Below are 1,042,710 nucleotides of genomic sequence, written 5' to 3'. Positions count from 1 at the left end.
ACGGAAAACTGAATTTTAAAAACAGCAATAGAGTGCCAGGAGCAGAAGTGCTGCTGCTGCCATCATGTTAGCTCCTAGCTCGTGGCATGTTAACAACGTGGAAAAGTCACCCCTTGTAGCATGTTAACAACGTGGAAAAGTCACCCCTTTCCCCAAACCAAAACTGTATCACAGCAATTCACTTTTGCCCAGGCAAATTGCTATGTATGTGTGAAGTAATACTAACAATCATGGTGGTTAAATGCATGTGGGAGACTAAAAGCATGATGCGTGTTACACTATTTTTGTCTAAATGTGTTATGGGCTGCTCGACAGCCAAACTTCTGAGGATTTCACTCCTCCGTAATACAGCCTGTGCCTGCCAGTGGTCAGGGCTAGCAGGAGGGTCCCACATCCCACTCCCCGAGGTGCCAGTGTGGGAGGACACGAAATAAATATAATAAACAAATAAACAAATCAACCTCTCCAAGCAGTCAGACTAAAAGCTGCTTTCTCCCTTGCGAACTACAATTCGAACAACTTTCCATGTATCTTTGCTCATTAATGATACTGCCTTCCATTCAGTAACACTAGACTGAAATACACTTGATTTTGGACTTACAAGAAGGATAACTTTCCACAGGATGTTGTTCTTGTAAACAGATTAAATGTCATGAATATCTAAAATGAATGTAAATACTTTTTTTCCCTGATTATTTCCTTTTGTGAATAAATACATGTCTACCTTGCATTTCTGCATGAAATCTAGAGAGTGAAGGGGACTAGAAACTAGCTAATTTTCACTTCATTGTGTTGTCCAAATGAAGAAATACCAAAAGCAACCAGGCAGCACACAAATGATAGAAAATTAAAAATAGCATTTTTGAGAGATCCTTCACTGAAAGATGGGTCTGGGCTTTTTTGTGTGGCTTTTTTCCACTGTAAATCCTACAGAAGTGACAGGACAAATGTTGAATGTCTTCACAGTAGCTTTGCCCTTTGAAAAAGGGGATGATATAGGGAGAAGGAAAAATCTGATACAAAAGTTGTGATTGTAAAGTAAAAAACCCAAAATGCTTGTTCTTGGAACACAATTTATAGTTTAACCAAGCCTGAATAAAGTTGTTCTGCTGCTCAACATTATCTTGTTTTTTATGACATCCCACTTTATTCATGCAAAATTTCCTTTACAAGAAGTTTGTTGGAGGCATTCATTACTACATGTAATTTCTATGGACATAGAGTAATCTGAAGGACAAGTACTTTGTCATATAAAGAATACTGTAAAAGAAAGCATAGACATAATCATTGGTGATAAATAGGAAAAGAATTTTAAAATAAATTGGTTTTTTAATTGTAGATAAACAATGAAGAATGTCCAATACCTACATTTTGATAAAGTATTGGTGGAGAAGTGGGAGAACTTTTAAAGTTTTATGCCTTCTGGTATTTGAAATTTCGTTTTCCTCCTCTCCTGTCCTCCTTTGCTTTCCTTCGTCCCCTGGCCCGGATAACTGTAAACACAAATTTCATCAAAGTGCTGCAGTGTTTTATCTCTGTAGAGCTCCAACATCCTGGAAAAGATCTGTGAGAGTGATTAGAACTATTCACAAAGATATCAGCAGTCCCAAACTGATGATGAAAGGATGTATCACCTCATAACATGGATGAGGCAAGATGGGATTTTGGGTTCTCAAGTCCCTTTCAATCTCTCTTGTGTATGCAAGGCCTAAAAAATGCTGGCTGAATAGATGGCTGAGTATGTTAAACACTTGCCCGTACCTCAGAAGAAATGGAAGGTTTCATTACAGTAACATAAAGAAAAGAAATATATATGTGACATAGCATTTTTTATCAGAACCTCTCAGTGCCTGCCCATTGCTATGTTATGGAATGTAACCTGTTACTCATTTCAGCCAAGCAGCCAGCCGCTGCCAGGTAAACATCGTATCTGCATGGCTAATGATTAGTTCACAAATCTCTACTTAGTGACATAGGTATTCTCATAGGTATTTTTCGAGAGAGGTTTGCCTCTTGCTGTTACTGCCATGGTTTAAAAGTTGACGTGGAGTTGCAAGCAGTCCACATGGTTTACAGCCAACTACATCATGGTGACCTTTTAACTTCAGTGAAGATAAGAAACAGAATTGTTTCATACCCAAACATCCTTCAAAAACAGAAAAGCAGACCACCAACTATGATTCAGGAATTAGTGTATCCTGCCAGCGTGCATGGTCCAAATAAAAGCAACAAAACAAGGTCCCTGGGTGGGCAAGGATCATGGAGATTCATTCCAGGGCAAGAAGCGTCTTCATAACTGGTCTAAACTTGTCCCTACATCCCCATCTTGTGGCAGAAGAGAATGGTTGCGAGGCAGAAAAAGAAAATTATAATTCGTGGCCTGTGGCAACTACGGTTTCACAACTAACCAGCAGGATGCATAAGGCATGTGCTCTTGGCTCCGTAACTGATGTCATGCAGTTTCTAACCTCACAGCAGGTTCCCTGCTTCTAGTTCTCCTGCCACAATAAGAGAGACCCAAGGAAAATCCTGTCTTGGTCAAGAAAAAAACCCCAGAAGCTCTAGTTTAGAGGGATTGAGATCCCATTGGAATCCAGCTGTGAACTGTGCAATGTTGTGTGAGCTCAGCTGTCGCGTGGCAATGAGGTAGCCTTAGCCAGAAGTGAAGATTTAGACTTAAGTCATCTGAAAAGAGAATTCAAGCTCTTGCATCTGGGCTGGGCTTTCTGAAAAGCTTGCAACACAGCCTCGTGTGTTTGGGCTGCTGTTACTTTGAGAATAGCAGTCACTCCAGGTAACAGTCAGAAAGCAGGGAAGAGCTTCCAGGATTCCCCAGGGAGAGAAGTGGTGGAGGGGAAGAAAAAATGTGAGGTCAAGAAATGGTTATTTTGCTGTCATAAGGGAACTATCTCCAGTATTTCATATTGGAAGTGACCAGTTGCATGGCAGCAGACCAGGTTAATTTTTTTTTTTTTTGCCTGGAGTTTTCATTTGTTGTGTGTGAATCTTATCTCACAGCCCTTTCTCAGGCAAATCTGGCAACTGTATCCCCACTTCTGCCTTCCCAGGAGATAACTGGCAGCAAAGGCAACACAAGACAGTGTGGCTGGCTACTCATAGCACTTGAGATTTTCTGCTCTTCAGTAACTTTTGGTTTGTCATTGCCTCTGCACTACAAATGTGAAAGCCCAGGCTCTCCCTTTAAAGAAGCTAATCCCCAGCATCTCTGGAGACTTGCCGGATTTTGTTGACACAAACTAATGCTCAAAACTCCATAAAAATCTGCCAAAACTATTCAATTAGTTCGCTGAGGATTTTGCAATGAGGAAAATGGAGCCACAAAACACAGACCTTTGCCCTGACAGTTGCAAGTGAACTTGGTGGCTTCAAAGATGAGGCATTAGCTGGCAAATTATGATCATTCACCCTCTTTCAAGTTTAACTGAGGAAAAAAGGTACTTGCAAATGTCTCCCAACTCAAAATACTGTGAAGTCTTAGCCAAAGTTGACCGTGGCTCTGAGCTTCTATTAGTTTGTCAGATAACTTTGTTCTTACTGGCTTTGAACATTGCAAAAGGTGTGTTAGGGGCAGATATTGCCTCACAAGAGGCAACATGTGAATCATGCTGGAATTGATTCACATCACACTTGGCTGTGACTCATACAGCCAAGCCAAAGAGGCAAGAGAAATCACATGTCCTTTATTGCAGGGTGAAGTGCATCTTGATGAATAGGAGAAATGTGTAGGGTGGGCCTAAATACAACTTACCCACATTCTGTGGCTTTTTTCTGTTATCTTGAAAGGACAAGTCTTTGTAAATAATAATAATAAACTCTCCAAGTACCACCCTGCAGAAAGCCACATCTGATACTGCTAAAGGATCCTGCCCATTGATTTGCATGCACAGAGAAATCCACAAGCCAGGATCTGGGCACTGGAGACGGAAATCACTTAACAGAGAATTTACCTTTAGGCTTTGTGGTACAAACATGTAACACTTTCATTAAATCTGACCTTGCTGTAGGAATCTCCAGTCTATCAGGAGTTTGTCATTGTCCGCAAAGATAGCAAAAGTCAAGCTTCGTGGTAAAGCTCTGATGTCTTATTGTGGCTACCCAGGTGCTCCATAGAGGAAAAGAAAGAAGATCTTGTGTTGGCTGCCATTGCCCTGTGAGTTATTTTTAGTTTTATCTTTAATTTATCAGACATTTACCAAGTGTGTAAAATAAGCACTTTGAGAATGAATAGCATTTGACAAGTCAATTTACTGTAAAAGTCAGCATCCCAGCAGACACCTGCTCAAATTGCCTCCAAAAAGCAACTGTAACAAAACCATTTATTACCTGTTCTGGTTGGAAATTCTGCATCCTGGAGCCAAGCAAAACTCGGAGTCACAACAGAGGGAAATTTTGCTAATCTAATATCTAATTTTGTCCAGGTTTTACAGACTTCTTTACTGGGCTTGTTCACTGTCCAGAAAGCTAATACCAAGGAAAAGTCTGGAGCTCAACAGAGCTGATCAGGGAAAGAAAGTTTTCTTCAGAAGGAAACGTTGGTTTTATTTTTTTTATTTTTGTAAAATGCTAGCGTATGCCATTCTTGCTGAAAATCAGTTATTTCAACTCTGAAATTCCCCCACCATGTCTCACTGACATCCTGGCCAGCTGACTCCTGCTCCTACCCTTTGCTTTAGATGAAGGTCTAAGACCTGCTTCAGCTGCCGTTTGATAATGAACCCTGGTGAAAATCCTATGGTCTGTTTCCAGCTGAATCAAAGAAATACTAATTCTGCTGTTTGAGGCACTGGCATAAGCTCATCTGCAGTAGTGTGTTCAGTGCTGCTTCATGAAGGATTAATGGAAATGAAGACAAGTGCAGAAAAGAACTAGCAGGATGAAACAGGGAGAAAAGAATTCATTTTGATGTTGCAAAACGAAGACTGAAAACAAATCTGTTTGCTTACTGCTTTAATATAGTAAAGATAAACATTAGAGAGAGGAGAGAGCTATCATGCCTGGAACAACATTAGCAAAAAGTCAAACTGGCATATGTGGATAACTTTAGAGTGGAAAAAGTATTTAAAACCTAGCAAAGTTCTGCAGTTGCTTTTTGAATGGAGGAGTAAAGGCAAGAAACCTCATTTGTTTGAAGATGGGTTATATGGTGGGGGTGCTGTTGTAGCGCGAAGTGGCCCTGGCGACCCAGCAGATTTTTTCCTGTCTGCGGTCCAAGGGAATGCTTGATAGGGAAAGACACATGACACAGCAATCCCAGGTCACAGTGTTTTACAGGAACTGAGTTTCAAAATTGAAATTTTTTTTGAGATTGGGACTTTCCCTTTTTTCAGCAAAAGAAGACTTATCCATGGGAATTGGACACTTTCCACAAACATGCTCATTTAGTCCAGAAGCCATTTTCTGCTGAAAAGCAGTTAATTGGGAAATTTTCAAGAAGCCCAAGTGATAACATCTGCTTGGACTGTAAACCACTTGAGGAATGGCCTTGTTTCTTTGTTTCTTCAGTGCCAAAGACCCTTGGCAAGACAGACAAATAAAGGATGGCCAGGCAAGGGAAGAAGCGAGTCCATCCAGCTTCTGCCTAGCATGCTTTTCCATGGTCTGTCTGTGAGAGGAGAGGGCAGTGGGCAACCCTGATGCACTGGGACAGCAGCCAGGCTGGAGCAGGGACTTCTGTGATGATGTAAACCATATGATGGACCTGACCACAGAAAACTCAAACACAACTACAATGCACAAGCTCTTGATGGAAAAAAGCTGAATAGAAGGATAAAATAATAAATACCAATAAATTGTTTTCAGTAGATCAGCCAAAGGTTATTTCAGATGAAACAGGAGGCATTTCGGGAACCCAGGCTACAGTAAAAAGCATGTCATCATTTGAAAAATAATTCTATTCCAAGAGTATAAAAATGGAATCGAGGAGCCTGTTTTTTTTAATTATTCCATCACAAAATTGTTCTGTTTAAGAAGAAATGAAGTTTTATCTACTGAAGCAGAACCCTCCTACCTGCCTGCTCACTCATTCTGTGAGTCACACAGAGCTCTGTAAATCTTATGCATCTGGAATAACAGATTTTATTCCTCGAGAAGATGCATCCTCTGATGGGCCTTCCACATTTTTGCCACTTAGAAATGTCTTGGGAAATGCAGTTCAACAAACTTGAATTAGCACAGAATTCACTTCAGGTCTTTCACGTGGCTCTTAAAAGCTTGATTGTCAGAAAGATGTGCAGGGGGTGCTCAGCCACAGATTTCAGATTCATTCATGATTTCATACTGCCCAGAGCTCAGAAGCCGTTCAAGTATGATTCATAATTTTGAGTTGCAACCCAGCTTCTTTGCCATATCAGCTAGTCAAAAAAAGCATGCCCATGTGCACACATACACATGCACAGTGTGTGCTTCCTACTGCAGAAAGAAAGAAAAAGGGAAACAAAGAAAGGAAGAAATAAGTAGGATTCTTCATGCCTGGGAGTTTCTGTGGGAAGCAATGGAGGCAGCAGCCCTCCTCTAGTGCAGCCCCACTTATCAGAGCCTGGCCAAACAAAAAAGGACATGCACAGATCTGACTCAGACATGACTGAGTGGTCTGTTTTACCCTTGTGGGTTTCTTTTTCCCCCACATCCTTCTTTTCCTGCTGTAGCTGCCAACTGATTTTAGTGTCTGTGCTGGCTTACAGAGGCTGTAAGGTAATTTTTACTGTATCTCTCCCACACGGTGCCTAATGATTTGGAGTCACAGCACTATTGCCTATAAAAGGGAACATAAAGCAGTGGGGATTGCTGCCACTTGCTGTGCCTGTCCTCAGAGGAGACAGGAAAGTCTCTGTGCACAGCTAATTCTGTTTATGTTTCACAGCCCATAGGGGTATTGAGGGTCATACAGGCACCAGACAAGGTTAATGGAAACAGTAGAGCTTGGATGTACATGAAACACAATTATCACCTTAGGGCACCGTAATTATAAAGCCCACTTTCATTGAATAGTTGTATTCACCATGACAGGAAAGTAGCATAAAGCCCTTTTCACAGTGAACGTACAGATGGATCCTGCAGTGCCCTTCCAGCAAGACCTCCATACGCTTCATTTGCAGCTCAGGGGGAAAATAGTGGGGAGAGAGTATGCCCTGTGGACACCCAAAGCGATGGCCACCCATGGCTCTGGTGCCCCAGGAGGCAACTACTGCTGCTCATCACTCACCCAGCACACAACAAAACCATGGTCAGTCAGAGACAGAAACACGAACAGTCTGCTAACGCTTTGACTTAGTGCTCTGAGTTAGCATGGGGTACCCATCGCTGGTGGTTTTAGGCTCATTTTCAAAGACAGGGGTGGAATTGCAGGGGAGTTTAGACTTTCCAAATAGCTCTGCTCTTGTAAGTGTGAATTCAAGTGCCCTATAGATGCATGTAACACAACAGCTCTGGCACTATAAATGCCAAACTGACACCAAAAAATCAATACCACATGCAAAGATGTATGATAACCAGCACAGGGCTGCAGCACAGCCGTGAGCTGCTTGCTGAAGGACCCTACTGTATACTCAGCTCCTTGGTATCTGTCCTGGTGACTCCTGTTAGAGCAAGGTCAGGATTCAGAAGAGGATAAAGCAGAAGCAAGGTAATTTTCATGGGTCTCTGTGGCTCATTGCCTGCTGTACCTGCTAATAATTGTTTTCATGCTGGTTTACAGAACGCAGCATATGATGGCATATGTTCTCATCTATCCAACCTCATGGGTTTGCTCAACTCACTCACTATTTTTTCCCTACCCAATCAACTTCTTTCATGTTATTCAGACTAGGGTGGAATAAAAGATCCCTCCTGACTATCAGTAGAGAAATCTTTCAGAGAAAACTTAACAGGTCATCGCCAGTGGGCTGCAGTTTCACTTTTCACCTTGTCTAGAGGACAAAGAAGGGGCCTAGAGTTTGCCTTGTGGCAAGCAGGCTGATCTTTGCTGTCAAGTGCTTTTAACAGAGGTTGGCAATGGACAGGAACATGCACCCGTCAGGACACTGAAAGCAAACCCTCTACTGAGGAGAGAGGTACCAGGGCTCTGCTGGCCAGCTCAGGGCAAAAGGGGGAAAATGGCCTTTTTCAAGCCACCTTGATTCATGGACAGCCAAATTAATGGCCTGAAGGCTAATGGGTTCCACAAAAATTCCAATTAGATGCATTTGTGATTGATGTCCTGGCAATATAGCAGCAGGAGGGCTGGAGAAAGGCACTGAGCTGAAAAATACGCTGGGTATGCTGATGGGGAGGAAAAGGAAGTGCAGTGTGGGGAAGCAGGAGAGACAAAGTCTTGACAAGCCCAGGAATTACTCTGTTAAAATTGCCTCCTGTTGCCTGCAGTGAATGCCTAACTGCTTCAGCAGTGTTTAGCAGTGCTGAAATACTCCACAAGCACTCGTCAATGTTTTAGTGATGTGGAATCCTAGGTTAGTCAATTACTTGACTAGTACAAGTAGCATCCCAGACCTTCCCAAAGACTAAGGGGCTTGTTCACAGCATCACTGCTGCCCCATCACAGTGTTACTACAATTAAGCCCATAGAAGTATCTCAGTTTTTAAGTTATCTTGATAATTAATATTCAAACAAGGTCCTGAATGTCTTGTAAGCACTTGGATATTTTTTCCCCCTCCTGTTTGATATTAGCTGTGAAACTAATCTTCAAATCTAGGGAGGACTGATGTGTTATTCAACTGTTTGGTTTTTATGTGTGGATTTGTTTTGTCTTTTTTACTTTTCTAGTGAGCAGCTCTTTAAACTGCTGTCCCTTATGGACTTTCTCATGGCGTAAGTTTATACAGTACCCACAAATCCTGCAGCAAAAGAACACTATTTAATCTGCATTTGCAAACACCTGGCAGGTAGGAGGAGCTATAATGAGGGCTGTCTGTACACCTTTAACTTGACCTCAAAGACATATGCATCATTATACAGCCCTTAATGACATGATCACACAGTATATTTTTCTCCAGAGAACTCCATGGTAGTTTACCACGTGAGGAGTGCTTTAATTTTTCTTGCTGAGTGATCCTGAGCCTTATGCCAGGCCATCAGGCTGGATTAATTGTTGCAGAAGAATCAGTCAGAGGAGCATGAGGGAACAATCCCTCTGTTCATCCCATCCCAGCCCCTGCCTCTGACAACAGCCACTGCTGAACCCAGTTCTTGGTTTCTGCTGGAGTCTAGAGATGATTAGAAGCCCCAGAGACCTTAAGTTCCTAAAGTTGGCTGAGGAAGGGGAAAGAGGTCTTTTTCATGCCCTCTTGCTGGGCTGGTTGGTAGGCATGTGAGCTCACCTCTTTGCAGATACCAGACTCCTTCTGAAAATCCATGTCCGTATCCCAGGTATCCTTGGATCAGCATTACTGGGAGCAACTCCTTTTTTCCTGCTACTCTTCATTCCCCTTTTGATGCTAGCCACTTCTAGTTATACTATTTCCTTGCCTGTGATTTTCTGTTTTCTTTCAGTCCCCTGCGGCAGAGCAGTGATTCCATGAATGCTGGAGAGCAACTCGCAGCAGTGTGAGAAATTGAATTCCTCTTAAAAAAAATTAGATTTCTACGTGAGACATCTTGTCCTGGAACAACACAGAAAAAGGCCAAACAAAGAAACAAGAGAAATTTGTTCCTTTTTACAAGAGGGTAAATCTGGAGTGAATAATAAGGTGGTGGCTTTCCATAATCAAATCCCAGGGATGGAGCTGGAGCATCCAGGAACATTGTAATGCTCACATTGGGATAAATCTCTCTCCTCACAGACTAGATGAGAGATTATGGCTCTGCAGAGCCAAGAGATCCAAAGTCTTTTGGCTTCTCATGAAGGGAAGAAAAAATAAATATTGCATCATTTGCAGATCACCATTAATCTGACATGTGCAAAGGATGGTGATCTTGTCATCCTCTGATGTTTAGGCATCTGTTTAGACTGTGCACTATGTTATCTGTACATTTTATGGTTAATAAAACTCATAATGGATTGTAGCATCTCATGATTTTAGTTTGGATCTGCCATATCTATGGCTCTTCATTTGTATTCCCTCATCGGGCTTAGCCTCCAAACAAAGATTTGTGAGCATCCACAGCTTGTATCTTGAGGAGAGAAGAAAGGAAATCATGTTTTGATGGCCCTGCAAGGAGGCAGATGCAGTAGGTTGGCAGGGAGGAGGAAAAGGTGATGCTGGTCCGTGAATGGACTTAAAGCCTGACAAGGACAAGTGGAAAAGAATAGGAAAAGTGCTGGAAGAAATAATATTCCTGGTATTTGTTACCAATTCAGATGGGATGCTTTGTTGACACATATCTGAAAAGAGGGCCTCAATTGCTTGAAAACAGGCCTCTGATACACTGGCAGAGATTTGCAATACTGGCTCACAGCAGATTGCCTGCATTGTGAACACAGGTGAATGCAGTTGCTCTTCAGTACTGCTGCTACCAGGAGGTGAGGAGGACAAACCTCTTTAGATGCCCTCTTCTCATTTAACTAATTATCTCTGCTCTCACAGTGCAGAACTTGTGTTCTGCTACCTTGAAGGCAGTAGATGGTGCTATTGATAGCACTATTGATGCATGACAATCAAATGAAAGTATATATAGATTAACAATATCAAGTGCTTATATATTCCTCATATTCGTCCTCTCAAGGAACCGCAGGGCCCTTGCAAAAATTGAAAACCTACATTTTTGTGTCAGCTCATGTGTAACTTCAGTGCAGCCTCTCTTCTGTGTGTATCCCCACAGACCTGCTCCAGAGAGAAGATAGAAGAAGATAGTAGACTTACGCTAAGTAGAAAAGAGCCTTGTTACACCAAATCTCACTGAGACTTCAAAGATAATTTCAGGAAGATGGATGCAAAGAGCCAGCTTGGACTCTAGCAGGACTAATCAAAGTGAAACTAATGCCAGTTTTACAAGAGAGCCCTTAACAACTGGAGGTCAGACTGTCATCTTTACAATCCCTCGGGAAGATCTGTTCTCAAAAGCCAGCACTGATTACCCTGTTAGCACATGGTAGCCACTCTGCTGCTTTTTAGAAAAGGGAGTTGTGATCTCAGTTCCGTTACAATAACTCAATACTGTTACTCTCAAAATAGCAGATTAGGCAAATGCAGTGGTTCCAAATGGGGCAGAAACTGTGCAAAACCACAGTCCTTGCCAGAAACAATTTATTACAATTAATACAAAGGCAACTCCTCCACCCCCCAAAATGAAATGCCATCAGCAGAATCACAAAGTTTAAAACACTTATTTCTGACTCCCAGATCAGTCGTACTGACAGGAACCAGCTAAACCCCTTTTTTGCTCTTTGTCATTACACAAAGTCGTCATTACAATTGAGAACCGTGCATCCTAGCAGAGAGCCTAATGAGGGAATGGGCCAAGATACACAGACAGAGAAGTGTCCCCAAGGTTGCTGGGCTGAAACACTCAACAAGACACTCAGCAACACGCTTTGTGTTATCAAGCGTAGCGGTCCCATCAAAACAAGACTTGAATTACCCATTGGAAAGGCAGCTCCTTATCTCAGGAACAGAGGTGTTCAGAGCTGAGATGAGTTTTTTTACCTGTCTTAAGTCTTCTGTGATCAGTGTTTCAGGCTTTATGCAGCCCTTTTCCAAATGCATCTAAACAAACACATACAGCTTTGCAAAATGCATACCAACCACGAGAACGCTGGTCTGGTCCAGCTCCTAGCCCTCCTTAAAATCACCACTTTTGGCTGTTCTCTTATTACCTATCCTTTGCCTTTGCTAGCAGCAGTTTTTATGTTTTTTTAAAATTGATCTTTGAATGTGTACTGTTTCGTACTCTGCAGATGTCTCAGAAAAGATTTAAATAGCAGCAGACTGTGTTTCAAGCATTTCCCATAGCTTTTAAATACATGCTTAACTTTGAGCACACGAGTAATGCTATTGACAGCGAAGGGATAATTCATGTGCTTTGGTATACTGCTGCCCAACAGCTGTACAGACAATGCAAACTGCTTGAGTAATATTCATGCGGTTACTCTACATGCTTTCTTAAAAGTAAGCTTACAGGAGGGTACTTGGGAATGTCTTTTAGCAAGTGCTGAAGGGCCCCGGTGACAAAGAACGCAGAAAAGGCCAAGGTATGCAAAGTCTTCTTTGTCTCAGTTTTTACTGATAAGACTTCAGCAATCCAAGACCCACGAGACCAGTAGGAAACTCTGGAACAAGGAAGACTTATCCCTGGTAGAGGAGGATTAGTTTAGGAAACATTTTGAAAAAATTGCACATGCATGAAGTCCATGGGTTCTGATGGGATGCACCTACAAGTGCTGAGGGAGTTAGCAGGTGGAATTGGGGGGCCACTCTTGCTAATCTTTGGAAGGTTGTGGTCCTTGGGAGCAGATTGCGAAAATAGGAGGAAAGAAAATGTCACTTCTATCTACAAGAAAGAGGATCTGGAGAAGTACAAGCTAGTCTCCCTCTCTGATCTGATCAAGCTAGTGACCCTCTCTGAAGGTGATGGAGGAAATAAACCTGTAAACTGTTTCTAAACACTTGAAGGACAAGATGGGGGAGTAGGGTTTATGAAAGGACAAGCATGCCTGACCAACCTGAAAATGATGAGATGACGGGTTAGTGAACTGTTAACATTTTAGACACTGTCTGAAAACATGTTGTTAATTTTCAGAAAAATGAAGTTACTTAGATGAGGCTTAGCTGAAAAGTTAGAAACCCAATTTTTCTTTTGCTCAATCCAGAACAATAGGTTTTCAGTTCTGTTTCTCAAAACGTCCTCATAGGCAAGCTGATGAAGTATCAGTTAGATAAATGGACAGTCAGCTGAAAACTGTCTGCACTGCCAAAGTCAGAGTTGTGATCACAAAGCGCAGTTGTAGCACAAAGCCCGGCCGGGGGCCAGCCACTAGTGGTGTACCCTAAGGGGAAGATACTGGGATCAGTACTGTTAAACATATTCATTAATGATCTGGATAATAGACAGAGTCTACCATGAAGAAGATTGCAGATGACAGAAAACTGCAAGGAGCGAGTGATATGCCAGAGGGTTGTGCTGCCATCCAGAGAGATGCTGATGGGCTGGAGTGTTGGACTGACAGGAATGTCAAGGGGAAAGAGCAACACCTTGCACCTGAGGAAGAACAACCCCATGCACCAGTACCTGCTGGGGGTCAGCTGGTTGAAAGGAGCTTTACAGAAAAGGACCTGGTATGATGGATACATTCTGCAACTCCCCACCCCCTCCCTTCTTCTCTAAGAAACCCACAAGTCGCAGTGAACACCAATCAGGAGCCTTATGCATAACTGTTTTATATACAATTTGACTATGAGTCAAACATTTTTATCCCATAAATATGATAGCCTAAGTGAACTTCTTTGAGCTGTCCCTGTTAGGCAGTGTGGCTGCATGGCAATGATCTTGCCTTGCACTGGAATGCCTCTCGAGGGTGGCCCTTGAAGCAACGAGATCTTTTACCCATGATAGATCTCTGGTGAGCCCCATTTGAATCCTTCCTGGACAACAGCTGGGCTGCACGCCAGGCAATTCTCCTCTTTAACAAAGATTAGTTGTTTAGCCTAAATAAGTAACATTTTAAATAAAATAAATCATTTATAGTTACAGTATTTTGCAAGTTAGTATGCTGCTTGTTTAACTTCCTTAGCATGAGTAACAAGACTTGCTTTGAAGCACTAGGCCACAAGCTAGGAATTTCCAGTTAAAAGCTTTCCCAACAACAACCCGTTTGGTCAAAACAAGGCCTCCAGAGTCAATGAAAACCAGGAAAATACTGAGGCTTCAAGGATACAGGTCATCAACACCAGCTGCACCAAAACAAGATAATGATCTGTCTGAAAGACAGTGAAGGATTGAGGTAAATAGTCTCTAAAGGTGTAATTGCCCAGGGTTTTCTTTGTTCATGTGCGCCTCTGTCCCCAGATTCAATCATGTTGCTCTGTTATCTATCCTTCTACTTCTACCAAAGTATTTATTTCATAAAATCTGATGCCCTACAGTCTGCTTTGTGAAACCTCTGATTTGAACTGTGGAGTGAACTCAACGCCAGGCACCCAGATGGGAATGCAAGTGAATTGGGGATAAGTGCTATGAAACTTTGAAATCTGAGCATATAATCCTTTGGCTACAAGAACATATAATTATAATTAACACATAACTATTTTCACCTCATACATTTCCCCCATACAGTAAGTAATAGCACGACCTTATTGAACTCTATCAAGTTGCACTTCTATTTAAAGATGAGTTGTGTCTGAAGAAGTAATTTGTGACACCGGGGAGTCCTAGTGGTCACTAAATTGACCATATACGCCCTTGTGACAAGGAAGACCACCAGCTTCTTGGGGGCATTAGGAGAAGCACTGCCAGCCGGTCAAAGGAAGCAACCCTTCCTCCAGCACAGGCCAGACACCAACGGAGTGCTGAATCCAGTCCCAGGGTCCCCATACAAGACAGATATGGATTTACTGGAGAATGGGTCACAAAAGGATTAGGGGACTGGACCATCTGTCAAGGAGAGGCAGAGAGAGCTGGGACTGTACGGCCTCAAAGACAGCTGAGGGAAGATCTCAATGTGTAAAAATAAATCTTTGGGTTGCAAACTGACTTTGAACATTTGCTTTGTGATAAATCATTGGTTTGACCAGGAATGCTTAATACCATTTGTTCTCAAAATTTATTCCAGCAGCAGCCACCACAGACAACATGGTAAATTCATATTCACATTAGGCTTTTTCATATTACTTTTCCTAGTGGGTAAAAGATAACTTTTATAGTCTAGCAATATAACTGCCTTATTCAGCCAATCCAACATACTCAAGCTGAATGCACTAATAGCCTGTTATCCCACAAATGGTGTTTTTTTGCAGAGCTACGTCTTCTTTACTAGATCTCCTCCACAGCTGACAGAGTTGCTGTGTTAACATTATAATCTAAACACACAATATCTATTTTCACTTTGGATACAGACATGAAATTCTGGTTCAAAATGCCTAAAAGAATATTGCAGCTTAGCACAACAGAGTTGCATCCAGTTTCCTTTCTTTTTTTTACCTTTTGCCTGCAAGATTCCAGGAACACTTTAGAAACACACCTGCTCTTGTGCAAATGTCCTTTCTGTTGCCAGCTGTGCTAAGGGTTGCTCCATTGTTTCCTCTTTTGTCACAAAAGCAGCAAATGCATTTTAAGCTTGCGGGAAATGCCCGTGAAGCTCCTGGAATACTTACAGTTCCTCTAGTGTAGGCTGAGTTATGTTAGCACCAAGGTGCTGGAAAGCCTGAAATGCTCTTCAAAATATTGTCTCTGTTGGTGAATCAAAGACTAAGTTCTCCATGTCTGACTAATTGACCACTTTATGCAGGCCTAAGAGATTTGCTGGCCTCCAACATCATCTGGGGGGAGCATTAAACTGAGGGAGTTGCCCAGAATCTCAGGAGAGAAAGCAAGGAAGATTGTTGTGGAAGAGAACAGAGTATTAGTATTAGGCAGATTTTTAAAAAAAAAACAAACAAACTAAACTGTCAGGATGAAGTGAAGAATCAGATTTGGTCATACTGAGATGAGGTCTGTGCTCTTTTTGTAATGAAAATGGATCTGGTTCAAATGATGAGATTTTTAATTTTGCTTTGGGTTCCTCTATCAGAATATAATATTTTATCTAGTTTGAAAGCATTCCAGATACAGCACTATCCAAGCAATGCTGATAGATGGCTCCTATGGTATCTATTACAGGACATCTGTCACAAATATCCCTGGGCTGTTTCTCATTGCTGTTGTTTTAAAGATGACAGACTTTTTCATTCAGAAAGGTTGTCTATTTATATCCCCTATACACAGCTTCTTTCACTGCTCTGTAGAAGCTTTATCCAAACAGGAATCCCTCCTATGCAATCTGAAGGATGAAATGATGTACGTAGGCATGTCTGCCTGGGAAGGCATAGGGAGCAAGGCTAAAGTTAGAGCCAATACATAAATGCTGTTCCCAGCTAACTTAGCTGCGCTATTTTTAGCTGAGGACACCTTGGACACACATTGACTTACTTTGTCAGAAACAATGCATGAAAAGTAGCATCTATAGACCTAATGGTTTATAAATGTGTTTTAAGAATTAACGCTGAGAGGGAAAACAGGAAGGTGGTGTCCAGGTCATTACATTAAAGAAGAACAGAGTGAATGGCAGATAGTCTTCCTGCGTCAACAATGTCCCCAGTGTCCCAGCAGCAAAAGGACGTGCACGCATGACGCATCAATGGTGAGTGCTTTGCAACATGCCCAGCAGCCGGAATAACCCCTTAGTTATGGGACAGAGCTGTCACCCCACACTGAGCAGACCAGTGATGGCTTTTGTTCTGAACACCAAAAGCTATTCTGAATTTATACTAAAGGCTTCCTGCAGGCTTAGCCCACTACTGGAGAATTGTGTTACCAAGGCAATGTGTCACTGCCCACCAGCTCATCCTGCAAACACAGTGAGACAAACATCTGAAAACTATCCCTGTAGGAAGACACTTAGAAGATATCCTTGTGTTCAGGCATACTTTAAGTTGGCACAAACTTGTTTCTGATTTTTTTTTCCCCTCTGCTGGAAATTCAGAGAGAAAGACAATATGCTCCCTAGGGAAAAATAAGCTTCCTGTATCAGTGGAGTCTTGCCAGTGACTTCAGAAAGGCCAGGATTCTGCAATGATCTGAGGGTATAAATATAAACCCTAAGCAAAAATTTTGGGTCATCTCTCTTGCATCCCTTTCTGGTCTTTCCAGGCCCAATCTCCCTGAAATAACAGTATTACAAAGTAATCTAAACACAGTTGTCTGAGCCCTCAGTTTCAGTTTCAACATAATGAAATTCTGTCTGGTGAAAATTATGGGCGTGCTGTTACTTTAGCCCTCCCTAAAATTACTACTCCAGTAGAATAGTTTCACTACAAGGTGCTTATTCTATAAATACTGAGCAAATGAGAACCTGATTAGTTATTAAAGCAGTAGGTTAACTTCATTAATTCACTGCAGGAGATGGCACAGAGGAGACCCTTACAGCTTATACTTTCAGCCCAACAGTAAAACCACTACAGTCTCAGCTTGTCCATTTAAAAAAAAACAAAACAAAACACAATGACCTGTCAAAACTCAGTTTCCTGCTGTTCTCATCATTCTTCCCTGAATCTAGATACAACTAAGCTGTTAAAGATACCCTATTAATGCCTTGAACCAACATATCTTCACTCATCTAATTATTTTACATTTCCTTGAGTAGTATGAAGAACAGTTACCCAGCAGATTTAAGGAGTATTGAAGATATTACTTAGAGCTAAGGCAGCAGTGTGCTTTTTCCTTTTCATAGAGGCAAGGTGCAAAAAAACGTTCACTGATGATCAAACAGTGTTTGCTGTGTGTGGTAATACAGTTCACCCACAAAGCACTCTCTTCAATATACCATCATGGACCATGGCCATTTCCCCTACAACAAGCTGAAGGCCCACAGTAAAAGACAGAAATCTTTAGAAATCAGTGTATTCCAAACAAAGTAGGAGATACTGAAAGACTCGCGAAAGAAACTCTTGCCCTTGGAATAAGGGCTGCTTTGCCTGGTGTTGGGTTCTTTAGTACTTCTTGCTTCCACATACAAAAATCTTCTGTTTAACCACTGAGGCCTCAAACTCTTGCCTCCTCAGGGCTTAGGGCTGCTGTTAGAGCCTGCTGTTCTCTATCATCCCAGCTGGGTGTAAAAAGTATCCAGGAGACAAGATTGATACTTCAGCATCTCCCAATTGTGCTGTGTTCACAGAGACAAAAGCTCCACTGGTGTAAACTGAATATATTCCCCATCTGTTTCAAGTGTCTATACAGGCTATGCCAGCTCCACCTCCACAATTGGGCTGTTTCTTATCAGCCCAGCTGCGTCAAGCTGTTATTAGCTGTTATGCTACTGATCTTCATTATCTCTCAGGCACATCTTCATAGAGAAGCTTGAATTTGCAGATGCGCTCAGACCATCTCTGCTCGACCTGAACCATAAGATCTGTGATGCCAAATGCCTGTTACCTTTGACATTTCAACCAGAAAGAAAATTTAGAGAAAGCGTGCCTCAACTTATGAACGAAAACAGTCACCTATCAACAGACGAGGAGAAGGCTGAGGTATTCAACACCTTTTTTTTGCCTCAGTCTTCACTGACAACTGATCTCCTCACCTGCCCTGGGTGATGAGACAACAAGATGGGGATCAGGGTGCAAAGCCCCTCCCACTGTAGGGGAGGATCAGGTTCAAGACCACCTGCGGAACCTGAATATACAGAACATGGTCCTCCACAACATCCTTCTCAATAAATTGGGAAGATAAGGACTTGATGGATGCTCTGTTCGGTAGATAAGGAATTGATTGGATGGTAGCATTCAGAGAGTAATGGTCAATGGCTCAATGTCCAGATGGAAGTCAATGATGGGTGGTATCCCTCAGGGGTCCGTACTGGGACCAGTGCTGTTTAATATCTTCATCAGCGATATTGACAGCGAGATTAAGTGCACCCTCAGCAAGTTTGCAGATGACACCAAGCTGAGTGGTGCAGTTGACACACTAGAAGGACAGGATGTCATCCAGAGGGACCCAGAGAAGTGGGCCTGTGTGAACATCATGAGGTTCAACAGGGCCAAGTGCAAGGTCCTACACCTGGGTCAGGGCAATCCCCATTTTCAGTACATGATGGGGGATAACATGATTGAGAGCTGCCCTGCAGACAAGGACTTGAGGATGTTGATTGATAAGAAGCTTGACATGAGCAAGCAATGTGTGTTCATAGCCCAGAAGGCCAACCATATCCTGACTGCATCAAAAGAAGCGTGGCCAGCAGCTCAAGGGAGGTGATTCATCCCCTCTACTCTGCTCTCGTAAGACCTTACCTGGAATATTGTGTTCAGTTCTGGAATTCCCAACATAAGAAAGATATGGAACTGTTGGAGTAGGTCCAGAGGAAGGCTATGAAGATGATCAGAGGGCTGGAGCACCTCAGCTATGAGGACAAACTGAGAGAGTTGGTGTTGTTCAGCCTGGAGAAGAGAAGGCTCTGGGGAGACCTTATAGTGACCTTCCAGTACCAAAGGGGACTACAGGAAAGCTGGAGAAGGACTTTTTACAAGTGCCTGGAGTGATAGGATGAGTGGGAAATGGCTTTAAATTGGAAGGGGGAAGTTTTAGATTAGACAGAAGGAGGAATTTCTTCACAGTGAGGGTGGTGAGGCACTGGCACAGGTTTCCCAGGGAAACTGTGGCTGCCCCATCCCTGGAGGTGTTCAAGGCCAGGTTGGATGGGGCCCTGAGCAGCCTGGTCTGGTGGGAGGTGTCCCTGCCCACGGCAGGAGGATTGAAACTGGATGGGCTTTAAGGTCTCTTCCAACCCAAACCATTCTATGATACACACAGCTGCAGCATGCTTAAATTCCTCATGACACCTGGTGAAGAGAAGGAGCTGCTCTTGCTGCTGGAGTTGTAATGTGTTCACTGCCAGCAGAAAAATTAACCTAATACACCTCGACAGGAATGGGATTAAAAGATCATTGGGAGGTGTTCAGCAATACCCCAAACCTTCTGTTTAATGTTGTTAGCAACCCAGCATATGGTAGCTATGAGAGGTCCCCTGCAGCTTCCTGGCAGAAGCCACAGAATTGGACTGGGCTTATGCAAAGAAGTGCAGGTGTTAACCAAGCACCAGACTGTAGTCACGCCTGCAGAACTTCCCAGAGCAGAGGGGGAGCAACAGGCCTGTGTGGCGCTGCCGCAGTAAAATGTTTGGGCCCTGCACATGGCATGAAAGGAAATCCCCAGAAGACTTCAGGCATCAGAGGGAGCTCAGGGACAAGGCTCTGGCTCTGCTGACTACCATTGTGAAGATCACATCTGGATGTGGCAGCAGCTACAGTAAACAAGAAATCCCTCTCAGTCACTTCTGAATAGAAGCACTATGATGATGTGATTGAGAGCTGCCCTGCAGAGAAGGACTTGGGGTGCTGGTTGATGAGAAGCTTGACATGAGCCGGCAGTGTGTGCTCACATGTTGGCCAGAAGGCCAACTGGCACAGCCAGCGGTTTGAGGGAGGTGATTCTGCCCCTCTATTCCTCTCTTGTGAGGCCTCATCTGGACTATTGTGTCCAGTTCTGGAATCCTCAACATGAGAGGGATATGGAACTGTGGAACGGGTCCAGATGAGGGATACAAAGATTATCAGAGGGCTGGAGCATCTCCCATGTGAGGACAGGCTGAGAGAGTTGGGGTTGTTCAGCCTGGAGAAGAGAAGACTCCGAGGAGACTTTATAGAGACCTTCCAGTACGTGAAGGGGCCGCAGGAAAGCTGGGGAGGGACTGTTCACAAAGACTTGTAGTGATAGGACTAGGGGCAATGGCTATAAACTGCAGAGGGGCAGATTTAAACTAGACGTAAGGAAGAATTTTTTCACCATGAGTGATGAGGCACTGGCACAAGTTGCCCAGGAATTGTGTGGCTGCCCCATCCCTGGAGGTGTTCAAGGCCAGGTTGGATGTGGCAGCCCGATTTAGTGGTATGTCCCTACTATGGCAGGGGGGTTGGAACTGGATGATCTTTAAGGTCCCTTCCAATCCAAACTATTCTATGATTCTATGGCAGTTGGATAACTGATTAAGTGAGGGCACTTCAGTGGAGGAACAAAACACCCCTATGGGTAGCACTAACAGTCCTGTAAGATTCTTGGAAATACTCAGCAACTCAGTGTTCAGCTAATAGCAAGATGGTCATTCAGGAAGCAGAGCCTCTTTACAACAGGCATTGCACAGCCTGGAGGAGCAGGGAGCGATTTCCCTACCACTCTAGGTCTGTGGTCCCAGTCTTTGAGGACTGGACCGAAAAAACAGAACAGCGGGACAAAATGTCTCAAGACCAGGAGGTGAAGAAATAGTCAGTAAACAGAGCTCTATCAATTCTGAACACTGAATTTCTGGCAATGTCTCAGTTAAAGCAAGCCTTGAAATGTAACAGTAGCGTGCCTAACCTCCCCCAAAACACACAAAGCTCAGTCTCACTATCTACAGGACAGCAGCTGTGCAAGTCAGATTCAGGTCTTAGGTGCACTGGTGAAGGGAGCTGTTCAGAATCAAAGTCAATTCATCAGCTGCTATAAAGTGACTGATGGCTTTGTTGTAGTCAATGCCACTATGTTCATTAACTCCAGCTTATAATCTAGCCCTTGGGGTTTGATTCGGACAAATCTTTAATCAACTAAAGACCAACAGGAGAAACCAGAGATGCATTTGTGGATAGCCCATCGATTAGAACAGGAAGGAAGAGGTGATTTTTCCATGCATGTTTAACCGCTATAATGTTTTTCTTATTTTCAAATCTAACATCAACCTAATTAAATACATCTCTTCAGAGTATTTTGTGTAAACCAGAGTCCCTGTCCTTATGCAAAAAAGCAATGCACTGCAGCTGAAGAATATGATGCATATTATTATTTTTGATATGCTGCAGTCTCATTAGATTCCAGGGCAGTAGCCTGAGTCGATTGCAATGCCTGCTGGCGATTGCAGTCCAAGGGCTGGCTGTACTAAAAGCCAAATAGGATGCTGAGGAATTGGTAAATGCAGATTCCCTCTGGCTTTCAGATGGAAATCAAAATTCTTAATTTTATTTCTTGGTAAAAATCTCCTCACTGAGCAATGCTGCTCTACTCTGGTGCCAGAGTACCTTCTGGAGCTCCCACAGTTCAGGAATTTCTTTCATCTGATCAACTCTTAGAGTCCAGGAGCAGAAGGAGTGATAAGACTTCCAGAGGGGAGTCTTACTGAAAGGGTAAGGTAGAGATGGGATTAAACTGAAAGGAAACCCATTCTTTACAAACCCTAGGAAAAAGACAGCATTAATGTAACATCCCACCTGGCCTGGGCAGGAGGGAGCTGAGATTTCTTGGCAAAAGTGACAGTCCCAGGCAGAGCTGGCTCATGCTGTTTCCATCTTGCACGAGGACAGTTTGGTCCAAAGCCCAGCATGAAGGCAACAGGAGATTTGCTCTAGTGGTCTTCCTGCAACCTTGTCTCCCCTCAAGGAAAGTCATGGCCACCTCCTTTCCTAGTGATCCGGGTGAGGCTGTCAATACTAACTGCAGGACTGCGGAGATGGCATTGAAGAGTAACCAAAGCATTAGGACAAGAGTAACTGGCAGCCTAGGCAGTACAGAGCAATTAGTACAGATGCTGAGCCTTATTCTCCTTTCTGTAGAGGGTATGCAAGAGGGTACATAACATTGGAGATGACGAGATGCCATAGGCAGTACTGAGATGCGTCATAGGTCTGTAAGTGATGCTGCTGCAGATTTGGCTGGAAGGGGCCAACGCTTGGGCAGATCAACAGACAAGCATTGATTTACAAATTCTTCCAGGAAGCAGCATTATTTAATGCATTTAATTAGCAGAGGTTCCCTGCTCATTTTGGCTGCTTAGCAAAGGGATGCAAGGGCTGTCTGCCTTCACTTACTGGGTACCGAGCCTGGAGGCCTTTGCTCCCTGTTGAGCACTTTGGGAGGTGAGTTCAGCTTTTGGAAGGAACAGTTTTCTGCAAGGTTATGCCCTCTGAAACATGAAAGAGGCACTCTACTAGTCACTTGAACAGATTGTCTGCTTAATATATGCCAGAGAAACATGTTAACTAATTTCTGCATCCAGCTGACTGTACTGGAGCTTACTGGTCTTGCCTGAAACACTCTAGAAATGTTGTTCAACTAAATCACTTGACTCTGGCACTAACACGATTTGATACTCGCAGCCAGAATTGCCTCACTGTGGTCTGCATCTGTGGCATCCTGTCCAGGCCATGAGCTGACCAACAGCTGAGTGGCTTTAAAAAGAGATGTAAACACAAAAGCATACCTGAGCACTTTTTGTGTTGAAGGCAATTGGTTTAAAATGCTTGGTCTCAGTACGGACGCTGGAAAATGTCCTGCAGTGTGGCCGCAGCATTTTCTGTCTCCCCTGCAATCAGTACATCCTAGAGAAAAATGTTCTCTGAGACTGGAGGTAGTAGAAGGTGCAGGCATTTGTTCAAGTGACATGGAAGGAAAGACTTCCCCAGATAAAGCAGGTAATTAGAAGATTAAGGAGCTGCTCTCACACATGAAGGCCAAGACTTAGAAGCCCAGTGCTAGGACGCCTAGATCACCATTTGAAACCTGCCTACACAGCAGTGCTCAAGATTCCCTATTGCCTGATGTCTTTTGGAGAGCCTACAATAAAAGATGTCCAAGTATGTAAGAATCAAAATTTTTTCCACAGTTGCCAGATTGGCCATTTTGATGGCCATTTGTACAAAGTGACACAGTGAGGAAAAACTGTGGTCCTGAAACTAACTCCCTTGCTGGTTCAGCAGGCAAAGAGATCACCACTGGGTGAGTGTTACTCACTAGACTGAGACATATGAGAACTAAGCCCTGGGCTAATACATTTGCACTCTTTACAGTAAGTTGTTGCTCTTGTGAGCAATAGGCTGTCTGCAAGCACTATACTACCATGACCTAAGAAGCCCTGCTCAGTTAATGTTCCCTTTGAGTTTCAGGGGTTTCCTTAAGATGAAGTGATCCATTTGCAAAATTCTTCAGAAGGGTGACCTTGGGAGGAAGAGGAGCTCAGACATTGGGCATGCCAGTCTTGAGCTGTGACAGCAGGCACTCAGAAGGGTGAAGGTATTACCTTTGCTAAAAAGCACATTTACCAGAGTGTGATGTTTTGCTACTTGTGAAGCGCAAGCTGTATGTTGTGTGACACTTCTGATTCCCCTGGGGCTTGAAATATAATTTACTCTGTAGTTTACTGAACCTGTTTAACAGGGAGGATATACATTTTGTCATCATGGCTGTCCAGGACAAGGAGAAAGCTGAGGCACTCAATGACTTTCTTTTGCTACGGTCTTCACTGGCAAAGGCTCAAGACACACCACCCAAGCTGCAGAAGGCAAAGGTAAGGACTGGGAGATCAAAGAACCACCCACTGTAGGGGAGAATCAGGTGCAAGATTGTCTAAGGAACCTGAAGGTGCACAAGTCCGTGGGACGTAACAAGATGCATCCATAGGTCCTGAGGGAACTGGTGGATAAAGTTGCTAAGCCATTATCCATCACATTTGAGAAGTCATGGCAGTCCGGTGAAGTTCCCACTGACAGGAAAACTGGAAGTATAACTCCCAGTTTTAAAAAAAGAAGACCTGAGGAACCACAGGCTTGTCAGTCTCACCTCTGTTACCAGTTAGATCATGGAGTAGATCCTCCTGGAAACTCTGCTGAGGGACATGGAAAACAAGAAGGTGATTGATGACAGCCAGCATGGCTTCATTAAGAGCTAATTGTGCCTGACAAATCTGACAGCCTCCTAGGATGGGACTGCTGCATTGTTGGATAACAGAAGAGTAAATGGCAACATCTACCTGGATTTGTATAAATCATTCAACACTGTCCTACATGACATTCTTGTCTCTAAATTGGAGAGATATGGATCTGACAGATGGACCACTTGGTGGCTAACAAATTGGCTGGATAGCAGCACTCAAAGAGACATGGTCAATGGCTCAATATTCAAGTGGAGAATGATGAAAAATGGTGTTCCTCAGGGACTGGTATTAGGACTGGTGTTGCTTAACATCTTTGTTGCAGACACGGGCAGTGGAATTGAGGTCACACTTAGCAAGTTTGCCAGTGGCAATAAGCTGTGTGGCATGGTCAACATGCTAGAGGGAAGATATCCAGAGGGACCCTGACAGACTTGAGATGGTGGGCTGTGTGAACCTTACGAAGTTCAACAAGGCCAAGTACAAGGTCCTACGCCTGGGTCGAGGCAATCCCAAGCACAAATACAGACTGGGCAGAGAAGGGCTTGAGAGTGCTGGGAGATGACAAGCTCAACATGAGCCAGCAGTGTGCACTTGCAGCTCAGAAAGCCAATCGTATGTGGGGCTGCATCAGAAGTGTGACCAGCAGGCCAAGGGAGGAAATTCTCCCCCTCTACGTCACTCTCATGAGACCTCACCTGGAGTACTGTGTTCAGTTTTGAAGTCTTCAGCATAGGAAGGACATGGATCTGTTACAGCAAGTCCAGAGGAGAGCCATGGAGATCATCAGAGGGCTGAAGCACCTCCGATATGAGAACAGGCTAAGAGAGTTGGGGTTGTTCAGCCTAGAGGATAGAAGGCTCCAGGCAGATCTTGTATCAGCCTTCTAGTGCTTAAAAAGGGCCTGCAGGAAAGATGAGGAAGGACTCTATCAGAGAGCATAGTGATAGGATACAGGGTAACAGTTAGGAAGAAATTTTTTACTATGAGGGTGGTGAGGCAGTCGAAAAGGTTTCCTAGAGAAATTGTGCATGCCCCATCCCTGAAGGTATTCAAAGCCAGGTTGGATGAGGCTATAAGCAATCCGTTCAGTGAAAGGTGTCCCTGCCTGTGTCAGGGGGGTTGGAACTAGATGATCTTTAAAGCCTCTTCCAACTCAAACCATTTTATGATCATGTGCTGCATAGCTGTATGGACAGACATAAGGAGGGTCACTTTCTCTAGGGGAGACGATTAGTTTTGCAGTGTAAGAGTCCTGCCAAGATCAGCTATTTCTTCTTGGTTTCTATCAAGGTTTAGCAGCTTGTCAAATGTTAGGAAGGGAAAATAAAGATTTGATTTGCTTCACTTAGAAGCAAAGCAAAGAGTCTTACTCTTTTGCTCAAAGAAGAAAAACTGACCTTCACTCTGCCCAGCTATTCTGTGCTTATGCCATTGCTAACAGCAGGGGAGGACCAAATTCTGTGCACAATTATTGCCAACAGTCTTGTTGGGCTTTAAAATCGATTCTTCAGTCAGATATTAATTTGCAGTGCAAGCAATTATTTAGAGCTACCTGCAGGTTTAAGGCATACAGCTACATCGATTATGCTGAAGGCACGATTTTAAGGTAATTTTTGCAGCTTGTAGAGCTCAGCCTCAGATTTTTATTTTTGTTTTTACCCATAAGTAGAGATGGAGACTCTGCAAGGCCAGATCCACTGCAGGCCCTGCATGCCCAAGGCACAAGGTGAGAAAGAGTTAAATATCCATGTGACACCGTGGTCAGTGCAGCTCACAAGAACTGTTATGGTGTTTGCCTGCAGTGTGGTAGTGTGACATAAAAATCGATGTGTGCCATGTATACCTGCAGGCAATGTTTTGTCCCTGGTAAATAAGGCAGGCAGAACTAGGCCGAGAGCTATGAGACAGAGGTCTCAATTTAGCTCCATTTAGAAGAGATGCCATTTAAGATAAGGAGCAATCCCATTTGATTTGAACATCCAGATTACTAGAACACAGTTTCCTTCTTTTATTGGAGCCTTAATGCAAAAATATAGTCTGTTGATAATACTTTTTAATATATGCAAAAGCTCTCATATCACATTTCTCTGGTACTCTGTGAATTACCCAATCAACCTACATCTGCCTTTTCTGTCAAAACGCAGTCAATGCATTTTTTTCCCCACCAAAACCTATACAAATTTAAGGTAAACAATCAACCAGGAACTTTAGACTTCTTTTTGCAGCTTTGTGTCTTTGGACAAGAAAAAGAGAGGGAAACAAGAAAATGTCTAGGGGAAATCCTGGCCTTAGAGGGTTTTACATGCCTCTTTTGTAAGTGCAGACAGCCATATCACTTTGTTCTCCCTGGGCTGCCCTGCCTGGTGGGAGCACATAAACACCTGCTACAGACTTAGCTCTTTTGTTCTTATTTTCGTTGGATCTAACTCTACCTGTTATTACTCTTGGTTGGCAAAGCAGGAGTCCTAAGCCCAACCCAGCATCTCTAACCACTCTGTCTCTCACAGAAGCCGCATCTTTTTCTTGCTGCGCATTAACAACACTATGGAATTCACGTAGTATGGTGTCCTACCTCTGGGTACTTCCTCTCAACCCATGCCCTTCATCCTCTTCCCTCACTAGATTCAAGTTTTGCATTCTTGGATAAAATCATCACACCAACAGGAATTCAATGTTGCACCTTACCTGTAGCTCCCCTGATCCTCTCAGCTGTCTTGCAGGATGACCAGTCTTCTCAAGCAATCACCCAACACTTTCCCATCTCTCCTAAGAGGGACCATTCTTAACTTGGGTCTCTACTGAAACTCACTGTATCTTTGCCAACTACCTTTAGTCTCTTGGCTCCCATCTTCTTCTGCACAACCGGCTTAAGTAATGGAAAGCACTTGTGCCCCAGCCCTCCTCCCACCTGGCAGAGGCTCTACCGCCTCCTGAGCTTAATGCACAACTCCAATACACCTGGTGTTTGCAAATTTATGGAGAGGTAGGAGCTTCCTTTCTCACTACTCTCCCTGGCAAGGTCCAACCTTCCAAGACGGCTGGTTAGAAATCAGTCTTACAGGAAAGCTGCTCAGAATTTTTTCGTCCTAATGGGTGTTTTTCTTTTAATGAGCTCATTTTTATCCATACTGCAGCACTTTGGAAAACATGTCAATAATGTGATTTTTGAAAGCCAAACTGAGCTGTTTTAACAGTGCTGAAATATTTTTGCAAAATATAATTCGTTCACCTGAAAAGATATGGAGCATCCCAGGAAAAGGACCATTTAAACCAGCCCATCCCTACAGACCTTTCTCTTCACTATGAAAATGAAGCTCTGTGCTGTTCTTTGCAGCTGCACTTGTTTGTTGCACATGCTGCATTCTCAGACAGGGACACTGAAACCAAACCTCGTTTTCCTCCTGGCACCTGGAAATGTAGTTGGTTTTTGTTTATTTGTTTTTGGTTAGGCATATAACTTTTTAAGGAAATAACCCATGGCATTGAAAGACTCAATTTATCTAAGCAAGACTTGCCAAACAAGTTAAAGAAGTACAAAAGCTCTTCTGGAGCTCGTATTGGGTACCTTGCAATGGTAGAAAATTGTGTGATCAGAGCAAACTGCCAGAAAAGAGCAATGTGTACATTGTGCCACTACACATACTTGGATGAATAAAAGATACATGTGCCCCAGCAGAGGAAAGCTTCTGTGTAGTTTAGTTTTCAGTCTTGTACCTGAGAATTGAACAGCCTAACCTTAAGGAGCACCCTAGGCCTCTGCTACTGAAGCTGGATCTTTAAACCTCCACATCTGCAGCATAAAAAAAAGCTTTGTCAGGGACAGGTTCTACAAAAGATCCAGCTTCTGTTTCAGCAGAGATTAGGACCACTTAGGGACTGCTTTCAATTTTATAGGTTCTGTCTACAGTGCTGCCAATTAGTTTGCAGCAGCTATTCCAGCCTGTATATGAGCCAGGCTTGAAAGAATACGCACAAAAGAAGTGAGACGTATTTTCTCCATGCAAACAAAGGAGTGGACATTATGAGGTGGGAACACCAGGGAAGTTTGGGCAAATACCAGGAAAAAGCTGCAGCTCTGTGCCTGTGGGAAGTGTGCCATCTCAGGGAAATATTCAGTGGAGAAAATATGACTACTTTTCACTCCACTTGTGCTGCCACGGGGAAATGGGCTGTGGCTTTGCAAGGGCAGAGGAAGATGAGCGAGATAAATAGCAGACAGGGAAGAGGCTACTCACCCACATCCACCCTAGGGAGCAGAAGCCGTGTACTTCCTGTGTTGTTTGCACTCAGTTTGATGATCTCAGGATATGTCCCCAAAGCCCAGGAACTCATGTATAAGAAATGCAAGACAATTTCTAGTATCACTTGTGGCAACATTTAAAAAATGAAGAGCAGATGGGAGCGATCAACTGCTCCACTCTTCCAAACAGTCCTTCAACATCACCTGACCCAAGCTGGAAATGTGGCTGCGTTTGGGAGGAGAGAGAGAACTACTTAAGATGGGTGGTTTTGCCTGCTATAGCATAAGCTGTGCACCAGGGAAGTTAGAGTGAATACCAGGAAAGCTTTCCCAGCAGAGAAGTATATAAGCATATCAATAAAGGCAAAGAGATAAACCTGTAATAAAGAATATAACACATCATTAACCAAAAACGGAGCATATTCTGCTTTTGTGTTTGTAGGACTCATCTGATTGCAGCGTCTTGCCTAAACTGCTATATTGCTCTCCACTTTCACAGTGAGCATTTCTCCTTAAAACAGCTGGTATACATCAAGGTGTGGTTACATTGTGTGCAGAGAGACATTTGGATATGACCTGAGCAAGTGTCAGCCCTATTTATTCCCCATTCTTTCTCTCCTGGAGCCAGGAAAAGAAAACGGAAGCCTGTCCACTGGCCTCTGCCCACAGAGCAGGCACTCAAAGCATTCAAAACCTAATGGGAGCCCAGGCATTTCAGAAGGCTGAGTAACACAATGCACAAATGCACAGAGCCAGTATCCTCCCAGAGGCTTTTTTCCCTTAGCCTAAGACCCGCTAAACCTAAGCAATTTGTCTCATTAATTAATAGTTCAGTAACTGTCTTTTAAAAAGGAGGAGGCACACATACAAGGAAGAAAGGTGAGAGGCTCCAAAATCACAGGAGGAACAGCTTCGTCTGTGGCCTCACCTCTGCTGTGTTCCAGATAGACCTTCTTTCTCCTCCGTCCTGAACCCAAGGTGATGCAGCTCAACAGTTCCTGGCTCAGCACCCATGCAGGAGCATTGCAGAACTCAGCAGTCATTGCTACATACCAGCCATATTCTAACAGATGCTGAGAAAAAGGCAGGTGCCGAGCAGTTGTGCTCTAGCTGCTGAAGTATTTTTCATCAGTCTGTGAGAAACACGTCCTTAACCGCTCAGCTCGCTTATGTCTTTTGATGTTATTAAGTGGATTTAGAGAAAAAAAGCACTGCCATGAGCAGGTTTCTAATTAGGGAAAGAAAACAGAATTATGGAATTAAGGCAGAACATCAGCAGGAATGACCCAAATCCCTTCCTTGTTCCACAGCAGGCTATTAGAAAACATTTCTTTTTTAAAAAAAAATATTTAATTCATCACTAAGATGGCACAGCAAAGGCAAATTCCTTTGCAGGCTGGCACCCACTCTCCCAAGCAGCAGATCCCTCTTAATTTTACTCTGATAGGTGCAAAGGACAATGTTTTAGAAAGCAGGGTGCTCTGCAAATGCAAGCAGCAGTACCCTCAGTCCTACAAACATTGCTGAAATATGAGTAGCAATGGGGCATGCGTTAGCATTTCTTAATTAGTGCTGACAAATTTCTGTTGGTCCAGACAAGCAGTCTGTCATTACTACTCAGAGCTGTCTACTATGAGTTACCTACTATCACACTGGGCATAGGTGTCTCCTTAACATTGGCTTTCTTTGTGAAGGTATCAAACACCAACAGGTCTCCATGACCTCTGCTCAATAGGAGATAAGAGTGCTTCACATTTCTCAAAAATAGAGGCCGTATTTATCTAAACGCTCACTTGCAGATTTAAGAATCTACTTTTTTTAAACATTAGCTGAAAAAATTAGTGATTTACGGTTCTCAAAGGAGTAATTTGATATTTGATGGGGAAATCTTAAGTTTTCACTCACATTACTGCTACCTACTACAGAGTGTTTTTGATGGCATTTGAATTCCTAAAATCACAGCAGTTTCTTTAGCTGGTTAAAGAAGCAAAGCAGACACCCAGGGATGTGGTGCTGCTGGTTGGAAAGCTCACATCATCCGTAAATCAGCTGGTGCATGAACAAGAAGCCAGACTTATTCATCATATATGAAGACACTGTCTTCCTGAAATTGCTATGTTATATGATATAAAATCTGTGTCGGATGGAAAATGTGCACTAGTGATTATTGGGTTGATAGGATGCTAGCTTGTTTTCTGCACTGGTTTCTACTGGGTCAGTCCTTTGAGGGCAGGAGATCTCTGGGATTTTTTCTACTGCAGCAAGACTACAGGGATGAAGTAGGAAAGGCAGACCTCAGTTTTCATGCCTACAAAGAAAGCTTGCCAATAGTGGCACACAGCTAAATGAATCCAGCGGAACACCGTGCCCCTGGCAGTTTAGTTTCAGGACTAATCTATGGCAGTCACCTGGCATGCAGAAACCTGAACCATGCAACAGGGAAGACAGCAAAGCTCATTAAAAAAAAATACCCTGCACAATTTCACTAGGCAGTTGAAGTTGAAGCTTGAACCCTAGCAGCCAACCACAAGACTCAAGAAGTACAGAAACAGCGAAGGAAACAGCTGTTTTAGGGAGGATGGCTCCAGCTTGGGACGAGCAGCCAGAACTACCCTAGCAGCAGAAACACTGTGCAACCACACCAAATCAGGGTCTGTTCTGCTCCTCTCCATTCACCATAAGAAAGAGCATGGCACGGTGGGGTCCTCCTGCCCTGTAGTAGTAGGCACATGGAAACACTATACCTGTAATGATCCTAGATCAAAATACTTTACTGCCATTGTCTGTTATCTTATGATCTTTTGTAATATGAGATAAAAGTTTATTTCTTTTTGAGGAGGAAAATGGTTCTGGTTATTCTGATCCTGATGCTTTTGGCTTTGCCCATGGTGTGCAGGTGTGCTGGTGATGACAATTTGCTACAGCAGCGACACCGCAGGGTTAAAACGCTAGGGCACGGCTCCTGGGGAGCTGAGCTGGATGAATAATGTGCTGCTGTGTGGCAACAGGCTGCTGAAAGGCTGAGTGAATTCATGCAAAAGGGTAGATCTGCGGCTGCTGTGGAAAAGCCTGTGCTCATAAACAGCTGTGAAAAGTCAACGGCACTTACACAGAAGGGAGCAGATGGGTCTTTTCTCCAGTGAGGACAGTGTGTGGTGGCTTGCACTGCACTGAGCTTTGCAAGGTGCCAGGTCTCAGGCCTGAATTTGGAAAGCCCTTCATAGCTGCTGCCTTACAAACATTCACTGATTTAGCCAGAACGGCTCCATTTAAAAGTAACTTCCTTTCTCATATCAGCCTACAAACAGAGACCCAGCATAATTAAGACAGTGTTAATTTTATTGTACTCAGCATGGAAACCAAGAGGTGTAAAACAGCAAAACATTAAATTCCTAAGGGACTTGATTGGGTGGGTAACATTGCTTTAGTATCACTGTAGACTTCTTTACATGCAAACTTCTGTTGGTACATCTCAAATGAATGTCACGTTTCACCTGAAAGCTTTACTTCATACAGTACATCACATTCAGTCAGTGTGACTATAAAAATAATAAAGCCACGACAATATTAGTTGTTGTTAGAAGCCCACAATTTGATTTTCTCCTGCTGCTGACTGATTCACAGCCATCATTTTTGTGGTGCTTACAACAGCCAGGAATTCAAAGTTCATCTACTCTCTCTTTAACTCTGGGTAGAAACTCACAGTGCTTTTCAGCGTGCAACTGAGACCTTGACTTCAGACTTCAGACATACTTTTATGTACCATGAATGCATGGATCTTTCTATTCCATTTTACTGAAATTCCTCTGGGCAGTTTCTTAACTTGCTTTTGATGTACTTGAAGCTATTGATTATGAACTGGGCTAAGGAAAATATCGTCAGGAGGGCTTTCCAGCAGAAGGGTCGCCTGCTGTAGCAGAGCTGCTGAGAAGCACCTGCGAGACCCATATTCTGCAACAGACAACTGCTGGAGACTTTGCTGGCAGAATTGTTTATTTCTACTTCAGAGAGTGTCAGTCTAATCAGAAAGCTAACAAAAACTTAAGGTCCAGCATTTCAAATAGGACTCAGTTGACGTGATTTTGTTCCTAACATGCTCAGATGCCTGCTATCATTCATAGTCTTTGTACAGAAATCAGTTTGAACATAGAAGTGTGGATTTCTACAAAACTCAGAAGCCAGTGTGCATCTCTGTACACCACAGCCGCTGCTCTTTCTGTTGACAGTCTAGACACAGAGGCTGGCCAGCTGGTGGGGTGGTTTTTTTGTGTTTTTTTTTTAGATACAGCTGTGGGAATTCTTTTAGAGACCAAATAAGGAGAAAATCCTTGCAGTGATCTAATCTTGCCTCAAAGTTGTGGAAAATACTAAGCTTCCAGCATTCGATCACAATAGCAAAGGGAAAAAAATCATCTTAAAAATATGAGTAATGCATGAGACCTGCACAATGTAGCCCCCTTTTAAACATGGACACTCACGCACACAAGGTTACCGACAGCAAATGTTTTCCTAGAAGAAAAAATATCTCCTCTCTGTGTGATTTGACTCAGCACTAACATAATTTTCTTGTTTAAAGAAGCCTGAATGGTGAAAGATGTGTTCCACATTGCAAAATCTTCCTTGACAAGATTTCATGCAAAATACATGTTATAAATACTGGGAAGGAAGAGCTGCTCAGAAAAGCACAAAGCAGAAAAAATACTACATCTCAGAGGGTTTTTTTGTAAAATGGATGATATTAATTTCACTTTGGCTCAACCCAGCTGTAACACCTCACTCTTTCTTTAAAACACCTGCACTGACTCAAATGGGATAATTTAAGCCCATAAGAGAACATTGCAGTCATTCAATGTACAGGATCTGGTGACTCCAGAGATATTTGGATAAAGATCCTTTAAATAAGGATCTATGTGCCTACCTTTGGGATGAGTACTGACCACTCCTAGAGGCAAAGTCCCCACAAAATAAACTGGCAGAGACTGAGATTTTACAAAAATTTGGGGGGAGGGGAAAGAGAGGAGAGTTTCCTTCAGACCATAGTCCCTAACTTTCTAAAACCGTGGAGCCTGACAATCAATTATCTCTCATTTAGAATAAGCATTTTCATAAGCTGGGTGGGAAAGAACTTGCTTAGTCTTGGTAACATTTTGCATTGATTTTTAAAAGGTGTAGAAGAACAGGTACGGAACAAGACAATGGAACTAATAAGCTAATAAAATTTGTACTTTCTTACAAACCTTGCATATAGTGAGCTAAGTAATGAATATCTAGTATGGTAGATTCCATCAAGTTTCCAAACTGAAAACCAGTGGCAGCCAATTTGAATTTTCCATCAGCTCAAATACTGATTTTTCACTTGAATTTCCACTTCTAACTTTAACACTGCAACAATTATGAAATTCAAGATAAAAGCCAGTGTTATCTTTAAAGCATATATTTACCTTTTCTGAATCTCTTGAGTATACTTCTCCAAATGGTGCATTTTACAAGTTCTTATGTGGTAGTAGCAGTAAAAAACTGAGGCTGTTTGCTTAGGGGTTTTGTTGAATCGTATTTGGATATATCTATATGTACTAGTAAAACACAAGTGTTCATTTTACCTAAAAGCCATGAAGCACCATGAAAAATGCGTGAGCCCAGAATGACCCAATGGGCAAAACTTGAGCAAAACATTGGCTTTAAGAAACATAGGTGTGGAAATTCCTTGTGAAGCACATAAATCAACTTTGTTTTACTTCTCTTTTGGTCCCTCCCCACGTTCTTCAGCATTTCTTTCTTGTATATTCAAAACAAGGTTTTCTTCTTCTGAAGTGGAGAAGACATAAATTCTCCTCATTGTCCCTCCAGCTATTTCCCCACTCCTTTTCCCAAATGAAGTCAGCAGGAATGAGGCAGGACTTCATCCCTTGTGCTCCAAGCAACACAAAGCTGGCAGATGCCAACTGAGCACAAGCAGACAGTGGTGGATGTCACCGCCTCACATGAAATCCATGACTATATTGCAAACTGCCTGCAATGACATTCTCCTTAACACAGGTTTTGTATTTGCAACAGTGAAACATGCTTAGTTTCATGTTTCCTAGCAGAAAGCTCCTGAAGTGAAACTAGAACTCTCTCTTCCATTCTCATTCACTGCTTTTATTAATGATTCTGGACATGTCAACTTTCCCAGAAGATGCAACCTACAAGGAAGAATTTCCTTACAATTCGCTTGTTTCCCAGAATTTCTCACCTTGCTTCCACTGACTAAGCTGCAACTTAGGTTTTTTTTTCTTTTTTTTTTCTGGTACAGATTAACTTTTGGGAATGACAAAGTACTTTCTGTTTTGATCCCTCTTTTCATTAGCCCAAATGGATTTCCTTAGCTGTTAACCATCCAAGCAATGCAATGTGGTTCTGAGTCTCTGGGCAGAGAAAAAGAGCAGGGTAACAGCACATGGATCATCTTCCCCATGCCTCTGCTATGCTGCTACTCCAAGCACATTCATTTTTGATGCTGATGTCTTTCTTGGATGCTACAAGACCACTCACACACGTAATAGTTGCTGATTGCTACCCAAAACATGGTTCTGTTTTGCCGCTGGTCAAAGATGAATCATCCCTATGAGGATTCACATTGTCATCTAGACATTGTACACAAGAAAATGCATTAATTACCAGTGTTAAATTACCAGGTTGCCTACAGTCTGCCCTAGCAAGGCAAAGTGAAAACCTTAAGTGTTTTCCATGAGATGTGCTGGTGATTATGGACTTATTTTTGTGTGTTGTTTTTTGGCACATTATTGCTTGGCTTTAAATGCACACCTGCAGGAATTCTGTGCCCACCAGGCAGTGTCACCAATGTTTTGCAGTTGGTCTTTGCGCTCTTATTTTCCCAGAATACAAAAGCACAGTGCTCTGTCAACCACCACAGTTTTTGCACTTATGCCCCTAGATTTGTTCAGATGCATTCTCTCGGTAAATTGCCTGTCAGTGTTTTGTAGTACATATATATTGATGATTTTTTCCTGGAATGAAGGTTGTTTGGGGTGGGAGGGGAGGTGTGGCTGGTGAAGACTCACAGCTGGAAGGAACTCCAAAGAACCAGAAGAACTCTCCCATTCCTCATGAAGAGTTAATTCCAGTGCTGGCCCAACACCCTGCTCATTCATTGCCAAGCCCAGTTTGGTCTCAATAAAGCAACTCATACCCATATGCCAGAAATACTTCGGAGAGCTTAAGCTAAAGGATAAAGTTCATGGAAATTGGTGAATGTGCAATAGCCATTTATTCTCTTCTAGAAAAAAAAAGATGACAATCCATTTATATAGTCAGACTAAGCATATTTGTAAAGGGACAGTTCAGAGTAAGCTGGCTCACAACGCTACAGCAAGGGGCACAGTGGAGAGAGGGATGCGAGCTGAGCCAAGGGACACTATTTCACAGGAAGACAGACTGGGCAGCAGCTAGCAAAGGAGAGGCAGGAGGGAGGCAAAAACAGCAGTGCAAAGCCTTGGACCTGAACAAGACACAGCAAACATCATGGACAACTTAGGGAACCTCTTCAGGGCTGACATGGACACAATGTGGGAAGAGACACCAAACTCGTCAACTAACCTGACCTAATGAGACTGCCAATATTAATCCCACACAAAATTTCACATGAAGCTCACACCTTGGACACTGCTAGAAGAGGAATGGAAACAGTAATACTAACAGAAAAAAGGTAGGAGAATTTCCTCCTGGTAGGCAGAGGTGGGAAGACATTCTCTAATGTGTTATTTCAGAATTTACAATTCAGCATCAAGTGGGAAAGAACTTGAAATAATATACAGAAATGGAACAAGGTGTCCCACAAAGCCCACAAATACATACCAGAAGAAAACCAGGAGTCAATTCAGTACTACACCTAGGCGCAACATTTCTCATTGAACTGGGTTAAAATATTGTATCTTACAGTATTTTACCTCGCTGCTGGGGAAAAATTGTCCCAAACCAGCTGCTTTGAAGACAGTTGATACACTCAAAAAGTCTGTGTTCATATATAAAAGGGGAACACCTCAGGTCTGCTTCACAGAAAAAAAGAAAAAGAAAATAAGAAAAATATTAATACTAATTTACACCGTGTAAATCTTTAAGATTTACAGAGTAAATTGTAAGACTAAGATCTACAGAGTAAGTCGTGTGTGTCATACCACAGACAGAAATAAATTATCATTGTGATTCATGAAAAAACTTTAATGGAATAAAAATAACCCTATTTAACTCTAGTACTCTGCAGGATTACAATATCCAAATCCTCAGTACTTTGTAGGACTCTAAGTCCTACGTTTTCTACAAACTGCAGGAGTTCCCCAGCCTCCCATCAGGAACTCTAGAAGACAGAATAGAAAGTTAGTTGGAAACACATTTCCCAGATTGAAAAATATTATTAAGGGACAAAATGTGACCAACATACATTTGAGACATTATTGTATATCACACTTCTGGAGAAACAGTCACTAAGCTACATTTTATTAGTAGTTTCTACAACTTTTCTAACATTAGAAATACAGCAAAGATTGTCTCAAGATTCCAGTACTTCTGTAAAGTAAACGTTTCAAGATAACAATATAATGGTTTATAATACATAGAGGATTAGGTAAAACAAAATACGCACATGCTGAACAAATGGTATTCAGTTTATGAAAGGCAGCAAGAAAAGCACAAAAATACTGCAAAAAAAGTAGAGTTGGCTACGGACTTAAAAGGGGAAAAAAGTAAAATCAATTTAACACACTTAGATGTGTAGGCTCATGGACCCAGATGCACAGGATAGCCTACTCCTATGGGAGCATGTTACTATGCACCTCTGGAGAATGAGGAAAGATCCAGATCACTTTAAGAAGTGATTTAGAAGAGAGGTGCTAGGTGTCACAGGAGGCTGAGAGCAGAGGAGCAGCACCCTGGCTGAGGAGCCAGAACAGCTTGCTGCTTTTGAAATATTTAGCTGGAGCACCACAAGCACAAGCGAGTGCATCATCTTGTTGGATGCAGGTACATCTACTGATGTGCTCTCTTGTGCCTTGCTTGCTTATACCTTAAGCACAGCTGAGGCAGGGGAGAAAAAGCCTGCAGAATATATCCTTCTTTCACCTCCCCTTGTAGCCATCAAAATCCCTTGGACTTAATGTCTCCCAGAGAGATAATAAGCCTTGATCCTCAGACTTTGCCTGGTTCTCCATTTCAATGGGAGGGGAAGGCCTAGCTCTCTGGGGTTCACATAAGAGCAGTACCCTCACTGTCAACAGAAGCGAGACAAGTCAGTAATCAATGTCCGTAGCATTTTCATGGACTTGCCTCAGTGTGGGTAACTTACACACCAAGAAAGTTGTCTTGCGTTAGGTGTTTACAGCTGCTGGACCTTAGATTCACCTTGCCCAGCTTCCCCCAGCCCACCCCATTGTGTCAGACCTTGTGATGCACACAAGTAATTTCCCATAATAATTCTGACACTCTCTCCACTTTTCCTTTTATCAGAAGGTGCTGCTCTCCCTGCAGCAAGGTGGCAATTTAAATTTGTGCTTTTGCTAAGTGCCTAGTTTTTCATCTGACAGTAGTTGGGATGGGGACATAATGTGGAAATGCACTAGCTGTGGTAATAATAATGGTGTGATGGAGCACTTGGCTTCTCAGAAAACAAAGGGAAATAATCTTCCACAGTTGCTGCATCACAATCCCAATAACACAACTGAACAGCAGGACTCAGGACTTGAGGGGAGGGAGTCTCTCTACCATCACAGACATCTACACCCCTGCAAAACACGTCAGTCTAACACAGAAGAGGGAGCGGGTCGGACACAGCAATTAGGACGCCTAAAATTCTGCAGCATGGACTGGAACATGTTGTGCTGTCTCCCTTTCAGTTTTTTATTTGAAGATGTATCCGAGGAAATGGATTTCCGAGTCTGACTGTTCTGGGCCCGGATCAGTTTCTCATGTTCCCGTATTTGTCTCTGTAAGTGGTTCTGGATGGCAATTCCCAGCGATTCTGGATCAACAGAAGCACCGTAAACCTCCCATGTCATGCCCTGCTCATCCCAAACAACATCCCTGACATGTTTGGACTGCTTCACCTGCACTTTCGTCTCCATAGCTGGGGTGGGCTGCTTTTTGTTTTCCCCCAGGTTTGGTAAGGTCTGAGCTGAAGCAGGAAGAGCTGCTGTGTGAATGTCGCTTCTGGACTTCTTAGCTTGGAGGCCTTGCTGCTGTGGAGCTGCTGATGCCTCCAAGGGAGGGGTGAGACGTGCAGAACATGCAGTCAACTCAGGTGTCAGTCCTGCCCGCTGGCTCTGGCCACTGCCTGGCTGAGCCTGGCCAGCAGCTCCCTGGCCTCTGCTCTCCTCCTTTTCCTCCGAGCTCACCTTTATGTGAACAGTGGCAGATTGGCTGCTAACATTCATCTCTCCTTTAAGATCAAGCACTGAGTTTCCTTCCTTCGGTTTTACCACAGACTGATTAGGAATGATCTCCCCTTGGCTTGCACCCTTACTTTGCACAGACTTCTGCTCGGAGCTGCCCAGGACCTCTTTCTGCTTGACTTCATTGTCTGTTCTACAGAGTGAAGATAACTGGCTGCTTCCTGCATTGTGGACAAGACCTCGCAGGTTGTTCTCAGTTCCTTGGACAGTGGCAGCAGAAGTGGTACTTGGTTCACCAGCACCAGACCCAGACTGTGCTGGAGTTTGATTACTGGAGTCATCTGCAAGCTGCTCAACAGGGATGGGCTTTGGTGGGACTGGAGCATCGATCAGCAGGCGAGCAGCACCCTTGCCATCATGGGCTGCACTGGTCACTTCAGCATTACCCACAGATATCCCTTGGGAGGTAACAGCTGTGGGGAGGAAGGGGAGAGCAGATTTTGCATTATCTGTTGATGCTGGAGGCACCATGTCAGATGGGACCCCAGGAAGTCTTTCAGGCTGGGTTTGGGCCAAAGCAGTCACAGCCGTAACAACAGTCGATTTTGATGTGATACCAGGAGAACATGGGGACTTTTGTTGTGAGGATAAGCTGTCAGTAAATGCAGACTGGGTCAGCCCCATACCTCCTTGGTAAATTATGTGCAGTTCTTCCTTCTCCTCTGGAGGAGGATTCCCTTTTAAGAAGGCAGCAAGGATGCTGGGACTGGTGGAGGCTGATTTGCTCTCCACGGTAGCCACGGCCTGAACCTCAACATCTCGCCATGTCCTGCTTACTGCTTCCAGAGTTAGAGAGCTGTTCTCAGACTGAACTGTCATGGTACCTGTTTCTCTGAATTTAGAGAGCTGCGTGGGGCCTCGACTTCCCAGCATGGCATCCATGTTGTGTATGGGATGTGGACTCTCATGGCTAGACTGCACTGGTGCCTCGCTGCTCTGCACTGCTTCAGTTTTATCTGTGGGATGCAACTGTATGGCAACTGCAGCCTCACTTTTTGCCTCCAAACTGGTCTGTGGGTTTCTCCCCAGGTCAGCTTTGGTGTGTCTCACTGGTGAGAGTGACTGACATGCAGTAGAACCAGTTTTGTCTGCTCCCCCATCTTTCTCCCCTCTTTGCAGGAGGTTTGCCTGAGAAGTACAACAGGACTCCTTACTCCTAATAGGGTCACCGGGGGAAGAATCATTTAACACCTCAAGTGCTGGCTGATCATGAGTTCCCTGAGGTTTCAAGGTAGATTCATCCATTTGTGTCAGGGAGCTTGTTTTTGTGTGGCTGCCTTGCATGAACTGGCGGGAGCTCTGGGGGGCTGGCATCATCTCTGGCTCCTGCCCGGCCAAGGGGACTTCTGCTGCAGTGCTGGCTGGTGCTGCCAGTCCCTGGCTGCCCGCTGTCAGGGAGCAACCAGCAAGCTCTACGGCTGCAGGACACCCCTCTGCAGTTTTGCTGGTGAGCCCAAGAGGGAAGGCTTCCTGCTGGCCAGCATCATTCTTGCAGCGTTGCTTGCACCTTTGTGCACTAGAAGCCGCTGTGCATTTCAGGTCAAACAAGCAAACTCCAGCAGAGCCAGACGGTGTGCGCGGGAAACCATTGCTGGCCCTCTCTCCAGTGGGTAGTTGTGGCTGGTGCTTAGCAGAGTGCAGGTCCCCCAGGTGGTCCTCCTCCACAGAAACTGTGACCAGGGCACACTTGGCAGATCTCAGAGGACCTGGAACAGTCCCCATGGACTGTCTCAGAAATGTGGTTTGCCTTCAGCTCCCTCTTCGAGTTTTCTCTCCTGGTGGTGGGTACAACAGGGCAGGCTGTCAGCAACAGGTTTCCTGTAAGGCTAATCTGTTAATGAAAGAAACATAAGTGTTAGCAGGAGTCAGATTTAAGTAGAAGAAGCACCCATAACAGATTGACTTTACAGCTCCGGGAAACACACTTGCAGGCAAGGGGGAAAGCAAAGCACCCGATTCTGCTTAAAAGTCACATAAAAGACACCTTCTCCAAGGATCTCCCAATTCCAAGGTCTGGATGGAGAAGACAATACTGGGAACAAAGCTGCCCTGTTGTCGATACATTAATGAAAACATAATGACATGCCAAGAGAAAAAAAAAAAAAGAAGTAAAAGCATGAATGAATGGGAAGGGGAGTAGATTCTGGTAGAAGTCTGAGGTCACAAAATAAACTCACTGTGATGAAATCCTCTAGCAAGCTGTTGTGGTTAGAGCTAAATTAGAGTCATTTTTTTGACCAACTCAGTTGCTCTAAGTAACTTCATTCTCTGAAAGCTAACTGCATGTTTTTGAGACAGCATTCCTTTCTAGAAGTGATAATGCAGGGCATTGGTACGCAAAAAACGGCCAAAAAAGGCCATTTATTCCTATAGTAACCAAGGCCATCCTCAAGCTGGCAGGAAAAAAGTCCCTACTGTCAAGGAGGAGTGGACAGGACAGGTGATCCTAAACCGACCAACAGAGTATTCCGTACAAAAAATGCCATACTCAGTATAAAACTGAAAGACCACAAGGGTCTGACTCTTTTGCTGGCGTCCAGTGAGGACTTCACCTGTCTGGTTGCTCCTGATCCCGGATTTGTGCATTCCTGAATCCAGCTCCTGAGCCGAGCTACCTCCTAGCCATGGACCCATTCCCTTGTGTCTGATCTGCAGCATTTGTGGTGACATACAGTCACTGAGAGGTGGGGTCATGACATCATGTATTTGTATATATGTTATTATTTTCTAATTATTATTATAATTATCATTATTTCATTAAGTCTGTAGGTTTAGTTTCTAACCTGAAAGTCTTTTTCCTCTTACTTCCCTTTCGCTAGGGTTGAGGAGGAATGGATTTGGGAGCCCAACTGCACGAGTTTTAGCTGCCGAAATTAGCCAGGCCAGAGCTAAACCATGACACAAGCCACCTATGGAAGGAAAGGTGCTATCTTGACTGTTTGCCTGTGTGAAGAACAGATCTGATTCCCCTAGGAACCACCCTGTTACCTGAATGGATCCCACATTTCTGCTCAGCACCAGTTCCCTCCTCTTCTCACAGAGAGCTCTTACGTAACTCCATTATCAACAAGGACATGCTCACAGGAGGCAATAGATGAATTCAGTCTAACATGGATGAAGCAAAACCTCACCCATAAAAGGAATACAGAGAGACAACAGCCTGCTGGGTGGCACAGATAAACACCAAGAGAAGGTACTGCACTGTACAGCATCAGGGCTGCATGTATACTTACTGCTGTCAAATTTAGACCCTCTGAAATAATTACAAGGAAGTCAGCTCAATTAATAAATGGAGGCACATGTGATGTTGAAATCAGTTTATAAGCAGCTGGAATGAAACTGGAAGGGGGACATTGCAGTCCCGCAGAAACAGGAGGGGCCCCTGCCATACCGAGTGAAACACTGGGGAGTGATTTTAAGCAGGTATAGCAGAGTTATCCAGTTTGAAATCTGGTCAGGACTGCTGAAAAACCATTGCTTCAAATAGCAGGTGATCTCCAAATGGCTGGGCTTCAAAATAACTTAGTGCTGCCCACCTCAGGTCCTGCTAGAGGTCAAGGGCTGGATCTCTGTCAGCAGCAGCAGAGTGGTGGTGGCCAATGATGAGATCCCATTCCAGTCTTCCTTTAAAGAGCAGGCTACCTATGCTTGTTTAAAAGGCTTTCTCCAGCTTATGCTGCCAACAAAGCACAGCTATGAGACTTGGGATACACCCGGAAGATTTAGTTTTTTGTTAACCAGAGAGATGATGCTGAGAAAATTACTGTACCTCTGTGTGTCCATCTCTCTGCAGGTACACAGTAGGGTCTCCCTTGCTACATTTACTTGGGAGATGCTGCTTGCAGGAGCTGTGCAATCGCCCAGCTGTTCCAGACCCTCCCTATCCACTACCAAAAATCAACAAAAGTCCTTTCCAGAAAAATATACCTCCTATCCTTCTCTCTCTCTGGCTGAATGGCAGCTGTATAATCTTCTTGATTTCTGTAAAATTAATCCTAAATTTCAGCACCTTAGGGTACTTGGAAAGAGCAACAGGAGAAAAATGCTTAATGAAGGGAAAATCAAAACAAATACAGCCAGCCTGTTTTTCTAAGGAAATGAAAGTGCGGTGATTTATTACTTATTCATTAAGCTTAATGTCTTCCAGATATTAATAATTTATTATTTTTTATTCTGTCTCTTTGGGCTCTGTCAAACCTCAGATATACACAGTCTGCTGGGTTAAGCCAGCCCTCGGAAACTGCGATCCTACCCCTTAAGGACCAGAGATCTTTGCTGCAATCTGCAATAGCAGCCCGGCATTTCTCTGAAATCGCTTTCCAGCAAAGCTAAGCTTTTTGGGAAGTACTGAGTTTACGTAAACCAGACTGCAAGCCTGTGACTGCCTATAAGATGCCTCCACTTCATTTTGCACTTGCTTTAAAGCCAGCCAATGTAGTCCTGAAGAAAAGGAGAACTATTCCAAACCAAATGTCTAATGTTTGTGAGGAGAAGAGCAGATGGCGTCGGTCATGTTTGTCTGATTTCTGGTACTCTCTTCTTTCCTTTTCCAAATATCAACACAAACTAAATGAGTATATACAATTGGGCAGGTCACATTTTTTCCCCCTCCCTATCCAGAGTTTATTTAATAGCAACTAACTAAATAATAGTACAAAAACAACTCCCGTTTTTAGGATGAGACATACTACCTGGCAGAAGAAACAAAGACGACAGAGTAAATTTATTTGGCTGTTCACTATACAAGAACTGGGAAATCTCCATGCCAGAGCACCGTCTTTAACTCATACCCCCTCAAGAGGGGAAGAATTCCAATTTTTTCAATTAAGTGAATTAGTTCTGAACTGATCTCTCATGTGAATTCTCCACATCTGTACTAGCATCACTAGAAGCACACATTTAAAGAACTTGTACATGTGAATTAAAAGTGATGTTGCTACTAAGCCCTTGAAGTATAAGGCCAACAGAGGAAATTCTGACCCGAAAAACCCACACCGACCTATTCTCTGGTGTAGGAGAACAGCACAACCCAGATATTTCAGTTGCATATGGGGCTTGGGAGGCTAGGTCATTCTACTACCTGGGGTGACTCTGGAAATGAGTTAATTTATGAGAATAAGGTTTTTGCAAAGAATTCATTGTCAAAGTCATGGGAGCTATTTTCTTGTTAGGATGGCTCAGTGAAGAGTCTAATGACAGGATCCAAAGACATTGAAGCAATCTGAATAAACGTGGTAATTTTTGACAATGCTGTTTCTTAAGAATTAATAAAAATGAGAATGAAGTAAGTCTTACACAAGAGAAAAGCAAGCAAACCCCACTAATTAAAAAATTGGAAAGGCATTTTTATTATTGGAGTCTTATTCGTGATTACTGCCTTATTTTTTAATTGGATTCCTATTATCTAGGAGTTAACAACAACACTGGGACCTGTGAGCAACACTAGTCAGCTGCTAAGGCAATCAGGATTCAAACCAACAAGCAACACTGACTGCAAGCAAATACCTAGAAGAAACAGAAATAGAAAACTCAATAGCAAGCAAAAAGCATGTCAAAACAAATCAAGATCACTGATGAATTTTTTAAGTGTTGCATGCCTGATCCGTGGCAATCATCCAAAATTTTATTTTATCTACAAAGGTCAAAATCAAGTTTTAGTAAGAACAGATTTTCTACACCAACACAACTCTCCTTCACCTTATTCTTTCAGACCAAATTAGTGTGCCTGACTGTGTCACTGTCACCTCAACATAGAATTTTTCTGGACCTTTTGCAACAAGAAGTTTCTAACTTTGACAACATAAAGAAACTCCTATTTATTTCAGTAACACCCATCCCCCAATAAAACAACACTACAAATTTTTCTCTTACTGTTTACGAGAATGTAAAATGATAAGTCTGCACGGTTAATAATAAAACTCAAGAAATTTCCATGAAATTTCAGCATAAGATTGTGCTTCCCATTCCCTCCTGAAAAAGCTGAAAATATGAAAAACCACAAATAGAACTGCCAGCATCTCCACCTAACCTCAATTTTAAAAAGAATTTTAAAAAGAAAAATAATTAAAAAGCAGCTCTGAGACTAATCAAGCACCCCTTCTAGATTCTCATCAGCTTTCTGTTTCTTGACACCCCGCTTTCACACTTGTCTCTATAAATAGAAGAACTAAATATTTGTTCTTAACAATTCTAATCTCATCATAGGATCTCTCAGACCATCATGGAAGTCATCATACAACCGCATGGGTTAATGACACAGACAAATACCTGCTGACGCAGGAATTCAGCCTCCCTTCTCATTTCTTCATCAGAGGAAAAGACAATGGCTTGCTCTAACTCATATTAGACCACTGAATATGTAGAATACATAGCACATATCTTTAAATTTTAAACATACACATGCATTTACATCATTCTAATTCTGCACCCACTGTTTTTTTTTTTCTCCCCAGTTCATTAAGTTGTTCTCTGTAAACACTGTGATTTCCTCTTTGGTGTCAAAGGGTGTTTGCTATTCTGTTTGTTTGTGAAAAAATTGCTTCCTGGGTTATTTTCTCCTCATTATCTGTAGGACAGAAGACTGGTACTACAAATGAAGGACAGTGCAAACTAAGGACATCCATTAAAATACACAAGAGGTTGTCTGAAGACTTAAAATACAAGATTCACAGCTTCCATCTTTTCAGCATGATTTAAGATGCTGACAGGAGACAGATTCTTACACTACCACAATCACAGGGAAGCAAAAGGTGATAGAGGATGCCCACAGATACCTTGCATACATGCAGTTCCCACAAGAGAGGGGGTTAGTATTTCTAGCAGAAGCCACGCAAAGTCTCATTTCCCCTTTAACACCTGGGGACAGCACACATTATTGCAGGCCACACCAGAAAACACTGCAGGGACCTGTGCCAGAAGCAGACAGGGAGATAGACAGCAGAAACAAGTTCAACCCCATGGGGCTGCAGCACCCTCTATGAAGATATTATGGAAATCAGGTGACTGCATGCAGCAATTTGCTTTGGATTGGCTTCTGCTGATTCAGTTAGCAGAACTACTGCACCACTTCAGCAGATACTGGAAAATACCTATTTACTCCCCCACCACCCAGCAAACTGATGAAGGCTCTAGCCAGCCTGAAGTCCTAGCATATACAGAGGCACAGACATCCTTCCTGCTCCTGACCATCAGGAGTTTAGGGATTTTCTAAATTGAAGGACACATATTAACCACCCTTGGAAATAAACACACATCCATTTATGAACTCCTTTTGCATATTTAGACTATATGAAATGCTGTGGCAATGCACATATGTGTGCCCAGTGAAAAAACTGACCTGTATCTGTACAAGCCTGCTCACTGGAAGTCTAGGCCACTCAATTTTAGTATTAAATCAATACCACCAAACAAAACTCCACCATCCCTCCCTAAAACCCCTCCCAGGACCCACACTAGAAGCATTTTTTAACTACCCATGGTGCACACTGCAATACTAAGCCACCTGAAATTACCAACTGAACCATAAAAAACAGTCCCAAGTAAAATCCAGCTTCTGCCAGGGCTCTCTGGGCGCAGCCAGACTCCTCACTGCACCTTGCACCTCTTCCTCTGGTATTCTGAGACACAGCTCATGGTGCCTAGCGGGGCTGCTCACACAAGTGTCAAGACACAATACCGAAATATGGAAAAGGTGGAGGGAAAAAATGGGATGAGTCCCAATCGAAAACCAGAGGGTAAGTACTTAAGAAATACGTTGCCTTTGGAGGTTCAGGAACGGCACGGTGACCAACCCCAGGCTGCTTGGGCCATCAGCTCACAGACACCAATGTGGTGGATGGCAAATGGCGTTTATTGGTGAGTGGCACAGCATTATATAGCTTGGGTTTACAATGTCACTTCCATCTGCTTACGTCATGAGCTAAACGCTACTGACTATTCGGAGAGGGGTCCTATTTTTCCGTACAGCACAACATCTTCCGACCGCCAAGCCTTAACTACCTACAGAAATATGTCACGCTCTGCTCGTCTTTGCTTTGTAATGGTAATAAACCAAGGAAAAGGGGCTGAAAAATCAAGGGCAAGATGCACTGCCATTTTTTGCCAAAAAGAGATGGCTGCCAATCAACCTGACAGCTACTGAAGATTTATTTAGCAATATTTTGTACAAGCTGAAGAAATAAATTTTTTTGGTTGTTGATTTCTCTTATTTTGCATGTCTCTGCCAGATATAGGCTTTAAATCTGCAAAGTGCAAAGCATGGGAGCTCTACTTTAGAAGGACAAAGCTCAGCTTAAGCTGCTACCCACAACCTGTGGATGAGAAAATGGGTTAAGCCAGTTCTACCAAACAGCACAGTGGCTTCTGGGTCTAATCCAAAGCAAAGCAAACTGCTTTGCATCTTCCTTCGTTTCACTGAGCTTTTGACCAAAACTTAAGTACACCCTTCCAAGAAGCTACAATAATCTTACCGAGAATTACATAGTGTACTCAACTAGATGCAACGAAATTCTGATTAATTTAAACACATTTTTAAATCTAATGATTCCCATATTCTTCTCTCACTGCAGCATGCAGATAGCATTGCTAGATTTTGTTTCTGCAGGAAGTTCTTGCACATTTTCTCTTTAAATCTACGCTTTCTGTGCTCCCTAGATTTTTGCTAAATTCCTGTGAGTCCAGACAGGGCAGTGCCCAGCAGAGGCTCACAGAGATGAGATCTCTCTTAAGTACTTTCAGGTACTTAGCAGTGAGCACAAGGGATTGTCTATCTATAATCTCCCAGTTCAAGAGTAAGCATCAGTCACTCCATCCCCAGCACGACCTCAGGATTGCCAGTAAAATCAGTACCAGTGGTAGCAGCTTTAGATTGATACAAAACGACTGCACCCAGGAAGAGCTGAACTAGGTTTGGGGTACACCTCTGCTCTGGCTTCAGGCAGAAGGGTGTGAATCAGTCCAAGTTCCATGGCTGCCCAAGTGCTGGAAAGCGCTGACAAGCTCATCCAAGAATCTGGGCTTGTGAGCTCGAGCAGAACCCCACCCCAACACTTCCAAACAGTCCCGCAGTCGCCTAGGGACAGACATGCATGAGTATCTGCAGCAAGCTTTAAACAGGCAGGCCCATAACCACAGATGAATAAAAACTCTAGGTGAACAAACCTGATTCAGCTCTACTGTTCTGCTGGCAGCAGAATAATTAGTTACCCTTCAATCAGAAAGATGTCCACCTGAAAGGAAGAATGACTACAGCTCTGCTCTAAGGTGGGATCTTCTAGCCCATGCCCGATCTGTTCCCTGTGGGTAGTGTCCATCTTGTCCCAGACAGGACACAAGCAGTGACTGCTACCTCCAGCTCCGGCGCTTCTTCACAGAGCCCTGATGGGAGCCCCTGTGCTTTTAAAAGTGCCACGATGCAAATCATCTGCATGCATCTAAACTTCACTCCTGGTTGCATTTCGCTTTTCATCTCTGTCAGCAAGCCATTATACCAGAAGAGATCACAATATCCTTTTCTGTACCCTGATGCGTACTGCTACCACAGTCACATCAGTGACCTTCACTCAGAGTTCCCCAGCACCAAAACTGAATAGTTCACCATCCTCTGCCCTTGGCCAAAGGCAGCAGCCTGGCATGGGCTGTGGAAGCGTTGTAAGAGCGGCTTATTTTCGTGGGATTAAGGACCAAGCAGTTACGGATTTATGAGCAAGCCCTCGCTCTGCAAAACTCTTTCAAGTTTCTAGAAGGAAAAGGGGGTTGCTTTGCGATCCAACACTTTAAAGCAGATATAAACAATATCTAAAAGGGGTAGAAAATATGGTCAAGAAGATTGCTAGAAATCAACATTTGGAAAGAAGATTGAAAATTCTGATTTAAATTAAGAATTGTGGGATCATCTGTTGCCCTTGAAGTTCCGAGACTCCAAAGCTCACCTCTTTCTCACCGATTAAGAGCCTTTTCCGAGGGAAGATGAGATAATCACAGCTTCTAAAAATCTCTCAGAAGAGCCCCACGTAGTGTCAGAGACGGGTGGTGTGGGAAGGAACTGCAGGAGGGCTGAGCGGCAGCATGGAAATTCACCACCTCCACACCCTTCTCCCCACACCATCCCCTCCGCTGCCCCACGTCCCCATCCTGCCTCGCTACTTTCCCACTCAGCTCATGCCCTGCTGCACTCGTGAGCATCTGCCCTCCTGGCAGAGAGGGGTCTCAGGCAGCAGCACAAGGCAGAAAACACAGGCTGTCTTCGCAAACCTTCTCCCAGGGTTACAGCACCTGATAAGGCTTCCGTTGTTGAGGTATGCAAGTATGTGGAAGTCCCTGCTCAACACCAGGCTTGCTGCAGAACATCACCAAGAGTCCATCAGTCTTTCTCCTCCAAGGTGAAAGGGAAGGATAGATGGCTTTATGTAAATAACCAAATCAAACAACTGCACTGCCCAGAAGACAGCTGGAACAGCTGCACAAGGTACAGCAACACTCCTACCTCATATCCTGGGCCACCCTAAGGGGAATGTAACATGTGCATAAAACCCATGGGGATCTATATTTTGTTCCCTTTTTTTTTTTAATTGCATGTTATGATGTTTAGCCTCATTATTTATTTCAGGGGTTTTATTTTTTGTGGTTTGGTTTTTTGTTTTTTTTGGTTTTTTTTTCTTCAGTGTCTGACACTGGAAGTGACTTTTAAGGAAGTGCAGGCAGACTTCACAGGTAAGTCACATTTCAAGAGGAATGTCTGCATGCATGTTCCTGATGTGCACCTGAGAGGCAACCATCAACGTGCTGTACACATCAAGCAGGTGACTCCATTGCACATAGCTCATTGCCACATTATTTTTCTGCCACATTCTTTTTCTTCAGCTTATTATTGAGTAAAAACAAGAAGTGTTCGAGGGGTGTGAATAGGAGGGCCTTACAGACTTTTCAAACATCACTTTCATGTTTGATGTTGAAAGCAAGAGAACTGTCCATCAACCAAGTGGGAATTTAATTCCTTATCTATCCTGCCATCTCCTTCTGTCTGATAAAAGTGTGGTGAAATCTAACCCCTCATTAATGCATTTCATGCAACTGAATGCATTTGAATGTTTATGGCTGACAAAAAAAAACAAACCTGTTTTTTTTGGAGAGCAGTTTAACAACAGCCAACAATAAATACCTTTTTCCTACACAGCAATGCAGACGTGACTTCATTATAAAACAGAGTGATCGTCTTTAGGGGTGAAAGCATAACACTGGCTTAGTGCCCATGCAATTCTTGCTTTCCCTGCTAAGACTCAATTAGCAGCAACCAAGATGACGAGGTTTGCGTACACATGCATTTATCGGGAACTGGACCAAGACCAAAATCACATTTTTGTGGTCAGGAAAACATAAGTACTACTGTGTAGGTGCGTCTTGGAAAGGGTGGCTTTATGGGAGCCACCTATGGGTGTTATCTACTTCTAGCAAGCTTTCAGACCCTCAAAAGCAAATTTCCTGAATTTCATTATAACCTTCTCCTTAAGAATATTCCCTTAGTGAATATTCTGAATGCAAACACTCGTCACATGGCTGAAAGAGCCCCAGTAGTAGAGGGAGCACCCTAAATAATTAGACCTGATTTGCTGTTGAGTAATCATATTACCAGTGCCCAGAGTAGAGTATTGTAGGAGCAGGATTTTTTTTTAATCAACCTTGCAAGTAAGGAAATTTTGCATTGTAAGAGCTGATGGCAGGAAGAATCTTTTGTATAAGGTAAAACCCCATGATGCTGTTTAACTCTCACACACCATCTGAAAAAAATTAAGTTCTCCTTGTATACCATATTACTTAAAGAAGATGCTGTGCTCAGTATTAGAGAAGGGAACAGATCTACACATAACAGGTACCTTGCAAAAGACGTATCCATTGTTGTTTACAGGCATTATCCTAACGGAAAAGAACTATTCCAAATGGCATGTAATTTAGAGAAGATGGATGCAGAGCCTAACCAGTCATTACTGTAACTGAAATCTGCTGTAGCGCGTGATTAACCTATGAAAGGCATGATGATGATCTCACCATGCTATCAGAAACACGACTAATATGAATAAAGAAGCTGGCAGCTGAAACAGCTATCACTGTGAATTTTTAAGAAAAAAACACTACAACCAAAAAACGGTTAAAAATATCTTGCCTTCTTCCTGCCGCCACCTCAGCAGTTGCATCCTGTTTCTCCACGTTCTCACTTCACTTCATTGCTCTCAGTCATTGACAACCAAGGCAGTAAAAAGCACAAAATAATCTCCTTAGTAAACCACCTTCTGCTAAACACCTTTTAAAAAACATGCTAGAAAAAGCATCGTGTGCTGAGCCACTTTTTTGTCTGATTCATTGAGACTCTGCAGGAAACCAAATGGCTGCAGGCTGGAAGCCTTCAGTGTTTAGAGATAAAATCGGAACAATTCAATGGTATCTTTATAACATGAGTAAACACGCTTTTGAGAACAATGACTCAAACCTGTACATTCAGGTATGGACTCTAACCTCCTCACCTTAGTCACATGAGCTTACAATATGACTTCAGCGGGACCATTTTGTGAAAAGCTGTAATCTCAGCCTCAGACTCTTTTTTTCCTTTAGTTGAAGTTATAAGCTTTATTTTGTTGAATATTGACTCCAGTGGAATTAGATGAAACTTGAGACTCGTACATCATTGTTTTTTCGACTGATAAGGTACTGCACGTGGTACACAGGGAAGGCAGGGGATGCTAACCAATCAGTGACAGGGCAACACATCCTAAATGTCACCTTGCAAAGCCAGGAAAAATTGCACTTGTCATGAATTACAGATAGTCAGTAACACTACCATTTTTTATATCCAGAAATGATGAAACAGCCTAACCCTATATACAGCACTGCAGTCACGTGAGAACTTCCAGCCACTTGACACTAATGAAGGCAAATACTAGATAGGAATGTGTTGGTAAAATATTACACTTATAAACCACACCATGTCCTTTTCAGTTTCCACTCAAAGCTGACAGGCAGAGTTGAAAAACATACCTGAGAAACCTCCCAGATGACACTGACTGCCACCACAGCAGATCTCATCAGGTAAAATTGAGAGAAACCGATTGTTCTAGATCTTGGCTTAAGAAAAAGCACTGACATAAGCTCAGCACTGTTAGAAGTCAACCCCCAAGCCTTGCCTCACCACCTCTGAGTCCTGAAATTCACTCTATAACCAGAGAGCTCTTCATGACAAAAAGAGGCTCTTAAGTCTTCTTCATCCAGCTGGCTGTGCTTGAACAAAGAGACTGCAGTGCTTTCTCTGGGTGAAGAAGCCAACTCAGTCACCACGTAACTCTCAACACCTCTGCCTTCCTGCAGCAAAGAAAAACACCAACAGCTGTGTTGTATGACAGCATATTTTTAGGAACAACTCGTTATTTGCAGTCTATCCCACAGGTGTCTGTTGGTAATAGCTTTTCAGAATTGCCCTTGGAGACAACACAGGAGCATAAAAATCTTTTGCGCTAACAATCACAGGAATCATCCTCCCTTCTATTAGAACTGTCTCCTAACAATGGCTTATTCAAAACATGTATTTTTATCCCTAGATGCAACGTGCTTCTATCCTTTCAAACCAACAAGGGAGACTGAGGTACCCAATTGCCTACAGCTTCTTATCCTATGTTTTAAATGTGGATTTTCTTCCACAGGTTTAAGAACAATTACATTTCCTGCTTCTGAATTCTTAAAAATCACAGTGCTCATAAGACAAATTCTTACATACTGTCTCAGACTGGTTCTGACACAGATGGGACTTCCCAAAACTAAACACAGAACTACATCCTGAAGTCAGCAAATGTTTAAGAGAAAGTAATGCAAAACCTAGAAACTAGTCCAATAAAGCATGCTGGAAAGAGAGAACCAACACATCTTATTTTGTAAGCTCTTTCAAAGCTAATAATAATATTAATATTGGGACTCAATTACTGAAGTCATCATAAGCCAAATCTTTGCCTCTTGCCATACAGCACAACTGCATCCATACCCTGGACCTCTGCAAGGTGGACTGTGACATCTCCACTCCTGCTGAGGGCTGGGATCTTCCAGATCTAGAGTCCAAAGCTTACACTGAGCCTAACATTGGACATACCTCTTCATCTATTCTGCGTTTAACCCAGGCCTGTTCATATTTCCATTTATCAGGTAACTGAAGCAATTCAACTGTGATGAAGTCACTGGTAAAACCCATTAACTTTGACTTCAATCACTGTCCCTCATGATGATTGCCAAATTAGTTAATGAGTATAATTAGCATTAATTAAAATGACAGCTCAAACAAGATATATCACATTTGGGTTTAGCAAAGTCTCAAGTTTATGGAAGCTGGATGCCTTGACCACCTGGCCGAGCCCAAACAAGCCAGCCTCATGTGCAGAGTGACCAGCACTGACCATGGCAGCTATCCATCCAGCTCCCCTTTATGTATGGTAGATCTAGAAGCTTCTCAAGCCAAGTACAGCTGCTTCATGGTACAAAAGCAAACAAGTGTTCAAAGGGAAGAAAAAAAAAAGCAGACCCCAAAAAGAAGTGGTAGCCTTAGGCAATTACGGAGTTTATAAGGCTGTGTTCCCTTTTACTCCTCATTGGAGCAGTTTTAGCTGCCATTGCTCAAGCTGCCAGCATATTTAACCTGCAAATCATAGAAGTGAGCTGAGGTCAGGCTGTACCTTGCTAGAGCACAGCTGTGAGTGAGCAGGGCTGCGCAATAGCTTTGTCCTTGTTTCTAAGTCAGCTGGAGTGGAAGCTGGCAGGGCTTGAAAAAGGATCATTCACAGCTTAGGGCTTAATTACCGGACTCGCACTGAACGCAGATGCCTCATGCACAGAGGCATACTTGAAGAAGCGAGAAAACACACGGCAACCTTAGAGGCAGTATGAAAATCCAGACAAGATGGTTTATTTCCACAGAGAACCTTCTTCTTGAAGATAAGCACTAGAGACTTCAACCAGTCACTGGCAGCTGTGGATGAACAGTAGGCTTTCTTTCACAATTTATTATTATTGACATCCTATTTATGGATATAATTTTTAGTACCACAAACTATGCATATATAAATCATTGCAGACAGACATATATACACGCAGAAGATTTTATATGTGTTAACAAAGACAGTCATCTGGCCTAATCTGGATGATTAAAGCTAAGCGTTTGAAGAAGTCTGATCATCAAAAGAGCTGAATAATCAGAAATACCAGCAAAGCCAGTGGGATCTGAAAGTTGCTCAATAGTTTTGAAAATACTAATATTTTTGTTCCTGTTCTTATCCAAGAAATGCCAGAAGGCCCTAACACATTCTGCCATTTTGCTGGATGCTATACATGAGCATGGAAATACTAAAGAGGCAAGACACAGAGCAGAGGTAGGAATTAGTGCTATTTCTGCCTCTTTAGAAGCTAACACAGCTTAAGATCACAGAGAAAACGATGCAACAGTCAGTGTCTAATGCCAGTGATTTAACTACAGAACCTTTCTCCTATATCTCATCATTTACTACTAAAACCTCTTTGCAATCGTGAGTGTAGGAATCTGGCTTTAGAGATTTGACACATTACCAAAAATTCTTTTGACACATTTGACACATTACCAAAAATTCTTATAAGGGGTGTCCCCTTGCTTCATTACTGCCATACAGCAAGTGCTGAATCTATTAGGAGGTAAAGCAGACTGGTACCTCTATTAAAGCATAAGCTAGAAAACTAAACAAGTGTACAGGATATGCTGCTACCAGCATTTGTGAAAGAAAAACCCCCAAACCCACAAAACCCCTAAACCACCACCTTACAGCTGAGCAAACAAAGGATGTTCCTGACCTAGGATGGCCATCCACCCAAGAAAAGTACTTGCAACCACTGCAGATCTACAAATGTTCATAAAAGGAGGTAAGCACTTTTGAAAAGGGCTCTTTCAACACTCTTACTCTTCAGAAAGCTTGAGCAGGACGTAGGACTGGATGGGGTATGAACATTTGACAACAGATATAAGGATATTCAATCTGAACAGGGCAGGAGGAAACGACTCCACTCAATTATTTTTTGTTCTACTTACAGGTGCGTTGCTTCGTCTGCACAGAGCAAGGCTAGCGGTTTGTTCTGAATGACCCTTCCAATATACCTGTAGCTTGTGTGCTTGAGCAAGGGGTCTGAGAGCAGATCAAGAATGAATGGAAGAAATATGTGGACAGAGGCAGATTAAGATCAAGCAAGTCCAGGCTACAAAATTAAGAAAATAAAAGCAATTTATCAGGCATTCCTTGTATAGCCATATTATCAAAAACCCCACTCCAACAAGCTTGGCTGTCACTAAGATGAGGTGTTTGCACCTTCCCCTCCATCCTTGCTCAGCCCCTGGTGAGCACTACCCAGGTAATTACCACAGCTTGATCCTCACTACCTCAAACTCTGCTCATTCTGCTCCCTCATCTGTTTATTAACAACTCTGAACCACACCCGTAGGCGGGCACAGGAAAACCGTTGGGTTTGCTCTACTCCAAGTCAACAGGAGAAACGCATTTTTGCAAATGCAGACTGCCACAGGAGGTGGTTAGAGAGAGACAGATGTTTGGTTAGCACTGCAGATGGGCTGGAAAATCCCTCATGATCACTTCAAAATTCTCACCCTTTTGCTTTTCCCAGGACAGAAAATGTGCTGTTTTCCCCGAGTGTGTGTGTGTGGGGGGGCTTTGCCCTTTATTTTAAGGGAAAAGCTGCAACCCCCGGGAATTCATTAGTCGCCTGGTCTTCTCTCTAGGTAACAGCTAGATCAAGTTTCTCAGCTGCTGAAGTTCAAGGTTACGGTCCTAAGTTTCTCCCACAAAACTGGCTAATGAAGCTAAATGCTCATCCCAGGAACACGAGCCCTCTCCCACGTGGACTCAACGACTTTACTCCATTTATGAAGCTGACCTATCTCTATACCAGCTGAGTGAATTCTGGCTAGGTAAGAAGGTGTTAAGAGGTAAAGGGGAGAGCTGCTTGGTCAGAAAAATGAGGACATGCAGGAAGAGGTAAGTTGGTTGGTCCATGTGATAGAGAAATTTGTTGGCCCTCTGCCTCCTGGACCTAGGCTTGAATGCTCTTCCAGCACTGATTCTCCATCTGTCTCTTACTCTGTGCTCCTTGCCAGACCATTTCACAGCTTCATACAGCTCAAGGCCAGGAAACTGTTCACAAGAAACAGACCTTTTAAAATCACGTTTTGCAACATGGTGTAGCATCCTTTTGACAAACAGTTTTATCACAACTTAAATATTTGTGATGGTGACTATGTTCATACCTCTTGCTAACTCACGCTGCACGCTCAGCTTGAGTGTTGTAAGTATTGGTCTGTCTTTTAAGCCTCTGATGCTGATGGGTATTTTTTCTCCATTTGTAATCTGTTAGGTCTCTTTGTTTCAAGGGGTGACTAACAACAAACACTATTCAAAAAGTTGCACTCTAACAACACATAAAGTATTTTTTCTATAAGGATATAAGAAAAAAAACCTGACAGCAAACTAAAAAATGCATACCAGCAGAAGGGAAAAGCCCACTTCCCCTAAAACTACCCCCATTTCAGCCACAAACAGGAAATCCTCTCTCAAGAAAGGCAGAATTAGTCATTAAGCGTACATGACTGATTAACCATTTCAACTGTCAGCAGCGAAGAATTTCAATCTGAGATGGTGATTACAGGAGATTTAAAATCCTCTTCATGGAGTTCAGCTCAGGAACCCATGACAAAACTCCACATGCAACACAATAAGTCAGCATTCAAGAAGTGGAATGGGAGATGGAAGAATACTGCATTAATTCAAGGGGTAATATATTTTACATGTGCATTCCTTCAAAATGCTTCCAAACCTAAGCTAACAGACACATTTAAATGTCTTTAACTCCACTGTGCAAAATCTTAGTGAGAGCACATGTGTGGTTTGCTAGAAAACAGGTAATTTTACACTCTTGTTTCCATACAAGACATGAGAAGAAGTTGAATCATTAACCATTCAGAAAAAGGATTAAAGAAACATCAGGAAGACTGCATAGAAGTAGTCAGAAAACTCCTGTCTGCAACCAGACAAGATCTATTCAGTGTCTTTTTCTCTGCAAATTTTCTACCACTCTGATCTTTGCTAAATTCACTAATAGAAAGCAATTGCAACAAGCTACTGCATAGAAAACTTTGGGCTTGAAACCTTCTGCATAGCACACTGCATTAATGCAAAGACCATTGGAGATGGGTTCCAGATTTGCAGAAGCCACTGACAGAACAATCTAACTTTTAACTCTTGGGAGTTCAGCATCATCATTATCCAGTACTTAGGGTGGCAAAATTGTTCTATACAGGCTAGGAGTATTTCAGGGCCATCTCAAAAGAATGTGGGGGAAAAGAATTTCAAGGAGCATTCTACTGGCTGGCTGAAGAACCATGGCTAAACAGTCTGTCCATTCATCTCTACCTCATTTGCTCTACAGTCATTCTGAATCAGCTGCCTAAGTTTGGATGACTGGAAGGATGATATTGTTTGGCCGTATGTCAGGATGGCAACTACAGTGTTTGGAATAATTTCATACCAATTTAATATCACTGGTTGGATACCTCCAGCAGCTCCATTTAATGGGGTTTGCATCAAAGGAATTACAGCTTTTAACTACAGGGGTGAACTGCACCCATATAATTAACTTTTTGGGTTGGTTTTTTTTTTTCTGAGCATGGTGTTAGCTACTGACTCTGATGTGATTTTACAATAATGGGTGTGGCTCTGATTGCCAACTAGTTGAATTCATGTTGTAGTTAAAAACTAATTTGATTGCTGAAGTTAGATTACAAATCACCTTACAAAAGAAGAAAGATTTCAACAGGCAAAAGATGACACAAACTGAGGGCTGAGTAGGTGGGATTCATTAGTCACTAGAACACAGGCTCTGCTACTGGAGAAGCAACACGTGGGTTGTCTTGGAGATTCTGTGCACATGGAACTGATGAGTAACAGCAAATAGCACTTCTTCCACAGCTCGCTAGTTGGGATCATAGTATTCGATATGAAATGTAAATGAAGCTTGCTTTCTTGGTAGATACTTAAAAAAAACCCCTTATCATTACTTTTGTCTCCCTTTTTACTTTATGTTTTTTTCTCCTAAGGGTTTTTGAGGAGCAGCTCAAACAGATACTGTGTGGGCTCTCTCTCTGTCATCTGTGTGTTTGGGTTGGCTGCCGGCAAGAATGTCTGCTTGCATTCTTGCAGCCATGTTCATTTGGATATAACAGACACATAAAAATACCCTGCATGCAGAAAACTATCTGAAAAAACCCTGTGTGCTAACTTGTATTAATACATTCAGTCCACTCATTTTCTCGTTGGCTTGCAAGTGTGAAGGTGCTTATTGTCCACCTCTTTGACAAGCCTCCTGCCACCTTCCTGCCTCCTCTACCATGGAAAACCATTTCTAAAATAGGTCATTTTATTATGAAAATATATTTTCCAAGCAATATTCCCCGAAGGTTCTTCATATTAAGAGCATCTTTTGAACTGGATAAATGCTGCACATGTTTCTATGATAATGGCCAAGTATGGTCCAGCTAGAAGCAACTCTCAAACCGACCCTTTAGTACAAGAGTATTTCTGAGGGAAGGCCCACAGGTCTTAAGACACATTACTGGTTATATGCTTTTATTGAACTGTGGATGGTGTAAAGTGGCCTCATGACCTAAGGTTTTAATTGTTCCCTTTACATCGAGGGGTACACTGAACTCACCAGGAGGTAAAGATCTCTCTCCTCACCAAAGGGAAGACCATCTCCCTGTTAGTTTCTATGCCTCCTATATGCTTGTCGCTTCCATTTCTTAGGCATCAAGCTAATTGAGACTTAAACAATCAATTAAGGCTGGATTAATTACAAAGTGCCAAAAGCACAAACAGCTAAATTAATGCACTTGATCCTTCTGTAATACCCATCTGTTAAAGCTTGCCTCTGCATCTCCTGATGGAGCTTGCTCAACTTCTCAGGAAAGGAACAGCTATTATTCCTTATCATGGTTTGCAGGGCAATCCTCATGCATTTCTAGCATCATTTGCACATGGGGAAAACTACAAGCTGAATTTAGCTCCATGAACCCTATGGGCTCAGTCCTGACCTGAAGTCACCAGATACTGGGTATGGGTCTTCCAAGTCTATTCTGCCCTTGGCTGAGGTAGATGAAAACACTCTTGAAACTAGGAGCGCTAATGCTTATGGCATGAATAGGCTTATTTGAAGGACAGGGCAGCTGGCAGGAGCCTGAAAGCCAGGTAACTTCATTCTGCTCTACCACATACCTGGGGTGGCCCTTAGAAATTTCACTTACTCTTTCTGTGAAAATGCCTTTGGTGCTGCAGCTAAGAATTGTCAACTATTAACAGAGCTGCATTTGTAATTGGGATATCTGTCCCTACAGACTGGATGTAAACCTGTACATCACATTTCAGAGTGCTGGAACAGGAGATTCTGGAAGGCTACTGCTTAGCTTAAGCAGGAATCTGTGTTTTGATAAACTTACATAGACCTTCATAACCCATTTACTGGCTTTTAACAGATACTCCCTTATTATTAATCTCAAGGGGAGGATTATCATTTTCTTTTAATAAATATGGAGATGCTGTGGCATACTGAAGTGTTATGAAACTTGCAGCACTTGTGAAATACCAGCCTTTCAGGGTGGAATGATTGTCATCTTGTTTCCATACAGCTCTTCTCAAAGTATCATCTTTCTGACAAATATTTTATCACATAAATTTTACTCCTCCCTACACACTCCAGCATGCTTATTAGATTTAATCATTTTCCTAATGACTCATTTCTAAAGCTGAGTTTTTATAGGACTTTTACACCTCTCTGCTTTATGAAGTTGGGACCTGGTGATATCTATTTCATTCCTCAGTGCCCAATGGGCGCCCTAAAAACTGCTCTGAATTCTAGCTCCAGTAGTCTAAGAAAACGGGGACTTAAAATGCAACAGTGACCTGTCCACAGGTATTCTTTGCTAGAATATTTCCTATCTAGCCCATTACACCAACTTTCCAGATTTGCTCTGCTGTTTGACGCTGCTTTTGGGAACACCATGGTCAGGGTCCTGGAGAAGGACAGCTCCATGAGCACTCAGCAGCCACTCTACATTTTGGACTAAGTTCCCACTGGCAACACACCTGAGGGAACCCACCAGTCCTTAGACTTCAACATGTTTTACAGTTTCTTTACTACGGCAAAATTACTGCCCAAGAGTAGAAAATCACTTTTAGTCAGCGTGGTTTAGGTTAAGGGACTCTGTTCACCCCTGAGCTGACAGACACCCACATTTCCTTGGTATCAGAAAAAACATGCTCCAGACCAACAGCAATAGTCATCTCTTCCCAAAACCATGTAAAATCAGAGTAGTAACTATTTCACTGCTCTTTTCCTTTTCTGTTCCACCCAGGAAAGAAAAGAAATCCACTGATCTGAAAATTAAACCCAACCACATTACTATTTTTATTTGTTTTGCACACAAATGTTAATGAATTGACTCTTGTTTATACAAATTCAAGGCACGATCACATCCTTCATTATCCTGTGTTGGAATTCCCATTGTTTCCAGACCTTGACTGATTTTCCTCAGATTTCTAGTGTTTTTTTATTGTGGAGCAGCAGGTCTAATCTTGCCTGTAAAAAGGGGTCCTGTAGCCACTGGAAATTTTCTGAATTAAATCTTCACTGACTTTGCTGTCATCATTTGAGAAAAGCCATTGCTTTTCATAGTACCCTTTTAAGATTAGTCATAATGTAGCATAGTATTTGTGTCCTTTACTTTAATTTGTTCTCTTTTTGCATAAAGAGCAGTAAAAATAATTGCACAACATCTTCTTTCATTTTGCCTCTTTTTTTCACTTCCCTCATAAAACCTGAGCTTTTTGTTTGTTTGCACATTAATTTCCCTAAGAAAGATTTTTATCACTAGAATGCAATCTGGGATCCAAATCACAGTAACCAATATTTGTACAACTTCCTCCAAAAGAAAAAAAACCACCCAGATATGCATATAGAAAGCCATCCTGTTCTTTGGGACAAAACACCAACTGGTGATAATTGTACAATGACTATGAAGAGCTGACAATATTAATTACCATCATTGAGCTACAGCAGAAACTCAAGATACAAGTGTCACAGAGAATTCAAGCAAACAATTACTGTTCAAGATTTTCACAAACACTTGGTGCATTTAGCAGGAAGAAAGGTCAGAATAAAGGGGCAAATAAGACCTGCCTCTCCAAAGCCGAATAACTGGTTACTATCTTCTGCCTATGACTGGTATATTATTTTTTCCAGACATTAAGAATACATTTCTTCTGATTGCAGGCTCTTTTCAAGCCACCTTTCCTGCACTAGTTACTTCAGTCCTAATCATGCTTCAGCTGAACAAATACATAGTTGTAGCTACCTGAACTACTCAGGTAGCTTTGTTATCTCTTGCCAGACAACCAGCGCTTCAGGAAACAGTGCTCTTACACGCTCCTCCCCCAATTTGTGCATTAATACATATGCACACAAATGACAGTGTGTACAGTATTACTACGTAACGATAATAAATCCACAGACAGTATAAATGATTTTAAAATTAGTAGCTCTGCTGCTTCCTGGATCAGAAGTTCACCAAACCAAGACTTCCTCCTAGCCATGTGCTTTGTATCTATTTTATCATACCTGAGTTCTTTGCCTCAGTACAGACTGTGAGGGCAGCCTGAGGGGGAAATGAGAAAACTCTCAGGTCAGAATACACTCTTCTTACAATACTACTCTAAAAAACCCAAAACTTCTTCACCCTATAAGTCGAGTATTTTCATCTCCAAAGCTAGACAGTGATACAACTTAGCTCAGAAAATGAATTGTCATAATTTGCTAAGTGATACAACCTCTAGGTATCTGTTAGATAGAGATAATAACGGCAAATATATAAAGACGCTAATAATACAGATAGTAATAGTTTAACAAAGTACTGGGGTGTCAGTTTTTGTCCCCCTTGCTTAACCCATTCTTGTCCTTCTAAGAGAATTACTTTAAGAGGGGAGAAAGCAGGCAAGAAAGCAAGCCAACTCAACTGTGACTACCACATTTTATTAATGTATAATAAATACACTAAAATGAACAGTAAAAGTAATGGGTATTGCTAACAGTGACAACCACAGATAAAACAGAAATAGCCTCTTGTTTCTGGATCATTCAAAAAAATAACAGGATCTCCCTCAATGTCTCGTTGATAGCGGCTGTAGTACCAGCTTCCTTACCTGCCACCAAGTTTTGTAACACAGTATCACAGAGTTAGAAATGGTGGAGCCAAAAGAAGAATTCAATCTGTTCTCTAAGGACGTGCCTGCAGCACCCAGATATAAACTTTTACAGCTGTTCATTGCCATATTTGTGACTGTTGGCATTTCTTCCTTCCACTTAATTATTTTCCCCAAGCACACGCGTCCAATGCTCACAAAGGACAAATTGGGGCATTATTAAGCCGGCTCCTAGTCGCTACTAGTTCGGACTCTACCTTTCCCTTTGCCTTTCTCCAACACACACCACAAGTGTTGGCATTGTGTCTTTTCCTTATTTACTCAGCAGCATGCTGACACCTCTGCCCTATTGGGTTTGCTGCCAACTCACAAATGCAAACTATTAGCCATGGACTCCAAGAAGCAAATCACTCAACTTTAATAAGTAACTGATCATCTGTGATTAAAAATTTAATCAGTACAAGTCTTTGTTTCTATAGAACTGTTACTGAGTTCAAAGTCCGTGTATGTAATAGAACAGATAGGTGTAGCCCTTTTCTTTTTTTTACTATTTGCAAGAATAAACTGTACTCAGATAGGCTCTCAAAGGCTTTTCCTATTGGAAGGTAGTTTAATTTCATTCACAACATATCCAGAACTTGCTTTCTCCCAGTAAATATTATCAATCATTGTTTTATTCTGGCTCTTAAAAAGGTGATGTTTACCTAAAGGATCCAATGCATAAGAACAAATATAGCATCCGTTTAGACATTTTGTCACACAGTATTGACACTTATAGTTAGGGCATCCAGTTGTATCCAAGGTTAATACAGAAATAACTTTTGACTTTTTTTACAACTTTTTGACTTCTGTTACATTTCAAATCTTCCATAATATAAAAGTACCACCATAGTAAGTATCAAAGTACTCCCAGTAACAACACAGCTAATTTTAAAGACTTTTGCCCAAATAGGACCAGTTCCTTACTGTGTAGGGCAGGTATGAAAGTTTTATCAGCTATGAAGTCATTACATGCCATTAGATAATATCAGCTCTTAATCCAAGATTGCTCTTAAATCCACAAAGGCAACAGATTTAGCCTATATCCCACCTCTGCCTTTACTGTGAGGTTATAAGTTAAGAATTATGTGCTGCTAGAAGCACAGTCATACAAATTACAAAATTACACTCTGACTGTAGCTGTAAGACTACGTGCAGCTTGTTTTCACTCCTACAACAGTGATAATTGCACAAACAAACTGGAGGCAAGATGTTGTTCTTCATATAATCATGTTCTCCTTAGCGGCAACTGCATCTGATGAAGGGGATTTATGTTGTTAAAAATAAAGGTGGCACTAACAGTTGTAGGACCCAAATTTGACAAATTTTATTACTCCCAACCTATTTTGCTAATGAAATCCATCTAACTCTAACCCAGTACTTGCTGGACAGACTTCAGCTGACATTAAGCTTGAGACTCAAAAAGACTGTCTTCTATCTGTCCTGGCCTTGTAGGATTAATTAACAGCCACTGTTCTTAATGTTAGGGTGACCCAGGATATTCATCATTACTCAAGTGTGTACAAGTTTTGGGGCCAGTTGCCCTATAGAAATGTATTCATGTTCCTCTGATTGCAAAATAACTTGAAGATGCAACCTTGAGAATGGAAAGCATATGTTGGAAAAACTCAGAGAAACTAGCCTGATTAGTCTGGAGGACAGAAGCTGAGTTTGAATGGATCAGAGGAAAGATACTTCCCATGCAATAAAATTTTGAAATCTAATGTTGGAGGGTTATAGAATTATATAAGCAATTGATAAACAATTCCTAAGATGATGACACCATCCTGTAGAAAATTCACCACAATTCTAGAGCTCATAGTGTTACCCTATTCGATCAGATGTGATATGTAAGCTCAATAATGATTTTCAGATCTTCTAAGGGTACCTCATTCATCTGTCACACTTTATACTTTTCAGACAACTAGGTCATTCTAAAGGCTGAAACCTGCCATCTTCATTCATGCAAACAAACCTTACTCACAAGGATTGTCATCTCACATCATGGGATGGTCTGCACATACAGACCTTTTTGGATCTTTCTTACATCACCCTCCATTAGAGCACGTTAAGGTCTTAAACAGTTTAAGTTGAGGTGGTTAGCACCACTCCACCAAACCTCCCCAAAACCCCCACACCAAATCCAAAAAAGCCAACCAAAGAAAAAACCCACCACCACCAGAAAAAGCCTACTTCAAAGAACTTTGTTATAATATTTTGTATGATCTCCCACAGCAGGTTCCTTCAGACTACTCGATCTCATCCTTTCAGTCCCCTTTGAGTTACTACATGCCACTGGAAAACTTGACAACATCCTGTTAAAAACACTCACCTCTGGTCCATACTCTCAGACGCTGTGCTTTCTGAAGACAGCTATAAATCCAGGCTTAAGTAGACTTCGGTGTAGGTAAACTCTGCAAAATTCAAGTTAAAGATTTGCAACATAATGACAATATATGCATCAGCCTAGATGTCCTATCCAGCAGTGGGATTTTGTGGGAACATTCTACAGAGAACAAGGCCTGGATGCTGTGAGATTGTTTAATACTGAACAACTCTAACAAGGCCTTGAAACAGAGAGCTGAAAGATAAACAGGGGCCAGCTGGGAGGAATGCAGCAGCTAGTTCAGTGGGAACAAGTACCAGCTGAAAGAAAAACAATTAAAGAGAACTATCAACATAGTTAATTTTAGTGTCACTTGGTTTCTTAGCATGTGCAGTAGTTTAGCCAATAATATGTTAGTAATAGCTTTATGGACAGTTACCTTTAACCAATAATACACTGTAGATACCCTCGTGGGCACCCAGTTATGTAACCGAAAAGGGTTTATAAAGAAACAGCAAAGCTCAATAAAGTGAACACTTGCTGATCACATTGATCTCTGCATTTTGATTCCATGCTCCCGTCAACAGGATTTACAGTTCTGTAAGACAGAAAAGCAAATCTCTTTCTCTCTTACCAACACTTAGAGGCACAGCTGAATGAAAGCTGTTATGAAACCACTTCACTGTAATGGGCACTTTCAGTTTGTATCTTGCTCAGTATAACTTCTCCCCCAGTAAACTTTAAATAACTTTAAGGTCATCTGGAGCAATTGTTACCAAGAAGAAAGACTGTTTTAGCACAAAAGTCCCAGGAAAAAACTCAGCTGACTTCTGGAAAGAGAAACTCCAGAGCTCTATTGTCATTCCTGAGATGCAGTCTCCTTGGAAGTGATGCGATAGGAGGAGGGAGGGGAGAGCAATCTGTTTAATACAGGCAGATCCACAGTTACGCATGTAGGAAGATTTAATTTAAATGCCCCTTACAGGACAGGTCATCTGAGAAAACCCTGGCTCGCAAAGAAACGCAGGGATCACTGCACACAATGAACAGAAGTTCCCACCATGAAATCGTGGGAAAGGAAAGATCTTCCCCTTGGGTGAATAGACAGGGGAATACTGAGCATGAGGGTATTATCTCCACACGTGACATTAACGCAAGCTTCCCTGGAATCAACTGTGCAGTGCTGGTGGCCAGCAAGGACAACAGTGGGGGCTCAGAGAAAAGCAACTGAACTGTTCCTCCTTAGAAACATCTACATTCCAGTGAGAGACCAAAGGAGCTCAGCCTATTTATCTCATCAGAGACAACGTTAAGTGGCTACTTAATTACTGCCCTTAAACACTTGATCAGAGAGAGACGATCTGAAACTAGATAGTTATTCAATCTGACAGACAAAGACATTACAGGATCCAGTGGATAGAAGATGAAGTCAGGAAGGTTCAAAGTGGAAAAGAGATGCCAGTGCTTAACAATGAGATTAACAATTAAAGCCAATTATCCAGGAATGCAGTAAATACCCCATCGCTGCAAGTCATTAAATCAAGACTGTTTGAAGAGGCTGGTGGGCCAGACCTCGGACTCGCTGGGGAATAGTCTATGCTTTATAGGATGGAAGAGGTTAGACTATGGGATCATAATAATTCCTTATGACTCTAATAAATCCACCAGCAGCATTCTTACCTTCTCCTGAGAGGAAAAGAAGGATGAAGGAAAAAAGCATTAATGAAGCCAAGGCCTGTACAGGGCACAAAAAGTAGGCTGATCCATAGACAACACAAATCACAGACTGGCAGCTGGCAAGATCACCCACAGGTTTGTCACTGACTTCAGCAGAAGGAAGAAAAGGATGCTTAGGGATTTGTGCCAACCCTAACACTCCAAGCTAAGCCGCTCAACGCACCTCTAGCGAATGGGCGAGCATCGCCAGGCGAGCTGTCAAGGCATGCTGTCACTTGACCCCAATGCCCCAGCTCTCAATCTGAGTGGACCACCCTTTCCCTCTCAACCCAGCACCCCAAAGAGTACAGTTCTGGGAGCCCTGGGTTTCGTGGACACCGCTACAGCCACATGCTTGTGTCTGATAGCTTTGACCCAGGGAGCATCTGGGAGCCTGGGCGATACCCTTTCACCCTGAACCCCACGCTGGGGAGGCAGAAAGCAGGGGGCAGGGGCTGCACCCCACGGTGGTGGCCACCTCAGCAACTTCTGCTGCAACACAGCGGGCAGCACCACTGCTGTGGCCCCTGCAACACGCATCCCCCCTGCTCAATGCAGCGGGGTGTTGGAGGCACCTTATCATCATTATTATACATACACATGTATTTATATACATACATAAATATATACATATCTATATCTATATTTATATACATATGTATTTATAGATATATATAAATATATATGCATTTATATTCATATATAAATATACATACATACACACACGCACACATATATATATACACATACATATATATATATATTCTTCACGATGAGGGTGGTGAGGCAGTGGAACAGGTTACCCAAGGAAGTTGTGGATGGAGGTGTTCAAGGCCAGGTTGGATGGGGCCCTGAGCAGCCTGGTCAGGTGGGAGGTGTCCCTGCCCATGGCAGGGAGGTTGGAACTGGATGGGCATTAACGTGCCTTCCAACCCAAACCATTTTCTGATTCTATATATTACACACACATATATATATTATAATAATGATAATGTGCCCCCCACATTATTATTATACATATATAATACATATATATAGAGTATACATTTATATGTATAATAATAATAAGGGTGTGTGTGTGCGTGTATATATATATATATATTTAAAGTTCTGTGTGCTGGCGGACACGCAGGAACCAAACCCGCTTCCAGAGAGCTCAGAAATGAGCAGAGAGGATCAGCGAGGCCCCCTCGGAGCTCACTCAGCCCGGTTGCCCTCGAGGGGACCACTCTGCGGGGCATCTCCTGCCGCGGACACCGGCACAGCTCGGCTCGGCACCGCATCCCCGCACCGGGAACGGCATCCCCGCACCTGGCACGGCTCCGCCTGCATCCCCGCGGCCAGCATCCCCGGGCACCTGTCCTCGCAGGGCCCCCGCTCCCCTCCCGCACCGACAGACCCCGCGGGGATGCTCACCCGCCCCTTACCTGCTCGGCGGCGCCCGGCCGCCGCGGGCAGGAATGACCTTGCGGAGAAATTCATCATCCGGGCAGGAAAACAAGCCCTTCCTCGGGGTGTGCGGCGGCGGGAGGAGGAGGAGGAGAAGTGGGGCGGGCGGAGGAAAAAGAAGGAGGGCTTGGCTGGGGTGGCCCTCCCGGCCGCGGGGGGCGGGCGATTGGTGCCGGGATGCTTTTCCAGCTCACGCGAGCCGCGTCTCAGCCGTCTCCTGGCTCTGCGAGCCGCCCCTCGCCGGCTCCTGCAACGAAACTGCGCGCTGAAGCTGCTTCCCGGCAGAAGGGCTGGAGCTGCGCATCCCAAACCCGCTAATTCCAAGCCCCTTCGCCAGCCGTGCGTGTGGCAGCCGGGGGAGCGCGCCTGCAGGAGCTGTCGGAAAACTCCCCGCTTGCCTGCGGAGTTTGTAGGGATTTGTAGGATGTGGCATTGCGGTGTATGCAAATGCCGATCAGCCCCCGTCACGCTTTCGACTTGTATTGGGGTTTTTGACAGGCAAATTTGGCTTTCTGCATGGAGCATTGCCTGCAGCGAGCCGTCACAACCCTCCTCCCACCTCCCAAAAAACGCCCACCAACCCTAAACCAACCATAGATCCAAGCAAAAATATCAGCAGCAAAAGATGCTTTGGGTTAGAATGGTAGAATCATAGAATAACGAGGTTGGAAGAGACCCACTGGATCACCGAGTCCAACCATTCCTATCAAACACTAAACCATGCTCACAACTGCCTGGCAATCTTTGACCTGAACTAGGTTTATTCCCACCAGTGTGGAATTTTATCTCCCTCTGCTGCAGCCACAGGAAATGGTTCAGCAGAGCCTGAGAGATTCGAGCCAAGTGTAGGTTTTCAGCCAGGAAGGTTGTAACTCTTCCACCTTCTTTTAAGCATAAAAGGGAGCAGGATTTCCAAAACTACAGGATGAGCTGTGAGAACTCTGTTGCAATATGGAAAAGACTGGGGGGGAAGAACAACTGACTAGAGGACCTAAGGAAATATTTTTTATCTGTAATCATCATAAATATCAATGAATCATATTCCCTTGATCCATATGAATGGACCCATAATTTACTTGCTGCTCTGCAAAACACACTGAGGCTCATTTATTGATCCTAAATGTTTTTGACTCATGGGTTAAGTGATCATGAAAAACATCTTGCATTTCCTACTGTGGCATATGTAATTTGGCCCTCAACAGTGGCCAGTAAGTTCAGCACATATTTATGTAATAGCCATTCGTGAATGTGGCTTATTTAATCATGGGAAATTTAATAGGTATTTTCAACATTTACCAACAATAACCACTTTTCACATGCCAAAACTAAACTGGCAGTACTCTTAAAAGCCTGAACATCCCAAACACAAAGGAACCTCACTGGAGTGGAGGAGAGTGGAAAGAGCATTAGGCTTTATCAGGAAAGGGACAAAATTTACAACACTAGAGCAGCCAGGGGTTCCTGGTAGCATTTATTTACTTTGTTCTCTTTATAAGCCCACTACATTTTTTTGGTGCTCTGGAGGGCTGTACAGAGCCAGGTCCTCACCCTGGTCACGTCTGAGTCAGAATTATGAGGTCAAATTAGCAAACAGAATCAGTGACCTATTTTTAAAGAAACGTTTTCAAACTTCCTAGAATTAATCCTGCTGCAACTAACATTACCACAGTGAGGCTTCCCTTTTTTTTTGTTAAAGAAGAAGTAAGGCTGGATGATGCAATTTCCTTTTGTCAGCAATTGTGCTTTTATGAAGAGGTAGCTATAGGCACTTAGACTTTGCTGCTACAAGGACTTCACAGGACCTCAGGGGCCACTCAGCAGTGTAGTTTTCCTAAGCCTTCTAAACATAAGATGCCTTATTGGGATTCTTAAGAAAGACCCATTCTGTTAATAATATTGCCCTTTAGATACTAAAAGCACTGTTTTGGCACCCAGTTAACGGAATTAATTCTGCAAGATGGCCAAGCTTCTTGTGTCCCCTAATGTAGTTTTAAATCCCACTGTCATCTTTTCCTTTCTGCATCTTTCTCCCCATGTTCGAGTTACTGAAAAACGTTAATGCTGCTCTCTTAGTCAGAAACCTTCCTGGCCCAGGAAGAAATAACACATTACAGGAAGGTGAGAATCGGGCTTGTCTCCAGGCAGCCCTTGTTTGCCTATGAAACCATTTGCAAAGTGAGGAATTTTAGCTGTTTTGGTATATATGGCTAATACTTTCCTCTTCTTTGGAAACTACTTTGAGATTAATTGAAGTGGAAACATGGAACAATTTTCAAAGGCATCCAAGAGAGTTAGTTGACCATCCAGCCTTGAAAGTCACAGCAACAATAATCATATACATACAGCTGGAAAGGCTGGGAAGCCTTTATATGGGCTATTGTACACTTCCTATTTTAGGGTTGTGAAGCACCTTCAGAAAAAGTGGAGGAATCAGTCCCAGCACCTGCCAGAAAGGAGCAACTGTAATTTTGAGGTGTAAACAAGCGGGCTTGGGACCTTTGTTTGCTCCAAGCACCTCCGTGCACGTGCACTTCAAACCCAGTGCCTGAATGTTTTCCTGCTGAGTTCAGATAAACATCTCCTTCTGTCTGTATTGAGAATACCCATGCTGCTCTCAGCAGTCATGGCTTGGCTGAATACTGGTCCTACTTATCATCTGATGGACAAGGAAATCCAAGAGGAAGAAATGCAGTAATATGACTGAATTACAACTAATAATCTCTTCTCCATGCCTGGTAAGGTATGGATGCTTTTGCTTCCAAATGCAATAATGACGTAGGAAAGCTGAGAAGAGGCATCAGAGAGACTCAGATCATTGTAGGAATTGGTTAAGGTAATGAAGTGCACACATGTCCTCAGGGCATGGCCACTTCATTTATGAATTCTTCTTATGTACATGGTTTTTTCCCTACATCCTTTTCTCTTCCCTGAACCACAGCCTACCATGGAACAGTTTCATTTGGTACATTATCCAATACTGATATTTATATACACTGAGGCCAGCACAGATAGTTGCTTAGCTTTAAGCACTGCACTTAGCGCTTTCTAAAGTCAACAGACTGCGCTTAAAATTAAATGTGTGCATAGATCTCAATAATAACAAGAATAATAAAGAATTAAACCTTTTAAACTTGCTAGTATTGACCAGGGTGAAAGCATGAATTTAACTGTAGAGGGATTATCTTTTGAAATGTATTAGGGCAGAGCTCAGGACAGCAGGAGCCCGGGTTTTCTCAGAGCTGCCAGAATACAATTAATCATCAGAAATTACAACCTCACTTCCACGGCGCCTTTGAAGACTCTTTTAGAATGTATTAAGACCTCATATTTAAAGTATTTCACCATCTGGCTAAAAGAAAGTTCTTTACTGTAACTGAAAACATAGAGCTGATGACTTTTTAAATTGAGAAATGGTACAACTTGTTGAGAAGAGGTGTAGTTGGCCTAAACTGTTGCAGTTTCTTTTACTTCAGTAGGGATACAGAGGTTTACATTGGTGTGGATTAGGCTTGTTGTTTATTGCACTGCTTCTACCTTATTTCTCAATATATTTACAGTTTTGATGAAATGGATACCAAATTTAAATTCTGGAGAAGCCTTTTTTTTAATGCAACGTCTTTCACATCTTCTTTAGCAAAAGGAGTTATGAATAATTCAAAAAGTAATTAAAAGCAAAACTTTTCCCAGACAAAACTCTAGCTGAATATTAAGCTGAAGAGAGCAATGAAGAGCAAACTTGTGAATGCAATCATTTAACATTTATAGTTTTGTGAAGGCACATACACCTTTGCTCCTCATTAATGCAAAAAAAAAAAAAAGTGAATGAGTAGATAAACACATTCACATTCATTTTGGACTGGGTACTGAGACAAAAAAGGTATGAGTCTGCTGGTATGATGCCTGCAGTCAGCAGCTGTGCCATTAGTATCATTAGAAATGAACGTATTGAAGAAGAAAACCATATACAAAGTGACATGATGCGTGTGTTTTGTGATTGTGTACTTCCCGTACAACCAGCAGATCAGAGCACGTATTCATACCACATGTTACACAGCATCTCCCTCTTCCTTTACCTCTCACATACCTAAAGGCCTGTACTGGGCATCTCACAAATGGATGCACTGTTCAGCCACAGTAATAACAGTCCTGGATCATTAGACTGGGACTAATAACATTGTTTATGGCTAGAAAGAATAGGTCCTATGGGTTATATTTCCTTTAAGAATGTTTCCCTTAAATATTATGGTATTTTTAAAAACAAAAGGCATATAAAGAAAATTGCATGGAACAAATCATATGTTATTGTGAGTGAACTAGGTATTTGAGCTGGTTTCCTGTTTCATGGTGCTTCTAAAATGCTATGAATCCATATGCTAATTGGTGTACCTCAAGCAGCTATGTCAAATTTCAGCTGAAAATATGTAATTACAGAATCATAGAATCATAAAGCGCTCTGAAAACATCTTTGGCCTTACCATGAACCTCTTGATAGTTTTTGCTTCTGACTGTGCCGTAAAGGTCTTCATGGGGAACTTTGACCACGTTAATGTATACAGGAGGGACAACACAGCAGGGCATAGGTAATCCTGGAGGTTCTTGGAGTGCATCAACTTCTTCACCCAAATGAGAGAGGAGCCAACAAGGAGAAGTGCTTGTTGGACCTCATACTCACCAACAAAGAGAGGCTTACTGAGAATGTGAAGGTGAAAGGCAGCCCTGGCTGTAGTGACAATGAGATGTTGGAATTTGGAATTCTGAAGGGAGGAGGGTAAAAAGCAAGCTTACAGCCCTAGACTTCAGGAGAGCAGAGTTTGGCATCTTCAGTGGTCTAGGTGGTAGAGTAAAGCCTGGAAGGAAGAAGGGCCCAAGAAAAATGGTTAATATTCAGGCAGCACCTCCTTCAGACTTGAGAGCAGTCCATCCCAAAAATGAGGGGATTAGGCAAAGTGCCAGTAGGCCTGCATGGATGAACAAGTAGCTCCCGGCCAAACAGACACAAATAGGAAGCATTCAGAGGGAGGAAGCGAGACCAAGTAACCTGAGAGGAATACAGATACATTGTAAGAGCATCCAGGGAGACGTTAAGAAAGCTAAAGCCCAGCCGGAGTTGAATCTGGCTAGAAATGTCAAAGACAGCAAGAAGAGCTTCTCAGGTGCATAGATAACAAAAAGGAGACTAGGGAAAATGTGGGCCTATTGCTGAATGAGATGAGGGACCTGATTACACAGGGCACGGAAAAGGCTGCAAGAATGCCTTATTCATCTCAGTCTTTACTAACAACAAAATTGTCCTTCAGAAATCCCAGTTCCCAGAGACCAGGGCAATACTAGAGCAGGGAAAACGTAACACTGATGGGTGAGGATAAGGTTAGAGAATACTTAGGCAGACTTAACATACACAGGTCTGTGGGCCGTAATGGAATGAACCACTACTGCTAGGGGAGCTAGCTGATGTCACAGCAAGGCCACTCTCAGTTATCTTCAAATGCTCATGGCAACTGGAAGAAGAACCTGAAGACTAGAGGAGAACGAGTGTCACTCCTGTCTTCAAGAAGGAGAGGAAGAAGGGCCAAGACCAGGAAGCCTCAGCTCAGTCTTTGGGAGGTGATGAAGCAGCTAATCCTGGAAACTGTTTTCAGGTGCATGAAGGGTCAGAAAGTCATCAGGAGTGGCCATCATGGCTTCACCAAGAGGAAGTTGTGCTTGACCAACTTAATAAACAAAAGTTTATTACCATAAAAATGGTGTATTAACAATAATGGCTTGGTACATGAGGAGAGAACAGTGATTATTGTCTACCTAGAAGTTCAGGAAGGCTTTTGAGGCTGACTCCACTAAGATCCTCATAGAAAAGCCAATGAAGTATGAGTTGGATGAGCAGACAGTGAGTTGCATTGAATAGTGGCTTAACAGCCACGTCAAGAGGTTGATGATCAATGGCAGGAAGTTTAGGTATTGGCTAGTCACTAGTGGTGTACCCCAGGGGTGAATACTGGGTTAATACTGTTTAACATTCTCATTCATGATCTGGGTGATAGTGCAGAGTGCACCCTCAGCAACTTTGCTGGTGACACAGGTCTGGTAGGAATGGCTGATACACCAGGGCTGTGGAGCTATCCAGAGGGACCTGGATGAGATGGAGAAATGGGCTGACATGAACCTGAAGCATTTTAGCAAGGGGATGTGCAAAACTCTGTGCCTGGGAGGAATAACCCCAGGCACTGGTACAGGCTGGGGCTGGCCATCTGGAAGGCAGCTTTGCTGTGAGGGAGACCAGGCACTGGCATAGTTGCCCAGAGAGACTGTGGAGTCTCCATCCTTGCAGATATTCCAAAGCCATCTGGATGTGGTCCTGGGCAGCCTGCCTTAGGTGGCCCTGCTTGAGCAGGGGAGGTTGGACCAGAGAACTTCCAGAGGTCCCTTCCAGTCTCTAGAAGTCTGTGATTTTGTGATTCCTTTGGTATAATGGGAACCTTTGGTCAATGTGTTATGACACTTAGGTTTTCACTCTTAGTGTGAAAGCACATTTTAGTGTGATTAATTTCACATTCTTATACTTCCATTTAACACATATTCGATATATGCATTATTGCAATTCTAAATGTAAAACAGACCACAAAAAATAACCTTCTCCCTTCTCAACAAATTAAAACAAACCATTTGATGAGTCAGTAATTTATACTGTTTACCTCCTTCTATGTCAACAAAACCGAGATCTGGAACAACACATAATCATAATGATTATAGGCATAATGAGCTGATTTATTACGTACTCACCACATGGTATTCTGGTGCATATTCAACTGTAATGATGTCAAATAAATGACTGGAAAACCTATCTGCTCAGACAACCACTGCCTACTGTGAACAATAAATTAAGCTAATGTGGTTTCAGACACATGGGGTCTCCAGATTCAAGCCCTGTCTCTACTTAAATTGTATTGACAGCATATATCAAAAGCCTTTAACATTTTCTGAATTTCATGAAAAAAGAAAATGAGCCAGGGATACTTTTAATGAGTGGTTGTTAAATGTAAATTAAATACTCTCCCAATTCAGGTCTGTCATATGGGACCACTCTACAGCTTGTGCGTTTGCACTAAGTTTAAGAAACTCTTTGTTCTGTATGTGGGCCTAATTCTGCCTACTTTCTTGGCTGTGTAAACTGTTATTCCAGAGGGGAAAATCCCTTGGCAGGGCTACGGCAACTATTTTCATACTTTCACATTTTTTTGCACAAGGTGGCAACTTCCCCTCATGCTACCAAAAGAATCATTCCCTCAACAACTACCATGGCTGTTCACAGCTCACAGTTGCCTTCCCTAGAATATAGATTTTTATGCTGATTCATACAACAGGCAAGATGAAAAGCAGATGTAATAGGTACTTGTAAGGCGAGTAGATAAATGATGGAGTATAAGTACCATGAACAGTAAAGAGTGGAAATGAAAAGTACTAAAGAGAAGCAGAAGCTCTTGATTAAACATAAAGAATATAATAAACTCAAGAATAACTATGTATACCCTAGGTCAGTCTAGAACCAAATGCCCAAAAAGGAAAAAATCTGGAATTAAATCACCTGTTAATATGATCTCTAAACATATCAGTACTGCATTGAAACAGAAAGCCTTACATTCCTTCCAGGGAGCTGATAAAATAAAAAAATCAAGTTTTTCTCTTTCTTGCATATACTTGCCAATTTGCACCAGAATCCTCCTGGCTTATGGTCTTAAGTATCCATGATGCAACTGTGCCTTTTGAAGTAACATTGCTGGTTATCACCTTTAAATTTGCCAGTGCACCCATTATTCTTGAACTCTATATTAAAAAATCTTATTTACTTTCTCTTGGACATTCTTCATGTTGTTGTATCTGTCATCATAATCTACCTGTCAGTCATCTATCTATTACGTTGTTTTATCTAAATAAAGAATCAAAATTTTTCCAGGTTTTTCGCCTTTCCCTGCATCTATTACATGTTGTGCCCAGCCACAGGTCTACTAACATTGCTGGTGTCAGAAACAGGTAGTAACAGCTCTATTTATCTGAATAAATGTGCTGAGTGTAGCTGTTTCTAGAAGGTGAGCTCTATCTTTTCAAAAAGCTTGTTTTGCTTATTTTTTTCTCTTTTTCTTACTGCAGGAGTAACTGTCTCCACCTGATGTAATCAACTGATTTTACAGTTTCTTAGTTTAAAGTAGGTCAGGCCAAGTCTTCTGTTTCTCAGGATTATTTTCTGTTTAAGCTTTTTGTATTTTGTAAGCATGATATAAACATCTCAGTCCATTCACACTGGACGTTGTTATCTGCAGACTCAGCCAGCCCTGTTTAGAGGCTGGCCAAATGGCCACTCTCTACTTTCCCAGTGTGCTCCTGCAGAACAGGGTTCACCGTGGAACTCACACTGGTTTAGTTTCACTTGAATGGACAAGGCTTGCTTTGGAGTTTCTCCCTCCTGCTCTGTCCTAGTAACTCTTATAGCTAGGCCGATTTTCCACTGTTCCTTGGTTACTGCCCCTTTTGAAGTCCTTCCTTGCTACAGGGACCATCCAAACCCTGTCACTAACACCTAAGACATGATTCATTCAAGCCAGGACTGAACTGATACACTTGGGATATGCGGAGGGCACATTCTATATGATTTCAGCATTTTCATGAACTGCAAGCCTATGGAAAATATGTTGAGATGAACTTTATGCAGAACAGACCATCACCGTTTTCCATGCAAGTTCAATCAAAAAACATGTCCATTTTGGCTGTTAGTGAATTTCTTTAGGTGTATCAGCATGGTTACCATAAGGTATTTTGCCTGCATGTTCTTCTTTAAAGATGTTTTTTCCTCTGGAGTCTGGTACACACCCCCAGAACATGAGCTAGTCAAAGCTCAGTTATTTACATGTAGATTTGGAAGATATATGTCTCGTGGCTGCAAAGCAAGAAGACATTTTCTTGTAATTCCTATGGAAATGCATAGGTAACAAAAATTGTCTTTGAATTCAACAGAACTAACACTGAAATTTCTAGGTGATTTCTTACTGGTTTCAGTGGACAATGAAAAAGAATTATATAAGTCACAGATAGCAGATGAAAAAGTGTTTTATTGTTCTTTTAAAGTCAATATCCTTTCTAACAATTTCAGAAGAGTTTCATCTTGGTTTTGAGCTAAAAAATCTTCAGAGTCTTGTTAACAAAGAAAAAGGGACAGGGAGGATAGCTGAAAGTAATTCTAATAATTTTATGTTATCTTGCCTAGTGATAACATATTTAACTGGTGTTCAGCATGGAACAAAAAGGTACTTTTTGCATCTACATCTAATGGAAATTTAATGTCACATTGCTTTATGACAGGAGCTTTGATTAAGTAGCAGCATTCTGAACTGATGATCTGTGAGTTTAACTCAGCTCTAGAAGGCTGTTATTTTAAAAACCACCAATACTTGTTGTTTCTTCTTCTCAGTATATTTCTCTAGAATTCACTGTCCAGAAGATAAATTTACAGGTATACATTACAAGTATTTACTACCACACGTTCTTGGCTTTGACCACACTTGCTAGTCTTCTTGCCACGCAGAGCTAAGGATACCTCATGCTCAGTGTTATTTCAGGACGTGCAATCTTTGTTGTCTACGAATGTGTTGGATATGTAGCATTAGGAATGAGTGAATGAATGAATGATTGTGCATTTGGATCAATTTGGAAAGCTAAAGTGCAATTCAACACTCTGCCTTCCTACACTTCCTAGTACCGTGACTAAGTGAAATGTAGCTGCGACATTTGACATGTGCTGTGGAATTTTTCCTTTCCACGAATGTTGAGCTTAAATACTGCTGTGACAAGATTGGAGGAACAACAAAAAATGAGAAAGCAATATTCTCTCCAATATTCAAGGTGTGTCAAAATATTCAAGACAAGTCAAAAGGAAATGCTCAGAGGAGCCTTTCCCTTTTATTCCACGTCTACATTACAAAACATCCCACTTCCATAGGCCAAATTGAGTAACTTTTTCTCTGCCAATTCTCTCCCAACCCATCATTTGCCTGCCTGAACCCCATAACTTCTTCTGTCCTTTCCATCTGGAACTGGTAGAATATGAGGCATATACTAGGGAAGATGTTCTAATCTCTTCTTTTAAAGACAGCATTGAAGCTTTTCTCCACACATATTAATCTTCTTACCTGGCTGTGAATGCAAATGCACTTTACAGCATAGCTTGCCAGATATATCTGTTGGAAGAATCAGAAAATCTGTCTCCTTCAGATAGCAGAGGTAAGACAATTTTCTTGCTGAAGGTCAGTTGAGCATTTCAAGAATATTTTGGGTAAGAGTACAAGAAGAAAGAACATTTCGCCATTGGCTCCATGAAATAAAGTCAGGGACAATATCTAACCAAATGACTTCAGTTTTTTCACCCATGGTGTAACAGTAACAAATATTAATTCTTATGGTGTACCTGATCAAAAAACCTACCATGTGTGGATTTTGTTATATTGATCCCAGGAAATTTTGAAGAGATCAGTCAGGAAAGATTCTTGCAATTATGCTTAGGTACTAATAGTGGTGAAAGCTCCCAAAATTCCAGAAAGAGATGATGTTTTACAGAATACATGGTCTAGAATACACAACAAGCCTGGATATGCCTTTCATTTACTCTTTTAAAATTCTTAATTACCATTCTTCATACTTGAATACTTAGTAGTACTACATGTAGCTAAAGAGTGTTAAGATCAAAATTATGTGTGCAGCCAAGGGAATTAAACAGCACTTCCTGACAACATCAACAACCCTGAACCCCCATCACATTAAGAGCAAAACCAAACCAAAACTATCCCCTCACCACCCCCTGCCCCCGCCAAAACCCCCAAACTGCCCAAAACTGTAAAATAGAAACAAATTACCTAGATGGCTATCTGAGAAGCTGAAGGCATCACTACAGTCTACTAATTAGTCACCAGAACATTCCCAATCGGTATAGAAATGTGAATATTTTGGAGAACTCTGAATCTCTCGTGCATTTGGGTACGAACCTTTCCTAGGATCAAGTGCTTTGGGAAAGAATTTTTTTTTTTTTTACAAATATGAGAAAGATAGAAATTGTCCAGTGCTTGGGGCACTGGATTCTGACATTATTTTATATCCTTTTAAGCAGGAGCAGAGCCCTCCTTCATGACTTAGTCAAACCTTTAGGACTTTAGTTCTCTTTACGTTACAGGACAGCTGCAAAAAGAAATCCATAAGCACAGGGCAGATGCTCAAGAATGATAGAACTGGGAGCTATTGGGAGCAAAGGAGATAGGTCTCTGTAAAACAGGGCTACTGGGGTTTCCAAAATTTTTTTCTTCTTTGCCAGGCTTTTAGTAGAGTAGGACATACCCGAGTACTATGATCATCAGACGTGACAGAGGGGACTCAGTCTAGGTTTGCCTTTTCAGAGCTGGTATTGTTTGAAACAGCAAGAGGCAGAAAAATCAGTGGTAGCCATATTATCGGTCAACTGTTTATAAAACCTGCAGGTCTGATATTTGGGAGTAGAAGCTACCTGAAACCTGCTTCATATACAAAATGGTATCAATTTTTTTAATGAGTAGGAGGATTTGACAGATTCTCTTGGGCTTTGACAGACATAGGAGAAGCCAGTCAGTCTCATGCATCTCTGTCCCACCACAGGAACTTGGTTTTCCCCATTCTCCCTGTGAAAGACTGACTGATCTCTGCACCTGTGAAGCTTCTTTATACAGCTTTCTCTGAAAATGGTCATAAAGAACTAGTTTCTACTGTTTCCCAGGAAACAGAAATGGTAAAGGCAGAGTCCTACAAGAGTGGCATGGTTTGGTTTTGTATACTGAGAAAATCTTTGTGAGATTCGTAAACAACAGCCTTGTTGGCAGTCTTATGCCCTGGCGCTTTGCAAAGGGAAGTAATTCATTTGCCTGCCCAGGCAGCAGAACAAGCATGGCAAGATCTTTTCTGCTGTACTCTGAAGAATTAGGCTCCAAGTATCAAGGGATTCATATTGACATCATATTCCCTTGTCAAATAGCACAAAACTGTTTTACAGCTGTCAAAACTTTCTAGGCAGCCCAGTGGCTTTCCCCTAACCCAGTTGCCAATTCCTCCCAGTCTCCTACCTCTAAGATGGCAGAAAAATCCTCTCTCTACTCTAAACCCACTATTAAACACATGAACAGGTCTTGCCCTTGTAAGTCTCCACCAGATCACATTTTCCTATAGTCACATTGGGAATGACCTGAGAGCCCATATGATGGCACCTTTCACCCTCCCGTCCTTTCCCTACTTCTGCTAAATGCTTATGAGTCAGCTGCTGCTTTTTCTCTGCCCTTTTGGCATCCTGATGGGATGACTCCAAAATTGGAGGCCTGGAACTAGTCCTGCCTTCCTGCTCCTTATCAGGTTCAGCTGGTGTGACACCCTAGATGTCGTCACTGAATAGGATGCCAAAGTAGTGAGAGAATAAGGCAAATAAACTTCCTCTTTCCTCTACTGCTTCCACATCATAGATGAAAAATTGCAAAGCTCTCAGCTGTTATGGTCAATGTTTTCTGTGGTTATACACACAGGATATGTGTGTGTATATAAATATATATATATATGTATATACACACACACACATAACCTTTTAGGCTATGATTTAACATGCGTAACTCCTAAGGCTGTGTGACTGGCTGCTTCAAAGGAGCCACACCTCCTCATTTTTTTTAAGTGCTTAGTCCCCCAGATATAACCATGTTGGATTTAATTGAGAGAATTATACTCAATTTGCCTGCCAGCGTGCTCTGAGCTGATGTCTTGATCAAAGTGAGGCCAACTGGTAATACTGTAAGAAGCAGTCATTATTAGTAAACTGAAATCAATGAACCCCTAGCAATTTATAATGGACAAGAATCTGCCTTTAGTGACAGAGAAAGCCTAAAAGCTGATCTAAATGATCTGGTGATACACGACAATCCTCAGCAGTCATAAAGCTGTCATAGTGGGCTGAAGCTGAAACCTCTAGGTTAAGTGGGCATTCCGGGGAGTCATAGAGTAGTATTGCCAGCTGCAGTGGCCCCTGGTTGCTGCAGAAATCTCCAAGAGATAAAGCAGATGCGTGCAACTTCAAATAGTCATGAAACTGCCCCATCTTTTGTGGGGTATCGAGACCTGTGAGGTACAGAGGAACAAGGTAATGACAGGAACCAGACGGAATGTTGTGCTTCATGGAAGCCCAGCAAGAAAAAAATACTTGTGAGTTTTCGAAACAACTGTAAATTTTGACTTTCTCTTGGTGTTGCCTTTTTGGAATACACAGAGAAAACATGTTTCTTACTTCCAGCAAAATGGTGTATTTTTATGTCACTGGGATAACAAACATTTTAAATTTATAGGGGTATCTTTATATCAACACTTTGCCTAAGTACAAATCACTTTTACTCATTACAGGGGGAAAAAAACCATAAATATGACTTGACATTCTTATCACCTATTCAGTTTCCAGCTAAAGGATTTACTGCATTGCTCTCTGGGAAACATTCTTGTAGTTAAGGGACTCCTATAGAAAACCTCAGCTGTGAGGCAATCTTTTGTATGTGAGAGATGTAGGTAAAACTAAAGTAATCTCCATAAATCTACAGTATATTAACTGCCAGATTGCAGAGGATGGATTGGACTCTGTTATTGTTCACCTGACTTTGACACAACTACCATGCAATGCATATTCTCCACAGAATATCATGATATTTGAGAGGCTTCTGGCCATGTAAATTTACTAGAGAATGGTTTAACATTAAAACCAGAATCTTTTAAGGTAGTGAATTCTTTGCTTAGATAATATTTTCAGTGTAATTGAACTATAGGTTTGTATTTGGTAAGTGTTATTTGCAGCTGTAGTCATTACAGTTTTACTCTAATTCCTTTTAGTTTGCATTTATATGCAGACGTACACTGCTCCCAGGAGATTTTAATACCCTGTCTCAGGAGTGACCGCAGAATTTTTATGCTGGGATGTCCCCAGTTATCTAAGAGTATGTGGTTACTTCACATTATTCCTGCTCTTCTTTGGAAGGAGTCACATTGCTCATTGGAAAAGCAGCCTATGAGTCCTCTTCAGCACAGGAAATCTGGTTGTGACAAGCCTGGATTGGACTAACAGGCACACAGGAAGCAGCCTGTAACAGGTAGCATACAGCCATTTCAACAATACAGTCAGTAGTAAAGCCTCATGCTTTGCAGGTTTTCTGGAAGAAACTCTGCCTTATGTAACTACTTTTGAACCTTTAACACAGACAAAGATAAACAGTAAATTTAGTAATTATTTGAGACAGCCTTGGTAAGTCTTTTTCAGGAAGTCTTAACAGCATTAATTTCCACTAAGGTGAATATTTATACTAACGGCAGTAGGATTATCTCCCTGTACACATTATAATCACCTATTATGCATATACATAGAAAGAATACACACAGTCAGGAGGAAAAAATCTGTTGATCTTAGCTGAATACCAGTATGTACTAGTCACACGTGGAGAAAATCTACTCCTGTATTTGTTCATCTGATTCAATTCTTTCCTTTTTTTGAGCAAACTGAGTTCTTTGCCCTAGAATAAATGGCAGGCTGCTGGGAGATTTTCTAAGTGAGTCATCATTGAGAGACTGAACGTTAACTTATTCCTCCAACCTGTCCTTTACAACAGGAATTGCCATCCCCAGGTCTGAGGGAGGTAAGTATGCAATGCTTAAAGCCATCTTTATTGTGTAACACTCTGAAGCCTCAAGTGTTCATGGTGACATTTCTCTGTATTGACTTCATCTTGCACATAGTAACCTGCAGCACAGGAATGGAACAGACAGATGGGGAGGTGAAAAAATAAAGAAGTTAATTCCTGCATTATTTGCACAAGGAAAAGTCACAAGTCCATTTATGAATTCCTTGCGAACATTTGTTGGAACTTCATGCTGGATCATGCTAAGAGCCCTTGTGAAATGTGACTCTTTTCTGTTAGTCATAACAAGTCTGTTGCATGAACTTCTTAATTTGTTCCTGTCAGACATAGATATGCATTTGTCTGTGCTAGTTTTAATGTAGGAAGAGTGACTATCTTGCTTTTCTTTGAATTTGGTTCCTGTCTTGAGTGCTGAGGTTTTTCTCACTCTTTCCTGGATCTTTTTTTCTCCTCCTACATTGATTCTCTGCATTTACTTCTACTTATGCCAGTTACCTGTGTGTGAAGCAGATACTGAATTTATCATCATTGCAGAATTCTTCTGAGGAAGTCTTTGGTTGTTAAGGTCACAGTTCAATCTATGCCTTTTGCAGAAGATCTTCCTCCCAGGATGCCATATCTGGTTTTGAACTTAGAGTCCATTGCTATTCCTTCCTTTCTCAGCCTAGTATAACTTTATCTCAATGTACACTGATCAGATGATTTTGACAAGCCTTGTGACCTACAAGCAAGCATCATTGTCACAGAAAGATGATGCTGACAAGGACTTCTACTTTGCCTGCTTTCTCAGTAGCAAGGCCTTCTGAAGCATCTCAAGCAACACACAAGCAGAGAACATCCTGTACTTTCCCTTAGCCACTAGTGACTCTTCAGCATCGCTGACAGTAAGCTTGTGCACATCCACCGCTAGCTAAGTAATTCAATGGCTGCTGAGGGATATGTTGGAAAAATTCAATTAGTCTTCTAGAAAGTGTATATTAATGAAGTGTGTCTATTTATGAAACTGCTTTAACAGGCAGCAGGAGAGTTGTTGAGAACTCCACCAAGGGCAATGGGTGCAATTTACACTGCTAAGAGAGGATATCACTCACAACTAGAAGAATAAATTGGATATCACCAATGTACTGAACGGCTCTTGAAATGTGGTGGAATATAAGGAAAAGTAATATCTCAATAGCATTAAAGAATCCATCAAAGAGTTTAAGGCTTTTTTTTTTTAAGAACTGCAACTAAAGCTTGATGCCATTGTGCTCTCACTCTGGCTTAATGGTTGTCAATGCTTCTGTGATCTGTGTCATTGCTAAGAAGGGACTCGGGTCCCTGAGCACAGTCAGAGGTTTTTAGTATAATTTACTTATGTTAAGAGAAAAGTGAACTGAAGAAAAAAAGATATTTACCAGGATGGATGAGAAGAGGCTATAAAAATGAAAGCAGTATTCTCCCCTGTGTTCATTTGTATTGCATAACTGCATGGATTAATCACACCATATCCAGGGGCAGTCCCCTCCACATCACAGATACGAGCCACTGCAGTAGCAGGGCACAGGGGAATTTGCGCTGTGTGTGCTTGCCCATTTGTCCTGTGCTGCTGAATGACCTTCATTAAGGGGCACCACAGTGCTGATGAGGACTTTAGGGTCACTGGGATAAGAAGGGTCTTGACGTATGTACCCTTTACCCTTGTGTACGTGCAACTGGGTCAAGTCAGTACAACCCAGCTGGGCTTCCTAAGCAAGGCCAGCCTCCCTCATAAAGACTTGTTTTTTCCCTCAGATTGGGGGGCTTCTCCCTCAGGATGTTCATAGCCCCCATAAACAGTATTTTGCTCTCCACAACTAGGAGACTAGGTGCCTTCTCCCTGTTTGGTCATGCCTCTCACAGGCAGCAGGTGTTTTCCGGGTGGACCAAATATTCCTGCCCTTCTAGGTCTGGGTGCACCACTGCATCTTGTGCAGAGATGTGAAAATACTAATCCTGTTGCAGGGTACTGAGGCAGGTCTGCAACCCAGAGTGACCCAGACACCCGGTTTTGCAGCCATTCTAATTCGTATACGTCAGTTCTGAGGATGTTGTTCTGCTTGTTTCTGATTTATAACATTTGGATCTGGTTTTCTGCTGGGTTAAGGCAGGGTCAGGAGCAGGTCCTGGGGCTATACTCAAGCAGTGCCTTAAGTCACGCTGTAACTGGGTTTTTAAAGAAAATGGCACAGATGACCTAAGTTCAGTCAAAGTGACTGCAAAGAATTCGGCACCTTTAACACTACAAACTGAGACTAAAAAAACTACTTAAAAACCTTAGCACATCACCCTCTGAAAAACAAAACAATCATTAGTAATCGTTGAATGGTTTGGGTTGGAAGGGGCCATAAAGATCATCCAGTTCCAACTTCCCTACCATGGGCAGGGACATCTCCCACGAGACCAGGCTGCTCAAGGCCCCATCCAACCTGGCCTTGAACACTTCCAGGGAAGGGGCATCCAAAACTTCTCTGGGCAACCTGTGCCAGTGCCTCAGTACCTTGGTACTGAAGAAATTCCTCCTTATGTCTAATCTAAATCTTCACCCTTCCAATTTCAAGCCATTCCTTCTTGTCCTGTCATTCCAGGCCCTTGTAAAATGTCCCTCCCCAGCTATCTTGTAGCCCCCTTCAGGCCACTGTAAGGTCTCCTTAGAGTCTTCTTTTCTCCAGGCTGAACAACCCCAACTCTCTCAACCTGCAGTCATAGCAGAGGTGCTCCAACGCTGTGATCATCTTTGCGTCCCTCCTCTGACCCCTTCCAGCAGTTCCACGTCCTTCTTATGTTGGGGATTACAGATTTTTTTGGTTAAGAAAACATCATATCTGCATGAGGGTGAGTAAGGTGGAAATATTTACCTGGGCAGTTCTGTCAGATATTCTCTTGCGTGTGCTAAGTCTCGATGTGCCATCTTTGACTTACTGACTCTTCAAAAGTTAAAGAGAATGGAGAATTGAGTGGAAACAAATGAGTTAATTTCAAGTCTCTTATACAAAAGAAATGCAGTGTGTTTGTAGAGTAATCAACATGTCATTTTTCCATAGAGGTCAGCAGCGTGTGGATTTTTTGTCTTGCACTGCATGTGCTGTTTACTGACTCGTTTTAATCATGTTTCCACAGAGGATAGCAATATTCTTGCTTTCTACAGCCACTGAGCTCAAACTTAGCTCAATCTCCCCCAGGACTTTTTCCTGCAGGAGCAAGAACAGCCATTTTGGCTGAGGGAATTCAACAGGGAAAAAAAGTCAGTTACCTAAGACAATTTTCTCCCTTTATATGGATTTTCTGATCCTCATGCAACCCAGAGGGCTCATACAGTACAGGGCATGTAGCTGAACTATGTTTTTTTTTCCTGGAGAACTAATGTTGATCTAGCAAAGTTGAAGCTCATGTGGAATTCAAGGGGCACTTTCATGTAACCTGCTGGACTGGAACATTGTGCCTTCATCTATGTTTCATGATTTTATCAGTGCAGCTAACACTCTCCCAAGCAGTTCCTGGGCGTGGTTGGCTGCCAGGTAGGATGTTCCAGGTCCATGCTCAAAAGAACTTTGGCTACAATCATCCCATTGTGAAGTATACATGAATTTACGAAATTCCATGGAGCTTGCTATGTAACATGTGGATTCATCAATCGTCAGAGGGGGCACAGACACAGTCTTTGCTTGGGGGTTGCCAGAAGGGTGTGCAGGAGTGTGAATTTCCGGGCACTTCACACTAGACGCAATCCTGCTTGCCACCTCCCCTCCCAGTTGCACACTCCTGCCTCCCCCCAGACCAACATAAATACTCTCTTGCCTTCATTGTGAGCTGAAGCAGGCAACACCTATCACTCCTCAAGTTATTAATTTTATCTATACCAACTCTCCAAACTATCTTACCACAAGTGCATAGGGACCCCCCACCCCCTGAAATGGGAAAGAAGAGTAAAATCTCCAGATCATAGACTTGTCCTAGGCTCTTGTGGAACTGTACCTAAGTCACAGATTAGGTCCTAGTGCTTCTCTGCCACTTCTCTTTTCAACACTGATATGAAAACCAATTGTTTCTCAGTTCTGCTTCAGAAACAAGAAGTGGGCCTTTCAGTTTCTAGAAATAAATGTTTTCTTACAACAAGACATCATATTCCAGGGTACAATTCAAAAGGAAAGGTAGCTTTTTCAAAGTTGGAAAGATTAAAGAAATACTTTCATGGGTCTTACGCATAGTGGTTACTATTGAAGCAAGGTACTTGGGAACATATAAAACCCAGTGGCCCTAGAAAAACAGGTTATATTGAAAAGGCTGAGTGGTCCCATACAAGAGAAGAACTTGTCATAGAGACTTTAAACTCATTAGGCACTCATTGTTCCTTTTTCCATATCTGCACATTTGCACAAGGCTTTACCAACAAAACTTCATTCTCTGTTGCCACATAGAAAATGTGGCAATACGTCACTGAGCAGCTGAACAGGCAAAGTGAAATTTCCTACAGTGGAAGTCAGGCAGATGGCTTCAGGGCTCTGCCTGCTTTTCTTTGGATTGTCACTGAAAGGACAGCAAAAGCTTTTCCAGCTGAGAATTTCAAGTGGGTCTAGCATCCCTGCAGGACAACGTGATAGCTTGAACATAACATTCAAATTTTACCCACAAAAATGAAAGCTTTGAGATTCTTCCCTTGAGAGGAACTTCAGGTGATGCCTGGTTGGCAGTCCTCTAGAAGTTAACCTTAGAAGCTCTAAAACTCCAATTCCACAAACAGTACATCTGTAAAGTGTGCCCGTTATTCACTGCTGTGCTACTCCAGCTGAATTCCAAAGCAGCTCTGTAACTGGTGCAAAACCTGAGTAATGAAGTACTAAGTCAATCCCAGCAAGTAGAAAGATTCAGTTTTTAGTTCAAAGCTTTTGTAATTAGGGATAATTACGATCCAACATTTATACTGCTTCTGTTTCAGTTTTCCTGCCAATGAAATTTGGGTTTTGCACACACAATACTGTTTAGTTTCAGTAAATATTTCAGTAATAGTATAAGTGCTCTGTTATCATGTGTTAAAAATCTGTTGCAATATTTATTTACAAATAGCTCTGAACTCCTCAGAAATGGCCAGGGGAAAAAAAAAAAAAAAAGGCCTAGTCTGGAAATGCATGAATGGGTTTGCAAAAGCACTGTTTGCTTTTTCCCTGTAAGCTTCTATTGCTGCAGGGAAATTTGATTTATGAAGCCTTGGGTCCATGTCTGCTTCAGACTGCGGCCTGTTGCTTAATTTAGCAACTAGGCATTGGCTGTGGATTGGCTGCCCTGGAGCAGCACAGTGGTTGGGCTCACTCTCGCTTTCCCTTGTGTAAGGTCACTTTCTCCACGAGCTCAAATGTGTGATGTGTTGCATACAAATGGACAGGAAAAGGCAAAAACCTGCTGTGAAAACTGTCTGGCTTTTTGGTACTCATCAACAGCATTCAGCCCATTGCAACTGAAATGATACTCCTTTACTCCTGCAGTCTTATGCCTTGAACCTCCTTTTAATCCACTCTATTTCTGCAAATCTTTTAGCTGTTCATCTTGTTTGCATTATTATTTTATAAGACCTCTAACCAAAAAGCTTTGTCTTGCAGATATTTTGAAATAGAGACGGAAAATCTGAGCTCCATACTTTTCAGTTCAATAGGCCAAAAGTAAGGTGATGACGACAGCTGGTGTAAGGATCATATCATTAAGCAGGCATAGTAAGATGCGAGGTACTCTTAATTCTGCAGCTTCACATCCTGAATGATTGGAAGGTGGAGACGTATCAGATAAAAAACAAGTAACAGAAGGCCTGAAAGAATTGGCACCTAAACATTAGCTTTATTTTTTCCAGGTTGTCTCCCTGGACTTTCAAGTAAAATTCCTTTCTATTTTTACCTTCTAGCCCCATAAGCATATATTAACCCATGTCAGTTTAGGTCTGGAATAGCTGCAGTCACTCCAAGGAATCAAATGAGGAATTCAGTCCATTGGAAAAATTTGCATTTATCAGATGGCAAAGAACAGAGACAAAGCAATTTTAATGTCCTCTTCTAGCAAGCGTAGAGCTTACATCTCCTTAAAAATTGCTGACCACTTTGGTTGGATCAACATTTTGGTTACTGACTTCAACAGGTAGCCTGCTTGACTCTGCATCTCCCTGGATATATACATTGTTTGCGGGGATGTAAAAAGTATGAAGCCAAGGAGAGACATTCTATAACCAGAGGGAGTTCTCCTGTCAAGCATCAGGCTTATTCAAGCAAAGAAAAAGTCTCAAGAACTCATAATTATTAAATCTTTCACGGAATCTAAATATAGATATTTCTGTCAGTTCCCTCATTAATAAATCACAAAGATGAAAACACAATTGCTGTTTACATAGAAGTCAAATCAAATAATCTAACCTTTATTTAGCATTAGTTTCTGCTTTTTCCATAGCTGACCTTTCCTGCTCCAAGGGAGATCTTTATAAAGAGTAGGTGTGCATGGGGTGGTGTGAATAAATGAAATTATCTTGCTGAAGTGATAATTAAGCAAGACAAGGACCATGAAAATAATGTCTTTTAATGCAGCTTGCAAAGGAGTGTGCATATTCAGTCGCCTTGGGCAACGGGACAAATTACGTGATGCTCTGCCCCTCCTACAGCCCTTCATGTCCCTGACATGAGCACAGCACTGTCATTAAAACTGTTGTAAAGAAATAGATGGGGCTGATAGGCTGGCTGAGAGAATCTGTGACAGCTGCATTCTGTGTGTCACTGGGTTTTATCACTCCATTACATAATAATATGTAATAATAATGATTAGCCTTGCCTTGCTTTTATAAAGGAAAGAGGTATTTTTTGATGAAAGGAAATAAAAACCTAGTTCAGATATCATGGCAAGATTTCAAGAATCAACAGCATCCTTCAGCATAGCCCTGAGTAGTTATTCTAGTCTGTGTTACAATAACCCCCAGCAGGCAAATGCATGAGATAACACCTGACCTGCAGGGGTTGTGGATTTTAAGAAATGAAGGAATGGTATGGAGGAGGAAGCCGTTTTGGGGTATGTTAATGTGCAGTTCTAACTGAAATCCATGCATGTATATGTACATTTCATATATAAATATAGGGCAAGCCAGTTTCTTGCACTGCCTGTCAGATAGCTCTTACTTGTAGGACACTGCACTACCCTTTAGACATGCCAGTTTGGCTGTCAGCTCAGCACGGGGCTGGCATCTCACGCAGGTTCTCTGAACCTTGTGGCAGAGACCAAGCTCTTCCTGTTACCTGTGTGTGAAACCAGGGTCCCAGGTTAGCTCCTTTGATTCAGTCTGGGTTTTGTGATGTACAGACTGCCAGCCTAACAGACTCCCCCATCAATTATCTCCTAGGCTGATGAGTATCGTTTCTCTACAATAACACCCTTCCTGCTTTAGTGGCCTTCTTCAGATTCCTCCTGCTGCCTTTTCCATCTGCTAGAATGCTTACAGATAGCTTCAACGTCTTTACAATCACTCCTAACAATGCACCAAGGTGTATATAAAATGCCCTCTTGGCTTCTTCAATAAGGAATCTAGAGACATTAAATATCTCATTCATAATGTAACCTGCTATGCAGCACCTTATCCTGGTTGGCACTTTCCTTCCTTGCATTAAGAGACACACTGTTCAGGGACAAGGTCTATTTTGTCAAGAATTTTGCATTAGCCATCAGTGAGCATCTTCTGCCTTCTACGAGTATTTCTCCTGTAACTTAAACAGCATTATTTCAGATCATGCTAAAGCCACAACAGCTGGACAATCTGATATGGATAAGGAGGTCAGATAACTGCTGAACTACTCCACTGAAGTAAAACTGCAAATTGATCTTTCCAAGCATATTTAGGAAACTATGCCCCTAGTTCTTTAATGTACCAGCATCCATCTCTGCCACAGCACCTTGTTGCAGAAGACTGGAGATTGTGCACTGGGGTTCGACATGGGTCTGTAAAATGGCAAGATCCCCCACACATCAACCCCTCGTAGGTAGTCTACACAAGCCAGAAATGATTGCTTTGTTATTTCTTTTCTACTAGTTATTTCCCTAGAGTAAATATTTGCAGTCTATGTGACAGGTCTAAATGCCTTCTTTCCAATAATACACCTATACAATCTTTATTTTTGCACCAGTGATGCTGGAAAGTTGTCAGCTCATGGGTTGCACGGAGTGGGAAGTGCATGAGGAAAAGAACTGCAAGAGAAGACAGCTGCTTTTTAATTTCTTTTTCTAGGCTTACAGCACTAGAAAGTAAGTAAAAAATCAGTGGCAGACTTCCTGTTTGATGCCAAGTGTTTAACACAAGAAACATATACAGGGACATAAATAAAGATTGCACAGATAATCTAAATTCTTGTATTTTGAGAGCTCATAATTTCAGTCCCCATACTCATTTATTCTGAGCTTTCAAACAAATGTGAAATGTTCCAAATAGCTAATATCTGGCAGCTGCATATACTGGTAGGTTTTCTCACAGTTCTAAGCATCCCTCTTCACTCTTCCACTTACAGAGGAAGTAGGGATCTAACTGCAAACACATCAACACTAAATGACCCAAAATTATTTGCCGGTACACTGACATATATTTTGTGGCTCACCGTGGGCCAGGGTCTGCCATTTTTAATTAAGTTGGGATATATCTTACTCAGGAGATGGTCCAAATAAAATTAGTTTTTTCTCCGTTTCAAGCACAGGAGTAAACAGACTTGTGTCTTTAATGGAATATGGAAATGGAAGTTCTCAACAAAACAAATACTTTAAGCCATATCATGGGACCACGGTTGCTGATAATTGTTCAAATCAGATTCCCAGCTTTCCTCACAGCATACCAGTGTAGGATACTTTTCCCCACAGCAATTACATCTAAGCTAGCTATATTTTTTGCTGCTTTTAGAAATTTGTTTCTTATTTCAATGAGAAGTTCCTTGGACGTGAAGTATTTTTCTTGTCTCATGAAATGTGAGAGTTTCATGAATCCTATCTGTTGCATGTGCAACAAAACAAAGTACAGAGTACTTTTTTTTTGAAGAAAGCAAAACGAAGCCATTAAAAATAGCAGACAAACACAGCTTCCCCTTTAATCAAGGGACCTCCAGATCTGAGACTGCTCTATGATGCAAAAGAACCAGCTCTTCCTCTATCAGATTAAAAAAGGACTTGAGGTTCATTCACCTCCTTTGTTTACTGATAGTCGGTCTGTGTGGGTCCTCAGCTGGAGCTCTGTCATGCTCTCTCAGATAGCTCTTCACTGATCACAGAGATCACAAGCAAGACAGACTCTGTGTCTAGCTTCTTCTAGCTCATATCTTGCTTGCTTCAAATCTGGTAGCAGTGATGACTGAACCACCTGGGTTTTTTTGATCCTGGGACAACGGATATTGTCTCAGTATCTGCTAATGGATTTTTTTTTTCCTTTGTATAGTAAGTTATTGCTTTGGAAGGACTTTATTCTATGTCTCCCAGACTCCTACGCATATTACAGGCTTGATATGTCATATAATCCCGATATATAGGCCATAGCCAGAGAAGTCTACAGCACCGGCTCTTCTGAAGAGTTCATTTACTAGCAAAGCTGACCCGCTCCTTTCTAGCCAAGAGAAAACTGTGGGTGCATTAAGCCATGAAGCACATACCTTGTGAGAAGATTACTTTACAATATATTAGCAATTCAAGATCCTAAAAGGTCCTGCCTGTGATCAGAATAGGATCTGACTGCATGCTCCTGGTATCAGTGGAAGCAGAAGCAGTCATTCTTCTGTTGGTGTCCAATGAAGTAAAATATTATTCAGGAGCAGTCCAAAGATATCAAGTTAATTGCTTAGTGCTATGTCTGTGTGCAGTGTACAGGAAGGAAATGGCAATTTCATTAAGCTTTTTGTGTAAACAACACACCTCTTTGCCTTGCGTTGTTCTTAAACGTTACTCAAAATTTGTTGCCTTCATATTTCATTTGCATAAACTGAACTGTCATTTTGCAAAAGTGGCATTTGCTTCCATTTTACAGTCAATAGCATCAACTGTCATGTTCTGTTTTTATTCCTAACAAGACAAAATGTATGTTGCCCTCATGATTTGCCTTTTAGCTTTCAAGTTAACAGCAGAAAGTGTAAAAATATAGTACTTTATGAGTTCCAGATTGTAATAGTCTTCTTAAAGCATCAGCAAAATTATAACATAATATTTTGACGTGTAATTACTGAAAAAAATATAACTTGTAGTAGAAGCCAGAACATTTTGCATTGTGGTAACTTTTTAATCCCCACAGATAAATTTCTTTGCGTACCCTTTTAGAGGCATCATTTTTAACAGCCAGACTCTCCCACTGACAGAGAAAGCAGATGGTTCTGTCATGCAGACAGAGATGTGGTGGGGAGGCCACAGCAGGAAGCAAAGGAACAGCCTGAATGTTTGGAGAGAGTCTTCTTGGTTCAAGAGTGATGTGAACGCTACCACTGTTTTTTTCCAAGATGGGGGCTGCCCCTCTTTATTTTCCTCAGTTAAAGGAATGCAGCTCTTATTTAAGTCCCCATTGCTGCTTGAAGATTCAGTGAACTTTTTCTAACCCTTAGACATACAGGCACTAGGCATGACCAATCTGCTTCCTGCCTGTGCTCCTTCTCTGGCATCAGGTCCTTTGCTATCCTTCCTAGGCTGATTATCTCAGGGTGTCTTTCCCTGCCAAAGCTCTTCTCCCCACTCCACTCTACTCTGTGCTGCATATCTGCAGTTGTTCCAAGTCTTCACTGCCTTGATCAAGCATCCCACTTCAGCCCTCTACTTGGTTACTCCTGGGAAGGCATGAAAGGTCTTCAAGATCATCTTAATTTTTGACCAATGCTGACACTCTGCGACTATCACTTACTTCATCTTCTCATGCTGTGGCAGCTGCACACTGTATTTATTTGGAGAGCTGGAGAAAAAGCTATTGCAGAACTGTAAAAACTGCATCAGGGATTCCCAGTGTCTATTAAAGTGAATGGAACCAGGCATCCCTATCTCCTAGGCATTTTGAAAACCTGCTTTGAGTGCCTAATCTGTCATGACTTCGTGCATTTACACTGTCAAAAACAGCTTTAGAAGAGAAAATTGAAATGGGTTTCTAACCTGAGAATATTTTTACAGTTTCCAATGTAAGCTTTATGGCATTCGAAGTTGTAACTGCATGGAATATGCTGCAATTTCCTTGTACTTATGGGATTTCTTGCTCCTTAAATCTCCATATTTTTTTTTAATGGAAACCACAGATTTTCCATGCTTTTGAGCAGAGCAGCATGAAAATTTCGTTTTACTCATGAAGTGAGAATCTTCTGATGCTTCCTAGGAATAGTCAAAATTCTAAAATGTTGCACGTTAATAGAATTTGCTCTTGAATTTGTGAATTTTGTAAAAGATTTTTTTTCTAAAAACACTTCAGTTGACTACAAAGACAATTAGTATTTCAATGCTCAAATAGAGAAGAAAGGAAAAAGTAAGTAATATGCTTTCTTAGACTACCTCTACTACTTGCTGTTGGAAATCTTTACCAAAGAACACACAAACATTGATTTGGAAAACAAAATTTGTCTACATGTTTACCTATGTATTTAGCACCACATCTCTATTGATGTTTGCCTAACTGTCTTCAGAACCAGACTCTTGTTTGGCAATTCGCCTTTTACGTAATTACCTTATAAGAGAACCTTGAGAAAAAGGCCTAAATTTAAATTTTTTTTTTTTTTTCATTTTTACACAAACTGATTCCTTAGCTGTGGTTGCATGAACCTTGATGCCGTAGCTGTACAAGCAGAAACCAGCTGAAATGAACTTAAACTGGATCAAGACTTTACATGTGGTTGTGGCATTCCAAAATCTGATTTATGAATAATAGTTCTTTCAAAATTAGGCTTAGTTTGTTCCAACCAAACTAGCTTAAAACCAAACAGAAAGTTTCTCTTGGTCAGAAACAACAGTTCAACCAAATGAGTAAAATTATGCCTTGACTAGGCTGTTGGTCCATGATACATTTTTCTAGGTAGCAAACATGGGTAGAGAGGACCCCAGAAAAAGTGATATGTGAATCTTGGGGCATCTGGATCTTTGTTCTGACCCTTTACAGTCTTTCTTAGCTCAGTTCTAAAGGTTTACAGAGAAAAAGGTCTTGTTTTGAGCCTATTTTCCTTTTAGCACTAATTGTGTGCTTAGTTTTGATGGGCAAGGGGCCAAAAAGCAAAAGGACAGTTTCCACCATGAGAATGACTAGGGACAGACAGTAGAATTTAGGGCCATGTTGTGCTTATTGCTTCTGGCAGCAAAAATCCCTGACTCTAGTTCAGTCCTTCACTCATCATCTTGGATATATGTTATGCAATAACCCTGTGTATTTCAAAGTGCAATATGAAACAAGACTGTAGATAGCCATAGAGCTTGGGACTATCTACACAAATATAGCAGTTTGAGAATACTGCAGTTTGCCCTAACTACAGTTCTGCCATCTCCTTTCCTGTTAGCCCTTAAGGTGCACCAACCTCAGTCTCTGATCAAGAAAAGGCAGTAAGGATTTGATATGCTCATTTTGTTTGAAAACGTTTGTTCTTACTCTTTGCACGTTCCAACAAATGTAACCACTCCATACAAAAAGAGATCAAAACCTTTTAAAAGAGAATACAAAGGGAAAGTGAGCACCTTTGTATTTATTTAGCTCTCAGCAGAAAAGGGTTTTGATTTCCAGTTGGGAGCTTAATGTGGTATGATAGAAACCGATGCGAGTAATCAGTTCTTCACAGTAAGATTTAAATTCATAGCTTGATGTGACCCCACTGAGAGAGAGGAACCCTGATAGAAGATGTCCCAGGAAAGCAGGCCACAGGGAAAGGGTGGTAGGCTGCAGAAGGGAATAAAAACTGTCAGTGGAATAATATGGCTATAGTTCCTAATCCTTCAAACTGACCTGAATCTCCCAGAGTTTGTTGTGTTTGCTCTCAGGGGCTTGATGAGAACTAGAAGATGCTCTTTCATTCCCCTGCTCATGCTGGTTTTGCAGCACACCTCAAGAGATCCCTTTACTCACAGATTAGCTCACTACAATGCCTGGACAGGCCTGGAGGATCCTATGCCTCCATCTGTGTCTTCAAAACAGAACACATCTAGGCCATTTGCAAAGGGCCTGAATTCACCTTGGTGTGCCACAACCACAATGCCTAAGGCAAGCAGAAACAAGCTTATTCAGGGCTGCATTTTAACTTCTCAGCGTATTTTGTGTATACTTATTATAGGATAAGTTCTTTTTCCTGCCACAAGCATTATAATAATTTAATCAGCAGTCATCTACTATATAATTTCTTTCCTTCCTTCCATCAACACTATCATCCCCAGGTCCAAAGTCATTAGAAAAGCAATAAACCACAAAGTTCATTTACCTAACTAAAATGGGATGAGCTATTTTTATTTTTTTGTATTTGCTACTGCCACAGTGGTAACAATTTTGCTTGTTTGTTTTTGCAATGGCTTAAGGGGACACAAACAAGTTCTTTCAAACATATTACATGTACATATTACATATTACCTAGAGAAAAATAACACGAGTTACGCATCCAATGTGAAATAAGTATTAGCTCCCCATATTCTGTATTTCACATCCTGAAGGTATTCTGGTTTATAAAGGCTGGGTTTTAAAAGAAATGTGCGTGGGCTGTTCCTAGAAAATGCTGTATTTGATGGTATTTTTTCATCTTCCGTGCATGAATGGCCTGGGGACAACTATTGAGTTTTCAGCTGTAAATGCAAATGTAAACCTCTCCCAGCTCACAGTTTGAATGTGCGCTATTTGCTTCACCTGTTTTGTGCTTGGAAAGTGTGGTGCAATTCCCTCTATCAAATGACATCATGTAGGTTCTGTGGTTGTTTAGTAGAGACACTGAAAGTTGAAGAAAAAGAAAGTGATTTCAAGGTAGCCCAATACCCTTTCTCCTGGCAGATATACGGGTAAACCACTGCCTGCCCAAAAGGTTTGTAGAGATTTTTAACAACGCATTTAGAGAACAGAAAGGAAACTGAACAAGGGTCTCGATGCCAATGAGACTTCCTTCATCTATGAGAGGGTGGATGGGGAGTTTCAAGGGCCTGCTCCTACATTCTCTGGGGAGCTCCAGGTCTTCAGTTTTCCCTGCTTACTCTCCCGGAAGAAGTACATCTCTCTCTTATGCCAAGACTAAGCTTGTTCATCCAGCATACTGAGCCTCCCAGGTTGCTTGCAGTATACAGTCAGGGACTGAAGGCATTCCCTATAGGAACAGGTATCTCAGCATAGCTACATTTTGCAGGCTGAGAAATTCTGGTAGAAGAGAAAGTCAGAATGCTGAAAAATCAATCCTGAACTGATGAGACTCAATGTTAAATGGTGAGATGAGAATGTAGTGGCAAGCTTTAAAGGAAAATAATGAATTGCATGGTCTTTGGGGGAGGGAAGAGTTTTCTTCCTGACTGTGCTTGTATTACATCTGTCTCTTGTCAGATGATCTGTAATACCACAATATGGCTATATGGGAGCAGCGCCAACATTGGCAGAAGGGGTCTAACATGCAGAGCATGAATCCTGCTCTGAACTTGCCCCAGGTTCCCTGAGGCTTTGATTAATGCCCATCCCAAAGTGTTTCATCAATTTGTTTGCTTTTTCAGCTTGGTACCTCTAATGTTATTGCCACAGTACTGTACATCCTGAGCTGAACACATCTCCAGTTCTCCTAACATATCAGTTTGAATTATGGAGAACTCAATCACTTTGGAGAATTTGTCTTGGGGCAGAGAGCCTGTTTACTTGAAATGCTGCTGAATCTATGCTCAGTCCACATTAGGGTTGTGCAATCATTAAAAAAAAAGTGCAAATTGCTCTAAATGCCAGTTTACTTGGAAGCATAAATTTAATCTGTATACATGCATTGTCAGATTGAAAGGCTCTGCTGCAGGAAAGAATAACTCTCATTTTATGGTGGTATTTATTTAGGAATCTACTGGGAAAGTATTTCTTCGTAGCATATTTTCTGCCAGCAGCATTGTGAAGTGAAGTTTTTACATTCCCAATGTTCTTCATCGTTGTGGTCAAGTGCAGAGACTGACTAGGACTCGGGAGACTGAGTTTCTCTTTCTAGCTCTGCAGCAGACGGACACGACCTCAGCTGACTGCAGCCAAATGATCTGCAGAAGCAGGCAAATTCTACACCCCTTCTCCTCCTCTCTGTTTGATGTGACTTTAAATGTTTGGAGTTAAGAGCACATCCAAAGGTGCCACCATGCTGCATTGTTGTGGTAGAGTGGGGAGGGAGATAGCCAGATTGTCAGGGACAAGCAATGTCAAGCAGCTCAGCTGAGACAGTGCCTACCAAGTCATACATTCTGCTTGGGGCTGCACAGCCAGAAGCACAGCTAGCTTCTTCGGCTAAGTAGTTGCCAGCAAAGATCTCATCTAGCTCTTTTTTTCTATACATTATGCATCCCAGTATCACAAAAGGCCTAAGTTTTGCAGTGGCTTTGTGGTGCAGGGAGCAAGTTACTTCAGCATGTCATGGTCTGCTCTAATTTATTCGAAGTCAGGTTCAAGCAATGTGAACAAGCTACAGTTTGTCTCATCAAAATGAGCAAGAGAAGGAGCAGTTTAGAGACTTTGAGCACTGAAGAAAAAGAACATATAAGCAGTTAAAGCTGTTTGGCAGCTGTTGTAGTGGCAGGTAAAAAATGACTGTACTCAGCAAGCCCCTTTCCCAGCACTCAGAACCACACTCCAACACTAAAGAAGCCCATAATAGTAAAAAAAAAAAAAACAACTGAACATCCAAGTTTATTTTCGGTCACCTAATTCTGGCACTCTTTTTATACCAGAAACATATAGGAAGAACCTGCAATGCTCCTTCACAAACCCCTTTCATCCACAACAGCCAGCATTAAAGCAAAGAAGGCTTTAAATGAAGAAGGTGAAGAAGTAGTAAAAATGTACAGACAATGGGCTGGCTTCCTGCAGAAGTGGTGCTCCCTAGTTCCTGCTCTGGGGCTTGTTTCTTCTGACAGCATACTGTATGGCTTAGCAGTTCTGCAAATGGTGAGACAAGTGAGCCATAGTGCAAAAAAATGCTTCCTTATAATCATGTCAGACTGTCACTCCTTTGCCTCCCCCACTGTTTGGAGCTGCTAGACTCTCCCAGCCATCTGCTGCAGGATTCGAGACTTCCTGCTGGTAACCCTGCCCAATCCTGGCATTGCTGTGCACTTGGTATATAAAGATTCAAAAGGTTTTGAAGTGTTTGTACAAAACTAGGAAAGCGGCAGAAAGGCTGGAGGAAAAAGAGCGGGAAGGTGTGAGGTGGAAATAAGATACACTGGTGATACTGGAGGCCTCAGCACACATTTCCCTTTTGTAGGGTATAAGGGAAAAGGTATTAAGGTATAAGTATTAGACTTGCGCTGTCTTGGGGTAGCATTTCCTGCTGGGGAATGGAAATGCAGACAGATTTCCTGAGAAACACAAGGATTTGAAGCCCTTTGTATGAGTAAAGGTCTCAGTTTTCTCTGCAAGCTCCTCGCCATTGGATGGTACTCATGTGTGACAGCTGGGAAGCTAAAGAAATCATTACCAGCTGTATTTAGACTAGCATGCCAGTGACTGGGATCAGATATAAGCTGTTCCTGCATAGTTTGCATGGGCAAGAGAGGAAGTCATTGCTGCTCTTGTGGCTCTCCCTGCTGCAATCTGCTCTGCCTCCAAGTTACACCGGTTTGCTAATGCAAGGAGCTGTAATGCAGATGTTGGACTACTTTGTTTATGCAATTTTTTCATCCTACTGGCATTCAGGAACACATAGCACTGAATAAATTATTAATTTGGGCATGTTATAAGATGTAATTCTTCCCACAGACTCAGTGCTAGTAAAAGCACAGAGCATTCCTGTCCCCAACAGATAGATGACAGCCGCTGCCATCCTAGATCAGTCTCTGTGATCTCAAATTGCCTACCCATTGCTGTGTGAGGCTGTGCACATGCCCTCTTGTAGCCTCTGGGACAATTTGTTAGCTGATTTAGAAAGCCCTGCATATTCCTAGAAAGCCATACAGGGTTTTTTTAAGTATTATTTCAAAATAAGAAGTGCCATGACTATGTTTTACCTGGGCAAGGGTCTTACAAGCACGCAGCCCCTGCTAAGGTTGGAGTGGATGTGTTAGGCTGTCACTAGCCAACATGAATACCCCAAATAAATATTGCCTTGAGTGAGAAATGGATTGGGCTTTCTTCTGAATATTATTACTTAGCAGATACATTTTTCATGCAAAGTGACTTGACTTTTCCCTGGTGGGGATGATGAGATGTCAAATGGTTATTTATTTAGTTATCAATATCTGACTTTTGGAAAGATGTTATCTCCAGGCACAGGGAGAAATGTCTTGGATCTTATAAAATCTTGGAGCTAGACAGTTTTAAGCAACTTTCTCAAACATTTCCTGTAATGTTTGCAGTGAATGTGATGGATGAAATAGCACTACACAGGACTCCAGAGAGAAGCCTCTCATCTTTCCATAGGTCATCATGCAATTGCTTGAAAATAATCAGCTGGAGGTAGTATTTTCCATTTTGCAGTGAAATGTTGACGAAATTATTTACTGTCTTCCCACAGTTGCAATTATTTTCCTGTGTGTCCTACAGGCTTTCTCCATGTGTGAGGCATTTTATTCCTGTTTCTCCACACAGGGAGAAGAGCTTGTTGGTATAACCCCATTGACTGCAGTTATCTGCAGTGACTTAGGTCAAGGTAGCTGAGGATGTGTCCCACAGTACATGCATCTTTGCACCACCCATCTGCATGCCCTCAGCTGAAGAGTGCCCATTAATTCAAATGCTATTTCAGTCCAGCCAAACAGACCTTCTACCTTGGTCTTATTCAGGGCAACATGGTGTGGACTTAAACGTGAATTCACTTCCTGAATAAAGAACAAATAATGTCTGCCCCATTAAAGATGCTGTTACAGCATCTCTAAGAGGAGTACACAGAAACATTAACAGCACAGAGCTATTAGGGCTGCATAGTGTGACAAAGCTATAAGATGCAGTACAAAGTCTCCTCAGCCATGAATCAGGTTTGCAGCTTGAGCAACCCAAGTCTTGCCCTGCACTAGCCCCTTCACACAGGAAAAAACAAAACATAGCTTTTAAAGATATCCTTGGAAAACCATGAGAGAGAGTTAATAGATAAAAGCATGTGTTTAGCCTTTCTTTGTTGCTGTTCCGTCTATTTTCACATTTCTTTAATAACTTAGCTGTTACTAGAGAAATAACAATAATAGTGTGCTGTCCTTTAACACCTTCAGCTTTGTCTTGTGCCTAGTTGTTAAAGCCAGAGGATCCAAAACCAGGCATGGGATTGATCAAAGCTCAGACTTCACAGCTGGACAGATTCAGGTCTAGGCAGCAGAACTGGTTCTGGCCCAGGTATCCACCACAGAAGGGCTGCATTAATTTATCAGCCAGCACTTACACACTGAAAATACAAAAATCTCTTGCCGCATAACATCCCAAATTGGATGAATAAAGAACCCATCTCCTCCAAAAGAGCATCTGCTTCTTAGAGCTCGGTGTGAAACAGAGCACAAAAGAATTTTGAAGCAGAAAGAGACTAGAGAAAACCATTACAGTAAAGAGGAAAATAAGACACCCTGTCTGTGACGTGAAAATTCATTTTATTACTTCCTACAATTAAAGTGTAGGTCACAGCTACCCTATCATAGCACATAAGAGTAAATACAGAGAAACTTCTTTCTGTATGAGATCTGCAGATTGCTATTCTCAGTCTTTTTTGTTAGACTACATATCTTGCTAATATTCTTCCACCTCAATAGTTATTTTCCAGCTTGGCCAGCAAATTAAAAGAAATCAGCTATACATTCACCACCTTTACAAGCCACCTGCTTAGCCAAAGATAATTGCACTACAAAACATAAGTTAGTTACTGTTCTAGCTTTGTGCTTGCAATGCTATAAGAATCATCCAAGGTTACAGACGATCTTTCAGATCTTGCAGAAATGTGTGCTTGGAAATGAACTTATAAAAAAACCTCCATGATTTAGGGGGAATAAAGAGAAAACTGATGACTTCAACTCAGTGTGAGAACCTGGCTGCACTGAACTCCTTAAATATCGTTCTATTGACTTCAGAAGGGACAAGGTCTCATTTGCTGATACTTTGTATTTCTTAAAATTAAACCCCTAACTGGGAAATCCCTGTAATCCAGGGTAGGTGGCAAAAGGAGAATGTTCATTGTCCCAGGGATTTTCCGTCCCAGCTTCTATTCCCAAGCTCTCTCCATTGTGGTGGCAGGTCAGACCCCAACTAAGAAATCCTTATTCAGGCAGAGCACAGTTTGGATTAGTTACTGTTTTTCCCTCCAAAACCTAAAAATATGCCTAGTTACAGAAGCATTTGTTTTCTCTATTGTTTCCAGAATTAGGTTTGTTTGGAGAGAAGAAAGAAGATCAAGAAATATCTGAACTTCAAAGAAAAATCTGACATTCCTTTTAAAGAACTTTCATTTCCTAACAATTCATGGAGATAGTGCTTTTACAAATGTGTTTTTGGGTCAACACATTCTCAGTCTTCATCTTCCTGTGCATACAAAAGCTCATGGTTTGTCAGGCAGCTCAGTACCTATAAATGGCTACTTGTTATTTATGGTGATTATTAAATGTCCGTGTTTTCAGATCTATTACGTATGCAGTGATGTAAGGCTTCTATTTTAAAGATAATATTTATTTATCATACCAGAAGTGGCCAATGTCTGGAAAGGTTATAGCAGTAAAGTAAACATGAAGCACTACTGAACAAAGTATAACCTGAATGGTGTGTTTGCATTCAGTATTGAATTTTTAATCTCATTTCCCCATTTTGTTACAAACAGTAAGGGGAAAAACCAATACAGAATCAATAGGAAAAAGATCCAGAGCACTGCAAATGAGAAAAAAAGGTTCTCCTCACATTTTTCTTCTTTGTCATTGACAGCAGTTGGTTCCCTGTCACTAACTGCAAACACAGCAGGGCTTGCTTTGAGTTTTTTTTTTTTTGGGGGGGGGTGGGGGGTGTTTCTGTTTTTAGCCTAGCAAGTTTATTGGGGTGAAAAAAAAGGTGGAAAGGAGGACAGGAAGGAAAGAAGGCCTTTATAGTGTGTAGATTGCACATTATATAATAAATATTTAACACACTGGTACCCTGTAAAGTCTGAGTTCCCCGGCAGCTCTGTTCTCTTGGGATGCAGCCAACAGATAAGGAAATGTAATCCACTTTGAAGTCCCTTCTTATTACAGCCCTGAAGGTGAGGGTAAATGAGAACTGGAAAAGCCAAGCAGAGGGTAGAGAGAAAAGTAACAAGAGGTTAGCTGATCTAGAAAGGCATGGGATGTCAGACTTAATTTCTGAGTCCACTGTGGACTTAGTGCAAGTTATCTGAGAATGAGTCCTGTTTTCTCAGAAGGTGTATGAAAGGAGAGCTACAAGCCATGCTGACCGTACCAGGCAGCTAGAAGATTAAAAAACTCATGTGATTAAGGTCAGGAGAAAACACCGTGTGCGTCTAGTCTGACCTCCTTCACAACAGTGGCCAGAGAAATTTCCCCAGTGACTTTCACATCAGGCCCAACAGTTTTTTTTTTGTTGTCCATGATAAGACTTCCATTATAGAAGACCATCTGATCTGGTTTAAACACTCATTTGACAGTGAATGTTAACTTTATTGTGCAATCCCTCTCTTGCAAGAATGTTCTTATTTCAATAAATGTCCATCTGCTTCTTCCCTTTTTGATAAAATGTGTACATTTATCTATGTGATTTCTAGGTTTCATTACTTGTGATTCTCTGAATCCACTCCAGGTTCCTAAAGCCTTTCCAGATGATCCTAGAGGGAGCCTAGACTGTGTGTACAGCTATAGAAACATCTCCATCTTCCACTTTGTCACTGGCTTGGTCCATAAATGTTTTTGTGTTTAGGGAACCTGCTCTCTCGGTAATCTTAAAGTCTTAGGTTGTATTATTGAGGTTAAAATCAATAGAAAGTTATAATTTTTAGATGATTTCTGTAATAGCACAAGGAAGATAAATTGGCAGCTTACAATGGGATGCTCAGGAAAGCGGAGGGAGGGTAAAATCCTGAAACAAAGGTTTGCCAAAATCTTTCTACAAAGCAAATATACCTGATTTCATGCACCTCTTTGATGCATATAACCATCTTAGCTTCATTTTTCCAATGAGAGTCCCACAGCCAGACCCACAAACATTTTTATAAACAGTGAAAGCAACGCAAAGTAAAGAAGAACAAGGAAAATCAGAACTGACTACTATTGATTTTGTGATAAAGGCTCCATGGAGACCAGCTGTTAATTACCTTTCCAGAGGAGAGCCTTGTTTAACTTGGAGCCAGGTTGGTTTTTCCCCCCTTCCCCTTTCCCTCTCAGGTACAATAGACTGTACTGCTAGGATTAGCATAGGATTTAAACTATAAATGTGCATAGGGACAGAGTTATGATTATTCATCCATTTTATTATGGAACTGCTAAAGACCAGGCAAGAATGAGGCAATACACAAAACAAACTCCCTGTCCCAACTGCTTTGTTGGTGAGCAATCTTAGAGTTTAGCATCAATTTCTTTCCTTTCTAGTCCAAGTTATGCCACAGCAGCTATCTGTCCACTTTGTTTTCCTTTCCACTGCGGCATTCACATACATTAATGACTCAACTCTGCCAGGTACAGAGCTCTTTTGATGCCCGCTGCCTTTGGCATGGGGGCAGACAGGGAGCACAGTGCTGTGTCATTGCGCTTAGCTCCTTTCTGAATAAAACCACTGAGCCCCGGCTGCATGATCTGTTCCAGTTGTGCATGATGGAAGGCTAGCAAGTAGGGGCAAATGAGCCTTGAAAACCATCTGTTTGCTCACCAGAGCCTGTCATAGCCTGAATCAGTCAATGACATGACTGCTGCATTGCATGCTGGCCTGCCCAGGTGATATGAGCTGTTATTCATGGCAACAACAGGTGCAAAGCTTCCTGAGAGATGTGGTGTTTCTAAATCCCCAAGTCCCTTTAATATCCCAGAGAAGCAGCAGGCTGAGCTCTCCACAGCCATAGAGTGACTTTGTACATGCAACCTGGGCAGCTACAAAACAGAGCATGCAAGTGAAGTCACACTGTTCCTTGCTTCTCAGAATTACAAGAGACAGTGCACAGAAAGTAGGGACATACACAACAGGAGGATGACATCGTTAAACTTTGCAAACACACGTGCTTTTTCATGAAAGCCTCTCTGCTGTTGCTAAAGCTGATGCAGTGTTGCTGGAAGGCCTGGTGCAGAGATCTTTTCTCTTTTCCTGCCTCTAGAAACTAGATTGTAGAGCAGAGATTTTGGTAGCTGGAAAGCATAAAGAAGCTGAGCTCTGAAATGACTCAATTTGTACAAAATCTCCCTATACAAAATTTAAAACAGGCAGTTCCTGGAATAAAAAGCCATAGCTGCTATCTGATTACCAATACACACACCATCATCATCATTTGTGGTGTAAGAAAAAAGACTATAGCAGATGCAGCTCTATAAAACCAGAGAGCAGTAGACCATACCCCTTTCCATCATCTTCCAACAGTCCTGGAAGACTGGGGAAGTCCCACTGGACTGGAGCCTGGCTGATGTTGTGCCCATCTACAAGAAGGGTCACAGGGAGGACCCAGGAAACCACACACCTGTCAGTCTGACCTCAGTGCCAGGCAAAGTCATGGAACAGGTGATCTTGAGTGCCATCATGAAGCACATGCAAGAGAACCGGGTGATCAGGCCCAGTCAACATGGGTTCACAAAAGGCAGGTCTTGCCAGACTAACCTGATCGCCTTCTATGACAAAGTGACTCGGCTGCTGGATGAGGGAAAGGCTGTGGATGTGGTCTTCCTGGACTTCAGTAAAGCCTTTGACACAGTTTCTCACAGCATTCTGCTTGAAATGCTGTCAGCCTCTGGCCTGGACAGGCGCACACTCTCCTGGGTGGAAAACTGGTTGGATGGCTGGGCCCAGGGAGTGGTGGTAAACGGTACGAAATCCAGCTGGAGGCCAGTGACAAGTGGGGTTCCCCAGGGCTCAGTGCTGGGTCCAGCCCTGTTCAATGTCTTTATCAATGACCTGGATGAAGGCATTGAGTGCACCCTTAGCAAGTTTGCGGACAACACTAAGCTGGGTGGAAGTGTTGATGTGCTGGAGGGTAGGGAGGATCTCCAAAGGTCCTGCACTTGGGGCACAACAACCCTATGCAGTGCTACAGACTAGGAGAAGTCTGTCTAGAAAGCTGCCAGGAGGAGAGGGACCTGGGGGTGTTGGTTGCCAGCCGACTGAACATGAGCCAGCAGTGTGCCCAGGTGGCCAAGAAGGCCAATGGCATCTTGGCTTGTATCAGAAACGGCGTGACCAGCAGGTCCAGGGAGGTTATCCTCCCTCTGTACTCGGCACTGGTGAGACCGCTCCTTGAATCCTGTGTTCAATTCTGGGCCCCTCACCACAAGAAGGATGTTGAGGCTCTGGAGCAAGTCCAGAGAAGAGCAACAAAGCTGGTGAGGGGGCTGGAGAACAAGTCTTATGAGGAGCAGCTGAGAGAGCTGGGGTTGTTTAGCCTGGAGAAGAGGAGGCTGAGGGGAGACCTTATTGCTCTCTACAACTACCTGAAAGGAGGTTGTGGAGAGGAGGGTGCTGGCCTCTTCTCCCAAGTGACAGGGGACAGGACAAGAGGGAATGGCCTCAAGCTCCGCCAGGGGAGATTTAGGCTGGACATTAGGAAAAAATTCTTCACAGAAAGGGTCATTGGGCACTGGAACAGGCTGCCCAGGGAGGTGGTTGATTCACCTTCCCTGGAGGTGTTTAAGGCATGGGTGGACAAGGTGCTAAGGGGCATGGTTTAGTGTTTGATGGGAACGGTTGGACTCAATGATCCGGTGGGTGTCTCTTCCAACCTGGTTATTCTATGATTCTATACATGAAAATGTGTGAATGTGCTTTAAGTTAGAAGTTATAAGCACAAATGGAAACATGATTTTGACCCAAAGCATCTATGTACAGTAAAAGTTGGGAGTCTTCAAACACTGCAGCTGCTCAAAGTAGACTAACTCATCGGTTAGTTACTCTCTCCCAAGTAGCATGCATTTCTTTCATTTCTTTGTGCTTGAATAGCAGCACATCTAGTCCAAATTAAGTGAACAGTGAAAACTACAAATAAGCAGCATAATGATCATAGTTCATACTTGAGCTTGCACAGTCTCTCTACCTTAACAAGCTGCCACTTACAAGAAAGCCAGTGCAATCAGAAATTAATGATTTGTGCTTGGTTTTGATTCCAGTTCTGTTGTGCATGAGGAACATCACATCTAAAAATACCCTGTGTTAAGATCCCCTATGTGCTTCAAGTACAATGTTCTAGAAACAATCTACAACATTTCACACGTTAAAGAACAGCGGTGGCCTTGGTGAAGAACAGTTTCCTCATTTATATTTATACATGCTCCCAGCCTAGCTAACCAGCCAAGGTGACTTTGGGGGAAAATGCTGCTCAAGTACAGCTGGCACAATCTGGGCCCACAACTTCCCATGCATGTCAAAAGTTGTTTGCATATTCATTATCTTTTGATGAGCAGCGAGTGGTCAAGGGAAATGTACTTTCCCCTTTGGTGTATATCTCAGTTTGCTCAGCCTTCTGTAAATCTCCTGTGCTTTTTATCACTGGGGGGTAGTTTAGCCCACTTACTGTATGGATTAGGTCCTTCTCCCCAGATTACTGTGTTTTTAACTGTAAACAAAATATTTGGGGAGACAGCCTACTGAGGAGTTTGCTGGTGGAAAATTGATTACTGTGTAATTAGGACCAGTCCCTAGGAGTTTTCTAGGAAATAAAAGGAGTTGCTTGCTCAGTGGGTGGAGTGGTAGAGGTGCCAACCACGGTTAGAAATAAATCCAAGAAACTCTGGCATCACTGTCTGTCCTCACTTGAGGTTAAAAGCCTGCAGCTCTTCTGTCCTCATGAGGAAGGTGTGTGTTTTAGGAAGGTGAGAGTTGATGCAATTAGTGGTCAACTTCAAAAAATGAGACAGAAGCTTCAGAAAAGATGGGACTCACCAGATAAGCAAACCATTGCAAGTGAATTTGATGTTGGAGCCGTCATGTTACTGCAAGCTGGATGTGCTTGGTCTGATTGCTTTCCTGTAGTAACTCAACAAACAGCCTGGCTTGTAGCTGTCTGTAGGAACAATCCTGTGGCTGTCTCTCAGGGTTACTGTTATAGGACAGCAATGCCACTCAGTGGCTTCATAAAAGCAGTTTTCTCATGAAATAAAATGCCTGTTAGAGAGCAAGGGACTCAACTGAATAGCAGTGCACTGCTGAACCCTGCACATATGGTTACTTGTTTAAAAAGTAAAAAAAAATCCAGAATGATGCAAAATAAGAAGAATAAGACACCACTCAAATTTTCCTTCTTTGTCTTTTCTCAGCTCTTCCATAAGGCATAACTCCAAGTGGGACATGCCCCATGCCTATGCGAGTGCCCAGAGCAGACAGCACCTTGCCTTAAGAAGGAGCTTCATCATAACGATGGAATTAGAAAAATTAACCACAATTAAGCAGGAAAACCGTTCTCAGAAGACAACCAGAGGCTGTCTGGCTCTTGCCATTTGCTGACCATGTTCATTCCCATATTTACCAAGCTGCTGTGCCATCTGGAAGCATTTGATATGCATTTTCCATGACTCTCCAAAGAGCTGCTGTCTCTGTTGTCTGGCAAAGCTGTGCAAAGCACCCAAGCAGTGAGGTTTGCTTCTGGGTCAAAAGCACTTCTGTGAACCCTGTGGCCGGTGGCCCTGCTCCAACACAGCAACAAGGCACAGCACTCAGTACGTATGCATGAGCTACATGAAATGCCTTTAAAATGTAGTGCCCTAACAATTTGAATGTGCCAATTATGGTTTTCTTTACTACTCCAGCTTACATCCACATTTGATTTACAGAAAAAGGGCACATCTTTACCAAAAAAAACCCCCCAAAAACCCCAAAACAAAACTCAGGCTGCTTCTGGCAGAAATACCCTTTTTTTTATTGGCTTTGACACGTACAGCATAATGAAGTAAAGCACAGTGATTTCCTGCTACCAGTGACTATAGGCAGAGAGGGACTTCATGGTTTTTGTTGTGATGTAAATACAGAGCATGCTAATGCTAATTAACATGAAGTAGAAGCTGTGGCCTGCAAGCAGAGGCACTGGCTACATGGTTGGTGAATGTTGCTATTGACTGAAAATGGTTATTTAATCTTTTAAAATGTTAAAAATCTTGCCTTCATTCCTTTCCTGCTCAACAGCACCTCAGGTTTCATCTACCCTCTGATCTGGCCTGCTGAGCCAGACATCCTCAGCTCTCTCCTCCCTGGTCTGCCTGCCCTGGCCCATGTCTAGCTCCTCTGACTGACAGCCATCCAAAGCTGATGGTCTGCCCATGTCTTTCCTTTGCATTGTCAGAGTAATGCTGTGACCTTCACCGCTCTTATAAACTTTACAATGCCTACGTGATCATGACCAGCAAAGAGATGAACCATAAAGGATGAGAAAACATGAAGTTTGTCCTATTTTCCATAGGAAAAATGCAGCAATTCCCCAGGTCATCACCAATTTGAAATCATCAGATGACACTTCTACTTCCTTTAGAGCCTACTTCCTCTAGAACTTCTCTTCAGTTTTGATGCTCTCTGCTCCTGTTTTTCTCCCCACTGACCTGCAGGGCATTGCTATGTGGCTCCCAGAGACAGAGATGATCTTTTCTGTCAGGAGGTGACTGTTACCAAGTGACTACCAGAATGAAAACAAACAAAAACGCCAAAAAAGAGGAGTGCAAATGAGGCATTATTGCTACAAGAAGTAATCCATTAGCATAATTCATTCTGCATTTTTAAATTAGCACGTTTTTGGGAGGCCCCTGGGTAGGTTTTACTCTGCTTTCTGAGAAGTTATCAAAGGATACAGCTGCAATTGACAGTGAGCTAAGGACAGTTGGTGCATGTAGAATAAGGAAGAATTTAAAGCTGCATCTGCCACTTGAAATGGTCTTTACTGAAAGTTTAAGTGAGCTTTACTGGAAATTTTAAACCTTCTCAGCTTCTGGTGTTGAAAATACTTGCTTTGTTCTTGGAGGCTGAAATGCTGAAAATGGAAGCACTGTGGTAACAGAAAAACTGTCCTCATACATCTTCTCAGCTGGTTTAGGTGATGACCTTTGGATACAGTGTCTTCAGAAGTTAAATATCAAGGTGAATATTATTAAAGGGGTTTAGATTTCACAAGAAAAACTAACAATAGCAGCTCAAAGAAATTACTTGTCTGGTGTCCTGTGTTGAAATAGTTTAGAAACCACAGCTCCATTGTAGATATGGGAAGATCCCAAATAAGCAGAGTCCTTTCTTTCCTAACATGAACTCCTGAAACTTCAGTGGAGTTATACTGATCTGCACCAACTGAGGATCACCTGTAGTATTTTTGTTTAACAAATGGTAAGCATTCCTGTTATAGAAACAAATATATGGCTGAATGTGAACTGAATAGCTCAGGTGATTTTTTGTCAATACTTGCCTCCACTTCCTAAACAAACAAACAAAAATCTTGAGTGAAAGATACTGACAAAACTCCTCAGAGGTTTTATTTAGTTTGGTATTTATGGAAGAAAGAAACAGGTTTACCTTTGCTCCCTTGTTGGCTATATGGAATCTTTAGTCCACACATCATTACATCACTGATAGGCAGCTGCACAGACTGCTCTTTTCTGATGCTTCACTCTTTGGTTAGCAAGTTCACAGCAAATCTAGAAAGCTCTTCCATGTCACACTTTTTAAAAAGAATGAAGAGGATCTTTCTGATACAGAATGAATTCACTTTCTCTTGGTTATCCAGCAGGTGATGTCATCAGGCTTGCACTTGGCGGGGTGGGGAGTGCAGACAGGCCCACTGTGCTCAAGTGCTCTAGGCACTGGGTTGAGACCTGTTTCTGACTGACATTAACTTGTTGAGAAACTCTTAAAGAAGTCACTTCCCTTCTGTCTTTTTATACATGTCCTGAGTGCGTAGGGGTATACAACACATAAGGTGGAACTGGGCTTTCACTGTGTCTTTCCTTCTGGGACTTCAACAATGCACTTAGAATGAATGATCCTTTTTTTTTTTTTTTTTAACAACAAACAGCACAAATCCTGTCCTCTTTAACTGCCTAGTTCCTCATCTAAGCCTCTGCAGGAGAAAAGAAATAATTATTTCAGGGAATGAATAATGATCTTAGAAACACTGCTTAAGGACCAAAGCTCTAAACGTTTCACTCAAACCCTGTATTGTCTGAGACTTGCAGAATAAAGCACAGCATGTTTTAAGGTATAAAGAATCAGATTAGGCAAGTATTCCAACCAGTAGCACAAATAGTCTATATACGTTCAGCAGAATTTAACCCTGAAAAAGATGATACAGCTCCTCTCCCTGGAGCTTTTTCTACCTTCCCTAAGCCAATCACATTTGTGCTTATTCACTAGAGTAGACTAGTAAAGCAAGTCCAGTCAGTGCCTGATAAGAAATAGCACCAGTGACTTGAAAGCCAAATTAGTAAACAAGGAAAATAAATATATCACACATCAAAATACGTATAAATATCAAAATTAACCTGTGTTCTGTTGAAGAATACATAAAGCAGAGGAACGGTATGCAGGGAAACAAGAAATGAAAATGTGGCTGAGTAACTGGCTCCCTTCTAGAGAAGTGAACAGAAGAGAGAAAAAGTCAAGTCTCAAGACCTAGAATAAAAAATTGTGCCCAAAGACATGGTAATTATCAGACTGGTAACCACAATCACAATGTGAGATGTGACCCGTGCTATTTTCGTTGGCCAGTTGCTAACTTGCTAGGTATCTACAAGCATATATACAGAACTACATACATGTAACAGGAGCAAGGCTTGCAAAGGGAAAAGAGCTTATGCTTCAGGTCAGGAGTTTTCTTGCAGAAACCCAACTCTAACACATCTGATACAGCTTTCCTGAAAAATCACAGTGGTTTTTTCTTCCTTCTGTGTTGGATAATGACATATTTTCTTATTTTACAGAAACATAGGAAAGTAAATTACTCACCTAGGCTAAGAAAAGCAGTGCAGCACTTGTTCAGATAATATCTAGGCCAGGATACCTGAGTGTGTAGCAGATGTCCTTAAGGCTGGTGAGCTAGAAGGAAACTGCAGTGGGGTGGGGGGGAAAGAAGAGGGAGGGTTTGCAGACGTCTAGGTAGGAAACAGGTGGTGATACCATTTAAGACAGCTGGTTATCAGCAGGCAGCTGTATATACTTTCTTGCCCACCCCCCCCTCCCCCCCTCCCCCTCCCCTCCCCCCAGAAAAAGTGATATTTTCAAAGGACATAAACCACCTTTTAAGCTGTACAAGTATATTAGAAACATATATTAGTATTAATATTTATATAGTAGAGTATATTAGACCATACCAGGTAAAATATCCTGAAGTGAGTAGATCCTAGCTGTCTAGGAATCAGCACCCATTTAAATGTCTTTATTTAGCAAACCCCAAAGGGATATTTCCCAGAAAATCAGCATCTCCGTGCTTTCCAGTTCTCAGGTAGGGCAGTGTTTATTCACAGGTATTTAACCCCATAGAAGCTTCTGCAGCCTTAGCTCTGACCATGCTCCAGTTTATCCAGACCACTGGACTTCTGTCACTGAACTGCTCAGCACTCAGTACATCAAAGATGACAAGACACTAGGATACTGGAGTGATTTCACTCACCATTCAGTTGTCAGATGCTGTGATATAGTAGATTTATTCGGCCCTGTAAATGGCAAAAAAAGCCTGATTTTTGCAAAAGAGAGCAGTTGGCAAACAGAGCAGCCAGCAATGGACAATGCATCTGACAGAACAGATAAACTGGGTGGTGGCCTGACATTCATATCAACTAAGTGGCACCTGGGGTGAGTTCACAGGTGTGTCAAATGGACGAGTCCCTGCTTCTGATGACACATATGGCCTTGCCAAGGGCCAGTCAACACATGTTAATTGACTTAGGTTTTTAAAAGGTGTAAAATTGATACCTAAAACCACTTTTGGTTCTGGAATTAAAAATGACCACCTTACCTGATGGATGGGTCGATGGGTGTGGACCTCTTTTCCTCCACCAAGAAGAAATGTCTTGGTAAGAATTGTGCTTCTGACTCTGTCAAATATTTCCCCGGGAAAATAACTACTAACTTGAGTCTTTACTGTTACTTGCCTTCTGTCCAATTGTTAGCTGGTTATAAGTGTTTAAGCGCTAACACGTCAGTGAATTTATCAAGGCAACTCTGAATTCGTTTTAATTTGTCACTTGAATTAAACTACTTACTGCCTCCAGCACTGCAAAATTGTCTCTCTGACTAGCTTTGCTGCAAGTGGCTTCTGGCCATCCCATTTAGTGACCATACACATTAACCCTGTGATTACCACCTTCTAAGAAGACTCTCACAGATAACTGGATTATGACTTGTGGCAAAAACAAGTATAAGCACACACACATAATTCTTTATTCCTAAACCATTGACCAAGTCTGAGTTTTTTAATCTTGTGACTCTATGGGAATGTCTCCTTAGTCACCTGTCAGAATCTCACCTGTTTAATGTGACAGGTTCCGTGTGAGGTTAATGACAGGGTGTGTACAGGACTGGGAAAAAACATGCCTGTGAACCAGCAGAAAGAGGCAAAGTGCAGCCAAAGTGTATTGTGCTGATATTTAAATAATGTATCTATGTGGGACAAAAGTTCTCACCGCTCCTGATATTACACATGATCCTATCGCTGTGACAAGGAACATGGAAAACTACTGTTGCTGGTTTTCCACACTTCAAATAAAATACTTGTTCTAGGCAGAGTTTTACCTTTGACTTGTCCTGCCTAGTATTTTAGGTTAACAGACAGGTTCTGAAAGAACAACAACAAAAAAATCCAGTGTATTTTATTATAATTCTTGTGCAGAGATCCCCACTAGTGTGGATAAAGCACGCCACTTCAAACAACATAGACATCTAACATAACCTTCTGTTCCCTTTACTCCTGCATTGCTGGAAAAACGGACAGATTATTTGAATTTGTTTCATTTTTGATGATGTGCCATTCCTAGATAATATGGTAGAAAATAAGCCTGTGAAGTGGTAATGGTTTTTAGAGATTGCCTTTTAGTTCACTGCTATTATTACTACATTATTATTATTCTTACTTAGGTGGGTACTGAGGAGCCCAGATGCATAGATATTAAAAGAATTTATTGGCTTCTATTTTTGACTTACAGCATTAGAATCATAGAATCATAGAATAACCAGGTTGGAAGAGACGCACCGGATCATCGAGTCCAACCATTCCTATCAAACACTAAACCATGCCCCTTAGCACCTTGTCCACCCATGCCTTAAACACCTCCAGGGAAGGTGAATCAACCACCTCCCTGGGCAGCCTGTTCCAGTGCCCAATGACCCTTTCTGTGAAGAATTTTTTCCTAATGTCCAGCCTAAATCTCCCCTGGTGGAGCTTGAGGCCATTCCCTCTTGTCCTGTCCCCCATCACTTGGGAGAAGAAGCCAGCACCCTCCTCTCCACAACCTCCTTTCAGGTAGTTGTAGAGAGCAATAAGGTCTCCCCTCAGCCTCCTCTTCTCCAGGCTAAACAACCCCAGCTCTCTCAGCTGCTCCTCATAAGACTTGTTCTCCAGCCCCCTCACCAGCTTTGTTGCTCTTCTCTGGACTTGCTCCAGAGCCTCAACATCCTTCTTGTGGTGAGGGGCCCAGAACTGAACACAGGATTCAAGGAGCGGTCTCACCAGTGCCGAGTACAGAGGGAGAATAACCTCCCTGGACCTGCTGGTCACACCGTTTCTGATACAAGCCAAGATGCCATTGGCCTTCTTGGCCACCTGGGCACACTGCTGGCTCATGTTCAGTCGGCTGGCAACCAACACCCCCAGGTCCCTCTCCTCCTGGCAGCTTTCTAGACAGACTTCTCCTAGTCTGTAGCACTGCATAGGGTTGTTGTGCCCCAAGTGCAGGACCCGGCATTTGGCCTTGTTAAACCTCATGCCATTGGACTCTGCCCAGCGGTCCAGCCTGTTCAGATCCCTTTGCAGAGCCTCCCTACCCTTCAGCAGATCAACACTTCCACCCAGCTTAGTGTCATCCGCAAACTTGCTAAGGGTGCACTCAATGCCTTCATCCAGGTCATTGATAAAGACATTGAACAGGGCTGGACCCAGCACTGAGCCCTGGGGAACCCCACTTGTCACTGGCCTCCAGCTGGATTTCGTACCGTTTACCACCACTCCCTGGGCCCAGCCATTCAACCAGTTTTCCACCCAGGAGAGTATTTGCCTGTCCAGGCCAGAGGCTGACAGCATTTCAAGCAGAATGCTGTGAGAAACTGTGTCAAAGGCTTTACTGAAGTCCAGGAAGACCACATCCACAGCCTTTCCCTCATCCAGCAGCCGAGTCACTTTGTCATAGAAGGCGATCAGGTTAGTTTGGCAAGACCTGCCTTTTGTGAACCCATGTTGACTGGGCCTGATCACCCGGTTCTCTTGCATGTGCTTCATGATAGCACTCAAGATCACATGTTCTATGACTTTGCCTGGCACTGAGGTCAGACTGACAGGTGTGTGGTTTCCTGGATCCTCCCTGCGACCCTTCTTGTAGATGGGCACAACATCAGCCAGGCTCCAGTCCAGTGGGACTTCCCCAGTCTTCCAGGACTGTTGGAAGACAATGGAAAGCGGTTTGGCCAGCACATCTGCCAGCTCCTTCAATGCCCTTGGATGAATCCCATCCAGCCCCATAAGTCAGTCAAATTTTTTTTGCATTAGTGTGCTGTAGAAATGAATGTAAAACTGAATGTTAAATATGAGTATATATACTGCACAATTCCTTTCAGGTAACAAACACAAAAATTAATTATTTTCACCATCCACTGGATACTTTCAGTGTCCTGAAATTACAGCCCTGGCTCCTAACCAATTTTTTTTTGAGCAAGCAAATAAATTCCAGGGTATAAGATAAGTAGCTGTTTTGTATTCCTGAATTAGTTTTGATCCCTACAATTCAACAAGAATTTATATACTCTCCAATGGGGTGCCAGGATATTTATGTAGTCAGAGTAACTTTATTATCTATTTCCATCTCAGCTCCTGTTCTAACAAGAGGAAGTGAAAAATCTGTGAAAGGAATATGTAAAATCCAGAAACTGTTGTTGACAGCATTTCTTATGTGCTTATATTAGAATTATTTATTGACAGCATCAGGTGGGTTTGAAAGCAAGAGAAAGAGAGGAGAAACAGAATAGGGCATTTTTTTGAGAGATTTTTGGCTTAAATGTTTTTGTGAAGGGTAAACAAAAGCTTGTGCTTCTCTTTCTGTGAGTCTCAATGGGTCCGTCCTCACCTTTCTGGAAAACCTGTACCTATAAAGATGTCAGTAAGTAGCTGCTCCTGTTTAATCTGAAACAGCCAGGACTTCAGAACTGCACTCTGCTATGAACACTCACAAAGATGAGAGAGGTGCTAAACACAAGAAAGGTTTCCTTTGCTATTAGCACTCAGAATAAAACCTTCTGTTATCTGGGAAAACACCTAGGGCTGCTTCTTAAATACAGATCAACCCTCTGAATCTCAATGAGCTGTATGGTCATCTGACTTAACATCTGATTGATTCCTCTAATTGCTCTTGAGCAAATGCCCTACATATACTCTTTCACTGGACTGGAGAGTTTGTTATCATTTGTATGGCAAAGTGCTGCTAACTCCACACCTGATCCTGCAAAATGCTTAATGCATGCTTAAACTTAGGTGCACTTGTGCTTTGTGGCAGAGCAACCAGTGCTTAGCAGTTTTCAAGTCTATTACTTGGAGGGAAAGGCCTTTGAAATCGTCCATGAGAACTGCAGACCAACACAGAGAAAAATATTTTATTGTGTTTTCTTGGGAAGGAAGGAAGCAGTGTAGAAAGATTGTAAAATCTAAGCAAGCTTGACTCAAGAGGTATGTTACAGCTGTGAGCCTGTTTTCTATGCTAGCAGTGATTACAAACAATCTGCTGAAAGAAGAGTGGCTGGTGCAAAGAACTGGAGCAAATTTAACTCAGCCATTTTCCTCACGTTTCATTAACACAATACTGAATTTGCACTGGACTGGGAAAGATCAACAAGAATAACAACAAGGGTAAAATATGAACTGAAGAGGAACTATGTCACCCTGACAGGGAGAGTAATTACTCTATGGGACACGCATCAGATCCATATCTCGGTTTCTGTACAGCCTGTTTTTGTGCTCAGTATGTGATGAATCACCACTGTTCCTGGTAGCCCACTGATACTGGAAGAGGAAGGTGACTGGCTGGTCCTGAGCTCTGTGGATGTGTTCCGTGGAAATAAAGCTGTCCTCTAGCTGATGTTTTACTCTGAGACCACAACACAGTTTAGAAAACTTAATTAATTGATGCCAACCTGGCTAGATTCTCTCTGCCTCTGAGAGATGAAGGAGTACTGCAAGACCTGAAGCAGAACCAATATTCCTATTCCTTGCTGGCACAGCAATCTTAGGACTCATATTCAGGTATTAAGTACCCTGCACTATGATCTTCTCTTTCTCTATATATTCAGATTCAGCTCACAGCTCTTGAAAAGCAGGAAACTGTAAGAATAGTAGAAAAGGAGAAATTACACTGAGTTTTTCTACCTTATAGAGGCTGTGAAAATGGTACCCTTTACAACAGCATTGGATAGTTATTTCAGAAGTGGTCAGAAATGTGAATCTTTCCTCGGAATCTGTATAAGAAGATACCCAAGCAAATCTGACATACAAGGAAATACTCAAGGATAAACATTACGGAAGAAAAATGTAAACTAGTTTATAGAGAAATATTACTAGGATGTTATTTAGGAATGTACTAGTCTACTCCCACAAAAAAGTTTAATTGAATTAGAGGACATTTTTTTTTCATGTCTACTGTGTGCAGAAATCTGTCCAGCTTCATCATGGGAGGTAATAGCTCTCACATTCATATACACAGGCATGTAGCAACAGAATGTCTATTAATCTCTGCTTCTCTTTCCTCCCAGGGTAGAATTATTGATTGTGAGCTTTTCTTTTGATGTATTTTAAAATGAAATAGAGGTTGCCTTACTTATTTAATTAGAAAAGTACACGTATTTACTTTCCTTTTTTGGTATCCCTGTTCTAAAACCACCTCATGTGTAAGATTTTATCTTACACCCTCCTAAGGTAGGCAGAGGTGTGGTGCCAGTTTGAAAACCTTAATATTAAACACAGAGTGGCAGACAGCATTTTGTAGTAAGGGCTGTAGCTTCCCTAAATAAATTATAATAATGTTTCTACTGTTCAAATATGAATAAGAAACCATTTCTAATGCACTAATAATACTTATGAAGGACTATATCTACAAAAGAATTTAGAGACTTTAGTACTGCCTAAAGGCCCAGTGTAAAGCTGAAAAGTTAACTCTTCATTCTCCAGCATGTTTGCCACGTGCTTTCTGGAGGTATGTAAAGTTTCTGCAGATCAGATAATTCTGCAGATCAGTGCAATAAGGACTCCGAAGTGCAGAGTAGTCAGGTGCTCCGAATTCACAACTACAAGTTTCATTTTCACCTCTCTAGTCTCTGGTGTACAAACTGGCACGTGATCCTCCTGCAACACCTTAACTCTTCTGGCTGCCAGAAGCTCAAATTCGTCTCCTCCCCCTTTTTGAGTAAGTTTCACTCTGCCTACTTCCCTATTGCATCCTATTGTCTAAAAAGTCTTTCTTGCTCTCCCCAAAAGATTACAAATAAAAGTATAATAATAAAAAAAAATTCAGTGCTATTCAGCATCTTCAGAAGTTGCTGAAAATCTTGAAGCTTCAGCACCTGAAGGGCTATACTGGACACAACAATTTAGATTTTCAATAATTCCCCTCTGAAAATACTGAGTTTTCATCCCATGCTAAATTGGCACAGCTTCACTTGCTTTTCTCACTATTAAACATTGCTGTTATCAAAAAAGCTTTGTTAAAAATATTCATTAGCACAACTGCATAAAAAAACAATAAGAAAGAGAAATGATTTCTCCTTGAAGTGAATGCTGCATGTGAACTCGAAGATTTGATAATTTTTGCTATAATTAATCTAATGCAGAGATAGAAGGGCTAAATCATAGTGCTTCTTCATGCTTTCTTTCCATTAAATGAAAGAGAATAGCTATTGACCTTTTGCCAGAAGCTAAAATAAATTGTTATGTTCAGCCGACTGTTTATATGTAGGAGAGAGAAGAAGTGCCATATAAAATGTGCTCACTTGCAAGCCCATTTGTGCAAGCATTTGAAGACTATCGCTAACTTCTGCCTTTAAATGCTTTAAACGTTTATCCAAAGCCCCTACAGTGATAGGACTTTCTCACTAAATTTACTAAAGTTTGGAGCCAGCTCTAATGATGACAGCAGTTAAATAATATCCATCTTCTGGGATTTGGAGTTTCAGATTTGGAGCCTGTTCCTGGGAGTAGGTGAAAGAGTTAGGAAGTGAGCTGTCAGCTCACCTGTACACCTGCATCCTCTTTCAATTGAAAGGACAGCCTGAAGAAGAGACTTGGGATGCAGAAGGCAGCTCATGGCCCTGTTGGATTGGTCCTTGATTTAGATATCAAAGGACCCAAGATTTGGTAGCTTAGTTAAAGGGAACAATTTAATTCCCTGGCTTGTTTTCTCCTCTACATATCTATGCCAGACATGGCCATAACTGAAATGCATGTGTGCTTTTATAAGGAATAGCATAACTGTTCTTCTGCAGTAACAAAGAGCATAGCTCTGTTAGGCCAGCAGCTAATTAGCATGTAAGCTGTAAGTTAGACACAAACTTTTGAGAAAAAAATACCTCTTCCCTCCTCCCCACAAAGAGAAAACAGCAGATATGGATCAAATTTTGCAAATAATGGTGGTGGTTTTGGTAGTGTGGAAAATTAGCAGTTTATACCAAATTATTTATCTATTTCTACATTGACTTAAATTATAAATGCACTTTTGGCAAGATCTATGGAGACTGGGTAGGGCTCATAAAAAATCTCTCACAGCGTCTTCCCTTCCTTTGATCCCTAACAAATCAATTACTACAAGGTTGGTGACTCCTGACAGAAAAGTTCATGTCAGAAAGTATGCAAAATTTATTGTGCAGAGCCCTGGGGGCTCTTTTAAGATACATAAAAAAATCAGGCAATGTGATATCTTAAGTTTACAATTTTTACTTTCTTTTCAGATCTTACGATTTTGCTGAGTATATAACTGTATGCCATTAGTCTCTATATATACCATCTATATTTGAACATCTAAAATTAGAATATGTATGGAAAAGATATATTCCAAAAGCAAGAACAGAAGGAAAATATGTAGGCCAAGAAATCTGTTCCCTGTAGGCAAACATTCACTTTCAATTTTTAAAAGGTTGTTGACTACTCGAAAGGAAATCTAGACGCATACTGATATCACTAAACAACAACCTCTCTCAAGTACCAGAAAAATTAACAAAGATTCTGCACCACAACTCCAATACCAAGCATCCCAAATACTCATCTAAAGTGCCTCAAACCAGCTTTTTCTCAGTCAGCATGTTCATTACATGTTTGTATCTGATGACTACAGACTACTACTCCTACTTTCACAAGCTGTGTGGAGCTCCTGTTTCTAAACCCAAATGAGATGCAATCCTTTCCGTGTTGTCTACCAGAATTATCAGCTAAATCACTGAATATTTCTTTTAAAAGTTATATCTGTGGAATCTCATTGAAGGCTATGCTTCTGAGCATCAACATGTGGGCTAGCTGTAGTTAATATCTATGTATGGTCAGCAGTAAAATAAATTTAGCAGGCAGTGAAAGAAACTCATACTAGTTCTGAAGAGCTGACAGACAAAATATGACTCATTTAATAATCATTGAAAAGCATTTTCCCCCAAACACCTCTCCCTGTAAATCCCTGGGAAAAGCCGTGGCAAGCTGTGGTTCTGACTCATGGATAAAAGCGTGAGAACAGGTGCTGTAATGCCCGGTATTATCACTCAGAAGGATGAATTACTATTTGATGTTCTCATTCTGTACACCTCAAAACATTTTTAAAAATGGTGGAGAGTAATTTACTGTCATTCCCTAGCAGATTGCTAATGGACCACGAATAGCTTGAATTCATTTATCTGAGTTAATAATCACATGACACTAGAGAAAGAAACATAATTTAGAATATACTTTTTTTGTTCCAGACGGCTAACTCCACATTTGTTGGTAATGATGGAGACATAATAATGGCAGAACAAAACAAATAGGAATTCAAAAAATTAAGCACCAGTATTTACAGACATCAGCAAGAAAGACAGATTGGTATAAACCAGCCAACTACGCTGTCCATTCTCACAAGCCATTTTAAGACAGATTTTCATTCCTGCTTCTCACTAAACTACATCTATAGACCAAATGGTATTTCTTTTTATAAAAAAAAATTATGCGTGGCTGGTTGCCATTTCTCTGGATTTTGTTTTCTGTCACTCCGTTGCATAGCCTTAGTCCTGAGCCTGGTACGGTGCAAACCATATCCATCAGGTGCCTCCAGAGTTTATTTAATGCCATTTGTCTGCTTTTCCCCTCCTTTCTCTTTGCTCCCTAGTAAACTATGTGAACTAAATCCTGCTTTCACCCCTAGTTTTGTATCTCTACAGTTGCCCATTGGAGAGACAACTAAAATCTGTGGCAATCTGCCCTCCCTGCCTCACTTGTCAGGGGTTGATTATGAAAAATGCTGCAAACCCATAAAGGAAAGAGTAATAGGCACCAAGTGCTCATTAGAGTCTAGAGGTTTTCATGGACATCTTTCCTGCCAGGTCATAATCTCCCGTGGTTTCCTTGCCTTTACTTTTTTCTTTTTTCCAGTGGTGATCTGTTGCTGTGAGTATTGTGGACACATTAGGAAGCTACTTTTAAGATAGGATGCTCAGCTGAAGAGCAATTTAACAATATGTAAGCTTTTGCATTTACATAGGACATTACACTGGTCACAACATATGGCATTTTAATCATTAATTGCCTGACCACGCCAGAAGCTTTCAAGGTTATATTGAGCCTTGCTCAAATGTTAGAGCAGCTTTTCCACTGCTGAATTTACATCTTTGCCACAATTTAATTATTGGGAACCTCGTTAAAGGACTACAACAGGAGACAAAGTTGTAAACTTACCACAGTCCAGTCACTGAGATCACTGCATGAAGAAACTACCACTTGCAGTACTTCATTTTCTTGTCAGGCTCAGTAGCAAATTTCCATGGGACTTCAACTGTATCTTGCTGGTGTCCTTACAATGTCTTCTTGTGATCTGGGATTTGAGTGTTAAACATGGAGATGAAAAAAAGTCCCAAAGCCCATCAGCTTCATCACACCTAGTACTGAACATGGATTTCATGCTAAACCTAGATAGCATGCACAGTCTTCCCAACTTACTGGCATCATGTTGTATCAATATTTTGTGCGTGGTAAGGATCTTGTGAGTTTTGTGTGCGTGTAATTTCTTTCCTCCTCTCTGACTGAGTCACAGCACAAGGTGGTTTAATTACAAACAACACTGGTATTACCTGAATTGTAATTTAGCTTTTAAATCTTCTAGCACTGAGGTGTGAGGTACAAGCTTGCAGCTTCTGTCAGTGAACAAATTTCACTTGTGGGTCATGCAAGTTCCTCTCCCCAGTGGCACTACATCAACAACAGCCTGGAATTATCGGGAGGGCCTGGACACTCATGACAGTTTGCTGAACACAAATGCTTCAGCAGATGGCTCTGAGATGAAGAGCTTATAGTAAGAGCTGTAAATTTGCTTTGGGTGCATTTGAATTAAATTGCCTATTAGCCTCCTGACAAAAGCCAGTTTTCTTTCTGGAATCCACATAAAGAAATTCACTATGTAGGGACCTAGGAGAGAGCAAGCCAGTAAGCCAGGACTTCATTAGGAGACATTGCTGCCTCAGGAATGTGTCTTCAAAACAGTCATCTTAAAGGGATGTAGAAAGCTCTTTCTGTGTGAAGTATCTGGTCATCTGAGGTATTACTAACCTGATGCTTCTGCACTGTCAGTACTCTGTGCTGGATGTGGCATGCTACGCTGTCAGTTAACAGCAACTGATTAAACATTGTGCATAGTTAATAACAGCAGCATGTGCAGGGCTATAGATGCATGTTTCTCAAATGCAAGTTTTCAGGGGAAAGCCAGGAGATGTTCTTAGTTTGACTCATGTGCACTACTGTGTCAATTTTTTCAGGGAATTGCTGCTACATTTCCCATACTATGTAATTTTACGTAAGTATTAGCAAAATGTGATTCAGTGTTAGATACACCTTTTATCTGTGTACTTGTCTTTTTGCTTTGAGTTTGAGTTTCCCGGGGGTCTCATTCCAACTAGTGCCATTTTAGTACAGGCATCAGGTTCACTCCTGTTGGGGTCGTCTAGCTAGCTTGTAACCCTGTGAATTAGGCCAGAAAAACTGAACCTCATCGAACATGGAAACTATGTTTTAAGCTGTTTATAAATAGCATTGCTAAAGGGTGACAAAACCATCTTCAAAATCTTCCTTTTTTCTTTCTCACAGCAGCTATAAAAAGTAATACAGGGAATCCAGGTAAGTGCATACAGTCTCCTTCCCTGCCTCAGCTGCTCAGCGTCATTGAACCATTTCGGAGCTCCTATGTGCTGTTGCTATTTGAATGAATACTCCCATTAGCACACAAGGTCATAGAAATGGCAGAGATTTCTCTACTGAAATCTCTGCATTAGAAGTGACATGAAAGCCGTCAAAGAGTCTGTCAGGATTACTCCTTTCAGGATATGTTTCTCATTGTAAAAGGTGTCTCAGAGGAAACAATCTCTCTCCTTCCTGTTCACCTCCAGCAGACCATAGTATTTCTGAAACTCCTTGAGAGAACAAAATCATCGTGTGCTTTCTCATAGCAGCCGCTCCTAGGCTATGCTTTATCCACACTGCTGAGGTTTTTGCAGAAAGAAAGGAAGAGCAGATGTGTCCATACTGCACAGCAAGTTTACCAAAATACAAGTATTGACAGGGCTGCAGCCGAAACTTTCAAACAATCCCAGATGGAGGACTTAGGTCATATTTTCCTTAGAGCCCCAGAAAAAAACCATGGACGTGCTCAGCTTGTACAAAATATCAGTTCAGGCAGAGCTTTCTGGGCAGCAATCAGGGAAATTAATTTCTCTTAAGAAACATGTCTTCCTTGCAACCGAGCATAGTGAAATTGTAGTGATTTGTCAATGCATTGTCTCACAGGACAATACAAGGAAAAGAATTCTGGCAACACTATACCGTGCCAACTTTCATAACAGCCCACATTTTGTAAAAATTTAGTTTTAGGTGTTCTATTTAGCAATTTCCCATTGTACAGTGGAATACAAACTGGACTCCATTTCAGAGTTATTTTTCTGTCTAGTATGAAAGCTAATTTGGATTTTTCAAAAGCATGCAGGAAGAGGGGGAAAAAATACTAAAGTTTTCTTCCATTCTAAAAACATCAATTTATCCTGTCATCCAGGGGCAGTCTGTAAGACAAAGGGGGATGGCAGATTCAGGATCTTGAAAAAAACCTGAATTACATGGGAGGGTTTTCAGTATAGGACAGAAGAGTGAACTGCAGACCAAAGATGGTCTCAGTTAAGTATCCCAGTATGTAGAAGCTAAGTTTGATAGTTTTTTTTAGTGTGACAGTGAACAAGCACTCGCATAAGTTGCCCAGAGAGGTTGTAGAATTTCCAGCACTGGAGATACTCAAAAGCCAACTGGATGTGGTCCTAGCCAGCCTGATCTAGGTGACCCTGCATAAGCAGGGGAGGTCTGTGCTGCCCGCTTCCATCTGAAGCTGCCCCCAACGCAGGGAGAATCTCTAGGTCAGTCAGGTTATCATGAAAACGTGACCTCAAAGGCAGCTAATGGGTAATATCATACCACAGCATTTGATCTAAAAGTCTGGTCACTTATGGGGAAAGGAGATAATACTTTCACTGTGTATTCATATATTCAAAAGCAAAAATTTATACTACATAGAACCCCTGATTACAGAATCTGTAATATATTTCATATAAAGCAGCTGAGGAAAAATAGATATTGTTTTCTTACTATGCATTCTTTTCTACTGTTGCAGGCTAATTCCCTATAACTGTATCTCTATCCCTCTATCAACATTGCAACACACACCATGGTTACATCAAAAAGAATATAAGCTAGAACTAAAAATAGACTGAGGTACTCACACAGATTCTATGCATTTGTTATTAACCCTTTAGTATACAGCATCTGTTTTAACTACAGGATAGTCACAAGCACTCTAGTGGGTTTATGTCCTTTAGTTCCACTTCTAGGGATAAATTATTTTAGCTACGGCTCTAAGGCTTATTGGCATTACGGTCAAGCTCAACTTGACAGATGGAAAAAAGTATGAGCACTTGAAATGCCCTTTAATGCCATACAACCACCATACACAGGAGCACAAGTCATCCTAGTGGTGCCAAATGTAGGTATATGTTGACATACAATAGCTGGGCAGTTAAAATGCTGCTAAGAAACACTTCATCTTGGTGAGGGCATGCACCAAGAGTCAGTCTGGCAATGTTTCATGAGCAGTATTCCACTGAGATGTGAAGAAGCATTGACCAGTTTAGGCCATCTCACACTGGTAGCTCAAGGTAGACCTTGAGGTTGCATACCAGTGCATTCCCCCAGGTCCTTTCCCTTCCTCCCTTTCCCTTGACTTAAAACTGTCATTTAAATTTTAAACTTTTTATCCTGTCAGATGTATCTAGAAGAGCTCCAAGAACTGCCACAGCAAATACAGAGTGAAGCACTCAGGCAATAAACAGCTGGAAAACAAACACCAGCATCCCTGATTCCTATTGCACAAGTCTGGATTTACAACACTAATTCCACCTCAGAGAGACCTGCAAAGGTAAGCATCTTCTGGATAGGGTAGAGGCAAGTATTTATTTCCCTGATATTGGAAAGTAAAATAGTAGTGAGGAGTACAGCAGAAAGAGGAATACATTGCAGTGTCCCACCTTCTGTGATATTAGGTGATGGAGAGTGCGATGGCCAAAGATGTCACTGTTCAGCTAATGTACTTCCAAAAGGCTATATAAAATATTTAGTCTTTTTATTCTTCCTAGATACAGCTTATTTCTTTGAAGACAGCACAGCTCAACTCAGCCCTGGTGCAATTACTGTGGCATAAGTGAAGTTGCAACCTCCTTATAACCAGGCAAAAATGGTTCCTTTGTTCCTTGTTTCCTTTTCCCTGACCAGCCGTAGCTCCATTGCCCTGGCTTTTAACTCTTGTGCCAAACCAGCAATTGCTGCATAGAATGCTTTTGTTGTCTATTTGCAAGGGGTGACCTTCCTTTTCCCTTGGCACAAGTCCCCAGATGGAAGTGTAATCTGTCACAGCTGAGTGACTTTCAATACAGAGGAAAAAGCAGAGTGAAAACCTTAACATTGCTATTAAAGCTTCTCTCTATAATCAATTACTTGTCTTAATAGGGATTAATATAAGAACTAATCCAGTGTTGAAAGAAAGTGAAAACATTGCAAAGCCTGTCTTGCAGCTGTAATTTCATTCTGCAAATGGAGCTATGGAACTACTAACCGAGTCTGTCACTCTTCAATGAGGAGGTTATTGACAGACTGGAAGCGCTGTGCTAGTAATTATGTGAAGAAAACCTGTTTGTTTGTTTGTGTGGGTTTTTTGTTTGTTTGTTTTTGTTTTGTTTTAATTATGAAGATCGCAAATAGATGCTGACATACAGAAAAAATATGCTAGATGGGTTTTGGTGGCTTGTTAGCAATAGAAAGTTTACGTAAGACTTCAAATAAAGGGAAAATGTCTAGTGCATGCAGAACACTAGAGAAAAATCAGAATAAGCTAGGCAATAACTTTTATTTTTTGAATTTTAATGCACAGACAGTTCATTAGGAACTGCAACAATACAGAACAAACTACTCAGAGATGCACTATCTTAATCAGCTAGATTATATGCAACCTTGTGAACTACTACTAAGATTACATTTCAGTGAGCTAATCAACACAATATTGTGATTATATGGAGTTGAAATAGGTTATTAGAATAGAAATAAGACCAGTCATTTAGATGGAATTAATAGTCTGTCTTTTCTCATTTTTACATTTCTTAAAATTCAAGCTTAGTGGCAACAGCTTTAGAAAATCTTTCCCTTGCTATGTTCCATATATTTATTTGCCATTCACTAGGATAGCTTTGTTCAGTCAAGTGGAGAAATCTGTAGAAATCTCATGATTTGTGATAAAAAGTGCGTGAAACAGTGACAAGGTCTGGAGAGATTCATATCTCATTTTGCTAAGGGGCAACAACACTACAGAAGTACTAATAACTGAGCAGCTCAGGTCAGAGCCTTTTTTAGATGTTGTTTTGGACTCTGCAATGAGTCCAACTCGATGTTCTGATGACAGTACTGGCCTTCTCTGTTTTCAGTCACCTCTCTCTCATCTGCCTGGAGACAGTCTGCTTACCTTCCTCAGCTTCTCCATGGAGCTCAAAAAATGGTTCTGAGCTTACCAAGGGATTTGTGGTTTAGCATGGCATTTGCTCTCGACTCAGTCAGCAAGTCCTACTGAGCTGTGTGGTTTCCCTGAAGAGCATGTATGTGGCCAGTCATGGCTTTGCTGTTGTAGATAGAGAACATTTCCAGTCATACACACCATCTACCACAGAAGCACCTACCTATGTTGAGCACCTGGAACAGGTAATACAGTCCGTATGTCACAGTTTCAAACAGTTATAGTTGTTACATTATGTGACAAAAGCTCATCTGCACAACCAGAAAGGCCCACACAGATCACCTCCAAACCTGCTCCTTGTTACCTCCCCCAGCCAGCCGTCTCCTGACTGCCCAATACTATACACCCTTTGAACATTTTTTACCTGCTTTATATTTTTTCTATTATATCTTATCCTCCTTTTTTTTTTGTGGTACAAAATAAAATACTGTACTTAAGTGTAAGTAGAAGAAAACTACTCTACTTTCTTGACTTAAAAAATAATCATAATAATCATCTAGAGGTTAGTTTGCTTCAGTCTGCCATCTACTGCTGCACAATGTTTCTGTTTCTCAGGTTTTAGAATTTTGTGCATTCTGAGGTAAGATGACAGTTTGCACAACTCATTTTTAATCTGTCTCAAAAAAGAAGCTATTAATCTGTTATTTGATGGTCATGGTATTTATGGCACCTCAATTTGATGTTTATTTAAAACAAAACATAACATCTCTGACACCTTGAGCCACATCTCTGGGATAAAGAATATCCTGCTTCCTTGGTCTTTTTTTAACCTTTACAACTTGTATCCCTGTGGTTTTTTTAACCTTTAAAACCATTTTCCTTATCTAGTTTCAGTGCTCTACTATTTATTTCTACAGAGCAGCCTCTGCTGCCATCTTCATTGAAAACTGATGCAAACTGTGCTGAAATTTATCTCATTCTCTCTACATGATTGTCTCACTTTGTTCCAATTTCCTTTGCATGGTCAATATCTGCCTGAGCAGCAGCATTTTTTACTTTATCACTGTTCTATAATCTTCTAATATCCTTTGTAATATCTCCCTACTACAAGCTTTATTATCCTTTTTACTAAAATAAATAACAATTAGAATAGTATCACTATATGTTAATATATAAAGAGAATAAGCAGACAAATACAATTGAAATAAAATGTAAATCTTATTTGCAAGCAGATCAGTGTAAAATGCTTGCTGTTGTCAGCCTCCTTTTCTCCATATAACCAGCCTCCTCACAACCCAGTGCTCAGGTTAGGAATCCTCTCCCTGTCTACAGATGGCCAGGGAATGTAGTTGTTCCTCAAAGCAGAATGGTGGGTATGGCTTTCTTTTCGTTACTTAAAATGGATTTAAATGTATGTTAAACAGAGGGAGTTGCTGGGTTTCCTGGAAAATTACAAAAACTCAATATATACTGTAAGCAAAAGACACATTTTCCCATCCATACGCAGCAAGCAGCTTCATGGTAGAATAAAACACTGCCTGCAAGAGGTGTTTTCAGATAATTTGGTTGTTCTCTGGTGAACTCTGTGTAATAAGTGCAGAGGAAAATAGCACATTTACAGAAAATAACGGTGTTAAATTGATGCTGTCTGAAGACTTGACAAAGGGTGGCTAGGCCATTGAAATACAATTTTTATTTCCATTTATCAGTTCAAAATATAAATTACACTTTTTTAGTTTTACATTTGTGACACACCTTTTGCCTGGGAGTATAATTTGTTTTAAATGGTAGATAACTTCTGTGTTAAAAACGGAAGTTCTAGTCCCTTAGTTGAACAGAACTGTGTATATGATCTGTTTACGTCAAAAGTTGGTCTAATTTACTTGTTTTTCACTTGCTCAAGCATTTTAGGTAGTTTTAGTCTCTGTCTAAAGATTATTTAAAGACTCCTCCTATATTTTTATGTAATTTTTTCCCCCAGACACTTATTTTAAGGTTAGAAAAACCCTTGTATCCTTCATTGATTAATCAAAATACACTAAAAGAGAAAAACGCCTAGGGTTTCCCACATTCTCTCCTATTTTTCAAGCAACAATGAACCCTGCAAGTAACTTCCTCCTGTTGATTCAACTACAATATAGTGGATGATAGGGCACTGCGTGAGTACAAGACCACACCAGCAACTGTGGAAGCATGATATGGAGAAAAATGAGGAAAGATCTGGGTCCATACCTTCTAGTTTTCTGCAGATGAAAAAAGAATCAAGTATTCTATCATAATAGACATAATCAACTCCAGAAAGGTCTGCTAGTTTGTCACCAGCATGCATGGCTCGCAGGTTCAGTACGGTAGTGCTGGAGAAGCATAGAACAATGGTTTTCCACACAGAAACAGAGAGCAAATATTTCTTGCTATACCTAATGCCTTTTTGTCTCAGTGCAGTCTTTAAGCAAGTCTTCTAACTAGACAGACAAGATCCTCACTGGATGTCAGCCACCACAGTAGAGTGCAAGATCCTGATGATCTCTCAGTTTATACCAAGTATGACACATATGAGATAGATACCCTGTTAGTTAGTTTAGGGCCACCTGCCCTATTTGCCCCTCCTTGCAGATGCAGCTCCTTTTCCATCAGCTTGAAGATGGCTTTGGTTAAGTATAAGCATTGGCCTTTTTGCACACCAATGCCCTGTGTTATCACTTTAGAGAAGAAAAAATTCTTTACAGAAAAAATTCTTTACAGAAAGGGTCATTGGGCACTGGAACAGGCTGCCCAGGGAGGTGGTTGATTCACCTTCCCTGGAGGTGTTTAAGGCACGGGTGGACGAGGTGCTGAGGGATATGGCTTAGTGTTTGATAGGAACGGTTGGACTCGATGAGCCGGTGGGTCTCTTCCAACCTGGTTATTCTGTGATTCTGTGATTCTGTGAAGAACACTATCTCAAAAACACACAGTTAGCTTTCAGAGAAGGAAGTTACTTACAAGAACTGAGTTAGTCACAAAACTGACTCTCATTTACCTTAAACTACAACAATATCACATCTGAGGGATGTTTCTTTTTCATTTGGTATCCACTAGTCTAGCATTTCTCTGGTTTCTCACTTGTCATACATATATGTGAAGTAGAAAGCCCTTGAAAATATATGGTCAGAAGGAAGAAAGAGCCCTTTTCTCTCTTCAGTACCAACCAGTTCACCCAGCAACAGTTGAACATATATTTACTTTATCATTAAAGTTTTGTTACCTTTGGAATTGTGTAGACCTCCTAAACAGGTCATTCTGAAGACGACTGAAGGTCATATATTTTGTTTGATGACTGGAACACGCTGGAGGAGTCCAAATGCTAAGTTCCAAAGCAAACTCTGAAATATAAATTTAGTTTGATGATTTGCTTTTTACCGAGAATGTATGTTTGAGGCTACATCCCAACTTATCTTTAGATTTGCATGCTTTTACATATTCGGACAAAAAAATCATAAATTCTCTAGGTAAGAAGAAAGTCATCACTATTGGACTAGAATACTGAGCAGCAATCTAAAGATACAGCTTAAGGTTAGCCTCATCAGAGTATGCATACTTACGCCTATTGCCTCATCTTCTTCATGTGTGCTCTTTTCCATCGGTCACGAAGACTGCCAACTTCCACATAACTTACCACAGTTCAGCTGGTGAGTAATGATATGTGTAACAGTCACTTCTGATCATATTTTGCCCTTGGTAGCTAATGAATATAATAGTTCCTGTCCCTATTCACTGGTTAAAACTAAACAGTCTTCAGCTTTCACACTGCTTGTCCAAACTCTTCAGACATGCTTCACACTCAAAGGATTTTGCTGCCTTTCCTAAAACAAGTATGCCTTTGCTCCACCATCAGAAAGACCTTGATTTTTTTCCTACTAAGATTACACTCCTTGCAGGTGATGCTTTCTTTTGAACAGTTTATTCTGACTTCTTAAGGGTTTTTACAAGGTCTTCTTTATCTCTTCATCCCAGACTAACTCATTATAAATGTCTACAGCCTATCTCTGGCCCAACCAGTGCTTGTTATACAGTGCTGTGCTCAGCTGCTGGTGCAGCTTCTACTGCTGTTGCAACTTGCTGTATTTCAGGCAGCTGTTCCACATGCCCCATACACCTGGCAATCTTTCTTTAGTGATCTACTGCATCTTGCTGACCACCAGATTAGACAAACCCTGGTTAATGTTGGTCATTTTTTGCTCGGTTCATTGCTGATGCTGGAATTATTACAAAATAGCACAGATTAACTTCAACAGAAACCTTTGGCCTTGGTCATAAGGTCATAAAGTAAAAACCTTGCTAGCAGTGTGTTCTTCCTTTTGTATTAATAATCTCTGAGGTCAGATAGATGACATGGATGACACCTATTAAAGGTGACACTCTCTAAAGGGCTGTCTGCAAACATGCACTTCTATGGTCTAAGGAAGATAAATTACCTGCTATACTAAAGGAAGTTATAAGCTTTTATCCCACCAGTACACTTCAGATAAAAATATTTCTAGATAGACACAAATGTGTTCATATTTACATTACCTCTGCATTAACAACATAGTTAATGCCACAGCTGCCTTGCAAATATTTCACAAAATCCTCAACATCAGAGCAGCCCAATGTGTATGTGGCTATATCTCAGTTTCTTCTTATGCAGTTAGGAAACATTCTTGTAATCCAGTCCTAACATATTCCAGTGAGTCCTGTGAGTCAAGATTTCATAGCCTTAAGAGTCAGTTGCCAAAAGCAAATTATAGTGTGTCTCAACCTGCTCCCATTTCAGTTGCACTGGTTCACAAAGCTGAGCCTCGCAAAGATCCTGTTTCTCTATGTGCTATCAAGTGAACAAAGACTTCGATACAACTAATGGCGTCAGTGATGGTGTGTCACCCAGTTTAATTAGTTTCCCCAAAACTTTACTCAAGGTTACCTCCCATAGTTAAGTGTCCAGATGAGGGAAACTTTCCAAACTTTCACTTCCCTAACAGCATTAACAGTTTGAGTAGTGTGTTTCAAAGTGGAGGGAATCAAGTTGGGCTGTGCAGTGACTCAGGCATTTTCAGATGACTATCCTCTGGCTGTACATCAAAGGATACTTTCAAGCAACCTAAGCAAGAACAGCCATTGTCAAAAACAGTCCTACCTTTCTTCCTTATTGTTTACTTCCACATTCCTTTCTTATGCTAGCACAAGCTTTTCTGTGAATATACTGGGGTACCGAGCAGGCTGAAAAATATTAATTGATTTCAGCCAGGCTATTTTTCAGCTCCTCAAGCCTTGTTTGTCACCTGACTGCATGAATGCTTGTGCTAGCCCAAAGGCAAAGCAGGTTTGAGGCCAGAGAAACCACAGTCTTCTTGCCTATGGTAATATGTGCAGGCTTTTTTAGGCCAGATAATACACCAATTGTCCTCTGTCAGCAATGCTATTTATCTAAGTAAGGGATGCAGTTCCAGCTCCAAGCCCTGTGCCACCATGACGGCCATGTAATAATGTACATTCAGTCTTTGCAAAAGAAAACTCCACAAGTGAATGATCTGATAAGGGGCAAACCAGTGAGAATCACTGGTCTAGAAATAGCTTGAATGACTGTTTCCAGCCGTAAGTGAGCAAAACTCAATTACTCTTAAAGTAAAGCTATGAAATAAAAAAAAAAGCTGAGAAGGCAATGCAGAGCATGGCAAGCCATGCAGGGAATGCTTTTGGCTCTGCCTGGTAACAGGTATCCCCTGTTATTTGACTCTTAGACTCATAATGAACAGCCTCATGACTGGGCAACTGAGCAGGCAAACCACCTGAAAAAGACAGGCTGTGGCTACCCTTAAGAGCAGAAAGTGTCTTTCTGTGTGAAATCACAGTATCTTCTCTTGGAGGACATGAGATGTAGAAGTGCATGGATGCTTCAGTCACAGCTTGAGTGTCAATAAAACCAAGAAATGGGAAGGATTTGATTACAGGTTGATGGCTTCGGACTGAATGTCTAGCTCCTACGTGTTTTGAAGACCTGACCTGTATGCTGTCTTAATATGAATACAAGATGGTCCTGGAAACTACAAAACATCTAATGAATATAACTGCAGCTAGTTGTAACCATATATGCTGAAGCTGAATTAAGGAGAGGGAATATTGATTTGCTGAGTCTAATGCTCAGCTATCTAAATGAATTAGCTTGCTGAATAAACTACATGTAGGAGTTTTGTGTTGTGTTTGTTTTTTTTTTTTTATTTATGATTGGCCTTAACTACTAAACCTCTTCAATGTTTGGAGACAGATCTTGAGAAAAGTACCATAACACAAGACAAGCTAGTGACCTTCACCTGGCTCCCTAGAGCATCCCTGAACCCGTGATCATCCATACACTTAGCACATTCATTCTTCACCATCAAAGCATCTTACAGAAGCCATTTTTTCTCAGCTTCTTCAATAGCAATAAAAAAAATGTAGTCTCCAATTTAGTTATAAAATCCAGATTGTAAACAGAAATATAGGACACTGTACTTGCAGATACCGAAACCTCTATTTTTCAGCAGAGGCTGTTTTGCAATTATACTTCTTGGAAATGTAATACTCCAATTCCTGATAAGTCAAACCTTATGAATTTGTGTCCTGTATATATTGAATGCTGTCCGATAAAGTCTTTAAGGCTTGCAAGTTATGGAATGAAATATAATTTTGTTTTCTGTTTCTTTTATGTAGTCTATTGAGTTCATTAACTGCCACTAAAATAATGCAGAATCTACACAATTAAGCAGCACATGTAGGAATTATAGTACTCTGTAGATTTTCTGAACAGATGTGACTATGCCCTCACTGCTTCATCCATGACTATTTTTATTTATATAGACAGATTTTAGTTCTCCAATATGACTTGTTTGTGCCTCTAGGCAGTGAACAGATGTGTCTCTCATTCAAGACAAAATAGATAATATTGTTCCTAGATGATGGTTCCTTCTTAGTTCATTCAAGCCTAGAATGAATCTCTTCCAAGAGTGGGTTATTTTCTGTATTGTCGCTCACAATACAGCTGTCTTCTGTTGTAGCCTTGTACTCATGCAGCTAGTCCAAATGCAGGGTTTCTTTTGTTCTGATTTCCCAAAGGATGCATGAAACACTGACTGTTATTTTAAGGCTGGTCAGCAGTGGGCATACTGAGCATTGTACTGGTAGGTGTTTACAGGAACTTTAGAAAGGTTAAAAGAGAGATGATTTGATCATGTTATACTTTCAGGAAATCCTTCCAGCTAAACATTACTAGTCATATTTAACTTTACCACATGAGAAGTATTCTGGGGCTCAGACCAATATCTTTTAAAATTATGATATACTAAGCTGTATTTTCAAAACATGTTAATAAGACTCATCGTGCTGACTTTCTAATTAATGTCATTATTGTGCTCAAACTAAAGTACAGCTAAGATAGGGAACTTCCATACCACTCCTCATCTGCAGAAAACCAGTAGTAAATGCATAAATGTATTTTACACCTACAAGTGTACTTCTTCTAACAGGTAGCAACTCTTCAACTCTTAAAGAGCTTTCCCTTGAATCTTGAAGATAAAAAGATGCCTTTAGCGGGAGTAACCAGTACTTTCAGTTATTGTGTTTGAGGTTTGAGTCTCTTTTCCACATATCCACAATCTCAAGAGTGTTTGCTGGTTCTAGTGGTTCATATAGACATCCCAAAGCTTGACTCACTTCTTTATCTCACCATGTTAAAGTACTGGGATGTGTTGTTGTTCTTTTTTTTCCCTTATTTCAGAAGAAACAAAAAAAATATTCTCTGTCTTGGAAGTCAGAATGAACCATCTATCCCTGTTAAAGACTGGGATTCTTGCTGTCAGATTTTCACAATTCATTTGGGCTCTGCCTCTTTCTTGTTGACGTAGTTTGTCATCATCTGTGATGCATAAGCAGAATGGGATAATTTTGTATCTGTTCACTCAATTTCTTGTGTTATTTATGCTTTTTTATCCAGACGAAACCAGCATATAGATAGCATAGTAAGGGAATCGTTTGTCCCAACATTAAGCAGTGCTTCACCAGATGCTTAAGTGACTATTTGCTTATGCTTGTCTGTTTACCAGCTGCATTTCCCCCTGCATTTTATAGGAAAAACTGTATTTGGTGACATAGAAGGAAAACAGAGAACATCTTCAAAGCTGAAAAAAATGCGCAACCCCTCCTCTAAATTTAGGAGAACAGAACAACAAACAGCACCAGTTTTGCACCCAAGACCATCACCCTCTAGGCGTGATGGAATTTGCGAAGGGCTTCTGGTTAGCACGGTGGTAGTAGTGGAGGGACTGGTTGCCCTTACAGTGGGCAAAGTGGCTCACACCGGGTTCGAGCGCTGTTCTCCCCGGCAAGTCACCAGATGGCGATGTAATGTCAGCAAAAACGAGAGCTTCTGGCAGCTTCACACCCTGGGTGGTGCTCCCCGCACGTTTGATGGTTCAAATGCCTCATGATGTTGGAACTTTCCTAAGATGGCTCCTCTTCTCCCCACAAGCTATATTAAGTGGGTAAATCTATACTTAACTGCAGTGAGAACTTGCCAGTCCTGTTCAGAAAGGTGCAAGTTTTTTTCCTGACACGTTCTCCTCACATTCCCCCCCCCCACCATGTTCTCAAACATAACTAGACAAAATTACTACTAAATACAGTATTTTTCCTGCACACAGCCTGTCTGAATATTTGAATTGACTACTTAGTCTGTTGGGCCAGTTAAGCTGTGATAACAAGAACATCTGTGTCTAAGACTTCCTTCAAAGCAAAGCTGCTGCTACATTCCGTCATCTTGAAGTGACTTGCAACAGCCGGAAATCTCCAGTCCTCTCAGCTGAGCTGCTTAGATTGTGTCTTGGACCACCTTTCCTCTTCCATAAGGAGCCTTTCAGTGTGTAAGCTTACAGAAGGATAAGTCACCTCGAACCACATTCTTTAAGTTTGGAAGGTCTCTCTGTAAGATCTACCAGCTCCTTTGAGAAAAAGATGTTTGAATTAAAAGTGTTAATACAGCTTCCACCTATGTTTTCTGAGGATGCAATTAATTTTCTGGACTCTGGTACTGAAACTATGTAGTTGTGTTATTACTCGTGTCCATTGTTTCTATCTACTTACATCTCAACAACTGTTTGCAATTCAGCTTGAACAGTTAAGGACTCAGGAGGGAAGTGAGAACAGATTTTCATAATATTTAAAAGGAAATATTCTCTGGGTTAATTATGGGCCCCCTTTTTTTGCATTCGGTAAGGCAGCATGGCTCTCCAGTGTGCTTATAATCATAGGTTGCCTTCAAAACTATGTCACTAATGAAATTTCAGAGTCTCAGAATGAAATGTTTTCATTACAGTCACCTCAGTTTTGTCGGATATAGCTGTGCTTTACCACCAAACTGCAAAGCAAAATTCACAAAAGCGGCACAATTTCTTAAGATACACTGAAGCGGCTTAATACTGAGCACAGCTCGCTACTAAAATTTTACCTACCATTAGTAAACAGATGATTGAAAGGGCCCATGCAACTTTTCGTGACTTCTCAAGCCCTGAAGTGAATACTTTCTAAAGGCAAAGAAGAAGGGTAGAAATGAACTGCTCAAACAAAGCAAGTCAGAAAGAATTGCCAGGCCCTTGTAGACATGGTAACAAGAAATGTAGGTAGGTTTATTTTGGCAGGAAGAAGCAGTGACTAATCATGCAGTAAGGAAGCCTCTGTAGAGTAGGAGTCTGAAGCGCAGATGGGGGAAGAAGTAAGGGGATGTCACCAGGAGAGAGAACATTAAAATTAGCATGACAGAGAATTCACATTTTCATTGTGTGGCTGGAATTCCCTTCATGATGCCTCAATCTCTGTCAGTAGTACTCATGAAATCCAGAAGCTGCCATGATGGGATTTCAGAGAAAATTTTACAGAGTTTGCATTTGACTGAAGAGGAAAACAAGCCCATTATCTGCCAACTTTGCAAACACAGCTGCATTCCCAATTACAGCTCTACTTAAAACTAAGAACAAGCTGTTCTCTAGGTCAACAGTAAAATAAGTAGCAAGAATTCAAGAGTACTCCTTTTTTTTTGCCTAATGACATTTGTTTGCCTAATGTGCTATTCTTTTATATGCTATGCAGAAGATTATAAAATTGGCAAGTTTATTTTACCTTAAACAAATCAGTTTCGTATGCATAAAAAAAAACCAGAGTCATCCCAAAGAGTTCAAAACCATCTACTGATTTTTCTTTTTAACCTAAAATTGAACAAGGTGTCATTCTTTTAAGAGCAACTAGGCTTAAACCCAAGACTCAGCTATGTAGCAGCCTGGTGATATCAAACCAGCTGGCCTGCTGCATGAGCACCTGAAGGCAATTTGTCTCTGGATCACCTGTCTAGACTACTAGTAAGACGTTTTCAGGGCCTGGAAATCCCAGAATAGGTGAAAAGAACTTATTCTGTGAGCCCTGTCTGTATCTGATGAACATGCATGTCACAACTTGCTTTCAGTGCAACCTGAGAACCGACCCTGAATTTTCAGCATTTCCTTGCATGAAATGTAACAGAAATGGCCAAGGCAGGCCTGAATGGGGAAAGCAGGGGGGCAGAGAGGGAATAAAGAAAATAGAAATTCACAAGCGTTAAATAACTGTTGGGAATTAGCTAGGCAAAAAACACTGTTGTTTTTTTTTTAATAAAATGGAGCTGACCTTTCAAGAACTGTTTGGAGAGATTTCAGCTCAAAGAAGTAACTTGAAAAGATACAGAATAGGTAGAAGTGTCCCAGGAGAGAGAATGTAGTATATAGTCTTTTCGGAAAAATTAAAAATCATCGACCAGGTAACTGTTGCAAAGATAAAACTAGATACTCTGTGATGAACAGCAGACAAAGACATGTTACTGAAATGACAGACTGTATATAAGAAACAGAAAAGGAAGGACTCTTCCTCCCCCCTGTAGATTATTGATTAGTTTCTTGGGGATGTCTATGCTATACTGACAGCTTAGATTTGGTTCTTCTCTACTCTGGGTGCTGATATGGGCACCCATACCAGTACAATGGTCAGAAACGTAAGTCAAATTCGTCTGGGAAAGCGTACACAGGTGAGTGCATGCATGTGAGTCAGGACTAGGGATTCACATCCCTCCTTCGACCATGTCAGGCTCATCAGATTTTCTACTGGAAGAGCATTGCTTTGTCTGTACCTGGAATCTAAATTAAAACTCCCAGAAGATGAAAATAACAAATATATCCTGAACCTAAGCTATGAAATAATTTGATCATATGAAAGACATTGTTCCAGGCTTGCTAGCTGGCTTAATAATATCCTGTCCAATATACGTATATATTCAAGCATCATCTGAAGAACAGACTATTCAGCAGTTTTGCAGTGTGGTGTCAGTAAAATTCTCATCTTAGGCTATCATTTTGCCTTGAAATTTCTGAAACTACATGAATATTTCCCAGATCATTCAGAACTCAGTCCTCCAGCATCTGCAGGACTTTTTTTGACATCAACAAAGATCAGTAATGTTGTATCTGAGTCCTACTGTGTAGTGTAAAATCAACTTGGCTCTGTAGCCAAATTCTTAATATAAAAAGGTAAGCCCAGAGACACATGGATGTATCCTGAGGCTTACAGACATGTTGCTTAGCTGTGAAAAAAAAATAGAGAGAAGCTGAATGTAGGACAGGATTTGGCTAGCTTCAGGAAGACCCCCAGCAGAGAACAGTTGATAAAGGAGGACGTACTGGACGTGCTGGAATTAGTCGGCCGCAGGCCTTGGGAAGAGCGAGATAAGGCTTTTGTTTAGAAGGAACAAAAGAGTACTGGCTACTGTGAGGATGAGCACAGGTGTCTGTGGTTGCGAGACAGTTACCTTGATAAGAGGAACTATTGTTGTTGCTGAAGGAAGTAAATGTTTGAAAAAGGCTTCTTTGTATTAACCAATCTGTGATCGCCTAGTTTAGTGTAAGGACCAATCAGTTTGAAACACGCTTCTTGTAACTGGTATAAATATATCTTAAGAACACAATAAAATTGACACTTTTTGCTTGTATCAAGTATTGTCCCATCTCTCAATCGCGGCAGCTGAAACTACAGTTCTGCTCATATATTTATAGTTTTCAATGGAAGATTTAAATGGGGATCATCCACCCCTGCTGGGCAATTTCTAAGAAAGAATCTGTGTAATTGTCAGGTTGTAACACTCTATATTGTATGCATCTAAATTAAAGTAGGAAAGCCTTTAAGTCATAATCCAAGCCAACTATTAGTCTAATCAGTCTATCATGCTTATTATATGTCAGAAATGAGTTGCTGGAAGGACTTCTCTAAGCTGTACAGAAGGGCCTGGAAAAGATTCAGTCACTTTACACAGCTGAGAATGTAACAAGGAAGAGAGGAATTAGATGCATATTTCTATTACAAGAAAATGTTCAGTTCACTCCCAGTATTGTTTTATCACTCTCTACAATACACAAAGGTGAATAATTTGCATAATTTGGGAATTATCTTAGAATCATAGAATAACCAGGTTGGAAGAGACCCACTGGATCATCGAGTCCAACCATTCCTATCAAACACTAAACCATGCCCCTTAGCACCTCGTCCACCCATGCCTTAAACACCTCCAGGGAAGGTGACTCAACCACCTCCCTGGGCAGCCTGTTCCAGTGCCCAATGACCCTTTCTGTGAAGATTTTTTTCCTAATGTCCAGCCTACATCTCCCCTGGCAGAGCTTGAGGCCATTCCCTCTTGTCCTGTCCCCTGTCACTTGGGAGAAGAGCCCAGCACCCTTCTCTCTACAACCTCCTTTCAGATAGTTATAGAGAGCAATGAGGTCTCAGCCTCCTCTTCTCCAGGCTAAACAACCCCAGCTCTCTCAGCTGCTCCTCATAAGACTTGTTCTCCAGCTTCATCATCTTCATCAGACACCTGCAGCCTGGTCACTGCAAAGCTAAACATTCTTCAGAATTACCTTTAAAATCAAAATCCATGCTGCTAGGCATGAGTTAGATTTATTTAGAGAAGAGTAGTGAATGGTACTGTACCCTGTTTGGAGGCAACTGGTTTGTTTTGTAATCTCATTGGAAATAAACAGTGATGCCTCGGAAGTGCCAGTGCTCCTATGAGGGAGCTGGGATGGAGGAATTGGAAGTTTTGGGCTACTCTGAAACAGCATGTACAGCAGGGGGGCCCAAGAAACAGGCACCCTGGGGGCTCCCTTGCTGCTCTGCAGTACTTGTCACCAGCAAGAGAAATATTACCTCCTGTGGAGCAGCTGCCGAGTGAGGGAAATATTTTGCTTCAAATACATTGCTTTCAGGTGCTTCTGAAATCAAATTTTCTTAGATTTCTTGTTCAGAGACTTCTTCTTGAAATAGAAGAAATAAAATTAAAATAATTAAACAATGTTTCATAAACAGTGGACCCTGTCTGTGTAGCCTTTTCTGAGTGGTACTGTTCTTTACAGTAAAAGCTGATCTGAGGTCTCCCATTGCTTTTCTGTTGGTGGATGAAATAATTACACAGATGCTAGGTATAGTTTTATTACAGCTAGTTTTAGTTCCACAAAATACCATGAGGTGACTGCAGCCTTAACACCTGTGCAAAGAACATCCATGAACAGTTTTGCCAACATCAGTCAGTGCAAGAATCTTTAAAACACTGTGTTAAGTGGAAGCAGAAAGCACTCTGGCTCTGATTCATTACTGCTTTCACTCAAATAAGGTATTCATTTAAAAAATACCACCTGCAGCAATCCCTGGCAGAGCCAAGAAGGAGGGAGAGCAATGAATTTACATACCTGACTGCTAGTTTTCCCTTATAAAGAGGCTATTTTGGTAAACTTCTACAGAGGTCACCAACAGGCATGCTTCTTTCCTTGCCTTTTGCTGAATCATGCCCTACCCCTAAAGAATTTCAGCTGCCTGCCTAGTCACAGCTCAATGAAACTTTGCACCATAGGAGCAAAGGTAACTGGGGAATTGTGTTCCTTCCCACCTTCTCTGAACAGCACACTGAAAATCGCTGCTGTGGCAGCCCAGCTGGTGGGCATCCTCTCTATCCAAATGATGCCTAAGATAACTAAATATTAATTTGCTGTTTGAAGTACAGCTTCTGAGAATGAGGTCAAGGAGGTATCTGGAGCAGAGTTCCTCCCTCTCTTCCCGTGCTTGGCACCTGCTAACCTCCTTTTGCTCTCTGGGCAGCTTAGTGGGCTAGACTTCATCCTCTAAACAGCAGCTGTGTAGTGGAAATACTTAACCAAAGACTGGCAAAGTAGTCTCTGTTTTGAAGAGGAAACAGAGGAGCAGTGGGATTTTTGTTTGCCATCCTCTCCAGCAGCTCTGCCAAACCCCAGCAGGCAGAATCCATCTGGCTGCAAGACCACAACACCAGTGCCTCAAAAGAACTGATACACTGGGTGGAGGCTACAAGCCCATTCCCAGTGGTATGCCCAACTTTTTCCAAAGACATTTAAGATAAAAGATAACGGTGGGGCTCTTAACTGAAGGCAAGCTTTGGTCAGCCTAGTGTGTGGAACAACAACAGATCCGGAAAGTCTTTGGGTTCTCCAGAAGTTGAATTCCAGCCACTTAAACAATTTCCTGTGATGGTGTCAGTCAGTGCAGTCAGCAGAGCCAATGCAGTTATGCACTGAGCCTAAGCAGAAGCCAAGGCTGGGCTGCCTCTGAAATCACAAAACCAAATTAAAACCAAAACCAGTGGCATACGCAGAATGACAGTTCTTCTGCAGCCAGCTGCATATTACTGCCCTGTCTCCTCTTTAATTGGAAAACTAAAAGAGTAAGAAAGAAACGCTGAACTCAGACTCTGTTCAGGCTGAATTAAGAGGCAGTGAGAAAAGGACTAGGAACAGGACCTACCTGTGAAATGGCTGAGTCTGCCCCAACATACACCCCAGTGCTCAATCTCCCCTTACCATCTGGAAATGCCTGCAACCTAAAGAAATATAGCACACTCTTCTTCTAGTCAATGAGACAAGAGGTTTCCACTTATAATCTCATAAAAGCCTTCCTGATGTGCACCCTGACTACCTAACTTAAGTGCCTGATAACAGTCTGGTCTCTAGGGATGTTTTCTAACAGAAAGCATAGTACAGTGCCCCCAGCAATGCAATTCCAGGAACCTATAGGTGGTGTGCATTGCAACAGCCATGTGTGAACAGCATCAGGACTGCTCAGAGATACCAGAGTATCCCAGCAGGCATCTGGATTCCCAAAGCAAAAGGTTGACTCCAGTTTGAACATCACCCCATTGCCTTAGCTGATGATTTGCTCCATATCTCTTCGGCAATTTGGAGATGCAATTTTCACCACTGATAAAACAAAATAATAAATGAAACAGTCATCTCTAATTGCCTTAGAGAACCAGTTCCGTAGGCATCGTTTGGCTTGATTTACAAGATTCTTTAAAACTATTGTAAACATTTGTTAAATTCTACGAAGTAGAGGTAAGAAGAGAATTTGCAACTGTATTTTTGCCCAGCTTTGCCTCACTGTTGGCAGAGGTGCCTGTGGACTATGATTCATGAATGCTGTTTTCAGGTCAGATTTAAGCCCAGAAGTACACCTAAACTAAATCACAGAATCACAGAATCACAGAATAACCAGGTTGGAAGAGACCCACCGGATCATCGAGTCCAACCGTTCCCATCAAACACTAAACCATATCCCTCAGCACCTCATCCACCCGTGCCTTAAACACCTCCAGGGAAGGTGACTCAACCACCTCCCTGGGCAGCCTGTTCCAGTGACCAATGACCCTTTCTGTAAAGATTTTTTTCCTAACGTCTAGCCTAAACCTCCCCTGGCGGAACAACTTTGTGATGCATTTACTACAGATTTTCTAAGAAAAATGAAACCTGGCAGTTCAAGTTTCCCGAGCTGTCAGATAGCCTGCAAAATGTTTTTCTCGAAAGCATTTGCACAGCTTAGAGGGGTATTTGGGCTTGTTTTCTTCATTACGAAAGGCAAAGGGAGAACTGGTAGTATCACACCCATACTAAAATGTTTCCTAGTAACAGTTAAGATAATTTAAAGAAATGAATTGAAAAGAGACATAGCTTCCCTGTGTTAACCCTTAAGCAATAGCTAATAGGCTGGAATTTGCAGAACATAGCATTCTGCCTGTGTTTCAACTTGCTAAATCTTCTTCATTTACTAACATGGTAGGATACAGGAAAAGTTTTAGGGTGGGTGTTTTTTTTCCATTTCAGAAGAGCAAAACAAATTCATTAAGGGTCCAAGTAATAGTTTAATTGAACATTCTGTTCTAATTAAATTCTAATAGTCTTTGCTTAGAAGTTTGCAACTTTTTATGTTTTGAATTGGTTAAACTCACTAGATAATGTGTGTACATTACAGTGAAGATGAACTCTCCCTATATTGAAGTGCTACATACTATTACAAACAAATTTGTAATAGTTTGGAAGATAAATTTTAAAAGATATTCTTCAGAAGAACTGTGTTTTCAGGCTTGCCCTAGAGCTCTGGGCCTGATCTCACTGCAGAAGGAAGAATACAACAGTGGTTTCTGTCTGAGAAGGTCATTCCTTTAGGATTTTTAATTCTGATGGCATGAAGAGTTGGCTGGAGGAATGAAACTTAAAGCAAGCAAGCTTTTGCACTATGAAAAAAATAGGCAACGGTGTATAATTAAAAATACTGCTTTTTCATGTAAGAACATGCAGTCTGGGCTGTATCAACATGCTGCTTACCCCATCAGAGTATAAAACCAGCTGGCAGTGGTGAGATAAAGTACAAGCCAAGGCAAAAGGTGTTTTGCCTTTTTTTTTTTTTAATTGCCTCTCTACCTGATAGTTTTTTCTTTTATCTCTAGGTGTTAAGCAGCCTTCGTCAGATTTTTAGTAAATTCAATCATTCATTTAGGAGACTAAACAAAAGGAGATTAACCTGGATGATAGAGTGAGTTTCAGTAAAGACATTTCTCTTGAGTACTGAGATATGTTGGACACAAGAAGTTTTAGAGTGCTATTGGCCCAGAACCCCATAAACTTTTTCCAAATTATTACAAATTGAGTCTTTGCCAAATGGAAATCTGAATCAGACAGACGGGGGGGCAGGGGGAAGGAGGTTTAAATTTCAGAACCCAAATGGAAATAAAGAGAAAGGTTTAGGTTGTCTGCAAATTACAGCATGCCTTTTCTGTAAGCTTCAGGCTATACTTTCAGCACTATGATCTAGTTTCTTTTCTGCATGTACCAGCTTGCTAGGAATGAAAAACTAAAATAAAAAGTGATAATAATATGAACGTGAGAGATTTCAATCTCAAGTGCAGTTACAACCACTCATAGGTGCAGAGCAGGAGAAAACCAAATTAAATTGTTTAAGAACTGGTACTTTTTCACCATTCATACACAAAGAGTTGAGGGAAAGAAGTTTTGAAACCCCTATTCTGTCTCCACCAAACCACAGTCTGATTAGCCTGTATTTTATGATATATTAAATAACCTCAAGTCAGTAGCAGTCCAATGACAGCAGAGATCAGAGATTTCCAGTGGCAACAGAATTGATACGCGGTGCAAACCTATGTATATATTCATGTTACAGCTTCTTAAATATGAGGTAAATAAAAATAAATATTTTTGTTGAACAAAGACCAAGAAAGCTGCTAAAATACCTGTATTTTTTATCTGCAATTTTGCAAAAGATATGATATATATTAGTTTTGTTACATATAGCTAGTGAATTTTCTCATCCCAGAATTAAAATAGAAGAAGGAAAATGACCCAGAGAAATTAAGTCAACATCAGTTCCAAGTACAACAATGGAGCAATTAATGCAAGATTCAGCTGATATATATATATGTAATTAATTCTGTCAACACAGTTTTATGGAAAACATCCTTGAGGATCTATGGTTGGTTTAATGAAGAAAACTGCAGGTGGGTAGTGTAGTGTACATAGAACCTTCTCAAGTGCTCAGTTTAGCTTTGCAATGTGTTCTGATAAAAACTAGCATATATAAATGGATTTGACGTGACAGGGTGACAAGTTTTCAAAACCACAATTTTATTAAAGAACTATAATTGAAATCAAATTATTCCTAGTGAATTTTTTTGCTAGAACAACATTAAGTATGATACAACTAATTGTTTTCACCAGTAATACAGAAGTACTTTCAAAAACTTTGATGATCAAATTTTCAGATGACAAAGATGGATAAAATGAAAATATTAAGACAGACAAGCAAACAGAACAACAGAGACAATCTCAGAAGCTGGGCCTGGCCATGAAATTTTCATTTTAATTGATTTCAGTGCAAAGCATCACATCTAAACATCCACACTACAGAATAGGCTTAGAGCAAGACAGTCCCTATCCTGAAGCAGCAGCTCAGGGAAGGCTCCGTCACAATGTCCAGAAATCCCTCCCTGAGGTGGGTAACATAGTAGAACAGAAAACAGATGCAGAAAACAGTTTCCACAGTGACCCAAGAAACAAAGAATACACCTTTAACTTGAAAGGCTTGACAAGGACAATCTGTTTTGTGAGTATCAAAACTAAGGTTGAAAGATGATGTGATTGAAAAGTACAAGCGTTTCCCGGTGGTGTGGCGTGTGGGGAAGAAGGTCCTGAAGTGCTATTTAATCTAGCTAGAAAAAAGCGTAACTTGGATGACTTGACGTAAGATGAAGCCCGAGAAACTAAAACTGGGAGTAAAATACAAATTTTCATCATGAGAGTGATTAATCACTGAAACACATTGTGAATGAAAGCAACTGAGTTTCCACCCCTGGATGTTTTCATCAAAACTGTGTGCCCTTGAGGAGCGCACATGAATACTGCAGAGCATTAAGATCAGTGTCTAACTTGATGGCACACCCTGAGCCATAGCCAGGGTAGTACAAGAAGGCCTCTTGCCACTGTGCAGACCCTGAGAACAGAGTCCCAAGCTCAGTTCCAGGAGTAAGGACCATGCTTATGTCTCATGGTGATGCTCTAGGCATAGCTTTGATTTTTCCTCTGTGACCTGGACCATGTCCACAGATTCCTGCTAACAGCACTCACTCAGAAAGAGCTTTGGAGAGAAGAGTCATGGTCCCATGCAGAATAGGGCTATATGTGCTCTCCTTGCCCGTTTGGTCTTCCTCTCCCTAGTATGTAAAAGGGGCAAAAAAATGGGCGGCTGTTCGCAATGCAAGTTGAGCCAAGCACAGCTTCTCCTGGGGGCACCCTTCCTACTCTGGTGGCTCAGGTCCAAGAGGACCTCAGAGGTGCCATTTGACTTCCGGGGCCTGAACATTTTACTGTGGCTCTAGTACTTCATAAACACAGAACAAAAGGCAGCATCTCTTACCCTGGAAATAAAATAGCACAAACACAATAGATGCAAATTTATCGGCAAGTGAAAGCAAGCATTGCCATATTTCTGCAGTATTCACATCTATCTGCTTTAGATGCCAATCAAAATGGTACAACAGCTAACAAATGGAATGTGTCAGAAGTATAAGGATAAAAACATTGCACTGGCAAAAAAGGTAGGGCTGACAGTGTAAACCCTACTGCTTTTCTCAAGGTGAGCAAGAGAAGAGAAACTACACCAACACAAAGGTGTCTGTAATAGAGGCCTGTGCTTTGAGCCAGCTGGGGCTGGGTGATTCATGGCATTAATGATCCTCGCTTCTGGGAAGATCTGGCATCTTGTGCAAGGGTTGCAACAGCCAGCTGGACAAGGATCAACTCTAGCAGCAAGAGTGGCACGTGCTACAGATGGAAATGATTAATGCTGAGAGGAGGTTTGAGGATTAAATGTGCCTATATTAACACTGCACTGTTTCAGATTTCTGCCCCTCCACCCCCTTGCCTAATACTTTCTTGACAAGGTTTTCCTCCCTAGTTTTCCAAGGTCGGGGGAGTGGATGGAGTGAGGGTAGGAGGAGAGAGAGTGCAGGGGCTAGATCTGATCCTGAATAAACAATGTCTTAGCAAAAGCCTAGTGGGAGTCTCAGGGGTCAGCTTTCAGGCACAGAGGCTCTAATCTTGACCCTGGCAGCAAGTCTTGGCTTGTTCTAACCTATGACAACCATTTGGGACCAGTAAGGGACCATTGACCAGCAGAGATTTGGCATCTGTAGGAAACCCTTCCCCCTCCCGTTTTTATTCATCCCCTCAACAACTTGCCTTCTCCTTGGAGTCCTACACTAATAGAGGTATGCTGAGGGTCCTCCCTGCTTCACCCTGTTGAAGATAAAAAGCAAAAAACGGGATGAGGCATGAATGCATTTTGCTTTTTCAGGAATTCTGCCTGAGGAGCAGAAGGCAGCAATGACCTCTTTCTTCTTCCACAGACAGACTGCACTGTGGACATTTTCCTGCAGCATAAGAAAAGAATGGAAATGCTGCTATCTCTGAAACACTTTTTAAAGGAGCTAGCAAAAGGGGGAAGCATGGGTATTCGTAAATTCATGTTTAATATATCTGTTCTTCTGTTTCACAAAGGCCCAAGATGTTATCTACTTCAGGCACAAAGGCATAGAAAAAATTCTACTGACAGCAGAAGAAAAGCTGCTGTAACATAAAGGAATGCCACACAATGCCTTGCAAACACCTAGCTCTAGCCAAACCATGTCAGTGAAGTTAGCAGGGGCAGCACTGTGTCGTTTGCCTGGAATAATGCTTGAAAACGCCTTATGTCATCTCTCTCTATCTGTTGACAACCACTTCTGGCAAGCACAACGTTGTCCACACTCATTCCTGGACCAAGATGCAGGATGTGCAAGTATACCATGCCTTCTTGGCGACAGCTGAACACTGAGCTTCTTGCTTCCAGATCTCTACATGAGAAAATCCCTGCTGCATACATAGGGTTGATTATATATGCTTCTGTCGGAACATGGGAATTCAGTTTGAGAACAGTGATCGGTGATACAGATACCAGTCATTTATATCTCATAATTACTGAACTTCTAAGCAGATGACAGAGCTAACAATATCAGTACTGATGCCTGATTTTGCCCCTCCATTGGCATTAACCAGGTTCACCAACACCACTCCAAAGCCAAATGCAGGCCTGTGCCAGAAATGAAATGTCAAGTGGATTTGAGGCCTTTCCGTATACGTAGTATCAACACATTTTTCACAATCTGAAGCATGATAAACCTCAATCAGGCAACAATTATGCTGAGTGCCAGCATCTGCTGTAGGCACAATCCATCACTGACTAAGCATCAATGCTTATCGGCAGGTAGGTGGCATACTCTTCAAGGGAGGCATCACCAAGCTCTGTATCGACTCCCTTTTCTCAGAGACACATTGAGCATCCAGTTTCATTGGTAAGAGACAAACGTCTGAGTTCCTGAAGAAAAGCTCAGCAGCTCTGTTTATACATGACATTTAATATATTACATAAAATCCATTGAGCTTCAATGAATGAAATCAGGTGATCACAGACTTATTAAAAGTTTTCCTTTCTGTGCACACAGATTAGTACAATGTATTCCTTTCTTTTCCCAGCATTATTATACAACAGCATTTAGTAATGCAGGTTTATCCTAAAGTACTGTGAAAAGTAAGCACCTGCTATTACCTGATTCCTGATTTTAGAGTAGCATCTGGCTCTTAAAAAAAAAAATCTGAAATAAGAAAAAAAGCCTAAATATAAGTGTCGTGTATCAGTACAATAGCCCAAAGGAGCTATATGAAAGCATCCTGGGCATGGAAAGTACATTTATGCCTGTACAAAACCTCACACAAAAGAATCTTGAAATCTAATTAGGCCAAAATGCATATGCACTGCTACCTTACAATTAATAAAATTATTAAGACACGAGCTGATCAGGTTCTGCTATGGAAATTGCTCTGTGCTGCTCAGCCTAAAGCCTGAGGTTTAATATTTTTCCCAGACCCCTAATATTGCATTTACAACTGCGGCTGGGGTCTAGCTGAATGCTTTCCAGGATGCATTGCACAGCACAACTGCTTTCCCATCTCTACAGGGGCTCAGGAGTGGCAACACCATGCTGCATTTCAAAGCAGTTAATTCAGCAGAAAACATCAGCCTGGAGTAGCGAAGGTCAGGACAGGACACCTTCAAACAAGGGCTTTCACAATGCAGCACAGGTAGGCAGTCCCATTAATGCCAAATGGTCCTTGAATAAGATGTGCTCTTTCGATTTTCCCACAGCCAGCTCCTACCTTCCCTGTTGGGCACCTATGTGGGTGGGTGGGTGGTCATCCACGTGTGTATCTGCAAGCCACACACATACGCCCTTCAGAACAGCAGCCAATAACTGAAAACGGTATTAAGGAAATAAGCCTAAAATGAATTACAAAAATGGAAGGAAGAAAACTTTAATTGGGCAGGCAGCAGGAAATGTAGATATGTTGTGTCCAGTTCTGGAATTCCCATCGTGAGAAGGATATGGAGTAGTTGGAACAGGTCCAGAGGAGGACTACAAAGACTATCAGAGGGCTGGAGCACCTCTGCTATGAGGACAGGCTGAGAGACTTGGGATTGTTCAGCCTGGAGAAGAGAAGGCTCCAAGAGGACCTTAGAGCAGCCTTCCAGGACCTGAAGGGGGCTGCAAGAAAGCTGGGGAGGGACATTTTACAAGGGCATATAGTGATAGGACAAGGAGCAGTGGCTTTAAACTGAAAGAGGGTAGATTTAGATCAGTTAAAAGGAAGAAATTCTTCATTATGAGCATGGTGAGGCACTGGCACAGGTTGCCCAGAAAAGTTGTGGATGCCCCCTCCTTCAAGGTGTTCAGTGCCAGGTTGGATAGGGCTTGTCTAGTGGGGGTGTCCCTGCCCATGGCAGAGAGGTTGGAACTACACGATCTTTAAGGTCCCTTCTAACCCATACCATTCTGTGATTCTATGATATGTTTTGTTAATGAGATTTCTAAATGTTGCTTGTTTCTATGTAATTTCCCAGCCCCTCAGAAACTGCTAGCCATCAGCTCCTCAGCAGACCCTGAGATTTCAATGGGACCTCATTATAGATTCAACATTTAGGCTAATTGCAGAGTTTTTCCACTTGAGTTGACAAGGTAACTGAAAGTAGTCATAGATCACCTTCCTCTGTGGATCAGAGAAGGAGCAAAATTAAACAATTTGTGGATAAACTTAATAGAAGGGCAAGGGAAAGGCCCAGGGAATGATGATGCTAGTTCAGTAAGGTAATGAGCCAAAGGTGACAGAAATGCTTCTACTTTACTCACAAAGTAGTCCATCACCTGAGAAGATGTTTTCTTTTATCTGCTGGCAGAAACCTGCATCAACAATTTCTTGAAGGATCACCTTCCCTGCAGTTCTCCTGTTGTGCTTGTACCTTAGAGATTTTTGCAGGCTTGTGTTTGTGCTATTCTATTCTCACAGCTACTGGAAATTTCCTCATATATACTGGGAATTATTCCCCAGCACAGGTGATTAATTTTTCATACACTAAACATTCTGGTGGTTTTGAAGCCATTAATTTTTTGTGCTCATATTCTATGTTCCCATGCTGATTTCCCCCTCGAAATTATGGCTAAAAATAATATTTTGTCATTTTTCTATCCCAATATGTCATGTCTTCACCCTAGTCATTACTATGATACCTAAGTCCTAGGCAGTACACTGCCATTTGACATTCTGCATCCATAGTTTCTTGAAGATATACTTCTGAGGTAGATTCTCATTTCAGCACGAGGAAGAGGTGAAGATATAACTCCACCTTTAAAGATGCACATTTGGTCACAGGCACTCCCATTACAAGCAGTGGATGCAATAGCCCCACTGTTCTTTCTCAATCACCTTGGTCACCACCAGTTGACACAAAACGTATGCAGACCAATGGTGCAGATTAGTCAAACAGAGATTTAAAGGGTAGCGAGCAGGAAAACACACGTATAATGTATTTTCTAATGGGCTGAAGCTGGGTCCTGCGCTTAGGTCACAACAACCCTCAGGCTTGGGGAAGGGTGGCTGGAAATCTTCCAGGTGGAAAAAGACCTGGGGGTCTTTGGTTGACAGCTGGTTAAATACGAGCATACCCAGGTGGTCAAGAAGGCCAATAGCATCCTGGCTTCTATCAGAAATAGTGTAGCCAGCAGGACTAGGGAAATGAACATCCCCTGTGCTCAGCTCTGGTGAGGCTGTACCTTGAATAATGTGCTCAGTTTTGGCCCCCTCACAAGAAAGCCACTCAGGTCCTGGAGTGTGTCCAGAGAAGGGCAATGAAGCTGGTGAAGGGCCTGGAGAACAAGTGTTATGATGAGTGGTTGGGGAAACTGGTTGTTTAGTCTGGAGAAAAGGAGCCTGAGGTGAGACCTTACCACCCTCTACAACTACCTGAAAGGAAGTTGTGGCAAGGTGATGTCAGTCTCTCTTCCCAAGTCAGAAGTGACAGGAAAAGAGGAAATGTCCTCAAGTTGCACCAGGGGAGGTTTAGATTTGTTATTAGGGAAAATTTCTTCATTGAAAAGGTTGCCAAGCATTAGAACAGTCAGCCCAGAGAAGTGATTGAGTCTCTGGAGTTTTTTAAAAGACATGTGGATAATTCTTTGATTCTATAAACAACATCTAGCTCCCAGTCTTGCCCTGGGTAGAAGTATGGTGCACACAGTCAAGAGCTGCCTGGGTGAGCAGCTTAATTTTAAAAACAGATGCCTAATGAATTACATACATCTCCTTTCATATCCCAGTAATGGTTTGTATTTTTCTTTCCCCATGGAGAGTACAGAGAAATACATTAATATTAATTTAAACTTTAGAGGTTATGGAAATTTTTCAGTAAAATAAAGCCTTATATAGCATAAGAAACACAGAATTTACAAATAGAAAACATTTCCACAACAGGTAGGGAAAAAAAATGGATTGTAAAAAGCAACATGTCATTTTCCATTTAAAAATACAACCATCAATAAAATCAGTTCTTTGCTCTGCCTGCAAGCTCCCCAAGAGGCAGACTGCATCATTTCACATCGGGCTAGGAGATTGTGACTAAAACGCTAAGAGAAGATTGAAGAGTTACCTACAGTAAACTAAACAAATGGGTTTATTTCAGTACAAAGTCTGGCAGGTATCCAAACACCATAGGCTTCTTTGAAAAATCCCATGCTATATTAGAGGAGTGGCTGGCAAAGCTGCTTCTCATTTTATTGCTCTGAATTGTCTGAGTAGTAAAGGGTCATTGACTAGGAATATTTTTTTCAAGTACCCCTGGGTGGCTATTATTGAGCACACAGCAAAATATTATTCTTGTTAATGAGAATGCACTGAATAGTAAGTTAACCAGCAATGACCATGGATGTAGTAAAACTAGTCTAAATTAATATAAATACAGTTGCAAATTGCAAGAGGCACCTGTTTTTCAGTATGACAACTGCAGTGTATCGCAACATGTGTATTGCACTGACCACTGCATTTTCTTTAAAGTGTTACTCCTAAGGCCCACAGTTTCACACAGTAGTAGATCTGCAGCCTATGGATACTCAATGCTCTATATACAATGTGTATATTTAAAAAAAATAATTACTTTTTCTGTTTAAAAGATATGGAAGTGTAATTGTTGTACGTGGACAGTGAAGATTGTAATTTAAGCCCTCTTTAATCTATCCAATCAGTGTATAAGGGCCTTGATATAAGATAAAGACATGCTTAACAATCACAATAGATTTGTTTCACTAGAAAGGAACTTCAAAAATAACTGAAGCCAAGTATCATGAACAAACTGCTGATAAATTATTTAATCTTGATAAATATAAAAAATAAAAATACAACAAAATAGAAAAAAACACTAACAGCAAAATGCATGTTTGTAAAAGAAAAGAAAGGGAAAAGATGATGCTACCGTTCCATCTGTTTCAATTGACTAATATCTCTTTCATAGAAAACAACACTGGAGCTAAACAGAACCAGAAAGAAGACATAACAGCTACTAAGGCAGAATACTACATCATCTAAACAGAGAAGCAGGAATGTCACACAATGCTTTGAGCAGCAGGCTGTACTCCACACAGGCTTTGTTTGGAAATCTGATTTACTATCTACACTTGAAAGGCAGTGTTTCAGTAGTTGGGCTACTCATGTAACTCTGTTCCTAACATTTTCAGGATGCTGTACTGTTTGAAATGTAATACAGCGACAAGTAGCTTGTGAAAGGGCTGTAAACCTGAGCTGAAATGATAGAAGACATTTGTTTCCATCTTTTCTATACTGAATTCCAGCCAAGGTGCTGTTAGGAACTAGATCACAGTGAGAAATCTGTATCGTATTGACAAGCCAATAGCCAGAATTGACTTCTTATACACCTGGAATCCAGTTTGGACTCAAGACATCAAATGCTCTATCAGCAAATTTTCACTTGTGCTAGCATTATAGATTGATTTTTTATTGCAATTCTCCAGCCCCCTGCATCTGCTACAGATAGAAATAAACTCAAAAGTTGAAATTTGAAATAGTGATGAAAACATACAAAGAGGGAGGAGAACAATAGTACACCCATAAACAGAATGTCTTTAGAGAGCAGACATAAAAAGCTAGAGGAGAAATAATGAATTTTATGGATGCAATGTGAAAATGAAGATAACTAAAACCAAACCCAAAACTCTCTACCGTCACAATACCTATGTAATAGCTTCCCTATAGGAAAATAAAAGGAACTATCATCTGAATATCCACACGTGGGGGAAGAAAGTTGTATTTCTCTTGGCACCAGGAATAAGTGACAAGTGGGCTTTTTTTAAATTCAAATGAAGGCCAAAGAGATTTGATCCCATCTCCTGTAATGCTAGAAACATTCTGGTGCCATCAATCTCCAGTCACTAAAGAAATATTATAGTGGCAATGACCTGTATGGTACCTCAGCAGTTTCTTTCCCAGCTATACGGAAAAGTTGTGAGGATTTCCAAATATTTTGAGTCCATGGAAAAGGATTAGTTGCAATTTTATGGGAACTGTTTTTACTGAATGGGTCTCTCCTGTTACTATTGCAGAGTGAGTGATGCCTTTTATAACACCAAGATCAGGTGTAAGTATATGGTCAGCTGAGAGGTGAACACCTTATGCCTGGAGTAGGTAAAGCGATGACAAAACCTGCTTGCTTGTAGTGAGCAGACCACTAAGAACCACAAACAGCCTCCTCACTGCCTGGTTCAAGCCCATTAACTCTCAGCAGGACACCTGGTAGGGGTAAGGTCACTGCATCCTTTACCCTAGCTTATTTCTGAGTGTGCTGCCCAGTCTCTGAGTAAGATGGTATGCTGATTTCTCTAGAGAGGGAAACTTGCCTATCTTTTGACTTATCTATCTTTTCAGCTAAGCCAGTAACCTTATCAATTCATTTCTGTTTTTATTAACCTTTTCCTGTAAGGGCTTTTAAGTGTGAACATTACTTGTCCCATGCAGCATTTTTGCTCTCACACTGTACTTCTCCAGCTCTTTCATCAATTGAGTTCCAGTACTCATTACCCACTCCAAACTTCCCCTTCAGTGAGACAACTATATAAAGCAGAGATCAAGCTGCCTATTTTAAGAGCCAAAATACAAGTAACTACCAATATGCTCACCTTTCTTCCTGTACATTAGGAATATTTTCCAACCTCCAGATCTCATGTGTTTTTAGCTGCAGTTCAGAACACCCTTCAGGAGTAACGCCACACCACAGCCAAACTACTAGCAGACTGAATCCATCCCCTGGCCTCATGGGCAGTGACAGACAGAACCACACCTGCCTCTATATCTCTACAGAAACGCTTCCAGCTAAAAAGATGCAGGAAACCTTACCCCAGTGCCCTGCCACCTCTCAGTGAAAAACAGAGGCAGCTGAAAGCACATGCTGCAGATGTAGCTAACTGCTGTAGGGATGCAAAAGATCACAATTCAAGATTAATCTGAATAACCCACTGTGCTGTACACAGAAATCTGCCAGTGCTTGAAGAGCCGGAGGCTTCCTGAGAGGTGACTGAGCACTGAAGAGTGATTTCAGAGAACACATAACCATGCATGCCAAGGTGTATTTAAAGATTTCTTCCTTTTCTTTTATATTCTGTTATTGTTAACAATGCATCTAACATTTAAATGCTGTGCACAAGGTCTCTGGTGGGAAGCAAAGCATTTGCAGATAAAACAGCTTAAGCCAACAGTTTCCTTCCCTGCAAGCCCCATTTGAAGCACCAGCTGTGTCTGCCAGAGTAAGAGTTGCCTAAAATAACTTCAACTTGAGACAGAAAGGTGAGGCTGGCAACCAAACACATCTTCTCGGAAAAAAGCTTTTTTTAAAAAAAAACAAACCAGCCCAATCCAACAGTCCATTAACAGCTTTGTGGAAGTGGAAAATACCACATATCCCTTTCTTAGCAGCTGAGCACTTTTGGAAGGTGGAGCTTTACAAGAAAGGGTTTCAAGCTCTGTCCCATCACTGCCTAAGATTTCCTGCCAGGGCCCACCCTTGCTGCTGGTTCTTCAGCCTCCCTGTCTTCTCTGAGCACGGTGGATGTCTGGAGCTGCCCTCCCTCCTTCAGGCTAGCAATCAATTCCCTTCATTTAAGTTTCTTCTGAAAGAGTTCTTGGAGACTCTGTCATGCCCTTGACCTTTATTGTTGTGCTTATTTCTGTAACTATTAATGTCACTGAAATTAAATACCCCAAACCTACTTTCTGCAGAATCTTTACCATGCTTCACCTCTGCTCCTCTCCTTGCTCTCTCTCAGTGACGTAACTGATGAGCAAGTCATTAGAGGTCCCACCTTCCCCCAGCACCAACACTTTCCCTTGCTTAGGGAAAAAATACACTGCATTTGTCCCCTGAAAAACACGACTTACTATGATTCTGGTGCATTGCTGAGAAGTACTTAATCCTATTTATTATTTTTAATTTAAGTGTGCAAGACATCAACCTAAAATTTAAGATTTTGGATGCTAACCAGATCAGGCTAGCTGACGTTTTTCAGAATTTTCACAGATTAAAGAAGATTAAAAAAACCCACAACCCCAAACATCACCACCACAAACCCCAAAATGATCTTTTGTGATTCCTCAAAATCATGAGGAAGCACTTTTTATGAATTCTGCAATACAGCTCACGTTAAGACACATACTGAAAACAACTTAAAGTTGATGCAGAATAGAACAAAAGCGGTTTCCCTCTGTTAAGGACACCTATAAAACAGTTTAACTGCTTGAGTCATCTCGGCCTTTACAAAGAGTTTTTCTGATGGCATCAGAGGACACAACAAGACTACCTGCCCCCAGACAAACTACTAAAGCTTGCAGTTGAACACTTAATTTAAACAAAACCAGTTCTTCCCCTCTTGGGAGGATTTCATCAAGTTTTTCAATGTTGTGTTTGCATCTATGTAAACAGAACTGAATATATACCACTTCCGTGGGCTGCTTTTCCTTTTCTTTAGGGAACAACACAGAGCTGAGGAAGCATTAGAAATTAAAGTATTACACAGCCCTTGTCACTATCATAGCAACTATGGCTGAGGTTCAGAAACAGTTTGCAAATAAAGATTAATAGTTAAGTTCAGTCTCATTCTTCAGCCTCCCCTCAGCTCCACAGTGTAAAACATAGCTGTACTTTGAATTTAGAAGACTCATTGATCCTAAGTTACTTGCTGTTCATTGATGGAGAAGGCAGCACTTAGCTTCAGTTTCTGCTAGAGGATTCCTGCCTTTAGCCCGTTTGCACAGTTCTGTCTCGAGACAGAAGGACTATTCTCTGGACAGGGAGAACAAAGAGGGCTTCCAACTCACACAGTCCCAAATCACACAGCCTTCAGTCCTAAGGAAAGTACCAGCTGCTTCCAATAACCTGCTCTTTAGGACTGCTTACCATTGGGCAGTAAAGGATGCTAGTATTTATAGTATGCAGCTGGGGGTAAAGGTGCACCTTAAAACGCTGCCTTTATCTAATTTTTCATATCTTGGCACTGAGCAAATGCCCTAAAGTCCAAGGAAACTGACGATGACACACGCATCTTTTGGGAAAAACTTGGCTAGCATAAATATCTTTTCACAGACCAGGTAGTTGTTAGCCTCCAGGCAATATTTTACAGTCCTAAAACACTTGCTGTTAACATTCATTCTCTACCAACAATATTGAAGCATCACAAGACATAAGAAAAGCCCTACCACATCACCACACATTCACTGATTTTTCAGGTTTGGGGTCTTTTTTCAAAAGCTTTTGTACATAAGAACAGACAGAAAGTTCCAAGTAAGGAAACATTTGTCGGTGCAACCTTTAGGAAGAGCACATCTGGAGAAGAGAGGGAGACAAAAACTCGCAGCAAGACAAACCTCCAATAGATCAGTTGCATGATGGAATCTGTCAGCAGTGTGACTCATTCAGTGCTCGTTTCTACTGTAATAAATTATTGCTTTTCTAGGCTTGAATTTTCTCACTTGCTGTTTTGCTTCAGCACTGCACAAAATAACCCAGTGCTGAGCACTGCACTGCAGGAGTGCCACATGCACTAATCATTCGCAATGTAATTTTGGCAGAGGATGAAGAAAGGCAGTGTGATGTACAAATAAATATAAAACAAAAAAACAAGCAGCAGCAGGTGGATTAGAAATCAATGGCATGGCACAATAGCAGGATGCTTTCTTACACTGAGCCATCAGCTTGAGCAAAACCTGATTTTGTTAATGTCATTGCCATCAAGTAGCTGCTTGATTTTCTCTGCCTAAACATGATAGTGACCACTGTCTTTCTGAGATGGAAGGTCCAGATTTTTGAGCATATGGAGCATGCCTACTGATAACTAAGGGTAGAAAAAGAGGCAAAGTATCCCTCTGTCTCTGTTCTCCCCTTCTTCCCAACAGACCTTTCTCTTTTACCTTTCTGTTCTGCTTGCTCAGCTTCACTATCATTCTCTCTGCATGTCTCCTCTGTTCCAGCCTTTGGGCAGCTGGTGCAAAATCTACAAGTAATTTTTTAGAAGCTACAGCTGGGTGCTATGAAGTATTGCATTTCCTCAGACATCTGAGATTGCCTTGAGATCCATGCAGGAGTGCATGAATAGGGATGAAAAAAGAAAGGTCCATGCAGGAGTGCATGAATAGGGATGAAAAAAGAAAGGAGGCTTCTGGTGTGAAAAGGACTAGAGGACTTGCCTTGCTGGGCATTTTTACAGTAATTTTTCATGACATCGGGGAAGGAAGAATCAGCTTTTCTTTCCCACTTTCCTTGGAGACTTGCCACTGGGTTTTTTTCCTTGCTGAAAGAAGAAATTTAAAACTCAGGTTCAAAACCAACATCAATACCCACCAAAACCCACATCCTGGTCTCCTTTAAAATGACCATTGAGGTAGTTCCACGTGAGTGTGAAGTAGAAGAGGCTTACTGAAAGTCAAGAGCTGATGCAAGAAGTAAGAATTCACTAACATGAAATGAAATATATTGGTCAGAGACATAAAAGAGTGGTTTTAGACCTGCTTAAATAGAACATGCCTGTTTTCTTCATTCTAGTAGATGTTGTTTTCCATCTTAGTTACAGACTGCAAGTGACAAAAGGATCATGACTTCCAATCAATAGTAATTTAAAAATCAAGAGCAGTCCCTGTGGCATGACTGCCCATAAGTACTGGGCAGGCTGCAAAGACAGTAACCTTCTCTCAAATGAAAGAGCAAACCAGGAAAATCTCACTAGTCATCTCCATTGCTTGTGTCTTGACATTTCTAGAGGTAAAAATTTATGAGGTCAGATTTTTAAAAGTTCCCACAAAAGATGCTACTTGAGTACATAGGTGAAGTGTTTTAGGTGGTAGCACAGTGAGCCAGCATATTTCTGGAAACATACTCAGACAAAAGGTTGCAACTGTCTGTAACCCTGGTATTGTTTTGTGTCCAATAGCAAATGAGCTAAAGCTTTGATCTGGAAACTCCCCACACTTCATCAGGCTCCTCAGCTGTGTGAGATTTCAGGCTGCATATGTACACATGGCAAAAAAAAAAGGAGAAAATGGGGAGGAGGAGAAGCAGCAGTGAGGCAGAGAGGAGGCAGGCACTGCTATTCACATGCGCTGCCTTGCCTGTACTGAAAGCCTGACTTTGAATTAATTTTATACCTTTTTGTTGCTAGATTAACTGAAATACAAAGAGTACACTATCATTTGATGAATCATTTGTTCTAAAAAAGTCTCATATCTAACCAGATTGTCTGTTCCTCAGCTCCTTGCCTAGTGGCCTGAAAGGCAAATAGTGTTTAAGAAAAGAAGAAACAAAAGGTGTATCGGTACTAAAAAAAAAAAAGAAATCCTCTCATGATTTATAATTCTTTTTTAAGAAGAACCTATCAAAAAACAGTATTTAAAAGATGACATATAAATAACATCATTGGTAGAGTTTTCAAAGGTATTCAGTCCTGGAAGGTGATGCTGGTTTTCAAGATGCTCTACAACAAAGTCTCAGAATTTGTTTGTGTGATTCGTTTGAAATAAGAGCAATAAAATATAAAAAAAAATATTTAAAATATAAATCCACAGACCAGAATTTGCTGTGAAGAGAGCGTAGACCTAACATATTTCTATCCAGATAGTAACACAGACATTTTTAAAACAGCTTCTTATTGCAAGGGATACTGAAAAGATCTTACTAGAATATGTGGTGCTAGAAGTAATATGAAAAATCTTACACATTTCCATCCAAATTTAAATCCCTCATGGGACAGTGAACTTCGCCAGAATCTTAAGTAGCAGAAAAAAGACTCTTGAAGTTGCGAAGTGATTTTGGAAACACAAGTGTAGTTTTCTCTTCTGTTTTGATACCTTTTAGCTTTATAAACTTAAACTCTAAAGTAAAATGCAGACATCTCCAGTTTTTTTCATTTCAAAGAGTTGTCCTGCTGTTTATTCAGTAGAGCCACACTAATTTTCAGTACTTCACACTTATGTAGAGTTAACAGCAATAGTCTGGAATTCATGCAGTTTTCTGCCCTATTCTCTAGCCAAACTAGACAAACTTCTAATTAACTACTAAAACCAACAGGCAAGTCTTTAAAGCCACTCTGATTATCTAGGTAGTTTATAATGAAACACAGGACATCATTAATGTTCCTACTCTGGGTGTAGAAGGACTTGGGCTAACAGGGTGAGATTCCTCGTCTTCACACAAGGAATCTGCACCACCTGGGCCCTCTTCCTTGCATCTCCGCTTTATGTCTGCAACACAGGGGTGAGAATACGCTTTCCAACATCATCACTTCAGCAGAGATACTTGCCAGAGTGCTCTCGTTTCTGTATTCAGGATGCAAAGTGTGATTGTACAGCTTAGGAGGGAAACACTTGGCCCTGACCTTGCAGTGACATCCTAACAAAGCAAGGAACATGCCAAGCGCTAGCTTATTCTGCTACTTGATGCTCAGTTACCAACAGAACTCTACAGTTTACCCACTCTTTCATCAGAAAATGCAAGAACATTGCATCGAAGGGTCAGTTCTCAAGCCCCAGCAGTCAGTCTAAAATCTATTTCTGAAAAACACTCTCCCTCACCTTCAAACATATATAATTTATGGCAAATGGAAGAGCGACGGCATTTAAAATGAAAGTATTTCACTCCCTTTCCCTGCAATGTTGTTGTTTATTTGCATGACACTGGGGATATGCCAGATGTTCTAAAAAATCACCAAAATCTCATCTCCCTTTCAGCTTTGTAAATCGCAACTAATCCATTTACAGTCTTTGTCAGGTCTGTTTCTTCATTCTGATATTTTAAAGCTCATGGACCAATCATGTCTCAGGCCTCAGGATACTCTCCTAATGCAGACAATAAATAACAATGACTGAAGCACCTGGGATTTCATCGATATTGTAACTACTGTGAAAGTGAGATCTGAGACAGGCTGCAGACCTGCCCAGAGAATTTAGAACCTCATCAGAGAATACAGAAATGACACCAGCAAGCTGACTGATAAACTGCACATGACAGTCACAAATACTGATTTTCTTATTAAAAATACCATTAAAAATGGCACTGGAAGTACATCACTGTGTGAACCTGGGTGAATGCCAATAGGAAAGTGATAGGTCCCTTTATACTTCAGCAAGCTTTTCTCAACTGATACATAAAGCCTTGCACACTCACAAAAATTGCACCAAGTTACTTTTGGAGAAAGTAACTCTGATGTGCAGGAGCAAAGAGAGAGGTAGAAATGTAAAGCCTAGATGCTCTCAGTGGCAGGAAGAAGAAATGGCTTCCTTCAGGATTTTTGAGTAGCAAATTACATTGCAAAGTGTGCTTTAAAATTACTGGCAAGGTGACCCCAGACTCCTTTCCACAGAAGGAAATCAGATTGACATGCATGAAAATAAACTACCTGGATTTCAAGGAGCAGATTAATTAAATCTGGACCCTGAGGTCTGCTTTTTATCCCTAAAGTAAAAATGAATTTCACTTTTCCAGTGCATGTTCACACCTGGTTTTTATCTGGACCACGTATTCCAAGGTTCCCTCTTGGCTCTGCAAAAGCAAACTCACTACGCTGTGGCATGTAACTAGAATCAATTATACAGAAAAATAATTATGCAGAAGTCACCACAATGCTGGTTTCCCTTCTCTAGTGCAGTTTCTCTATTTCCCTTCAGATGGATAAGCTCCCTAGTTACTATCTAGTGATGCACCCATGAAAATGAAGATGCTCATAACCATTTAGTTTAAAAAAAAATAAATGGAGAAGAAAAAACCCCACAGATATTTTTTCTTTTTGTTTTTTTTGTTTTTTTTTTTTTTTTTTTTAGTGCATTCACAATTGTCCTGACCCTGGACTTTCTGTAAAACATGTCTCTAAGTAGATTCCACTGGGAATTAGGGATGTGCGAGGTTATGACTTGATAGTCAACACATCTTTGGCTTTGTAACTGAACACTATAAGCTCAGCAGAAAGTTAGAAGAGAAAAAAGACTATTCTTTGGTAGGAGTGTTTTGGGAACAGTGTCAGAATCAACCTAATGCTTGGGCACAAAAGTACCAGAACACAAACTGGAGTCTTGATGCCCCAATCAACAAAGTCAGACCTTATGAGAGCAAGTCACAGCTCTCCTCTAGCCCAGGGGTCATTGCAGTAGGGATGTGGCTCTTGGAGTCAGGTTGTGGCTGGGGCATGACCCCAGGCCAGAGAAGATGGACACATATTAATTTTCAGGTATCTCAGCTGCAAACTGACATTGTGCAAATAAATTATATCCGTGTTAATGTTCATGTTGAAAAGGTGGAGGAAAAGACCTGCTGTTAGTCTTTGTCACCAGCAGAGCAATAAGCGAGGTATTAAAAAAAAACCTTGTAGCAATGTTTCATTTTTTTAAAAAAAGACCGAAGTATGGTTTGGACACCTTAGCCATAAAGTACCTGCATGACACAGGAGAGCCTCCTATCTCGTTCTTTTTAATGTGCTTTCCAGCTCAGTTAACTTGATCTTGTGCTGTGTTTCTTAAAATCAAGATAGCCATTCAGCCCTGGTAAAAGACATGAAAACCTATGACAGGAGAAAGCAGAAGAAAGGAGTGTCAATTTATAGCAACTAGCAACAATTTGTAGCAACAACCTTCAAATTAATTGCCAGTTCTTTATCTTTTTCTGACATATTATGCCATATTAGTCAAAATTATCAGATTAACTCCAGAATTAGCAGTAATAACACCTCTCAAACCTATAAGCACTTTACAAGTACAGCTATTTCTGTCTTACAGTTGAGGTCATAAATTCAGCTGAAGTGTCTTTCCTACTACAACACCATAAGCTATTAGAATTTTGAATTAAAGTCTGCCTCTGTATCACCTAATGATGACCTTCCTATGCTAAAGTGTCGTAGGACCAACACTTGCCCATTGATCTAATTTCTTAACGGCAACCCTTCATGCCCATCACAGACACAAGAGCTGAAGGCACAGCCTTACATGGGGTGTGCAGTTACATAATTTTAAATAATGCTGAAATTATTTGCTGTTGAGTGAACTGAAGCTTTATTTTCCATGGCAGCACCTGTGTTTTGTGTAATGAGAAGTCTGGCAAGAACTCAGACAACAGTAAATGAAGAGTTGAAATAGCCTGCAGCGGGCAAGAGCTGAACTCTGCTCCAATACTACCTGTTGTGTTTTCTTGCAGATTTCAAAATGGTCTCAAAAAGCAACATACTCCACTCATACATCTCCAGTTTAACAGTATTATTCTCACGCTTCACTTACATGTCAGTAATATATGGGGTCCTGTGGTACTATGGAGTGGACAGTCATGGAATAGGCAATGACCTTTTCTCCAGCAACCTTGCAATATGTAAGACAAGATAAAATGATAAAAGAGAGAAAACAGGGTGATTTATCAACATGTTCAATGCCATTTCTCTCCAACGTCCTCTCCTCTCACCACTCGTTCTCTCCTTTTTTTTTTTTTTTCAGATCTACCCATCTCCCTGAGAGAGCCTGAGCTTTTGCTTTCATTTCCTCTAGACTGACTTAGTCAGCTAACATCCTCTTAGAGCTGCCTTGTTGTCAAGCTGCTCTAGGTCAGAGCCGCTTTGTTAACATCTATTCAGCAGTATATTTAACTTCTGGGTACTTCTTCTTATTTTAGCGGCATAGTTTATCTCTTCATGAGAGAGAGACAAAACACTCATGATGGTTTACATGAAGAGTTGCTCATGGTCATATAGGAGCCAACATCCCACTGGCAGACATGAGTTCAGAAAACCCACGCTGTTCCTAGGAGCAGAAGGCCAGCTCCACATAATAAAGGTTTGCCAAAATAATCCATCGTGTAACTAGGCAATTCGAGGGTTTCTGGGTAGGGTGCTTTTATTATCACACTCAGTCAAGTGTAACTGGCATCGTGACAAGCGCTTCAGCCTCTGAAAGAGCACTAAACACAACATGGGTGAGAATAAATGTGATTCTTAACTGAGGTAGCTGTATCATCAAGAACAACTAGTCCAAAGGTGTAGTACCAACAGTACATCTTTATTAACGTAGTGCATTTCACTGCAAGGGACCAAACAATGTCAGTACCCTTGTATTGTAGCTAAAAAATCCACATCTGAATTTGCAGAGTTATGTGGTTACACCTGCAAACCCCTGCTAATGCAGGTTTGACCTGTTAGCTTTGCAGTTAGGATTTGGAAGCTTCCAAATATGTTACCTAGTATTTATATAAAATGCCTTAAAAATGCATTGCTTGAATTTGGGTTAATCCCTTCTCAATAAAGAACATTAATAACAATAGTAGCACTTTATGATACTTAATGGTAAAGCCCATGCATACTTACCAAAATGGGTGCCCACAAACACACAGAGTATCCATGGTAAAAAATTATGCATCCAATGTGATTCAGGGTAGTATCCTGATAAGAATCTGTAAAATCATGCTTCAGATATATTATAACATGTATGAAATTTGAAAAAAAATGAGAGGACAATTCCTTTCCTTTCTTCAAGCATTTCCTAAACAGCAGGTCTCCATCAGGCACAGTGAAGAGTGAACGAAGATTATAAATACACAGGCATTGGACAACTCCTAATGGCAAAAAAAAATTCATCTGTCCGTGAAACATTAACAAAGGAGATCTGTCCTGTTAGCACACAGCGACTGCCTTTCATATACATTGTAACAGATTAGAATTTTTTTTAATTTGTTGAGCTTTCATAAAACCAAGAATGAAAAAGAAAACTACAGCCTTCCACTTTCATTTATTTCACACCTAAGAACATCCAATTTGTCAAATGAAATATATCACTCTCTTGCTGCAAATCTGGGCCAGAAGGGAACTCAGTTTTGGAGTGAGGGGGCTGAATAAATAGGAGGAGTTTTGTTTCAAGTGTTTCATTTGAGCTGCCATCACCTTTCTTTGCCAATTAAAGTTGCTACTTACTTAGTGGACTGAGATAGGAGACTTGATTTCTTTTTGACCTCATTTTGTGGCATACGTAGTATGTTGACCACTGGAATAACACTTTGTTCCCTGTCTCAGGCCCAACAGGGCCCATCCTCTCTCCAATCACCCGAACAGAGAAATCTAGGAGACAGAGGGCAATGGCAGCAGGTTTGCACCCAGCACAGCGTGTGTGTCTGCCCTGTGCAAACCTCAGCCTCCCCAGTTCCCTTACACAATAAATATGAAGCTTTGCAAGTGGAACCATACCTTATTGAGTATGATGGGTCTCACAGCCTAGAAATGTTGCCTAGGTTAAGACATCCTAAGCCATTGATCAAAATGAAGTCTAGTAAGAAGAAAAGATGGGTTATTGTCATAAGGGACTCCCTTCTGAAGGGAACAGAAGGCCCAGTCTGTAGACTGGACCCATTGCATAGGGAAGTCTGTTGTCTATCTGGGCCTTGGTTAAAGATGTGGAAAGAAAACTTCCAACCCTGGTCATCCTCTACTGATTTTCCAAGTAGGTAGTAACAAAATCCATACAAGAAATCTACGGACAATTAAAAGGGACTTCAGGGCCTTAAGATGTATGGTGAAGGGACAGGTAGTATTCTTATCTGTAATTCCAGCTACAAGGAATGACGAGGAGAAGGATAGGAAGAGCAAAGAAATAAATACCTGGCTCCGAACCTGATGCAAGGAGCAACACTTTAGATCCTTTGATCATAGGTTGGCCTATACAGCACCAAGGCATTGTCCACTTGTCCCCAGGGGGCAAAGGGATAATTACCAAGAAGCTAATAGGGCTCATTAATAGAGCTTTAAACTAGGGGTGATAGTGGATGGGGACAAAACCAGGCTTGATAAAAAAAAAGCCTGGGAACGGCACTCCAGTATCTGAGGAATGGTGCATTGGCAAGGACCTTTGGTCTCTCCCCTCAGAAGAAGTGGGAGATAGCACTTCAAATGGCAGCAAAGATGTGAAGTGTACTGATGGGTTAGAAAATTCAGTGAGTAGTCACTTAGGAACTGCAACTGTTCTCCTTAGAAGTGTAGTGGGATCAACAGCCCAGCCGAAGTGCATCTACACCACTGCATGCAGCATGGGCAATAAACAGGAGGAACTAGAAGTAACTGTAAGGCAAGAAGACTATGATATAACTGCTATCACAGAAAGGTGGTGAGATGACTCGCATAACTGGAGTCCTGCTGTGGCTGGCTATAAACTCTTCAGGCAAGACAGGCAAGGAAGGACAGGTGGTGGGGTAGCCCTCTATGTTAGAGAGTGTGTTGATACCCTAGAATGTAATGATGGCAATGATAAGGTTGAGTGCTTATGCGTAAAAATTAGGAGAGCACCTAACAAGGCAGTTATCATGGTGGGAGTCTGCTATAAACCACCCAGCCCAGAAGAAGTTATTCTACAAGTAACTGGGAGAAATCTTGTGAGCACTAGCCCTTGTCCTTGTAGGAGACTCCAACTTGCCAGATGTCTGCTGGAAGTATAATACAGCAGAGAGGAAACTGTCCAGGAGGTTCCTGGAGTGCATGGAAGACAACCTCCTGACACAACTCATGAGCGAGCCGACTAGGGAAGGTGCGCCACTGGACTGGTTGTCTGTGAACAGAGAAGGCCTTATGGGAGACGTGATGGTTGGAGGACGCCTGGGGCATAGTGATCACAAGATGATAGAATTCTCAGTTCTAGGAGAAGTAAGGAGGGGAGCCAGCAGAACTGCCACCCTGGACTTCCGGTGGGCAGCCTGGACTGTTCAGATGGCTGGTTGACAAAATTCTATGGGAGACAGTCCTTAGGGGCTAAGTAGCCCAAGAGGGCTGGATGCTCTTTAAGAAGGATATCCTGATGGTGCAAGAACAGGCTGTCCCTGCATGCCTGAAAATGAATCGGCAGGGGAGAAAAACAGCTTGGCTGAGCAGAGAGATCTGGGTGGATCTCAGAAAAAAAAAAATAGGAAAGCATATGAGCTTTAGAAGAACGGGCAGGCATCTCAGGAGGACAGAACAAAGCTCTCATGATCCACGAGGAAATGGTTAGAGACCTGCTTGGCCAATTTGATATTCACAAGTCTATGGGGCCAGATGGGATCCACCCAAGGGTATTGAGGGAGCTGGTGGAAGTGCTTGCCAAACCCCTTTCTATCACCTACCAGCAGTCCTGGTTGACTGGGAAAGTTCCACTTGACTGGAGCCTGATATTACACCCATTTACAAGAAGGACCAGAGGGAAGATCTGGGAAAATACAGGCCTGTCAGTCTGACCTCGGTGCCAGGGAAGATCATGGAAAAGGTAATCTTGAGTGCTATCACGCAGCACATGCAAGACAACCAGGTGATCAGGCCCAGTCAGCACAGCTTTACAAAATGCAGGTCCTGCCAAGCTAACCTGATTGCATTCAATGACAAGGTGACCCGCTTAATGGATAAGTGAAAGGTTGTGGATATAGTGTATTTGGACTTCAGTAAAGCCTTTGACATCGTTTCTCACACCATTGCACCATTGTGCTCGAGAAACAGGCTGCCACTGGCCTGAACAGGCGCACACTCTGCTGAGTTAAAAACTGGCTGGGTGGCCAAGCCCAAAGAGTCATGATAAATGAGAACTGGTTAACCAGTCTTATGAGGAACAGCTGAGGGAACTGGGGTTGTTTAGCATGGAGGAGGCTGAGGGGAGACCTTATCAGTGCCTACAACTACCTGAAAGGAGGTTTTAGAGAGGTGGGTGTTGATCTCTTTGCCCAAGTGATAGGTAACAGGATGAGAGGGAATGGCCTCAAGCTGCACCAGGGAATGTTAAGACTGGACATTAGGAAAAATGTCTAATCTTCACTAAAAGGGTTATCAAGCACTGGCACAGGCTGCCCAGGGCCGGGGCGTGTGGTTAAGTCACCATCCCTGTAGGTAGGTAAAAGACAGGTAGATGAAATGCTTAGGGTTATGATTTAGAGGTGGACAGGTTCAGTTGGACTTGATGATTTCAAAGGTCTTTTCCAACCTAGAGACTCTATTTTCCGTAAATTCTTGTCCTTTACATTTTCACTATTAACACATTTGTCCATTTTTATTCAACAGCACTGTCTTGTCTTCTTATGAAGGTTACCCCTTGTAAGGTTTTTCTGGTTGTGGGCAATGTAACCGATTTAGCAAAATGCTATCTTTTCAAATGCAACAATACCATTAGATGACTATCTCTGTTATTTTTTGCAAGGCTGCACAGAATTCCACAACTGAAATTCACGATTAAAAGTCCCAATCAAACAACAGGGGATAACAGTCCTATGAGCATTGCAGAACTCCCTTTTCTATGCAGAAGACTGATAAAATCAGCCTTCATATTTTCTCTTATATTTATTAATCTAGAAGACTCCTCGGTCAATTGCTTTTATTTTCTTTTTACAGATGACTTGAGGTGACAGAAAAATAGAAAGGGGAATTTACATAAAAAGCTAGGTCTCCTCACACAACATGGGAATTCTGCCTCAGAGAGAGCAAAAAAGCCCTGTTCTGAATTTACCTGCCACCTTGAGGTGTCTGTCCCTGGAAGCATTGTAAAACCATGGGCTATTTTCTATCATTAGACTCTGAAGCCAGAAGGTCTGCCTGGGGGAGGGAGGCAGGTTGAATGCCAGCCAACTCTCATCAAGGCTCTCATGCCTGTTTTTCTTCTTCAACCTCCTCCTCTGTCTTTCTTAAACAGCCACCATGCCTCTCTGCCTCAGTGGGGCAGTACTTTTGCCTTGTCATATCTTTGTAAAATACAGTAACGATGACAGTATTCTGAGGAGAAAACGAGCTGCAGCCCTTCCTCTTTTTAGAGGGAGGGTCAAAGACTAAACCCCAGCCCTCCAGGCCAGCTTGCAACCTCATCAACACGTACTAGAAGTTGAGGTATCTCAGGAGCTGGCTTTTTGTAACAAGATCCTCCCTGTTAAAACTCAAGTTAATAATCAGAAATGCATGGATGCTTTGGCCTCTTGTAAAGAGATCTCCTATGGTGCAGCTGAAAAAAAAAAAGCATATTTGTAAGTCTCAGACATTCACCTTTTCCACAGAAATACACCCAATAGATGTACCAGAAGCTGACAGATTCTGACCTATTCTGAGGGGCAAATATTAATGGAAAATGCTGAAACCCCACTTTCAGGCCTCCACTAGAGGAAAGGAAGCATTTTCAAAGCACTTTTTCCAACATGGTAGAAATCTCACCTGACCTAGTTTCCTACCCTGTTTGTTACCTCCTGGCTGTCTCATCTGAGGTTCCACCTGCTGTTTCTCCATCTGCCAGCCTTTTTTAGATCACAGGAACTTTCTGAGTTACACGTTAAATGTCAGGCAGACTTGAGAAAATTTATGTCTGCATTTAAACAGATTATATTTTCCATTAAAAATGCAGTATGTATACACTAAAGACTAAGATCTCATTTGGTTTTGGTTACCATAACTCATGAACAAGTGTGCTTACGTGAAATCACAATGCTACTAGTTCAGACCTGCGTATAACCAAACAGAATGATAATAATCTGTGAAGACAATCGTTACTGTCGTTTCCAGAAACATTGAAAGTCTCAAGCTGTGGGTCAAAAAGTTCAGATAATTTAGTCAAAGTCAGTGGAAGCCTTGTGTGGACTGAAATTGAATCCCAAACTTGTATCAGAGAACCTTCTATCTTCCACTTACCTCCTACGCTATTCCAGAGCAGAACACAAAGATTTAGTTTGCATTAGTATGTCATTAAATAACAATTACATGAAGAAGTGATTGTCTCTAAAGTTGCAATACCTAGGGGCAACTATTCCATCCAAACCCAAAATTTAAGGTATGCTGTATTTATTGTAATTTTGCCAGCATATAAGACCACAGTGCTGCTGAAAAAGCCTGGTGAGGACATAGCAGTAATCTTCACTTTTCTACTACTTTTGTGACCCTTACATATTATGGTTGGACTCAATGATCCTGGGGGTCTATTCCAACCTAGTGATTCTGTGATTCTGAAGAGGGATCTTGATCATCTCTGCCATCTCTACGTTCTACGCAGACTTAAGAGAGGCACCAGGGATCATCCACAACCATGTAAGTCAATGAGGACTGCCTTTGTGTTCAGCAAATTAGGGATCAGAACCCCCTGGAGCATCACCTCTACTGTGCACCACTTATCTGACAAAAAACATACCATACAGCCAGCACCTTACGGAACTCTAGAAGCAAGGGTTTCGGCAGTTATTTTCTCCCCAAAAAACATACAGGAAAGAATTGGAAACTCATCACATCAGTACCGACTGCCACATGTAATTTGTATGATAAGATCAAATGTATAATGGAGCTATGGGTCTACTACAGCACTTGTGTGAAGTCACTAGGAATCCTCCCATGGATTTCAGTGAACTTTGGATCAAATCTTAGAAACAATTAAGTAGTTCTACATGGTATATTAAAACTCTATGAGTATGTATAGACAGCCACTCTGTACTTGTCTTCCAGTATACTCCTGAAATAATTTCAGCCACTAAATGGACAGTCCTCAATCTTCAAGCCTCCCAGCTCTTGAAGGCAGAGGTCTCTACTCTGAATTTGCTGCAGTTTAATGACCTACTGTTCATGTCAGATCCTTCTGTAGAAGGACCACTGAGCTTGGACTGCTCACCCTACAAAAATCAAGATGAGTAAAATCTGTGCTTCCTGAAGAGATGCAGGCATGTTTCTTTCCCTTGAGTTTAGGACATTGCAATTTACATTAATTTGCCTACAAGGGTCTTGAGGGAATGAAGGAAAGTCTCAGTAGGGCAGGAAGGTATTTCTTGCCTTATCTCCCAAGCAAATACAATGACCTGAAAGTCATTAGATGAAACGCTTGTAACACAAGTATTAACACTATCATTTACAGCAATAAAAACATTATTATGATATGTTTAATTAGGAACCATTATAAGACCCATTAAAGCTGCCAAAACAGAACAAACAGGTTCTTTCCCCGAAGACAGGGATATGGTGAGACTCATTATTACCTTGTAATTTTTGGACAGAAGACTGCTTTCAGTTTAGGTTGAAATCTAGGCTCTTAGGGAGAAGAGAGTTCTGAGGTATATTTCTCTCTGGCTGTCATTGCATAAAGAAATGTCATCACAACAGTAGAAGCATTTTTTTTATACTCAAGGTAGACATTTAAAAAAAATCTGACTATAGTCCTACCTATTTAGTTGAGCTTTAGCACCCAACACGATTCTGACATTCGCAATCTGCACGTCAGTATTCATATCACTGCAGGACGCAAGACAAAATGGCATTTTGTTTACCTGGAAAGTATGCTCAGGCAGCTGTTAAAGAATCTAATTAAAATGCAGCTTCTTAGCAGAGCAGTGCATCACACTGTGCTGCCATAGTAACCAGGGGTCCCGTAGACTTCTAGGGTCATCTGAGGGCATGTCTGCAAGAGGCAAGAGAACTAAACTGATCACCTATGGTACAGTATAAATGACCTAAAAACTTGGAATGATTTGCTGATGTTAACCTACAAAAGAAAATAATTAACTCCTATGTGCTCAGATAATGGGCCAATCGCAGTAGTCAATTTAGTCTTATTACTGGTTTTTATGACATACCCCACTCCCCACAGCTTATTTAAGAAGCGCACAACTTTGTAATATGTGAGCATCCAAACAGTTTAATTTGATTGCCTAACAGAGAAACAATAGAGCAATCAACACCTGTGGGCTGTGGAAGAAAAGATGAACAACAGAAATATGTATTCTACTCAGGCTGCTATTTCCAGTGCTATGTCCTGTAGTATCAGGCTTTTGACTGCTGTTAGTATTGCTTTTGATGGATGAGTCCCTGCTAGCAAGCCAGGAAGAAAAAAAAAAAATTATGCTGCAATGCTGGGCTTTTCTTCCTGAATCCTTCTACTAGAACAGAAAGATCCCTAAACAACTTTAAAAATTATAAAAACAGTATCTTACATTGTGCCCTGTCCTGATATCAGTTTTCCATGGATGCAATCAACAGATTTGTCACTGAGGCATTAGGATGAAGTTTAGCAGTAGAGAAGTCCAGACCAAGGGATTCTTTTGACATGACACTTGTGAAGGAGACTGCAAACTGTCAGTAGGTTGTTGCAAGTTATCATGAAAGATTTCTGCAAAAGAGCGCATGACATCAGAAACTGAAACATGGGATGATGTGGGAAATGGAAACATTGGTTTTCTAAGCATCATGAAACCAACACATTTGTGCGATTTTGGCTCACAATACTGCACCATGAGCCCTAATTGTATACAGCTGGGTGGGTACGTACTTGGAAAGATCTATTCCACATTGGGCACGCTAATACCAGGAAGGTTGTAGAAAGCCAGTAAGGAGCTCAAGTTCAAGAAGTTGGAGAATTCAGCCTCTGGGGTTCTGGGTCTTGTGGTCATGCCTAAGTTCCCCCATTTACAAAATCAAATAATGCTATTTAACTGTTTTAAGACCCATGTCCCAGAACACTGTAAAGACCAGCTCTAAGGGAAGTTCAAAACTCTACTCAGGATTAGAGAACATTAAACAAAGAAAACCACTGTATCATTCAGGTTAGAGGCAACATTTGATCCAATATAACAGATAACAGAACATGACAGAAGTAAAAACATCTCACATTTAAATCTTTCCGCTACATGGAAAAGTATCCAGGCAACATAGTAACTAAAATTACCATGTCTAAAAACAGACAGTAGACTGTACTTTTGCTAAACAGGACTTTACACAAGAAAAACTTATTACAACTAATCCATCGCTTGTCTGTATAGCCAACACCTTAACAACCTTGAAGCAGTGATTCTTCAAAGGGCTTCTCAATTCCCTGACAATCATCCCATTATTAATAGCTTCATTCACTCTCAGGTTCTTCTTACAATAGAGAGTTTATTAGCACGACAAATAAATCTATTTTGCCAACAGTTTATTGCAGCTAAGGTACCAGCCCTAGTACTCTCATTCTGCACCCTGTTTTTTGTATAGACTAGGCTTTTGTTTGCTGTTTTTTGTTCCTCCAGTTCCCTCACAGGAAGCAACACAGCCTGAATGCTTTAACATTAATGTTTAATGTTTTAATGTTTTTTGAGAGGAAAGATGCTGTTATAAATCATCACTAAATTAGGAGCTCATTTTTAATGGGTTACATTTTATTGGCTTCAGTTGAACACCATTATTTACAGAAACAAATTAATAAAATACATCACAAAACAATAAAATTTCAACAGCTAATATTTATAGGTGCATAGTTCATGCTCAATTACTCTTTTTTAATATGTATAGTACACACACACATATATATAAAGTTCTCACAATAAGTCATCTCTGCACAGAAAGAATAGTCATAGGAAAAAAAATTGTATAATAAACAATATCAAATTACTAACAATCTATCAACAAAACATATACAGGTTAGAAATAAGCAGTAGACACTTAGGTGTTTTTATTTAGTATTTTCTTTTTTAACTTTTAAACTTGAAGCCACAATATCCACAGCACAACAATGACCTTGCCAACCAGCTTTCATTTCAGCAGAAGGGAAATGCTGAAACAAGGTAGATGCAGTCACAGATACTCCATTCATTGCTGATGGAAGACTTCAAAATACACTGTAAAAACTGTAAAAAAATTTTACAACTGGGCACATTGGAACTCAGCACTTGTACAGGATGGGACGTCTTTAGTAGTTAGTAGATTTCAGGAGATATAAAGGAAGGAAAGGACTCTCATGCTTCAGGTTCATAGTCTTGATACTCTTCCTAATGAGGAGAGCAGAAATCAGCACTACTAGTATTTTACATAAATACATCCTACTTTCACTGCTTGTTCTAGTACTAGTGTATTCAATGCCAAAATATTATGGATTTTCATATGATCAAAATCTTGCCGTTCATTATTATTTTGTCACATCTTCCAGATACTGTACCTTACAAGCTGTGGTATTTACAGGAGAATCAGGATTTTACAGTGATTATCATGTCATTCAGTTGATATTGACAGGAACTCAAGAGACCACCCATGGCAATTCATTTGGAGAGGGAGAAAAGGACTGCCTCTGGGCTGAACAGTACACCAGGTGCTGCAGATACTCATACGAGTCAGTAAATCATCTAAATATGTTTAAATGTGGGTACATGTGCAGCCCTCCTAATTTCAGTGATACTCAAGATGTTAGCGATCAAGCGTGCCTGTAAGTCTGTTACTGGATCATGGCATAAATGTTTTAAATTTCTCATTTTCATCCTAATTACCTGCACAACTGTTAAACTGCCACTCCAAATACCAATGCATCATGCCAGACATGGCAGCGATATTTTAGATAGCAGGTCCATGAAAAACAAAAACATAATTTACTCCCGTAGCTTCATTAACTTAAAAAGTATAACAATGAATTAGCTTTTAAAAATCATGATGCTTTGATAAATGGCCAAGCTATTAAAACAATCTACGAATACACAGTTTTTTCCATATCCCCTACCAAACATAAAAAGATACAAGTTTACTGTGGATTACCCAGAAACCCAGGCACAAGTGTTACAAAACACAAAAATTTCCCACTGAACTTCTTTACTGTCAAGAAAGCAACAGATTTTCCGATTCCCAGTACAATATCCTTGGGAGATCTTGGCCAAAAAGACCACTTTCTTGCTGTGCCCTTGCAGATCACAGCATCAGCCTGTGCTAGGCTAATGTAACTCGGGTATGCACCCCGTCCTGTGCCCTTCCCCTAGCACATTCACAGTAAATACAACAGATTTACCTCTGGAGGCATTTCATAAGCCTCATTCTCAGGATCCACAGGAACATCTGTATTATTCACCATTCCCTCCTGCAGGAAACCTTCTTCGTTCTATGTTTAAAACAAGGAAAGAAAAGTGCCAGATTGTGACTGCTTGCCTCGTCATTTATGCCAAAACATGCCTTCCCTCCCCATCAATGTTTGACTTCTTGGTCTGCCCTTTGCCTGCAGAATGCTTCTAAGCATTGTGAAGAGCTAGAGAACATAAGCTCCAGAGAGATTCTCCATGTTCCACAGAGGTATCCATGGGAATGACTGCTATCACGTTCCTGAACAGCTGAAAGGCTGATACCCCATTTCTCTCTTGCCATGAACAGGCCAAGAAATCAATCAGAACGAAAGAATAGTACCACCAACAACCTATTGAGTGCCTTTAGAACATATTTTAATCTCACAGAAAATGCTTTGTCAAGTCGTGAAGCAAACCAAAACTTTTTTTTTTTTGCTCCTTAAGAAACTGATCTGAGAAACACAGATGCACACAAATTAAGTGATTTATCACATTGATTTCTGTTCAACTCGTTGGGGGAATACAGTCAAAGATATACAACAGTGGTTGTAAAAGAAGGCCAAAAGAATTGAGTAGTATCAAGGCAAACAAATGAAACAGTAATTATGTATTTATGCATATTTGCTTTTATAAGAAATAGCATCAATCCCTATCATGTTTGACTGAAATAGCTGAATAATGTGTGTGATGCAAATTTCAAAGCTGTTACTGTGCGCTTGATCTAACATATCAGCTCTAAGGATTTTCAGCTCCAACCTACTGTTCTCCTATTTAATCCAAAACATACCTTAATTCTTGCTTCTCCCTAAATAATGATCAGTACATCAAGTGAAACTGTGCAAAATCAGTCTTGAGGCCACACAAGAAAAAGCATGCAGCTCAATGTTATCTGTAGCAGGAAAACAGATGGTGAGTGAAACTGCCAGGACCATTAGTAACAATGTAAAAAAAAGAATTGCTAGCCAAATTTCAAAGAGGAGCTTCAAAGCTTGTATGCTGTTTGTTTGTTAGGAACCTCTGCCATGGGTCTGGACTGTCCATCAGGATTACAGAGACACCACATGCCTAAAAAAGGCTGAATTTATCATCTTCCCAAGTTCCTTCAGTGAGTTCAGGATGAAGATTCCTCTGCAGCTTTGAATAAAACAATCAGCAGCACCAGTGAAATTCAACATCAATCACCACACCAGTATTTTTTCAGATGAAGCAAATCATAAGCTGTACCAAACCATCAAGGGAACTCTTCCTTGGGAAAGGCTTATCACCTCTTGTCCAGCTGCCAACAGTAGCACAAACACCACCTTTCATGTTGATGTCATTATAGTTCAGATAAAAATGACATTACTCAAGGTCACGTTTGTTACATTTATATTTATAGCATAGGTGGCCACATTGTTTTTAACGTTGGTGTTCTCTGCTTCTGATGTACTGTCCCTCTGAAGTCTGGATATCACAAAAGTAAACAACCACCCCAGTAACACAAAGCCATTGAAGGTACACCTTATCTCATCATCTACCTTCTTCAAAACAAAGAAATGCAATTTTATGTTCTCATGATCAATAATTCCATACCCTAACTCAGTTATGGAAAAGGAAAAAAAATATAATAGACCAATTCTTCTCTTAGTATGAAAGACTACCTCTATTCTTAAGCCACATACAAGGGCTTTTCCAGAAGGGAAGGTTTTTTATTAGAAGATCTGAAAAAACAAACAAAAGCTTCTCAAAGAAGTAGTCAGCTTTTAACTGGGGAATATGAGCTCTTTTGCAGTGAAAACACTTTAAAAAGGGAAAATTACAACTCACACAATAAACAAGGTGTTAAAAGAACGGCAAAGTGAGGACATCTGCTTGTCCCCTGAAGATTCTCATAAGAAAAAGCAAATGCCCACCTACACCTTGGTTTAAAGCACAGTCCCTCTGGGCAAGAGTTGTATATCTGCATATCTAGAAAGGCTTGTGCCCTCAGACCCCATGCTATAGAAACAAGGTTTTGTGGCTGCCCAGAGGAGAGCCCTCTCCTGAACCATGCTGTGTTGTCATTTTGTTGAGCAACTTAATTTTATAAAAAAAAGGAAGACAGTGCCCCATCATTATAAAGTGGTACATCTGCATGACCCTAAGCATCAGTTCTCACTCAAGGAACAGGTACAAAATAACCGGCATACAAGAGTGGCAAAAATAAGATGAGCAGTAGAAATTATTTGCAATGGCTCCAAAATGTTGACTCCTCTTCCTCTACTACAGGAATGAAACCTGCTAAGCTGTGTGTCTGACACACAGGGTCAAAAAAGGTCTTTCCAAAGATCTGGCCCCATTTAAATTATAGAGTATTTGACAAAACATCAGGCCTATTTATTTTATCAGGAAAATGTCACCAAATATGTTTCTCTTATGTCAGTGTTACTGGTGAAAATTGCACCCCATTACTTCCCTCCATGCTCCTTTCCATCTCACAACACTCTTGGTGGAAGGGGAGAGGCTGTTTAAGATCCTCTACACATAAAAAACAGACCAAGAGGTCTGCTAATGGTACCGCATCTATGTCAGCACCATATGGTGAAATGGTCACCTTCTAGACTGTGCGTTCAGCCCTCTCGGTGACATGCCCTTGAGTGCTACGTTACTGCCATCAAAAATAAATCATTTCATGTCATCTTGGACAAAAGCAACTTCAATAGAAGTACTGTAATTTAGCAGCCATTCTAAGCATTGTAATTTACTATCTTTCTGGCTAGTAACACATTTTCTCTTTCCATTATGAATGCTGAAGGAGTCTTAGAGTCATCTATATTCTCATGAAAACTAATTCCTTTTGGAGTGATTCCATACTCTGAGACAAATCATAGAATCACAGAATAACCAGGTTGGAAGAGATGCACCGGATCATCGAGTCCAACCATTCCTATCAAACACTAAACCATACCCCTTAGCACCTCGTCCACCCGTGCCTTAAACACCTCCAGGGAAGGTGAATCAACCACCTCCCTGGGCAGCCTGTTCCAGTGCCCAATGACCCTTTCCGTGAAAAATCTTTTCCTAATGTCCAGCATAAATCTCAGCTGGCGGAGCTTGAGGCCATTCCCTCTTGTCCTGTCCCCTGTCACTTGGAAGAAGAGGCCAGCACCCTCCTCTCTACAACCTCCTTTCAGGCAGTTATAGAGAGCAATGTCAGCTCTTGAAATGTTTATATTGGCAAGGGAAGATCACACTAGAAAGCACTTCTACTCACAGAGGTCAGAAGGCATCTCTGGAGATCACCTAATCTAATCTCCCAGCTCAGAGCACAGTCACCCAGAGCAGGCTGCTTTACAGCTGTGACTAGCTGGGTTTTGAACATCCCCACAGATGGAGACTGCATAATCTCAATGGATAGCCCGGTCCAGTGTTTGACTACTTGCACAGTGGAAACGCTTTTCCTTACATTTTAATGGAGTTTATTGCATTTCAATTAGCACCCACTGACTCCTGCCATTTCACTGGGCACCACTGAAGAGTTTGGTTCAATCTTAGCGCTACAACTATCAGGTATTTATACACATTGATAAGCTCCCCACAAACTTTCACATTCATCTAGTTTCATGCTTGCTGTCTTTCTGTGTGTTCTTGAGATCTTTATGAAAATTCCCATGCAGGTATTGTGTGAGGATTTTTTCCTCTAATAGGAAGCTCGACTGTTCACAATGAAATATAGATGTAAAAAACCAACATGATAAAACAGAATTAATTTATTATAAACTCAATGAGAACTGGTCACACCACATCACTTGCCAGTCTGTTGTTGACTGTTTTATAATTATTGACAAGCTGCGAATAGCTATAGGGGAAAAGCTGGTTTACAAAATAATTTTGGTATACCTCAACAACAGAAAGACATTTCCATCAAGGAAAGTTACATTCACCACATGGCCCAAGCAGCTCATTGGGTAAAGAAGCCATGACTGCTTCCTGCCTGCCTACCTGATAGCCATGGTCACGCACATCTTCATGAGCCCGGATATTAAGTTTAGCCCAGATCTAATGAATTTGTTGCTATTAGAGTCTGGATAATTGTATTACTAATCATAGAATAACCAGGTTGGAAGAGACCCACCGGATCATCGAGTCCAACCATTCCTATCAAACACTAAACCATACCCCTCAGCACCTCATCCACCCGTGCCTTAAACACCTCCAGGGAAGGTGACTCAACCACCTCCCTGGGCAGCCTGTCCCAGTGCCCAATGACCCTTTCCATGAAAAATCTTTTCCTAATGTCCAGCCTCAACCTCCCCTGGTGGAGCTTGAGGCCATTCCCCTGTCACTTGGGAGAAAAGGCCAGCACCCTCCTCTCCACAACCTCCTTTCAGGTAGTTATAGAGAGCCTCCTCCCCTCAGCCTCCTCTTCTCCAGGCTAAACAACCCCAGCTCTCTCAGCCGTTCCTCCCTGGACCTGCTGGTCAAGCCAAGATACCATTGGCCTTCTTGGCCACCTGGGCACACTGCTGGCTCATGTTCATCTGCCTTTACTACCACAATATTATTTAGGGATAAATTGTTCACCCCTAAAGCTGTCGGCCTCACGCCTGTTATCACATCCCAAACCTGTAACCCAGTAGGGCTGCCTTAAGCCCGTACAGCTGGTAACTAAATATCCCTAACTAAAGCTATTTCAGTTTGATATTATGCACCCTGCAAGAACTTCCTTCAGGAACTGTCACTCATTACATGGTGGAGCTTCAAGAAAAATATTAGGTTTCCTTTTGCATATTCTCAGTGCACCCATTATGCATACTGTCCAAATTCACCTCTTGCTACAAGCTAAATAGCAATTTACTGTGCCAATGGGCTTAAAATTCCCCTTTGAAAAGAAAATAATAAAGCCTAAATTATCCAGTAGGAAAAAAAATCCGTGAAGAAATCAACAAATTCCCAATAACATGCAAAACAAATATGCTAAAATGGCCTCAATTTATATATTTCCCTAGGCCTAAGGTATTAAATATGTCAAGCTGACTGGTTATAACTGAGTTGCCAGGTCAGCTTAAGACGCTTTACATCTCCTACTCACTCATTGCAATAGTCAGTGCCTCCAAGCCTCAGCTGCAAATGAAAAAGCATTAGCAGCAGTCTAATGATTTTACTTTAGATATACAGAAATAAGACATATCTGTGCACTAGCTAGAAAGAAGTAAACTGTTTTAACTATGCCTAAGCAAAATACCTAAGTGAAGGAAATTATGAGAAAGCATTATCTGTAAAGTAAACTAGCTGTTCCAGTACACAATTCATTTAGAGTGCCAATAATGAAAAGGGTCTACTGCTCTCCTTGTCCTTAAATGGAAAGTAGGAGTGAAGAAAAGTCATTTAATTAAACAAATAAATGTCAGTACAACAGTGCAATTCCAATGAAACGCTAATACAGTGCCCACAAGTGCTACAGGCTGCCTTTTATTCATATTTTTACGCCCTTCAGTTGGCACTAACAAAACTGAAAAGGATAAAGACTGAGGCCTGCGGGGACAGAAATGAATGTGCAGACTGTGTCTTTTGTTACAGGTCCTTCTTGGTTTCTATAAATAGCTGGAAATATTTAATGTTTACAACAATTTATGAAGTGATGTAAACTAGAAAAACAAATTTTCAATACAACATAGATTGTATATATTTTGATAGGAATGGTTAGACTCGATGATCCAGTGGGTCTCTTCCAACCTGGTTATTCTATGATTCTTCTCCCTCCCTCATAATTCCTCATTCAGTATTAATTGTAAAGAGGAGACCCAACTCAGTTCAAAGTACAAGAGGAATATTTATGTGAGCAATCAACTTTCCTCAAACTCACGATTCATGCTTTGCATTAACCAGGCCAGTACAGTGCAAAAAATAAATGCCATTTCTGTCACTACAAACAGTGATACCTATTTTGGATTAAATTTTTATTTAACTGTATTCATGTAGTTCACCATTTCTAAGTGCAAAATTCACTCTACTTATTTATGCTAATGCTTTTTTTTTTTACCATTTTTTTCTCTTTTTATACGACAATCTAAAGATGGAAAAAAGCAAATACAAGTGATTTTGTTTCATGAGTTCAAAAGGGGAGGTAAAGATTGGAAACTGCTAGCAATATCAGCCAAGCACTTAGCCAGGAGACTGTCAACGAATGTATAGCTTGACAATGGTTCCAAAAATTTCATCCTTCTGTGTTAGATGACAACCAGTTGAGGGCCATTATTGAAGCAGACCCACACAAAACAACTTGAGAGTTTGCAGAAGAACTAAATATCAACAGCTGTTCAGAATTTGCACCAAATTAGAAAATAAAAAAAGCTCAGCAAGTGAGTGCTGTACAAGATGAACAAAAATAAAAACTGCCATCACAAAGTCTCCTCTGCACTACTTCTGAGGAACAAAATGATTAATTTCTTGATCACATTGTGACATGTGACAAAAACCATATTCTACATGACAACCAATGGTGTTCTGCACAGTAGCTGGACCAAGGTGAAGCACCAAATAACTTCTTCAAACTGAACTGCATCGTAGGAAGGTTATGGTCTCTGTTCTGTGGTCACCATGTGAAATAATCTGCTCTGACTTCTTGAATCCCGGCAAAATCATCACAGTAGAGAAATACTGCCAGCAATTCACCAAAAGGCACCAAGAACTGTAATGCTTATGTCGAAAATAAGTCAACTGAAAAGGACCGGTCTTCTCCACGACAACGACTAATGACATCTCACAAATGACTCTGCAGAAGCTGCATGAACTGGGCTATGTAACTCTACCACACCCAGCTTCCTTACTACACCTCTCTCCCACCAACTACTACGTTTTCAAGCATCTCAATAACTTCCTGCAAGACAAGATTTTCCACAACCAGGCAACAGCTCAAAATGCCTTTGAAGAATTCATCAGTTCCAGAACTTCATAATTCTAGTCTACCAGAATAGACTTGTTTCTTCCTGGCAAAAATGCATAGATTCTAATGGTTCTTATTTTGATTAATTAATTTTATTCTAAGCTGAAATACACCGCTTCAAAGTTTATAGTTTAAACATCAATTATTTTTGCATCAACCTAATAATTTCTAATTGCAAAATAGTGGGAATGATACATGGTACCTAAACATCATGCGGTCACAGCTGTGCCTCACGTGACATTCTCCTGAACAAGGTAGAGAAGCATAGGTCAATAAAAATATTTCAGGGTAACTGATCTGCTCAAACAATACCCATTATCAACACCATAATTAACATTCTCCAAATTGTAGTTTCAGAGTACAGTTTCACACAAATCTTGAGTCCAGTAATACCACTATTTTCTATATGGATCTGGAAGAAGGACCAAGGACTGCCCTCAACTCTATGCTCTGTCTTATGCATTAAAGAACAATGAACAGTCTGAGTTTATTTTTGGCATTCTCACTAAATAGTTAAAAGATACCTTGGCAAGACTAAATAAGCGACTGAAATAAATAAGATGCAGCTCAGTCAGGAAAGGTGTTAATATGCTGCACCCAGGCACTCACCAGTTCAGAGAGGAAAGGCAAATGGTGCACAAAAAAGAACTACAAAGTGAAAGAATAACATAAACCAGCAATGTTATGTTACTGCAGAAGAGCCAAACCACTCTCTCATCTTAATGCCTGTGAAATAATCTACTTGGTCTAACCCAGCTCAAGGGTGCCTTTTCCTGAACACAGAATTTGGTTTAAACAATGCACTTGGCTGAGTATGCTGGGAGATCCCAAAGGAACACAGCAGGAATAATCACATCTTAGAACAGAGAGAAACAAAAATGTAACAATCCGCCAGGAAAACATAAGTGAATTAGGTTTATATAATCCTAGAAGAATCTCCTTAATGATAAGTCCTTAAGAACAACCTGGATCTAGATGTGTTAGGAGCTCCATGGTATTAGACAAACCCATATGACCCCCTGCAGCAATGGGAGATTCTCCAATCTGTATGAATCCATGACCAAGAATGACTCACAAGGATAATATTTAAGCTTTATCTTCATTACATAAAACTGGAACATAATGATACATGATCTTGACTGATCACATTAATTAAATCGATGGTACACACTGGCTTTGCAGTAAGCATAGAAATGATCAATCTTGTTCAGATTTGGCTCAATTGAAGTCAGTAAAGATGATTTTAAACAGTCTGGTCCCAGTCAAAGCTGCAAAGTTATTTTACCATACATTATTTAAAACTCCCTGAATATCATAATCACATGCCAATATAACAATTTTTTAGTGCAGATAAACTCCAGAAGACATTACTGTATAGACTCCGTAAGTATATATTTTCTTTCCTAGGAAAGAAAATTAAAGAAGGAAATAAGTTCCCTCTAAAAGAATTCTCCACTCATGCAAACAGTTAATTCAGTACTACATTACCTAAGAGAGCAGTCTCTAAACCACAGTTATTTCTCCTAGTCTTAGAAAAAGCTCCCTATAAAGAGCTGCAAGACCAGCCACTCTACAGCATCATGAACAGCAAGAGTTCCCATGCCACTTAAGAGTCCCAGTGATAATACACGTTTCATTTCCGTACACCCTCTTTTGTGAGTGTATTCACAAAGCAATGAAGTAACTTCATCCATTTAAAAGGAAGATTTTAAAGAAAAAGAGAGATCTCTATTACATAAAGCATATGGAGGGTAGGATTTTCTCTGTTTTGCTTCTCTCTAGAGTACATGCAAGTAAGCTAATGTAATCATTATTGACTCATTTGCTTTTACTCTCCAGCATGTTAAGCTAAGGGCTGACAGGAGAGCTAGTGGCAGCATGGTCATCTTCAAAGGCTGTAACTGATTGACAGGATGTGCTGGTAATGAAGTGGTTACCCTTCAGTTATTATCAGTGAGCATCTCTCTAAAGCATTCCTTCAATTCCAATCCATTACGGCACTTTACTAGCTGGGGAGTTTTAAAATATGTGTTTCTTCTAAGGAAGAAACCAGAACTTCCTCTGAAAAACACCTGCAACAATTGTTTGAACTGTAAAGGTTTCAGGAGCATTTCCTGCAATTGTGATCTGTTCAGTAGCAGATCAAAACATTACAAAAGACTAGAGAGTCAGGCTGTATTTTAAAATTTGTAGTGCTGAAGTATTCCTCTTCATCTAGAAGGAAGAACACCACTACTCAGAGCTTGCATATTGGGAAATATTACTTCAAAGTCCAGTGGCATGAAACACAAACAATAATCATCTCTGCAGCTTATTATCCTCCTACAGAAGAAGAAAATTCTTTTGAACTAACTGGAAAGTATTATTTAATAAAAGTTTACTTAGTGGGGTGTAGAAGGTGAGGATGCTCTTAAAGACTAGTACCTAAATATATAATACTCGAGTACCTGTTTTCTTTCCCTTCTCCCCCAGCACTGTTACAGTTATCTTTGCCTTTTTTTTTCTTTCTTCCTGCCTTAGATGAAGGAAAGCATCAGATGAAAGTCTGCTACACTGTTCAAGTGGAGGTCAAAGCAAAACAGCCTTCTGCAGGCCAAATTCTGCTCTTATCTGTCAGTATAAGTCTTGTGTAACTCTCCACCTCACTAAGCCATTTTTGTACTTACACCTGTACTGCTGAGAGCAGCCAGTCTTCTTGATCCTCTTTCTTTTCAGACATCTGTTGTTATTCAAAAATGGATACATACCATAAAAACCTTCACTACTTCTTCATATACAGAAAATCATATGAGTGCAAGTTTGGCCTTGAGAAGTCAGCTAAGTCACATGTCTGCTTTTTCTAGTAGCTGGTTTTGTGTTTTGCCTTTAAAATGAGAACAATGCTTTAGTTGTTGCGAAGCAGTCAAGGACTTCAGTTTCTCTTGCTGGCCAGCCAGCAAGAAGGCTGGAGTGCACAAGAAGCTGAGAAGAAACACAGCCAGGATAGTTGATGCAAACTGACCAAAGCAATATTCCATATCATACGATGCCATGCTTAGTATATAAACTTGGGGGAAGCTGACTGGAGGTGATGACTGCTCACAGACCGGCTGGGCATTGGTCAGCAGGCAGTGAACAACTGCTTTCCATTTGCATCACCTGTTTTTCTTGGGGTTTATTTCTCTCTCTTTTTGTTATTTTCCTTTTCATTACAACTAATTATTGCTGTTATTATTATTTTGTTTCAATCATTTAACTGCTCTTATCTCAGTCTATGAGTTTTCATCACTTTTACCCTTTTGATTCTCCCCCTTATACCACCAGGCACAGCAGGGAGAGAGTGAGTGGCTGTACAGTGCCTAGTTGCCAGCTAGTGTTAAACCATGCTATACAATTGCTACTAAGCATCTTTCCTGGTATCTAACCTCAATCTCCCTTACTATCATTCAATGCCAGTATTTCTAGTGTCATTTCCAACGGAAACAGTCCCCCTTCTCCCTGTAGCAAAGGTTTGATAGTGGAAAAATTGTTATCCTGAATCATTTCAGTCTTCCCTGGTCTACCACAGATTATTCTGTCCATACAATAAATACAATTAGGAAAAGTCTGTTAAGCATTCACTACCCTGCACCTCTGGTGCTCATCTCTGAGAACTGCACACAAGATAAGTCTTGCTAAAGAGTTGGGATGCGTCAGCTTGGTGTTTGGAATAGAGTCAAGTAGGGCAGAGATGCTGCTTGTCAGGCTGATAGAGGAAAAGGAGGACAAGCCTCAGCGGTGTCTAATGCCAGCCAACTACCTGAAACAGTGTGGGCTGATGATCTCCTCCAATTGTAGATGAAGCCTCAAAGAGCAACTGTTACTGCACCATTTTTACCAGAAAGAACCTTCTAATAATGAACTCTGTGAAACCATTTGAAATTAAAATACATAGAGCCGCTTTTAAAGGATCAAAAGAAGCACAAAATGTTAGTTGACAGAATTGTTAGAATGACACTTTCTCTCTGGTCCTTTTGTCCTATTAAGCACAGTAGCTCCCTAAACTTCACCTGCGAAGCAGGGGTCTGCCCTCCGCAGCAGGGACTGCACTGGAGTCACAACACAGCAATTACCATAAACTGCTGCAATTCACAAGAAGCAGTTGGTCACACAGCTACAAGGAAGATTATGAAAGGGAAACTTCCTCTTCCCCACGTCTGCCTTTACGACCTGAGAGAGGGGACTCTAATCATACTCCAGCCACTGCCCCATTAATATGTAACCATACAAGAGTTAAAAGTGATGCATATACACCACAGAGGTAGCTCACAAAAAAAAAAAAAAAAAAAAAAGCAGTTGAGGTAAGGCATTCACTCTCTTCACTACATCCAGACTAGCATGCAAAATCATATTTCTGTGAGAAAGTTTTGAGTGAAATATTGCCTAGCAGTTGCACTCATTATACCCTCTACTCTGGGGATAAATAGAAAAAAAACCAAACAAACCCCAACCCCAATTTTCTTCAACCTCACAGCATAACGGCTGACTACGTGCTAAGTTCAGATGAAATTGTGGAAGGATAATTTCATGCATATCATGTCAATGAGAATGATTACCAAAATTTATTCTCTGCAGTTGAGGATGCTCTGTTAAAACACAGGAGGAATTAAGAGAACACATGACATACCAATTGGAGTTCTCAGAGTTCCTTCTCCTACAAGCCACATGAGCAGTTCTCACAATGAACATTGATATACTGTCCAGAGCAACACAGCATCTTCAGCATTTAGGTTCTCACTATGATGGAGCTCTTTTACATTTTCAGTATTGAGAATGATATCAAAAGACTGGCAGGACAAGTCTATGCTTCAGAAAGATGTGCATTTATGATGATTCACTGTAATTTGACAACACCACAAAAACCTATCTGCTACCAGCCATAAAGATGTTTCTCTACATGTGCTGCTTGGTGAACACTTAGATGAGAATGAGAGACAGATCTTGAGAATTGCCCATGCAGATCTGAACACAAACAACTTGTTTTCATGACTGCCACAGCCAGATGCCCAAGTATTTGCAAATGTACAAGTGCTATCAGATAGACACCCAGCTGGTGAAGATACATGCAAATACCATTTTAGAAATAAGCCATACTGAATAATACTTATGTGGAATACAAGGCTAAAAGTAATTGCAGTTTGCCACAAACAAACAAGCTAAATTAAATTCAGCAGCATGCTATATCATTACCTCTTAATCATAATTTCTAAATAATTTTGTTTCAATTATCTGATGGCAAGTATTTGTGCTTCTCACCATAGGGGCACTTCAATAGCTGTCATTAAAGCATGGTAATTTCTGTAGTTGACGCGTTTACTATTTCGTAATAAGCATTGCTCAACAGCAGATTCACTGAGAAACCACAGTACTGAAAAAAGCAGTGTGTGAATAAAGCTGTTCTGTGTGTATCACTTCTGTAAGAGCAGGCAACAAACCAACTGCTTCTTATCCCTTGGTTTAGATGCCCATTTACCAAAAATTAACTGAGTAAGACAGTGGCATCAGAAACTGCAACAGCGACTGTGTAACGATATTAATTTCTTTCCTATACTTGCAACATTCCAATGTACATATGTAAAGTGTGGATGCTTAGTAGGCTGCATTTACTAAAGAGGAGACATGCCTTGGATCATCTTGCATCCTTAAAAAGCCATTTACAGCTTAAAAAAAAAAAAAAAAAGCCAATAGCAGCTAGTGCCACAAATGTTCGGAAGCATTTTTTTGAATGGGTTCTTGCAGAAAAGGAATTTGACCCATTCTTAGAAACAATAGCAAGAAATGTATACCATATGTAAGCAATCTGATAAGAGAAGTTTATAATACCATTACTAATGAAAGCTTAAAAACTCATCTACTTGAATTTGCATTATTTTCACACATTTAAATTCATATAAGCCTTCAAGAATACACTCAACCATGTAGTTAGTTCCATAGAACTCAAAGCTCTTAGATAGGTTTAATACTAAAATAATACCATAGTGAATCAAGAACTGACTTCAGAAATCTGAAATGTTTCAAGTGTCAGGGAAAAAACTACTGACATCTCTGAAATCTAATACAAACTACTTTTATCTAGTGAGACAGACAGACTCAGCATTTATCCATCTGTAATTTCCCAGATTAAATCAGTGACAAAAGAGCTCTTCTGCTGTACCTTCAATGCAACAGGAACATTAAGATTCACATATAAAGGGATATTCAAGCAAAGTCTGTTCCCAGTATATGTTCCAATAATTCCGTGGAAACAAAGATTTACACAAGTCAAAGCAAACTTCCGAGAAAATATTCCCCAACTGACGACTCATTGTAGAAACAGAACCCCTTCAGCACTGAAGTTATTTTTTTTTTCATACTACTGCTGATTACCACATGTGAAAATGCTCCAGTGCTTTGTGTTGTGTGGGTGATGCTCCCCTTTCCCAATCGAATTAGGCCCAACATTTATAGCAGGGGTGAAGTATACTAAATTGGCATCTATCACTACAGTGATTCAGTGATCACTGCACAAGTGGGAGGACTTCAAGTGTTTGACACTGTTTCTCATATTCTTGATATCACTAATGCAAATTTTAGAGAACTTAAACTCAATTTTATCTTGTCATATTAAAATTTCAAAAGGCACCTTTGAACATTCAGCAGCCTGCTAAATATTTATTAGTCAGGAAAAAAAGATTATTTTTTTTTCCCTTCCACAACTGTTGAACTGGTTTCAAAACTAATGTTAATTCCTTCATGTGAATACAGTAATACAAATGGTGATGGCATTTGTCCATTTCTCCAGGGAAAAAAAATCCTCAAATGAAAAGTTGATCTGCTTCCTACACTTTCTTAAAAAAAGAAAACAAATTTCACAGAGAAGCTACACAATCCATATGCACGTCCTGGGGGACACAGAATTAACACTGCCCCCTTCAAAGCTGTAGAATGTCAGTCCTTTGGGCATCAATACACTAAAGTACTTGAATGTGTTAATCCCATTGAAGTGCATGTGATAGTTTTTCATCAAAATATTTATCACATACTATTAGGGTATGTGTCTCTAACCCATGAGCTGACATTAAACACTTGCAAGCACTGAGATTAAAGCAGCCCTGTTGGTCAGCCTCTTCTCTGTTAGCAACCTAAGGAGAGGTGGCTCCTCCACCCTCCCACACAAGCACTCTCCTGTGCTTGTTAGCTGTCTGTTATATTAACCACTCATCTACATCATAAAGCACCAATTCAGACTATTCATTAATCACCCTAAGCATGCTGGCTTCCACAGTTTGCTCAGAGTCCCTGCTCTAGGAATAATTCTGGCTTCTGCCTTACAAACACATGGAAGAGGATTTGCAGGTCAGGCCTTGTACTTCAGCAATGACTTTGTAACTTCACAGAAAATACCTTATAGTCGTAACCCCTATTTCTTCAGCCCAATGATGAGTATTTCCTGAATATTCCCTTCAAAGTGCATGGGTGCCCAGGTACATTTCCAGTCACGTGCTTGTACAAAGAATTAGTCTTGCCCAGCCGACAGCTCCTGTAGAAAAAGTTTCCTGACCAACTTGTTCAACAGTATGAAATACCTAGAGCAAATGATGAATGGACTCCACTACAAATTCATTTATTCTTCAGGGGAAGAAAAAAATTCTTCCTTGAAATGTTCTGTAAATGTTGTTCTATGTTTTAGGAAAATGAGAAAGCTACTGAGAAGAGCTGCAGGTTTTGGGGAGGAGTGTTGACTTCTGATAGACTAGCGCCACTTCCTCCTGTATCACAGCCACCATTAGACCGGATTTCAGCTCCTTCTTTACATCCCATTCAATTTCAATTATCTGCTTCTTAATTATTTCTGTAACAACTTCATTTCATTCCATTTGACTAATGACTTCTTTTTTGTAACATTAACTAAACATTAACTTGGCCTCCTACTCTAGATTGAAAGTTTTCGCACAAATAAACAACAAGGCAAAGTGCACTGTTAGAAAAATCTAAAAATGTGTCACAGATGTAACTTAATGTCCATACATCAGTTACATTTTTTCTCTGATAAAAACTTCAAAACTACTATCAATCATGCAGACAACCCAAGAGGCTTTATCAGAGAGACTAACAGAATAACTCTCCCTTCTAACTTCCTACACTGGTAAGTGTACCATTTGATATAGAGGTTAGAGCTCAGACACAGTGGCACAGGAAACTTAGGTAAGCGATACATCAAGACTGTACCATTCCTTGACTTAACACCTACTTAAAACAAATATTTTATGGATAGCTAGAACCACATATTTGGCAGGTGTATATCAGAGCAGTTGCACTGACTTCAGATCCCATGATTGATCACTTATCTGCCATGACAGATCACTTATCTACCAAGAGCGTAATTTATCTTTACAACTGTAAAAGTAAAATTCATTAAGGCTACAAATCTTGGAGAGGCTTTTATGAAGTTCTAAGCAGATACTCAGATGTAAGATTTAATTAACTGGAATAGAAGGCACTGACACACTTTCAGAGGATGACTAGTCAATCATACTGTCACAGTATCATTTGAATCCTTCCAGGACGTACACATTAAAGAGCTGGTCCTGATTAGGCATGACTGTTAAACTGCACTGTGTGAAGACAGATATTTTTACTAGGGACTTGGTTCTTAATCATCTCACTTGTCCTCTGAAAAATAGAAGCTACACCACAGCAGCTGACACAGGTTCAGTTGAACTCAAAGGAAAATTAAATTTATTAGCTACTTTATACAGAACATGACAATGGAAAAAGACACAAACCCCCAGGAACATTATTAACATAAAAAACAAAGCGCACATTAATAGATACACAGAGGGCCATGAAAAAAAAAAAAGGAAATATTTTCTTAGTATTATAAAGCTGATCAACCTCTCCAATGCTGAAGGAAAAGTAACTTCAGTTAACAGAAGTTAAATGATGAGTGCGATCCTAGGAGATGAAACACTCATTTTGTCCATCTGTGAAGGCTCATACTGCAGCTGCTCATCACTTCTTAGGCTTTACTCTGAGAAACAATAATTGCACAGAAATCTAGGCTCTTCCTTCTCAGTAACCGTTGCTGAACAGTTATTTGGATATTAGGTTTTGGGCTTGTGTGGCCCAGTAAACATGCCTTATTTTCATCTTCTTATGTCACATCCATCATAACCGCTTTTCACTGAGACTATTTTAATTTTGTTTTAAATCCGGTAAGCAATTTTCAACTCTGGATTATAAAACCGAGCTTTAAAAATGTTAATGCTTGCCTTAGAAGTTTCAGAGCTGAATTTAGAGGAAAAGAAAATACTACAGCAATATACATCTGTTTAGGAGGGCCAGATCAGGCCCAATCAACACGGGTTCACAGAAGGCAGGTCTTGCCAAATTAACCTGGTCGCCTTCTATGACAAAGTGACTCGGCTGCTGGACAAGGGAAAGGCTGTGGATGTGGTTGGGTCAGCATCCCTGGAGGTGTTTAAAGGATGGGTGGACGAGGTGCTAAGGGGCATGGTTTAGTGTTTGATAGGAATAGTTGGACTTGATGATCCGGTGGGTCTCTTCCAACCTGGTTATTCTATGATTCTATGACAAACATATCAAAAGAGTGGGTCAGGAAAAAATAGATGTCATTGAGCATCAGGTCCAAAATCTCACAGAAAAAAAATTCCTGAACCACAGAGATATTCTCAGATATTTCTGGCTTCCATTAGTACTCACTCATTTTACTTCCTTCATACAGTCAAGGCAGAATGTTTGCAGCTTCATCTGAAAGCTTTACAGCACCAACTGATTTGGTAACTCAGTTGTCACTCTTCAATAAGAAACTAGCAAAGTTTAATTTCAGGAATATTTTCCTGTGGTGTGAAAGGCAAGAAAAATGGGAGTAAATATATAACAAAAAAAAAAAAAAAAAGAAAAATCAACAAAGTAACCTAGACATCAGCTGGAAAAGACAGCTTCCATCTTTTTCAGCAGTTCTCAGAGCTGGTTAACTACAGCTCAAGTGGTCTGCTCCAGCCAAGCCAGAGACACTGTTCTTCATATACAACTCTCTACACAAAGGAGAGTCAAAGCTTCTTCCCCATCTGCAATTGCCAGATGTAACACACAGAAGCCTACAATACCATTAAGAGTAGATGTACCAGGCAGACTAAGTGGGCAATTCCCTAGCACGTGCGTCCTCAAAACACCACTCTTACTTTCCGTCCACAGGACAAGTGTCTGTGGCTAGCCTAAAGGAAGTATTCACTCCGCCTCTTGCCTGCCTAAAAAAAATATCTTTCTGCCACTGATGTGGCTAAGAGCAGAAAGCAACCTGCTTTTATACATGCTACATACAAGCAATACATCTTGCTGACAGACAACAGCCTGAGACCTGAGCTCATTGCATCAAGGGGCAGCCCACAGCTGAAAAAACTCCAAGACTAGCTGAGCTCATGTCTCAGGCAGCAATTTTTTTTTTTTTTTTTTACAGTTTACTATCACAAACCACAAACTCAGCAGCCATGTGTTGCTTGCCCCTCGAAGTCACAGCTCCTATAGCAGATGGCCCCTCAGCAAGGACCTCACCATCCCCATCTCACTGGGCTTTTCATCTTGGGTAAGAGCAGTCCTCTACGTCCAACCAGCACTGACCCATTGCAATGAATGGTCCCCCTGCCATTACATGGGAAGATGTCCAGGTCCAAGGGGCCAGACCTTTGGAGGTGACAATGTTTCTCTCCTCCGTGTCCCCAGAGGAGTGCCTACGCTGCTCCAAGCCCTGTTGGATGGCTGTCAGTGCAACTCTTCCAACTGATGGCCTAGTAGTTGAAGACTATCAAAATGCAGTACTAATCCAACCTGCAGTATCAATCAACACTCCAGCTTGGGCAACGGTGATGTTGCTACTCCACCACTTCGATTCTACATTTTAATTGACCCTGAGACCTGAAATCTCATTAAATTACTGAGTAGGCGTTCAGGTATCCCAAAATGGTAAGAGTACTTACCAAAATAGTAAATGAGCTTTCCGGTTCAGGTAGATTTGATTGCCTTTCACAATACTTTGCTTTAGTCACAGCAATCTGATGCTGCTCAATAGCCCATATTCAACCACTTGCATATTAAAAGTTGTCTTTCTGCATGGGAGTCTAGCAAAATAATTAACCCTAGCTGCTGAGCTTGCCAAAATGCTGAGCGTACTCACCCTGCGAGAATTACAGACTGTTTCCACTGGAAAGTTTTGCTGAATTAGTTGTGCATACTGGGATCATGAATCTGGTCTGTCTTTACTAACATGCCTATACCAGCACCAACTCTCATAATGTAGTTCTTTCACCAGTATGGTGTGATCTGAAAAACTTCCTTAAACTAAAACTTAAGCTACTATAAAGCTGCATTGATATTTGGGATAAAGTTCCTCAGAGAGCTATACGAGTGCTTCTCTGCCTTCTGAATAGAATGTTTTCTTGGACACTGATCATAATCTCTCATGGCACACGGAATCAAGCTTTCCATCAATTCAGTAACAGATTTAACTCCATGTTTGCCAGGCTGGGGATAGTACAGATCTGCCAGCACTTCTCTGACTCCTTTCCCATCCATTATTAGACTGTGCAGTTAGTTGTTTTCTCCCAGTGCCACATGACTGCTGAGAGAAAGCCTACTGCAAAGTCTGTAAAGTTCACAAGCAAACTTTGCCCTTTGATGCTCGCTCTTTACAAACTGCACAGCAGGAACCAGCTCCCAGTCCCTCCCCTGTACAACCTCTGCAGTTCCCAGACTGCTTTTTGAGGTTCATTTAAAGTGATGAGCTTTGCACCTCTAGAAAGCCAATTAAACCCAGAGCCTTGCCACGGTTTTGAAGTCAAGGGCATGCTATATATACTTACAATTTCAGTTTTCTTTGGGAAGTTTTGGAGGGAAAAGTTGAAAATAAAATGCTTACTGCTGATACAAAGCAGTGGCTCCCAAGCACAAACAAATCTTTGTATGCATGTGGAGATACTTTAGGTATCATGCTGTGACATTACCAGATGTGATCATAACACATTCTCTGCTTTGAAAAAAAATGTTATTATTCTCACATTTTTTTCTGAGAGATGGAAAAGGTTAAAATTCAGGTAATGTTCTTCAAAGGGCTATATCAGAGACACCAAGATAAGTAAAGTACTCAAGAAATGATTAAATGCCATCTGCTCTCCTTTACCTTCTAATGACTATCAGCACTGCCAGTGTTGCCAACATTAGCCACCCTCCTCATGATATTGGATTATTTTCTGATGCTCTTGGCTTTCATAATCCATAATCAGAAGTACACAAATACAAACTAGAAGTTCAGAAAAGTGAGTTAAAGCTATTTAGACATATTTGGACTGGAAAATTTATTACCGTATTAAATATAACCCAGGGACTATTTTTCAAAGCAGCTCAGCTTCCACAGGGGCACCAAAGGGATAACCAGACTTAAGATCCAGAGTAGCATAATGTATCTCTCAAAAATGTTTTTGACTATGACCACAGAATATTTGAAGAATCCTGTTCCTAGCCCCACTTTTACATTGGCATAGCTCTTGACAGAAATCAGTTGAATTCTCTGCCTCTGGAAGCAAGGCAATGCTCAAACACTGAATCACACATGGATCACAAATATCATTCCCTCCTCATCCAAGCATCTAGCCCATAACATCTAGGAGAAAGGAGAGAAAGCTCCGCCCCTCCTGCCAACTTTACTCTATCAGGACTACATGCTACTCAGATGCTTCACACAGTTTTTGTTTTTATGTAAAGTGAAGAAGGATTTTACTCTTCTTAAAGAGAAAGTATGTCACAGCCACTGCCTGCTGCTACCAGCATACAGTAGGCAATGGAGAGGTACCAGCAGCAGGTGGAGAGGAACAGATCAAGCAGCACTGCTTACAGGTGTTTTTCATGAGACTCAGCACAGCTGAGCTGGGACCTGAGGGATTTGGGTCCCTTTAGGAAATGCACACAGTACCCTTGCTGTCTCCCTGCTGCATCCCTGGCACAGGTGTGAACCAAGACCCCAGCACCAGCCTTAGCCTTTAATAAGATCCAAAGTCTTTAACCCCATCATCCTGCTCATCTGTTTGAACTTGACAGTAGGGACACTAAGTTACAGCCTGCATCTTCGCAGAATGCTCTGCAATTAATAACTGACTCATGTAAGGCCTGTATCACCTACAACATCTATCACATCCAGAAAATAGAGTAAGCCCTTAGGTTAGAAGCTAATTCGATGCCACATGTGTTAAGGAAGAAACACGTACAAGCCACGATAACTGGTGCAAGCAGACTTGAAGGAATATGATGTGATCCCGATTCCCACGACCCCCACACAGCCCCAGCACTGAGGTTTCCATGAGAAACACACATCAGCTCAACTTATTTGAACAACAGCACCCCTGTGTCCTAATTCTGCTCAGGATTTTTGCATACACACTTGAATTCATATACCCTTGCAGAAGAACAATCCTAAGCACACACAGTCCTTTATGGGAACCAAGTGCTAGTATTCCTGGCAGTACGACCTATGGGAAGCAATTCTCAGAGTTGTGTATCTTTTGTTTTCTACATTTTCTAATATGAAATAATGCAGTTAGTAATTTCCTTATAACTGGTTACAGGCTTTTTTCCCCTTAACTGAGCCAGGGGATTTAAGAACCTTTGAGTGTTTCCTATAAAGTCACCTCCCTCTCCCTCTCACTGCCAAGACTCTAAGCTCAATAAAGCAAAGCTATTCCTCCCCCATACTCAAAACCACTGCTAAGCTCATTAACTACTTAATGAATTTTGTGCTCTCCTGTTGCACAGCTGCAAGCCTCAGCCTATATTCCAAGTATCACCTTTTTTGGTTCTTGTCATTTTTATTACCCGGTCTTGTGCACAGAAGTTCCCTGGGTACCATGTGGACCAAGGCATAGTCACAGCAGGAAATTAAGAACATGATAGAAAAGCAGTATTAAAATTAATATTAAAGCATTTATTTGATATGTCAAACAAAACTTGCAGCAGCAAACCCAGAAGTGCCTGATTATATTACACTAGATTAAGAAAACACAGGCAAAATATGTAAAACACCGGAAATGGAAAATTTGAAGTGTTATCAAGTATATTATGTTTTACAATATAATGTAAATGTGCAGTAAAGCAGAGTTGCCTAAACATTAGACAATTATGTCACTATAGTTCATCCACTACAAGTAACTCTGCTAGAGAAGGCAAGAATTTGTAACTAGCCTGTAAGGAATTATTTTTGGATGAGTTCTCAGTGGGTAGTTGGTTACTTACGTTCTTTTACTTTTTAACCATTAATTTTTAGAAAGAGAAGAAAGAGGAGAGGCTACGAGGTGACATGCTTGTTAATCTCTGGTTGGTACTGCCAATACATCTGTTGGAAAAAGTACAAAAGATACATGCAGGAATCCATCTTTCTAAGTTACTACAAAACGGATTAGATGACCACCTGGGCAGCACTCAACATCTGCTACTAAATGTGGTCACCAACGCACATTCAGAAGGCATCTTTGAAATAATTACTGAGTTCCTATACCACATCAGCTTTCCAAGAAGAAAACAAACATCTCTGGCACTTCTCAAGTTTATATTTTACATAATCAAAACCACAGAAGGCTAACATGCATGGTGTTAAGTAAAAGTTCCAGATCCAAAGTTGTGGCATAATTTACAAAAGCCCAGTAAGTTTTGGATCAAGTTTTGAGACTGCAAGTTATTGAGGACTAGCACTGTCATTTTTCTCTAAGGCTTACGTTCTTCGATGCTTAGAAATGATAATTTTGAGTTGGGCTACTAAGTTTTACAAAACAAAGTTTTAGCATTAGATGGAAAGCCTCACTGAATTTAACTTACAACCCTCTTGCAAAAATATGATTTCACAAGAAACTACTGAACAGGTAGTTTAGAGAAAGAAAAAAATAAAATAATGTAAGAAATATTTCCTTCTGATACCCTTCTGGTACAGTACATGATGTGCTTCGGAATGTAAGTACTTATAAACAACAGGTTGGTCCAAGAAACATATATGGAAAAGTTATCCTGGTAACAGCCTTGCAATAGCTTTGGGATAGGTTGTAAATCTGGGGAGAGCGTGGTCTTGCCCTGAAACAAACAGTGTAAAAAGCTCTAGTTTTCGACAAAAGTTGAGCGCTTTCCTTCTTGACAGAAGGGGGCGCTCCCGCGACTGCAATCACGAATAAATAAACGAATAACGCTGCTTCACAAGATGCGTGCCTCGGTTTACCTATTTGAATCGTGAGCGTTTTTCACATAATAAAAAGCAAAATATGACGCTGTCAGCCTTACCTCATCTTATGTGCATCACGAAGACTCTAGCATTACCTAAATTCTTAACTTGCATGCCCCCCAAAAAATCGTACAGGTGAAAGTAGTTCAGAAATAGCAGTGTTACTGGAAAGAATCGTTTCAGGACACAGTCCTAGAGCAAATGTAGACAGAGGCAGGGGCAGCATCTTTACCCATGTCCCCAAGTCCCACAATTACCCTGTAGTGAACCCCGGGGAAATCTCATCTTTGGTTCTAGGAAGAGCGTTTCAAGAGTTCAAGAGTAACCGTGTAAGCAGAGTCCAGAAACCACTAACGAATACCTACAGAAGAAGTGCAAGAAATAATGAGAAAGAGTCACCGCCACGGGCAACATCTATGGTCCTGTCTCTTTGTAGTAACTTCTCCTGAGGCCAAAAGTAAAGCCAGGTATCCTGTTCTTGCCTACAAACTGGGAATAATTAGGGATTCTGTACAGCCATTTCCCAGCAACAACTGTACAAACAGTATCCTTTCCTCCTGACTTAACCTCCAAAAACCCAATTTTTTTTTTTTTTTGAAGAAATTCATCCTGGCATTCACACATCTACAGTGTTGTTCAAATCAGTAGTGTAGATTTATTTTTCTTTTCCTTCTTTAAGAACGATTATTTATTTAAATACAGAAAACAACTCTATTTACATTATTTGGCATCTAAGAACTTGGTATAAAAACAAAGAACGGAACACATGAAAACAAAATGCGTTAAAAGCAAGGGAAATGCTCTCTTAAGATCTTACTGTGTAAAAACAATACGAAAAACAAATGAATTGTCAAAAGCTTCCACTACTACTCCAACTTCTGTGGTGTCATGAAAGAAAATGTCTCATGGCAGTTTTGGTGAAACTATTGAGTCCTTGGTTTTGATTGCCCTTTTCCTCTATAGCTTCTGATGGGGAATACGTGAACCAAATGAGGAACTAGACCTTCCAACTACCTAAATTCAATAAGGAAATAAGACGAAAAAAACCTCCAAAGCTAATAAGACGAAAAAAACCTCCAAAGCTAATAAGACAGCTTCAGACACCTTATCACATTCAAGCCCCCTTCCCATCATTTCCATTTAATGCTGTTTTTTTTTTTTTTTTCTTTTTTTGATTTCTAGTGTTACCATTATGGTAACAGCTACATCACCTATGAGCCACAGTTACTGGGGGACTCAATTTTCACTTAATCACCTTCTGCTGAATAGATTAGCCAGAACAAAATATCCAGTGTTAACCTGTTCGGCACAAGAATGATGTTTGGAAAGAGTGGTGCTCAAGGTCTGCTATGGAATTAAAATGAGCTCAAACAGTCTATATACCTCTGTCAACCACATCCATGAGTATCAGTGATCTGATTGCTTTGCTAAACACTGTGCTGATGTGAACCCTCTGTAGAAGTCTTCATTTTGCTTACAACAGCATGCCAAACTCCTTCATTTTAAATAGGCAAAGCAGATATAAACTGCAACCTATATATGAGGGAAATGAGGCTTTTAAGATCTTCAGTGATTCAATGCAAAACCACAGGAAGTTCATGATCCAGCAGCCTCTGATGATGAAGCCAAATTTCAAAGCAGCTCAAAACACATACCAGGCACTTGAAGCTCAAGAGTTAAAAATCAACTTTGCCTAGCAACATACCCTTAAGTCATCTTAATTTCATGGAAATTGTTTCAGTGATCCTTTTATTAGGCAAACACCTTATGTTCATACCAGCCATTTCATTTCCAACTGGTAATGGAAAAATCAGGAAAAAAGCTTCACATTGAATTTTCTTCCCTGCTTTCTACACTAATCCTTAACTGACTGACTCTCCCCATTTCCACCAAAGCAATTAATGAAAATTACTTATTTTTACAGTGTAATGCAACATATTTATTTCTGATTTTCCCTTGACACCCTGGGAGGATGCACTGTCTTCACTGTGTTGTCACCAACCGCAAATGTAATCTCTCATATTTTGTGGAGCTTCTCTTGACTACATTCTTCCCTGCCATTAGGTAGGTTATCATGCATTACTATCAGTTTCTCTGGATGCTTCTTTCGAAGGCAAAAAATTCCAATGGTCAATGATTACATCCCCAAGATGCACCAGCTTCATAACTACACTTTAATTCAACCAAACATGCATTGACAAAGCCTTCACATTTCCCCATTTTCATCCTATGAATAACTGCCCTTTGAATTCCTTTGTCTTCTATGAAGAAAACCTACCTGCATGTTCTTCACATAGACAGCATCCTCCCAATAGCCTCAGCAGGGAAAAGGAACATGAATCTCACAGAGACAGTAAAAAAATTCTCCTCATTTAAACAGGTTTTCAGTGGGAGCCATACCTAAATTTGTGTATCACCCAAAAAATGGTGTTCAGGACAAATGTTCCTCAGGGGGTTTTTTTTGTTTTTGGTTTTGTTTTTTTTGCCAAAACATCAATTGTTGCTGAGAAAAATGAAGCCTTAAATTGTTTTTCCGTCACATTCTCCACAATGGATACTTTGCTGGGACTTTGCTAATCACTTCATATGCTGCCACTGCTTTTATCTTTTTGCCTGTTGAACTAAGATTTTTCATTTATTTTCAGACACTGTCCTTCGGAATAACAAAGATTGCTTTCCCAGTGTATGCTGCTCCCATCATTATATTAGACACCTGTTGTGTGTAACTGCTTTGGCTGCACCCCCTCACTATTTACTGCAGGTTACAAACCTGGATATTCATTCAGCCCCTGTGCTGATCTTTCAAACACAAAAGCATAGCCCAGCAATTACTCATCTTTAGTCTCTCATTGCTGGAAGTATGCTAGCTGTCATTCTTTCTGCAACCCCTGGCACCTCTGTTCATTGCCTTAAAAAAAAAAAAAAAAAAGGTGGAGAGCATACAACAGTACTAGCTTCTCCTCTGCTCAAATGACTAAATGGGTTTATTTTCTTTTCCTGCAGAAAAATCTAAAGCCAAGTCCTCAAAATGTACCTAAGCCTATCACCTGCCATTTGTGACCTCCTCCTCCTCAGCAGATATGGTACGCATGCCATCAATGCAAAGCTATAGGGCTTCACCAGGTATCTGCTGCCAAATCCAGGTTATTCACAGCAGGGTTATGCTGGCAGAACACACAGTTCCAGGTTTTAGTGGTGCAGTGATCCCTCCATTAGTGTCCAATAAGAGTCATAACTTATTAGGAAGTCCATGGAAAAATTTTCTGATACACGTTATAGTCAATTTTCATTTCCCTGCTATCCCCCTTCTAACTCAGTTTGTCTTTTGATTCTATTTTAGTCAGAAACCTTAGGGTTTCTCATGCTGCTCAAAGACAAGAGCCATAATAAAAGCACTTCCTTACAGAGTTAAGTATCAAAATGTTTTTTCATAGAATCATAGAATCACCAGGTTGGAAGACACCCACCGGATCATTGAGTCCAACCGTTCCCATCAAACACTAAATAATGTCCCTTAGCACCTCGTCCACCCATGCCTTAAACACCTCCAGGGAAGGTGAATCAACCACCTCCCTGGGCAGCCTCTGCCAGTGCCCAATGACCCTTTCTGTGAAAAATTTTTTCCTAATGTCCAGCCTAAATCTCCCCTGGCGGAGCTTGAGGCCATTCCCTCTTGTCCTGTCCCCTGTCACCTGGGAGAAGAGGCCAGCACCTTCCTCTCTACAACCTCCTTTCAGGTAGTTATAGAGAGCAATGAGGTCTCCCCTCAGCCTCCTCTTCTCCAGGCTAAACAACCCCAGCTCTCTCAGCTGCTCCTCATAAGGCCTGTTCTCCAGCCCCTTCACCAGCTTTGTTGCTCTTCTCTGGACTCGCTCCAGAGCCTCAACATCCTTCTTGTGGTGAGGGGCCCAAAACTGAACACAGGATTCAAGGAGCGGTCTCACCAGTGCTGAGTACAGAGGGAGGATAACCTCCCTGGACCTGCTGGTCACACCGTTTCTGATACAAGCCAAGATGCCATTGGCCTTCTTGGCCACCTGGGCACACTGCTGGCTCATGTTCAGTCAGCTGGCAACCAACACCCCCAGGACCCTCTCCTCCAGGCAGCTTTCTAGACAGACTTCTCCTAGTCTGTAGCACTGCATAGGGTTGTTGTGCTCCAAGTGCAGGACCCGGCACTTAGCCTTGTTAAACCTCATGCCATTGGACTCAGCCCAGCGGTCCAGCCTGTTCAGATCCCTTTGCAGAGCCTCCCTACCCTCCAGCAGATCGACACTTCCACCCAGCTTAGTCTCGTCTGCAAACTTGCTAAGGGTGCACTCGATGCCTTCATCTAGGTCATTGATAAAGACATTGAACAGGGCTGGACCCAGCACCGAGCCCTGGGGAACCCCACTTGTCACCGGCCTCCAGCTGGATTTCACACCATTTACCACCACTCCCTGGGCCCGGCCATCCAACCAGTTTTCCACCCAGGAGAGTGTGCGCCTGTCCAGGCCAGAGGCTGACAGCATTTCACGCAGAATGCTGTGAGAAACTGTGTCAAAGGCTTTACTGAAGTCCAGGAAGACCACATCCACAGCCTTTCCCTCATCCAGCAGCCGAGTCACTTTGTCATAGAAGGCAATCAGGTTAGTCTGGCAAGACCTGCCTTTTGTGAACCCATGTTGAATGGGCCTGATCACCCAGTTCTCTTGCATGTGCTTCATGATAGCACTCAAGATCACCTGTTCCATGACTTTCCCTGGCACTGAGGTCAGACTGACAGGCCTGTAGTTTCCTGGGTCCTCCCTGCGACCCTTCTTGTAGATGGGCACAACATCAGCCAGACTCCAGTCCAGTGGAACTTCCCCAGTCTTCTAAGACTGTTGGAAGACGATGGAAAGCGGTTTGGCCAGCACATCCGCCAGCTCCTTCAATACCCTTGGATGAATCCCATCCAGCCCCATAGACTTGTGGGTCTCTAGTTGGGCTAGCAAGGCTCTGACCACCTCCTCTTGGATCATGGGAGCCTCATTTTGCTCCTCTAGCTCCTGGGTTTGTACACAGACGGAACAACTTTCTTTACAATTAAAGACTGAGGCAAAGAAGGCATTAAGTACCTCAGCCTTCTCCTCATCCCCTGTCACTGTTGTTCCTTCTGCGTCCAGTAGGGTCTCCCTAGTCCTCCTTTTATTATTTATATATTTATAGAAAGATTTTTTGTTATCTTTCACAGCCTTAGCCCTTCTGATTTTTTCTCTACACAATCTCACTTCCCTCCTGTAGTCCACCCAAGAGGCCTGTCCCCTCTTCCAGAGCTCATAAACGTTTCTCCTCTTCTTGATATCACTCAAGATCCCCCTGTTCAACCAAGCTGTTTTTTTCCCCTGCCAGCTTTTTTTCCTGGAACATGGGGATGGCTTTCTCCTGAGCTGCTAGGACTTCCTTTTTGAAGAGCTCTCAGCCCTCATGGGCTCCCTTGCCCTTAAGTACTGTCTCCCATGAGACTTTGCCAACCAGCCTTCTGAAGAGTTCAAAGTCTGCCCTCTGGAAATTTAATGCTACTGTCCTGCTAACCACCCTCTTCACGTCACCTAGAACAGAAAACCCTATCATCTCATGATTGCTTTGTCCTAGGCGTCCACCTACTGCCACATCCCCCACAACGCCTTCTCTGTTCACAAACAGCACGTCCAGGAGGACACCTTCCCACATTTTGATAAGGAACAAGTTAATTGACACATAAAAGGTGCTGAACTCTTAAAGATTATTATTAAGAGAGAAATACTATTAAGGAATTATTACAGCCAACATAGTGAACAACACATCTCCTTAACTTCCCAAACAGAGGTCACTCCTCCTACATTTGTGATTATAGCTACAGCCTTTAGAAAAATCTCATGGTTTTAAAGACTCTCAGTCACCCTGTGGTGGTAAAATTATTAGTATTTAAAATCTGAGGGATCTGGCCAAGAAATTTATCCTATCTTAATGAACATTCTTTTGACTAAACACTAACAGTCCATGATGGTTTCCAACTCCTCACTTCTGAGATCAGGTACTACTGCATGTGCCACTTCTATAGGCTCCACCAAGGAGCATCTCCCCCACATTGTCACACTACTTACTGTTTGACGCCTTCTGAGAACTGTGGTGGTTAGTAAACTTCTTGAGGAGTTGATCCCTCCCAGCAATGGGTACCCAATGTGATTGGTTTCCCTCACCTCTTTCTGTTTTTTCTGAAACAATCTATAGCCTGGGTCTCTGCAACCACATGGCAGAGGACAGGGCCACAAAGGGTGAGATGCTGTCCCAGCGTTCTCTCACCATGATCGTAGTTAACACAGCTCCTGTCTGACCTGTCCTAAATTGTACTTGTGTGGTTATGCACTTGGAGTCCCCAGACTCAGACAACTCTGTACCACATTTGTTTTGAACACAACAGAACTGTATCTTTCTTAAAGGCTCAAACAAGTGAAACCAGTAACCTTCATAAATTTCCTTTTCCTCTAAAGAAACAATAAATTCAGTGCTGCAGTGCAGTTAGTGGAACAGTACGTCTTACAAACTGAACAGCGAGAAATAGCATTCCCAACAACATAATGCGTAATGCAAGACTTGGAGATTTACTATGTTATTCACGACTCTTAACATACTGTACTCATCTATTCATGTAGTACTGAATTCTCCTTTTTAAAAAAGGCTCTTACATGCACTATGCTAACAAAGATGACATTTACGAGTTGTACCAGAAGCTTTTTTCTCCTTGACTAAATTTGTCATGGTAGGAGTATGTCACTTATTTATGGCACGCATTTGGGTGGAGTGTGGGGTTTTAATCACCAGCTTGAGGAATTTTTGTTGTTGGACTGTGTGGCCAAGTCTGTGTTCATTTAAGAGGGGTTCAGAATTAGTAACATTGAGGGGCACAATTGGAGACATTTTAGAAATACCTGTTTTAAGGCACCTTTAATTAATCTCAAATTTGACACCCTGAAATTAGAATCCTAATTATGGGTCATTCAGTTGCCTTGGGCAGTGTCCTCATTTTTAATGCTAAAATCATAGACTCTTAGAACCATCAGGTTGGAAAAGACCTCTTAGATCATCAAGACCAACCATTCCTATCAACCACTAAACCATGTCCCTTAGCACCTCGTCCCCAGTCTTTTAAACACCTCCAGTGATGCTGACCCAACCACCTCCCTGGGCAGCCTGTTCCAGTGCCCAATGACCCTTTCTGTGAAAAAAAATTTTCACGATAACTAGTCTGAACCTTCCATGGCGGAACTTGAGGTCATTGCCCCTTGTCCTGTCCCCCGTCACTTGGGAGAAGAAGCCAGCTTCCTCCTCTCCACAACCTCCTTTCAGGTAGTTGTAGAGAGCAATGAGGTCTCCCCTCAGCCTCCTCTTCTCCAGGCTAAACAACCCCAGCTCTCTCAGCCGCTCCTCATAAGGCCTGTTCTCCAGCCCTTTCACCAGCTTTCTTGCTCTTCTCTGGACTTGCTCCAGAGCCTCAACATCCTTCTTGTGGTGAGGGGCCCAGAACTGAACACAGGATTCGAGGTGCGGCCTCACCAGTGCCGAGTACAGAGGGAGAATAACCTCCCTGGACCTGCTGGTCACACCATTTCTGATACAAGCCAAGATGCCATTGGCCTTCTTGGCCACCTGGGCACACTGCTGGCTCATATTCAGTCAGCTGTCAATCAACACCTCCAGATCCTTCACCTCCAGGCAGCTTTCTAGCCACTCTTTCCCTAGTCTGTAGCACTGAGAAGGAAACAAAGTAATTAATTAGTGTTTTTTTAAAACACAACAGAGGAATCAGTAATTTAAGTTTCCTTCACCTGGAAATAGCCAAAATTGTGGAGCTATCTGCAGGCAGAGCTTCATTGAGTTTTTTTCTCCACTGCCAAAGGCAGGCACCCAATGCACAGACAGTAGAGCTTGATAGAAGAGAATTGCATCATTAAAAAGCTAAAATGGATATGTTACTACCCTTTCTCAAGTAACCGCTGCTTCACCTCTTTCACAGCCTTATAGACAGAGTAAGAACATCACATTTGAAGGCAACCTGCCCTCTAGTTGCTTCAGAGGAGGGGTAAAATAACCAGGACAAGCCTATGTGCATACACCAAACTAAAAGTAAAAATAACAACAACAAAAAAAAAAAAACAAAACATTTTTTAAAACCAGAGAAGTGAATTACCATGTTTCCTTGAAAGTGTAGTTACTCTCCCAAAATATCTATTGAATACTTGACCAGATCTTCAGTTGATCTGAAATAAGCATCAATGAATGTCAACCAACAATCACAGCCAGTCACGAAGTACACTGGCATTTCATGAACAAAACATCAGATATCTAGGGTGAGGATTTGAGAACCCCACTACACAGGCCCTAAAGCTGCTCTCAAAGAAAATATCAGTAAGTCTCTCACTGACTGCACTGATAACAGATGTGGGCCAACATTTATGAACATCTGAAAATCTTGGGCCTGGCAAGAAACAATCGCAAGCAATGAAACACAAGAGCAAATCTTCGGTGACAAGATTGTTTCTTTTGCGCAGAACTGCAAAATCAGTGGATAAGGGGCACAGTGGAATTAAAATAGTTAGATTTTAATGAAGCAGCTGGTGTTGTACCTCAAAATCTTAATTAAAAATTTATTCAAATTGATTTCAATATAAACAAGGCCTTGTGAATTCAAACTGAGAGACCAAAACCAAAGAATACAGATAAATGACAATGTTTCAGTTTGAAGGAACACGTTTCATCAACTACTAAAGGGATTTTTTTTAAACATCTTCCTTAAAGATCTGTGACAGAAAAGATAGCGTACTAGTCACAAATTCAGAAGTGGTAATGAAATGGAAGGAATTCTGAATACTGGCAGAACAGGAACATGTCTAGAACCAATATCAAGCACAAAACCCCCAGATGCCATATCTGTATTTGTTCACACACCTAAAGTTTCACTTCAGAGAAGACACTGTTTCTAGCAGAAAACCTTGAAAACAGGAGCCAAGCATAACTGTTCAATACACGCATGCTCAAAATTGCATGCAGATAGACTCAAATGACAGCTCAGAGATAGCATTTCTTTGCTTCTGGCTGTTAAGTCTGAAACCTAATGACAACAGGTTTAAAGGTCAGCGTGATTAAGTATCTCAAGTAAGCCTCACTACAAAAGAAGCATCCAGCTTATGCCCATACATACCCACAACAGCAGACTGCCTTTTGCAGCAAAATTTCTGACATTGGTTGCAATGATGCTCTCCTTTGAGAGACACAGTTTAGTGTTAAATTTGGTTTTTTTAACAAGCAGATGTCTAAATTACTGCACTAGAATATTCCTGAGACAAAGGCAGTTGCATGCAACTTGTCCTAGACTAAGTACTACTTTTGCTTATGGACATATTCTCTTATAATGAAATATAAAGTAACTTAAAACTTCTCATACAGAAATAGCCAATACAAATTTCTATTCCAATTGTGCATAGGAAAGAAATTTGAAGGCAGTGTCTTTACAACACCTTCTCTAAAACATATCCAGGAGAATCTGCAGTGACACTAATCCATCACAAAACATTCCAGAACACTCACACACAGATTTTTTTTATAACCATTTCAATTGCATTCATCATTCCTGTTATTTACATTGTATTATCATACATATGAAAAGCCACAGCAAATATGCATGCAGTAATGTATTTGCCAATGTATTTGTAACAGTCCTTTCAGAAAGGCTTTGAAGACTTTCTAACCAAGAGCAGGAACATTACACACAATCAGTGACCAAATGCAGGGTAAAAATAACAAAGATCGAGTAGCAGACAGAACAATCAACAGGCTGGAACAGCCAAATAATTTTGAATAAGGGGCAAATTCATGGAAACTGAAATCTGTTCACACATCATTTGTGGACACAACAGCTGAATTTTCTTTTCTGCATAACAAAGTTTCAACATAAGAAAATGTACTACAGGGAAAAGATAGCTACTAGGTGGATAGATTATCCTTTTTTTTTTTCCAGTTTCTTATAATCATTCCTTCTATGATAACAAAACCACAGCTCTACTGAATGACTAAGTTAGACAGTAATGTCAGATTTCCCCTTCTTTCTCCTTTTATTACATTGTGAATATTTTTCAGGAAGTGCAAATAAAACCAGAAACCGGGTTAACGTCAAAAAATATCAGGATGAAGAGCAACTGCAAGAGCTCAAATTTGGTATTCTTTTATCAACAGCTTGACCTTTAGCTGCTAAACAGCACAGAGATGATAAGGAACGATAGGTTAGCTGTCTTCACAGATGAAGACTAAAGGGTGTCAAAGAAAATCATCAGTGCTGCAATCAAAACCTTAGCATAGGACACTGTGGCTGCAGAGGGTTACACACGCTCAAATAACTGCTGGACAAGTCAAGAGATATCACAGAGAACATAGCACCTTTCATATAGCCTACTGACACCTCTGAGTTACTAAGTCCCTCAACTGCAAGTCCCTGCTTGCAAGGGAAGAATATTGTAGAGTGAGACCATGCCGTATGTGTTCTGTATCTTCAAGATGAGATTCCAAGGCCACACCAAAGATTAGAACTCTTCTTAGGTTCTCCTGATACATTTACAATCAAAAAGACTAAAGCACCTAATGCTGATTTCCAAGGTGGAGGAGGATAGATAAGTGTTGTAGCAACTACTCATGTTCCTAGGAAACCTATGTGACTCCTTAAAGATGGAAAAAATTGCTCTCTGTCAGCAGGCACCAGGAAGGGAAAAAAGGAAGTGGCAGGGATAGCTCTGTTCTACAAAGCAATGTGTTCAAAATAGCTTACACATGTAGAAAGGAGAGTATAAGAACACAGAAGCCGTTTCTGTCCTCTGTGGATAAGAAAAGAGAAATGATGATTAACAGCCTTATGGCTTTTAAAATTATCTCCATCATAAGATTACTTCCAGTTTGTTGGATGGAAGTTCTCAAGAAGGTAGAGACTGCTTCGGCTATTATTTTTCCTGACACTTACCATATCCCCTTGAGGATGAATAACCATGAAAATATTTGTATTATTCATTTGCTTAAGAGTGAAAACTCCTGTAGATAAATGTCCTTTAGCACTTTTTTTTTTTTTTACTGTTAGATCAATGTCTATTCAAGCCACTATAATAGCAAATAGGGCCACCATCAAGTAAGAAAAATATCCTTGCCAGGGGTAAAGAAGTTATAGGACACTCATCCCTCTTTCGTGTCAAAGCACTCTCCTTTTCCCTCTGAGAAGGAAAATAATTTCTGCCTTTAATATTGAATGCTTACTACTGTCATTCTCAAGGATTACTTGGGTGTTTATAATCAGGGGTTAAATCATTTGCTCTTATCTATCAACAGGCTGGTGTTGCCTGATAAGCATGAAACGTCTCATTTTACAAAACATTATTGTAGACAGAGGGATTTCCCAGGCTGTTATCACATCCCAGATTGAACATACCTTCACTCTGACCTGGTTCACCCCAGAAAACCAACCAGCCGACAGCAGTTATAGAGAATTGTTTCCATACAGACAAACTACAGCTGATACACATTCATTTTTAGACATTTTGAACATGAGAAACAAATAAAGCTATGCCACACATCAACTTAATTTCCAGCCATTTGAGTCTGGTTTGACTCAAACTGAACTAAATAAACATCTCCTTTTAATTCAGAAGACAGCATAAAAGGCCAATCCCATTTTTTTCAACTTCCAAAATTCACAAAAATATTAAAACCATAAGAAACTTCAAACATTTCTGCCATGCTTACAATTTCAAGAAGCACAATGAGCAACTTAAATCTACATTGCAAACCTGGCCCAGCGCTGAACATTCTGAAGCAGGAATACCAAAAGATGCATCTCTGAGTTGGACTAACTCAGCTCACTGTCACATTTAAATTTCAGTGGTCCATGAGACTCCCCCTTGCCTTTGTATCAGAAGCTTCTAAATAGAAATATTCAAAGAGATTTACACCAAGCTTTTCTTTCCTGTTACTATAAGAAAACTAATTTTAAAAAAAGTTGAAGACAGTCATCACCCAAATAAAACATTAATTGGTTTAAATTTAAGAGGACAAGTGATTCATCAGGATTGGGCAGTACCTGACTAGACAGATGGCATCAAGATTTCTTTCAGTATTCAGAAACTGTTGACAGCAACATTTCTAAAATGCTTTAAGAGTGCTGGCAATTTTTAACCAGTTTAAATAGCCGCTGGTAAAGCCTCAGAGGATGTTTCAGTAACATAAATTGATACTAAGGAAGTGAATCAGTGCTTACATAAATGTCTATCTTTGGCAGACAACTGGCCAGTTCAAGTTCCCACCTCTGACATCAACACTACTAATTGGACTAATTAATGTAGCTTATATTCTTCTGCCCCCTAAACAGCAAGAGAAATCCAAGCTTCCTGCCTCGTGTTTCCAACAGACTAGAAGCATCTGTTTCAAAGATGAAAAGTGACATTTGGCTCTTAAGTTCTTTGAAATAATCTGCAGGCTCTTCAGAGTGTAAGGACTAATGATTCTTCTCAGTTTAATGATTTGAGGATCTTATCCTAGTGAGCTACATTTCTGTTGCTTTTTTTCTTCTTGAATAGAATACAAAAACCTCCCAAAGCAGGAAAGCAGTACACCTACAAAGCCTGGAGGACTGTACTCCCCCATCCATCCAAACTACACTCTTGAAGATACAGTGCAACTTTAGACAACAGCTTGGGATTCTTCACCCAAAGACTACTAAAAACCATGCTGTGTTTTACCTACAAGCTTTTACTTCAGTTCACGCTGGGTTTGAGGGAAGCACTGTGAGAGTTCTTAGAAGACAATCAGTCATGATTGGAGAACGTAGTTTTGGTAGGTTTGCTCCAGGATTAGAGGTACAAAAAGAGAAGCATCAACACTCATCAACTTCAGGCCAACACTGGCCTGTGTACACCACCCTAGCCCCTCAATGTGATCCATTAAGGCACAAAGCATCCTCCCTCCCCAACCTGTCAAGAAGTAAAGTAATACACTCTCCACAAGGATTGGTCTCAAAGTTAATGCAGTCAATGCAGAGAAACTAAAGAGGACCCATGGTGCTTACTCTTCTAAAGTGGAGTAGGACTATACAAACCCAGTTGTTTCTGCAGCAGCTATATATATATCAAGTTTGGACTCAGCAAAAACAAGTTACATATGAGCTCAGTGTTGCCAGTTCAGGCTGTCTGAATATGTACTTTTAAACTGTATCTTTAAATACTAACTGGCACTGAACACTTAATTCAGTTTCCCACCTCTTTTCTCAAACACAAAGAGTCATTTACATGCAGCACTTGCGCCAATTCTGTGTAAATAATGTGACATGGAAGAAAGACATTGTCAAAAAAAGCATGCATAGAATGGTACTGCTATCACATTTCATGCTAGTGCATATGTGTTCTAGCAGGAAACACCCCAAATACAGCCCAAATGCTAAGATAACACTTAAGTAACAAAGATGAAAGAATTAGTATGCACTAGAGGGTACAGCAAAAATTAGCAAGGCAAAATTCTTCCTCTGAAGTTGTAAGTGTAATAACTTGGGTGCAAAATTTCACACATCCCTCACAGATATTTGAATAGATGCACATCTATTCTTCTGAAACATATCCCTGTTGTAAACACGTCTCCATCCCTGATCACTACCAGTAATAAGACTGAAGATTTTTCAAAGAATCCGAACTCCACAAGAGCCAGAAACTTCCCTCTGTTCCATTTCCACCTAGAACTCTTTTCTTTCCAGTGACAGACATGCAGTGATAGGTGTGAAGGCTAAAGATGTTCTACCATTCTGCCCTTATAAAATATCTGCTCAAGAACTCAAACGTCACCAGCCTTGTGATCATTCTATCTGGTATCAGATAAAAAAAAAAAATCTCATCACCTTACAGCAATTGTCTGTTTCTCTGGCAGTCTGCAGAAGACTTATTATATTCCAGACAATACTGCAGTGAAGACCCAAACTGCTCCAGTTGGGAAAGGAGAAAGGAGGAGGGGAAAGGAGAAAAAAAGAGAGTCAAGATAGTTCTTGAAGTATTATTACTTACTACAGAGTTGAAAAGTCTGCTTACATAAGGGAAAATAAGTTAAAAGGCAGCATATGCCATCACTGACCATGGCACATGTGATAGACTAAACATATATTGATGCAATAAAACTTCAGGAAAGCAAACACATGACATTTTAAACAATCTATCCAATAGCACACTCACATCTGTGCTATTTTTTTATTATGAAGCACTTCTGTGAAATGCTTGACTGAACATTATTTGTTTATTCACAGCTGAAGAACCAAACAGTTTTTCTTTAAGAAGAACATCCCACTCTCTGGCTTTTGTACTTCTTAAGCTTTTTATTAAAAACACAATTATATTAGCACTGATAATCAAGAAGTAGAATAGAGTACTCAAGCAAGAAATCTGACCATGTAGTAAATTATCTCAGATATTCAGTCTGCACACACTCAAAATACAAAACTGTTTATATGGCATAATTAAGTACACAAAGATCAGAACAATCTTGAATAGAAAGCAGAACAAAAAGCAAATACTCAGTAAATGGAACACAAGTTTTTCTGTTGAGTAGGTTTGACTGACAGCATCTTCCCTTCCTATCTTGTCCCCATCCTTCCTTGCTCCACTCACCCTCAGAATGTCAGTCCATGCTGAAGTGGCTGAGAAAACAGTGAAATAAAAACATATTGTCAAAGGAAGGAAGAAAATTCAATTGCCACCTTTGCCCAGCTGTCACCATACCAGTCTTACCCACTTGTCCCTGATAAATTCTAGTTTCTTTAAAATCTTGCCAATCTACAAGACATACCAAGCTGATGAAAGAAACGATCATACAAGATAGCTGCCAGGCTCAAAACAGGCCATCTTCATGCAACCAAAGACACATATCAAATGGTATCAAGGGATGAATTTAACTGGCTCCAGCATCATCCTTGCATGGCAAGAACATGATGTTATTTGCTGCTCTGTAATTTTTGGATGTTATCCACCTATTGCTTGATGCCTCTGGAACAGAGCATCTGCCCAGATGACTAATGCCAACTCCCACAGTAAAGCAGAGAAGACAACACTTGAGATGCTATGCAAGAACAATACAGAGAACAAAGAAAACATTTTCATATCACACTTTAAAGCCAGAAGAATGACACATCCCATTTCTTTCCTTCCTCTAGAGACTTCTCTCTAATCATTACTCAATAATGCCTGGTGGCAAAACTCTTTGTTTTTTTCTGTTTGTCAAGGACAATTACTATAATTTCTTTCTCATACACAACTTTACCAGATGATGGTAGAGTTTTTTAACAAAAATTTGAACACTGCAGCATGTATTGCTCCAACAGTAAAAATGAAGCAGAAGTGAGTCACAACTCTTCTGAACGCAGAGTACAAAAAATCTAGTAAAAACTCTGTATGGAAATACCACAAGGATTGACTTTACTTAACTACACGTTCCTTGTAGCCAGTCTATATAGAGACATGACTGAGAAAACACACTATTAATCAGAACAACCACAAAATAATGTGTTACTATTGCCAAATACTCTAGTTCCAGTTCACCGAATACATACACACCTGTGTAGATTATTTTATATTATCAATATGCTCACTCACTTCTGGTTATTTATCCTGCAATCACCTGTTGAATGTTGAAACTCATCCTTACTACTTGAGCAGCTCCACTGACCACAGTTCAGTTTACCTGCTCACCATAGTACTGTTGCTGAAGAACAGAAGACTCTTATCCTTGATGCGCATGTTGTTTTACTATTAATGTATTAAAACAATTAAGCCTACCTAGTGTTCCTGGGAAAAGATGATCATGCTTTTTCAGTGAGTGACTGTCATGCATACTGCACTGGCAGGTGTGTGTCCCAAGTCTTCCCAGCGCTACCACAGAGCATGCAAGCACTGGACTCCGGTTTCCTACCCTTAGACTTTGGGATTGAATCAGGGTGTTCTTTTTGAAAACCACAGTCCAATTCATTAGCCAAAAAAGGAGCTTCTGGGTCAGGCTCCCTCACTCCAAAGCTTATGCAGCTTGGATACTACTATCAGACTGTCCAAACTTCTATTAGTTACTCTCTCTGAGGTAAGGGAGGAAGCTTCATGCAGTGCCTCATTGTGAGGAAGATTGCTGCTCTAATACAAAGATAAATGGAATTTCTGCAGTTCTCTTTGCCCTCACCTCTCAAATCAGTCTCAATGGTGGCACATGCAGAATGATGCTTTGTCAAAGTGCAGTGTGTTCTAAGCAAGCAAGCCAATGATCAACAGATAGTTGGGTGTTTTGAAAGACATGCCACAATGTCTGGGGGTAAGCCAAATTCCTTCCTTCCCGCAGAAAAAGTTTATAAAAAAACCCAACAAAATCCAATGAATTTCAGATATAACAATCCAAAGCTACATGAAAGTCTAATAATAAGGGACACAATAGATGACATACTGTAAGAGAAGCTCTTCATTAATATACTACATACAGTAGCTTGAAATGCAGTCTTGATTTTAACAGCTACATTGAAGTGATTTTTGAAAGCAGTGGACAGTTCATACCAAAATAAGAATTAAACATTTTCTTCCTTCTAAAGAATCTGTAGTAAATGGTATGACAGCTGTGTCTTTCTCCCTGTACACCAGATATGCTTAGCTAAATGTAAAGAGAGAAGTCCAAAAGTCAACCTGATATCTTACTTCTCTTGGATCATCACTATATTTCAATAAAGATGTTTCTAGGCAACCTACATCTTCTGTTTCTCCTGCATAGCCACTCTGGATGAAAATCATGTACCCATTTACACCTGGGAAAGCAAGGTAGTCTCTGACATATTTAAGTAACTGAAATGGAGCATCAGGGTAGAAAAAGCCAGCCTAGTTTTACTTGTACATTGATGATTCGTTAGAAAAGCGGAAAAGTATCAATCCATTTCTGATCTCCTACCAGTCTATCCGAGATGCCAGGGGCAGGATTTACAGCTGTGGTACACATACAACACACTCATGAAACAATAAAAGTGTATAAGGAGAGAGAGAACACATAGAAGGAAATTCTTTATACTTCATTGAAATTGTTGGCATTTCCTTTGACTGTCAGCATCATGCCCAGTGATGGACGGTCACTCCCCTTGTCATCCCAGTGACGGGTAGATTAGTGTCTATTGGTACAAGATGTTCATCTTTACTTCCTCAGGATAACTACAGAGACCACGGCAATGGAGCAAGGAAGAAAATGGCACAATATGATGTTGCATTAGACTGATTAAATAGATGGTCAAACACTATGCACCCCATGCAGACCAGAAGGATAGTAATCCACGGGACACAAGGGTGTTTGCAAGACAGACTGACCTAAGCCCTATTATGAACAGATTTTAACTCACTGGAAACTTTACAAGGTATTCAGGTTGCATTTACAAAGTACATAGCTGTAGGGGGTTTTTTTAACTCTTTAATCTTTGAAAATTACTTTTCTCTTTCTTTCATGCATGCAAACCCCTTCAAATGCAAGATGTTCAGATCATGAACGTCAAACCCTGCCTAGAAAGTCACCTAAACACTATGGAGCAGACTTGCTCACATTCACCTAAATAATTCAAGTATGTTCAAAACAAAGGAAGAGCCTGCTTTCTGTCTTTCTCAAAAAAAGAAGAAATTAAAAAAACAAACCAGTATTTAAAACCCTGAAGACTTGAAACATTATCATTCACAGACAACTCTGGCCACCTTCCTTCTGAAATCAAGAGAGCCTTTGACAGACCACCCACAACTATGATCAATCTTTGGCTAAATCTGCTTAAGATTGCTAAACCAGAATCAGATCCTGACATGGGATAAACACTACAGCCTGCAAACTTTATGCACAACAATTGACATATGGGTTTCTGATTTTTCCCTGTAAAGGATAAAGAGCATAGTAGAACTGAGCAAGGTGTTTCATGTAGTGGTAGCACAAATTTCAGCACTGCACAGAGAAGCAGTGACAGAGTTAAAGAGAAAATTTCACCTGTCAACTAAACTTGAAATTCATCTGAAATAACACAGTTACATACTTGGCTTTGTAACAATGAGCATAAAGAATATATTACAAAGCTAACAAGATTTACCAGCATCAGCTAGGGATGTCAGCAGTCTTGAACAGTCCTTTGTCAATGGACAGCGTCAGGTTGGATTTAGCACCATCTCTCCTGGTCAAAACAGTTACCTTTTTGTCAGGCCTACTTTAAATCCATGATGCACAGACAAAACATGAAGTAACTGAATGTTCTTAACAGTCTGCAGAATACGCTAACCTGGAGACAACACCTTGATCATCTACGGTTATCCATTTTATTTCAACTACGACTGATAGTTCTTCATGTTCTCTTCTCGTAGCCTACAAAACAAGATGAATTGCCAAGCATGATTCTCCTTCTGGAGGACAGCAAAGGCTCCTGTTTAGTTGCTTCAAATCCCATCATGTAACACAAAATCTAGAGGCATAAAACTAGCTAAGGAACAAAGAAGCCAGGAAAAGATGAACGAACAAATCCACGACACTCAACTTAACTGTCATCAAGGCATTTATATCACTCCAAATGGATTCCAAAGCAAAACTAAGCTTTTCTTTTTAAAGTGGTGTCATTACTTCTCCAAGCCTCACCTATTTCTCAGTTTGCACAACAGCAGGCATTTACAGAAGTCCAACCAGCTGCATTACAAAACACACATCTGAAATGAAGCTCAGGATAAAATCTGCAGAGAGAACCAAGACTTAAAAATCTCAACCTCATAGATGGTGTGTAGGAGTTCGAAAAAAGCACTTCTAAATCTGTTACCTTTCCTGTGAATGATGAGCACATCACCCCTTCCAAAAAGAGACTATGAAGGAAACATTATGCTGATGACTGTGAAAAGCAAGTTCACTGCTCTGGTTTAAACAACAGGTCAGCTATATGGAAACACATGATAACCCCCAAAGCTACTAGAATAGCCATTACTTATTGTTTTAAAAAGTAAAGACCTTAAATTTATTTGAACTAATTATGTTTGAAAACCAAAAATCCTCATTTCAAGAAGCAGTTTTATGAATTACAAGCTAACAAAAGGAAACTACTGACATAAACAAAACTCCTAGTAAAAGTTTCCATCTTTCACCTGTAGGACTGGCAATCCTGTCTATCACAACAGCTAGCACTAATCCATCCTGTCCTTGCCCTTAAAATTGCCAAATTTATTTTTGTTTTTACTGCTACGCAAGCAGACACTCATAAAAGGGCAGCACATAGCCTCACTGCATCCTGTGGACAAGGAAGAGCATTTAGCAGCTAAATACATTGACCCAGCACCATCAAACACAGAAAATGCACTTCAGACAAATTTCTAAGACCATGGTGGGGATGAGAAAGATGGGGGAAACCTTTCTATAATTTGAGGAACAGTGCAGAACACATTAATATTTTTATCAGCTTTCCAGTGACTTTTCTCTTGACCTATTAGAATAATATTCTCCAGAGAGGGAAATGAATTCAGCCTCCAGCTCTGTTTGATCTCTGATCATTCTCTACAAAATCATTTACATACAGTACGTCTATTTGAACTCTGTTGGTTACATCTTGAGATATTTGTAAGATGAAATATAGCATGCAGAAAATTAAAAGCGACCCAACCATTAAAACTGATGCTACTAGAAATGTGAAAAGAAGCATTTGTTCAGATTAGCTACACAAAGAATTAGTAAGTCAGACAGGGGTTAAACAAGCATTTTAGAGTGCAGTTCTTACATGTTTAAGATATGATGGGTGTTAAGTAATGAACTGAAGTGTTTGATGCCACAGTGTAATGTTATTATATTAACTGCCATAAGTACACTCATCAGACAAAGCGTTTCACGCACACATTATCATCTAAAAATTGCATTAGGGATATAAATTCTACCAAACTAGCCAGTGACAGCATACATGCTTAGAATTAGACCATACATTTCAACACCTTTGAAGTCTTAACTGATTATAAATTATTAGCTTAATTAATGATAAATATGTCACATTAGAGGCAATATGAAACTCATAGTCAGTCCTCAATACTAGAATCTTACAGCTAATACTAGGTTTTACAGCTTCCAGCCTTCTCCCTAAAAATTTACACAAAATTAAGAGACACTCCAAGGCTTAGAAGTGTTCTCTACCCTAGCTCAATTGCCCATGTAACTTCCTTCCACATGCATATTTTGCATTTCCAGCTGCAAAACTAATCTTCTTTAAATATGATAGTTTGTTTCAACCACTGGCATCTTCCTTTCTTCAGCCTGAATGGACACTCCCTTTTAGAAATATTGTCTCTATAGTTAAGAACACATTTCCCATTAGTGACAGTCACCCTAACACCCTAATTGATTTTTTTTTCACACCATTCCAGGGTAATGCTTGTCTGTTTAGACCAAAGTGCATCCTTTGGGCCCTAAAACTATCACAGGGGGTTAGTAATAAAAAAAAAAAAAAAACACATACCTTCTTTACGTATAATAGCACATGAAGAAAGGATTACATTTCACAATGAAAAGGTACAGCAAAGGTCAGCTAAAAAAAGCCTAGAGCCTTGGCTTTGTTCCAGAGCCCCAGAAAAAAAATAATATCTTGCATGGCTCACATAATACTGGCAGGGTATCTGCTGCTTTAAGTGATCCCCTTCTACACAAGATGAAGTGAAAGGTGGGACGGAGGGATTAAGCAGCTTCAAAGGCATAAATTCTGTTTTATACGCATCTGAAGAAAGCGCAGTTGCAGACTGGTCCATTCTGTTTGTAGCTCACCTACTAAGTAGGGCAAAAGTAGTTAGTTATTAGCTATGCCTCCGTATCTTGAGCTTCATTATGACCTTTCTGACCCAAGTCTGGCAAACCTCCTTGGCACATGCTAACAAGGCACAAGCAAGCTCTGAAAGCTAACACAGAAAGCCCAGAGCAATCAATATACCCAATACATTTCAGAACCAGGTTCTCTGCCTGCTTCACTCTTGCAAAAAGGATAGGTTTTTTAGAGGACAACTTTCGCAGCTTACACCTCCAGTTTCCTCACAAGGAATATTTTGCATTAGACAAGCTGCTGGCAGAAAAAAGGTTTGCAATCCAAAATTTCAGATGCATTTCTGAGGCATTCAATGCAGCTTTCTCCAGTAACAAATTCCAGAATCCAGCTACATCACAGAAGCTTTTGAAACACTTTGAGACAAGTATTTAAAAACTGAAAAATTATTAACAGTAACCTTTAAATAGGCCATTTAACTTTCTCTAAAGGACAGATTTAACACAGCTGAAAACAGGTAAGAACCAGACAGCTTAATGACAGTTTACTGTAGAAAAGCTGGGTCATCTTTTTCATTATCTGCTAGCAGCTTTGAATAAGACCCCGATATCCACAGGCTATGTACAAGCTTTTACCCATTAATCTATAGATTCCTCAGGAATTTCTGAGTGGTCAAAATAGCCACCAAAATTATGTACATCATATGCCACTGGTACTTGCTGATTATTGCTAATCCTCACCTAAACTTCCTTTCTACTAATAGTAATAATAGCAGGCCAAGTAATTAGGTAATCCTAATAAAAGCATTCTGCCTTCTTTCTTTCTTCCTCCCTCTCCTCTTAAACTACAGGTGGGGTTTATTTGGTTTTGTTTTTATGAGATTACATTGGATTGATGTTCTGAATATATCTGAAAACTTAGATTAATTATTTCTCCATAGAGAGGCATTTCCTCCACTCTTTGGTACTCAATCATTTTTGAAGTTTATGCAATCCTGATCACCACATCAATTCAGGACCTCAATTTGCCACTCATACCCGTTAAGCATCCCACTGCAGTGCTTTGCTGAATAGAGAACTGGCAGACACAAACACATGTTGCAGCGCTTTGCCAAGATGTCACTTCAGCACCATAAACTTTCACTACTAGCTAAAAAATCCTGTCAGCTGCAATGTTTGGCTTTTACAATATCAGCAAATGGAACAGTTATCACTACAAATCCCCTGAAAATAGACTTCTGGATAGGCACTGAATTAATCACACGTGAGCTCCTAACCTTTCACTGTTTACACACTTCATCTTGGCCAGCAGATGAAAAACACCGAAACATGGCAGAAGACACTAGGGAGACCATTATTGTAACCCAGTAATGTCTGCAAGCTTATAGAACCTCTACCTTAAGTTTCAGAAAAATGTCATTATTAAGTTTGTCAAACTATCATGAGTTACATAAAACTATTTCCTATCTTTCACACAACACTGGGCATGAATAATAGTCAGTGTGAATATGAACCATCCCCAAACAAACTTCAACATATTCCTTTCAGCAAGCAGCATCTTCCTGAATATTTAACATGGAATTGGCAACTATGTGGAGCAGGGGAGAAAAAAACCCCATTTTTTCTCAGTACTGCATGAAATCCCACAGATGAATTCACAGGAAAGACTAGGACATTCTGAAACAGAACCAGTTCCATGTTAGTTTGGGAGACTTGCATAATGCAAGAGCCATACATACGTAAGGGAGACAAACACAGCAGCCCGGAACATGCTACAAGGGTATATTAGGTTAGTTACAAAGAAAATTTGAGATGGCGGACATGAGGTGGAAGGGACACTGGAGTAAAGAACACAAGAGGGAAGAAAAAAGCATAGACTACTGACATGCACTTATAGTAAATGCAAAAGTCAGTCTCCTGGCAAAAGGACGGGGAAAGTCTTCTGCTTCTCTAAGTTAAAAAAAAAAAGAAAAATCGTCTTCTGCTCTTTGTAGATATTACAAATATCGTCATTATCATGACACATGAACAATTCCTAGTGGACAATGTGTTCACACTTCTATCAACTAGCAAACAATTCTTGTTCTTGGAGACAGAGGAGAACAGGAACATGTAGTTTAGGGATGAGAGTACTTTATTTCTCCAGGGTCAAAGCTAAATCTGCTGTTGAGCAGCTGCTAGAAAACAAAGATCAATACGATGCCATCCAAAAGCTCCTCAACTTAATTGCTCCATAGGTAATGAGGAATACATTATGGTCAGAAGTAGTGAAGGCAGCAGGTAGATCCTCAACACCAGTCTGCACTAAAATGTCACCTCACAGCATGAAAGCCATTAGGAAACCAGGAAAACTCAGAAGACCTTTGTATTAAGACGGTATTTGTTCCTGAATTAATGAAAAGCAAGTCCCTCAAAAACATTTAGATAATACCACACACGTTTTCTATCCTTGTGACTCAAGCTCTACTTGAGCAATATATGCCAATGCACAGAAATGCTTTGACACAGACATAGTCTTCCTTTAAATGCTGCTATTTTGCCCTCTGAGAAGAAAATACTGACAAGAAGGGTCCTACCAAAACAAATCAGTCCAGCTACGCTGCAATCAGATATGTCAGTTCACTGACAGTCTCATTTCCTTCATCAATTCAAAGAAACAGCTAGCAAATGCTTACTCTTAAAACGGGTCTTCTGTGATTCAGCTCCTGAGCAATGTGGATCCCCTAATGGGGAATCTCTCCTCATGCTTCCACTCTCAATCCATCTACATGCATTAAAAAAGGAAACATGGCTAATTGCTGCTAAATATCCTTTCTGTTTTGCAGCAGTCACTCATACATTATGCATAGATCAAGAAATAAACCAGTAAAACCTACCTCAAACTATGTGCTCTTAGTGTGTTATGATTTAAATAGAAATTTAAAAGCAAGGCCTTCTTCTAAACATCATCTAAAACACTTTGGCTTCCTCAAGGAAGATTTACTGTCTGCTAGTTATCCTACCACAAACTACAATATACAATCTTTCCAACCTACTGCTGTAATTGCATCTACAGATCAAGCAAGACCATCACATCAGAACCATGGTTTGGTTCATCCTGAACAACCAAAAATCCCACCCCTCTGCATTGCAGTGCAAGGCAGAACTGGCATCGCTTCGCTCAAGTGTAGAAGGTTAGACCTGTGGCTGCTTGGCAGACTTGCTAGGGAGCTACAGGACATACACTTAATGAAAAGCTTACCTATTCTCTACTGTGACCTTCTACAAGAGCCATAAATGACAAGAAGTACTTGAGGAGAGCTTGCTCCACCCCTGGAGCTTGCTTATTTTAGTGTTTACAGAAAAGCAACAACTTCAGAGATTAACTGGGTGGAGGTTATTTCTGCACTTGCCATGCCAAAATCTTAAAGTTTCTTTGCTTAATTGAAGACTTGACTTCTTTCTTATAAGTTCTAGGGGAAATTAATAAACCTGTTTATTCCAACAAATAACAATAGTTTAAGTTTCATATAACTCGCACTTCCTGTCCTGCTTTTCAATGGTGTCTTAGCCTTTTGGGTCACCAGTTGGGCAATAGCATGAAATGTAATGGAAAGATGGAAAAGCTCCCTAACTCCCTTTTCTGAAGAAATAGATTGGATGTCTCTGCTTAGTAGCTTATCCTTTCTGTTTCTGAGCTAAGCTTTTCAAGATTAATCCACTCATCTACAACCTGGAATCAAGATGGGAAAGAGTGATCCTTCAATGAGCCAAGCACTCTTGAGATAATACTGAGTGCAAAGATGAACAGAAAACTACAAGATACTCATACACTATCAAAACGAATGGTTCCACCTAACACAAAACTTTGCCATGATTAGACCTATTTCTGGAACCTTGTTTACAAAAAAATGCATTAAAAAAGTCTTAAAAGTTTCAAGAATTTTCCATGCAGTATGTCAGTACTGAGCTTTTTCAAGTACTAAGCAACGCATTTATATTGTATGCAGGTTGCAAGGGGGCTACTAAAACAGTGATGAGAACTATAACATTAGGCATTTAAACTTCAGGGATTGCTGCCTGTACAACTTCAGTAAAAGCTAAATATCAATCCTAAGTTACTAGTTATTTCCACATAATATTTCTACAGAAGGATTTCTAAACAGACCTCTGCATTTTTAAAATGTAAAGTGCAAAAACCAAAGATTTCCTATTCAGGTTTGGGTTTTTTTTTTTTCCTTTTTAAACTACAGATGTCAATTCCCACTGTTTTGGGAACACTAGCTAATCTTTGCAACAAGACAAAAAAATCAGTCTTTGAAAGACGAGATATCACTTGCGTTTCAAAACGGGCATTTAATAAAGTAGAAAAGAAACCTCCATTCTGCCACTGAAAAAGAGATGAATCTTCAGAGTCACTTAGAGGACTTGCATCCCATCTCCCAGTAACATTGCCCAGACGAATAAATAAATAAATAACAGCTGGCTGGAGTACACTGTGATGCATAGTATCTTAATAAAAACTTAGTTGCTCTCATTTAATAAAAATTAAAAGGTGTTTCATCATGTCTTTATTCTCAGTAGTACACAATGTCTCATGAACCTTCCCTGCAAAAAGGAGGAAAAAAACTTCTATGTATTGATATATTTGATTTATGGTGATTTCCCAAAGTGGATTCACCTTGGCTCTAAGCAATGTATAATGTTCAACAGAAAAGTTTGCTTGTTCACAAGACTAGCTACTCTCATGAAGGAAAGTAGTAACACAAGAAATACTCTATATCTGTGAGATCCGCTGCACTGAACATTTATGCTATGACACTGTTTGGCTTCTAAGAATTCCCAAGAAATACAGGCTCGGATACAGGGAAGAAGATACTGCAAAGTCCCCATCGCTTTCATTTTTCAAATTTGTTTTTCATATTAAATGCAACTAGCAAGAGCATTTAGTCAAATAATATTTTCTATAGCAAAAAAAGCCTAATTTAAAATTTAAAGTTTTTGTACTTGCAATCTTCTTTTTCCTTATAAGCTTGGTAATTGAACCAATGAGTTGTATTATTTGTGCTGTAGGTATATTATCTGCCTACATGTTATCTGCTATTATAACTGTATGCTTGTATTTACAGTGCAATTTACTTAAATTTACTGTAAATGTGTTGAATTAAGAGACACTCTAGAAAGAAAAAGGATTTAGCATATATAGATACCAAACACAATCTATACAGATCACAGATTGTAAACAGAGTAAGGACAAGACGTGCCACTGTATTTACTTTAGTAGGATCTACAACATTGAAAATCTGCCTAACTGTCTTTTCATGGTATTCAAAGTACAAGGCTGTGGGATAATATGCATATACATTATCCATGTTCTTTAATTTCACAGATGTGATTTTATTCTGTCACATGTCATCATGACTTGTATTTAGGCTTTACAATATACAGAACAGAATTATATGAAACTCGGAGATTTGCTTCATGCTTTATTATTATAAGGATCTACATGCATATATTAACATTAAGAAGAAAAATTTAGGTATTGTCAATATTAATATAGCTAATTGCTTATTACAGCAATGATGATCTTTATGACACTGAGCTTGAAGAGGTACGAACAAAAAAGAATATTCTCAGCATAAAACTACGAAAGTGCTTTAGTAGAAACTAAGACTGTTGTGGCCATGCCATATTCCTCTAGTCCCTGGCAATTCATTAGATACTTGATTTTGTAAATCTTCCACATAGCGTTTACAAAGGACCATGGCCATATCAAAACCAATGTTTTACTTACAGTTGACCAAAGAAGGACTAAAAGCCTCCAAGGAAAATTGCTATGAAAGGGAACAAAACTGCTTGTAAAAATGTTTTCAAGATCAATCCACCACAACAGAGTGAATGCCTACCACAACATAACACCCTTTTTCCCTCACCTCCCCAAATTAAAGCACCAATAGGATATATTAGACTGACAGGAACACATTTCAACAACAGATCAGTATAAAGAAGAGTTTTTAAGGATTCAATTTTAATAGGTCCTCTGGACACAAACTGGAAGCAGGACACACCATAGAACTTCTTCATGCTAAACCAATACGATACTCATATTTTTGTGCAAATACTAATGTTCTTCATAGTTCTATTTTTATCTAATATTTAGATGTTTATACAGAAAACAGCACAAAATAATATATCTCTTCTGGCTTATTTCTGTCTCCAAACAACACTATACACATTTTGGAAAGCGTCTTTCCCACCAGCTGTCTTTTCATCTAGTGTTAAATGGAAGAACATAACTGCAGTTTATCAGCAACAAAAATATAGTAATGCTTGGTATTGTGCAAATATTAATATTCACCTCGGTGCTGGAATAAAAATATCTACAGGGTGCTTTATAGGATGAGCTAGAGGAAATTTACTTTGAAGGGTTCAGAATTGCTGGAAGTATTTTTGCGTTTGTGTCACTATATTAATGAAAGATAATGACTCTCCAGATAGATCTGCTTTTCCACATGTGAGATGACAAAGCTGCAGTACACAGCCCAGGGGTGATCAAAAAAGACTTCAGGGCCTTGGGATGGCTAGTGAGGGAATCTGTGGCCCCCTCCTTCCAGTTGTGGTAAGTGACATTGGAAGGAACAAACTAGAACAGTCTGTTAATACAAGGCTCTGTGGATGGTGCCACCACAACAACTTTGGGGTTATTGACAACAGGGTGAACTTCATGGCACCAGGCTTACAGGCATAAAATAGAAGCCACCTTTCTCAAAAGGAAGGAGTCTCTTTGCTCAGAATACAAATTGTGTTGCTAAACCTGAGATTTGCTGTTCGACCTTTCAACTCTATCATTATCTTTTCATCCACCTGTACAGCAGTCCTACAGCTGCGGCCCCCCACTAGAGGCTGCTGAGTTCAGATTTGCCACTAGAACACACTTCAAACTGTGATCCAAATTTTAAGACTTTTCAGAATAGTGAAGTTCCATACCCAATCCTATTCAGGTTACCACATCTTGCAAGTCACTTAATACCAGGTGCAAACAGGCAACACTTTCTTTGCTGTTCATTTGCTTAGCATGATACAAATAATCCTGCAGGATACAAATAATCCTGACACATACAAAACACTCCATCTGCCCCTCAGTTCAGGATGGCTGCTCATCCTTTACTTATTCACCTGGCAAAAACTGTAAATAAACAAACCTGTTTGGCCAGTTGATCCTTCTTCACCAAGCCAGTGGCTGCAGCAATGTTTCCTGCTCCTTCCACTGTCTTCTGGGCCACTGCCGTCACTCCCGTCACCACAGCTCCCCCAACATTAGACACTTGCTCTTTGGTCTTTTCAGCCACTGAGGAGAAACAGAAGATCAGAAGACAGAAAAACACATTAAGGCTCTGGGAGCTGTAATTTTTTCAGAGGATCACATCTATCACTGACAGCTCGGCACCATGAAGAGCCATAAGGCCACTACACTTCGTGTACCCCAAGTAGATATTAAGGAATGAGATTATCCATTCGGTAACATTAGATCAGCAGAGGTAAAAATCAGCCTTATTTGTGGCTCAATTTATTTCTTGTGAAGGATATTTGATATTTTCATTCATGTCTAGCTGCACTTTAGGGAAGAAAAGTCATTACCTAAGGGCCACTGTAATGCCCATCTCACTGTGTAACACAATAATTGCATTAAATACATCCCAGATTGGAAATGAATTCCAATTAGTCTAACAAGCACTCGCTGCATATTACAGGGCATGGAACACAAGATTGGTTTATATTAGACTCAAAAGTCATGGTTTATTCTTTGATTTTTACTTTTTAAAATAGACTTGATAAATAAGCAGAGCTACTGTTGCTCAACTAGGGAATTTCAAATACAACTTTCATCCGATTCTCTGATACTTTTGCACCACTGCTAATGTGTCCATAACATACTAATATACAAAAAGACTGAACGCCATAGATGCCACAGCAAACTCAATTAATAGCTAACTTCAGAGCCCCAGGGAAACAACAACTCATTTGGCCTACATATACACTAATGGTTGCCATTCTACCTTTCAGAATATTACTGGGTTCTTTCTGTTCATTTATCCCAAAGGGCTCTTTCTGACAGAAGCTTGCACTATAGTGAAACAGCTCTAAGAGATGGGATGACTTCACGCCTTAAAGATACACAGCCAGACTTTTGGAAAAAAAAACAAACCCCACATTTACTTATCTGTTCCATAACATTTATTCATAGCTCTGTTTGCACCCTCTATGAGCACAGGACGGATTCTGCTTGGCAGATAGGCCACTCTTTCAGAGACTTCTTTGAGAAGCACCTACAAAGAATAGGCTTTCCATGGATATATTAGATTTCCTTAATTCCTTATGTAAAGGCTATCATCTGTTCATATCACAGCATAGACTATGATTGACATTAAATGACAACTAGGAAAAAGCTAGAAAGGTAAATAATGTACCTAATATATGATTTTCATTAAAAAAGATAAATAAATGTCTGCTGACTGACAATGGAGACAGATCACTTGGAACTCATTCTAACTAACTTAAAGTGAAAAACTAGTAATCAACTGAGTGTTATCTTGAAGATGACCAAACACAGGAGCCTTCATTACAGAGCAGGACAAAAGCAGACTACACATGGTCTGAAACTACAAACAGAAAAACAGTCTGTTCCAAAGATCTTCCCGACTGTACATGCTAATAAGATAAAAATTTATGAGCAATTTCACTGTACCTTTCCAGTACTCTATTGCCATGTTTTTTTTCCAGAAAAAAAAAATAATCAAAAGTAGGTTTTGCTGAAAAGCAAACTTGGCCCTCAGGGAGGGTATAACATAATGCTGGCAAGTGTAGGAATACATCTATGAGGATGCCCCATTTGATTATTACCAGCTACAGACTACAAAAGCTCTGGATTCTACACATGAAATCTATATAGGAAGTTTTTCACTAGTTCTTGCAAACACATATCTTAAGAAGCGTGTCCTTGTAGCCAGATATATGTTCAAAAAAAAAATTTAGATCTGATTGTGAAAGGAATAGCTGATAAACGAACTGAGTAATGGTATGAGACAAACTTTTTAATACTTGGATATTACTTACCACACACTAAGAGCAACTATCCAGTAGCCCTCTTTCCCAGTATTTGAGCGTTTTGGGAAAGCTCTGTCTGAAGTCTACTCCCCTGTCCCTCCCTGGAATGCACTACCCTAGGAAAGGCTTAGTACATACAAACAAAAATAAAAAGCAAAGAATCAGGCTGCTAACACTGTTACTGCTACAAGAAGAAACCTGATAAAAGTAATAAGAAAAGCAGTATATTTAAGATTACCTCCATTCCAGATATAGCTCAAGAAAGCAGACGCAGGAGATACCATGAAAGACCTCTCATACACTGCTCCTATGAAGTCAGAGCCACGAAGATAAATCCAGCTTTTCTTTGATTATGAGGAGATGGACTGTAAATATTTCATCATTTATACTGTACATTTCTGGACATCTATCCCTGGGAGATATGCAAGGTGGATGAATTATGCATTTACAGTCTAAGGCCAGTAGATAGATATGTTAATTTGGCATGCAAGTCAGATAACAAGCTAACAAACCATAAAAACCAATAAGCAGAGCTTCTTCATCTTCAGAGCTTCTGAGAAAGGGTGACCTGACAAATAACATGCTCACTGTATTCCTGTGAATCACAGCCTGGCATCCTCATTTACAGAGTCTCAGTGCTGCTAAACCCAGTACAATCAGCGCATAATTTGTTTAAAGCAAAAAAAAAATCTCAGTCTGCTATTTCTGGGTTTGGAAAGCAACTGACCAAAAATCATATATATTCGTTCACCACTTGGACACTTGTCAGCTTCCAATTCCTTCACCAGCAAAGGATTTGAAACCACAAACTGTTCAAAAAAGGCAAAACTAGCAAGACCTTGGAATTCAGACAGTAAGAAAAGACTGACCGCACAACTGTGAAAACACACTCACTTTGATCAGGAACGCTAGTCTGCATTTGAGTCTATAACCTCTTGCATAACTTTTATTTAACATTAACAAAACGTGTTATTTCACCTCAGGTTTCACATGATTTTAACACTCTGGTGCAACATAAGATGACCACCAGAAGTGATGAACTCCTATTCCTATGAGGAGAGACAAGTAGGTCTTTACTACTGCCCTTAAAGAAAATCTTAACCCATTGACTTTAATAGTGTTGATTTAAATGGATTTGATTTCTAAGACAACTCAATGAGCATTTCATATTATATCTCACAGCACCACTACAGTGAACCCAAACCTGGTCTTGCCTACCTTTTCTGCTTACCAGAACAACTCTTCATAGACTTGCAATTTATTTTTTATTTTTAAAATACATGTCCAAGCATCTCCTCTGTTCTTATGCCACTAAGCCTGTCTCATTTTAGAAATCACGCTCTCTGAATTTTGCATTAGTTCTCCTCTTCTCACTACCACACTTCAATCAGCATGTTCTCCGCTCGTTTTCCATTTTCATTCAACAGCCAAACTCCTTTTAAACAGTTTAGTAGGACTAAGAAAGCTAACTGTGACTGAGAACCCATTATTCCCAGGCTTTGAGTGTTACACGCTTCCTAGAATGGGTGAGAAGTGACCGTTTATTTGGCCTAAAATTTGCCGCAACTTTTCTGAATGTTCTGATTATAGGTGTAGCATGTCACAGATGTGCTCTCCTTATCTTTGGCTTCATAATCTATTTTATGTCTACCAGAATAAAATTTAACATCTTTTCAAACCTGTCAAAAATTCTATTAATCTATTTAAAACTTCCTGTCCCATATTTCAATCAGATAAAGATAGCTACCTGCAGCATTCAAGATTAGTTGTTTCTCTCTGGAAGAGGAAAGGAACTTCCCCACTAAGCTAGCCTACCACAAAATCCCAGTGCTTCAGCAAGTTTCATACCTGCAAATGCCCTTGACTTTTATTTCCCAGCTTGGTGAGCATCACCTCCATTAACTTGCTTGCTAGTGCTGTCAGTTGCTGTTCCTGTATCTGTGATAATACTAGATATTCGTGCCTCAAATCTCACTCTACTGTAGTCCTCTACTGGTTATAGCGGTGATCTCTCTGAATAGTTCTCTTCACTAAGGTGTAACAAGCTGAATTTCAGACATTGTAACAAGAACAACCATGTTTAGCCCAAGACTAAACTCTGAAGGACTATCATAGATGCTCTGTTCAGATTTGTTTTCAAACACGCTCTTGACTGACTTCTCAAACATTTATTTTGGTTGTCATATGAAGTACTACCAAGATAAGTTTTACCTACAGTTGCTTATCCTTTGCATTGGCTTATGTGAACACAGGTGAAGGATACGCTGGCTGTACACAGAACAAAAAGAAAGAAAAAATACTTTTCTTCTCCCTCATTTATTTGATTTCTAATTTCCTAGGGGCAAAACACTCTATATATTTCTTGACTGTGAATTTTCTTCGTATCTCCAGAAATCACTACAGCAGAAAATTACATGTTCTACTCAATGTACTATGGTCCACTGAGGTTTCTTCTGTAGAGAACAAAGACTTCCATTCATTTTGCTACTTACTACAAATTATTGGTTTCCGATTTCAGTTCACACCTAAAATGATCCCTGCAAATCAATTCAAAATGCAAATTGACTCTTTTTCTGCATAGAGATATATAAATATACATGCCCAGCGTTAACTTCGAAGTTTGACTACTGAGGGATTAGACAGTTCTAAACAATATTTCAAAGCTCTCATAACTGTAACAAATTCAAATCAGTTTATCAAAACCCTGAAATTTGTTTCCTTCCTGTAAGCCATTTTCCTTCTACCTTCCCACCCAGACAGCTCCAGTGGGACACACTGATGAGTCACAAGAGTCTTTTAGAAATGTAGAGAGTGATGGAGCGCATCCACCCTGCAGTGACAACAGAACTGCAGGTACAGCAAGCACAGCTTACCTGAAACTACACTGTCTATCCACTGTTGGAAAAAGACCTTAGGCTAGGATGAAGAACCACTAAGAACACAGGTGATACTCAGATACCAGGCTTATATGGAAGTCTCTGCAGCCACAGATGTATCAGTTTAAAGCCCTCTCAATGCCGGCTTAACAGTAGACACATTTTCCTCATTGGGACAGGTGGATCCCATCAGGCCCAAGCAAACCTTGTCTTTCAAAGACTTTTTATAAAAACTCAAGTTCTGCCAGAGGCAGTAGGCCTAGAGCCGGATATCAATGTCTTCCGTATGCCTGTTTCTTCAAAAGTCTCTCCCCATTACTGGGGGTATTGAGGAAAGCACTATCTGTGCTCCTGAACCTTTTAGCAGTCTTCCCAGGACCCTGAAATCTCTTCTGATTGACCTTCCACTTCTGGTCACAACATTATTAGTATCCACATGAAAGATCATGAGTGGGTAATAGTCTGCAGGTTGTACTAGGCTCATTAGTCACTTGGTGGCTAATGGGGCCCCGGAGAGGCAGCAAGCTTCCCCAGAAAGAGGATCTGGTTTGCAAATGGGTGCTTCTGTTCTCAGGAAGGGGTCACCAATGACCATATGTTCTGGTTTGAGTTAAAGCAGTATTAATTTTCTGTCTTTTCAGCTAAGGCTCTTCTGAGCAACTTCACTTTCTGAAAGTTAACAACATGTTCCTCAGTGTCTGTTTCTAGAGGTGATAATGCTTAAAATTTATAATTATCACCAAAGTAATGGGGTGTTGGTATGCAGAAAGGCTGTTGCTTTTACTTGTCCCTATGGAAACAAAGGCCATGCTTGAGTTGGTAGAATGCTGTAAGTGAAAAGGGTGAAAAAGTTGCATCTGCAGGGAGGAGTGGACAGGAAGATGACCCAAAACTGACAACAGAGTATTTGATCCCATACATGTTATACTCTACATAAAGCTGAGGGACCACAAGGGTCAAGCCCTCTTCTTCGATGGGTGATGTCCAGTGAGGACCTCACTTGTCCATCTGCCCCTGCTCCTGAAGCCGTGCATTCCTGAATCCAGTTCCTGAGTCCAGCTTCCACCTGTCATTGAGTCCAGCCCAAGACCTTTCCCTGTGTCTGCTCTGCAGCATCAGTAGTGACATAGTCATCAGGGGTGGGAGGTTGGAGCGGTGTGTGCTTCAGTTCTGTATATATTTTGTTATTATTATTATTGTTGTTGTTTCATTAAAGCTGTTTTAGTCTCAGTTTCCAACCCACAAGTCTCTCTCATTTCCTCTTCCCTGTCCTTGTGGTGGCAAGTGGGACTACAGATGCTCCATGTTTAGCTGCTGACCAAGCCAGAGCTTGGGCTAAACTAAACTGTAGCACCATAACTCTCCACTGTTTGTTCTTGGCACTGGTTTTAATGAAGGTCTTGCTATGAAAAGATCGTTGAAGTGCCCTTGGTAAGGGTGCTTACATAGGTTCCTCCTCTTCTATCTTATCACATTCTCTGTCTACCACAGAGACTCGAACCAATTCTTTAAAGGTAGCTGAGAGGGCTCCTCTTACAACTCCATGCAGTAACCTGCTTCTACCTCTCCCTGTTCCCCATAACGCTGCCTTCCTCCTGGCACAAAACAGATCCTGGATCTACCTCTTATCAGCCACACTGAGCTGCCTTGTGTGCACTAGAGATGGCAGAGTAAAATTCCATAGGTTGATTCCTTTCTTAGACTCTCAGATGCAACTCAGCCACCCCACCTACCCACCGCCCCCTGCAGCTTGGCCCACAGGCTGAGCAGCTCATCCACTAAGTCACATCTCCCACAGGTGTGCACAGAGTTGCCCTCTATCTTGGGAAGTATCCTCGCACACAACCCACAGCCTGAAAGCTGGTTGGTCGTGTGCTCTGACAGAAGTTCTGACAGGAGCTGCTACCTTCACCAGTTCTGCTGCTTCTCTTCCCCCTGCAAGCCTCACACAGTAGTTACACTACAGTTATACAGCAGGTAGCTTCATAGTAGCTTGGGTACAATCACACACCCTGCAGTCAACAGCAGTGATTGTACAGCAGGGCCGAGTTTGCGACTGCAGAGGTGAAACTTCATTTTGCATCCTAGGTTCACTGTGGACAGTTAAACAGACTTAAGCATGGACATGCTGCTGACCTTGTTTGCCTTAAATGCAAACACTTGCTGTGGTTTTTCCTTTCTACCAAGCTCTTAAGAGTTCCTGCTGTACGAAGGAGGCTCCTTCTACATTGTTTTCCCACCTTCGCTAGTTGCATTAATTCCTGTCTTTTCCACTAGCATCAGTCCTGTCAGACTATGACTCCTAAATCATCTGATTCAAGTCTCCTGACATATGCCCAAGTCCCTCCCCTCTTTGCCCCCCCCAGTTCTACTCCAGTGGCATTCCTCTTCTCCAAATCTCGCTCTTCTGCCTCTTCAGACGACAACGAGATAAACTTGGACATGCCAGCCAGGCTTTCAATTTCTATAGGTCAAAGTTCTTCACAGAAAAAGAAAAATTAAAATTAAGAAATACTTTGCTTTTTTATGCCAACTTGCTTATAACCTTCCAGCACAGAATATTTCACCTTTGGCAGTACACAAAGAACAGAAAGACCCTTGATTTCTCTTTTTCTACAAAAGCACGTTATTTCCTTCTGTTTAGGAATCTGGTTTCATTAGTCTCCTGGCTCATACTCATACAGCTTGACTTTGATTCAAAACATTCCTCAAAAAATCCTTCTAAAATATAAACAACTACATTGAATTTACATATTTGATTGTAAAACAATGTATGCATTTTGACAAAATGAATGTTGCTTTCTGCCTCTTGATTTCTCTGTTTTTCTGTCATTCCTAAACTGGAATGCTCTCAAAAGTACACAAAACTTGCAACAGTTAAATGGTTGGTTAATCAGGCATAGGGAAGCAGTTGAAGTTCAGAGATAACTGTCTTACCTGTTGTGACGCCATGAACTACTCCTTCCTTGGTCCTGGAACCTAAACAAAGAACAATATTAAGTTGAAAAACTTGTTCTTAAGTATTAGTAAAGACTAGACAGATGATAAAGAGGGATGAATATACAGATCACATACAGTTGCATAGAGAATTTCCTAAGATGATTAAAATTAATTCAAGAGAAACTCAGTCTAAAGGAAAGGGCAAAACCATAAATAAAGAGCATCCGCATGAATGTATGCTGACTGTGGAAAGGTGAATAATACTGGAAATATTTCTGCAGTTTATTTCTTGTACATATTGACTTCCTAACCATTTTCTTTATAGCCATGTTAATTAAACCTCCCTCTTTGCAAACTCACGTGGACGACACTTTACAGAAACCATGTTACTGTTAATATCCTAATGAGACTCATGCATGTGCTTGCAGATGATCAGCACCAAAGTTTCCAGAACATCCTTACATTTTCATCCTAAAACTCTTCTCCATGCCTTCAATAGGAGGATAAACAGTTACCAAACACTGCTTTGGAAAACTTAACTCCATGTCATTTTTCCGTGGCAGAGCTCTACTTGTCCTTGTCAGGTTTTATAATTTGGCTACATTTCAGGAATTAGTATCCATCTGTGGACTATGATGCTTAACAATGTGCAATTAAGCATTACAGAGACAGTGTTTATGGCTCCCAGTTTATCATCTTAGCCTAGTCTGACACAGACAGGATGACATTTTTTTACCACCAACACAGAAATTATCTTATCTGTAATGCAATTTTTTGTCTATATTTCATTCAGTATCTGAGATATTATAATTTATACTTCTGGCTTTATATTTCTAACATCTATATCATTTTAGCTTAACACTATATATAAAAACATATAAAAACTAATAGAAGAAGAAATATATTAGAAGAAAATGTATGATCAGAAATATATTAGAAGAAAGCAACTTTGTCCACAGTTCTTTACAATAACACAATTAAATTTCAGCAATATATCCTACTTAACTCATATATTTATGGCACTATCAGATTGATTACAGCATTGAAAAGGCTCTGTTATCCATGAGCAAGAGCAGAATAATAATCCATGCTAAATAACAGAAAAAAAAAAATGTTGCATCAAGTAAAACTACATGTTCCTTTAACTAGCTGAGAAATCTTCCCCTCCTTTGTTCTGACTTTCTCTTTTAAAAAAGCTCATTTTCACTCAATGGAAATATTTACCACTGAAAGATCCATCCATTATTTTATTAAATCCAAGTCATTAATGTCTAAGGATTTGTTTTAAGACTTTGGTTCTCAATCTTGCAGCACCGTAAGGACTGAAGAAGCAAAGCACTTAACAAATGCTGGAATCCAAGCAAATGATCATTCTACTGAATTCTAGAAACAGAATAAGCACCATTTTAGGCTTACCGTGTGTCTATTGGAATACTTAAGCATATGCTTTTCAGTGCGCATTGTTAGACCTGGCCAATATCTCATTCATCTTGTTGAAGGGATTGTCTGCAAGCTAAGCCACTAACACATGGAAACCTGTGAATAGCAACTACATCACTCCCTAGGGCTGGTATGAGATGGATGATATAACAGAACTCCCTGAGGACCTCTGCAATGCATATATCTCCAGAGGGGCATATGCAAGTTGATTTGCATGCACTTCATTTACCTTAATGTAACACTGCTATAATCACAACTAATACAGAAATGCTAGCTGTTTGCTGTGTAGAATATAAGCTTTTCTTTAGCAAAAGCTCAGCTTGCAGACCCATACAAAACACATACATACAGCCAAATCCAGTAAACGGCAAACAACCAGTTAAACAGTGGTCCAAACCTTACAGCACATCTTAGAGCTAAATACTATTTGCCTCACTACTGCACATTTGCATGGAAGTAACTGTTTCTGCAGTCACAGCTACAACAGAATTTAGAATTACATTAGGATCTGCCAGAACAAGCCTATGAATATAACAGTTGAATTCTGTAGCACCTTTGCTATGAGGACAGGCTGAGAGGGTTGGGTTGTTCAGCCTGGAGAAGTGAAGGCTTCAGGGAGGGTGTGTAGCGATAGGATGCAGGGCAATGGCTTTAAAGGGGGAATATTTAGGTTAGACATTCTTCACAGTGAGGGCAGTGAGGGACTGGCACAGGTTTCTCAGGGAAGTTGTGACTGCCCCATCCCTGGAAGCATTCAAGGCCAGACTGGATAGGTCCTTGAGCAGCCTGGTCTGGTGGGAGGTGTCCCTGCCCATGGCAGGGGGGTTGGAACTGGATAATCTTTAAGGTCCCTTCCAACACAACCCATTCTATGATTCCATGATTCTATGACTTGTGGCTGGCAATGAAGGAAAGCTGGTCATTCACATGGTTTCTGAGAAAAATCATCTGCCTTTAATCCTAGTATTCCTGAAACATCAATAATCTTGCTCATCGTACCGTGCATAACCAAGTGAACAGAGGAATCAGTGTAGGCATAATATAATGACAAAGGAACCTGACACTGACCTAAACTACATAGGTGATGCAGGTACTATAGTAGTGCATGGCAATGCTGCTTTTCCTTGCTATAATATACATTTGTGTGAGGGGAGAGAGAAGCCTAACCCAGAATTTTTGCCTTTGTGTAATTATAAAAAAATACAATAGACTCTCTTAATTTCGTTATTTATTATCATCACTATCATTATTGCAAAAAGAAAGTGCATATCAGCAGTTTGGTAAGATATCTATTTCTGAGCTTTCTAAGAGATGTACAGACTATTCCAAGCAGGTCCTCCTTGAGATTCAGGTCACTTAGTACGAGGTGGTTAAAGACAGGGAGACATAAACCCAAATTAGCGAAAGCAGAAATCATTGTCTAAGCAAAACACTTGCTCCCAAGTGCTGAAGCTCCTTGTTCCACCAAGCAGACCTTGAGTCCCTTGACTACTCTGCTGTCTTTTCTATTATGAAAGGAAAATAAGAAACCTTATGAAAAGCATGCAGCAGAAGAATTTGTATGGTATTGCCAAATAGGTCATGACTGAACTATTCTACTCTAAGGCCATATGCCAGCTAAGAACAGAGACGAGTAAACAACTCATCCGCTAGCCAACCCTTTCCTGATGAATTGTTCCTTTGTTCTGCTAGGGTATAACACATAAAAAATAATCAGACTTCAAACTTCCATTCCTGAGCACTGAACATGCACTCAAGAGTCAATTGAGCAGACACTTTAGCTCCCTGATAGCGCACACAGAGTTCAGAGAAGCACTTGGGCAGTACATCAATGACAGCATGCAAGAGCATCCTTGTTACTCTCAGTTCTTGGTTTCAAAGTGAGTACGAGTAAGTATCACCACTCATTTCCTCAGTGCTTCACACCAACAACTCTTGAAGGATACACAGAGACCTTGTTTTAAATATATGGCATACATGATGCAGCACATGACTGCCGAGTCTCAGTCCTCCCTTCTAATTAATGATCAAGCCATTCTTTGACATAGGCAAACATTCTGATCCTGTACTTGTATGAGTCAAGACAGTCACTGATGTCAGCTGGCCAATGCTGAAAGTACATCAACAGAGGAATTCAGGGAAAAACCACCTGAAAGCATAAAAATGCACTATAGACTGTATCAAACAGTATCTTGGGTATTAAAAAGCAAGACAAAGACAGTGGACTGAAGAAAGAAACAACAATTCTCAGCGTGGAGAGGGAAAAAAATACACAGTTAATCCTCCAATACGCCACTTGCCCTGAGAGCTACAAGTCCTCCCCTGTCCCAAAGAGAACTTTTATTGAGAAAAAAAAAAAAAAAGACCACATTTCATCCCAAGCAGCAGCTTTTGTTAACAGAACTCTTACCAAGTAGAATTACGTTACCATCTTTCACATATAAGCTAATAGTGACCTGGAGAGAAAGGCCCAGAGGTTTTTTCCGTATTTACCTGAATTTCACTGATTTCAGTGGGAGACCGCATTACCTAGCGGATCTGGACCAAAGACTTTGCATCTCATTAATTCTCCAGCAGCGATGGAGGGCTGAATGTTATGGAGTCAACCGCAGAAAACAATTAACAGGTCGCTCTCAGCCCGAGGTAGTTAGGTGCTTTTTTACAAGACATCAAGCAGCTTCATAGCATAGTCTGGCCGTGAAACTCATATCTGAAAACCCTATTATAGAGGTAGAGAGAAAGAAACCTTCAGGAGCAATAATGCAGTCTACTGCTTTTCTCTGCTCATAAAGGAGTTTCACCACCTTTCGCATTGCAACTGTTATCAACCTACAGAACTGAGATTATCACACCAGCCTTTGCTAACACTGCTCAAGAGAAGAGCTGCCCCTGCTGTGTGCTTGGGGAGTAGACAGAGGAGTATCCAGCTCCTTGTTTCCCCTTACCATGATCGATCCTGTTGAAACTTCAGCTGGGGAAACTGGCCCCCTACAAGCAGATACGGACAGGGATATGAGCTGCCAGAGCTCCTGAGACAGCTTCCAACCAAGGGGCTTTTTTAACTGCATGATTGAAAGTGTACATATAGCTCTTTCCCTTTGAAAAGCAGACATCTGCATTCAGAAGGATCCTTCACCATTACTACAGTTATACGCACAGGTCCCTATGAGGGCTGAGGGCTCTGCTGTCTTCAGTATTTTAATTTTGAAATAAATAGTAGGCCTGTCCTCCAAAGTCTGACCTCAACAAAAGTGTCGCTGAAGACAAAAGGAAACCTGCTGCCTTTGCAAGCAGAACTAGGTTCAAATATTATTGTGATCTGGAGAAGAGATCAGACACAAAAATTAATAGATAAGTTAGCGACTCTAGAAGCATGGTCAGGAATTACAAGAAAAGAAAACGAAAGAAGAAAGCCCTGCCACTGAAAAATCAGTCTGATATCAAGCACAATGTACAGTGAAAGAACATCTATTTTGATACACTGAAAATGAGTAGACACTCATTTTAAAATAGACTCATCTTACAATTAGTTTTCAAAATGACTGCCATCTCTGTTGGCAAGAGCACTGATATTCCAAATGAGTAGTCCAAACTATGTGGAGCAGAAATAATGTGTTACAGACTGGCACTACCCTGCTAGGGCAGAGGGAATCCTGAAAAGACATCAGAATTGCAGAGACTTCAGTGGTCCCATTTAAAAGAAATGCTTCTAGTTTTCAACTCTGTGTTTCTCTTTGATTTCTGTGCGTACCTCCCTAGGTACACACAGCGTTCATTACAGAACTGACCTGCTACAAAATCAGCCAGAATTAGCCTTTCTCTACAGGAAAGAGTATCTTTTCCCCTCCATTCTTTTATAGACCAACTTTATTTGATGAATAGAAGAAATAGATCCATTAATTATTTTTTTAAATGACCACTTATTCCTATGGTCTTGGCAGATTTCCTGTGAATCTTTCATGGCAGCGTTTACCAGACAGTCCTCTAAAGCCCGATAATTGCAAAGTGAAGATGATGATTGTGCAAATCAAAGTACTGATCTGGGATTTGAAAATAATTTTAGCCTTGGCTCTCTGCAAGACTCTTATGTGGCCCAGATACGTCGCTCAACAACTGCTTTGCTACCCTGGGGTCTAGTTGCCCTACCTCTTTAACTGTAGTGGTTCTTCCTTGAAAAGTCATGGAAAATATCTACTATGGACATAAAATAGTAAAGTACAGAACACAAAATTAATTTCAAAATATGAAGAGTTGACACTTTCCCACACCAAACGTTACTGTTGACATGCCAAGCAGTCAGCATGGCTTATGCTCAGTTCCTGAATTAACCTCTCAAGTTTCTTCTCTACTTAAAAGCCATGTATTCCATGGGATGCTGTGAAGCACTTACACTTCAGCTCTTACATCTCTTTTTTAAATATATTTTTACTGCACCAACTGTCCCTTCAGCCTTAACCTAGCAAACTTCTTCAACAGAGTGACCTGTAGTATAAGGCACTTCTACAACACGACCTCATTCAATATGGTGTTACAGATGCATCTCCACAGAGCAGTAAAGCATGGTGAGCACACACACTGACACAAGAACCAACATTTGCCTTCAAAGAACTGGAGCTAAGGAGGGTACAACTCTTAACTTGTTTGTTTTGCAGTAGTCTCCTGTGAGTTATTACATATTATTTTTACAGAAGAATAGGTCTGAGGAGGATCCAGCAGTGAATGTTAGGGTACATCAACCAGCAGTGCGATCTCTGCTGCCCACCTACCCACATAGAGGACGCCCTCTTTCGTCTTTCCAGCTGCTTCCGCCACACCCTGCTTGGTTTTTTCTGCTGCTGCTACGACTCCCTCTTTTGCCTTGGAAAGTCCTTTCATGAACACATCCATGGCTGAAGAATTTCCTCACACAGCTCTAGAGAAAAACAGACGGTACACTTTCAGTAAGATTTTCTGCAGCTTTTTATCCCAGAAAGGGAAGAAAATTTCATTCAAAATTAATGGAATCACAGTTACTTAAAAATTATATTATTTATACACCCATATTGTGTAGCTTTCATTCACACTTCTATTAGGAGTATACAAACACCTCTCTGTATGTGAGGTTGCACTCAGTATTTCAGATAGAAAGAACAGTTAAATAACTAGAAAAACAGGGAGTATGGTTACATGAACCATCTTTACATTTTCTCGCATGCTGCCATATGCAGCAAGTTAAAAGGTGCTGTAAGAACAGTTCCCTCAATCCAATAAAGGCTGGGGGATTCTGTTTCCACAGAATCCTACAGAGAGGTTGCTTCTAATGCAGTTCTGGTTTTGAAGATGGATTCCTAGATATAAGTCCCTTTCTTGCCTACCAAGGCATCATCTCCTTCAAAGGACAGTTCAATTTACGTGCAGATTGCAAGATCTGGCCCCATGATTTGATGTCCTCTCATCCAGAGGACATGGCTACCTTAAAGAAACACTAGCAACTAAAAAAAAAAAACAAAACAAAACAAGCAAACAAACAACAAAACTAAACAAAAAGAAAAAACAAAACAAAAAAACCCCAACCATCCACTTGTTATAAAAAATTGCTTATTACAACCCATAAGGGCCAAAGCAAATAGAAAACGCTGATTATTCAATAGTCCAGCATTTTTTGCACAACCTACATCAGTCTTTTCGAAATTGACTTTTACTGAATGGGTTCTTTGCATGTATCAAGATTTTCCTGAAAAGGAAAAGCAAGAATGCAGGATTTTTAAAGCACTGCACTAAAGCTACCAAGCGAGTGCTAACTAGTAAACTAGAAACTGCTAAAATAGTAATTAAAACTAAGGAGTCTGGGTCCCCTCAACAGAACAGTTATCAACAGTCCTTTCTCTTTCTCCACCCACACAGAAAGAAGAGCTCCCTGTTGTTCTCTCTGCTGGAGGGTGAGTAGAACGCATGGCTGTCTAGGAAGGCATTTGGGCTGCTGCAGCTTTCTACTAACTCGTGACGAGCGTGCTGAGAAAGGCTGTATCTGTGCTCCAGCCAGACTGCCTACAGCACCTGTCACCCTGGGGCTGGGCACCGTGCCTTATAGGCGCACACAGACCCAGCTGCTGGGCGAAGGGGGTGCCCTAACCAGGTGTGGGGGCACATGGGGACCACGGGCGGGGATGGGTAACGCGTAAGGCACGGGCTCCTGCAGAGGGAGGGAGAGCGCAGGTCGTTGTGGCCGCGTACAAACGTGCATTCAGAAAAAAAATTTTCACAGAAAGGGTCGCCGGGCACTAGCACAGGCTGCCCAGGGAGGTGGTTGAGTCACCTTCCCTGGAGGTGTTGAAAAGATGAGGCGCTGAGGGGCATGGTTTAGTGATTGATGGGAATGGTTGGACTAGATGATCCCGGAGGTCTTTTCCAACCCGGCGATTCTGCGGAGAGGGGAGAGGGGACCACCCAGGATACAGAGAGGGGAGCACCCAGGGCACGGCGAAGCGACACCCCCGGGCTCCGGCTGACACGCGGCCGGCACACGGCGGCCACGGAGCCCGGACTTCAGCTCCCGCCCCCGTGCCCTCAGAGGGACGTTCAACAGGAGATGCACGCGGGTAGCATTTTAGCCGCTACGCGTATCTAATTGCATCTATCTCCCCGCACGCTGCCGGCACAGAACGCCCGGCACCGCCGAGTCCCGTTCTCCCGCCCCACCTCCCCTCACACCACCCAGCGCCGCCGCTTACCCCCGGGCTTCGCCGCCGGTGACCGACCCGCTGCGAGCAGGCGTGGGGCGGTGTTTGTGGGGAGAGGCGGCGGCTGCCCCTTCTCAGCGCATCCCCGAGGCTCGGGGAGAGCGAGCCGGCTCTGCTGGCAGCGCCCCCGACGGCAGCCCCGCAGGCATGGGGCGTGCGGGAGAGGCGAGGCGGGGGCTGCGGGACGGAGGGAGGATGCGCCGCGGGAAGGAGGGAGGGATGCAGGGATGATGGAGCGAAGGAGGAGCGGAGGGAGGCTTCGCCCCCGCCTTCTCCCGGCCCCGCCGAGGGGCTGCGCTCGTCCCCTCTGCTTCTCCGCGGGAGAGCGGTGGGATGAACTGGGGGTGCGCGTTCCATCGAGGCAGCCGGGAGAGAGGAGACGGGGGGAGGGAGAGCGGGTTGTTCTTCTCACCCACCGTGGGCTGAAAAGGCCGGAGCGCCGCGTTTTGGAAGTGTAAGGGGGATGTTGGCGGTGACTGCAGTACAGAATCACAGAATCACTCTGTCGGAAAAGACCCACAGGATCATCGAGTCCAACCATTCCTATCAATCACTAAACCATGCCCCTCAGCACCTCATCCACCTGTCTTTTAAACACCTCCAGGGAAGGTGACTCAACCACCTCCCTGGGCAGCCTCTGCCAAGTGCCCAGTGATCCTTTCCACGAAAAATTATTTCCTTATGTCAAGCCTGAACCTTGGCAGAGCTTGAGGCCATTCCCTCTTGTTCTGTCTCCTGTCACCTGGGAGAAGAGGCCAGCACCCTCTCTCCACAACCTCCTTTCAGGTAGTTATAGAAAGCAATGAGGTCTCCCCTCAGCCTCCTCTTCTCCAGGGTAAACAACCCCAGCTCTCTCAGCCATCCCTCATAAGGCCTGTTCTCCAGCCCCTTCCTCAGCTTTGTTGCTCTTCTCTGGACTCGCTCCAGAGCCTCAACAACCCACTTGTGGTGAGGGGCCCAAAACTGAACACAGGATTCAAGGAGCTGTGTCACCAGTGCAGAATACAGAGGGAGAATAACCTCCCTGGACCTGCTGGTCACACCGTTTCTGATACAAGCCAAGATGCCATTGGCGTTCTTGGCCACCTGGGCACACTGCTGGCTCATGTTCAGTCGGCTGGCAACCAACACCCTCAGGTCCCTCTCCTCCAGGCAGCTTTCTAGACAGACTTCTAGTTTGTAGCTGCACAGGGTCTTTGTGCCCCAAGTGCAGGACCCGGCACCTGGCCTTGTTAAACCTCATGCCATTGGACTCAGCCCAGCGGTCCAGCCTGTTCAGATCCCTTTGCAGAGCCTCCCTACCCTCCAGCAGATCCACGCTTCCACCCAGCTTAGTGTCATCCGCAAACTTGCTAAGGGTGCACTCAATGTCTTCATCCAGGTCATTGATAAAGACATTGAACAGGGCTGGACCCAGCACTGAGCCCTGGGGACACCACTTGTAACTGGCCTCCAGCTGGAGTTAACTCCATCTCCCACCACTCTCTGGGCCCGGCCATCCAACCAGTTTTCCACCCAGGAGAGTGTGCGCCTGCCCAGGCCAGAGGCTGACAGTTTCCCAAGCAGAACGCTGTGAGAAACTGTGTCAAAGGCTTTACTGAAGTCCAGGAAGATACATCCTCAGCCTTTCCCTCGTCCAATAGGTGAGTCACTGTCAAAGAAGGCAATCAGGTTAGTACGCCTACACTTCACCTTTCACTTCACCAAAGCCTTAGACAATTGCTTTTTTTCTGCTTTGAAATCTTTGGCCTTAAGTGGCTGGAGTTCAGTGTCAGTGTTCTCACAAGATTCATGATCCTGGCTCATTTTTAAGTATGGGAGGTGATTCTCTTTTGAGTCTTAACCCTATCGCACACACCAAAAAACCCCTTCATCCCAAATCAGGAACACCTTGAACCCAACTGACTCCCACCAGATTCACCCAATTGCTACATCTCTTGCTGTCTTCTTCCACCATGTACTCCATGGCCTCTGCTATACAAGTCTTAATCTGATGCATAGAAGTTCCTTTTTCCCCAGAAAGGGAAAGCTACCAAACTTCTCTATTTTGGTAGCAGAATTTAAACATGAAAAGTCAAGACCAGTAGGCAAGGCATTAGAACAGAAGGACATTCAGCTTCAGTACATCAGTTCAAATGCTGAATAAAATCCTACAAGATCTACAGAAACAATTTGGGGTTTTATTGCACTCTAAAAGGACAAGATGGTATGGATGAAATTCAAGGTCATGAACTGCAAGTACCATCTTTCATCCAACATCTTTTGCAGACAACTGATGCATCCCCAGTTTTGTTTTCATTCTGAAAATGTAGTGCAGCCTTCCTCTTGCCAGGTTTCTTCATAAACCTGAATATTTCTATACGGCTTGGTTCTTTTGGTTCATTCCATTACTAGTTTTAATCAATGAAGTAATATATTTCTTTGTGCAATAAAGTGTGGACTGAGAATACAAATAATTCTCTCATAATTTTGCCCTCAAGATAAAAAAAAAAAAAGAATAAAAAAGAAGGCTCAGGAATTAAACTCCATACAGTGCTTCATCTAATTCATCCTGTGCAGCAGACTCATACTTAGCAATGCAAGAACTAGATGTTGTATTTCTGTTTTCTCCCTATTTGGGGGAGGGGAAAATACTTATAGTTCTGGACAGTAAACTGAACCAAAATCATATTCTTTATAAAATATCATTAACTGGCCCAGTAAGTTGCATACCTTAGTATATGAACTGGCTCATTGAAAGCCACTCCCTCAGTCATTCCTAACTACGCAGGCCAGTAAACTTAGATCTCTGACTAGAATGGAAGTGATTATCACACTCCTTATCTGAGTATTTTCTTCTGAATCCAAAGAAGCCTGTTGTTTCTCTAGCATGCAAGCAACTATGAACATGAAATGTTGCTTTTTATTATGCTGATATAAATCTGGACAGGCTTATCTTATTTAATTATGTTAGCAATAACAGAGAATCTAGCATGATAAATACCCTTGTATATTTATGTCTCTATTTCTGAAAGCTTTACGAAGAAGAGCTCAGATGTTTGCAACTCCTCGCCTTTGCAAGGGTTCTTTTATTGCCTTGTGTTTATCAAAGGGAGGCATTATGTTCTGCTGTTAAACAAAGCAACAGCTTGTTGGTTAATAAAATCATGCAGCTAGAAATAGAGAAGTAAAGGCAAGAGGCATCAGTTACCACAGCAGAAATAAAGCTTAAAGTTTCAGCTGTAGTATTCAAAATAGGCAGCCTTTAAATACCAAACCAGAGGGTAAGAGGCATAAAAGGGAAAAAAAATACAGAGTGCAAACTTTGACACAAGCAATTCTTCTTTCTGGAAATGGATGGGACTTAAGTGGAAAACAGAACAAAATATTGTAGAATTAGCATTGTATCTCCAAGGTATTGTATCTCCCTTTAAACCACATTGCCCACAAGAGCTGGGTGAGGTTCTTTTTAGGTTGTCTCCTCAGTACTACTGCTACCACAGTAAGTTCTCCCCTGAAGCCTTTCCTGTCTGAAGAAAGGATAGTAGCTAGTGGATTGCCCACTGATAACGTTTAAAACAAATCTTTATTTAATTACACTGTTTAATTTACGTGAGCATCTAAGGCAAAATCAAGTAGGTAGTAATAAAAACTCTGACAACCTATCTTGCATTGCAGGTTAACTTTCTGGTTTAGTTGCTAGTGATCAAGCAAATCTACTTTATCACTATGAAAGGAACAATTGCTGACAATTGAACAATATGGTAGAGTAAAATGGATCAGAATTTACTGTCTTGAAGTTAAAAAATTCAAATGTAAAACTCTTCATGTGAAACACTGGAAAGGTGTTCCTCCTGGACACTACAGACTGAATTGAAAACTTTCCTCTGTTTATTCAAAGATTGACTCACATAGGCTTTCTGTGTTACCACAGAACTGATAGGTGATGTTATTCGGAAGAAAGGTGCCTTCAGAAACCTGAAAATCTGCAGTATGAAAGGAAGCTACCCTAGGGCAGACTGTTCACAGATAACATCAATTATTTCACTGCAGGGTGTTTCTACTGATTGCAGATAACCTGAAAAAAAAATGGTCTTAATTTGATAAATCCATTAACTGTGTGAAATAGTGCAATTTTTATGCAAATATATTTCAGTCTTTGGATTTCTACTCAGTGCAAAGCTTTAGAGGCAACTGAGAGTTCAGACCATTTCCATAGACATTACAACGTTTCCATTTCTGTCCACTCGGGTCCTGTTGTGGGCTGTTACTGTCATCCTTGACTGTGCTGTAACTACTTATGTGCATGAGTCATTTCAGAGAACTCAAAAACATTCTCAGTGTCAAAAGAAGTTGTGTACGACCTCTCCTTTGCTGACAGGTAAGCCTGAGAGTTAGTACATCATTATCTTAATATTTGGCATGCTCATAAGTGTTGTAATGCAACATTTCAGAGCACACATGTGCCTCACTTGCATGGTGTTTCCAGTAATATTTGCTCAATTGAAAATTGAGCACATATATTCAAGTCTTCATACAATCAAGTTGCAAGCTATCATTTCAGAATTACTTTTCCAATGGAAGCATTCTGTTTATGAATTTAAAATTCATATCCATTATTATGCAGCAGTTGCCATCTCCAATTAATTTCTATTGCAAAGATTTCTGCTTGTGAACTGTTTTGATAGATACAACTGAGTACTTACAATGGGCTGGGTCACTGGTTGTCCACTGTCATGCCGTGCAACCATTGCCAAGAATCACAAGTAGAGATGAAGCAGGTTTGTTTGACATTTAGATTGATGTTCTCAATGTCTTTGTGTGTAAAGTGTCCTTCATCTCAAAAATGAGAGCATGGACAGAACATTTCACGGAGATAGACCTCCATGACCAGACCTAGCTCCAACCTTTATTCTTGTTGCCTCTCCTATGCTTCTGATTTACCTACTCCTCTCCAGCATCAGGTTCTTTTTCAGAAATCTCATTCCTCTGCAGTTCCAGTCCTTGTGTTTGAAATATTCAGATTGGACATCTGGCCTAGTCCTTCTTGCTTTCGGCTCAGGTGAACACAGCATTTACCATCTCATGTTTACAAACTGCAGGCCAAGCCATGTTCAGCTTCAGGCCTGAACAAGTCCAGTGCAAACACATGCATCAGAGCTTTAACCAAAAAGAAAGGTACATGGACAGAGACTGTGGAAGGAGAGCTTCTTTCCTAAGCCTTAACATTTAAACGAATTAGGGTGGAACTGAAAGCGTATCTGAAAAAAAATCTCAACTGAGTTTGCTAAACCTCAAATTCCTTCTTCCAAACATGAACAATCTAAATATTCTCAAAAGAAAACTTTACCATGATATTTTAGCATTGGTAAAACATAAGATTTCTCCCCAAAAGCTGCTCAGGCATGGCTCCGCCATGTTGGGTGATTTAGTATTTGTATCTGTATACATGCACATATATGTAAACATATACATGAGAGAGAATATTAACAAGGCACATATATTAAAAATTTTTCAATTGAGGCAGACATATATAGAAAATACGATATTGGAGGTATGTAAACACGTATGTGTGTACGTATACATATATTTAAACAAAGTTAATGGATGGTTCTGACCTGGTAAATAACAGACCAACTACATTAATCTTGACATAACTCTAACCAACAGAAAGAAGGATCTTACAGCTTTATACTGTCTCCGTTACATGCAAAACCTGCCAGACCTTCACATCCTTTACTTGCAGTCAAGGTTGATGTTACAGAGACATCACATCTTTCATAGTCAATGCTAACATTTCATAAATTAATTTTTCTGGGCTAAAAATTTAGTGCTGAAGGACAAAACAACTCTGCCTGTTTCGCCTGGGACCTCGAGCAAGGTTATACTCTGAAAAGTAACAGCTTAATTCCCAAGGAAGTCATCTGGCAGCATGTTTCTACTCAGGAACACCCAGTACATCAGATGAGAATAACTTAAGGGTGGCTGCCAAAATCAGTGTGGATTGTTCTTTAAGATGTTTCTCATTACACAGAACCAGTGGGTCAATTGTAACTGAAAGAATCATCTTCCTCACTTGTGATGTGACTTGTTAGCAGTATCTCCTATAAGTGAAAATACTAATGCTAGAAAAGTGGAAATCATCATGCAGGGTCAGGTCTGACGCTTGTCTTGTCCCAGATCCTGCTTGAGTGAGAGGCCAGCACCAGATGTTTCCAAGGTCAGTGATAAGACTGCATGCTCTAATATAGCCTGCTGCAAATATAGGTATCTGAGCCAGTGCAGGCACAGCACATTAATTACCTGGATGGCAGCATTTCTCAAGAGATACACCAGGAAGGGAGCAGCTTTAATTAGATACTAGTCACCAGCAAACTGTTTAAACAAGTGCAAAACTCAGACAGGAGCATACTTCATTCTATCAAACTGTCTTCTTTCTGTAATTTCTAAGGGAAAAGAGACATTACATAAAAGAAAAGTGGCAGTTTTCATTCAGATAACACTTCTGCCATCAGAGGTATTAATAATAAGGTGATAAATGTATGAGCAATCCAAACACACGACTGCATCTTCACACAGAAAGTTTTGGTTTTCATGTTGCTTGTGAACGAGCTTGCTTTACTGCTAGACCTGTTACCTTATATATTTAATAAACAAATGTTCTATGTTTGTTGTTCACAAACATTTGCTAAACAAAATGGAGACTCTGGCTTTGAACATTCTGTGTGTGCAAAAAGAATATATATAAAAACACTGATATGCAGAGCAAGTACATAAAGACTACATAGCTTGTTTTATTATGTTTTGACATCTTAATCCATAGGGGAAACCTACAGTCTTCTCCAGAAAAGGCAGCACATCATTCTCTTCTCATTTCTCTGATTCCAACACACAAGCTTCCCAGCAAAGTGGGTCTCATAGGTACTGTTTGCTGGTATCACTCCAATCACCAGAAACTCATGACACCATAACCAGTTGCCAGTGCTTTCTTTGTAACACCAGCTACTGGTCCAATTCAACTCCTATTCATGCTGACATTAGACCAGAGAATGACTCAGGAAATATCTGTATAAGAACGTTACTATCTGTTCTGGTTTCTTTGGTTCCATTATTTTTTATATGGAATCACTTATTGGAATCCTATCTTAGCGCAATCTCCAGCATGCAGGCCTGTACCTTCTTGTCTATGTTTTTTATTGCCACAAAACATTTAGGCACTTGCGTTGATTAAAAATTCTTAACTTTAAGGCAACACTTGGACTATTAAGAGTTATCTATATGCAGCACTAAGCAGGTCACAGAGTGGCTGCAGGGAACCATTTCAGATTTCTTCACAAAGGGATGTATACTCCAGCTTCTTCAATGTAGACAATCAATAGGAAAAAAAGATTATTTTTCTTCATATTCTTGCACAAAATAAATGTACCTGTAAATTTAATTGAATTTAAATTGCCATTCCAGTTACAGCCTCAAGCTCAGATCTTGAAAAAAAACTACCTTAGAAACATTTAATTTCTGTTAGACTCTCTAATTTGTTTCAATTCACAAGCAGTTTGAAGCATTCACATTTGCAGTCATGCCCAGGAGGCAGGAGAAAAAGACAGAAAGATCACTCAAGTAAGGGACAAGTTAGTTAGGTAAGGGACAAAGGGAGGACAAGGCAGCAAATGTGGCACCAGTAGTCGTAACTAAAAGGCCACAGCCAAACTCAAGTCAAATTTGTGTGAGCATCTCAGTGAGGGGTTTGTCCAGAAAGGAGTTGCAAGTCGTCAGTGAGTAGAGATTTCTGGAGAATGACTTCATGCATGAAGATTAATGGGAGAGAGGACATCAAATGTTTTCAAACAATCATTAATGATCAGATAGCACAGACACCTGAGAGAAGGGAGGCAGGTACTGCATGTTAGCAGCAGACAGGAGAAGGTTGGTTAGGTAAGGACAGGGCATAAGGAGACTTGATGTGTGTGGTCCAGGAAAAACAAAGGAAAGTGAGGACATGCAAAAAGAGAAGTGACATGATGGAAGCAATATGCTAGGAAAATTATTTTTCCAGCAGTTTATTGAGGGGATACTGTCAAAGTTGCAATTAAATGCCCCGGCAAGGTCAGAGTTACAGCAATCATATCCTACCTCTACTAGGATAAACATTCCTAAGTCCCAGCTGCAGAAGCGCTTGCTTCCCAGGCTGTTCATACCATCAGTGACTCTAAGACAATTCACTGTCGGACAGAGAGATATTCAGATTTTAATGCTTGGGTGAGTGAAGTCAGTCACCTGAAGCAGCTAAAGAAATGGCCATATTTTCAGCATTGTTGCCTGTAACTGCCAAAAATTTGTTGCCCCCCAAAACCAGGGCTTCTGATTTAGTTTATCTAAATAGGCTTTTTCATTTAGAAAATTAAGGCTTTGCACTGTCCTGAAAGTGCATTCGATAACCAACGTGGTGGCTCAGACCCCTCAGTAGTCATTCTCCTGCTATGTGCTCTGTATAAGAAATCCAAATGATCTTGACTGAAACAGCTGAATCTCCTTTTAATAAATCAAGTATTCAGTTCCCTATATCTCCAGAAAAAACATCCTAAAATACCAGTCTGCTTTTGTATTGGCCATATACATTTCCCCTAGGCCAAAATATGGATTTCCTTTTGTGTTTTGAAACATAGAGGCAGAACTTGTGCAGAACTGGTATCTCAGGAGCTTATATGCTCCACATGGTCCTAATATTCAGGAGATTTTCAAATTATTTCCAGAGTTAAATTTGTTTTCCCTATCAATGTATTTTTGCATTCACCTCTTACTTGCACTCATAACTGCTGATGAATGCCCCATTGTGCTTCATGTTTTACAGATATGATCAGACAATATTTTTTGCTCAAAAGGGTTTACTATCTTGGTTTCATGACAAGATAGAAGAAGGGAAATAAGGCACAGATGAAGGATGTGAGGAGTAGTGAGAATGAAACAGGTGAACCGTTCACAATAACGGGTAATCACAGATCACTGCCAGCATATGTACCAAGCGGCCTGTGAAATCAAAGTTTAGCATCCCTGTAACTTTGTTAACAGTGAACTTAGAATATAAAGTGGATTGTTTCTTTCACTCTAATCTTGTCTGCTGATTGCAGCCATGGTCTGCATATGTTCAGCTCGGGGCTAACTCAGCACAAGATGATACCTTTCTTCCTAATTTCAAGCTTTTCTGAGGGAGACTGATCTGATGTGCTGTACAATTAAAAGATGTTTGATTATGCTGCTGCTCCAAAACTTCTGTGTCAAGATGCATTGGACTTCATGCATCCTTTTGTACACTATGCACAAACCCATTCAATATCTTCTTCCTTTCCATGCCATCAGGCATGATGCAGATATGGTTGGGAACAGCAGAAACTAACTGCTGTTGTCGCTATTGAGGGCCCTCTCACAGGTAACAGTTCATATGTTTTGGCTACAGTCTATGCTAAGCTTTTGTATATAAGCTGTTTATAAAGGGCCAATATGTTTTCAATCTTTCAAACCATTGTTAATAATTATTTACTGCTAATATCTAACCAAGCATCATATTGTTTTTCTCTGTGTTGTATACTCATCAGTACTGTCTTCTGCTGGCATCCTCATGACCATGTTACTAGGTACTTATGAATTTCTCTCCAAATGGTAAACTCTTTCAGAACTACTTGAAAAGCACAAAAACTGGAATTGTAAAGAATTTATCTTGCTCTTCATGTGTCAAATGCAGCTTTCATTATTCTATGACTAGCTTGAATGCTTGATGCATTCCCCATCATCAGCAAACTTGTGTTTCAAGTTTGAAATGTATCTGATATCATACTTTGAAGCTGAACATTCAGCCTCATAAATGAACTTTGATGTTCAGCACTTAAAATTAGTGTTCTGAACACCTTAAAGAAATGGTGAGTCTTATATTTCCATTTATTGATTTTAGAAGACCATGCTTCTGTCACTGCTACTGTCTATTGTGGCTAATGCAGCATTCAGTCTGTGGGGGGTCATCTGTGCAGCATCAATGAGAAAATGAGACATTGACACATCATTAAGCCATCTCGGTCTGAAAACAGCATTTCCAGTGTCTTTATCATTTTCCACAAGTCAGCTATATTGCTCCCATCCAGCCTTCTCAACACAATGTTATAACTTTGTATGCATCTAGTGTGTAGTTACTGAAAACTTGCCTGCTTTTGTCTTCAGTGATCTCCTTTTCACTTTACTTCTCTGATTGGAGCTACCATCTAGTCCAGCTCTGTGGAAGATTGATTCCTCAGAGGGAGTACAGAATTGACTTTACACATGGCCTGGTATGAGATGCTGAGTCAGACAAAGCTTTGAGGTGGATCTGCCTTGTCCCTTTCCCTAAAGAAGCTCCCTAAAGAAGCTCCCTAAAGAAGATCAAATCCTTCCAAAAGCCATATATGGTCTGAGTAAAATCTCAGCAAATAAACCCAATTTACCAATGAAGCCCAATTAGATTAGCCCAACCAATTAGACCAACAGACCAAAATAATTTAGACCTGACTTTTCCCTGATTTTCTGGCAGTAACTCTGGCTGCAGGTGGTCCTGTATGGCCTTGCCATAGGACCTTCGCTCCCTTAACACACTGTAGCTCCACAGAAGAAGTTACAATCTCTCTCTGCCTTCTAGAAGGTCTTCCTAATTCAGTCTTCTCAGGCCATGTCTACCTAAAAGCAGTGTGGTATTGTAAGGAAAGGAACAACTGATGCTAGGACAGTGTCCACAAGATATGTATTTGGAACAAAGATGTTTTGGAGTGGAACATCTAATTTGGTCCCATGGACAGACTACTCACAAGTGGAATGAGAACAGCTTTCAATTTATTTTCTTCCAAAAGGAGACTTCCGCATACTCTGAGACTGCACCGTGATGCAAACCAGTAAGTCAGGCAGAGTGGGAGGTCTGCTTCAAAAGAATTCTCTAATCTAGAACAGTAATGTAGATGCACTGAGGTGAAACTTCCCCTAATACAACTCTGAAAAAAAGGAAAAACATACTGTCATATGGCCCATTTTTTAATCTTGTCTTCGGTGTTGAATTGCTTAAACGAGAAGTTTTCCCTTTTTGATTTGGGGTAAATTCAAAAAAACAACTTGGCTGGACAGCTGCTTGATACCTGGCATCTTGGATTCCTACGGGAAAACAGTATCATTCTTCAGTGGTTATTCAGGATGGAAATGTATGTGGAAGAGGGAGGCACTTCAGAAGAAAGTATTGTAAGGTACAAAGACTGGTTGTTAAGGAAGGAACCAGCAGAGATTTTCATCTTAGCCTAATTCTCATTGAACTCAACACATTTTGTCTGACTAGAGAATTCAGCAACAAAGGAAAGAACATAGCAAATGGTCAAATAGAGAAATATTAATCTTTTGGTGAAAGCAGCTGATGAGTTTACTCAAGTCATTGAACCACGTTTTCAACCATAATATAATGTCACACTCTGTGAGCCCTGTACATTAAAAGAGACAAGATTGTAACACAAACCAAAATAGAGGATAGGAGATGTAGTGACACAGCAGAGCATGTCAGAGTGTAGAGCATGGTAAACAGATGTAGAGCTGAGCTTGTAATGTTAACTGCAGTTCACATGTTTGGACGGCAGCTGAGACCAGACTAAAAGATAATTTCACATAACTAAGTGCACTGGTTTGTCTAAGATAGAGTTAAATTTCTTCAAAGTAGTTTGTATGGTGCAATTTGATTTTTGACCAAAACAGTGTTGATAACACAGGGGTGTCTTATTTATTGCAGAGCAGTGCTTGCACGGTGACAAGACATTTTCTGCTTCTGACTGCTTCACCAGTGAGTAGGTTGGGAGTGCACAAGAAGTTGAGGGGAGACACAGCTGGGACAGTGAGCTGCCTCCACCTGACAAAGCGATATCTGTGACCGTACAATGTCCTGCTCAGAAATAAAATCTAGGGGAAAGAAGGAAATAGTAGAGGATGTTTGCAGTCATGGCCTCTGTTTTCCAAGTACCCATTACAACTTATTCTGATAAGGTTTTATCGCAAGAACTATCTTTCTCTCTCTTTGTGATTACAAAGGAATACTGCAACAAGATCCTGCTGTTCTATTGCTTAGCACTATTCTGCTTTTTTTCACCATGCATTCTAATTTCATTAGTCTCTCTGGAATCCCTGTTCTCTCAAGCAGCTCTGGCTTTCCCAGTTTTCTCCCTCTATCATATATAGGCTATCTATCCAAAATCTGTAATCACAATAGCAGATGAAAAAGGTCTCAAACCTTGCATTACTGCTTAGACAGACAGTGTCATTATTGGGTCAACGCTTCATGCTAAAATATGTAATTTTCTTTGTACATCCTCAGTCACCATCTTCAGCCTGGGATTTCAGTTCAATATGTGAGCTTTGTAATACCTCCAGATTTACAAGGGTGTGTATGATGCAGCTGCTTCTCTGCAGCAAAGCTTGTTCTGAACAGGGTGTGGTGTTTAAATCAACAAACATTTCGGGTCTCAGGGCAGTGTAGAGAGGCTGTATGAATCCTTGCATGGCTAATGAGAATTGTGCCATGGCCCTAAGGGTACCAATAACCTTACTTGCCCTGCATAACTTCAGCTGGGGCCCCAACCATGCATATCGTGCGCAAGGGCCTAGGACTCCTATTTAAGATCAGTTCCAGGACCCAAAGTCTTCCCTGAGTCACCATGAGGGAGAAGCAGGAATGTGGGTTGCCTCACACAGCTGGAATAGGATGGGGTGCAGGATGGCTCCATTGTGGATCTTCCCAGCAGGCAGGACAGGGCTGGTGGCAGCAACAGGCTCCTGTCAGCCCAAGGACCACCAGAACAGTGCAAGGGGTCAAGGGTGGCCAGGGTCATTCCATCAAGGTACTAGGGTTAGTACTGGACACAGATGCTCAGTGGGATCAGGTGAAGCTGCTCAGAGTGAAGAAGAACATTTCGTGCCCTCAGGACTCTGACAAATAGAGGGGCTTATCTGCAAGCTGTTTGTTTTCTTCACAACTGGTTTCAAATTGACTACTTTTACTGTATAAAAGTTGCATACAAGGTGTATTCTCATTTTCATGATGAGTATTGTCCCATCAGAGATGACTGCTACTCATGGTGCCTAATGATTGCAATTCAGAGGGCATAAGATCAGTTAACCAACTTAAGTAATCATAAGAAACACATTAGTAAAGTTTGAATTTATCATCTCCCTTTTGTATGGATTTAAAATCTTATCCTATTTCACAACTGGTCTTCATGCCACCAAAGTCAGCTGAAATTCAAACAGAAAGGTATAGACTTTAAAGACAGGACATCCTAATGTAATGTTACTATATACAGACTTGATAATTTTACTGGGAAAAAAACCTGAAAATGTCTGTGAAACAGTATTGAAATAGTATCCCTTCTGTAGGAAACAAATAAACAAACAAAAACCAAAAGAAGAATTTGCATATTGGGAGGGAGTGAGGTTTTCTTTACTCTGAATTCATAATTTGAGCCAGAGCAATCTGAAGGCATATTATCCACTAACTTCATCACTGCAGTAAGCCGTGTCCCATTTATTGTCCATACAGGAGACTGACCACAGGTTAAGGAGTCTAGGGTGACAGAAGAACCTCATAAAATTAAATGAGTTATGAAAATTATGGTAAGACCATAATTTGGTGTTATGGCCGACTAACACAGTAAATTATTTTATATAAAAATATATTTAAATAATGTGTCCCTCACATCCATATCTACAATACTCTTATTGCCCATCCAGTCCTACAAGAACAACCACATTTTAATTTTTAATGATTTCCCATATGTTTGGAAGAGAAAAGGTTCAAAAATCCCGTGGAAACATACTACTAAAATGGAGTGGATTGCACTTCTGAGGCTCCCCATACTTCTTCATTTTGAATAAAAAGATGGTTCATTACTTCTTTACCAACATAAAATTCACTGTACAAAGTGCGTGTGTGTGGAAAATTGAAATGTAACCTGGTGAAATTAAGGGTCCCTAGCCACCTCCCAGCCTATCCACCAGTTTGCCAGTGGCCCTAAGAAAGAGATTCAAGGGAGCTGTGATACACTACCACGTGGCGCCTGATGCGGACAACAGTGGAGCTGAATGCTGGGGCAGACTAAAGGGAGTGTACGCAGGTTCTGTGTATCAACTAAGTTTATTACATGCCTACCACCAGAGGTTATTCGACATCATGATGCACCTCCCTCACCACAAGAAAGATGTTGAGGCTCTGGAGTGAGTCCAGAGAAGAGCAACAAAGCTGGTGAAGGGGCTGGAGAACAGGCCTTATGAGGAACAGCTGAGAGAGCTGGGGTTGTTTAGCCTGGAGAAGAGGAGGCTGAGGGGAGACCTCATTGCTCTCTATAACTACCTGAAAGGAGGTTGTAGAGAGGAGGGAGCCGGCATCTTCTCCCAGGTGACAGGGGACAGGACAAGAGGGAATGGCCTCAAGCTCTGCCAGGGGAGATTTAGGCTGGACATTAGGAAGAAATATTTCACAGAAAGGGTCATTGGGCACTGGAACAGGCTGCCCAGGGAGGTGGTTGATTCACCTTCCCTGGAGGTGTTTAAGGCATAGGTGGACGAGGTGCTAAGGCGCATGGTTTAGTGTTTGATAGGAATGGTTGGACTCGATGATCCGGTGGGTCTCTTCCAACCTGGTTATTCTATGATTCTATGATTGCAGCCAGGTGTTCCCATATTCTTTTAGATACCCTACAATGCCTACCTGAGTGGCTTTAGGAAGGCTGTAGCCTGCTGCTTTTGATATGCATATTTTGTCACACAGCAACAGCTGCCATCCCAAAGTATAGCTGTCACTTCCACCCCTCTGTCTCACAAATTTATCAGGAAGGACTGATTGAAACTCAGCTAACGTAGCTGGCAGTGGCAAACCATCAGGCAAGCAGAACACGTAGAAATTGAAATGAGGCTCATAGGAAAATTTTATTATTGTGAAGAGTGAGTATGGCTCACACACAATTGTAAGCAAGCATCTTAGGCCCCTACCTGCCATGTGACAGTAAAATGTGCTACTCCATTCAAGCAGTTTAAAAAGCCAGGAATGAGGCATCATAATTTCATTTTATTGAGCCTTATAAAATTGTCAAGCCTGTATTTCCCAACAGACCATACAATCCATTTTACAGAACCATGGAGCTTCCCAGGAAGCAGGCACAGACTGCCCTGCTCCATTCTGTTACATTTTCTTTGGATTTTCATCAGCAATGTACATCTTTGACAGAGAGTCCTTTTATAAGAAATTAATCCACTGAAAAAACCCTCCAGTAGCTGAATCACCCCTGGTTAATGGCCCTGGTTACTGGCAAGGCTTGTGCTGAACTGCCACACACAGTGATGTACTTTTCCCCTGCTACTTCTATTTTGCTGCTCTCAGTACAGAATGCTTTGCATCACATAACTGGCTTGTTGCATCCACATCAAAGACTGATTACCTGAATTCACCGTAAGTTTTTTGTCATCAAAATCTATGAGCAAAAAGGGGAGCATTCCTTATACGCAAAACCAAGAACTTATTTTTAGTTTAATTAAACTCTAAGCCTTTTAATCAAATAACTACTTTTAGTCCAGTTACAATGACACTTATACTGTTTGAATGAAATACAGATAAAAAATATATATAAATATGTATGTATATTTATTTTATGTGGTATTCTGCTCACCCTTGCAGCACTGTCCCTCTGGGTATGAAGCTTGATGACAGCTTCAGGACATGGACAGGGAGTTACAGCACAGTCATCATCTGCTCTCTGGGAGGAAGGGGTTCTTGATTCTTCCTTCTTATCCCAGGATCTGTGGTTGGAGTAATTTTTATGTTTGGTAACAGCATCTATATTCTGTTATTTCTTCCTTAGCTTGCAATACCATGTTATAGCCACATTTGTGTGTCTAACATACATCGTATACTAATTTTTAGTTCTCTTTCCTTACTACTAGAACTGGTTTTATCCATCAAAGCTTCTGGGTAACCAAAACAAGTCCAGGCCTTCCAGAAATGCTTTTCAGTACAAATAGAGAAAGGAAGAAAAGCATCTAGCTCACCCCCCTTACTCGGTATGAAAAAAAAGAGCTAGAGGAGATAGAAACAATCAGTCCCCAGAGGACTCCTGGAGTGGAAAGACACCTGCAGTAGAATCAGCTGAAGAAAGAAATCCTGTAGATGTTGAAAGAGTGGGACAGGATTTCTCTCTATATTAAAATTAGATCGGAAGAAAATGTAGAGAAATTACAGGGCCTTTCTCACCAGTGATATTCACTACAACACAATATGTGAAGTCAACATCAGCCCCATCCCAGGCCAAGAAGCAGCTGGTCAAATCAGTGATTGCTCTGCTGTTTCTAGGTCTCTGAAAGATCTTGGTGCTTATGGCCCATCAATGTGACGGGCAGTAAAGCTCAAGGTCTTTCAGTAATACATGTTTCCTTTTCCCTGTAGAAAGGGAGACAGTGGATTAAGGTTTAATCTTGAAGGGAAGGTCAGGCTTTGCTCACTCCTAGTACTTCCAGGGATCCAGTTCAACATGGGTTGGTACTGGGCACTCCAAGAGGTGTTCCCAAAGCCCCTTTACTGCTCCTGTACAAAGTTTGACCGGTGTAGTTGACCAATTCTTGGAAAATATCTTTTCCCTGCTCTTTTTCTGTGCCTGAATATTATGTAGAGGGCTTGAACAAACCTCAGCGCCTTCCTAGCAAGGCTCAGGGAGGTGGTCTGATCTTTCCACAAGCATTTAAAAGTACTGCAGAAGATAGATGAGACAGGCCCATATTGCTGTACCTCCTGTAGGAACACCGTGCTAGGTGTCATACTGTGGTCTTACATTCCTCAGTGGCTAAAAAAGCTGGTAGCAGGTTCTAACTTTCAGCTACAAATGATAAAACATATCAGGTTTAATGTATCACAATTCTGGCTCTTTAGCAGAGCTAACAGAAGAGAGAAAAAGAGTTTAAAAGAAAGCACTGAAATTTAAAATCTTTAGCTTGCGAAGTGGAGTAATTTTAAAATTTTTTTTTGGTTGGTTTATTTTTTTGAGGGATTTTTATTTTGAAAGCTTTTACTCAGTTATGCGATTTGTTTCTCTTTCTTTTATTTCCCTTTCATCTTTCCACCACTAGTGACTGGCATGGTGATAAAAATTATACTTTATTAATTTGGGGATTTTTTAATAACAACATGCCCCTCCCTAAATATTTTGATTAGATATTACTTTATTATTCTTTTTTAAACAGAAAAATCTTCTCTTCTGTAGTTTTACTAGCATGCTCCTATGATTCAACCTGAAATGTCAACAAAATGAAGAAGCTAGAGTGAAAAGTAAGAAATCATGCTTATACACTTGGTACAAGGTTTTTCAGCTCTTCTGTTTGAAATCAGTTGCTGGTGGCCACTACTGCTTGTTGTTACCTCCTTTGACCATCTTATAACCTTCAGCTTTCCTACTGTTGATGCAAATCCAAGCACTCATGTGGCACTTATTGTGTCATGGCTACTATACATGAGCATACACACATATATTCAGACTTAGTACTCACTCCAAAACTCATTAGTTTCTAAATTAGGATCCTTCAGGCTCCAGTCCAGCTCTAAACTCCCAGCTGTAGCAACCATCACATTAGTCAACCTCCTTCGCTTTTTGGTTCCAAGGGAAATATTAGTCACTACAACAAATCTACAATTGCTCAAATAGGAGATTACACACAGAGGTTTCTGTTGCTCTCCTTTTGTTTTTCTCCCAGGGCATGTCAAGATGGCTAACTAATTTCCTAGGAATAGAATTAATTGCATGTGCCAGTGAAAAGTCTCTGAAATCAATTTTCCATATGATGGGGAGCGCTTCTCTATAAATAGCAGAGGGCTAACTCCTAGAGACTGGAAAACCATCCTTCTGTTGCAAGATCAGAGACTTTGAAAAGCCTTCGATGTAGATAAGCTTCATGTATTATCAAGGTTTACAGGAAAACAAAGCATGTCCACATACAGTAGCTATACACACAGTAGCAGAAAGTGAGATTTTAAATCTGTGTGAAAAGGATATTTTTGAACTCTTGTGTCAAAGGCCATGCTAAAGAGTAAATTTCAGTCATTTTTTTTGTTTGGTGGAGTTTTTTTTCCAGACAAATCCATGTTTTCAGGCTTTCCCCATGGCTATACACCATTTTTTCACTGGAACATGAAAACGTGATCTCACAAACACATCTGCAGATAATTTGCCCTACTTTTAAATGCTAAATCCTAAGGAACATAGATTCTCAAGTATCTTTATAAGTAGAAGAAAAGGGATAAAGTAAATTCTATAAAAGAAACTGAGCAGGTTAAATAAATACCAGTGTTGGAAATAGGCTCCAGCTAGTCATTGCAAATCAGATTAATCTTATATACGCATTCAGCATCCTTAGCTCTTTTACCAAGCCTATTCATATAAAAATCTCCTTACAGAACCAGCTAGGCAAAACATCTCTCTGCCACAGGATTGCTTCACTCTGCAGAGTGTTCTGCTTTTACAGATCCCCCCTGCAATATGCAGCTAACTGGTTAAGTTCTGGGATGCTCAACCTACCTCTGGGGCACATCTGAATGAAATTAAGATGCTACCATAGCTTAATCCAAGGTACTTCAAGCCATAAAGATGCCAGTTGGGAAAAAAACAGGGAAATCAAGTTTTTTCCCCTACTGAACTAGAACATCATTATCAAACCAAAGCTCACTACAAAAATTAGAGACTGACACATTTATTCCTGTGGTTACACCCACCCTGTGAACAGCAACAAGCTCTAGTCATGTATCCAACGAAACCTGGAAAAATTTCAAGCACAGCAGCAAAAATTAGGACATAGAATTATGGGTAAACTTAGATATAAATTTACATATATCAAAATGTCTACAGCTGTAGTACCACTTTCCTTTTCAGGTTTCTATCCCTCTAAGCCTTTTCAAATGCCCCAGGCAGAGTTTGGCACCAGGCCATAGCCTGATGTGTAATGGAAGAACTTCACAGCTATCAGCATGCTACCAGTTGCAACTCTGGGGCCTTGGTGCTGGAAAACTGAAACAGCAATTCTGTGTTTAAAATCATGAAAACGAAATCGACCCATGGGTGCTTCAGATGAGCAAATTTCAGGAAAAAAATCCCATCATGAGCAGAGCTCCTGTGGTCTGAGGAAATCATATGCAGACTTTTTATAGAGGATTTTTCTCTTGATTGTAACCATTAAGACTTGTTTTTTGCATATCTTGCACAACATTCCTTCTGCTTAAAAAAAAAGGAAATGGCTTCTCTTAAAGGAGCTGTGGCTCTCACTCCAGACTGAGCTGCTCAGGGACGGGGGAAGAAATCTATTTTCCCATAAAATACATGTCTACAAGAAAAGTGATAAAAAAGTATGGTTGTAGAAAGCCAAGTCTGTATATTTGCCATGGAAACAGCAGTTATAAGAAACACAGTGATGACAGGAATATCAACTATCACTTCAGTGTGTTTTTTCCAGGATGCAGACATGGCAAACTGTAGGTTGTTCCTTATGCAGCTTGATAGACTTGCCAGTTTTATTAGCTTGGTAGTTACGGGTCATTTCTGGCTGCTGCTTTTGAAATGTGCTAGGTATCCTTTGTTGTATTCAGAAAATGTAAGGAATGAAATGGAAATGAGAAAGGCAGGGTGGAAAGGACTCTCCCCTCACTCTGGACTCTTACCTCATTTCTATGAGGCCAACAGCAGCCCTGACGTATATTTCATTTACTCATTTGCCTGTTTCTCTACATCCTGGCACAGGTACACAGTATAAGGAAGGAGAGGGACTTCCTTGGAAAACCTTTGGACACAAAGCGGTACAGGCCTTATTCTGTTGCTCCACTTTTTAAATTTTATTTTTTGCTTCCTTGCTAGGAAATGTTTGACATTAAAAGAACCTCCAAGCTCTAAGAAAGCTTAATTGAATGCAAATTCAAATTTTAGCACAGGTTTACCTTTCCAGAACTGTCACTACTTCTGTAATTCTCATCTCTGTTCTTTGCCTCCTTCCCATATGATGTCCTGTCCCCCTTCAGTTGCTTCTTGCCCATTTCATTATCTCTTCCATTTTGCTACCAAAGCTGTAGTGGAAGCATCCTGATTTCCTTTCTCCTCCCTGCTGATGTGAACAAAACCCCAGCCAAAGCAAGCAACAATTTTTTCCAAAGGAAAGAGGCACACATGCCGAATGCAGTCTGTTAGCACTAGGCTCTGCAAAACAGAGATGATTCAGCACTTGTTAACCTGCCCATAATAAGAATGCCAAGTGCTTTGACAGCTTCAGGTTTACTGTTCAGGTAAACGTCATTCTTCCAGTCACTGCAGCACTGCTGTTCAGGAAGGTTGATCTCTCATGAAACCACCCTCAGCTGGAAGAAAGCAGCCCAGCGTGGATGTGAATGTGTGCTACCAGTGGAGGAAATTTTTACTGCTCTAGTCTTTTGTTAGTAGTCTTTTGGCTTCCTTGTAGTTTCTAAAGAATATTATGGATCAATATACCAGGGAATAAGCTAGCATGGGAGTTTTTCAGCACCTATCTCTTGCAGCACCAGTTTGTTTTTCACAGGGTGTTGCTAACGAAGCTTTGTCAGTAGCAGATATGCGTGGGAATTTCACACTATCAGGCAGATGAAAAGTGCATCCAAGAAATTTCTGTCCTTCAGAAATGATTACTTAGTCCCCAGCTTGCCACATTCTCCTGAAGATAAAGCCTTAACTCCTGGGGTTAGCGAAGCTTTTCTTAGTATTAGATTTCAAGGCCATATGAGTAACTGTTGCTTTCCTGTCTTTTGCACTTGGGGATGGCTCGATGTTTGGAATACTGTGGGCATTCCCTAGCTACACTGCCCTTAGCAGCATTGCCAGGAGTCTGTGAAGAGGCTACAGTGCTCAACGAAGATCAGTGCCTTCATGACACTTGGGAGGCAGTACAGGGAAGGGAATAACAAAGTTAGGTAAGCTCTAACAAAGTTAGAGCTCTGCACCAATGAGTTATTTTTTTTCTTCTAGGAAAATCATAGTGTTCTTTGCTATATTTGCATATCGACATAATTTCTAGAAAGGAAATGCTAGAAATAGGTCACGGGGTTTTTTTAGAAGTATCGCAGACCACTACCAGTTCCCACTTACCTGATGTCAACTTAGCCCTAAGGACAGACTGAAGTTAGAGCAAAACAGAGAGCAATCTCCTTCGTCAGCTGCCACAGTTCCCATATAAAAAATGTTTTCAATACCTAAGTGTCTCTGAAGGCTAAAAAAATCTGCCTGAGGGCAAAGGAATAGAATATATTGGAACATACTTTAACATCACAGCTATTACATCATGCTTCAGCAAAGTTATACTCAAATACTCCAGGGTATTTTGCTTGCTTAATTTGATCAAGGGCAATGCTGATGGTGGAATATGACTCTCCACTGTAGATGGATCCAGACTACAGCTGAGACATCAAAACCACTACAAATTCATGAATATACTTCATTTGTTGGCCTTTAAGCAGAAAACCTCTCTTCTGCTATGTCCTTTTGTAGAGGGTTGGTTAAGAAGGAAAGGGCATCAGGACGCTGGCTCTTTAAGGCTTGATATTTTGCCAGCGCCTCAATCTCAGAATAACCTTGACATTTAGAGGAAGTTGGCTTGTAGCAAGGCGAAGTGGGTAATGTAGTAAGTAGTACAGCTAACCGCAAGGCAGGAACAAGAACAGAGCATGCTTGCCAACTGCTACCAATGGGCACCTAGTGCGTAGTGACTGCTAACCAATTAGTGCGTGAATAGTGGACACAGACCAATAGGCACCTTACGCGAAGACTGTAACACGGTGTATAAAAGTTGGTGGAGGGTTCGTAATAAACTGAGCAAGATTCTAAACTCCTATTGGGTGTGTCTCTTGACCACGGCCGTTTCTCCTTGCAACATATTGGCGCCCATGAACAGGGACGTGGCAGGATCCTGGAAGGAAGGATCACGGATTACTTCTCAAATCTGCTAACAAAGGGGGAGCAGACGGAGAAGGGGAGAGCGGAGCGAGGAGGCATCTGCAATAGGGAGGCAGACAGCTGGAACTCTTCTACCGAGTTCTCTTCACCGGGAAGAGCCTCGCACTGGTAAGACCGCGCAGATGGGTCGAGACGCGGTACTCACGCTTTTGGTTGATATTCTCTCTAAGAGAGAGGCAAGCGTGAGCAAGAAAAAGCTTTTTGAGCTTTGTGACTGGGGACTTAAACAGGGCTGTTTTAAAGACCCAAAGATTTATTTTGACACTGCGGAATGGCGGAACGTGGGCAATCAATTATGGGATGCTACGATAGAGGAAAAAAAAAGGAGCGAAAAAGCTGGGGGCTCCCTGGCAGAAAGTTTTTGAAGTGTTAAAGGCGCATGTCAGCTCTTAAAAGCAGAGCGATAATTTCAAGCTGAGTGCAGGATCGTCAACAACTGTACTAACCTGCCACCTCCCTAAACTGGCTGCGCTTGCCTCTGCACCCCCTGACGGGAGGGCCGACAATCCCTTTGATCCAGGTCCGATAGACACCAATAAGGAGCCTGATCCACCCCCTCACTGTCCCTCAGACCAATGGGTGCAAGCCAGGAGGGAGGCACAGCAGCAGGGAGAAGTTGAAATATTGCAAGCTTTGATCTGTGCGCGGCACGGCAGTCTGCACTGGGAACTAATTAGTGACGAAGTGATAAAGGAGATTCTAAAAACTGTAAGAAGAGAACCAAACCGCCCAGCTGAGGGCCGCTCCCCCACCCCTCCAGCTCCCGCAGAGTGGTTTGCCACAGGGGGCCTCTGCCCTGGGCTAAGAGGGGTCCACCTGCTGCTGCAGCGAAACCCAAGCAGTTTCAGCGTTACAGAAGGGCCTGTTAACAGATACGATAAGAAATGGCTCAATTAAACAATGTTAGTAGCAGTTCAAGAGTCAAGACAGTTTAAATAATGCAATTTTACAACAGATGCTGCTTTTTGGTTTATCAAATACTTATAAAGATACTGGATGTTAGAAAGTTGTAACAGGCATGACCCGTATATGGTGTTTATAGATAGATTGAAGGATGTGCTTGACAAGCAAGTAAGACAACTGAGCAGTTACAGAAGCCTTAATTTTGCAGTCACTGACCAAGAAAAAAAAAAAAAATCCTAATGACGAATATGGAAAGATATGGTGTGGTCTGAAAATTCCTACAATAACAGCTGGGATCATTTACCTATTAAGCACAGCTCGTAGCTGCCCTGACTGTAATCTGGGACAGAAATACGTTCTGTCAGAGACGCGGCAAAGAGAGACATTTTAAAAGAGACTGCCACACGCAACACCAGGAGAGAGGGCCTAAAATCTGCCCTCAGTGTGGAAAGGGCAAACATTTTACCAGTTGGTGTAAATCAAAATGGGATAAGAACGGGACAGTATTGTTAGAAAACCAGGAGCAAAGCATGGTTCAGAGGTACGTACCAACACAGACGCCTCCGCAGCGAGCAGCAGCTCTCACCTCAGAGCAAGAACCAGACGCAGCACAGAGATGGATGTGATCACCACCATCGCAGTAGTGCTGCAATCGTCTGCACTTCACACAATACCACGGAATGTAAAAGGACCATTGGAGGGTAGCTTTACTGCCTTGTAATTAGAGTGATTATCAATAATTTGGTTGGGAATCTTTGTTTTACCTGGGGTCATTGATGCAGGCTGTACTGGAATAATTCAGGCAAGGGTATGGATGCTGTCTCCACTAGTGTTATGAACACCATTTCCACTAGTATTAATACCAAAGGATAGCCGGATAGTGTATTTAATTTTGTTCAAAGCAGCTGTGTTCCGAGCTGACTCTGTCGAGCATGGCTCACAAGGATTTGAGTCCATAAGAATCCCTGAAATACATTTGGCTTAGTCCCTACAAACTCAACCTCTTAAAAAAAATAAAAAGGGAGGAAAGCCAGAATAACTGAAAAATTGGGTACATTGCAAAATTTAGTGGAAGAGCAAATAGATCACGGGCATACAGTCCCATTTAATAGTCCTTGGAACGCACCTGTATTTGTGATAAAAAAAGAAATCTGGAAAATGGCGTTATTCACATGACTTTTCTAGACAAACTACAAGAGGCCTTAAATAAGCAGGCAGACAATATCGCCGCTAGATAAGTGTTGCTTAAACAATTAGCCTTAAAGAATGCAAAGATGGACTTAGTGCACTGTTAATGGCATGATCACCTGTTACAAAGATTGTTTATTTTACCAGAATTGACTGATGCTGACTTTACAAGAGCGATGCAAGTAATAGTTTGGATGTCTATGCCTCCTGACTTTACATCAAAGGGCACTAGAATCACTCATCTGATTTGTTTTTCAGCAATTGCACCCCATGAAGAGACAGAGGCTGTGGTTCAACTGACCAGTCCATGATTCTATCAATACAGAAACTACAAAAGACTACCATAAGTGAAATATTTGTTAGACAATCGATATAAACCTTATTAGATAATGCATCTACGTATTTTAAGTGTTGTATGTTCCCAGTACCATGTGTAGTTTAAATATTCGTAGCATGGAAAAATTGTGGATCCGATAGTGATGGCCAACATTGTATGAATGTATTCGGTTAGCTGAGAAATGAGTGGTCGTGTGTATGTGTGTGTGTGTTTGAAGTGCCTCAAACGTTTGTAAGACTTAGAAATTGGTTTTGATTAATCTTGAAAATATATCTCTGGGACCTTTCAATCTCAAATGTCCACTAAGCTGGCAAACAGGTAGATTTACCTGGGGATCTATGGAATGAAAGGCTTTAGAAGGAAAAGTTTTAAAATACCTAGCAAAACGTGCAGCTGTATGTGTGTGAGTGCACCCCCCCGCCTCCTCCTCCTTCTTTTCTAAGTTTTTTTTTCTTTCAGCCTTGAAGAAGTCCAGAGGAGTTAAGGGTGTTATCTCTCTAGGGGAATGCCAATTTGTGAGAACACTGTGCATTCCAGTCTCACTGAAACTAGTCAGCGGCTGCTGGGTCCTAGTGCAGACAACCTTTAGGGATAATTGAGGCAATGATAGAAGAAAATTCAGAAGATTCATTACGAATTATTGAGTGGATATTTTGCCACACTAACCCCAAAAAACATAGTCACTAAATTTGAAATGATTACAATGATAATCGCTGGGGGAAGAAAAAAGAAGTGTTCAGTTATTAGGCCAAGACTCGACAATCATTTATATCCCAATGACAAAAGAATATGCTAAGTGGTGCATGGCAAATATTTTGAATTTACAAGTAGATCCAATAGATTATCCAGAAAGTATTGATATCCATTTACCAAGTCATGCCATTATTGAATGTACCCATCAAGCAGTAAAAACATTGTTAGCAAAACAAAGCAAAAAAAAAAAAACAAACCCAGGAGAGACGCTGCAAAACAGATTGATAAAGGTGCAATATGTAATGAATTTTTTTGCAATTAGCAGGAGATGATCAAATTGTGCTGAAGTTGAAGCATGTACAAACCATGTCGTCAAAATCAGAGCAAGTACAAGACAACGTGAAAGTGCTATTGAAAACCAGTTATTATGGGCAATGGACAGGTCTGTATAAGCTACTAACATGGGGACGAGGTTATGCTTGTGTTTTAACAGATAAAGGACCTCTTTGGGCACCTGCGAGGTGGATCAAGCCTGTATTGCTGCGTGACAACTGTTAAGCCCCAGCCACAAAAACAGTCAACAAGAATGAGGAGGACGTTAACATTATGGATGCTCTTAATCTTATGGGTGGTAGTTGAAGGATGTCCCTGGGTCATCGATTCTCGAAAGAATGGGTGGATAACAAGATGGGCATGAGAACTGTTGGTCAAAGGAGGAATGTTATTTTTAATGGTGTTAATTGCTTTGACAATTATCCTGTGTGTTACAGTGTATACAACGTCAAGTCAATCATATGTTTCACCTGAACGCTTTAGTCGAAAAACAAAAAGGGAGGTTAACTTTACTGACACCAAACACAAGCATGATTTGGAATGTGTCACGACATTATTATAAACGGGCGAGGACGAAGAGAATGACCCATGCGTTTTCTAGTAGCTGCAAAGATACGGTCAAGTTTTGGAACCCAGAAACAATCATAGCAGTCTCAATTTTAGCTCCGGGAGTAGCAGCCACCGGAACCTTGGCCCAACTGAATCAACTGGGATGCTGGCTCTCTAAGCAAACAAATGCTACATCCAAAGCGCTGTCTGAATTGTTGCTTGACGTAGACTCCGTACGACATGCCACGTTACAGAACCGGGCAGCTATAGATTTTTTGTTGTTAGCTCAAGGTCATGGTCGTGAAGAATTTGAAGGCATGTGTTGTATGAATTTGTCTGATCATTCGAAGTCAATATATCGTCACTTCAGCGAATTGCAAGAGCTAGTCGGAAAATTACAAGTTAGTGATAACCTGGGGTTGGATAAATGGCTTAGAAACCTGGGACTCCTTGGATGGCTCCCAGAGATGGTTAAGGGAATGACTCTGATTGTGATAATTGTTATTGTAACATTGTTAATTGTACCTTGCCTGTTACATTGTTGTCAAAGGGTAACAGGAAAGTGGTTAAACCAAGTGTTGATAGTGCAAAAAAAAAAAACAAAAAGGGGGAATTGTAGAGGGTTGGTTAAGAAGGAAAGGGCATCAGGACGCTGGCTCTTTAAGGCTTGATATTTTGCCAGCGCCTCAATCTCAGAATAACCTTGACATTTAGAGGAAGTTGGCTTGTAGCAAGGCGAAGTGGGTAATGTAGTAAGTAGTACAGCTAACCGCAAGGCAGGAACAAGAACAGAGCATGCTTGCCAACTGCTACCAATGGGCACCTAGTGCGTAGTGACTGCTAACCAATTAGTGCGTGAATAGTGGACACAGACCAATAGGCACCTTACGCGAAGACTGTAACACGGTGTATAAAAGTTGGTGGAGGGTTCGTAATAAACTGAGCAAGATTCTAAACTCCTATTGGGTGTGTCTCTTGACCACGGCCGTTTCTCCTTGCAACATCCTTTCTACATAAAGTAATGGGTTTTCCTGTCACTGCTACATTAGGCAAAATAAGGTTCAAAGGAGTTATTTTTTGAGAGGGACACAATGGTCTGTATCATGCTCAAAGCAAACCTGAAGAAACATTATTGATTGTTTTAATCTCATTTTAGATGTAAACTTTGAATTTCATAGACTGACTTTTATGGAGAAATATTCTTGTCTAAGTACACAATGGTTATAACCAGAAAAATGTGGCCACTCTGAGCCTGAAGGCGTCTCTTATATTGTGTCCTTTTAATTCATTGTAACCACCCATATTCATTGGATATGATCTGTTACATTAAAAAATAAATATGGGAATTCAGAATTGCTCAGAAGCTTTGAATATGCTTTTGGAACTTACAGGGGAAGTGCTATGACAAGAACAAAAGACTTTCTCTTTTGATATAGAAGGGTATTAGAGCTCTTCATATAACTTGATGAGAGTTGTCTGCATCATGGCAGAGTGACTACAGAAGTGATTTCTTCTTCCTGATCCTGATGTGCCTATTCTCATACCTGTCGTGCTGCCTTATCTTTGTCTCTACATATGACAGAAGAAAGCAAAGTGTCTTTTTCACTGGACAAGGTGGTACCAAGACGTAGTGGAAGCAATGTGAAGAATTATCCCAAACACAAATGTGTTTTATCTGGGATGAGAGAAAGCCAAATTCCCCCAACAGTGAGCACACCAGTGCAATAAAGTGCTATTCAGTAACAGCTTTCTCACAGAGAAATTCTCATTTTTTACCCATATCACTTGTGATACTAGGTAGTAAGTAGACATGCAGTCCATGGTCTGAGCAGTGTTCTACAGCTGTTGTAGCTGCCAACATAGAGAGAGAAGATGATCTCACTGTGAAGTCCTTTGCTGGGATAGACCTGAGGCACCAAGTCCATGTAAATTTGGACTACTCTGACTAAGACTGGAAATAGCTTTACTGCTGGTAAATTGCAGAGTGAGGATGATAGAGACCAGCGAGACAAATCATGGCAGTGTACCAGAGATGACTTTATAGAAGTTATTAAATAATCTGGAGAATTGACAGTAGCTCTGCCAGAGAGACTGGGCAGTCTGGTAACTGCAGAAGACAGCAAACATGGTGCTGCCTTTAAAGTGCTTGGGGAGAGTTGGAAGTCCCTGAAGATGGTTCAAATTATTCCATTATATAAGCAGGTATTTGTCTGAAGTTAAAGCATTGAGTGTGTGCCATTAACAGATGTTAAGTATAAATGTGTTTCGAAACTCCCGGACTTTGCTGAACTTAGTCAGGCTTCAGTAAAGTGCTTGCCTTATGTGGAGAACCACAGGTGTGACTCTGAAAATAAATACTTTTCTTTCCTCCACAGTACCAAACAAAGAGAACTCTTTAGTGAGCAGAAAGATACAATAATGGCCCATGAGGCCTGCCCAACATACAGGGATTTCAGAAACACTGATACACAACAAATACAAGAAAAGTATTACCTATGGATTTATGGATAAGGGAGTAAGCAACATGCTGAGTGGCAGTTTTCAGGATAATTTTGAAGCTATTTCTACCTGTTTCACCAAATGCATCCAAGTGCTTATCTTTTCCTAGGTCAAATTTGCTGTGAGGCAAATGGCACTTGTACATGAACTAATGCTGAAATACAATCTAGAATGATCTTGGGATTCAGTTTCAGCATGCAGCAATCTGAAAATGGATATCCTGGTTTTGCTAAATAAAAACAACTTCGAACAATTTTATCTTTTAATCAACAGCCCAGGCATGTACTAATAATATCATATTAATGACCAATTTCCATTTCTGAGTATTCAGACAGGGAAATAAACACTATTGTAACAAAATCTACCAACCACCACAAGCCAGACTCTTTTACAATGCTCTTCACTGGTGGAAATCTGCAGTTGCTTCCCTGATTTTAGAGGCAGAATTAACAGTTGCAGTGGAGTAACTCAAAGCAGAATCCAAGCTTTGTTTGTTATTAGGTACTCCGACTGTATAAATAAACACAATATGCAGCTGCCTGATTGTTCTTTTTTAAAGACAGCTTGCATTTTATTCGCAAATACAGTCAAGACTAATTTACCCCTCATTTTATCTTGGGATTTCTGAAAACATGGGATGACAAATGCTAAATCAGGTAGTGGTATTAATTCAAAATTTCAAATATGGAGCTCAAAAAGAGAAGCACTCACATGAAATATTGTATGTTAACCTTTAAATGAAATTACTCATCAGACTGTCTCCCATGTCCTGCATTCAAAGAGCATTTATGGATTTTCACTATGAATAAGAAGAAGAGAGAGGAAATTAAGTCTCCAAAAGGAAAGTGTTTTCTAACACTTTGTATCACAAAATCACATCTATCTTACTTGCACAGTAGAAGCCTACAGTTTATGAAGACAATAAAACAGGAAAAAAAATCATAATAAGTGGAAAACCCAGCCCTTTGACACACCTAAAGTGCCAGACTATCCCCTGGAAACTGAAAGCAAGGCACTGTTTTTCAAAACAGGAACATCCACCACAGAGATTTATTTGACTGCAGTAAGACATAGTGGTTTATCCTCCATGGGGCTTCGGGGGGTGGTTGTGTTTTATTTTGAAAGTATCTTCTGGAAAAAAACTGCAAGTAATTTACCAGATTTTCTGGTAAAATCCCATATGGAATATGAATTTTGCTTCTATTTTTGAGAAAAAGTGACCCTCAAATATTATGAAGCATGCCCAGGAGATGCTATTTTGTTTCCAGGTGCTTTCATAAGTACATTGTCCATAGTTCTTAGTGCAGCACTTGTGTCAGTGGCTAGAGGGTTTTTGAATGGGTTGACGATATCCTCTCAGATCTCTTTGGTTTCTGACAGGTCTATTTTCTTACTTTTTTGTCTCCACTTTAAAATTTCATGTTCCATTGCAATTTTGTCAGCAATTACCCTTTCCCTTTCTTCTGCTTCAGCAAGAAACTAGCTCTCCTTAGTTTCAGAGAGCTGGAGAATGGCAGTAAAGGAGGAAAGATTGCCTCTCCTGTGACTTGCATCTATTAAGTATAATTTCATATAGTAATATAGATAGGAAAGAACATCCAAAGGTCATCTGGTTCAAAACCCAACTCAAAGCAGGGCTTAGATAATGTTGCTCTGGGTCTTGTCTAGTTGAGTTTTGACTATGTCCAGGCACGGAGATCCCACAACCTCTCTGAGTAACCTGCTCCAGTATTTGTCTGACTTTCTGGTGTAAAAAAATCATCTTTGCATTTTATACTGAATATCCATCTCTCCAGCACTTTTCTGCATGTAAATTTACCAATATTACATTTAGGTTGCAATCAATATTGTTCTACAGACTAGGAGAAGTCTGTCTAGAAAGCTACCTGGAGGAGAGGGACATGGGTGTGTTGGTTGACAACCGACTGAATATGAGCCAGCAGTGTGCCCAGGTGGCCAAGAATGCCAATGGCATCTTGGCTTGTATCAGAAACGGTGTGACCAGCAGGTCCAGGGAGGTTATTCTCCCTCTGTACTCGGCACTGGTGAGACCACTCCTCGAATCCTGTGTTCAGTTCTGGGCCCCTCACCACAAGAAGGATGTTGAGGCTCTGGAACGAGTCCAGAGAAGAGCAAGAAAGCTGGTGAAGGGGCTGGAGAACAGGCCTTATGAGGAGCAGCTGAGAGAGCTGGGGTTGTTTAGCCTGGAGAAGAGGAGGCTGAGGGGAGACCTCATTGCTCTCTACAGCTACCTGAAAGGAGGTTGTAGAGAGGAGGGTGCTGGCCTCTTCTCCCAAGTGACAGGGGACAGAACGAGAGGGAATGGCCTCAAGCTCCGCCAGGGGAGGTTTAGGCTAGATGTTAGGAAAAAATTCTTTACAAAAAGGGTCATTGGGCACTGGAACAGGCTGCCCAGGGAGGTGGTTGATTCACCTTCCCTGGAGGTGTTTAAGGCATGGGTGGATGAGGTGCTGAGGGATATGGTTTAGTGTTTGATGGGAACGGTTGGACTCGATGATCCGGCGGGTCTCTTCCAACCTGGTTATTCTGTGATTCTGTGTTTCTGTAATCAGATGTAAAAATATGCAATAAAAGGGAAGGAATGGACTCATTGGTTCAGGATATTCCTTTCAGTCTTGTCTATGGCTGGGATTCAGCTAGCAGATTTAGAGATTCAGATTTAGACTTTCATAAATATGGATCTGCATGAGAAGTAGGTTTCTAAACTCCAATTACAGCCAATGGGGCTCTAGGATGGGATTCAATTGCCCCTATGTAAACTTTTAAAGCATTTGAAATACCATCATCTATTGTGCCCCAGAAGTACACCTTTCCCATAGATCATATGTGGTCTCTGCCAGGCTCACATGGGACATCCCTTGTACAAGGGACATCCCTTGTACCCTAGAGAGTCTGAAATGACACCAGACATCCACGGGCAATACTATAGGAATAGTTTATATTCATTGTGGTGTGAACTATAGCAATAGGATGTGGCATAACTGGCCAATGACCTACAGGTAAATGATTACATTCTAAGGCTTGTGGTACAATGACAAATACAGTGTGAACCTCTTCCTTATCCTCTTCAACTTTTGGCAGCAGTGTGCTAAAACATTCAGACAAAAAGGAAAAACCACAGCAAACTTTCAGCTTTATGTAGCAAATCAGTTTTGCCAACTCTTTTTTTCAATAATAAGGTCACAAGCGCAGACCACCCAAAGGGCACATGACAAGTCACTTCTGTTTTCTGCACATATACACATGAAAGGAAAATTACCTAATAATTTCACTTATCATCCCTCAGGGTTACTTCACTGTACATATTTTTCCACGCCTATTGTGCTATTAATCTTTATCCTCTATCTTCTGCAGAAACTTCTGTTTTCCTCCGACAAAATCTGCCAGGCTCCCATTCTCCAAGGGGTCACAGGTTGCAGAGGAATCCACAGAAACAGGAAACCAGGCTTCCTCAAACAAAACCTGTTTCCTTTCTACAAAAATAAAGCCTGTCAGGGCATCCTCTGGGTAGGGTCAATATATGAGCAGCAGTTCAGGAGGAGGGATACTCTACAGGATTTCTTGCTTAGGAAATAACTGTGAGGTTACTTGTAGCATTTTCAGACCAGAAAAATGGAGTTAATCTTCTTGCTGCTTCTCTTGCATTTACAGAGTAGCAGCACTGGTTTTAATACTCCAAGAAAGCTCTGGACCCCAGGTCAGGATGGCAAAACCCAGACAAGTCACTCAGACTTGACTCCATCTCTGACCACAATTGTGGGGGCACATGATTCTGAGATCCAGGATGCTGAAGTGAGTGCATCACACGGACCCAGTTTTGCATCTTCAGGCAAGACTCTGGGAATGAAAGCAGTGAAGAAAACCTCCAGTACTACAATCTCTTCCTCTGCAAGGCAGTCAAATGGACTCAGTGACAGTAACCTGGACAAAGATAAGATGGGAAACTTGTCTAGCAGCAAAGGGGCACCTCTACAGGGCAATGCTAGAGAGCTCCCTCTCCAGCAAGAGGTCACTACAATCCAGGATACAGCGACAGGGAACAGATCTCTCAAGCAGCCATACCACAGCACTGGTATCAACAGCAGCCAGCAGGATGCCAGCTCCAACACATCTGGCTTTGAAACTACTAGGGGAAAGTAAGGAAAGTTACATATTTTTTTCTTGTCTCCTATCTACTGCTTAGGAATGTTTATTAGCTATTTTCCTTTTCCCAGCAAAATAATTGGCACAAGTTCTAGAAATTTCAGTAGAATTGTTTTCTGAGCTTAAAGTATACCTAAAATAAGCAAAGGAACAAACCTGCAGTACGTACTCAGTCAAAACCATATATTTGTAGCAGAGTAAATGCTACAATATTTTACTCCTCAGGGCAATTACCTCAAAACCAACAGGAAAGTCTTTATTGCATATGGGTAGGAAAGGACTACAATAGATACCTCCCTGTTTTATGCACAATAAATTTTCTGCATTTTTCTTTCCTTTTTTTTTGTGGGTAAAAGAAATTGCAAATGCACTTTTTCATTTGGAATCTATTAAAAATGATTGTGTTTGCAAACTTCTCTACTGAATTCAAAATAAAAGTAATTAAGTGTACAAAATTCATCAATGCCTGACAACTTGAATTCTGAGATAAAAGCTTGTGAAAATTGGCATTGCAGGTGAACAGGCATTCAGAACTGTATAACTTAATATATAATAGCAATGCATAAGAGGGTATATCAGATTATAATGCCTAGTTTTATATTGCTGGAACAGCCCATTATTTTCTTTGTTCCCCAGCGTCCTCTGTTCTCAATAAGGATGTTAATACTGACTTTGGAGACATTGCAAGGTTCACTTAATTGCTGATGTATGTTCAGATACTGAATTTATAAGACAAACCATTGGTTGTTTTCCATAGTATTTATGTAGAGTGGGCTTTCAGAATACAGATTTCTTCTTTCAACTGTACTTCAACAAATGTTAGCATCCAAAAGGAGGATAAACTCTTTGTCTTAAATTCACACAGAAGAGAATAAATCAACCCTTAGAAGTATTCCTACAATTATCTTGCTATGTGTGGCTGCAAGCTAATGTTCCTTCAACTCAAGGAAAAGATTCCCACTGACCTGAACATGTATTGGATCGTATATAAGCAAAATGATGCCATAAAGACCCAGACAAAAGGCATCACTTGCCTCAGTTTGGAAGCATTAACCCGATAAGGAGCTGTGTTTACCAGATAGCTTTCCTGGCATACTCCTTCAGTTATGAATGTCATCTTACGACGGCATTTGGCAGTGTGTCTGAGTCAACCTGAGTTAAATGGGTTCTCTTTACACCTGAGAGCTGATAACTGCATCTCCATTAAAATAGTTCTTAACATATGCTAACCTTAGAGTCCTCAGCTTTCTAAGCTTTTGTCAAAAACAATATTCCAGTGAAATTAATCTTAAGAAAAACTCTGTGAATTGGAGGTATTGTTTCTTCCTTTTACATAAGGTATAAATAGCAAAAGTTTAGTCTTTGGTTAACAAGATCTTATGTTTTATTTTTTGCAATGGGATGTGGTTGCAATTTCAGAGGCAAAATAAGCGAATCTTGTACTGGCTAGCATATTGTGGCTAGACCGCTTATTTCATGAGTGGTCAAGGAGCAATCTGCAGAAAGTTTTTCTGGGTTTGAGTCCATTGAGCAAGTTAGAGATAAAATTGGTATTGCATATCAAAGTTACAGGAATGTATAACAGCACGAAAGCCCAGCACAAAACAGAATGCTGAATCATTAGTATCTTTCTCAAACTTCTGGTCTACCTAGCCTCTCTCTAGCAAAGGACTACAGTTCTAGGTGTTCCTTGATGGCTTAGATGACTTTTGACATTAAGATTCTTGTGTTATAAGACTTGTCTTCCCAACGCATATGAGTGTTTTCACAAGCAGCTAGAGTGATTTGAGATTTTCTCCCAGCTTTGCCACTGATGTCAACTGGACTTAAGAAAGGCACTTCACTATTCTGTCTCCCTTTCCCTATGAATTAAACCTGGATGACTAATAAAGTCACTTATGACTCACTGTTTTTCAGTAAAGTAATGAAAAAAAGCCAAGTCTAGTGTGCTCAGTGTTACTGCATTTTTATTTATTATATGCAGGTGTTATCCCTTTCTAGCATATTTTTTCTTTTTTTAAAAGAAAACTTTGCATCTTTATTGCAAATAAAATGAAAGAGGTGCTGTAAAACTTCCAGTAAAGACATACAGCTTTCTTTGAGCTCTACTCTTTTAATGCTTGAGCACAGCATGAATAAGTCAATAGCAGATTTCATAGTTGTAAATTGTACTACCTCTAAGAAAATTTGGAAGCATGATTTGCTTTTTGGTTTTACTTTGATTTAAAGCAACTCTTTGGCTATAGTCTATTCCAGTCTGAATTTCTGTGTGACCTTGCAGGAACTGCATGACTCTAATCTTTTATGGCAACCCATTGTGCTAACATATGTGCAAGAGATGCTGCTGTTAAGAAGCTCCATAAAGAAGGAACAATAGATAGAGGTCAGGAAAAGACAAGAGGAAGGAAAACAAAACAAGAATGAGCATTTTTTAAAAAAAACCCATGTTTATAATTAAAAAAATAACAATACATATACTTTGTTGAGGCATCACCAGGGCAGTCACATTACCCACAAGGTGCAATGTTCCCATTGTAGAAGCTTAATTACCCAAATATCCCTTTCTGAAGGAGGCAGTGTGCCTTACTGGCTTAATTACAAAGATAATTCCCTTGCTATCTACACCCTAGTACATCCAAGGACAATATCATGCATACGTATCATATGCATGCTAAAATTAGATTAGGAAAGCGTTCTCCTAGTTCATTACATTTTTCAAAGTTCCCCATTAAAATGTCAGAAAAGCACAAATTGAAAATATTTCCTGGATTTTTGAAGTCTGCACCTGAATTCTGACAACCAGGAAGCATGGCAGAGAAGGTGCACACCTATGGCAGCTAGCATAACCCCAGAGCCCAAACTGCCAGGCACAGCTGTGGTGATGCTGCAGTGCTAAGACCAAGCTGGGAAGGTAAATCATTGAGTCACGATCAGGTCTGGTGATAGCGACCAGGCTAAGACATAGTTCAGTGATCACTGGGTAAGTGATGGGGCAAGATCAAAAGTAGGACAGGATTGCAGGTCAATTTACAGGTCAGGATTGGCACAGGAGCAATGTAGCCCTCTGGCGAACTTCGGTGGGGCTCCTGAGCCCATGATCAGGATCCCATCAAGGTCCTGACAAGTTTCCACTTTTTTTTTTTTGAAAGAAATGTCCTATTAAACCTCTCAAGACAATTAATTGTTATTTTCCTACTGAAACAGAACCATATTTGCCAAAGATCATGACTTTTTTTTAAATACTTATTTCAGGTTGGCTCTTGAGGTCCTGGCAGAACTTCTAGGGGCAGAGACGTACTGCAACAGGCAATCACCTGACGAGTACAATCAGTAGGGCTAAAGCTTCCAGATTCAAGATTCTGCTGTTAGTAAGGCGAAGCTTGGCTTTGAACCTCTCTATATCATATCTCAATGTGGTGCTAAATATTGGGCATATCCTTATCCCTAATCCACTAAACTCTTCCCTGTTCTTCACTGGAAAGAAAATGCAAGGAAATCTTGGTTTTGCATTGCAGTGGAACAATTTTATAGTTAACCTGAGAATAGGTGCATGAGGATATTATTTATAGATTCTGTAGATACCTACTCTCAAACCATCTCAGAAGAATGGTTTCACTGGTGAAGTATCCTCCATTCTGGGAGGGGCTGCATTCAAGCTTTCAGAAGAATAAGGAAACTTCATAAGAAATACATCTGGAATCGACTGAGCTGAAAGAAAATTCCTTTTTTTCACTCCTAGTAAACAATTTGACTGAAGATCTGAAATATAGGGCTTACACCTCTACAAAAAAAAAGCATGCATCTTTTTCTTTGTGTCTACCTATCTCAGATTTTTCATGCCATCCATACCAATGAATAAAGAAATGCTAGAAAATAGAGCTGTATGACATTAATTGTAAGTGCAAATTTGGTGTCAAAGAAGAAAATGAATGACACATTCTTTTCAGTTCAGTTCATAAGAGATACACCTTTTTTAGCTTCTGGAGAGAATTGCAGTATTTCACTGTATAAAGCAGCTTAAATAACAGTGATGCTATGAAGCAAGTCTGAGGCTAAGTCCTGAGACTAGCATATTCATTCTTCCATTCTGAATCAATTTTTATTAATTACTATTCAAGGCAACTCTTGAATACATCAGACATTCATTCAGGCTGTAAATTAACCACACTATCTTCACGTTGTTGGACAGTTGTACATTATTTTTTTCTCTTAGTATGTTTATATTACACATTTTCCAATTATCATGAATCCACTGAGGGTCTTCATAGACTTTCCCTGCCATTACTTTGGGTAGTGGTGAAGTGCCAGTATTTTATTACTAAGTGCAGAAGGGTTTAACAAAGTCAGCATCAGGGACAGATTTGTTTAGCTGTCGCATGTGGTGGAAGTGCTGATATATTTCATTCTCATAATGAGACCTCTGCATTTCTGCCTGGAAATTGCTTTTGCTTATATCAGCTCCGTAGAATTTCCAACGTACTGACAAATTAAAATGAACGGTTAAGCTTGGCAGATGGTTCAAATACACAAGCCATGTTAAAAACTGATTTAACTACCTAGTTAATACAAGGTTCACAGTCTCTTTTGATCATGTCACTTTTTAATGGAGCAGAGAGAACAATTCTCAAAATCAATTTCTTAAGATTTTGCATCATTGTGCATTTACAATAACTAAAGTCACGCATGACTTCGGTTTCTGCCTCGCTAGGTATATTCACTATGACCTGGAAGGAGGAACTTTTTATACTGGCACTTGAGTTGCCTTGGCAGCTAAGTGTCAGAGGATGTTTGACAAGCAGTGCTTGCTTTCCCTCATAATGTTGTATTCCAGCCACGCAGAAGCCCTTTGCAATAAGATCCTCTTGTCCAGCTGCACCTTGAATGCCCTTCTCATGCTTGGCTGTAAGTCCAGAATCTAATTTTCCTATACATGCTGAATGCAATGTTACTCCCATTGCAGCCCTAACGACCTAAAGCAAATTGTTCACCTAAGTGCTGGAATTCACTACTTTGTTGCTATTTCATCCAGAGAATAAGTGAGGCAAAGGATATATTTATGCAGTTCCATAATGATGCATGTGGCACAGTACCAAGAAAATGTAACTGTCAAAAGAGAATTTCAATGCAAATATATAGAGATTAGTGCTGTCTTCTGCTGATCACAGAAGTAAAACAGTTAACAGATGACAGAGACTGCAGTGTGAAGTAGCAAAACACTTTATTGCATTGTGAAGATTAGGTACTACTGCACAATGAACAGCAGTACTGGTACAGGGCAAGAGTTGCGCATGGGCCATGCAATTCATAATCTTCTTGTTTATATCAGTGCTATTATACCCCACACATTGATGAAATCTTTTCTATTGCTGATGTCTCATGCACAGAATGAATTACGGGGTCTTTCTGCTCCATTGCGGCAGTCACCTTTCAAGCAATTCCAGTACTTGGGCAGTAAGGAAGCATTGTGGTAGATGGCTTACCCAGCTTGCACTACCTTCCATAGACCTGTGGGATGTTTTGTCTTTCAGGGAGAGAAGAAATAGTAAACATATGTCCGTACAATTTGTAACTGTGGGTGATAAAATAGTTTCAGAAAACTAGACAAAAATTCAGGAAATAACAAAATCCAGAGTTCCGTTTTTCCGAGGGAGCCTTTCAGCAATGAAGGGAAGGCAGGGTCATGACAGACTGTTTTCAGTAGCTCAGGAAACATAATAGTGGGGAAAAAATCATCTCTCTATCCAGGTTGCTTTTGAGATGCAGAAGGTACTTATAAAAGACAAAAAGCCCCAGCATCTTTTTCTGTTAGCCTCCTCAGAGCCTGGTTATTTAGTTTTTCTGTGATCAGATTCAGCTAAGACATTACTGTATAGATGACTTCTGATTTTTTTTAAAACAATATAATAAAAGATTCTGATCATCACATTACACTAACTGTTGCATTAATGCTCATGCTTATCTTTGCTCTTGCTCTTTGATTCATCTGCCATGGGAACAGTGAGGATTAGGAATACTCTTTTCCATCCCTACCGCATATGCTAGGATTACTGTAACAAACTGGACACAGTTTGTTTTCCTCACAGCCACTGCAAACATGCAGCTCTGTGGCATTTCATTAAGGCACACTAGAAACATTTGATGAAGTCTACACTGAAAATATGCATTCTTACAAAACTGAACACAAGTAACACTTTAGAAAATTGGCACTAACTCCTAGAATAGAAGTGGCAAGGAAAAGGAGAGCAGCAATGTGCCCCCGTATGTTTTCCAAAGGCTTTATTTGTGTTGTCAGTGAGAGAATGCAAGTGTTTTAAAAGACAATTTTTCTGCCAAATCTCAAAGCATCTCTTCCATATTCTTACTTCTAGCAACTAACACCATAGGTCATGAGGAAAAGCCTGGCAAAAAAAAAAATCATCTTGGATTTCATGGACTTGGACTCAGATCCATTTTTTTGAAAGAGCCCCAAAAGAAATTAGTCAGTGACAGTATAAATATATAGCTTTCCACGAGTAAGTGACAAATCAGGCACAAAGCAACTGGCAAGTAATTTAACCATTAATAAATCTAAAGAAGAAAAGAGAAGCTTCCCAAACTAACACTGTAAACAGATTAAAGAACAACATTCACCCCTGGAACTGGGATCTTCTTTTTTAACATTTTCATTTTGTCACTTGAAGGCTCTTGCTTTTTGATTAGTATCTCACAAAGGAGAGAAGCCATTATTGACATACTACAAACTCCTTTTCTGTTGACTAACAAACCAGTGAAAACCAGTATCACTGAAGGGCATCTAAGAATCGGTGTCAGTAAACTAGACCAGAACTAGTTCAATTAATTTTGTACTCTGGGCCAGTTAGATGACGGTAAATATATTTATGTTCCAGAGGAAAAAATGCAGAATGTTCCCTTTTGAGGAACAGTTTGCCTGGGTTTTCAAATGTGTTTTACTGAATTATTCTCAAAGCACATTGATGGGCAACTTCTCTAATGTCTAATTTCTATATGTGAGAGAGTTTATTTTCAAGGGCTCTGAACAGGGAGACGAAGATAAGGCCTAGAAGAGCTGGAGCTGATTTGGTTCACAACAAGATAACCTTTTAAATGCTAAAATAAATCGGCAGCATGCTAGGTAAAGGGAAATTATGAATTCATTTGTGCAGCACAAGGTAGGCCACACTGTTGGTCACGACAGTAAATAAAAATTTAGATGAGACAAAGAGTCTGTTAACAGTCCAAGGCTTCAGCATTGTACATACAAAAAAACCAAGGAAATGAATGATGAGAGCAGAATTTCTGTTTTGTAATAGACAGGACAAAATGTCAGGACCTCGAGTCCTGAAAAAAACCCATTAAACAAATGGTATGACACGCCCCACCTGATACTTCAGTGTCAAAAATTCAGCTGTTTCTCAGGGCTAAAAACATATCCCATAACATATTTTCCCATCTCATACTATATTATATTGCATATCAAATAAACTTTTCAGAGGATGTCCAGGTTTCCCAATTTGATTTGTTTATGGTCAATCCCTAGTGAGTACTGAATTTTTATTTCAGCTGAGATTTGTACATTATAGAGCAAAGGAAGCAATGTAGTGAACTTAAAAAGTAACTCATCTTGGTTCGGGTTTATAGTTTCTCCCTGAAATAGGGCTTATATTTTTGAAAGGTGACTCACCGTCATGTAAAGATATAGAATTCACTGTGTCACTAGTATGAAAAAGGAGAGAGGTCTCTGTAGTCACCTAGTGGATTTTAAAGGAAGTTGCTGAAACCAAAATCTGGTCTCACATGCAATAGCAAAAAAACCTTATGAGGGTGCTTGCCATCCTTATAATCTGAATTTTTACATTATGTCAATAAACATTATCTCTCCACATCCAAACTTGGCATGTTGTTTAAAGCAAATTGAAAATATATCACAGCAATGTACTTTTATGTAACCTAAATTCAGGGCCCGTACTTTGATCTTTGTGTAATAGTCTTTCAGACTGGGAAAGATCCTAGCTTACAAAAAAAAAAAAATATTTCTTCCACATCATGTCATCATATGATTTTATGTATGGATGCACTTAACCTACTGTATTCAGAAGAATGATCATGCTACTCGGAGGAGATAGATACATAAGCAGACATCACAGGTACACAGAACAACAGAATCACTCAAGTTGGAAGGGACCCCTGAAAGTCTCTAGTCTGACCTCCTGCTCACAGCATTGCCGGGTGTGAGATCAGACCAGGATGCTTGGGGCTTGATCCAGTCTGGTACTAAGTTCCATGCTCTGGGCCGGTGATTACACAACCTCTCTGGGCCCTGCTCTACTGCCTGTGTGTCCTCATGGAGAACAAGTTTCTCATATTCAGTCCAAACCTCTCTTGCTTCAACATGACCTGTTGTCTGCTGTCCTCCTGCCATGTTTTGCTTAGAACAGCTTAGGTCCAACTTCTCAGTAGTCTCCCTGTAGGGCCTGGGGGGTTGCTGTTAGGTGCCCTCAAAGCCTTCTCTTCCCCAGCCTGAACAAGACCTGGTCCTTCAGCCTCTACTCACAAGGCATCTTCTGGCTCCAAATGTTTGTAGTATCTTTCTACATCCTCTTTGCTGAGGTGTAAAGGACAACATAAAATGAAAATGTGTAGAATCAAGATTAGCATTTCATAAACTAATCTGTGAAATACCAATAAGCTGAATACAATGCAAATGAGGCACAACCACCAAACTGTGCATGGATTTTAAAACCAGTTCCAGCCCTGGGTCCTTTTGTATTCCTTGAGCAACACAATAATCTTATTTTCATGATTCAGTGATATTCAGTTGTGCATTTCTATTAAAAGCTAGGCAATCTAATTTTACTCACAGATAAAAATAACTCATTTTCAGATATAATATTAAAGGAGCAGAACAAAATCTATACCCTTTGTGGCCTGGCTGCCACCACTGTTCCTGTTGAGTAGCTTCTGGACCACTTACAAGGACCTGTGCTTACAAGCAAGTGGAAGTAAAGGTGGACAGGTATACCTGATGCTCTGCAACTGGCAGTTTTTGGGAATACTGGTTTGTTTTTTCCTTGGCAACATTCCCGAAGAACAGTTTAAAGTGCAAGCATGCTGTCTTGTAAATTTCCACTCACCCTCTCACCATAAGGAAACTAAAATTTTTTAATGTTAGTGTAAATTGTTTGCTTTTCTGCAGCATTGGGCTTCACAGCATCAAGAATCATAGAATGTCCTGAGTTGAAAGGGACCCACAGAGACCACTGAGTCCAAAGCCTGTTCCTGCATAGGACAACCCCAACATTCACACCATGTGTCTGAGTTCATTGTCCAAGAGCTTCTTGAATACTGTCAGGCTTGGTGCCATGCTACTTCCCTGGTGAGCCTGTTCCAGCGCCCCCTGAGTGAAGAATCTTTTCCTAATATCCAACCTAAACCTCCCACATCTTCCTGCCTTTCCCTCAGGTTATATCACTGGTCACCAAAGAGAAGAGATTAGTGCCTGCCCTTCCTCCTTCCCTTGTGAGGAAGCAGTAAACTGTGACAAGGTCTCCCCTCACCCTCCTTTTCTCCAAGCTGGACAGACCAAGTGACTTTAGCAGCTCTTCATATGGCTTCCCCTCTAAACCCTTCACCAAGTTTGTGGCCCGCTTCTGGACACTCTTCAGTGGCTTTATATCCTTTTTATGCTGTGGCACTCAAAATGGTACACAGTACTCAAGGAGGGAGCACAGCAGCGTGGAGTAGAGAACAGTGGGACAAACGCCTCCCTCGATCAGCTAGCAATGTCATGCTTGCTGCACCACAGGACACAGTTGGCCCTCTTAGCTGCCAGGGCACACTGTTGGCTGGTGTTCAATGTGCCGTTGATCAAAACCCCCAGATCCTTTTCTACAGGGCTGCTCTCTAGCCTCTCGCTCCCCAGTCTGTATGTATATCCAGGGCTGCTGTGTTCCAGGTGCAAAATCTGGCACTTTCCTGTGTTAAACTTAATGCAATTGGCAATCACCCAGCTCTCCAATTTGTCCAAATCCCTATGCAGGGTCTCCACCCTCAAGAATGTCAGCAGCCCTCCATAGTTTTGTGCCATCCACAAACTTGGTCACTAAACCTTTAAGTCCTGCACTCAGGTCATTCATGGAGATGTTAAAGAATGCTGGTCCTAGGATGGGTCCCTGCAGAACTCCTCTGGTGACTGGTTGCCAGCCCGATGTAACCCCATTCACTATGACCTTTTGAGCTTGGCCTGTGAGCCAGTTGCTCCCGCATTGCACAGTGTGTTTATACAGCTGTGTGCTGGACATTTTATTCAGGAAGAGGACTAGTACAAAGCCTGTTGAAGTTCAATAGAAACATTTCCATTGACTGCAAATGTACACAGAACAACACTGTCACAGACCAGCTGCCTTCACCAGCAGTCACAGCAAGGAGTTAAACACATTTATTTTCTCCTTTTGCTGCCCTCCTGTGACTCCCTGATAGAGACATAGTAGGACCCAGAACTGCACTGAAACAGTTAGCTTATTACCTGTAATGTTACAATTCTAAGTCAAGGGTATAAGCTTAAGTTTACACCAATATTAATATCCTACAAGGGTTTGCGAGGGACTATGCAACCTGTCTGGAGTTCAGTGATAAAGTCTTTACGGATGTATGCTGTGTCCCTGCCCAAGGCAGGGGGGCTGGGACTAGATGATCTTTAAGGTCCCTCCCAACCCAAACTATTCTATGGTTCTATGATTCTATATTTCCATGAGGTTTCTGTAAGTGAAGTTTTTGGAGATGATCGGGTGTTTGTATGATGTTGACATCAGTGAGGGTCTCAGATCAGCTGACATGGAGCTCCAATTATAACCCATTCCTCTCATACTCTCATAGTCCATTCTGGAGTGACAACATCAGAGATATCAGTCAGTCCAGCTCCTTATTTTCATTACCTTTGGTCAGTGGCGTCACTGGTAAGGGACACGTCTGGTTGTTCAAGGCCAGGTTGGATAGGGCTTTGGGCAGCCTGATCTAGTGAGACGTGTCCTTGCTCATGGCAGTGGGGTTGGAACTAGATGATCTTTAAGGTCCCTCCCAAACCAAATTATTCTATGATTTTATGATTCTATGATTCTATGACCTGGTGAAACCCTCACCAATGTGTAGGGATCCGAAAAACTCCAGGGTCATCCATCAGGCCATTTCTCTTACACAAAACTTACAGTTCCTATATTTATAAGTCATCCAAGTACAACATATATTGATTTCTGTAATTCTAGTAATTCTTTATTAATGCTTTAGTCCTTTGTGATTTGTGGTAATTACACTTTTTCCTTTTTTTGAAAAAAAAACAATACTAATAAAAAAACCCAAAACAACAAGGGTGCAAAACTGGTTGGATGAATGGGACCAAAGATTTGTGGTAAATGGAGTTAACTCCAGCTGGAGGCCGGTCACTAATGGTGTTCCCCAGGGCTCAGTGCTGGGTCCAGCTCTGTTCAATGTCTTTATCAGTGACCTGGATGAAGGCATTGAGTGCATCCTTAGCAAGTTTGCAGATGACACTAAGCTGGGTGGAAGTGTCAATCTGCTGGAGGGTAGGGAGGCTTTACAGAGGGATCTGAACAGGCTGGACCGCTGGGCTGAGTCCAATGGCATGAGGTTTAACAAGGCCAAATGCCGGGTCCTGCACTTGGGGCACAACAACCCTATGCAGTGCTACAGACTAGGAGAAGACTGGCTGGAAAGCTGCCTGGAGGAGAAAGACCTGGGGGCGTTGGTTGCCAGTCGACAGAACATGAGCCAGCAGTGTGCCCAGGTGGCCAAGAACGCCAATGGCATCTTGGCTTGTATCAGAAACGGCGTGACCAGCAGGTCCAGGGAGGTTATTCTCCCTCTGTACTCGGCACTGGTGAGACCACTCCTCGAATCCTGTGTTCAGTTCACCCCTCACCACAAGAAGGATGTTGAGGCTCTGGAGCGAGTCCAGAGAAGAGCAACAAAGCTGAGGAAGGGGCTGGAGAACAGGCCTTATGAGGAGCAGCTGAGAGAGCTGGGGTTGTTTAGCCTAGAGAAGAGGAGGCTGAGGGGAGACCTCATTGCTCTCTACAACTACCTGAAAGGAGGTTGTAGAGAGGAGGGAGCTGGCCTCTTCTCCCAAGTGACAAGGGAGAGGACAAGGGGGAATGGCCTCAAGCTGTGCCAGTGGAGGTTCAGGCTTGACCTAAGGAAAAAAAAAAAATCATGGAAAGGGTCATTGGGCACTGGCAGAGGCTGCCCAGGGAGGTGGTTGAGTCACCTTCCCTGGAGGTGTTTAAGGCACGGGTGGACGAGGTGCTGAGGGGCATGGTTTAGTGGCAGATATGAATGGTTGGACTTGATTATCCAAGGGGTCTTTTCCAACCCGGTGATTCTATGACTCAAGGGGGAGCCCTCTCCTTCCTTCAGGCTCCCCCCACCCGCCCCCGGGTGCCCAGCCGCGGTGGAGCCGCGCCCCGGTCTGTACCGAACCCACAGGCCCCGGCCCCTGCCGGCGGGATCAGCAGCCGCACGGCGCCGGGAGCGCCGGGCGCCCCCTGCCGGCCGTGCGCGGCAGCGCCGCCCCTCGCTCTCCGGCAGCGCGGGGGCAGAGCCCCGCGGTCCTGGCGCCGGGGGCGGGATGCCCAGCGGGGCGGCGGTGGAGCAGGGCAGAAGCCTCGCGAACAGCGGGTTAGGGGAGGGTCTGGAGAGGGCGGCGAAGCGATGAAGAGCTTTAAGGCTCTTGAGTGGCCCCTGAATGGGGAGGAAGGGATGCACGGTGCTTCCAACCGAGCGGGGTGTTCCTCATCGTGTGATTTCTTAACTTTCTTAACCCGCCTCAAATGGGGACGGGCTGAAAGAGTTGGGGTTGTTCAGCCTGGAGAAGAAAAGGCTCCGAGGAAATCTTACAGCGACCTTCCAGTACCTGAAGGGGCTACAAGAAAGCGGGGGAGGGACTTCATACAAGGGCATGTACTGATAGGACTAGGGGGAATGGCTTTAAAATTGGAGGCGTGAAGATTTAGACTAGACGTTAGGAAGAAATTCTTCACGATGAGGGTATTGAGGCACTGGCACGGGTTGCCCAGGGGAACTGTGGCTGCCCCATCCCTGGAGGTGTTCAAGGCCAGGTTGGACGGGGCCTTGAGCTGCCTGGTCTGGTGGGAGGTGTCCCTGCCCATGGCGCGGGGGTGGAACTGGATGATCTTTAAGGTCCCTTCCAACCCAAACCATTCTACAATTCTGTGTAATGTTGAGGCCAGCTTCAGAAATCTGTGCAGCAGATCAAGAAACCGTATTTGCTGCGTAAGAAATCCTCAAAAAGAATAAGTAAATGACTACTGCTGAGACTACCTCCTATTTGTCTCCTAGCTGTGCATCACAGGGTAGGTTTTCACAGGCCACATGGCTTCCTTTTGCAGAGAGAGGAGTTGCTTTTTGCGGGGAATCACATCCCTTTGAAGTTGCAAGATGTTGCCCAGTAATTCACACCAAATACATATATATATATATGTACATACACTCTCCCATATCGTGAGCTTTATGTGAATCACTGAGGATGAATCAGCTGAACACTGCCGTCATCTGTCTTACATTGTCAGAAATAAGAAATTTTTTTTCCAGCAAAGGGAAACACATGTAATATTGGTACATACTTATGTAGGCAGGGCACTGGGTTTCTTGCCATGGACATAGTGCAGGCAGTCCCTGCTTACAATTGCCCTGAAACTACTAATGTTTCACAGGTATCTTCAAGCTGCATCCTTTCTGTTTTCTGGCCAGCTGTGGAAAGAGAGAAATGCTTCACAGCAATGGGTTTTTTTCTGTGGAAAAAGAAAGAGGACTGGTGTAAGTAGAAAAGAAAAAAACTTTTCCAAGAGGGTATTAATGCAAGATCTGAGTAAGCTCTATGGGATGTGTAGGATCCCAAAAGCTAAAGACAGGCTTAATGGCACTGTTTGGGTCCCTCTAATGCCCTTCCAGTTGTAGGTGCTTTGCTCCAGCCACCCAGGTAGGCTCCATGGCCCATTAGCTGCTCAGGACTTGGAATTTGTAATCTGTGCCATAAACCACAGAGGACTCAGGTCTGCCAAGGCTTCAGTATAGACATGCTTAGTGGTTGCAAAAGAAACAAATGCTGGTCTTCATGCTTTGCCCTCCTTCTCAAATAGGGTCAAATTTCACTTCACGCAGAGTTGGGATAGCCGTATTTTAATCTGAGCTGGATATAATGCTGCAAATATAGCAAGCAAAGAGGCAGTTTCAAAGACATGAGGACTCAGAGGTACTGTCCCATGCCTTGTTACCAGTGGGTTTTCATGGCCAGTACATACAAGACAAGGATGAAATCTGTCACATGGGCTTTATGCCAACCAGGGATTTGCACCAGCCTTTCCAGGCTGGATTTCTGTGTATGTTGTGAGGATTTTGTTTTGTTTTTAAATACAGCATTCCTGATTGAAATCAGGTTCAATGCAAAAGAAACACCAGGCTCCTGCAGCTCTCAGCAAAATCTGCATGTTAGAAGTCTGTGTTGCTGATCTGGAATATATTATTCCGTAGAGGGTAAAGAGGATTTTCAGGTTTAAACTCCTGTTATGCAAATCAGTTGTCTTCTGTTCTGCCTTCGCATTAACACTGCCTGTCATAGTTCTTCTGCCACGCTTCATCTTCTATTTCCAAATCTACATTTTTTCAGAGAATTTGATTTCAAAATTATATTTACATTCTTAACATCTCTTAATGAGCTTATTTCATTGGTAGCATAAACCTAATTACAAGTCACACCAGGGGCTCTTTTGCTGAGAATATTTTCTCCAATTTAGCCTGATAGAAGGTTGCTGGGTCATGTGAGAACCACAGCTTCAGATATTGCACTAATATAGCTTAAGAATTAGTTAAATATTTTAAACAGAAACACTTTGCTCAAGTTGAGTTCAAGTTTTGATAGAGACCACAGGCTGAGTTCAGACTATCTTTAGAAACCAAGAGTTTAACTGTTACATTTGGGATTTATTATACCACATTTTCCTTTGCAGGGCATTTCCAAATGGATAATTTCAAGAGCAATAGCAATAGCTGTTACCTTGAAGCTAGCCACCCTCAATAATAATTATAATTAGTGGATTTGCATAATGAATTTTAAAAAGTAGTGGTTTTTTTTTTAAACTGAACTCTGTATTTCAGTGCTTTCATATATTTTACAACTGCTTTTTATGCCTGTTTTCATTGTTTTATCTTTTCATTGATCAAATTTCATCTGCTCAGATGGAAAATAGAATTTGATTACCAAAAATTATACCCCAACCATGTGCACTGCAGGAAAGGTCGTCACTGACAACACAATATGTCTTCTGTTTAATCCCTTTCTCTGGTGAGCTGTCTGGTCTGCATGGGAGGGTAGGGCACAGGCTAGGGAACTACGAGCTTGAGTCCTAACCTCACCACTGGAACAACATGGCCCAGATTTTAAAATCTGACTCCTGTATTTGGGTTCTTGCTTTGCAGCAGTTGCAAACTTAGCACCCAGCTGCCCAATGTGTTAGCTCTTAGTTCCTCACTTCCCAGAGGGCTAACTTGCAATAGTAACAGAGGTGTGGTACTGCCTAACTGCTTGATGTGTTGTTATCACTTCAGAGGTCTTTAGATCAGACCTTATATATTATCATTTAATTGCTGAGAGTTATTCGGGAATTTAGATGTTTACATTCTCTACACCAAGTTTAAATCATAAGCAAATCGTAAGCAAACCACCAAGCTTAGTCAGAGTTTCTCCCAAACAGGCCATTGTCAGTCTGGCCCAGAATCGCTTTTGGCATCTGTTAAAAAACCATTTAATATCACACTCATACACTAATATATATATGTGTGTGTGTGTGTGCGTGTATATATATTTAAATCTTTGTACGGCACTTTGAGAAAAATGCAGTTTTCAGCCTTGGGTATGAATAAACAGAACCCTTGCTACAGCTGTAGACATCTTCTGCCTGTTGTGAGCAAGGAGCTCAGTGGTAATGTCCTGGCAAGCTAAGAAGCCCTAGTTGCTCTGGGCAGCCCCACCTGGAACCTCCACCCACACTCATTGCCCAAGGGCTCCGTTTAAGCCCAGGCTTGAGCCTCTTCTCCTCGTAATGGTGCTTGTTCTCCTGGAACTGAGTGGTTACCTTGTCTCTGCCTGATACTTGCTGGACTCCTAATCGACCTGTATCTGTCACCCTAATGCTGCTTGTTGTCTCTGGTGCTGTCGTAATGTGTGCTGCTGGGGAGGTCAGTGCCTAGCTTGTGTGGTTGGCCCTCCGCTCCTGGCTCATCTTCTGTTTGGGAGAAACTCTGCTCTTGCTGCTCCATGGTGCTCAGCCCGGAAGCCTCACGGAAGAGCTACCCTCCTAGTTGTGCTTGTGAAGGAACTAAGTGCCCTGCTGTGTCCTACTCTTACTGAATGCTTGGCAAGAGGGAATGCTTATTCTCCCTTGCTGCTGCAAAGATGGGCTGGAAGGGATGGAGCTACAAGCCCTTTAACTGCTGAAAATATTTGACTGCAAATGTTGTAATTATCTAGTCACTTCTAGTCTCTATGTTCTCAGCCTACACAAGACTGTAAAGAACTCATATGCCCCTGCCAGAGGGATGATGTAAATAACTTCATGATTCCTCTGTAAAACTCAAAAGATTTAAGTCTCTTTTGATTCTGCTGATTTTATGTCTTGAACTTGAATAGAGTTGCTTTTGGCTTCCAGAGAGTCAGTGAGAAGAATACCTAATCTTCAAGCTTATGGTTGAGAGCTGTGTTTAATTTTTAACAAATATTTGTTTATGGAGTCTCTAATTTATACGCACAGACAAAAGGCAATGGCTAGAGGAGACAGAACATAAAGGAAGCATCAAACAAAAAGCACAACCTTTTTATACCCAATGAAAAAGAAATTTTATCCTAATTAAAATTTTCAAGGAAGTGGAAAGAGAGTGAGCAAAATAGGATCAAAGAGACTCAATAAAAATCCATTTTGTATGAGGCTCATTATTCATCAATTAAACAATAAGTGTGTGAGGGTGCACCACAATATGATACAAGCATCAGAAATACTGCTGGTTCATTCTGTTGGTCTTACTTAACATCTGGCTTCCTAGGTTATGCTGCTTTTTTGTCAGGAATTATTTTCCAAGTAAATCACTGCTGAATTTAATGCAAGTGCACTGGTAGGATCTCAGTAGACAAAAGCAATCACTTAAGGACAGATGCTGATACTATGTTGTGTCTTATGCCATTGCTCTTGTTTGAAGCAGTGTAAATCTGTACTAATGCTAGTTAAGTAAATGGAACTAATCTGGTCTTAATTGTATTTTGATTTCCACTGTAAGCAGCCCATAGCAAGATACTGATTTCAGGGCCAGCTGGGGAAAGAAAATAAATATTTATTTAGTGTATCATGAAGCACTAACAGAACTACTACAACTGGAAGCAAAAGTTAGCAGCAAAACATGACCCAGGAAGATGAACTTTAAGTTCTCATACCCAAATATTGGGATAGAGCTACTTCCAAGTTCACCAGCTCTACAACATGACTTGCAACAGGACTATGCCTTTTTCTTAACTTGCCAAGTCAAAAATGAAATACATTTCAGCATGTACAAGAGAATAGTGTATGACCCAGAGAAAGGCTGTCCTAAGTCAAGGGAAGGGAAAAAAATCACTACTTGACCAAAGAGACATTTGTTCCACTGGCAGAAATGCAATAATACTTTCTTCAGGATGCCTTCCAAGCTGCATCTGGAGATAAAGGTTATAGCTACAATTTTACATTACAAAAACCTGAACAACAACCACCACCAGAGTGTTCCTCCCCCCTCCCCCCCAAACCCAAGAACACCCTAATGATATGTTCTTTCATGAAATCATTTAACTACTTTTTAAAATCATTTCTGGTTTCCCAGACTTCCAAATCTGGCCCAGTATATGCTTGCGGAAACACCATCCTGCCCCCCTTTTTTAATTTATGTTTAAGCCTGTTTTGTTTTGATGCCTCTTTGCCATAACATCATTCAGTTTATAGTTTCTACTTAATTGTGTTCTCTACATTCACAAAGTTTCTTGATTTCAAAATCTGATTTAACAGTTTGCAGTTTCTTGCAGCTTCCTTAGAATCCTTTTTAAGAAAACCAAATCTGGCCTTATGCTCACCAGATCCTATCCTTGCATTGTGCTGCAGTGATCAAGAGTTTTATTATTTCATGTGTGACTTCCTTGTCTGAGTGCTTAGCCAGTGACACATGTAAGCGTGGATCTATGGCATATTATTGCTGTGTGTGGCTTTGACCTTGAAGTGCCCTGAAAACACAGTCTACATACATTCACAATATTGCTGTGGAAAGGGCAGAGGAGTAGAAATGTCTGAGTATAAAGCAAAAGTTAAAAACCTTACTAACCAATCCTTTGAAATCTGGATAAGTGGTTTGTAAAGTCTGAAGTGTTGGTATAGTTTAGGACCTGTCATTACTGCAATCTAGGAAAGGTTCTTTGTTCTTGATGCTCCACAAACATTTGTAAAGAATAATTTAGATTTGCAATATAAATATATGCAGAGATGGAGAAATTATTGACTGTTTTCTTTGTTGTTAATGGGTAGCTGGAGCAAAGACTAAGTAATTGCCCAAGACTGCGCTGGCAGTCTGAGAGAAATCAAACTTAATTTTCATATCTTATGGGTTAATATGGGGTTCAAAATTCTGGATTTAACTTTCCCCTTCACGTATCATCTATCACCATATTAGAGAAAACTTCAGTTGTAATTTTCATTGTATTTACCTTCTCTTACAGGAACTGGTGTGCTTATATTCATAGCAGACTCGTACCTGCAGTGGTGGTGGACAACCTGGAAACCTTCTCATCAGGCAAAGTGAAGCCTTGCACTTGGCACCTTGGATCCTGTGCTCAGAGGTATGTAGAACTAGGAAGAAAGAGTATTTTCAAGTACTTTAATTATCACCATCTGAATAATTAATACAAACATGCCTTTAGAATTGAAAATTAAACCAAGAGGGAGTAAATTAGCATGATTTCAGGTGTCCTCTTAACATGTCCCTATAGAGAGTATAAAAGCTCACAACTGGGAAGCCTCCTTGAGCTCCACAGTACAGGCTTGGCACACCTTCACTCAGGCACTCCCTGATAAGTTCAAAGTCTTCAAGTAAGCCCACTGCCTGTTCTTCTTTTCTGGAGTTACAGCAAGAAAAGCTGCACATGGACAAAGCTTTAAAGGACATGTGTGAAAGAACATCCTTTCTGTGCAGTTTTCCTAGCTTGTGCTTTGTTGGAGCAAAAGGCTTCCCTTGAAAGGCATAAATACATTTCATAGAATCATAGAATAACCAGGTTGGAAGAGACCCACCGGAAACACCTCCAGGGAAGGTGAATCAACCACCTCCCTGGGCAGCCTGTTCCAGTGCCCAATGACCCTTTCCGTGAAAAACTTTTTCCTAATGCGCAGCCTAAATCTCCCCCTGCAGAGCTTGAGGCCATTCCCTCTTGTCCTGTCCCCTGTCACTTGGGAGAAGAGCCCAGCTCCCTCCTCTCTACAACCTCCTTCCAGGTAGTTGTAGAAAGCAATGAGGTCTCCCCTCAGCCTCCTCTTCTCCAGGCTAAACAACCCCAGCTCTCTCAGCTGCTCTCATAAGGCCTGTTCTCCAGCCCCTTCACCAGCTTTCTTGCTCTTCTCTGGACTCGCTCCAGAGCCTCAACATCCTTCTTGTGGTGAGGGGCCCAGAACTGAACACAGGATTCGAGGAGTGGTCTCACCAGTGCAGAATACAGAGGGAGAATAACCTCCCTGGACCTGCTGGTCACGCCGTTTCTGATACAAGCCAAGATGCCATTGGCGTTCTTGGCCACCTGGGCACACTGCTGGCTCATGTTCAGTCGGCTGGCAACCAACACCCTCAGGTCCCTCTCCTCCAGGCAGCTTTCTAGACAGACTTCTAGTCTGTAGCTGCACAGGGTCTTTGTGCCCCAAGTGCAGGACCCGGCACCTGGCCTTGTTAAACCTCATGCCATTGGACTCAGCCCAGCGGTCCAGCCTGTTCAGATCCCTTTGCAGAGCCTCCCTACCCTCCAGCAGATCAACACTTCCACCCAGCTTAGTGTCATCCGCAAACTTGCTAAGGGTGCACTCAATGCCTTCATCCAGGTCACTGATAAAGACATTGAACAGAGCTGGACCCAGCACTGAGCCCTGGGGAACTCCACTTGTCACTGGCCTCCAGCTGGAGTTAACACCATTTACCATCACTCTCTGGGCCCAGCCATCCAACCAGTTTTCCACCCAGGAGAGTGTGCGCCTGCCCAGGCCAGAGGCTGACAGTTTCTCAAGCAGAATGCTGTGAGAAACTGTGTCAAAGTCTTTACTGAAGTCCAGGAAGACCACAGCCACAGCCTTTCCCTCATCCAGCAGCCAAGTCACTTTGTCATAGAAGGCGATCAGGTTAGTCTGGCAAGTTGTGAACCCATGTTGACTGGGCCTAAGCACCCAGTTCTCTTGCATGTGCTTCATAATAGCACTCAAGATCACCTGTTCCATGACTTTCCCTGGCACTGAGGTCAGACTGACAGGCCTGTAGTTTCCTGGGTCCTCCCTGTGACCCTTCTTGTAGATGGGCACAACATCAGCCAGCCTCCAGGCCAGTGGGACTTCCCCAGTCTTCCAGGACTGTTGGAAGATGATGGAAAGGGGTTTGGCCAGCACATCTGCCAGCTCCTTCAATACCCTTGGATGAATCCCATCTGGCCCCATAGACTTGTGGGTCTCTAGTTGGGCTAGCAAGGCTCTGACCACCTCCTCTTGGATCATGGGAACCTCATTTTGCTCCTCTAGCTCCTGGGTTTGTACACAGACGGAACAACTTTCTTTACAATTAAAGACTGAGGCAAAGAAGGCATTAAGTACCTCAGCCTTTTACATACATTTGTTATTATCTTTCTGCTGGGTACTTATTTCTGCCGCAGCTCTGGTCAGGCAGGAAACCTAGAAAAGTAATTGGCCTGAATATAGCTTGTAGATAATGACTCTGCTAAACATGTTCAGATTGTCCTTTGTGGTTTGGGTGCCTTATTGTATTCTCTGAACATTAGATTTCAATATTAAGTGAAATTGGGTTTTAGTGCATGGGCCTGGAAAATGGCAAACTGAAACAGACGTTGTAACATATTTTTCCCACAAAAAAAATTTAGAAGTCTCTTACAAGTCAATCTGGCTCTTCTGAGAATTGTCCTCTGGGTAGTATGGCAGAACGTGCTTGTTTTGCAGGTCCCAGACAATGACAAACCAAGCCTACAGAATCAAACATAAGATAGTAACATCGCTGGAATGGAAGTGCTGTCCTGGATACAGTGGGCAAAACTGCCAACCTAAAGGTACGTAGAGTTGTAATGATTTGGAATTAATCACTTCAACAGAAGAGAATAATACAGTCTGATTTGCAAGCAAATGCCTCTACTGAAAATCAATATAGTTCTCCCTGTTCATTTAAAACAAGGAAAAATGCACACCAGACCTCTCTTCCACTCTCAATAAAACTCACAAAATCTTCAGCCTTATTTCATTTTGATAAAATACAGAGTTTGCATTCAGTGCATCTCTACTTTTGACCTTTTGGTTATTGAGTATTGCAGTGCTGGGGATATTAAATCCAAATTCTCTATTGAATACTTGCTGTAAAATTAATCTACAGCATGATGACACTGTTGGCTTTCAGTTTCAGGCTCTAAGAATATGTTTTAGACATGATAGAATAATGTATCAACTTTTTTCCCTCTGTATTGAGTATCAGTTTTGTTGCTCATTTCAACAGTGACTGAATTTTATTAGGCGTTACACATGATCGCTGCATAACTGTGCCCTTTTTTGACAGAACAGAGTGTTTTACCTCTTCACTTGTGATGAAATTTATGGCAACATACTGTAGTTTAACATCTGTATAATAGCTATTTCTTTGCTGCTGGCCTTAAACAAGCTGCCCTTGAAAAAGAAGATATTGCGTCAGCATACATGTTTTAAATGAATGAATATTACAAGAAAGGCCATTAGATGTGGTAGGCAATTCAATCAGCAGTGGTAAAGTAGAGGCAGTGATTAAAAATTAATGTAGAGGAATGAAGAGAAATCACTGTAATTCACATCCAGGAGGGAAATTTCAACGCTGAAGAGCCAGAACCTCAGTCTCATCAGGCGCAAAATCCTTTTCTGTGCAGCTGGGCGTGGAGTCAGATATTAATGTGGGACACAGCCAGTCAGAAAAGCTGTCCAGTGAGCATGGATGAGGTGTTTTAAGGGTTTGCTTTTAAAAGGTGCAAACATTAGCAAAAATAGATTAAAAAGTTATTATTGAAGTGGGAGGCTACAACTGATAAAATTGAAATGGCACCAAAACAACAGGGTAGCATTGACCAGAAAAAAAAAAAAAAATCTGTATAACTCAATTTGTAGTGGCATCTGTGTAAAAATAACAATAAATGAAAATGTTGTCAGGTGTTACAGGAACAGGCTTGAAATCGCATCTCCTGGGTTTATTCTCTAACTTCTTCTGGCTTGCTGAATAACTTGGGGAAGCCACTTACAATCTGCATACCCAGGTTTGCCCATCTAGAAAATTGAGATGACACTTATCTCACAGGGGCACTGGGATATTTAATTAATGCTTGTAAATGTGCTTAAAGAGGTTGGGATGAAAGGTGTTATGTCAGAAAGACTCTTCTTCCCTGCTTCTGGAATCCTGCCTCCCATGAGGAAAAGACCACCAGCACAAGACCTGCCTGTATTATTCAATTCCCTTGAGGGGATGTCAGCTAATGAACTAGAACAGTTGGGAGCCCAATAGCCTTGTGTTCAGGGTGTCTGTTTCTACAGCAGTCGAGGGAGAGACATTGTAAGCTCTGACTGGGGCTCTCCAGAGTCGCTGTGCGCTTTGCTTGGCCTCTCTGCACTTGATCTTCTCAACAGAACTGTTATTGAAGGGTTTCTGTGCCAGGGGAACTGGGGTATCTGACAATATGTTTTATATCCTGGGAAGGCATGGTTAGTGTGATGTGGGTTGCTCGTAGCAAATGCTAATTCAAAACACCTCCTGGTTTAGCTTCTCTTTCAAACCAACTGAAATTATACGTATCTATTTCAGTCTGACAATCTAAGCAGAAGGAAACACTTGTCACCATCTGATAGTTATTACTAGACATCTGTAAACCATATTTGGTAGCCTCATTGTAACTGCTTGGTTGCAGGTGCTTCTCAAGGCAGTGTAGTAGTGAGTGAGACAGAAGAGCCTCTGGGAAGAGATGTGTTCAGATCACTGTTTCTAACTTTTCTTCCTATGTGGCAACATATAACCAAGTCAGATAACAGATCCTAGTCCAGCCTGGAAAGTGCATTTTACAAGAAACTATCTAAGAAGGGAAAAATGCAGACGTAATTTCTCACAAGTCTCATGAAACAGCACAATATGGAAAATTCAACAGATAAAACATCATTATTTTGATTTGGGAATATCAAATGCTGAGCCGGGAGCAAAGCTGCTAAAATGAGAGGGCTTTTAAGTTGCACAGTTCATGGCGTCATTTTTAATAAATATGGCTTTATTCTAAATTTTCATCCTTAAGCTGGAGCAAACAATGTGAGTGTAATAATGTCTGAGGGGAAGAAATCTCAGTTCGATCATGCGCACGTGGTCTTTGAACACTATATTGTGCGCCATGAATCACTTCAAGAACTGGAAGATGCATCTTCAAATGTAGATCGTGCTGTGTTAGAATTCAGCTTTGCTGTGGAGTGAGGCTGAGATGACTTGATGTGTTTGAATTTATCACCATCCACCTTGGCTGTGTTTAAAGCAGATGACTGGTTCTCAGAGCTGCTCACAATGCCATAGCCATTGTTAGCACTGAATGGTCTTGCTTGGTAGTGATATCATTTCTCCAGCAGATGGCTGTAAAGCGTTCCACACAGGAGCGAGTGCTGTTCTCTGTGTGGTGAGCTGCAGACACAAAAGGTAGCAATTCACCTTGAAATGCAGGGAATAGGAGGAAAATACCGTACTCCCCACAGGAATTCCCCTTCAGTCACGCCTGCTTCATCAAAAATATATTGAGAGAAAAAGATCCAATTTCCATAATTTTAATATTCCCTGAAATCATTTTGCATGCTGTGTTTAAAAATACATGGGACAATAAATTATACATCTAGGCCAATATATTAAATGGTAGGAGCATAATGTTAAATTCCTCTGTGTGTTACCTGATATTCAGAAATGTTCAGGACCCTGAAGCTTCTAGAGGAACTGGAAGAACTCCTTAATCAGCATTTTGAATTGCTGCTTTATTTCAGTTCATGTGGCTTTGTTATTGTAAGTGGCACATACAAGGTGGGTCTAGAAGTCTGATTTTTATTTTATATTTTAATTTTTGTCTTAAACATAGCATAGTGCATCCTTTTTTTAATATGAGTAATTTGATGGCTATCTTCCCTAAAGAGATGCTTTAAAATTTCTGTCTGGTGTTCGCATCACATCTGGTACTCTTCAGCGTTTAGAATGGGGAAACTCAGCTGTGGGACCAAGGAGCGCCTAAGGCTTAATCACCATATGATGCATCAGAGTCATTCCTTTGGGAAAGGACTGAGCCACAGTAGAAGAATGATATAGGAGAAGCTATATTGCCAGTGACTCTTCTAAATTTGTTTCACAAATGAAAGCCCTGAATTTCTAAATTTGCCTTAGAAGTACCTTTCCCACGTAGTGATGAAATTTAGCAACTGTACAATATAAGCAATTGTCTCTGGGTGAGTTTTTGTGTGAATCACTGGTTCCAGTCCTTGCTGCTTTTAGAAGCAGTATAATGCACTATTGGCTTGCTCCATTACTGGTTTGCACCAAGAAATTGATAGTGTCCTAGGTTTTACAGGGATTAATTTATCTGAATATTTTAAAGCATTAGTAAAACAAGCACACAATGATAAATATATATCCTTGAAATTGTAAACGTGAATAAGACTGTAAGGGTTTGGGTATTCCACAATGTGAAGCTGTGAGTGGGGCAGTTGGTTTAATAGGAAGGATGAAAGATAGGATGGATAGTATAAAAAAAAATCTGTTGTCTGTAGCAGTAACAACATTTAGAAAAACAGAAAGATGGATAAACGAAAGAATAAAAGGATATCGGCCAACTGGTCTTTATCACAGGGAAGTAGTTGACTCCCTTGTCATAGGTTATATCATCACATCACCACCTGATAAATCCTGTGTAATGAATTGGGCTGAATGCAAGTATTAACTCATGTCAATAACCATGCCACAGAAAGATAACAGGAGCAATTGAAAGTATAGCTATTTGAGGATTTTGTATTATATATCAGCCAATTCCAATAAATTCTATGAAACTTTCCTTCCATATAATAATTTCCTTTGAGTTCCTGACCTAATTGTTAGTTCCCCCCGTGCCCTGATTTACAATTTCAGGCACCTTATATCATCCTTAAATGTAATCTATTGATCCTCGTATATACTGCCAGGAGGCTGATCAAGCATAGATAATTTCTTGATTCAACTTTTTATTCTCTTTCCCTGAAAACTCACAGTATGGCCAGAATAGGGTTTAATATTTGAAGCAGAAAATAATGTCACCATACCCAAGTTATTCTGCTTGTACTGTACTAAAGACTGAGAATCACATCAGTGCCACATAAGTGGCATTCCTTAGATGTACTAGAGCTGGAAAAAAAATCCACTCCAAAATACTTCATGAAATGAGCAAGCATATAAAAATTGGTGTGAATTTACACTAGCAGATACAGCCTGCTTTATTGATATTTCTTTTTTTTCTTAACAATAAAGAATTGAAAGCAACACAGTTAAGCCTAGTGCCTAGAGAAATAAGTTACGAAGGTGGAAACCTCAGTTCAGTTCCCAACTCGATCAGTTTTTCCATATTTTTATGAGTGAAGGCACTTCATATTTCTGGACCTCAGTTTCCCCAACTGTAATATTGCAATTATGTTAGTCCAGCTTTTTGCAAATTGCTTTGGGATCTCTGGGCTGAGTTGTAAACGTAGCACAGAAAATCTCATCTGCCATGACCAGAGAAAGAATGTACAAGCTTAACACCTTCATGAAGCTTTTTAATATGTGTATCAGTCACAAATCTCAGATTACATTTGTTGGAATTCAAAACTTGATTATATTTTGAAATGTTCCTTATTTTTTAGGTGCTGCAATACTGTAATCATCATTGCCTTTAGTGGGAAGATTTCCATGTCTAAAGATTAATCTGTTAAAAAAAAAATTAGTTCCAACAAACCTAACTAATTTTTTAGTTATGAAAAACCTTATTAATTTTATAGCTGACGTTATAGCTGACAAACTTTGTATTGTCTTTGTGTGGATCCAAAATCATCACCTAGACTTTTAGCCTCAGAGTTCTCAGAATTCCATTCAGTATAGGAAAAATTTTGACGTTTTAGTTTTAACATCAAACCCTTCCAGTTTCAGGAAGCCATTTATAAATCTTCATCAATGTGGTCTCACTCTGTGTTATAGATGGACTAAGCAGATGACAAAAATCATTGGAGATGATTAGGCTTTGGTAAAGTTGGTATAGAACAGAGAGAGAAAGCAGCTTTTGTGGAATTCTGATTGTTGTGTTTAGTGTTTCACTTGCATCTTTTCCTTTTTCTCCCTCTTTTAGCTCAAGAACAACAGTTACTTATACACAGCAGCCAGGCTGAAAGCAGCAGAACTGTCAGTGAGAGGACACCAGGAGCTCCTCAGGACCCCAGTGGGCCAGGTCAGCTGTTACAATTACTATCACCTGTAGCCCAGTCACAGTCCATGTGACTGCAAAAACAAATTGAGGAAAATCCCGGTCTTCTGAAGAGACTAGGATGAACAGTTAGAGTTCCTAGCAGTCATTGTTCGGTGGTATGCTTCTCTGATGAAGACAGGCAGAAGAAACTGCATTTAAAGGTACCAGGAGCTTAGCATTTACAGTGTCTTGTGACTAAACTAAACTCAGGAAATTAATTCTGCAGAAACTATTATATTGCTGAGTGAACTAGATGAATTAACAAAAAATTTTAAAAAACCCAACAAAACCAAAACAAATACAGCCAACACCCCCTAACCCCCAAATTTAGGAGTAATACAGGTCAGTATTTGTCATACCAGAAAATGTAGTGATGTTTGTTATTCTACATTTTCTTATAATATATGGTGCTTTATTCAAATTCCAAACAGTGATGCTTCAAGCTTTAGCAAGGACAGCTTAGGTGTTTTGTAAGCTACTTGAAGAGGCTGGAGAACAAGTCTTACGAGGAATGGATGAGGGAACTGGAGCTGTATAGCCTAGAGAAAAGGAGGCTGAGGGGAGACCTTATCACTGTCTACAACTGCCTAAAAGGAGGTTGTAGTGGGGTGGATGTTGGGCTCCTCTCAAGTGATAGGTGATAGAACAAGTTGGAAATGGCCTCAACTTGTGCCACGGGAAGTTCAGATTAGACATTAGAAAAAATTTCCTCACCAAAAGGGTTGTTGGGCACTGGAACAAACTGCCCAGGGAGGCGGTTGAAGTCACCATCCCTGGAGGTGTTTAGAAGACAGGGAGATGAAGTACTCAGGAATATGGTTCAGTAGTGGACAGGTACAGTTGGACTCAATGATCCCAAATGTCTTTTCTAACCAAGCGATTCTGTGATTCCACATGGGATGATCAAATAACTAAGCCACGCAGGGACAGTTTACAGCTTTATATCACAGATGTTTGAGACTGTTTCTTATTACATTATTTTTGTTCTCTCTACTGTGTTTACTTCAACCTATCTAGACAATAAGGTTTTGGAAAATAATGTCAGTGTTTTCTTGCAAGGGTTTGTACAGACGTTGTGAGAGCTAGTTAGTAACAATAATGTTTTTATTCAAATATTGATCTACACTGAGAAGTTACCTTAGGTGACTGCTGCATGAAAAGCTTCTCCATCTTTTTATCTCTAGAATTGTTGAATGTGCTCACTTCCCTTTAGATTTATTTTCAATTACCATCTGTACGACTTAAAAGTTTATCCACACAAAGGTCTCAGAAAATTAAAATTAATTTCATATGTGTTTGTGTAAGTGTTCATGGGAACAGAATTTTATTCATGCCAGGCATGAATATATGAATACACTTACTAAAATGTGAGCAGAAACAATCATGTTTTATCAGACCTTTCTAATTAACCATGAATTGAAATATTACATGTTCCTTATAAATAAAAATGAAAAGGTATTAATGATTTAGGGGTATGAACGTAGTTGACAGACTATACTATATTCCAGTCTTTACCACCCGAAGGTGTATATCCCTTTAAAGGTATAGAGATGTTGGTAATGCAGAATTATCTATAAAGTCTGTATACTCAAAGGAACTGCCAACAATCAACATATTGTATTTAAATAAAAACGAAAGAAATACATGAAACATGCTTGAATAAGGAAGTTGTTTGAAAAAAATTATTCTCTGCTTGTGATATACTCCCCAGCAGTGAGTGAGACTGTGTTTGTTGGGTAAACATTTGGTGGCAAATTGTATGCAAGTTATTAGGTACTGTTATCTACATACTGTCAAATGAGCTTGTACTTGACATTATGAAAAGCCAGAAGATGGGCAAAATTTGAAAGACTGTGAAAGAGACATGTTCCTTGAACTTTCTTAGTACCTTTCTTTTCTTTTGAATCTGTTGATGTTTTGATTATGGATGTTTACACTGGCTTTTTGCATAATCATCAGCTGTTACACACTATGGTGTTATTCACACAGGTGGCCCATATCTGAAAACGTTTTACAGAATGAAAGAACAACACAGATTATAAAATTGGGTCTGTATGTTGCAGCTGTCAATACACTGTTCTGGTGCTGGGATATTCATGCATGTTGGGAGAACAGGATATCAGAATTTAAACTGCCACAGGGTTCTACTGAGATAGTGCACAAGTATGTGCTTGTGTCCACATGTCTTACTTTAAATCATAATAGACAAATAGAAAAATTAGAAAGCATAATCTGGAGAGGGAGAGACTGAATCTGGCATGGAGATATAGAAAAGTATTTTCAAATAGGAGTTAGAAGGCCGTTGCCCTTCAGTGATATTGTGTGAACAACCAAGTTTTCCAGTGCTGGAGGGAGGAGGATGTTGTTTAGTAAAGGAGACAGGACCCATATGAAAAACTGAGCTTGATCAACAGAGTACTGAAAGGTGCCACTTCTCTTAGTAGGAATTTTGCTCTGAAAAATAGCTGTGAAATTTGAATCTCAGAGCTCCATGTTAATGGCTCTTCAGCCTTTAAAAAAATGGGGTCCCTTTAGAATGACAGGTACCTTTTCTGGCTTCCAGCCCTGCAAATGCGACCTGGGGCCAGAACCGACTGCCCTGGTCTGATATTCCATCAGCAGCTGCCAGGACACTACAAGCCAGATTCTGTTTCCAGCTGTCACTGTGCAGCCATGACACTTAAAAACCCCAGATTCGGGTTCATCTATGAACCCCTCAGGTCTTGCCCCTTCAGCAGGAACTGACAGAAACCAAACTGAAGAAAGCTTTGCACCCTGCAGCTTAGTCATCAGATTGGGTGACTATGCACGAGGCAGTAATGAATTCAAATCACTTTCTCATTGTTGCAATTCAACAGGAGCAAAAGTATCCACACCCGTCTGTCTTTCAAAAAGTAGTATTATGATGAAGAGTATTCGGAAGATCCATCGATGGCTTATCTCCACAGTGCTCTTGGGAAGAATTGCCTGACTCAGAACTAGGTGGCTGAGTTATAAATACAATTTTGTGTCTGTGTAAGTAGACACCATGGGCAAAATAAACAGCTGGAGAGGCTAACATCCTAACCTAAAACAGCTAGACTTATTCACCAGGCTCTACCAATTATGAATTTTACAACTAATGTACCTCTACAGGAGAGTATTCTCATGGGTGTTGGCACTCTTCATCTGTGTCGAATGGGTGCATTTCATGAACTTCTATATTTTTCCAAATGTTACTGAATTAGATATGGTATGTTTATTTTTTCACACACTAGAATTTTGAAGAATAAAGTCTAATAAGAAGAATATGCCCTTTTACATATAACTTGCTTTTTTGTTGTTGTAATCTTTAGGTCCCTGTGCTTCAACATGTTTTTGGACTATAACGGTTTACTGCCATAGAAATAGACACTGGTGCCATAATGAAAAGAGCATAAAATCAATAGCAATAATGTAAATTTACACTGATAAGTTTTTGTATGTACTGCTAAAGAATCTCTTGCATGGCGGTTTATTAAGAAATAGGACAGCCTGGATCTTGTAAAGTCGTATATCATGTATTTAATGTAGGCCGTTTAGGCTGAGTTGTTGAAGGAACTGAAGAGACTTTGTACCTTTTCTTACAGGAATTAGAACATTTACTTTTACAGCATCTTCTGAAAATCCTCAACTAAGTCTTATTCTGCCAGCTATGAAACTCAGAGGGCTAACTGAAGTCGTGTGGAGTCTTAATTTGCAAGACCAAGGCCTTCTTTACCACTAAGTACCTTAAAAGCATCCAGCTAGGCCTTTTTATACCTGAAGAGACTACAAGTGTCACAAACAAGTTGGGCAGGTTTTAAAATAAACTTGATTTCACAGTTTTGGCATCTTTTCTTAAGGACAGACTAACGATTATTCCAAAGTCATTAATAATGTTAGCTGTTTTTCTGCCTTGCTGCTGTGTTGAATAAGTCTTTGTTTTGACCCCAGCACTGAAAAGATGATTTATTCCTTCAGACACAAGCCCTGAAATTCTTGAAGTTATGTTATAAATGGTAAGAAAAAAAAATCAATGAGTTTTTGATTGTATTAAAAAAGGTAGACTAAATGAGAGCTAACTGAATACCCTGTAGGGATGCTCTGTGGAGGAAGAATGGCATTATGCTGATTAAAATATGTTAACCATTCAAAATACTCTTGTAGAATTATAAATACTTTATAATGGCTACAGATGCTTCAGTAATTAGTTACTGCTGTGCTGCTGGATGTCACTAATACATGATACATGACAAAAATTAAGATAATTCACTCAAGACTAAAAATTCAGAAACTCTCACCCCACTTCCAGCTAAGGTCTCTCAAGTCAATTATACTATCTTTTTTCCACCCTACAGGTAGTTTTAACACTACCTTTTTTTTTTTTTCTTCTCATTTTGTTCTCTGACCAAGAACTTACAGAAAAGATGAACAAGAAGATTAGCAGTCAGGAGATGAAACTGACTTCTCTACAGAAAAAGGTTGACAGCATTGCTGCTGCACTAAATGATGTGAACAAGATGCTTTCTTCTCTGGAAGGCAAAATCAGTGAAGATAAAGACAGAGACTTCCAGACTTTTCTAAAAGGTAAGAAAAAGGAGTTAATGCAGTCATTCACCAATTAAAGATGCCAGAAAAAAAAATGCTAAAAGCATTCATAAACTGTCCTATTCTATTACTTAACACTTATAGGAAAGTGCATTTTTAGTTTCAGTTCATAATAGAGGGTTTTGTTTATTTCAACATTTGTTATGGTGTCTTTTATAGTGACAAAAAATTTACATTCTTGGGTACATCATCTACATTGTAACTTAAGCCACCATTGAGGCATTTCCAGTTACTGAGAGCTTTTACAGATATTCTTATCTCTATTTTTTATTGCTGAGTCTAAGTAATATTCTTTAATACATAATTAACATATGCAAGGAAAATGTATAAGAAATTCTGTGGTGGTTGTGTTTATAGCATGACAAACATCCTGCTGGATAATTTGCCTCCGATCATATCAAGCTACTTTTGATAAACATCTGTACTGACATTTTTTAGATACGAAAGACACAGCCAGGGATCAGGAGGTTGGGCAGACCTTTGCCAGCAGAATTATGCATCCATTTTTTTGAATCCTTCAGCAAAATCTGTTTGCTATCCACATAGATGTGGTGCTTAACAAACATGGGGACTGAAGGTTTTGTTTCCTTGATATGCAATGTATTTCTCATTTTTCAGGATTTTTCCCTCAAACTGTTTGTATTATACACTTATCCTGGTTTCAGCTGGGCTTCCCAGTGGCTGCTGTATTTTGGATTTAGTGTGAGAATAATGTTGATAGCACATATTGTTTTAGTTGTTGCCAGGTAATATTTATGCTTGTCTGAGACAATTAGTTTTCTTCCAAGTAGCTGCTGCTTTTTAACTTTAGTATAAGAATGTGGAAAATACATTGGTTTTTTTAGTTGTTAAGAAATCAAGGATTTTCCATTTTCCCATGTTTTATTAGTGTACAGCCAGGCCAGCTAACCCAAACTGGCCGATGGAATATTCCATGCCTTAACATTTTGCTCAGTATAAAATGGGAATTAAGCTGCGATGCGGGTAAGCAATCTAGGTTCTGTGTCCAGTGTTCTTCTTGCTGTGATCTCTGCACTAGCTATGATCTCTGCACTCGCTGCCTGTCACTGCACTCACTGGAATCACTGCTCAGGACAGGTTAATCATTGGACAGTGATCAGGTGTATTTTTTTATCATTATCATCTCTCCTTTTATTGTTCTTTTAAAACTGTCTTTATCTCAACCCAAGAGTTTTCCTTTTCTTTCTTGATTCTGTTGTCCACCCCACTGGGAGATGAGAACAGTTGTGTACTGTTTAGCTGCCATCTGGGGCTAAAGCATGGTAATGCTTTAGAATCCAAAGGACTTTTCTATTGTTTAAAAATACAACAAGAGAACTAGAGATCCATAAATTGAGATAAAACTAAATGAAACAGTAAGTGCTTTTGTATTCCCCTTGAATTTACTAAATGTGGTCCCGTTTCTTGTAGTTTCAGTCTTCCTGTGTCTCCTGAGTTGCTCGTGTTACATGCTAGGTGGCTGTCTTGTACTCTGGATCAAGTTTATCCCATCTCTTGCTCAGTGACCTGTTTTAACCTCTCTACATATTGCTAGATGGTATTCTTGACCCTTGGGCATACAGTTAATTTGTCTTCGAATATTTCCCATTTCCCTTCTGGTTTCTCTTCATTCTTTTTTATCTTCCACTCATTCTAGCTGTCATTTTTATACTATTCCAAGAGGTCTTTTTGCTGCATCCTATTCTCTGGCATCTCCATTCCCTATCTATATTTAAGGGCCCAAGACCTAATTGAAATGTGCGGTAGAAAAAACCCATTATTTCACACTTCTCTGCAAATGTGTTTTAAGCCTTAATTGTTTTTACCTGCAGTGCTCTTTATTTTACCTGCTTAGATTAAATCTCCATTTGCTGGCCCCTTTTTGATTTATGTTCTCAATCTGTCTACTACTCAAGTAAATCTAATGAAAATGTTGCTATCAACTACTTTCCTTGACTCTAATTGTGGGCACTCCAATACAGGTTGTTCTTGGCTTGTACACAGGTAAACAGCAGGAATGAAAGGAGCTGGGCAGAGAGAACGAGGTTTTCTGTTGGCTTGTATGTGTAGTGTCGAAGGGCAAATGCAGTTTCTCTGCAGGGAATATCTGTCAGTCATATCCCAAGTGGGCAAAGAGCATCCTAGAGGCAGCAGGAGCTGAAAGGAGTTTCCATGCTGCCCTATTGATGTACAGCGTAGACAGAGCAGATTTGCTAAAGGTTACTTGCAGAAACTCACTTGAAGCAAGACACAACTTTCTGCACTATCACTACCATCCTGAAGCAACGTGCTTTCAAAGGACAGTTAAGTTTGTAGTTGCTTCATGCTATTCAGACTTCTCTCTTCATCCCCTACTTTTCCATTTCTTTCTATAGTGCCCTGGTCCTTTGTTCATCATAAATCATTAATCATTAATCATAATTCATTTGCTTTTTTCTGATCACAGAAATTCTGTTGGCTGCCCAGCTTTGTACTGGGGTTTGATGGGAGTGAGGTCTCTTTCTGTGAACAAAGGATTTAATACAGTTTACAAAGTCCTGATATCTTGGTTTCATCTGTAAATATTCTTTGGTTCTACAGAACTGTCATCTGTTGAAACAGGGCAACACTCACTGAAGTAACTGATATGCCTCTCTAACTAGAGTACTGAAACCTGTCGTGGATTTTCCAAGTTGTTTCCAGTACTCAAGCCACTGTTTCTAGTTTATCCTTAGAAAAGTGTTCTCCCTTTAATTTAATAAACTGCTATTCTTTCTTCCTGCTTTCACGCCACATTGGGCCTTTTTATAGACTCCCTTCCTCTTCATTATTAAAAAGTACACTCCTTTAAAAATGAACTTGATGATGGAGTGTTAACCACTTCCAAGTCAGAAATGCCATTTGCAGCTCGATATATAGCCTTAACTCAGTCTCCTGTGAGCATATATTTATTTTGCAAATTATTCTTCAAATAAATGAAACTGCAAAGGGAATATATGTTGACACAAAGTAATTACTCACTTTAGATTTCAGCTAGGGAGTTAAAACTAAAATGTATAGTTTCATAAAAAGTACAAGCAATCTTTAATGTTCACAGGGGGTTTGGACCTTTCCATTCCAAAATGAGCATCAGAGAACTTGAGTTACACCTATGAGTGTGCTCATGTGTATTCTCAGCTCAGGCTTAAGAATATGCTCAGTTGTCACCTACAACACAGGTTTAAGTCTAGTCTTTTTGGTGAGAAACATGCTCCCACAGCCCCTGGTGAGTTTTGGAACAGCACTTGCTTATCAGGTACCTAGCTGTCCTAGACAGCAAGAAGAGAAACCCAAGGCTATCTGTTTAATCAAGTTCTACCAACCTGAAATCAGCCAATCTGTTATCCAGATTTGTTGCTTAGATGAAGAAATTTAATTAATTCCTCAGAAAAAGTGTAGAGCAATCTTGTTTCTTTCCATGGCCATTAAACTTTTCTTCACAGGCCATTATGCCTTTTAAAGCACAGAATTTTTTCAACATCATAAAATAATCTGACCACATCACCAGTTACAGTGGTTTCTCTACGTGTCTGTTATTTTACTCTGCATTCATATCTTGGTTCTTCCTTTCAGCTGCCAGGACAACCTTATTCTCAGGCACCTTATCTTACTGTTTTTTCTTCACTGAAGTTCACTGACAAAGCTCTGTGTGTAAGTGCGCACATTCATGTGAACATCCATGCGTATACAACAGCCTAGTCATTTACTTGCTGTTCAGGTAGTAAAAAGTAAAGTAATAAAGACAATCTCAGTGTTATCCCTTTGGTTTTTTTTATACTTTGTCAAAAATTTCTGTTATATCTGTGATCCTGGTTGACAGTAAGTGAGTTTATTGCTTAGGGAATATCATGCTATATTTCTGAAGTGACTCTTTTCTAGGCTAGAATATTATACCTGCCTTGAAAGAAACCAGTCTGAACAAGTGACATGTTTCTCCAAGTATCAGAGGTGTTTACTATCCCTTTTACCTGACATAATGAAGACTGAGACTCATTTATAGTTCTCAAAAAGAAAATATTATCAACTGCTTTGTTTCTGTTTCCAGCTGGAAACACATGTGTAATTCAAATATATCTCCTGAACAGAAAAAGCGCTGTGCTTCTCTATGGCTTGCTGAACAAAACCATTCTTTTGGCAGATATATTTTTATGTTATTCACAGGAGAATTCTCACACATTCACCTGTGTCTGGTGCTTTTCAGAATCGGTGTTCCTAGGTCCTATAAGGAGTTGTAGCATGCAAGATTAACTAAAGTTCTGTATCTTTGAAATGTGTGCCTTTCACAGCAGTTGTCATGTTACTGCCTTCAGATATTCAATAAGGTTATTCTGTTTGTTTTGCTTCTTTCTCACTATAGTGTGTTGTATTATTACTTACCACATACAATATAATAGGAAGGTAATAATCTATGCTGTCTCTTCTTGACCATAGTGATGATAAAGCAGGTGTGTTTTCATAACTTTCCCTGGGGAGAAAGGACATATTATTTTCATATAAGCAAGCCACAAAAGCACACAGTTGTCCTCATTTCAGTGCTCAGAAACAGCTTAGCTAGGAGATCAGAGAAGATACCACATATGCGGAGTCTGAGTTTGCCCTTTCAAAATCATAGCAAAACTCCTATTGATTTCAGTAGAAACAGGGACATGTCTTCAAACACTATTAGCTATCCTCTACATCCCTAAGCTATAAATTTTGCTATATGGGTGAGTAAATTTGGGTGGGGGTGTGTGTGTTTCACTTGTGCACAGCACTGTGTTTTCTCACATTGTGGAAAAATTTAGATGTCACTAACACAATTGGTTTGATTATTTCCCTATTTCTCCTTTTTTTCCCCAAAGGTCTGAAATCAAGAAGTATTAATGAAGTAATCAAAGACATTGTCAGAGAACAGTTAAAAGCATTTCAAGTTGAAATGCAAGGGAGCGTGGCTCAAATTTTCAAGATTGTGTCTAGTTTGTCAGATGATCTTGAAAACACAAAAGAATTAGTCAAGCATCTGAATGAAACACAACAAAAATTTGCCCAGGAGATGGGCAGTGGGCCAACAAAGCTTGATATTCTGGAGCTAAAGAGTCATATGGTGCAGATGAAAGAGGAAATGACCCTTACTTGTGACGGACCTATGAAAGCTTTCCAGGAAAAGCAGAAATCGTTGGAAGACAACTTGGAGCATCAACAGTTGAGAAGTGTCATTTATTATGAATCTTTAAATAGGACTCTTACTGAAATTAAAGATGCTCATGAACAGCTGTTATCAGCTGAACAGTCTTCAAGCCAAAACATCCCTTCAGCAGATAAAGACAGAGAGTACAATGTTACAGAGTTCATGTTCACACTGCATGAGAAAGTTAAGAAGCAAGGAATGATGGTGCTGCAGATCTATGATGACTTAAGTGTCCAAGACAGCAAGATTAGCAATCTCAGTGTTGCACTGGAAATTCACAGAGACTCTGTTCTGAGAGTCTGCAATGACATGTTGTCAGAGAGCAGAAGAAATTTCCAAACACAGCTGACAGCAACCCAAGAGAATGTGCTTGTCCTAAACAAAAGTCTCTCTGACCTGGTCCTTCCATTGGACAGTAAAGTGGACAAAATGAATGAGCAAATTAATGATTTGTGCTACGATATGGAGATCTTGCAGCCCTTGATTGAACAAGGAGTACCTTTCAGTCTGACTTCAGAGTATGAACAACAAATCCAAGCTGAAGCGATTAATGAGAAGATTAAAAACCTCACGACTGTCATTAACAGAATGAGTTCTGCAATTAAGGAGCTTTCCAAAACTCAAGAAGGACTTATAAATGAATCTCAAGCTTATCAGGAACTGTTTGAGAATCGTATTAATGAATGCTCCATGGAAATAGAAGATGGATTAAACAAGACCATGATAGTAATAAACAGTGCTATTGATTCTATTCAAGATAACTATGTACTGAAAGACACACTACATGTTCTAAGAAATGAGACTGAAGTCTGCTGTGGCAGAGCTGAGAAGCTGCACAGCCTCCTAGCTTTCATTCCCCAGTTCCAACAGTTGAATGAATCCCTCCAGACACTGCTCATTGGTAACAAGTACGTATCCACTTCAAAAGTGGCTCAGTCTCTTTCTGATCTTCCATATGAAGAGTCTGACAAAATTATCCTGCACAATTTCAGAAGATTTTTCTATATTTTAAATGAAACATCATCAAAAGTGGACAATCAGCAAGAAGTTATTAGCCGCCTGGAGGAAAAACTGTTTGATTCTGTGGAGGAATCAAAGGACCATGAGATTCGCCTTCTGAGTGTAGAGTCAAAAATGTCCAAGTTTTTGGCAAACAACTGTGTCTCACTGAAAAATGCCAAAGCTACTTCCTCAGAGAAAGAACAACTGGTCTCGCTTCAGCTCCAGACACTGAGTTCCAGGATCAGAGCCCTGGAAGCAAAGTCAATCCACTTCTCAAACAGTATTCCACTTCTGAACAAAACTGCTCATGAAGCCTGGGGGTTGTGTCAGGATACCAATCACAGCATCCAAAACCTGAATGCAAGTATACCTGTGCTAATTAAACTTGCTCAGCCAGATGTCCCCCTGCTGCAAAGAGGCTTCAAAGAGCTCATTGAATCTGTGCTTGAAGTAAAAGCAGGAACTATCTTGACCAATTTAACCCAGCATATTGACATATTGGTGGCAAGTGCAATGAACAACTTCACCAAATTTCAGAAGCAGGTGCAACCATTTATAAAGAAACCAGCCCCAGTGAAAAAAGGAGCAGCAAATGTCACCATGAACCTGGCAAGCCGAAGTCAGAGAAACACGGATAACACTATAGATCCAGGTAACATATTTTATTCTATTAAAAATTAGAGCCTTTATTATAAAGGTTTATGTAACCATTGTGATGAACTGATGTAACAGAACTTGACTGAGGATGAAAAAAAAGTCCAAAGACTGCCATAAAGAGCGTTTCAAGGGAACTTGAGATTACTACGTGCTCTGGCTTTCTAGAGATTTTTTTTTTTTTGAGGAAACTCTGCACTAAGGCTTCAAGAAGCTCCATTTAATTTTCCTTAATAAATTCACATCTGATCAGTTTAAGACACATGTGCGTGCACACACACTTGGCTGAGAGCATGACCTTTCAAATGTAACTGACAATTTAGATAAAATTTAAACTGCAATAATTTTGTGCCTGCGTCTCAATTAGCAATTTTGGAGAAGAAAACATACAAACTGGGAGAGAAATCTGGAGTTGCATCAGTACTTTCCAGTGTCAATGGAGATGGAAAGTGTCAAAAACCTGAAGAAAGTGAATACACTAAATAACTGTAGCTTTTGCCAGCATCTTCAGTTTTTCATTGAGATTATTAGTGCAGTTACAATTACAACACTGTGTACTTGCAGGATCAGGAGCCCAGCCAATAAAGTAGGTTTGACTCAAGTCCATCTGGAGAACAGTTCAGCTGAATAGGAGCTGCATTCTTAAAAAGGACACTTTGAGTGTGATTCTCTTCTGAACTTAAATAAGAGTGTTTTCACGTGGCATGAATTTATAGGGATGAATTCACAGACATACAAACTCTGAATTAGGTCTCTTGGAATCATATTTGAGTGAAAATCAACAGCACAAGGTAATGTTATATGGAAATACCATTTCATAGAAAATACAGAAAATGAAGAGTGGTTAAGTGCCTAAAAATCCCGAGAGGATACTAATTCACATTAAAATAAGTGAGACAAATTCCTGAATGACTGATAGATATTCAGATACTTTTGAATACCTGGACTTAATTAATTTCTGTAAAGCATTCTCAAAGTTGTGAACATTTCTGAAATTATATTTAGCCCCTTTTGTGAAGAGGTGTAGGGGTAGTAAGAGCTACCACTTCTGTTCATGTGCTAAAATCAGGAGTCAACCTCCCTTCTTTCCCTCTCCCTTTCCACACTTCTTTCCTTGCTTTCCAGCCATCCCTTCTTTGTCTTCTCCTGTCCTCGGTACAGCACTTTTCATTAATCACTGGAAAGGACCCTTTCTAAACCCCAATCCCATTAATAGATGGGCTTCTGTGGAGAGCCATTCCTACTGAAGGATTTTGGTCTTTGGATACCTTTTCAGTTAGAGAGGACACACAACTTTACCAACAGGCTGTCACACTTAAGAATGCACTGAGATTTTTCAAATTCTTACTACAAAGTAATTTGATATTTTGATATTAAAAATGGTGATTATTTCTCAGTAATTTCTGAGTTTGCCTGTTCCTGCCACTGCACGGTTTGCAGTTCAGGTATTCCATGTTCACAATTAAAACAACGAGAAAATGAGACAGGATACCTTTGATCCCTCTTGAGTGTTCTACTTTATCAGAAAATGTTACCAGGGCTACCTGCCTAGAGCACAGCAAACTGCCACCTGCTCTGTTTTTCATGCCCCATTAATTAATGAACATTTTTCCTATTTATTATTTATCTCATGCTGAATTTTAACAAATAACTTCCTTGATAATTGTTGGATGTATGCACACTCTTACAGAAAGTGCAGATCTTTGCAAATGTTAAAAAACCATAGTTTTAAGCAAGGTTTCTACATAATTATATTTATGCAGACTTTTCCATTGAGCTTTTGCACTCAATGATATTTCATGCCTAGCAAAGTCATACATTGTATTTGTGTAAGTTAAAGAAGTAACAACTACAATTTTCTGCCTGGGTAGCTTTTTTACTTCTCCGGGAAATGTTTTTCTCTCTAAGTTCCAGAAGAACATGCAGAGATGTGTGCTGAAGTTTCTAGAAGAAATCCTAAGGCATGATTGGCTAATCATAAGAAGTATTCAAGCTTGGATCAACTTTTTCAATTAAAAAAAGATTAGAATAAATTTCTACAAAGATGTGAATAACAATTCCCATTGATTCCAATATGTTCAATATTTGATCCTACTCTAACAGACTGGGATTTTCGTTGGCTTTAATGGGTTCAGGATTTGGCCTTGAGATACTACTTTCCTCAGTAGTCAGTGAAATAACGTGGCTTTGCATTATTTATGCAGGGACTTACTGGTTTGGAAATTCCCGTGCTGTAGAATGAACAAAGAAAATATTTATGTCAGCCAGGGCTGCAATACTTGTATGAGGGACAAAAAATCTAACACTTTTCCTGTTATTGACTGTACTGGCAACCTGGGATGAATAAAAAGTGATGGTCTTAAGACAGCTATATGTAGCTAACATAGGGGACATGACAGCCTTTAAAGAAAAATTTACAGTAAACTCTTTATTAGTCCTGGGTATGGATTATGCCTAGTCCTACTTTCCAATACACTGTTCTACTGCAGAATCGTGTGATGAAGCATGAGGGCAGCTTAGCTCAGTTTCCATTTTCCCATTGCCATTTAGTGCTATTAGAAAACCTAGAAGTGGCTGTGCTTTTCAAAGGCGAATGCATTCTCTTGTTGCCTGTCTTGCACTAGTTGTGGGTTTGTTTTGTGCAGATTATGCCACCCTTCCATGACCATGAATAACTGTGAATGCAGCTATGTTGTATAATGTTGTTCATAAAACAGTGCATCCATGTGTGAGTGGTAACTTCTTTTCATTCTCATTTTCTCTGTCTTATTTCTGATTCTGTTTCCACATGATTTCTGACTCCTCACAGAAACGCAAGCCTCCTTTGTTGCTTTATCATTCAAACCTGCAGTGAAATAAAAATAAACCTATTTAAATATTTTGCATCTTGCATTTTATTTGCACAAGTTGATAGTTGTTCTAGTTGTTCGATGAAATATACTTCAATTTTGCATATTTACTCTTTAGGCTAATGCACAGAGGAAACTGTGTTGTTGTTCTTAATTTAGTGATCCTGAAATCATCACACTGGAAGTATTAGATACCTCTGCTTAACAGAGAAGCAGAGTTGTCAGAGTCCAAGTAGATCAGATGAATTTTAACAATCTGCCCTTATCTAAAACTGGAGACCACAGCTCAGGCACCTCTCCTCTTTGCTTTTTGCCCAAGAGCACTGCAGGTTAGTCTTTGTGCTTTTTTTGCACTGCCTTACACAGCATTTATACCCAGATTCCCTGTCAGAACCTAGTGCGCTGTTAGCCTTACCTGCCCTGAGCATCCTTACCTAGCCTCTGCCCACAGGCCTGGAATTCCTGTTTCAGTTCAAGCCAAAATCCCAGGCTTTTTGAGTCACGCTGGGCTATGAAAACCCAGGTTTCCACGATCAACCTGCCATGCTGTTCTTGTCACCTCTCCTGGTGAGGCACTAGCCCTGCTCTCACCCTCTGTTTTCCTGGCTGTTGGCCCAGATGGGGCTGCCCCTCTTCCAGTGCTCCCTGACACTCCTCACATCTAGGCTACTGAGGATGCTCATCGCTTTTACCACTGCCAGACTGAAAGTGCTAAGCTAGAGATGATTAGTAATTGTAGACTGACCACCAGTGTGACCCTGTGCAAGCAGAGTGGTTTAGTAGCTTCCCAGTCTCTTTTAGTCTCCTAGGGCTTCTCAAGGGACAGTTACTGATAACTAAATATTGAGAAAATTTTGGTAAGTTACTTCCTGTTCAGACATTCCCAAATTGAACCCCTGGAGTCACTTCTTTCCATAAGGAGACCATTAAACTGCCAAGTATTTGATTTCCTTCTAAACAACCTCCGAATAGATACTGACAGAGCTCCATTATTTTCTTGAAGATTTATTTGTACAGCATTAGAAATCTATTTCCCAAAAGAGCTTCTGGCTGCTTGCCCTCCTGAAGAGTAGCAAACCTCAGCATTAACTGGCTCTCCTCAATGCTATCATACTGAGCGTAAACAGAAACTGCATTCAGTTTATATTCTGCTATTAATAGCTACAATTTAAGCTTTCAATTTAATTTATAGAGTGTCTCTTTTACTCATCTACACTATTAAGTTGTGAAAGATTAATTAAAAATAGGATATGTACTATAGGAGGAAGCATTTCGTAGTCTGAACCTCTTGGCATCTTTATCCCAAGCAAAGAATACAGATCTAGGAACTCAGGAAGCCCTTCAGAAAGGAAAACGAAAAAGAAAACACTGGGCAGAGAGGCAACCTCAGCCTGAAATGGCAGTAAATCCGTACTACTGTAAGACTGCATGGAAGTTACACAGAGATTACCTGCTCAGTGGAGATCTAGGGCATTTGCCTCTTAGCCTGACAATCCTAACTTGTTTCAAACTCTTCACAGCTTCTTCTAGTTTTAGCAAATGGAGCAGACTCCTCAGCTGCTGTTAAGCAATGCTGTGCCTGGAGGGTTTATTTATTGCATGTAAAGCTATCTCTGGATTTGATTTAACTCCAAGGTTAAGTTCAGGCAAAATCACCTCTCAGCAAACAGTCTCAATCTGATTGTCATTTCCTTTTTGTGATCTTTTTCCTGTTTCTTGGAATTACTACTTGTTTATGAAAAATGGAGACCAGTTAACAGCAAGGCTGCCGTGTCCTTACACAAAGCTTTTGTATTTCAGGAATATGATACAGTCAGCACAATGAGCTGTTTTCCTTCCTTTTCTGATTTCCTACTTGGTAAATATGTGGATGCCTGCTAAATATGAGTGAAATGTTGTAGATGCTTTTTGTAAATGTGAGTGAAAAATAACTTCAATTAAATGGGCAGCAAAACTATTGTCTAAGAAAAACATTATTTCCTCATGTCCAGTTGCTGTGACCCTAGTCATGACAGTCGTAAATTGCTGTATTTCAGGCATTATTGGATGGACATTATTTTCTGTGAAAAGAATTACTGTTGTGTTTTTAAGTCCATATACTACACCAGTGCAAATCCAAGTGGCACTGTACAATGCAGCAGTCTGTGAAATACTTGATGGGAATCTGAAGATAACCATGGGCATTACTTGAGATGTCTATGTGAAGATTGTGTTTAACATTTCCTTAGCAATAAGTAGAACTTTTTGTGAAAGGTTTTTTCAGTTCCCACCTAACAGTCTAGATTTGACTTCAAAGGACTGTATGGGATTGTCTTTCCAGAGCACTGCTAGTAGTTCCTGGCAAAGAAAAGGTTCATTTTCTAAAACTTTCTTATTTAACCAAAGCAAGAGAAAGCAAAACTGTATGTCTTGGGAATGCTTTGTGTTCGTAATTTCTCATGGCAATATTTAATTTTTATGTGGCCTGAATATTCTTCACCGCAAACTGCTATGGCAACATATAGTAGTTGTACAATTACACTTGGTAGTTACTGTCTCAGAGCTCAGCAGCAGTGGACTGGTAGATTTCTCCCTATTGGCTGAGCATGATTTGATCAGCTCATACATAGTCAGGAAGAGAGGCAAGAACATCCTCAGCAAGGGTGATCTGCGAAACCATCTGTTTTATATAATTCGTGTTTCTTGCAATACAAATCTTACAACTTAGATATCCTAGAATTGAGTTATTTATGGGCAAGGACAAGTTCTGGAAGTGGTTTGGATAACATTTAAAATCTTTCATCACCAGTAGCCAGACTCTCCTGCAGTGGGTGTGATGCATCTGGATGCGTAATGCCATAGACAGAACAGTCCAATGTGTACACCAGCAATACAAAATCTGTGGGTTTGTATGATCAAGGATAAATCAGTTCTGTCCAAAAAGAGCAGCCTTCTGTGCCTGCACTAGCAGAATGAACCCAAAGCACAGATTTGCCTGAACCAGCAGGAAAATCACTACTTCTTTTGTCACACCAAAAGAAGGAAATAACATTGGATATGCTAGTATTGTCTCTTCCAAGATTTGCTGTTTGTTTCTGAAAGGCTCCTGCAGTATTGTCAGCTCCAATCCTCTTGGCACAGTCTCATTCTTAGTGAAGATTAATTAGCTGATTGAAAATATTTCTTTAATCACATGATTGCAGACTGTCTAATTTTGTTGACAGGAGTCTCTTGGACTTTACAGTCATAGATGTTCAGACATACCAATCTTTTAATGGTTCTCATAATGTTTCTTGACTGAGGTGCTCCAAAGAAGGTAGATTTGTAAAATCTTTCATCTTGTTACATGTACGTGTCCCCTGAAACAAGCAGAATTCAGCATTTATAGGTAATTCTGAGTATCTTGGAGGCTAGCTGAGGGCATGCTGTGTTCAGTCAAAGAGAGGGGCTGAACTACTAAAAGGTTTGAACGTCATGGACAAGATCTGAAGCTAGTCTTCAAGAAGAACCTCAGGAGAAATTCCGCTGGCTTTAAGAATTGACAAGGAGACTTTCCAAAATACTGAAAACTTGGGAAGTGTCAGTGTAATGACATTGCAATTGAGCTTGCTGATTTTCCTCCCTCTCTATCACAGGGCAGTATTCAGCTTGTGTCAGTTCCCCATGCCAGAATGGAGGAACCTGTATCAACAGCAGAGAGCACTTTATTTGTGCTTGTCGCCACCCCTTTGGAGGAGTCAACTGCAGTATGAAGCTGGTGAATGACAATTCTCTGAGCGTAGGTAAGTAAAGAATGCAATATGCTAGCAGTATGGGCTTTGCCCCAGGGCCTAATTAGAGAGCATTTGCTGGTCAAAGGTCTCAAATTGCACTTTAATGAGTGCCAACTCAAGTAGCAGTGTCCAGTGTTTTGGTGCTGAAGATATCAATCCCCAAGGGTGACTCACGATCTCTTTCTTTAATATGACCAGATGATGGGATTAAATTGCTCTAGGGCCAGCCATAAAACTCCCTTCTGAATTGTGCAGAGTGGCAGGGTGTGCAATAGATGTATTTGAATGTGATGTCATGGAATTCAAAGGGGGAGGTAAAATCACATCACTGGGGAATACTGGCTTCAGCATAGCCGTAAATGTTCTATAAATATCAGTAGCTACCATGATGTGTGGGTCTATGGCCTTAAGGAATTAATTTAGGCATACCTCTGATTTTCATCAGCAAAGGATGCATCCCTTAAAAATATATTTCAAAAAAGAAAAGGAGAAACAGTTCTTATTCAATCCAGAGAACAAATAAATAATTTACATCCAGGCAACATGGAATATGAATTTTATGCAGCTTTCAGCAGCCATTTGGCTGATTCTCACTCACGACAGCATACAAATACTGAATAAAATCATTCGTACAGTGGCAGGGAATCATAGTGTGCAGGCTCAACTTGAAGAGAAAAGCATATACTTTTATTCCCTCATTTAACATCAGGAGTGCTAATCCTCTTCAGTGTTTGTCTAAGATTTGTGGAAAAAAAATCTTGGCTTCAGCACACACAGATGAACAATGAAAGAGATCCTGGGGTAGGAAAAATGCGGGGGTGGAGAAAGAAGAAAAATAGCAGCTCCCTCAATAATAACATAGTATAGATAAATATAAAGTTCTCTTGCTTTTTTTAAAATTGTTCTTTTCTGGGTACTCCTAGCTCTAATTGTGAAGAAAATTACTTTTTATACAATGCAGAAAAACTCTGTGTTTATGCAGAAATACTATGCTTCAGTTGCTCAAGTTACTAGATTATGTGAATCCAGAAAAGCAGCTTGTGATCTTCTGGCTGCTCAGAGTTGCCTTTCTACAATGTAGCGTTACTTGAAATTATTCTTTATATCTTTCCAGATTTTTCAAAAGGATCATACAGATATGCACCTATGGTGGCCTTTTTTGCCTCTCATACGTATGGAATGACGACTCCAGGACCCATCAGATTTAACAATCTGGATGTCAACTATGGAGCTTCATTTGCCCCAGCAACTGGGAAGTTCCATGTTCCATATCTGGGGGTCTATGTTTTTGAATATACCATCGAATCATTTAGTCCACGTGTCTCTGGCTATCTGGTCATTGATGGAATAGATAAACTCACTTTTCAAGCTGAAAATATTAATAGTAACAAGTACACTGACAGAGTAATTACTGGAAATGCTTTATTAGAGTTAAATTATGGTCAAGAAGTCTGGCTCAGATTGGCAACTGGCTCCATACCAGCCAAGTATCCACCGGTAACTACCTTTAGTGGATACCTGTTGTATCGTACCTAAGTCAGTAAGAAATGTAAATAGTTACTGTTTAATGAAGCAACCTGCATGTGAATTAATCTTTGCCTTTAAATCTTTGTTTCTTTAGCATCAGTAAGTTTCTCAAAGTAACCAATGTGTTGGTGTTTGAAGTGCTGATTTTCCAAGAAGCTGCTTGGTTGTAGCCACGTCTACACATACAAGTAGAGTCCACAGGTAGGAAATGGGAGCAAAATAGCATCTTTATTATGTAAGCATGACTGGGAAGCACAAATCTAATCGTGTTCTCCATCTACAGTGCGTAAACATACTTACACCTGGTACCTGAGAATCAGTTCTCAAGAGAAACCAGAGCTGGTTTTGATTGTTCCTTTACAACATGAGTGCAAGCCAAAGGTGATGGACAGATATTGATGACTCAGATGCTGGGTTGCTACTTAGCTCATTGTATCAAGTGATAATCCTTTGTATGTATTATATTTGGAAAAAATATATTTCTTTTTCATTTTGCCTGACATTATTCACCATATGCCTTAATATGTCAGATTTTATTGAGTCATGATTTTTTATGTAAGAAGTATGGTAACATGCTTTTTTATCTAGCAAGAAAACAAACTCAAAGTGGAATAGTTAAAAGCTGCGTACTGATACCTTCAGATTAGAAATAAGTTGCTTATGTTTATCAGTGAATATAAACAGCCATGCGAAAAAAAATTGTAGTGGATTTGGTGGTGTTGCTTGAAGCACTTAAACCACAGCTGTTTTTTCCCCTAGGTGAGATGTTTTTGAGCAAATGCAGTTTTATTGGCTTCACATAGATTTTAGCATGTAAACTTTGGCCTGTAAAGTACACAAGTTTAAGTTAGATAATCTACTTTCTAAGTTAGAACTCTATAAATCTGTGATGTTCTTTGTTTCTCCATTATGTTCACTAACTACTGAGGGAAGATGAAATTAACTTCAGCCTGAATAAGCCAGAATGTGATTTGATTTCTAAACACCAATCCAATAAAAGAAAGTGGGTTTAGTTCATGCCATGACTGCCTGAAAAAAAATAAACCCTCAGATTTGCATCCTTATCAGTTGCAAAGTCCCAGATTACTGCAGTGTCTTGATATCCCATTAACTGATGTGACTGGCCAGGTTTGTTTCTGGTTATTACTTTTATTAATGCTAAGTCATCAGGCTTTACTTCTCTGTCTGTTTTTCTCCTTTCTTTTCCTTATTCTCCTAGCTAAAAAAACCCTAACTTCCTCACACTCCAAGTGTCCTTACCAATTAATGCCAGGTTTGTTCTCATCAGTACCTCCCCAGTATGTGTCAGGCAGGTTTTTCTCTGCACAATCTTGTTTATGGCTCCTTTGACCAGCTACCCTTAAAGGAGCAGACACTCTCCTTCCATGGCCGTTATACTCAGATATCATTAATCAGCATGCTCCAGTGATCTATGACAAAGCATGAAAGCCCACAATGTTTTGAAGCTCCCTGAATTATTTTGTTTTCCACTTCAGGAACTTTTCTTGAAAACACCTGAGAATCTCCAGCTCTCTTCTTATTATTACTTAATATACCCTACTAGACCTCAAGATGAATGTGCATGAAATGAATGAATTCTCCCATAATGTATGTGGCTAAGAGATTTCAGAGAATCTTTCCTCAGGTACATACAATTACACTCTGTTGTTCAAAAGTGAAATGCTTGTTCTTCACCAGGAGCATTGGTACTGAAGAGTGTCTGTGAGTGCATGCTTGTGTGCATTGGCTACCTGAGCTACAAGAAGTCTGCAGCACTGAACAGCATTCTTCCAGTTTCAGGGGGAGCATCCTACCGGGGCTTATACCTAAGGACAGCAATTGAGAACTGATAAAGCTTTTCATCCAATCCCATTTTCTGAGGACCTAAATTCACTAATTAGTTGCTAAGAGATCTTGAAAACATAAGTAGTTATTAAAATATCCTGTGTTTCCTCAAAGGATCAGAAAAAAACAGCTACTACTCCAAGGGTCAACTGCAAATCTTGCTGACAGGTTGAGATGTCAGAAATCCTTTGTTCTTTTTACCTGATAGGTTCTTAATGTGCCATGAACTATGAACGAGTGTGCTATAAACCTTCCTCCTGTCACATATTATATTTTTCTGTAAACACTCAAAATTCTTGATACAGCACTAACTCAGCCTACCCTATCATTGAATTTTATCAGATCTGTGACTACAAACCCCAATACCTCCTTGTATGATTTTGTCACTTTAATGTGTTTATCCCTCTTTATTCCTGCTGTGGCTATAGCTAAATGGCATGAAAATTACTCTGTAGATGAAATTTAAATGACCCACAAGAGACTGCATCTCTGTTTTAATGTGACTTTCTTTTCCCTTTCTGCCCTTGTCTCTAAATTCTTCAAGCTGGGTCCTCATCTTCACAGGCACTGTTTTCTCCCAGCAGCCAGATACTTTCTATATTCTTGTACTGGTTCTCTTTCCTCTTTTCTTTTCTTTTTTTTCTCACAAAACTCCACATTCCTTGGGGTAGAATAAGATTTCTGATTAAAATTACATCTGTAGGAGTAACACGTAGAAAAATAATTTCCCTGATAGTAAATACTACTGAAGCTAATTCTCGTTATACTATTTAAAATCTGAAAGAAATAATATTTTTTTAAAATAATAAATGTACACTTCCCTTCTTATGCTATTCGAATGTTTTCTTGGATGTAGTAAAAGTAGTTATTCTTGGATTTGCCTGTTAAAAAATGAAATGCAGGTTCTTCACCGTGAAGATACATTGGCCACTGAGGATTATTTGTGGGCCCGTGATTGTGTGCCTGAGCTACCTGGACTAATAATGCAAACAATACTGAAAAATAACTGAGGATCAATAAAATCAGTCAGCCTACCCATTATTCAGAATAGACAGCAATCAGTCTGAAATCCCAGGAGAACGTTTTAGGCATCAACCAGAAAGGGTGGTTCCTGAGGCACCTTGTCAACCTTCTGCTTTCATATTCGCACTCTGATTTGCATTTCCTAATGATAGCAGGCAGCAAATCTGAACCTTCATCTCTACTCACAGCCCTTGTGAGGGACCACAAAGCCATCCTGAGGCTTTGTACTTCAGAGTGAGTGATATTCCCTTTCTTTGGGTAACTCAATAACCATGGCAACATTTTGTCTGGTTTGGCTTTGACAAGCCCATCCAATTTACTCCGGAGCTTACATTATCATTTCCTCACCTATATCAACCAAGTTATCACTGAAATGCATTCCCCAGCCCCTCATATACTTAGCATTCATACTGAGATCAGTGGTTTATTTTTCTCACATACCTTTATTAGCAGAATAGCCAGCACAACCCTGCTTCACTCCTGCTCATGCCAAATTTCCCTGCTAACATGTGCCTGCCTGATGCTGACTTATGGGTATTATCATCTTACCATACGTCTGTGATATTTCTGTTAAAAAAAATATTTTTTTCTATATAATCACATCTACACTGGCAGCAAGCGAGATTAAAGCCATCATTTCTGAATTCAGACATTGACCTGAATGCATCTGCTAGAAGGAACACTGCAGCTAAAACCCACCAAAATCTGTGGGTATCTGGTGACTACGTACCTTTGACAGTGGGATAATGAGTGCTTCAATGCAGTTGCAAAGCTGAATCTTCCTAGCAGTTAAATTAGGGCAGGTGAGCATAAGAGTACAAAAGAATGCAAAACAAAATAATAATAATAAAAAAAAATAACAAACCACTTTTGAAATTTCCAAAGCAACAATATACAAAAATATATATCAGGACTTTGCACATTTTTCACTGATGGCTACTCCTGGGATGCAGAAACAATTGCCAAGCAACTTCATGGATTTCATTAACCCCTTCAGGCCATGATGTATCACAGAGTTAGCAAGGTCCATATTTTCTCATCTACTTCTAATTTGCTTAATTCATACTTCTTCATATGCTCCGCTGACTGCTAGAAATCCTGAGCACTACACTCCTGTTTCCATGCTAGAGTGTTACCAAACACAGAAGGTGGGAATCTTCTTTAGTTATTGCAGAAGAAGTTTTTGTCCTTAACAAATCTTCCTGGTGTAATCACGTTTTCAGCAGAGTTCTATAAAAAGTACAAGTATTTATCACCACTTCATGTTTAAAATATAGAGTAGAAGCCTCATTGTAGTATTTTCTATTTGCAAAGCTGCCACTCTCCCTTTTTGTGTGATAGCAGTACTGGCAGAAGAGTTGTCAGGAGTGAGATATAATGAGACACTGCCTTTAACTGAGACTCCAGTCAAGAATGCTTGGTAAGAAAACTTTATAAGCAAGCTGCTTCCTAGCTGAAGTTGCTATAGATAGGTTACAGCTGACTCACTGGCTCATAATGAACTTCCTTGCCCTGCTTCCCCACAAACAGAAATCTGTGGTGGCTGCTAGCTGAAAACAGTCTTCTGCATTCACGTATTCCATGTAAACAAACTGAAGTGTTTCTGAAAATATTTATAGTCGTGCTTGCTGGTGAGGATTCTTATCTTAGAAAATGTAAATTGCAAACAAACCAGACCATGACTGTTTACAAACTGTGTACAAGTACTTCCAGAAAGCTTGCTATTCAGATTGGTGGGAGCTGGGAGATGCCATATAAGTGATCTGAAGTGCCCAGAAGTTCTTTATAAATATCAAAAGCCTTTTGAAAGCTCTTTGAACCCATTATTGGAAAGCAGGGTATCTCACATCCACACAGATTTAGTGTGATGAAGGCTTGTCTGCCTCAAACAGAATCACACATTTGACACTAAATATCTGCTAGAGCATTTTTCCTTCTTACCTATTGGCCAAGTCAAGAATGGTAATGACTAAAAAAAATTAATAAAAGTTGGACATGTTTTCCCAGAGAATTATCCTCAGCTCTGTCTGATCACTCTGACTCCTCTCTGCAAATTACCTTGGAAAGGAACAAAAAGGCGAATAAAATTCAGCCATCCATTGCTAGGCTACTTATTGCTACTTACTGAAGTGAAAAAATACACGAGGAAACTGTTCACGATTAATTCCTGACAAACAAAATGCCATTACCAGCTTATACAAGCAAGAGACAATTTTCAGGCTCAGTGTTTAGGCACATTCTGGAAGAATATAGTAGACCGCAAGTATGTGTTTTGTCAGTATCTTCTAGGGTCTAAGTTGAACACTCTTGTACCTTGGCCCCAACATCTGGACATTACTACAACTTGTTAATAGGTACATATTATCACGATATGTTTAATTCAGGAAAAACAGGAACTATGCTTGCAATAAAGGAGAGACATATCACCAAAAGTTAAAAGGCAGCTAAGGAAACCATGGAATGCTGTCAGTAATGTGTTAGATACAACCTATATCTCAGCTAGATAGTGCTAAAGGTTATCCCTTTACAAGATCAGTTACTTGTGTGAGCTAAACAGAAATATGATGAGGAACTCCTAGATTCTAGAGCAGAAGATAAAAATCTAGGTTCACCCTTCAGTTCGCCTGTGGGTTCAGTTTGCAAAGGTTCAGACATTGACTTAATAACTACTTATGGCCGTTTTCCCCAAAGGAAGTTCAGATGCATAAATAATCATGACAGAAAGGCACAGATGCACAAGCCAGGGTAATAACACAGGCCCTGTTTGTATGTAGTAAACCATAAAATAAACTTGTATCCTTCTGCTTGTTTGGCATATCTTAAGCACAGATTAAACAGAATGCAAGTTGTTTTTTATTTTATCCAGTGAACGTCTGTCTGCAAAAGTAAGCAATTGAAAGCTTTAAAGAAAATCCATAAATAACAATACATGTGCCTTCCTAAATAAGGTTGAAGACAAGAATAAATTAAAATTAAGATATTTTTATATACTTCACGAGTAAAGGAGAGTGTTCATCAAGAAACGCGATGCATAGCAGAGGGGAGCTGTATGAAAAATGAGTTTTTATAGTGGTGTCCCCTAAGGTGACTTAATTGAATTATTTCAGAATAGAAACTAACTTTCCTGCTGGACTTGTCTAGGAAACCAGTTTCCTTGATTTGCTGCATGAAGTGCATTTTCTTGTGGGACTGATAGGAAGCTTATTTGGTGCTGTTGCAATGCTACTACACGAGTACAAAGCCTCACTACAAATTTCAGTGGAGGCTGAGAGCCTGAACCACTGCTCCTAGGAAGCTCCATGTCAGGTGTAGTCAGTGCAGACTATTCAGGCTCTCACAGCATCTGTGAGTGTTCACTGTGGCTGAGCTGAACCACAGCCCTGCCTTTTCTCAGCCTTTGCTGTCTTCTACCTTGCATTTCTTTCTGTTTCTATGCTGATTTTTAAAATGACCAGGCTTCTTCTGCAGGACTTAGTATGTGATTTTTTTGTCTATAGGATAGACTTGTAGAGCTTTTTACCACTGCTGTGGAAATTTTTCATCTATGCTGAACAGAAAACCTTCCTACCTACTGAAGACAGAGAATGAATGGCAAGGCATATAGATCTGTAAAATTAGATTTGATTAAAGCATTTTAACACAAGTACAGTCTTAATGTCCACCTGAAAGCAGAAGGGAGGTACAGAATGAAGAATCATGTGAACTCTGAAACTTCCCAGGAAAGCTACTAATGGTAGCGGCAAAACTGAATCTCAGTGGATCTGAAGGGTGTGCTTGTTTTGTAACTGAGAACAGCATGATTAAGCTGGGGACATCTAGGATGTCTTGGGCAATCTCAGCTTTTATTGTGCCATCTTGAAGTATTAGATCAAAAGCGGGGTATAACTTACAAGTAGGTGTGTAACAAGCCTAACTCTGGCTAGGGCATGAGTGTATATGTAGAGAGCTTCCTTTGGTTTACAGGCACTGGCAAAAATAAACTCATTGATTGAAGTGTCTCTCTCATGTCAAATTACATGATGTGAGCTGCACACAATTCTGAATATATTTTTGCAATAACTTACTGTGAAAAAAAATGAATCCTTTTCTAAATGAGAACTGTTCAGTCAACTTTGAGCCAAGTAATATCTACTACAAAAATATTATACAATAAAATAATGAGATTACGTTAGATTAAATTTTTCAGTTAGAAATCACAAGACAGGCTTTAAAAATTGTAGCAAAACATGTCCAAAAATATTTCACTATGTACTGAGGGAAACTAAAAATAGGGAGTTGGTTTTGTCACCTTTTAGTTCTGCTGTCTGTATTGAACTCTGTATTGAATGAGGAAGGCTGTTCTTCCTGCCCACAGAAACCAGTGCTAGGGGCAGTATTGCATGGCAAAGATTTTATAAACTCAGGCTTAGGTGATTGTAGCAATGGGTAAGGCAGTGTATGCATAAAAAACAAACTGCATCTATCACTCTTTCTGATTCTATTTGTGATGGAATGGAGCTATATGGAGAAACAGCATCCCGTACTTTACTTCAGTGATGTTGAAAAGAGAAATATCTTTGACAGAAGGAAATTTATGTTTACAGCAGGCATATAAAAAGTTAAAATATCAGAGAAACAGATAAGGGAAATGTCTGACAGCACTGACAGGTTAAGAGCCAGATTCCTGCTCAAGTCAAGTTTTCTGGTAGTCTCCTGTTGTGTTTGTACTTTTCCAGATTTAGGCTGCTCTAAGATAAAATCGTGAGCCTCTTAGCCTGCACCCATGTGAATATTATGAACAGCAGTGTCTGTTTGCCATCTGTGAAGAGTATGGCCAAAACTACTGAATGCTGGCAACTTGCTTCTGAACCACCAGATGCTAGGGTAGATCACTGATTTCAGGATGAAGTGTGGCCTACAGCCAGTTAGGCTGCTGACTTTGTAAATCAGATCGCTCTTGCTTCTCAACCGTTGACTAAAATAATGATGACTAGGTAAATGGACTGTCTTGGAATAGTCTTTCATCACCGTCTAATTTGCTACTTTTCTTCTGCAGTTATTTTCAAAAGTGATGGCAATGACAGTTTAGTTATGAAGCCGCTTCTCAGCTAACATTTTTAATGAGAAATTTTTGAGTTCTGATCTTCCCCCAGCATGAGGACTATCCTCTGCAAAGCTACAGCACCATTTGTGCTTATGTGCGCTGTTGTCTCTCAAACCTGACAGAACTGATCACAGCAGTTCAGCTCTCAAGTGGTCAATACTTCTGCAGTATTTCAATCGTTCTGTAGTGAATCCCATACAGTTTCATGCTTTTAGCTTGCTTTCCTGCCAGTCCACTCCAGACACCCTGTGAAATCTCAGGGCTTAATTTTTACATCCATGCTGTTCTGAGCTTCCACATTTATTTGGAGCAGGCAGCATGCAACATAATCACCACCACGATTGTTATGCTGATGATTCCCTGCTTTATTTATTAAAAACTTGGTAATTTGCTTTCAAATCCTATTGCTCCCATAATCCAGGAGTGTAAAAAGAATTGCCTTGGGACAGCATCTTTCTCTACCACCTCAGTATTCCTTTGTGTGTTTGAGATTGTGTGTTATACGTTCTCTGACGTTTTGTCTTATGGACTTTACAATCAGGACTGGGTTCCCATGCACCTGTTAGGGTCTGGTCTGTGAACATACTATTTCAGTCACCCCTAGAAAGCTGATTCACAGGAGCCTTGAAAAATTAAACTCTCCTTTTAGGGAGCTTCCTGTCAAGGGTGCACCTGATTAGTTTTCCCTTCCCCACTTTTCTGGCAGACGTGTCTTTCTGTGACCCAGGGTCTGCAACTGACATTTCCATCTCTCTAGCCTGGGCTTTCCTGTCAGGCTCAGGGACACTCAGCTTGAGAGCAGTGTGAACAGGAACAATTTCTAGGTGGTGGGTTTCACACAGAACCAGAAAGTGCCACAAGCACCCTGAGCCAAAGATAAATGAGACACTTCTATGTTTCTCAGCATAAAACCTAGCTTCATTAGAGCTATACTTACTGTAACCAAATAGATCCTAGCTCCTAAACTGGTGTCATACACGGCTTTCTACCTTTAGATTGTAAAAAATACATTAAAATACATCAATTCTGTTTTCATCTCCTCCTGGGATCGCTTTGATGTCCAATACTTCCTTGTTGAATTGGAACCTTTGTCACAGCATTTCAAACAGTTAGCTTGAAACTATGTATTCCTCTGGAGTCTCCAAAACATTTGAAGCTAAACACTTTAAATTTCAAAGAGGCTTTGCTCAAATACATAGTTACAGAAATACTTTCACGGAAACAGATGCAATTCTTTTTAAAAATCCATTAATTTTCACCACCCCTTGCATTACAAGACTAATTCTCCTTGCAGCTAGCAGGTCTAACTGCACATTTTGAAGTCACAAAGCTTCCATCTGTTCTCCTAGGAGCTGTGAACCCAATTCCCCTGCAATTCTATCCAGATTGTTGAACTGCTATAATCTTTGAGAAAACAATGGCATATTGCTTTGTAAACTCGCTCTGATTCTCTTGTATGTTGCCAGTTTTATACAAATTGCCAGATATTCCTGCAAACCTAAAATTTTCCAAATTAAATGTCTTTATTACACGTGTCCTCACAATCCTTATGTCTGGCCATATGAACTAAGTTTGGGATTTACAGCAGGTAATTTGATTATTACTGTATTGTGCAGAGATAGAGAAGGGTAGCAATTCAAGACTTGCATAATAACCCAATGAAAACAAAAGAAAAGCATCTTGCTTTGCCTGGCCTCTCCTTTCTTTGTACCAATACCATCTAAAACAGGATTTCCCATTAAGCGGCTTGATTCTTAAGGACAGCAATTGGTTTTGAGTGTTCTGGTAAGTATAATTACATTGTCAAGGGTTCGCTTATGTTCCTCTGGTAGCCATGTGGCTCTGTTTTAGATTTCCAGTTTCTCTCTCATGTAGGATCTGTGCCCCTTAAACAGTTGTAATGTTACTACTAGTCTAATACATTCATGCTCCTGCTGTGATGAGTTGCACGCCACCTGCCCAGCACTGTAACTTAGCACTGAGCAGATAAATATGACAGACCATTCCCCAGAGGCTCCTGCTTTCTGCTTCCTAACAGGTGGCTGCACAGCAGGATCTGAGCCTGGGAATGTCACTAGAAAATGAAAGTGCAAGAGGTAAAAAAAGGAGAAACTGTGTTGAGAATGTACAATGAAAAACCCTGAAAGCCTAGGTGTGAGATGCATCCTGATAATGATGAAAGAAAGTGTGTTACCTGAGTGAGAGAAGTTAGCATTAAGGGGAATGCCTCTCAGAGAAAGGAAAGAAGGCATATGGTGAGCTGAAGGCTGCCATACTGTCAGAGGAGGGCATCTAAAGCTGGAAAGCAGCAAGCTATAGAGGAAAAGCAATGTTTGACAAGAGATATTGAAACAGAGGAGAAAAATACAGAAGAAAATTAGGATTAAGAAAAACAAGAAACACAAGGGGCTATGGGTTCACATCCTTGAGGTGCAGGATGCAGGGAAATGACTTCCACTGCCCCCACTGGCACTGGCACTCCACGGGGATGTGGAGCAGAATACAGCTATTCAGCTTTCGTAATACTTTTTTTTTTTTCCCCAGTTTGGCCACACCAGACTGTCTAGGCTATCTTTTTTATTACACTTGAGTTTGCTTGGTGTTGTTAATGTATTTCTTTCTGTTAGCTGTACTGGCTTTTTGAAGACGGGCAGGGGCATCCACCACTGAATTTATTTTTGTGTCACTCAAGCCACTCTTTCAGTAGGAAGTGCCATTTAACACAGTGCACCCTGTGCCTGAAATGAAACATTTACATCATGTTTGCTGGTTTAATGCTGTGAAGGGAGGAATGGAGAGAATCTTACAATGAGCAGAGCATGTTTTCCTATATTCATAATTTTTTTTAAGCCAGGTCAATTTCTCCTTGTGCCATTCTATGGAAGCTTATTGCAACTTGCTCCTGCTTGGTTCCTTTTGCACAGGTATATGCTATTATAGCATGTGTTACACAAAACAGGGCAGGAGAGATAAGGTAAGGCTTGGATGTGGTGGAGTGGTACAAGATGATCTTCCCTATAGAAAGCTTGAAAAACATTGAACACTGTGGGCACACAAAGGTTGTTCTGAAAAAGTGTCTCAACTCAAACGGGAAAGCTTGGTGATAAGATCAGCCTGCCTGCTCTGATTTGTCCCCTCCAATTTGCCACTTCCCTGGAAAGAGACTGTCTCTGCTCGGGGTGTGTAGGAGACCTATTCTCCATCAGGAACGTTCACACTTTATGGTGATTTCAAGGGGAGAGATGACATCACTTTAGAAGCTCAGAGTTGTCTGATCTCCTCTTCCCAGCTGTCCTGTAAAAAGGAAATCTGCCTTAGAAATCTTGAAATCAGCAAAGGAAATATGAAGACATGCTCAAGAAAGCATCAGATTGTCTGCATCAGCACTCTTCAGCTGACTTTGAAGCAGGTGAAGTGACAGGGGGGTGGAGGAAAGAGGAACTTTCACCTAATATCATAACTTAAAATTAATAGTGGTAGATATAATTCTGTTCGAATTTTTTGACTACTGTTGTTGAACCACTTTTTTTGACCACTGTTGTCAGAATAGATATTAAGAAAGTTTTCCATTTTCCTGTCTCCTGTGATATGATGCTTTGCTGACAGAAAGATTATTCGCTTTTCCAGCATGTCTGCACTGTTCATGCTTGTCACATCGTGAAGCCTTCCTGACTGTCTCTCTCTAGAAAAATGCATCTCCTTTTCTTAATTTTTCATAAGATAAATACTTTCTTTCCGTAACTCCATTGCAAAGTCATACAGGATAAGCATGGGATTAGAGATTAAAACCAAGAAGCAAAACCTCGTGTTTATCGATTGCCTAGTTGTGGTGGCATAATCTACTCAGACTCACTGTAAGGTGCAGAGGTTGCAGGAAGGGGCATCCTGCACAGATTTGGCTCATCACAGGAGGCACAAGAGTGGAGGAGAATTGGATGATTTTATCAGATTAAGAAAGAGACAGAGGAAGAAGAAAGAATCCATGTACAATTAAGGTGACCCCACAAATGCCTTTCCTCAAAAACGTCCTATTTAAAGCTGACAAACCAGTCTTTCCCTATGACTTGATTTGGGAAATTGTTTTCATGTTTAGGGTGAGAAAACTCAGGGCTCAAAAAATAGATGGTGCTTGCATAAAAAAACCATTAACTTGTTGGGTTTTTTTTTTGGTTGGGATATTATTTACCCAATTTTCTAACTCTGAGATCTTTTACCTGAAAAATTAGGGACAGAAACACATGTGGGGTGGATTGGTGGTAAACATTAACTTTGAGTAGTTGTTAAGGTTTTCATGTAAAACCTGGCTTTGTGATCTGAACCTTTAAGACAGACCTTTGTAAGACTCTTAGAAACTTAACACGGTGTTTGCTTGTACCGGAAGTCAGGTTTGTGTACCACAGCTGGTAAGTTGTGGTCTACATAAATCATGCCTTGAATAGGCTTGCTTATCCCCTTTTTTCTTTTGTCACAGTATTCATGACTGTACTTTTGCTGTTTAATATGAGTGCAACAATTATGTATTACAAAATTCAGGGCTATGGCAATAATAAAGCATCAGAAGAATCACTAGGTATGCATGAGCACTTAATCATGTGATGCTTTTATTACTGAATCTTAAGTATTCCAAGCCCAGTGCTGTATCCTGCCCAACTAATGCTTTGCACTTAAATGGAATTCACAGTTAGTAACTAATGCTGAAATAAATGTATGAATTGAGGGGTGAAGGTATTAGTTTATATACAGTCATTTGTCTTCCGATAGCATGAGCAAAGCTTAAGTCAGATACAGTTAAATGAACTGAATCTTTAACACTGCCTTTTGAACTGCTTGAATTAACAAAATCAATCCTCATAAATTAAACTATCATTGATCTATGGTACAATCAAGTTCTATAATCAAAATATGTTATTGGTGCGTGGAGCATAACCGTACTTGTTCCAACACTGGATTTTAACCACTGCCGGTTAACTGCTCCTGCCATGTTGTCTAAGGCTCCCATCTGGCTTAGGAGATGTTAACATTACGATACAGTATTTATTTTCCATTTTTCAATTTAGGCTGACATCTCCGCAAATGGCAGGCAACCCTGCTGAATGCAAACCAATTTGAGGCAGTGGTTCTTTCATTTTTTTCCCTTTGTCATTTTTGCAGAGCTGGGAACAGCAACCAAGCCACTTAATTTACAAAGGAAATTCACACAGAATAATAACCCTCTGGAAGAAGAAAGGCAGAAAGAATATCATGTAAAAGAAAATGAATTTGACATGATAAATGACATGCGTGCACTCCCAGTGTGCCCTGTGAGTGCTCAAAGGAGCCAATATCAGCTATTGTATATTGGCCAATTAGACCTACACAAAAAAGGTGCTATTTAAGGGCACCGCACTGTGGGTTGTAATGAGGAGGCTGTGGATGGGAATTCTCTCTTTTACATTCTCAATAAAGGTAAAGAGAGGGGGAGTGGCACCATGTTGGGCTACCAACACTTGATGTTTGAGCAGGAATATGGCGATTGTCACAAAGTGCTTGGCAGTGGAGTGGGTAAGAGATCCCTCTAGGAGCTCCTAGCACTCCAGGTGGACAAGTGCTACATGCATCTGACCAGAAGCAGTAACAGAAATAAGACGCTGCTCTCTGTCACCATGATTAAATTAAGAGAGACATAGTTCCATGTTCCCAGTTTGCTGTAGGTTTCTCGCTCCTGACTGAGATTTCAGAATAATTATTTGATTGGCCTCTTACGTTGACTGCAACACTCCTTCCCCGACCAGCTAGCTTCCAGGCCATTCAAGTGCATGCCCAGTAGTCCAGCCTCCACCTGTGTGGACTTTGAGTTGTATAAATTCCTAGTTGTCATTAATTCACTCACAACCATCTGTACACCTACTACTTTCCCACTGTGATTTGGAAATCCTGAGTGAAACCAGTCACCTTGGAACAAGCTCTGAATCTGTGCAGGTACTGATACCTGAGTTACAATGCAGATACTAAATAGGCAGCATTCAGTGGTTCCCCAGTGGAACCAGTTTGTCATGCACCTTTAATTCTGAACTGTTTGCAACATTTTTGCTCTTGTTACTTTTCATTTCTATTTGTTCCTGCTCTTTGTTTGGGACCACTGGTGTCCCTGCTTACCTCAGCAGCTGTATTTCCCGCTTCAGTTGCATCACTTTGTCTTTCCCAAGATACTTCTTAAGGAGTTAGAAGAGGCAAGGGAAGCTTTATTTACACAAAGGCAACTACTCTTGTAATGCCAGGGTGTTTCAAGTGTAGGATACTAACACTAAATTTTAACCATCCTACCTACAATCTGCCTGGCCTTCAGTAACAGATGGATGAGAGCCCAAGTGTTACACTGTCCTTCCTGTAGCGACTAGCCCTGCCTTTCAGCCGGGTGATTACTTTGTGTTGGCTGTCTGAGGTACAGCTGCATTAACACTCTCAGCAAGAGAGAAAAAAATAGATAAAATCCAGGTCCTCCTCTGTTCTTCTTACACCGCACAGGGACCAGGGAGCCTCAAGCTGATCCTACCCAGAGAAGTGGAAAGCCTCCCATGTTTTAGGAGGACCAGCCAGAGAAATACGTGCAATTTATACATGCTGCTAGTATTTCAGCCAGGAATCTGAAGCTGAGTTGGTTTTTGGCACAGGTTTAATGGTAATTACTAATTACAATTAACAGTTATTGTCTGCTAAGTGCTGACAGATATGTAAGGAGACAGTGCCACACCCAAGCATGATAAGAATCAAATAAATCAGCAGTGGCTGCCAATAATTTTGATCCCAGGTGTTAAACTGCAGCTGAAGTACAGATAGGGTCTTGATGAAGATCCTGCAAATAGTGCTTGGTTAGCATTGTTGTGATGTGGGAGACAGAAAAGCTCCTCAGCTTTCTCTTTCTCTTTCTCCTCAGCTAAGGTAATTTTGGAGTGCGTAACAGAAATAAAATGTGATTTCACAAAGAGTTGACTCTTTGGATTCTGACTCTGAGAATGGATTCAGGGAAATAGACAAGCTAACTAATAAAGTGAGCTTTTTCTCTTAGCATTTCATATTATATCAATTACATGAATGAAAATAGTACAGGACTGAAGCCGGCAAAAATGCTTGTCTTGGTATTTTTCTAAGAGTTCTGATTTGTGGGGTTTTTTTTGGTTTTGTTTTGTGGTTTTTTCTACTTAAGGTACAGTTTAGTGCTGTGAATCCTCTTTAAAAAGGATAGAAAAATACTAGCCAGCTATAAAGTAAGCAGTATGGCAATATCAGTGTAAGCATCAAGATAATTCTTAGACTATCATAAGCCACTAAATGACTTGTTACATAGCAGCTTGGACTGTTATGTAAATAACCACAGTGATACTTGGTGCTTCGTCAGGGTAAAGCCTTCTAAATATTCCCTGCACTTCTGAATTACAATCCAGATTGCTCCATGTAGTTGCTTCTAAATGAAAATGAATGTATTTACCCCTGAACTGCTGTCCTACTGCTGGTGTTCATTTCTCTCACTCTCAGATTCTCTGTTTCTCTCGGGTGTCTAATAGTGAGATTAGTATATTGACAGATACACTCAAGTATGATGCAATTTACTAGAGCTGATGGGGAAATGTTCTCAGACATACACTTGCAAAATATAGCTGTCATAACTTTCATGATTGCTGTTTTTGAGAACTGCACTTCTCTGGGAGTGCTGAGAGAAAATTTTCCCTTCCATTCCTTCCTCTGCTTATTGTAATAGATATTTTCAGAACTGACCAGTGAACTGTAAAGCTGAACAAACTCCTCAGCATTTCATACAGTAGAAGAGAAACATCAGAGAAGTAGAATTTGTAACAAAGCTAAAATAAATTATAGCACAGATACCTTGCTAAGGTGAATTTTTACTCCAGATGTTCAATATCAGAGCCAAAAAAACTCCTCAGATCAAGGCTTTTATATCCCCCTATTGCAATGCTTTGGGAATTAGACTTTAAACAAAGTGATATGATGGATAGACATCTGAAATTCTCATTTGAATGGATTCCTGTAAATGCAGAGTGATGTTTAGTGAGTTGAATATCCTGAGTTCCATTAACGGTAGAGTGTAGAATCACTGTGGATGTACACAGCAGAACTCGAACCTGAAGGTGCACAAGTCCATGTGACCTGGTGAGATGCATTTGTGGGTTCTGAGGGAATTGGCAGGTGAAATTACTAAGCTAATATCTACTGTATTTGAGAAGTTGTGGCAGTCTGGTCAAGTTCCCACTGACAGGAAAAGGGGAAATATAACTCTCGTTTCTGAAAAAGGGAAAAAGGAAGATCCAGGGAACTACAGGATGGTCAGTCTCAGCTCTCTGCCTGGCAAGATCATGGAGCATTTCCTTCTGGGAACTATGCAAAGAGACATGGAAAATAAGTAGTTAGTTGGTGGTAAGGCTAGCATGACTTAACTAAGGGCAAATTGTGTCTGACAAATTTGATGGCTTTCTACAATGGGACTACAGCTCTAGTAGATAAGGGAAGAGTAAATGACATAATCTACCTGAACTTGTGCAAATTATTCAACACTATCCTGCATGACATTCTTGTCTCTAAGTTGGAGAGACACGGATTTGCCATATGGACCACTTGGTAGATAAGGAATTGTCTGAATGGTTGCACTCAAAGAGTTGTAGTCAACAGCTCAATGTCCAAGTAAAGACCAGTGACGAGTGGTGTTCCATGGGGGTCAGTATTGGGACTGGCACTGTTTAACGTCTTTGTTGGCATCATGGGCAGAGAGATTGAGGGTAGTTTCAGCAAGTTTGCCGGTGACGTCAAGCTGTGAGGCATGGCTGACACGCTAGAGGGAAGGAATGCCAGTGAATGGACCGGCTTGAGAAGTGGGCCTGTGAGAACCTCATGAAGTTCAACGAGGCCGGGGCAAGGTCCTGCACCTGACATGGAGCAATTCTGAGCACAAATATAGATTGGGCAGAGAATAGCCCTGAAGAGAAGGACTTGGGGGTGCTGGTGGATAAGAAGCTCAACACGAGCTGGCCATGTGCACTTGCTGCCCAGAGAACCAGCTGTATCCTGGGCTGCAGCAGCAGCTCAAAGGAGGTGATTCTCCTCTTGTAATCTGCTCTTGTGAGACCACACCTGGAGTACTGTTCTTGAGTCCTCAGCACAGGAAGGACATAGATCTGTTACAGCAAGTTGTAGTATACCACAGGAAGAACCAATCTGTCTCAACATCACACCTAACCTGAAGATCCCACTGCCCAGACAACAGCGCATGGACTGTAGCGCTGAACAGGACAAGTTTGCAGGGTCCACCCTGATAATGGATACAGCTACCAGACAAAACAGCTCTTAGGAGCTGGACATGCCTGAACAGATACATGTTTTTGGTGAGAAAATAAGGGGTGGAGTTAGTGAAATAAGCCTATTAGCAAGTCATAACCCCAGGCCTATTAGGGGATGAAGCAAGGGTAAGGTTTGCTGAATATTATCCCACCACACTGAGCATTGGAATGATGGGACACCACAGCACTGGGGGTGGGGTTAGCTGTCTTTCTCTCTCTTTTTTTTGCTTCTCTTTCCTCTTTTGATGCATGCCTCATAACCAAATAAACAGTGGCAAATGAACTCAGTTGAGTCCTGTGTTAGAGTATCCAAGCTAAATGTACCTACATCTTTATGGCATGTATCGCAAGGCCAGCGGGCTGAGAGAGCTGGGCTTCTTCAGCCTAGAGAAACAAAGGCTCAGAAGGCTCTGGGGAGATTTCATAGCAGCCTTCTAGTATTTAAAGGGAACCTAAAGGAAGGGTGGGGAGAGGGTCTTTATCAGCAAGTGTAGTGATAGGGCAAGGGGGAACAGTTTTAAGCTGAAAGAGGCAAGATTAGATTAAATATTAGGAAGACTTTTTTTCCTGGGAGGGTAGTGAGGCACAAGAACAGGTTTCCCAGAGAAGTTGCAGGTGCCCCACGCCTGGAGGTGTTCAAGGCCAAGTTGGATGGAGCTTTGAGCAACCCCATCCAGTGGCAGGTGTTCCTGCCCATGGTAGGGGAGTTAGAACTAGATGATCTTTAAGGTCCCTTCAGACTCAGACTGTTCTATGATTCTATGAACATCTTTCTGTGTGCAAAGTACAGCAGATTAATGGTGTACCCAAAAACTTAAGGGTTTAGTCAAAAGCCAGACCAGGCATTTCCCCGCTGTGTTACAACTTAGACTATTAATTGACAACCTTATTGTGGATTTGACTTCGTTACAGTTTTGAGGCTACAGAGCATCATACACTTAAGGTATAGTGAGGTGCATGGTCTTTTACTATTAGCTTGCTGCTTTCTAGTACTAATAACTTTTTGCCATTCGATTTTATGGTAGCTACAGCTTTTCTTCTGAAAGTTGAGGTGGGCAATTTCACATTTATAAAAACGGTGTAGTACTGCCTAAGGTTTTAGGAAATGCCATGGCAACATATAATTTTGTCTCATTATAGACGTTCAGCTTGAATATGTACTGCCCCCCCTTATAAAATTTTTTTAATAGTGGAATCACTGCTAATGAACAAAGCCTGTAGATACTAGTTTTCCTAGACTTGGAGTGTAATCAGGTGGGAAGGTCTAGAGGATTCCAGCTCATCAGGGTCTCACTGGAACTGTCAGTGTGTTTTTCTACTCTGAGCTCCTACAGACATGAGCATAGACAGAGGGGCCAGAACTGCAGCAGTTCAGACATTAAATTGACAAGAATCATCTTTCTGTCCTTTTAGTATTTCCCTATGAAACAACCCAATTTGTTTCATTTGAAGGTAATTAGGTAAAAAACTCACCGGTACAAAATGAAGATAATAATCTCTGAAAGCTTTTCAAAGAGCTGAGTATAGAGCTGGCAACTCCTGTACTTGAAAAAATGATATAAGAAACTACTGGCTGTAGCTGCCTGGATGACCTTTCAGTAAAGTTAAGTCACATAAAACTCTCTCAACAGTTCAGGGAAAGGAAAGTTCATATTTCACAGCAACGTCATGAACAGAAGAGATTCCAAAGCTCTGATGTGATTTCTTCTCTGCGAGTCCTCTTTTTACAGGTGACATAACCCTCTGGAGCAGCTTCTAGGCACTTTAAAACTTCTGGTCTAATTTCCCACAGCTTTCTGCTTTCTCCCATTTCTGCCAAGAGAAGAAGTTGTGAGCCATTTTAGAACAGCTCAACTGGTAACACTTCGTGCCCACTTTGTTCTGGTGACCAAGTTTTGGAGGTTGGTGGAATTTAATGCACAGGCAATAGCATGCAAACCATCAGACATTCAAAGAATGATCTGGTAGATCAGTACTGGGGCTGCTCTAATGAAGAATGCAAGATGAGGACATCTTTTTGCAACTGAGTTTGGGAGTGAAGCTGGATGATCTGTGGCATCCAGCTGCAAAACAAGAGTCATGTAAATTGGTTGGGTTCCTTGAATTCATGCTTGGATGGCTGATCACAAACGGACTAGCCTCAAGGATTTGAGAGCTGCTGGGTGGGTGCAAATCCTCTATAAGCTTCAGCAGTGAAGAGCTCAGGCTGAAAAGCTTCAGTGCTGCTGTAGTCTCTGCTTCTGTCACCATTCAGCTCCCTCAAGAATGCTTAAGCAGCAAAGCTTAAGATGAATCAAGTTATATAAGCCAGTAAACATTGCTGCATTTCTTCTTGCCCTGTCACAATGATATGATTCTAAAATATTTTGCTTAAAATCAAGGCAAAAAATTATAATGCTTTTAGCAGTCTCTTTTCTTCACCTTCTGAAATTGCTGTTTCACAACTTGGGTGAACTTTGGAGTGCTTGGCATGTACACCTGCGAGGAGTATTATGATCTGCACAGCTTTCACCTGACCTCAGGCTTGAGAAGGAATGTAAGGATCAGACCCTAAATGTCTGAATTAAAGGCTTAACTTTGAAAAGTGCACCGCTGAAGTGGTCAGAAGGTCTGTGGGACACACAAAGCGGGCTATTGTGCACTTGCTCCTCTGCATTAGCTTTCCATCTGTAGCCAGCAACCAAGGCTTAAGGAATGTTTGCTGGTAACAGTATGAAAAATAATCTGGGATGAAGAATAAAAAAGCAAAACTCCTTGTTGAAAGCTCAGTTTTGAAGAAGCTGGCCTTACTATTGCAGTGTCTGCAATCTTTGCTGTCTTTTGTAAGTGACATCTGTAACAATTATAAAGCTCTAAGAGAGATAGGGCTTCAATTCTATAAACACCATCAATGCTCTTGAAGATGCATCTCTTGAGATCCCAGCCCTCAAAAGCCTTTGCTTCCAATCTCATCATGAGCACAGGAGGAACGGCTTGCATTCCAAGACGATATGGCTACCAGGCATCTTTCTTCATGATTCACACAGAAACACTTAATTTACGGAAGAGACATTCACTCCAGTGGCCTAAAAAAATAAATGAGTAGTTCTATAGCATTGTTTACTCAACAACGGGAATGTTTTCCCAAAGATCTTTTTCTAATTGAAGCTATTTGTCATTTTGAATGTAGAATGTATTCATTAGAAAGCAGCACCTCAGAAGGGACTGGAAAGCTTGGGAGATTAGTAACAGGGTACAAAGCCTTTTGCTTCCAGGTTGCCAGTTTCAAATCTGACCATGTCATTATTGATCAGAAGAAGTCATTACAGGCTCACAGATGTTTGGCTGCTTATATAGAAGTGACCTTGTCAGATTAGTGGAATTCTTTGTTAAGAGATATGTCCATACTCGTGTGCACACACAAAAATCCTCATTAGCACCTTGTTGATAGTCCTTGCAACATCAGGAAGGACATGGCAAGCTTATTTATGCAAAATTGGAACGGAAGGGTTTTTGAGCTGTGCGAAGGTTGATTGAAACATTGAAATTTCCAAGTTGATTCTGTGCTGCATAATTTTAAAAGAATCACGCTTACAATATTTGCCACACTTTGATCAATGTGAGATTTTAAGAATCTGAGAGCTGGAGTTTATTTTTTTGTTTAGAATCATCAATATGTGTATTAACAGCACAACATTTTCTCAGGGAAAGAAAAAAAAAGTGTCTGAAATAACTAAAAAATTGAATAGAAGAACTATTTATATTGCTTTCAGTAACTTTCAAAGTATGGCCCAAAATATTCTTGGTTTTGTGCTGAGTATAGTCTACAGATTTTGCTGATTGATAATTAGATCAGGGAAGATTACAAAATCACCACGGGCACTTCAACTCAGCCTGCAGTAGATCGTATTTTTAGTTTGAAATAAATCCTTACTCTATAGATCATGCTGGCCACCAGTGTTGAAAACAGAAATCTACCTTCACAAGGCTCTGTTATCTCTTCAGCATTATCCTTGTCTTTTAAAACCAGTAAGAGCAATCACTTTGGAGACCATACATGGGATTTTTTTAGCACAGATTTTGAGTGGGATTCCTCTCCCTTGTCCTTTTCAAGATCCTGTAAGGAAGATAACTCACCTTGGAACAGCGCTTCCTCCATTGTTCACCACTTTGGGCTCAAGATTTAACCAAGTGAAGGGGAGTTCTGGGGCTGTGATGGAGATGAGAACCTCTGCACAAATAATCTGCGTGGGAGACACACTCCATTACTTCTCTGAAGTAGAGGAAACAAAATGCCAGAAATCCAGTGGGAGCTTAACTTGCCATAGAGAAGAAAAGGTTGATTTTGTGAGCTTTGCAGCCTATGCTGCAAATTGAATTTGAGGCAGAAAAGTTGCTTTGAGGTGTTTAACCTTTTTATATCATCAGCAATAAATATCAAAGCTGGGTTGATAACTTTGTTGGCAGGAAAAATGCAGGTGACATTGGTTCTGTATCGCAAACAGCAGGTAAAGCATCTCGTGGTCAGTGAGGCAGCCAGGTGAGAATTTGTGCTGTTGTGTTTTGGATTTCAGTCCAAATTCTGCTTTTAGAGGACTGTATCAGGTTTCTTCCTCAGTTAAACATGCCTCTATACAAGGGTGTTGCACAGGATCTTCTTTAACCCATTATAACCTCTCCACCAAGGGTGTTCTAGGTTGCTGGGTGCATTAAATGATACTTTTGGGCTGGGCTGGGTTGCTTTGAGAAACGTTAAATTTTTGGCACGCCTTGTCACATACTTTAACAATTAGACCATGTGACTTCAGCTCTTTCTGTGTCAAGAACATTTGCTGTAAAATGCTGCAAGGATATGGGAAGGCGTGCCAGGGTTTCTGTGCATCTTCAGCCATTTTCAAGGTCATGAGAATGCAAGGGTGTTCACATTACTGACTTAAAAATGACAATGTAGACTTTTCAGAGAACAGAAGAACCTGTACAGTTCAAGACTTGGGGGAAAAAATATAAAAGATCACAATCTTTAACTCTAAAATATGACATGTTAATCAGGTCATTTGGGAAAAAAAAAGTAAATATATAATGTTGCAACACTTCAGCCACCAAGCTTGGCTGATTTGACTTTTCTCATCACTGAGGAGCTTTAACCTGCCTGATATACTATTTCCTTAGGTCCAAGTGGTATTGGATCAACAGAAAGTAATGTTTCACTCTGTGTATTTTAAAATCTGGCTTGTCTTTGGGTAACAGCAGCCATAATTAATGCACACCGAGTACTTTAGACCCCACAGGTTCATGTCTCAGTAGCACTGAGGACAACGCAAAAGGATAGTTTGTTCTTAAAACATACGTGGTGACCCAGTAAATCACATTGGTGAAGGTCTGTGTCTGTTGTTATGGGTCTAGTCCTCTGACCGGCAGCTGGTATCAGGGTGGGGGAATTTTTCAGTTTTTGTGCAAGCTCACAAGCTAAAATTTAAATAACAAACACAATTATGCAAATGCCAACATATTCCTATGAAATTCGTAAGAGTCTTCAAGGGAAAATAAAAAAGATGTATGTTTCAATGTATTTTCGTGGAAGAATGTAGACTCAACAGACAGCTTTAAATTATTTTTTGTGGCCATGAATACCGTATTATGGGCTTGCATGTGTGTCTTGGGCTTCTATCTGCTTGTAATTACATTAAGAGATATAGTTGCACAAGTTGTTCACTATGATTATTTGTCTTGAAATAAATAAACCCCAATGAAAACTCCTTCAAATACTGTATGCCAAACATGTATCTGACAAAATAAAGAGTGGGGAGTCCCTTGTGACAAAAGGAGCAAAGATGGAGGTAGAAAGCCATTTCAGGGAGGTTCCATGAATGAGATTATACATGGTTTAATGAAGGTAGTTTTATTTGTCTTTCTGTGATGGTGTAGCTAAACTGAAGTTTGTTCTGCCAGTCTGTTCCACCAGCCTTCCTGAAGGCAGGATGACCTGATGGACTTGGGGAACTTCTTAGTCTGCTTCAAGGCACCTAGCTGAATTAATTTAAATCACCACTGCGGACATTTCACAATAACCTGTTTAACTTTTCTAAGTGGACTCCAAGCCTTCACACAGCCTAGCAAAGCTACTTAGCTAGGATGTTGCAATGAAGTAATTGGGCAGCAACTCCCTAAACTGCTTCAAAATAATCATGAGTGTTCATAAAGCAGATTAAAGACTCTGAATAGAACAGCAGAGCTGTATGAGAAGGCTAAAGTAGCAAAACACATGATTTGTTTAAGAGTTTCCCTCTATTTATTAATTCTGTTTTTTTCCTTGCATAAAAAATGAAACAATATCTTGAAACAAGACCGTAAAACAAAAGCCTAAGAATTTTCCAAGGTCGAAATTAAGGACTCTAAAAGAAAAATATGGTACTGCAGTTACAACAGACAGTTTGAAAAAGAGGACATAAGGATAAGAATAAAGGTCAGGTAAAAGTAGCAGTGTAGTAAATGAAAAACAAACAGTGGATATGAAAGATTACAATTTCAGGGAAAAAAATAAGAAACCTGTAGCACAGCTCAGAAGTCACAGTTATTATAGGAAAGATAATTTTTGGAGCTATTACAGGTAGATGGTATACACTCCAGGAGATACTGCCACTAAAAATGCTGTCCAAATAGCATTACACAATAAAACCCAACCAACCAAATAAAACAAAACCCACAAAAATCAAAACAAAACATTGTGAATTTCACTTAGTGGGTGGCTTCACTTGCATTTCTCATTTGCTTCCCACTAGGTTTCCTGTTGAGAATGATAAATACCACATATATCCAAAATGTAAACACACAATTTTATTTTCTTCTTGTTTTCTTTGCATTGTTGCAAGACCTCTGATGGACAAGTGAAAGAGAGGCTGAACTACAACTTCTTGAGGCACTGAAACTGTTGTCGTTGTCACCAAGCTGGAATGTTCAGGGCAGACAAAAGGAGAGGCAAAAGAAAGTATGCTGTTTGCTGTTTTGACCCGTGCTGTTTTAGGCTGTTTCTACTCGAGCTGCTCCCAAGAGCCTGCAGTGTCTGGCAAAGCTGGGCGGGTCAATCTCTACTCCTATACTCTTCCCAGGGGAAAGCCAACAAGAAAGCTTGGCTGGATGTCTCCAGGGCTTGCATGGTGAAGTGGTCTTTGCATGCACACTGGCCTGAACTATGTCTGTGAACAGCTAATCACTCTTTAATCTTACTAACCTCTTTGGCTCAGCTGTATACCGGGGTTAAAATTCCCGCTGATAAGATTAAGTGCTGTCTTGGACCAGGGCCTACATAAATAATAATGCTGTTTCCACAGTTGTACTCATTAGAATAAAATGTAAAAAAGGATACCAGTCTTCCTACTGTGGGATGTCAGCCAGCTGCTAATTGTTTGTGATCAGGAAGAAGTTCTCTTTTTGCTGTCCTTTAGGGTCTATGTGTATTGATATAATTACATTTTATTCTTGCACTGAACTCAATTTATCTAAAGTGTTTGATATAGATTTTTCACCTTCCAAATGCTGGATATCTGCACATGGACTCAAGGTTGTATTAACAACATGTTTTGTCTTTGGCTTTCTTATAAGTCTGTATTTTAAATCTGAGTGGCACCTGCTATAAAATCCTTCTGAATGGCAAAGATGGTCACTCCTCAGAGTTAATCCCCTCATTATAAAGCTGATGTGTTTTCCCTGTTGTCACACCATTTGTGACTCATTGCTCCTTTCTGCTGGCGTACAATCCATTATATTAATGAGTCTGAGAAGTACAGTGACATTGTTCTAGTAATTTTTATTTTAAAAATTCATCAGCAAACACTGGAGAAACAAAGCAGCTAAGTCTGTTATTTTACTGAATAATCTAAGAAGCAACATCTGTTAGAGACTGAACACTGAAACTGTGGCTTTAATCTTTTGAGGTGCTCTGTGCTCTGCCACTAGTATAGGCACAAAAAAATCTGCACAAGCTTAATTTTACGTACACCTGCATTTGTCCTGTAGTGACTAAATGCTTTGATTGCTTTAGCTGTATGTTGGCAGACTGAGGAGATTGTTGGATGCAACCAGCAAAGTCTGGAAAGTCTTCCAATGCAAATCATGTATCAAAAGATAACAGCCAGCAGTGTGTGTAAAATTCCTGATGTCTTCTGGAGAGCCGTGAAGGGAAGAAAGTGAGGAAAGTAATCAAAGAGAATATATTATTGGTGGCAGCAACTATACTAAGTCAGAGATGGAAGTACAAACAGAAGATCTGATTAATGAAAGCATGCAAGGGAAAACAGCCCATCATGCACACTAAACCTGTAGCTGGGGGAGGGGGTGAGGAGAGATACTCAGGGAAAGAAAAAAAATAGAGCTTGTCTGGTAATGTTTCTGATACTGCAATCCTGGCCTTCCAAGCAAGTAACACTCATTTCAGCTAGCATGGTCAGAAGCCCACTAATCCCCTTCTTGCTCTTGGTATGTTCCTTCTCTGGACCAGAAGTGCTCTCTCCCTTCCCCAAATATCAGCAAACCTCTTGTTCTCCAATACTGATGCTAAAAAGATTAAAAAATAGTGTTCTTTTGACATTATGAAATTAGTTACTTATAACTTTCCTTTCAATTTCCAGTTATTTATTATTGTATCTTCTAACATTTTCAGAATGGAACGTTTTCTTTATTCAAAAAAAAAAAAAAAAGACTTCCAAGTAAAAAAAATTTCTTCCCAGAATTTTTCTTTCCTAGGGATTTCAAAATCACCATGTTTCCTGTGACTCATATTGAAGCCAAGACAGATTTCTAATTACTTGCAGCCTTTGCCAAATAATATTTTCTTCTTTTTGCCAGGTCTAGTTCATACTTGTAACAAGACAGCAGCAAAATCAATCTTGTATTATACATTCATCCCTGCTACTCTTATGTAAGACTTGTAAACAAGAGCGTGTGTCCTCATCTTGGCCTGTAAGTTCATCTCCCTGCTGGTTTAGTTTATTTTTGTTACTTTGTTTTCAGAGCCCAGCTTTTTCACTTACCCTAGAGAAAAAAAAACATACTGAAGCAGCACAATATCACAGTCCCACTGCTTTGTGGAAGGTACTTTTGCATATGCTTCATGCCACTGTTCTGCAATAATTATCTCCCTAATGTAAAATTTCCAAACCTTCTAATCTATACATTTATGCAATAAACATAAGTATCCTCCCTCCTGCCCTTAACCAATAATTCTTTGTATTTAACTAGTATTGGCATTCTTTCATATATGATTAAGGTGATCTTCCATAATCAATACAGTCTCTAGGTGAATATTTTACACACACTTGCTTAGTAGTGTCTCTCCAAAGAGGTCTTCTCTGTTGCATTTAGGACTCCTTGAAAATATCTTGAAATAATCAATTATCCAACTAACACTACCAAAATTATCTGTATAAGAATTATTAACTTGAGTGAGATGGAAAATTAGATGTGTAGTACATACTGCTTTTTTTTGTATTAGGAATATTTCTTGCATTTTTCATTTCTCTGCTTCCAAGTGGAAACATAAAGTTTGGTATTTGAATGTACTGAAAATATTTTAGAATCTAGCCAGCAAGTGATGCCTGGACGCAGGGACTTTAAAAAAAAAATATGGGAATTCTAGTGAATGCATCCATCATAACTTTGAAGACTTGAAATTGTTCATGAGAAACTAACATCATCAACGCTTAAGCTTCCATAGTCAGTTTTCATGGTGTGTTGGAAAAAGCTGCATCCTATATCACAGGTAGAAAAACATAAAAATTTTAATGAACAGGTTTTATGAGGGCATGCAATATATTTGTTTTTCTCATATTGCCATTCTGTCTGAATGTCTCGTCTGATGAGTCTAGAGTCCAGGAATATGCTGATATGCTTAACAGCACAGAACCATTAAACAAGGTCTACAACAAAAATTACAAGAGTCTTCAGGAGGAATACTTTGAATAAAAAGTTTTATTGTATTTGTATATGTAATTATAGAGGAGTAATTTGAGAAATTTAGGTGAGTCAATTATAAATCATACTGAAAAGGGACTAATGCACACATCCTCTATACATTTTATTTAAAAATTGTCTAGTGACACTCTGCTTTCAGAATAGGTAAGAATCATGACGTGTTGTAGAAAGCTCTTTTTTCCCCTCTAGCAAAGAAAATAATTTCTGAGATTCTATTTGACAGCACTTCTGACAAAAAAAAAAAAAGTATTCAGGTCAGTTGAAATGAATTAGTATTTCATGCAGAGAAACAATACAATCGATGTACCAGGAGACTATTTGAAAAGTAAAAGGCATGTTGGGCAGGAAGGAATAACTCCTTAGACGATCAGGTTTTTGAAGAGAAGTCATCCATTTGAAATACTACCGACTTAAAGAAACCCATTTCCCTTAGTCTGATAAGAAATGTGGTTTTGCATGTGTTAAAAATGTTGCAAAGCAAAGAGAATGAAATTATTAGATGATTTTAAAGAGCCTCAAATAAAAAACTTCGTGATTTTTATCCATTTGTCCAGTCCCAGAAAGATAACACATGAAGTTAACATTAAACTAAGCTGAGTCTTCTGGTAGGATGAAATCTGTTTCCACAAACATCCTACTGGCCAAAACCCCACAAATCTCTGTGGCATTTGATAAAAATGCTTCAGTTTTTCTGCTTTTCAGCATGACTGCCTCTTGGATGAGGCAGTTGGGCTGGGTTTGTCTCTGAACCCAGTAACCTAATTTACTACTTAAAGTTCTTTAAAGGAATTGAAAACAGGAAGCAAGAAAGGTTATTGTGTCTCACTGATGAGTTGCCTGAAATGGAAGAAGAGGGGGGAAGAAAGATTATATCAGGCTTGCAGGACTGAGACATTATTTTACTGTATTATATGCATAGTCCTTTATCACTGAAGATGTCAAGGATCTGGAAACAGAGCAGCTCTGCAGCAAAGTGGCAGAGCCGGAGATTTCTAGTCATGAAACCAAGGCCTTCTGTATAAACTTGTGGAGCAAAAGGAAATCATATAGGACGACCAAAAAGGATGGTGACAAGCTGAGGGAAGGTGGGATGTCCCTGCCCATGGCAGGGGAGTTGGAACTAGATGATCTTTAAGGTCCCTTCCAACCCAAAATCTTCTATGATTCTAATGTACTTGCTGACTGCCAGCCAGCAGCTACAGAGCACCCCTTGAAATGTTCATAACTAGATTTGTCTCTGCTTCCACAGGGAACTCCCTATGATCTTTCTTCTGAGAACAGCTGTATCACATTACAGGAAAATTCACGTTTTAGGAAAAGGGAAATCCCCAGACAAAATACCCTCCAGCTCTAGCAGCCTTATTCTGCTGGGGACACAAGAATCCTACGTGTGCTTTTTCCTTAAACACACAACTGCATTTGAAGAACCATGAGGGTGATGATTTGAATTACTTCTTGCCAACAGCAGAATGTCTGACTGCCTTATTTTTAATAAATTTTATAAAAGTAAAACTATTTATACAAATCATTTTCTAGACAGTGCATTAAAAATTCTTTCAAATTTAAATGTTGAGATGCAAGGAAATATGATTGCTAACTGGAACATTAAAAGGTTAATAACTTTATAATCCTCGTTTAATGTGGAAATACAGGAATTTGACTGGAAATGTCTTCCTAGCAGAGGAATTGTCCTCTTCCTAGTTAGCAATCATAAATCTGTCTGTAAATTCCAGATCAAGCTGGAAAGCAGTCTTGTGGTTCTCTCTCTTCTCTTTTGTGCATTTGTAATTTGAATGCAGAAATCCTTTTGGGGGGGACAATCACAAAAAACATCAACAATTTTTCTTTTTAACACAGATATAAACCTATGTATTACAAAACGTGGCAGCTCCCATGTTTTGGCTGCCAGCAAGTTCAGACAACAATGCTTCACAAGATGGAAATGCCAAGTTCAGATGGGGTCAGTCTTGAAAATTGCAGGGCAATCAGACCCAGACTGAGCAAATGCAAGCTTAACCATGAGCAACTTCAGAGTCACATGACATATAAGAAAGTAACTTTTGTAGTTCATTTTATTGCCCATTGAAGTGGTTTTTTGGACATAGTCTAGAGGCATCTCCACCTCAGTCAGTGCAGGACTGAGCACCCCACATCACCTTCTCTCTGGCTCAAGCCTGGACACAAAGCTGCTGAAGATAGTACCCCACTGTTAATGAACACTATCCCCATCAGCCCTTGAACTGGTCCCTCTCATGTTAGCAACTTTTTTTAGCTTTCCTGAACACTTTGTAACTTGAACATGAGCAATGATGAAGATGGAGATTTCAACACACTTCTGTTATTCCTAACTCTTCACTAAAATCTCCTCCTAAAAATTCCACAATATTATTCCATTACTGCAATCAACTGTTTCTTCCTTATTATCTAGGTCCTTATTAATGCATAAATCCTTATACCTCTTTACCATATTTCTCTTCTGGGTGACTGCTATAAGATAACAGTTCATTAACCTTGCCATTATAACATTCTTGTTTATTTGATTATCCCCCTCATTTATCAGTAGATCTGCTTTCCTCTGGTTCTTCTTTTATGCACGTTCCGTTAAACAGGCTTTTATTATTACCCTTAGCATTTTTAGCTAGGAGCAACCCATGACACATCTTTTCCTTTCTCCACTTTCTCCTGTCTACTGCTGGTTTTCTGCTCTGTTCTTGTTTTCCCTCCCATTTCAGGTGTTTCTTTTCCTTTCAGCTCTCTGTGAAATGATGGTTCGTGCATGTTTTTAGCCAGCCACCTCAATATGGTGGTTGTTTCTCTTTCTTTGGGCAGTTCTGAAAGTACGGAAAAGATATGAGGAATGGCCTGGGGATGTTCATTTGCAGACCTCCCTCACTCTTCAGGCTGTATCCCCTTAGAGAGGCATGGAGCACATCAGCTTCGCGAGTAAGCTGTTTCTGCTGTTGACAGAGTGTGAACTTGATTAATTTTTACTGCTGAAAATGACTTCATGTTATAAATGAACAGCTACAAATATAAGGTTATACAAGATGCACGTTTATGTTTGAGGGAGGAAAAAAAGAAATTCCCAAGTATTTCTATATCCTGCCAGTATTTGTTGCATGCCATGTTTAGGGGCATATTACATGCAGCTCCACAAGTTTCCTCTGTGAAATTCCTGCTTCTCATTCAGGCAAAACTGCCTTTAATTTCAATCTTACATGAAGATCTTGTTGACTTTGCTAATGGTGGAGCCACAGTTGGAAAGCCTGCATTCTTTCTTCAGCTTTGCCACGACACTGACAGCCAGATACAGAGTTTATCTTCTGCACCTGGTTATTTCTCATGCCCTTTCCAGCAAGCGCATAGTTTTTGTCTTCCAGTATGTTTTTACTGAATACTGGTGATGAATGCGGCATAATGCACATGGTGCAAACTGCAGTTGCTAGAGCTACCCTGAGACTGCTCCTTTCACTGCTGCTAATTCTTTGCTGTTAAACTGAGTGATCAGGTTGAAACACAGAAAAGGAGCCCATCACTCAAAAGAAATCTCCTTTACCCTCCCCTGATCTCCTGCATCTAAAAGATTTTCAGTCAAGGTGCTGCCAGACTGTGCATACAAGAGGGAGGCAATTTTGTAGCGTAGTGTCTTTTGTATTCTTTCACATTATCTCTATTTATGCAACCAAAACACTAGGATTAGAGTAAAAACACAGAAGTAGTCCCAACAGAAATGGCATAAGCAATTCTATTGCTTATTTCCCTAGAGCCCTCATCATGTTAAAACCTCCTAGTCACTGAAATTGGTAGCTGGAGACGAACAAATCACGAAAGACCAAAGTAAAACAAGCCGCCACAACGGAGATGGAAGAAAAAAACTGCAATCATCCAGCTGTGCCAGCTGGATCTGTGTCAACCTCTTCAACTTAAAAGTGTATTGCTGGCAAAGGCTTCTGAGCATTGTGCTTATCCAGAGAGTTTCTCTCAGTCAAATTGCTGTCTAAAACCCAAGTAGGTAAGTGTGGGTTCCTTTAATTCTTGTAAAAATGATGGTTTTACTCTTCTTCCTGCTGGTTTTTTTGGTTTGTTTGTTAATACTTTTCAGTGGAAAGTTTCCCAAAATCCAAGGTGCTACACAGCTAAATAAGAAGGCAGCTTATAGTCCCTGACTCCAGCCCATGCCATCCCTCCGCACAGATCGAGGCTCTTCAGGCACAGGACTTCATCTTGACAGACATGTTAGATCATAACTTAAGCTGAGGGAAGACTGCAAGAGGCTTTGACAAATCTGAGGTAAAAATTTAACTTGGAGGTGTAGCTGGCGTCTGATTCAAGAAGCCCATTCCACTGGCAAGCACAGATTTACCTGATCTGTGGGTATGTGGACTGTAGAAAATATGGAGTCATCCCATGTTTTCTTTTTAAATCCATACACCTGGAAAAAGATATAAGCAACACAATAACCTTCTCCTTGTCTTTTCTAAGTGTTTCCATACTGACAGCTAGAAATAAGGATTAGGTACACTTAAAAGATCATCAGTCCTGTGGTTCTTATACTTCCTCTGTTCCTCTGGAACAACTCCTCACCTGCTTCCTCGAATGCAGGGTTTCTGAAAAGAAAAGATGCACAAAACACATTATAGCCCTCTTCTAAAACTAGAGAACACTAAGAAGCTGAGGTTTCTATAATACTCATATTCATCATTCACAGAGCGTCATGATTGGTAGGACGATCTAGAATATGCAGACAGCTTATTAATGCATGGACATCAGTTGTCATGGGGAATATGCTGCTAGCCCCCATTCCTAGCAAATTAAATTTTATAATGAAGCGTGCTATTCAACACATTATGTCCATCAGAATTAGATAATAATTTTGTTTGGAATATCCTTTTCAATAGAGAAAAATTTATTGTGTCTATGCTATAGAGACCAAAATTTTGCAGAAACTGTCCATAGGAAAGACGAAAGACCTTAACCCAGAGCTCCTACACTGTTATCTCTTATCAGAAATGTGTCTTACTCTCTTAATTCCTCTGGAAAGTACTGTAAACCATGACATGGCTGCATGCCACTTATAACAGGATCATTATTTGCTTAATCCTCTCCCTGTGATTTTTTTGTCAACCTGTCATGAGCAACTCCTGCACCTCTCCTTGACTTTCTGTGTCTGCCATGGGTCTTAGTCTTGCATAAGTTACTACATCTTGCCAGTGTATGTGGGTTACTAATAAGCTATCATGACCTAGATTTTTTAAGAGTTATATATTACCTCTAAACAGATGTGACAAGATGATATTTAATTACTGTAGTGTTCTTGACATCCATTGGGCTAAATGCCTAAAACCCACCATTCATATTAGAAGTGCATGATTGCAGAAGTAAAACAAGACTATTTGCCTTTTTCTATGATTGGTGTGGAAACACAGACACACAGCTGTTCTTTTTCATTACTCTGTAGCACAGACAGAATAGTACTTACTGTTGAGCAAAATGATTGCAGGGGAAAAAAAAAAGGAGAGATGAAGAGAGAAGAGAGACTCGTCTAATTAAGGTAATTTGTTTGGAACTGAGAAATTTGTAATCCTTTCATCCATACCTATTGTTTGCTTGTGCTGTATTTGCTTTCAAGCAGCTAAAAATAAGCTTACAGGGTTGGAGTTTTTTGTCAGATAAAACTACCAATTTTGTTCATCTGGCATTTATGGTGTGTAATCTTCCGTGCCCTTTTTCAGACTCCATTGGCATATTACTTGGCTACACACAAGCAATATCTGACACAGGAGCAAAGTAGGGCCAGAGAGAGGAATTGACTTTTTCAACCCATGACCTCACAGCCACATCTGGAATTGTGGGATGTCCACAATAAATACCATCTTATTATCTTGCATTCGAAATATAACTCGGCTAATGACCACACAGAGCAGATTAATGTGAGCACAGTCTAATTTAGAAAAGATGGAAGGGAAAAAGAATATTCTTGCTTAATTAGCTAGAAGAAAAGTACTGCAACAGGCAGTGTAACAGGAGGATCATATTTAAAGTACCTCCCATCAAATGTTTTCATAGCATATAGGACCCAAGGCAGCTCTGAAAATGCCTGGCACTGCTAACATACTTGCAACATGGAGCTGCTTTTAAAAGCATATCTGCTAATGGTTATGATAATTATTTACTTATTACGCATATTGTGATTTTTTCTGCCTGCCCAACTTGCAGCACTTTCAAAGCAGATGAGGTTTAGGTGACTGTGTACAGTAATCCCATAATTATTGCAAGGCAGAACAAGGCACACTCAAAAAATCAAGGCACCCCAGACTTACTCCAAGGAGGATATAGCATGAGCCAAATGACAAGGTATATCCAGATGCTGCTTGTTGCCAAGTGATACTCCAGAAATGTCATCTCATCTGGGACAGCAGTCTTTCATCATTTTAGCAGCTGTGAAAGCAGTTTTCAAATATTATCTTGTGCCTGTGTAGGTGGTGGTCCATCATGTAGCATATGTTGTTGCTTTTGATTCCCTATCCAACCCAGGCAATTCATTTGATTAGTACTGCAGCCCTCAGAAGCCATTTGTTTTCTCATATATTCAAATTAGTCGTGGTGGATGACTGCTGCATGAAGTGTGCCTGTGGAGTGTGGTTTTCTGTTAAAACTATAGGTTTTTAACTGATGTTTTTCCATAGCACTGAAAGGACCCAGCTGCTGTGGACCTCATCAGGAAGTGTGCTGTGTAGATACATAGCAAAAGGCATTTCTTTTTTCAGGAAAACATTTATGTCTGAGAAGCAAAACAGGAGAAAATCGATTTGTAGAAATCTAGAGAGAATTTGAATAAAATTTTAAGGCAGGTTTTACAGTTAACTTGAAGTCCTTTTTCATTATCAAGTTAACATTACTATGTAAAACTAGAGAAATACAAAATATTTCAGATTTTTTGATTTATTTTTACCTATGGCCTTTGATTCTTTCAAAATGCAGGAAATGACACAGAGCCTAACTGCCATCCTAGCTGCAAAGCCATTTTCTGTGTTGTCACACATATGACACTGGATGGCTTGGATTATGTATAGCAAAATATAATTAATGATACATATTCCACTGGAGAGGTAAAGTTGCTAAGGAAAAGCAGATTTGCCAACCCTGAAATGAGGATTAAGGAAGAAGGAGGTTTGCAGAGACTTGAATACATTATTTTCCTGACAGCTTACATAGCAATTCAGAGAATTTTAATGTGTAGAGTGTAATTAGTGCCTTCCTTGACTGAAATCAAGAAGAACGGATGTGTGGAATCAGATGAGAAAATACTTTATCTCTGAGTTAAAGAACAAATATCCTAGACTTGAAAAGAATAGCTGATAGACTGTAGACAAGGATTAAAGTGGCTATGTCACTGATGGAAAAACATATGTTCCATTCAATCTTTTGGGACTGAAGTTAAGTGAAAATTAAATGGTCAATGAGATTATTTTCCCAAATCTCATTGTTCCACAGTGCTTCTTGGACTTTTCTTGCCTTGGACTCAGGATGAACTAGATCTGTGAACAAGATAGAAATATTTCTCCAGTGTTATGTTTGAGCCATTGAGATTCAGCTCTTAAACTGGCCTCAGAAAGAGCAAAAACATCTCTAACAGAAGAAAAATATTATTTGGGAGCTATACTGGACTAGAGATGTATGTTGTCTGTTATTCTTCACTGAAAATGTCTGTCCATCAACTTGCATGTTTTATACATCTTTTGCACTTCTGTGGATGTGTGAAAGCACCATGAGCTGCAACAGACTTTGCCAGTAAGATAAGGAAATAAATGCAAAGTAACAGACGGGAAAACACTCCACTGCAGTGTGATGATTTTTATGACTGATTTATTTAAATCTCTGTTGTTTTACTTAGTGATACAATACGCTTGTGAACAGAAAAATAAAAAATGGAGGAGATATACTACTCAGATTATGTGGTGTGGTACAAATATTTACTGCATTTTAGAGGGTACTGAGCAGGTGATATTATATTACTGAGCAGCAAATACACAGCACAAGTCACGGACCAGGATATAATTTTGATATCTGTAATGGAAATCTCTGTATTTCCTGCGGAGGCTACGAAGACTTTGTTTCTATCAAATAAATACAAATGTTGCCATTGCTGCAGCATTAAAAGGAGACCAAAACACAGGTTCTTTGGTAGAGCTTCAGGAACATGAATCATGCTTTTGTTCACTGGAATCAACTTATTTTCATTTAATCTTAATATTAAGGAATTATTGCTTTGCAGCCTTGTTTCCCCACACAGGCATAGGCCTCCTTTCAGTTCCAGCAGGAGCTGATTCTTTCCTAAGCCTTTTGTATGCTTCCTGGCTGCATTTCCACTGTCTGACTTGCACTTTTCTCAGCTGCTTTTGTTCTTTGGTGATAGCTGTCCCAAGGCAGCAGGTACATAATTTTGTGCAGTCACACAGAACAGTCCATGGTGATTAGTCATGTGTTAGATATGAGTCCTTGCAAGCATTGCGATATTTTGTGCTGTGCTGCTTAAGTGTCTTAGTCATGTGCTACATGTGCTTTTTACGTGCTGAAAATCCTTGCTTTGAACTTATAGGAATCTGCATGATATAACATTGAAATTTATTTGTAGACCCTAAGAAATGAAAAGAAAAAAGTGCAGTCAGTCTGAAGTTCAATAAAACTTTGCAGTTTGCCCCGTCAACTGCCAATGTAGAGGTGATTTCCTTGTGAATAAAGATTAAGGCTTTTTAAATTCATGGATTATTATGAGTGCTGAGCTTTCTCTCAGCCCATTATTTGTTGGGAAAGTGATAGCAATTCCCTCTGAACTTTACACCCCACAATAAACCCACATGGGCTTGTTTAACCCGATTCTGCAAAAATATGCCTGTTGCACAGAGCAGGTGACTTCTCTTTAGTTCCTTATTTTGGCTACTGTTTAAACTAGAGCTAGTGGGACAGTATAGTGAGAATCCATGGAAGGCAACGGATTTGATTTAGCCAGGATTTCTGGTGGGAGCTCTGAGGTGTCTCCCCCTCAGCATTGGCTCTTGCCTGAGTAGTAGCACAGCAGCTGAAACCTGATCCTGGTACTTATGCATTCTCTCTGGGAGTTTTGAGGGTGCTTCCCATACCTTACACATGGACACTGGGCTCCTTTGTAGCAGAGGCTGAGGCTGCTCTGCTGTACCGGTCATATCCTTCTCTCCCAGAGCTCTCTGAGAGGGAGAGAGTGGACAAGTTCCTGCCTAGAGCTGAGACCTGGATCCACCTGCTTTTGTTTCCCCGGGAGCAGCCTTACATGCAACAATCATTTCCAATACCTTTCTTTCATCCATTGGCAGCACCATTCTGGAATGCATTCCTGTGTTCAGACAGATCAGCATGGGTAGCTTTAATGTAAGATATGTGTTTTAAAAGCATCTGCATGGATTACATACTGGGAACTGCAATGCATTTTTTCTGAGCTGAATAGCTTGAGTATCTAGATAGCACGAGATCATTATGCCTAGCTTATCAGAATAATTACACTATTGATGACCTTGACTAAGCAGGTCAGGTCCTTTTTGCTCATCTCTCAGTTTAGTGTTATCTTTTCCATACAGCTTACATTCACACATTTAAGTAATCCATACAGCGTGATTAGCAGGGAATGGCATTGAGTTTTCAGTTGAAAACTGGGGAAAAAAGGCAGGATTTCTCTAGTACACACTTGACTCTTAACTAATTAGCTCCTGTTGTATCATTAACATCAGATACAGATCTCAGGAAGTGAAGACTATTGGACACCAAAACCAGACCACTCAGTGCTAATTCACCTACAATCTAATTTATCTGCCAAAGTTCTTGTCTCTTCTTGTAATGATTTGTATTACTAAGTGCTTCATAATCTTTAGTAATACAGAAACTAAGAGAAGATTCGTACAATCTTAATTTCTTTTAAGAGTGAGGTGAAACCCTCTACTATCAATTTGTATTCTGGCATGAGAAAGCTCTGAACACACTGTTAACAAGAGCTGATTGATCATGTACTGATATTTTATAGAGAAGTCTGTGCTTAGAGGCTGGGCTTTAACTATACTAAATGCTGCATAACAATGTGTGCTCTAAAAAAAATCATGTGCTGTGTCTATCAAATGAGATATTCACAGTAGAAGTGTAATTTTTTCTGCTCTTGTGCTTCAGTTCTTTTCCTGTGTAACAGAGATACTATCATCCCCTCATCTCTCAAAGAGCACAATGAAAATTAATTAATTTTTTTAATACACCCAGGTATTACTGTAATGATATTCTAGCCCTTAGCCTTCCAAATTTCTGTAATAACTGATTCCTTTCCCTCTGATTCCTATTTTGATCTTAGCATTTGCCCCTTTAATAAAGGAACTTGTTCAAAAGTCTAGGCAAAAATTAAGAATAAAAGTGATGTCCAACATCAAACTTTTCTTCTATGCAGGATGAAGGCTACCACTTTCAGCTTATTTAACCATCTTTTGTAAATGAAATTAACACATTATATCCCTTTTAAATGGTCTGAAAACTTTTTTCTTTTTAATAAAAGCTCATCCTCCAATTCTATTTTACATGAAATGCATTTGTTAAATTCAAAATTGAGTGGGGAAAGAAAGAAATTGTTCCTAAAATAATCAAAAATGGCCACAGCTGAGTATCTCGTCCTGCTCTGTAATAAAATAAGCCTTGTGTGCTCTGAATCAGTTCAGCTGAGTAATTTAAACAGGGTCCTTCTTCAGGTAAAAAGAAGCCCTTGGGGCTTACACTAGGGTTTACTCTTAGGAGACTGTTACATTACTTGAGGGCAACTGCAGCCTGACCAAATGAATACAAGAATAGGCTTGTTATTTTCTTCTTTTTCCTTCTCTCTTTCACATCAGGAGTAGCTCTACTATTCTTTCCATTTATCTTGTGGAGAAGAGGTCTAGACTGGCTCTGGTATTTATAGTCCTGTGCTAGTTAAATGCCATAACAAATCTCAGGTGGAAGGAAACAGAATGATAAGTTCTGGGAGAAATGTACCTTTTTTTCAGTATATGATGCCTGGAAGTCAGAAGAACAGTTTAATTCTAACTTATAAAGAGATTTGGGGTTGTTTTCTTCTGGTTTTAATGAAAATTGAGTTTTAGTGCTGTTTATTTAAGGTGCCCTAATGTTTTAGTTGACATCGTTACTAGCAACACATGTCTACATCATGAGTCTCTTATTCACAGTATGTGTCAACTTTTCTTCATCACTTCTTAGCTGCTACGCAGGAGAGCTCTCTTCCATCTACTATGTAGTAGGGTAGTCAGAGAAGACCATACTTCTACCAATACGTATGTGTGCCTTCTGTGAGAATGGTCTAAGGAGGAGATGTGAGAGACCTAAGAAGAGGCACCTGCTTTCAGCATTAAGAAAGTACAAAAAGCACTCAGGTGCTTTCTCTCACTGCTCTTAGCATGTTCCTGATAAACTTTGAGGGGCTGAAGCAGCAGTACAGAGGTATATATAAAGAGCGATGAAGAAAAATGGCTTTTTTTGATTAAGCGGAATGGGAGTGAGGAACTGATGGTGAGTTCTCCTGTTTTGTACGTACTGAGTTGTAACCGCAGCAACATGACTAAAGAAGACAGCAAACAGCCATCCTTTCTTAAAGGTACCTTTATGTTCATTTTGTTATTTTTCTGAAACTGTTCTCATTCTGGAGTGTTTACACAATTGCTGTGCAGGCTTGCACTTATGTTCTTGCTGACTGTCAGACTGGTACGCTGAGAAGATATGAAATTTCACACTATAGTCTAAACTTGATCTGTAGTATTCCAGTTTTGATAACAGCTAATTAATAGAATGTGAAACTAAACCATGTTCTTATCTAGGAGAGGGGGCAAAATGAAGGTACAGAAGCAAACTAGAAGAAAGATACTATGTAAATTGTTGCTGTTTAACATCCTACCTCCAGGTGTTGGAAAGTCAGCTTAGAGAAGAGCCATGCATTAAGAGCTGCCTAAGCTCCTTTCTCTGCAGAAGTAATTATGAAGTCTTTCCCATGAAGTGAATACTATTAATATAGATATCATAGATTTGAAAGTCTAGATCTAGAAAAAGAAGAATTTTGTGTCTATGCAACCACCTTACTTAAAACACTAGTTAATCCAACAAATATTTCCAAGACAAAGTAGTTTTAAATTCATGTGTTTTGGATCACAAGTGTTTTGATTGTTCTCATACCCTGTAATCCAAGGAAGTTAAAATGCTGTTGTACTTTAATTCAGTTTTATGCTTACACAAAATATATTTGCCATGTTGAATGTGCATACATATATATCTGAATTCTTACAGATCCTCAAACTTATGGTGCATACAGTGGGTGATAAAGTCTAAAATGAAGGATGTGCATTGCTTTCCGCAGACACGTTTGCAGGAAGCTGATGATTAGAGTATGTTCACTTTTACTTCCTAAAACTTTCTTCTTACTCTTCTTTACTTTAGATGTGCAATACTTCCACCTATTAAAATGCCTTTTGAGGGTTTTTGGTAATAAAAATTGGTATTTGTAGAAAATAAGTGAATTATATGTATATGTACCACCTAGGTTGAAAAGGGATATTTTCTGCTATGGGTATTGTTTGATAGCAATGGGAATTCTTATTTAATTCATTCCATTTGTAGTAATGAATGGAGTCATTAGTACCTATTTGTATTTTTTTTTCAGGAAGCTATGGCTTTCTTTCAAGATTGTTTCTGAAGAGATATTGTGCAAATATAACTCACTGCTAGGGTAAAAAGAGAATGCACAGAACACAGGAAAATAGTTCCTCTGTGTTACTATTCACGAGAAACTACAAACTTTTTTTTTTCCAAGGTTATATGAGGTCCAAGAATTCGGCAAATACAGTGTTGTAGTGCATGTCTTCCTATGTTCTGTCAAGGACTTCTCAGAGAGCAAAATTACTGTATTACCGTGTTGTCCCCCTTGTCACTGATACCCAAAGGTAGGGGTGCACTAGGCCACACTAGACAGGCAAACTGGGACTTGTTTTTGTAGCGTTTCCAATTTCGCCTTCTAAGTTCCTTAAGAAAGTACTATAATAACTAGTCTATAAGTTCTGGGCAGCATAATGTTTGAAATATTGTTCGGTCCTACTTGTTGTTCTACAGTCTACTTTCTACAGAAGTGTTTCTTGAGCCTAACAAATTAATGATGTCTGTGCTTTCTACATAATTAAGCATGTGCATGTTGGTATGATCATTTGTTCCTACAGTTCTAAGGTGAATTTCAGGAAATTGGAGCTTTATTAGAAAAAATGTATAGAGTTCAGAGAAGACAAATTATTTTCATTTGAAGCCTGTGGATTCACAGTTGGAAACAAAATATAAACTAATATATCATGATAGAGGTACCCAGGGAATGATTGCTTCTGCCTTTCTGAAAGTTAAGGGCCTGCCACACAAATCCAAGGGGTTGCTGTTGTCAAGAAACTAGGCTCTCAGCCTCTTTGGGAACCACAGTACATGTGTTACTGCCTCCAGATTGCCGTTCCAGAGGCTGGGAGCAAGTTTAGGTAGGACCGAAGTAGCAATCAGGACTTTCCCATCAGCTGGCTGAACATTTTGAAGGTGCTAGCTCTAAAAATCCAAGTCCTTTTTTCAGGTCACAAACAGCTCTCAAAACTGAGTATCGTCTGATTGTGCTAGCAATCTGTTAAGCTAATATGGGAAAATACTTTCTTTTCTGTATTCACCAAAAAAAAAGAGAAGGAGTGGGGGGAAATGCTACAAAGTGACTGCTTTTACTAATCTGGATTTAAACTAAACTCATCTATTGATTGGCATAAAGTGCTTGAACTTTTCTGATATGTCTTGTCCCTTTGAGATGGCAAAAATGAGTTTCCCATTAATTCAGTGGGACCAAACTTGCCATTTTCTGATAATTTTCAAAAGGCAGGCCACATCAGGAAAAACAGATAGTTTTGCATCTACTGCTGACGCTCCTGCTAAAATATCATTACATTTTGAAAATGTGATTCATTATTCTGTGTTCTAGCAAACACATACTGGAAAACTTCTCTGATGATAAGCCCATATGCAGACAGATTTTTTTTTTTTTTTTTAGTCACTGGTCTGTGAAAAACTGTTCAAGCTGGAGAATATTCAACCATTAATTATTTCAGATACCACTGTCTCAGAGAGTGACAAAGCTGCTGATCCCTTCTCCACTCCTCCACTGGCTTCTTGCTAGAGGAAGGTGAATGTTATTTTCAACTTCTCTACAGCCTTCAGGTTATACAGTGGCATATGGCTTAATTATATAGAACAGCTGGAGAGAGTGAATTAGTGTTCAATAGTGCAAGATTTCAAACCCATGAAGTCATATCTCTCAAGATTTAATTTGCATTTTCAGAGCTCTGTAAGCTGGCTTGAGTTATGGCTATGAATGTATCTTGTGTGAGCATTCATATTATGCATATTAGAACAAGATTCCTTTGTTAAACTTCGACCTGGAGTGAATTTAAGTGGTTCTTGGGAGAATCTCTCTGCAAGCAAAAGCTGCAAGCCTTCTTTTAGATTCTGCTCAAATATTTTGTCTGTTGATAGGTGATTGCAGAAACACAAATACGTTAACACAGAAAGATTTAAGCATTAAAATCTGGTTATAAACCAATCTTAATTGGTACAATTAGTGAGCTCAGTGGAGCTCTCTAAGTTTTCACACTGTGAAAATTTTGCCATTTGATGGTGGGTTTGTGTTTTCCTGGGGTTTTCTCATTTCCGTCCTCATCCTGTAGAAAACACAAATTGCTTCCCCTCCTCAGTCCTCTGCCTATTGCTTATTAAAAGAAACATGAAAAGTGAATAGCATAAGGGGGAAATTATTCTGAGTAATCAAGAAAGCTACTTATGAATTTTAATATTTACTTTTCAGAATAATTAGCTGCTGGAATAAAAATGCCTAGACAAAAAAAAAAAATGTATTTTCCTTCATCTGACACACTTAGATCAGGTTCTTTTTTAAAAGACAAGCTATTTCTGAAGCAAAAGCTAGCTTTAATGTAGATATTTCTAGATTAGATTATAACACCTACTTTGTAAAGTAGAACTTAAAAAATATCAGAGGTACCATTTTTCGATTTGATATGTGAAGGGAACCACCAGATTGCATCTTTGAGCAGCATAAAATGTTGTTTCCTCTTCTAGGTACAATAGTTACCAGATAGACTCTTCTGCTGTGGTCGATAAAAATGCATTGTAAGAATCATAGAATCATTAAGGTTGGAAAAGATCTCTAATATCATCAATTCCAACATCGTCATGCCTACTAAAAGGTGTCATAAAGTGGCACATCTACACATATTTTGAACACCTCCAGGGATGGTGATTCCACCACTTTCCTGGACAGGTGTTCCAATGCTTGACCACTCTTTCAGTAAAGAAACTTTACTTAATATCCAGTCTAAACCTGTCCTGACATAACCTGAGGCCATTTCCTCTCATACTATCCCTAGTCAGTTGACCAACACCCACTGCTCCACAGCCTCCTTTCAGGCAGTCGTAGAGGAAACAGATTATCTAAACTCAAGATTCAGCAATACTTAGGAAAATGCGTTTGTGTAATTATTTCAGATAGTGCAGAGCGTTTCCTGAGCTTGGGAACTAGAGGCATCATAACAAGTTCTGAAAAATCCTTTGTAATTCAGAAAAGATGATTTAACTGTGTTGCACAGTTGAAACATTTCACTGGCCCTGGGTCTTATCTGGCAAATCCATTTTTACTACTGTTATGCGACCTTGTTCTTTAATGAGTTTTTGACAGCTTAGACAGGGTGATGGGCATTTTAAAGATATTTGGCATTTGTTCCCATAGAACAAGATGCAAAATCTCCTTTGTACTGTGTGGACACTGCCATGTATGACATTGGCACAACATTATTTCATGAGACATTGACCTCTCGGAGAGTGGTCAGAGGAGATGCAGTGCTGAAATTTCCCATGTCCTTCACTCTGAGTCGGTGCTGTGACAGCTATGTGTAGATCACAGATTTGGAGAGTTGATCTCAAGCTACAGGACATGACATTTTTTTAAAGCTTTTTTTCTTTGTTTAGATGCGTAGTTGCCCTGCATACTTCTATCCGGTAGTGCAGTCAGGCTCAGGGTAATTATTTTTACGTTTCTTTTCAACACTGAATACTGAAAGAACTGTATTAAGGACGTTTTTGGGTTATTATATGCTTAGATGATAACACCTATGGTTAGGGTTGATGTGATCTTCTATTGACTGGTTGACCAGAGTAGTTTCTGAATGTACCAGGAAAGAGTGAAATAATTCTAACCCATCCAAGTCCATGTTCAATGAGAACTCCACAAATGTTCCTACTCTTATGAGATATATTAAAGCAGCCTAAGGAAGGAACTTAGTGTGCTTTGTCAGAAGGGACCTGGCAAAGACATACTGCCTTCTTCCTTTCTGATATCTGTCCCTGCAGCAGAGTCTCAAGTGTCATGCAGAGCCTCACTTAAGAAGCAGCTTGCAACTGGACCCAAGTATTTACTACAAATGTAGTTCTCCCCCACCCTACACATTTCAGCTGCAGACATAAAGTGCCTCCCAAAGCCAATTTCTACGTGCTTTGTTCTCTAATGCAAATCTAATTTCTGTAAAGCAAATAAAAACTCACATTCTTTGCTGTTGCTCACTATTAACCGTGGAATATTTTCATGCCTCTAAAAAGAAAGTACTAGAGGAAATAGCTTAAAATGAGCTTTTTAATGTAGGCTTCACAAAACCTCTGTTTCATTTGGAAGAAAATAAAATGGGAGTCTGCTCACAAGGTAAAGGAACAAGTTTTCTTTATGACATGTCAGTGTACGGTATTTCCAACTAATGTGCACTCTAGGTACAATCCTGTTCTGCTCACAAAAAAGAGTAGAGCTCAGCAGAAGGGTGACAAGACTGGCAACAGATGTTTCCCTCTTTCTCACAACCATTTTTGGATTACTGATACTGAAGACTTTTATTATTGCTAATGCTTCTGCAAACATGTATGTTTCTGATGACCCACATCAGCAATGTAGAGCTACGGTGACTACAGAAAGAAGCAAGACTAACTGTAGACTTGCATCGTCTGTGTCCAGCCTTCTTCCATGCACAGGGTTTCCTTGCAGTCTCCCACCACAATAATGCTGACGGTCCCTTTCCAAAACCCTGTCTGAGCTGCCTCCTGTTGCCAGAGCTCTAACGGACAGCCTCAGGCTATGCTTGGGGTCATGCTTGAAGCAGCGCTGTTGTACAGTCTCCAAGTCTGGTCTCTGGGAGAGCCTTGGGGAAGTCTGATATGGTGGTAAAGATGAAACTTTTAATCCTCTTTTTTCCTCCACCTTGGAAAGTGCTGGGAGTCCTCTTGCTCTGGGAAGTCCAGGAATGACTACGAAAGAGATTTTTGTTCAAAATGTAAAGAGTCCTAGGCTCACTGCAGCGTTTCTGTCTTCTCTTGGTTAAGACAGGCAGCTCCCAACAGCTTGTGCTGAGTTTGCTTTTATGGATCAGTACTTTAACTAGGGCTCTTCATCTGCCAGGGCAGTTGTCTGCTTTTGTTTTCCCTGCCAAACTGCCTTACAGTGGTTTCATAGCCAAGGCAGAGTACACCTGGGTTTATCTGTTATGGGCTTGTTAACAGGCACAGGGACTTTCCAGACCCTCTTTGTATCCTGATGGCTTCTTATACAAATGAAAGTACTTGGTAGCTGGCAACAGGAAATAATGTACTAGATAAAGCCAAGCTAGGCTAAATTTCTTATTTTTCAACTCCTGGTAAGACTTTGAAAGCTTTTTGTATCATTACCTCTACTTGTTTGGTCTATATAGTGGGATATTTCCTATCCATTAGCATGTGGGATTACCTGAGTTGGTAACATAATCTGATACTTGGCTGACTTTCTTTCATGCTGTTTTCTTGCCACACAGCAGATCAAGAAGAATGAAATCATAGGAATTTTACTTTTTACTGCTACTTTAATGTGATCAATGCAAAATTGCCAGTTACAGTACAATTTTAAACATATGCTGCCTCTTGTTTAATTAAAAACACAAAAAGTTTTGCCAAGGTAAGGCAGTATACCTGCCCAATTTTAAACAGAGCCATAAATACATAGGCTTGATGGTCACTGCCAGTTACAGTAGAAGATCCACACACAGAGCCCAGAGCTCCTGACCCCTGTTTATGCTTGTAACAACAAATTGCCCCGCAGCCATCTGCACCCATCAGCTCAATTTCACAAATGCAAAATGGAATGTAAACAGGCTAAGTGAAACACAGGTCTGTCTCCTTGCATGCTTGAAATAACAATAGAAGCAGTTGACCGCATTTTCTGCAGTTACACTTCCTCTCATTTCTGTACATTCTTGTATTGACTGAGCAATCTTTGGCAACTGATGCTCTGCTTCACTAAAAAGATGAAATAAAAAATAGCCTGTCAGGTGTCATCTGATTTACTGTGGGATAGTTCATGAATGAAGACAAGATGTGGGCTTTATGAAAAGTGGAATATTGAATAGAATGAATTCCAAGGATAAACATTCATTTGTTTTGAGAGTTCTATAACTAAATCATAAATAAGGCATAGCACTTTGTCTCCCTTCTGAATTAATCCAGTACAGCTCTGAAAGAGTACTCATTGTTACTATCTTCTTTTTTCCCCCAGTGCTTACATGGACACTGGCTGTACTGCTATTTGTGCTGTGCAGTTGTACAGTGGCATTAATTGCTGAACTCTTAAAATGGTTTACAAGGAATACACGCATACTGAGAATTGCTTAAGCGGTAATCTCATAAGCAGCTACAAGAAATATCTGAAGCTGTTTATGAGTGCTTAAATGAACATAGCTACTGAAAGTGTATTTTAATGCACATGTTACTATTGATGTTTATTATATTCCATTGTAATGAAGTTCCACAATTAATTTTAGTTATTACTAACCTTGCATTAGCTTCTTGTATACCACAGACATTTACAATAAATACATATAGATGGGTAGTTCTCTGAAAAAACAAATTGAGACTTTAGCTTCCAGCAATGTGACTTGGAAGGAATAATGGAAACACTTTATTTTGTTACTAATCTGCAATGATGTATGCAACGCTTGACTGTTTAACACATGCAGTTTAAAAGGAGATACCTGGCACATGGTACAGTCCTGCTTATATTACAGTAAATGCTGATCTTTCATAAGCCAGTATCTTCAAAATTTCTTTTAACATGGACAAAGAAGTACATACAAGCAGTAGCAGCTATTTAAGATGATTTAAGGTTAACTGAGCAGTAAAAGTTGCTGGAAATGGTGGGACTTTGTCCCCAGAAAGTGCTAAAAGAAATATGGTTGATACTCAGCCTTTATTAATGAAGCAGGAGTCCAGGGGCAATGTTAAAGAAGTGGCAATTAAAAAAAAAAAAAAGAGGAAAAACAAAAGGCAAGGTTAAGTTATTTGTAAGAATAGAAAGCAGCTCCTGCTTTGCCCAGGCATGGGAGGGCATAGTAGGGCTATATTTTTCGTGCAGTTATTTCTACTCCTTCCAAGCAGGCATCAAGGATGCTTCAGTCAGTTGGACTGAAGGAGTGTTCTTATAGGTGGGAATTGTACAGACTCCAAAACCATCATCATCTCCCACAACCTGCAGCAGAAGCCAGTGACAGGTTTGGCTCTGACAACTTCAAATACCAGAGAAAACTGAAGGAAGGCTTACCATCTTGTTTGCTCCTTCTAAGCACCATCTGACTCAGCTCAGCTGATACTGTATTGGAGGTACTAAGATACACTATCTCTGTTATTTAAGTTATTCGTGAGTAGACTGATGAAGCCTCTGTATAATGTAATCATGCTTTTGCTTTCTAAAAAGGAAAAGATGAAATGCCATTCTGAGATTCTTCTTGCATCTGCCTGGGTATTCTTAACAAAATAAAAAGCAGTATCTTCTTAATTTTTTCATGCTTCTTAATTTGCATGTCAAAGAAAGCCTTGGAAACTGATTTTGATGACACTGCAAGTGTTTAGCTCTGTAGACAATCACTGTAAATTGTAATATGTTATCAGATAGTTATTGACAAACTACATAACCATGTGCTTCATAGTCTAATGTGTAACGATTTTCTCATGAAATTAAGAAAATTCAAAATCTTTTGTTTGGGAATGTGTTATATGCAGTGCTGGAAAATTAGTCAGGTCAGGGAATCTGACTGAGTTTCCTTTTCCCTCTGCCTCTAAGGCCTATTTATCCTTCAGACGTATATGCCACAGACTATTTTAAGTAAAAGTGTTCCATATGTTTAAGGATATGGAACTACTACTGGGTTTTCACCATCACTGGACTTTCAGTATCATCTTTCTGAACCAGTTATACCAGTTATGCTGGTATTGTAGACATGTCCCTCTCAGTATAAGCACTATTTTTCCTACCCTGCCTTTTCTCCCTCCCACCCTGTGAACAGAATTTGGGTTTCTGTGAACAGCCATTTGTCATGTTGCAGCATGAACTTGAGGCAGAAAGAGTGGAGTGTGTGCATGTGTATTTCTCCTAGCAGAGGGTATGTCTTTCTGTAGGCTATGGGGAATGTAGATATTGAATTTTCATATTAGGCACAATGGCAGGCATCAGGCTTTAGAGCTTAGTTTCAGTTCTCCCACTCAATGAGGTGAAGTGATCCATACTAAAGAGATTTTTCAGCAGTATCTTAGCAAATTTCAAAGAAACCACCTCTTTATTGCTGACAATTATTTTGTTCAGTGGAATGACATCCTGTTTCTATATGACAAAACAACAGGAAGCTGCAAAGTTGGCCTTGTCAACTATGATAGAAGATTTGATTGAATGCACAGTGGCAAGGAATAATTCAATACACAGGCCTTGTTTTCCTAGGGTATTTTTTTGCTTGTATCATAGAACATAATTTCATTTTTCTCTATTATTGTTAGCAGACAGAAGGAAACATCTCAGATATGCAATGCTATTACTGGCTGTTACTTATAAACATGGATTTGCATTAGTTTGATGGGGTACTTGTTAGAAACGTTTTCTTTCTCCTAAAAAAGATGTGTTTTTCAGAAAGGATTTTGTTTTTCATAAATGAGATTCAAGTGTATGTGTCATACATCATATAAGGAGAAGTGAGGAAATGCTATGGAAAGGTCATGTACAAGTTTTACTTTATTTAAAACATCAGCTTGAACTGTTTCTTGTAGCCCCTTCCTTAGGGTTTGGTAACAGAAAAAACTACCAGAATGAAAGCTTTTCCTCTGGCTTGTTCCCAGGGTTTCTTGTAGGGCCCGCTTGTGTTTGCTCCTTGTTCTTCTGATTGCAGGGTCACTCATTGCTCTGTGGCTGGAGGGCTCACAGGAGTGCCCCGTTACATGCGACCAGGCTGTTTCTCAGGTGTCCGGCTCTGGTACACAAAGGGTCCTGTTGCGTTTATTCCACAGCTGCAGAGGGGCTGGGGAACAACTGAAAAATGCTAGAAAATATTTGCCAACACTCTGCAGTTGTATGAATAGAAATGTTGAGCTTTATGTTGCACATGCTCTCCCTTCTGATATAAAATTGTTTGGATGCTAGTAACTTGCTGATTGATTAGTTTTAGAGAATTGCTTATCAGCTGCTACCCACAGATGTAAGATTTTGCCAGTTGTTCTGACATGAATACAACAAACATGCTGTAGAGGGCCAAAATTTAAATTTTGAGGATGTCTGTTTTGAGGTTTTCCCCAGGTTCTAACGTCCATTTGCACTGCATGGTGGAAGAAGGACAGTGAGAAACTGTTCAGACGCTCTTACATAAGGGGGTGCTTGGAGGAGGTGGCAAGCACTGAGAGCACAGCTGAGGCAAAGCAGCTCTCCAGCCCCATGGGCTGGCTAGGACTCTCCTTTACTCTCCACCCAGGCACCTATTGGTGCACCCAGCCTGGACTCTCCCTCAGGGTGAGGAGGCGCTCAGGTCAAAGGATGGTGTTGGGTTTCCCAGGAGGTAGATAAACTTGAATATCTGGTTCTGGCATGGTTCACACTGTTCACTAAAGAGATCAAAGCATATTTATTTCTGGCACAAGAGTGATACAGATTCCTGCAGCTGAATGTTAGTAGAGCACAGATGAGCTTTCTGACCATTGTGTTCATCCTAGACACGCCAAGACTTCAGCACCCCTTACCATCTCTTTTTAGGAAAAAAAGGCTTTTAGTTACAAGACCAACTTTCACTGATAATTAGTTTGCAATGATCAGACACATCAAATTCTGTTGAATATATGTTATCTTTTATAGTTGTGTTATGGGTTAATTCACCTCAGATTTTCAGGCACCCAGGTGGAGTAGTTGTGAAACGGGATGATCAACTGACTCACTTAAGTTTATACCATAAAGCACAATCTGAGTCAGCTTAGAGTTTAAGCTATGTCTTAATGTAGCCAATAGGTGAATAGGCCTTTGCTTACTGACCATTTGGGTGTGGCTTGCGCTCTGCAACTGGGGAGGGGGGGAAATTTAGGTGAAATTTAGAAACTTCTTACCCTAACCCATTGTAATGAACTGTATAGGCACCTTTCTAATGTTCAAATGGTTTTATTTTTTCACTTTTTCTTACTTTCCTCAGAATTTTTGTCAGCTTGTGAAGAGGCTGGTTAGTCCACAGCCTTTCCTCTACAGCACCACAAGCTCTGTCATGTGTTATGGTGACTGATACTGAGTCACATTTTCTTCTACTGCACCTATAAATTTTCTACAATAGTCATTTTCACTAATATTCTCTCCTGCATTTTATTAATTCAAATAACAATTCATATAGTAATGGGATTTCATTTGATTCTGTTTTGAAAAGAGAAGCTTTTAGCTGAGGTTTCAGTTTATACTTTTCATTGTAAAGATCTGTTTGTATTTGTAAGATTTTATTGTTTATTTTAATAGCTGACATTTGGTAATCAGCAAGTAGCGTGCTTCATAAAAACTGTGAGTAGGGCATCTCTACAATTTGCAGTACTACTGTAGAGTAGTAAAATATATAGTCTAGAGGTAAAATATTTATACCAGAGGTAAAGTCAGTGTTAGAACTCTGATGTAAGAGTCCCTGATTCTGGTTCTCCTTTGCCTGTTGACTTTATCTGGCAATCCCCCTTTTTCAGCGGCTGTTTTGACATCTTGCGGGGTCTGCAGACAAATGCCTATCATGGTAAGGGTGTTACAGAGTGCCCTTGTAGAGGAGCCAGAAGCTCTGGGCCACCTTCTCAGGATTTCTCCTTGTGCGTTAACACTCAATATGTATTTAGCATACAGGCCTAACTTGGGCATCGGGCTCATTTGGAAAAAAAGTAAAAAAAAAAAAGTCTGAGGAAGGGATCCTCTGAAACTGGAAAGGCCTATATGGCTTGGAGTGTGTAGGAAGTGAACATTAGAAGAAAGAACTGGAGCTTATGTATGTGCCATCCACCCCTTCATCTGAGATCTAAAGCATGACCTTCTTCTGGGAGTTCATTCCAAAATGTGACATCTTTGAAGCTGGCCCTGCTTTGAGCAGGGCTTAGACCAGATGACCTCTTGAGATCCCTTCTGACCTAAATCATTCCTGCCCTGTGGGTACTAGGTGGAGGGACATAGCACAACACTACCTGATTTCCAATGGCTTGTAATTAAAGCAGGTGCTTATGAGAAGCCCCTGTTCATGTTCCTGTCCTGCCTATTTCACAAAAGCATGAATCCCTGTGTTCTGCTCCTTAGACTGTCCTGATTAACAGGCTAGTAGGTACTCTGGAGGGCTGAGGTCTCCCTCAAGTTTCTTCTTCTGTAATTGTTTACCTGAACGTAACTCAGGAAAGAGACAACTGGATGCTGGCTCCATAGGTTAACTGCGCTTGCCAGCAGATGTAAAAAACGGGGCTAATACATATGGAGTTATTTATGCAGTATAGACTAGGAAGAACAGAAAATTGCTTCCAGGTTACTGCACTTACCTGAACATCAGATGGCTAGGCTGAGCAGGGATCTGAACTCTCTGACCTCCTGGCTCAGCCCCTTCACTGCAAAAGTTGATGTTTAGGCACTTTTCATGCCTTCAAACAGCCTTCTGGGTCTTTGGGCAGCATCCCTTTACATATTCAGTTAACCGCATACCAGTGTCAAAAACATACATACAAGCAGGCCACAGTAGCAAACAGCCCAGTTCTGAGGGATAGTAGCAGTCCCTGAATGAAGGTGAAAGGTGCCCTAGTATTTTTCCTCTAAATCTGGCCCTTGGCACAACCACAGTGTGGTTCTAGAGGCTTTCTGCCTGTTTTTTTTTTTTTTCCCTCAAGAATATCTTGCTCTGCAATCAGTGTCAGCAGGTTTTCTTCTATAAATACTGCAATAATGGGCACAAATGAGTTTCCCAACCAGTGCTGAACATCATCTCTCCCTTAAGGGCTCAGTAAATACTACAATCTGAGTTTTGAGGTATTTACCCTGTGGTAGGTCAAAGCATATTCAGACAATATGATTAGTAATATCCAGATAATTCTATGTAAAACTCTGAGCTTCTATACACACGCATGCACAAAATTCTATTGATGCAATGGGGTTTCTGTTGTAAAGGAAAATTACATTTGTTTTTATGTCTTTGGATCATAGAAGTAAAACATTTTGCTGTACATCTCAAATCATGCACTTTAGTCATAAACCAATGGACTAGTTTATATACAACACATAGAAATACTATTCTTACGAATTCTGTCAGAATAAAAAGAACTGTTCTGCACAAACAGCTTCAGCCCTCAGCCCAACTTCTGTGTGTAGCTAGATTAATATAAGTGGAATTGAAATAAGTGAGTCTGGATCAAGTCCAAGGAACAATTGGACTGCAGTGGACTCACCACTGAAGTGAAAGGTAGTTTTTCAATTGGTAGATATTGGATGTTGAATCCAACAAGGATACTGGAAAACTTGACATTATTTCTGTGTTGAGGATATACCTGCTTCAGATTTTCCTGCCTATTTGCTAGCCCTCAAGTCCCAGTTCCTTTAAAGGTTTTACCTGTTCAGCATCTCATTGAGGGTTTCCAAAGCTGTGCAGAGGCATGGGGAGGGTGCAGGAAAGTGGCTGGGAGGAAGATTGCTTGCAGGTGAAGTGATTGAACCCAGGCTTTGAGGGTTCAAACTCTAATACAGTAGCCTTTTAGTGAAACTCAAGGCTGTGTAGCTGAAGCTGTTATTCTAAGAATACACTGTCAAATGCCTGATCAGTTTGCCGATAAAGTAACCTAGGTATCCCTGCAGTAGAAGATGTTGGTGGCATTGTTTTCCTCACTGTGAAAAGAGCCCACATGGTCCTTTTAGATAATTAGGTTGCTGGCTTTTTTTTCATGTTAATTAAACTGAAAACATCTTGAAGTGAAGTCAGTCACCCTCCACTGGCAAACTGCCATACAGAATGGTGCAGGGGCAGGGCCATTCACAGCTCTCTTCACTGGCTGTAGCATACAGCAAGGGACAGAAAAAAAGATCAGTGAAAAATAGGCTGTTCAGTGTGGATGTAAATAATAGCAATATTAGACCAATATAATCAATAGATGATTTTTACATACAGCTCTAATTATTTTACGCTGAAAAGGGGTGGATGAGAGATAATTCTTATTGCCAGCAGCCTGTGAAGCAGAATGCTAGCTTCCCACTCTATGCCTCTCACATGCACACATCAAACAATTTCATTAGCACTTCTGCTGACTTTCTTCTCCCACCCTCTTTTTCTCACACTATTTAAAAGCTAAAGCAGAGTGGTGTTGATAGTTGAGCCTAACAGTGAGTTTTGTTTGAACACAGCATTTACTATCAAAGATAATTTGGGAATTTCTGTGTGCATTTTGAAGGCAAGTTTAAGTAATTTTTAAAATGCATTTCTCCATTTACAATTAATAACTCATTTTCTCTACTTAGTGCTTGTGAAGGCATGTCTTTGGAAAAGCTCAGTGATGAAAAGTTCGAACTGGATAAAATTCTGCCTCTTCTCACCAGGCTCTATGTATTTGTAGGCTTAGAATACATATAGTTTTTTTTAAAAAAAAGGCTTTTATGTTGTAACATCTTTTTAGATCAAAAAGTCATTTTTATAGAAGAAGAAATTTTATTATTTCATCTTTATTGCCTCCTTTAATATTGTGGATACAATTGTTAAGGAATGGTGGTTCAGTAACTCTTGGTGCTTTCTGCAGGCACCTACTGTTTTTTTGGTATGTTTTTAACAGGCCCCAAATATGTATAAGTATCTTTCTCTTTTTAAAGATATTAGTGTGTAATCATCCTCCCATCTGGTTTTTATGTTCTGGCTATTAATGCTATGGATGCTTTAAAATACATAGCTCCAAGACCTACTCTGTTCCTAACAGCTAATGCCTAATTTCCCTTTTTGGCAAAGAGGAAAGGAGAAACTCTTGGGACTCTTAGATAGAGGATTTGTTCAGTACTGTGGCTACAGATAATTCACCCACTGTCATGACTCCAGTGCAGCTCCCATTAAAATTACTGCGACCTTTGCCATTGAGTTCAACAGATACAAGTTTGTGTTCTTCACCTAAATATTAGCAAAATATATGTATATTTGCTCATTAGCTTCCATAGCAAGCTTTCTCTTTCACTGAGTCAGTATATCCTCTACAAGGGCTAACATTTTGTGGTTTTATATAATTCAGATGATGAGAATTGTAATTTCTAAATAAAAATCTGTGGGCATCAGCTGATATTTTCAGAGGTCCTACTTTTTACAAAAAAATATTTTAGATAGACTCAAAAGCAAGTGTGGTCTTAGAGCACATCCATTTAGGATGGAATATTTAAGGAATTCTATGGGAGTTAGTATTCAGTTTCCAGGATTTTAATAGGATTTAGGTCCCTAGCTCCTATTTACTCTCCAGAAGATCTCAGACTTATTTACTCCCCAAAATTTTCAGTGAAGACTGGAATCCTTCTGGGCTAAATGACAAACTAAATGACATTTTCTGCCTGAAAGAATCCTATATAAATTCACTTCAAACATAGGATACAGTCAAAGAAAAAAACCCATGGGTTTGTATAAAAATGCCCTATGCTTACAATACAGAAAAAATACTTTGGCTTGCTATACTGTTTTTTTTAAATAATCTTTTATTGAATAGAATTATCTTATACTTTTTTGGTTTTTCCACAGAGACTTATTCAGTATCTTGAAATTAACTAAAGAGCATATGATTACTCAGGTTTCATGGCAGGTGTACAAATGTTTATTGAAGAAAGAAACATTTAAGTACATAAATCCATGCTGCTTGTTGAGGCATAACTTACTGTTGCCCTTGGGAGGCAAAGACACACTGCATTTGTGTGTATGTGTTAATGAACACATATTTAATGTACTGGCACATTTTACTGCCTACAACACTCAGGTTTTCATTTTCCATTTTTATTTAATATCCATTCCAGTGGCACTTAACTGTCTATGATCCAGGCATAGACGAGTTAAGGTAATCTGAAAAACTCTGAACATGAAATAGAGCTAGTAACAAATATCTGGTTTTATTTCATAACTACTCTGTACATGGATCTCAGAAGGAGCCTATTTGTTATCTGAATATGATCCAAAGAGTGTCAATAAATATAAAATTATACTCAGGGGAAGAGTAAATAGGGATATAAAAGTCAGGAAATGTTGTGACATGAATTATTGTCATTATATATTTGTGAAATAAGTTCTATGTTTTGAACAATTTTTCTTGCATTGATTTAGTTGTGAAGCGTATGTATTTGGCAATGTTTGGGCACTACTGAACTCCACGAATTTCTACACACATCATCTATGCTGCTGCATTTGCTTTTGAAATCCATGCTACTGAAAATTTGGCTTTTTAAGACAGTTACCACATTTATGCAACTACAAAAAGTATAAATAATTAAATTACCCAGGATGAAGTTAACAGACCTTTCTAGTGTCATCCTTCAGGTCACTTAAACCCATCACCAACTGGGAAAGATACTTAAACAGGGGAAGAGCCATAGGGAGCTGGTGCCTTTTGCTGAACACCAGACTTGTCCCGTTACCATAGATCCTCTCTTTTAGACGCATATTCCCTAGGAAGGAATATGAGCCAAATTATGAGCCTGTTCAAATATTCAGAGAAAGAGGCAACACTGAACATTTCTATATTTGGGCAAGTGTATTGCTTTTTTTCTCATGCTGACTGTGATAGAGCTATACATTATGGGTGTTTGTGATGTTCCTAACAATAATAGAGTGTAATAATAGAGTATGTAATGAAGTAATAAATACCCTTTAGGAAGCTAGACAAAGCTCAATAAATTCATTAAGCAGAATACATTTCCAGCCACTAGCAGCAGACCTTGCACTTAAATCAGAATCACAACATGGGTTTCGGTGACAGTCCATCTCTAATAGAGACTATTTTTGGAAACTGACTTTAAAATGAGATGTTTGAATAAAGAAAATGCCCTCTCTTCTATAAATGCTTAATGTGAACCTAGACACAACAGACATGAACTTGAAAATGTATATATCTTGGCATGTCTTTGCCTCTCAGTTTGACTGCACATTGTGAGAACTTGTGGCTCGATGCCTTCTCTCTTGGAGCTTCATGATCACACAAGCCAACGTAATCGCTGATGAAGCGAAGCTGCCTTTGACACTATATCAATCTAAAGTGAAATGAGAAGTACCAATCTTTCACAGATTTTGGTAAAAAATTTGCAAATTTCCATGCAAGTGCTGCACTATAAAATGTGCTATCTCACATTTACACACACCTGCCTGAGACCGTACTGCATGTGGTAGCAAATACAAAGTAAGAGTGGTGCCATGGCTAAGGCAACAGTATCAGACTGAGAAAGCTTTCTTCTAACCCCAGCTCAGCAAGTGGCTTCCAATGTGAGACTGTCGGCTCATTTAGTGTCGTATGCCCAGTCTTCAGCCGCAGCCTCAGATACGGCACAGGAATGTGTTTCCTAAGTATTCACACCGTATTGTAGTAGCCCATAAAGAATCTGCCTCCAGGATTAAAAAAGTCAAATAGGTAGTTAAGTGTAAGTGCTCTAATTTTTACTTGGGTACATCTTTACTGTTGTATAGGCATTCGAGGTTGGCCACAGGTTTGTTTGTGTGACTGCTGAGGATCTAAAAATTAATGAGCTTTTTCCAGTGCTTGAGGAAAGACAGAACTTATGTTTCATATGAAGACCAAATACTTGGCCTTCCTGAAAAAACACTGGTGATCATCCATGTACAGTTTTCCTAATTCTTGCCAATGTAAACTGTACATAGTGGAGATGGAGAGATAATGCATTGTGGGAATTCAAAAGTTATTGGTTTTTTTTCCCCCAGGATGTTTTTCCAGTTAGATTCCTCCTGCTGAACATTAAACTGAAAGGCTGTGTGGAAAAATATGAGCAGCTGAGTGAGTTTATACATTTTTCTGGGTCTTGCCACGATGCTGACTACAGATCATACAAGACAGCTGAATAATATAGAAAGCATGATGTATTCTTCTGGTTTTGACATTATTTCTTACTCTGTGACCATTATTTAAAGTTTAACTATATGTTCTTACTAGCAGATTTATTTTTTAATTTACTGTGCTAAAGAAGTAGAGAAACAAATTTTCTCCTTTGTAAAGTCAGTATCAATGGATAGATGCATGAAGAATGAGCACTTCAGGAGAGCAGTTAGATCTACAGTAGCAAAAGTGAAAGGGAGAATTTGGGAAGGGAGTGCTGGAAAGCTGAGCCTGGATGAACAGCACTGAGCGGAACTTGTGATGCAGAGTGCCAGTGACTATTGTAACTGATGATCCTGGAGGTCTCTTCCAACCTAGTGATTCTGCGATTCTTGGATTCTGTCATGAACTTAAGGGTCCTTCATCTATATATGCCAGAAGCCTTTAACTGCTTTTTTAGATTTTACACTGCATGTCATATGGTGGGTGTACCTTACATATTTCCACGTACTAATTCCTACATCTGCACATCCTACCTTCCTCGACATAATCTCAGGTGATGTCTGTTTCTTTTCTCATCATGTGTGTGGTCTTTTTGTCTGCAAAGCAGAGAAGTTGCTGCTCACTAGATGTATGAGGAAAACTTTCATAATTCTATGCTAACTGAACTACTTTAGGTGCTATTTAAGCCTAAGGCAAACCTAATTAATGAGACTTAAATGCAGAATTTTCTCAGCCCTCACAGGTTCAGTGATACTATGGAAAGCTTCAGCTGTGATGATGCATTAGAGTCACAGATAGGATAAAATGAGGCATACATTATTCTTTTTTAATCCTCTATTTTATGATACTGAATACAACCCTCAGACTACATTTTTGATGCTAACAGTCAATATGTTTCAAATAGAAGTACAGTTTTCCCTTTCAGCAGGCTTCCTTTCTATTCCTATTTTGTACAATGGATAAATAACAAGGCTGAAAAGAATGCCTGTCAACTTCAATTTTGCCAAACGTGTAAATGTTATAAAAACAGTATTTAAAAAAATCCCCAGAAAAAACCCAAAATATTTCCACTATTTAACTACACCGATTACAAAGCTGAACAGACAGATTACAAACAAATAAATCCTGGTAGTCTGGAGAACCACAATATTTTGCCATGAGGATACTCAAAGTGAAAGATCTCAGAATGAAAAGTAAACCTGACTTTATACAAACTTCTGTTGACCAAATAAAAAGGCATGCAAATGCTCAAGGAAGCCAAGGGATGACTTTACTAGCTGCTTTTTGTAAAAAGTATGATTTTTAAGTCCTTTTGAGTCCTTCAGTTTTATGTGCCCATGTGGAGCTTCAGGGACTACAACAGAGAACCAGGAGTCTGCTCACATACTGCAGAACAGGATCCTGAGCCAGTGTGCAAAGGTTTTACTTGGAAAATATCCCTCAGAGTTAAGACTCTTGAACTTTTCACCATGACAGTTTTGCCAGTGAAATGTGGAAATACAGATTTATGCTTATCTGAAACTGTATTCTCCAATTATCACATTTCTATATGCAAATGTCAACAAATACCACTAAGGTAATTTATATGAATATTAGAGTTAATAAGATTTTTAACTATTTTAATTACACCGATAACAGTAAAGCACAAAGCTGGCATATCAGCAGTGTTTAAAATTGTACTAGCTAAAAGAATGTATTCACAAAACTGTTTCATTATAGAGAAATCTTTTTGCCACCCTTCTGTGGTGCAGTTGTAAATTCACTGGCATCACAATTTCCTCCAACAGATGATGGCGATATCTGTGTTCAGTGTTTGAATCTGTGTAAAAAGAAATAGCAAAGCCCAAACTGAGCTGTTCTAGCAGACTAAACAGAGAGTAAAGCAAGGGCATGGAGAACGATCTTTTTTTAATGCTGAAATGGAGATTTTTCATCAAAGGTAAATCCGTATCAGTTATCTCACCACAGAGATCGTCAAACAACCTCTCTTTGTTCAGTTTAACAAACGGAATTTTAACAGTGTAAGTATTATTTCTCTTTTTGAATTAATGGAAATTCTCCATTTCTAATAGTAATTGTTCTTTCTGGCCTCAGTAGTGAAGGTTGTTATCCTCCTAAAAAGTGGTGTCATTTGCGCCATTGGCACTGGGGGAGCCCAGTGACAGATACTATAAATCAATTTACAGCCTGTTTAAAAGCAGGCACCAAAACTCATGAATGTTAATTTAAAAACTGCTTCAGATCACTATTCTTTCATGATTAACTAAAGTGGACTTCAAACTCCCTTGAGATTTCAGTGTTAGCACGATAAAAATTATTACTTTTATTGAAGTGACCCATTTTCAGTGGCAATTTTTATCCAGTACATTATACATACATGGCAATATACAGCAAGTGGAAGGTCACTTGATTAATCTTTGCTCCAAAGCTGTAAGTGGATATGATGGTATGCAATACAAAACCAATACATATTGATTAGCATGACAATGCTTAGCTTAACAGATGTTTCTTGAAAGGAAAGTAGAAAAAATTTGGTACAGAAGGCCTGTGGTGGTAAGGTAAAACAGGACCTAACCGGAGTACTTTAATCATGGCTGTGTAGTAGCACCCCCTTCCACCCCCCTCCCCACCCTGTGCCAACCTGGCTTAAATAGTATTGTTGGAGAAAAGCCTTCAGTGAAGTACCTGGACCTCCCAAGATGCCCCAAAGTATCCCAGTGCCAAGGTTAGGTTACTCTCTCACCCTGTGGTCGTGAGTCACTGCGTGGCATGCTTAGCTGTCCTCCCAGAACCGGTTCCTTTGAGGGTCATAAAATGCTCCTACAAAACAGAGGTGAACTTGTTTTACCCCAAAAGGAGAGCTGACAGCTGCTCTCCAGTTCCATGCACTTAGGGTGGCTCATACAGACAACCACTGAGCGTCTAGTCTGTTGAATAAAACAGAGTAGCACTTCTTTCTCTGTGGTGAAGACTTGTCTCAGGAAGAAAAAAAAAAAGAGAGAGAGATGCCTGTTTGGTGAGGAGCTGAGGGCTCAAAGAAGGTTACACAGAGATGCATTCTCAAGCCTGTTGGCCATGGCTACTGAAACCAATTTGACTTCACACATCCCCTGTGCCTGCTATGGGAAGGATCCACAATGACATATGGAGGGAAGAAAGTAATAAAAGTGTGAAAAAAAAACAGATCCCTCTTATTTATTAGGAAAGAGGCAGCATCAAGCATGGAGGATCACGTGAAATCATTGGTCAGGCAACAAGGAATGAGCACAAACTGAGAGGGAATGGAAAGAGCAGACAGATGACACAAGGGAATCAGACATGTCAGTTGTAGTCACTTTCAGTGCGTTTACATCTCAGTCAATGAAAGTGTCTTGTTCCTGGTGAATTTTCACATTTCAGAATCTGGAACTTCCTCTTAAGGCTTTGTTGTGTTAACAAGACCTAGTGAAGATCGTAGTGAAATATCCTGTCATACAGAAACGATTTCTGCTTGAGTCATTGGGGCCATACTAGTAAGAAACTGCTGGGAGAAGAAAATCGGGTTACATGTGCTTGGGCAGGTCCAGGGTGTGGTGGCTGTAAAAGTTCCTCCTCCCGTAGCTATTTGCTGGGGTCTCAGTTAGCAATCCTATGTCAAAACAGGTATCAGTTGATGCTTATGCTTATTAGAGTTCTTGGGGCTCTTTTTCCCCTCCAGTTAACTAGAATGTAATATAGTGTTGGAAACACTGTCATTATTCCATACAACCTCTAGCTGCTGGCTGTTGTTCATCTGCCTATATCACTGAGCTGATCAAAGCCTTGCCAGTTTCACTGGAAACATTATTTGTATGTCTGGACGTGCTGCTTAATCACAGGGGCTCACCTTTCAGGGCAGTAGCAGGCAGGAAGGCTTATTGAAACAGTCCAGAGAGTCAGTTAGCTATCAGGAGGCTCTGGGAATCTTCTGCTAAAGAGAAAGAAGAAGGAGGAGGGTGAGAGATGGAGTTTGAAAATCGGGTGAGACTCTCAGGAGAACCCTGATACAGCGAAACATGGATTCTTCTGCCTCTAACTTCAAGGCTGTCTGAGCTTAATAAAGTATTGAAGCAAACACGTTATTTCAATTACAGCAAACACCCTAGTCTTCATTGAGATGACTCGTGTGCAGAGTGTTGAATACATGCTTAAATGCTTTGCTGTTTCATGAACTAGCTCGCAGTAAAATGATCTGGTTACTGCACCCTCTTGTTTGAAATTACCAGATTGTGAAGGTAGGTACTTCCAGTAATGAATATCTGCTCTTGAAGTGGCATCACATGAGATTTTTTCCCCCACTAAACGTGAACGTCAGGTTACTAAATCTCTTTCTGTCCATGTGGCATCATCGTGCTACGACCATGTGCTGTGTACTCCAAGCTTTTCTCAGCGTCTGTAGAACATTTCTTCTGGTTTAGGTTGTTTATTTAGCCCAAGAAGAAACAGAAACATGTTCAAGTTTGGTTATTACATTTCATAGAACAGTCTCGTGAACATGGTGAACACAGCGATGGTTATATTTAAATATAATCAGATATGGTGAACTCACTCGCTTGAAAGCTCAGCTTTTGTACAGACATATTTATAAGCATTCAGTTTCCTGTCACTTTCATACTAAGCATTTGTGACACAGACACAGTTGGTTCTGCACTCTTACACAATTCTCATTAAATATTTCAGCAAAATCTTATTGTTGCTGTTAAGCTATAGTTGTATTGTGTGGAAAAGCGTTTTACTCAGAATTCTTCAAAAGTCTCATTGACTTCATTCTGATCTGCATTTCTCTGTATAAGGCTAATAGTTAAAATTTCTTTGGGTACTTCAGTTTCAGGATAAGCAATGACGTGATAGATTGAAGAACACTGTTCCGGTGGAGACTTAAGTCTGCAAAGTTCATGTGTTTCTTCAATGCATCGAATCGTGCATGTTAATTTCTGTAACACGAGGGTACAGGGCACATACCTGCAGTCTGTCCCGCGTGAGTCATCGCTCATTTTACTAAAACAATGTCCTTAGTTCACTTTGGTTTGAGGTGCAGGAAGGATCCTGTATAACTTGGCAAGAAAAAACAGGATGAAAATTCACTTGTATTCCTTAAGTTGTCGAGAAGGCGGTTATTCCTGTTTTACTTTTCCCTTCTGAATTGAATAAGGAACTGAATTCATTATATTTAAATGCCACATAATTGACTTCTGCCCTGACCAAATATTCCAGGGGAATCATTCATGGCGGTGCAGACAAGACCTGCCTTGGGTGTGGAGACGACTTCTCAAGATGCCTTGTTTTCCTAGTTCCCTTCCCAGGACAGGCACTGCGCCCGGACGGCGGTGGAGTGACTGGAAAATAATTACAAAATACATATCTGAAAAGAGGATGAGGAAGTGAAATCAGATGGCTGTGCCACCCTGTGAGAAAGGGAAAAGAATAACTACAAATCCCCGAGCAGATGGTGAGCGTAAAAAACATCGAGGAGCCACCAAATTCCTCCTGGGGAAGGCTCGGGCTGTGGCGGGAGCAGGGATGGGCAGATGTGGACAGACACAAGGACACACACGGAGACTGGACAGACACAGGGACATGCAGCACTCCCGTGACACGCGTGCACATGCACACGGACAGACACACACGGACAGACAGAGGGACACGCAGCACTCCTGTGACATGCGTGCACACACACAGAGACAGTTGACAGACATGGGGACACATGGACAGACAGAGGGACACGCAGCACTCCTGCACCACAAGTGCACAAACATGGACAGACACAGCGACATGCAGCACTCCCACGACACACATGCGGACAGACAGAGGGACACACACCACTCCTGTGCCACGAGTGCACACACACACGGACAGACATGGACACACACGGACAGACACAGGGACACACAGCACTCCTGTGCCACAAGTGCACGCACACAAACACACAGACAGGCACGGGGACACACAGCACTCCTGTGACACGTGTGCACACACACAGACAGGGACAGACACAGGGACGTGCAGCACTGCTGTCCCACAAGTGCACACGCACACATGGAGAGACGTGGACACAGACAGACAGACACAGGGACACACAGCACCCCTATGCCACGAGTGCATACACACGGGGACATGCAGCACTCCCGTGACACGTGTGCACACACAGACAGACATGGACAGACACGGGGACATGCAGTACTCCTGTGCCGCAAGTGCACACAGACAGACAGATACGGACACGGACAGACAGGGGGACACGCAGCACTCTCGTGACACGCGTGCACACAGACACGGGGACACACAGCCCTCCCGCGACACGCGTACAGACAGACCCATCGCGCTCCCGCGACACGCGTGTCCCCCCCTTCCTCCCCCCTCCCCGGGCACACGCGGCTCAGCAGGCGCCGCCCCGGCCCGCCCCCTCCCGCCCGCCCTCCGCCGATCCGCCCGCCGTGCGCACACAGACAGACACACAGACACCCCCCGGCCGCAGCATGATGGACTGACGGACGCACGGACGGACAGACAGACGCGTTGCCGCGCCGGACGGGTCCTTTTCTCCGCGCCGGAGGGAGACGTAAGGGACCTCCCCCCCCCCCGCCGCGCCGTCCCCTCACCTCCGCATCCCATCGCGGGAAGCCGGGAGGCTCCGCACCCGCCGCCGGCGAGGTAACGCGGGGCTGGGCGGGAGGGTGTCACCCCGGGGCAGCCCCCCCACCCTTTCTCCCGGCCGGCCTCGCCTTCCCCGCCGGCGCCGACCCGCGGTGGAGCTGATCCCCGGGAGCGGCGGGGCGGTGGGGGGGAAAGGAAAGGCGGGTGTCGGTGCCCGCAGGTGCCGCCACAGCGCGGCGGGAGCCGCGGCGCTGGCAGCCGGCTCCGGCCTCGCTCCCGCAGGTGGGGGGGAAGAAGATCGCATCCCTGTTTTTCCTTTGCTTTTTGGCGTGTCGTTCCACATCCTCCCCCCCACCCCTCCCTTCATTCTTCCCTTCATCCCCCCTCCTCCCCCCTCCTCCCCCCTCCCTTGCTTCCCCCTCCTAGTTTATTAAGCAATCTGCAATTAACCTGCGGAGGTGGCGGGGAGAAGCGGTTTCTGATACGTGCACGGGGAGGGCCGGGCTCTGCCGACCGTGTGCGTGGCCTTTGCCGCGGGGTTGGCTTTGGAGGCAGGAGCTGGAGGATGCCGCCTGTCTTTTCCACTTAAAAAAGTGGAGCAGATGGTGATGGTAGCGTTTATTATGGAAGAGGTTTGTGAAAATCCCAGGCTTCCTCTAGACGGTTTCTGTGTTGCCTCTCCTGGCTGACGAGAGGTTCTCTTTCACTTTTGGCAAGCGATCGATGCTGCGAGTCGTCTTGCAAAAGAACGAGGTGGTTCTGCTTTTTCCACAGAGAGGGGAACCCCCCACAGCTTTATGTTTTCACCTCACCTTTGAGATTGACAACAGTAAATGTTTTGGCATAGAGGGAAACTGCAGCACGCTTTATTTTCTTACTACACACGCTTTATAGTTGTATGTAACTAGAAGGGATACTGGAAATTGTCTCTTGTTCTTTTCTATGCCAGATGTGTTTTTCTATCTAGTATATATCGCACTTGAAATGTTAAACTCTCAGGAGGCACGGAGGTGGAGATGTGAGGCAAGGTCTGCTAGTTACTTCAAAGAATTCTCTTTGCTCATACTTAAGAAGGAGAGAAAGGAACATGCTGTAAAAGCAGCTGAGGAATATATAAAAGTGAAATATTAATGAACTGGAAAAGATTAGATAGCAAAGACATTGCACCTCATCGTTCAGGAGGGTTCTTGTCCTCTTTACAACTCCTCATTCTCTGTGGCCCTGTAGTACAAAAATGGTTTAAAGGACAGCAATATTTGTATTTGTTGAGCTTAGGAGTAGTAGTAGTACATAATTTTCTTTTGCATTGGTGATCATCTCTGCAGTGGATTGCTTTAGCCGTGATTTTTGAGGCTGCTATAGGACAGAGAATTATTGTAGAAACAGTAAAAAAATATTCCAAGAATGTTTTCTTAGAAATGGAAAGGAAACTCAGACATGGAATAACCCAGAGGAGCAACTAGCCTTAAAAGTCCTTTTAGAGACATCAGGACAACTCTTTCCACCCTGAAGTTATTATTCCTCTCTAGCATCCCAAATGGAGAGCAACATCTCCTAAAGAGGCAATAGTGTTTCAGGAGAAGGTAATACATGGCTGTCCAGGATCTGCTGAAAGTGTGTAATTCAAACAAGGGATATTTTCTGCAAATTGAGATTCCTTTTCAACTTGGAGTGCAATGATCCCTCAAGTCTGAAGAACTTCCGTAGTTTGGCTTGCAGGGATACTGAATGCAGTGACTTTTCCTGGCAGTCTTGGGGGGGAATTCAGTTCAGTGGGAAAGTTTTCTGTTAGCCCACAGGGTGAAGCCCTGACTGTAGTCCCTGGCAAGACTTTTTGGAATAGGTGTTGTATGTCAGCTTGAGCAAGGCCTGCCTTCTGGAGAGCTTGGTGCAGGCCCGAGCGTGGCGATAGACATGAGCTGTGCCAGAAGGTGAGTCTGGAACAGCATGTAGGTTATGCACCATGTCTGGGTTACAAGAGACAGCGTTTGGTACTTAAGTCTGTTAGTCACAGAAGATGCTGAAAAAGCATCTTGTATACTTGGGTTTAAGCATATGGTTGTGTGAGAGCATGATCTCTCTCTTATGCTACATAAGTTGTATGTGTATGGTTGAACTTCTCCCTCCTGATTCAAGCCCAATGCCTTATGTTAGCCTTTGCAGTTAAAAGCTGGATGCTGAACAATGTAAAATATAATTTGGCAGTGTTTTTATTTGCAAGATGGAGTGCTTAATAAGTTGCGAGAGAGATGTAGAGGTATTGATACATCTGGACAAATTCCTACTTTTCCATGAAGGTTCATAGAAGATACAGTGGCTTTGTTGGATTAGCCCATTTGGAGTAATTGGAAGATCAGAATTGCAGAAGGTTGATTTTTTTTTTTTTTCATTCATGTCTTGGTCCAAATTGCACAGATAGAAGTCACCAAGACAAGTATTTTGTCAAAATAAACTTAATGATCAGTTTTGAAAGACATAAAAAAACCCGCATATTCTGAGGACATGACTTATTCATCGAGTTTGTTCCTGGATTGTTTTCACTATATTTCTGCTGGTGTCCTAATATAATGAGACTGTGTGTTTACCAGGTGTTATAGAGACCTTTGAGGCAAGGTGAGAAGTGAAAGCTGAACAGTTGTTCTGAAGTTGATACAAGTAAAGCATGAGATGAAATAGCATTTCTATGTCAATGAAAGTATTAATGGAAAAGAAGCCTTACAGACACTTAAAGTCAAATTCGTAAGCCATGCATACTTTATTTTTGGAGCAACTACCAGCTTATTAGAGGATGTAGTTCAGTTCTTCCCCTATCTTGCAGAAGTTACTGCTTGTCACAAAATTCAGTGTCTTCAGGTCTTCCCTTGCAAGTAGTTTTGCTGCAGTTGGAGGGGCTCAACGCAAGTGTGGGGAAGCAAAAGGAAATGTATATAGTGGCAAGTAGAGGCTGTGGTAGTTTCCTGAGAAATAGCTATACAGCTTCATCAGGTTTTTATCTCATTATTGCATTTATTTGACAGTTTTCTGCAATGATAGTAAACTGGATTAACTTGATAAAGTAAATATGCTTTTGTATTAGATTTTAGCTCTTGAATGTGCTGGCTGTGTGAGAAAATGTGTAAAATACAGAACTCAAAAGCACTTAGAATATATAGCTTGATTTGTACTTGTAAGATTTTATGTATATTCCTATGCTTCAGTAAGGGCCTATAACTTTGAGATTATGGAAGATTTAGACGTATATTTTGTATGCAGATATATTAAACCTGTATAGCTGTTTGGTAGTTAAACATATGGTTGCTTGTGCTTACTGCTTTCTGACTTGTTCTCACTGCTCTACATGTTTTGCTTAGGTTATGTAAACTCACACATTCTGTGACTGAAGGCTTGTATAATTTCTTTATTGTATAGCAACAAAATGTTAAATGTTTCCTACAAACTTCTACTTCCTTTACCTGAAATGTGATCTGTCCTCTGTAGGACAGCTCTATTGTAATAAAACAAGCAATAATTAAAAGCAGAAAAGCCCTGGATGTGGAAAAAGAGAGAAAATTGTGAAATGAGTGCCATAGTCTATTGCATGCATTTTGTATTCTGCCCCCAAATAAACTATTGAAGTGTATTGTAAGATCTGAATAACGATGCTTTTGAATCTAAATGTTCTGAGATGAGTATAGATGCTACTATTTTTTCTCCTAGTTGTTGCTATAAAAGCCTCTGAGTTTTGAGGTGTGAATGTGTAATTATTTTCTTTGTAGTTCATAAGTGGAGGCAGTGATTGTGTTGGTCACACAGTTGATTTGTGATAAAGACAGTTCAACTGGAATATGCATCCCAAGTCCCACAGTCTTGTCTTAATGACTTAGCTGTGTGTTGGTACGTTCTTTTTTTTAATAACTTTACATGCAAATCCTGCAACTGGATCTGTAAGAAGTTTCCATATCTTTGCCAAGTTATGCAGCACTTTCTCTATAAAGACTAATAACTAGTGGATTATTCTTTTTCAGTCTAGGAGAAAAGGCTTTTCTTGGATTTTGTTTTGTTGGTAAGTTTGAGAGAAAGCAGTTCAGCACTCCAAGAATGTAATGACACTGTTACATTATTTAAGGAGACGCCACTTAATTTTTTATAATCCTCTAGCATATCGGGAATTTGAGAATCTAGCTCAGTCAGTAATGTTTCTGAGGGTCACAGCTGTCTTCCAGTGTGAAGAACCAGTTGTGACAGGCTGATAGGAAGCTTTTAAAAATACTCTTTGCCGATACATTTTGGTAATGCAAATCATTGCTTCTGAAAATATATTGGTTCCAGTGCATTTCCAGCTCTGGCTTTCTTCTTCTCAGTTTTTGATTCTTCCACTCTTGTTTTCAGTCCTTTTTTCTGCTAATTCTTTGTTGTGTCATCTTGATGTGATCTCTTAAAATGTTTTAATGTGAATGTAGCAGCTCTCAAGTGATTTATTGATTTCTTTTGTGTAGTACGTAAATATTTAGGGATGGGCGAGCATGTAGAAGTATTCAACAGGTTCCTCATCTGTATGTTGCTTGTTACATAGTCTAAGCCTTGTCATTTGAGGCTGAACTTGTGAAGCAATGACATGTGCAAATGTCATCTTCCAGTGATGTTACCCTGCCACTGTTAGCCACACCTGCAAAATCTCAGACCCCGAGAAAGACAGTCACTTGATAGAGCCAGAATGTGGCAGGAGAGGTGTGCTGTGCTCAGGTGGTAATGGTAGTAGCTCTGCCTCCTCTGCAGGGAACTGAATATGCCAGCATTTTGTACATGCTTTGTATTTTGTTCTGCATGCTGGGTAGTAGCTCCAAATTCTTCAGTGTCTTCTACCTCTGTTTATTGCTGTGGTGGAAATATACTGGGAGTGTATTTCTAAACTGTCCTGGCTGGCTTATGTAGTTATACATTGAAGTGTTTTGTATTCATTTTTTACTATATGACTCCTGAGGAAAGAGGAAGAGAGGACTTAAGTTTTGCTATCAGTTCTTGGAGAAGTTTTGGTCATAGAAGCCAGTGGCAGAACTGCTATTGATTTGAATGGGAATCTTGGTGACTTTTATAACTGTAAAACATGCAGGCTGGGTTCTTGATGACCAAGTGAATGTGTTGTGGTACAAATACAATGGAAATAGAATGACAGTCCTGCCAAAAATAAGATTGCCTTTCATTTTCGTTATTACTTGTCACCGTACTTATTACTTTAGTCTGTGCAAGAAACAGAGTATTTGTTCTGCTGTTAAGGCAGAAGCTTTGAATAAGAACTTTATATATTGAAAGGATGAAAGAGCTAACAAGCTAATTTCATTTGCAGTATTCAGAAATACTATTAATCTGCCTTGGTAAGTAGACTTTTCCAAAGATGGATTAATGTTTTTTCTCTCGGTTGCTGAAGAGAGGTGACCGTGGAAATAGCGATGGGGAAAATGAAGTGGCTTTCTTCGTATTTATTTGAAGTGAAGTGTTGTTTAAAGTTGGTGTACATTCTTTCAGATTGCAGGCCTTTCAGATACCTTGAGAGCAGGTCATGCATTCAGCTGTGAATGCAAGGTATTATTTCTGATTAAAATGATAAAGTAGCTATAGATAATATCAATATATATTACATTTTTAATATTTCTTGATATTTAAAATGAATTTTTTGGGGTATCCTGGTTTTGGCTGGGGTTGAGCCAATTTTCTTGACAGTAGCTAATATGGGTCTTTGTTTTGGATTGGTGCTGGAAGCAGTATTGAAAATACAGGGATGTTTTAATTATTGCTGAGCCGTGTTTATACAGAGTCAAGGCCTTTTCTGCTTCCCACACCAAACCACCAGCAAGAGGTCGGGGGGGGGACGACAGCTGGGATAGCTGACCCCAACTGACCAAAGGGATATCCCTGACCGTATGACATAATGCTCATCATGTAAGGCTGAGGGACAAAGGGGCAGGGGAATGATGTCTGGAGTGATGGCATTTGTCTTCCCAAGTAATCGTTATATGTGATGGAGCTTCGCTTTCCTGGAGATGGCTGACCACCCACTTGCTGATAGGAAGTAGCGAATGAATTCCTTGCTTTGTTTTCTTTGCTTACCTGGCTTTTGCTTAACTTATTAAACTGTCTTTATCTCAACCCACATGTCTTCCTGCACTTATCCTTCCAATCCTCTTCCCCCATCCCACTGTGTGCTTAGTTGCCAGCTGGGGTTAAACCATGGCATTGAAACACACAGCATCTGTAGGAAATGGCATTTACGAATAGGTATAGAATACAAATATTAGTTTTGATATGCATATGGAAGTGCAAATGTTGTATAATCCCTTGTTGCAGCACTACTTCGCTATATTGAAAAAAACAGCCAGTCTGTGAAAGCTTTCTAATTGCTTCATGTGGGTTCCTTCTATTAGAGGTTAATGAGTTGCCAAGGATCTTGAGGTGGCAGAACCCTGTAGGTATCTTTTATTCTCCTTTCCTAAAAGTAGATGTGGTATAAGTAACGTGGTGTGCAAAGGTAATGGCAGGCTCTGCCCTCACTGTGAGGTTTAATGGTTTAATGAGGTTTTTAATATTGTTTAGTTTTGTGTGAATTCTGTAGTGTTTTGTAGTTATAGTTAGTGCAGTGAATATGTCGTGGGTAGAAGACGCAAGCATCCTAATTTGTTAGTGTTTTGAACCCATTTTCTTAAATATAACAGATATGGGGCCAATGTTTCTCACAGAATTTATAAGCCAGTGGCAAAACTACTACTGATTTTAATGAGGTCTTTATTATACCCTTAAATAATACTCTAGTGTCTGTTAGTTTGCTTTGCATAGCATTTATTTTTCTCAAGGACTGATTTATCAAAGGTACTGAGCACATACTGTTTTAATGGGTTTTTTTAATGTCATTGAAATCTCAGTACCTTTAAGTGTATAATTTTTTTTTGTACAATGAGTTGATGGTCCAGAAGAGTAGGAATAGATATTTCAGAATGATCAAGACACTGAAAGTACAGTTAACACAAATAAGTTCAGTGTGTCTAAGAATAAACTGTTCTGTACCTATAGGCACCTACTCTATACTAGCGGAAATTATGCAAGGGCACAATATCAGGTGGGAAACAAAGCATTTTTGTGAAGTCCAGCTGGAGAAGAGGTTAAAAAGACCAGGGATGTTGAAATGATTGCCTGGTTTTTAAATGTTCAGAAGTTGATGAATAATGGGAAAGTAGAAGAAAGAATACAAGACTTGAAAAAACTATTTTAAAATGAAGTTGAGAAGACAGTTTTGGAAGACATGCATATGGAGTAGATGGAAAAGGAATATAGAGAGATTAGTTTGTCATCTGTTAAAAATTGATACCACAAATGGCTGCTTCTTATCTGCTAATCTTTATTTTATAGCTAGTAAACTCTGGGGCATCTGCTGAGGTGGGGGAAGAAAAAGACATAGAGGTGAATTGCTGAGGGATGAAAAGAAAATCAGCTGTTATGTTTTTCCAGCTCTGTGCCTTTGTTCTGCTCTACCACAAAAAGGCTGTTAGAAGAAATTCAGAGATTAGTCACATTCGCCTCAAGGTCATCTCTATCCTCTCTAAGCCCTCATCGTAACATCCTGATCATGGTCAAATAAGTTTTTGGTGGCTGACTGTGGCAGCGTCTCAGCATATTTCACACCAGTACTCGCTCATGGCCCTGAATAAAGGAATCTGTTAAGGGTAGGTTTTGTTACAGATTAAACTTTTTAACAGGCAGAAATCAGAATCAGAAGCTACTGGGCTGTTTTAGACTGTCAGATCTGCAGCTCTGTTTTCCTCATGTATATTTTTCCTGTACAGAAAAGTTAGTTTGAACTTTTAAAATTAGGTTTGACCCGAGACAAGGGAATGCCTAAAGCTACCTTATGTGGCACAGCTAAAGGCCTAATAAGTTGATTGTGAATCTGCATCTTCTTTGTCAAGAGACACATAACACTTATAGTTATCGTAGTTTTGAATTAAGAGTGCTAGCAGATGAAGAAGACTAGGGCATTAATAAGACCTGAGTGGAGTTTTTAGGTAAGCCATCCTGGCCTGCAGGAACACATCATGTTCCCTAGTCACTGAGAGGGTCAGTTGGCTTGGGTGAATGCTGCATACTTACATGTATAATACAGGTAGTCTTTGTGGAAAGTTAGAAGGTAAGCTGTGGTGCTTTCAGTTGAAAGCTACACTCTCATCTAGATGTGAAATAGTGAATCATTCAGAAAAAAAGATTTTTTTTCACTTACAATAAAATCCAAACATAAGTTCATCACTTAAAATTTACTCTCAAATCTCTAAATACTTAATAAATGGGGGAGAGAAAATAACAAAACAAAACAAAAAATACTGCTCATCCTGGTTTTAAGGAGTTTAATATGTTGTGGGCAAGATGTTTCGAATGCTGTAAATTAGCAGTATGCATGTTACTTGTAGCCTTAGTTTAAGGGTATCTCAGGATGATACTAATCATTGAAGAAGGTAAGCAAGAAGTTACTATTGGAAAAGGGTGTGAGAAATTTAGAGTTCCGGTTTTCTCATGCTTTCATTTGAATCTGTTTGAGATCGTACAGTGTAGTTATTTTATTGTGATTCTAAATGCTTTGAGAATAATGAAAGGAAAAAAATGTATGTATAAAGGCAGCAATTATCTACTCACATTGAGGATTCTTTTTCCCTTATAGTCTGCAATTGCCCAGGATGATTCATGTGACTTCCAAAATGCTGAAGTTGAACTCCAGAGAAATCGTAAAACACTTAGACAGCACTATATCTTTATGCAGCATTTTCTAAATATAGGCTAAGTCCTTGTCATAAAGAGTTAGTATAGTGAAAATAAAACAAGACTTGACATGACACAGAACAGCTTGAGAGAGGCACGAGAGCTGTTGATGAGGAACAGAACAACTGTTTCAACTCAAGGATTTGAGGAAGGCATGAAAGGACAGTGAAGATGGCACACTCCCTCAGTTAAAAATAAATAAAAAAAAAGATTCAGGAGTCTGGACTCTTTTGTTGTCCAGGGTTTTGTTACTGGTTTTCAGAAACCACTATTTCTTTCCAATTTAGATAGTAAAAAAAAACCAGAAACGATATGGAATCTAAGGAGACTTTTTTAGTAATAAATAACAAAGGCGTTTAAAAGCTGTTTACAGTTATGTGCTTATGGGTGCTATAGCACTGCTTTCTTTGATGGAGTCATATGCACCTTCTGCTTATAGCTCCTGTTTGGTCTTGTATTTGTTAGACTGAGCAGTGGCTGCTGATGGCTGAGTGAGAGAAGGGTGGAGTAGGCAGGCTGTGCAACAGCTTTTGAACTACAGTGCTTTTCGCACTTCTCCCTTGGTATGTTGTTTGTTCTCCTCCGTTCTTCTTGAAACTGGTTTTCTGGCCTGGAAGATGAAATGGAAGCTTGCAAACCTTTGGTAAATTGTCATCTGAGGATAGATGAAAACACAGTAGGGTGAAAAGATAGCTTATTTTGATTTTCTATGGAAACAATACTTGTTGTTGTTCTGTCCTGGTGTGTTGTTTCTATATTAGCCCGCACTAGGTATTTTTTAACTTTTTGGTTGCTTTCAACACTATTTGACAAAAAAATAGAAGTCTTAAAAATCTAATTGAAGTTTTAATAAATTTTGATAAATCAGAGGAAGGAGAAAGAGACTCTTATAAGTTCTCTGGCTGATAGAAAAGCCACTTGGTTTGCTCATTCTGTGATCAGTACTAGAGAGAGGAGCCTTGTATGTGTCCTGGCTGCTGGGAGCTTCTTCAGCATTAGAGTAAACTAACCACAGCATGCAGATCTGTAGGTAACTAGGGCTTCTTAGATCTGGTGTTCATAATGATATGTGAGAAAACAGCCTGGGTGGCTTTCTTAAGGTTGGTTTTTCTGTGGGTTTTTTTTGTTGTTTTTTTTTTTTTTTTCTTTTAGTGGTCTTCCTCCTACCTCCTGAGCTGTTTTCATATCACCTTTTCCAAAAGTGTAGGTTGGAGCACTCATGCAGAGTGTTGGACTGATGACTGCCTGAGGAGAATTGATTTGTATAAGCTCGTATGCTGTGTCTGTTTACACCACCTGAAGTTTTGGCTTTGTATTTGTTTTCAATACTTACCTACCTGAAATTCTCCAGGAAGCATGTTGTAGGTATGGAGCTTTTGTTAAACTCAGCTTTTGACTGAAAAAGTAACATGTATTGTGTCTTTGAATTACTGTTTTCATTGACATCCAGCAAACCTATTGGTATAAACAAAGAAGGCCAGACTTGATGACTTTTTGTTGTGTGTTGTCAGAAAAGCATGGGGAAAGCCCAAACAAACCCTGCTTTCAAAAAGGTGCAGTTTAATTTGTTTTGCATTGAACTAATGCACATAAGTGGTTGGTAGAACAGAGGCTGTGCCAACATAGTGTACCGTGTATTGGGCTGTCCATAATGTTAGTAACTGAAGAAAGATCCCAGTTACAGATACTAAACTGAAGAGGGGAAACTAGTAGAACTGTTGCTATTCAACATCTCCATTGTATCTCTGGTTTAAAGAAGTGTGTTAAAAGTAGGGAAGTAGTAGAAAATTTTGGATGAAGGCATCTGTTTTTCTGTGTAGTAGCAAAACACTCACCACTTAGTTGAGACTACAATATACAAATATTTGTACTCAAATAGTATGCGATCCTACCAAAGTATTTTAAGTTGTGTGCTACTTCAGTAGAAAATGAGCTTAGAAATAAACAAAGGAGTCTTTGTGGAAAGAGGAGCTTAACAGCTGTATGGAATGCTAAGTTTCAGTATTTCAGCCTTTGTGCTAATATTGAGAAAGCATATTTCTGAACTGTAGGTGACACAATTTATGTTGCAGAGCATACAGAATAAATACTGAAGAGAGTAACTCATGGTGTTACCCCAGCTAACAACTAAGCACCACATAGCTGCCCGTTCGTTCTGCTACAGTGAGATGGGGGAAGAGAATTGAAGGGTAAATGTGAGAAAACTTGTGGTTTGGGATAAAGGCAGTTTAATAAGTATAACAAAAGCCAGGCAAGCAAGGAAAGCAAAGCAGAGCAAGGAATTCATTCACTACTTCCTATCAGCAAGCGGGTGTTCAGCCATGTCCAGGAAAGCAAAGCTCCATCACACGTAACAATTACTTGGGGAAGACAAATGCCATCACTTCAGATGTCATCCCCCTGCCCCTTCTTCCCCCAGCCTTACATGCTGAGCATGACATCATACAGTCAAGGATGTCCCTTTGATCAGTTGGGGTCAGTTGTCCCAGCTGTCTCCCCTCCCAGCCTCTTGTGCACCTCCAGCCCACTTGCTGGTGGGGCGGTGTGGGAAGCAGAAGAGACATTGACTCTGTAAGCACCACTAAGCATTAACTAGAACATCCCTCTATTACCAATATTACTCCCAGCACTGATCTGAAACACAGCCGCATACTGGCTACTATGAAGAAAACTACCTCTACCCCAGCCAAAACCAGTACAGTGACTGTGAAAAATAATAATATGATGTGAGCGTTTGGCCCAGTAACCACAGCAAAAACCTCCTCATGTGGTTGTTTATTTTGGAGAACAGTTTGGGCAGGGCACTACAGTGTTTATTCAAGAGCATGTTTGTATATAAGTTGAGGTTGGTTTGTGTTGTCAGGCAGGTGTGCGGTGTCGTGTTCCTGTAAAACCATTTGCTGAGCTTGTGTGCAGAAAATGCACCTCTATTAGAATAAAAATTTCAGCTTAGATCAACTGGTATGCAGGGTACAACTAAGTGACTTGAGGGTAAAGCATCCTTTTAAAGCTGGGATTCTTGCTTTGGCACCGTGATATTTTTGTCTTTGTTCATGTTAGTTGTGCTTCAGTCAGTGTTGGTTGCACTTCAGTTACCCTCTGTTTACTGTGTATGTGCATTAGAAAGACCTTTTGTAATTTATCAATTATGAATGATTGTTATTCAGGAAAGTTGTTTCATGAGCTGCTTTATTATCTTGAATACTGAAGACCTATAATACTTCGGGGTTTACCGGAGGCATTTAATGAATCCGTGACAAGAGAAACAATTACAGGGGTGGTGGAAAGAATCCTTGAATATATTATTTTTATTTCCCTAGTGTTAATTTTCACGTATCAAAGTAAATTAACCAGAATATGCTGCTTAGATGTCTTATGGATTCCCAAGTCAAAAGCTGTTATGAACAAAATGTAATTCTCTTTATTCCCTGTACTACAATCCTTACTCAAAGAATGCTCTTAGTGAAGTCAATATAACTGAACAAAGTAATATTCATTTGTGGTATTAAGGGAAAGATGCCAGTCACTGTAATATGCATAGGTGAAATTATTTCAGGAGGTATTCTGCCATGAGTTTTAGGTTTGGTTTTGTTTGTGGTGTTTTTTTTTTTTTTTGGTTGGTTGGTTGACTTTTTTTCCTTCTGTTAACGACATTTTTGCCATTAGTTAATCAATGCATGAAAAATGAAGAAGTGTTTTTCTGGTAATGAATGCTGGATCATAAGCCTGTCATATTTTCTGGGAAGATTTTTATGAAGGGTGCCATGTTTTGTTATGAATCTAGTTTTCAAAATCAGATGAAGACCCATGGAGACAAGTGCTGTGCTAGAGTGGAGCGTTCATAGCTCACTTTGTCCATTTACCATCCTGCGGTTTTTTTCTGGAGAGGTCAGATTTGATGAAAGCTGGAATCATATCCTGACTGGAGATGAAACAGAGTATGTTTTGTATTTGTTTATTTGTCTAGGAGTAGATACGTTCAGAGAGAAATTTTGGTGTAATTCTTACACTGTTTACTGTGTTGTGTTAATCTCTACAGCTACATCTGATTACCAAAGGAAAAAAGCCACCAGTAGGCTTTGAAAGTTTCTACCATCTGTCCTGGTGCTTACCCTTCGTTATCATAAGGATGTATTGTGAGCAGCTCGACAGGCTTCCCGTGTATTACAGTCTTTTATGCGGTTTTTACCTTCTGTCTCTCTTCTGGGCTCTGTGTGTTCAAATGGAGCAGCATGTGGGTCTTCTGTTTTACCAGAACAATGCAGATTCTCAGATCCTTTGATTCAGTTGCTCAGCCTAGCAGCTTTGGATTTAGGACCTTCTTTTTATGCTGTATGTGAAACAACAGCTCATGCAGTTAGGTTTTCACAAGGAATAGGTCTCCTAGGTCTGTTACAGCAAGAGGAACCATGTGCTTTCCAGCTTGTTCATCCCTGCAATCTTAGTGCTTGTGGGCCAATTTTTACCCTGCATGCTTTGTTAGCTGACTGCCTCTTCAATGCCATGTAAATGACTGTACCCTTTAGCTGGCTTTCTGGATTGTGCCCATCCTTTATACTCATCTGACACTTCGCTGTTTCTGTCTGTTGCGGAGCTCTCACTGGATTTGAAACCACAGGAGGAGGAGGAAGGTATATACTTCTAGCGAGAAGATAGCTTTCTGGCAGCTCCTGCCCTGCCTTATGAGTTAGTGTAGTTGAAAGGAATATGGTTACTTATGATTACTGTAGAGGAACAGACTGTTGTCTTTTTAATAGCTGAGGAAGGTGTACAATTCACAACAATGTTTTCCATGCTGAAACACTTAATTAATTAATCTAAATCATATTTTGTCAATGTCTTCAGTGTAATGAACAATATATCATTAAAGCTAGCCATGACCTCCATGGGCTTTTGAGAAAATACTATCATTACTGAAAAGCTGGGTTAATCTCTCCCTAAATCCATAAGTAATTCAGGCTCTTACTGTGGTTTCAGCACTCTTCCCTAGAAAGCACAGACCAGTCACGTGATGGAGATGAGAAAATAACGTACAGATAGAAAATGTGAGAACTAGTCCCTGTATTTTTAAGTAGTCAATGAATAATTTACTTTAAATATTTAAAATAATTAAAACATTTTGGAAACTCTTGCTTTTTTTGATTTTTCTTTCTATTTTTTTGGCTTATGATAGAGGTTTCAGATATGTTATTATTTCCCCCCCTTAGACTGTATTGAAATAAAGTATAAGTTCAAGACATAAAATTGGTGATGTCACTGCTTGGGTATGGTAAGGCATAGACAGCTGAAAGATTTTAAATTTTGTGGTGAAAATCCTCTAAAGTAAAGTTGTGGATTTGAGAGAGAAGGCTGTATGTAATTAAGATTTTTCATACAACTTGGTGGAAGGAATGAGCATTCTCAGAAAATGTAATTATCAAATTTTAAAGATTTTTAGTATAAAGGGGTTTTGCCTCCCCAAATATATTTGCATTCTCTAGATCAACTGTGATGTGAAAAACAGTCAAAAATAATGTTGGTTAGTTGTCTTTTATGCTTAAAATGTCTTAACTGTGTTTACTGTTTGTCATTGGCTATGACAAATGAAATTAAATGCAGGCAGTTTCTAATAAAATACTTTCTAACATATTCTTTATACCATGGACTTGAAGCTTCATTCCAAAGCTTATGCAAAAGTAGACTTTAAGTTTCATTCTGAAGTGTGTGGTGAAGGTTAAAAGTCTCTGTGTTTTCAAGGGAATACAGGACAAGCTGGATGTGAAATACAGTTACCAAGTGTGCCAGAATTCTGATGTGAAAATGGTAGTCATGGGAAGAACAGTTTTAGGTGCCTGAGGCAGGTGTATGACTTGGCTGCACCTTAGGAATGGCTGTGCCAGATCTAAGTTCTGCATTCACAAAGAGTCCTCAAATTAAAAGTCTTTACAGTTGTGGAAATTAAGAACTGAAAATCGTTGCAAGACCTAGTTATCTCAGCAGTGCGCAAGATAATGCAAATTGCATGAGCTGACAATCTTATTCTATGAGCTAAGGGAATGCTGCTGATCTTCTTTTTGTGTTTTGAATTTTGATAATCCACTGTCCCATGTGGCCAAGCAAGGGAGATCTTGTTTTCAATGTATCAAATGATGACAACAATTTTTTGGCAGCTGAATTAATTTCAGATTCTGTAACATGACTTCAGATTAACATTAGATTTCTATTAGCTAATGGGATTTTAGCCTTTCAACAAAAATCCTTTCTCTGAGGTGTTTGTGTTTTAAATCTGATCTCCCCTACTTTCTTACATAGCCTGTGTGTGTGTGTCAATCTGTTCTTAAACTTTCAGGTTCTAGATAAACAAAAAGGTTGTTAGTGTATAGATAGTGCGAGGCATTAAATTTCAGAGAGTGATCAGCACTGCATGATAACATGAATTCACTTGTACAGTGTTCATTTTAGTAAGCTAGATGTGATGTCGCATGAATAGGAAGGAAAGATTTAGATCACCATTAAACTACATGAGAAAAACAATGACTTAGTTGAAGTAGTGGGTAAACTATCCCTGTTTCATACTGGACGTGAGGTTACTCCTTTGCATGGAGTCAATTTAAGCAGAACTTTGCACTGAGCAGAACTAAAGGGGGTGGTTTACCTGCTATATATTTCATTAGTGAGATTGCTTGCTGGAGTGAATCAGTTTGGTGACTTACATTGGAAAATACAATGCCAGCTTTTGGAGAGTTTAAAGAAAATTCGGGAAGCTTATGCAAGAATCAGAAAATATTTTACCCTGAGGGGGTTACAAGGTCTGCTTGTTTGAGTTAAAAGGAAAATAAAAAGAAGGAACTTGATAAATAGGAATATGGAAATTCAAGTGCAGGTAAGAGAAAGTTTCTTGAAATAAGATGTTATTTAGTTATAATTTAGTAGTTGGAAGTAGAAGACCTGCTGGAATTTGAAATGAAAGAACTAATTTGTGTAGACTGTTATATAGGAGGTCTGAAGTGATGTGGTGCTCATCTTGGCTGCTCTGTCTCTAAAATCTGAGAATAATAGTTATTCCTGTGATGCACACTTTTACGTGGCAAATTTTATTTTAAGGCTTTATGATGGATGGATTAAAAAAGGGACTATTTCCAAAGAGTCCAGAGTCTAGGTATCTTCAATTTAACACTAAAATACACTTAACATGCTAGCATATTTCACTGCTCATGCTGATTACTCTTTTTTTTTTTTTTACAGCTTAGAGTAGGAAAATGATGTAGCCTCTTCCATCTTCATGTTCTTGTGCACTAGGGGAGACTTAATAAGGAATTTGATGGAGAGAGGTTAATTAACCTAATTGGTTTCCATGGGACTTAAAAAAATAAATATAGATACAGTTCATTTTCTCACAGAAGGCTCTTTTCTGAAAGCCTGTATATTAAATTAAAATTGGCTTAAAATCTGTTTGGAGTAATATTTTTTTATATGGCCTGAGGGCTAAGATGGCTCAAGTTTTTGGTGTGAAAAGAGGGATTGGGCCTGAAAAGTGCTTCCTTCCATACTTTGCAGCAAATGTCATCCCCCAGGTGACTGCAAAAGTGGCATCTATGTTGTATGCCAGACGATTTTCAAGAAGAGATGTTTGACTGTTTAGTCTGCGATCACTACTTGAGCAGCTGTTCTGTCTCCTCCAGGAGATGGGCCAGATGGAAGTGTCCCATGTGCCCAGGGTGGCCTACAGGCTGTCTTCTGGATGGTCCAAATGTCTAGCCAGTGTTCATAGCTTGCATGCTGGGTTGCTCCTGCTAGTGGAAGTGGGTTTTTTAGAAGCTTGAAACTCTGTTGTGCAAGACTACACTTAGTCTTGTCCTTTTGAGAATGCTGAATTAAAAAGATCAGGCATTTTCCTAACTCAGAAATTGAGGGATTATGGATTTTGCTAGCAAGTAATTTATGTTTCTTTTCCCCCTGACCCCCCAAGCTACAACTGCAGTTGCTTTCCTTGCTGTCTCCTGTCCTTTTGCCTTTTACATCTGTGTATGCCTGCAGTTACAGTCTCTCCCTATTCTACATTAGCGGTTTGTGCCAGGAGGAGCCCTCAGAGACCATGGCTTAACTGTGCTTAGGCTTTGCTGTACAAGCCTGTTTTTAGACAAAGCTTCGCGTGGAATTTACATTTTCATTATGAAAATGTGCATCTAATTTGTTCTTTCGGCAAAATGAAAAGAAAGCTGGGTGGCATCTGTTTAATAAAGTCCATGATCATGTAGAGGTTGACGGGAGAAATGTTTATGCTTTCCTGTATCTTATTGTATTGGCTTAATGTTTCTATAGGGGTTCAATGCTTACCTGGAGTTTTGTAGACACTATGTAGTCAGTACATGGCTCGAAACTGTTATGAACGTTTTTCTATATTGAAATTTTCTTGTGCTCCAGTGGATTTGTAAATATCTTAATCGTGAATTCAAACCTACAGAAACTGAAAGTGAGCTTTACCAGTCTTTTTTTTTGTCTGACCTACCCAGTACAAAGACCCTAAATTAATCAGATTTCTCTCATTTATTTTCACTGTGGGTATCTCCTAGAATAAGATACTTCGTAGATTTGGGAATTTAGTGTATGGTATTTTGTCTGTCTGTCTTGGTGCTTCTCCAAATAAATTTTTATGCCAAGAGTTACATTCAAACACATCAATGTTTCAAGAAGAACACAAACTAGAAAAGTTTGCCACAGCTGAATTCTTCAGAAGACTGTTGTGGTAGCAGTTCATGGGGTGAAGAGTATGGAGTACATATGGCATATTGGCTGGCTGCGAAGTTCTGATTTTCGTGTGTATAACACAGGCATAATGCTTTTTTTAATATATTTTTTGTGTGTGTGTATGTATGGGAAAGTTGATTTTATACTTCAGTGTTGTAGAGTACTGTAATAAGGCATAATTAGGCAAGCTATAATTAAACTACTACTGAGTTATATAGTTTAGGTTGATACATTATTTCCTCTTGGATTGATGCCATTTCTTTCATGTGGTTTCTGTGTCTGTGATTTCTTGTTCTTCAAAATATGATTGAAGACTTAGCAGGCATACACAGCTAATGATGTAGTGAGTTGCTCAGCATTTCAGCAACTTCGAGGCATAAAGCTCCATTCCTCCTTTGTTTATTTTTTTATTAAAAATGTTATTTAATACTTAATCACATGAAAATGAAACCACAAAATACCGCATCTGTAGAGAATATGAACCTTGGATATCTTATATACTATAGATAAAGTTTGTGTTTCAAGACTGTCCTTTGTGCATCAGCTAGAACTACTGGGATGCCATGTCATAGTAATGGACTGTAGTGGGAGCACTGGTTGCTGATGGAGAGGTGGGTTGCAAATGTTTTGATGACAGTGGGATTTCTGTTCGGAGGACTGCCTTTGTTTATGCCCAGTCAGCTGTGGCAGACAAACTCTTGGAATGGTTTGGATCAACTGCTTCATTACCATATTCCAGTTTTGGTTATAGCACAAGATCAGAGGGATCTTCCACTTTGATGGTGCCTACATCAGAAATGGAAAAACGTGGACAGTGAGTGATATAGGTAGAGGGATAGCACTAAGGGTCTGTGAGGAGGGAATGGAGAAATGATGTCAAGGGAAGAGTGAGTTTTATGTGTATGTGCGCAAGTTGCGTGCCAGGAGCTCAATTGTGTGTTAGAGGATGACAATAGGACCACTGACCTTGAAAGATCCTCTTTTTGCCATATGACAGCTGGGCAGCTGTAGCTCTTTTGGATGAACCTGTACAGCCATGGGGCAGGACAGCCTTTCAGAGAAGAGCCGGCAGCTCTTTCCTCCCCTCACCCCCTCTCCACCTGCCAAAAAAATTCTGATCAAACATAACACATGCTGTGTTTGTGCAGATATGCTATGCAAAACATATGTCTTTATATAAGCTTCCATCCTTTTGCAGGATGGAAGCAAAGGTATGTGCTACTGCCTGGTGAAAATAGTTGTGCACTTCATTTGACCACATGTTTTTGTTGAGAGACCCTTGCAACAGCGTTGATCTCAAAAATTGGTTTAAACTTCTATGATTTCTATCATATGTATAAGAAAGATGGATTAAAACTTAAGACCAAATTTTGCTATAAGAATATATAATGCTTTACCAGAACTAATAGTGTATATTTTTTGAAGTACTTTTTTATCTCCTTTACATAGCAATAAAACTTATTGCTTACACAGAGCTTGACCTTTCCAAAAGCACTTTACAGATTGTTTTCTAAGGTTTAGATAGCTGCACAGTGCAGAATATGGACAGGAGCAGTGGGGACAGGCAGACCAGGAGAGCTGACTTGCTACACCTCCTTATTTCCTGTTGTAGAGGCTATTGTCATAGGTGCCAGCTGCCTTTCGTTGTCCTTTCCTTTAGATAGCTGTTATCTTGAGGAGTTGGCCCTGTGTATTTCTTAGGGAATTTCTCCTCTGATAATACACCATTACCAGATTGGTTACAATGGTCAAGCAATCTAATTAAACACCAATAGCAGAACAGGTTGTCTTGACCCACACCCATCACCATTACTCTGTGCACTTAGGTGGACCTGTGTGGATTTTTGCCAGCAGAGGAACTAGCACAAAGCTCTGTTTAAATCTCAGTTGTGTTACCAAGTGTTCCTTCTGAGCACTTCAGAAGCACTGAAACAATTCTTTCCAGTGTTTTTTTCCCCTTGTCCACCAAAACCAGGACTGTTGCTGTTACAGATTTTCCTTACCTCCAGCTGCTGATAGCAGGCATAGCTTCTCTGCCCTTAGCGAGGTATGATTATAATCTGTGCCCTGGGTTCCCACAGCCCTCTGAGCTTCTGCAATAGCATCCTGGACTGCAGCTTGCCAAATTTGAGTACACTTGTATATGTGTGTCTTGCCCCATCCTGTCGATGGAGAACAGGATGTCATTTCTAGTTGTCCCAAAGGGGCTTGGAGTTGAAGAGTTGAATAGGAAAGGGAAGGTGATGTCAGGAAAGGAGAAAAAAAAGACAGATGAAATCAGAAGAGAGTCATGTTAAAGTGTATCATACTTTTTTTTTTTTTTTTTTTTGCTTGGTATTAGGCCTTTGTAGAGCAATGTCTGGTACAGTTGCAGGAAATGGTATCAGCATTTCAACATTAAAAACAAAATTTGCTTTGATTTTGTTTAAAGTCAATTTTTTAACCTTCCAGAAACAGAAACTTGATTAGCTTATAATTATGATAACTGATTATTTCCTGAGAAATCAAATAGGCTTAGCTGAAATGGTAATTATTTTTTATCATCTTTTTTAGACAAGAAAGATTAGTCCAATATGTTATTGCCTCTCTTTGCTGTCTTTCACTGCACATCTTAGCTAAGGTTTGGACTTTCTACTGGGCATTTTGCAAAGTAAGAGCACAGATATGGCTGAAAAAGATGAGTCTGTGGCTGTTTCTAATCCAGTGTTCTGCCTTGCACATTAAAAAGTGGCAAGGGCTCCAGGAGGAGTTGCAAATGTGACTCCTACATAGGCACTGCTTTTATTCCTTGCACTTTTGAGATTTGCTAAGTCCCTGAAAGCTGAGGTTTAACAAAATATTTAGATAGCATGTTGGTGTTAAATACTGTTGTCACCAGCATTGTCTTCTCCATGAAACTTAACACAGATTTTCATTAATTCCACATTCTTTACAACTGGTAACGGGCCACGTATCTGCAGTCCTTGGTACCCCTCAAGAAAAAGGCTGTAAACCTAAATCACTAGGTTGTAGAGCATCTATGAACGTGCTAAGAACCCATGGAATTATGGATTTTGATGTTTATATGCAGTATATTAATTGCCCTCAAATAGCGGAGGGATTTTTTAATTAAGAAAAAATGAGACCCTAACAGCGTAATCAGCATAGAGCATCTTCAATGCTGGTCTGTTTGTACTCTTACTTCAAAAGGTAGCTAAGAATGAGTGAATATCTATTGTCAGAGGCACCTTGTAGCAATAAAAATGGTAACCACCTGGAAAGCTAACGTATGTGCACAGTTTAGTTGTAAGTAAAGGCTCCCATTGTTTTTTAGATTTTAATTTTAGTACACGTCTTTGCTTAATTATGCTCTCCACTCCTTTTCAAGTCCTCTCCATTTTTGTGTGTGCAGCTTTCTCTGTGATGGTATATACTAATGTTTAGGATTTTTTTTTTTTTTTTTTTTTTAAATAGAACTGAAGCAGCTGATTTTAAAAGACGGGTCTGTATAGGTGTAATTAAGCACTTGGTTCATCACCTCAGTAGACAGCAGTTCCACTTTTGTTCTAATGTATCATTGCACTGTATCAGTGACGCTTGGTTAACATGGTATCCCTACGTTCTATCTGAACTGTCCCTGGTGAAGTTCTTAATTTGCTATTTAGATTGCTAAGTTAATACATTGTTTACTTCATTACTAATGATTCAGTATCACACATACTATACTATTATTATTTTTTACTTTTATTATTTTCTTGATGCTGAGAAACAACTGCCTTGTTTTCTGTCTACTCATACTGAGAAACTTAGCTTGGAAACACAGGATTTTCTCTTTATTTTCCTGGCAATGAATCTTGCAGGAATAGATCCAGTGATCAGAGCAATAAGTCTGAAATTTTTTGAAAATGTGAGGTTCTGATTGCTGCTTATTAAGAAAGCTGAATTTCCCTATTAACTAGCAGAAGTTTTTAAAAAATGACATAATGCTGAGATCTCTTAATTACAAGCCCAGGGTTTTTAATCATCTGAATATCACATCTGATATGTCTGTGCAATTTTTTAGAAAATTATTGAAGTCATGTTGTGATCAGCAGCCCTAGCAGCTTTTCAGAGGTTAAGGCATGTCTGCAGCCTAAAAAAATTCATTCCGGAATAGTGGTGTATTAGAGATCTCAAAAAATATGCTTGGGCTATTGCATATGCAAATGAAGTTATGCTTTCCAGTATTTAAGTAGGCATGGTGTCCATCACTTGTCAGTCATGGGTCACCTGAACACCTCAGGTAGTGAGAAGACTGATAATGGGTAAAATTTAATTTAGGCTAGTGTGAGCCTGCAGTACCACTGCCAAGAACAGTAGGGTTATTCTATGTTTATATGCAAATAGATAATTATCCAATTAGTTGAATAAAAGAAAAAGATTAAAAACTATTGAACTGAAAGATGTTTGGCTTTATTAAGGATGTTGAAAACCGTGTTAAACAATTAAAATTGAATAAATATAGAAAGGTGAGTGATAGGAACAGCCCATTTTTCCAGCCACCTAGATGTTACAATTAGTATAATGTTGAGATAAGTGTTTTTCATCTGTACCTGAAAGTTCTTCATGGATGCATTGGACATAAACACTGTGTACCCAAACAATTTTTGCAATTTAAGTTGTGGCATGTATCATGAAATGTCACTGCAGTCTGGCTGCTGGAGGTCAAAGGGTTAAATATTGGAGTTGAATTCTAACAGGGACAGATAATTTAATAATCTATAACAGCATTAGCAGTTATGCATGCTAAGATAAAGGTTATCATGCTTTGCTCTATAAGCTGATTTCTGTAGGGACTAAGGACTTGTGGTGCCGCTTCCCTCTTCTAGTCGCTTTAGAACAGCACAAGAGCTAGAGGCATTAAAGGGATGAAAAGGTTTTCTTACAGTTGAATCATCTTTGTAAAAAGAAAGATGGTGGACTTAAATGTTCAGTGAACTCAGCTTAAATAGTGAATGTTGCATCACTTCATCTATACCGATGAGATGCTTGCAAAGCAGAGGTGTAACATGAACGCTGGTGCAGCGCCATGGGGAGGTAAAGTGCTGTGCTCGCTACTGCCAAAAATATTAGATAAAGTAGTAGGAGCAGCTTCATATGAGTTAAGAGAGTTCAGAAGTGGATTAGGAACTCTTAATCTCTGTGTCAGTATAGATGGATACCTTGCTAGAGAGAATCTAATAAGCTTTTGGGAAAAGATGTGCAGAACTGCCATACTAGGACTATTCTAAGAGCTAATCAGAGCTGAACAGGTTTAATATGTCTGTTCAAGGAAACAGAATAAAAATGGATTTTAAACTGAGTACAGAATTTCTTGGGTTTTTTTTGATTTAGCGTACTTTTTACAATAAAACCTGCAGTCAATTAGTGGTGTGAGAGAAGAAGGCAGAGTATATGAGCCAGATACAGTCAGTTTGGGAAAAAAAAATCCCCTTTTCTTGGTATTTGTTTATCCATGACTGGCTGCAATTTCATTTACATTCTGTGTTGATCTGGAGTTCATGAATGAATATTGAGCAGAGGGTACTACTTTTTTTTTTTTTAGATATTATTAGCTGATGCTCAGACACAGATGAATATGTGCCAAAATACATTATACTCTGATAATGTCTGGATATATAGATTCCATTATAGTTAGATTTTTAACTCTGAAGGGGGAGCAGTTAACCTCAAATCTAATTATCTTGTCACTCAAAATACTGTTTCTCAATAGTCTATTTCTTTCTTCATGTTTCATTACATCACTACTTTTTTTCACCCACATTTTGTTGAAAATCTATTTCCTTCTTTAGATTTCCTTTTTTCTTCTACATTTCCTTAATTAACAGGGAGGTGAAGGAATACTGGAAATGTTGAATTATTGTTTAATGCATATTGTCCTTGCAGTAAAATGAAACACGGATTTCTTACTGAAACAAAGCAAAACAAAAATGAAAAGCACTCACCTATGTTCTGTCTGAAATAATTTGGAGTTGACTTTTATCCCTCATTGTTTTTTAATTGGAAAATTGGAACCAGCTTGGGCTGAGATGTTTTATGGAATACAGGACCCTAACATTTGTGGGCTATTACTCTGATCAGAACAGTAGGTTTGTCTGAGCCATTTGGTGCAGTGGGTCTACAGGCATGTACTTAACACTCAGTGTCCTGATCAACAGATACTCCCAGTAGACTTGATGTATGAATAAGATAAGCTTCATGTTGTATGTACTTAATGGATAAGTGAAGAAAAAATGTACTTTTTTGTTGTTTCATTAAAAAAAATGGTAGGGGATTGTAGAGGGACTCAGGTTCTGTTTTTCTTTTCTCAGTCTTCCATCTTTCTCGCTTCTGTAGTCACAAAAAAGATAGAAACAAAAGTTAGGGATGTGCAGATTCCTTAAGCCTGCCAATTACAGGTATTCCCTTCCTTCCACCTTCTCAACCACAATCTGCAGAGCAAAACAATCCCCTCTAATTGAATATCTAACTCTTTTTGTGCTCGAAGTTACTGTAATTCTCTTGTACTGAAATCTTGTGTGGGATACAGTAAATGAGTCTCTATGTAGCTGTGATTGATCTTTTGGAGAGTATGTAGTTTGTCTAGCGTGATTGTGAAGTGTCAGGAGCAATGCACAGAAATTAGGATTTCAGCAAAGATTTTTTCTTAAGTCTTTGAAATTGCAGAGAGCTTTTAAATCTCATTGCTTAGGTTAGAGGCATGGAAGACTGAAGAGAGTCACCCCACAACTCATATTAAAACTGCAAAGGCTTCAAGCTCCTTATGCTTCCTTAGGAAAGGAGGAACAAACTGGTTCATCCAGGAAGAGTAGTGAAGTTACTTTAACAAAAATACTCTATAGCTTTGCAAGGAACAAAACACAGGTGTATTTATTTATAGTGCTAAGTATAACTTTGAAGTATGTATTTGCTACATCAGAAACTTATTTTTACTGTTACAGCGATAGTTTTAATGTCGGAAAAATACTAAGTCTTGTACAGGAGATGCCTATCAGCAGGTTATTTGGAATTTGGTGGGGGTGGTTACTAAGCTTTTGTTGCAGAATTACTCATCCTTTGGAAATTATATTGATGGTACAAAGGTTAGAGAAGTGTGAAGTAAGGAACAGTAGCGAAGTATATTTCTGCTAATTTTACTATTAAAAGATGAGCATGTGTGGTAGAAAACTTCTTCTGGGTTGCTTTCTTTTGAGGAAAAAGCAGGATTTTAAGTAACAACTGCTATCTTGGCTGACAAGCCAGTGGGTTAACTTGTCCTGTGGATTATGACAGTATTACAGTGCAGAACTGTGTACCTACGATTGTGGTGGATCCCATTTGGGACTGATTATCAGCAAGGGGATGTGATGGGTTTAGATCAGTTGGTTTCTTCTTCAGGGAAGGTGAGATGTGATGTAGGGGTGTATCTTTTTGAAGTTGTCTTCAGCTTCACAAATAAAACAGCAATTAGTCCTATTTCAGAATGTGTTTTGATTTTAAACATATGCATTTTTGAGGTGAAGAAGCATCCACATCATCTTACTAGACTCATGTAACTCAGATTCTTACGTTAGGAATGTTTTTCGTGGAGACAGAGACAATAGAGACAGAGGTTTCTCTGTAAAGAAATTCAGAACATCTAAATTGGGTTACTTCTCTTATTTGCTCCCTGATGGAGCCTACTGTTTTTTACATAGGGAGCTTAGGGAAGCTTGACTCATAGTATACTCTTCTAAGTCGATATGATGGAACTTCTCTACCAAACTTCATTAATAACATATATTTGCATTATGTGGTGGAAAACCACTTGAAATTCAGTATCATAACGCTAGGCCTTTCCTTTTAATTTTAGAAAACCTTGTCTGTAAAACATTGGTGATAGTCAGCAAATATTGTTGCAATTACTATAAAATGGTGCTTTCAGAATTTTTTAGAGTTAGTGTATTTATATTATCATCAAAGTTACAAGCTCCAGACGACCTTGAACATATCAGTCAAGATGGGATAATAAATTACAGTGTTGTGTCACGTGCTTGAAAATATTTATTATGACAAGGGGGACAAAAGGACTTAGTCAATTGTAAGGAATATGTGATTATATCGTCACAAAAATTGTCTGAATGCTGTCCATGACACATGTATTTCAGTTTGGGATGTTTTGCAGTTGAGAGGGAGTAATGGTCAGAGATGCTTATTGGAAGTGTTATGTACATGTTTATTTTTATGTAAAGTAGTTACTTTACTGACAAGTGAAACTTCTCTAGTGTGCAGGTTTTAAGGATATGTTGGTTTGTCTGACTTACAAATACATTAAAATAGTAACACTTAGCAGTGTTTCTCCTATACCCTGTTTTGGATCTCTGTCACTGACCAGCAAAATTGGCAAACAGCTGCAAGAAAAATGGCAAGCAGTCAGGTTTTCTCCCTGGCTGACAGTTAAACAGATTTTTTTTTTAATGGTTCTGGTGAGTTGTGTAGGATCACTTTGTGTACTTTAAGTTAATCATTGGCAAAGTGCTCTGTTGGATCAGAGTCAATGTATTCACTTCCTTAAAGGATCTCTCATCTATTTATCATAATCTGCTTTTCAGTCTTTCTATAATTTCTAATTTAAGGGGAACATGTACTTTTTTTTTTTTTTTTTTTTTGTTAATATAAGCTTTCCCCTAAGAATTGAAAGAGGTGACCTCAGTGTCAGGCATTTACTAGTAGTTTATTTGAGATTGTTCTACACTTCCTAAAGTATAAGCAGAAAGTTCCTAGCCCCAGGGACTTGCGTGCAGCCTGATAGGACACAATGGGAAGCAGGGAGGTGGTGTTCAGCTGGCCAGAACTGGGAAGGGAGCCCAAAGGTTGCTGCATTAAAATCAAAGTATGAACTAAACACATACGCATCTTGAGTCACTTGTTTTGGTGTAACGAAATAATAACTCACTAACCTGAAAATAAAACACATTGAAATGTGATAATACATTCTTGGAACTTCTTGCTTCAGGGATTTTCATGTAGAATAAGGACTGTTAAAAAATAAGCCCCGAAATGACAATGTTTATGCTATCTGTTGCTCCTGTTTTTCACAGTAGTATATTCTTAGTGCTCTTGATCAAACAGCTGGTGTTTTCATGCAAAAGAAATGTGCCATGGAGAGCAGCAGAATGGCCAGAGATACTTTGAGTGAGATTGAACAATGGTGTTAAATGAGAAAATATTTAGAAGGCTATGTAGTCTCTTTGAAATATGGAATGATTTCTCTTTATAATCCTGTAATGAAAGTAAAATCAAATATATAAGTCAGAGTGTGGTACGTTCAGTTGACAAGTGTGGCTTGGCAGAAAGGACATAAAATACAAAAAATATTTTAATGAACTATAACTCTTTCCTGGGAGTATTTGAGTTTGCACTAGAGGCAAACATAAATAAAATATTCTTAGAATAATTTACATGATGCTGAGCTACTGAGCTCAGTGGACTTCCAAGGCTTCATCCCTTCAAAGGATAGTGCATACACATATCTGGAGATAAAAAATACACTATGTCTGAATGGCTGATTTTAGGAGCTATCCTATTGTCAGAAGCACAAATATGCAGAATTAGAGAACTTAAACCAAGAAAGCCACTGTCTTACTGCGAGTATTGCACTAACTATAGACTGCACAGGCTCTGGCTTTATTCATTGCTTCCTTCCAGTGTGTGAAATACCAAGTTGTGTAACACTGGAAAAGGGCCTGACAACTTACATAGCAGCATGGCAGTAACATGGAGCATCCTCGAAGCTGAGAGAAGACCCCTGCAGTTTGGGAGTGGGACTTCATCTGGCAGTCAGTGCTCAGTAAGGCTTCAATGCCCCTTTCAGCTCAGCACAGCCTTTGCTTGGCTTCACTTCTGGCTCAGGCTTGAGCTGGCACGCCTTACGTGCATTGCTTCCTACATGCTTGTAAAAGCCACACTTAAAAGTTCACAGAACTGTCTGAATTGGTTTATTATTGCCCTAGTAACTCTGGGCATGGCACACTTAGCATTTGAAGCAGTGACAAAAATATCCCTCATCTCACTGTGCATGTATGTAAGGTCTAAGGCAACAAAGCTTACAAAATTATGTCTACCAACTTAGAAAGTTCTACTTGAAATTCGCCTACTGATAATACACAATGTCAAACTTCAACATTTTCCTGTGTCATTTCTAGAGATAAATGTGTGTACTTTCTTGAGATATGTAAACAAGGATTAGGAGGAGACTGTTAAAACAAATTGGCAAGTTGTTTGTGTGTATCAATTTTTGGTTCTACAAACACCAGTTCTGTCTTAAAGCACATTACACAGTTCTTTAAAATGACTTGATACCGTAATCTGCCAGATAAGATAATGAAAAAGGACACAGGCTTGGGTTGCAGTCATGGTTTGCAGTATGTTTTGATGTAATGTTAATTTTTTAAAAAATATTTTTATGGATATTTTCATCTGTTACTTGAAAATCAATTATTTTAGATTGAAATGAGAAATCCATTTATAGAGGTGAAAGCAGTACATGAGTATTTTATTCGGAATAAGTATTTTCTGCAAATAATCACATTTTGATTTTGAGATGCATTGCTTTGAGGAAGTTTAAGTGGAAATTTTCATCCCTCATCTGGACTATTCTTTTCTGTTTATTATGTGCAAAACTAGTCAGTCCGTATAAGACTGAATTGTAGAGACCACTCCTGGTTTTATGCCAATCTGTGAAGACAGAACAGGGAGTGACAGAGTTAATTACAGTCTCTTGTGCTTACTCATCCGCATACACTTGCATTTGCAATTGTAAAATTGAAGCTGATGTATGTGCATGTTGTTGCATTCACTAAAGGTATGTTTAATAAGAGATACATTAAATATGTGCTAGAGATAACTGGGAAATATGGAAAAAATCTGGAAAAAGAATGCATTGCAAAATCACTCAGGTCTCTCACTGATTCTGTCTGTGGCAAATCTAAAGGCAAAAAGCATGGGCTGGCAGGGAGGATGAAAAGAGTCCAAGCTTTTTTCTGCTTTTGGTTTGGAGATAACAGTTTTGAAAAGGTGACATCTCTTTCAAATGATTTTTTTTTTTTCTGAGAGTCCCACAATTTATAAGAAAATTATCTTGGATCTGAACCATTTATAGAACTTCTAATAGTTACTGGATGGATTGCATGGTGGGTTTCAGCAGAATGTGTACTATTTTTATTTTGTTCTAGTTAGCTGTTAATAAGTATTTGAATGCCCAGTTTACTGTTACTGTGCACTAGTACAGATACTGTCTGCATAAAAAGTTGATGAAAAGCAGATTTAATTAAATCTGATCATATCCTAGTATTGTCTTGCGTTTAGCCCATTTTTACAAGTTGTTAACAAGCTTTTGCGCTCTCATGGAAGTTTCTACATCTCTTTTACCCTTGTGGGAGGATGCTGTGTAAGGCTTCTGAGCTGTACTACAGAGAGACAAGCAGTGAGATGAGTTTATTATAGAACACATTCCGTATGCAGCGCAGGACCAGACCTTCACAGAGCAATAGCTAGATTCTGATAAAGCCTGAATTATACTTGGTGTCAGTGTTAGTACCCTGAGGGCATCTGTCCCCTCCTTGAAGTATTATCAGATCACATCTGTAAGCGTATGTAACCAGTATTAAGATTGAGAGAATACTCAAAATGGAATTGAGAGTGATGTGTAATCCCCTTATTCAAATCTATTTCTGAGTTATTTTTCTCATATTCATTTAGTTTAAAGCTGTCTCTGTTAAATTAAGCTGTCTTTTCTTCAAATGCATTTTCTCAGCTTCTGACTTCTTAAGATGAGTGACAACGGAATGTCACATTGTGACCTTCTAGCTCTCTGTTTAGTGCTCCAAATCAATCACAAAGATGTATTTGTTGTATCAAATACATATTTAAAATGCAGTCTGAACATAGAGATGTAGTGGTGAAATGGTGTGGAATCAATAAAAATCACCTACAGTTCTTGCTGTTTAGTTGTGTTGTGTTTCAGCACTGAGATAAGAGAAAGCTAGGATCCTGGCATACAAAGGGGAGAGCTGCTAGAACAGCAGGTATTAAAATATTCCCCCTGCAGAGATCAACTTGTGTTAATTATATAGCTCATTGCCCTTTAACTCCAAACCTATTCCTTGGCTGAATTCTTTTCCTCTGAAGAAACGTTTGCACCAAACTATGTCACTTCTGGGGTGTGGGGATTGATAAAGTGCAGATAATGATACAAATTTGATAGCCAGTTGGTGGAAGCACCAGGTTTCTCAACATTGCTTTATTATTATTTCTCTGAAATGTCTTCAAAGCATGTGTTTGAAAACAAGATCCACCAGTTCCCTGCAATGCTTTGATGGGGTTGAACTGACTCTGTTTCCAGCTTTGCAAAACCATATCTTCATGGCATGCGCTTTAGTTATGGGGGCTCTTCCAGAAAGAAGGGGGACATTAAATTTAAAGGCACTATCACAGTAGACAGAGCTTTTCTATACGAAGAGGGAATCTTGGAGGTGGAGTGTTGCTCATCTGCTATTTAAAACACTCATTTTAATTGATGCACATTACCAAAGGTATTCATGAACCTTATTTCAATATTCCAAAAACTGGTGCCTCCCTGCATTCTGTGTTCAAAGGCAAATGGCTTCAAATGTAATAAACTTCTGTCTTCTTAATGATAGCTATAAAAAGTAGCCTGTAAATTTGATTGAACATGCCAACAGTGTGCCCAGGTGGCCAAGAAGGCCAATGGCATCTTGGCTTGTATCAGAAACGGTGTGACCAGCAGGTCCAGGGAGGTTATTCTCCCTCTGTACTCGGCACTGGTGAGACCGCTCCTCGAATACTGTGTTCAGTTCTGGGCCCCTCACCACAAGAAGGGTGTTGAGGCTCTGGAACGAGTCCAGAGAAGAGCAACAAAGCTGGTGAAGGGGCTGGAGAACAGGCCTTATGAGGAGCGGCTGAGAGAGCTTGGGTTGTTTAGCCTGGAGAAGAGGAGGCTGAGGGGAGACCTCATTGCTCTCTACAACTACCTGAAAGGAGGTTGTAGAGAGGAGGGTGCTGGCCTCTTCTCCCAAGTGACAGGGGACAGAACGAGAGGGAATGGCCTCAAGCTCCGCCAGGGGAGGTTTAGGCTAGACGTTAGGAAAAAATTCTTCACGGAAAGGGTCATTGGGCACTGGAACAGGCTGCCCAGGGAGGTGGTTGATTCACCTTCCCTGGAGGTGTTTAAGGCACGGGTGGATGAGGTGCTAAGGGATATGGTTTAGTGTTTGATAGGAACGGTTGGACTCAATGATCTGGTGGGTCTCTTCCAACCTGGTTATTCTGTGATTCTGTGATTCTGTGAAAATAAATTCTTAGAAGAATCTTATCTTTTAATAAAAAAACCTAGCATGGATGTCTCTGTGTGTGTGTGAGGAGAAGCTGGGACAGAGGAGGTAGGATCCAGCACGCTGGTAATGCTGTAGTGCTTCCAGAACCAAATTCAGTGTTTAGTTTAGGCAGCTATTTGTACACTGCTATTGGATTTGTATATATTTATTTACAGAAAGTCTCATGAACAGCAACCTGTAGTTGGCACCACCTGTCAGCTTTTCAGTGACCAGTATAAATTGAGCTGATACTCCTAGTTTGTTTCTTTGCATGGAGGTAAGTGTGTGGTATTTAGCATCACTGTTGGAATCTACTCTTAATACCTATTTAATGGAAATCTCAGGGGCTTACTTTTTAACATAAAATAGATGTAATAGATGATGATGGTTTGGAGTCCTGTATTGTTACTTCATACTGCACTAGGTTTCAACAAAATACGTGTAAATATTGGAGCATTTTTAAGAAAGAGAAGAATATGGCAGAATTTCTGTAACTGTTTTTTTTTTTTCTTCAAGCAATTGCAGTAGAAGTCTTAAAGACATAGACCTAGAGTAAAAAAGAAAAAAAAATAGTGAAAAACATAGCAAAAAAAGAAAGGCAAATCATTTAAGAGGTGGTCATAAGGCTCATAATTGGCCTTGTTTTGGTTTTGGGGTTCTAATTTATTGAAAATGTTCTGAAAATAAGTATTCAAAACTGTAAGTGGAAGAAACATGCATGTACTGATTATCCTTAAAGGTTCGGTAAAAGTATAGTGAAGTTTTATTGCAGCAGTACTGATAGAACAGGAACAGAAAGATGTAACCTCAGGATTGTTTTCCTGCAATTTTGGAGCCTTTTTGCCATAATTCCAACAATAATGTGTTCGAGGCTTCCGTAAATCTCTATTTCAAACAGATTTCTCTTGTGCCATCTTTCTGCCATATTTGGCATGGGCCAAGGGTTGCTGAAGTTTTGGAAACACCATGCTTTTTTTTTAACCTTGTGACTCTTCGGCAAATGGCCCTCAAGACCCAGAGCCAGCACGTAATTAATCAAAAGCATCTGTTATCAAAATGCAGAGGAAGGTGAGGAAGGAGGGAAGAAAATAGGTGAAAAAAAGGGGAGTGGTTTTCATTTGCTTTTTCAAATGGTGTCTCTTTCTCTAGAGACCTGATTTCCATGGAGCATAAAGGTGATTGTTCTGGAAAATTGCTGGGTATCATGTAATAAACCAGTTTCTCTGGCCATTCTGGCTAATTACTGTTTCAAGGTGTAAAAATGAATGCTATGGATGAATTAAAATTACAGACAATAGAAGAATTCATTTCCCTAATAGCTTTCCAGAAATTTGCTTTTTCTATGAAATTATATTCAAGTATTAAACAATATACATTTATTTCCTTCAAATCCTGGGAGCAGAACTGCTCTGGAAGTTCTTTAATACTTTCCTGTGGAGGAAGTACAAGAAATGTGTTGTGAAATCATACTTGGAAGGTGCAAATTTCACCCGTGTTCATCCCTAAATGATGGAAGGCTTGTAGTAAGTACCACAAAGCCTTGCTTGTTGGTTCTTAACAGTGTATTTAAAGGGATAAATATTGTTCTCTTGGGGTAACATGGAAAAACATTAGCCTAAATAGGAAATGATGTGGAAATTTGATGTCTTTCCCTTCCCCTGACTTTGGAATTGCTCACAGTGCTATTGAGGGTCTAAGGTAAATGTAGGATAAGATTTGACAGCCACTCAGATTATGATGCTTGATAAGTGCAGTGTTCTGTGTATCCTAGGTTTGGCTAGTGCTGGCTGCACGGTTATTGTACCTGGAATGCAATTAGTGGTGACAGGGCTTCCTGTGTGCAGACAGGTTATTTTTGCAAAACAGCACAGATGAGCTTGCAAAAATCTCTCTGCCGCAGAAGACACGTGAAGGAGAGAAAGGTCTTTGTGTAGCTTTGCAGTTACAGAAAGAGATGATGGGAGCGGTGTGAAAGCTTCCTGCAAAAATCTGGAAATGTGTAAAAGCTCAGGAGTTATCCTTCATTCGTCTCACAAGAGAACAATTTTCAGCTGCTTGCTTTGAAAGGAAGGAAGGAATGAATAATTTGTTAGAAACTCTGCGGAAATGGTAAGAGTTCCTTTACATATGCACAGGTGTTTCCGGGATAGAATGCGATATAGCCATGTATTGGCATATAGTTTTGCGTATCTTTGAATGTTCTGTGGAGACAAATATGTGAATGAGCTTTTCTTAGGCTTACAGTTGGAGAAGTAATGAGCTAGTTTTCAGCCATAGCATACACTGACAATGTTTCCAACGCTACTATTACTCGTTTTGTTATAAAACCTTTCTTTGACACAGTGTATAAGATGGACAGGGATGCTTTTCATAAGGGTAGCAAATTAGCAGCAATGACTATTGATCTTTAGTGTTTTTGACAAAGCCTTACATAAGTCATTCCCTGGAGGATGAGGATGAACAAACCATTTGAGACGTGCTTTAAAACTAAACTGAGCAAAATTATAACAAGACAGTGTACTGCCACTGTATTTTAGACTGCTGGGCATTATTACATGTTGCAGCCATGGTCATAGTTACTTAAATTCTGTGGATGTCCCTGCTGCTACCTGAGGGATGATTCTGCTGTTGTCATTGTCCCAGGCAATAGCATTGTGTGGCTGTTGCTCACCATAGCTGCATCATAACTAAGCCTGTAGAGAATTCACCTTGCTTCTGTCTGGTTAGTTTTCAAATAGTTAAGGTCTCTGATTTGATTTATTCTGTGTTCTAATAGCACCCATACCAGCAGGAAAGGATGAGGGGGCAGTGGGAGGCAGCTGGATGAGAGAGGAGGCCAGAGCCCATTTGCAGTGGCAGGATGGGTTGAAGTGCTGGGATATTTGACAGGCCTAAAAACAAACAAAAAGAAAAATAAACATTGTATTTACTTTCAGCCTTTAAGGAAGGATGTATTTGAAAACGAAAAACCCAAGAAAAATGATTAACGTATTTCTTTCAGCACTGAAAACAAGGATTGATTCATACTACTAGATTTGGTCTGCAATCACTATTCCTTTATTTTTTTAATATTATTGAGGCACACAGATCTATGATTGATAAGCTTTCTTAATGGGAAGCAGCTTGTCTGGACAGCAGTGTGACAGCCAGGAGGAATTTCCATCTGGCGCAAACTCTGCTCGTGCACCAGCTAAGTAGTGTAATTTGCTTTGGATGCAGGTTGCACCTCCTGCTCCAGATGTTGTTCTGACTGCCTCTGCAATTCCAGACTGGGCTGCACTTGTGAGTGCTAGTCTTTATATTGCCTCACTCTGCTGGCCTTGTGTGAAGGATTACAGCAGAGAAATGCAAGGCTTCATAGGAATTTCCTTTTTTAAGACCTCAGAGCTTGTCTGATCTGTGCTGTTGTGTTTTAGGGCATTGCCAAGTACCTAAGTATTCTTCTGTGTGGTCAGTGTGTTTCTCCTAGGTAGAATTCCGATGTCTCTGTTTGAGGACTCGTTGTAACAGCACAGTGAAGTTGTATAAAACATATTTAACACTTAGTAAACAAGCACTTGAGCTGACTCATGTATTTCTCCGGTTAATTTAGTACTTTTATTAGGCACAGACACACAATTCAAATCTAAATCTGGTATGCATTCTGTATCTTTTTGTGTCCATACAGGACATTTGAAAAGGGTTTTCCTATTTACAGTTCAGTAGTTTAGACCTATTGTATATTGAGATTACTTCTAATTGCATACTTGGAGAATACATTGGGCTTGATGGTGATGCTTATGATTTTTTTTCATTGAAATTGCTACCTCTCATCTCATCGATAGAAATGCTTTCTCTCTGAAACATAGCTGCATTATGATTTGCTATGATAAATGTTAATTGATAAATGATAGTCTCTTGTTTGAACCTTATTACAGATTCCAATTTAAAACTCATCAAGCAATTTTCTGGATGCATGGATGGTACAAGACATGGGTGCAAAAATAGGTTTTTTGAAAATATGTGAAAGATCCCACAAATGGAGGGGCAAAAAATTCTTAACATTGTTTTTGTCACAGGAGTGATTCTTATGTTAGTCATTAAAACAAGTCTAAACACACTAAAGTGACACTAAACACACTAAAGTGACTCCTTTACTTAGTGATACACTTAACAATATGTATTTCTTGCTTATTTCCTGCTTCCTGTGATAAATCCTTGTTTCCAGCTTTTGTGGATACATCTAGGAAGGAGGTGATTTATGCTCCTGCTGTCTCCTTGTCCCATTACTACTATCCTACTTTCCTATTACCCCTTGTCTTATTGCTACAGGCCCTGCTAAAAAGTTTTTCCCCATCTTTCTTTTAAGCCACCTTTAAGTATTGAAAGGTCATGATAAAATCTCCTCAGAGTTTTCTTTAAGCTGAGCAACCCCAGCTCTCTCAGCCTCCCTTCACAGGAGAGTTGTTGCAGGCCTTTGATCGCTTTTGTAGCCCTCCTCTGGTCCTGTTCCAACAGGTCCGTGTCCCTTCTGTGTTGAGGGCTTCAGAGCTGGACGCAGTATCACCAGAACAGAGTAGAAGGGCAGAATCGACTCCCTTGATCTGCTGGACATGGTTCTTTTGATGCAGTCCAGGATACGGACTGCAGGTGCACATTACCATCTCATGTCCAGCTTCTCATGCACCAGGACCGCCAGCTCTTAATCCTCAGAGCTGCGCTCAATCTCTTCATCCCCCAGCCCGTATCGATACTAAGGGTTGCCCTGAAGCAGGTGGGAGCCTGCGTCTTCATTGAAGCCTGGGTCTGTTGGAGCCAGTTGACTTCAAAAGGCATAATTGCATGTAAAAAAAGGCACATGACCTTTTCCAATTTGTATAAGATTTTTGTCCTCTTTTAGAAAACATCTTTGCAGTAAATAAGGTGCTTTATCCCGGCTTGTGACATGGCAATATTGTTTTAATAGGAGGGGTTTAGTATAGGTGTTTAGAATGTAATGTGTGTATTTTTATGAAGGTGGATAGTGCTTACATATTGTATAACGAGCATTGTGTATTTTAAAGATTGGATAAGAGAATTACTAGTTTTTAAGAATGAAGTGGAATTGTTTCTGTTACTGCTTGGTGCAGCAATGTTGCTTGTACTTCCTTATGTTTCTATGTATCGTATATGTCTGTCTGTTCTAACTCTTTTCATTTATTGTAGAATGTGCTTCCAAAAATACTTAATTCAGAGCCCCCCAAAAATGTCTAATAAGCCCCACACAGGTTGGGCTTTTTACAAATAATTGAATTTTGGTTTCTCTTGAGAGCTGTAGGAGTTGTACAAAGGCACTAAAACAAAAAGTCTGAGGTCTGAAATTTAATTGATGCTTAGTTTGGAGGCTGAACTATAAACAAATTTATAAAAAGAAAAAAGATTCAGCCAGTGCAGATAATTTGTGTAATATATAAGGGATGGAAATAAAGTAACTTTAGCAATTTAGTTGTCATGGGATGGTGGAAGAGAATTAGAGGGGTAAATGTGGAAAAAAACATGTGGCTTGAGATAAAGACAGTTTAATAAGTCAAGTGAAAGCCACATACGCAAAGCAAAGAATTCATTCACCGCTTCTCATTGGCAGGCAAGTCCATCAGCCATCTCCAGGAAGCAGGGCTCCATCATGTCTAATAATTACTTCAGAAGGCAAACACCTAAGTCCAAACATGCCCCCCTCCCTCCTTTTGCCCCCAGCCTTATATGCTTTCAAAGGGATATCCCTTTGGTCAGTTGGGGTCAGCTTTCCTGTCTGTCTCCCCTCCCAGCTTCTTGATTTGCTGGCGGGGTGGTGTGGGAAGCAGAGAAGGCCTTGACTCTGTATAAACACTGCACAGCAGTAACTCAAACATCCCTGAATTATCAACACTGTGTTTTCTAGAACAAATCAGAAACATAGCCCCATACTAGCTACTACGAAGAGAATTAACTCTGTCCCAGCCAAAACCAGCACATGGGCTTAAAAATTGTTTTGTTTTGACACAAAATCAATTTGTTTTGTTCTGACTTTTTTTTGGACTTTTTTTTTAAATGAGAAAAAATTTAATGTTCTTTGCAGTTTGCAGGAAAAGATAGGATTGTTGATACTTGTCTTGTCCCTCAGGTATCCTAATTGGCTTTTGTGGGGTAGGTGACTCTGGAGTCGCTCTCTTCAGTGGGACAGCTTTCTTTTCTCTTGCTGAGTGTGTATGTATGTATTTGATATGAAACAGAATTGCTTCGACAGGAGAGAGAGTTCTCAGGACCTTCACACTCTGTCAGTGAGGCACTGCCTGGGAAGCTGTCCTTGGTTCACCTCTCTGCTAGGAACCACACGGAGGGAAACAGCAGCATGGATATTCCCTGTCCCTGACAGTTGGATCTGACTCTTCTTCATGGAAAGTTGTTGTAACCTTGCTAAGGGCCAGCTTGTTCTTCATCTTATCCTAAGACCTTTCTGCCTGCTTGCCTTCCTCTGTTACCTGATTCGTTACACCTGAAAGATGACTGCATTTACCAGGGAAAAGATTACAGTCTATACAGGAAAGCAGATACTGATAGAAAACTTGTGTTCAGAAGACTACTTAGAGTATGGAATTTAATGGCATAGGAATGAAAGACTAATTAAAATTAAGGGGCTGCAAGGATGGGTGCTTGGGATGGAGGAGATGGAATGCGTCTGTGTGGCAGGTGAAAAAGAAATAGGTGAATGATATGGACCTATGGAGCGAGGTTATGTAGTTTTAATGAAGTTCTATTACAGTTTTAATAATGCCTTCTCTGCCCCTAAAGTTAATCGAATTGCCTTGTAGCTTCAAAGTTGTTTCTTGATTTATGAGATTTTGTAGCTTGAATAGGTATTGCACGACAGTATTTACAATAAAACTTTGAGGTTATTTGCTCTTGTTCTTATTTGAAGTGGAGTAAGATTTTGCTTTAGGAAATTGGCTTCTTTCAAACAGTTGAGTAGTTATCGCTTTTAAAAGTATTCAGTATATGCATCGACATATTGCTAACAATGAAGCAGCATAAAAAATGTAACAGCTGACTAATGCTAATTACAGACAACTCATTCCCCAAGTAGTTGGTTTATTTTCTTTCAGATGAAAAATAAAGATACAATAATTTTTCACCTGGTTAAATCCACAGTGTATTAACTTCCTTGCCAGAATGGATTTTCTTTATCAATATTGATTTCAAGGAGATAGACCTCTTATTTTATTTGATTATGGAAGAGGCCAAGCAGTACATATTGACCCATTCCTTCATTCAACTACAGTTTTGTAATTTGGTGATGAGGTTTGTAATGAACTAACTGAACTGTCTGACCTTTGCAATCCCTGAATAAGATTCAGCAAGCTTTTTCCTAGTTTTTAGAAGAAAGAAAATACTGAAAAATGCAAATCTTGATGTACTTTGCTGTAGAAGAAGCAAATTTGACTTATGAGATCTACATATAGAAACTTACACACAGTTGCTGAAGTTTTACTCTCAACAATGAATTAATTAAATTCTAAAAATTCTCAAGTTTTTACAATTGTCCCCCAGATTCCAATGTGGGAAATTGCATTCAACTCTGACACAGTTTCCATGTTTGTCAATCAGTCACAACCTTGTATCTTTGTCTAACTTTATCCTTCTGTAATATAGCTACCTGTAATGTGGGCGTGTGGCTTAGGTGATGCCTACAAACCACTGCAGGATATTTGGATGGAGAAACTCTGAGAAGCCTTTGAATGGATGATGGTTTTACAAGATAGTTTGAATAAAATTTTGAGATTTGAGTGTTGTGAGTTTTCTGTTGGGTTGTGTTTGTTTTACTTAATCCCCCTCTTGAAACCTTGTTTAAGACTGTAGTAAAAATGTATTCCTCTAGCCTTGTGCGGTTTCTGAGTGTTTTTCTTGTGTGTGCGGGTTTTTTGTTTATTGATTGTGGATTTTTTTGTTTTTTAATAGCCTATATTGAAAGTTTCTTATTGCTTACAGAATGAACTTTGCACATCTCAATTCACTTGTAAAACACGAGGTGTTGGTTTGTCCCTGTAAATTGCTGTGTTATCTTGTTTTATTATAATATGAAATCTAGTGTTTGATAAATTCTTAGTTACCTCTACTTTAGAGCAAATAAAGGCAATAAGATGGTGTGGTGACACTGGTTTCTCATGGACAAGACCTTCGGGAGCTGCTCTTCCCATTTTTCTTTGATGGCAGGGTAAAAGTGTTAGAGGCTTGAAAAAAGGTAATGGCCTCCCAGGCTCTGCAAGATAGATCATGCCATCTACTAAGTTCAGGATTCTCCGTCACGTAGTGATGGAGTGGTATATTAAAGTCAACAAGACTTAATTAAAATACTTGGCATTTCAGTCAAAAGAAAGCAGGAGGGCCTTCCACTTTTTCAGGAGAGGTAGATATGGTCATTTTATTATGGAAGCAAAAAGAATGCAGTTCTAAAACCAGGCTCTATTGTGGATTTAGTTTCAAGTTGCTCTCTACTCAGTAAAATACTTAAACCTATGGTAGGTTTTATGTTGCAAACAATGGCTTAAGTGAGATTTTTTTTTTTTCCTCTTTTTTATAGTTCTCTGAGAAAGCAGAGATAACGGAGGTGTTTTATGTATAAAAGCATCCCTAACTGTCACACCACCCGTTAGTTTCTCTGTCTGCTTACAGTGGTTCTGGGTTTCTGAGCAGTGCCAGGAATTTGAATATTCAGATCCTCTTATGTGTTAAGGAGGAGTACAGAAGTGTGCCTTTTATCTTTAATGTAATTACAGTAGGCAGGAGGGATTCAAAGGCAATTCTTCTACGTGTTTCCAAACCCCATAGTTATAGACAAATGTTAACTTTTTTTTGTCTGATATGAGAATGTATGTCCATTGTGCCAGTATAAGTCACGATGAAGTGTTCATTTCCACTACTTCACTTGTTCTGATTTCTGCTGTCATTTAGCTTGTGCCTCAAGTACTAATTGAGTAGTTTTGGGTTTTTTTAAGCTGGGTACTATTATACTCTTCAAAAAGCAGTGTTGCAAGTGTAGAGTGATTACAAATGTAGTGTCAGAGGATTAAAGTCCAAAGCTCATTTACCCTGTGCTGATATAACAGTTCATTGTTCAGGTCAGTGTTATGCCATGGACAGTGACGTCACAATCCTCACTGTGAAGCAAGTCAAGCAGAGAAAATAGAATGCTGAAGAGACTGATAACTGCAATATGTCCATTCATAAACTCCCTGAGATTCTGTTGACAGCATGGCTTCAGCATCAGGCTTCATGTCTCTTGATGTGAGTCCTGTTTAAAAATTATCGGGGAAGAGGTACATTTGTGCATACTTCCTAGAAGACTTAATTTCTTCAGAGTTTTGAAAGTAGGGCAGTTTCTCTAATTTTGCTATTTCCAAGAGCTGTTCATTTGGTTTACCTTTCATATATGGCAGCGTCTGCATTGGAGAGGCAATGAATTCTCTAGAATGTTTTAAATTCCAGGTAATTTTTTTTCACATCGATTTCTGATCACCTATACGTAGGGAGATAGCGAAAGGTAATACCAACAGTGAAATAAACCAAAGCCTCGTTCACAGTTTTTATGTTTGATTAAACAGCTTAGAAAGATTTATTGATAGTTATCTGGGTTGTGACAAATGGTAAGATTACGGTAATATGCGTGTTAAGTTCTCCATGACAAAGTGTTCAACATTTAGCTGTAATCAGGATCTTGAAATTCTGATATTGGCCCTCTCATTGATTATATAGAATGGGTATTTTTATGAAGCTGAGATGGAATGCCTGTAGGTGGCCTGACTTGTCATATACACAGCATCTATGTGCATGTGAAGCACGTAGAGCCTGCAGATATGCAAGGGTCAATAGTCACATATTATATTAAAAAGGACATGTCAGTTACACAGCATATTCCCTAGGTTCCAGTGAGTGCATTTCATGTGTGGATCGTTACGCCAATTATCCTTCTTCCAGACACAAAGAAGGCAAAGCAAGGGACATTAATTTACCTATCTAAAGCCAGAAGAGAGTCCATTGGCTGGAACTGACTCCACATCTCATAAATCTCTTGTCCATATTATGTCCAGAGAACTACACTAGGACGTTCATACTGAATTATTTTCTTAAAAATGCTGAAAGTGCTGTTCTCTTGTTATAGGCACTGTATTTCAGAATGCTTTCAGTCATTTTAAAGCATTATATTTGTCTGTATTCAGGGAAAATAGGAAAAACACAGACCTCATTTTTTTCCTTGTGCTGAAAAAGGCATTTACACCCAGATGCGAAATCCCATCCCAAGGCAAATTGTACAGCTCGATTATTAACCCCTAGAAAAGAATTCATAATGGAAGTGCTGACAGATCCTTAATTACAGTGATTCTAATAGAACCTGTAATAATAAGGTAGCATCTAAGTTTGTTGAGCTGCTGTGTCATCTGTCAAACCCAAACTCACAAAAAATCCCTTTCTGAGTGGAAATATAGTGTAATGCCATTTGAGGGTGGCTTGCACCTGCTATTCTTACTCAGCCCGTCAGCTCATGTATGAAAGGGTGTTTTCCTGTCATGGCTACATTGCCTACTACTGAATGTGTGTCTTAACACATCTGCAGTTATCTCTGCTTCTTTGAAAAACAAAGCATTTCATTCTTATACTAAGTAAAAGCCAGTGTTATCTTAGGCAATTAGATGAAGTAGCAGTATTAAAAATAAAAATGATAATTGCTCTTGTTTTTGTTAACATAATCTTTAAGGCAAACTTTACTTTGAAGCACTAATATTTCAGTACTTCATAGGTTATAGTGGCAAAGTCTTCATATCTATACTGGCCCACACAGGGTGGAAGACTCACATACCAATGCCTCATTTTTTCAAGGTCTGTCCATTTTCCGTTCTGCTCTGTTATAAGCTACAGATTTTTCTAACTTGTTTAGTTTAGACTGAAGCAAATAGTTCATGAAGTTGGACTTGCTGAACTTTGAACTGGCATTGCGTGTCTAGTGTTGAAGGTTCATCTGGGGAACAAACCCTTTCCCAGGTAAGCTGCCGTCTGCAACTGAGCACTTTGTTGCATGGATTAATATAGGTAGATTGTGGTTATTTTCAGTTTTTGGGAACAGCTGATGTTTGGACGTGTTTTCTAGGTAGTGAATTCATTGACAGTACAATACCTGATAATGCCAAGCCAGTGTGGATATTAAAGAATTAAGTTTGTTAGCACTTAAAAATGCATACGTGAACAACTAACACTTATAGATGAAATTATTAACTACTAGATTTAGTTGTTTCTAAAAAATATTTGCTTTTGCTTTAGCAGTGAAAGCTCTGTTGTCACTGTCCTTCTAAGAATTGATCTAATTGAGCCTTAACTATCTGGCTCATGTACAACAAGACTTTCTAGAGTAGGAAAAAAGAAAACATTGCTAAAACCAAACATCTATGTTTGCCTATGATTTTTGAAACATACTTTAAATGTGAGATGACAAAATACCTTTTTGGAATCATTTTGTGTAGTTAAAGGTGCATTTAAGATAATAGTCATGATAGTGTTTGTGTCGTCAAGGAGCTAATCTTCTTAAAAATAACAGCTTTTCTGATAGCTGTTCAGCCAGTCATATTGATCACTTCAGTGCTACTGAGACGTATACTGTGCTTCAAGCATTGATCCATGAGAGTATGAGAGTACTTGGGGACTAAATAGCCATTTATAAGATCAACTTCAATTTTATTTTTCAAGTGGTGTGGTTTCAGGAAGAATAAAGAAGTCTTCACCAATATTAAAAAAAAAATTAAAAAAATTTTTTTACTCTCTTAATTATAGAACTTTAAATAGCATTACTTCATTTGTAAAAATTGAGCAAAATTATATTTTTTTTTCCTTGAACATAAGCATTTAAATACTGACACACAGCTCCATTATTTTGACCTGCTTAGAAATTGAAGGACGAAGTTGTGTTTTGCAGGTGGATACATAAGTCTAATAATGCAAAATTACTTTTATGTTATAAATGAAGACAAATGCTAGTATCTGGTTTTGATACTACCACATGTTTTCTTCTGCTAACGTTCATTTTGGGGGAAAAATAACTGGAATGTGCTTAATAAAGACTTAAGGCCTGAAGCCACAGCCTTGCATTGTCGTAGACAGCTGCATCTTCAGATGAAGTCATTGAGAAACTCTCTGAAGAACATCCCCTGAAGTATCAGTGGGTGCTACCTTTGACTTGCAACCATTTCTGTGCTGTTATAAAAGCCAGTGGAAAAAACATGTTTACCCCTGGAGTCTAGCCTAGGTGGACTGTATGCGCTTTGTTGTTAGTAACCTGAATAACAGTATTGATTTTTAGGTGCTAGGGATTGTGTGTGCCTGCACAGCTCAATTTGATAGCAGTCAGTCATTTCTAGTGCTTTGATAGTGATATCACCAAAATTACAGTTCAGATAGAGACATGAAAGTAAAAGCTCATTTGTGCCCTATGACCACTTACTGACAACTGCTGTACAGTTTTCTTACTGTTTCTATGTTTGTCATGTATTGATGATTGTGGCAGTGTGATGGGTGCTGTTTAAAACTTAATGATAATACCAGCACCAAACAAAGATGCTGCAGAAACCGTCTTTTGTTGCTTAATCGGTATACAAGCCCTTGCAGTAATGTGGTGGAACAAAATTTTTTGTCCTTTCAAGCTGGATCACAGCTAGAAAAATGCAGGAACAGCTACGGTGTTCCTGTACAGCCCATTCCTAAATAGGGGAATGGCTTCATTAAGTATTCCTGGCCAACCGTACGAACCTTTCCTTCTGTCATTGAACATTGCCTTTTACCTGTATCTGTCAACAGCAACTCTTGAAATTATTAAATAATCTCAGCTGTGTAAAAATACAGATTTTTCTATAGTGTGTTGGCTAAGTCTTTCACTTCGTCTGCCTTACTTGTTTCAGCACTCCTGTTCACAGCATTGAGATTTGGTGTTTTCAAAATCTCCACAGAAGCAGTATGAGCTGTTTATGTTATGTTATGCTGATATTGCCTGGACACAGTCCACATCACCCTGAAATGTAAGTGTCTCAAGGGATCGCTTTTGCTTTGCTACAGCACCTTCTGCATTTAATACCTTTCCAGAAGCTCACAGTGCTGCCTTATATTAGACTCTGCTTCAGAAACTGCAGAGGGAAACCTGAGTTTGTGCTATTCAGTCAGTTCTTCTGTCAGTTCTGTTTATGTATGCCAGAGTTTGAAGATTACAGCTGTCACTTTGGGCATTCAGTTGTGCAGCTTTTGGCAGGGTCTTTTAGCCATTAGAAGCTGAAGCTGGGGAGTTATTTTTGAGCAGGTCCCTGGCATGGTGCAAGAGTTCTGCTGGTGTAGTGGACAGGTGTCAGGGCCAGACCATGCAGTTGTGGGCCATGTGCTGCTGTCCCCAGCTTGAAAACTTTGCACAACATAAACTGTCCTGAAGAGAAGATCAGAGCAGGAATTGTGGGAATAGAGAGGAATAAAAACATACATTCATCTCTTCTTTCAAACAACAGTTTATTCTTCCACAGCACCTTTACTGATTGCAGGTGACATGTATTAATTGGCTTATCAGAGGTAGGATTAACTTTTGATGACTTGGTATTGCCCTGTAACTTCAGTTGGTCTGTATTAAAGCAATGGAGTTACACGTGCTGCAAGTACAAATACACATAATAGCTTAAAAACAGCTACAGAAAGGCTGGTGTTAAGTTTCTGGATTTTTACCAGTATCTTTGGTGTGGAAATTTCAAGCTAAGCTTTGTTCTTGTGGTTTGAAAAAAGTATTGTGTTGGGCTGTAATAAATGATCTGGAATATTCTATTACATTAAATAACTTTAGTTACGTTTTCAGTACAGTTGAAGTTGCTTGTCCCACCATATCTCCTGCATTTCTTTAGGAACGTTTTGATAATTTGTCTGCACCTCTGGTTTTAGTAACCTAGCTCCTAAACCTTACTTTCCTTGTATTTTCCATTTAAAACTCCTGTGTATTTTGTTCCTTGTATTCTAATAGCCATCTTCCTGAGCAAAGTTAGACTGTGTAGTTGGCTGCTTTCTCCATTTCATGTGCATCTGCCTTTTGATTCTGTCTTTCTTTGCATCCTCCCTATAAAGGAGATTCTTGAATCTGCAGTTGTAATGGATAGCTATGATGGTCTCATCTTTAATGTAATCTATTGGCCTGCCTATTGCCAATAATTTGTTGCATGCAGTTTCCCCAGATCAGACAGGAGCAAGTGTGTGAAAGTGCCATATGCACTGTATGACTGTATTTGTATAAGAAGGAAAAAGGCTTTAAACAGGCACGGCAGCATTTGAGCTTTGACCTGCTAAAGACTTCCTCATTTAATAAATTGTCAAATACTGAACGCCTGTGCTTGGCAAATCAGACTGCTAATCTGTCAAAACTGAGTAAGAGGAATATGTATACTTTGCAATTCATTGCAGGAATGTAAAGAAAACAGAAGCCTTAATAGAAGTAGTAGTAAGATTCTCTATGTCCTTCATGTCAGTTGAAAGCAGGTGGAACAGTAGGACTAATTAATAGCTTCTGATATGTCCACTCACTTTTGTGTTAAATTAGATGATTAATCTGCTCAAATAATTATGTGAGTGTCTTACATGCTGAAGACTGAGTGTAGCAGAGGACTGGAGAAATAGGAGGTTCAAGTGAATATGAAATCATTAATACTCATACATACGTTTCAAATTGGGTGGCATGCACAAATTAGAAGGTTTTTGATGGGCATGTTTTGGTTGTATAGTTGGATACAGACTTTCAGGACAGATTATGTGTCTGATACTGTCACCCAGACACTTTTCTAAATTTTATTTTTTTTTAATAAAAACTAAAATAATTCTGGAAATACTTACTTTCTCCGAAGCTTAACCAACTATTGCCAACTAACGCAGAGAGAGACAGAGTTGTCCTTTACTCCTGTATTATATGGTTTGTTCGATGACTTTGGGTCCTAGCTGCATATTCAGAAATGAAAAGTACATATAGTGTAAACAGTTCAAAACAGCATCATGCAAATGTGGGCCCAAATCCTGACACTCAATGGTAGAGCCACTTGTATGTGGTTAGTGTAGGATGATGAATAGTACAAGTGCTTCTGAAGTTATGCTATATTATCCAAATAAAGTGCTATATACCCTTAGTCAGCAGTTCCCATTACAGTCTCGCCATATGTTTTCAGCAACCAGCAGATGTTCAGTCTAACAGTTAGCAACAGAACTTTCCCACTTGAGGGTTTGGGATAATATTAAAATAATACTTTATTAACTTGTGTTCCATTGGTAAAGAAGTTTTTTTGTTTTGATGCTACTTGTCCTCACTCTTTGCTGTGTCTGTGTTTCAGAAGGGTTTGCCACTTAAAGATTTTGGCTTTTAGATAGATACTGCATTGAATCTTTTCAGTAACCCTGAAAGTATTATCCATTTTAATGCTTGAATGACTGGTGACTTTCCCACAATCACGCAAGACACCAAAGGTGTCTTGAAGACTAATGTTTCTGCAAAGATAGCCACAGCTGTTGGTGGAGAGCTGCCGAGGGGCATCTGTTAAATGACACAGTACCAGCTCTGAGGCAGTGCTGAATGGAATTGTCTCCTCAGCCTATTTACCCCTTTAAATACTAGATATATCTCATTCATAAAGTGAATTCCAGGTATTAGATGTTAATTTTAGTTTTCTCTACTGATGATTGATTTTAATACCATTGAATACCGAAGAGGTAGAAAGTAGATATAAAGTCACATCAGAACAGTATGCAAGGTAATGGGAGCAAGGGAAAAGACTGGATTTCCCCTGCAAGTTTTGATAGATCAACTCAGCCTTGGAGAAGTCTGAAGAATATAATCTGAATTGAAAGTCCAGTAGACTTGCTGTGGGAAGTGGAAAGGGATTGACTGGCTGTAATAGGATGTATTTTTTAAAGTGTCAGCTTAAATTGTTCCTGTCTAGTCACGTTCTCCAGGCAGAATCTTGTATTGTTTGTTGTGAAAAGTATGTTAGCCTTTATAACCTCCTGAGGAATGTATTAAGTTCCTTTTTCCAATTCAGCCTTACCATTCTGTGGAAAAATGTCTAATATGCATATAATGTGTATCAATGTGTATAAATATTTCAGTGTAAACTTGATTATCTTAGACTTTCTTTAGCCTTTTGCCAAAGATCTATGTAGTCTTCCAGGACTTGGATTCTTAAGGTTTTGAAATTAATACCAAAGCTGTAAGAAAAGGCAAAAGACTTCCCTTTTAGTCAAGATCTTTTAACTTAAAAAGCTCTTTTAGCAGTTTTGTCAGGCATGAAACTTGATTTATCCCCTACAGAGTGTTATTGTCTTTTTCTATAGTGTATTTACAATGCATTGGAAGTTCATGACTTGTTTAGTGTTGTAGGGAAGGTAATTCATGAGGATCAGAGCTGCTGTTAGTTGACTTTTCTGGAGCTACAACTGTTCTTCCTAAAATAGATTGTGACTGGATCAAAAGAATAGTCTGAGAGAAAAAACATATTATTTTACGGAACAGTCTTTGGCTCAAAGCCAAAAAATGTTGTAACCCTGGACCTAATTATCGGAGCACTAATGAGCTTAAGAGGTAACACAGAGTGCAGTCTCTGCCCTGCTTTACAGGAGTTCAGCACTAAAGCAGAGCTGTTAATTTTATTAATGTTTTATGGAAATGCAATGCACTAATAGTATAATTTTCAGTGTGTGGTGGAGGTTAAAAGCCTCCATCCACTTTCCAGCTAGCCTGAGGACAGAAAGCAACAAAGATACATGGTCTTTCAGTGTATCCATATTTACTTTTCACAGAGGTAAAGCAGCTACAGAGTTTCTTTTTTTTTTTTTTGATTTGATAATTGAGCATTAACTTAAATGCAATATAGACAGCTAAAGGCTTAAAAAAAATATATCTGAAGGGACACTTTTGGAATCCCTCAGGGATTGTTATCTGCCTAAAGGATTTGGTAGGGAATGGCAAAAATCAGTTAGGGGAAGAAACAGGGCAGATTGAATGATACTGATGTACTTGGTGAATGCAGTTAGGAAGATAAGCCAAGAAGCATGCTAACTGGGAGACGTCTTTTGTATTTTGCTAAGCCTTTTGATTGACCATAGAAGACCTAAGAAAACATGATTTGAATTATAATTGATGAGAAGGAAACAATGTAACACCAAAGAAGAACTTGTGGCTAAACTAAAAATGTTACAAGATACCTGTATTTTCTCTAGAGTCAAGGCAGAGAGGAAGGAAGATTGTTTTCTACTACCCTCCATCAGTTGTCTATGTGATGTGTAATTCTTGTTTGTAAGACTACCTTAAAATCACAACAGGAAAATACCTTTTTATTTGTTTGTTTTCTAATCCATTATTTTATTTCATCTTGCACCTTCATTTGGTAGGTTCAGATATATGTTCTGTATTTGAGTTGTAAGGCCATTGAAGTATGGACTATATTTTCTAATCCAATTAATTACTGGCTTCTGAAATATTAAACTGCTTTTTTTTTTAATACTAGACACTTCTTTTGTCATGAATTGGGGAAGAAAAACTGTCTTGAAGCTACTTTTGGCAGCTTTTTTCTTTTTAAGAAAAGACTTCCTTTCTATTCAGTATTTTACTTTACTCGGTCGCACTATCTGGTCTGTGTCAGATGTTGGAGGATTATTACCTTGTTTCTTAACCAACTCCTGCACGTGGTATGGGTGAGATTTGCCTTCGTGACACATGCTCTTGGCATAAGAAAATGAGACTTGCTGTTGCCATCCTGTGTCAGCACTGAGCATTGAATATAACACTCTGTGAAACTGGCTCATGAAGTTCATGCAGCTTTTTGGTTATAGCATATGTTAGCAATAGTCACATACTGTAGGTTTTTATAAGTACTTATTGTCTCTCTGAACAAAATTTTGATTTTTTCAAAAGGTCTCAGTAAGACTGAGTAGTTAAGACTGCTGTGTGTCACATGCTTTTGACTATCTCATCTGAGCTGGCAGATGGCACAGTGTTGCTGTCACTAGTTCAATTTCTTGGTAAAACTTCTTAAGTTCTAGACATTTCATTCAACTATTTCCTGCTCTGCTAAAGCAGAGAGGTTCATTTGCTCGCTCTGAAGCTGGCAGTTTGCTGTCCAGCAACATGACTCTCCTTCATTACTTCTAAACATTTTCTTTCTATGGATTGTAGCTCCTTCTCTCTGTCATTTTGTTAGCATTGTTTTTCTACAGAGTGCAAAGAGAGGCTGTGAGCAGGATACTTGCTTAAATATATCATTTACAAGTGCAAAACAACGGCTTCCTGTCTAACATGTGTAGCTGACAGGACTAATGAGAGCTATTAGGCTAATTATTGGTGACAACTCTAGACAGTGTATACTTGCTCCCAATTCATGCTATCTGTATCTTAGTTATGCTATCTATGCATCTCCTCACAAGAAAAAAATAGGTATACTACATCAGGATTCAGAAAGTTGCTTCAGAGTTCAAAATAAGATTGCTTAACCTGATCTCTGATGAATTCAACTGACATTGTTATTTTGAATTTTGGTTGTAGTTGGCATCTAATAACAGAACACTGCCTGTTTGTGTTTAATGAGTAGTAAAGTAAACTTCCCTGGGTAACCTGTTCCAGTTCCAATTTATAGTCATTCCCTCTAGTCCTGTCACTACAAGCCTTTGTAAACAGGTCCTCCCCAGCTTTCCTGTAGCCCCCTTCAGGTACTGGAAGGTCACTGTAAGATCTTGCAGCTTTCACTTCTTCAGGCTGAACAACCCCAACTCCTTCAGCCTGTCCTCATAGCAGAGGTGCTCCAGCCCTCTGATCATGTTTGTAGCCCTTCTCTGGAGCTGTTCCAACAGTTCCACGTTCTTCTTATGTTGAGGATTCCAGAAGTGGACACAGTACTCCAGGTGAGGTCTCACTAGAGTGGGATAGAGTAGCTAAATCACCTCCTTCGACCTGCTGGCCACGCTTCTTTTGATGCAGCCCAGGATACAGTTGGCCTTCTGGGCTGCAAGCACACATAGCCAGCTCATGTCAAGCTTCTCATCAATCAGCACCCTCAAGTCCTTTTCCACAGGGCAGCTCTCAATCACATCATCCCCCATCCTATATTGAAACTGCGGATTGCCCCAAACCAGGTGTAGGACCTTGCACTTGGCCTTGTTGAACCTCATAAGGTTCACACCAGCCCACTTCTCCAGCCTGTCCAGGTCCCTCTGGATGACATCCTGTATTTCTGGTGTGGCAGATGCACCACTCAGCTTGGTGTCATCTGCAGCCTTGCTGAGGATGCACTTGATCTCTCTGTCTAGATCATTGATGAAGATATTTAACAGCGCCAGTCCCACTACAGTCCCCTGAGGGACACCACTTGTCATGGATCTCCATCTGGACATGGAGCCATTGAGCACTACTCTCTGAATGCGACCATCCAACCAATTTCTTATCCGCCAAACAGTCCACTCATCAAATCCATATCTCTCCAATATAGAGAGAGAGATGTTGTGGGGGACCATGTCAAAGGCTTGACAGAAGTCCAGATAGATCACATCCATTGTTTTTCCCATGTCCATTGCTGTGGTTACCCCATCATAGAAAGTCACTAGGTCGGTCAGGCAGGACTTGCCCTTGGTGAAGCCATGCTGGCTGCTACCAATCACCTCTCTGTCCTTCTTGTGCTTTAGCGTAGCTTCTAGGAGTTGCTGAGGATGCACTCAATCCCACTGTCTGTGTTGTTGATGAAAATATTAAATAGCATTGGTCTCAGTACAGACCCTTGAGGAACATGACTTGTTACTGGTATCCACTTCAACGCTGAGCTGTTGACAGTAATGAATCAGTTCTTGCCTTTACTTTCAAGTGCAGCAAAGTTTTCTGACTGACATTTTCCACTTTGAAGCAGATACATCTAAGCATAATAAGCTAGAATTATTGAATAAGTAAAATGAGCCCTTATAATGGGAAGGACCAGACTTTGTAATGGAGGCTGCAATAAGAATAATATTTATTGCTGGGAGTGTGGGTTTTGTTATCTGGTCATTTGCGGGCCATGGAGAAAGGATTGATCTTGAATAACTGTTTTTGAAACAGCTGAGAGACTATGGCTTGTGTTCACAAAATGCTTTCGGTTGTTTGTAAGTGACTTTGAAAGTACGGAAGCACTATTGCTATTTAATATTGTAGAGCTGGATTTTAACAAAGGAATTAATGAACAGACACTAATATGAGCCAAACCTTGAAAGCTGGTCAAAATTTTTAGCTATGGGATTGAAGTTCCTCAGTTGTGAGTGCTTACACATAAATAAGATCATAGAGCTTAATTTTCTGGATTTTTCCCTCCTATTTACTAATATCTTTACCTGCAACTTTCTTCAGACTCACCAGTGCTATGAAAGCAACTACAATACGCTTGTGTAAAATAAACAATATGCAAAACTACTTATCTCACTTATCTCAACAGAGCATAAATAAGTCAGCAAAACCTCAGATCTGTATATAGTTCAAGGTAAGTAATACACAAAAGTTGGTATCTCTTACATATTTATGCAGAAATGGAGTAATATATGCTTCTGAATCTGTTTTTTTACCTGAAATCACTAACCTTTAAATAATTAGTGTGCAAACTGTTTACTTGTTAAGTGATTGAGGTAATTGGGAAACACACAGGCATTTTTTAATACCTCTTACGCATTCAAAACTGTGTTTAAAAACTCAGGGAAGCATGGAGATCTGCTATATTTATCTGTCTTTTATACAAAGTTTTGTGATCACACACGAGAGTGTGAAATATGCTTTTATGTCTCTGATTTTTGGAACTGAGAACCATACGGTATCTTGATTTTGCATTTCTTAGATCTTCTTAGTTGTGCCTGCATAACAATTAGGCTTGTGCATAAATTTAGGGAAATAATATATTCATTTGTTCTTACTGTGTATAATATACAGAGAATTCATTCCAGCTTTTACAATAACCCTAAAAAAAATCCAGAACAGGGCAATTTGGTTTACAATTACTATATAGTTAATTTTACCATTTAAAGTCTGTTTTGCTATTCTGCCTTTTATTATGAAATGGCAAGACACAGGATGTCCAGCTCATCCAGTGAAGGGGGGCTAAATTACATGCTTGTGCACTGATCCAGCAAAGCCCTCGCTATTGTGCTTATGTCCCATTGAAGTCAATGGGACCACTCATGTTTTGAACGTTAAGTATGCGCTTTTAAGTGCTTACTGAATAGGGATGAGATTATTCTCATTCTTAAAGTCAAGCGTGTGCTTAAGTGCTTGGCAGAATTGAATTAGTTAGCATCTATGAGTTAGCAGAGGAAAAACCGAACCTTGAAGCAGATTGTGCAGAAGGTCCTTCCTGCGAGTTCCAGTTGAGGTTGAGAGGCTCTGAAATAATGCTAGGAAGTGATAAGCACCAGTAAACTCTTGTGTGATATCTTTCAATGGAATGTAGAAACAAAAATAAATCAGGATGACGTTAGGACTCTTCTTCATTTGGCTATGATTTTTTTGTCACCAAACTTCTCTTTTTTTCTACCTGTCTCTATTATTATGTTTATTTATTTTGCATTTTCCAGCCGCTTTTCCTCTATCTGTCTGTTCTAGATGTTTTTCTTCTCTCTAGTTTGTGTGCTGAGTTTCTTCCTAGAGTTTCTAAGCAGTTCTATATTTTGATAGGCTCCTCTCTTGTTAGGATGCTTCCTTACCTGTTCTCTATATTCCTCTGACTTCAGATAAGTCTCCAAACTGCCTCCTCTGATTTGACATGAGATATGATGGGGTAACCGCAGCAGTGGACACAGGAAAACCAACAGATGTGATCTCTCTGGACTTCTGTCAAGCCTTTGACATGGTCCCCTGCAACATCCTTCTCTCTAAATTGGAGAGATATGGGTTTGATGGGTGGGCTGTTTGGCGGATAAGAAATTGGTTGGATGGTCGCATTCAGAGAGTAGTGCTCAATGGCTCCATGTCCAGATGGAGATCCATGACAAGTGGTGTCCCTCAGGGGACTGTAGTGGGACTGACGCTGTTAAATATCTTCATCAATGATCTAGACAGAGAGATCAAGTGCATCCTCAGCAAGGCTGCAGATGACACCAAGCTGAGTGGTGCATCTGCCACACCAGAAATACAGGATGTCATCCAGAGGGACCTGGACAGGCTGGAGAAGTGGGCTGGTGTGAACCTTATGAGGTTCAACAAGGCCAAGTGCAAGGTCCTACACCTGGCTTGGGGCTATCAATGGTTTCAATACTGGATGGGGGCGTCCAGTAGGACCTTATCTGTCTGCCCCTGATCCATGTGTTCCTGAGCCCAGCTCACCCTGTCATTCACCTTCTTCCCTGTGCTCGCTCTGCAGCATTTGTGGTGATGTATAGTCATCGAGGCGTGGGGGTGCAATTTCATATATTGGTAAATATTTTATTATTTTCTTATTAATAGCATTTTCTTCATTATTATTATTTCATTAAAGCTGTTTAAGTTTTAGTTTCCAACCCACAAGTCTTTTGCTCTCATTTCCTTTTTCCCTTTCCCTGAGGATGGGGGGAGGGAAAAGAGCTGGGAGTCCAGCTGCTCATTTTCAGCTGTGAAAATTGGCCAGGCTGGGGCTAAACTGTGACAGTGATATACCATCATTTTGTAAACTTTTCTATGCTGAACTTTGTGACTACAAGCTGTGAATTTCCAAAGAGTTGGGTTTCTTAATCCAGGAGAAAGCAAATGAATTTAGGTGTTTATTTTTCTAATATTCCTATGAATTTCCATGCTGTTTTTTTTTTTTTTCCTGGTTAGACAGCTCTGAATTAGTAAGCTGTTTTCCTTTTCCCCTTTCTGTGCTTGGTTTGTGGGCTTTAGTTTTACGATTAGACCTTCCTAACCTTCAGTTTTCAAAACTAAGTGCAGGTCTTAACTATATGTGTGTAAGCTTGGTGCGTGGGGTTCTAGGCGTTACTTCCATGGCCCTGGATTTTCCTGAAGTGGGCTGTGCTCATTGCTGCAGAAATGTCAGCTCCTGTGTTCTAATGTTTGATTAATACCTCACAATCAGAATTTGAGTATATGAATATGTTCAGTTGTGTTCAGGGGTTTTTCCTCCTTAGTTGCTTTTGTTAGTAAGAAGATAGATTGAAATGAGTCTGATAAATCTAATCTGGAAATAATTACATTTTCAGTATAGCAAAAGGGGAGTTGTTTGAGTTCTTGCTGAGATTCATGTAAGTCTGTAGTAGAATGTGATAAGTATTATGACTGATTTCTGAATGTACTATGATTCCTAAAAAATTTATTATTCTTATATGTGGTGTCCAGTGGAGTACATTAACATATAAAGAAACTAAAGCAATTAGTTTGCAATTAAAATAATAATATTGCACGGTGTTGAGGATGGTGATTATGAATGTATCTAATTTTCAGTCCCATAAGGCATACATCTTATGTGTAATAAAACATGCAGGGAACAAGGATCATGTGGTTGCCTTTCATCAGAGTTTAGGAATCTGCGAGTACCTTGCCTGGAACAGTCAGTCTGAGGATTATTGGTTCATTTTGCGCCACCATATTTCTTTCAAGGTACGAGTTGGGAATTGTTATTCTCTTCTGTTGAGCTTAGGGGATTTTGGAAAAGAGCATTCTTGCGCCTGTTGCTGTGAATTATATATTATTTCATGGTAACATAGTCAGTGCCTGCTACAGTGACATACTACAATTACTTTATTATTAATCAAAGACCGATCTGTCAATTAGTCTGCCTAATGTTAAGCAAAACTTTCACTGTTTGCTTTTGTTAATCTTATTAGCCACATTGATTTATTTTATTTTATTTTATTTTATTTTATTTTATTTTATTTTATTTTATTTTATTTTATTTTATTTTATTTTATTTTATTTTATTTTATTTTATTTTATTTTATTTTTAAAATCCTTTCATTTTCTGCATCCCCTGATAGAGTTCTTGTGGCCCGGTCCTTTTCACTGTAAGGATGTAAGATAGACTATGCTGCTCTCCATCTCACTGCTATATTTTAAACAGCGTCTGTAGGAAGTCACATGGGTACAAGTAGAAATGGAGCACAGGTGTATGGATCTTCAGAAGCATGATAAATTATTTAGGGTTTATATCAGTTGTCATTATAATGCAGTAAGGGATTCTGTACTTAGCATTAAAAAAAGGTGCAAACAAAATCCTACTTCCATCCACTTAAATTGGGAGTCCGTGTACTGGGAATGATTAGATTCTACACATCCAAGTGCTGCTTTTGCAAGAGTTAAAAAAGGATTACAGATGAGTGTCTGAGGCTTCCAAGGATGAAAGGCTGGATGGTTTAAATCAGCATGATTCACTTCACTGGAGCCCCATGAATTTACAACAAATGAGAATTTGGTCCATTTTAATGCAGTTAAGGTCACATGTTCAGCTGGTGATAAGAGGTAATAAATGACCCCAGCCCTTGTTGTCACCGTGGTTGCCATATACACAGCAGAAGCAGGCAACACTTGAGATTGAAAAGCAGCCAGACTAGAAAATGTGCAGGAAGCTTTAGCATAAAAAATAAATTGCTGATGACACTGAAGTTGTGGTTCTGGAAGATAAGAGGAGTAGACACGTGGGAGCACAGAACAAAGACTCACAGTTCTGCTGGGACCTTGTAGTGCTGAGACAGTTATGAGATGGTTGCCTGAAGTGAGCAGGAAGTACACATTTGTAATAGATCAAAAGACAGATTTTAGAAGGAGCACTTTAAAGCAGAACTTGAATTCACTACTGGTAGCACAAATCAGCCAGATCATGCTTTAGAGACACATATGACGTCTTGTGAGCCAGCAAAATATTTTAAGGAAATTATTATTTTTTCTTTCTGTGGAGGAGCTGATAGAGTTGCTTTGAATGCCTGTGGGAGGTGTAGACAACATCGGTGCTTTGCTTCAAGCTACTGAAAAATTTTATGCAGTGAACAGTGCACCATGGGTACAGAGCTAGGGCTGTGTTATTTCTGGTATTTTCCTCGTGAGAATACCAGCTGGCTCACGCAGCAGTGATCTGTTCCACTTGAATTCCGGAGCAAACGGCTGACAAGGAATCTCTCCCTCTCTTAATGTCCTGGGCTAAGGCCAATGCTAGATCTACTGTTTGCTGATGTGCAAACGATTTGGTACTGTAGTGGACATGTTACACCTATTTTTCTTGCATGAAGCAAAAAGATTATTCTTGATGCTTTCTAGACTGTTTTTCCTTTTTGAAACAAAATACAGCTGAAAGTTAAATTGTTATCTATAAATGAACACATGCCATGTTTATGACTAAATCCTGGTATTTAGTGTGACGTTCAAACATAATTATTTTCCTTAAAGCCTAAATTGAGCAAAATTTTCTGCAATCTTTAAGCATCATAGAAACACCCTCATGTAATTAATGAGCAGAAGTGAAAGGGCTAAAAGATGTGAGGGAAGAATAACGCTATTTGGTGCTTTTGAATCCTACCCAGTCATGACATTTTAATCGTATACCAAGAATATAGTCCTTGATACTTGTATTTCCAGGATATTATTTATACTTGTAACTGCTTCTAGTTAAACTATTAAGTATTGTGAATACCATACGTTGTAAGAAATGCATTGTATACTTCTCTAGAATCCTGATAAGTGATAGAGGGGAGAGATACAGTTTCTCCTCTGTTAAAAAAAAGCAACCCAACCTACCAAAACCTAGTCACCTGAGTGTGGCTGATGTGTCAGTGTGGTATGGTCCTTACCTTGTTTCTGATCCCTTTGCTGAATATGTAAACGTTAGTTGTTTAACTTCTTTAACTTCTCTGGTGTATGTACAGGCTGTCAGTAAGATTGCTTCACTTCTGCCCTGATGCATTGTGTATTATAATGAAGTGCTTTGAGATAACCTTTGGTGTGATACAGAGGCATTTGAAGTAGGGAATGTTTTAAATGTAGGTAGGAGAGAACTGTGTCCCCTAGGTTTCTAGAGATCAGTTTTCCTCTTTTAAACTGCAGTTCACCTAGTGCAAATGGGATGAATTTACATACCCATTGGTAATGAATGAAAGAATGAGTTATATGTGACCTGTGTCATGTTAACATTTTCCATTTGGAGAATTTAAAGTCAAAAGAGAATATAGAGACAACTTATCTCCAGATGTCTTCTTTGAATGTTTGTAACACTTGGAGTTTCATCCCAGCACTGGGAATAGCCATTACAGACTTATAAAATAGCTGTCTTCAACTGGTACAAGACCAGTCAAAATAAGAGATAGGGTTTTGATGTGTGTTTGGCTTCAAATTTATTTATTGCAAATTTATCTGCCTGCTTCTTCTCTTGTTTCCCGAAAGAAACATTTGAAAATAAAAATAGGCCTGGGCTGCAGGACGCAGCATACTGAAAGAAATCCCATGTCTTACCTTGGGTTACCTCAGTCCTTGGATTCTGCATTATTTTTTTCCATTTATATATATAAAAAGGTATTTTGCCCAATTGGTTTTTCATAAAGACTTAAAAATGTGTGGAGTTGTGTGTGTGATTTTTAAAGATCCAGCTCTGCCCGTGTTGGTATTCTTCTTTTGTTTGTAAAAACTGTAGAGAAAAAATAAACTCCAAGCAAGTGTGAACATGGTAGTCGCTTATAAAAGTTTGAGCTGAGAATAGGGTTGTGGTTGCTATTCCACAAAATACCTTCTTGAGCTCTGTATCAGACTGCAAAGGTTGTACACACAAGGAAAGAAAAGGGAAGAGTGTTATTCACAAAAGCAAGTGGAGCTGTTATGGATTGAAGGAATTATGGTCGTTTTGTTTGCAAAACCAAATTGCTTCAGTATTGACAGTCCCATATTTCCTAGCTAAGTGCTTTCTATTGTACAGACATTTGGCTTTGCTAGTATTTCTAATAAGGCACTATTAATACAGTTACATTGTCCTTGATAATAACCAGAGCCCTGAGTATTTATATGCAGGAGTTTCTTCATTTGCTTTTGTTATAAATGTAAAACTATATTTTAATGGCTTTTTGGCTTTTATGTTCCTGTGTACAGGATTGCTGACACATAGTGACCTCTGCGAGCTGTGCACATAAGAACAAGTCACAAATGTACTGGAGAGACAAATAATATTGGTCTAAAATTGTAACAGTATTGAAGATGGTAATGCTTAAATGCTGAGGACAACATAGTGCTGGAATCTGAATGATGGCAGTGTAATAATTTGTGTGGGAGCCACATTAGCCAGTGGGCTGGAAGTCTGTGCCTTACAAGTGCATCAGGTGCATTAGGACCTCTTTTGACTAGACACAAATAAAATATTTATTTTCATGGGATTTTTGTGGGCATTTTTTGTATCCTAGGGTAAATTTAATTTCTGTGTAAGTATGAAGCCAGCTAGTCTACAGAGACTGTCAGTCATGTGGTCCTTGACTCCTGCCATATAGTAGTGTTCACGTGAGGTACGTTCGCAGGTTCAGATTCAAGTGTTGGTCCTGTCTGTTTTGCTACATTACATGCTTCAAAGCATTAAAGAAAATGTATCATCTTCCTTAACCTGTGAGCACTGCCTACACATTATACTGCTATGGAGGCAAGAGGAGGGAGCAGATGAGTATTGAAGTTCTGCTCTTTCATTTAAGGTTGAGGCCTTTCAGGTGTGTGTCTTCTCATTTCCCTATTTCAACTTGGATAGGTAATTCAGTTTTGTTCTTTGAGTGAAAGCTATTGTTTGATATTTCTAGGAGGTATATCTTTAAGGAGAACACCTTTAGGGAACCTTTGTTTAAAAAGTGTTAGGGAGTAGCAGCAAGTTGGTTATTTATAAAGGGAATGTGTTTACTCACCCATGCATTACAATTCTTTGTTGAATAAGCATATGTTAGCTTTTGGTATGTACATGTAATTAATATAACAGGAGAATTCACAAAAAATTTAAAGTCCTAAATTTTGCTCCAAAGGCAATGGGAAATGTAAAAGGTGCTGACTTGCTTTTTCATGCTTGCAATCAATGAAAAAGTAGATGCATGGCTCCATCTACTGGAATTCAAAACCACCGATGTTCTTTACTGAATGCACTGTGCTCTGGCACACTTGTGTCAGTAACCGCTTGGCAGAAGATGAAATAAAAAATACTGGGTTTTATTTTTCAGCTGGTGGATTAGTGGGGTAGATTTCTCTGGAGATACTAGTGTAATATTTTGACAACTTTACCTGTTTTAAAACTTGTGGGTTTTTTTCCACTGTTGTATTCACTGTCTGAAAGTTAAACGATTTGTTTCTTTTGACAAAGTGCTTATTCTGTAATTCTTACCCTGTACATGTATGTATTTTATACACATACAACTCCTGTAAGCAAGAGAAAGACCTAATATTGTAGAGTTGGATAGTTCTTCCGAAGATCTCCTTTGAAGAGTAAGCCCCAAGTATAAAAAATTTGGTCTCTCTTTTTTCTTTGGCAGTTCAATACACGACTTTATGATATTTTTGAGATTAATTTGTATTTTGCAACATGTTGGTGTAGACCAATATGGAAGGCAGCTACTTCTGTTTGATTAACTTTTGGAACTGCTAGTAAGAGGTAAAATGTTTTGTTTATGCTTTGCCTGTTTCTCATTTGCATTGGTTTTAGCATGGGAGCTCAGAAACTGAGAGGTGTAGCCAAGATCTTGAGGAAGAGCAGATCCTGAAATAATCCACTATTACTCTGACTGCAATGCAACGTTTTTAAAATAGTTTACTTATTTTCCTGCAGTATATCAAACTTCGTCTTGTGCAATAGCAGATGCAAAAAATGTGCATCAAAAATCCATTCCATAAAAAACAAAAGTTGAATGTCTGTCTGCTGCAGCACTGAGTAAACACTTCAGTTTCAGCAATAACTGGATTTTAGAGTTAAAATTTATTACAAAATCATGGTTTGTGTATTTGACCAAAATTCAGACCTCCATGCAGAATGCTGTGTAGACTATTTTTGACTGTTCACTTTGTCCTAAACAAGGAGCCTGACCTAACTGAAAGCCCTCCTAGACTGTCATTTTTCCTTGATCCTTCTTGTTTACTTGACTTCTTGTTAGTATTCTAAAAACTCAGTAATTTATCTGAAGATACATAGAGCTATGTATTAGGTCCTAGATTGATTGTGTAGGATCAGAATTGTCCAGTTTAAATGTGAGTCATCCGACAGTCAACAGATGAAAAAGAAATAACAGAGAAAGACATTTTTGATGTTATGCCATTCCAAAGGTGTTTCTCTGCTGTTTTCTTTTTCATCTGTTGCAGCTTCTAAGAATCATGTCAGTAGGGATAAGTATGTCAGATACAGAAAATTAGTAGTTTCGTAGAAAGTATGTAGCTGGAGTGAATTTCACTCTGTTAGGGTTACTGCTATAAAGTGTTAGGCACGAGTCATTACACTAAATGTGGAGACTGAAAGGAAATGCCTCCTATTTTGCTCATAATAGGATATATGTGGCAGTTTATGGTTTGTTCTCCAGTGAACTGACAAATAAAGTGTGGGCAGAAGAGAGACTCATTGGAGTAAGTGTTCTTTCTGTGCATAAAATGCTTGTAGTCATTTAACGTATTTTAAAAATATACTGCTCATCTACTGCAGTTCTAAGACTGCATTCTGAAGTCTTTTTCAGCAGTTTTGATGCCCTCTTAAAATATAAGGAAGAGCTCTCACAATCTCTAAATAATCTTATGTTGTGTGTATGTGTATATCCAGACGTGTCAGCATGTCTGCAAGTACATGTTCACAAGAGCAAAAAACCCCAAACACAATAGGTCTCAAAGCGGTTAAAGAACAAAGTGAGATTTGTATGGGGAGGGTGGAAAGGGCAGCATGTGGGTTTCCAAAGCCCATTTTTAGTAAACTGCATTGTGGACAGATAAACAAGCTGGTAGAATGTAAGCCCCTATATGAGTTCTTAGGCTTCTCTGTGCTGTTGCCTCTACTTTTGCTCTTAAAGTGGTGTAAATGCAAACTAGCTTATGTGTCATTGAAATGGAAAACCTGGTTGTGCATCAGTTTGCTGGGTGGATGCAAAGTTATTCTGAAAAACTCTGTGTGAGCGCATGTACCATCTGTTCTGCCCCAATCCAACAGGATCCAAATTTGGGTTTCAATTGCAGGACCTGTGTATTGCCTTTGTTGGGTTTCAGCTTGTCAGAGATCACTAATGACTTCTAGGAATTAGTGACTGTTCCCAAGCCGTTTCTTTCATCTTAAACTACAAAATTGCTTATTGATTCCTGGCACTTGTGAATATTGTGGCTGCTGGCAATGCATGTTTGGACTAAAGCTGTGCTAGCTTAAAAAAAAAAAAGTTAACAACAGAAAGCACAGTCCAATGTCTAGTCAGGAAGAGTCTCTGAACTTTCCTTCACAGTAATATAACATTTATATACGTTAATTACTCCTTAAATATCCTGTTCTCATTTTTATTTATTTTTGTGTGTTTGTATGCAGTGTATATATACTGTTCATAGATACATGTGATAGCTGCATGATGTGTATTAAGTCGCTCGCTAGATGAATGAATTTGCTTTTGCACATGACAGACAAATGTTATTTAGATAAATGACATGATTTTTATTTGTATGTGCTGAACACTTGCGTCTCATGAAGCTGCACTGGAGCATTATACTTACAGCCTTTCTTGTTCTTGTGATTACATATGACATGTTTTTATTGCTCCCTCTATGGTCCTGTCTGTCACAGCAGTAGTTAATTGTAACAAGAAAAAAAAATGAAATAGAACTGGTGTATACATCATAAAGATTAATTTACTTCTAGTGCATCTGCTATATGGATCAAAATGAGTTTTTACTGCCTAAATATTCATAAAAATTGTCAAGTGTCTGTGTATGAAACTTTTCACTAATTTAAAAAAAAATGCAAAAAATCATTAATTACAAGCAAGTAGGCTACAAGAAGATTTCAGTGAAGTGTTCAAAGGAAACTTTGAAGTTCAAACCTAGAAACACAATCCCTTTTTTTGCAGTAAAATCCTAGAACTTAGAGTTCCTTAGGAAGAATTTTTGGTGGTGCATATTTTAGCTTCACTGCAATGCCAGCATTTTCTTTGCTGTAAGGTGATACTTGCAGCCTTTAGCAGGAACACATAAAGGAATTAAAAATCCAACTGAAATTGAAGATTGGCAAATTTTAATTGTCTTTCTTATGAAGATCTGCCTATTTAGGTACAAAAATTAATGGTTTGTTGTATTCAGATCATGAAAAATCAAGTCTCAGAATTCTAAGTGAGTTTATAGTTTATAAGGCTTGTCTTAAGAACTTAAAAAAACAAGGACTTTGGGTTATATATTTGTATATCTTTTGGCATACAGATTTTATGCTGTTGCCCAGTGTGATCTGCATTCTATAATGTATCATATATAATTCTGTATCTCTGATCTATAGAATGTCTTTGCTCAGCTGCTGGATTTTCAGCACTACCTATTGAACACCACTTTGAAATTCTAAAGATCTTCAGTAATGCTTATGTAGCTGTACATAAAATTGATGTTGGCATCTCATGTATTTGGGCTGACTTAAAGCCTGATCTACTTAAAGTGGACTTTGAGGCTGACTAAATTAATCTTTTTTTTTTTTTTCCCTTCATCCTAGATTAGTTTATTGACTGTGAAGAACCACGGACACTTTGTGCTCTGATGGGGGACTCAGGATCCAGACGATCAACTCTAGTATCTCGCTTGCCAATATTCAGGAGAAGCATTAGTCGAAGACATGACTCCCTTCCTTCCTCACCTTCTTCTGCTAATGCGATTGGTGTCCACACATCCTCCCCATCCAGTACGAACTCCAGCTCAGGGAGCACAGGCAAGCGTCGGAGTATTTTCCGCACTCCTTCAATTAGCTTCCATAACAAGAAAGGGAGTGAGCAGAAGCCTGACTCAGCTAGTCAAAATGCTAACATATCAAATGGTGCCCAGTCGTCTCTTAGCTCTTTTGAAAAATTGAGCTTAGAGGAACACATTAAAAGCAGAGGAAGACATTCGGTTAGCTTTAGCAGCTCACGTAGCAAGAAAATAACAAGGTCTTTGACAGACGATTTTGAAAAGGGAAAGGAGTCTTCGGCTAATAAGAATGTCTTTATAAATTGCATAAGCTCTGGGAAGAATGAGGGTGATGATTCAGGCTTTGCAGAGGAGCAGAGCCGATACTCTGTGAAACAATCCACACGAAAACTTCTCCCTAAATCTTTCTCATCACACTACAAATTTTCCAAACCGGTTCCGGAGACTCAGTCAGTTTCTTCTGTGCAGCAGTCAAGGTGCTTGCTGGAGATTAAATCGTATGTGGAAAGCGAACCTGTGATAGCCAAGTCCTCTCCTCCATGTTCGGCTGAGACAACAGAGTGCATGGGAAGCTCCTTGCAATCTCCACTGCTCTCTACTGACCTCACGGCTGCCCAGACCCCCTCTGACTTTGTTGCCCTGACAGAGGACTCCATTTCAGAGGTTGATGCTCTGCCTAGCAATGGGACTAGGGCACTACTTACAGAGGATTTTGGCCTCAATGTCTCTACCTCTCAGATCATCTTTAATTCTGCTGCTGCTGCTGCTCCTGCAAGGGAAACAGATATTGTGGAAAGTACTGGTCATTCTGGTGTATCTCCTGTGAGTCACACAAGCTCATGTAGTGTTGAATCTAATACCTTATTCAAAACCTCAGCTGCTAATCAGACACGAGTATTGTTGCAAGCCAATGAGCTACATGTTAACAATGCCAGGCACACAGGAGAAATTAACGCTGCAAATGCACATTTAGAAACCTTTGCCTTACAGCATAGAGAAGGACCAGTAATATTCTCTCCAAAGGCACAAGGATCGAGTAGGGACAGAGATGAAAGCACACTGTCTCAGCACATGGGAAAGCCAATTCCTGTAATGGAGTCTAAGATTGTTCCATGTTCTGAACCTCAGTCCTTTAAAGCACAACAGGGTTATGAAACAAACCATTCTAAAGGTATGTCTTATGGTCTTTTCATTGTTAAAGTTATGAATTGTGCCCTGCTCCCAGAATTGTAGGTATTAAAACAAAAGTCTATTATTTTTTGAGTTTTGTGTTTTACAGCTCACTAACACCTGTCAGTGTTGTTCATAGCTGTGTTTTCCTGTGGTAGAAAATGAATTAATAAACAGGGTATTGATTCTTACCTGTTGTCAAAGGCTGTAGCTGGGATTTTGGAGGCATGCCTATTTTCGACTTGAGCCAAAGAGTTGCATTGTTTGAGAGGGAAACATTGCCAGAGAGTTCTTTTAATCTGGTTATGAAAAATCAATTTTTCTTATATTGATCTGGGCTTTGACATTTCCTGACTCTTGCTTCCTGTATTCAACTGATGTTACAGAGTAGCTTGGAGTGGATGTTTTTGTGGCAAAGTATGAGACATCCTACTTCTGCTTCCATCTGAAATAACATTGTGCAATTGTGCAAGTTCTCATTATCTAATCAATGAAATGGAGAGAGTTAATTACCATCTAAATTTCACACTGGATCTTTAGCTGATGAACAGGAATTTTGAAATATTAACAAGATTAAGCATAAAGGCTATGCCTAGAAATCTCAGTCTATAGAGATACAGATTAATAAAGGCACGAGGCCCTTGAGTGAATCATGGAATCATAGAATAACCAGGTTGGAAGACACCCACCGGATCAATCGAGTCCAACCATTCCTATCAAACAATAAACCATGCGCCTTAGCACCTCGTCCACACGTGCCTTAAACACCTCCAGGGAAGGTGACTCAACCACCTCCCTGGGCAGCCTGTTCCAGTGCCCAGTGACCCTTTCTATGAAAAATTTTTTCCTAATGTCCAGCCTAAATCTCCCCTGGCAGAGCTTGAGGCCATTCCCTCTTGTCCTGTCCCCTGTCACTTGGGAGAAGAGGCCAGCACCCTCCTCTCTACAACCTCCTTCCAGGTAGTTGTAGAGAGCAATGAGGTCTCCCCTCAGCCTCCTCTTCTCCAGGCTAAACAACCCCAGCTCTCTCAGCCGCTCCTCATAAGGCCTGTTCTCTGGCCCCTTCACCAGCTTCGTTGCTCTTCTCTGGACTCACTCCAGAGCCTCAACATCCTTCTTGTGGTGAGGGGCCCAGAACTGAACACAGGATTCAAGGAGCAGTCTCACCAATGCCGAGTACAGAGGGAGAATAACCTCCCTGGACCTGCTGGTCACACCGCTTCCGATACAAGCCAAGATGCCATTGGCCTTCTTGGCCACCTGGGCACACTCTTGGCTCATGTTCAGTCGGCTGGCAACCAACACCCCCAGGACCCTCTCCTCCTGGCAGCTTTCTAGACAGACTTCTCCTAGTTTGTAGCACTGCATAGGGTTGTTGTGCCCCAAGTGCAGGACCCGGCATTTGGCCTTGTTAAACCTCATGCCATTGGACTCAGCCCAGCGGTCCAGCCTGTTCAGATCCCTTTGCAGAGCCTCCCTACCCTCCAGCAGATCCCCACTCCCACCCAGCTTAGTGTCGTCTGCAAACTTGCTAAGGGTGCACTCAATGCCTTCATCCAGGTCATTGATAAAGACATTGAACAGGGCTGGACCCAGCACTGAGCCCTGGGGAACCCCACTTGTCACTGGCCTCCAGCTGGATTTCGTACCGTTTACCACCACTCCCTGGGCCCGGCCATCCAACCAGTTTTCCACCCAGGAGAGTGTGCACCTGTCCAGGCCAGAGGCTGACAGTTTCTCAAGCAGAATGCTGTGAGAAACTGTGTCAAAGGCTTTACTGAAGTCCAGGAAGACCACATGCACAGCCTTTCCCTCATCCAGCAGCCGAGTCACTTTGTCATAGAAGGCGATCAGGTTAGTTTGGCAAGACCTGCCTTTTGTGACCCCATGCTGACTGGGCCTGATCACCCGGTTCTCTTGCATGTGCTTCGTGATAGCACTCAAGATCCCCTGTTCCATGACTTTGCCTGGCGCTGAGGTCAGACTGACAGGCCTGTAGTTTCCTGGGTCCTCCCTGCGACCCTTCTTGTAGATAGGAACAACATCAGCCAGCCAGCCTCCAGTCCAGCCTGCAGCACCTGGTACTTGTTCACCAGGGGGATCTGGGGTTTTGGTGTCTGGGTGAGAGGAGCAGGTTTCCTTTGTCTGGCAGGAACTTGCTGCCATTCTCCATCTCTTGTTCCCCCAACCTTGCAGTTTGCAGGTGGATGGTGTTTGGACACACCAGCTCCAGCAGGCTGCTGAGTTAGTGAGAGGGCACTACTCCACTGGTCTATCTCCCTCTCACACTCCCTTATGGTTCTCAGCCTCTTTACCTCCTCCCTTAACTCCTCCACCATGTGAAGGAGTTCCCCCACTCGAGTGCAGCTTTCACAAGTGGAGGTGAAGGACAACTGTCAGAAGACATTTATCTCTGACAGTTTTTTTCAAACCTTCCTGAAGACTGGTGCTTTCTTGCATAATTCTGAGTCTGTATCTGATGGTCCAAAATTTGTGAGAGTTAACAAGACTGCACTTATAGTGTTTGTATCAGAAGATGAACGAGTGTAAACTCAAATTCATAGGAGTTTTTGCTTTGACATTTGTCTTGGGGCGTAGATTATAAGCAATCAAAAGTAATCTTGCCTTTTGATTTGTTTGTCACTGCAAGGCTTGGTTGGATATTGCGTACATAAATGGCAACATAAAATCCAAATAATCCTCTAAATTAGCTTTCACCAGAAGAGACTCCTTTCCCTCCAAACCTTAGTCAACTGGGAGAAAAACAACATATCTTGATATATGTTACTGGTCTCTAGGTGGGTTGGTCTTCCTTGCAACATTTACTAATCCGTGAATGATCTCATCCTTTTGAATCTGACTGGAGTGTACTGCAGAACAGCAAATGAGCAGCTTGAAGTGGTGTTTAGAAAAACACAGTGCATTTGAAATGCATATATTAGCAGCTATATATTTAATCTGTATTTCTGGAAGGCAGCTCACTGGAGTCGAAACTATGATAGAGGGATTTTTGTAAATGGGATTCATGTTCACAGAAACGCTAGAGCTGATACTGCTCTATGTCAGGGTTTTATACTTCTGTTCAAAATGCAATTTTTTTAAACTGGTGTGATGAAGAATGTATTTAAAATTAGAAACTCACCAAGCATACAAGGGGACTACTGGAAAAAGATCTGAATTAGTGCTATATGAAGTGAAGCAAATACAAAACAAGCTTACATGGCATTCAGTAAGATACAGTTGTAAGTAGTTATATCTGTTACAGACAGACTGGTTTGAACATTTGATTTTGCTACAACAGTATTTAAAATCAGAGGTGAATGCAAGATATTTCTGTGCATTTTCTTTGGTAATAGATATTTTCTCTTCCATAGCTGGTCTCATAGTTGATGTCATTATAGATAGCATTGTGAACATGACATTCGTGTATAAGCAGGTTTGATGTGCCATATATTTCTTGGTATAACTTTATATATTTTTATGTATTATGTATTTTATTGAAAAGCCTTAGAGAAAATGTTGATTTTGTCACAAAAGACCAAAGAAGATAAGATTTTTTGTGTTACATTTATTATGCTTTTCTCTTTCCTTATCTCTAAATTTGCCCTAACATCTCAAAATGTAATTTTTCTCCTCTTTCCTGATGTGTTAATCTTCAACTGGAGTCGGGAACTGGCATTCAGCCTCCTGGCTTCAGGCTGGTTTTGCATCCTGGTTTAATCCCTTTTGGTTAAACAACAGACAGTTTCTCCATCGTCCACTTTTCCCCCTTGACCCAGGGAAGAGGTATCAGAAAGGAAAAGAGACCCAAAGATTGAAGTAGAAATAGTTTTAATAAAACAGTAAACCAAGTATTACTACTACTCCAACTAACATACAAAATATAGAAAGCAAATAATGATGGAACGCGTGCTACAAATGACAGATTCCAGATGGCAAACACTGCAAGCACAGCAGTTCAGTGGTGCAGATGGCACAGCCTGCACGGAGAGATCATGAAAAACAGAACTGGACTCAGAGCAGTAGCTGGACTCAAAGCAGCATAGTTTATGGTATGGAATGCTTCCTTTGGTCTGTTTGTGTCAGTTGTCCTGGATTTACTCCTGCCTAGCATTATGCACCTGGTTCCTATGAAACTGCATAAGTCCTTGGGTTTAATGGAAACCTACATTCCATGGCTCACCATAAAACTAAACCAGAGTGTCTTATCACCTTTATTCCCACTCTAAACTTAATGCTTTAGCTACCTAGAAATGCAGTTACTTAAAAATGTGGTTTTCTGAGAAGAGAATTGATTCTGTCCCAGCTGAAAGCAAGACAGTATCCACCCCTTATTCCATACCATTTATGCTTGAATAACCACTTCTTTTCTTACCTTCTGCTATATATACACACATTTAAGTCCAGCCGTTACAGATGGACTCATTATTATGTTGCATCCCATCCTTAATGTCCTGAAGTGTTATGGGCCTGTTGGGTTAAAAATAGTTCACATTTATGTTGCCTATCCAGGTCTACTTGAGACACTTGCTGATTGATTTGATGTTCCTTAGTGGCTTGACTCTTGAGTATGTGAACATCTATAGGATGTACTTCTGCAACCAGTCTCTGTAACTAGGCAGCAGTGTCTTGCCACAATGGGGCAGCCCAGGTGGGTTCACCTCTGCTGCCAGTTGTTTTAACTACCCCCATAAGGTATTCACTACCATCCATGAGTCAGTATAGAAATTAAATACTGGCTTTTTTTTTCTCGTTCAGCAGTGTCTAAGGCCAGCTTGGATACTGCTAGCCTTAAAAGCTTGGGTAGGTTTTCTCTCTCTCAGTTGACTTGCTTCATCTCATCTTTCAGTAGCTTCTGTGACTCATCACATAGGACTCCACACAGCAGCTTTTCACTTACAATGATTTCCAACAATACAACAGGATACATCAGTGAACAGAGCGTACCACTTTTCATTTTCTGGTATTTTATTATATGCTGGGGCCTCTTCAGCATGCCTCACATCTTCTGTGATGTCAGTGGGTCACCTTCATGAGCTACTCTTCTCATGTGCCTCTTCTTCAGCGCAGGGATGACTGATACCAGCATGGATTGGTAGCTGGTTTTAACTGTCACTGAGGTTTGAGCAGTTAATGGTCCTGTAGCAGAAACCTGCATAACTGCAATGCCCCTCATGGAGGTGGGAGTAGCTACGGTGCACGTTGCAGAAGTAGTAATAGCCACATTGCCCATTGTGAGGGCTATAGTAGCTGCAGTTGGTGTTTAGGTGGCTGCAGTGCCTGTTGTAGGGGCTGAAGTAGCTGCAATGAGGGTTGAGGTGACTACAGTGCCTGTTGTAGAGACTTGAGATGGCTGTGATGTTCCTCATGGGAGCTGCAATACCTGCAATGATCAGTCTGTACCAATGCCTTACTCTTATCAAGACCAAGATTTGGAACACATTCAGAAAACCTTATAATATAAGCATACTGGTTGGACTATCCAAAGGATATTCAAAATTCTCAAGAGCTGTTAGAATTAGCCTGTAGGAGAAGGGGAAGCTATAAAAAGATGCTTCCCCCGGAGCTCCATTTCAGAGGGTGAAACAGAAGTTGTAATTTTAAACGAAGTCCACCAGATGGCTCCCGAAGGACGCAGATGAAGCTACCGCTGCTGCTTTGGTTGGCACCCTGCCTGCTGCCACTACTATCAAATGACTTTATGATACTTTAAATCAAAGTTAAGCAACATAGCAGAGTGATATCTTTAACCTAATGCCCGGAGGTGATAAACTGCATAAAGACACTAACAAACAGTGTACACGGCAAGTAATGGACTGCTAAAGTAGACAGCTCTGCAATGAGCTCTAAAAATATGTGGGACATTATTGTGCCCAGCCAGAACCAGTTTGGCATAATGAATGCTGTTCATTTCTATTTTAACCTTTTGAGACCCCTGAATTAAAAATCTAAAGCTCTACCAACTGAGCTAGCTGGCCTCTCTTCATGCTGGAGCTGGGAGCTTCAAGACTAAGAATTTGAGGCCTTGCGAGCTGGTCTAGTCAAGCAAACTGGCCAGCTGAGCTTTCTGCACCTGCTTGAGTCTCTCGTTTTTGATGCTAAATTAACTGTCCAGGTTAAGGCCCCTCTGGGTGGCAGCTAACCAATATACATTTGCTTTATCACCCACTTATGCCCCTGATCTGGGGAAAGGGAATTGGGAAAGGAAATGAAGGACACAAAGACTGAAACAGAAATAGCTTTATTAAAACAACAGAACTACTACTAATACTACTACTGGACTCGAAGCATCACAGGAAGCCAGTCCTCAAGAGATGGTGGCTGTTGAGAAGAAGAGCTGTCCTGAGATATTTCTATAAGATGCAGCATAGTTTATGGTATGGAATGCTACCTTTGGTCAGTTTGTCTCAGCTGTCCTGGATTTAGTCCTGCCCAGCATTATGCACCTGGTTCCTATGATACTGCAGAAGTCCCTGGGTTCAATGGAAACCCATGTTCCATATCTGGCCACAAAACTAAATCAGAATATCTTATCACCTTTATTCCCACTCTAAACTTAATGCTCTAGCTACCTAGAAATGCAGTTACTTAGAAATGTAGCTCTATGAGAGTCATAGAATCATAAATGGTTTGGGTTGGAAGGGACCTCAAAGATCATCTAGTTCCAACCCCCCTGCCATGGGCAGGGACACCTCCCACCAGACTAGGCTGCCCAAGGCCCCATCCAACCTGACCTTGAACACCTCCAGGGGTGGGGCAGCCACAGCTTCCCTGGGCAACCTGTGACAGTGCCTCACCACCCTGATAGTGAAGAAATTCTTTCTCATGTCTAGTCTAAATCTGCCCCTCTGCAGTTTATGCCCATCACCCCTCATCCTATCACTACAAGCTTTTGTAAGCAGTCCCTCCTGAGCTTTCTTGTAGGACCCCTTCAGTTATTGGAAGGCTGATATTATAAAGTCTCCTCAGAGCCTTCTCTTCTCCAGGCTGAACAACCCCAACTCTCTCAGCTTGTCCTCATATGGGAGGTGCTCCAGCCCTCGGATCATCTTTGTAGCCCTTCTCTGGACCCGTTACAACATTTCTATATCCTTCTTATGTTGAGGATTCCAGAACTGGACACAATATTCCAGATGAGGTCTCACTAGAGTGGAATAGAGGGGTTGAATCACCTCCCTTGCCCTGCTGGCCACGCTTCTTTTGGTGCAGCCCAGGATACGGTTGGCCTTCTGGGTTGCAAGTGCACATTGCCAGATCATGTTGAGCTTCTCATCAATCAGAAGAGAATTGATTCTACCAGTTCAGGATGCTTTGCAGGGCACGGATATAGAAGTGAGCTAGGAAGGCCAAATACAAACCAAAACCAATGTGTGTCCCTCTTGTGTGTAGTGGTAACAAAGCTGTGACCTGGCCCTACAAAGCCTGACCTTACCTCAGGATGCAGGGCAAGGCAGATTGGAGTTTGGCACCAGTGGCCCAGTGATGATTTCTCTGGTGGATTTCACTGGACAGCGGTTTGGAAGTGTCCTAGAACTAGAGGAGGGGAAAAGATGGAGCAGAGGTCCTTCTGGATTCTACAAGGAGCCACGAACTGAGCTGTGAAATGCTGAATGTGTCAGTCACTAAGGGCTGAACGGTGAACTGATGGCCCAGGTGGCACTTCGATCTAGGTAAGCAGGCTCTGCTTTCTAAAGAACATCTTATGCAATTGCTTTTCAATTTAAGCATTTCAGGAAAAGCACTGTTCTCATTAAGAAAATATTTCTGGAGAGTAATTCTCTGTAATGATGCCTGATTGCTTCTCTGTTTGTAGTTGATCTTGCCAATAGCTTCAGCCCATACCGAGAAGGCAGACTTGTTGAGAAACGACTGAGATCCTCTTCAGAAGGTACTGCTGGAGGCAGTCGGCTGGTCATAAAACCAAAGGATGAAAATACAGAAGAGCTTAACAGCCTACGAAAGCAAAGAGCAAGCTCATCCTCTTCAAAAATGAACAGCATGGTGAGTTTTTGTCCTGTATGTGTAAATATTTTGCTTTCCTTTGATTGATGTTACTATGAGAAGCAGCAACTTTACACGTAGTGGATGGTAATGAAGTGGGGTAAAAAAAACCCAAACCAGTTGTTTCAGGCTTTCAAAAATGTGATCTAGGCTCAGCTACAGATTTTTTTTCAGGGTATGACATTGTGAAAAAGCTTGCATATGTTCTATGAAGAGATTCTTGATGTCATGCTTTGCTGATTTGCCTGGGAGAAAAGTACTGGGAGAGGGAACTACAGCAAAATTCAGTATGACTGTTTCCGGGGTTAAATATAGTGGGCTACTCTGTGGTAACATTTTAGTGTACTGTGTTAATTATTTTGTGGGCTCATGTCTGGTATGAGTGAGATGAGATTCAGACCAAAATTTAGATAGAAAGTTGTCTATAAGGAGGTCTGTGTGGCCCCTTTTGAAACTGGTGACAAGTTTGAATGCTTTCTCTCTGAACACAAAATAAGGAGAAGAAACGATCCCTTCTGGGAACCTTTGATGGTCCTGAGGACTAAAAAAGCTAAGACAGATCAAAAAACTGTGGAAGAGTACTTTTGAAACCTTCTAGTGAAGCAACAGCAGAAGGGACTGACTGACTGACAGGATTGTGCTGTCCTGTAGCTAGTGAAAATAACCACTGTAAGATGACTGTGATTTATACTTTCACGTGTGCTCTCTAGTGAGACAAATAAAGAAGATTATGAGATAGAATATCTACAGCAATGACATGCAGTTAATTTTCAGAAAAATGAAGCTACTTGGGCAAGTCTGAGCTAAAGTTGGAAAACTGACATCACTTTAGCTCCAGCAACAGTAATGCAAAATTTAATTTGAAAAAACCCTCTTGATTTTTATTTTTTTTTTTTTTTGTCTACTGAACTATTACTCCCAGAGACACAGCATACAAATGAAGAGGTAGAATTGCTAAGTAGTAGAAGAAACCTTTGTGGTGTTAAAATGTATATAGTTTTAGTGTGTTTCTTTGTTTTTGCAGGAAGTTCATATCCAAATATCAGTGAATAACAACTTATTTTTCAAAGCCAAAAAGATGATGATTGGCAGCAGATTACACAGATGCAGCTCCTGCCCTAAAAACCTGGTTAAAACTGGCTTAAGCTGGTAAACTTTATTTGGGTTGTAAGGCAGATCTTTATGTTCATTTAAATAGTAGGCTAGAGGGATGCCATAGCACTTCACTCTGTTTAGCCCTGTATCAATGATAGGACTGAAAAGGTGACAACACACTAGCAACAGTAAGTAAGCAAAGTGTGTAAAGGGGGAAGTGGTGATTTGAATCCCTTTGTTTTGTCTATGAAATCTGTGAGGTTTTTTCCACTTCCATTAGCAAGTTTGTCTGCAAATTCACAAGTGTTTGCTTGTGCTTAGCTGTACTACAGTCACAGACCAAGATTTTTTTACATCAAGATTACTATACGTGTTTATGACTGAAGGTAAAATTATTCCTGCTTTCCCCCAAAACATATGGATATCAACTTCATATGTTAAAAAACCAAAATGCTAGATGAAAGCTTTTTTAGTAAGAAGTGAAATTTCAGAAAAAGTGAACCCCCCAAACCAACAGCAGTTCATGCTCCTCCCTCTCTGTCAATGACAAGGAAGCAAAAGAATAAGCAGAGTTCCCTGGAAGGAAAATTAATTAAAAATTGAAGAAATTGAATGTCTGGCATAGTACATACCTGAACTGTTAAAAGGCCCCTTCAAGACACTTGTCACAATCAGTTAATGTTTAACACCACAGCAGCAGGTTGTTACCAGTAAATTATCCTAATCAAGACTAACTACTGTTTAAAGAACTGGAGTTTGCTAAACGAAATGTCATTAGAAACCTTAACCTAACTTTCTTTTCTAGAAAATGGTGGTTACTCTTCTGTGGCCGTCTGTATTACTTTGTTCAACTTTTGAAAAAAATGAACCACAGGTGTTTTGGGTATGTCAGGTTCATGGGGGACTGCTGAGGCCTCCCTGATGAGAGCAGCGTTGTTGTTCAGTTCTGCTCTGCGGCACCGATCTATAGATAGCTGTGGATGTGAGTGGTTTTCTGACATTATCCAGACATTGTGTTAAGCTTTGTAGTGTGGAAGATAACCTTTTGTCACAAACTGAAGAAAGTCCTCCAAGACCCTGTTTGCTCTCTTTTTCTTGTTGACAGGCAGTGTGGGCTTCCGATGAGGGGCTGGCAGGAGCGAGGACCCAGAAGAACTGAGGGGATACTAGATTTTCTCAGGAGATGGGATGAGGAAATAAAGATTAGCATCTGCAAAACTAGTCTTCCTCCTAAACAACTTGCTTAGCAGAGTATTCTTGCATGATTGGCAAAGCTTGGATAGATGCGTGTCCTAAATACCAAGATTGTGGATTAAACCTATAAAGGTCACCATCTCCACCAAGAGTGGCATTAATTCACTTGTGAGATGCCAACTCATAAATGGGAAAAGAAAGGGAAAGAAAAAAGTCTTTCAAAACAGCTCTGCAAACATGACAGTTTCATAGTCATGTAAATAATGAACTGAAACAGAAGCTTGAGGTTAGTGGCTTGGATTGCTAATGATGCTTTTTTATCAGTTTCAAAGCTGTCTTTCTTGCAGTGTCAGATTTCTGCCACAAAATGGCACCATTTCACTAAAACTAGTTTCAGACTCTCATGTTACAGTAATGCAAAGGGTGAAAACTGCAATTCAGGACATGGTTTTTGAACACTTTAAATGTTGGTTAGCCTATGCATTGTAATAGACCCTTTTCAAATGAACGTGGTTGATACTGATGCAAATTAAAGAGATTCCTATTGCTATAGTAACTCTGGTCATTCATATGTTCCAACCATGAAGTCATCAGTTACCACTGTAAATATTTCGACATAACGCATAGACTAGTTAACCCTGTCTCAGAAGATTGATAGATGCTATGGCTGACCTCCCTGTTCTCCAGCTACATGCTGCTCTTCCAATGCTTAAGATAGGGAAAAACAAAAATGCAAAGCAGCATAGTAGACTACCTGAAGAACTTGAAATATGCAGCCCTGCAAGACTAATGAAAAGAATATAAACCTGGGTAGTTGAAATGTAGGATAGCATAAGAATAACTGCATTAAAAGAAAAAAAACAGGATCAGCCCTCAGATCACTGTAAATAAGTTCTTTAAGAGGATTAGGACACAAAACAACAGGAAAAAAGATTTGAAGTGCTGTAATACTTAAAATTAGCAGTAGAAACTGAGGACGGATCAGCAACAAAATTATCCATCATTTCTCATAGCAGTGGCTAACATGGAAATATGACTATCCTAAATATCATATTTAGCAGTATGAAAAAGGAGATAAGAAAAAAAATGCTGTTTTCTTAAAAAAAACCCCACATCGCTCATGAGATTTTGAAATGCTAACAAGTTGTGTTCAGTCATTAAAACCAGGTAGTCATGAAGGAAAATATGAATGAAAGTGGTTGTACGTTACTATGAGTTAAAAAGAGTTCAGGGGATTGTTGGAGTTCCTAGACCACAGTCCCAACCTTCAAGACATGATCTGCGCTGTGCTGTAGGCACACATGTTGTTACTCTGTGTAGATATCTGCCTATGTGCAGCAGAATGAGACTGAATTGCACTTATGTTCAGGTCTGTAAGAGCCACCTTTCTGCCTCTTCAATTATTTACAAAGAAAATAATTGTTTCTTTGTGACTGCTCCCTTGTTCACACTTGGCTATTCAGCATATGTGCTATATGACTAAAAGAAACCTCATTTTTCAGCACTTCGCTGTCGGAGTGGGTGCACACTACCACTGTCCTCTCTGTTCTGCAGGTGAGCGTTTCTCAGGGTAGTCTTGAACAAAGGTTTTTCTTCAGTTTTACATATCTTGTCCAAATCTTGCCAGTTTTCCGTTTCTTAAATTCAACTACAAGTTTTTATCCTTGCAGGTAAAAATTTTTATGCTTGCTTTCAGTACTGCATCATCCTCTCCTTTTGCCTAGAGCAAGGCAGCTTTGCCTACTTGTGTCAGTCCAATTAGAAATGCACAACTTATTTTTCCAGATTGTTGCTTCGACTGTGCCATTTCTTTCTTTGCATCTTTTCCATTATTCCAATTTATTAGATAAAACTGCTCATTGCCAGTTAAAGGACTTGCGTGGCCTAAGGGCATCTGAGCCTTTTTTCCTCAACTTTAGCAGTGATACAAGTCTCTAGTGCCCACTTGTCAATATGTCAAATAGTTGCATTCATATTTTCTCCTACACTGCCTATTGTGAACTAGAGTAACTACTGCAGTTGCTACAGAACTTTCCTAATTTCCTTTTCCAGTTTTCTTGTTTGTTTATCCATCTGACACACAGACAAAATCCTCTTTTCGTCATGCTTGTACTATGCTTACTATGTGGGGATGCTCTGAGTATGTAACATCTCAGTAAGTATATTTATGATATAAATTAAGAACGGTATATGCAAAAAATGATACTGTAATACAGGGTAGGATTTGATGGGCTACTTCATTGGTTTACTTGGATAATGGGAGTCATTGAATATGTCTGTTAAACATTAGATTTTTATATTTAATAATTGACTAATTTAGTGTAGAGAGGACTGTCTGGAGGGCAATAAAGGTAGCTGATTGACACAGAATTAGTGAGATGCTACTAGAAGAGCTAATAAGTGCAAATATTTGAGATTCCTAGTGTATCTCTTGTAGCAGAAATGCAAAACAGGTCACCTTAATGGAAATATGTTATTGCCCCTGTTTGTGATAACTATCTAATTAGCAGCTAGTGTCTAAATTTTACTTAGGTGTCCTGGATAGTCTGTGTGAGTCACTGTACCCAGTTTTTTTTTTACCTAGGTGATTTGGGATGACTTAGCAATTAATAGTCAGGTTTCTAGTATACTTCAGAAGTGGTATTTGCAACGATGGAGCAATTATCTAAACCACTGTATTCAAATCTATCCTTGTGTTTGATATTGCAGGTTATGAAGCAGTATCCAAATCTGCAGCTTATGAAAGTGTCATCATTGTTTCTTACTGATTACTTTATTTTTAATGATTCCTAAGTAGCCTTATTATCAAGCACCAGTTCTAACCTAGTTGCTATGTCATGTGAGCAACAACAGGATCCTATGCCACCATTTATGGTTGGACTCGATGATCCTGTGGGTCTTTTCCAACCTAGTGATTCTGTGATAGACTTCACTGAATATAGATGACTAAGGACTAAAATGGGATTTTATGTTCCTCTTGTCTGTGCTGAATAGTATGATATTTTGCTAGTGTCTGATGAAACACCGAGCGTGAGTAGAACTAGGTTGGCTGCTCGTCTAGAGAGAATTGAAGTGATTTTCATATTGCCCCAGATTGCTTTCACTTTATTTTCTCCTGCTCTTTTCTCCTTGAGTATGGGCTTGATCTTCAGCTTCATACCTTCAGACAACCTATGCTGAGGTGATTTTTGTGCAGCCTGTGGCCAGCACATTAGGTGAAGGTGCTATTGAAATTACGTGAGTTCATAGTTTATTGAGTTATAGTGGGTGACCAGTAGACTTAAAAGTGGGATTGAAGGTGGTCGGTTTTGTGACCTGCAAATGTGACTTGTAGAGGCTTGAGAAAACCCTGTGGGATATACTTGCCATCTACAGACTGGAGACACATTAATGATTAAAGTCTTAACAGCAGATAAGCTTTTGTCTTGACAGCCTGCACTGGAAAGGCAGTGAATGAAGGGCTATGGAGAGGATTTGGGTGCTTAGCATTTCAGTTTTGGTTCAAAACAAACCCCAAACAAAACAGCCTCTTTCAGATATACCAAAGCTCTTACAAATATATGAACCAGGTAAGCAACATGTATACACTCCTTCAATGTCCTCTGTGCAGCCTTCTTCAGAACTAACAAGGTTATGTTTTCTCTGGATAACTGCAGCCTGTTGTTACCTTATTACGGATACATTCTCTCTGGTATCTGTAATGCTCCCAGTGGTTTTTTTTTTTTTTTTCATAGTTAAAATAGATGTTACATTTTGTTCTGTCACTGAATTATAGGATTTCTCCTTAATACAAATTCATCTCTGCTATGCTGGGCTTCTCAAGGGAGAATATTTAGGAACATAAATTCTTATTGAACTGTTCAAGCAAACTCTCTAAGGCATTGTTTCACCCTTCATGTGAAGTGGACTTGACAGCATTCATTTATAACTAGCTTTGTGCTAATATAACAAGATTTCCCCTTTTGCAATGAATTTGGTGTTTTGCTTCTTTGTGGAGAGAAACTGTGGAAGCCACTTAAAGTAAGAACTGTCAGGACTACTTTGATTGTATAAGGCTGAACAGTGCTATCTAAATAGGAATAAATTGCTCATTGTAGGTATGTAGCAATTTGGACCTTATATTAATGTAGCTTGGAGAAAGTGCCTTTCACATACTATTAGCATAAAAAAATGGAAACAGCAAATTGGGTTTTAAGAATTTTGTCTGTGATTTTTAGGTCAAGTCAACTAGAAGCTTGTCAGCTAAATACCCTGTGGGAAATTAATTGATGTATTGTAATATACACCTCTTAACATATTAAGAACTTGTAAAAATAAGATTAGAATTGTTAGAGACTTGGAATTCTTGATATAAGTAACTAACAGAAATTAATTTAGAGGTGACTTAATACTTAAGCTGTAATGTTCTAGGCACTTCTTGAAGGCCATATTCATTATAGCCAAAAAAAGGGTAAACGGTTATTCTGACATTGATGTAATACTTCTGATTAAATAGTGTTATGTTAATACACATACAAGGTAGAGTGAATTATTAGCAAATTTAAATCTCAGAGTAATCATGATAGTAGACTGATGTGTTGTAACACAGTGAAAGTAGAAAAGAATTGGTTCTTTTAGTTCTGTCATGGGTTAAACCGATGGGCAGATCAGCACCATGGAGCCACTCACTTCCTTCCTTCAGCAGGATGGGGAGAAGAATTGGAAGGATAAAAGCATGGAAACTTGTGGGTCAAGATAAAGACAGTTTAACAGGTAAAGCAAAAGCTGCATGCACAAGCAAAGTGAAACAAGGAGTTTATTCACCAGTTCCCATTGGCAGACAGACGTTCACCCATCTCCAGGAAAGCAGGGCTTCATCACATGTAATGAGTGCTTGGCAAGGCAGGTACTATAACAGTGGATGCCCTATCCTTCCTCGTTCTTCCCCAGCCTCATATGCTGAGCATGATGTTATATGGTCAGGGATATCCCTTTGGTTAGTTGGAGTCAGCTGTCCTGGCTGTGTCCCTTCCCAGCTTCTTGTGCACCTCCAGCTTGTTGAGGTGGTGTGAGAAGGAGAAAAGGTTTTGACTCTGTGCAAGCACTGCTCAGCAATAACTAAAGCATCCCTCCCTGTGTTTGTGCATGTGTGTTTGTGACTGTTTTGATCACAAATCGAAAACATAGCATCATGCAAGCTACTATGAAGAAACTGATCGCTCTTCCAGCCAAAACGAGAACAAGTTGGATAGCTGATATTTTCTTATGAAATTCTAATGTAAGGTGTACTTGCTGTAAGTATTGTCACTGATCTTCATCTGGATATTGAAGCATTGACCGCTACCCACTGGGTGTGACTATCTGGTCTATTTCTTATCCATCAAATAGTTCATCTATCAAATCTATTTGAGAGGTTGAGAGGAAGAGAGGTTGCTAGTGAAGACTGAGACAAAAAAAGTTGTTGAGTACTTCAGCCTTCTCCTTTTCTGCTGTTGCCATCTTGGCAGTCTCACCAGGGCAGGTACACTCTTTTTGACCTTTTTTTTCTGATTTACATGATTGTAGAAACACTTCTTGTTATTCTTTGCATCCCTCGCCAAGCTCTGCTCCAGCCATGCCTTGGCCTTCCTGATCCCATCCCTACACAACTGAGCAATGTCTCTATACTGTTCGCAGGATACCTGGCTCTGCTTCTACTGTCTGTGCATTGCCTTTTTGCCCTTTAGTTTGAGCCACAGATCATGAATTAGCCATGCCGGCCTCTTGCTTTTCTTGCCAGGCTTGTTGCACCTGGAAATGGCGAGCTCTTGTGCTCTATGGAAAACTAAAGGTTTGCCATCTCAGCTCTGCTCCCTTGTCCTTGAGGGCCATTTCCCAGGGGGTTGTATCAACTAATTCCTTGAAGAGCTGGAATTTTGCTTTCTTGAAATTCAGGGTCCTGACTTTACTCTTTGCTTGATCCATATCCCTCAGGACTGTGAACTCCACCAGTGTGTGATCACTGCAAGAGTCTGGCTCTGTCTTCATTGCTTCCTGTGACCACCTTCATATATCAGATGATTAAGGGCATTTGATACTGGGAAGATACGTTCCTTCCGTGCACTGGGAGATTACTGTCATGTCTTTTATCTTGGGAGATGCCCTTAGCTCTGGCAGTACTTTTGCAGCTGTGTTATGTCTTCTCAGGTTATCATGTGCAAAATAATGCGTACAATAGGAAACCAGAAAATACTAGATGGTTTCTTTTAAGGTAAACAGTTAATGGAGAGCTAATTCACTGAAGTTGAAATTTGTGACCAGTGAATACAAATCAAACAGTATCTTAGGGTTTTCATTCTGTAAGTCAAATGATTCACAGATAGTGAGCACTCATTTGTTTTTAATAAAAAGAAAAATTGAAAATTGCCCCAGTCTTATCCACGGAGTGACTAATTTAGCTCCTGTCCTTTGTTTTGCACATATTTTCTTGATGCGTATGTCCCTCAAACACAGTGCCCAAGAACATTTTTGTGGTAAGAATTCTGCAATGCTTTCCCCTAAGTTACCTATTTGTATTCTTTTGCTTATATGAGAATAAACTCAGAATAAATACTGTATTTTTTACTGCAGGCTGTAGCAATTCAGGATAGGGTTATTCTTCCAGGTCTTTGATCTCTTTTATGGATAAAAAGAAGGTAAGAAATGGAAGTGCTATTGAGTCACCTGTTTGGCCATCATATTTGCAGTCCTTCTTGTCTTTCCAGCTTGTTGCTGGAAATGATGCTAGGTGAACCCTGGGTTGAGGAGGTGGCAGTGGCTGGGAAACCAGCTGCAGCAACTCTAAAAGCTTGCCATTTGGAACATGAGTGTTTTATGATTTATAGTCAAATGCATGCTAGCCCATTAAGGACTCAGGATCATATTTTGCATGCTATATTACTGATTGATATATGGAAATTAGGTTTGAGTATTCTTATCTAGATTAATTCACCTTTAATGGAGGAATGGGTGAAAATATATTGTTCAGGAGAGGAATGAGGTGTTAAAGCACATTTTGTTGCCTCCAAGGTAATTTTCTGTATTCATAGCATTTATTCAGTAAAACTAATAAAATATATTGAAATAGCATAAGTCTGGTGAATAGCTTAATATAATTTTAAATTTTCATAACTCACTGACTAGTTGTTGTGATTAAAAAAAGCACAGAACACCCTCACCCCCCAATCATTTAGTTCATTAATACACTTTCAATTCGTGACAAGAATGTGTATTTTTGTATTTGAATTCTTGATAAAGAAACAAATATTTTGCCTTTTTGTGCTTTGAGAAGCTTTCTTGATTTTGGAGATTATTAGCATCAGATAATTGTCTAGGATTTATAGTTGCATAAACAGTCTGGATAGCTGTTATGATTCGAAGATGATTGGCAGTCAGAGGAGTATTGGTACTTGAGAAGTAGTTGTCAGTAATAGCTGGAGCAATTAATTCCATGACACTTAGTGTTTGATACCACAGAAAACTTGGGGAGGGGAGTCACAATGTTTAGTAACAGTCTGCTTTAGGATCCTGAACATCTGCAACAGGATGGGGAGTTTTAATCAATCAAGGTAATGGAAGTTTGTTCACCAAAGTCTATTTATTTCACTAAGAGAGATATCTTCAACAAAAAGAACTTCAATTTTTCTTACTTAATTGTCTTTTATTGATATCAATGTTTTAAGTTACTCCCACAATACTCACCTTGTTATGTCTGATCCTGTAAAACAGGCATCACTGTAGCAGAACTCATGTTTCCTAAAAATCATTCCTGAAAAAGATTCTTCAGTAGATAACTTTGGGGAGTATATCAAAGGAAATGAGGTTAGTTTTGACTGCTCCAAAAATCAGAACTTTACATTTGCATGAGAAGTCTCCTGTCATCTTTTTTTATTTTGGCATGTTATAGTTGATTAAAGTAAAACCCACCAGTTCTGACTTAATAACTCCAACCTGAAATGATAAGATTCTAAATGTTTAGAATGTGTTTTGAAGAAATGATCCCAAAATAAGCATTGTGAAACCCGTTTTGTAGAAAGTAAAATGAGTAAGTAGTGGGAGGAAACACTTGGTTTAAATGGAATTGTCTTTATGAATCTGCAGACTTGGCAGACTGTTATCCTAGCAGACTCGTCTTTATAATTTGCCAGCTTTTGGAGTCTGGCTCCTTGCTGGCGTGGAGGAAGTGGGGGTGAGGCCCACTAATCCAGAGAGGAGTAAAGAGAATAAAGAAGGATTGGGACATGCTGGAGGATGGGCTATTTTCCCACTAGAAAATGAGAATTAGGAAGTGTTGATGATAAGAGAGGAAGGGGTTGCAGGTAAAAAAACTGGGATTAAGTATGAGATGGAGTTCACTGAAGGTAACCTGAAAAACAAGTCATGAAGCATAGGGAATGAAAGAATTTTCAAAGAAATTTGCAGCTGGTGGAGCTCTGGAGGTTTAGAAGATGGGAGGTATATCAGTGGAAAGAGCTAGAAAGAGGTGAGAGGCTTTCTGTATTTTTGTAAATGAGGCAGGAGTTAAGGGAGAAGCTGTGAACTAAATGGGTCAAGAGCTGACAGAACTGGTTACTGAGAAAAAATTGTAACCTTTTGGTTACCTGAAATATTGAAATCCAGTGACTTAGCCTTATTTTCTATGGATATTCCCTCTAAGGGTAATTGTTCAGAGGAAAGTAAGGCAGCCTGTAAAATATGCATTGTTGACAATAACCTATCAGGCATTTCAGCTGAAATAGGGAAATAATGCAATTTTGCTGCTGAAAATGTTGCTGTGTGCATGGTAGTATAATTCGCTTCATTTTTTTCATTAGTCATATTTTAACAGAGCTGTTTCTCCAGATGAGAATAAGAAGTTGTCATTTTTGTCTTTACTCTTTAAAGGACTGCTGTGACATTGAAAGCAATTTGATCTTGTTATCAAAGGTGTACCTTTTCTTTTGAAACATTTTACCTTCTTTGAGCCTGCAAAAGGAGAAAGAAAAAGCAGGAAAAGGAATTTTTTTTGCATCTTGATTCATAGAGATTTATGCCTATAACTTCCATTCATGGTAGCTTTGATCAAAGTTGAATCACAAAGTATCCCCGCACTGACATCTTCCCTAATTTGTTAATTCAAGTCTTTATACGGGATAAATTTTCTCTTTTCTGATGTGACAATTATGAGCTCTTTTTGCAATACACCGTAATTGTCCAGCCCTGTTCAATGTCTTTATCAATGACCTGGATGAGGGCATCAAGTGCACCCTTAGCAAGTTTGCGGACGACACTAAGCTGGGTGGAAGTGTTGATCTGCTGGAGGGTAGGGAGGCTCTGCAAAGGGATCTGAACAGGCTGGACCGCTGGGCTGAGTCCAATGGCATGAGGTTTAACAAGGCCAAATGCCGGGTCCTGCACTTGGGGCACAACAACCCTATGCAGTGCTACAGACTAGGAGAAGTCTGTCTAGAAAGCTGCCTGGAGGAGAGGGACCTGGGGGTGTTGGTTGCCAGCCGACTGAACATGAGCCAAGAGTGTGCCCAGGTGGCCAAGAAGGCCAATGGCATCTTGGCTTGTATCAGGAACGGCGTGACCAGCAGGTCCAGGGAGGTTATTCTCCCTCTGTACTCAGCATTGGTGAGACTGCTCCTTGAATCCTGTGTTCAGTTCTGGGCCCCTCACCACAAGAAGGATGTTGAGGCTCTGGAGTGAGTCCAGAGAAGAGCAAGAAAGCTGGTGAGGGGGCTGGAGAACAGACCTTATGAGGAGCGTCTGAGAGAGCTGGGGTTGTTTAGCCTGGAGAAGAGGAGGCTGAGGGGAGACCTCATTGCTCTCTACAACTACCTGAAAGGAGGTTGTAGAGAGGAGGGTGCTGGCCTCTTCTCCCAAGTGACAGGGGACAGGACAAGAGGGAATGGCCTCAAGCTCCGCCAGGGGAGGTTTAGGCTGGACATTAGAAAAAGATTTTTCACGGAAAGGGTCATTGGGCACTGGAACAGGCTGCCCAGGGAGGTGGTTGATTCACCTTCCCTGGAGGTGTTTAAGGCACAGGTGGACAAGGTGCTAAGGGGCATGGTTTAGTGTTTGATAGGAATGGTTGGACTTGATGATCCGGTGGGTCTCTTCCAACCTGGTTATTCTGTGATTCTGTGATTCTGTAATGCTTCTTTTTCTGTATAATTTTCTCCTTTCACCTGGTATTCACCAGGTGCAACTGTTCTTACAGCTATTGTTTAAACTTCACTGCTGTGTTCCTTAGTTTGCAGGCAAATAACATGAGAAATTTTTTTTTTCCTTTGTTCTGTGGTTAAAGCTTATGCAATTAATTATGTGATGTGTGGACTTGCTAGTTGTGTGAGTTTCATGCAAAGCTATCTCTTCGAGAGAAGGCACAAGGGCTACTGTCTGCATTGTCCTGCTGTACTCTGCACTGATGCAGCCCCACCTTGAGTGCTGTGTGCAGTTTTAGGTGCCACAGTGTAAAATGGATATCAAGCTACTGCAGAGTGTGCAGAGGAGGGCCACGAAGCTCATGAAGGGGCTAGATGTGAAGCGTATGAGGAGTGACTAAAGTCACTAGGACTGTCCAGCCTGGACTGAGGGGAGACCTCATTGCAGCTTCCTCACAAGGGGAGGAGGAGTAGGCACTGATCTCTTCTCTCCAGTGACCAATGATAGGACACAAGGGAATGGCAAGGAAGGTTTGGGTTGGGTATTAGGAAGAGGTTCTTCACCCAGAGGGTGATGGAGCACTGGAACAGGCTCCCCAGGGAAGCAGTCTTAGCACCAAGCCTGACAATATTCAAGAAGTGTTTGGACTATGTCCTCAGACACATGGTGTAAATGTTGGAGCTGTCCTATGCAGGGACAGGAGTTGGACTCCATGTTCCTTGTGGGTCCCTTTCAACTCAGGACATTCTATGAATTGTTTCCTTAAATTATTTAGCGTTCTTCAGGGCAATATCTAAAAACACAGATGTGACAATTAAACAAATCTATGAACAGTTTCAGACCAGAACTGAGGCTGCATTAATTGGATTTAGATGAAGAAGAAGAAGAAAAAAGAAACAGTGAGTAGAGGTCACAAACTGTTTTAGGGACAGAATTCTATTCAAGAGGGCATATGCCTGCGGATAAGCACATTTGCTTTTGCAATTAATTCTGTATGTCTAATGTGTTGATATTTCTAAGGGAATTATGAGAAGATGTGGTGTCACCTGTTTATTTGTACCATACTTCTACTGTTTTAATCCTATGCTTCAGGGCTTCTGCTTGTCAAAAAATTCTGTGGACAAAAATATCCAAGCAACAGCTGGATCAATTGACCCTGGTGTGGTTCACTGTAGTCATGGCTCCACACTGTAGGGAGTGTTGTAGACACGGGAATTGCTAGCTGAGAGTGGCAAGCAGAGGAAACACCTTTTTTTGGCATCACTGGTAACTTAAAGTGCATGTCTAACTATGGCTTTGTGCTGGGCATGGGAGACTGACTGCTGCTGGTAATGTGTTATTAACTGAGTCTTGCAGTGATGGTAACATTTTCTGAGATGCTTAATTAATTTGCCTTGTTCACACCTACACTATTAAGCTGATTATCAGATATATACAGTCAGGACAATTAATTCCCCTCTGTGTCAGAAGGTAACTTTTGGGCAATTTTTCCTTTCCCCATGGCTTGGGGCATTGTTCTTTGTATTCCCCATTCCTATGCCAGAGGAAGCGTGCACGCAATGATAACAGATTATGTGGGAAGAACATTTAATGAAGGAAATCAAGACAGTCATGACTAGGCTTCAGATGCAGCTTGCTCTCTAGCAAGAATTTGTGTTTTATGCAACACAATGTCTACTTAAATAAATTACTACTCAATCAGCTGCAAAGTAATGTGTAGGTTAGCTTATTTTTACACTGAATCACTTCTAAAGTTTACTTTTGGAAGAAGAGATTAAGAAAAGAGCATTATTTTCTATGATTTGGTCATAGTGGCAAAATTCTTATGTCTTTTCAACAAACAATCATCATGAATGACTGAGAACTGCTTCTATTCAAGAAACAAGCTATCAAGCTATTCATACGCCTTTTCAGATTTCTAAAAGCAGAAGGGAAGTAGAAGTAATCTCAAAACTGTACAGTTCAATATCAAGATATGATCAAAATTGGTACATTTACATTAAATAGTGTTCCTGAGTTCTTGTGAATGTGTACATTTAAAAATGTGTACATATTTTTATTTATCTAGGTATTTCTAAAATAAAAAATAATGGGAAAGTAAAATGTCCTTCATACTTTTCTGTGCTCAGATGCAAAAGCAGGGGTAAAATAACCCATTGAGAAATGAGTAGTGACCTACAGGGCTTATTTGTGCAAATGAAATCTTCAGAATAGACAGATTTAGGATGGGTTTTGTGGATGTCAGATTCTTCATTGCCTATATTGGGCACTGATAAGATGAGACATTGAATCTCAGCATGTTGGTGTCTTTGTGAGGTTTTCATGTCAAAGACATACAGATACATGAATAAAAATCTTTAACTTAAGTGAAAGGAATAGTCAGCCATTCAACCATGGTTCATGAATCACAGCAGTTTTTGTTTTAATAACTTGACTTGGGAAACTGGATGCCAAACTATTCTGAAGTTGATGCTTTAAGTGGACTCAGCTGTCTACTGGAAGGACCTACAGGTGGAAGAGAATAGAACTGAGGCAGGGATGCTATGCTTACTAACACAAGAAAGACAGACGCTATTAATGCATGGTTTTACTCTTGGATTGGATTCACCCTTCTATACAGCCTGCATAACAAAGGCAATTGTGGCATTATTAAATGGTATGAAGTGATACACTGATTTCTTGAGGCATTTTTATTGCCTCACTGTAGGAGGTCTGTAAGGTCTATTAACTAGAGAAGTTCAAAGATATTTGTTGTTGTTCAATATTTATTTTAAAAAAATTCCATGCAGCGGGGTGTCCGATAAAAGGTTTTAGTTCTGTTCTCCGTGTAATGCACATTTCAGTTTGTTTAATGGAGCTCTCCTTTTTGGAGCTAACGCATGAAGCTGCCAGAACTAAATTGTTCCTGAGCCTGATTGTTATTGTTGTGAAGAAAGAAAAGCCAATAATCCTCTGAGTAAGTAAAAAGTTTTTCATGATCAGGTGCTTCAATCATTATTGCATGTTTGTTTTAATAGTTGGTGAACAAACTCAATGGTCGTTATTCTGGCTCTGTGTTGTGATGGCAAAGAGTAGTTGTTTACCAAAAATACAACAAACACTATAGAGTCTGTTGAGGGTTTTGTTCAAACTTAGAATTGTTTGGCAAATAACAAAGGAAATTTCTGGTTTTATTTGTTCTACATATTTCAAAGGTAGAAAGATGCAGTTTCAGGCAATGTTTTGCTATAGATATACTGCAAGTTATTTTCATAGTCAGAAAGGATTAGCAGAATTAGGTTTTCATTTCAGACCTGAGTTCCCTTTTGATAACACTGTTGTTACATAGCAGGGTTTGTGCACTAGTGTTACAAGATCTGTATACTAGTAGGTATTTGTAGGGAATGGTTGTACTTTGGAGTTCAAACAATACGTAGTGTAAGGAAGACTGAAATCATAACAGTTTTGACTCTTATGGGTGGCTTCACAATAGCAATGAACTTGAATAGGCCTGTGTATGTAACCATGTTCATGAGTATAAATTAAAAGCATACACATATATCAATAGAAGAAAAAAAATTACCTGTATTATTGCCTGAGATGTTTTCTATTTTAATGGTTTTTTTCCTCAGACAAACTGTTGGAAATAGATCCTACTGGGACCTACTAACAGTATTTCTAGACTAAAACTGGACTAATTGGTTCTTTCTTGTACTTATGTTTACTAAGTGAGAGGTGGTGCTGTGTCCAAGCAGAAGGCAGCTATCAGTGTGTGTAGTATGACTAAACTTCAGGGATTATGAGAGTTGAGGAGAACATAACATTTAGTTGTGTGTATACAAGAGATGATATTAAACAACACTCTGGTACAGACTTAGCCACAGGTTTCAACAGAAAAAAAAAGATTGATAGATTTCTAGAGCTAGAAAATACTGTTGAATCCCCTGGCTAGAGCTTTTGTATAGGATATGTCATAAAAGCCTACTAGTTACCCCTAGGTCAAAGAGAATGAGTTTTATTGAAGTAAGGATATAAAAAAGGGGACGAAATACAAAAGGTGTGCTTTCACTTGCTAGTTTATTCAGAAGTGTGGTTTTTTTTAAAGGAAAATAACAAACCAAACAAAAAATATTTGAAAAAACCCATGCTTAATTCCTTAATTGTGTTTTTATTTCCTGTCATTAGGCTTCAGTGTGTCTTCCTTACTTAGAATTAAGAGCATCTTTTAGTACCTGGCATTTTCCTGTCCATTAAATCTGCTTATAAATCCTAAATAAAGTTATCTTCTCGGTCAATTCTTCTTTTCAATTGAACAGATTGAGGTCTTTATGTATCTTTCTTTGCAGAATATTTTGAGACTTTTAATTGGTTCTATGGCTTTTTACTTTGCTATATTAAATTTTGGAGGGGTGGGTAGGTTAGGCAAAAGTAAGAAAAGAATCTATTTAATTCTAAAAAAATAATACCCTGTCAAGCATTTGTGAAAATAACTAGTACTGGAAGACGAAAATTACCACCTCATTCCTGTTTTGGTGTTGTATGTAAAGTTGATTACTACAATAGCATTGCATACTTTTTTTGTTCTGCAGGGTAAAATACACTGCAACTGCCAGGAAGATGAACCCTTTGTTGCAAAATATATTGACTTTGCCTTGATGTTACTCGTACTAATGTTACAAACATCTAGTCCCTCATAAAGCATTTTGCTCAACAAAGAGAATAGTTCTTTCTAAATTTGCATATAGTTGGCAAATTTCCACTGTGCTGTTTTCTGTAAAGCCGATGCAACTATTTATGCATTAAAGAAGATGAAACATAGGCAGCAATACACGTTTTGGGTTATCAGTTGTATTCACTGAAGTAGAAGTCCTGTTACAGGTCAGTGTGATGACATATGAAATTATTCCAATATGTTATGGGAAACAATTGACTTTGGTTTTTATTTGTTGCAGCTGTTCTGCTGTTCTTAATGTTTTTTATTGGTCTAAGGGCTACATATATATTTTCTGGAAGGGCCGCCAGTCATAACTGCTTGTCTGTCAGCATTTAAGTGAACAGTCTTCATCAGTTAATTCATCTCTCATTGACTTGCATTGAATTCCACAGATGCTGTGAAGAGATATTCTTGTCAAAAGATGTGCTGCACCACAGTGTAGAAAGATGTGAGCAGTACAGGTAATATATTTTATTAGTCTAATTGAAATTGAGGAAAAAAAATGAACAAGCTTTTAGCACATAAATCCTTTTAAGGGCCTGTTCCTTAGGTAGTAAGTAATTATCCTGGAAGAAGTGTTTGTGTCCAGGGTACACATCTGTTTTTTTCTAGCTATAAAATTGGCCCAGTAGAAGATATTATTTCTTCTAATAAACCTTGCCTCTCCTAGATCTTCAGTCAGTCACGATTGCAGCAATTCTGCTAATGTAGTTTTTAGACAGCTCTTGGTTTCTCATCTCCCTGCTTTTATGTGCCTTTAGCTGACACAAGCAGAATAGCAGGTATCTATTTTTCGCACATTGAAGTCTGGAAAAGCAGCACTACAAAAGAAAAATAAAAAAATATACCTGGCTAATCAACTATTTTATACAGCTGCTTTTTAGAAAGGTGATGCTGTTACTCATCTACTGCAGCTATTCACTGCAAACTCCTAGTTCTTCATACTTCTTTTTGTTGATTAAAATAAAAAAAAAAGTTGATACCTTTCATAATTTGGCAGTTTTCATCATTTACATTTTTAGGTGAAAGTTGCCGAGCTTTATTAGGAGGCTAAACTCAAAAGGGGGGAACTTGAGTCATTTCCACACGCTTGTCGTGTTATTTTTCTCTACGCTTGTTAACTCGAAATGTCAACCTATAAAGTGCTCTTATAACATTTGCACATGAAGTGCTGCAGGAGGTGACATAAGCTAAATAGAAGGCATTCATGGTAACAGAAAATCTCATTTGTACATAGTGGAAGTGATGAGCTCAGGGACTTGCACTTTGATTGTGTTATAATTAACAATGCTTTGTATTTCTTAGCGTGATAGTTACAGAGACTGCTGCTGTCTCTCAGGTCCTGCCTGATAGGGTCCTTTCTCCTAAGAGATGTGGACAACAGAGAGCAATTGAGCAGGTGTGCGATCTAGCTGGGCTGATTGCAAGTTTCTTTGCTAATCACATGCACATCACTCATGATTAAAAATCAAAACCCAGTCTTGAGCCTTATATCCCAGTTGTGGATGTGATGGCTGCAGGACTATTTTAAAAGCATTCCTTTTATTTAGTAACAGTAGAAAAGTTAGGGAGATGTTCACAGGAATAAATGCTAAGAAGAGATCTCAAAGATAGAAAGCTTATAACATGTTGCCATATAAAAGGATGGAAAGATAAACCTTTAATGGGTCTTGGAAATTAAGCTTTCTGTACCAGATGTTGTTGAGAACCTGTGGGCTGTTTTGTTTTATTGTGCTGTTTCTGATTACTTCTTTAGAGAGCAAAAGAGATTATCTCCTGAATTTCTTATTGTTCTTGGCTGCCATTCCCTCCCTTCCCTTGAAAAAGAACATTTGTGAAAAGGATGGCTAGAGCTGTTTTTGTTTGGCAGCTGCACCAATATGGTCCTTTCTTTGATTTGCCCTGATGGTAAATGTGTTTAGTTCTCTCTCTGTGAAACCCACAAGGGTCTGCCTTTTTAAGGCAACAAATGCCAGTGTTAGTGCGCAAACCCATTTAAGCGAAAGCCTATTTGCTGTCTCTTCAAGGTCTGCGTTAGCCCCACTGAGTTTCCCTCTTTGACATGCAAGATCATTAACCGTGGTGATTCTTCCATGCTAAAGGACTGGTTATGCTTTTAACTTCTTGTAGGCCTTCAGACAGTATTTCCCTGGCTGCTTCTCCTTTGTTGTCTCTTCTAAAGGCTTGGTGAATCTGGCCTTACCAAGTGTTTCAAGGGATTGGCATGAACAGCTTGATTCCTTCAGGGGTGTCTTGCAACTACCTAGCAGAGATGATTATATTTTGCATAGTTTCCAAACATTTCTCATACTTTTTTGATTTTTACCAAGCAAGTCTTTGAGCCAAGAGTTAAAGGAAGAGAAACATTAGCTAACTCTTAAGAATGTTTTGTACTAAATCTAGTTTAATAAATAAATTATTTGCATATTGTCTTATTTCTACTGCATAAGGATTCATGTCTTCTGATTCCCTAACACTGGACATGTGTCCTTCGTGATCTTGGATTGCTCATACCCAGTAGGACCTATTTCTAAAATTTGACTATGACTTATGGCTAATGTCCCTGGTGTATTTTATAGTCAGTGAAGGAAAAGACCCCTCTAGGAGGGGTTAGCTACTAACAGCAGCTAACTTTAGCATCGCTTCAGAACCATGTGTAAGTTTTCCCATTCTTCCTCCTTGCTGACTGTTGAGAGGACCTCAACAGATTAGCCTTATTGGAGTGGTTCTTTGAGAGCCTGGCTCACTACAAAAACATTTGACCCAGTTTTGTTAGTTTGTTCTTTGTGATGGCAAGTCATGTGCTGTGTGGATCCAGCCTGATTTTGGAGCGTGTCACTTGGTTACCTGTTTCAAGTGATAGTGTTTGTCCCCTTGCATCTCTGTACTGTTAGGTTAGCTGTATTCTTAAGTATCTGCAGGGTGTTTTGACACCTGTTATATAAATGAGACAGGTTTTTAACTTAATCTGATCTGAACCAGTTGGTACGGTTTGAGGTTCAACTTGAGATTCTGTATGCAATTTCATTTTATTAAAGGGGAATTGGTTTAATATAGCTAAATAAATACTGTCACATTTTACAGAGGACTTTTTCCCTATACATGCTAACTGCTATTGCCATGGATAATAGATGTGAGCTAGGACTTTTTTAAGCTGCCTTGCTTTTGATCTGTGTTTTCTCTGGAAATGTTTTGGGGGTTTTTTTTGTTTTATTCTGGGTTTTTTTGCCAGGAAATTTTTCTTCCTCTAGTCTTCTTATTATTGTTGCTAAATTATCCAAAAATCCTGGCTAGAAGAAGGGCATTACAACCAGTTCTAGCAAGCTGGTGAAAATAATTCATTTCAGGTTTTCATTTGATTTGCTGTTGGTTGAGGTCTTTTGATAGTGGGATGGTCTCGGGTTTTTTTTTAAGAACATTTGTCCTCCCTTTAGTCTGTGATCCTTAAAGTCAGAAGGACATATTCATACCTGAAAATGCATTCTAAAAAGGTGCAGTCTGAAAAGGGTACAGTTACTGCATGGTTACATAATGCTCATCCTGGCTTCACCCATCTCAGTCAATCTCGAACAGCTGAAGTCTGTTATCAGACACATACATATTTCATTGCAGACTTCCAAGAAGGAACTAGGACTGACTGCTACCACGGTTGCTCTGAAATTCATGGATTGATTAGCATTTCTTAATAGTGTTTCAGACAGCAAGTCAAGGAGGTTTAGTTGTTGATGTTATCTGAAATAAGGCTGTGGAGCCTTGGAAAAAAATATACCCTCCATGTTTATTTCCTAGAGCATCATAGTATACAGAGCGTATGACACTTTGTCTCGGGATTCTATTTTTTATTAGAACAGAAATAATATATTGGGGAACTCCTAATAAAATCAATTGAAATTTTGCGTGAGAAAAGACAGGTTATAGCCAAGGATCATACTATTATTCTTCATGACATTCAAATATGATTTGCATTGTCAAATACTGGAAAACACCTGCAGTTTAGTTTGCTTACATTTTACCCATTGCAGTCTCAAGAAAGGCAAATGATGTTAGGTCTTTGCAAGTCAACAACTCATAAATAGGACCTTAAAGGAATTAGAGGCTCCTATCTTCTCTTCTTCCTTGAAACAGTGTAGCAAGGTGTGAGAAGAAGGATCAATAGTCCATTGTAATTACAAATAAAGATGTTAAAAAAAAAAAGAGTGCATTGATGGTCATTCTGCATAGTTGGCTACCCCAGTGGTTTTCAGTATTACATACGGTTATAGTGCATTGAGAACATAATGCGAATGCTCAGCTCCTTAACACAAATACATACATTATAAATAGGAAGCTTAAGGTTGTAAGAAAGTTATTAACCTGGTTATTAAATTATTTCATTCCTTTTTGGAAAATCCTGTAATCACTGTGCCCTTAATTTTTCCTTATTCACAGTTTACTCACTTGAAACTCTCTGCTGTGGTAATTAATGAAACATTGTCAATCATGCTGATGTTTGCTTCCATTTCTGTTTTGTGTCCAGGACTGATGGAAAGCCCCATTTCTGTAATCTGTATAACTTGTATACTCTTTATAGTCCAGCATTGCCTTTGTATCCATATAAAGGATTTGGCATGCTTGGAATGCTGTACAAATTTTGAAATTTTTGTGATAATTTCATCTAGATCTTTGTCAGTACAGTAATATACCGTATAGAAAGAAATATAGCATAATAGAAAGAAAGTAGTTCATAATAATGTTAGTTTTGCTCTATGTACATATGGTGTAATATAGTATAAATGTCTATTATTTTCCTGAGATACCATAGTTAAGGGACAGCAATTACAGTTGGACACATTTTCTAAGTTCACCTTTCTTGGAGAAGGACTTTGATTTGCTGTGCTCGGAACTGTAGTAGGTGAAAAGATGAGGAGCTGTTAACTGTGAGGCTCTTCCTCAGCCTCTCTTATAGGCTTGCTGCATAGCTTGAACCAAGTTGCTTAAATGCCTTCTTTTTTTCCTCATCTGAAAAAGAAATAATGCAGTCATCTTGCTGACTATGAAGATGCTGATGTAATGAGCCGAAGGTGATAAAAGATATTTTACTGGAGGGTTTTGCTATCTTTTAACCTGTCCTTTTCAGTTCAGTGTTTGAAGATATGCAAGAGCTAAAGGCCTGTATAAGTTATGGATTTTACTGTAATGAATAGATTCAGAAGCAGCTGTGTATACAAGTGTGACAAAGGAAAGAGAAACAAATCTTATGCTTGTAATTCTAAGGTAGCTTCTTCATGTTATTGTCTTTAATTTATTATTGATACAGTTCTACACATTTCTGGTGGTTTTGTGACTGGAAGTATGTGGAAGGGTGACTATATGATTTAATAGCAGTGAACAATCCAGGGCTCAACATTCAGGATTAAACCTGGCGTTCCCCTTTAAGCCTTCCTCGGTATGCTGACCGAGAGAAGCGCATAACAAAAGCCCGGAACTCAGCGCCGGAAAGTCCCTGAACCGGTCGGACCGGCTCGGCCCGGTACCTTTCGCGCGCTTAAACCTCTTGAGCCAATCCTGTAACTTTTAAGGCGTGGACAGTTCAATTGGACCAATTGTAAGTTGTTTCTTGGCGCATGCTCTGCTGGAAAGGTATATAAGGATTGTTGTGTTTACGAATAAAGGAGAACGACCATACTCATATTGAGATTCATCGTTACTCGGGGTCCGGCTCCCACACCCATAGAAGTATACATCAAAATGTTGATTCAACAAGTAAAGTTTCTATTACATTGTTAAGAATTCATTTTCTATTCAATAAAAGAGTCATAGCTAATTTATGGGTATCAGTTTGTTTTATGAGGCTGTTGACATTTCATCCTAGTGGCATTTGTCAAGAGGAAAGTAAATTTTTTTCCTGCTAGATTTACAAACAATAAACAGAAATCTCATTTTTATTTTAGTAAAACATTTATTCCAAGTATTAATATTCTTATGACTGAAGGAGATACTTATGTAATTTGTTTAAGGAAATTATTAATTTCCTTAATCTGTGAAGAAAAATATCTTTGTATGTCATCCCTGTTGCATTTCAAAAGCAACCATCTATCTGCCCAGCCAACCCTGTTCTCCTAGTTTTTACTGTAGTGCAAACCTCCATTAACTTGACTGGCTTTATTGCATTTATATGACTAGAGGAAAAAAATGAGGTTTGTGGTACACTGACTGGCCAAGCGCATCCAATCTTGGGTTGAAAATGAAAACTCTGACTCCGGTTAGCCTGCAGGCATGGCTGAACTGTTATGATGAACTTAAGCTATTTATCTGGAACAGAAAATTACATGTATGCAGAACAAATTTGATAAAGCAGACCTGTAAGAGAAATTTAGCAAAGTACCAGGAAGATTAATAATCTATTTCTTTGGCAATTAAAGTCTTTCATGCTAGTGTCAGAGGTATGGTTTATGAGTGTACCAGTTTCTTCTTTTTAGAATTATCTGCTATTATGTTTTGTATTTCTTGTTCTCTGTATAAATATAACATTAATATTTACCATTAATCCTGCAGGTGCTGTAGTGAACCACATGATAGTCACCTAGAATATACAGCAATTTGGATGCAAAAAACCTCAGCATGACAATGAATTCTGTTTTGATTAAAAAAATAAGGCCTTGCCTGAATGGTGTCTTCAGAAAAGCTATTACCTTTAAAGGAGGCATCGGAAACCTGTAGCGTTTTATACTTCAGATGTGGTTTGACAGTGCAGCTTGCTGGGACATCAGGGCCATGATGTTCAGTGGAATCATTGGGAACATTCAACAAGAGTTAGTTAAATGTTATAATATGAACCTGCTTTTTTTTTTTTCAAATGAGTTATACTTCTCTGGAAACTTTGGAATGTTAGTTTGGCTACAAATACTAGTAGGGAATCAGCTATTCATGGAAGGCAGATGAAATTCTATAGTTTTATTAATAGAACTAAAGTACAACACCTCCTCCACCTTTTGGACTGTTCAGTAGCATGTGTGAAAAGTGCTGGGTTTAGGCTTATTCGGTTCTGTATGCTTGAAGTGAAAGTGTGATTTTTTCCCCTTTAGTGGCAAGTAGGGGTGTTTTTTCCCTTTACAATACTAAATTTCTTTTGTTTATCTTCAGATAATTTTACCTAAAGAGGTGAAATAATGGTATCGAAGTTGTACTGAAAGGACAGATATGCAGAATGGACCATTTAAATTTCTCATGGCAGTCCGCAAGGATTATTTTCTTGCCTTTTATGTATTTATTCATAAAGAAAGAGAAGAGAGTGTTAAAAAAAGAGGAAAAAACCCCTTGAATTTCTCCATGGAGAATGGAGAATGATCTGCTGTTAATTCCATGTATTCACTGAGAAGTGCAGGGTCCGTTATAACTTGAAGTTTTATGTGGTTTTACTTGCTGTTGTGGCTCATATGTTGTTTTTATCAATATGATTGCCCATACTTATAAATTTTAGGTATGTGAGTGTCTGTGCAAGAGCTGCAACAGGCAGTGATTTAAGGTTTTACTTAATGCTTTAATAAAACCCTTGATCAAGTTAACAAAACTCTGCATCACCAGGGGAACAATCTTCTCTGGCTGGGCTCTGCACTTACGTTACAGATCAGCACAGGCTGCAGATGAGAAAGCCAAGATTGGATTTGCAGTACTGAGAGTATATTATACTATGAGGTAGCTAGTTTTTCACTCACCAGTATAACACTAAAACACACTTTTACAGATTAAGAGATACTGATGCTGAGCCCATATAGCCTGTCACAGGTAAATGAAGTGCTGCAAAAATACTGATGTTTCAGGTGCAAATCATGAAGTAGTGGTTTTTAGAACGCCCTTTTTCAGTTACATTAAAGTTGATCTAGTAGAAATAACACATTGCTGGTGGGCAGTGTGAGGCCTTGGAGGTTGAATATCCTGTGCCTGTATTTGGGAGAAGAGCCTGTCTGAATATAAAAAGCCAGGCCCAATCCTGTATTTATGGCAGCAGAGGAAGAGAGGAGTGGAAATCAGCTCCTCTGCTGGTATTTCCTCCCATCCCCCATCTATAGTCTTCTTTTTTATTGAAATATGTATGTTTAATTTTTAGCTAATGATTTACTTTCATTAATGCCAGCATTCTTCCAGAACTGACAATAAGTCAGATTGGTATAATGTTATGCTAAAGTGAACACGAGCTTGGGAAGAACTGTCTTTGACTTTGAAAGACATGGACAAGTTACTAGTAACGAGAGAAAAGGGTTTTAAATAGAAATGGTTAAAACTTGGCTTTCTCTTCTGTCACTGGTACTACAGTCATGATATGGATGTATTGGTGGCAGATCGGGAACACCCAACAGAAGCCAAATAATTGTCTACCTTTCCATGGCTTTCCCTTATGCATCTTGAACTTGACTTTATCATCCCTCATGTCTTAATATCTCTAGTCTTTATTTTATTTGTACTCTAGCACATGCAATATGTTGGTGCCTTTGTGTTTCTTGATGGGTTTAATTTTATGTTCTCGATTTTGCTAGGGTGTGCAGTTGTGAAACTTTGGCATGACTTGCCAGCAGGTAAGGTTGATGGACATAGATGGCGCAAAATTAAAACAGCTGGGATTTTCAACAGACAATTCATTTATTTTCTGTGTGCACCACAGCTGTGGAGGAGGAAGAAAACACTGTTATTAGAGGCACCAGCACTACAGAATCGACAAGAACCTAGAGTACTCATTGAAAGCAGTACTAGATCACCATTAACTGAAAATATCTTTCCCATTTGATAGTAGTCATTGCTATGAAGTCATTGAGCCCATATCTTTTGAGAGAGATTCTACAATGTGCATTTGTGTGTGAACTTAAGAGTTCTATATTAACTTGTGTGTGCACATATTTGTATATGTAACCTGATCTAGTGGGATGTCCTTGCCCATGGCAGGGAGGTTGGAATTAGATGATCTTTAAGGTCCCTTCCAGCCCCAACTGTTCTATGATTTTATATATATATATATATATATTTACTTATATGAATTTGTCATGAGTTCAAATGTCCAGAAATAACAGCCATCATGGTGCATGTCTTTGCATCACAACTGCCTGGGAAAACTACATCAGAAACATTTTAGAGAATTTTTAAACTTTAGTAACCAGTGTATTTTTATAAACTTTCACATGGTGACATTTTGTAAACTTCCTTTGGTTACACGTGTGAAGATATGCTAGCACAACCACAAACCTAAGTGCCAGTTTTTCTTACCAAAGTGATATAATTCCATTCTCTTTTTTTGAGGAGCAAAATTTTCTGTTTTGAGACTTCAAATGTTTCTGGTTGTACTGGCAGGATCAGTCATTTTAAACTCTACTAACTTCCTCTGCCTTTAGTGCATCCTGTTGGCTACTGTGGAGCCTTGAGCCAACCAATAATAGCAGAAACTAGGAAGAGTTACTTTGACGGTATTGATGCAATCTCAATCTGAGCACGAGCATGAGAAAATGATTTTATGGTTTTCTTAAGCAAGGGAAAAGGTGTTAACTGGCCTTGTGTTCAGATGTAGACTTTGAATTATTTGTCTTCCCAAAAGACATTGGCCAAATCTTTCAAGGGACAAAGGTCTATTTTAAACCCTCCCAGGTCCCATACACAAAATAATGCTGCATCAGGTTATTATTTTATAGAAGTCCCCCAGCAATAAATTTATCAAGCTTTCTTGCATTTTAGATAATTGAAAGAATGTTTTTGTATTCATTAAATGTATTATCGGCAGTTTAGAAGAAAATTATTGAGTTTTTTTAGATGGGAGACAGCTCTGCTAAGGGTGTCCTGTCATTCCCTCCATTTACCACTTCATTTACTATTCCCTTTTACTTTCTATCCTTGATTAAATACTCTGCTATGGTGCCCATGAGAATAATTGGGATGAGCAGAAGCATTACTAACATGAAAAAATTGCAGCCTCCAGCAAGTACTTTTTCTTATTAGTCAATGTACCACCTTATGAGAATGCGATTAATTTCAGATCAGAACTTTGTTTTAATGATGTGATGATGTAATATTCTATGTGGGTCATTTATTCCCCTAACCACTAAATATCTGCTGGACATTGAAGTAGTTCTTGTCTTATCTTTACATCTGCAATGACCGCTGATGAAAGTGTAGCTTTTCATACTAATGCTGCATCTTCACTAGAAAATATATCTTGGTCTGAAGCCTAACACTACAGAATTAGTAGTAATGCAATACTTGGAGGTTTATCTTTACTCAATTCAAAAGCTGGTGGGAGGCCCATTTTGCTAGAGCTGTATTCATGTGGAGAATTGGCTGTAGCACAGGAATGGATATGTTTGATTTCTTCTTTTAGTGTGATATGTCAGTAGAAGATCTTGGGAGTCGGAGTAAAACAATATTTCTGTCTCCTTGTTATTGTAGTGCATATCCTGAATTATCTGGATCCTAAGATGAAAAATAAAAGAAACGCAAGACATGGATGCTTGCTAAATTTTGCTTTGGTCAGGAATGTTGATGCTGGTACTAGGATTAGATGATGATCAAACCAAATGAATCAAACTGGAACTTTTTTTAGATGTTTCTATAATGTTAAATTATGTTTGTTGTGGAGATGGTAAGGCAACTGTGTTTGCTTAATAACAGCCTTGGATATATTTTATGAAAGGTAGAAGGTCTTCTTCCTAATGATGTGCAATTGCTTTGTGTTCATGTAGGGTTTGACTAGTAAGCTGTGATTTCACTTTTGAAAAACTAGAAACTTGTGTTTATGCTGCATATAAAGAACATCTAAAATGAAACAGCCCCCCAAATAAGCAGACAAAAAATATTCAGCATCGAAAATGTCACAGTGATACTAAGGAAAGAAAAGCATATTCTTACGGTTGCATCAGACTGTCAGTGGAAGCAAAACGGGGATAGGAAGAATCTGAATTTTGTTGTTTTTAAAATAAAGAGAATTTCACTGAATTTATGTGATAGTTTTAGCTTCTGGGAATTTAATGAGAGTTTTTATCAGTCCCTTTTTTGCCAAAAATTCATTTTTACTGAGCTTTAATTTTAAGGAGTGAGAAGAACACTTTGGCTTTCACAGTAAAACTTTCAAACAGATCTCCCAATTGATGTGAGCCTATCTGAAGCCAGGCAACAGTCTTCCCTGAAAGAATAAGTAAAGCGACCCCTCTGAAACACCTACAAGAGGCAAAGATGTTAAGAAGCTCGGTTACAGACCTTCTTCAGAATAAGCGTTTTGCAATAATCACACTTGTGCTGATCTGTTAGTTGCACATTTCTGCTACCAATTTACTCCTTTAAAGTAGAAATATTTTATCATTGGAGACAGCAATGTTGAGGCAGTCCATTCATTAAGAAGTAAATAAATTCAAAAGTGTTGTTTCTTGGTCTTGTTCCTGGCCCGTGTTAGTCAATAGGTAGTTCCAGTCTAAAAAACCTCCCTGAACTGAATTAGCCTCAAATTTTAAGCTGATACAGTGTGACATCTATATAATGAAAGCCAATTTCTGTTTAAAGGAGTTGCATGACTCCTGTTTGTGGATAGAGAATAGCTGAAAATTGTGTTATTGAGATGACATTTGATTAATTTGCAAGCCTGTGGGATGGCAGGACAGTCTGAGGGCCACTGCATGTAAGCTCATAACTGCTTTGTTGTCTTTACCAAGCAGCTGGTTCAATATGTTGCTTGAAAGAAATGAGCAAATCACCTAGTGCCACTGCATAACCTTTGGATAAATTTGCAGAGCACCTACTACATTGTGGACTTCTTGTATTATGAGTTCTGAATGTACCTGTGGACAGAGACCACAAATTACTTGAGATACATAGAGAGTTTTGCTGTTCATTAGAATTTACTGTTCAGAGGCTGAAAACAAGATTCAAAATTAATTACACAAACCTACCATCATTTTTTTTTTGCTTACTTACATTGTTAAAAATTATTATTAGTAATGACTACCTTACCTGTCAGCATAAAACATAATCTTATGATATTTTATCAGCAGATGTAAATAGGTTTGAAATTTTTCTTCAGCAGTACTATAGTAAGAACCTGTGTTGTCATTAAGTAATTTCATAACTCATAGATCTGGAAATCTGACTCTGGAAAGGAGACTGATTTCTTCACAGTCGTACGAAAATATTCTATATATCAAACCAACCACAGAATTGAGAAGATACTTTGGTCACTTATTTGAATGTTGTATGAATGAAACTCTCCTGTACAATGTCCCTAGGGAAATAGTTACTTTATGTTTGTGTTTGTATTTGTAATTGCTGTGTGTTGACCCCCAGACCCGAGCTAGGAACCAAGAAAGTTCAACAGCCCCCTCACAAAGTCAAGCTTTCACAGGCTTTACACACCAGTAGATATGGAAGGACTTCTCTTAATTCTAAACACACAATGCAATAGATGATTAAAAAAAAAATTCAAGAAAAAAAGGCATAACAAAGAGTCTGGCAACAGTAAGTGAAAGAATAGGATGGATATTTGATATCCTGAAGACTGCAAATTATTTCTTGAGGGTCACTGAAAGGACAAACCTAGTTTGGTAAGAAATCCCATCTCACTTGCCCTATTGAATTCCAAGGAAGTCTCTGGGTATTTACAGATGGGAACTGTTGTTTGACATGTATTCAGTATAAGCATGTCTGTGAAAGGAACTCTTAATTTTATTACCTTATCAGTACTGGAAAATTACCTCACGCGATAAACATCAATATACTTATTTTGCTATTTTTAGTCAAGCTTATTTTCCTGCTATTGCCATTGGAAATGCCTTATCATCTTTTTCTTAATGTTTTGTGCTTTTGCTGTTTTCCTGCTGTTTATTTTTTCTTACTAGCTTAATTTAAAATACCAAATAGGAAGATAGGTCTTTTGTATCTATAAGACTTAGGTGTATAGCTTGTAGAATCACAGGATCATTCAGGTGGGAAGGGACCTTGCGAGGTCTCTAGTCTGACCTCCGCTCACAAAAGGGTCAGTTGAGAAATCACACCAGGTTGCTCAGTGCTTGATCCATCTGGGTCTTGAAAACTTCTGAGGCTGGAAATTGTGCAGCCTCAAGGAACTCTTTCAGTACCTGCCTGTCCTCATGGGGAATGAATGTCTCCTTATATCCAATCTGAACCTTTTCTTTCTATTTTCATCTCTGTTATTTCTTGTCCTTGTGCCATACAGTACTGTGAAGAACCTGGTTCATTCTTCTTTCTAACCTTTTCAGTACTAATGGCAGACTGCTTTTAGCTCCTCCCAGAGCCTTTTATTTAATTTCCATTTGTATGGATCATATCATGTTAAGGACTATATTATCAGCTAAAAGCAGCTAAGATTATTTAGTTAGACTGTAGAGACTGAATTAGGAGTTCTTGTGTATAGACAATCTATGGATAGGGGTATATTGACAGGAAATTAAACTACCTCAGAGTGTTCGCAAAATCAATGTAATCTTTAGCATTTTTTCCTTTTGCCCATAGCTGACTTAGAGTACAGGAAGAGTCCATTACCTGAAGGGTCTTCCAATAACTGAAGGGCGTCTAGAAGAAAGCTGAGGAGGGACTGTTTACAAAGGTCTGTAGTGATAGAACTAGGGCAATGGGTATAAAACTGGAGAGGGGCAGATTTAGGCTAGACATAAGGAAGAATTTCTTCACAATGTGGGTGATGAGGCACTGGCACAGGTTGCCCAGGGAAGCTGTGGCTGCCCCATCCCTGGAGGTGTTTAAGTCTAGGTTGGATGTGGCCTTGGGCAGCCTGGGCTGGTGGGTCCCGTCCCTGGCCATCACAGGGGAGTGGAATAAGATGATCTTTAAGGTCCCTTCCAACCCAGACTACTCTATGATTCTAAGATTGCTTATGTGAGCCTGTTATTTTCTCTGAGCCTAGTGGAAGTGGTTTCAGGTGTGCAAAAAGGAATATGAAGACATGTTTTTTTCTTTGCTTTGTCCTTGAGTTAAAACCAGTAGCTAGTAGTAGAAACTATCAATGTTTTTGGCACCATGTGTCGCATGAAACGGAAGACAGTGTTCACTATCTTGAACAATATTGAACAATCTTGAACGCTATCTTGACAATGGAACAGAGAAATTTAGACTATCTATATGGAATACTGCATAACCACGTGCTATAATGTGTACGGGTACCGAAAGTTGTTACAATCGTGTTTTTATATCAGTAAGAGAAAATTACAAGTCACAAGTGAAGAACCTTCAAATCAACAGGAGTGAGCCACAGTCCCAGAACAAGATTATGCCCAGTTTAAAAGTTCCTGTGAACAAATAAACAGTGAGAGAAGTGACTGTCAATCATGCATTAAGTGCTCTTTTTTTCTTTTTAAGTGTGTCTTTGTTCTGAGGATGTTAAAATTCCTTTTGGTATATTTTTTTTAATTCACTTTTTAAATGCTTTTTTTTTTTAGATGAAAAATTTGAAATATAAAGTGTATCTATAAAGGGCAGAAGGCAGTACAATATCATCCTATTATTTTTAATTTGAAAAGAAAGCCCATGTGTATTTGGTTGAAATCCAAGTATAACAGAGAATGCCATTGGAACTCCTGCATATGAAGTTAATTTGAAAGTATGCCAGAGAGCTCTCAGGTCTGCCATTGATAGCAATAATGATGTACTTCTAAATGCTGGGTAGCATTAATATTTAATTTCACATACCTTTCCATTGTAGTTTAAATTTATGGTAGCAGAACCCTGAGGCAAAAATTGAAGGCAATTATGCTGTGATATCAATACATCATTTGTTTCTCTCTGAGGTCTAAGAAGATGTCTGTTGATTGTTGTGCCTAGAAATTAATTTTTGATTACCTTATTTTCTTAACACACCCCGATACACACGCACACAGGCTGCCAACTGCAATTCTAAGTCATTCTTTTGGGAAGTGCATTAAAATTAGAATCTACAGGCTTTCTGCAGATTCATTGTATTTCACCAAGAAACTTATTTTCCCTCTTAGCCACCCGGTGGCAGTAGGCTTCTTTGTAATGATGAGTGCTGATGTAAAATGTGCTTGTGCTTCTCTGAGTAGAACGCTGCTCGTTTTCTTGTTTAGTACGATAGCTAAGTCTTTTGATTAAAACATAAATTATGTTTTCCTTATTTTATACAAATTATGGTCTGATAATATTTTGGAAGCATTTAGGAGAAGTGTGTCACTCTGCAGTGTAGAAAAACATGTTGAAATGCAGAGAGAAAAACAACAAATACTCTGATTTCTCAGCAGGTGAGACTGGTGACGAGGAAGCCTCGTTGAGCTTTTATTACTGATGACACCATTGTCATAGCCAGGGAGCTGTATACCTGCAATGCTATGAAATAGACAGCATGTCATTCTTGGGATTGGAAGTATCTGAGATTGCTCAGCAGTAAAGAAGCCTCACAGATAAATTACCGTGGTCAGTCAAGTCCTTGTGTTGAAGCTCTGCACAGTCGGGCACCAGACTTCAACATCAGAGTTGTGTGTGGTGTGGCCAACAGGGAAGAGATGCCTAAGGGCAACTAGTAAGCTAAGCAGCTCTTCTGAGACGGAGTAATGCTTTAAGTGCTGCAATGGGCAGGCTGGCTCAGCACGCCTTCACTCTGCCTTTGTAAGCAGCGAAAGGCTGGAAAAGAAATTTCCATCTTTTTGAGTAGTGTAGTTAAAGTATCCAATTGTTCAAAGTTGTTGCTTGGAAGCAATGCAAGTACTATATGGAAAGGAAAATAAAATCTCATTATATTACTGCATAACCGAGTTTGACTTGGTTTCGTTTTTATTATAAATTGTTGCATGACGTTTCAGAAAAGAATGATCTAATAGCACACAGTCATTGTATGGAAATGAAAGAGCTGAATTTTATGTGACACTATAGAAAAAGAAGTAAAGATATCTTGTGAATGTTCTTTCATATTGCACTAAATCATCGCTACTTCTGTTTATTTTGGTAATGAACACTAGGACGAAGACATTGATCAAAAGACATACTTGGTGTTCTACGTTGGCTTAAGATATTGCAAGTGAAAGATGCTATTACAGCTGAAGCAGTTTCAGTGCTCTGTTTTCCACCTGGCTCCTTTTCTGGCTGGCAAAGCAGAATGCACTATGTGACTGCTTCTGGGTCATAAAAGTTTACATCACAGACTGTTAAGATAAATTACCTTAAATAATTTTATTTTAACACTTCTAATAGTAACTAGTGGAAGTTTGGAAATGAGTACTTGTGTCACACATCCTCAAAAGGTTGCAATAAAGTGAGAGGAAGGATGGAGCAGAGAGATAGGATTGGTGATCTCCTCAGCTGTCCCTGCTGAATCTCCCGCTGAATGTGAATGGAAAAAAAATCACTTACAGGGTCCTTTGTTCTGCAACTTACTATTTGAATAAACTAGAGAGACATGAAGCAGAAGTGGAGACGGTACCTTCAGGTTGAAGAGATTACCTGATGTAATGAAGCAGAAAGTGCAGGAAGTGTATCAAAGCTCACAGTTTCTCAGTTGACTGATGCTCATTTACGTTATGCTGCCTTTCAGGTGTATAGCGTTATCAAACTGAAAAAATTAAAGCAACGTACAATCAGATGCCAAGTTTTTATCTTGTTTCATACCCAAACAAGCTAAAGATACAAGTTTAACATTAGTTATAGTGAATCTGAAGGCTTTTGCAAGCTATGTAACAAAGCAAGTATATACCAGCTCTGATTCCTCTGCAGATGCCTTTTTTTTTAAAAGCAGTGTCATTGAGTAAAGGTAGATTGTTTTACCAAAAAGGCCTAAAATCTACTTTTCCTTGGGTGCTTACTCCAACCCATGCAGTAAGTCGAGTGTATGTAGGATGCATGTCTTCCACTGGGAGTTACTGAAAGTTATAAGTTTGAATCCTGGATTTTTATGGCTCACCAACCATGGGTTTTGAAGACCTATTTTATATATGGCAAATAGGTGTGTATTTGTAGCTTTTCTCTGCTTTATATTTGATAAATTACACAAGAATCTTTTATAGTCGTATTTTCTTTTTGTAGATGGTGCATGGAAGATCCTGTAAGTGAACAGTTATTGCTCTGTTCATGGGTAGTACATGAATAACAGGGTGACACATGCATTTTTGTTCACAAGTTATCTTTTTTTTAACATTCGATGTTTACATTCTCATGTATTGAAATGGACTTTTTGTCATAGATCAGAATGCCAAGCTTTCACTGGTGCATGGCACTGTCAGATCTTGTGCTAGTCTCCTGTGTATTCTGAGGGAAAGGAAAACAACAAACCATTACATCTTTGCAATTCATATTTTTGTGGATAGTCTGAATCTTCATCTTGAAGAAGGAAGTGCACACTGTTGAATTATTTGGAGTGTAGAGGGCACTTGCCTTGAGGCTGAAGAGGAGGACTGGAGCTGAGAGCACTGCAAGCTCATCACACCTGTGATGAAGTCCTGCCTAGGGCATGACCAGTAGTAGGAAAATGAGATGTTTCAATTTTTGTTTCTTATCTCATCCCCTAAAAGAAGAGATGAAAATCGAAACCCGAAATTAGTTCATGGTGCTTATAGTTGTAACCTGGTACGAATTGGGTTTTTATTAGTGTTCTGCCCTAGTACTTTCAAATGTCTGCTTGTTGCACTCCTGAGTCTCTGTCACTTGGGCAACAGGGCTGTTGTCTCTGTGTGGCACAGTTGATTTAGAAGACTGAAGTCATAACTAACCAGTCATCTCTCATAGAGGACTGTTCCTTACACCTTTTATTGCCTCGTAATTGGCTTTTAAATGTACTCAGTTCAGTGGTGAGTCAGAGCAAGGAGGATGATACTGAGATTGCGTGTTAGTGGTGACGGGGGCTGCTGAAACACATGAGCTTGTGTGCTGTATATGTATTTGGATGTGTTTGTATTTAAGCGATATGCCTGTTTCTCAATTTCAATAATCGCATGTTTATGAATAATACAACCATAGCATTTATACCTAACCTTTATCCCACTAAATCTCTGACTGTAATAATTTGTATATAGTTCTGTAACAGCTTAGGATGCTCACTTGTCTGACGTGAATACAGATTTAAAGATGAAAAACCTCTCCCTTCTGTTAGTAACAGCAGGCTACCTATGATTATGTTGGTACACATTCATTGTTTAGGAGCTATAAGGACAGACACACAGGGATTTAGTGGCTAGTATGGCAGCATTGTCCAACCTGTTTAAGAACCTCTGGCAAATTAATAAATCCATCTCTCTTTTTTTTTGGTCTTTTCCAGTGGATGGTCATTTTTGCAAATAACATAAACTAAAATTAAGCAATTAGCTGGTGCAGTTGAAGAAGGGAGGAGCAGAAACAAAAGGCTGCTTTCTGGTCCCAGCAGTGCAGCCATCTCTTTCTGTGGACTGATTTCACCTGTCTCTGATTTCTCTCCTAAAAGGAACAGGATGTTGAGTTGGTTGGTAATTACTGTATGGAAAGGAATAATATATTCACTGTTTGATTGTGTAGCAAGCAAATGAGTTTTATGAGCACTGGAACTAAAGAAACCTGACTTGTGAGGGGATTTGTATTTTGGAACAGATCAATGTCAGTATAGAAGGCTGTAGGATTCAGCTGAAACTTTCTGCAATTGAAGCAAAAGAGATATTTTGTGCCTACCATTGTAAGGTGTGAGCTTATACAGGACTTGTGTTCATAGCAGTGCCTGAATCTCACTCTTCCATCAGAATATCTGCTGTTGCTTAGCTTTTTAAGACTGTCACTTTTCTGTACAATTCAGTTAGCACTGGTAAAGAGGTTTAAAATTTCCTGGGAAAAGAAAAAAATGTTCCTTAAAACTTAAAATGGGACAAGATCAACCTTATTCTTTAGGAAAGTAGGCTAATAAGTGGTCATTTTTAAAAGTACAGCTCACCCTACTTTGGATGTGTGAAGATATCTCCTAATCCTTGTAGAAAGTGGTATTAAAACCTATACACTGAAGTATGAATCCGGGTGAAAATCAAAGCGACAAGAGAAAATCAAGTAGTTTTAACATTACTAATGTTGGTATAGTGCAAATACTGTAGAAATACTATACTGAAAATATAGTGCAAATGCTTCCTCATTTTAGTAAAATTTGAAAATAATGACAATCTGCCTGCTATCTGCTAAGACAATAAATATTTGCTCTGTAATACTTCAGTTGATTCTGTAAGGTCCTGGCTATGGAGACACTTAAGACAGGAATCTGTATCCAAGTTCTTTTTAGAATAAATTTGAGCATTAAAGTTATATGGTTTTATATGCCGAATAACTTTCCATGGTAAATATTCTCCACATGAGTCTATTGCAGTGGCCCAACTCAAGCTTAGTCCATGATGATCCAGTTTATTGACATTACAGGATAAAAAGAACTTGTCCTTAGTGCTGAGCTGGTCTGGATTTTTGTAGTGTTGCCTGTTCTGAGTGGGAATGAAGCAGCAACATTTTATGAACTGAATCTAAAAATGACACTATCCTTGTCAAAACAGGACAGAAGATTGTTTTACCTCTTTCTGAAAGAATGTCATAACTGTGCTAAAGCCATCTACCCCGTGATGTATGTATTGCCGATTCTTTTTAAACCGAGACTTTTGACCAGGAGGCTATCCTGTTTTAGGCCTCTTAACAGCATGCCCTGAGCACCGAGCCATTAACAAATAAGAAAGCACTGTTTCACTGAAAGAAAAAAAAACAAACCAGAACTGGAGCACATTAGACTCTTAAATTCAAAATTTGTTCCAATTAGTACTGGGGGAACTGCTTCCTACCCTGCTGAATTAGGCAGTTGGGAATTAATGGCAAGTGAAAATCATAATTACTGGTTTTTCTTTTTTTTGGTAAGGATTTGAGGAAGTTACTCACAGTATCACCATGACCTCACTGATTTTCAGTTGGTCTCTGTATTGAAGATGCAAAACGTTGATTAGTGAAAAAAGGTCTTTGGAGTACTTTCTAGGGGAGCTAAGTCTTTCCTGACTGTCTTGGACTGACATCTAACTTGTTAGTGTAATAAGCTGCACATCCCTGCTTGTTCAAATAGCAGATTTGTCTTGTGCTCAGGATGAAATGTTCTGTGACTAGATGTATGATATTTAATGGCAAACCAGAGAGCCTTTAACAAGTAAGCTGCTGATTAAGTTGAGTGCATGTTTTTGTTTGTTGCCCTTTTAAACAAAAAAATAGGAAGAATGGGAATTGTCAAAGAAATATTGCAGGTGCCATTTAAATGGCAAAGCCACACAGTGAACAAGAATAAGTGGATACAGAATTGTGGGTAAAAGACCTGTAAGCGGAGTGAAGAACAGGTTTTGTGCTTCGCTTTGTAGCAAATTCAGTACACAGTTTTTTCATCTTCTTTGTTCTCTGAAGCAGTAATCAAATTAGTGCTCTTCTTGGGTAAAGTTGAATAAACAGGGGTGCTCAAAAGCTTAAGGAATAGCCTAAAGGTCTACCCTGACATTAGTTCAAGCAGTGTTGTAGCTCTCCAAGACATTCTCAGATATTTCCTCTTTAATCCCTAAGGAGACTGTCTTCTTAATAGCATACTGACTTCATCAACAGGTTTTTTTTGGAGGAGGGGATGACACAAATGGTGCAATACAACCAGATTATGTTTGTTATCCCTGGTTGCGGTTGGCAAGGTGACTAGCAGCTGAATGTACAGATTTGATTATCTCTGAATTTGGACATAAAAGCTAGGTAATCTCAGATAGCAGTATACTGCTCTTTTATTTAGCTCAACATTTCTTCTGTTCAGTTTAAGCACCAGTATAAGTCCTGGGAAAGAGCTGGACGCTTCTATGGGTATTTGTACTATTTTTCCATTCTGATACCTAGGAAGCTAGATATTTGTTATAAGAAAATGCACATATGGGTACTGAAGGGTAATTTTAAGCATCAAAGAGTTTTGAAAATTCAGAGAAGAAGTAGCAAAGCCTGTAAAAACTATCCATTACAGAATTTCTAGCAAGGAATTGTTGTTTCTCAGCCTCTGTGAAGTTTAGATACCTCTCCAGGATGGAATATTGTGTTTGGTACTGCTAGCATTAGTCAAAGCGTGTTACAGGTTGCCTAGCTTCCTCCAGTTCCCAATTCACTGTCCATTCAACTGCAATAACAAAAAAAATCTGTCTTCTGGACCAGTAATTGCCATTACAGTTTTTCTTCAATAAAGGAGGGGGGGTGGGGGGGAAGAAAGAAAACCAAAGAAAGTGTGGGGAAAAGTGAGCACTAGTGGAAAACTGACATTTGAGCAGAAGCCTTTCTCAAAGAATGATTTAAAACCCTGTTTACCAGAGCAGCTGTAGGCCAAAGTTACCATGGAAACAGAAAAATTTCAAATAATATTAGCAATAGCATATCTATTATGGTATTGCATTAGCGATGCAATACTAAAGGGTCACTTATGATTTCATGTACAGGGCTCACTTTTTAGTGATTTATCACCAGTATTACAGGCTACAAATTAGAAACAAAGTTCAGCCTTGAATTGGCTTATAAAAATATTGGGAGGGAAAACGTATTATATTTTCCTGTTACCAGACAGAAATATTTTATTTATTTAATCATATGTCTAGGAGAGTTTTGAGGTTTTGATATGTAGCAGATTCTTTGTCTTTTCTTAGAAATAAAATAATGCTCAAGCTATAAAATAGATTATCTTGATTTGGCATCCAAAAGTGCAGATTCCAACAATATAGAAGATACAACTAAAACTGTGATATTTTGGGGAGAAGTTACTTGCAAGAAGAATTGATCAGTTCTTAACCTTGATATCATACGTGTACCTTTTCCTGCATTGCTTCTCAGAAATACTGAAAGCACATGCTAATCAATTTTAGTTCTTTATGGGAAAATGGGGCTTTGAATTCAATTCTCACTGCCAGATGAGTATGTCTGGTGCTGGATGGTGGCAGAAGGAGAATTGTTCTGATGTGGTTTGTCAGAAGAATAATATTCTTTAAAGAGATTGCCATGCTTTGTGCCTTGGGAATGCAAGTGGTTTATCAAGATTATAAATGCTAAGGTTCCCCCTCTTGTACAGCCTAAATTTAAATGTTTCTCTTTTTATGACAGCAAGGTTCTCTCTAGCTGTATGGTTATACACTTTTCCTTTTTTTCCTCCTCTGTGTTCTACTGGCCAAGAAAAGGGAAAAAATAATTTGAAGGTTGATAACGTGTTGTAAAGCAATTTTTAACCCTTTAAATGTTGACTGAAGCATGTCTTAAATTTGAGTGCATTTGGAAAAATTTACCTGCCCAATCCATGTGTTGAATAACTCGTTGTACTCACATCTCTGAGGAATATACAGATAAGCTTCACAGAATGGTCTAAATTATATCCTATATGAGTGCAAGATAGGGATACTCAAGATTTTTCTGTGTTTAGCAGAAAAATCTGGCACACGGGATGTAGAAAACTTTTCCAAAGCTATATGATGGTAATGACTGCACTAGAGTGCTTGCATAACGCTTTGCCTATTACAAACGCTGTAAAAACATTAACGAATCCACAAAGCAAATTATGTGTTGCAGATGTATCCCTCTGCTGGGAGGAAAGCATATGCGTGTATGAGTGAGGAAAAAAAATCTATTAAAGGCTATATTTGGTCATTTTAAGCTTTATTGAATTTCTTTAACTGTATTTTAATATTTTCTTAATGGAAGGTTTTTTTTATAGCATTCTGTATGAAAAATGCATATACCTTTTTCTTTTTGAACACAGAAAATCCAATTGTCTTGATTCTGTTTGCAACCAAAGTTTATCTGAGCACTCTAGAATTATTTGGAAGAATGACAGTCAGCAAAATGCCTTTGTCTGAAATGATATTGTTTTTTTCTTTTATTCACAGATTCAAATCTGAAGTTTTCTGACACACATAAGCTTCTGCACATTTTAAATGTGGTTTTTACTTTTATATTCTATTGCTAGATAGTTAATTCAAGGTTAGATAATGCTGTCTTCATCAGCTTTGTCAAGAGCTGATCCTTATTTACGGTTTGCTTGAGCCTGGATTTATTAGGATACTTTAATAGATGCATCAAGTATGCTAAACTTTAAATACTGAGGGCACGTATTAGCTCCCAGCTCTCTAAGAGCTGTTTGCCTGTGCAGCTGTCCTGCGTGTTGTGTGAGGATGAATTAGCATGCATGTGCATGTATGTAAGTATTGGAAATAAAGCCAACTGCCATAGGAGTGTTCAGGAGACTGATAAATAAGGCCAGTTTCGCTGGGGTCAGGTACTGCTGCTGGATGGTGATCACCATCAAACTCACTGGGGCTAGGGGAGGGCAAGCTCCTGCTCTCTCAGGTGTTGGCAACTGGAGCCGAAGTGTGCTTCTTCCTTACTCATCCTTCATGGTTTTGTGCTTCTCGGCTTCCTGCCCAAAAAGAACGGGAAGGGACCTTGTCTGGCAATCCTATGGGTCACGTTATTTTTGGAAACAGGACTAGTTCTGGTTCCATCACACAGTGGCATTGCTGTGTAAGAAAAAAATATGTGCATTGGCCATTGCCCCTCCATTTTAATGTGTGCACGTCTGAGTCCAGGGCAAGCGAGCAAATAGTCAGTGCTTCTTTGGTTACGCCTGCAAAGGTAAATCCATTGACATTCACAGTGCGCTCTTTGAGGTAGGCTACACTATTGAACTATCGCCAGTGCTGCAGAAGGGTCACCAACCTGTGGCTTTCAGCTGCTTGTTATCCTAGCATTGCTGTAGCATTTGGATGACTCAACAGCAGAAAATTTATCCAAGACCAGCTGGCAATGTCTACAGCGGCTATGTAGGAAGAGAAGACCTTGCAGGTTTGTGGTGGAAGGTGGGTTAGTGACTACTGGGTATCAAAGCACCCTACCATATCATCCCTGTGCATGCTGTCCTAATGACAGGAAAGCTGATTAATTGGATAGAGTGAGCATCAATACTGTACATAGACATGTTATTTGCCGGATTGTTTTTGCCCATGGACTTCTGATGATAGGTGTCCCTTCCTCGTGTTGTCTTATCCTGACTAACACTGTGGCCAGACAGGAGCATGGTGAGCTTCTGTTCCTGCTGCCAGCAGCTCTTGGGCTTTGTGTTGTGTTACATTGCTTTGGCTTCAGCAAGTGGACTATATTGTGGCAGAATGTCTGTGTGGATGAGTGCAAACTGAGACCTGTTAGCCGAGTCCGTTAGTTACAGTCACTCAGGCAAAAGGAGCATCATTGCAGACAATGGTTTAATGCGCAGAGAGAATTGAAAAGGCAGAAACAAGAATAGGATGGAAAATACTGTGCTTCCCTTACACAGCCACAAGCATGCATGCAAAAACCGTATTGAAAGAAAGTGTGATGGATGAGAGTTCTATAGTTAGGCAGTTCCCTCCACTGATAGTTTTCTCTCTTCGGGTCTTAAGGGCACATTAATTTATAATATAATTGGATTTCCACACGTTAGCTACAGAAAATGTTCTTACCAAGTGTTACAAGATTTAGTTTTTTCCTTTCTAAAGTCTCTAGTTTATTCGAACAGGGAATAATATGCTTTCGGGGTGGAGCTATTCAGGAAAAAAAGAATGCTTTTAAGCTGTTCCTGGTATATGAAAGACATCCATAAGCTTTACATTTGATATAGAGATTTTTAGTCTCTTGGCAGGGATTCTGTGTTTTTAAAGGTTTTTCTTTTTGCTGGGTTTCGTGTACTTTCATTTTTCCTTTGAAGTGTGTGGGAGAGTGCAGAAGGGAAAATACTTCATTATGTCCATGAATTATTCAGGTACAGTTCTAGGAGTTAACATTACTTTAAATAGCTCAAGGTCTTTCTTTTTCCTTGAGTATATATCAGTTTTCATTCTTATGCTGATTGTATGCCATGTTTCTTTGCTGAATACAATTTTGATGAAGTACTGTCTTTTGGCAATCTCCAGAATTCATTTCAGACTTGAAATAAGTATTTAATTCTGATCTTTTCCAACATCAGATATGCAGCGACCCTGAGTAGGTACAGGTGAATTGTTATACATATGTCTTTGGGAAGAATAATTTGATTCTTTTGTAGACTGTGTTTTCAGCGTGTTCCTGCAGAAGCATTGATCTCAACACCCCCTGCCCCCCCTGCTGTATTTCTACAGTGGAGAAAAAAAGGACTCTGTAATATTAAATACTAACATACTATTGTATGTGCAACACTGGACTGTTTTTCTCTGAAAGGAATCCTATAAACCACCTTTCAGTGGGGAGACATAAACACTAAATCCTTATGTTTTGGAAAAATACCCATTAATATATGAATAGCTGTGTTCAGAAAATAGTTAAGAACAGTAACACAGAGAGATGATCAGAAAGATGTCTAGAGGCCAGCATGAGAAGCAAGAAAACCAAAACAGAACCCAAAGCAATTACTTTGAAAAGTGAGTTTTTAAAATGTTGTTTTTGTAGTGCTAAATATATTTTTTGAAAATCCAATGATCCCTGCATAATCACTTATGCAAATGAGATCTGGGCTATTATGTCATGGGGAAAAAGCTTTAAAAAAAAGATTCCCTTGGATTTCAGGGCTTTTCTGATATAATATATAGTGGCAGTGAAGTGGAATTACAGATTCTTGAGGAGAAATGCAGCTCTATGCAATGTAGGTGATAATAAAGATTGGAGTTTTAGAGAGGGATACGCATGACCAAAGCTCATTGCTCAGTTTGACTTGTGACACCAGTGAGTATTTTGCATAGCCATGTACTAGGGGAAGCACAGTGGCAACGTGCCTTCCAGGAAAAATAATGGGTTTGCTGAGCAGGGGTGCAAAGTTTGATCAAACGAACTGTTAAAGGTTAAAATGTAGTCAGTATGTTCAAGTTCACGACAGTAAGGCTATATCAATGTATGTATAACCTAAGGTAACTTTCAGTGACTTCTGTGAATGCTGTCTTTGGGCATGTATGTGTCTGACAGAAATGATTATAAACTGAGGATTGCAGGCATTTCAGTACTTCAGTCTTTGAGCTTTGTCAGGTTCCTTACTGGACCTCAAGTTCTCCAAGGTCTTGAACAATCTCCAAGTAAAATTCAAGATTTTGTTGCATTCCTACACTGTAATGAAATGGAAATCTATGTCACTTGTGTAAAAGAACCTTGAAAAACATTGGAAGTTCCAAATCCCGCAAGCAGTCTGTGTGTAGATACTCAAAACCACTGGTCATTAAAGAAAAATCTACATCCCTCTGCTTCGGAAACAAAATTTGTCAGTGTTGAATCTCCCTTGTGATACCAGCATAGAAAATCAAAAAGAAGCACAAGCCATTGAACATCTCATTGACTGGGGACAGGATGTTAATTAGAATAAAATTACAAAATAATGTATACAACTTTCCAAAGATTGTGGTAATGCTTTACTGCTAAAGCTGTTCTTAGTTTTCCAGCTTTCAAACTAATTTTAAATGTCACAGACTCAGCTGGGGCAGGGCTAAAAATAATGAAACACTGGACTATTCTGGAAAAGGACTGAAAATTCATGTATTACGTGATAGATTTTCTTTGAGGGACTGTAGGATGGGAAGCTGGAAAGAAAGACTGAGATAGAAAAGGAACTAAGGCAGGAAGGAAGCTATCCTCTGCAGCCCTGAGTAAACTTACTATCCAGATACATACAGGCTGGCTGGGAGGAGCTATATGTCTAATATTGCTGTAAAATTTCACTGTTTCTGAACTATATCTATACATGTCATTGTATATCTTTCAGTAACAAAATGATTCTTAGGTTATATTTCTCAAGAACAGAGAAAACAACTGGGTCCAGTAAAACTAAACTGAGTACTGTTGAGTTCAATGAGGTGTGAGTAAATACCTAGCTGTTTTATGAAAGCCAGCAGTTTATGTCTTGTTTCGTTGCTGAAAGAACTTTGAATATGAAAATTGTTACTGAAACGTTACTGGTGTCTTGAAATATTCTTTGATTAACATCCAGTTAACATTCAGCAGAACTGTTATCAATTATCAAAAGAAACTTGAGCCAATATACTAATTACTGCTTTTTATTTGGAATTAGAGTATTTAAAATACCACTGTTAAACTCTAATATAAATAGAAACTCATTTAAATTATGGTGGTGGTTCACCCAGTCAAAGGGAAGAGAGTGGTAGGTTAACTGTGGCTGCAGCCTGTCTGTACCAGAAAAAGCTGAAAGATGTGGGAAAATGATCGACTAAGGCAGTCTGTCCATATGTTCTTCTCACAGATGATGATCAACTTCAAGAAAAAAGTACTGTAATGTTAATTTTGGGTCCATTATAAAGGCAAAATAGTGATAGAAGTCAAACAGGAAGCAGAAACCAGAAATAGGAAATAAGTGGCATAAGGGACTATTACAGAGGATTTTGCCTCAGGGCTTCTGCCTTAACTAAATGTTTTACCTCCTGGAATACATAAAAGTATTCCACCATAAACAGACAACAAAGATTTCCCTGGGACCTTGATGGAAGCATTCATTTTTTTTTTCTTCATGTGCAAAGCCTTGAAACTATCCAGTTTGAATGTTTCTTAGGGCTTGATATCTCTCTGTCTCTGTCTCTCTCTCTTTTATTTGCTTTTTAAAAAAATTAATTGCATTGTTCTTCAAGAATGTAGTAGCAGTGGTGAGGAAGGAGAACAGGGAAAGGCTTAAGAGATATTACACTTAAAACGAAATTAGGATTGTTAGTAATTGTCATAGCAATAAAGGATTAATGGATCCTGGTGTGGAGGCAGAGAGGTGGAGGATGTCAGTCTCAGTGGTACTGCTGATTTTTTTTTTCTTTTTTTTTTTGTGTCACGTTGGGAAGGTCATTCTGGGAGCACTTTTATTTTATTTTCTAATTATATGTTTTCAGGAAATATTACTCAGTTAGGACAGCCTTGGGAATCTAACTAATGCTGTCTGTTTGAGTGCATTTTTATGCCTTTGTGAGTTCATTTCTATTTTGTATCTGTGGAAGTACTCCACCGATGGAGGTAGGCAATGAGACCAGGGAAGCAGCTGGACTGACATCATTGACACCCCTGTCAGGTAGAGCAGCTCTCTCTGTGAAACCCTCATTCTCACCATGATGGACAGTAGCTGCTTTAATTTGTTTCTCCCAGTTCTGTGATTTGTCCCTTTATAAAAAACATGTAAACTCCTGGGCAAAGGAGGAGACTTTCCCTGGAAGAAGTGCTTCAGAGGAAAATAAACATGGCGGGAGCTTTTCGTTGCTTACTGTTGTTAGTACAGTTGAAGAGACTGTAGAGAAGGGAAGGCAAGGGGATTGCAGGTGCATTTGGAAAGCAGCTGGGAGCCCTCAGCTTGGGTGGACAGTCAGAGGTGTTGTTGTGAGGGGCAGGATGCACAACAGCCTCACAGGACAGAGAGGACAGATGGAGCACAGTTTGCCTGTACTTCAAAGGTTATTGTAAGCAAAGAACTTAGTGGAAGGAAATAATATGGAGAGTCTTATAAAAACTTATTCCTTTTGGTCCATCTTACCTGATGAAGTTTCTTCAGTTTAAATAAACTGTGGTTATGTTTGTGTTTGTTTGTTTTCCTCAAATCAGGTAGAATTTGTTTTTGATGAAAGCTGTGAATCACTACACTTTCGCAGGCAATCTCCCAAGATTTCAGACCACACATAAGTTACTGCAAAAAGTGTAGGAAATGCTCTATTTGTTTGAAATCATGCTGATTACTAGTGATATGGCTCATCAAAATATGCTTAGCATTAATACTAGTATGGATTCAGTTGGTCAACTGTAATATAGACGAAAATTTTAAGGTAAAGAATAAACCTGCGTATTTCAACCTTTTTACCTTTTACCTCAACTGACATGAAAAATTTTTAGCTGTTGCTTAAAATTTGCAGGGATTGTTCTTCTGGACTTTGTCACCAAAATGTTTTTCACGTTAATAAAACAATTTATAAACAAGGTCTGTGGTACATTCTCTGAGCAGTTTAATGTACCCTTTGATGAAGCTTGAGTGCATAGTAGTGTCTAAATTTAAGAAGTAAACAAAAAGACCCAAGCTTTTCCTTTGTTGAGACATCATTTCCTTGTGTTCATCTGGTCTTAACTTGCCATAATAAATGATTCTTCTGAAATACAGCTGGTAATAACAGTTGGACTGTTAGACATACTTCGTCATGTCAGGCTGTGCTCTTGGAATTCATGAAAAAGAGCAAAGAACAAATCTTAGAAGTGTCTTCCTGCTACTATTTGAAAAGATATTTAGCTTCTAAAGGATATAGATAAGCCCTAAATGAGATTTTCTATCTTCAGTGTTTCACTAGCTCCAACAGTGATTCAAAAGTTATGTAAGTTTTAGGTTATCTGTAACATTGAGCAATGTGTTTCCCAGATTTTTTAATACAGAACAACTTTTCATAATTTTTTTTTTTTTAGTGAACTAGTTTTGGTTTGAGTTTGCTATGTGTTGAGGCAAATTCCGACTAGAGAAGTTTGTGTCTACCTATGTATGAGGCATGGTAGCGTGATATAATGCATCTGTGTGTAGTATTTTCATATTTTATTTTTATGCTTTTGTACAATATAGTAATACATAATTTGATTTTTGAACATCTACATTTGGTCAGCATGAGGGCAAGAAACAGGCACTGTGACGAAGACTTGTTATAATAACTCTTTGAGTTAAGATAGAGGAAATAAGATGTGTGCTTAAGGGCACTGTAATGTTCATGTGATGTATATTTGCCTTCTTTACAATGATGCTCATTGCTTATTGGGAGGTCTCTGCACTTGACAATTATCACTTTCAGTGCTCACCATCTGTAAATATAGTAACAGCTTCTACATATAAGTTCTCTATCTCAGAAGGCATTTTCTTGTGCTGACTCTTAAGTCAGGGAAGGGATGCTAGAAGTCCTTGTACTGCCTGCATTTTGAAGAAATAATTACTCAAAAGGGCTGAAAAAGTGTACTTTTTAAGTATGAATAAGAATTGGCAACTATTATCGAGGGAAAATAATTCAAAGAATTAGAAGGAAAACAAAAAAATATGGTTGGAATAGAGGTCAGGGAGGGCTTTTGCTAGCTTATTGTATGCTGTTAATGCTGCTGTTATTTTTCTTTGCTTTGGGACAGTCACCTGGCCTCTTTTGCACTGTATTCTTATGTTCTCTGGGTTACATTTGTGTTGGGAGTGTGTGAGAGATATGGGGCACCAGCGTCTCATGCAGAATCTACTGAGAGTTTTACTTGTGAATGGATTGAAGAATTAAGCCTGTCGCAATAGCACTTGTAGATTTGCAAGCAAAATGTCAGCTGGAGAGTGCAAGAATTATTTTTGGTTAGATGTTCGTGACTGTGGAGAAAATCATGATATTATCAGGTCAAAAGAAATGCAGCAGAGCTTGTACCTGACAGTATGTGATACTAGTTATTTCCTCTTAGCTTAAATCACTGTCTTTCTTATCTCATACTAATCATAAATGTTTGACCATAGAATAAAATATACATGGGAAGAAAATTCAGAATGAATATTTTTTTTATTCCATTGAATATAGCAACTTTAGATTAGTGGGGACTACAGTAAAACAATTGCCTCGTAATTTGCCAGAGTTGCCTGTGGCGAGTGTAGCAATAGGGAACAATAAAGAAGTGAACTGTCCTGGTGTGGCTTGCCTTCTCTCTGCTGCTCTTTCTCCCTGGATGGCAGAGAGGCATTTGAAGGCTACCTGTGTCCGTCTCTCTTCTCCACTGGCAGTTCACCTCTACCAAGACTGTCATTCCTGTGTCTGGCTGTAGGCACTTGTTGTCCAGTCAGGTCTTTGCAAAGACTGAGATGAATGCCATTTCATCACCTGAAATGAAACCTAAATAGTGATATTGCTGTAGTCAATGTTTACGGAGTGAAGATGTCTACCTGAGATGTAACTAGTAATTTTATTTTTTGAGAAGCTAATTCTGTAGCGAGGAATATAGTGCAAAATAGTTACTGTTTTACTCTCTTTTGATTGTATCCCTTCCACTTCTTTTTGACTTTACAGAGGATGCATTGTATAAACGTGCCTTGTCTGTCCATGGTTAAAAACTTGGCAAACCAAATTAATCACAAAAAGGGAATGGGGACCTAAGAAGTTACAGTTCACAGGCTTTCTACTCTGTCCATGTAAGCCTTTACCACCCACTTTAATACTTAAAAATTCATTAATTGATAATTAGTGCCTGAATTTCCTGTTTATCCTGCTGCTGTGTTTCATTGTACTTTGGATAAATAGAACAATAAATCTCTCTTCAGAGGATATTGGTAAAGGCAGGCAGTGCTTAGAATTCCAGAATTTAGTGAAAAGTACTGATACTTTCATGTTGAGCTAAATATAACATTTTTATGCTTCATAAAAAGTTAGGATTAAACTTGCAAAACCACAAAACCATCTAGATTTACATAGATAGTATTACTTGTACTTCTTTTTTGGTTTTGTGTTAAACATTCAAGATCCTGTAAAAACGGAGAATAGTGACAAATGTTTTTCTACTTGAGCAGTTTGGTCAACACATTTACCTGAAGACTGCTTTTTTTTTTTTTTTCCAATATATATTAGGATGTTTTGAATAACTTGGGTTCCTGTGAGCTGGATGAGGATGACCTAATGCTTGACTTGGAATTCACTGAAGAACATCACCACCATCGTTCTGGTAAGTCAGATAAAAACTGAATGACTTCAGTGAGGTATTATGCTAGAAATATAAAGTAAACGCATTCAGCATAATTACTTGGAAATAAAACGATTGTTTTCTTGGAAGGGGAAGAGCAGTATGCATTTTGTAGTATTGTTTCTAAATGCATTTGCTGTTTAACAGAAAGGTACTCTTTACACTGGATTTAGACTTTGTATGGTCAGTTATGAAATGGAAGAGATTTTTACAGCTACAAAAGAATTCTAGCACTAACGGCAGACCCATCTGTTTTTTTTAGACACTTAAAGTAACTGCTGCATACTCCAGGCAATTACCAAAAAGACCATTGCTGATATAATTGTGATCCCATTTTGTGTATACCGGAATAGTATGCTTCAAATAAAGAGTGTTTGACTTGAGACATGTGTAACTTGATTCTTTCTCTCATGGTTGGCTAAAGCATTGTTCAACTACCTTGATTAATAGCAATAACCAGGATCAACTCATGGTGTTTTCATAATGATTTTATAATAGTTTCTTGGTAAGTCGTGACATCTGCAGTGGGGAATCCTGCATTTCCTTTGACTGTGACAAGGGACAGTGTTACAGCCTTGTCCATGAACAGGAAAAGTCCTGCTAGCTCCTCAGGTTTTGGAAGGACTTAAAACGTACGTGAGATTTGTACTTGATCACGGGTACAGTACTGAATTTTGTACTCTGTTGTGATATTCTGTTATGGCAATGACATGCTTTTAAGCAGGAGTAATTCTCATCCTCTTTACCTGCTATTTTCTGAGCATTCTTTCTTCATCCACCCATGTAGGTACCTATAGTGCATATCCATGCGAGAGTGTGTGCCATCTTCAGTTCTGGTTCCTGCTTTATTTATCGTACTGATATTTGCTCCTTGATTTATTTGTTTGGTGGTGAGTCTAGCTGCAAAAAAATGAGGATTTGCCTGGTTGTCACTGTTGGTTTTGAGTCATTCAGTTGGAAGAAAGAGTTGGAGCATAAAACCAGTATAAATTTACACAATTTCACCAAATAAAGCTGCTATCTGCTATTCTGAGTTAAAATTGGCACAAAATGTTTATATATGGTTGATTATAAGTCATCGTCCTGATTCACATTAAGATATTGAGGTAAGAAACTTGACTTTCAGAGTCGTTTAACGTTCACATACCACTGAAGAACATAATATCCTAGAGATAGATACTAACATGTAAACATTTTTGACAAATTGCTTTTCTGATTGTCGTATTAAACCTTGGCCCACTTCCAAGATTAAAGACTTTTCAACCAGAATTGGTTTTAGTGATTCTATATTGATCCATTCTCTGATTTCATTTTTGGGCTTGCTTGTTTTCTCCAAAAGGCCTCTCCATTCATACCTAAATACAATTCTTTTAAAGTTCTTCAATTAAAATAAATTATCAAATACTGTTGATTTATTTTTTTTTAATAAGCACTGGAATACTGAAGGAATCAAATGGTCGTGTTCAGGATAGACAACTAGTTTAGTGGAGAGCTTTAAACTTTAGTGAGCCATTGAATTTGGAAGTGTTTATATTTCTGGGCATCCACAGATAAGCAATTACAGATAATTGGGAAGCAATATATGCGTCGTAAAAGATCTTTGATCTTGTCCCCTTCATAAACATGAAGATTATAGACTGAGGATGAGCCAGTATTGATATGGTAGAATTTGTTATTCTAATTGAGTATGAATAAAACCAAGGGGCTATTTAATTCTTTCAGTATGTGACCAGCCTGAAAACAAGAGCAAATTTTCTAGAGTATTTGCTGGTAGCTGGTTTGTTGGGCTCTTTGTAAAGGCTTCTTTAAAAGACTATGGTCTTGATAGTTTACCTTTGGCTTGCTTCACCAAAAATCATTCAAGAAAATCCCAGACATGCAGATTTGTGAACCTCCTCTGCTCCATTGGTACGTGCTGTTCATTGTATAGAGGATTCAGTCCTGTGTTATCTCAGCTTTACATGTTTAAGCAGTTTTGTAGCAATATTTGTTTCATTCCTAACAAGTTCCTTCTGTTTCTCTAACACTTGGAATGGGATCTATATATCTGACATTCACACATGTTTTGTACTGAAGTTAATTGGGAGTTAATGCATGTGCTTCTAGATCTATTATCAAAATGAAGGTGATTATGAGTATAAAAATATGACATGTACTTAAACCTTAAAATTATTCTCTTCTGGAAGTCAAAGTTATCAACACTACTGTGACTATTTGTAGTGCAAAAAAAGTCCTGTTGATGTTCTACGTACTGATGATGATTATGGCATTTTTTTGGCTAAGGCCACAAGTCCTAGAGGCATATTACGATTCACTTATACCCTGCTTTGGCTCTTTATAAGGAATTCTGTGGGGAATTACTATGGAGAAAATGTTCCAAGAGAAGCTCTGTTCAGTATTTTAACAAATATGTTGAAATGTGAAGAGATGTAATTAGAAAATAGAGTTCTTCTGTTGTTGTGGAGAGAACTAATGAATCAGGCAAGTTCGTATTCTTCAGCAGCCTACAAAAATATCTAAAATGACAAATTACACAAATAGGAGCACTAACATCACATCTTTGACTTGCCTATCACAAACTATTCCTTGGTCAGGGGGCTGTATACCGCAAGCTGTATCATTGAAACATAGAATTTCTGAAGTATAATGACACAGTTCAGAAATGCAGTTGATGGGCTGGTTGCCATTAGGCAAATTGAGAAAGCCTCTTAACTGCCATTAGGAGCCTCAGATTTTTAGAGACTCTTGTTAGTTAAGGCCTGAGTTAGAATGGCTTTTGCTTTTAGCTGCTGTGGTTGAAAATATAATTGTATAATTATTTTGTATTGACCTACTGTAATCTTAGTGACCATTTATGAATAGAAAGTAAGATTCTATTGGAAGGATTTCTGCGAGAAGTGAGTATTAAGGAGTGAGTTTTTAAAGAGGAGCTAGGAGCCAAATGGCAGGCAAGCGGACATTGTTCCAGAAGGTGGAACACACTATTAATTAAAACACAAAGCTAAAAAGGAGAAAGAGACAAAGATCTCTTACCTCTTTTGTTGTTTGTCATTTTTTAAATGTATTAGTCCAGCTTGCTTTTCAGTTTTGTTTTTGCTCTATCCTCTCAGCTTTCCATAATGAACTGATTGCAGCATCCTCATGAAATACGGTTCCTGCAAAAAGACACTGTGAACCCTGATGAGTACTTACTAAAATATCCCTATGTTTCTCTACCGATACTATTGCAAAACTCATGTAGATGATTCTACTTTGAATGTAGATTTCTGTGCCCTAACAGTCTTGGCATGGCCTTAGGAGTCTGCACTTCCCTCCTTTTTGACCTTCTCTCCATAAGAAAGCAAGCATTCATTTACTACTTCTGCTTCTGTTTTAAAAGCTATATTGCCTAGATAAGGAACGTGATACAGAGACATTTTATTATCTCACCTAACACAGTTGATTTGAGATTTAATAAAATAATATATATATAGTACTTGGTGAGTTGAGAGCACTACTGCGTACAAATGCAAAATATTAATCAACTTGATTTGCTGAGATTTTTGCATACTGTTCTGTAAAGACTGACTTTACTGTTTTGTATGCCTTAAGAATCTGTATTGTATGAGGGCCCCGTCTCTGGCTCCCAGTTCGTGATCTCTCTCTCTCTCTCTCTCTCTCTCTCCCCTTTTCTCTCTCTCTCTCCTTCTCTCTCTCTCTCTCTCTCTCTCTCTCTCTCTCTTTGTCTCTCTCATCTACCCTACAGTGTTTTCTTGACTGGTGTTGGTGTGTGCTGGATCAAACCTGGGAGACCTTGTCTGTGTTCAAGAATCACTTTGTAATCTGACCAGACTGAAATCTGTTTTTCTCGTTATCTCAGCTGTGCACCTGAGTTTTTTTGGTCTGTTTATGTTGGGTGAAGCCAGAATAAGTTTTTCTTTTGGATTTCACTGTGAGGGTGACCTTGCTGGCCTCCGGATCACTGCACAGATAAATAAACCCCCTTCTTTTGACTGTGCAGGTTGGAAGAAAACCTGGACGTGAGTGTGTATCTGGGGCATGACACGTTCTTAAGCTGGAATGTTTAAAACTAAGCATAATATGACATATGTGATGAGCTTTGAGAGTGCCTTTTTATTACTTCAAGCAAATTAGTTTTAAAGTATGCTACAGTGTTGATTTCCTGTTGTGAAATAATGAAGTTAGTGGTTTCTTTAGCGGGAAACCATTGCCAGTTTGTAGAAAGTGACAGCATCAATTTAACCTCATTCATTTTCCTTTCCTCTGGTGACGCATGACTTATTTGATTCCAACTATTGATTACTCAAATATATAAGGAATACCTTTATATTCACTGATATAAGCAGTGGGGAATTTATCCAATTAATGCACATTAATGTAAACGCGTTATAAACTTATGTTGTGCCACAGCCTATTGAAAAACTAAACACGTGGATTTGTATGGTAAATGCTGTCATTAAATAATGACTGCAGTAAATAGTAGCCTTTTCTAGAAGTTCACAAAGGCATAGCTATCCAAGGTCTTTTGTAATTTCTTAACTATTTGTCATAGGTATCCTAAAACCAATGCCCTTGCATTGTTCTGTAAAGATGTTTGTGTTTAGGCGGGATTTGTAGCAAGTGGTCTGGCTAAAGGCGGGGCAACTGCTTGTAGTAATGAATGTTAAACATGTGCGTGTGTCATCTCTACATGAGGCTCCACACTAAATGGTGACTATTCACAAGTGTGATATTGATTAGTTGTGTACCCATACTAGTCTGCCACATCTATCATGTTGTTACTTCAATGCATGTCAAAGAGTTTTGAATTTTTTTTTCTTTTGATTGGAAGAGACCCACTGGATCATTGAGTCCAACCATTCCTATCAAACACTAAACCATACCCCTCAGCGCCTTGTCCACCCGTCCCTTAAACACCTCCAGGGAAGGTGACTCAACCCACCTCCCTGGGCAGCCTGTTTTGTCATGTCTTTGTATTAGGTAGTTTTTATTTAGTGCACATTAGTGAGATCCAAAACATAGTGTGTTCGACTAGAATAGTCTATCACAACACAAATATTTGTTTTTTTTCATTTAGAATAATTAATTTGACAGATTAATGCATGGGTTTTTTAAACTTTGGAGAGCAAGGCAGAAATAGTCGTGGTTTTTGAGATGGATGCACTCCTTAAACATACTTATTTAAATATCACATTACAGCTGTCATATCGGATTATGATCGTTTTATACCATAATTACATTGAGTATTAGCAGCCTTACCAACAAAAACACAGTGCACTTGTTTTCTAGAGAAAAAGTCAGGAATTTTTATTGTATTTCTTTTAAATGCAGATAGCCTGCAGATCAATTGCCATTAGTACCCAGCGAAACTGGGTGTAATGACCCAGTGATATTAATTGGATAGTTGCTGAGTTATTTTGAACGTGATGAACAAGCTGTGTGTAAATTCTGTGGTTTGTGAGTTTGGAGCTCCTCCTGTGTCTATTAATTAAATACACTATTTTTTTCATTAATTTTTTAATAGAGGGTAGAAGTGCTGAAATTAGATGAAACCTCTTTGGTGTTTTGTTTTTTCTTTTGACCAGGAGTGGGAGAAATGCAAATGCCATTAAAGAGAAAGTACAGAATAATTCAGTGCTGGTAGTGAGTCATTGACACAGGTAGTTACAAACTGTAAAACGGAAATAAATTTGCTTGGTTTTGAAACGTGAAGCATTTTCTGGCATCTAATAAGGGAATAGGAAAAAAACATGGTGTATTTATAAATTATACTACTTGTTTTGGCAGCAGAACACCAAAAGCCAGCTCCTCAGCTTTGGTGAATCAGCTGGGATTCACTAAAAACAAAAGCGTTGGACGTTAGCATTTCTGAAGCAGGGGCATTGCAGCATTCCTTTGGCTTGGAGGCCAGTCCTCAGCCAGCCAAATGGTGGCTGTGGTCACAAGACTGGAGTTGACATCGTTTTCTATGGAGGCCAGTGTGGGCAGTGAGCTCTGGCACTAGCACTGCTGTTGTCTGGATGGATGGTATCTCATATTGTAAAACCACCAACATAGAAGCTCAAAAGGGGCAAAAAAAAAAGAAAAGCTTGTGGTGGTAAAGTAACAGAGCTCAATGCCTCTGCCAAAAAGGAGGTTCACAGATTATTTGGCTCAGTAACATCTTGAGTTGTCACTACAGATTTTGGACAGTGACATAATAAAAAAGTGAACAGTACTTATAATGAATGTTAACAAAAACAGATATGTGACTGCACTACAGTAATTACACTGCTATATAGATATCCTAATGACAATTTAAAGGGGAAGTTCATGTTAGTTTTTAATTTCACAAGAGGAAAAGACTACCTGAATAAATGCCAGCTACTCCTCCATTAAACTTCTTGTCATGAAGAGAGTACAGCGCTGTAGCCAGCCTGATTTCACATGTACATCTGACTTCCAGCATGTCTTTGAAGTGTGGAGTGGAGACTTGCATGCAACTGCTTTCTCCGTAGCTAAAAAAGTTAAAAAGGGGTATTTTTGTATTCTCAGAATGGCCTGTTCTACTAAGCTCCATATTGTTTGATAAACCTGACACGTTAATGGAGTAACTTAAAGTCTCGAAGGGAATGAAATAAAACTTGTCATCTTCTGTACTTCTAACCGTATCTACAGTGTCTGAAGGAGCACTGGGCATGAAGGAAAGGGATTTCACAGACTTTGCAAGGAAAGAATAGGTAGCATTATCAAATGAAAAAAGCATATCTATCTTAGTAAAAAAATAGCCATTGCACACTTGTGGCTAAGCGTGCTATTAGGATTGTTGAAGCTTAACTTACTGAAAGTGAGGAGAAGAAGAATAATGACTAAAGAAGAAGTTAATATTAACTTGGAATGAAACTAAACAGAAATAATAGGCTAATATAAAGTCAGTCCTCCAGCATCCTGGATCAGCTTGGTCCATATTCTGGAAAAATAGTACAGAACTGAAAGTCCAGTTTCAGTTCTGTTATTTATGCAAATGAAAGGTGTAATCTTACTCAAATTTTAATTGAAGAAAAAACCCACGACATAGAGCTGCTACTGATTTAACTTTATGCTAAAACTCTTCCAGTGTATGTCACCTGAAAATTTGAATTGTGAATGAGCCTGATCGGTGAGCCACCAGAGCCATGTAAATCTAGCTTCCAGCTGTGCTTCCCTTAGAATATGTTTAAATCAAGTCTGAGATATTATAGGTAATTGGCCTGTGCTGTGTATTCTCATTGGATCAAGAAAAATGTTCAGTTTCCTGAGAAAATTAGTATTTTTAGCTCTTTTTTTGGTATGAAGAGGGACTAAGGACCGGTATGTTCAAATGGTGGGTATCGGTTAGATTCCTTTCTGGTTGATACAAGTTTTATTAATGATATGTATGTGTAAATCCTATTCAATTAAATGGAGCTGTTAGAAAATCAGCATTGGAGAACATCAACAGCAACAAAGCTGGTGAGGGGGCTGGAGAACAGGTCTTATGAGGAACGGCAGAGAGATGGGGTTGTTTAGCCTGAAGAAGAGGAGGCTGAGGGGAGACCTCATTGCTCTCTATAACTACCTGAAAGGAGGTTGTAGAGAGGAGGGTGCTGGCCTCTTCTCCCAAGTGACGGGGGACAGGACAAGAGGGAATGGCCTCAAGCTCCGCCAGGGGAGATTTAGGCTGGACATTAGGAAAAAATTCTTCACGGAAAGGGTCATTGGGCACTGGAACAGGCTGCCCAGGGAGGTGGTTGAGTCACCTTCCCTGGAGGTGTTTAAGGCATAGGTGGACGAGGTGCTGAGGGATATGGTTTAGTGTTTGATAGGAATGGTTGGACTCGAGGATCCGGTGCATCTCTTCCAACCTGGTTATTCTATGATTCTATGATTCTATAATCACAGCCATAATTTAGATGCCAAGAGATTTTCCCTTCATAAATAGACAAGAAGGGCAAAAGAGCAGTGTCCTGAACTCCAGGGTCATGAAAGAATGCTTAGGGTGAGATGCATTTGTATGGCAATCATGGAGCAATTAGAATCGGAGTCTTTACCTTAATTTCCTGCTCCTTCATAATTATGCGTGAAATTTAGTTACAAATCCTTATTCATATTGGTATGCTTTACTGAAAGAACCAGGACGGTAATTAAATTAGGCATAGTGCCTTTCTTCATTCCTTTGATTTTATACATACATTGAGATGAAACATCATCTTTAATAATATCTCCAGGCAGAAAATAAATGCAATGATAAACATTATGACAAATCAAAGCATATTGTCCTATTTAAAGTAATTCTGCAGTTTCCGATGGCAAAGTTTAAGTAGTGTGCCAAGTGCTGCTTTTCTTTCCTGCTTTGTGAGTTTACAAAGATCTGAACTGGATGTCTCGCCAAAATTGAAAAGTGATGAGAACTTGAGAAGAACATGCTATTTCTTCTCAGTTTTCCATCAGTACAACCAAGAGTCTTAGAGACTAAGCATAGCAATTCTATGAAGCGGTCATGAATCACCTTATAGAAAAAAACATCTGCACCCTTTGTACCCTTTCTACAATGATCCTACTTCAAGGTCAGACTGAAACTGTGTGTTTCCAGAAAGTGTGAGTTAGTGATGGCTTTTGACATTTTGAAGTATTTGTCTTTGAGATTCCCGTAGCTTCACTCTTAACTAAAGAAAGGAAGAGTAGTCTGGTAGTTGAAACTTGAGTCTTATTCTTCTGGGTTGATCTGGGTTCTTTGATGCAGATTTCTGGTGTTGCTGTGGGCTGATCATTTGATTTATGTTTAATATGTAGAAAATGGTTATGGGAATCACTTAAGGAGCCAAGGAAATAGGCAGTTGCTAAAACAGGATTATCATAAAGAGGGGCTGGGATGTGGGCAGGAGTGCTGGGCAGACAGGGATCCACAAATGTGCATGTGAATCCGGGGAGTGGGGAGGTGTGTGGTTTCACTAGTGACCTTCAGTATTCACCAGCCCAAGAGGAGAAGGGGACCTGGCTGGCTGTGCTTGTGTTTTTATGCAGGTCCTGTATACAGGTGCAGTTGAAGGCAGTGCCTGTGTGTCCTGTGGCAACCTGTGTGTCTAGCCATATCAGTGTCCTATACATGTCTCTATGTTTCTGGGATATACTAAAGTAATTTTGGTTTTAATACAATAACTGCTGAATCTCGAAAGGTGAGAAATAAAACAGAAAATTGATAGTAAATGAGTCTAGTGCTTTTTGTTTGCAGGGTGGTTAACACGCTTGTTTTCCCTCTCTAAATATTTCCAGCCCTGCAAACACAGCACATATTTTTTGAGAAGAAAGAATTAAAGTAGTGTCTTTACAAAGGTTAAGGAAACCATAGAGGCCTTGGGGCCTGAGAAACTATTATGAAAAAACCCAAAACTGTTTGTAGTAAAATTCTCTTTATTGTAATGACTTATGATTTTGCTGAATATCAAAAGCCAGGCAGCATGATTAACCTGTTGAAGATCTTCCTGAGTTGACAAATTTTTCTTCTCATAGAAGGTTTTTTTTATAGAAAAACAATTTACTGTTAAAATGCACTTATTTGGAAGTAGAAAAGCAAGCACTAGATAAAACGGAACTATAGTTATGTTGTGATATATTTTTTGTGCTTTTTCCCCAGTACTATTAATTTCATAGAAAATAGGTCTGACAAGCCTCTTTACTTCTAGTACATTTTCTCCATGAATAAAACATGGAATAACTCTATTTCTAAGGTTCAATTTTACTGCTTTCTTCCCTACTCAGTCTGTAATTTTATGACTACATTTGGAGATCTTTGCAGAATTGAGGATTCAGGAAAAGTTATTCTTTAGGCTTCTTAATATAAAGTTACTGACACGGCATTCTGCTTGTAAATAAATAATGTTTTTTAGCCTAGAATGACATAGATGCTTTGCTTAACCATCTTATCGTCAGAATGTATTAGATTGAATGCAAATAGCTCCTGCTTCTGAGTTCAATTGAAGACCCTCAGTTTGCAAATACAACATGTGTCTATTTACAAATGGGCTGTACAGAGCTGTGTAGGGTTACTCGCATGAAAAACCTGGTGACTTTATCTCTGTGCATCTGGAAGGGGTGGTTTTGGGTCCAGCAGGCAAAAGGCATCGCCTTGTGCTGAGTTTTTGTGGAATCTCATACCATGATCTTTTGACCCTGAGTTATCATAGGTAGTAAATAGTAGGGGTAAATAGAAAGGGGAAAATAAATGAACAGAGGTAGGAATGAAAAAAGGAGTGGTAAAATCTTGCCTTTAGCTTCTGGAAAAAATAACATCGTTTGAAATGATGTTGCTTTAAATTTGGTTTAGAATGATATATGGCAAGCTGCTTAAGAGAATTTTCCAAACTTTCCTAGCTTTCAAATACCAGCAGAAGTATTATTCTGTCCCTTACTTCTGAAAAGAAATAGACAGGTCCAATGACATTGAGGAGTGTGTTCTTAACGCTGCAGGGTTCATAAACAGGTGCTCTCCATAATAAAAGTTTGCTGTATGCTCTGCTCCTCTTGTTCCCCACAGCAAACACAGAGTATGGGTAAGAAGTGATAGAGAGGTGTGTTAACATGGTATGCTTAATCTCACAATAGCCTGCACTCTTATCTAAACTGCAAGAAAAGCTCCTGAAGATTTCTTCTCTTGGTATACAGGAATAACCATTGAATCAGCTCAGTGACATGTGCTAGAAGGGTGGCAAAGGGAGTGCTGCGAGGCCGGGGAGATGAATGGTCTGCTTTCTTCCAGGGTGAGAATTTATATTTCTCAGACTTTGTAACTGCAAGTAAAAGAAGAGAGTTAAAGTTATGTAACTTTCTTCTTAAATACAAGTGAGGTTGTTTTGCTTCCCCTTCCCTCCAAGTCACGTGTCTTTTCTCTGTTCTTTCCTAATAAGTTTCTTTGCTTTCCTGGAATATGCAGGAGCCTATGCTATCTTAGAAGATATTTGAATTTATTACGATTGCAGCTCTAGTCTATAAAACCAGTTACTTCTGTTGCAGATTCAGCTCATTTTAGAGGTGGTGTGCAAAAAAACCCTTGTTTTTTTAGTCCTTCTCTTGACCTAGTACTGTTTGCTTTCTATTAAAGAAATATATTTTGATGGACTTCTTTCTGCTATACACTCTTGTGCAACTCCCATACTGGGGTACAATACAGACAGCCTGTATCTTTTCAACCTTCAGTTAGTTCTTGATTTCAGGTAACAGCGTATTTTGAAATTGTAGGTCAAAAATGGTGAATCTTGCTTGCGTTCAGGCTTACAAGCCCACACAACTGAGACGTTAGTTAAGTTTGCCAGATTTTACTGGTATAATAATGGAGAATGCCGTCTCCCAATAGACTATTTTGTTTCCTATATAGTAGAATAAAATCACCATGATTATTTAATAATGCTAGTTGTATTTACAAATTATAGGTTAGGCGTTCTGAAGTTGGCAGAACTCCTTGGAGATCAGCCCACTTTCTAATTATGTGCGGGGATGAATTGTCCTTATATTTATTGCTGCTAAAAAAATATTTGAAATTTTGATATCTCATCAGGATCTAGGTCACTGCATTTACTGTTCTATGCAAATTCGTATCTGTATCAAGGCTGATTCAGCATGTTTTGCATTTACCATTTATCCCTTTGAATTCTTCTTTTTTAAGTTCATTAGAGAGTCAGATCTCTTCTGTGTTCTTACTTGTTTGTATATGTGCATGTTTGTGGGAAATACATTACCAGTGTATCAAAGAGTACTTAAAAGAAAGACAGCTTTCCTTTGGGAAGCAGGAATTGTTTGCTACATCGAAAATATGCTGTGAAAGCATCTCAGTGAGGCATCAGGCATGTATTTAGCCTAAGGCACATAACTATCTCCACAGGAGTCTGTGGGATCATACACTTCAGATTTAATCTCATTTATAAGTGACCTTGGTCCTAGGAGCATAGACTCGGCTCATATATTGCCCCCTGTGAGACTGAATTTTCCTTGCTATTTAGTCACATTTGCCTTAACTGTAATTATGTTGTGGCTAAAAGCTTGTGTAAGTACAATATTGCTGACAAATATGGTAGAAGGCTAAAATGTGTAGTCTAGGTGAGGAAATGTGTAGTTAAAGACAGCTAACATATGAACTAGTTTATTCTGAATTGTGGTACTAATAGCAGCATAGTCTAGAGGAACAATAGGTCATACCTCTAAATAAGTAATGATTATTTTTCCTAAAATAAATTTAAGGATGTTGTCTAGCTGTTCAGTTTAATGGGATTTCTAGGCATGGATATGAAAGAAAAAGATTTGAAGATACCATGAATTTCTGTCTTTATATTACAAGGAAAATTAGAGTTGGTAGCAAAGTGCAATACGCTTATTTAAATTAAGATGTAATATCTTTCAAGAAAAAAATCCTTCAGAAGGTGCTTCTCACTGCTGAGGATTAGTCCATCTGTTTTCTCAAAACAATGAGGTCATAATTCCTAACTCATTCTTAATGATCCAAGCAGTGCAGAAGCAGGTAATATTAGGAGTTTACTACTAATAAATATTTTCTTTAAACAGATTTTTTTTTTGTTAACTACCAATTTTCTACATTCGGTTGTCTGAGGAGACCTTAAACAATTATGTAGGGGGTGTGTGAAGAAAACCCACTGCAAAAATAACTTATTCAAGGTACATTTAGGTGAGGTTCGTTTAAAATCTCAGTATGCCTCTTAATCCACCAGACTACTGTTTAAGAAGTGATGTGAGATTAGTTCTTGAATAAAGTAGAAACAGTTTAGATCCCATACTCTTTTCTTTAATAAATTAATTTTGTTTCTCTTGCCTAAATATAAAGCATGAATAACGTGTATCTAATAGAAGAAATTGTTGTGCCCTATATCAATTAATTTTGAAGTCATTTCCACTGAAATTGCTTCAGGTCAGTTTAGAAAGTGCTATGGTCTGAGTTTCTCCTGAACAGAAGTTTTGTCCTTCTTGGCAGCCTTGCTCACATATGTCAATACATACCTAACTAAATTAATCTGAATAGAGGATTCTTAACCTGAGTATTTGATTTTTATTTTTTTTTTTTTTACTTAAACCAAAGACCATGATCTGACACTTTTATTTCTGGATTTTGTATCTTGAGCATGTATTTTCCAATGAATTTTCCCAGTAGGTGACTAAAGCTATACTTCTGCTTTCTTCTCTTCCACACATATTTTCCAAAGATTTTTTGAGCACAGGATTTTTACAGCATTTTCCCTCTCTAAAATGACCTATATGAACATCTAGAATATGTCCACTGGGATAAACGAGTAAAAACCTATTGAGTTTATTTTGAAAGAGCTGGTGTGTTGTAGAATTAAATTACAATTTTCTTTCAACAAATAGAGGCTGGATCTATTGGGTTTTAATAGCATCTCAGTGCCCACTTTAGTATATTGTCTGTGACATTAAGTGCTTTAACCTCTACTCCTTACCCTTCTGGTTAGGTAACATGTGATCAAAATGCTTCTGGAGGTCTTGCACACTGATAAAAATATTTTTATGAAGTTATCAGCATCCACTGTTCCAGTCTTAGATGTTACAATTTGATAAAAATCAAAATACTTTTCTTTATCTGATACAGTGCATACATGAAGTAAATAGGATATGAATAGATGCAAAAATAATGTAGGTTACTTATAGACTATCCTGAGAAGATTGAAGTGTGTTTGTGTGAGATAACATTACAGAACCAAGAACTCTTGCATGCTGAAAATACTTAAAGCTTCCTATTTATTTTCTTAATTCTTGAAGCGGTGGTAAAGAGATGCTCCTGAGTCACTGTTGATTATTACTTCAACAGTTTATTGCTTGAAAATGGGAATAAGAGCAGTTCATATATTCTGAAGGTGACATAGCAGAACAGAGTTCTCGTGGACAGTGTGAGAGCTATTTAGAGTTTCTAATGAAGTAACCTTGAATTTAATTCATCTTCAAAGAGCAAGTTTTCTCTTCCTTTTAATGTAGCAAAAAGGTTTTGTGGTTATAATCTAGAGATCTCTTCAGGACCTGTGGCACTTGCTGAGTATTTAGAATAGTTTGGAAGGGAGCATAATATTTAACAAATTTATGTTAGATGATTTTTTCCAGCTTTTTTGGCAAAAGGAAATCTTGCATTGATAAGGTAGGGATAAATTTTCTTAGATGTATATAAACTTTGGGAACAGCAACAAATGTTTTGTGTTCTCTCTCTGTAATTTTATAAATTTATCAACTTCAAAGAAATCTTTATGTTAGGAACCTCATTTAAGTTTCCAAATGAATGCAGAACTGTGCTTTGCTTTTAAAAGTATTCTTAGCAAATAGATTGGTAAAGACCTAATTTTGCTCCAGTTACAAGATGCAAAACTGCTTAATTGTATTATTGTATCAGACAATCCTTCATGATCTTTTGCCTGGTACTTTTATGATGTTAGAGATGATTCGCTGCTAATGAAACAGAGGAGGCTCAAGATAACTTGAATTTCAGTTTCATTTCTTCTAGTGCATGCTTGCTGGTTTCCTTAGAGATGTAGTATGTCACCAAAACAAATGGATGCAAAATATGATTGGGAAGTTTAATTTAGTATAGTACTTTCATTTTAAATAGGTGACTATTGAGTCAGGTCAAGGAATTGACTTCCATTGACTTCGAAGAGAGTGACTGTTTTGTGTTCCTCTTCATTTGTACTCAGTAGGGAACTGTCTGGTAATGTAAGATCTCATATATCTTTCTTATAATTCAGAGAGATTCTAACAGTGCATCTAGCATTCAAGGGCAGCATGCAGGTTTGTGGATTCCCTGTAGTACATCTGTTACAGAAATCAATAATTATGCTGACAGAAAAATGTTGTAGGTTTGGTTGTTGGATTTCTAGGTTTGAGGAGAAAGAAAGGAAATAATAGGGGAGAATTTTTTTTTCTTGTTAGTTTGGACTTCTTATTGTTATTTTAAACTGGATACTGGTAGAGGCTGTGTAAACATTAACAAATGAGAATGAATATATTTTTAAACTGGTTTTACTTGATAAATATCCTGAATTAAACCATCACTAGCTTTCCACTTACATGTCTTTTGTATTCTGAACAGCTTATTTTCTGGTATGTTTTATGGTCTTCCCAGAAACTGTAATGGAATTACAAGCAGAAATAAATCATACAGTTTACAAGAAAAGTATGTAGTCTTGATTCAAGAAATCTGAGATCTGCTGTCTGTGCTACAGGTTGTCTATATAATCCTTTGCAAGATACTTATTCTAGTTGTGGTAGGTCTATATCTCTCACATAAGGATCCTTTTGAGAAGCATTCTTTATTTCACAGGTGTTTATATACTGGTATTCCAAGTAGTATAATATGTCCTACGGTTTAATAACTTACAATAACTGTTCTGCAAATAAGATTCTGAGACAAACTTGATTGTTTAAGAAATGTTTTTTTGCGCCTTTTTTTTCTGTAATTCTGCAAGCAATGTTTACAAAAAAGAAAGTAAGTAGCTTTAAAATTGACAGTGTTGAAACAAAATGCTCAAGGGAGAGCTTGGTCTTTTGATTGACAGTGCATGGAAGCAAACAGGAGATTCTGATGAATCACTGCATGAAGGAATGAGGAGTAAGGATCATCAAGAGCTGCATCCTTGAATCAGCTTGGACAGAAGAAGTGGCTGATCCGACGGCTCCAGTGCTCTGTGCTATTGTTCTGCCTTCAGCAGATCTATAGATCTGCTCTCATTACGCATATTGTACCAACATGTTCAATATATTTATTCTGTATGTGCATCCATATTTTAATTGAAGCTTTTCATCTGAAGAATCTCAAAACATTTTGATATTAAGAATACTTGATAATAATGATATTTGATATTAATGAAATTATACCTCTAATTGTATTCTTACTTTGAAATCCACTGTGGAAAGAAAACTACTATGAGGAAGAAAAAAACCTCCAAGCCACCAAGATAACAAAACTGAGCCATTTTTGTCATCTACACTTACCAGTATGTCCCCAATTGTAAATTGGATTATTTTGTGACTTTCTTGATCCTGCGGTTGTAAGACCTTCTCCTCTGTACTATTTCCTGGAATCCACTAGTATTAAAAGTTTAGATATTTCTTCTATAGAAATTATTAGTTATGGTATTGCTAATATCTCTTTTGTTTGCAGAAGTGGAAAAATACTTTCTTTCAAAACTGAAAAAAAATACATAAATTTTGGAAGAACATATAATTGACCATCCCTATTTGTATGAAAAATATTTTGACATCTTTCATCCAGCCAACAAGTATGGGTTTTATAAGCCAGTGTGAATTACTTTGGTTGTGGGAAAAAATGTTGGGATTATGGTAATGAACTAAGCATCTGTCTTTGCTGTAAATATGAAAAGGCACAGTATCGTCTTTAACATTATTGGGTCAAGGAGACAAGGCAACAGAACAAACCCTTAAGTCACATGTGTTTCCTGCTCTTCCAGTGGTTTCTCATCTCAGTACTAGTCTATGTAGTGATGGTGTGATCACAGCCTGTAATACCATGACTGAAAATTGATCAGTTAAATGCAGCCGTATCAGTTTACAGGCAAATTGTGTGATAATTTTTTGTGATCAGTTTCAAGTGTTATCACAGAACAGAAATCAAGAGCAGGATAGTATGGTTTTATACATAATTCAGCATCATGGTATGATCATTTTAATGCACTGTTCTCTTTGAGGAGGTTGTAGTTTCTTCAGTACGTCACAGGCGGAAAACTGAAGTTCAAAGTGGCTACTGAATGTTTTCTGAGCCTCAGGTTGAAGAATCAAGTGTGTTTGTTTAAAATGTAAACCCATGATGCCTGAATTGTACTGGTCACCATAGTAACTTACATTCACTGTATTTTGTATGAACTTATTTAAAGCCACTTATCTGGAAGAAATAAGCGTTGTCAATTATTGATATTTGAATGTAGCCTAATTATATTAATGTAAAACATTTTTTTGAGGATGAATATTTGTTCGTGCATTGCAGTTTCATGTCATTGTCATAATTGTCATAATTAGTGTCAGTTATTTAGGTGAACTGTAATTTTGAGAGGGCTTTTTGCCTTTTTTTTTTCCTTTTGCTTCCATGTCACTCTTAAACCATAGCTTTTATTCCGGCATTTAAAAATAATTTTTTAGGTTGTGTAATTGCAGTCTTCACTCTACTAGACACATATCAGCTTGATTATCTTCATTTATCTATCTACCCATATAGGGTCTGCCTTGGTTGTCCATATGGCTTTATGACTTGCAGGAATTTCCTGTATGTGAAAACTTTGAAGGGCATGGAAACATGTCTTTCTCTATATATTCTACTAGTGCCAGCTACTTGGAATCATGGTTCTTCTCTATGATTTAGTTAACACTGACAGCTGTCCTGTTGGTCCCTTCCCAGGTGACTGAGCTAGTAGTGAATCCGTTTCTGAGCCTCTGCAGTTTAAACTTGACATTTTAAGGCAAATCAAGATCAATGGCAGTTTACCATAGATGTGGTTCAAGAGTGGATTTAAGAGCTGCCTAGACAGCAGCTCTTTTTTCTGCAGAGGCAGACTGATAGTAGTGAAGTTGCAAGCTGTACGAGTTAAGCCTTTCATGCTAATCTCTGTTTTGAGTTTGTTTGGCTGAATAGCCAGGCAGAAGCTAAGTCCTTAGAATTTAGCACCTGTTTTAACTGCAATACTTGGTTAGTATTAGCATCAGCATCCAAAGATGCATTACTTTTTGCTACAGTATCTCTCACTGTCTTCAGGGGATGAATACAGGCAACCTCAAACTCTTACTTATACACCTGTCTGATCTCTCTCCCCTTTCTCTATGTCACTACCTAGACCTGAAATTCATATTGCCTAGAAATCTACTTTTGATCCATCAAGGACTCTTCTACACTTGGTAGCTGATGAACACCACTGTTTGTTGTGAGATATACTTCAGATGTGCCCATTTCTCTTCATGGGTTAATAGGGAGTCTAAACAACAAACTCAGGTGTGTAGATGCCTGCTGACATGAATCCTGCTGTTGATTGTGTGGATTCTAACTTAGCTTCTGAGAGAAAAGCAGATTAAGGGCTCAGGCTGTGTTTTGCTTGCATATATAACCGAGTTGTATTTTAGAAGTGTTATGTGTGTTCGGTTCTGTGATAAAGCTGTAGAGACATGCAAGCGGATACATACATACCTGCAGAACCTCAGTTCTCTTATTTGTCTTTTATCTATTTTCCTAGTAGACCATTTTTTTGACGTGGTCTTGCAGAGCCTGATCACAAAACCTCTTGAAGTTGCTGGGAAACTTCTCTTGATCCTGATTTTTTCAATGGCTTTTGTGTGTGCTTATTTGTTTAATTAATTAAACCCAGTGGTGTTTGAAGATGCAAAAACCAGTAGACTAAACAGTCTGTAATTGACTGAAATGGGAATTCCATTTGAAGAACTGCTGGAGAATAGAGTTCACTATGTAATCTTAAAATGCAGGCCACTTTTGTTGTTTATGTATGCAACTCCTGTTCATTGTGCTGAAATTGAGCTGAAAATTGTATTATTCTCCTGCCGTTAATTTTAATTTTTAAATTCAAAGCAAACTAAGTTGTTAACTCCAACAGCTGTAGAGAAGACTTTCTAAATAGGAGATAAACTCAATCTCCAGCTATGCCTAACAAGACCCATTTTACTGGGTTGTTTCTAAATACCTGCATTGAAAGCCAGTGTATTTGAAAAAGAATTTGTCATGATTGCTCCAACTAGTGCAAAATGCCCATTGACAGCAGTAAGCAAATAACCCTAAAAGTTTCTTGTTGAAATTTTGCATGCCAGCTTTACCTCTTTGACTACTAACCACTTAAGCATTCAGCTCACCTACTAGGGCTGGGTAACACAGAAGATACAGATGGAATGAGCTGATTACCTCATCTGGCCTGTTCTTTTTTGGGTTTTATTTTTCTTTTTTTCCTGGCAATACAGGATGTTCCCTGTCATTTGTTTCTTGTCAGTTTTGCATTACCTCAGTTATGAGACTGTGCCCAGTTGCCTTGAGAGTGTTCCATGTTCAGCTTTTTCCTTATTTTGATTTGTATCTAATGTTCATGGATCTGAACGATACCCGAGGGATGTGTAGAAAAATGGATGGTGAGGAGAGCAAATTGAACAAATTGGACAGATGTGTCTAGTAGAGTTCCACTGTTGTATTTCTTAACTCTATGATTTTGATTCTTAATCACAATCTTATTTTTCATTTTTTTCCCTGTAACTGACACTTATTTTAAACTTAACAATAGTGATCTAAGATGCAAATGTCTTTTTTTTTCTGATATGAGTAAAAATCAGCTCTTTTTTCTGGTGTAGGCAACATTTAAAAACCTGTTCTTTATGTAATTTAAAATAAATTTGAAACTGCCACATTACTAATCAACATACATACATGGCTATAAATATAAGCAGTTACCACCCTGCATTTTTGTTTCATGACTTCTGTGAAACAATATTTCTTCATTGCAGTAAGGAAAATGTGCAGGTAAAATACCACTTTATTAAGTAAGTTAGCTTTTCTTGCGTATTCTGATTCTTGAATATTTGCTAAATATCCAGATTTAATTTTTTAATTTTTTTTTTTTAATCTTTTACTGCTTGCTTAACTGCTTTAATTGAGGAGAGTGCAAAAAGGAGGAAGGGAACTATTTTTCTCTTCTTTGTCTTAATCAACAGGTTTTTCAGTTAATAGAACTATGAACTGCTTCTGCTTTTTATTAGTGATGATATATTAGCCTAAAAAGCAACCCAGAGGCTGCATTAAGCATTTTGATGTTGCCACAAGGGAAAAGAAAAAGGGTTTAGTAATAAATGGAGCATATTTGCTCTAGAATAATTTTGAGAATAAATGTGGGTCCTCATGAGACTCTCTGGTACATGGTTATGCTGAGATGGTGCTTTCAGTAAATACATACACCAGTCCCCCAAACGATACAAATATTCTTATATCTTTTAGTGTTTAAGTACAACTATCAAAGAAGGTGAATGGTTTTGCTTTGGTCAGTTAGATTAGCACTTTGCTTAGCCTCTGCTTTTCTGTGTTCAACTGTCCATGAATGCTTGGTAGGTGCCTAAATATAACTTTCAATAGTACTGTTTTCAGCAGTGTGGTTTTAGTACTCTTCTTGCTTGTAAAAGATAGCCTGTTCTTCTCAGGCTTGCTCTCATTAAAACAAACTCTGTTTCCCGAAATGCTCCATATTTACATGGAAAATAAGTAACAACAAAACTCAATTGGCCATCTGAGGATTGGAGAGAAGTTTTGACTTGTGCATATGCTGTGAAGGTGGAGAACCCAGAAGCGTGTGTTAAAGATAAGAAACGTCAGCATTCTTCCAGGGATAATGGTGCAGATAAGTATCTTAGCAGGGTAAAATCCTCATCTCTACCCGTGTACATCAGGATCACTCATTGATCAGCTCATTGTTCAAGACCCTGTCAGTTAATGGGCTTTTAGCTTAGTAGTCTCTTTGTGGTAGAAATCTTAGTTTTGATTTGTATGCTGTTATCATTAGTGTCCCCTATTTGGTATCAGCTGCTCTGGATGAATACTATTCCTAAGAAATACTAAAATAAATAATAAACTAAATAATAATATTCTGAAAAAAGAAAAAATTCCCTCTGTTTTACATATGTCTGTTTTTATAATCTTTGTTGTAATAGAGAATTTGCATCGACAAATAGAGTGTAGAAAAGCTAAATCCTAGCAAAAGTGATGTAAGTTTCCTTCCAGATCCAGAGCAAGAAAGTTGTATCTGTTAACTGCTTATGTGTTGTTTTTAATTACAAGGCAAAAGTATTATCTGAGGCTTTACCATAGAGCTTGTGTGACAAATTGTACTGACTTAAATATGTTGGTTTAGAAGGTAGTGGAGCATAGCTGCTGTCATACATGGACACACTCTTACCTTGGTTTAATAGTGCTTCACTGTTAAATTTTAAATTAATTGTTACTTTTGTTGTGGGAGTTGTTTTTCATGTATATGTAGTTATCTGTACAGTTTTATGCTTTACTCTTTACTCGTTACAATGTCTTTTAATAAATTACCTGAACAGTACCATGCGGAGTGAGGTTCTGGCAGTGTGTAAGTCTCAAAAATCAATGAATTTTAGCTGTAGTAGCAGCCTCAACCATATAAGAGTCCCTGATAGCTCTGAAAATTTCAGAGAAGCTGGAAAATTAGTGATACCGCTCTACTATGTGCAGCATTAATAGTAGTAGAGTACAGTTGTTTGAGTGAGTACTCAACAGACTCTTGGAGGTTTTAAGGGAGGGGTTCTGGAGGTATGTGATGAACTGCAGGTAGCTAGTTCTGTCATGCGTATCTCTATGTGGCATTTCTTAGTATGCCTTTATATATATATTGGTATGATGACTGTAGAGGATGTAAGCCTAATTGGGAGGAGGAAGAAAGTCTCTGAACATTTTCATCTATGACAATGTCTATCAGAAAAAATGAAAGACTATTCCTGTGGTACTTAATTAAGCCTTGAGTCTTCCTAACCAAAACAGCAAACAATTAATTAATGATTAAAATTAACTGTCTGTCCTTTGTGTAGTGATATGTATACATAATTAATGCTGTAGTATTTTAAGGTGTTAGCTGTCCTTTACAGACAGGGTAATAAATTGTGGCTTTAGAGTGTGTTACTGAAAATTAAAATTAATGTTTACTCCTAAAGACTCCTAGTGCTAAGAGGATTGTTGGAAGCTAGACTTGAGTTTTCTCTCCTATTTTATATGTTTGTGAAGAGACATTGGTCTTGCATGGGATCTACATTATTATATGTATCTTCATTAGCTATACAAATAAGCTATTTCTGTTTCTGGTACATGGATGCATTGTAGAGCTTGTGTTCCCAGGCTTCCAAGAGGATTGATTAAATAACCATGTTGAACTATGCATATGTGCAAGGTATTAGTGTTCAATTTGGATTATGCCAGTTTTCCTCAGCTAAGGGTCTGTGTTGTGGATTTCGAAGCTATTGTTGTGCTTTGCATTGCAAGACCTAACTGACCTCAGAGCACATGTCGTATTTTATAAAAGCAATTGGTTACTTCGGGTTCTTCCTTTAACTGTCAGTGAGATACAAGCTCCCAGGAGGATGATGGATTGTTGAAATTATACAAAAGTCCAGAGTTCAAAAACAGCTAAGTGTAGTGTTTCATATTTGCTGACACTTTTGGATCTACCAAGCTTGGCTCAGTTAAATCCTACAACCTAAGCAAAGCAACTTGCACATCTATGTTAAACTTGAACCTTAGCTTTATAGTTTTGCACAACAGACTAATGGAAGGCTGGAATTCAGAAGACATACGCAATGTATTGATCTGCTTACTGGATGGAGTTTTGCTGTATCAGTGATGGATTTAGGGACGAAGATAATATTCTTTTTACATCTAGCCTCTTCAGCTGTGCTCCAGTTTTGTCTGAAAAGGATTATTTCCAGGTTTACTCGAAGTGTTCTTTTAGTTTAACTGTGATATCTTGTATGCTTAAGTACTTTTAAAAATCCTTGGACCTTAAAATAGTCTTTGAAAACAGTTTTTTACTTTATGATGGAATAGCCTTTTATGATTCTGCAAATACAGAGCTTCAACTATAAGCACTGATTGGAAATATGAAGATATAAAGGAAGGCTGTGATTCAGTGGCTATAAGGTACTTGAATAAAATATATGAATTAAGGAAAGCAGCAGTTCAGTGGCTATGCAGTGCTTGAAATATGTGAATTAAGGCTGCAAGAAAAAATTATTGTAGAAGTATGCTTTGGTAGAAGTTAGGAATTTTAAATTATTTTATTTCTTACGGTGCCTGTGACTGCAGTCTACCCACATTTGGGATAATAATGAGTTAGATACACATAATTCGGTAAAGAGGTGATAATTTGTTTCATAAAAAATGTTTTGTAAGTACAGGGAATTCCTATATATAGGTACTATAATAAAAAGGCTTCAATATGCATGGTAACCTGGGAGTTTCTGTTCTGAATTAGAAATTGTGTCTTTTCTCATCCAGCCTCCTGTCTTTACCTGGGAGACCTTAGCAACAGAGAAAAGAAACTCATCTTTTTGTAGAACAGTTCTTGCAGAACTTAATGTACTTCCTTTATATTATGGCATATGCTCAAAACTTTTTTTACGCAAAACCGCAAAGACAATAATAGTAGAAAAGGCCAAATTCATTCCCTGTATATTTTTCTGTACCCTGATAATATTCTTAAGCATTAGAGAAAACTGGCATGGTTCAATCGGCTGCTATATTGCAAAATGTGAATAAATTGTATCCTGTCTTCTGTCCCCTCATCCTCATCTCGCCCTAGCCCCTCTGTCAAAATGATTATTTTGTTTGTACCTGAAACTAGCCAAGTCCAAAATGCGTTATTGGGACAGTTTGTAGTATTGAGCTGTGACCCTGGACCACGAAGAGCATGTTGTAGGCAGAATAATTCTGTTTGTGTTTATTTGCTTATGTGTTGGTAAGTTTAATTATTTACCTGCATGTTATATAATTATATTAAAACTTTACATGATACTGTTAATTTCAGCAGTAATTAGCTACCTGGTAGCAAGGTAATTATGTCTATAGAGGCTGTGGTTTTGAAGTGAATGTTTATCAGTATTCCTAAAAAGCTTCACCAATGAAAACAAAATCCAAGTGGAGTATTGCATTTAGAACAACTACAGATTTAGTTGTATCACTGTAAAATCAATACAAGTTACTGAGAAGTTGAATGATAATCTCTTTCTATCCAGTATCTAATTAAGAAAGGTCAATCAGATTCTTAAATCAGAAATTCTTCTACAAAGTGTCCATCTGCCACCATTCCCATTATATATCAGGGTCATGGCCCTGCTTATGCCTTTGCTAGACCCTGTGGGATTTTCTTTACAGTGTAAGGTCGCCACAGTACGTGTGCTCAGTATCAGGGAGGCAGATTAGAAGAAATTAGAAGTTAAGGTGTGATCGTGTTTGTTTTTATTTTTCCTTAGTGAGTCAAAATGCTTTTTGAAATTAGAAATTAGAACAAACTGCTGATTAGATATAGGCCCTTAGAGCTGTTTTGTGGATTAACTGAATACTGGGTGAATTTCAGACACTAACAAATGGCTAAACATTTTTATAGACTTTTCTTCATGTTCACATAGAAAAGTAGTCCACAGCACTCCACAGAAATAAGCATTTGCTTGCCTCTTTTTTCAGCGTGCAAAATGCAGTGCATGCATGTTCTGTGTACTTTTTTTCTCACTAATATTATTAAGATTTTGCGCTTGATTTGACTGGGAAGTAGAGCTTTCTGAAATAACTATCCACTTGAATATGCACCTTAATACACAGTGTAAGCCACTTAAGTGCATTTCTTACTTCTTCATCACTGATTGCTAGGTTCTTAAAAATGCAAAGTTAGTGCTGTGTTAATGTAAATTTCACTATGTAAAATTTTTAAAGTTGACTACTCTTGTTGAATGTTCCTATCCTAATAGCATTACTAATTTATGTACGTGAAAAAGCATTCCTGCAAATTATATGCAAGGGTAATTCTGGATTTTAGTGTTCTCACATTGTAATAATAGTAACTAAACTGTGAAAATACCTCTCAAGGGAGTGCGGCTCCATAGTAAAAACTGTGAAATACCTGTATAAAAGCACAATAATAGTTTACCAGCAAATAGAACTTGTAATGTAGGAAGTACTTCTATTTTCTCTATAGAAATAGTTCTAAGATATTTCATCCAAACTACGTTTAGCCCTTGGCTTTGTTTTTCAGTGAGAAATTGGAAAATTTGTTTTAAACAGTCATGTTTTCTAAAAATCAAGAACTAAGATACTCCATAACTGGGAGGGGAAAATTCTGTTTAGTAGATAGAGAGAAGTGGCTGTACCGTGGCTTGGAGAATTGAATGTCTCTTGCTTGAATATGCAGAAATGCTGGCTAAAAGGAAATAAGTGGCAGAGGCTGCCAATCAAGACTGATATTTTGCAGCTTGCCAGTTCACTTACCTGTAAATATGGCATGTGGGAGGGAGGGAGTCACCTGAGTATACAATACATTATTTTCCTTTTGTTGTTAAGTAGAGTAACATACACGATATGCATTAGATGGAGCCTTTTCCCAAACAAGCTTAAGAGCAGGTGCCTATTTCTCCTTATCACTTTAACATAAAAGAGAGGTTAACAGGGCTCTGTGTTTTTTGTTCAGCCTGTTTATTAATCTTGGATGCTTGGGAACTAATGTGATATGCTATTAATAGCAGTGCTTAATGTTAGCCTTCAAATCACAATATGCATGCATGAATGTAGACTATATGTACAATTTCAGGAGTCTTTAAAAAAGTTCCCTATTCAAATTTTAGGTAGAACTTATAAAACTTAGATGTTTAAGATATGACATTATTGTTATTATTATTATTTTAAGTATTATTAATTGCTTAAACATCTTTATATGCTTTCATAGCAGCTGTGAAAATTTTTGTTTCACGTTTATGATTAACAGGGAAAGGGTAGTGTTGATAAGCTTAGAATTCGGTATATGGTTGTCATCCTTACTCTATCAATGTGGAGACCTTAGTTGGAAGGCAAGGCACTGCTGGCAGTGAGCACAGCAAGGTATGACCAACTCAAAAAATAATTGAATTTAAAAGTGCTGAGATTTAACAAATGCAGAAAAATTTGTATTTTTTCTTTGCCTTCCAGTTTCAGTGATGTACTGAAGACATAATTTCAGATTTTGCTCACAATCTTGCAGAAGCCTCTATAACCAAGGAAGAGCTAGACGGAGCCTTCACTAGAAGATGGATTGTAAATAAAGCAGCTCAGCACTTGTATTTCCTCCAAAGGTGCCTAGGGAAGTTCAGTTGACTTAGAGTTGATCCCTTATTTACCATTGCTCAACTTCCCAAGTGACAGGGAACAGGACAAGAGGGAATGGCCTCAAGCTCCGCCAGGGGAGGTTTAGGCTGGACATTAGGAAGAAATTCTTTACAGAAAGGGTCATTGGGCACTGGAACAGGCTGCCCAGGGAGGTGGTTGAGTCACCTTCCCTGGAGGTGTTTAAGGCACGGGTGGATGAGGTGCTGAGGGATATGGTTTAGTGTTTGATGGGAACGGTTGGACTCGATGATCCGGTGGGTCTCTTCCAACCTGGTTATTCTGTGATTCTGTAACTGGGCAAAGAAATTTCTTGTAGTCCTTGTCATGGCCCTGACAGCTGGCTTGTGGGGCTGGGGCTGTCTGGCTTTACCTGGTCCCAACCCTGCCTCTTTTGCTGGCAGGACCATGCCCACCCCTGCCCAACCTGCTGGCAGGAGCAGGCAGTAACCACTTGAAGCCTTTTTCCCTCCCAGAGCCCGGGCACTGGATGTGAAGCTGAGCATAACTGCATTGTGTTGTGAGGCCTAAAGTCACTTTCAATCATAATTGGTTTTGGGGATTTTTGCTGGGATAAATGTGGAGCAGTTCGGCATTGCTTCAGGAATATATCTGGTGGCTTTGAAATACTGGATGTAGATGTTCTCTGTGTTTTTCAATGTGAGTCTAAATTAACACTCTTGAATCTCTGTGTAAGTACCTGAATACATGCACTTCTTTTTTAAAAGAAAAAGTATTCACTTTCTGAAAATGGAAGTGATACTTGTGTGTTATTAAGCACTTAGGAAATAAAAAAACATTTATTTTTTTCATGCCTTATAGTCACTAGAAAATTGGGCAGGGTGTCAAGAGTTTTTTCTGCCTTTTGTTTCAGTAGCTCTAGCAACTGAAACACCATTCCTGTTGAGATTTCAAAGCAAGAAGCTGGAGGCTGGAAAGTAGTACTAACCTAGTAGGTTTTTCAGTCTTGGTTAGTTAGTTGAGATGCTTTCTGAGGAGCCTGTCAAGGCAACCCTCTCTCATTTAACGATCTCTCTTTTAAATCAGTTCATAATTTCCTTTAATTTTATATTTATTTGTTTGGACATTTTGTAAGTATCAGTGTATGTTACCCAAAAATTCATACACGACGTCTGCATTTTGCTGTCTTTCAAGGACGTGTCACTGGAGATGTACCTATATGACTGCAAATGCTCTCCAAATGCCTGTGACCAGATTATTTTTATAATAGCAACAGTGTCTTGTCCCACAAACATTTCTTGTGATGTTTCACTGTCCTGTGAGAAACTGGAGAACCAAAAATGGTTGTTGCTTCCCTTGCTTTCCATGTGTCATCGAGGTAGAAGCTGAGGATTGCCTAATACATTGCTGTGTGCTGAACTTCAGCTGGTTTTGAATAGTTTATTTAGAAATATTTCTTCATTCTCTTTATATTCATGACAAATTAGATATTCCAGAGCTAATGCATATGGTAACTGACTGTATAGCCCTCTATGCGTCAGTGGAAGGACCTCGTCACTGCTTACCTTCACAGTAGGCTCCACATGTTCACGCTATAGTCTTTAACTGAGGTGTGGGAAACTCCTACTGAGAGCAGTGACAGGGTACATTAGCCCTGTATCTTGGACTTCGCACAAGGTTTTACTTTTGATACACTTTGTATACACCTTTTCAGTGCATTTCCTTATTATTTAGAGGTGTAACTGGATGGTTTAAACATTAAGCTGTTTCTTCACAAAGAGTACTGAAGTGGAGACTGTGTTATCGCACAGTTTCCTTTTGGTTTACTAACGTTTCTCTTGCTCTCAGCATGTTCTTGCAACTAGAAGGCAAGCTGCCTCCTCTGGCAAGACTATGCCACCATCAGAAAATCACCAAGAGCAACATAAATTTGACCCACAGATGTGGTTAAACCTTCCTGCTGCTCAGGTTTTAGTTACTAGGTCAGACAATGAGAGGAGGGCTGTTATTTTTGTCTGATACACGCACAAATCCTGACTTCCACTGTCCTGAAAAGACATGTCTCATTGGCTGGTTTTTTTTGAATCATAGAATCATATAATAACCAGGTTGGAAGAGACCCACTGGATCATCGAGTCCAACCATAATAAAGAAATAATAAGTAAATAAATAAATAAATAAATAAATAAAACAGTCTAAATAGTTACCTAAGGAAGGAAAGTTTCATGTACACCACAGTAAATGTACACCTCTCAGATGTTTGTGGTCAGCCTTGATCCCACAATCAACCTGATTCTCAAATATAGTTTTCAGCCTTCAGCTACTTGTTACATATTTGAATTTCAAGGGACCGAGGAGGAGGGATGGTCCTTCTGTCATTCTTGACCTCCCTTGGGAGGCTATGTATATCTTATCTGAAGCTATGGTGCAGTCTTTGCTTCCTGCTCTATCAAATGTAATCATGGTCTGTAAAGTAAGTAATGATTTCTTTCTTTCATGTTCATGGTCTGATGTCATTAATACTGACAGCATAGTTCTGGGAATCATTTGCTATGTAGATTGAATAGTCTTTCTACTGTCTTGGCATTGACGGGCTGCAAATGTTCTAATGCATTACTTCATATGAAAACCACATTTCAGCAACAAACCCATTAGTAGATCTAAAAACCAAAATAGATTCTCAGAATTCAGAATCAAATTTTAATGTATTACTTTTTCACAGCATTTCTTATTTGTGAGTAGCAGTTCTGCATATAGTAATTGCTAGCCACATTTACTTGTACAGCTGTATAAAGGCAGAGAGGGAATGGTAGTCAAATGAAACCTTGGTCAAATGCTAAATCCCAGGGGATTGCAGCTATCTCGTAACAGTATTTCATGCTTCGTATTGTTACACTAGACCTCTGAAACTGAAGCCAATAAAGAGAAACTGAACATATGAAAGAAAACTAAAAGCATAAAGTGAGAAATCTTTGTTGAGTAGCAAATGCATTGCCTGCTTTTTAAATCTAAATGGGGACTGATGGCCTAAGTGCAGTAACTTCAGCACATTTTATACATGGCATCTCACATCTGAGTTGTGTTGTTTTATATATATTTATTGTAGAGCTATAAAACTAAATTTCAGATTAAATGGGTTACTCTTCCAAATACAATAATATTATGTTAGATAACTGGTTTTCCAGCTTTTTATGCACTTGAGTCTATAAAGCATCTAGCTGGTTCAAATGCCACTGACAAACACAAATTATATAGAACAGTTGTGAGAAGTACTTCTAAGGGAGATAATGTATTAAATATATTTCTTACAATTTTTGGATCTTTATATTTTTAATTTATCTTAACTGTAGATTAAGTGCAGTATACAACATTCATAGTTAATATTTTATCAGAATTCAAGTTTTATTATGATTAATACATATGATATTTAAAATATTGGGTTACTTCCAAATAATTCTTGTTTTTAAACTGGAGGGCTTTCAACAAATGTCAAGTGTTGATCTTATGCCCGCTTTTAAATTCCAATCAGCTAAGAGCATAATTGTTCACTAGAAGGTGAATTACCATCTTATCCACAGCAGCTTAAAGAACTAGTCAGAAGGAGGTTCCAGAATTAGTGGTCATGCACTGCAAAATTCAAGTAAATGGTCTGCATTTGGAAGGTCACATTAGTCACTCTCCCTCTGAAGAGAAAAGGGTATGACCTTTGTGCCCTGTTGTCTAGAGTACTCTTGAAGTTATTGGGACTCCTTCCAGTGAGTGCTAGGGTTTTAAATAAGGTTGTGGAAGTGGCAGTTGTTGACATTTGGATGAGAATGGAGCAGTGTCATTACGTGCACTATGTTTTAGAAGCTTGGGAGCTAATTTATTCAGCTTTGCTATGTAGGTTACAATTTTTCTAGAGCCTGGATTTTTGTGCATGTGTGGGGGTTTTGTGTATGTCAACCTTTATGTATAAAAGTAGAGGGGAGTAATGTCCCTTAGAAACAAGCAGTAGACACTGGTGGATATAGCTGATTCATAAGGCCAGATTCCCTGGTATTTAGTTGTAGACAAAAGATGTCTCCAGATTCACTGTGGATTAGAAAAAAAGTGGTTTATTTTCATTCTTAGGTACCTCTAGAAATCTGGTCCATTTGCAATCTGCTAACTTTCAAAGGGATCTGTTGTACTTGACTGGTTCCTTGGATGCCTCTGGCATGACATCTGAAGTAAAGATTGAAGATTTCCCAAGGGAAGATGGAATATGGGGCTGTGAATGTAATCTCACTATTTAAATAGTCATTAGGTCAGATTCTGCTGTGTTCACAGATGCACAACCAGTCTTCCATATTCATGAACACTCTTCATCTGCTTTGACAAATGGTGCAATTTGAGAACTGAGCTTTCATCTTTTTGCTTGTATTTAACCATTTCACCTTGTGTTCAGAAATCCTGAGGTTGATGAATCCAGAGAAAGCTCCAGGTGAATTTGGCCATTTACTTTTTATCTTCAGCTGAAGAATTATGCTGTGAAAATCAGTAGTGTGTGTTTTACTCTATTTTCTGTACATCTTCTCCTTGTTTCAGAACAGAATGACATTTTCTCTGGAACAGATTTTTGAGTTATCTTTCTGCCAGCATCTACAAAACATCCTTCTCTTCTCTTCTGGATTCATAAAATTTATAGCCTTGATTATTGTCTAGTAGAGTGCAGGAGACTTCAGTACTGGGGGAGAAAAGACTCAGTAAGGTTCAGTAGGGGTTCCTAATCATGCTTCAAATGAAACGTCATCCTCCCCCTCCAAAAAAAGCATTTGCAGTATTTCATCAAGTAAAACCAACAGTATTATTAACTGTGCCATTGCTTAGCAGTTGCAATTCTATTACTAACATTACCAGTGTACAGTACTACGTTCAGTTTAAAAGATGCAGTAAATCTGCCTGACCACTAAATGGCAGTCTTTCCTTTTTAGAGCCAAACCCAGAGGAATGATGCTTGAATCAAGGTAGAGGGATAATAAACAAATGCATGTTTTCTTAGTATCTCTTTTCTAAATTATTGGTTGCCAATAAAAGAAAAGTGACTTATTTATTCAGTCGTTGCTTTGCAGTTTTTGTGACTGGTAGCATCTGAACAGACCCTGATGAATTTGTAATGGCTTGGGTTTAGGTGCTGCGTTGGTTTGTAGGTTTGTATCACAGAGTTCTGTGAAGAACTTCACATGTAACACAAAACAAGAAGAGAAGCAACTGAATTTCTTTGCAAGTTAGGTGTTTGTTTGATTCTTGTTAGGAATTTGAATTGGTCCTCATTGATAAGTTTTCTGGTGTTTAACAAGCTTAGACCATGCCTAATGCAAGCCTGGATGCACAGCCACTGAGCTCTGACATCCAGTACCAGCCTATCTGCCTGATGCTTCGTTGTCCTCTGTGAGCCTGCTCTGAAGTTTTTCGGACATATTTACATATAGGGTGCCAAGCACATGGCCAGTTAGCAGAGTTATGGCCTTTAGAGAGGACAATAATTTTGGAAGAAATCAAAGCCACGTAATCTTATATCTAATTTTCTGATACTTGATTCTTCTTTTGCTCTGTTGCTGCAATTATTTAGAGAACTTTCCTAAGGAAAACAGCTTCCAAGCTTCCTCTGTACATACTAATGATATTTTGCGTGCCATGACTGTTTGAATAATTAAAAACAGTGGTTTACAGGTCAGGATAACTGAAGCAGCTATGTCATACCCTTGTAGTTTGACCTTGAGCAACCAACTTTTGTGACTTTCACAGTTAGATAGGGGACGTAACTGATCAAATCTGGTCTAAATAGCAAAGTGATTATACTTTGCATAGTGAATGCTTATGTGGAACCTTAAAATATTTACTTGAGTAACACACATCTTTCAGAAGGGTATCAGTCTTAATTTTAAATGTGTCTAAAGACATCAGTCACCAACTTTATGTTTGGGTTTTGTTTTTTTTTCCTCAATAGTTTAATTGCTCTTAAATCTACAGTTTTACTTCTATTATACCTTTCTTAACGTGTTTAGGGAGATCTGGAATTTTTCTCCTGTACAGGATCACATACAACATAATGAATGAACCCTTCAGTCATCTTTTTCAGAAGGTGAGACGATAACTGAGTTGAGCCTGACTTCACTGACTTCAAAGTTACCAATTCCTTATTTATACAGCCAATGTGGTGGGTGTTTTCATAGAGGCAGCATTGAGTTGCTGGTTTTCTGTGAACCAAAACTCCGCTTCAGTGTAGCAATAGTTTACATTGTTTCTAGGGGTATAATCCTGCATTGGGCTCCATTCAAACACTCTTAGAATCATACAGTTTAATGGCTCTTCAAGATTGCTAAGCTTGCCTGACCTTCCTGTCATTTTGACCCTGACCAATTTTGCCAAGCCTAATCTATTCCTATTTCAATTTATTTATCTTTAAAGTAAGATACATTGCCCTCAAAACTTGGTTAGATTTCAAGCCTTCGTGATTTTTTTTTTTTTAGAATATTTGAGATGTTTAGTGGAAGTGAAAAGGTGTCAGTGTAATAATCAATTGTTTTATTACTTTTCAGAGAGGTGCATATATTTTCCTTGTCATATGCTTTATCTGCAGCATAGATGTTTGGATAGCAGTCTGTACTTCTGAAAATTGATTGGAAGAGTTATGCTGTTATTTTGACTATTTAATTGGAAGAATTCAGCAGATCACCTGTGAACCTGGCAAAGCAGTGATCTCTTCAGAGTTTTGTATCAGGACTATGAAATTGGACTTCTGGAAGAACCACAGCATGTATCTGTGCCACATGTCAGCTGAGATAACCACAACACCTGAATTTGGCCTTGAAATCTAGCAAATTACAAACACAAAGCATAGCAAAATCTGCAAGCTATGTAAATGGGCAAAATTTTTAAAGTTCAAGCATGACAAATACACAGTCAGTCATATTCTGTTTCCCGGTTTTCTTTTGTGGCACAGGAGATTTCATACTATTTTCTTTCCACAACTACTACTGGCCTTTTTTGTCACCTAGCTGACTTGTGAACACCATTTCCCTGACATTGCATGAAAAGCAGCCTAAGTAGCTTATGAAATCCTTTTTCTGGCCATCCTCTGGATTCCATCTTTTACTTGCTGTCACAACATAGCAGGAAAAAGCCTTCCCTTTCCAATCCTGCAAACATACAAAAGCTCTTTCACACACAGGTTTAGCGGGTGCCTAGCTATAGCTGCCCACAGGAGGAAGGTGTGGTGTGTTCTGTCTTCTCCTAGGATTTAATCTGCTGTTCCTTAAAGCCTCTTCATTTCCCCTCTTGTTTTAGAGGTGTGTCAATAGATGATCGTAATGCTCCTGGCCTGTCCCTTGGCTGCTGGAGTACTGAGTGTTAAGACTGTGGGTGATGCTGTATCTTCTTTCCTCATTTCTCCACTACTTTGTGGTTATGCTGGAGCAGTCAGCTGGAGTTGAAGCCAGTTGTTTGCTTATGTGTGCTTGTATGCAAGAATGTTAAGTGACTGCAGAGACATTTGAGTTGAATTTACTTTCCTATATGGTCCTGTATGAGTGTGGGGGCCTGGCTGTAGCTCAGCCCTGGAAAGATCTGTAACTATTCCAGGCAGAGTCTGAAGAATAAGGTAGAATTGGCTTTCCCCTGTATATGTTTATTTTTATTTTTGGAAAAGATTGATTTTATTTGGTATGCACTGTTGTTAGATTTATTAAATAGTACCAGCAAATGAATTTTATACTATTTTGACAATTTTAGCCATAAGAAAACAAGAAAAATCCCCTTAATACCAGTTAAGCACATACTGGTCTTGAAGTTTCTCAAGGGAGATGTGCAAATATCGGAGTTATTAACTGAGCTAAGTTCCAGATTTGGGGTGGTTTTAATTACTAAACAAAACCAATGAAAGCCAAACTCCCTCAAGTTAAGAAAAAAAATGACAAACCCCAAGTCACAAAGAAGCACCTGCAACAGAGCGGGCAAAGGTGTGAAATATATTGTTTGCATTTTATAGTTTGCGTATGGCAGATGTTTTCCCTGAGAAAAGAGAGGACATTGTTGTCATGGATCCTCTAACTGTTTCAGTGTTCAGTGTAGTTTTCTGATACACAGTTTAGTAGTGATTTCTACGAAAGAATGTATGAGTGAGTCAGGAGTGGCTATGACAAATGTGCTGCTGTAGGCATTGCTCACTGGGTTGCTTGTCACCAAGGTTGACAAAGGTTGTCATTCTGCGATTGAGAAGACATATAACTCTACTGGCAGCTGTACCTCATGCTCCTGCTAGCAGGTGCTGATGTGGTTATAATAGAAAGCCAAGTAGCCTTGTACTATTGCAAAACAAAAATAACTCACATAATTTTTCTGGTGAGCTTTTGTTGTTAGAAACTGCAAGGAGAGCTGACATTATGATTTTATTTAGTAATTTCTCTTGGGAGACTGTGCTTTTGGAGGGTATCTGTGTATTAATTGTTTAAATTAATTTCTTGTGAATACAGCCATTCAATACAAGCAACAATAAATTAATCTTGCTTGCCTGTCAGTCTTTATTTCAGCTAAGCCAAAAATAATAGTTGAAGCCAAGAGACTATGCTCCTGAAAACACATGCTATTGAGTTTTGACAGTTTTACTTGCGGTGAATGACAGTCGAGGATATTGTTGTTAGAGTAGTCATTCCTTCAGGGGCTTATATTGTGCCTACAAAAATGTCCTGCAGGTCTTTTTATATTCTTCCCTTTAAGATGCCACTGCCACAGTCGCTCCCATATTCCTCCCTTTAAGATGCCACTGCCACAGTCGCTCCCATTTCTCTCCTTTTCTTGAAGGCATCACACAGCTTAAATAGAAATCCAAATGTGATCAAAACCACAACTAAAACTATTATTCTTCTCTTGGCTGAAAAGGGAGTTTGGAGGCAGCTTGCTTTTGCAGCTGGTGAAATCCCTGTTGGGATTTTCTCCATGTCTTTAGGAGGAGAGATAAGTTTTTCCCAGTTTCTGGTACCTTATGGCTATTACTGGGGCATGGCTTTATGCTTCCATCTGAAATGCACACTTTGAGTAATACCTTTTGCATTTTTACTGGAGAAGCAGAGGGTGTGGCTGTTCTGTTTTCTTCCGTCACTCAGGACTGTGGTGTTTTAATTTGTTATTTTCCAGCAAAAGCTCCTGCAGGCAACCTTGCGCTTTGTGGCCCCATTAATAAGTTAGGAGGATCAAGGGGTCCAAGAGCACAGGCTTGCTTATAGGCCAAGAATGACAGATGCACTACTGGCAGAGGAGGTCTGAGTGAGCCTCCTTTGCCCCACGAACCTGCCTGCTGATGTTTTCTATGGTAAATTAATTTAACCAGTTATCTTCAAAGCTTCTTTATGAGCCAACCAACACACTTATTTGGACCACATGGTAATTATTACCATGCATACTAGACCAAATGATTAAGCCTCCACTTTTTCATCTAATGGTTACCCATACTGTTCGGTTATGAGACTTCCTGCAATTTGGTAGAAATAGGCACGACTGTTGGGCCTTAGGTTGTTAGTCTTTCACCACAACTTTTCTCTCGTTTTTGCATATAGTTTTTATTCATGTCCATGTCATAAAAGAAATCATAAACTACAGTGCTAAAAATACAAGCCTGTGACATCACCCTATGAAAGTTAGTTGTTGTTTTAAAAGTCCTAAAGTTAACACTAAAATGATAATGTTTTAGAGAAACAGTACCTACCTACTGTGTTTGAATATGCTTTTATTTTTAAGGTTGTTTTTGCAGTTCCTGTGTAGGTTGCTTGGAATAATATTTACTTTAAGTAGTGCACTGTAAGTAAGTATTTTAGAAGCAGCCTCAAGCATTCAATAGTTATACTTAGAATATTTTAGGTGTACAGTAGTTACAGTTGAAAAACTAACTTACTTAATTTTCCATGAATGTGGTTATAGTCTCTCCTGATGTTGCTGTAGTGATCTCTCATTGCAGGAACTGCAACCAAGGAAAAGTTGTTTGTGGGAAGGTTAGCCAGATCACCAGAGGTGTGGAACAGGTTTTGTACAGGAAAAAACACAGATGACTGCCAAAATATCCAAAAGAAGTCTGTAAAATCCTGAGTGGAAAGTGACAGGGGAATTATACATTTTCTTTTCCCTTACTAAAATTCTGGGAGTCAAATATAACTAGTTGGTAGTAAGTTTAAAATGGTCTAAGAGAAATACTTCTTCACATAACCTCTAGTTCAGCTTTGAACTCTGCAGGATGTGGATGCTACAAGTTTGTGCAAGCGCAGAAGTAACTGGACAAATTTATAAAATCTATGAGGGATTAGTAGATAGTAACACAGTTGCTCTGTTTGAGCAAGTCCGCAAGTCATTGTAAAGTACAGGAGGTTGCTTGAGGAGACTGAACAGCCGTTAAGGTGCTACCCTGTCCTTCTGAGAGACCAAACTATAGTCATCCTGTTGATACTTAACAGAAAACGTGTGAGAAATGGGCCAACAGTGTCATCATTATCTAAGTGATTATTTTATGACTGTATTTCCAATCACTTACCATCTCTGTAAGGTCATTAGATGAACAGGGCACGCTCTGCCATTCGGCATCAACACTAATGACAATGTTCCATTAAGCATTAACATTAAAAGAAGAAGCATTCACTGCTTCTTACAGTTTAATTTCTTAGAATATGATTTAATTGCATAGAATACAAGCCAGTAGGCCTAAATTTCACATGTGGCTACTACCGTATTACCACAGTGGCTTGTAACCATAAACAGTCTTGGGATACAAAACCAAGGTTGCAGATAATCACTATAGTACTGCTGGTGTGTTAGAATTCCCTGGCTCCTACTTAATTGCCACACTATGTACCCTTCACTGTTGGGTGCCAGTGTGGGTATCACAAAGCAGATATGTGTATGCAGCCTTTGTGAATACTAGAAAAGAGCCAGAGGACATAAGAACCTGATAGAAAGTAATTAATTTGCCTGTAATGGGCCTGGAATTGTTAGTGTTACAAAATTTCTGATTGTGAGTATGCTGTGTTTAAGAATTGGGCCTGTGTTTTTATTACAGAATTATTACAGCAAAACCTTTGGGGATTGTAAGCATGTAGTCTCATTCTCTTAAGTATTCATTTGGCCAATATTGTGAAATGTAGCTGTTTCTAAGGGACAAGAGGGCCTAGAATAAATGTTCAACTAATAATAAAATAGAGATGCATTTAGTTTACATTGTTTTCCCTGAAGGCTGTCATCAAATATAGCATCAAGCAGCAGCAAATTAGGGTTTTATTTTAAATTTTTTTTTTAATATTAGTATATTATTTTAAGTAGATGTGCAAAAATGCCTTTCAAAAGTACCTTGACCGTTTGTGTTGCCCTGAAGAGACTGAAAGTTACCTTGTGCTCTACGATTTAATAATAAAGTATTAAAATATTTTGTTGCATTTCTGGGTCTGAGAAAAAGATTATGGAGCTTAAAGCATACACTTGTTTTTGCTAAAGTGTTTTGTGCAGGTGATGTTTGGAGTTGACAAAAAAATGGGTCTAATCAGTGGTTAATTTTTGGGCTTATTGAATGGACAAGAAAACAAAAGGATGTGTCTGTGCAGTGATGAAGGGATTAGCATGGTGATTAACCACAGTTCTTACTGAAGACACCCAAATTAGTAGACTGGATTTTAAGATCCTCTCTAAACTATTTCTAGTCTCAGCTGCTTTCCTAGGAAAATACTTTGACTTACATGTTTTAAATGATCATTTTTCTTCCCTTAGCTCCTTAGTAGTTCCCAAAATTAGACTCCTCTACTGAAGAAATTTATAGTAGATCCTCTATTCCTCCTCCTCATCTTTCCGTTTGCCTTATTTGAAGAACCTGCCTTGCAGCTCTTCTTTGTCCTTTGTTCAGAGTGCTTCAAGAGAGTGGCTTATTTCCTGAGCCTCCTCATGGCAGAGCCACTTGTAGGAAACAGTGTGCCAAATTTAAATCCAGACATTACTCCCTGTTGTTTCAGTCCCCTGTCTCCTACAGTGGCAGATGATGGATATTTTGGGGGAAAGTATTTAGCATCTTCCATGCTCCTGGCTGGTTGCCTAGTTTGTTACCAAAGCAGAAGGTCTTTTGTTATAGAACAGCAGTTGTTTCCACAGTTGATCTGTCTCTTGAATGATGAGAGCTGATTATTTTGAACTTTACAAGCATAAGTGTAAATACTTTGAATTGTCAGAATAAGTGCTCAGTTTTTTCAAAACCAGAGATACCTCACTGTTTTTGTCTCTCTGTGTCATAAATCCCTTATGCTTCATTGCACTTGCTGCTAATTTCATCTAACCATCACTTGCATCTTGTGTCGAGGGAGACTTTGTTTTTGATAGTGAGTAGTGATAAACAGATTTTCTCTCTCCTCTATTAAAAAAAAAAGGAAAAAAGGAGGGAAAAACTTTTGTACAGTTAACAGTCTTGAATTGGGTGCTGTAAATGACACCCGTAGAGCCTAAAAATCTTTTCATTCTCCAGAGAGTTACATTATATTCAGTAGCTGTTGAAGGCTTCCTATTGTCCTACTACTTAGGGAATTAATATTTTTTCACTGGTTAGTTCAAAGTAGGAAAAAAACTTTTTAATTAGTCATTCTCATTGTTCTTGAAAGAAATAGCAAAGGAAAAAAAAAACACTAATATTTTTCTTCTCTAGGCACAGAGATCTATTTTGACCGTGAATGGTATTCTAAGGCTGGTTAAATCAAATGGTAAATCCAAGCCACCAGTCGTAGTGATAAATATATGGGTTACTTTCAAAACATTTGGAAATGGAAGAAAGCAAGCTGTATGTGTTACTGAAGTATAAGCTGAAAGATATGGGGAGAAATTGTACAACTTTAAAAGCAATACAGATGTTTTATGATACTATCATGTGAAGTTAAGACTGTTTTCTTTTTCTGCAGAGTTGTCTTTTTGTATGACTTGTAGTTGGTATGTAGTCTTTTATTTCCTTAAGAAAAATATGTTTCCTTAATGATACTACTAAGTGAAGATGTTTCTCCAATTGTATTAATTCACTGCAGTTATTGGCTGGTTTACATAATGACTGAATTGTACATAAACGAGATGCAATGGTACTGAAAAATACCGTCTCACTTGTATGCAAATCACTTAATTTTCCAGAAGGTATTCAGTGTATAACACATTCTGAGATACTAAATATTAGTCTCTTAAAGTTAAATAAACTGATACAGCTAGTATGAAATGAGCTGATTGTTTCCTTTGATGTTAGATGTTTTTTAAACAGTTCCAGAGGTATGCAACAGTAAGTGTGATAAGGAACCTCTACCTACAGCATGTATTTAACATTTTTGTGCCTTTGTAAAAATGTAGCAGATGGATAGGAAAAATTTCTGTATTTGTTTCTTTGTTGGAGAAGTGGATATTGTGTGCTTTGACTTCAGTAAGGCTTTCAGCACCGTCTTCCTTAAAATCCTTGTAGACAAGCTCTTGTGTAAGCTGGATGAGCAGAGGGTGACTTTGTAAAGTTCTTGCTGGCCCTTAAAGTGCAAGTTGGACACGTGAGAGATTTAGAGTTAAAAGGGGCAATTCCTGCAGTAATTGTTTGATATTCCAAGGTTCATAACATTTTGAAGGTCTAAGATATTTGGATTTGTGAAGAGTACGATATGTGGACATCACTAATGGGGTTTTTGGGGCAATGTAAGGCACTTGTACATATAAAATGAACAGGTAGAATACAGTTTGAAGAGTCAGATAAAAAGTCTCTTTAAGTAAAACGGTGGCCATCCCCATCAATGTTGAAGTTGAGTCTGCATTCAAGCACATTCTCATTATTATAATGCAAGTCGTGAACAGATAATAAGAGAATACACTACAGTAGGTGAAAATTACTTGCTGCTCTGCTGTCGCTATTTCATGACATTTTAGTTAATTATACTGTCCTATAATGACTTATGACTGTGTGCACAGAGACAAGATAAAACAGAGGAATTGTAGTGGTTTTCAAAAGGCAGACCAAAGCATATCACTGTCTAAAATGGAAGGATAATAAATTCCATGAGCTCAGATCACCGGATGACCACTGGGTTTGTCTTCAGCTGTAAATTGGGGGATTATACAACTCCCATATAGCGTTAATTATTAAAGAAAAGCAATTTCACAGTTTTGTTCTTCTGTGAAATTTCTGTAAAGGATAGGTGACTGCCAGTGTCTTCTTTGTTACTTGTGATTTTCCATTATATCTTTCTTTGTTATTGCCCTAAAAGACAGTGGCTGATCCAGGGAAAATGTTACCCTGTGATGCTTTCATAGTCACGAGAAGTTTTAAAAATTCTAAAATAATCTCTAAATATTTGAGTGCTACCACAGGCCTTTTAAAGAAAAATCCGTATACATTTAATCCTTTACTCTGCCTTTTTTATGAGTGTATTAGGTTAAGATTCAGATACTGAATATCAGTATCACCTTTTAACAAACATATCTGTTTACAATTCTGTGACTATAAATCAAGAGTCAAATAGACAAATTTGTTTGCACATATTCAGTCCCTGGTTGCAGTGGGAAGATACTATTTTGTTCATTATTTGGTGCCTACTAAGTAGCACCTTGCTAATAGATGGGCTGCTGTTCACTGAATGTTTCAGAATTGCTCTAAAAACAAAAAGACCTTTGCATGTTTCCAACCTTTGTAGAAATATCTAATCCTGTTCTTAATGTCTACTCTCTAGCTGCCGTAAAGCACCAGTTATCACTTCAGGGTGTTTGTGGGTGTGCACTGTATCTTGATGTGTGCTAAATGTAATTAATGTGCAGGGTAAAACACTCAGTTAGTTTTCCTTGACCCAATCAAGGCAGTACAGAGTTCTTGTCTAAGAGGAGCATAGAATCTGCGAAAGGTATGTTGTCTCTGGGCAATGAAAGGAGGCACATGACTGTAGAGGATGAAAGGGTAGGTAAGTTATCAGAAAAAGGTTTTCTGCTGATAAGTAAATGCTACATTTCATTGTTCCCAGCTGTCAAAATCTTGCATAATTGTATGTACTTGTAAAATAGGTTCTTTCTGGCTTTGTATGGCTGAGAATTTGTGGGGGTCATCCTTGTCTTACAGCCTGTTATCCCCTGTGTATGTACACTCTAAATAGTTCTATATGTTATGAAATACTGTGTGACTTTCTTCTTGAAAGTTAGATTACCACATTTATTCTTGTTTATATATGGTGTACTATACTTTATGATACTATTATATAAGAAACTCCTCTGCGTTCTTCAATACAACTAACATGTAAGTCCAGCTTTTATTTTGCTTGTGAAGGTACACCTTTGCTGTAAAGGAAATCTCTGTCTTCAAAATAAGTAGATGTCAGTGGTGACTGCTTAAGTGCTAAGCTACTAGCAACACTTGCAATTTAGGGTTTAGATTATACGTAGCTGTATGGTAGCTGTATGTCTGGAGATCATGTGCTTTTCGTTATTCATTTATTAGTGCTAATTTAGCCCAGATATTTGGCTGAAATATATGGACATTCTTCTCGCTCTAAATATTTTTCAAGTCCTACCATCCACCTCAGTAATGCATAGATAACTTATATTAGTGGAAAACATGAATCCATGTACCAGATGTCAACTCCTAGACCATTTGGATTTGACCTTTTTGGACTAAAGTGAGACATAACAGCTGAAGACAAAAAGAAAAGAAAAAAATCACTACCCAGATTTTCTCAAATCTGTTTTCTTATAATGTCTGGAATTTTTGAAGGTGGGAGGTTTGTCTGAAAACGATCTATAAATTTCCTCTCTCATTTTCAGTTTGTGATGAAAAAGGAAGTAGTGCATCATATTCTGATATCATTCATTGAAGTACTAGTCCTTTTAGGACCAGACACACCAATGAACTAAAGCAGACTGACATCAGAGCTTTTGTTAGGTAGAACTTATTCAATGATGATGGGAGTATCAGTCTGTGGCAAAAAAAAAAAGAAAAAGAAAAGTGCCAAGCAAGCCCTTTAGGAAATGTTAAAAATAATGACATTTTCATTGGAGTTGATCACAATGAAGTCTGATTAATCATTTGCGGTTTTGTTTATCACAGTATGACTTCTTTATATATTTTTTTTCTTTAAACATTTTAAGTACAAACTGAGTTCACTCTTTAACATCGAGATTTGTTTATCTTTACAGTTTGCCGGGAGGACTCATACCAGTCAATAGTCTCATGCGCTGCTGTAGTGCTTACCCCTGTAGAGTCGACAGTGGACACAAGGAAAAAGGAACAGACAGTAATGCCTGATGTATCTAAACAGTGAGTTATTCAAATAACATGGTCTTTTACATGTGCATTTTAGACCTCAGGCCAGATTCTTTCTTGTGGATGTGCATATAAATCTTACTGTTTCATCAGAGGTTACATAGGCATTTCCAAGAGCAGAAATTGGCCTGAGGCTAGGCTGCTAATTTTGTTAATTAGCCTACCTTTTTTTCCAAGGCTTTTGGTAATAGAGAGAGAATGGGCATTTTTACTCTGAGAAATGAACTTTTTAACTAACTTGATAAGGCAAATCTTTTTTTTTTTTTTTAATTAGATAGTCCTTCCATTCTTGCACAGTTTCTCTAGTCAGTAGTTGATTTTTAGAAAGAACATAACTCCTAAATAATCTCTTTATCTGAGCTGTGTGCTGTCTGCTTCTCACATCTGTGGAAACTAGTCATGGGTGCTGCCTGTCTCTAAATGGATAGAACAAATGCCAGTATTGCTGGTTAGGGCATAACCTACCTTTTGCGTCACAGGCTACCTGCCAAGGCTGGAAGTTGCGGGTTTGGGAAGGTAATTTCCAGAGTACAATATGATGTTTGATTTGCTTTTGATCATAGCAAACAGGTGGATCTTGCATGTTAAATATGCTTTCACTAAACTAAGATGTATAAAAGTCTTCTGAAGAAAAATGAGATAAACAGAGTATATCTTAGTAATAGATGTTGGTTTCCTTTGATGAGGTTGTGCTCGATGAAACAAAGAGGTCTTCTTTGTGAAAATGTAAAAGCTTCTTTGAAAAATATTTTCTGTTAAATTTTTCAAATGTTTAATTTTTGTGCTGGCAAGAGGAGCATTTTAAGAATAGGTTATTATGTAACTCTGACTATCACTATGCAAGGAATTAATAAATACACCAAACATAGTCAGGGTAACAAATAACAAACTCTTTGTTTAAAAGGCACTACTAAGCTGTTACATTTGATTAAAACCTCATTTTAAGGACTCCAGTTCCCTGTCCATCTGCAATAAAAGAGAAAAAACAAATGGTAGCCCATGGCTTATAACAATTCCATGGTTTCCTTGTACCTCCTGGATGGCTTTTTTGTGCCTAATGGGAAAAATGAGCTATTTTGCTGTATGCGGGTCTTCTCTGAAAAGTGAAGCATTTCAGAAGATAGAAAAATATAATATTTGTACTTGAATTGTCTGCAATTCCAAAACCCTTGCTAGCTGAAACTCCTACCTAACATTGCCTGTTGTCTAGGCTGCTCAAATTGGTAACCACTTTCTGCTTGCTTGAAGGAAAAACAAAACAATAAGCCAGACTCTGATGTTTCTGTTTATTCTCTGTTTATGTCCACTGCCAAAATGAGAATTATTTTTTACAAACAGTTGTAAAATAAATCACAGCTGTGCAAATGAAATGTAATTGCACTGAAAAGCGAGTATGGAAGAAATTTAGTATCTGGTTTAGAATGATAGCATCATCAGTTCTCAATTTTGTTCTCATCACAGCAACCAGCAATTTATATCAAAGATTGACAGGAAAACAATCTATAGAAATATTTTAAGTCTCTCAGGCAATTGTTTGTAACCAAAGTATTAAGAAGGTCTGTATGGCATAATTTGATCCTTAGTTGAAAATGTTGAAGAAACTGTTTTTTTGAAAGCCACTAATTGTAATTACAGCATGTAATAGTTTAAATATTTTGTAATTCAAGTCCTGTCTTTTCCTGTGTGCTTGTGAATAGCGCGGGAGGCTGAAGAACTTGGCAGGAAAGTTTTCACACAGATTTTATCTGTAGCTCTACGAAGAAAGGTTCAGTGCTTTGCAAATATGCTAATTGTTTAGAAAACTTCTTATTCTCTCTGAAAAGAGGTTTGGTTTCTAATGGATAATTGACTGTAATTGTTTAAGTCATTGCCCTTAAAGTATTACTGAAGTGACTGAAGTGAAGTGACTGAATGGCATTTCATGAAAACATATAGAGATGGAGTGTTGAGCAAAGTGCTTAATGAGGTCACTTTGAATCAAAGCATGGAGGATCAAGAACAGCATGGCATTTCCAAGTTGAGATAATTGTAATTTCAGCATAAGATTAGTGTATTGTTTCATTGTGTAGCTAATCTTTATTAATAAAAGAAAATCCAGGAAATAAACATGTGTAGGGATAATACAGCTTTGCTGAAAAGTCATGTGTCTGAGCTCCAAATGGTGAAAATTAGTATAGAACTTCTGCAGTCAATATAGTGATTGTGATTTTCCTTGTTAGAGAATCAGTATGACCAAGGCTGACTTAAAGCACTAGACTGTACGAACTAAGCAAATTACAGTTTTAGTCATCTGGAATACAGATTTCCCCTGTTCCAGCAGCAAGCAATGGACAATGTAACTGCTTAAACTACTACAATTTCTTAACTAGCCCTGAGCAATTATAAGAAAAACATTGTCACCAAATCACCGTTACATTTAGGAAACAGCTTTGGTTTATCCTGAAGCAAGAACAAAAGATTACTTTGTTCCATTCGCATCCCTAAAGTTATATACCCATGTTGATACCGTAGTGTCATTCTAGTTTTGGCTATTGCTGTAATGATGTCCTTCAGATTAAAGTTATCCATTTATATATCAGACCTGAGACAATTTTTTTTTTATTCATAAACTGTATTAAAATCTGTGCATTTCCATGCTTCTTTCTTTTCTTTATTCTTTGAAAATCATCATATTCTTCACTGGACACTTCTGCAATAGTGGAAGCTTTAGTTGTCTTATTAGCTTGTCCTTCATGCCCAGAAATTTCCCCAAAAGAAATGCATGATGATAAGTAGTTTTGTAGTATTTAATTAGAGATCTTATTTGAAAAGATTGTTATCACCCAGGTAGATATATAAAGTTAAGTGCTTAAGATACACTTGGCTCAAGAGTGGAAATTTTATCCTGTGTGTACTGTAGAGTCTAGAAATTTATGCTTTATTTACATTACTGAGAAGTATGAGTCAGACCACCGATATCAACTGAATCCCAAAGCAGCAGCCTAACACTCAGCATCCACGAACTCTTCTAAGCTGATGGCCTTGAGTAGTTATTGCAAAATATTCTTGGCATATACATTGTAATTTGAGCAATGAACCGTAAGACACAGTTATGACTAGATGGGACATTCATTTGAATTTTGTGCTGAGATTTTTACTGTGTGATGAAATGGGAATGATTACGGTCCTATCAAGAATCTCTAACCTCTGCAACAAGTCTAAAATAGATGTAGATGAAGTAAATAAAATCTTACCTGGTTCCTTGAAAAGGATGGTTACTGCAGGTAGAGCAGGCAGAGAAGCAGAGCCACTGGAAGAGGGTTAGGCAATTAAGCATAATTATTTTATCTGGAGATCCACATCTGAAGAGTTGCTGTTCTAAAATGTAGTGTTAGTCACTCATGGTTTGTGATTCTAATAAATTTATGGTGTTTTCCATTATCCTGTATGGCAACTTCCTATGCCCAGTAGAGCACATGCATTGTCTGCTGGGATGACTGTACAAAGCCTCTAAGACATAATGTCTTTCTGAGCCAGGGTTACAGTTGTGCGTGTGTAAAATGACTCACTTATTTGCTTGGGATTTAAAAAAAAAAGTTCCCTGTGGAAGACAGACTTCATTTTCATCTAGATTAAATTTATGTCCAACACAGACACTCAGAGCAAGCATTTTTACTTCCTCAGCTTCATGTATTAAAGGAGATGTAAAGTTTTTATTGATCAGGTACTTAGTGAAAGAGTTTGATTTTGGGGCAACATAATGAAACCTCCAAATAAATACTAGAGTTATACTGTCTGGTCTTTTTTGACATTTCAGAAAAAAGCCATTTTTATGACAGTCTAAGTATAAAGCTAGTTCATACACGCTTATGTTGATAGTGGTTGTTAAATTTGTATTTCAATAATCCATTCTTGTAGCATACTGCAGCAATTTGGAAGGCAATGTTAAATCCCATAGTTAACCTCGATGCCTGGTGTTGTCTAATGAGAATTTGCAGTCGCTGTGAGACTTCACCAAAGGAACATGCTTTTAAAGTACAGAACAAAGAGCTTTGGGAGAATGCCCATTAAATTAAAATGAGGAGAAAGAAAGAAGTACCAGCTGTGCTCATTTATTCCTTTCTCTTTTACTTTATCTCTCCAAAATCTTGAAGGGATACAAAAGTTATATTACTGTAAAATTGGGTAAAAAATATTTGACTTCTTTGACTCAAGCTTGCACGAAGTGAGTGGATATGCTTATTCTTAGCTAACCACTCTAGAAACAGAATTATATTTTCTGGTATATAGAAGCATCAACTGTTGCTAATCCGTAATTAAAGTTCTGTTTGAGCCACAGACGATGATTGTGTTTTATCATGTCAGGAGGAAATTAAGGCAGATTTGAGACCATACTTCTGTGCAGCAGAAACATCAGTTTGAGGTAGCATTCCCTAAATGCTAAAGAGGTGGGGGTTGTGGTGAGGAGTAAAAAGGGACCAGGGGATAATTTGTTTCATAATTTAGAAGTCTGTGGTGTTTGCATTAAAGTAGAACCTCAGTTCTTACAAATTAGATTTCAAAGCATAATTGCAGCTCAAATATAAAAATTAATCAACTATGTTATTACTTGTGAAGAATTAAAGCATCATAAAATGGAAAATAAATATGAAGGAAATATGCTAGTACATGTAATGCTAGGATTGCAAGGTACTTAGTTTGGTTAGACAAATGCATTTTAGATTAAAACTAGAAGAAACAGATCAAATACATAGCAGAGAGATGTTTGTTTTACTTTCTTAGGCCTTTAATAATACCTGTGAAGCTTAACCAATTCTTGGTAATTTCTTACTGACATTAGAAGATGGGAGAAAAGAGGGATGTGCTGTTTTATAGCTCATGTCTCTGGTGAAAATGCTATCAGGTGTTCTTTTCAAAAACAATAATGTTGTGATGGTGCTTTTATTGGTTATATTGAGGAGTTTCCTAATCCATGGATTTTGCAGACCACTCCTAAAACCTGTCATTCTGTGCAGAGGCTGTATTAGAATTAACTTTGTTAGAAAGTATACTTCTATGAGTCGTAATCATGATTTAAATAGGAGTACTGCTGGAGTAAACTAAGGTCAATCAGTATACTGCTTAAAAATCTATAAAGTGCTTCATGGTGCTTCAGTTGAGATATCTTCATCTTAGAGGGAATGAGTTATGTGAAAAATTCTACTTACCTACATGCTATGTTTTGCATAATATCAGTCAGATTTTGCTTTTTATTTTGCAAAACTAAATGAGGAGGGATGATCCAAATGTATGCGTAATCTAAAGATTAGTATTTCTGAGAGCAAGTTTTGCTCTGGTTTGCAAAGTAAAACAAGAGATGTTAGATAAAGGACAGAAATAAGTTTAAGAACAGTCTCCTTCCTGCTACCTACAGCTCCAATTCGTTTTGTTTTATTTCTTCCTGGAGGTAACAAAGATAAAGACAAATATGCCTCTTAGTCTAGTTTGTACATTTTCAATGTACTTATGAATAGTCCTGGTAGGAGGGGTTTTAGTAACCAATAAAAATCCGTGGTTACATTGACAGCTGCATACATTGTTGTTTACTTGCATGGATTTGCTGACGGCAGAGGTGGAAGGCTATAGCTAAAAAAGTGAAATGGTACTATTGCTCTTTATTGTTCTTGTTTTCCTCCCTCATGATTTTTAGTCAGTACTGTGGGTGTATTGGCCATCATATGGGAGATACAAGATGCCTACAGCATTAAAAAAAAAAGCAAGCTGGGACATGGGGATGTAGGAAGCAGGGGAGTTAGAAGTGAAAGGACACTGCATCAACACATTAGGACAGGTGTAGCATTGGTGCAATTGGATTGAGACATAAATTTGCAATTATATTGCAGTAAAGTTAAGCTATAAAGACAAAATGTTGTACCAAAGAACAGTAAATTTAAAACAGTTGAATCCTGTAAAAATTATCTGTACAGTTTTGAAGCAAGTACAAATAAAAGATCTGCTTGTGCTCCAAGAGCAGGGTTAAACTCTGTTATACTAAGGAGATCAGCTGGTCAAGCTGAATTTTATTGGTAGTAGCTGCAGTAGTCACTATGTAAAAAAGTACACTGATGTTTATGAGGGAAGAATAGTTTTTTTTTCCTTTTTCCCGTGCCGTATCTGTAAGTATTTCGCATAATTCCTGCACCAAGTTCATTTATTAGGTCTTTGTGGATATGGTAGGGTTTTACTCCCGTTGTTTTGATTACAAATTGGGTTGCTTTTGGTATTTTAACCCTCTCTTTATCATTAGACATTGGAGTACTATGTAGCTTTTGTTGCACGTGAAAAATATTTGCTGTTGCTACATCAATTAAATATATAACAGTATGTGTTCCAAATATATCCAGCTATTAATAATCCAGATTCAGAGCTTCCATCACAGCAGCCCACAACATCAGCTTGTGTACAGCTTTAATAAATGTCTTCAAAAAAAAGAGAAGCAAGGAAAGAAAGAGGCCAGTGCTTGTGTCATAACTATGAAGTGGCTTTTTCGGAAGCATGTACATCAAACTATGACATAGGCTACAACATGCAGCTGTCTCCCTTGTTGGCTCCAAGATCAGCGGTTTTATGTGTTCAGTGGATCCCCCAGAGCCCAGGAGGTTTTCTGCAAGAAGCAAGACAAGTAGGAGGAGGGAAACATGGATAAGAATTACTAGAAATGAGCTATTGGGAAAAATCAAGGGAAACAAAGGCAGGGGAAAATGAGGGGTAGCTCTGAGGTAAAATTTTTCTTGTTTCAATTAATCATGCTTTTAACCTATACTCTTGGTAAAACTCTGTACCTTTTTTTTTTTTTTTGTTGTTTATACAGAAAGCCTACAGGGTGTTCAACCAAAAGCATGGTAATGTTCATCTGACCATTGCACTGACTTACCCCTCTATACCCAGCTCTTTATTCAAACTTTTAATATTGATTTTTTCAGGAATATTCAAGTCCCACTTCAAAGTACCATTTTATTATGTTTTTTTTGTATAATATACATCTTTGTATACAATTGTAGTATGCACTCAGGTTACTACTTTGAAAGATACTGAGTTAAAAAGAACTCAGGTATCCTGACAGCCGTAGGTGCAGAGGTGACAGAGACCTCAAATCAGAGCCAAGAACAACCTGGAATGAAAGTGATGACCAATGAGAATTGAAAACTTTCTCTTATTTTAAAATACACTTCTTGCAGTTTTGGTTGCATCAGTCTAAACGTCCCAAATACACAGTTTAAAGGCAGAAGAGGAGAAACCAAAGTCCTTTTTGACAGATGAACTAAATAGTAAGGTGATGCCGAATGTATTTGTCCTACAACAGCCTCCTATTAATGGACCTGTAATTTGGGCCATATTTTTGTAATCGTATTTTAATCTTAATCTAATGTTGTAGTCTTATTTTTTTGTTCCTTATATGGACCTGAATAAATAGAAGTAGTTGATATTTTTAACTGGAAAAATTTAGATGTTCTAGATAAGCATTTTCAGAGATACAGTCTAGATAAATGTTGCCATATTAATTATTTACTGTCAGTTCTCACAAACTGTGTTACAGCACTCCAAAACGTTTCATGTACCTCCATGGGTAAATAAAAATCTCATTTTCTTGTCCAAGGAGCAGTGCACTTTGTTTGGGATACTGGAGAAGCCAGAAAATGGCAATTATGTGACAGTGAGAAAGCACAATTGTTCACAGGTAGGATTACCATATTACTTTATAAAACCTGTAGTGGCATTGTGGGAGCAAATATACATAAAAATACCATACAAAATATATTTTACTTTAGATGGATTTGAAATGGATTAATGCATGTATGATGTGAAATATTAAATGCTATTTGTAGTTGTTTTCAAGTTCTCTACTCTTCAGATGTGCTGCAATTTAAAATTATATGCTGCCCATAAAATTCAGAGAATAAATACAGTGCTGAGACAAACCAGATTAATTTATTTAAGAAGGTTTAAGTAGGGAAATTATAATTCTCTATTTAGTCTCCTAGAAATTACTCCTGTGTTTTAAAGATGTTGCCTAAAACCAGGAATATATTTAGCGAACTTGGAATTTAGTTCATGTGCGTTACAGTAATGAATCGCAAAGCTGAGCCATATCTCCTTTCAGGTAGAGAATTTTGATATCAGCTCTAGCAAGATTTGTTTATCCTCATATTTAAAATCAAAATGACTAAAAATCACCTGTCCAAAATAATATTTAATGCTTCCAGCTTTGTGTGATCTACATACTTATTCCTAAATTATTTTTAAATGTGCTACTACAAAATAAAATACACTAAATATTTTAAATTCTGAATTATTGAAAGTAAACATATTTATAATGGATGCCTGATAGACTTCATGGAGTCCATAATTTAGATTGCAACAGAGCACTCAGACTTCAGCTACAATAATAGATTATGTTTGAAAACGCAACAATTAAATACATATAATAGAATGGCTTTGGTTACTATAGGAACAGGTAAAGAAAGGTTTTCCAGCATAGCAAATCACTGTGTGTATACAAGAGAAATTATGTTTTTCTAAGTCAAAGAAGCAGTAAAAGCTTCCCAAGGAAAAGACTAAATAATATGAAATGTTTGAAGCGAAAGCTTTTAAATAACCCTCTACAAAATCTTGATGTTTTTGTGTTCCCTCTTCCTACCCTCTCCCCCATTTTTCTGCTGCTACTTTTGGAGTTAGAGATTTTGAGTTGTGTAGCAAAAAGCTCTCTGCAGAGAGGATTAGTGAATGAAAGAGCAATGTGGATGAGTTATTTTACTTCTGGGGCCATTTATAGGAGATCTATCTCATTAATCTTACTGAGATCAGGGCAACTAACTATACTACAGATTTACACATTCTTTGGCATACATTTCTTTTTGTTCTCTTAACGTGGAAATAATGAATGCACAAGCTAGAGTAGGAAACAGTAGGGAAAATGATCAGTTCTGTATTTCTCTACAGCTTACGTGCTTTCAAATAGGATTGCACAGTCACATTACGCATGTTATCCTTAATAATATCGCTAAGCCACTTGTTACCTTATTATTTTTATTATTTTTTTCCTCTAAACATTATCATCTGTACCTCAGTTTTTATATTTGCTAAAAGAAAGAATGTCAGATGGGTAGGGTACTCACCACGTGTGCAGTAAGGCAAATATTAATGGAAAACATTTAAAGCATATTTTACACTTGATCTAAATTGGAGTTTTTATATACCTATTGAGGGAGCTTTAAAAGCTGAATGATCAGGAATGCTCAGTCCTGTACTGAAACTGGCACAGTCTGCAAGAGTTTGAAACATCTGAAGTTTGGTCCCTTGGAGTAAATGAAATTGTAACTGAAGCCAATTAGCACACTTAGTTTCATGATATGCCAATGAATATTAAGAAGGAGAAGGTTCTTCAATTTCTTTTAGAAGGAAAAAAAACTCTTGGAAGATATATTATCAACTATTATTTAAATATGTATTAAACAATACTGAGTTATTTCTGTGCATCTCTTTCAAACTCCAGGTATGGGAATTTGTTGATATTGAATCACAACCCAGCAGTTACGTAAACTCTGCTAAATATGTCATCTAATGTTCTGGGCTCACATTTAATGCCAGAGTGCCTGCCTTCCAATGTGAAATACAGCTTCTTTATTTTTTAGTTCTGAAGTAAGATTACTGTATGTTGAGAAACATATAGAGGCACTAAGGATGCTTACTAAAAAGCCTCAACTCTTGTTTTGCATGTAATATTTATTACGAGACTGATATGCAGTATTTTTCAGAGTTGTATGTATTGTTGTGGAAAATAGTTCTGTATCATTGAGAAACCTGGGACTAACTGACACATTTGTGTACAAGGATGAGAGCAGAGTCTGTAGATCAGACTAATTTTGGCTTGTTTGGGACATTTACTGCACCTACGTGTGCAGTTCCTCTACTCTTACAAGCTACCTTTAAAAAGTGAGGAGGTGTTTTATATCTTGCAGCTGCAATGTTGTAAAATGACATTTTATGGATTCTGTGTTTTGGAGAAAGAAGACACATCTCTCTACAATTACTTTTCACTTTCACCTAGATCATTTAATAACCTTAAATTTCTCAGCTGTCAAGAATACTGTCAAGAATGAACAAATGAAAAACTACTAGGACAATTTAATGCTGGGTACAACTGAGCTCAATGGCCTTATCAGCTTCCCAAATATTCCTTGACCTTGACATCCTCGTCCATGCAGAAGGAGGATCTGGGGGCTGTGAAGCTAGTAAGCTGTGCCACAGATGGTTTTGTGCTGATTTCTGTTAGCAGTCCTCTGCGAAATTCCCACTGAGCGCTGCTACAGAGGCCATCCACTCCAAATGTATAGCTGCCATGATTATTATGTGCTGCTTCATTACCATCCGGAGCCTGTTCAAAGCCATATTGAAAAGCTGATGAAATTGCCTTTAATGGGAATTGAGACAAATCTGTTGCGCTGCCTGCAGACAAATTGCTAAGAGAGCTGAAAGGAATTTAGGGCTCAGCATTATCTGCTTGAAATATTTCCTTGTTTGAGCCCTGTTTCCCATCATTTAGGCTGGTAGTATTGCTGATGGTCAGGGAACAGCAGCGAGTATAAGGCAGCTCAGCCTGGCTGTGGCACATGGCTGGGAGGAGCAGGCAGTTTTTCCTCATGTACTTCTGGCAAGAAAATACCTTTTGTGGCACTGACAGCAAGCAAGGGTTGTTTTTCTTTGCTTGTTGACAGCTGCTTCAAAGGTAGCCTTAAAACATGTCAGAAAAAGTGGAAAAAAAAAGAAAAAAAAAAAGATGCTCAAGAAGTCTAGCTTTAGACAAGAAAAGATAATGAGTACATTTTTATAGATTGCCTTTCTTCCTTGGTTTGGAGCAAGCTAGCTCAAGCTTAGCCATTGCTAAGGCTTCATAAATGGGGTTATAGGTACTCCAGTGATTTTGGGCAGCCAATAGGTCATAAAATGATTAATTTATTTTCAGTGAAGTATAAGCACCCTTACATTAATTATTCTTACAGGTGGCATTGGCCTGATTTACCACATTTACCAGTTCTCTTAAATGACCTCTGCAAAGTAAATGTAGAGCAAACCACATCTTTCAGAAAGCTTATGTTTGTGTGCTATTTTTCCTAGCACTGGCTGTGAAGGAAGCGTATTTCTGTGGAAAGTCTGATAGTCATTCTTATGGGACCAGCTAATTAATTTGGGGGTTTTATCTTGTCTTGAAACCAGATATCCATGATTTGTGTGGTAGTCAGAGTTATTTTCTAAGCTGCTGTTCACTTAAAGTTAGCCTGACTTGGGTGAAAGAAGCAATTTTCCTTAATTCTGAACTAATATTCGTCAGACACTGAACACTTCCTAAGATGTTTTCCAGATATATACTCCTAATGACCAACTATTAGTAAATAATAAAAATTAACAACATAGATTATAAATGAGTTTACTTAATTCATGCTTCTTTGTGATCATCTTCAAACCAGCAGCTATTGGAGGCAGGCAAAATTTCAAATCTGTTAGGAAATACAATGTATTTCTGGGGGTATTTAACTGACCATACAAGAAATTCATAAGCGTCAGTTTTGTAGCCTACGTTTTCTTTACACCAGGATAAACCAGAATAACCAGAACAGGTTTAGGGGACTACTGTTAATGCAGAAAGAATTTCATCTACTCATTTGTTGCATTTTCATTGGCAAGAATGGGGAGAAGTGCTTTACGCAAAATAGTGTACCTGTGCCAACTGTGTTGGATTCCCATGTACCTTGACAATAAATCAGGCTGTCCAAGGCGATTCTATGGCTTATCCTCAGAGGTGTCTTGACTCGTAACAGTGAAGCTGCGGAGATATGTCTTGAAGAATTAATATATGCGACTATGAATGTAGATATCTGTGGTTGAATACAGTGCCATGACAAGAAATCTAAAATATAGCTGTTGTGCAACCTCCCTTGATCCCTAGAAACAGCAGTTATCTTAGTATTTTCTTGTTACGTTAGTTTTAGTGAAAAACTGAGTATTTTAACTTGAATGGAATGCTACCTGTCTTGATTGTAGTATGTCTGCATATCACTGTTGGCATAAGTTAATAGTTACATACTGCCAACTACTAGGTATGCAGAAAGGATAGCAGAGTAATTATTTTTAAGCTTTTCTTTTTTTTGGTTGCTACAATTGATCTGTCTTTGAGAAGCTTCTATCAAGTATGATCTAGATTTTTTTCTTTTGTATTGTAACCGTCTTTCAATATATCTTTCACCAATATTGGGGGAGAGAACTTGTTTTATGTCTTTTATACTGGTTAATGTATCATGTAAATATTCTTCATTTTGGCAGTGAATGGAGGAACTGATCTTTGTTCACATTTTTGTAACAAGAGGGGTTAGCCGTAGACCATTTTGATAGAGATACTACATTTTCTGAGGCCATCTAGTCTTGAATCAGTACTTGCTTACACGGATGCTCTTTTCAAACAGGCATGTGTATTTTATGATCAAGACTGCTGCTGAAAGCATGCATTTCAGCTCTGGCTGTCCTAAGAATGCTGATGAGCAGAAGGCCGGTTTTCTGTCTTGCTGTCTGCTCCTCAGGTTTCTTGGGGTTATGCATTGCATTGTATATTGATGACACAGGGATAAACTTGTTCATTCAAGCACACCCATGAAAAATTCATGCCTGTTCTAAAGATTCGTCACCTTGGATGCATGCTGGTGGCTATGTGAGCACATCACATTTCATCATGTATTGGTCAAAGGCTGTATTTTTTTTAATTTACTTCACAATGACTTTATCCATCTACCAAACCAAAAGTAAAGAAAACCTTGGGTCAGCCAAACCGTGTAGGGAAACTCTGATTGAGGATCATGCTTAATTTGAGATTGCTACTTCCATCAGATAGTCATAAACTTAGTTAAATGTACTAAATGTAAACCATGAATTAGCTACGTAAGTATGGAACATGGTAGCTATTACACTATCTTCAAAAGACAAATTACAATCTCTCTTCAACTTTCTTACATAAATGCAAATACAGTAGTAAAGCGGTTGAAGTGCTGAGATTAGCTTTGTAGACTTCAATATTGTGACATTAAAAGGTATCTGTATTTAATGATAAAATGCCAGATTCTGCATTATGCTGATTGGCTTTGCACAGTAATTTTTACTGCTCAAGAGTAGTGCTGTGACTCTGACTTCCAAAAACTAGTAGAGAACATGTGTCCTTTTACACATGCAAAATGGGGTCCTTTGGCATGTAAGAAGTGTACCTTCTGAAGTGAAGTACCCACTGATTTTCCACTCCAGTCTTTGATTTTTTTCTTTTGGCTAAAATACAATGGCTCTGTGTGTATTGGAACATTAAAAACTCAACAAATTGGATTCATAACTTTGATACTCAAATCTCACACTGAAATGTGAGAAAAAAACAGATCTAGAAGAAAATGATTTGAAAATGTCTTACTATTCCCATGTCTGAAAGGCACAGATTTTGATGATGGAGTTTTGCAGAAAATGTAACTTATCATAAATGCACTTGAATCTGAAGCCTGAAAGTGTCATAATTAGTATATGTTTAAAGTTCTATTACAGTGCTATGAAGATCTGTGTACTTATTCAAATTTAAGCTAAGGACTAGTCCATTGAAATTCAAGATTGTGCATAAGTCTTTGTGGCAAGTGTGTGCTGTTTTATCCAGTATTGTTTTATTCCGTAAAGCAAACTGGGATGATATATGCCTCTGAAATGTAAATATAAGTACTTGTGCATGGCAGAATTTAAAGAACTTCAGGAAAATAAGTTCTAAAAACTGAAAGAAAAACAGAAATCAAAGATAAAAGCATCCTTATTTCCAAGAGATCTAGTCAGAAATTTTAAACTATTCAGTAGGAAGATACAAAGGGCAAAGCTGTAATTCAAACGGGTGAAGTCTGTGTCCTTGTAGAGAGTGGACTCTCTTTTAATTTTGAATAATTTAAACTATTTCTTTCTTTTGAAGTAAAGATTGTAAAGAATAAAAATCACTTTTATAGTTTTAACCACTAAAAAGAAATTTGGTTATCTCTTACCTTTTCTGTCCTTCATTACGTGCACATCTAAAATTCTCTTTGGATATTAATGATACTTATAAATCCATTTGCTACTCATACTAATTTCAGACTGAAATGTTTCAGGGTAATAGAGTTCTAACTTAAGTATTAGTTATTAGATACTTAAGATCTTACTTCTTGCAGGTGGGGATGCTTAATCTGGATCTTAACCACTTGTGATGGCTAAAGGTTCCAAGTCACATACTGAAAAAGTAAAGAAATTATTCCCGGTATTCTAATTGAATCAAGTGGTAGCTCTACACCTTATACAGAAGCTTTCCTGGGCAATTGTCTTCTGCAGCCTCCAAACCTTGTTCATTGTGGGTAGGCACTGCATTGAAACCTTCCAGCAGTAAGGGAGATTTAACCTCTTGTGTTGGAGTGTACCAGAGCATTTAGGAAAAGTTGTGCAGTTTCCTCAAACTGGAAATTGAAAACTGTTAGTGATGTTCTGAGTTTGCACAGTATCTACTTAAACCACAATTATTCTCAGCTGTGGATGATAAAAAATGAGGTTCATGCCTTCCTTATTCCATACACTGGAACGCCAAAAGTTGCATTTGTATTTATTATTATGGTAGAAATAGCCACCTTTTCTATTAAAAAGAAATACTAATACAGAGAATTTAGAGATACATATTTTATGAAATCAAGTCCTTCACTTCTAAAAATTCTATTCACATCAAAATCCTAAAGTGTCCTTTAGTCACTCTAGATCAAAATCATATTTGAAATACAATGTGTGTATTCGTTGTACACTGAAGTCATCTCTGCCTCACATGGTGTTGAACTGTTGATCGATGTTTGGTTCTTTGAAAAAAAGGAATGTGATCAATTGGAGTTGAAATTACTGGTTCAGCTGAATGTGAGTTACCCATGCCTACCTGCAGACAGAGTAAAAATAATTTATTTTTAATTAAATGTAGTGTTCTGAGTTCAAAACAGATGTAATCTCTGTTTATTACAGTGCAGGAATGAGCAAATCTTGTTAACTAACAGAATAGCAGTACTGCGGGGGATCTAAGGAGCTACATTGTTAGATGTAAGCTTCATCTACACTGGGAATACATTGTATAGATGACTTTAATTAATGCTGAGCTGTAAATTCTGGTTCCAATGAATTTCTAAATCAATACAACAGTGTTGTGAGAAAGAATGGCTCTATACAAAAAGCATTAGCCAAAGACAGAATGCATTTGTATTAACTAAGTTTTGAGATAAGTCATGAAAACTATGCTAGATATTGCTAATATTTTAAAAGCTGAATATCTTCATTTCATATCTGTTTTACATTGTGGTGAGACTCTCTTGAAAACTTACTGTTTGTATATATGATTCATAAAAGCATGATTTATGAATTTTTTTTCTAAAGGTATCTCTTAAAATTATGGTGATACATTTAACCCAACTAGTGCCACCTTTTTCTAGTGGTTCAAGGCTGAATTTTTTGTTGTTTTTCAGAATAAAATCCAGATTTTATTTTGAAATCTCAAATTCTGTATTTGGCATATCCTAAGAATATAACTTGAGGGAATATTTACTCCTACTGAGCTCAGAGGATATGGGAACTAAACTGTATCCTTAATATTAGGGATAATCCTAGATTTCTTCTAAGAAACTTTCCATCATATTAGGCAGATAATGAAAGACTCAAGTTCTTATCGGTCAAAGCTATTTTAGCAGTACAAGCATACTTAAACTTGGGTTGATCTGTTTTTTTTTTGTGTTTTGTTTTTATTTTTGTAAGTGCTGTCATTGCCAAGCTAGAAACTAATGTCTTTTTTAGGTTTGTGTTTTTGTTTCTTGTTTGTTTTAATCTGAAAATATGAGGTGCTCTCTGGAGCAAAGTGATTGTGTTAAAATATTTTTTCAGCTCGTTCCAGTGAACTCATGCTGTTTGAAGCCCAACAATATTGCTTTAAATCTCAGTTGTCTCACTGTTGTAAGTATTTTATTATAAACATATTAGAGAAAAAAGAATTTGCTTGGGCTATATCACTATGAAAGAAAAGAGTTGTGTTAAAATGTTCCCTTTGAAAGTTTTTAGTGTTGTTAGTCTACAGTAGTCTGGAAAATCTGAGGAACAGAGAGGTTGTTTGCCAACATAGCAAAATATAAAAACCTCATTAGTTTTGCATTGCATTTTTAGATGGTTATGACACCTATAAAAAAGTTAAATTGGAAAAAGCAACTTTCAGATGGTTTTTAATGCCTTCTGTCCAGCCAGTGGAAGTTGATTCTTAGCATTCAATGCCTTTAGCTTGCTTACCTGCTTGTATAAGGTTATTGTGCATTTGCTATAGGATCACGTAGTCCATCAGAAGAATTTTGAGGGTAGAGCTTTGTGGTAATCTAGTATTTTCATTCCAGTAATTTGAAACAATCAGCTGTATAACCTAACATAGCTCCAGAAAATGATCTTATCCTTTCTTTCAAATTATTTGCCTTTTTTTTTGAGCAGGGCAATTTATGTTTAGGATGTTGAAAGCCAAAGTGATGCTGAACAATGTAAGCAGATGGAATCTGGAAAACTGTATATATTTTGTTCTGATTTTTGACTAACATCCAACATAAAATTAATATTTCCAAGTCTGTATATCTTGAATTTAGAGGTTGTGTTTGTAGGATGAGAAGAGATCTGATGTGAAGAATAACTTCTTACTTTTAGGTGCCAGGTGTGCATATGCCTGTACAGATAAAAGTTCATGGTGTAAATTCTGCTTTTGTTCAGATAGGTACCATGTAAACTGTTAAATGTTCACTTGAGTGAATGAGAATCCAAATTGGCCTCTTTTTTTCTCCTTATGAAAGTAATGTGAAAATTCATCTCCTGTGCTATAAGCATAATTTCATATAAAAACACATGTTCATGTGGATATATTTGACCTTAAGGAATAGCAACAAAGATTAACATCAGACATGATAAATAAACCATTACTTTTTTCACTGTCAGATCTGTAATTGTGCAAGAAACGTCAATTTGTTATTGAAACATTTTATTGCTCTTACATCTCTAATGTTATACTATATTATACTTCTTATGTTGCCTCAGTATTTCTGTAGTACTGCAAAGCTCCTTAAGTGAAAAAAATATGGTATAGCAGCACTTCTCACTGCAAGTGCATAGCTGTCTCTTTTTCTCCAGACAGTAAAATCTCATTGGAGATGAGAATAAGTTGTTTTCATATTGACTAGTTTTTTGTACCTCTTGGGATTACCTGGCCCCGGTTCCTGCTCAGAGACCTGTTCTTTGAAGTTATGCCATTCATAGGCGTAAGCTACATTTTTTTTAACTTAATGTAAGTCTTTCTAAATCGTTGTTCTGCCACCAGATTACATTGCTCATCACAAATGTAATTTGTGTAAACTCCTGCCTCTTGGCTCCTCCTGCTCTGGCCAGGATGTATTGCTAAAATTTAAGGTTGTTGAAGTTATTTACAAGTAAGCATTTTACAAATATGCACAGGTTGCACTCTGAGTAGCTAATTTACACGTCTGCCAAGGATGATATGCTTTTTATGCATCCGTCTAAAATTTCTCAATTGACGCATTGTCCTTTGAAGGCATCATGTGTTTAGAAAATCTGATCTTTTTAGCTGAACTGGTGTTGTTACAGGAGTGTGATATTCTCTGTGTTGATACTGGTCTATCTGTTAATCTTGGTGTAGGTTTTCCCAGAAGGGAATGAGGTAAAATTAGCTCATACAGGCCATCTTCACATCACTGGGCATAAAAGGAGTTACAGTGCATGTCTGGGACTGTTGACGTGGAAGTTAAATGCACACATGCAATCTGTGCTTTTGCCCTGGTCGATCACTTTTATGACAGCAGCTGCCTTAATGAAGTTTCTGCCATGGTAGGTGTGTGAAGAAGACTAATGCTGTGGAATTGCAGCAGTTCTTAAGTTTGCAGTGAGGACCTTGGTGTTTAAAAGGATGCAGAATTTTTTGCAGTTGAAGTGGTATTTGTCGTACACTGATATTTATAGTTTGTAATTGCATTTAAATTTAATCCTGATTTACAGATGTATACTGTCACAATTTACAAATAATGCCAATGCTTGTGTTTTACTTCAAGATCAACCTACTGGCTTTTGTATTTAAAAATATTCTCTATGAAAGCATAAACTCTTTTCCCTGAACTACACTCTTGATTCTTGGTAGAAGTCAGATGGGGAGCTGCATTCCTTGCCAAAGATAGGATGAATTCCCAGAAAAGTATAGGATATTTAATATACTGGACAGCAACTACCCGTATGGGGTATAGAAGCTAAATTTGTAGCAGATGTTGAAGGCTGTAAGTGCTGTGGACAAGTAGGTGAGGGCAGTTGTGATATCTGGGTTGTGGTGATGGAGGAGATGCTTGGGGATAGTATGGCAGTACATTGTAACTCTGTAAGCACACTGGCAGAGACGTGGGAGCAATTGTGATACTCTGCAAATCCTAGATTGGGTGACTTGGACATACTATTTTTGTCACTATTAATTTCTGTAATAATTATTTTAAAATACAAAAATACTGAAAAACCAACATTGTACATGGGTGGTAGAATTTCAGGAAATCCAGGTTGAAGTCAACCATTTATAGCACCCTTTTCCCCCAAATAAAACGTAATATTTTGTCTACACCTTTATGGAACATGTTTTTTAAATCTTTGCCTGAAGGAATTAATGCTCTGCATCTGCAGTAATGTCAGATTTCCATGGTTTATTGATCTCACAGCATGCTGGAATTTAAACAGTTTTCTTATGGTACTTTCCTTTCAATTGTCATGTAGTTCTTAATAGTAAGGAAGAAAGATACAAGCTTTAATGCTGGAAATGAAAAGAATTTTGAAAGTCTCTATCATTGTTCTTTTAAATATGCTCTTCAGTTACATAAGCCTTGACAAAAGGAAGAGAGTAACAAAAAAAATACCTCAAGGGCTGGAGAAGGCCCACAGTTCAGCAGTGCTTTCATTATTATTATTAATTTGAACTGATTTAACTACTTTTGTAAATTACATGCAGTGAATGAACAACTAGAGGGACAAATTTGAAGTGAGAGTTTGCCTACTTAATGTGGCTTTTATAAATACCGGTGTCGCATCACTCGTGTCACTACGTGCTGTTTTATACAGCAATGTAAGTTATGAAACATCAGTTTTGTGTCTGAGTTGCTGGCTGGGGTTCTTCTTGCTGCTATCCAAATATCACTTCATAACACTGGCTGTGTAGTTAAGCTTTGCCCTTCCTCTACATCTAACATATGGCTGTGAAATCACCTAAGAATGCAATCTGAAAAACACGCAACGTGGGCAAAGAAGGGGAAAAGTTTTGTTAATACAGACTTGTGTAAAAATATGTATTTTGTAGAAAGAGAGTGTAGACTAGCTAACATAATATTTTCTATATTAATTAATGAGCAGTGATTAGACCAGCTGAGATTCTACAGAAAATACCAACATTTTGTCACTATATTCTGAAGTCTATTTGTATATATTGCTTTAAACTATTTGGTGTTTACATTCAAATTTCTGTGCTGAGTGTGGTGTTTGGAATGCCTTTTCATCAATTAAATGTGCCTTCAGGCATCTTGTCAGGATGAATGTGATATGTAAGTACTGCAAAAAGGAGTTTCCAGTCTACTGCAGTGCTGCTTTTGAAGGCCCTGCTTCTGTAGTATACAGTGATTGTGGAGAAAGTGTTTTGACTTTATTCATGATGAGACAACATATTAAGATTTAGGAATCTGTCCCTCCTTGGAAATTGCCTGTTACCATCTTTCCACAAGATGCATTGGAGCTTCATGATGTGCATCCAGGATTCAGTCTCCAGTGATGACCTATCAAGGAATCTTATTGTATTTCAGGGAGGGAGGGAGGAAGAAAACCTGCAAAATTACAATAGAGATGATCCCATTTTCAAGATTATTATTTTTTTTTAATCAAAGGACTAATGTTTTAGTCTAGTACACTGCATTCATTTAACTGCAAAGAGAAGAGTCAGAGCCTGAGGTCAGGTTGTAGGTTGAGATGTAAGAAGCTTACTGCAAAAGTAACAATAAATGTCACTTTCTGGCATCTAGGGTGCTAGTTAAAACACATTTTCACTGTACTGAAGGAAAATAAATGGAGGCTTCACACCTGTCATGTCTGTGATGACTTCCCTTATTGGGTTCTTTGATAGGAAAGGTTAGGAAAGATTTTAGGTTTTTTTAAGAATTTATACAGAGTGAAGTTAAAACTGATATTACCTCTTTTTTTGTCTTTTTTTCTACAGAAATAAGCGTGATGCATTTTTTTTTAATGTTCCATAGATATTGCTCCATGCATTCTTGAACATGTCTTCTGTCGGAAAAACTGGTGGTATAAGTGGGTGGTTCTCATTAAACATATCTATTTGCACACAAAAAAAGGTCCTCGTTAATTGCCTCCCTGCATGCGGACAAGAGCTTAAAAAGAAGCAGAAGATAAAAGATTAAAAGAGCATAATGATATACTTAAATGATGAAAGATGTGATCTAAATGTAGGAAAAAAGTTTCCCCCAAGTTAAGTAGGAAAACTTCAAAGATGACAGTAATATTCCATTGTGTTTCATCTTGTTCATTATATTTTAAAATCTTGAATGAGAGTATCACCTAATAATGCTCTTTAGGACTACATAAGCTGTAATATAAAGCGCAATATAAATAAGATTTTCTTCTACTTTTTTTGCTGTAATGACTAAAGGTGTTACTCTGTTTGACTTCAAATAATTCTGATTGAATGCATACTTTGGTAAGGCATTCCTAAAGAAAAAGGAGTTTGATGCTGAATGATTTAGCAGGTGTCACTCCACAACTTAGTTTGCAAACTGAAATCTTAACTGCTCAGAGTCATGAGGTGCTTAATTTTGAATGAGATGTAAAATCATGATTCTGACTATTTGTGGTCATTAAAGATCCCATGATGCTTTTGGGGAAAAAGCCTCCTGTCCTAGTCAAATTTAATTTCAATTTGTTCCACAGTAACTACCTTATTCTCCCCATATTTTTGGTTGAATGTGACAGTCCTTGCTTCTCATCCTGAGTTTCTGGTCTATTTTTGCTTTGATGTTGCATAGTCCATACATTTCAGCCTAAATGTAATTACAGTTCAGCTGTGAGCTAAGTGGTACAGCGCACTTCATGTTTGCTATTTAGTTAGGAAGTTCCTGGATTCATTTGGAAAAATGTTTTTGATAGATAGAGAGTAAAATTTCAATACCAGTACAGGCAGCATAAATTTATATGTTCTGGTCAAATGTTTGTCTTGCTTTAATTAAAAGTCAAATTCTTTGAAAAGATGACCATATGTCTCACAACGGACACACACCACACACTATCTGATGATGTGTGTACTAATCTTAGTTAAGGAGCTTGAAAAGGGCTTGCATTTTCCAGATGCAAAAAGTTGCTCAAAAATTCTTGACTAATAATTCAAAAACAGTATTTGATTTTTTTTTCTGAACACAGAAATGCAGAAATTCTTATATGACAAATGCCAGTGATATGCATTTCCCCACCCACTGTAATACGATTTTACAAACATTGATGCGCTATGTCTATAGTGAATGGAATTACTACTTCTACTTAGGTTATAACAAGAATTCCCCTGATTTCAGAACATCAAAGAATCTGATGTATTTAATTGATTTTGACACTGTCTCTTTGTAACATCATAGTTTCTTTAATTTTTCTTTGCATTATTGGAAAAGACTGAATGTAACTAACATACTGATTATCAAGTTTCTCAGCTCATTTCTAGCATTTTTCTTTTTTGCTGAAAAGATGCCAAATTATTCAATGCCAGAGTGAAACATTTCCCTTATACTTTCAGAATCACAGTTTGTGTTAGAAGGATTTGTACTCTGTTGATATTTAGCAGAGAGAATTCCTGTACTTTTGCTCTCTTTTTTAAGCATGTTTTTGCTATACCTCAAAGAAAAAATATTACATCTTTGCAGTAATGGCATATATCCTTCTGAGTCAATGGGTTTTGCAGTGGGGTGGAAATCCTCTTTCTTGATATAGTACTGATATGAATAGCTTCTAAACAACAGCCCCATATTAACAGGTTCCTTAGAACGTACATAGAAACCATCAGTCAATCAATAACCCTTTCTAGTTGTTAGATGTGTTTCTATAATGCATCCTGATTGGGAAGGGGGCACATAGGAGCACCTGTGTTATTATTGCACAATGAATTTTTTGTGGAGTGATCTATATTTTATTTTGTGTCTGTAAACGTGTGTCGTGATGGATCTGCTTTGTTTCAAGTAGTTTGGTGACAGCACTTCTGTTAATCTGATCTGGGCAGGAAAAGCCTGGGCTGCATCTCACAGCCTGTGTGAAAGCAGTGGGGCAGGAGAAATTAAAGTTACCTGGCCACCAGGTCTGGAAACTGAAGGCTGGAAACTACCATGGTAGTTTTAAAACATTGTCTTGTTTTGCCTTCTGTGGAGACAGGGATATGGGCAGTACAGGGGATAGCTGGTAGCTGTAAACTCTGGCAAGCAACACTCAAACCAAATATGAAATATATCACATTTCAAGAGAACACAAAATGTTCTTTAGTCCTTCCATTGTTGCTCAAGTAGGTTTATTGGCAGGGAGAAGTGTTTTAATAACTTAAAAATGCCACTTCCTTCTGATTTGTTATGAAGTGAAATGTTAGGAGGAAAAGGGTTTTTCTCATCAAGTCTGGAGAATTTTAAGGGTAGTCATACTCTGTAATTTATGACATCTCAAGGTATTCAAGCAAGATTGCTCAGAATCCTCACCTTGTAGATCACATCTCTTTTTATCTAAGAGCAGATAAGGAGCACAAGGAACATGTCTTGGACCACCTGAATAGTGCCCATATTAGATCCCTTGAACAGGTGAGTTGCCTGACCTCCAAGAAGCTACCTTGCAGAAGGAGGCTCTAAGTAAGCATGCAGCCTGAGCTGGGGGTCTGGCTCTGCCCTTCCTGAGAAAGATTTCAGTTTTAAGGATACAGTTTAACCATGAGGCTGTTGTTATTGGCCTTTACGATTCTTGCTATGGATAAGGAGTTGTGTGTTTTTTTCTCAGCACACCCTGTGATCTACCTCAAGCTCTAGCTTAACTTCCTGCGTGTTTTCTGTGTAACATTTTGCTTGCCGTCCCAGTCCTTCCTGTCTTTCCCCATCACCAGCTGGGCTGCAAGAAGATGTAAGCTTTTTTTCTCACTAAGAGGAGTTTTGTGCATAAAACTCAGGCTTTGAATGGGGAGCAAGCCTAAATCTTATCTTTGCCCAATGCACTGTTTGACTATGATGCTATGGAAGATGAATAAAACTTTTGTGTATCTAACATTAATATTTCTGGCATGGGTTTCTTTTGTTGATATCATCCACATTTTAATATAATACTGCTTTTACAGGCATTATACTTTGCTTAAAAAGATTTTAACAAAGCATCAGATGAAAAATCTCATATTTAATTCTGTTGCTCCATGAAACTCTCCAGCTTCTGTTGCCATCACTTGGACCTTTCACCCCTGTCTTAAGCAAAAGTAATTGCAGGTCCTCTGAAATGAATTACTTGAAAAAGTCATTATTATTTCATTTAGATCTTTTGAAGCCAGATTTTAATAGTTGTTTAAGGTGCTGACGTGAGCATTTTCGGTGAGCTGCAGCAGCTGTTGTGCAGTTACTGTTCCTTAGCTAGTGCTTTGAGAGCAGCAGATTATTTATATTTCATTAACATTTAATTAGCCTACAGTACCTATGCTTTACTAATGACAGATGAATACAGTGAACCTGAGAACTCTATTTCTTTAAAATTTACTGTTTTAAACCTGTTTTGCTGTCTTTCTTCTTGCCTTGCATTTAATAATCTGAATTTGTAATAGCTTTTATTTTATTTTAATCAACCTCTGGATACTTAAACTTGATGAGGGAAATAGGCCTTATCGTCACATTAGAAATCATGTAATGCTGAAAGAACGCTACAATTGTATGTTCTTTAATGTGTTGTCTCAGAAAGACCTTTCCTAACAGATTATGGTATGGACGCACACTGAATCATTTGAATGACAGGAAATGAAAAGAAAGGGTTAGCAATTTCAAGTGGCTTGTTTTAAACATCAGCTTATCCTTGAAGTACTAGGAAGTGAATCTGACCAAAGTATTTGTTTAAAGGAGCATTTTGATTATGTCTATTGTCCTTTGATGGCATGAGAGGCCTTTGTGCTTTTCAGTAAGTATTTATTTTTTTTTTCCCCCAATAACATTATATTGATGTTATAGAAAATAATACGGACCCTTTGCTTCTGTGGTTCAATATTAAAAGACAGAAAATTGCTATAGCATCCAACTCTGATCTCTGAAAATATTTTCTAGCATTAAGAGGAAAAGAATGAAAAGTAAACACTGCAAAATAGGGAAAACTTGGTGATTGTGCTGAAAGGCAAAAATGAGTTTGATGAGAGACTCTTCATTGATTTTATTGTGGAAAAGTAGCAGGGCACACTTCTTTCTTGTAATTCTCAGGAATTTAGTAAATATCCAGAAAACTGAAAGAACAGAAGCAACAAATGATATTGTTGACATTCATCCAGTTTTGACCCCTTTCCTTATGTCCTTTGTTCTCAGAAGAAAATCTGGTTTAGATTTACAACTTATTTTCTGCTTAGAAAAATGTTTATTGTGAGTGTTCAAAAGAAATTACTAGAATTAGTAGATTATTTGCAGACAGAATTTAGAACAGAATTTCCTGCCAAGAAAAACTTTCATAAGTGAAAATTTTATCCACACATATTTTGTTCACTTGCTATTCAGGACTGATAGGTCAGTTAAGTCCAGTGGGCATCATGCTGATTACCATAAATGCCTCAATACTAAATCTGAATGGTTTTACAAGGACAATAAAAGAGAAGAGGTGTTGTAATATTTGATTTATTTTCTTGCCCTAGCTCAAATTTATATTGGTAGCATCAATTAAAAAAAAACAAACAACCCCCCAATAGAATAAATTCTATTCAAAATTCAATAAAAAGATTGCCTCATCAGATAGAGTCTGTGGTATCTACTTGATTAAATTGCTGACTAGCGACACATTTGTGATGAAAAACTGTCTTTTAAAAAACACTATAAGTCAAGTCAGCATATTTTTCTCAACATCATTGGGGCCAACAGGAACACTGACCCTATTCCAGGAAAGGTCATCTGTCAAAAGAAGTTGTTTTGTAAGAACTCTGTATCCTGTAAAGCTGAGGGATGCTGGAAGGACAAAATGCAGTTTGAGCAAGTAAAGGTTGGAAAGACCTATGCTACCCTTACCTCTGCCTGTTGAGATCTGTCAATCAGTTCATTTAACACTTTTCTTTCCTGACTGAAATGGTTCACCTGGGAAGTGAATTCAGTAGTGCAGATGTCCTTATACGCCCAGAAGCTGCCCTGGCTGAAGTGAAGGAAGACACTGCAAGGAAAGCGGTTTTATAAATCTGCATCAGGTATAATAAATTACTTAGAATGAAAGTGTATGGTGAAACCAGTTGTTTGTCATTTCCAAATGAAGGTGTGAAAACCAGGGGATAACTGTGCTTTCATCATATGCGAGGTTGGGAAAAAGTGAGATTTGAAAAGAAACTAATATAAAGTAGCCACTTAACCACCACAGAACTCACTCCTGGAGCAGCACAGGGCGTCACTGGTGTTTGTGTCTGCCACAGCAGCATTGAACTATTTCTATTTCTAAGTATGAAGCCAGAAACAAAAATTTGTGTTTTAAGGCGATGAAATTTTTTATTCTGAGAATAAAATAGGAGGACCGTTTTATTCATTGAAAAGAATGTAACATTTCTGTTTCAAAAATTCTATTTTTCAACTGCCCCAAAAGGGGGAAAATGAAGTTTAATATATACTGGATTAAATGTTTTGTTTTCTTTTGTGTGCATGTTTTTTAAAAGGGTAAGCTGTATTTCTTTGTAAGACTTAGAGCTATTCTACTATCTACCAAAATATAATTATGCAAGCTGATGACTGTGTGCCCCTGGGGATATTACCACATAAAAATTCTGTTGTTGTGAAATTAATCTCTGTAAAATTGGATAGTAAACATAAGCAGCAAAGCTCTTGAAGAAAATCTGTTGACTTTACCAATTACATATGCTGTTTCAGTGCTGCCAAAGGATGATCACTGCTCAAAGGTATTATTTACATGTAGAAATTTATCACTTCCTCTGTTTAAAAGTCTTGACTAACACAATATTTGTGTATATTCATTTTTGGTAACCACAGTTTGAAGGAGCTCCTCTTTCTTTTGCAATATGCAGTTCATCATGTAGTTCATTTTTCACAGTTTTACTTTGGAAAGTATTTTTAATTTTAAAAATAATATTATTTGGGAGAATGAAAAAAATGTCAGCTTCTACAGTATCAGTTACTGCCATAGGCATGATGTAGAAGTGAAACTATATGAGTCATCAGGACTTCTTTTCTTATGTTCAAGTCCTACATAGTCTACCTATTTTTTACCCCCAGAATTTATATGCTAATTCTGCCATACACAGATTGCTTTGTACAGTTAATACTACTGTGACATTCATTGAGAATGTGTGAATCTTTGTGTCTCTGACAGAATCTGTGTTTTCAGGTACTCCAAATAAATTACATTCAGATTATCTATGAAGGATATTCAGCTTTGAATGCAAATTCCAATAAAATTATAAGGAACTGATTTTGTGATTTTACTTTAAAAAATCTGGAAGCAGCCTGATAATGGACATTATTTCCAAACTAAAGTTTTGGTGCTAAGTTTGAGTGAGGAGAAGAAACTTTATCATATTATTTATATGAAAGCTTTTGAACGGAGTCTTATATGTCACAATAAATTGGTATCACTGTTTGTACATGAACTAAAAAATGAAAGCACAAAGCTTTTGAAACAACTACTAAAAATTATACAACTCTTTTTAAAAGTAAAGCACACTTTTTTTCATCTGTTTCTTTATCACCATATTAAATCTCCTTTCTTGACAGCTAAAAGGAAATTACTGTGATTTAGGGAGTGAATCTTTATCAGTAGTTGACAGGCAGAAAAAAACGATAAGGCCATGCAAACTGTTATTTATAATAGCATTTAGCTGGAAAGTGGCAATCATTCAGCATTTGATTTATGTATTTTTTCAGGGCGGTAGAAATACCTTCTGCAGTCGATCAGGCACTTTTTATGAGCCTGTTACTGAAGCATGAAAGTTTGCGTGCTCACTGCAAAAAGAAGAAGATAAATGCGAAACGGGATATTGTTGAGTAGAAGATAATGCAATTACAGATTCTTATCCTTCTTAGAAACAATAATTCCTTTATGAAGTCAAATTGGTATTAACCTGTTCTTGACATAATTTTTTTTTCTTTTTCTCTGAAAGTGCACAGAGTTGTCCAACTCCGACTACAGAGTTTAGTCTGCTACAATAAATGAGAGCTTAGCACAGCCAACCATTCAGGATTTACCAGGTAGAGGCAGAGTGGTAGAATTGACTTCAGTCTCTTTTCTGTCTTTTTTTGTGTTCCTGCTGTCTTGTTCCACTTGACGAATTCTTCATCATGTCACTAGATTCTTTCATTTAGCTAGTGTTTAGGGTAGGAAAATGAATCTTTTCTCTGTCATGAGTTTCTGAGAAACATCTGTAAAATTGATTCTTTGAAAAATCTGAAACTATACTGTGTTATGTTGCTTTCTAGCCAGAATGAGAGTTGGAAAAGCCAAAATGTGGTGAGGCTATCTTTTCCCTTTTCTGGTGTTCCTGGCAAGTACTGAGACAGAAAGTGCCAACATGGGTCTTAAACAGAAAATCATATTATGTCAGAATTCTACGGTTTTGAAAAGATAGGAACAAGCAGCTGAATTTTGAGAGGTTTAACTAAACAAGCTGCAGTGCTTTGAGCTCTTTTCCATTCTCTAGTTTACTTCCGCTCAATTTCGAGTGACAGTACAAAGCTAGCATTTTGCTTCTGCTACTTTTCTCCAGCAGCTGAGCAAAGCTGCTTCATTTTGCAGGTATCCAGGCAAAAGTGAGTGGACCACCAGAACCTTCAGCAGTCCTGGAGTGGAGGCTGACCTCTGGGGTTCTGGAGAGCTGATAGAATTAGCCCTAGATTTCAGGAAATGCATCCTCAGGGGATTGCCTAACAGGGAAATGTTTACAGTTTCAAATCGTGTATTAGTGTGACTACACAGTAGTCAATGACATGTTATCAATTGACTTCAGTGTGAGAACTGTCCTGACCAGGATTAAAGCCTTAGAAATGAATTGCTGAAAAAAGACAAAAATTAATAATTCGATAATTATACCCAAAGATAACTCATTATGAATTGGCTTTTCTGTCAGTTTTTTTCCCTGGCTAGTTTTTGCCCTCCACCAATTGCCTTTGTCTGTGACTGGTGCCTTATTCAGTAACAGTGAATTAAGATAATGAAGCCCAAAAAAGGCTCTCTGAAGAAGATAGCGTTCCTACAAGAATTGCACACTTAAAAGAAGTAATGCTTTAGGTCAACGTTATTGTGCCTTACAAAAAGTAATACCATCCCAGAAACAGTTGTTATTGTTACATGAAGTGTGTAGGAGAAGACTGTATTTGACCTTTGCCTCTGCATGCAGATCTTGGCTAAGTGTGGTTGCTCTCACTGCAGTTTTCTTTTATTTGTTTGTTAAAGCCTTCTTCTCCTATGCCTCTGAAATGGATGATTTTACAGCATCTTCCCTAGCAGGCACCAGTTAATCATAAGGTGCTTAGATTCAGAGTTAGATTTTTTTCCTTAAGTCTCTTAGTACAGAAATTTAATAGGGGTTTCGGCGCTTCAAGGAAGAAATGTTAAGTAGCCTGCTAGCAGAGCTTCCTCATTGTATTACCTTATGCTTAGCTGCTCAGATGAAATGAATAATAATTTTCTGCCTTGGCTGGGTTAGTTCTACAGAAGCGCCATAAGCATCCAGTTAGGCAGGTCTGCGTTTTGAACTGTTTTTAATACAGCCATTTGAATACCAGTTTAGTGGTTTGCTATGATGTTGCCATCACACGAAAAATGGCATATCTTTTAACAATTTCTTTTTTAAATTAATTTTGAGCTCACTATGTGTTAGGGTGTATATATGTAACTAATGATTTGTGGTGGTGTAAATCTCTGTTGCACAATATGCATCAGTTGTTTGAATAATTAGATAGAGGCACTGAATACAGGCTATGAAATAGAAATACTCAAGCGGAAATCCTAATCTGCCACAATAATTTAAAAAAAAAAGACTTGTCATTGCCTCATATAAATCTTGAACAGACTGTTACCTTGCAGAGCCACAAAAGCATAAAATTTAACTCCATGAAATAGGGATGCTTTTCTAATTTCCGGGATTTTTATCAGCTATGGAAATAGGCATTTTGGATATTTTTTTTTTTTAAAGGTGACAAAGATTTAATAATGGAGAGGAATTTATTCTGATGTGTATGGTGTTTTAAGTGCCTGTGTGGGGAATAAAGACATTTAAAAACTTGGAGAACAGGTGGGAAAGTTCTAAATGTATTAGATTACTAGAGGGGAAGTATTTAGTATGTGTTACAGTAACTAGAAAAAAATGTAATACCTCCTCTTCTTCCTTGCTCCCACCACAATATATGCATATTTCCTACTCCTCGGTTAGATCACTCTTCTGGGAGTGAAATTTTCAAGATTTTTCTGGAGTTAGGTGTATTTCTTTCACATTTCATTCTCACATTTTGGTTTTAGCAGCCATAGCTCAGAAGACAGCCATTTGGACTGGTGGAACAAATTTATCCCATTGAATCAAAACTCCAGAACTTTCTCATTTATATTACTTTTGATCCCAGTGCAGAACTGTAGTTCCACATGGTATACAGCCCTGTGCTGGAAGAAATGGCCCTGTCTTTCCCATCAAGTATAAGTTGACTGTCTAGCTGTATTTGTTTTACTATATTTTTTTTACTTTATGTCTTCTTGTGTACTATGATGTTGAAGATCCTTTGGACTTGAGACAAGGGGAAGCGTTCGTCATTTCTTAACATCTGAGCATATTATTGCAATTCATCTTGTTGCATGGCATCCTGTGACAGGATGATGAAGATCAAACATTACTTGTCAGAGTCATATCACAAGCCAGTGCTAAATTATTGAGTCTCGGTTGACAGCAGTTAGTAGTGGAGACAGCTTTTGAGTCATCAATTTCAAAACCCAAGGGTGATAAAAGAAGGCATTCCTTGCCAGGGAAAACTATGAAATAAATCATTGCTCCTGGCTTATATGACATGCTGATTTCCTTTTCTGTCTTTGTTTATGTTTTTTTTTACTCTTCTCTATTCTTAATTCATGATTTCTTTCATTCATCAGTATTTTACCATTCTCAGATGAGCATGTGTAACTATCATGCAATTGCTTCCCACGGTTCTTGTGGTTACAATCTCTGCTTACCTTTTCCATGATCGAAATTCATGATGCAAGAAGCTAAGTAAGTAAATTACAGGACTTGGAGGTGTTAGGAAGAATCTAGGTTTGCTTCTCTTGAATGTCTTTAACTTCATCATCACAGGGTAAAATTTCCAGTGTCTGTTGGAGAATGACAAGGGATGTCAATTTTGGTCATGGGATTTATGTGGTGGAGTTTAGAATTGTTTTTCTACTCTTTTTGTCTATGTATATTTTTGCTTTCTATGAACCTCACTAAATATTTACTGGTTTTCCTGAGTATCGTTCCCATTAAACTTACTTGGAAGGTGATTTGAGATAAATTACTACATTAAGTATGCAAAGAAACACAAAGGGAGTCATGCTTCTCTTTTCTGCTTATTTATTTCTATTTTTGTGTATGGTTGTGAAAGAATTTAAGATATTCCCCTGGCCTAGGAAAGCATTTTGGTTCTCTGAATGGGAGCGGTTTCTTGGAATCAATGAAGGCTCTGTCGTTGATACCAGCTGGAGCAATAGTCAACTTGTTTCAAGATTTGCCAACAAAACATGGCCATGTAAAAATATAATTTATATCTCCAAATGTTTCAGATTTAAGATATGTCAGAGTTTTTTTTTCAGTTCATCTTGCTCATTTTTTGCCACTGTTTGAGAATTACAGATTAATTAGCAATTATTTTCCAAAATACTGTGGTTTGACTATCTTGTTCCCGAGGTATGATATATTAAACTGATTTCTGTGAAAGTCTAAGCATTTTATTTTTTAAACATAGTATTTTACCATTGTTATGAAACAAACTCCACTGTAGATTAATAATTCACCATTTCACATTTGAAATAATAATATTACAATGTATTTCTCTTAAACACATCCAATGTTTATCTGGCAGTTTGTTTTTTTTAATAAGAAGAATGAACTGGTATTCAGATCTACAATTTTAAACCTATGAAATAAATTATATAATAATTCAGGTGTTTTATTATCAATTTTATTATAGAAATTATGCAGATTTTTTAAAAATAAAAAACCAGATAATTTGATTCCTATGTATTTATGTCTTTGCATTATTATTTGTTGCTCATGTAAAAGAGAGAAGGAAAATTTTTGCAGCAGCGTTTCATTTGTGTGTAAATTATGTATTATTTCAGACTCTGAACTTAAGTATCATATTTTAGACAATTGTCTGGTCAGTTATTGTGGTTGTTGCATATGGTATATATGCTCATATTAATATTCAGTATTAACAATTTAATACAGAATATAAGCTACTGAATGGTTAGCCCTTAATTTTTATTTACTTTTATGTATTTGCATAGTAGAAATCATTAGAGACACAAATACATAAGGAATATGGAAAGAGAGAGAAGGGAACAAGGTAAGCAGATGGCCAACAGTTAAATGACTTTGGATTTTTCCAATCTAGAATTGTATTCGAATATATTTTTGGTTTTGGAAAGAATACCAAGTGTGTAGATTCTAAGTGTCTGTGATAGACAGTGATAGACAGTGGTGCTTCTAGCACAAAATCATGAAGTACTCAAGGCAGTAGGGAGAGAACTTGGTGAAGTGAGAAATAACTGGGTATTCAGAACTATGTTCGTATCAACAAAAAAAGATTTAGGAAGAATATAGGTACCTCAGTTTGTGTATAATAATTGTATCAAAAATATCTCCGAGCTCATTCATAGAATCATAGAATAATTTAGGTGGAAAGGGGTCTCTGGGGTTCTCTAGTCCAATCCTTTGCTCTGGAGCACGTTGCTCCAGACTTTGTCCATGTGAGTTGTGAATATCTACAAGGGTGGAGGTCTGAAAGTGTCTGAAGTCCTCTCCCAGTGTTTGTTGACTCTTGTGAGAAAAGTATTTTCCATATATTTTATAAGAATTTATTTTATTCTGCATCAACACATCATTACATTCTCTGTCTTCTCTGCACCTGGCATTAGGTAGGTTTAGACAGCAATGAGACTCGATTTAAGGCTAAACAAACTCTGTTCTCTCTGCTTCCTCTCTTGTTCCAGTGACAGCCCCTGGCCTTGCTTCTGTAGATACTTATCTGTCTTATTGACAGAAGCACAAAACTGGGCACAGTACTACAGTCCTGGACTCACCAGTGCTAATGGGAAAGGAAGAATCACTTCCCCCAACCTTCTGGCTTCCCTGTTGCAGCTCAATAATTGGTTGGCCTTCATCACTGGTGGGGCATGCTCTCACTGTTGTTCTCTTGCTGTCCACCAGGACTCTGAAGTCATTCCCTGCAAAGCTGCTTTATATCTGTAGTCAGTGCTCACTCTGGTGCATGGCATATTCATGGAAATAGGAAATCAGATGTATTCTTGCTTCCTCCCCCTGGCTTGCACTCATTTGGCAAATAAATGGTGGATTATATTCTGGTGGTTTGCATGCCTAAATACAATAAACAAAATATGTCAATCTGACAATTGTAACCTGTAACAGAGCAGCTGTTGAACAATGCAGATTGCAATTTTACAATTTTTGATGTCTCCGTCATGCAGATTTGTCACCTTAAATGGAAAAGATTTAAGACAGTCTTCTCCCATGAGTATTTCACATGAGTTGCTTAGGGGTTCCTGTTCTGAGCCTGTTCTACTTTCAGGCAACTTCTTTTTCTCCACCCACTTGATAATAACTTCTGGTGCCCAAGTTAGGGCTGTGGTTTCTTCTCCAGGGGATGGGTTCTCAGCATCTGTTACCATGTTCAATGTCACAGACTTTAAGTATCTTTTGGGTCTCACCACAAGTGACTGGATCACTCTGCATAATTTACTTGACATATTTAGCTTGTTTCCCAGCTTAATGTTTGTGAAGAGTACATTTTTGATGAGCTGTATGAATAGCCTCAAAGAGCAGCTTTGTCAAGTATTTTTAAAATCACAGACTTAATTGTATGAAGTCCATGCCCCAGATTCAAAATACATGCTATTTTTCCAAGTTGTTATTACTTTTATTATATACCTTTTCCTGCATTGAAGTACTTTTGTTTGCAGGCTGAAGACCACAGTCTAACATAGCGTGTTTCCTGTGAGATTTGGCTGACTTTTTTTATAAAAGTACATGATTCTTTCTCTCAAGTAAGACAGGATATTTAGTGCCCCTCACAAAAATAAATCTTAACGTCACCTCTCTGTTTAAACATATAGTCTGGATATTTCATTCTTTATTTTTCACAATATGTCACTGTGCTAGTGCATAGGTAGAGTTATCAAAGGAAAAGAAATATATTCATAATCCAGTTGTTGCCATTGCTAGAGGAAAATAAGTCAAAGCTGACTGGCAGACTAATAACCTGCTGTGACAAGAATTACTGTGCTTTTTAGACACTGGCAAATTACATTGAATCACTACTTAAGTGAATAACCTTTAACTACTTTACATCAGGTTTAGGGGTTTTTTTTGTTTCTTTTTTTTGTTTTTTTTCTTACAGTTATGGCATCTCATATTGTGTGTATATTTAAGTACCAATAATATAGTTAGAAAGTAATGAAAGAAAAGTGAGAATTCTTTTTTAGGCAGCTTGTCAGAGCTTTTTAATCCTGGGCATACTAAAATGTTTTGATATTGCGTATTAAAATATTGACTTTCAGATGATTTTTCATGAATTTTTTTTGTTGTTTGTTTTTTTTGTTTCGAATATAGGCAAGGTGGAAGAACAGATCCAAACAAGGTGCCATTTATTTTCCTCAGTTTCTCTTCCTAGGAAGAGCTGAAATATAAGGGGATCTCCAAAATTCATTTGGCTTTTTGGGTAGAGAAATAAGCAAAAATATTCTTTTTTATAAATGGAAGGGTGAGGTTGAGAAAAGGGTAGTGTTAAGGCACAGTTTCTTAAAAAAAAATATAAGAAAGAATGAAAACCTATAAATAGTTATTGCTTTCTATACCCTCTAAAACACAACTCAAACCAGATAAATAGAGCCCTGAGGAAAGATAGAGCCTTCCAACAACATATGAGAGTAGTAGTGGCATTTATCTAAGTAGTCCCTGTTTTGAATATAGTAGGCAACCCAAGCTTCTCAAAAAGTAGGAGCTCATGCCTGAGTGAGACTTAGAGGTGCATGGTGGGATGAGCATGTGAAAGAAGATTGTATTTAAAAGAACGTGCTTTTCTGGGAAGGATGCTCTCTAGCTGTATCCTTTCTATGTGTTCTTTGTGGAGGTGGCAACTGTGTAGACATCATCCCTGTCCTTCAGGATGTGCCATGTTTTCTGTAGAAATCTGACCTAAGCAAAAAGGCTAGAGTGCTCCAGGACTGACTGCAAATCACTTCTGTCCTGCAGTTTACGCACAATATATGCATCTCAGAGGAAACCTGAATGGTCACTGGTTAGAATATTATACGTATGTCAGCTACAGCATATATTTGATCAATTTTTATGGTTTGTTTCCATTTTTGGTTGGAGATGAAATGTATAACTGTGGGCAGTCTGAAAAAAATTTTCTATTTTAAATAGACAAAATATTAAGCTGGCAAACAGGCAAAATGTCTTATTTTGGAGACTGAACTACATTCAGAAGAGTTTGATCTGTGGAAAAAAAACCCAACAACATATTTTGTGCTGTAGCTTTTCTGAAAAAATGTTAGTAAACTGTGATGCTGTTTGATAAGGCTGCCTAACCATTTTTTAGGAACAACAGAATTTGTGAAGTTAGTATGTTATGTTGTGACAGCTCTTACCAGTACTTGGCATTAATTGAAACAGATCTTTGGAACAGGAGCATTCAAAACTGGTTAGCTGAAGAGGGTGTTTTGATGAACAAGTTCTCTAGGTAACAGTGGTTATGATAGTGAGGTTACTTGTTAGACAATGTAAGTGAAATTTAATTTGTAGATCTCTTCCTCATTGTTTCTAGTCTAGCTTCAAAAATACATTACGTGGAAGTACAATATATGAAACCTCTGGTTTTAGGACTAGCTTAGCTTTGCATCCTGTGTGTTTAGCGCATTTTCTGCCAAAGAGAGTTGATGTGATTGCAAAATCAGTTCCAGAAAGGTCTAATGTAAATATATATTTTAAAAATTTGATGTAAAAATCTTACGATTTTCTAAAATGCTTTAAAATCAGATATTGAAATAAAATGATAGAACTTACTTTGGAGTTGTTAGAGGTAATGTTTTCCAAAATGTCTGAAAGTACAAGAAGTGATAAAGGAGTCTCCTTCAAATACCAGCACTGCTTTATACCGTGTTAGGCTTGTTTGCGTGCAGTGAAGTGTACAGTGCAGACATATTCCAGATCTCAATTGACTGTAATTCTTTAAGTAAGAAATTTTTTGAGTGTATTATTAGAGTGTATACTTAGCTGTGTGCCTGTTGTGGCTGGATGGGAGGTTGCAAAAGCATCCAATTTCTAGGTGTGAGTAAGCACCGCTTGCTACCCTACTTAAGAACTTCTAGAAATAGGAGAGTAATCTTCAAAGTTTTTGAAGTTTATTTGTCTGTCTGGTCTTTCTTAGTGGAACTCTGTGGAATTTAGATACATAAAAAGGGCGAAATTTGAAGGAAAGAATAAGTACTTCAATATGCTACCTTTTACTGTTTTTAGTGTGGGCAAGAAGTTAGGATAATTTTTAGATTTTTTTTTCTGCGATCTGTGTTTTTAGGTACCTAGATATTTATGAGGTTGTCATAAGCCACAGGAGACTTAGCTAATCTCTCAGCCAGTTGTCAAACTTTGCTCTTGAACTGTTCATCTTTACACAAGGAGTGCTCAAGAGGAGCAATGCCTGTCACTGTACTCCTTGAAGTGCTTTTATCTCAATTCTTGAAATAAAAGCCGGTAGAATTGAAGGCAGCGCATATTCGGCAGAGTTTTTCAGTTTATGAAATCATTCTCCCCTGGCGCAGTTCAAGGGGAACTGACTCCAGCATGCCATGGGGCACAGTGCTTACAGGCATTTGTGTGGTGTTTTGTTGAACGCTTTGAGTGATCCCTTCACATGACAGTGAGACTGTTATCTGTAAATGTGCTCAAAAAAGTAGGGAAAGCGTCTGATGACTGCCTATTCCTTCAGAAGTACCAGTTCATTACTAAAAGATGAATATCAAGAAAGATTGTAGACAATTTAAGCAGTCTTTTTAGTCAATCCTGTGTAATATATTAGATTTGAAAAGAAGAGGAGAAAAATACGAATTCCTGAAAGTATTATAGGCAACATAGTGTCTGTGAGCTCTTTTGTTTGTTTGTTTCCTTTTACATATAATGACACAACTTAAGATTAGCTGTCAGATCACATTAGATTTGCTGAAATATTCTGTAGTTTAGATTAAAAAAGTCTTCACACAGCAGGAAGAAAGTGAGAAGAGCATATATGTCAGTCAAGCTTACAGACATTGTACTTTCACACATTTTCTTCTCCTCTCTCTCTTCATTGCTGGTAACAATTACGTCAATAATAGGAAAGCTGTCAATTTAAGTTTCTTGCACCACAGTGAAGTTTTGATGCAGAGAGGGCTCAGTTGCTTTAGTTTCTCATCCGTGACAATCTTTAGTAACAAACCTGATAAATCAAATTGAAGTTGGAAACAAATGTATAAAGCAAATTAATAAAAAGAATAGACTTCCTTTTTGAATAATGGCCTTGGGGATTATTTTTTTATAATTTGAAGGAGAGTTATGAAGTTTAGAGTAACATCGTTTTGCAACTGTAGGTGAAATGAAATCTGAAATGCTTCAGGATCACTAGCTATACTGTGCTGCTTTGAATGAAGCACACACAATCAGCTGGAGTCCTCCCAGAGGTCCTCACATGCATTTTCTTTGAAGCCAAGTCGTGTCCTCAGGGTTACCCCCTTGACGTATGAATTCAGAACGTGGTGTTTGTTCAGCAGGGGGATGGTTTCATCCACATCTCTCTGCTTACCTGAGAGATTTGTATGTTCCCTAAAAACATCCCCCTTAGCAGCACTGTGACAAACAGTTTCTGTCACTTCAGACAGAAACTCGGTACTGAACTGTCCTTCCACCAAACAGATGAGTTGGGCAGCAGCAAGAGATACACCCTTAACAGAGACTCTGGGGACATGGGGAAGATACCTGCTAGTTGACACAATCAGATACTTCACAAATTGTATAGGTGTCAAATCATAGAATAAATATTTTATGTGCCTATAATATTATCGTTTCTGACAGCGATGTTTTTTAACAATATGTAGAGAGACAGTGAACTTCACCATAGGCAGGAAAATAACCTTCTAACTATTGGCACAATTCTAACAAGGAACTTCCAAGGGTTTCTTCTCTAGCTTCCTTCCCATTTAAAGCCAAGCTTTCAATTTTCATAGTCATGTCTCTGTAATGTTTAAGGATTAGCAAGCACTGGCACAGGCTTCCCAAGGAGTTGGCTGAGTCATCATCCCTGGAGGCATTTAAAATACTGATAGATGATGTGTATAGGGATATGATTTAGTAGCGGACAGTACGATGGGTTTGATGAACCCAAAGGTCTTTTCCAACCTAATAATTCTATGATTCTATTAGAGGTTTCAGAAAATCCAGTCATCAATGAAAATAAAATTCTGAATGCCTTAGTGGATGGCATTTCTTAATTAGGTTGATAAAAGAGCCTGAGAATCACATAGTAAATGATTTCTATTGCTTTATATTGCCAATCGTGCAGTGCTTAAGTCTGTGTTGGCAATGTTATGGATCTTCACTTCAGTAAGTGAGATTGTCTATTGAGCATGGAAGAAAATGTTTGTGTGCGTTGTCAGTGGTGTTAAATTTCTGATTTTTTGGCCTGCAAGATTATCTTCTTCATGCTGGGCACTGCCTGGCCTAGCATTCAGGGCTTTTTTTCCAGTAAAAGGCTTTGTGAAAGTCTGGGGATGGAGGAATCACTTTTTCCTGAAATCTTTGTCCCAGTTAAGATCCAGAAACTTAGGTTTTTACCTTTTCTCAGACAAAAATAAAATCATTGACCATTATTTTGTGCTTATCATTTTTAGAAGCAGAAATAACTAGGTGTACAGCACTGAGATAAAGACAGGTGAGAAGAGGCTAAACTTATATTAAGACTGAGTAGTCAAGATTTAAGCAGTGAGCTGTCAGGTTGTTTAGTTCTTTTTCCAGATCTGCTCTGCATTAAAAATTATTATACATTTACAATTGCCTTCATTGTGTATACTTAAACTGAGAGCTGCTAAGTGAAGTTTTCCTGTAAATATCACAATTTTGTAACTTTTTTCTTATGGGCTGATATGTACCTTTATTTAAACAGTGATATTGAATGTATTTTCACTGTAAAAGTTCCAGTTTAACTAACTCACATTGTTTTTTACAAGGCTCAGTGCTACAGTCAGCCTACAGCATTTGTATAAACAGTTCAGAAAACTTGACTATAAAATGATTGCATTGATATGCTTTGGTTACTTGGCAGTTTAAAACTGTGTTCTTCCAGTTTGGAATTAAAGCCTTTATTGACAAGCGTGGAACTAAGGGTAGGCTGGATATCCTCAAAATATTTTACTTTTGTTTCAAGCTTTTAAAGGTTTATTTTAGTCTGCTTAAAAATAAATTGCAATTTTAGTGAAACAAATTACTTCCAACTGAAAATTGCATATTTTTTCAAAATTATAAGAACTAGCTATTTCTATTTTTTTTTTTTTACTAAGGATTTACAATAAAATTGGCTTAGAGCTGTAGTTCTTTTTCCATTTGATTGAGTTCATTTTGCATTCAAGTAAAGTTAGAGCAGTTTTTTTTTTCCCTTTCATTTTTTGTTCTTAATGAAGACTGAGAAAGTAAATTGTGTAGCATAAAAATACTTTCATTACAGTAGCTTTACAGTTTAGCAGTACAACTCTGCAGCAAAGAGCTAAATTCTTGCCTTCTCTGCACATTTAAAATACCTAGATTGCATGTTTAAGTTTGGAACGTTTATATGTGTAGGCATATCTGTACATATAAGCTTATTTAATCTGATCATTCCTTTTTTGGGTATTGTACTGGTTGCAGGAATTTTTACATGATTTCTTGTGCCCAGAGCAATCCCCTTTCCTTGCTTACATTAACCTGTTCAGTTATTCATTGTTACTTGCAATAACAGGGAAAGAAATCATTGCATGTTCCTGGGCTGCTGTTAGAGCTGCACCAACTCAGCTGGTTATTATGCCTTCTGTTTTGCTCAGGGAAGCTGTGAATAGCTGTTATAGAAAAGGAGAAGTTCTAAAGCTTGCACAATGTATTTCCTTTACTGGAGGTAGCATGGGAATAAACAAGGGAAGTTAGAGATGTGCACCTGCCTGCAGGGCTATGATCATACTGGCATCATGGAGATGTGGTGGGACGGCTCCTATGGCTGGAGTGTTGTAATGGAAGGATACAGGCAAGGGAGATGAGGAGGGGAGTTTCCTTCTATTTCAATGACCAGCTGAGATCATGGAGCTCCACCTGGGTATTGATAAGGAGCCAGCTGAGACCTTATGGGTCAGGATTAAAGGGATGGCAGGGACAAATGACATTATAGTGGGGGTCTACTATAGACCACTCAACCAGGCAGAGTGAGCGGATGAGGCCCTGTATAGACAGATGGGAGCTGCCTCACATTTACAAGCCTTAGTCCTCATGGGGGACTTCAACCACCCTGGTATCTGTTGGAGGGACAACAGAACAGGGCATAGGCAATCCAGGAGGTTCCTGGAATGCATTGATCATATCTTCCTTGTCCAAGTCATAGAGAAGCCAATGAGGAGAGATGCTATGTTGGAATTTTTTCTCACCAACAAGGAGAGGCTGGTGAAGAATGTGACTGAGTCCAGAGGAGGGCCACAAAGATGATTAGAGAGCTGGAACAACTCTTCTATGAAGACAGGCTGAAAGACTTGGAGTTGTTCAGCCTGGAGAAGAGAAGCCTCTGGGGAGTCTTTATAGTAGCCTTCCAGTACTTTTTTTTAATGGCATATAGTGATAGAACAAGGGGTAATGGTTTTAAGCTGAAAGAAGATAGATTTAGATTCGATATTAGGAAGAAACTTTGTACTGTGAGGATGATGAGACACTGACTGGAACAGGTTGTCTAGAGTTATTGTGGATGCCCCATTCCTGAAGGCATTCGAGGTCAGGATGGATGGAGCTCTGAGCAAGTCAGTCTAATGGAAGGCATCCCTGCCCAAGGCAGGTAGTTGGAACTAGATGATCTTAAAGATCCTTCCTACCTTCCTACCCAAGCCATTTTGTGATTCTATGATGACTATCCTTTTATTTGTGAATCTGAGAAGTGATTACACAGTAATTGGGGAGTGATCTTCCGGGGTGAATACCATGACATATTTCTGGATAATTCCAAGTTGATCATCCCTTGTATTGCCTGTTCTCTTAAAGATGTTCCCTCTCCTTGATGCAGCAGGTGGTAATTACTCCCAAGAAGCATTTAGTAAGCCTGCCAACTATAATTGCCAGGTTCTTCCAGGAACGAAAATGAATATTGCCCTTCTCTCTTTCCATTACCATTACTAAAAGAAGGGCAGATATTTAGGTAACATTTATAAGAACCAAGACTGCAGTCACAGTAGATTTAAGAACTATGAATTGATCTCACTATGCTGTGAGATCAGCTCTGTAAAGATGATAAGCCACAAACAGTTGCGTTGGACTATAAGGGAGATCTAGATAAAATCTGATAAAAAATCAAAGATGGTTTCACAAACTGCATCAGCAGTCAAGTGAGCTTTACCTTATTTTACTCAATGCCAGAGAGCATTTTTAGCAATCGTTGCTTGTTCCAAAATACCTTCTCTACTGATACCATGTTGCTTCTGAAGACGTACACTCTCATTTTTTAGTATTGCCATATGTGTAGATGTCAAATGCTTGATATTAGCAAAATAGCATGAAATCTGTAATTCACAGAAGTTTCAGGATAAACAAGTATTTGGTTTTGTCCTTATTTACAAAGACTCTGTTACTGTTTGTTTGGATTTTTTTTTAAAAAAGAAAGGAAATAAAAAACCCCCAAAGCTTGATTTACTTCATGCCACATTAATATCCAAAAGTCACCATCTCTCTCCCTGTATTTTTTGGCCTGCTTTACATGCATTTCTGACTGAGCTCATCAGGAATTATGTTTTATTTGCTGTCCCAGTTAATTTGTTTCCATGAGATGTTTACTAACCTTTTTGTTGGAGTTGTACAGGACCTCCATTTAAAAACATTTCGATGTCCACAGAGCTCTATCAGTGTAACTCAGGGGATGGTTTGACAGTGCTAAATAAAACACTGCCATGTCTTATTGGAGATATAAACACCTTTTTTTTTTTGTGATCATGTGTCATCTTCTGTAGTTGCATGGCCTGTTAGTAACTCCTTGACTCAACAGATTAAAACAATTCCTTCTTTATCTGCTTCTGGATGACTCAGTATTTACACTTAATTATACTGTCTCTCCACTGCTTGAACATTTTATGCTATATATGCCTAAATTTTGTTGGCTAGCATAGGAGGACATTTCCTTCTCTGTGTAAGTATAAGTACTGTGGATCTTCTGTGTTCTGAGTGTTTTGGAAGTCCACATAGATGGATTTGTATTGGTCAAAAGTTCACCCTGGCCATGTTCCCTTCTTAACCTCAACACCATTATCACAAGCTAGTGCAATTTTCGGTAGGAAAAATGGGATATGTGCATCTGGTCAAGATGGACTGCTGTACAAGATGGGAAACAGGACAAAAATTCTACTTGCTGTTTTTTCCTCTCCCTATCCTAGTGCCCTTTGCTGTTGAAACCAGCATAAGTTATGGAGAGTTTTGTGTAGTAAAATAAAAATGAGCCTTGAAGTCGTTAGTGGTGATTATGAGGCACTGCTGTGTTTTTCTTAAATTCTGTAAGTTTTCTTATGAGCAGAAGGAGTATGGTGTTTGAGAGATTTTTTTACCTAATAAAGATTAATGGATTGATGCTATTTAGCAAGGAGTACAATACCTTGCCTGCTTTTGGAATCAAACATAACACAATTTCATGCCTGTCAGGCAGCTGATTTGAATGTATATGATGTAACGTGTTTGTGGATGAGAGTTCAGGTACAGCATCAGTCTGCAGCTCATGGGCAAATTACTTCAGTAATCACCATTTAAAATGAAGAGGTTTCAAAGTAGACTTTGATGTTCATTATATGTTAAAATTTTATATCATTTCAGCAATATTGTTGTTCTTCTACTTTCTCTTGCCTGTTGAAAATAAAAGTAAAATTCAGGGGAATGTAAGAGATGTTAATGTAATGGTTATCAGACACTGTAAAAATAAGAGCATTTTTCATGTGATTTACTGATGTCAACCAGGTTTTGTAGGATATTTACTAGGAAGCTAGACTGTTCTTCACTAGCTCTCCAAAGACACTAGTTTTGCATGAAATTAGGAAGGTTGTCAGGGATGTTCATTTGGCACTTGATCTTTGGCAGAAATTGTGATTGAGGGAGACATTCTCTTTCCATTCTCTCTAATTGTGGATTTCCTAACTTCTCAATTGATTTTACTCCCAAGCTTAGCAGGGCCTCTTAACTTAACATCTTAATTTAACTTAACTTAACTTAAACATCTTCAAAAGAGCTGAAGATTGATAAAAAGTGTAGTACGTGCCCCAAAACTTAAGTGCAAAATGAAGACAGAGAGAAGTGTTGCTGTACTTTTAATCTAATGTAGTCTAATTTAAGTCTTAGGTTTATGGTTGGACTCAGTGGTCTTAAATGTCTTTTCCAACCTAAACAATTCTGTCATTCTGTGATTCTTTAATTTGTGTTTATTAGAAAACTCACTGCCTGATTTATGTAATAGATTTTTAATAGGTTATGAAACTTAAAACCAATCATGTACTCATAATATGCCCGTGCTAGTGATCTCTGAAGGAGTTTCACAAGACTATATAGGGACTTCTTTGTCAGTTATTATATTTGGATGGAAAATCCATTTTGTAAATTCTTTTAAAATAGATTCTTTTAAAAGAAGATAATGATTATAATTGTCAAAAGGAAAAAACAAGCATTCAAAAAGGGAAAGATGACCACAACAGGTTAAAAACACTGAAAATACAGGACAGTGAAAGTGGAAAGAAGCTGCAAAAAGTGTGTTAGAGTAAGTTCAACATTCCCTAGACATATTTCTTTGTCACTTGAAGCCTAAAATTCATGAAACAAAAGATGTTTGAAAGAAAGCTGTTCTCTGTAGGATGCCAATAAAAAGCACATTATCATAGTGGATGGCTCTTTCGTGAAGAGGCTTACTCAAAAACTAGATGAATTGTGTGCTGAAATCTGGTACCCAGGCTGGTAGATAAAATCTTATCTGGTTAAATACTCCATTAGGACTGTATTGACATTGTGTGTCACGGTTCAAACATACCTTCAGGCAATGATCCTGTGAACTCTTTTTTGTGTTTAATAAGACACACATTAACAATTCCATTTAATTGCAGCGATCTTTATCTAGGTTTAATAGAAGTTTCTGTGTCCAGTTAGAGTTCCAAATAGAAAGGAAATCTGTGAAAGTTACAACTAAAGTCTTAAATAGAAAAACAGAGGGAAGTATTATGAAATTTGTAAAACACCTGTTGGGTGAAACCTTAATTCAGTAGAGACAGCAAAATCTTGCTGTGTTTAGTACGGCCGGACTTCTAAAAACTTTTACCTGAAATTTTTAGCTTGTATTCAAAGACGTACATTTTTACATATATATGTTTGAGATGAGATATATATATAGATATATATAACAAAGATATGTATTTATTAACTGAATGCAAAGTGCATGTGAATTTTCCCTGTAGTATGCTGTTAGTGATGTCCTTGAAACGCATCTTCATTCTTTCCATGTATCTGTTTCCTAGATTTCCTAGACACCAACCCCTGTGCCTGGAACAAAAGCCTAGCACCAGGCCAACAGCCAGCCATGAAAACATCTCATAACTGTCCCTGCAGAAGTACTAATGCTGCTTAATCCACCAGACACAAACACTGTCAGAAATTCCCTTCACTTGTTTTTTTTTATTGAGGGGCAAAGAAAAGATGAAGTTAGCAACTTGCTTTTATTGTTCATTTGTTATTTCAGAACATACTGTAATCTCCTTGAAGGAGGGATTGTCTAGGTGTGTGCTGTGATCAGCCACAGCAGTCTTTTACTTGACATGCTGCCAGCTCTAGCATGACCTTATTAATTAAGTAATCTTGACAATGCATTTGTATTATTCGGGGTTATTATGTATGTGCATGTTACTGTCCAAATTTACTAAGAAGCAAATCCAAGGGAGAAGGAAGTCTAAATCTAGAAGAAATTTAAACAACATCACTGAGAGAATATTTCACTAAAAATGTACAGGTAGTATTTCCCGGGAAGAACTAGCTGGCAAATGTGTGTACACATGGTGATTTGGCATCTCCCCCTGACCTGTGCTATGAGTCTTCAGATAGCTACATTTAAATTTAGATTTAAAGAGTTTGCAATTTGCTTAAAAAAATGGCAATATTTATCTTTGTCTACTGCTATACAGGCAAACACTATTTCATAAAGGAGCTATTTATTACAATTATGTGAAAGGCAGAGGTTTAATTAAATTAGTTAGAAGGTCTTCTCACTGTTGGTTCATCTACACTAGATCATATGAGAGATATAAGAATTGTGAGATGTAAGATATGTTGGGCTACAACATTAAGTAATACAGTACTCTTGTTTTTGTTTTACTTAAACGTTTTTTTTTTTTTTTTTTTTGACCATGGTTGTTCACGGGTTCTTTTAGCAAAAAGAACATTCAAAGGAAAAGCAAATCTATATGAGAAAGAGTAAGAGAGCAAGTATGATTTCACTACTGCTCTAAAGATGGGAGGAAATAAGCAATTTTCTTGGAATATTGAAGTTACCCGTGCAGAAAAAGAGCAGAAAGTAATAATATAAAGGTGAAACACAAGCAACAAAGCCCATTATGACTGACTAGTAAAAGAAATGGGAAAAATATTTGAAAATAATGGCATGCAGGATGGAATTTATTCTGACATGCCATAATATGGCGCTTTTCTAAACTTGAAATGATAAATCACCCACTGTTTATGAAATAACAGTAGAAATACTTGAAATAGCTAGGAAGAGTCGGATATTTGTATAGGCAGTGTGCTCCTTGAAATGAGGAAAATTCAGTGCTGTAATGGATTATGTAAATAAAGTCATATAGATAGTATTTGAATATAAAGGAGACAAACTCAGTCTGATAATTGTAAAATAGTGTTGATTTCTTTGACAAAAGAAAGGCTTACAAAGTAATTCTTTTTTTTGCTTTTAAATAGGATGGGTCATGAAGTGAGATAGTTCTGTGGATTGTGCGGATATCAACCAAGGTGCAATGAAGCAGTAAAATCTGTACCTCTGTTTTTATTTTTAGCACTGTATATTGACAGCATTGGTATTTTAGTCCATATGTAACGAGCGTTTTTTTGTAAATATTTGTGGTTGCAGGAATAGAGGAAATTACTGTTTTATGTTAATAAAGTGAGACTGATTAAAATATTATCTTTTGACAAACTAGTTTTCACTTAAAAGCTATCATGAGAAGAACTGATTATCTTTTTCTGCTTTCTGATCAGTCCACCTTTCTTTACAGGTATTTTCCTGTAATGATGAACTTTCCTAAGATGTTAGAATCCAGTAACAATGCCAACAGCACTCTTCTCAAAATTATGGTATAGATCTTAGGTTTTGCTCCTGAGAAAGAGTCAGATCAGGTTGATAGTCAATGTTAAATTGATAGTTATTAGGTTATGCTGTGGTAGAATTATGAATGCATGTAATTGTACTGCCAGGAAACCATGCATCTCTCTGGAAAAGCTGCATATGTGTATCTGCTCGTGATAGATTTATATGTGTGAGATACATACCTGTGTGGCAGGCACACAGTATTGTACTCCAGCAGTCCCTGAGTCGTGTAGGGTCTTCTGGGTTCATATCTGGTTGTCACGATTTACGCAACCCATGTATCACTCTTGGCTGCTAAAAGCTTAATGATCATCCATTACTTGTAATATTAGGAAGTTCCAGACAGATTAATTTTAAGCTTCCAGTTATCTTTGCTGAGGAGTGAGCCCTTGAAGCTTTAGGAGCACTGCAAGAAATTAGAGCTATAGTTACATTGTTGTGCTTGTCAGTTTGTCTTCTTTTATCTAAATAGTGACAGTCCTTGAGTACAGACTAGAATATAAACTTCCCACTATACTTGAATGAGGCCAAGTACAAGTGTGAGTCATTGGCTTGAAAGGAATTTGCCGAAATAGCAAATAAGAACTATTATAAACTATTGAAATATTTGCCATTGAAAAGGTCTGTAGCATTTTTGTAGATGTCAGAGAGGGCTACAAGCACTGAGCATACTGGGATTAAATCAAAATACTTTAATGAATATGCATCAGAGTGGAGGAAACTCTGAGAAGAACAAGCTTCCCATACTATTTTCTTCCTCATAGTAGCTGTCTCTCTAACTAAATTTCAATAGGAGGAAACACTGTTTAAAATTCTGCTTCTTCCCTAGAAATATCAGCTTAGTTTTATGAAATATGATAGGGATTTATTTGTATAAATAAGTCAGTGCGTACTTACATAGTTTTCAGTCAAAAGAGTTAGATATTGGAGGTTGAGACAGCTTTCTATTTCTTTTTAGTGCTATCCTTGTTCTCTGCTTCAGGAAAACCAAGCAGAAAAATCTCAAATAAATGAGGCCTTTTTGGAGATTCTCCACTTTCTCCATGTGCAAATATGAGGTTAAGTCATATTGAAAAGATTTTCTGTCATAGGTTATGACCTCAAAATAAAGCAGAATTTCATTCCTGATCAAAAACCTGGCATGTGACCTGTTTACGTATTTTTACATATTTTTTGTTGCTGCTCATGTCAGTATAAAACCATGATATGTGGAGATTCATTCTTACTGATTTGGCAAAAGTCAAAACCAACAGTACAAATTATGTGAAAATATGCATTCTGATCATGTTGTAAAGATAGTAAATAATTCATAGATTTTCCTTGCGAGTTGAGATCAGTAGGTCATCCGGTCTGACCTTTTTCTTTATGTAGGCACAAGAGTTTCATTCAAGTGCTCTTTTAACAAGGAATATTACATCTATGTATCCTTACAACTAACTTTAATGGATTTGCTACTTCAATCTAAGTGGATCAGATCACTTTTCCTTATGTAATGAAGCCATATGTGAAACAGGTAGGAGTCTATTTCAACCACCAGGAATCTTAAGACTGTATGTATAGTAAAATGTACACTATGATGGGCTTTAGGAAGGCGAGATAATTAGCAATACTCAGGTTATGGAAGAAAGTGCTGGGGGAGGTCATAGACTACTAGTAACAGCATCAAGGGTCATAATTTCTCAAGCACTGTGAATTAAAAAGCCTAGTTTCAGAAGTAGCTTGCACATTTAATATTTTAGAAGAAATTGACCATTAATGAAATTTAGGATAAGCATTTAATTGCCTTAAATTATATAATATTAAAAAATTAATTACTTAAGGTGCATTCTAAATTTTACCTCTCATTTCTTACAACCTGTGCTCTTGGAATATGGAGGATCACAAGGTGTAGGTCCTATGTTTTGCATGTCTTTAAATTAAAAGGTTACAGAGCAAAAATGCTTTTGAATTTGCTAGCCCCCCAACATTTTTTCGCAGTTGCATGAGGCAAAATGTTCTTCCATCCTTCTGTCTTTCATTTAGATAAACTACAGTGGAAAATAGAAAGATCAGTGTGGATTTTTTTTTTTTAATACTGTGACTAGCACAAACTCAATTATTAATGCTTTTTTGGCTTGAGCCTTGTAGATTTAGCAGATGTTCCATGATGCTGTATTTTCATCCTGTCTCACTTGTGCCTCCTGTCATCACATTTCCAGCCTATCCCAAAGCAAAGGCTGGAGAACCCACTTTTCAGAGTCCAAAGGCTGCTGTGGATTGATATTCTTTGAGTTTAAATCTGAGGTGGACTATCTAAACTAATCTTGGGAGTGTCAGTTAACTGTTGGCTCATATAAAATTATTTTACTTATTTAATTTTCAACATCACCTTTTACTGCATGCGTGTAATTTATACACAGTAACGTATTTTAAATGTTAAAATTATAGTTCCTTGATTTTGGTATTAAAAATCTATGGGAAAGAGATGGATTTCTGATGTATTTCTAGTTTCACTTGTGTTGTGAAGACTTGCAGTTATCTTCCTGATACTATAAACATTGCTGTGACTGACAAATGTGTGTGGATTTCCAACAAGAAGATTAATTATTTGAATTATGTGTAGCTATGTCAATGCAGATAGTTTAATGCTATGCAGACAACTGAAGTGTTTATGGCATTAGCTTATAGCTACAAACAATGTCAAGAGGAGATGATTTTACAGAGGACCTGGGGATCTCATTCCGAATTTATCCAAATACGTTTATGTGTAAACCCATTCATTTATTGCCTTGATAGATTTCCATTTTGTTGTTGAACTACTTGGTCTCTGTTGACGTCAATGTAACATCTACTGAATTTACAAACTTTTTTTGCTAAGAAAGAACATCTTGAGCTTGAGGATGTTAAAAGCCTATAATGGTATCTTTTCATAGGTGATTAAATCCAAAGAAAACTTGCGTCTTGCGGAAAACAAAAAGTAAACTAAAGAGAAAAGCTGTAGAAACTTTCGGACAAAAAATGCTTCTGCAGCTTCTCTGTTTCTTTATTTACTTCCTACCTCAATTACTCCATGAATATAGGTCTGACTCTAGGTTGCATGTCTTGGATTGCCTCACTGTGTCAGCGCTATTTAGAATATCCTTTACTGCTCTCAGTGACTCTCTTTTCTATACAGCTCTGGGACTAAGGACACAAGCTCCCTCCTGTGTCAGTGATTCAATTTTGAAGCACAGTCATCCTCCTGTTTTTCAAAATACTGCTACCAGCTAGAACTTACTGCTCTAACAGATGCTTTGGAAATCTGGGAAGTAGCAAGAACTGTTTAGATCCTTAGTTCAGGTATATTTCCATTTAAGTTTGGGAATATTTTTTTTCTCTATGTGATCAGTGATTGATATATTTAGAGGCAATAAGGGGATTAGGCATCTAACTCTAAAGAAGGAGAGCTAAAGTTGGATAAAGAATCGTGGAACATCTGAGCCCATGTAAACGGTCAGTCAGTCTTTCAGTTTACTTTATGCCGTCCTTCATCTTACCAGTTTTTCTTCAATTATTTATGAAATCACTGTTTTCATGTCTAACTGCTGTTCTCCAATAAGATGAGTCTCCTTTTTTTAAACTACAATTAATTCTTGCCTTTTCTATTCTATATTTCTAACAAGTCAAACGGTTGAATTAATTTACTGCAAACACAGAATCTAAGAGGATGTGCTTATTGATATCAAAGAACAGGGGCTTAGCCTTTACCAGAAATGATCCCTGAAGTACTCATTACTTTTCTTGATGGATGTTAGTTTTCATGTTGGGATATGATTACGTGAACAAGTATAGATAACTAATCTTTTGACATATAAACAAACATGCCATATGTATGTATAGCCATTTGTGCTATTTTCCTGTGGAGAACTAGACTACATAGCACAGTGGTGATGTGTTCATGTATTTGAATAGCCCTTATTCACTCTAGCCTCAACCTTATTTTCCTTATTATTCTTCTGTGGTATACATGCACTGAGTGTATAATCTCATTGATTCAACAACTATTTTTTATTTACTTGTACGGTTCTAGATACAGTTATATATATTAAGAGCCTTGTATGCCTAAAAATGCAACAATAATGTCATCTATACTGCCTCACAGGTGAAAAAGGGTAACATTACACTGCTTGTTGCCTGTCACCTTTGTAAAGTATTTCTCTGCCAGTAGCCATTGATTTTTGTGAATAATTGTGGTGGGTTGACCAAAGCCACTCTATTATTCCCCTCCTCAGCTGGACAGAGGAGAGAAAATATAATGAAAGTCTTATGAGTAGAGATAAGGACAGGGAGAGGTCATTCATCCGTTACCATCATCAAGGGCAGAACAGACTCAGCTTGGGGAAAAAAATCACATAATTTGTTACCAATCAAATCAGAATAGCATAATGAGAAATAAAGCCAAATCTTGAAAACACCTTTCCCCTGCCTTACCCTTCTTCCTGGGCCTAACTTTACTCTCAAGTTCTCTGTCATCTTCCCCGCAGTGGTGCAGAAGGGTGGGAGATGTGGATTTCAGTCAGTTTAGCACAGTTTGTCTCTGCTGTGCTTTCCTCCTCAGGAGGAGGACTCCTCACACTTTTCTGCTGCTCCAGCATGGGATCCCTCCTATGGGGGAATGTTCTCCATGGGCTTCTCCAACATGAGTCATTCCCACAGGCTACACTTCATGAACTGTCCCAGCATGGGCTCCTCTCTCTCCATGGGTCCACAGGTCCTGCTACGAACCTGCTTCACTGTGGGCTTCCCATGAGGTCTCAGTCTCCTTGAGGCATCTGCCTGCTCTGACATGGGGTCCTCCATGGACTGCAGGTGTATATTGTGCTCCACTTTGGACCTCCATGGGCTGCAGGGGGACAGCTTGCCTTACCATGGTCTCCAACTCAGGCTGCAGGGGAATCTCTGTTCTGACACCTGGAGCACATCCTCCCACTCCTCTTTCACTGACCTTGGCATCTGTAGAGTTGGTTTTGTCACATATTCTCACTCCTCTTTCCTGGCTGCTGTGCACTGCAGTTTTTGCCCCCCTTCTTAAATGTGTTGCCACAGAGGTACTAACAGTGTCGCTGATGGGCTTGGCCTTGGGCAGCGGTGAGTCTGTCTTGGAGCTGGCTGGCATTGGCTCTGTTGGATATAGGGGAAAAGCTTCTAGCAGCTTCTCACAAAAGCCACTCCTGTCTCCGTGTGTGTGTGTGTGTGTCTGCTACCTAAACTTTGCTGCGCAAACCAAATACAATCATTAGGGGCTTATGGACACTAGTGATTTAGGAAATGTCAAAACACCAATCAGAAGGTTTTATGAAGTAGGTTTTTCACGATAATATTTTTTATCAGTAAAACGTTGTTATTGCTGTCAACTTGAAAGTTGTAGTTATGGTACTTAGGTCTGAGCATAGACCAAACGTGCTGTATCAGCAAGTCCACATCTGGTTTCAGCTAGCACCTGCAGTGAAAGAGATTATTGTGATTTTCATTTTGAAAGGACTTAAACCATACAGTTAAAAATGCTGATGAAAAACTAGGAGCACAGGAGGGAAAAATTTAAAAAGGTAAGGCTGACATTTCATTGGGTAACACAAATTTCTATTGTGATGATATTGTTATTACCTACATCCCAGCAATGAAACATTAAGAATGGAGCAGTAAAGCATTGTTAGTCTAGAAAAAGAGAAACTGCAATAATCATAAGAATATGATGCTGCTTTCTAAGGAGATAGAATGGAATCTAGTTTGGGCTTTTATGATTTCTCTTGTATATTTTTCCTTTGCAATATATTTCTTTATATACTTATATTGTAAACAGAGTAATAATTAAAAGAAAATTCTAGGCATTTCAGAATACTCCTCAAAGCATCTTTCTTCTGTAAATGCTATTGGCAGCATCAAGTTACTTCTTCAAGACCTAAAGGAGACAATGCTCCTGCAAAAAAAAATCGTTGTAGCCAAAGCGGATCACACTTAACCCTAGTAAACACACCACCTTGTATAGAGGTGTGAAACAAATTAGGTCAGTGTGTCTTTGTGGGTCTCTAGACACTATTAAATAGTTGATTGCTTTTTTTTTAAAAGTGAGTATAGTTAAATGGAGAAGCTCAGTAAGTGATTTCCGCAAAACCTTTTAGCAAATAAGTTCTTTAAGAAGAACCCGCGTCTTTCAGTCCTCATAATGCATACAGTGTTGTATTGTGTATTTGAGAGGAAATGCTACCAGAGGTTTAATTTCGCTGTCATTGTTTCTGAGACATAAAAAACCATAGAAACAGAAGAGTAGACAGAGAATAAAACCATTAAAATAAGATTGTTCAGATCAATGTCAGCTTCATATTTTGTATGTGTCCAGGAAAATACTGAAATCAATGATGGAAGTTAAAATGAGGATATCACTTGTTTACAACTATTAATTTTCAATAGCTTTTTTACAGCCTCCTGTTACCAGTAGGTAGTTGGGGAAGATGTACTATTTCATCTTTGAGAACGAATAAGGACTTGGTGTCTAAAGGTATCAAAAACCTGAATAAGATAAGAGGGAGAGCTACTTGGCAATTAATTCAGAAGTGGGGTGGAAAGTGGGGAATAAACATGGAATGAAATTAATTAGTCAATACTAAGGGTTTTCTGAATGCTGGAAACAACTCTTTCACAAGCACAATATTTTCTGAATGTCTTTGAAAATTTCTTTTGGAACTTGACAACTCATTTGGTAGATGTCAGCTTTAAGGTTCAAAAAGCTTGGCATATAGAATTCAGCTTGGAATGGAAAATCTAGAGCAGCTTTTCTGGCAGATGCTCCCAGCAACATCATAGAAAATTTCCAAACTGTAGGTGATGGGGTTTGAATACAGTTGTCTTAGTGCTAGGTTAATATGTAGACACTATTGCCTAGTCTTTTGGCATTAGGGCAAGTTAAGAAAGAAGGAATCAAGGTCACATGAAGAGGAATGTAAATCTTGACAAAAGTAGCTAAGTTAGAATGATAGACTACAAATCTACTCATGCAGCAGCAATCTGGGCTGTTTCCTTGAAAAGGGTAGAAAACACTATTAATAATTTTTGGCAGATACGTTTTTTTTTTCCTCCTTTTAGTGCCGTGCAAGCCCTGGGAGAAGACTGTGTGTAAGCCATTGACTCAGTGGTAATTTTCAGACAGAGATGAAAATGTTCTGTTTGTCTCGTTATTTTCATGGGATGTTCCAGCCATTAATGGAGATGGAAGGCAAAGGTTATGTGCCTCGTTCTCAACCCAAATTTTTTAGAGACTTTTAACAAGTCAGATATTAATCCTCTGTGCTTTATCTTCATGAATGTTACAAAGAATGAAAAAACCTGTTGTGGTTCATTTAAATGAAAAATGTGTATGTTCTGTCTTAACCTTTCCTACTGATTGCTAGTGTTCTTAATTCTTAATATCATAATAACAAACCATTTGTCTCAGTGCTGATACCAATAATACCGTGTAATACCACTTATCAAATGTAAGCCTTTTTTTTGCATAGCATATAAGCTATTGTATTGAAGGATTGACTTCTTGACTTTTTCTGTGCTCCTGGAAAGCAAATACAAGATCTCTGCTGCTTCTCTCACTTGTAAATGGTAATTTATAATTATTTCAGTCTGTTTGAGGACAATTTTTATTGTCATTGTGCCATAACAGGTCACACACAGAACTCCTTATCAGAGATTAGGACCCAGCTATGCTGGCAGGAAACAGCCGTATAAGATTAAGATAGGGCACATCGACCATTTTCTTTTCAACACTGCTTTCTCCAGTTCCTTGTTAAAGATTTAATTGGTATTTTCTTAGCTTTTGTGTTTTGTAGCCCATGCTAAGATCTATATGATACTATATTTAACCAAATTTGATCTTGACATACATACACATAACCAACTGTCATGGTGCACTCCTAAATGGACACGTGATGGTTCGTTTCAGCTATGATCTTGGAGTGCAAATAAAAAGCAATAATTCAACAAGTCAAGGGAGCTAAATTTTAATCCAAGCAGTAACTTTATTAATTGTGGCTGTAAATCAGCTTGTGATAGAGAGAGAGAGAGAGAATAAGGAAAAAGATGGGGAGAAAAGGGAAGAAGAAGGAGCTTATAGCTACCACCACGGGTCCACAGATGTCTGGCGTCTCTGGGGGTCCTGGTCCTGAAGGCATTCCACTGTTTTGGTCTTTGGTCAAGGTGATCTCACAGTGGGGAAGATCTTCAAAATTCAGCTGCTCCAGAGCTGTCTTTTTTGCTAGTCAATACACCTGCGACTAACCTTGTGACCCACCTTTGCCTGTGGAGGTGTGCCAGTCTCCACCTAGCAGGCCACACATGCCAAGAGAGGAGTGTCTGAGGCACAGTCAGTTTTGGAGGCAGGTATCCTCCCCTTGTGCATGGTGGGAGTGGTCGACCTGGGGTCTCCTGATGAAGGCCAGTAGTCATTATCACCTTGAACTCTGGTTGAACTGTTCTTCGCACATGCTCTGTTGGGTTATGGGTCTGTGGTAATTTTCCTCTTTTTCCTCCTTGCTTCATGGGTTTTTCACAATAGTAGAGAGGCTTGGAAACAGGTACAAAGCGTTCAGTCTGTACCAGCTTTAGCAGGTACCACGCTTACTTTGTGTAGCAGCTTTGGCCATTTTCATAAGGCCTGCGTTTGTGATTTAGACAGTCAAGTTTTGAGGCTTAGCACCTGATGAGAAATGTTGAGGCAGAAATCGATCCTTTGACTGACCCTTACACCAACATGCAGCAATTTCATTACGCATTCATGTAAAGTAATTTCTCATTTAAAGTTTGTATTAGTTGAATGGGTATATCGTGATATAGTCATGCCAAGGTGCTTCTAAGACAAGTGATTTTTTTCAACTTAGTGTTAAAGGAGTGATTCTTTACTAAATTGACCTAAATGACAATGGATACGAGATGAATTGCAGTCTCTTCAGGCTTTGAACTATGAAGCCTGAAGGCATTTGCACAGTTTTTGATAAATAATTTAATAAAAACATTGCATACTCTATTGCTACATATTTATGGTATTTTTCTGGGTTTAAGGAATGTTTAACATCTCCTACGCTTAGGTGTATCATTTTCTATAAACTCCTGCAGAAGAATTTAGAAGAGAACTATGACTTTTCCACAGAATTTGCACATCACCCATAGAACTAAATTAAGAATATTATTTATGATACTGGAGTCAGGAAACATGTATAGGAAGAAATCCACATGAGACAGTGACTAGGGAGAGGTAGGTATATGAGAAGTTTTAAAAAAATGTGAATAGAACTTCCAGGCACTTCCACTGTTCACAGAATCTTTATCTAATTTGTTGTGCCCAACTTTATGCCTCTAGGCATGCTCAAAGCCAATTAATTTTTACATGAATTGCTCTGCAACTGGCTCCTTTGTTCATCTGCTTCAGGATTTGCAGAATAGGCATTGCCCTGACTTCCTCACTTGTGGAACCAAATGTTAGAAAGATGCTAAAAGTGTTCTTTCAAAGAGCCACTGAAAAAATCTAAGGAGCAGTTTCAGATTTTATTGACTCTCTCTCTTACTGTAATCTCTTTAAACTTGACAGTATTTCTACCAGATTCTTTGCTCAGTGTTTTGGTAGTCTCATAATATTTCTCCACTTTTACACACTAGCCTTCTGCTGGAAAAGAACACCGTAACTGACCTGACAAAAACTTCTGAAAAATATGAATTATAGGCTTCTGCTTTATTCAGTAGGTCAGTAACTTGAAAACTGGACTGTATTTGGAAACCTGTATTTCAGTCGTTGTGGCACAGAGAATGTGAAACCCTACATCCAAGGAGAGCCCCTGAAGTTAAGTTAGTATTCTGAGAATATTTCATTCACTTCTGTTGGAGCACTTCTGTTTAAAATGGTCAGAAAATCAGTGGAGCGTTTGGCACTTTCTGAAAAATTCCCTGTGGCTTTGAGGTGAATCATGAGGAGGAGTAGAAACATATAGGTCAAAACTCCCTCAGGCGGAGGAGGGACTTCAGTGTGGAATTTCTAAATGTTCTCCCAGGTTTTTATGATCTGGCTTTGGAACAGAGAGGATTAGCACCTCATAGATTTCTTTGTCCACTTATGGTGTGGGAACTTACCATAATGTTCCCGTATTGCATTCTAGTGCTTTCTACCTTAGCTTGCTTTTCTCTAAAGAGTCCATTTAAATGAGCATTTTGTGAAGAAGAGGTGGTTTTTGCTGTTGCCGTGATATGTGCAGCTTAGGATCACCATCTGTACTCTGTTGCTACCTCACATAAATTATTGTTTAATTTAGTTTTTTTCTCATGTCATTTATTTCCACATACGGAGGTAGCAGCTTTACCAGTAGATAATAGGAAGTTATTAACTTGTTTCACTTTACATTCCCACAAGCACATGCTGCTATTTCTTATAAAAACCTTGGCCTCAGTAATGTGGCCCTTTGTGGACTCATTTGAGTGTGTTGTGTAATTATACTACGACTTCAGAATGGATGTAGACTGTCACTGCATTATCCTACTAATCTAGTATGGTAACTGGGGTGTTTGTGTTATACTTTCCCCCTTTTCTCATCTGATAAAATTCTGTTTAAAATTAACAATTTCCTTTTTCTGTAGCACTGATAGGTTCTGCTCTGGTACACAGACAGTGTAGGATTAGGGTAATGTCTGTGAAACTGCTAAAATGTGAGTAGTAAAATTGATGGAAAATAATACTAATTTCCAGTTTATGGAATGCTCCTAGCAACAGAGTCAACAATAATCTAAACATGTGGGAATATTTTCAGTGGCTTTAATAGGGCAGTTTCAAGTAATATTTTTTTGTGAAATGTTTTAACCCACTATGATTGTAGGTAATTTTTAAAGGCATTGCAAAAGAAAATGGAGTTTTATTTTCTTTTTAATTATGTATTACTTGCTATATTCATAACATTGCAGTTTTCCTTTGTAAATTTCTAACTAAATTAAACATAGCATAAATCATTCAAAAAATAGGAGGGGAATAGAAACTGAGGTTCTAAAACCAAAGAACATATTCACCGTGGGCATTTAAATTCTCTTTGTTAACATTTAGTGCTAAGTTTGTTTCCTGTGGACAAGAATTTTTTAGCAACTTACCTGTATCAAAAATGATTCTTTGTTATCATGCTGTGTTTTTAACTAACCATCCAAATTTTCTGAGAATACAAATCAGCTTCCTAAAATGAAAGTTAATATAGGTTAGCTAATTAAGCCATGTGAGTTTCTGACCCCATTTTTCAAGATGTCCTTTATTGTTCCTAAAGGTTTCATTAGTAATTGCTAAGAAGAATGTATTGCTGATTGTTAAAAATAAATGAGATTCTGGAATGTGGAAAGCTGAAAAAAGTTAAGATCTAGCATCATTAACCAATGGAGACCTGTCTGTACATACTAACTTTCTGATAATTACAGTGTATCACAAGTAATATATTCCCCTCACTCAATTTGCCAATATTTGACAGTAGCTGTTACAAATTCTTTGGTATATCTTAGAAAAGGCAGTATGTGGTTTTCCTCTTGTTGCAGAGAAATGCATTTTCCATAGGATGAAAATGCTGCTTGATCTGCCCTCTGACATAGCTCTGAAATACTTCAATAAAATGAAGATTGTATCTGCTGGAGATTAGGTCAATACTTTTATAGATCAGTGTAAGTGATTCATTGCTTTATGGCCCCAGAGTTCTCTAGAAGGTACCACAAATACTTAGTCCTTGAGCTTCTGATTTTACACTGGACCTGTAAATTAGCTGAAAGATGTGTAAAAATTCATACAGACAGCTCCCTCCTGGCTACATGCATAAAGTAGTTTAGGAGCATAAGTTATTCTTGCTGAAGTCAATCATAATTCATGCTATTTTGCTTCCACATCTCTTATTCTGAGAAGAAGATAAAGAACATTTGCATTTGAAGAAAAATTTGCCTTTTTGCATCAAACTTCATTCACTTTGGGAAATCTGTTTTTACAAATGGTAATCTGAAGTGCTTTATTTGAAATTGGCAGGTCACAGAGGAAAAGTGCTTCAGACTGCATTTTTTAAAAAGCCAAAAAATATGACCACAGCCTTTACAGCTGAACCCTAGAGATCTGTGGAGATCATGTTATTGATGGTGTGTTCTGTGCATTTCACTGTGTAAGGGTGTGAAATGAAAATCTGTGACAGTAAAAAATGATCACAAATGCCCAAGTTAACCTTTGTTCTTCCAATGCCATGTTAAAAATATAAATACAGAACTGTAAATAAATTCCAAATTACAGTGTCTAGACCAACTTGAGTGCAATGATACGGCATGACTGGTTTGTCACTGACGGCTGTATGGAGAAAGATTGCTTCTGACTTGAGAAGTCTTATGTGATCTTGAGGCCCTCCTTTATTTGCATTTGATAGTGCTTAGACTGGATCTTACTCTTAGAAATAGTTAGGGAGCTATTGGTCCAATTATAGCATTCTGAAATTTTTTACTGTTTCTTGGGCCACAATATTCCAAATTTATTGAAGCCACATACAATTTACAAACACCACCTATTTGGTGGATTCCATCAAACTGAAAACATACTTCCCATTTTCTATGATGTGATATAAAGTCAACAACAAAATTTCTAAGGAACACGTTAATTTTGCAGAGTATATAAATGGTTGGTTGAAGGTACTGGGTAGGAGGATGGGAGAGTGACAGAATCTGGTCTTTTCCTGCGGAAAGCTCTCCAGCTGCTTCTTCATCACCCTGCCAGGATACCTGCTACTGAATCGTGTATCACCTTGTCTGTGACCAAGGTGGTCAGTTTAGAAGACCCGGTGGTTGTCTTATCTCCAGTCTATTTTTTTCCCCGCCCCCCCCCCCTTTTTTTTAAACCTTACGTTATTGATTTTTGAGACACAGTAAGACTGGTGATTTATATTAGACATAGGCTTTATTAGTTTGAATCCAACAAATGTGGTATTCCCTTATTAAGTTGCTGTTTTAATGCATGCCTGCAAAACCTTATTTTTTGCCAATCTAAGAAAAAAAAAAATACAGCTTTTTTTCCCCCCTGTCTTTTGTTTGGCCTATTTTTAGTTTAATAGTTAGCTTTCCTAGGCAGCATATACCATCCTTCATTCACAAAACTATTTTATAATGTGCTTCCACTAGATTAGCAAGATATTTTGAAGCAAAATTAATAATAATGATTTCTCTGGTATTCATTTTGTTGAGCTCATGTGCTATCTTTGCTCAAGGAAAGCTAGCAGTAGAGAAAAGGAACCGCTGGAAATGCATAAGGGTGCCAGTAATACAATTATCTTTAATGAACAGGAATGAAGGAGTTGGTCTGTATTTTTACTTTCCTGTGTATGTTGTTTGATATCACTACTTAAGATTAGTCAACTGTACCTAGTGCTTAATATCCCTTAATGAAGAAGCTGAGCAGCCTGACATCAGTGCTGTGAAGTGCTAAACAACTCCAAGAGATACTGAGCTCCGTAAGTTGTAGAAACAAGCAACTCTGTCGTATAATTATAATTCTGATGCCAGTACCAACACTGATGAAGGATGAGCTTTTGCACTGAGACGTAAAATATCTGAATTTAAAATTCTGTTTTATTTTTAAAAGGCAATTTATGTCCAACGAAGTGTCATTTACTGCAGAATGCCAAAACATAAGCATGCAAATTATACCAGTTTAGAATTTTCATCATGAATAATGCTACTGCTTGTAGAATGAAGATTTTGCTCCTGTTTGCACTCTTTTTTACATATATTCATGATGTTCAGCATATTTTATGATGTTTTTCTTCCAAATTTAATTTTCTTTCTCCATAAATAATAAACAATGATAATGAAGCAATGTGCCTTTTCTATTCTGTACTCTAATTGAGTATAACATATAATAGCATCTGTTATAATGCATTACACGAATTGCCTCAAATACTATATACTATATTCCATTGTTTTAAGAGATGTGCTGGAACAAAAATAGTGTGTGCTGGTAGCTTTAGGCTCTTCTTGGAAAAAAAAAAAAGAAGAATAAAGGAGGAATTATGCATTTGAATACCGTTGCCTGGAATAACTTTCCATTTTTCTTACTACTTAGAGAAGAGAATTTAATTCAGAAACAAAAATAATTACTTCTTTTTATTATATTTCCTTATTTTTAAATGTCATTTTTTATTCTGTTCTTAGTGTTTTCAGCCCCCATCTGCATCATATCTGGGTATTTAGTGTTTTAAAGCTCAATAGAAATGGAATTCTAAAGACAAATGTCTTTATGTTTTATTGACAAGATTCTTTTATACAACAAATATTAAACACCAGTAGATTTTACTTTGCCATTTTCTATTGCAAATACTGTAAGACATGCAGAAACTAAAAAGAAAAATGTAGCAGAAAAATTTGAGGGCTTTTGGGACGCTGATTCAGAGTAAATATGGCATGTGACAACTTTGTTATTTTTAAATATTTTTGATTATATAGACCTACTTTTTCACAATGAGAAAAAAATCCCTCTGTCTTTTAAACAACTCATGCTTTCAATTTTTTATTTTTATTTTTTAAACTAAGGTATACCAAAATCCATATGGTGCTTTCCAGGCTGCTAATACTTCAGTCTTGGAACATAAAATGTGTCCTCTTTCAGTTCACCCCAGGACAGATGGAATAGAGTGATTCCAGCTTTGCAAAGCCATAATTTTTTATTTCCTTTAGCTGTTGTTTTCTTAGGTACCTTCCTAAAGCAATAATTTTACTAATAGCAACTGAAAATTGCTGTATAATTTTAGAATTACATTTTCTGACCTTTTTAGTTGATCACATAGGAATTGTAGCGCAGTGTCTTCTGCACAGTGGATTATTACATTACTGCCAGTAGTATTGGTCTCTTCTAATATTGTTTCTCTTATGATTATTGCTTTCACAGTCTCATTTCCTTTACAGCTTATCAGCCTTATAAGCTCAGTTACTGTTGGAATTGGTGAGGATTTGAGATATTCCCCAGTAGTATGAAAGTTTTACTGAAGTGCTGGGGTCAAAAGCTATGATGTACATCTTGAAACTGCATATCAGGTGAAATCTCTTTAGTTTATAAGGCTGAGCTGACAAAGCCGAAAGACAGGGTGCTTTACCAGAGGTCTAGAAGAATGACTCCATAGCTGGAGGGGAGAAGAGTATAAATTGACTTCTGGTGAGGAGTTGTATTGTCTGCAGTAGACCTTAGGGAGTGTAATGCTGTCCATGAGGCTGATGGCATGCTCGCCCTTCCCGCTACACAACAAAGGAAAAAAGCATCAGCTCTGGCTATGAAGAACCCAATTTTGAGTCACTTAAGCAATATAAACTCTTGTTGTTCCTTTGCTGTGCTGCAGACACTTGAGACACTTATTATTACACTATTCACTTTTGCTAAATCACCTTTTTGCCCCTGTTACGTCTTATTAATGGCAGACAAATTTTGTGAAAGCATAGAAGTGAATGTTGAAGTGGGGAGATAAATAGTATACATAACCTTTAACGTGCTACACTCTTAACTGCTCCTGGGCTTTTTATGGCTGGCCCCAAACGTGAGGAAGAAGGGAAATAAATCAAAGCTTTTGAGCTAAGGGAAGTTGACTGAAAGCTAGCAAACGACTGATTTTCATGGTTCTCAATAGAAGGTGATAGAGGAGGATGGACATTAAAAAGTAGATCAGCATTTTATACACAGAGTTGTTAACATGACTGAAGCCTTTTACTGTGCTAATAAAATGATATGCCACCATAATTTTCTAATTGTGAAACATTTAGCTTTATATCATCATTTGCATGAAGATTTTTTTAAAACGAAAGTGAACCATGATTCAGCCATTTGGTTTAATTACTATTGTTTGTATAAGAGTATGAAAAAGATATGCTAAATTAGATGGGCATTAAGCTTACTTGTTAAAGGGTCTTTGTTTTTGTGCAGGCACGAGTCAGAAATATTCTGTGTTAGGCAATCTAATTCAAAATTTTTTTGCTTCCAGATAAGCAGCTAAAGAACTAAAACTGTTTCTCTAAGATTGGTTTTGTGTAAGTTTCTGGTGCTATTTTCTCATAGACTGTAGATACAACACACTCTGTCCTTCTTGCTGTTTAATTTCCTTTTGTTGTAGAAAGGCACTTGATGCCATTTAAGAAACTAGAAAAGCACATTGCACTGTATGGCACTTAAAATGAAAATTGAGCTCTGTAATAAGTCTAAGACCCTTCCTGGGTTTAATTTAATTTATTTCCCCGGTCAGGTTTAGTGTCATTAATTTTCTGTAGCTGAATTTTATTCTCTATGCTAGTGGCTAATAAACCTTTTCTATTTTCTATAAATAGGTTGGTAAGTAGACAGTCAATGCTTGAAACTACTTTTCCCCACTCTTTATAGAAAATAAAGGAAAAGAAATCCTCTCTTACATCACCAGTATTATAAATAAATAAATACACACCCCTTTCTAAAACTTTACAAGGTTACATATCACGCCTATGTGTGGTGAATGAATTTGTTGTATACAATGCTCAAAATTGCTAGTGGAAACACTCTCCAGCTTCACAAGGGTATGTGACCATGTTAGCTGAGATAAGAGTGCTTCACAGAAGGTAAATATTCATGTATGGCCCACATCCTAGGCTTTAGATTTTTTGGCCACTATTATATACACAAACCTAATTGTCTGTTCGTCTTTTTGTGAAAGCCTGATCTCGATCTCTTGACTGGTGACAGACAGGGAACAGATTGTGCTGGTAATGTATAATGGAAGCATTTTCAGAGCACACATTTTGAACTGTCCCTCTTAACCAATGTGCAGAAGACAACGTTAAGGTAACACGCGATGCCATGTCAGTAATTACGGAGACCAATTTAGTAACTATGGAACCCAGCACAGCAAGATGCTAATTGCACTGCAGACCAGTGGTCATAAAAATTAATCCTTTACCCCATGCTTACTGTAAATTTTTCTGTTACAGAATTGTCTTTGCCAAGTATAGCTGGGGCTTGAACTCAGTGACTGGTATGTTCCTACGGGTTCTGAATTCTTCTGTATAAGGAGCCTTAATAGAACTTAAATGAAGTGAAATCTTTACATTTACTTGTCACAAATTCGTGTATATGTCTGTGTGGATGTGCAGTTTTTAAAAAACATGACTGTGTGACAGATCAGTAAGTATATTATTAGCATATGACATAAAGATGTATTTCCTTAAGTGCTTAGCCATTACATGAAAGAGATCAGGCCAGCTGGAAGAGAAAGTGCAGAAAAAATAACTAGAAAAAACACCCAAACACATTTTTCCATGTAAAAGAGCAGTTAATTGTAAGTCTGTATATGCAGTAACTTCATAATAGGTTCAGTATCTTTCCTTCTGCCTCACATTTTCTCCCCCTTTGTCCTGAAATATGTGCACGCTACTTGTTAATGCTTATTAAAGGATGAGTAGGAATATTTTAACTAAAAACATTACTGGAACTAATAATGTCAGAATTCAATTTGCCTTTATTGTTCTGTCTTCCAGGTGCCTCTTCCTCATTTATGCAGGTGTGTGCATTCATTGACTTATACCAGCTGGTGAAGCTGGTATGGTTGGCATGGATACCTAAATTCTCTTGCTCAGATGGGGCTTAATTTATAAATTATCAAAACTAAAAGTTCTCCTATAATACATTAAAGCTCTGATCAGAAAGAAGCATACTACTTTGATCTTAAAGGAGTTGTAGATGTTTTCTTTGCTTCAGTTCCTGCTGTCCTATTCTTTGTGCTGCAAATGCCACAACAGGAGGTTATCTCTCAGCAGTTCTGTTGCTTTCCTTGCCACACACTGTGGGGTATGGCATCATTCCCTCAAGCTCTTACAGTGCTGTGGAAAGACCCCTCTTGTATCTGCTGTCCCCAGTGAATATAAAGTTTATGGGACTGGATTTGTTACCAGTTTACAGGATGTATCTAGAGTATCTGCACAGTACTGTCAGTTGAGGTGCTTCTTTCCCACCTATAGAACTCTGTAGTGCTGAATTGCAAGAAGAAAGCACAGGAAGAATTGGGAAACTGAGGCATGTGCATTTTGTGATTCAGAGACAAGCCTAATTAACTGCCTGTTTTTGTTTTTTTTTTTCCTTGTGGTTAATTTGCCCTTTTCCTTTAAGTCCAGCAGAATTTATACAAACAGAATTTGTGGTATTCTCTGGTGGCACTAACAAGAAATACTTGTAGGACTGTGAAAGTTTGGGGAAACCCAAGGTGACCTCTGTAAAATGATGTCAGATGTTTGATGGTTGTGGTTCCCTCTATAAGATATTGGGTGGGACAATGGAAGATTAATGACTCAGCCATGGTTAGGACTGTTACTTGAGGCAGGTAATAAGGGAATTAGTTGATAACCCATTCTACCACTTGTGGGAAATAATCAGATTTATGCTATAAAGCTGAGTGGAGCATAAGCACTGACACCAGCAGGCACTGAAACAGCAGGACTGAGAGCCCAGAAATGTAGAAAAAAACATATTTACAAGGTAGGATGGAGAATTTCCTTTTTTAAATGTCAGTGGTACTTTGAATATCTAACTAAACCTCAGTAGAATTAGTACTGCCTGAAGCTGATGCAATATTAGGAATGATTCTGAGTTTGTCACAATACAAATGAAGAGTAAAACAAATAATCTTATGTGAATGGGTTAGTAAAAGCAACTGCAAGTCTATGAACAGGTTGATTAAGTTTGTAATAATGAGGTTACAAGCTGTGATTGCATGTTTTAGGAGCCAACTTTCTAATCTATTGTAGCTGTTTTAAATCAGCAGTGAGGAAGATAAGCAAATTCCTTCTGTGCAGAGCTGCAGATGTTCCAACATGTAAAAAAAGTAATAGCACAGGCATTCAATTCAAGTCCCTGTAACTGCTTGAAACCCAAAACTATTTTGTTAGTTGTTGCCGTGTGAGTCCCAGGTTGTTAAAAAAGCCAACTGAGGTGGTTTGCTTTGAAGCAATAACTGTAGAAGGTATGGAGTAATTAACTTGGGTATATGAAGCTGATACTTGACAGAAGATATCCCAAATGTGTCATGTAGACTCCAGGCAATTTGTCAGGTTTCTACAATAACTGGAGCAAATTTATAGCTTGTTGTGATAAGTTCTATTGGTATACTGGGAGGTGTAATTTAAAAAAAAAACAAAAAACCAGAAATTGCTGATAAGGGGCATGATTCTATAACATGTTTTTGATATGAATAAAGAAGGTGATTTTACAATGTCCAAAGCAGCACCTTTAAGAACCTAGAAATCAAAAGGCAAAAAATTATTCCAAAGTGATTTGGAAACAGGAGTTGTAATTTATACCATGACCTGATACTCAACTTCTTGTGAAAAGGTGGATTTTCTTTTGCAATGTAAAGCAAAAATAAAGAAATATTCTTCAGTCTTCCATCGAACCTGTAAAACACTGGTATCTAGAAGAATTTTTTAGACAATTTCCATTTCTAATAAGAATTATTATTGCTACAGCTTTTGCAAATCTTCCCCTTTTGCATTGATGGTGAATTTAGAAGGGAAATGTAATGATAGCTGAGCTTTTGATGAAGTGTTTAAAATTGTTAGTGTCTCAGATGCTTTGGCTTTTTCTGTAACTGTTATCACCAGCCACTTTCTTTGGTGGCTATCTTTCATAATACTTTAGCTCGTGATGGGGGAAGACCTAGGAAAAGGGAATGGTGTGTCATGGTTGTGGGTTTTTTTTTATAATATAGCCCTACTAGTGGAAATACCTGACCCTTGTTTCAAACTGTGGTAAGGAAAAATATGGGAAAAAGAGCAACAAAGGTCAGGAATCCCCAAAGAATCTGTCATAAATAGCTACTTGAATTCTTCTGTTGGAGTCTGAAAGACTGCTGATGAGGGGTTGGGTTTGGGGGGATTATTTTTTGGTCTTTTTCTGACTGTTACAGTATTCCTACAAAACTGATCTCAAGCAATTTGGGGTTTTGTCTCTATTCCTTGTCTCCACCCAGTCTATCCATTGCTTAATTGCACAGAAGTTTTTTTACTGAAAACTAGTCATCACCAAATTATTTTTCTCCTGAGAAGGAAATCATTGTGTAAATTTTCACTCTTACTGGTACATTAATAATCGACAACAGTTAGATACCTTCAAATTATTAGTAGAAAATCCTTTTGAAACTTCTGCTAATTTGCTGCTTAAGGAAGCCTACTTCTGGTCATAGTTTTTTACAGAAACTGTGTTATTATAGACATATCTTTAAAAATTGTTGTGTGGGTTTTTGTTTCCTTGTTTAGATTAGTTTTTGTTTTCTATATAAAGATAAATTGCTGAACTTTCTGAAATGTGAAATGTCAAGGTTATATGAGAAAGCTTTTTCTATGTTCTGTAAAATCTCTCTGCTGTGACATTGATATTATTTATACTTGTGTGTGTGTGTTCTTGAAAGCTGGGATATTATATCATTTAGGAAAAAATAATTGGGGAAGACAGCTGCTTGTGGTGAATATGTCTGTCACCTTGGAAAATAAAGATCTTTCTATAAAGTCTTTGGTAAGGGGAGTTTGGTAGAATGAAAAGTGCAGATACTTCAGGTAATTAGGAGGTGGAATGAAGGTGTTGGTCAGGTATACCAGCGCCACGCCTGGGGCTCTGTCAGGCTGATTTTTTTCTCATACTGCTAAATACATAGTGATGTACATATAAGGTATGATACGGAGAAACACTTTAAGTGGCATACAAGGCCATTAAGAGATAGATCATATTAAATGATGTACCCTGCTTTTAAAATTTGGAATACCAAAACGTGCGTGGAAGCTGATGGAAGGAAACTAAAATACTAAGGTATGGGAATGCAGCCAGGGTGTATTAACAGGTAGAGCAGAACAGACACCTGAGAGTTGGTGTCTCAGTGGAAGCAGGATGTGATCGTCGTGAGAGTGACTGCAGTGATGAAAGGAGAGGATTCAAGTTAAAACTGAAAGGTATCTATGTACTTTAAAAAGGAAAGCTGTATGTATGAGAAGAACAGCACCAGAAGGTGAAATTAAAGGTTGTAAACCCCCTAGGTGTTGTAGATACAATCTGGCCTACGATATGTCAAAGGGACCTGATAGTGAGTCTGAAAATAAGACCAGGAAATTTCTAATGCCACTTAGGTGGGTGTATGTTTTTCTTGAAAGGTAATGGATTCACAAGATCAGCAATGGCAGGAACAGTGCAAAGTTTCATGAGGTAGAATTGGAGAAGGAAATTGAAGGAAGAAATCAAGAGGATGTTGATGAAAGACAATGTACATTTGGTAGGAATAAAGAGGAGAGACCTAAATGGAAAGGAAATAAAACCACAAAAAACTCTTTAAAGCAGAGATGATTAATCAAAAGCTAAGGAACTAAGCCCAGAAAAGGATTTTGAAGTTGGAAAGATAAGGCTAAGGATTAGCCTCTTCCCTGGGACAAATTAATCTTCCTTCATCCTTCCTCAGAAGCCTTAAAATGGTACACGGGATGCAAGCGATTTGCTCCCTCTCATTGGGCTTATTTCAGCTATGTCCTGCCATGATCTCTTTCAAACCAGAATCTAATACCTCCTGTGAATTAAAAACCAAAATTTATTTGATGGGAAAAAAGATAAAAAAGATACAGTAACTTTGAAGCTGTTGTTATAGCTTGTTTGCTACAAGCAAGGTTATGCTAAAGTTTTCGTTGGAGCATCTTCATCTGAATTAATCCACATAGAAGAAGCTTTTTCTTTTCCTGTTTTTAAGAGAAATTTTTCTTTCATAAACTAGTACTGTAACTACTTACAAATGGTATTCTTGAAGAAAGCTGCTATGAATATAGTGTGAACATTTCATCTTTACTCTCTGGTCTTTTCTGCATTTATTTCCCTGCACTGAATCAAGCTTTTAAAATGTCCTCACTTGTTAAAAAAAGCTTGTGGACTGCAGAATTTACATGCACCATAGTCTTCTATTTAAGAAGGCGCCTGTATAGGAATAATAGTTCAGGTACCTGCAGTCACAGTAAGTCATCTCTATCTCTTTTCTCTTGGATATATTGTTATTATGTGTCATTCTGTCTGTATTTGAGTAAATGTTCAATTTCTTACTTTTTCATTGTTATGAATTTGAGAAAAATTACCCTTCCTGAGATGTAATATACATGGATCCTTATTACTTTTATTCTTGGAGCATTATACATTGTTTCCACACCAAACCAGTTGCATGGAAGTGCTACCAAAAAAAAAAAAAAGTAAAAAATTTCTAATTTGATGGTTCATTTCCTGAAATTATGATGTCTCTCAGAGGTAATATTGATCACGGGTGTATGCATTTCCCAACTCAGATATCAGACACAGGGCATCTGAAAACATGAGGGTTAATCTAGGACACAAATAGATAAACTCAGTCATAAAGCAAAAGTATCAGGGCTGGCCTTATCTCTCCTGGCAAAATATGTTTGGATTTGAAAAACATCAACCACTTTATTGTTCCCAGTATTGATATAGATAAAGCTTTGTAGAAGTTTTCTTCTCACTTTATAAAATTTTATTTTATTATATATCCCAAGGCATGTAATATACACATCTTAAATGGCTTTTTACAGGCTTTTATTTAGTAAGTGCTTAGAATCATCATAGAATCACTAGGTTGGAAAAGAACTCTTAGATCATTGAGTCCAACCATTCCTATCTGCCACTAAACCATGTCCCCGAGTACATCATCTACCCATCTTTTAAATATGTCCAGATACGGAGACTCAACCACCTCCCTAGGCAGCCTGTTCCAGTGCCCAATGACCCTTTCTGTGAAAAATTTTTTCCTGATATCCAGTCTGAACCTCCCCTGGTGGAGCTTGAGGCCATTCCCCCTTGTCCTGTGCCCTATCACTTGGGAGAAGACGCCAGCTCCCTGTTCTCCACAACCTCCTTTCAGGTAGTTGTAGAGAGCAATGAGGTCTCCCCTCTGCCTTCTCTTCTCGAGGCTAAACAACCCCAGCTCCCTCAGCCGCTCCTTGTAGGACTTGTTCTCCAGCCCCTTCACCAGCTTCGTTGCTCTTCACTGGACTCGCTCCAGAGCCTCAACATCCTTCTTGTGGTGAGGGGCCCAGAACTGAACACAGTATTTGAGGTGTGGTCTCACCAGTGCCGAGTACAGGGACTTACATTTACTGTACAGCACATAGAGCACATAGGTTTTCATTTTTCATTTCCCACGTATACAATAAGCAGCTGCATAGTTTAGGGTGTAAATTCACACTGCTGATAAGACAGGGAGAAAATGTGGAGATTTTTCGCATTTCACTCTTATTTTTTTTTTTTGTAAGAAATATGAAGTACTGGCAAGCTGTTTTCTTGAGTGAAGAAATATAAGTTGAATTTATTATTAGGACTGGTATTGAGCATGGGGTAGCATGGGGGCTGGCGCAGCAGCTGGTGTGCAGGAAGGGCTGGAAGGGCACTGGAGCTCTGCCACTACATAAGGGTGAGTGGTATCTACCTGGCAGAAGGCTATGTCTGCAACTGATGCTGCTTCCCAGACAGAGCTTGGAAGGGAACACACTGCCACTCAGGTGTCAGGCTGCAGGGTGTGCCTTACTCCTGTGCCAGTGGGAGGTGTGTCCTGGGAGAGGAACTCCTCAGCTTAGTGAAGAATTCCAGGAGGAGGTGAATAGGCTGAGGACTTTCAGGGTGCCTAAGAGAGAGACTACTGGAACTGTACCCTACCTTCCCTGGGACTGGCCTATGAGGCAGACAGGACATATGATACAGAGGATCCCCTGTTCTCTCTCCACCTGGCAGAAGGTGGGGACTTAAGAGATAGGGGGCAATGGCAACAAGTTACTGCCTAACACAGCAGGCGCACCTCTTCTTTGACTGCCTTACCTTCCCAAATGCCCTTGTATAATAGGTTTGAGGCTCTGGACGTGGTACCAAACAATGATGAGGACAATGCTTCATCTAGGTGTGAGATGTCACCATGGTGAAGTTGGCCTACTCCCTGCTTCAAAACCGCTGTTTTTAAATAAAAAAAGATGGGTTATTGTTACAGGAGACTTCTGAAGGGAACAGAAGGTCCAATATGCTGACCTGACCCACTTCTTAGGGAAATCTTCTGTCTTCCTGGGGCTCAGGTTAAAATCATGGCAAGAAAACTTCCTACCCTCGAATGGCAATTATCCATGTTCCGGAAAAGTAACCAGCGGGGTAAGAAACCAGCGTGGTTGAGTAGGGAGGTCCTGAGAGACATCAATAAGAAGAGGAAGGTCTATGAGCTTTGGAGGAAGGGGCAGGCATCCTGGGTGGACTATAGGGAGGATGTGACTAGACTCTTAGATGAGGGAAAGGCTGTGGATGTGGTCTTCCTGGACTTCAGTAAAGACTTTGACACAGTTTCTCACAGCATTCTGCTTTGGAAACTGTCAGCCTCTGGCCTGGACAGGCGCATACTCTCCTGGGTGGAAAACTGGTTGGATGGCCGGGCCCAGAGAGTGGTGGTAAATGGTGTGAAATCCAGCTGGAGGCCAGTGACAAGTGGGTTTCCCCGGGGCTCAGTGCTGGGTCCAGCCCTGTTCAATGTCTTTATCAATGATCTAGATGAAGGCATTGAGTGCACCCTTAGCAAGTCTGCGGACGACACTAAGCTGGGTGGAAGTGTTGATCTGCTGGAGGGTCAGAAGGCTCTGCAAAGGGATCTGAACAGGCTGGACTGCTGGGCAGAGACCAATGGCATGAGGTTTAACAAGGCCAAGTGCCGGGTCCTGCACTTGGGGCACAACAACCCTATGCAGTGCTACAGACTAGGAGAAGCCTGGCTAGAAAGCTGCCAGGAGGAGAGGGTCCTGGGTGTGTTGGTTGCCAGCCGACTGAACATGAGCCAAGAGTGTGCCCAGGTGGCCAAGAAGGCCAATGGCATCTTGGCTTGTATCAGAAACGGTGTGACCAGCAGGTCCAGGGAGGTTATTCTCCCTCTGTACTCGGCGCTGGTGAGACCGCTCCTTGAATCCTGTGTTCAGTTCTGGGCCCCTCACCACAGGAAGGATGTTGAGGCTCTGGAGTGAGTCCAGAGAAGAGCAACAAAGCTGGTGAAGGGGCTGGAGAACAGGTCTTAGGAATGGCTGAGGGAGCTGGGGTTGTTTAGCCTGGAGAAGAGGAGGCTGAGTGGATACCTCATTGCTCTCTACAACTACCTGAAAGGAGGTTGTGGAGAGGAGGGTGCGGGCCTCTTCTCCCAAGTGACAGGGGACAGGACAAGAGGGAATGGCCTCAAGCTCCACCAGGGGAGGTTCAGACTGGATATCAGGAAAAAATTTTTCACAGAAAGGGTCATTAGGCAATGGAACAGTCTGCCCAGGGAGGTGGTTGACTCGCCTTCCCTGGAGGTGTTTAACGTGTGGGTGGATGAGGTACTGAGGCGCATGGTTTAGAGATTAGTGGGAATGGTTGGACTCAATGATCCGGTGGGTCTCTTCCAACCTGGTGATTCTCTGATTCTTTTTTGTGTAGGCAGCAATGAAGTTCCCACAAGAAGTCCAGGTCGATCAATAGAGACTTAAGGGCTTTGGGACAACTGGTTTAAGGTATCATGAGCAGAAGTGTTTTATTCCTCTGTCCTTCCAGTTGCAGGGAATGATAGAAGAAACAGGCAGATCTAGCTGATCAATACTAGCAGAATTTTGGGGTCTTTTTGATCACTGGCTGCTCTGCATGATGCCAGGCCTGCTAGCTAAAGATGTGATTCACCTTTCTTAAAGGAGGGAAAGAATCTTCACACAACAGTTAGCAGGGCTCACTGAAAGAGCTTTAAACTAGATTTGAAGGAGCAAAAAGATGAAAACAGGCTTGCTAATGATAAGACGTGGGATGGCGTGCCAGTGTTTGAGGAATGGTATGCCAGCAACGTCTTTCTGTCTGCTCAACAGTGTGCTGAGTATACTGCATCTCTATAATAACATGTGCAGCATGATGAATTAAGACAAGCTAGAAGCTCAAAGAAGGTGATTATCCCACTCTACACTGCACTGCTGTGGCCCTGCCTTGAGTACTGTGTGTAATTTTGGGTGTTTCAATGTAGGAAGGACATCAAACTATTAGAGAGTTTCCAGAGGAGGGTGATGAAGATGGTGAAAGTTCTTGAAGGCAAGAATTATGCGGAAGGCTAAGGCCATTTGGTTCGTTCATCTTGAAGAAAAGAAGGCTGAGGGGTGACCTCATCACAGTTTATGACTTCTGAGTGGAGCAGTGGAAGGGGAGGTGCTGATCTCCTCACTCTGGTGACCAGTGATAGGACACAAGGAAATGGTATGAAATTGTCAGTGGAAGTTCAGATTGGATATTAGGAAAAGGTTCTTCCTTGAGAGGATGGTTGGTCACTGGGACAGTCTCCCCAGGGATGTGGTCACAGCACCAGGCCTGTTAAAGAGTTCAAGGAGCATCTGGATGATGCTTTTGGTTGTATTAAGTAGTTAGGTATTATTTAATTGTTTTAGGTAGTCCTGTGAGGAGCAGGGGCTTGGACTCAATGATCTTTATGGGTTTCTTCCAACTCGAGATATTCTATTGTTCTATGAATCCTGTGAGCAACTATAATCTTAGCTGGGTCTTTCACTGTAGAAGTGTCTCGAATTTTATACTGCACAAAGCCTTCCTGTGTGGCCAGAATGTATTGCTCCATGATTTTTTTATTTTTTTGTAATCTGTTTTTTGTTTTCCATATACTGAAGGAGAAACACAAACCAGAACACTTGCTTTTACAGTGGGAAATGAGGTAATTCAAGTAGTATTAAATAATTGCTGTAACAATTGCTCAATGAAAAGAAAAAAATCAAACAGTAGGCTATTTCAGGTGTTGTCTATTGATAGGTGGTTCTCCTCTCCTCCAAGAAAGCATACAAAAATAATGTTGACCTGACTGGTAAAAATGACCCAGAGCTGAACTTTGTTGAAAGGTAACCATTTTAAGTGTAGACTACCTTGCAGATTTAGGAGAACTGAGGTCCATCAGGATGTGTTCTGGTGAAAATGGTTCATACAAAGACGTGTGACCATGTCTATTCATAGGACATAGCTGAAGGAGGCAAGGAGGTCATGATGAAGGAGTAATTTTTTTGTATTTTTCCAGTAGATCAGCATATTCTTTTATCTGATAAACCTGACTTTGGAAGAATCGCAACAACTTTGCCAAGTTTGCCTCAGTTGCAGAGATACTGTCACATCTGGTAGCTGCAGCAGGAGCTTCTCCAGTTCTTTGTCGTATTGATTTTCACATGTTAAATGTATTCTTTGCATTCTAGAATAACACCAGATTCACATCATGCTTCCTGCTGTTTTCTTTTCCTCCTGACTGTTTTCTTTTTGGCATTACAAGCTCTTCTGGCACACAATACTGAGAAGGCAATTTACATGCGGGAGAACAAAGGTTTCACAATTTGTATTTCTCAGCTGTGTACTTTATACAGATGAGCATGTTTGGCACATTTTCCATAGGGAGTGAACAAAAGCCTGCTGTCTTCTGTGCGTTATTATAATGGGAAGTATCCCTTTATGTGATCTTTATTATTTATTTTATAATCTAACATTATGAAGGCTGAAGTTCTGTCATTGCTGTTTATACTGTATTTGTGCTTTGGGATAAAAAAGAAATGCATCTGCATAGAAAAGGCCTATGGGAACTGTTCATACACTGAGGTTTTTCATCTTGGGGTATGAAATGTGTTACATAAAAACATCAAGAAATCTTAATCCTGTTTATGCTTCAGAAGTTCCCTCCGGGCTTTAAATTTTTCTGACAGTGGAGACTGAACTCTTCATAAAAACATTAACAGTTAGAAAGGATTTTCACATTAAGTGCAATAAAATCATTGAATTTTATTCAGAATGAGTTTGCATAGAGTGGCTTATATCACCTATTGCTTTTATGCAATAATGTTCATTACAGGAATTTTAAGAGACAAGTGTAAATGTCAATTCAGTGAAAAAACACTGTGGACAGAGAATCTTCCATTAATTTCTTCAGCAAATGAAAATATTTTACTGATGATGCAATTAGAATTGCAATAGCAATTTGCTGAAGCCTCTAAATTTATTACTATATATATATATATGTATTTATTCTTTTCCTCCTCTATGTTATTTCTATTTGAAAAAAATTATCCTCACCTGAGTGGCCACTTCAGCCCATTTTGCCTGCTTTGCAAGACTGATGTGTAACATGTATTCCATCATTTTGTTTCTACTATGCAGGAGGGTATTTAAGGTAAATAAATAAATATGTCACTGGTTCTTTCTATTTATGTCCTCAAAATATCATAGGATGCTTAGAAAATAAATGTAATGTCTGTAGTATGAAAAAATCACAACGAAGTATAGAGAACAAACTGTGCCTGCTGAATCTGAAGTCACTAGTATACATTTAATGTGTCAAATGTTTTGTTTCTGGAGTTGAGAACATTGTAACAGTTGTATGCATACTATTATTTATAGTATGCAAGTTGCAAGTTATTATGAAGCTTGTCTGGGAAAGAGCGAGTCTGAGAGATTCTGTTTTAATTACCTTCACAGGCAGGAGGATGAACTTATAATTCTTACAAGTAGTTTGACCTAAGCGTAAAAATTAGGAAGAAGGGTGAGAGTTTTGGGCTCTAGATACAGGAGTAATTTTCAAACACTGTAGGCCAGATAAACTTACAGCTAGGTTAAAATAAATCTTTATCCCTTCCCAAAGACAGCTTCCTTGGGGCATGGGCAAATCATAGCAATCCTTATCTGTGGAAGAGCTGCCTTAGGAAAACCTTAATTGACAGCTTGGTAAAAAGACTAATTCCAACTATAGTTCAAATCTCCATTTTCCTAATTTATGCTTTTTTTTTTTTTCTGAACATAGTACCCAATTATATTTTTTTGAGAAGTTTTGGGGTGTTTTTTCTAGACAAAGGCTTATTTATCTTGTAAATTCTCTGGAATGTATAGTGAAATCAAGTAAATTTAAGCATGTTGGTTTAATAAAAGCAATAAATCTGGATAAATTACAGCTGAAGAGAGTTTCAGGATCTCACCATTAATTCTTCCTTTTTTATATTTTTTTTAAGGGATGACAAGATATAAAAATATCAGGTAAACTCTCCCCTTGTTTGTTTTCAAGTACAAACACAAGTGAGCACAAATAAATTCTGTGAAACAGTTTTTACTAATTAATTTGCTTATCTCATTGAAATGCTTTGGTTTCATTTTCAAGGATTGACATCAAACTTCTTCAAGTCAACTTTGACAAGAAATGTAATTTGTCTATGCCCAAGTTTTCTATTTCTATGCAGGTGACAGGAATTCACCATTTTCTTTGGCTGTCAGTCAGGGCTTTCCTGCACTGTTATTTCTCACTTTGGCTGCCTGGAACTACCATAACATCACAGATGATGCTAAACTGAAGTTGAGCTTAAAATATACATTTATTCTGCTTTATCCTGTCACTTAACGTGTGCATGGTCTGCAGGACCAGAATATGTAGCTGGTAAAGCAGGATCGTTATTCACTTCTTATCGATTTTGGGGTGGTCATGACTGATTAATAAGGCATAGATATGAATGTTATTCCAGTTGTCTCTTATGCTGAGAACTAAATGTATTGTACATATGATTCTATGATTTACAGCTTCTTTCTGTTGCTCTTCAGAGCGATCTTCTGTGTGTTAGACACAGTCAAATTACTCTTACTGCAAATTTCACTTTTCAGTTATTGATTTTTCTTTTCCATAAATGGTTCATCATGTATTTATTTATTTGTTAGTGCTTCAGTGAGGGGGTTTTGTTTCAGCTTCTACGCTCCACTTCCTTATGAAAAGTTTATATTTCCAGTCATTATTTCTACTAGGAAACAATGGGTAGTAGTAAACTGGTGGTGTGGTGCAGCTCTTGGGGCTTGGCACTTAGTGTGATTTTCAAAGCACGTTAATAACAGGTCTTGTCACCACTAGATTGGAAAAAAATCTAAAACAGAAGAAGCATTTCCTGTTTTTTTTTTGCATTTGGGTGGCAAAGAATAGACTCTTGTCCTTCTTTGCTTCCAAGCAGGTCTTCTGAAAGAGCAGGAAGAAAGGTCACTTATATCTTAAATAATATTTATGTTTTCTGATGACTGTATTGCCGTAGTGAGTTCTAATGAAAAATTCTTCTCATTCCTTTGTCCATTTGTAAAGTTTTGTATCTTGAAAACAAATGCAAGGGCATAACAGCATACATAAATCTTAGAAAACACTAACAAGGCAAACCACTCTTTAATGTCTTTGAAATGATCAAGGAAACAAATTAATAGGCTTTAAAAGGCTTTTAGCTAGGTATTTTCACCTAGAACCATGGAAATCTCTTTGCCATCTGTCTGGCATTACTGGAATAGGTGTCAAAGGATAGTTTGGGGGATTCACAGCACAAAACAAGGTGATAACTTTCTTCTCTATACCCTCTGCTTTCACATAAAAGTCCTTGAGGAAGGGAGTATGTTTTAATTATATGGCCTTCCTCTTGTTTCACACATTTTTGCCTAAGTCCTCTCAAAAGGGCTGTGGGTGGCTGAGAGCTTCCTCCTGCGCTCATCTACCTTCGTGCAGTTTGTAGATGTATGACAGAAATCTTTCAGTGGTCAAGAAACAGTGTTAATTACAATGTGCTAAGATGGTACAGTGGTATGAGGTAAAACCACTTTAATATGACTGAGAATTGTTTTTCACCTAAAATGTTCCCTTCATCAGCAGTCGCTTTTGTCACATAAAATGGATCCCAGTGCTCTACTACATGAAGCTCCTTCTCTTATGTATCTAAATCTTTATCCAGATTTCTGCAACCATGAAATAGAGGGAGGCACTAAAAACATCATAACAGGAATACTATCTTAGAGCTTCAGAATTTCTGTTCAAAAATATATTAGGATTAATTCACTCCTAGGACAGAAGCATCTCTTCCCCTTTTTACTTGGGATAGATTCACCACTTCCTTACCTCCCTCTGCCCTAAGGCATCCACAAAGGCACAATACACTTTTGACTGTGGTGTTTGGTTTGGCATTGGTGGTAAGCCTTTAACACACAAATAAAATGTTTGAGAAGTATGTGACCAAGCTGATCTACTAATGCTCTAGTAGGAATGTGCCCTACAGTCTTCACTATAAGAATTGTCGCTCCCCCCCTTTTTTTTTCTTGTATAAGGTAGCTCTTTTTTAGAAGTCTCCTACTTTAACTCTGCTTTGTGACTTCAAACACTGATGGCAAGTTAACTGAAAATGTTTTTTCTTTCAACTTACATGTTGAAATTTGAAATTCAGTGGAGAGAGTCAGGAGAGACCAAAGCTGAAGTTACACAAGTAGTGTGATAAGCTCTGAAATGCCTCAGCAGAATATGAAATTGCTTTTGATCTCCAAGTTGGAACATGAATGAATGTGCACAGAGATAGACTGCTGGAGCACAGGTGAAATAGTGTCCCCCAGGCTGGGAAGATGATGTCCTTCAACAGTACTTCCCTATACTTTCACTCTTCACTCTACATTATATTCTTTGCTCTGTAAAAACTTCTTGGAATATATTTTATATATTACTACCAACATTTAGATGTATGACTGCCATGAAATTTACTGCTCCTGTAGCCACTAGTGTTAATGAGGGGCTCAGTAATTTCTTTTTACATTTAAGGAATACTTTAGTGATGATAAAATATGCCAACATAAGCAGGGATATAAAGTAGAATTCTTGCCTGTATTAAGTTATTAAAAGTCTGAATATTGCTCATATAAGAGCAGTAGCCCCAGGCACTATTTGTAATTGATATTTCTAAATTTCTGCTCTTAAACTGGGCAATGTACTGTTCAATAGCTTAAAGAGATTTTTTCTAGTTTATGAAAAAGAAATTACCATTTCAGCAGCAAATATGTTTATGTTTTTTAACTTACGTGTGCTGTGATAAACTGTGCACCTACCCGAGGCTTTAATTGTTTTTGCTGCCAATATATCATTGGTCACCAGTGCCTGTTCCTCCTCCTTCCCTTGTGAGGAAGCAGTAAACTGTGATGAGCTCTCCCCTCAGTCTCCTCTCCTCCACGCTGGACAGACCAAGTGACTTCAGCTGCTTCTCCTATGGCTTCTTCTCTAACCCCAAAGTGAGCCAACTTTGTGGCCCTCCTCTGGGCATTCTCCAGTAGCTTTGATATCCTTTTTTTACTGCGGTGCCCAAAACTGCACCCAGTACAATCACCTCCCTCAAACAACTAGCAATGCTGTGCTTGGTACACCCTAGGACACAGCTACCACTCTTGGCTGTGAGGTCACACTGTTGGCTCATGTTTGATTTGGTTTAAATCGAGGAATCTCGTGAATAAAGAGTATGTATACATTTTCCAGCCTTTCACAGCCTTCACTGGTTTCAGAGATTAATATAGAGAGATACACAGAGAGACAGGCATAAATGTATCAGTCAGGGTGCAGAATTGCTATTCTATCACCTTGGTTGTTCCTTTCAATTTTCAACTCTAGTTACCCACTGTGTGCCTTAAGTACTGGAATTAATACTGATTAAAATACCAAACTCTATTAAAAAAAAAAAGGTGCAGCACATTCAAAACTGGAAATAAAGTAATTAAGTTTAGAATACTCAGCCTGCTGTTTTAGATGATGCTGTGAGGAAAAATGCTGTCTACACAAATAACATTATCATTTGTCTCACTTAATCAGTCAAGCAGGATAAAAACAAAGAACAGTAAAGACTAATAAAGATACACCATCTTAAACTTTCTACCTTAAAATTTTTGTATGTTTCAGTGCCTGCCTCAACAATTATATTGATACTGCACTTTCTGCAGTAAATATCCGAGTGACTTCTATAGTTCCTGTTCTGAAGGGATGATCACTTATTCTTGTGAAGCCTAATCATCCTTGCAGGATCCACAGGGTTCCTCTCTGTTGGCAGTGAGTCGATCACCATTTTAAAAATTAGGCTTCTAGTTTTCCACTTAAAAGGGTGAGAATTCCAATTATTTCTTTGGCTATCTTCACTTAGTTTGCTGTAAAAATTAAGTTAATATTCCTGTAACTTCAACTTTACATTTTCACATCTTTTCTTCTCTTTATTATTGCTGTGGTAAGAACATGGGACTTAAGACATGCAAGTTTTGCATGTCAGAAACCCTTAATGTGTTATCCAGAGGAGGGAGAGTAAAGATCTCCTAACTTTCACCATGCTTTGCAATTGCAAATCAGAGGTGCGGTAGGTTTGTAGTGGCTCCTTACCTGATTTCTGACATGTGGATATTAAAGGTCTTAATTGTGTGTTTTATAGGCTTTGTATTCATTTAAATTAGTTGCTGCGTTTGCCTCATCGTTATTCCTGTGAAGAGCTTTATTCAGGAGTAATGGGATAAAGGGGAAACCATCTTCATTAGGTTTATGAGTTCTTACTGTATTTTCTGTACTCTAAAAAATATTTGTAGTTTTATAGGACTTATAATTTACATAAGGTTTGCTTAAATTGTCCTCTGATCTGGAATTTTCTGTTTCCATGTCTTTTTCCAATGTTGGCATTCACTGTTGAAAATTAAACAAAAAGCTTGACAAATGATATTGTATAAAAAAAAAAAAAAATACAGGCTCCAGCCCATCAGAGTTCATATTGTCTGATTGATGATACTAAAATTTCAGAATGGTGCTTCTAGAACTAATAAAAATGTCTCTAAGGAAAAATGTAATTATTTAATTGTCTGCTGCCAGATTTTGCTAGCAAGTATTGTGTTTATTTTGTGTGTGACCCTTGCCAAGTTGAAAATTTATTTAAGCAAAAGACAGACAGTGACCCTGTTGGGAGGGAGAAAACTTACAGATTATGCTTCCAGTTTTGTTGAAACCCTTGTACTAGTAAAGGTTAAAGGACCTTCTATTATAGCTTGACTGTGCTTAATTACATCAATTTATTATGCCGGCTGCATGCAGCCTTCCAGGGGAAAAAAGGTAGTGTCGTAGGAGGTGTATGTAGGTAGATTATCTCCTTCCTTTCTGGAAACACCTCTGCAGTAGTTTTGAGAGGTTGCTGCCAAGAGTTGAAGTGTGGGAGATACAGGTAGATAGACTGTGGGAGGAGGGATATAATGAGACAAAAGAAGTGAGAAGGAATACAAAATTTCAAGGACAGATTTCCTATGCTCCTCTTTATTGCACTGGAGGAATGTAAAAAATTCCTGGCCTTTCAAAGAAGCAACTAATAATATGTGTTCTTTGTACCACAGATCTTTAGTGCCCTCTTCCCTGTCTGAAACTTTGACCACACTTTATATCAACGTGCTATTTTAACCAATAAAAGGACTTCTTAGTTAGGTTGTAAAAAACTCCATAAATGGCTAGATGTGAACTCAGAGGCACAACTTTTTGATTTTTGGGGCCTAAGAACTGTGGATTTAAGTAAATGCTACTAGCTTCCCTATGGTTTTGTGACTGCAAATTTTTTTTTAAGATGTACTTAGATATCAGGCTCATCTTTCTTATCAGCTCCCCATAAAGCAGGTGAAAAACCAGCATATATTTGTCAGATACATAATATTTGTGAGTCCTGTAAGACAAAATGAACTTTATAGAGTTTTGACCAGTGCCCTTAGCTATGTTTACCAGAATCAGATTGTCTCTCCTGGGAGATTTCTTAATGGAAAGGAAGACTTTCATCATTTTTCTCATCTTTGGACAGGGCAGTATTTGCGTTCTGGGCTTTGTTTAAAAGACAGTTGAGCAAAGATAGTGATCACTCTTCACATGGCTGGGTCTGAATAGAAACTTTCCTCTTTGCTACCAAACAGCATTATCGGTTTTTAAATGTCAAGTACCCTTCAGTGTGCGGAAAAGAGTGGATGAGATAACATTTGTGCTGGAAACAGAGATATGGCTCCAGGAGAAGGGTATTTGTACTTCTATGGAAGCCCTAAAAGTGGCACCCACCCAAACGACCCACACAGGCACTTCTGAACACAGTCTGAACTATTGAGTATTTTATTGAAGTTGTGGTATCAGTCTTACAGGTGAGATATGTCTAATTACAGGCCCAGAGAAAGCCCCTTCCTAGGCATGTTGTCTGCTTCTCTTTTTACTACAGTTGGTCTTGAAATGTCTCATTGCTTGTTCAAATGCATAAGAAGACACTGTTCTCTGAAGGAGAAAACCAAACACCAAAAGAACAAACCAAACAAAAAAAACCCACTCAAAAAAACCCAAACAAACCACCCCAAACCCCTAAAAAACAAGAACAAAGAATAAAAATGTTCTGGCAATAGCAGGCAAATTTCTTGTTCATCCTTTTGTCAGCCCCTCCTACTTAATCCCTCCTTCTCCTTCTCCTTCTCCTTCTCCTTCTCCTTCTCCTTCTCCTTCTCCTTCTCCTTCTCCTTCTCCTTCTCCTTCTCCTTCTCCTTCTCCTTCTCCTTCTCCTTCTCCTTCTCCTTCTCCTTCTCCTTCTCCTTCTCCTTCTCCTTCTCCTTCTCCTTCTCCTTCTCCTTCTCCTTCTCCTTCTCCTTCTCCTTCTCCTTCTCCTTCTCCTCCTTCTCCCAGTGTCCGAAGCATAGTTGTTCAACATCTTTCCTATTGATGCATGGACACCCAGAAGTGTTCCTTAGGTTTGGTCTGTCAGATTTAGAGAATATCGGCCTGGCCAGCAATTTGTATGCTAATCAAGTATCTGATGGATTTCCAGAGGATAGCCTTGCATTAGCAACACAGAAGATTCAGATTCATAAGTCAGAGTAATAATTCAAAGGTTGTACAATGTGTATCTGTGTACAGGCATATCTTTTGAGTTCTTTTTCTTCTGCTTTCAAAATCTATCGTATGTGCTTAGATCAAAATTTCCGGATGTACCTGGCAACAATGCAGGCCAAAAAAATCAAAATTTTGTGTATATTTTATCTTATTTAGAAAAAATAATAAATCAACTTATTCCGAAAGCTGGAGTGGTATTGCTTAGTGGCTCTTAAATAAAAGAGTCCAAGCAAGTCCAATTTTAATCTCTTTGGACAGCAAGTTTTAACACACACACACACACACACACACACACACACACACACACACACACACACACACACACACACACACACACACACACGCCAGTAGTTATTAGGGCTGCATGTTATTAATGCTCTCCTGACAAAGAATTTGCAAAATTAGTAGCTAAAAATATGATTTGCTCTTTTATGTAATGTACATTTAATGTTTCACAGAAGAAATGCTATGAATTCTGTTCTAAATTAATAATCTTATTAAATTTTAATGACTTCCTTAAAGCAACATTTTCAACTGTGTTTCTTCATTATCACATTTGTTGCAACCTTGAATAAATTAATGGTATAGGTTATAACGGTACCATTAAATTAAATTATGTTTCCATATTGCTGTTATTTACTGCTTAAAATTCAAATATGTGCAGTGCTAAAGAATTCATACATCAGACGTTAAAGTAAAATCATGGGCTATATATTTCTGGTGAGATGTGCCTTTTTAAAATTTGCATAGTCTTGCCCAACGCTGCTCTTCAGATTATTCTCAACCTTAAACAATCTTGACATTGCAAACAAGAAGCAATTACAATAACTCAAAATATTCAGGTGATTCAAGAAGCCCAAGTAGTGAGAGTAAACAACTGAAATAATAAATTAATTTTAATGTGACCATCTAAAACACAAAGTCAAAAGGCAAGGGAGTTAATGTCCCAGTAGAGAGATGAGGCATTGTAGAGAGAATGAAGCTTCTGAGGGGACACAATCTGTAAGCACTTACATATCAAGTAATGCTGCACCGACACAAAAATATATTGTAAGCAAAAAATATCTCAGTCCTAGTACCTGAAGTTTCAGCATGCTACTTCCGTCTGTGTGCTGTGTACAAATAAATATTTAGAGAGATTTAAATATGATTCAGAAATCTGGGCTTTGGGTCTTCATAGTCTACCAAACCAAACATCTCTTTTTAATCTGCCTCTCTTCTCAGTCTGCCAGTTTTTCAGATTTGCTTTTGCATAGCCAGTCATGTTATGGGGGAACGAAGGAAGGAGGAATGTTTTATTCTGTTAGAGGGCAGTACAGAAAAGTTGCTGCAATGCTTTGTCAAATTAAACTAAATATTCTGATTATTTTTTTAATGAGTTATTTGCAATCCAAAAGAAAAAACATTAAAGACCATACTGGCAAAGGCAGAGTAATCTCCTGTAGGTGGGCTAGTTTCACATGCGATAAAATAACAGGTTTCTGCTGTGGCACGTAGTGATTGATTATGACATGTAAGAACAAGCAATTAGGTTAATTTGCACATTAATTAGTTTATTGCTTTCTTTTTGTTTGGTCTCTAATGCCTTTGTTTAAAAAGTTGAGCATGTGGTTTTGTAGGGCTTTAACTTCACTAATTAAAATCTGAGTGCACATATTGCAGCACATGCCTTGTAAGTGAAACCTGTCTGAATGGCTACAAGCTCTCTGGTAGTTTGAGAGGACGCTCACAAAGAAGTAATACCCTGAGGGTCTTACAACAGCAAGCTTTCATCCCCATATATAGCTAGGAATTTATTCTTAATAATTTATTTGCCTCTATTTATGCTAATAGCAGTTTTGTGAGTTGATGTGTTGAGCTGTGCAGCATTCAGGGGAGAAGGGAGGCTTTGTGCCTCCAGAAGGTGAGTGTTTCCTGGGACTTCTTTGTGCTTGTGAAGCTCCTAGTTTCTTACATACATTTTAAGATGATATACTTCTGGATGTGATTTATTTACTTCCACATTGCTACCTGGCAGTCTTCATAAATGAGATCCAGCTAATGCTTTATCTCAAAGTGTTAGACCGACTGTTCCTGGGTAGTTTATACGCAGTTATGCTAAAAGGGAGTTTCTTTATTTCTTCTGTTCTGTACACTTAATTTATGATCAGTATTGGTTGGAGCTCAGAAAGTGTGTATTATTTAACTGTGGGAAAAATACATGTTATTTCCCATATAAGTCTGCCAGGAACCATTAGTCGTGAAACAACAGATTTCACATGAGCGAGTGGACAGAGGAAAATGTCTTTCTCACTTTTTCCTTAAAAGCGCTACTCTTTTGTATAAGTCCAACAGCTTCCCTAGATATATGATTTAACTTTTAAGTTGCCTTTTTTGGTGTCAGGAGTTGGAGTTGATGATCCTTTTGGATCCCTTTCAATTCAGCATGTTCTATGAGTCTCCTTGAAAACGGAAAACAAATATATGTATGCACATGCACACATTGACATATTTACACAAATACTCAACTAGCAAGAAAATACACTATTTGCAGCTGCTGTGCCAAGAACTGCATGAAATTTTGTATCAGCATACTTAACTGGTGTATTTAATTAGCATTGGTGCTGGATTTCTCATGCTGTTTTGTTACTTTTGTTTGAATCAGGCTTTTGAAGTTACTGTGGCTGTTCATATTTTTGTCAGTGGAACTGGAATTTTTGTAAAAGATTAATTCCGTCATGCTTCCTAGAAGCCTTACAGACGAATCCAATTTAAGTATTAAAAAACCCTCTAGTAGGCTGCTGTCTCTTAAGAATGGGTATGTAGTAACATGCATGTTCTGGATTTCTTTATAAATTATATCTCTAAACCTATTACCTACTTTAATTTTTTGGTCATAAAAGAGGATTTAACTTAAAAGCTCTTTTAACAATAACATTAGGTTCTACCTACTTTATGTGATAATGAAATAGGATGAGTTTTAAAGTTGTAGTTTCTTCCTGACATATTAATCAAATTCTCTACATAAAGTAGGTGGAAAGTATCCTCTGAATTTAAACACAACTCTTAATAGTCATTGTTCTTAAACTGTTAAAGAGGGCAGTGAGAAAGGATACACTTGTTTAATCGTATACTTTTACTAAAATGAAAGTCCATTGTGTTGATTCGATAAAGGAGTATTGAATGTTATCTTCAACCAGAAAGCTGAATAATCAGTAATTACTGATTATTTTGGGGACTATGTGAAAATGTACAGAGCGAATGATAAATTTTAGGACTACTAGGTGGAATTTTCTGATCCTTTACATTTTTAACTAGCTAGGTGACATACCAGGCATTACTTAAGTCTAACTGCTCAGCTCTCCTGATGTTTTAGCCCTCTTCTTCTGCGATTCTGTGATTCTTTCTAGTCCCTGGCAGTCAGCTACCATCTAATCCTGTAGGCATAGACTGGGTGTGACTATGGTACAATAACCTATAGGATGTTTATTTAGATCTCTGTATCTGTTCTCAAGCCTTGGCATTGTCTGGAGGCAGGACACTTCTGTAATTGGACCCAATCCAGAAAGAATTCTCTGAATTACTTTCCCAGGATGATGGCAGGCAGATATTAGGACATTAAGGAAAGCAAGCAGAATGCTGAGAGTATTCTACTTTGAATATTTTAGTAAATATTAATTAGTCCCTTAAAACTGACTGTTATCAATTTCAGCTGAACCTCTCAGCCAACACAAGATAGAATGAATTGCCTACTGTCTTCACAAAAGTGTTCTTAATGCTTATTAGCTTCATCAAAAGATCATTATCTTGGTTTACACACCAATGTGGTTAGGTGCTTAACCAAATACTTAAAGACCAAGGCAGACGAAGAGAGTTGCTTGTCTCCTTTATATAGTGTATGAAATTTCCACTTAATTTTCTGATTTCATTGGAAGTCCATCTTACCTATCTAACTCGTGTCTGTGAATTCTGCCAGGCACTAAGCAAATATTTGTTCTAAACCCTGCTGCCCTTTTGCCTTTTAGTAGATTAAACTTTAGCTGTTAACATACCTATCTTCCCACTGAAGCCTATGCTAACAGTTCTGTGGCTCCATACCAGGCACTTGAAATGTGCATAATTTTGAGCAGAATTTTGAAAAGCTTTGGTAGCAAAAATTTCTGACCTGTATTAAGAAATATTTGACTATTTGTTTTTAAGGGAAACTAATTTGGTAGCTGAATGAACACAATGCACTACTTGTGATTCTTGGAAGGCGGTCATCATAGGCCATATCCATCAAGATTTTCCAGCCTTAAAAAAAAAATTTAAAAATCCTCATAAGAACTTGAAAACGTTCTGTTCCATTTGCATGGTATCTAAGAGCAAGACTCAAGCATTTAGAGCAGAGAGCAAAGGTGAGCAGAAATGTTGTTTTGATCTAGAAGGTGACAATGGTAGAACAGATTTATATTTCTCCTTCCCCCAAGTACTATAAAGTTTACTGGGCATGCTTGAATGCCCGTCTTCTTTAATAGATTAGATAAAAGTTTTGTCATTCTATTTCCATGTCAGCTGAGTTGGTCAGTTTAGTGGAGTGCAATTGGAGTTAAATTTGGAGAGAGTACCAAGAGCCTCTAGCTTTTATTTGTGCTGAGGCAGTGTCCAGTCAGAAGTAGGGAGTGTTTACAAAGGCTGCAATGATCACAGGTAGATTTATCCTTTGTCCAAATAAAAGGTAAACCTTCTTTTGTTTATATCCTGACCAGAAGCTGAATGTGAATTACTGCCTGTTTTGTGTGTAATTAAAATAAATTTATGTTTTGTATACCAGTTCTAGAATAGTTTCAAGAATGATCCCATGCTGAGTTTTTCAAAAAATAAAAGTTAAAAAGATTCAAACACTATCAACCTCTCAATGCCTAGACAGCCTCATTTACTTCTGCTGGTTTGTCTGTAATGCTTTTTTACTACTGCACTGTTAAGACTTGAAACTGAATAAGCTGTACTGGTCTTTTCCAAGTAGTTTTTTTTTTCATTTTATGTTATACGATTACTGTGTGTTGTTACATCATCTTATTTGTATCACGTTTAAATTTTCCTAATAGATTCCAGGAGGAAGAAAAGGACTGAAGTGTGAAGTGTTGTTTTTGTTTGTGCTAGTTTAGGGGATATAGAGATATATTTAATATACCGAGAGATATAACAGAGCTTTTGACTTCTGTAGAATTTAGAGAAAGCAAAGAAATGCTTGACGTGCCCTTATCATCTGTACTTTACCAGCAGCTAAAAAATGGAAGGCTTTTTTTTTCTTCTAATTTGATTCCATATTTCATGATCAGCAGGTTCTTGCCCAAAGGAAATCTTTATTACTGCGATATAAACCTTTGAAAGAAAAGGCGTTATAATGGAAAAGGCTGACAGTCTCTTAACTTATAGCAGCACTAGCCATTAGAGTTCATGTGCACATTTGTGTGTGGATGCATAGTTTAATAGTGAGATACTGAACATCGTTTTTCTAAAAGACTGACCTTGAAAAATCATAGCATCAGAGTACCAATAAATGATACATAGTTTTAAAAGCTGTAAGATGCCAAACAATATGTACCTTATGACAAGGTGTGGTTTAGTATTGTGAGATATCATCCCCATAACTTTTGAAGCGTTCTTTGTTAGAACAAAAATAGTGTTGAGAAATTGTGTGAGGCAGAGAGAGGTATAAATTGTGATGCCAAAGAATGTTAATGAGGTTAATTAGCCAAGTGTTCTGGTTATCTTTCTATCTTCTCAGTATTGAAAGGGCTGCATTTTCAGAACTTAGTGAGGAGTTTGGCAATTTTTATCCTCCTTGACCAGAGCTTGAAGATATTTAGGCACCTAGCAGAAAATTATTTGATACACTCATTGGAATATTTAGGAACGTGCTTTTAAAGTGTGTGCCTCATCTCTACTTTAATATGGGGAAAGGGCATTCTTTCTTTCCATGAATGTATCAATATAGTTCAAGTGTAAACTGTTCAGAACAGAATGTGTCCCAAGTGAGATTAGTAAGATATTCCTCAGAGAAAGATTCAGTCTGGGGTGATTGTAGGATTTGACTATAATGTACATTGTAAGAGAGCCACACAGTGCTATGCATTGAATTTTGAAAGTGTTTGGTGTAGGCAGATTTTTCTCTGAAAATCAGAAGTAGTTGCTCTTTTATGTCTTATGTGGTCCATAAATAATGGACCTTTTCCAAAATAGCAATTGGTGATTTTTCTAAAAAAAGATACCCTAGGATATTTGCTGTTGATGAGAAACGAAAGTAAGTTCTGTATGAGAGAAGAAAATGTGGATTGAAAGATGCCTGGTTGGTAGGAAGAGGATTTCAGGATTATTTCTGATATAACGTCTGCATGGAGCCAGTAAGATTTTGCTGGTGTAGAAGGACATCTGTTTCTTGGTGGACCAAGTTATGAACAAATAAGAAAGGTTTGCAGCTGAAATATTTCTGAAGATCAAGTTTATATACATTCATATTGTGTGTATATGAATTTTGTAACTATACATATATAAAAATGTATATATATGCACACGCACAATATGTATACAGCTGTATATAATATATATATACAGTTGCAAACTCAAACACTGAAAATAAGTGGTTTAAGGCTTTTTCTAAGTCTCTGCTTTAGAAGATATGCCCTCAGAGAAGAAAGAATGTTCAAATCTTCCCATAGAGGCTGGTTTTTTTGTCTGCTTGCAGAGCCTTCCTGATGCCCACAGCATTACATGGGTTCTTTTCTGTTAAGCTGGTATCAAGTGCAGACTCTATGGGATCAATTGTATTATTTTAGGCTAATTCTGCTATAGCCATGTCTTGAGCACTGCTGGTGAAAACTAAGAAGATTAAACTCCACATAATCTGGGGATCTTTGTGTAAGTGAAGTTCAAATTACTGTAAATTCTTCAAATCATTGATTTGAGGGTTAGTAAGAAAGGAAGAAAAACTCACTCAAGCTGCATATCTTTGGGTCCCTTTAAAAATGCTTTGGAATAAGCAAGTTGTTCTTTTTCTAACTTCTTAAGGGAAAGAAGCTTTGAAAGAAGCTGCACCATTGTGTCTTTTCCTCATTTAGTTAACATGCAGTTGCATTGGATTTATGGAGTCTATTAAAATTCTAAAAGTCACTGATTGATTACTATCATGCTATCTCACTATTTCAATAGAGGTTGCTTTTGAAATGGAACTCTAACTTGATGGCACTACCATTTTGCTAAATGTGGATATGATAGCTTCTGATTTTTATATCTATTAGAAATGAGGGAAATATATTCATGGTGTTCCGTGGATGTGTCCAGATAAAAGAGAAAGAAGCCAGCAGGCCCAAAGTATTATACCATCAAGTCGCGCAGTTTTTCACCCTATTGAACATTTACAAATTTGTAACAAATTTTCTGTGGATTTTCAGACCTTATAATGACATTAAATCTACTGTCATTAACCTTTCTTATCTCTGTTGTCATCTATTGTCCCCTTAAATGTAACATGCAGCTGTGTAGTATACCACAAACTTTAGGTTGATACCACTTGAGCAACTTGAATTACCTGTTTCCCTATGATATTCATCTAGAGGACTGCACAGAGTTTTAAGTGTGATGTCTGTCAGACTTCACCTGATCTTCATCAAACAGAATATGACAGACACCTGTTATATGGGAAGTGAAGTCCCTAATGCCTGGGAGAAAATTAAGAGCAGCTTTCTACCACTCTTTTCAGCGGTGATTTGCCACTGCATCCACAGTTCATTTGAGACCTTTTGAAACAGGCTGACTCTTACCTAAGAGTCTGGCTAGACTTACCATCTCAAGCTTGGAGATCATGACTCCATAGCCGTGCTCAGAGATCTGAAGTAACATCTACACGCGTTGGCTCTTTAGTGCACATCTGCACTGCTGGCATCTTCTGAAATGGAGTGATCCCATCCAATTTGCTTTTACTGATAACCAAATCATGGCAAGTAATCATTTGAAAGAGTGAAAGCTGTGTTGGGTCAAGCCGTTTCATTTTAGCACTTACTGACTTCCGTTACCCAGGAACATTTACAAGTAAGGTTTTATAAAAGTAGGGATGTAGCCTAAGTGTGTGTATGTCAGGCAAATTTAGATCTCAAACAGGAGCCATGTATTTAAAGCTGACCAAATTACTTTTCTGAAATATTTTATGTTGATAATATTATAGAATTAATATTGTAATTTAAATGAAATACATTGTCTTTAGTAATTAAAATAGAACATTTAAGGCATTTTATCCACACTTTCAAAAGTTCTGTCACAGATGAGAATAAACCCATCTTTGGAAGGTGGAGGGGGCTGGCCCTCTGTATGGAGGTCCTGCACTACTAGTTGAGAAACCAGCCCCTTCTCCAACTTCAGAGGCAAAGAGGTGTTTTACTAGTAAGGATAAACTTCTAATTTTAGTAAGAACTTTTTTTTTTCCCCTTGCTAAATCTCTGCTGCTGCTTTGAGATGAATTGCAGTGGATTAACATAATAATACTGTAATAGACCACCTGGACATGGTTAATAAAGAACTTGATGAAATATCAGTTCTGGAATGAATTTAAAATGAGCTTTTTCCTGCAGCGGGTAGAAGTTATATCAGACAGTGAAGAGGTTTTCAGTCACAGCTCAGTTATATTCTTTTGAGAGTATTCAGAGGTACTGTATGATCTAAATGCTCACTGTGTACCAGCTCTGAGCCGCTAATGATGAGTAACTGAGTTAGACTTTAAACTCTTATGACTGTGAGTGGGGATATGTTATTACTGTGCTTTTCATACTTTAGTACGAGGTTCTGTATTTGAAACTATGGTAATTTATTGTGCTAAGCAGTATGATGTCAACATAAAGCCCACTGAAGTCATTGAACACATTTTTTTTTCTGCAGTTGAAATTAAAATTTGTTATATTTCCAGTATATTTGTAGCTTATGCATAAATTCTGTGTCTCTTCCAAGAGTACTGCTTGTTTCCTTGTTACTGGTGCAGCAGGGAATTGCTGTTGATGCCAGGTTCTTCTCCCTGATGATGTGCTGTAAAAAACTCCTTCTGGGAGGCATTACATCTTAAGTTGGTGCTTTCTCAGTGTTGGAATCTTACCCCCATAAGATGCCTCTCCAGGATCATGAGGAAGGTGAAACTTGGTGGGACTTGCAAAGTGAAAATGCAGAGTATTCTAAGCAATAATTCATCTCCCAGCCTGCAGGCACTGGACAGGGAAAGAGAGGACCTTGTTGTTTCCCCTTACTCACTTGAAATAATTTGCTTTTCTGGCTACATAAATCTTATAAAGTGTAGATTCCAATAGTTTGAATATGACTTATTTTATAGACCTTTAAAGTAGCCTATGTTATGAAAGGTCAGTTAAAAGTTGGTTTTTTTCATTGCGTGATTTACACCTGAGGCTTCTTTAATAAAAGCTATGAATCAGAAGTGGCTTAATATCCTTCAATCAAAAGCTTCTTTACCATCCCCCTCAGAATATTATTTTAAAGTTGCAAAATGTTCCACTCACAAAGTTGTTTCAATGTATTTAAAATTAAGACAGGCTGATTCCATTGTTTTATGAAGTATTGAAAAGCCTGGATTAGAAAATTTTAGTCCTATTGGCCATCGTAAGCATCTGTCCATATCTGTGATCTCTGCGGTGCATTTCTTGATCTAACACATTGTCTCTAATGCACATTACATAGCTTGCAAAATATAAAAGTAAACCATCCATAAAAGATAACTCTAGTAGCCTCATTTCCAGTTTGTTACTATGTCATTGGGAATTGCCTGTCTTGAGATATCGCATTAATCCCTTTTTGTGTGTGGCTCCATGAAACCATAGTTAACTAAGGAAAATTGCACGTGGAAAAATATTCTTTGTCATTCCTGTATATGGCCATGCTTAAAATTCAGAATCAGTTTTGTGTTGCATGAAAATTCAAACAGAATAGAAAATTGGAACTGTATATTAAATGAATAATTGTCATTTTCTTCACCACTTATGCTAATATCTTTAATTGTAGTGAATTAATTTAGTATGAATATGGATGTCATGCATTGCTGTTACAACACTTTTGTAATTTGATAGTAATTAATATAATATACCACTGTTGCACAATGCAGCTACGTTCTCAGATATATTCTCCTTCAGATTTGTCCTTTTTGCCTGCTGGTCAAAGAGAAAATGGGTTCAGTGTTAGAGTTTTGAATGCTTTCATGGCAGAAAAATCCTTTGTGTCTTTAGTTAAGTTTGACCAAAACGTCAAGTAATCTCTATTTAAATTATTTTTCTGCTATTAAACTTTTGGCTGATTGTGGCTAATTTTAGCTGATTGAATCTATGACATCTGAATCATAGAATCACACAGGTGGGAAGGGACGTTGGCAGGTCTTTATTCTAAACCATTGTTAGAAGCCACTCCAACTAAAACAGGTTACTTTGGGGCTTGCTGCATTATGTTGTGAATATCTCCAAGGATGAGTGTCCCATAGCATCTCTGAACCCCTGCTACTTTGCTTGACCATCCTCATGGTAATAAGTGAGTAAATATAAATTAACTGAAGTGTTTATATCTGGTCACAGTTTCCTGCATTGTAGTTTGTCTATGGCCTATCATCCTGTTGCTGTGCATCCCTAAGGATAGCCTGGCTTCATCACCTCTACATCCTCCTAGTGTGTACATTGCTGTGGTCAGCAATGAGATTCCCTTCGTCTTCTCTTGAGAAGGCCGGGCAAAGCTAGCTCTCTTAGCTTCTCCTTGTTTGTTGTGTACTCCAGCCCCAACATCGTCTTGTTGGCTTTCACACGATTTGCTGCCCCATGGCAAGCTCTTAGAGATACCTTGCTTTGATATTAAAGGAAGATAGTATGTTTGCAGCAAAATAATGGTATTCTGTTACCTTTGAAGTCCATCAAAATCTTTCTGAATCTTTCTGCTGTCTTTAATGGATTCTCAACTACAACTTAGTGTTGTTCAGTTTCATGTTCTGCTTAAATAGCTTCAATTATTACCAAACTTCAGAGTAAATACTGATTAATTGAATTTTAAATTCCATTTTATAGAATAGCTTGTTCATCTTATGTCAGTGCACCAGCAAAGAAGGAAGTATTTTCTTTGGTGGTTTTTCTTTTTGAATTCTAAGTCAGTCAAAGCAGGTGGAATAACATGATTTAGCTTTTGAAAGTGCACGATATTAATTTTTTCATAAAGCTGAACTGAAATAAAATAGTTTTGCCCATAGGATATTATGTTTTAAGAAAAATACTTTCTTTTGAAGGCCAGAGCATGATTTCAATGGAAAATGGTACATTTATAAATGCATATTTTATTGCTAACACCATATGGCTATACAAATGTTATAGCCATTCATGCTAACAGGCTCAAAAAGTGAATATGTGTTGTGTCTTTAAACTGAAAGGAACTTAAAGCCAAAAATTATTGAGTTCTTTTTCATATTTCAGTGTTTATCTATTTTTTCTCTTGTAAGGAACCTGTCTCTGAAGCTATCAAGGGATGTAGACCAAGGAGAAGCCAGGTACCCTCGTGTTAGCCAGCTAGCTGGGAGTCCATCTGTGGAGTGGCCCTTTACTGGTCTGGAAGAAGGTGGAGGCATTGAATCTTTACCCTTCAGATTGATGCTGCAAGATTGTACAGCTGTAAAGACTTTGCTTCTGAAAATGAAGAGGGTTCTTCAAGAGGTAATCACTCACTTTTTGTTTAATTAATTTTTTAAATTAATAAGCTAAGCAAATTAATGTGCTAAGCAGCAGAAAAGGGTCAGAAAAGTTTATGGAGTTGATGTCTTTTAATATTTCTTGAATATAAGGAGTTGATGCAGAAGTATAAATAGTAGTACCTCAGCATGGTGGAGGTCAGAAAATTTATGCTATAGCAGAATTTAATGGATACTGCCATCTTGGTGTGCAGAATGTAAAGCTTCTCTTGAGCTTTTACCAAAAGATTGGCAAGCTTTAGATCAAATTAAATTTTATTTTTCTCCACTAGTATTTTAGAGCTTTTCGGTTTTCTTACTGCCTTTGTTAATCAGTATGAAGTCACATGCAATTTATTCAGAGGAGAGCTTCAAAGTTAAAAAAAATGCTCTCTCAAATAAAAGGGCTAAAATTAAAGGTTCCTACTTTGATTTTGTCAAGGGTTTAGCTGTGATAGTTATCCATTAGTCTTCCTAAATAGCACAGTTTTGCTGGATTGCAAGCCTTATGCCTTCCAATTTCCTTCAGCTTGCTAGAGGTTTTCTGTATGCTGTTTGGCTTATTAATCACCTTCTGTTTTAGAATCGTAGAATCACTAGGTTGGAAAAGATCTCTTAGATCATCAAGTCCAACCATTCCTATTTGCTGCTAAACCATGTCTCTGAATCACATCGTCTACCCATCTTTTAAATACATGCAGGGACGGTGTCTCAACCACCTCTCTGGGCAGCCTCTACCAATGCCTGATGACCCTTTCTGTGAAAAATTTTTTCCTGATGTCCAGTTTGAACCTCCCTTGGAAGAGCTTGAGGCCATTCCCCCTTGTCCTGTCCCCTGTCACTTGGGAGAAGAGCCCAGCTCCCTCCTCTCTAACACCTCCTTTCAGGTAGTTGTAGAGAGCAATAAGGTCTCCCCTCAGCCTCCTCTTCTCCAGGCTAAACAACCCCAGCTCTCTCAGCCGCTCCTCATAAGGCCTGTTCTCCAGCCCCTTCACCAGCTTTGTTGCTCTTGTCTGGACTCGCTCCAGAGCCTCAACATCCTTCTTGTGGTGAGGGGCCCAGAACTGAACACAGTATTTGAGGTGCGGTCTCACCAGTGCCGAGTACAGAGGGAGAATAACCCCCCCAGACCTGCTCCCCACAGCATTTCTGATACAAGCCAAGATGCCATTGGCCTTCTTGGCCACCTGGGCACACTCTTGGCTCATGTTCAGTCGCTGTCAACCAACACTCCCAGGTCCTTCTCCTCCAGGCAGCTTTCTAACCACTCTTCTCCTAGTCTGTAGCACTGCATAGGGTTGTTGTGCCCCAAGTGCAGGACCCGGCATTTGGCCTTGTTAAACCTCGTGCCATTGGACTCAGCCCAGCGGTTCAGCCTTTTCAGATCCCTTTGCAGAGCCTCCCTACCCTCCTGCAGATCAACACTTCCACCCAGCTTAGTGTCGTCTGCAAACTTGCTAAGGGTGCACTCAATGCCTTCATCCAGGTCGTTGATAAAGACATTGAACAGGGCTGAACCCAGCACTGAGCCCTGGGAACACCACTAAGTGAACAACCTCCAGCTGTAGTTAACTCCATTTGCCACAACTCTTTGGTGGTAAATCCTGGCCATCTAACCAGTTTTCCACCCAGGAGAGGGTGCATCTGTTCAGGCCCAGAATTGAAATCATTATTTCTCAATCAGTTCCTGCTTATATAATGTCACAAGATTAAATAAATTTAAGAATTCTTGTCAACTAAGTAGATTTTTTAATCCTAATGCATACAGAAATAAATAAGAGTTATAATATTGTGATGCATAGCAGTTGTAACATTCAGCTGGTAAATTTGGCAGCATGCTCTGTTGCTTCTAGTGTGAATAACTGTATGCTTTGCTCAGAACAGTTCTTACCATGATAGTAGGTGTTAAGAATTTCATGTTCAACCTACTAAGTTAAAGTTGTGTAAGAATATACTGTGATTTTCTATATGGAGGTTTGTTGTGTCTCATAGTACTTCATCTTTAAAATTATTCACCAGGTAATGTCCACAAAAGAAACACAAGGTGTTCATGCAGCTCACTGGAATTTCATGTCCAGTTACTAATGCCTCCTTATGTAACTCATATTAATTTTATTTGTTCATCTTAATCATTCAGTCTTTTACTTAATTGCTCTTTTGTACCATATAATTTCCATTTTCCCATCTGACTGTGACACAGTGTGATTCTGTCCTTTCGTTTTCTTTGTCTTGCCTTTCTTTTGAAATCAAAATGGCCTTTTTCTAATTCTTTAGTTGGATGCTATATGTAATTCATATATAACATATATATGCTTTAATTTACCTCTATTCTTTCAGCACTTTTGAGATGGAATATCCTAGTAGTAGTATACATTGTTCTAGTACACAGATAAACAAAACTTCTACATAGCTTGAATGAAATGACCAATCTGATGATTGTTGAAAACTTTTACTACCTGAAATTATTATTTGTATTCTGTTTTTTAATGAGTGAGTTATATAATATCATTGATAGAAAAGGTACAGAGAATGCTGTAAAATGACATGTAGGAGCATACCTTTTAGTAGTCTTATCTACTAACTAGCTGTTTAAGTAAGTAGTGCAATATTCCAGTTCTGCTGATATAAATACACATAGTAATTCTTGAAGCAAAAAAATACTTTTCAAGATCATTGTTAAACTACGCAATTTTCCTGTCTCCATAAAGAAGATAGCTAGCTTGTCCACTATATAGTGGACATCATCCCTAGTATAATTGCAGGAGAGTGAATGAGCAGTGACAACAGTATATTCACAGTGTTTAAAACACATTAAAATATTAGGAATTAAACTACAAGCAGAATATGATTCAGAACAACCTAAATAGTTTGTTTGAACAACCAAAGAGAACTTGCCCTTGAAATTTATTACAAATGGATATTGGAATGACACAACTTGATTATCTTCATAAATACAGACATTTATACGATTATGCCACTTTTAAATTATTAGCGAAAGATTCCAGGAAAATATAGTTCCATAAATTGAAATATTGTATTGAAGAATCTGATAAACAAGTCAACTGAGCATATTTGGCAGGCAGTTTCCGTGGAGAATGTATCCTGTTGTCATTGTAACCAGATGTAATTTCTTAATCTAAACATCACTTCTACCCCAACCAATATTATAAATTAAACTCACAACAATACAGAATTAAGAGACATAAAAATAAAAATTGTTTCCTTATCATAGAACACTCTTGCATTTTCAGGTGTAGTCAAGCATAGTCTCTGGCAGGCTTACATGGTGTAGAAGTGAAATGTTTTATGCCTATGACAATATAAAATAACTATGTTTATAAAAATAATGTCACGTGTGCATCCACTTGAAAAAGTATGCAAAGCATACAGTCTACATAGGAAAAATTACACATGAGTACCAGAAAAAAAGCTGCAGTATTTCTGTTTTATAGCTGATGTTACCCATAGAAAAAGACATTACAGTAGTGCACACTGCTTTATTGAAAGATAACTTGTTAATTGAGTTAAAATATTAGCCCCATTATTCAATATAATCATTCTTAAGCACTGAGTGCTGCTTCTAGGTAACAATTTAATTATGATCTGCCAAAGTGTAAGATCAGCTAGCACAATATGCCTTTTTTTTTGGTTACAGTTGCTTGTAATTGAAGAATATAAATGGAAAACTGCATACAATATGTGCTGTACTGTGCTGCAGATTTATAAAGCTGTGAGTTTAGCTTGTTATTAGTCTTATCATGAAAAGGGAAATTGAAGACATGGCAGTAACTTGTAAGACTGAGAATGCTATTAGGTAATGTGTTTAGTAAAAGACTAATGAATGATCATTCAGTTAAGAGAATGAATTCCCATTTCACTTTCCATGAAAAATACCTTGAAAATGTCTGCTAATAATTTTTTATAGCTTTGGCCATGGAAGTCCCTTAATGCTTTGAGAACCTCATTGAACAAAGCTGAAAGTGGCCTGGAGGACCCTGGCTCTCAGTGATCCACCAGAAGTCGGTTCAGAAAGTATGTCTGAATCGATTCGGCACGTTTTTCTCATGGATGTTTCATTTTTGGTAGAAAAATGTGCAATAAATGGAGTAATGAAGACTTGTGGGCTGCAAAGTTTCATGAGTTACCAGAGTTTAGCAGCACAGACAGCTTGATAGAAGCCATTTCAACATATAAGACAATACAAGCTGTTAAGTAGACTGTAAGTTACAAGTAGTTCTTGATCTCCCTTTTCTCTCATTCTCAGTGATGTTTATTAAACTGTTTGGGTTTTTTTCCCTCAAAGTCTACTTGGTGAGTTGGATACATGAAATTGGTAGATTTACCCTCTCCTAAAAAATGGGTTCTTCACTTTCTACCTTCTGATCTCAGACAGGCCTTTCTACTGGTCTTCAGCTGTATGATCTTTTTTCCTCCATATGCTGTTATGTTTTCTATATTTATTGTATTTCTGGCCATGAATTAATTGCACAAAGTCAATGGGCTTCTAAAAATTAACTGTAGCTTCTTCCTTACTTATTGTGATCAACAGTAATGAAAATAGAATGCCTCTTTCACAAGCAGTATGGGCTTTTCTGTACTCTTCAGATGAGTCTGAAATTATGTCCGTCTATTGACTTTGTTATGATTTGACTTGTAGCTAACTGAGGCAATATTGAAGGCTGGCTTATTGAGGGGACGTTAAGGGCTTAGACTTTGTTGAAAGCGTTGGTAGAACATTTCAGGAAGAGACATATTAGGAAAACTCATAAGGTTTTGTGCCTGGCAGGAGAAGATCTTTATGCTGAAGTAAACACAGTAAAAAATACAGGTACTATGGGAAGGAATCCATTTAGTCAGTGGAAATGGTTTTTTTTGTTCGAACTTTAGATATTGAGCTTGTTGATTAATTTTACTGAATGTCTCTATAAAAAGAAAATTTTGCCTACTTTTAGGCAAGATTTTCTACAGGTCACATTTTACCTATATTCTTTATGAAATATGTAGGTTATCAACTACATAATTTTACTTTATATGTTTTTATGGGGCTATCAGAAGTGACCTTAGTAGTGTAAGAAAAACTAAGAGAAAATTAAGATATGTTGTCTGTAATTTGTTTAATTCGGAATGTAAATTATTTAGTGCCGGCCCATGCTTCTTTCACAGCTCTGCAAAATACCATACTGGCTGTAGAGCTTTAGAAATGTAAGGTAATTGCTACGATTAGCAGTAGGGATAAGTCACTCTGGACATATATTGCATACTCTGTTTTAGTAATTAATCATTTATTTTACTGAGGGAAATTGCAGCTGTCTGTGGCTGTCATTAAAATTCATGTGTCCAATACAGTGGGGTTTGATTGCACTTGAAAAAATGAGAAATGTGGGAAATAGCATCAAAATCACTGTGAGACTGGCCATGACAGTTGCCTGAGACTTGGGGGACAGAGTGAGACCACTCAGTCTGCAATTAGTCTGTCAAATATCACTGACTACATTACTTCTCTCCATGCATCTTTCACCTCATCAGGAAAATAAGCCTAATTACAGAGTCCCCTTTAATGCTGCACTTGCAGTCTACTAATGGCAACTACTAAGTGAAAGCTAAGTGTAGTTTGCAATATTCTGTCACCTGACTGGTAAGCAATATGGAATTGGCCTTGAACTATGGTTTTTAAAGACATTTAAGCATTTCCTGCAGTCCACTATAGAATGTATTGTGTTTACTAATACTGTCTGTTAGTCACTTAGGAAGCAATTGCAAGTTTAATACACTGTGAAATACTGCAGGTTCTTTTCCTTTAAGTAACTTTGTAATTAACCACTGTAGCATTACTGATTTATTCAACAACTCTGCATTTAATGCAGTCCCTTTTATCAACTAATTCATGCTAGAAATTGATAATTCTTTCATTTCATGGTGTGTTGACACTGCATATACCCATAAATTTAAATAACTACTAATAAAAAAGTGCTAGATTTGGTAATTGGATTTAATTTTATTGTATTAAACTGTTTCTTCACTTGGAAAAACACATTGGCGTACCCTTGTCCATCTACTTGCAAAGAGAGAGCAAAACACCCCATTGGTACACTTGATGTGTATTTTCTAGTACCATATCTGAGGACAATGGAGAATATTGGGTGCCAGTGGATATAATCAGATATTCTCTTTGGCAGTTAAGATGTTTTATTTATAAGGCATTTAATAGGAACAAACCCCCACTAGTGTTTGTTATTTAGCTAGGTATTCTCAAGACATAAGACTTTTCTTTCTCCTGATGTTTTATAGACAAGCTGCAAAGGGCAAATACCGTCTCCAGCATTGTCAGAATGTATGCTGAACTTAGCATACCTACCTACCTCTGAAGTAGGTTGCAATATTGAAATTCTAGTCCCAATCCTATTGCTTAGGTTTCTTGGCTGAATACGTGTTAGTTCAGATAATAAAAAGAATGTGCTAGAGAGCTGTTGGATTATTTTGGTGTGTGCAATATGGATTTCAGTGTGTGCAACATTTAGAATTTCTTGAAATTGGTAACAGTTGTTTAATGGTACCTGGGAAAGTCACCGATTCATTTGGAAGACCTCATTTGGTAGAAGTAGAGCAGTTTAGGGAATGATTTTAAAGATGAACTGTTAAGAAAAAGATTGTATATGTCTGTATCTTAGAATCATTTAGGTTGGAAAAGACCTTTAAGATGGTTGAGTCCAGCCTTAAACCTAACACTGTCAAGTCCGCACTAAACCATATCCTGCATCTACAGAGATGATGACTCAACCACTTCCCTAGGCAGTCTGTTCCAATGCTTGACAACCCTTTCAGTGAAGAATTTTTCCCTAATATCCAGTCTGAGCCTCCCCTGGCACAACTTCAGGCCATTTCCTCTTGTCCCATCACTTGTTACGAACAAACCAACAGCCACCACGTGATGACCTCATTTCAGGTGGTTGTAGAGAGTTATAAGGTATCCCCTCAGTCTCCTTTTCCCGGGACTGAACAAGCCCAATTCCCTTAGCTGCTCCTCATAAGACTTGCTCTCTAGACTCTTCACCAGCTTCATTGCTCTTCTTTGGACGTGCTCCACCAGCTCAATGTCTTTCTGGTAGTGAGGGGTCCAAAACTGAAAGCAGTATTCAGGTTGCGGACTCACCAGTGCTGAGTACAGGGCAATGGTCACTTCCCTGGTCTTGCCGAACACACTGTTTCTGATGCAATCCAGGATGCTCTTAGCCTTCTTGGCCACCCGGGCAAACTGCTGGTTCATATTCAGTTGGCTGTAAACCAACACCCCCAGGTCCTTTTCCACCAAGCAGCTTTCCAGCCACTCTTCCCCAAGCCTGTATTATTCTATGGGGTTGTTGTGGCCCAAGTCCAGGACCTGATACTTGGCGTTGTTAAGCTTCATACAATGTGCCTGGGCCCGTTGATCCAGCCTGTCGAGATCCCTCTGTAAAGCCTTCCTGCCGTCAAGCAGACCAACACTCCCACCCAAATTGGTGCCATCTGCAACCTTACCAAGGCTGTACTTGATCCCCTTGTCCAGATAATTGATAACGATATTAAGCAGAACTTGCCCCGATATTGAGCCCTGTGGAACACCGCTTGTGACCAGCTGCTAACTGGATTTAACTGCATTCACCACCATTTTTGAGCCCATGCTCATGATGAAGTTCTTTTGCAGGCCACATTCAGACCATTTTTGAGCCACACTTTTGAGATTATCAGTCTTAAATTAAAAAAAAATATTTTTTAATATTAAAAAATAGAAATTTTCTCTTCTCCATTTATGTTCTGTTTGTTCTGCTGCTGATGTGGTAGCTTAATCCCTGTGGTCTACATACATCTATGTGCTACAGCCTTATTGAAATCAGATTCACCATGAAATACATTGTCCTCCCACATGTAGAGAATGGTTGGACTCAAAGATCCAGTGGGTCTTTTCCAACCTGGTGATTCTATGATTCCATGTGTCTACTTCATGTATTCTGAAGAAAAATGATTAGTTTTTTTCTTACTTCTCCTGTGGTGTCCTGAAAGAAACATTTTCATATAACTGTGTGTTGTCCTCCAGGTCAGCACAGATTTACATAGCGTGCTGCCCCGGCCTCTTCAACAGCCAAGTCTTAACAGCACCTTAACAGCATTAAAAATAGCAACCCCATTAATACGTAATGTCCCAACATCAGCAGTTCTGTGCAATTGGCTGTGATTAATTTGTGGCTGAAGACCATAAAATTGTAACAACTACAAAAATGAAACCGTATTCCCATTTAGAATTCCATGGTTTAGATCAGTTGCTTCAGGGCAGTCAGCTAAATCCCACCTGACACTCCTTGGCAATGGAGCTGATCACACCAATTACATTTTCTGATAAATTGGCAAATACTGAAAAGTGCATTGCAAAATAATGAGCAAGCAATGGAAGAAATCCATAAGGTCTGTAAAAGTCTATAGAAAAAATTGATTCTCCATTGTTAGAGGTCATGAGTAATTTTGAGTGAAATGCCACACTTAGTACAGAGGGTAGGTGGAAGAGTTTCTGATAAGAAAACAAATAATACTGCCAGATCTAACAGATTTCTAAATGAGTTATCTAGTTCTTTTAACAAGAAGTGATTGGAAATACGAGTATTTAGAAGTTTAGTGCACAGCACCTAGGTAGCGTTATGACAGAATTTTCTACAAATTTACTGGGTTTGTGGATATGAAAATACAAACTCATCAAACACTTCTATAACTTATAAAGGAGCATTTAGTATAAAGCTTACATAGTGCCATTTCCTCTGAGTCCTAGGGGGCCTACAAGAAATCTAGGGAGGGACTGCTTACAAAGGGTTGTAGTGATAGGACTAGGGACAATGGGTATAAACTGGAGAGGAGCAGGTTTAGACTAGATGTAAAGAAGAAATTCTTCACCATGAGAGTGGTGAGACACTGGCACAGGTTGCCCAGGGAAATTGTGGCTGCCCCGTCCCTGGAGGTGTTCAAGGCCAGGTTGGATGGGGTCTTGGGCAGCCTGATCTAGTGGGACATGTCCCAGCCCATGGCAGAAGGGTTGGAACTAGATGATCTTTAAGGTCCCTTCCAACCCAAACTATTCTATGATTCTATATTAAAACTGAAAAATTATACTCATTTATATAGTTTCTCAACTTCTGAAATTTCACAGTCCTCTATTCCTTCTGTATTAAGATTTTTTTTCTTCCTCATGATAGGTTTCAGAGATTTCCTGACATAGAAGAATGACTGGTTATATAGATAAAGCAGTAAAACTGATGATATGTAACTATTGCCATAAATGGATGTACAAGAAGAATAAAAAAGTAATGGATAAAAATGTAGGTCTAGTATTCAGGTAGCAAAGTGCAAACCATGCGTTTAGTTACCCATTTCCATATTTGTGTTTGTATACCACTGTATAGATGATTTGGCAGAATTTAAATTTAAGCTCTTAATTAATATTTCCCTTACCTTTGATCAGCCACAATTTATGAAACAAGTGCTAGTGTAGTCACAGGAGAAATTCTCACAGTTCACAGCATGGATCTTGGTATAGCTCTGTGCTGCAAATTTATTTAAAGTTTTATCTGCACAATGCACGTCATTACTTTGTAGCCTCGGTTATCAGAACAGTGCTGACCATTTTTCTAGTGGAAGAAAGAAAATATGTGAAATCTGTTGATATAGCATGCTCGTATGAATTCATGATTTTGGTCAAAATAACAGTGCTGATTTTGTGCATTCTGTCTCTGCTTTAATTCATGAATATGCAGTGATTTGTTTGAAGGGTGACATAATGATTCTCAGTGACAGAAAAGGAATCTTTTTTTTGGAAAAGATGTAGAAATCACACATCAGGGACAAGGAACAAATCTACACCTGGTTTTGTAATTGTCCAGAGGCACGTGTAATTTTAATCCATTTCATATAAAGAAATATTGTGTATATCCAACAACCTGTATTTATGTGCTTTATATACCTTAATATTATAAATGTAAGAGTTCTTTGCTTTTGATCAGAGCCTCAGCTGGATGTGAAGCAGTGTAGGTCCATTTACTTGAGCTGATACTTAGTGGCTTCTCAGAAAGCTGCTTTCTTCATTTTTCTCCTTGGGTTTTTATTTTCACTGCGAGTTTGAATTACAGACAGTAATCATCAATGTGATGAAGAAATCATGGATGAAAAATAGAAATCTAGCTCATATGTAGGAATTAATTTTTTTTTATTTAAATTGAAAACTGTTTTCCATCCTGCATGCAATAAAAAATTTTGGGAAGTTGTCAAGTGAAAGCGATATCCTTATTTATAAGCTTAAAAGAGAGGTTTCTTCTTTTTATCAACTGTTGCTTTGTGAAACCTCTGTGAAGATAATCTAGATAGGAAAAATATATGTTGAGAAATAATTCATGTTGCCTCAGTAGAAACGTAGACCGTGTCATGAAGCAGCTAAGCAAGGATATAGTTTGATGACTTCTGTCTTTTAAGTGGAATAGGGGAAACTAGAAAGAACAGCTACTCAAGGATCACTTTCTCGGATCTTTATCTATCTTATGTGAATCTATTTTTCCTCTTCCTATTGGGTAAATCATTGCTGATCTTTTGTTTGTTTGTTTTTTTAATATGAGGAAAACCACTTTCAGGTCATGGGTACAAAGTGCTGCTGTAGAAAAAGACCACCAGGTTTCCGTTACGTGCCATCCCATGCAAAATCTCTTCTAAAAATTATTCTTGACTTTTTTATTTAAACTATGTTATGAATTTAGATGGTGATGAATTAAATGCTCGAATCTCTAGTGTATAGCCATGCGAGCCTTGGTCACCTGTGCAAGGCTTTTGCTGCTATCTGGAAATAACACAGAGAAAGCAAGCAGTATTTCTGTCAGTCATTTTGCTATGAGAAGACCCCACCCCCCTGTGGAGTTAGAACACCTAGCAGTCTTTGTGATGCAGCTTTGGATCAGATGGTGTCTTAAACTTGTACTCCTAGCCTGTCTGATATTTATTTTCCCATGCACAGTGCTTGGAAGCAGTGATTGCTTTCAAAATGAGACTAGCATGGTGCATGTGGAGAGGGACAGTTTAGTGTGTCTGGATATTTTGTATATATATATATATATAAAAAAAAGATTCAACCAAAATAGTCACTAAAGATTTAAGTGAATCACAGATATTAACTGTTTGGTCCCACTCATGAGGGGCCTTTCCTGATTTGCCCCATGAGAAGGAAGAACTTTGCATTCCTTTTGTGTAGGCTACTTTGACATTTAGAGAGTCAGCATTTTTTGTGAATGCTTAAACTGAACAAGGTAAAGTTTAAGATGACCCAAGATAAAAATACTGCTAATCATGCTGACCTTTGTAAAAGCAGACAACTATCAGAAGTTTATGCTGGCTAGTTCTCTTTCAAAGCTCTTTAAGGCAGTGGAAAACTCTGCATTGATATCAGTGAGCTTTTGATAAATCCATGAATGAATAAGAGAGTGACATCAAAATTAATTGGCATTCATAGTTTCTGTTTGTATGTAGGTGTCATTGTAATTCACATTGTGGTGGTGCCAGACTGCCTTTTTTCATTGGGATTGTAGTGGGTACATAGCTTTCAATTATTTATATATTGTTAGAATAAAGTAGTTAGAATGATACATGTGGCTTTGTAATACACACAAGCATACAGTTCTTACAGGTATAACCAAAATAAGCCCACTATCTCTTCCTAATTATACTGATGGTGGTATTGAATTTATTGCTAAAATTGGAAACCATACTAAAAACCTGTAATATAATTCCAGAAAGAAAGTATTTTAGAAATCTTTTTTATATATTCATATAATTGGGTTTTTTTTCCACAGCATAAGCATCTTTCTGCTTATCTCATGGTTATGGCACATTTTGGCAGCTTCTTGAACAATTTATTATATAAAAATGTAACTGTTAAGTATTTAAAATCCCAGCTTTTCTAGAAATAGAATTACGCAGTATTACTTGCATAAATGACTTTCTACTATTCTAGTCACTTTAGGACTTGAATTACATGCAGTTTAATTGGGTACAATTAGTAAGAATTAGTATACAGCAGTACACCACTATTAGAATTAGTATTAGATTTCTAATTATATTGTTATTATTCAGTTTTCTTCCCCCTATACACTTCCATCTGAATACTGTAGAAGATCTGAGAGAAGCATTTTTTAATATCTTGACAGCATTTAAAGATAGAAAAAAATGCGTTGTATGAGTGCCAAGTTTCTGGTTTATCCTTAAGCAAACTTGGATGATCTTTGATCCTAGAATACTGTCATCGCATAGCATTATGTTCTCCGTACTGTTTAAATTGATACTGTTTATAAGTGATTTTCAGAGGTGTTGGCAGGTGTTTGAAATGTAGTGTGATCTTGCAGACACTACTGGAAAACAATTGGGATTTTGGTAGTTTGATAGAGTAAGTGTTTTGTTATGGAATATCTTTACATCAGAGCTGGAAAAAGACACCCTGAGCATGTAGTATGGTGAAAGAATCACACAAGGTCTTCAAATCATTGCCTACTTTCATTATTCTCGTTTGTTCATGTAGTAGGACCAGGATATAAGTATAGAAAGTCTTCAAGAGCTGTTATTCTTGTGCTGGCTTTTATCTTTTGATAACTCATTTAGTTTTGCCTGTGCCACCATAACAATTCAGAACTTCATTACATTTTCTGTGGAGTAAGGATAGAAATGAAGATTTTTGACATCCTGGGAACCAGAAATAAGTGTTCTTCCAGGGCTATTTCAATTAGTCAGAATAATCCAAATTTACATAGCTATAAACTAATTTTTCATTCATCTTTTTTTTTTTTCCTTAATGCAATGCTAGCAGTCATAGCTTTATTCATGTGCATCATTCAGGAAGGCATTCTGTGCAAGTTACTCCAAAAAAACCATCTTGGTTTTAGCATCAAATTCTTGCCATGATATAGCTGCGCAAAGGAGAGGACATGAGGCAAGGATGAAAATATGGAAACAGAAGAAAAGCAGTGAAATCTGAACTAAACATGTGCCATAGAAATGCTTCACTGGAAGTGTGGTTGTTTAAACTAGTCTGGCACCCTGACAGGCCTGCTTCTGTATTTGGTATTTGCTGAAGCAAGTAATTTATGCTGACAGCAACTTTGCCAGTACTGCAAGAATCCTATTTCACACCTTCTCCCTTGTTTCTAAGAGCAAATATACTTTATTTCTTGTTTCTGGATCTTCTTGTCATCTGTCTTACTGGTCTTGCTGTGTTTGGTGCATCTACAGTTTTGTATGTTTGTCATGAACTACAGAAGTAAGATCTAGCAGCTGAGCTTTTTAGCTTTCTTAAATCCATTTCTTTTGTTTTGTAGTTTTTGGGGTTTATTTTTTGATTTTGTTATTTGGCTTTTTTTAAGACAAAGCAATATTGCATCATGTGAGAATTGAGCCTCTGGTCTGCTGCCCCAATTACTGCTAGTGTTAAAAGTTTTATCACTTTAGCAAGTCAAGAACTCGTATTTTTCCTCCTTAATACTGTCCCCTGTTGTAAGACTGTGAACTCTTAACTGCAAGGGAAAGTAAGAAGACAAAGACTTGGGGTAGCCATTATTCCAGACAGCTTTTGGAGCAACAACATGAAGTATTCACATGCTGTCTGCTGAAATTCTCAAGTTATCCTGAAATTATACTTTGGGCCTTGACATTATTCAGGCTTGTCTTGCTCCTCACCACAAAGTTAATAAGTTGCCTCACCTGTTTTTGTTTATAATTATATAACATACAGAATTTATTCTGAATTGTGAGAATTCTAGTCATTAGACTGTGAGAATTATCTTAAAAAAATGGGTTTTTTTCTTCCTATAATAGGTTTTAAGGCAGAGGTTTATTTAGAGAGGATTCTGCTTCCCCATGCATTAATGTCTTGTAATGCTGTCAGTTAGAGGAGAGGGCACTGTGTACCGCTGGATACCAGCAAAGTGGCTGCTTGTACTTGGTTTCTCAGCATGACTGGTAAGTGCAGCTGAAATTAAAATAATGACAGTAACGAAAGCTGGGCTAAATTTTAAGTAAACTGAAGCACAAACTGTAGTTTATGTATTTTTCTGGTCTTTATGTAGACCCATTCTGATAATTCTTAATTTTCACTGAAAAAACCAAATCTCATGTCTGCCATTCTTCTCAATTTCAAATACTTGTCTGCTTCATGTCATGTCAAATAATCAGTAATGCAGTTTTTGCCATGGACGTCTGAATTCCACTTTTCTGCTTGAGTCCAACAATTGGCAGCCCATTTGCAGCAAGATATACAGGCCCTCATGAAACAGATGAAGCCAGTCTGGCAACTTGAATTTAAAAGTTGTAAGAAAACAACTGCACAGCAGCTAGAGGCACTCCTGATGCAGTGACCATCCTGAAAGTTCTGTAGAGCCTGCCTGAATCAACCATCCAAGCCAAACCATGACATGAAATGTCTAGAGGAGGGCCACAAAGATGATCAGAGGGCTGGAACACCTCTGCTATGAGGAGAGGCTGAGAGAGTTAGGGTTGTTCAGCTGGAGAAGAGATCTTCCGAGAACTTCCAAGGTCCGAGGAGATCTTATAGTGGCCTTCCATTACCTGAAGGGGGGCTACAAGAAAGCTGGGGAAGGATTTTTTACAGGGGCATGTAGTGATAGGGTGAGTGGGAATGGCCTTAAATTGGAAGGGGGAAGATTTAGATTAGACATTAGGAGGGAATTCTTCACCGTGAGGGTGGTGAGGCACTGGCGCAGGTTGCTTAGGGAAGCTGGGGGTGCCCCATCCCTAGAAGTGTTTAAGGCCAGGTTGGACGGGGCCTTGAGCAGCCTGGTCTGGTGGGAGGTGTCCCTGCCCACGGTGGGGGTGTGGAACTGGATGATCTTTAAGGTCCCTTCCAACCCAAACCGTTCTATGATTCTATGAAATAATTGCGTTGCTACACAATGGGCACTTCTGACAAAACCTCCCGCTTCCATTCTTGTATGCAAGGCAAATGCATGCACTGATTATTCTGGAAATGGTGACTTCTTCTTCATAAACTCTGTGTCTCTAGAAAATAATATTTTTGAAGTTACTTACATTCCAGTAACATTAAATAGAGGACTTAGACCAGTGATTGTGGTACTTTAAATTCTACTACAGTAGGTTAAAAAAAAATAGTCACTGTATGAAGTTATAGTTCTATTCATTTAGCCGTTCTTTTCCTAAACTTTTTCTCCCCTCACTTTTCTTTTAAGAAGCACTGGAGACCTAGTTTGAGTTTTGAGAGCTAGGGATCTCAACAACTTGACATAGTTTTCACATGCTAGGCCTCTGTGTGCACCAAGGAGTTTCTGTCTCTGTGCAGCACAGATGTATTCTGAGCAGTGCTATGTTTATAATTCCATTCTTTTGCATACTAACGGGGAGTTATGCAGTCACTAGTTTTATTTTAAAAGTCTGCCTATTGCAATTGTTTTCCCTTTGACTAGACCATGAAAGTTCATTGGCTGTGAAAATTAAAAAAGCATTGTTGTTCCTGTTGTCATGTGATTGATTATAGCACAGAAGCGGTGCAGTACATGTTAGATTAGGCTAATTCTATTAAAAAAATAATCTTTACCTATAACTAAAATAAATATTTTCATGCTTGAATGTAGTCTTAGGACTTTCTCAAGCCAAGTCAGTTCCTGAAGTTTGATATTTGTGAAGGTGAGTTCATGACAGCCATGTGGCTCTCACCTGTACTTCCAATGCACCATTGCATTCCAGATAGGACTTTGGACAAAAGCCTTATTACACCTGCTTTCAGTCTTTCAGAGACATGGATGATGCTCTTCTTGATCTGCATATGTCATCTGTGCTTTAGACATTTATAGTGCTCCTAGATTTTCTGAATGTTTATGAACATTTTGTGAACATTGCAAGATACGAATATTTTATTTTACTCCATTCAGGGGTGGATTATTTCATAGTAAATTTCTGCTGCCGTGTATCACTGTCCCCTTGCTCTGCATATGCGTATCACTTTTTCTAATATCTGTCTTTTTAAGTGACTGCGTGATATATAAAAGGTCAGTTCAATCTTTCCATTAACCATAATAGGTGCTAATTGAGAGTAGATTTCAACTGAGTGTTTCCATCTCCTTTTAAATAAATTTTAGATGGTTTAATGTAGAACGATAAGTGTTTGTTAAGGTTTTTTTATCTATGCTGTAAAAATAAATAGATTACTGTACAGTTACTGTGGAATTTTGTAGGACTTGAAAGACCTATTAAAAACTTACCATTTTTTGTGGAAGCCTGTACATTGCTTTGTCTTGTTTTCACCTTCATTGTTAAAAGACAGAAACAAATCAATCACGAAGATCATACAGCTCTGTATTTAGGGCACATACAAGCTTGTATACCTAACAATATTACACCTAGTAAAATCTTTTCAGTTTTTTAGGTTTTGCAAGCCATGTTGCTCATGGTTTTCTATACAAATGGTGATGTTGATTACTTTCAAAGGCAAAAACTGAAGTGATTTTGAAGTGCATGCATATAGATACAATAGCTTTTGGAAGTAGAAAGAAGGTTGTCTAAAGTTCCTGTAAAAGCAAGATAAAAATTTACTTTTCCAAATTAATATATAGTTTCAAATGAAATCATGCCTTTAGGTCCAGTCTTCAGGTATTTAGTACTACCTGAAAAATTTACAGTAGTTTAATTGATTTTTTTTAATATGATGGCTTAATCCAATGCTGATTATAAGAAACAATAGAGCTGGGAAGAAAAGGCACATACAGCTTTGGAAAGAAGTTTTACATGCGTAGCAGCTGTTAAACTATGTCCACTGTTAGATGCCTTCAGGGAGCAGAAGCAGTTTTTTTAGAGACAATATAAAGAAAAGGACATTGGTGATTTATTCTGCCAAGCCACTGCTTCTTTCTGTTCCAAAACTTCTAGCAAATGTTTCCTGTAGTCTTACTTTTTCATTTTGAAATATATGATAGAAACCTAAGAGATTTTCATCTGGTACTTTCTCATTCTCTCATATAAAATTGATTTTGCTTTATACCAAGACTACAACAGACAAATTGGGATAGTATGAGTATTTCAGCATGTGTCAGCACAAGGAACGGCAGGTAGCTACTCTTCTTAGAGGAAGCAGAAGGAGGAAACAGTGTTTCATTTCTTGCCTTGCTTTTTCTTTAGGCAAGGGAAGATCAGGAAAGAGAAGAAAACTAGTACAGTTCTTCAAAGACGGAATCTCATTTCATGCTTTGTGCTTGTTTTGTTGCACTCACTGCAAGCTGGGAAAACAATCCTTTTGATGTGTAGCTTCATCACCTCTGTGGCAGGAAGGAAGAACCCACTGGGCAGTCACCAAGGGAGTCATTAGACCAGAGCAATTTCTTGGTAGGACAGTAAAGTTGGGGGTCAAAGTAATTTATTCTTCTACATGGCTGAGACTATGCCAGCGAATTCCGACCTCCTTCTGTTGTTTCCATGTATGAAAAAGCATTTATTTATTTTCAAATTAGGCAACATTTACTAGCATTTTGCAAACACATAGAACAAGAAATATGCTTTGAATTTACTTTTGGATGTGTAGCAAAAATAAGCATGTATGTTTTACAGTGCCTCTGTGAATGATCTCAAGTTTGTCACATGTGGGTTTACCTCTAAATATTGAAGAATACATGTGCTAGAAAAGTCAGATAACTAGACATTTCTTCCTATGAGGAGGGCTAGTGTTTATAAGCCACATATGTCCTGCTTGTATTTTAAAATGACAAACCTTTTTGAATGGTGAACTTGTTTCCTGCCTGATGCTCACACAGACATTTTCTGGTACTTGGAAGTGTATTTGCAGACTGCAGAGCCAAAGCAAGTTTCACAGCATGACAGACCAAACTCTAAACAGTGTTGCTGAACATAGGTGAAAGATGAAATTATCCTTTTTAAAATTTCTGTCAGTCATTATGCATGATGGCAAGCTTCAACTTTAAATTGGAACTTAGTGGAATAAAAATAGCTGGGAATAAAATTGAAACAGAATATAGAGTATCTAACCTCTTTGCATGGAATACTACTCTTTAAAAGTTATACTTTAAAGCCCTGGGGTAGCAAAATATATAATTTTCGTTCTGGAGAAAGATTGATAGCCTTAAAATTTATCTTATCATGCAAAAAAAAAATCTTTATGCTAATGGACATTCCTTATAATACTACCTACATGTAATTAGAAAGAGGGCAGGAGACCTTGAGTTCACGTTAATAAAGTAGTACAGTGACAGAGGATAGAGAATAGCTAATGTGTACTGCTGTCTGGCAGACAATATGAACGATTATTGAAAGGATATTTAATTTTGATGCTAAATCAAAATTTTCTTAGGAAATAGAAGATGAACTTTCCTGAAAAAAGGATAAAATTACATCTTTGGCTGTTTTTAATCACAAGTTCAAGAACTGTAAAGGCTCTTCTTATAGCTACTTCCCTTACTAAGAAAAGTGTCCCAGAGATGTGGGGACATTTGGTTTGGTTTTGAATATGATAGATACTACTTTTCATTTATCAGAGTGAGAGGAGAGGAAAATATCCAAGTACATGTGAAGGGAAAGAGATTTGTGTAGTCACTGGGTAGGATCGGTAAGGTATATCCATCAGTATCAGGATATAAGGAATAGGAACCACCCTTCCTGGAACTGTTTGATAATATGTACACAGAAAGGAAATAAGAATATGAGAACCAAAAGAGATATTTTGAAGCAGTATTAGGGTATAATAGGAATGATGGAACAATTTTTTTGTATTCAGACATAATGCACTGAATTCTGAGACAATATTAGGAGCTGTCATGTGTATCCTCAAGCTTTCCTGTGTGATTTCATATAGGATTGAGTGGCAATGGCATTTTGAGTCCATCTGTTTGTAACAAATGCTGTGCCAGGGCTACTTTCAGTCTTTGGTCATGCTGAAACTCTGGTGTGTATTCTATTTGCCATACAGAAAAAAAATCAAAGAAATAATAGTTTTCCCTTATGATGATTTCATTGTTATAGTCTTTCTTTTTAAGGAAAAGGCCTTGAACAGGCATTAAAAAAAAAGGCAAAAAAGTAAATCTGGCTTATGTGGAAATCTCCGTACCTTTTAGACAGGAGAACGTAAGTCTCCATTTTTCAGCATTGTTAAGCATGCAGGAGAGTAATGCAGTTACAAGACTTAATGGCAGTATCAAGCCCACACAGCTTGGCTCTATTTTTCAGAAGAAACTTTTCATGTGTGGCTAGAATGACACCAAAATAGTACATCTAACAGTACCATCAGTGCTTTTCTGCTAGGTTTAATCTGTGAAGTTGGGCTCTTGCTTTAGAAGCTCATATTTCAAGTAGAATGTGCATTAGATTTAGTGAGGTGTTTGATTTCATTACAAGGCATAAGTGCTTCTCTACCTGCACAATCCACCTACCTTTGCACAGAGCTCTCCCATGGGAATCAGGGTGTTCATACGATGATGAAAAATTAAACTTTCCATTTGATGCTCCTTTTATTGAGGCTCTGCAAGAGGATGTTGAAATACCTTCCTTGTAATAGGCAGCTGGAGAAAAGTATTATCCATCTGTGTGAACATAATGATTTATGTGAATATGTATTTATCACTATATCTGGTGACAAGCTCCAGTGAAGCTTGGAGCATTCCTTGTGGTTACCCATGCAGTGTTGTCATTACATTTCCTATTAGACTATGATGCTTTTTTGTCTAAACACTTGTTTTATATTAGTTTCCCTGTACACTAAGTGAAGGAGTGCTACTCTTAGCCAGTTAATCCTTTCTGTGCAGGAGATATAGCCTGCTCAGAGTAGCTGTCTATACACTGAAAAATACAAAGCTATCTAAAAGAACTGTCAACCCTGAACTGGAAAGGAGCAGATGTAGGGTCTACCTGCAGTGCAATGTCTGCAGCTTGTGTAGATGCAACGGAGCTTGTTTTAAACTTTAAGCAGCTTGTAATGTAGCTGCCACACCATCAAGCACAATGTGAGCTTCAAAAGCTGTCAGAAACTTCGAATAGACTCTAAGGCAGCCTTAGCACTGATGTGATATTCAGGCTGCTCCAGCCTCCTTTCTGGCAGTGCTCAGATTAACTCGTTGAATGCTGGGGATGGAGGTGTCCTGCTGAGCAACAGTGATTTCGGTACAGCCTCCCCTATGGCTTCAACGTTGTATTGGCTGAAGGAGCTTCCCTTTTCGGTTTTGGAAAGAAATAGGAAAGCAAGTTATACAAGCTCTTTGGAGTGTTTTCTGTTCTGTTGTTTTTATCCGTGTTGAACAGTGCTACTTGCAGTGAAGCAGGTGCTCTCCACCTCACGTTGGTCCATGTTTCTGCAGTGTTCTGGCCATGTATGTTGCTGATTCCTTGTCTCTGAGACTTTTTTTTTTTCTTTTTTTTGCAAAGAACATTAAGCATACTAGCTTTTAAATAGTACAAAGTGCTATTAACAATTTTCTGTGTATTAGTGCTAAGATCTTTTTAATGTTCTTGTTCATAAACTCTTTAGCCAGTGAAGCTATTAATTCCTTAATGAGTGAATTACCTCATTATTTCTTTCTGAGGCAACAGTGTTGTCCCAGCTGTGTGAACTTTTCAGGATATTCCCAAAGAAACTAAAAAAAAATAGCAACAAGGTCAAAAACCCTCCAGGATTTCCCACTAGCAATTACATTCATCATATGGAGCTCTCTAGTGGCCTCTTGGTCTCACTAATTGCCTGTAGTGCAAAGTAATTTTATGTATAAAATAGCTTATATACTGTTAGCTTGGGTGAAGGCCAAAAACCAGGCCAAAAGTTATAACTGATAAATTGGAACAGAATCAAAGCTAGTGAAAAAGTATATTGGCTTGTCCTGTCTTTTGCCTTTCACATCTGAAGCTCCTGCCTGCCTTCTTTCTTTTCTTAAGATGAGCTAATGGTTTTAAACCACGCAGTTGGCATTCTGCAAAGGCACATGGTTTCCCAGTTGCTATCTATAAGCTGGGATGGATTTGTGTTTCTAAGTGCTGGTACCATCCAGAGGGACCTAGGGGCAACCTTACCTCCTCCAGGTACCGCAGATTAGCAAGTAAGCATTGGAACATGACGTGCAACACACTAATGCATTTTACATAAGAGTCTGAAGACTGGTATGTTTCTTGATAAAGTTCTCTTTTTCAGAATGCTCTGCCTCCCCCGACGGTGAGGAAAACTAGATTCATGCCATATAAATAGACTATTAGGCAGTTTGGATCCACATCATACATGCACATGTGCATATACACATGCTCTGTCGCTCACTCCTATTCCTTAGCCAAGACAGGAAGCATCACTTCTTTTTGGCACTGATTTTTTTACAGTGTGTCCTGATTTTCACTGTATTTTATTAATAAAGAAACAAGAGCAGACTACAAACAAAACAGTCTTCCTTTCTGGTTTCCTCCTTCTTTCCCATCTCCTTTCCACTGCCTGGTGACTTAGCAGTCAGAGGGAAGAACTAGCAGTCTAAGGAATAACTCTTCCTGGGCTGGTACAGGTTATAGATTTTCCTTAATTCAGGTCAATCCCCGAAGTAGTTTTGTTGCCTTTTGTTTTTTTCTTCTTCTTTTTATAAACTTGATCTATCTTGCAACTCATACTGTCCATGTAGGCAAGATGGATATTCTGAACAGTTTGTTTTTTAATGTTTCGGGATAGTGGCTCCTAAAAGATAACAGAATGTTTTCCCATAAATCAAGTCAGCAATGACATTTCCCTGTGTATGAGTATAGAAGAGGGTTTTTTTATCTTCCACCTGGAGGCTATGGGTATAAATTACTATAAATTAGAAGATGCTGTGTTTCTGTGATGTCATCTTTTATTCTTGATCCTGAAAAATAAGGACAATTTTCATTCATTTTTAGTGTTGTGCTAGGATATCACATCATCTTTACTAAACAGGGCTTGTCTGCTGAAATGAAGGATGCATTTTACGTTCAGCTTGCCAGAGTGCCCTTTGCTGTCGTTCAGTGTGGCATAATAATAGCTTGGCTGTTTTTTGCTTTCCCTGCACTATTTGCAGTATGGGAAAATTAAAAAAAACTAAGGTTTTAGTGTTGCTTGTCAAGAAGTCTCGAAACACTTACTTCATACCTTCACTTTTCATCTTGCAAACAACAGAGTCCTGTCTATTCACTTAGGTTTCCTGAAAGAACAAAAATGTTCTATGTTTTGAGTGGAAGTGTGACATAAAATAGCATTTAGAAAAATGCCATCAAAGCTCTTTAAATGTAAAAAATTTTAAACAATGTATAGGGTTTTCATACTAAAGAAGATTTCAGTGTTAGTTTTATTTTTAATTATAAGTTAGGAATCTCCAGCAATTTAGGAGTCTAAAATTGGGATTGTGAAAGAGCAAATATAGTTCAGTGGTGGTTTATATCTACTATCCAAGAGCAAGTGCTAATTTTTTGCTAGTTTATGGGACATATAGGTTAGACTCTCAGCAGCTGTCCTTAATCTCACATTGTCTCACAGCTCCCTAAGTACCTCTCCTCTTGCTTTGTCTTTTAATTGCTGTGCTTATGCAGTCCTTCTAAATACTGCCCACAATTGTCCTTTCATTAAAATAGTTTTATGGAAAGAAATCAGTATTAAATTATTCCCAGGGACTCTTATAATTATTTATCTATCAGTAATATAAAGCAAGGAAGTTCCACTTGTGCACATGCTTTATTCAAGTTTATTCTGAGAATTGGACCGAAACCAGTCTGCCAAATCAAATCTTGAACTTATGTGATAGCTGGAATGTTGATCTGAAAACTGTGACTGGCTCAGGTTCTCCGAGGATATGTTCAAGCACTGAAGTCAAAGCAAGGCTCTTCACTGGAGCAGGGAGTGGGCATAGGGATGGGTGAGGTTCTGAGCCTGTGATGCTAGCTCGCCTTGCACCTGCTTGTAATGAACAGTATCTTCTAACCTGAATTGTTCCAGAAGCCAGATGATACTCATTAGAATAAGCATTGGATAGTATGCTAGCTAATGGCAGCAGTCAGACCAAGACAGTCAATCAAACTGATCAGAAGCAAAATTTTCTGTAGCTTCTCTGAATAATACAAATGTGTTGTAATTAGTGATTTAATCTATTATCTTTAAATTACTGATCTAATTGCTAACCTTCCTGCATTATAAATGTCACAGTGAAGTGGGAAAATTAATTTTTGCTCGTCTGTTAAAAATAAAGCCTATATAATAGAGAATTAAGTCCCAAAGACCCCTGTTTGTTTTCTAAATTACTACCAGCCAGAGCTAAATGTCATACTGAATTTAACTTATAACAATATGTTCCACTGTCTTTTTGAGATGAGAGGATGGACAGTCAGAGCAGTGGTGACAGAGAGAGATAGATTTTGAATAACTACTCAAACCCTGGCTTATTTTCAGATTTCTTCTCTGGAATTCATGGAGTTACATAGAGCATGTTCTAAACCACTGCAGAGGTCAGTTGAATGTCCTTTACCAGCTATATCACCACATGTATATTCCATGCAATTCTCAACAATTTCTTTGTTTGAAATATCATGTGAGTGCATTTTATAATCTTTTGGAAGTCAACAGGATATAAATACTTCCTTAGATATATTTGGCTTTTCTAAAGATGGGGTAATGTTAGGGCTTATTTTACTTCTATTCTGAAACAGAGACCTTAGTTTAGGATTTTGTGCATGGAAGACCTGGCCACTAACTAGGATAGTACTGATATGCATATCAGTACTGTGAGCATCTTTCTTTAACTTCAACCTGTAGGAATTATCAGCAGGAAAGGAAGGACCGTTTACCAGTCTCATTATCTGTCTAGAGTTTTATATTTTCTTTTTCCCTTCTTTAGTGTTCAGGAAGTAAGTAGTGAAACAGCTTTTTAGGGAAAGCATTGTCTGAAATTAAGATAAATATGTTAATACAGGCAAATCTGCCATCTCTTGAAAATTAAGAGTGTCGCCTGAAGATGTCAAAATATAACAATGTTAGAGTCACACCAGTGACTGTACTTTAGTGTTAAGTATTTGGTATTATTGTGTATGAAGAGTTGCCTGTGAAATACTGATACAGGGTTGATAATTGTTTACCTCAAACTGGAGGGAGTTACATGTGGGTTGTGAAGCCCCTCAGAAAATCAGCGAAAATTCGTCCTAGCTAGTTGCTCTTTACAATAGAAATAGTCGCTCTTTTACAAAAGAAAGAAACCAAGCACTATCTTGTCTATCCTAAGGTTAGTGTTTGAAGGCAATGAAAAGTATTGTTTAATCTGATGCTAATATTCAAGCTAAAAGTGACCCTTCCTTTTTTAGCCCTGAAATGCTTCTTATTTCCGTTTCTCAAATAGCTATTACTTCTGTCAGGAATTTAAAACTGTTACATAACTGCCTTGCAAAAAAAGGAGGCAGATTTGGAGTACTTTCTCTTTTGACAGAGGTGTATAAAAGTGTTCTTTGCAGTCTTGTTCTCTGCAGAGCTTCATATATCAGTCTCTTAATCCAGCCTGGAGAACGCCTCAGGCTTGTTTTAGACTTCCCTGGTGCCCAAGGAGTGCTTACTTCATGCTGAACTGCCCTGCCAAAACAGTGGCAGTTCTAAAATCCAGGTTTTCAAACAAGCCAAATTAGGCTTGCAACAGTGCACAAGCAGGTCTCCATATTACTGTGGTGCCATGTGTAGCGATGAAAGAGATGCAGACCTCGCAGCTTTCTCTAAGCATGTTCTTTTAATCAGCACAGCATACAGAAGTCAAATTAAGCAAGTACACCGGCTTCTCTCTTTCAAGCAGATTTTTATACAGCTCCTCAGTTTCCAAAATAAGACAAACAGGATATTTTGTTTTGGCTGTTCTGCAGTCTAGTGACTGTTTTCAGTCATGACTGCAATCCATGTATTCCCAGGCATTATTTTTCCAGCCTGGTCTTCTCGCATATTCAACCTGTGTCATCCTGCATGTCTAGTTTGGAACACCTGATCTTTTTAATAATGTTTATTCTGATATGCTTGGTACCAGCTTCATGCTTTATCTTAGTCCCAGTTAATTTTCTGTATACTTGGTGTGGCTCCCACAGCCATCTGATAGCATGGAGGTGAAATTACCCCTCGAGGACTGTGAGATTTTGGAATTAAGTTGGTTTTAGCTCTGGCATATATGAAAGATATGAATGTGGTATAGTGCTTAGCCATTATTAGAAAGATTTATCTTCATTTCCGGATTTGTTTTAAAGAATATGTGGTTCAGACTATCTTGGCTATTGCTGACTGTCCAATGAAAGACTAAGATCAAAATGTATCTGCATAAAGTAAAACAAAAATTTTATGCAGTTGTGTAAGTAAGTAGTTACTTATTTTTAGTAACACCTACTGGCCCTTCAATATTGTTTTACTTTATACTTTATTAGATCAAATCTAGAATCAAAAGCACAAGATTTTAGTCTGTTTTGAGATATAATTGGATGACATTCAAACCAATTTGATTATTTAGTTATCGTTGACAGTAAGAAAAAACAGTTGCATTCAAGGATATGAGTTTTTAACTTCAAAACCAAGAAGCACTTCAAGTTTCTGAACTGAGTTAAAATAAAGGAACAATAATATTTGACTTATATATGTGAAAGTATGGAAAACATTTAAAACTTCTACATGTGTATCAGCATGTGTGCATGTATATATTAATATGCGTTATATATATGCATTGCTGTGCGTACACCCATGTATTCCCATTATGTATGTGCACTTAAAGTTACTCATTTTCTTAAAAAATGTAGTACAGGACAAGGTTTATACTGTTGGCTGTATAGTGGATGCATTAGAAAAATCTCATTTTGGCTCTTAATTTTTTATGCATTTTGAGTGAGTAACTGGGAATATTACTAAAGTTACAGTTATTCCATACTTGAGTTTGGATTATGTAGACATATTTCAAATCAAACATGTGTCCTGCCAAATGGCAAGTACAGTTTTGCAGTCATGTGGAAAAGCAGAAATCTCTATGTAATTAGATGCTGACAGATATTTACATATATATTTCACCATTTCCAAATATGCTTATATAGTTGTAAGCACTTCTATTTTTATAAAGCTAGCTCTTACTGATTTTGCAGAACTGTTAATGATTCAGATTCAAAGAAACTTAAATAATTTAAGAGTGACCTGGGAATTTTATTGCTGAAATGCTAAACTGGAGTCTAGCAATTGTTGTTTACCCTATTATAAGGTTGCCAGAATGCTTGCCCTTGGGAGGGATGCTGGAAGCCTGTGATAACTTCTTTGTTGTACCCAAGGAAATTCCGACTAGTTTCTGGTGAATGGGCAAGTGGCTTATGAAGGCAAGAGGTGAAAGCTCTCCATTCCTCCCTGTGACATTGTCCCTCTGTGCAGAAAAATATCTGAGATTCAGTAGTTCAAGGAGAGAGAAAAAAAAATCAACAACCATCACGTGTGTATTGGCGAGTGTGATTTTGCATTGCTCTTTGTTCAACACCTGTCTAAGAAACAGTTGTCTTTGGTTTTGGTTCAGGATCCAGGGGCTAGCTCAGTATTTAATGCAGTGTTTTTTATATGAATTATCTTCTTAGGAATGACTTACATATCAAGAACAGTTACCATAAAAAATAGTGAAGTAATTTAATGCAGTGCAGAAATAATTTTGGATCACTGTGCTAGACTAATGTGGAAAGCAGACAGCTGGCTTTAAGTAAAACATTAATATATTGACTTTGGAAATTAAGCCAAAAGCCTTATTCAGTGAGATGAATGACAAAAAATGCAAAAACTACTTCAGAAATCCAACTCTTAGAACAATAAGGAGGGATCTTAGAAAATGTTGTTTTGGTGTGTCTTGTCTTCTGGATTTCCCTTGGCACTTAGCTAACTGCAGGTCATGTATAATGAACATGATCTAATACCTAAGTCAGGATCTCGACTTCATTAACTTCCACCTAAGGAGAGATGCCTCTAGCTGATATGCTCATTCATTTGGCAGTTTCATCAATTCTGGGAGAAATACGGTTTTTTCTTCTGATCTGAAGCATTGAATTGGTCGCTGAAATTGAATCTCAGGTTCCTGAAGAGGTGAAAAATATTCCATAATGTGCAGTTTCTATACTAACCAGCAGCGATTTAACCATAGCCTATATTTTGATGTAATAGCGATATACAGATTTTAGGAAATGGACAACCCACAGGACTTACAGAATTGGGAAGATAAAGTAATATGTGAACACAAATTCGTTGAAGAGTCTCCTCACTTGCCCTCACCAGGAGGAGTGAGAATTTGTCTTAACTACACACAGCTTCGCATTTTCAGCATCAGTTCTCCACTTTGTCTTTATAATCCCCATAAGCTTCTCCATGATCAAACGTGAATCTTTGCAGCAGTTTCCCTTTGTTCCCCAAATACACACTGTTTTTTGGGCAAGTTACATGAAAATGGCCAGCGCTGTCTGGAAACCATCCTGCAACACGTTAACTACAAATGTAGAGGCTGTCGGTGGAACTTGTAGAAGTATTTGGCATCAAGCAGAACTGAAAAGAAACAGAAAGCCTGCCTCTGTAGTCTGCCACCTGAATGGCCCTATGTCACAGTTCCCCTTACCAATCTGATATATTCTGGCAAGGGAACCTGTATAGCCTCAGTTCCTAGAAGCACTTTCTATGGAAACATTTGTTCTTATTTTACATAACCTAGAGGCATTTATTCATCTGATATACAGTTTTCCCCTTTTCTGTCAGTCATTGTATTATGTTATTGATCGTGGATTTTAAGGTCACTCATCTTCACCAGAGGTGGGCATATATAAGCATTATTAGATGTCCAGTGAAAAAGACATGCTGCAGAAAGAAAGAAAATTTCTTTTTCCTATGTTGGAAAACTTTACCTTTTCTCCAAATGAGGTTTCTGGTGAAGATAAGGCATTCTCTTTAAGTGAATTATGTAATGTTTGGGGAATTTGGACAACTGAAGTTACATAGCTACACAGCTGTAGCCTATTTAGATGTCTTAAAGAAAAAGGGTAGTCTAACTCTGATTACGTCATTCACTCTGCATTCTTCTTTCCAAACCATTATAAGGCTTTAGTCTTGGCTGTTCAAGAGTGAGAGGAAATGAAAACTGACCTGCCTAGGAATCAGGGTCTATTTCCATAACAAATCAAAAATGGGAAGTCTTATGACTTTACTGTACTTGAAAAGAAAATATAAAAGTAATAACTGTAAGCTATATACCCTAGGATGTACAGCATGTAGCAGAATTATGGCAATAGCAGATTTTTGTGTAGAAGCCAGATTATAAATGTGATGTGAATGCACTTATGTAACAGGAAAAATTAACTGGAATATTTATTATTCTTGTAAGGCAGATACAAGACAATGCTACATTATACATTAGCTTGGTCTCATTATTTGTTAAGTTTATGAATTGTGGAAGTTACATAACTGCACATTATTGTGCATTTTGATGATGTATTTTTGCAATGATTGCATATATTGTATACATTCTATAAATTATGTGTAGGCTGCACTTGTCTGAGAACACTTACTGATCCTGGGCTTGCAGCAGTGAAATAATTTAAAATTTAAACATTAATAGTTGCTCATAAAGTTGAGATGGAAAGAGAAGGATTATTTCACTGTTTATTTAAAAAAATGAATTCCCTTGAAAATTCAAGGGAAGGTAGAATTTAAAAGCCTCACTGCTTTTGCATCTTTGTATGTAGAAATTTATGGCTAACTGCAGGGTCTTGCCTTTTCGTGTTGTTTTTATAGACCTCATGTAATAATGTTGTGGTCCACTATACAGTTCTGTTCTCATAGGGCATATAACCATACAGCCTTGTCAACGTGCATTTCATTCCCTTAGTTTTGAAGGCTGATGTCTTGCAGTGTCTTGGTGAAAATGAGTCCTGATTCACTTGATAAGTTACTGAAGGTGTACTTTGTCACTTTGATATCTTGAAACTTATTCATTTTAACATTTAGTTTCCGCACATTATGCTCCTTAAGTAGCGCCTTTACTTTTCACTTTTAATGAGGAATTTTAAGTCTTTGGAATTTTATCTATATTATTTTATATTCCTCTTCACAATTTCATGTCGTCAGTCCGTTTCAGTGGGGGACAGCTGGCCATCTGTATAGATACTCTCCCTTGTAATAATGCTCAACATTGCATCCACTTTGGGCGTAGTTCCTTTCAAATATTGTTTTGTTGTTCTACTGTGTAGCTCTTGGTGAAAGCAGACACCTGTTAATGGGAGCTTTGTGAAAGATTTTTCCAGCTAAAAAGGGCTTATTTCAATCATTCTACAACAAATCATAATCTTTTTAGCTCTGTACGTTCTTAATACTGAGTTTTTTGGCATGATGCAATATTGTTGTGCATTGACCTTGTCTGACTGCCTATTGCCTACTAAGCTGCTCTATTACCTCCCCTCCAGCAACAAGCCAAGGGAAGAAAAATAGAATGAAAAGCTTGTGGGTCACAATAAAGGCAGGGAGATCTCTTACCAAGTACCATCATGAGCAGAACAGACTTGACTCAAGGAAATTGATTTAATGTATTTATTTTAATTGTCATTTAGTAGTAACAGAGTACAATAATGAGAAATAAAGCAAAAGTAAAGCCACCTTCCTTCTACCTCTCCCTTCTTCCCAGGCTCAGCTTGCCCCTAACTCTTCTACCTCCTCCTCCCCTGAGCAGTGCGTGGGGATGAGGAACGGGGACTGTGGTCAGATCATAATGTTTTGTCTCTGCTCCTTCTTCCTCCACGTGCTCTTCCCCTGCCCCAGTGTGAAGTCCCTCACATAGGATACAGTCCTTAATGAATTTCTTCTGAATGGGTCCTTCCCACGAGCTGCAGTTCTTCAAGAATTGCTCCAGTATGAGTCCTTTCCATAGGATGCAGTCTCAGGAATGGTCTCTCCAACACAAGTCCCGTACGGGGTCACAGGTACTGCGAGCAACCTGGTCTAGTACCTCCATGGGCTGCAGGTAGGATATCTGCTCCGATGTGGTCTTCTGTGGGCTGCAGGGGGACAACCTCCCTCGCTGTGGTCTTCACCACAGGCTTCAGGGAACATCTGGCACTTGAAGCACCTCCTTCCCCTTCTTCTTCACTGACCTTGGTGTCAGCAAAGTTGTTTTGCTCACGTATTCTCACTCTTCTCTCCTGGCTGCTGTTGCACAGCATCTTTTTACCCTTTATTAAATATGTTACTGCAGAGGCACTACCAATGTCATTAATTGGCCCAGCTTTGAACAGCAGTGGATCTGTCTTGGAGGCATCTGGAACTGTCTCTCTTTGACATGGCAGCAGCTTGTGCAGCACTCGCCATTCCCTACCAAAGCCTTGGCATGTTAACCCAATACAAATATTAAAAATTTAGATGCACAATGGACGGAATGCCATATTAATAACAATATTAGAAGCTGCAATCAATTGGATACAAGGAGGCAAAGCTGTTTAATTAAAAGAATGGATGCTTTACTCCCTTCTGTAAGCCTTTTATTTTCATAAGGAATTTTGCTTCAATGTGTGAAATATCTGGAATTTTATTGCCTTTCCTACTTCTATTCTGCCTTTTGCTCTGGCCCTTTCCCCTCTTCCCTAGGAATTTATTGTGAAGTTTTGCATTTAGGGACTTCAGTCGGACTACTGCTTTTCAACTTTTATCAAGAGTATCCCTAAACATGAAATGGTGATGGAATGGCTTGTGTAAAACCTCAGATGAAGTACTTACAGCTGTGCATTTCTATTTGGTATTATATGACACTCCTTGTGCATGCATGTATGCTGAATTGTGTTGCATTTATTTGTGGTAAAATATTAGTGTCACCTGTTGAGCGAGGAATTTAGTTGAAAGAGAAGTTGCTAGATGGCTTTTGCATCATTGAAAAAGGAAGTATTTTTGAGTAATATTCTGATTAAAAGCATCTGTCTTAACTAAAATATTCATGCTTTTTGCTTTGTGTCAAAGACATCTAAAACCTGAATATATGTTCCTCTCAGTCATTCTTGAAATTTATTATTTTAATACATGCTTAAGACTAACACCAGCAATTGAAAGCAGTACAGAGAGAGCCTCTAGGGCATCAGAACTTGATGAAAGCTATTTGCATTTTTTCCCTCTGTGTGGGTACATTTTTTCAGACCTACTTGCATCATGCCAAGAAATCAGTAGAGCACATAGATTTTATATGTTATAGTGATTTTGCGTAGTAAGTTTTTATTTCGGCTGTTTGAATAGGTTCTACTGTACTGCTTAAGTACTGTTAGTGTCTAAGCGAGGGGAGATTTTTAAAATATCAGAGCTGGGTAGAAACGATGACAAAGTATTAGAAATGGCTCAGGTACACCTGTAGCCCAGAATGACTGGAACATAACTTTGACTGTCCTTGGTGAGAAGAGAAGAAGTTATACAGTTTGCGAGAAACAGGTGCTGGAGGAAAGACTGCCAAGTTCTGGGAGTAACCATGTGGAATATCTTGCCAAAGCCTGAGAAAATTAGTGTGATTGTGATATTATGCAATATAAATTTGGAAAGAGCTTAAGCTAACTAATCACCCTTTACAAGTTAAGGCTGCACGTTTCTTTTTAACTTTAGAAGTATGTGGATTTGCTGAGATGAGAATCAGCATGGTCCTCCTGTACTGCTTGTAGATTATGTCTTTGAGTTTAGGATCTTAAAATATGTCAATCCTTAACACTTCTTCACCATATGTTCTGCAGAAAAATACATCGTTTCATTCACTTTCCCTACCTACTTAAACAAGATGTTTTGTGATCTTAGCAGGAAATTAAGGGGTTGTACTTCATAATCCCTTCCCTTTGGTTCTTTTTTCTCCGTGACAATTCAGAGGTAGACATCAATGATTTAGACTTTCTACTCAGAGTACCAACAATAACTTTGGCTATCACATTAAAGTTTTCAAAATTCAGTACAAAACATCCCAGTATCTTGCAGAAAGCTCTAATGCCCTACTGAGATAGTAGGATATGGAAGTATGTTATCATGATAGCTGTGTAGTTAACATATACTGCTGTCTTATTTTCTCCACCCAGCCTCTCAGCGTTTGCTTTAATTCTCTTCTATTGTTTCCTCATTTAGCCTGTAATCTCTTTGAAATAAGTTATTGACAGGAAGAAACTGTTTCTATTACAGCAGTGCGATTGCAATACTCTTATTGTTTATTTTTCTTGGTAAGCTTTTTGTTTATGGTCTGTAAGTAAGTGATTAAAACAGATAAGGTTGAAAAAAGATTGTGTGGATGAAGTTTGGATTTGAGACATTGTCAAATATGACATTAGTGTCTCCAGCAGCCATGCAGTCTTTAACTCTTGGGCCATCTATTTACTCTTTGCCTCTTACTGTCACAGATTATTGTGAAAATGAATTAATTGGTCTTAGGCTTAATTATATATATTCTTTTTTTGTTATACTACAGTTATCCCTGTTAGCCTGTTCTTAATCAACAGGATAACCAGTAGGATAAAGGTTATTACTTCTGAGTCTCTGAAATGCTTACAGACAAAACCCAATAAGTACTGGTTAGCTAAGAAGCAGTCTGAAGGTGTTTGCTCAATTCAGTTTTAGCATAAGCAGCTATTACTCAGTTTATTTGAGTTGATCTGCATTGATTAGTATGGTTAGCGAGTCTGGCACACTGTCTTTTTTTCCGTGGCACTAGCCAAGGGTGCTTAAATATTAATGACAGAATTGATACTTGAGCCTAAATCTTCATTTAGCAGATCCAAAGGGCTGCTTAGACATAGCGTAGGAATCAGTCAGTGCAGAAGGATTTGCAGGTCATTGGCCTCTGTTTGCTTCTAAACTTATCTTCTTTACAATTGCTTGTTGCCCACACTTTCAAGGAGGCAAAAAATAATAGGGCACCAAACCCTCCCCCAAAACCTATTATTTGTGCTGATTTACTTGAGACCACTTGCTGTGAAGAGTTACTGAATTAACTCAGATTTTTTTTTTCCCTTGACTTCTTTTGATACTGAAAAATGCCCTATAACATCTGAGTAGTCTGTAAAAAATACAGGAAAAATTCTATGTATACTTTCATTTTGATTCCAGACTGCTACTAATGCTTTCCCAGTTTCTTTCATTCCCTATGGCTACTGCTATGGGGGTAGTTCATCTTGAATGCTTTTTACTGAAGTAGAATAGTTATTTCAAGGCTGTGAAATGTAAACTTAATCTTAAACAAAACCAGTGTATTAATGTCCCACACATCTGTTACATAGAACAGTTCACAGAGACATCTGCACTTAAAAATAGGTATGTAATGCCACATGTAACAGGTAGATGTTCTGTCCCATTCTTCACAGAGATGCTAAAGATACTGTGACAAATGTCTCAGGGGAAAGAAGGAAGAGAAATAGAGCAGTATTTTTAGAAGGAAGTAGAGGGTTTATAGGCAAGCTATAAAGCAGTGATACGTTGTGTTCTGTTTTACTTTATGTTGCTACTTGCAAAACGGAGGAGATATTTTGCTGAAAATCAGTCACGTATTTGCTGGTGTGTGTCTGATTTTTGAGGAGGGTTTTCTTAGAGCACCAATAAAATGTCTGAAAGGAGGTGCTGAATTTTGGACAAGGTAGATTCACTCTTACAGTGTTTCTCACTTGTGAAGTGAAGGCAACTTTTGTTTATGCTTTAAAGAGAGGAGGTATGATTATAATGTTTCCACCATGCTAAGTGTAGTTAGGTTTTTGTGATTTTTTGTGTGGGCTGTGCCACACTGCTCTTTGTAGTGTAAGCAGGAGGAAGGTTAGCGTTGAGGATGGTGGTTAAAGTAGGCAATGTGCAGGATTAATCACATAAAAAGTTGACACCACAAATGTATTGGTTCCAATAATTATTTCCAATTTTTGTTATAAATGGTAGCCAAAGTTTAGTGTACCCGTAGCGAACAGACTGTATGTAATCAGCTCGTTATGTCTGCCCATGCAAACAAGTGTGTAAACCACCTTGAGCTGCGGTATGTCTGCAGCATCCTCCATAAATTTCCATCACTTCCCTCGTGCAGGCTTCCTTTCTGACCTTACGTATCTCGACCTCTCCTCAATGGTGTTTCCAGAAAGCTTGTCACTTGGGAATGAAAAATGATAATATGAGGTGAAGCTTTGCTTTCCAGCCAGCACAGATCGGAGATCCTGAGCCTGCAGTATCACCATCTGGCTTCAGATCAACGGACAAGTCTTGATGTTGACTGCTTTTGTCTCAAAAAGGTGTCATAATCAATCTGTTTTGAATATTAGAAAAGCAAGGGAAGAACTGTTATGGTGCCAAATAAATGAGCCTGTTAGTGATTGCTGAATAATGTTAAACTGTAATAACAGAGCTTTATGATTCCTTCTTATGTTTTCACAACATTTACTTAACTTTTTTGAGATCTGTTGAGCATAGTCTTATTTATTTTGTCCACATTTTGAGACTTAAAGAACATTGTCATATAGCTGAGGTGTCTACATAACTTTCAAATGCTTTTTTTTCTTTTTTGAAATGGTGGCTTTGTAGGAAAAAGAGCAGGGGGTAGTAGGACAAAACTGCTCTATTTGCTGTGATCAATCTGAAGGTCACCAGTATTAAGGCATTGGGGAACTTGAGTACACAGCTACTTTTTTCAGGGCTGCCCTTCAAACTAAAGTCGCTAACTTAAGGCAGTATCAGTATCTTTTCATACCAATCCACGAGAAACTGATGTAGCATTTAATCTACACAGAATTTCCTCTTAAATTCCCAGATGTACATTGGAGATCATATTAATATGTCCTGTCAGATAAGGATAGATAACTTTGCTGGCACTTACAGTATGCATATTTTGCTTCTAACGTCCTTGTACGTGCCATGTGTGATTCACAGAAATTTCCTGCATCTCCTGCCTGCTCTTTCACAGCAGGTGCTCGCATGTTTAAAATTAAGACAGCTACATCAGCAGTAAGCAAGCAGAATTGAAATCTGAAGAGTTATTTTTTTTTTCAATATATAGTGACTGTCCTAAATATTTTCCTTATAAAAAGGACCTGGATCTGGTATGTCCTACTACAATTCTGAGTAATAAGGGTCACCTGTTGGTCTATATATTCTGGGTATGGTGTCTTTGGTGCAATTTCATTTTAAGGAATTTTTTTCTGCTTCTGTGTATTTCTCCTTATTGTTCAGTTCAGGTAAAATATTCTTTGTTTCCTGGTAGAAACTGTTTTGTATTGTACAGCAAATGAACAGTTTCCTGTCACTGGGAGCTCACAGCTATTCCACAGCACCCTGTAATATTTTAGTGTTACGATGGGCTAAGTTGTATGGGTTTTGCTTTGATGGATTACTGTTTTAGGTAGACTGCCAACGTTTTCCCAAGGAACACAAAACAGTCTAAAGAAATTGTACTTCAAAGTGGTTTATACCTCAGCAACATTTTTTGAAACAAAGAAAAGTCACTTCTTCAGTTCAAAGCTGTTTTCTGCACTAAATATAAAACACCTGCAGAGAAGAGCATGTGCATGAAAGCTTTGAAGAAAAGGTCACAGGAATTCTTTATAATGAAAAACATTAGGCAGGCTGCCTGTAGGTGTCATTACAAGCTGCCTTGTGTGTGCCCAGAGGCCTAATCTTAGAAACAATTAAGTGCAAACATGTGAGTAACTTTAATTGTGTACCTGCCAAATCAAGAAGACAAATTAAAATCTTCAGCATTTGTAAGATCTTTACTTTACAGTTTCCCTTGAGCTGTTAGAACAAAACCATATTAATGAAATGTGGAGATCTTGTTTAATAATGTTTGATATTACATTGCAAGGCATTCAAAAGCTATTTTACGTAATACTTGTGCTTTTTTATTGTGTACTCTAAATATCGTTATTTTGCTTAGCACATCAATATCTGGACAAATAATTATGGTTTCTGTTTTCTGCTCCTTTCTGTGATACACCTTTTGATCTTAAATTAACATTTCATTTGCTTTTTAGGTTTGGAGAATAGGTTGTCTTCCATTTTTATGTATGTTGTAAAGTAGGTGGTTTACATAAAATATCAATGCATTAACTGAGAATAAAAAAAAAGCAGTGGGCTCTGCTGCAAAATGAAATCGATCTAAAATTACCTGGTTAATTGTATTTATCTATACGTTGCACTGGGCACTGTCAACTGTCTTACAAGACATCATATTTTATCTGTTTTATTATATATGTTATAGAATGCCTCTGCAGGAAGGTGAAAATGGTTCTTTTGCTTTGTACATCAGTGGATAGCGAAGTGTAAATACTTGAGCATATGTATTGAAGATAGATGGTCATAGGTTTTCTTCTTAGTAAAAAAAAATTGTTGGTCAAGGTGAAAAACAGTACTTGCGTGCATTAATGTGATCTGTTTTAATTTGGTTTAGCTTTCTTTGTAAGCACATAAAATGATTTTATCTTTCATATTGATTACTGTCTTGGACTGATTTAAGTGCTTCATCTTTATTTTATTTTATTTTGCCCCCACCCCCTATTTTTTTTCCTTTATTGTCAGTTACAGCAAGACTACAGTTACGTGCAAAAGCCCCAACTGAACACACATGGAACAGCACAAGAAATCTGCTGTTACGTAACCAGGAGTAGCAAGACCTTTTTTTTTTTTTTTTTTAAATTTCTTGGCCTCTGATTTTAGTTCATGTAGCACACTGTTAAAATGGAAAGGTCCATCCCTGGAACAAACCAAATAATAGTGAGAGTGATGTTTTTCTTACTGGATTTTTCCCCTTTATAGAGAAGAAACTGTGCCTTACTGTCTGCTACCTCCCTCTTCCAAAGAATTCTTTTGACACTTCCATCCTGCTCTTCGTTCAGTCCATATCAAATTCCTCAGTTGTTCTTATTTTCCAGGCTCCCCACTTGCCCCAGTCAGCCCACTGCATTTCAGTTCACTTTTGAAAGAAAACCTAGTGTAAATACTTCCTCCTGCTTGTCATCCTCAAGCTCGTTCATGTTCTATTTTTCAAAATGCAAACCTTTTTTAATATCTTCTGTCATAACTGAAGACAAGCTTGATGCCATTTTAGTGGCTTCTTTTAGATTTACCCCTCTTAGGCTGTTTAGACTTCCACTTTCCAATCTACTCTTCCTCAAGTCCATCCTTCATGCCCTTTGCTCAAGAAACTTCAGCTTCTAATGACTACTTCCTAGACCAAGTTTACAATCAATAGTCTGTTCTCCTTATTTTAGACCTGCCAACCACACATGTCAAGACTTTCTTCTTCAGGTCTTATCCTTTTTGGCATCAGTGGGTATTTGGGTCTTTTGCTTCTGAGTCTTGGTGGTTTCTTCAGCACAGAATGCCCTGGCACTATCTTTACCACACTGTTGGATGCCATCAATCACTTCTGTGTCCTTGTCTTCTTCATTCACACCTCATTGAATTATCTGACTATATTAATATATCAGATAAAAGGTTAACTCAGAGCTTTCATGATCTTGTCTAGACACGTTTCATTTTGTTCAAACTAAATCCAGAGATAACCCCCCTGACTAGTCGCGTGTAATGTTTATTGCTGGATATCAATCCAGCCTAACTATACCTAGCAATGTACCTTTGAAATTATTTATGCTCACTGTTGTAGTTTCTTCTGAAATGAATTACAACAGTGGGATGCTATTGTATTTGGCTTCCTGATTTTCACCTTCTCACAAAGTTGTTCCAGTAAAATGCCTTAGTTCTCAGTTCTGAGTGATTCTTCATTTCAGGAGCAAATCTTATCACAGCAAGCAATTTAGGCATCAGATAAACTGAGGCCATAATAGGGATTGTATTGTTAATGTTTACATATTGATATCTATTGATTAATCTTTCTTGAAATAAAATATGCAAAATCTACAGAACTATTAACTGAAATCTAGTACCAAAACTTGTGTTGATGGTATACCATTGAGTCTTTTTTCAGGAGCTTTTATTGAGACAATCCTTTAATAATCATCAAAATTTTATTTATATATAACATAGTTTTTTTCATGTCAGAGAAGTTGTCTTTTGAAGGCTTCCCTTACCCCCTACAAGTTTTTGTTACTCAATGGAAATGAATAGCAACTGATGTTTCTTCCTCTGAAAGCGCCCATATGTAGTGTGCAACTCATGTCATACAAGGCTTTATTCATACCAAATCTTACTTTGAATGTATATGCTACTACAGAATTCGTTAGTGAGTTATACAGCATGTTGTTGTTCCAAAGAAGTGTTTCAGCCCCCGCGTAATCATGCTTATGAGTTTCTCTATGTCTAATGGCAATATGTACTTTGTAAAGGTCACAAGGATAGATAATTACTGAAAGCTAAAAAAACAAGTAACTCATCCTACATCAGGACTATAGATCACTGCAGGGTCACTGAAGGTGAGAGCAAAGACTCATTCTCACATCAGTCACAGAAGTTCTTGCTATCACCATTTTTTAAATGCAGTAATGATTCACTGTGTGAAAATGGTCTGCTGTATCCCCTGGCAACCAGAAAGAAAATGTATCTGTTCTTTTCTGGTGGGCTTCAAGAACACATGTGAAAAGTTGTTCGTTTTCACAAGACAGTCCTTAGAAGCCCAGTCCCACCCATTCTTCAAAAAGAATTCTTCATAAAGAATAAACAAAAAGTAGACCTCTAGAGTGATATTAATCAATGATTTAATCTCACTTTTATTGAGTGGTAGGGCAATATTTTTGGTATGATATGAGTTATACCAATTCCATCTGTGACTTTTTCATGCATGAAAATTAATGCCGTCTTTTATGGAAATTACACTTATAATATACAATTGAAACCTGAGATGTGACTTTTGTCCTCAGAATTTCTCAGATTCCTATAGCAACACAGTATCTTATTATTTTATTGCTTGACATACTGTTAAATTTTATTCTTTAGTCTGACTGCTTAGAATAAAGAAAACATAGATTCCATATTTCTCAAAACTTGTAAAAATATGGAACATTTACTTTAAACATAATATATCAAATGAGTGATGTATCTTTGTGTAGATAACTGAAATTCGGTAAGTCAAATGCTTAAAGGCTTGTGTCAAAAAAGTACAAAAGACATAGGTTCTTTTTCTCAGGCTTGTTTTTCAGCAATCACACCCTGTTCTCTTTCCTCCCAGCGTCTAGCAATTGGTGCTATTTTTAGAAATTGTTCTGATAATAATCACTCAGAAGACTTTAAGCTGAGTTGTTAAGAGTACAGTACTTTTAGCTGAAGAATTGCATGATGATGTACAGAAGGCTTTGACCTTTTCAGCTGTCCAGTTTCCCTGTTTTGCTTTATAAATATAAAGCTTGAGCAAAAAATGAAGTTTATCCAGGGGAGGTTGTAATTGCATTTACAGAGCAATATGCTTCTTCCAGTCTTAAAATAGAGATAAGCTGTATTTCACACCAGCAACTGTGTAAGGAGTTTTCATGTGGGAAGTTAGACAAAACAGATTATTTGCTGTTTATGTTCATGTCCTTACTAACTGTGTAGTAGCTCTCTGCCTGGACAGTCCATACGGGAGAAGATACTTTAGTCCTGGAGGCGCCTACTGACTTTGTCTCACAGGTTAATTTGGCCTTGCTTATGCCGAAGCTCTAAGATGGACATTAAATTTGTGCACCCGGAGCACAGATTTAAATGAAGAAGCAGAAGAAAGCCCTGTTTCTCTTCAGAGGTACTTAAATGATCATGAGAATTGAAACTTGTATTCATTTTCTAGTATAGACCATTAATCAACTTTAATTATAAATGTATTCAAATGTGACTGCTGAAGTGAACATACTGCTCAAAGTAGATGAAGTTTTGCTATTTTGACTTTCACGCATTTATACTTCTCCCTCCACCCTTAATTTTTCCTTGTCTTTTTCCATTGTTGTTTATTTCTTAAATTGAACCTTATTTTGTTTTACTACTTTAGGCCCCAATTATACATGACACTACATGCAGGCAGTACCCTACATCTGCTTGAAATGGCTTGCAAAATTGAAGCATAAATCACTTAAATCTGTTACTGTTGCATATAAGTCACTGCTGTCTAAATCTGTTGAAGGCCCATGCATGTCTTTTTGTAGATTTATAATTATGTGAAATACTATGTTCAAGGAAAAACTCCCCTCTCTAGCCAAAATTAATTCCAAATGTGAATTAATTTTGCCATTGGTGGAATGAATGTGGTTTCAAAATAGTTTGGGGTTATTTACTTGTTCAAATACTGCATGGAAACATTGTGCATTGTTTTCTTTTCTGATGCTTAGGGTCAGTTAGGAGTCAATGTGGAAAGAACATCACAGGAATGCGTTTGTAAGCATTTCAAATCCTATGTCTTTATGTACAAGGAGAGAGGTATCTTTTGGGGCTCTGGTAATTGTTGAAGGATGATTTCTTTCTACTTGATTACCCTACAAGATGTGCAAGATCCCCCTGAAAAGTTTAGCAATATCTATAGTTAATTTCAGATTTATGATTTTACTTACTTTTACTGCAAATACTCAATACATGTATTTGACCTAGATTCAGTTTGCATTTGGTGAGATAGTTCCTTTCTACTACAGCCTGGTCATAATTCATGAAGAATGGCATGATCACACATTTTCTTACAAGATCCATAAGATTGTTAGACGGTGTGGTTTTAGTTCTTGATTTTGGAATGGTAAACACCTTGTTTTCTAAAATAACACGGCCTGACTTTCAGGCAATTAGGCTCATTTTTCACATGCTCCCGATATAATCGTTTACTGGTGATGTTTTAAAAAGTTGCAGAGTTTTTCTGTTTTAGGAAACTCATGGTAAATATGTGGAAGTAATAGTATTCATTGTTTTTTTTCGTTTATGTGGTGTTCTGAAAAAGTTGTGCCTGCAAGTGGCTTTCCTAACCAGGATATTCTTTCCTAAATTTAAGTTTAGGTACCTGCCTAGAAAATCCTGTAAAAAGCATTCAGCAAGAATCCTATGATTTTTTTTGTTCGCCTTCATGAATGAAAGGATGAAAATTTTCTATGAAATTTTTGCATACATCCATTAAAAAGCTACAGAATGGCATTTTTTCCTTGCTTATTAGATATGATAGTCTCTAACTTCTTTGCAGAAAACAAACAAATGAAAAGTGATGTACGAGCCATTTGTATTCACTGTCAATATATTGTCTTTCAGAGCCATCAGTAAAACTTGTAAATTCCTCTTCTTCTGAAAATCAGTTTTGTTTAATGTAAAATTTCCCAGAACTCATGGTACTGAATTCTGTGTCTCTGGCTATGGCAAGGGTTAAAACTGCTTCTCGGCACCTATCTATCACCCTTCTAATACAAAAACCTAATAGACTTTATAGTAGTGAAGGACAAGCATAACTGAGTGAAAAAAATTGGAGCCATTATGCAGAAAGGATTAAAACCTGACAGTAGGCTTGCCTTTTGATCATATGTGGATAGGTTCCATACTCTTTGCAACAGCCCAGTATTGCAGTGAGTGTTGTATGTTTAAAAAAAATAAATTAAAAAAAAAAGATGTTTTTAAGAGCCATCACCATGTGCTCTGATTGAAGTAGAACTTCTGGCAAAAATAGTATGTGGCCATTAAGTGAAACATATAATAAGTTAGATAGGCATGGGTGATAATGATTTTAGCACTCTCTCAGTATTGATTTCTTCTGTTGAAAATGCAGTGTCCTGCACGTATGTTGTTGTATCCGAAGTGTATGTGCTAGAAGTTTCTTCTATTTGATCTGTTCCTTTCCTGTATTCCAGTGCAAATTTTTTGCCAAAAAAAACATTTTACTCGACTCTCAGAGCAACATCCATTCCTAGGTTTTCCTTTGCTTGCAGCATCTGATAAAGACAAGTAGAAAATTGTCTTAACTTTAGGTGGCAAGAAATGAACTTTTTGTATTGAACTTAGCACCCCTGAAAGGTTGGGAGAAGCAGTAGAATAAGAGCCAGAATACACTAGGAATAATGTGAGACAGGCTTTTCAGCCCAGCTTTGTTGATGGACATCACTTAAACCCAGAGCGCTTCTGTTGCCTGCAAGTCCTAAAGTCTCTCTGGATGTTTTGAATCCTTTTGAATGTCAGTTTCCCTTGGAATTCTTGGAGGTTTTAGGAAGATGTTGGGGAGCTAGCTTTTCCTTATAATTTAGAAGACAGCTCATGCCTAGAATGAAGTAGTCACATGCAGTTTGCTGTTCACAAGCTTGCCTCTGGAAGCAGCTGATGCAGTGATGACCACATGGCCTCCCTGCAGCAGCCAAGCAGTGTTAGCACCTGCCATCACCTCTGTGGTACTGAGGAGTGAAAGATGACACGATGCCAAGAAAAGCTTCTGTCTTTACCGTAACTGAACCTACAGAGATTCTTATAAGGAGTGGGAGCTGCTGAGAGCTAAAATTGTAGTGACAGGTGCAAGGGGAAGGGAAAAGAAGCAGATAAAAGAACCTAAATGGAGCCATGTACAGAGATTGCCATCAGATAAACCAGGGTGCCAGTTGCTTCGTGGTATAACATGAATATGAATAAACTTCAAGCTTGTAGTATGAACATAGGGGTTTGCTGACATGTCTCTTCATTTACTTTGACTCTTTCTCATTTGTTTTTGTAATAGTTCTTCCAAAGCTGTTGCAAAGACTACTGATTATCACATGGTGATTAAGCCAGTCCCTTAACCTTGCTTTGCAGAATTACCAAACAAGAAAATAAATAAATATATAAATACAATAGTGGAGATGCATGTAGCAATACTTCTGAAGAGAACAGATGGTGTTTATTTTTCAAAAATATTTTTCCTTTGAAAAGTTATTTGTATTTTGTTGTAGTTAAATGAATGTGAAAGGTGTGTTCAATTTTTCTCCCTGGTTTCTCTATTAATGTTGAAGCGTAGGAAGAAATTATATTCATTTGTATTCTTGGACATAATATAAATGATAAATGAGTATTTTATTGCTAGTAGCTTTATAAAATGTGATTCAGATATCTCAGCAAGTTTAGTATATATTTCCATTGCAAAACACAGAAATGAAAGCAAAATGTTCAGCTGAGGTCTCCAAAAATGAAAGCAAAATGTTCAGCTGAGGTCTCCAAAAATAATGACTATTGAATGCCTAAGTACTAGTACAGGCAACTTTAACTACACCATTCCTTCACAAATTGCACCACGTTATGGCCTCCCCAGACTGTACAGAGCTTGTGGCTGAGAAGCTGTGTCAGAATTAAGGTTAACTGTAGTGAAACCTGATGTATTTTTCTGACAAGCGTTATTTGACTAGCTTCACTGTGTATCTTTTTAGTAGCAAACCATTCATATGACTGCTACATCACAGCAACTACATAAAGGGATTAATTCAATTTTATGCGTTTCTGCATGTGTATTTTTATATCTCTATTAAAAATCTATTAATACATATTACATATAATTTTAATAAAGTTATAATAAAAGTTTAAAAAGTTATAATATAAAAGTTTTAAAAGTTATAATAAAGTTTATAATAATAAAGTTATATATATATGTGTTTAATAAATTATATGTATCACCCTTATATATATGGGCTGAAAGGAGGTGGGCGTGGACCAAAGGAAGGGAGAAAGTTGGACAAGGTGGGAAGATTTTCAGGTTCAGTTAGATGGCACTACAGGAGTAGTGTTGATGCAGGCATGGGAAGCACTGTAAATGGAAGATGCTGCGCAAGTACCCTAAGAGGTGTGGAGAGCGACAGTTTTGACAGATCTTGATTTGAGCCAGGGTGGGAGTTGCAGTTCCACTTGTGCCTTACCCTTCTTAATCTTTCGCTTAAGAATGAAAGCTGCTGTCTGAAGGTACCTGTCTGAAGGAATATATGGTACTCAGCGTACCATATATTTAACAAAATCAAGGAATATTTGTTCTGCCTTGACCAACTCCACTTTGAAACCCACTTGCTAAACCAAAAAGCAGGCTTAGCATGCTTTGAAACTGTGTCTATGCTAATCAGAATTTCTACATTTCAGGAAATATTTCCTGAATATTTCCTTGTTTCCACAAAGGATTGAACTTGCTAAAAGCATTGAAGAACATTACTATTAAAAACACTGTGAAGCAAATAACACGGCAAAACTTACTAGCTAAATGTTTACCTTTCATTTCTAACGACATCATACAGAAGAAGTGTTGGAGCCAGGGAAAGCATATTTCAAATTGTTAGATGTCACTTGCTTCTTTTCTTGCAGCGAGGAAAAAGAAAAATCTGTCTCCCTTGATTTAGCAACAGACACATACAGATGTTTCCTTTAAGCTGTTATTGGGGAATTCAAGACAATTTTGAGACTGAAGCCTCTGCATCTAAATAAGTTATAATACCCTGTCAGAAGTGGTTCCATACTGAAATTGTAAAAACCCTTCTGAGATCTGATGAAGAAGTGAGAATATTTGCAGTCACAACATTTAGAAAGTGCAAAGTGGCTTGTTAAAACTTCAATGAAATGCATAACAATTGAAGACATCTGAGTCTTTTTGTAATACACAGGAAAGCAAAACAGCCTTGCATTTAAAACAGCAGTGTGAAAATCTGGCGATGTTGTTATTGATGCTTACAAAGTAAAACAATGGAAGAAAATAACCAGAAAATTGAACAGCAAATTATTAATGAAAATCAGGCTGTCTTCACTATGTTATTATTTAAAAAAAAAATTATTAATGTTATGAAACATTGTACTCATTCATATGAAAACAATATGCGGCAGGGAAACTGCAGGCAGAAAATTGATCACAGTGTTGCAGGAGATATCTGTGTCCATGTGTACATATGGGCAAAGGGATGTACTGAACAGTAAGGCATGAGTAGTTTGTTGGACATGAGTTTAGTGCATGAAAAAAATGTGTACCTTAAAGAAATATATTAATTAATAGCAAGTGCAAATACATTTTTGTCTTGAAAGAAGAGTTAAAAAAGATGTTACATAGGCTGTAAGGAGATCATGAACATCTTCCAGATCTTTGTGGAGAACAGTTAATTGTATGAGTATGTGAGCATAGGAATTGTTTTGCTGAAATTGACACCTAAATCCATGTCTGGCTTCAATAGTGCCCATCTGCAGATACTTCAGAGGAACTTAAAGGACAACCTGTTTTCAGGACCATTTTTTTCCTAACCCATAAAGACAGTTATTTCCACATATCTCCAGAAGCATATAAATGCATATCCTATGTATGGTTTTATCCTCTTTAATGTATTGTAGATGCATCTAATGTTTATATTAATATCTGATCCTTTTTGGCTTCAGCTTATATCTTGATCTCAGTATTTTATGACACATAATGACGCAGAACATGCAAGAATATGTGAGGGAAGGAGAGGAGGTGATTCCATTATCAGATTTGCTCATTCATGGTTTAATTAATTGATTACTTCTTTTCTAAGTGTTTTATTTGGAAGGGCAGAAAAATGATGCATCTGTATGCAGGGCAGATGTTAGGAGCTTGAAAGAGCCCAGAGATAGACTCTGAGTGGATGCAGACATTTTCTTCCAGATTCATGCTCCGGCTGTGGTATGGAGTATCAGTATAGTTACTGTTAGTGCTGCAATGCAGGCTTTGAGAAAGGAAATGTCTATGACTGGAGTAAAAAAAATCTCTGAAGCTACTGTGTGAGACAGCCATTGTATTTGCTACAAAACTAGATGCGGTTTGATTAAAAAAAAAAAAGTATATTTGAACCTGAAAGTTCTCCTGCAAGGAAAGAAAAGCAATTGAAATAGGCAACCTGCAGATTAAAATCCCAGGAGAGTACTTGGTTCTCTCAATTGACTGCTGAAAGAGCAGGAAAAGCTGATGTTATATGATATTATTAGGGAAGAATATACAATAACAAAATGTCAAGGCTGGATAGTATAGTCAATGAAGTATGAAAGAAACAATAGAAACTGAAGAGGAAGTAGTGTTTTGCTCAAGGAAATGGGTACTCCACTGTGTTGTTAACGAAGTGTTTGCATCTGTGAAAGCAACCCCTCTGGTTTTCATGAGGATAAAAATATAACTGAAGTTGCATTTAATATAATGTGTCATAGTAGCAGACTCAACTCACACAATGTCAGTCATTGATGATCCTGGGGTAATCTGTCACAGAGAGATGTTAACCCCAAAGTCATCCAAATTACTTTTGAAATTAAGTTCTGCTTGCAGATGGAAGTGAAGGTTTTTTTTTAGTGATTCACTTGAGTTGAATTTATTGTTTGGGAAAGCAAAAGTGGTTTTCTTCTACATATTAATAGACCCTTCATCCAACCTTTGTTAACCAACGAAACTTGTGTCTCTGTTTTATTGAGTCTTCTGAAGGAAAACTGGAAATAAAGTCAAACTGAAAGGGTGAACAATGAAAAATCAAGGTGAAAATAAAGAGCAGAAAAGAAAGGATATTTGCTATTAAATAAATCATTAGTCTTGTATTGATCTATATGCCATTTTCTATTATGAGAAATGTGGCATTTATAGGCTTATAGAATCATAGAAACACTGGGTTGGAAAAGACCTCTTGGATCATCGAGTCCAACCATTTATAAAACAGACTGTTTTTCTGTCTGTATGTACTCAGTTGTAAACCATCAACCTTAATTCCTGATCTTCTATTTAGAGGCTTAGTTCAGCTTTCTACTTCGTTTACAAATTTAAAAGCGTATTTAATAAGGTGTTCTCATTGTGACAGCTACCAGATGTTTTGTATGTTAGATATTCTCATATTGCTACTTTTTCAAACTGAAACATTATAATAGCAATTTGTGCCTGGTTCTTTTGTATACTTTTGCATTTAATATAAGAAGGGGATAGCTCACTTCTGTAGTAAATTTAAATGTTTAAGTGAATTAAATATGTATTAAATATAAATCAAACAATCTGAAAAGACAATCTGAGCCTAAACTATTTCAAACACTGTAGCCATACAGCAGACCATGGACTTGGTTGTATACTCTTTATGTTGCTTGCTGATTTTAGGCTTTATAATTCATTTAGCCTAATTAAAAGACTAAAAGAGCATCTTTCTAGCTATTGTAAAAACAAAACAAACAGCAGTCAACAAAATATCCTTCATCCTGATCCCTTCTAACTGAAAAAAATATTGTGCAAAATATTATATTTAATGTGTTTGTTCGGGGTTTCTGAGAACTTTGAGTCTTCTAAAGTAAACAGCAGTAGACATACAAATGCTGTTAAGTGACAGATCAGCATCTTATCTTAAATGAGGTGAAATTTCCCACTGACATTTCATGGCTCTGGTGATTAGCTTTGCTTAGATTTTAAGAGGTATCTAGGCTAATCTGTCTGTCTGTACACCAAGTCCTGAATGAGAATCAGAAGACAATCCATTAGAACTTATTTTGCTATCCACACCTCACACAGTGGCATAAAAAGAGGTAGCAAGAAGTGGCAGCAGCTGTAATTTATGTTCTTCCCAGTGATGGGAGCTGCGATAAATCAGGTCAGATGGAAGATCCCTACCGCCTTCTAAGCTATGGGAGCAGCAAGCTCTAGGCAATGTACCAGGCAAATACCTGAAAACAACAATCAAATGTCTCAGTTGATAATTGCACTTATTAGTAATTGCACTTATTAGTAATTACTAAGAATAATTAACTATACCTACTAATAAAAGACATGTGAAACAGATTTAAAAATAATGATGTGGATTGTATTCAAATGTGTTAGAAAATTGGTCTAAACACTTTTTAAGGGGGCACTTGCTTTCTTCATGAATGAGTCTGGGGAGCAAAAACTCTTCATGATATTCAATAATATAGAAACTACTGTAGCAATCACAATACTCCAGAAGTATGTAGGGGAGTTCCTGATTTCTGTCCTTGTTTTTAGCAACCCTTCCTTCTCTCTAAATTGGACAGATATGGATTTGATGGGTGGACTGTTCAGTGGATAAGAAATTGGTTGGATGTTCATATTCAGAGAGTAGTGGTCAATGGCTCAATGTCCAGATGGAGATCCGTGACAAATGTTGTCCCTCAGCTGTCTGTACAGGGACCAGTGGTGTTTAATTAACGAATGAAATACATAGTGAGATCAAGTGCGCCCTCAGCAAGTGTGCCAATGACACCAAGCTGAGGGATGCAGTTGCCACACCAGAAGGATGGGATGCCATCCAGAGGGTCCTGGACAAGCTGGAGAAGTGGGCCTGTGTGAGTCTCATGAGGTTCAACAAGGCCAAGTGCAAGGTCCTGCACCTGGGTTGGGGCAATCCCTGGTATCAATACAGGATGTGGGATGATGTGATTGAGAGCAGCCCTGCTGAGAAGGACTTGAAGGTGTTGATTGATGAGAAGCTTGACATGAGCCAGCAATGTGCACTCACAGCCCAGAAGGCCAACTGTATCCTGGGCTGCATCACAAGAAGCATGGCCCGCAGGTCAAGGGAGGCAATTCTCGCCCTGTATTCCATTCTTGTGAAAACCGACCTGGAGTATTGTGTCTGGTTCTGGAATCCTCAACATAGGAAGGATATGGAACTGTTGGAACAAGGTCCAGAGGAGTGCCACAAAGATGATCCAAGGGCTGGAGCACCTCTGCTATGTGGACAGGCTGAGAGTTGGGGTTGTTCAGCCTAGAGAAGAGAAGGCTCAGAGGAAACCTTATAGTGTCCTTCCAGTACCTGAAGGGGGCTACAAGAAAGCTGGGGAGGAACTTTTTACAAGGGCATGTAGTGGTAGGACTAGGGTGAATGGCTATAAATTGGAGGAGGGGAAGATTTAGACAAGACATTAGGAGGAAATTCTTCATGATGAAGGTGATGAGGCACTGGCACAGGTTGCCCAGGGAAGTTGTGGCTGCCCCATCCCTGGAGGTGTTCAAGGCCATGTTGGAATGGCCCTTGAGCAGCCTGATCTGGTGGGAGGTGTCCCTGCCCATGGAGGAGGGTTGGAATTGGGTGATCTTTTGGGTTCCTTCCAACCCAAACCGTTCTATGTTTTTCTTCGTTAGATCAAAATATAACTACTGTGTTTGCTGGCTGCACTTATTTCATTTCCTAGTTCTGTTCAACTTTTAGATTATAAAATGATACTTATTGGTGTAACTTATGATAAAACTAAAACCATCACCTTGAAAATGAGTTCAGCTGTCATCCACTAAACCTTAGAATAAGCTGTAAAGTACACAGATTTTCTTTTCTTCTCTTCAGTTATTATAAAGATGTATTTGATCTCTAGCTCTAATATCCACTGAAGTTTTTCTCTGTCAGTATTAACTTCTTGGATCAATAAATTGTGATACTGATCTCCAGAGAAGTCAGTGTCTGCCAACTATCATTGTAGTATTTACCCTTATTGAAAAGCAGTTGTAACAAATTAAATCGGCTTCTGTCAGTGGGTGATATACAGTGGCTAGTCTGTATTTTATGGTACAGTTAATGAAGGTTGATACATAGGCCTCTTCCTAGAGGAGATCAGGTTAAAGACAAGGGTTTGTAGCAAGAAAAATCCTAATTTATGAGGTGAAGGGAATCTGTTTTCATTTAAAGAACAGTTACTGGAAAGTGGCAGATTACTATTGTTTTCAAAGGAAGATTATTTTAACAGTGTGCATTTATATATGCTTGGTCTGTGTTGCTGGGGAAGCACTGACTGCATTCTTTAATTTGGCATTAGACAATTCACGTTGGTATGCAAGTTTATGAAACATTTAATTTTGAGGCAGTTAAACACAAAGGTGCAACAACTAAAGCCAAGCCTATGACTACTTTAAAACAGTTCCAGAAAGTTTAATCTAGTTAAAATGATGGGAATCTGTCCTCAAGCAGAATCTCAGTCCTGGATCTCTTAAAAGGATGCTAAAGATGGAAAAGTTTGTTCTTCCTTCCTTATTATCAAGAAAATTCCTGATAGTTAATCATATTTTTAAAATTATTCTCTGAAGATAAATGATTAGTATGGCCTGGCAGTGACTCCGTGGTATATGTTCAGTTGCACAGTGAGTATGTTATATATTTAGCCTGATAAACTCCAGAAATGAGAAGAGAACTGGAACATTGATCATTATAATAATGCAACAATTATAAGTAAAATTCTAATAATGTCCTTTTGCTCCATTTTAACAGCCTGATCCAAATTTAAAAATGGCCTAAAAGCACTGAAAGAAAAGCTCACAGAGCTGGGTTTTTTTGTCCTCGGCAAGATTATTTTCTAAACTGTTGTTCTGAGAAATACATTAATTGCTTGGTATTCAGACATTTTGAAAATGCAGGTTCAGCTGATTAAGGCTTGCAACATTCTATGCCCTCCAGAACACTTAGAGATTTTCCAGCAGCACTGGCAAAAGGATCAGTCTGCAAAACCCAGCTGTGGTATCACTGTGCATTAAAAATACATTTAAAAAATGTTACAGTTGCACAGCAAACTGCAAAAATTAGGTGTCCTGATTTATCTAGTTTTGCCTAATATGTATAATTATAGTAAAAATTATGTTTAACATCTAATACAACTTCATCTACTGCAACTTAAAAGATCTGATTATTGCCCAATGGTGTGGTGTCTTCTAGGTAATTTTTAAATAAAATCTGTCAACTTTAAGCCACAGTGCTGCTTTTATGAGAGCAGAATTGATTTAGGCAACATCACATAAAAAGTCTTCTTTGGGTGAATTCCTAACAGAGGTAGGGGTTGGTTTTGTGTGTGTATGGAGAGCTTTAAATCACAAAGCGCAATTATGGCAAATACCCCGTGGACAGTGAGAGGTATAGTGTTGTTTGAAATTGTTAGTATATTCCTTCAGAAGAGCAAGCTGACAACAACTCTCAAAACAGTGATTAGTTTGGAAGGGATTTTTTTTACTAGCTCAAGAAACAACCTGTTTGGTACTGTCTCACTCGATTCTCTGCTATAATAAACTCTTAGCGCCAATACATTTAGTTCATTTACATTGGCAGAGAAGCTGCTCTGCATTCCTTGAAGAGGAAAATTACTGGAGTTATTGTAGGGGCCAATGAAGGTATGTATACATAAACAGCTGTAGCCAGACACAAGTTCTTCTGCCAATGCTCCTCTCTAGGCAGACAAAAACCATTTGCAGTCTAGAAGCTATATAGTCACAGCACCCCTACTTCAAAATAACTTTGGCATCCTCAGAGCTGTTCAACCTTTCTTGGATTTCAGCTGTCACTGAAGAACTTGCAGCTTGCATTGTGTACAGGTAGCAATTTGCTTTGCAGATTTTCATGCTGAGGCTGCTTTAATGCTTAAAAGATTGGACTGCCTTCCTGTACACTTCTAATTGCAGATCAGGATGCTTGATTTATTTGGATAGCAACTATTTGAGTTTTTTCTCTCCTTGTTTGTTTGGTTTTTTTTTGTTTTTGTTTTTTCTATTCTGTGTAAATTAAAAGACAAATTGTCCTCAGGTGAACTGTTGGCTTTTGAGACAGAATGTTCTCACAGAGGAGGTTTCCATTTTTTTCTGTGCTTTGAGTCTAATCTAAATGAGCTATGTTTCACATCCTTCATGGTAAATATTATCAGCGAGTTTCCTTGATGATGATGTGCAGGAGTTCACATTAAAATTTGTAATTTTTCTGAATACCAGAGTGATGGATTCAACAGATATTGACTTTCTGACATGTTATCATCTCTCTTATTCCTCAACAACATCTCTGTGTGCCATGGGTTATAAACTACTTGTTTCTCTTATTTTTCTTAGGAAATAATTACCATGGCTCCCTCCTTTCTCCTTTACTTGCATCCCTTTTATTTAGCAAATGACTGTTGTCTTTTCTTTCAGGTATGGTGTAATTAAACCTGATGATTTTCTCAGTAGATGTTAACTTTAAAGTCTGTGTCCTGTATTTCAAATCTGACATGGATTTTTTACCCAGAATTTTATCTCAGTTTTCATCCTGTACCAGTTGGTTGAATAAAACAGAATATTTCTGCATAAAAATCTTCTGATTAATTAACTGTTAGGACTTCATGAGTGGAACAGTATTCTTCGCTTGCAGAATTTGGGCTTATCAAAAAGGTCATAGCGAATTCACAGTGATATGAAACTAGATATCTGATTAGTTAATTGCATAAGTTGAATTCATTAAATTATTCTGCATTGCAATGCTACAGCATGAAAAAGGAATTAACTTCTGGCACATAGAAACTTTGTTTTGTATGTTTTCCACTACACCTTTTCTCCTCTGTTGTTGTTGATGATGAACTTCTTCCCTTAAGGGAAATCTCTTAAGGAGAATTACTTATTCTACTTTTCACCAAAACAATCTTCCTATTGCTTGTGTATTTTTTTAACCCCAGGTTTTGTTCTTGAATTATTATTACCATTCCAAATTATTAAGAGTTTCTACATGTCCTTTCATATCTGTTGCATCTGTAAATATAATGACCATCCTAATGAACAGGTTACTGTAATATCACCTAAAGAAGAATGAATTCTTAGGTATATCTTTCTAGCAATTTAACTGGATAGTCCACTGAATTAAACTGACTTATTTTCATTATTAACTTCACTCTTCACTGTTTGTTTTCATATAGTAGTTGTTTGTAAGATATATCGAATCATGTGAAACTGATCCTTTTTTTAAACTTTGATCCAAATACTTTCTTGAAATATATTGCTTTCCTGTTGATTTTCCTTCTAAATTTACTATTGGGTCATCAAAAAGTATTATTTTTTTAAAAAAAGTATTTTTAAAAAGTATTTTTTAAAAAAGTATTCTTAAAAAAGTATTTTATGGCTTGTTCAATAGGGACAATTTTTGATGTTCTCAGTCCTCTTGTATCACTTGTTTGCAAAAACAATATTTTTGTGTATTTGTGCATAGTTTTGGTTTTTGAATATGGAGGTAATTTAAAATAAACTAAATATTAAGTTCTTACCCATTAGTGAAATACTTTGTTTTACTAATTAAAGGTAAGTGCAGTACCAATTACATTTGCTTTTCAACCTAATTCTTTGGCATTTTCGGTGTTGATTTTTAGCTCTTTTTTTAATTTTTCCCCAAATGTGAAAAGATGTCTGTAGAACTTAATTGGAAATGTGAACTCCTGTGTGCTTTTCTTTCAGAGTACAGACATGAGTCCAGCTAGTAGCACCACCTCACTCCCTGTTAGCCCTCTTCCTGAGGACCCATTATTTTTCAAGGTACAGTTAATTCATTTCATAGTAACTGTTATATAAGAATTTTAGCTAGTCATTTTATCTTGTGTACTATGAAGCAGTATTATTACTGCTTCTTTTTCTTTAAATTACTGTGATATTAGCAGTTGTTCTTATGTATCATAATACCGTGCATTTTTCAGTAAGTACCTGGAATAAAATGTTACTGGGTTTGAGGGGGTTGTTTATCCAGCAGATTAGAACTGTAAGGCTGTGGTGCATTTTGTTATGTGCATTCCTTTATATATATATGGCTGTCATTTTTCATCAATAGATTTCTCTTTATTCTGCATTACAAGTACACAAAATGAAACAATGATTAGTTACCACAAAGAAACAGGAGATGTTAAAGATATGGCAAAGAACAGTGTTGGCCTAAGTCCAGTGTAAGCCACAGGTCTGCCATTTTAGTTAATTATAATAATAAATAGTGGGATGATATCTGCAACTTCATAAGATTTAAGCAGTGATGAACAAGTGGCCCTATGTTGCTTTTTCATCTGACTTCATGGTATCTAGCCCTGGGACCCTGACTTAGACAGCCTGACTCTTTCAAGAGGTCTCCTGAGGCCCTCCAGGTATTAAAAGCTGTGCTATGGCTGCAGGTAAAGTGGTCACCTTGACATCTGCTAGCTGAAACAAGGAACAGGTCACTTGGGTTGTCAGCAGCATTGTCTCAAGTATGTGTCGTGCTATGGACAAAGTTACTTCCTTACTATGGAAGAATTGCTTTAATAAAAAAATTGAAGCGATTTCTTGATATCAAAAGTCTCCTTCCTGTATACTTTATAGTAGAAAATGGTACTAGAAATTGAAAAAACGGGACAGGAGGCATTATTTAATCTTTCATTTTCAGTCCATTTCCAAAATGGGAAACATTTTCCTCTGGAATGAAGTAAAATGGAGGCCAGACCACGCAAAAGTCAAATACATCGGCCAATACAGCCAATACTCTTAAGTAGGAATAAAAACAATATAAAATGTAAGAGTATTTGTTATTTCTTCCTGACTCACTTCAAAAGAGAGCAATATTGCTCCAGTAATAATGTGAATGACTGGTTTTACAAGCCATAAACCTCTACAAATACTGTCAGTCCATAATATTGGCTTTTGATGATGGGATGATGCATTTCCCTTAGCAACATGATAATAACCTTTTCCACCTCCTTGCTGTAGAAATGAAGATTGAGAAAGAAATTCCGTTCTGTGTTTCTGAAAACAGAGGTGTAACGAAGCCTGGCAGTATAAATGCTGTGTCTCCTTGGGATAGCTGAAGATCTGTGAGCTAATAAGCTTTTATATTAGACTGTGAAATGAAACCAAGCCCCTGTTCTCAATTGTACCTGGTTTTATACCAAGAAAGAGAAATGTCCTTTCCTGGATTTTGTCAATTCGTTTTCAAAAGAAAGTCTGCATTTCTGCATGAAGAAAAAATGCAAACGCTGTCACCATACTCTTATTACATCCTGCTTCACCAAAGCAGATGTTAATCTCACAGGATAAGTGGTCTATAAATGTGAAGGAGAACCTAGGCTAGTTCAAAAACATTTTAAGATTTTGAATTTAGTCTAAGGAAAGTTGGAAGCAAGATTCCTGTGGGAGTGCTTGCATGTTATTACATCTCAGCTCTAGTAACACTGAACTCAGTTACCGTATTCACAATATATCGTGCAGGCTGAGACATGCTGCACTGCCAGAGAGATCCAGATCATGTGAGGTCATACTCAGGAATATTTGGAGGAAAGTCTTTTCCAGCACTGGAGGAGGTGCTCCACTTACATCTATTGTATATCATTATTCCAATGGAATCATTATGTTCTATTATTTTAAGAAAGAACCTTTAGAGGAGTGTCAGTGAAACCTAGCAAAAGGAATAGAAAACAATTGAGTAAGAAATAAGGGTAGCCAGCTCTGGTGCTAATTAATCCTCTGAGCTTAAATATGCAGCAACCCTGAGAAAATGAAAACATAAACATACCATTAATGCCATTCAACAACCTTCACTCAATGACTATTGTAACTAGTGAAATAGCCATAAAATCTGTTTTTTCTGGAGGAAAGAGCAACTTTTCACAGTAGCCAGAAGTACAAACAATTTTTCATCTGGCTTTGTGTTTCCCTGCGGAGTTAGTGACACACATGAGTGTGGAGCAGTCTCCCCTAGCCGTGCTCTTTAAAAGCTTAGCAAAAAACCCTGTTCAAATACGTATGCTGACAGTCTACATTTGAAAAGCTTTTCTAAACCAATTTTTGATAAAACACGCATAAGCATTTCTTTTTAGTGAGTGTTATTTTTATGTCAAATTTCAACTTTCAATACTCTGCTGTTTTCTGTGGTTAAAGGTATTTCAAAAAGCAAGATCTTTCCCTGTATTATGGGAAAACTTTATTTCTTCTCTCGGAAAAGAACATCATCTTTGTTGGTGGTTTTGCACTTAAACTTTTCTGTGGGGAGGATCTTCCTTTGAACAGAAGTTTATCCATGTGAAATATTTCTTGAAGAATTAGAGCCTTATCTTGGGGAAAAATGTACTGTCACAGTCGAAAAATTTCAGGATTGAGAATTTGAAATACAACACAGCAGAATGGTATTTGTCATGCAGCTTTAATTCAAGTGTTATTCCATGTTATAATAGCAAGATTGTAGCTGGCTTAAGTGTGACTGACTTAATTATGGTTACTTATACATATATGTTCATAAGCTGTAATTAAAAAGAATCTTTCCTTTCATTTAGAAGATCAGTGAAGGAGGGAATGTTTCTGAAAGGTCAACTTACCAAGCAATGTCTTGTACATTTTTTAGAACCTGTTCCTTTCTCCTACTCATTATACTGTGCTTTATTATAATGGTAATTTATTATTTTAAAAATTATTCTAAAATACAGTGACAGGGACTTTTAAGAAGGGATCTGTGACAGCCACTTAGTACGTAAGAGATCTAATATTACCTAATTATACATTAGTTGCTATGATGAGCATCAGTCTCACTGTTTATTAACCACAACTATGTTATAAATAGTAACCATAACAGTAATTGATTATAGCAATGTTTAATTGCATTTGAATTCCATGATTGATCTCAACCATGCTTTACTAATTGGTATTAAATGTAAGAAAAAAATCTTTACATTCTTTCCTTTGTGCTTTGAGGGAGCTGAAAATTTCATTTAGTATTTATTATCTTAGTGTGTTTTGACTTCTGTAATTAATACTCTCGATGCCAATTCCCTGAGTAAGACATAGAGATGACAGCACAAGTACCAAAAGCTAACAGTCCTAAGCAGTTACCAGTGCTACAAGTCTAATAATGTATAGATCTATACTAAATTAGGTCTGTACTCATAGCTCTGCCATTCATCCTGCAGGTCTACAGGCTTTGCTAATGCAGATCTTGCCAGCCACTAATGGGCATGGCGCTCTGGCAGCTCATGACATTTATGCATACAACTTTAACCAGAGATAAATCTTCCACCTTGGTCAATCAGAATAGTTTTTGTGCAGGTGTTTGGAATAATCAGTATTACAGTCACAATAATGATCACTGGTTTGCCAAGGCAACATATTTCAAGAATGTGACATTACACTGAAGAATGAGCTGAAGAGTGAGGTTTCGTCCTAAGTTAGCAACAATGATAACAAATTTGGCCTGTGCTTGAAAAAGCTTCTTATGCTAATTGACACACATGGGAATTCCCTTGACAGTTACAAGAATGATCACTCGTTTGAAAAGACAATGTATTTGGAGAGTGGGACATTGCACATCTAGCTGAAGAATGAGGTTTTGTCCTAAGTTAGCAATGATGATAACAAATTTGGCCTGTGCTTGAAAAAGCTTCTCATACTAATTGATACACCAGCCTATTTACCCTCTCTTCCTTAAAAGCACTATTTCCAATATTTTAAGTATTTCCTTTCACTTTTTTGAATAAGAGCATTTTTATGTATTGTTTCTTTTTGTTTTCAAAATGAACTCTGAAATAATTACATAGAAATTTTGAGTCATGGGTTAGAGTTCAATGATCCTCTTTCATGGGCTGGATGCCTGATTAGCTCTTGTCTCTCTCATTCCACTCTCCACCTGAATTTTTACCTCCATCAAGCAGCATGTAAGCTCTGAATGAAATATAGTTTTCATTTATTGCAGAATTTTTTTTTTATTTCTGCTAAAGTGAATAGAGTTATAGAACTATGACTCACTCAGCCCCACCTCTCTTAATCTACCTCCCCATCTCCATCTTATTTTAATCCAGTCTCTCATTATTCTTCATTGATTCCTCCCACTCTTTACTCTTTACTTTTATTTCCTGTATCAGTATTCTGCAATTCAGCTGCCAGGCTTCACATCTAGAGAAGTGGTGTGTTAAATAGATATGACTGTGCTCTGTGGCTGAGGGAGGACCTCCCATTGATTCATGAGGTTCAGGATGGTCCCCCCTTGCTTCCCTCAGAGGAGAAGCTGAAGTGCAGCTAGATTTGTCCCTGGTCCTAGACTTGGCCAATGGTTTATGACTAAATGATTATGTAATTTTCCCTACTCCCTCTTTAGGAGGGTACTAGGTGAAGATACATGTGTTAGCCACCAATCAGAGTTAGTGTCACCTGTGAGAGTCCCCTCATGGACTGTCACCACAAATCTGCTGTCAGATCCCCTCACAGGCTTTTCAGCTGACAGCTTAATAGTTGCTTTTAGTGAGCCAGATGGGCTGTCACTGGAACAGTTAAACAGTTTCACAATTCCTGCCAGAGCCAAGGACTCTCACAGAAACAGTTTTGCAATGCTGAAAACAACAGGTAATTTATTTAAAGTGATGGATAAAAAAAGTTCAGAATTGCCATTGATAAATTCACTTGCTGCATTAGCACTACAGGATTACAATCAGTTAGCAATGGTCATATATGTATGTGTGTGTATATATATGTAAAAGAAGTAACAATTGAAACTCAAGTTTGTAGATACCTTCCTGGTGCACATCTGACAAAGTCAGTGATGTGACTCTTGCACAAAGATGTTCCTCCCTTCTTGAGGAGTGGAAGAGTAGTCCAGACCTGTGCATTAGGTAAGGTGGTCATTTGATTCTTTCTCTCCTGCAAGAGGGTTTTCCTGTGCCAATTTTATACTTTCATGGCCCCTCTTGGTGAAGTGGGACTAAGTCTGTTATTATTTTCTGTTAACTGGATCTTGGCAAGGCCAGTTGCGTTGTCGGAAGTGGGACTCAACAGATCGTCATGCCTCTGGGTCTGGGAGCTCAGTATAATCTTTAGGGGGTGTTTCTGTTCTTAACGGAAGCAACATCAGGCTGTGAGGCCTCTGCCTCATCCCAGGTGTCACTTAGCTGATTTGAGCATTAGACCAGCACCTGACCCACTTGTCTTACAAGATAAAGCTGTTCAAATTGAAGTACTCCCTTTTGCAAAGTCACAATGACTTTGGTGTTTGTACCCTCTTGCAAGATTAATCTTGGCAAGTCTGAGCAAGTCCATTGTCCTACAAGAAGAAAAAACAAATATTTAAACATTATGAACACAAGATGGTATTTCCTGAGATTATCATTTCGTTCAGGGCTTGTAGCTCAAAGTTTGGTCTAAGAACAAAGTACTTCAAGAGAGGAAATAGATGAAGACCCTAACACCTAAAATGAAGAAAAGTTGTGTAAGGTCAGAAGTATAATTGTCTTGGTACAAGGGCATTTCACTAGATTTTTTTTTTTTTAATTAAATTTTATTTCGGGGAATGTAGGTACAACATATGTAATTTCCCAGTGTCACTGACATAATTATTGGAAGAATCAGGAGTGAGACTGGGAACTGTGCCTGTATTGCCTGATTTCTTTCTGCCTCTATGATTTGACCATAGATACCTTTCTTTCCCAAATTTTGTGAACAGGCATTCTCTTTTCTCTTTTCTCTTAGGATGTTTTCCTTAGTTTATTGAAACTTTCTTCATAGAGTGAGAGTTAGCTCAGTATTTCGAAACTGCAAGCCATTGGCTTAAGCCAAATTGATGCTTGGAATTCTTTAAATCCATTTATTTTATCAGCAAGGCCCATACAGGAAAAAGATTAATCTGTCTTACTAAAGTCTCCAAAACCATCCGGAAACAAATCATGCTTCATCTAAAGGTATTCATCATTACTCCTTTTGCGTTAATGGGGTTTCCTGCATAATTTAAAAATTAATGTAATACGTATTACAAGGGCAAATATTAGGTTCATTCGGGATTCTCCCTTCAGACAGACACATGCCGACACAATGAATTCTGATGCATACCTACAGGGTAAATTTTCCTGCTGAGTACTTTATATCTAAGAGTAAAAAGTCATAAAACTTGCAGCATTACAGGCTGCTGAAAACATGTTATCACTAAGACTATGAAAAAAAATTTACTTGAAGCTCCATGGGAGGATCCTGATTATCCCCAGTAAGAACACTTAATGTTCTTCATCCTAATCATATCAATACAGGTAGTAAATCCTCCCAGTTTCCCTTAGCTAGGAACTGATAGGCATAAGTAAATACGGAGGAGGACATTGGCATTTGGAAACAATGATGAAAGTTCTTTTAGTGAGCAGAATTATTCCAAGGGTTTCAAAGTTGAATTTTGTTTCAATCAATGAAGCAGTGCCCATTGATTACAGAGATTATACCTTCAGTTCATAGGTGGCATGGATTATGTCAGAGGCATTGAATACTTTAGAAGAAAAAATGTAAATCTGTACTGATTGGTTTAACCTCATCAATTATATTAGAGATGAAATTGTAAGTCTGTATTGACTGTTCCAACCAAGGAGTAACTTTTGTGATTCTATTGCAAATGAAATCAAATTGGAATGTTTTCATAAATTGCGTTCACTATAGTTAGCATGTAGGACTGTTTGCAATGCAAGCATTTATGTAATACTACATGGTAAAACAATAGATGTGTCCTTCCTAGAATAAATTAAACAAACAAAGGACTCAAAAATGGGTTTTCTGTATGTCAGACAAGTATTCTTACAGTAGCTGGTGGTCTCTCTCTCTTGCTTTTTCTGGCCAGTGATTGCTTTTTCCATCCAGAAAAAAATGGAAACTTAACGTGTTTTTGAAAAAAGGTTTTGGCTTCATCAAGTTAAAATTTTCAGATGGAAAATGTCCGTTAAGAAGTATTTTGACTTTTCTATTAAAACACTTATAAACAACTTTCCTAGTGTTTAAATAAATAATGCTAATGAACCAACCATGTGTTTTCAAATATAATCCTTTACTGTAGGAAGTATAGGGTTGGCATTTTGAAATCCGTATCTAGTTGGATGTCTCAAATGTACAACACTATAAATAAGAGACACAATAGTCTCCTATAGTTCAGGGAGACAGCTATTTTGGTGAGCAATTTAGACATCCATTAAGGTATGTGGGATATATTCTGTTAATTTAAATCACCTGAGGTATGGTGTAATTGCTGAAACACAGAGACCTTGAGCCACTTAAGAAACTCAACTATATTCTGTCTTTCCCCCACCTGTTTCTTTGGTAGAGCAGAGACAGAGAAAGAGAGAGGTGAGGGAGTTTTCTCTACTGTTGTTTCTTTTTAGGGGTTTGTTGGTTTTGTGGTTTTTTTATTTTGGTTTTGGGGTTTTTTTTTTGTAACCTAATTATTTTTTTCCCTTTAGGCTTGTCCCTTTGTAAGTTATAATCTCCCTTGCAAGCCATATACTTTTGCTTGGCTGTTTAATTTGCACAGATGATTGGCTTATGAGGAGACTTTGAGTGTGTGATACAACTGAACTAGATGACTTACAAGAGTTGGTTGATGCTTTTCTGTATACTGTTCCTCTTTTCCCTGACTCTGTGTGTGGTTGCATAATGATGAAGTTCATTTTGTATGTTTAAATGCTACAAGTATAATTTAGTTATTGTATGTTGGGGTAAGTTTCTGAAGGGTGTGATGTGCCTTAATTTTCAACTATGCATTTACTTCATTGCATTTACTCCAGTCACTTTTTCTTAGTTCTAGTGAAGTTCAGTTTACTTATTATTGATAATAGTATGCATTTGCATATGTAAAGTAACCTTTTCAAACCTATTAATTTGGTCAAGAATTATCAAGTTTTCATTTATCTGTTTCCACAGTTTTTTAGAAGTTGGACAAGTAAAGGAATAATTTCATTTATTTATTTATTGAAGGGTTCTTAAATGTGACTGCAAGAACTGGTTCTTAATAGTGGTCCAGGAAAGTTGTGTAGGAAAAATCCTTATTCCGGGTTCTCCTTTTATCAGAGGTTAATGAGAGCAGTGAAAGGAGGGAGTCAATGGAAACTGTTGGTCACTTGTTGTTTTTTAAAAAGTCAAAAAGCTAAAATCTACATGCTGCAGATATGTTGCAGTGGTGTTGTGAGGAACATGTGTAGGCAAATGTCATTCCTACTTCGCATAGTTTACAAATAACCATGATGCCTTTAAAAAAAAAAAAAATTGTAATTTTAAGACACTGTAATGCACTTTTAAGTGCTTCTTTCAATAAGCAAGGGTGGATGTGGTGGACTTACAAACTGCTTTTTTAAAAAGCAAAAAAAACCCCAAGGCTCTAGTTTTTTTACTCTGATGAGGTGAATAATGAACAAAATATTCAGCAGATTGTCTGACTGAAAATAATAGAGAATACATTAAGTGAGGAGTACTTTTTTTTTTCCCTCTTAGATTTGATATCTTCAGGCAAGGATGAATGCTGTAGATGAGAAGGAATAACTGTTTTCATTTAGATAATGTTTTCAACTTCTACAGCTATGAGGGGAAGAGCTGTATACTGTTATGGATAACTTCTGATAAATGTTAGCAATTTTAAAATGGAGTTCCAAGAAATTAAATTAAGTCAAATGAGAGCATAATCAAAAATATTCTCTTCAGGTATGTTTCAGAGTGCGGATGCATGCAATTCCTAGATCTGCGTATTAAAAACTTGATGCTTATTTTTCTTGTACAAGACAACTTACGTGATAAAAAGATCACTTCACAGAATCTGGTTTTGTAGTTAATTCTTTAACAGTTTTTGATTTTGGTGTGAGCAAAGAAGAATGAACATTTCTGTTTTGGTAATGGTAGGTTTTGGATGTATTAAGATAAACAAGGGCAGTGTGGATGATGATTACAAAAAAATGAATGGACAGGGATCCGTAAGTATAGAATGGAGGATCTTAAAAAGGGTAGGCGAAATACTGTTCCATCGACACAGAGTAGTTCAGTTTAGTTGGCAGGCAGCAGGTAATAAAGTTCATCACTGTCAACAACACAGTTGTTCTTTCTCTAGGAGCTGGGAATGACAGGGACCTCCCAGCCAGTTCTTTAGGCTTGTAGTGTTTACTCTCAGCTGTATTGTATGGTCCCAATCATTATCTGATTAATTCACCTTAGAACAGGCTTTTCATCTCCTAGTGGTTCTGTTCCTCTTTCATTTGGAATTAATGTTACCATTTGCTGTAATTGTCCATTTTGGATGTTTACAGTAACCCAATAACCAAGAAGAGAATGAACAAGCATGACTATTTTTTTTTCTAACTCTACATGGCAGGATCCTTCCAAAACAGAGTGAAGTTTCATGTTTATGTGAAAGACAGAAGCGCATAATCCTGCACATTACTGTACAGAGTAAACCTTGTTTTCTGGCACATCTAACACGATGCATAAATAGCCAGTTTATTTCAACGTATCAGTAAATAGAAGTAAGGTTCGGGAGACAGATTAGTGTATCTAAAACTGAACAAAGGGAAGATTTGCTCTGAGGAATAAAGAGTTGCTTTCATGGCAAACTAAATATCAAGTTTTTACAAGCAGCATCGAACAAATATTATTGCTCAAGTTTTTTTGTTTACCTTTCACTAAAATACCTTCTCTTTCACAGGCTGCTCTGTCTTCACCAACTTTAAAATTTCTAGGAAAAATCTTCTCACTGAAAATCTACAGGGTGGAATTATGTGTCCTGTAAAACTAGATGCAATAGAAACATTAAAAAGATAAATGGGAATAGAGCAGAATGGGAATGTTTAAAATTAACACTGCCATGCCAAATTAACTACTTTAAGAATTCATTACTTGTAGACACACAGAGAGAAGTTACCATTTTTTTTTGTACTATGAGAGGAAAAATTTAAAGATATTTAATACTGTTTTCATGCTGGTATTGCAACTGTGAGGCAGGTTGAAGTTAGGATACTATTTGAAGAGGAACTAGGAATATAATTTTTGACTTATTATTGTTTCTGTGTGGTGGTTTGGATTGCTATAGGTCAGTTTCCTTTGCTTGATTTTTCAGTCTCTTTGGATATAAAATAAATGTTCCTGTGTTTGCAAGCTCAGTAGGCGAGTTCTAGATTTGTATTTGCTGCTGTGTCCATAGTGTTCTCTGATCACTGAGCAGCACAGAGAGGAGAGATTTTGTGGAAAGGAAAGGAGTTTGTCAAACCTGACCGCTTGAATACTAGTTGTTGAATCAATACAGAATTAAATTTGAATGAAAACCTGTTTTCCTGTCCTTTGGTAATGTCTAACACTTCAAACATATTCCTGCTGCACAGGAATCGAAGAAGCAGATCATAAGCAGTCTCGTTTGCATGCCCCCAGTTATAAGCAGCAAAGTCTTTAGCTGTGATAGTGAGTTATTTGTCATAATTAGAAATGACCAGAATGGTACTTGTGGCTCCTTGGCATCTTCATTGTTTTACTTTATGCTCTGCTGTATTCTTGAGAATAAGCTTTCAATTGCAAGTTTATATATTTTATGTTTATTGCCACGCTTATAAGCATTTTTAATGAATAATGTGTAGGGGCCTTTAAGTTATTAATCCTTTAAGCCTTTTGCTTCAGTCTCCTATTTTGAATATCTTTATCCTATCTCCCTCTGCAACTGGAGAGTGGTTGATTCCACTAGTATTCATCTGATTTCCATAATTATTCGCAGTGATGCATGAGGCTGAATGCAGATTTGTTAACAAAATGATAATTCCTTATCCTAGCAAGAAAAAAAATGCAGAATTATCTGTCCATAAATTAAAACATTATTATTGGGTTTAATCTATTTTATAAAGCAGTATGCACCTCTTAGACAGAAGGAGATCCTTAGAGTAAATTAAATTAATTGGCAAAATATTAACAAATCTTATGAAACTGTCGTTTTTATATACATCCGCACAGCAATCATATAAATGCTACTTACATATCATCTAATATCTTCAGCATGGAAATTTGAGGGGGACTGATAATCTTGATTATTAATTGACTCTGAGGTGCTGAGGCTCTTGTGAATGCTAATTCTCATAACGCTTGTGTAGGATGTAGAGGTGTTACTCTCACAGAAAGAGACTTGAGGTGTGTTCTCTGTATTGGGGATATGGCACACTGTCCTGGTCTCACAGTGAGGAACTGATTCTTCTTTTTCTGCTTTCAGTTTGCATCTAGTAGTTATTTCTCACCAATCTATTTTAGTCAAAGGGCAAGCTAATCATCCTGCTCAGAACAAGGTTTCTGCAGCACCTTCACTACTCAAACTGGGAACCCAACTCTCCTCTGCAATCACATCTCCCCATTCACAATCACATATAGGAAATGATAATTTTTCTTTAAATAAAGAAGCGGTATCTGAGGAGTTTTTTTATATTTTTAGATAAGATAACTTTCAATTCAACAGTCGTAATAGGCAGTATGTGGTGTGTCAGTTCTCTGTGTAAAACTAAAATTTTTTTGCTTATAGGAATGGAAAGATAGCTTGAAAATTTTCTTCAAATTTCCATCATATTTGATGGAAAATGGGGAGTGCTAAATATTTATTTGTACAATTCTTTATTTTGAAAAGAGTCTTTCTCATGTCATACAGAATTGTGTTGTTATGTTGTTTTTCTGTTGTATGTTGTTTCCTCTCTAGGAGTTTATACGCCAAGGACATTAAGTGTGGAAATATAAATGGCAGATATTTCCAAAAATAATTTAGTCCCTTTTTTGCCACAAGGAGATGAGGTATAAGTGTCCTTTTCTATTCAATCCTTTCTCTAATACTTGACTAATTTTTTAATTTTTTTGTGGTTTGTGGAAGTCTTAATTGTCTACCTGTCTGTAGGGACTGTCTTGCACACCTCTGTGAATCATCCAAAGCAGGCAAGCTTTGTGCTGCAGTTAGCTTAAAAGTGAATTTGTAGAAGAATCTAAAAAGACAAAAGTAATTGGATCTAGGCAAGTGCACGCTTCACTAAAGAGCGGAGTAAGCTAAATTGGCTTGTGATTATATTTTAAAGCACATCAAATGGTTTTTTGTGAAGTATTAAAGAGCTTGCCATTTGACTGTCCAATTGCGACAGCTTCATCTATTCAGGCTGCATTGGCAGGCTGAAAAATGTAACTGAACAATGAAGTGGACTTCAGTGGAGCTGGTCACTTTGTCAGGTGCTTGTGTTGCTCTGACTGTTAGTGATTTGTCAGGAGAAAGGTAAGAAAGATATGGCTGCAAACAAAAGTGGCATTTAATGTCAGCGTGAATGGCAGAGAAATAAGTAGTCCAGAAACAATGATGTGGCTTTAGTTAAACAAACGAGGTGCCTACTCTGTGTTTGAAGAGCTTGATATGGTGGTTCTGCAGACTTTTGCAGGCCAGAGGTGTGGACCTTATTTCAGACAACAAGAGCTAATGTGAGTTTAAACTCTGCAGCTGCATTTTCTGGGCAGTTGTTTGTGCCAAAAATGTCTGGTTCAAGATGGGTGGATAGATGGACAGGTGGATGGATTTCAGGTAATGCTAGATCATAGAATCACCAGGTTGGAAGAGACCCACAGGATCATCGAGTCCAACCATTCCTATCAAACACTAAACCATGCCCTTTAGCACCTCGTCCACCTGTGCCTTAAACACCTCCAGGGAAGGTGACTCAACCACCTCCCTGGGTAGCCTGTTCCAGTGCCCAATGACCCTTTCTGTGAAGAATTTTTTCCTAATGTCCAGCCTAAATCTCCCCTGGCAGAGCTTGAGGCCATTCCCTCTTGTCCTGTCCCCTGTCACTTGGGAGAAGAGGCCATCGCCCTCCTCTCTACAACCTCCTTTCAGGTAGCTGTAGAGAGCAATGAGGTCTCCCCTCAGCCTCCTCTTCTCAAGGCTAAACAACCCCAGATGAACCATTCCTCTTATCTCCTGAATGATGTAGGAATGATGCCTCACCAGGTCCCTTCCAATGCCTAGTACGTGCACTGTGGGACACCACTGGCCTGTAGTTTGGACCGGTGACTGAACTAGTAATTAAAACTACCATCCTAATCAATGTTACTAATATTGTCCTTTGTACCTGCCTTAAATTAGTCTGAAGGCAGATCGATGTAGAAGAGAGACTTTTAACTTCACTTCTCTATATTACAAAACTTAAGAGTGCTACCAGGGAAATTCATCAAAGGGTTCAGCTGGAAAGATATTTCTGCAGATAATCAATATACATAAGCTGTGCTGCACTGCTTTTTAGCCATACCAGCCAGTGTTTTGGTTTGTTTGTTTTCTTTTAGTTGCAGTTTTCATAGGATCAACACAGGCTAAAGAAAGACTAAAAGTCTTTGAGTCCTTTGAGTTAAGCAACTACGTTTTCTTTAAATGAATCAAGTAATATCTCTGTTACTTAGTGTGTGGGTGTTAAGGGAATGCAAAAAAACCAACCTAATTCTGTCACGCTGTTACTAATGGAGCATTAGACTGTTGAGCAAAACAGAGAATTTGGCAGCATAACCAAAATGTTTACAACCAAGATGTTTAATGGAATTTGCCAGTTGCTAGGTTAAATCAACAGAAGCTGTCTGTCTTGGTTCTGCGTGAGTTCAGTTCATCAGGTAGCTCTTTCCATCTGTATTTTTTTTACCTGTCTCATCCTAAATAACAGCATGTTCATCATTTTGCCCTCTTTACTTTTTTCTTATTTTTTTTTTGTGTCTGTGGTATCAACTGCTACAGAAAAAAATTATTGCAAAAATATACCCCATGTCTAACACCAGAAAATCTTTCCCCTATAAGTATTTTGCCTAAAAAGGGGTTCATATAGTCTGGTGTGACAGTTGATGTTCACTCTGTTTCTTAAATAAAAATGCTCAAATATATGATGAGAGAGAAACATTGCTGGTATGCATAGAGGGGAAGATTCCTTTTGTGGAAAAAAAAAAAAAGAAGTCATGGAAATTATGAGCATTTTACAAGATTCTACTGTGTCATACCAGCTTCTTGTAGGTTGGTTCTTACTCCTGTCCAGCCCTTTTGGCAATTCAATTTTTGTAGTATTTGTGGTCTTGTTGGGATTGTTATGGAAAATGGACTTTTTTTTTGTTCTGTGATTTTCTTGGCTGCAGTTTAGCCGTGTCCTTAGTGGTGTTATGAGGAGCCTTCTACAGTGAAGGCTGAACTCAATTTGTTATGCTCTTGTTCAGCAAAGAGGAATGTACTTAGTGCTCTTGACAAATTGTGATAGCCATTTCTGATATTAAAAACATTTGGCATGAAAATTAGTATTTACAGGTATCATGGTGGTATAAATAAAACAGTAATGCAAGACTCTTCAAAGAAGCACCTTTTAGAAATTACTGACGTTTATTGAAGCTGCAGCTCTTGCTGTAAAATTATTTAAAAGCACTGAATAAAAGTCCGATAGGTAAAATGACTACAAAAGAGCTTTAAAAAGATACAAATGCCTAGTCTGTTACCTAGGAAAACGAATATATTAGAGCCTTAGCAAAGTGATATAGGGATAGCATTGTTTATATGACAGCTATCATCTCACTATGAAGTGTCAACTGAGGATGCCCACTGACATTTACATTTCTGTATTAACTATTTAATTACTCATTTGCAAAAGGATACAGCAAGTATTAATACATCGGCATAACTTCCTAGGGATTATTTAGGAGTATCAACTTTTATTTGCCACATGGGAACAGGACAAGAACCAGCCTGTAAGCCAAGAAAAGCTAGTAGACATATTCAGATGAGCAGAATAAGTGGTCACTAGGAGAAAGGACATATTATTTAGTTAAGTTGGCTGGCATGATAATGGGCAGGTGTTAGGTGAAAGTTCATTTCGGATTTTTCTTTTGTTTGCCTGTAGTCCCTATTTTGTTTAACTTGCTGCTTTACTTTTCTTGTCAGGAGGCTGAAAAAGCTTGTATTCAATGAATTGCAGACAAACAAAAATTATCTGGGGAAAAAGAAAGAATTAGAATAATAGAATAATTATGGTTGGAAGGGATCCTAAAGATCATCTAGTTCCAAACCCCCTGCCATGGGCAGGGACACCTCCCACCAGACCAGGCTGCCCAAGGCCCCATCCAACCTGGCCTTGAAAACCTCTGGGGTTGGGTCATCCACAGCTTCCCTGGGCAACCTGAGCCAGTGCCTCATCAGCCTCATGGTGGAGAAAATCTTCCTAATGGCTAATCTAAATCTGTCACTCTCCAGTTTATACCCGTTCCCCCTTATCCTGTCACTGCAAGGCTTTATGAATAGTCGCTCTCCAGCTTTCCTGTAGGTTCCTTTCAGGTACTAGAAGGTCACTAAAATAATAAATAAAATAATAGAATGATTTTAGTGCAACACATCTCTTGCATTTGTGAACCTGACCTATGTATTTTGTTAGACTAAAGCTTATTTAAATAATTATTAGGTTACAATTATTAGACTTGAAGTCACTTTTCACTTTTTAAACTTCATGCACATAACACATTTGGGCGCGTTTTGTGATGTTCTAAGCAGGGTGATTCTCTTCTGAACTTTAGTCCACACTGGATGCTTGGAATGTGGCGAAGCTCACTGTGGATGGTGAGCGGGGCTGCTTAAGACAAGCAAAACAGTGATGATGCCTTCCATGACACAGGGGCAGCTGAGAAGTGAGTGCAGCTTTGTTCAGTTCTCCCTAGAAAATTCAAAGGTTTCCTCTATTCGAAGAGTTATATTACTATATATAACTCTATATATGATAATAAATATATAGTTATAACTATATGTAATATTATATATATAGTTATAACTATATATTTAATGTATATTAACTATTATTATGAGTTCTCATTTTAATCCTATCGGAGCCTTTTGGGTGGTGTAAAGGTCTTTCAGATTTCTCTATGGATTTTTTCATAAAGTTCAATATAAAGTTTATTTTACTATGAAGTCTACAAGCATGCTTACTTGGAAACTAATTTTGCTCTGATAAATGCTCACCCACAAATATGGGTATATATTTCTTACAGAAATACTTACTGTAAACATAGTCAGTTCCTAGGCTTCTTTTTTTTAAAATTACACCTGCTCTTGTTCAGAGCTGCATCTGTGTAGCTCTTAATGACAGCAGCCTACTCATCCTCTCAGTTTCCTTTGTTTCGTGAGGGAAAAGGGCCACAAAAGAAAAGAGGGGAGGAAAAAGTAGATCTAATGTCAATCAAAGGTTCTTATCAAGTGCCTTAGAAGAAGAAAGGACTGAGTTTACCTGTGATTTTTCAAAAGTGGCGCTGGATTTTTCTTTCTCTTTCTGGTGGACAAAAGGGAGAAGATTGCAGGGGCAGGATTTCCATTTATGATTTACAATGACGTATTTAAATTGCGAATAGTGCAAGCCTTATTTATTTATAGATAAAGATGGCTTTGGGTTTAAGGTACAAAAGTAAAATCAGAGGATATGGGACTTCTGTCGCAGAAGCTGCATATCTTCCTAGGGCAGATGATGCAGGTGATTCAAATTCTATCTGCAGAACTGCCAGAGTACATTTATTCATTTTAGTGGCATAGTGAGACTAATTTTATTAATCCTTTGAAGTGCTCAGAGGCAGCTGTGGTAGATATGCAAAATATTAGTACTTGCAAATGTTCTAGATGCCAGAATGCGTAAGAGTAGGGCAATGAACATGATACTGTAGGCTGCATGCTGAAAACCATGGGAGTGCTAATTGGTAATAAGAATATTAATTTGCATCATACAGTCTGTACTGGCATCTGACTGTTTGACTGTTGTGAATGTTATGATTCAGTTACTACTTCTTGGCAAATTTGAGGACGTTCCTTCAAACGGGCAAGATTAGATCTAGTGTGCATAAATGGGGTAGGCAATGTCTTTCCTAATACAGACATGTCTTAATTATTTTTTCCCTATCATGAATGTAACAGAGCTTCAGAAGGGTTGACGTGTTACGTTACAGGAAACAGGTTAGAATTGCCTTGATGTAGTTCTTTTGATCTCGTGGATATGAGATTTAAAAAAAAAACAAGAACAACAAAACACCAAAAAAAACCCCCACACCTGCCTTTTTGACAGTTTCAATAAAAACTGGGTAGCATTGTGTCTAAATAAGTAAGTTTGGATCAAGACAGTTGCTGTAAATAACATAAGATGAATAAATTTTGAAAAAGGCTGCTAATCTTAACATCCTGTTTATTAAGTTCTCAGTCATCTGTTGTGTGATGTACATCAAGTGTGAAAGTTTAGGAAAGGGTTGTTTTTCATTTAATATATAGAATTCTAAGGAATGTTTCATTACCAGTTTTTCTCTTTTCAAGTTTCTTCTCAGTACCCTCGGATCACAAGAGGAAACAAACGCTTCTTTCCTGTTTAATGGATAATGAAATTGACAGTCAAACAGTAATGACGTTTCCTTGTAACAAATCACTCCTTCTCTCCATTTGCCTGTTATTCAGGTGGATGGGAGGGGTAGAGATGTCATGTAACAATAAGGATGACAAATGGTTTTACCTTCCCAACAACTTCATTTTTTTTAACAACAACAAGCAAACCTCAAACCTGTAAGACTTGGTCCTATTTGTTTTCAGTAGAAAATGAGCTTAGAGCTCATACTTTGCTCAGAAGTGAAAGGAAGATAAAATTTCTTTATGAAAAGCAAGAATAAAAAAATATTGCACATAAAACTGCCTGTGAAGGCAGAAGTTGGCCAATCCTGATCTAAGGAATGAAGGTTAAGGGGCAAAGATGACTTGAAGTGAGGACTTTGGCTAGCTGCGAAGCCAGCTATGTTTTTCCTGGGTACATCAACTTTGTACTTGCAGCTGTTGTCTTCAATTCTATTCTTTGTGGTGATGCCAAGGGATTAAGATACCTGTCTTTCCATTATAGTCACATCAGCATGCATCTATTAAATCTTTCCAGTGAAGAGTGATGCCAAATAATTTCTTCAGCTATTTCTCCATTTCTAGTAAAATTATTTTGAATATTTTTTCCCTAATATGATATGAAGGCAAAGATGAATTCAGTGTTCCTTCCTAGGAGCTTTTACAATAAGCTTCTGCAGAAACATTTATTTTCTCTTTCTCTTGGAAAAACATTGTATTTAAATCGTGAAATTCTGCCTGTGCAGAAAGGGATGCATAAGAAAAAGGGATGTATATATAAAAAAAAGTTATTCCCGATTAAAAACAAATCGCTAAATTATTTTTCTAACCTGAAAATGTACATGTGTAAGGAAAGAGCAGAGAGGCAGAAGATTAACTGGGTGTTTAGAGTCATGTGTGCAGTTCTGTGCTAAGGTAAATCAGGAGAATATAGCTGTGGCTGAAGTTTCAAGGTTGTTGCAAGAAAAAGAAATAGTTGTGTCTGTAGAGTGAAAAAGGCAGACCAAAGAGTTTGTTAATTTCAGGAAGGAGATTCTTTCTTAAACAACTCTTCCAGATGTTGTTCTGTTGTTATTCAAAACTGGCTTGTTTTAGCTAAAGTTCTGAGAAGTGCCTACTGATGTAAACTCCTTAATGTTTCCTACTTGGCATAAGACACGAAAAATGTTATTTTGAGTACAAAATATTAGTACTTCCTTCAAGTCAGGTCTTCTAAGAATTGTTGGTACCCAAAATTAAAGATTCCTTAAAAGCCTCTGATAAGAGTCTCCTGTACAGATAAAACAAAGGCTGCTTTTTAGAGCAATCAGTGCCTGCTCTGGTACAAAAGAAATTTTGTAAGCAAGTTTTAATTTTCAGACATTAAAATAGTGACCAGCTAGAATGCTTAAGATGAACACGTCAAGAATTTCTTATGTTTTGGTTAGCCTATCTTTTTCTTTGGGGACCAGTCTACAAACAGATGTTGTCAAAGACTGTCAAAGTATTTCTAGTACTTTTTATAAAATTTATGACCGATTCATTTGAATGTGCAAAAGCATTTGATATAAGTTAAAAAGCATTCACTTTGCTATGTCACTGATGATAATTAAAATATAAGTAAATGTTTCGCAGTTATGGTAGGTATTTATACAGATTAAGTCTTTACGTCACGTCACTGCTCAGTTTACACAGCTTGCTGAGAAACAAGGTTGCCCGAAAAAAGAATTTGCAAGTTGTGCAGAGTTTGTAAAATGCATATATTCAAACTGGTAGACAAGGCACCTACTTACTTTAGTAGATTAAATAAATTTCTGGAGAAGTAATGACAGAACTCTCCTTTCTGTTTGGAAAACTTATTCAGGTCCATATTTACTGTAGTTCATGTCCTTCCTGTTTTGTAAATACTCACATTATGTAAATTGCTCTTGACTATTTTACTGAGAGAATTTATCCATGAGGCTGCTACAAATACCCATAGAACCTTGATATCTTTGTCAATATATTGATTTTTACAGTGATTTTCCCAAATGTATTAATCTAGTATATTTCCCTTTTCATGAAAAGTTATTTCTCTGTCTCTAATGTCTTGCTTAAAATGTGAGAATTTTTCTGCACATGATCTTTGAAGACATTTCAAGATACTGCACTTCTGAATTAATAAATATTTTGAAAAATGTAACTTCAGCTGATACAGCTTCCTTTTCTGGTCTTAAAAGTTGCTCTAATATAAGTATCTGCTTATGTCTGCATGTATGCTTGGGTTCATTAGTACTATTTCATTTCAGTACTGGAGAAATAAAATCAAAGAGTGAAGTGTGTTCTTCAAAATAAAAACAGACATACTGAACAGGAATGCTTTCTTGAGGAAGAATCCTAATTATTGGAACCTGGTAGATAAAAGCAGAATTCACCAGCTCTCAAATTCAGATACTAATTTTTTTTTTGCATATTTATAACAGTATTCTGATTGTCAGCACTGTACTAATAGCAATTATTTCCTTCCCCCCTCCCTGAGATTATCTAATGCTCCTTCATTATATGGTCATGCCAAATTCAGAAGAAGATGTGATAGTCTGTCAATTTTACTGCCAATCTCTTTATCTAAGAATGCTATTGTACAAACAGAGCTTGAAAAATAGAAGAGCTTAAGGGGGTGTCTTTCCCTGAGATATGTAAGGAAATAATTTTAATGAATGCGATATTTCGGAATGAATAGATATCACATGGCAACTGGACAGTTAGAATATTGTTCACCTGCAAAGTGTACAGTATTAAGTATCTGCTAAAAGAAAGCACAGACCTATGATCCCAAAAGAACTACTTGAATATCAAGACCATTCTATTTGTACTTGAAAGGTAAATCTGTTGACTGTTCTGATAGGGATACAGCTGCAACTGAATATTTCAAGAGAGATACGTGTTCCTGTTTAATCGTGGAAAATTATGTGATTAATAGCTCTTTGAGATATGAAGTTATTTGAGTAGTACATAACGTGTACTTTGCATCCTGAGAACATAGTTCTACAGATAAAAGATCTGTCAACTCATCGTTAATGCCTAAGGATTTCCATTTTAAAAATGTAAGAAGTGTTGTTGAACAAGGTGAACTGTGACTATGGAAAGCCTTGCAGTTTAACACATTGAACTATTTTGTATGATGGGAGGCGATTAACTATGATTTCTGCCTGCTCATATGATGAGATAGCCAAGTATGCTGGTGAGAATAAACAATACCATCCTATCTTTCAACCGTGAAAAGGAAATAAGATAGTGTGTAATCTCTTTCTTGGTTCCTAAGCTGGGTATCTCGACACTATCCTCTGGTTGGGTAGATAGCTCTTCAGCCATTTTGTATCTAAAAAAATAAATTGGATACCTTCTTGTAACAGTTTTGCCTTCATTAAAAGGAACAAAAAATAAGTTATAAATATTTTAATTTATCTTTTGTCATGAACATTAAGGTGACAAAACATAGACAGAATGTCTTTGTCAGTGCAGAAATAACATCTGGTATTTAATTTCAATTATTATATGAAACTTAAAGTAGTTGTTTATTATTTTCTGTCAAATCCTTTCCAGGATATACATAGTTCTGCATTAAATCAGATTCGTTATGATTAGTGTTCTGTTGTTAGTGAAAAAGGTACCATATGAAGTTATCGAACACTTATGAAATCTTAACTAGTGAAGCTTGTATGAGTCGGTGATCCATCCTTCCTGTCTGAGGAGAATGAGCACAATACATGGCTATATTAAAACATGAGTTGAATTGAAGGGACATAGGTGAAGAAGTGCTCTGCTGGCTATATGTGGGCTGTCTTTTATCTGAATCCTGAGACTTAAAATGATACAGAAATAATGCATAGTGATCATAGCACTGGCTGGGGAACAGAAAAACAGACTAAAAAGTATTAGGCAAGTTTGCTTTACCATTAAACCTCTCAGTTTTTCACCGTGTCCAGAGATATGGCCTCCTTACCTCCTTGTGCTGCCTCATTTGCTCTTTATTTTCTATCTGTAATTATCAGTGTCCCCCAGTAGGAAATGATCCACAATGATTGTGTTCCTGTCTAGATGCATGGTCTACTCAAGGACCACTGGATCTCAGGGTTTTGGGGTTTTTTTTCCTAAGTCATTAAAGTCTTGTCTCTTAAGGTCTGCAACATCAAACTCTTCTCTCTCTCTTTTCCCCACCCCCACCCCCACCCCCCGCCTGGAGCAGCACTTTTTCAATGGGGCTGTTTCTTCAAAAATTATTAAATACTCAGAATTTTCCAACCATAGGCATTTCTCGATGTAACCCTGACTTTATTCCTTAGGCCATTATTTCTTCTAGATGTTTTCTGCACGATTGCCTGAATAAAAAAAAAAAAAAAAGATTAATACTGCACCCAGTCTTTCAGCAGATTGCTTTCTTACATATCAAGAGTTTGAAGATTTGATAAAACATTCATTTTGGGTTCTTGTACAAGAAAAAATATATCCTACTGATACATAGTATACCACTATTTACATTACTATATCTTTTTTGATGTGGATTATTATAAATTATTCCAGAAAAAAATTCAGATTTTTTTGTGGCATTTATTATTTTTCTCTTTATTTTCCTTTTAAGCATTTTTCCATTTTAAGCTGTGAATTTTTCTTCCACTATCGTTGATAACTGCCTTTTTCATGATTTTCTTTTTGTTTATCACATTTTCTTTCCTCTGTGTCTTATTTAATCCTTTCTTATGTTACATTACTTATTTTCCCCTCTTTCACAATTTTTACTCCCTTTCTATGAAAGGATGATTTGTATCACTGCATAGACAACTCTGAGTGCTTCATTTGGCTTTCTGGATTGCTGGGTCTGATAAGCAAGGAAAAAAGCATCATTTTCAAAATAAGTGCACCCAATTTCAACAAGCAAGTGTTGGCCAGCTCTGGGAGGCCCTGAATAAGCAACTGTCTGAACTGGGGTTGAGTTTAAAGTGTGGGTAGCCTTTAGCAACTATTCATGGAGCTGATTAAGGATTTAGGGCATACAAGTAGATGTCCTGATCCAGCATTGAGCTACTGGACTCCTGCATGAGGGAGCAGCACCCGTGTAAGATACCCAAGTCCAAGTAAGCAGCTGTGATGTCTAGAGCAATATAATATTGATCTTTGCATCTAATTGTATAACTAGTAAAACAGCATAACTTCAGGTAGCATAGGTAGGAATTTATAAATTAAAGGAGTGATTAAGAGTAAATTAAAAGGGCAAGCCTTGCTGGATGGATCATTCCTCACCTATGTCCAGTAAGGAACTGCACAGATACCTCTTTTTGGAAGAACTGTGGGATTTCAGTTACAGCCACTGTAGAGTATTACATACTTCATGTCTGCATCCAAATCCATAGATTTGTATTGTATATAACCAGTTATGTTCTCTATAAGTAAGCTGTTACATATATTCGTTTTCTTGTTCAGTTGTGTCTATATATGTGTGTGTGTATATATATACACACCCCCACACATTTTGAATACATACTGGCAACTTCTCTAGCACAGAGAAAGGTGATTGAATCTGCAAACTTCCTGTGCAGCAGATGGTCAACAAGTGTTTCTTTGCTAATAAATCACAATTTGACTTGCTTTTGGTGGCTAGACCTTTAATGCTTTTGATCTCTTTCATACTTAATGCATATGTACTACTTTTGCTTTTAATGGACTGGACCACAAAGTCTAACTATATTCCTAAAGCATTTTACAATAGCTGATTTGTATCAGTGCAAAACTGTGTTTCTTGTTTTGAGGGGTAGTACAAAATTGATGAAAGGGTAAAATAGGAAATAATTCATCTGATGTTTTATGAAGAGTGGAATAATTTCTTCCTTCCCTTGACAGATTTCGCTATGTACCAACAAGTGTAAAAGTTGTGGGGATGAGAGTGAAATAAATAAATATATATATGTGTGTAAATCCAGGTAGTGATATGCCTAGCAGAACACACGTTGCTCTTTTAGAGCACAAAATAGGAGTTGCCCACATTGACCTTTATGATACCATAAACAATTGTATTTCTCCTGTAAGTTGCTTCTTTCAATTGAATCAAGAAAATCTATGCCTCTGTCTTAATGGAGAAGTTCTGCTATGGGATTTCATTCTATTGGATACCTCTGCAAAATCAGTCTGTTTTTTCTGTTCTCTGAAGTCTAAACTCATCTCTGCAGGATGTAAAAAATTACTACAGCTCATTCCTGTAGGTGTATAACACAGTCTTACTGCTTTTCAGTCCCATTAATTTTCATAACACCTAGTAGTAAGTACTAAGTCTGTTTTTATGGTTCAGACTATGACTGAAGTTGCAAATAGTTCCTTGGGAAAATACGTTGGGCCAATCCTCCATCTCTGTACAGCTGTGGAGATAGAGAATGAGAATCTAGTTTCATGAGTATTGTGGGAATGGTTTTCTGGTGGAAGTGTGGAGCATGGATTTTGTGCAAAAGTAATTATTCTGTTTTGTTAGTGATAAACCATGCAATACTGCTCACCTGGGTAGGATCTGCTTCCATGTACATGGAAGGGAGACTGTTGCAGCATTACTGTTAACACATGAAAATACATCTGTATCTATTAAATGTACAGGCAAACTTGTTTAACCTCAAAAATTCTCAAGTTTATAAAAATAAAATAGAGTTCATGATCTTTGCTTCGCTATGTATTACTTAAGCTTATTAAAATGACAGTAAATTTTCTAACGTTTTGCAGTTTGATTCCAAGTGTAAGTGTGCTCCATATCAGATGTAATTGGCTTCTTTTTTTTATAGCAGTTAGCATGAATTCTTACATAATAGGCAAAAAAGAAAAAGAACAAAAGAAACAAAGCAGTGTCTCTCCATAGGGTAGACGAGAAACTCTTTGGAGGCACCTTTTAATATAATTAAAACTTCTTATGAAAATGAGTCATTCAGTCAACAATAACAGTAAATTCTGACGTTTGCTTCAAAGATTTAACCCAGGCGATAGTGCTTCATACTATCTTTAAAGACCAAGACCTCATTAAGACAGGTGTTTAATCATAAATATAGATAGGAATTCCACTCTGTCTGTAGTTTGTAGCCTTAATTAAACTTCTCATCCACAATTCTCTTCAGAAGGCTGGTTGGTGAAGTCTCATGGGAGACAGTACTCAAGGGCAAGGGAGCCCAGGAGGGCTGGGAGCTCTTCAAAAGGGTGGTCCTAGCAGCTCAGGAGAAAGCCATCCCCGTGGTCCGGAAAAAAAGCCGGCAGGGGAGAAAGCCAGCTTGGTTGAATAGAGAGATCTTGAGGGATATCAAGAAGAAGAGAAATGTTTATGGGCTCTGGAAGAAGGGACAGGCCTCTTGGGTGGACTACGGGAGGAAGTGAGATTGTGTAGGGAAAAAATCAGAAGGGCTAAGGCTCAGCTAGAAATCAGATTGGCCAAGTCAGTGAAAGATAACAAAAAATCTTTCTACAAATATATAAATAATAAAAGGTGGACTAGGGAGACCATACAGTCCCTATTGGACACAGAAGGAACAACAGTAACAGGGGATGAGGAAAAGGCTGAGGTACTTAATGCCTTCTTTGTCTCAGTCTTTAGTTGTAAGGAGGGTCGTTCCGTCTGTGTACAAACCCAGGAGCTAGAGGAGCATAATGAGGCTCCCATGATCCAAGAGGAGGTGGTCAGAGCCTTGCTAGCCCGACTGGACAGTCACAAGTCTATGGGGCCGGACGGGATTCACCCTAGGGTATTGAAGGACCTGGCGGATGTGCTGGCCAAACCCCTTTCCATCATCTTCCAACAGTCCTGGAAGACTGGGGAAGTCCCACTGGACTGGAGGCTGTCTGATGTTGTGCCCATCTACAAGAAGGGTCGCAGGGAGGACCCAGGAAACTACAGGCCTGTCAGTCTGACCTCAGTGCCAGGGAAAGTCATGGAACAGGTGATCTTGAGTGCTATCATGAAGCACATGCAAGAGAACCGTGTGATCAGGCCCAGTTAACATGGGTTCACAAAAGGCAGGTCTTGCCAGACTAACCTGATTGCCTTCTATGACAAAGTGACTCGGCTGCTGGATGAGGGAAAGGCTGTGGATGTATCTTCCTGGACTTCAGCAAAGCCTTTGACACAGTTTCTCACAGCGTTCTGCTTGAGAAACTGTCAGCCTCTGGGCTGGACAGGCGCACACTCTCCTGGGTGGAAAACTGGTTGGATGGCCGGGCCCAGAGAGTGGTGGTAAATGGTGTGAAATCCAGCTGGAGGCCAGTGACAAGTGGGGTTCCCCAGGGCTCAGTGCTGGGTCCAGCCCTGTTCAATGTCTTCATCAATGATCTGGATGAAGGCATCGAGTGCACCCTTAGCAAGTTTGCGGATGACACTAAGCTGGGTGGAAGTGTTGATCTGCTGGAGGGTAGGGAGGCTCTGCAAAGGGATCTGAACAGGCTGGACTGCTGGGCAGAGTCCAATGGCATGAGGTTTAACAAGGCCAAATGCCGGGTCCTGCACTTGGGGCACAACAACCCTATGCAGTGCTACAGACTAGGAGAAGTCTGTCTAGAAAGCTGCCTGGAGGAGAGGGACCTGGGTGTGTTGGTTGACAACCGACTGAACATGAGCGAGCAGTGTGCCCAGGTGGCCAAGAAGGCCAATGGCATCTTGGCTTGTATCAGAAACGGCGTGACCAGCAGGTCCAGGGAGGTTATTCTCCCTCTGTACTCGGCACTGGTGAGACCGCTCCTTGAATCCTGTGTTCAGTTCTGGGCCCCTCACCACAAGAAGGATGTTGAGGCTCTGGAGCGAGTCCAGAGAAGAGCAAGAAAGCTGGTGAAGGGGCTGGAGAACAGGCCTTATGAGGAGCGGCTAAGAGAGCTGGGGTTGTTTAGCCTGGAGAAGAGGAGGCTGAGGGGAGACCTCATTGCTCTCTACAGCTACCTGAAAGGAGGTTGTAGAGAGGAGGGTGCTGGCCTCTTCTCCCAAGTGACAGGGGACAGGACAAGAGGGAATGGCCTCAAGCTCCACCAGGGGAGGTTCAGACTGGATATCAGGAAAAAATTCTTCACAGAAAGGGTCATTGGGCACTGGAACAGGCTGCCCAGGGAGGTGGTTGAGTCACCTTCCCTGGAGGCGTTTAAGGCACGGGTGGATGAGGTGCTGAGGGATATGGTTTAGTGTTTGATAGGAACGGTTGGACTCGATGATCCTGTGGGTCTCTTCCAACCTGGTTATTCTGTGATTCTGTGAATCTGAGACATGCTGAAGGACAGGATCTCCAGGACAATACATAATTTTTGAAGTCATTCTGTAATTGCTGTCGTATATACAATTGTCACCCATGTTAATTCCTTGGAGGGAGAGGAGGAGGATAATCAGATGAAACTGTGTATTCATGTCTATTTGCACAGAAGTTTCACCCTCAGATAATTTTCTCTACTTACTTTGGTTTAAACTTCTGCTCCTTTACTGCAAAGGCAACCACTTTGTATTTTCAAGAGATAGCTTTTGACTTTATAGGGCAAAGATAATACCAATGGTGCATAAATACAGTAGCAGCTGAGAAGGAATAGTTAATCTAAATTCTGCTTGCTTTTCTGTCAGACTGAAGATCTTTGAAAGGCAAGTGTTTGAAGCATTGACAACAGCAGTTACAGTCTCAGGAAAAATTTACCAGTACATGGTGTTTATCAGCCTAAGTTACCTTGAGCTATGATCTACTTGTGTTTAGTTTTTCATTTAATCTCCAGTTGAGAAACTTAACTGAGGAGGAAATAAATCTGTCTTCCATTTTGACCTTGCTGACATAAGGTAATTGCTCCATGTAATTTGAATTGAGCAAGAAGACAGAACTTTTAAGCCCTAAACCACATAACTGGCTGTATATGAGAGAGCTTGATCCATGCTAGCAGTTGTTAAACTGCTTTTGTGCTAGCAAAATCAGAGTTTCCATTAATAGGAGTAATCTGCTTTTTATTTTAGCTACGTGATAATCTACTTTTTATTTTAGCTACATAAATATGCTGCCTTTAATATTTGAGACTTATTTTGCTGATTGTTTTTCATTGATTCTCTTAGTTTAGTCTCTGCCTTGTTACTGATTTTCATGGATGGAGCTAGTGCTTGGTTTTGACTTTTTTTAAAATTAATTTGGAAAGAGTATGGCATGTAGGACATGAAGTACTTTTTCTTCAAAACAAATAAAGGTGAATAACTGAGATTTTGCACGCCTTTGAAGTTGGAGTCCCAAAGACTTACTTTGGTATATAGACTGAAACAGATCGGTGATGATATTTAGATAAGGTATTTTCCATAAAAAGGTTATACTGATGAAAAATGTGGTTTATTTTTCATGAGAAGAAAATATTATGATTGATATCCAGCTTTCAAAATGGATTTCAAAAAGATCTACCTGAGAACAAGTAATGAAATACATTTCAGTGAGTGAAGTGCTTATAACATACAGAAGGGCCGTGTTAACATCTTTAAAAAATATTGCTATTAGTCATTAAAGCTAAACAGAACTTGAGAGATGGGGAAATTGTAATCTGTGTGTTCATTTATGATTTGTTTTAATTAATTTGGACAGGGTTTCTTCAAACAAACATTTATTTTTAACAAAATCATGCTTTTGATTTATGTAATTGGTCCAAACACAGCAGAAGTCACCATAATTTTCAGTGACTCTAGCTTACTCACTTTGTACTGAAGATTTTAGAGTGTTTTCTCAGAATAGGAGCTGTGTGTGGATATTGCATGTTAGGTACACACAACCTGAAGGAACTGAAATTTTAAGTTTATTTGCAAGTGTAGTTCCTGTGTTTCTGTACACCCATATGTAATTCTGAATGACTGAAGAATCATATTGCTATTAGTTTTTAAAACAAAAAGAATAAATTTAAGCTTTTTGTGTATATGGCCAAGTAATTCAGCAACAGCTTTGTGTGTTATTACTAACAACTGACAGCAAATGGTAGAAGTGTGACTGTATTCTTTCCACAACTAGACTGATACAGGATCATTTACAAATTCATTAGCTGATACAGTAGGGATTTTCAAAGTATTCTCTTCACAAGTAAATGAATTATTTTTCTCCTGCGACTTTATTTTGTACAACATAGTAATTGACAAAACATCTAAACAACAGATTTGTTGTTAGAATTTTAAATGTTAGCTGTACAAATGGATTCCATTAAAAAGCAAATGGAAGGTATCCAAATCAGTCTTGTAGTATCTCAGGAAAGCATTTCAAAATGGTGTTAAGCTTGCATTATTGTACAGAAACAAATAAAGCATGCTTAGTTAGGATAATGAAACTTTTCAGAGTACCTTATCTAAAATGCAAAAAGAAACAAGTGACCTCACTTGCATGCATTATTCCCTTACTTCTTTTCTCTTTTTATAAAAGAAAAAAAAATGAATCCAGCCTTTACATAATTGCCCTGGATGGGACAAAATTAATAATTCAAGTTCAGAAAGAATCAGCTTGAAGTAGCAAGACAGAGCTTTTCTGCAGTGTCTCTTTATGTTACTGCCTAGCCTGAAATTTGATTCTTAACCTTAATTCTTAATTCTTATTTGAACAGATGAATTTGTTGTATCTTGCATTACTGAAATTACTCTGTTTTCTGTAGCTCTCCTAAATTCACTGTGTAGAGTTGTCAGATGACTGGTGAAATCTGCTTTCCTCCCACCTGTATGTGAAATGGGGGTGGTATTGTGTGGTGCAGTGGGTTTGTTTTGTTTCTCTCGTTGTTTCACAGCTTAAAATTCAGAAAATGTTTCTCCATACATTGGACTATTAAAAGATAAAATGATTCTCGGTTCACATGTTATAGTAGGTATTCCAATTCAGTTGAGCCTCAAAAAGCTTACGTGCAAGATGGTGAAACAGGCAAGTATTAACTGATGGGGAAATAGATATTAATCACTAATGAAATACCCACAAAAATTCCTCAATCTGCTTCAGTGATTGAAAACAGACCCAGGAATCTTATTGGTAAATTTTGGGGTTGGCAGTATTTTTACCCTACCCACCCTCAAGTAATTAGAAATCATTGGGGAGTATAAGGTCCTGGGCTTAGAACCATTGTGGGTTAGGAGAAGTATACAGTCCTTAATTATGCCTGACCCAGGTGTAATACAAGGATAAATGAGTATTAAGGGGCATGAGAACAATAACAAGCAAAAGAGACAATTGAGTTAGGATCATGGCTAAAAACGGAAAATAAATAACTCTTGAGTTTTATTCGGAAATTTTTCATAGTCCTTTTTGTTCAGATGCTTGTACAATTGTAACGACAAGCTATGTCAGAAGACTTCTGTAAGACTTATTAGTACCGTGAGCCACAGTGCAATAGCAAGGACTGTCTTTAAGATAACAGCACACAGAACTGTACAGAAGATGTCGCAGAAACCTGTGTTGGCTATTTCTTTTTGTTAACCCTACATTTGTGATACTTAGATGTACAATATTTATAATAGGAGTGTGAAAATATCTGCTGTTACTGTATCAGTCTTAACAGTATCATACTCAACAGATAACTAATGGCGCTGCTTGCCAAGGGAGAATTGCAAATCTCATGCAAAGGAGTGAAGTGTGCTAGTGATACCTGTTTTCTCACAAGAAGCAAAATAACAAAGGGAAGTTACTCCGTTGTGAAATCGGAAAGAAATCTACTCTGCTGCACTAGAAAATCCAAGAGTAAACAGCAATTTGTTTATGAAAATGTGAGAAGAAAGAATGGTTTTGGAGTAGTGGGTGTTTGGAGTGGCTGAACAACAGAAGACGTGAAGATACAATGGTATGGTTGAGAATTGAGATGACTTTAGAAGCAATTTTATTTTACATTGTTTGATATGAGGGGAGATAAAAAATCTTGCATTATGCTGCTCTGAAGCCACCTGAAAATTATCTTAAAATGGACAGAATTCCAATCACTAAAGATATGGTCAGCCATTAATTGCTGTACTTCATAACATAATATTGAGAAATTCGATCATCCATAATCCTGTCAAAAAAAATTAGACTACAAGTTCCATCACTTTCTTATGTTCATGAAAGGAACTGAGACACTTACGCATATTCCCTTGACATTTGTATTAAAACAAATACCTAAATCTTGATAAGTTATAGACCCTGATAGTACTAAACAATATATTCAAAATATAACTAATTTAGAATGTAGTGTTTAAGAAGATTTAGTGTTCCTTAGAGTGAAAGAGAGTAATTAAAATGTTGATAAGGTAGTCATCATTGTAATAAATTATTTATATTACAGAGATAAGCCCTCAAACCATTTGTGTAAAGATGAAAAGATCTCGTCTGTGAATAATTTCAAGGTCTTTAAATATTAAAACAGTAGATCCTATGCATCCTAGAATGTCATCCTTTCTTCAGCAGGACTTTTGCAGAATGAAAAAACTGGTAGGCTACTCTTCCATTTCTCTCCATCCAAATCTACTATTGTTTTGCCTGGGTTGTTTGGTTTTTGGGTTCTTTTTTACCTGTGGCCTACAAAAAAAGGTTTTACCTGTTGTTTATCAGCAACTTAGAGTTGTCAAGAAATGTGTGGAAAAATGTTTGCTACTCTGGGGGATGTCTGGGAAAAGGGGCACGCATATTTAAAAAGAAATTCCCGTTACTAATTAACATTTTCATTACAATATTTGAGTCATAGTTAATTTGCATTAGGATTTATTATCTGGGCAAACATGACCTACTAAACCTTCTAAATCTGTCACTGTCAGCTAATGTCATGATTACAGGAGAGTACACAGTGTGCCATAGCAACAGTGCTGTTTCATTGGATTTTTAACTTGAAATCATCATTGCGGTGTTTATTACCGAGTTATTAGACATGATAAGTTACTTTATGCTAGCCCCTCTTATGTCTATCTTTTCAATACTTCCTTGTCATTATAAGTGCTTTTAGCCTTACTGGCTAATGAAAGGTTCTCATATCAAGTCTGATTGCCACTCTAATGTTTTCCAGGCATGCTTGGTGATGAGTTTGGCATATGAAACAATTTCCTGCAGTAATACAGCTAATTAAAGTGGGCAGTCATCCCCACATCACTCTCTAAAGAATTATAATGAGCTCATTAATCTATCCAGTCTCACTCACTGCATCTATTGGCTAAATTTCTCTGGGAGTATGTCAGGATAGAATTCTTGCCCAGGAAAAAAGTGTACACTGAAATGCATCTATTTTCCTTTTTTGACAAAAATAGGAGATACCAGAGTAATGGTAGTGTAAATGGAGTATGCTTTTTAATAAGCAGAATTAAAGAATTAAGACCCTGTAACTGTGACAAAGGACGAATCATGCAGGAATTTAACTAGGTGTAATATTGTGCTGCAGGTGACAGCATAATTAATGCCTCTGTGACACACAAAATTCACTTAAAACATTATTTGTAAGTCATATTTTAGTAACTGGATCTCTGGGAAACTGCCTAAAGAAAATAACATCAAGCTCAATTTTGGCTGAGCTTCTTGGCATTTTACTTTGCTCAAAATGAGCAGAGAAGAGGTGGGAAGTTTAGCCTTCCCAATTCCAAAATGACAAATATTAAGAAATTAAATGGTAAGATTTATGAGAGGAAAGAGATGATTCATATCATTATCCATATGGAAGAACTGCTTATTTTTCCTAGATTGTAACCCTGTAAGTTTCCCCATCTGTAAAAGATCAGATCTAGTAATAACTAATCACGGCTACCCACTGGAGTTAACTAGTTCTTATTAGCATTTGGATGCTTTTAATTCAAATCCCACAGGCATAATTACAATGTTATTACTGGCAAATTAATCTTCAGTTTATCTCCAAGTCTTTTACTACTAATAAAAAGTTCTGCAAAACATACATTCCCAGCATATGCAAAGAAGTTAAAGAAAATATCCTGTTCCAAAGCAGAAGTTATACTCAACAGATTTTCATCAGTGTCGTCTCCACTGCAGACTCAGTTCTCCTTTTGTCATGTGTAACAATCAAACTTGAACAATGCTGTAGTTGAAACAGGGATTTGGTTTTTTATGCAAACTGCTGAGGCTTTGTTTTAGTTTTCTGTGGAAAGGATAAAGTGCAGGCTGCTCTAAAGTCTCAGTAATTGAGATGGTCAGGGTAGCCACAGTAAATGCAGGTGACCTGGACTCAGGTCTTTGAGAGTGTGAAGAAGTGCAGGCGAATGTGTTGACCTCCCCAGGGTGACTTCAGCCACCAAGCTGATCATTAGGCAGTGGTGTGGGGTGGCAGGTTATTCTTTTAGCTCAATGAGACGAAAACATTTTGCCCCTGTAAGGCTCTTCAAAACTGATGAATTCCTATTCAAAAAGGTCAAGGGCTTTTTCAAATCAAATAAACACTTTAAAGGGAGAAGATATGTTGTTATAAAATCCTCAGTTGGCTTCAGTCTTAAAGAAGTGGTTATCCACCACTTGATTACAAAGAAACAAACTATAAAGATGTCTTTGCTTCGTGACCACTGTTTTTTCCTATGGTATCTTGGCATTGCTAGGGTTTTTGTTTGTTTCTTTTTACAGAGGAAAATTTTATAGAGACTGCCAAGTTTATAGTGTTCCTAAATATGTTTTTGGTTTGCTTTTTGGAAGTGAATGATTTCTTCTGCAAGACTTGTATACTCAAAATAATCTGTTTTAGGATGTGCAGTGTAGGGGGATCTAATTATTTGAAAACAAAACAAAACAAAAGAACCCAAACAAACCCCAGTATTTTGTGTTTCTATATTGGGTTTTTTTATGCACAGAATTTGTTTTTTACATTGCTTAGTGCAGTCATGTATCTCTATACATGACAGCTCGGAAGTGGGAAGAACAGTTCTGTATTAGCGTGTTGATTATTGTAGTAACTGGACTGTGCTGCTTTCTGTACTGGCCAAACTGGTTTGGTATTTATAGTTGGTACTGTATTATCTTAAGATACATAAATTTTGTAGTATTTTTGTTATTGTGCTATGGCAGTATAACTGTACTCTGTTAGCTGAACTTTGTCACAATTATCTGACAAAGCCTTTTCTATTTTTTTTTTTTGCTTAAAAACTCATTAAGATAAAGTTGTCTTTTATTTTGCAATGATCATAATGTCAGTCCAGAAATTAGATTTTCTATATGTATGCGAAGTTGGTTGTATGTAAAGATTGATATAACTGCATAAAAACTGTTGGCAAAATGTCACATTGATTGAACAAAGACTTACTCTCGAAAAAAAAAAAAAGCATTTTCATTTAAGGGCAGTAAATAATTGAGTATGCATTTTGTGAGGGAGTTACACTGAATGTATAGTCTAATTAAGTCTTCTTAAATTATTTTTTTTATTATTATTTTTTTGTGGCTATCTAGCTTGAACATTGACACACACACCTCAGGGTTCCCTGTTAAAGACTATAAGAAGCTGAAGAAGTTGTAACCGGTCAAAGAGGAAAATCAAAATATTTCATTGAAACCATCAAAATAATTACTAGGCTGAATAGTTACATTAAATATTAAACATGGCTAGTTGTTCTTTTGGCAAGATATATGTTGAAAATGACATTCTCTCATTACTGTGAAATTTCCTCATTTACATATGTAAGTGGGAAGCCTAGTGATTGAGTACAGGTGTATAAAGTCAATGTGAAATATGTTCACTGTAATTCAGAATCTATTCTTGCCTACTTGGTGAGAAGGGATAAAACCTTGATAGAATAAATAGATGTCTGAGACCTCTATGTACTTAATGGCTGTAGGTGGAAGAGGGTATGTCAATAATTTGCAAAACTCCTCATCTAGAAAAACACATGCAACTGTATTTAGCAAGGGTGGTGAAGGCAGGAAGCAATTTTTGGTTTAGATCTACAAGTTTTACAGAAGGTGTAGCAAGATGTTCTGGAATATCAAAATTTAATTACTAATATGTCGAACTGCTGTGCAGCATTTTGCTGTTCAGTCATGTTTTATTTAATTGGTCAGTAACACTATATAGTATATTGATTGGCATAATAATACATTTAATAGTTGATAAGCAGGAGCAATTTACAACCATTAGATATAGCTTGAGAGAAAATATTCTCTACATTACCCCTTAATGATATAAAAATACAGCGTGTGGTACTTCTGTACACTCATTTTATCTGAATGAGTGAATGAATATTATTTTGAATAATTGTATGAATATTATCTGCATATGAAGAATTTGTAGCATTTATGTCATCGTTTTCTTAAATACCTGGCAGAGAACTAGATGCCCACTGCCACCATAAGCTTTTGTGTTCTCACTTCCACTCCAGACCTACGCTAAGAGGTATTTGATAGTAACTTGTGCATCACTGTTAATTCTGTGAATATTTGTTATTTGCATGCATTAACTGTGCATGCAAGCATTTGTATTGTTGATCCAAAAAAGCTTCCCTGGAATTATGTGTTATTTCATTATTATAACTTCAACCAGAGCTGGCTGAGTCGCTTCCCCTTTCTTATGCTCTGGAGAACGTTTAATAAGATTACGTCTGTCACTTCCTGTGTTTCTGGAAGATGAAAATTTTCTTCATTGGTTTCATCCCTGAATCATGCTAGTCAATCTAGAAATACCTTTATTAGAATCCTAGCAAAAATCTTGATTTTGCTTTAAAAATTGTAACTGGAAAATATGAAAATATTTATTTCATTTGTTCTTGTACACAAGAGATTTTCATTGCATTTTTCTTCACAACTGGAAAAGCTGAAGTAACTTTTTTTTTTGTAAGGCTCTCCATGCCTTCTTTCTAAATTTTCTTGTGATTCCAAGAAGCAGGAGAGAAACCATTTTAAAGCATAAATGTTTAATTCAAGATAAAATAACAGAAACGCTATCGCATTTTGAACATGAAGAATGTAGAAGACTACAGTATACTCGGGACACTTCAACTTGGTGGCCTGTGCTTTGTTGGAGCCAGAAAAAACTTTGTTATAGGTCTCCTCCCAGTGAATCCAGGATCTGATTCGGGCTGTCTCCTTACAGTTAGAGAAATAAAGTATTGTGGAGGGCATTATTCTCTGAATTTGAAGAAATGCATTTACTTGGTGGTAATGAGTCTTACAAAAATGCTGCAGTTGGCAGATATTTTTACTCCTTGGTGTAACTGGTTTTGTCATGCTGCTTGGCAGAAAGGAACAGTGACATACCAGCAAAAAAAGAGGCTGCATTTCAATTGTGAGTGAAGTTATGTCCATAAAACATTATAGGTTTTTATGGATATTTTTTGATGTGAGTCTTCCTCGAAGCAACATGACAGATAGTAAGTAATAAGATGCTAGGGTGTGGGAGTTTGTTTTTCTGTTTATTTTGTTCTTTGTGCTTTGGTGAAAGTTTTTTTTTAATTTGTCTTCTTACCAGGTTAATTAGTAGAAACTGTTCAGGGAAATAGATTTAGTTGGGCCATGAATTAGTATAATAAATGAGGAAGAGCAGACTTGACTTTCTGTGATTTTAATCATACCTCAGAAGTCTACTGAAAGTGTCATCAGCATGCGAGTAAGGATGATCTGTTTTCTGTAGTTAACTCAATTTCCAAAAAGATTTCAACAAGGCCTTCATCGAAGGCTTTTAAAAGATAAGAAGGTGAGTGGGAAGTCTTCTCTTGGATTAATGGTCTACTAGGTGTACAGTACAAAAGATGTGAGTAAGTAGTCATTTATTAAAAGAAGAATTATACTTTCAGAATAATCGGAACTAAACTGAAATATTAAATGTTGCAGAAAGATGTCGTCATTCCAAATGATTTAAAGGTGAAAGACAGTTGAGATTCTGTATCAGCAGGCACAAAGGGAATATGCATGGGGAGGAACAAACCTGGTTTTCTAAACAGGGAGAGATATTTCAGACATTGCGGATAGTTTCAGGAAGGCACCAGCTGGGTACACACAAAATCAGAAAAGTATATTGAGTTGATTAGTTATTCTTATTAGTTCTTGGAGGGCTCTTGATGAATTAGATACAGGAACATGGTTCCCAAAGTCTGTTTATTCTGCAGTTTGACTATGGTTTTACTTTTACAGAAGAGTTTCTGTTGAAATTTTTTCCCCTTCTTCAGAAAAGTGTAGAACATGTGGGCTTTTGCTGTAAATCTCAGCCCTTAAGAATTATTTTGAATAAGAACTTTAAAAATGAATGCAACCCAAAATATCATAGGGCAGTTGTATGAATGGATAGATAAGCTGCTTCTTAAGTGCTACATGGAATCCTGATTACACAATTCAAATGAATGATATAGTGCGACTACTTAAGGTGGATCAGGGTTTTGCTCAGAGATAAAGGGTGGGTTATGTAAGAAAGGAGGTTTTCTAGAGAATGATTCCCAAGCTTTAAGCAGATGACAAAAGTTGTGTAGTAAGTATGCAGACATGTAAAGCTATGGAAGCAGTGGGGAATATGAATAGGAAATATTCCTGTCTTTCTTAGGACAGGAACAATTAGTTTATTTAGCTGTGTGTTTGAAACAAAAGTATGGTTTGAGAGGATGTTTTTTGCGTGTTTGGCTTGTTGGTTATTTTTATTCATGAATGCGTGTTTATATGTATCTCCAAGGTGGCGTGGTACGGAGTGTATGACTTCAGGCTTAGGAAGAGCCATAAAGAGAGAGTAAATGAAATAGTTATATGAGGAAAAAATACAATTGTGTGTTTCCTATGTGTTTCTACTCCTGGCTGCTGTTCACAGTTTCTGCAGGTTAGATACATCTTGGGTGTGATCATTGTTTTTTTATGTTTTGAAGTTTATTGATCAAGCCGCACTCCTTTGAAGTCCATGTTTTTTATTATTGCTGCTGAAGAAAGCAAAATTCAGCTGAAGAAAAGAAAAAACATCCATTTGCCCAGTTTTTATTTCACAGTTAATTGACAATTGGATTCTTATGAAGAAAATGTTTGTTTAGCTCTGTAACAGAAATGTCTGAAGTTCAAGTAGCATAGTCTATAATGTCCTTTTGAATGTTTACTTTATTGCAAAATATCAGTTGAATTTTAGTATTCAAACAGATCCTCCTAGAAGCTATGCTAAAACACATGGGGGACAAGCAGGTGATTCGAGACAACCGGCATGGCTTAACCAGGGGCGCGTCTTGTCTAACCACCCTAGTGGCCTTCTATAATGGGGTAAACAGATCAGTGGACAGGGGAAAAGCAATAATCCATCTGGACTTCTGTAAAGCCTTTGACACCGGCCACCACCACATCCTTCTCTCTAAATTGGACAGATACGGATTTGATGAGTGAACTGTTAGGTGGATAAAGACCTGGTTGGATAGTTGCATTCAGAGAGTAGTGATCACTGGCTTGAAGTCCAGATGGAGACACATGACAAGTGGCTGAAAGAGTTGGGGTTGTTCAGCCTGGCTCTGAGGAGACCTTATAGTGTCCTTCCAGTACCTGAAGGGGCTACAGGAAAGCTGGGGAGGGACTTTTTGCAGAAGCATGTAGTGGTGGGACAAGGGTGAATGGCTTTAAATTGCAGGAGGGGAAGATTTAGACTAGACATTAGGAAGAAATTCTTCACAGTTAGGGTGGTGAGGCAGGTTCCCACAGGTTGCCCAGAGAAGTTGTGGATGCTCCCTGTGCTGTAAGGATTCAAGGCCATGTTGGAATGGCCCTTGTGCAGCTTGGTCTAGTGACAGGTGTCTCTGCAAGTGGCAGTGGGGGTGGAATTGGATGATCTTTAAGGTCCCTTCTAATCCAAACCGTTCTATGATTCTTTACTGGAACAATCCAGAGCACCTACAAAGTAATTACTGTCATATTCTATGTAATTAAACTCAGAACGTAGTGTAGAATTCAATAAGGTTTTATAAGGCTTAATCACACTTATTTCATAGAATCATAGAATGGCTTTGTTGGAGAGGACTTTAAAGATCATCTAGTTCTAACCCCCTGTCATGGGCTGGGACACCTTCTACAAAATTATCATTAATTTATCATTATAACATATAAAAATTTTTGATGAATCTTTTTCTTTAAAGTATTTATTTATCATTATAAGATCAGATCCTGTACTCCCTAAATGCCATTTGATTCCATGATCGAGAAGTAAAGTAGTGACCTGTTCCTTTAGGTATGTAATTTGGATACCATAATAGCATTGGAAGGAGGTGTATGTAATGCCATGTGTTTCTGATGTAACCATAGCTTCCAGAGATGATTAAGGGTTTTATTGATTTCTTTTTTTTTCCTGCTGAAGAGATGCCCTATGGAAAAACTGTTTCTGTTGAGTTGAGGTGGGCTTGGGAGATCTCTTTGTGTTGCCATGGTATAATCTAACAGGAATTTCTAAAGTGTGGACTTGCCCTCGCCCTTATGTTGGGTTTGAGCAACAGCTGGCACAGCAGTGTGACATGAGAAGCAGGCAAGTTAAGTGTGACCATTGCCTGCAGTCAGCAACTGCTCTTTGGGAGCGTTTTCAGGACTTCAGCCAAGACTAACTGGCCTGGCACAGCATCAAAACAACAGATGAGACAGAGGGAAAATCAGTGTGCTTTGCACATGTGAAGAATTGCAGCCAGCCAATTCATTCCTCTCATTGTGTGATTGAAAGGAATTGATATGACAGATATAAATTGCTACAATATGTGGGGCTGGAGCAAACACAGAAAAGGAAAATAAAACACTGGAAGGTCATACTGTGTACATAAGGTGCATGGTGTAAATACATCAGGCGACCATTTTTCAGAGCTGCTTCAGTGACTTTATCTTGCCACCTGAAACAAACAATGCATTCTTGGATTTTCTGTCTTGTGTAAGGATCATAAACACTGCAATTAAGTGGTTCAAGATCTTGCCAAAAAAAACCCCCCATTTCTGAAAACACAGTCCATAGTATCTGGAAGTTTACTCACATGAATAATCTCTAATGTATAGATGCTTTCCCTTTTAATAAAGGTGTGTTTGTCAACGTGATGGGTGTTAACACAAGTGGGATGTCGGTTTGGATGTAGATAATGGTGCTTCTCTACAGATTTCCAGTAAGATCCACAAAAGCACTTAATGCTTTTTACGTGCTAAGTGGTATAAAGTGAACCGTAAAATATATCCATAACCCTTTACATAGTCAAGACTCCTACACTGCTGGCATAAAAACCCTTTACATGTCAAAATAACGTGTGTTTTCACTGAATGTTCTAGATAGTTATTCAGAAATTTATTCATTTTGCTGCATGAATCTGCTGTATAACTTAAAGGAAGTTTTGGCTGTTATGGTATTTCTGTAGCTTTCTGAACCTGACAGTAAATTTTTAATTTCTTACTTTAGATTTTTTCTTTTTAAGAAACTGCATCCTAAGTAATTGCTTACTTTTGCATTACCCTAAGTTGGTAAACAATCTGCTTAGCATCAGAAATTCAGCACATATATCAAACGAGTTTTAAAATATTCAAATTTTATGATATTATATGGCAGCATATTCTGTTTAGTATCAAAGTAAAATTGTGGTAAATTTATCATCTGTAGTACCTCTAGTTCTGTTTATAGTGCTTTGATTACAGTGAACGCAATATTTCTATTTGTTCCAAAGTATGAAGAGGTATAAGGTAAGTTTTCAAAATGGAAGTGATTATGTTTTTTGGCACTTAATGCATAACCTGCTGAAGCTGTCTTCACACACACAGTACAATTTGTCATCGTATGACCTGAGCTGATGAGAAATAGATTTGCTATTATGTTTAGCATTTTCCCAGATGGACAGAATTAAACTAAAATAGGAAAATACTAGTACTGAGACATAGCAATCACTGTCATAGACTATGACTGAAAGTAAGTAAAAAGATGATAATTTGAAGAACATTCTGACTATGAATATGTACAATAATGACAGCAGATCCATAGTGAATATACAGCTAAATCCTGGGGGATTTGAGTATAAGCAAGGAAAATTCAATAGATGCTTTGCACACAGTTGCTTTTGCATTTTTATGAAATACACCTGGAATTTAAAGTATGAACCTTTTTGATTACCTCCATTTAAGAAACAAAAGTAGTTAGAGGATACATCATTTTTTTTATGGAGCATGTTGTATGTAATGGTTCTCTTAAAGAATGAGCTATTAACTCATGTCTCTTTTTATCAAGTTTTTGTTGAGTCTTAAGCCTTTTATGAATCTGCTCCCTGCAATTGAGAGCAGAATTTTTGTTCCTTTTTTCATAATGAGTTCATGAACAATATTCTGAAAAATGAGAATATTATTACGGTATGTAATACTACATATAATATATACTACGTATTATTTATGAAATGCAGCAAAGTGGCCTTAAAGTTATTGTGTATACAGGTAGCTTATAATCATATACACAGAGCATATGATTCAATTATTCTGAGAGTTGACTAGTATTTTTATAGCATGTGTGTTCTCATTGACCTGATATCCCTAATAAAATTTACAGCTGTAAACTCATTTTGCAGAATGATAAGGAACCAGTGTGTCCAAGGATATTAATTTCCTGACTAGAAATTGTAAATGTTACTGAGCTGAATTTTAAATCTGTGGTCACTTAATTGACTTTGTTTGACACTTGAACTCAGCTATACTTATATGCTGATTTGTTATTCTCTCATGTTCTATAAACATCATAAGGGCTACAGGAACATAAGAAATATTTTGCATACAATATTATAGCTAGCATTATAAATAAGCTTATTTCCTAAACGCAGGAATGCACAGGTCCAGTATCTATTGGAATGTGGGAATAGTGAAGAGCCTGAATCTTGCAGTCCCAGAGCATTCAAAGCATATTTAAAAGCCCTAATTTATGGGGCAAAATGTTTCTTCCAGCTTTGTAATGATGTTGTTGCCTAACAATACACTGATAGCATGCACTGCTATAAAAGCAAGCCATCCTTTTCAAGTCCACACCTATTTAATGTTTGCTGTTGTGCCGATTCCATAGAAGGGAATTCTGGTTTTTAGGTAACATATGTTTTTACTATAAATTCCTATTGGACTGTCTCTCCTTTTCCTCAGTCACCTTGAGAAGATTTTCTCAACGGATTTCTTGGTCTTGCCATAGCAGCTTTGCACTGTATTACAGTTTCACAGTATATTATGAAACATTTCAGGCCTCCCAAGTAGTAAAGGTGATATATTTCTGAGTTGACACATTTGATAATCATTGCTATTTTCCTTCTGTATTAATACATAGACTAGCATTCCACTAGCCTTCCCTGCCCCCACACATTTCAGTGCTACTTCCTTGGTATCTGCCACACTAGCCTTCACTGAAATATTTTGGCGTTTGCAAAAGAGTGTAATTTTTGGAGCCTTCTCTCATTACTTAGCTTTCAATAGTTACTTTCTGGAAGAACTATATTCATTGTTTTGGCAACAGTTAGTTGGTGCTATAACACTTTTTATTCTATTAGTACTACAGATGTATAGGACATTGAAATTACACAAGCCTTTCTGTTGTCAACTTCTTTTTTTATTCCTATGTATTATTGTTTTTAGCCAACATTCCTAAACATCAATCTGTTAGAAGATAGCAAAAATGAAATGCTGTTAAACCACATAGCAAAGAAAAGTTCCTCTGCGTTTTTCCCCAAAGGAGTTAGTGCAACTCATGGCATTTCTTTTTCTAAATTTGAGTATTTCAGGAGTTCTGTACATAGCACTGAAGTAGTGTGTAAGCAGGTTCGTTATCTGCTTGCCAAAAGTGGGATATCTTTCTATCGTAGTCGTAAATATTTTGGGTTTTATATGCACATAAGTTGTTTCTTCTTCCAGTGCTTAGTGGATGATGAGCAATATAATTACTTTGAAAAGCAGTTATTATAACTGAACATTGAACTGAGAAAAATGGACTTCACGCTCTTTACATTTTGTCTCATGTTTGTGTGTTCATTTGAAGTTGCAAACACATTAGTACTGACAGAGTTCAAGCTTATCGCACTGTTTATGTGCTTTTGAACCCTTGAGCTCTTCATGACCTAACTAAATTCTACATTTTGTACTTGCTGCCTGTTAGCTAGAGGTCTAATTTTCTTATTTTCTTATTTTTAAACTAAGGAAAGAAGCATTGTGCAAATATTACTATATTCCCAAAAGTTTTCTTGTTGTGTGGCTTGTTTTTTGTGGGAAAAATAATGATATCTAAACCAGTAAATTCCCCAAACATTGTAAACAGACCTCTATAGTAGTAGGATTTAAAATATAGTGCTTCATTTCTAGTGATACAACCAACCAGCTGGCTGGTTAGTTTCATAGAATCATTTGGTTGGAAAAGATCTTTGAGATCATTCAGTCCAACCATATCTGTCTACAACTAAACCATATCCCTGAGCACTTAATCTACCTGTGATTCAACTACCTCCCTGGGCAGCCTGTTCCATTGTCTAATAACCCTTTTGGTGAAGAAATCTTTCCTGATGTTTAATCTGAACCTCTCATGGTGCAGCCTGAGGCCATTCCCTCTCATCCTATCATCTGTCACTTGGTAGAAAAGACCTCACTACACTCTCCTTTCAGGTAGTTGTAGACAGTGATAAGTTCTCCCTTCAGCCTCTTTTTCTTCAAGCTAAACACTCTCAGCTGCTCCTCATAAGTCTTGTTCTGCAGCCCCTTCACCGGCTTTGTTGCCCTTCTCTTGACATGCTCCAGCACCTCAGTGTCTGTCTTGTAGCAAGGAGTACATGGGCAGAATCATTTCCCTGGTCCTGCTGGCCACACTGTTTCTGTTACAGGCCAAGATGTTATTGGCCTTCTTGGCCACCTAGGCACACTGCTGACTCATATTCTGCTGGCTGTCAACCAACCCCCCCAGGTCCTTCTCTGCCAGGCAGCTTTCCTAAGGGTGCACTCAGTCCCGTTATCCAGATCATTTATAAAGCTATTGAACAATTCTGGACAAACACTGAGACCTGGGAAACGCCACTTGTGACCAGCCACTAACTAGGTTTAACTCTATTCACCACCACTCTCTGGTCCCAGCCATCCAGCCAGTTTTTTACCCAGCAGAGAGTGTGCCTGTCAAGGCCAGGGGAAGCCAGTTTCTCGACCGCATTGCTGTGAGAAATGGTGTCAAAGACTTTACTGGAGTCCAGGGATGGTATATCCACAGCATTTCCATCATCCATTAAGTGGGTCACCTTGTCATAGAAGGAGATCAGGTTGGTCAGGCAGGACTGCCTTTCAGAAACCCATGTTGACTGGGCCTGATCACCTGGTTGTGTTGCATGTGCTGTGTGATAGCTCTGAGGATGACCTTTTCCATGATCTTCCCTGGCACCAAGGTCAGACTGATAGGCCAGTAGTTTCCTGGATCCTCCTTCTGGCCCTTCTTGTAAATGGGTGTAATGTTTGCCAACCTCTAGTCAAGTGGAACTTACCCAGTCAGCTAGGACTGCTGGTAGATGATGGAAAGGGGTTTGATGAGCACCTTTACCTGCTCCCTTAATACCCTCAGATGGATTCCATCCAGCCTCATAGACTTGTGGAACTCTCATTGGCTGAACAGGTCGAACCATTTCCTTTTGGATCACTGGGGCTTTGTTCTGCTCCTCCCTCCCCATGTTCTGTCTCAAGAAGCTGAGTACCCAGTTTGTTGGGTTCTTATTTTACAACAATTCAGTCATTTTGTTTCTCCTCCTGGACGTTTATTCGAACAAGACAAAATTATGTGATTGACATTTAATCTCCACATAAGATGTTTAGACTTACATGAACTCATAAAATTGCCTGGGGATGACTTGTAGACTGCCTCATGCACCTAGGTTTGGCTACAGCCTTAACCATTAGGTTCATTTCCATGCAAGTCAAACTGAGTTATTGTCTATGGTTATATCTCTAAGTGGAAATTATTTTCTTTCCTTCATGCTGTTAATACAAGAATTGCTACTGTTTTGGCTGATGTGGGAGAGGAGATGTATGGATGGGAGGGGTGCTTTTCTTTTCCCATGAACGTCTGCTGTGCTTTCTTTTTCATTGTTTCCAAGGTCAAGAGCTCTACAATAAGGCTTCTAAATTGATATTTTTCTAATGTTGTTTTGTATGAGTTATTACATTTCATAGCTGTTCCTTAACTGAAAAGGAATGACCTGATAGGATCCCAGTTAAAAAGGCTTAAAAGGTTCAGAAAACAATGAGATGGACTTCTGTACAGGAGAGTCTTTGGGTGCCTTAATTTGTTTATGCAGCAACTTGGAATGTGTTACTGGAAATACCACACATGACAAAGAAGATTTGAGTATCGTTACTTGAATGTAATTATCTTGCACTATGTGAAACAGCCTTTTCTTGTAGAGAGCAAAGTAAAAGCATTAAGCCTATTATAATATCTCCTTTGATGGTTTTGTAGGATGGAATAAAAGATGAATGCTCAGTGCTGAAGCTGCAGCTGAAGGAGAGAGATGAACTCATAGCCCAACTTCGCGAGGAGCTGGTAAGCAGAAGCAATAATTTTTTTAAATTCATTTACCTGATAATGTCACTTGTTGAGACTAGAAAATAAAGAAATACAATTTCACACCCGCCAAGAAATAGCTTTCCTCAGGCTATGTTAATCATTCAGCTAAACACTGATAACACTCTCTGTACATTTCTAGGGACTTGTCAGCCTCTGAAGTGGATACAATCTAGATGCACTGCTAATAGAAGTTTCTTTTAAAATATTTTGTTGATGGTTGTCTTGCAGTATCAAAGAGGCAGAGAAGTAGCACAGAACTGCACGCATATGCCAGAAATCCTGAAGGGCCATGCACATATGCTGATAGATTGCGAATACTTCTCTCATGAGCTACTTTTCACAGCTATGATGTAGTTTAGTAGAAAACAAAATACTTTTTTCTCCTTAATAGATGGCTTCAATTTAAATGAAATAATATGTATTCTAATGGTTGCTTAACCTTTCAATAGTATGTGAGTTACTAATGGTTGAGAACTACCATTTTAAGGATAGACAGAATACTTGCAAGCAACTAAGTTAATTATAATATGCAATATATGCAATATAACAGTTAAAAAACCCAAACGCATCAAAGTGCTTTTTATTGTGCTATTAAGATTGTACTAAAGTAATTTTAAAATTTCATTTTTGGTAAAACAGGATTAAAGCCTTTCTTAATTAAAAGAGAGAGATTTTTTTGGCAACTTTTGTCATGAACAGGGAACTTAAGACTCTGCAGAGAAGGCGTGTTGAGGTCATCACTTTCAGAAAGATGCACATGCATTGCTTCCATGGAAGTTGTAGGTCTGCATGCACCTATGATTTTATATAAGCCCCCTTTGAGCGGTGAGCTTGTGGCTAGCTCAGTACTTGGGCAGAGAAGTGAATTCAGGTCCATACGTGACTGCATCTTTTATGTCATGCTACTCAAGGGTGAAAGATTTGTTATATTAACGTCTGCAAAATAAATACAGGTCATCCATATTCTTTGTTTCATATTTGGCTGCATTAAGAAGTGATGTATTATGTAATTATTATCTAAAATTAAATGACAAAAGGGGACACAGGGAATATCAAACTTCTGCACAGTACTGGAGCATTAATTTTATATCAGTCTAGTGTAGAACATATGCTATTTAACTGGCTGACAATTTTGTCAGTGTAAAATTACCCTGTATTGATCCAGTGAGCTGTAGCTCATTTGCTTGTTGACTATTGTCAAAGTTCATGTGTATGTATGTCAGTTGCAAAAAGAAGTCCTTTAGGGAATTTAGGTTTTGTACCTCATAACAAACAGAAAAGTACAGGAATCTGTGAAATAAGGATTTCCATGTGAGTGAAAGTATCATGGATTTAATCTATGATTAACTGGCTTCAGTTTTGTTACTCTGGCTTGTGAAAGGGAGTACGGATGTGAGTCTTGAGACCATATTTAGTCACTTGAAATTGAATTTTGAAAGGACTCAGTATATCTCATTTACTCCTATTGAGTTAAAGCCAGAAATGGAGATGAACATGCCAGAATCTGGACTTTAGGTTATGAAACTTACTAAATAAAATTTGAAAGTGTAATAGATGCCCAGGCCAAGTAAGCGCTCTTTTTAGACCTGGTAAAAATGAAGTAAATTTGAAATGGTTGCTTGAAAATGCTGATAAAATATTTTCTTAAGTTATATAAAATCCACCAAAAATTGATGCAAAACATACTTTAATGTTCTGCAAATCCTATGGTTATTTATATGTTTGTAAGACTGTAAATATTAAGGAGGTCACAGTTTACAAAATATAAATAGAAAAGTGATTTTTATGTATTGAAACTGTATGCCTTAGGTACAATATATTGTGGACTAAGTACTTGATGGATAATTACCACTTTTATTCTTGTATCTTAGGTCAACCCATGTTTAGAACATTGTCATTCTGAATATAAAAATAGAATAGTTAGAAATGCAACCTGCCTGTCTTAAAGTGTCGGCACCATGTTGTTAATTCAGATGGCACTTTAACATAAAAATCAATTTGAGTGGGAGTCAATTTTGTACATCTTGAGAGACATACATGAAAATCTGTACTTCCCTTGTGATTTTCCATTTAGTTGGATACTTGCATGTAGATTTAAAAATGTTGATTAATTAGTTTATCTGCAGAACTCTGCAAATAACCTAGTGAACTTCAGATACATTTTTACTCTCAAGGAGCTTTTGTTTCTTTCTTTCCCCTAGTTTTTCTAGCTTTTTACTTTTTAAAGTATTTCTGCTACATTTGAGGAAACCCTGAAGAAAGCTGAGGGTGGAAAATGTCAGTGAAGTGCTAACTGGCTTGCTCTGCATCTTCATCAGCTTACAGCATCAGCAGCTGTTCTCTCTCCTAATTGCTATCTAGCTCCTGAAGGGAGAAAAAGATGAATCTTTGAGGAAAGAAAATGAAAGTTTACTTGTTCAGCTCTAACACCAAGGTACAAAAGACAAAATACAAGCAGTCCTCACCTATCTCTGAGCAAACAAAGATCAACTTAGAAAAGTAGATCCCTGTCAATTTTTTTGGTTTGTTCTCTTTAGTGTTAATTCTTGATGCTTCCCCTGATCACTGACAGTGTACCTGTAGTCTTTGGAGGATTAAATATAGGTAGACAGAGAAGTGGAATTAATTCCTCTAATCTCTTGAAAAAAAACATGCTTCAGGAACTAGAGGAGATTTTGGCTTCCAAGATGTCATCCAAAACTGCTTTGGAAGCAGCTGAAAAATACCCCAACTATGGGACTGATGAATCTGAACAGGAACTTCAAATTTGAGTCCAAAGCATCTCATTGATTGAGTGCTGTACTCATTTGTGAAAATATTATCTTGTCCAGAAAATCAAAGCAGCAGTGTGTCCATTCTGCAGGGTTTGGTAAAAGGAGTCATTTCTTGTTCTTTTTTTCCCTCTAAAATAAATTAAAAAACCCAAACAAAAAAAAGAAAGTCTTAGTTTTCATTTGACATAGAAAGATGTTTGACACCTTAGCTGTCTCCTGCCAAGCTGTACCCTGAGGCTGCATCTATGTGTACCTTTTACAAATCAATTTTTTTTCCCTCCATAGTGTGAGCACTTAGGGTGACTTCAAGCAGAAAATATTTTCATAAGATAATGGCAAAAATAATCGAGTACTGTTTACAGTAACGTGTACTCTACTGCTGTCATTGATACAGCAGCATTAACACTGAAAAATGAGTGTTAACAACATCCTTTAAACCTCGATGTCCCTGTGTATCTTAAGTCACCCATTGAAATGAAAAATGTAGTGAGGCAGTTTGGGTGGATTGTGAGTGGAACTGGAGGCAAACTTAAGTCAGAAAATGAATCCCCCTTATAGCCCAGCTGTTGGAGGTATTTCCCTGCTGTGGAGGTGGCTCTTCATCAAATAGTAGACTTACAGTTGTGGAGTAGCCAGGTACAGTGCTAGCTATGTGAGCTTTACTTTGAACTGTCGAAATTAATGTTGTAGGACTCGGCGTTCTAGAATCAGCTCAACAAAACATAACTACTCTTTTATTTTTTTGTATTATCTTTGCAAAATGTAAACAAGTTCTACCTTCTTGTCCAAAGCCTATGTTAAATTAGTGGGGAGAGAGGGACACAGAATTGGGTTTGTTGTGTTTGGGGGAGGGAGGAGGTTGGTGTTTATTTTGTGGTAGTGTTGTCTTGGGTTTGGGTTTTTTTTCCGCCCAAATATGTTGTGTTTCTAGAGGGCAGAATGTTGGCAAGCTTAGCTCTTTCTGTAGGTTTATTTCAGCAATGGGCAATTAGCCAATTGCTGCAGAAGTGTCGTGAGGATGAATACTTGTTATCTAGCTTTGAAGTGTAATAGAAAGCCTGAGATGCACTTGAATCCTGCTGATGAACTGTTTATGAAAGAAAATTCAGTTTAAGTGTAAAAATCACCTCAAAATCTAGTTGTGCGAGGATAGATGCCTTGAATTTTTACAGTCCTAGAATCACAACTTGTTTTGACAGGGTAAAAGTGAGATTTGGAAAACTAAATTAATGAAGTATGGTTGACACTATTCTATGATTTGGTAGGAAAATTCCTATTAATTCCTATTTGAAAAGAATAATAGATTTTAAATAATTTTAAATAATTTTAAATTTTAAATAATTGATTTTAAAAAATAAATGTCTAGATTAATTTTTACACATTACTCATTTGCTCTGCATTCTGCTTATTTATATTATTTTATGAAGGGATAATACAAACCCATGGATGATTTACATAAGAACAATCAGTTGTAAATACTTTCAAATCCTCTTTCTTTCTCATATTTAGGATATTAGGAACAGGAAAAAAATAGATTAGATGTACTTAAACATTATTAAAGTGTCAGGCTTTTTTCCCACTTTTTTCCAGGAGAATTAATTGCACATATTCCAGAAAAAGCTTATCTAAGCTGTAATTATTACTTTCTGAATCAGTTCCACAGGGCAAATGTGGAGTGTGAAAGTGGCAATATCCTGTGACACACAGTGGGGATTAGGCTCCAATTCCTCATCTACACTAGTCAGATGCTGCCATTCAGATAGGATCTTTAAGCTCCCTTGGCACTTGTGCAGGTGATTCTGCATAAAAGCTTAAGTGCCTATCGTAAGCCATTGTCATATCATGGAGTTTGGCATTGCTAAACAATTGTCAGTGGTGTAGAGTAACATCTTCCTGATCTCACTGGGATGCTGCCTCTGAGTATTTCATAAAAATACTACTTCAGAAAGAGGAAAATCCAAAACACAGTATTTGTCCAAAATCTCTTTTGAAACACAGAGCGGAGTCTTATGCTCCTTTAAGAATAACGCAGCAAATATACTTGTCTTTGGCAGCAGTGTCACCTGTAGACTGCTGGCTTGGTGAGACATGCAGTATTTTAGTGATGAGTCTTTTGGTACAGACAGACAAATATGACCTGGCCTTTCTCTGAAGTCTCGGGGAAATTAACTTCTTGGTTTATGTGAAAGACAAAAAATAGATCTTAAAGTCACCATTCCTTTTTACACTTGTTTTTTCCCTCACCCATTTGAATTAAACATTTTTAATTCTAATCAAGGGATAGAGGTAGCCAAGTACAGATGAATTTTAGGACAAATGGAAATGGCAGCGTTTTGGAAGTATGGCAGTGAGGAAGGCTTTTTGTATTGCTGTTCATCAGCTTTGTAAATGTTACTTACTTTCACTTGGCATATATTTTTAGAGATCCAAATTTCTCCTTGAATGAATAATGGAATATTATGGTAGATTATATTTCCTAGGTAGCAGTATATAATGTAAAGTATGTTTTATACCATGACTTTTTCGAGTTCAAACTAGATGATTAACCCAGTCCTTAGAGCTCTGTGGAGCTAAGCTGCTGTGCCTCACCTGAGGGGCCAACTGGAGCACTACTTACCTCATAGGTGCTAAGGGAGTTTTTGTGGTGCAAAACAGGATTTGTACCTAGGCTTGCTGAGTAATTGGGGCAAAGGCAAAAAAAATCTGTTGTGCTAGGATTAAAGGATATGATGAAGGCAACAAAGAGCCATTGTGATTTTTATGTAGTTTTGGTTGTTCAAAATTCTGGAATCTTTAAGTTCACTTTGTGTTTTTCATATATACATACAGATACATGCATGCACACAAATAAATACGTATATACGGAAATATGTTTATATAGATACAAAGAAGCATGAATACATACAAACATACATGTTTTCTTATTCAGTATGCTCCTTGGTATTTACTTTCCACTCAAGAATTGCTAACATTTTTATAACAAAAAAGGTTGTAGAAGAAAAGTTGGATAAAAATATGGAAGTTTACTGTTGCTTGAGATAGTCCTGTATTTCTGAAATCAGATAAATTCTCAAAGTACTGCTGAAGTCTGAGCTTGCCTGAAGATGATGGCTGTTGGTATCATCTAGTGACATGTTATTGCATTATGTGTGTTTATGAGAGCAAAAAGGAATGTAATGTTGCTTAAAAACCAAATGCTGGAAAGCTTGCTTTGCTTCTTTAGATCAGCAGTTTAATTTGTATGACTTAACAGCTTCAGTATGTTGCTAAAAGCATCCATGTGACATATTTTTGCTATAGTTATCTGGTGTGCATGAGTTTCAGGTTAATAGATGCCTAATACTCATCTCTGCACAGCAGTGTTTAATGAACCAGCTGGTACTGTTGTTTCTTCCAATAATTAATTTTCTGTTTGAAGAAATATCTTTGCATTTGAAGATGTGAGGATGTTTGTGCAGTTATTTGGAGATCTAATGTAACAATATTTTGTTTGCTTCCCCCTGCCCCATTATAATTTAGTGTCTTTTCCAGTTTTCTTTGGCATATCTGGGTATGATTCACAGAAAAGCCTGTGCATACACACTGGTATAGTGAACATCACAAATTAAGAATCAGTTGTATTTTAATAGCGAAATATAATTTTTGTTTATGTTCTGTTGAAGGGAGAGAAAGATATTGATGCTAGATAGATAGGTACAGGAAGTGATGCCATTTATTTAAAGAAATTTGAATAATGTCTTGTTTTTTTTTTTTTGAGCATAGTAAAAATCTGATAGCAAGAAGTAGGTTTTGGTGGCAGCACCAAACCTCTTAGATCTAGCTCTTTAACGCTCCACTTCCAGTCTTTTTTCTGCTGTTTTGATTTCCTATATGTATCTTCATTGTTTTCAAATTTAATTTCTTGTTCCTTTCTATAGAAACCACACGCATTGTACATATCTTTTAATGTATTATCCATGTTTTATCCATTGTTTGAGAAGTTGGACTTGGTGCCTGATTCTGGAATTTGAGTGGAGGCTGTTATTTTCAAGTTCAGTCATTTGGATTTATAGGCAGTTGTAACATCTTTGACTCTTGATGAAATTTCACTGGTATTTCAGTATAACAACAAGAGAATGGATTCTATGCAGAGCTTTCATAAAAGACCTGCTTAATTCCCTGTATATAAGTTGTGAGTTTGTTGAGATAGGCAATGGTCTACATGAGAGCTTCATTGCCCTTCAGGGAGCAAACAGATGAGTGAAGCACTGCAATGTGCTCTTGCTGAGTGGTAGTAGAAAGTTCCATGTGAGATATCGCCTGTAAAAAGTGTGATACAAGACTATTTACAAAGGCCTGACTAATATCCTGGCAGAAAGATAGCTTGCACATTTCGAATTTCATTGATAATTTTTTTCAAAAAATATTGCTCAAGTCTTTTTTAATATTATGGCTTTTTTTGATAGTTTAAATGAATAAGCATTTTTTTTTACTCCTTTGTATCTTGATTTAGAAGAAGATAAGATAGTAATACATAGTGATTGACAAAATAAATTTTAAAAAATCTTATTTTTAACCATATATTACATTTAATTTGCAAGGAGAAGAAATATAAACTACTGGTTAATAGTAAATTGAGATAGTCTCACATATTATACAAATATTTGGTTTATGTGGGGTGTTCAATTCTAAATTTTTATTCACATAAGTTGCTTTCTGTGGCTAGTGAAATGAAAGCAATAACCTGTTTTTTAGTCGTCCTTGAGTTCAGAATATAGAGTGAATATATATATCTTTCCAGATTTGTTTGTTTTGGTTTTTTTCCCACCTGTGGTATTGTTTATGAATTATTCAGTATGTTTGAAATATACTTAACATATTTTGGGGTTTTCTAGTAATAACACAAGGCATTTATCTTACAGATTATAATCTTCTTTCCTCAAAGGGAGCTCTCGTAATTTATCAGAAGAGTAATAGAGTTTGCAGGCTGTAGTGTTTATTGAAATTCAGCAATTTTCAACACTGAACTTTATGATATTTCTCACAGTATGATATTTCTGTTACAGCTTACAAATCAGGGTTTCACCAAACAGTAGTATTTGGGCAATAAGCTGCTGTGTTATTACTGATTTGGAAAGAAAAAATGGAGCTATTATACTAGTGGTATGGTAATGAGAAGGATGAAAAAGTAACTATCTTCATGTAAACTTGTTTCAGTGTGGGTGATATGCTTGTGGAGGAGTTCAGGTTAATAACCTGTAAAAATAAAAAGTGTTGCAATTAAAAGATGATCTAAAGCAGTAGGAGACCCCTTCTTATTTTTCAGCTGAACTGCGTATTTATCATACTACTTTCAAAAGCAAGTTGAAAGATTCTGAAGGGAAGCCTTGTATAAAGCGGACTGAGGATATTTCACTTATAACTAGACCAACCTTTTAAGATCATTGCAAATGTAGGTGTGCTCAGCCTACAGGACTTGCTGCATAAATGGTCCTCGCTTAGCTGGTGTGAATAAGGAAGCCTAGATGAGATTCTGGAGTTTTGTGGGCTTTTTTTTGTTGCATCTTGTTTAATTTGTGGAAATAGAATTCAGTTCTTAAGGAACAAAGATATTTGCTTTTTTTTCCTCTCTCCATTTGAGAACTGCTGGATGATTTCCTTCTTCCTCACACTTCTCGTTCCCATCTTTTCTACTACAATTCGGTCTTCGTTTGTCAAATGGAAGTTAGTAATGTATGTCTGTTTCTCTTGAATTTTAAACCTAAAATTCAGGGATCATTCTTCTTATCCTGCAAAATTCAACTTCTTTTCAGCTGTGTTGTTATTTTAAAATCTAGTTTTGTACAGAATCCTGTGAACGGGTTGTAGTGGAGGGGGATAAAGGGAGTGCTGGTTCTTAACCAGTAAGGCAATAACTAGCTGGGAAGTCTAAACTGTAGGGAATCAGGAAGCTACATGTTACATATACATAGAATCATGGAATCACAGACACAAAATGGTTTGGGTTGGAAGGGACCTTAAAGATCACCTAGTTCCAACTCCCCTGCTATGGGCAGGGACACCTCCCAGTAGACCAGGCTTCTCAAGGCCCCATCCAACCTGGCCTTGTGCATTTCCAGGGTTATCTTTTTTCTCTGTGTAGAGAGGAAAAACACTAAAAGAGTGGTAAAAGTGAGGTGATGTCTTTAAAAATTCCTTCAGTTCTCCAGAGACAGAAACTTTGCAGCCTCCTTGGACAAGGTAACCCACCAGTTCTTCCAAGAAGTTATTTTCTTGTGTCCATTAGGTGTTTCTCTCACTGGAACATGTGCTGTTGCTCTTGACTTTTCTCTGTGCTCATCTGACAAGGATCTAGTGGCTTCTTATCCCCATTCCATTCAATACTGAAAGACAGCCTTTAGCTTTCCCCCTTTAGCTTTTCCTTCTCCAGACCAAACAAGCCTAGTTGACTTAGCCTCTCCTTGCATGTCATTTGATTCCCCATCTTAGTGCCCTGCACTCTCTACATTTTGCATCCACCTCTCATACTGAGGCTCCCAAAACAATGTGTGTTATTTTCAGATGCAGCTTCCACAGCACTGATTAGAGGGGAAAAAGCAGATCTAGCCATTTGTTGTGTCCTTGGTGTAGTAGCCCAGAAAACTGTTAAGCTTCTAGTCTTGGAATCTGAACATAAATCATATCATTATTCAATATCATAATCAAATCCCATCACAATCAAATTATTATTTACATTATTGTATTTTAAGGAGTGCTGAGCTAATAGAAAACATGTTCCTTTTCTCACGTGGGTGTTATCCAAAAAATCCAGGTAGTTACCAGACTGCTAGCGTGTCTTCTAATGATATCAGATGTAAAACAACTATTTAGGAACTTAGTATTTAAGAAATTGTGAAATACGGGTTCAGGCCAGAGTAGGGAATTGAAACTATGTGGGATATATTGCCGAATAATATTTTCTTACTGGTGGATAAAGCGCAGATGTTTTTTCACTTAGGATACCTGTAATCCAGGCTAATGTGTGACTGAGGCATTAACATCTCTCAGAAATTATCATCACTAACAACACATTTTCTACTAAAGACTGTAGTGTTTCCTTCTCTGAATAGATTCAGGTATTTACAAAGAAATTAAACAAGCACAGAAAAGGGAAGACTCAAGACAGGCCTGTATTCTCCTGTTCATACTGCTTTGGCTGTGTAAAGGGTTAAAAGTACAGCATATTACAACTATTAGATATACTGTTAGAATAAAGCTCTCCTGTTTGCTGTCAGAGATTGCTTTTTCATATAAATTAGCCCTAATAGTGCAGGACTTATTCCTTCATGCAAACATGTTCAATATTAAGATCTGCTTTAAAAAGCACCTTATCAGTGGTACATTAGAGAAAGTTTAGGTAAAGAGAGATTAAATAATAAGAATGGAGTTTTGCTTCAAACAAGCATAATTCACTTTTATTGATTTGGTATTTATGCAAAATCTAACTGCAACTGTATTTTTAATTCTACTTAGCCTTTCAGAGGCCTTTGGTAAGGGATAAGTGTGGATTAAAAAAAAAAAATAAACTTGTTTATCACAAGCACCAAATATTATGTCTTCGCTTGTTTTGTTATGTCATTTCCTGTACTGCTTTATTGTTATGAGTGAGCCTTGGACTGAGACTTATCACCTAGCATGAAAGAGTCAAGGCTAATATGATTTGTAATTCCTAGCCCGTTGTTGACATTGCTTTTCTTTTTACCATTTTATACAGTACACATAGATGCACTACTTGAAAGAATTTTTTTTAATGATGATGCCAGTATCATCCCTTTCTGCAGAATGCTTTGTAGTTTAGTTAATTTTTTATTTGGTATAGTATAATTGGCAAAAAGGACACCCCATGCTAGTAGAGGTGATCAGCACAAAGAAGGTTGTTTATAAAGGTAAGGAAGTTATTCACCTCACCCAGGAGAGTTGTGGCCTCTTACCCAGGGAGGTACTAGTAAACAGAAAGGCTTTTGTGTGAGGTAGCTTTTGAAATCCTTTTCAGGCTTTTATTTATACTTACACTAGTGTGCAGTAAAAGTGTCAACAGAAAATGTTATTAAAAGTTCCCTCATTTAGTTTGCTGCTCATCTCTTCATAACCGTATTGTGCCATATGTCCAACTTATGGAACAGCATCTTTAAAGGGATCTTAAGGGCCTCACATTTTCAAGATTACATGAGTTTAGCTCTGTGAATGCCTTAACATTTCTTAATCAGCTTTCTTGGCAATTACTTCAGGCTGCAGAATTAGAAGTGTTTATTGGTAAAGAATGTTAAAGAAGTGTCAAATTCAGTTACTTAACATTTTGTTATGATTTTAACTTTTTTTTTTTTGCATGGAGTTCTATTAAGCATTAGTATCCCTCTTTGTATTTCATGATGCTATAATCCTTGTACTTGTATACGTTGATGTGAGTAAATAAAACTTAGAATAATATTCCACAGTCCCGTAATGTTGCCAGTCTTGTAGTAGGCACTTGGTGAAGTGAAATGGTTCCTGAATTATCCTATAAATAGTGCTGCTACACTTTTCAGAAGGCATGGGAGTAGGATTTTATACTTTTGACTAATTAATGCAATCGAGAATGATCATGAAGGAGAAGACTTCTTTCACAGGTCATCTATTTTTATACAAAAATAAGTGAAAATAACTCTCTCCTTTTTCTCTGAAATGTTGGTTGCTTTGTTTTTTCCCATGTACTTATTATGAGAGAAGTGTGTGGACAAGTTAATGTGTGGTTCCTTGCCATTCAGAATAAATAGGTTTTTAACAGTTCCAGTTGTCAGCTCTGTATCGACCACGTACATTGGACTTGTATCCCTATTGTGTTGACTTTGAACTTAAGCACTGTATAGAAAACAAGTTGATAGCATCCCATTAATGTCTTACAGTTAAACCCATGTAATCTCTTACTCTGTTGTAGGACTTGAAGTAATAATGCAGTCTTTTTCTCATTTCCTTGTGCCAGCTCCAGAGTAGCTTTTTTTCCTGTTTCTTGCACAAGGTTGGGAAGAACCTTCAGTTGTGTCATGAAAGCTCTCTTGTGCAGGTTCCATTCCTGGCAGCTGTCTTTGGCTGCATTAATACCCCCATATGGTGTTTAGCAGAGGCAAAAAGTCTTTAAAAAAATAGGCAAATAAACAAAAGAAACTCAAAGTGAGAGCGCCTGTACCATAGTCACAAACCATCTTATAATGTACAACAAAATAGTAATTTTTTTGTGACTTATGCTTTTTCTCTGCAAAATTTCAGTGTGAAATGATAAGAGCAAAGAAAGCTCTAGTTTCTGCTTGTGATGATTTATCTGTCAATAAGGGCTCAGTCTTTAGTGGGCGTGCATAAGCATAGGAACTTGGTGTGCTTATCACATGTGTTGATTAATAGCAATTCCTGTCATTGTATGCCTAAAGGGGGAGAAGTGTAAGTATCCATTTTGTAGAAGAATAATTGAATGCTTCATTTACTTAATAACATGCTTTTGATGGACAGGTATATTAATGTAATACTTCACATGTAAAGATTGTTGGCAGCTTACTTTGTCATTCGTTAGATCAGCTTGTGTCTTTTGATATAGAAATGATTTGTGTACCGCATTGGAAGTTAGAGTGTAAAAAAGGCCAATGTTATCCAAGTTGCATGTCTCCGTTTCTGATTAATGATGTGACTTCATTAACCAAATAACTAAAAGAACAAGGTGTTATTTTTAATGTCAGGCTGGAAATTAGGAAAGGAAAAGGTTGACAATGTTGTATGCTATTTCACATGCACAAACTCCTTGTCCCTCTTATCTCTATAGAAAATACAAAGCTAATCTTTCTAACATAGAATAGCAACAGTGTCTCCTGGTCTTCATATGGTAAAAATTAAGAAAATGAGAATAATTTTGAAGGTGTAGTAATTCTTTTGGTTTTTGGCTTATGGTAGCTGAACTACACAATAGCAGCTGCAAGGATGCAATCACAAAATTAACCACAATAGCAGATGGCCTTTAGGGAAGATTTGAAAAAATTGTGCTTGAATGCTAGAGAAAATTTCTCTTACATTCACAAGGTCATCTGCTGGAGGTGATTATTACTGTCCTTTTCACTGCAGCTGCTGTGATTCCTGTAATGTTTTTGTCACCCAGAGCAATCAGAAATGCATTAAAACACATCCAAGATTTACTGAAACATAGGTAGAAAATGACTTTGAGTGGTTTTTAGGCACTAGCATCAACTTAAAGAGATATTTAAGTTGTCCTGAGGAAAGGTTTTACCAAGAAAGAGTATGTTACCTTTGACAGAGGAGTTACCAAAAAAGGTAAATATGGTATGACATTTGTTTTTGTGAAAAGAAATTGGACACTACTCTTATTGCAAACACTTTTGGTGATGAGGTATTAGAATTATATATGTTTGTATCTGCTCAGATGTGGGGGAGATGAACAAGAATGAAAAAAAAGAACATTTGTACTCTTTTGTATTTCTCACTTTCCATGGTCATCCAAAGAGGAGGCTCATCCTGCTCGAAGATTATTATCTATACGAATTTGGTAGATGACAATTCAAAAGTCAATATATATGGTTTTGTGGTTTTGGTTTTTAGGTTTTTTTTTTCTTTTGGGGGGCAGAGACAGTTACAGCGCTTAAAGCGGAGTGCAGTTTTATAATTTAATAGACTGGGAATTTTCTGTATATATACAAATTATACTGTAAGGAGTAACTAGAAAGAAAGTAAAGGTGAGTTGGTAAGGAGAGCTGTACAACATGATGTCATAGGCATTTAAAACAATACATTACCCTTTGAACTTTAGAAGGTGGAGCTCAAAATGATGATCTGAGAAGCCCATGAAGTCTATTTAACAAAAGGCTTTTATTCAGTCTTAAAACAGTATGGCTGCACATACCCTGCCATTCAGGCCATTCTTCTAAAATACTGTTAAAATAAGATAAAACATTGTGGGGACCTCTCTTCTTTTCTGTGATTCTTTTCCTCCTGAACCTGACAAAAGAAAAATGTTAAGGTACAAAGATTTGTCACCATAGGCAGGTTTCAAATCACTGTTTATTAGAACACTTATTTGTAGCTGTGGAAGTTGTTTTACAGACCGGCGACATGAGCAACATAATCTCTGTTGTTTCTGTCCTATCAAGTAGTACTTATCAGTTTAATTAGTAATGGATTTGACAATTACAGCAGTTGATTCTGATGATCCTATATCAACTCCATGCAATTCTGTAGAGTCTACTGAAACGTCTACATGAAATTCATTTCTAGATGAGTTCAGGTTTTGGTGACTTGTTTTTTGTGACTAAACTAAGTGGCTTGCAAATGATTTTACATTTGAATGCATGACCTAGTGTAAGTCATGGAATGAAATGTGAGTGGACTTCTCCTTACTCTGAACTATGAGGATACTATGGTTCCAGTCAAAAGATTAAATTATAACAACCTTTTCCCTCTCATTGTGGAGCTATGTTATGAATTGAGTATGTTCAAGGGCCTCTTAGGTGAGCGACTATGGTTGTCTTTCCTCTTTGAGGTGAGCTGAAATGGATTGTTTGTACAATTTTGACATATGATGCGAGTTTGGTGAGCACTAAGAGTGTTATTACTTTGATATCTGAAGACAGTACCATGAAATGCTCTCTTAGTGTTTTGAAGTCTTTCTTGGAGAAGTGACCAAAATATTCACCTGAATTTCATGTTTTGCTGCTTTTTGGTGGTTGTAAATCACTGAAAGGTGCACGAGTTGCAACTGGAAAAATGATTATTCTTTGCTTACAGTGCCTAATCAATTTATAAATATCCTGTTAGTCGTATTATTATAGCATTCATGCCATTGTGATATCATCAATTTAAATCTAAAGAGACAATGGGATCTTGAATGAAGGGCGATAACATTAAACTTTGCTGTTAATGAATGAGCTGTCACAGAATTCATTTAATTCCCTCTGATTATCACTGAGTGATTCATCATATTAAAAACCTCTGTAGTTCTACAATTCCAAACAAGCAGATACCACTTTCTTCTAGAACTTGATGACAAAATCTCTGTTATATTTGATTAGATCAGATTTGTCCCATGTGATTATAGATACAAAGAAAACAAATTCATTTTGCAAGAGGTTTATGCTGGTTTTTTGTTATAATTATTGGACTTTGCTTCCATTTAAACTACATTTCCTGCAGATACCACTGTCTTCTCTCTCACTGAATGTCGTTTCTCATTTCTTCTAAATATATTGATTAAATAGGTCATTTGTATCTTTATTCTGTTTACATCTCTGAAAAATTCAAAGCCGAAATCTGATTTCTTTATTTATACTGTGATGCATACTTCACGGATTGATACTTTGTGTAGAATATGTTTCTATACAGAATAAATTTTGCAATCTATGTGTTCAAGTTATAAGCAACAATAACAAAAACAAATTGAAGCCTTGAATAGCTGAATATTAGGTAGTTCTGATAAATGAGACCTTCAAGTGTAAATGTCTGTCTTCAATCTCTAAGCCACCAAGTGAACAATCTCCTTAAGATAAACCACAATAATTTTAAAGAATTCATTGAATCTCTCACAGGCCTTACACTTACTAGAAGTGAGGGGAATTTAGATGTCTGGCTTTCACTCAAATATTCATAGCTCTAGCATGGGAGGTCAGTCTCTAGAAACATTATGCTAAATCCTTGAATGCTTTCTCAAATTTTAGAGACCTTCAATTATTAAGAAAGTGGAATTGCTTGTGTCTTAGAAATGAACAGGGAAATTGTATCCTAAATTCTGTGCATATCACTTATACGACCTATGTACTTTTTTACCTGTAGTCCGTATTGATAATTAGAGAAAGACTTGTGTTTTAGGAGGTGCTTCAAAATACAGTCATTCTCATGTGCATTAAAAACACTGGCATATTTCTGAGTTGTTATTATGAGAATTCATATTAGTCTTTATAAAATACAACAAAATAGTTTACATCTTCAAAAATGTCCTTTTTATATGACCTCTTGCATTCCTAAGATTTTGCAGTTGTTGCTGCTGTCGGAACACTTGTGTAGTTGTGGGTTATTGCTTTTTATAAGAAGCTCAGGGAAACTGAATTTTTTCCCTGTGTTCCCCATATGTTTCATGCTGTTTACTCAAATGATATGTCCTCTCTATATAAAGTGAAGTCTTTACTTCACTTGTGTTGAAACTGACTGCTTTGAATATATTTAAGTTGTGCAACATTGACTGTCCTGAAAATATAGTACTATGATTCCTGATTCCTGTGTGTTTTCAGGTTATAACTAAGGTTACAGAGGCATTATCGCTATGTAGTGCTTTTCTTAGTCCTGTTTTTTGAAGCTATAATGTCAAGCAGTCGTTCACTGAAACAATTTGAATGAAGTTGCAAATGAACTCCATATATTTTATCAAAGGTTGAAAAAGGTATCTGTGTAGTGTGTAGCACCTGACATTAAGTGCTATCACAAGCATGAAATCTGTGCTTTTTTCAGTTGTCATTGTTAATGACAATTGATATTAAATATGTGCAATTAACCTGAAGTATTGCAAAATGACTTAGTGGGATAGAAAATTGTCTTCCCATTAAGTGAGATTTTCCACTAAGCCACATGTCACAAAACAGAGCTGACTATCCTCACTGTTTCAATGTTTAATTTAATGCGTAAATTATACGATGTTCACTTTGAGTTTACAAATGCATTTTTTAATTATTTATTAGAATGGGAATCACCTGTTTTATTATGAGTAAATATTACCAGGACGTACCCATACCTAGAAAGGAACTGGAGATGTGTTTTGACCGAACTCAGAAGTTGAGGGGCCATGATTATGGAGTTAAAGAATAGCAAGTGCATTAGAGTATAACCTTTGTCTTCATACATTGTGCAGGTCTGCTCACCTAGTTCAGTCAATCTAAGTCCAAATCAGTGTACCCTTAATCCCTCTGAGATATGTTTTGCAATACAGAGTCTATTGTTACTTTGAATCTGTGATATGCTGCTGCAGCTTATTTTCTATGAAATAGTTGAACTCAATTTTATATAATACAAATTCTAGCTTGGATCCCTTTATTATCATTCAAAAGTCTTATGCCAACAGACTTTGCTGTTTGAGCAAGCACCGTTCATAGCAGACTATTTGTTGCAGCCTGTGTGTGCGCCGAAGTCTCTAAAGAGCGGGTCTGAAGGATGGAGCTGCTAAAGGCAGCTGGCCTCTAACTACAAGAGCTAACTACTAATACATGATATAAAACCAGCCATTGTTCCTTTATATTCCATGTACACGCAAGCTGCACAGGTGCAGGTTCTGTCAGCAGGGGCTTGCCTGCTTCTCTCATGATAGTGTGAGCTGTCTAAATGTTAAGCAACTCAACAAAGCAGTTGGCTTTTCTATCAGTCTAAACGCAGTCATTACAAAGGCCACAATGTGCAATATGCAGGTTTGTCTGCTTCAGTAAGAACTTGCTTTCCCAACTAACACATTGTGTAGGTGAGGAACAGCTTAGTCGGTTGCTGCTGAAAAGCTGCTGAATTTTTAACCTCAAAGGTCTTGTATCACTTCTGATGTTCCCATTTACTGAGATTTCAAATTGGATTCCAGAGGGCGCTGGTAACTAATCATAGAATCATAGAATAACCAGGTTGGAAGAGACCCACCAGATCATCGAGTCCAACCATTCCTATCAAACACTAAACCATGCTCCTTAGCACCTCGTCCACAGGTGCCTTAAACACCTCCAGGGAAGGTGACTCAACCACCTCCCTGGGCAGCCTGTTCCAGTGCCCAATGACCCTTTCTGTGAAGAATTTTTTCCTAATGTCCAGCCTAGATCTCCCCTGGCAGAGCTTGAGGCCATTCCCTCTTGTCCTGTCCTCTGTCACTTGGGAGAAGAGGCCAGCACCCTCCTCTCCACAACCTCCTTTCAGGTAGTTGTAGAGAGCAATGAGGTCTCCCCTCAGCCTCCTCTTCCCCAGGCTAAACAACCCCAGCTCTCTCAGCCGCTCCTCGTAAGACCTGTTCTCCAGCCCCTTCACCAGCTTTCTTGCTCTTCTCTGGACTCGCTCCAGAGCCTCAACATCCTTCTTGTGGTGAGGGGCCCAGAACTGAACACAGGATTTGAGGTGCGGTCTCACCAGTGCCGAGTACAGAGGGAGAATAACCTCCCTGGACCTGCTGGTCACACCGTTTCTGATACAAGCCAAGATGCCATTGGCCTTCTTGGCCACCTGGGCACACTGCTGGCTCATATTCAGTCGGAAGTAGAGTGATTTAAAATTGTTTCTGTTTGCCTAATGTTTCTGGTTTTCTGTGTGTTGAGAGAAATTTCCTTATTAGAAGAAATGGGTTGGAATATAGCATATAATACAGGCTGTTTATAGGACTTAAATTCTTTCAGTAGCTATTTTCTGTTAGTTCAAAGACGACAACCATTTTGTAACACTGAAAAAAGATTAATAGTTTTTAAGCTCGTTTTTCATTACAAAGTACCTTAGCAATTTACACTTTTTAGTATACATTATACAAAGAATTAGTGCGGAAATTGCCTATGCATGACAATTAACGCAGGTTGTTGATAAATGTCAGCATGTAGTCGTGTAAAGGAAAGGATACATTGGAAATCAAGAACTTATTCTTGGCTATTGATTGTAGAGATGAATGCATGTAATTCTTGGTTTTCTTTTTTTTATTATTTTCCTTGTTTCAGCTGTTGTGAAACAACTTCAGGAATGAAAATCCGTATTTTAAAGTCATAAACTTTCTCATTTACTGAACAATACGAATAACATTTTTTAATTAAAGCAAAGGCAAAAAAAAAAAACCATCAAAACTAATGAAATAGCTTTTCTAGAAATTATTGTATTTTACAGTAGTTCTACAAACTCCCAATCTTGCTTTTGCCAGTTCATCCATAGGAAACTTTATCGTGATGTAATTGTATTACTTTAAAAGGAACAATCTAAAATGAGCCATGGGATCTGTTGAGTGCAGATATCCAGCAACCAAGAGCCTCTATTCCGAGGAGCTGAAGCAACAGAACTTAAATTCTTTTTGTCAAGGTGTGCTCTGTTTCAGTTACTGTATTAAGGGCTTATCATATTATGGAAGTTTAATAAATTACCAAGTAGAATCATTAGTGGACAGTTAAGTGTGATCAGACTAATTTTGCTAGCAAGGTATTTGAAAATCTCCTTATTGTCTTATGGGGATAACGAAGTTACTACCTCGTAGGGAAGGGTAATTTACAAGAATATGAATGAGAGCACAAATGTATTTTGTCACTGAGTGAGGAGTACAGCAACATGAGGAAGTTATCTAATGTGTATGTTTCTGAGTACCTAAATTTGTTATATCTATGCCTCATACCGTGTGATAATCTACAGGGAAATAACATTTTGATGTTCAAAGCTACATTATCCACGTGGAGCATGCAAAATATTAATCTTTGTAACATATGAAAGTGAACATTTTGCTGTACTAGCTTATTTCTCTTTTGAAGTGGAATTACCTACTTCCAAACACACATTAATTATAGAATGAAAGTAAGACTTCATTTTCTTATTACAGGCTACATATGTAATACTGTCTTCCAGATGAATAGCCTAACACTAACCCTGTTAACACTGACATCTTTAAAACGACTATTTGAACTCTATTAAAACAAAATGATGCATTTAGTATTCTCATTTAATAACTGCAGTGATCCTTTTTAATAAAAAAGAGATTGACGTTATTTAGTTTAGTTTTCAAAAAGCATTAGTGGTGTCATCAGTATGTTAAAGTTGCATCCAGCTTCTCAGACAGTGAAAGAGTCCATTGCATTAAAAAAATTTTTCTTTAAAATAATCCAGAGTATAACTTAAAAGTGAAAAGTGAGGAAGGTTATGAGCCATTCTATACCATCCTCTAGGTCATTTCTTGCTGCAGCAAAGTAGTTGAGCATTATCTGTAATTTAAATATATAGGGTTTTGGGTTTTTTTCAGTAATTTAAATTATGTATGGCCTTAAAAATTAGGCATGTGTTTAACTCCTAGACCAGAAGTTAGGCTTTAATTTTCCCGAATTTTCATTGTGAGCTATATTGCTCGCTCCATTCTAGTGCTTGCAACTTTCTCCATAAGGTCATAAAAATATAAGGGTACAAGAACCATCATGTTTCTCTGAAAATATGAGAACCATCATCGGTTCGTTCATCTGAAATGTCCATCTCATAGGGACTCTTGTCTCCAGTAGTGGTCAGTTAGAGATGCCTTGAGAAAAACAATAAGAAAAGGCAAATGCTACATTGCTTTTTTTCATAGCATAGATTCACATTTTACAGTGATATACTGGTTTTGAGCATTCTGAGTTGAAGTTTTATCTTTGGCTTATAAACACATTTTTTTCAGTTCAACTTATACTGAGTGAAGGTAATGTATTTCTGTATTTTGAGCATAATAGTATTACATATGAACAAAACGCATTTCCTAAAATATTGCTAAGGCATTCATATTTTACAAGCTGTATAAAAGTTCCTTTATTTTGAATCCTTCTGTCTAATATACTGTTAACCTAGATGTGAATACTTATTTATTTACATACACATGTAGATGTTTTCAGCGTTACTTTATATTCCTACCTAAGTTCCTTCAGTATTGAGCATGACTGACTTCTGTCACTTGCCATTTCCTTACTACCATTAATAAGGAATTAAGAAATTTACACTGACTCTGCGGGTAGTGATATGGACTAACATGTGTCATTCATATGTCCTCCAAATAAATTTTTATCTTCCTTCAGATCTGTAGATGAGAATAAAAAAAAAATGTGCACATTGGTGTTAGCGATTTACTGTGGTATATCTCTCATAGGTTGGTTAGGCTGTGCATTTAAATTAAGCTTGGAAATGTCTGTTATACTTTGGAGTGGCAAAGCATGGAAAAACCACTACTGCTTATATACTGAATCTACTGAAACTGCTTAAGTACTTTGGCACTTGGTAGTGACTGGAAACTTTAGGATAAAAAGATATTTTCCTCACAGGAATTTATTCTGTGGAATACTGTTCTAAAGCTATAAATCTCTGTGTCTGTGTTCTGTCTATTTAAAAAGCCTGTTGTCCAATTTCACAAGAGAGTTATTAGGAGTTTCTAGTTTCTTGAGATTTGTAAATGTAAATTTGTGGAATGCAGCACTAATGTGTTTGAGAAAGAGATTTTATGCATTATGGTATAAGTAATTTCAGTCCTGATTGTAATGTAGTCAGTAGTGAGAAAATGAAATATTTTTCAATATGAGTTTTTTATATAGCCAAAGATATTAGGCTTAACCTAAAATCTCTGGCTATATAATTACTGGTACTACTCTAACTTATGTTTTCATGAACCATCCCTGTTGTTTCATGTAAAGCAGATCTATTCTGATCAGTGGAAAAGTAGAAATTTTACCACTCTTTCCCCTACTGCCTTCTCCACCAAAAAGGGCGCAAATAGTAGCTGTTGATATTTTCATTGTTATCCTTACTTGATATAAAGATTTCTTTTCGTAATGGGTTTGTTATAAAAGCTGCTAAGAAAGTTTTACACTTATCCTTAGTAAAAATGGACTTTAAGGTAAGTTTTTTACAAATTGAAAAAAACCTTGTTCTTCTGGAATATAAAAGAGAAGCAGAGGGGAGGAAAACAACAGATTTATCTATCATGAGAATAGTGTGAAAGAAACCTGTAGTCAGCAAAACTGTTATAGAACTGAATACAGAACACTATTATTCTTTGATAGGTAATATTTTACTAAAATATTACAGTAAAAGTTTCAGAAGATTAACTTTTTCCAGAAAACCTTCTTGTGTATGTGTTTTTTCTGTTCCCCAAAACAAAATAAAAAAATAAATTAATACACTGGTTTTCCAGATATATCAAGATCGTTGAAGGCTTATTTCTTCCATAGTGTTGTCTGGTCTTTCGCACATATATCTATCAATGTTGGCAGGTTCTCAGTTGCTTCTAAGAGAAAATACCGTTTCACACACTAATGATGTTGCGAAATGCAAATTCAAGTGATACTCCACTAGTTCCATCATTTGTAAACAACACTTCAAAGTTACGTGCTGCATGTATAATTTTTTATATACTGAAATGTGGTAGTTTTACATAACTGTAAATTTACGTAATGCTTTTCCCTGCAAGTTCTACCAGTTTTGGTCATCAGCGGAGGTTAGGATACAGTAAAGTCAACTCTGATATGAATTCTTGTGTGTGTTCATTGTTGAAGACAGGCTTTATTACTGTGCTAGTCTGGAATAGTAACAGTAAGATATTCATACGAAATCAATTGTATTGATCAAAAACTAGAGCAAACATATGAGTAGTTATGCTGGTGAAAAGGAAGCCACTAGCTCAAAAAACACTTTCTAGCTGTAGTAACAGGAGTTCAGCTCTGTGTGTAACAGTCTTGTGCTTCTGAAGTCACAGTATGGAATGAAATAAGTTATTTTCTCAGCATGCAGGTAACTATACTTAAATTTACCTTTTTAAAAAATTATTCTGGTATCTTTGGGAGAAGTTTGAATAATTTTGGAAGTAACAGTGGTCTCAAATAATTTGTGGTCATCTATGGACAAGAATGATAGAATTTTAAAGATGCCAGTGTCTTCAGGGATACTCCAACACAATTTGTTGTTAAGGAAAGAAATTGGTGTTCTTTCAGTAATTTCTGTTGGTATTTACATGGCGACTAAGGAAAGTGCTACTGAGGATGAAATACTTCAACTGTTAAAAGCAGAACAAAAGTCACTCATGATTAACATTTTGTAGGTGTTTGTTAAGCATAATAAATTGCATTTTAAAGCAAAACACTTCAACTCAGTTTTTTTTTTACCTTGAAAACTGTAAATTATTGATTTATTTTCTGGGATTTTTTGTAACTTTTGAGGTAATGTATTCTTGTATCATTATTTAAAGCCTGCTTTTACAGGCACTTGGTCTAATTCACTGTTGCCAGAGTAACATAAAATTCTGACTTTTCTATTTGGCAGGCAAATAAAGGCGGAATTCACTGTCAAGTGTTTTGCATTTAAGTTTAATTATCATGGATCTCTATTTTGTAGTTTGTTGAGTTGGTTTTGTTTTTTCCTGGGTTGTAACCAGTGTCTACTTGAATGAAAGACTGTAATCAGTTGAAAATGTTTTAGACATTAGAAGTATGCCTCTCAAAGTCTTGTATCGACAAAGTACTTTGCTTTTTCACCATTTCTACTTCTCACTGTGAAATTTAGTACTTGTTTGAAATTCTGCAAATGGCATATAGTTTGCATAAACTTTTGTGTGAGTGTTTTAATGATTGCCATTTCATAATTGTGTTATTAAAGATCAAGCCAAATATACAACACCAGGTTTTAACTTTAAAAGTCCTGTAAGCAATTGTTTAGAAAAATATATACCATCTTAGATTGAGGTTGGCTTTGGTCATTTTGGTTTAGTTTGGTTTTTGTTTGGTTTTTTTTCTCCTGACTCTGAAGGAAAGATTTTAAAATATTGTTGTAGAAAACAGACATTTCTGTTGTACCAGGTAATCTCCATTTTCCAAATGTGGAAAGAACAGACTTTACTGATTCCAGAGTGGTATCAAATAGCACATAGTTGAAAACAGCAGATTCTGTGCTTGCTTCTGAATAGTTTTTATCACAAGGATGTTGGAGTAGTAATCAGCTTTCAAGCATCGTGGCTTTCTCACTTGTATGACCCTTTGAAATTGCTAACTGCAGTCATGCAAGATGTAAGTATGACAGGAAAGCTGAGTGGTGAATAAAATAAATTTAAGGATATAAAAATATAGATCTATTTTATTAACATATTTTTAAAATTTCTGGCAGTTTCTGGATGTTAAAGGTGGAGAGTTTCTTATTGTTTTTGCAGTAATAAGAATATGTTTTTCCCCTCCCCTCTTTTTTAATTGAAGCAAGTTCTAGTGGAGAGATTTTGTTGATGTAATAGTAATTTCCCAGTTTCCAGTAAGGGAAGCTGCACTAACCCAAATAGAATGAATTTACAAAATGTTTAATTTAATAAAATTATATTTTCTATAACTGCCTGCTTTCATATAGGTCCTGTGCTAGGAAAAAAGAGGCTCCAGTGCACACCTGAGATGGAACTGTGTCCATTATGGACCATCCTTATTCTGGAATCTCTTTGCCTATGACACAGCGTGTTATCAGAAGGCTGCAGTAAGCGTGAAGATCTTACATTTTGTATAGGTGATATTGTCTGGGTGCTTAGGCTCTTGCAGGAGATTGCCTACGTCAGTTGTAACTAAGTGCTTAAAGAGCTGCCTAGAACACCTCAGAGGCAATGAGCTTTCTCATTCACTTGAGGCGCATTGTCATTTTCAGTAAGAGTTATCAATGTATCTTTTCAGTTGGAGCATATGCCCTATGTATCCTTTGTTTATTTAACAAGCATATCTATAGCTTACAGTTCTAAAAAGAACAGCTGACCACTGATACATAAAGCAGTCAGCTAGTTACTATGTGTGATGTTTTTGCCATATTTCAATACTCTAACTAACTTTCACAGAATCACAGAATAACTAGGTTGGAAGAGACCCACCGGATCATTGAGTCCAACCGTTCCTATCAAACACTAAACCATATCCCTCAGCACCTCGTCCAGCCGTGCCTTAAACACCTCCAGGGAAGGTGACTCAACCACCTCCCTGGGCAGCCTGTTCCAGTGCCCAATGACCCTTTCTGTAAAGAATTTTTTCCTAACGTCTAGCCTAAACCTCCCCTGGCGGAGCTTGAGGCCATTCCCTCTTGTCCTGTCCCCTGTCACTTGGGAGAAGAGTCCAGCACCCTCCTCTCTACAACCTCCTTTCAGGTAGTTGTAGAGAGCAATGAGGTCACCCCTCAGCCTCCTCTTCTCCAGGCTAAACAACCCCAGCTCTCTCAGCCGCTCCTCATAAGGCCTGTTCTCCAGCCCCTTCACCAGCTTTGTTGCTCTTCTCTGGACTCTCTCCAGAGCCTCAACATCCTTCTTATGGTGAGGGGCCCAGAACTGAACACAGGATTCGAGGAGCGGTCTCACCAGTGCCGAGTACAGAGGGAGGATAACCTCCCTGGACCTGCTGGTCACGCCGTTTCTGATACAAGCCAAGATGCCATTGGCCTTCTTGGCCACCTGGGCACACTGCTGGCTCATATTCAGTCGGCTGTCAACCAACACACCCAGGTCCCTCTCCTCCAGGCAGCTTTCTAGACAGACTTCTCCTAGTCTGTAGCACTGCATAGGGTTGTTGTGCCCCAAGCGCAGGACCCGGCATTTGGCCTTGTTAAACCTCATGCCATTGGACTCTGCCCAGCGGTCCAGCCTGTTCAGATCCCTTTGCAGAGCCTCCCTACCCTCCAGCAGATCAACACTTCCACCCAGCTTAGTGTCATCCGCAAACTTGCTAAGGGTGCACTCGATGCCTTCATCCAGATCATTGATGAAGACATTGAACAGGGCTGGACCCAGCCCTGAGCCCTGGGGAACCCCACTTGTCACTGGCCTCCAGCTGGATTTCACACCATTTACCACCACTCTCTGGGCCCGGCCATCCAACCAGTTTTCCACCCAGGAGAGTGTGCGCCTGTCCAGCCCAGAGGCTGACAGTTTCTCAAGCAGAACGCTGTAAGAAACTGTGTCAAAGGCTTTGCTGAAGTCCAGGAAGACCACATCCACAGCCTTTCCCTCATCCAGCAGCCGAGTCACTTTGTCATAGAAGGCGATCAGGTTAGTCTGGCAAGACCTGCCTTTTGTGAACCCATGTTGACTGGGCCTGATCACACGGTTCTCTTGCATGTGCTTCATGACAGCACTCAAGATCACCTGCTCCATGACTTTCCCTGGCACTGAGGTCAGACTGACAGGCCTGTAGTTTCCTGGGTCCTCCCTGCGGCCCTTCTTGTAGATGGGCACAACATCAGACAGCCTCCAGTCCAGTGGGACTTCCCCAGTCTTCCAGGACTGTTGGAAGATGATGGAAAGGGGTTTGGCCAGCACATCCACCAGCTCCTTCAGTACCCTAGGGTGAATCCCGTCCGGCCCCATAGACTTGTGACTGTCCAGTCGGGCTAGCAAGGCTCTGACCACCTCCTCTTGGATCATGGGAGCCTCATTTTGCTCCTCTAGCTCCTGGGTTTGTACACAGACGGAACAACTTTCTTTACAATTAAAGACTGAGGCAAAGAAGGCATTAAGTACCTCAGCCTTTTCCTCATCCCCTGTTACTGTTGTTCCTTCTGTGTCCAATAGGGACTGTATGGTCTCCCTAGTCCACCTTTTATTATTTATATATTTATACAAGGATTTTTTGTTATCTTTCACTGACTTGGCCAATCCAATTTCTAGCTGAGCCTTAGCCCTTCTGATTTTTTCTCTACACAATCTCACTTCCCTCCTGTAGTCCACCCAAGAGGCCTGTCCCCTCTTCCAGAGCCCATAAACATTTCTCTTCTTCTTGATATCCCTCAAGATCTCTCTATTCAACCAAGCTGGCTTTCTCCCCTGCCGGCTTTTTTTCCGGACCACGGGGATGGCTTTCTCCTGAGCTGCTAGGACCACCCTTTTGAAGAGCTCCCAGCCCTCCTGGGCTCCCTTGCCCTTGAGTACTGTCTCCCATGAGACTTCACCAACCAGCCTGCTGAAGAGATCAAAGTCTGCTCTCTGGAAATTTAATGTTACCGTCTTGCTAACCACCCTCTTCACTTCACCTAGAACAGAAAATTTTATAATCTCATGGTCGCTTAGTCCTAGGCGTCCACCTACCGCCACATCCCCTACAAGGCCTTCTCTGTTCACCAACAGGAGGTCCAGGAGGGCACCTTCCCTGGTTGGTTCATTCACCAACTGTGCAAGGAAGTTGTGTCCCACGCACTCCAGGAACCTCCTAGACTGCTTCCTTTCTGCAGTGTTGTACACCCAGCAGATATCAGGCAGATTGAAGTCTCCCACCAGAATGAGAGGCATCAATCTAGAGATTAACCCCAGCTGTTTATAGAAGAGCTCATCAGCTGCTTCTCCTTGGCTGGGTGGTCTGTAACAGACTCCCATCACAAAATCTACCTTCTGGTGGGCTCCTCTGATTTTGACTCACAGGCACTCAACCTCCTGATGGCCACAATCCATCTCAATGGAGTCCAAGTCCTCCCTTACAAAGAGGGCTACCCCACCTCCTCTCCTACCCTTCCTGTCCCGCCTGAAAAGCTTATACCCCACCATAGCCGTACTCCAGTTATATGAGTCGTCCCACCACGTTTCCATGATGGCAACGACATCATAGGCCCCTTGCCCTACGACAGCTTCCAGTTCTTCCTTCTTATTCCCCATGCTGCATGCATTGGTGTAAATGCACTTCAGCTGAGCTGCCGAGCCTTCAGCCCTCCTAGAGGGAACAGGGTTCGTTCCCAACTTTGTTATGTTTTAGATGGGTAGCCTGAAGTTTCAACTTTCATTACATTAGTTTTCACACTTTTTGCATGTGTTGTTTACCTATATCATATTTTTCTTTCCTTTATTAATCTATTAAGACATTCCAAAGTGTATTGTTACTAAATAAAGTACTGTTTCTTTCTACTTTTGTATGTTGTCATTGTCAAGAACAATATAATGTTCAAATATACAATAATCAACTGTTGAAGGGGATTTTCTTTCAAGAGTGCTTCATAGCTAGAAAATGCTTAGGGGATTTTTTTGTTGGTTTTGTTCCATATATTCAGATCTGTATACTGTATCTGTTTGGACAAAATATCTGCTAAAAACCATGCATTATGACAAAGTAGTGAATGACTTTTCCTAATTCTGACTGTCTTACAAATGGAGAAACACCATTACACATAATGAAAGAAAAAAATATAGGAGTAATCTACCAACTCATAAGACCAGAAGGCTTTGAATCTGTATTCAGCAAAGACTAGAACTGGTTAAGCATTTATTGTCTATTATACACAAGTTTGACAGAATGCTTGTGCTCTTTACAGACCTAAAGCTTAAATGACAATGTGCTCTGAGTAAAGTGTGCAGAAGATAGTTTTTGTAACTGCATTTAGTTTAGTTACATGACATATCGGTTATTCCCCAAGGTATTGTGTAGTTGTAGATCATAAACTTTTAGCTTAAATTAAACATCACAGCTGGTTGCCTTAATTTGATGCATTATAGCACAAATGTTTCAACAGCTTGACTAAAATGAACCATACTGCAAATTCAAAAGAAGAGCAAAGGTCAATGCACATGGTGCCTAGTGATTTGCAAATTTCCATTATTTGGATGTGTTAAATGTATTCTATGGAACTTAACTTATAGGAATGGAATTGGTCAGGGTAGAATAGTTTAGCCAAGGATGTTCAATCATTTTTGCTTAAAAATAATGCAGAATAATAAGCAAGTCCAAAATAGTCTCAAAATTTCAGAAGGAAATTAAAAATGGGATCTTTTCTGGGTAGCCAGATCTTCTAAATTTTTTTATACACGTTTATATAGAAATTATATTTCATATATATATGAAATTATATTTCATATATATTTCATATATTCATATATTTCATATATATATGAAATTATATTTCATATAATTCATAGTTCTAATTTCTAATCTGTTTATTCCATTAAACTTTATTGCTTTTTAAGTACTTAGTCAGTACTGTTACTATCTCATCCAGTTTTAGGGGACTTCTTTATTGAACAAGAGAAATCTAAGCATCTAGAGGTATCTAATCTATAGCTTCTTTTCTAATTCACTGAGAAAATATGTTGTTCTTTATTCAAAAAGGCTTTGAATGCAAAGCAGTTGCCATTGCTCCCTAGCTATTCAATATGAGTCTAGTGTTAACGATTCATATCTAATGTGACATAAAACATTAAGTCAAGATACAACACAGCAATTGAAGATAATCTGGGCATTAAAATACAGAGTGCTGGAGTTCTTTGTAGTGTTTCTTTTTAGTATGCACCCAAAATCCTTATGGAGAGTAATTTGTCTGTAACTGTACTTGGTGTACATACCTCTATATATGAAGCTGAAAAACATGATCCAGCCTTTCTCACTCAGCTAAGCAGTAGGTAATTCTAAATCATATGTGCTTTGGGAGTTTGATCTGGTCTGTACCAAAGATGGTAACTTGTCCTTTGAGGAGCATGCCGTATGGAGCCTTTAGGTTGAAGAAATACTGGCAGAAGTCTGTAGGTTCACTTTACTCCTTCATATTGTTTTCCATTTGGCTATTACCTTGCTTGTCTGAGACCCAAGTTGAGACTTGCGCTAGTGTTATTTCTTATAAGAAATGTTTCTTATACATTTATATGACTTCAGATCTTTTTGAAAAATCCAATTAAGTTACTATATGTTCTTTCTTCAAAAAATGTCAAGTTTTTAGTTATGCCATCATGTGGTCTTCTGATCTAAATTGCCATTGGTTTTGCATCTATGGTACCTGTATTGATCTGTTGAAATATCCCAGTTCATACAGCAACTCTTTATTACAAAGCAAAGTCCGTACAAGTACTCTTGCTGATAGGTTTTTTGCAGATATTAGATAGTGTTCTTGGCAGAACACCTTTGTGTTCAGTTAGTAAGCAATGATTGTAACTCCTTTGTTAGTATTTTTCCAGGGTACCCTGAATTTCCAAATACTTATTTTAATTATTTTTTAACCTTTTTTTCCTGCAATGTTAAAGTTGTTTGGGGTTTTTATTTTTCTTTGCTACTTCTGTATGTTCTGCTTGCCCATTTCTTTGGTGTTGCAAAACCCCTTAGTTTTACTTTTTCCTCAGATGTGTCGTCTTATACAGAACTTAACAAAACAATAAAAAATCATGTGAGTGGATGATTAATAGTCTGTAATAATGCACAGCAGGAATAATTATTGAGAGACTAAATCCCTGCAACTGTGAAGCTGCTATTTCTTCAGTTGCAGGTGCTTCCAGGTTTATCTTTCCACTTTAATACTGATGTGATATTAAGAACATGGTTCTTAATTTAGTTTGTCACTTGTGTGAAATTAAGTATAGGGTATTTTCTGCTTTACGTTTGAAATTCTGGTGAAGATGTAGTGATTTTGGTTGATATCATTTGGATTGACACTGTGGTGCCCAAGATCAAATGTGATGCAAATTCAATATCTATAATGTGTCAACATTAATTGGCTTAATTGCCTTTGTAGATTCAAGACTTGTTGCTATAACATGAATTAATGACCTAAGGCAATGCTGCATTAGAACATTTTCATTCTGTTTCTTTCCACTGTTTTAATTTTAGAGAATTTAATTGAAAGTTACTGTGTTAATAAGAAATAAAAGGTACATTCATTAACTTAGGTAATTATTTCATTGACTTCAGTCTTAAAAAGAATAAGTACGTACCTGCTAAATATTTGCATAAATATATACAGACTGTTATGTTCATTGGAATTACTTTATTTTCACAAAACAACTGCTCTCCAATCTCCAGGATATGCTTTTCATAATATTTTAAAATATATCCTTCATTTCCTGCCATTTTATTTCTTATATTCATGTTTATTTTTTAAATGCCTCTACTTCTGTGCTAATGCTTCAGGTTTTATTTAGTTTTATTCAATGAGTTGGAAGTAACAATTGTTGCTCACTGGCTTTTTAAAACTTATATCAGTTGGTGACAGTATGTTGTGGCGTGAATATGTAGATATTATTTTAATCTGATGCTATAGAATGTAAAGTACTTAATTCTCTCCTCTCTTGGTTTAAGGGCATGAATATATCATGCAGCCAAATTTTGGAGACTAAGTGGGATGTTTGTTGACTTATTTTCTCACATTAAATTTAGGGTCCTTACCTTGAAAATTGCATGAGTCTTCAAATATGCTTGGTATTTGGAAGTCTCATGGAAGTTAATACAAATCATTGGGTGCTTCTAGCATTTGAAAATAATGGGTTATGGGCTTAATAATTTCATTAAAATCTGCATTCTATTAAAAACAAGGAAACAAAGAAAACCTCTAAAACCCAACCGAAACAAAACAAAACTTCAAATCAAGGAAAAAAAAAACCGCCCCTAACTGTAGGCATATGTATTCTGTTAAATAAAGTTCTTTAGAAGTCTTGGTGATTGTGTAGGTGCTTTGGGAAAATAGTGCTAGACATCCTAATCAAGAGGACGACTGTAATTGATGGTAATTCAAACGAAATTAAAATTAATTCTTTAAAAATCTGTTTCTGAAGCTGAGCATCTGAATTTTCTGTGCTCGTCATAGGGAAATATGATTGAGAAGAGTTTTTTCAGTGATAAAGTTGTCGCCAAACTTTTTATTTTTTTAAAAACGATCAATACTCATTTTATGTAGTCTTTGAACTACAAGCAAGTCCATCAACCGTATATAAAAATTTGAATGTTATTGTTCACGAAGTTGTCTCCTAAGGAGATCTGTAAAAGCTGTTTCTGGAAGAAATATTAACAAGCAAGGATATCCTATTATCACTTAATACTGCCACAAGTTTATAATAAGCTGGCTCTTACACTGAGAAGTGAAAAATTCAAATCTACTCTTTTTATGGGACAGAATTAAGGAGGAGTATCTAAATCATAACATTGTTTATATGACTAAATTATGGAAATATAATTAGAAAACCTTGAAGTAAAATGAAGGCATCAAAATAAAGCACTCCTGTGGGAGGTAATGTAGTGAAGATTACCTTCATTTCTGCTTGTGTTGCTGCTGACACTGATAAAATTTCCAGTTATATGAGCCACCTTCTTGCTTCCCCTGTCCCCCACCTCAGCCTCCAAAAGAGGAAGAAATTAGTCTTCTGTTCAGAGTTTATTGCTTTAAATGTAGTCTTTGTTGTTCAGTTCAGAGTTTTGTTTTCTCTTTTCAGCCAAACACAAAATTTATTTCCTTGTGAGCTAAATCCTTGGAATAGCACGTCCAAGCCCTGGAAATTTCTACTTTCCTGCCAGCAATTGCTGCTGAAGGATGGAGGCCTTAGAAATCAGTCAAAAAGTTGTTTTACATGCATTGATTTTTAATAACACATTAAACATTTTTTTTTTTCAAAAAGCCACAAGTCAAAATATCTTGTAAGAAAAACAGTAACTGAGAAAGCTGAATTTCAGTGAAGCTATTCCTGAGGCAAAAATATCCCTTTTGAAATACAGCAGAGGTTGCCCAGCATTTTGTGAGGTTGTTCCTCTTAAGGAACAAATAGGAAGGAAATATGTGTCTATGGTTTTGCTCAATTAAAAAAATCAAAATAATATGTGAATTTAGAAAGCAAATTATCTCTGTAATAGAAAATTTTTAATATCATGTATAAAATTCATCTTCTGTCGACTTAAAGTGTAAATGAACTTTTTTTTGGTTTGGTTTTTTTTCTGCATGTCTTCTTGGTACCTAATTCACTGCATTATTTTGTGTGAACTAATGTCTGACTGTACTTGATTTCCCACAGGTGCCAAAGCATTTTCAGGAACATGTTCCTCCTTCCACATCAGTATGAAAGAGTTTCACAGTAGATTACATTGTCTAGACAACTAATTTTGTGACATCCTGAGTTGCATAAATAATATTATTTGTTTGAGAATGCCAGAAGATATTAATGTTTTTCTCCAGATTTTCCACAAATGTTTTTAATTTGATACTGCAGTGAAATACTGTGTCATTTCTGCTTGTGACTAAGACATAATGTTGTGCCCATGGTTCACATTTGCAAAAGAATTCTAAAGAGCATACATGATTTTGAATCTTCCTTTTTGGACAGGGAATGAAGTGATAAGCTGGATATGCTAACCTAGCAGATTGTAACAAAACAGTACGCTTGGGAAAATTAGAATTATTCTTTACAAGTTCGTATCCTGATACAACCACTCAGTTGACTGTAGGGAAAGGAAATTCAGAGACGGATAAAGAAACCATCTGCGTAACGCAGTCAGTTAAAACAAAAGAGCAGAAATAACAGAGGGGAGCATGTAAAGGATGTGACTTGTACTGCAAGGCAGTTTAGTAAGAATCATGGATATAGAACACTGAATTTCTGTTAACTACCTTCTTGAACTGCAAAATGAATGAAAACTTAAGAGGAAAGGATACAGGAGAAAAGTATGGTATAGTACAACTTCCTTTCTCTTTTTTGACCTTGGATATTTCTCATTTTGTCTGATTTAAAGATTTTCCTGGAAAGGTAGCATCAAAGCCAATGTGATTTGGAGCATATATTTTTTTTCTGAGAATTTATTAACACCAATGTGTATTAAATTTAATTTAAAATCTGTGAGCTCTTCCTAGAGTGCAAAATAGATACTTACACTGTATTGGGTATAACTGAAGTAGTTGAGACTGTTTTAATACTGATGTTACATTCATATCACATTCTTCAACTTTTTCTTTGGACCACTACGATTCAATTTTCCAGAATTCTGATCTTCGTCAGTAGTAAAGACACAGGGCAGCAATACACTTTTGTCCTGCTTGTACACTCAAAACTTCATTCCACTTGTATGGGGACGCTTCAGCTGAAGAGCGCATCTTCTGCTGGCTCACAATGAGTAATTAAGGACAATAGATTTAGCATCATGTCAGAATGTTGTAAAACTGTTGAAAGCAAAGGTTATCTTGCTATACAGGTGCAACTGGATTGTCTAATGGTGTCTCAGCAGCTATGAGTGATTTAGAATGGAACTTTAGAAACGTTTTTCTCTTGAAATTGGACTATATCAAGAACAACAGGAAGACATAATGGTGCATGGCTTCCATAAATGGAAGGCACAACCTGTCACTCTCTATTGGAGGGATGGTCTCTTTCACCTATATGAATGTGCACATATATAGGTGTGGATTTAGCAAAATTTTGTAACAGGTCTAGGTTTTGTTCTGTGCACTCTGCACCATGCAGGCTCAACATGCAGCATAGAGCTGTATTTTTTCATTGCTGTGATAAGCTAAGTTTCTAGGAATCAATACCAGCTGGCTCCTAGGACATGACCTATAGAAACTGCATTTCACAAAAAGCTTGCTTACCTTTTTCTGGTGACAGCCTGCTATGTTAAATATGCCAGCTGTGGGGATAACGAGTTAATGAAAACAGTTGTCTTATTTTCCCTTCTGAGAACTTGGTAATGCAAAAATCTGTATTGGCAAGTAGTGTTAACTATGTCCTCTACATTTACCTATCTAACGTCCCAATCTGCGACTGCGCTATGTGGGCTGCTTTGAATGCAGAAGAGTTCTGGAGACAGGGAAGATAAGAGAAAATAGGGTGAAGACCTGTACCATGCAGTGTGGTGGAGGCTATACTGCCCTGCTGTTAGTATGACTGGGGAGTCATGTATTCTAGATGATTTTGTGGAGTCCAAGATACAGAAACAGGCATTGCTGCAGCTTGACTGTCAATTTCAGTGTAGCTACCTGGAGTTTGGACCAACAGAGAAACAGAAATATCCTACATGACACAATGGTTGGAAGCATCACCCTACCCTCAGCAGGACTGCTGATCTTGACTTAAATGCCTAGGTGCACATTTAAGATATAATCTAAAGCAAATGTATGCAGTGTGTAAGTTATTCTGTGATGGAGAAAATGCATCCCTCCCTTGCTGTGAAAAAACAAACATAAAGAGGCTAACAAAGATGCTATGTGTTGACCTTTTCATGTGTCAGGATGTTGTAACGCCATAAAAGTATCTGTTCAAAGATAGCTTTTTCGGTAAATTGAGTTCCATTTTAGTCCTCTCCATGACACTTCTTCAGTAAGAACTCTAAGAAGGGTGCCAGACCTGCAACTTTAGTAGCCAATTGTTGTGACTGCCTCTGAAGTTATTGTAATGAGGAGAGATTTGAATTTAAGGGTCACGTGTTTTGAAAACTGAAGTCTAAAGGGAGGAGCAAAGTGTCTCACTAGCAGAGAAAGAACAAAGGTTATTAATCATTTTGTAGTAGGGAAACTAAGGACTAGCAAAAAAGGTCCAAGTAAGGAAGGAATAGGCTTGCTAGGAGAAAATGAGTGGAAAGAAAGGAATGCAAGAGGTAGTCACCTCAAATCTTGTGTAGATGAAAAGGTTCAAGAAAAGATGAACTCAGCTCACTGGAAGTGAGAATTCTGTGTCAGAAGTTTAGCTTTGTAGCATTTGTATCCTAGTCTTTAATTAGCTGATCATAAAGTTTTATGAGCAATTTTGGGTTTTTGTGGTGGTGAGGTTTGCGTGTATTTTTTTTTCCTTTGCCTGCTTCCTATGTTGTAAGTGGTTCACCTAGGTTTCTGCATGGTTCAGTCACTTTCTACTTAAGAATCTACATAGTGACCACCATCAGGACCAGTAAATAAATAAAACAGACAACTAATGGAACATTGTAGTCTGAGTGGCAGGTAAAACTTCATAGATGAATGGAGCTGAGCTGAATATATAGGATCAGGTGCCATAGAAGATCTCTGTAATGACTCAGGAGAACAAGTTTAAGACTAGGATGGAAATTAAATGCACTCAGAAAAACACAGATGAAGAAAATTCGTTTGGTTGTTATGTCTGCCATATCCCCTGTGGCAGAATCGGAGAATTTGGCTACAGGAAACAATTAAATTCTTTACAGGTTGTGTGCTGTTTTGGCACTTCAAAAAATAGGCATGTTATTCTTCACTTCTGCTTGTGTGTAAATTCTGATAGGAAAACAAATGTTGCCTCTGTAATGGTAGAGGAATCAGTGTAATCTCTTCCTAAAAATGTTGAACATTGCATCACTTCTCAAGAAGCTTGCCACTCTTTTGACATAGAGGGGCGCTTGTGAATAACAAGTCAATTTTGTCTGCAATATTTCTTGAACATATAGCTAGGAAACCTGAAAGTTAAAGATGACCTACTTGAGAAATTCTTTGGAACTCATGGGAAAACAGCTATCTTACCGTAAAAGGCAAGATACATCTGCCATTTCTCAAAATATGTATACTTTGAAATTACATTTGTTGGAAGTAATTCTCTTTTATTTTCTGCTTTTGTATTTTACGTTCTATGCAGTTTGGAAATAGACGTATGATGGCCTACTGTAAATATATTATTGAATTCAGAGGAATGAGGCTTTTTGTTACCATGAATGGATTAATGTAGGATAAATATTCAAGATGTGAAGACTTGCAAACCTTCTGTGATTATCAAATAGGCAGCAATCTAAAATAGTTTGTCTATGTATACCTGACTTCGAGGGCTTAGTGACGTTCTGAGGTTTTTGGTCTCTTGAGTGAGGCTGAGTTTCAAGAAAATGTACAAATATATTGACGTCCTGACAGAGGGAAGGAAGGAAAAAAAAGCAAAAGCTTTAGTCGGATTTAAGTTCCGTAAAACCCATTTAATGAACAGAGCATGAACCTTGCTTGATTTTGTTAAATCATCAAAAAAGAAAAATGGCCTAAGTTTTTTGCTCAGCTTACACTTAATGATTGTAAAGTGCTATTTGTATGATGATGATTCTGAAGTCTATAGATATTTTGTTACACTGGACACTGCAACGAGTTTCTGGAGAAAACAGAAATCTGAACTCAGTAGCAGCAGTATGGTGTAGAGGCACAGGTGATTACTCTACCCCAAGATGTCACAGTTAAATTCTAAGTTGTTTTTGCCACTAACTTTTTTGTGAACCTTTAGAGGCTCTTGTAAAGTCTCTTTTCACTTCTGTGTTAATAAAACACTTGTTTCCTTTATATGTTTTATAGCTTTGGTTCTGTACGGAATTTTGAAAATTTAGTGCAAAGTTTTGTAGACTAAAATAAGTTGTTTGGGTTTTTTTAAGATTAAGCAAAAGGTTGTTGTGGTAGTCTAAAAATGCTAACTGCTACTTAGTCTGTGGATAATGTTTTGCAGTTGCCAAATATTTATAACTAAAGCAACATCCAGTGAGCTATTTGATAATGACGGTAGTAGTAGTAGTTTTGACAGAGACCTTATTTTTAATATGACAACATTGTGTATTGGTAGATTCACCCGTGGAATGCAATGTTGACTTAATACCTTTCACTGTATGTTGCCCATTAATTTTGGTTAATTAAGTATAGCTTCTTCCCTTCCCAACTGCACCCCACAACCTAATCATTTGAACTATACCCTTATGTGCCACATTAGTCTTTGTTTATGGTAATATCTTTTTTATTTTTCTTTAAGTATTTATGATACAATCTCTGGATTCTGGACCTTCAAATTATAGTCGGGTTTGGATTTGCATATAAAAATATGTCAACAAGGCTTGTTTTTATTTTAGACTAGACGTAAGGAAGATTCTCTTCACCATGAGAGTGGTGAGGCACTGGCACAGGTTGCCCAGGGAAGTTGTGGCTGCCCCATCCCTGGAGGTGTTCAAAGCCAGGTTGGATGGTGCCTTGGGCAGCCTGGTCTAGTGGGAGATGTCCCTGCCCATGGTAGGGGCATTGGAACTAGATGATCTTTAAGGTCTCTTCCAAACCAAACTATTCTATGATTTTTCAAAGATCAACAACGTTTTGTAGACTATTTTTATAATGCCTAGTTTGAGATTACATACTGTTATTAAAACACGTGGCAAACACGTGAAATTTTATCATGGAGATTACTATTTTCTTTAAGCATACATTAGTTGGCTAGAAAGTTCTCCCCAGGCTGTGCAGTTTGACAGCTTTTTATTCTTTTTATTCTTTTTTTTTATTCTTTTCTTAGCTCCTAGTACTATAAGCTTAACTGAAGAAGGAGGAAAAATCTATGCGAAGTATCTTTTCTTTATTAAAAAACAAGGAAAGACTGGATGAAAAATAGATGCAACCATTTTGTTTTGTCCTTTGAAACAGTATGAGCTGCGTGCTTGGGAGGCTGATACTATGGTACTTCACAACAGAGTGTATATAGTTTACACTCTAGAATATGAAGAAAGAAAAAATGCTTGGTCAGTGCAAGAAGAGTTTATCCAGGCCTTCAACTGTCTATCTGCAGTAGTGGCTGCAAGCAAGTGCTTAAAGAGCTGATATGTGAAAGGATGTGGTGTTTTCCTCAGTGCTCTCTCAGTTCATCAGTTTGCAGGTTAAGGGAGCTCCCACACTGCTTGTTACCTGTTTATTTGTTAACCCCCGAAGAATCTCTGCTGCTCACTTGTCTAAAGCAATTTTACAGTGTTTGTACCTCTATCACTTTATCTTTTCCTTCAGCCATTCATTGCATTTTTAACATGCATAGTTTGAAACCGCTTTTGTTTCAAAACTGTCTTCATTGGTTTACCCTTACAGATCAGAGAGAATCCCTAGTCTTCGACCAACAAACAGGATACAGCTCTCTTCTTTTGTATCTTTACAAGACACTGTAGCATGTGGGATATGTTGAGAAATAAAGCATCTTCCTAGGCAATGCTGGCTCATGTAAAAGCAGCATTTACAAACAAATCCTTTTTTGATAGTAGGCACATCTTATGAACAGATTGATGCTGCCCTAGTGCTCTCCGAATACTTGTAAAGAGTTTAACAGAAAAAAATTTAACAAAAATACAGTACCAACAGGCTGGTTATGAGCCAATAAAGAGGGTTTATTTGCTACATTGAATTTATGTTATGGTGTAAACTGACTATTAATGTTGCTTAAGTGCCATAGTTTCACCTTCATATCTTTCCCACTTCTTTTCTAAGGCAATATTGGTGTTTATTCCTCTTTTGTTTGAAATATGTTAAGGTAGTATCAGAGTGTCTCCTTAGATTTCTATAATATAATTCATATGCTTTTATGAATATATCATCATGTGGGTTGTTATTCCCCTGTTTCAAACAGTTTTATGTGGCAACTGCTTATGGTCATAAGTCATCTTTTTGGTTCCGTTAATGTAGTAATCTGGGGACCATAGCAATGTATTTTGCTTATGGTATATGTCAGTGGGAAATAGAGGTCCAGTCACCATTTCCTTAAATGGTGAGGAACTGTATTTTCAAAGGAGACATTTTTCCTGACGATCCTGTAATACTTATAAAGGTAGTAAGAAAGAATTTATTTCATATTCTTTGTGCTATATCTTCTCTGTGCATATGCATTATACCAAAACCCAGAATGTAATGGTTGTTTTCCTGGTACAGTATAAGAATTGTTAGTATCTTTTGCAGTTGCTTGGAAAAGTGCTACTTTTATATGGTGATGAAAACACTTTGCTACATATTTCATTACTTTCACCAGTTGAAATAAAAATCTCAGTGCTATAAACATTCAGCTAACTTCCAGCATCCTGATGATTTGCTGTAGAATTCACAACAGTCACACAGCTTTCATGAAGTCAAACTCCCATTATTGGGAAAATTTCTGAATCAATTAAAGGAGTACTTAGATAAAGGCAAGATTATTATGCTTCTCTCCCACCTTGTGCTGGAATGTTAGTATGTCGTAGTCTCTCAAGTATCAAAAAATATAAAAGCTGGTTTAGTATTGTAAAAGTGAAAGCAAATATTGTTGTCTAATCAAAACTATTCTGCTTTAGCAAATCAGTACAAAGCTGCTGAACATTACTCTTGAGACTTGATTAGATACGCTAAAGTATTTGGATATTATGACAATGCATAATAAACTGTTGGTTTTGTCTTATTGAATTAAATATGATGTATTTCACATTTAATTTTCACTATCTCAATTAAAGTGAGTGGGTAAGTGTAGAGGGTGAGAGTGATGGAACCTAAATTCATAGTCAGAATGTATTTAATTTAATAACTTTTCATTGTCTATTACTGGCAAAATTTATGCTGTGTATTCCCTTGACTGCAGGTTCACAGAGGGTCGGAATGCCTTTTGGTCCTTGCTTAAGCAAGTAATTGCCTAGGAAAAAGTCTTTGCAGTGCATCCAAGAGCCTAATGTAACGACTGAAGCATTTTTCATGAGCAAAACTACTAAATTCTGTTGTGTAGGTATCCTCTGTTTCCCTGTAGTTCTATGTACTCTGCTTTCACAAACAGTCCCTAAACTGGATCTGCATGCTTAATGGACTGCATATGAGCACAGGACCAAACCAAGTCCCATAGTTGTTCTGTTCTGGCAGTGCTAAACCCAAGCTGATGGATCTATCCAAAATACTTGCCAAAATGTACAAGGAAATTATTGAATAGTTGGCATTATGTCAGAGGGAACAACTTGAATGGCAGCAGTGGGTTGTTTTCAGTATTGCTAGGCGTATTTGCAGTAATACAGGGATTGTATATACTATGAAGATTGATAATTGTTTTTGTAAATTTCTGTGGTTGCAGCAATTATTTGATTTATATGATTATGTATTTGACCAACAAATGATCAAAATCTGCCTTATGCAATTGTTACTGGGGTGACTTGAAAATAATCCTTTGGTTGTGCTTGTGGTGTGTGATTCTAATGCCACAAATGTGAATCTCGTTCCTCAGGACAGTAATCTGTAAAATTATTGTAAACACTTTGCTGTGTGAGGTTTAATTAATGCCAGAAGCCTTCAATAAACATCAGTTGCAATTTGGAATAAGCCGAGTTAATGATTCCTGCACTCTGACTAATGCATATGCCATTAAATCTATGTGCAAAGTGGTTGGCATTGTCATTAATCACATCCCATGAATGTCCCTGCCTGCACAGAGGGAAAGGAAATGGGAAACCAAAGGAAACATCTGATAGGCAATGAACATCTCCACTTTGACTTTTAGGCCTCTAAGTGTGTAACAGTACCATTTTCACATGGTAGGAGAGAAAATTGTAACGAAAAGTTAATGAGTGCCTTTAATAGTTTTGAAAGTTAATGAAGTAAATTCCATAAGTAAAACATTGTATTAAAAGTTTTGAGGAATCCTCTGGTAGTTATTGCTGCAGGATTTTCATAATGCTGTTATTTTGTATTATGTTTGTTTAATCAGAGTTTTTCCTTCAGTGAATACTGATAGTCACAAAAAAAAAAAAACAACAACCATGGAAGGAGTCATGGAAAGAATAAAACCCTTCCAAAACAGACTGAAATTCTGTTTGTGTACCCATGCAGAACCTGGCAGTATTTAAAATCATGTGTGCCATGAAAATGATAAATAGGGTTGCTCCAAAAAGAGATGAAGAAAGGGGGAAAAAAGGTTATGAGCTGTGTGCATTTTTTTTGTTGTTTACCCAAGTTGACAGGTTTGCGTTCATGTTAGGTTTGTGTTGTATGACAGCACAACTATGCCAGCTCAATCATGAGCGTACCATTGAGAGGCAGTGTTGTGGCAGTATATTGTAATGAAAGCAGAAGTGCAGGTATAATCTCTCTAATCTATTTTGCCCTAATCTAATTTCTTGGAGGAGGAGTTAATTCTCACTATGCTATGAGAAAGGTACTGTGTTACTTCCACAACAAATACTGGGAATAAATATGTTTATTTCCTTGTTTAAGGTTTAGGATAGTAATTTTCTAACTTGTAGTTGTTTCTAAAGAACCTGAATACTGCTTTGTTTGGTTTGTAGGCAATTTAAATACAGACTTTATACATCTTATCTCTATTTTCAGCTAGTAAACTTGGGAAAAGCACAACTGAAATGGGGAAACATCTTGCTGATTGGATAATGATTCTTGTGTAAAAGAACAGTAGCCAGTTTCACATCTTCAGTGCAGCTATTTAATACTGTATTGTTAAGTAAATGAGGGCTGTAACTGAAGAGAAATTTCACTGATGTGTCTGTGATGTCCATTTAGAAAAAAATGCTGATACTGTGAATTGAAGGTGTGGAAGTTGGATCTTTGAACCCAAATGCATAGTCCTGCTTTGCAGTAATTTTGCATGTGATTGTAGTGAATACTGTTGACTGGACTCTGAGAAAAAAATGGAGCCCATAAGGCTTAGAGGATCTACGTGGCATTCTGTAGCTCTGCAGGTGACTTCACACATGACCTTGCAAATTAAATCATTTATTGATTATTTTTCTTCAAATACTTGTACGAAATTCAAGTCAATTCAGTAGCAATAATCAATATTTTTTGTATTTTGCTGTTGTAAAGGTTAGTGTCCTTATATCACAATTTTTGAGTTATCAGTCTGGGACAATATTGTCTCACAGTCTTGGCTGTTGTGTGTTATTCTTTGATACAGAATTGCGTTTGTCTAGGTGGTCCTAGCAGTGGTTCAGCAGTGATAATCTAAGGATATATGGGTTAAAATGAGGTAATTCTTTATTAGATTAGCTACCATAAGACTTTAGATATCTTCTTGTACATCTGGATGCAACAATAACACAAATTAAGACTAATTGTAATGCTTATTAAAAGTTCAAAACTGTAACTGTAGTGGCAATTTCTGCATTAATGACTATGCTTGATGTGTCAGGCTTTTGAAGAGTTTTATGACTGCGTTACTGCTTGTTTATTTCTTAATTTTCAATAACTTTCTCAGTTTGAGGGGGTAGTGTTGTTATTGGAGGGGGTATTAAGATTGACATCGCTTGTTATGGCCATATTAATGAAGTGTGACCAGATTTTTTTCATTATATTGCGTTATTCAAAGCATGCATGGCCATGTCAGGACCATGTATGAATTTATGATTTGTAATTTCTTTTGTAAGACTAGCTGCCATGACTATAGTAGGTCTCATAATTCTGTGAAGATTTGAAATCTTCCTAAATATTGTTTGTCTTCAAAGTGCTACTATGAAGCGATTTTATTTTTAGAAGTTGATGTTTTTTTCATTAAATGTATTCAGAATAGGTAGTAACTAATTATTAATGTGCTGTAAACTGCTTGGAGACAGGCTTGTCTTAGCCATTCTTGATTCACACCTGGTTACTGTGTTTTGAAAGAAATCAAAGCAGAAGAGATGTCATCTTTCGTTCCAGATACCATACTTAGCATATTCATAGGACCTTGCCATTGTGTTTCATAAAAAACTTCCAGTGTAATAATTGAAAAACGGTTTTGGCTTGTATAAGTCCTATGTGAAAGCTATCAAACAGTTCACTCAAATTTTGTTCACAGTGATTTGAGAGAGCTATAACCCTCAATGAAACCTCTATTTGAGCATACTTGGGTGCATTCCCACCAAGTTGTCCTTTTTTTCTTTTCCAGAATGATGGTTAGTCCCCTTGGGGAATAATCCCACCCAATTTGCCACTGTGACTCCAGAGTGTGACTTGTCTGGACTCATCTAAGTTGTGGCTTTTTAGCACTTCATTCTTAGTACTTGATCTGTTGAGTGTTGAACCCTGCTGTATCTATTTTCTTAACCAGTGCTTGAGAGGCAGCTGGGCTTTTTGCTGGGCTTCACAAGGTGTTTTCAAGTGTAATGCAATTCAGCTGTACCACAGCTGATCACCAGGACTGTACAGCATATATTATGTTTTCTTCCCCAAAGGAGACTCAACCCATTAGGGACTCAATTTCTATGGAAATAACTGTCATATAGTCAATTCTGTAGCATTTTGTAGCCAGCAAATTAGGCAGAATAGATATTTAAGAGCAGATTTTTGTGCTACTTGTTATCCCTTTGCTCTCACTGCCTAACCACTGCTGTTGATTAAGTTTAATCCCAAAGCATGTCCAAATTAAAAGACTTTGCATTTTTATAAGTCTTCTGTAAAAGACCTTTTCTTCCTGAGCTCTGTGGGAAACATAAGTTGTGTTTCACAGTGGGGTAAATGCCTGAAGCAAGGGAAATGATTGCATGTAAGTTGTAAATCTGTCTGCAGTGCTGATGCTGACAGTTGTAGGCTATTCAGCATGTATGCTGAGAGAAAACCCCAATAAAACAGTTCTGTCCTCCTAAAGTTGCACAATAATCTCTGCAGACTATAGGAAAGGGAGGTTGACTCATTTGAGTATGAAGAGATTTGAATGTGAAAGTTAAGTTGTGAGATTTTTTTTTTTAATAGAAGTAAGAATGAAGGTGCAGCAGCTGTTACAGAAGAAAATATTGATTCTGCTTTGTCTGGTAGCTGTCTTTCAGTTGTGAAGACAAAGCGTATTTTTCACTTACTATTTTTATCTTATTTCACTTATCTATTTCATCTGTAATGTTTTTACATGCATGTGATCAGCTGACGCCTGTTATCTTCGTATTTCAGCACCTTTTGGGGACTACAAAAGTAGTAATACAAATGTAGTAATAAATATATAAAGTACGGAAGGAATGACACTCTTGTACTACCAGTAGTTTGAGATATAAACTACCTGTGAAGGAATAACTCTGTTAATCATGGTCTAATGATTTTCATTAGGGTCGTTGAAATGCAGCAGTTAGCAATCTCAATGATTTAAGCAACATTAAATGATGGAGAAAATGTCCTTCCAAATTGTTCCTATCTCTCTCCCCCAGGCACGTGCACTCTTACATGAGAGACAGTAGTGTCAGTTTATGCTTTTTTTTGGGTGTAGAGTAGGATTGGTATGTATTTTTGTGTGAAGATCCACAGTACTTTTACAGAAACAGTTACACTGAAGTTTTGCATTTAGCTTGCCTTGTGTAGTATGCTATACTTAATAGATCTAAAATTCACATGACAATTTGTCTCTCCTCCTCCCCCCTGCCCTGGCTTGCAGTCTCAGTTTCCATGCTCCCACAGGGAGAGGGGAAAGGGAAACGAGGAAGAGGCTTGTGGGTTGGAAGCTTAAACTAAAAAAGCTTTAGTAAAACAACTACAATAATAAGGAAAATAATATAAACAATAAAATAATGAATTATACACACATATGTGAAATCAAACTCGTCAATGTCTCTACATCACCACTGATGCTTCAGGGCAGGCACAGGTAAAGTCCCAGACTGGACTTAGCAGCAGATGGGGACTAGATTCAGGAGCTGGATTCAGGACCATATGGATCAGGACAGCACAGATGGACGAGGTCCTCACTGGACATCAACCGTCAAAGAAGAGAGCTTGAACCTCATGATCCCTGAGCTTTATACTGAGTGTGACATATATGTAATCAAATACTCTGTTGATCAGTTTTTGGTTGCCTGTTCTGTCTGCCCCTCCCTGCAGCTGCAATCCTGTTTGCTCCTTTCACTAAGTGAATGTGTTTTACCAACACATCAAGGATTGCTTTGGTTTCTATAGCATTAAGTGCTATTTCTGCTACCAGTGCCCCATTATTTTCTTTAACTATAACTATTAGGTATTATCACTTCTAGAGACAGATACTGCCTGAAGAACATATTCTTAACTTTCAGAAAATGAAGTTACTTAGAAGACGCTTAGCTGAAAAGTTAAGAAATTGGTTCCGCTTTAGCTGAAACCAGAATGAAGTGTAACAATTTTTCTCCAGATTTTTGCCGCATTATTTCAGTATAAAGTCTGACTATTGATATAGTTAATGCAGCATGAAATTATATTTAAAGTATCAACTTATCATTTTTAGAAGTTTTTATGTTGGAAAGAACGTTCTATAATGGTTTTTGATATCTAATACCCTTAATATTACTAAAATTATTTCATAAGCAAAGGTATGTCTTTTGGAACAATGACTTTACTCTGGCAATAAGAATTCTAGAAATAAAGTAGTGCAAGTTAGGGGAACATAATTGAGATGAAGCAGGATGTCAGAAAATAGCATCCTACTAGAAGAGGCTACTTACACTAATAGTCAAACTAAGTTGTCTGCATTACTGCATGGAAAATATTAATCTCTGTGATTTTAAACTTTTTGCAGACTGGCTGCATCTCTGGAAATATGATTAAATGTTAGGTTGGTGCAAAAATAATTGCTGGTTTTAACTAGCAACTTTAAAGCAGTATATCTCAGCGCAAAACAAACTTTACTAATCAAAATGAGAACAGTTAAAATCCGCATGTTGCTGCCAACAAGAAACAAATCTATTTATTCCAATAGGATAGAAATCTGGAGTCTTGGAACTAATGAATTATTTGAAGGCATTTTGTGCTGCTGCTTGCTTGTGGAAAAGCTTCTCATGAAGGAAGTTGTTGAGATGCTGGAAAACCTTATAACTGGTGGGAGTGAGGTCTGATGAGGAAGCTGGGTGCGGTATAGTTTTGTAGCCCAGTTTGTGCAGCTACTGCAGAATCATTGGCAAGAAATGCAATCGGATGTTGTCATGGGGAAGAAATTTCGATTTACCAGTGTTGGATGTAAACATTGCAGTTCTTGGTGCATTTGTTGATTTCCTGGCAATGGTTCTATGCTGTGATGGTTTTGCCAGGATTCAAGAATTTGTAGTGGATGGTTTTATTTGCCACCCACTGAACAGTGTCTATAGCCTTCTTTGAATGCAGCTTGATTTTGGGGAAGCGTTTTGTGGCTTTTCCTTAGTGCAGCTGTTGCATGGAACATCATTGATTGTGGTGTAGAATCCATTTTTTGCTACATGTCACAATGCAATCGAGAAATTGATTGTCTTTGTTGTGCAGAAATACAGAGCAGACTTTGTAATGGCATTTTTTTTAATTTTTATTCTGCTTGTGCAGCACCCATTTGTTGAGCGTTTTTGATTGTGCAAATGTCAAACAGCTGTTGAATGGTCATTACTTAGTTCATTTTCAATCTCAAGTTGTATTGCGTGAGTGTGCTTCAGTAGTGGTCCTCAGATTGTTGTTGCCTATTGCAGAATGATATCTGCAACCCTCCTCATCTTCAAGACTCTTGTTCAAAAATTATTGCGATTCAGAGGGACAAGGGTAGGAAAAGCAGAAATCAGTACAATTAGCAAAGAAATGTTTAAGGCTTTCCTAATATGTTTGCATTGGGCAAGGGGGAAGTCATCTCAGTATTATGATAACTGATGGAGTTTGCATGTTCCTTAATGTTTCGTTAAAAAAGTGGTTTCTTTGCTATTGGAATGGTTGTGGTGTTTGCAAGAGTCACTACTGCTGCCTAGTGCCATACCTGCTCTGAAAGAAGGTTGCTTTGCATCACACTTCAGTGACGTCCCTCTTGTAAGCCCAGCTCTGCTGCGTAGGTGGACTTTATGCGTCCACTTTCTGTTAAGAGAAAGATAAATTGATAAAAGGAAATAGCAGTAAGGAAATCAAACTCCCAATGAGAATGGTGTCATAACAAATCCATTTCTGAACAACCGTCTGTGCGTGAGTTCTGAACTTACCTGGATATTTGTAGATGGAAAACCCAGTGAGGAAAAAATGACTCACCTATGATATGTTATTTTGTTTTACAGGAAAAGGCTCAGTGCTTTCAGAAGGCTCTTGCTTCCCAAGCAGATAAATCCACACAGACAGACCTTGTAGGCCATGATGTAAGTAGCTGTATCAAATGGTGGTTTTTTAATCGTCTTTCTGGGTACTCAGACTTTGGTCAGCCTGTTTGCCTCTGCTGCTCTTGTGCCTTTGCATTGATTTAGTAGGCTTTACTGGAACATCATTCATCCTTTGCTCCTAAATGACTCTCAAATGCCTTCTGAAACACGAGAAGATAATTACAACTACCTGCCAGCATACCAATGCTCTGTTAATTTTATGCTTTACAGAAAGCTGAGAATTAGCATAAGTGAATGGGGAAGATGTGTATTACTGGATTCTATTTTTTTAGTATTCATTTAAACATTTATTGACAATTTAATGAGATTAGCATGTTTATATTCACTATATGCTGTTTAAACAATATTCAAATTTTGTAAGAAAATAGAATAAATACGATTTTGCCAAGTGATGTTAAATTTTTGTTTCCTAAAGAGCATCTGTCAGAATTTCTGCTAGAAGGTGAACTGAAAGTATGTATTCTCATGCAAGAATGCAGTCAAGGAAGATTCCTTTGCTGTAGGAATATATTTTTTTTTCCATTTTTTAAATGCAAGTATTCTGTCTGTGGGACATTGGTTGAATATGTGTAAGAGATTCTCTTGTTGATATGAGACTTATTGAAAAATCTTTGCTTAAGAGTGTCATAATGTGGGATATTCAGCTGAGTTCTATTTTGTGATTTGAGTAAAATCTAATCATGCTTCTAACCAAAGACTGTTCTGCAAAATGAGGTTGTGGTTCTGCATTGGTGTGTATCAACATGCTGCTTCTAATTTATAAGAAGATAACTGGAACATGAAGCAAGTTTTGAAACCTTCCTTTTTGTATATTTTATATCAGTGGAGCATTATAGTTCTGTGTTCTGAGTTTTCAAGTGGTCTTCTGAATATAGAAACATAACGATTTCACATTTTAATCTGAAAAGTTCTAGAGGCAAACTGCACTTTGGTGTTTTTTCAAACTGTCTTTTAAGTTGATTCAAGCCAGGAGTACTAACTTTATTTGTAAAAAAGTAAAATACTTGACACAAAAGTGTAGTTATAATTATTATTTTTATATCTATCACTCAACACATTTGAGTTTTTGAGGTTTTTTTATTCTTTTGAATATTTTTTATTGAGGGCAAATAATCCAGTACTTAACTCAGTGTACCCGTCTGCACTACATTCTTGCTCATGGTTGTCAAATATGAACCGTTCTGTTCTGCTGTGTCCATGAAATAGCGTCTGTTGGAATTTACTGAAATTGTGAGATGTATGTATCAATGATAGAATTCCCATAATATTAAAAAATACGTGAAAAGATTTTTGTATGTTCCACTGCTGTATTCCTGTGCAATATAGTTTGGTTTTTTTTCTGGGACTAATTATCTCTAACAGCTACTTCATCATATCTTAGATAAATAGAAGTCTTCCACTAAAAATTTTAATAATCAATTAGTAGGGTTGGTTTATTATTTTTTTTAACAGATGAGGTTTATGCATTTGGTTGTTCTTTCCTAAATGAAATATGTTCTATCTCATATTGCATGGATCCATGCTGTTAACTGATTTTTATTTTTTTTTTTAAACTTTTTCCAATCTATGTTCCCTTGGAGTTTGGAAGGGGGAGATCTTCTGTCAGACTACTGCCAATTCTGCAATAAAATTGGAACCCTTTGCCCCAAACAAATGTGGTTTTCTGGCTGAGATCTGACTATTAAATGTAATAATAACAATAATTAAAAAAATAATTTTCTCTAGCAGCATTCTCTTCAGCATTACTGGAACACAATTTTCAACCTTCCCTGGTAAATGTGTCATGTTTGCAGTCATATGTTTTCACATATAGGAAGGAGGTGATACAATGCAACAGCAAAAAGAGATGAGGAATGTTTTTTTTCTGGGACAACACATACACCTCTATTTGTCTTGTATGGAGTACTTGTGAAAATCACAAGAAGTTGATTATAGAGAATGTTGAACTCCTCTACAGCAATAAGACATTCTTACCATGATCATCATGAAGGGAATTCAGTGAGGGAAGAAGGTGCAAATATTATTAAAACTTTTCTTAATATTATTTAAAACTTTTGGTTGCTTATTTATTAGATTATGCAGGTTTTTCTTAGCTATTGTTGGTAATGATAGGTTCAGCTTTTTTTCTGCTGAAACCAAATGGGAATTAGATTTGTGTTCTTTCCAGTTTTATGAAATTTTAAACAGCAGGTTGTAACCCTGGCAAGGAGTATCTGTACATCATTTTATTCCGGATGTGCGTAAGTGTGTATAACAATATTGTGCTAATGTGAAATTAGGTTAAATAGAAAAACACAAAACATAAGAGAATGAAAGACACTTTGCACTTCATTAGTCACACGTTTTGAGGATAGCATGCATTGAATACTTAAGAAATCTCGTTTAACAAGTAAGTAGAAAATATAAGTTCATTCCATTATCGCTACAGATTTGCTGCTCTGATTAAAAAAAAACAAAACAAAAACTGTCACCTGTTTTATTTCTCCTGAATGCAACTTTAGAAGCTAACAATAGATAAAAGTGTCATCAGGAATTTGAATAGCATGATTTTGTCAATGTTGTACAAATATTGATACATGCTTCAGAACTTAGTATTCAGAAACCCTGTAGTTAGAGGTTTGGTAAATAGTTTGTTTTATATTATTTCGTATTTTTTTTACTGTTCAAGCTTAGTAGTTGCCAATTTTGCACTGCAAAATAAACTGAGACAGGCTAGTCCCCAAAACAAAACAATGCTCCGTTTTCTTTGATTTCTGGACTTCCTCCAGTAGTTGAGAGGCTATTCTTTTAGCTTTGGAGTTCATTTAGATGTTTTGTTAAAAGTAAATGGAAGTTCTGACTGTGACTTAAATGAGGAATTAATCCTTTCTTCCATAGGATGTGCAGTAATGAAAAAAAGACTAGAGGTTAGTCTATATTTAGGAAGGAATAGGTGAAGAAGGAAGAGTTGCTATGTTTCAAAGGGAAGAAATGTTCTTTTCTCTGTGTAGCTGCTCTGAAAAAGTTTAAATATTGTCAGCTGTTTCGGGTAAGTATTTGAGAGGTTACCAGAATGGAAGTTAATATGTTGCAGTTTATGTTATTGGATACATCATAATTGTAGTCAGATTCTTGCTGTCAAGATGATCAACAAAGTTTGGACCATGCATTCTCCTGCAGTACCTGTAAATTGTTGGGTAATACTTCTGCTAGATTTCTCTGTTTTCTCCCATGCAGCTTACTGAGATATTTCAATATAAATTGCTTTAGAGCAATTAGCTATTAGCAAGCAAGTGGAAGCTAAATCTGTGGCAGTACAGATAACATTTCTTATAAAGAACCGTTTGAACTAGAAAACACACTGCTTAATCTCTTTTCTGTATTAAAATTATCTAATATGAAACTTAATTATGGAATTAAAACATAATGTTTAAAATAAATTTTGAAAAGGTGGAAAAAGGTCTTCCATGATGAGAAGTGCTACAGTTTCCATAAGTGATTAAGATGACCACTTTGCTACTTGGCTGAATTGAAAGTAAAATAACAAGCCAGCTGCCATGTGCATTCAAAGAAAGATATTAGAGAGTAGTGCAGGTTTCTTAGAAAGATAATTGCTTTCTACTGCAGAGTGTTAGGGTATCTCTACCTTATGGTAGTCCTAAATTGTTTTCGTTTCCAATATTTGTACTGAGAATAATTTAAAAAATTTTGGGAGTCTGGTGGAAAGAGCCATGTGTGGAACAGTCTGATGTGGGAGACTGCTAAATAATAAATTATTAATGTGTCTTAAATAAACAATGCTGGATTAACCTCCTTCACCTTCTTTGGCTTGCAAAACCTTATTTTATTGAGAGATCAAGGAATAATTTCTTCCATATCAATTGGGTTACTAAAACAGAGTGGAAGATGAATAGAGACAGTCAGCTAGTATTGCGACTGATTTTGAGATCATGTTAAGTGATGCAATCTTGTAATGGCTTCCAGCTGAATAGGTAGCACAACGTATCATGCAGGCATCACAGAAACACTGCAGTGTGGGCCGTTGCTAATGAGCTTTCATTAAAATGTATCTTGAAAGCAGAATTAAACAATCACAGTACAGTTCTGTCTTTCTGGCACCGAAAGAAGTCTGACTCAGCACCACTTTGTCAATCTTTATTAGTCTGTAGATGAAAAGAATTTGTGCTTGATTTTATTCTACACAGAGTAGGAATTTCTAAGTGCTGACATGATTTCTACAATGTCTTTTCTTTGTTTGCCTTGTGCTGATATTACAGGTTTCATGTCTCAGAACTGCTATTCTGTTTGTCTTTCATACTGAGAGTAAAGCTCTTGTAAACAGGTTTTGGACTGTTCTTTTACTCATTCCCTGTTTAATGAGAATCCTTTTCAGTATACTGGTCCTTACTTTTTATATTATGTTTCTAGAGTCTCAGGCAACAAACTTGTGTGATATTGCTCTCAGTCTGCTTACTGTCTGATTTGCATAGCTACAAGTAAAACTTGCCTTTCCTTGGCGATCACCAGTGTCGTGTTTACAACAGTGCTGGGTGATACATGAGTAGGCACTGACTCTAAACACCTGTGCTACTGTGCACTATTAAAAGTAATAGGTCCCCATACTAATACATTTTCAGGTTGGTTTTTTTTCCTAGCTTCCTGTCCATTGGACAGCATACCTCTATTTACCTCTTTGAAGCCTGGGCACTGCTCCCTGAAGTGCTTTTGTGTTGCACCAGGAGGGATGAAGACATGGTGGTGGATGCTTTAATTGTTCCCCCTCCCACCTCCCTTCTATAGTCCTCATCCTCTCTGTCAGCTATCCAGCATGGTTTATGGATGCTGTGAGGGACTGTGTTGTGATGTGTCCTTGTGACAGTTTACCTCCATCCAGCTAATCTCAGCAACTCTAACCATGCATTTGAGCTTGCAAAATCCCTCTCCCTCCCCATGCTGCAGGGAAATGGGGGAGCAAAATGAGAGGAAAAAGACTTGCAGAAGAGAGAGACACCCTAATGATTTCTCAGTTTTATACCAAGTATGATGTATATGAGATAGAGACCCTCTTGCTGAGTTTAGGGTCACCTGCCCTATTCAACCCTCCTCGAAGGTGCGGCCACCTTCCGCCAGCTTGAAGATGGCTTTGTTTAAGTATAAGCATAGGCCTTTTTGCATACCAATGCCCTGTGCTCTGTGTTACCACTTTAGAGAAAAACACTGTCTCACAAAAGGTGCAGTTAGCTCTCAGAAAAGTGAAGTTACTTACAGCAACTGGGTTAGTCACAAAACTGACTCTAATTTACCTTGAACAACAGTCCTCTCCTTTAGCGAGGCAGGGAACAGAAGAATACTAAAATTTGTTTTCTAACATTGTCATGGTGGAGCCCCACCGGGCTTGATCAGCAGCTAAACCTGAGGCGTTGTGTCTAGATCCCTTCCCCCTCCCTCCTCAAGTAAAGGAGAAAAAGAAAAGAGACTTGTGGGTTGGAAAATAGAACGGTTTTAATGAAACACTAATAATATTAATAAGAAAATAATAAAACGTACACATTTATGAAATTTCCCTCCCTGACCCTGATAACTACATCACGCTGATGCTGCAGTGTGGAAAAGGTCCTGGGTTGGACTCAGCAGCAGGCAGTAGGTGGGCTCAGCATCTGAATTCAGGAACATATGGATCTGGGATCAGGGCAAAGAGACAGACGAGGTCTGTATTAGATGCGAGCCATCAAAGAAGAGAGCTTGGCCCTCGTGGTACCTCACTTGTATACCAAGTGTGACATATATGGAACAGAATACTGTGTCGGTCAGTTTTGGGTTACCTGTCCTGTCCGCTTCTCCCTGCAGGTGCGCCCCTTTTTCACCTCTTTCACTTACAGCATTCTGCCAACTTGAGGATGACCTTCAGGGAGAAGTGTAAGCAATGGACTTTCTGTGTACCAGTGCCCCTTTACTTTGGTGATAATCATAAATTTTAAATGTTATCACTTCTAGAGACAGCCAGTGTCCAAGAACATGCAGCTGACTTTGAGAAAGTGAAGTTACTTAGATGAGGTTTAGCTGAAAGATTAGAAAACTGATTCTACTTCAGCTCAAACCAGAACAAACTTATACAGTGAAATAAGGCAAACTCACGCATAATATACTCTTTTTTTAAAGCAAAATTATTTTTAAAAAAATAATCTGAAAAAACATAAACAATTTCAATCTTTGCTTTGCTTGTACTTCTGTGAACCTATTTGTATCTGATATCCAAGTTCTTGGCATGCTAATTCCTTTCCCAGAATATCCTCTAGCAATCATTTTTTTTTCTCATGTCCTATTTCCTTTTTTAGTATACCATTTCAAAATTTACATATGTTTTAGGATGTGCTACTTGTGCAAATTCTGTCAAACTTTTCATCCATGAATATTGAAATATTACACTGAAACTTTTTTGGATTTTAATGATTGCCTCCCACCAACCCTTACCAAACTTATTACCTCAGCATCAAACTTCTGGGTACTTACTGTTTCAGTTCCATTTAGCCACAAACTCATCAACGTGAAAGAATTTTTACACCTAGTTCTGTTTGCTGCAAGGATAAACAGTTCAAGTTACCAGTGCTGAACATGCCAGAGGATGCTTGCTTGTGCTGAGGGTTTGGTGTGTTGTGGCGCTATGCAAAAAGCGATACAAGTTTTCACATAAACAAAAGTCAAAAGTAACTAGGTTCTAGAATGGAAGCTGAGACTTGCTGTATGGAAAGACAGGCTTCCACTTTAATTCTGTGACTGATTATCAACAGGTATTATGCATTTAATTTTGCCATCTCTAGGAATAAAGAACAGTAAAATCTACATTCTGAAGTGATGCTTAATTAGTATGAATGATCTTAAGTTTTGATTTGTTGAATGCAAGTTGTCTTCTAATTGCTTGTATAAATAAAATTCGTACTGTTTAATTATTTGTAGGGATATGTGGCTTGATGATACAATAGCTGAGTTCCTCATAGACCAGAACTTAGTATAACACTATCGTCTCTGTAACTTTAAAATTATTGTTTCCTTGCAATATACTTTGCAATAACAGTGCAGTGTTTTTCTTTCCTGTTGAATTTTCCATCTTTCTACTTATTCTTCATTCCTCTGTCATAAACCACTTCTGTCTTTATATCTGCAGTTATGCTGTTGTTATCTTGCTTTTGAAGTGTAGTAAAATATGAGGCATTTAAAAATTTTGACCAGATTTACTATCACTAACTTTTGCTTAGATGTCTTTGGGTGGGGAAGAGAAAAAGGAAAGGAGAGTGTTTAGTTATTACTACTTATTCATCCTAAAAGTTTGGGGTTTATTTTGAAGACAGTGTGTTTTCTACTTTTTCTGCTTTCATTTCATCACTGTCTTCTACTTCGAGTTCTGGAGAAGTTTATTAAGCATATCCATCTAGACATTCACTCTCATTTATAGTTTAATTTCTGTGTAGTAATTGTAAGTGAGTATGACTTACCAAAATGTTATTGCAGTAGTATATTTTCAGCATGTTATATCTATATCGTTTCTATCCTACAGTTGCTACTAGGCACTTCATGAGGTCTCCAAATATTAATTAAATGAACAGTTATCCCTGGAATTAATAACATGCTTTTGCTACATCGACTCTGACCTGTTACGCGAAGGATAGAAAGAAGTAGGACACTGAAAAACAAGACCTTTCAGTAGTTTTTGTTTGATTGAAATTAAAAAGCCATCCTTGTCCCACTGGATTATACCTTGCCGACTCTGTTGATGCATTGTGCTGAATATGAGCAGTGTCCTGTTTGTGAAGCCAGAGAATGGTTTGGGAATATCATAGCAGCACTGAATTCTTTTGAATTTTGTTGAAGGAATGAACAGAGAATTTAGTAACGCACATTCAATAACAATCAGAAATTCTCAAACATAGCAAAGTTTCACCATAGGCTCTGAGTATATTGACTTATAAAAATTTGGAGTCACCTTGAAGGAAAGATCAACAAGCAAAATTCAGAAATGAGGCATGGATAAGCACTGTATTATAAAGTAACATATATGGCTTTTGTCATATCAGTACATTTGGAATGAGTGCTTTTTAATGCAGAAAAATCTACTTATAAAATTTTATCATAATGTGGAAGTGGTTTCATGTTCAGTGCATTCTGCATGCAGGTTTGTTCTGTTAGCATAAACAAGCTCATGCTGGTGATCTTCTTCCTCTACAAACATGGCATCTGTAGTGCATAACTGCTGACTAGAATTGTGTCATGCAAAAGCTGAGAAGTCATATTTCTGTTTTGGTATACATTGTCACTTATTTCCTTGTTACATTGATTGTTGATGTGAGAGAAGCCTTATTATTGCACGTTGCCTGCATGACTTCATACAGCAGACATGATCGTTTTTCATTTAACTTTGTGTTGCCATCAAACCATGCATCTTTAAGATTTCATTTCATTTCTTTCTTTTCTTTTTTTTTTCTTTTTTTTTTCTTTAAAGGCCCTGTGGAATTCTCCATGTTCTGAAGGCTTAGTTTACAAACCTATCAGCATCTCTTTGGTTCCATCATTATTAAATTAAAAAACAACATCCGGACACTGCAGTTATGGATTTAATTAAATACTGCTGTATATGAAATGAGCTGCAAGTTACCCTTACTGGCAAAATGCTACTACTTTATATAATACTTGTATTATGAACTTTCAAATGTGAATCTTTTGGCAGTAATATCTTCATTATTAAATATATCTATGAATAAATTATTAGTGAGCTATCACAAAGTTATCCAAAATAAAATTCAATCATTCTTTCCATTTTGTGCAATTAATCATCCATTGGTCATTCACAACAAGTAAGAAAATACTTAAGGGACATTTGTCTTTGAGATTGGAAAACATATGTCTTCAAGATCTGAAAAAAAGGAACGTATTAGTTTTTTAAAACCTGTATGTTTTTTTGTCTTCCAGTAATAACACTTGCTCCAATTGTGTATAAGGGGTCAGCACCTTTCTATGTGTGTTCTATCTGATGAATATTCATAATTATGTAGTTTTCATGTGTGACTCGACATTTCTGCAGGAGATGCAGTAAGCATTTACAAGCTTTACTGTTTATCCTATTTTCTGAGTACTTCAGCTTCTAATAGACATTGCTAAGATAGCACTGATATATGTGAGAACAGTGAATATTGTGTTTGCTGGACGTGACTGTGCTTCTTGAGTGGATATCTGGTGTTGTCTAAAGTGGAGCGGGGTGGGTACAGGAGGTAATTCCTGGGTTATGGCTTTATTAAGTAAGAAATTAGAAGCCAGCTAGAGAATTCCCTGTAAACCTTGTAACTGCTATGAGTTGCTTCAGTGTTCCCTTACCCGGGATTGACTTAATTCACCTGAGGATGTACTCTACACTCACCCTTACCAGGTAAGATCAGAAGATGCTTGTGCCAGAAGTATTCCTAAAGCTTTCCTGCTAATGCCTTTTCTTAGTAACAAGAGACAATACTTGAGTCTTATTACTATGCCATTTTGATCAAGCCTCATAGTATATAGTAATAACAGTTATTCAACTGGAGCACCTGTTTAGCACTGTGGGCTTTAATTTCAAACAGAGGTAATACTGCACTCATTTAAAATAACATTCCAGCAGTTATTCTTAAATAGTTTTGAAGTGAAAATAAAACCAACCAGCTAAATATTCATGCAAGTCTTTAAAGTGAATGAGCCTTCTTTAAGGGTAATGTTACATTATGTTGGCTGATTCTGTACCACTTAAGATGGTGTTACTGTTTATTAATCATATATCATCTTTTCTTCTTTTGTCCATAAAAGCCACCTTCAGCATCCTCTCTCACCCTTTGTTCAGGTTTCTGAAACTTCTTTGCATATATAATTGCATAGTTCTTGTTGTATTTGCTGGAAGTATCTTGAAAAATCAGTTAAGTAGCAAATACATAATTTAAAGAAACAACAGAAATAAGCATGTGCATATTATCCTCTTGAGCTTCGCTTTTCTTGTTGAAATTCATCTTTTGCCAATCTTCCTTCACTTCCTTGATACTATAAAATCCTTCCTGCACAGGAATATCTACCTCTTGCTGTCTGTCATGCTTTCTTTTTTTTTTTTTTTTATTGCCATCTTTATTGTGGTAATATTTGCAGTCCACGTAGGTACTGTTATCTAGAAGAGGATGGAGAGGACTTCCTATATTGTGATGCTTTGCTTAAGAAATACATGTTAGGAATGGAGAGTGTTGTGAAAAAGCTTTTGAATTAAGTGAAAGAAGAGTGGAAGAAAAGGGTTACTTCAGGATTCTGATGAAAGAAAGCTTTTTTCACTTCTTAAATGAACAAGTTTTTTTTCACCTGATCCTCCTAAATCTATGAAAGAATAGGTAAAATACTCAGACAGCTAGTGTATTTCTAAAGTTGTTGCCTGATAGAGGTGCTGTTAGCAGCTGTCATTTTGGTTGAAAACTGAACATGGCCTCGGGGCTAAAGAGCCTAAGAGTTGTGATTTTAACTTTCCCAGGAAATTACCCATCATTTCTAATACTTTTTTTTTTTCCAGTTTCTTTATTTTGCTTCAATTTTCTATAACTTTACAAAACAGTACGAACCAGTAAGTTATTACTCAGGTTTGTAGTCTTTTTTCTCACATAGCATTTGAATGGTGTGGAAAAAATCATGATTGACAAATAATATTCACGCTTAATGGAAAAGTGATTAGTGTGAGCAAAGCCCACACGTTGTAGCAGAGATGTGAACTTAGTGTTAATCTAATTAAAATCTTAACGGTCTGATCAATTATTTTATTATTATTATTCCTGTTACAGTGATAATAGAAAATCTAGTTCAAACAGTGAAAAATTACATGTACATAAATTTCCTAGTACCTACACCTTTCTTTGATGTATTGCTCACTCTTGCACAGCTTCTCTTGTGAAGATCGATGGCTTCAGGGCAATAGTGGCCATGGCAGCACTGCAGTAAATCTGATATCACAGCTTCTTGGCAGGAGTCTGATGTTAACATTGGTGATTTCTATTTCCATATTCTGGAATCCAGTTGGGATCTCACCGATATGTTTATTAACGTATTGTACACCTTGCTCTTTATTGTTGGTTTCAAGTTCACATAACATCTGTTATCCATTGCTGAGTTGTTCATAGTCCTGAGGTCTCTAGTGTCATCATCCAGTGCCTGTTATTATTTGCATTGGTCATTATTGGAAGATCATTCAGCACAGAGTAAGGGCTCGTTAGTGGTATCTGTAAGATACAAACATGGAGCTGACAAAGCCACAGCTGCATGACCCTCCTACCAAAACCTTTTCTTGTAAGCTCAGTAAAACACGCTACACCTACAACTATGAAATGCTGAACAATAGGTAGTGCAAAAATGTTAGTAGTAGCCTGGTCACTAGATAACTGCTTTAAAGAGCTAAAGCAAATATACAGGCAGGTCAGACCAAAAAAAAAATCTTGATACCCATGTTGTTGGTCTAATCCAAAGTCTGTGTCTTGTTACAATACTTTGTTCTCGTTCTGAGCATTGACATTTAACAAGTGCAGAGTTTTGTTATTTTAACTAGCACACGCTATTCTTTCTCTATTTGATGGTTTGCAAGTGCTACCAGATAACCAGAGTTTGCTTTCTACACTTTCCTCCAGGGATTTCCACACGTGCAAGTGCAGTGCTGTTTGATACAGCAATAAGAGAGTGAAAAGTAGAAATTGAGTTACTCGATTTAAAATTGACACAGGTGCAAAAAAGTGTTACAGCTAAAGCAAATATTCTATGGTAAACACTGAAAGGTTGAGAAGGAACAAGAATGACTTTAATAGTTACAAGCACTCAGAGAGGCAAACAAGCCTCAAAAAGCTTGGGGTGGGATTGGGCGGCAGAAAGGTTACATCCTTCCTGAATTGAAGGCATTTTTTTTCTGTTTGTCAGTGCTTTTTGAGAAAAAAAAAAATCCATCGAAGCAATTTCAATATGAAAAAGCACAGAATAGTGTGAATAGTGGCATATAAATTATTGTGCTGTACCTCAGTATACATTTGGGCTGATAAAGAATTCCTGTAGCATGCAATGTGTACAACAGGTCTCTAAAATAATTTGAAACATAATCATTGGGTCTTTTTCTGGGCACAGGTATTGTGTGCATGGTGAAGGCAACTGGAAATTTTGTTCTTCTTAAATAGTTAGGAGATCAGTGGCTCGTATTCTGGAGCTGAGTTTACCCAGCGTTAACCAGGGTTTTTTATAGACAGACTATTTGGTCATTTAGATTATGATTTAAACTTTTAAGTTTATGCTTTTTACGTAAGCATTAAAACTAAAAGACCTTAAAAAAGTTCGCATGCCATTATATGGGCTATGTTATACCAATAATAGAAAGAGAAAATGCCATTTCCATATTACTATGTTTTACCTGTTACTACATTTTACCTATTATTAGTGCCTTCTCAATAGAAGTGGAGTGAGACCTATGTCCAGGCTGTGTACTCTGCCTTCATTTCAATACAGTACTCTGTTAGTATTAATTCATTCGGTTTTAGTAATGGAAATTTCTACATCTTAAAAGTCAACATAATATTAACATTAATGATATAACAGCAAGAAGGAGTACAAAGGGAAAGGATTGTAAATGATATTTGGGGAATAGTAATACATTTTTTTGTAGTGTACAAAAAGCCATTAAAATGAAAGCAGTCTGCTGGATGCCAGCAATAAAAGGGAAAAAAAGTCTGTTTGGTTATTAGCAAATGCACTGCATAAAAAACCTTGCAACAATATTTTTCTGCATATGCATGTATTAAATCATGCTGAAGTTGAGAGCATGTGAATTAGACACCATATTACAACTTTATATTCAGTACTAGCTTCATTACTTTCAGAGAGGTTTTTAGTTGTCTACAAACATCCAGGAAGAACTTGCTGGCACTGTTAATGTTAACTATCATGATGAAATGAAGTGATAGCCTTGTATTTGATGCTGAAATAGGAGGGCTTGATCTATATTGTGTAACAGTGCATACACATTTCCCAATATTTGGAGAGAAATGCTAATGCTTTCAATGACATAATATTACGCTTTAAGTGAGAAATAAGGAAAACACATCTGCATGACAGGAATAGTTGATAGGGGCAGTAGATTCTTCATACCTTAAAGATATGAAACAATTTTAAGTGCGCACATCAGAGACATGATCTTCCCAATGTGTAAGTATTATGAAATGTCTGTGTGAATATATATTTGTGAACTGTGTACATCTGTATTTCATCTTCCAGTCTGTTACATGATTGAAGATAGAAGATTAAGATGGAAACAAATCTACTATAGGAGTTCTGTCAGGTTGTGAATAAATTCTTCAAAGATAACCCCTAAGAAATCACCAAATTTCAGGTATTACAGAAATAAAGACAACATGAAGAAAGAAAAGGTTTGCTGCTTAGAGTGAAAGTTTGTGAAAGGGCCAGTGGAGTCAGCTTTAAAGATTCCGTATGTTTTGCAAGCACCCAGGTACCCTGAAAAAATGCAAGTAATTGCAAAGCATGAAGAAAAATCCTGAGACAAAGCATGAACAGTTGGCTTTTTATATGTTATAATGCAACATATTCCCAGTGTCCCTTTTTTTTTTGAAGGCTTATGGAACTGTTTCCTGCTGCTAGAAGGTGCTTACTAGAGAAACAGTAGCTAACAGGTTAATTTGCCCACCCAAGAATGTTTCATATATGTGTATAGCAAAACATTGTGGTAGCTGGACAGAAATGCGCATGTTGTTTCAATGTAAGGAGCAATCTGAATTGCAAAACTAAACAGAAGATAATCTGAAGCTACAGCTAACTATTTATCTTTGGAAATGATGATGGCAACCCAGTGAACTTGAGGCAGACCTATGGGGCTTTTTCATTTGTTCTTTCCTGGTTTTTAATTGGGATCTAGAACTGAGGGGCAGGCTTTGCTGCAGGTACTGCTCCAGCATGGGCACTCCATGGACCTCAGTTGCTTCAGGGCGTATTCATCTGTTCCAAGGCCACAGTATGGATGGATATCTGCTCTGATGCCTGGAGCAACTCCTCTCCCTCCTCCTTCACTCACCTAGGTGTTCTTTGGGCTTTTTCTCACCTTTTTTTTCCTGGTGTTTTGCTCTTTCTTATATATGTTTTCATAGAGGTGCCACCAGCTTTACTAATGCTCACTGTGTCATTTGTGGACCTACCACAATGATGGGTCTATTGTGGAGCTGGCTAGAAGCGTCTGTTTCTGGTATGGGGCAGCCTGTGATCTCTCCTCACAGAGGCCGTCCTGTAGCCCTCACGCTGCCAACACCTTGCCACATGAACCCATTGCAAAAACAAACAAAAGCCAAGCATAGACCCAGAGTTGACCTAAATGGGATGAATGTTAATTATCTTATAATTGTTTTTCACATTAGGAAAATTATTCCCTAGACTACGGGTCTGTTAATAAATGAGGAGTATTATAAAACAGTTGATTAGATCTGTGAATTTAGATAAGTAGCAAATTCAGGAACTAATGAAACTTAGCACAACTTCTATTCCAAAATTCCTGGACACAGTGAGGCTGATGGTGTTGGTGGCAACTACTGTGAATTCATCCTTGGAGTGAGAGGCAATATTGGCAGAACTTCCACTAGTATCTCAGGCCAAGAGACCCTTTTTTGCTACAGGTGCTGGGCATTGCATTGAGTGTGTCAGTTGATTCAAGTTTCAGAAAGAAAGGTTTTGCAAATAACTACTCCTATTTCATTACATTCTCAGAACAATTAGCCTTCATAAACTACATAAAATATGGAGTTTCACTTGCAAGTTGGCCTGAAAAATCAATAAATTGATTGAGTTTCTGTATTAATTTGCAATAATACTGGATACCTCTCTTGGCAGGATGGAGTTAAGAACAAGTGTTTCAATTAGAGGTCATTGGATATAGCTGGGACTGCATTCAATTTATTTGGGAGAAGGTGATCTTCAATGTCAGAGAAAAGGCCTACTTTAAAAAATATGGAAATCAGTATTTACACTATATTCTGTTGGGACACAGACTTCCCCTATTCTCATTCAAAATAATCTATTATAGCAATCAATTTTTGCATAAATATGGCCAAATTAAAGATAGCATATTTTTAAGAAGGCAAATCTGTCCTTTTATAGATAATGCATTAGTGTTGCATTCAGTATTCCTATTCTGGAAAATCCTTGACCAAGTAGGTGTGCTACATCTTTATTTGCAGTCTTCTATATGAGATGTGATTCTTCATCACTTTTTCTTCTAAATCTTTACAGCACTTGAGACTGTGAAAGACTAATGTCAGTCAAATAGGAGTTGAGCAACAGGTAAAGTTTGCCTTTCAAATCTGGACTACAAATTTTGTGGTAGCCATTTCACAAGCAATTTAATCTGTGGGAGTAAACTACTTGGCAAAATGATAATCTTGTACAAAAATTTAAATATAATTGATGTACATGCATTGTTTATGTAAGCTCTTGTTTAGCTAGAGAAGTAAATTTTCAAATCTTTTTAACACAGTAGAGGTGTGAACTCAACAATAACTTAATTAGTGAAACCTTTAAAAATGTCCTTGTTATGGAACTTGTAGATGTTGATAAAATAACAAGGACAAAACTAGTGAGAAAAAGGAGGAAAACAAAACCTTTATGAACCCATCAGAGTAAACCTACATCCATTCAGTATTTTCTTTACTTGCCTTTGCAGCAAATATTTAGGGAGAGCAATAGATCTGTCTTCTGAAGGTCTTCATAGCTTAGTGCTCTTTCCTGGTGTTGACCAGTAGGAAAGAAAAATTTAAAGGAAAAACAATTTAGAGGGATCTATCTAGTAAACTGCCCAATTTAACAAAGGAGGTTAGGGATTTTATTAACTTGAAGACTGATAATTGCTGATAGACCTATTTTTTATGAGTTTATTTCCCTCATGATTCTCCATCATGGCAACATACTTAAAGGAATATGTTCTGTTTGGGGTTTAGTTTGATTGTTCATCTTTATGATACTAGTTTAATTAGCCTGATTTTCATCATTTACAGTAGTGATAAATCTAGTATCCAATGTTCGTTATTTTTTTATAGGTCTTTTTCAGTAGTTAACTATTATTATAGATCGCTGTGGAACATGTTTATTCTGAGAAACAGATTAAATGCATACTTTATATATGGGGCATAGATTGCCAAAATAATGTGCCAAATGCTTGAATCCTCTTAAGCAGGAAGGGAAGAAATAAGTTGGATGACTTCATTCCTAAACTCCAGGTTTTTCTGTCTTCCTGTCTCAAATCTCTTGTTGCCATGTCTGCAAATTTCTCTTGCTGTTAGGAATATTTACAAACTCTGTTAGTGATGGAGCTTTTGTTCTGGCTCATTATTTTCCCCTGCTGTTGCTCCTTTGCTCATTTTCTTTTATCTTGCTGTATTGTTTTTATTCTCTTTCCACATTACAGTCCTATGTAGCTCATGCTCTTTTCTTTTTTTTCTTCTAAAATATAATTTTTATCACCCATAAAGCATGCTTCTGAAACTTCAACAATAACAGAAATTAGAAAGTCACACTTTTTCTTTCAACTTCTGTTTTTCCTCAGGTTTTTTTTTTTTTGGCTGAAGGGAAGAGAAAAAGAGACGTCTAAGGCCAACTGCCCATACAGAATAATTCTCGGGGACTAGGAAGTGATATTTTTCTTATAGTTCAGAATGATAGCTGCTGAGTTCAAAATACGTAAAAAGAAATAATGCCACTTTCAATTCTGTGGATGCTAAGGTAATTTTAAGTATCTTTTAAAATGACTAGAAAATTATATTGGTTTATTCCATCTTGTATCAAGTAAGAAACTCCCATAAAACTGGTTTATCCACACCTTAGTTTTCTTAAACTATTTGTAACAGATTGTGGTTGGCAAATTTACTGTATGCTGTCAACTTAGACTGCGTAGTGAAGAGTTATTTTCAGCTGACCATGCAGATAGACAATTTGATAAAAGTACTTTCAAATTCTTCTGGGCATCTACAGAAAATTAGACTGCCAGAAGAGTTACTTTGCATTAGTGATTTGCAATATAATGTAATGAATTTTTAGTAGGTTATGCCACTGTTCTGGCTAAACACAGAATGCTTTTTATATATTTATCATGTCACCTGTTGGTGGAAGATCATAGGACAGTCAATTAGAGAGTGAGAAGAAAGCATTGATGTTGTATGTTCCTCTTTCGTATTACTAGTCTGTACACTTCAATACAGATCATAGTCCTTGTTGCACACAAATGTGATTAAAATTCTTAAAGCTGATTTTTGAAACTCTAGGTGAGTTACTTACTATTATAGTAAAGATAGGAGAATTTATTATTTTGATAATATTGGGCAGCTTTCCTTCTGCTGAAGACACCCATTCCAGCTTTGTTTCAATCCTGTATCATTCCAGCTGTTGCTTTCCCTTGTCCTTGGTTGTAAGTAATTAATGCAATGTACTGCTTTACTTTTGATAAATTTAATTAATCTATGATTAGTACCATTATTTCTGTTTAAGCATAAAAAGCATGTTCAAAGACTTGAGGTCATATGCTCATAATTGTTCAGCTTGTACTTGAATTAATTTGAGTTGATTATTGCAGGACCAAATAAAAATCTTACTAAATACACCTGGGAAAACATACCCATTGGAGATGCTATATGGCAAGATTTCACCTCATTTTCATGGGAGACTTTTTAAAGGCCAAGTTAAAGGAATCACTATCCTGTTGTCTACAGAATTCTTGCCCAGGGGAAGCATGCTACTGCTTCACATTTTCTTAGCTATCGGACTAAGAGAAAACTTTTACAGAAGTATTTGCAGTGTACAGCTCAATATCTGTAGCCAGGGGAAGCTCTGCTTTGATTGAAGAAAAAGGAAATATGAAGAGCGTGATTCAACTTCAGTGTTCAGTTTGGGATGCGAGAACATTCTATTGAACATTCTACATTCTACAACTCTCCGCTTACAAATGCTATTATAAACGCTAATTAATCCCATTTGCAAAGATGAATTATGATTAATGCATATCCTTAAAATTTATACCTAATTACACAGAATGTAATTTCTAAATTTGCATAAATAGAAGTTGTAATTTTGAACATTGTCGATAATAAGCAATTTTCTGAACTTATATTTGTATATGCTAATTAAGGACTACTTCATTGTAGTTACATTTGGAAACAGGTTTTGTTCTCATTTCTCATTACTTCGTGCTCTGTGAACAGCAGAAAATAACAAGCCTTTTTTGGCATAGGTCCAAAGTATACATTTAAAAGTTGATTTTGAATTTAGTTTCATCTTTTGTTGAATTGAACTAGTTAGTAGTGTTTTAATTAGTGATCATTATTAGTTTAATTAAATTTACCTGCATATGAAAGGGAGAGAAATTCTGGATTTTTTTCTTTCCTTTTACCAGTTTGATGAATATAAAAATTCCCTTTTTATTCTTTGAAAACTAAACCTTTATGTAGGAATATATTTGATCATTGTTTACCAATAATGCGTGGGTCAGTAAGCAAGATAAATTTCTTGTGCCAATAGTAGTAATAAATATCTTAGGCTTTTATTGCAATAGGTTGGCTTAGGGTTTTATTATCTATTTGTATGAGCAAGCAGAATTTGAAATCTGTGATTTCTAAAATTCTGAAACAGAGGATAACTTCTTGGAGGCTTTAATTTCAGTCCTGTTCTCAGAGGCAGATTAAAATGCACATATGCATATTGTGATGAAATATGTAATTTGTATAACGTAATTTAAGTTAAGTATTAATTTTCATCTCTGATAAGCTAAAAATAAAATTTAGCTAATCTTATTTATATAGTTGATCTGTTACAAACTATCTCTTTCCATATTAAAGTAAAACCCATAGCTGAAACCCATTTATTACTTGTATTTAAATCTATTTACTGTTTTGGAATAGTTCTCCCTTTTTTTTGGTTTCATACTAAGAGTCAAAAAAAGTTATTTAAAAACAGTTACTAACAACAGTTACAAAAGTTCCATCTCATAAAATAATAGCCATTTATCAGTAATTGATGATTATACGCTGCTTAGCATATTTATTGTTCTGTATCTTGGATATACTTACTATTGTAACTAAAAAAAAAACACCTGTCATTATGATTGGGGAAGACTTGGGAATACATTTGATCTCGGACTTCTAAAAAGTGTTATTATGTTATTATAGTATATTTTATACGATCCTAGTGCAAGTGTCTAATTCCCATAAACAGAAGGTTCCAGAGCACAGAAGATCTCAACATTGCTGTTGAAGTTAACATTGGACTTCACAGTGGGTTGTAATGCAGATCAGTGATGTCACCTAGTTTTTTTAACTATGATCACATATTGTGTTTCCACGGTGTTGAAATGGGTAAACTGTCCATACTGAATATGTGAAAACTGCAGCACAGACTATGAAGAGTTAAATTTATAAAAACTCACTGAAATTTCTCTGTAAGCTGAACTTAGAAGTTATTCAAATGAGCTAGTGGTAACCTTAGTGATAGATATGTGATGCCTGCATAATGTGTTTCCTTGGACCGTCATTTCCTATTCTGACAGCTGGTCTAAGTTCAACTTTCAGGATGATGCTGAAGAGCTTGTAGTTATACTTAGTAATATTTTAAAATTTTCAAATTTTATTGATTTTTCAGATTATAATGTGTTTTATATGGTCTCCTTAATAAAAAATGAACATCGGTTTTAATGAACAAATTTGTTTCTGTAGGGTTCTCACGAATATGAAACCATTTACATGTATGTGCTTTTTATTTATTTATTAATTGCTTGAAAAAAGTATCCAGGGAAAAATTCTGAGATATTTTCATTGGAAGGTGAGTCTTTAGTTGTTCAAAAAATATAATTGTTATTGGATGAAAAAAAGGAGTTGAATGGAGAACAACAAAAACAAAACCTGTTTTACTTAGTGAGACTGAACTATATTTTATGCATTGTTGTTCTTAAAATAATGTCACTATTGAACTTCAAGAACCATCTAAACAATGTGATTCAGCAGTCATTTAAGTAATAATGTTTGCCAGAGACTTACAAGAGCCAGAAGCAGCCACTGCTAAGGCAGTTAGAGTTGCCATGTGTGTCCTCTTTTGAGATATTCAGTTTTGTTGTCTTAATTACTTGTATGTCACATTTAAACGTTTCAACTTTTGAAGACCTTAAGAAAGCAGAGTGGTTGCAGTGGCAACACTTATTATTGGCAAGAAGGGTTTCTGAATTATCATGAAAACCTGGATCACCAGAGCATTTTCCACCCTATCTATTCCTCGTTCTTGCTGAAAATTCATATAAATCAGCATGGTTGCATTTTGATAAGAGGTCATGTTAGTTTGTATATATGTATGAACACAAGGGGATCAGAAAATTTGTCAGTAAGACACTCAAAGTAATTCTTTTTGTCTATTTAATACTTATAAGGTCTCCTGGGATTGTTGCTGTGTTTTGGGGTTTGCATTTCAAGACAAGAAATTAATCATTTTGTGGAAATCCAAAGGAAGCAGAGAAACAGTCTGAAAATGATCTCTTGTTCAAAGAATTTTCTGGAATCTAGATAGCTTAAGGAAAAGAAAACATGTTAGGAAGTGTTCAATAATGGAACTCTAAGCTAAGAGTTTCTTTAAAACTGTTTGCATCTCAGTTGTTTTGCAGCTTGGTAACTGCATGTAAGCAATGGTGAAGTTGAGATGGTTAATTAAAGTTAAGTGAGAAGGAGAAAAATGTCAGTAATTCTTCATTAATTGGAACCTGGGAAACAAGGCCTATTATCAAAAGCACCCTGCAGTGGTTCAGAGCTTGAAGTTACTTGAGAAGAAACACCCCTGGGATTCAGGGATTCAGTTCCATCGCAGAGCAGACTTGTGTCCTCCTGCTGCCCCTTTCAGCTGTGTGCTGAACTGCTCAATCATATTGCGGACCTACATTTTAGCTCTGCAAAACATGAACAATTTTCTGGTAGTTGTCTCTGTTCGAGAGTTGTATAGTGGCAGGGCTGGCAGTATACAGGTGATATCATGATATTCATAGCAGTAGGTTATTACAGGGAAGCCAAACTCCTCCCTGAAGATATCATTCACTCCAGCTAAGCCTGTCAGTGGCCCTTTGTCACGGAATTTGGTCCAGTTCTCACCAGACAACATGGAGAGCTAGTTCAGGATGGTAAGTTAGTTGCTCCTGCCTGAGCTCCTGAACTGGCTCTCTAGGATATCAGAGATGTGCCAGTGCTAGTAGGAAAGGAGCAGCAGAAGGCCCAACAAGACCATTGCAAAAGGCTGCTGCTGGCTGGTGCATTTCTTCAGTTCTCCATGAAAGCAGAGGGCCCGGGGACAACATAATCCTCGTTGTGTGGCTTTTCTGTTTCCCCAGCAGTGGGCAGGCAGGTGTCTGAGTAGTTTGCTGCCTTGAGGAGCTCACTGCACCAGTAACCTATGATGCAATTGCTGCTGCTTGCATAAAAGTACGTAGGGCTGTGGAGGACAAGCAGGACTTGCAGGACAAGACTATGGAGTCCAAACTTTGTCCCATTTCATGTGCTGTGGAGTAGTAATATCTTGCTGGTGTATTAAGAACGGGACTCAAGCTTAACCTGATAATCTGCTGATCCAACAGGATTTTAAATGTGAGGTCAGAAGAGTCATGACCTTAGCTTGAGAATTCACAAGGATGAGTGGAAACCAGTTTAAATTTTAAACAGAGTGCAAGTAGCCTGAGTTCAGGCCATGGCAAGGGTATGTGCATGCTCAGGTTTGTGCATGGCTGGGTATATATACTTGCCAGCCTTTCTATTTTTTTAAGTCCTTGAGTAATCAGTCTTAAAGTTCCACATACTGCGGTTAGTTGATAGACTTGCTTTTTTAAATAAATGGAAGTGAAAGTGCTAATTTTGTTATGTGTTTTCAACTGCTTCATTAAAAATAGTTCAGTTACCATACGTACAATAGTGTTGAAACCCTGAAGCTATTGAAAGGGAAACTTTAAAGATGTAGTTTTATGTTTGCTAGAAAAACTCATGCTATTAATGTAAGGCTGGCAAAAGATAAATACCTATTCATGAATATTTCATTTAGACAAATTTGTCTTAATGTTTTCAGAAGCACCCGTCCTTAAATATATTCCTCAAAGTCAACTGAAATGTCTTTGTGCTCTATCCTTTAATCTAGCGTCCTGCAAACCCCCAAAAATAGAGTAAGAAGTTTACATAGTATATTAGCTCCAAATGTTGATTTCTTTCTTTTCTTGACAACTATTCAGTCAACTGTTACTAGACCTTATGGGATGATTTGAACATTTTTCTTTGTTTGGAGTGGAGGAAGGAAGAGAAGCAGTAACTGATAATGGTGTAACAGCATTACACTTACGGCTCTCCAACAGCAAGATCCTAACTGAAATCATGTCTGCTTTCCATGTGGCATTGAATGTAGTAATCTGGGAGCCACAGTGTGTCAGCAGGTATAATGAGTGGGCATCCTCATCTTTAGAGCTGGCATAAAGGGCTAGAGGGATTCAAGAATCTTCTGGCTTCTCTTCAAGTACAGCTTGTTCCTGCAGCAGGTTTGTGGTGGCAGAAGAAAAAACTGTACCTTAAGTTGTGAGAGGGAAAACAAGGACAGAAGCAATCTGATACTGAGCTTCCCACCACAGACTGTGGTGTGTGACTGTCAGCAAACAGAAGTGCTCTATGGGCAGGGTCAAAGGCATTGTTACCAAGTAGCATGATAGGAAAGACAGTTTTCACTGGAGTCAAAAGTGCTTTTCTGGTGGATGGTCATAAGCAGACTGCTCTGATATGTGGCAAGTCTTGGAGAAACATGCTGGTATACCCTAAGTGCCTAGAGAACATGTCTCATGCTAGTACAGACCTTCCTTGAGGGGGAATGCTTCGAGTCCTGTTCTAGAGAGCTATGCTGCAAATGCTGAGTGACACTGAGGGGTGCAACTAGTGACACTTGCAGTTGATAGCTCACATTCTTGATGATGTAATCAAGAATTATTCCCTTTCTGTATGGGCAGCTGTTAAAGGTAAGGGAAGGTGACATTATAATTCTTTCTGAAAACATACCAAATCCTCTGAAAAGTGTAGTGCTTAAAAGAACAGTCCTTACACACCACAAGGCACAAGGTTGAAGATAAAATGGCATAAATTTTAGAACCCTGAAGGGAGCAATGAATTTATGATATCTTAATATTGGTATTTATACTTTTTCAGTGTCATTACCATCTTATGTTGTGTAGATAGCTAATCAGAAAACCTGTTTTCCGAACTCCTTCTTCCACTAATGTTCTGTATGATCTCACCTAGGTCTTTTTCCTTTCTGTATCTTCGTTTCCTTATTTGCCATTTATTCAAGTGCTTTGAATTCTCTGAATGTCAACAATTATTAGGAAAGTGTACCAGCTTTCTTCGTTATTATTTGCATAAAATATTTAAATTTGTGATACAGCATTATTGGCTTGTTCCAATTAAGTAGAGGTAACAAGTGTGATGACTGTGTGTCAGCATTTCAAGGTAAACATGAGTGTTTGTAGTACAAAAGCCATTAGCTAATCAGGTTATTATTGACAGTTTTAATAAGTAATTTTAAAACACTTAACTACCTTCCAAACTGAATAAAGATAGATACAGTGGAATTATTAGTGGATAATAAATTGGCGTGTTTTAAATGCCATTGTTTTTAATTTTATATGCTGCTACTGTTAAACCATGAAATGTATATGCTCAGAAATTGGTCTGCTGTTTAGTGTATGGCACTGGACTGTACCTGACACTACCATTATTAACCATTCAGAATATCTCTAACACGTCCATAGTGTGAGGAGAGAGAATTATTGAATTTTGTGAATAATGCATTGTATTAATGAATTAATGTAGCTATTCCTGTGCAAAGTTATTTGAACAAATTGGAACTTTTCTTAAAACAAAACTAAGAAAATTCTTAAAAGGACAATATTTTCTATAAGCCAGAAATGGAAGGATCAAAATTATTCTTTTTGTTCCTTTGATTTGTACTGGAATGTTTATCAGAGATTTGCATGTGATACAATCTAAGCAGTTTTTGATGGGTGATTTTGCTGTTGGTGGTTGGGTTTGGGTTTTTTCTTTGAGGGGAGGGTGGTTTGTGGCACTGCATTTTGAAAACTTTACAACATGATTTGTTATTTTCTCCCCTGTGGGTAAAATATTTATTTTCTGATAAACCTTGAAGATTTTTGTCTGAAAGTACTATGGTGCTGAGATTAGGTCAAGTTAATACTGATTTCTGAGACAGAATTCATCCATTCCCGCAGAAAAATGAGAGTAGGTTTCTAAAAACAGAAATTAATCTGACTAAGATTACTGCCTATGTAGCTTTGGGTGCTTTTTTTTGTGACACCTATGGCTTGATTTAGCAGGAATCACAGTTACAAGCACATGTGGAGAATTATATAACTGTGTTTAGAAATGTTGGGTTTTTGTATATGGTGTTGGTTTACTGAAGGTGTATGGGAGCAGAGCGTGGAACTGGAATGCAGATTGCTCTGCTTTAGCGTGTTATGTTGGGATTAACTTCTGCTGTAGTTGATGATATTTTGATTAATGCATCACAAAATACAGGCCAGCTGGACAGCAACCTACACCAAGAGCTTTATGATGCTTCCAAAATCATCAGTCTTGGTACGTAATGTGTCTCATTTTCCCTGTGGGCTGCTATAACCTACTCTTTCGTAGCAAGGTTGAACTTCTAAAATATAAAACTTTAAAGAAAGAGTGAAATATAACTCAAAAAGACAGAATATGCTTGTAACCAGTGAATCTTAGTGGTTTTTTATGGGTGATTAGTCAATTGGATTGAACTTTTGCATTCTGCTCTTCTGTTGGGTTTGATTTAAGAGTATGCCGTTTTCTTTCTGCAACATATCAACAAAATAACCAGGCATGTTAATCAAGCACTTTCTAGTTGCAGATAGACACATTTTTTGGCTACTTTGTAAAGATTTCAGGACATTACATTTAATTTTGCAAGCCATTTTGTGGTTGTATTTTGGGTTTCTTTTTCCTCTTGAAGTGCAGGAGGATTTGTTGTGTTCGAACATACTGAACTCAAATCACACCCTCTTTGACCAGTCCGTGATAGTATTACTCCAATAAAATGCAAACACGGCAAAATCTAAAGCCTCCACTTACATTTTATTGTCTGGTTCCTTTCAAGAAGACCTTATATAGAGAATGGTGAAGATTTAGTCCCAAGGAAATTATAGTTTATTGTGAGACAGATTATTATTTATATCTATGTATTTAAAAAATATTTTGTAGTACTTATCTTAGTATGACAGCCACTTTAGTATTTCAAGCAAATTCTAGACTTCTCACTATCCCCTAAAAAGTGTCCTTTTTCATTAGAACAAGCAGCAACTCCAAAACATGCAGAATACTGTGGAAGGTAGCAACTTCCTGTTTCTCTTTCTTCTCTTGCCTTCATCATTTACTGTTGCCTTTGCAAGGACTTGTACTTTTAATTTGTGATACAGATCCCATGGTTAAGACTGTGAGCTGCATTGTGCAAGCAAGCCTGTAAGCTCCAAGTAAACCGTTTTGCTGAGACGGCAGATTGTTTAAACTATGACAGATGTGCTGAATGATATATTACAGAAATTATCTTGCTAAGTGTCCTTGATAGACAGTGCTAGAAATTGTGATATGCAAATGCAGTGTTGGATGTTTTATGTGTCTTGTACTTTCTTGCTGTACTTAGTAGTGGAGGATCGATAAACACTGTACTGATTAGTCATTTGGTTGTCTGATCAAGTCTGGGGTTTCAATTTTAACTTGTGAGAATTGTCTTCTGAAAAAAAAAAAGGTTTTTTTGAAAAAAGTATTGTGATATTGTGTCAATGTCTATCAGAATTCTGATTCTGTTTTTAAAGGACATGAGAAAATGTGCCAACATGAATGCAAACTTCAGCAATAAGTGGTATGTACATTGTTTCTATATATTCTACAGAAGTATTAATTCCTATAAGGCGTTATCAGTTACTTTTCTCTGCTGATTTAGAGTATTACTAGAACTAACTGAAAATACAGACAGAAACGTGGTTTTGTCCTTAATTACTTGGAAGAGTCAAGGTAAAATAGTAGCAGTTAATTATATATTGACAGTACAAAATTTGTTTTGCAGAAGAATTGACATATATTTCATGGCTATCTTCAATTTTTTACATATAAAAGTGCTCTCTAAATTTATGCCAGGATACTGCATCATTAATGTTTAGTGGAGAAATAAATCTAGGTATCATCAGCATAACAATACTATAATCTTTAGATCTGAGTAATGTGTCTCATGTGGGTGGGCATGAATGGCAAGAAAGATGGGATAAAATACACAGCTTTATGTAAGGTGCTGTGGGGGATTGGTGAAGATCTGGATGCTGTTCCTGAAACACAAGATTATAATGTCCTATAAAATCAAAGGTGCACTATAAAAGAGGCAGAAATATTAAAATAATATAAAAAGAAAGACATTTTTACTTCCTCTTCTTTAAAAAAAAAAAAAAAGATAAAGTAAAACCCCACTCCAAACAGACAACTTACACTTACAAATATGTTCTATGCTACAGTAATTTGTTAACTTAGATCCAGTAGCACTTTACAGAACAAAACCAAACATTTAACTGACTGACCGAATGAAAAGGCAATTATTTTTATTCATTCTTGTTGGTGTTAGGTGTGTAGATATAGTATGGAGATACAGAGAACCTGTCCATGTATCCAAACAGTTCACTTCATTCCCAGAAAGAAATACCCCTGGAATCCTGCTCAATAAGGAAATGTACGCAGCAGCTGGGTTTGTATTGAATCTTAATTAGCTTATGATACCAATGCAAATTTCTGGTGAAGAAAGGAATTAGAGGGCTAAATTACTGGCCTATGCTGGCTGTTTTTGTTTGACTGTATCCTGTGAGTCTTGAGGCACCCCTGAGACTTATAATAGCAAGTCAGTGATCCTAACAAGTTAGAGGTGAACTACAGCATCCAATTTTTTTCTAAACATTTTGCTTTTAGGCAGCTTGTGACATAGTACCAAATTTTGTACAGAGACTTTTCAATATATTCTGTGCTATAAACCAAGGAACAATCTCTGCAATAGATCATCACACTGCTTCTCAGTTTTCAGAATTCCTTTGGAAGATTTTGCAGGTTTTGATATTTTGGGGGGGTGGGGGGAGGAGGGCAGGAAAGTTTAAGGGGGTAGAACTTTCAGTCTTAGATCTTTCAGTGCAGTTAGTGCTGCTTTGCATTTATATAGAAACATAAGTCTAATGCCTTTTATACAGGTAAAGTTTAGCTTATCTCCCTTACAGGTGCAAAGGAGCTTTTTTTCATTCTTATTTTGATAGTTCTTGTCAACATAGACCCGCTTTTTCTATTCTTCCTATTTCACATATTGCATCATTTGCAGTTTAATGGCTTCTAATTAATGGCTTCTTCGTTTTATGACTACTTGTAGAAATCTGATGAAATTTTAACACTCATCCAGCCACTACTGGAGTAGGCTTTTCATCTATACCTGATGGAATTCTGTTATGATCAATTTTACTTACGGTTTGTCACTGGTTCTGATTCATCTAGTGATACTTTCATGTCAGGAAGTTTCATTTTGTTGTTAAACTTACTGACATGATTTACCAGTCACATTATATTGCCATTAAATGTAATAAAATGTCTCAGGTCAAGAATATGAGTAGTTGCAGAGATTTTTACATCTTTTAAAGTGACTTGTGAAAATTAAACATTCTACCAGCATCCAGTTAGACAGAAAGCAATCGGAAAAAAACTGACTTTGAAGACAGACATCTTCAAACAAACAGAATCTAAGTTCCAGTAACCCTGAACACTGCCCTAAGAGTATTCAAAGTGTGTATCTCAATTTATCCAGTTTAAATGCACCAGGAATAAAAGCAGTTTTTTTTCTTCCATGTTAAATGGAAAGAGTAGTACTGGAGAACGAGCAGCACATAAGCTCCTTGTCTGTGTTTATGAAGGCTTTACATATTTATAAATTATATTTACATTTACATTCTTTTTAAACTCTGTCATTAACTGAAAAGCTTCAAGTAATCAGAGCAATTAATGGTCTAAATGGTTAATTTTAATTTGACGGATAAAAAAGATTAAATTCAATTAATTCATGTAATAGACAAGCAAGCTCTTGTTTAGCCATCTGTAAAATATTGCAGTATGTTTTTGTGATCATAACACTAATAACCCAAGTATTTATCTAAGAAAATACTGGACGATGAAGAACCTTATTCAAATGCTTATTTTCTCTGTAAGTTTTGTGCCTTGGTGCAGTCTAACCAAGTTCGCAGAATTTGTAGGGGTTTTTCTTCTCTGAATAAAACAAATCTTAGTGATCAAAACAAATGGATCCTGTTGGTCCAGCATCTAGGTATAAATATTCTATTTAGTTGTTATTAAAATTTTTTATCTCCTCTGCTGCAGCTTCCTAAATTTGAAACAGCAGTATTTCCCCATGTGGTAGATATATGTTAAATGTTTGTCTTTCTCTAAGAAATTTGATTATTCAGTTATCTGTGTAAGAAGACTTACATGAGTTAAGGGTGCATGCATTTCCTTGCTTATTAAGGTATACCCATAAGAAGCCCAGTGGGAGGTTTCTGAGAAACAGTCTGTAATTCAATAACGTATTTAGTATATTTGTAAGACATGCTGATTTAGTAGAAACACAAGCTAGACAGAAGTGCACACACTAAACTGTCCATCCTAAGACAGGATGAGAAATTTATAACAGTGCTGCAAATGAGTCCATAGTACCTTTGTTATCCTGGCTCCATCATCCATCCCATTTACTGACAATTAACCAAGATGCCCTATCCAAAGAAGATAAAAGAGCTAGTTTTAATTTTTCTTTTTACCTTCTGTTTGCACACTGTGAACTTCCGTCCCTGAAACACAGCTGGATGTGAAATACGTAGCATTGACCATGCTTACTGTTCTGTGCCAATACTAGATTATATGGGATTTGCCAGTAAAGAAATTTCATTAATTATATATATTTTTTTCTTACTGTGCATACTCTCTTCAATACACTGAAATGGTAGTAGCTGTTTAAACACTCACTTTAAAACCACTGTGTCCTGCTGGTCTTACAGTCCATAAGTCTAAAGCATTGATAGATTGATAGCCTAGCATTAGTGTATTGTGAATTCCATATGCAACTTGAAAAAAAAGGTCATGTCATTACAAAAAAAACCCAACCAAACAAAACCAACCAGCAACAAATATAGTGACTAGTCAACATTTTTAATTTTGCCTCAATTGTACCTGACTTTGTAGGAATTTTAAACTTTCTAAGTACTTGCTGAGTTAATGCCTATCATAAAGTTCTAAAGGCGATTAAACAGATTTAAATTCGCCTGTTTGAAATGAGAAGCCATGTTTTTGCACACCATTAGCTGGAAGGTATGTGTAATAAAATGTATAGTTTATTGGGCAATAAGGATGAGAGTAGAAGATACTTATTTTAGTTTCATGGAAAAAAGTGTTCAAATGTGTATTTGACTTGTAGACAGAGCCCAGCTCATACGAACCTAATCTCTGTTTATGGTTCCTTCCCAGAGCTGTTGATATTTCTATATTTCCTTGCAACATCTTTTTCTCAGGGAGGGGTGGTCTAAGTTTGTCACCATAGTATAGCCCACAAAACCATATGCAGATGAAGGGGTTTTTGCACTTATTCACGTCACACTCTAGTGGACTAGTACAGATGCTGGGATACGGAGTTCCAGTGCAGTCTGTTAGTGCATCTTGCATCCGAACAGCATGCTCTTTCATAATTGAAAACATTGTGCATCCACATATGTCCTTCTAATGTCCTGTGAAATATGCTGGCAGTGGTGTGTCAAACATAAGAACTCATTAAAGTGTCATTCCATCAATATCTTTTTCGAAAGATTTTTTTATTATGTTTTGTCCCATTTCATGAGCACACTTGAAATAAAAAAGTAGGATAAAATACAAGGTAACCACGAGAGAAGGGTTTGAAAGGAACTGAAATGTCTTTTGTGGGGGGAAAGAGTGGTGCTTCTTCAATAGTTGCATTTGAGCTACAGATTATTTATCAACTAAAAATAGCTTACAAAAAAAAATTACCACCCACAAACACGGCTTGTAGCTAGCATTTATTTATTTTAATGCTTTTCACCACAGAAACCATATTTAGTAATATAACAGTGTAAAATATTTTTGTTTTGTTTTGTTTTTTTTTATTCACCGTATGGTAGATATGCCTGAATTTTTATTCACCCAAAGAGTTCTCTGATTATATGCATTTGCACAAAAAATGGAGGCACAAAGCTCCAGTCCTGGCAAATGGACTGTGCATTGTCTCCCAAAATGTTATTCACTGTGGATGATAGAGTTCAGTCTAGGAAGAATGCTTTTAAATTATCACAGCAAATCGTTTAAGCATTTAAGAGTCTTTAGTGCACATTATTAACGTATTAGTAACAATTATTAGCTGAAGCAACAGGAGTAAAATAAAGATCCAGACTTAAAGCAAGGCTTACTTTACGGTTATTTTAGAAGAGAGAAGTTTGAAATATCGTATTTTTAAAAGCAGGGAGACTTAATTACTTGACTTGTGTGCCGTATAACTAAAGGAATGATCGAATGATTAGTATGTTTCGCTGAAAGGCTGAGCAGTTTTTTTTTGTAACTTTTTCATTTAGAATTTATTGATTAATGGAATTACAATAACTATTTATTCTTTCCGTTCAGTTTCTGCAGATTTTTTTTTTTCAGATTATATAGTGCTAGCAGATGAACTATGTCCAGTGTTTCTTTATACCCTACTATACATAACTGGAATGTTGTTATAATTTAATGTGGAACTTGGGTGGCAGGATGTTTATAAAATTTATGCTTGAGCTGTAAACATGCAGAAATAATATACAAGCAGTGGTGATGGAGAAGGGATGAATTTTACAAATTGTGAGCATAAGGATGATAATTAAAATTCCAAACAGGGAAAAGAACTGAAGTGCAGGATGTCAGGTATAAGTCTGTCTCTAAGACAGCAATGCTATGCTAGCCTCTGCCAGGTGATACCCTGTTACAGACTGCAAGGGAAAGTCAAGGACGTGACAGTGTGGAGAACCATAAATCTGTCCTTCACTTCAAGTTCCTTACTTTTTTTTATTACATGAGTTTTTCCAATGGCTTTTTTATTATTATTATAATTCTTTCATTTCTGCTTAAATTTGGTCTGTCTCCTGGTGTGGCCTCGTTTTTCTTGAGGGGGTGCGAGTGTATATCTGTGGATCGCAACCCAGCCTGGACAGTTCAGGGGTTACTGGGGTAAGACCCTGGACCACCCTGTAAAATTTACACATTCAGTACTGTGAAGACAAAACAATGCCAAACAATTGATCTAAAGGAATTTATTGTACATGCATTCTTAGGAATAATATTGGTATTGGCAAAGGCATTTAAAGGAAAAGAAAGAGCAAAAAAGAAGAGAGAAAGAAGTGCAAGGATACCAACTGGGCTCTAGTCCTCCTCTTCTCCTTCAAGGATGGCAAGCACATGCTGCAAATGGCCACTCTTGCAGAATGTTACTTGAAGTTTTGGTGGGCTTTCTGGTAGATTTCAGCCACCGTTCTGCCCTCTCTCTCCCTCCTGGCAAGATAATAGTATGACCTCTCTAGGCAGCAAGCACAACTGGGCCGCTTGTGAGGACAAGATAAAAGTTGAAGGACACTGCCTCTGCTGCAGTCAAAAATGAGTAGTTTTAAGGCAGCAGAAAGAATCAGTCTCTTACAAACTGCATGTACCTGATTGTGCATCCGTCCTGCTGGGAGAGTGGGCAAGAATATCTGCAAGAATTTTTCACCATAAGCACTTGAATATTCCCTGTATCATGAATACTGTATGTTTGTAAAGGATGGCATCGTTCACATTTAAAGATTATACTTGAGGAGGTACACTAGGCAATTATTTCATTTCAAACCTATTTCAAAATAAATTGGCACATACCAGTTGTGAGCTAGCTAACATTACTTTTATTCTTCAAGATGTATTACAACATGGGAATAAAAATAAACCTCAGTCTCGAAGTGGGAGCATTTCACAGGCTAGTACTTTTGTACCTTGTTCTGCTTGAAGATGGCAGCGTAAACTGCTATATAAACGTTATTCTTTGCAAACCACATTGTCCGATTTCATCTTATTTATCCCCATGTGAGGACTGAAGCCTCAAATGCATAGGCATGAAAGGTGTGATCTCATTAACTGAAGACTTTATTAAAAAATGCTCTATTAATGTGATAGATTCTATGGCTTGTCATTGGATTGAACTGACGTTTGACACATCTAAGAAGCAAAGGAAGGTGTGAAAAAAAGATGTCTGTTCTCAGAAGTTTGTGGCCAAGGTACTACTGTTTAGAAAAGCATTAAAGTATTACTTTGAGTGACTTGATAAATCCTTTCCTAATCATAGCCTTAAGTAATGAAAGTTTGAGGATATATTTAACTAGGGAAATAATTTGATATATTTATTTAAATTTTTACATTTTCTATTGTAGTAGAAGACAAAAAATTCCTTTTCCTAGTGTTTTTCAGGTATTTTATCCATTCTCGTGGTTTATAGGCCTGAGGGAGGAAATAACTTTTAAGTGTCTCCAAATTATCTGAAGCAAAACACCACAAAAAGGAAATTTGTGAATATGAAACAGACAAACATCATTACAGATAGGTAAATAGTGGGAGCAATAAGGCAAATTACTCATCCTAGATGAGTAAGGGTTCTTATCTCTAGCTTATGCCTCACGTGATATTCTCTAATTTTCATTCTGTAATCAAAATATTCTTTCATAAGCGTGTAATGAAAGCCTAATGGAAGTTATATATATTTCATTTAATCTGATGGAGAAATCAAGATTCTTTAGAAAAGGAACTTTTATTATAAATTACTAATGAGGCTGGCAGTGAGTCAGATTACTAGAGAACATGATACATACTGAGAGCTTTAAAAAAAGTGTGAAAAAGATATTTCGCTGTGAAACAAAGGCTGTGTTACTGTAATTTGAATAACTTCGACACTTGCTTTGATTGTCATTGATAAGCTACACTTAAACTTCTTATGAATGATTGTATATAGCGTGACTAAATCTTTTTTAACTTTTATTTTTTTTTCCACATGAAAAAAGTTACATTGTGCTAAGCTAAACAATGATTTTGGCATGCATCAGAAATTATTTGAAATTAAAAAAAATAAAAGTTTTTGGCTTTTTTGTTTTTCAGAATCTGTCTGTGCAGAAGAGGATAATCCCCTCTGTGTTACTCAGTCTTCATAAGTGTAGATAAATTTCTTGTCAGATCATGAATCTATTTATGATCCCTGGCTATTTTTAGCATAGAATGCTGCCCTCCGTATACATCTTTTTTACCCCATCTCTTTTTTAAAAAAAAATTTAAGTTATGACAATAATATAACAGAGTGCCATCTCATACTGATGTCCCATAGGAAATTTTACCACTTAAAATAGTGTTGGTGTGAAGCAATTCAGAAGAATGCTAGATTAACATTTACATATTAGCCAAAGTATTCTGCTAAATAAAGACTTATATATATATATATATATATAACGGAATTCTGTTAGACTTCTTTTTTTATATTTATATGTCAAGTTTAAGAAACCTCCTTTTTCCTCTTGACTAAGTCTCACTTGTTGGTGGGGATATGTAGTAGGTAACAGACTTTTTGACTCTTGTTTATAGTTCCTGAAGAAATTGTAATGAATGGACTAATTCTTTCAATATTTTGTGTACAAACGGAAATGGATGTCTGCTTGAGAAAAGGATTGCTGGAGCTGCGTATCAGAGCCACCATTTTTGGGATCTCCTGATATCATGCAAGCTCTTTTTCTGTTTATAGCTGCAGTGTGTTCTCTTTTGAAGTTGCTGATGGTATTGAATTTTACAGTGGTTGTAAGTAAGGGTAATTGACCCCAGCAGAGTCATGAGGTTAAAGCACACCTAACCTATATTGCAAGCACACATAATGAGTCAGGAATACGCAAATATTCCTGAAAGGCCTCATCTTTTGAGCAGAAAATGTTTTGTTTAAATGTTTTTGTAGTAAAATTGAGTAGTTCACTTATGGATATCTAGAGGGCTTTTTCATCAGTTCTAGCAAAATGCTAGGATAATAAGAAAGATTAAATTGTCTAGATTTTTTTTGCTAAAGTGTCAAGTGAATGAATTCTGTTCATGAAAGAGGTGTTCTGAAAGGAGAAGGTTGTTCTGTGTCCTTCAGCAAGGAACTCCACAGATGAATTAGGAGAAGCAGTATTTCCCCTGTTTTGTCTATTGCATTTTGGATTAAGAAAATCACACATACCAAAAGCAAGGTGAGGTGGAGTTTGAGATCCAGGGATGGGTAAAACATGTTCTGTTAGATATTCTTATTTGCATTAGCATTAGAGCAAGGAAGAGCATTGGAAGAAACATTAAAGTTAAGGTGTTAAGAGTGGTAGCACACCGGAGTGAAGATGATTTGCGGTGCTGATTGCTGTCAGTGTAAGAATTAAGTTCAGTGATGGTTCTGATTTTTGAGGTCTGATTCTTTTCTGTACTGTGATTTGTTCTCTGCACTATACAAACACATTTTAAGGTGTTTTCTCTTGCATGCGGGGGAAATAGCAGTGAGAGGATGCAAAAAGGATGAAGACTAGGAATTCAAATTCAAGGCTGAAGGATTCATTAATGAGAATCAGGATTTCATTGCAGACTTTAAAGATAGATTGTGTTGTTCTAGTTCTGAAAAAGGAATATAAATAGGTTACTTTTAAATTGCATATAATAGAGCTACTGAATCATTTGGAAAGATCATGGAAGAATATCTTTCAGATGTTTGCAATTACCTCTAAAAGCCTTGTGAAAGAATTTTTCTTTCAGCAGTTTATAGTTCATCTTGACAGTTTCCACTGTTAAGGTCCATGTACTATCTATTTTTATTTGATGTTCTTGTGGTTGCTGGGTCTGAAGCTCCCTAGAACCACTGAAAATTTAACGTAGGAAAGAACCTGTGAAGGTCACCTGGTTGTTGAAAACTTAAGGATACAAGCAGAACTGGTAAGCTGATTGCTACTGCTCTGCCCAGGCAGGCTGCTTTTCAGTTGCTGTTAACTTAGCTTTCTAAGTTTTTATGTGGTGTTTTTCTGCACAGGTGAACTGTATTATTGGCTCAGGTCAGGATGAATCCTTATGTTGTTCAATGTATTTTTAATGTATTTACTTATAACTTACTAAAACCATGTAAATGTTCTGCCTCAGTAATCTTGATAGTCAAGTAGGACTTTAAAGCTGTTCTGGTTTTGCATTATATCAAGTTATACAATTAGAGAAAAAAAAATCCTGTATTTTCAGTTTTAGTATGTACTTTCCCAACTTTTGAGTCCTCCATTTACATTGAGTGACTTAGGCAAATTTGACTATGATTTTGTAATCTGTGTGGGTTTTTGCATGTGTCATGTATGGTTGTTAGTTCACCAGAGCAGAAAGGTACATAGTCCAAGAAAAATAGGAAAGTGCAGAAGAGCTTTCCAACACTTCTATTTCCATCTATATTTTTACCCGGCCAGCTTGCTATGTTTCCTCAATGGCTTTGAATTAGTGGTTCTTTGTAGTTCTTGTAGTAAATGATCAAAGAGGTGCTGGTATCAGTGTTTAACTGGTTCAAAGTTTGGCTGGAAGACAGAAACAGGAGAAGAAACTGATATAGCAATTATAGACCTGACTATCAGTATTTCATTTTGCTGGCCGTTATGTTGTTACTTTTAGAAATGCTGCAATCTCTTTATTTTCTCTGGTATTTTATAAAGGTTGCTATCAAAGAAAATTGGTTTTTTGTTTTTTTTTTCTCATGTATACATGTTTGGTTTTATTTTGTGCCAAGTTTGGACAGAGAGAGGAGAGTGTTTTGGTGTTCTAAATTCCAAGGATACATACAATGAGAGTATTTAAAGCGTAGATTGTCCTCTCAGAAATAAAAGTTTGTCCATTTATAGTTGATTTTTTTCTTTTAACAACTATAGTCAGAATCCACAGTACTTGTTCCTCCTTACTTAGACACATCAAGTGACTTAAGTGATTTAATTATACTTTCTCACGAATGAAAGATATTTCTAGAAAACTAATAAAACTGTATGATTATGTTATCTGATATTTTTCTCAGCCCTAGACTAGACTGGCAGCTTCCTATTGTTAACTGACAATAGAGCTGATCTACAGCAAATGTTAGAGAAGTGAGTTACTTCTGTTGATTCCAGTAATCAACTCTTGTAAAGATGGGGGGAGTGAGTGGACAGGGAATAGAGAGATAAATAGAGTAAAATTCCTAAGTTAGGACTCCAAGAAATTAAAGAAATAACATGAAGAATACTGTCAAACACTTGTGTCACTCATTTGTGGTAGCCTAAATTCTGGAGAATTTCTCTTGTGTTCTGTGACCAGGGAAGTCCTGTATGTTTTTAAGATTTAAAAAGAATATTTTATATATTTTAGGCAAGAAGTTGTAGATAGGAATAGCTTCTTGAGTAGTTTTTGTGAACTTTATGAACATTAGGACTGAGAGGTGTCGGAGGCAATTTTTTTTTTCAAGAGTTGCAAGCATTTGACTCAATAGAATAATTTTTCCATTGCATTTGTTATTAGATCAAAGTCCAGAATGGTTTAATAGTGGGGCAATAATGGCCTAGTATTTATAATAAAATGATGAGTTGTAGACTAGTGTAAAGCTCTTGCAGGAAGAGGAGAAGGCTAGAGTTGCAATGTTCTCATGTCTTTAGGCAAGGAGTCTCTAGGTATGGGGGTGCCATGGGCTGCAATACATTGTTTTGACGTGACAGCTAACAGGTGTTCCATTTACATTTGTTTTTTTAGAAATAATAAAATCTGTAGGTCTGTTGCAAATGAAGCAGAACTGATGCTGCCAGCATAAAAAAAATCTGTTTAGAAAAGTAAATCGCAGCTGCTGTGTAGCTAAGGGTTAGTTTGCTTCAGTACAAAGGAAATGTAACATAGGTTGAAAATGTGTGTTTTGGGGTTTTTTTTTAATAAAAGTATGTTGCATCTGCTCACTAGCAACAGAGAAATTCAACTATGTTTCTGAAAGTTAAGAGATTCAGTAAATTTAAGAAGCTTAGAATGTAGTTCAGATGAAAATACAGTATGTTCATTATATGTCTAATACAATATTTTAAGTATGTAAGATGTGGAATTTTCTGATTCAGCCTCTGTGTGCTTCCTAGAAGTAGTAAGCAATTTATCATTTCTTCTGTTCCCTAATTTTGCTGGAAATGTACAGACAGATTTTACTGTCCTTTAATAAGCTTTTTGCATAGAGAGGCTGTGTCATATATTGGTATTTGATTTTTAAGTGTTTGCCACAAAACTAATAGTAATATATAACCTATTATTGAATGTCTCATTATAGTCAGTCCTGTGTCCATATTCCTAGCTATATTATGTTTTATTTTGCATAAGTGTAGGTAGGAAAAAATGGATTATCTTATTTGAAAATAAACTGACTATATTAGTGTCTTGGTTCAAAATTACCTGCTTTATGCAAACTGCATAATACAGTTCTTCTAGAGTCTATTTAATGGTGTTGCATTATTGCTTCTTCTGGAAACAGTGCACACCTACAGAGATATTTCTTATAAAATTGTGGGGTTTAATTGATAAGCTTATGATTATAAAACTTCCTTGATGCTTTTTGCCTTTTAACCTTCAGCTGCATAAATTGTAAGTTGTTTGCTAACCTGGACTTAGATTTTGGCATGCAAACTAGGCTCTTTGTTTCTGCTGGAGGAATTCTAAAACATTAATGCAGGCTGCTGCAGCCTCCCCCCACCCTCCTTCCGTAGGTCAGCACATACAACTTTTCTGTGTGGTCCCAGCTTAAAAAATTAGTCTCATGAGTGCTTCAAGTTCTTGCATTACTGTGTTTTATAAAGGAGCATCATTCTCCTTTAGTTTGCACCATGGTGCTGTGAATTCATTAACTTTGGTGAAGATCTGCTAGCCCATAGTTGTTAGAACATAAGGTGTCACGTCACTATGGGTTTTTTTACATAATATGGTATTTTAATAGTTTATGATGCAGAAATCTTGGCATTTTCTGTAAATTGCTAGGTTATGAGGCTGGGATGTATGGGAGACAAAACATGCTGATAACAAACTGCATATGTAAATTTCACCTGCGTGTATTTATTAGTGATCTCTGAAGAACGATATATACACCTGCCAGACTCTGCTCATATTGTCTCTTCAAATAACTCTTTTTCTGCTCCCTCCTGTGTAGCGCACAATCTACCCAAACCAAACTGTCCCAATATTTGAAACTAAGCAAGTGCCTCCAAGCTGACAAAATTTGCCCTTGGCCCATCAGATTCTTTACAGGGAACAAACAGCTTCTTTTTAAGACTGTGGTAATGGCTGCATAAATATGATTCCTTACATGGAGCTGTAGCAGTAGTCTGTGTAATCCCAGTTTTCTTTAAAAGCACTAAAAGTTTTCTGTTGGATCTTGCTATCTCTAAAATAAGATAAAATCACAACTTTATGACCAGATCTGTTGTATTGCTCACCTGAAATAATAAATAACACATGGAAAAGAGCCATCAAAATAAAAGTTGCTTAAAAGCATAAATTTTGTTATTACTTTTTCTTGCTGACACGGGCCTGAAGAGTTACTTGCCTAGGTACCTCTATGACCTTTTTTTGTTGTGCTTTGTAACAGAGTGATAAAAACAGGCATGAAGAAAATAAAGCCATTTTAGAGAGTTGTGCTGGGGGTCATAGTCTTGCAGGCCTGGCAGGGTAGCTATAGTGGTGTGTAATTATTAGGAGACTCATCCATGCTCTGACAAAACTTGCTGACTTTGCCAGGACTGAGGAGTGGGAATCAGCTTGTTCATGGCTGCTATCACCACCTGCAGCTGTCTCATCCTCAGAAACTTCTGAGGAGGGGCAGGTGATGCACCCATGTTGTATCTATGTTCTAATTTTTGTGGACTCATAATATATTTCCACTGTGAGCAATTAGCAGAGAGTATCTGCTCTTGATTGTTGATAATTGTCTAACTCTACCAAGAATTTTAATAAAGGATGCTGATGAGAATTATGATCCCTTAATACCATTTTTATTTAAATTTTTTGCAATAATTACCATGCGATTAATAAAATATATTAGTACATTCATTAAAATCACCACTCTGCTATCACACAGTTTGGTAGTTAAACACAGTAAATATATCTCATTAGTTAGTAAATTAATAACATGCATTACTTTTTATTATGTCACCCATAGGACATTTAATAACATAGTTGGCTATTAGCTGCTATGAAATACATGGGAAGGGTTAAGTTATATAATTATGATAATACAGACATTTTACAGGAAAGTCTTTGACCAATTGTTCCAAACAAACTTGTTCTCCACTGTACTTTGCCTATGTTGAAAGTATTCCAGGAGAGACTTAAATTAAAATTAATTAAAAATAAGTTAGAAATTAATTATTTTGTAGATGATAATTGCCTCAACTGTGTGTAGATAATTTGTTTGATCGAGTGTTCCTTTTAAAACCTCTGTTTAAAGTTGACTAAAGCTACAAAAAATACTGTATGGTTTCATATTTGCAAAGGTGCTTGGAGGTGTTTGTGTGTAAGTATGTTGCACACACTAGACTGAAATGTGATCTTAAGTATTTCTGACTGCTCTTCTGAGTTTCTGGTTATTAAAGCAAAATCATATAAATCTGTTTTAAGAAGATTCATTTCCAGAGTAATATTTTGTAATTTTAACTTATTTTTCCTTCTGTGGCCAGCTGCATTCTTGAATCACTGATATTCTCCTGTTTCTATGCAGTACAACGAAACTCTAATCTTTCGCTTTGTAGCTGTGTAGATATATAAAGGATTGGAGACTTCTATAGCATTGCTGATGACTTCCCGGATACTGTTTAAAAACCTTTCCTTCCAACTAATTTTACAAAAAATTGACAGTAAAATGGTGCCCTGAGTTGAGTATCCCCAAATCAGCAGTTTGAAACTATTCTCTGACTTCTTATATCATAAGAAATAGTGAGCCTTTCGCTACTTCCCAGCTCCAGATAACAAAGTGGAATATTCTTATTATCTAAAGATAAATTAAAATTCAATTTTTTTTCCTGAAATACTTTCTATGTACTTCTAAAAAAAATACACATTTATGATTCTGTAAAGTATCTGACTCTATGTACAATAACAAATAGTTGGGAGCATAAGGAGATATAAGTAATGAACTTAATCAGGATGAGTTTGTCATAGGTAGATTGCCATCTGTTGACAGTGGAGCAGCCAACAGTTTATTAAAGAACTTTTCTATCCCAGCATCGTTATTTACTGAGTGTTTCTCTTTCTGCCTTTCCCAACCCCAGCCATAAACTGGTTTGGTTTTTATTATTTATGTAATTTAAAATAAATTCAGTTGATTAAATTTCATCAAACTTTTAGGTCCAGTGGGGTCACATGTAAGGGGAAGTGCTGGAGTTTTCTTCTAAAGGTGCTTTGTTTATCTCCAAAGACTTGAAATTTGTTGTATTAAGTACAAGAGGAAGATTATGACATAATCATAACAATGTCATAATGATATCAGGTTCAAATGATTATTTTTAGAGTTCATTCCTGTACCTTGATGGTCACAACAGACAAAGGGATTTGGGGAGGTTTATTTGTCAGTGTGATTGCTTTTACATCCCAAACTTATCAATAGTGTTAGATTGCTTTAGTGAAGTTTTTGTAGTATTGTTAGCATCGGCAAAACTCTCGTCTTGTACCCCAGCTGGAATAATGTGTTAGCAAAATATGTAACAGCTGTTTATTTTGGAAAAAGAAAAAAAAAAACAAGTGTTGCTGTCACCATTCCAAAAAAGGTCATTGGAAAACTTGGACTTGTGGCTTGATACGCTGAGTTCTGTATATTGTAGAATTCATCTGAGATTTTGTGTATTTGATGAATTTTGATGTTGTATAAATACAGATAGGAGAGAAGAAAGATGGCAGGCAATGCTCTTACCCAGAGAAGCGGTTTCTCTGAACTGTAAACAGCATCAGCAGGAACCAGTAAGTCCACTTTCAACTGTGGGCTGTTCCTGCATTTTGATACAGAATCATAGAATAACCAGGTAGGAAGAGACCCACCGGATCATCGAGTCCAACCATTCCTATCAAACACTAGGCATGGTCAAAGGCATTCCTATCAAACACTCAGCACCTCACCCACCCGTGCCTTAAACACCTCCAGGGAAGGTGAATCAACCACCTCCCTGGGCAGCCTGTTCCAGAGCCCAATGACCCTTTCTGTGAAAAATTTTTTCCTAATGTCCAGCCTAAATCTCCCCTGGCAGAGCTTGAGGCCATTCCCTCTTGTCCTGTCCCCTGTCACTTGGGAGAAGAGGCCAGCACCCTCCTCTCTACAACCTCCTTCCAGGTAGTTATAGAGAGCAATGAGGTCTCCCCTCAGCCTCCTCTTCTCCAGGCTAAACAATCCCAGCTCTCTCAGCCATTCCTCATAAGGCCTGTTCTCTGGCCCCTTCACCAGCTTCGTTGCTCTTCTCTGGACTCGCTCCAGAGCCTCAACATCCTTCTTGTGGTGAGGGGCCCAGAACTGAACACAGGATTCGAGGAGCGGTCTCACCAGTGCTGAGTACAGAGGGAGGATAACCTCCCTGGACCTGCTGGTCATGCCGTTTCTGTTACAAGCCAAGATGCCACTGGCCTTCTTGGCCACCTGGGCACACTCTTGGCTCATGTTCAGTTGGCTGTCAACCAACACCCCCAGGACCCTCTCCTCCAGGCAGCTTTCTAGCCAGACTTCTCCTAGTCTGTAGCACTGCATAGGGTTGTTGTGCCCCAAGTGCAGGACTCGGCACTTGGCCTTGTTAAACCTCATGCCATTGGACTCAGCCCAGCAGTCCAGCCTGTTCAGATCCCTTTGCAGAGCCTCCCTACCCTCCAGCAGATCAACACTTCCACCCAGCTTAGTGTCATCCGCAAACTTGCTAAGGGTGCACTCAATGCCTTCATCCAGGTCATTGATAAAGACATTGAACAGGGCTGGACCCAGCACTGAGCCCTGGGGAACCCCACTTGTCACTGGCCTCCAGCTGGATTTCACACCATTTCCCACCACTCTCTGGGCCCGGCCACCCAACCAGTTTTCCACCCAGGAGAGTGTGCGCCTGTCCAGCCCAGAGGCTGACAGTTTCTCAAGCAGAATGCTGTGAGAAACTGTGTCAAAGGCTTTACTGAAGTCCAGGAAGACCACATCCACAGCCTTTCCCTCATCCAGCAGCCGAGTCACTTTGTCATAGAAGGCGATCAGGTTAGTTTGGCAAGACCTGCCTTTTGTGAACCCATGTTGACTGGGCCTGATCACCCGGTTCTCTTGCATGTGCTTCATGATAGCACTCAAGATCACCTGCTCCATGACTTTCCCTGGCACTGAGGTCAGACTGACAGGTGTGTGGTTTCCTGGGTCCTCCCTGCGACCCTTCTTGTAGATGGGCACAACATCAGCCAGGCTCCAGTCCAGTGGGACTTCCCCAGTCTTCTAGGACTGTTGGAAGATGATGGAAAGGGGTTTGGCCAGCACATCCACCAGCTCCTTCAATACCCTTGGATGAATCCCATCTGGCCTCATAGACTTGTGAGTGTCTAGTCAGGCTAGCAAGGCTCTGACCACCTCCTCTTGGATCATTGGAGCCTCATTTTGCTCCTCTAGCTCCTGGGTTTGTACACAGACGGAACAACTTTCTTTACAATTAAAGACTGAGGCAAAGAAGGCATTAAGTACCTCAGCCTTCTCCTCATCCCCTGTCACTGTTGTTCCTTCTGCATCCAATAGGGACTGTATGGTCTCCCTAGTCCTCCTTTTATTATTTATATATTTATAGAAGGATTTTTTGTTATCTTTCACAGACTTTGCCAATCTGATTTCTAGCTGAGCCTTAGCCCTTCTGATTTTTTCTCTACACAATCTCACTTCCCTCCTGTAGTCCACCCAAGAGGCCTGTCCCCTCTTCCAGAGCCCATAAACATTTCTCTTCTTTTTGATATCACTCAAGATCTCTCTGTTCAACCAAGCTGGCTTTCTCCCCTGCCGGCTTTTTTTCCGGAACATGGGGATGGCTTTCTCTTGAGCTGCTAGGATTTCTTTTTTGTAGAGCTCCCAGCCCTCATGGGCTCCCTTGCCCTTAAGTACTGTTTCCCATGAGACTTTGCCAACCAGCCTTCTGAAGAGTTCAAAGTCTGCCCTCTGGAAATTTAATGCTACTGTCCTGCTAACCACCCTCTTCACTTCACCTAGAACAGAAAACCCTATCATCTCATGATCACTTTGTCCTAGGCGTCCACCTACTGCCACATCCCCCACAAGGCCTTCTCTGTTCACAAACAGCAGGTCCAGGAGGGCACTCTCCCTTGTTGGTTCATTCACCAGCTGTGCAAGGAAGTTGTCTTCCACGCACTCCAGGAACCTCCTAGACTGCTTCCTTTCTGCTCTATTGTACTTCCAGCAGATATTAGGAAGATTGAAGTCTCCCAGAATAACAAGAGGCATATCAGTGTGGTGGGGGAACAGGGGGACAAATCAGAAACTGAGGCATCAAAGCACTGATTTACACTTGAGAAACAGCAGAAAGGAGACGTTTTTGACCATTTATCCTATCACCTTTTCCGCTATCTTCCACTTAAAACAGGAAAATCAAGACAGCAGCTGCTGTGAGAATCCCCAGTTACGAATTTCCAGCTTAGGGATACATCAAAATGATTCCCTCTCATTGTCTCTAATTTTTTACAAGCAGATATTATAAGAATAGTTTTAAGAGGCAAATATTAACAAAATAAAAGCAAAAAGGAGTAACTAGTATCTAACTTTATAAATATACTGATACTTACACCTTCTGGAGATGAAAAGAGGAGTAATAACTGTAATAACTGTGGTGAAAGCAGAGGAAGGAATTAGATTTCTTACTTAAAAATAGAAATTAAAAAAAATTTGATAATTGTCTGGGAACATCCAGGAGTGGAAGGAAGCTGTCAACATGGTGAGTGTCAGTTGTGTGGGAAAGGAATATTTTCCAGGAGTCCTTTTTTTTAACTTAGTGTGATGATGGGTCCAGCTCTACAGTTGTAATAAATGTTAGCAGGCAAACAAGGGAATAGTTGATTCTGAACAATATACCGCCTGTTTCTGGCATCTTTTGTAGGTGGATCTGTAGGCTTTAAACTCCTTTTATCCCATCTGCAGTCTCTTGGTTGTTGATGGAGTCTAGCCACTACTCCCCACTCCCACAGGTAATTTCTAAGACATAAAGGTCATCTAGTGGATTGTCTGTTCCTGTCATCTCCAGTCTTCTCTTGCTTTTTGTTTGACATTGAGTTATACTCAGTTCAGTGGCTAGTGTCATTAAAGACAACCTTTTTCAGAACTAGAAGACAGAGATACAGGTACGAGATCTTGCCTCCAGCACCGCCATCAGGGAAATTCCTGCTTCAGAAAAGCTGTGTTTCTTCTTGGACATAAATGAGTACTGAGAATACTGATAAAAAAAAAACCAAAAAACCCCAGAAAAACAAACAAAACCCCCACAGATCTGATTATGAGAAAGTCTTACAGCTCTTTTTTTTAAGCAAGTAGCAGTTTTTTATATATATTTTTAAACTATGTTTCTCTGTGTTAACGTTTCTTCACAGTGATCTGTGAAAATACTACCGTGGAGCTGTACAGAATATCTGAAGAGAAAATTACACCTTCCTGCAATTCTTTTTTTGTTTATTGCCGATTTTAACTTTAGAGACTGTTTTTTTACCTTTGTACACATCCCGGTTGTGAACGTTTTTTCTTTCTAAAATGCACCATGCTTAATTGGAATATAAGGATATATAGAGGTACAAACTTAGCTGCCAAGGTTTTCTTTAACTGTTTGCAAGTAGAGCGCATTGCAGAAGTGTGAGTTGTTGAGTCATTTGTGTGGTTTTGGTTATAGTCTTCCATATTATACTTTTCCTACAATCTGTGTTTACCTTAGCAAGAATTAATTGTTTGAAGGATTAAAGACTGCTGCTGCCAAATGATCTCACAGTTAGTGACTGGCTGTAGGAAAGAAACAGAACACTAAGTATTCACCTGTCCTCCTTTGCAAGCCAGGTTGGTTCCCACAGTGTTGAATAGCAATTAATGGAATTAAATTTGAAGGTGGCACTTTAGAGGTCAAAGTACAAGTTTCGATACCGATGTGCCATTTCTTAGCATAGAAAAAGAAACAGCGTAACACAAAAAAATGAAAAGCAGAGCAAAAGTATTAGTACGTGGGATGGTATTTAGAAGTTTTCATTATCGTATAGACAGTGGTGTTTATTACTTAAAAGGTATATATATTAGTTATTAATACTTGTTTGTGCATCAACATAATGAATGCTAATGTCGTCTTTTATCTTCTATCAAAAGATCTCAAGGTATTCTTATATGGTTGGCTAATCAACCCTTAACTGAAAAATTCAGGGGTTCATATCCATAGATACCAATTATTTAACAGCTTAGATTGTCTACTCTTGTGTCAATAGTAGTTGATAGACAGGCATTTAATGTAAAATCTCAAATGAGACGTGGAGTCCAGAAAAGAGATCTCCACAGAAGGCACAAGATCTTGAAAATCTTTTCTGGACATCTGAGTGCAAGATTTATCCTTAAAAACCTGTTTAGCTGTTATTTCCTTGCTGGGGGTTGGGGGGTGGGGAGGTACGTAAATTTCTGAAATAAGATGTGATGAGATGCAGTTCTGCGGTGCCCAGTATTGATCTCATTCTTGTTCTTTTTCATGCTCTGCAAATTAGGCAGTTTTTCCATCTCTCTTGCAGCAACCACTACAGTGGTTGTTCTTGCAACATGTGCATTGGATTGTAATTCCACTTTTTTACACTCTGCTGTAAAGTAGAGTTGTCTCCCAGGATTCAATGAATTGAATATTTGTGCACCTTTCTGCTTGAGGAGATGAGACTGCCCGTCACTTACTCTCCAGCTTATTTGAGGTCTAAGGTGCTGCCAGGCAAGTTCCTCTGTTAAATGTTATTTTCATAGCATTTTAAAGACTTAATTGATGAATAAGTAGAATTTGTGAAATTTCAACCTAAAAATAAGGAAGACATTTTTTATAATAAGTTTGAAGCATTTGCACAGGTTGCCCAGAGAGGTTGTAAATGCCCCATCTCTGGAAACATTCAAGGTCAGGCTGCAGGGAGCTGTGGGCAACCTCATCTTGTTGAAGCTGTCCTTGCTCATTGCTGGGGAATTGGATTAGATGAACTTGAAATGCTCTTTCCAACCCGACCTATTTTATGATTTTGACAATATAGACATTGAGACTTGTGCCTGGGAGAGGAAGCAAGAGATCTGTTTTATGTTGTAATGCATTTCAAATGTATCCAGTAGCCATTGGAGCAGGGGGAGGAACTCTTGTCTCTCTGCACAGTGCAGATGCAGTGTTCATGTTCTCTGAGAAGTCATAGAGATCCAGTGGTAGAGATCAAAGCTTCCAACTCCACAGTAGGGGCCAGTTTTCTCATTAGAGCACCCTGCTGAGAGAATTGAATCTCCTGAGGCTGAACAGGGAAATCAAACTGCTTTCTCACATCCTGGGTGCATGTTCTAACAACTTAACTTGTGGTTATGAGTTCTTGGAGCTTAGGCTAAAGCCTCTCTGTTTCTGCTGTCTTGTTGGGGGAACTTCTTGTTCAGCACTGTCATCCTTTCTACCCTTTCTAAAAATAGGTGCAATTTTACCATTTTTCAGTCACCTCTTTATCCCTGCTTTCCTCTAGTTTTTAACACTCTGTATATCTCATTTTCTTTGTCAAACTTTGAAAGGGTGAAATAACTTACTGTGAGTATAATTAAATTTAAGTCCTGATTGTTTTCAAAGTGGATGAGCTTTGAGAAACAGTTCTTATAGTTCAATATCAATTTTCTAAATATAGTAAGGATTTTTTTATTTAAGTTCTGGGGTCAGCAGTTGAATGAGATGGAGTTCATTCCAGGGCTGGAGCCATGTAGGGCTGGGTCTGCACTATGTATAGGATGAATAAAGGTGTTGTGCACACTGTGGAGGCCAAAACTGCAAGTCATCCATGTTGGTCTTCTGCTCTGCTTAAATATTCAAAATTCTTTCTAAAGCCTTTGGAAACAAAAGTTCTGCATACAAGGAGGAGACTTTCTCAGCCTTGAGAGCTGGCGCTGGGAGCTGAAAAGCTTTTCCTTTCAAGCTTTTTTCAAATAATAATTTATCTGAAAAAAACCTGGTTAGTAAGCACTCCAATATCCAAAAGGAGAAATCTGTTTTTAAGATCTTGGTGGTGAGGGCATGAAGCGGTGCTAAATTTTCAGTCTTCTCCATAAGCCAGGAAAATTATAAAAGATATTCTACTTTATGACTCCAGAATGCTGTGATTATCTGTTATTTAAATAAATAGACCTGATTTTAAAGTATATAAGTATCATATGCTTCTACAAAGAATATTTTTTAGGTTTATAACTTTGTAAGTTATTTTCTAGCAGACTGAAGTAATCTTGGCTGATATTTGTGCACCTGCATTGCTGTATTCCTTTATTTCCACCACTAAAAAAAAACTGTTATTTTAAAAAAGGCTGTTACAGTCTGTGATAAGCACTATAGATGCACACCCTATTGCTTTTAAGAAAAGAGACTTGAAGTCTAATGTTACTGTTTACTGCATCATATATAGTTCAGTGGGCAGTATAAGTTGCTCGTAATTAAAGAAGGCATCTCATTTCCTTTCCAGTGTATTGCATTGTATTGATTACAATAGGCCAGACACTGTCAGCTCTAGGTCTAAACCAGACCCTCCATATAGAAGAGAGGTTAGAACGTGCCCATTTGAAGGCTGCTTAAATGAAAACATGTAGTTTTGCAAAAGGAAATTCTTACCCAAGATGAGGATCTTATGCAGTCAGCCTGATTATCTGCGAGCTGTAGGGAGGGCAATAGGAGTTTGCCCACGTGTCTTTAAAGGAAACCAAGGATAAACACAAATATTCCTTAATACATTTAATTTCAAATATAGAATTAAGTTGTGTATTTTTTATCTTGCTACTGTTTCCAAAATATATGCTAGTAAGTGTGTTTCTAGAGGTCTTGGTTCAGTAAACAAATGTCAGGGCATGAGCACACTCATTAAGTGCCTAATACATTTCTTACAGTGTGATATTTTTAGTATGATACACTAAGTAACAATTTAAAACCTCAACAAACATCTAGTTTCTATGGATATCTTCAGAACAGGATCACAGTCTTGTTCACCAGTGCTACTATAGGATATACACTAAAGCAATGAAAGCTGTTTAATTTGAAGATTACATATTGTATGGTGGCTCTTAAGTACTTCTAGGGAACAAGACTGGGAGTTGTTTTGTGTGCCACAAATGCAGTTGTGTTTCTGAAGTATATAATCGTGCAACTTGTACATACCTACGAAGTAAAGTAGGGGGGTAAACAGTGATATTAAAGCTGAACTGAATTTGGGGAAACCAGTTTTAAATAATTTGTGCTGCACTTGTTCTCATATTTATTGATTCCCCAAAGGTTTTGCATTTTAAATGCAAACTGGTCAGACTGGAGTACAGGCTATAGCAGTGATTTTAAATTATTAACTATACATGCTGATTTAATAAACCATTAGTCTATTTGTCTTGCAAACATCTTTGGAGAAAACTAATTAATTAATTCTGGGCAAAATGACTTACTGATAGAACATCACTGTCAGACATCAGCAGATAATTTGGTGCTCTGAGGTTGTCTAGCTTGCAGGATGTTCACAGTGCCATGCTGCTGTAGTCTTGGTTTACCTGAGTGGGGAAGCTCTTAGAATGAATTGTAGCTGTCTTCCAGCCAGTGCGCCCCACTCTTCTCCCATAGGAATCAGCTGTCAGGTGGTATATTCCTAATCCTGTCCTCCAAGGCCAGGAGTTTATATCTGCGTCGGTGTGTTGCAACTCTATATTACATGAGTTAAAACATGCCATTCTACCATGCTAAAAAAAACAACAAACTCCTTGCTTTTTATGTTGTCTAATGAGAATAGGTGCAAGGGCTTATCTGCCAAAGCAGAAGCAGCATAGATGAATCCCTCCTGGGTTTGTACAGTAGCTTTGATGTTGTTTTATAGCCTGTATTTTATAACAATGATTAGATTGCAGACTTTTATAATTTTTATACCAAGTAAATGAATATTCAGTGGGTCCTTTCCAACCTAGTGATTCTATGATTCTATAGTTGGTTTAACCCTTTACATTGGAAATGGCAATGAATACAAAGATGTTATTCCTCTTAGAAAAGATCAGGCCCTGCCAGACAGAAAACAAACTAGCAATCAGGTCCCCACTAATTACAAGCAACAGTATATTTATTTTCTTCTTCTCTGTATTTTATTGAGACTTTCTCCTGAATTGTGTGTCATGCAGAAGAAAGGCAGAATTTTAGCTATTAGATTAATTACAGCGTACATGAATAGGGAAGGGAGGGAGATGAAGAGAAGGAAAACTCCTGGTTAAGCAAGTAGTGATGACATAGTGAATTTTTGGTTGAAAGGAGAAAGGAGATGAGAATAATATTTAGCACAAAGGTTGCTCACCATGCCATATATGTTTTAATAGTTCCCATTTGATGTAAAAATCTAATTAATGGGAATAAGAAGATGAATTTTGATTTAAAATTACTGTGGAGAAATGTCCTACTTGCAGACAAATTTAAGAGTTTCTCACAAAATAAATTCTGCATAACGTTGTGCTACTTGGAAAGCATTGGGCATCAATTGGGATAAAGGTCAATACCTCAAAAGATAGTAGCTGAAGGGCAACTATGATTGCCTTTGGGAGAATTTAGAGTTTGCTGCTAAAAAGATCTGTGCAAATTAAGCATCCACAGCGTCTCTTGGGGGATAATAACCCCAAACAAGTTATCTTACCTTTTTATAACTAAACATAAAGATTTGGTCAGAGGTCAAAACAGTAGAACTCATGACAGTTTCAGCTCTTTACTTTTTGGTACAATTGAATTTGCTTAGGCAACAAGAAGTAGGAGCAGCTGCATATCCATATGATTTGAACTTTCACTCAATATTTTATTTAGCCTTTAGCTATGATAACCACAGACAAAACCTGTGAAACATTATGTGTACTCATAGAGTACCATTAATTTTCTTTTAATCTTTCTCTGCCTCAGGAAACATTTCAATTGAATTCTGTTTTTCATGTAAGGAATCAAGAATACCGAGAGCCAAGCTGATTTCCTTTAATTTTCCTTTTATTTCTGTATTTTTAATAGATTCATGACCCATGATGCTAATACTGAAATTATTATAAGAACATGTTAAATTGAAAACGTGTATTTTTTGTGCCTATCTGCTAAATTCCCAACATCTTTCTAGATTTTATTGAATTTCCTAATATCAGATCTTGAATTCAGTTTAGTCTAGTGGAATTTTTCTGACTAAGTGATCTTGCGTTCTCTGCTCTTCCCATTGCAGCTCTTTTTCTTTAACTATTTTATTCATCCTTTCAGGCATCCATGGATTCCTTATGTTGCTCTCACCATTTTTATCTTTGCTATTGGCCAAGAAATGCCTCCTATTCTCCTTTCAACTTTATCAAATTGTCTTAACCTTCTCTCCAGCTTTGGCTGCACGGTTGATGAATGCTTTTTATTAAAAAAAAAGAAAAAAATTAGATTTTATTTTTGCCTGCACCTCAGGTTGATGAAAGCTGTTTCATGAGTATTGGCAAGAACCTGCAGAAACTTGGGGTGTTGTTTGAGAGAAGGTTTGGGAGAGAATATTTTACTTAATAACAAGTAGTGAGTAAATCTTCATTTAATATCCCATTTTACTGTAGCTTATTCAGCATTCCAGGAGCTTCTTTTTCTTAGATGGATTGAAGCAGATGTTTTAAGTGGGATAATACCACAGCAGAGTTAAACAATTTTTTCTTTAAAGAAAGCTTTGGATTGGTAGCAATTATAAAATCAGGATTTCTGCTGAAAGATAACACCTCTAGCAATCTCAACCCTGAGATACTGGTTCAGAATTAATTCAGAGGAAAGTGTACCATCTGTTGCCAAAGCTTAACACTAAGAGCTTAGTTTCTGTCTTAAAGGGAAAATGTGGACCTGAACCTAGCCAATTAAAGGAAGTAGGGAGAGGGTTGGAAGGAAAAACTTAAAAATAGCTTCTGGTCCTTCACTTGTGCCTGGTGCTGGCTGCCAGTAGAGACAGCAGAGAGAGTTGACACTGCAGAGAAAACAAGCTGCATAGAAAGTTCTGTCAAATACCCAAAATAAACAAATGGACAAGGACAAATATTTTTTCTTTGCTATTTGGTGTAGAACAACTGTACACTACTATGTAAAACTTCTTCAGGCTCACTTACGATGTTTAAACTGTTACTGCTCCTTTGATAATCAGAACTAATTTCTGTGTCAAAAATATATCTTAATATAACTAGTTTACTTCTAGACAGTTCATCATCCAAATCTAACAAATGAATCAAAATTTCTTGGTGGTGCTTCTTTAAAGGAATAGTTTGGGGTTGTTTTTTTTTTTTTCCTCTTAGTTCTTAATCAAATGGTGTAGGCAAGCTACAGAACAAACCAAATTGTTCTGTTAAGCCTTATTTTTTCAGTTCTGATAAGAAGGGGTAACCCACCAAAAGAAGGCAAAATAATAGCTGGAGGCCTCAGCTGCTTAAAATGAAATACGGTGTTCAACTTGCTTGCTCATGCTGTATCTTCAGATATTGCAGTGATAAATCTACCATAACTGTGGGAGCTGGGTAAATGCAGATCTGACCTTTTGTTTACAGGGTATCAAGGGAAATCTTTATGAGACCACAGAAGTGTTTCAAAAGGTTTAGAAACATTATGAGATGGTAAAATGCGTCCCCTGTGGATAATTTTGACAGCGAAGATCTGACACTGTTTCTCAATAAGCAATGCCCTTTCTGTACAGATTTGAACAAGCCATTTGGCAGTGATGTTTAAGAAGCATTTTTGGTAATACAATTCAGGGGAGAACTTATCTGTGCTGTTATAATTAAGAAGGATTTTAATATTAGCAAAATATTGACATGAAAATATTTAGTGGATGTACAGATGTTGATACTGTTACAATTGAAGATAAGCTAGAAAGATAACATTTTCATGTTAGGAAGAAAATTAATCATGTTAAATGATCTTCTTTACCTCCTTTAACTCCCACTAGTTATGATTGTTTATCTGGTTAAAATTAAATGTAAGGACTTGAATCACCTTGATTAAAAGTCCAGATTGTGCTTTGTTACATAAAATGAATCTACTGATTAAAAATAGAGAAAAGTGTTCTGAGCAAGAAAAGACCCTTGCTACTGAAGTCCAGGCAGAAAAGATTAGAGTCTGTTCTGCTGCCAGAAAGGAAGTGTCTTGAAGGACAGAATAGCAGCAGTTGGTTGGGGTTCAGGTTTTGGATTAAAACCCTTCTGCTGTTGGTTTTGTTTTAAATTTAGATGACTTCTGCAACCTGCTGTTTGGTTTCTGATCTGTACAAAGGTACTCATTATGCATGCGTGTACTAATTATCTCTATGTAACTAATTTACTACAACTACTACCATTGGTAGAAGAGGAACAAGTTACAGAATACTTAAGTGGGTTGAATATACCTAAACCCATGAGCCCTGATGTGATGCAGTCATGAGTGCTAGGGGAGATGTTTGTTGTCACTATGAGGCTACTCTCAGTAATCTTTGAATGATTATTGCAATTGGAACAGATACCATCTGTAAAGCAGCTTTGTAGAAAAGGACCTGGTGTCCTGGTGTACGCCAAGCTGACTATGAGATAGCAACATGCTTTAGCCACAAGGAAGGTTAATGGTATCCTGGGCCACTTTAGGCAAGCTATTGACAGCAGGTCAAAGGAGATCATTGCCAACTGCTCAGCACCGGTGAGGCCACACCTGGAGTGCTGGGACCAGTTCTGGGGTTCCCAGTATGGGGGAGACATGGACATACAGGACAGTGTCCAATGAAGGGTGACCAAGATGGTGAAGGGACTGGAGCATCTCTCCTATAAAGAATGACTAAGAGAGCTGGGACTGTTCAGCCTAGAGAAGACTTGGGGGAAAATCTTCTCAATGTATCTGAAGGGAGAGTGCAAAGAGGATCTAGCCAGGCTCTTTTCAGTGGTGCCCAGTGACAGTATCATAGGGAATGGGCACAATCTCGAACACAGGAGGTTCCGTCTGAACATCAGGAAACATGTTTTTTCCTGTGAGACTGACCAAGAACTGGCAGAGGCTGCCCAGAGAGGTTGAAGAGTTTCCATCCTTGGAGATATTCAAAAGCTGTCTGGACATGCTTCTGGGCAACTGGCTCTAGATAGCCTGGCATGAGCAGGGGAGTTGAATAAAATGACCCTCAGAGATTCTGTCTAACCTCAAACACTCTGTTTCTGTATTTAATGCCTAATTAATACATACATAGAAAACATGCATGTTAGGTGCATCCTGGTATATCTGCTCGCTTGAACATGGAAACATATCATCTCTCAGTTTCAGTAGGGAAGTATGTAAAAAGTTTTCTTATACAAATGTATTTGTTCATATGCCCATTCTTACATATTCAGTTATTATAAATATTCCAGTACTATTTATTTTAATATATTTTGCATGTTTCTTAGAAATTTAAAAGGATTAACTATAGTCTTAATCCTCCTGTTATATTGTATGCTCACAGTACTGTGTATGTATGTTTCCATCCCTCTTATACAAATAAGTAATAACCCATGTGTGTTACATATGCAATCAGGGAGTATGATTCCGGAAGTACGTATACATGCATTTGCATGAATATGTAAGCATGTCTCTTGATTGTCATAATCAGTGGGACAGACTGCAGTAAGTCATACTTCAATACCTTGAAAACTCCCTGCATGTGTAAACTGAAGAAGAGAGACAGAGAAGTGGGACTGTGCAGTTTCCAAAGCCAAGACTGGTGCCAAAAATTTTAAGAAGGCACTGTTTTGCGTAGTCTTTTATGTCTGTGTTTACCAACTTTGAGAATTTGTAACTATACTGACTAATAGAGAAATAATATATTCTTTTATTTATCATGTGAATTATACTGATTACAGTTATCAGCACTTAACTATCTTTTTTTTCTGTGATTATTGTATTAATGTACAAATTAACCTGATACTTGATTATCAACACAAAATTGTTCTAGTAAATACCCAAACGTTCAAACTGAGCATTGGAAGTATGCCACAAATATGACACAATCAATGTCATTTTAAGAACTGGCTGCAAGGAGCATCTAGGTGCCAGCTGGCTTGAGAACAAGTCCTCAGGATGATAAGCCTGTGTTTGGGTAGTCTCTGATGGATACAGGACTACATTTTGTAGTGGGGGAAAAAGCTTGCCAGAAATTAAGACTGCCCTTATGCCGATTGCCATTTAAGATCTTCTGATGTTCTTGCCTTGTACAAAAAAGACTCTTTCTCAGTGGATTTAACTACCTGACCTGTCTTATCACTACAGAAATATTCCATGCAGCAGTGCAGCAGCCGGATTTGTTCTGTCACTTCAACTTGGTTCCACTGGAACTATTTTATGTTGTGTGCGTGTGCAGTGTGGCCACTTTGACATCCAAGCTGTTCAAACATGTTACTACAGCAACAGGCTTCTGCAGGGAGAATATCATCTGGCAAACAGTACCATGCCTCTTTAATATGGAGCTGTGGAAACAGAAGTTAATAAACTTACAACATTGCAAATAAGCCAGCATGTGGGGTTGCTGTCCCTATCACCCTGTAGGATCAGGATGCTATCACTTTATAAAATAAGAGCAGAATGTATAATTCTCTGACATCTAAATGCTACTGAAATGATTACTTATTTTTTGTTGGGCTTTAAATGTATGAAATCACAACACAGGTTGGTTTTGGTTTTTTTTTTGTGGATGTTGCTGTGGTTTTTACACAACTTGATCTGTTGTTGGTTTCAGGCCATTAAATAATTACATTAAAATATTACAAATAGATGTAACAGGTCAAAATGTGTAATCCCTCACTGATAGTAATTAAGAAACCAAATAAGCTATTTAAGAAAAAAACCTCTCTACTCTTACTTAACTTAAGTTCCATCATTCTTTTCTGTAATTTACAGTCTTGGAAATTAGGTAATCTGAGAAAGAAACAGATGGAAGCTCCTTAAAACTGGGTGGATGTTGATAGGGGAGGGAGAAGGGCACAGCTGAAGGTACTTTCCAGGGTCAGCAAGGCTGCCTGAGCACCTGCCTTGGCTCTTCACTGTCTTTTCTTGACGTCAGCCTCACAGATACATTTACTGTAATTCACCAGCTTTTCTATGGTTTGGCCGCATGGAATTAGAGAGAAAAAGGACAGGTAGGAGAATAAATATCATCCTAATATATTATTCTGACCCTTCTGCCAATATTGATTAATTCCAGAGCAAAACAGCTGGCATAATGCAGTTCTCGTGTTCTGTAACATAAGCAACATGCAGACAGGACTGCTGTTTGCTGTCTTGTTCTTCCCAGGAAAGTGAGCTGAAGCTTGGGAGTATCTACACTATTAAAAACACAGAAGGTTCCTTTTACGTGTGACCCGCATTTTTTTTTTTTCTTTAAGAAGAACTACACTTATAATAAGTGAAACTAAATTCTTAAGGACAGGAAATCTCAGCTATTTTCTTTGGGAATTGTATTCTCGATACATACCTACAAAATAACTTTTTCCTGTTTTAACTGAATCACCTGTTAATTATCTGATTGGCTTTTCTGAGTGCATATCCTAATTGTTTCTTTGGTTTGAATCCCTTTGGCTCTGTAGGTGTTTTGGGCACCCAGTATGTGCTTTTTCTAGTTCATCCATTTTCTATACAGGTGTTTTCTTTTTAATGTTGACAGCAAAGATGCCAGCTAGAGGCCAGATTTAAAACAAACACAAGTACATATATGCATATATATAAATACTGATATTTCAGAATAGCTGGATCTCTTCATATGACTGACATGCTGAATCTTTGATATTGGTTGCAGAAGGAATTGTAGAGTAAGCAATAGATAAACTCTGCTTTTTTGTTGTTGTTGTTGTGGTGGAGCAAGATAAAAAGGACTTCATTTTCAGGATAAAATGGGAGAGACAAGGAACATTTCAATATCTGTCATTTCATCTGGGTAATGTTTCTGTGTCAGAATTATCAGAACTAGTGTTGCTCACAGACGAGACCTATAAGTCATTGTCTCTTAATGAAAAATCTAAGCATAAGCAAACAGCAGTTTGCAGCTTTCATCATGAAGATCTAAGTGTCACACATACTGGATTATAAAAGTCAGTCTGTTATATTTTCATTTTCACACTGCGACATCATATTTTTCTTTTTTTTTTTTATGGAGAAAAAGTGCTTTAAGGAACAGAAGAAAAATCTAACCCGCTTTAAAATTCACTGTTCAAAAGCATATACTTCTGAGCTGATGTATATTCATAAAACTTAAAAATATTTGGCAGAAGTTAGCATTCTTCTCTTCTTCCCACTGTATAACATGTATGAGCAGTTCTTTCTGCCTGCCTGTTTAATTAGAAAGCTAGCAGTATCGATCCAGACAGGCTGAATTATATATGTTTTTTGTTTGTTTCTTTTTCACCCCATACTTAGAGTTATTTAATAAAACCATTTCTTGAACAGGTTCTAATTGTGATTTCTTAAGTGAAAACAGTGTATTATGAAAGAAAAGAAATCAAATACTCAAGCAAAATAGGTTAAGCCGTATCTAAAATACCATCCAAGCTGAACAACAAAACATGTTTCTTGCATTTCCACTTAAGATTAAACTACTTTTCTCAAGATCTGCCTAGTCATAAACTTAGAGATAGGGTAATTTTATGTGGTAGAGTACTGGGATTTGGCATATCTGAGTTAATGTCTCAGGTTTGCCATAGACTTCCTGTCACATGTTTTAGTATTTCTGGGACTCATTATCTAACTATGTCTATTTATGAAAATGGTATGTTAGTGATATTTTTTTTTCTTCCTTTCTTTGGATTTCTCATTTATTCTCAGTAATCTGTTTTGATCAGAAGGGGTGTTTCTCCTGTGGGCTGAGTGTGATATAGTAATCATAAATTACATTGCAGTCTGTGAGATTGCATGGAAGTAGAGCAGTCTATACTATTTAAATTTTGGACATCAAGAGTTTTTATTTTATTAAGAAAGTGCCCTGGTTTTCAAATAAGTTGTGAGCTATCACATGTAGCATCCAAATACTGTATATTAACGTGCAGCATAATATGAGCCTTCCTTAGATTATCCTTAGTAGAATCTCATTGCCTGAAAAAGTCACTCCTATAACATTTTTTAAAAATTGGTTGTTTAACGTTTTTCTAGTTCATCTTAAAATACACTGTGAAAAAATCTACATTACCTAAATCTTCTTTTTTCTTTCTAGGAGTTGTAATAGATTTTTTTTTTTAAAATAATTGTCTTCAGGCTTTCAATTATTTTTTTTCCTTTACTGTTCATTTGCTTTAAAATAGGACCTTGGGAGATCTGGGTAATATCATAGTCGGTATTTCACAAACACAGACCAGCTGAGTTCTGTCCCAGTTTATGGGATAAAGCAGACGTCTCTGATTGATAGATTTAGAGCAGGAAGAAAGCAAGAGCTGACATTATAGCATTCTGCATTGTAATGGCAGTGCTATCATTAAGCTATGCATATTCTATGCACATTCTTGTATTGATTTTTTTTCTGATAAGTTTACCCAAGTGCTTTGAGGTTAAATGGGGATGTTTCTGGTCGAATAACTTTCATATTTAGGTAAGGCCTGGTTTCTGATGTGACCTTCATAGAAGATAGTTCAAATGACACTTGGAATCGATGTATAGGAGAATTGACATGTGATGATGTTGATGCTGACAAAAAAGAGATAAGATTCTAATGTTTTCAGAACTTCTTTTCAACAGGGTTTTTGACATTTTCTGGATTACTTTTTTTTTCAGACTACCCCATGGACAGCAGCTGCAATTTCAATGAAAGGAAATCAGTGCACCATAACAGGCAATTATTGCAACAAAGCTCTGAATTTAAAACATAAAATTCTACAGTGTAAGAGTCAGCCCAAGTGTCAGGCCAAAGTTGTACGTCATTCAGCTCAAACTCTCTAGCAGGCTAGCACCTCAGGCACATCTAGATGGCAAGCTACAAAGGAAATGCCCAAAAGGAAAAAAGTAGTTCTGTTTTATTGGAGGAAATGACAACAGTTGAGATATACGTGGAAGATCAAAGCAGGCAGAAGTATACTGTTAGCTAACTGGTAAATACTTCAAGAGAACTAATTGCTAGACAGCATATCAAACTTTGGACACATGTTGATTACGAATGTAAATTAAGAAGAAAAGATTAAAATGTAGTTTAATTTAAAGTGGAGGATAGTGCATTGATTCATTAGCACATCAATTTCAATAACATTAAATGCTTTCCATGTCACTTGAAGTATAACTCATAAGTATGAAAAGGTGTCCATATATTACTAATATCCTTTACCAATAAGCATTACCAAGTCTGAAGTATCTGAAAGGAAGGTTATTGTTAGTACCTTCAAATGTAATTTGTTAAAATTACATCATTTATATTGTGGTATAACTTACCTGTTTCATTACCATAAAGCTGGGTGCCCCATTTTATAATGCTGAGTGCAGTTGTTTTCCTCCTCCCTATGAGAAACTGCTTTTGTCCTTTTACATGCCTACTATATAGTCTGCAGAAAATGACTTAATATATCCTGTGCTTAAATTTGCAATCTATAGAAAGAAAAATGTAAATTTACGTTCAGACTAGGTGCAAGTAGCTTTCACAGAAAACATATGGATAAATCAAGAAGCAAATTCTAGTTAATTTCCTTGTTCATTTCAGCACTGTTTCTCTTATGAGCTTCATTAAATGGTAGAAACTGCATATCTAGATATGCTTTTCAAAAGAACTTGAATTAATATTTTCCTTATGATGCTGTAAAAATGAACAGCAATTTGAGTGTCCAAATCCATAGAAAACATTTAAAATCCCAGCTGTAAGATTGTTTCCTTCAACCATTGCCAAAGTCAAACCTCTTTATCCCTTCACCCCAAAAATTCTCCATGGGCTCAGGAAACTAAATGAATCTTTTACTAGTGAGTAAACCAGAGAGACAGGAATAGATATAGACTGTAGTCTTTGGGGAGGGGAGGAAGACTAATGACTTCGAACTGGTAAGAATATTCTGATAAAGGTTTTTTAAATTACTTTCTAATTATTTATATGTAAAGAAATAGCTTGAACAGTGGAGAGAGACATCATTCTCCTTTTTACAGTAGACACCCACGAAGTGGGGGATTAAGATTCAGTTATCAGTTCTAATGAATAATCATTTACATATTCAATGAGCTCTCAGGATAAAATAGGATTTGCCTTGGAGTATCCTGTAGCTGCATCCCAGTGGACTGCTGTGCAATGTGGGTGGTAGCAAAGCTGGAGTCTGTCTTAAGGCAGTATATCTGAAACTGCGCTCTTATTTTCCAGGGAAGCGTTGAGCCTTCAGCTATTGCTTACCAAGATGAAGCTGTTTTGGCTTTTTTTTTTTTTCCTTTTCTTCCCATTAAGAAATTCTTAGCTGACATAAAACAAACATTGACATAATGGAAAATTATCACACAGACCCTTAGTGAAGAGTGTTGGTGCAGAGCAGTCTGATTAGCCAGATTGAGTTGTAGAACATTGGCAGCAGGCTTTTGCTGGGTTACTCCATTCATAGCAGGCCTGCAGCAGACCATGTCGTCATTTATAAACTGTTTGGTTTGAAAGAGCGTAACTTGGCCATGTAGGATACAGTTTTCTGAGATGCCATAATCTCCAACTGCTACTGCCTGCACCAAACAGATCAAACTTTTCTACATAGCGTCTGTACATGGAAGTGTAAATTTTTTGGATGAAGCTTGTCAAAATAACTGAGATTTATATAGCAACATGCGCCAGCTTGTTCAAGTATCTTTGGCCTGATGCAGAGAGTCTTCTGCAACCAGAATATACTCAACTTAAAACCTAAAGCAATTGTTTATTGACTAATACACAAATAAGGTGGCAAGGATTTACTGAGCTCTTGATCTCAGCACTGTTAATAAGGCACACAAAGTCCCTTTGGGGCATAAGTCAGGCAGGAAAGGTTTGGCTTCCACGGCTCTCCAGACTGCGTCTTTGGGCAGTTGCTGTATCTTGTCAGCCCTATATGCAGAGACAAACAGGATTGAGGTTTTTTTCTCTTGAGGATGGTTATATCTTTTCTGATAGGTTGACCCCAGCCAATACCCACTCCCTTCTCGTTTGAAGGTGAAAGTAGAATGAAAGTGAGAAGATTCAGGGACTGAGGCAATCTAAGTTTGATGGGGAAAGCGAAAGCTGTGCATGTGAGAAATGAAGAAAGAATTCATTGACTACTTCCCCTCAGCAGGCAGATGTTAGGTCACTTCCTGGGAAGCAGGGCCTCAGCATGCCTGACTTGCTTGGGAAGACAAGGACCATCACCACAAACATCCCCTTTACGCTTTTCTTCCCTGAGCTTTTATGGCTGAGCATGAAGTCATATGGTATGGGATATTCCTTAGGTCAGCTTGGGTCACCCGTCCTGGCTGTATCCCCTGCCAAGTTCTTACACAACTCCAGTACACTCACTAGGAAGAGAGAGAAAGCCTTGAGGCTTTTCAGCAACAGCCAGAACACTAGTATGTTAGCAGCACCGTTTTAGCCACAAATGCAAAGCACAGCATCATACAGGATGCTGTGACAGAGGGCCTACTCCATCCCAGCCACACCCAGCACTCCTTCCCATGGTGTTTTTTATATGAAAAAAATCACTATTTACAAGTATCCGTATCCGCTTTTCATAGAATCATACAAAAAAAAAAAGCTTTAAAAAAAAAGCTTTCTCAGCTGGAACACAGCAGGTATAAAGGATGACTGTACTTTTGTTTTTCCTATGTGGGATCAGAAATCAATAGGCAGACTGTGAAACCCCATAAATGCTTCCAGTTGTAGTTCCTAAGGTGAGCTGTGTCTTCTGCTAAGGTTCATCCTGAAAAGAGAAGGGAAAAAATACCTCCACACAGGGGGTTCTCTAAGAGGTGAGTAGGAACGTTATTTTCCACTCTCTTCCCAAGTGGATGTAGCAGGAGGAGCCTGTGCTCTGCATGCTTGTTGCGTGCAATGAGATGTGTTGCTTTTGTAATGGTTTGGATGTGTTCTCACACTCAGGCAATGCACTTTTATTTTCTCGTTAGCCCACTTCAGGTTTCTAAGTATTTATCCATTCATGTTTTGAATTTCAAGTAAGTCAAGACTAGATACTAGCAGTGATTTGGGTTTAGGCAGCATAAGAGGAGAAAAACTGAGTAAAACTGAAATACAGTTGTCAAAGTAATAATACAAAAGAGATAAGCGAAACACTTTTCTGGGGAATGATTGGCCGTGTAATAATTTAGGTTACAGTATCCTTCACTAAGTCTGCAGAGTGTACAGTTAGCACATTACTGCAGTGGAGACTGAGACCTGTGATTGTTTGGAGATGCTGGCATCACTACAGCTCTGCCAGGTGAGCCAGAACAAAGCCTGCCTCTGTCGAAACCAGCAGGGAAAGCACTAAGCTTGTTTCAACTTGGAAGTCATTCTGCTTAACTTAGAGTAAACACAGAGGGATAATTTAGAGAAGAAAATTAATGCAGACATGAAAAATGATAAATGACAATCCGAAACTTTGATGATGTTTGACATTCAAGTTTTGGTTCCTATATACGCAGAAACATTTACATTTGGTATAGTACAATAGGTCAGATTACACAACCTAATAAGTAATCTCTATGGCCAACTCAGTGGCCTTTTCCTTTCTAGTTCATTTATAGATGTTCAGTGTCCATGAATTGCAAGTGTTCTGCAGTTAATTAGAAATATGCATTAATGAAAGGTGTTCTGTTAATGAGTGTCTCAGTACATTACTTGGTTTCATTTCTCCTTTCCTCACCCTGTCTTGTCTTAGATCTGATTGATCCAAGTGAACTACACTCAATGAAATTATGTCTGAATTATAAGATTATAAGTGTACCATTAAAGTTTTAAGTTCAAGTATCAGCTCTTGTTATAAATCTCAGAAGATATTCAGTGCTCAAGTCATTTAGCAGAGCACATACATTTTGGCTAGTACCACAAAAATGAAAGAGAAGAAGACAGAAACAGAGTTAGGAGAAGGGGAAAAAGCTACAGGGAAAAGCAATTCATTGTTTTTGTATCACTGACACTTGTATTTAACTGTTGTAATTTGGAGAATGAACTTTATCAGATGAGTAAGGATGTTAGAAAGCTTGCTTTGGTTTTAACTGGATTCTAACCTCAACAAGTGACACTTAATAAAGCTGAAAATAACAATGTTAGTAGAGTAAGCTATTTAACCTAAAATATAGGTTCTGTAACATAGAAACATTTTCCTGTTGTGTTGGCTTTGGGGGCTGCAGAAAGATGATTTGCTATTATTTAGTAGGACATTGGGGGGTTTTTTTGTTTGGGGTTTTTTTTGTGCCCTGGAAGTTGTATTGTCACATAGTAAATGACTAGAATTTTTTTTAATTGAAAAACAGTGCAAAAAAAAAAATCTAAAATTACACTATGATTGCATAGTCTATGGCTTATTTTTTGTCTCTTTAATATATATGTCTGTCTTTTCATTAAATACTCATACTTTTTTTATTCATACTTCATTTATTTTGGAGGAGTATTTCACAGACAGTCAAAAGCCCCTTTCACATAGATTACTAAAAATTCCTGTTACTGCCTATTGTTTACCAAGATAGGTGTTAGTGGAAGCCCAAAATTTTTGCCCACAAAGTAGAATTCAGGTCTATTATCTTTAACATTTTGTGACTCAGAATCATGGAATGTCCTGAGTTGGAAGGGACCCAAAAGGACCATTGAGTCCAACTTCTGCACCTTCTTAAGACAACAGTAACATTCACACCACATGTCCGAGGCCATTGTCCAAATGCTTCTTGAGTATTGTCAGGGTTGGCACTATGACTTCTTTGGGGAGCCTGTTCCAGTGCTCCACCACCCTCTGGGTGAAGAGCCTTTTCCTAATATCCAACCTAAATGTCCCCTGGCACATCTTCCTGCTGTTGCCTCAGATCCTGTCACTGGTCACTAGAGAGAAGGGATCAGCACCTGCTCCTCCTCCTCCCCTTGTGAGGAAGCAGTAAAATGCAATGAGGTCTCCCCTTAGTTTCCTCTTCTTCAGGCTGAACAGACTATTTGACTTTAGCTGATCCTCATGTGGCTTCCTCTTTAGCCCCTTCACCTACTTTGTGGTGAAGTGTGGGACACACTGCAGTAGCTTTATGTCCTTTTTATACTGTGGCACCCCAAACTGGACGCAGTAGTCAAGGTGGGGCCAGACCAGTGTAGAGTAGAGTGGGACAATCACCTCCCTCGATTAGCTAGCAGTGCCGTGCTTTATGCACCCCAGGACATCGTTGACCCTTCTAGCTGCCAGGGCACACTGTTGGCTCATGCTCAACTTGTCATTGACCAGAATCCTCAAATCCCTTTCTGGGGGCTGCTCTCCAGCCTCTCGCTCCCCACACTGTATGTATGTCCAGGTTGCTGTGTTCCAGATGCAAAATCCAGCACTTGCCCTTGTTTAAATTCCATGTGGTTGGTGGTTGCCCAGCTCTCTAATTTCTTCACAGATTCCTCTGCAGGGCCTCTGCCATCAAGTAGTAACAGCTCCCTGCAGTTTCATGTTGTCCATGGACTTATTTATTAAACCTTCAAGTTCTGCATCCAGGTCATTTATGAAGGTATTAAAGATCACTGGCCCTAAGATGGATTCCTGTGGAACCCCGTTAGTGACTGGATGCCAGCCCTATGTAACCGCATTCACTATGACCCTTTGAGCCCAGCCTGTCAGGCAATTTCTTTTTTTTTTTCTTTTAGGAGGATACTGTCAGAGACTGTATTGAAGGCTTTACCGAAAGCCACATCAATTGGCTTCCCTTGGTCAGCTAGGTGGGTAACCTTGTCATAGAAAGAAACTAAGTTTGTCAAGCAGGACCTTCACTTTGTGAACCTGTGCTGGCTGGGACCAATGACTGTGTTGTATTTTAGGTGTTTTTCAATAGCTCCGGGGATAATATTCTCCATAATCTTACCAAGCATTGAAGTGAGACTAGCAGGTCTGTAGTTACTGGGTTAATCCCTGCTGCCCTTCTTGAAGATTGCAATGTTTGCCAGCTTCCAGTTGACTGCTACTTCTCCAGATACCCAAAAGCACTGAAAAATCATTGAGAGGCTTCACTGTATCGGCCAGCTCTCTAAGTACCCTCAGATGAATTCCATCATGCCCCATCAACTTACAGGGATCCAACTGGAGCGGCAAATCCCACACAAGTTCAAGCTTGATGGGGAGTTTATCATTTGCAGTCATGGTTCTGTAGCACAGAGTTCTAGAGGTGCCCAAGCCTGTCATCGGTCTTGAAGACCGAGGCAGAAAAAGCATTAAATATCTCTGATTTCTCTATATCCCTGTTTATGAGGTGTCTGTACTCATCCAGTAATGGGCCAAGGTTCTTTCTGGCCTGTCTGTTGCTATTAACATATTTTTAATAACCCTTTTCATTGTCTTTCACAGTGCTGTCCAGCTTCAACTCTAATAGAGCTTTAGCTGCATGAATTTCTGTCCTACATTGGCAAAGAGTATCTCTGTAGTCCTCGCATGTCAACTGTCCTTGTTCCCACTGGCCAAACACCTTCGTTTTATGCCTCAGTTTCATTACTAGATCCCTGCTCAGCCAGGCTGGCCTTCTGCCTCTCCTGCTTGACTTCCAGCATTTTGTAATTGCCTGGTCCTGTGCTCTTAGGAGGTAGTACTTAAAAAGTGCCAAGCACCAGTGGACCCCCAGCACCTTCAAAAGCTTTTTCTCAGGGGACCTGACTAAGTAGTTCCCTGAGCAACCTAAAATCGTTTCCAGAGTTGAGGTCTTGCTGTCCTTTTTTGTCTTGTTACTATAGGCTTTAATCTTGACTGCTTCATGGTCATTGTGGCCAAGGCAGCCACCAATTGCCACATCACCCATGAGACCCTCCCTGTTAACAAGAAACAAATTGAAGAAGGCACCTTTCCTGGACTCCTTTTCAGCCAGGGGAACTAATTCTCAGCAGTGACTGTAGACTGTGTCAGAGTTTCTAGCTTGAGCCACTGTGTGCTTCCTGCTATCAGAGAAGGAACAGCAGTGAGTGTATGACTCACTGCATACCCTAGGCCCTATGCTTTAAACAGCATAATATTTCAAACTGGAAGAAAGGTAGCATGTTTATTTTTTATGAAAAAAAAAAAAAGGTAATAGTAGTAAAAGTGCAAGCTAAAGATATTTGCATGTTTGGACTTGACAACCCACTGGGTCCTTTCCAACCTGGTGATTCTATGATTCTATGCATGTCATACCACCAGTACTGTGGTGGTTTCAGAAACTTGGCAGATTAAAACAGAGAATAGGTAATAAGGTTTTGTGGCACTACTGGTACTTTTCACAGCTATCTGTTTTTGCCTATCTTGACTAATTCTGTTTATGCAGTTTAAGATTTCTGTATATAACTACATTATATTGACATTCTAAGTGATATCCTATCTCACAGTTTGAAAGGTAAGTTATATTCATCGGCAGTGGAATTGCCAGCAGTGTTTTGGTAGCAGCTATAGAGGATGGTTAAGTAGATATTTAGGAAGGTGATCATGCAAACAATCTTCGTTTGTAAAAGCTACTGACTTGCTTGATACGTAGCACTTAAACTTTAGGATTGTGGGTATAGTGGTCACACTGAATTTTTTTTGGATTTTAGGATTTTTTAATATTCTGTGTGTAATGACAAATATTAGTCCATTCAAACAGTCCCTATGCATTTTAGCTAATATGCGGTAAGTTCTTCTGTTAAAAAAACATGGATGAAAATCCATGTTTTCATGGAGGTCTAGCGAGAGGTGGAACATATCTTCCTATGAGCTAGTTATATTCCAGGACCTGGGCTGCATTGAGAAGCTCTCTCTAGCAGGCTTCTATCTACAGCCTTAAAAGAGGCTGCTGAATCTTGCAAGATTTGCTCTTCAAGGCAGGTGATTTTAGAGATGTGGATTACTGCCTTAGTTCAAGCTCTAAAGCACTCTGATTATATAGTGGCCTCAGGTTGCAACATAACTAGATAACAATTGATTTTATAACTGTATTGTGTCATTTTGATGTCACCATACCAGTTTGAATATTAATGTCCTGTGCTACATTATGATTTTCTTTCCCAGCACCTTAAATAGAGTGTATTTAATGCTTTAGATAAATGCATAAATATTTTTAAAGTAGTATTTAAAAATTCCATTTTAAAGGGATTAGATTTCTCTGACTGTAATTTGCAATTTAATACAACTGTAAGAAGAAAAAGCTTATTTTTGTTGAACACTGTATTTTGAGTGAACTGTTTTCTGACAGGATTCAAAGGGAAACCATGGATCAAAGTGTCATTCATATGACATAAACTATTAGGACTATTTTTTATGTTGTTTCACTAGTTGGTTTTTTTCATATTTTTTTTTTCTTCTCTTGCCCATCTGCAATTAAAAAAAAATGTAATTTTACAGAGGTGAGATTTTGGGGATTCAAAGCATATTTTGGACTTAAAATCGTGCCCATTAAACAGATCATTATTTTTGTAGCAGAGCTGAAGTATTTTTTTTTAAAACCAAAACCCATTACTTAGTCTTTGTACAATCTCAGATAAATTGCTAATCTTTATTTCTCTATAGGGTTGAAGTAAACCTTCATCTAAAAAGCAAGTGAAAGCCATGAGGGAAAGTAAATCTAGAGCTGAAATGTGTAGTCAAGACCAAATATGAAAAATAAAATGTTTTGGGCATGGTATTCATGCAAAATGAGTTGGAAAAATAGCATTTGAAGAGGTTAAATTTTTATTTTGGGGTTTATTTCAAGTCTTGAATTTGGATTGTTTAGATCCCCATTTATTTGTAATACTTTTGTACCTATCAAGGTCAACTTTATATCTTTATTTTGTAGTGGTAACTAAAACAGTGAGGAAGCTTTAAAAGGTGTGCTAATTGCTCCCCCCCCCACTATAGGATCCTTTTAGCATGATGTGGCATCGATTATTGGTCGAACAGAAAGCTAGATTTTTTTTCGAGGGCTCTATCTCATTTACTTTTGTCATTAGAAACAGTGCCTCCCGGCTAAAAGATTAGCAAACAGAATGTATATTCCATCTGCACCTTCCTTCATTTGGACAGGAAGAAGATTCGGTAATTTCCAGTTCCTGTTCATAGGCAGGTGACACTCTGTAAAGGCAATGTAAGAAATTTTTGCTATGAACCTCTGACATTTTATCGTTGATCTAATAGAAAGTTTGAAGTGCTTGAGTTATTTATCCTTTCTGAGAGCTCTTGGGGCATAGAGACAATGTTTGATGCTGCTACTAGGAAGGCAATTTGTATAATCAGTTTGACAGCTAGAGTAGTCATTAATTTTATTGTCATTTTGTACTTTAGCAGAAGTTGCAGCTGGATCCAAGATTGTGTTCTTGATTGCCCTTTGGAAAGGCACACAGAAAATAAATTTTTGTTATTTTTCATTGATAGATATTAATGGTAAGATGGATATCTTCTCTTTTTCCCCCATTTAAATAGAAATCATAGATATCTGTGCATATGTAATCTAATTAGATTTCTAATCAAATTACATCGACTTTTTTGTCTCCTAAGCAGTCCTGAAAGTGTGCTGGTTTGCATGAAACTCAGTTTGCAAAAAGATAAACAGGTTTTTTTTGCATTTAGAGGCCTCAGAAACAATCCATGCAATGCTTTGAAAATGTTAGGTAGAAATATGCCATATGCATTTAGAAACCATTGTAAATTAAATTATTTTTTGTTCGTTTATGATGGTAGACTGTGGGGCTGGGGCTTTTTGTTATTGTTATTATTAGGTACTAGCTTAAATTCTTGCCTGCAGATTCATGTAATAAATAATGATGATCATATTAGGGTGCATTATTAGAATATGCACGTATATCCAATATGCCTGGATTGCAAAGGTTAGTGGCACATTATTACATTTAGTATGTTAATATGTTTAGAAATTGCATCTCAACAACTATATTAAAATATTATTAGACCTTTCAATTTCGTTAGATGTGGTGGAATTAAAGTTCTTGCAACCTTAACTCAGTCCCATAATGCTGTTCTGTAGTTAACGCACTCAAAAATAATGACTTTGTCACAACCATGCTATATTCCTGTTTCACATGTAGAAAACTTGAGTCAAAGGGATGCTAAAACTTCAAATTGTCAAAAATGCATAGGGTTTGTGATTTTTTTTCTTTTTTTTACTCTTCTTTAGTTTTAGTTTTGATATTTTCAAAGCATGGATCCAGCTAAGTTAATTTGCAATCCTGAGCATTCTGTAATTTATCAAATCAAACTGTTAATGCCTTTTACAACCCTGAAAATACAGAATGTAGGCCAGTAGACAACTGAGAAAACCTGGGCTGTGTTTGCTTCTCTGCATTTAGAAACCTGATTATGGAAGCAAGTATCTGATTCTATAAGAACTCTTCAGTAATTTCATTGTCTCGTTCATTTCACATCTTACATTTTCTACTTATCAAAGATACATATAGATAGCAGGTTCATTCATTATACAGATGCGATTGTTCGCTGAGCATTACCTACACCGAACACTGAATCAAGGGCGGTATAGGGAAAAGTGTGTGATTATCAGGTACTGCATTACGATTCGCCCCAACGTGCTGTACTTTCAGGCTATACCTGAAATGCAGTATCTGCTCTCTTGACGGTGTTTGACTTTGTAACTTCAGTGATAACTGATGAAACTTGTTATTTCACCAAGGAACAAGACAGACAGTCACTTAGGATAAAGAAGTTTCATAGGTGGTTGCTAACACTAGGGAGACTTGATTTTGTTCAGAATAGGGACTTGCAGTTGTAGGCTCTTCTTTTCATCTTGTCTTCAACTTTGTGACTTAAGCCTATATCCAATTTCTTGCATCCTTATCTACTCTGTCTGCATGCATATTCCTCTGCTTTGATTTTTCGCTTTTCTCTTTTTCTCTATTTTTCTTCTGACACTCTGGATCCTGTGGCCTGTCTTCTGGCTTTCCTCTCAGTTCCTTGTCTTTAAACCAAGTGCTTTTTCATTTTCCACACAGTGAGCATCAGCAGAATAAGAGGATAATTGTGGAGTAGGGAGGGGGTTGGCAGCACATTAAGAACCACAGAAAAAAAACCCTGGACATCTGGTGGGAGGAGTGAGTGCCAGTGAAGTCCTACTCAGCTGCTTGTGGCATTGTATGCTCATTTGAGACATGAGAAAACAGGGTTTGTTTTGCACCTAGTACAAAATTTAAGAGAGCGTAGAGGCCAAATACCAGCATGTCTGCCATGTAGCAGCCTGAAGAAAGCTCTTTAATGGGTCATAATTTGACCAAGTTTAGATTCTAAGCAAAACAAAGGATGTATCCAAGAACCTGAAAGAAGGATACTCTGATATCTTAACTTCAAGGCACTAAAACTTTGAAGTGGATAATGTTGATTTGGGAACTCTATCTTAGAGTGTTTTGCTTTGATGGCATTCTCAAACTTAGCCAACTTATTTTAATTTCATTTTTTTTTAAAAGACAACTTGAGGGATGGGAAGTATCAACCTCAACAGCTTAAAATTTAGCAAAAGAGGAAAACTTGAAAACACTTTTATCTGGGGAAATGTTCAGCAACCATAACAATACATAGAACTAAGCAATCGGCTCAGCCTATAATCTGTTTTATCCTGTGGATTAGCGTATGTTAATAAAAAGGATTTTCCCAAAGACTAGAAAATAAAAATAAAAATAAAAATGCTATATTAAATACATAATAACTATTTAATTGCAGTAATTCCAGAAGAGAACGATAAAAACTCCTTCTTGGTTTCTTTCCTAATATTATCAAGGTCTTCAGAATATTCCTGTGCAAGATAAGTGGCTTAAGCTAACTTAGTCTTTTTCATTGACTGATATTTTGTTTGTGATAAAAGCTGGGCTCTGCTCTTCTCAAGCTCTTCTAAGGGAATATGCAAGGTCTGAGAGACATGGCTCTTGTTATGTTTCAGTGACAGTTCACGAATGTTTTCAGTCACTCACGTGAAACCTGTTGACATCTGAGTCTACCCCTTCATTCTGATTCAGATCCTGCTTTACAGCACTCTAGTGAACTCGATGGAAGTGAAGTGTGCTCATGATGCCCTCAAATCAGACCATAATCAATGTTGGTCTGTACAGAAGTCTAGTTCAATGCTTCATGCTTCCGTAATGATGTTATCGTGCATGGGTGTATTCAATCTGACAGATGTGATAATGATAATGATAACCAGGTAAAGCAGGGATTATTTAATAAAGCATTTAATATAAATTATTTAATAAAAGAAATACCAATTCTTTAAGCCTAAAGCTTGACATTTCCCATTTCTTTGACCCTTCCTAAAATTGGATGTCAGCGCATCCAATTAATTAATAAAATTAAATGAGTAATTAATCCAAGTATGAAAATTAATAATTAATTCATTTCCCATTCAATGATTGAGAAATGTCAAGCGTGGGAGAAAGAATTTACCACATAAAAGCCAGTGAAGGTTGAGTAGGGAGGCATGATTTTCTATTTCACATATGCAACAAGAGTCTTAAGGACCCTTACCCCCACCAAAAGTGGATCAGTCTCTCACGGAGCAGTAGATCCTTTGGGCCAAACAAGGTCAAAAACCTCTCCAGTGCACGTCAGAAAGGTCTGTTAGAGTGCACGTCAGAAAGGTCTGTTAGAGAGCACATCTTCACTCCACGTTGCCAGTCAAGTGATGAGTGTTCAAAGGAAAAAAAATGCACAATTGCTTCGGTTAATTTCAACTGTGTGCATAATTTGTGATACAGAGGATTTTTCTTCAGCTTTACTGTTACAATAGGTCTTTCTGTTGCCTCTTAGAACATTTCAGTTTCTCTGCATATATTTCTCTAAAATAATTCTCTTCCAGTAACCTACAGTTAATCAGTAGTAAAGAAAATATCTCGTTATTAATCTAGTGATAAGAATATAAAAGCTGAATCAGAGCACTTTGTTTCAAACCTGTTGACTTTCGCATATGTCTAAACCTGCATTCTAATGATTAAAGAGAAACTTGTTCTGCTTGAAACCCTTTACATTTAAAAACAAGGCTGTCTGACCTCATAGAGCAACTGAGAAAAATGCTTTTTTTAGAGTCCTAAACAGTCGGTTAAACGCACATATTTCCTTAAGCAGACTTCTCTGTTTATTGAATCCTCACTGTAACTGGGATGTGGTGTGAATTATCACTTCTTATTTCAGAGAGAATTGACAAAGTAATAAATTTCAGTCATGAAATAAATAAATAATAAATAAATAAATAATAAATAAATAAATTTCAGCCTGTGTGTGTCATCCCCCACCCCCACCACGTGTGGCGCTGAAATTCTCCTGTTTCTTTTTTTTGCAGACAACTCTGAGCTTCTTTCCAAACCTGTGTGGTGTGAATATTATATTCAGTTTCTCCACAGAGAAACTAACTCCTAAATGCAAAGAGTTTTGTTGCAGTATGTGTTTGAGAGTTTGTTTTCCGTTAAGAAAAAAAACCACAACAAAACAACACTTTTTTTTTAAACAAATGCATCTTTTGCTCTTGACACTTTGTGACTAATTACTATGACTTCCAGCACTTTTGCCATGGTATTCTGCTGAGACCAAGTGAGGGCTATGACTAGGGAAAAGCAAGTAGCAAACAGTATACATCTGCCATATCGTATACAAACGTAACTCATGTAATACACCTGGATGTTGCAAGTAAAAAAGAATGAAACATAAATAAAAAGCAAAATGCTGACAAAAAACCCATATCCACCACTGAATATGCAAAGTCATATGTGAAATTATGTTCTGTACTAAAAAGAAAGAGGAAGATGTTGTTCTTCCTCTCTGGGTTATATGTGGCTTTAAGTATATTTTGATACTTAACAACAGCATACAGGATTCTGTGCCAGTACTTCTTAAACATAGTCAAATAGCAGCCTAACCTGAAAGGACGTGTAACATCTATTCAGTTCAAAGTTGTATTTTGTTGATTCTCTTAGTATTCAGCAGCATTTTTGAATGTATGCCATCAAGATCTGGCCACCATAGAAGGCAGGGATTATTTTTCTGTTGTTGGAGGTTTTGGGTTTTTTGTTCTGTAGTACTCTTTGTAGGGTAAGAAACACTAAAATTATCTAGTGAGCTGTGTTGGCTTGTATTTGCTCAGGAGCTCTCCCCAAGTGCGTAGGTGAATGTGCTTTGCCAGTGCCTTTTGAATTACGAGTATTAAGCTTAATCACTTACTCTTACAAGTCATTTGCAGTCATCTGCTTTTTTAAATATTTATGCTTTCTTTAGGCATGCTGTGGAAAGATTACTTTCTCTCACATATATAATTATATTTAAATGATATAATGGTTATGACACAAAGAAGAAAAGCAGCAACTTGTTTAGAGGAAGTATAAAAATGGGGGAGGTAGGTCAAACTGTTACCAAGCCATCTTTGACAAGCAATCCTTTAATTAGTCATTAACTGACTTTCCCAGACATTTACCCAGCAATGATTGTGTAAATACTGTCATAGAAGAAGATATTGCAAGACAAAACCAAAAATCTAGCCAACAGTGTCACTCAGAGCAGTTTCTAAATGGATAATTTACAGTCTCATGTCGCTTGTTGGGTTGTTCAGCCAATTTTTCTCCCCCTTGGCTAGGGCTTTTCCCTTAGCAATGAATTAGTAGGCTTTATTGGGATATGCTTGTTGCTTTTTGTTTTGTTTCTCACTAAATAAAAGTGTTGTCATTGCATTTGTTATGATACAAAAAATTCAAAACTTGCTACCAAAAATGAACTGTGTAATTGTAATCTCAGCCTCTTCACTGTTTCAATTTTTCATTCCAGTGTATTGTCCTGCTCTAGAAAAATATATATACTCATATGTATATAATTGCATGTAACATCATTTTAAGACCTATGCTGAATAGCAGTCCTAAACAATATGACCTTTAGCTTTTTAAGAAAAAAAAAATACATATACACTTGATTTGGGAGTAAGAACAGTTTCTCTGCGTCTTCTTATCATTTGGGTGTCCTGATTGAATGAAGTGTTATTTCTAGAAATGTAAAGGCTTTCAACCTATCCCCTAAAACCAGTATCTCTTCTTTCTCTCCAGTCTTGCTATGGGTCCTGATTTTTTTGACCATATTCTTCAGATAAGCAGGAAATAGAAGTTAACAGAGGAATTTATTTGCCACAGTTGTCCTGTTGTATCCTGCAGACTTACTGATAACTGCACGTTGCCTATTTCATAGCGTAAACCACCTCTTCTCCCTGTGGAGCTTTATAAATGTAGTACAAACCCTTCATAAATTCTGAAGTCTTGATATGTATTTTTCCTTTATATCTTCCAGCTTTTTTTTGGTTCTGGTTGGTCTAGTGAATTGTTGGGTAGTGAATTGTTACTATTGTTACTATGCTAATATCTTAAATTTCATCTTAAAATATTTTGTCCTTTGTAGCATCAGATCCCAGTAGCTCTATGATGAAAGCAAGCATCGTCTTCGTGATGATCATAACATCATCATAGTGTTAAAATCATTCTTGAACTTGTGTAGTGTTGCTCGAGCTCTCCTCCTCCGTAACCAAACCAATGTGTATGTTTGTAAGATCCATTCTAAGCTGTACTGGTTGTGATCTGCAGCACCAATGTAAAAGATAATATTCCATATTTGTGGATATAGGTTAGGCGTTTAACATTTATATCTGGTTGGCTTCTTTGGAGTTTAAAACTCCTGCTGAAAAGCAGCAGAGAATGGCATACATGAGAAGCTATTTAACTCATTCTGTCCACATCTATATTATGCTGTCAAAATGACTGAGATAATGCTGCTTAGCTGTTAGAATGCTCCCTCTGCCCCTCTTAGATATACCTATGCCAACAACAATGGCAAAAAATCATATAAAAGTTTCAGACTCCATGGAATTCACTTTAACTAATACACGGTTTTGTACTCATGAATGGTTTACTTCTACTACTACCAAAGCAAATGCCTATTTAATTTTAAGGAGACCAACAGCATGTCTATGGAAGAAATAGTTTCTCATGAAAAGTAATAGCTTTTCTCTGTTCTGTGCTTGGAGTAATTTTTATAAAACATCATCATCTAATTGATATGAACTTAACTCTGCACACAATGGTTGTCTCACAGTAGTTAACCTCTAGTTAACTCTGGAAACCACCAGATGAAAGCATGGGAAGTTAATGTAAATAATTTCTTTTTCTTTGTAGCCCTATACCTTAACTTTTTTAAGTGGAGCTAACACTCAAGTTGCCATTCTTTTAATAATGTATTCTTCATGTAAATACTACAGTTTGGTGAGAAAATGTATGAACAGGATCTCTTGCTTACATACTTAGTACGTTATGTATCAATTTGTACAGTAACTGGGAAAAACTGAAATCACAGAATCATAGAATAGTTTGGGTGGGAAGGGACCTTAAAGATCATCTAGTTCCAACCCCTCTGCCATGGACAGAGACACTTCACACTAGATCAGGCTGCCCAAGGCCCCATCCAACCTGGCTTTGAACACCTCCAGAGATGGGGCATCCATAACTTCCCTGGGCAACCTGTGCCAGTGTCTCACCACTCTCATGGTTAAGAAATTCTTCCTTATGTCTAGTCTAAATCTAACCCTCTCCAGCTTCTAGCAATTGCCTCAAATGATTTGCCTTAGATCCCTTTCAGTGTCTGTTTCACATGTGCAGCAGGAATGCCTTTCTGCAGTTCTTTCACAATGGAAACCAGCTATGTGGCTCTTGTGGAGATGATTTCTGAGGTGTGATCCTCTGGGTTTTAAAAACACGTCCCTGTTGTAACTGATGCTTCCTTTCAGTGTCGATGAAGCAGTTAATTCAGTCCAAAATGAATAGTGAACAGCATAGCTTCAAAATTATGAGCCAAATTTTAGCCTTGCTTCTAGATAAGCATCCAAGACAGTGTGTTTTTCTCTTTTTCTGAGGTTATGTCGAATTTAATTATCTGCCCAATCCACTCACTTCCTCTGTCATCTGTGCCATTACTTGTATCCTCTTTGTTCCTGGAGAAACACAAACCGTACCATCCTGAAGGAGCTACATTTGCAAATACTTCTCTTAATGATATTTCCCCCATTATTCCTTAAAAAACTGTTGGCATTGTTTGTAATAATTGCCTTATCTTTTTGTTGTTGTTGCTCCCAATGACATCTTTTCATCCAGTCAGGAAAATAGCAAGCATATTTGCTATAGTTATGTGAGAATTTACAACTGCTCTGCCTTTTCTTCCTCTTCTCTCAGAATCTGGTTAGCTTCAAAGTTCTCTAGTTAGTTCAGTGAAATTACTTCATGCCATCAGGTAACCTCACCTGCTTCGATGACCTGATGAGTTTTGAAGTGTGGCAGATTTGACACTGTATAACATTGGAAGCTTAACCCATAGCCTGAGCTCTTGCAGGACTCACTGTCCTTCGTGAGAACTGAGCAAGTTCAGCCTGAGAGGAGGTTTTCAGCACATGAAATGTCCAGGCCTAGATACTGTTGAAAGTAATTTCCAAGGGAAAACATTCTAAGCAGCTAGGCTTGCGGGTTTTTTGGCACAAACGCTCTGCAGTGGAATGCAAAGTAGCCATACCTGTATCACAAGACTGTTTTCTTTCTTTCTTTCTTTAGATGGAAGAACATCATTATAAAATTTTTATTGATTGGGGAGGGGTTAGGAGTGGAGAGCATGAAATGCAGTAACTGGCTTCTGTATAAGGTAGTTTGTGTGTAGCAGTAAAAACCAAAACTTTCAAAACTGTACTGGTATTGCAAAAACCCAATGTACTTCAATCCTGCTTCTGTTGTAAAGGGAAAATATGTTTTCATCAGTCACTGTTTTCTGTCATTGTTCAGCTCTTTTTTTCAGAAGGAAATTAGTAAGTGCTTTGAAGTGCCTTGAAATATTGACTCCACAGAGGAGTCAGAATTGCTTGATAAAAGCTGAGGGCAGGAAATCACACTTGGATAAAATGTTCAGAAATAATAAAAGGACTGTACTGAAGAAGAGTTGGTCTGTTATTAATTAAATTTTCCACAGGCATTTCGTAAAAGATACAGTCAGCATTTATGTTGAGCAGCTATTGTGAATTTGTTATATGTTTATACTTGCATATATCTGTACATTTTCAAAAGCAAAAGCGCAGAAAAATTCCAACTGTGGTAGAACTTTACAGTTGTCTCTTTATGTAAAGTGGATTTCAGCTACATTCTTAAATAATCAGGAATATTTTAGGATAATGTCTGTTTTTAAAGGAAATGAAGAAAACCTATATTCTCCTTTTTTGTTTAATCCAAATAAAATTCAATATTTATTTTCCATGTCTCAAAAAAAAAAGGTGATCCACATAGAAAAATGTCTCCTACTTCAAACCACAAGTAGAAGAGTATAGATTTAAAATAAATTCATCAAATGAATGCACTAAATAAATACAGTATGATATCAAAGAACAAATACTCAAAGTACTGAGGAAAAAAACTATTGTCCTGGGAGACTAATTTTTTTTTTTCCAAGCATGCCTTTGACTCTTGCACAACATTAAAATTCACTGTGTTTTCTTTTTGTCTTTTGTCCCAAACAGCAGGGCCATGCCAGTCTCATATGCACTCAGTTATGTTCATAGTAGAGGGACTCTGCAGTCTGGGGGGTGTATTTCTCTTCCAAAAAGAGGAAGCTAGGCAATTCCCCTGTTTTGTCTAGGTCATAAATTAAAGGAAATGTAATCATTCTTATTCGAAGTTTCTTAGAAAGCACAAAGCCAAGAAGCGATAGTTACATTCACTGTCTCGTGATGTTGGTGCATGACCAGCTAATATCATGGTAATGTTCCTGCATCTCGCTTGTGCGTAAGTATACAGACAGGTGTCTGGACGCACCATAGATAAGCATCCTGCAGTATCTATCAGCCGCAGTCTTCAACAGCCCCAAAAGTCAGCTGCAGTGTGTGCACCATTTAATTGAACATGGCCCCTAACGACCTCAGTTGCTCGGGGCTGTGTCAGGCTGCCTCAGAGAGAAGCACAAGTGCAATGAGGGAAGCACAGGTGAGAAAGGTCATTAAACAGTGTCTCCCTTTCAGTGACAGGTCTGAAGACAGACCTGCAGGTGGCTCTAGAAGAGTCACATCTATTATCTACTTTAAGTGATATCAGAAAGGAAACAAGGCAATGAATTGCTTTTTATTATCTGTGTATCTTTGGATTTCTATTCAGAATAAGTATACAGGATCTGATACAGTCAAGCTGCATGGTCAGTTATTTCTAGGTGTTGGTTGGGAACTACAAAGTATCATTTCACATTTTAGGGTGTATCTACGGAGCACTGTCTGAGTATACAGGCACTTGAGTGGGCTTGTGTAGCCAATGTGGGGTTGACGACACTTCTCAGGTACCTATGCTAGTTCATTTCAAACTAGCTTAAGTGGGAATGGACTTCAATTAAAGCACTGAGTGCTGGAAGTTTTATATTGTTGGCTTGGAAATGAAAATACTTTCTTCCTTTCCTCCCTAAAAAAACCCCAACAATAGTAAGACAATAGGGTTGCTGATCAAAGCTTCCAGGGAAAGCTGCTTTTATAACTGAAATATGTGAGCTTCTAAGAGAACAGTGTATACAAATCCACAGATTAGTTAACAAGGAGTAGTTGTTATGTATAATCTTGGGCACTGTGCTTTTCCACCTTGAAAACCAGCAGAACTGGAATCTATTTAACTAGGTAGAAAACACTGTAATCCAGATCCTCTTACCCTTACATATGATGTTTAGTATCTCTTTCCAACTGAATTCTTTTAGATTCCATTACTTTTGCTTAGTAGACATTGGTCAGTACAGTGATAAAAATAACATTTGTGTCAATGATCTTATACATGCTACCACTTCTGTGCACATATTAGGAAGTGGATTTTACTTTTCATGTTACTTAACCAGAGCAAACAGCAAGTTTATTTCTTTTTAGTGTGTTGTTCAATTATTAGGTCTGTGAAAATTTAGTGTCTTCACAGGATGACTGGAAAGCCACTGATGGCAGGAAAATTGGAAAGGGAGATTTGGAATCACAGTGTCTGTCTTGATAGTTCCAAATGCACCAAAAGGAAATATTTCCCCTTGCGAATGTATAGGTAGGGCATTACTAGTGTAGAAACTGTAAGTGCTGGTTATTTCAGTTAGCCTTTGGTGTTTACACCAAGCTTTCAGTTTCCTCTTTCTTTTTAGCAGTAGAATGCAGTTTAAACTACCCAAGACAACAGTGAAAGAGGCTGTGGCTGGCAGAATTCTGCATTTCTATGCAGAAAGTGTGTCAGAAAACAAACCTGTTTCATTTCTAGGCTTGTCAGTTAAGGCCTGTGTAAACAAATGAGTGTAATTACTTGGCTTTATGTTGTTACTTAAATTTCAAACCTTCCTTCTATATGCGTAGATAGTCACATTCACAGTCATCTCTTTCTGCTTTAAGTGTCATATCTGTGCCTATCTGTCAGACTTACTTAATTTTAGAAAACATTATTTTCCTTCCCCCTTCCTATATAAACATTCTAACAGAAGACATCTTGTTTTAATTCTAAACACTGTGACATTACAATGAACAAATTATCAGCTGGTCTTGGAAAAAAGACAGCAATTTCAATTTTCATTTGGCTACTAAAATGGCTCAGTAAGAGAGCTGTTGTTGTAAGTGTTAAAATTTGCTTTTAAGGATCAGTTGTTTGAGGGCTGCCTTGTGGATGTGGTAACTCCAATAAAAATTTTCTGAGCAAACTCTATGGGGCCCTTACTGCTCCCTGCTTGTACTGTTTGCGTGTAAGCTACTACTACATGAAACCTATTGATGCACCTTGGGATTTCTGAGTGAATCTGTCGCAGAATATTGAGAGATTTTGGTTGGAGACTTATCAAATCTACTCATCAGGTTTAGATCTCATACCCCTCCCCCAAAATCAAGATTTCAACTCAACCAAGACTCTTATGTCTACAGTATGAGGGTTTCCTTTATTCTCTGGATTTTCTGGTACATGTTATCCTCTAACAGGAGCAATGTACAGCAGGCACCTTAGCAGGCAAAGGGTTACGTGCAGTGTATTTAGAGGACTGGTCTGTTGCAGCAAGGCGAGGAGAAAATAACTCAGGTATTTTTTTTCCTTTTTTCCTACCCTTCCCCTTCCTTTTTTTACTTTCTTTCCTGCTGCTACTCCTTTTAGCCTGACCCCAGCCTAGAACTGAGAAGTGTAGCTGTTGACTAAGTGTGGAAGAAAGCAAGTACCAATCCATTCATTCATACAGAGTTTAATTTATAAAAGGAAAAGTCTCTTTGAATTGATAGTTTTCGTTTACCTTATATTCCAGCTGCTGTTAAGAACCTTCATGTTCTGTGATAAAGGTAACTAACAGACTGAAGACATTTGCCATGTTGTCGGTGAGCATTTGGAAACACATTTGTAACCATGTTGGCCCTAGCAGGCTAATGCATTGCGTCTGACTGCTGCCCAGATGCTGAACTAAACCATTACTTAACAGACAGCTATTTGAGGAGTGGAAAGTTGTGCTGATGGGCTGTTAATAGAGCAAGTGCAATCTGAAAAAGTTCTAGTGATTGTTCACAAAAATGTATTAGATTGCTTGTTGTGCAGCTAAGAATTACCAGGCCTGCACCACGTAATTGGGCACATCTCTAATGTGAGTGTTTTTCCAATGAAATCTGAAAACTTGTGACTATTAGCTTGGAAACCTCATCTTGAATTATTGACCAGGAATTCATGAATCATTCAAAGCGTGTGTCAAAATATTTTTTATATTGTTCATATGCCATCCTCCCATCATGTTTCTTCAAATTGGAAGGGAGGGAGGGAGGAATTAAAAGGGATTTTGAGTTAAGACAGCAGCAAAATAACAAAAACTTTCATTAAAAGTTATTGTAACTACGAGCAGGTATTCAAATTGAGCATCTAATTTGTTCTTAGAATTCACTGCTGGATATTGTACAAAAAAATCTAAGGTGTAGTTAGAATATTAGATTACCGACCTAATTGGGCAGTATAATTTTGCAGCAATATATAATGAGAATTCAGGCCAACAATTAATTCAATAGTTCAGCAGGTAGAATTCTAGGGTAACAGCCAGCTTCGCTTATAACCTGAATTATAACCTTTCTTCTCCCCGCCCACTGCCTCACCCCACCTGTCTCCTGAGGATGATTGGCCTATTTTTCTACTACTTATTTTAAAAGGAGAGCATTGTGAAATTTCAAAAGTTAGATGACTTGAAAATCCAGTGCCATTCCCAAACAAATGTTGAGTAATTCACGAGGCAGTGGAACAGAAAGAGTAGTGTGTTATTAAATGACTTAAATGAAGTAAAAGGCTTGAATATAAACACTGTGTTTGGCTAAGACAGGATTTTCTTTTTCTCAGTTATATGGAGCAAATACATAAAGTTCTGCTGGAAAAGTGTTTTTTTGAAGTCCTCATTATTCTCTTTATGTTGTGATTGTAGATTCCTATATATTATTTTCCAGATTAAAGGATCAGTTCTGAAGTGTGTGTTTATGTACACCTGTAAAGTAACAGTCACTTGAAAAAATGAAGATAACTTACTTCAAATTTTTGGTACTCCTTTTAGCAAACATGCTTTATGTTATAGGAGTCGTCATACTGATATGCCTTTTTAAAGAGATCAAAGCAGTGTGCTGCATGTCATTAAAACATGTCAGAATATGTTTCCTTTTACCTCTAAAAATGCTTCATGGTGATGTAAGAAATGAATTTAGGCAGTCCCCAAAAATTACGTGGAATACCTCATAAATACCTAAGGCAGACATCGTAAACAAAGAGTAGTGGAAGATTTTGCAACAAATCAAGCTGGGGAACTACTTTACAAATACAAAATCAGGTGGAAATTCACTAGGTGCAAACAGGTTTGTGAAGTGAATCATAACACTAATGGAAGCCCTGTCAGGATGCAAATTCTCCATTTCTTTTCTATGTGAAATTATTTAGACCTGCTTTGGTCCATTGAGGTATTATGTCTAAAATAATGTTTTTTTCCCATTTTCTTTTACCTTATGTAAAGGAAAGAAAATGCAGGCAAGTTGGAACAGTAACATCCTGCTGGAGGTGTCAAATGCATAGCGAGGTTTCGTACTCTAGGAGGGACTAAAAGCCTCATGTATATGGTGCCTTCAGACAGTAAAAAAAAAGTGAACACAATTAAAAACTAATAGAATGAGTGCATTTCTCTTAATGTTATCCAGCTTTGACAGGTGAATGCTGAAATGAAGCAGAGATGCTTATTTTTGAAGCAGTTACAAACTGCTTTCAGAAAGAAAGTTTGCGTGCTATTAATGCTGTCACTATTTGAGCTCTTCAAAGGGGTGGTCCTAGCAGCTCAGGAGAAAGCCATCCCTGTGGTCCGGAAAAAAAGCCAGCAGGGGAGAAAGCCAGCTTGGTTGAATAGAGAGATCTTGAGGGATATCAAGAAGAAAAGAAATGTTTATGGCCTCTAGAAGAAGGGACAGGCCTCTTGGGTGGACTACAGGAGGGAAGTGAGATTGTGTAGGGAAAAAATCAGAAGGGCTAAGGCTCAGCTAGAAATTGGATTGGCCAAGTCAGTGAAAGATAACAAAAAATCTTTCTACAAATATATAAATAATAAAAGGCGGACTAGGGAGACCATACAGTCCCTATTGGACACAGAAGGGACAACAGTAACAGGGGATGAGGAAAAGGCTGAGGTACTTAATGCCTTCTTTGCCTCAGTCTTTAGTCGTAAGGAGGGTCGTTCCGTCTGTGTACAAACCCAGGAGCTAGAGGAGCATAATGAGGCTCCCATGATCCAAGAGGAGGTGGTCAGTGCCTTGCTAGCCCGACTGGACAGTCACAAGTCTATGGGGCCGGACGGGATTCACCCTAGGGTACTGAAGGAGCTGGCGGATGTGCTGGCCAAACCCCTTTCCATCATCTTCCAACAGTCCTGGAAGACTGGGGAAGTCCCACTGGACTGGAGGCTGTCTGATGTTGTGCCCATCTACAAAAAGGGCCGCAGGGAGGACCCAGGAAACTACAGGCCTGTCAGTCTGACCTCAGTGCCAGGGAAAGTCATGGAACAGGTGATCTTGAGTGCTGTCATGAAGCACATGCAAGAGAACCGTGTGATCAGGCCCAGTCAACATGGGTTCACAAAAGGCAGGTCTTGCCAGACTAACCTGATCGCCTTCTATGACAAAGTGACCCGGCTACTGGATGAGGGAAAGGCTGTGGATGTGGTCTTCCTGGACTTCAGCAAAGCCTTTGACACAGTTTCTCACAGCGTTCTGCTTGAGAAACTGTCAGCCTCTGGCCTGGACAGGCGCACACTCTCCTGGGTGGAAAACTGGTTGGATGGCCGGGCCCAGAGAGTGGTGGTAAATGGTGTGAAATCCAGCTGGAGGCCAGTGACAAGTGGGGTTCCCCAGGGCTCAGGGCTGGGTCCAGCCCTGTTCAATGTCTTCATCAATGATCTGGATGAAGGCATCGAGTGCACCCTGAGCAAGTTTGCGGACGACACTAAGCTGGGTGGAAGTGTCGATCTGCTGGAGGGTCGGGAGGCTCTGCAAAGGGATCTGAACAGGCTGGACCGCTGGGCAGAGTCCAATGGCATGAGGTTTAACAAGGCCAAATGCCGGGTCCTGCACTTGGGGCACAACAACCCTATGCAGTGCTACAGACTGGGAGAAGTCTGTCTAGAAAGCTGCCTGGAGGAGAGGGACCTGGGGGTGTTGGTTGACAGCCGACTGAATATGAGCCAGCAGTGTGCCCAGGTGGCCAAGAAGGCCAATGGCATCTTGGCTTGTATCAGAAACGGCGTGACCAGCAGGTCCAGGGAGGTTATCCTCCCTCTGTACTCGGCACTGGTGAGACCGCTCCTTGAATCCTGTGTTCAGTTCTGGGCCCCTCACCACAAGAAGGATGTTGAGGCTCTGGAGAAAGTCCAGAGAAGAGCAACAAAGCTGGTGAAAGGGCTGGAGAACAGGCCTTATGAGGAGCGGCTGAGAGAGCTGGGGTTGTTTAGCCTGGAGAAGAGGAGGCTGAGGGGTGACCTCATTGCTCTCTACAACTACCTGAAAGGACGTTGTAGAGAGGAGGGTGCTGGCCTCTTCTCCCAAGTGACAGGGGACAGGACAAGAGGGAATGGCCTCAAGCTCCGACAGGGGAGGTTCAGGCTAGACGTTATGAAAAAATTCTTTACAGAAAGGGTCATTGGGCACTGGAACAGGCTGCCCAGGGAGGTGGTTGAGTCACCTTCCCTGGAGGTGTTTAAGGCACGGGTGGACGAGGTGCTGAGGGATATGGTTTAGTGTTTGGTAGGAACGGTTGGACTCGGTGATCCGGTGGGTCTCTTCCAGCCTGGTTATTCTGTGATTCTGTGATTCTGTGATTTGAGCAAATGTTAAGCGGAAAAGCTTACATGTCCTCTTACCCAGAAGAGAGTTCAACCTGTCACTTGGATTGAGTCCAAAAATCTTTGCTGCTGGTATTGTTATGATGGTGGCATTCAAAATGATTTCAGTGCCATACAAACACACACTTCTTCCCTAGCAGATTTGCAGTGTCCCAGTATTGTAAAATCTCACCATAGAAAACTGGATGAAAATTAATCTACTTTCTGTGGGTGCCATTATGCTGTTGCTAATTCTACAGTGTTCTGATAAGCTAGTTTAAGCTTTGTCCTATAAAAAGTGGTATTTGCTATATAAATTAATAATTCGTCTTTAAGGTTTGAATTCTGTTTTGGAAATGAAGGTCTTCGCTGTTTTCTCTCACATTATAGCTTGTGAAAGACAACTTCATATTTCTCAGCAGGTGTCCCTTCTCTTGTTTCTTTTCTAATAGTTAGGAAAAGCCCAAAATTCATTTTTATGGTAGATGCAGTTGATCTGCTTGCTCTCTGTGTCTTCCCCTTGAAGTAATTTATTATTTGAGTTGACATCAGTCTTGGCACAAAGAGGGTGAGGTGTTGACCATGCTGTTGCACTAACAGCTATTGATAGCCTTCTCCCTTCCAGTAAACTCCATTCCTAATTATGTGCTTTTCTAACCTGTTACTGATTATGCAATCTAAATCCCATTTCAGTCCACGTAGATGTGCCACAGAAAATCAAAAAAACATGAGAACCAGTAGTTAAATGCATTCCATCTGTAAAACAGTTCTGTTAGAATATATGCGGTTCAGCCCTTTAGAGAGCTAGAATATTAGATTAAGAAATAAGAAACATACGAAATCTTTACAGCTGTACCAAGCTTGAAAGAAAATGTGCATAATCAATCTTCTTCTTAGTTCAAAATAGGAAGTATAATTCATGGCTGCAGGTGGGATTATATCAGAAAAAGTTCCATATCACAAATGTATTCTGGTTCAGGAAGAAAAAGCTTCCTGGAAAAAATAGCTCATTTGTTAGCCTATTTATAATTGTTTTTGTGACACAGTTTTGATCATAATCCAGAATGATAGGCTTCCCTTAGGAAAGGCACTTCAAAGCAGTTTCTTAAGGCTAATGTGGGACCATTTGGTCTCCTTAGCAATTGTACCCTTTCAAAGTATGGTGCTGGAATGAGATTCAGCTTCTTTAGGCTTATTCAGACTAGTTTGATGCTTTTTTAGTGATTAGTCTTTGCTACTTATTTACATATTATCTGCACCCTAGACATCTCCCAGGAATGGGCAACTGTAGTTGATGTGTCTGCTATCTGTGTGATCTGCCTTCCCCATGCTTTCAGAAAGCATTTTTGCCAAACCTTGAAATTAGAAAATTTTTCCTTTCTTACATTAGTAAATTTGATGAGCTGCTTTTTCCCCCTTGCAGAAGTAGCTTCAGTAGTTTATTGATACATCCACAACCTGCTACTGCTCTTAGCGTGTGGGTCATTAGTTGCTGCTAGGATGCATATGGCTCCTGCCATTATCTTAACTTGACATGTTGTCTGCTCTGTAGATGCCCTTCTACTCTGTGGGGTAAATAGGTACTTAACACAGGTCCAAAGACAGTGGCAAAGCTGGGAGTTGTAGGGGTATGTCACACTGATCTTCCCGAATCTTGAACAATCTTGCTTCTTGGGCTTGCTTTCAAGAAGCAGAAAACAATAAGACCTAACTGCTCACACAAAAGTGAGCCCCCTGTGCAGAAAGCAACTAGCTACGATGAAGATTTTACAGTTTCCATGTGCAAATCTGGAAAGAGCAATAAAGGAAATAATGGAAGACTGTAAAAGTACCTTTACGCCACTTTTGTGGACCTCCAAGTCTTCAGCTTAAAATTAAAAAGTTAGAATATTTATTGTACAAACACCTTCTGATGATTTGCAGAGTCATTTTTGAAGGCTGGAAAGCAAGTAATATTTCTTGAGCTAGTTGTTTTCTTCTGTCTAGCAGATTTCAGATTGCTGTTAACTTTATGCTTGTCATTCAGAGCGTTAGGAAAAAAAATGTTTTCCTGTGGTAGTTCTGAATCTCATTAAGATCCCGGTGCTTTCTGTCCTCATCACATAAACTTGGAGCTTAGCTCTTTCTGGTAACTGTACAAGGATTTGGAACACAGACACAGAGGAGAAAGGTCTGAAATAAGGTATGATTCCTCCCCTACCCTCTTCCAGAAGAGAACAAGGTAAGGACAAATGCAGAGAATATTATTAAATCTGTGAATCACTATTATGGCCTTACGTGGAATATTCTAATGCTCATGTTTACCTATGCGAGCATCAAAAAGACAACTGATGGAAGGAAGTCACAGAACTGATGGTATTATATGGTTCTAATAAAAGATTACAAATTCACGAATTAATGAATTTGCTTTTTAAAACTGAAAATAAACACACTATAAAAGTACTTTTATAGTAGATACTGAAGTTAAAGTTTCAACAAAAAGCATTGCAAGCATTTCCTTTATTTAAATATGAAATCTATTTTCTCTTGACAATTATTTTAAAACTTGGTGTTAAAAATGGCACATTTGAAACACACTATCTTTTGGAAATAAAAAAGGATATGCTTCCATTTCAAAACTTTAAAACACTTCAATAATTTCTTTTAAAATGTGAATCTCTCCAGCTGTAAGCATATTATGTTTACATGCTGTATATGATGCCATAAGGCTCAATGATTATGAAAAGATCTTCTTAGTGTTGTTCTGTAAGCTAGCATTGCTTTTATATACCATCATTATTCTTTTCTTTAGCAAAAATGAATTTTATAGGTATCTGAAATTATACCAGGTAGATATTTCTGCAATGTAACATGAGGTTACCCCATTTCATTCAGTAAAGTTTACACCATTTTGTGAGTTGAAGGTCTGGCCACACAGGACTAAAGTATAGCTTTCTGCCAAGGTATTTTCATAAAGAAAACAAATTTTTATTTCTAAGCATTTTTGTGACTGCTCGGAGCAATTCATCTAAGTGTATTAGCTTCACTTTTACCTTCAGTCCTTTTGCTTATTTTACGTAGCTGCCACCCCAAAAAATTTCCCCTACAAAAATATGCATCTTCCATTGTTTTTTTTGTTTGTGTTTTGGGTTTGGTTTTTTTTCTCTCGTGTTACATTCTGTACTGCAGTGCTAAGATCTCACAGACTATGAGAGGTATTGTTGTGATGTTAGGTTAGAAACCAAGCATTCACTTGAAAAGAAGACTGTCTTCTGAAAACTGTGTAAGCACTGTGGAATTTTTGGTATTCCTGTGTATTTGTAGATGGTAGAAAAAAGCTGTTACTGAAATGAAACTTATTTTTAATTATTCCAATAAAATTAAATATAAATTTACATATACCTGTCGTTAGCAACAAATGTTTCTATTTTCAAGTGCTTTTGTTTGGTATCGCTAAGCTCTAAAGAGAGATGATCAGGGATTATTTTATATAATTTCATGATAAAAATTACATCTAGAAATATGGTGCTAATGAAAAACTGTGATTAGATAAAGTCAGTATTCTGTAGCCCCAAATCTGATTTTAACTAAGCTACTATGCTAGTTGTGTTGCATAGAGGCTTAAAACTTAAAAACTTCCTCTCTTTTCATCTTAATTTGGTAGTGTTAGGCTTTAATGCTTCCTGCTCTTTTGTTCTTGGCCTTAGAGGTGCAAGAAGGTCAGCAAGACATACCCTGTAGTTACAATTCAGACTCTTGTTTGAACCAGATAACTGGTTCTTAAATGGAAACTTACAGAGTATGCAAAATCCATGGTAATTTCTTCTGTGTGCAGACCTGGAGACACCAAGGCACTGCAGTGACAGTGAGGTGTATCTCCTCTGTGGAAATAACTGCCAAAATTTTCATCTTAGTGTAAGCCAAAACTGCTGCTATTCAAAAGGCAGTATTAAAAAAAAAAATCTAAGCACTTACTTGGCAGTTTTCAAAAATCCTGTAAAGGACATTGATCCTGTCTTGAGTGAACAAGTCAGCAAGGTATTTGTTCAGTTGCCATTCAGGACTGTGAATTGTTTTCAGCAAGTGTAAATTTCTCATCATGCTCATCATGCATATAAAGCTCATCATGCATATAAAGATTGCAGAATAAATTTACTATGCTCCCAAATATCAAAATCAAAATTGTCTAAACATAAATAGGTTTCTATGCAAAAAAATAAATTAATGAATTGTTTATATCTCAATTTATATGATCACATCATGAACCACATTTAGAGACCATGAGGTGGTCTTTCCCTGTATATGTAACATTTATTGCAAAAGAAATGCTAAGCTTGATGACCAGCATGTAGTGCCCAGTCTGAGGTCACTGTCTATTGTGTGTAAGGAACGTCTCCAGGCAGTAAAAATCTGTACCTTCCTAGAAGATAAAATCCTGCCTGTTAATTTTTGTGCCATTTAAGTCTGCCTTTTCCATGACCCTTACATCTCTGTTGAAAACTCTAAAGACCACCTGTTAAATGGATCAAACTTGTGTCTGTTGTAACTTGGCTGGTAGACTGGTTGTATCAGAGGAAATAGAGAGAAAACCACAGAATGGTCAGGATTGGAAGGGACTGCTGGAGATCATCTAGTCCAATCCCCCTGCTAAAGCAAGTTCACCTAGAGTAGATTGCACAGGAATGCATCCGGGTGGGGTTTTAATGTCTCCAGAGAAGGAGGTTCCACAGCTTCTCTGGGCAGCCTGTTCCAGTGCTCCATCACTCACACAGCAAAGAAATTTTTCCTTGTGTTCAGGTGGAACTTTTTGTGTTCCAATTTGTGTCCATTGCCCCTTGTCCTGTTGCTGGGCACCACTGAAAAGAGTCTGGCCACATCCTCCTGACACCTGCTCTTTAGATATTTATGAGCATTGATAAGGTCCCCTCTCAATCTTCTCTTTTCCAGGTTAAATAGACCTGTATCTCTAAGCCTTTCCTCACAAGAGAGATGCTTCAGTCCCCTAACCATCTTTATGGACTTATGCTGGACTCTGTCCAGGAGTTCCTTGTCTTTCTGGGGAGCCCAGCACTGGACACAGTACTCCAGATGTGGCCTCACTAGGGCAGAGTAGAGGGGTAGGATGATTTCCCTCAACCTTTTCCTGACCACACCCTTGATGCACCCCAGGATCTACCATCGGTCTTCTTGCCCTCAAGGGCACATTGCTGACTCGTGGTTAGCCTGTTGTTCACCAGGACTCTCAGCTCCTTCTTTGCAGAACTGCTTTCCAGCTGGTTGAGCCGTAACCTGTCTTGGTGCAGGGGATTGTTCCTTCCAAGGTGTAGAACCTTGCACTTGCCTTTGTTGAACTTCATTAGGTTCCTTTTTGTCGAACTTTACAGCCTGTCCAGGTCTCATAGAATGGCAGCACAGTCTTGTGGTGGATCAGCTACTCCTCCTAGTTTGCTGAGGGTGCGCTCTGTCCTCTCATCCAGGCCATTGGTGAATATGTTGAACTAGACTGGGCCCAGTACTGGCCATTGGGTGACACCACTAGCTACAGGCCTCCAACTAGACTATGTGCCACTGATCACAACTCTCTGAGCTCTGCCATTCAGTCAGTTCTCAATCCATCTCACTGGCCATTCATCTAACCCACACTTCCTAAACATATAATAGGCATATAATTTCAAATGCTTCAATGGTCCTGGGAAACCCCAGGAAACTGAAACTTTGGTTTTCAAGATGAGGTTGTATAGTCTTAGTAGTACAGTTAGTTTACGTTTATTGCTCTTAAGTCTATACTGATATTTTTAAATGTTTGTATAACTGTCACTAAGTCTTTCAGTAAAGAATTTAAATATGTATGTATCTGATGAATAAGACAATTTGAAGTGGGACTGAAATGGCTGAGGCTCTACATCTGCAGGTAGGATGAATGAATTGTCTCTATGCCTACAAATGGACTTGGCCTTCCATGGACCACTCCAATTCAGAATAAAGTGACCCCACATTACTGAAACTTATTAACCAAGATAGGACTAGGTATAAATACTGAACTGAAATGGTTTTGCTCAAAAGCTTTTATGTCATAATCACATATAATTAGCTTATACATATATAGAAATCCTGTTAATAACAGTAAAAATTTTGAAGATAAACTCATTCATTTAAGTCTGCCAAGATTTAAGGATGGAATTTTTTTGTGAGAAGTAGATGTTTTACATTATCTGAAATCTGGCCTACATCAAATTAACAATAAAGTATAAACACATGCTGGTTTTGTATATACATATTTTTATTTATAATAACTACTCATATAAATATTTGTAGTCTAGAGTATGTATAGAGATAAACATAAATGTAAAAATAATGCGTGGCATAATTGCACAGAGAGAAAAATTTATTGGCAAATACCCCTATGTTTACAATGGGCAAATAAGCTGTATATATAAATCCATAGAAATGTAAGTGTTGTGATGTGAATTGTTTCTTCTTGTAGACAGTTACACTGAAATGATACTCTGTATATTAGCTGTCCTGACAAGTGCTGGAATGGCCTAGGATTTTGTATAGGCCCATTTGGATATACGTGTATATATACCTATTCATTTATTTTTACATAAATGCCTTCCAGTAACAGTGACGTTTCAGAGGTTAAATTACGCACCCTTAGTAATAGTAACTTGACCAATTTTCTGCTTAATATATCACTTCCTTGGCTGATGTTGGCGGGTTCTCTAGTGTGTATCATTAAGTATACATAAACTGGTGTTCCTGAATACATGTCATTTATCTTTTCTTCTTTGGAATCTTAGTATCACGTTATTATAGCTTTTGTTCCGTCTCCTCAGTCTGAAGTATGCATAATAGCTTGAATTGCATTCAGTAATATTTGCAGAAGCAATTCTTCATGTTTAGGCCTATTCAAGGTGAAGATATAACTGTGCCTGTATCAGTTTACTTTTATGTTCTTGCAGCTGTTACGGTGGAGATAAATGGCCAGTTAGGCTTTCCTCTGAAAAGAAATCGGGATTTACTGACTATTATGGGTTACAATAGAACTTTTTTTTCCAGAAACAAATACCACAATGGCAGAAAATTTTATCATGATCATCATTTTTTTCTTAATTGTACTGAAATGTGCATGAGGAAATGCGCACACAGAGTTCAGAGGTTTCGCTGGTACACTCTTCCATATTTAAACTGTTCAGGTTAATTCCTGTGTGATGTGGGAGCAAGAATATATAAATGGCAGAAAGGCTGGGGAGTTTTGTCTGCTGAATGATGGTATTGCTACAGCTTAGTCATTCGGCAGAGGACCTCAGCCTGCTTCTCTGCCATTGCATAATTCTGGTTTAAGAACAGCAACATCTCAAAATCCTGCATATGCACACACACAGAGGTCATTTGTTGTTTGGGTTTTTTTTTCCCATACCATTGTCAGTCTGTAAAAACAACTCATGGTAATAATTTGGATATAATTATAAAGCTCAGATTACTGTCCTAAGGCTGAAGAATACAAAGAGATTTTAAAATGCAATGTACCTCCCAAGGTGCATAGCAGTAATATTGCTCTGTGAGGAAAGAGTCCCTGAATATATCTGAGTATAGATAATGGCTTCATTTCTTTGTTGAAGTGATAATCCATTCAAAGGCTTTTACAGTTAATTACCTCTAAATTACTTTTATTGTATTAGTTTATTCCCTGAAAAACAGGACATATGCTAACAGATGAAACTAAGAGATAGATTCTCAAATCGGTTTATGATACTCTGCCTAGAACGGCTGTGTAATATTGTCGTATTTCTTACCCTGCTTGACTCAGATGTCATACAATATACTTCTCAGAGGATCAATTTTTTTTCTTTATACTTTTTCATCTTTCAAATAAAATGTAATAGATTTTATCCTCATCAAAGTTCCACCTGTGTATCTTCCCTACTGGGCCCCTTTGGTGGAAGATTTACAGTCCTCTTTCTCATTTACTTAAAAATATTCCAAAGAAAAATGAGAGTAGAACAATTAAAAAGTAAGTAGGAGGAGGAGAAGGCTTCAAGTCTTTTCACATGAGAAACTTAAAGCTTTTATGTGTGCAGTGCAAAACCAATGTCTCTGCTTAATTCCATTTCTTCTGCATTTAGTACAAAGAGAAATAAATAATTGCTTTGCTTGTAAAGTTGCTTTGTTCATTTTACTATGTAAAATCGATGGGTTTAAATTTTTTATAGAACTGGTACTTCTAAGAGTATCATTTTTCATTTCAGCCTTTCTATTATCTCAAATTACATACATTTTGTATTGGCGCATTTTGCTCTGTTTATTCTTCAGACTCTTGGTTTTGTACAATTCAGTGGTTCTGCCAGATACCACAAATGTATTCTTAAAAAACAATACCAACAGTACTAAGTAGGTGTTTTTTAGAAAAATAAGCTTTTGTGTTTTGTCAGTTTAAAGCTCTTCTGGTTACAGTTCTGCTTGTTTTCTCTCTGTTGGAATAAACGTAAAGCTGAGTATTTTTACTACGTAGTATTGTGGAAATAATGGAATGTGCAGTAAAGTTGCAAATTAGCACTGTATGAAACCAAGACCTTGATAGAGTAGAGGGAGATTAGAAATCATTTGTTCAGTCTCTGTGGGAAGGTGTGCCAGATGTCCCTCTGTTTAGACAATCCCCAATGATTAACCCCTGAAACAATACTCTCTGCAGCTAAGGAAAGCTTCTTGTTTGCTCTCAGCACCAGGTTAGGCACTGTACAAATCTTCTGCGGGATTTGGCATTTGACCTGAGGTATAAAAGATATTCACCTATGGAAGTCGACAATATATATATAGTGTGTGAAAACATCAGGTTTAAGTGATGGGCATAGCCTTCTATAATTTATGATGTTTTACTACCAGATTATGTAATAATGCAATCCAAGGCAATCAAGTAACACAGTTTTACTGTTTTCGGTCTACTTTCTGTTGACTAATGAGCTAATTACGTCAAAACAGAAACCTTTGCAAAGTAAGGGAAGCTGATTTTGATCACATTATGACTTAATGTAAGTATCTGTAACATGTCTTTATAGTACAATTAATACATGTATGTGAATGTATTCATACATATCAAATATATATGGCTTTTTTCCATAGACTAGGAAAATTATCTGAAATTAATGCTGAGATTGAGCATTAGTAGCTTAAAAGAATGGAAATGTCATAATGGAGAGCTAGGCACACTGCTGATGTGAATTGTTATAAAACTAGTAAAGTTAGAGGATCAGCTAGCTTTAGGACTTGACTTCAGTTTTGTTCTCTTCATCTGTATCACTCAATGAGACAGTAATTGCACAAGCACCTTTTTTTCAGTAATTAATAAATCACCACCTTTTTACAGCAGTCTTCAGTGTAAAAAACTAAAGAAGGTGAGGGGCTTCCTATGTGCCTGTGAGAGATCCAACTGCTTACTCCTGAATTCACCTGTAATTACTGGCCTCCTCTTCAGCACAGCCGTGCAATTGCTGTTAAGTATTGCATCTGCCCCTCCCTAGCATAAATGGGCTTTTACTTGCAAATGTGATGTACGTTATGTATTTCAGTCAAGGAAGCTTAGCTGGCTGGCTAAAAGTAAGTGGCTTTAATTTGCTATAGCTACAATGCAAAAGCAGCTACTGTGAAAATTAATGGTATCTCAACAAGAATCATGATTGTGAAGTGCCTTTTTATGATGCATGAACTACCGTGCAGCTTTTGAGAGGCGATGGAGACAAGTGCAGTGTTTCTGTCCTGCTGCTTACTTTCTTAAGGGGCGCAGTCAGAATCGCCTGTACCAAAGGCAGGCATAAGCATGTATGTATTTTTTGCTTTTTCATAGTTGTTTGGAGACTGTGACCCACTGTTGATGTTTGAAGTCCCTCGTGTCATGCAAGTATTCATTATGGCCATTCTAGAGATCACAAATGGCAATGATTTGGACCTAAGCTGAGTTGACATTTTGACCCAGATTTAGCTGATTAGGGAAATATTTCCATTTCAGATTTGTCATGTGCTGTAGGCTACTCTAAAACTAGGGCACAGATTCCCAGAGGGTGGGGTTTTGGACTGGATGTGTGTTCAAATGTATGCTTATGTAACTATGGCACTGCTAAATCATACACCCAGTTCTTTGTTTGACTATTAAGTAGTCAAAAGAAGACATTACTCCTCAATTTCATTTTAATGTCCCCTGCCAAACTTGAAATCTTAGTATAAATAACCTATATTCAAGATATATTATAGCTGTGATTTTTCTATGACTAGAGGTCAATGCATTTAAAAACACAATAAACTTTGCAAAGTGCTTTATGAGTAGTAAAGGGTGGAACTGTGGTGTTTGTGAACTCAGCATTGCCAGGTGAGCATGAAATTTCCTCAGCATCCATGAGATTTGACAATGGAAAATGCAACTAAAGATTGAGAAAGTGCTTCCAAAGAGGGGTTCTGCTCTGCCTTGTCAACATTATTGCTGCATAACATAATGGTTGAAGAATTCTGTGGATGCACAGTAACTGTTTTTCTTGTAAAAATTAATTGGGCTGTTGTGTGTAATTTTATGTTGGAACCTAGGTACTTGAAATACTGTTTATGTCATATTTCCTAGCTGCTTGGTGTAATTGCTTAGTAGAATGCACCTTTTACCTACCAGCTGCTTGCTTCCTTTTGGAACTCTGCAGGAGTTTAGCGTTCAAAAGTTAATACTGAAAGTTGACTGAAAGAAAATAAAAACTAAAAACAAGAAAAACCCAAGCTCAGCCAAAATGGCATCTTTGTTAGGGAATATAATCACTGAATTGTTTAGTTCATCCATACTTAAAAGATTGCCAGCTTGACTAATTAGTCTAATTAGTCTGGCTGCATAATATGTCATAAATATATCCTGAAAACCATCGATGAACGTATTTACTTTGTTGTTATGCAGTTTGATTGCTAAAAGCTTATTGTTTTCATTTTGAAAAAGTAATATTTTTGTTGCATATATATTTACAAAAGGTATACATGGTGGGCTTGGAGGGAAGAAGGAATATTATGACAAGATTTTAATGTGATCTGTTGTTTTAAATCAAATAACCCAATATCTTTAAAATATATATAACTTTCTTGTATAGGCATCATAAAACTGTCAGTGTTGGAAAAAGAATTAAAATAAGACAGTTTTACTGCATTTTAATATATGTTTATTATTTAGATTTATCTTGTTTCCATAATGATAAGTTTTCTATCCTTTCAAGTAATTCAGTGGGATTTAGATTTCTTTATTTCAACATTAATGTTTGACTGGCTTCTTATAAATCACTTTTGCTTTTTTTCCCATATTGCAGAACTTAAGAAACCTGTAGTGTAATGGTGCCTTGTGCCTGCCTTTTCTATACCAATTTTTCTATCTGTTATCTTGACTAATATAGCGGAGGGAAGACACTATTTAGCAGGTTTCATCGAGTTATTTTTAATGGCAAGAGCAATTCACATAGCTAGAAAACGTCATGCCAAAATAAATGTTTATAAATTGCGTTTATAATCAGTTATGAACATTTTGAAATTTGAACTTCTCAAATACCAGATCAGTATTGGCGAATCAGTAGGTACACTCATGCCTGTAAAATTTAGTCATTCAGTTTAAGGGCTCTTAAGTTTTAAACAGCATTACTGCTTGTAGTAGAGTTTACTTTTCCAGGGGCTGGGTAAGTTTGAAATGTAAAATGAACCCTTGGAAATGTTTCTCTATCACTACTCAAGAAGTTGAAAATACTTTAAATTCCTTGTTTCCTATTCCTGGGCTTTTGCTCCTGTTAAGATGTAGAACATTCATAGATACTACAAGGAGCCAGTTGTTGTAGTTCAGAGAGCTCATGTTAAGAAATAAGTAGTGGCAGATTCAAAGGTGTAGCCTGCAGTCTTAAAATTCGCATATAGATGTGAGACTACATATTTACTCTAGCAGCACCTACAATGTGTTGGCTACCACTGGAAATTACATGGAGAAGTGATTCTAGGCTTTATGGATATCACAGAAATGCTTGAAGTTACTTTGAGTATTGTGGCTGCCTCATGAGGTTCACTTCCCTCCACTCCAGTTCAATTTGCTATCCATTTTCTCTTCTTGAACGTAAGCTTCAAGACACATTGGACTTCGATTCACTATCTCTACTTGCCCTAGTTGTTGCTCAAACCTTTAAAGCATGGGTAGAGTATTGTGCTACACATCTTTGTTTCCTTCTTTTTCAGCCAGTTTGATCATGGTGGAGTGGACACCAGTGACATTTTTGGCAAACCAAGACACTCTTATCCTGTTTCTGATACTATACAGCCATCTAAATACGTGGAGGAGCACCAGGAAGCTCTCGTGGAATAAAAGGAATTGCTGTTTATGCCAGTCAGTGCAAGTGTAATTGCAGAGGTCATAGGATTCAGTGGCTGTCTGTTAGTGTTTTGGCAGGAGCGGCTCCAAAGGCCACCAGGATGTGGTCAGCTAACTTTGCAGTTGGTAAATCTCCTTCCTGCCCCTCTTTCCTCTCGCAAACCTTCTTGTGCTCTCCTGAGTGCCTTGGTACCTACCTTGCACTGATAAACTCGGATTGCCCTTGGCTCACTCACCATCCTGGTGCTTCTCCCAGTCAAGGAGAGAGGCACAGCCATGGAAAAGAAATACATTATTCTGATTTAGCAGTAAAATATCATATTTAAGTAAACTTTTAAAACTCTTTTAATTCCTGTGCAAATGGGACATTTGATCTATGCAAAACAAAATTTTGAATTGTACCTGTTGAAGATTTTGGCATTTTACTTTTTTCATTACTATTATTTTCTGTTCCCCTCTTGAAGAGGCTTTTTACAGTCTACTTTTACTCCCCTTAGGTCTTGCTATGCTTTACCCTGTTCCACTGAGAATGTACCATGATGACATGATGCCTTGTGACCTGTAGAGTGTGTCAGAGAGTTTTAGAAACAGAAAGAAAGCAAATACTTCAATTCTGGTATTACTGGGGTTTTTTTTTGTTGTTTTTTGTTGTTGTTTTGTTTTTTTTCAGTGCATGAGAAAGCATTTGATGTGGATTTTTTGTAAAATGGGATTTGAGGACATTTATTTCTAACTGCTTCCAGCACGGGCTGATTGTTTGTGGCTGCAGTCTCCTTTTTTTCTTTTTTTGCTAATGTGCTGGCAACTCAATTGGAAAAAGTGTTGTCCAGATTAATTCATTTTGATTATACAGATTTTTATCAATATATTTTTTTCCCACCTATCACTTTCAATAGAAAAAAAAAGGAAAAAGTTAATTTAATCGGCATTTTAATAGACTGGGAAAAATCTCCGTAATCATTAGTGTTGGAGGAAGAAAGATCCTTCCTTTCTATATGGTATTTCCCAAGGTTCATTGTCCCAAGCTAGCCTGTTGCAGGAAGCTATGTACCATTATTCATAGGACAAAAGCTAGCCAGCCTCTGATTCTTTCTCAAGTAAAATACTTAAACCCTGCACAAATTTACATAAGTTTAGTCTGGTTTCATTTTGTCATTTAATGAGATGGTTCACAGGATATCTAAAAGAAGTGGAAAAATGGGAAGTGGGCAATATGATTAATAAACAACAGTTTGTCTCTGCTCAAAACTGGAGTTTCCATGGGAGTTGCTGTACCAACATCAATAAGCTGGCTTTAAACGAGTCATTAAATGAGGAAAATGAGGAAAAGAATGATTGTCTATGTACCACTCCCATTAGAACAAGTCTGCAGACTTGTTTTCTTGCAGGTGTTCTGTTCAATTTGGTGAGATGTGTTTGGCGAGAGGTCTTTAAAGTGTCTCACGTTCCTTCTTGGTGGGCTTTGTAACACTGACTTGTGAGATAATGAGTGTAAAATACATCAAGTTTACTCTCTTGATTTTCTCTCCTGTATAGAAGGGTGAAAGAATTGATTTACCAGAGGTGTATAAATTCTACCATCTTGTCTCAAATTAAATTTTGTATTTAGTCTTTTCTGGGTAGCACTGTAGGAGACTGATGTTTTGAATCTTCATAAATGGGAGACAACTTCCTTGCACAGTTGGTGAATGAACCAACCAGGGAAGGTGCCCTCCTGGACCTCCTGTTGGTGAACAGAGAAGGCCTTGTAGGGGATGTGGCGGTAGGTGGACGCCTAGGACTAAGCGACCATGAGATTATAAAATTTTCTGTTCTAGGTGAAGTGAAGAGGGTGGTTAGCAAGACGGTAACATTAAATTTCCAGAGGGCAGACTTTGATCTCTTCAGCAGGCTGGTTGGTGAAGTCTCATGGGAGACAGTACTAAAGGGCAAGGGAGCCCAGGAGGGCTGGGAGCTCTTCAAAGGGGTGGTCCTAGCAGCTCAGGAGAAAGCCATCCCCGTGGTCCGGAAAAAAAGCCGGCAGGGGAGAAAGCCAGCTTGGTTGAATAGAGAGATCTTGAGGGATATCAAGAAGAAGAGAAATGTTTATGGGCTCTGGAAGAAGGGACAGGTCTCTTGGGTGGACTACAGGAGGGAAGTGAGATTGTGTAGGGAAAAAATCAGAAGAGCTAAGGCTCAGCTAGAAATTGGATTGGCCAAGTCAGTGAAAGATAACAAAAAATCTTTCTACAAATATATAAATAATAAAAGGCGGACTAGGGAGACCATACAGTCCCTATTGGACACAGAAGGGACAACAGTAACAGGGGATGAGGAAAAGGCTGAGGTACTTAATGCCTTCTTTGCCTCAGTCTTTAGTCGTAAGGAGGGTCGTTCCGTCTGTGTACAAACCCAGGAGCTAGAGGAGCATAATGAGGCTCCCAAGATCCAAGAGGAGGTGGTCAGTGCCTTGCTAGCCCGACTGGACAGTCACAAGTCTATGGGGCCGGACGGGATTCACCCTAGGGTACTGAAGGAGCTGGCGGATGTGCTGGCCAAACCCCTTTCCATCATCTTCCAACAGTCCTGGAAGACTGGGGAAGTCCCACTGGACTGGAGGCTGTCTGATGTTGTGCCCATCTACAAAAAGGGCCGCAGGGAGGACCCAGGAAACTACAGGCCTGTCAGTCTGACCTCAGTGCCAGGGAAAGTCATGGAACAGGTGATCTTGAGTGCTGTCATGAAGCACATGCAAGAGAACCGTGTGATCAGGCCCAGTCAACATGGGTTCACAAAAGGCAGGTCTTGCCAGACTAACCTGATCGCCTTCTATGACAAAGTGACCCGGCTACTGGATGAGGGAAAGGCTGTGGATGTGGTCTTCCTGGACTTCAGCAAAGCCTTTGACACAGTTTCTCACAGCGTTCTGCTTGAGAAACTGTCAGCCTCTGGCCTGGACAGGCGCACACTCTCCTGGGTGGAAAACTGGTTGGATGGCCGGGCCCAGAGAGTGGTGGTAAATGGTGTGAAATCCAGCTGGAGGCCAGTGACAAGTGGGGTTCCCCAGGGCTCAGGGCTGGGTCCAGCCCTGTTCAATGTCTTCATCAATGATCTGGATGAAGGCATCGAGTGCACCCTGAGCAAGTTTGCGGACGACACTAAGCTGGGTGGAAGTGTCGATCTGCTGGAGGGTCGGGAGGCTCTGCAAAGGGATCTGAACAGGCTGGACCGCTGGGCAGAGTCCAATGGCATGAGGTTTAACAAGGCCAAATGCCGGGTCCTGCACTTGGGGCACAACAACCCTATGCAGTGCTACAGACTGGGAGAAGTCTGTCTAGAAAGCTGCCTGGAGGAGAGGGACCTGGGGGTGTTGGTTGACAGCCGACTGAATATGAGCCAGCAGTGTGCCCAGGTGGCCAAGAAGGCCAATGGCATCTTGGCTTGTATCAGAAACGGCGTGACCAGCAGGTCCAGGGAGGTTATCCTCCCTCTGTACTCGGCACTGGTGAGACCGCTCCTCGAATACTGTGTTCAGTTCTGGGCCCCTCACCACAAGAAGGATGTTGAGGCTCTGGAGAGAGTCCAGAGAAGAGCAACAAAGCTGGTGAAAGGGCTGGAGAACAGGCCTTATGTGGAGCGGCTGAGAGAGCTGGGGTTGTTTAGCCTGGAGAAGAGGAGGCTGAGGGGTGACCTCATTGCTCTCTACAACTACCTGAAAGGAGGTTGTAGAGAGGAGGGTGCTGGCCTCTTCTCCCAAGTGACAGGGGACAGGACAAGAGGGAATGGCCTCAAGCTCCGCCAGGGGAGGTTTAGGCTAGACGTTAGGAAAAAATTTTTCACAGAAAGGGTCATTGGGCACTGGAACAGGCTGCCCAGGGAGGTGGTTGATTCACCTTCCCTGGAGGTGTTTAAGGCACGGGTGGACGAGGTGCTGAGGGATATGGTTTAGTGTTTGGTAGGAACGGTTGGACTCGGTGATCCGGTGGGTCTCTTCCAACCTGGTTATTCTGTGATTCTGTGATTCTGTGAAATATTTTTGTTCTACTATTATTCAGTCCTCCCCTTCTTTATGGGTTGTTTTTCCTTTGATTATATATTGTGCTTAAGAAGATGCAGCTCTTGCCATGATTTTGTCCTTGTTTTTCCTTTTAAACTGCAGGAAAGATCACTGAGTTGCAATGCATTGTGCTATATGAAGAAATATTGCAGGAAAGGACTAAATGTTATGAATTTAGTAAGAAGGGACATGCTTTGGTATTTAGTAGTTACTCATTAAAAAAAAATATCCAACTTCCACATCATCTGAAACAGAGCAAGAGGTGAAACCATTCAGCACACTAACCATCTCCACACTACTGAAACCTGCTAAAAAGAATCCTATAACCATGTGCTGTTCTCTGCCCAAATATATAAGTAAGGTGAAAAGATCTGCAGAGTTTTGAGTTAAGATTTGGTTTAAGTTTTATTGATCTTAGATTTATTTAAGTTTTTAACATGCTTTATAGGCAGACAGTTTGCACTCTAAATCAGATGGTTTTGTTCCATCTTCTGAAAATACAGTTACTCTGCTTGGAGCATTACCTAGCCAGACTGGATTTCACTGCCTGGCCCCCTTCTCCTGCCATTGCTTATGGAAAGTAGAAATACCATACTCAGTAAAAAAGTTTTAGAAGTGAGAATAAATTACTAGCTCCAACTAATTAAGGTTATAGAGTACAGTTGTCAGTTCACATTCACTTGCCCTTAATTTTCATACTCTGCTTTTTATATTAATTAAAATATTACTTGAATATTGTACAAAATAGGACATCTGCTCAGTTTTTGAGAGCAGAATCCTAGATATGGCAGAGACTAATGCACCAATCTAGTTCATCTTCCTGAACATGCAAGGTTTATTGGTATATTGCTTAATATATTGCTGATTCTTATTCTACTTTGGTCCTGAGATTTAAAACCAAATTAGTCTAATTCTTTTCTGAATAATTAAATATTAATGATTCAGGTTGAGTCTTTGTATTTCATCTAGTAGTTTAACAGCACAGACATTCAGATGGCTGAGATTGGCCTTTAACATTAACTCCACTTTTAAGACAAATGGTAGAAATTCCCAGCTTATCAATGGCTTTTTAAACAATCTAGTCACAGACTAAGTCAAATAAGACGAGAAGGAAAAGGAACTCCCATTACATGTTCTATCCTGATATTCAATAATATAAGTTAGTTTCTCTGATAAATGTGGTTTGTGATGAACTGTGATGTTGTGTACGTGAAAATGAGTTTCTGGATTAGTATGGAAGATTTTTACTTTTGTTGAGCTGTATGCAAGTAAACTTGTTCTATAAATTGTACATTAGAAACATCTTTGATCCAAAAGGCTAGATAATGGTTCCTCTCCTTTTTTTTGTTTTCCTTTTTCTGATTTCTTATTAATACTACCTTTTCCTTTGAAGCAAACAAGTATGTTTAGAAAGATAAAATTCTCCTCTGTTTACTAGGGATTTTAAAATGCTATATCCAAGTACAGGTAGCCACAGTCAATACTGTTGTGGAAGACTGCAAATCCTGTTCGTCTGAAGAGAACAAATTTTCATCTGAAAGCCTCTAATCCTGCTTTCGGATGCTGCCAGTCATGAATACACACTGTCGGTATTTTACAGGCTGTTCATGAGGTAGCAAACACTTGATCCTTGCCTTGCCACGGAGAGATATAATGTGTTGGTGTTGCTGATTTTTTTTATGATCAGTATGTTAGTTGCGGCTTTCTGATGTTTTGCAATAGAAGTGTTTTATATTTGCCAGTAAGTAGCAGCACCATGATTTCTTTTCTGAAAAAGCTAGTTTAAAATGTTGTGATGCCTTGTTTTATTTCTTCTGCTTGTTACCAAGTCCTATCTTGGCTAGAGTGGCCATTACCATCCATAATTTAAACAATGCAGTGCAGGGAGTGGTAAGAGGCCACAACAGGGTGGGGCTAGGGCCAAATTTCAGCAGCCCTTTTAAAAATAATCTGTTGTGAAACAAATTATTGTGTGGGTTTATACCTTGCTTTCCATGGAAAAAAGTATATCTGATGACCAGTTCATTTTTAAAATTTTTCCCGTTTAATAGCTGCTTTGGCAGTCTTCAGTGTTTTCCACCATTCTGTACAGCCCTTAATAGTGGCAGCCCCGTGAAAGAGAAGACCAGGAGTTCAGTTTATGCAGCTGCTAGTTTCTTTCTTGTTAGCTGATTGAAGGAGTCTCTGGGAAAATACAATTCACTATCAACGGTCTTCTACTCACATAAATAATGAACTTCATGTAGGCAAAGGATGAGTAGGTAACATGCTATAAACAGTATTACTCTGTGAAGAATGTCTCTTTGTCTGGTGACATTGCCAAAAATTATAGAGGCAACACAAAGCAGTGGACCAGATCACCCAGGTTAGTGGCACAAAGGCAAGTCCTTTGGTCAGCAGCTTCTTGTCGGTGGAGTGGGGTGAAGACATCCAATGAGAAATTTGCTAGGTATTTTAAGACTATTTTATGGCCTTTCACTATCTAAGAGCTAAGTATCTTTATTATTGCTAACAAACCAATGAAAGAAAAGATCTAAGGGAGGGTTACAAATCAAAAACCACAACCAATGGTTATAAGATGTATTTGTGAGGATATTGTTGGTAGCTGCAAATACAGGAATTGCCTGTCCAGACAGATCTCTGCACTGTATGCGCAGAGCAGTTGGAGCTTCTGTGTGGAGCTTGAAGGATTAAAGCCCTTGTGTCAACCCTACTAAACTCTATTTGCTTTTAGGAGAAACTCCAAAAGTAGTTTCTATATTTGATATATAAGGGAGCATGCCTAGCTGTTCTTCACAGATCTCTCCAATAGGATATATATGAAAAAAAGCCTCCCTCAGTTTTCAACATTTATAGAAGTTAGAAATCCATGGAGCTTGTTCCTCACAGGTATACAACTATGAACTCTCTTAGATTAAGAATATGTTACTTAAACAAAGTTTTCTTCTAATTAAGGGTAAGCACTCAGGAATCTCTGACATTTAGGCTGCTTAATAGCATTTCTTTCATTTTTCTCCTTTACAGCAGGTCTGCTACTGGCATTTAAGGTCTGTTTGTTCTTATATTTGGTTTGTTAATTGCTTATGAAGCTTCTTATTTGAAGAGTGTCAAGGTAATAAAGTAATATATGTCCTATAAAAATCAATAATTATTAAAGCAGACAATCATCTTTCCCCCAGGTTCTTCCTCTCACTGGCAGCAGGCTACTGTTACTTTTTATAAGGCAAAGATCAATAATTGTGCTTAGTTATTTTATGGCAGTCTACAGTTGCCAGATTTATTATCTACCTGTTGCAAATGAGGAAATTGAGAGCAGCTTTGTGGTCTGCCCAGGGCTGTACCTGCGATTTGGCACTTTTGCACATTTTCTGACTTGGGATGAAATCACTAGACCACTTTACCTCTGTCAGGGGAAATACATTGAGATGATGTCTTGGTCACACAGAGATAGAACTTTCGCTGTTGACATTAGCAGGTCAGAATTTCTCTCATACTATATAGATTTTATTCCATGTTGTTTGTTTCTAATGAGGTTTTATGTTTTCTGGCAAGAAGGATATATGTGTACCCAAAGGTTCATTGGGTTAAAGGTTTGCTGCTAGCAGCCACATTATGAAGAGAAGGAGAAAGCGGAAGGCAAAGCTCAAAGCCATATGACTTGGATCAAGGCCATGTGTCTCTATTCACGCATACGTATTTCTTGGTTTTTGAAAATGGCTCCAAAAAGTGTTTTCCTAACATTGGATGTGTAGATTTTATTTTATTTTATTTTTTATTGCTAGTAAATATGTGTCCTGAACAGGGGAGAAACATAAATACATTGTTGTTATTGAGATAGTGTCATTTTAGGGAAGGGATTAGGCTCTTTCTTAACTATACTCAGTGAGCCATAACTCACTGGGGATTTTGGAGTCTTAACATACTGGCCCATGGTTCTCATAGCAAATAAAAGTGAGCATTTTTTTTTCAACCATTTCAAGTAAGTGCAAATGAAGGTAAACAGTTTAAGGGATGTAGTCTTACAGTAGTGTTTTATATGAAATTGTGAAGGCCACTTTTTCTTTTCTGCTTCTTTTTTTATCCCATATATAAATAGGAGTTTTCAGTAGTTTGCTATTCTCTGGTGACTGTAACTCTGCTTATTATGTTACTATCTATTAATATGGTGTTTCTATGATAGAAAAGTAGCTTCAATAATGTTAAAATTTTATATTTGTTTGAGGCACAGGAATGCTAAAGAACTGAACTGTGAGGGATAAGATAATGAAGATTCTGACAATCCTGTTTGTTAAATCATACTTTTTGAAAATCTACTTTTCAATAATAATTCGTGAGAGGCCTTGAGAGATCTACCCCTAAAACTGCAAAACACTTTGTTTCTGAAAATGTTTCTGCAGCCTTAAATTCTTGCTGGTGCCAAGGATATCACAGAGGTTGCAGTTTAATGATTTTTATTGGGGAACAGAATGGAGGGACTCAGCTTCCTCGGCTAGTCTGAGCCTGAGCATGATCAGATACGCTCCTGTGACTTCCATCAAATCATGGGGATGAGCTGTAATGCGTCTCTTCAGGTTTATGCCTCTGGCTTCACCTTTGACTATGATCCTAGTTATAGGAATTGAGTATTTTGAAATTCCTTGCCTTCCCATAGAGAACTTTTTCTTGCAATTTCACAAAATAACATTGAGTCTCTGAAAGAGATGAAAATTTCCACTGTTGTTGCTGTTTTGTGGAATGTACGATGTTCAATGAGCTCTTTCAGAAAACATTGAATCGCACTTTTTCTCCTTAGTAGCTGCATCCGTAATCAGCAATTTTAGTGCCTGAGGTTGGGGCTGCAATTGGATCTTGCATGGATGAGTTCAGTTTGTTGGGAACTTAACATTCCCCACTGTTTTTGTGGCAATATATGTCCAATATAGAATAAAAACTGTTGAAAAATGTGCCCCAACTTATGATTTTGAAAGATCTAGTTCCCAACTCCAGAAATAATTTACAGTCCATTCCATTTAAAATTATAATCTGTTGGAAATAGGAAATGGAAATGCCTCTGTGGCAGACTGTTTGAAATGTTTATCCAAATAACCACTTTATGCCTAAAAGATATCTGCATCAGTCCATAAGCGCCATTTGCTCTGTCCTGAAAACCAGTTCCTTAGCGTAGTTATCAAAGGAGAAAAACCACTTTGTGCAGTGAACTCTTACTATCATTTAGATAATTGTGTTTGATAGTTATATTTCTGTACTCCATGTGATATGGTGCCCATCTAATTTTATGTTACTGTCTCTGGGAGGGGTATAAGGCAAAGAGATGAATAGATGTTCTTCAACTGAGAATTTTGTACACTTAATTGATTATTTTAATTGTTCTAGAAGGCTGTTCCCTTTTTTTTTAACTTTTCATAAATAAATAAATCTGTCATCAGAAAATGTGCATTACAAATATGCCACTGTGATTTTTAATATTCTTACAGTGTAGTTGTTTTTCATGACAGTCAATTCCTCATTACATTGAAATAACAGAGTATTTTACCTCCTAATGATTAGTGCGGTATCTCAGTGTTCAAGGTCACTCTGTCTTGGATGAATTTTATTTTTAACGTACATAGCTAATCCATGATCAAGTAGTCTTTCTTTCTCTTTTCCCTCTCCTTTAGTTTCTTCGATAAATTTGCCTGGGGATTCATTAAATCTTAATTCACAGTACAAATCTTAACCCTGCTCATTCCCTGCAGTGTAGCCTGTCGTTGATTCTTTGCAGATCTGTCCTTTTGTGAAGTAATTGCATATCTTCTACCTCTTTTAATTCTCATGCTAGCCTGGGCATTTCCAGAGAGCACAGTTCATAACTGTCCCCCTGAAAGACTAATGTGTTCAAAAGAACCAGAGGTAGACAGTGTACTTCACTTTTTGGTTTGTTTTAAAAATCATTCTGTCATGTAAAAGCCATGTGCAGCCTGTGTAGCATGTTAAGCCCATTACCTAGAGGTCCAGCCCAGGAGAAAAAAATTAAGAATACCCTTAATCATTTTATTTTCAAAGCACGAATAATTTCATCACTGTCAATGAGATTACCAGTGCTTAAAATTAAGTGGGTGGGCTTATGTGCTGTGCCAGACTGAAGATTCTGAAAACATTTCTGTTCTTCTATGACCAAAAATAATTTCGTAAGTACGACTCTATTAAAAACTACTGGGCAACTTGAGTTGAAGTTGTCCTGGCATTTCAAGCATACTTGGTTTCCTGTTTGAGATAGAAATACAGGAGGAAGGCCTTCTATGAAATGCTGATTATAAGCTGGAATTAAAGTGTAGAGGAATCTGTTTGCTATGTAGTAACAAATAGGGTGGATTTGGTTGATTGGCTGTTTTGGGTGGTTTGTTGCTTTGCTGGTTTGTTTGTTTGTTTTCTAATGTAGATGTTCTTTTGGCTCATAGAGTCCTAGGGAGGGGTGTCGGGATGAAAAGCCAGTTCAGCCGAGGCTGAACTGTATCAGAAAAATATTTGTATTAAGTCATGCTTTTTAATGGAATCATTAAAGCTTTTCTTCAGTCTTGCCACAGTTATGCATTCCTTTCAGTGGTTAATATTTCTCATATCTTCTGTGGCATCTTATATGCTGTAATGTGGTTTAAGCATATAAAGGAAGCATATCTTATTTTTAAGCATTCAGAGTGTGAGTGTAATTAAGAATGTTGCAAGAGCCTTTATCACAAACTTTGTACTCTCCATATGTATTTGTCACAGAGACATCACCTTTCAAAGGTGAAGTGAAAGTGAATTGCTTAATGAAATAGTAATTTTTAGATAAGTCCCTCTATCCAAAGATGTCCCTTTGGAGTTCAAGAATAAAAACTTGGCAAGGACCATGATTTTATATGAATTATTGAAGTTAATGTGTTATTGAAACTCTGAAGAACAATACACTAACATATAACTTAGAGGGCACTTGTAAAAACTTAATTGGGTCATTTACACAAATAGAGTATTAAAACATCATTAGTTTTTCCCCACACTTGATTGTCTGCTGTAGTAACAAGTTTTTTTTTCCATGTCAAATATTTGAATTTAAGGTGCTAAATTTCATTTTTTGTTATTTTTCTTAGCACAACCAAAACCAACTTATTTTTGATAACCTAAAAACCCTCAGAAAAAAAAGAAACAATGACCACAGATTGTTTCTGGTTGTCCAAACAGATGGCATACGCAGTTTACAAATGTAAATGCAGTGAGCAGTGTACATCACTAAAAGTGTGATTTTGTCTTTACCTCTGCTCTACTCCTTTTCTGTTCAAGTAAAAAAAACAAGAAGTCAAGACTCTGTTGTGATATAGAAACATTATTTTTGAGTCTTAAAGTGTTTGTTAAAACTTATCTTTCTAAAAAAAACAACATCTGTTTGCTGCAGTTACTGCTGCTGCTGTTTCAAGAAGCACTGCTGGGCTTGACCATTTGGGAATTTATTACATTTGTTGTGAAACCTGCCTTGCTGATTAACTGCTTATGTTCAGACCAATTAAGATCCCTGAAGAGGCTTAAATTGGAATCCTTATGTGTGATTTTAGGTTCTTACAAGCAGGGAACTAATGCCTGGCTGGTCTTTTACAATCTGAATTACTGACCAATATGAAATGCTCCGCTGTTTAATGATCAATCATTTCACGACAGAGAAGAACATAGCATACTCTTTTCTCTGTCTTTGAAACTTGTTAGAGTGTGATCATAGAGTTGCTCTGGGGTTTAGTCTTCTTCAAATAAAGAAAAAAGGTTCCTATACAGCTGTTGTGTAAGAAATAACACAGACACACACTTTTCTTCCCTTTCCTGACATGCTGCACATTGCCCATGCTTAATATGTGTTTAAAAAATTTACAAACATCAGTGTATTATGACTGGGTGTTTCCATCACATTACTCAAAATATTCTAAATTCATTGAGAATGTACTTACGAGGATAATCACAGATAAGCCTGTGTAATCAAATGGTTCCTATCAAAAAGTATTTGAAAACAGGCACTTTCCAAACAGTCTTTGAGAAGTGCTGGGAAGCTGTATAATCCCTGCCACATGGGTAAGGAGAACTGGTAAATATTTAAAATACAGAAAATTTAAGTATGTGAAGACCATGGGAATTAACACTACTGCTGTCTAAGAATGGAAATAAGCATCAGTTAAGACTTGAGATACTTCCAGCCTGTGGCTTGGTTGTGGCTGCTATCAGAGGGTGCTAGAAACGTTCTAGTACAACACAGAGAAGATGTGAGTCCTGTTTCTATTTGTGACTGGAGCTGGGTGGTACAGAAATGCTGAAAATTGCATGTAAATAATATATGTTCAGAACACATCTAGGGTGAATATGTTCATTTGTATCTTGCCTGATCCTGTGGTTGTTCACTGTAGCACCTCTATATGCTTCATCGTTTCCTCTGTGAATCAAAGCATTTGCATCTTACAGGTGATATTTCGATATTGCATTCATTGCACTGCTCTCAGTACATGACTGCCATCTGGAATTTTTCTTTCCTGGGAATCTCCAAGCACAGCACGGTTAATTAGTTTAAGACTTTAGGACACATTCTTTGGACTCCTTTAAAAATAAACAATACTTGGTCTATTAGTATTACATTTGACAGCCAGAAAAGGAGAGCAGGCACTTTCTTCTCCTTCATTGTCATTATAAAGGTCAATTAAAAAAACCCAAACCTTTAAAGCAAAGTTTGTTTCAGAGAACCCTAATCCAAATGTATTTATGTTTTATGGCAGGTGTTTCGGCAATTATTACTAATTGGAAAACTAGATGCTGTTGCTATAGCAGCATCTTTATTCACTAATTGGTTTTGGCACATTTTAACTAGCACTAGCTCAGCTAGACACAAAGCTATTCAAATGAGACTTGAAGGATTGTGTGGAAATGGTGAACCAGTGCTGTGAGTCAGTATATTAACCTTCCACCTCTGTGGCCCTGGGTACAAACTGAGTTCTCCTTCAGAGCACAAGCAAGACCTTGGTGCCCTGATCTGTGTTAGTAGAGCACAAGAAAACAGGAAATTGATGAAATTCTGAACTACAGTTTAATTCTCATTCTTCATTTCTATTTTGACTGTATTGGTTGCTGCAGGGTCAACAAAATTATATGCTTTTCCCTTTCAGCCTGTTTTGCACCTGGTTCAATCTCTCTAACTGCGAGTACAGTACTGCCTATATTTGAGTGGGTGATGTGTGTCTTTGCTGATCTCTAAAACCTTTGAACTCTGCTGGACAGGACTCGTGCTTTTTCCTTTGGTTCCCACAGTGAATAGTTGGTGGGGCTTGGGTCACTGAAGTTGTACAGTGTAACATGTCCATGTACAATATAACATCTATTTTATGAGCAATTTACATTTACTTTTGAGTGCCCCTTTGCCTCTGCTTAACAGTAGGATGGAGCTCTACTACCATGCTACAAACTAGAGGTATTTCATACTTATTTTTATACTTTAAGTATCTTAGAGCTTGTAATGCAAAATTCTTTTTGTTTTTTTTCTGTACTTGACTTGGATTTTGGGTAGATTTGGAAGTCTTGGAGATGAGTAGACAGCAGTTTCAAACTTCTGTGACTGTAGGTACCATATAAAGGGGAGAGAAGGGTTGCTTAATAGTAACTATGCTTCCTTGACAGGTATTTTCACCATCTGTTCTCTGCCTTTTCTCTGTTAGAGTATTCTGAGTTTCTGAAAAAGGTGAAGAGCTGCTCAAAGTAAGGATAGTGTGAAGTATTTCCCCACTATATGTCTGACTGAGGAAGGCGCAGTGGCAGTGGGATTTTGAACTATATATTCTGTGGGAGAAAGAGAATATTCTGGTTTTGTAGGCATGGGTACCTGAGCTACACTGAGAAAATTCACTTGTGTGTGCTCACAAAGATTTCAAGTTACTCTAAATACTTTTTGAGCTGTGTCTTCTTTCACTGCAAGCTAATTATGTGACTGTGTGTCAAAATACTGAAGTGCCATAAAATTGCTAATAATTTTTCATTCTCAAGTATGATTCTTAGGAGTAGTCAAATAAACCATTTTGATCATAGGGTTTTCACTTCAAAAAAGAACAATTCTATAAAGATGGGATCTCTGTTTGGAGGTATATATTTTGAGCAGTGGATGATCCATAAATGAGGCTTAGATTTCTAAATGTGATGTTAGCTATTAGTCACGCTTGGCATCTTTTAAAATAGCTTTTGCAGTTACAGTATTTTTGTTTGTTAGTTTATAATAGTTAAGCTCTTGTTTTAATGACATGCATACTCCAAGGTACAAATTCCTTATGGAGGAGACAAATACCTTATTGGTACTGTTATGAGGAGCTTTTGAGTTCTAATTCATAGAGCATATTCAAAGTTAAAGGAGAGTGTTTTTCTTTGATTTCACTTTATATGTCAATTTAAGTGTTTATTAAGTTGGGGGACTGAAAGAATTTGTCCTCAACCCCCAGACAAGCTGCTGCATGTATACATCTTGCTGTTGATAATACCACCTTCTTATTATAGTAAATATTTGTCAAAAGGAAAGGGGAAGCATTCTGAAAACCCAAGTTGTTATTATCTTTACAACTCACTCTAGGACAATTTTGTCTGTCATCATTAGTTCTTAATAGCTGGTTTCCTTTCTTTGACAGTAACATAGCTTCAAAGCTATGGAAAGAAGAGAAAAAAACACCTCCCAAAATGATAGGGAAAAGTCAATGTGACTCTTGGCAGTGATACAGAAAAACATATGTTACAGTAATTTTTGTGGTACTTCTGAAAACGTAGGTATGGCATCAAATCCCATGTGTATATATGTGCATTATTAATACACCCCTCACCAAAAGATCCCTTGTAATATCTTGCCTTGTCATTCAGGTTTGAATTCTACTGTCTTTAATAACTTCCTTTCCAACAGTTACTCTTTCTTTCATTTCTAAACTTATCAATTTTGTAGTAGTTTTATCTGTTATTTGGGAAGTTATGAAGTTTCATTTAGAAAACTAGATACCGCTTGACTTTATTTCCAGGTATACAAAGCCACCTTAGATGTTGCTGTGGATCATTTCTTATTAGATGAGAATTTCAAAGATCCCAGAACCTAAACCCCAAATTTCTTCAGTAGTTTGGAGTTCAAAATAGAAAAGTCACCTGCCTTATTTTTAGTCATGTGTGGAGCAGTGTTTATAAGAAGTAGTTTTCACACATTTGCTAGTGTCACCCATATGCTGTAGCTGAGATCTTGGTTCTGGCATTGTTATTGATTCTGATAAGAGAGGCAGACATTTAGTCCAGCAACTTCTATCCAGGTTTCTCAATATCTTCTGTTTCCTAACTTTTGTCATAAACCCCACCTCTATTTTTTTGCTTGGTTTATGCTTCATGGATGAAGCTACTTATTAAAATATTTTCCTCAGAGCCTACTGTCCATCCACTGGAAAGCTGGAATTATCGCATATGCACTACCAGTAAATCTAATTATAGCAAGGAATTTTAATGTATCAAGTGGTAAAAAGACTTTTCCATATTGAGACTGCATAAAAATATTAGTTCAATTACAGAGTGTGGAAGGAAAAAGCCAAATTAGGTTTTGTTATGCCACGCACCCTTTGTGTGAGGCATGGAGCATTGTAATCTTAGGGAAGTGTGCATGTTTTATTGTATCAATTGAGAAGTTCAGATACGAAGGGATTGGGCCATAAACATATCAATCAGACTATGGTTTAGATGTGGGAATCATAAAAAATTATGTAGTTTTAATTTGCCTGTTGAGGTTTCTTTTCATTATTATTTGTAAGGTTCAACTACCAAAACCTTCTTATCTACCTATTTTGAAAACTAAAGAGAAAGATTTTTCTGTTGAAGGGCAAAGAATAGACTATCTTCAGGAGCTGAGAAATTAAGATACTCATTACCTGGTGCTTTTAAATTAAATTTTCAGAGCTTGTCACGGTGCCTGTAAAAATGAAAATCAAACTGAGAGGTATCCTGAATCATGTCCCTTCTCTTGTAGAGTATGTGTTTTATTTATATTTTAATTTGGTTTTGAAGGAGACCTGAATCAACAATCTGAAAAAGATAAATCTTCTGCTTGAAGGGGATACAAATTAACATAGATCTTTGCGGCAAAATCGTTCTCAAATAAACGTTTGCATCAGCTCTGGGGTGTAAGATGAGAGCTTATGTCCCATCAGTGTTTGATTTTTCTATTGAGCAAAGACAATAATGTTTTCTCCCTCCCTGTCTCCCCTACTTTCACGCTCTTGCAGAAGAGTTATGTTGTAATGTGAGCATTTACCAGATAGGTCCAGGAGTAGTAACACCATTTCATGAGTGCTATCAAGCATTGATCCAATGGCAATTGCTTTCATACTGAATTAGATTTTTCTTAATGAAAACTGCATCACCATTCCTTTTTTTTTTTCCTTTGTCAGTCACCTTTTTCTTGTATATAATCATGTAATTTTTTATAAGTATGCATTTTTCAACTGTAATCCTCATTTTCCTGATTGAGCTATCAAGTTAGTTTAATTAAATAAAAACTCCCCTAAAAAATTCTATTAACGTTATTTGTGTTATGTTATTCATGTTAACTACTCATGTTATTTGCGACAGATAAAATTAGTACAAACTCAGTTATGCAAGTTTCTAAAATGTTCTCATACAGCCTGAGGACCATGGGTGCCTGTCTTCATGTAGACGACTAATAAATATGTAGAGCTCCACACTGTATTTGGGTTTACACAAGAAGAACATACTTCGCAGCATGAAAGATTTCCAGTAACTTTTTGTCAGACATTTAGTGTAGTCACATTGAAATCTGTGGTGGCAAATCACATTCATCGTGATTTGTACAAACTCCATATTTATCCCTTAAGAATAAGAAAATAAGCCTGTCTTGCTTGGATATTTCAAACAGAGACTATTACAGGAAATAGTATACAGAACTGTGGAAGTATTTATTTCATGTGGCAAAGCAAATGTTGCAGATTTGTGCTTTCTAAGCATATGAATAGAGTTTCAGTTTGCAATAGGAAGAAAAGTCCAAATTCCACACATTCATTGTTCACTGGCATATATTTCTTTCTAGCATTGACACTGTTTTCTGTGAAAGCACTGGAGGGGTTTTTTTTTAAGAAATAAGTGAGCTCTAGTGGTCATATGAGCTGAAAAGGTAGGCACAAATGTAAGCTTCAACAATAGGTTCTGACTCAAAATTAAAATTGAAATGTGAAACCCTAGGCATTCGGTTTCACTTTATTCTGATCTAGATATAATCACCTAGTGATTTCTGCTCTTCTCTGTATTGAAATTTTAATTTAAGGGTAATTAATTCAGAATCCATTGTTGACACCTGGGAGAAGGAGGGGGAACTAGGTGACCAGCTGACATCTCTTCCAAACTGAAGGGTGCTGGTTCTGTGATGATCAGTCAATAGGATGCACATACATCTACACCACATGCATTTGTGAAGTGTTACTTGTATGTTCTGGACACATATTGCATTTGCATGCATGTACGTGAAGACCATTGTTTAGAGGGAAGCAAGAGTAGATAAATATGGGAAGCAAATTAACTTCACAAACAGCAACTGTGTAGACATGTTTCAGAATCATTATGCATATTCCTGAACAGGATCAGAATTGCCCACAGGGCTGATTCTAGCCAAATGGTTCACATCAGATATGACATCCACCCCACATGGAAAGCTGACACACTCTGAGAGGCAACAAGGTATACGTTGCTTATTAAGCCATCTAGATTCCTGTACTAAATTTAATATCAGCAGAAAGCATTTTTCTGACATTAAAAAGGTCTAAATGATTCTTTTATTTGTCAAGGGCATACTGTCTAATGTATGGGAGAATTTATTGCAAGTCTTCTAATTGTCCTTAAAATACAAGCCAAATTGTCTTGCTATATAATGCAATGAATTCCTTTTATTTAGTTGTTGGGATATTTTATGTATGCCAAACAATGGCTGAACATCACTTTGCAGAACTGTCGTAGTTATGAACCAGCTACAAGGAGACAAAAAGTGGCCATTCATTGAAAGTTTAATGCAAGTAAGAGGACCTAAATACATGTTATCAGGCTGGATCACACTGTCAGCTGAAGGGTGGCTTTTGGCAGCAACATCAGGAAAGAAGTGGTGGAAGTTGTCTAAGTACTGAGGCTGCTCAGCAGTTTTAGTCTGAATTTCCAATGCACAGCCCTAAATAGAAACACTTTTACTGAACAGCTAATACACTCTAAATGAAAGATGTCATAGGCAAGAGTGACTAAGAGGCCTGTAAGACCAAGTTAATGAAAGACTGAAATGAGCAAAGCAGGGTGACTTTAAAACAAGTTGTACGAGGTTGAAGGCAGGGATAACTAAGTTCAAATTTTCTTAAGTCAAGTCCCTTAAGACGATAAAGAATCAAACAGGTTATAAAGTGATTAAGAAATTAAAGTAACATAGCATCTTTAGTGTGAAGGAGGTATCTGCAGATAACATTTTCCTATTTCATGGGTTTTTTTCTATTGTGTTTACAAATATGGGAGTTTTTTAATGGAAGAACAGTATTCCAGCAGATAATGAGGCATGCAGGAATTCACAACTTATAAGAAATTTCTACCTAAAGAATTTGTGTAGATTGTTGTTGCTAGCAAGATAGTTGCGAGGAAGCATCCAATTAACAAATGCAACCTAGCTATAGAGAAACATTAGTTGGATTATCCATTTGAAACAATTATCCTATTGCTATCACGTAAGGGGCACATAAAGTAACCAGAAAGACTGTTACTGCCTTGGATGATTGTATCTAGATCTAACATAGTATGTATAGTTTGGCCTTATGAGATTGCAATCCAGACTGTGGTGTGAAAGTGTATTTTAGGATCTTTCACTTATATAAGGAAGCAGATTGCTGAAAAGTGCATGTAAATGTTGATTCAGAGTTGAAAATGTGCCAAGAGACTGCTAGTAAAATATTTACTGATAACTTTAAGATGGAAATATGTCTTCCTTATTGAGCTATAACTTCAGTTGGGAAGATATTTGGAGGAGGAACATATTTATATTAATAGATCTGTAGACTATGGAACCACATTTGCTCTTGAGGCTATTTTCTCTTAGCAATCTTGTTCATGCCTGGCATAGCTTTCAAAAAACTGAAAATAAATATGTGTGATTGCCATGCTATCATCTTCAATTGCATATAGCTTAAAATGGTTCAGAGATGTCTGTGGTATTTCAGGCCACCATAGGAACAAAATATTTTTTCTTGTTTCTTTGTTTAAGGTAAAACACATGGCAATCTGAAATCTAATAAAGGAAAAAGACACAAATGATAAGCAGTTTTTCATCAGAGGGATTGTAAAGATTGAATGTTGGCTGTTATTAAAGTTGGATAATGCTATAAAAGAGATTAAGTTGTAAACAATTGCATGTGAAAAATAGAGGGGGTAGTGTTTGCTTGGGTGTTTTTTTAACAATTTCTAATCCTGTCTTTCTAAAAGGAATAAGAATTACTGTTCTGCTTGAATTTTCCTTTAAAGCTTTGGTTTTCATCTTTAATACCTCTACTTTGGCTACAATTTTTCATTTATATTTATGCAGATGATTATTCTTCCAAAGCATCAAACTCTCCACATTTCTTTTTTCTAAAGATCGTTTCTTCAGCTTGTCAAAATGAGCCTGAAGGATGAATGAATTCTACCTAAGCAGAAATGGTCTCAGCACTTAAAATTTTAAACAGGAATTTTTGAAAATAAGAAATAGAGTGTAGGCTGAAGGGCACTATATGAATTTCAGGTAGAAAATGGGACAGAGCAATCCTAATGAACCTAAGTCCCATTGAATCAACTCACACAAAAATTGGTGATGTGACAAAGAGCAGGGTTTTGTTTTGTTAAAATGGAAAAAATCTTAAAACCTAAATGAGTGAATTTCCATTACCTGAAATGAAGAAACCAAAAGCAGACATCTCAGGTGTTTATGGAAGAATAAGTGGTGGGACAATAGTAGTAAAGTGAAGAGTTGAGTAGGGACTTGCATGGTAATTTCAGCTGTTACAAGCTGCTTTGTAAATGTAGTTGGAAGAGGCAATAAGGCAATTCTTATGTCCAGGGGGCCATGGATCATATTATGATAATGAAGAGACATTGAAGAGCTAGATATAAGTCTGCATTTGTGCAAGGGCTTTTGAAATGTTTGTGCTCAGGATGGTTAATTGTGTGCAGTAAAATCCAGTGATCCACAAGGTATTCACGAGTAAGTTTTTGCACTGAAACTTTGGAGAAAGGACATGAAGTTCGGTAAAAATCTGCATATGTTAGAAAATGGTGGTACCACAATATCTTGAGACTTGCTAATGTCATAATATTAAATTAATATTTTTTAAGCATTTCAGAGTGACATTGCATTGGAAGAAGTACTAGATGCAAGTCACCCTTTACTGAACTCAGAGTAGCAACATACTACTTATATTATTTCATTGATACACTTACCCAGTGCAGTGCTGTGTGATACAAATAAAAGTTTTCATATCAGACTATGGTTTCCCAGTTTAATATTTGCTCTGTTCATGAAAGAAAATCATTCTGTCCTTACAGAAGAATGTGGTAGTGATTCGACAAATTTTTCTGTCTCTGGATGGTCTTATGTGCTAGTGGTATTATGGCATTGTATATTAACAAGAAATTATCTTTCAGAACTCTTGTGAGATTAGTTGAAAATTTTTCATGTGGTACTAGATAAGCCTGTCATTTAAGACTGTGCCTTTTATCCTTAGTAGTGCTCTGAAATATTCTGAGATATCTGTCCCATTGATATGATGAGAAAAAGGGATGTGTTCATCTTCAAACTTCATGTCAATGAATTAACATGTTTTATCTAGGGAAAACGCCTGTTGTGGGTAACCTCTTGGAAAATCATAATCTAGGGTTTAGTAGGGCAGTTTTGGAGTTCTGGTTGTGGGTTTTTCTTTTAATGACTACCTTTTTTAAGTATATAATAGGTAAGTTTTGTGCTCTAAGAGAAAAGAGCATTTATTGGAAAAACACTCATTTGATGGGTAACGTGCTGTCTTTTTTTTTTTTTTCTTCTGACATTGATTTGTCTGTTGTCAATACACATCTTTGTGGAAATTCCTCATAGTAAGTGACACAAAAAGAACAGCAATATTTGTGTAGTCGTGCTGTAGAGGTGGTATTCGGTTCAGCTGAATTGATTTGATCATTTCATATTTTACTGTACTCAGAATTCTAAGTTGCTCAAGGTGAACCCAGAGGACTTCTGTCACTATCTACTGTTAATAACAGGTGAACTCATAACTTTAGAGTTCAGTGAGATGTAGGAAACTTATGCAATTGCTCAAGTATTTTTACTGAAAGGCTTCATGTGACTAGCAAATTAATACATACTTTAGTGGTTTTTTTCATTGAGCAGGTTACATTATGAACTCTTCACTTGGACTTCCTTGCTGCTGTTGTCCCAGAACAGCTACAGTCATAAATATTTAGGCTGGCTGGTGTTTGTTACTTTAAAATATTGATAGTTACTGATTTTGTTCAACATGAGGGTGTGAGAAATAAAATAGTTTTGGGAACTGAATGCCAGATTCCCTTGTTGAATTTACTGGAGCTTACAGTGAATACTTACCTGTGATTTCTGACAGGAACTGTGTCATACTCTCACCTTGACAAGATTAAAAATTGATAGTATTTTCAAAAAGAACTGAGTTTTGTGATGTTCTGATTGCAGTTCTGAAAGCTAAGTGAAAAGAAATTACAAATGACTGACTGAAGGAATGTAAACAGAAAAGCAGTGTATGTGTTTGACTTGTGCATGAAATCCACATTCACTTTGGATCACATTTAAAATGTATGGAAATACTTCATATACTTCAGTGAAAACTTTTTTAGGAAGTGCCTTAATATGAGGGACTACTGCATACCTCATCTTTGCTAGGAAGCTCTCTTTTTGCAAAGCAGAAGAGTATGGTTGGCAGAATTGGAAGTCTGTGGTACTGTCCTTCTGCAACATTTGTTCTTCAATACTTCTAGCTTTGTCTTAGATCAATATCTGTATTGTTAGTATTTCAAATAACTGTGTTTTGTTTGCAGAAGACTTAATAGAGCACTGGAAATAATTGATAAAGCCTTAGTAGTTACTGAAGAACTGGTTAAAGTGCCAAATCATAGAATCAGTAGGTTGGAAAAGAGCCACTGGATGAAGTCCAACCATTCCTATCAATCACTAAACCATGCCCCTCAGCACCTCATCCACCTGTCCTTTAAACACCTCCAGGGAAGATGACTCAACCACCTCCCTGGGCAGCCTGTTCCAGAGCCCAATGACTCTTTCCATGAAAAATTTTCTCCTAATATCCAGCCTGAACCTCCCCTGGCAGAGCTTGAGGCCATTACCTCTTGTCCTGTCCCCTGTCTAGATTTGGTGTCCAGGCCAACTTGTCTTTTGATTACTTTGAGTAATTAGCTGGACATAAAGGTGGACTTTGGCAGTACTGAAATAACTCCACAAATAACGGTGGGGTTGCAGAATAGTGCACTTGAAGGGCACTGCCTGCCCTAGAGGAAAAGGCTTTGAGCACACTGCCTGCTTACACTGTAAATGGGAGAACTTACTGCCTTTTCCTAGGTATGGAAAAACATACCTAGGAAATGCAACCTTGAAAACAAGGGAAGCAACTAGGGTGTTTTTGCTGCCCCAGCATAAGTTAACCCCAGCTTGCCCCCTTGGCTGCTTGTAGTGGCGGCTGTGATCTCTTACCTGCAGTTCAAAGAATGAGTGACAAGCTTGGGGCACAGTGAGACAAATGGCTTCAACAGAGCTACCCGGCACAGCATGTGGCCACAGCATAGCAAACTGTGGTCTCAGTGGCACAGCCACAACATCTGAAATGATGAATAATACTATTTTTTCTGGTTTTCCTGAAGTAAAGTGGTTTAGGAGCAGTGTTACAATGGTGGTTTCTCCCATTGGGCTTTCTAGATATGTAAATATATGCTTCATTCTTTCTAAGAAAAATGGAATTTTACAAGACTACCTAGTACTCTGTAAATGCCTAGTAAATCAGTTGCCAGTCTTGAATTCAAAAAAATGATGGAAGTCAAATGACTTCAAAGGAAGCCAATTCTACTCATCTCAGAAGTTCCTGGTGTTTGATTATTTTTTTGTTTGATTAAGGTAATGAGTGTAATCTAAATACTACTGTAATTAGTCATCCTTTACTGCCCAGTCCAAATGATAATTATGCCCTTTTACACTGGGAAAGCGGATGTAGTCTTGGACACAAACTCAAAGCAAATCTGTGATTCACAATCTAGATTTAGAATAAGACAACATAGTTTGTTTTAACACTAGTTTTGAAATGTTATACACTAGAGTTTCTGTTTCCAGTCATCGTCTCTAATCTCTTTCTGTTGTTAGTTTAGTTTGGATTTCTGTGTTTGAGGTTGTTGGGGTTTAGGTTCTTTTTTTTGGGGGGTGAGGAGAATAAGGATAGGAGGTTGCAATCCAGAAGAGGCTTGTCTACAGATCTCAGCTGGTATGACTTGCTTGGCATTTGATTCACATTCCCTTTCAGAAATGTGTGGTAATTGATGTAATACACAAAAAGATGAAGTGCTCTTTCTACTGAAAGAAAATACTCTGTATATTGATGGGGGATTTAGTAAAGGTGTTTCCTATCAGCTGTCATCAGACTCATCCAGTGATGACTTGTAAAAGAATTTTGGAGAGAGAATGAGGAGGAAGTGGCAGGAACCAAGCTTCACTGCACTTCATCACCTTCTTACCAGTTTGAAATGTATTTTACCTGCAAGCAGTGACAGAATCAACTAAGGTGTTGGTGTAATTGAGTCTCCTTATTTTTGTAAAGGAATTCATTCTAATATATACTTTGTACATTGTCCTTTCCATCAGTTTTAATTTCTGAAAAGTGTGAGCATGTCTGCCTTATGCTGATACTTTTTTCTGTCTTCTTTCTTCCTCTCTCTCTTTTTTCTCTCCTTTTGGTTCATTGTGTCCACTGATGGGTGGATTACTTATAGAGTGTTCTCCACCATAAGTTGTGATTATCTGAAAATAGGAACTGCAGTTCTTCAGTAATAACAAGCTCCTTTATCTAAACAGTCTCTATTTCATTTCACTGCCTTCATTTTCTTCATGTCTTGTCATTTTTTCATTTGCTGCTGCTGTTAATCTGACATCCTTTGCTCCAAAAAAATGTGTTTTATTTACAGGGCACAGCATTTGGAAGTGCTCCTGTACCTTCTCGCAGGCAATTATGTGAGTCTCTTAAATTCCACTCTGTGTCGTAAAGATGACTATGTGTTCATGTGCTGTAGCATGGCATGCCAATATAGAGTTAATGCCCTGAGGTCAATATTCAACCGCTGGTGTTGTATATTGCCTGTAATGTGTTTGTAGCTAACAGCTTATATTGACCCCTTCTTTATTTATCTGTTGTGTTTTGTTCAACACATCATGAACTGGGGCTGCATTGTGCACTATAGAGTTGCAAGAAGGGAAGAAAATAATATAATGACTCAAAGTCTGGAGAAAAATAATATCCTCAGATCATGTGCTCAACCTATTAAAGAGTAGCATTGTTAAAACTGAAGAATCTCTCTTTCCTCTTCTTCCAATTAATCTTTCTGTTCTGCAAACAAAAAAGAATATGGATCTCAAAAAATTAAGAAATGGAAAAAATCAAACAATATGGTGTAAGGCAGATATTATTGAGAGCATCCATAGTTCTTCTAACACTTTCCTTCTAATTAATTTGAAGAAAAGTCCTGAGTTGGAAGGAAAAGTGTCACAGTTTAGCCTTTTCTATTTTAACCTTTTATTTATAGAGGGATCTCATTATTTTTTTTCCTTAAATCCATTGGAAATATTGTCAATAGATAATATTTCTTTTAAAGTAAATAAAGTAAAATTCTCCCTATTGTCCAACCAAACCCCCCAAATCACACACATTGTGTGATATGTGTTTTTTTAAGAAAACAACAGAAAGGCTTCCATTCTTTCAAGATGATCTCCCTGCTGCTTTAACAGTGTGTGTGTGTGAGTGTGTATATTAAATACATAGATTCTCAGAATACCATCAGACTTTGAGGTGAAGACTTTCTTACATCCCTTGAGTCTATTTCTGTTTCTTTTCTCCTACCTTGAGTTAAATGTGCATCCTAAAGACATTAGTGTCTTCCATATGCATACAAGCTACAGCCATACACTGCATTATTATAATTACTATGCACTGCATCACATTGCTGAATGTCAAATAGATTCATTGTAATATAACATTACAGGCTTATTCATAAAATACAGTGCAATTTGAATGATGCTTCATTGTTGGTAGTCTTCAAATGTGTTGCTTGCATAAATTCACTGATGCTGCTCTTGTGTATTCATAGGAAAACATACAGCTTTTGTCTGTGAGTGTGGGTCTTGCGAAAGTAACAAAAATATCACTTGTACAAGATTGTCCTTTCTTTTGTGCAATTACCTAAGATGTTCCTATTCCACTGGTTATCTCTAGGGGGAAAAAATCATATCAATATGAAACACTGTTAATGAAATGTAATTGTGTTCTTATTCTGGTTATTTAAGATATGGTGGAGAGGATTAGTATTCTCATTTAAATCTTCAGAAGAACAATGCTTAAGTTATTTTTGTCCAATATGTCCAACACTTCAGTCTGCTAAAATGAAATTGTTGTTGGGCTATCTTTCATTTAAATTAAACCTGCTTTCATTTAATTTAAACCTGCTGGTCTACATGGTTAACATCGGTGAAGACTTTGGCAGCACACCAACATAACGTACTTTAACATGCTTAGTTATAAATAATCAGAAGTATGCATAGTACCACTGTTGATAGCCTGCTTCGTTGTATGGAGCCTTTGTTTGAGATGAACAATGAAGTGTCACACAACAAAGTGTCTGGGATTCGAACATAAGAGAAGGTGTGAGAAGGGCAAAAACATTTTATCTGGCAAATACAGGATAAAACTTGTGTACCTAAATAAAGATGTGAAGTAAACAGAGGAATGGATAATGGTTGGGTTAAATATGTGAATGAATAGGTTGGAAGAAGTGTCACAATCTCAATGATTATCTGATGAAATAACAGTAAAACTAACAGCACTGAAATGCTGAGATAGGAAGAGTACGTTAAAACTGCATACATAGAAGGTGTCAGTGGCTTGACTGACTCAAACAGAAGCAAAAGAAACACATAAATAAGGGTATCTGTAACATCAGGGGTTTTTTTTTTTGTGGGGGTGGGGGGTAGGGGAAAAAGTATTTCAGCCAGCTCTTTTCTGCTTTTATGTTTACTGGGAGGCAAAGACTATATGGAACTATGAATATGTTGTGGCAAAGTTATGCTAACAAGAAGCTGAAATTAGACCTTGAACTTCCTAAGCTTGCCTTCTAATCACTGGTGACAACCTTTCTGATCCTTGCCAAACATTGAACACTCTTATTGTTTATGTACAAAAATGGGAAATGAGGATGGTCTAGGAATCCAGAGCAGGAATGGTACTGGACAAATGCTGTGTCCTATCGCTTAGAAACTAAAAGGTAGGCTATGTTTTCTTCCAATTGATGTTACAGTGGTCCTACAATAACTCTGCTGCAGTAGAAGAGGCAAGATTAGTTTGATCTGAGTTCACATGAAGTGTTTTAGACTTCTAGGGACTTGTGGTTGTCTCACATCCAGAGTGAGCAAGGTAAGCTCAGCAGTGGTATTGCAAGTCACCAAGAAGTCATGCATCTCTGGGGATCCTAAGATGTCACAGACATTGAGTGGCATCTGTGTTGATGCTGTGTTATGACATTTTGTCTTGTAGTCCAGGGTCCAGAGAAGCTGCAGTTGACATGTGGCGAAGTAATGAGTGGTTGAGACTGAGATACTATTTCTATAACATTTTAAAACAACAAGCTTCTACTGATGGGGCATTTTAACACTCTGGCTGTAAACTATAAGGCACAGAGTACAAGGATAACTAATAATTTCCAGTGTGGGACTTCAGACTCCTTTCCACAAGATAAAATGGAATAGGTTGCAAGTTCATTTCTGCTTTACAATGAAGACACCAACAGAAGTGGAAATAAGGGGAAGTAGAACCCAAACTGACCATAAATATCTGTAATTGGCAACAACATAAAATGCAAAGACAGAGGACAGGCTGAATGGGAAACCCAAAGTGAATATAGATGTCATCCCAAGTCCATAATGATAGCTACCTAACCCAGCTTTGTTCATTGGAGTACTGGTGACCTAACAGTAACATACAGATTTGCAAAATACAGTTATGACTAAATAAAATGTTGCAGCAAAACAAAATGCAGCTCCAGAATTTTGGGCAGAATTGCAATATAATTGCTCTAAGGAGAGAAGAGCTGTCATATTTTCTCCTATCACTTATCCATCATGTGGACTGGAAGCACAAATTCACCATTGAAACAGGTATACTGTGCAAGTCAAACTGCCAGAATATTTTATTTGCATATTACATGAAGAATAGTAAACACCACAATTCTGAAAATACATAAATTCATTGCAAGATTACCTTTAAACTGCTCTCACGTTACAGTCATGTTTTTAAGTTCATTTCCTCTGATAATCCATTGGATTAAACTAGCTGGCCTTTCACCAGATGACAGAGCTTTAACTTTCTTTGTATCTATGGTACTTTTTATTAATACTTTATTCCAAATGTATTTGTTGTTTAACCTGAAATGTTCTCAAACTATAATTCTAAAACTATAAGGTGAAAGTAGGCAATGCCTTTTAATCAAACATTATCCTTTACACATAGTTTGGGGAAAGAAAGTTGCTTACCAGTTTTGATTAGCACTACTTTGAAGAAGAAAAAAATTAGAAGCAACATCATAGAAAACCTTGCTGTAATACATGTTCCTGAAACAGTAGAATCTCAACAAAAATCAATACAGTGATGTGGTACCTGACAATCAGCTTTACAGACAAAATAAATTGGACCAGACACTTGAAACAGTCATATCCAAAGAATTTCATGCCATCTAATGATAAAAAAGTACCAAAGTCTAACACAGTTAAATTAACCTGTAGGCAGAGTATTTCATACAATGAAGAATTCACTGTTCAAAATAAACCAGCCTAACATCAAAATTACTGGAAATGAAATCCTTAGTTTGTGATAAATGGAATTTTAATGTTATAATTTCACAAGCAAGGTTTAATTACTTGAGTAAATCATAAATAATTGAGAATTTTAAATTCAGCTGTAGTGACTTTTAAAGGTATAAATTACAATAGAAAAAATGTAAAATGTAAATTATAAGAGTTGAATTCTAACCATAGATAGTTTAAGTGATAAAACAATCTTAAAGAAGTATATACCCACTGTCAAGATATTTTGAAGCGTTGGATGGCTTCTTTAGTCAACCACAGGGAGAAAACAGGGAAGGTAAATACTATGTTGAGAAGTCTGGCTGGACTTTAGAGCTGTATCTGACTTGCAAAAGACTTCCAATGAGGTTTTAATGAAGTAAGTCACTCTCAAAAAATTGTGCAAGAGTAATAGCAATAAATTATGTACATAGTAATTATCCTTACTATCTATTGTTTTACATTTTTTGGCTCATAATTCTCCACTGTAGTATTTCTAAAAATGACCTCATCTGACAGTTACCTGCTAAATTTAATTTAAAAAATCATTATAAAATCATCCATTTCACTAAATAGTCTTTTAGTCAGGTTTCTTAACTCGGTAATATGTTCTTAGTGATTTAGGTTTATTCAATTGTAATCACGTTTTATAGTCCTACTAACTCCAGTGGTTCTAAAGATCATGCTCTGTTTTTGCAAAATGAAAAAATATATGTTCTGACAAGACTTTTATTAATGCATTATTAGTTTTAAGTCTTTCATTTGTGCAAGACAGTTCTAATACTTAACAGCAGCTATTGCTTCCAGTCCTGTTTCCATGGAAACAAACATTAGCACATTGAAAGTTTTTAAAAAGTGATTATTTTAAAACATTGGGCTCTAGTGAATTCATTTAAGGAAATTTGGAACCCACTCAACAATCCATAGAGCTTAGAACAGAAATAAGTTTTTATTTGTGTTTGTTATTTGTCTAGGTTTCTTAGTTCCATGATTGAAAAGAAGGATTTTTTCTTAAAATAATTTTTATTGCATTTAGATTGTACGGAAGTCCCCAAGAGGGGTATTACACTGAGGGATGTGCTTCTTTAGCTAGGAGCATTGAGGAATTTAGAAAAATTTTTGTTTTCATCAGTTTGTGCTTGATGAGGAGGAATAGTATTTATTAGACTGGTATGTACAGTGGTACATTAAAAGTCTTCAAGTTTAGTTTGCATACAACACCTGAGTATGGAGGAAGAAATAAAACAAATGCATTGTTGCTGTCCTTCACCATGTTGTTATCCTTCAGCACGGATGATGGTCATAATTTTATTAAAAATCAGGTACTGTTCCCTATTTAAATATAAAAGCCCTACAAAAACTTTATCTTTCATCATTGATAGAAATAGTCTGTCAGGGTGAGAGTCACCAAATTCAGACATAGTCAGTTTTTCTTGTCCTGCTTTGTTTTCATGGATTTGATGACACCTTAATAAAAAGAGAATAGAGTACAGAAGTCATGAGCTGAGGAACTTGTTCTGTTTGTTATTTCTGCTGTCGCTGCCATTATAGTGTATAAAAATGATACGTTCTTTTACACTTCTTTTGAAAATTAAAAGATGAAAACTAAGGGAATCCATTGAAATTAGAAACGCTCTCACTAATTTAATTTAAAAGCACTAAATAATTTTTAAAATAATGTGTTCTACTCTGGGCCTCTCAAACTTACTTGAAGAGCTGTAATTGTCTGGTTTTGGAAATTCTGTCAATTATTTCAAAACATCTGTAAAATACAATGCACTGCTTATAAAAGTGTTTTAAAATAATTTCTGTATTAAAGGCATGAGTTTTCTGAGTTTTTTGTAAGCTCCTTTTTTTCACATAAAGATGAGAAGCTTCTTTTTTCACGTGAAAATGAGCAAAAATAGCAGCCTCCAACAAATGTTGTTTGCACCCTGTTTTTATTTTATTTGTTATTTCTATTAGCAGTTTCTGTATTGGCTATGTCTGTGGTCGCTATAAGAGGGCAGGTGGTATGAAACACCTCTCTTGCTCTAACTTCTCAGGAATCTGTACATAAGTGAAATTATGAATACTTATTTTCCTAAAGAAATTATTTTCCCGTAGACACAGCTTGTGTCTACAGCCAGGTGGCTTTTAACTATAGCGTTACGGTGGAGAGTTAACCTTCTTGATAGTGCCAGACTATTGCGAAGGGCATTGGCCATAAAGTACAGCTTGACAGGTACAAAATGAGCATTAGGAAGAATGTTTCTCAGGTAGAGAGTAGTGCAGCTCTGGTACAGGTTGCTCAGATTGTAAAATCTCTATCCTCAAAGATTTTCATAACATGGCCAAGAAGATTCATGACTGAGCTTACTTCCCATTGTGTTGATGACAGTCCCTAATAAGACACAGGGAAAGATGACCTCCAGAGGCTCCTTACAGCCAATGCTTCTCCAAGTCTACAAGTTGGGAGCAATTATGGGAATACAAAAAAGGGGCAAAAATGCAGTCCTCTGAAGCTGCATCTTTCCTTAGAATTTTTTTTCTGTTTGCAGACTCATGTGTGGTTAACCTAAAAAACTTTAGCTGCTAAAAAAAGGTTGGGTTTTTTTATAAGAAGTTTATGATTTGTTTGAAATTCTTCAAAAGAGATTGTTTCTTGAAGTGGTGATACATCTTCTATAACCTAAAAATAAGGTTAATGTGGTAAATAATTCTTGAATTAAATTAATATTTCATTTTAGGCCTACAAAATATTTCTGTTTGATCTGATCTTTTTCATTCCAGCGTTAAACCAAAGAGTCTTTTATTTACCTAACTCTATTTTGAGTAGTGAAATGGAATCTCTGATACATCTACATCAAGAGTAAACTCAGTGGTTCATATATTCTGAATAAATTGCCTGTCAAAGTAATTATATTTCCTATTAGTGAATGATCTAAAATCTCGCAGTGGTTTTGGGGGTTTTTTTGTAACTATTTTAGAACTGGAATGAATTGTCAGTATGTGCATAGATTAGCCTATGCTTTGTAAGTGGAGTAATGTCCCTCATTCAGTACTTCCCCTTCTGACTACAGTAATATTACTGCTGTTCCTGGACTATTCCACATGAAAAAACCTTTGCTTTCTCCAGGTGACCATCTACTGTGCTGTAGTAGCAGTGATACCTATTTTTAGATTTTTAAAGATTCCTGTGAAAAACTTTTTCTGCTTGCAGATTACTTGTTTAATTCTTGTAAATATTATGTTGATTGCATAGTTATTGGGTGGGTTTATATGGAAAGCATCAGGAAAAGGAAAAATAATTACTGACAGAAAATTGATGCTTTAGCTCATTAATGAGTGTAGCAGGGTAGCAGAGTATATAGCACTTCTTCTGGTGAAAGAAAATGTGATAGAGAAAGGGTGCATTAAGGTGAACATGAACAACGAACGTTATCTGCTGAGAAAACACAAAACTTGAAACTAAAGGGCTTTCTGGGGACCTTTAAGTGTCAGCGAATTCATAGCTTCAGGTACTAGTCTTCTTATGGATATTGGAACACACTTAATTGAAGCAGTCTCAGGCAGAATTTAAACTAAAGAAAATATTTACCCATATTTCTCTGATTTAAAGTATGCTCACTTATTAAAGAAATGTTATTTCGTGATATGACGACTGACAGCATGATTTTATGATAAAAACTTACAGCCTACACACGGATTTTCGTTACCTCGGGTGACATTCAGCATTTACAATTATGAAGACTGATTTTCTTTTTTGATTCATCATTGTAATGGGTAGTGCTTTTCTCTCATATGTAGTTAAATTAAAAACAATTTTATTCATTGTTTTTGGTCAGTAGTTCTGTCTTCAGGGGAATAATGAAACCACACAAGCATGCTTACAAATGCACCCTTTGCACAGACAGACATAACCCAGTCTGTACCTTTGTAGAGAGGAGCTAGTCAAACACTCTGTTGTTTCCACTCCTTTTCCATTTGTTGTTCATGTTGTGATTTTCAAAAAAAAATCCATGGATTTTATATGTTTCATAGAACATTAATTAGAATTACTTGTTTTTTAGTGTGAAGAAGCAAGTCATTGCTAATGCTTGAATAGATATTTATCAAGTTCATCCATGGGATCTATAAATACAAATAATGCAGTGTGGTTTGTTTAAAACGAACATTTGGTATCATGCTTTTTTAAGTAGCAATGTCTATAATACTTTATATGAGTATATCAATTCAATTTATTCAAGTTAATTGCTCTTTCAGTTATTTTTTTAATAGCTTTCCCTCCTCATCCACTCATTTCTACCATCTGGAAAATGTATACTGCTTTACTTTTCTATAAAAACCTATCCATTTGGTCATATTTCTGAAGCTGAAACACGGGATGACAACAAGAGGTTTTTACATGTTTCAGAGTTATCTGGTTTTGGGAAATAAATATCTGCTGATGGTTTTCTAGGAGCTATTTCAAGCATTTGTTATAAGAAAATACAATGAAAGCAGTACTCACTACAAAACCTTATGAAGCTTTTCAATACAACAACAGTAATTTTTACATCCTTCTCTTCAAAAGGCTAATAAATGCCTTAGTTTTGCTGTTAAAATAGCATACAATATGAATTTTGCTGCTACCAGAATTTTATTTAAGAAATAATTGATATTTATTGACATTTGCCTGCATATCTGATCTTTGGCATTTTAAAAGAGTACAATTCTAAAGAAAGTAGACATAAAATTTAGAGTAGTAAGAATAAACTCTACCATATATAATAAAGATATGCTTGGATTTTATTACTTATTTTAAAGTTACAGGGGTTTGCGGTGAAAAAATCTTATCCTCTCTGAAACAGAATAGCTGAAGAAGGCCGATAGTAATCCCCTAGGGGAAAGAATTGTTCTGTTTCCCTTGTGGGGTCCTGTGGTCACTAACATTCCTGTACCACAGTCTCGTACTAGCTATCTTGTCTTAATCAGGTCTTAACTCTGGGAATGACTCTAGGCTTGGACTCTAGAAACAGAAAGAAGAAATGGTCTATGACTTGTATTGGTAATTGAGCCTTCCTCTCCTTTCTTAACAAAAGAATGCAGCATTCCATGTTTTTACAGGTAAAAAACAGTAAGAAGGGTTAACAGAGACCATAATTTGTTAGGACAGTGAATATATACATAAATTCGGCTTTATGCTAGCATTTCATGTTTTAGTCATCAGATTATCATCATTACCCCTGTGCTATTCTATTTAGTTTTTATATGTAGGCTTAGGCATTGAAATTAAGAGGTCAGGCACATAAGCTAACTGGAGTATGACTCCAAACAAGAAAAATGCTGTCATGCATGCAAACAGAAGTGTTTGGAAGATAGGCATAGTCAGGAGTACAGAGACGTGTAGTTCACTAGCTAGATATAGAAGCATGTGTGCATTTGTGATAGAATAGCTATATATATAAGTTGAATTAATGTCTCCTCGGCATTCCTTTCAGGAGAGTTGAGGCTAGATCATCTTGCACTAGCTGTGGGTTTAAATAAAGAACAACCCTCAGTGTTCCAGTGCCACCATGTGTCCCTACCTGCTTCTTGGTTGTCTTTTCAATGCAACCTGCTCTATCTGATTGTGTTGTATCTCCTGTAACATGATCTGAAAAGTCTTATTGTTCTATTTAATTTATTCACGGTGTCTTTTCAAAAAAAGAAATTGAAATCAGTGGAAGTTTAGAAAAGAGGCAATAGAGGAAAAAGACAAAAGAGATCAGCTTGGTTTATACTTGTCACTAGCTTGTGTTTTCTAAGCCTCACCAGCTCACAGCTTGCATCTGAATTTCCACTCTGTGAGCTATTCCTTTCAGCTTCACTTACTCACTCTTACCTGAATGAATTGTATAAACAGCATAATATATTCTCAGCCTTCATTAGAAAGACTGAAGGCTGAGGCCTAACAGGGTTTTGGTTTGCTTTTCTGCTAGCAGCCAGAGCCAGACTTGAGAATAAAAAGAGCTGGCAGTTGATAAACTCTGAGCTTGGGGTATCTCTGCATGAACTAGATCTCCTGTCTCTTCACACTGTTTGGTAGCCCTCAACTATGGCATGTAAGCTTGTGCCTGCACACTGGTTGATGTTATTGCTTACTAGTTTATGGCTGTAAGTAAAAATACAGTCTAGTTGTTATTTTAGTTTCATTGACTACCTCAGCCCTTTCTTGCATAATGACATGGGAGCATATACTGGATTCAGAAGGAGAAAGCACAGTTTAAGATTTCTGTTGGCTTGGTCACATCCTTTGGCTGAAGAATTTGAAGAAAGACATTTAATAATACTGTACAAAAGATGGTAAAGTTAGGCTTCTGTTGCCTACCTGTAAGCACCTGTACTTTTATCTTTCAGCAGCAGTGATTGTTCATAAATTGGAAATTATATTTGAATTTTTTTATCTAACACATGCCTAAAAAAAGTCTTTGATCATTTATTCTTTGGATTACAATGGAAATAGCATTCCAATGCTTTCTGGTTTTAAGTACACAAAATATTAATTTTTGTGAAGCATTTTTGACCTTACAAAACAATATAGTAGTCACTTATTTTCGTAAAACAAACTGAGTTAATTAAAACAAAATAAAGCACCTGCTGCTGTAGGTTGGGAACAATATGGCTGTACTTTAGCATAATATGAAAAGCAGCATATAAGGAGGAGTGGTACCTTCTTTCTTCCTCTCCTCTTCTTAAATTACCTGCGCTGAAACAGCAGTAGGAAAGTATTGCCAATTTTCATTTGAAGTTGCCAGCATCCTCCGGGTGGTGTAAATTAGGGATACAGGTGTAATGATGGGATCCTAGCCATAACAGTCATACTTTTTTTTTCTGCCGGTGCCCCTTGGCTCAGCGTCTCAAACAGCCTATGGGAGCAGAATACAGAGACCTGGGAGGTGGGATGCTTAGCTGGAGGGCTGTGTGTCTTCCCTGTCAACTTACATGTACAAGATATTTTTTGGCTGACGTGCCTTTCAGATGGGCAGGCGGTTGTACATGCTTAGCTTTGCAAGTGTGAATACAGCAAAATAAGACCATTCCCATGTATGACAAAATCTGTTTGTATTCCCAGAGCAGGGGTGGGGATGTCTCCATCCCATGATGGGTTTTGTGTTTTCTCGCACTAAACACATAGTAGGAGGATCAAGGCATCTAGGAGGACTTGTTCTGACAATGAAAGGATTTCTTTTTTAATCTACAGAATGCTTATAAAAACTTGAAATAGTTCACTTCCTACTGTCAAACTTATCAGTGAGTTGCACGCACAAATTACTTTTTAGGAGCAATGTAGCTGCTACTTTACTGAAAGTTTTAACAAAATATGGTAATTTCAGTTATATGTCCAGGCTGAAATGAGCGCAAGTCTCAAAATTTGAAAAATTATTTCTCTACTCATCTTTGTGAAGTCTTTAGATACAAAAGCAATCGGTTTTATTATTTATTATGATAGTAAATACTATGGTTATAGTATTGTAAATATCTTAAATATTTTTAAAGGAACTGTCAAACATACTCAGAGATTGAAATGGGAATCAGATCTGGACATGATGTGATTGAGCACTGAAATAAATTTAAATGCAATTTATGCAATAAGTCGTATGGAATAAAACAGTAACATGCAAAATACCTTGCAGTATGAATTTGTCTGAGAAGGAAAACTGCTGATTCAGAGTTCTTCTCTGCACAAAATGTGTGTTTCATTCCTGTAAGCATAGGATGCCTTGCGACTGATTCTACATTCATATTTATATTGAGCTATAAAATACAAAAGGAACCACTACCAGAAGCAGGCTAACAATGTTATTTCCTAATGGACTGTCATGGAACAAAGATTCCCTGAAAATACTTATCTAAATAGTTACAGGGTGAGATGCTATATTGTTGTAGTTTTTCAAGCAGACTGTTTAAGAGTTGTCCTGCTTCTGAGTTGGGTGGAAAATTAAGAAAGGCAAGTATGGAGTAATTCTTCATACTGCTTATTTTGTAACTGACTGTTTGAAGACTGGTTTGTTTGAGGTTAGGTTTTTCCCTTTGAAAAACAACAGGCAGATTGCAATTTAAGTACTGTATATTATCTTTGATGGGTGATATATTTAAAGCAGCTGAAAGCAAATGATTTGAGCATGTAGCAATTAACATTCTGGTCCCACTAAGGGATTTGCATATGCTGACCCTTGCAATTCACATGTGGCTGTTAGCAGGTATGAGGTCTGGTTCTAGTTTCAGCATCATGGAAAGGGGCAGCTCTCCGTGGGGAACCATTACAGTTAGGTTTATGCTTGCAGTTAGGGTTAGAGTTTTTTCCCTGAAGGGCTGGCCACAGAGAATTGTCCTAGACCTTCAGCTACAAAGGAAAAAATATTACACTGTCCTATATTGATCTGATATGAAATGCCAAGAGATTCTACAAAACTATTTCTGGCACATCCAGATTTTGGTGACCAAATCTTCTCCTACAAAGGAAATCTACATGAAATCTCATGATTGCTGATGATGTGGGTTCCCTCCCTAGGCACACCATGTTTTCCCTATTCTGTTTTTATTAATGCTTGTTAGTGAATAACCAGTGGCACCAGAGGGGGCTCTACTGTGCTGAACTGATTTCCTCAATGGCAGTACAGGTGTAGTAAAGTAGATTTTGCCAAGTGTGTGGTGTGAATTATCCACTTGGCTCCCCTGGAATCTGGTAAAAATGTCAAGAAATGCAAAAGGTGGGTTCATGTTCTTTTTTTTCCATGGGATCCTGCAGCCATATAGTCATATTTAATATGCGTGTGTTTTATAACACATTACTGAACAACATGGTCCAGCACTGCTTCTTCATAGACATCTCCTAGTGAGAGAGAAGCTGTGTACGATGATCACTGTTTATATAGCTAACAATATTGTGCTTTTATTGCTGTGATAGTTGACAATCCATGTTAGAATTGTTAGAATAAGTGTTTATTGGTCACCTACGGATGGTTGTCCAGCTGCCTTTCGAGCAGCTGTGCTGTACATTATTTATATGAGCTGTGGTTGGGCTTCTTGTTTCTTCTGCAGGCCTGTGAAATCCCCAGGCATGTTCAGCATCTCAAGAAAGTGTATCTACTGTATCAGGATACGTATTGCAATAGCATTAGTTTTTTAATTATAACATAAATGTAGCTTATTACAAAATAAATATCAATCAAAATGTATGCTACATTTAGAAACATAGTGAAATGAGTAATTTGACTCTAATAATGCTTTCTGAATATATGGAAGCACTATTATCATAGCAGTTAAAATAACTTGAAATAGCTGACTGTTGCTTGTGGTATTTCTTAATGTGGTACCAGGTCTTCTCGTTTAGATTCATAATACATGTTTATTCAAGCCCTCAGAATAGTTTTGTTTGGAGTAAAACATCTATTTTGTGATAATATATTCACTTGAAATAGAAGTAGAGAAATTTGAAAAAATATGTTTTAAAATTTAAATTAAACTGATTTTTTTAAGTAGTCTGAGCAGAAAATGAAGAAATATTGGGCCAATGAAAATGAAGGAAGGAAAAAATCAGAACGCAAACCATTCTTTGGGTAGTTTGACCATTTATTTCTCCTCTGCCACCCTAGTAGCCTTATCAAATGCTTTAAAATGACACATAATTGCTGGTTTTACCCCCTTTCTGGTACAATTTGCCATTCAGGTGTTTGAAGATATAGCACGTCATGTACTAACCATTCAGAATTGGTAGTTAAAATAAAAACAAATGATCAGAATGACAGAGTTTAACATTGGTTTCTACAGCTTGAAATAGTATAGATGTTTAAATACATTTTGTGGAAGAAAATTGTCCATGTTCTTGTTGTTGTTTGCATTTTCTAGTTGGTCAGATGATTTTAGTAAGCATTGGGAAGATAGGTGATGATTTAAAACAATGAGAAAAGTCACAAGGGAAGATAATATCTGTTTACTCTTGTTATCATTACTATGAGAGCATCTATGGCTTCAGTGCTAATTCTTTCTGAAGAGTGAGTTCTGTCTGAACAGTCACCAGTACCAATGCTGCATCACTTGTTGCCAAAAACAAGCCAACAAGTCTTGACCAGCCTCATCCTTTACTGGAAATTAATTACAGTTTTACATTTCAAAGACTAAAACATGAAGCTAAACTGCTGCCATGATGTTAGCCTCCTTGCAGAACTGTGAGCAAACCAACCAACAGATTTAGGCTCTTTTAGCATTACATTACACTTCATGTTGAAATAAACTGAACTCAGTTTAAGCTATGCCCTTTCAGTTAAGGTGAAAAGAAAAATATGAGGCAAAACATCACATTTCATTGCCATCAGTCCAGATCTGTATGGCCATGCTTTTGGCTCCACAGCTGGCTTTTCTTGCAAGGTCAAGTCCCCTGCCCTGTGGAAAAAGCTGATTAGGTTATAAAGCAGAACATCTGACCATTTTCCTGGTTTAACTTCACACTGCTATCAACTAACTTCCTCACTACATTTACTAGGAGTTATGTAAATTTGAGTCCTACTAAAATAGCTTAAGACGCTTACCTAAAGTTTATAACGTCAACCTTAAAGTTACAAGTGGAGATGGAGATTTGCAAACATAAAGACAGGCTTCAGGATCATCTCTTATTCCCCTAAGAAAAATTCCTGGGATAACTATTTTTTTCCATGTGAATGGTGACCACCTTTTTTATCATTGTACCAGCAAATATATCTGTAATTTTACAGTGCAGTCTTCCACTTAAGATAGTTTTGGACCAAGTTTGAAAAGGGGACCTCCTCAAACTTGGGAAAATGTTGGATTATTTCACCTCATCACAGGCTTTTTTTTCATTCTTGACCACCAGCCATTGCTCAGGAACCAGTGCAAGTCCTTGTAGGTAAGCAGAATAGTGCACATTCCTAACTGAAATCAGTCCTATGAATGCAAACCAGACAGATTTGCTGCAATCCTATTTCCAATACACACATTGCAAAGGCTCCAGAGTGATTCACAGTACAAACTTCTGCATGCTGGTTTCACCTTGAGATCCTAATGTTAAAAGTATGACGTGCTTCTTTGTGCTTCAGGCAAACTTTTAACAGCTTTCTCAGACATAGTTGAAATTCTCTGTATCTTTTATCATCAGGCAGTCTAGGATGTTTTGTTTTGCTTTGAATTTTGTGAGTTCAGTGTAAATGTAAGTGAAAAGAAGTATAAACTATTATTTTCTCAATGAGAAAATGTAAGTGTCTAACTCAGTTGTTTTTCCTGGACACTGAAATGCCGGTCCACTGTTATTAAAGATTTTAGCATTTGGTCTACTGGCATTAATGATTTTAGCTATACCAGGGTTTTAAAATTTTTTTTGTTGGTTATAATTTTTCATTTATTGTTTGCATCTGTGGGAGCAATACTGAAATGCTTGACACTTATGAATATATATTTCATAGGTTTAAAGTCACCTACCTGCTTAAGACCAACTGTGGGTCGTAATAGTGAGTATAATTAGACGTTGTTATCTTCTTGTCAGTTGAAATAAGCTTATGGTTTTAATTAAATTAGGATTTATAGGATAGCTAATAATACACAGTTTTTGTAATGAAAGCATGGGGCAAGAACCATTCTCTACCCTGACTGCTGAGATAAGGTTGAAGAAGAGATATAAGTGTTCTCCTCATCCTGATTTAGCTGGAGAGCTGCACCAAATTGTACACAAAGTAGGGTTGTAAATACTTTCTTTGAAGTAAAAATGGTAACAATTTTAAATAGAATAATTTAAATACTATTGTAGATGAGACTTAACACCTTCAAACTATGTTGCTAGGTTGTGCCTAGCCCTAGGTCAGGACAAAAAGTGGCACGATATTTGTGTGACTTTTCTTGACAATCTGTTGACGTGAGAAATAATTAGAGTACTTTCCCACTCCCTCATAAATAATTTTATATAATTGGATGCTATTAAGCATACATTAACCTGTGTTCTTTTAACAGGATGAAAAAGGAGAAAAAATATGAAAGACGATCCTTCATACCCTTGGTGCAGATCTGTCTGAAATAACATTTAGCCAGATAGTCTGTACGTGCAGTAGTCATGCCACATTGTATAGGATGAAATCTTGCATTGAGGTTTACAGGTAAATCAAATACTAAACCGTGCCCCTCAGCACCTCACCCACCCGTGCCTTAAACACCTCCAGGGAAGGTGATCAACCACCTCCCTGAGCAGCCTGTTCCAGTGCCCAATGACCCTTTCTGTGAAAAATTTTTTCCTAATGTTCAGCCTGAACCTCCCCTGGCGGAGCTTGAGGCCATTCCCTATTGTGCTGTCCCCCGTCACTTGAGAGATGAGGCCAGCACCCTCCTCTCCACAACCTCCGTTCAAGTAGTTGCAGAGAGCAATGAGGTCTTTGGTAAAAGAAATATTTATATTTGTCAGTGAAGTTTAAATAATTCACCTAAGGACTCAGTGTTTTTAGAGGTTTTTGGTAAAACATAGTAACTTTCAGGCCATTCTCATGAAAGTTTTCCTTTGTGCTGTGACTTGTTTCAAGACGAGCTTTCCATTGTACACAGTATTAAAGACTGCAGAATGGTAATAAATAGAAAAAAATGGACTCCTTTATTACACTATAAATGGAGCATATGATATTTACACTGAATAAAGATTGGTTTGGATATATTTTAATATATTTTAATTAATTTTATTTTATTAATATTTTAATATATTTTTAATATATTTTAGAAATATACATTGACCTACAAATTTAATCTGTTTAACTCTCCCAATACCTCTGTTGCCTTTGTTATTAAAAGGAAGCTGGATGTTGCTGTCAGAGCTGTATTCTGAGATTAAGATGCCATGCAAATATCAAAACCTCAACTAATTATTTATGCTCATCTTCTACTGTTAGTGTTTGTCCAGATCAGTGTTATCACCTACGTGTGAATCTATTCTGGCTCATTGAGACCAGTAGTAATTATCTGCTGACTGACTGCAAGTCATTTGGTTGATTTTAACAGCTGCAGGCTGGAAATTATCTTAGCTTTACTATTTTTGTACAATATGAACAGTAGTTCATCTGGTGCATCACCTCCAAAGTTCCACTTATCTTTCAGGTTCTTTAAACACCAGCATTTTCAGTTTTAGGTGTGCACTAGTTTTCCCGTACTCCCTACAAAACCCAAGAAATTGAATAGGTACACATTTATTCAAGTACAACAGACCTCTCAAACGCAGTATTGCTTTGTCTATTCAACTACCATCTTTTGTTTGCTTCAGTTTATTACTGTATTTTTTATTTTATTTGTTTGTGAATTAAACTAGAAACTCAAGGCATGAATTCAAGTCCTATGACAGACTGTAAAATATCTAGGGTATTCTGCTGTTCTGAATTTGTAATATTGTAAATGCCATTTAATTATAAAAACTAATGATAGCATTCCCTTTGAGTGAAGGACAAGTGAGATAATGTCTCTCAGGAGGTGATCCTGGAATAATCTGCTTATTTAAAGAAAGTTGTTTGTTTGCAATCTTTCTCATAAGAGCTATAAATAAAAGAAGAATATAGGGTATAAGGAAACAAAAAGGTGTTTGAAGGAGCATACTTTATTGGTTTTTTAATGCTGCCCTCAGAGAAATAACTATTTTATGTTTAGAAAACCTCAGTGTCTGAGGAACATCATTACATGGGATATATGAACTTTAATACAAGAAAATTGTAGGTTCTGACTGTAACACAGTCATTAGGTGATATTCAGATAGCATTACTTAAGTGCTCAAAGGCTTCAAAGTCAATGCCAATCATTTGATCCTGGCGTGAACTTAGTTGATAAACTGCTGTGTTCTTCAGCTGTGGAAAGCAATACAGACTGCTTGCACTATTGATTTTTATGCTGAAAAGCAGAAAGACAGTCTCTCAGGGGAGCTTGCCCTTTTAAATACCATCCAGAGCATTAAAATTACACCTTTATTTGATATTAGTTTTGGAAGGGAAATGGAGAGTGGCATTTATTCCCTCTTTGAATCTAGGGACTGTGTCATAGGTGGTATCATATTCAACAGCACTGTTCTAAGCCTATAAAAGGCTCCACAGATACAGCAAATTTCAAATCAATATATGGCCCTAAAACCAACTGCTATGAGTTAATTTATACATGCATCAGCTTCTGCAAGTGGAATTGTAACTGGTACTTCTGAGGCAGAGGAGGTATTGGTAGCAAAATGTGCAATAATAGGTTTAGTGTCTAAGGAAAAGAGAGGCAAAAAAAAAATATATGCTTCGTTCATTGTGGAGGCAGGAAGGAAATCATTACACCACACTTGTGTATTATTATGTATAGTTGAGGTTTTCCTAGGAGAAAGGGAAAGAGAAATGTCTGGGAATTATTTACTTCAGCGACTGAGGGAAAAGGTCAACTAATTATACACATACTGCTTTACACAGTGGCAACACTCACGTTCCAGCTATTTTTGATGCATGTTGATTTTCACAGAAGATACTTTTGATGGTGAGCTTAGTCAGGATAGTGAACTGCTTGAATTATAGAAAACATATCTCTGGGAATATTTCTTAGAAGATAGATCATCTTCAGATGCTGGATTTAACAGTTGTATGACTTAATATAAGCACTAAGGTAGGATAACATGTGGCATCCAGGATGTGCAGTCACTAACAGGATATTACAGCGAATTCCTATGTTATTCAGGTATTTCTTACAAAAATTCTACCTGTTCTTCTATAGGAGTGCTTCAGGTTGGTGAAGGTAGCACTTCCAGGACAGCCGACTGAACATGAGCCAGCAGTGTGCCCAGGTGGCCAAGAAGGCATCTTGGCTTGTATCAGAAACGGCATGACCAGCAGGTCCAGGGAGGTTATTCTCCCTCTGTACTCAGCACTGGTGAGACCGCTCCTCGAATCCTGTGTTGAGTTCTGGGCCCCTCACCACAAGAAGGATGTTGAGGCTCTGGAGCGAGTCCAGAGAAGAGCAACAAAGCTGGTGAAGGGGCTGGAGAACAGGCCTTATGAGGAATGGCTGAGAGAGCTGGGGTTGTTTAGCCTGGAGAAGAGGAGGCTGAGGGGAGACCTCATTGCTCTCTATAACTACCTGAAAGGAGGTTGTGGAGAGGAGGGAGCTGGCCTCTTCTCCCAAGTGACAGGGGACAGGACAAGAGGGAATGGCCTCAAGCTCCGCCAGGGGAGGTTCAGGCTGGACATTAGGGAAAAATTTTTCACAGAAAGGGTCATTGGGCACTGGAACAGGCTGCCCAGGGAGGTGGTTGATTCACCTTCCCTGGAGGTGTTTAAGGCACGGGTGGATGAGGTGCTAAGGGGCATGGTTTAGTGTTTGATAGGAATGGTTGGACTCGATGATCCGGTGGGTCTCTTCCAACCTGCTTATTCTATGATTCTATGATTTTATATTAATTATGTGTTTATTTACATAAAGCTACGTAATTTGCACTTTTTAACTTATGATGTAAAATGTCAAAAAATATAAATAGTATCTGAAGCTTAGTATATTTTTCACCACCACTAAATGTTAGTTTGTAAATCTAGGGGTTAAACACAGATACATTTATTCCCATTTTATAGGAGTTTCTATCAGTTCTGATTTCTTGGACAGCGAATGCAGCAAAGTGCATCTTAATTGGTAAAGAGTGTTATATTCTAGACTGATCATGTTAATGGGATTTATACTTCTCTCCTTTCAAAGAGCAATTCCTGTGAAGGATTAAGCATCTCCAGTGAGTTTTTAAGCCTGCAGTGTGTGGGATAGTCCTTAAAATTATTCCAATTAGTCTATCCGTAGCATAGCTAGATAAATGATATATCCTTTGTGCCTCGCTCCTGCTGTGCTGTAGGACACAGTTCTACAGCTTCATATGTAGACACAGCATGTGTATATAATGCATCCCTAATATATTTCCTTTGTTTCATGGTTTTCCTAGCCACATTATTAAAACTTGTTATCTTACGGACTAGAATTCTGTGAGAATGTTATTCCCAGACAGGCTATAACCTAGTAATTTGATTGCATCTGGTGAATAAAGCAATCCATACATGGGGGAGTGGTTAAGGTGCAATGGGAACCAGTGGCTGAGTCAGCTCTGAGCAGTTTCCCATGGCCAGATATAAAACAGCTCACTAACTTGTTCAGTTGTATATTAAAGTGTTAAGTCATGGTAATAGGCATCTTAATAATACATACAGTGCCAGACGTTACCTGTGGAATACCAAGAGCATGAAAAAAAAGAAGGAAGAAGGGCTAAATAACATGGTCAGAGCTCAGGGGTGAGCTGTTTCATTTTGGGACTACCACCTTCATGCATGTGGAGGACTGTGCCTGACTAATGAACAAGTTAGAGTTTAGCTCTCAACAATTATAAAGTGATTATAATTTTGTATTACGTAACTTTCAGAATGTTCTGGTCTTTTAGATTAAGCTTTTCATTACATTTTAACAAATTTACTATAGGTGGTGGTAGTGCTAAGAGATTAAAAAGCATTTCAAAACCCAGAAGTTTGGGGATGAGATGCTGTGTTGTAAGCAATGCAAAACAAAAACCTTCTCATCTGTATTTTAAATTAATTTCAATTGTTGTACCTTATCGAGTAAAAGAAAATACTGCAATGTTTTCATAATTAGGAGCCTCTTTAATGTTCATGTTAATTGGATAGAGCTAGAACCAGGTTTCTCAGAGGTAGTGCAAGAAAACACAGAAGTTTTCTTTTGCTGAATTCAGTCCTGAGAGACAATCAAGGCAAAGGAATGGCCAGGAAATCAAGCTGAGCGACTGTCTGATGCCAGGAGGGACATAGAATCATAGAATGGTTTGGGTTGGAAATGACCTTAAAGATCATCTAGTTCCAAACCCCCTGCCGTGGGTAGGGACACCTTCCATTAGATGAGGTTACTCATAACCTCGTCCAACCTGGCCTGGAACATCTCCAGGGGTGGGACATCCACGACTTCTCTGGACAACTTGTTCCAGTGTCTTACTGCCCTGACAGTAAAAAAATTCTTCCTAATGTCTGATCTAAATCTCCTCATTTTCAGCTTAAAACTGTTACCCCTCATCCTGTCACTGCACTCCCTGATAAAGAGTCCCTTCCCAGCTCTCTTATAGGCTGCTTTTAAGTACTTGAAGGCTGTTATAAAGTCCCCCTGGAGCTTTCTCTTCTCCAGGCTAAACAAGCCCAACTCTCTCAGCCTGTCCTCGTATGGGAGTTGCTCCAGCCCTCTGATCATCTTTGTGGCCCTCCTCTGGACTCTGTCAGATCCATGTCCTTCCTTTGCTGAGGACTCCAGAACTGACATCACTGCAGTAGTCCAGGTGAGGTCCCAACAGAGCAGGTAGTTTCTGGTCCCCACAACACACAATGATCTAGGACATAGAAATGGAGTCTGTGCCTGTGTCCCTGGCCATAATGAGATTTCATGGTGGTGCTGCTGCTCTTGCTGTTTCCTCTGGGGAGGTTAGGAACACTGCCATTTCTTTTACTTCATAGCTGTCAAACACTAATGGCATCAAAAAAAGAAGTAAGCATTGACCACATGAACTTAGTCTGGCTTTTGTTCATTGGGGTTTTTCCTCCTACACAGGTGGAACAATGTGTCTAGAATCACCTTGTATTTTTAAGAATAGAAAAAAATCACCTCTGAGTAAAATATTTTTGTTCCTTGAAACAATGTAGTTGAGAAGTTTTTGCCTTCTGTTATTTTTTATGTGATTAATTAGTCCCTAGGAATACTTTAATGATTTTCGATCCTAATGTTTCCCATGGAAACAGCTCTCTATAAATCCATGAGACAGTAGCATGAGATATGCAGACAAGTTTCACATACAAAATCATATTTGTTGGAGTTTAGGTATGAAATCTTGCAAATTCTTCAGAGGCTAGTTGTGCTTGCTGGTTGATGTACTCTTGTACTCTGAAGCCTTGCAGAAATACTACATGGCTTTTTGCCTGGAAGTTGAGAACTTTTTATGTAAGGACTTGATTTGAAAACAATATAATGGCTTCATCATAAATGCAGAAAGTAATGAGATAAAGTAATGATTATATTTGCAAGCCAATAATTTTCAGTGACAGTATTTCTTTGACCTGTTAAAAAAATCCATTATTTTCAGGATAACTATAATAAATTTCTTATAAGATTGAAAGTACTAATTAATTATGGTAGTCAATTACAATAAAACTTTCTGATTATGCAGAAGTACTTAATGTAATTAGTTTTGCAGGCTGAAATATAAATAATCTTTCTATACTAGGGTGAAAAAAGCCCACAAAGAGAACTTTTCCCTTAAAAGAGAATTATGGAGATATAATATGGAATCATAGAATCATTTAGGTTGGAAAAGACCTTTAATATCATTGAGTCCAACCCTTAACCTGATTGCGAACTTCACCACTAAAGCCCTGGCCCTAAGCACCACATCTACACGTCTTTTAAGTACCTCAAGGGATGTTGACTCAACAGCCTGGTCCAATGCGTGACAACCCTTTCAGTGAAGAATACTTGTTCCTAATATCCAGTCTAAAGCTTCCTTGGCACAACTTGAGGCCATTTCCTCTTGTCCTATCACTTGTTATTTTGGAAATGAGACCAACACCCACATCACTACAGCCTTTTTTCAGATGGCTGTAGAGAGCAATAAGTTGTCCCTTCAAGCCCCTTTTCTCCTGACCAAATGTCAGCTCCCTCATGTGGCAATATAAAATAGACAATGCTACAATGTACTGTGCATTGACTATATTCAAACAAACCCGCTGCTATAAAGGCTGACATGGTTATATTATCTCAGACGCACAATACAGTGTGTTTTAATAGTGTGCTTGTGCAATAGAGGTCTTAATTTTCCACTATCACTTTTAAAATCAAGCTAGGGTAACCACAGGACAGAGAAGGGAAACTGGTCATAGTTATGCTGTTCCCACACATATTATCAATGTATGCCTTCTTCCTTACAGGCTGGCAAAAAAGCTAACCTATATCTGGTATAGCTCCCTTAAATATCGAAGTGAGTGTTTTTATTCTTTCTTCTCTGTGGTGCCACAGAGCAGCTCGGTATTTCAAATAGGCCTGAAGGTACGAAAATGTCAGTAATTACAGTTCTGAACATCTATCGTGTAAGTGAAGTACAGAAACAGATAGAAACAATCATTCTTGAAGTTTAGTCTTTTGAGGCTTCTCTTCATATGGCTTGTGAAATCCAACAGTTTTTTCAGGTGTCAGTATTTCCACCCTAGTTTTTACTAGCAATGGAAGGTACTTAAAAAAATACTATGAAAGACAATACTTAAAGACACTTAAAAGAAAAACTGTTCAAGCATGGTTAGCATTTAGTATTGGTTGTAGAAGTTCTCTGTCTTGCTAGTAGAATTTGGCCTCTATGAGCATTTGACAGCTGAAAAGAAGCTCCTTATTCTTAAATAATATTTTGTTTGTCAAATTCAATTTCACAGTGTTTTAAATAGGAGAGGCAGCAATATGTATCAGTGAGTTTTGGTTTTGTTTAAAATGGAAACAGCCACTGGGGAGTGTTTAGGACAGCTTTTAGAGATGCCAAAAGGTTACCTGCCACTTGTCTAGGCAGGTTGTTGCTCTTACTGTGAAGATATTCACATCAGCTTGATGTGCTGAAATCTGATTTTATTTCACTGATACACCACTTGCATGAATCATCTGGTACTCCTTAAACCCCCATGATCTGCCTCGTTGCTTCTTTCATTCATGCCAGCTCCTTTACGGTATTAAGAGCCGTAACTATTTTGGAGCACATTTTTCAGATATTCTATATGTCATGGTATAGTGAAGCAAGGCTTTTATTCACAAATGTTTTGTATATGCTAATTTTCTGTGTCTTAGAGAGAAGAATGAAAGCTTGTCCACCAAGCTATTAACTGGCCCATGGTGGTCCTAGGAGTAATTATATCTGTGTTTACTAGTGGTTTGTATTAAAACAAAGGGAGCATAGACAAGACAGCATTTGAAAAAAAAGTCAAGTGAGGCTATAGGGGTGTATACTACTACTGGTTTTGGTTGACTGCATTTTTGGAAGACAGTGTTTGCTTTATGAGGAAAAGCTATACCCTAAATATATTTAAAATTGAGCTTACTGGGATGCACTACCACATTAACTCTGATGTTTGTTGGGTTGTATTATGCTACTCGACTCCTGATAAAATGCAAAGGTGTGTGATAGCAACGGAGCACTGAAAACAGGACACAGAAGTTAAAGATACTTAAGATACATTGTTCATCCTCTGTGCTGTTTTTTCTGCCACCTTTTTAATTATGAGACCAACAAAGTCAGAGGAGTATTTTTTTTATCACCAATTTTGAGACACATAAAAGACCAAGACAGAAATATTTTTTGGTCAAGATTGCTTTCAGAGTTGTTATCATTTCATGGAAAAGCAGGGATTAAAGTATGTTGTGCAGTCTTGTAGTGTGATGTCTTGAATCAGACTCATCATCTCACCCATTATTTTGTACTGAACATTGCTTATTTCCAGTGGCAGCTTTCCATATGGTTAATACATGGGCTGATTCACAGGTCTTTCTCCCATTATGACTTTAACTTTTCTTTGCTAGGAACAATGTGCCTGCACATCCTTAGTACTTGGCACCATTCTGTTGCTCTTTCCTAGACAAGGAAAACAAGCTGAAATCACAATTAAATATTAATAGCATAGAACACAAGGGATGGTAAAATGATTAATTAGTTTTATCTTGGAAAACTGAGTTGTTTATTCATTTGTCACAAGTTTATGAATCAAAATTGTTTATTGGGAAAACCATTTGATTTTTTTAATATGGAAGAGTAATCACGGAATCACTAGGTTGGAAATGACCCACAGGATCATCAAGTCCAACCATTCCTATCAAACACTAAACCATGACACCCATCTTTTAAACACCTCCAGGGAAGGTGACTCAACCACCTCCCTGGGCAGCCTGTTCCAGTGCCCAATGATCCTTTCCGTGAAAAATTTTTTTCTGATGTCCAGCCTGAACCTCCCCTGGCGGAGCTTGAGGCCATTCCCCCTTGTTCTGTCCCCTGTCACTTGGGAGAAGAGGCCAGCACCCTCCTCTCCACAACCTCCTTTCAGGTAGTTGTAGAGAGCAATAAGGTCTCCCCTCAGCCTCCTCTTCTCCAGGCTAAACAACCCCAGCTCTCTCACCTGCTCCTCATAAGGCTTGTCTCCAGCCCCTTCACCAGCTTTGTTGCTCTTCTCTGGACTCGCTCCAGAGCCTCAACATCCTTCTTGTGGTGAGGGGCCCAGAACTGAACACAGTATTCGAGGAGCGGTCTCACCAGTGCTGAGTACAGAGGGAGAATAACCTCCCTGGACCTGCTGGTCATGCTGTTTCTGATACAAGCCAAGATGCCATTGGCCTTCTTGGCCACCTGGGCACACTGCTGGCTCACGTTCAGTCACTGTCAACCAACACCCCCAGGTCTCTCTCCTCCAGGCAGCTTTCTAGACAGACTTCTCCTAGTCTGTAGCACTGCACAGGGTTGTTGTGCCCCAAGTGCAGGACCCAGCATTTGGCCTTGTTAAACCTCATGCCATTGGTCTCCCCCCCAGCAGTCCAGCCTGTTCAGATCCCTTTGCAGAGCCTTCTGACCCTCCTGCAGATCAACACTTCCACCCAGCTTAGTGTCGTCTGCAAACTTGCTAAGGGAGCACTCAATGCCTTCATCCAGGTCATTGATAAAGACATTGAACAGGGCTGGACCCAGCACTGAGCCCTGGGGAACCCCACTTGTCACTGGCCTCCAGCTGGATTTAACCACCACTCTCTGGGTCTGGCCATTCAACCAGTTTTCCACCCAGGAGAGTGTGCGCCTGCCCAGGCCAGAGGCTGACAGTTTCCGAAGCAGAATGCTGTGAGAAACTCTGTCAAAGGCTTTACTGAAGTCTAAGAAGACCACATCCACAGCCTTTCCCTCATCCAGCAGCCGAGTCACTTTGTCATAGAAGGCGATCAGGTTAGTTTGGCAAGACCTGCCTTTTGTGACCCCGTGTTGACTGGGCCTGATCACCCGGTTCTCTTGCATGTGCTTCATGATAGCACTCAAGATCACCTGCTCCATGACTTTCCCTGGCACTGAGTTTCAGACTGACAGGCCTGTAGTTCCTTGGATCCTCCCTGCGACCCTTTTTGTAGATGGGCACAACATCAGCCAGCCTCCAGTCCAATGGAACTTCCCCAGTCTTCCAGGATCGCTGGAAGATGGTGGAAAGGGGTTTGGCCAGCACATCCACCAACTCCTTCAATACTCCTGGGTGGATCTCATCTGGCCCCATAGACTTGTGGGTGTGTAGCTGGGCAAGCAAGTCTCTAACCACCTTCTCTTGGATCACAGGCGCTTTGTTCTGCTCCTCTAACTCCTGGGTTTGTACACAGAGGGAACAACTTTCCTTACTATTAAAGACCAAGGCAAAGAAGGCATTAAGTACCTCAGCCTTTTCCTCATCGCCTGTCACAGTTGTTCCCATTGCATCCAATAGGGACTGAATATTCTCCCTGGTCCTCCTTTTATTGTTAATGTATTTATAGAAAGATTTGTTGTTATCTTTCACAGACTTGGCCAGTCTGAGTTAAAGTTGGGCCTTAGTCCTCCTGATTTTTTCTCTGCATGATCTCACTTCCTTCCTGTAGTCCACTCAGGATGCCTGTACCGTCTTCCAAAGCTCATAGACATTCCTCTTCTTTTTGATGTAACAGACATTCTTTTCTCTTTATTAAAATCCAGCTCTTGCTAAGTATGAGAGAAAGTGCAAGAGAAACTGGAAATAGGAGCAACTAGCTGCACTAAAAGCAACTATAGTTCTTGTATGTGTGTGGCTAGTCATGTATAGGGAAAGGGCAGGGTATTTTCACAAATGCACACAACAGTAGAACCTAATTATGTTGAAGAGCAGAATTGAATGAAGAGTTCACTTAGCCTTCATAAACCAGCTTTCAATTCTTTGGCCAAAATACACGGACAGAAAATGACAGTATCAAGAATACTGCTTATAGTATTGGTATGAGAGCCCGATGTTATTTTAAGTCATGGATTGACTTAGCAATGCATATTCCTAAGCTTAACCCCATGAATACAACTCAGCCAAGTTATGAAAAAGGATCTGAGGACCTTATTTCTCTGATTCTTGGATGCTTTCTGCAGTGATTTTTCCAAATAAGAGCATATAAGTGTCTGCTTGCCCTTTATTATCTCTAATAGTAGCAAGTAGTTATGATAGTGTCTCCCCATATACTTTCCAACAGCCCAGGTATTTTCAGCTCCAATTCATATATGCTTCCAACTATGTTGTCACCCTCAATAGAATATTTTTTCGGTATTGATCCTGTTGGTTTTCAAATGTGCAATATGCAAAGTACTCCTACATTAAGGATGGATAAATACTATAGCTTGCCACAGTGCTTCACAGCACAGAGGGAATCTGTATGTTACCAATTGCTGAGGGTATGCCTTAATTAAGAACTACAGATTGCATTAAATTACCTCTGTATCTATTACCAGTAAACATTGCTGTAGTTGAGATTTGATCAGATTTTAGGTATCTTCATGAGGGAATTTGTGGGCTCATGAATTGTTTGCTTCTGATGTTGATCCTTGGTATTATGGATTCAGGATCTTTTTTCTTTTTCTTCTTTGTATTCTTCCCCACCCGCATGTCCCCTGCTCCCCATATCCCCCTTGCTTCATACACGCATCCTTCACTCTTTACAGGCACTTAAGGGCTGTCCAGAAATAGCCTTTCAGTCAGATGTTTCATCACATCATCCACAAGTAGTGGACCCTCACATCACATTTTTGCCTACTTGCTGTAGCCTTCAGACTGCCTTGGTCTGGTTTATGTTATCACTGAGTTAGATTAAACATATTACAAGATGACTTTCCTTAGTCCCTTGCCTACCAGCTATTTGTCTGGCTTTGCGGCTTCCCACTGATTATGCAGGGCATATTTGTGACTTGCGTTTTGCTGCATGGAGAAACATCTCCTTTTGTTTGTTCATTTAATAACCTTAAGTGGATGGTTTATTCCTAGCAACTTCTTCTGAACAGCCTCTCCGGGCAGCCTCTATTAGTGCTCTGCCAACCTTACAGTAAAGAAGTTTTTCCTCATATTCAGGTGTAACTTCTCAGGTTCCAGTTTGACCCCGTTGACCTGTGTCCTGTCACTAGGTACTGTTGAGAAGAGTCTGGCCCCATGCTATTGACACCCATCCCTTAAATATTTATAAACATTGATAGGGTCCCCTCACAGTCTTCTCTTTTCCAGACTAAACAGATCAAGGTCATTCAGCCTCTCCTCATAAGAGAGATTCTTCAGTCCCATTAGAGAGATACTCCATCCAGATGATCTCAGTCTGGCCACTTAGTGCACATCCACTCAGCCTTGTAATGTCCTGCAATTCTTAACAGTCAGCCTTTGCCTTCTATATCCTGAGTAACACAGTACCATCAGCAAACTGTCAGCCAGCAGACTCCACTCAAGCAGAAAACGTTATTCTGATGTACACCAATTCTAAACTTTCTGCTGTTTCTAATAATTTCCCTAGTAAAAACATCGACATCTGTGGGTCTGCCGATCTGTCACATTGTTTTCCCACATTGAAATCACATTTATCATTCTTCAGTCCTTAGATGCCAACGTTGTTTTAAGCATGACATTATATCCTGTAAGTAGTAATTTAGCTATTTCATCCCTGAGGGCCTTTAGGATACTTTAGGCAGACACCATCTGGTCCTGCCTCTGTTATTTTCACCCATTCTTCTGCATATGGTTTTCCGTGTGCATATTTATTTTTTTTTTTACTTTCATATTCCAAATTACTGGACTACTTATCTGTTTGGGGGTTTCTGTTGTTGTTTTTTAGGGGAGATTGTGTGTGTGTTTTTCCAAACAGAAAGCCTATTTCTGGTGTGTCACATGTCTTTCCTGAAGAGCTGTAGTGTTGCCTGTTTCTTCTCCCCTTGCTTCAGTAAGATGGGTTATTCCTACTAAAAGGAGTTTCAAGGTTAACTCGTGGTGGAGGTCAGAAGTGTGTACTGCTCATCTGGGAGAGGCAATGCTGTGTATTAGTTATTTAAAATACTTCAGAAGTAAAAACTGTCGACAGATTGTGTTGATCTTTTATGGTATGAAAATTTCATTGAACATGCTTTTTATGTCTTCTAGACATGTTTTGTGTCTTCTAGAGACCTTTAAGACTGTATGTAGTATACTTGTGTGAGAGATTATAGACTTGATACTGCAGTTCTGAATTCTTATAATATTAGGTTTTGGTAGGTAGCAGGTGTTGAAATTTTCTCCTAACGGCGAAAATGGTGTATTCAAATCTTGTCTTTTTTGGATAGCTTTATTGAGATTAGAAGACAATTGCAAGTATGAAAATACCTGAACTTGGGTATGTTTCCTTTTGATGGCGTTTATTTTTCCTTTAAGTCAAAGGGAAAAGACATCTATTTTGAGACCAAAGAAGAGGAGAAATGGCCTTAACCGTCTTAAGTATTTCTGACAGTTTTTGAAAAGCTGAAAATTTCTGCTGGCTTCAAAGCTTATTTGCTTCCATGGGAGTTTATCAGTTTTTCTCAAAGGATTTAGATTCAGATTCTCATTACAAGGTTTGAAAGGTTCACAGTCTGAAACAGGCAGTAGTACCAACAAGGATAACTAGGAACTACTCTAAATTATGAGTAAATATTTGTACTTCAGCTTTATATTTGAAAAAAAAATCATTAAAACTAAAAGGATACATTTATAGGTAGGAAGATGTGGACTATTATTTTTAGTGATGTTTTAGACTTCTAATTTAGCAGTTTAGTTACATTGCTGAAGTAAATGTACTAATAAAGAGGTCTGAATTACCCATGCATCAGAATATTTTCTGTAATATGTAATTTATTGTAAACAAAGTCTACCATTTCTAAATATGTGTGTGAATTGGTTTTTACCTAACAAAAAACAAATAGATTCATCTCAATTTGTTTTAGAACTCAAGAAACTTAATATTTATTTTCAGCCATATCTCATAAACGACTATGAAATTGTAGTTGGGTAAAAGAATTGTATGCAGTGTCATTTAAAAGCACGTTATATAAAGCTTCTCTTGTAACCTTGATTCTCTTATTATTGCTGTACAAGAAATTCTCAGAAGCAAGGTAGCAAAGCAGATAAAAGAGGAAAAAAGTGGTCTGTTAGGCTAAAAATATCATTATTTTTATATTTTTTTCATTTGATATGTTATCGTATTAAAATGAGATTTACTAGTTGTTTTCTTTTGAAATGTACCTTTTTGCAAATCAAAACATTTTGTGGAATGCATTATGGCCTGATAATATGTAGCCCTTTTTGCTGAATTAAGTTTTCTAAACTTTCAGACCCACTTTTAAGCTATTTTTTTGATTCAATAAATCTTCAAGAGTGGTTGTATTACAGAGAAATTGTCTCTCTATGCTTGTGTCTAACTATCCATTCTTGTCAAAAAGAGCATCTTTGCTCAACAGCTGCATAAACATTTGGAATATTATTATTATCAGAGAAATTGTCCAAGTGTGCATTATTTAAAACATACCATTATGCTTGGATTGATAGCCTGGGAAGAGAATTTTGAATACTGTATAGTACACAATCTTAATCAGCTGTCATGGTGTATCAGCCTCTTACTTGTTTACCAAAGCAGCATCTAAATAAAAAGAGAAGTTGGTTTACTCTAGTTAAAAATGATAGAGCATCAGGAAAGTACTCCTTTCAGACTAGCCTGTATGCTAGAAAGATGTTATGAGCTGATGAGTATTCCCTGGATATTTGTTAGAAAAGATATTAGCAACAGTTCCTTCCTGTGATTTACATTTCCAGTTCTTTCTTTTAAGTGGAACAAATCCCTTCTTTCTGTTTGCCCTGCAATTCAGTTTGAAAATATTTTCTCCTTTTGAGATGTGAATAAGTTTATATTGTTGAAAATCCTTGAATCATAAATACTACTGCTTAACTGTCTCTCCTTTGGAGAGCCTGGGCATGGCCTTGCCATTTTACTGTCATCTTACTGTCCTAGCCCTATCTAGGAACTGGTCAGGCAAATTCTTGGGTCCATTAAACCTGTTAGTGTTTGTTACTCAGTGGAAGATTAATATAAATGGCAGGTGTGGATGACTGAGAAGTTGAAGGAGGGAGAACATCCAGTTAACTGGCAAAGTTTCTGAATAGATCTGGACAAATCATTCCCAAAGAAACCCCAAGGTACATAAAGCCCTCATAAATATAGTTCAGCAAAGTTGAAAGGCCCACTAATGACCCCGTTTCCTGTGAAGACAGGCCACATACACCTAAAATTATACAATGTCATATCTTGGGTTTATTTCAGGTCAAGGTGGATGGTGTCAGGACTTTGACTAAAGCTTCCTGGGTAAAATACAAATTTTAAAAAAAGTTCTGAAGGCTTTCTCAAGTTCAGAGAAAGTTAAAATATGAGTTTTATAACTTTATTCTATCTCTGTGCATACATCTGAGTCAAAACTGAATCTAGTCCTGTCTTCCCATACTTTATTGTTAGAAGATGTTAGTACTAGATGTTGAACTCTGTATTTTGAACCCCTCTCTAGTACTGAGTAAATCTAAATTGTCTGTTTGGGAGTCAATGATAGCTTCAATTCATAAAAATTCCCCATTGAAAACCCTAATGAAAGCCTTGAAATATGACTAACATCTTAGGCTTGCAGTATTTAGCCTTTTTGTGACACTAGATGTGAGAATGGTATAAGGTTGATTAGGACAATTATTTTGTCTCTGACAGTTATAGCACAAATTCAATTGCTTTGCTACTTGTGGAAGTTTCTTCAGGTGTCTGTCTTTATGGTTGAACTACATGCTAATGTAGCTCTGGACCAGCTTTCTCACCAAAGGTATTCTTGGTATAATTAGCTACATTCTTAGAGTATCATCTTTGCAGCAGGGTTTAAATGGTGTTTATGGCCATGGCTACTGAGCCAAATATCCTGGAATCCACACCCTTTCTAAGAAAAGAAGCTGCTATTACAGTTATTTTCTCCTTAAATGCTGATACTCTAGATAGGTCAATGATGCACATAGTTACATTGGCTCTCAGGTGGGATAAGGGTTATTTGCATTCTTCTCATGCAAGAGGGACATAAGGAGAAACATATTTTATCCTTCTGCCTACAACAACTTTAAATACCTATCCAGCCCTGCTCTCTCCATAGGAAATTCAAAACTTCTTGCATTTACTAGTGGTGTTTCATACTGTGAACAGACATCCCTGGGGCTATCTGGTATCTGATATAACAAGCACTGGGAGGAAAAAAGAAAAAAAGAAAAAGAAAAAAAAAAAAAAGAAAGATGATAAAAACGTTGCTTCCTAACATTGCAAAAATGGTATTTTCTCTTACATGTGAAAAGCCAATGCAAGCGTGAAAGTTTGCTTGGGTTAGAAAAACTAGAAGAATGCTCAAAAAGAGTTATTTCTTCTCATCAAGTAAATACTTTGTCATGACAGAACTGTAATTTCAGAAGGTTAGATTGTTTCTTATATGAGTTTTTGCTTGATATAGATGCACAATTTTGGTTTTCTCTCCAGGAGACAGAGACATTGTTGTTTGATGTATAATTGAATATATTAAAAACTTGTTTTAAAGATGGGGTATGAGTAAAAGAAAAATAATAAAAGTATGGGAGAGATGCTAACTAAAGAACCTACTGTAATGTTCTCTCAGTTATAGCATTTCGTCTTTCACACATTCATCACTCTTGGCATTTGATTACATTAAATTTTCATTGGAAATATATAGATTGGATTCCCACTCAATGTCTTTTTTTGTTGTTGTTTCTATCATGGATTGTCTTGAAGAAAGAAGTGCGCTTGCAAATTGCTCTGAAAGTGGTTAACTTCAGAGTTCTTTAGACTTATTCAGCAAATTAACCATACTTTATCATGTCAATTGATCAACCTTTTGCTTTAGGAACAGTGTTAGTCTGTATGCTTCCCTTCCTCTTGTCATTAATAAGCACTTGGTAAATGAAAAGCAATTCCAGTAATTGTGTCAGTCTTGTGAAGACCTTATCAATTACAGAATGAAATGTAGAAATTGAGCTGGAATTCAGTAGGAGCTTCACGGATGAAGAAATTGTATGGATATGGGCAGTAGGCTTTCCTGTACATCTGTCATGGTTTTGAAATAATACTGCTGAACATGCTTTATGTGTGCAATATATTCTGTTTGTGCCACAGCTCATAAAACTGACGGTGTCATCAAGGATGAAAATGACATTTAGTTCAAACTCTTGGACATTGCCAGTGTCTGAAACTTTCTAGTTGAAAACTTTTCTGCTTAGCCATAAGGCTGAACAGAAGTAATAGCAAGATGGTACAAAACACAGTATAAATATTCCCATAATTCTTGGATGATTTTTAATAGTAAATCTAGAAGTAAAAATTTGAATACTTTTCTAAGTATTTGTACATGCATTTTTGCAAATGTGTGTAATCTATTATTCAGTAAATGACACATTATTTTCTTAGAAGAAAATCCTAGTTAACCTCCAAAAGTCTTTGCAAACCCAGACTGCATTTTTTCAAGGCCAGACTTGGAAGATCAATTCTTAAAGTGTGTGTTTCTGTGTGAAAAAGCAAATATGTCCAATACAGCCTTTTAAGTCAGTAAAATAACTGAATTGATAACAGTGCATACTTTTGTACATAAAACTATGGCTTTTGACAGATTCAACTAATTGTTGTGTTCTGAACTCCTCTATAGACAATTTGGGGTGTACACATGTAAACTGAAATATCATAACAGTTATGGAATTATTTAAAGTACATGTTCATGACACTTCCATGTTGCTACTAAATAATAGTTTTCAATGTTTTGTTGTTTTATAGTCTTTTGGAAGATATCTGCAAAAGGAAGTCTTTTCAGTTTTGCCAGTAAGGCTCACTCTGTCTAATTTTTTCTTCCTTTCTTTATGATAATATTTTTTTTTAATAGTTAAAGAGCTACAACTAAAACTGGTCTATAACCATCCTTATTAGATCTATGATGAATATTATATCAAAAAAACCCTAACAAATTTTATAACTTCAAAATCATATGTAGGACTTTATGCAATAGCAAGGATGAATAAATCAGGGAAGGGGGAAGATTTCCAAAAGGAATGATGTAAATTAAGTGAAGTGTTCAAATCAAGATTGATTATTTTTCTTGTTTGATTGGTATCAGAGAGAAACGTGAGACATTTTATTCTAGAACTGATGAAATAATTGCTGCAAGCTTAATGTTTAGTCACATTGTACAAGTTAAATGTACAGAATTCACCCATTGGGATCCCTTGTGCCCTCAATTTCCTATTAGGAAATTTCCTATTAGAAAATTTCTGTAGAACAAGCAAACAAAAATCCCTCAAGGACCAATTCATCAAGGTATTGCATGTGTTAAAATGGTGAACATCCTTTGCTTCAACTGAATTAATCTCTCAGAAGTTCATGTTTGTTCAGGCTGATATGCTGAAGTCTCCTGTATTCACGGTAATCATTGAGATGTTTTTATATTTTTTCATTATTGTTCTCACCACCACTTTTTTTTTTCAAATTATGTTTGCATTACATGAGATCATTTTTCTGTGGCACAGAGTTGGTTTCTTTTTGTACACTTATACATAATTAATAATGGTCAACAAGCTCTAATGGGCTTTGGAGTCTGTCAGAAAAGTTCATGTTTCTCTCAAGTAGGTCTTTATTAGGTCCAGAGGGCTATTCTGCAGGGTTCTTTTTGTCACCTGAGTAGCTTAGTATAAGCCAGAAGAACGTAATAAAATTGTAGCAGTCTGCAATAGCTCCGAACTGCTTTTCTAGATTAGGGTAATCAAAGCACCTAACTGTGCGAGTTTAATGAATTTCATGGGCTTTTATTGGTTAAAGTTTTGAAGTGATTTCAAAGAATTTGCTGTATTGAACACAGATAGGAGTCTAACCACACTGAAAAATCCCGAACTTCTGCTGAATATGGTATTCACCATCCACTGCAATGCAAGGAGGACTTGGTGTATATTAAACTACGTATGGAATCCTACTAGCAATTTTTTTAGCCCTTTCTTCTTTGTTCAGTCTTGGTTTTGATGATATAACTATTCTTTTTTGCTTTAAAATTATAACAGTAACAGTTTGGGATGAACCAGTAATACATATAATTCCACATATTTATCCTCAGGGTCGGTGGAAGATAAAATATTGGATACAATTTTGCAACTATGCTGCTGTCAAGTTTAGGTTTTATATGGCGCAACACAATATAATATTTCAATAGTAAAGTAGGTACTAGTGCTAAGTGGGTGGAGGGGATAATTCTGATGAAATGAAATCCCTGTAGAAGTCTGTGTAAAACTAATTCATCGTCTTGAATAGCTGCTGCAATGTACCAATGAATTTAGGTAGCAGCCTTGAGGTTTCAAGAGAAAATGAAGGGAAGCTTATTCCTTGTCCAGAACAACTTCAGAGTAATGTTAATCACTATCCTGATAAAGCAGCTAAGCAAACTTTAGGTTTCACATAAGGTTTTAATGCAGTGATGTCAGCAGATTCTGTGGCTTCCAACAGGGCCTTGTAGAAGATGCCAGATGCAAGTGCTTACTGAAACAGTATATAAATGACAATGTTTGCCTGCTTCTCTTGCCATTTGTTGAAGACACCTGGCACCCAACTCTTGTTTTATGGGACAGTTGGATTGCTGTTGTGTTTTGCTGAGAACATCACTGTGCATAGCTAAGGGATATCTTGCGCATGAATCTCTGATGCTCAAAGCACTCGTACTTTTACATAAAAAGGCAAATTAAAGAAGGACTTTGGTGAATTTGGAAAGGAGAATTTTTCTAATCAGCAAAACAAATGGAAGTAAATGGATTTATCAATTAAAATCAGTGTATCTACTCATGGAGTAAGATGTAAGATGTATATTTTGATAGGAATGGTTGGACTTGATGATCCGATGGGTCTCTTCCAACCTGGTTATTCTGTGATTCTGTGATTCTGTATGAGCATGATTTACATATAAGGAGTTATTGTGCTGGATGCTTTGATCCCTTGCTCTGAGAATTAAATGTAAAAGTCTCATTCTTAGTCTCAAGGTTGAATACAAATCCTCATGAGCCTACTTGTATTAAATTATGTCCTGTCACTTTTCCCAAGCATTCAAAACTTTCAGTGAGGCCAGACTCACAAATCCCTTTTGCTAACCTCCTGTTTCTGTCCTGTCACTACATGTGGAGTTAAACCCTATGAAAATTTACTATTATGACTCTTTTCCCAGTCTTCCTATAAATCCCTCTCTCTTATAGCACCAGATAAAATTTGTTGACAACAGATTAAATGTGCAGTACTTGCATACTGGCTAACCATTATAGGCATAATTAATTGTAACTATTCCCTTTCATGCCAGAAGACTTATTATACATGCTCCACTGGAGAGATAATATGAATTGTTTTACTAAGTGTTAGATATTTATTTAGGGCTATATCTTTAATTTGGAGGTTTGTTTTAAAGTGTCAGGAAATCTATTTTTATCAAAGTAGTATTAATAAACATTTATTTTGCAACAGTTCTTATGGAGGGTTTCCAAGTGATAACTGTGTGTTTCCAGACAAAAACATTTTTCTTCCCCAGTAAATAGACATAGCCAAGACAATTTTAAACTGTTCAAATTAAGACATGCCAAGAGAAGTAGTACTGAATGATATTCTTGAAGGAAATTACTTGAAAAACTAAAAAAAATAACAAATTGTCTTTTTAAAATAGGAAACAAGGCATATCATTTTCAGGCAACCACTTTTTATGATTTCATCTGGCAAAAGTAGTTTAGTTTTAGATCAGTAGATTCTGAATTGATTTATAGGCAAGCAGTTGGGAATCAATGCAAGGGAATCAGAAGTGACATATGGAAGAAAAGAGTTTACCCACCAGAAATTAATGAAAGAAATCACTTCTCGATGCACTGAACTCAGAATATTGCTGACTGACAGAGCTGAAGGACGTCACACAGATAAAAAAAGTTCAGAGAAATCAGTCCCCTTTGACCAGTCAGATGGGAAAAGGTCCCATTCAGCTGCTCACTGGAGCTGCTCACTGCAGCAGCTGATCCTGCTGCTGGGTAGCTCTCCCCTGATCCTCTACTTTTGTTTATTTCCCTAGGGTTTTGCACCTTTTCAAGTCAGTGTTTGCCTTTTAAATTGTAGAACTGCTAACTGTTCCCACATCAGCAGTGAGAACATTTTGTCTCAAGACTGTATAAGATGAAAGAAATCCTTTCCAAGTCTTCCTCGGGACTACCAAAATCAGCAATTAAGCAGCACAACTTCTCTATGACTGAATTTCAACAACAGACAAAAAGTTGTGCAAGCCCCTCTAAGAATGTTGATGTATGCAAGTGGGAATATGAGATAGGTCACCATGCAAAGGATGGAGGAGTAGGAGGACTAATTGACATTTCTCTAAATTATTCCCCAGTCTCTTTGTGAATGCACAAAGTACATAATCTGAGTTGATACAAACATACAATATATACAATGTGTATAATATACACATACAATAATGTGTGGTATTAACAAATGGTTAGAAAGGTAACAAGTGGTAAAGCAAGGAGTACAAATTTAGCAAATTACCTTTTTTTTTTTGGTACACATGCTAGCAACTTTTAATGATATTTAGGCTTGTATGTTCCTCTCTAAGTAATTGAAAAGGTCAGAGTGAGTGAAGATTATTTGAAAGATTCAGCCAGCCAAGTAATATTAGTATCTTTCTTATGAACCTGTGTGCTCGAAAAAAAAAACCAAACCCAAACACAGTAGGAGCCCAGTCCTTATTGATGTATTTCTAATTGTGAATCCAGAAATGCAGTCCTTCAGCTTCTTTCGTATTGTGCACTTTCTACGCTTAATAGTCTGAAAGCAGAAAGATCACACCTCTCTTGCTTAGCACCACAGTGAATCAGAAAGACAGGGCTAGGTGTCATCTGTGCTCCTCTCACCTCTCCATTTGTTTCTTCTTCACAAAATAGTGAGACTGATACTATAAAACAGAAGATGTAGTCAAGTGGTGAAGTTTTAGTGGAGGGTGGTGTGTGTGTGTGTATATTTAATATGTATATTTATAATATATCATCTATCCCTTGGGATTTTAAGGTAAATTTTAAATGGCTCTTGTTGAATTCACCAAGGTTTTTCTCTAGTGATTGCAAAAGTGTTCAACATCTCATTCCATGTGTTTGTAATGTAATGTTACATGTAAGGTTGAGATACTCAACAACAAAGCCCCAGTTGCACTCTGGTGACACGGGTGGGACTTGTTTTCATAGCCTGTAACACTCTAATAATGGAGGGTAACATCAACTGAAATGTTATCTCCACAGAAGACCAGTCTCTCTTTACTGCAGTTATAAGGGGAAAGTAATCAAATGTTAGTGTAAAGTCTGTAAAAATGAACAGTTTCATTTAGAGGGCTCAGAAGTGAGTTGGAGGGGGCATTTAATTCTTCAGGATGTCTATGAATTATTCTAGCTGTTCATCTTGGTTATATGTGTTATAATATCATTTTCATTCCTCTCTCTTTTTTTTTCCTTTCTTTTCCCTTCCATCCATCCATTGTCACGTATTGCATTCTTGATTACAGTCTGTGTAATCGTTACCACTGTGTGAAGGCAGTTCCTCACATCACCAGGTACAGTGACACATATTTCTGGAAACATGTATGAATGTTTTCAAACCTTTTCAATATTGTGCATTGTTGTAGCAAATTTATTTTACATTGGACTCTTTTCTTCCTCTCTTCCTTTCCCACTGGATATGAACTATCGTTACTGCAGGAAAGTGATTTTTAAAATTAATTTCTTTTTTAAAAAAGTTAATCTAATGCTCTGGAACAAAGAAATACTGCCTGTCTTATGGTCTAGAAAGCAGTACTATACAGGTTCTTGATTGTCCATAGGTCATGACCTGGACCCTGTAATCCTTTTAGTGGATTAACAACTGCTGTGAAGTTTTGTTCTTGAAAAACCCCTGAGATCCATTATTCAGTTAGTTTTTATTGTGATTGTGCATGGTTTGTAATAAATTCTAGACACTCAGCTGTAATTTTCACCTCTGTAACAGCAAACACTGATGAATAAATTAGTACTTTTATCATTCCTTATTGTTCTAGTTCTGTGTATCCAAACTGTCATTCATCAGTGTTTATGTGGCTTTAGGAAACATGTTATGTGCAGATTACTATGTGGCTACCTGATTTCTTTGTTGGTTTTTTTTTGAGAAAGCAAGATCCTGAACATGCTTACCTACATGCAAATCTTTATAATTTTCTAACATTGTTTCTGGATATCACAGGCTTGTAGCTTCATTACATTTGCACTTTACAAAAGAAAATTTCCTTAAAGAGCTATTGCAAGTAAACTGTTGTTGATGATAGTGGAAAACCACATCTTAAAACCTGTTTTTCAGGAATAAATGTTGATGTAATTAATTAATGTGAGGCTACACACATTTTTTATACATAGACATGTTAAAGATGAATGATGTATTTCTAAGCATTCTACTTACAAGAAATAAGAAAAATCAAGAGCTCTTTCTAAAGGTAAGCTACCAAATCCAGAGCTGATGAAAATGAATGTAGCCCAGTTGCTTCTGACCATGACACATCTCATACACCTATTCTGCTTTCTCTTTATTGCTTGTGTTGGAACAACTGACAGTCCTTAAGTCTCTTTGAGCTGCAGGAAAAAAAAATCTTGGAGATTAAATTGTGATCTTTTCTAGTCTCTTCAGTCACCTCTCAGCTTTTCCATTCTTACCTCCGATGTCTCTGTAACAACTTTAACAGCATAACCATTTTCCCATGTAAACATAATTAACTTGCAAGTTCCTTTTTTACTAGGACAGCAGGAGCTGTTTTGTCTGTTCCCTCAAATTCAGACTGTAAAATGGTACTACACATTAGGAAGTCAAAAAAGGGAAGTGGCAAGTTCTTCTTTTAAAAGTAATTCTCTGAAATAGCTGGATTTAGGTGTGCAACTTCTTCTTGTATAGAGTGATAACAACACCTAGAGCTGTTAAGGTTCACCTCGTTCACAAGCTTATGTAGAGGTATTCAGAATGTATATCACTGTAAGACATGGTCCTAAACAGCTGCAAGCTGCAGCTTTGTAGCATGCAAACTGCAAGGTATGTTATAATGAAGTCAAGTCTAAACAAACTATCAGTGCTTCCTTGTCATGTTCCAACCTGTATAATTACATTACCTTAATGGATTTTCCCTACTTATTAGTAACTAAAAGAAATGGGGTATAAAATCAGCTATTAATTGCCTCAACTAAGCCAATGGATAAGAATCATGGTTCAGTTATGTTAATAACGTGGGGTAATAGCTTTGTTATGGTACCTGCTGTAGAATCACATTTTGCAAAAGCATAAATGTAATTTGATCTAAAGTAATTAAAAATTTATTTGTTTTGAACAGTGAGGTTCCTAGAGAAGAAAGAACTGGAAACACTGGGATAACTAGAGACACATGTAATGGATGGAGAAATAGTTATATGACTAAGTCTAAGTGGGACCACTGCTAGGATCGGTGATTTTGCAGCATTCTTGGATTCAAATTAGTAGAGACAATTTGCAATATAAACAGCATTTGGGTCACAAAAGTATACAGTATCTTTGTTATGTACTTAAAAGGAGATTTAAATCTGTCTGCAAATTTACACATTTCACTTTTACTAGGGTCTTGCAATCTCAAAATCACTCCGGAAGTTCAAGCAGCTCTGCTTTTTATTTAAGAGGACCATATAATTCCAGCAGCTATTTGATTTTATTTTTTAGTGTAACCTTTAGTCTGTTGGTCAAAGTTCAGTAAATTCTAGACATTGAAAATAATTTGGAAAGTGAAGATACATGGTAATGGAGGAGGAGAAAAGGATCTGAATGAAATAAGCAGGGCTGTATTTTGCTTCTGGGAACAGTTTGTGAACAAACAGCACAACCTCATCTTGTAGCACTGCTTACAACAGTGCTAATAAAATCTACAAAATCATTCTGCCTCTTTTCTGCATTATATGTTGGTAGCAAGAGGGTATAAACATTCCCACAAAAATGTTATTATGCTGTATAGATCATGAATTTTCAGTGAGTTGAGAAAAAGAAAAGTTGTTTTTATCTGCTGTTACATAAATTCCAGTCCTGGTAATCTAAGCCTTCTCTGATTGTATTAGTTAGTATTATATTATTTATCACACATACCCCTTTAATGATTGCATAGAATAGGCTAGCACTTTTTAGATGTAATCAATATGAAATGAAGCTATGAAAGGAATATTATTTTTATCTGGCCTATACTGCTGTTCTCTTTGTTCTGTATATTTTCACTTGTAAAGCCTTTTCTTTGATGGAATCTTGGCAATTTGATCTGCTTCACTGAGATTGTACAGATATGGCTATTGGCATTTAAATAGTTTCTATTTTTATCAGTGCTGCTTTAATTTAGTTTGCAGGACATATAATAAATATATCTGTTCATGAAAATGCAATGCCTTATACTTAATACTGTACTTTTTTCATTAAACAGTATATCATTGATGTTTCAGGTTATATACAGATGCTATTCTCTGATGAAATTGTGAGATTTGAAAGTAATTTTTTACCCATATCATCAAAACTCTGCCTGAGGATTTTCTTATAGGCTGTTTGGGATATATGCAGAACATATTAAAGTCTAAAAGAGAACCTCAAACTCCCAAAGACTTAAGTGAAAGGAGATCTCTGTAGTTCCACTCATGAAGCTGAAATTCTACAAAGTAATAATTTTGTGGAAAACCAAGAAAATAAATCTATCTGTAACTTTATTTTATAAAGAAAATCATACTTGAGTTTCTCTGAAAATGTGCTTCTGGGAGGATTTGAAATGCAGTGGGAGTATGAACACTTAACAGAATTAAGTGCAGGCACTTAATCATGGTGATCAGATGTTCCCTATTAATAAGCAGTATCTTTTAAAGAGACTAATTTTTTTAGCATCATTTCCTATTGTTTCAGATCTTAATGAAACAATTCACTTTCGGCATACCACTATAATGGATAAGTGCCTGAGTATAGAAGTAAAGAGCAGCGTGTTTCAGTAAATCTAAACAATAGTTAAATGATATTCAGAGTCAGTTTAAATGTCGTTCTTGTTGTTTCCAAGTCTAGTCAGAGACCTTAATTGGTATTTATGAGCACAGACTGGGAAGAGGAACATGTCTCATTTTGCTTGGTATGTTCTGCTGCCCTGTGCTGCTGCATTTAGGTCAGCCGAACTTCATACAGCTTTTGACTCTCTTGCTTTTTTTTATAGTACTAATTCAAGCAATTTATTAAATGAGGGTAAATTTCTCATGTCTCAATGTATTCCTGTGAGCCTTTGATAATTGGAATAATCATTTTCTTTCTATTTCCACTCATCTAAGCTATTTTAAGAAGACACTAGAATAGTCTGAGGCAGTGAATGCTTTCCAGCCATATACCTGTCATGGAATGTAACTGCAAATCAAAGCTAGACAGCATGCCAATTACTACTTCCGAAATGTGTGTCTCCCACATTAGTTATTTATGGATACTGCTAATTAGCCATTGAGATTTTTTTTTTTTCCACTATAAGAGAACAGATTCACGTGCGTGACACTACAAAGATGTCTTAAAGTATGGGCAAGGTCATCTATGTCCGAGTCCCTAAGTCAGATAAGAATAGTGCCGCAGGGGTGTTTGTGGTTTGTACTTCCAGGTCATTTCCTGAAGGAGAGGGGAGTGATTTTAGGCAGGATAAAAATGAATAAAATTTTATTCTGTGAAAATTTACTGCCTTCTCCCATGCTTACTATTCACAGTATTCAGAGATAGTGGTGATAGGCCTTTGAAACTGCTGTATTTAGGGCTTTCAAAAGGAGCAATTATGGGTTTGTTTCATTACTTAAACATAATATATTTATTTTTGTTTCAGTTGTTATTTCTTCCAGGAAAACATATGCTTCTACTAGCTTGTCTAACCGAGTCTTCTCATTTTCCTCAAGTATTCTAATGTATATTTGTCAGATAATCAATTAAGTTAATAAAGACCATTAAGATCATTGAGTCTAAGCATAAAGCAGATAAAAACCCAAATGTACAAGTAATATACAAGAGACATATGTCTGCATAGTGGTATAGCACTTGCTTCAAATAAATAACAAGTTGGTGAGAAATCAATGAGAGATGTAACGGGTAAATGTAGTCAAATGTAATTGTTAGTAAGTGGGAAAAAATTACAAAAATTAACTGAGAAATATGACAGAGAGCAGCTATGATGGAGAAAAAGTTGTTACTGGTAATCCAGCTGACCTGCATAGGACATAAAGACATTGTAAGCATGAGGAGGAACACAAAAGTTGTCATGAAATCATGGCTATATGTATTTTAAGGAGAATTTTAGGTAGTATCAAAATCTCAGCACCCATACTGTTGGTCAGACTTTTACTTTCCTCCCTCTCCGGTTATTCTGCTTCTCCTCTTCTCTCCTCAGTTTCTTGTAGCTCTAGTGGCCAAGTCTCACTTTAAATGTGGTTTCTTGTTTTAGTCAATTGCTGTTCTTTGTAATGCCAGTTTAGGACTAACGTCCTTGTCTTTTTTCTGAGCCCTTAAATTTCTCTCAACCATGCAGCATGGAGGTGAGCAGTGAGTGTTGTGCTTTTCCTGACCCTTTCTCTGCCAGTTCCAGGGCCTCTTACTAGGAGCTTGGAGATGAGCAACTTCAGTCATGCAGCTGAGGAGGACATGAAAACAATATTCTTTGAAAAACTACCCCCTAGGTGTCTCCCTTTCCCTTCTCTTCTTTTACACCAAGACTGAGGGGCTTCTGTCTTTCTCTGTAGGAGCTGATGGGGTTTTCACCCTTGCCAGGGAGGATATCATGTCCTGGGGTACCCTATGGGTTCAAACTTTGCAGTCCTGAGTCGGCAGCTCTAGCGTGAGAGGCAGTTTATGAAAAATTCTATAAAAAACTAAGTAAGGAATCCAAATGCCTAATTAAGGATTAAGGGTGTTTTCCAGGGTGGAGCATTTGAAAACAAGTGGCCACCTTGTCCATCATTGACTTGTCTGAGCCTTAGAGTCTAGCTTGTGGCTAGGTGCTATAAGGGTTATGGGAGACCTGGTAAAGGGGCTGGAGAACAGGCCTTATAAGGAATGGCTGAGAGAGCTGGGGTTGTTTAGCCTGGAGAAGAGGAGGTTGAGGGGAGACCTCATTGCTCTCTATAACTACCTGAAAGGAGTTTGTGGAGAGGAGGGTGCTGTCCTCTTCTCCCAAGTGACAGGGGACAGGACAAGAGGGAATGGCCTCAAGCTCCGCCAGGGGAGGTTTAGGCTGGACATTAGGAAAAAATTCTTCACAGAAAGGGTCATTGGGCACTGGAACAGGCTGCCCAGGGAGGTGGTTGAGTCACCTTCCCTGGAGGTGTTTAAGGCACGGGTGGATGAGGTGCTAAGGGGCATGGTTTAGTGTTTGATAGGAATGGTTGGACTCGATGATCCTGTGGGTCTCTTCCAACCTGCTTATTCTATGATTCTATGATTCTATGAGACAAAACAGGCAGAAAAGGAAAGAATGGAAGTGAAAGGAATTCTGAGAGGAATCTAAAGGATACTCCTGAGTAAAATTCAGTTTGGTAGCGGTTAGGATAAAGAAAATTATTGAGCCACAAAACTTCTGGCATTGTATTATGGTACAAAATAGTGCTGGGGAGTACTTGGGACAAGGGGTCATTACAGTACTTTACAGAGCATTTTTCCACACTGTTTCCTTCCATTTCAAAAGCAGATATGCAAAACGTAGAAGTGGTACAAAAGTTGTGAAGAAGGTAAAGCAATAGAGGAGAGAAAGAACTCAAGCTCACACGTGCATATTTGATTCCAAATATTGGAGACCCTGAAATCACTATCAGGGTGAAATAAACAATTCAAATGAAAGAGTAAAATCAGAACGTAACCTCAACCTCTGAGAACAGCATAATTTATGACAATGGTATGCTTTCAGTTGTTTGTTTGTTTGTTTTTAATATTTCCAGTGTAAGTTAATTCATATATCTACTCTTAGAAAAAGGAGAACTATGGCATTTAAATAATTCAACAAATTAGCTTAAAGGCCTTTCAGTTGAATAGCTTATTATTTGCAGTAATGCTTCTCTGCAGTCTCTGGCCAATGGAGGAATTTTTGAATATAAAGTGTTAACTGTATGTAACCTTTCAAATGAAGATGTAAGTAGGGATAAATGATAGAGTCATGCATTTATCATTGGCCACAGTAGAAAAGGCAGTCAGAAGCTTATTCATTTTGATATAAAAAGGATACCGTCACACTGTCAAACCTGCCTGTACAGTGCTTTAAGGGATCATTTTTCATACCTATTTTCTGTTTCACAGAAACAATGCAGATTGAATGGATTCATTTTTATATAAATTTAAAGTTTATCTTTAATCAATAGCAAATCAAGAACTTGGTTTACAGAGCAACTGTGTCATAAATTATAACAGCACAGCTCAGGTGGAGAGAGATTTTGGCACTTCCGAAGACAGGAACAAGCAGCCAAGGGGCAGACAGATGGGAAACATATTTAACCAGCTTTGTTGTCAGTCACAAAACAAATGTGATTTTACATTTTTGGAGGGAGAAAAAAAGTATTCCTTTACTATGTATTTATAAAGTTCGAATAAGATTGTGGAAAGGATCATGGAGGCACATCATTTTGGGTCTATAGGAGAGCTCAGCCAAGCTGTCAGGATTGAAACATACTGAATAAGATCAGAATAGGAGTTTTGTGACAGCACTGCAGGCACCAGTGCTACTACTCCATGCCAAACTGTCTTAGTGGGCTTAGTAGTCAAAACTAAGTTGTGGTTGTTTATCAGAGTAGTAATGCAATCTTTTGGGGGGAGCAGAAAAGAGAGGCAAACGTCATGGTACAATTTTAAAGATTTACTGAACTGTGCAAATTCACAGTGAAAGCTGTAGGTTTACAGGACACTCAGCAGTACAGAAGGCAATGGGAATGGCTAGTTGTTTCAAATATTCAACATTTTCTTAAGCAGTTCAGTCAACTGAGTTCTTAAGAGAATGTACTGAGCTCTTAAAAGGGCAGTGAAAATATTAGTCTTATGCGAAGCAAAATATTCTAAATGTAATATGCAGAAGTTACAGAAATGTAATACGCAGTAAATACAATTGACTGTTAGAAAAATGAGAGAGAATAATTCTTAATATGAATAAAACGCATTATACACAACAGTAGTACTGAAATTGTGCACTTCACAAATTAGGTTTGCACTTTCAGATTAGGAAAATGAATTGCAAGCATGTGAAATTTTACTTCAGAGCTTAATGGCTTATTTGGACATAACACAAAATAATGGAACAAACCTGAGACTGGCTTTTAAAGTATATACCAAGGAAAACATATGATTTACTCTGGTATTATTTTAACAAAATCTTTAAGTAACCTCACAGGGTGGTGGTGTTAAAATGTGTGATATAGTTAGCTAATGAGATGGGCTATTTAATAAGGTGTTAAGAAATACATAACAGATATGTTAATAAACAATGATACAGTCTATATAGTGTAAAACAGGTGAAGAAGTATCCTTAAAGACAGATGCACTACAGTGTGTCATTTTTCACTTAAATTCATGGTCCCATTTTAGAACAGCAGTAATAGTCATGTCAATTGTATTAATAACTTAAAATATTATTAAAATGTATGTGAGTAATAAGAGAATATTCTGCCACTAAAATCTGCTTTTTGTGTTCTTGGGGGTAATTTATATTTCAGAGCTTGATGTTACAATAATCCTCTATTAATTCTGGTCCAAATGAACTTGTACTTTTCTGTGTTGTTGTTCAGATATTTAAGGAAGTCAGATAATCTGAAGCCTTAGGCAAAGATTTCATAAGATAGTTCTAAAATCAAGTCATTGGAAACAAACATCTACATTTTTACTCTTTTCCGTAAGGAAAAAAAACACAACAAAACAAATTTCTTATGCCTTTCTCTCGTTCTTGACTCATTCTACTTATTTCTTTCCTCTTTTACATCACCTTCAGGGAGGGAAGAGTCATAGTTTTACCCAGTTCAAACTTTGCCTTACCCATTTGCTATATAGTAAAATAGGCAGCGGTTGTGTATGATTTCAAAAGAGCTCAGAAGCATTTCACACCCTTAGAGATAACTAAATTTGTAAATAATTATACTCCGTATGTTATTTTCTTGAATGCTTTGAATAAGAGGTGACACACTGAGCATACACAATAAACTTTCTATCCCTTCACAATTGAGTTGCAGTGAGTTGATGATTGATTTCTCCTCTCGAGCTAATATTTATGTGTTCACAAAACCATCATGTTTTTTGGTGCAATTTTCAGCTTCAATAGCAAGTAAGGACTAGGAATAAAAATAGATGAATAAAAAAATTTTAGGGGTAAGAGACAAAGCTTTTTTTGCAAAGATAGGTGGGAGAACTTCATCCACATTTTAAGAAGCACTAATGCCAAAATTTCTACCACAGAAATGTTTTTTTAAATACAATACACAAGTTAAGCTCCTGTCTTGAAATTAGCCTCCATGGCAACTAGGTGAGTAATTCTGTAGTCATATAACATTGTTTAAGGGTCTGTAATTAGACAGCAGCCAGTCCGTGCTTGACATTTTAGCACGTCATCCAGCTACAATGCAGAAGTACCAATTTCAACCACAAATCCATTGTTAAACTTCCAGTAAAACAGGATTACTGAGTTACAACTGTCAGCATGAATTTTATTTTAAACAGTAATCATAAAAGTGATTTTAGTTCATTCTATAAATATACATATTTCCTCTATTAATTTTTTAAATTTTTAGCTGTGGTATAATACAGATTATGTAGGATAAGATCATGGAGCGTTCTCTTCAGCCATTGTACATAGTTCTGTGTCAGTTAAAATCTTTAGCTTCAATTACAGAAAAATTAAGATGTGCTGTGAAGTGAAACTACAGTGAATGATTAATTAGCTAATATTTGTGAAGCTCTGAAGTTAAATCACGCTAATTGGGGGTGTGTGTGTGTGTTAAGTGTTATTGCTACAGGGTTGCTAAACGCACAATCTGAGAGTCAGTTGGCAAGTTGAATTTTTTCCCAGTTCACTCAATTCATCTTAAGTCTTCCATATAGTGAGGACTTTGCAGCTAGATAAGTAAACTTCCATAATAATCTCCCAAGCACCAGTGGATCAATACTATTCAATTAGTTTAGCCCACTCTCCTTTCACAGTCTATTAGCCCTTCTATATGTCTCATCACACTAAATCCTTTGTGGGGAACTGAATGGTGAATCATTCGTCATTTGCAGTTCCATGTCTCTGGAAGACAGAAAATTGGTGGTGGCAGTCATCAAGGAAGGAAAATTCTTTCTGCAAAGTGGCCGATACCTGGTGCTAAATGTCCCTACCCAAGCAGGTTCCAAACTGTGGACTTCTAGATAGCAGGCCTGTAGCAGTGCGTATGAAACTGTTAGTGCACAAATCAGAAACATCTCGGTTACATCAGTTAAAGTTTTGATCCAGTATAAACTCATGATTTGACTCAAATAATCTTGAAGGTTTAATTTTACAGGAGAAGCTTTATGTAGCTTCAGGCATGGCTTGCCCTCAATTTGCATAGAAAGATGTTAAAACTACCTTTTCTTCTGTGTTGTGTATTTCACCTAAAATATGGTCTCTAGACCTATGTCAGATATTTACCAGGTTTGCTTTACTGGGTGATATAGAAGTCATCATGGTTGCTAAGAACGGTGAGAGACCTTCAGCAAATCTGTCCAGGGACCTAAAGAGGAAGCATTGAAGAATAAGACTTGCAGGTAGCACCAAGCTTACACCAGCCATTTTGCTAGATGTGGATAGCCAAGGTAAAAAAGAAAGCCTCTTCTAAAAAAGACTAAAGCAGAATAAGTGACATCTCATTATACATTTTTTAAATCTTTGTGTTTTGGTTTTTTTAAAAAATAAATTATGCTCTTTCTGGAAGAGACTTTGTCAGTAGTATTTTGTCATTTTCAGTTAGTAGGGTATGCAAAAACTTTAATGTAGTCCTTTCCTTTTTAACCATGTCTGGTATAAACAAATTCAATATGAAATAGGCCTGTTTGCCCACTTGATTCAGCAGAAGTCTCATAACATCGTCTGCTTTGCTTTATGAGATTTGTCATACAGCTTCCTACAGACAACTGGGATTTTAGTGCTTGGTGATCTTTTCTCAGATCTACTTAATTTCTCTTCAGCTACCAACCTATGTCTTTCTTTTATTCAGATCTGAGAGTCTGCCTTTTTTTGCTACCATTGGGTAAGTTGTAAATGCAAGGTTTAATTTAAAAATAAAAATAGTAGTAGTAGTGATAATGACAACAGTAATCACAATAATAATAATAGGACGGAGGATCTGTCCATCTACCTAACAAGTAGTAGCCTGAACCACTAGGCAAAGAAGCCATAAAAGAACACACAGTTCTGAATATTCTCAAAACCCACAAACATTATCTTTTCAGTAATTTCTGTCATCTAATTTGACATGTTGTTCACAACTTTTTTGCAAGTTTGTCCCATAATTCTGAATAATGTGTTCTCTGAATTTTTTGTTTAACAACATCTAAGTAGTAGGAATCTATTTTGACAATGATGCTGTCATTTTTCTTATTAATTTCACTAGTGTATCTTGTACCCATTTACTTGACTTCACTGTTGTCCTTGTGGCCACATTTGTAGCCTAAATATAGAGTTTCCCAAATGAATACTTTACTTATATCTTTGTTCTTCTATATTTACTTTGTATTTCAGTATCAGTCTCTTTGTCATTAAGCAGAATTCTGTCTTTCTCCTCTCTCACTGACACAGTTGGGAAGAGGAAGATTGTTAGTTTTCTTGTCCATGAAAAAGTAAGAAACAATTGATACTGCCACTGCCTCCTAGTTTTGTTTAAACATTCGTGTTCCACCTTCTTGAAGAAATGATACAAGACATCACTGAATCAGAAAACCTTATTTTGAATAATGCCTAAACTTTGGGGAATATTTTATTCAAGTATAGACCTGTAACTACTTCAAACCTCCAGTGGATTTTCTATCCCATCATGCAGTGGCAGTTTTAGTCAGAAGTAAAGAATGTATTGTAACTAAGTTTTAGACAGCTCTTCCTTTACTGTGTGTAAATGTACATACTGCTTAGCAAACAAGGAATTATGCTTGCACATTTCTTGATGAGGCTAGACTTCTGCTTCCAAACATGTTACTATTTATGTTTTGATAGAAATGCAAATTGTAGTGGTAGCGAAACTACACTGTTTTATTTCAATGTCCAAATTACCGGATAGAGGGTTTGCAGAAAGCTTAGCCCCATGGTAGTATTGTAGCACCCAGTGAAACCAGAGGAACTGCAGAACAGCTGCACAGTAGTGCTTTCAAGGAGAACATCCTTCCTCTGATGGTGCCTTGCTCCTCTCTGAAGGAACCATCCATCACAATTCCTCAAACCAAGACTTGCACGTTCTACGTAAGACCAACAAAGCTCTGTTATAGTTGTAGTTATACGCTACAGTTGTAGTGAGTACTCTAAAATAGGACACTTGTGAATATTTCAGTTACTTTTCTGTTGACATCAGGGAAGGAAGTTCCAGGTTACTGCATGATAAATAATGGAAACCTGTGATTTATTTACTATTTATATACTCTTTTTTTATCAGAAGTAAAAGCACAAGTGAAAAGTTCTGTGTCACCATCAAAATTTCCCTACCTCATCACAGTTAAACCATAGCCTCAGTGTAGCTTGTTGCTTAAGGATGGTTTACAAAATTTTAATCTCGAGTTCTCTTGACCTCTGTAGAGCTGTGCAGGGCTGCCACACTCAGAAGCGATGGAGATATATTATCAAGCCCCTTTTGTGAAACAGATTGAAGAGTTCTGTTTTAATTCTGCTGTAAGGCCTAGAAACGCTTTCAAATGTAATTGGACTTAGTAGGCCCCAATATGAGTTATATTCTTTGATTTTTACATTTTTAAGAACTCTGACTGGTAAAGTAAAAAAGGAACCATTTATCTACTCTTTAATTACTAGTCACAGGGATGATGTAGTATGATGTTATTGGAGGATATGTTCATCATCTTTGTTGGGAAAAAAGGCAACAGGATAGTTGAAGAATAAACGTATGATCAGGGAAATTCTGGCTTTATTATTTCAAAGAAACATATCTGTAGTTTCCGCTTGCCTGTTGGCAAAGATACATTTTGTCAGTTCCTTCTGGAATTTAATCATCATTTTAATACAATGATAACATTAGTAAGAATTTTTCTATTCCTCTTCTTGATATTCCTATGCTTTTGCAACTACCTTGGGATAATAATGCAAGGTCACAAAGTAGACCAGCAGGTTCTCTTGTCTGCTATTCTTTAATTCTTGATTTATATTTATAATTATTTTTTTTTTCCCTGAGAGAGCTAATTTTGTATGAATGTGGTTGGAGGTTTTTTTTTTTTCCTCTGCAATTGTTTTGATTTTCCAACCTGGCTAATTTGTAACAAAAAATTGCCTTGTGAACATGTTTAATCATTGTTGGGAACTTGGATCCTATAAGAAAGAAAAACTTGATATTTTTTGGCTAAATTTGTGTTTTGTCCCTTAGTCTCAGATTAGGCAATTTCCTGATGTTAACTAGCAGCCATCAGCATAATAATACTTTAGGTGAATATCTTGGGACTACATCTTGAATGTTTTTCTGTATTTTTCCTCACTGAACATCTTACTCCAAAGATATTTTGCTGCTGCTGGGTAGTCTGCAGTCTCTGATAGCACAGACAACTTATAATTGCCTGGAAACAGTCACTTCTTTTCAACACCTCTCAAGAACACATTTGTTATTATTGTCACAATTACTGTGTGCAGTTGTTTATTCTGGATTAAATGAAGCTGGATCTTACATTGATCTGAAGCTATGGTGCATGTACTGCTAGTGTGCCAAGTGATGACTTTGGAAAGTGGTTTTAATGCAGTTACTTTGAACTACTCCTTTATTTCACAACAGATGTAAAAGTACATTTAGAATTGCCATGTTGTCTGTTTATGCAGCCTAGAGCCCAAGTCCTATCACACAACCGTGATGGATGGCTGCAGTTGAAATGGGCAGCCTGGGAGCTCATATTTGCTCCATGAGGCATTCGTGGTGTGCAGGGAGGTGTTTTGGTGGCACCCACTGTGCAAAGAGGGTGGCAAATGAGAAGGGGCCACCAAAGGTTTACTCACATGTAAACTCTCTGGGGAGGCCCGCTGGGCACACCTCCATAAGCCCAAGAGAAAATTGTTTTCTCTCTGCCAGATATTCTCCATTATTTCTAATGCAATTCAGTCACTGTTGTATTCCCTGTGTCCCAAAGACTGCATGACATTATACCATAAGTGCTTCAGCCTCTGTTTAATGTTAATGAGTGGCAAAACTGGCTTGAATTATCCGGGTCTGACTACATCAATATTTTAGCAACATAATTTATTACTATATGTAAAAAGGGGCTTGTAATTCAGAGGATTATCTACTGTTGTTGGGGGAAAAAAATCTCATTATAACATTTTAATGCTTTTTCAAGGCTTTCTGAAATTGAGCTCTCCCTTGGTTATACTTGCAATCAGAAGGATTTTTATATTTTTATTTTATTTCTGTTTCATTTCCAACCTCTGTAGAAAAGCCCTCTGGAGCAGTGGAATGAAACTAGGAGAAACCACTAGGTTACTCATGAAATTAAGTACCAAATTATCATGCAACTATGCATCCCTACAAGGAACTGAGTCTGTTAAGGCTCCCTTGTTCCCCGAGATTTGCATTTAGTGCTGGAACTTGCTTCTATTTCCTCTCTTATTGAGAAGTTTTTGAAGCACAGTAAGGCTAATACTAATCACTTCATCTCTCATGCCTGTGAGGGTCATGACTGAACTAGTTTGAGCCACATTTTTCTTGTTTCTCTCAGCCCCTTGTTGAGGAGTTGTGATAAAAAAAAACCAGCAACCACAAAACAATTTGTGTTTACATGACAGTTGCTGCCATAAGTTATATTGTGAAAGTATGATATAGCTTATATAAAAGAGTTATATGCTTATATCAGAACAAGGTTACTACTTGTCAAAGTGTGACAGACTTAGGTCTACCTGTAGTTTTCTTTATTGAATGTTTTCCTAGAGCCTGTAATATTTTAGAAAATACTTTCTCATCCTAATATAATCTCTCCAGAATTTTCACTAGTGTTATTAAAAAACATTTTTAGTGAAAATGCCAAAGGGCACATCTGCACCCAGAGTTTTGCAGTCTGAGGTCTACCAAGTCTAGGCTTGATTACAGCAATCTTATCAAAATCTGATGAGCTAGCAAAGAGGGAAAACGAAGTCTACATTTTCTTATCTGAAAAAGTCAGCTCCATACACTGACCAGAGCACATTAATTAGATTTACAGGGTACCAATAAAAAAAGCAATGAGTTCAAAAGTTGAAAAAATTATTTCCTTTCTTGGTCACTTTTCATGCTGCTATTCCCCAATATTAATAATTTTTTTAGAAAAGAGCTGTCCCACAACTGTTAGTTCATGGTGAGTTCGGAAAGCAGACTTAAAATGCTACATCTCTTTAGCAGTGTACCAATCTTTCCAAACTATATATAGGGAACCTGTCAGTAGTTACACCCATTGTTGCGGCACCTCGTGGCCATCTCTGAGCTTCCACCTTTGTGATTGGTTTACCATGCCTTAGACCATTTGAATGTTAGTGAAAGTACAGTAGTCCTGGAAATACAGAATTTTGCTCTATAAAAAATAAGTCTCTTTTTCAAATTGGACTTGGGCAGAAATTCTGAGGTGTCTAGAGCACTAATTTTCCATTGTTAGTAAAACTGCAGTTTGGCACTTGGCCGAGAACAGGGTCAAGCTTATGAAATGCTTCTTCAAAAGCCAGCTCCCTGACTGACCTTCAGACCATATCAGTAGTGCAATGGACAAAATCTTGCAAAACCTGCAGACGAACTTTGCAGGTCTTAGTATTCAGGTTTCTATTTTCATCCAACTCTATTTTTTTTTAAAAAAAAAGTTGTTCACAAGTACAATTGTTATCTAGTAGTGTCTGCACTCCATCAAGAATTACAGACAGGGAATATTATTTTTGCGTGTAGTTTAAAAAAAATACGAATGGCTATTGCTTTGAAAAACTTTTTCTAGGTAAGACTTCTAATTTGAATCAGCTGTTTACAAAGGAGGGATGTGATCTGAACTCAGCACAGTGTGAGTGTCTTTCTATCTCTGTGTCTTTCTCTCCAGAGTGAATAAAAATAAAATAATTTATATGTATTGATTTTTCAGGGGTTGTGTGAAACTTTATGTCTCTTTTTGTCTCTTTGGAAGTGCATTGAGTTGATGCACTAGGCATAGGCAGTAAATAGCCATACTTATTGGCGTAACAAAAGCACTGTATAAGTTTCAGGTTTCTGGTCCCAGAGACTCAATGATCCATTTTCCAGCTTTACTTCACAAGGTGTTGTTTCTCCTGCCTTATTTCAGTCTTAAATTTCAATTTAAAATAAACCTGCAAAGCATTGCAGTTTAACTGAACACATCAGATCTATTAGCCAGAATCATAACTTTTCCAAACTACTCCTCAGGACTTGTGAAATCTCTTTTTGGGCCAGCTTGCATGTCACACACCTATGTTAATTAATTAAATAGCAGGATCCTTGTGTATAAGTTATCTATTTTAACTGATAACATATCAGGTAAGAAAAACTATTAAAATTTGAATCTATGAGTGGGTACCTATTTGGAAGCTGCAGAATCAAAAATATTCCGCGTTAGCTCAGTGTGGTTGTAATGACTGTTTTAGGAGCTAATGTTGTCCTATGGTCTACCAAATGCAGCTGCATTATGGCCTTTGATTATTTTGAGTGTATTGAGTTTTTGATAATCAGCCTCACCTTTATTGACCTATGCATTTTGTAGGACCATTGTTATCTTATGAAACTACAAACAAATCCTCTGTTCAGTAAGTATTAATGGTATTACTAATGAAAATCTTTTTATGAGCTGAAAATCTGCTGTGTTGCCAGTTAGTATATTAGAATAATTTATAGGACAACTGACGATCAGCAAGGGATATTCCATGATATTGGCTGGTCATATCAATAAAGGTAAATATTGCCTCCAATTGAAAAGGCTGTTATTCATAGGGTAATTAAATTTTTATTGTTTGTGCTCTCTGTACACCCACACAGCTTCTCTTAGCACTTCTATTAAGAAAATAAGATCAATTACTGACTATAAGTGGTCTTATTTTTCAGAAGAGAACGCTAATCTATAAATCTTATGTGCTGACAATAGTACTGTAGTATCTTGGCTTTCGTTGCCAGAGCAAGTTTATTGGTATAATGAAATAATATTTTACTGGTGAATGAAACTCCAGTTCTTCAGCTTGATTAATTTCTTAGCATGAAAGTGAAGTGGTTTTCTATCATCAAAAAGATTATTCTAAGGTGAATGTAATGTGGGTTTTTTTTCATTAATACACTTCCATAGAATTATTTTCCTGGTTTTCGTCTTTCAATTAGCTCTTTGCAATATTGCATTTGTAAGCTTTTCCGTGTTTTTAAATTGAGGTGGTCATATTTTCTATTTGATATTTTATGTAAATTGATTCCATTCTGAAAATACTGAAATGTCACCCAGAATTGTAGAGAGTTAGTTGACTTACTTTTACCTCAAAATGTCTTTGGTGCAGATTGCTTTTAAATTTCAATAAAAGATGAAACTTTAGAATATTATTTAGAAATATTACACTTTGTCTTTTGGATGATATGTGCTGTATTCCAGGTTAGAAGAGCTCCTTTAATAGAAAGCTAAAACAAAAGTGGACTTTCATGTCAAAGTTCTAAAATGTTTCATGAGTCTTGTTTTATACAGGTAAACATAAGCATATGTATCTCCTTGTACAAATATATGTTATATTAGATTAAGTTATAATTCAGATTATTTTTATTCCTCTATATGTCATTTTGTCTCCCTTTCCTATTTTCTCAACTCATCTGATGTCTAAATAGGTGAAGAAGTTAAAGAACTCTAAATTTTTCAGAACCCTAAGAGGAAGTTTGCTTTTCTTACTCATTTCTGGGAACACCTGTGCACTGTGGAGTCTAATTTGGCTACAGCTGGTGCCTCTGTTGTTTGGAGCAATAGGGTTTTGCAGTCTGATTTGAAATCTTGGCATTGTGTGTCATTGTCTCTTTCCTAAGCTTTTTCTGTCCTTACATAAGTTAGAAGGTGTTCTAATTTTTTAGGGAATTGCATTCTCTGTCCGTGGTGTTGGAAGATCAGTGCTATATATGGTGAGTGTATTGCACACAAGCACAGAACAAGTTTGCTGATTACCCACTGAATTTCATTGCTGTTTGGAGAAGATAGGTAGTCATCTTACAAACAATATAATGAGGAATCTCTGATCAGCATCTTAAAAATGTTGAGGAGAGTTTTATACAGAAGGGAGAGGAGCTACGAGTTGCCTAGCTTTAAAAGGGAAAGTGAAAGTGAGCTACCTGTCTCCTGTCCTATGGAGATTCTAGAGGACTGGGAGACTGAGGGAAAGGAGGAATATGATGAACTTATGCACCAAATATACTTATGCAAAATAAGAGAAATTTGATAACAAAATAAACTTTGGGTTAGCTTGTTAGGTATGGAATGTATTAAGTTTAGAAATGGTAATAAATCAAGTAGTATTGAACTGAAGAAATAGTAATACTTCTTCTTAAGAGCTGAATAAAATTGAGTAAGGAATTCAGGGTATCATCCACTGTGCAGGAAAGATCGTGTACCGTTCTTTTTCTTATACACCTTAGTACTGTAGGTTTGCTAGCTATTTTACACACAGTAAAATATGTCACTGTTTGAAGAAATGGCACGATTAATAAATCAAGTTTAACGACTTTTATAGTTATGTTAAAAGCAGTTCAAAGCACATGGTAAACCCACGTGTCCTCTTACAAAGAACAGTGCATCTCTGGCATGGTGGGTGGTAAGTGATAAGGAGTAGGTCAAGCTACTGTCTCTGATCCACTAAAGAGCAAAGGCCTAGCTTGTACAGCTGAAATAATTTCAGCATGAAATTCCTGTGGTGGCCCTGAATTACCACAGACGGACTTAGCCATTGGCACTTTTTGAGGACATGCTGCCAAAGGACCAGCTGCTTTCTGTAGGAGACCTGCCATCTGGAGCTTAGAGAGTGTTCCTTTTGATCGACAACTCCGGCAGTGAATGATTTTCCTCTTTTCCTTTTTTTTTCCCCCTGATGTTTTGGAGGATTTTATACTTTGTGGAAACTTTGTAGACATGTTAAAAGATTTCTTTTCTCTGTGGTTTGACAGTGGGAGAAGATATCTGATTGATTGTTTGAGATTCAGCCTTAAATAACTAAAGTTCAATGTTAGAAACCATGACAGAGGACTGAGGGTCATGTCAGAGACTAGTAGCCAGAAAGTAAATGAGTGGACACAGTTTGATCAAGGGACTTGAACTGGTTGTCTTCCATATAGGAAGCTGTTAAGAAGGATTTTGTTTGGTATGTGTTTAAAGATCTAAGAGAAAGAACTTGAAACGTGATTAAATCCTTTGTTGAGCTGGAACTGCCAAAGAAAGCAATGAACCTGAGGATGATTTGGACAGGCTTGGCTTCAAGTTGGATAGATGGATTTTCAGGTCCATGTAGAGAAATACAGAATAACAATAACATAAGATAAAGGGCATAAAAGGGGAACATGAACTCACCAGCCAGAAGTTAATAAATATTGAGCAAGATGTCAGTCTGGAGATAGGCCTAGATGCAATTGTAAAATCCTTATGCTAGAGACCAAAGAGTAATGAGGCTGCATTCTCCTTGTGGGTGTAACTACTGGCCCAAAATAAGACCTAATATAAATTGTTTGTGGGTCAACTTCTTCAATCAGAAGAAGCCCTGTGTTTGAAGTGTTACACAGTGTACAAAGATATTATAGAAAAGTAAGAGGGAAAGCATAATAGCTCTTCATGAAATAATTTCACATAACCTTTTCCTCCAGTTTAGTTCCAGCTCAGTTTGTTCTGACAGGGTTCTTGGGGCACAGCAGGATCCACACGGTGACCACTTCACTGTGTGACTAGGTGGTAGGTCATTCACACCTTTCTGCAAAAGCAGAATTGGTTCCCTGTAAGTTTCTGCTCCGGTTCTATTCATTGTTGTAATGAACCTTCTGAAGGCACTACAGTCCTGAAACATCCTCCTGAGCTACATGCAAATGTCTAGGAAGAGCTGGTCCTTTTAAAAGCAATCCTGGGCTTACCAGCAAAGACTAGGAGCAGGAGGGCAGAGCATTTCAGTGGATGCAACGGTGAATCAGCTGTCCATGAGTATTTTGCTCCCAATTTGCTTTACGACTTTGCATTACACTTTTGTGTCTCGGTATTATCTTGGCTACCAAACTGAAAGTTATTCAGAGAAAGATGGCTCCTTGTCATGACATACACAAGTCCTATGACAACAGGACTCTTGTCTTACTACTTTCATTTACAGAAATTTTCTGTAAAAGCTAGCTGTTTGTTTTCACAATGGGATAAAGGAGTTAACAAAATCTATTCTGAAGAAATAACATTGAATTAAATTTAAGGCTTAATTTTATGTGGATTTTGTTTCATACATAGCTCTCATCCTTTGTCATACAACAAAATAATAAATAATTACAGCAATTAATTAGAAGTAGAAGTACAATTCAATTATTCCATTCTCTGGAAATGCTGTTTATTTTGTACAAACTTCAAAACAAGTGAGATTATTTGTTTTATTTCTTTTATTTCTTTTATTTCTTTTATTTCTTTTATTTCTTTTATTTCTTTTATTTCTTTTATTTAAAGGTGTATGTAAGTTATTAGGAAATGAGAGGACAATTCATTACAATCTTATTTTCTGCTTTGAGAGGTTCAAACTATAAACTCTTGTACTTTTTGGTGGCGTGTAAGCCTGGCATAGAAGAAGGGCAAGTGGATATTTACAGATGACGACTCACTAAGGAAATTACTTCTGTCACATGATGGAAGTCGTGCCATGCTGAAATACAAGTGATGGTTTTGGAAATGTTTTTAATGAAGTTTTTTTTGAAAAGAGAAAGCAACTTGTGTCTTAAATGTCTTTCCAACTTATGGTCTAATGTGACGTATGAGAAAAGCCACTTTGTGTGTATTGCCTCTGAAATTTAGTCTATCTGGATCTGAGTGCCTGTACCAGAAAAGGGCTCAAAGCTGCTTTTGCCCCAAACCACCTTCACTGATTGAATACTTACTGCAATATCAAAATTCAGCATTATTCCTTTGGCTGCCATAGCTGCAGTTTTAAGATATTGAGAGCAGTGGTTACCCACCCTCTGTTGAAGAGTTAGTAGTGCCACAGCAGGAGTAGTGGATAGAAATGCATGTCTAGACAGCTATTTCTCCTCCAGCAGTCATTTTTATGGTCTGACAGTGAGCTGCAGCCACGAAGCCAGGGCATGCATTTATTCCTGCTGCCTCTGCTGGAGGTGCTGTCCTTTCTGACAGCAGCAGCAAGCAGGGCCAGTGTAATCAGGGGAAGCAAATTTGTGGCATTTTGATGTGATCTGCAAGGAGTGAAATTCCCATGCCTTGCTTTCTTGCTCTTGTTAAGAAAAACAGTTTCTAACTCTGTATATGACGTTCTTGAAGAATCGAAAACAAAAGCTGAGGCAGAAGTCTACATGATCTTTTTTAAAAGTATGGAGGGTGGTGGAGCACATTTTGGAGCTGAACCGATATTGAACCTAGTGTCTTTATACCCTCCCCTAGGTATTAGGTCTTGGCCATGGTCAAAGGCAGGAAACTGGGTTACCACAATTTTGCCAGTTTCCTTCTATCTTCCCTTGTTCATATGCAGCAGGCAGGAAACTTGGAGAGTGATGGAAGCAAACAACAACAGAAAGTAAAGGAGGAGCAAAAGATTTGAATTCACTGAAGTATAAAATGAAAACAGAAGTGAGCACACCATATTTTTTTTCTTCTTCCTTCAGAAGTTGGAGCAATAGGTTGGTGATAAAATGTTAGGATTAGGCCTGCAGCAGGTAAATCAAAACAAATCATACTGCCAGAACTACAAACACTGAAAGCTAGTTAAAGATGAGAAATATTACTGTTTCTGGATCTGTAAAAAAATAGCAAATAGTAAAACCACGTTAATTCAGTAGAAAAACAATATTGCATCTTCTTGCATAACACTAGCTCTCCAATTGCACTGTTAGAGACTTTTGCAGCCACTTGACTTTACCAACAGGGTCTCACAGATTTATCAATTATTTGAGTGACTCTCAGCATAAAATCGTTCTGTTTACAGATGTGGGCATACAGAAAGAAATGTATGCTTTTAAAATTCGAATAGCTGAAGAATAAGAGAATAATTGCTTATTAGCTCAAAGATAATTTCTGACCAAAAGGATTTGTCTGACAAAATTTTGGCAGAAATGGAACTAAGAATGGAAGCTGAAACTTAAAATTAACAGCTTGTTTCCATTATACCTTATATATATTATTGTATATAGCTTGTTAAGTGCAGTTTGTGTATTTTCATTTATTATACTGTTTATGACAATAGCAGCTGCTTTATTCCAGTGCTGTGATTGCTTGATAAGAAAGGCTTTTCCTTTTATCAGTTTTTCATCAGGTTTTTTTCCTTTAAAATTGATACAGTAGGTGCAATGTTCAAGATATTACGCTAAGTAAAATAAATAAAAAATTGTGCTATGTGCCTCCTGTAAATAACTTGTTAGTGTTCTTTTCCCTCAGAATCACTAATAAGAAAAAGATTCTATAGTCTTATAAGACAGGTTTTGGAATATCTATTCTCTTTTATGTGTACACCTCACACCTACTGTTGCAAAACAGGCATTGTTCACTGTAAGTGCTATTTGTTGATGCTTAAAGGTTCAATGAATAATTCAGCCCCTTTACCCTTCTTGCTTTGCTGCACACCTGTTGAGCTCTCAGATCAGAGTCATATCAATAAATTCTGACTTGCTTTACAGCTCCAATTTCATGCTTGGCCTTTCCTAAGATACATACAAGCAAAAATAAATAACTGAAAGAAAGAAAATATCTGTACAAATTGTTTTAGCAAACCACATATGTGTGTAATAAACCCTTTCCATCCCTCCTAAATTAAAATAGACTGTTAAAAGGAGTCTGCATTATTTTGATTAGGGTAAGCTGTGTTGCATTACAATGTGTCCACCAATGTGTAGATGAGAATTCAAAAATACAATGAACTTGCAGAGCACTGTGGGTGCTGTCTTCAAAGATCATGAGCATGTCACCATGTATGTGTCTAAACAAAGCATGTATTATGTTGAGAAATGGAACTATTGAGTCCCTCATTTAGGAGACCTAATTTCTGCATGAGTGTATTTATGATGATTGAAGGTAGGCAGATCATCCATATGTGCCTTGAACTTTTCCTTTGTGACAAAATATGAACAAACTTCCCTTTCCTTTAATTGTTAACAGTTTTTGCAACTTGTTAATTCACATACTCTTTAGTTCACTTAAAACTAATTATGTGTTGAAGGGTCAGCAGGGGAAACATTGCTTTTTAACTTGCTGTACAGAGGAATTGTCCACATTGGAAAAGCGAGGACATTTTCAGTAAGCATAAGGTGAAAAGTGTTTATTTTTTGCTGTAGTCAAGACAGTTATGTCTAATCTTACACCAGAAGGCAAAGATTTCTCCTTGGATGCCAGAGGCATTTGGGAACTTGAGTACTTTTGCAGTCAGCAGGATTTAGGGATCTCTATTCCATTAGGAGCCCAGGTTTCATTCTTGTAGAAAGGTGGGTTATAGGATTAACCACAACCATTTGAAACAACTGCAAAAGGTAGAGTTTGTTATCCTCAGTCAATAATAAAAGTTGTTTATCATCATACTGATTAACCTTGCCTTAATTATGAGTCTTCATTAGGGTTGATTGCCTGCAATGGTTCAATAAAAGAGAAATATACTCCTATACTGGAAGAGATTATTTAAAAACTTATTTCCTGTGGGCTTCCTTGATATTAATTTTGTTTCAGTAGAGCAATCATTTGGACTCTTCTGTTGGCATTTAAACTAAAATTTCTGCTTTTGCTCAGTCACCAACTTGTCAGACAAGCATTCTACAGCTGGAGTTGTTCGGGGAAAAAGAGAACATCCTTTTCAAAAGTGCTGGACAAGCTGCCCATAATGTCAGCAGATTTGTGAGAAGTTCTGGGTTTTTTTCTGAGTACTACTACAAGGCCTTGGTTGCTAAACTATTTGCCAGACCCCAAGGTATATTTAAATATAAGTTTTTATGCCTCTTCTTCCACATGAAAACATATGGTTGACAAAAGGTGCTAGGAAAAATCTTTTCTAAAACACAGTTCAAGTTTAAATACAAGCAGTGCAACTTCTCCCAAGATGCCCCACAAGATATAATTTTTTAGGGTTTCCCTAAATGGAAAGGCTCAGGCAGGGAAGGTAAAGTGCGAAGCTTATTTACTTACTCTTTACTTTTAGTTCACAAAGTTAGATGTACTCATTTAGGAATAAAGTGTATTTAATATTCCTGAAAATGATTTAATGGTTCAGTTTGCCCATTACATTCAGTGAGACACTATCACTGTTGTATGTTGCACTGGATAATTGAGTTGATCGTTAAATAGAAAAAAATATGGTTGCATAAAAAATAGATACATGGTGGTATGAAGTGTAATACCTCGTACATAAGCATTTCTAAAAATTTAATTTTTTTATCTGATACTTTAGGCTAAAAATGGGAACAGCTGTACTCTCATTTTGTATTTTGTTTTTTGATGTTGTTGTGTGTGCTCCCCCTTCCAGACTCTTAGTATCATTGTCTGAATGTTATCTGTTATTAAAGCTTACTTGCTGCTTGTCTTAGTAATGTACTAATTTGTGGATGGCAGTGCTGAGATGTTAGTCCCTAGAGCTTTCTGAAACGGAAAAAATATTCCAGAGAATGTTCCAAAAATTTCCAAATCTTCTGATTATCTGGGTATATGAAGCACGTACTCTTGGGCTTTTTTAAGAGAGTATTTTAGTGTTTTACTGAAAAAATGACTTCACACATCACTTGTGTTACCTAATTATGTTCTGCTGTTCATATCTCATTAAGCATTCAAGTTGTTGGGACAGTAGTTCTAAGCTATGGCAGATAGAAGTCACTACTTTTATAAGTATAAATAGTTAATTTAGTCATACTTTATTCCTCCAAAGGCAGAGAGAATCAAAGGAAGTAAATTGATGCAGTGATAAAACGAAATTTGCAAGGTTTGTGCACTGACTGTTACTATTGTTTTTGTGTAATTGAGCTTTTTAGCCATTTTTTGTTTAGTGATACCAGTAGAAGCAATTCAATGTCTGTTGAAAGAGTTCTTTAAAATTATTATCTTCCAAATAATACTAGCTTTTAGAGAACAACATTATCATAATGATCTCGTTATTTCTCATGATTTGTGTCATGTCATTGACCTTAATACCCATCCTGTGTATGGATCAATGGGAAACATATGCCTGCAATAAAAAATGCAAGCATATGCTTGTGGTGACATTCAGAAGTTATTCTCTTCAATCAATGCATGAATTCCATTTGTGTTCATGTTTTTAGCCTCGTCTGATTTTTTTTCTCTCTAAAACGTTGTGTACCTTTATGAGTCACTTTCAGTAATCCAGTTATGCTTGCATGCTTTAATGAGTCTGGCTTTTCTCATATGTGTTAACTCTCTGCTGTGTTAGTTATTGCTGTGGTTGTGCATAGCCATAGTTATGATTATTGCAAAGCTCTGTGACTGTAGGTGACACTTTTTTTAGTAATATAGTAATGTGGCATCATTCTAACAGTGAGCAGATTTCCACACAGTACCAAGAGCACTGTTACAGCTTCTACTCTGCTCACAGTAACACATACAGAAACTATGCCAGAGCACACAGAGATGTCCTGTTTGCTAGTATTTCAGTGAGAAAACCAGCAGTCCTGAAGCGAATGGCAGATAACAACACATTTCAAAATTACTACCATTACTATAACACTGTTCCTATGGACAGCATGGATTACACCAAGTCAGAGTCACAGCTTCATTCCAAACTAAACTAACAACAGCGACATGTCAGTATAGCCTCATGTATTTGAGTGTGTGTATTAAGTAACAAACCGGTACTTCTGTCACATTTCAGTGCTTTATTTTTGGCCCTTGTACCAATCTTCCAAGGCATTTTATTGTTCTACATAAGTAAAGGCATCGACTGAGTCAGTAAAGCACCTCTTATTGAATCTGCAGCAAATATTCAAGCACTCATCAGACTTGTATTAAATCAGGAAACTGTCTTTAAATTTGTACAGTTCCCCTCAGGAAAACATATACAATAAATTTTAGGCTTATTCAATGACTTGCTGTAACAAGAGAGCAGCTTGTGTGTGGGATGAAGGGTATGAATCTGATAAATTAATGAGAAATCTCTGTCTCACAGAGTACAGGAGCCAAATAGGACTTTGCCATTAGATCCTTTGTTTGTGTGTTGCTTTATATTACACAGCTCCTTCTAGAAGGAAAGATACTGAGAAGTATGCGTTACTGTGCAAACAATAGCAGTAGGCTGCTTGTTAGGTGCAAATGCTAACAGGGAACCAATACATGCACCGGGGATCAAATCTGTATACCTGAGGGGTGTGGAGTAAAATTAAGCAACATCTGGAAATGCTGGAGAGCTGAGTGGAGCAACCTGCTTTAACAGGGAGGTTGGACTAGATTTTCTCCAGTGGTCCCCCCCCAACCCTTACCTTTCTGTGATTCTGTGAAGTAAGTGTTGGAGATAATAAAGCCCACTTACCTGAGAGGTAAATACTGATATATGTCACTGTCTGCCATCTAAGTTACACAGTGTGTCCTTATTTCCTTCCAGAAAAGTTATATGCATTTGGAATAGTGAATATTCTCTGCTGGGGCCTGTACTAAGTTAGTGTACTAAAAGAAATAGGTATTTATTTACTAACTTGTTTATTTTCTGCCTGATGATTCACTTGGTCTCTTACCACAAATAGCAATTGACTCAGCTTCTGGTGTTCTAAGTGACAGGGAACTCTACTACTACTCCGCTCCTGAGAGGAATTCATTATAGCAGCTCACTGAAATGCATTAGAAAAAATGAAGTTTTATAAGTTGTGTCGTCTGACGCTTACTGCTTCAGTTTTCTGAGAGGAATTTTGAAGGAAGCCATGAAAGTTTGGTATAATTTTATTTATTTCAGTGAGATTTGGATGCATTTATCACCAGGCTTCTTTGAAAATCTAGCTTTTAGAAAGGGTTTACAGAATCAGTTAAGTGACCTGGAAGCTGTACTTTTGTTATAATTCATGGACAAGAATATATATGAAGGAGGGAAATGAAAGAAAAAGATAAGCTTTGAGGCATGTGAATGACTTTAAAATTTTTCCTTTATTTAGGATCAAATATTAGACTGATACAATAGTTCTACTTTGGGATTTCTTCTGTCTTGGAGATGCTGTAAGCTGTTCATGCAAATCGTGGGTGTCTCTACTGGTTCTTGTTGCTTATGAACGTACACTACTTAAGAGAGAATGGAATGAGGAATTCTTCACAAAGATTATATTGTTTTAGATTTATATTATTATTTATTAGACCGTTACGTTACAGTTTTACACACTGTAAAAGCATTGAAAAGCTGTTCAGCTTAAGGTGTCAAAATGAAAAATGGCATCTGATTGCCTATTTCTCCATAGTTCTTCAGACTGGGCTGTTGACATCCAGACTTACACACATAATATTTATTTTGCTTTCTGGTTTATTTTAACAAAGGATATCTGCCTTTCTTTGATTTTAGGTCGGTTCAGTTTCTATGCTGTGATTTCAACGACCATACAAGAGATTCCTATATTATGTATGTCAAGCCTGGCAGTCCCTTGTTGGGTTCAGCAGCCTTTTTCATTCACCTGTCACATTTGCTGAGCTCTCAATCTCATGGGTTGTTTTTGAAAGAGAGTATTTCTGTTCATGCATGGAAATAAGTGAAAATACAGCACTATTCAGTATTTGAAAGAGAAGTATTTGGGCACTGGATGTGTTTGTGCATTTTACTGGAGCTTCTCTAGTTCAGACCTTGTGAATGTGAAGCAGAAGCATTGAACTTCAAATCTAAGCACTGCTGAACAGAAAATGCATTACACAGCAGAAAATTGTGCCACCTCATTAAAAAAAAAGAAATATTTCAGCTGAAAATCAAAGTCACATGGTCTTTTCAGAAAAAAACTCTTATTTTCAGTCTCTAAGTAAAACTCAAAGAAAGCAAATACTGCATAAAAAAAAATCAAAACCAAATTTTCCTTTAAAAAATCTTCCAAGATACTCATTAGCCTTCATTCTTATTCCTTCTTTTGCATTGAGCGTGCCTTGAGAGACTTACTTAATCTCTTTGTCTTTTTTCCTCTTCCTTAAAAGCAGAGGAGTAAGATTTAATTGTATTAAAATATTGTGAGGAGTCAGAAAACAGCTGAAAGGAAGGATCTTTAAAAGCAGGAAATATATTATTATAGCTTGTTTTTAAACGTCTTCGTAAATTAAAAAGCTCAAACTTCAAAATGACAAATTAAGTTGTTTACTTAATTTTTTTTCTGAAGGCATAGGCTCCATTAAAGTATGTACCAAAGAAAGCAGTGAGGGAATGGTATTGAATTAAAAAATAATATCATTATATTATCTAGGAGCATGAGTGGAGTGAATAGAGAGAAGTGGAAATTAATGAACACCTTCCAGTAGCACAAGCTGTAACTGTGTCATGGGCTGTATTAATGTGAATGGTAAGACAGCATGATTCTAGCAGTTGTAGTTCTGCTAATTGTTTGCATTCATGGCTTAATGATGCTAGAAAGAAATAGTACATTTCTCAGTAAAATACATCTAACTGACACTTTATGTTCAGCTCTGAATCAAGGAACTGTGAGCTGTATGTAGCTTGCTTTGCAAGTATTTGAAACAATGCTAACCTTTGAGATTCCCTGAGGGAAAGGAAGTGTTATTCTCTTGACTTAAAAGGTATTACTACTGTTCACATGCTAAGCAACATATACATTAGAGAGACTGCTGTAGGCTCACAGAAGAGTTGCATTTCTTAGGTATTTGAAATATTAATGTCTTTCTGAGCATAGCTGTGCATTTTGTCTTTCTCACAGGACTTGCTGTTGTTGGGAAGAAGGAAGCTTTAAAGATGAAATTAGCTAATGAGGATAAGGATTTCTATTTCGAATGTGGGGTTTTTTTTAGATACAAATGTTCATTTCAGCAATGACACAAACATAATTGCATTATATAGGATCACAGGACGGAAAATGAGTATATCTGTTATTGAACACAGTGCCCTAGAAAAGGATGGTGATGCCCATGAAGCTCCAACCCCACACAAAGGACAGGTGCAACTGTTTCTGGCAGTCTAAAAACCTGTAGTAAAAGACTCAAAGAGGAATCTTTAGTATGGCCCTAGGTAAGAGGACAAGAATGTCACTCGTGTCCCAGGCCTCTGCAGCGTTGGTGTCCGCAATAAATAAAACTGCCTCATGTAACCCTGTGGAGTTTACCAAAGCCCCAGTGATGTTGCCAACCTGAAGGCAGCAGGTGCCAAAAAGTACCTCAGAAGTGTTAGTATTGCTAACTCATACCAATTTACCTTCCTTTACATCCTATTTGCAATTGAAGCAGTTGTAGCAATTAAAGGAAAATGATGCATCAAAAAGGGAAAAGCTATCTGTTCCTAGCACTGACAAGTTTTCCTGCTCAAAACCAGCAGAAATAAAGATGCACATGAATCACACAATAAAAATATGGTGCAGACGTTCACTCTCCTTCCCGTAAGTTTCTTGAGGTCCAGCTTATAACAACTGATTTTCCTGCCCTGATGGACTGTTTGGAGGACAGTTCCGAAACTCCTTCTTCTGTTTTCTAATCTAAATACATTCAAGACTAACTGACTTTAATACATTGAAAATCAGACTGTGTGTAGATATTGGTCAACAAAGTATTTGAGCACTTGTAGACTGCTATGTTACTTAAAGATATCACCTGTTCATACCAACTGCACACACTAAAAGGGAATATATATGTATATATATAGCTCATAAAATATATGAGCTATATTTTTAAATAAGAATGCTAATAGTAGTGTTGTGAATTTAATGCACAGAGCCTGTCAATGTGGCATATTAGTACATTATTAGCACATAAAATGCAACAGAAATCATCTTCCTGACTTTCCAACGCTGAAATCTTGTGTATGGACCAAGAGCACTTTATTTCCTTTTCTTCTTTATTGTTTGGGTTTTTTTTTTAAGTTGAAGGCAGTGTTTATTGTTGGTGTGCACTGACAGACTTCTGAAATGTTTTCCCACTGAATACCCATGAGAAGAGAACCAAGGACCAGTTCTTAAGATCTAAATTCTCACCAGTCACATGGAGGATTTGGGGATGGGAATTGTTGCCGATACTGACTCACCTTTGCTGGTGTAGAGTTTTTGAGTGTGTGTGTGCTTTTGACAGTCATTTTGAAGGGTGAGAAATGGCTCCATATTTGCATTTTTAACATTTGTTATGGAGAAGCTAGAAGCCTGTGGTTTTCAATTGCCTTTCTAACAGTGGTCAGACGATGAAGACAATCTGTTTAACAAACTGGCATATAAGATAGCTTTCTCCGTATGTCACACATTTGCCATTCCATCTGCTGGGTAATAAAGCCAGCAAAAACCCAGCCTGACCAAACCCTTAGGTGATCTTCCTCTTGCCTTCCAAAAAAACACCAGAAAAAGTGACAAACTTATTTAAAGTTTATCATATTTCATTTCATTTAGTGTTTCCTGTTGTTCTTGATGCTACATAATCTAAAGCAAATAGGTACAAATCAAGTATTTAAGGTAAGCATGATTTTTCATTCTTTGTCCTTAAAGAAGGAAATACATGTGGTTATGAGAATATGATGTACATTATTTGTAATTCATAGTAGGTATTCTACAATAAAATAGTGCTTTTTCTTTTTTTAGTCCATTAGAAGTAGTGAATAGTTAGACTCAAAATATTAGAAAAGGATGACCGTGTTACCAGCATAAGCAGTAACAGGACTAGAAAATGGAAGTTTGTCTGTGTGCTTGAACAAAATATAGAAAAACACAAAGAGAAATTAAGCAAAACAACAACCACATTTTTAATAGGCATTTTGCATCTAATGGAAGGTGGAAAACTTTTGACGAGAATTGATTTGAATGTATTTTTCTAATCTTCTTGATAAGCAGTTGTAAAATTGGCATTTAATGTTGGGGTGTTTCAAAATTTCCTTGATACATGGCTCAGCTATTCTTTTAACAATCTTTCACTAAATGTAGCATTCTTGATTGCCAAATGCTAATAAGGTTATGCTGAAACCAGCCAAATTAGATTAATTTTATTGTTTGACAGTGAGTTTAAGTGGTTTTGTGTGCAATGTTCATCTCACAATTATTAAAGGAAAAAAAATAGTAAAATCTTTGTCATAACTAGGGCTTCTAGTAAAGAAGCCTTTTTGCCCTGGAGACAGGTAAAACGATCTTAACCTGGTGTTCTCCTCAATTTTGTAGCTGTAGCCTTAGCTACAAAGCGATACAAACACAGAAATAAAGTGATGTTTTAGTTTATAACATTTTTTTGGAAAAGACACTTTCAGAGTGCATCATGGAAACTTGTGATTTAAGGAAATTTTTTTTAGTTAGGCAGAAGTCTGCTAGAAAATCCCTTCCATTTTTGAGAATTATTTGAGATGTTAGAGATAATAGTAGAAAAATATTATGGTTTATTAGATATTTGATTATAAGGTTTTCTCAACTCAAAGATGGGAATATTAACTGCAAAATTGTTATATACATCTTTAATGGAGATGGTCTTCTCTAGCATTTTAGTTTGATAATGTGAATAGGAGGACGCATACAAGCACAACACAGATTTGCTTTGAACATTTTGTATTAGTTGTGCCTCACACAGTCCATCTAACATGGCAAAACCTCCTTTTTTATGAAATCTTAAACAGGCAGTTACTGAGATATCTTTGGTGCATGTGTTGTGTTTCAGAGGTGCATCTGTGCGTGGTATTGCTAACGTGCCCTGATCTAATGTCAGAAATATAGGTACATGTTAGAGAAGTTCAGTGTTCTGTTTGATAAAGCTCCTGTTCTTTTTCTGTAGACACGGAGTGGGACAGCCATTCATTCTCAATTTACTGCTGCTTAAGAGGATGCTGTTTCTCCAGCTCATTTTCTTAAAACTATGAGAATAAATACAGTAATTCTTGAGCTAGAGTTTATCCTTTGATAAGGCACAATTAGGCAACATATTTTAGCCGCTCAAATTTCAGTTCATGAAGACCACATAAGAGCTTCCAGAAAAAAAAGGCACTGATTAACTATTGCTATTTCTTTCTGTTGAGGAAAAGGAAATTCACACGGCTGCATCCCTGCACTGAGACACTGGTATTGAACTTCAGATTTTGTTTGCTATGCTTGCAATTATTATTAGCTCTTGGAGAAATATTCAAGTATGAAGAGCTTCTCTTCTGTCCTTGACTAGAGTACTTGAAACCTAACTCTTACAAAGCACTGCAGAGAATAGAGAAACGAGAGGAGAGCAGGTGTTCCTGAAACAGAATGTAAATATGGATGGCCACTGCCATGACGAGAGCATTATAAAAGTACGTATAACACAAGGAAGGGCTACTCCTTCAGGGGAAACTGGAAAACATTGCATACAGCCTGGTAAAAAGGAGAGTTAAGCTTTTGTTTACTTTCTTTTAGTCATAAATGTCTACATTTTGTTCTCAGTGTTAAAATGTAAAGTATGAGTTATCAGCAATTGAAAGCACTTTTTAATCTTCATGTTGCATTAGTTATGACTGATTCCTGACTCGTAGAGGTCCCTTTTTAAATGAAGATTCCAGTCATAATTGCTTTGGCACTCTCTTTTATACCTGTTGTCCTCAGATACAGCTTTTTTTCCTTTGTTTATTTCTGACCTTTGTTAGTAAAAAAGAAATCTTGATGCCAAGCTATTAGTAGACTGGAAAAAATGGGAAAGGACATTGTATGGAGACATGTCAAGGAAGAGAAGGGGGAGGGAGAAGTGCTGTCTGGTGCTTGTTCAAATTATCTTCTGGGATTTGAAATTACCTTTCACTTAGGAAGTTTTCCCAAATTAGTTCAGGTCTGTCTCAGAGTGGTTATATAGTGTATCTAGCTCTAGTTTCTGCAGCTGATTTCACTGGCACAGTGTGTTAACCTTGGGTGCAGTGCCAAAGAAGAGCAAAACATTTGGCTGCCAGGTGTTTTAATATAACAATAACAAGCTGTGTTTGCTAGGCAAGTGATTTATCATATAAGCATAATTTCTGAGGTCATGTGAAAGCCAGTGAGTTTATGATACCATTACAGAAACTCAAAACAGTGGTCAGTGGCACAGTGGTCAGAATATGAAACGCTTCCTCACTCCAACCCTGCTGGTTACAGGCAATTTGGATTTTGTGAAGTCAGTGCACTCTAAAAATTATGGAGATTTTTTGGGCAAGGCATAATTGAAGAGGTAAAACCACCTCCTTAAGATCCGATTGCTCTGCTTCATGCTGGAATTGACATATTAGCTCAAAACTTTCATATGTTTGGTGTATAAGATTTTATAAATGTTTGAATATTTCCTGCATACTGCAACCTCAGATAAGAGGAGATAAAAAGATGCCAAAACGGACAGACTCAGGCATTTTATATATAGTTTACTTAAATTTAGACAAATTGTGAGGTGGGAACTGACTACGAACGCTTGAGAAAATAATGCCTATATTTGAGTCACATTTTCAAGTTTTTTAATGAAGAAATACCAACAGGAATATATATGAGTCTTATCTCAGTATACTGTGTAGCCCAGCGTTTATGACCCTTGCTCATACATGGAACTTCACATTCATTCTTTTTAATATAAAGATTCAAATCTGTTTTGTCTCAAGCTGGAGCTATTTGATACTCTCCACTATTCTCAGGACAAATACTTCGTGCTGAACAAAAGAAGTGTCTGAAAGTTATCTTCTCCTGGAGCGATATGTAGGGTTGTTTTGTTTAGTTTTAAATTTAAAGCACTTTTTTCCTTTTCTCCAATGTTGAAGGATGAGTGTTGTCTCTGATAGGAACCCTCCTGGCTGCAATTTCTCAGATAAATAAGGTACCATAAAAATAAATACTTGGTATAGTGTTCAAATTTTTCAGTGTTATTTATGTCTCATTTCAGCAGAGCGTATGGCTAAATTTTTGATGTGTTTTGAAATTATTGTGGAGAACTAGAGAAGTTAAGACTTCCTAACATAAGTTTAGCTAGGTAGAAAAAATGAAATCAAATTGAAGGGTGACAAGGTTTTGACAGATTTTGTAGTACAGCATTTAAAAGAAATATTTGAAGCATTTCTTCTCAGAAATATGTTAACTTATTTGAGAATGTTTCATTTGCTTGAACTCTAGTGTTTCATTTGCTTGTTATAGTTATGTGTTATTTGTAAAACTGCAGCATTTTTTTGTAGCTAGTTCTAAAGAGATTATTCTGTTACGTTAGATCTCCTTCCTTAAATAAAGAAAGCTTGGATATATGCATTCATCTGTACATAACACACTCATGTACATTGCTTCCAGTTTTGTACTGCTATGCTATGTGTTCAAATGCATAAAGATTTCGGCTGCATGCAAGCATAGATTATATATAATAGAATGCATACTGTAATGTAGTGTAATGTAGTATAGTGTATATGATGGCCTGCATACCCTCCTTTTATGCCAGAAAAGAGATTTTTTACCTTTTCTAGGGAATCTTCTTTAACTTCTTCTCCATAACCATTCCAATCTCTTCACCGGTGATTCAAAATTGATCCTAGCATTTATGCAAATGCCACATTTAGTACTTGCTCTGCGATCATAACTTGTGACCTTAGGCTTTAATCTTCAAATGCAGTCCTAGGATACTTAGTGTTCACATTATTCATGACTGCCATCATTGCAAAGTCATCCAAATTGTATTTATGGAATTTATGTGTGCCATGGTGTACTGACAGTTTTATGGGTGAAATAAATTGGAGCATCTAAAGATAAGTTTGTTACTTGCCACTGTCTTCTCATCCCTCCACCCCATTATAATTAATGAGCTTTTTTTTTAAACCAGGCTGACATAATTTTAATGATGTTTCTTCTGTGCAAGCTTTAATTATGTTTTATAATCTATGATACATTATACTTTCTCCTTCCTTGTGCTAACTGGGTGATAATCTGGAAATTGATACTTCTCTCCAGGCTCGTGCAGATGCAGAGTGATTAACAATAGGGACACAAGCTGTTTTTCTCTTAAAAGGGACATCAGCCATTAATGTTGCTTTACGTGCTCTCCAGCTGATGATATTCTTGAAAAAAAATTGTATTCTTCTTCTCAAGTGACATGTTCATAAGTGAATGGGAAATAATATAGAAAGGCTTATGTATTTAATTATTACAACTGCACCACATAAAGTAGAAAAACTAGTGTATTCCTCATTTGTTTGTCATACTGAGTATTTTCAGTAGCAGCATTTGTGCATTCAGTAGTCCTGTGAATATTTTCCAGCATGATGACATGAAAAGGCACCTGGATTGATTCGATGTCATTGAGGTTTGCTACTGAGCATAATAGGCCTAATTTAATTCTGGCCATTTTGAACTTATTAGGTCAGTCAATGTTCAAAAATATTAATGACCTTTTCATACAAGAGTATAATATTAGATTTTGCTAAACTGGTTGTTTTAAGGACTATTCCCAGGAATTTGTGTTTCATATCCTTTCTCACACTTGCTTGGTTTTGGAAGGCAAGATTTTGGGGCCAAAATGTAGCAACAGGAGCAATACTAAATGGTCTGTGCTGGCTCAGACAGTTTGGATACTGTGATTTAGAAGCCAAAATTAAATTGCAGTTATCTGATGCCCAACTGAACGGCTCAGGTGTAGAATGCTGATTATTTGCTAAATGTGAAGTATTTCACATTTAAGGTAGGGTCACTTCTTTTGACCTTAGGAATGGATACAGCTTACACAGAAATCTAGCTCACAGCAAAATTATCTGCTTAATGTAAAAGTGTTACTAGGACTTAATTTCTCTTTTCAGTAAATAGACATTTTGTGAGCATTGCATTCAAGTTCTGCAGTGTGTTTTGCCTTAAGGGATATGCAGGAAAATGTCAAAGTAGGCCACTTTCACCTATTTATCTATTTAAAATCAGTACGCTTGTATTCACTGGGACTGTGAAACCAAAAATATGTCAATATTCACATACAGGGTTTAAAATAAAGGTGGAGAGATAATCTAGAGGAATAATAATAACTTTCTGTTCATAGAGTTATGTGTTATATTTTTACAATTTTGCACTGAGTTTTATGTAAGGCAATCTCATACCACAGCCTGGCATTTCAAATTCTTCTCTTACTTACACTCACATATATGAAGAGAAACAAAGTGGTTATTCTGCATCTGTATCAGAAAAAAACAGATGCTCACATAGTTTCTGATAAAGTACTTGGGCCTCAGATTTTTAGTATGTGTCGAAGATAGGAAAGGTTTTTTTCATTGATGGGTATATGCATTTTTAATTAGTTTTTCTTTCTCTTCATGTTTGAACATTTCTTTCTACCTTTCCTCTTTCTTTCTCACTGATACCTGGTTTCGGTTCACCTTCTTGTTGTGCTCCCTTTTTATTTATTTTCATTCATCCCCATTGCCTATAGTTTTCTTTTCCTTGCGCCTATTTATGTCAGGATTTGCATACTTTGCAAGGAAGAAGTCATGCTTTTTATATGCCTGGAACATCAAATGCAGAAAACTTCACTTTCCATTCTAAACTGGAATATGATTAAATTTTCTACAGATCAAAACTTCTGAATATTTTTAGTCATAAACCAAAAATGTTTATTATGTTATTTGAGATTGATATTATGCTAAAATCATCACAGTGTTACACTTAAATATCTTTTACAGCAATCAAAAAGGTTATCTAAATGATAGTTTAAAGTACCAGATTTACATTGTCAGAAAAAAAATTGCATTATCAGAAAAAGGAAGTTTATTGATTTTTAGTTTTTCTGATAGAAATTTAATGTAATCAGTATATCACCATAAAACCATCTTAACTGTGTGGAGCTGCATTTAATTTTCTTACCACTAACTTCTCTGTTACAAAAATTATATCTGGTTCTAAAGGATGGAGAAGAAAAACCATGCCTACTATACTTAGGAGTTTGCCTGAGACATCTACCCGTCTCAAAGGTGCTTTGGGTAAATTTAGCACAGTAATACAGAAATAAAAGATGTAGCATATCTGGTCTTATGGGCTTTGTGACTGTCAATGCAGTATGTTACCTTTCAGTATATTATCTGAGGCTTTACTCTGTTCTTAAAATTGATCTTATTGTCTCTATAGCAATCAGCAGGAGTTAGTTGCAAATAGTTCAGCCAGTCTTTCCTTAAACTTTTCACAAAACATTGAAGGATGAAAAATGGAAATCCAGAACCTTCTGAAGCTGATATTTCTCTTGTTCTTTTCTTCTGCTACTTTTTACTTTTTTTTTTTCTCTCCCGTCTATAAAGCACTGAGAATTCTACTGTGGTTGAAATGAAGTTGAATTACCATGTGATTTAAAACTTGTGGACCAATTAAAATATACTTGTAGACTGGGAATCTCAATAGCACTTGGCTGTGCATGTCTCTGATTGCCATGTTCATAACTAATACAGATCAATGGAGTGGAAGCAACTCAAACTGTGATTAGGGAAAATAGTGGCTAGGTAACTGCTTTTACTTGTTCTTAAAATATCTTGGATATACTAAAAGAAGCTACCCTCAGGGCAATGTTTCAGTTGCTTTCCATAATAATTCCATAGCAAGGACCACATTCTCTGTAACATTTGCATGGGCTGGAAATAATTGTCAGAGTTTGAGAGCTAGAGGGTATGTACTTATGGCTGTGTGTTGTTTTACAATTGGCAGAAAAAAAAGGCAATCCCATTTGCAGTACCAACTATGTTTTTGAAGAGGGCTTTTGTCGTTCCTACATAAGTCACTCTTTTCTTATAGTAGTTATAACTTTGAAGTTGCTGCATATTTTCTGTGAGACCTGTCATCTGGATATTATAATAGTTAAGGAGATACTCTCAATTCACCTCTTAACCCTACCTAGCCAATGAAGATACTGCATCCACTTCTTGAAGGGATTTCCTATTTCTATTGTACTTGGAAATTATGTCATCTCCCAGGCTGTTCATATGTAAAGAATAAAAACTCAACCCAAGATTAAGCTTTGTTTTACAGGTAGGTTCACCTTTTATATTCTTCCATTTCTAATAATTACTTTTTGCTAAGATCCTTTCTTTTATTTTTAAATAGGCTTTAATTCACTTTAATAATTCTTTTCTGCTATGGCACTCTGACACTAGCAATCATACTGCAGATATGAAATTTACACTGTGAGACGGTAGCGATTAAGGCACAGACCCTGTCGATGAGGCAACAAATGAGATCAACTTTATTGAGAGGATGCAAACCTTATATAGTTCCTCTGTATCCAGTAACAGCTATCCCAGTGAATTTCCAGCCATGAGAATCACGCAGTACAGCGACAGAGTTCAACCCCCTGTTTTCCACAGATGTGCTCCTTATCTTCATGTTTTCCGCCTAGTGCATTCCTTACCTATTAACCCACGGGTCTTAATAAAGACTGCAAGATCTCAACAAGCTAGCAAGCATGAAAACATCAGCTGTTTGTTCTGTGCTTGCTGCTAACATTGCAGGTACACCAAGGCATCGGCTGCTCGCCCCAGCATACACACAATACTGGAATCTTTATGCCCACATGAGACTATTTTCCACTTCAGAAAAATCATATCCATTACTTCGCATTTTTGCCTTCCAGTTCAATAATATACTTGGAGGAACTCAAGGATGTCTGACAGGTGTGATCCTCTTTTCATGAGTCTGGGCTGGCTGGCCCTTACTTCACTGCATGTTGAATACAAAATCTTTTCTCTTATTAGTGTGTCCTTGCAGCTGCAGCTAGACTCATTCCTTTATCTTGTTGGGTTTTTTTCCTTACCTATGGGGACATCTATACATATCTGCCATGTCCTGGAATTCATTCAGTATTATGTGAATGACAAAACCATCTGCCAGAGGTTTGCCCATTCCCCTCATTAATTTCCAGGCCTGTGCCCTTTTAATTGTTTCAGTGTATCTTTCAGGTCTTGGTTACCAGCATACTGAACTATTTAATTGATTCCAGGGTGTTAAATATTTACTCCATGCCTCAAGTCATGCCCCATTATCAAGTGTTCTTTTACCCTGTGGTAATGAAAACAGTAAGTAAAGTACTTCTCTATCAGAAAGATATCTTTCTCAGGGATCATCTTCAGCTTTTGGTGTTTAGAAAATATCCAGAGAATTCATGCAAGCTCTCAGTAACTTTATTTCATCTGTCACCATGTCATCACTCTTGTCCCTTAATGGTCCCACTGTCTCTTCATCAAGCTGCTCCTATCTTGTGTATTTTAAAGATCTGCCTGCAATTCATCTCTATTTTCTGTGGTATTTTTATTTGACTGGCTGCTTTTATTCCTCCTCATCCGTGCTGAGATTCTAATTTCATTTCTGTTTGTATACCTTTCACTCAACCTCCTTCACTGATATTTCTAAGTTCCAATAAGATGACTTCTCAATCCTTTTGTCAATCTACCTTTCCAGCCAAATGTCACAAAGCTGTGGCATTGCAGGAATGTAATATATACTTTCCAACTCCTATAATCAGTGTCAATACTATCTGTATGTTCAGTTAATCATTGTAAATTCCTCCCATTTCACTTATTCTTACTTTTCTACTGCATTTTGTTTACTTCCATATAGTTTTAACTGTATCCAGCCTTGATAGTAGAAGTCCTCTTCCTAACTTCTTTTTAAATCAAATTTGCATTGCTGAGATTCTGCCTTAAATCCTGCCTTAAATCCTACCTATTCTGTCACTTTCTTTCTATTCCCTTCCAATTTGATGTATATGTTGAATTTAGCCACATTACAGATAGTCTAGTATATTGTGCCCTCTGGTCTTATTACTTCAAACAGATGCAATCTAGGCTCTGTTTCTCTGAATAATTTAAATTTTACACTGCTATCATTTCAACCTTTTGAGATCCTATTTTATTAGTGCAGTCATTTCATAGTCCAGTTGTTCTTTGTGCTGAGAATAGGGCCAACGATATATACCTATAACTAACTTGCTGCCTGAAGCAAATTCAGCCACCATACATACTATCTTTTCTGTCCTCATTTCTCTCCTGTTCCTTTCTCAAGGAATACTTGATAAATCAGACTCCCTTTTCTCTGTTGTTAGCTGTGTAGCATGTATACATATTCTGGAATATGATAATGAATATTTTCCAGACACGCTTTGTCATTATATGATAGAGACAACTCCTTCTGCAAGGTTTGGGGGTTTTTGCTGTCACTATAAGCACCCGCAGCTCTGCCATCCAGGTGAATATTGATGAACTTCAACAAATTTTGAAAGTTCTATCAGCTAGTCATGGTGCTGCAAACCCAAATAGAACTCAACTTCTAATTTTGTTTAGCTTCATAAGAAGTGCTTTCTCATGTCTTTCTCTATACATCAGAAATCACAAAGCTGCAATTTATTCTAGAAAGAGTAATCCTTATTATCCTTACTGTTCTAATGGCAGATAGCCACCTGGCGCAGGGTTGCTTGGGTGTCAGAACTTAATGTGGATGTCCTCCAATTTACAGGTCTCTCCTGTTGCACTTTTTTTAACATCCAAATGTATGAGGTCTTTAAGGCATAAACCATTTTCAGAATGGTCTTTTTTTTGTACAGTGCTGAGTAGAATCAGGTCATGCTTTCCTCTGCTTTGCTCTCATAGAAATATTAAAGGTTAAGGGTAATTTTTGCAGTTTTATAAAGAGATGGGAGCAGAAGGACTTAAATAAAGGATTCTACATTTAGTGTTATTAGTGAAATCACTCTGTAGCTTCAGCTTTTGTTTTATGGCATTCCATTGTCATGATAACAGTTTAATTGCCTGAGGATGCTGATTTGAACTATCTGCTGTAATTACTACTAACTGTATAACAAAACTCTGACCCACCTATAGCCAATATAATAAATACTAAAAATTGGTGTAACAAGTGCTGTCATGCTGAGTGACTGCAGCCTTGTAGCAGTAGCAGGGCTTCATTACACATACTTGGGAAGACCAACACTATAACTGCAAACATCCCACCTTCTTCCTCCTTTCCCACAGCTTTTATTGCTGAGGTTGATGTCATATAGTCAGGGATAAGCCTTTAGTCAGTTGGAGTCCTGGCTTTGTCCCTTCCCACTTCCCACCTTTAACCTACTCACTGGCAAAGGAGTGTAAGAAGCAGAAAAGGCCTTGATGCTGCGTAAGCATCTGATAAAGAGCCCCTCCCCATCTTTCCTTTAGACCCCCATTAAGTATTGGAAAGCAGCTATATTTTAGTGTAATTGTTCTGATTTATGAAGCTCAGCAAGTATGGATCTCTTTTGTTCAGTTCTTAAAAATTGAAAACAGCTCTGGTTTTCAACCATACCTTATTGTTGAAACACTCAGCCTTGTGGACAGAATAAACAGGGAATGTTTTTATCAAAGTGAAGCTTTACTTATTGTTCATTGTAATAAAAGCAAAAACCCAAATCCCTTTGTTTAGGAAATCCTAGTTCAGAGTTGAAGGTTTTCTTTATGTTTTTTTTCTCCATATTTTCTATCAAAATTGCTTTCTGACTTCTAAAAAATGCAGAGTTCCAGTTGTTTGCCTGCTGTCTCCTTCAGTGCTGTGTAAGTGATATGTAAGCTCCTAGGAGTTTTTTCATATGGGTGCAAGGAACATGGACTAAAATAAGCTCAGCAGTGACACACACAACTCCTTTTCTTTTTTTTGTATGAGCAACATTAAATCTATCCATTGGATAGATTAATTTAAGACTGAATCAATTTGCACAACCTTGGTATATCCTATTTTTTAGATATAATTAAGCTATATAGCTAAAGCCAGAACACCTACGCTTTAGTGAATGACGTTAAAACAGTGCTTTAAAGAAAAAACACTTTTTGGGGAGGGAGGGGGCAAGTCTAAGCTTTATGTTCTGATATAATGAGAAGGAGATGTCACTGATAGGAACGGTTGGACTCGATGATCCGGTGGGTCTCTTCCAACCTGGTTGTTCTGTGATTCTGTGATTCTGTGAATAAAGGCAGCATTGCATTTGTGTCATGCCCTGGATCCACGAGCTACCCACTCGTGTCTGGGCCTTCTTTCAACCGGCACAGTCAAAAGAAGATGGTTTGTTTATCTGTGCAGTGATCCAGGGGCTGACAAAGTCTCTCAGGGCAAAATCAAGAAAGCAACATTTGTTATAGCTTTGACCAAAATAATCAGACCAAAAAACTTGGGTGCACAGCTGAGTTGAGGTGGGGGGACAACTTCCCAAAGTTGCAGAAAAACAGATTTCAGTCTGGTCAGATTACAATCTGTTCCCTGAACACAGACAACGTCACTCAGACTTGATCCAACACACACCAACACCAGTCAAGAAAAAGCACTAAGATAAATGAGAGAGAGAGAGAGGAGAGCAGGGGAGGAAGGGAGAGAGAGCAGGGAAAAGGAACAGGTTCAATGTGCAGCAGCATTTGCTCAGGAACATGTGGTTGCTCCAGCAGCAGTTTATTCCAGGCCATGTGATCCAGGCTGGTCCAGTTGGAGTGATGGGCACGTGTGCCCCCATGGCTCCATGCTAGTTCTTTTATAAGGCCAATCTGTGCCCCATCCACACAGGTGGGGTGGTCTTGCCACGTGTGTGCAGAACTTCCTTCGGGAAGGTCCAGACAGGGCAGGGTGCAGGGGACAGTGCTGAAAGGAGGTTGTAGAGAGGAGGGTGCTGGCCTCTTCTCCCAGGTGACAGGCGTCAAGCTGCAGCAGGGGAGGTTCAGACTAAATATCAGAAAAGAAATTTTCACAGAAAGGGTCATTGGGCACTGGCAGAGGCTGCCTAGGGAAGTGATTGAGTCACCTTCCCTGGAGGTGTTTAAAAGACAGGTAGACAAGGTGCTCAGGGACATGGTTTAGTGGTGGATAAGAATTGTTGGACTCAATGATCCAAGAGGTCTTTTCCAAACTAGTGGTTCTATAATTCTATTCTATGATTCTACTCCTACACCTCCCGTCCCACTGAACCTGGCGCCAAAGACAAGGCCCTTGAACAATACAAATGTTTAAGAAAGACAAAATAGTAAGGTTGGTCTTTACAATGTGTAATTAAAATTTTGAGTTTAGATTGTACCAAAGAAGTGAAACACATTGAAATTCAACCTATGTTTAGCATGATGTGTTGTTGTGGATAGGCCATTGCACAGCAAGCCTTTGAGATATACTGCCTAAATGACAGGTCAGAAGAATTCTCAGGTTGCAGAGAGTCATCATTTAGAAGAAATGAATTCAGCATTTATATTTCATATAATTTCATAGCAATACTGACAGGAAATTATGTTTCACATACGGTATTTCCCAGTCAGCTTAAATAGCCCTACCTTTGTTATGGGCAGAATAAATTTGCTGAATTGCAATTAATCTAACTTCCTACTGAAGGAAATTGTCCATCTGGACTATTCTTTGTATTTGACACCTACCTGCCGCATTTATAGAACAAAAAGCTATCTCAGAAGGAATTTACTATCAGTTGGAAGGCAAAATTAAACATTTGTTTGTTTTTCACATTCAGTATGGTAAAAGGGCACCCTAAGGAAGCCTTTACCAAGGAAATGGATAATTTTTTCAACATTTCAACGGATATTGGTAGAAAACAGAAGTGTATGCATGTCAGATAGCATCTGGACTAAAAACGATTAAGAATCACATTTAGATACCTCTTATTAAGGATGGTAGTTGAGTTTCAGGAAGTGTACAAGATCTGGTAAAGCATCACAAGTTAGAAGATACTAGAATCCTTTTTTTTTTTCTGTTTTGCTTTGTCAAATAAATTACTTAACATTTTATAGGCTATTCATTTAGGAACAGCTTCCCATAACAAAGTTCATTTTTTTTAAATCTTTGCAGTTTAGAGTAAATTTTACACACACTTCAAAGTAGTATTATTAAAATTGACTCACTTCCTGCATTTGAGTGTGTTTACTTTATAGGCTGGACTTAATACACGTTTGTTTTATTTTGGCAGGTCTAGGATTTTTATTTTTCATTTGAAGAAGCACAATATTTAAAAAGAAATATTATATATAAATTTTTAAAAATTGTTGTTGCTTTATCCATACAACTCAAACAATTTTATAGAATCATAGAGTAGTTTGGGTTGGAACGGACCTTAAAAATCATCTAGTTCCAACCCCCCTGCCATGGGCAGGGACACCTCCCACTAGATCAGGCTGCCCAAGGCCCCATCCAACCTGGCCTTGAACACCTCCAGGGATGGGGCAGCCACAGCTTCCCTGGGCAACCTGTGCCAGTGTCTCACCACTCTCATGCTGAAGAAATTCTTCCTAATGTGTAATCTAAATCTGCCCCTGCAGAGCATTTTGGTGTACAAAAGTTTTAATATATCTTATGTAGTTTTGGAAAAAAAAAAAGATAGTTTGCATGCATATGACTTTTCTAATGCACCTGAAAATTAACATTATGGCAGTTAATCCAATTAAATAATTCCTTGCCTTCTCAGAGAATAAAAATCTATAATCAATTACACTAGCCATCATCATTCCTCTAATCATTTTCCCAAGAAATGATGAATATACTGTTCCTCCATTGGCAAGTAGATAATTGTTTTTTCTAATTGTTTGGGGAAATAAACGAACAGGCATAGTTAAATGGATTTACTTTGTGGTTATCTCCCATAAGGCTGACATGAGTTGTGCTGGGATGTGTGGTCATTCACCAGAGAATCTTACATTCAGGGGGAGAAGAAAACTCCTGAATTTTAAGCTAACTGAATAAATAGTAGTAGAAAGATTGGGATAGGTAGTAGGGGATTTGTTATTTATCCTTTATATGATAATGCTGAAGTTTTTATTTTCAAGGCATGTTTATTTTTCTGATGTAGCTCTTGCAGCACCTCTTTTTCACTGGCAATAGAAATATTGTGTTTCAGTTAGTTGTGGGTTTAAATACATGCTGAATGATTATTTTGGGGTTTTGTATCAGATTTTTATCCGTGAAATACAGAAGTCATGCTCTTGCTTAGTAAATAAATATAAGTTTCTTATAAGATTGGAGAAGTCTGGAGGGAGGTTAAGGGAAAGCTAATCTACTAAGCATTCACAAAAACGATGGAAGGAGTTTCCTGAGTTCATCTGAAATTAAGAAACAAGTCGCGCTGCAGAAATGTGGAGCTACCAGTGAGAAGTGTGCAGGCTAACATCTTGACTGAAGCAGGCTGGCATAAGTATTACCAGAGATCTTCTGGCAAGTTATCTGTCTTACCCAGGTAACAGCATCAGGCCTAACAGAAAACATCCGTGTTAGGAAATAGCATTTTATTACAAAAATGGGTGAAGCATTCACTGTGGTTCAGCGAATGAAATTTTTCTGTTATCTATGGTCTGTAATTTCTAATTTCCTACATGGCTTGCATTCATGCCCTTTATCAAACTCATCTGAAGGCAATAATGAACACATACAGAAAATTATGCACATGACAATCATTGCCCTGAATGCAATGTGTGGTCCCTGGGCTCAGTCCCTCAAATCCTTATTCCAGACTGAGTTGAATAAGTGAGATACTGCAGTGTCAAACATGCTACCAAAACACTCAACGTGTTTATGACAGAAATGTTCAGGAAGGAGTATTGTTTTGTTAGACAGGTAGGAGCCTTTCCAGTGCATACAACAAAACTTGCCAAGAGAGAAATAGGAAAACATAATGGATTTGCTGGTGCTCTTAGAAAACAGACACTGTGAGGGAAGCCTGAAAAAGCAGAAAATTAGGGAAGTGTAAAATATAACAGGGAGCTCCAGGCTTAAAAGGTAATATGGGTAAGGAGTATTTTAAAAGGAAGGATACAAGAGAGGGAGATTGCCTGAATGAGAGGGCCACTATTGTGTTGGAGATGACAGGAGTACTGAAGCTCCTGGGAAGTTGCTCAGGACCTTGATGGAGAAAAGACAGTAAACTAATGAAAGGATGTGAGAGGATAAGTAACTGTACACAGAAGTAATAGTTATTTTCGCTTCTGAGGAAGAGATTCTTGGAGGGAGGATTAGTTTAAATACAGTCAGCAGAGAGTAAAAGCAGTTCAAACAGTCAGTAGTAATTGTAATTACTATTCCATGTCTTGTTTAATATTGACAAGTAAAGGAATGAGTGGCATATTTTATAATCATCTTCATGCAAAAACGTTTTCAGGACTTAAAGTAATGACTATCTGTATTTAGATAGTCTGTTTTTTTAGAAGATGTATTTATTCACTTATCTAATTTTCTTTTTCATAGTATCTGGACCATTTTTGACTTTACCAACTGTGTATTTTTAACTTCAGAGTTTCTCACAATTTACCTTGAGACAAATTATGATAATTGAACTTTTTGTGGGGCTGTGATGCAAATTTTCAAATAGATAGCTGAAGGTTTGACAGTGAAGTTAAGAGAACATCCCTCTGGTGGAAGTGAAATGCTTAGTCCAGGCATACCATTGATATTACCAGAAGAGAACATTGATAGTATAAGCTTCAAATGTCAGCTCTGTGTCTAAAGAGATAGATGCTGAATTTTTTATAGTTTCTCAGGATATAGGATTTTAATAGGACAGTTTCTCAGCTCTGTAGTGGTCATAGATATGACCTGTGAGCGTTATCCAACCCACAGGTGTGTAAACATCATGGTGATAGAGTCTCAGGATTCTGCAATACGTAAGGACACAGGGGTCTGTTTTCTGAGAATTCCCTTATTACAAATTACTACAAACCCACTATTAGTTAATATATGTACACACACTACAAATCACTACAAAATTACCACTAGGAAAGCAAATATATGTATATTAAAAGTTATTACAGAATTCCAACTAGTGAAGCAAGTATGTACTTATGAAATTTTACCTATGTGTGCACCTATAAATATATTAAATGAGGTGTTACCAGTACGACATTCACCAAACCACTCCTAGCAGATAGAAGAGTCTCACTTCTAAGATGAGCTGTGGTGTCCCTAGGCAGGGTCCAGGCTGTCAGAGAGATCTTGTGCAGAGAAGCTCATTTTGTGTAGGCAGCAATTCACTTTTTAGGCCTTTTGATGTAACTGGGTGTAGGACATCAGTTCCCAGAGTAATTGTTTCTGACTCCTGTTTTCTAGGAAGGTCAGATTCTTATAACTATTTCTTTGTCCAGCACCCATCGAGGTTTCTTTGTCCTGCCACCTACTCTCCCTTCAAGAAGGTTTCAGCAGATCTGTTCAGGGATGTCTTGGGGCTCCTTGCTAAGGAGATGTCCTTCTTTGTCAAAACGCTTACGAGGTCCTCTTTCCGGTGTAGCTCTTATATTAGACTTTGAGTTAGAAGTAAAACTTGCAATTCAGAAATGAAATGCAACACTGCATTTAGGGAAATGGTTTACTTCATTAAAACATTTATTTTTAATGTTTGTTGTCCTTTCTGATATGCAAATTTATTTGTGCGTAGAAAACCTACATTAGCGTTCTGAGGCACCCACCCCCCCGCGACTGTGCTGTTTGCTTAAGAAAAGTGCTAGCTGAATATTCACAAAAGATGCCTGGCACTATACTAATTTTTTACTTGCAACTCTTTGTATTTGGGGTGGGTTGGGATTTTTTTCAGTTGTTACAATTAATACAATCACCTTTACTATGGAGGCATAATCATTTAACACTTAGGTTACCAATTTTCTGCAAGAGTTAGTGTCACACCCCGAAAGGCCGACAGAGTAGGACCCAGAATTGTATTTTTAACATTCAGTTTATTACCTATAAAGTTACAATTCTAAGTCAGGAATATAAGCTTAAGTTTAAACTAAAAATAGTATCCTGTAAGGGTTTGGGAAGGACCATACGACCTGAACAGAGTTCAGTGATAGAGTCTTTAGATGTTTCCTCGAAGTCGCTGCGAGTGAAGTTTCTGCAAACGCTCCGGGTCGGTGTCCATGGGTTGCAAGCGATGTCATGGGGGGGAATGGGGTCTCAGGCCAGCTGAGAGGGAGCTCCGATTTCTGCTTGCTCCTGTCAGTCTTTTATGGTTTGTTCTGAATATCTGGGGTCCCAGTTGGCCCAATCTTATCAGTAGTGCCAGTGGTCTGAGAAACAATGGATTGCCGCGCAGCCCCCATCAGTGTGTATGAATCCAGACAATTCTAGGATCGTAGATCAGGATATTCCCATCGTGACAAACTCATAAATCTTATTAATAGTTTTGGTTTTGAGGACCACTTCTGAATCTTGTTTTGTTTCACAGTTAGGATGTATATCCGCACACCTGTGTTGGTATGTGGGAGAGGGGGGTCTCATGGGCCAGTTTGATCATTCTGATAGGCAAAACGAGTGGCAGAGACAGAATCGCCCATTATCCCAGACTTATTTTTGCTGCACAGATGGGCTTTGAGATGGCTGCTGATATGCAGTGGCCACCAGACCTCCATCCAGTTCTGTTCCATATCGCTGACTCGGTAAAGCAGGAGCCCACTTCAGCAGCTTCGGGGGGGGCGGGGGAGGATATGTCAGTTAGTAGAAGAGCTTCATATTCAATGATACTGACTAGTACTGGATTGAGGTGAGCATAGAGAAGGCTACTTGGTTCCTTAGCTACAAACTCAGTCATCTCAGACTACTAAAATCACTTTGATCCACTGCAGAGAAGGTACATGGTGTGCATGCACATGTATGAAAATGAGATTAAGATGATACCGAAAATGCTGGCAAATAAAACTCTCTTAGACTTGTTCTGGAGTTTTAGAAAGCAAGCATCCTTTAATAAGCCTGGGCAACAAGCGGGAATGATCTCCATCAATCATGTGCAATGAGACAAAAGCTAGTTACAGAATATATTTCCCACTTACATGCATATGTATAAATTTTCCCAGAAGTCTTATGCATATTCTATTACTTTCCAAGACCTAATTTTAATGTTATGAAACTTTGCAACAATCAAACCTCTTGCTAATTTGGAGCTGGCTCCAGCTCTCTGCTTGCCCTTGCCTTTCAGATTAGTAAGGATTCCAAACAGAGGTGGTTACAGAAGAGACATCTGTTCATTGTGTCTCATACTTCACACAATACACTATCATTTTCAAAGAAAGGACAGTGTCTCAAAAACACCATTTTAAGGAAAACATACTATCAGAGAAAGAAAACATGCTATCAGAAGGACATTCCATCTGACTTTCAAAAACAACTGCTTAGATGAAACTTAACCATAATTTAGCTTAAATCAAAAAATTCCACTTGGAAATATTCCACATATTGTATCAAATCTACCTCTTCTTCCCTAGCTACTTTCAATTTCTGGTACTTCAGCTTCAGAAATCCTGGATATTCAGTCACTGCGCACTTTGTACAACAGTTAGCTGGCAAGGCCATGCAGGAAATGACAGCTGGAAGGAGAATATGATTTTTGGTTTTGTTCAGGTTCTCTATCTGTTCTCTAAACAAAATTATAGATCTGCTCTTTTCAGGATTCTTTCACCTTTTCAAATACGTTTGAAGAACTTATTGTGAAAACTTATTAGTTCTGAAAAAAAATGTTCTTGCATTATAATTTAGTCGAATTCTTAGACTCCCTTAGTGTGTCTGCTATGTCAGTTTTATTTTCATTGAAATGATATTAAAAATTGATTGGATTGCCTAAAGGTAAATTTTGAGTTTTAATCTAGTGTCTCATATTGTGAAGGAGTGCTCTAAAGAACTAAATGAGTAAAGTGTACAAATACCACCTAAACAGCTTTCTTTTGGTTTTAGTAGCTTTTCACAAAAAAAGATGGCAGGCTTTTTTTTTTTTTTCTTTCTACAGTAAAATAGAATGTTACTTGAAATAACTGTCATTCAGAGTAATTTTGCTTTGGTTGGAGGCTATAAAGCAGATAGAAAATATGTTTTCAAGAATTAATGGAGGATCTTCTAGTCCCTAGAAAAGTCTGATTCAGTCAAAGAACAGCATAATTCTCAGAAAGCAAAATCCTTTGTATATTGGTTATGAAACAATACTAAAAACTGCTGAAAAATTGTGCATATGCAGAAGGAAGTGAAAAGGGAACTTGAGAAGTGAGGTATAATCAAAAGGAGCAAGATTTTTGCATTTTCACATATGCAGCGGTAAAAAGTTATTTAGAGTTTCACTCATGTTTGTGTGTTTATATCTTCTGTCATAGCAGGATCATTTTTATTTTGTATAAACAAGGATATAGAGCTTAAATGTGTGGGGGTTTTCTGACACACAGATCCAAGTTTTGAGAAACAGAATACATTCCTTGTCTATTATTTGTCGAGAGAAGACAGCCTTAGGGAAAAAAGATATCAACATTGATACTCTTATTAGAAAAAGGGAAACTTGCAAGTTGGAGACAAATTACAGAAAACTGAATTGAGATGATAGGACAAAGCATGCAGGATAGGAGACTACAGGAATGGAATACTGTCTCCATTTTTTTGCAAAGCCTGCAGTGTATGTTAAAAGCTATTTGCAATTTTGATTGTTTGAAGCTCACTCAGATGGAGATATCCTGATGATTCACCTCTGCCAGTGGAAGTATGTGTTCTTTTTCTTGTTTTATTCTACTGAGAAAGAAGTAGAACATCCACTATCTTTTCATAAATGAAAAATTGATCAAAATGACATCATATCATTTTATTGTATTTTTAAATAGAGGGACTGCTAAAGTATATAGCTAGAAAATCTCTGAAACATAATAAATAAGAACCAGATTGACCATCCTGAATTATACTTGTCTTTATCTTATTCCATTGAAGTCACTAGTACTACAGAAATAAGCTAAAGATGTCAAAGCTTAAAATAGGACCTTCTTTTCTAATTAAGGTCTTGATATGCTTCCACAGAAGACAACAAATGTACTTTTAACTTTCACGAGTCCATAATTGACATCTCATTATGCAGAGGTCTTGTACTAATTAGGATTTTTACCATGAGTAGGTGTAGAAGACTTTTTTCTGTTTAAACTAATGGACTGGACTGGTAGCTGATTGAAACTCATGTGCTTTCATTAGAAAGCATATATATGCACTGAATGAGAAGGCTGTGGAGTCAGGCTTCTAGAATTGCCCCTGAGAAACACCATCTTCTGATGCACCAGAGAATGATGCCAAACAGTGCTGCAGCTTCTTTCTCACCCTCCTCTCCCATGCTCTGCAAAGGAAGAAAGTTCATTTAGTCAAAGCGTAAGTGATTTCCCCCAGATGGTGCAAAGGGGAGATTTTAAGTCTTTCTGCCTATGCATTCATTAATCAAGCACTTCAAAAGTACAGCTTAACCGGCACATTATGTAGTAGATTGGAAGCAACGGGGAGCTAGGATTAATTTGTTCTGTTTCTAGATGATCTAGTGACTTGCAGACTACTCTGAGTGACTCAAATTCTCCTGCCTGCATTTCCCTAATGAATAGTAGGTAATATTTACCCAGTTATTAGAAACATGGTAAGATACGCCTTCTTAAACAGTTCTTTTTGTCACATATTAAATTGACTTTAAAACTTAGATTGCAATCTACTATATTTAATTCACTGTGAACAAAATGAAAGTTAAGCTTAGTAGAAGAAAAAAGGGAACGTTTGCAAATATGAAACTAACATTCTTTAGACAGAAGTCAAGTGTAGTTGGCTTGCATATTGCTTTATCTGTTTTAAGAATACTTGTTGAAGATAGGCAGTTGCAAGCAAGCTACAAGAGATTTCAGTCTTCACTGGAACACAGAAGGCTTCTAGAAAAAAGACTAGCTAGTGGAAAGGATGCCAGACATGGTTTTAAACTGGGAGAGAGGTGACTGGAGAGTATCTCTGCAGAAAGGGATCTGGGGGTGCTGATTGACAGCAGCCTCAAGAAGAGGTGATTATACCACTGCATTCAGCATTGGTGGGACCTCAACCTTGAGTATTGTGTGCAGTTCTGGGCCTCAGAAATTAAAAAGGGCATTAAGGTCCTTGAATTCTGTGCAGAGTAGGGCAACAAAGACCAGAAGGCACGTCCTGTGAGGAGCAGCTGAGGAGTCTGGGTTTGTCTAGTTTGGTGAAAAGGATGCCAAGGGGCAAATTTATAAAGCTCTATGGCTTCCTGAAGAAAGGAGGTGGAAAGGGAAGTGCTGATCTATTCTCGCTGGTATCCAGTGCAAGAATGCATGGAAAAGCTGCGCCAGGGGAGATTTAGACCAGGCATAGGAAGCATTTCCTTACTGAGAGGGTGGTCAAACTCTGAAACAGGCTTCCTAGAGTGGTGATCAATGCCCCAAGACTGCCAGTGTATAAGAAGCACTTGGGCAAAGCCCTTAATAACATACTTTAACTTTTGGCCAGCTCTGAAGTGGTCAGGATGATTATTGTAAGTCCTTTCCAACTCAACTATGCTATCCTGTCCTATGTAAAGTTCAAGCGTTAAATAGGTCACTTCCTTGATAACAAAGATAATCAAGGTGTACATTATCAATAGCACAATCAGCTTGGAATCTCTTCCTCATGAAATAAAATATTCGCAGCACAATGTTTTCCTTGATATAATATAGACATGAGTGTACTTTTATGTGGACAAAACCCAACAGTTTACAAAAGTGTAATTTTTCTTCAGTCTGCAGATGACTTAGTTTTAGAGACTAATATTACAGGGAAAGCTTAAAGGACTACTTAATGCAGTGTAGGTGCTAGACTTTCTTTATTCCATCTTTATAGAACTGTGGGAGGAGAATAGGAAATTATAGCAACCCAATAATCAGTTTATCAGCTTTACTGTCATCACTAAATGTCAATGTCATCGGAAGATATTGTTCCAGAATACTTTAGAGGACAAAAGGATGATTTGACAAGCTCAGAAAAGCTATGAATTATGGAGGGATTGGGAGAAAATGGGAAGGAGTGAATTTGCATGTCTGAATCATGACAGATCTATAGTTTAAATATTTCTGTATATTAACTAAGACGTTTGTCCCCTTTTTGCTTGCAGCTTTGTTACAAAATGATAGGGAAAAGTGAAACTATATTTTCATCAAGTCATGGGCAACTCTGACAAATATATTTTTAATATATGAGGAAGGAGAAAATATGACAAACTAAGCATGATAATATGCTATTCTTTATCTGTTCCTCTACAGTTTCATATGCTCTGGTGACTCTTTAGTAGGAAGTATGTTTGTCTTTTCTTTGGTCTTTTGGAAGCAGTTTTATTTGCTGTAATGGTCCCAATCGGTGGAAACACTCTACTCAAACATATATCATATTCAATACATTAAATAATTTCCTTTCACTGCGAATGCATATTCTGCCTTTCCCCAAATATTGTTCACTGAGAAGTTAATTTTTATGTTCTTTTATTGTCCTAACTATTTCATTTATTTATTTGGTAGGGGATACTGGCAAAAGCTCTTTAACATGTAAATCTGCAAGCCGTAGTCTAAACAGGTGATAGAGGGGATACTGAACAAAGTGTTAGCTTAAGGCATTTTTGTGTGCAATAATGAGCATTTCAACTGTGGAGAATAGTTTTTATTTCCCCTACCTGTTTTTAGCAGGTGGCTTAGCTATCTACTTGAGCTAGCACTCCTAGCTTTGAAAGATCACCATGGAAGGAACTTTGGTCTGAAATTTCTGTGCCTCTCTGCAAGAGCACTAGAGTAACAGATTTTGTCATGTCATTTGGAGCTAATCTGCCCCAAAAAGTTATGCACTAAATGAATGCTGTGCCACTGAAGTAGAAACAAGGCAAATCTGTACTCAAAGGAGAGGGTATCAGACAATTTTTAATTGAACTCCCTTAAAAATAGCTCTATGAGCAAGGTCCCCCATTGTTTTTGCATACTTCCGCTATCTTTATGACAAAAATTACTTAGTTATTAATGGGGCTTGGATTCTCATCTTTCACTATTTTGCTTTGAGCTTTCTTTCACTTTGTAACAGCATTAAAAAATTCTACCTTGACTTCTGGTATTTCCTTTCCACTAATGCATAAGAGAGTTTCGGTTACTAGCAACAGCAGCTTTTAAAAATGCCAGAGGGAGGCTTGGAAACTAAGGACATAATAATGGCACACCTACTGCAACTATTAGATACAGAAATTGCTACAGTACATTTTCCTCTCATGAACAGGTCGTGAAAATGTTCCTACATAATCTACATGCAGGCCAATAAATATACAGGGAATGGTAAAAGCCATAGGTGAATTGTTCTGGCATGATAAGTAACTGTTTTATTATACAAGCAAGTGTTAACAAAGAGAGTTTTAGTGCTTTTGATTTGGCGCTGTTTTTCAGCTCACCTAATTTATCTAATGTGGAATTCAGTCAAATGTCAATTTATACAAATAGCTTAAAGAATTATCAATATGAAGGACAGGGAATTGCAGGTTTCTTTTCCTGTATTGCAGAGGAATCAAAGGATTTTGCCCTCTTTATGAGCTGTCCCTGCCAAAAGTTTAATTTAAGAAGAACTGAACCCAATCATATGGCATAACTGTGCTTCGGCACAATGATATCTCTTAGGAAAGCTGCAGGTTTTTTGTATCTTTTTCTGATGCGTATTTTTTTCTCAGTCAATGTGAAGCAATAACAGGAGTTCCAAATTTTGAAACCAGTTAAAGTACTTTTAGGAAAAACATACATTTTGGTTTGTTTTTCTGTGAAGAAAACAATCAGAAAAGGTTTGCAGTTCATCCATTCATGTATTCTTAAGTACGTAAGAAGTAACACTGAAGTCAATGGCAGTTGCTAAAATGCTTCAAATTAAGACTGTTGTTTAAGTGCTTCTCTAGATGAGAACAAGCCATAACTAAATTGCATCACATCATATCCATCAAGCAAACAGTAAATCTTCATTGTTTCTATAGCAAGGGACACCTGAAGTAAAAGTCACTTGCTGACCGTTAGAAACAAATATGCAACTGATAATTATAATACTTTTGTATAAACTTTTATTTAATGTTATTCAAATAATTCAGCTATCTGTGGATAGAAATGTGATGGTAACAAATAGTCTCTATTTTGACTGGTGTTGCTTGAAATCTTCCTTATTTGCAGTAGCACAAACTTGTGGACAAATATTTGTATACACATTTAATTTTAAGAATTAATAATGTATCATAAAAAAATAGTGCTATTTAAACAAACATGTTTTCAGAAGAATGAAAGTAAACAAGGCATGTGTAACCTCTAATGCACAGCAGCTTGGCAAAAATGGGCTGAATTTATAAAAGACATTATAAAAGATCTGCAAGAAGAGTTAACATAATAGCCACTAATGTGGTGCAGCTCAGCATCTTGACAGAAGTAGGGATTTAGTTGTGGGGTGAAGGATCAGAAAATGCTACAAGAAACATGCTACTTTCCCAGCAAATGGTCCAACTTAATATAAAAGTCCTATTAGAAGCAGAACTTGACAATGTGTCAATAAACAAATTCAGCAAATTTTCAGTTCATGAAGTTAGATCAAATTCAGTGAATACATTGAGGTCAAAGGCAGAAGCCTTTGTCTTCTGAAGTATTCACTATGTGTACTGAAGAGATTGGAACCTGGACCAAAATTATATTGTGCTTTTAACTTCAACTCCATCCTGCTCTACCAGTCCACTTCTCTCTGTAAAAAGTTATTTTGTGTGTGTGTGTGTTATGTAAGCTCACAGTCCCCCTGTGAAACTCTGGGCTTGCTATGCCCAAGGTGACAAATACATTGCCCTTCTACATGCTCAGTTGTGTGGTTTTTAGCTAAGGAGACAGATTCCAAGTATTGTGGCCTTCTCCGTTAAGTAGTCTGCAGATGTGTTTTCTTCTCTGCTTCGCAAAATTATGCATTTAGTAGCAGAATTGGATGATCACAGAACAGTTTACAAAACTCCACAGTCAAACCAGTGTCTATGTTTAATTACTGAAATGGCCTGTTTATTTCTTACAAGAAAACAAATCTCTCTTTTTCATGGTTTCAGCGTTCATTAACTTAGAAAAGATAATTTTTTTAGTAGATGCCTGAGATAATTGTAAATATGAACTTTACAGTTAAGTATGTGCTTATCTCCATAAAATCTGTGGAATTCATTAGCTTTTTCTGCATAATTGTAACTTGTGTTTAGTAAATCGCTTATTTGTACATCTTACAGATCTAGATTTGCTGCCGACAACTTGCCTGCTCTTTCACCTTGCTTATAGTGTTTTTGTTTCAAATGGTGAAAGACTCCATCTAGTCTTCCCATTAAGCAGATGGTTAATTATGTCATGTAATTTTCATTAGAAATAGCCTGTTGGTGCCTTAGTGATACCGGTTAGCATATTCTGGCACACCTACTTTATCTGACTCAGACGTCTGCTCTTTTTCACTTCCTCACCTGTTTGCTATAATCTTTGTCTAGCAACATGTCCCAAGTGCAGCATATGCCCTTCATGTTTTCCAGATGACATTCAGAAGCATGGATCTGGTGTTTGAAATCATAAATGTGTGTTTTCCCTTGTCTATATAGGCTCTATTTTTGGTAACTTCTAATAGGGAAGGTACATTAGTGATGATGGTAAGCAGTCACTAGTTTGATGTGGCATTTAAGATATTTTATACACCAGAGGAGATAAAGGAGAACTGTGGTTGGGAAATAAACAATTGTAGCTTTCTTTAGTGTAGAGGCACTAAAACTCTGGAGCATCCTTAAATACACTTGAAACTGTAAGTTCAAAAGTTGATGCTTTTCTGGAGGAGGAGGGAGCAGAAAAAGATGACGCATTCAGGACAGCAGTAAGACCTGCCTGACATTTGGACAAATAAACAAGAAAAAAGATTTGCTAGAAATTTTTGCTCTCCACTACAGGTTTCCATCTAGGGAACAGTCAGCTCACTTTCCTAAGCTGCTGTTGGCTGTTTCTAATACCCCAGAAAAGTCTACCTATTCCATTGCAGACAAAATAAAATTTTCAAATCAAGTTGTTTGTTGGACCTCCAGCTCAGATGACATTTACTTCCAATTGCCAAACTCAAGTTACACGACTCCGGATCTTGTTTTCCTTGTGGTTTACCTCCTTTATTTTGGACCAAGACCAGCGTGGTTGGATGCATTTACCTCATAACTTGGTTAGAAGATAGAAATTCTGTAACTGTGACAATACTATTAATGAGAGAACCACTCTTTCTCTGTCTTGGCTCTTTTTTCCCCTTAAGTGATTCAATTAGATTTTCATACATTTGCTTAATAGGTAGATTGATACATTTCTACTCATGCATAAAGCTACACAGAATTGAAAATAGCATATAATATTAATCTTCTAATATAATTAAAAGAGTTAAAAGGAAAAAGTGTTTTGCATAAATATAGTTACATATGCAAACTAACAGGTAAATTTACATCCTGTTATTTTTAGTTGAGGGTGGAACCCCAACAGCCATGCCTCTGCAACAAAACACTGCCCTTGAACTGCTGAATGCAGTTGTTTAACACAGAATGTGTTTGGAGAGCAAGAGTAGCTTTGAGCTGAACTTTTGAACTGACGTTTTGAGTTGAGATGAGGATTTGAATATGAAGCCCTTAAACTAGAATGACGTTTTCTGTAAAATATTGTAATTAAAGCAATCTCATCTTTAATACCAAGTGCAATGCAAGTCTAGAATTATCATTTTTGAAATGTGTTATTTCTTTTTTTTTCTTTTCCTGCATTCATTTAATTCATCTTAGTGTTTGTTTTCTTAAGAACTCATTTTTGCAAAATTCTGCTAGGGGCTTCTCTGAGTCATAGAGTCTCTTTCCTGCAGATTAGATTTACAGGAGGCACACATCCATTAATGTTTGCCCTGAATTTACACATTTTAAAGGACAGTCCGAGAAAAAAAAAATCTGTGAATTTCTGAGGAGCACTTTGCAACAGCAGCATGCATTTTTAAAGGATGTTTTAAATAATAAAGTACAGCTATTGCTATATGAAACACACAGTATCTGTACTGTGCGATCTGATGCTCTGTGCAGTGTACCTGGTGATAACTCGCTATCAGGTTGATCTTTACAAACTCTATATTCCAAACTCTGTATGAAGAGTTTTAAGGATAATGGATTGAATTGTGCTATCTGCATAATTGCAACTTCTGGTATACAATGCAGATGCAATCCTTTTCTTACAGTACAAAAGAATTTTAATCTAAAATCACATATGGTCTTTGAACACCTCCTCTGCAGTAATGCATTATTTGCAGTACTTAATTCTAGATAGGAGATGCCTGTGGACCGGTGTAGTTGGAAAGTTTCCCGCAAAATGAACATTTGTGATCATAAAAGCTCAGTTCTTTATCTTGAAGATATTTTTATTGTCTTGGCATACTTTTGTTCCCCTTTGCCGTTTGTTCACTTTTTTCTGATTGTTAGTGTGAGATCACATCCTCCTAGACCAACTCCTTTATGATGTACCCAAATGTTTCCTCATGAGTTCTCCTTGTCTCATCCTTTGTGACTGCTGCCTTAGCAACACTTATGCACTTTCCCATATTGTATATCCAGTGTACAAACACCTAAAGTGTTTAAAACATCCACTTGCTTTCCACTCTCCTGTGCAATCCCTTACTTTCTGCATGTCTCATCTTCTGAAATATGTTCCTGTTGCTTTTAATTTCCTCTCATCACACTCAATATATGAAATCACATCCTCAGCTGAGTCTTCCCATTTACACTACCCTTCTGAAAATTAAATCAAAATTAAACTATCTTGCCTTTCGTTTTCCCTTTTCTGGATTCTGTAATGTATGAATCTACTATTTCAAGCTTTTACAAAGTAGCTGGCCAAATGCTTGTTATCCACTTTCAAGAGAGATGAAAGTGAAAAGCCTTTTTGTCATTTCAAAGAAAAAAAAAGGGGAAAAAAGTATTTCTGCAAACAAATTCAGCATCAAACTGCATGGAAGTAGCATGTTGGAGCTGGCTGTGAAATGGAGCCCCAGTCATGACAGTGTGTCACTGAAGTTGCTTGGTAGTCAGAGGTCACAGATCTCATTTGCCTGAAGACAGTCGCCACTGTGTTTTTATGGAAAGTGGTTCTGTTTTGACAGATTATATGAGGACTCAAGGATCGCAGCATGCCTATAGAAAAAATATTTTTACCAAAGATTTATAGCATGAGAAGCTGCAATGAACATGTAAATATGAGAGACTAATGTGCTTTCTGCCTCCTAAAACCCTAGAATTTTTAAATAAAAATTATAAGAATGCGTAGGAAGAAATCTATCACTACTTTCAGCAAGTACTATAGTGTCATAAAATAATTATTTCCAGATCTGTAATAAATACTGTGAATAAAAGCTCTCTCTTGTGTATATGTATGTGTGTGTGTATATATATGTACACATGCAAACATACATAAAATAACCCATTTTGTTCAGCGCATTTGTGTTCTCATGTGTAGGACTTATGCAGTTTGTGAGCTTGTTCTTCCAGTTGCATCTGAAATGTCATGTTTCAACACCGCCCTACTAGGATAATTCCCTACTTACTTAATATCAAACATTATGTCCTTTTTTCACTTGGCACTCTATTTTTATATATTTAGCAATAACAGTAAATAAGCAACTGACATAGAATCATAGAATCATAGAATAACCAGGTTGGAAGAGACCCACCGGATCATCGAGTCCAACCATTCCTATCAAACACTAAACCATGCCCCTTAGCACCTCGTCCACCCATGCCTTAAACACCTCCAGGGAAGGTGACTCAACCACCTCCCAGGGCAGCCTGTTCCAGTGCCCAATGACCCTTTCTGTGAAATTTTTTTTCCTAATGTCCAGCCTAAAACATGCAACACTGAGGAGACAAAGTGCCAGTTCTTATTGGAATGAAGAAAAAAAGAGTTCTCCGAGGATTGTCAGCCATATTGTCAGTAGGAATAAAAACTCTTCATCACATTTGAAGAACTGATGTAACCTTAGCAGCTTGACTATGTTATTGTCAGTGTTCATCCCATAAAATATATCAAATCATAGGGGACGTGCCCGTCTACAGAGCCTGTTTGTAAGATGAATTTCTCCTTTGGCTCTTTGTCAGCTGCTAGCAAGATTGTCTCTATCCCTGCATATTACAAGAGTGCACATGCATTCTTCTGTATAAACATGCATCTCACAAAACATGAAAAGAAAAAGAAAACAAAGAAGAGGATAAGGAGAAAATGTTAATTTATATATTCCAGTACAAATTGCCATGTCAGTGGCTGACTTCTTTATCAGTAGTACTAGGCAGGATATTAAAGGAAAAACAATTTTGTACAAATCAAGAGAAATACAGCAATGTTTAAGAGTAATAGAGGCAGCGAGTAAAACTAATTCATATGTAGCATGGTGGTCTGTATGGATAGTATTATCATTTTTATCATCATATTTCTTGTTTGATTTGTTAGGATAGCATATTTAATTGCAGCTCTCAGCAGTCACAGATGGCTGTGTATGAATTGTGGAGTGGAAATTCAAGGAGTTTTCCATAGATGTGAAACAAAGGAGTCTCTCTAGAGAATCACGTTTCAATTGTCAAACAATTGTTGTTTGGGATTTTTTACCTCATTCTGCTGGTAGTATGGATTTTTGTTGGTTCACATATTGTCCTGCATTTGTCTCAGGTAACTGAAATGAAATCGTAGTGTAGAAAACTCTACCTCTTTGCTCCAGGTTTACGGGATTGATTTGTAAATTGAGACAAAATTCTACCTTCTTTTATGGAATTCTTTTTCTTCAGAACTGGCCTTGAACATCTTTATCTTTCTTTATTCTCAGAGGCCAATTCCTTCTTCCGTCAAAGCAAATGAAAGAAATTCTGCAGATGTGAGTCCTAGTATTCGAGAAGATGGTGGTCAGCAATCACCTTAAGATAGGTTAAAATGAGACAAGACTGAACATAGTCTTTTCTGCAAATTATAAGTATGTATATAGCCAAAAAAACACTGCCCATTATTGGCTGCTAAGAAGGGCCTTGATTCAACACACTTAGATATGACAGGTAGGACACATAAATAAGCCCCTTCCTTATGCTGTGTACATTGTCAAAAGCCAGGCTCTATACTAACTCAATATGCTTTGTGAAGCCTGATAACATTTTTTAATTAGTAGACATTTTCATAAGCCTTGATCTTGTGACTATAGGCAATTTTACCAGTTGTGGCCCAGATAGATTCTTCTGTACCTGAGTTTCATGGAGCATCATGAATTCACTGGAGCTGTATGAGATTATTCCTTGTGAAGCTTTTAAATAGGTCAGAAATAAAAAAAAGGTTCATCAGAAAATATCACTAGTCCAGTGATTTATCATGAAGGTAGCATGAAATAATTGAGTGCTATTTGTTTTGAAATATGGAAAGGTTAAATTATTTTGATCTATTTTATAACTGAGACCTAAACATATACAATCTAATTTGCTTTCTGGTGCCTTCATAATTGCCCTCAATCATGAAAAAAATCAGTTGTTCAGGTTTTCTGTTTAAAGAGAGAAGTCGAAGGTTCCTGTGTAATATGCGTAAACAAACTGTATAAAGGCTGGGGAAGAAGACCACATGACACAGAATGACGGTAGTGGCTTCCTCTTACGTTGATTCCAAAGGCTGTAAAATTTAGTTGTTTGTTACCTATTCTATGAGCTACAAAATGCACAAGAAGAATCACTGGTGGAGGGGAGCAGTAATGGCGGCATCTTCTTGTTGAAATAAAGTATTTTAAGTGAAAGCTTCATCAGTACTTTGAGAAGAAAGAGAGAAAATCTTTATCCAGAGAAACTTTCAGTACAAAATGACAGTTCCAAATACTGAATAATCCCAGCAACCAAGAAAACACACTCAAAACACTGGCACATTCCTGTCAACATGTGGGAGGAGTCACTCAAAGAGTCTGGAGCTCTGCTGAGAACTTTCATTACAAAAATTAGCAGTATTGAGTATGATTTAAGCACCAATGATCAAATGACTGCCCAAAGTCTTGCCATTTCTCTTTCTTTTTATCTATTATTAATAATATTAGAAAGTATGTTAATGCAATGAGACTGATTTGGTTTACATTATATTTGTTCGTGTCTCTAATCACAGAACAATGAAGGCAGGTTAAAATTATACTGAAAGAGAAAGAAGTGATCAATTCAGTGTAAGTATTAGACCTAAACAGAGTGCAACTGGAAAGCATGAAATACTCCATCTTTGTGTGCACTAATGCAAACTGAAGGATCATTTTTCACGAAACTCTTTCATGGTAGACTATTATTTGCTATAGGCAAAACCCGAGTCTGCTGGGTTTGTCTCATTTTCCACAGAGAGTTACAAATGTGACAGTGTGTTCATCCCACCCAGCTCAGCCCTATATATTTCAGCCTAGCCCCATATAAACTCAAGGCACAATCTCCCAAAATATACATTACATTGCACACGATATCAGTACTCAAGAGGGTACACGTTAATGTACATTTTTAATAATCTGTCTAATAAGAAACATGCATATCTACCAGCAGTCACCACATTAAATTCTAAATATAGGATACTAAAAAATACACACTAAAATACATGAAGTGGGTATTTCTAATTTCATTGAACTTAAAATATCTTACCGCTCTGTCACATTGATCTTATAGCTTATTACTTTTAGTGCATAAATTTCTTAAGAGTTTCCCGTTCAGCATCTTTGTGTTACATAGAAAACAGTTGTTTCTTTCAAATTTTCTTCTCTGCAGTATTGTTATTGCATTGTTACGAATGTGATATGTTATCACTTGAGAAGCTCTTTCAGCAGATTCTGAGTATGTACTTTTCTGTCACCCTGCAGAAAACCTTGCTAGTTTTTTTATCTCTGCATTCACTAGCAGTGTTTCAGTTTTCATGGCTCCATGCCATTTGAAATTGTTCTCTGTCTGTGAGTCAGAGTAGCATTGAACAGGAACACCAATGACACGTGTGTGAGCTATTGCTATCAGCCTTTGCAGAGTACTATTTTTCATTTTTCTTTTGTGGGGGGATAATGTGCTGAAGAATTTTATGTGCGATAGATGATGTTGTTGTTCAGCTTCCCAAAACTATCAGTCAGCAGGTTTATCCATAGGTTGAAAATACTTTGCCAACCTACAGAGTCGTTACCTTCTTGTAGTGTTAATTCCTTTAATACACATTCTGTAATATGAATGTAATCAGCATATTTCCAAAAAGCATGTTTCATGGTTTCTTATTAATGAGCATTTTCATATATAAATGGTGGTAATGCAATGCTATTTTCTCTCCTAGAGTTCTAGTTTATAAATGATGTTGCCACAGTCCTTGATGTGCTGTGTATTTTCTAGGGTAATTTCTGACACAAGCCAGTGTTTTTTATAAAAAAAAAGAAAAAGAGAGGAAAAAGAAAGCAAAATTCACTTCCCAGCTTCCCTGTGACTTTAGTATTGAATGTGAGACTTTTTTTCTCTAGAAATAGATAGTGGAACAAAGGCTATGTGCTGTTTAATTTTTGTTAAAGACATTCTGTAGCTGAAACACTTTAATAATCAAATTGGATTAATTAGTTCATTGTTAGAAACTTGCAAAGGAATTTCTAAGATATAGTGGAAAAAAATGTTCCAAGTGCCCAATCTCCATTTGTGTCATTTAAAAAGCAGAATTCTAAAAGTATTTTAAGCAAGACTATGTTATAACTCTGGTACTCAGGTAAAGTTACCCCAAAGAAACTTCATATTCCCAAGAGTTTTATCCTGCAGTGACAGTTTTACTTCGTGTGTCTGAGTCTTACCTCTGAGTCCTGAGGTGTGCATTTGAGGGTGTGTTTGAGCTGACTTTCCTCCTGGTGTAAACACAGCTGATTTTGTGTGCAAGATCTGTTTGCAGTGTGGAGATAGGTCTTCGGGCAGCTTGTTCCCTCTGTGTGGGTGCTGCCAACCAGAACCAGCACTTGGTTCACTGCCCGCTTGTGGCGTGACATGGGCACACAAGTCCCTAGCATAGCATAGCAAATCAAGTCTTATGGAGGCAAAAATAAGTAGCGTAATGTATAGAAATTATGGCAAATGAAATTTTATGGGGAGAAAGAATCAGTCTTCCTGGTCTTAACCCATCAATTTAAAAGTTATTTGTTCTAGACACATCATTATAAACATGCACTATTATTTTTCTGATTTTGAAACTGTTTCTCTGGAAGTCCGATGAGGACAAGTATGTGTGGGGACAGGGGAGGAGCAAAAAAAAAACAAGATAAAAATCTTAACCTTGTGAACAAAGTATGCATAGAGTAATGAGGCAAATCTAGAGCTGGAGCCTACTATTCTGTTTACACCAAATAACACCTTAGTCAGCATGTCATTGAATTTAATGACAGTCATTGAGACAGTAAAGAAGTTCAAAATTACTATAAAATGATTTTTACATAATGGAGAACAGGTACAATAAAATCATTATTAGTCTATGAATGTTCTCAAACAATAAAAGGCAATTCATATAATGGTGGTTTAAAACAACAGTAATGAAAGAGATTTGAATATAGTCATTTAGAATTTATTTTGGACCATGAACAATAAGTCACGTTAGTAGTAATTCATATCTTTGCTGTTATGCGCCACTAAACCAGTCTATCTTTTTATGCATTTATCTCTAGCAATAAAATAGATGTAAATATGACACATATGTAGGTGATAAAAACATAAAATTTGAAAGAGGAAGGTTTGGCTTTTTCTTTAGTAGATCTTTATGATAGAGCAGATGGATTTGATTCATTATTCCATGTATCTTTAAAAAGCCCTTAGTCTTCAGACCAATCATAAGGCATAGCTGGCATCTAATATAAGTCATAGTTCTATTAGGCTAACAAAATGCAGAAAAAAAATTCTGATTTTTTTTCCATGCTCTGTCATGTTTTCTCCTTTTCTTTCTATCATGTGCACAATTTCTTCTTGGCTTTCTTATTGCTCTTGGTTTACAGGAGAAGTAGTATATGAAGTTACGCTTTTATGGCATAGATGGCAGAAAACCACTTTTCTTCCAAAAGCAACCTAGAGTAGTTACACATATCACCTTAGAGATTTTCAGCTACAGAAAATCCTCATATTGTAGAGCTAACTCAGTCCGGGAAGTATGGATAGGGCCTTGTTGCAATGCCCAACTGTTTATAATTAATCATGTTGTGCTAGTTCCAATCTGCAGGAGTTGCAGGTACTATGGGTTTGCTTGTTAATACTTTCAAAGTCTTTTGTGGCTTTCCTCCACCAAGCTCTAGTGGAATGGATGCCAGAAAACCTGATGAAAATGTCTATAGTCAAGGAATTACATGCTAAAATAGAAATAAATAAGCAAACAAAAGCAGAAAATTATAGCAAAGATTCCACTGGTTTACCATTCAGGCATACAAGGAGTAGTACTGGCATTCATTTCCTTCAAGGGATGACTGCAAGTTATGCAATTAGAACGAGCTGAACTTTAATTACGCACATGAGAATTCTGTATGTGAGGAAAAGTAACATTTTCCAAACTCATGAGAATACAAAAGCTTCCTACTAAAATTAAAAGCCAGTGAAACAAACATCTCCTTTCCATCCTGCTCTTCCCTACTTTTCATACCCTTGCCCCTTACCACTCTGCTTTTTTTTGTTTGTTTGTTTTCCTGTCAATCTTCAGTATCAACAATACTTTCCTCCTGGCTTCCAGAATGTTATTCTCCACATTATTCAGATCAATAAAAACCAAATTCAGAGCTCTAGATGCACATTTGATAGTTCTTTCTAAAAATAGGTGGTCTCTATAGCAATATTTCACTGTGCCCTTGAAGGTGAAAATTCAGTTTTTCTAAGCTGATTAATGACGGATTTCACTTCTGTTAAAGACAGTGCTATTGTCAAAGCTGTATATTCAAAAAGTCTAAAAATTCAGAGAAATATATCTTTAAAAAGTCAGGAACTAGACAAACTTTTCTCCTAGAAGCTGTTGTGTGTTACTATTTCACTATTATTAGTTGTCTCCTTTTATTAAGCTCTACAAAATTGCATAGTTTGATTTTCTTACTTTATGACTAAGATCTTTATGAACTGTGTAATCTTTTGTAGAAATGAGACACTGAAACAACTCTCCTTATCACTTCAAGAGTTGCTTATGTTTTAGAAGGTATTTTAATATCGACATATGGGTGTATATGGAACTTGTAATGAGCATCTTTTCTTTTTCTCTAATTAGAAGCAATTGTACTTTTATCTGATCCAAAACTGTTACTACTGAAAGAAATGCGAGTTTAGTTTTAGTCAGGGCTGAAGGACTGGAACTTTCATTGCATTCCAAAGAGACTGTAGCTCTTTGATGTGAGATTTTATTCTCTTGTTTTGGCTTCTGACAGAGCTACTATGGGGGAAAAAAAGATCTCAGTTATGTGTCTTTAGTGGACATCAAAGTATTTCCTGTCTGTTAAGTGAGGTTTTCACAACCAGAGTCACCTTTCGACCTATATTGACCTCCCTACCTTACCTAAAACTATATACCTGAAACACATGCAACTCAGGTACTGGACATGTCAATCATAAATGAGCTTTCAGAGATCATGTTTGTTTACTTTAATGCAGTGGTTAGTTATGTACTCAGCGCACACTAGTGCATCTGGCAGTATAAAACAGAACCTAATATTGAAGATTCATGGATATCTTAGTGGTGTATAAAGCTGCAGATGTGATGGCCAAAAGGATTATTTTTTCTTTCCTAATTTTAAATTAGGTAATATCCAACAGGAAGAATACAGAAAATGTGGGCATAGGATATGGGATTTTAAAGAAGGATCTTTGCAGAAATATAGGTATCGTTCAAATAATTATCAAAGAAAAGGAAGAAGTGAAGAGTACACAATAGGGTTGTAAGTATCAAATTTGAACTTTTCTGTTGAGTGATTGACTTGGAACAAAAATTACATGTAAAAAGCCAAATGATATCAACAACACTAACATGAAAATATGTTACTTACAGTCCATTAAATCAACAGACTGAAATTTCATGTTTTAGTTTGCTGGTGCAGCAAAGGGTAACATCAATCTTAGAACAGGAATATAAGGAATTTCAAAATTGTATTAAAATGCAAAGAATACATTATTTTGCCAGTGGTTTTAGCACTAATAAGATAGTTTAATGTCTGTGATGCTGCCAACAAATACACGTTGTAAGAACGGAGAAAATGTCCGTTTATGACAACAGTTCAGCATACTCAATTCATATGTCCTTTGGAGTCTTTATAACTCTGTGATATAGCCATCATTAAAATTTACCAAGCTAACGTCATTCCTGGATATAAGGCCATTTAAAATAGTGACCTATACCACAAATAAGCAGGATCCCTGCTTTCAGCAAATTACATTACAAGGATAAGACAAAGCACTTATTAAGCTCCATGCTTATATTGTGGGAATTGCTAACATTAATACAGGTGGAATGTTAAATTATGTTTCTGTACTCCCACAGTTTTGTAGTCTGACATGTATGTGCAAGACATGAAATGCTAAAGTGACTGGCCCACAATACTTGGGCTTATATTCTGTTATGGGTCCCATGTCGGCAATAAACAAATAAGGAATTTCATATCACCTTATCAACTGTATATTCTTTAGTGTTTTTCATTAGAAGATACTAAGAACTCTGAAGAACAAGGAGGAAGTGGAGGCAGGGATAAAGAAACGAACAAATCTTGTTATGTACTGATTTTCTGTGCACAGAACATATATGTACATATATGTATAGAACTCGTATATTATTATAGTGTTTGTCTTTGTGAGTTCTTGGTTGGTTTCCTAATAGGAATCACAGAGTTAGAAGCTCTGAGAAATTCCTAAGATTCCTACATAAGGTATTCAGTGTCAAGTTCTGTCACATCAATAGCTAGTGATGAGACTCTCATAACATCAGAAATAACCTGTATTTGCATACAGTCCTGCTATACTGAATTAATTTAGAAAAAGCTTACCATTACAATCTGTCTAGTCCTGTCATTATTCAATAAAACTTAAGTATGTGCTATTTGATTATAAAGCCCCACAGAATTGTATAAACCCTATTTGTTTACATCAAATGTATCAAACTAAGGTGAATTGCTTGTTCTATATTTGCATCAATTTTAGCTTTATTTTGCATGGGCATTATGTGATTGGATATTGTCATGAGAAATGTGTTAGATGTTGTGATGGGACTTACCATAAGTATATTAGAACCTGCAAAGATAATTTACAATGCTGCTCCTGTTCTTTCTTTGTCTTAGAAATAGAATTAAAAAGAACCTATTACCAGAGTCTGTTTAGCATGGCTATTTTTTGTAGAGGATCAGAAAACCATTCATTGCAATGTGAAGCTACCAGAGCAACATGAGAATTATTTTCTCTGTTAAAGACAAAGTCATTGCTTGGTTTTCCTTGGTGTAGGCTAAAAAAGAGTTTTTAAATAAATTTTGCATTTTTTTCTGTGTCACATGCTTGATACATGTTCTGAACATCAGTATTAACAGAACATATTGTAGATATTTACAAAAATTCACCTCAGAGGGTAGCGAGAGGGAGTTTATTTACTTTTTGTTTGTACATTATATTTCTTCCCTTAAGCACTTCATATGCCAAGAGTGTTTTCCTTTATCAATTATCAATCTCCATTATCAATCATTTTCATTTCCAGTGAATACTGAAACTACTTTTCAGATTAAGAATAAAAAAATATATATATTTATGGCAACATATCTGGACAACAAGGGCCTATACACAGTACTTACATTGCTGCAAGACTTTCTTCTCCTGTAGGCTTGAGGAAAAAAAAACCACCAGGTCAGGAATGGAAGACTTAGAATGATAGAATGGTTTGGGTTGGAAGGGACCTTAAAGATCATCTGGTTCTAAAGCCCCTGCCATGGGCAGGGACACCTCCCACTAGATCAGGCTGCTCAAGACCCCATACAACCAGGCCTTGAACACCTCCAGGGATGGGGCAGCCACAACTTCCCTGGGCAAGCTGTGCCAGTGCCCCTCCACCCAGACAGTAAATAATTTCCTCCTGAAGAAGAAAAAGTTCCGCCTCAAGATTTGTAAGAAACTTATTTATTCTTTTATTATTCACACTGATAAAGCAAGGAAACTGTGAGCTTTGAAATGCTACTATCAAACCTGATAGATGTTAGTTTGTTCATTGGTGTTACGAAACTTCAGGTTGTTATGAATGGCTCTGGTAATAAATCTGTAAGTGAAATCTCTTCAGTGAAATATAGTTTTGGAACTATCTCTATAAGTAATAATTTTGTGCTAATAGTTTGTGACTTTTTTAATTTCAGAGAGTACTACAAGGCAGTTCCTTCTCTGAATGTTATTGCTGTTTTCAAGTAAAAGAAATAGAATTTATAGACACATCAAAAAAAAAATCTCATTATTCATTGCAGGTGATCAACGTGCCCAGAGAAGATCAGCTTTCAGCATTTTCTTGTGCATCATGTAAATAGCAAAGCCATACAAATCATAGTCATTGATGGCTTTGTGAAGAAATATGGAGATCGAAAAAGTTCTTTTGACTCTAATATTAAAATTTTCCTTCCTGTGCCTCACCTCTCCTGCCGTCCCCTCTCCTCTTCTCTGTGCATCCTGTCTGTAGGTCCCTGCAGTGGGTGGATTGGAGCTGCTGGATGGAACCAGCTGTGTCCAGTCCAGGGCAGCCCCCACCACTCTTCACAAGGGCCACCCTGCAGCAGCCCCTTCAAATCCTGGACACTTGCACTTAATACAGGCTCGCAGAAACATTATGCAAAACAGGGACCATTTAAGCTTTATTGCCTTCTCCTTTGCTTCCTCCTGTGAAACAGTGTGAACAGGTAAAGCCCTCCATGCAGGGATGCAACAAGCCTCTTTAGATTCACAGTGGTGTAGCCTGCTTAGCTAGAATAAAATTTGTCAGCTGGTGAAGAGCCTAAAACCTGGGGACTGACGATTCAGAGATGAGTGTTCCCTAATTAAACTGCAAAATGCAATGCAATGTAATCTTTACTAATGCTTTGTTAGTAATGCATTGTTATGAGTCTGAAAATGGAAAATAGCGTGCATTGCGTAAATTGACCATTTTATTACAAAGTGTAAGCTAACTGGGACTTCTCTTTCTTCTTGTGAGGTTCTCTGAACGAGATCATTACAGAATATTGATTAGTCATAAGAATTACAGTATGTTTCTCATTACTGCTTGACTGAACAAAATTAAGAAAACAGCAAAATAAATTGCTGCAACTTACAATTTGTCTTGGTGTTCCCTTGAAAATACAGAGGTTGAGTTTCAGATTTCCCCTGGCAAATTTGAACTGTAATGTTAAACTGGAAATTTGAATGTTGTTTTCTGTAATGAATATGAGAAATTATATATGAGCTCAAAGCTCTCAGTTTTGAACAATTTGGACCCAGATTTAATTTTGACTCCCACAAGATGATAAGTTTGCAGTTTTACTGTTTAAAATACAGTAAAATATTATACAAACTCTGCCATTAAAATCCACATTGTTTTCTTTTGAGGACTTTTGGCTATGTTGCTGTACAACAGAGTGAGACACTTTGTGCACTTTCTGAGAAGGAAATGGACTGAAAATATTCTATAGCTGTTTCAGAAATGAAGCTTGAAGTATTATCTATAAGGCAATGTGTGGTATAATGCTAACTAATTTAGTATTATGTAAAACAGTTTGATGACCTTTTTAATACACTTCAAACAATAACTTATATGATATGGTTCTGCAGTTTATCATGGGACTGCTACCACATCTGAGTTGTTAGTCTACTCCAATATTTTGTTACTATTTCCATAATTTTGTAATCTGAGCAGTTTCAAAGAGCTAAATTTCTTGCTCTAGATCAGTTGTCAGTTTTAATGCTAATGAATTAACAGGCTGCCCAGGGAGGTGGTTGAGTCACCTTCCCTTTAGGTATTTAAAAGAAGGGTGGAAAAGGTGCTCAGGGACATGGTTTAGTGGTTGATAGGAATAGTTGGACTCGATGATCCTGGAGGTCTTTTCCAACCTAGGGATCCTGTGATTCTGTGACTGTCATATCTTCAAGAGGGAAAACAGTGGATTTTGATTCTTGGCTGAAAGAGAGTGTTGACCACAGAGAACGGATCATAAACAGCAATCTAAGCAACTCTCCATCCCCTGTAATGTGACTCATGAAGAACCTCAGTAGCTAAGATTGTTATTAGACATCAAATAGTTGCAGTCGTGGGATGGGCAGTTCTTTCTAGCTTTAACAGAACCTCTTGAGGTTGATGGGTAGCCATTCTTTGGTAGCATGAACAGGAATTATAAGGTCTGACATACCTAGAGCTGTCTAATTTTAAAGATGTAATGGTATGCCAAACCCCCCAGCACTGCATCCTAAAGATTTCACATTTTTTTTTTTTAATTGAAAAATCTTTTGAGATTTTTCTTCTTTTGTGTAATGAAGTCTTAGTAGGAGTATTTTTTCCATTTAAATTCAGCCTGTTGTATTCCCTTATAGTGGTATATTTTGGCAAGAGTACTGGAGATTAACTTGAAAGAAATGGTATTTTGGTCATTTCTGGATAAGCACTAGTCTTATTTGGGATGTAACACTGCAGGATCAGAGTTGCAATATGAGTTTCTCTTTTAAAACATCTAATATACTGATATAGTTTTAGGAGCCTTCTTTCCAGCAGGGATGTAATATCTTCTCTGTAACTCCCTACAGACTAAAAATTTCAGAAATAAATCCCAATTACTAAGGGCCTAATTCAGAGCTCGCTAAAGTTATGGGTCAGTTTGTAAATTCCTTGCTAAGAAACTACTGAGTTATACCATTTAAGGGCTGAACTGCAGCCTAAGAAGCAGCTTAAAACTTTTGTATAATTTATCTGGAAAAATTAATTAGATTCTACATATTTTTTAAAGTAAACATATGTGATAGGAATGCTGGGGAGGGTGGGCAGAAGTTACCCATTTCAGACAAGAAAGTAATCATAAGGTGCCTCTAGTATCCTCAGTCTCATGACAAAAAATTTTAAATAAGTCAAAGCTGTAAAATTTTTGGAAAATTGTTTTTCAGAATATGGCCATAGTGGGATCTGAGTCAGCTGGATATTTATGGCTTTTTCCATAGTGAAGAAGTAGTGAATAAGAAATTCTTTGACAGCAAAACTAATTGTTAGATGGTGACCCTGTGAAATTCCAAAGCTGATAACTCATGCTGTTGTCACATATAAGAGAAAGTTCAGCTAGTACTTGCGGTATCTTCCACGCCTTGGCAGATGACAACCAGGAGCAAAAGTCTCAGAGGTGAACATGGCAAATACAGTAGCCAGGTCAGCTGGCTGGAGGTGGTAGTGACATTGCACTAGGAATGTGAAGGTTATAGTTATGCACAGGGACAACTCCTGCACAGGAGGTGGGTGGAATCCATTCCCACCAGAGCTTTGTATTCACCTGTGTCTACAGGAGTCCTGCTTCCCTTCAGGGCCAAGAGCTGATGATGCACATGCTAGCATCACAGCACAGTAGAAGCAGAAGTACTGTACATCTGGGAGCAGAGCTCAGACACAGGAGGAGATGGATCTGCACCAAACTTTTTTGCATAACCTGCTTTCATTTGATACATTGCTGCCCTCTCATCAAAAACAAAAAGAGATCTTGGCTTCCATCTTCTTGGCTCATCATTCTGGCTGCTTTCCTTGTGCGAATAAAAAATGTTATTATGACAACATGGTGAGTTGTTCTGTTTGAAAAATAACTTTCCACATAGACAGATGTAGTTTTCAGCCACATCAGCTTCCTTATCTAATTCACTACATAGCCACTCAAACACTGACACCAACATATGGGAGTTAGAAAGCAGGGATGGCTGGGAGTGAGGCCACCCACACCCCTCCAAAACAGCAGGAAACATCTACTCAATCAGTAAAGATGACAAAGGTGCATAATTTAACATAGTCAGGTAAGTTTTGCGCACGTGGGGTTGTGCCCCAATTGGCTGCTGTAGCAGTGTCCATTTTATTTGATAAAGTTTTAAACAATGTGGTTCCCAAAACAAATACACCACAGAGAACCCCAGGCTCTCAGAGTAGAAGTTTAAATAACACTGTGTTTCAGTATGAGCTTGAGGTGCCTCTTTACAGTGTAGCCATAGTGTTGCTTCATGTTTTAGACGGAGATAATGACAACTACGGTTAGACATAGCAATATACAGTCTAAATAGAGACACAGCTGTTAAACATGGGGCATTTCTGCAACAGGCTTTGGAGCATTTGCTATCATTCACATGCAAAACTTCGGCAAGACAGGGACATTAGGGTTTTTTATGCCACACCCCTAAACATTATCTTATTCTCATATCTCATTTTCCTGTCTTCCCCTGGCAATTTGTAAGAACTGGAAATCACCTATAATTAGCAAACTCTACTAAGAATATCTATTTAAAGGCTTTGCTGACACAGTACAAGCAGAGAGTAGCACATATTTTTCTTTTATATGTCTCTTTGTGATCTAGCATTTTGCATGCTAAAAAGTCAAGCTGTTTTGCTTTCTACTAGTAATAGCCATAAATGTTAAGAATGAAGTGAAAATAGCTCAGCAAATTACCATAATTTTTTTCCCCAAGAGAGTGAAATAAAGTGTAATAGGTATTGTTCATGGCGCTGTGGACTAGTTAGATTTACGGTGCTTTTTACTTCATGTATAAACTGGCTATATGAATCAAGAATGGTCAAATTCAGCCAGTACATCATGTCAACATTTCTAGCAACACTATGGGCATATTAAATGTGCAATCTATAGGTTTCATATTGGAACATCTGTATTTTGATGAGGCCATAGATGCAAGCCTATATACGTACACACACATATGTGGATTTAGTCTGACCTAATCTGTTCTTACATTTCTTGTGGGTGAGGAATTTGCGGTTTTTTTGTAGTGTGTTTTTTCTTTTTCCTTTCTGCTTTTTTATATCTCTGCAAGTTCTTTCCTTCTCTATAATTATGAGGTTTATTATAGGAAATATTGTTTGAAAATTATTTAATATTAAAAGCACTGTGGAAGGAAGTAGAAATGTTTTCATTAAACAGGATCTTAAATAACAATGATTAATATTTTTTCTGTGTAAATCTGTACTAAACTTAGTGGGTTTTTTTTATGTTTGTAATGTAGGTATAGCTTGAAATTTTAATTTCCTTTATGTGGGCATACAAGTCTGCTTGATTGTTTTTTAAGGTGATATTGTGAGATTTAAATCCTATTAAAAGAAGGCTTAGTGACATTCATAAGGTAAAAAAAAAAATCAAAAAAAAATCAATGTCCTTATCAGAGTTTTGAGTTTTCTGGAAGATGTGCTTTAATATTAATTAAAATTTATAATGAGACATTGTGGTTACAGATTCCAGTAATGATGTGTGTTGAATTTATAGCATAAATTTTCTTAATTCCACTACAAAGCTTTCAAAGCAATACTCCATCTTGAAATGAGGTGTTAAGTGTGATCTATTTTTCAATTAAATAATTTCTGTAGAGAAAGGAGAACCTACATTTCTGCTACTTAAAAGCAGTTTCATTTTTGCAAGGCCGTGTGACATATTTATCCCCGTATAAAGCTTTGTATTCATGTACACTTTCAGCCTACAGGTTCTAGTAGTAAAAGGAGAGTGCTTTTCTTTCCGCTTAGCAGTTGCTTCCTATTTATTTTCTAACATATGCTTTTCTGCATTTAAAGGGAAGCTACCTGAAAGGACGTTGTGGAGAGGAGGGAGCTGGCCTCTTCTCCCAAGTGACAGGGGACAGGACAAGAGGAAGTGGCCTCAAGCTGCACCAGGGGAGGTTTTGACTGAACATTAGGAAAAAAATTTTCACAGAAAGGGTCATTGGGCACTGGAACAGGCTGCCCAGGGAGATGGTTGACTCACATTTCCTGGAGGTGTTTAAGGGACAGGTGGATGAGGTGCTGAGGGGCATGGTTTAGTGTTTGATAGGAATGGTTAGACTTGATGATCCGGTGGGTCTCTTCCAACCTGGTGATTCTATGATTCTGTCTGGAAAGTTAAGATCCCCATTTCAATTCAAAAACAGGAGTTAGTCAGAGCTTTTCAACAACACAATTTGCTCCATACATCACTGCATCTCATGAATGGATTTCAAGCGACTGTGTGTTTCCCACTTTCCAGGGCAGGATAGTTCGTGGAAAGGGAATCAGAGGGTGCCACATCACAGACTGAGCTTGCAGGAAGGGTATAACTGCTGCTTTGATAATCTCCTCCTCTTCTGGCACCAGCTTTCATATCCTTTGGAGCTCAGGGCAGGAGCATTTCTCTGCACTGCAAGCTGGCGGTCAGGCATATTCAACAATTTCTGTTGGCATTATTTGACATATTGTTGCTATGACTGTTCAACAAATCAATTTTTGGCAAGCCACTGCTATTAAGTTCCTCGTCTTTGTAGTGGAAGAGAAAGGTGAAACAGAGATGCTGCTTGAGCCTGAATTTTCTCAAAGCAGCAACATACTGTGCACTAGGAAAAAACTGCTTGTGGTAAAAAAACCTACAAACAAAGTTGGTGTGTTGTGGTTTTGGGGTCATCAGGTTTGGTGCAGAGCTTCTGCAGTTTGTTTCTCTGCTTTCTTTTCTCCAGACCAAACAACCACAGGTCCCTCAGTTACTCCTCATAAGATTTGTGCTCAGCTTCATTGACCTTCCCTAGACATGCTTTAGCACCTCAATGTCTTTCTTGCAGTGAGGGGCCCAGAACTGAAAGCAGTATACGAGGTGTAGCCTTCATAGTGACAATTAGAGGAGTATGATCACTTCCCAAGTCCCACTGGCCACACAATTTCTCATACAAGCCAGGATGCTTTTGGCCTTCTTGGCTGCCTCAGCACTCTACTGGCTCATATTCAGCAAGCTATCAACCAACACTCTCATGTCCTTTTCCATCAGGCAACCTTCCAGCCATTCGTTCCCAAGCTTGTAGCATTGTATGAGGCTGTTGTGGCCCAAGTGCAGGACCTGACATTTAGCCTTGTTGCATCCCATACGGTTGGCCTCAGCTCATCAATCTAGCATGGCAGATCACTCTGTAGTGCCTTCCTACCCTCAAGCAGATCAAAACTCCTGCCCAAATTAAGTTTGTCATCTGCAAACTTACTGAGGGTGCACTCGATCCCCTCATCCAGGTCTTTGATACAGAGATTAAACACAACTTTGCCCAGTACTGGGCCCTGGGGAACACCACTGTGACCAGCTGCCAACTGGCTTTAACTCCATTCACCACCACTTTTTGGGCTTGGCCATCCAGCCAATTTCTTACCCAGCAAAGAATACGCCTGTCCAAGTCATGAACAACCATTTTTTTTCTGGAAGAAAATGTGTAGGAAATAATGTCAAAGGCTTTACTAAAGTCTACATAGACAAGATCCAGAGGCTTTCCCTCATATACTAAGTGGATCAGCTTGTCATAGATGGAGATCAGATTAATCAGGTAGGACCTGACTTTTCTAAACATAACAGGAATACATCTGTAAGCATAATGTCTAATACATTCCTCCACTTTTTAAATGAGAATTTATAAGTAATTAACGTGGACAGTGTATTTTATTCTTTTCTTAAAATTATGTCTCAGCTATAGAGCTATATAGTATATAGACAGTTGATCTTTGCTTATTTAAATCTTTTTTGAGACTACTACTTCTGAGAGAACTGTATCTGGTATCTTACGTCCCTGAATACATAGTTATATTAACTTAATTTTACATATGGAATTTCTGGTGTTATAAGAAATTATCTTAGGTGATATCAGAGCAGGAAAATAAGTAACTGTATAAATAGAAACTTGGTAAAACCTGAATATGTGTATAATAGAATTTAGTTGTCAAAAGTAATTGCTATCTACAAGGCATTTTTAATTCACGTGATCTGGAGATATTATAATCCAGGTATTGTGACCACATATGAGACCTGCAAATAGAAATGGGCTTCACAGCTTTCAGGCAGCTGGTCATCAAAAAAATTAGATAAGGCACAAGGCGGAGATCTTTGAACAATTTATTATGTCTACATGGCACATCAAACAGTGTACAGAAATACTAGTTTGGCTTGCAAAACCTGAACACCTATATTAACATAGCAGTAAATTTCATCTGAGTATCACATACTTTCAGAAGGGCTAATAAGCACTTAGGCAGTTTTCCTGCTTATAATTCCAGAGCAAGCTCCCTTAGTGTTTCCTCAGAACCTTTGTGTCATACTGCATTGCTCACACTGCATGAACTGCGGTCTTTTGAAATGACCCTGGCATTCCCTTGGATCCACTTCTCCATTTTCTATTAGTCCATTTTGCATTAGTTATGCAAAAGAGGACCTCAAGTGTAGACACCTATGACTTTCTGCATGACTGTAACTAAAAGCATGGCACAAGTCACCCTTAATTCTTCATTTGTACAGAGACAGAGACACACAAAATGCTGGGTGAAAAGGGGCCCCATCCAGTACCCTTGAGTGGTGCCTAGAAGGCAAGTCTGTCTTAGGGATCTTATTGTAGACTCTGCTGTCTATAACCAAAAGTAGAGTTTGTGTATAACAAGAGCTTAATGAAGGTATTTTCCTCATCATTGGCTGCCAATAGCCGTCGCTACCCAAAGAAGCTGAGGGGATAGGAGTCATTACAAAAAGATGCCAAAGGCATCAAGAAAAACAGAGATGTAATGAGAAGGTGTAGTAATAAGCTGCAGGTGGAGAGCTAGTCAATGCCAAACACAGGATGTTTCCAAGAGATTTAGTGCACTGTTTAAATTGGGGTAAAAGTCCCCAAAAAGTTATTGTTTTGCCCTCAGGTCTAAAATAATAGAAGCCCATCTAAGTAAAAACTACCTTTTCTGGATTTACTTCCTGATCTTGGAGAAGTCTTAGATATGGACTGTGAAAATAAGATTTGTTATCTCACATAGTATGCCCTACTGTTCTGAAATCATATGATTGAAGGATCCACACTATTTAGCATCATCATTTTCATTAGTTTTTTTATAGTTATAATATTTAGAATTTTACACCATAATTTATAACGGAATCACAGAATCACTAGGTTGGAAAAGACCCCCAGGATCATCAAGTCCAACCATTCCTATCAACCATTAGACCATGCCACCTCATCTACCTGTCTTCCGAATAACAAGGAGTATTCAGAATCATGTAAATGAATGTTGTAGCATTTTTGAAGAATGTGACTACCACTGGTGAACAGGTCCAAAGTTACAAATGTTTAATTTGGAAAGCATGCTTAACATCTGTAAAATATAGAATTCTCTGTTCGCTTTACTAATGAGAAAAATCTTCCAGTTAACCCCATAAATGCAGTGTTAAGAACACAAAGTAGTGATTTACTGTAAGCTATTGGAGGTGAATGGGAAATTCTTTACGGTTTTTCTCCTGCTTTATAAAATGCCATTACATCTTTTTAAAGCTTGTTGCCTTAACTGTGTATTCTTACTTAGATACATGACAATTTTCCAAGATAATTTTATGCTGAGAAGATGAATACCTTATTTTAGCCCTCTGTGGGTTACTTGTTACACTGTATCATCACTACCAGAAAATCTTTTTAGGACATTAGCTGACCACTGTAGTTCACTTCTGTTCAACCATACTGTTGGTTGAAAGGGCATTATGGGGAAGAGTCCTGCATTTTACCCTGTCACAAATTTTGCTTTCTGTAAGTAGATAAAGATGTTTGAAAGGCGGAAAGTGAAATGTTTCTGATTTATGTTGACTGCATTCATTTTGTAGCAGATGAGAGCAGAGCTTGCAAATTGATCAGCAGCAGGTTCTTGCCCATAACCTGTTGATACTGTTCCATGCATTGTTTTGACACACTTCGCTTTATTTTATGCATCATATGTTGCCAGAAGGCAGCATCAGTTGATCGATAGGTGCAGATCTGGTTTGTGAAATCTACTATCATGGTCCAGGTGCTACTGAAATCAATGAGTGAGTGCTTTTTAAGAGACTTGAATGAAGAACAATTACCTGCTGCAGCTAAGTTACATTTTGCAATGGATCATCTCTCGGCTGGAAGCTGGTAAAGACAAAAGTGAGGAGGTATAGAAATTAAAGAGCTGACATAGTGACAGATGTGGCATAACAAAGTGCTCAGTTAACCTGTGTTTTGGTAAATTAGATCTGCATTTATAAACTGCTTATAAACTGTCAGAACTGTGGAAGGCATGTGAAGTGATATAAATTCAAAAGTGTGATGCAGGGCTTCATCCTTTTCATCCTTCAAAGAAAGGAGCTTTAGCACCTCGTTTTGTTTCTGGACATCTTTATGCTGCTTTATATTCTATGAATTCTGAGCTAGGCTGCAAATGGAGGCAGTTCTGCAGAAGGTGCTGCAGTCCAGCTGAGACCCGACAAGGGTCAAGTGAGCTGTATGAAGCTATATAGCTAATATGATATTGAAGGACACATTTTACCTTCCCTATGTAACTGTAAACACAACGTAATTAAGTAGTAGAAAACTTGAGGGAATCCAGAAATTGATCAGGTTTCTATCAGAATAGTCTCTCTAGAGCACACTTCTGTTAACACCTCTGAAATCAGAAATCCTTTGGGATGGTAAAATCTTATTCTTCAAATACACAGTTGTTGGTTGGTTGTCAGGATGCACAGAGTACACTGATAAGAGAGATTATGTTGTTTAGTTTTATATTCTATGCCTGCTGTCAGAATGATGTATTTAAGAAAGTTTCTCTGCTTGGAAGAATTACATTATAGGGATCTAAGACTTGCAGATGCCTCTGGGCACAGGCATCTGAAAAATCTGCGCCCTTTTTGTTTTGTTTTTTTTTGTAACTCCTGTCTTTTCTATCATTTTATCTCAAGGCAGTCAGCAGCAATATCCATTTTTTAATGACCTGCAGCAGTATTATCTTGTCATTAACTCTTGTCATATTTCACTCATTGGGTTTGAAAGTGGAAAGTGACAAATTGCTGTAGTGGTTTTTTTTTAAATAAGATACTATTCTGGAGCTTTCTGTAAGATTATTCAGTTTTCATTACTTTAAAGTGGCTTATTCAAGACTTTGGGTTTTTTTCTCAATATAAGGAAAAGTTGCTAGAATAAAAGTCACAAAGAGGACATGGAAAAATATTTTAAGAACATTATGTTCCCATTTTGTTTCAATCATAATGTATTTAGCACCACTGTTGAATAATCAAACCTAAACTATTTAGATCATTCTCAAACTTATCATCCTATGGGATTTTAATAAAATTCCCCTCTTTATTTTTTGAAAGAGCAACTCAAACAAGAAAGAATGCACTTTTTTATGTTTAATTTGAACAGGAAATTAAAATCCAGATGTTTTCTTAAACATTAGGATGTATTTAAAACAACAAAGGAAGATTTTTTTTTCTCTCTCTCCATATTTAAAATTGGCTACTTTGGAAAGAAATTTAGGGCCACATTTGCATCCAAATTGCAGCTCATTTCTGAGTGCACAGTTAGGCAGACTGTAGCCTGTGATTTGGGGATTTCTAGGTGTGGTTTGTTGACCATGGCTGAATCCCAGGTACTCACCAAACTGCTCTGTCACTTCCCTTCTCAACAGGATAGGGGATGAGAAAATAAGATGGAAAAAAAGATATGGGTCAAGATAAATGCAGCTTAATAAAGCAAAAGCAAAGTCTGCATGCAGAAGCAAAAGAAAACATAAGATTTATTCTCTATTTCCCGTCAGCAGGTGACGTCTGGCTAGTTCATGTGAAGTAGGGCTTCAGTACACTTAGTGATTGCTCTGGAAGACAAATACCATAAGAATGAATGCATCCCCTCCTGCTCCTTTCACTTAGATTTATTGCTGAGCAGACATCATAAGGTATGGAATATCCCTTTAGTCAGTTTGGGTCAGCTGTCCTGGCTATGTCCCTCCCAAGATCTTGCCCACCCTTAACCTACAGGCAAGGAGGGAGTATTGGAGAGACAGCCTTGATGCTTTGCAAGTGCTGCTCAGCAGTAGCCAAAACCCTGGTGTATTGTCAACACCTTTCTAACTACCAACACAAAGCACAGCACTATGAGCACTGCTATGGGGAAAATTCATGCCATCTCAGCCAGACTCACTATGCTGGGGCAGGGAAGTTGTTGGTTCTACCTGAGCTACTGAAAAATAAAAGGGAAAGAGATGAATGGATTTTTTGCTTCAGTGGTTACCAGCTGGCATATTGGCTCCTTGGAGTGCTGCCAAGCAGCAGTTTACAGCAGCCCTGCAGCTGCTCTAGGCTAGGCTGGCAAGAAGCCACCTTCAGCTTTGGACAAGGACTCAGCCTTCAAATTGGCAAACAGATGCATTGGGATGGTGGCTTTACTCACTCACATCTAATACTCATAGAATGCAATTGGTACCTAAAAGTCCACTGCAGAAAATTTTACATGAAACATTTACAGGAAGATATAAAAAAAATAGGCATTTTTCTTGTTAGTGCTGCATGTGTGGTTTTTACTTTTCTGCATTTCATTCTGGGATATTTTTCTTATTCTGACCAGATCATGAGGACTCTAAATAAGTGTAAAATAGGCCAAAAAGAAAACTCAGTTGGACTAGATTATTTCAAGATAAACTGCCCGATTTCAGCAAATGAACAAAAGGATAAATCATTTTCAATTGTGCATATTGTAATTTTTTATAAAATTGTTTAAATTGCAGCAAAGAATAACTTACATAAATTTCAAAGCAGCATTGGACTTTTTAGTGACAATATTTTGGGGGAAGAAGAATGTCATTGGGGGAGGGGAGGAAGTGGATATCTTGTTGATTTTTGACTCCTCTCTGACCACTGTTATCTGTTTTCTTGATTAGAAACTGGCCCTGGATAGCAATGGTACCATTGCTTTTTGGCAATGTTTCTATTAAAATCTTTCTTCATTCCATGACTAACTATGCATCTGATAGAATGAGTCTGTCTTTCCTTGTTTACCACCTGTCTCTTCTCTTATTCCTGGAAACAGGCTCAAACCAATGTCTTAGAATAGTGATGGCATATTCTAAATTTCTATTGGCATTTTAAAGTTAGGTAAATTAGCTTGTAATTTGTCACCATGTAGTATTTGTTTAATTATTCACTAGGAGGGGAATTTCAGCAAGTTGCAGCTTCACAAAACTGAGTAAGACCTTCCCTCACCACATATTTACTATTAAATATTTATTGATACATACACATACACTGTCTCTCCCCATTGGCCAACAACCAGAAGCAACTATTTTTGGAGTCCTGCAAACCCAGCATGTATTTTTTAAATGAAAATGTTTTATGTGAGATATAACTATGATAATGAAGATGAAAGAAACACCCTAGTGCCAGAGATTCAGAACAGAACACTTAATCAGTTCAAGTTAAAACAGTAGTATAAAAAGAAATCATGTAATCATGCCTTGTACCTTTTACTGTCACCCAGTTTCAACTGTATGTCTTGCTTTGAACATGTTTCTGCACTCCTCATTTTCAAAACCTGTTGATTCTTCTGCATTTAGTTTAAAACATACCTTGTTAATATAACTAATTTTGTAAGATCTTTTTCCCAACATGTTGGATGGGGTATTTTTTAATTCTATTTCAAGAGACAGAAGTAACTGCTAAGCCGTTCTTACAATATAAACCAACTTGTATCCAAGACCTCCAGTTATGGTCATGTTTCTCACTGGAAGTGGCCTCTGTATTCAATACTACAAATGCCTGCAGCAACTTGCTTATAGTTTGATTATTCACATCTCATGCTGCTTATGACTAAATAATCTCACTAAATGAAGACAAGAACAAGTGTAACTGCTGTTTAAACAGATAAATTATATGCTTTTGCTGAGACTTCAATAGCAGTTCTAAGAAGAGAAACGGTTCTTAATTCCAAGACTTCTTACTGAGTAGTCTATGCTACCATGGAAACCTCTAAGGCATTTTATAAAACAAGCATTATCTGATCAGAATGCAGTATCAGTGTCTATTTTTGTCAATGCTAATGGGAGGTTATGATTAATGTTAAATATATTGTAATGTTTTCCATTAATTTAACTTCAATTCTCAGACAAAAAGTTGAAGCAAATAATCAAACAAACTATTTATAAACACTTAGAAAAAAAATCAGGATGAACAAGAACCAGCATTGATTACAAGTCATATCAATGGCCCGACCAATCTAGTTTCACTCAACAGCACAGTAACAGGCCTTCTGGATAGGAGAAAAGCTGTAGAGGTTAGATTTCTTGCTTTTAGTAAGGCTTTTGGTACTGTTATAAACATACTATGCAAACTATATAAAACAAATACAGAACAAATTGGAAAATTGTCCTTGGAAATTACTTACTAATGGCTCAACATTTAAACAGAAGGCTAGAATAAGTAGGTTTTTATAGTATTCGATACTATTCATTTACTACCTCTATGGTAGACTAGGGAATTTTGTTATTAAATTTACAGTTTAGATGAAGCTGGGCAGGATGGACAATATATAAATGGTTAAAATTGAAATTCAGAATGATCTTGATAGATTAGATAAATGATCAGAGGAACAAATTTTTTAATATTTTTGTAGAAAAAGATCTTGGAGCTGTTGTGGACAACCAGATAGACATGAGTGAACAATTTCATGCTGTTGCAAAAATAAAATTACTGTCCTTATAGTGGAATGGATTAAAAAGAAGCAAGTGCAGAAGTCCTTCACAGGATTAGTAGTGCTTCTTCTGCATGGTAGTGGTAGGGAAGTACCTTCAAGAAGACAAGTGTCAATAAGTCGGAGTCTAGATGAGTCCTATGAGAAAATATCAGAGAGGGTTCCACAGCCCTATCATACATATCCTACACAGCCAAGTGTTCTGTGGAGGACAAAATGGAGCATTACACTAAGTGCACATTGGAAATCTGCAGTGGTCTGGATCGCCACGTACAGATAAATTCCCCTTATTTAAATAAATACAAATGTGCGCATGCTCACAGTGCATCAAAACTCACTAATGTACTGGAATCCTTCATAGATTGTGTTTTTTCCAGGCAGCTGAAATAAAATTATTGTGGCAGAGCATTTTAGCATATATTTAACCCTTAAGCACACAACAAAATAGTTGGATTCAAGGGACAATGACAACTGAGCATGTTCTGAGCTTAAATGAGACATGGAGATATTTACAAAAGATGTTCTTTAAATTTTGTAAGTATTTGAGAGTATTAAGAGTTAAACTTTATGCAGTCAAAATTCTTGGGTTTTTGTCATGTGAAATGCTTTTTAAAATCTGTTTTCAGTTCATGGAATCTTTTTATCAATTAATTATGTTCTGAAAAAAAATTCTTCTCCTTTGATTTAAACAATTTTTTAAAGAAAATGCACATATCATTACCTATAATAAACATTTTTCAATATTAGTTGTGTTAAATACAAATGAACAATATTTCTATTTTATGCTGGCAGCGCTTTGGGAGTTTTACCAGCATTTGAGATTCATCTTTCATTTTAATGTTTCAGCCCCGTGTACTGTACATCTGTAGTGGGAAGTGGTTTATATACTTTACACCATTTTCCTACTATGTTCTATTACTAATAACTTTTTGTTTTGTTTTTTTTTTCCCCAGGCTACATTTCCAAACAGAATGGTGAGCCAAAATCTCAGCACAAGGGACAGAAAGTCAGCACATACTCCCACCGAGGACCCTTTTAGATACTCATCAGGCAACCAAGCAATGGCCTATGAAAGCAAGAGCTGTCAGCTGTCCAGTTTGTGTCTGAGTAACCTTCTGAAAGAAAAGGAGATTGTGGAAGTTATCAAGCATACTAGAGGCACATATGAAACCCTTGCTTCAGAAGTCATGCAGAACGGATTGACCACCACAGCACCCAGTACAGCAAAGCCAGCATCCAAGGCAGACAGCTACCCAGTTTTTCCAGGAGCTCCAAAAGACCAAACTGCTGTACCTCGGCAGCATACCACTTTCACAGGGAGACTCGGACAACCTCCAAGGGGACCCATCTCTTTACACATGTACAGCAGAAAAAATGTATTCCTTCACCACAATTTACACACAGCAGAGCTACAGACTTTAGGTCAGCAAGATGGGTAATAAGGTACTTGTATTTTTGCCATGGAAGGAGAGCTAATTATAGAGAAACATAAGCTCACCTGACATCAGTCTTCATTTTTCATCTGCTGCTACTTTCACTTGAAAAAAAATAAAGTAAAAAATTAATGTTGACTATAGGTTCCATACTTCACCATCTGGGGCTGTGGCAAAAAGGACAAACTAGATTGTTAAATAACTGGATTGATTTGTCATGTGAAAGGCATCATGGGTATAATAAATGGGACTACTTGGCTGGCATTGCTAGTCCAATATTGGCTAAATTTTATTTATTTTTTTCTCTATAAGCCACTATCATTCCCTGAAGTTCTTGAAAGTGATCTTAAATAATGCTGTGTATGTTTAATAATGGTTACTGGTAAAGTAGGTGTGAGGAATGAATAGATAAGTAATTAATATACTCTCTTGAATTTCATAGAGACTAGGGAAATAAGGAGTCAGAAATCTTTGAGGACCCTCCTTTTAAACTTTTTTTTAAAATACAATTAAATTTGCTCACTTGTAGAGGTATGTTACCGCTTCCTGTTGTATTTTATCAATGCCTTATGCCATATGTGGAGGAAGTGACTGATTTTCCTCTAACAGCAACGTTCATAGAGGCTTACCAGGTATTTCAGTCAGTAATTTAGTCCCAAAGGGAGGATATCAATTGGATTCCTCAACCTTCCTTCCCTTCTCCCCACCTTTATTTAACTACATTGGTTTGAGTGGTTTTGTTCTGTGAGGACATATCAAGATGTGATGTTTGTGCTTTATAGACACTATATCACTCACAACACAATGTGACATTCTGTGGTGTGTAATGCATCATATAGTTTCATTACACTTCCAAACAAAAAAATGGGTGAAAAACTGAAGAGAAATTGTCCTATTAACTAGTCCAAATTACCCATGTAAGCTGTGATTTCTATAGACTGTATCATCTGCTCTTAACGACCCGGTTTATACCAACTCAGCGGGTTTGCTAGTCTTGATATATTAGACACAAGTGAGGTTAATCTAATGCTACCTGACGTGCAGCTGGCAATATGAAATTATCTAATCACAGCATAGAAGCTATAGACTTGTCAGTAACAAGGGATCCTGTTTTCCCTTCAAGAGGGCTTGAAGACAGGCATCTCAGTCAAATTACTCTAAACATGTGGCATATACTAAATGTTACATTTAATTTACAAACACTCTGATGAAGGCTAATCCAAATGTTAATAGGACATATAGTTAGTAGTTTATGGATAAACTGGCTCGTTCATGTACAGTTAAGGCAGATCTGAGACAAGCCTCCTCTCTTTTTAACTGGTAATTAATAACAGAAGACGAACACAACCACATTTTCACATAAAGAAACAAACTAGTTTGATTTAACTGAAGTAGCATATAATGAAAAATGAAGCTTCTGTAGCCATTATACATGCTGTAACCTTTACAAGGTAAGTCTCATAGGGCATATAAAATGAATTAATGATACAAATTTTACCTCGTGTTAAATATATCTGCTGTGCTACATAATATTCAGATAATACAAGGATTGATTGGTTCAAGAAAACAATAGACTATGTGCTCAGCAGGTATTCTGCGAAGTCACTTCAGCAGCCTAAACTTTCCGGATTCTATTTATTGAGGATTTTAACCTGTTTAGAAAAAATTTTATGACATCTGATGTTGAAAAGAGCAGGTTTTGTCTAAATATTCTGTAGTGGTAATTTTGAGTATCCAGAGCTGGATACATAAGAATCAAGACAAATATTTGCCAAATTTATTCGTGTTTGTATATGTGTTGCTACTGCCAAAACAGAATGTGCAAAAATTGAAAACACCACTTTACCAAATTAACTGTGGGTATTCAAGACTCCCAGTCCTGCATTGAAATTCGTAGTTTAAAGTCTACCAAAAAAAATGAAAATAGTAGGAACGGAATTTCACTATTCAAGATCAGGTTTTCATCTGACCAATCTCTTAAAGTCCTGGCAGACTGGAAGGACAGTTGGTCCTTACCAACAATACATTTCAGTCTTTCTCAAGAGCTGATGTATGCAATTATATTTCAGTTCTGTAAATAAAACAACAGACACTGCAATCAAGGATTTTTTTTCCGAGTATACAAATGTACTATACTACATTAAAAAAAAACAAAACAAAAACAAACAAACAAACCAAAACCATTCTTCAATTTTAACTTATGTACTGTATCTATAGTTGTTTTTTCCTGGAAAAATGGGCTTTTGGATTACATTTTATTAAAAAAATACATCTATACATTTCAAAAAGAACATTTTTAATGCTACTATTTTCTTGGAGAGTCTTTTATAAAGCTGAAACTTTAAAAAAAACTGGAGAAAACAGTTGAATTGAAGGGAGGGATATTTTTAAAATGTCATCTTGAAGCTGTTTTGTATCAGTATTTTCAACATTGTTATGTTATTTGTAATGCTAAGTGTAGATCTCACCCAGGGAAGGGTATTAGCCACATGTTAATGTACAGTACAGCAGTTACTGTAAAACGGAGGTCTTCTGTTTGATCCTCTTGTGTATATAGTAAATCATAAAGCAACAGCATGTGGACATTCTTCCAGTGAATTGATTCCTTTGTACTAAAAAGCTCTAGTTTTTTAAGAGTTTCATGTATAAAATGATTTATACATTTCTCCAAGACTGTAAATATCCAAAGACCTGACACCAAGAGGAAAAGGCACTTATTATTTTTCCATGGATGTACATGTTTTCCTTTTTTTTAAATATGGTTCTGTACAACAAAGCATAACTGTAAAATTTCTAGTAAAATTTACTTCTTTTTACTTCCGTATCTTTTAGTGTGATAAAGGGCATTTTCAGGAGGAGAAAATCCCCAAAGAAAAGCTGTTTCCATTTGAAGCAATGTCCCATTTTTTAAACAATCATTTGGCAAAAGAAACATTAGATCTGTGCCCTAAATATTTTTTTAATAATTTAATAAAGCCACACCCAAAATGATATATCGTCTCTAAACTTTAAAGACAGGGTGATCCTCCATACGTAAAAAGAAACAGCCAGAATAGACTCCTTTTTTTTCCAATCCAGACTGCTACATTTAATTTTTTTACTTTTCATTCCAAAAGACACACATCCACATAAATGTTAGCAGGGATTTCCATATATGTCTTCTTTTTCTGGAAATATGGAAAGAGAATATATCCAGACCAAGATGTTCACATGTAATTTGGATAAGCATTTGAAAGCTTAGTTAGGATATTCACATTTGTCCTACAAATTCATTGCAGTCACTGACTAAAAACTGACATTTTTCCTTTTCCTAAAAGCCAATTTGGAAGCAGTGATTTCTGTCCTTGCTGATTCACTTAATATTGTTAAATACTTAGTATATTCTGCAGACTAATAAAAGCAGGCTGTTTAAAATCAGTACTGTAGCTTATATGGCCTAACTTGTGCCATGTCCCCACCGACTTACTTGGTATAACATTGACTTCAATTAGACTAGTCTAACTTAAGTCACCTGACAATTGGGATTGTTGCTTTTAATACAGTTAGTCTCAGTTTATGTGCAGGAGATCTCTGAATTTGGTTATCTTTCCTGGTTTACACAGAAGATATAAAAAGATTTGACCTAGCAAAAAATGTGAATTCACAATCTGTAGTCAATGTACTTATTTTTCTGGTTTTATTTTAAATTCAAAAGCAAAAAAAAGGTCCCTGCAAAACAATTTGTACATCTACACAGGTCATAAATGAAGTCCAGTGGAGTGACAGTGACCTCTAACACTAGTAAATATCTGGAGAAAAAAATCCATGGGAGTCATCTCACAAATGTTTGTAGTGGTTTGAAAGCATAAGATCTGTATCTGAGCACATCAATGATATATATCCTATGGCCTCTTTTCTTCCAGCCTCTCTACTGGTGATTTTTTTTTGGAGGAGAATTTGCTGTTTGAAACTTTTTCGAGGCCAAGTAGTCAGTACAAAGTGAGAAGGTACATTGAAAGTAGTGGCAGAAGTCATCTCCCAGGTTGGGGAAACACAGCATCATTTAGGATAAATTTTAGTGCTCTCCAGTCAGCAAGAAGTTGGCAGAGATCCCTCAGGAGAACATATTCAAATCATGCAGATCATGACTGCCTTTAAATGGAGTTTACTCTAACATGTGCTGTGTAAGGCACTTCTAAGATAATTTTGAAATTTCAGCAGCTGCAGAGGGTATCTTACTGATATTTATATTTTAAAGATAAAAATGCTATGTTCTGGTTTTAACCTAATAAACTCTATTTGGATCTTGCTTCCTTACTGAAGATCTGTCCAGGTTGTGAGAAGGTATCCACTGTGATGTGTATGATACTAACTCATTATAGTACATGGGATATCTGTCTCCACTGAGGTGCTTGAGATTTGCAGTGTATTCTCAGTGTAGGGCAACTGTCTGGATTTAATTAACTTCTTTAAGGATCTTCTGCTATTGCAAAGTTAATGGTAAAGGAATTCACTTATTAAAATATTTTGGAAATGTTTAGTGGCTAATTTTTTTTAAAAATATCCTTAAAATATTTCTCTGCATCTAACAAAAAGAAAAGAAAGAAGTAACTTTTATCAGCATAAATTTCCTATAAATCTTAGATTATCAGTAACCACAGCTGTCATTTGCATTTTGTTCAGCTGTGACATAGTTTGGACTTCCCATTTGTGTAACCTTCATTATTAGCAAATCCTAGATATCGGAGGGAGTAGCCAGGGTGTTGCCCTCAATCCTGTATTTGAAACACAGAGGGAGGATGTTGATGATTTTAAGAGAAGTAATCCTGGTCTTATGAAAGCAAGGCAACAATAAACTTAGCTGAGCTCTCTGTATGATTCCTGGGGATGGAAAACCTATTCTGATTGATCTCAACTATGAAATTATGTGAGAGTCTGATATGTGTGACAAGTGTCACATCTGTAGGTTTTCCAAATCCATATAGAGGTTATAATGCAGAAAATACTCCACTGAGGAAATTTTTTTCTAGTGCACAAATAATATCTCTTTGTATTTTGTATTGTGACCTTTGCTGTGTTTCTCTGGATTGCAGAAACTTTCCCTTTAGGTCTGGACTTGTGTTGACTACATAGACAGGTTATACCGCAGTGTCATTTCTGCTTTAAAAAGGCTCCACTGGATTTTTTTTTTTAATATTGGATCATTCAAATGTTAAATATTTTTCCCAGAACTGTTGCACTGCTGCTAGAGTAGTAAGTGTATGTTCATGGAAGAAAATCCACTTCCTCTCTGAAGGCTCCAGCTGTGTTAGTGAGTTGTGGTTACAGCTCATTTGTGTCTACTGATAAAAGGCTCTCAAACTTACTTAAGCCCCTGTAAAAGCAAATACATGAGGCTTTGCACTTTGTGTTGTTGTTTCTAACTGTCTGAGGTAGGTTTGTTTAATTGTATTTCATACAATCATGGTAATGCTCCTGTGCTAGATATCAGTGTACTTTAAACAATGAGGAAACTTTGAAGAGAGTCATGACTTGGATCCTACATTAAAAGCTGCATTTAGTTAATAGGGTCATGGTTTTGGTTTTCACTTTCCAAGGAAGAACCGTGATTTCTGTGGGAAAACTTTTACACAAATACCTTCACAAGCAGTTTGGACTATTTGAAAGTCAAACTGCTCTTGAGATAACTGGAATTAGGCAAACTGGGAGTATTTTTAAAAATCGCACTTGGTCTTTAATATTGCCAATGCCCACTAGAGAGCTTTAGACATTTTTTTTTTTAATGGAAGTGTTCTGCTTTATGTGTTTAAAATTAGACATTATATCTGATCGTTTTCTCATCATGCACTTTTTTATGGGTATCTTGCTGTTCAGGATAGTATTTTTTTAAAAATACTGACAACTATAAAAATTGAAGAACTAATAAGACACCGATTTTTGTATTATATGCTGCTAAGCATTCATTAGTTTCAATCATAGTACACTGCAAGGCCAGTTGATATATACTATTGAAAACAATTTTTTAAATGTAATTGGCAATACCGTACAGATTACTTGAGTTAGAGGCTTTAAAATAGTAACAAAATTGAGAATAGGAACAAAATGCTCACTATTGAATCTGTGGAAGATTAAGCATAAATAATGCACTATTGAAGAGTCTTGAAAAGAGTACAGTTGTACATGAGGCAATGGAAAGCTTTTTCACTGAACATACTCTAGTCCAAGTTTTTGCTTTAGTTGTTCAGATGGTACCTAAGTTTAAAAAGAAACAAATGAGAGTATTTTCTCTAAGAAATAACACCCTTAAAAAGGCAACTTAAAAATCAACTTGGAGCAGAATTTACAAAAGTAAAGATATTTACTCCGTGGTACCTTATTTCCAGTTATGTTCTGAGAAGAAAGCTATAAAATATATCCAAGTACTGACTGGACAAGTTCATCAGTTATTTTAGTGGGTTTATCCTACAAAGCCATGAATCAGTTAATTTTTTATTATTTAACAGGCCAATATTAATTATTATTTTAAAACGTTCGAGGCACAACCCTAATCTTTGATTTTAGTGTCACAGTACCCCAAATCCTTTACATTTTCCCTTTATATTATTTTTTTAATTGTTTTGAGTTTTTGTAACTTATGTGCAGGAAGAGCTTGATTGTTACAATTTCAATCTTAGTACAGTCTGAAAAGAGTACATAGCCTTTGGATACACACACTGTTGTCTCTGAAGAATATCAAGCAGCATTCTGTTAATTTTTTTTTTTAAATCAAATAACTGGGTATATGGTTTTTGTGGGTTCCTTTGACGAGTTATGGCAGTTCATAAATCAGTACTGTGGGATTCCATTGTTGTTATTTAATAGATGATTGTTTGTTCCTATTTCTAGTTGGTGTTATTTTTGCTTTTAAGTTTGATGGGAAAAAAATGTTAGTTTTGAATATTTATATGGAAGTTTAATTTTAAACTTTACTGTAGAGTTCACATTCAGAGATTTCCATATTTGAAGTGAACATAAAGGGCTCTTAGAGATTTTCTTTCCTTTCTGCCAAAAAAGAATTGGTTAATAAAAATCCTATGTTATTTTATGATGAGCCTGTGTCGTTTTGTTTCATTGCAATATCTTACATTTCTTTGACTCTTCTTCATACTTTTATGGGAGAAATTCAAGGTGCACGTCAGTAAGCAGATACTTTTATGTCCTAATGCTGTTATAAATCTGTCACAAGCAAAAAGCATATTACTTTTTTCTTAGGTTCTTTAATCATTTCATGAAAATTGTAGGATGAAGCTATTTGTTTAGATACTGTGCTAATACTTAAGTGCTAACATGTCTTCAGATTATTTCATATAATCAACAGGGTATGTGCAAATATTCTACTGTGTTGCAGAGAAAGAAATAATCCATTCTGCTTTGGTATTTTGCAAATTCCTTATTGCACTGTTTCCTGAATATCAAAGTAATTTTGCATCCACAATATTTTTCTGCTTGTCCTTAATGTGAAAATAGTGATTTCCAGAATTAAAATTTGGCCTAATTTTATTTTCGTAATTCTCTTCAGTACTTTGTTCTGCTATGTTCTTTTACATGTATTACATGTGTGCTTGTGTACTGTCCATCACAGTATTTCAGGTAAGGATGTTATAAAACACTCCTTGTCTTTGCTTTATTTTCCCTGTAGCTTACCTGAATTAGTGCCTTAGCCTTCAAAGGCCAACATCATTAATATTACTTTGATTCAAATATAGAAGAAACAAGCAAATTATCATGTATTTAAGGCTATAAAATACTTGACATCACTAATAGTACTCTATTAATAAAAGGAATATGAAGGCCAATGCGATTGCTGTTCCTGTCATAACTGGTAATCTAGTAGACAGCAAAGTTCTACTTTAGCTTATTCCTGGATTTAAAGAACTTCCGTGGACTGATTCTTAGTCCAGCAGGTTTATTTGGCAGGGTTTTTGCATCACCACCAATATACTATTTTCAGTCCCAACTTTGAAAGCCTCAGCTTGGCCTTCAGTACTGTATTAGAAATGGCTGTAGCTCATTTCACAGTACTTATGTCTACTATTCTCTCAGTTATACTATTAAAAATGTGTTCTACTCTAAGGTGTTTCGTAATGTTACTATATATTCAATAGCTGCTCCATTTCAGTGGTGTAGATAGAAATTCTTTCTATTATTTATAATTTCTTGCACGAATATCAAGCTTTATAAGTTATTCTTCTCTATATGTGTCTATGTGTGTATATATATCTTCCAAGGAAAAATTAAACTGAAACACATTATTATTTATAATTTATATAAATTATTATTTAATATTTTTAATCAACGGCAGAATTATACCAGTCCATATCTGTACAGGGCGCTGACATTTTTTTATGTATTTCAGTTACTATTTTATCAGCCTTCTACTCAATGAAGTTAAAGGAACGTGAAATTAGATGCAAATGCATAGAAGAGGAATATTTTTTTTTAATTTTGCGTGTTATACAAAGTGTTTGGGGCCTAGGGAAACTTCTCCACATGACAACACTCCTATGAAGCTTGACTGTGTTCATATTGATGGACAGTTTAGGCTTTGTGTGGTGATAGTCTGTAAAATGCCTGTGAATTTTTTTCATGGTTACATTTCTTTCATTTCTTGTAAATGACATGTAGGAGAATAAGATAAGTCTTAATCATCTGAGACTGAAAAACAATACTAATTATAAAATTAAAGGTAATTGACCTCAAAGGTTTTTCGAATGTTGGGAAAGCACTAATAATAAGCATAGTTCCCTTAATTCAACACTGTTAATGATAAAGGTGAAATACTTTATATAAGGATTCGATTTCATTCAGAAAAGTGCTGCATCTAGTGACTCAGTGCAAAGTAAATTATTTGCTGCATCATTACAGCTATGTGCAGCACTGTTTCAAGCAACCTGGTGTTATGCAGAACACTGTTTTAGAGGAACAGATGCACATCTACCTCTGCACTGCTGCATAACACAGATGTGCACCTGTTAAGCAACACCAGCTAGATCTAGTTTCTGCTTTAAATTACTTAAGTCATTTTCATCATTTTCTCCAGGTACAATAAGATAAAATATGACTGACTGTAGTAATGCTCTTTTTTTTTTAATTTGAGAAGTCAGATTGGAGAGGAAGTTTGAATGGCAAGGTACTGAAAAAAATGAAAAATTATACTAATACCAACTTGGTTTTTATGAGTAGTATTTCTTCCATCCTTCATAACTGGTTTGACAATTAGTTTTTGCAGCAAAATATTTTGAGGCACTGAAATAGACTGATGTACCCAAATACCTTTTGTCCAAAAATTCTCACCCCTATTCTGAAAAAAAACCCCAAGATTCCACATTCAGCAGACTTCAACAAACTGGAAGGACCATTTAGAAATGGGCACCTGCCCACAAAAAAAATGAGCTTTTGGAACCAGGCACTATTAAAAGTTTTCCAAATAAATATCCAAACATGGAAGTTTGCATGTATTAATATACATTCTAAAAGAGTTAGTTTTGGGGTTTTTTTCCCCCTCAGGCTAGGTGAATATGTAGAAATAATAATACTTTCCTGCAATATTTAACTGTAAATAAACCTAAGTAGAACAGTCTGGGCATGAGTCTGCTGCCTAGGTAGATATATAGTGCCATTTCAGATGGCCTAAAGTGCTAAGTGTCTAACTGGTGCTACCAACTCTGCCCTTGCATGTGTACAACAAAACTGTGATAAAATACAAATTTTTAATTGAGACTCATGCTCCTCCAGAGCAACAGCTAGAAGCTAGACATGGTACGTTAGGGCATCTAAACTAATAGCGGCCTGGTTGTGTTGGAGCAACTGATTATTATACTCTATTTCAAAAGTATTTATAAATCAAGTAGAAAATCATTCATAAATTACCGTAAATTAGTTTCCTTATCGTACCCATTCAAATGTAAGTAACCTTCTAATTGTACTGGTATGTGTAAATTCAAGGCATTTATTTATATATATTCAGTAAAGGAAAATCTAAGACCCAGCAACCTCTGATATATACCTTTTCCTTTGGAAATAACTGGAAGTATTTCTTAGTGATTGTTATTTCTGTTTTGATTGGATGAACAGAAGAATCTCTGGGAGGGGGAAAGTGTTGTTGCACCATAACATGTGCCCACAGTTCATGTCTTTTGTGAAACTTCCTGCCCTGCTCTGTTAAAAAGTTTTAGCCAAAGTCTTCTACCAACATGGACTCTTACTAAGAAATTGGAAAGAAAATGTATTGGAAAGCCTAACATTTTAGAGATAGATAAATGATAGGAGAATCATCTCTGCTGTCAGTGACGTTTGCCATGAAGAATACTTTAAAAAACAAACAAACCCAAACATCCTTTGTGGTCTGTGTGTGTGTTAATAGACAATTAATATCTAGGAAAAAGCAAATGTTTGCAGCATGAATCAGAAATAGCTGGAATTTTAGTGACTTTGGGACATTGATATGTGAAAGAAAAATGCACCTAAATAATAAGTATCCTTTTCTCCCTCAAATCCTGCATCCTTATATGTAGGTGTGATCATAAAAACTGGCAGAGTAGGTACTGTAAGCATTGAAAGGAAAGCGTTGGCTGCTGCAGTTCTCAGGGAAGTGTAGCAAGCAGTTGGCTTGTCTAAGCTACCCTAGTAGTAATGGCAAACAACAGTCTGTTTTAGTCCCCTGCTTTATTATACACTGCTGTTTGCTGCCAAAGGTTAACTTATCTTTGTTGACTTATTAGTGAACTAATCCGTTCCGAACATCAGGGTTTTAATCTACAGGAAAATATGCATGCTGCAGTAGCAGCTAGCTGCCATTGTGATTCATGTACTCCAGTGATTAATAGGAAACAAAAAAAATCTGAAGAACCTTTGTTTTCCCTCCTCCTCAGCAGCTGACAACTTCTGCATAGCTTGTGCTAACACATCTTTCCTGTGCTAGCTTGGGAGGATAGAAAAAAGGCAGTAAATGTCTTTCATTTGTGGAGGAGTCACATATTAGTACTTATCAGAGAAAGGTCTCCCTCTGTGTTAACTGCTTCCACTATTCCAAAGTCTTGCTTCCTTGAATTACTGCAGTCATCATCCTAAACTTAAAAGTAACTCCTCATACAAAATCCTTTGAGGGACTGTTTCTCTAGTGTGTTCTCTAGAAATTACTTTGCTGAAAACTCTTGTCATATATCTTGCTTCTGATGTTTCTAAGGTAACTCCACTGGTACCAGACCTGGTTGGAACTGGATTGCTTTATACAGCAGCTAGTTTATAAACCCAGTGAAGAACTTGGACAGTGGAGACCGACAGACAGAAGACCAGAGAGTTGCCTTTCTGCCATCTATCTCTTTTTTCTTCCTCATTTCCTGCTGGGACGTGCCCTCTCTGTCTTGCATCTCCCAGCTTAAATTCCTTCATCTCCTTTAACGGTAGGCCCCTTAAAATCAGGCATGGAGGCAGCAACTGCTATTCAGTACTTCTATGAGACAGCAAATGCTCAATATTTCTGGGACTGATCTAGGTGTTCTATAATATACCCTTTCCGTCTCAAAAGTAGTTTAGCGGTCTTGGGATTTTTTTATAAGATTGCACATGCTACATATGTTGTACCAAGTTGCTGTGCACTTATGGCAACAGATGCAAACCAAATCATATTGTCTACATCTATACTTTAAAGCTAAACTGTTTATTTGGACGTAATCAGCCAACACTTAAAGATAGACCCCCAATGTGGAACCACTGAATAGGTGGGGTTGAAAGAGACCTCTGGAGATGTAGTTCAACCCCGCTGCTTAAGCAAGTTCATGTGGAACAGGTTGCACAGGAATGTGTTCAGGCAGACTGTGAATATCTCTAGAGAGGGAGACACCACAACCTCCCTGGGCAGCCTGTTCCGGTGCTCAGTCGCCTTCACAGTAAAGAGGTTTTTCCTCATGTTAAGGTGGAACTTCCTGTGTTCCAGTTTGTGCTCATTGCCCCTTGACCTGTTGGTAGGCTCTGCTGAGAAAGATCTGACCCTGTCCTCTTGACACCCATCCCTTAGATATGTATAACTGTTGATAAGGTTCCCTCTCAGTCTTTTCTTTGCCAGGCTAAACTCTCCAGCCTGTCCAGGTCTGACTGAATGGCAGTACAGCCTCCCAGTTTTATATCATCAGCCAACTTGTGGAGGGAACACTCCATCCCCTCATCCAGGTCACTGGTGAATATGATGAAGCAGACTGGGCCCAATACTGACCTCTGAGGAACACCGTTCTCTTCAGGCCTCCATCTAGAATCTGCAGCACTGATCACAACCCTCTGAGTTCTTTTATCCCAGCAGTTCTCAATCCATCTCACAGTCTACTCATCTAACCCGCACTTCTAAAGATTGTTTTAAGTTCCTTCTTTCTTAAAATAAAAAAAATGCAGTGTTTTAGAGCAGACTACTTCAGGACAAACCTATAATTTACTTCCCTCATCCTTCACAAAACACTGATGTGGTTTTAAAGCCTTTCAAGAAGTTGCCTCCGTACAAACTAGAGCACTGGGCTATAAATTAGACATAAAACTATCTCAGGTTTAAAAATTGCCTTCCTTTGTTTGTTTAAGGGTTTTTTTTGTTTGATTTTTTTTAAGAGATGTCATTTCAGTCTAGCTTAATAAATTGCTATAGAAGCATTACTGAACAAACATGTAATAATCCCACAGGAATACATATGGAATATATACCTTGACCCATATGGCATGTGTGCTCTGACCCTGACACTATGGTATCAGGTAATTTCAAATTCTGCCTTCTGAAATAGCTGCAGCTTATTCCATGGTAGTATGGGCATGTGGCTATTAGGTCATATTATATGATTCAGACCTGCCATATGGGCATTTAATTTATCCAGGTGGTTTTAGCCTTCTGTCTTCTGACGTAATGAAAGATCACTGCAGTTCCCAAAACCAACTTCTACCTGTAGCATAACTTCACAGATGCCAGCCCATGAGCCCATAAAAGACTAAACTCAATTTATGCTGCATCACTGAAACTGTGATACGTTTCCCAGTGTAAAACCTTCTGGTGGTAAACGTATCACTCCGTGGGCTTTATGTATGCATAATTAAAATATAATCAGAATCTGTCACTCTAAAAATGATACTGATGGTTGCTCAAGATTTGTAATACTTGAAGCTGTCTGGATATCTGAGAAAGGCAGGGTAGGGAGAGAAGCCATTTGTTTATCTCTTATGGGGAATAAGAAAATTGTGCATGCAATTGCACATATGTAAAAACCAGCAAGCTCTGATTTTTTAAACAAAAATAACCCAAGCAAACAAAAAAACACCAAATCCTACCTTAAACCCTGTAAGAACAAGCATTTCTAACATGTGTCTTGTCATTTGACAACATTGAGTAAAAATAATCAATTTGCCAGTCAACCTGGGTGAGCCTATTAATGCTTACTCTTCTGGGAAAGGGGTGAGTAGAGAGATGGCTGCAAAAGTATTATTTCAGTTTCTTTTCTGAAACATTACCTTATGCTGCAAAGCTGCTGTCACAGAATTGTTTGATCATCTTCTTGTAGCACACAGAGTTAACATCCACGTTTTCATAGAACAACCAGGTTGGAAGTGACCCACGGGATCATTGAGTCCAACCATTCCTATCAAACACTAAACCATGCCCCTTAGCACCTCATCCACCTGTGCCTTAAACACCTCCAGGGAAGGTGAATCAACCACCTCCCTGGGCAGCCTGTTCCAGTGCCCAATGACCCTTTCTGTGAAAAATTTTTCCCTAATGTTCAGTCAAAACCTCCCCTGGCAGAGCTTGAGGCCATTCCCTCTTGTCCTGTCCCCTGTCACTTGGGAGAAGAGGCCAGCACCCTCCTCTCTACAACCTCCTTTCAGGTAGTTATAGAGAGCAATAAGGTCTCCCCT

The 1,042,710-nt window shown here is 38.4% G+C and overlaps 4 protein-coding genes and 1 long non-coding RNA gene across 9 annotated transcripts; 3 read left to right on the top strand and 2 right to left on the bottom strand.

Moving 5' to 3' along the window:
• Positions 1–31,932: 31,932 nt before the first annotated feature.
• Positions 31,933–68,067, bottom strand: GPRIN3 (GPRIN family member 3). 3 transcript variants are annotated; one of them, XM_069855659.1, is made up of 3 exons: positions 67,868–68,067; positions 64,731–64,812; positions 31,933–40,884 (listed from the first exon to the last, which is right to left on the bottom strand). In XM_069855659.1, exon 3 carries the CDS (start codon positions 40,773–40,775, stop codon positions 38,400–38,402), a length of 2,376 nt encoding a protein of 791 aa, XP_069711760.1. In that variant the 5' UTR covers positions 40,776–40,884; positions 64,731–64,812; positions 67,868–68,067; the 3' UTR covers positions 31,933–38,399. The 3 variants fall into 3 exon arrangements, with proteins under 3 accessions (XP_069711760.1, XP_069711762.1, XP_069711761.1); XM_069855661.1 differs by lacking the exon at positions 64,731–64,812; XM_069855660.1 differs by lacking the exon at positions 67,868–68,067 and having other exon boundaries at positions 64,731–64,946.
• A 105,214-nt stretch (positions 68,068–173,281) lies between these two features.
• Positions 173,282–239,208, bottom strand: SNCA (synuclein alpha). The gene is made up of 5 exons (XM_069855676.1): positions 239,063–239,208; positions 232,854–232,895; positions 225,138–225,283; positions 174,913–175,002; positions 173,282–173,911 (listed from the first exon to the last, which is right to left on the bottom strand). Exons 1-5 carry the CDS (start codon positions 239,181–239,183, stop codon positions 173,879–173,881), a joined length of 432 nt encoding a protein of 143 aa, XP_069711777.1. The 5' UTR covers positions 239,184–239,208; the 3' UTR covers positions 173,282–173,878.
• A 23,379-nt stretch (positions 239,209–262,587) lies between these two features.
• On the top strand, positions 262,588–267,994 carry LOC138719998 (uncharacterized). The gene is made up of 2 exons (XR_011337357.1): positions 262,588–263,139; positions 265,381–267,994. It is a non-coding gene; the product is annotated as an uncharacterized lncRNA (long non-coding RNA).
• Positions 267,995–273,059: 5,065 nt separating this feature from the next.
• Positions 273,060–320,602, top strand: MMRN1 (multimerin 1). 2 transcript variants are annotated; one of them, XM_069855627.1, is made up of 8 exons: positions 273,060–273,690; positions 292,509–292,628; positions 294,991–295,097; positions 300,414–300,512; positions 304,953–305,117; positions 309,998–311,977; positions 318,443–318,589; positions 319,695–320,602. In XM_069855627.1, exons 1-8 carry the CDS (start codon positions 273,167–273,169, stop codon positions 320,114–320,116), a joined length of 3,564 nt encoding a protein of 1,187 aa, XP_069711728.1. In that variant the 5' UTR covers positions 273,060–273,166; the 3' UTR covers positions 320,117–320,602. The 2 variants fall into 2 exon arrangements, with proteins under 2 accessions (XP_069711728.1, XP_069711727.1); XM_069855626.1 differs by having other exon boundaries at positions 304,944–305,117.
• Positions 320,603–383,303: 62,701 nt separating this feature from the next.
• Positions 383,304–1,028,551, top strand: CCSER1 (coiled-coil serine rich protein 1). 2 transcript variants are annotated; one of them, XM_069855624.1, is made up of 11 exons: positions 383,304–383,381; positions 445,938–447,299; positions 455,112–455,299; positions 503,954–504,047; positions 546,097–546,217; positions 639,664–639,874; positions 692,922–692,999; positions 737,875–737,958; positions 784,808–784,885; positions 905,401–905,446; positions 1,028,329–1,028,551. In XM_069855624.1, the coding sequence occupies exons 2-11, from the start codon at positions 445,982–445,984 to the stop codon at positions 1,028,412–1,028,414; spliced, it is 2,304 nt and encodes a 767-aa protein (XP_069711725.1). In that variant the 5' UTR covers positions 383,304–383,381; positions 445,938–445,981; the 3' UTR covers positions 1,028,415–1,028,551. The 2 variants fall into 2 exon arrangements, with proteins under 2 accessions (XP_069711725.1, XP_069711726.1); XM_069855625.1 differs by lacking the exons at positions 905,401–905,446; positions 1,028,329–1,028,551 and adding an exon at positions 793,380–793,689.
• The last annotated feature ends 14,159 nt before the right edge of the window (positions 1,028,552–1,042,710 follow it).

Source organism: Phaenicophaeus curvirostris, chromosome 4, assembly GCF_032191515.1.
Source record: "Phaenicophaeus curvirostris isolate KB17595 chromosome 4, BPBGC_Pcur_1.0, whole genome shotgun sequence".
NCBI lineage: Eukaryota > Metazoa > Chordata > Aves > Cuculiformes > Cuculidae > Phaenicophaeus > Phaenicophaeus curvirostris.
This window is presented reverse-complemented; position numbering and strand designations above follow the sequence as displayed.

Bases quoted from the DNA above. Each gene is read 5' to 3' on its own strand.
- GPRIN3 (XM_069855659.1), bottom strand. From the start codon at position 40,775: ATGGGGACTGTTCCAGGTCCTCTGAGATCTGCCAAGTGTGCCCTGGTC.
- SNCA (XM_069855676.1), bottom strand. From the start codon at position 239,183: ATGGATGTGTTCATGAAAGGACTTTCCAAGGCAAAAGAGGGAGTCGTA. The intron at 232,896-239,062 runs GTAGGTGGGCAG...TTCTTTGTTTAG, and splicing joins AGAGGGCGTCCTCTATGTGG to GTTCCAGGACCAAGGAAGGA. The intron at 225,284-232,853 runs GTAAGACAGTTA...GTTTCTCCTCAG, and splicing joins AGTTCATGGCGTCACAACAG to TGGCTGAAAAGACCAAAGAG.
- MMRN1 (XM_069855626.1), top strand. From the start codon at position 273,167: ATGGAGTTAATCTTCTTGCTGCTTCTCTTGCATTTACAGAGTAGCAGC. The intron at 273,691-292,508 runs GTAAGGAAAGTT...CTTCTCTTACAG, and splicing joins TTTGAAACTACTAGGGGAAA to GAACTGGTGTGCTTATATTC. The intron at 295,098-300,413 runs GTACGTAGAGTT...TCCCTCTTTTAG, and splicing joins GCAAAACTGCCAACCTAAAG to CTCAAGAACAACAGTTACTT.
- CCSER1 (XM_069855624.1), top strand. From the start codon at position 445,982: ATGGGGGACTCAGGATCCAGACGATCAACTCTAGTATCTCGCTTGCCA. The intron at 455,300-503,953 runs GTGAGTTTTTGT...AATATATATTAG, and splicing joins CTTCAAAAATGAACAGCATG to GATGTTTTGAATAACTTGGG. The intron at 784,886-905,400 runs GTAAGTAGCTGT...TTTTATTTACAG, and splicing joins CAGACCTTGTAGGCCATGAT to GGCACAGCATTTGGAAGTGC.